A 1,153,433-nucleotide genomic window follows, 5' to 3' on the forward strand; every position below is an offset into this window, starting at 1 on the left:
CCGCCTTCTCATCTGATGAAACACTGCTCACTCCCTCTTGCGTCTGCGCACAGCCAGCCACGAGCCACTTCCAGCAACTCCGTGTCTAACCGCAATGGCGTCCTTCTAAGCCCACCTGGTGCCTTCCTGCCTGCTGCTCTTTTTCACCACTTAGCAAGCCCCGCCCACCTGGTGCCTTCCTGCTTGCCGTTCTTTTTCACCACTTGGCAAGCCCCGCCCACCTGGTGCCTTCTTGCTTGCCGCTCTTTTTCACCACTTAGCAAGCTCCGCCCACCTGGTGCCTTCCTGCTTGCTGCTCTTTTTCCCTACTTAAAGAGCCCTCCAGCCTCTTTTCCTTTCCAGATGGGGAGCAGGTGCAAGTGGATCTAGGTCACCTGGCCTAAGCCTCGCCCACCTGTGCCTTCCTGCTTGCCGCTCCTTTTCACCACTTAGCAAGCCCCACCCACCTGGTGCCTTCCTGCTTGCTGCTCTTTTTCACCACTTAGCAAGCCCGCCCACCTAGTGCCTTCCTGCCTGCCGCTCTTTTTCACCACTTAGCAAGCCCCGCCCACCTGGTGCCTTCCTGCTCGGCGCTCTTTTTCACCACTTAGCAAGCCCCACCCACCTGGTGCCTTCCTGCTTGCCGCTCTTTTTTCCTACTTAAGGAGCCCTCCAGCCTCTTTTCCTTTGCAGATGGGAAGCAGGTGCAAGTAGATCTAGGTCACCTGGCCTAAGCCCCGCCCACCAGGTGCCTTCCTGCTTGCCGCTCTTTTTCACCACTTACCAAGCCCCGCCCCCCTGGTGCCTTCCTGCCTGATGCTCTTCTTCACCACTTAGCACGCCTCGCCCACCTGGTACCTTCCTGCCTGATGCTCTTGTTCACCACTTAGCAAGCCCCGCCCACCTGGTGCCTTCCTGCCTGCCACTCTTTTTCACCACTTAGCAAGCTCCGCCCACCTGGTGCTTTCCTGTCTGACCCTCTTTTTCACTACTTAACAAGCCCCGCCCACCTGGTGCCTTCCTGCTTGCCACCCTCTATTCTCTCCTCCTTTCCCTTCTCCCTTTTCCTATCTCCTCCCCTTACTTTCTACTATGCACTTACTCCCTGGACCCTAGTATGATAGCAACCTCATCTGTCTCCTGCCCCCTCCCCTTACTGGTTTTTTCCTCCCCACCCCGCCCCGCCCCTCCAGCACTATCTTAAATTTCGTCAGGCCTAGTATGATAGTCGTGTGTTTTGTTCCTCCCCTACTTTTCTGCAACCCTCTCCCTCACCTTTTGTTTTTCTCCGGCTCTACCAGAAATGTCGTCAGGCCTAGTGCGGTAGTCGGCTGTCTGTTTCCATTTCCTTCCCACTCTCCCCCTCCCTTCCTTATCTATGTCTTAGCTCTTGCACTATCTGAAATGTCGTCAGGCCGAGTACGATAGTTAACTTCACATCCTTACTGTTCATGGCCTGTAAGAATGTCATTGTATTTTCCCTTGTTCCCTCCCTTGCCTTGAAGCGCTTTGAAACACATAGTGTATAGGCGCTATATAAATAAACTGTCATATCATATCATATCATATCATGCAACAATGAGCACAGAGCTCATGTTGCTCTTAATCGTAATTTGACGACAGGGACCTGGTGCATTTGCCCTAAGACGTAGCCATGCCCCTGGCCCCAAATTTGAAAAATGTGCACGGCAGGGGACACAAGTTGGCACCCACACGTGCATGCCACGCCTCCTTTTGCCTTGCACTGTTGCACTCTACTGTGCAAAGTGAGTAAACACTGCCTGCCATGTGAGCATGACAGGCCGCATTTACTTTTAACTGAACACGCCACCTGCCATGTGTGTATGGCAGGCGGCGCATACAATTACAATTAAACGCTGCAACCATGGCAGTGGATTCCATGTTTTATGCTGGTGCCTAAAGCTGGAGAACTCCATAGGGATCTCCAGCATTTGCATGGCATGAAAATCCATGCTAGAATAAATGTTGGAACATTTGTATCGTGGAGGGTCTCCACCATACAAATGATTGTAAGTGAGCTGTGGCATCACTAGAAATTAGTATTGGGGGGGCAAAAATACATTATGGTGGGGTTGGGTGGTGGCACATCAAATAAGGATCAACAGGCCAAATTGGCTTAAGTATACCTATATTTTACCCATCTGCTTAAAAAAGTGTCTTTATGCATGTGCAGAGTAGGTTTGATGCAAAAAAAATGTTGCATCAAGTTAATATACATCCTAAAACGTTAACTCATGTTCAACAGTTGCAAAATTTCCCTTAGAGTCAGCAAGAGACTGGATTATTTTACTCCAGGCAGACATCATTCCCAGCACAGCCCCAAATAATGTGTAGTTCGAGGTGATATTTAGCAGAAGAGATATACAATTCCAGCTCAGCTTTAAATAATAGCTAGTAAAAAATAGTCAGTTTAACAGAAGAGAAATCTTTCATACCTCAGTCTCAAATGATAGTCAAGGACAGTTTGTTTAAAAAGATGAAATATCACATAAAGGCACCACATACAGGGGGAAAAGAGGCAACTTTTAGCAATTGTTGCAGGAATCTCACTTTGCCCCTACAGAAATTTTTGTTTCTGGCTTTACATGCCAGTGGCAGTGTTGGGTGTAATTAAAGGCCTCAAACCAACGGAACTGAAGGGCCATGTGAAAAAGGCCTACCTGTCATTACCACAGTTAAAGCGGCCCTTTCACATGAAAAAACAGATTTTAAAACACTGAAACCATGTGTGTTTGCAAGTTAAAGCAAGACATGAGAAAAATGTTCCCCTGCCAACATAAAGATGTCAGGGAAAATACATGGTGTGTGTGTTGACAAAAAGTAATGTATATTATACTTCAAATGCAAAATATTGGAAAACATTTGAAAATAAAAGCGCACTTTGTTGGCATGAAAAATTTCAGTAGGCCAGAGGCAGACTATGTGACTGTCTATCTGCAGTGGAAATCCAGAAAAAGCTAAAACAAAAATTTAATCCAAATGCAGATTGGAAAAGCACATCACATTATTGGCTGAGAAATAAATGCAGCATAATAAAAGAACAAAAAAACCCTGGTCACAGCCTGGCCAAGGGTGGATAATGACACAGAGGAAGGGCACGCTCAAATTTGCACATATGAATATTCCCCTTAGTTTAAATGGACTGCCACAATTGTTGCTTTTTTTAAATATAAAATTCTTCAATGGCTGCTCTGAACATGTTCCGAATTTGAGAGTTGGTAAACAGGTGGAGGCTAAAATTAGGAATGTGGGTAATAAATTAAATGCTCCTAACTATGATATTTTTTGTAAAAATGGTGGAAAAATGCCAAACGGCCGTGCAGCATGATGCGGACCCAGCTGTTGTTTTATTTAATTCCCAATGATTAGCTGAATCAGATAATATATATATTATTGAAGTATCTAGTACATTCTGAAGTTTTGCCACATAAATAATTTTTGCCAAAAAGCTGAATTGAAAATAAAAGGGGATTTCAAAGGGAAGTTGCCATATTTCTGTCCCAGACTCTTAAACCAATCCTTAGAGAGGGGCTGGAGTTGGGAGGAAAGAGAAGGGTACCTGTCTATTCCTGGGTGCGAGAACTCTTGCAGGGAGCTGCGCAAGATTTTAAACCTGATGGTCTCATCACTAGTATATTAAGTAGATGCACTATGAGGAAGGGACAACAAGCTGCTAAAATGTACCACCTGCCAGGAAACAGTAAAAGAATATTTTGCTGTAATTGCCTCAGGATGGAGCTGTCTATTACTGCTGTCTCTTCCTGTGGAGGCCTAAAAGCTGACTGGATGCTATGGTGAAGAGCTGGGGAGCATCATTGAGAGGGTAGTGACCAGACCCCTACACTATCCTCCAAGAGGCATCTGAAATGCAGCTGGCTTTCCTGAACTTTAAACAGGGCTTTCAATGTAAGTAGAACAGAGCCCTGGGAGGCCAAAAGGTGGGGGAATATACTTGCCTTAAATCCTTTCCCTTTACAGTGAGCAGGAGTGGGCAAAACTGTGTAGGTCCCTAGCCTAATTAACTGAGAATATTAATTTTAATTAATTCCTCCAGGCAGAACACCACAGGGTGATTTTTTTAAAATTCAAAATTAACAAAGCTAATTACTGGTGTGCGCTGAAAACTATAGACCATGATTTAATTGGGTGATCCTATTTGTCATGCTGACCCCAACATCTTTAGGAAGAGGGGTGTCTTTGTACCTAAACTAAGAAATCCCTAAACTGCCATCTTACCCTAACATAAGCCTTTAAGTGGAGTTGGGTCCAATATCCAAAATTCTCAAATCATCCCAATTTTTAAACATCCAGCTTCTGCAACATAGGCCTTTAAGTGGAAAGGGGTCTGAAATCCAAAATTCTCAAAACATACCCATTTTTGCTGTTCAGCATCCCCAACAAAGGCCTTTAAGTGCAGGGGGTCTGAAATCCGAAATTCTCAAATAATCACCTTTTTTGCTGTCCAGCTTTCCCCAACACAGGCCTTTAAGTGGAGGAGGGTCTGACATCCAAAATTTTTAAGTCATCCCAATTCTTTTGTCCAATTTACCCAACACAGACCAAAGTAAAGGGGAGGGGTCTAAAAAAACAAACTGCCAGTCTTTTAAGTGTGCAGGGAAATCGAAATTGTGCAGCACTACATTCGTATTGATTTTGCTTACTGACCAGCGCTAATTATTTCTTGAGTTGAAATTGAGATAAAGTACTGTGATTTGTGTTTTTCCCAATTCATTTGTATTATGTTATGTTATTGAAATTTGTACAGCGCACGGTCGACCGGAGGCATCATGTCACTAGAAAGGGAGATACTTGGACCATATGCCAAACCACAGCATTCGCCTAGAACAAATATGTTTTCAGAGCCTTTCTGAATGCCAGATGATTAGGCAGTTTTTTTACTGCCAAAGGAAGATCATTCCATAATTTTGCGGCGGCTACCGAGAAGGCGCCTCCACCAATCCGCAAACAGCGGATGTGAGGCACACAAAGCAGACCAGCCGAAGCAGAGCACAAGGAGCACATTGGAAGGTAGCGAGAACATTTAGATTGGAAGTATTCTGCCCCCTGATCACGGAGTACCCGATGGACAATACAGAGCGCTTTAAACTCAATACACTGGGCCACCGGAAGCCTGTGCAAAGAGCGCAAAACTGGCGAGATATGGGCTTATGGGCTCCATAAAATGATCCTGTCGCCACCTGTGCCAATAGATTTTGGAGGCGCTGAAGCTGTTGGACGATACCCTTTGGTTGAGCCAAATAAAGGGCATTACAATAGTATCATGGCCGCAACCACTGGCGGACTCAGAGTGGCAGGCAGCATGGGAAACACCTTTTTCAAGATTTTAAGATGGAAATGGTCAGTCTGGCACACCACTGAGACTTGGGCATCCATAGAGAGAGAAGCAGACAAGACAACACAAGATTCTTCACCTTGGCCACCAGAACAGGAAGGGGACTCCAATAAGACAGCCCGTAGGAAGACATCCACGCTGAAGGATCGGGGGGGGGAGAACTGACCAGCAGTACCTCTGTCTTGCCTCCATTCAACTTCAGCCAGTTATGGTTCATTCAATCGCCCACAGCCGTCAGGCACTGAAAAAGGCATGACAACATCTTGGCCTGATCAAGATCTAGACGGATCAGGATCTGAGTGTCGTCGGCATACAAATAGCACCTGACGCCGAAGGAGCGGATGAGACACACAAATGACCAGATGTAAATATTGAAGAGAATAGGAGACAAGGCAAATCCCTGCGGAACACCACAGCACAGGTGGCCGGGGACAGAAAAGTATGGGGGAAGAGAAAGAACCTGATTCCGGTCGGCCAGGAACGAGGAGAACCAGACCAACCCTTGACCAGTTAGTCCACTCTGGGCCAGGCGGGTAAGCAAGGTGGGGTGGCCAACGAAGCCAAAAGCTGCTGACAGATCTAATAAAATCAGGGCACCAACCCCATCAGCATCCACAAGCCTGGCCATATCATCCTGGACAGAGACTAGGGCACTCTCAGTACTCTGGCCGGGCATAAAGCCTGACTGGTCTGGGTGAAGAACTTCAGAGGACTCCAAGAAAGAAGATAGGAGGGGTGAGACCAGGGACTCCAAGAGTTTCACAAGAAAAGGTGGAAGGGAAATAGTACGAAAATTAGAGGGCAGTGATGGGTCCAATAATGGATTTTTCGGAAGGGGGATCACCATGGCGACCTTAAGTTCCACAGGAATACTCCCCGAATGGCAGGAGGTATTAATAGCTACTGTGATCCCTCTCAATAGCTTAGGCGAAATGGCCTTCATAACTGCCAATGGGACAGCATCTGAAGGAGCCCCTGACTTAATACGTTCAATAGCATTAAATACCATTTCCTCTGTGAAAAGTGGAAATGATGACCAATCGCTCAAAGTAGTCAGCGTACTAAAAATCGGTAATTCACTCTCAGGAATTGTGGTTAAAAACTGTGACAATGAGTCTCATTCCGACTGTGGCAGCCACGGTATGAACGGTGCCAGTAAGGGACTGGCACCGTTCATACCGGTCTGCCAAATTACAAGTTCTGCAGAGGGTCCTGCTCTGTATGCCTGGCCAGACCAGACATGCAGAGCGGCACCCGCTAGCAGAACAGGATGCTAACAACGGACCTGTCATTAACAGGTACGTTGTTAGCATCCTCCCCATTGAGCCCTATAGGGGTTCAAATTGGAATGGGGACGTACCAGGACCGGGTCCCGCGAATGGGATTTACCGGGCCCGCAAATGTCGGAACGGCCTGGTAAATCCCATTTTGCGGGACCCGGACCCGAGTTTGGGGGTAGCCATGCAGCTAAAAACGGCATGGCTACCTCTAAACTCTTAATGAGGCCCAAAGAGTCACATAGTTCCTGAGTAAGGCTAACTGTAGGGACATATTTTGCCAAGGAAGACAGAGACCACAGTAAAAAGAGCTTTAGGCTGGCACAATGAAGACTACATTTTCTGTGACAGATAGGATTTCTTGGCCGCTAGAATTCCTGCAAAATATGCTGCTGAACACATTTTAAACTGAGTTCGGTATCATAGGCCTTGGGCAATTTCCATTCTGCCTGTCTGAGTTTGAGTCAGGCTAATTTTAACTGTTCAGAAAAACATGTCTCCGACAGGAGCCTATGTGGTTGGATAAGCCGTATGGGGGTCACTTAATCTGCTGTTTCTTGCAGAGAACGTGAAAGCACAGAGAAAGAAACTGCTGAGATCAACAAGCACTTAGCTTGAACTGAGGAAGCAAAACCCTGCATATCGGCCAAGCGCCAACAGCGCTACCAGATTTTAGGAGGGGGTGACATAAGGCGCTCCAGCATGTTTTTAAATAAACAGGTCACCAGAAAATGATCCGACCAAGGGACAGGTTTAACAGACTGAAAAGTCAACAGGCCTCGGTAGCCAGAACCAAGTCAAGTGTGTTCCCTAATTTATGAGTGGCTCTCGAAATATGTTGTCGGAAATCCAAATCAGCTAGACTGTCAAAAAATAGATCAAGGGCTGGGGCTCTAGGACAATTAATGTGTGATTAATGTGTGATTTATTTGTGTAAACAAGAAGTTGGTTTAGAAATATTGCAACTTAATGATATGCATAATAAAACCTTCACATGTGAGGAATAACATGGCCAAAATAAAATCTAAACATAATCATGCGTTTATGTACGGCAATACAATTATATTAAGAAAAAATAAAAAAGGAAAAGAAAATATAACGAAAAGCCCAAAACGTAACATTGGAGCCGTTATACCTGATATTCAGTTGGAGGCACCGTTATGTGAGGCGGCAGCTTTAGATATCGCAGCCATTGATCATGGGGCACAAGATGTTATCTACCCCCAAGGAGTAAATGCAATACCATTGTCACAACCAGTGACTGGAGCTACTGTGCCGATATTGGCTCAAGTAGAGGCTCATAAACACAAACAAAGTACCCTTACCAACATCTGGAAACAATTCTCACACTGATATAGTGATGACCAATTACAATCATGTGGGTGCGAATCCAGGTGTTAGTTAGTCACAAGATGGCAACACTATGGTGAAGGCACTACAATTACAGTTGATCCTGCAGGAAAAAGATCAAATGCAGCCATATTAAATCTATTCCATTGCATTGTTATGGCCAATAATATAAAGGTTATTCCCAATCGTGTATCTATATTGAATAAAGAAGCATACACAGTGCTACCAGTGTTAAGCAGTGAAATACAGTCCTCCGCTATGAAGGTGACGAAGGTGTCTCATGTAGGACAAGCTAACACTAACATGGTAACAGATCCATTAGCCATCAGTGAAACTGATTATTATCAATGGCTTCCAACAGCATTTAAACAGCGCTTTCAGGAGAAATCTAGTTGATCTGACTTATTTATGTCATGGAAGACTAGGGGTTATAGCCACCTTTTCGTAGAAGAAGGGTTAGTATCTGTGTTTGACAATTTTACTATAGTAACACTGCAAGAAACCTGGCTTAAAGACAAAGTACTGTACGATGGACGTAGTACAGCCCATCAAGGGGCAACTCAAGGGAAATTAGGGCAGCCTAAAGGTGGACTATTGACCACTGTAAAACTGCCATGTGTTGTAGAAATGCTAGGTGAATCAACAGCGAATATTCTGGCGACTACACTAGTCCATTTAAAGGATGAAGTTAATGTAATTAACATCTATGATGCTCCAAATATGTCGCAAACAAAGGTAAATATAAAAGTCATTAACACAAATCTTATGAAATATATTTCTAAATTACTGATAATTCTAGTGGGTGATTTGAATGCCAAGATAGCGAATTATACACGTAATGAGTTGACAACTGTATTTAATAAATCTTCCCCTAACAAAAGGGAAAATGACAGGCAGGGGAAATTATGGCATTGTATGCTAGTCACACATGGGTTAACAATGCTTAATGGTAATACGCCTAGTGACGAAGTCATGGCAGCTACGAGGGTTGTTGGGAAAGCTGCCTCAGTCTTAGACTATGCGTTTGTTAATAATAAGGGCATTGACTTTATTGAAGACATGGGTTTGTCTATCGTGAGGAGAGTGACCATTTCCCATTGTTTATACGACTATTCTGGCCTAACAAAGATAAATCATCAGTTGAGTATGACCTAAGTGGACAATTGTTTGTTAATGATGGTAATAATAGAATTCACTGGCATACTAACAATTTGTCACATGCTAACATAGTTGCACAAAGCGAGCTTACAAACTTTATATCTGAAAGGTGTTCACTAACAAATAGTGATGGCCATAGGTTAATGTACCACTTTTCAGAGATGATGGAAACAATACAACAGGAAGTGACCGTGAAACGTACATATAAGTCAGCATTGGAACAATCCAATAAAGGTCAATATGTAGTCTACGATAAATTCATTAGTAAGGCGAAAAAAAGAATGCAAAGTGAAATAGCTACCGTGGTATGTAAGGCAATGCCTGGTACACATGTAACACTCATTTCTAGTAAAGTAAAATGTATCAAGAAGCAATATCGTCAATGGCTGAGGTGCCATTAGAAAAGTTTAGAAATAGAGAGGTGGCAAGAGATTGCATTATTAGCCCATTCCAATAATTCTTCTAAGATATGGGATGTTATTAGGAAAAACAAGAAAAGAGATGTAACGATAAATTGCGTTTCTGAAGAGGCATGGGGAAATCACATCCGTGTAACATTGGGTCGTAAGGAAAGTATAAGTGAGAGATGCCAAATTCCGAATGAAGTATGGATATGCAAATCCTCAGTCCCAGACATAGCACTAATTATTGCACATCTTAAAAACTCACATGCAGCGGGACCAGATGGGTCTTGTAATCTCCTATTTAAGCTCAATCCTGCTCTGTGGGCTGATACCCTTCACATGCTGTTCATAGAAATTGGAATGTTTGACATAATCCCCAAATCCTGGCACGTAAGCCACATCCTAATCTTATATAAAAAAAAGGCTCTTGGGCCGAGCCAAAAACTACAGAATGCTAGCCATGCAAGATGTTCCCTCAAAAATCCTGGCAAGAGTCCTATTACTCGTACTTAATGAGTGGATAAAAACTAATAACATATTGCCCCCCAATCAAATTGGATTTAGGGAAAAATCCAGCACCAACCACAATTCCATGGTGTTAACGTCTAGCATTGAATATGCATGTCAACGCAGAAATCTGAATGTGCCCTGATAGATTTCTCAGCTGTTTTCGATTCTGTGCTGAAATTGATTTGTGGCTGAAATTACAAGCTTGGAATATTGCTAGGGGATTATTAAAGATGTTGATGCTCTTATATAGCAATACGTATGTGCGGCTATGCCTTGATGCGAGGGGGAAGCTGTCAGTTGTATTACCTACATGTTGTGGAGTCAAGCAGGGTTGCATTGTTGCAGCAACCCTGTTTTACTTATACCTGGCGAATATGGCAATGGAATTTAATAGTTTAGTTTCAACATGTCCAGTAAAGTGCGGTGAATCATCAATAGAATGGCTGGCGTATGCTGATGATTTATTGCCTCTTGATCATACGCCAGCTGGCCTTCAAAAGTTACTAGATGCATTAGCGGTGTATTCAAACAAAAATGGGTTACGAATTAACATTGAGAAAAGTAAAATAATGGTTTTTCCAGCTAAACATTCTCAAAAAAATACAAATGGATGATGAATATTGTAAAATTAGAAAAGGTTAATAGTAACAAGTATTTGGGCATTCTGCTGGATTGTAGACTTGATTGGGAATTGAAATGGTCATCTTTTAAGGCGCGCTGCTTGGTTTTCGCCAATGCTATCAGTGCCTTTATAGGCACAAATTTAGGTTTTTCAGCTCAGGCGGTTTTACTGATGTACACCGCAAAGGTACGTGCAATGTTAATGTATGCAATTGAGGTATGGGGTCATAGATTTTTATCTCACTTAGTTAAACTTGAGGCCTTAATTTTAAGAAAGCTGATGCAACTCCCTCCCTATACATCAATTGAATATCTCTACCTAGAATTCAATATACAATGCATTAAAGCAGAATATTGACATCGGTCTGTGATGAGTTACGCTAATTTGATGCATTTAGATAATGGCACAATCGTGGTAGCTTTGACACTCTTTACTTAATATGGCCTTACACCCACTGATCGCCATCTGGATTCTGTCCAGCTCTGGATCGTGTGTTTCTTTTGACCGCCATTAAAGATCACACGCCTGACACAAACTCAGCATTATTATTTAACCTCTTTTGGCTTTACACTAATCGAGAGGTAATTTTTCCATTTTCCTACCACATTCAGACATTTGACTACCCGTTTCTTTGCCATTCTACATCATTCATTTCTCCTTTTCTTTTGCTTTTTCCTGTTTCTACACCCCAACAAGATTTGAATTTTCCTACGTTTTGGTATGTGATTATCTTTTATTTGATGACTATGCTCTGTTGTAATGTGTTTCAGTTATTTGCATTATAATACTCATGTTTTGGTACGTAATTACTTGATATCTCATGATTATGCCATGTTTAAATTTGTTGTTGTTATTATTACACTATAGTAGCACAGACTTGCCCTGACGAAGGAGAAAATCTTTCCGAAATGCATTGGCACATCAAGTCTACTCACATTATGAGATGTGTTAGCCGCGTCCTCACTAAGATTGGATTAGTGATCATTTTTTTAAATTGTTTTTTTGCTAAACAACTATTCGCTGACTAAGACTTTGGATTTTATTTGGGAATTTTTGTGAAATGCATACTGCTCAAGAAGAAAGCAATTATAATTTTGAAGAACTCTTTTCTGAAATTGCATTGCCCATGTTGGGTTTAAACGGAGAGTGTCTGTGTGATTAGGTTTGTTATCTAGTCTCCTGCTTCACATGTTTTTCGAGTCAGAGTGTCTCCAGACTCATCGCAGCCAGCTCCTGTGAATATTTTTCTAAAAACCTTATCTTTTATGCAAGATTTTCATTGATACCGTATTTGAAGTGTATCTACCTAGTGGTACCCACTTATTTTCTTACAATCGTAGTAGCTCACATTCATGCCTTTATGAAAATTGCTAAGTGTTACTCATTGGGAATCTTGGGCACTATAAAGATCATGTTTGAGTATTGGAAAATAGGCTTTGTTCTAACATCTAATAATGTACCTGTAAGTTCCTTTAGACGGTGGCTCAAGTGAAAAATTGCATCATATTGTAATGAGTTCCATTTAGTTTCTATAGCATCTAAAGATTATAGTGGACATTTTTGTCAATACTATGTGATTCAAAAGCTACCACCTAAATACATTAAAGCGTTTCCTAGACCTTACATTTTTAGATCATATCTTTTAATGAAGTTCAACCTCTCTGAGGCACTCGAAACTAAAGGGTCATGGACAGGTATTGAGAGAAGTAGACGACTCTGTAGATTGTGTGGATGTTGAACCATTGAATCCCTTTATCACCTGCTGATGTGCTTTGAAAGCCTAGAAAAGTTGAGAATTAAGTGTTTTAAATCATATAATAACCAGATCAATATTTATATGTTAGATGAAATATGGAATGCATTCATGCAAGGTAATGATCTTAATCTTATGTATTTTATGGTAAAATTTTATCTGAGAATTGTTGAGATTTTAAAATGTTTAGTGTAATGATGAAACATGTATATTTGTGTAAAATAGGAGTTTTAGGTATGCATTGATTACATTTGTAAAATTTGGCATTGTTGTTTATTGTAATATGTGTTGTATTGTTTTTACGTGTATCAATGTTGTATATACAGTGCTTTATTGCTGCATGTACATTAAATAAATAAAATAAAAAATAAAAAGTAACAAGAAGTTAACTGTAAGCCACAAAGAGGGCGGCCTGTGTAGTTAGTGTGATTTCTATTATCTATAATTCAAATACATATAAATATATTTCCTGTACACCACCCTGGTCCGTGGCTCATTTGTAGCTCAGGGGGAGGGACGCAAGGGGCATGAGATGAGGCAGAAATAGTGCTGAATAAAGAACTAACATTAAACCGTTTATTGTGTGACAACTAGAAAGGGTAGGGAAGGAACTACCTGTGTTGAGGGTGGCCTCTCAAAACACTGTTACAAATTGGGGCACATGGATGGGATTCGACTGGCTATTTCTGACTCCTGACAAGTGCATTGTGACAGAACAGCCCTTTTGATGTAAGTGCATTTAGGTGGAGGGAAAGTCATCTTTGTTTTGTTAAAGTGCCATGAGGAATTGTACCCTGAGTTCCAGGGAGGTATATAGGTGATACATTAAGATTGAGTAAGAATTGATTTGGATTTGGCATTTTGAGTGGAAATTAAGGGGGAACAGTGTGATTTTTACCCCTGCGCAAAGGAAATTCTACAAAGATTGAAAAAAAGCAATATTTTAAAATGAATACAATTGAATTAGATGATGCCAGGAGACAAGTCGTTACTAAGCTGTTCATTTGTGGTGGGTGAACAGAGGAGGATAAAGGGAGCTGGCAAGCTAAAATGATGCAAGATATCGCATTAGAATGAGTTGACATTTGGTGTCAAGGTGGGATATGGCACAAAGCATTAGAGGCATTTGTATGACCCGAAATGCTCAAGAACAAAATAGTCAAATGGCTTAGCTCACAGTTTATCTATACTTCTACTTGCAGTTAGTGGAAGAAAGTGAGGTCTGCGTCCGGAGTCATACTGAGATTCTAAATGAGGCGGAGAAAGATCTTAAACAGAAGATCAAGCACAGCAGAACCATCATTTCAAGTTAAAGCAAGAAAGCCTCATGGAACAACTCAAAAAATGAGTTAAAAACCCAGCAGCATAAGAGTGCAGAGCGTGAAAGACAGTTTTCTGCACTGCAAGATGCACATAAAAAGTGCATGTAGTAAATGCACTGCAAAATAACGTCAATGTTATGTTATGTTATGTTAATTAATTTCATAAAGCGCAAGCTTGGCGAAGCATCTTGGCGCTAGGATAGACCAGCAGGATAATAGATCAATTTAGCAGGAGAGAAAACAATTTAGAACAGATACGTTTTTAACAACCGGCGAAAACCAAGATGTTTTTCTGTGGACCTTAATAAGGATGGCAAAGAGTTCCACAATATAGCAGCAGCCACAGTGAAGGAGCGGCCCCCAACCCGTTCCAACTGATAACGAGGAATCACAAGGAGACAAGAGCCCTCGGACCGTAGTTCCCAAGAGGGCACAAAAGGACAGAACTTGTCCTGGAGATATTCAGCACCAGAGCCATACAAAGCCTGATGCACTATCACCAGGGATTTAAATTGCACACGCTGAAGAATTGGAAGCCAGTGCAATGAAAGAAGAATAGGAGAAATGTGGGCACCATATGGAGTACAAATCCATGCAACATAGTTTTGGACTAGCTGTAGACGATGAAGGAGATACAAAGGTTGAGCCAGCAAAAGGGAATTGCAATAATCTAGCTGACTTAACACTAAGGAGGCCGTAACTAAAGGCCTCAGTCGGACAGAAAGAAACAGCAACACTTTACGAAGCACGTGGAGTTGGAAAAAAACTGTTTGGCAAATAGCCCCAACTTGGTCACTCATCAACAGTGAAGCCGAGAAGATTACTCCCAGATTTTTTACCTCGAGAACTGGAGAGGGACATGGCCCCAGTTCCGTAGGCCAAAAGGCTGGGGAGCAAGTCAGAGCAGGCCCAGAGATAACCCGCAGAGGACCACAAGGGGGGTGCACCACCAGGACCTCTGTCTTGTCCCCATTCAATTTCAGCCAATTGTTGCCCATCCACCTACTCACGGCTAACAGACAACTCCTAAACTGAGATGCGAGGCCCGGCTGGGTAGAATCCAGTCGGACGATGATATGCATGTCATCAGCCTAGGAGTAACACCTGAAGCCGAAAGAGCGGATGAGCAAAACAAGAGGCTGAATATAGATGTTAAAATAGCCTGGGACAAGGCCGATCCGTGGGGGACCCCACACAGGAGCAACACAGCGGTTCAGAAGAAGGAAGCAAGTGTCAAAGTTTTGCTATGGTCAGCCAAAAAAGAGGCAAACCAACCCAAGACTTGACCAGAAAGACCGACCACTGCCAAGCGATCCAGTAGCCCCACCTGATGGTCCACTGTATCGAACACGACCGATAGATCCAACAAAATGAAGGCTCCCATTCCACCCTCATCAGCCAGCCGACAGAGATCATCATACACAGAGACTAGCTGTCATGCACCAGCCCTGGAAGATAGCTTACTGTTGGAAGTACTACTAAGATGGAATCCATCAGCAAAACCAACGGTCTAGTTTATTCCAAGATGGCTGACGGAACCTATAACTGGCTGATCAAACTAGCGCACGGCACGTTGTATCGTATGTGTTACCTGCGCTGCCAGTCTCTTGCCACTCTCGTTGTCTAATGGTTTTCAGGTAAGGTGATCGGGGACTTTTCTAGCGACTTTCGCTTTCACTACGCGTTCCCTTTCTCCACGCGTATTCCGTGTACTTGTCTCTCTCTGCAACCCACTTAGTCTCCACCGTCATATCCCTCTCAAGTGTTGGGAGACTTCTATCTTTACTCTGTTCTATCCTACTTTTCGTGTTCCCTCTATTGTCACCTTTTCTGATCAATTCATACCTGCATCATTACCTCTGTGCAGTATCTTTCACGGAAGTCCGCAATACCGTTTAAGCCTATGGACCCCCTACACCGGGTCCCGAGGGCTCCAGCAACCAGCCTCTTCTATTTACATCGGAGCTTCGCATCTGTGGTGTCAGCAGACCAGATTCCCCACTTCTGCAAGTCTTCTGGTTTATCATCGGACCTTCCCATTACAACATTCTTGGAATCCATCTGGGTTTTTTCTGCCAACCGGCTTTTTCCCCATTTTTAGGGCGTGCTCCTCGGGTTACCTCCGGATCTGTACTATATTCAGACCACGGAGGCGGCCAAGGGAGCGCGACCCTACTTACGTCAAAAAAATGAGAAGAAGCCTGGACAAGGGACGAAGATAAAGACCAAGAAGAAGAGCTCAGTCAGGGTAGAGGAAGTACCTGAGCATACAGGTGAGGAGGAGTCAGGGGAGGAGGAGAGCCCGTCTGACAGTATGCAACGCCAAAGGAAGGAAATGGCATCTCCGGAACAAATCCAAGAGATGTGTAACGCCATACAAGGCCTTAGAGCTGATATGCAATCACTCCATGCTGAAAACCTCCTTCTTCGACAGCAAGCTGCGGCTCGAGAAGCCAGCAGAGATGACCTACCTCCAATGCCCTTTACCTATGGAAAATACGACGGAAATCCTTAATACATTAAGGAATTTCTAGATGCCTGCTCGGTTTATTTCTCCTTTAGACCTCGAGCATTTGAGTCCGGAAGGGCTCGAGTTGGATTCCTCATAGCCAATCTGGCTGGAAGTGCCCTGGCATGGGCGACCCCTTTAGTTACCGGCCAAGACCCAATGGTGAATGACTATGTCCTGTTCGTACAAGGATTCAAGAACAGATTTGAGCGCTCTGACGTACAGTACTCTAATTACGACGCCTTCCTCAAAGTCAAACAGGGGAATCAAGATTTACAAGGTTATATTGCACAATTCCAGGACTTAGCCGTGTCAACTGAATGGCCAGACACCGCAAGACAGGCCTTATTCAGACGAGGCTTAAATGAAGAACTTAAGGATGAGCTGGCTCGAGTGATTCGGCCTAACAGCTTCCAAGAACTAGTTACCCTAGTACTCCAGATCGATTTCCGTCTTCAGGAAAGGCGGAAAGAAAGGAGAAGAGGAAGGAGAACGACCTCTCAGTATAGCCCCCCACAGGGAAGAAGAGAACGTCCTACCATGGAGGAACCCATGCAGATAGGTTCTACCCGAGGACCTCTTACAAAGGCCGAAAGGAGGCGAAGACAGGACCTGAATCTCTGTATGTACTGTGGGTCAGCGAAACATACTCTCAAGGACTGTCCTGACATACCCTCTAAGCGACAGGGAATCGCCAGACCCCAGGTGATTGCAAGGGAAACCATGGGGAAGACAGCCCAAACCCTTGCAATCTTACCCGAACTACCCCAGAAGGAGTAGAAGATAACTGATTGATGGTGTTCCAAGTTACGTTTACTTGCAGACCAGGGCAAGAACTCTCAGTTTTGGCCATGCTGGACTGCGGAGCGGCAGGAAACTTCATCGATGTGACGTGGGCCCAGGAGAACAAGATCCCACTAAGAGAAAAGGACAGACCCGTACCAGTAGAGGGGGTGGACGGGCGTCCTCTAACTTCTGGACCCATTACTATGGAGACCATTCCCATTACGATCGGAATGGAGTATCATGTCGAGACTCTTCGCTTTGATGTAATCAGAGCACCCCGTTTCCCATTGATTCTGGGAATCCCATGGCTGAGAAGACATAATCCCAGAATCGACTGGACAAGGAACAAGATTGATTTCGACTCAGATTTTTGTCAAGAACACTGCTTGAATCCGAGGGTCTCCTCGACAGAAGTCCGATCCAGTCTGTCCAATGTTCAAGGAAGCCTCTTGGTATCCTCCTTACCTAGGCACTACCAGTCTTTTGCTAGAGTATTTGAAGATATAAACCCTAGACTCCTCCCGCCTCATCGCAACGAGGACTGCAGCATAGACCTCAAGGACGAAGCTTCACTTCCATTCGGACGCATGTATCCGCTATCCTTGGCCGAAAAGAAGCCTTGAAAGAATACCTAGCTGCCAACTTGGAAAACGGCCTTATCAGACCATCGAGATTATCAGGAGGAGCATCATTGTTTTTCATTTCCAAGAAGGACTCGAAGGAATTACGCCCCTGTATTGATTACAGGGGTCTGAACAGTATAACCATTCGAGACAGATACCCGATGCCACTTATCAGAGACATTCTCGAGGCGGTCAGAGACTCCAAGGTGTTTACCAAACTCGACCTCCGAGGAGCATATCACTTGTTAAGGATCAAGAATGGGGACGAGTGGAAGACGGCATTCAGAACACCGTTGGGGTTGTTGGAATATTGTGTTATGCCATTCGGCCTGGTGAATGCCCCTGCTGTGTTCCAGCGTTTTGTTGACAGGATTTTCGTGGATAGGTTATACGTATCAGTTGTCGTATACCTCGACGATATACTGATTTTCTCTCCTTCCTTGGCTGAACATTGTGCCCATGTAAGTGAGGTTCTCCGCAGACTGTTAGAGAACAACCTGTTTGCAAAGCCGGAGAAGTGTCAATTCGAGGCCTCGGAGGTACCTTATTTGGGATTCATATTATCCGCCAAGGGAATCCGCATGGACCCAGCCAAGGTTCAAGCTATAGATCGATGGCCAGAACCTCCTCAGTCAAGGAGATTCAATGTTTCTTAGGTCTGGCGAATTTCTATCGCAGGTTCATACCAAGGTTCTCTGACCTCGTATTGCCCATCACCAATCTCCTCAAGAAGGGAGTAGCTTTCCATTGGGGACCCTCCGCAGAGGAAGCCTTCCGGAACCTAAAAGGATCTTTTACCTCTGCTCCTGTTCTGGTCCAGCCTGATCAGAGTAAACCCTTTGTTCTGGAGACAGATGCCTCTGGGGGTGCCTTGGGAGCTGTCTTGTTACAGAAGGGAACTGATGAGTTGGAACACCCGATTGCTTATTACTCTCGTACCTTGACAGGAAGCGAAAGGAACTACTCGGTACTCGACAGAGAACTGTTGGCTATACGAAGTGCCTGCCAAGAATGGAGACATCTTCTACAGGGAGCCGTACATCAGTTCATAATCCGGACGGATCATCGAAATCTGAAGGTTCTTCAACAGATGGAGTGCAGACACTCAAGACATGCTCGTTGGGCATACTACTTCTCTAACTTCGACTTCCAGATCACCCACATACCGGGATCTCAAAACAGTGTCGCTGACGCCTTATCCCGAAGTTGGGCTAATGAGGAACTATCTGAGGTGAAGACGGAGAAGATCCTGCCCAGACACCACTTCCTTATGATTGCCAATCTTTTCCTTCAAGAGGTCAGAGAGAAACAACTTCATAGCTCCCAGGAAGAGAAGAACTCCTGCCAGTTGCAGGAACGTGGGGGATTGTGGTTCCATCAATCGGCTTTGTTTCTTCCCACACCCACTCTGAGAACACAAGCCATTGGTTTTTGTCATGACCTACCCCTAGCCGGACATAAGATAGAAAAGGCAACGTTTGAGCTGGTCTCCAGGAGCTTTTGGTGGCCGGCTATGCGAAAAGACATTACATCTTATGTTTCTTCGTGTCCCACCTGCGCAATCAACAAGACCTCCCGTCATAGACCACATGGTCTCTTGCACCAAGCTAAGGCACCTACACGTCCCTGGGAAGATCTCTCACTGGACTTTATAGTGGAACTTCCCATCTCAAAGGAGAAGACCGCTATTCTAGTGATAGTAGATTTGTTCACTAAGCTGGCACATTTCATATCCCTTTCAGGGGTTCATTCTGCCTCAGAGACAGCTACCGTCTTCCTTCGTGAGGTGGTTAGATTACATGGGTTACCACGTTCTATCATATCCGACAGAGGGACGCAATTTACCTCAAAGTTCTGGAATTCATTGTGCACCCAACTGGGTATCCAAAAAGCCCTGTCTTCTGGGTTTCACCCGCAAACCAACGGGCAGACAGAGAGGTTAAATGCCAACCTAGAACAGTATCTTCGCTGTTTTTGTAACAAGGAACAAGACGATTGGGTAGTCCTGCTGCCTATGGCGGAATTCGCCTATAATAACATCTACCACACTGCAATCAGAATGAGTCCTTTCAAGTGCACATATGGATATCATCCTCACCATCTACCAGGAACTTCTGTTCTCAGAGGTCAGACCACCACTCCCGCTTTGGAAAGGATGCTCACTGATCTCCGCCGTACCCACAAGGAAGCCTTACAAACACTAGAGGACAGCCGCAAGACATACAAGACCTATGCTTATGCCAAACGCAGTGCTGTTCCTCTATGGAAGCCGGGTGATCTGGTCTGGCTCTCTACAAGATATCTTCCCCGGTGGGCGCATATGGGAAAGTTTGCAGCCAGATATATCGGTCCCTATCAGATTCAGTCTCAAATCAATCCAGTGGCCTTCCGATTAAAGCTACCTCACGCCTTGCGGCGGATACATCCTGTCTTCCATTCCTCCCTACTCAGGACACATAAGGAAGATCCCTTTAAGAGATCTAGGAGAAGACTCATAGTCACACCTCAGCAGGAACCGGAAGAATATGAAGTGGACAGAATTGTGGATTCCCGTTACAGGAAAGGAACATTACAATATTTGATCCACTGGAGGGGCTATCCTATAGCTGAAAGAACATGGGAACCAAGAACCCATGTGAATGCCCCCAGACTTGTACAGCGTTTCCATAGACTGTATCCGGGGAAACCAGGAGGAAGCAAGTATAGGAGGGGGCATACTGCCATGCACCAGCCCTGGAAGATAGCTTACCGTTGGAAGTACTACTAAAATGGAATCCATTAGCAAAACCAACGGTCTATTTTATTCCAAGATGGTCGACGGAACCTATAACTGGCTGATCAAACTAGCGCACGGCGCGTTGTATCGTATGTGTTACCTGCGCTGCCAGTCTCTTACAGCGACTAGCTTTACCCCATATCCCGTATTACTTTGCTTTTGTCTTTACTGTTCCTTGCCACTCGCAGTGTCTAATGGTTTTCAGGTAAGGTGATCGGGGACTTTTCTAGCGACTTTCGCTTTCACTACGCGTTCCCTTTCTCCACGCGTATTCCGTGTACTTGTCTCTCTCTGCAACCCACTTAGTCTCCGCCGTCATATCCCTCTCAAGTGTTGGGAGACTTCTATCTTTACTCTGTTCTATCTTACTTTTCGTGTTCCCTCTATTGTCACCTTTTCTGATCAATTCATACCTGCATCGTTACCTCTGTGCAGTATCTTTCACGGAAGTCTGCAATACCATTTAAGCCTAGGGACCCCCTACACCGGGTCCCGAGGGCTCTAGCAACCAGCCTCTTCTATTTACATCGGAGCTTCGCGTCTGTGGTGTCAGCAGACCAGATTCCCCACTTCTGCAAGTCTTCTGGTTTATCATCGGACCTTCCCATTAAAACAGTCTTGGAATCCATCTGGGTTTTTTCTGCCAACCGGCTTTTTCCCCATTTTTAGGGCGTGCTCCTCGGGTTACCTCTGGATCTGTACTATATTCAGACCACGGAGGCGGCCGAGGGAGCGCGACCCTACTTACGTCAAAAAAAGGAGAAGAAGCCTGGACAAGGGACGAAGATAAAGACCAAGAAGAAGAGCTCAGTCAGGGTAGAGGAAGTACCTGAGCATACAGGTGAGGAGGAGTCAGGGGAGGAGGAGAGCCCGTCTGACACTAGCACACTTTCTGTCCCTTGACCTGGACGAAAACCAGACTGGAACGAGTTCAGAAAGGAAGAATGCTCAAGAAAAGTGGGAAGCAAAGGAGAGATAAGGGATTCCAATAATTTCATACAAACAGGATGCCAAGATCAGACTATTTATAAACAAGGGCTGTAAGATGATCTTATGGCCTTTCAAATACAAGGAGTTAAAAAATTAAAACAGTCAGTTAATTATAGAAGGGATCAATTCCCAAAATGACTCAATCAGATATATCAGCATGTACATACTTTAAAACAACAGAACATTCAACTGGCGAAGTAAAAAGACCCCTTGGTTCAGGAGAATAGTGTCCTTGCACTTTTGCACCAGTTGAAAAGTCAGTCAGCTACTCAGGAACTGACTGGAAATAGGCAAGAAAATGTAGAACTCATGGAACGAGTGAGGCAAGCGTAAGCTGCCTGTTGCAGGCAGCTCAGTGTCGAAACGCACAAGAGAAAGAGATTGGTATTTTGAAAGCAAACCGCTTACAATATGTGCGCACAAAGCAGGCCCCACAAAATGAAAATGAGTCAAGTCAAAATGAAATCAGGGAATTAAAAGATTGATTAATTGCCCAGGGTAAAGTGCTTGAGGCCAATCAAGCCCTCATCTCAGAGTTAAAAAGCCAGCTCTCTGAACACCATCAGGAAATTAGGATACAGAGCAGCAGGTGTGAAAGTTTGGCAAATGAAAGTGAAAAAAACAAACAGGCATTGAGGTACCCTGTGCAATCAGGATATGCCAAAGGGTCCTCTGATCTAGGGGTAATGCTCACACCATCAGGAACCTCCTGCCAGTTAACCACAACTTCCTATGAGCTGACTGCGACTGACCTCATGCTTTACACCTGCCAAGTGCAAGGAAACATGAAGCACCTAGACTTACTCAGGCCTAGCCAAATCGATCCAGAAGGCCAGTCCTTATCCGAAATTGAGGAGTACTACCCTCTACCGCACATAAGAGAAATTGGCCGAACCCGTGTATCCTGGGAAATAAGGAATAATCCAGTAAGTACTTTAGACCATGAAAACTCCCTTTATTAGAAAATGAGGGGGAAGGACTTAAAAAATATTAGATTGCAGAAAGACCACCTAGCTGGCTTAGTTGGAGAAGAACATTTTAAGTTTCAGCCCAGGAGCAGTATTGTAAGAACTGCTGCACATTCAAGAAGGGGGGTGAATTCCCCAGACTCCATGAAGGAGGGAGGAGGAAACTGGGTTCTAGCCTGGGCCTAAAATCACTACAGGGAGAAGGACCCTAAGAGTTTATTTTTGAGCAGATGATAGGAGTGCAGAACTTGTGGTTCTGGGGTATATTCCCAGTCTCATAGAGATAGGAATAGCTATATGGGTGGGTACTCCCTAATTTTTTGTTCCCGGGGGGTCAGGTCTGTTTCCCATAAGGTGCCCTGTCTGCATAACAAATAAACAGCCACACTGTACCTATACCTGTGTTTCTACAGGACCACAAGAGAGGGGTAGTCAGTCTGGTTCGTATTTTTCTTCATAGAGATAGGGGGCACTTAGACTTCAGGGAAGGGAGTACCAGTAGCAGTTCTGAGTCAGAAGGTGAATGGACTCCGGTGCAGAAGAAGAAAAAGACAGGGAAACAGAGCAACGGTTTTGTGAAATACCTAAAAAGACAAATCAAGGACATAAACAGCTTCCTGACCCCATACCACACAAATGCGAAGTATTCGGTATGGGAGCACCTGGAACTTTATGAGTAGATTATGGCATTATTCCAGATCAGATCAAATATAATGCAGACTGGAGGACCAGGATCATTATAAATGGTCCACCTATAAGGAAGACATTTCTCCTCACACAGAAACCCTTGTTAGGCCCGTAAGTCTGCATACATTTTGCAATGTGGGGAGGATCCGGCACCTAGGGAGTTTGTGCAGGAGTTAAAGCAGGCATTTGCTCAGACTTCCCAGCAAGTGAACACGCATAGTAGGGAGTTTGTGACCACCTATTTCTGAATACTCCCCAAATACATCCTGACTCAGTTGGTGCCTGATTTTCATGAGCATAGGACCCTGAATTGGGTGATTGAACAGGCCACCAGGATCTATGAGGTTCAGAAGCCCAGTGAGAGTAAAAACACCTCCAAAACCACTAAACCATCTAACACCCCTGCTGCTGCGAAGGTGGCAGAGAAAAACACTACCACACAATTGGACTTAGAGACAGGGGGGCCTAAACGTAACCCTCCTACCAAAAATCAAAATCGAAGGCAGAATGGACCCCCCTAACCCGGCCCAATCAAATAGTAGTCAGGCGGGGGCCTAGAAAAATTATCCCTCAAACCCTGCCACCTATGTAATCCCTAGGTACAAGGGTACCAAACAAATCCTAGGGTATGCATACACTCCCCCGGCCCAAAGGAGGGAAACCAATCAGGTAAGTACAGCGCCAGGAAACTTTCCTGCAAACTTCCCTCAGGAGAGAAGTATCACTCCGCCTCTCAATCTGAACTTTTCCCCCAGATATCCCCTGAACCAGAACTTCCAAAATAATCCTCCTCTCTCCCCCCGGTTCCAGGACAATAGACCCCTGAACCCAGGAGAAGACAGATTCAGGATGGCAAATTATGGGGAAATTTCCAGCACCTGAGCTACTGTGGGAGAAGGGAGAGTTACCCTTTTTCGGAAGCAGCAGGGGTTGACTCACGACCTCCCTACCAATCAGGAAAGGTCTCACAGCTGGAGAGACAGGTCCAGCAACTGACCGATGACCTGGGGCACATGTCCAACCCTCAACCTAGCCCTACTTCCCAGAATTCGCCAACACCCAGGGCTGAAGCCTTGTGGGGGAAACGACAGGAGCAAACATCCAACAAACCACAGATTCCAGAGGAGGGGGCCTAGGTGGAGGGGAGATGCCAAGCCCTAGAGGACACTTTCTTTCTCTCCCAAACAGAACCCCTAAAAACCTCTCAGCATGAAAGTGACTCTTCTATCCCCAGAAAGCTAGAGCCCAAAGAGAAAAGGGTAACTAGGAGAGGCCAAAGAAGAACCCACTTTGTGTAGGAACACCGGACCATCCCCTTGGAAATAGAAGAATCCCTGGAGGATTCAGGTAAGAAGACATTCTTTTTATAAAATGGGGGGATCCCTCCCTAAGACAAATGGGTCCCAAAAGACCCTGAGTGGGATAGGGTAAGTATGGAGACCGACCCAGAACAAGAAACTCCTACTCCAAAAAAAGTGAACAAGATAGAATTGAAACTGAGGGTGTCATGCATTCTGCATGGCGGCGACTATGGGACTCATGGAAGTGCCATTAGCAGTGTCATTACGTCGGCGGCCGTCTGGGTGTAGCGGTCTAGTTCTTGTACCCAAGATGGCTGCCTCGTACCAGTGCCGGTTCAGTGCAGCGTTCTCTGCGTTGCACCTTCACTGCTTCTCGGAAGGTTACACTGTGTTCATGTATTTCCTGTGTTTGCTCTCCCTTTTAGCTTACAGCTGCCCCTCTTTTGTTTACTTCTGTTACTGGCTCCTTCTTGACAGTTTTTCTTCCGTAGCGCCTTTGGTAGCGTTCCTCCTATCATCAGACCTTTGTTTACTCCGCCTTTGTACTTTCGTTTTCTCTGCTATTTCTTATCTCTTTTCTTACCTGCGGTTTCCTATATCCTTATTCTGTCTCATCTGTGCTCTGCCTTTCCCTCCTTTCTGTGAGAAGGTCTTCTTCTTTCTTCTGTTCCCCTTTTTGTTTTCAGTTTCCCTTGGTTCCTTCTTTCGCTTTGCTGTGCTCTTACAGCCTTGCTCAAGAGGTATCCCCCATTTCACTCTGTGGCAAGGTTTCTTGACTTACCTATTGTGATTCTTCATCCTCGACCGTAGAGCAGCCTCAGACCTTCTTCATTTCCCGACGACTGGCTTCTGTCTCGACTCATTCCGGCCATGGGCGAATAGTGCACCAGTATCGACTATCCTTCAATTGTATCCAGCCAAGCAGGGTTTTTTTCTGCCAAGAGACTTTTTCTCCCAGGAATCCCCGCTGCTCGGTTTCGCAACTTCCCAACAGCCTGGCATCCCAAGGAACTCGTCCCTATTTACACGATAAAAAGACCAAGAAGAAGATGAAAGGAAAGTTGCACACACGTCAAAGAAGGAAGACAGAGCTTCTTGGCAGTTCCACAGAAGTTTCAGGTAAGGAGGAAGTGAGGGAAGAGACCTCAGATCGTGACAGAGTGCAACGCCAGAAGATTCAAATGGCATCCCTGGAACAGTATCAGGAACTGGTTGCTGCCATCCAAGGACTAACTGTTGAAGTACAATCCCTCCGATCAGAAATTCAGTCTTTGAGACAACAGGTAGCAGCTCGAGAAGAAGTCAGAGGAGATTTACCCACACTACCTTTACCCTTTTGGAAATATGATGGAAACCCTAAATCCTTAAAAGAGTTTCTGGACGCCCGTTTGATGTACTTCACTTTCCGTCCTCGGGCATATGAGATGGATAAGGCCAAAGTGGGGTTTCTAGTCTCTAATCTAGTAGGAAATGCTCTTGCATGGGCTGCACCCCTCATTACTCAATCGGATCCTTTGGTCAACGATTATGATCAATTCATCCAACTCTTCAAGACATATTTCGAACGTCCGGAGGTACAATATGCCTCATACAAAGCCATTCTAGATCGCAGACAAAGCTCCCAGGATGTTCACACGTATGTGGCGGCCTTCATGCATCTAGCTACACATGTAGGGTGGCCAGACTCTGCCCAACAGACACTTTTTTGTCGTGGCCTGCACGAGGACATTAAGGAGGAGTGGTACGCATTGCAAGACCTCAGACATTCCAGGAACTCGTTTCACTTGCCTTGCAGATCGAATTTAGGTTAGGAGAGAGAAGACAAGAAAGGCAAAGATCTTAAGCACCTCTCATACCCTTGTCTCATCACCCTTCAGGTGAATGCCCTACTCCACCACAAGGAGAAGAACCTATGCAGATAGGCACCGCCAGAGGACCCTTGACGGCTGAAGAAAGGAAGAGAAGAAAGGATCTGGGCCTCTGTATGTATTGTGGTTCAAATAAACACCTGCTTCGCATCTGCCCGGAAGTCCCTCCGTGCCGTCAGGGAAACTACTCTCCCTGAACCTGAACGGGTAAGGTCTGGGGTTGATGGTCGGAATCCCTGTAACAGTACATGTTCTCACTCTACCAGAGAAGACAACCGGTTGATGGTATTTCAAGAAACTGTCCCTGGGATCCTCCATCGTTTGGGAAGCGTTAGCCATGCTGGATTGTGGGGCTGCTGGGAACTTTATTGACATTTCTTGGGCTAAGGAAAACAGCTTACCCATCCTTACCAAGAATCATCCCATTCCGGTAGAAGGAGTGGATGGCAATCCTCTATCCTCCGGTCCCATTACACATGAAACACACCCTCTCCATGTTCAGCTGTTCCAGCACCAGGAAGAGATGGTGTTTGATCATATCTAGGTGGCACATTTTCCAGTAATATTAGGGATCCCGTGGTTGCGCCGCCACAACCCTCTCATCAACTGGTCTGCCAACATCATGAAGTTCCAATCAACACATTGTCTTCTAGAATGTCTAAATCATACTTATCAACCTTTGCAATCATGCAGGGAAGGACCTTTGCTAGCAGCATCTTTACTCTTGGTGCCAGTTCATTATTGAGAATATCTGCAAGTATTTGTCGACAAACAGCCACACTATCTTCCTCCTCACAGAAGCGAAGACTGTGTTATAGAAACCCTACCAAATGCATCAATCCCACTTGGGAGGATGTATCCCTTGTCTCTCCCGGAACGAAAAGCCCTCAAAGAATACTTGGACAGTAATCTACAAAACGGACTCATCCAGGAGTCCAAGTCCCTGGCAGGAGCCTCCTTGTTCTTTATCCCCAAGAAGGGTTCAACTGAACTTCGCCCCTGTATTGATTATCGAGGGCTAAATCAAATAACCATCAAGGACCGGTACCCGATGCCCCTGATAAAATAAGTGCTCGAAGCTGTACAAGGCACATCATTTTTCACCAAATTGGATCTGAGAAGAGCGTACCACTTGCTCCGCATTAGACAGGGAGATGAGTGGAAGACAGCTCGTAGGACGCCTCTAGGTCATTTTGAATATCGAGGCATGCCTTTTGGCCTAGTAAATGCTCCAGCGGTGTTCCAGCGTTTTATGGACAAATTGTTTGCAGATCTCCTATACAACACAGTGGTGGTGTATTTAGATGACATCCTGGTTTACTCATCATCCCTCACTGAACACAGAAGACACGTTTGTGTTGTGTTGGAATGACTGCTTAGAAATCAACTCTATGCCAAACCAGAAAAGTGCGTCTTTGACTCACCCTCTGTGTCCTATTTGGGCTTCATCTTATCTCAAGAAGGTATCCGCATGGACCCAAGTAAGATTCAGTTATGCAGTGGACTGTACCCAGAAACATGAAAGATATACAATGTTTCTTGGGACTAGCAAATTTCTACTGGCACTTCATCTCAGGCTTTTCCAATCTAGTTCTTCCGATCACCTCCTTATTAAAAAAGGGGGTACAATTCCGCTGGACTCAAATGGCAGACACTGCCTTTCAAGCTTTAAAGGAGGCTTTTACAATGGCACTGATCCTTATCCAGCCCAATCAAGTTCTACCAGTCATCATTCAAGCTGACACCTCAGGGGGAGCAATAGGTGCAGCCCCTCTTCAGAAGGGTAAGGACGGGTTGGAACATCCATTGGCCTACCTTTCCAGAACCCTTTCTCCCAGTGAAAGGAACTATTCCGTTATTGAAAGGGAATTACTGGCGATCAAACATGCCTGTGAGTGATGGCGGCATCTTCTCCAAGGGGCCATGCATCGGTTCACAGTCTGCACAGACTATAGCAATCTTCGTGTCCTTCAGCAAATGGAGTGCCGTAATGCCAGACATGCCCGCTAGGTATACTTTTTCTCCCAGTTTGACTTTGAAGTCACATACCTACCCGGCAAAGAAAACATATTGGCAGATGACCTATCTCGTAGTTATGGGTCTGACTCTGGGGTTGACCTGGGTCATGACTTGTTGTTAGCAGGCAAAGATTTCAAGGCTGTAGCTAACACCTTTCTACGTGATGTCCGGACCAAACTACTTGGCGAACCAAGGAAGATGGGTCAAGGAACAGGACTAGAAGAAAGAGAGGGACTGCTCTTTAAAGGGCACGCCTTGTATCTACCAGACAAGACTCATCAGGATCTTGCCCTCTCCTGGTGCTATGATTCACCCCTCGCTACCCACAAAGGCATACGTGCTACCAGGGATCTCCTGTCTAGACTGTTCTGGTGGCCTGACTGGAGTCAAGACGTTCAGTCTTATGTATCCTTGTGCCCTATCTGCGCATCAAACAAGTACCAAACCTCTAAGCCCATAGGATTGCTTCAACAGGAACCAGCACCGGTAGAGCCTTGGACCCACATCTCTACTGACTTTATTGTAGATCTGCCCTGCTCTGAAGGCAATACAGCCATCATGGTGACTGTAGACACCATAAGCAAACTAGCGCACTTCACTCCTTTGAAGGGAGTACCTACAGCTCTGGAGATGGCCAGAGTATTTGTGAGAGATATTGTACGACTCCATGGTCTTCCAGACACCGTAGTATGCGATCGAGGCCCACAATTCACTTCTAAATTCTGGGGGTCCCTTTGCAAACAATTCGGTATTCAATGTGCCCTCTCGTCTGGTTTTCATCCTCAAAGCAATGGACAGACTGAAAGATTTAATTACACCTTAGAACAATATCTCCGTTGTTTTTGCGGTAAGAAACAGGAAGACTGGTGTACATTTCTTCCCATGGCGGAATTTGCTATATTAATAATACCAAACATACCGCCATCAGTATGTCGCCCTTTTATTGCACCTATGGGTATCACCCGAAGCATATTCCACTTGCTAAGTTGCATCCTTCTAAGTTACCTGCTATTGAGCAACTCCTGCAAAACCTCAAGGACACTCATAAGCAAGCCAGTGAGACTGTGAATGCCAGCCGTCAGTCCTATAAGGTCTGGGCAGACAAAAAGAGGAAAGCCACTCCACTGTGGACAGAAGGAAGCAAGGTCTGGTTGGCCACAAAGTTCCTGGCTCGATGGACACACACTGGGAAGTTTGCACCTAGCTATATTGGTCCCTTTTAAATCATCGAAAGGGTTAATCCAATGGCTTTTCGCCTCAAGCTACCAACCTACCTTAAAAACGTTCATCCTGTTTCCCATACCTCTCTTCTGCCTTACCAACCCGATCCTTACAAGTGGAGAGAGGAGAAACTGACCAGTATGACCCCACCAGGAGCAGCAGAATACAAAGTTTCTTATCTAGAGGATTCCCGTTACCTCCATGGGGTTCTACAATACTTGCTGCATTGGTAGGGTATCCTGCTGCGGAATGTACATGGGAACCAAAGAGACACTTACATGCTCCTTTACTCATTAGAAGGTTCCACCGACTGCATCCCGGCAAACCGGGGGGCCCCACGAGGAGAAGAGGACATACTGTATTCTGCATGGTGGCGACTATGGGACTCTTGGAAGCGCCATTAGCAGTGTCATTATGTCAGCAGCTGTCTGGGTGTAGCAGTCTAGTTGTTGTACCCAAGATGGCCGCCGCGTACAAGTGCCGGTTCAGTGCAGCGTTCTCCACATTGCACCTTCACTGCTTCCCGGAAGGTTACGCTGTGTTTGTATTTCCCGTGTTTGCACTCCCTTTTAGCTTACAGCTGTCCCTCTTTTGTTTACTTCTGTTACTGGCTCCTTCTTGCCAGTTTTTCTTCCGTAGCGCCTTTGGTAGCATTCCTCCTATTATCAGACCTTTGTTTACTCCGCCTTTGTACTTTAGTTTTCCCTGCTATTTCTTATCTCTTTTCTTACCTACCGTGCCCTGCGGTTTCCTATATCCTTATTCCGTCTCGTCTGTGCTCTGCCTTTCCCTCCTTTCTGTGAGTAGGTCTTCTTCTTTCTTCTGTTACCCTTTTTGTTTTCAGTTTCTCTTGGTTCCTTCTTTTGCTTTGCTGTGCTCTTACAGCCTTGCTCAAGAGTTATCCCCCATTTCACTCTGTGGCGAGGTTCCTTGACTTACCTGTTGTGATTCTTCGTCCTCAACCTTCGAGCAGCCTCAGATCTTCTTCATTTCCCGACAACTGGCTTCTCTCTCGACTCATTCCGGCCATGGGCGAATAGTGCACCAGTACTGACTATCCTTCAATTGTATCCAGCCAAGCAGGGTTTCTACTGCCAAGAGGCTTTTTCCCTGCCAAGGAACCGGCTCTCAGGAATCCCCGCTGCTCGGTTTCGCAACTTCCCGACAGCGTGGCATCCCAATGAGCTTGTCCCTATTAACATGATAAAAGGACCAAGAAGAAGACGTAAGGAAAGCTCCACACACGCCAAAGAAGGAAGACAGAGCTTCTTGACAGTTCCACAGAAGTTTTAGGTGAGGAGGAAAGGAGGGAAGAGACCTCAGATCGTGACAGAGGGGGTGTCCATTCGCCAAACAAGTTCTGAGAACTGCCACCAGGTAAAGGTGGACAGCCAAGGAGCCTGGGAAAAGGAGGAAAAGGAGGATTCTCCAACAATTCCCATTGTGAGCTGCAAACTTTTCTTTACAGATTCACAAAATCCGACACAGAAAATTGCCCAAGATCACACAGTGTCAAAGTTCAAGGAAATGACCACTGGGCTGTGAAATAACTCACACTTTCTTTGCACCTTGGAGGAGAAAGAAGGCCGATTTTATGCATCGGTCAAGGTGCAGGGTCAGTGTGAATTATCAGCTCTGGTGGACACTAGATCCCAAGTCACCCTCCTGTCCAAAAAGGCCTTTGACTAACTAAACTCAGGATGCGAGATGGCCATCAAATTCCGCTCACACTACTTCAAAATATTTGACTGGAATGACATTTCCATCAAAGGGAGTGCGTATCTGTAAATAAAAATTGTGTGACATCGAATTAAACACCCAGTGATATTTGTTACTCCCGAGGGCACATTTTATTTACTGGGGAGCAATCTCCTGAGGAGGTTATTACCTCAGCTCAACTGTGTAAACAAGGTCCTCTGGACCCAGACTAACCAGCATTTAAAATTAAAAATCAGTACCAATTATGTAAGCATGAATGTTACCTGTAATTTAATTGACCAGTGTTCTGGGAATATAGAATTCCATTTCAAGAATAACCACGTTGTAGACATCACTGTCATCTCTGCAAGAGAACAAACTGGTGATGGGAGCCCTTCTCTATTCTTGAAAATTAACCCTCCTCTCAGCTTTAAGGGGAAATCCAGACTGGAAGGGAACACCTTCAAATTGTATACCAGTCCAAAATCAGAAGAAAGATTGAGTCCCGTGAAACCAGACCAGTGTAACAAACTCATGGTGGCAACAGTAAAGACAAAGTGATCACAGTTGAAGGGTGTTTATTAAACTCTTGGAGTAGTGCCTTTGAAATTGTAGATAAAATATCACCTGTGGCCTACAAGATCTGCATCCCAAAAGGAGAACAGACAGATGAAAAATGGGTCCACATAAATCAGTTGAAAAGCTGTAATCCCAGACAAGCTTTACGATTGATTGAAGAGCCAAATGAAAGTCAAGCAGAGGAACCATCTGAAGAATGAAAAGGAAGGGTGAAAAATCGGATTGGAAATTAATATATATATCTACAGAGAGTAATTTACTTTTGCTCATTGTGAAAAGGAACTAAATAAATAAATAAGGTTCTGTGAAATGATGAACATGGTGTGTGTTATAATTGTATGCTGTTGTTGTTTTTGTCAATTCTGTGTCCATCTTCCAGGGAAAGATGGTGTATAAAATGTACTGAACCTCTTTTTTCTTTCTATTGTTAGATAAATAACTTCCTTCACTTCCAACCTGGAGGCAAGAGTAGAGTCTGGAAGGACCCTAGGGAAGGAAAGAATAAAGGGGGTGCCATGCTACACCCCAACCCGAAGATGGAATTGGAGGCTGGAATGCCCACTCCCTGATGAAGGAAGAAAGGTGGTACCATGCTACACCCCCAACCCAGAGAAGGAAGGGGAGACTGGTGTGCACACTCCCTAATGAAAGAAATTGAGATGGATGGGCTACAACGAAAACAAAAATATAAGGAAAAGAAAAGGAGACTTTGTATGAAATCCCACTCTGCCCTGCTCTTCCCCACCAAAGAATTCCTGAAAGAACAGGGGGTGGGGCAAGTGGGGTGTAATCAAAGGCCACAGACCAACAGAACTGAAGGGCCATGTGAAAAAGGCCTACTTGTCATTACCAAAGGAAAAGCAGCATTTTAATTCACAAAGGCATAAGAAATTCAAAGGTCCCTTTTACATGAAAAACAGGATTTTTAAATACTGACACCAAGATGGCTTTGCATTTGTGTTTGTTAAATCAAGACATGAGAACAATGTTCCCCAGCCAATATACAGATGTTAGGGAAAAACAGTGTGTGTGTTTGTGTGTGTGTTTTGACAAAAAGTAATGTATATTATGCTTCACATGCAAAATAATGGAAAAAATTTGAAAAGAAAAGCCCACTTTGTTGCCATGAAAAGTTCCTGTAGGCCTGATGCAGACTATGTGGGCATCTTTCTGCAGTGGAAATCTAGAGAAAGGTAAAACAAACATGTAATCAAAGTGCAGATTGGAAAAGCACATCACATTCCTTGCTGAGAGAAATAAATGTACTTCACTGAAAACTGCCACCCATGACACTGTGACATTTCAAACTCACTTTTCTGCAGAAAAATGAACAGCAGATAATTAAAAGTGTATTTTATTAATGACTGAGAGAAACAGCCCTGTACTTTCAGCGCAAAAGCCAAGTCAACCATGAAAAGACTGTATGTCAGAGAATCAAGGCTGATGTTAGAAAATGCAATATGTGAGTTCCTTTCAGCCAAAAACAAATAGTGGGCCTCGGCAAAATTCACAAAGGACTCTCCCACTGAAAGCCTGGCCTGCATCTCAACTGTTTACAACTACATAAATATGTGGCACGAAGGGTGTTGAAAACTAATTTTCCCTAGACCTGCTTTCTCTGAGGGCAGTTCTGAGCAGGCCAAATATTCTAGCTAGTGCATGACAGGAATGTGGGGAGGGGGATCTCTGTGTTGCCAAGGCCCCAGGTTTTATGACTCAGCTATCAACGTCAAACAAATTTTGTAAAATTACAATTTCTTGTTTTTATATTTTTTTTCCCCAGGGGTCACAGAGAGCCTTGCAGGAGCACTGGGGTACCTATTCCATCCAGTACGCTGCCCCCTTCTAGCCAATTGCCCAGGACAATTGTTGAGTGCACCTCCCATCAGCTATTTAATATCTGTGCCATGGTTGGGAGGCCACCAACATGTTCAGAGCAGCCAGTAACACCTTTTAGCTGGTCATTACAATTCCCTAAATCGCAGAGGGAGGTATTTTATATCACCAAAATCATCTTGAAATTATCTAAAAAATAAAATATACATGTACACAGTGTGATTTGTAGTTTCTGAGAACAATCTACAATAGTGACAGTCCATTTAAACTAAGGGGAATATTCATATATGCAAATATGAGCGTCCTTTCCGCTGTGTCATTTGCCACCCTTGGCCAGCCAGTAACCAGCCGCGTGCGCCACTTCTGTGCTGAATTCAATGAATTACCCCTGGAATCCTTTAAGTACATCAGGAAACTGCTTAGTCAGCACCTGTGTTTTCCAACGCTCAGTAGTTTTCAATTTCAGAAAAGGTCACATGATGGGGCCCAGATTGTGATTGCCAGGAAAAAGCTCCATTATGTGTCCACATTAGCCGAACCAAGACAGCAAGGAGTACACTGAGCTCTGAGGTGAAAGCAGCCCGCATGCATTGTAGTTATTTAATACCATTTAAAAATGTTTCCAGATGACTGAACTAAAGTTACATATATTACTGAGCATACGGAGCTAGAGACTTGGTTTGGGCCACACCTATCTTGCATACAGTTTTTTTTCTGTAGATCACAATTCCATTTCTGAGATTTAAATGACGTTGGCATAACAAATTCAGGAAGCTTAATACTTTTCCACTAAACAAGTGCCTTGAATCTGCAAGAACAGGCTCCCCGGCCATTCTCTTCAGAGATTTTCGATCAGCTGAGTTGGTCGTTTTGAAATCTGCTTTGGATCACCGGGGAATGTGTTTAGAGCTTAAACTTCACCATAAGTACGGGGAATGCAGGTGGAATTACCAAACAATGACGGAGAACAGGAATGGAATGTTTAAACCAAGAGTGTTATGCATACTTTATTATGCTACTAACCACTAAATATTCCCAGAAAATGCATTAATTGAAAAGCAAAAAAACAGAGATGCAACTATTTTTCATAAAGTCTATGGATAAATGTGACAATGGGAGGCAAGGTGGAAACAGGTGGAAACTGATATAATAGGTAAACAGCTGCCCAGACCTTGGGAAACTAGAACACCCCTAGACCTATTCCAAGTATTACTGTCATTCTTTCAGATAGTGGCAGGTTACATGAAAGCACAAACTATGGGTGCACCAGGCTGAGCTGAGATGGGTTGTAGAGAAAGCTAACAAGAATGACCTTTGCACTCAATTTCCTGGCGCTTAGACAAGGCAAACAGGTGCTAGTTGCTGAAGAAGTACAACCTGTTCTGAGAAGACAGGTCCACTGGCTACCCGTTAAGGAGAGAATCATCTTCGAATTCCTCTCTCTCACGCACAAATGCCTCCATGATCTTGCAGCCCCCCTACTTGGTGCAGCGCATAACCATGCCAACATCCTCGATGCCGTCCAGACTGGCCTACACCAACCTGATCTCCATGCCCAAAACTCGTAGAGTGCGTGTAGGTGGCTCCAGCTTCCCAGCCATGGCTGCCACACACTGGAACACCTTACCTGCGCACCTCAGGAGAATCGATTCTCACCTAGCCTTCCGCAAAGCCATCAAAACCAGCTATTTGTTTGACCTGTTTAACCTTAGAACACACTGAAATTCACCTAACTGTATTGTATATTTTGTAACTGAGCACCTCTGATCCTCCACATTGTAACCAAGTAACTACATATTGTAACCACAATCTTCACTATGTACACTTCCTCACTGCAACTAAGTAACTGCAAGCTGTAACCGTAATCTTGACTATGCACACTTTCTTGTAAAAGCGTCTCAATGCCCTTGGGCTGTAGTGCGCTATACAAATGTAAAAATAAAAATAAAAAATAAAACCTGCCCTCTTTGACTTCGCTTAGGCTAGGAAAGTGCCCTGAGGATGAACAAGTACTGGCCATGCGAAGGCACCACCGTAGGCCAGTGCAGGGTATATGTCAAAGAGATGACCTTGCTGTCAGATTTTTGGGAATGTTTGGATATGTATCTTCATGACCCCAGGAGGTGCTAGTCATGAGCTCTGTCCAGTGAGAACTCCACAAAGTCAGACAGGCCTAGCAAAGTGTTGTGGTGTGGAAACATGTATTCAACAAGAATACTGCAGCCGGTGTGCAGCCGGACATTAAGACACAATGTTCATTGGCGGGATGTCCTAATAGCGTTTCTAAATCTAAATCTAGAATTATTCATATGCAATTAAAAGAGACATACCCCTAATTTAGCTCCCACACCCCTCACCACAACGATCCCACCCCAAATTCTGGGACAAGAAACAGGCTGTGTGAATGCTCTGTTTTATTCAAAATAATAAATGTAAAAAAGCAGTCCTTTTACTTTGACTGCTGTGGAAGTTACCCACACAATTCTACAAGAATACAATCAACTTTTTTATACAAAAGTAAAGCAGCCTGCATAATTATATCTTGCTAAGGTTTACATTCACGATTCACACAGACATCCATTCATATAAACAAAAATCTGAATACTGCAAAGGCATCATGAAGAAAGACAAAGACAACAGGTTAACATTTTAACAAAAGGACTTTATTTTTATATGTCAGGTGGGATTTCCCTACCTAATGAAACTAAGGATCTTCTGTGTCAGTAACATCCACTTAAAAGTCTGTCTGTGGCCAAAACCTATACTTATCCTCACAACTAAAGACATGGAATGTGTAGGGATGGCAGCACCAAAGGAAACAGTGTTCAAAATACATTTCTGAGTTTCTCCCAGCTCTGGTTTGGTTCAGCTTCCGCAAGTTCAAATAGTTTCATAAAGAATCAGGACTCGGGACTCCCTTCCCCAAGCATAACAAAGATCCAAGATATCTTAGGGTTCCTTTCCCCAAATTCAACACAGTTCCAGGATATCTCAGGGTCCCTTCCCCAAGATCAACATAGAGCCCGGATATCTCAGGGTCCCTTCCCCCAAGATCAGCTAGTTCCAGGATATCTCAGAGTTCCCTTCCCCAAAATCAACACAGTTCCAGAATATCGTAGGGTTCCCTTCCCCAAGATCAACACAGTTCCAAATGGTTCAAGTCTCTTGATTTGTATCAATCTTGCCAGCTTCACATTATACCCCTTCTAACGTGTATCAGAACAGATGCTTCAGCACTTGTATTCAACTGTCTTTGTCTTTGGGATTTTCTTGGTTCTTTTCCCAAGTTGGGATTCTCGGTCTTGGCACAGTTGTTGGACCACACAGTACACCAACTACAGGTCATGCAACCAATAACCTATGGCACGTTGCACTTACATCTTCTTGATCAACACTTGGGTTCCACCTAGCACCAGTGATAGAACTGAACATCTGCTGTGGTTTCTCTCTCTCTCTCTCTCTCTCTCTCTCTCTCTCTCTCTCTCTCTCTGGTAGCTTTGGGGATTCATTACTATTTGTGTATTTGCAGTCTTTTGGCTTTGTCACAACTTACGTTTCACCATTTGTATCTTGGCAGTCTTTTGGCTTTGCCACAACTTGCATTCATCTTGCCCCTGCCTTTCACAATTGCCCTTAATTCAGTTCATACATATTCATGACAGCTTTCACTTTGATTCTCAATGCCTTTAGTGAATTTCACTCCTTTCAACATAGCACGTTATTCGTTTTCTACTTGTGCTACAATTTCACATGATTTCCATATCTTCTCTTTAGTTCGGTATTCAATATTTACTAATATTCATTGTATTCCCCAAAACACTTTGTAAAAGATTCATGATTCCTTATTTCTTCATTCGGGTTCCAAACCCTCTGATTCTGAGCCTTTCACTTATGCATTAACATCAAATGTCTTACATTCGCCCCAAGCACAATGGTATGTGTATTCGCTGCCTCGCACTCACCGGAGCTGGGGATTTGGTTTTGGTCCTCTCGCGGCACCTCTCTCCTCCCCAGGGAACAAACAGTGTTCTCTCTGCCAGTCCTGCTCCAGCCTGCTCCTTGCCACACATCTGCCACCTTCTCCCCTGACAGGTTCTCCCTGAACTGATGCTTGGGCCTGCTTCTAACCACCTGTAGCCTCCCAATGGTTTGCCTGCTCCTCATTTCAACAATTAACTGGACATGCATGATCCTTTACATCTTCCTCGTCCCAGTACCATAGTGCTGAAACTGACTAGGGGTGTGCATTACTCCTAGTCGCCTCTTCCTCGTCCCAGTCTTAAAGGGATACCCTTTAGGGGCGTTGCATGTGTGTGGGAAATATAGGGACTGACAAATCCCTATAAAGGAAGGGGAGGGTAAGATTAACTCTCAGAGAGAAAATCCCCAAGGACCCTCCACCCAGGTGATCCTCCCTCACATCTCCACCTCACCCCCATAGTCAGGATCCAAGAGAAATGGGCTTTCCTCTGACACCTGAGAAGAGGACTCAAGGGGAGTAGATGTGAGGACACCTTCAGGCTTCTCGCATTATCTATGTTTTGAAAAAAGTAGTGAATACCTCTCCACAATGACCATTCAAACTGTCATCTGACATCGGATTCAAAGAAAGCATGAAATAGTCTCAGAATAAAATTTGCAATAAGTAATGACTTTAATTTATAGTCAGTAACTCCATTATCTAATTCTTTTTACAGAAAACATTCACCCCATGCCCACCAGGACGATCCACCCCAATACCTCAGCACGATACAAGCTGCATTTTATTGGAATACTCATTCTTTTTCAAATACAAAATCAAGACATTGAAATGTAAATGCTGGGGAAGGCAAACACAATATTCCACAGAAATTCAGGCATCTTGACTACAGAAAAGAAAATTCAACCAGCCTGCTATTATCTCGCTTATTCACAATGCACACAAGCTTCAATTAGTTTAAAATTAAATTTGAATTACTATTCCAGACACAATATTAATTGTCTCCAATATGAACATTTAAACGATCACAAAAAAATAATTCTGTAATGCTCCACGATATACAATTTACTTTTTTTCCCCTGGCGCCCTTAGTAAGTGCTGGTATCAGAAGAAATTGTGGGTTCACATAGAAGTGTATCAGATTAAACTTTTTCATTCTATTGTTTTCCTGTTTGGTCATAGATACAAGAATGTTTGGTAGGGTTGATTTGATTAATTTGTCTACAAGATTGTTTTTAGCGGAGATGCTTTTACCTTTGAAAAAAACATCTTGATTAATTTAAAGGATTGCACATGCATAAGAGTACACATTTAACATAGATAAGGAATCAGCATGTTAACTTCACTTAGCATTGGAAGTCAATTTAAAGCAGAATCCTTTCTATTTTTCACAACATTATTTGGACTAATGACATTGATTATCTAAATTGACATTATTTTCTTGGGATAGAAGGGGAGGAAATAACCTCCATTTTATTCCACTTCTTTGTGTGTAAACTATGGTTTAAAAAATCAAGAATTCTCTCAATCCCTGCAAGCCTATGAGTAATGCTGTACACTATGCTTCCATAATTTGCCCCAGTGAAAATGTGAGGAATTAATGAATAATTGATAACTGTCAGAACATGATATGCCCTGCATTCCATAGTATACTTCCACAAAGTTTCCCTTGCTGGCCGATTGCCCATTTAGGGATTTAGCTTGTAAACAAGGGTATCCCAAAAGATTTTCAATTGTTTAACAAATTCTTGTTTAGATCTGTAAAGGCACTGGAGTTGTTTTACTGACTTTTGTTTTGTCTTCTAAAGGCCCAGGACATGTCAGGACATCAACAGCTGCAAAACCTCTGCCTGTCCCCTGCTTCCAAAATCCCTCTTAGACATTCCCGGCTATGTGGTGGGAAAGGCTTCTGTTCATGAGTGGTAGAGTATTTAATCATTGTCTTTTCATGAGTTCAGTATAACAAATGCTGAGGTAATACCATTGTTCTAGCAGCCAGTGTTCAAAGAGGACATTTGAGTGGCTGAAGTAGGTGTCGATCACAGAGCAATTAGAACAAGTGATAATAATGATGTGCCTCCAGCATCAAGCTGAACTACAAATCATCAAGCATCTAGCTAGCTTTAAATCCTCCACGTTTCTTCCATAGTCAGAATTACCACTCGTCAATTTTGCAGATGGAAATTCCACCAGAAATCCCCACAATCGGGCCCTCACACCACCCTACCAACACCGTGCAAAAAGATGGATTAGTGTTAACGACAGAACCCCAAGAGTAAGTAAGAACATGTGAAATTCACACATTGAGATGCTTATGTACAGAAAATCCTTAACGCACCATTATTTTACACTGTACATGTTTATAATCTTTGGGCAATCACATATGTAAACTAAATCACATTTTCTGAGAATGTTTTGTTGAAAGCAGATGTGACAGCAGCAGATCCTTTTGTAGTTGAAATCATTTTCTTTTAAATCTAATGATGCGTGCATACATTTCTACGCAAATACATGATGCATTGACAATATATATATAATGCTAAGCACTTATTCAGACTGATTTAGAGGATGATTGATTATGTTGCAATTTCACCAAGATGTAAAAATTGATTTGGGAAAGCAACATGTAGTGTTAAACACTAAACCAGGGATCTGCAACTTTTGGCTCTCCAGATGTTTGCACTACCCTCCTCCCCCCACCCTCCCATCGGTCCTAGCCAGAATAGTCAATGGTGAGGGATCATGAGATTTAAACACACAAAAAGACATTCACGTGGGTAATAGAGTGAAAACTGAGAACGGCTGTGTTGATGTTTATTGCAGGTGAAAGTGTCTTGCGCATTTCCATGCTCACACATTATTGCAAAAATGTGCAAAGACTAAGGGGGTAATTCATAGAATTCAGCGCACAAGTGGCGCATGCGGCTGGCGCACAGTGTGCGTGTGCGAATCCCTGCGCCAGCCGCGTGCGCTATAATACATTTCCGCGCACAGCGTATTCATGGATTCCAGCCACCAAAACCAGCTGTGGCGCACAGTGGCGCAGCGAGCCTGCAGCAGCGCCAGTTACGCCCCCAAGAACGCCCCTTGCGCAGGGAAAAGCCATCAAAATCCCCAATCCAGCGCAAAGGGCTGCGCTAACCCTGTACCAGCACGGCAAGCGGGGTACGTGTATCACTGGGGTGCGCTGGAAGTTTCACATGTGATTTCAGCTGGGTACGTGTATTACTGGGGTGCGCGGGAATTTTCACACGCGATTGGCCCTGTGCGAGCGGGGTACGTGTATTACTGGGGTGCATGGGAAGTTTCACATGCGAATTCAGCAGGGTACGTGTATTTCAGGGGTGCGCGGGAAGTTCCACACGCGATTCCATCAGGGTACGTGTATTTCAGGGGTGCGCGGGAAGATCCACACGCGAATGTCCTGTGTACGTGTATTTCGGGGTGCGCCTGAAGTTCCACACGCGAATTCAGCAGGGTACGTGTATTTCAGGGGTGCGCGGGAAGTTCCACACGCGAATGTCCTGGGTACGTGTATTTCGGGGGTGCGCGGGAAGTTCCACACGCGATTCCATCAAGGTACGTGTATATCAGGGGTGCGCGGGAAGTTCCACACACGAATGTCGTGGGTACGTGTATTTCAGGGGTGCGCGGGAAGTTCCACACGCAATTCCATCAGGGTACGTGTATATCAGGGGTGCGCGGGAAGTTCCACACGCGAATGTCCTGTGTATGTGTATTTCGGGGTGCGTGGGAAGTTTCACACGCGATTTCAGCAGGGTACGTGTATTTCAGGGGTGTGCGGGAAGTTCCACACGCGAATGTCCTGTGTACGTGTATTTCGGGGTGCGCGGGAAGTTTCACATGCGATTTCAGCAGGGTACGAGTATTTCAGGGGTGCTGTGGAGTACTACACGTGAATTGGCCGTGTGGGTCCTCACAGGTGTTCGCTCTACAACCTCCACGGCCCCTGCAGGCAGCCCACACCACGGGGGACTACCCTGCACCCCTGCTCATGTCCCGCAGGCAGCCCATCCACCATGGGCATGCCCCCCAGCCAAGCCACATGTCACCTTGCACTACTGATCAACAATGCATGTCTCCCAGCACCCCCAGCCCCCACCAGTCAGGGGCACCCTCCACCAGGCCCCCACTCCTGTCTCCCAGCACCCCCACCCCCCAGCATTGCGAGGCACCTGCCTGCAGGCCCCCACTCCTGTCTCCCAGCACCCCCATCCCCCAGCAGTGCAGGGCACCCGCCACCAGGCCCACACACATGTCTCCCAGCACCCCCACCCCCCAGCAGTGCAGGGCACCCTCCACCAGGCCCCCACTCCTGTATCCCTGCACCCCCACCCCCCACCAGTCAGGGGCACCCTCCACCAGGCCCCCACTCCTGTCTCCCTGCACCCCCACCCCCACCAGTCAGGGGCACCCTCCACCAGGCCCCAACACATGTCTCCCTGCACCCCCACCCCCCACCAGTCAGGGGCACCCTCCACCAGGCACCCACACATGTCTCCCAGCACCCCCACCCCCCAGCATTGCGAGGCACCTGCCAGCAGGCCCTGAAACATGTCCCCCAGCCAACACGTCATCACAATCTAGATCCCTGGCCCTTATGGGCAGCCTCCACATGCCAAACACCCACCCAAGTATTGCATCCACCCACTCAGAATTGCCAATGACATGATACAACCCCAATGGCAAGATGTAAATGAACACATGTCCCTCACATACACACAATGGGTGTAAGTGAATGTCAAAACCCTGACATGCATGAAACCAATGATATGATACTGCACATTGAAGTTTGATGGAAAAAATGTATTAAAAGCAACATAAATGGGATTAAAAATAAACAAACGACAATGGGAATTAAATTCAAAAAAGCCACATGTCCGTTAAATAATGAAAAACCACAAATCATAATCCAAAGGAAAGGTGTCCAAATGTCACAGTTCAAAAAATTACATCCAAGGGAAAAACAAAACCAAAAACCATTGCTCCATGGGTAAATCAAAAAAAAAATCCATAATCCAACAGTCAACTATATACAGATAAACAATCCAGGGTCCATGATCCCAACTGAAGAAATGAAACCTATCTAAAAATACTACATAATAAAAAAACTATATACAAAAATGTTGGCCATTGTCCAAAAGGTCCAAAATCAAGAAAAAAGCAAAGGAAACCTAACACTAACTACATAACTATTTACAAGGGCAGCGGGCTAGTCCAACCACTCACTTGATGTTGTCATGGGCCAGGACATCATCGAACTCCTGTTCGATGGCTTGGAGGCGGGCATGTTCCCTGGCCCCGAGGTCTCGCAGGGATAAAGCAGTCTCCAGCTCCAACTCCCTGCGAAGACCCTCGAGGCACTCAGCCCGCCTCAGCGCCCTCTGCATGGAGTTCTCCGCCCTGACCATTGCGAGCCGTTCCTCCTCTGCCCGCTGCCGCTCCGCACCTATCTGCTGGCCCAACCGCTCCCACACGGAAGCCACTCCCATTCCAGGGTTCTCCTGCCCTCTGGCCGATGCCTGCACCCCTGATGTTGATGGCCCCGAGCCATGATGCCTCCCATGTCGAGCCTGCCGCTGCCTCCGACGCAACTGCCTGTGCTAGCACAACGGCATCCAGGCTGATGGAATCCACCGACGCCGTCGTGCACGTGCCCTGCCCGATGATGCCATCACATCCTCCATCTGCTGGGGTCCAGTTGCTGGTGTGTCCACCCCTGCTGGACCTCCGACTCCCGACTGTGGCAGGGATGGGATCCCTACCGAGTTGGCTGCATTGTTCGGGACAGGTCCACAGGGGGCCCTGGTGGCATCTGGGCCGGAAGACGGCATGGAGAAGGACTGGCGCATAGCCTCCACAGAGGAGGAGAGGGTCGCCAGAGTGCTCGACACATGTACGAGACCCCTGACCACGACCGCTCCCAACTGGGCCACGTTGGCACAGTGCTCTTCGTGATGACGTGCGTGCTCCCCCCGGGAAGCACGCACGTCATCACGAATGTCACGCGTGCGCAACGCGACACCAATCAGGACCTTCTCCATACGGCCAGGGTCCCCTCGTCCGCAGGTGGAGGTGGAGTCAGATGACAGAACATCCCCCCTACCTGCGGACGGTCCTGGGATGGGGCATTCCTGCTGGTGCATGGTGGTGCCGTCACAGTGTCAGGGACAGTGACATGCACAGGCACCTCCACGGCGACCTGTGCTACCTCCTGCCCCTGGACTGCACCACTTGCACCAGCAGGGATGCCCCCACCAGGCCCCATGTGCGGCTCAGTAGCGGCCTCCTCCTCCTCTGTGGAAACCACCAACCTGGATGGCTCCACACCGTCTTCCACCATTGCAAGCCCCTGTGGCGTCTCACCCACCCCTTCCGCTGCAGCCGTGGGGGCATCCCCGCCGCTTTGCTCCACAGCGCCGTCTCCGCCCTCTTCTTCACTTTGCGCTGTGTAGAGGGAGACATAGAACACAAGCATCAGGGTACTGTGCATCGGTCCCCTAGACAGGAAGCAATAGCAGACGAGTGGCACTGTCAAAGATCACTTCCATCATGTCCCTCCACAACACATGGGTCAGTGCAGGCAAAACACATGCAGTAACAGGCATGGCTCATGCTATGGACATTTGCATACATGTCCAAGGGACTGTCCAAACATACAATGTTGTTTTTGAACTCACATGCATCATGGGTCATGCCTATCACATGCACACACTTCACCGTACTTTCATCCATCTGGACTCGTACACCCCAGACACAGTGGAAGCAAGGATAGCTAGGCTGCATCAGTGAATCTGAACATTGACACAGACATGTGTCATGCATCCATGGCATTCACAAGTCACAGACACGCAGGTCAGACACACAGACATGGACACCATACATGTACATGGCATCATCACCCATCCCTCACCCCCACCCATGTCCAGGAACAGAGAATGGCATGCTCTCATGTGTCCATTCCGCATAGGGCTCCCCATGTAGCATTTAAACACATACACCAACCGTGTGCTTCACACATTACTGGTCTCACATGCATGACCATGATGTCCCTGCACACACACACGCGTACATGGCCTATGTCACACATACAGGCAAGTATCAGACAACCAGCACACTGCAACATGCCCTGTCTCACACATCAATGCTTGGCCACTTACCGCTCGACTCCAGACGGGTCTGCCTCTCAAGGACCTGGACATGGAGCGCTGGGGATATGCGTTCCAGGACCCTCATCTGATCTTCCGACAAGTGGCCCCGGCGCCCCTTAGCATCCGCTGCCTTCAGGAGGCGCCGGGCCTGGTTGAGGGTCCTGGTCCTGAAGTCCTCCCAACGCTTCTTGACATGATGGAATAGTCGGACTGCCACCCCCTCCGCGATGATGGCAGTCACAATGTCCGTCCAGATCCTGTCCCGTCCATCCTTGTCGGCGCGTGATGATCTGAAGAGGGCATCATAATGCCCCAGGACATGCTCCACCAGGACACCAACTTCCTTCTGACTGAAGCTGGTGGCCCTCTGCCCCGCTGGCTGGGGGTCGCCAGTGGTCTTGGATGGTGTTTGCCCCGACATGGCGACCCCCGAGGCAGGTGTGGGTGGGCAACTGGGTCCTGGGTCTGGGCTGTGGAGCGATGGTATCCCAGTTGGGAGTCTTCTGTTCCAGCAGGGGTGGACACAGCAACTGGACCCCTGCAGATGGCTGATGTGCAGGCACCAAATGGCAGGGCACGGTGGCAGCAGGCAGGCAGGCAGGCAGGCAGGCAGCAGCAGATGGCTCGTGGGAGGCTGCTCGGGTATCTGGGGGGCAGTTATTCGGCCTTTTGGGCAGGAGCGTGGTGTTCTGTGTGCTTACGCGTGGCCAGCTTGAAACGGAGTGATTTGGCACGTGAAAATTCTGCACGTCAGCGTGTAATTAGAGGAAAGGCCCTTAGCGCATAAGCACGTCTGCACGCATACGCGATTTCATTGGACCAAAGGCCCTTAGCGCGTAAGCGCGTCTGTGACGTATCGCGCACGGGCGTTGCCCTGGCAGGGCTTGAAGATCCCACGTGGATTTCCATTGCTCTGTACATGCTTTCCGAGGGGTGCGGTGCGTGTGTTTTCCAGGCGTTGGGGTTCACACGCTATTACTTCACAGCGGGTGGGTGTTGGCTACGCGTTCTTCTACACGGAGACGGTGAGTGGTACCCCGCTCGCCCAAGGCCTATCGCGTGTGGATCTTCCCGCGCACCCCCGAAATACACGTACCCCACTCAATTGCGTGTGGAACTTCCCGCACCCCCCCGAAATACACGTACCCCGCTCAATCGCGTGTGGAACTTCCCGCGCACCCCCGAAATACACGTACCCTGCTCAATTGCGTGTGAAATTTCCCGCACACCCCCGAAATACACGTGCCCCGCTCGCACAGGCCCAATTGCTGTATTTTGCCACTTTTGTAATGCGCAGGGACGCTACCGCCTGCCTTCGTGTGGCAGACGTGTTTCGGCTTGTGTGTGTCTTTGGCTGTGCATGGCTTTGCCCTATTCGATTCCATGAATACGTGTGGTTCGAGTGCGTGTGGGCGTTCCGTCTGCTTCCCTGCAGTACATCCCCAGTTACGCCCTTATTTTCGCGCATTGTTCCCCATTCCGCGCGTTACGCCCCGTGTTCCGCCCACTTTCTGGTGTATGCGTAGAGGTTGTGCGCTTTCACTGTGCGCGTTGCGCAAACCTTTCGGGATGTTGCAGTGACATGTGTGCCATGCACGGGTTTGGCGCACATCCCGAGGAAAACACGCGCAGGGACTTCCATGATTCGCACGCGTGCGCATGCGCCTATTTTTTCACGCTTGCGCCTGCTTGTGCAAAGATTTTCGGCGCACGTTTGTTCCATGAATCGGCCCCTAAGTTTTAGAACAGTGGCTACAGGTGGCACCAAGAGGGGTGTATATCCTGGTTTGTGCCACCAGAGCATTCAAAAATAACTTGCCAACATCTGACCTTTCGTTACCACAAGGTGGCTGTGGCGAACACGGCCACGGGTACAGTGTTAAATACATTGAAATGCAAGTGATGTTCCATAGGAAACACATGTAATACATTGGTATGAGGTGTGGAGGGGCTGACACATGATGATTAAAAGTTGCTTGCAGCGACCATAACTTCAATATATTTACCTACAAAGATTTCCAGTTCATCTACAAGGGGCCGGCCGCTGCAACACATCCTTGATATAAGGGGTAGATGGCTCTGCAACCGAGGGCGCAGGAGTAGACAGAGAAGCATTTTCCACCATAGCTTCTGCCGCTGAAGCCTTGACGTATTGCACAATCTCTGGTATGATATGATATGTTATTTATAATGTGGTTATTCCCCAGAGGTTTCTAAGCGCGGACCCGGGGATCGAATCTGTGTTGCTCCGTGTCATCTTGCTTCCAAGGCGAGCACGTTGCCCCTGAGCTATCCTCCCGAGAGCAATGCATGTGGTCTGGAAACGTCTTCTGTCTTTTATGTTTGTGATGGTGGCACTTGGGGGAAGAAGAGGAATGTCTTCTCTTCTCCGCCTTTTCTCCTGGAAAAGACTGCACTCAACCTGGATCCAGGAACAACCAGGAGGGTTATGTTATGTTAACAAAACTTTTAAAGTGCATTATCACCCGGGGGTATCTTGGCGCTAGGACAACAGACACACGGACCACACGCCGCAGCCTAACTCAAGGGAGTCTTCAGAGAACATCTGAACTCATGATGACTGGAAACACACCTCAGTGGTAACACATTCGAAAGATTGGCCGCAGCCACTGAGAAGGCCCGATCATCAATCCTGGCTAGCCGAGTATTAGGAAATGAGACCAGGCACGCAGATCCTGAATGATGATCACTGCGAGGAAGGTAGAGCACAAATATATCCTGAGGATAACTGTCTCCTTGGCCATGGAGGGCACAGTGAATCAGAGAGACTTAAAGTCGATTCGCCTGGCCATTGGAAGCCAGTGCAAAGTACGGAGAATAGGAGTACAGTGAATTTGGAGCTGCAAGGTTCTCTAGGAGCTGCAATCGGTGTACTAAGCGCTTAGGCTGGGACAGATATACTGCATTGCGGTAGTCAACCTGGCTTAGGACTAATGCAGCCTAAACCGGCAGGCAAAGGTGGAAAGGTTTCAAAGCCTTCCTCAGAATCCTCAGGTGGAAATGCCCTGCTTCACATGACACAGCAACCTGGGAGTCCATAGAGAGGGTGCAAGGGTGGAAGAAAGTACCACTGCAAGATGGTTTACCATCATCACTGCAATAGGAAGATTCCCAAGTGTAGATGGGCAAAAAGAAGAAACCCATAGTAAGGAAATAGGAGGGGCACCCACCACCTAAACCTCCATCTTGTCCCCATTGAGCTTCAAGCAATTGTGGTTCAACCACTCCCCCACGGTCTCAGGCATTGACAGAGGGTGCAGTCATGACCGGCTTGTACAGCTCAGAATCAATCATGCGGCCCTGCAAGTGCATTAAAAAGGTGAGCTTACCATTTTGTAAATAAAGAACCATTATCTCATCACCTTCATTAGCAATGAGAAATCATCCAATGAAGGCAGCCCCCCCCCCAAAGTTCAGGTCTTTGCATGATTCGTACTAACGTCAAGCACACAGCCATGTACGTGACGCCTGAGAGACTCGCCTTCAGTACTTCGCGCTGTGTCTTTCCTTGCATCGCGTTTCTAACCATCTGGACCTCGTGAGGCCATCCAAGCATCACCTCAGGCCCACAGCGGTGGGACCTGATAGGGATTGTGGGGCAGTGAGGTCCGCAATTGCGTGACTCGGACAAATGAGCACCCATCGAATCATGTTAGAAGCCATGTTCGAAATAGAAAACTTTACTCTGCGAACGCCCCTCCTTCTTATTTTCAAATATAACATTGTGGGCATTCTTATGACCCTAAAATAAACTTGTCTTTTATGCCAAATCCCAGGCTTTGGTTCTCATAGAGATAGCGCAACGTATGTGGACAGGCCAGTGGGCGAGGCTGAGAGAAGGATCCACAGCCCAGGTCATGCCACATCTGATCCCTTCATGGAACCAAAGTCTGGCAATTTAAGGAGCATTTTGGGGATATAGGAATGCCCACCATGTCTAATAGCCAGCAAGAATCTCTCTGGAGCAAGCAACGGAAGTTGGGCTCTCTGCTCTTTTCATGTGTTCTCAATACTGAACCTAAGAAATAAACATGTCTGTACATTGAAGGACATATATACTAAGTAGGACAGCGGGTCAAGAGGGTGCAGGGCTGTTGCCGTTTCTCCACGGAGTTTATAGTTAAACTTTATCGCGTGTATGAGTCTCCCGATCCCTGGCTGTTTGTGGGCAGAGCTCGGGAGAAAGTGAAGTTTCCTGGGCTAGCTTGGGGGACAGAACGGTGCTCCTCGGGCAAGACACACTTTGCTGGTGCCAGTTCTGTCTTGTTCTGGCCCATTTACTACCCTGGTGAAATGTTCCACAAAAGCATAACTATGCGCGGTCCCGCCCTCATACAAGATGGCTGTGGCGAACACAGGCACGGGTGCAGTGTTAAATACATTGAAATGCAAGTGATGTTCCATTGGAAACACATGTAATACATTAGTATGAGGTGTGTAGGGGCTGACACATGATTATTCATGAAAAGTTGCTCACAGTGACCATTCCTTCAATATATTTCCCTACAAAGACTTCCAGGTCATCTACAAGGGGTTCTGCCGCTGCAAAACATCCTTGATTTAAGGGGTAGGATGGCTCTACAACCCAGGGTGCAGGAGTAGACCGAGAAACATTTTCCACCATAGCTTCTGCCGCCGAAGTCTTGACGTATTGCACAATCTCTGGTGCAACGTATTGCACAATCTCTGGTGCAATGCATCTGGTCTGGAAACAACCACTCCCCCACGGCCGCCACACATCGACAGAGGGTACAGCTCAGAATCAATCATGTGGCCCTGCAAGTGCATTAAAAAGGTGAGATGCTGGCCACCATTTTGTAAATAAAGGACATTCTTCCCTCCACCTTCATTACCATTGAGAAATCATCCGATGAAGGCGGCCCACCCAAACTTCAGGTCTTTGTATGATTCGTACCAGCGTTAAGCACACAGCCATGTACGTGACGCCTGAGAGACTCGCCTTCAGTCCTTCGCGCTGTGTCTTTCCTTGCATCGCGTTTCTAAGCATCTGGACCTCGTGAGGCCATCCAAGCATCACCTCAGGCCCACAGCAGTGGGACCTGATAGGGATTGTGGGGCAGTGAAGTCTGCAATTGCGTGACACGGAGCCCGGTACCACAAATGAGCACAAATGGTACTAAGCCATGAACGAAGCTTGCAAGAGCCCTGCGGCGGCTTAATCTCATTAGACACTGTCTGAGAGACAGAACAGGTGGGGGGGGGGCGAGGTTTTTTTTGGTTCCAATATGGAATCGTGGTAAAGTTATAGAAAATGGAGCATTCTAGCCATCTTTCTGGAAGGTATGCTGCCTTCAAACAAGTACGTTTGTGACAAGGACGGAAAGGGGAAGGGCTATGGAACGTGTCTATTCTGTTCTGAATCAGAATGGGGTCCTGGGGGGAACGCGAAGAGTTTCCCCCCGGGGTGATTTTTATCGCTGCACACGCCAGCGAGCTGGCCTGCGCATAGAGCGCCCTAGGGGGCATTTAAGGGGGCAGGGAAGGTTCTGGAGCAGGTGATGGTTAGGACGTACGTTTGACCAGGTCGCTTGCTCCCGAGCCTTCCCTGCGGGCGGTTTAGTTCAGCAGTTTTGAGGTAGGGGTTTAGCATTGGGTATATGTGGTTCTGGTTAATTTTATTGTTAACTCTCAATATTTTACAGCTTTCCAATTATAGTGGGGTGACTGTAGATAAAGCCCCTCGCGTACCTGTTAGGTATCCCTGGGTGGTTCCAAGCTGTTCCGTAGCCACAGGGGTTGTGTCAGCAGTTCAGTAGCAGGTCTTTGGGTCGACCCGCCGAGGCGGCGGGTGGGCCGGCACATATCTATTGTGGGGTGGGTCAGCGGGCTTTCGGTGCTCCCAGTTGGTCCCAGCAAAGGTGGCTTCCCCATATATCCACTGTGCAGCCCGGGAGCAGGGGAAGTGCGCAGGTACGTGTTTTCGGCTCCATAGCTGTTGCAGCGCAGTGACCTTCCTTCGCGTTAGGGGGCAGCACGGCCTAATTAAAGGGCGAGCACACCTTGGGCAACGCAATCTTGCTCGGCTGCTTTCGGGGCGGGCGAATTAAGCAGGCTCCGAAAGCTATTTTGCAAGCAGCCGCACACGTCAGGGCTGTTTCATTATTGCAGGTACTTCGTGCGGTTGCCGTTTTTCCATCACAATTGACGTGGGCCAGTAGAACAGGCTACGGAGTGGGGGAATTCAATTATTGCCCCTTTAGGTGAGAATTGTAAGTAGGTCAGGGGCAATAAAATACAAATAAAAAAAGATATAATTAGGTTACAATATTTTCAGGCATCTAGTCTTTTAGAGGCATTCAATTTTGTCAGCCTGCCTGTCTCTTGGTATATTTTCTTGTACAATTTTGGACCATTTTGTTTTTATTACTGGCTTTGGGTTTTATTGAAATTCTAATAGAAACTTTATCTCGTGTTCCTTGCTTTTTTTAAGGGAGGAAAGGCTCGGGATTAGTCAGGTGAGTCAGTGGGGCAGTGAGCAAGTGCTTGAGCAGGATGGTGGGCCAGGGAGCGAAAAAGAAGGGTCTGGTGGATGCTAAGGCCCCGAGGGAAGCCTTAGAGATTATTAGCAGGGCATCCAAAGCCCAGCTGGAGGGAGCTGTGGGGGAGGTTACGGGTGAGGGAGAGGGCAGTCGAGGTAGGCCGCAGAGGAGAGTAGCGGCAGACCGTGCACTCGCGGCTGTGGTGGCTTGCAGCCCGCGGTGGGCAGAGGGGAGGTCTGGGAGTCTAGGGGTAGGAAAATGAGGAGGGAGATTGACAGGAGAGCGTCCAGAGGGGGAGGGCAGTTGGGAGAAGGGTTAGAAAGGGGTTTGGGGGATAATGACCAGGTGGACGAAGGAGCCGTTAGGAATGCCCAAATAGGTGTAGGTCGGGCGGGGCATGAAGGTGGAGGTGACGGGGTGCAGAGAGGGGTGTCAGGACAGAGGAGCATGGGGGATAAATAGATGCAGAAGAGTGCGGGTGGAAGGAGGAGAGACCGGGGCCCATCAATCAGTGAGGTTAGGGAGGGGCGCGGAACAGCCCCCACGGCTAGGAGGATTTCGGGCGGTGGGTACAGAGCAGCCCCTGCTGTTGCAGAGGCAAAATATGGAGAGAGTTTAGGAAAGGCCCTTCTTCGAACTGTGCAAGGACAGTCTAGAGGGCGCAGCATGGCCCCTAGCGAGGAAGACCACAGGGTGGAGGAGAGGACCCCTCGCCCGAGAGAAGAGACCAGGAAGGGGTTTCTGTGGCCCCGCCAAGTAGACGCCGAAGGAGTGGCAGGGCAGACACCCCAGACTCACAAGAGGAGGATCTACCCAGCCCGAGCATGTGCTCGCAACTGCAATGGTATTTCATGGGTGATGATGAAGGGATGGAAGAATATGTGGGGCAGTGGGAGGATGAAGGATATAGGGCAGTGAGGAGGAGGGGGAGGGAGAGAAGGGGCCTTAGGTGGGATTGTGAAAGACAGGGGCAAGGGGTTTGGGGAGCAAGAGGTCGGGGGAATAATTGGCTGGGTGAGACTGCTGACATGTTTTGTCCCCGCAGCAGGAGCCCATTAAGGAAGGAGACGGGGAGCATCGGAGTGGAGGCCAGGCTGCAGGCGGGCGATGGCAGGGCAGAAAGAGGTGAGCAGGAAGGGGACTGGTCAATTGCATGGCAGAAGGGGGGACACGAGAATGGGGGAAAGAAGGGAAGGGTCAGGATTGCAAGGGGTGAGGAGATTGGTGTACAGGCTATTGGAGCCATGGTAGGAGAAAGGGAGAATTGCTCGGTGGAGGTGCAGACAGACAAGTTGATTGAGCCATTGGAGCTCGAGGTACAGGTTTCAAAAGAAAAAGAGGTAGAGGTGAAGGGCAAGGAGAAAAAGCGACCATACATGGGCATTACGAAACCTTTGGGAGCACATTTGATGACAACAACGAAGGATAAGATACAGGCAGGGGAATTTGTGGATGTGTTTAAGTTGCTTCATAGGGAAGTGAGAGCGAAAGAGGGTTCTAAGGAGGAAGAGAGGGAGCTGGCCTCGAGCCCAAGGGTACCGGTGACGATGGAGAATTGGACGTCGGCATTTATTATCTACGCAAGTGTCTAATGTGAGAAATTTCCAAACGGATTTGTGGCTCTGCTAAAGTACATGGATGTGATTAGAAAGGCATTTACGAGTTTTGGGGGCTTTGCGTGGGTGCGTTACGATGAAGAATTTAGGGCAAGGATGGCAGAGGACAGCCAGGCAGTCTGGGGTGAAATAGATGTGGATCTCTGGCTGCAGTGGATGGTACCGAGGAGGCCAGCCCTGACATTGCACACAGCGAGTGGTTTGCCGGTGCCTTTCCGGCCCTTTCCTGGTCGTTCACCCCCACGAGGGGGTGGGGAGGAAACTGAGGGCAACCCTCAGCGGCATGTTGGGCCTTTAATAAGGACAGCTGCACAAGGACGGTGTGTAGGCTCAGACACGAATGCACTAAGTGTGCAGGGAAGCACCCAATTATTCAGGGTTTCCAGCAGGGAGACAGGGGGAGGGAGAGAGGATCCAGCAGAGGGGTTTTGGGGGAAAGGCTTTTACTCCAATTAAATTGGAGGTGTTGGAGAAGTGGTTGGAATTTTCTCTGGACAGGGAGGGGGCAGAGATCTTGGTAGACGGTTTTCGTCATGTTTTCAGGCTGGGTTACCAGGCTCAAAGGGTGCGTTGTTGGGCAGAGAATTTGAAGTTCGCCAAGGAAAATGTGGAAGTGGTGAGAGAGAAATTGGGCAAGGAGATAGCAGTGGGGAGGATGGTAGGGCCATTTGATGATCTGCCAGGGGATTTAGTGGTATCCCCACTGGGTGTTGTACCCAAGAAGGTCATGGGGGAATTTAAATTGATACACCACTTGTCATGGCCAGAGGGCATGGCTCTCAATGATTTTATTGCTCCGGAAGAGTGTGGGGTTGTATACGCAAGTGTGGATCAGGCAGTGGGTTTGGTGAGGAAAGCGGGGTGTGGGGCCTTCATGGCCAAGTGCAACATTAAGGCGCCTTTCAGGTTGTTGCTTTTGCACCCAGAGGATTTTTTGGCTGCTGGGAATGCAATTTGAGGACCACATCGACATTGACAAAGCGTTGCCGATGGGGTGCGCAATTTCTTGCGCCTTGTTCGAGCGTTTCAGTTCTTTTTTGCAGTGTGTTTTTTCTTATAGTTATGGTTTGGAAAGGGTACTGCATTACCTAGATGATTTTCCGTTCATTAGTGGAGACGGACAGAGAGAAGGAGTGCGTGGAGATACTAAAGATGTTTCAGGACCTGATGGGAGATTTGGGGGTGCCTGTAAAGACTGGAGGGGGGTGTCTGTACTTCCGCTCTCTATATGGTAGAGGGGAGGCACAGAGGACCCCAGCCAAGATTCTCTATTTGGTAGCTATGGTCGAGCAATCAAGGCTAGATTCTCGGGAGGTGATGCAGGCTGGTTCTTAAGTACAGTGTAGTCCCCAAGCACCCACAAAGGAATGTCCACACACTGTATCGGTTAAAACACAGTCTTTATATAATAAATATTCAAAGTTATGTACAGTATCACGATAACTCACTTTGAACTCGGAAAATCGGCAATGGTAACTATATACAGTTCTAAAGTGGTACCACTAACGTTATCAGATCTCATTAAAGTGCATAAACCAGCAGTAGAGAGAGAAAGGAAAGCAAGGTGGTTGAACAATTGGCAGAATGCTGGCCCCGTACCACTAGACAGAGCTCTGTGTGGAGATCCCCCCACCTGGGCAACCTGTAAAGGAAAGATGTATCACAAGCCCAGTCCATATATTGTTCCTCCTAGACTTCCCAAGAGTTCTGCAACCCCAAAGTACCTGGCGTTGTGGCGTTCCATGTTGGGAAAACCGACAACACTTCTTGAGTGCCCTCCCTTTAAGCCAGGAGTCACGGGTCGTCGAACGTCTGATGGAGAACAGGTTGAGCTACGAAAGTGAAGTGGCCGCGTTGTTCCTAGATGTGCTCATTGCCGGGGAAGCGCAAACATCCTGCAAGGAAGAGGCGTGCGGGGCACCTCAGTGTCGATAGTTCTGGACCGCAAAGAGTTTGAAGAACTGTGGCCCAGCAAAGGCGTCGAGCCGTCGGTGTCTCTGTGGTCTTTGGGTGGCGGGAAACCCACCGGTGGATGCTCCTCGGCACGTCGACGGTCAGGCCTTCTCCAGCAGGATACAGTGGTGACGATGCGGACGAGAGTGTCCTTGGATCAATTAAGTTCTTAGGCAACGGGAGCACAGCGGCTCCGGTCGGCGACGGCAGTCGTCGACAGTGGCGGACAACAGTCTGGGCGCTTCTCTTTGGAGTTCCTCAGCAGTCCACGTCTCAGGTCAGCAGCCTGTCAAAGGTCTGTCTACCAGGGAGCTTTGGCAAAGATCAGCTGGTGCACAATGGTTTCTCGTAGCTCAGGAAGAGGGTGCCTTACCAGGTCCTCTCTGGGTCAGTCCTTGGAGGCAGAGCAGCTTTCACATTGTGAAGGAGAGCAAAAGCAATTCTTCTCTTCCAGCAGGGCTTCAAGGTCAAGCTTCAGTTACTCCAGTTACTCGTCGTAGTGGACTTCAGCTTCTGAACACGATTCCTAGCAGTGAGAGGTCCCCAGATATACTGTTGATCTCCCTTTCATTCCGCTGGGTCACACTCAAGCATCCAATCACGACTACGGTCATTCATGCAGGCAGGCAGCCAATCAGGCACACAGGGCATTCAGGTCATTCACTTCTCTCCAGACACTCACAACAAGTTATGTGTATTGGGACAAGTACCGAGCCATTCAACACTCCAAGCTGCATTCATACCGGTTTCGGGCAGGGCTGTCTCAACCATTGTGTCAACCACCAGATACTAGACAGCCACAACATAGAATGTATATTAGTCGCACACTCAATTCACCTAGGTCCCATCCACAGGCGTACCCACAACATACAGTCGTTGAGAAGGCTCCAGCCAGTCTGGTGTGCACTTCCCCCACACTACCATATATGGAACTTCAACCCAACAGCCAGTCAGGGGGAAGGGACAGAGGCAGGGCTTCCCGGGACTTCGGGAAAATCAAGGTAACAGGCGATGGAAGGCAAGAGGCCATGGGGGCCATTTCGTCTCTATCAGGAATCTACTGATTCCAATGGCAGGGCCTGGGCATCCCAAAATGGAGGACGCTCAGGGCACCAGTCATTTCAGCACGGAGCTGCCACCAGCCCGTACCCTGCTCTGTGGGCCACCCACAGGTGCCCAAAATCATACACTAGGGGCGCAGGGTTGCACCCCTTCCCATGGGTGCACCCCTACCCATGGGTGCCATAAGGGTATCCCATGGGTCTGTTCACCAAACCAAAAGATAGAGAGCTGCACCGCCAGGAGTCCCACAGAACTCCTGCGTGGAAAACATGACAGAACATATGATAAAAAACAGTAAAGTACAAGGATACGGAGGCCCTGTCCCTCCAATGCATTTCCAGCATCACAGTGCCTTTGGCAGAAGACAAAACGGAGGGACCGGCAGTGGTGTTAACCTTTTTAGGGATTGAATTGGACTCATTGGCCATGACCTCACGCTTGCCGCACGACAAGGTGAGCAAACTGGTAGGATTGCTGGAGAAAGCGGTGGGGGCGCGGAAGATGACGCTAGTGGAAATGCAGAGACTGGTGGGGCATTTAAATTTTGCATGCAAGTTGGTGGCCCCAGGGCAGACTATTTGTAGAAACATGGCACGGTCTATGGTGGGAGAAAAGTGCCCACATCATCGGGTAAGGGTGTCAGGTGCAGTCCGGAAAGACTGTAGGATTTGGCTGCGTTTTCTGGAGGGTTTTAACGGGGTGTCCATGTGGCTGCAAGGGGTTCTGGTGTCATGCGAAGTGCAGATATTTTCGGATGTAGCAGGTGCGCGGGGGTTTGGAGTATTTTGGGGAGGAAAATGGTGTGCAGAGAAGTGGCCATCGCATTGATTGAAGGAAGGGAGGAGCATAGCATTTCTAGAATGTTGTCCTTTTTTTGGTTGCAATGGAGTTGTGGGGGAAGGAGTTGCAGAACAGGAAAGTGAATTTCAACATTGACAACAAATGCGTGGTTCATGTAGTGAACAGGCAGTCGACAAGGGATCAGAGGGTGGGAAGATTAATGAGAGAGTTTGTTCTGCGTTGCATGGAATGGAATGTGGTTTTTAGGGCAACACATGTGCCGGGAAAGGATAATGGCATCGCTGATGCATTATCTCGTTTTCAATGGCAGAGATTCCGTGGATTGTCTCCATGATCGGAACAGGAGGGGCAGCGGATTCCGGAGGAGCTGTGGAAGATAGGAAGCTGAGAGCGCTTTCTTTGGTGGAGGGTTTGCTTGCCCCGGCATCTAGGGAGGCATACAGGAGAGCATGGGAAGATTTCATAAAAGGGGAAGCTCGGAGATGGAAGGGCAGGGGGGATGCGGAAGAGCGGAGAAGGGATGATGTAACTAACTTCCTCTGAGGTGCATGGATAAGGGTTGGTCTAAGGCAACTATAACGGGGAAGATAGCAGGGATCGCTTTCCATGGGAAATGGTTTTGGGGATTTCAGCCGAGCGGTGGAGAAATGGCGAGCATGATGTTGGAAGGATGGGTAAGGGAGAGTAAGAGGGAGAAAGATAATAGGAGGCCGGTATCGGATCTACTAGCCAGGTTGTGTCGGGCTGTGGAAGGGGTCTGCTGATCGGCTTGGGAGGGAGAGATGTTTGCGACTTGCTTTACATGGCTGTTCTTTGGGGCCTTCAGGGTTTCTGAGTTTGTGGGAGGAAAGAGTGGAGCAAGTGGACTACGTTGGGAAGATGTTTATTTTACAGAGTTAGAGCTGGACATCAGGATTAAGAGGTCTAAGACAGATCAAAAAGGAAAGGTCTGTTGGGTTTTGTTGGGTTGGGGGAGTAAGGATTTGTCCCCTGTGAGGACAGGTTTGGCGTGGAAGGAGCTATGTGGGGGAAGGACGGGTTTGGTTTTTCGGCATGCAGATAAGCCGGCAGTATCAGCAGCGCAGGTTTTGGGGGTGCTATGAAAGGTGTTGGTAGCGGTAGGGGAAATGGCGGAGGAGTTTGGAACTCATTCGTTTAGGATGGGTGCAGCATCTGAAGGTAGTCGATTGGGCTTATCCGAAGATAAGGTGAACATTTGGGATGGTGGAGGTCTGGGAAATACGTTAGGGACTTGGGTAAAGGGGCTGTTCGAAATAGGGTTTGGGGAGTAGAGGAGGGTTGAATGTGGTGAGGTGGTTGTGATTGGAAAGTGATATTGTAATTTCTTTTTCAGATGCTACGTGGAGACAAAAGGAGATGCCGCAGATTTGGATTGTGGGCCACTCTATTGTTAAGTGGGCGGCGAAGGAGGAAGAGAAAAGAGTTTTTGGCAGGCAATTGGGTTGCAGCTACAAAGTGGCATTGTTAAGGTGGTCGGGTTTAGGTGGGCTTAGCTGGGATCAGCTACTGCCTATGATGGCAGGCTGAAGGAACGCTATGGGTCTCCAGAGGGGGTGATAATTCATGCAGGGGAAAATGACCTGGCAAGAGACACAAGTGTGGCTCTTCTTAGAAAAATGAAAAGGGATTTAGTATGGGTCTGGGAAATGTGGACCAGAGCACGTGTAGTTTGGACTAAGCTGTTGCCACGGAGAGTTTGGAGTGGAGCGAGAAGTGAGGGTGCAATATTGCGAGCAAGGAAGGGAATAAATAGAGAAATTTAAAAATGTTGTGCCTCCGTGCCGGTGAAGGTTTTAGAGCACAAAGAAATAGTTTATGAGGGTTTCAAGATTTTCAGGGAGGATGGCGTTCACCTGTCAATTTACGGGAATGGTTATTACCTGGCGGATTTGATCTTGCAGGTGGAAGAGATAGTAAGGAGTTGGAAGTAGAAAGAAGTGGTAGGGGTGGGGGAGAAAGAACACCTCGTTGGAGGGTTTTTCTGTTGCTGGGGGCATGTCCCCTTTAGATGAGGGGGGAGTGAAGCACAATGGGGGAATAGCATGGGAAAGGATGGGGGTGGTGCTGTTTGCACAAACGGGCTACCCCAGGGGAACAGGTTTTGAAAATGGAGGAGCATGGCCCCGGGGAGAAAGTGGGACGCCTTGAGAAGATGGTAAGAAGACGGTAGGGACCAAGGGATAGGTACGGAGTAAGTGGATCTAATTCATTATTTATTTGTTTGGGGAAATTAAAGTGTTGAATTATTAAATGGGTTGTTAATACATTTGTGTTAGTCTGTTAGGCCAAGGAGCCAGGTTAGCAGTTATTTGTGAGCTTTGGCCTGTCACAAAGCAACCTTTTCCACTACGAGTCTGGGTGTTTTTGTGCAGTAAGCCAAAACAGCTTTTTGCCCACAATTTGTTGTAATGTTCTGTAATGTCACGAGAAAGGTCTAAATACGAGAAACGGGTCTAAATACGAGAAACTTCTTCCGTGAGTGGTTTTTAGCTGCAACTTGTTCTGGCCCATTTTTCACCATGGCCCATTTTCTACCCTGCTTAGAAGTGCCGCAAATAATGCTCTTTAATTCTTTTGAGGTTGCAGACAGTTGTATCAGTTATTGTACAATTAAAGCATATTTTTTTATATATTGTGAAGACAACAATGGTGAGCATCGAGGGAAGAATATTTCAAAGTTTTATAGAGTGTCTTGTATTGTTCTCGATGAGAACCAAAGAAAAGTCCATAGTTTTTAAGTGACTGTGAAATGGCAATAGGACAGTGGTCTTCAAACTTTTTTGGCCAGGGCCCCCCTGAGCAAAATTTGGGCAGGTCGGGACCCCCCAGAAATGCCAAATGGACAGTATATATTGCGCGCCGTCACCTGCTCCCATCAAAGTCGCTGGGCTCCCTCATCCCACTCCTACCCAGTCGCTGGTCTCTCCCCACCCCATCACACACCCAGGGCTCTCCCCACTCTGCTCCCATCACTATCCCATGGTTCCCGCCCATTGTGCTCCCACCATAGTCCCTCGGTTCCCCCATCCCTTTCCCAACACAGTCTGAGGGCCAGTGGCGGCTGGTGAATCTTTTTTAAGTGGAGGGGCATTAAGGGGAGGTTCGGGGGGTTTCCCCCTGTGAATTTTTTTTTAAATAATAGGTTAAAATGTTGCATTGTAGAGCATATTTTTAACAAAAAATGGGTAAATAGCCAAACAGTTTGCAATTGTTGCTGGGAGTCCAGGGGGCAGGCATTGATATTTTATTTCTATCGCGCTCGTACACAAGTGTTTCAGAGCGTGACAAGGCAAGGGAGGGGAACAGAGGAGAATAAAACAGCGATCTTACTAGGCCCAGTGACATTGAGAACGCGCAAGTGTGAGGGGAAAAGTGCATGGAAGGGGGGAGAAGTGGAAAGTGCGAAGCAGAGGAGAAACAGATAAATAACAATAAATAAATAATAAAGGCAACAAACAGTGGTAGTGCAGCCAGCAATTTGCAAGTGCTACGTTTAAGGCAGCAGACAGGGTAGGTCTGATAAGTGCAGGAAGAAAGATGGTTCTCCTCAAGTTTTAGAGTGGCAGGGCGCTGTTCCAGAGGGAGGCCCCAGCCGAAGACGGAGATCTACCCCCAGCTCGTTTCTTTGATAAACGACTGACCCTGAGGGAGTTGGAGGTAGAGGAGTGAAGAGCTCGAGAGGGGAGGTATTTGCGGAGGAATAGCTGAAGGTATTTTGGACCGAGGCCCCAGAAAGCCTTGTGGACAAGGCAGAGGGTTTTGAATGATAGATGTCCGGTAAAAAGATACCATCCCTGTCCCCTGGGCCCCACTGGTCCTAACACAATGAACATGATTATGTGTATATGCAAGGCGCTGCACATTCATACAGCAATCACTCTATCATTCACATGAGCATCCATCACCATACACTCACTCATAACGCATCCATACACATGTTTAAATAAAAACAATGAACATAAACGTACCTTCTGCATTGGCCTGTGTGTGGGTGCTGCTCCAGCTGCTCTGTCCGTATGTGCGAGGAGGCGCAGGAGCTCCCCCTCGGACATACAGACATGCAGTGCCCCAGCCAGCATTTCCAATGAGCTATGCAATGCTGGCGAAGCAAAACGCCCCAGCACTTGCATGGCTCAGTGAGCATGTGCGGCTGGGGAACTAAACTGAACTGTCAAAGGGAAACAGTGTTTCCCTTTGACAGTTCAGCCAGCCCAGGAGCACTCCATTAGCTGGATAAAGCAGCTGAGGGAGTGCTCACTGTTTCACTGGGCTGGCTCCTTAGCTCCTCCATAATGGGTGAGGGGCCACTATGCAGTTAGTAATGTTGACCATTGTTGCTGAATATATCACAATTTACTTACATTTTAACACAAAGCACCCCTTTGGGTACTATTGAAACAGTGGGCTTCATAACTACTCTGGCGGTAGCTGTGCCGGTAAAACCGGCACGGCTGCCACTGGAGTTGCATCCGGGTCTGGCACCCGCGAATGGGCAATTACTAGGTCATGCCGAGTTAGGCGGACATGATAATTGCCCTTTCGAAGGTGCCGGTAGATCCCCATTCCCATTTGAGCCCCATATGGCTCAAATGGGAAGGGGGAGCTCGGATGCACCGGCACCGTTAATAACGGTGCTGGTGCATCCGACGAGCTGAGGTCAGACCTGGCGGGGGCTGTCAAGCACCCACGAGCACAACTCTTACTATGGCGGAACGGTAGCAACGGTGCCGGTAGCTTACCAGCACAGTTGTTACTGGTCCGCCATAGTAGTAATGAGGCCCAGTCTGTGACTAAAGGAATGAATATCCATTTACAACTGTGGGCCACTTTTTCATTTGAATAGGAGCATATAAAACAAAAACAAGAAATGAACAGTTCTACTAAAATCCACACGATGGCGCCAGTGTGCTTATTATCATTTCCCTCATTTACAATGATTGAATACTTTAATGTGTGTTTCAAAGAAACTCCGGTTCCTCCTGCAAGTTGTCTTTACATTTTAGTGAACACCAAATGTGAATTATAAAAAAAAAAACCTAAACCCTTAGGTAATCTGCACGATTTAATAAATGTCATTCCGGCTTCACTACACAGAAGAGGTTGATTTCTATTGTTGAAAGGAGATAAAGTATAACGTGAGCCCTTTATGGCATCAAAGGGTAAACCGCATAGGCACCTGCCGCCGAACTAAACATGGGTATAGCTGCATTTAATCCTGCACAGGTTAGAATTACAGCAAATTCAATGGTCTGTTTGGCTTCACGTACTGCTCACTTACATGAAGACCACCCTTGCACAGGGAGTTCGAGCTTCACACGTGCTCCCACATCGCCTGACCTTCAGAAATGTGCATATTTGCATAATTAGCATAGCTGCAACCATCCCACTATAGAAGCGCAAGCCACTGTGAATCCAGCACAGGGGGGAGGACCACTGCATGAACACCAGAACCAGGCACTGCTTGTTTTGATGTTCCTTTCGCTATAGTTTATAGCAGTGTGTGTACAGCTGACACTTCACCTTGAAGGCAACCTTGATATGTCACCACTTGGACAGGTGTCTTCTTTGTCACCCTAAGTGAGAGTGGGAACTGCATGAACTGATGAATTCCTGCTTGAAACTGCAATGGTTACCTAGCCACCTGCTCTGATATCGGGCCCAGACCCACCTGCACTGCCTCCCTGGCAACCCCCGCACCTGGGGACTGTTACTCTGTATCCCTACAGTCCCCCCACCAGTACTTATGTTGCTGCACTTTCCCCTCTCTCTTCCCCCCTTCCCATGCACTTGCGCGATCTGAAAGACACCTGGCCTCGTAGGATCGTTGTCTGTCTTCACTCTGTTCCCCCTCCCTTGCCTCGCCACTCCTAAAAACACTTGTGTATAGGCGCGTTATAAATGCCATATCATATCATATCATATCATATCATATCATTGCACTTTTTGGGACCCATTACCCTGTCTGATAGAAATTGCATTTGGGGTGGCAACATGTGGATTGTGTTGTGGGGGCCAGCGAGGCTACTCGAGACAGCCCTGTTGGTGCATTGGGACATCAGCACCTTGGAGGCCCAGTGCCTCAGGGTGTTGCCAGGGAACACCAGGTCTTACGGAGGGGCAGGGCACACCATGACCAGCAAGTGCAGACCCAGGCCACCTTGCTGGGAAGAGGGCCCCATGGCACCATGGCCGGCAGGCCTGTGCTCACACAGGGTGGGCCTGCTGCCCTAAATGTGAGACATAGTCATTCCTCTTTGGAGTCTGCAGCCATTTTTCTGCACGTGCCTGCAGGGGGTCCTTTTATTAGCTTGGGCCATGACAAAGTCATGGCCCATCTTAAAAGGGCAATACACCTGGGAGGGACACACATCTTAAAAGGGCAATACACGTGGGAGGGACACACATCTTAAAGGGGCAATACATGTGGGAGGGACACACATCTTAAAAGGGCAATACACATGGGAGGGTCACACATAACATTCCTCCTTTTCCATAACAAACGAAACAGTGGTTGCTGAAACATAAAAGATCCCCCCCACCCGTTACAGAACGACAGTACGTATACCACTTGGGAATTGTAGGGTATTGTAGGGTATACATCTAGTAGATTATGCCGCTGATACGTCGGGTCTGAGGTAGTTGCAAACATAAAATACATATCAACGCACTCTAAACATAATCAGCGGCTGACAGTCGTAGTTGGTAAACTGCCGGTGGAATGTTGTCAGTTCTCCGACATTTCAAAAGACCCTTTATTAACCGTGAGGTAAGTGGAACGTCCAACACTGAATGACACCCTTGCTAGCTGCTTGCACCATGTAAAGCATTTAAGCACATAATCTTCATGCAGTGTCAAAGCATCTTAACACATGTTTACTGCATCTTCTCTGAGCACTTGCAGGATTTCAGGAGACCAGTTCACTTTGCATCAGTGCCTGTTCAGGATAGTTACTACCACAGGTCCAGGTCTGTTGATGGCACAGTTCAAAGACTGGCAAAGCCGGAACTGGGAGCACCAGGGGCCACATTGGCTTAGTCCCTTGATGTTGGGGGAGGCAGCAAGATGCAGGTAGCAGGGTGTCTAGGCTGTGCCACATTCAGGCTCAGTCAGTCCCTTGATTCTGGAGCAGACAGCGAGATGTGGGTAGCAGGGTGTCTAGGCTGTGCCACATTCAGGCTCAGTCAGTCCCTTGATTTTGGAGCAGACAGCGAGATGTGGGTAGCAGGGTGTCTAGGCTGTGCCACATTCAGGCTCAGTCAGTCCCTTGATTTTGGAGCAGGCAGCGAGATGCGGGTAGCAGGGTGTCTAGGCTGTGCCACATTCAGGCTCAGTCAGTCCCTTGATTTTGGAGCAGGCAGCGAGATGTGGGTAGCAGGGTGTCTAGGCTGTGCCACATTCAGGCTCAGTCAGTCCCTTGATGTTGGTGCAGGCCGTGAGACACAGGCAGCAGGGCGTCTAGGCTGTGCCACATGAGGTTGACAGGGCATGGGGTGACCCATGTTACTCGCCCCCCTTTGTCTTGGCCATGCTGCCCCAGGTAGGAGTGTCACTTTGCTGTGGCGGCAAATGAGGGCGCACAAGCACTCGTGCAGAGCTGCAACCCTTACTTGCTCGTTAACCTTCTTTCTGGTGGTGGGTGTCAGGGCCACTTGCAGAGAAGGCAGGGCGACACAAGTGGCAGGGCGTTGGGTGTACCTGCTGCTTAGTTCTCTCCCCAGGCAGGAGTGTGGGCCACAAGCTGCCAGTAGCGGAGGGTGCACACCAGTGGCAGGGTGCGGGGGCCACCAAACCTGTCAGCGGCAGTTTCACCTGGTGAATTCCCTATTCTCGTTGGTGGATGTGGGACAGGCAGCAAGACACTAATGACAGGGCCTCTAGGCTGAGCCATTCACTTCCCTCCCCCAGGCAGGAGTACTGTCGTACTTTAGCTCTTACCATGGAACTTGCATGCAGAACCCAGTTCCAGCATTGCAGTGCCCTCTTCACACGATCTGTAAAGGTGGTACTCATCATATTGAAGCGTGACACGTGCGCAAGCATGATGTATAGATTATGTACCTTTCCAAAGTACCTTGTTGTTTGGATGATAACTGTCATTGCGAGCAGATGGAGTATTGCACTGCTTCTCTTTCTAGTCTGGTGCCTGGACTGGAATCACGTCCCTCTTTACACTGCATGAGTCAGCTGGTTCAAGAACTACAGGGCTTGCATTGGGACAATAGTGGCTTTTGAACAGTTATTTTCCTATTCATTTTTCTTTCCAGTGCTCCGGAGTGGAGCGCTGCATACTTCTCTAGCCAACGCTTGCCAATCAAGTCATCACCCAGCGGCCCAGAGTGCAGGGGTAGCACCAGCAAGGTAGGTGCAAGAAGACATTCACTTGCAGAGCAGGAAGCAACCCTATTCTAATGGCAGGATGTCAGGCCACTTGTTCTCTCTCCTGGCAGTACAGTTGCGGCAGTGATATGCCAATTGAGGGGCTGGCAACAGCTCTCTCCCGAAGCCTCATCGGCCTGGTTCATGGGTGGTAGGGCAGGCAGGGCAACACTAGTGGCAAGGCGTTGGTACTAGTGACACGGTATCTAAAGCCATCCATTTCCCTGCCCCAGGCAGGAGTTGTGGGCCGGACGCCGCCAGCAGCAGAGAGCGCACAAGGGCTCAGCCATGAGTTGCAACACTCCTGTGTTTCTGCCACAGGCAGATGCCATTTCCGTTCTTCCCCTTCCTTTCTCCCTCACTGGAGCTGTTGCAGACCACACACATGCTTTGTTTCTCTCCCCTTCTGTTGACTCACTACCGTTGTCCCCAGATCTGCAGGGGCCATATGTTTGTTGGAACACGCGCCACATTGGAGGATTTAAGCTTGCCATTTGCTTCAATTCGGAGCACTCGGAGATGAAGGGACCCACTGTTTTCTTCCCCTCCGACGTGGAGCACTTTGTAATTCACTGTCTATCAGGCCCAGGATCGAGCCAACATTGCTCTGACACAGAGCACTCTATTTGTATTTTTCTTCCCCTGCCATGACTTTGAGTGCTGCTCCATTCACCTTGCCCCCACGTCAGGAGCACCAATGCAGTAACCGCTGATGGGCCCAGGGCCGATGGTCTCACCGCAGAGTCTCTTTTCTACTTTGTACAGCTCTGCCATGGAGCGCTGTTGCAGTGCTTCACCGTAGATGCTTCCACAGTATTGATTGAAGCTTGTTAGGGTCAAAATTGACTCGATGGAATTGCCCTTGGGACATTTTAGCACCTATTATGGCCTTGTATACGGACACCTTGATTCAGGTCAAATTGAATCAGGAGGGACCACTCTCTAAAAAGGTCCACACTAGAAGAGTGTGGAATCTGGGCTGCCCCTTGGCCCCAGAACTTTTTAATTTGTTTATCTCGATGTAAAAGCAGCATTGTGGTAGGAAAGATCATTTCCACCGTAGATAAATGGTGAGCCACTATGGTGGCTCTTATATGCAGATGACCTGATTGTGTTAGACCAGTCTCAAATTGGCTTGCAATGTAAGCTTAATTCATTAAGTAGTTATGTACAAGTAAATGGACTAAAGATAAATGTAGCAAAATCAGCAATCTTAGTCCTTCAGAGCTTAAGAGGGAAAAAAACTAAAAAGAAAGGTACCTGGCGTGTGACAAATGTAGAGATTGACCAAGTAAAAAACGTTAGATATCTGGGTATCGACATTTATCCAAGTTTTTGTGATGCACAACGATTGATAGAGTTTAAGTCAAAGGTAAAGAATTTCACTACTCAGGGCAGGTTGTTCCATACAAAATATGGTAAGTTTTCCTTTATACCAACTCTTAGTTTTTACAAGCAGAAGGTCGTACCAATTCTCACGTATGGTCGGAGGCCACGCTATGCCTGCCTTGGGAAATCTGGTCACAACTTGAAAGCTCTTTCTGGAGAAACATTTAACATCTTCCAAGTTGTTTACTAATACCTATTATAGGGCATTGGGGTCTGGACCTCCCTGTCTTTGTATCGGAAACTAATAACGGGTAATTCCTCGCCCTAGTTCGACATCCTGAAAGAGAAAGAAGGTGTAAGGGTGGATTGGGCTTTGGACTTGTGGTTAATGCGATGTGTGGACCTCCTCCAAAATGTAGGTATATCGGAGTGTGAAAACAACGTCAAAATATCGAGGCTGAGTACCCCAAAAGGAAATACACCCAACACGGGTTACAAAGGAACATACAAAGTACTTTATTTGATACTGAATTCAGTTACGAAGAACAGAGAAAAATCAGATAGCTATCAGCCCTCAGTGCAACACAGCGAACTGCAGCGTGGTTCAGTGTGTTCAGTAAGAGACGCTGTTCATTAGAATTCATGGCTCTTTTATACTATTTGCGAACACGATGCCCAACCCTCCTTCGGGTTAATATTCCTCTAATACATTACTGATCTAGGGTTCACGCCAAGTCCGCACATCCACATGTAACTGGTTTGCTTTTAATACATATATCAACAAGCCTACAAGGCAACTGTGTATTCTGGGATTTCCCATGCAGGTCTTCTCAAACATTAATACAATGTAGTTAAACAAGTGTTCTACGTTCATTATTTGAATACATTGTTCTTAACATATGCTTGTGGATTAGTTTCATTGCACAAGTAATCCTTTACTCCTGTTTGTGAAAAGCGAGCATCCCAGCGGAGACAAAATACGTTTCTCAAAACTATTCAAATTGGTGCCATCAAAGTTCGCTGAGATGCTATCATTCCAACGGCCAAAGAACAGTGCTCTAAGAGAAGCATAGCAAGCAGTTGTCAAAGGTAAAGGATGAATATACCAGCCTAGCCCCTTATCCCTGTGTTGCGGTAAATGTGAGCAGACCCAAAAGTTAGACTTATTAAAAATGGCATGCGTAGCGTTCATGATAAGTAGCAGCGTATTATTGTGGTACCTTTGTCTATGCTGAGAGTCCCTGCTTTGTCTATGCTGAGAGTCCCTGGGGGACAGAGTATGCAAATGTACAAAGGGAGTAGGAACAGTAGGTACACTTTCAGAAGGTAACAAGGACTCTAAAGGATGAGTTTCCTCAAGGTACCACAAACCTAAGACAGTGACTATCAAAAACCCAAATATCATTATAAAAACACAGCAATACGTTTTTCGGGGCCCAGGTGAATTGTTCATTGTCCCGGTTGGTCACCCCATCATTTACAAGTCCCATACGAGCGGTAGAGGTGGCAGGCATTGTAGTCTTCAAACGGAAACCCCAATGTTCGTTGCTGGCGACCTCCCGGCCGCGCGACTTCTTAGTCCTTCCACAACCCTAGCCAACAGAATCCCCTTTCTCAAATTTGGGCAAAACCAAGCCCCCGGTGATCCTTTCCTTCTACAAATGAACAGCCGAACCGTGCCGTAAGTCTATTTACTTGGACGCAGATTGTACCTTGCTTTTCCCGGTACTGATTGATCTGGAAACAATGTGTCGTCACTTCCCGTTGAAAGCAACGTATCAAAGACAAGTGAAGATGCCGAATTTGAAACAGCAGTTTCCGGATGCAAAACGTTTGGAGAGTGTGGAGACAAAATGGCTGTTTCCCCAAGCCTCACAGGCTCAGAAAGATTCTCCGACACACTCTCGGTGCTATTTACTGCTTTGGGATTGTTGGTTGCAGCGTTAGCGAGGGGTTCTGTTTCTTCTATATCATGTGGCACAGGGTGAGGAAGTTTCTTGACGTGGGATGCGTGGATCCAATTCTTTCTTCCAGAAACCCGCACCACTGTTTGGGTGACCAACAGGACTTGGAACGGGCCCCGCCAGCGAGGTGCAAGGCAAGAAGAGCGCTCAAACGCCTTGATGAGCACCCAGCTTCCAGACCGTATGCTGTGGCCCGGGCCCTTGTATTGCACAGGTAAAGCCTCTCGTAGCTGGTGATAAATCAAATACAGGTTTTTAGCCAACTGGCTGAAATAATTCGAAAGTAATACATTTTCAACATTTCTTAACGATCTGCATTTAGGAAGGTTCCAGATATTGGCAGGTCTCCCCATTACCACCTCAAATGGAGAGAGCCCAGTCTTAGTGTGAGGGGTTGTATGCATGGATAATAACACGATCGGTAAGGCGTCCGGGCATTTCAATTTAGTGCCGGCACACGTCTTAGCGAGCTTGTTCTTGATGATACCGTTGTATCTTTCTAAAAGTCCGGCGCTCTGAGCATGTCTGGCCGAATGGAACTGTTTGTCGATCTGTAATGCCGCACATATCTGCAGAATTACAGCAGCGACAAAATGTGGACCATTATCCGACCAGATGACTCTTGGTAGCCCGAACTGAGGAAAATATTCCTTTAACATGGTTTTCGCAGTAGTCATGGCTGTAGCATCTTTGACGGGGAAAGCCTCAACCCATTTGCTAAAAGCACAAATGACCACCAGCACGTATTTCATATTGTTGCACTGCTCCATTTCAATAAAATCAAAGTGGATAACTTCAAACGGGACAGAGGGTGTCCCAAAACATCCCCTTGGAGTTGCTGTCCCCTTTCCCACATTGTGTTGTAGGCAAATCATGCAATCCTGGACGTAGCGCTGGGCAATTTTCGAAATTTTGTCATTTGCCCAAACCTTCTCTAACATTTTTGTCACTTTCTGGGCACATACATGCGTAGGACCATGGGCCATGATGACCATCATCATTATATACGCGTCAGGGAGTAGCCATTTCCCTTCAACTATGTCCACCCAACACCCATCATCATCAAGTTTCCCCAAGCCTTCAGCCCACCTCTTGGATTCTTCTAACGTGGCAACAGCTTGGATATCCCGTACAGACCCCTCACCCTCATCCAATGCATAATCATTTACAGTCTCCCTTGAAACATACATCTCCGTAAGGGGATCGGTAGCAGTTTGTCTAGCTATCTGATCAGCGAAAGCATTCCTTTTCCCTATGTCATCTGTAATCTTTCGATGTGCTGCACATTTCGTAACAGCTAACTGATTAGGGAGCGCAAGCGCTGAGAGTAGTTGTACTATTAGGGAGCCATGTTGGATTTTAGTGCCATGTGAAGTTAAGAACCCTCTCTCTGACCAAAGTCTCCCAAAGTTGTGAACCACCCCAAAGGCATACTGACTATCAGTATATATGTTTACTGCAAGCCCTTCGAAAAGTTCACAAGCTCGGATCAATGCTATAATCTCTGTGGCCTGCGCAGAGTTATGCGTAATTCTCTTAGTCTCCATGACCGTGCTTAATGTGGTGATTTCATAAGCAGCTATGGATGTACCATCTGGAAGTTTGAAGCAGGAGCCATCACAAAACAGCTCTCCTTGTGACTCTTCATCGCCGCAAGTAGTGCCTTGCGGGAACGGTAGGAGTTCAGCCGGATTAAGAACACAACACCTCTTAATTTGAATGTGAGGAGCAAACAAGATCAATTCATATCTCATCAACCGTGCAGAAGTGAGGTGTTGCGTTTGGGTTCAGTTCAGTAGAACATCTACAGAGTGAGGCACCATCAGGGTTAGATCATGGCCTAGGACCATTCCCTCACTCTGTTTTACAGACGCAGAAGCAGCAGCGACAGCTTGCATACATCTTGGCAAAGCGCATGCTACAGTATCAAGGGCGGAAGAAAAGTAACCGCACGGCCTATTCTTCCCTCCATGTTCCTGTGTTAATACAGCCAACGCACATCCATCACATTCATTCACAAACAACACAAAGGCCTTTTCATAGTATGGTGTGTCCAAAAATGGTGCAGAACATAATGCATTCTTGAGCAAGTCAATTCTGGTGTTCCGCATTCCACGGCAATGGCGAAGAAATGCCCTTCTTTGTCAAAGTCAACATCGGTTTGATCACTAGTGAAAAATTTGGGATCCACAACCTACAGTAAGAAGCCATACCTATCAAGGCTCTAACTTCCTTCTGTGTATTTGGGACAGACATGCCAGAAATGTGTTTTATTCTTTCAGGTGTCAATCTCCTTCCCTCCTTTGACAGGAGATAGCCTAAATAGGCGACCTCCTGGCAACAATATTGAAACTTTTTAAGCAAAGCTTTGTGACCATGCTTAGCTAGATGGATAAGCAATAACACAGTGCCCTCCTTACAGGCGCTCTCAGAGTCAGCAGCTAGAAGCAAGTCATCAACATACTGAAGCAATGTACAAGTAGAGGGCAATTCAAGGGTATCAAGCTGTTCTTTCAAAGCCCTACTATAGATGCTAGGACTCTCTGTGTACCCTTGAGGTGCACGAGTAAATGTGAATGAGCGTCCCCATAAGGTGAACGCAAACAAGTATCTACTATCCTTGTGTATAGGAGTACTAAAGAAAGCATTCTTTAGATCCACAACACTAAAATAAGTGGCTGTAGCTGGAATCATGGTTAATATTGTCGTCACATCAGGCACAATTGGAAATTGTGGAGCGACGACTTTATTAATGGCATGTAGATCAACTATGAAATGGAATGGAATTGTATTATCGCCTTTGTTGTACACGGGTAAAATCGGACTATTGCACAAACTTCCTGAAATTTCTTCAATCACCCCGCGATGCACAAAATCGGAAACAATGCATTTCAAAGCTTGCTCGTCCTCAACTGAAATCTTATACTGGAGAATGCGTGGCAGCTCAATTCCATGTTTCAAAACTATCTTAACAGGTTCAATCTGTAAAACACTGACATCATTGTTGTCAACAGCCCATAAACCCTCTGGTACATTAATGAATTCTGGGGGCAAAGGTTTAGTCAAGAATTATGAGACAGAAAATTGCTGTGGTGAAATCGTCAAGCACACTCCATCAGAAGAACAATAAATCACTGCATTTAATTCTTTTAACCGATTCAAACCCAGCAAATTCTCTCCACAATTCAAAGTCAACAGAAATGGACAGTGGTATGTAAAGGGACCCAAAGAAATGGGTACCGGTGAAGAAACTGGACAAACAACTGGTGTGCCAGAAAACCCTACAGAAACATTGCTTTGGCCTGACAGTGGAATGTTTGGAACCCGTGAATGATCAATGGAACACTTCTGTGCTCCAGTATCTATAAAAAACTGATGTTTCCTATTTCCCACCACCATTTCAAACCTTGACCTTTCTGATTGACAGGAATAGGTGTAGGTTCCAAACCCTTCTTCGGGCAATCCTAATGAAACAGAATGTCATCAAAAGGAAGCTCTTCAGATAAATATGCAGCAGAAGGATGTAATATGTTCCTAGTATCCACACTCGGAGTCTGATTATCCTGTGAAAAAGGTTCCTGAGGATCCTGCGTAAACTGACCTCTACCAGGGCCCCCTACACCTGGGCAACCTCTGGATCGTCTACCCATATTCCCAAATGTGTTATTCGACCTTTGTCGAAGGACGGGGCATTGTGCACGCCAATGACCCTCTTGACGACAATAGGCACACTGGTTAATGTTCACAGGACCCAAGGGCACATTCCCTTGTGGAACATACTGACCTCTAATCTGCGAACTACCCCCTCTGGGGCCTCTAACAATTTGCTGTAATAGCACTTTAGTCTTCAAATCACCTTTTCGTTTTCAACTCATTCTTTTTCATTATTGACACGGTTCTCGTAGTACTGAGCCATATGCAGCACTTCTGATTGGGACTTCGCCTGCCAAGCGTTCTCAGAAGACATAATTTGTGACTGGATGTCAGGCAGCAATCCACGCACAAATTTGTCCACAAATAACCTTTTCCCAGACTCTGTGCCTAGGTCTTGTCTGCTGAAATCCGAGAATACCTGTTCGAACCAATTAAAGAACTCAGTAGCACCCTCAGACTTCCCTTGGACACAGGCTGTAAGTTTGTCCCAAATAATTCTTTTCTCTGGAATTATAGTTTTCAATTTTGCAATGATTCTGTCAGGCAAAGTTAGTATCACCTGGGGCGGTCTTTCACCAGCTAGCCTTTCTCCATCGAGTCTAGTTAAATTCGCCCATGTATCTCCCAACCCTGGCACGTCGACTATAGTCCTAACTTTTTTCCACAAATCTACGGGCAGGAGTACAGGAAATAACAGATCAATATCTCCTAAGGTGAACACTGAGGACTGCAAGACGGACTCTATTTCTTTATAGAATCCTGTTGGATTTTTCCTAATATCAGGAATAGATTGTCTAATAGTATTCACTTCCTGTCTTGAGAACGGGACGTGAACAAACTGCGATACATAATGTGCAGGAATGTCCACAGCGACTATACCCCGTGCAGCATCGGCCGCAATCTCGACTTTCGGGACAAATGTCGGAGGAACCTCTCTCATAGGCAACTGAGAAGTAGGCAACTCCGAACGCTTACTAAGCAACAGAGCTAAGTCAAGCGCTAAAGCAGTCGAAGAAGTGTCAAGTGAAAAAGCTCTCTTATAAATACTCAATAAGTCTGTGGGACAACTAATCTTTCTTTTTACACAATCATCCTGTAGGTACTCTATCATTACCTGTATCACTTTCCTCTGCATTTCTGGCGTATACTGACTATATGTGTCATATACTTCAACTGGAGTTATCGATATATCTGAAATCCATCTAAGCGCGTCCTTCGTACAAATTCGTGCTTCCTCAGATATCGATTTACGACAAGGAAGGAACCGTTTCAGTACATACATACTTTCCCCCTCGTCATCCCCATTCTGCAACCTTTCTAACTCCTTTCTATACCCAAATAACCTCTCAACATGCTCATTTACTTTCTCCACAGTGTCTCTAGAAAACGCTAAAGTATTTAGATCCCTTGCGGGAGATCTGCATTATTCAATTTACCCCACATTACACATAAATGAATCCCTAAACCTTCAATAAAAACATTTTTCTCAGGAAAATTGTCCATATTACAAAGTGTGGCAAAAACATTAGCTTGATCATCCCTCTCCATACAATGCTTAGCCCATGCAATCAACTCATTTCTTCTCTGGTGGTACAGTATTGCGAGTGACAACCTTCGACCCTGCACCCTGATCGGCTACAAGCGGCACAAGACCACTTGGAAGAGAGGGGGCGGCAAATTCGATGAAGGTACTGTTACAGGTGCAATAAGGAGAGGTGGAGGAGCTGGAGGAAGACGAACATTAGGAGGAGCAGGAACAACGGGAACAACAGCAGGTAGAGCAGGAATAGCAGGAGGAAGAGTCAAAGCAGCAGGAAGAGGAACATACGGAGGTGGCGCAGAGGCACCAGGCCTTCGTTCATTTAACAATTTGTCTATGAATTCGTCAGAAACATGAAGGTCTTTAGAAGGATACATTTTCTGTATTCCAAGTGAGAAAGCCCTATCCATATTCCTAGTCGATTCAGAATGTTTATCTTGGTCATACAATAATGCTTTTTCGGCATTCGTCTTATGACGGCGCGCATGTTTTTCTCTACTTTTAAGTTGCTGTAACGCTTCTTTTTTCCAATTCTGCAAAACATCAAATGCTGCAGGTCTAGCCTTTTTCTTTAATAGAATTGACTCTAAATACTCAATACACGGGATTTCAAAACTACCATTGATTGGCCACTGAAGTTCGGAGGCATGTCTGGTTTGTCTGTGCCAAATGTCATTAAACACTACACTTCCAATGCCATGCTTACAGTACATAGTACATGCCGGCTACCCCTCCTGTGGTGCCGGACGGCTAAATTCCAAAGATTGTCTATCGCTGTGGAACAACGCCCTGAAGCAGGTAGACAATTTCCCAGGCATATCAAATTATTGGTGTTACCTGGTCAATAATTGTGTCTGCAGATGCAATACGCCAAAATCAAATTATCAGGATTATATTAAGAGTCAGATCACGACTCACCTGATCAAGCCTAAGGAGGTCCGATTGGATTTCAAAGAATCTTACCTAACTAATCTTACCTCGTTTATGGTGATTTCGGCAAATCTGCCCGCCTCGATAAGTGGACCCTCGTCAAGATGCCGTCTCGGACCACAAGCTAATCGTCCAGGGATTGTGTCATTCAGCATTGCTGAGGTGTCGCGTCTCGTTCAGTGGGGCCCCTTTTTGTCACACCGTCCGATCCCGGTCCGAAAGCCTGCGTCAGCCTTCGACAATCTGGCATCAATCTTGAGGGTCCCTATTCGGGCGCCAACTGTGAAAACAACGTCAAAATATCGAGGCTGAGTACCCCAAACGGAAATACACCGAACACGGGTTACAAAGGAACATACAAAGTACTTTATTTTATACTGAATTCAGTTACAAAGAACAGAGCAAAATCAGATAGCTATCAGCCCTCAGTGCAACACAGCGAACTCCAGCGTGGTTCAGTGTGTTCAGTGAGAGACGCTGTACATTAGAATTCATGGCTCTTTTATACTATTTGCGAACACGATGTCCAACCCTACTTCGGGTTAATATTCCTCTAATACATTACTGATCTAGGGTTCCTGCCACGTCCGCACATCCACATATAACTGGTTTGCTTTTAATACATATATCAACAAGCCTACACAGCAACTGTGTATTCTGGGATTTCCCATGCATGTCTTCTCAAACATTAATATAATGTAGTTAAACAAGTGTTCTACGTTCAGTATTTGAATACATTGTTCTTAACATATGCTCGTGGATTAGTTTCATTGCACAAGTAATCCTTTACACACAGGTCAACGAAGGACAAGGTCTCAGTTCATGACCTCAACAAGTGGCCTGCAGGCAAGTTGCATATTAGCTACATACAGAGGTAAAGACAGCCATGTTGTATTTCGGAATGACATCATCCACCATTTTCTCACAGGGTGACTTTACAAAGCAAACCTGAAATGGCGGATGATCCTAAAATGGCAGCTTACGTTGATTTTAAGGTCAGGACCTTGCAACACGGATTTCTTCGCAAGTGACTTATAAGCAGCTTGGCGCAGGCCAATATACATATATTCATTGCAATAGGAGGCACGATATAATTTCTCATTTGTCAGGAGGACCTTTTAAAAGCTAATGCAGTGGCAGCAAAGAAAAAGCTTTGACTTGGAGATTGGATTATGACCCAATCAGAAAAAACAAAGTTTGGCTAATATCCTTGCATATTAGCAGAAACCAAAGCATTAAACAGGGTCCCGAAATACCTTGAGATTTTGACTAAACATGTTTCTTACCAAAGAAGTCCTCATTGCTTGTAAACAGGTTGCGAGTGATCACATAGCATGGCGTCTGTGTAGTGGCCCTTCAGAAACGTTGGAACATGTGATGTAAAATCCCTAAGAACGACCTACTTGGGAAATTTCTTAGGGGCATTTCAAAATGAGGAACGCTGATGTTTGGTGGCTGGGACTCTGTAAAGGTGAACATTTTCGTGTGATATTTGCTTTGACAAAATGCTTGGGAGAGATTTTCAACTTACCCCAATGGGCTGAAAACAATTTAGACATTTTACAAGAGGATGTCGCATAAGGGGGCAGTTCTGGTAATGGTTGTTTAAAATATGCCTCTACATTTGTGCGATTTGAGGATGTTATTTTATTCATTTTTTATTGTTGCCTGGTTAATCTGTTTCTAGATTTTGATTGAAATCAACCCAGTCTTTTTCTAAACCTGCGCTTTTAAGTATTATTTTGTCTGAATAATGTTTTAAAATGGATTGTTATTTTTCGGTTCTTTAAATGTATTCATACTTGTTTTTTTTCCTCCTCTTCTCTTTCTTATGTACGGTAATGTGGCAAACGTTTGAAATAAACCAAATGCCGAAATACAAAGCCTGTTACGGGAGGCTACATCAGGCTGCATATGAGTCAGATATGTGCGATTACAGAGACTTGCAGAGCCACACCTCATGGAGTGAGGGGTAACATCAATCAGGCTGCCTCACAGTAAGGACTCTGTAGGTCAGTGAATAATAAGTATGAGCATAGAGAAGGTCTTATACACATGGAGAATATTCTGAAGGCACTCCAAGCACAAAAAACAAATATGGCTGCACAGATGTAAAAGCATCTAAGTTCAATAATATTTTTTAACAATGCACTCTAAGCACACAGACCATCAAAACAACAGCACAAGAATGCATTAGAGAGAATGGATACACTAAGGCTTAGAAGGGAAGAATAGCATAGGCAAACCTATGATCATCCGTATTTGGAGTTAGTGAAATGGCATAGCAATGTCTAGGAAATGGCTCACTGTATTCTTGTTTGCAGATAAATGCTCCTGAGCATAAGATTGTGGGGTAGTTGGCAGCCTGCTGTGTGTCTGTTCAATAAGGCAAAGAGGGATTGGAGTATAAGCTGGTGGAGCGCCTCAGAGCCCTCACAGCCCGGATAGGCACAAACAGGGCCTTTGAAGTGGGCCTTAAAATTCAGGATTGGTGTAGATGGTTCAAATTGCAGCCAGTCACGGCTGCGTTATCAGGAAAGCAGAAAGCAGCGCAGTGCTTTCAAACACGGCAGCCATTTTTAAGAGTTGAAACAAAGGCCAATAATATTCAGGAGGCCAAGTGAAATTTGGGCAATGGACAGTGCACGACATTAGAGCACACATTAACTTATTTATGGCATCCCTCATGGCAATCCTGGTATCTGTTGCATGGTTAGCAGGCAGAATACATGGTGCCTCTTGGTGTCGAATCAGGCTCCTGATTTCCCTGGGGCCTTGTGCCATTCAGTTAATCTCACAGGCACAAACAGGACCTTTAATAATGGTGTGCCTTAGGGCTACGGGGGTGGTGTGTGTTGGATGCGGGTTGAATGCAGTGGATAATTGTGTATGCCCAGCAGTATATGTCTATGTCCCTCTGACTTTAATGCACATGTATTCCACATTGGGTGTGCTGGTTGCAGGTGGCTTTGAGTTATGGCTGGTAAGAAGTGAATTCTGTTTCATCTTATGTGCCTGCAGGCAAGTGGGCATTTCTGTCTGTTAAATCCTTTAAACAACATTTTACTTAGCCCTCGAGTTGTCAAAAGATTTGAAGCATTCCCTACTTCAGCCTATGGCCGAGGTTTGTGCAGGACAACTAAAACATTGGAAAATGTATAGATATTTTCATCATGAAAATTACATATTAAAAGTGGCATGAGTATTCGGATGTGGCTAGATCAGTGGCCTGTGAATTGTGGTAAACATTCATGGATACAAAGAAATGTTAAAGATGAAAGCACTTTTGCATTTTGCTTGGCAACCCCATCATCCACGTAACCTAAGACAAGGGAATTCATTACAGTGTGCAGTGCTGCGGGAGATTCACTGGAAAGGGGAGTCAAAGGCAGGCCTTTTAGCACAGTGGGCTACCCTGAAGCATCAGAGCTTCTAAGGCTGGCTCCTTCTGGTTTGAGGCTTTCTTGCTGCATGCTGTTATGAATCCATTACCTCACCAAGGAACCATTTGATAACTCGGTATGGAAGCCTTCTTTTTCTGGTGATGTACTTCTCAGCAGAGAGGCATTCACAGTAGGGTGTATGGAAAGGAATGTATGTAGCATGTGTACATAAACAGACTGATGAAGCTGTAATGTACTCTATTACTAAGTGGGAATGAGCTGTCACAATCATGCAAGTAGTCTCAGCCTTAGGGGCTTACTTTCAGAGTAGTGTGTGTATGTGCAGGGCTCTCAAATGGTTGCATGTCAGATGGGTTGGCGCACACATTTCTAGTTTTTGCTTTGCGTTATGGGACTAGTAGTTTTTTCATTGTAACCATCCCAGAATGCAAAAGAAGAAGGAGGAATGGGTGCACTATCCACATCTGGTGTTGGGCACCGTAAAAGCACAGCGCATGCCATTTGTATAGGAAAACATTGAGGCTTCTTTCTAAAATAAACATTCTGAATATTAAGTTTGGCTTCAGAAAAATACGTTCTTCATGCATGCGTCATACATCAAATATCCTGTTAAACGTGTGCAGTTCTACTCCCTGTGTCTTAGCCAGGGAAAACATGTTATACCCATAACATTAATGCTGATTGATTGACATGCTGTTGGGGTAGATTTCTACAGTTTGTGGGTCACCATTGGGCTACACATGGGATTTAATTTTTGACACCCATGTAAGTAATTATTCTGTGTAGTTGGAGGCAATGATGGTAGGTAAAAAATAATTAATTTGAAGATCTGTGTTATATTTTACCCCAATAAATACACAGACATGGAGATGTGTGACAATCCTCTACATTTCTTTGTGCGCCTGTATGTCCTTAACTTCCCCCGAGCAGCATTTTCCAGGCCTACACATAGTTCCCTGTTTCTCCTGTCCCCTTACCTCAATCTCCTTATTCCCAAATAATGACATTTGTGCAGTGGAGAAGCAAGAAGGAAGAAAGAGAGAGGTCACCCTCCTCCTTCTCATCCTGGTCCACCGCCATGCCCTGCTTCCGAGACTGGTTTAAAAGACAGTCTCCACCTGCTTTAGCTCATTGCCTCCTAGGCAATCGAGTTCAGATCCAGCATAGGCCATACGTGGGCTGTTGTTCACATCACTTACCCCCTGTGCCAGGCTCCTCTCTGAATCCTCCTGCTTCAGACAAGAGAGAAGACTGATCACCGCATGAAACGTTACTTTTTTAAATAAGAACAGTGCCTACATGATTGTGCGCATGTGTGGATCGAACTGTATGCAATGTGCACAAGAGTGTGAATAAGTGTGCAGGTGTGCTTTCTTGTGTGTGTGTGTACTTGTCTGAGTGAGCGTGTGAGTTTTACACTGGAAATGCTGGCATACATTTTGGGCACAGGCATAATGAAGATGTTCGAAAATGCTTGTCAACTAGGTAATTCCTAGGGCACTTCTGCTGGCACATTGGGCAGCTGAAGCTCTGACAACTGGGGTGGAGGCACCTGCTGAAAAAACTTCCTGCATTTCCCAATGTTCCAGCTGCCACTAACTTGGCAAACACACCTCCCCCTTCTCACACCAATGCACACTGTCACACTTGCTGAAACTTCCAGGCCACTGCAGAATACATGGGTCATGTAATGTGGCACTTCCTGTGGGCTTCACACTGCTGACCTCACACTCACTCATTCACCCACCCTCTCATTCTCATGGAATTACCCATCCCCACACTCTTCTGACAGCACCCACTCATGTATCCATCCAAACAAGTTTATTCAAAAATCCTTTCATCTATGTCGCACGTATGCTTTTCTCTGTCCATCATCACAGTATCATATGACCTTACATTTTCATTCATGCATCCATCTTCAAATCTTTAACTCTTCCCTTCCAGCACCATCTCCTTACTCTTCATAATAATACATTCGCACATCCAAGTATGCTCTCATTGTTCCATCAAACCTGAAATGTGTATTCATTAATTTACCCCACCTGCAAACTCCCTTCCCTCTGTTTGTTCTTGACTTGACTTGGCTCGAAATGCCCTAACAGTTCTCCAATTTAGCAAATCTCTCCAAACATGGCTTTTCCAACAACACCTGTCTGCGTACTAATTCCAATAAATGCACAGACCACAACTCACAGTACTGCTCATCTCCCAAAAGATGCCAGCCCAAACGATGGGTATTCACGCCTTCTACAGCACTACACTACTCTCACGCTAGGTCTGCATGTTAAATGATAACATATATAAATGAAATTGTGAATATTTGTTATTGTTTGGTATTGTAGAGAATGAAGTGAGCTTTTCAAATAAATCTTTGCCCTCTACCTCTGTGCTGATTGGTTGAAATTTCAGTTCACCAGTTAGAAAAGGATGCTCCGGGATCCCGTTATTGTTTCATGTTTTTTAATTTTTTTATTTAATGTAGTGCAGCCATGTAAAAATAGCTTTTTCCCTATCTATTTGTAACTTCTTTTTATTAGTTTTACAACAAAGAAAATGCATTTCAAGACTCCCCTCGCCCTCCTCCCCCCTGAAGGCAGCATCACTTTGTCCTAGATCCATTTCCTCCATGGACCAGTCGCCGACGACTTCAGTTTTATAACAAAGAAAGAACATTCCCCAATTTACCCCCACCACCCCCCCCCACCGAAGGGCAGCTTGACTTTGTCCTTGACCCATCACATCCATGGACACATCTCTGTTGTTTACTGCAGGTCCAGTAATCGCAACCGCTGAGGGCGCCACCCAGTCCGAAAGTCATCTTTAAGGAATACCAGGGTTTCTTCCCAGTCCCTTGCGAAGGATTGCATACTATTGTTCATGGCATACGTTACCCACTCAAGTGCCACAATGTCCCAAAGTTCCGCAACAAGTCCTGCAAGAGGGGCACCTCCACGCTCTTCCATCTCTGCGCTATTAACGTCATAGCTGCTATTATGAGGACCGCCCTCGCTTTCTCCCGGGACCTAGGCTCCTCCATTGTGGTGCCTCCCCTGACTCCTCTGGTGGTCTACTATTTCCTGGCCCGAATGTGTTCCTGAGCCTCCCGCACTACCTGCCAAAAACGGCTTAATTTTTGGCCTTTCCCACCAAATATGTTGTGCCGTGCCCTCCAGCCCACATCCCCTCCAGGAGTTCCCAGAAGTGGTGGGATAAATCTCCTGGAGACGTACTGGCATATAGTGCCACCTGAATAAAATCTTGTACCACATTTCCTGTAGCTGGGATGCCGTGGCCAATTTGGGGATTTTCCTCCATAATCTCTCCCATTCTCCTCGCTCAATTACCCTTCCTAAGATCTGCTCCCACCTCCGCATATAGTGCCATTGACCTCTGACGTTTATCTCATTCAAGATTCTGTATAGATTAGATATTAACCCCTTAGACCCATCATTGGATGAGAGGAATTTCTCGAACCGCGTCTTTTCCCTTATTGCTGCCTGCTTGTTCACAGGATTCAAGAACAAATGCCGTAACTGCGCATATCTGAGCCTTTCCCTCTCCTTTATCCCATACTCCCTCTTACAATCTTTGAACAAGAGAATACTCCCCCCCAAAAAATATCGCCAAGCAGTCTACAACCGCCCTCCTGCCACTGCCTAAATGCCCCCGCCTCCAACCCAGGGGTAAAATCTCCATTGCCGGATAGGGGTGTGAAGGGGGAGGGAAAAGTCATGATCCCCTTATTTACCACCAGTTTGTCCCAGTTCTCCGCCATCAGTTTTGTTATGGTACTCTCATAAAGATGCTTGGGTCTAAGCTGTTTTGGGAGCCACAATACTTCTACCAGACTGCGGTGCACTAATGCTCTGCCCATTTTCACCCACAGTTTATCCTGCGCGACCTCCCCCTCCTGAAGCCAGTCCCTAATTCCCCGCAGTTGAGTAGCCTCTTAGTACTGTTGGAAGTTCAGCAGTGCTAGTCCCCCCTCCCGTCTGGGTGCCATCAGCAATTGTTTACCGACCAGTGACTTTTTTCATTCCTGCAGAAATTCTCTGGCCAATGTCACCAGTTCTTTAAAGAAGCCTGCAGGGATCGCCTGAGGTATTGCCTGGAAGAAATACAACAGGTGCGGAAGGGTAACCATTATGACCGCCGCCACCCTGCCCAGCCATTATATTCGAAGGCTCCTCCACCTATGGAAGTCTCGCCTAATCTCTTTTAGCAATGGGAGGTAATTGGCTGGATACCAACCTGCCAGGTTTGGTGTTATTTTCACTCCTAGATACCTAACGGCCGCCGGGCTCCATACAAATGGGGTGGCTGCCCTCAACAATTCCCGGTTCCCCTCTTTTAAGGTCAGATTCAGCAACTCCGATTTGCCAACATTAATCTTAAGGCCAGAGGCTTCGCCAAATTCCTCCAGCAGAGCTTGGCTTGCCCGAATGGACTCCATCCACGCTGTCAATGTAAGCAACATATCGTCGGAAAAGGCTGCCACCTTTTGTTCTACTCCACCAAATGGAATGCCCTGTATCCTCTCCTCCTCCCTAATTGCCTGCAGAAGAGGCTGCAGATAAATTGCATATAGCATTGAGGACAGGGGGCAGCCCTGCTTGGGCCCCCTAGTCAATCTAAAGGGCCTAGACATAGCCCTGTTTACTGCTATCCTCATGACTGGCATCTGATAATTGGCCTGGACCATTTGTAGGAAATCCCCTCCGATGCCCATCTGCTGCATAGTCCTAAACAGGAAGTACCACTCCACGCGGTCAAACGCTTTTTCAGCATCCAAGGATAGGAGGACCGCGGGAGTGTCCATCCTTTGAGCCTTTTCCTCAAAGTGGGCCACCCTCCTGGTGTTGTCTGCCGTCTGTCGGCCCCTTATAAAACCCGCCTGGTCTGGGTGGATCAGGTCCGGGAGATAGCTTTCCAGCCTGTTTGCCAGTATTTTTGTGAATATCTTGGCGTCAATATTAATCAACGCTAAGGGCCTGTAAAATGCCCTCTCTTCCGGGTCCTTATTTGGTTTTAGAATGAGGGTCAGCCTGGCCTCCTCCATGGACGGGGCTATTTTCCCTGTTGACCTAAAGGTATTAAAGAGGTGGGTCAGGTGCAGAATTAGTTCAACTGCGAAAGTTTTGTAAAAAGCCGCAGTATAGCCATCAGGGCCTGGAGCTTTATTCGGTGGTAAGCTACTGATCACCCTCCTCACTTCCTCCTCTGTGATCTCCCTACTAAGTGATTCCAATGCCTCCTTCCCGATCTTTCCCAACTCCACCCTTTTCAAAAACTCTACTTGTGCGCAGACCTGAGGCTTCTGTGACGCATACAGAGATTCGTAGAATTCCACCAACGTTTTCCGTATCTCCCCTGCCCGTGTCACCCGTTGGCCTGATCCCGTTTTTAGGGCCGTGATCACTTTCCTAGATTGTGCTCCCCTTAGGAGGCGTGCGAGAAGCGCACCTGCCTTATTCGCTTTAGCGTAACATTTTTGGGGAAAACCAAGTAGCGCTCCCTCAGCCTTTTTAGTTCAGAGGACCTCTAACTGGCCCAATGCTCTGCGGTACTCCCTCATGGAGGCCCTAGTCGGGTTTACCCCCGCCTTCTGTCTCGCTGCCTCAACTTCCTCTTCCAGCTGCGATTCTAGCGCCATCAGCTGCTTCTCCCTCTGTGCCTCTGCTGCTATTAACTCCCACATCAATGTAGCTTTGAAAGCATCCCATCTCATCTCCTCCCTCATGTCCCCCCTCTTGTTGAGCACGAAGAAGTTCCTAATCTTTTCTTCCATTTCTTGCCTAATTATTAGATCTCTAATAAGAGACCTAGGATACTTCCAAGTCCACACCCCTCTCTCCCTACGACCTAGTACCATCTTCATGGAGATCACTCTGTTGTCTGCTATACCGATGGGGCCTATCACCACCTCTATGATCCGGTCCACCAGGCTCGATGTGACCCAGATATAGTCAATCCTAGATTGAGATCCGTGGACCCCGGATACAAAGGTGTACCCTTCTTCTTTGTCCCCTTTCAATTCCCGCCACACATCGCTCAGCCCCGCCTCACCTATTCTTTCATTAAGATCAGCCAACATCACTGCTCCACCCCCTTTTGTGGGGTCCCCTGACCTGTCCTGTCTCCTTTTCCAAGCTATATTAAGGTCGCCCAGCAGAATTATTTGCCCCCAAGCCTTATCTTCCAGTAGCCCCAGAATCCGCTTCAGAAACTGTTCCTGACCTGAATTCTTGGCGTATACCACCGCCAGCGTATATGGGCTATCCTGGTGCGGCCCCTTGACTATAATGTACCTACCTTCCTTATCCCTTATAATTTCCGTAACTCTGAAGTCCACTGTGTTTTTGATAGCTAAGGCAACCCCCCCGACTTTCTCCTCCCCGATGCGTGCAGGATCTGACCAAACCTCCATACCTTTAGGCACCCCTGGTATTTTTGCCTGAGGTGCATTTCCTGTAATCCCAAGATATCTGGGCCCTCTTTCCTCGTAAATTGATCCAATTTGTTCTGCTTGAGGGGAGTGTTCAATCCCCTCATGTTATGTGTTACCCACTTGAATGTGGATTAGCTTGTTCCTGCTCCCACATTACCTTTCATCCCCCCTTCCTTCACTTGTAGGAGCCCCCCCAGACAGAACTCTCTAGGTTCCCCCCTTTGGTCCCTCTTGCGCCCCCCAATTGGAATGGGTCTCTACTTCCCAATTCCTGGCCCTTGTATGAAGCTTCTGCTGCCCCCCCTTAACTCCCCTTCCCCCTCATCCCCCTCCCCCCTCTAAACATGCCCTCCCTGCCCACCCTCCCCTCCCCTTCCCATCCCCCCCTTCTAGATGGGCTTGCCCTTCCCGTCTCCCATTCCCCCTGCTCCACGGGCATACCCACCCTTACCGATTCATAGATGGTTACTCCCCCCTGCCAATTACACCCTTTAGTGGCCCACCACCCTTATATCGCTTTTTGGTTCAGATCTCCTCCTGTGCCCTCCTCCCATCCCCCCAGGGCTATTCTTGTTCCTTTCCTTGGGAGGTTTTCCACTCAGCTTCGCCCCCCCCTCCTCTTTTCTCTCACTGTTATCCAGGCCCAGGGCTTTGGCCCTGGCCTGGAGGCAGTGGGTTGCTTCCCGGATCCAATAGGGGGATCATCTAGATCCAATTGAAGAATGTTCACTCCTTCCTTCAGAGAAGTTATCCGCCTTTGGGTCCCCTCCCAATCGAACACCAAACCGAATGGGAAGGTCCAATGGTGCCAAAAATAGTAAATTGGCCGCAAAACCCTTGCTACAATTCACTTAGTTAAAAAAAAAAAATCATTGTGAACTTGCCAGGTCCTGGAAAGCTGAAGGCATAAAGAGATGTTCACAGCAAAAATTGCCTGCCTGTGGAATCTGTCAAAGATCTGGGTGCAGTACCCGGTGCCGCCTGGATGACAGCTGTCAGAAGCCTGCTTGATTAAACTTTAAAGTTGTCAAACTGAAATCAAATGTTGCAATCTAAAAGGCCTGTTCCTGATAGTAACCCATCTTGTAACTGTTTTTATCCCATGGTTTAAATATTGAATGAGAATCCTAGCTGCTGTTTTGAAATCACAAGTTTGTTTAAACTAAGGAAAAATGCAACAGAAATAACAATTAAAAGCAAGCTTGGCTCAAAGCTATCAGGCTGGAATAACAGCTTTCCTCATAGAGGCAAGGCCTCTCCCTCCACCCGGAAATCACACCCACGCGATAATTATAGGATGGGGGAAGAATCTGGGCTGCAGTGGGGAAGTAAACAATGGACATCCTCCAGCTAAAGGAAATTCTAAGTGTGAAGGGTCGTAAATGTCCTCTGCCAGGAACAACAGGGAGGAGACTGCTTTTGAACTGCAGGGAGACAGAAAGAGGCGGACCCCAACAGCCATCTGTGGATAAACATTCACAAAGAACATGTTGTTTAAATACATATAACTTACCACTTAAAATTGTTAAAAATACAAAAATAACATATTTGTGAATCTAAATTTTGACTGGACTGGAAACGGCAGAAAATGTGATTTTACATCAAATGCATTTTTGCTAGAAGTATGAAACTTTATACACTTATGCCCATGTTATACGTGCACACTAGTAGAATTTGCTGATTAATTGAACATTGTGTGTTCCTGATGAAAAGGGCAAAATTCTGTGAAAAGCAGACACAAGATCTCACAGCCACGGGGTTTTGAGGATCTGCTACACCAAATATGTAATCTGTATAGGTGATTATTATAGAGGTTGCACCTGTGTAAATATGGATTGTGCCAAAAGTAGATTTTGTGTTCAAGGGGTAGACTCTAAGCCTCGTTAACCCACACCATAAAGGTGACACACTATTCTTCTCCTATCGAGGTAGAGAGGAAATTCTAGCCAATCGCCTGCAAAAGGGGCGAATTTAGGATAAACCAGCACACACACCCCCTTTTTCATAGCATAAATAGAGACAGCTCAGGACTCAGAGGACAGACGGATTCACCCACTATCCAAATGTTGGCAGAGAAATATGCTGCAGAACTCTCCATCTTCCTTGCTCCAGTCTCCAGAAACTTGGCAAAGCAGCACGGCCCATTGCACAGCAGAACCATTCTCAGCTAGGCCTTAAATTCCGGAACCAGAATCCCACCAACTAATATATACAGCTGGGCTGCGCTGTACTGCTTGCCTGCTAAAATAATTATCTTCAGAACCAAGAAGGGCGGTTCAATCCAATCCTGTGCCGTGCTGTGACCAGAGTGCATTGCAGATCCAGTCCAGTCCTTCTGTGCGGTGACCAGAGCGCCTTGCTGATTGCAGATCCAGTCCAAGGTGCCCAGCTGTCTGTCCCAGAACCAGATTCCCTTCCCTGACCAGAATTTTGATGGACCAGAATCCTCACAGTTCTGTTTAAAAACATATCTAGTGAGTATCTATAGATAGAATTGTATCACATAGCATATGTACTTTGCATAGCTTCATCCCAATCTCAATTTATGCTATCCGCAAATTTATAATCATAGTATTGTCAGAACTTTTCTTGTGCTGAGTTTCTCTCATTTGTTTTCTAAAATCATAAGTCATTAGTCTTGTGAGTAACTAAATTGAATCCCAGAAAGAAATTGAGTATCCAGCACGTGAAGGGTTCCCCGGCCAGGAACTGTGGAGATTCATGGTTGGCATTCTCTTTTTCTATAGTCATAATCTAGTGTAAGAAATCCCATTTGCCTTTTAATAGTGCATTGCTGTTTTCCATTTTTGCGCCTATCCCGGAAAAACGACCTCCACTAAAACATCCATAACTTCCTCAGTTATTGTGCTAGAAACAGAAGGGTTCAACTTCTGCTTGTAGCTAACATCCACAGCTTTAAATCACATCTAAAACCGCATCCCTAATCCATATAGTTCTCCCGTTATTGCGATTATCGAGGAGTGAAAAGTTTGCCATAAATTTTAGTTTTGGTAAATTCTGACACGTGTAAAGCAGCTTCTGATTGCTCCTGACCTTAATTTTGAGATTTCAAATGTTTTCTTGGTATTGAATCATTGCTTGTGTTTATGTGCAACTATCCAAAGTGGCTGCAATAAGAATTATAACAATTTTAGTAACTTAGACCATATTTAGTGTTTTTGCCCAGTCAATTCTAAGATAACTTTAAAACCATTCTGACAGCTTACCAGTCAATTTCGTTTTTCTCTTGTGTTTGCTGGGGGCAAAGTGGGATTGATATTCTGTTTGAATTTTTGCAACTCCTGAATACCTGTTCTCTCCTCCTATCTCTTTACATTGTCTGTTCGGGGGTTGAGGGATGTGCAGGGGGAAACTTTAACCACTGTGCTATCCTATCTGATCTGAACACACACACAAAAGTAGTATTTCTGTTCTGAATTGTTTTGCTCTCTATTACTCCTTGTGTATTAAAGAGATTATCCATTGTTACATAACCCCATTGGTGATCATTGTGTACCCATTAAAACATAGTGGGATTCAATTGTGAATACATAAATAAATATTTTAACTTTGAAAACCAGCCTGATTCATGGTTCAGTTTGACCAGGGGGGTTCCAGGAGAGGGGTGTGATATGAGTTTTATATCGTTCATAATAAAGAACTTTTAGACACAAAAATAATAAGGATTTCAGTTGTGCATTACACGCTAGGTGTTGACTTGGGTGTGTGCCGGATTGAAATCACGTACAAGTTTGGGGCCTCGTCGCGAGATCCTGAATTAGGCATACCACCTGTGACAGTCTAACACAGCGTGCTAACTGACGGGGTACATACACCTTGTTAGGCTACCACACCGTGCTACACTGTAAAAACACCCTTCAATAGAAATACTCAAAGGAGTTGGGCCTGTTTGCAAAAATAAAATAACTCTGAGATAAATCAGAAGGAAATTAATATTTCCGGAATGGCGACCCCATTGGAAGTTAATATGGCTAAAGAACACCTACTGCACAAATTGTTTGTCAGGGGTGAATGGACTGATCAGAATGAGAATGTTTGGCTGCAGGAAATCAAACAACAAGACACTGCCACAGAATTAGATATATGGCAGGACCAGGCTCCATTACACCAGGCACTTAGTGAACTGTATATAGCCCCAAGGGTAAAAGAAGAGCAATGTAAAATTGCCAAAATAGTAGTGTACCTGTACCTCCACATTGGAGAAATACAGGCAAAATATGCCAAAAACTTAGATCTGGCAAAAAGGCAAGTACAATACCTAGAAAAAACCCAAACTGATCTGGACTCTGCAGAGCAAAGGCTACAAAAGAGCCAGGAATCAGAGAGAGAAACCAGACAGTACCTGACAAAATTAAAGGAACATCTGGATCTCCTGCAGCAAGAGAAGGTAGAGCAGGATACCAAATTACTGACACTGCAAAAAGAGTGCCAATAAAGGTTGAACTCTCTACAACAGAACCAACAAAAGCTGGAACAGCAATTAACCTTTAACAGAGCATGCGCAGAACAGATGGTCACTTTAGAGAACCGCATAGACAAATTGAAGGAGGAAAATAATAAATGAATAGTGAAGGATCTCCACACTCAAACAGATTTTGATGAGGAGCGCCAGAAATCATGTGCCATTAGAAAACAAAGGGATGACCTGGCTGCACAGAGGGGTACTCTAATTCAGGAAAGGGACGCCTTAGGCCAGGAAGTCAACTATTTAAAAATCAAGATGGAAGAAAATCATCTGGCCCTTCAGAGACTGGGTGAACTTAAGATGGACTATGAAAAGCTATTAGAGCACACCAGGAGGGTGGAAGATGCTCTGGAAAAGAATAATCAGGCCAGTAAGGATAGAACTCAGGAGGTGAGCTGCCTGCATCAAAAATTGGCCCAATACTCCCAATGCAGACAGGAAGCGCAGAGAGACAATGAGGCTCTCTGTGAGAAAAATGACAGGCTCCATAGACAAATAGCCATGCAGGAACAACTAATAGAGACCAGTAAGGCCTTAATAGAAGAACAAAAGGGCCAACAGGGAGTAGGGGATGAAAGAGATGAGGTCAGATGGGAGAGGGAAACCCCTGAGTAACCCCAGGAACCCTGGCACCAGAGACTTTAATCTCTTCAATCCCATGGACTCTGTCACCCCCATGTCCACTGGCTCACATGAGCCAAGGGCCATGGGGATGGTAGATTTCAACCCAATGGGGAATATGGGGCTAATAGGTCAGCGCCTCCCAGAAATGGATGGATGGACATCTATGTACAGGTTCCCAAATACTAGGGCCATCTTCTCTGATCAAGGAGACAGTGAGGGGAGAATTAGAGAACTGTATCCTCAGAAATATCACATACCTAGGGATCAGTCAGTGAAATTTGGTGGGGAATTCAATGAGACTAGGCCCACTAAGTACATACAAAAAACCTCTTCCCAGCTTGGACAGTGGGGGGGGGGGTACTCAACCAATCCTGGGAGCAAGGAAGAGTCAGAAGACTCTTCTGAGCACCACGGGTCCCAAGAGACTAGGCCCCCACATTCTGCCAGCCATTCCCATGTTCGCAGAATCCGGGAGAGTCTAGTAAACCAGACAGACACCTCTGGTAGCAGTGTCTCTGAGTCAGAGGATGAGTGGACCAGGGTGACAAGAACTAAAAAGGCCAACAAAGTCAAGAGGGCCTTACTCAAGGATCCCCTGAAGCAAATAAAAACTATTAGGAGCGTCATCACGCCCTACCACAAAAATGCCAAATATTCGGTTTGGGAGCACCTTGAATTATTTGAGCAGATGATGGAGACTTTCCATCTGAAGGACAGCCAAAGCTGTATTCAATATGTAAAGTGGACATTTTCTCCTGAGTACTCCAGCTTCTTTGCGGGGCTGGAGGACCAGAACCAATTCCAGATGGTCCACGTATAGGGCGGCCATCCTGAAACATTGTTCCATTCATAGGAATCCTCAAGAGGCTCGCAAGGCAGCCTGTAACTTACAAAGTGGGGAAGACCAGGCCCCACAAGAATTTGTTCAGGAATTGAAACGCGCCTTTGCGCAGACCACTAGAAGGGTGCGCACTGACAGTAAGGAATTTGTGAACACCTTCTTCTATGCTCTCCCTAAGTATATTATGACCCAGCTAGTGAGGGACTTTCATGAGAAAAGATCACTAAACTGGGTCACTGAAAAAGCAACGCGCATCTATGAAGTACAAAAGCTGCTAAAGTGAATCAGAATATGTCCAAGATCTTACAATTATGAATTGTTTTAAGATATGAATTTAGCTTGAATGAATGTATGGATGTATGTATTCAAATTCACTAGACAATGTTGACAATGCTAATAAAATTGCCTGGTTACTTAGCAGACTGCCGGATTCTGGTTGCAGTGCCATAATGGAAATGTCGAAAGCTGAGAGAGCAGATTTTGCAATGTTGAAGCAAACTCTCATCTTAAAGTTTGGAAAGACTCCTGCCTAATACATAAAGAGATTCAGAGAGTATAAGAAAAAAGAAGGTGGTACTTGGGTATCTTATGTAAGTGAATCCTTAAAAAAGTGTCTGGCAGGGTTGAAGGTTATAAGGTTTCTACCTTTGAAGGTATGATAAGTCCTGTCATGCTGGAACATATTTTTGCATCTACTTCCCCTGAGCTTAAGCAGCATTTGGCAGATTCAAAGGAGATGGATCCTAAGAAGCTTGCCATTGCAGCAGATTTGTGGGTGTCACATCGAGTGTCCCATAAGGACAAGACTCATCCTGGTAAGCAGGAGGAAGGGAAAAAGTCCAAAGATAAGGAGGGTGGAGAAACTGATAAATCTTCTTCCCAAAAGGGCCACAAAAAGAAAAATAAGGGTAAGACACAAGAGAACTCACAGTGTAGTGGAGGTCAGCCTCCGAAACTGAACTCTGGTTACAATAAGCCTCCCTATGTAAATAGACCCAATGGATCTTGTTTTACTTGTGGAGCAACGGACCACGTGAAGGGGGATCCCAGATGTAAGGTCAAAACCTTGGGGGTCCACTCTGCTAATCTGGCCTTCTCCTCCTATTAGGAAGAAGAGATTACAGGAGCATCCTTCTCCTCAGATTCCGTCCCCAGTGGGATAGAAGCTGAGGTAGTTTTAGTTTCCCTGGGTTCCAGGGAGCCTAAAGTCTCAGAAGCTTATGCTAGGATTCCAGATAACACCAAGCACTACTTTAAAGACAGTGTGCTGTTCAATGGAGTAGCACATGAAGGGTTCCCCGGCCAGGAACTGTGGAGATTCATGTGTGGCATTCTCTTTTTCTATAGTCATAATCTAGTGTGAGAAATCCCATTTGTCTTTTAATAGTGCATTGCTGTTTTCCATTTTTGCGCATATCTCGGAAAAACGACCTCCACTAAAACATCCATAACTTCCTCATTTATTATGCTAGAAACAAATTTCGAACTTCCGCTTTTAACTAACATACTCAGCTTTAAATTCCATCTACAACCCCATCCCAAATCCATATACTTCTCCCGTTATCGCGATTATCGCGGTGTGAAAAGTATGCCGCAAATTTTAGTTTTGGTAAATTCTGACACGTGTAAAACAGCTTCTGATTGCTCCCGACCTTAATTTTAAGATATCAAATGTTGTCTTGGTATTGAATCATTGCCTGTGTTTATGTGCAACTATCCAAAGCGGCTCCCATAAGAATTATAACAATTTTAGCAACTTAAACCATATTTAGTGTTTTTGCCCAGCCAATTCTAAGATAACTTTAAAACCATTCTGACAGCTTGCCAGTCAATTCCGTTTTTCTCTTGTGTTTGCTCGGGGGAAAGTGGGATTGATATTCTGTTCGATTTTTTGCAACTTCTGAATACCCGTTCTCTCCTCCTATCTTTTTACATTGTCTGTTGGGGGTTTGAGGGGTTTGCAGGGGGAACCTTTAACCACAGTGCTGTCATATCTGATCTGAACACGCACACAAAAGTATTATTTCTGTGCTGAATTGTTTTGCTCACTATTACTCCTTGTGTATTAAAGAGATTATCCATTGTTACATCACCCCAATGGTGATTATTGTGCACCCTCCCATTACTGTTTTTTTCCTCCCCACCACCCCTCCAGCACTATCTGAAATGTCGTCAGGCCTAGTATGATAGTCGCTTGTTTGGTCCTCCCCTCCCTTTCTGCACCCCTCTCCCTCACCTTTTGTTTTTCTCCGGCTCTACCAGAAATGTCATCAGGCCTAGTATGGTAGTCGCCTGTCTGTTTCCATTTCCTTCCCACTCTCCCCCTCCCTTCCTTATCTATGTCTTAGCTCTTGCACTATCTGAAATGTCATCAGGCCGAGTACGATAGTTAATTTCACATCCTTACTGTTCATGGCCTGTAAGAATGTGGTTGTATTTTCCCTTGTTCCCTCCCTTGCCTTGAAGCGCTTTGAAACACATTGTGTATAGGCGCTATATAAATAAACGATCATATCATATCGTATCATACCGATTGAAACATAGTGTGATTAAATTGTGAATACATAAATAAATATTTTAACTTTGCAAACCAGCCTGATTCTGTTACGCTCACCTGGCTCCCACAGAGGCGTCGATCGGAACTGGACAGCTGCGGTCTCCACCAATGTGACGCGTAGGGCTGAGATGACGGACTGGACTGGCCCACCTAGCTTTGTCAGCTTGGCCCGTAGGAATATTCTTCTGCAAATGGAGAAAGGGAATTAACCACCCCTGGAGTTGAGCGTAAATACCCCCACCCCCACTGTTCTCCCCACAGATCGCCTTTGATGTCCCCTCTTATAGTCTCAACTGATGGTTTGAAAAGATGAGCTCTCCATACTGCATTGAGCGCAGAGGCGCGTTGATAACCAGTTGCTTCACTGGCTCGAAGGAATTGGTAAGTTCCAGAACAATATTGACTCTGAGATTCCCGGCAAGACGCCGTAAGTATAAAGTTCGTAAGAGTTCAAATGCCTGACTTTCTCTCTTGTTCGATTCCTTGCAGGTTGCAGCTTGACCCTAATGAAGAGTTCCTCGTGGCAACCGGTAGTATTCTTGTAAGGATTTGTATTTTCCAACACAGTTCGATAAAATAATGTCAATATGTAACCTGTTGCTTTCTCCCTTATTCAGGCGCTGAGAGAAAGTATGAAGTCTTGGGGAATAATACCTCCGTCAGTAAAATCAGATAAGTCTATTGTTGTGAGGAGGGTTCCCCTTCTTAGTCCCTTTGTTTCACCTTGTTGTCCTTTTGTTTCCCCTTAGGGGCCGGGGTTCGGCGAAGATGCAGTGGAAGCTGCGCCGACCCGTGAAGAGGAATAGTACCACCGGTGGTAAAATCAGGTAAGTCTATGGGGGGTAACTAATATTCCTCTGTGTATTCCCTTGGCTCACCTTGCCATTCTTGTCTTCTCCTTAGGTGCCGGACTGCGGGGGGAACATGCAGGAGGATGCGGTGGAATGTGAAGATGCTGCGAAGGCCGGTGAGTTCAGCGCGGCGCTGCAGAAGGTGAGGCGACGCGCATAAAATAACTTCTTTCTTCCAGCTCGAAGGCGCGATGGATCGGGAATTCAGGTAAGGATTAAAGGTATTGCTCTTGTTCTAACCTTTTCTCCTTCTTTCTCCCTTTTTCTAGGAGCTCCAAACTCGAGGCGGGCGTGGCAGAAGGCTGGATGCAGACTTGCAGGCACGGTGAGCGTTATGCTGCTGGATGCAGAATAACGCAAAGCGTGTGTTGCTCTTCGGGCGTGGTTTAAATAGCCTTCAAGGTAGTCCCAGGTAAGTATTCCTCCCCAGCCCCGCCCGAGTAAAAAATAGTCCCTAAGTAAAGTAGTCCCTTCCAAGCCTCTTTTGGCTTGGAGCTCTTGCAGCATGGTCTGCATCAGGTAAGTTTGCAGCATGGTCTGCATCAGGTAAGTTTCAATCTATGAGCTTGGCGCCAATGGCAGCAGGACTGACTCTCCATATGAGCCTGGCCCAATAGGCACCAGGACTGGACCCAAATAGCCCCTAGCAGGGGTTGTTGGGCTTGCTTAGGATAACTTGATGCCTGCTTCCGGGGTTGCTGGACGTGGTCTGGGTCCCCGGGGGTAGGCATCATGACAGATTCCTGGTTCAGTGTGACCGGAGGGGGGTCCCAGGAGAGGGGCGTGATATTAGTGGTATATCGTGCAGAATAAAGAACATTTAGACACAAGAATAATAAGGATTTCAGTTGTGCATTACATGCTTACAGGACCAGGCCTTTCAATTTTTTGTCCTGGACCATTTACGGCAACATTTTTACCCTTATGTTGATCCTACGGGACCTATTTTCCATGTCCTCCATATGGATCTCTAGATTTTGAGTGGCTGCATCGAACCTATGAATTGCTTCACTGTTGGCCATCACTTCTTTGTCAATTTCCTGCATACCTCTCTCCAAGAGATCGGTCCGCTCACCCTGTTGCCGCAGTTCCTGCTTTATTTCCCCCAGGGCTGAATTAAGGTCCGCTCGTAGAAGTTGGAATTGTTCCTGGAATGTCTTAGTTAGGCTGGTCTGCAGGGTGAGCATCTCCCCCATAAAGTCCTGCCTTGACATCATGGCTGAGTTCTTCCCTTCGGAAGACGTGTCGCCACTTTCTGCTCCGTCTCTTGTGTTTTTGGCCAGCTCCCTCATCTCCTGCATCGGCCAAATGGTAGGGAGAGTACCTGCGGCATCTCCTGGGGTTTGTGGCGCTCTCCCGCTCTTCCCTTTATTTTTCGCATTCATGTCAATGTCCGTTAGCCCTTGGGTGCTTTTTCTTTCCTGAGCGGTCGGGGCGTCCGCACCAGGGGTCTTCCAGGGTCTTTCCCCCTGCTGCTCTTCTTCAAGTGGTTCCTTTCCCCGAATGCTTAGACCAGTGCCCCTGCGCCCTCTTCACTGACATGCGCTCCTTTAGATAGTCCCACCAGTGGGGTGATACGCCTTTCCCCCGCTCCTCTTGGGCGTTTTGCTTTACTACCCCGTGTGGCACTCTGGGCCCTGGTGGTCTAGGGGGCCTCTCCCTGTGGAGGCAGTCACTGAGTAATCTGGAGACACTCCCCTCACTGGTCCCCTGGCCTCCTCCTTACACAGTTATCTTCCAGGCTTCTCTCCCACCTTCCGGTCCAGTGCTCTGCTTCCCCCACCTCCTCAATGCCGCCACTCACCATCCCGGGGCTTCAGATCACGGGGTGTGTCCCCTGCCGGAGGCAGAGGCCTCTCCAACGCCGCCACTAGCCACCTCCAATGTCCCCGTATGGGGCTGTCCTCTGCTTCCTCTCCAGTGCCAGGCCCCCGGCTCTCACTGCAAATGGTGGGAGGGCCCCTCACCACCTGCCTCTGTGCTGTTCCTTCTCCTCCTCCAGAGGCACGCTTTTTCTGTGGGCACGCAAGACCCCAGCACCGCAGCCACCCGCTGCCCACCCGGGTCCCCCCCGAGTGCCGGGGTGCTTCTTGCGGCCCCGCCTCCTTCTCTTTGGAGCGCAGTCTCTCTAACTGCGGCTCTGCAGCTCTGTGTCCTGCAGCCACACCCGCTTCCTCAGCTGGCTGAGTAGTGCCATGCCTTTCCTGCCATGGCCCCTCCTTCTGCGACTCGGGAGAGCCACGGACCAGCCCGCCCGGGTCCCGACAGCCCCTCTCTTCTTCGCTCTCCGGCCCCCTCTGACTCCAGGGCGGCCGCGGTGGCCGCAAAAGGCAAACCGCTGCCCCGTCCTCCGTCAGCTTTCCGGGTGTACTGGTTGCACTAGCACTGATCCGCAGTGCCTGCCGCCTCAATTCCGCTCCGAACTACAGGGTGGTGGGCATTCCCCAGATCCAGGACATGGGAGATCTTCCAGCACGTCTACTCCCTGCAGGCAGCCATCTTACAATCTTTTCCTATATATTAACGTTAAATCACACAAGATATTAATATTTTAAGCACAAAGCAAGATGTTACATTGTAATTGGGCAAGAAAGGTTGACCATTTGGTGTTGTCTTTGGACTGTTTGAATTGGGACCACCAGTTGCCTACGGACACCCTACATTGGTGCATGGGGATCAGCAACCTTGTCCTACACTGGTTCAAGTCCTACCTCGCCAACTGCCAGCAGTTTGTTCAGATGGACTCCTCTAGATCGCCAATGCTAACCGTCACCTGGGGAGTCCCGCAGGGTTCCATCCTCTCCCCAGTGATCTGCAATCTATGCATGGAGTTGCTGGGATCCCTCCTAGCCACACACAATATACACCAATATGCTGATGACACACAGATATACAGCAAGATCGACTCGATCAAGTACATCCATAGGCTCAAAATCTGCCTCTCACTGATCCGGTCCTGGATGTCCAGTGCATACTTGAAAATCAACCCCTCCAAGACCGAATTACTACTCCTCACCAACAACACTAAATAGCCAGGCATACAGACCTATCAACCATGAACTCTGAGGGCGTCACACCCAATTTCACCTCCTGAGCGAAGTATCTCGGGTTCCATATGAACAAACTCCTCTCCTTCAAGATACATATAGCTAAGAAAACTCAGACAGTCTGGTAACAGCTCTCTCTGCTGCGGATAGTCAAGCTCTTCCTCCCTACGGACAGCTTTAGATCCACCGTTCAAGCACTGGTCCTATCCCACATGGATGGATCAATGCACTCCTCGAAGGCTTCCCGTCGTCCACCCATGTGCCCCTGAGAAGTGTCCTACACGTGGCTGCATGCCTCATGAAGGGTCTACACAGATACGACCACATCACCCCGGTCCTCATCGACCTTCACTGCACGTACAAATAACCTTAAGGTCTTGCTGCTTCCTCTATAAGGCAGTCATCCTCAAGTCACCCGCCTTCCTCACTGAGAAACTCTGCATCTATGGCGGAGCGCACACTACCAGAAGCCTGGACATGTGCAGACTTGAAATCCGCCACCGCTGAAAGGAAAGGACCAGAAAACAAGCCTTCTCTGCCTATGCCCCAACACTATAAAACCTCCTCCCCTTCAGCATCAGACTTTCCCCCATGCTCCTACAATTCAGAAAATAACTCAAGACCTACCTCATTAAGGAATCTCTCCTCCTCAACACCTAGGCCATCATATTGCCCCTGTGCCAGCTGACTCGCTAGATGCTACCTGCCCCTCTCCTCCCCTTCACCCTGTACAGCTGTACCCATCCTCTGTGCTCTTCTGTATCCCACACCCCGCTGTATATCTGTTCTGTTGTTACCTCTGAAAAGCGCTCGGTTATGCATCTGTGCTGTTGTTTACGTCTGTAAAGTGCTCTGTTGCTTCTTAAAGCTAGGTCTGTGCTCAATAAATATCCTAACACTACTACTACTACTAATAATAATAATTATAATAATAATCATAATAATAATAAATAATAATGCAACTAATTTGTTATAGAAATTAGGTCTCCACCATCTGGAGTTTTGACATTATTCCAAATTCTACTTTTTTTGTGATATGGGAAATAGATATTTTATACAAAAGTTGTCTATAGAACAAATTGCCTTCAGCTTTTTTGACCTCAGAACTATAGTGCCATTTTAATGTACATAGGGCTATTAGTGCACACCGAGATAACTATAGTGGGGACCTACCTCTACTGCATCTCGAATTATGGACCACTTATATCACTGCCCTTTTTATTAGTACTGTTAAATACCACAATCTGAGTTGTTTTGGTATCAAGGAAGCAGCGGTCGTCTGCATATGGTGAAGAGCAGTTAGTTGATTATGGTTTTTGAATGTCTACCAAGCTGCTAGGGAGACAATTCCAGTTGATTCAAATCAGACCTCGCTATCATTGTCTAATGGTGTCACTGTCCAATGGGTACATTTGTATTTTTATGCAACCAGCAAATACAGCCCTGTGTTTTTTCTGAACGATGTATATAGCTAAATGCCCACAAACAAATTTACGTCACATCACGTGAGTCCAGTATAATCCTCTTTCAATTGGTCAGTTGGAATTTTGACCAGGTTCGGCTGGGGGGTAACAATCACTTACACCAATGGATCCCTCCCCCGCTATGACTCGGAGTGCCTGCCAACTCTGAGCATACCTGCCTAGTTTCTGGGTTTATGCCAGAGGCTCAGCGTTTTTATGTTCTTTTCTGGATCAGTGATTCACGGCTGCAAACTGGCTTCACTCGAGGGAGGGTATAACCAGCAGGTTAAAGACAATTAAAGGTGATAAACGCCAGCATCGAAAGCTGCTTTTCAATCTGGGAAACCAGGTCTCTCCTAAACGATGACGGTGCCCCTACTTTTGTTCGGCCAAAAGACCGCCCTTTGCCGATTGTTAATAACATTAACATTACAAGAGCCGACAGGAGGCCTGAAATGCAGAGGATCACAACGGCAAGAGCTGACAGGCATGGACGTCAATTAGGGGTCGACATGGGTCGCAACTGCAACCCTTGAGGTATCCCCTGCAATCCCTGTGGTAGCTCTTTGTTTCTGGAGTGGCTGGTTTTCTGATAACTATAGGTGGTAAGATATCTCAGTGGGTTGCGTGCTGCTTCAATGTGTGTGTGATCTGCAGGTTGCAGGTTCGACTCCCAGCAAGGTCAATTCAGCCTTTCATCCTGCTGAGGTTGATAAATGAGCACCAACACAGGTTGGGTGATATTGTATGTATATTTGTTCTATATGTAGCGCTTAAGCGTAAGTGCTATATAACAACTCATCTTTATCGTTCGGCATTGGACGTCTGCTTGCATTCACAGTGATTTGGTAATATGGGACTATACGCACTGATATTAACGATACATACGGTGATCCATTCTTGTATGAAATGTATATCACTTTACAGTGATATCGTAACCATATTTTTCGTGGTGTAATCAGAAACATTGTTATGTGATGCCACTTCCTGTTTTGTGGCGGGGTGAAAGGTTGCGTTCCATCGCTTCCCATGATGTCACTTCGGGGGGGGGGGGGTCAAATGACATCACTTCCTGTGATGCCATCAGAGGTCAAGGGGCATGTGATGTCACTTCCGCTACCACTGAGATTTTGGTGAAATGACAGCCCTGCTGACAGGAGGCCTGAATGGCAGAGGATCACAACAGGAAAGCAGTGCACATGAAAACCCTTGGATTTAAAAGGGAATGTGTGGAGGCATAAATACATAAAACTGTTTTTTAAAAATAATTTTGATATTGTCACTTTGACGTCTCCATAGTTATGGGTGGGCCGGTCCTAGTAAGGGAAGTGACATTGGGGGAACAGGAGGTGATGGGTGGTAGGAGGAGGGTTAGGCAGAGTGATGTGAAGATTTAATAAAGGAAGACGTGTTGGGCATCTCTCCGTGTCCTTGATTCCCTTCACGTGCGTTGCGCACAGCGAGTGAGGCCTAACCCGCGCCGACACTGGCGATGAGGCAGGTGTCCCCCCTGCCTGGTGCACGTGCAGCAGACTGTGAGCGAGGGCGGATGCGAGACAGCGTCACGGCCCGTCGCTCGCGCAACATTTATTCATCGCTCCAGCTGCTGGTGCCAGAGCACGAGGAGAACGTCGGAGGCCCGCAGGGGAGGCGGATGCTTCAGACGGCCAGCTGATAGTGTAATCAGCACACCTGGGCTGCGGCCGAGAGACCAGAGACCGTGGAGCCTCCAGCCTGAAGGAATAGGCCCAGAAGAAGGTAGGCCAAGGCAACAAGTCCACCTAAGGTGGCCTCAGGGCACCACCCACCCCGCAGGAACACAGTCACATCGATGGTGCTTGTGCCCTGAGAGGCAGCCATCAGTAGGAGATGAGTGCAAGGAGGCACATCCCTTAATCAGTGAAACAGGGGGTGCTAACAGCCCAGCAGGGAGTGGTGCTCGTGCACCTGGGACAGCCACTCTGTGAGAGACAACGACTTGAGGAGAAACCAACCAGGAGGTCAAGATGTTCGCTCAGGTCAACGATCAAGGGGCACAAGCCCAGGGACAAGGACAGGGCCCCCAGGTGGCTGACCAAGTCCCATATAGACTACCCGACACGCTGGCAGCTCAGATGCCAGGAGCATTCAACATCACCAACACCAGCAACATGGGCCCCAGATGGAGCAAGTGGATCAGGGACTTTGACCTGTACATGGATGCCACAGGGCCCATAAAAGATGACTGCCAAAAATGCCTGTTAAAACTAGCCGTGGGATCTGAGATATCATCGATGAGATGCCTCTCGACTCCACTGGCTCTCTTCAAGAACTGAAGGACATATTGGCAGCGTATTTTACACTCCACACCAATGTGGATTATGAAAGACACTTGTTCCACAGCACCAAACAGCCAAAAGGTGAGACGATGGATGCCTAAGTCATGAGGCTGTGCACTAAGATGAAACATTGTGACTTTGCGAACTATTCTAACACTGAAGCACTGAGGTCACAGATCATAGCGGGGTGTGAATCGCTCTCAGATTCTGTAGGTTTATAACTCACACTTTCCTTATCATTAGCCCACTCCTCACCTGATGATTCTGTGTGGGTCTTTACGGATTTGTCGGATGAGCTTTCCAGCTTTTCCCTCCAGGCTGTCTTTGTCTTTGTCCTGACGGTCTTATTCTTCTGTTTGATGAGATAGGGGTGAGCTCCCCCTGAGGCCACTTTGCCTATAAAGCAATTAGCCTGGTAGCGGGGACTCCGGGGAACCCACCCCAAACCAGGGAAAAGCCTTGCCGAAAAACCCTGGAAGATTGTGTAGCTGTAGTTGGCAGGGGTAAGTTGTAGTTATCCAGAGAGGAAGTTTTCGGCGTGCAAAGGTATCCGGACTTCAATACCCAGCATGCACTGGTAAGTGTTCGTAGTAGATAGAGAAATAACGATCCAGTGCGGAACAGCACAAACAGTACATTACTCCAATGTACTTGGACAAAGAAGTATTCCCAGCAAAGAGCATCCGATGGCAAGTGAGACGCTGTGGCAGGAAAGAGGACTAGAAGGCAGCGCGGAGTGTGGCACAACAGCGGAAGCAGAAACAAACAGGTAAGCGGAATAAGCGGGATAAGTGGGAGGGGGCAACCGCGAACCGCGGTAACGGAAAGAAACGGGCAGACGAACAAGGAAGGAAGGCAAGGGAAACACAGAGGAACAATGGGAGGCAGAGCACGAGCGTTGTGAACTCACGTAGGCAGCAAGAAAGTTGCAAAGCACAGGTGTTCTCCATTCTCAGGTACTTGTAGGTAGTACAACAGAAAGACTAGACCGCACCTTGCAGTGACTCTGAGTCTAGGCTTTCTTCCACATCGCCCATCTGCTCCATACTTTCCATGGGCGATATATGACAATCGCAGACATTCAGATGAAAACTGCCCCAAAAACAACGCACACTGAACGAAATACTTGCACTGGCCCGCGCTTAGCGAGCCATAGACTCACAGGTGGAGAGCTTCAATGCTCCCACAACAGGAGAAAGCATCCACAAACTACAACCCGAAAGAAAGTCAGAGGAGCTGTTTTGTCATAAGTGCGGGTCTGAATACCCCCACGATGGGACTGGCCCTGCCATAGGTCAACGGTGTGCAACGTGTGGCGAAGAGGGCCATTTCAAGTCGGTGTGCAGACTCTTCAGAGATAGAGGAAGAGATTGGGCAAGAGAAAACCCACCCAAATACAAGACAAGATCCCAACTCTCCTCAGGTACCTGAGTACCACCTGTCAAGGACCATCCACTCAGGCCAACCCTGATCCCTGTGAACGAGAGTCAGGAGATGAAACACAGAGGAGAGATAGAGGAAGATATGTCATGAGAGCGAGACCAGAGCGGCGGTCAAGAAGGCATGTATGCTACTTAGTGGAGCAATCACCATCTGACTCAGACCCCAGCTCCTCAGGAAGCAATCAGAAAAATAAGGCATATGTCTATGCTCTGGGAAATCCCACCACCACAACACACAGCCCCACTCTGATCATTAAACTAAATGAACAACCCACTGAATTACTGATTGACACGGGTGCCACTGTGAACGTTATCAGTGAAGCAGTTTTCAAGGAACTTCCTACAAGGCTGAAGCTGAGCCTCACCATTGTAGACATCTACGCTTATGGTGCCAAGGCACCCCTCAAGTGCCTAGGACAATTTGAGGGCACATGTAGATACAAAGGACATGAGAAGAGGCTACCCGTTCATGTCCTGGCTACCCAAACGGACAGCGGGTGTGTCCTAAGCTTCAAAGCGGCATTCTCTATAACATCATGGTCCACAAATACATCGACCCAGTAGAAATGATGTCCAATTTATACCCCTGCATCTTCCGGGGCATCAGAAAACTGAAAAATAGACTGATCAAACTACACATGAACGAGTCCATACGCCCGGTGGCCCAACATTACTGTGAAATTCTGATTATCATCCAAAGGAAAGTGGAAGATGAACTTCACAAGCTGCTCGAGCAAGACATTATCGAGCCAGCCACCGGCCTCACCACCTGGGTATCACTGATAGTACCGGTCCCAAAGAAAGGGTCCAAAGTGATCAGGCTCTGTGTGGACATGAGGCACCCAAACCAAGCCATCCAGAGAGAGAGACACACATTACCGATATGATACACCTCTTGAACGGGGTGCAAAGTATTCTCGAAGCTGGACCTACAAAAGGGCTATCAGGGCTATCACCAACTGGTATTGAATCCTGAAAGCCATAACATAACCACGTTTGTGACCCATCTAGGACTGTTTCGATACAAAAAGCTAAGCTTTGGGGTATCCTCTGCTGCGGAAATATTTCAGGCCGAGCTAAACAATCTCATCAAACATATACCCAACTGCCTTAATTATAGTGACGACATTCTGGTCTTTGGTACGGATGTCAGCAAACACGATGAGGCCCTTATGAAGGTGTGCAAACCCCTGGAAGCGGCTAACCTCACACTCAATCGGGACAAATGTGAGTTCCGCAAGAGCACAATGAAATTCTTCGGCCACATCTTTTCAGAAACAAGCATGTCCCCAGACCCTGACAAAGTGGCAGCACTAAATGACACTGCACCCCGGGCCAAATCTGTGAGGGTCTTCAGTCGGGCTGTAAGCGATATTCAATCAACACTACAGCTAAGTCAATGCCTAGTCTGGGATGCTGAGGAAAACCCTTATTGATGTATTTTTATATCCAGTTCAGTACTCTGGATGACAACCCTTGTATAACACCCCCCTCTTAGAATCCCCCTGACTCCACTGAGCCAAGAAGTAGGTTTGTTTTGCAAATTAAAAGGTTTATTTGAAAATTTAAACAATATATATATATCACACTTCTATAAATAAATTGATAATGGATATTACACTTGTGAATATGAGCAGTAGTCAGCAAGAGGTAAATTATGAATAGGAACAGAAGAATAAGGTGGGAAAGAATGCTTTATATGGTTCAAGGAAACGCAAGGTGGAATAAAATGCAGTACAGAAATAACTTGTTATGATTTTAGCAAATAAATGATCACTTTTTCTTTTGACAATTCACTCCCCCCTACGCAATACAAGAAATGGAAGGAGAGCACACAGTCTTCAAGAATCCCAACAAATCACACTTTATAATGCAAAACACAGTTCCAGTTCTCCCAGCAAGCTTAGGGAAAACAGGGATGAGTTTTAAACACAGGCGAATTACTTTAATGTGGTTTGCAAGGAAGTGAAAAGGTGCTAAAATTGCTTTTAATTCCCTCTAGAGGTTCAGGGTAGGTGATGGCTACTTTATATTAGTTCAGGCTCACTTTAACAATACTGTATGAATGATTAGCAGATTGCAAACGAATTTTAGCAAAGAGAAGCAAAGCTGCTGATTTCTACAGATGAATAAATCGGACCAAATCGCAAATCGCAGTAAATTTCGTGAGTGCGTGTCTCGTGATTGCGGAACAAGTATAGGGAGTAGGAAGTCGGTTCTAGGTTCGTTGGAAAGCCTAGATTCTAAGCTTTGAGATGAAATCTCGTTCCTAGCACAAACGGTTCCAGAGATACGGATGATTTAATAAAGGTAGATTTTCGGATTTAAAGTAAAACTCAAAATGACAAGTGACAGCTTGCAGCTGCAGAATTGACAGGTGACAGTTGTGCAGCTTTAAAAATGACAGATGACATGATTTCTAGGAGGCTGTTCTAATTAGGTTAAAATAGCTTGAATTAGATTATTTTAACTAAGAGATTGGGTTCTGCACAGTTCTGGCGGTACTCACAATATATTTTGGGCAGGAATGGGCCTCGCCACGGATCTGGTCAGGTTTTGGACTGGACTCCGGTTCTGGTCTCGGCACTTCACAGCGATCTGGGTCTCTCTGGATCTCTGGTCTGGTCTCTGGCAATTGTTCTTGGCAAAGAATTCAAACAGCTCGCCCGGCTGTGGAATAGTTTGCAAATGATTTTAAGGATGCTGAGGCCTGCTGAGAAGAGTTCGCAGTTTGTGGGTTTAGGCCCTTGCTTTAAGTTCTGAAGTAAAGTTCTGGTCTTTGGAGATTGATGGATGTGAAGTCTGGAGTCTCCCGGCAGAGCGTGCCGCAGAAAATGGAATGGAAAAGCCCCTACCTGTCCCAGCAGTCTCTTTTTATGTGTTTTAAAAAGTGGGTGGAGAGGCTAGCATCCCTAAGCCTGCCCCTCTCTTGATTTGATAGGTCAATAGATTCTTTTGTCCCTGATTTGGGAAGGGATAGTGTGTCAGAGTGATGTCATTTTTATGACCTGCAGAAATGACACTCCCCTGGTCAATGTGCACACAAATCTATTCCTGATCCAAATACATATTTCCCAGGTACACAGTTGTTTGACATCACATACACACATCAAATATTACTAAAGATAGTTCCTGTCCCGACTCTGGCGTTTCTAGGAGCTTGCATTCAAAAATGGCAACTTATTTTCAATTTTAGTGGGTTTTTCAACATGGGATTTTCATCAAAAATTATACAAAGGTACATTTCCCTTCCACATATATCCCAGTAACTTTCCATGTTTCTAGCTTAAACACATTGGCCCTCATTACGACCCTGGCGGAAAGTGACTGACCGGACCGCCACAGCGTAAATAGCGTTTCCGCCATTGCACGAAGGAGCAAAGTGCGGCCCATTCCGACCCATCGGGCACGAGCACCACGGCATGGCGGAAGTGCAAAGTCCGCGATGGCGGAAATGACCCCAAAACGGCCCACACCGCCGCCGTACGGCGCCCTAGGTGCAATACCGCCACCCATCACAGCGGACACCGCAGTGTGCGCCTACCGGAAAGTACGGTGACCGTAAATATACGGAAACGGAAGTAAAAACATGGGCCCGGAACGGGAAACATCCCGCCGTACACCTATAAAACCACTAAAACCACACAACCACTAAAAACACTACCCTGAGACACACCCCAACCCGTCATCCACCCTAGCGAAACCAAGAAAAATGGGAAAAGTAGCGAAGAAAGCGTGCGACCGCAAGCGGCAGGTCCACTTCTCCCGTGAGGAACTCACCGTGCTAACAGAGACCCTCCAGGAGAATGCTGCCGTCGTCTTCTCCACGCAAATGACCAGGACGGCACTTGCAAACAAGAAGGCCATATGGGCTCTGGTGGCACAGCGGGTAAGTGCGGTGGGGACCGCACCCCGCACCCCACAGCAATGCCGAAAGCGATGGGACGACCTGCGGATACGCGTCCGCAGCATACTCTCTGCCAACCGCAACATTGCCACAGCCACCGGGGGAGGTCCTGAATCACCCATCAAGTTGACCCCCTGGGAAGAAATCTGTGCCTCCACCATCGGAATGGAGAGCATAGAGGGAGTCGGAGGGATGGAGAAAGGAGTGCAGACATCCGAAGATTCAGGTAGGTGGGCCAGATAAAACAATGCCAAATCCACAAAGTCCATCCATGTGAAGTACCATGTGTCCACATAGTGCAACAGAAACACATGTCCAGGAGAACGTCCACACACATCGGCCTGATAGCGCACGTTAAAACCCACAATAAATACATAAATAATTAAAAAACCCTAAAACACGCACTACACGTGCAGCAGGCACACCCTAACTGCAGGCTGCCAAACAACTGCACCCTCACTCCACACACAAATGAAAGCACCTCCAAGGCCCCGACCCAAATCACCCTCAGGTACCACCCCAATGCATGTGATACAATGCCATTCCAATTCCCACAGACCCATCAATAACCCTCGCCCTCCTTTACTCCACCACAGGGTCCGATCCAAACGACGAGCATCAGGACACCCCTACCAGCACACCTGCAAAGAGGGCCAAGACCAACGGCCAAAGACCCTCCACCTCAGCTGCACGCATCAAGACACGGCAGCAGCACAAATCAGGTGGCAGCACAGAGGAGGGAACATCAACAGGCACCCCAGCAGCCAGCATGCCCACACCACCACCACCACAGGTCCCCCCAATGGATGCCACAGAAGGCACTGCCTCTGGTGGCAGCAGCACCATAGGTGACACCCCATTGATGGCAGCATGCTCCGACACAGAAGACGGGGATGTCGAAGTCAGATCCATCCATGACCTGTCCCAATCCCCCTGTCTGTCCCATCCCGTACAACATGAGGATACCACGCAGGGGCACCCACAAGACGACGACTGGCCATCCCCCACAAGCCCTGTGGCAAGGCAACATGAGGTCAACAGCCCCTCTGTGACACCCCCGCAAATGGCCATGGCCCAGCAGAGGCAACAGTCCCTCGACCAGTTAATCGTGCAACAGCAGCAACTGGCCACGCTCCTCAAGGACCATGCCGATGAATGTGGGGGCACTAAGGCAGACATAGAAACATCAACTGAGACACTTAGGGCAGAAATGGAGAGAGGTACAGAGACACTAAGGGCACAAATGGAGAGTAGCACCGAGAGCCTGGGAGTCCAAATGGAGAGAAGCACCGAGAGCCTGAGGGGGGAACTGCATGCGACGTCCAAGGACGTATGTGCCGAACTTGCCGCAGTGCGCCGTGTGCTCACTGAGCTCTCGCAAACCCTTAGGGACATGCATGGACGTGAGCAGGCAGAGACATCATCCGTTGCAAGTTCCGTCCAGGGCAGCCCCCAGCGTAGATCTGGGAGGAACCTGCGCTCCACAGGCAGGGGTGCCCCTGATACCCGCAGAGGGGGCTTGCAATAGCGACTGCCCACTGACAATGAGCATCTTTGGACACTGGTGTTCGGGGGGGAGGTAGGAGGGTGGAGGGGTGTGTTGGGCTCACTTGGGTGGCGGGTCGATAGGGTGTACAACATGATATCACATATGCCATAAACAGTGCACGATCAACCAATGAGATGTGTGGACATTGATCTTTGTGTACTAGGCCATCATAGGCGTACAGTCCATATTGTGCATGTCCCAGACACACACAGTGCCACGAGTCCCGTGTCCATGTATCAGCCACCAGGCGTGAGTGCTAGAAGCATACATCAATGAGATGCTGACGAATGTCACGGCCCTCCGGTGCCTCGCAGACTCCTTGAGGTGCTGCCACATCCCCACCCTCATCATGACCATCATCAGGTGCTTGCAGTTCTGCGTCAGGGGGCATGGGCACATTTCTACGTACGCACATGTTGTGGAGCATGACACATGCCATCACCATCTTTGCAACCTTCTCATGGCGGTACAGGAGTGCCCCGCCAGACCTGCTGAGGCAGCGGAAACGACCCTTCAGTAGGCCGAATGCCTGTTCAATGACTACACGGGTACGTGAGTGGGCATGGTTGTAGTCCTCCTCATGCTGGTCCCGTGGGTTCCGGACTGGTGTGAGGAGCCATCTCTTCAGTGGATATCCAGCATCACCTGTATGTGGACGATAAACGTATGATGTGGAATGCCATTGCTACGTACGCACCCCCCCCCCTTCCTGCCAGGTCATTGCCGAATCACATACCCCACATTATCATGCATGTAATGAGACTCACCGAGTAGCCAGGATCTGTTCCCTGCGTGTCGCTCCATGTAGCGTGGTATTGTAGAGTTCCTCAAGACCATAGAATCATGGGTTGATCCAGGGAATCGGGCACAACAATGTGTAATGATCCTGTTGGAGTCACACACCATTTGTACATTCAGGGAATGAAATTGTTTTCGGTTGCGGTACTGGGCCTCCATGGCATGTGGGACGACCAATTCCACATGGGTGCAGTCGATGGCACCAATGCAACCCGGTATGCCGGCAAGTGCATGGAATCCCACTTTTGTGTTGTTAATTTCCTGCTCCGAGCGTGGTAGAGAGATGTAGTCGTCTGCGTGCTGCAGGAGGGCATCGAGCACTTGCAATAGTGTCCGTGAGAACAGTGGCTGAGAAATGCCATGCAACTGTCCGACTGTGTGCTGGTAGGTGCCTGTGGCCAGGAAGTGGAGTACAGACACCACCTTCAGTAGGGGTGGGATGGCGGTTGGGCTATCTATCATGCTGACAAGGTCAGCCTGTTTCATGTCCACAATGGCGGCTATGGTGTCCCGGTCCAGACGGTAGAGGGTGTGGATCTGCTCATCAGTGAGGTTGAACGGATGTGCTCGGAGGCGTGGGATTGCGGGCTGCCTGCGTGGTGGTAGTGGCTGTGCTGGCGGCCCTTGCTGGCCCTGCCTTGCCCTCCTCCTCCTCCTGCGTCTCCTCCGTGCGGCCGGTTGTAGTTGGTGTTCGTCTTCTTCTTGGAGTTGGAGTACTTGCAGTGCTATCAGGTCCCCCAGGGCCAACATCGCGAGTCCTGCCGGTAGCATTTCGGTGTGGTTGTGGGAGGAGACTGGGTGTGCAATTTATGTGTTTTCAGGCTGTATGGCCTCCACCTGTGGTGATTCATTCCACCTGTGCAAACTGCTCTCCCCTTTGGCCGAGCACGTCCCGCACACAACGCTGCAATTCGGGGAATGGCATCTTGCGATTGCAATCATGTATTTGTACCCGATGGCCGTGTAACATTGGTTGACATGTTCATTCTGCTGTGGTCCCATTGTTTCACATACTATCTGTGCAGTCGCGAACAGACTTGTGAAGGGTCAGTGGAACGTAGTACTCGAGTAACGGTGGGCCCTCATGCATCACTGTACCGAGTTGCAACGACGGGCGGGGCGTCCCATTTGTGGGTGAAGGCAGTTGCCATTTTCACACACAGCTGCACTCGATGGATTAATTAGTGATTTCAAACGGCCACAGATGCCTCTTCGACGTGATGTTGCAAATGAGGAATTCGAAGGGCGGCGCTTTCGGTTTTCAGCTAGCGGCGAGGAAATGCCCACAGGTCTGACTGCAAATATAACGTACTATTGTTCAATGTCCTTGGGACAGGGGCCATGGCGAGGATGCAATGATTGATATGAATGGTTTGGGATGCGCAATAGCGACGTGGGCGATGAGGCCGGACGTTCCCAAATACATGTTACTTCACTACACTGGAATTACGGGCTGGGGCACTGTGGATTTTGCAGGCTGCATAACGCACAGACTCAATGGATATTTCTAATGTTATGTGAGTAAATATTCAGGCGTTTTAATCCCGGGATGAGGGAATGATGAATGGATGCATGGGCAGGTGATTTGATACAGAGTTTGCCATGTACAGGGCTTCTTGGAATCTTTCCGCCTCCCCTACGCTATGTGATGCAGGGCTGCCATAGTGGGACCATCGTCTATCTGGCCTTGTTGAGCCCTCCCTGTCTCGACGCGCCCTCAGACACTTGTGTCCATGCACGTTACCAATCCCATCTGATGGATTCTGTTTTGACAGACGCATGCACAGGTACACTCGTTTGTGATGGTGTTTACACCTCGATATAGATAGTTATGAGTCGCAAGTGGTTTTTGGGTGGTGATGAACCTTTGGAGTGGGCTAGCATGCATATGGCTGTGGATTTAGTGTGATCATTGAAGTGAGTTGTTCGAATGTAGTTCTGATGGCCATTCTGTTCTTTTTCTTTTCTTTTGGTTGACAGGTATCTCCTCCCCTTTTGCCACTGCCATCTGTATGCCACTCCTGCAGATGGCTTTTACTCCCGACACCTGCTGCTTCGTGTTAATCAGTGGAGCTGCATTACGATCTTATGGGACGATCGCCAATGGGCCACATGCCCTTACGCAGTACTGGTGGCTCGGAGCAACATTTCGGCCTTTCAGCTGGACTAGTGCCTCCCCATTGGGACGGCCCTGCGGTTCTGTGCGCTTCCATGTTGCCTTTTCGTACGTGAATGTGGCTCTGTGTACCATGATGGAACAGGGCGTCACACAAGTAGTGGCTGGTCATTTCTTGCGGATGCAGCCCACAATGGTGAAATGTGTTTTGGAGTTCATGGCCTGATGGCTGTATGGGCTTGGTGATTTTGTTGTGCATTAAATTTCTATTCTGATTTGGCCCGTGTAGCGTTCTTCTTTGCAAGTGATGTGGCATATTCCTATTTGGGGAGCGATGTATTGTGAGGAGATCTGCATTGGGTTCCAGCTTCGGAGTTTAGTTGCGTGGTACTGTACTGGGCGCGTTTGCCTACGAAGCCCGTGAGGTCAGGGATGGGGGCTGCCAATATGACTGTTTGAATGTTGTCATGCTCAGGGGCGGGGGATTGGGTTTTGTGTAACAGATGCCGGTCAGCCAGGTGGACTGGTGGAATGATGTGATTTTCGGAATATTGCTGGTCACAGGTGCCTGTGTTTGCGTGCGTTTCTTGGTGGGGGACTGTGGTCATGTCCATTGGGATGGCTTCTGTATTCGTGCCATCTGTGCCCTGCAGCTCCCATTGGCCCCTGTTGTGTTTCTTTTGTTCGTTGGCATGCATGGGTGACTTGTACATTTCAATGGTTGCATTGTGACTTCATTGCACCTACGGGGAGTTGTACTTTGTGGGCAGGGAGCGGTGTACAGGCACTCAGTGGGGCCGTTTACGGTTGATTCGCGATGCCGTACTTCTCACCATGGCGGAATGGTACATTCCGCCATGCTTGATGGCGTTAGGTACATGTCCGCTAGGGTCGGAATTAGCGTACCCTTGCGCCATGGTGGTGTTTACGGTTTGGCATGGCGCGCGCGCGCGTGCTTGGTGCAGTTAGCGTTGGCGTTCACTACGGTGTCGCTAATGGCTTCGTACTTTGCGGTGACGGGTCATAGTCGCACCGAGCGCTATTCGATGGCGGTATTGCATTTCCGCCATCGTTTTCCGAATTCCGCCAGGGTCGTAATGAGGGCCATTGTCTACAATATTCATAATTAGCAGGGTTTGGCCCCAGAACATGGTACAAATTGGAGTTTGGACTCAAATCGTGAGGGCATTTTTCAAACTAAGACTCTCAAAGTTGTACATTCCTGTCATTTGGTTACAATAAATGATCACTGTTTCTATAAAATATATATTTGTTGCAATTCAACTCCCCAAAGTGTTTCGGTCCGCCTCCAGGAGTCTAGGTGGGTCGGTGATCACATGTCTCTCCTTGCTGGCAGAGAGCTGTTGACAGGAAACACTCAAAATTAACATACCCCATTCAACAGAAAGAGCCTTTTGTGTGGGCTCCAGCAGGCTGCCAGGAAGTCTCTCCTCAATCAATCAACAGGGTCATGTGATATCCTGCCTCTTGGTGTGGAATCTCTGAGGTGTTGAGGTTTCCCAGTCTCTTGGCCTCTGGGAACAGCAGGTGGCTAGATTTTCAATTAACCAACAAGCTTTGAAGTCCCTGCCCCTCTTGCAACTCCTAAATACAGTTTCCCTGTCAGAGTTTAGACCGCTAGCGCCACTTTGAGGAATTTGTCGGTACTGCATCCATTTTTGAGTTGTCTTGAATTACTGCATTTCAATAGAGTGGTCTTTTGCTTGATAGTATAGGACCCTTGCTTAACATTGTTTTGATGGCATCCATACAGTAGAGTGGTGCTGTGGATCCCCCCACAAGAAGGTTGTATCTTTGGAGTGGTCTCGTGCCAACTGCGCAGTTCTCCTATTCTGGTGTGAATGTGGGGGGCGATAGCTCATCCCCACATCCAGCCAGTCTATTGATTTAGTTTGTTCTGGGATAGAATAATGGGCGGCGACAGCTCATCCCCACATCTACCCAGTCTATTGATTCAACATGGGTCAAAACCCTTGACAAATCCCCCCGCCCGACTGCGCTTTGATTCAAGTCGAGGGGAAGTCGGGTGCAAAGGAGGTTTTGAGCCCTTGCGCTGGTATGTCCCCATTATCTTCTTCCAATTCTGTGGATGGCACAGTTCAGCATCTTTTCCTCCACCCAGTTGGATCGATCGGTTGTCCTCGCCGGTCCTGATGAGAATATTGGGCGGTACTCCGGGCCCCTTGGGTCTCTGCTCCCGTTCTCCGGATCGTCCTCCTTGGCCAGTCTCCAGGTTTTCTTTCTCCTAGGAAGACAAAGGAAAGCGGCAATACCTATCCATAGCCATTTCTTCCCACCATTGATATAGTGGGGTGGCATATACATTTTATAGTCAAAACATTTGCGTTCTTATTTTAACAAAAAACAAGATACAATTATAAGACATTTTTTTTTCCAAATCATAATATTTTAGAGACTATATGCGGGATATTTTAGGGTTGGAATTGAATTACTCTGGGGCGGTCCCCTCTGGTATTGCAGAGGACTCCTCCAGTAGTTGCAGAGTGTGCCTGGGATGGCAACACTTTAGCTGATTTATATGGACCCACTTATCTTCCCCCTCTGCCAAACTGCCTTTGGGGATGCAGATCTTATAGGCAACAGGGGAGATCTTGTCTATAATTTCAAACGGTCCCTTCCATGTAGGCAAGAATTTTCGCTGTTTGGCCTGGTTCCTTTGGAAATTGTATAGATAGACCCGGTCACCCACCTTACTTTCCTTTCGAGTAGTTTTTAAATCATAGTGGGTCTTCATGCTCTCGGCTGATCTTTCTAGATTCCGCTGAGCATAGGCAAAAGCATGCTGAAGGTGTTTCCTTAAATTCGCCACATACTCATGAGTTGTGGAGGCATTTATCAACGTTTGATCTTGGGTTCTGTAGAGCAAATGCTGGGGAAGCACCATCTTGCGTCCAGTCATCAACTCAAATGGTGACATTTTAGTTGCAAGTGAAGGGATAGATCTGATGGCCATTAGGACCAGAGGTAATCGGATATCCCAACTTGGCCCAGAATCTGCCACAAACTTTTTTAAGATGCTCACAATTGTCCGGTTGTAGCGTTCTACTGCTCCAGAAGAAGCTGGCCTGTAAGCAATGTGTAGCTTCCTTTTAACCCCCAGTATCTCCCACATCTTTGTCATTACTCGACTGGTGAAGTGGCTACCTCTGTCTGACTCAATCCTTTGAGGTAGACCAAAACGGGAAAAGATGTGGTTAATCATCAGGGCAGCTGCTGTTTCTGCCTTGCAGTTTGGGGCCGAGAAACATTCCACCCACTTTGTAAACAAGCATGTAACGGTCAACTTGTACTTGTTTCCTCTAGATGAGCGAATTACAGGGCCTACAAAGTCGATTTGCAAATCTGACCATGGCAGTGTCATCCCCCTCTTTTGGAGAGGCGCACGGTGTGTGAGGGATGATGGCTGAAATTGTGCACACACAAGACACTCCTTCAAGTATTGGTCGAGGTCCTGCCCCATGTGTGGCCAGTATGCAACCACTCTTAAGATTTCCAGTGTTGTGTGAAACCCCCTAAGACCGGCGGTGGCCGCGTCATGGGCGTGACTTACCATCAGGCTTCGGAATGAGGTAGGGACCACCCACTGATCATGGCCAGCTTGGGATTTCCTTACCAAAAAACCGCCTTGGATTCGGAACCTTTTTGGACATTTCATCAACACTCTTAGGTCCTCCTTCCCAATGTAATCGGTATCCGTCAGGGGAAAGTTCTCAGGATCCTCAATGTTTTGGTAAAAACTACCAATTATTGGATCCCCCTTCTAAGCTGTAATCAAATCAGCATCAGGGGTCTCCTTACTCCATTGGGCAGTTGAAAGATCATTGTGAGCATTTGTCTGGGACCTAGTGATAGCGGTGACCTGGAATTCCCCCAACAGGGACTCTATTTCTATTAGATCCCCGTGGATGGCCCCGTTTTGGCCAGCTGATCAGCTAAGTCATTTCCAGTTTTGTCTGGTCCCTCTACTTTGGAATGACCCTTGATCTTTTTCCAGTAGATGGTCATCCCATTCAATGTGACCAGATCATCAATATTTTGGATTAACTTCCCATGTTTCAGGGGTTTGTTATTAGCACATAACATGACTCTGGTTTTCCAGTTGACCAGGTGCTCCACGAACCCGTTCTGTACATAATCCGAATCTGTGATTATGACCAGTTCGTGGAGTTGATGCTGGACAGCAGTGAGGATGGCCTGATGCACAGCCATCAATTCTGCCACCTGACTACTTCGGGGACCAATTTTGTACCCAGTGGAGGGTGCTGGAAACTCCTTCACCCATGCATTCCCTACGCCGGCCACCAGTTCTTTTTCCCCGTTGTTGTCAACATGGTAAGAGCATCCATCCACATAGACAGTGGGCATTCCCTCACACTTGTCTTCTTCAAAGACTTTGTGTGGGGAATTAAGGTATGCCTCCATGTTGTCCTTGATTTTTAGACTTTCGTCCTCGAGACAGTTTTCTCTGGCACAATCATGCAAGTCAGCCAGACCTTGCGCGAGGGGACTCTTCTTGTTTTGGCCATATCTGACCTCTACAGGAAAGCCTTGCATTGACAGAATCCAGTAAGTAATTCAGGAATTACTCACATTTCTGGCCCGGATTCTGTCACTTTGGAGGTATTGCAGAGGCTGGTGTGGAGTCTCCACTATGATGTGTTCCCCCTGGATAAACGGGCGGTAATTCTTCAATGCCCACACCGTTGCCAGGAGTGCCTTCTCACAATCGTTGAATTTTTCCTCCACAGAGGATAAAGTTTTGCTCGCATAGAAGATTACTTTATTGACCTTGTCATGCTTTTGGTATAATACTGCCGTCAAGCACGTATTAGAGAACCCTGTCTCCAGGAAGAACTCCTTGTTTCTGACAGGGTAAGCTAGGCAAGGCGCTTGTGAGAGGCTTCTCTTGAGTTGTCTTACTGCCTCGGATTGTTCTGGACCCCATTCCCACTCGACCCCCCCCCTTTAAGAGATGAATCAGGGGTCTAGTGATCTCTGCGTAGCCTTCAATGAACTTTCTGCTGTAATTAGTCTGTCCAAGGAGGCTCCTTAGTTCCCACAGAGTTGTGGGGTCTTTCAGTTTCTGAAGTGCTTCCACTTTCTTTTGCTGGGGACAAAGACCCTGAGGAGTAATCTCATGCCCCAAGAAATTAACACGGGTTCTACACCACTGTGCTTTCTGAAAGGAAAGTTTTGCTCCGACGGCCCTCAACTGTGTCAGAACATAACAGATCTCTGCTATGTGTTCTTCCACAGATGAACTTTTTATGAGGACATCATCTACATAAGCCAGGTTACCCCTCGCACCCAGGTCGGGCATTGCCTTATGTAGGAAAATGTTGAATTCATTGCCGGAGTTGAGGTATCTGAAGGGAGTCCGGGTCCATGTGTACTGCTGGCCCCCAAAGGTAAAAGCCAGTTTGTATTGGCCCTCCCTACTGACAGGCGTGGTCCAGTACCCATTGGTCAGGTCTATTGCAGTGAATACATGTGACCCTTGGATCTGGGCCAGCCCTTGGTCAATGTAGGGAAGAGGCCATCGGGAAGTATGGACCCGTTTGTTGAGCTCCCTAAGATCGGCGCAGAGTCCCCACTGGCCGTTTGGCTTCAATATTCCCATTACCGGATTATTGAAGGTGCTGTGTACTGGACGGATTATTTCCCGGGACTCAAGGTTCTGAATTATTTCAGTAAGGGACTCCATGGATACGAGAGGCAAACGATATTGCTTCACAAACACTGGAGTCATTCCAGGGTCCGTGGGAATTGTTGTGGTGTGGATGTCGGTGCGACCACAGTCATATGAGTCTACCGCAAAGAGATCTTGGAAATCCAAGAAAACTTGTTTCAACTTTTGCTTCTGTTCCAGAGTCACGCAGAAATCAGCTAGGTTGACTCTCTCTTCCACCATCTGCCTGGAGCCTGGAAAGACTTCTGGTTTGGCTATCTCAGCGGCCTCCTCCAGCTGGGTGGAGAAGTCCCTCGTCAGAGTGTTGATTTGGACTGGAGGCTTCAGGTGGGAAAGGCAGCCCTCATGGACCTGGAAGATCACCTCATCCCTCCCGAAGTCACAAGTCACATCTTCCTTACCATAAGGGCAAGAAGTGTACACCAGGAAGTTCCCCCCATGCCGGGTGAAAATCCTGTCTGGTGTTGTATTGTCCTCACTGTCACTGTCAAAACAGTCCTTGGGGATTGGTCCTAACAGTTCATTTCCTAAATCAATGGAGAAATGTCGGTCATCAACCGCCATTCCAATAATGGTGCCTGCGGCTAGAGTAATACTCTTTAAGTCGCTGTTATCCACCTCTATTGGAATGGTGTCATGTTCTATGTTGACTAATGGTGTTGGGTTTACCCCTAACCCTTGCTGTTGGAGAGAAGCATTTAGATGAATATAAGCATCAGGGTTTTTCAATTTTTGTCCTCTTTTAACTTTCACTTCCAGGGAGAATTGTCGGGTCCTTTCTGGGATGGTGACTTCCTCTTTAATCTGAATTTCAACTGCATAAGGTAGCAATTGAGCTGACCTAAATGCTTTTTCTGAATCATCAAAGCCCATGGGATTATCCGCTAATCGGGACCAAGCTTTGAAGTTTATTAGGTCCAAACTAATGGCGAAGCAATTGAGAATGTCACTGCCTAAGTAAAAGGCGGCAGTGACGTCTTGCACGACCCAACAATTATGGACTATGCTCTTGTTGCCAATGGAGATTTTGAGCATACACCTGCTTGGCAGGAGATGTTTGGAATTAGGTGCTTCCAGGTCCATTTCCCATTTGTCTATCAGTTTGAATGTGGGAATGGCTGGATCTTGTGGGAGTTGGCGGACCATGGCTTCGCTGATTAAGCTCTTACCGTTGTTCACACACACTCGAGCGAGAACAGAGTCCTTCCCATCATTTAACTGAACAGGGATGAACAAATGCTCTCCAATTTGCTGAATATCATCCAGGCTCTGAGCTGATTTCACATCTTTCTGGACTATAGGAGTGGGAGTGTCTGATTGTGGATTGGTAAAGAATTTCAGAGTGTTTCCTTCCAGTGTGGAATACCACCTTAAACTGGAAGAAAGTTTGATTTTCAGAAATAGAGAGGACTCCCATCACCAGTCTGTTGTCCTACTGCTATTACTGTCATGTCTGGAATCTGGTTGTTCTGGAAGTGAAATTCTACTTGGTCAGATTTTTGTTCAACCATGTGGCAGGTGCCGTTTAAACTAACATGGTTGACACTCTGTTTTAATTTTATTGGTCGGCTAGTCTGGGTCCAGAGGACCTTGTTTACGAAATCTATTAGGGGTGTCAACCTTCTCAGGAGGTCATTCCCTAGTAAACAAGGGGTGCCCTCTGGAGTCACTACTATGACCGGGTGTTTCACCTCTTGTCGCCCAATTTTGATGTCCAAATCTGCAGTCCCCTCGACAGGAATTTCCTTCCCGTCAAAGTTCTGCAGTTGTCCAGGAAGAGAGGTGAGAGGAATACAGTAATTCTCCCCCCTTCCTGCATTTAGTTCATCAAAGGCCCTTTTGGACAGAAGGGTAGCTTGGGATCCAGTGTCCACCAGTGCCGAAATTGTACCCTGCCCCTGTACTTGTACCGGGGCATAATATCTTCCCTCCTTGGGCAGAATTCTGTGGAGAGCCTGGGGAATCTGAAAGAAAAAGTTGGCAACTGGAAATGGTTTTGGGTTCTGGGCCGCCCCCCCACTTTTTGGAGGCAGCCATCAGGATGGGTTTGACCCATGGGATTTTGGTATTGTTGGTTCTGGGATGAGATGGTGGGCGGTGGTAGCTCAGTCTCCACATCTCCCCAGTCTGAATTGGCATCCCTTGGGACCCATTTTTCCTTGGGAGGAGTTCCCCCATCTCTGAAGGAGAAGATCATTTTCCCAGGATCTTCTGAGGATCCCTCTCCTTCAAATTGGAAGACCTGTACCTCCTCCACAAAGTGGGTCTGTTTGGGTCCTTTGTTTCTCCTACCCCCCCTCTGCTCCTTGGGAGGCAGGCTTTCAGGGGCAGGAGATTTTGTTTCCGGTTCCTGGTTTTCCAGGGGCTGTTTACAAGTTGGGAAGGAAGCTTCCTCCAAGGCTTTAAACCCCCCTTCCCCTTGTGCCTCCTCCCTGGGAACCGGTGGGTTATCAGGGTGCTGCCCCCCATCATTGTTCTGGAGTACCAGGTCCAGAGTTTGGGGCATTCTGCGGTGGCATGCTCATCTGAGGGTTCTGTTGAGCCCTCAGTATGTGACACAGATCTCATGCCATATTTTGGACCTGGCGCTCAAGTTGTGAAACCCGCTCAGGCTGATACGGGGCTCTATTTTCTCCCCTGGGCTGATCCCGGGAAGTGTAGCTATCCCTTCTCTGGTAATACCCCGGTTTGGGAAGATTCTGGTACCCCTCCACGCTTGGCCTCCCCTCTCCCGGATTAGGTTGTCTGGGCTCAGGGAATTGGGGAAAAAAGGATGGATGATTTTGGGGCTGGAAATTGGGTGGATACCTGGGAAAAAAAAGTTCTGCCCAGGATTTGGAGAATTTCGGCCCTCCTGTGGGAAGTTGGGAGGGAAGTTCCCTGGGTTAGGTGCTTGGCTGGATCCCCCCCCTTGGGCTGGAGGAGTCCACACATAACCCAGGATTGGTCGGTTTCCCTTGTAGCGGGGACTTACATAGTCAGGGGAGCGGGGGACCCCATTTGTGGGACTACCTCCTCGACTCCCTGTCTGTGACTGGCCCGAGGGCCTTCTGGGCTGTGAATTATTTGGTGCAGGCAGGTTTTTAGGCCCCCCCATCTCCAAATCTAATACGGGGGCAACCTTTACCTCTGCCACCTTGGCAGCAGCAGGGGTGCTGTTGGTTTTGGGGGTTTTCGGTGCATTATTTTTATTTTCGATGGGCTTCTGCACCTCATAGATCCGGGTAGCCTGTTCAATGACCCAGTCTAAAGATCTTTTCTCATGAAAATCTCTCACGAGCTGGGTCATTCTGTATTTGGGTAAGGCATGGAAAAATGTATTGATAAATTCTCTGCTATCTGTGCGCACCCTTCTGGTGGTCTGCGCAAAAGCACGCTTTAATTCTTGCACAAACTTTTGTGGGGCCTGATCCTCCCCACATTGCAAATTGTAGGCTGCCTTGCGAGCCTCTTGAGGTATTCTGGTGAGAAGGTTCACTTTACATATTGAATACAGCTTTGGCTGTCCTTCAAATGGAAAGTCTCCATCATTTGCTCATAGAGCTCCAAGTGTTCCCAAACAGAATACTTGGCGTTCTTATGATAAGGCGTGATGACACTCCTAATTGCCTTTATTTGTTTCAATGGGTCCTTAAGCAAGGCCCTTTTTGCCTTATTGGCCTTTTTGGTTCGGGTAACCCTGGTCCATTCATCCTCCGACTCAGAAGCGCTGCTCCCAGAGGTGCCCGTCTGATCTTCCAGGCTTTCCCGGATTCTGCGAGCCTGGGAATGGCTGGCAGAATGTGGGGACCTGGTCTCCTGTGTCCTGTGATGCTCAGAGGAGTCTTCAGATCCCTCCTTGCTACCAGGATTTGCTGGGTATCCCCCCCACTGACCTAACTGGGCAGAGGTTTTCAGGATGCCCTTAGTGGGCCTACTCTCCTGGGGTTCCCCACTAAATTGCACTGTGCTTGGGTACCCATACCCGGATGCCCGCCCCTCCATTCCTGGGTGGTACTGGCCTATGAGCCCCATACTTTTTGCTGGATAGTAATCTGCCATCCTTGTGGCCCCGTGCTCATGTGTGCCAGGGAACATGGGGGTGGCAGAGTCCAGGGACTGGTAGAGGTGAAGGCCTCTGGCACTAGGGCTCCTGAGGTTATGCTCAGGAATTTCTCTTTCCCAGCGAACCTCATCTCTATCCGCCCCTGTTCCCTGTTGCAATGCAAGAGCCTGCACTTTCAGTTCCTCAGTTAAGTCCTTACTAGACTCTATCAGTCTCTCCTGCATCGCTACCTGTTGCTGGAGCCTATCATTGTGCTGACAGAGGGCCTCATTTTCTCTCTGTGCCTCCTGATTGGTCCTGGAGTACTGGGCCAGTCTCTGCTGCAGGAGGGTTACCTCCTCAGTCCCATCCCTACTGGCCTGCTCCTTTCTTGCCAGAGCCTCCTCCACCCTCCTGGTGTGATCTAGCAAGCCCTGATGCTCTTTTTGGAGGTCACCCAGCCCCTGGAGGGCCAAGTGATTTTCTTCAATTTTTCTTTTTAAATGGCAGACTTCCTGGCCTAAGTTATCCCTTTCCTGACCAAGAGCCTGCATTTGTGACACCAGGTCGTCCCTCTGCCTTTGAAAGGCACCAGCTTTCTGGCGTTCTTCATCAAACTCTGCCTGGGTGTCCAGGTCTTTCAAAATCAATTTCTTGCTTTCCTCTTTCTCTCTGTCTAGTTGGATTTGCAGGGTGGCTACCTGCTCTGTGCATGCCCTGTTGAAATTGATCTGTTGCTCCAGCTTTTTCTGGCTCTGCAGTAAGGAGTCCAAACTGTCTTGGTGCTCCTTCTGCAAAGCCAGAATTCTGGTATCCTGGTCTGTCTTTTCCTGTTGCAGTATATCCATGTCCTCTTTCATTTTAATGATATACTGCCTACTATCGTTTTCTGACTCCTGGCTCCTCTTCAGCCTCTGCTCAGAAGAGACCAGGTCAGATTAGGCCTTTTCTAACGCCATCTGTTGCCTACTTGCCAGATCTTGGCCTTCAGCACATTTGTCCTGCATGGCTCCCATATATAGATACAAATATGCCGCTATCCTAACCATCTTGTCGTGTTCATCTTTAGCTTCAGGAGCCATATATAACTCACTCAGGGCCACATGTAATGGACCCTGATCTCTCCATGTATCTGACCCTGTTTCAGTGACCTGTTGCGCGATTGCCTGCAACCAGACCGTTTGGTCCTGATGAGTCCACTCACCGCTCACAAATAGCTTATGTAAGAAGTGCTTTCTGGCTATTTTCATATCTACCAAGGTCGTCATTCTGGAATTTGAGTTCCTTCCTGACTTACAGAAGTTTGTATTTTATTTTGCAAAACAGACCGTTTCCTTAGAGCGTCCCTTTGAGGGGTGCTTTCACAGTGTAAAACAGTGTGGTGATCTAACCGGATATGTGTATCTGGTCAGTTGGCACACTGTATTAATCTGCACAAGTGGTAAATCTAACCCAGAATATCCCAGCTCCGAGCCCCCACATTTGTAAGCGATATTCAATCAACACTACAGCTAAGTCAATGCCTAGTCTGGGATGCTGAGGAAAACCCTTATTGATGTATTTTTATATCCAGTTCAGTACTCTGGATGACAACCCTTGTATAACACCCCCCTCTTAGAATCCCCCTGACCCCACTGAGCCAAGAAGTAGGTTTGTTTTGCAAATTAAAAGGTTTATTTGAAAATTTAAACAATATATATATATATCACACTTCTATAAATAAATTGATAATAGATATTACACTTGTGAATATGAGCAGTAGTCAGCAAGAGGTAACTTATGAATAGAACAGAAGAATAAGGTGGGAAAGAATGCTTTATATGGCTCAAGGAAACGCAAGGTGGAATAAAATGCACTACAGAAATAACTTGTTATGATTTCAGCAAAAGGTAATATGATCACTTTTTCTTTTGACAATTCACTCCACCCCTACCCAATACAAGAAATGGAAGGAGAGCACACAGTCTTCAAGAATCCCAACAAATCACACTTTATAATGCAATACACAGTTCCAGTTCTCCCAGCAAGCTTAGGGAAAACAGGGATGAGTTTTAAACACAGGCGAATTACTTTAATGTGGTTTGCAAGGAAGTGAAAAGGTGCTAAAATTGCTTTTAATTCCCTCTAGAGGTTCAGGGTAGGTGATGGCTACTTTATATTAGTTCAGGCTCACTTTAACAATAATCTATGAATGATTAGCAGATTGCAAACAAATTTTAGCAAAGAGAAGCAAAGCTGCTGATTTCTACAGATGAAGAAATCGGGCCAAATCGCAAATCGCGGTAAATTTCGCAAGTGCGTGTCTCGCGATTGCGGAACAAGTATAGGGAGTATGACGTCGGTTCTAGGTTTGTTGGAAAGCCTAGATGAAAGGTAAATCTCGTTCCTAGCACAAACGGTTCCGGAGATACGGATGATTTAATAAAGGTAGATTTTAGGATTTAAAGTAAAACTCAAAATGACAGGTGACAGCTTGCAGCTGCAGAATTGACAGATGACAGTTGTGCAGCTTTAAAAATGACAGATGACACGATTTCTAGGAGGCTGTTCTAAGTAGGTTAAAATAGCTTGAATTAGATTATTTTAACTAAGAGATTGGGTTCTGCACAGTTCTGGCGGTACTCACAATATATTTTGGGCAGGAATGGGCCTCGCCACGGATCTGGTCAGGTTTTGGACTGGACTCCGGTTCTGGTCTCGGCACTTCACAGCGATCTGGGTCTCTCTGGATCTCTGGTCTGGTCTCTGGCTATTGTTCTTGGCAAAGAATTCAAACAGCTCGCCCGGCTGTGGAATAGTTTGCAAATGATTTTATGAATGCTGATGCCTGCTGAGAAGAGTTCTCAGTTTGTGGGTTTAGGCCCTTGCTTTAAGTTCTGAAGTAAATTTCTGGTCTTTGGAGATTGATGGATGTGAAGTCTGGAGTCTCCCGGCAGAGCGTGCCGCAGAAAATGGAATGGAAAAGCCCCTACCTGTCCCAGCAGTCTCTTTTTATGTGTTTTAAAAAGTGGGTGGAGAGGCTAGCATCCCTAAGCCTGCCCCTCTCTTGATTTGATAGGTCAATAGATTCTTTGGTCCCTGATTTGGGAAGGGATAGTGTGTCAGAGTGATGTCATTTTTATGACCTGCAGAAGTGACACTCCCCTGGTCAATGTGCACACAAATCTATTCCTGATCCAAATACATATTTCCCAGGTACACAGTTGTTTGACATCACATACACACATCAAATATTACTAAAGATAGTCCCTGTCCCGACTCTGGCGTTTCTAGGAGCTTGCATTCAAAAATGGCAACTTACTTTCGATTTTAGTGGATTTTGCAACATGGGATTTTCATCAAAAATTATACAAAGGCACATTTCCCTTCCACATATATCCCAGTAACTTTCCATGTCTCTAGCTTAAACACATGGTCTACAATATTCATAATTAGCGGGGTTTGGCCCCAGAACATGGTACAAATTGGAGTTTGGACTCAAATCGTGAGGGCATTTTTCAAACTAAGACTCTCAAAGTTGTACATTCCTGTCATTTGGTTACAATAAATTATCACTGTTTCTATAAAATATATATTTGTTGCAATTCAACTCCCCAAAGTGTTTGGGTCCGCCTCCAGGAGTCTGGGTCGGTCGGTGAACACATGTCTCTCCTTGCTGGCAGAGGGCTGTTGACAGGAAACACTCAAAATTAACATACCCCATTCAACAGAAAGAGCTTTTTGTGTGGGCTCCAGCAGGCTGCCTGGAAGTCCCTCCTCAATCAATCAACAGGGTCATGTGATATCCTGCCTCCTGGTGTGGAATCTCTGAGGTGTTAAGGTTTCCCAGCCTCTTGGCCTCTGGGAACAGCAGGTGGCTAGATTTTCAATTAACCAACAAGCTTTGAAGTCCCTGCCCCTCTTGCAACTCCTAAATACAGTTTCCATGTCAGAGTTTAGACCGCTAGTGCCACCTTGTGGAATTTGTCGGTACTGCATCCATTTTTGAGTTGTCTTGAATTACTGCATTTCAATAGATTGGTCTTTTGCTTGATAGTATAGGACCCTTGCTTAACATTGTTTTGATGGCATCCTTACAGTAGAGTGGTGATGTGGAACCCCCCACAAGAAGGTTGTATCTTTGGAGTGGTCTTGTGCCAACTGCGCAGTTCTCCTATTCTGGCGTGAATGTGGGCGGCGATAGCTCATCCCCACATCCAGCCAGTCTATTGATTTAGTTTGTTCTGGGATAGAATAATGGGCGGTGACAGCTCATCCCCACATCTACCCAGTCTATTGATTCAACATGGGTCAAAACCCTTGACAGGGCATGTGGAGAAGAGCCCGAGAGAAAGGAAGAGCAGCAGTGGACCTGGTACACGCCGACGTGGAACATTTGGTGCATGTACGAGATGAACTAGCTTTATCCGATGAACACCTTCTGATCAAAGACCGCAAACTAGTCATCCGGCTAACCATGCGGGCCAGGCTCATCGAGATGGCTCTTGAAAATCACAGGGGGATGGCATCAACCAAACGCATGCTGCACCAGAAAGTCTGGTTCCCCAATCTAGACTCCATGGTAGACGATGCCCTGAAGGCCTGCTCTACCTGTAGCCTCATCACACCAAATCAACACCCCGAACCATTGAGGATGTCCGAACTTCCCCAAGGGGTATGGGAAGCAGTGGCGGGTGACTTCTTCGGGCCCATAGAAGGAGGGAAATATGTGCTGGCATTCATGGATGAGTACTTGCGATATCCCGAGACCCAACTCATTTCCTCAACCTCTGCCCACCATGTCATACCAGCACTGGACTGCATCTTCTCTGCCCATGGTGCCCCGAGTGTACTCAAGACTGACAACGGGCCCCCGTTTAATGGACACCAATTCACTTAGTTTGCAGACTATCTAGGTTTCCATCATCGCAAAATGACTCACCTGTGACCCCAAGCCAATGGGATGATAAAGCGATTTATGGCTAATCTGAAGCGGGCACTGACAGAATAGCCCTATGAACAACTGCTAAACCAGCTCATGAGAGACTATCGCAACACCCTGCACAGCACTACGGGACGAACACCCTCGGAAGTCATGTTTGGGCGGAATGTCAAGACCCACATTCCTCAAGCTCCGACACGAGAACAGGACGCCGGCCTGGATCGGGAACTTTGAGAGAGACGCCGGCCTGGATCGGGAACTTTGAGAGAGAGATGAGGCCACCAAGGAACGGGTGAAGGACTATGCTGATTGAAGGCAAAGGGCCCGGTCACCACAGATCGAGGTAGGAGACATTGTGGCTGTACAACAGACAAAAACCCACAAGCACACCTCCGTCTTTCAGGCAGAGCCACTGCTTGTCACTCAAAAGAAGGGGTCCATGATTACAGCGGAGGGCTCGGTAGGCCCTATCATGAGGAACTCTTCCCATTTCAAGAACATTCCACCTCTGGGGACGCATCGACTCAGTGGGCGTGTAGTTATCCCCATTGATTATGCCTCAGATGACCCATATCAAGGGGATCATGGGGACACGGACGACTCTGACCTTGAGGGTCCCATGGAGTGTGAAGCCAGCGGGAAAACCCCAGAATGGGGAAGCGCCCGACCGCAGCGAGCTCGGAACAAGCCATGCCGCTGAATTGAAGAAATGGGCTAGGAGGCCCGCCTAGGATGTTTGCCTGTTGTAGACATCCTGGCACCTGTTTAAAAAGGGGAGAGATGTCACGTTGACATCTCCATAGCTATGGGGAGGCGGGTCCTAGTAAGGGAAGTGACGTTGGGGGAACAGCTCGCCCGGCTGTGGTGGGAGGAAGGTTGGGCAGAGTGATGTGAAGATTAAATAAAGGAAGACGTGTTGGGCATCTCTCTGTGTCCTTGATTCCTTTCACATGCGGTGCGCGCAGTGAGTAAGGCCTAACCCCACGCTGACAGATATATAAATAGTTTGCAATGTATTTTTCTTTTATGTACTGATGGATATTTTGTGTGTTTTGGTAAAAAATAATGCAATCAGCACCTTTGGCAACTTTTGTAGGGGTATTCTTGCTCATACGCTAGCTGCTGTTTATCTGGCCGTGGGGAATGGGTGCAAATGTTGTGAGCCTTGGAAGTGCAACGAGGCAAGGAGTCTAATCGTGCAAATTATGCCAAGAATAAGGTACATAGCACCCAGCCTGCGTTATATGTTGGAGGGGCAGGTGGGTTGAGTCTCGAGAAGCTGGGTTTGGAAGAAGGGTTTGGAATTTTGAAATGGAGTCAGGTATGACTGTGACCCATCTATAAATTCAGCAAGTGATGGGTAAGTGAGACGGGATACTAACTGCCACCTGGAATCATTAACTCTCTGAGAGAATCCTTATGCCTTCCCCCCTACCTCCCCGTTCTCCACGCAGCCTCGCTCCTCCCATCTCTTTAATCCAGAGCTGGTCCTTGATCTCTCAGGAAAAAAAAACAGACCTAAAAAACGCATATAGCAAAGTGATCAGGCATTCCTTGCAATTAGATGCCCTGATGACACTGTCATCTGACGTGCGGTGCTTTGCCAAACATATACCCTCACTTTAAATATATAAATAAGGAAGCAGCAACCCCTGCCGTGCAGCACGCCTTTCCCATCCCCCCTCCCTCCGATTCGCCTCATTTCCGTTGAAGTGCGTCAGAGGCCTATGTCCCCCTTCGATCGCAGCAGGAAGCTGAAAACTAAATGAGCCACGTAGTCCTGATGAAATGGCATTATTCCTTTATTTCAGCCCGGAGGGAGATACAAATGCACCCGCTCTGCTTTGATTGCCACCTCGCCGTCTCTCTGTAAAAGGGAACATTAATGAATGAACGAATAAAGTTGGGCGGTCAGCAGGGGCGCTTGGTTCTCATTGCAATCTCTCTCGGCAGTGGAGGCTGGTGAATTGCAGAGCAGTGAGAGGGCCCGAACCGGCCAAGACGGTGGGGTGTGGGGTTTGGAGGGGATAATTTAGAAGGTATTGGGTCAAAATGGTGCAGTTTACTGTACACCTTTTTAAATAATTGAATACATTACCATGCCATTTACTGTCGGTTTGTAGTGCTTTTCATGAACAAATCCAATAGCTGTCAGGTCACGAACAGTAGTATACAGGAACATTTCACAATGTATTCTCATGATGCCTTTGCTTACAATATATGGCAGTCTTAGAAGAAATGTCCATGCTGGCCCGATGTATATGCCAGTGTGCCCACGTTAAGAAATCCCTGTTTCCTTTGCCCATGTAGCTAGTAATGCCTTTTAAAGAAAACATGCCCATGATGACCGAGTTAATATATGCCAGTCACCCTACGACCTACTACCACACTCGGTGTCTGGTCAAAGGTTTGAATCCAAAAGGATCGAATGCCATAGGGTCGAGTGAATAGGACCTAAAACAAAAGGGTCGAATTTATTTTAAAAAGATATATATTTTTTGGGGTTTCCGTATAGGAAAAAAAAGTGGTTTTTACCACAAAAAAAAGGGGTTTGGGGGGACCCCAAAAAAAAAGAAAAAAAAAATCGACCCTTTTGTTATCAGTCCTTTTGTTTCGACCCTTTTGTCATTCGATACTTTTCATTCGAACCTTTGACCTATAACCACCACACTCATGTTTGCTTTGCCCTCCTAGCCAGTTATGTCTTCCAAGAAAACATCTCCATGCTGATTGGGCCAGTATCTATCAGTCTTCCCATGTAATAATAGAACAGTCATATTTATTTCTTTGCACATAGACAGTAATGCCAGTATAAAGAAACATGTCCATGATGGATGCACAAATATGTAATAGTATTGCCCCTCATTGCCTGCATCACTCAGCAATCATTCTGACACACCCTCGCTTTGGTCCACCTGCATTCATTCACTTAGACGTGCACCTTAATTCATTCTATCGCTCATTCAATCGTCAATCACCTCTAACCCATATACATTGTACAGACACACCCACACACACCACTGCACTCATAGCCACACATTCACTTAAGCATACATTTACACGCCCATACATTCACAGTTACACACATTCTCTGACACAAACAGCCCCTCGCATGCACGCAACCATACATGCACACACAGAGTTTTGTTTTCATTATTTCTCGTACATTGCCTCGGACTTCATCCTGCAAATGCGCCTGATGTTTCTGGAGGCCCATGCTGTATTCTTCAAACAGGAACCCGAAAGCAGGGTAGGTGTCAATCCCACATCTGTCTGAGACCTGGTTTCTGGCGTGCCAAGCAGAGTGGTAGGACTCATGGCCACAGATACTCCAAACGCACTGGAATGTACCACCAACATGTCTTTGAGGGTGCAGTTGTGTGTCCTTATTGGCAAATGGGCCATGCACGGCTAGGGAAGCAGAACGCTGCTGGCCTTGCACAGTTCACTGAGCATGCACAGCTGGGGTATTCCATGCAAGGAGAAACTTTGCTTTCCCCAACAATTGTCTCTGGTATTAGACTAGGGTATCAGCTTCATTACCCCACTATAAGAGAAATGATTCCAGTTTTATCTGTCTGTCTTACTTAGTCCTGATGTAGGACATAAGTGTTCAGTTCCCTGTGTGTATCAAAGGGATTCAGCTTCTCCCTCATTAGTTCTAAGTCTAACAACAAATGATTTAACTTTTTTCTCTGTCTTTCCCAAAGATAGGAGGCTCGGTCAGGTGGGGTTCGGGAGGCTGGTAAGAAAGAGATAGGAGACTGGAAGAAAGACACAGGTTGTTGAGTAGTGAAAGAGCCAGGTTGTTGGGACAAGAAAGATCCATGAATCCATGATGTTGAGGTGCGGAAGACTTTTGTTGTTTGGAAAAGGAAAAACCCAGATTGTTGGGGAAGGAATGGCCGGGATGTTTGATAGAGGAAGACCCAGCTTGTTGCGGGGGAAAGGCCCATGTTGTTGGAGAAATATAGGTTGGGAGAGGTAGAGACAAAGAGAGAGAGAGTGACAGAGAGAGAGAGCGCGAGAGAGAGGGACTGAGTTTGTTGGTTCAAGAGCTCTGGGCGAGCTGGTGAGGAAGAGAGGCAGCCTGGGTTGTAGAGCTATAGACCAGGACCCTCAAGATGCAGGTCTTGGAAGAACTTGCTTATTAGGAAATCTCTCTGAATCCCATTATAGGCCACAGCGCAGACCCCACAGGGTTTTGCTAAATTAATTGAACATGTTGCAGCACAACAAAAAGGACATTTTTGCATTACAGAATTGTATATCTTCTGCTACATTGTTTATTGACTGTAGAATGTGAGAGAGCCAGGGTGTAAAAGACATAGGGTGCATGAAAGATACAGTGTGTGCGAGGCTGACAGAGAACCAGGTTGTCATTATTTGCACCTTTTATATGTTGCCTCGCCTATCATTTTAATAGAAATAGTCCCAGATGTCCCAGCCTTTAAAGAACAGTCATGATTTTCTCCACCTTTTTTGTTCGAAGAGCATGCCTATTCTATATTAACTATTTTCATTGTTATCATTTGTAATTGTGCAAATACTCCCCTTTTAGATTCTCTAATCCCTGAGTGACCTACACAAGCACACTCAACAACACCCACACCACTCACACTTGTTGGGGGAAATTGGCATCTGGAAAGGTTGCTAAGCCCTGGCTTTTTAAATTTTTATTAATACATACAAAGGTGCAGATAATTCCATCTCCAAAAAGGTAACCTGCTGACCGGACTCTCTTTTTGGTGAACGCCATGCCTTCTGGCATAGAACAGGTCCAAAGGTCACTGGATTCCCATTCAACTGCCGCAGTGACAACTAAGTCTCTGCAGCACTGGGGTGGCATTTAAGATATGCCCCCCGTGTCAAAACTATTATGATCTTGAGTAACCCAGGCTGGTGGCAGGATAACATCTAAAATAGAGATGCACCTGAGTTTAGGCATGTGGCAAGGTACTATGTATGATCACGGCCACCACATCCCAATTGATATTGTACATGTGGCAGCTCTGTCTATTCTGGTCAGCTGGGTGGAGACTGTCAAATGGTAGGACAGGAACCTGGAAGACCTGGCCTCTTCTTTGATTTCTTTGTGAGGTTTGGTAGCACCCTTTTCCAGACATAGCTGCAAAGCAGAGCCTGGGTATCAAATGAGCAGACCTATTCCAAAGGAGTAGCCTCACACCAAGGTGCTGCATCTCCAAAGATCTTAGTGAGAAAGGAAGGGGTGGGATTAGAATGGGCAGGAGTGCTCTGGTGAAGGGAAGGAGACTTCTAGCATCTTGTTTCTCTTTATCTCTCTTTCTCTTTCCTGTCCCCTCCACTTCCTGGAGCAATGCACTTTGGGTGTGACATCAGAAGGGCAAAGTCCACTCCATTCAATAGTAGGGATTGGACCACTAACACAGGCTAACTTTAGTTCAAATGGCTGGGGACATTTGTCTTTAAAAGAAGGTTCCCACCCACTTCTGCGGATTCTCTCAGATCCTCTTCGGACATGGAGATTTGCTCTGAGAAGAACTCACCTGACCATGCATAGAATAATCCTGCCCTGACGTCCCTCTGAGTGGGCCTCACAGTTGCATCATGCCCTAGCTAAGCCTGTCAACTGATAGGCCCACATCGACTGCTCGATGCTGGGGCTGGATCCGAACCTCTAGCAAGTCACATGCCGACACTGACCCAGTGTTACAGCCATGCCTTGGCCTGGCTAGCTCTCGGATGGCTGCCTCACCGACCTGAACATCAACTCCCCGAAGATCATGACTTTGACATCAATTGCCCGACCCTTCAAACCACTGGAGTGTCGCACATCGACCATTCCTAGAGACTAAAGCCCAACTCGGCCTGTCCCAACTGCAAAGAGATCGTGGGACCACCCTGACCTGCATCATTGAGAGTCCCCATTGACCACACAGAGCTGCCACATTCTCCCCTACTTGACGCCTGCTTGCTCTTGGGCCCACATGAGCCAACATGTCTAAACTGAGCATGATCCGCTTGCATCAATGTTCGACACCGGGTGTGACTTCATCAACCTACCAAGAACCGACTCCAGGTACTGTTGATCACAAACTGCCTCCTCAGTTCACTTGGGTACTAGAGAGTGGCTAGGCCACAATCACATTTGTTTTCAACAACGACATATTCTTTTCATGCCTAGTAACTTTCCACCCCTGGAACCATTCTCAGACTGCTACTTTCCTCAGTGTGTCATATCTTTTCTTTTCTTCCTTCGGGGAGGGTTTTTGTACAGTAGTTTCTATTAGTTCTATTGCAAATGGTGTGCTTACTTAAAGTATATAGATTTTCATACAACCTTCATTGGACCTTTCCTTTCTTTTTGTACTGTGCTACTGTGTTGTTTGGGTCACTAATGGTTCTCATTTACACCTCTATTGAGAGTATAGCCTTCCCTAAGGCCACAGTTCCACATAAGGCGAAGGAGGTATATCTCTTAACGGCCCCTGTTTTACCTTCATGATTGTTTTGGGTTTTGGTTTGTAGACGTGTGAGGGCTGGGTGGGCCGTATTACCCCTACTCATTTTGTACTCTTCTGGAGAAGATTTCAATTTGTCAAACTTGCCAATTCGCATCACAACTTGCACTCTCAAATCTCACAGTCTGCCTGCCATGCCCACACACCCTACCTCTGTCAAACTGACATGTTACAAATGTCACACTGCAACCAACTTGCACATTAAGCTCTCTGGTTCTTCTTACAGTCTCTGGTCCTTCATTCTTTCTCAGTACATATTTGAGAATTTCTACTCCTCTCTTCCCCACTCTCTCGCTGCTTCTGCACCTCACGTATTTTCTCCCAGTCTATTGCAATCTCCCTCAACTCATATCTCCCAATCTACTACTCACTCCATCTTCTCCCCAGTCATCCCTAACTGGCCCACTAACTCCTCTCTGGACCACCACCCCTTCCCTGCTCCGCCTTTCTCTCTCTGCTCTCTGGCTCACCACTCACTCTCTGCTCTCAGTCTGGCCCATCTGCCCCGCTCACCCTTTCTTCCCGTCTTTTCCTCTTTTCATTACTTTATTTTTTTCAAAATGCAGATTTTTTTAAACAAACAGGTTATGTTGCTATTGATGTTTCAAAACGGGCCATTTAATACTTTTTGTGGAGATCATGAAATCACCCTAAGTGGGTGGCTTCTGTCTGCTCAAATAGAAAAAGGTGTGGGAGATGAGAGCATGCTTCCATGTGGACATCTACGGCACTCATGGGATGAAGGGTTGAACAGTGGGAGACATAGAAAAAGCCATGGAGATTTGCATCATCAAGTATGGTGGGAACGAGATGGGTTAAGTGGACATGGATGGTGATTTTATGGAATTGAGTGACTACCTAACAGACACATACTTTCAGTGGTTGCTGGGTTTGCGTGTGTGATTAGCCATGATTCAACCCTATATGCTTCTCGGGGCGAGTTCTCTTCCATGTATTACGTTTGGGGTAGAGAGTACCCTATATGATACTAGTGGGGCGATAGAGACCATACAATACAAATGCGCTCTCAACTTTTGTCCTAAGTGAGTGGGTGGGAACCATTTCTACATGAGCTGCAAGGAAGGTTTGAAATTGACTTGGAAGATACCTTGCAACTCCTGCAATAGCAGTATCCATTTTGTTCAATGCACCAAGCACTTGGTATTCATGACACCTCCTACTTTGACTACCACTGGTTTTGCAAATACATCATTCTTCCGTATATTTGGTCCCTGCTTTTTCGTTGATGTGTTATTTTCTGGCTAGTATGCTTTAACTGAGTAGGCTATGTTGATCAAAATGAGGAGAAATTAATTACACATGTGAACACATTTAAAATAGTGCTTTATATATTTTTTAAATGTGTGTTTACCAAGTTTGCAACATCATGTATTATATAATACAACTATTTGGCTTCATATTCGGCTTCAGACTCATACTTGACAAGCGACTCAGTATTCGGGCGAATACTGACCATGTTATTCAGTACACCTCTAGTACTAAGTGACATGGGAGCACTCAGCCAATCAGAGATTCAGGTACTTGTGCTAGGACTAAAAGGTCCCTACCCCCATAAGCATGCTCAGTTATGAGTTAAGTGGTAGAGAGAAGGTCAATGACTGTTGGTACATGTTGGTTCTTGATGGTCTATGCCTTTGCTTCCCTTTTCACCATTCCAATATTACCACCCCTTCCCAGAGCGTCTATCTTTGCCCTGCACTTCTTCCAGGAAAACAAGCTCCTCTGTTCTATGGAATCGAGAGAGGAACAGAGGTCAGGGTCAGAGGCTTGGCTATGTTCTACCTCAGACCCTTATCTGTTTTATTAATCATTCTCCTCACAGACATAAAAGGCAGTGATATTTTACTGCTTAAAATCATACAAACAATACCTGCATTATAGACTTCATCACTCCCCCAGTTGCTCTGAAAGGGTATCGCGTTGATTTGCCGACAGGTGTTTTTTTGATGTATTTTCTGGGGGGAAAACTACATTGAAAACACTCAAAAATATTTGGGGGACTGGTTAAGAGGTCACAAGGGATGTGGAGGAGGTGTGGAGTAGCGTTGATGATATAGGGAAGGGTCTTGGGGGTGACCCCACCAAATGAAACACATATCTTTCTATGAGGTGATTAGAAATAATTTCTTTGACAAAAATTATACTGAAAAACTCTTGTCAGCAAAACGACGTAGAACACTCTGAAAGATGCTTCCACATTAGAAGTACTCTTCTCTCAACTTATCCTCGACTCAAACCCTCTGCTGATGTTTAGCGATTTGAATATCTCTTTCGACTGCCAAAATAACATTTTAACCAATGTCTTCAAATTCTACTTGTGACTCATTTGACCTACTCAGCCTAGCGACAGGTCACCCCCACTACAGAGGACGCTCTCTTTTACTAGAGGCTTCAGTGCAGCTAATTTGTTAAGACCACCTGTTACAGATCCCCACCACCTCATTCTCTTTCTCCCAATATGCACCTCCTATGCACGCCCTCACGAAATCACTCCTGATTTTGCAGACATTTTACTCTTAGGTTGGCTGGTGTAACAAATGAAAGTAAAACCTACTGTGTATTCTGTGCTTAAAATAGTTGCATGCTTACAGCATTATCGTAGACATCATATCCATTCCCATGTTCTCAAAATGCTCTTTGATTTTATGCAAAGCACTCAGGAACTATTGTATAATTTATTCCATACGCCTCTGGAGGATAGCTCAGGGGCAATGTGCTCACCTAGGAAGCAGGAGAACATGGAGCAACACAGGTTCGATCCCCGGGTCTGCGCTTAGAAACCTCTGGGTACTAAGTGCGTTATAAATAACCTATCATATCCTTCACATAGAATATTAATTTACAGAATGAGGCTGATTTACTCACGTAACGAATTGTTTATATACTGAGAGAATATTTTATTTATGAGCAGTCCTTTATGTACAAACTGAGACAGAGAAATGGATTTACAATTTGTCAATTGGATGCAAGCAAGACCACCCGAGATCATGCAGAGTGATCCAAAATACATGTTTGCAGTGTATCATGATTTTTTATATTATTATTATTATTATTATTATTATTATTATTATTATTATTATTATTATTATTATTATTATTATTATTAATATCATCATCATTGTTAGGGTATTTAGTGAGTGTGGGCCTAGCTTAGGGAAGCAATGGAATACATCATAAGTTCTAGGGGTAAGTACATGGTGAGGGAAGCAGATTTCAAGGAATCAGTACAAGAGATCGGGTAGCTAACAATCGGGAGAGCAAAGATGGACAATTCGGCACCAAGAGATCTATATGTAACCAGGGTAGGAAACAGGTGGGATCAGATCACCCAATCTGTTAGGTGAAGAGTGGAGGGTGTGTGGACCTTGGTGTTATGGAGAAGCCATTCCTTGAAGAGGAGGGTCTGTGCTCCATCCTGAAATGTAAAAGCAAGGGGGCGGGTCTGATGTTGACAGGGAGGAGATTCCACAGTCTGGGGCATCAACAGGAAGGGTCTGTCTTCTCGTTCTTTCGTGCCAATATATTGCAATATATAATTTCTTGCAAATGCGTACAAAGATATACACAACAAAACTGTTCTTACAATGAATACATTGATTAAACTTGAATTATGTACCATATATGTTTGGTGTTGTAGTTGTTCTGTCCATAGCATATATGCACATAACTACATTGTGCACATTTGTGAACGTGTTCAGAGGCTTTTCCTAATCATGTCTCTGTGCGTCCATGGTTCTTTTAAGGTGAATGCGACAAAACAATTCTGCAAGAATGATGACTCTTTATGGCCTATCCTTGGTTTGCTTGTAATTTACAGTGCAATCTGTCCAGTTTAATTAATTTCCAATGTGTTTTCAACATTTCAGATGTTATTAAATGGCTGTTGGAACTTTACTTTGTGATAAACAGAGCATTCTCTAGAGTATGCTTCCATTTATTTTGCATTACCAGTAATGAAGGTCTATCTATTTACCTGTTTATTGTCTTTTCTGTCTTGTGCTGTGGATAAACAACCTCTCACTCAGGAAATCACAATGCAACTCAAAAACAAGCCGATCATTTCAATTACATCTTGAACTTATAAATTCCCGTAAAGGTCTGTTTTCAAAAGTTGTATGTTTATGTAACATTATGGCAAACAGAGTTGAGTTCTCTTTTGTTGATTTGCCATAGGTTTTAGTATGTATTTTCTTCCATCTTCAATAGATATATAAAAACTTTGTTAAAGGGACGTTATGGTTAAGTTGCACTACTAAAAACCTATGAAATTCAGTGAAAAAACTTTGTTAAAGGGACGCTATGGGTGTGTTGCGCTACTAAAAACCTATGAAATTCAGTGAAAAAACTTTGTTAACAGGACGTTATGGTTCCAAGTAAAACCGAAAAACCCCTGAAATTCACCAGTTATGGTAAACTAAGCAACCATAACTCGCGCCACCACCGTGCAATGCTAAGATTAAGACCCACGACATCAAAGAAGACATCACAATTGTCATTGATGACATCACTGAATAGTTGATAGTGTTCTAAGAATACTCACAGAGTCCTGAAATGTTCGTAAATAAACAAAATGGGGGTGTCCTGAGGACGCTGTCCGTATTGTTCGCTTGCAAGTTGAAAGTGTTCTAAGAACAATTGCGGTGTGCTGAAATGTTCATAAATAAACAAAATGGGGGTGTCCTGAGGACGCTCTCCGTATTGTTCGCTGGCAAGTTGATAGTGTTCTAAGAACACTTGCGGTGTCCTGAAATGTTCGTAAATAAATGAAAAGGGTGTGTCCTGAGGACGCTGTCCGTGTTGTACGCAAGCAAGCTGAAACTGTTCTAAGAACACGCACGGTGTTCTGAAATGTTCATAAATAAACAAAATGGGGGTGTCCTGAGGACGCTGTCCGTATTGTTCGTTGGCAAGTTGAAAGTGTTCTAAGAACACTCATTATGTCCGCAGACATTAAAAGTTCCCATAAGGCATAGTTAAAATGTTTGACTTTATGGGTGTGATATGCTGCGGTGGTTGTGGCCAGGGCATAGAGTCTTGGGAGCATGGCCACATTTTCTTTTACATCTAATGGTAAATACACTACTTTTCCACAAATACCTTTCACCAATTCAGAGGGAGGTAATTTTGTTCTTTTTGGTTGAAGGCGTATTATTGCTTGAAATGGGTGTACTGTTTGAATTATGATGCTCTCATATGAATTAAGTTGTTGTAGGGGTTTTGGTAGTGGATATAATTCCAAATTATTTGTGATAGCACGTGAAGGAGTTTGGTTGTTAAGTTTTTTAGTGCAGTAACTGCAAAGTATTAAGGGGTAAGTTATTTCGTATTTGTTTTCTGCTATAAGGTAGAGAGCTAATTCAAACCATTTAGAATCTTCATTGTCTTCTATTTTGTATGATAGGTCTACAGTTTTTGTGTTACTTTTATAAAAAAGTTCTGCGGCAACATACACAAACATGATTTGGTATTTCAGCTGATGTACTTTTAAATTTTAGTATTTCTTTTTTGTATGTGTGTAGTAAAAGGTTGCCATGCATAGATTTGTTGCTAATTTGGTTTAAAGCTATTTCATTTTGTAAGTGGATTTCACTTCCAAAATATGTTTTCTGGATATAGTCGATTTCTTCAAATAGGTCTTTTGCTGTACCATGTAGAAGAATGTTATTTAAATTGGCTAGTGCTAAAGCAGGACTTTTAGCATAGTACAGTTTATAGACTAAATTTCTTATAGTTGAATGATGTGTTGATATCCTTTTGTATATCATGGAAGGTGGTTTTGCAAATAGGTCCTGTAATGCAGGCCAATGAATGTCCTTGTAGTCCTGTGTACTTGCGCACTGGACAGGTATCCATATTTTGCAGTAGTTTAATTTTGATTTTGTCTTTGCATTTCACATATTGATTGAGGAATTGAAATTTGTTTTGGGAATGGTACACATTGACATGCATGGCCATTTGTATACTAGAGGTTCTGATTCAGTTGAATGGAGAGGTAATTCTAAGTTTTCAGGCCATATTTTTGTAAGCAGTACTTCTTGTTCCATTATGGTATTATTAACTTTTTTATAACCTCGACCACTGCTATGTATGGCAATTGTATTTGTTTGCTTTTGTTTGTATGCTTCTTTATTAAAGTATGGTTCTGTGCTTGTAGTGTGACTCCATTCACCTCTGCAGATATTTAAAAAGTTCTTTCTGTTGACATTTTGTTTATTGAGAAGTCTTTTTTGTAATTTAGTCATTAGTTTTGTTAGTGGTTTCATTTTGTTTAACACTAAAATAAATAACTTTCTTTTGAGAAGAATTGCACTGTCTATCTACACTTCTAAGATTAATTTCCTATAATAGGTATTAAAGGTTGAACCTGGTTTCTCTCCTGTTTTTATAAGATTTTGAAGGACTCTGTGACATGGAACATTTTGTCTAAAATACGTTTCTTGGTATGCTTACTTTGCACTATATCAAGATTTATAGAAGCAGTTTTATCTGTAGTGATAGCTGATTTTTTGTTGATTGTTTTCTGGTTTGTTTTACATTTTGATAGAGAAGGCAAAGTTTCTGTACTTGAAACTTCTTTTGTTTCACTAAATGACTGCTTTAGCTGTTTTGTTTCAACTTTTCTTACAAATTCTGCTAGAGATGGATGCTTATGTTGGACACTTCTATTTTCATTTGCTTTGCTTCTGCGTTGCTTTGTACGGACTTGATTTTTGGTAGGCATTCTTTAGGGTCTGTTGAAAAAAATAAAGAATGTATGGGTTGGGGTGTTCTGCAATGTATGTGTGCTGTGTGCATGAGTGTTTGAGTAAGATGATAAAGATGTATGTAATGGTGTGTGATTGTGCATTGGGCAACTACAACTAGTAGGGGTGGGTGTTCTTGAATTAATGTGTTGCTAAACTGGGGTTCTCATGACAGAAAAAAGTAAGCTAGTGGTGTGGAGAAGTACAAATAGTAAATCTAATGCTATACAATTAAAACAGTTGTTTGTTCTATAACATCAAAATTCTAGTGGCTGAGTTGGGTAATTTGTGTGTCGTAAAATAGCATTCTGTGGCCCATTCTGGCTGTAAATCGCTGTTTAAGAAATGGGGATTTTTGGACAGAATGGTGCACAATCTCTATTTTTAGGCACAGAAATAGCATGAATTAACCTTACAATGTGTTTGAGAAATAATACAAATATTATGCTGGTATTCAACTTACTTTTTTTCTAAAATGAGCAGGTTACTTCTTAGTTGTTCTTTGTACTTCAAATTCGGCTGCTTCTTTTCAGGAGAATGGTCTTCACTGCAATTGTCAAAGAAACAAATTAGTAATTTTGTTTGTATATAGCACTGTTTTTAATTTAGACACTGATTTTTTTAATGTACATCCTCAGCGCCTTCCTCAAAACCATTAAAACTATCTTATTCACATAAGATACGTCACACCAGGTGAATACATATCATATGTTCTTAATGAATAAACTGTATTGCAATGACTAACTGTAGCAAACAAAATATATTTACTATGCCTTGTGAAATTCATAATGTGCCAGTGAATACCACTATTCCTGTAACTAAGATCTTGCAAGTAATAGTGCCTCAATGTCATGGGCTGCTTGTGCTATATAAATATAAGTAAGTATATAAATAAATAAATAAATGTTTATGTTATTGTACAAGTATTGTTGATGGTCATGTGACTTGTTATCTACATCCAATGAGGGAATGGCACAGAGAGTGAAGTGGAAATGGTAGAAGAGCTGTCCATGTTACGATATGTCCACGGACATGGCGGTAGTTCGCGGACATCTGGTGTTAAATCCGGGGATTTTTGGGTTGGGAAGCCATGCAAATTAGAATGAGCATAGAAAGGGATTGGTCAGGAAAGTTTAGTGGGTGTGTTGTTCCAGTAGAGAGTTTCTCAGATACTCTTTTTGCTGAGAGAAGAGCAGATAGCTATGGTTGTGTGTTTCAGAAAACAGATTGTTTGGATTTTGGGAGATTTGTGGATACATTGGTGAAGGTGCATGCAGAAAGCTGTGGAGTAGCTGTAGATCTTGGATTTCCACATGTGGAAGTACACTGGCATGGAGTACGTGGAATGAAGTGGTTGGACTTGCTACCTCTCTGTGGTACTTTGGAGACAGAGCAACATCCAGATATAATTATAATTCATTGTGGAGGGAACAGTTTAGGACATGTGTTTGGAATTTCTTTGCAATTTGCAATGAAAGAAGGACTTGGGAAGGTCATGGACATGTTTCCAAATTTTCAAGTAATTTTTTCACGGATTGCGCAGAGACAAATGTGGCTTTGTTCTTCTTTATTTGGTCCACAAATGGAGAAAGCACGGCACAATGTCAATACGGCTGTTTGTGCCTTTCTAAGAGATTTTGGCATGTTCTCTTTTCACAATGAAAATATTATGTTTCGTGGTACATACATTTTTCGCAGAGATGGAGTCCATCTAACTTATGCTGGCAATCAGATTTTTCTGAGAAATATACAAAATGCATTGCGACCTTTTTTAGAATTACAGCATCCATTTTGTAGTAGGTGTTGAGTATTTATAATTTTTCAAACACAAACACCACCCGAAGGCTCTTTTCAGAGCCACCACTTCCTCCCAGAGAAAATTGCAATGGTTATGATAGGGTAGCACCCCAAAATTTTAGACTGTCTGCGGACATCTAAAAAATACAAAGGGCCCTGCTTCATTTATTTTCACTTCTATTTTTTAATTGTGAAAGGCGGCTCTGAAAAGGGCCTTATTTTTTTATTTTTGTTGTTTTATATTGTTTTTGTTTTTTTATACAAGACACACTAGGAGAGGAGGGGAAAGGAGGGTAAAGGGGGGACACCAACTACGGGGATAAGAAAGGGCGTGCTGAGAGAGGAAGATGTAGAGTGGGTTTTATTTGGGTAGTGAGCAGATCTTCTCGTGCTCTGAGACGATAGTCTCAAAAGCACTGCGAAGTCGCTCCCCCCCTGCAGAGTACTGCGTCGAAGTACATACACACAACTGTGACCCTCAAAAGGTAAGGGTCATCAGCATTGTGTATGGCCTGTGAGGCAGCTTGAGGAATACGCTGTTCGACAGGAGTTTTCCTTGTGGTGGCAGGATCAGAAACGGAGGATGAAGTAGAGGAAGTCAACCTGCTACGCTCCTCGCAAGGTACAACCCTGCAAATGGCCCCAGTGTGAAATGACCTTAGGTGTCGCTTCATGGTAGTGGTCCCAAAACTGTACGAACTAAGCCTCCCGCGACTGAGTACCATTTTACACTCGTTGCAGGTGACTTGGTTTGCACGAGCCTTAGGACCATTCCCACGAATGGTAAATTACCACCACAGCCCAGGACTCATGCGAAATTGGGTTGTAGGGAGTTCAACTGCCTCATCCTCGTCATTCTCTTCTCCCTCCTCTGCATCCTCACTCCTGTTCCCCTCTTCAGGCCCTTGGGGAGGTGGTGGTGGTGGTGGAGGGTGTGGGGGTGGTGCTGAGGCAGATGCAGCACCAGGTGGCAGCAGTGCAGCCATGGATGGATCAGGTTCAAGATGGAAATATGCAAGTGGCAGTAAAATTTGCTGTGCTCTGTAGAATAGCCAGAAACACAATGAGAATAAGCTCTAGGGCATGGTCTTTTATAGGGATGCTTGTACGCGGTTCACGGACATGCGCGCTGTCCGCTGACAGATCGAACACAAAAAAAGGTTCAAAAAGTTTCAAAAAGTATGTAGAAACTCAGGATTAGTATGTGGGACTTGTGCTATGGTGAGTTTTTATTGAGAAATATTGTGGATTACTTGAAAATGTACTTTTAAATTGTTCGGGGACAAGAACAGTGTCCCCGGACATGACGCAAGTCTATTAGCCAATCGGTGTCCTGTCTGCGGAGTGAAAAGGGAAATGTGTCCGCAGAGCGGACATAGATAGCACTAATTTTTTTGTCTTACATTTTGGTCATTTAAAAATACAAATACTAGATGGATTTACACCAAATTAACAAAAGCATGCTTTTGGGACCAAGTCACCACTCCTGCCACACATTTGGTGGAAATCCATCCAGCGGTTTGGGCTATAGGCGTGAGCAAAGTTTTTTCCTATTATGTCTATGGGAAAAAATTTTAGAACCCCCTATAACTTTGCCCCCCCGGACCAAACCTCTCCAAACTTTGAAAACTAATTCAGAGTGGGCCATATACTTTTCGCAAAGTTGGTGAGGATTCGTCCAGGGGGAGCGAAGTTATAAGCCACCCAAAAAGTGCTCTTACTATGAGATGAGCAACTTAACCATAACTACATAGCCGCTACCACAGGCCATGTAATATATATATATATATATATTCAGTGAAAAAACTTTGTTAAAGGGACGTTATGGTTAAGTTGCCTTACTAAAAACCTATGAAATTCAGTGAAAAAACTTTGTTAAAGGGACGTTATGGTTCCAAGTAAAACCGAAAAACCCCTGAAATTCGCCAGTTATGGTAAGCTAAGCAACCATAACTCGTGCCACCACCGTGCACTGCTAAGACTAACTCCCACAACATCAAAGATGACATCACAAATGTCATTGATGACATCACTGATGACATCACATGTGTATTTACTTTTCATAAAATATGCGTAGAGGGGATTCTTATTATAATGTTGAGAAAAAAGTGTCAAGGATCATTGCAATAAATATCATACCCTAATTAGTGCATTGAACGATGCATTGATATAAATAGCATTACATTATGGGGTTCTATCTAGGATACTAAGCTACTCATGCAGAGACATAGCATTGTGTGCAGCGTACAAGATGAAGGTATAATATTCATAATGTTGATATGTTGAATAATGACATGAGTATTGTTTTATTAATAGATTTTTGTGTACTGTGAAATATGTAATAAGTAGCTAATAAAACCCATGTATTACATATTAGCATTACTACAGACAAAACACAAAGAGACAAGAACACATACAAATATGGGTATATACAGGGGAAGTGAAGTTAGCAAAAAAGCAGAAGTAGGAGCAGAAACAATTCATAACCTGATTATTATCATGCAAATAAATGATTGCTCTGTTTCAAATCTGCTATTTACCCTATGTATATGTATCACATGATGTGATTGGACCCTAAGGAAAGGGTACAATGTATACAAATATGAGCATATACAGGGAAAGTACAGCCATAAAAAAACAACAGAACTATCAGAAAGTGCTGATAACTCTATTGATTATCTTTATGCACAGAAAGGATTGCTCTCTTTCATACGTGTGTCTTCCCCTATGTATATGTTTCATATGATGTGACTGGACTCTAAGGGAATTACTGTAAGAACCTACTTGAAGGATAGGTCTACAAATAAAATACAATTTTTAGTTTCTGACTGTTACTGAAGAAAACCATGTGGCCTAGATATGTCAGTAAAGGAAAAAAGAGTGAGCCAGACATGTGATGTCATCAGTGATGTCATCAATGACATTTGTGATGACATCTTTGATGTCGTAGGTGTTAGTCTTAGCAGTGCACGGTGGTGGCGCGAGTTATGGTTGCTTAGCTTACCATAACTGGTGAATTTCAGGGGTTTTTCGGTTTTACTTGGAACCAAAGTTTTTTCACTGAATTTCATAGGTTTTTATTATACTGATTTGATAGGTTTTTAGTAGCGCAACTTAACCATAACGTCCCCTTAACAAAGTGTTTTCATTGAATTTGATAGGTTTTTATTCGTGCAACTTAACCATAACGTCCCCTTAACAAAGTATTTTTTTATTGAATATATATATATATATATATATATATATATATATATATATATATATATATATATGAGTAAAAAGAGCATTTTCCGTGACTGTAAAAGATTGTGAAATTCATACCAGAACTGTGTGCATTAAGGAAATAAAAATTCTCTAATAATTCATGTTTTTGGCAATTCCATATAAATAATACATTAGCAATGTATCTGGCCTGGAGCATGATTTTTGATTTTTGATCACTCTATATGTAAGTCTCTTTTATAGACCCCATGATTAGATTAGGAACAGACAGTGCACATTTCGAGCCCATGGTAACTCTTTTCTCCTGTTTGTGCAACTTGCCATTGAATAAGAAGATAATATTGCAAAGTGTCAATTTAAGAAAATCAATCACCAAAAGTTGTTCCTTATAAACATGAGCTAGTGTTCTATGCATGCTAGTGCAAAGTCTAGTGAGATTGATTTATAGAGGGCTACTACATTAACAGGCCGTTTCATGGAATTAATGTGCGCTGAAATTTTCAGCGCAAGCGTGCAAAAGCATGCAAAATCGTGCAAATTGAAGTGCCAGTGCCAAAATCGCAGCGAAACCCACGTACAGCGATTCATGGAAGTCCATGCGCATGTAAATCCCAGGATGTGTGCCAAAATTCTGCGTGGCACACGCTGGCGCACACGTCTTCAAACAGAGTGCGCTACGTGCACAGCGAAATCGCACATAGCGCGGCGCACACAAGAAAAGTAGGAGGAACAGAGGGCGTGACACGCGAAATGGGGAACAACGCGTGAAAATGTGGGAGTCACAGGGAAGTACAGGAGGCAAATGCACGGAACGCCCACACGCACATTCAAAACACGTATTCATGGATTTGAACGGGGCTAACGCGTGTGCCAAAAAAGACGCGCTAATCCTGAAACACGTACGCCAGCAGGAAGCAGGCGTACGTGGACCCGCGCGGCATAAAAGTGCGCAAACAACAAACAAGCTCAGACGCCAGGATGAATATACCGTTCCCAGCAGTAGATATAACACAGCCCACATTGCAACCCGGGGCATAGTGGAGCGCACATTCGGAGTGCTCAAGTCACGCTTTCGCTCCCTTGACAGTTCTGGCGGGCAGCTGTTATACGCTCCCCCAGTAGTGTGCAGGATCATAGTGGCAGCATGTGTCCTGCACAATGTTGCATCACGCCAGGGCCTGCCCGTGGACATGGTGGTGCCCGCACATCCCCAACCACATGCACAGCCGCTGCGCATGGGAGGGGAAAGGGCACGGGGTGAGGCAGCCCGTACGCAGCTGGTGGCTAATTACTTCACCTAAAATCTCACCCCTGTGGAGTGCACACAGCCCTGGCACATACCATCTGACAATCAATGATGACATAAGGGACAGTCAACTGTCACAACCATACCAGCCTGAGATTGGTCACCTGGAAGTGTTACATTGTGTGCATCCCTACCTACACAAACACCACCAATGCTGTGTCATCAAAAGACACACTTCTATGCTGCAAAATTCATTACCCCCTTGCAAAATACAACATGAGAACAGTGCCATGTCACCCAACCCCTCCCCAGCACTGCCAGCCAACACACCATGGCATGTCATGCTATGTGAGAGCAAACACAGCAATCCCCAAAACATGACACAAGTGTCACAAAGTACAGTGTCCCTAATGGAAACTGGCCACACACAATATGCTCCCAGTAATGTAGAACTAACAACACACATGACCAAATACTTACCAACAATACAATGCAGCTACACAACCTCAAACATAGCATAAAAATGACAGTACTAAGTTAAAGTAGTGGTAATCTTACAACCTGATTATGCCAGCACATCAACCACTTCCAACTGTACAGTGCTGCTGCCACGCAAATGTGTAAGTGCACTGCTTACAACATGAACTCCATCTCCAAAGTAGACAGCCTTGTGAAGACATGGGGAATGAACCTGCAAATTAGGAGGAAGATATGGATGCACAAGCACATATCAATACACCATGCAGTGTACAATACAGCAACAATATCCACTAGGAATGTATACATAGTATTGACTACAGACTGCCCACACAGCTCATGGGAGTCCAACACCACTGTGTAAGTCACTGTCACTTGGGCACACCCTTTGCAAGCCCATGGAAACGGGAAGCAGGAGGGGTGTGTGTCTCACGAACCCAAGCATCTAACCCAAACTCAGGACAAGCCTGCATGTGCCCAGCCGGAATACAGTGGATGCCCATGGGAGCCACACAAGGCAACATACTGTAAAAAAAAATCAAAAATCAAAAATGGCCATGTGGGGGCCAGGAGAGGAGGCCACCCAGGAGGTCCGAGGACAGGGTGCGCACCAACAGCCAATTGTGTGGATGTTGGGGAAAAAAAACACCTCCATGGGCTCATGGCCTGCACGGCTATGCCAATGTGGGAAAACTGCTGCTGTCGCTCTCATCACCCTCTGCTGCTGCCACAGGAGGAGGTGGTGCTATGGGAGGCAGCCCGCGCAAAGCCCTGATATGGTCCTCCATGGCAGCAAGCATGCAGGTGTGGAAGGTCTCGTTCTGGAGGATTATAGTGCGGAGATCCCCATGCACCACCTGACGTGATGCCCAGATCTCCTCCCGAGTTGTCTGCATCTCAGCTGAGAGCGAACGTGTGAGCCGCTCCAGCTGCTGTTCTGTCCTCAAGTTAGTGGAAGCCTCAAGGTCAACAAGAGTCTCCCTGAGGTGATGGAGTTCTACCCTCAGGGCTTCCCTGTGACCCTGGGACTCTATTGATATCGATTGGCGTAGAGTCTCCAGTGCCGCCCGTCTGTCCCTGTTGGATGCCAAAATATCCTCCCTGTGAGATTGGCAAATGGAGTCTGTTGCCTGCTGTAGTTGCTCCATCTGCCTTTCAGGGATGACAATGGAAGTGGCCACCCTCTCCATTGCTTGAGCCATCATCTCAACTGATGCTGCCTGTTGGGTTGCCATACCGTACATGGATTGTTCCCATGCGGTATTGCCTGGTGGTGTACGGCCACCGCGTCGGCGGGCACCACACCTGTTTGGGGCAAGGCGATCTGCGCCTTGCTGTGCCTGCACTGCCTGAGGCTGCAGGACTGCATTCCCCCTCTGATCTGCTGGCCCAGGAACAGGATCAGATGTTGTGGAGTGTGACCCTGCATCCTAATCGCCAAAGGCGGACTTACCAACACTGACATCTCATAGAGGGTTCTGCCCCTGGTGCAAGTGGGTTGGACAGAACAGAATCCCTGCCAGAAACACTTACCTGCGACAGCACATAGGTCTCATCATCCGAATCAGCACCTGAATAGAGGTCTTGGGAGGTGCACCCAGAGACACCCCTGGACAGAATGGTCTGCAGCAAGATTGGGTTCTCACCCACCACCACACCATGTCCCTCACTGGTGCCCGGTCGTGTCTGAGATCCCTCCTGGGTCTGCACCATCTCCTCAACCTCAACAGCATCAAGTGCGTCATCCCCTGCAAAAACATGAAAGACAAAAAATGGAAACAGGCATTAGCACCATGGCACACAAATAGGCCTGACAAGCTACAGGACCAGTACATGATTTACACATGTCCCACATGGCTATAACCCTCCCATGCCTGCACTGTCACTGAGTAGTAAGGGGAGGCAAAAGACAGACACTGATGACACCAAGATGGAAGAGCAACACATTTGCTGCATGCTGGGTAGCACTGCCATCACACATTGGCCTGTGAGTGGCATGTCCAATACACATACATGACACATGCCATCACACAGATGGCAGGTACCATAGCCATGGTACATTCCACAAGTACATCCATATGTCAGTGAATGAATACTGTCAGCCATCCATGTGAGATGGACATGATGAGATGAGAAATGCTACATAGTGTGACAAAATATGCATGTGCCACACACTGCAACACATCCAGTGTACAAAAATACAGTGATTGCAGGCTGATGTACACATCAATGGTTGTGCACTTCCACATGACAGGAAACAACTATCATGTTCCACATTCAAACAGGCCCCAAAAATGTATGTGATCAGGCCAATACTCAATCTGCCTGAATGGTCAAATCATTCACCTAACAAGGTAACACATGTGGGCCAATGTGGGGTTCATCAATGACAAAAGCATGTCACAAAAGTGACAATAGGGCCGAGGAATGCATAGCAAAAGTGGGAGAATTGAAACAATCAGCCTGAACGAACACTGAAAAATACAAACAATGCTGTTGCAAGATGCCACTTCAAGGGCAACTGATGTAATGTTGCGCTAAATTACTACTGTGGGCAGAAGGGATACTGTCACACCCAAATCCAAGGCCGCTGAATGTTTTGGATGAAGCACATGGGTGACCCATACCACTCAGGCACACACACCCTCAGCTGGCACTCAATCAGAACCCGTCACCCAAACAACATACACATGCATTACACACACATGCATGGGCACTCAACGGACAATGCATCATAATCAGGTAGTTCTCCCACACCTTGGATCTGTTCCTCTGTGACGAAGGGCCCAGCAACAGACTCATGTTCAGTGAGTTTGTTGTCCTCTTGTGGAGACCCACCGCCAGTCACCAGAGTAGCGCCATGATTTGAGGCCAGCTTGTTCTTTGCTCTGCGTTTCAGGTCATTCCACCGCTTGTAGCAATCATCAGCTGGGCGCCTCACAAATCCAAGGGCCCTTATGCGGTCTGCGATGGTATGCCAGTGTGCCCTACGTTGACCAGGTGTGGTCTTGCACCCTCCAGTCACCACCATTTCACGGCTATGTGCTGACACATAGGCCACAAGTGCATCAAGTTCCGGATCGTTAAAGCAAGGCTTCCTTGAGGTACCAGAGTGTGTAGCCGTGTCTGGGGTCTCAGCCTGTCGTGCTAGAGCACCCTTCTTCCTCTTCTTTAAAGGTGGAGCAGAGCCAGAGTGGCTTATGGCACTCTGGTCAGTAGGGGCAGAATCACCAGTGGACTAGGTAGTAGGAGTGTGGGAATGCACAATGACCATAGGTCTTGATGCAGGCATTGGTTGCAGGGTAATGTTGGCAGGGGCAACGTCTGTTTGATGGACCTGGACTGACACTGTCCTGGCTGGGAGAGTCAGAGCTGGGGCAGATGGAGCTGCAGCTGCCCCTGCAGCCTCCCCACCCTGCATACTTGGGGCAGCAGATGACATAGCTGCCCCAGATCCACGTGGCTTGGTGACAACAACTTGCACTGCCACACATGGCCTAGACTTGCTGACCTGGAAGTCAGCCAGGGAGTCATCCTGTGCCAGGTCAGGTGCCACAATGGGCTGGTCCAACTGGGGCTGAGCTGGGATGGTGTCAGCCATGTTTCCCTCAACCATGGGGGGGGCATGGGTGTCCCTGATTGTTCCTCCACACATGGGGGTATAGGGGCACCCTGCAAATCCCGGCCACATCCCCTACCGTGCCCACCACGCCCACCTTTTGAAGGTCGACCACCTTTGCCTCCCTTACCTCTTGGTCGCCTCCCAACCATGGCACTGATGTTGTTGTGCGTATGGGAGTTGCAGTAAACTATTGTCCTGGGGAATTGGGGGTCAAAGGGGTAGGATACCAGATGGAATTCGTACCCTAGTGCTCTAACAAGGCCGTCTGTGACCCCTGGGGGAAGATAACGGGTCACGCAAGGCACAGGCAGCCCAAAATCAACAAGTAACGTGCACGCAACCCCTCGTAGACCACGTGCATGAAAAAATGAACCCGCACTACGCTGTGGCACCCCGAAACACAAAACTAAGCGTTCGCATAATACGCGCAGCCTACAATGACTTCTGAAGGGGAACGCGACACACGGGGCAAGCACAGTTGCTAAGTATGTGCGGAACACACCGTCTGCCTGGAAAAAGAAGGTGAAAAATACGCGGGTGTGCGCGTTGGTAACACCCCCGCCAAAAGAAGAATTGTACGCTGTCTGAGGAGACAGGTCAAAAGGAGAAGTGAACTCTGTTTGAGGAAACAGGCCCAACAAAAATTCAGAAAAGAGCTGTCAGAGGTAACACAGAGTACGAACTAGAAACGCTGTGAAGTAATCGCATGTGAACCGACAAGAAGTACAAATTTCACCCACTCGCTCTCCACGAAAAGCATGTACAAGGAAATGGCGTCCTACACGTAGCTTTTAAACCAGCCCACACGTACAAGTCAGATACGCGTGTATGCGGGAGCTTTCCTCCAATTACACGCGATGACACTCGGACATGCAGTTTTTCCACGTGTGCTCTGTCATCACGTCTATGAGGGAAACGCCCGCGCGCGCAATGTAACTTACGCGCTTACGTGCTAAGGGCCTTTGGTCCAATGAAATCGCATGCGTGTGCTGACGCGCTTACGCGCTAAGGCCCTTTCCTCGAATTACACGCTGATGTGCAATTTTTTCAAGTGCCAAATCACTCCGTATCAAGCTGGCCATGCGAAAACACACGGAAGACCACGCTCCTGCCCAGAAGGCTGAATTACTGCCCCCCAGAGCCCCGAGCACGCTCCCACCTGCCATTTGCTGCTGCCTGACTGCCTGCTGCCCACGTGCCCAGCCATTTGCTGCCTGCACGTCAGCCAGGGGTGTAGTTGCTGTGACCACCCCTGCTGGAACTGAAGACTCCCGACTGGGATTCCATCGCTCCACAGCCCAGCCCCATGACCCAGTTGCCCACCCACTCCTGCCTCTGGGGTTGCCATGTCCAGCACAACCCCATCTGGCAGCACTGGCAACCCCCAGCCAGAGAGGCAGAGGGCCACCAGTTTCACTGCCACCGAAGTTGGTATCCTGGTGGAGCAAGTCCTGGGGCAGTATGATGCCCTCTTTGGAAGTTTGTGCGCCGACAATGAAGGATGGACCAGGATCTGGATGGACATCATGACTGCCATCAACGCGGAGGGGGTGGCAGTCCACGATTTACATCATGTCAAGAAGCGCTGGGAGGACTTCAGGTCCAGGACCCTCAACAAGGCCCGTGCCTCCCTAAGGCAGCGGATGCCAAGGGGTGCCGGGGCCAGCTGTCGAACCATCAAATGAGGGTCTTGGAACGCATTTGCCCAGCGCTCTACGTCCAGATCCTTGAGAGGCAGACCCGTCTGGAGTCGAGCGGTAAGTGTACATGCATGTTGATAGTACGCTGTGCCTGTCGTGGTGTGCCAGTAGTGTGCAGGTTGCACATGTGTTTATGTAGGGCCATGTTGGGATGTGTATGAACATGGGCGTGAGGCTGCCACATGTGAGTCCTCTCAGTTGTGAGACACATTGATGGTGTATGTGTTGGTAAGCATGCTGGGCAAATGCCGGTGTGGGAGCACACATGTTTGAATTTCTGTGTATGTACATTGGCATGGTTGTGGCATGGATGGTGGTTCATTATGCATGTATCTGCACTGTGTACATGTACATGTATGTGTATCTGACAAGTGTGCAACTGTGATGCAACATGGATGCACGCGACACTGATATGTAGAAGGATGAATGGCAGATGTGACATGTATGGCGATCTCATCACTGCAACAGTTGTAGGAGATGTAGACATGCATGTAAGTGTGGTGGCGTGTGCGAATGTCTAGTGCACTCCTTGTGTTTCATGTGATGTCAGGCTCCCCTTTGGCTGTTCATGCTGTTGTATGTGTATGGATAGTGCTGCCTGGTGCAATATTGCTGTTGAAATGTTCATGTGTGGGAGCTAAAATGACATGTGTCTCATGGAGTGTGATGCTGTGTCTGAAGTTAAACATTGCCACTCATGTGCAACTGTCATGTGTGTGTCAGTCCATTGTACAGTGCCCTGATGCCTGTGTTTTATCTCTACCGGTCTGCAGCGTCAACTGAAGAAGAGGGCGGAGAGGGTGCTGTGGAGCACAGCGGCAGGGATCGTCCTGCCAGCCGGAGATGCAAGGCCCGGCTCCCCTCCCAGATTGTCATCTCGTCGGGGAGTGAGGAGTCTGGTGCTGCATCCCAGGCAGCAGAAGGGGAAGCTGAGACCCCACAGGGTTCGATGGAGGAAGATGGCATGGAGTCATCCAGGTTGGTGGGGGGTTTGGTGGAGGAGGAAGCAGTGGAAGGGACAAACACGGGGTCTGGAGGTGGGGATTCCACTGGTGCTAGTGGTGCAGTGCAGGACCAGGGACAGGAGGCAGCACAGGCTGCCCCGGAGGTGCCTGTGTGCAATCCTGTCCCTGATCCTGTCAATGCATCATCTGGCACCAGCAGGGATGCCTACGTCCAGACCCTTTTTCAGAGAGGGGATGAGCGCACAACAACTGGCCTTCCTCTCTCTGTGGACGTGGCTATCCGGGACCGTGTTGAGCCTGTCCTGGCCGGGATAACGCTGCGTCAACGAGGCATGCGAGGTGACGTGCAGTTTTTTCATGAAGAGACTGCATGTCATCTCGGGTGCCTCTTTGACCGCGTTGACCTGCTGGGACGGCTCACCAGTGCTGGATTCCTCTGTGTGCTGGACATCCTTACGACCCCCTCCTCACCTGAACCCCATACGCGCCAGTCGTCCTCCATGCCATCTTCCCACCCATGTATCACCTGGGTACCCTGTGGAGCTGCCTCTGACCTTGCGGCCAGGCTGGTGGAGGACACATCCCTGCCACAGTCGGGAGTCGGACGTCCAGCAGGGGTGGCCACCTCAATAACTGCACCCCAGCCAGAGGAGGATGTGCAGGCAGCAAGAGCCAGGGCACAGGCAGAGGCACAGCAGCAGCAGCAACAAGGTGGGAGCCATCATGGCTCGGGGCCTTCGACGTCGGAGGGGCAGGCATTGGCCAGAGAGCAGGAGGACCCAGCACTGGAAGTGTCTTCCGTGTGGCAGCAGTTAGGCCATGCTATAGATGCGGAGCGGCAGCGTGCAGAAGAGGCACTGCTCACGATGGTCAGGGCGGAGAACTCCATGCGGAGGGCCCTGAGGCGGGCCGAGTGCCTCGAGGCAATTCGCAGGGTGTTGGAGGGGAACATGTCGTCGTCCCTGCGAACCCTCGGGGCCATGGAAGAGGACCGCCTCCAGGACATTGAGCAGGAGTTCGATGATGCCCTGGCCCGACACATCCAAAAGTGAGCCGTCGGACTAGCCCGCTGCCATTGTAAATAGTTTTTAGAGTTTCCTTTTCGTTTTCCTTTTATTTTGGTCAATGGACAATGCCACACAAATTTGTATATAGTTATATTTTTAGGTAGTTTGTTAGGTAGGTTTCATTTGTTTGGTTGGGATCATGGACCCTTTACATCCTTGGACAATGTATTGTATATAGTTTCATCATGTATTCATTTCTTTTTTTTTTGCATTATGGACATGGAGCAATGGATTTATTTTTTCCGGACAATGGATTGTAAATAGTTGGACTATGGATTGATTTCTCTTTTTTTTAATTATGAACATGAAGCAATGGAGATTTCTTTTTGACATTTCCTATGGATTTGCGTTGTTAGAGGGTGACTTTGGACCGTTTTTCTTTCTAATTTTTTTGGATTGGTTATCATTTTCATTCAATCATCTTTTTCACATGCTTTTCATTTCATGTTTCATATTTTGGTATGCTTTCATTTCATTTTTGATTTTATGTACATAATACATTTTCATTTTTTAGTTCCATGTGTGGGATTAGCTCATTGGGTTGATGCATGTGAAAATGTGGGTTTACACAAGCAATGCCAAGCAGTGTATGTGTGTGACAGACATGTGTTGATGTACATAGTTGACTTTTGGTTTGTGTCATGAGATCGGAATTTCACTGCTGGGGGGTGGGGGTGCAAGGGGACATGAGTGGGGGCCTGCTGGCAGGTGCCCCTCAGTGCTGGGGGTTGTGGGTGCAGGGGGACATGAGTGGGACATGAGTGGGGGCCTGCTGGCAGGTGCCCCACAGTGCTGGGGGTTGGGGGTGCAGGGGGATATGAGTGGGACATGAGTGGTGGCCTGCTGGCAGGTGCCCCACAGTGCTGGGGGGTGGGCGTGCAGGGGCACATGAGTGGGACATGAGTGGGGGCCTGCTGGCAGGTGCCCCACAGAGCTGGGTTGGTGGGGGTACAGGGGGGGCATGAGTGGGGGCCTGCTGGCAGGTGCCCCACAGTGCTGGGGGGTGGGGGTGCAGGGGACATGAGTGGGGGCCTGCTGGCAGGTGCCCCCCAGTGCTGGGGGTGGGGGTGCATGGGGACATGAGTTGGTGATCAGTAGTGCAAGGTGACATGTGGCTTGGCTGGGGGGCATGCCCATGGTGGATGGCTGCCTGCGGGACATGACCAGGGGTAGTCCCCTGTGGTGTGGGCTGCCTGCAGGGGCCGTGGAGGGGGTAGAGGGATCACCTGGGAGGACCCACACTGCCAATTCACATGTAGGACTCCCCGCGCACCCCCGAAATTCACGTACCCCACTCTGACAGCAAAATCGCATGTGAAACTTCCCGCGAACACCAGGAATACACGTACCCCACTCGAACAGGCCCTTTCGCATGTGAGACTTCCGCGAACCCCAGGAATACACATACCCCACTCGCACAGGGCCCTTTTGCGTGTAAAACTTCCCGCGATCCCAGTAATACACGTACCCCGCTCGTGCAGGGCCCTTTCGCGTGTAAATCTTCATGCGTACCCCAATAATACACATACCCCGGTCGCACAGGGCCCTTTCACGTGTAAAACTTCACACAAACCCCAGTAATACATGTACCCCGCTCACACAGGGCCCTTTCGCATGTAAAACTTCACACAAACCCCAGTAAAACATGTACCCCACTCGCACAGGGCCCTTTCACGTGTAAAACTTCTCACGAACCCCAGGAATACATGTACACCGCTCGCACAGGGCCTATCGCGTGTGAAAATTCCCATGCACCCCTGAAATACATGTACCCGGATCAATTCGTGTGTGAGACTTCCCGTGAACCCCCGTAATACACGTAACCTGCTCCAATCGCGTGTGAAACTTCCCGCAAACCCCGTAATACACGTACCCTGCTCCAATTGCGTGTGAAACTTCCCGCGAACCCCAATAATACACGTACCTCGCTCGCACAGGGCCTATCGCGTGTGAAACTTCCCACGAACCCCAGTTATACACATACCCCACTCGCACAGGCCTTTTCGCGTGTGAAACTTCCCGTGCACCCCCGAAATACACGTACCCGGATCCAATCGTGTGTGAGACTTCCCGGGAACCCCCGTAATGCATGTACCCTGCTCCAATCGCGTGTGAAACTTCCCACAAACCCCAGTTATACACGTACCCCACTCTTACAGGCCCTTTTGCATGTGAAACTTCCTGCGAACCCCGTAATACTCGTACCCTGCTCCAATCGCGTGTGAAACTTCACATGAACCCCAGTTATACACGTACCCCACTCGCACAGGCCCTTTTGCGTGTGAAACTTCACGTGAACCCCAGTAATACACGTTCCCCGCTTGCCGTTTGCTGTTTGGCAGCCCTGTAAACTGGTCCAGGGTTAGTGCAGCCCTTTGCGCTGGATTGGGGATTTTGATGTCTTTTCCTTGCACAAGGGCGTTCTTGGGGACATAACGGGCGCTGCTGCAGGGTTGCTGCGCCACTCTGCGCCACGGTTGGTTTTGGAGGCTAAAATCCATGAATACGCTGTGCGCGGAAATTGATTTTAGCGCACGCGGCTGGCGCAGACATTCGAATGCGCTCACTGTGCGCCAGCCGCGTGCTCCACTTGTGCGCGAAATTCTATGAATTACCCCCTAAGAGTCTTTACATGTTTTCTTGATTACGGCACCATGTGAACAGTTCTAATAAGCATTTCTTACTAAGCGGTTCAGAAAGTCATCCACAAATTTATGAAGGGTTCAAGTGATGAGGATATGCAACTCATTATTGGTCAGACCAAAGGTATTTGTATGCTTTGTGTACGTTGGGCAAGAATTATATCACAGGGATAGTTGCATGCTTTATATGCTGCTCTTGTACCTCATTAGTAATACATTGATTTTGCGTGTCACTCTTTGTTTATTTGAATTTATAAAGTGCACAACGGCCCTGCGGCATTGTGGCGCGGTTACAGAATACTTGCTTGGTACATACAGTCATACATGGAGCAATAATACAGAGCATAATGGTGTGAGTCATTGTTGCAGGTTCATGTGGTTATATCGGAACAGCAACGTGGTACATGTATGTTGTACTTGCAGGGCTGAGACATGCTTCGTTGATCAGGTTAGTTTTCAGCAGTTTGTGGAAGACAGTGTATGATTTTTCGTTTCTTAGTGCAGTGGGCAGGGCATTCCAGTTTTTGGGAGCCAAGCGCTGACAGCTGGAGCCTCCAGCTTTCGTTCTTTTGAAGGCGGGCACATAGATTTGGTTGGATGAGTTGGGAGTGATCCTTTCCGATAGGTAAGGCGGAGCGTCGGAAGAACTATTTCTTCTAGTATGCTTAATGTACTTAATTAAATGAAGGGATTTAGAGAGATGGTCTGTGCATTTATGGCAAACAAATGCTCTACATTTGAGAACTCGACAGGCTTACTATTAGACAGAAATATTGTCCTGGGCCTACCACCAGTACTACTAGAAATGTTCTATTTTTACCAACATTGAAAGTTTTTATGTTCTCCCTACACAGTTTTCGCACTGATATTGGCAAGCATGTTTACATGCAATATAATGCATCTTAGGTTTGTAAAGTAGGAACACTTAAAAAGTCTCCTACACTCTCATTTAGCATTCATGGAAATGCAATCTCATTTAAAGATAGAATCTGAGAATAAGAAATAGAACAGCCAAATAGCTGCAATTCTCTCTATAACAGAAGTGTACTTGAATGCAATCCTGGCATCCTTATCGTTTCCTATTCACTTCTAGATTACTAAAGCCTAGAGGCACACATCAACGTGCGCAGCCATCTAAAAAATGAAATTCTAAAAACTTAAAGTATGGTCATGTTAGGGCAGTTCAGGATTGTGAACCAATACGCACGTGAAGTCACTCCAGGAATTGCAAACCTATCAAGAGGTATAGCAAAAACACCATGGCTACTTAAAAGAAAAAGATAAAATCAATATAAGTGTATGGTTAAAAAATACAAGTAATCCACCTGCTTTCATTCTCTCCCATCCAGCAGATACATGTATGAGGCAACCTGATCTGACTAGAAGAAGCAAAAGAGATTACAACGACTTGAATGTGTGCTAGGGCCACATTCTAACCACATCTTGGCTCAATATATCGCGAACACCAGTGAACAGTTAGGATACAGGTTGGCAAACATCATGGTTACTCTGACACCCTCTCCAAAACTATGTGAAAATGTAAACACCTATGATTTTAAGAGTCCAATTCAAGCTTCAAAACTCTAGAAGCAAGAGTTAAAATAAAAAATAATGACCTACAAAACCAGTGTGAGATTCTAGCTCCATGGTTCATCTTGGCCAGTTGTTAGTCATTTTCTGACGCCAATATAGTGCTGTTTGATAAATCACTCAGATAATCATCTTTATGCAACTTTATGACCTCTAGTAGCCTTTCCTGGCTTTCTCCTTTTGAGTGTACTAGTTTGTTATCAAGTTTCTACCAACTAGGATTGTACCAAATAGCATATTTTGTAGTCGACCGAATACCAAATAGTTCGTCAAGTAATCAGCAGAAGCCAAATTTGAAACTGAATAGTTGTTTTATTTAATAAATCATGTTCCAAACGTGAAAAACACACTTTTAAAAATAGAAATAATGTTACACTATTTTAGAATGTCTTTCCAGGTTTCGTTTATTTCTCCTAATTTTAGTCTAGATATCATCCTCATTTAATGCATAAAAGTTAGAAAAGAACAGATTAATTAAAAAAAATCAGGGATCAAATGTAAGAACACATGCTGAATATGCAAAACATATGATACTCAAATTGGCAGTCTTCACAAATGCAAAAGTGCAAAAGCTAGCTTGCAATGAAGAAAATGGAAGCTGCAATTTGCAAGTGCCCTTGCAACCCTGGCATATTGCAATCTCTTATGAGTTATAAAGCAGCTTATGTGGAAAGTGACTTTTGAACCTTCCTTGTAAATTATTACACTGCCTGCAGAAGCGGGCATGTATTTATGGTTAAGTTGATCAACCAATAAGAAGAGCACTTTTTGCTGGCTTATAACTTTGCCCCCATGGATAAATCCTTGCAAAACTTTGCAAATAAAGTATATGACCCCATCATATTGATTTTGCAAAGTTTGGCAAGGTTTCTTGCATGAGGGCAAAGTTATAGGGTGGACTAAAATGTGTGGTTTTTCCTGTAGACGCAATGGAAAACATATATTGCTCACACGCACAACCCAAACTGCTGGATGGATTTTCACAAAATGTGTGCCAGGAGCGGCGGCTTGGTCCCGAAAGCATGCTTTTGTAAATTTGGTGTGAATCCGTCAGGTAGTTTAAAACATCCAAAAAGTAGGTAAAAAATAATTGTGATATCTCGGTTCGGTCTGCTGACTCACTTCGCTGTTTGGTCCGTAGACAGGCATCTGATTGGTCAAGGAGGTGACATGATATCCACGGATATTGGATATTTTTGGAATACGCCCGCCAGGTTGGATCCACGAACACCGTCCGGTGTCCGTGGATAGCGCAGCAGGGAAAAGTCTGGAAACACATTTTGGGTTATTTGGTGATGTTAAGAGGGGCTGGGAAGGGTGGGGGAGTGGAATACAGATGACATGGTGCTGTTTTTCTAAGTGAATGTGAATGCTGGTGGCATTTGCTCTGTGGACAATGTTGTAGTTTGTGGAACATGCCGTGAATGAGTACCTGAGAAAAGACATTTGGGGTTGTTTGTTGGCAGAAAGAGGGCATAGAAATGGCAGGGCAGTGGACTGATGCTGATATGGAGTTGTTTTCATAGGTGTAAAGGGGGTTTGGAAATACTGCAGAGTCTGCGGTCCATTTTGCTGTCCGCGGACATCATTTTGATTGCAGGGAGTTTATGGAGAGTTTTATTATTTGATGGTCTATTGTATGAGGTATTTATATGGTTAATTGTCTTGTGGTGGTTGAGGCCAGTGGCCATATTCTGGGGGGCATGGCCATAGTCCGCTGGCCACAACCACCACAGTAGTAATATGTGTATAGTAATTATAGGTAATTTAGTGGGAGTAGAAAGTGCTGTATTAATAACATAAAATAATAATTGGGAAAAATATCCATACTTGATTTTAAAAAAACCTGATTACAATTGTCTAAGTGTCATAGTATGTTTGTTCGAAGTATGTTGTGATTAAGGGAATGATTAAAATAGTTAGATACCTGTTGTTGTCTTCTAAATATATTAGAGGTTAGAAGATATATAAGAATTAAGATGGCCTATTTGAAGTGTTTTGCAATGAAGGGTATTTTTTAAGTAGTTAGATACCTATTGGCATATTCTGACTAGATTGACTTTGAAAAGTACTGTTGTAGTATTATGAATGTAGTTAGATACCTGTTGGCGTATTCTAACTGTTAATTGTGCTACAGTTTAGTGACTACATTTGGGTTGAAGAAATGTTCAGTAGGCATTTGTTAAATTTGCTGGTAACCTACATTTTGGAGTAACGGAGGTATTGTTACATTCAAATCAACCACTTCTTTTTTTGACATATGCAGTGTAGTGCGCTCAAGTGGTTGTGTCACCAGTGTGCTATATTATACCTACTGTTGTGAAGATTTTCTATCAAGAGATACCTGGCCATGTGTATGATATGATATGATATGGCATTTGTAACGCGCCTATACACAAGTGTTTCAAGGCGCGACGAGGCAGGGAGGGAGGAACAGGGGGGAAAGACAGACAGCGATCCTACTAGGCCAGGTGTCATTCAGATCGCGCAAGTGCAGGGTTAGGGGGAAGGGAAAAAGTGCAAGGGGAAGGGGAGAGGGGGAAGTGCTGAACCGGGTAAGTAGAATACAAAAAATAAATAATAAATAGGGCCAGCTAGTGGCAAGTGCAAGGTAAGTGCAGACAAGTGCTGGGAGGGGGGGCTGTAAGGGATGCAGAGACAGTCCCGCAGTGCAGGGGTTGCCAGGGAGGCAGTGCAAGTGGAGAGTGGCTGGGCCAAGGACCGAGGTCGGTGAGAGTGGCCCAGGTGCAGGTTCAGTGCAGTTTCAATGAAGAATTAGCAGGGGAGAGGGAGAGAGAAAGCAGAAGCAAAGAGGAAGGTTTTGAGGTGCTTCCGGAACCGAAGATGGTTCGCCTCAAGTTTCAGGGAGGCAGGAAGGCTGTTCCAGAGGGAGGCCCCTGCCCCAGAGAGAGATCCACCCCCAGCTCGTTGCTTCAAGAAGCGGCTGACCCTGAGGGAGTTGGAGACAGATGAGCGAAGGGCTCGGGAAGGGAGATATTTAGGAAGAGAGAGTTGAAGGTATTTAGGCCCCAGGCCCCAGAATGCCTTGTGGACAATGCAGAGGGTTTTGAACTTAATCCTCGCAGCCACAGGGATCCAGTGTAGAGATTTCACTCCTGGAGAGATATGGTCCCTGTGCTTGAGGCCAAGGACAAGTCTTGCAGTCCTGTTCTTGATGAGTTGCAGAGGGTGGAGAGTAGAGGCAGGCAGATTAAGATAGAGGCTGTTACAGTAGTCCAGCTTCGAGAGAACCAGGGCTCTGGAGACCATGAGCTTCTGGGGGAAGGAGAGGAAGGGAAGAATACCTCTGAGGAGGTGCAGCTGGTAGTGAGACTTCTTAGAGACGTCAGTTATATGAGGAGAGAAGGAGAGTGTGGAGTCGAAGATGACCCCAAGGTTTTTTGCCTTGCAAGTAGGAGCAGGAAAGCGGGCCAAGAGAGGCTGGACAGAGCGCTGCAGGGAAGGAGGAAGTGGGTGTGCCGATGAGTAGAATCTCAGCCTTACTGGCATTAAGGCAGAGGTCATTGGTGGCACACCATTCCTGGATAGCAGACAGACAGTCGGAGATGAGGGAAGGAGAGGAGGAGGCCGAGGGTAGCCTGAAAATGAGCTGGGTATCGTCCGCATAGCACTGAAAGTTGGGGCAGAGAGTGGCGATGCGGTGGGTTAGGAGTGGCAGATACTGGTTGAACAGCCAGGGAGAGAGATTAGATCCCTGGGGGACACCACAGGTAGAGAAGAAGATGTCAGAGAGGAAGGACCCCAGTTGGACCTGGGAGGGTCGATTGGAAAGGAAAGAGGTCAGCCACGCCAGAGCCTGACCAGTGATACCCAGGTTATCACGGAGACGGTTGAGCAGGATGGCATGGTTGACAGTGTCAAAGGCAGAAGAGAGATCGAGCAGAATGAGAACACACGGAGTGTTGGAGTCGAGGTTCGAGAGCAGGTCCTGAGACTACCAACAGATTCAGCATGGAGGTTGAGCTGGGAGATGGCCAGTTTCTCCAGGAGCTTGCCCAGGAAGGGAGTGATGGAGATTGGGCGATAGTTAGCTGGGCAGGCGGGGTCGGAAGAGGGTTTCTTAAGAAGAGGATGCACAAGCGAGTGCTTAAGGGGGGATGGGAAGACTCCAGAGGCGAAGGAGTGGTTGCAAAAGTCAGCCAGGGCAGGAGCCAGGGAGTCGATGTGGTCCTTGATAGTTTTGGAGGAGCAGGGGTGAACCTGTTTAGACGAGACTTTCATAGATTGTACTTGTCTGGAAACCTCGTTAGCAGAAAAAAGGGGAAAGGCAGAGAAGGAGGGAGGAGGGGTGGCTGCAGAAGGGCCAGAGGGAGAGCCAGGAAGAGATGGAGGGAGGTGATAGGAGGAGAGTGTGGACAGGATGTCCTGAGTTTTAGAGACGAAGTGAGAGGCCAGTCCAGTGCAGAGGGCCTGGGAGGGGACAGGAGAGGTAGAGACTGCAGCACGGTTGGCAAGCTCCTTGCAGATTTTAAAGAGTTCGGCCGAGTTGTTAGATGCAGCAGAGATGCGGGCTTGGATAAGGGCTCTCTTCTTGGTGAGAACGGAGAGACGGTATTGCCTTTGGAGCAGGCGGCAGGCCAGTTTGTCAGAGGATGTACATGAAGCACGCCATTTCCTCTCTGCCACCCTGCACTTGCATTTTAGGGTGACGAGATCCGAGTCATACCAGGAATTGCATTTGGCTTTGGGCTTCAGGCGGATTCTCATGACAGGGGCAAGGATATCAAGACTATCAGATATAGCCGAGTGGAGTGTGGAGAGGGCTGTGTCAGGGTAGGAGTCAGCCGAAGGGGGAGGGGGGGACAAGAAGGTGGCAGCGAAAGCCTCAATTGACACGCGCTTCATGGGTCGGATGACCGAGAAGGTGGTTGGCAGTGATGAGGGTGGCTTTGCCTGTGGGGTAGGGAGGGTGAGGTGGGAGGATAGAAGAAAGTGATCACTCCAGGAGAGAGGAGTGGAGAGAGGGACGGAGAGGGGAAGGTCAGAAGAGATCAGAGCATCAAGAGTGTGCCCTGCAGAATGGGTAGGCCCAGACGGGAGAATAGAGAGTGAGAGAGAGTCGCAGAGGTCACGAAAGAGTCCAGAGGGGAGACAGGAGGCATCCAGGTGGATGTTGAAGTCACCAAGGAAGAGGAGTTGAGTGGTTGAGGCCAGGAGTGAGGAGGAGAGGTCAGCCCACTCAGAGAGGAAGGAGGAAATTTGATCAGGTGGCCGATAGATAGTAGCCACTGTAAGGGAATGGCTAGGAGAGAGAGAGAGTCGGTAGACAAGACACTCAAAAGAGAAGTAGGTCTGCGTAGGAGTGACAGTGGCAGGAATCCACTCAGGGAAGATAAGGGCCACACCCCCCCTGCACGGTTGGTCCTGGGCATGGAGAGGATCTTGTAACCGTCAGGTAGGAGTGTGTCAAAGCTGGTGACAGAGCTGGCCGTGAACCATGTCTCAGTGAGACCGAGGACATCCAGGTCCAGTTCCTCAAGAAGGTGACAGATATCAGAGGAATGTTTGATGGCAGAGCGAGAGTTAAGAGTGGCAATGTGGAGAAGGTTGCCATCCTTGAAGGACTTCCAGGGAGGGGTACAGATCAGAGGTACGCCCTGCGGAGGTGTAGAAGAAGGAGGTGAGGAAGGAGCAAGAGAGGGGGCAGGGAGGGAGGGTAGAGGCAAGGTAGCCGAGGACAGAGGAGGGGGGACAGCAGGAGAGGAAAGGAAGTTGATGAGGCATGGGAAGCGTCTATCAAAGAGGTGAAGGTTGGCCTGAGGGCCTTGGACCAAGACGGTCCCATTAGTGTAGACATTAAGGATGGCCTTAGAGGAGCGGAAGGGGGCCAAGAGGACATCCCATAGGGTGCCACCATTAATGGGAGAAGAGGAGAAAGGAGAGAGCACAGAGACTATATGAAGGGTCCATAGGTCAGGCGAAGGCATGAAAAAGAGGATGTCAGTAAGAGTTTTCTTGGAGCAGGCACTAGTGTATGTGTCAGCGATAGGGACGCCTGTGTTGGAGACCAGGATGTCCTTTTTAAACTTTTTCCTAGAGCCTGTAAGCTTACAGTTATTTTTGGTACCATCTGCATTGTACCTTAGAAGCATTAGTATGATATATTGGCTATGTGAGTTCATTTGAGTGGTGGAACAATTGTCTGAATTGCAAAAAAGATATAATATGCCATGATTTGCATTCCGCAGAAGCTGGTGAAATTCAATGGATTCAGAATTTGGTATGGATACATATACACATGGTTCATTATGGATGTGCTCTTGTGAAACATGGTTGTAGAGGGTGCATGTATGTTTCCATGTGTATGAAATTTTGAAGATTTCATTTATAGGGATGTTTTTGGTTTCCAGTGCTTGCAGTAAGTACATTAGGAAATCCTGTGGATCTTCCGGTGTGTTTGTGGTAAATGTTACGATTCCTGCACAGTAGTCCAATTTTTGCCTTATACCTGAGACACTGTAACTGTTCTTAGGATTATTTGTAGCCTTTCTATGAAGGAAGAGCATTTGCAAACACAACTGGTTTGAGCTGTTTAAGTAAATGTTGTGAATAATTGATGGCAATTGAAAGAGAAGATTAATTGATACATTAATATAACAATTTACTCGAGTTGTGTTGCTGAATTTAAATTTTAAATGGACCACAGAGTTCTGTTTGTGGTTCATTTAATGAGCCTTCAGATTTTTCTGGAGAACAGACGTTTGTGTCTTTGTTGTCTGATGGACCTGGAGTTGGCTGTGCACTAGTCAGTTCTGTGGTTGTATTTTTTGATGCAGCAGGAGTTGGTCACTGTTTCTTTAGCAGTATTGTTGGGAGATCTGTTACAGATTCTGTTTGTATTATCTTTTTAAAGGCTTATCTGTTTGAGGTACAGGGTACATATCTAGATGGGGAGGCATGTATAGTGCCTGTAGCCTGTTGTATTCCAGGATGCAAGGAATGTCAGCGTTGCCTTTGTTTGCATCAAAGGTAACTAGGAATAGATCTTTGAGTGTACAGAGACATGAAAGGGCTTCGTAACTCATACCTTCCTTAAAGACTGTGCTGCCAATGCCAATCAATGCTTGATCTAGGGTTAGGCCTTGTGATTTGTGGATAGTGACAGCATATGCAAGAGACAGAGAAAATTGCTCTCTGCATACGTACTTGTCTTTGAAAAGAAGGAAACATGCCATTGTCCGGCCCATTTATTTATCTTCTGCAAGCTTGTCAAAGTGGATGTTGATAAACTGTTGTTGCCATGTGGATATGTTTGGAAGCCAAACACTGTACCAATTGCTCCATTGATTAAACCTTGTTCTATGTCAAGGTTACATTTTTTAATTACTCTGCAGTTTAGACACAAAGTCAATATTTTCTCCAATCCAGCTTTGTTGGAGATACATTTTCTAAGCTATTGAGTTGTGCTGTTGCTTTTTGACACATAGGAAGTGTCATGACGTGCACTTCTAGTTTGTCTGTGGAGCTGATATGCAGTATGGGTTGCATTTCTATTTTCAACATTGGCTACAGCTTGCAAGGGTTGACATTAGGGATATGCATTTAAGATTTTGTTCAGTTAATTGTTCCATGACTTCCACAGCAGGTGTGTTTCGTGCATATTGCTCATGGATTAGTCTATTTAAAATGGATTTTGCATCTTTAGTAAGCAGACCAGTTCTAATGCTTTTTAAAATGTTAGCATAGGTGAGGTCTGTAGACTGACACATATTTTGAGTTAATTATTTGTAGTGAAAATGTTGTCATAGATTTACATTTCCAATGCAGGCACAGATATTGCGGCATTGTTTGTATCCTAATGTTTTGAACATAGATTCACCTTTTGCTGGTGTTAACTGTAGGAGGTCTCGAAAACAATATCATGTTTTCCTCCAAACAGTTCTTCGTAGTTGTTTTTTAGGATTTCTTGCATTCTGAGATGAATTAAAGCCTACATGAGGTTGGAAACCATGCTTACTTCCTCTATCAGAAGCACTTTCATTTGTTTCAGAATTCTGCGTACTTCAGTAGCAGCTTCTGCTCTTCATTTTTAGTATTCTTATTTGTTTTGGTATTCTACGGGGAGGAACAGTATTCAGTGTAATGTTACACCTCCTATGTCGTAGGTAGCTAAACCTGTGTTAGCTGTTACTACAGCTGAAAAGTTGTTGGTTGTTAAGTATTGTTGAACTTTTCTGATTATTTTAATTAAGAATGTTTTACCTGAACCAGCTTCTCCACCTACATACTGTAGTAGAGGTTTATAATTTTACAGCTACATGTTTTGGTTTCACGTTTAAAACCATGTTCAATTTCTTGAGTGACTTGTCGATGAATGGTGAGTTGTTCATCATTTAACTGTGTTTTGAGAACTGACAAGTCTTCCTCAGATTGTTCCTATTGATGAATAGTATTTTCTACCCCAGTCATGGCTATTTCTGCTTCATTTAGAATGTGTGGTTCTCCAAGTAGTTCTTGGCTTCCTGTAAGGGAAAGTTGACTGCCCTCAGGAGTGTCTTTGTCTAGTTGAGCTTCAATTTCTTCCTCTTGCTGGTGTTCATTGTCTAGCATTTCTTTGTATTGTTTGAACTTGTCATTTGTTATACTGCATTCATTTGCTTGGAATGCAGGTTCAAATGAGTCAAAAATGAGTCATAGTTACCAAATTATTCTTCTTCTTTTCTCCAAGGTTTAAGTTGGAGTAGGGCCATGTAATACAGTTCTTTGTGTTGTGGAGATTTAAATGATAACTTGATATGATTAATTTGACTGGGTTTGGTGAGTTTAACTAGGCTTGCTTCATAAGTTGAGACTGAATATTTGTCATTTGTCTCATTTGGTGTTACATTGTTTTTGTCGGTGTAGGTTTGGGCAATGTCGTACAGACACATGTTTTCCAAAACAGTACTTCTGTTTGGGTAGTATGTGTCAATTAAATCATTTTTTAAAATATCCTGGTTTTTGGATTCACTTGTGGCTATGGTTTCCATATCTTGGTAGGATTTTAGTATTCTTTTCCGGGAAGAGGCTGGACAAAGGTTCAGCCAGACAATTTGTTCAGATTTGCCATATAAGGCTGTATTTGTTAAATGATCTGCAGCTTTGTAGCACCCACATTCTCTATGGGCGAGCATTTTTATACCGAAGCTGTACAATTTTTGTGATAGTGTTCTGTCAGATGATATGTCATCCCAGAGGTCTTTAATTCTGTTTTCTCAGCTTTGGTGAGATAGGATGTGACATATCTTGTAACTGCAGTGGAGTTGTCTGCCATGTACTGTATGTCTATGTTTGTATTCCACAAGAGGGCAATGATTGTATTGTAATCATTGATGTACTTGGATGCTTTATCCCTTATAATGTTGTATGCATTTTTAAGGGATTTTCCTTTTACGCTGTGTTTAACAGACATCAAGCTATTTTCTTGTCCTTTTTTGCAAACTGGTCTGGGGAAGCCAAAGCAACATTTGGTATAGTATTTGTCTTTGTTTTTATATCTACGTCAGCAGTATTTGCTACACTTGTGTTTTTGGAAGCATAAGATTTGCGTATGTAGGCCACTATCTGTGGTTTCTAAAGGGATATTGCAGGTAATGTATTTTTCAATAAACTGTAAAACAGTGGTGTCACTGTAATGTCCAAATTTAGGAGCATCCTTTCTTCACAAAAGCATGTGAATGTGTGCTTCTCCACTGGTCTCATTTCTTTTTTCCAAAGAAGTGTTGGGTGTACTGTACACCGCTCGTGATCGAACCAAATAAGTATCTTCGATGTCATGGATTGAATATCCAGTAATAGGTATTGGTGGTTCCTTGGATTTATTTAGTGTACATAATATAATATAAACTGGAAATGTAGTTGTAGAGCTATGTGTATTTGACAGTAGACCGCAATATCATTATATTCCTTTACCGTAATTAATTACTGTTCAGGCATTTTTGCTATTACAAGTACGAGTGGCTTAAGAGGACCAATTAGAGGACATTTAAACGCAATTGTGCGTGTTATTTAAATAATGTTATCTTAATACTGCAATAGTCTCATCATAATGCTTGCGTTTGTAGTACTAGAGAACTAACCATATAAGCTCTGACAGTAAAACTGGTGAACTGAATAATATTAGTGCATGCATTAGATTAGACTTGCACAGGCACCATTCAGTAATGGCGGCCGTTTCAGTCAGTAACTAGTGGTTCTGATGAGTGTGTGCACCATGGCAACGTGTGACCACATTGCCATGGTGACCATACATCAACCCAGTTTCTAAAATGGCGTCGGCTGATGAAAACTTGTGTTAAGCCGACGCGTGTGATCTGCAGCTCAAGGGTAAGTTCACCTATCCTGCTAGCATTGTAAGCTTGTATTCCATACATTAATTAGGCATGATTGGAATAGCTAAGTATAGCCTTCAACTATATTTTATGACAGAGAATGGCGATCCTCTGCATATTTAGGATCGAGATGCGAACACGGACTACACGTAGTCAGTGTGCTTTACAACACATGCTTTCTGATTATTAGCTGTTCGAAGGTTCTTTACACCCTACCAAGTACCGGATGTCTTTTCTATATGGACATCTAATAAATAATACATCTATTTTTTAAATTAACAAGTGGTTAACACTTTAGAGACTCTATGGACTTCATGCGGTACATTAATAGGGAATCTATGCATATCCACTAATATAGGAATTTGCAAAATGTTCCATTACAGATTATTGGATTTGGGGATCTGACCCTGCTATTATTTACCTGACAACAGTCGTATGGATTATTCATGCTATATTCGGGTAAGCGAACCTGCAGGTTCTTGTTGACATATTTTAAGCTGTGCATACATTTGAGAACCATACACATAAATAATGGAACAAATGGGTTTTTTAATGTTTTTTTCTCCTGTGTATTTCGTATTGGAATATCATTGGATTTGTTTTCTTGATCCCTTCCAATCCTACCCTTCACCAACCCTCATTTTTCACTCTTCCATCTTATTGTTTTTATTACTGTCATAACATGGGATATGATGGTTCAATGATTTCTCAATTGATCATTATTTATATGAATAGTATTTCCTTTTTCCTATGTGCATCATGGATTAACTTATCAACTTGATATATTTACTAATAGCCCTGATTCGATAAAGGCTCAGGCGAGCCGAAACACGTGTAATCACCATGAAGAGGGCATTTTTTATTTGATTGACCATTAAAACCAACTTATAGTTATTTAATGGCGCTGAGTCCTGGAGTTATCATTAATTACTACGAAATTAATTAAATGTTGCAGTTTTAGAGCAAGACCTTATGCATAGTATTTATTTGATTTATTTGTATTTATTGTTTGCTTGTTCGGTGCTTATACAATAAGAATATGCTGTTTCAAAGTGCCACGGGGCAGGCAGGGATGTAGAATGGGAACTACATTACAACTTTGTAAAACAATATTTTAGTGAAAAGGGGGAAGAGGGAGGGTGAACGAACCTACAATGCCTTGTGAGTATTCAGAAGGTGCAAGTGCAGAAAGAAAAAAGGAAAAGGGAGTAAGTGCAGTGGGGTCCCAGCCCAAAGGTGAACCTAGGACGAAGTGCTAGGAATGTTGAGTGCTACACAGCCTGGGCCACAGGAGGTGTTAGTGTGAGTCTCCCGAGCGGAGGGTGTGCAGATGCTAGTGCTTTGGAAAGACAGGAGCTGGAAATATTAGTGTGGGAGGTCAAAGGCCCTGAAGATGCATAAGGGCCAAGGATACTGATTCAGCAACTGTGGGATTAGCAGAGGAGAGAAGGCGGGAAGGAGGAGGAAAAGAGGAAAATCTTAAGTAGCTTCCAGAATTTGATAAGATCCTGCTCAAGGTGCAGGGGGAGGCTAATCCAAAGGAGGGAGCCTGCAGAGGAAAGTGAGCGACCCCCCTTACCCTCTGTTTAGCAAAACACTTTACACACATAGAGTTGGTGCCAGAGGAGCAAAGTGGTCTAGAGGGAGAGTATTTAGTGAGATAAAGTTGAAGATAGTGCAGTCCCGGGCCCAGACAGCCTTATGGATGATGCAGAGGGATTTGTATTTAATCAATGCAGCAAACGTGAGCCAGTAAAGACTTTTTAGAGCTGGAGAGATTCAGTGCCTGGGTTTAAGGCCAAGGATAAGTCGTGCTGCTCTATTATGGATAAGATTCAGGGGTTGCAGAGTGGAAGATTCAGGAGAAGGCTGTTACGGTAGTCAAGTCTAGAGAGACCCAGGGCTTGAGTCACATTGAGACTCTGAGGGAAAATGAGAAAAGGTAGAATTCGGTAGAGAAATAGGTAGTATAGTCTATGTACAAGGTCCCGTATAGCAGAATCATATGTTGCTAACATTTAGATGTGTTGGAAGGTGATTTTGCAAGCAGTTCCTAAAATGCAGTCTAATGAATATCTTTGAAGTCCAGTGTGGCTGCGCACTGAATAAGAGTCCATAGTGTGTAAAGTTTTCACTTTATTTTTCTCTGTTAGTGTTACATAGTGATTGAGGAATAGTCGTAAAGATTTAATGGATTGCTGGAGTACATTACATATTGAGCTGCATGTCCATTTGTACACTGGGCGGTTCGTTTGGGTGAAAGGAGCATTTGGTTGATGGTTTGTTGGGGACTTTTTTTCTATAAGGGTTTCTTTTACCATAATGGTCTTTTCCACCATTTCATATCCTCGACCAATATTGTGTATGGCAATTGTTTTTTGTTGTTCTTGTTTATAAGCTTCTTCATGTAAATATGGTTCTGTGCTGCTTGTGTGAAGCCATTCACCATCACAGATGGAAAGGGTTCTATATTGACACTGCGCATGTTTAGAAATACTTTTTGTAATTCATTGATTAATTTAGTTAGTGGTTTCATTCTGTTTAAAATCAATATAAACAATGTACTCCTTAGTAGAAAAAAGCAGTCAGTTAGAGCTTGCAGGATTAGCCTTATCTTTTTTTGTTGTGGCTGGTGTAGGTTTCTTGAGTGAGGTTACTTGCACTTTTGTTTTAATGTTTTCTATAAATTGTTTTAGAGGTGGATGAATGTATGGTTTGGTTTTATTCTTATCAGCTCTATTTTTCCTTTCTTTTCTACAGAGTTCCTTTTTAGTAGGCATTTTGTTGTGTCTGTTGGGAAAAAGAGAAGGTTTAGGTTTGATAGTTGTGTTTTGTATATGAATGTATTGTGAATGGGTGTGTGGGTGTGAATGGAGAGCTGAATATAGTGCTGTTTGATTGTGAGGTGCCATATGCGTTGTGGTTGGGAAGATTGTGAAAGTAAGAGTCTTTAGAGGTGTGATGGCATTGGGTTAGTGAGTAAGAGAGTGGTTGTCCGATTGAATCAGTAGGGACATTGTGCTGTTTTCAGGAAAAAGGTGAGTGTTGCAATGGTGCTGTTTTCATGGGAATAGGAGGAGTGTGAATGGTGCAGTATAATGTTTTAGAGTGAAAGAAATGTTGGTTCGAAAATAGTCATCTTGGGTAATATATAGTGGAACTATGCTGTTGTGATTACATACTTAACCATGGTATATGAATGCACTAACATTGCAGGATGTGAAGGGTACTCTTTTCTCGGTTCTTGTCTTCAGGAATGTGCTTCTTTCCTCTAATTGTTAAACAAAGTTAGTGGGGATTTGTGGTAACAGTGAAGTACTTTTAGTAAGCAAGGTTGTTATTCATGAAGGTAGGAGGAGTATTTGGGAAAAACAGTTCATGAAAATGCTGGATGTTTAAAAAATGTTGCTTTTAGAAGCATTTTCAGGAAAATTAAGAAATGTACATGTGCATTTATAGAAGCTCTGTATGTAACGTTTTGTAAAAAAAACAGTTGATGGAAAATATGTTTAGTACACTTTTAAATGGCAGCTGGTGTGTGGAAGTTTAATATGTTTGGAGTATATGCATACTTGCCACCATGATGCATTCTAATCTGTAGGTGTTTATGTAGTCCTAGATATTTTGTTTGTGTTCTGGGACTTGTACTACATACTTGTGTTAGTACAAACAAAACATATGTAGACCCACAGTGTTAAATGGAAATCACATAGTGCCTCCTTTTGATTTATATTGGCCTAAGCCTAGTTGCTCTATGAGGAAAACCGTGTTGCAAAGATTCGATTTTGGATCGACTTTGCCGCCATTTTAGAGCCATCCGCCATTTTGATTTCTGTTCGTATATTCTCTGTTCTAAAATGGTGGATTCTGTTTTCAACTTGCAACCAAGCCTCCCGACCTTTGAGTTCTGTTAATGTTTAGGCTGTCAGAGAGCCGACTGTTCAGACTAGGTAAATAGACCTTGCGCTCCATATGAACTGCCATCTGAGTATTGTCTGCGCACATAGGAGTCATCCCTGTGTACATGTTGGGACAATGCAGTGTAAATCTCAAGGCCGAACTACATTGTGAAGGGATATAGACTAAGGCTTACCGCGGGATCCGAGAATATACATCACTATTGTAACTTGATGGAAATGCAAAGTCATGTAATCCTTCTGCATATTATTGTATAAACTGTATGTGAACTAAGCATGAACTCTAGACCGCAGATTATTAACATGTAGAGTGGCTGGACAATATTTCTGAAAACTGTATAAAAGTATGAATGTTTGAGATGTCCAGCACTCTCTCTCTCCTCTCTTTGACGGGCTGGTAATCATTGCAGGGTGTTGAGAGCCAGATAGCTATCTGTATCTATGTTTCTTTGTAAACTGCGCAGAATAAAAGATCTGTGAATCTTTATAGCCGTGTTTGGTGTATTTCCTTTGTGGTACTCAGCCTCGATATTTCCTTGTATTTACAACAGTGCATTCAAATCTGAGGCACATACAGGGAAACTTCAGTAAGGAGGAAAGAAACAACACCACCAAATATCTATGTGTATGTATCTATTCCTTAAGGCCAAATCTTAAGGAAAGTACCTTAACAACATACAACAAGGTTAATGTCTACATATGTAACACCTTTTGATTTTTAAGATTGTCTCTATCAGTGAAAAAAACCACGTGGCCTAGATATGTCAGAGAACATGAAGAAGTTCACCAGATATGTGATGTCAATAGTGATGCATCAATTATATTTGTGATGTCATTATTGATGTTCTGGGTGTTAGTTTTAGAAGTGCTTGAAGGTGGCACAAGTTTTGGCTGCTTAGCGTACCATAACTGGTGAATTCCAAGGGTTTTTCGTTTTTATTTGTAACCATAACATCCCTTTATCAAAGTTCTTTCAGAGAATATAGAAATATATCAATGGTTTCTGTTTGCTTGAGCGGGATACACATTGATGGGACATGTGAGGGAAGTGTATTCCATTCCTGACTTCTTGACAAGATTATAAAGGTATGATTTTAACTTTTGATGCAAGTTAATACATTACTAATCAAATGGTTTTGAATGACCCAGATTGGCCTTAAAAGTTTATCCATTATGCAATTATCGCTTTGTGTATATTATTACTTGCAGAGATGTCCCTGAAGATGGCTATGAAATGCATTGGAAATGTGACAAAGGGCAATACCTGTGTCTGCAATTAAAGAAAAGTTACTAATTTGATCTGAGAATTACACCTGTATGAACATTAATTAAACTCATATGGAATTGCAGTAATCTTGAATCAGGCAATCAGGTAATCTTGAATCAGGTTCTATCAGTTTCTGACAAAGTCTTGCCAGAAAACAGTTGTTACAGAATGGGTGAGTCCTATCATTCTGAGCAGAAAAAAGGGTGGTCAATACCTCTACCCCTTTCGTCTTTCCATGCCTTGCATTTGTAGTACGGACAGGAATAAACATGATTGCATAATGGTTAGCATGAAGGATGCCACAGCAGACATGTCCTCATGAACATCTGGTGGAACATGGATCAAAAATACCAATGATGATCACACACTGAAACTACCCATGTCATATGCCAAATAAGGTTTACATTCAGAAATGAATCTCTACCTAGACTTATAACCATCCAGTGCGATAGCTTCAAAAATCACAAATCAAGGTGCCTTATTTTCCAAGAAAGATAAATTAGATCCGACCACGATAACTTTCAAAAGTCTACTCAATTTAGTGTAAAAAGGTAACATAGGCATCACACTGTCCAAACGCTGCCTAAAAGAAAAGTGTTGATGGCCAGAAATGGGCAAGACATGAAACATTTCAGATTCCATTGTTTGATCACACACACTCCACCATAGCAACTATGTAATGGAGCGCTACCACATGGGAAAAGGTGGGGATCGCTTTCATTGGTCCACTTGAATACATGCCTACCGACGAGTGATGTGCACTTGTTTTAATTCAGTATGCATCCAAGTCCATAGAAGCACATTTCGTTCATGCCATTACCATAAGCCACCAACATAATAGTCCTTATTGACAATTTCCGAGGAGAAGGCTGTTCAAGCATAATCGTATTTGACAATGGGACCCAATTGACTTTCATTCTTACAGAGAAATGGAATATATTGCTACAAAGCTGCATTGTCCCATCCATGTGGTAATGGTCAATGGGCCTACAGGCTACCAAAGAACAAATTGACACAGGCTAGAAAAGCTAATATAAATGTCTATAAAGAGGGCCATCAAGCTATAGCCCACCTTTAGAGTAGCAGTTAATTCCACAATATGTAAAGCACCTTTTGCAATGATGGGAGACTGCAAGGTATATGCCAAATTCAGTTCTGTATTGAAAGATTCAACAAAGGCTAAGGCATGCAGCAATACACTTGCCATGCAACCAATAATTCTTCATATGCCTAAAAAGCAAGCTGCCAATTTCAGTGTGAAAATAAAATCAGTCATTTGCAGGCACATAAGTATCGACAACTGAGTCAACGTCAAACTACCTCAGAAGTATACTTTTACAACTTCCAAGTACAGTGTCCCAGTGCAAGTCATCAAGACTCTACAATGTGATTGCTATTGAAAAGGGAAAGGCAGGGATGTCATTTCACCAAAATGCCAGGGGTAGCGGAAGTACCATCACATGGACCTTTACTTCTGATGACATCACAAGACGTGATAACATTTGAACACGCCCCCAGGTGACATCATGGGAAGTGATGACACACAACCTTACACTCCTTGACAAAACATCGGCATCACATAGTATTGTTCCTCAGTTCACTAAAAAAAAATATGGTTATGATATCACTGTAACATGATATACATTTCTTACAAGAATGGATCACTATATGTAGCATTAATATCAGTGTGTATAGGCCCATATTACCAAATTACGGTAAATGTAAGCAGACATCCCACACAACAACCTGGACTTCTGTACATCACTCAGGCTTAACTGTAAACAGCGCATCTTGAAGAGGTCTAAACCCCAAAGCGCAGACTTCCAGTCCCTGCCAAGTGTCGGGACACAGACTGGAAACAGACTGGAAACATCAACTGACAAACACTAGTCCAACCAGAAAGACGATGGTCTGGAGGGTTACCCAGAGCTGTGCCAGTGGTTATGAATGATTTGAAATCTTCCAGCCATCACCTTTTTGTTTTGCTTATTTGGCAAGTAACCCACAGTTTTTCTGTTAGATGGGAGTTAAAGGGAAAGGATGTTTTGAAGGTCACAGTAATATCATGTTTTATAAATTGAAATTTAAACCTCAGCTGCAGCTCCACGACATGACCTGTAGAAAAGCCTTCTGGGCCTAAAGACCTAGGCTACTCCTCAATTATGACGCCCAATGAGGCTGAAACAAGTCTGGGGATGCTTGTGACCTCGCGAAGAAGGGATGTGACCTAGCAGCTTGGTGTGGACTGACCCTTTTAGGGTGGACCAAACCTGATTTCCATACGGTCTTTCCCCTTCTGTAGCGGCTTAGCAGGCTGAAAAACAATGGTCTGGAGTATAAATCAGAGCTGTGCTAGTGATTATGAATGATTTGAAACCTCCCAGCTATCACCTTTCTGTTTTGCCTATTTGGTAAGTAACCCAACGTCTTTTTTGTTAGTTGGGAGGTAGAGGGGAAGGCTGTGTTGCAGGTCACAGTAATTGCAAGGTTTATTCATTTTAAAATGTACACAGCAGCAGCAGCAGCTACATGACAAGGCCCATTTTATTTTTTTCTTTGTTCCTTAATATCTTGATGAATGCCAGTCTCCTCCACCTTCTAAGGACTAGAACAGGAACTGAACCCATGTTGCAATGCATGCTCTTGTTCCCAAAACAAGTGTGTTGCCCGATATCTATCCTTTCAAATATATATTTATTTTGCTTGAGGAAGCAACACATGTTTTACCTCAAAGGCAGAGAGCAACTTCATGTAAATTAATGATCTCACCTTGCGACTATCGACAGTGTGTCTGTGATGCAGGTCTGGCAGATCTGGGTGAAGTCACACAGTGCCCAGGCAGGATTGGTGGCAGAAGTCCCTGAGGTACAACCCTCTCATCGCAGGCCCAGTAGATGTGCAATGCAGACAAAAAACACTGATGAGATTTGCTTTCGTACTGTGCTGTCACTGAGTACTGCAGGCTGCTCTTACCCATTCCCAGCTAGCTAGTCCTAGCCCCCATACCCTTTCTTTTGCTATAGTGCTGGGTATGAGCTGCACAGACAGCCCCGCATCTGAACAAAACCATTCAGGCATTCTTCACAAAAGAACTGCCAACCTGTTAGTGATGGTGGCTTCACGGTTTTTCCTGCATCCCTCTTATCTCTCCAGCTAACGAGATCTAGATTCCAGGTATAAGAAGTGGGGGCACATTTAGCTGCATTTACAACCACCATTTTCAGTTACAACACAGATATTTGCTCTTGGCACTGCCCTTTTGTCCAGTGGACCAGGGGTCGCAAGGACCGGTTTAGGGGTAGCAGAGAAGGTTCCAGGGGTAGACGCTGCTACCCCTGGCAACGCCCACATGACATCCACAAGACATAAAGTGCATTAGATGTCACATCACCAACAGTGCACAGGAGAATTGTCCAATGCATTCTCATAATGACTCTGTCCACTATATGCCAGTACTTTGCAAGTGTAAAGAACATGTACATATTGATTGTGCCCACACATGCCAATTCTGGTGCACCAATCTGCCACTATTCCCACATAAGATAATACTCATGTTTGATTTTGGCCATAATGCCAGTAATGATACTATAACAAGCAGGTTTATGCTGGCTCTGCCAATATATGCCAGAATCTTCATGAACACACTTCTGTTGGCGTTGCCTCTTAATGCCAGTAAACAAAATAAAGCCATGCCACAGTAAAATAAAAATAAATCTTTGCTGGCTACACAAATTCCCCTCTCCACATATGAGAACATGCAGCATGTTATATTTGCTCCCTACCAGTAGTAAGACATGTCATGACAGTCAAGAAACATTGTATTGCAAGTTGCACAAATGCCCCCACCCCAAAGTAAGAACACTTATGTTGCCTTTGGCCTTAGAACAAGTATTAATATGCATTGCCACAGTAAGAAAGCATGTCCTTTATGTCTAGCCGGTAAGATAGCTCAGAGGGTTGAGGGCGTGCTGTTGCTATCCGAGTGTGAGTCACAGGTTCAAATCCCTGCAAGGCTAACTCAGCCTTTAATCCTTCCGAGAAGGATACATGAGTACCAGCTTCAGCTGGGTGATAATTCTATGTAAATATGTTCTCTGTGCAGTGCCTTGGTGAAAGTGCTATATTAATAACATATCATTACACAAAACCCCAATATAAGAACACTCAGGCTGTACCTATGTTGTTTTTGCCCTGTAACGCCAGTCAAAATGTCATGCCACAGTCAGAAAACATTGCCTTGTGGGATTCACAAATCTCCCCGGCCCCCCACATAACAACACTTATGTTGCCTTTGGCATTGATACTAGCAAAATAAATGCCAAGCCACAGTAAAGAAACATTCCAGCCCATTTAACAGCACTCATCATGCTGGTTTTGCCCATTATGCAAGTAGAACATTCCATGCCACAGTAGGACCCATTCAGCACCACTGCAGTAGCCATGCACCACTGCACCCCCACCCTCACAAAATAATACTCAAGTTGGCTTTGCCCCAAAACGGCAGTAAAACATGACATGCTCCTGTCAAAGACATGTCATGCTCCAATGCCCAGCCTCACATACCCACATATGCGCATTTACAGATACATATACATACAGACACATAAAAATATGCACACATTCATGCACATCCATCCACCAGTCACACCCCCGTGCAGCTTGTCTGCCATTCACACGAGCACCCAGAACATTTACACTGGGCTCTCGTTCACACGTGCAGAAAAGAAAGCCAGCTGCCTATGCAATCTGAGGTGGAGAAACGTTCCACTAAGAAGACTACCCCTGCTAAATTCAGGCCTTATGATCTCAATGAAATCCACACCTCCAAGAAAAGGAAGTGACGTGCCATCCTCGTCTCACCCATGTCCCTCTCTTTACTGTCTCCCCAACTCCTCCTGCATGCATCGCATCCACGAGCCTGGCCTCACCATGCGTGCACAGAACGTCACTATTGTGAAGCCCGAACGCAGAAGACGGAGTGACAAGCGAGAGAGCATGCACACCCAAGACACAGCACAGGTGCCAGTCCAGTGGAGAGCACTTCACTCCCTGCTAATAAAGAAGGGTTCCTTCACTCCAGTCTCCGGCCCTTCACACCACTTCCCCTCACCCAACCTTCCATTGTCAGGTATGCATGGAAGTGGCCAGAAGCACGAGGGGCTGCAGATCAGAATGGGCTGTGAAATAAATCACACGGTTTCACATTTTGTTCATGAGCCTGTGCATTTTCTTTCTTGCTTTCTTTTGCACTCCTTATTGCCGCCTATACTTCTGTTGATTCTCTAAAGGATATATTACTTTGTGCTATCTGAGTTTGGGATTTTGTTTGTTAGCAAAGTTTAGTTGGGCGCTTGCACTTATCCTTTGGGATCGTGCCGCCCTGCACGTATTCCACACTTTACCTCCTTTATTCATGATGCTGTTGTTGAACATGCCAATGATTTTGGTGGGTGTGCTGCATTTTGAAGAGGCGCCTTTGTGTTTCTTTGGAAGTCTGGTTTTTACTTAGACTACCATGCAGTTGATTGTCTTTGCTGCTGCCCTTGCATTGTTCGTTTGGTCAATTATTTGACATGCCAGGCCTTCATTGTTGTGTCTGTTAGGGAGAATTCTCCAGAATGGCTAATTTCCCTTACCCATTGAGTCCCTTAGCAGCTTTGCTGGATTTCTAGGATTTTTTTTCACCTGATAAGAGTGTGAGCCTTTTTTCCCACTCTTACATGTGTTTTTGCTGTGTGTTGTACATTCTTTTTGCTCATGGACTATGGAGTCTCATCTACTCCATAGGCATCATCGTTTTACTGTGTGTCACACAGCACCTTTAGTGCAGTGACACAGGGTTGTCTTTTTAGACTTACCACTTTAAACTCCATTTTATGGGACTGTCTCCCAGAACATGTAAATTTGCCATTGACTTTACTAGTCTTTTTCAATTTACAGACCCAGTACAACCTATCTTCCAATAGAGTACTGAAAGGGTTAATAGTTATCCCTTTTTGTCTGATTCTCATGGAACATTATTTCGTTCCCCGTTCTCTAAGATTTGGCTGGTGGCAGTGGTTTTCCACCATTTTTATTCTACCGCAAGCTATGAAAATAGCCTCGGTAACGTTAGAGACTATTGTTGTAGCCTCAAACTCTAACCTGCTGGACCCCATTGATTTTTATTTGTTTCCAGACGGGTTTATTCACCATTTCTTTTTGTAAAGGTCTTTTTCGTTTTTGACTCTTCACGCCAAACCGGGTTTGGTTCCTTTGTTCGCTGTCCTTTGGCGGGCTTCTGCACAGAAGTCCTCCTTAGGCACCTGGGTGGACAGGATGTGAGGGAGGGGTTTTAGGCCCCCTGCACAGGGTCTCCTTGGAGACCCAAGTTGCACTCTAGTTTGATTGGCTAGGTGGCTGTCCTGTCAGGACAGCCACCCGTCTGTGTGATTGACAGCCAGGCTGTGTGAATGGGGGAAAACTGCTTAAAAGCAGGATTTGGGACTTGGAAGGCAGAGTCGCCACTGGAACGAGAGAACCAACAAGGAGCTGAAGGAAGACGACTGTTGCAACTACTGGACATCCCGGTGAAGCTCTGCTGCAGGTCTGAATTGCCTGAAACTCCGACGACAGAGAACATCTGCAAGGAATCTTCTTCCCTTGAGCTTTGTGGGACCAACTAGCTCGTCATACATCAAACGCCGGCCTCCCTCTCCTGGTAGAATTTGCTGTGCATTGCTGCAGTGAACCGGATAGCCAGGACGAACAGAACCTGTTTGGGTTTTAAGGAGCACACCTTTTATTCAACGCTTTGCTCTGCTGCTGGCTTCTTCCCTAGGCAACGCAGGACCCTGCAGTCTTCCTCCTTCTTGTCACCACGACAGTCGCTTCAGGAACCGTGAGCCTGCAGGAACTGCCATGAACCACTGCATCAGCTACAGCATTCTTCTTCAATTAAGGCGCTGTTTAAATTCAGTCGTTCGTTCCGTCCGACCGCAGTGAAAGTGTTTGAAATCTTTCACCTCTCTGAAGGCTTGTCCTGGTCTACTCTTTTGAATAACTTTTCCTCTGACCAACTTCGTTTTGAACTCTTGGTAAACTACTTTGAACTGTGTGATCCTCTGCAAAAACTCTGAATCATTAACATTGGCCCAGGCCTATTGACTTGAATCCTAGTTGTAGTAAGCCTTTTCTGGATTGCCCTGCCTATCACTTGTTGGTGTTGTTGATTTTTTTAACACTTGTCTTTCCTCCCCTTTTAAATTTCTGGAGTGCCATTTTTCTCACACTTCATTTTGAGCTTAACTTGTCCAGAATTGATTGGGTGTTGTTGTAGTGTATTAAGACTGTGGTTTTCTGGTGATTTATAGTAGTGAACTGTTTTATAACTGATGGTGTAAATAAACATATATTCTTTTACTCAGAAACATTGAACCAGTGTTTGCTTGAATCATAGTAATTGTAGTCCTTTGTGTAACTATTGATACTGCTCACTTTACTCTTGAGATATGTCTGGCTGCTCAGCCATCGCTAACACTCTACTGTGTAGAACAGGCGTGTACCAAAGGTGAAATTGTGCTTACACTTGTAGTCTTAATTGTGTGTGGTGTTCCCAAATGGTACTGCATATGATTCTGCCTAACACTGGTGTACAGCGGTGAGGCTCAAGTACAGTGATTACACTTAGAGCGCTGCTATTACCTTGCTTCAACTAACTACAAGGCTAAACATCACTAAAAGCAATTTTAATCCTGTCTGATATGGAAAGCTACAGTCAGGAGATCCTCCTTACTTACACTGTTGATTATTTGAAAAATCTCTGTAGAGATAGTAATCTCTCTGTTAAAGGCAAAAAGTCAGAATTAATTGAAAAGTTGTTGGTGAACCAAAGTCTGGGAAGTGGGTCTGAAATACCTAACCCTCCAGAAAATGTGGAAAATGATGAGGATGATAATGTGTCAAATATTTTGGATGAGTTAGATGAGGCAGATGAGGCTCACAATGTAGGCCCTATTGCTCCTCTACTTGCTCAACAACCTCAACCTTTGTCCACTGGGACCCCTACAGGTCCTAGACTCAGCCCTGAATTCATTGCTCTAGAAAAGATGAGGCTTGAATTGGAATTCAAACGTATTAATGCTCAAACTGAACAAAAGCATCAAGAACTTAAGCTCAGAGAAACGGAGATGAACCATGCACTAGAAATGAAAAAGTTGTCTATTGAGAATGCTTCTCTTCCAGAGTCTTCTAGGTCTTCCAGTCCCAAGAGACCCTGTATGCCTAAATAAATTGTTGGTATGTATGAGGCTAAGCTTGATATTTTGGATTGGTTTGCAATGCCTGAGTATAACCATGGGATTCAAGACATTACAGGGAATCCGCTGCTTCCTTTCCTCTTCTCTAGGCTACCCACTGTTGCATCTAATGTTGTGATGGAGTTGGGGGAGGTGGTTAGGATGGATTATGAGTGTGTGAAACTAGCTTTAATTGCTAGATTTGGGAAGACCCCTTCCCAGTACCTTAAGTGGTTTAGGACCCTCAAAAAGCATGATGGTACCCCTTGGGCTACCTGGGTATGTGAATGTTTCAACAACTTACATGGTTGGGTTAAGGGTTACAGAGTTAACACTTATGAAGTTATGAGAAATCTTGTTATGTTGGAGTCAATATAGGATGCCTGCTCTCCTGAGCTCAGACAGCACCTGGCTGATTCTAAGGAGATAGATCGCAAGAAGTTAGCTAAGGCTGCTGACTTGTGGGTTTCCAACAGGGCTACTCACAAGGATTCTGGGGCAACTCAGAAGAAGGATGAGGGAAAGCAGCCAAAGAAAGATAACAAGGAGAATTCTAATGCCTTCAATCAAAACGAGTGCCCCAAATATAACAAGGGTCTGCCACCAGGGAAACCAAATCAGGCTAGTGTACCTCCTGGTGCAAAACCAGAGGTGGGTCAGAACAAACCCTCATTCATCAAGACATTTGGTAAATGTTATGTTTGTGGGTCAACTGATCATGTGAAAGGGGATCCCAGATGTCAGTGTAAACCTACAGGGGTCCACACTGTCTGCTTAGCCTTCTCCCCAGTGAAAGAATTACCTATGGCAAGTGGAAACTTACACCTACTGGCTGATGAACCCATGAGAGTCTCAGCTAGTGTTTCTTTAGTGTCCTGGGTTTGTGGGAACAACAGAATTTAGATGTCTATAATTCCATACCAGATAATACTAACGAGTATTATAAACATTGTGTTCTTGTGAATGGCCAGGTGACCCCTGCCATGAGAGACACTGGAGCCAGTATAACTGTGGTTGATGAATTATTTTTCAGGGTAGAGGAGGTTGCTAAGGCACCCAAACACTAACCAAGCTAGCTGGAGGTCCTGTGCAAATGCTTCCCCAGTTGCAAGCTCTCATCCACTGCAATTACATGACTTTCAAGATACCTGTTAGTGTGCAGAGTGAAGTGCCTGGGAGAGTACTGTTGGGTAATGACCTGAACACTCTTGGAGTTGTGTCTAGTACCCCCAGGCCTCCCAGTAAAAGGAGACAGGAGCTCATTAAGCCTGCAAGGGAGAGGACCTTGAGAGGCTCTCCAGGGGAATTGATAGAGGAAATTATCATCCCCAGTCCACAGGACGTACTAACTGCTATTTCGAAAAAGAAAGAGGCAAAGGGGAAACCTAAGACCTCACAGAAGAAAGCAGATGGCGCCCCTGTGCTACAAACAAGGACATCCCCAAGATTGTCCAAAGTCACACCTGTGACTCCTTCCCCAGATGAGGCTGAGTGTGAGGTACAACCCTGTGTAGTTGATCCAGCTTCTGAAGAGTCAGATCTGGAAGAGGACCTTACTTTAGTTGGATATTTTGATCCTGCTGACCATCGTGAGCTGCAGTCCTTACTGGCAGAAGGTGGACCCAACAGGGCAGACTTCAGCAGAGGGCAAACAGAGTGTCATACTCTTCAAGGTCTATGCCTACAGGCAGCTTCTCAGCTCGATGGGCAAGAGCCTGGGAAGCACAGGTTACACTGGGAAGATGGCCTCTTCTACAGTGAACTGACGGAGTCTATCCCTGGGGACTGCAAAAGACTCGTAGTGCCCCTAGAAAACAGACTCCAGTTCCTACGGTTGGCCCATGTGATACCTTTGGCTGGTCACTTGAGTTTCAAAAAGACCAAGGAAAGGCTCTCTTTATACTTCTCCCGGCCTAAGATGGGTGCAGAAGTTGACCAATTCTGTAGGAGCTGTCACACTTGCCAAACCTCTGGCAAGAGTGGAGCCAAGAGTATGGTACCATTGGTGCCTCTCCCAGTGGTAGGAGTTTCTTTTGAGAGGGTTGGCCTCGACCTTGTTGGTCCCCTTTACCCTCCCACATCTTCAGGAAACCGGTTTATCCTGGTTGTAGTAGACCATGCTACTAGATATCCTTGAGGCGATACCTATGAGAACTGTTACAGCTCAGACTGTGGCTAAGGCTCTACTTGGTATTTTTACCAGTATTTATTTATCCGACAGGGGATCCAATTTTATGTCACACTACATGCAAGCCATGTGGAAAAACTGTGGTGTCACTTACACGTTCTCTACAGCCTACTATCCACAAACAAATGGACTGGTAGAGCGGTTTAATGGTACTATGAAGAACATGATAGGTGCTTTAAAAGAACCCCTTAAAAGAAAGTGGGACCATCTACTGCCATGCCTTCTATTTACTTACAGAGAAGTCCCTCAGGAGGGAATTGGATACAGTCCCTTTGAACATCTTTATGGCCATCCAGTCAGAGGTCATTTGGCCCTGATTAGGAGGGGTTGGAGAGTGCTCCTTCCCCCAAGCCAGTCAGAGTGACTGACTATGTGATAGGTCTCTGGACGAGAATGTCATACATGATGGCAGAAGCTAGTGATTACTTAAAAGCAGGTCAGGCTCTGGTCCAACATTGGCATGACCAGAAGGCCAACATTGTTGAGTTCGCTCAAGACCAGCTTGTGTTAGTTATAACAAGCCAGAGGGCCTTGTAGGACAAATGGATAGGACCCTTCAAGGTTGTGGGAAAACCTGGAGAGGTGAAGTATCTGGTGGATTTAGGCAGACCTAAGGAGGCTCCCAGAGTCTTTCACGTCTCACATATGTCTCGAGACCAGAAGTGGGAGCTTTGCTTCTAGCTTCAGCTCAAGAGGAGCAGGAGAGTGAACCTCTACCTGACCTACTCAGAGGCCAACCTATAGACGAGAAAATAGAATGAGTTAATCTCTCTTCTAATCTGACATCTGAACAACAGGAGGAGTGCAAGTTTCTGTTAAATCAGTTTGCCTTCCTGTTTTCACTTTCACCAGGCTTGACCCCCTGGGGCCAGCATGAAATTCTAACAGGTGACTGTTTACCTGTGAAAAGCAGAGGTTACAGAATGTCAGAACATGTAAGAACCCACATAAAGGAGGAGGTCAACAAGATGCTTGATCTCAGGGTTATAGAGCCATCTATAAGTCCATGGTGTAGTCCAGTTGTTCTAGTACCAAAGGCAGGATCCAAGGATTTGAGATTCTGTGTGGACTATAGAGCTCTAAATGCAGTCACACAGGCTGATGCCCATCCTTTACCAAGGACAGATGAACTGGTGGATAAACTTGGTGGTGCCAAGTACCTCAGTATATTGGATCTGATGTCAGGCTATTGGCAAATAGCCAAAGAGAAAACTGCATTCTCCACCCCAGCAGGCCTCTACCAGTTTAAGGTTATGCCTTTTGGACAAAAAAATGCACCTGCTACATTCCAAAGGATGGTCAATCAAGTTCTGAATGGGATGGAGGACTTCTGCATGGCATACTTGGATGACATTGCAGTGTTCAGCACTACTTGGAAAGAACATATTGATCACTTAGGATATGTATTGCAGGCTCTTGAGCAGGCCCATCTTACCATAAATTCAAGTATATGTCAAATTGGTCAGAGCAAAGTGGTCTACCTTTGTCATGAGGTAGGAGGAGGTAAAATAAGGCCATTGCCTAGCAAAGTACAAGCTGTACTCAAACCCAGGTAAGAGCCTTCCTAGGTCTCACTGGGTACTACAGGAATTTCATAGAGAACTATGGGACCATAGCTTCTCCCTTGAATGTAGTCTCCTCTCCATAATTCCCAAAAAAGGTCAGATGGAATGAGGAGTGCACTCAAGCCTTTGAAAACCTGAAGAAAGCCCTTTGTCAAGCTCCAGTCCTAAGAGATCCTGATTATCACCAACCCTTCATTGTGCAGACAGATGCCTCCAATACAGGTATAGGTGCAGTCCTTAGTCAACTGGATGAAAAAGGTAGGGAGCACAACATTTTCTTCATCAGCAGGAAGTTGAAGGAACCAGAAACCTAGATGGGCAACCATTGTGCGTGAATGGTTTACTATTGTGTGGACCTTGAAGAAGTTTAGGCCGTACTTGTATGGATCTACTTTTGTGATTCAGACAGACCACCAACCCTTGAGATAGTTAATGCAAATGAATGGGGAAAACCCAAAACTACTAAGATGGTCAATCTGCCTGCAAGGGTTTGATTTCACCATTGAGCACAGGTCAGGATGTCACCACCAAAATGCTGATGGTCTCTCTAGGATGTATATAACAGACTAGAGTGAAGAGATTCATCCAGGAGTGGATTAAATCCTCCTGTCCCTTAGTCTGGGGGGGGACGAGGGTTAGGGAAAATTCTCCAGAATGGCTAATTTCCCTTACCTATTGAGTCCCTCAGCAGCTTTGCTGGATTTCTAGGATTTATTTATTTCACCTGATAAGAGTGTGAGCCTATTTTCCTACTCTTACATGTGTTTTTGCTGTGTGCTGTACATTCATTTTGCTCATGGACGATGGAGTCTCACATACTCCATAGGCATCATCTTTTTACTGTGTGTCACACAGCACCTTTAGTGCAGTGACACAGGGTTGTCTTTTTTAGACTTCCCACTTTAAACTCCATTTTCTGGGACTGACTACTGTCTCCCAGAACATGTAAAGTTGCCATTGACTTTACTAGTCTTTTCTAAATTTACAGACCCAGTACAACCTATCTTCCAATAGAGTACTGGAAGGGTTAATAGTTATCCCTTTTTGTCTGATTCTCATGGAACATTATTTTGTTCCCCTGTCTCTCAGATTTGGCTGGTGGCAGTGGTATCTACCATTTTTATTCTACCGCGAGCTATGAAAATAGCCTCGGTAACATTATAGACTATGGTGGTAGCCTCAAACTCTAACCCGCTGGACACCATTGATTTTTATGTTATTCTGGTCGGGTTTATTCACCATTTCTTTTTGTAAAGGCCTTTCTAGTGTTTTAGTCTGAGTGCCAAACTGGGTTTCGTTCCTTTGTTCGCCATCCTTTGGCGTGCCTCTGTCTGGGTGGACAGGATGTGAGGGAGGGGATTTAGGCCCCCTGCACAGGGTCTCCTTTGAGACCCAAGTTGCACTCTAGTTTGATTGGCTAGGTGGCTGATCTGTAAGGACAGCCACCCTGCTGTGTGATTGACAGCCAGGCTGTGTGAATGGGGGAAAACTGCTTAAAAGCAGGTCTCTGGGACTTCGAAGGCAGAGTCGCCACTGGAACGAGAAACCCAATGAGGAGCTGAACGAAGACAACTGCTGCAACTACTGGACATTCCGGTGAAGCCCTGCTGCAGGTCCGAATCGCCCGAAACTCCGATGACAGAGAAGATCTGCAAGGAATCTTCTTCTCTTGAGCTTGGCGGGACCAACCAGCTCGCCAAACACCAAACGCCTGCCTCCCTCTGGCCGAATTTTCTGTGCATCGCTGCAGTGAACCGGATAGCCAGGTGGAACGGAACCTGTTTGGGTTTTAAGGAGCGCACCTTTTATTCAACGCTTTGCTCCACTGCTGGCTTCTTCCCTGGGCATTGCAGGTCACTCCAGTCTTCCTCCTTCTTGTCACCATGACAGTCACTTCAGGAACCGTGAGCCTGCAGGAACTGCCAAGAACCACCGCCTCAGCTAAAGCATTCTTCTTCAATTAAGGTACTGTTCAAATCCGTTCGTTCGTTTCGTCCAACCACGGTGAAAGTGTTGAAATCTTTTGCCTCTCTGAGGGCTTGTCATTCTCTACTCTTTTGAATAACTTTTCCTCTGACCAACTTCGTTTTGAACTGTGTGATCCTCTGCAAAGACTCTGAACCATTAACATTGGCCCAGGCCTATTGACTAAAATCCTAGTTGTAGGTTAAAGTGGTTATGGTGGCTGAGGTGCTAATCATTGGATGCAAATAAGCCTCTATCGATTCAATGTGTAATCCCTCAAGAGAAATGTTTTGATGGTGGGGGAGGCATGTTCTCAGGGTACACAATGAGATAGATATCTACCTATTCCCATGGGACTCGGTCCAATCCACAACCATCATTGGTGGTGTGTCCATGATCGTGAATATGCTGCAATGTGGTGTTAGGGTGAATTCTCAGTTTATGTGCTTCCCGTTTTCTTTGGAGGCCCTCAGCTCTTTTGCTAGAATCTGGGAACCTTTTTGATTTTTAACATCCTGAGTGAGTAGTCCTTTTTGCCACCCACTCACTCTGACTAGGATTTTTAACTGTTTAATGGAGTCTGGTAAACTCCTTAGGCATCTGTGTTTTGCATAGTGATCCACAGCACCCTTGGACTTCTCTTAATATTTAAATACATCTTCTTGTGTGAACTACAGTTCCCAAGAACAGTGAGATAGCCGTCATCTTTATTTATGTATTTATTTGTATAGTGCACCATACCCTCAAGGTATCTGGGTGCATTATTCCAGTTACATTTGTACATGATAAGGTTACGGTTACAAGGTACTTAACACCATTTCACCATTAACTTAACTCTTTCTTTGTGGGTCCAGCACACACCAACCTATGTGGAGTGCTGGGGGGTTACATTGTAACTCCTTATCCCACGTCTCATGTAACTTTTTGTTACACCAACTTGAATGGCTGGTGGCAGTGGTTACTTTTTCTACCTTTTGTGCAGGTTATTAGCAGGCTGATTTGTCAGCTGCAGTACAGCACCCATGGATAACAATTTTTCCAAAATGGACCCTGCCTTCTTTTTTCACAATTTCTTGTTTGTTACTTCCTTCTGGGCTTTTACTATGTTGTTTAAACCATGTTTGAGTCCTTTGTGTGTTTTGCCTTTGGCGAGCTTCAGCCCCGAAGCCCACCCAGGCTCCGGTGTGTTTGGGAGGGCAGGAAGTGCGGAAGAAGCCTGAAACTCCACTGACCTTTGTTCGTAGGCATGCCTGTCTGAAACCAGTTCCAAATGGGCGGGTGACTGTCCAAGAGGACAACCCCCTCCTATGTGATTGACATGTGTAGGGCTGTGAATGAATGGGACATCGCATAAAAGGTGAGGATTTTGGGACTTCAGGAAGAGTCAACAACTGGAACATCATATCCAATGAAGAGTACAAGCTGAAAGTGATTTCAATCCAGGAACACACACCCAAGTCAAAGCCCAGCATGTAGTGCACAACTGAAACCTTTATTTATTCTTGTCTATAAGTTCAATATTCTGAACAATATACCACTCATATCACACCCTTCTCCTGGAACCCCCCCCCCGGTCACACTGAACCAGGAATTGGTCTAGTTTGCAAAGGTAAATATTTATTTATGTATTTAAAATGTAATCACACGATGTTTAATAGGTAAACAACAATCACAATTGGGTTGACAGAGCACAGAATAATATCTTTAATACACTAGGAATATGTAATGAGCAAAACAAATGCAGCACAGAAAACAATACTTTTGTGTTCCTTCAGATCAGATAGCACTGTGGTTAGAGCTTCCCCCTCCAATACCCCTCAACCCCCAATAAGCAATGTAAAGAGATACGAGGAGAGAGCAGGTATTCAAGAATAGCACAAATCAAACATAATATCAGTCCCACCTTCCCCCATAAAACACAAGAGAAAAATGGAAAGGACATTTCAGCTGTTGGATTTGGCTTTAAAAATGTCTTTAGAAATTACTGGGAAAAACATCAAATGTGGTCAAAAATACTTAAATTGTTGCAAATTCCTATGGGAGCCGCTTTGAATAGGTGCAAACAATCACAAGCAAAGATTTAGTCAGCAGCAAACATTTGAAATCTTAAGGTCCAAGTTGGAAGCAGTTTAAAGCTATTTCCCACATGTAAAACTTTCAGATTTTTAAAATCACAGCAAACTTTTCCTTGCACAAATTTTGCTATAACGGGAGAATCGTTATAGAGGTTTTAGTAAAGGTCGTTTTTGCGAGATATGCGCGAGAATGGAAAACAGGAATGCACATTTAAAAATGACAAATGGGTTTGCTTACACTAGAGTATGACTATGAAAAAGCGAATACCACACAAGGAGCTTACAGTCACGTGATTAGTGTGACCCGCCTGCTAAGGAAACTCGACTTCTTCAGATGATAAAAGGGTCAGCGCAAAGATAGTTCTAACAATACTGGTTCTGAAGGAAAGATAGGATGGGTTTGAGATAGGGATAAGACAATACAAAGATACTCCTAACAATACTGGTTCTGAATGAAAGATAGGATGGGTTTGAGATAAGGATAAGGCAAAGTAAATATACTATGGGTCACAATGCTTCCTATTAATACTCACAGGATAATTTTTAAATGGGACCGTCAGCTCTGGTCATAGTATTGGTCTGGTCTAGGAATGACAGCACATCAGGCACAGTACTGGATCATCTAGGCCGGTGCCGATTGGCACAGGATCTGCCCTCCTAGTCTGGGTATTTGGATCAGCTGGATAGCGCGCTCCTCAGGTAAGCCTAGTGGTGGCAAGCCAGAGAATTTCAGGATACTGTGTTAAAAGGCCTTCTCACACCACACGGTGCTTTACTGGGTGGAGAGAATAATTTTGAGGATTTGGGCCTTGCTGGAAATCAATAGTTCTCTATTGCTGGCAAGAGATTTGGCATCTGGATCTGGAATAATATTAAAGCTGGATGTAGAATGCTGGATCAGAGTGCTTCACCAGAATCAGGAAAGTGACTGCCCCTATGTGTTGTCATCTGTCTCTATTTATCCTTTAAAATGACATCACAAAGGGGGTGTATGGGCCGGCTTAGCTAAGCTTGCCCCTGTGAGCTGGGATAGGAGATCACTTCATCTCAGCCTTGCAATTTGAGTGATTGGATGAAGGCTGGATGATGTCACATTTTATGATTTGCTTTATAATCCTCAGAGACTTCCCTTTAGCCACTGGTCTCAAAATCGGATTTGAAACTAAATGTACATTTCTACATTGGTCACCTTTATACAAATGACACACACAGATGCCATATTTTATGTAGCAGCTATTCCTCAAAACCCCGTAGCGGTTGGATCTTGTCTCAACTTTCTACAGAATTTTGTCCTTTTGCTATGAACACAATTTCCAAATTTTATGCACATATTATACACATTTCCACAAATGTGTGTGTTTAACATAGGGATGTGCGTTTACATTTTCACAATTCTAACATTAATACATTTCGCATAAAGCCACATATATTGCCATTCCTGCCCGGAACATGTCACACAGTTCTACCACCTCTTCACACGTGCAGCCAAAAATTAAATTAACAACTCTGTCCTTTTTATATTTTTGACCCTTTTGAATGACAAGTTATGAGTCTTTTAAAAATTGTTCTTTGTTCATGTTTAGCAATAGATGGTCCGCCCCTTTTTGTCTTCCTGCAGTACAGGGCATCCCCCTCCTTGTTTGTTCCTTCCAGAAGCCATTTATGAACCCCCTCACACCTCCAGTTTCCTGGGCTGAAGCTCTGTCATTGTTCCTTCGCTTTCTGTAGACAAGATTCTGTTCTAACCCGCAATTATCACCTCCCAGTGAGTTTCTGATGAGAGGAAGGCCCTCCTTCTGGGAGAAAAACCTGCTTTTCCAATTCTTGCAGCTCCAGCCAAGCTAATTAACTTCTTAAATCCAGTAAAAATCCAAATTTATTACATCAAACATAAATACATTTCTTTCTTGGCCTTAAAATCTGTGGGATCGAAAACACAACTAAAATCTGTATTCCTTTTTGGAAACAATCTTTTTTATGTTTTAGCAACAAAGCAAATATGATTTGTAGGCACATTTTGGAGTTTCACTTGCAAAATGCTGCTTCTCTCTCTGCACTCTGTTTGCTGGTCATTGAGCCCACTGGCACATTTTCGGCGGGGTGTGCTCTATTCCACCGCACATGCACCATGGGTGGCCGGTTGTGCCTCCCTCTTTTTGTGCACGGTTTTTGTAGGATTTTGGTGCACACAAGGGTTCTGCCACCATAACTGGCAGGGTGATGCCGCATAGCATAGCGGAGTGGGTCAATACATCCCACAGAGCCCCCCTGCTGACTTGATTTTGACCGCCCATCAAGGGGAAGTCGGGAGATTGGGATGTTCTTTTTCTGTCCGTGTGGAGAACTCAGTCGCTTCTCCCGTCAGTGCTGGCGGCGACACGCACGCCTCGCCGGTTCTGGTCAGGAGTTTTGCTGTTTCTGGTTGGGAGTATGGAGCGGCACTCCGGGGTCCTTGGGTCTTTCCTCCCGGTCCCCGAGTGGTCCCTCTTTGTAGCCCTTTGGATGATTCTTAGTCAAGATGCTAGAAGATAGAACATAACATGGTTATGGATATTCTCCCACTACTGTGTCCACACTTCATCTGGGGATGTCAGCAGTGGGAAAGACACTTGCATTGGTTATAATTGGCAATATTCCCCATCTATGTTTACTACTGATTTTAACACTCTTCTTGCACATACACAGTGAACAGTGAGTGATTCTTCTATGTTTCTGGATTTTCCCCCTTTGGGTTTCCGGTTGGCTCTCTATTTGCTGCAAAGTATGCATAGGATGGCAACTCTTCAGCTGGTTTATGTGGACCCACTTGTCTTCCCCTTCTGGCAAACTGCCCTTGGGGATGCGGATTCTGTCGGCAACTGGTGAGATTCTGTCCACAATTTCAAAAGGACCCCACCAAGTTGGGAGGAATTTGTGCTCTTTGGCTTGGTTCCTTTGGAAATTGTACGAGTAGACCTGGTCTCCTACTTTTCAGTTGTCTTGAGATCATATTGGGTCTTCATACTGTCTGCAGATCTCTCTAGATTCCTCTGAGCATAGACAAAGCATGTTGAAGGTGTTTTCTCAGCTTCTCAACATACTCATGAGTTGTAGAGGCATTTATCAAGGTCTGCTCTTGGGTTCTGTAGAGCAGATGCTGTTGTAGCACCATCCTTCGTCCAGTCATCAGCTCAAATGCAGACATTTTTGTTGCAGAAGAAGGGGTAAAACTGATGGCCATTAGGACAAGGGGTCATCAAATGTACCAACTTGGCCCAGAATCTGCCACAAACATTTTGTAATATGCTCACAATGGTTTTATTGTACCTCTCACTCCACCACTAGAGGACTTCCGGTAGGCAATATGTTGTTTCCTTTTGACCCCAAGTATCTCACACATCTTTGTCATCACTTCGCTAGTGAAGTGGCCACCTCGGTCTGACTCAATCCTTTGGGGTAGTCCAAAACACGAGAAGATGTGATTGATCATCAGGGCAGCAAATGTTTCTGAATTGCAATTTGGGGACGGCAGACATTCCACCCATTTAGTGAACAAGCATGTTACAGTCAACATGTACTCGTTCCCTTTCCCCCTAGAGGAGCGAATCACAGGCCCGATAAAATCAACTTGCACATCTGACCAAGGCAGTTTCATCCAACCCTTTTGGAGGGGAGCACAGTGTGTGAGTGATGTTGGCTGAAATTGTGCACACACAAAACAACCCTTTAACCATTGGTTGAGGTCCTGCCCCATGTGTGGCCAGTATGCAATCTCTCGCAAGATTTCTAATGTCGTATGAAACCCCCGATGTCCGGCTGTGGCCGCATCATGGGCATGACTTAGCATCAGGCTTCGGAATGAGGTAGGGACCACCCACTGGTCATTTTCATATATGGATCTCCTCACCAACAAACCGTCTTGGAGTTTCTGGACATTTCATCAACACTCTGAGGTCCTCTTTCCCAGTGTAATCAGTATACGTCAGGGGGAAGTTCTCAGGGTCCTCAATGTGTTGATAAAACTTACCAATTATTGGATCCCTTTTTGAGCCGTAATCAAATCAGCATCTGGGGTCTCCTTACTCCATTGTGCAGTTGAGAGTTAATTGTGAGCCTTTGTATGGGACATAGTCAAAGCAGTGACCTGGATTTCCCTCAACAGGGACTCAATCTCGTGTATATCACCTTGGATGGCTTTGCTTTTGGCCAGCTGATCAGCTAGGTTGTTTCCAGTTTTGTCTGGTCCCTCTAATTTAGAATGACCCTTGATCTTTTTCCAACAGATGGTCATCCCAGGTGACCAGCTCATCGATATCTTGTATTAATTTTTCGTGTTTTAAAGGTTTATTATTAGCACATAGCATGCCTCTGGTTTTCCAGTTAACCAGGTGCTCCACGAACCTGTTCCGTACATAATCTGAATCAGTGATTATGACCAGTTTGTGGAGTTGGTGTTGGACAGCAGTGAGGATGGCTTGATGCACAGCCATCAGCTCTGCCACTTGACTACTTTGGGGACCGATTTTGAACACAGCGGAGGGTTCTGGGGCATCATTCACGCATGCATTCCCTACCCCGGCCACAAGTTCCTTTTCCCCGTTGTTGTCAACATTGTAGGAGCACCCATCCACATAGACAGTGGGCATTCGCTCGCACTTGTCTTCTTCATAGATTTTGTGTGGGGAATTAAGGTAAGCCTCCATATTGCCCTTGATTTTAAGACTTTCGTCCTCGAGACAGTTTTCTCTGGCACAATCATGCAAGTCAGCCAGACCTTGCACGAGGGGACTCTTCTTGTTTTGGCCATATCTGACCTCCACAGGAAAGCCTTGCATTGACAGAATCCAGGAAGTAATTCGGGAATTACTCACATTTCAGGCCGGGATTCTGTCACTTTGAAGATATTGCAAAGGTTGGGGTGGAGTCTCCACTATGATGTGTTGCCCCTGGATAAATGGACGGTAATTCTTCAATGCCCACACCGTTGCCAGGAGTGCCTTTTCACAATCGTTGAATTTTTCCTCCACAGAGGATAAAGTCTTACTCGCATAGGAGATTACTTTATTGACCTTGTCATGCTTTTGATATAATACTGCAGTCAAGCATGTATTTTAGAACCCTGTCTCCAAGAAGAACTCCTTGTTTTTGACAGGGTAAGCTAGGCAAGGCGCTTGTGAGAGGCTTCTTTTGAGATGACTTACTGCCTCGGCTTGTTCGGGACCCCCCTCCCACTTGACCCCCTCTTCAAAAGATGGATCAGCGGTCTTGTGATCTCTGCGTAATCCTCAATGAACTTTCTGCTGTAATTAGTTAGTCCAAGGAGGCTCCTTAGTTCCTGCAGAGTTATGGGGTCTTTTATTTTCTGGAGCGCTTCTACTTTCTTTTCCTGGGGACAGAGACCTTCAGGAGTTATCTCATGCCCCAAGAAATTCACACGGGTCCTGCACCACTGTGCCTTTTGGAAAGAGAGTTCTGATCCGGCAGCCCTCAACTGTGTCAGAACATAATGGATCTCAGCTATGTGTTCCTCCACAGTTGAGCTTTTGATTAGAACATCATCTACATAGGCCAGGTTACCCCTTTCACCCAAGTTGGGCATGGCCTTGTGCAGAAAGATGTTAAATTCATTGCCGGAGTTGATGTATCCGAAGGGAGTCTGGATCCAAGTGTATTGCTGCCCCTGAAGGTAAAGGCCAGCTTGTATTGGTCCTCCCTACTGACAGGTACAGTCCAGTACCCATTGGTCAGGTCAATTGCAGTGAATACCCTTGACCCTTGGATCTGGGCCAGCCCTTGGTCAATGTAGTGAAGAGGCCATCAGGAAGTATGGACCCATTTGCTGAGCTCCCTCAAGTCAGCAGAGTCTCCACTGGCCATTTGGTTTAGAAATCCCCAGCACCGGATTATTGAAAGTGCTGTGGACTGGATGAATTATCCCAGGGGACTCCAGGTTGATCATTATTTCAGTAAGGGACTCCATTGATGCGAGAGGCAAGCAATATTGCCTCACAAACAATGGAGTCAAGCAAGGGTCGGTGCGACCACAGTCATATGAGTCCACTGCAAAGAGATCTTGAAATTCTAAGAAAACTTGTTTCAATTTTCGCTTTTGCTCCAGAGTATCACAGGCATAAGCTAGGTTGGCTCTCTCTTCAACCATCTGCCTGAACCCCGGAAAGACTTCTGGTTTGGCTATCTCCGTGGCCTCCTCCAGCTGGGTGGAGAATTTCCTGTTCAAAATACTGATTTTGACTGATGGCTACAGGTGGGAAAGGCAGTCCTTGTGGACTTGAAAGATCACCTCATCCCTCCTGAAGTCACAGGTCACATCTTCCTTACCATAAGGGCAGGAAGTGTACACCAGGAAATTACCCCATGCCGGGTGAAGATCCGGTCTGGTGTTGTGTCATTGTCGCTATCACTGTCAAAACAGTCCTTGGAGATTGGTCCTAACAGTTCGTTACCTAATTCTATGGAAAAATGTCGGTCAACAAGCACCATTCCAATAATGGTGCCTGCACCCAGGGTGATACTCTTTAGGTTGCTGTTATCAGCCTCTATTGGAATAGTGTTGTGTTCTATATTGAATAGTGGTGTTGGATTTACCCCAACCCCTGCTGTTGGAAATGAGCATTAAGATGAACATAGGCTTTTACTTCCAGTGAGAATTGTCGGGTCCGTTCTGGGATGGTGACTTCCTCTCCAATCTGAATTTCAACTGCATATGTTTTGCTGACCGAAATGCTTTCTCTGGGTCATCAAAGCCTATGGGATTACCCACTAATTGGGACCAGGCTTTCAAGTTTATTAGGTCAAAACTAATGGCAAAGTTTGAGTATGTCACTGCCTAAATAAAATGCAGCAGGGACACCTCGCACGACCCAACAATTATGGACTATGCTCTTGTTACCTATGGACATTTTAAGCATACACCTGCTAGGAAGGAGATGTTTGGAATTGGGTGTTTCCAGGTCCATTTCCCATTTGTCTAACAGTTTAAATGTGGGTATGGCTGGATCTTTTGGGAGTTTGCGGAACATGGCCTCACTGATAAAGCTCTTACCGTTGTTCACCCACACTTGGGCGAGAACAGAGTCCTTCCCTTCATTTAACCGAGTAGAGATGAACAACTGCTCCCCAATTTTCTGAATATCAGCCAAGCTTTGAGCTGATTTCTCATCATTTTGGACTATATGAGTAGGATTTTCTGATTGTGAATTTGTATAGAATTTCAGAGTGCTCCCTTCCAGTGCGGAATGCCACCTTAGACTGCAAGGAAGGTTGATTTTCAGAAATAGAGAGTACTTCCCTTCACCAGTTTGTTGTCCTACTGCAATTACTGTCACGTCTGGGATTTGGTTTTTCTGGAAGTGGAATTCAATTTGGTCAGGTTGTTGTTCAACCATGTGGCATGTGCCATTTAAACTAACATGGTTGACACTATGTTTTAATTTTATTGGTTGGTTAGTCTGGGTTCCAGAGGACCTTGTTTACACAATCTATGAGGGGAGAAAATCTATGCAGGATGTCATTCCCTAGTAAACAAGGTGTGCCCTCTGGAGTCACAACTATGACCGGGTGCTTCACCTTGTGTAGCCCAATTTTAATGTCTAAATCCGCAGTCCCCTCGACAGGAATTTCATTCCCACCGAAGTTCTGAAGTTGTCCAGGAAGAGGGTTGAGAGGGATTTGGTATTTCTGCCACCTTCCCAAATTCAGGTGATCAAAGGCCCTTTTTGACAGAAGGGTCTCTTGGGATCCAGTGTCCACCAGTGCCAAAAATGTACATTGCCCCTGTATTTGGACCGGGGCATAAAATCTTCCCTCCTTTTCCTCAAGGGAGCAAAGATAATGCGCATTTTTGGCCAAATTGGTAGGTTAATTTCTTTGCTTTGGATTCTGACAAAGGGGTAATTTGGGCAGGATTTTGTTTGGGATCTTGGAAACCTGTAAGAAAAAGGTGACAATTGGATATGGGGGATGTTTTGGGCTCCGCTGGTTCTGATTCTGGGCTGCCCCCCCCTATTTGGAGGCAGTCACCAGAATTGGTTTGAACAAGGGGATTTTCTTCTGGTCATTCGGGGGTTTGATGATGGGCGTTTTTAACTCAGTCCCCACATCTATCCAGTCCTGATCAGGATCTCTTGGGACCCATTTTTCTTTGGGAGGAGTCCCCCCATCCCTGAAGGAGAAGATCCTTTTCCCAGAATCCTCTGAGGACTCCTCTCCTTCAAATTGGAAGTTTTGCACCTCCTCCACAAAATGGGCCTTTCTAGGCTCTTTATTTCTCCTACCCGCCCTCTTAGGTTGCAGACTTTCAGGGGCAGGAGATTCTGGTTCCGGTTCCCATGTTTCCAGGGGCTTTCCACAAGTGGGGAAGGAAGCTTCCTCTAAGGCTTTACACCCCCTTCTCCTTGTGCCTCCTCCCCGGGAACCGGTGGGTTGTTGGGGTTCTTCCCCCGTCATTGTTCTGGAGCACCAGACCCTTGATTTGAGGAGTTCTGAGTCGCCATGCTCATATGAGGGCTGTGTTGAGCCCTCAGCATGCAACCCAGATCCTGTGCCATGTTCTGGACCTGGCGCTCCAGTTGGGACACCCGCTCTGGCTCATACGGTGTCCTCTGGTCTACCCTTGGTTGACCACGGGAAGGGTAACTGTCCCTTCCCCATAATACCCCTGGTTGGAATAGTTTTGGTAGCCCTCCACCCTTGGCCTCCCCTCTCCTGAATTGGGCTGTCTGTACTCAGGAAAGTGGGGAAAGAGGTTTGGCGGGTAAAAGAAACTCAACCCGGCGTTTGGGGGATTACTGCCCTCCTGGGGAAAGTGACGAGGGAAGTTTCCTGAGTTGGCAGCTGCATGGTTGGATCCCTCCTTGGGCTGGGGGAGTCCACACATAGCCCAGGATGGGTCTGTTGCCCTTATAACGGGGGCTGATGTAGTCAGGGGAGTTAGGAGTCCCATTTGTAGGGTTACCTCCCTGACTCCCTATTTGTGATAGGCCTGAGGGCCTTTTGGGTCTGGGGTTCGTAGGATTTTGTGCAGGAATGTTTTTAGGCCCCCCATCTCCAGATCTAAAATGGGGGCAACCTTCATTGGGGTGTTGGTTGGTTTTGGGTTTTTATTAGCACTTTTACTTTCTACTGGTTTCTGTACTTCGTAAATGTGAGTTGCTTGTTCAATGATCCAGTCTAGTGATCTTTTCTCATAAAAGTCCCTCACCAGCTGGGTCATGATGTATTTAGGGAGGGCGTGAAAGAAGGTATTGACAAATTCCCTGCTGTCTATGTGCACCTTCCTTGTGGTCTGCGCCACGGCACGTTTCAGTTCTTGGACAAATTCTTATGGGGCCTGGGCTTCCCCACATTGCAGGTTGTAGGCAGTCTTGCGGGCCTCTTGAGGGTTTCTATGGATTGAAAAATGCTTTAAGATGACCGCCCTATATTTGGACCACCTTAAGTGGTTCTGATCCTGCAGCCGCGCAAAGAAGCTGGACTACTCAGGTGAAAATATCCACTTGACATAATGAATACAGCTTTGGCTGTCCTTCAGGTGGAAAGTCTCCATCATTTGATCAAACAATTCGAGTTGCTCCCAAACTGAATATTTGGCATTTTTATGATAGGGCATGATGACGCTCCTAATAGCTTTGATTTGCTTCAGGCGATCTTTCAGTAAAGCTCTCTTAACTTTGTTGGCCTTTTTAGTTCTGGTCACCCTGGTCCACTCATCCTCTGACTCAGAGGCACTGCTACCCGAGGTGGCTGTCTGTTCCTCTAGGCTCTCCCTGATTCTGCAGGCTTGGTAATGGCGGGCAGAATGTGGGGGCCTAATCTCTTGAGACCTGTGGCGCTCAGAAGAGTCTTCTGACTCTTCCTTGCTCCCAGGATTGGCTGAGTACCCCCCCCCCCACACTGTCCTAGCTGGGAAGAGGTTTTTAAAATGCTCTTTGTGGGCCCACTTTCATGGAATCCCCCACCACATTTAACTGACTGATCTCTAGGTAGGTGATATTTCTGAGGATCCAGTTCTCTGATTCTCCCCTCACTGGAGTCTCCCTGATCAGTGAAGCTGGCCCTAGCATTGGGGAGCCTGTACATAGATGTCCAGCTATTCATTTCTGGGAGGGGCTGACCTGTCAGGCCCATATTTCCCATTGTGTTGAAGTCTACCATCCCTGTGGCCCTTGGTTTATATGAGCCAGTGGACATGGGGTGGCAGGATATGGAACTGAAAGGATTAAAGTTCCTGATGCCAGGGTTCCTGAGGTTATGTTCAGGGGTTTCTCTCTCCCTTCTTACCTCATCTATTTCAGCCCCTATTTCCCGATGACAGGCCAATATTTGACCTTTTTGCTCCTCTATTAAGGCCTTACTGGTCTCTATGTGTTGCTCTTGCATTGCTATCTGTCTATGGAGCCTGGCATTCTTTTCACAGAGAGCCTCATTGTCTCTCTGTGCTTCCTGCCTGAATTGGGAGTATTGGGCCAATTCTTGCAGCAGGAGACTCACCTCCTGATTTTGGTCCTTACTGGTCTGATTATTCTTTGCCAGGACATCCTCCACCTGCCTGGTGTTCTCTAGTAGTTTTTTGTAATGCATTTTGATTTCACCAAGTTCCTGAAGGGTCAGGTGATTTTCTTCTAACTTTGTTTTTAAATGGCTGACTTCCTGGCCTAAGGCATCCCTAACCTGATTTAGAGTGCCCCTAAGTACAGCCAGGTCATCCCTCTGCTTTTTAAGTGCCCCAGCTTTCTGGCACTTCTCATCAAACTGTTTGGGATTCTAGGTCTTTAATAATTAATGTATTATTTTCCTCTTTTAATTGGTCTATTTGGTCTTGTAAGACAACCATCTTTTCTGTGCCGACTCTATTAAAAGTTAATTGTTGCGCCAGCTTTTGTTGACTCTGTTTTAAAGAGTCCAGCCCTTCCTGACACTCTTTTTGCAGTGTCTGTACCTGTGTATCTTGCTCTGCAGATAGCCAAATCTTCTTGGAGTTTGGTGGGATACTGCCAAGCCTCTATTTCCAATTCTTTACTATCTTGGAGCTTTTGCTCTGCAGAGTCCAGATTGCTCTGGATTTTATGCAGTGCTTCCCCTTGCCTCTTTGTGAAATCTACATGGTCTGCGTATTTTCCCTGTATGACTCCTATGTGGAGGAACAGGTAGGCCGCTATTTTGGCAATTTTGCATTGCTCCTCTTTTATTTTAGGGGTCATATACAATGTGCTAAGTGCTTGATGTAATGGCCACTTGTCCTGCCAGATATCAAGATAGATTTCTGTGATTTCTTGTTTTATTCCCTGCAGCCATACCTGTTCGTCCTGTACTAGCCATTCACCCCTGACAAACAATGTGTGCAGTAGGTGTTTATTGATTTCCATTGGGGTCGCCATTCTGGAAATATTAATTTCCTTCTGGCTTATCTCAGGGTTACTTTACTTTTACAAACAGGCTCAACTCCTTTGAGTATTTCTTTCGAGGGGTGCTTGTACAGTGTAGCACAGTATGGTGACCCAACAAGGTGTATGTACCCCGTCAGCTAGCAAGTCAAAGCCCAGCATGTAGTGCACAACTGAAACCCCTATTTATTCTTGTCAATAAGTTCAATATTCTGAACGATATACCACTCATATCACACCCTTCTCCTGGAAACCCCCGGTCACCCCCGGTCACACTGAACCAGGAATCAGGCTATTTTGCAAAGGTAAATATTTATTTATGTATTTAAAATTTAATCACAAGATATTTAATAGGTAAACAACAATCACCAATGGGGTGACAGAACACAGAATAATATCTTTAATACACTGGGAATAAGTAATGAGCAAAACAAATGCAGCTCAGAAAACCATACGTTTGTGTTGGTTCCGATCAGATAGCACTATGGTTAGAGGTTCCCCCTGCAACACCCCTCAACCCCCAATAATCAATGTAAAGATATCAGAGGAGAAAGCAGGTATTCAGGAATAGCACAAATCAAACAGAATATCAGTCCCACCTTCCCCCATAAAAAACAGAAAGGACTTTTCAGCTGTCAGGATGGCTTTAAAAGTGTCTTTAGAAATTACTGGGAAAAACACCATATGTGGTCAAAAATACTTACGTTGTTATAAATTCCTATGGGAAATTGTAAATGTACATTTCTACATTTCTATACATCACACACAAAGATGCCATATTTTATGTAGCAGCTATTCCTCAAAACCCTGTAGCGGTGTGATCTTGTCTCTACTTTCTACAGAATTTTGTCCTTTTTGCTATGAACACAATTTCCAAATGTTATGCACATTGTGTGTTTAATATAGGGATGTGTGTGTACATTTTCACAATTCTAACATTAATACATTTCACATTAAAACCACATATATTGCCATTCCTGGCCAGAACATGTCACACAGTTCTACCACCTCTTCACACGTGCAGCCAAAAAATAAATTAACAACTCTGTCCTTTTTAAATTTTTGTCCCTTTTGAATGACAAGCTATAAGTCTTTTAAAAATTGTTCTTTGTTCATGTTTAGCAACAGATGGTCCACCCCTTTTTGTCTCCCTGCCATCCAGGGCATCCCCCTCCTTGTTTGTACCTACCAGAAGCCATTTACAACCCCCTCACACCTCCAGTTTCCTGGGCTGAAGCTCTGTCATTGTTCCTTCGCTTTCTGTAGACAAAATTGTGTTCTAACTCACAATTAACACCTCCCAGTGAGTTTCTGCTAAGAGGAAGGCCCTCCTTCTGGGAAACAAACCTGCTTTTCCAGTTCTTGCAGTTCCAGCCAAGCTAATTAACTTCTTAAATCCAGTAAAAAACAAATTTGTTACATCAAACATAAATACATTTCGTTCTTGGCCTTAAAATCTGTGGGATCAAAAACACAACTAAAATCTGTATTCCTTTTTGGCAACTATCCTTTTTATGTTTGCTAATCCAGCAGACTTTTTAGTTTTAGGTCCCTTTAAAGTTTCATCAGTACTCCTCTGACAGCTGTCATTCAGGTAGCCCTGGGTACTGCACCCGGATTTTGGCACAGGCTGTCAGTTTTCAGACAATCCAGTTTGTCTGAGGAATGTTTTGCTCTTCACATTAGGACTTTGTATGCTCACAATGTTTCATTAGATACATGAATTTTAGCACCAGGCAAGATTTTGAATGTGGAGAAGTGTTTTGTATAGGCATTTAGGAGTTTTTAGCAACAAAGTAAATATCATTTGTAGGCACATTTTGGGGTTTCACTTGCAAAATGCTGCTTCTCTCTTTGCACTCTGTTTGCTGGTCATGAAGCCCACTGGCACATTTTCAGCAGGGTGTGCTCTATTCCACCGCACATGCACCATGGGTGGCCGGTTGTGCATCCCTCTTTTTGTGTGCTGAAGCACATGGTTTTTGTAGGTTTTTGTAGGTTTTGTAGGGTTTTGGCGTGCACAAGGGTTCTGCTGCCATTGTTGCACTTCCTTTCACCATAACTGGCAGGGTGATCCCGCATTGCATAGCGGAGTGGGTCAATACATCCCACAAAGCAGAGATGCCAGCAGCATCTTCCAGGACAGCAGAAGCACCGGTGAAGCCCTGCAGCTGTGCTGCCACCATTTTCATTTCGACTGGGAACATCCGTACAGGATGACTTTCTCCCTTGGGCTGGTGGGACCAACTAGCGTTGGGACCTGCTTCTTTTTGGCACATCTCTAGACTTGCGACTTTCCTAGGCTGCAGAATCCCAATGCCCTGGGGCCCCTGACCATTATCGAGTGCATCGTCTTCCCATGATCCAATCCAGACAAAACTTTGTACTCACCTACAAACACCTCCAAAAGCAGGAAATCTTAGTCCCCTCACCAGAGTCCAGGACTGAGCGACTGAGGAAACTCCAACCAGAGATATTTGTTTCTCTTTGGCGCTGAGAAAAAGGTGCCAAAACCACAAAGAGCTGCCGAATGATGCGGAATCTATTGCTGGTGAGTACCTCTCCAGAGTGCTGCTGCAGGAGCCCACCAGACATGCTCCCTTTTGTCACCACAACCAAGGACCAGGAACAAGGGTCTGCATCATTGCATCAGGAAGGCAGCTGAGGGAACTTCTTCTTTAATTCTAAGGTACTGTAGGGCTTGGGCTATAAGTACCTTTTGCCATTTGCAGTGCTCCCTGACTTGGGAAGTACTATTTGTACCCCTTTGGAGTTGAACTCAATTCACCTGTGCAGGCCTTCCAGCTTGTGCTCTATCAAGTGTGCACCCCTTGAGCTCCTGTGATTTTTCAACAAACTCCTGACTGATAACATTTTTCTAAGAAAAGCTGTATCAGAATGGGTACTGTCCCATTGACTTTGGCTGTCCTGGTTGCCTGAAGGCTCCTCCTCTGAACCCTATTGGCATTGGCAGTGCTTGTTCCCTTACAGGTTTTAATTGTTGACACTATTATTGCTAGGATAAAAGACTGCCTACATCCCTCTGGGAGAAACTAACTATTGAACCATTTGAAAGTGTGTTCTACTTTAACTCCAACCATTTCCCTTCCTCAACCCAATTATGTGATGGTGAACATAAACAAGTGCTAATACTGACCTTGATTGATGTCACTCTGTGCTGGAACATATTTATTATAGGAAATAATTACTAACCTACATTATTGGTTATTGTTTGAATGAATTTGATGTTCCATTGAATGTTACTATTCGTTGCCGCCTTTTAAAGAATGCTTAATTTGCGTTGTATATCTATAAATAAATAATTTAATATATATCGAAGTATGTAAGTGTTTACTTGGCGCCTTGTGTTTACTGATTTCATTGTACTACTCAACAGCTCTCATTACCCCACCTAAGATACGCCTGGCTGCTTGGTCACTTTACCAACTTGTATGGTACAGTCCTATATTAAGTGTTAGGTCTGGCTAATACCAAGAGATAAGTCTTGTGAAGTGCCACACCAGTTGGACTTTACAAAATTGTACCTAACATGTCGCTTTCAATCTACCAATACTGATCATGGAGGCAGCATTTGGGTAATGTGAAGCCTAAATACCACTCATGTACTTATGAGAGTAGTGTGTTAAGAAAGGACACGGGGGAATTAATTAATCATCATCTCATATGATGATTCATTTGTCTGTGATCTCTGATGATGTAAGTTTGTAGTCCATCTGGAGCAATTGTTTCTGATGGCAATTGGTGCTTGGTTTTACTTTATTTTCCTGCAACACGTGGTCCTCTTCAATGCATTTCCTTTTCCTTCTTGTCTGAGCCGAAATTCAGGTACAGTTGTCTGCGGTGTTCTATTGAATGTTGGTACCACACTGTCATTTAGATGCCAATCCATGTCGCCTTTCTATGGCAGGGCTTGCAAAAGGCCATCCCCTTGCTTTTTCTGGCATCCATGTTTTTTTTTTAATTGAAACATAAACTCTTGTAGTTTTGCTATCAATCGGCTGGGCAGGATGTGATCTTGTTCCTGTCACCTCTGGTGAGAATGTGGACCAATGATTTGTGATCAGTTTATGGTGTAAACTGCCCCATATGTAGTTTAAAAACATTAGTAGTTTAAAAAACATTTCTGTAACCCATGTGAATGCTAAAATTTGAATGTTATAACTGAGTAATTATCAGCGCTATGGATGTGAAAGCAAGAACTGAGTTGCTGTTGTGGTCTACCAGCCTATTATGGCTCATAAGGCTGAAAGAAATGCCATCTACCTTGATGATAGTGAGTCTGTCGGGTTGTAAAGGGCATAGCGTTGGGGCAAAAAAAAAGTCATCTTAATTTATTCGACTGGATTCCTACAGAAAATCTTTCCCGAGAAGGGTATGACCTGGTTTGGCTTCAGAGGAGAATACTTTGACGAATTTGGGGAGGTATTTGGTTAAGCCCATGAACAAGCAAAGTCTTTATTTATTTGTTTTTATAATTCGCAAATCAGACCCTAAGGAATCGAAACACAGAACAAACCAAGAACAATTCAACAATAATGAAGCATGATCAACTCTCCTCTTTCTGAAGACCAGCAAAGGAAGATGAAGTCTTGGATCAGTAATACGATTATTTAAGAAATGGCGAATGGAAAAAGAGGAGGCTAGATTGGAAGTTCTGGTGAGATAACCTCTAGGGATATTTAGACGTACATTATCCTTGCTTCTAGTAGAGAGCATGTAACCTGTACCTTGAAATTCTTGAGCCAAATACACAGGTTGATGGAGTACAATTGTGTTGTAGGCCAGTCACCCAATCTCCAAGTGGTTTCTAGCATCCATCGGAAGCCAATGGAGCTCAGATAGAATAGGTATATGATAGGGTCAAACTGTTTTGCCTAATATAAGTCTTGCCGCAGTGTAGCAAAAAGATTGAAGGTTGTGATGAGAACATTGATAGGAGCCAGACAGCATTGAATTACTGAGGTCATTATGGGAAAGCAATAAGACTTACCAACATATGGAAGATATGTGGAGGGATAAAGGGCTTGAGTCCACTAAGTAAAATAGTTGAAGATTAGCACCTTGAGTTTCATAATAACGTGGTCTTTCGGGGTCAATTGACTGTCCATGTGGAAACCTAGGGATTTTAATGTGCAAGATAATTTGAACGATTCATTATAGGAAGATAAACGGCACAGTCAGTACTGAATAAGAGACACATTATTAGGGCTGGAGAAAGGATTTGTCTGGGTTTTGAAGAATTAAATTTTAAATTGGCAGGAGACATCCAAGCTTCAATATCATCCATATGCTTCTTAAGGTTGAAGGTGCTTGGGGAAACACTTTTAGGGGAAGCTGAATGCCATCAACATATTGATTATTATTAATAATGTATTTTTACAGTGTCATTTAAAGGTTCAATATAAAGTTTAAAGAGAATGGAAGAAAGTAGTGAACCTTGAGGAATCCCACTAGGGACCGGTAAAGGTGGAGGCCATGTTAAACCAGAGTGAATAGCTTCCTACCAAAAGGAGAATCAAGAATCAAATCTGTTCAGAACACCGCCAGAACCAATAGATCCGACAGTATTCTTAAAAGAGATTTGTGTTAAACTGCATCAAATATTACAAATAGGCCCATGAACACGAATAAACAAGCTTCCTTAGTATCAAGGATACATTGGGCCTCATTACGACCCAGGCGGTCTGGAAATAACGGTGGCGGTAAACCCGCCGCCACCGTTGTTTCCGGACCGCCTGAGTCCGACCCCTGCAGGCGGGAGGTGATGTTCCCGCCAGGTCTGACCTGGCGGGTTTAACACCTCCCGCATGCAGGCGGACGAGGAAACACCGGCAGCATTACGAGATGCTGCCGGTGTTTCCATGATCCCCATTTCCATCGAGTCTCATAGGACTCAATGGGAATGGGGATTTACACCATTCCGCCTATGTGATTCCCGGAAAACCGGGGTTGTAATGCCCCGGTAATTCCAGGAATCACGGAGGCGGAATGGTAATACGAGTCCGGCGTTAACCAGGCGGTTTTACCGCCTCGGTTAATGCCGGACTCGTAATGAGGCCTATTGTCTAAAACTAACATAGACCTAAATTCAGTCCTATTATGCCAGCGATAAACCAGAATAGTAACTTTGCAAACGTTTGCTTCTTGATATATGATCTGATAACTGCTGGGCCACAGCTTTTTCAAGGATTTCCCGACTAAAAGATAAATATAAGTATTTGTATATGCATAGTTTTTCATTTCTTGTTACTGGTTTTGGTGTTTTCCCATGTGGGTTAAATATGGATTGTATGCCCCTTTTTTGAATGCCTTTTATTTCCACCCCATCTGGATTGGATGGCTAGGTGAATGTTTTATCGTGGGTTCAACTGTCACTCAAATCGAGATGCCATGCCATTTTTGTCCAGCTGTGGATTATACTAGAAGACAGCACGTACATTTCCGGATCCAGACTATGTTCATTATCCTGTGAGTAACATCCAATTGCATAGCTAGCTGTATAACATGGAGAGGTCTAGATCCTATCTGCTATTGCATAGCTAGCTGTATAACATGCACTGGTCTACATCCTAGCTTCTATTGCATAGCTAGCTGTATAACATGCAGAGGTCTAGAACCTATCTTCTATTGCATAGCTAGCTGTATAACATGCAGCGGTCTTCATCCTATCTTCTATTGCATAGCTAGCTGCATAACATGCAGAGGTCTACATCCTATCTTCTATTGCATGGCTAGCTGTATAACATGCAGAGGTCTACATCCTATCTTCTATTGCATGGCTAGCTGTATAACATGCAGAGGTCTACATCCTATCTTCTATTGCATAGCTAGCTGTATAACATGCAGAGGTCTACATCCTATCTTCTATTGCATAGCTAGCTGTATAACAGGCAAAGGTCTAGATCCTATCTTCTGTTTGGCATGGCTATGATACACTTTTTTTCATCACATGTACCATACATGACATCCTCAATATGAAATTGCTAATTTTAGAAATGCAATACTCATTGTCAGATATAGAGTCTGTGTTACAATGTAAGGACTGACTATCGATTGTTGATATAAGTGTACATTGGAAGATATGGTTAACCTATTAGAATTACATTTTATATATTGCCGAACCTACCAGACCCACACCTGCTTGACTAACGCACATATACTGTTATAGCAGAGATGCTGTAATTCTCTTACAACTACCCAACAAGAGGCAAATTTTACCAATTTGGCATCCAAGCTGAGAAAATAAAATGTTGTTAGAATTGCACCAGATACTTTACTTACCTAGATGTATGGGGTTATTACTAGGCTGCTTCTACTGCACTAGGCACTTTACCTACCGTACTAAACATTTTATGTATTGCTACCAGCATCACCGTGAGGACTGTTACTAATGTGTCAAGCACTAGGCTCCTTACTAATTGCTGGTTATACTGTTGCTAGGACTGTCACTACTGTGTTAAGTGCAAGACACTCTATTTACTGCTGTCAGAGTGTTTATCTTTGCACTAGACACTTTACTCAGTAGTGTTTGCATCGCTGCTGAGATTGCTAACATTGAGCTAAGTACGAGACACTTTATCTATAGTTGTCTGTGGTGTTTCTAGAACTGTTGTTACTGTATTAAGTACTAGGCACTTTACTAATTGTTGCCAGCAGTCTTGGGCACTCTGTCAATTACATTGCAGAACACCGCGACTGTGCCGCTAGAACAGTATAGGAAACCGAATCTAAAGATACTGAAGGTGCTATCCCTGTGCTGCTATAATGGAAACGGGACACGTGATTGTAGTCAGGTACATTACTGACATAGTGTGCAGGAAATCTGAGACAGTAACATGCTGTGTCGCTCCGAAATTTGGCAAACGACCAGGGAGTTCTGCTGGGTTCCTCCTCTCCCAATGCAAAATGGCTGACAAGTTTGTTATATGTGAATACCCTTTTCCCTTTCCATTTCTATAACGCTAGTTTGCTGTAAACTACTTAATTTCTACATGTTGCACATACTGCTTGGGATCCTAGCAAGTTAGTTAATTACTTTCACAGGAACACTTCAAGTTCAGTATCTGTGCTGAGACACAGTGTTGAGGTCTTCAGTTTGCAAATGCATCGTGCCTCTTTTATCCTTAGGTTTCTTTCGCTATCCCCTCCACGAACCAGTGGTTTGATATGATCTACAGAAAGAAACATAAATGTCCTTTTATTGTCTATTTGGTGATGTTCACTCCAGTCATATGCCAAGTGGTATCTCGCTTCCTGGCTTCCAATTGTCATGAGATGCTCTCTGATGCAGATACTTAGTACGAGTATTGTACTGCCTACATAAAATGTATGGCACACACAAATAATAATGTATACAACAAATTTCCGTTTACAGTTCAATAATTCAGTTCAGGAGTTTTGTCTAATGCAAGCGTCTGCAACCTTTGGCTCTCCAGGTTTTTTAGACTACAACTCCCATTAGCCCTGGCCAGCATGGTCAATGGTTACGGAGCATGGGAGTCATCGTCCAAAGCATATGAAGAGCCGCAGGTTGTAAATCCTCAGTCTAATGTGAAACAGCACATTCAAACATATAGAAAGAAGGTTGTATTAAACGATACTCACTCATTGCTAAAAGCGTTTGTATAGTCGCACTTATAAAAGCCTGATAGTGTGAATGCCCTTGAGAGCCAATTAGTTGGCCGTTGGAATGGGTGACATAAAACTAGGACATAGTTTATAAGGTATGGTTGGTGCCTTTGTGTATGCAATCCTTGGTTTAGCATCAACATAAGGTTTTACATGTTGTCCATCACGAAGAGGTGCCAATGCTTTTTGAGCATCTTACATAGTATCTGACACTCCCCATTGTACTGGGCAATGAATCTCACTTGATGATTCATATAATATTTGTCTCCTGTAGTGCCCTTAATGAGGTATTGCCTCAATGTGGTGCTTGCTTTGTTTTCTGCGGTTAGTAAAACTGAATCATTGTAGTCTCTATGTTTACATCTGTTCGTAACTTTGTTAATTTCCATTTCTACAATTGTTGTTTTGCTACAATTACGTTGTGTCCTATTAGTTCAGCAACTGGGATCTTTTGGATGACATGTTTAGTATGACAACTAGTTGCCAAGAGAGTAGATCGCTGTCCGGAAAGTCATAGTGAGTAGCCAACCATCTTTAAAACAGGCCACTACTATACATGTCATTTTTTTTCCCCTAAATTCATAATTTGTGCACTTGTGATAGCCATTAACTACTCCCCCTCTAAACTCTGCCTACCCCGGGCCCCCTCTCCATCTTGCCTATGGGGCCCTTTGCTTTATAATTTCCAGTGCTTCTTAGTGGTGAAGTTCACATTGGCTATCACCTCCAAGTATGTTTGAATTGGTCTGCAAATGAGCTCATGCAAAAGGTGGCACCCCGGCAACTGAAAGAACACTGGAGGTGCTGTACACTAATCTGCGGGTACCTGGCTGCAGATGGTTCAGCACTGTGGCTATAGTTCAATTTGCTGGTGGCAGCAGGTGTTGCTGATGCAGACCTGGTGGGGGATCTTCAACAGTAGACGCCCAGACACTCGTTGCCACTGTGTTCATTGGAGATCAAATTAATGAACTGGACACCGAGGACTTTAGATGGCATTTATTTAAATTGCATCTAAACTACTGACACCGAGTAGATAGCGCATCTGCTGTCGAGTCTCCACATGCTTTCTTCTCTGTCCTTGCCCTGCAGCGTGGTCTTATGCTGGTGATGAAGTGTGGGGCCCACTATTGGGCGGGGCAGACAGGATACTGAAAATATCCATCCATTCCGAGGCAGGAACGTTTGTGCAGACTGTGTCAAACTGCGATAGAGAGCTCTAGACACCTCCTTACTGGCTGCCCTGAACTCATTGGCATCTATAGGAAAGAATATGGAGATTTCAAGGGCAATGAAAATGTACGAGGAGACCATACTTGGACTTACATCTATTCTGGAGAAAATGTTTTGTTAAGTTGTAATGTGTATTATTTGTGGAAGCTCTTAATGAAGAAGATAGGTGATTTAGAGTGAATTAAGCAGGACATTTGTATATGAATTTTTAAATACAACAAATTCTTTTATTATGGAACTATAAAATTGCTGAATTTGTATGTTTAGTGTTTTATGACAATATGTATTATGTATTATTCTGTAGTGTTTAAGGTTTCTTTTTTCTAACCACCAACACTTTAATAAAAAATAAAAGTAACATTTTTAAATATGCATACTTGAATGCAAAAGGCACTATTACAGCTAAGCTATAGTGGGAAGGATGCCTCAGACCTGCAGAGGAAATGGGTTTGGAGCCCATGTATATGTGACCCACCGGGATAATTATGAGTTAGACCGGGAAGGTGAGGAGGTTGGCATGGAAGGGTGGCGTATATGAAAGGATGGAAGCAGAATGCTGTATGCAGGATGCAGGGAGGGGAGGTGGACAGAAGGAGAAGAAAGTATTAAAGGATGGGAGCAGTAGAAAGGAGCAAGATGAAAAAAGAATATGTTGAAAGGTGAGGAATGGATCATGTGAAAAGCAATCATGGATGCAAGAGAGAGATGAATGAAAGAATGGAAGTGCGGGGGAGTGTGGAAGGGATGGCAGGTGGACTGGATCAAGAGAGGGAGGGCCTGACTAAGGGAAATCCGCATAGAACTGTGCAATTTGAACGGGGGGGGGAGTCCCAGTATGTTCATGCTGGTGTTTTGGGGTGTAATGTGAAACCCTAATGACAGAGAAAGCAGATTTCTGTGCCACTCTTTCACATTCTTCTCTATACCTTGGAATCAGCGTTTACTTAATCAATTTCCTAGGTGACAGACAGAGGGCCTCATTACGAGCATGCCGGTCCAGTAACAAAGATGCCGGTAAGCGTACCGGCACCGTTATTACCAGACCGGCACACTCGCCAACTTTCACGGAGGCACCGGCACCATTATGGGACTAATATGGGAATGGGGAATACCATTTTTCCAGCGCTTGACTTCCTGGACCGGTGGGGTTAGAATCTCGCGCTGTTACCGGCAAGCCAGCTACCGAAAAAATTCACGAGTCTGACAGCAGCCTGCCGGTTTTACCGGCACGGTTACCGCCAGACTCGTAATGAGGCCCAGAGTCCCTTTTTCCTCCAACAAAACAGGTCTACAGTGTCTAACACTCAGATGTTCAAATTGTCTTGCTTTTTACAGTAACTCAAGACTGTTTGCAACATGGTGCCTTAAGTGATGCATGTTCCAGAGGGTTTATGTTGCATATACCATATTGATGACTGGGGTCGTGGCAAACTGAGCATGATGTTGCAACTTCATATGAATCCAGTGTAGTTAAATATGAATGGGAGATGTTACTTTAGTGTTACTTTTTGTTTAGAACTGATACAGATTTTCTTGCACACGTGCAGAAAGATACAATGTTAAAACCACAAAATGTAACATAAACACGATTCACACATGGGGTGCTCTGAAGTATGTGGAAACTGAAAAACGGGGAGGATTTTTGATGCGTATTAAAGGAATAGGACTGGTCATAGAGAAACCAGTGCGAAGAACATCTGACAGTTATTAAACATGCATGTGCACTGATACAAATACATAGGGACTTTGTGAATCTAAAGGTAGTTTTTTTTAACAAATGGATTAAAACACACATTCAGGGCATTTTGCAAGGTGAAATTTGATTCTGCAGAGCTTCAGAGACCAGAGGATGGGTAAATAAGTAACTTCAACCTTCGTGGTTAGCCCAGGTAAAGGAGCCGGACATGGGTTTTATAGTCTGATAAGTATCGCAGATGTCAGATATAATCTCTTGAATGCATGGGAGATTGACAGAGGATTTTCGCTGTTTGTTCTGACCAGCAATAAACCATGGGGTGAATCAATGCTCAAGGCTAAAGTGATTTGAAACCCAAGACTTTCAATTGCATTTGTAGATGTGCTGTGTGCAATGAAATTCTAGTTATTTAGATTAGAATGTTCCAGTGGAGCCATTGACCTGGGGAATGAGACCGTTATGAGAACCTGTTGACTCAGATTTCTTCATATCGCTTGAAATATCATGTGAAAAATGTGAAATTAAAAGTTTAGGTTAAAAGGGCTTAGGCCAGTTATTACTAGTAATTTGTTTGCATACAAATGTGTAACTGTTTGATGATGTCATGACCTACCATGGACAAATCCTAAAAGAAGGTAGTTAAGATAATGGCTGCCAATAAGAGTTTAGGAGTTGAAGAAAGATGGGATTTCTTTGAAGAGATTTGTATCTAATCACATGTGGGGCTGGTATGTAATAAAGTATCTGGGAGTGTTTTAATTGTTGCAAAAATGTATACAAGGTGTTACCTGATGTGGTTCATTGAGACTTGGGTTAGTTTGGTTCCACAGCACCATGTAACTGCACCCCGGACGATTGTACAATAAATGTTCTTTATGTACAAAACATGCACTCATTCCTCAGGTGGTTGAGCCACTTGGGTTGAGGTCATTAGGGGTCCATTGCTACACTATGGGCTGAATTCTGTGTCCTGCTCCATTTATCTCCAAAATGGACTTATCACCTGATTAGTTTCATTCACTATATATATTCCCAGCACAAGTCCATTCAATGTACAATTTGCCTGGTTCCTGTGGCCTGCTTTATAAACTGTAAAGTTGGCTAAATCCCTTAGCCAGTGACATTCAATATATTAATAGCTGAATTCCATGCTCAACTCCTCTCAATGTACCACTGGCTTCTTCCTGTGCTTGATCTATACACTGTCCATGCTGGCTAAATCCCCTCCTTTCAATACACTATTGGAATTCACTTCTACGCTCCTTTCAATTTACCACTGGACAGGGACGTCATTTCACCAAAACGTCAGTGGTAGCGGAAGTGACATCCGGATGCCACGCCCCCAGGAGTCATTTGACTATGCCCCCACGTGACATCACAGGAAATGACATCATACAGCATTATCCTTCAGTACACTAAGACAAATATGGTTACGATATCACTGTATTGTGACATTTCATACAAGAATGGATCATATGTAGCAGTGTGTCAAGGCCCATGTTGCCATGGGATGTGTATGAACCCAAATCCCCTCTATGTCGATCCGCCCTGTTGAGTGTCTATCTGACATGTGTTCAATTGTCAGCTGCGCAGGTTTATCTTTTTGTGTCTGCCAGTGCCAGGAAATGATGTTTGCAGTATTCCAAGAAAACAAGTAAATCAAGCCTTCTAATTGGACCCAAGTGAATGCTGAACAGGTACTTTGGTGTGTTTTATTAAAGCAGGAGGCGTTATTTTACAAAGCCTCTGAGCTGTGACTGGGATGACATAGATTTCTTTTTAAACTAGACTGTCTTAAAAATGCAATACCAATTCATCTCTAAAAGCACTAGGTATATTTGCACGAGACCTTTTAAAAGTCTTAAGTGTTTATGTAAACTCAAAGAAAGAGAACGTTGTCCTTGGAGAGACGCGCATAGTATCCTGCATTTTATTGCTCAGGTTTTGAATAACGTTAAAAATGGTAGGTTTGTAAAATACATTAGCAAGAATTCAATCTTGTTTTTACAGCAATATTTGTTGTATTCGGCTAGCAAATGCGTGCTTTCTATGTTATCTGCGGTAATCGGGTCTACAAACTGAGGAAAAGCATGCACAATTTCACTACAAAAAAATGTAATCGGCTTGCCTATAGTCCTTTTCTAACATGAGTATACAGCAAATATATGTTTTCTAATGTGTCTTGCAAACCAACAATTGCGACCTCTGGCGACCCCTAAATGAAGTCCCTGCACAGCACGATTCCTGTGCCCATACCATTTAGTTTCCAATTCGCCAAATCTGCCCCTGTTCCGTTCATTGTGACTCAGAGTGAATCAATAACCATTTACAGTCCATGTTTCCCAACTGTCTGCCATAGCTCTAGTCACTATACCACAGGCTGCATCACATGATCTCTTTACTACTGTTTACATTAGAAGAATTTGACTGTATCCAATCCTTCCTACAGGCCTTAATTGTGCTTGTTCCAGCATCAATGCAATAGTGGAGAGAGTTGAAAGATTGCTTTGGAAGTATGTTCTGCTATGTTCAGATCATTTTGCACATTCTATGTTCACTTGTTTGAATTTCAGTGGCTTTATTTTTCAGTTTGTTTGGATAAAGTCTAGTGTAGTGCTGAACCAAACTAACCAATCTGAAATCTACAAATCAGAAACCCGTGTCCAGCTCCCCCACCCCATTTGTCATATTGTGTCAAATGACAAATGTGTAGAGTCATGGCCCTGCTTTGAGAATCATTTGTTTCACTCATGAATTATGATTTGCCATGCCTACTCTTTGGCTTTTTGACCCGCAACAGGTTCGTGAACTGACAGGTCGGTCCATTGGCCAATGACGTCCCTCAGTGCTCGTAATTTCGAACCTGAATTTCACCTGCAATGATACAAGTTTGCTTACACTTGATAACATTTCGATGGACTACTGTTTTAGTTTTGCTAGATGCTTCACAGACTTGTTGGAGATTCTTTTGGATTTCATCTGGATGGAGTTTTAAACATTTTTGGTAAACATCTACCACATTTTCATCATTGTTTTATGCCAAACATTGTCTTCAGGAGGTTATTTTACTCAGCCCCAAGTATTAACCCACACACAAATAATCTTCAATGCACTATATTTAGTAGAGTGGTATTTCATCTTGCCATCAAATACATTTTCCCCTCTGCATTACCCAAGGCTGAGTACAGTAATTGGGGTGCGAAAATGAAATGGCTGATGACACGGCTTCCAGACAGTGGGTTTCTAGGCGAAGTGGGACAGACAAGTGCCAGTCTGCATTCAGTGTGAGGCGAACGGCGACGGCGACGGCTCCAATTGAATCACTCAACCTTTTGACTTATTAATTTCTGCCACAGAAGCGTATGAAAACCCAGCGATGAGTTGTTGAGTTTAATCGTTGGAAATGCATTGAGAGTTTCCTCCAGAGCCTCCGTTGCCTTGGTATTGACTGTTTGCTTTGGGACTTCCTGTTGCTGGGCCACCTGGAGGAACGAGAGACTTACCGCTGTCCAGACAGTTATTGCTCAAGAGAGCGTACAAAACGGCGCCTATAGGTGAGCCTATACTGAACGTGCAGCTTATTGACTGGTCGTTTTGCCTGTGGTCGTGGTTGGTCAAAGTCTGCCATTTCCCTCTGATAACGAGAGCACCGCTAACGAAGTAGAATTGTAAGTCAGAAATGCCTGTGAACTCACGCATGCGCGCATTGGCCGGGCGAAAGGTGAATAGCAAAAATAATATAATCGCAAAAAATGCTGCAAGCTTGAACATGAGCACTTACTCAAATGTGAACAATCCCGTGGCTCAAACAAATGAAGCACCCACAGGGCTAATACTAGCCTTTTTTCCTATTTCCCGGACTAAAGTAGTTGCGTAAATGAACAACATAGCGCGTGAGCCCCCAGATTTGCAGGGCCCCACTGATGTTGTAGAGCACGAAGTAAGCTCTAACATGACGACATAGACAATAACTCCCTCCTGGACCTCTGCTATTCTGTCCAGGAGAGTTTGCTGGGTGCCGTGAAGCCGAACTATCCCTGCAATATAAACTTGGAGGCCTCATCAGTGATATCTAAAGATTTCATTGAAATGGAGCGGGACCTTGACGTCAGGTTATCAAAATCTCCCAACATGTGCCCTGACCTGGACGCCTCTGTCCCCTTCTCTACTCGCTCGGTTCATATGGACCAGCTGACTGAGACCCAAAAGAGTGCGAAAGGAGTGTGCCCACCAGAAAGGAAGAACGATTAAAAGAACTGGCATTCTAATTAGCTGGATTTTGCCCAGTGACAAGTCAATGGATAGCAATGAATGTGATGATGAACCTGTGGCTGTAGTAACTCCAACCGTCAGCAGGCATGGTAAAAGGAGGTTGAATGCTTGCTCAACCCCTGATGGAAAAAAGCATGGCATTGCCCCACGCCCCCCACCCCCAAAGATGGCTGCTGATATGTCGCAGCCGGGGGTGAAGATTTATTTGGACTCATCTGTCTTCATTATAAAAAGAATGTCTCAACAAAAGATAGATAAGTGGGTCAATCGATCAGAGCTGCTTACCGTGCTACATCAATTACCTTCCCTGAGGGTAGTATTTTCAGAAGTCTTTGTTTTCGTTGAACCCCTTAAATACCTGAACGCAAATGTCTCTAGAACCCACTGCAGGGTCTCTGACTCTATCTTGTTGATCCGCAATTACACAACTGTACACACTTGTCATTGAACTTGACATTGACCTCGAGACCCCTGACACTGATCTCCTAATGCCTGGGAGTAAAACCCTCCTCCAGTAACCTGACACTAAAACAAAAGTTGGAAAGTCGGTCGGAGGGAGAGGCGAATATCGCCAAAATACAGAGAGTATTGCGATGACTAGAGGCGGCCCTCCCAGCAATAACCACTAAGGACTCACAAAGGATTTCCTTTTCCTCCTGGAACTTGTTGGGAAGAAAGTGGTCCTATCCCACCCCCCTAGTTGTAGCCAACGTGACCAAAGCCATGGGGAGAAGCCCCCCCCACCTCCACGGTACATGTAAAGAGCCTTATAACATAGACAATTAGATGAATAACACCACCCATGTCTCATCACTAAGACTCAATTTGTGTACTAGGCCAGACACCGTTTTTTTACTAGGCCAAAAATCGACACTTTGTGAGGCTGCAGCACTCGGATCGCCAGTCTCTCACACAGAGGGACCAAGCTGTCAACACACCGGGCCAGCTCCGCACAAGCCTTGTTCCCACGGAAGTCCATCCGTTCCCTGACCGTTCAATGTTGCAAATACTCAGTATCGGTTGTCAGGAATTCGCCCTGCGAAAAGCGTGAGACAGTACCAGGCCCCAGCACTGTGTCCATCCATCTCCACTAAACTGCCAACATACTCCTGACCCCCACACCGCCAGACCAAAGCCCACCAAACCCCTTTGCCCTGACTCCCCATCTCTTCACATACTAATGGGTCTCTGGCCCTCTGATCCCAACCATTCAAGATTACCCACCATAGATCTGAAGCCTGCACAACCGTATATCTCTCGAATAACAACACACACCTGCTCGTATCATGAGGCACCATGGAAGGTAGACGATAGATCAAACCCCCAGGAGAGAAATTTGGGTGTGGGAACTGCAGTATTAACAAGGTCCCAAATGTAAGGGTCAATATGCCCATATATTATGTTCTTTTCTTTTATACATCCCTTTCATATGATGTGCAGGTGCCTGCGATGACTCATAAATAATGGGTTCTTGTTGTTTAGTTTAGAAAGAGTGTGTCTAATGTGTACTCTGACCTTCACTGCGAGGATGAGCCCAGCTGACCCACGTGTGCCAAGATCGACTGGGAGACAACAGCCAATTAGCGTCTGGCATCCCGTATGGAGCAGGCTGTGCCATCCGTCCACCCCAATCAGCAATGTGATTTTCAACCCTAAGTAATGATGTCATCAATGATGCGTTTGGCTTCTTTAGTGTGCTGCCCGTGTAATTTTTGGCAGAGCGCTCTCAACAGCAGAGTTCTTTGCTTGCATGTATAATATTACATAAACTTTGTTATCCTTGCAAAATATCTCTTGGTCTTAATCCCTGACGGGGCGCATGGTTATTCGGATACATGTTCAGAGGCCGGTGCCTTCAAACTCCAGGGAGTTCACTCACCTGATGGGGACTGGAGCCTCAGTTCAAAGTTTAGTGGATAATCACATTTTTGTGTTGCAGGAGACCTGGCTGCGGGAGCCTTATTATATTGATGGCTTTGATATTATCCAGGGTTTTGCTAAAAAGGGATTTGTGGGCGCCCTTATGGTGGCCTCCTGGTTGGTGTCAGACACCCTCTGGAACTGCTTAGAACAATCCAGACTGATTCTCTGGATTATGTTTTGGTGGCAGAATTAGCAGTTAAAATTGGGGATTTTGAGTCCTCATTATTGGTGGTTTGTCTCTTTGACCCCCCCAGGGGGGACACAGACGTACAATATTCAGAAGTCATTATCACATGTATTTGCCAGATGGTTATGTGGCATGCGGGTGGCTTCAACATTATTGGGGGGGACTTCAATGCACAATGTAGATGCACCCATAGTATTGATCCAAGTAGCAATGTTGCTAGCATCTCTAGATTGACAAATGGTTGAATGTTTTCACTGATTGGAACCTGTTTATGCTGAATGGTTGATTGAAGGGTGACATACCTAGTTGACTACATTGAAGGAGGTCAACCAGCAAGCCACGCTTGCTTTTCTTTTTCCAACCCAGCCCTAATCCAACTCTCCCTTCACATGAGTGTACAGCCAAACGAGAGCAGTGACCATGCCATCTTCTTTTTAGAGTTTGAAATGAACGTATCCGTCGACATTCATGTCCCGTCTAGGAAGTTATGGGTCAACCATGCTCGCAATATAGTGAGCTGGTCAGAGAGAAATATACAGCTTGTAAATAGCCTTTTTTCCGCCAATTACATGACTCCTCTTAACTTAATAGATATGGCAGGGGATGAAATTGAGAGATGGTTCTCAACTACCATATTAGCAGCTGTAAAAGAGAGATCACCATGCGCAGTACTCCAGTTTGATACACACCACCATTATGACAAAAGGCTTAGAGATAGGAAAAGGGAAATGAGAAATGAGAAGGGAAATTCGTAAGGCAAAAAGTAAGATCTCTGCCCTTAGTCTCCCTGACTGGAAATGGCCAAAACCATACCATTTGTACAAATGGTACAAAAGACTGAAAAAGGCCAGTACCATTCGTACGAATCTGAAAATGCTGAACATGAAGTAAGTGGGGGAAAAGGGGAGTGTACTTGTGGGGTATGTTTGGGGAGGCATTTACTTTGGGTTGTTTGACCATAACGGTCAAGTTAGCTACAGTCTTTTCAGCCGTAAACTTTTCTGTTACAGGCAATCAACCCAAATCCTCCCTGACTAATCAAAATGATCAAAAATCGTTACTGATGCTGGGTCAAATGGTGGTGTTACTTTTTAAGACAAGACGGCTGGCGAAATAGGGCTGCAGTGCCCATGCTCTGGGGCCATGAGGAAGATATGGCAGGCACTGGGGCCAGCAAAAAGAAGTCGGGGTGAAAAAGTTATTAATAATGTTAGCGAAGCTCAATGGATCGCCCATGTTGAGTCGACTCCACCCGGTACAGAACCATGTTAAAACAGGGAATTGGCAAGATGGTCACTTTAGGATTCCCTGGGAAGTCAGCTCTCGCAAGATTGAGAAGCTTAAATCATCTAACGCCCCAGGTCCCAATGGGTTGGCTGCAGGGGTACTAAAAAAATCCCATGAGCACCGGAAATACTGTTCGAGAAGGTGGTGAAGGACGGCAGGATCCTGGTCTCATGGCTATCAGCAATTCGTATTCCTGTGTATAAGAAAGGAGATAAGATGCTTCCAGGAAATTATCGCCTAATGGCCATGTTAGATATAAACGGAAAGTTGTTTGCCTCCTTCTTGCTAGATCGCTTACAGTTATGGTCGGATTCCAATACGATCTTGGATTGCTTCCAGACGGGTTTTTGTCTGGGTTCCTCCACCATTCACAATTTGAGGGCTATGGACTCATTAAATGATGGCACAAGAACTGGGGGCAGACATGGCCTGTATGCATGGTTAGCTCTAGAGGGGTCAAACAGGGATGCAGATGGACCCTTTCTAGTTTAACATCTACCTAGCAGATCCTCCAAAATATTTAGAGAAGTTGGATACATGTCCGCCTAGGATTGGCTCGGTGCATGTTAAGTACCTTGTTATGCCGATGACTTGATCCTTATGGATGTGACTTTTGCGGGTATGAGAAAACTAGCAGAGGGGTTGTGGAGTTATGCAACAGAGAATATGCTAAAAGACCCAGGTTAGGCTCTTCAACCAATAAAGAGTGGCCTGCCTGGCTTTGTTGATTGAGGGGAGGCAAGTTGATTATACCGAAAGCTATAGGTATTTGGGGGTGGAGCTGGAGAGCTGAAGGAATTACTGCTTATGTCAAGTCACCAGAATAAGGAAGGCTATGCAATTGATTGCGTTGATTGCTGCCTTCAGCAAGAACGCCGCAAGGTTTAACCTTAAAGGCATGCTGAAACTGTACAAACAGTGTTCCTGCCCGGCTGTTTTGTACGGCCTTGAATCTCTTACCCTGGCAGATCTGTCCTGGGTGGGCAGAGCAGAGGCACGTTTCTGGAGTTGAATACTGGGACTAAATCCATGTGTGCCAATGGAAATGATCCACTTGGAACTAGGCATCTGCTCGAAGGCCACCATGCTTGTGCTGAAACTTGGCCTATTATATCTGAAGGCTCTTACCTACCCACATTGGGATCTACTAAGACTATTGGGTATAGACATGGCAAACAGAGAGAATTCCAGGTTTGTCAAGTCCACCTTAAGTCTATTCAGTTATATTGACTGGTCGCCATATAGGGAACTTGGATACTGGGAGCCTCTGAGGGAGCTCAAGTAAAAGATGTTGTACTGGGATGGGGTAAAAGACCATTCACATCTCCAGAGCCTGAAGTCATATGAGTTCACATCTTATGTGTTTTATACCCTAGGGAGAGCGCAGCGCTATCTTATGCTATGTCATTCTAGAAACCTACGTAGATTTTTATTGCTTCTCCGAATAAACTGATTGCCAGTAATGGCGAATACTGGGCCTGCCAAGAAACTGAAGTGAACTGAAAGATTCTGCTGCTTATGCAAAAATCCTGGCTGCCAAGAAGCTGGAAAGCATAGCTTAACAGAGTGCCCTATTATGCTCCCTTGGTCAAGTCAAATCTGGGCGACTACATTCATAACCTGTCCTCGATGGGTGAAAGGGCTTTTTGGCCCTGGTGTTTGAACACGGAAAGTTTACACGGAAAGTGTCTACAGTTGACTCTATGTCGTGTTTGGCTATCATTTGAACAGTTGCTGGTGCTATGTGTAGAGCCTTTGTCATGTGCAGAGACACTGTCCCCAGTAAGGCCTGCCGAGGAAATCTTGTCTGTGTGATTTTCTGCTTGTCTGATACTTCTGCTTGAAGATTTTGTCTAAACATCTGTATGAATTGAATTGTGTATATTTTGTATTTTGTGTATCATGCATGTTATGAAATTATGAATGATGAACTGCTTGTATGCATGTATGGTATTTTACATTTTTTGTATTTGCTTTGTATTTGATTATTATTTTTATTTTTATTTCTCCTTTATGTGTAAAGTGTTTGGGGCTGATTCATGGAATTATTTGAGCCGGAATAAGGGGATTTGTGCGCCATTCTGCCGCAAATCCTCATTTGTTAAACCGGGATTTGCGGGCAGAATGGCGCACAAATCCCCGTTTTTCGGCACAAATAATTCCATGAATCAGCCCCTTTGACTGTAACACATTAAAGTATAAAATAGAAAATAGTGGAATATGGTGGTGTAAAACATGTTCTGAATAGACTGTCATTAACTGGGCAGCTCTAAATTGTAGAACTATGTGGTGCGCATTCTGAATAACCTACGATGTTCTGGAATACTTAAAACACCTCTCCACCCCAAACTACTTCAACAGTATTCCCAAGCCCTTCCTGTCCTGAAGTTCCCATTGCAGAAGAATTGCTTGCTCACTTTCATCTCTGTTCTAGTATACTAAGAGTGGTATTATAGAATTAGGATTACTAGGGGCGGCTGAACTGTTCATAATCTTTAGGGAACTCACCAATCCTACTGCAGTCTCCAATTCTCTGCTGGCATCCCTGACCCTCTGCACTAAACTGGCCTCTCACTTCATTACCAAAACCCAATACATTCTGTCCTCACTCTCCTCTACACCCCTCCCGTCTGCCTCACCCACTCTCAGGCCTCCCTTTGCCTCCCTTTACCACCCTCCCCTTTCCTCTCTATGAAATGCTTCTCCAAACAGGTGGCCCCCTGCTCCTCCATAACCATCAAGACCAACATTGCCACCCTTGCTCCAGCCTTGGCGGATTTCTGCATTCGTTCCATTGCCACTGGCTCCTTCCCGCTACCGCTCAAGTACTCCCTTGCACACCTTCTCCTGAAAAAGCCTTCTGTCAAACCCTCCTACCCGGCTAACTACCACCCTATCTCCACTACCCCCTTCCTGGGAAATCTCTTGGAGAAGCTGGTCATATCCCAGCTAATCCACCACACTAAATATTTTGGCTGTCTCCACGAACACCAGTCTAGCTTCAGAGCAGGCAGAGGCATGGAAACTGCACTCTGGTGAAGACTTTCTCTCAAATCTCAATTCCAACTCTCCTTCTGTCCTCATCCTTCTTGACCTTTCCTCTGCTTTTGATACAGTCAATCATGACACCCTTATAAATTGGCTCTGTGATACCCTTGGAATCACGGACTGGGCACTGGACTGATTGACCTTCTTCCTCTCCGACCCAGTGGTCGAAGTGTTCAAATCAAAGTAATGGAACTATGTTCCCTGCTGGCGTGCCCCCGCTCCCCACAAACCCCATCGCTGCATCCCCTCAGACATACAATCCAAGCCCCCAAACAAATACACCTGCTGTTTATGTGAATGTTCAGTGCTGTGCACTGAAGTGGAAGCTTCAACTTCTTCCTACACTTTTATTTTAAAACTAAACCATTCAAGAATGGTTTCTTTTTAAAATAAAAGTATTGGAACGGTGAAGCTTAAAAATAAAAAGTATAGGAGCACCGCTCCCGACCGCTCCCGCCCACTTCGATCTTTGCTCCGACCGACCTTCCCAGGTTCAACCTGGGCCATTTTTCTCCTATATCACACTCTCTACCTGCGGCATCCCTCAGGGCTCTATCCTCTCGCTGTGGCTCTTCAACATCTACCTTGCCCCTCTAGCCCATTTAATCTCCACCTTCTCTCCTCAGTTCCAGTCCTATGTGGACGACACACAACTCTCCTTCAAGAATCCCTCCACTACTTCCTCTCCTTCCTCTCTCATTCCTGACTGTCTGACTGCTATTCAGACATGGTGTGCTGCTAACGATCTCTGCCTTAATGCCAGTAAGACTAAGATCCTTCTCATTGGGACCCCAGCTTGTTTGTTCCCTCCTATTCTCTGGCCGCCCCTCCCTGAAGCCCCTCCCCTGCCCCTCTTATGAGGAAAAACACCTTTGTGTCATCTTTGTCTCCTCTTTCTCCTTTTATCCTCACATCACAGACCTTGCAAAGGAGGCCCACTTTCAGCTGCACCTCCTCAGAGGCATTCTCCCTTTCCTCACCTTCCCCCAAGAAACTCAATTAGGGTCATTACGACCCAGGCGGTAAGTACACCAACTTTACCACCATGGTGTAAACTAGGTTTACACCATGGTGGATGGTGGATTTACCGCCCCATTCCAAGGTGAGTGGGGCGGTAAATCCCCATTTCCCATTTACCCTTCCCCATTCCCATTTTTGCCCCATAGGGCATAATGGGAGTGGCGAAGGCGCTAATTACGGCACCGTAAATTACGGTGCCGTAATTAGCACCAAGGCGGTTTAGCGCCATGGATTTTAAAGCCTGCTAAAAGCATCCGTTAAAATTGGAATCAGGCGTTAAGGGTTAACAACGGCGTTAACCCTTAATGCCTGAGTTGTAATGAGGCCCAATGTCTCCAGAGCTCTGGTCCTCTCCAGGCTGGACTAATGCAACAGCTCTTCCTTAATCTGCCAAAATCCTCTCTTTGCTCCCTTCAAGTAATCCAGAATAGGACTGCGAGATGTATCTTTGGCCTGAAGCCCAGGGACTGTATATCTCCAGCCATATAATCTCTTCACTGTATCCCGGTTGTTGTGAGGACAAAGTCTGAGACACTCTGCATCATCCACAAGGCTTTTTGGGGCCTAGAACCCCACAACATCCAAATCTCACTCCCTAAATACCTCCCTGCTAGAGTCCTTCAGTCTTCTAGCTCCAAATCTCTGAAGATCAGATGCTTTTCCAAGCAGAGAGTGGGGGTCCGATCTCTCTCTTTCGACTGAGCCTCCTCTCTCGAATGGCCTCCCTGACTCTTTCAGGCTGGAGCCAGATCTCCTTAAGTTCCGGAAGCTTCTCAAGACCCTCCTTTTTTCTTCTTCCTTCCCTCTCCCCCTCCCCTGACAATGTCCCCTTTAAAGCATTTTGACTGGCTGCCTGGTTCCTGCTGATTCATAATACAGGGCACCAGGCCCTCTTTGTCCAGTCTACCCCAGCACCTCAATCTCCCCTGATATCCCCAAACCTGCACTTGCGCTACCAAGCTCACTCCCCCTGGCCTAGCCTGGCGGGGCCTGCACCCCTACTGAGCCCAGCTAGCCCCGACCTCGCACTTAGCATGTGGCCCTTCCTTCCCTGCACTCCCTGCTATCCTCTGGCACTCGTCCATCTGGACTCCCTCTAGCACTTCCCTAGCCCAGGCACCCTCTTACCGCCCTCCTCTATCCCCTCCCAACACTCATGCGTTCTCCACTCCGACCTCACTTCCTTTCCCTCCTTACCCTTAGCGTTTTCCGCTCTTACTGGCACTGTACCCCACCGCCCCACTTCCCTGCACTTCTGCACTTGCATGAACCGAATGTCACAAGGCCTAGTAGGAAAGTTTTTTGTTATTCTTCATCCCTTGCCCCCCCCACCCCCTTTTGTCTTGTTGTGTCATGGAACACCATTTTCTGTATAGGCGCATTATAAATATCCAATAAATAAATAAATAGATGAAAACGTTGCATCAGTGAAAGTGCAATTTGCACTAGGGCAAACTTGCCCTTGTCCAAAAACACTTTCTCTAAATGCACTTTTGCCTCAAGATAATGTTTTCCATGATCATAGTTCTGGTGCAAGAATGCATAGAAAGAGTAGGTTGGTTGCATTGAAACACTGTTTGCCCTGGTGCACGCTGCACTTCCCAATATCGCAGTGATCTTGTAGCACTCAATTCCATTCCATTATGAACTGACTGGTGCGTAAATAATTATTGATGTTGTTTTGATGTCTCTCTGGTAGGTTTGAAGAATTGAAGAAGCCCTTCTACCATATCAAATGGGAGTAGTATAGGGAATTTCGTTTACAAGCCACACATGTCACAGTGTCATCTAATAGCCAGAGTTGAAATGTCACATCTAGTTCAGAGCCACATAACAATGCATTGTGGGTATACAACGGAAATAAACACAGTAGTCGGACAGAGGAAGGAATCTTGGCTGCTCTCTTGAAGCACACAGGCACATCAGACCCATGTTTATCTGAAGGCAGACTTGCAGAGCGTCCCCTTCAGACTGAATTCACAGAGGTCACTCTGCTAATACAGCACTGCTATCAGGCATTTATAAATACCCGCTTAGTCGCACATCGTTGGATGATCGGCAAGGACTTCCATTGCCATTTCATGGACTGTACTTTGGGATCCAGCTTCTTGTTCTTCGACCTTGGAGACTCTGTTGTATTGATTTGCGCATGTGTTTATTCTGTTCCCAATTGTGCCTGTGTTGCCCAAGCTAGAAGGCAGGACAGCCAACGTGCTGTTCTCTATGTGAAGAATGTCACGAGGTATACTAATACGCGTCCCCCATTTATCCTATTCCTTGACCCCATGCTATAGATCCACACCTTTGCATAGACATGCTCACGATTGCTTTAGTATGTTTACTGCTGCATTTTATAAATGCTTTCATCAGGCCTACCCACTTCCTCCTTCTTTCAGACAATACTGATTCCCACTCTGGTCATTTCTAAATCAGGCATGACGCCATCTTGTTTTGGGACTGCCTCTAATGTATCTCATCCGTTTCAGCGGTGAGGTGACCAGAACTGGGATCAATTTATTCTAGATGAGGCTCTTCCTGTGTTTTATACAATGGTCATACAACTGATTTTCCTGTTGTTTTTACCATTCCCTACACTCCCAAAATGTTCACTAGTTGTCAGCACAAACTGGTTTGAAAGTATGAGGTCAATGAATAGGATGGCCCTAGACATCTCCCTCATCTTGTACTCCATGCAAGGAATACCTTCCAATCTCGGACGTAGCTGGTTTGGGCCTTATTTGCCACCTCAGTTTTAATTAAATCCAATCTAATCATGTTCTAATCCTTCATGATTATCAATTCTGTCGAAGCAACTATGGCCTTTCAATTCATCTCAATGTGTCTAAAGAAGGATCCAGAAAGGATGAAGCATAACATCAAAGCTGGTGGCATCCACTGGCCATGTCCATCTCACTCATGACCTCCATTCCCTTCTCCACTAGCCATCTTCCTCTCCATTGATTATTTCTGCTTTTCATCTCCCTCAGCCCAAATAGGACCCTGTTCGCCTGCAAACTTAACTTTGTCTTCTTTCGGTGAGTCACGCCCTATCCCTGTTTATCACCCCTTGGAAACAGGACATGGTCCTCCCTGTGGCTTATTCTCTATAAACATAAGCTATGCACGTAGGTCTTTAGATAGTGACCTATGATGGCCGCCCTCTTTTCGGTGCTTCATTGTTATTACCTGTAGCTCTGAATATGTAAAATGCACTTGGACACACAACTTTATATATTCATGCAACAGCACAAACACTCTGCTAATTGCATAGTTTTAAGTTCACATCCATTAAACGAAATTGTCAAACACACATCTACCTCTACGAAATGAGGTATGTTATTTTTCTTGCGTCGTTTACCTTGAAATATTTTACAACAGGATTAAATTGGTTTATTGGTTGATTGGCTCTTCAGTGTTCTCTTACACTGTTTTGCAAAATACACAGCAGAATTTCTCTCTCATTGTGTAAAAGAAAGTATTTAAAAAGACACTGCCACCATAAATGATACACCCCTTAAATCACAAAAAGGTAAACACTCTATAAATGGCTTTAAAGCATCATTGATTTTTCCTAGTCTACTCAGAAAGAAATGAGGAGGCAGAGTCTCATCCCGGGATTTAATACACATACTGATTTGAAGTGATTCCTGGACTCGTATAGCACATGATACTCTCAGTTGCTGCTAGCGGGCATTTAGTCAATTGCCTGATGCAAGCATTGGTTCATGGTCATGCCATTTAGCATCTACACACATTGATTGCTTTCAACGCGCGCATGTAACTCCACACTCTATACGCTATCAAAGTTGTTTGGTCCCTCTGTGATGTCGCACAATGAAGCAATCAGGACCACCTCCATTGATACCATAGGCTACCACCTATGCATTCACAAATTCACTGCTTCGAGCAACCACCATTTAAGAGGCGATGGATGGCGAGACAATGAGATGGCAGCGTTGGGTAAAATGCTTAATTAATTTTCCCATATAGCCAAGATTAGACAATCTTTCTTCTGAAAGCATCCGAATGAGTGTCATTTGTTTAGGTAGCAGTACTGCTATTCAAAGCGCATCACGAAAAGTGCTTTGGATGAAGGCGCAGAATAAATGTCCGTTATTTTGATGACATGTATTTGTCGTTGAGTGTCATTGCAGTTCAGTGAGTTCAGAACGCCACTTCCTTAAGGATGTCTCTCAGGTGCAGCAGGTTCCCCTTGAAAGACCCTCCTTTGCTCTAAGTGCAAGCACGTGTCAGCACAATGGGGATCCCAGAGTGTGTTGAACATTGGTGACTTAGAGGCTCTAGCGTTCAGAGGACATTATGTGTCCTCAGTCACAAACTTCATCTCTGCATTCCTAGAGCCTGACAGCATCGTGCTGTCCCGGACTCTTCTCCGGAACAGGAAGGGGAAGGCTTTCTTGAAGGACTTCCTGAAGCTGTCCCCCATGAAGGCATACACAATGGGGTTGATGGAGGAGTTGGCGTACGACATGCAGTTGGCCCAGGTTTTGATCTTGTATGTCTCGTAGTTGGCCTGGAAGTTCTTGTAGAAGCCCTGGAAAAGGATGAAGAGCTGAATTGGGCCCCAGCAGACTGTGAACAGCAAGACAATAACCACCACCATCTTGGATACCTTGGTTCTCATGGCGACAGAGCGTTCCGACAGATGCTGTACCTGCTGAAAGAATTGAGTGCAGTCATTAGTTACATTGATATTGGACATTGCTAAACCTCAATCGGCACAATCATTGCTAGTCATTAGCCAGAAACATCACGGGCAGACTAAGATAGAAGACACTGGCCATTTTGAACCAAGCAAAATAGAGTTCAAATACCATCAATTAGCCAAGATTATAGTCAAGTAGGATTGCTCAATTTCTCAAAAATGTCAAGCACACTTCCAAAGGTTTCAGGGGTGGTTTCTGAAATGAAAGGGGTTCAGTGTCAAGGATGTGCCTTTAAGATTTAGAAGTATAGTATTGTTTTCTGAACATTGTTATAAATTGCAAACACTGATATTTTGGAAATGCAAATGCATTTTGCATTCTGTAACAATTCACAATGGAATATGGACACTCTTGACATTCCAATTAATTGATTGATTTAAGCAGTAACCCTTGAGATGGGGGACATTACTGCCTGGTAATGGCCCACGTTAATGATGGCCCTGGCAACATTGTTAAGGACTAAAAGCCCTGCAGAAAGATCTAAATTAACAGTATAGCACTCTCCTTGAGAAAAGAAATCTTCAATGTACTTGGTTATAAACGATCAAATATTCAAATAGTGAATTACATACATGTATTTGCTTTCCAAATGTGATATATAGGATGTTTGCAAATATTTATAAAAAAATCATAAACAACAACATGAATTCATCATCTTATGCAGTCAGTAACAAATTGTTGAAAAAAGTAATCTACATATAACGTATGTTCAAAGTGAATAGTACATAACTACGCTAACACATAGCATCGAACATATTGAAAGTAGGTTCTATGGTGAGTGACAACAACACACAACACTCAATATTTGCTAAAAGGGTTTGTCCATGTTTGGTATCCTGTTACAACTCAGGTCAACATGTTGCAGAATCGAAATCTCTTCTTCAGTAATGTTCTTCAAAAATACAAAATAAAATAACTATGAGAACTATAATATGATCTAACTTTTAACCTTCTTTCAAAATGTGGTTCGACTGAGGATAGTACAGCAGGCCACAATTCGGGCCAACACAATAGAAATTCGAAGATTTACTAGCCTCATTTGTGTGGTCAGGCATAGGAATAGATTTTTCCATTGCATTTTTCCAATGTTTTTTCCATTGTTTTTGGACATTTGCCTTTTTAAATTCTATTTTGTCACCTGTCTTCTTGAGTACACGTGTACTGTGTCAACTACGTATTTGTTATACAAGTGTTTCATACATTTATTTTGAACAATAGGTATAAGGTAAATAATTGCTTTTCAGATTAGTTGGATTGTAAAACAAACTCATCATTTATAAGTGTTCTTAAAGAAACTGTAACATGCCATTGTAGTACTTCAGCTGCAGTTCATATGTTTTGTAAACATCACTAAACCGAGAACATATCTAGTAGCGGGTGTCAGTACTTTACCTTTTTTTTTTGTTTCTTGACTTCATGGCCGTAGCCAGCTAGTAGGAAGGACTTGGGTATAATGCTGTAATATCTAGAGTTACAAACCAGTAGCCGAATTCCCAATGGATGTTTTCTAATTGTTGAATGGTGTGAGTGGTGTCCTTGATGTAGGAAGTTAAGACTGTGGCTAATGGTTGTAGATGGTCTATGTACTCTGAGATCCTTTCTGTCAGGGAGCCAATACTGTTTATTATTGGATGACATTGTGGTAGATCTAAAAAAGGTTTATGAATTTTTGGTACAAAATATATGGTTGGTAATATTGGATGTGACATTTTCACGTACAGATGTTCTTCTTCCGTTAGTAGTCCTTTGTCTTGCCAGTATGAGCTCATGAGGTGCCAACTTTTTTGTAATTCTGGTATTGGGTTGGAAGTCATTTTTTGATAACATTCATTGTTATTTAAGTGTTCCATAGCTATCTTCACATAATCTTCAGTTTTTAACAAAACAATATTTCCTCCCTTGTCTGCAATTTTGACAGTGATTCCATGATTGTCTTTAAATTGCATTAGAGCTTGTTGTTGGGATTGGCCCAGATTTTGTTTCGTTTTTGGTTTGGTGTCCTTAAATTATAATTCTCTTAAATCTTATTGGCTCGCCTTAAAGAAAAGATCTATAGTGTTGTCAGTTCCCAAGATTGCGACAAATCTAGATCTCAGGTTCACACTGAATTCCTCTGAGAGTCCCAATATGATCCTTTGTTCTTGAGAGAAGGATTCTGTGGTATGGATGTCCACTCAAATATAAAGCACTAGTGAACAGTAAACGGTTGAATGATCAGGCACTATCAAATATTTAGTAAAAAATACATTTAACTAAACACTGCTTTAATCTTATGCAACACACTCAGTGTAAGTACTGACCTAATCTTCAGCACTGTTTGTACCTTTAGGAAGTACTTGGTCTTAATTACTTAAGGATTTTGCATCAAACCATATTACGGTGCAAAGAGAAAATATAACCCGTTAAGGATTTGAGCGGATAAAGTTACCCCACGGTGGCAAACAGATTTGCATATTAGCATAAGGCACCTTGAATCCTAAACATCAGTAAAGCCAAGTGTACTTACATAGTAAGTATACAATATGTAATCTCTAATTGAGTTAAATCAACACATATATGATTGAAGACTACAAATACTGACCCCTATTTGGCTGTATTATTTCTTTCAGATATCTCTAATACAGCTTCATGCAATAAATTGTATACTAATTGGATTTCATATCCAATAATAAATCTATTCTAAGTATTACAATATATCCCCTGAGGAACTGTCACATGTCAGACGGAGAAACACATGTCGGGATAATAGGCAAAGAGGGATGTCATACAAAACGTGTATGACTGCTTTAGATGAATCAGAGTGTGGTAGTTGAATACAGCAAATCCAACACGTGATAAAAGGCAAAGATGTATAATCAAGCATAACCAACAAGAACTCTAGGATTGCACACAAAATGTGTATGATTGCTTCAATTGAATGAAGATAATTTCTCAGAATGTGACAGTTGAATAAAGTCAATTCAACACAACCTGTAAAAACTCAGGGGGTAATTCATAGAAATTAGCGCACAAGTGGTGCACGCGGCTGGCGCACAGCCGCGTGCACCAAAACCCATTTCAGCGCACAGCGTATTCATGGATTTTAACATCCATAACCAGCCGGGGCGCAGAGTGGCGCAGTGACCCTGGAGCAGTGCCAGTTACGCCCCCAACTCCGCCCGTGTGTCATGAACAGCGCACAAATCCAGTACATGGCGCAAAGGCCAGTGGACCAGCATACAGCCCCCCAACCACTAAAACGCATGTAAAACTCCCTGTGCACCCCTCAGAATACGCATACCCCTCTCACACCAGCGAAATCGCGTGTGAAACTCCCTGCGCACCCCTCGAATACATGTACCCCTCTCGCGCTAGTGAAATCGTGTGTAAAACTCCCCGTGCACCCCTTGGAATACACGTACCCCTCTCGCGCTAGCGAAACAGCATGTAAAACTCCTCGTGCACCCCTCGGAATACACGTACCCCGCTCGCGCAAGGTAAATTGCGTGGAAAATGTCCCCGTTGTGGTGTGGGCTGCCTGTGGGGCATGGCCAGGGTGGATGGGCTGCCTGTGGGGTATGGGGAGGGTGGATGGGCAGCCTGCGTGAATTTCATGGGTGCGCGGGAAGTTTCACATGCGATAGGGCCTGTGCGAGTGGGGTATGTGTATTAGTGGGGTACGTGGGGAGTTTCACACGCGATAGGCCCTGTGCGAGCAGGGTTCGTGTATTTGTGGGGTATGCAGGGAGTTTCACACGCGATAGGCCCTGTGCGAGCGGGGTACGTGTATTTGTGGGGTACGCGGGGAGTTTCACACGCAATACTCCATGCGAGAGCGGGGTACGTGTATTTGGGGGGTACACAGGGAGTTTCACATGTGATTTAGCATCGTGGGACCTCCCGGGTGGGCAGTTTCCCCCCTCCCCATGCCCTGCAGGCAGCCCACACCACAGGGGACTACCCTACAACCCTCACCATGCTCTGCAGGCAGCCCACATGGCACCATGCACTTGTGAGCACACTTGTGAGCCCCGACTCATGTCCCCCATGCATCCACCCACCCCCATTGATGGGCACCTGCCAGCAGGCCCCGACTCATGTTCCCCCACCCACTCACCCACCCACCATTGACAGGCACTTGCCAGCAGGCCCTGACTCAGGTCCCCCCACACACTCACCCACGCACCATTGATGGGCACCTGCCAGCAGGCCCCAACTCAAACCCCCTGAACCCCCACCCACCCAACAGTGACGGGCACCTGCCAGCAGGCCCCGACTCTTGTCCCCCTGCACCCCCACCCACCCAGCAGTGATGGGCACCTGCCAGCAGGCCCCGACTCATGTCCCCCTGCACCCCAACCCACCCAGCAGTGATGGGCACCTGCCAGCAGGCCCCGACTCATGTCCCCCTGCACCCCCACCCACCCAGCAGTGACGGGCACCTGCCTGCAGGCCCCGACTCATGTCCTCCTGCACCCCCACCCACCCAGCAGTGACGGGTACCTGCCAGCAGGCCCCGACTCATGTCCTCCTGCACCCTCACCCACCCAGCAGTGACGGGCACCTGCCAGCAGGCCCCACTCATGTCCCCCTGGACCCCCACCCACCCAGCAGTGACGGGCACCTGCCAGCAGGCCCCGACTCATGTGCAATGCCTGCCCCTCTGATGTTGATGGCCCCGAGCCATCATCGCTACCACCTTGAGCCTGCTGCTGCCGTGCATGTTCCCTGCCTGTTGATGCCTCCACGTCCTCCTCTTGCTGGGGTCCAGTTGTTGGGGTGGCCACTAGACCTCCGACTCCCGACTGTGGCAGCGATGTGTCCTCCACCAGCCTGGCCGCCGGGTCAGAAGCAGCTCCACAAGGGTGCCCAGGTGATACTTGGGCCAGAAGATGGCACGGGGGATGACTGGCGCACAGGGGGTTCAGTTGAGGAGGGGGTCGGTACAAGGTCCAGCATACGGAGGAACCCAGCATTGGTGACCCGTCCTAATAGGTTGATGCGGTCAATGAGGCATCCCAAATAACGTGCAAAGTCCTCACGAAAGCCCTGCACATCATCCCGGATGCCACGTTGATGAAACGCCACCCCAGCCAGGACAGGCTCAACACGGTCCCGGATTGCCATGTCCACAGGGAGAGGAAGGCCAGTTGTTGTTTTGCACATCCCCTCCCTGAGAACGGGTCTGGATGAAGGCATCCCTGCTGGTGCGGGATGATGCAGTCACAGGATCGGGGACAGGATTACACACAGGCACCTCCGCGGCCACCTGTGCTGCCCCCTGTCCCTGCCCCTGGACTGCGCCACTAGAACTAGTGGAATCCCCCCTCCAGACCCCATGTGTGGCCCTTCCACGGCCTCCTCCTCAACCAAACCCCCCACCAACCTGGATCACTCCGTGCCATCTTCCTCCATAGGTCCCTGTGGGGTCTCAGCTGCCCCTTCTGCTGCCACGGGCGCGGCACCAGACTCCTCACTCCCCGACGGGATGACAACCTGGGAGGGGAGCTGGACCTTGCATCTCCGGCTGACAGTGCGATCCCTGCCGCTGTGCTCCACAGCACCGTCTCCGCCCTCTTCATCAGTTGACGCTGCAGGCAGGGAGGGACACAACACAGGCATCAGGGCACTGTACAATGGTCTGATACACACATGACAATTGCACATGAGTGGCAGTGTCAAACTTCACACATGGCATCACACTCCCCAACACACATATCATTTCAACCCACACACATGCGCAAATTAACAGGAATCTTGCAGCAGGCAGCACCAATCATACACATACACACATGAAACAGCATGAGCATCCGAAGGTTAGCCTGACGTCACATGCAACACAGGGAGTGCAGAACACATGCACACACGCCACCAGACATACATGCATCTGTACATCTCCACCACCTGCCACAGTGATATCATCGCCATCCATGTCACATCTGCCAATCAGCCTCCTACATGTCAGTGTCACATGCATCCATGGTGTATCACAGTGGGACACATGTCAAATACAGACACATGCACATGTACATTGTGCACATATATGAAGGTGGAACCAGCATCCATTTGTCACACCACAACCATGCCACTGTACATACACAGAAATTTAAACATGTGTGCACCCACACATGCATTTGGCCACCATGCATTTGAACACATACACCATTGATGTGCCTCACACATGACTGGACTCACATGCGACAGGCTCATGTCCCTGTACATACACATACATACATGGGCCTAACAAGACATATGTCCAACCTGCACACTCCTGCCACACCTCAACATGCACAGCGTCCAATCAGTACGCATGTACACTTACCGCTCGATTCCGGATGGGTCTGCCTCTGAAGGATCTGGAGTTGGAGCGCTGGGTCTATGCATTCCAGGACCCTCATCTGGATGTTGGTAAGGTGGACCCGGCACCCCTCTGCATGCTTCACCTTCAAGAGGTGCCAGGCCTTGCTGAGGGTCCTGGACCTGAAGTCCTCCCAGCGCTTCCGGACGTGTTGCATGTCGCGGGCTGCCACCCCCTCCACGTTGATGGCAGCCACGATGTCCTTCCAGATCATCTTCCGTCCTTCATTGTCGGCGCGTGAACTTCCAAAGAAGGCATCATAATGCCCCAGGACTTGCTCCACCAGGATGCCAACTTCATTGGCACTGAAGCTGGCAGCCCTCTGCCTCTCTGCTGGGGGGTTGCCACTGGTGCCAGATGGTGTTGTGTCAGACATGGCAACCCCCGAGGCAGGTGTGGGTGGGCAACTGGGTCCTGGGGCTGGGCTGTGGAGGGATGGCATGCCAGTCGGGAGTCTTCTGTTCCAGCAGGGGTAGTCACAGCAACTGGACCCCTGCAGATGGCTGACGTGCAGGCACCGAACAGCAGGGCACGTGGCCAGCAGGCAGGCAGCAGCAGATGGCAGGTGGGAGTGTGCTCGGGGCTCTGGGGGGCAGGAAAATGGCCTTCTGAGCAGGAGTGTGGTCTTCTGTGTGTTGTCACGTGGCCATTTTACGGAGTGATTTGGCACGTGAAAAAAGTGCACGTCAACGTGTAATTTGAGGAAAGGCCCTTAGCGCGTAAGCGCATCTGTGTTGTAATGTGCGCAGGCGTTTCGCTCCACACGGTGCATGTTGATTGTACACGTGTAAAAACTGCACGTCTGGGTGTCACTGCGTGTAATTCAAGGAAATGCCCTTAGCACGTAAGCGCTTATGTGATGGGATACGCGCAGGTATTTCCCTCAGCACGGGTGCATCCGCACGTGCCAAAAAATCACATAAGCGTGTGAATGTGTGTAATCCGAGGAAAGGGCCTAAGCGCGTAAGAGAAGTGACGCGCACAGGTGTTTCCCTCAGCACAGGTTAAAGTTGAGCAGGGCCAGCAGTTCGCTGTACGTGCCTTTCATGGAGACCGACGTGTGTGTTGCTACTTCGTGTTGTTTCACGCGCCATCACAACTTCACAGTGGATCAAGGATGTATCTCTTCTTTTGGCAGGGGTATTGGCTATGCGTGTTTTTCATTATCATGCTAGTCTGACGGTGAGTCGCACACGCTATTTTTCCCACTGCGGGTCCCCCTGTGTATTGCGTACCCGTTTTCGAGGTCATAGTAGCCTGCATGTCCCACGCGTACGTGTATTTCGTGTCCCTGGGTGCTACCACGTACTGCGGGAGGTTAATTCCACACACGTGGGCTACCGGGGTTGCATGCCCTGGTTTACTGCAGTTTTGGGGTGCCTGAGCATTGTTTGAACCTTCACTTAATCACCAGGGGCACATACAGCCTTGCAGGTGCAGGGGTGCTGTTAACATCTTGTATCCCACCCCCTTCACCCCAATTGTCCAGGACAATTGTCGTGTACACCTCCATTGGCACTACTACATCTGTGCTGGCACTACTACATCTGTGCCATGGCTCTGAGGCCACAAAAGGTGAGGGGTGCCTCAGCTGGGCGTACTCCATGTGGCGGGTGTGGTCAGGGACCTGGCCGGGGTGTCCAGGGAGTAGGGAGACTCCAGGGTGTCCAGGGTGCCTGCAGAGGGGGAGGAGGCAGGGGTGCGCCACTTCAGCACAATGTTGTGCCACGTGTTGGTGCAGTCATGCCATCACCCTCTGCAGCTCCGGGAGATGCAGTTCTTGCATCTGGCACTGGCACCCATGTGACCCAGCAGTCTGTTTCATCGACTGCCACGGGCCCAAGAGGAGTTTTAGTTGCAAGTGCAGCTATGGACACCACCACCCAGGCTCAGGGTCTGCCAGCGCAGTCTGCGTTGGCACCTGAAGAGTCCCTAGAAGATTTCCAGGAGGTCAGGAGGCACACCGTAGGTGCACGCAGGGCTGCCCTGACCGAGGCACGTGTCCCTGGGGCAGTAATATCATCTGGTGCCCTGACTAGCCGGGTGTTGGCAAGTGCATGGGCAGATGCAGCCGACACCACCCCGGTTGTGAGTCTACCATCCAGGATAGGCCCGGTCAATGACCCTGTCACAGCGGATGTTGCTGCGCAGGGTCCATTCCAGGGCACCCAGCAGCTACTGATGCAAGTCAGGGCTTCCGTCCTCGTTCCACCTGCCACTCTCTCGGTTCAACCACCAGCGCAACAGCCCATACTGATCAGGGCGGCATTTGCCAGCAGGGTCAGGACCACTGTACAAGAGGAGGAAGGTTGCACCTGCAGTAGAGACTGGGACCCCAGACACAGGTCCAGCCTCCGGCACATTGAGGAAGAAGCCTTTCTGCGTGCAGGAACTGGACTTCCTTGTGGACTACGTGCCGGACCACAACCGTGATATGCTAGTGGGGCCGAATTGTCAAACTACGGCTGCCCATAGTATGTCCCACCGGAAGCAAGCTGCGGATCATGTGAGTGCATTCGGCCATGAGGTGCGCACAGCTGAAGAGTGCAAAAGTGTTGGGATGACCTCAAATGCAGTACTAAGGCAAAGCGTGCCTCTAATTACAACATGACTCTGGTGACTGGCAGTGGGCCACCACCTGAGGAGGAAGACCTCACTTCGCACGAGTCAGTCGCTGCAGAGTTCATACCAGCAGGAATGGTCGAAGGAGTGGGAGAGATGCTGGACTTTGATGCCCCGTCCAGTGATTGTTGTTGCGTGTTTGTTGAGGCGATGTGTGATTTGCTTGTGTGACTGCCATTACATGTCATGTGTATATGGTTCCCATGTGCAAGTCATGCAATGCTTCAATGATGTGTGCCTGCTGTGCAGGATGCTAGACATGTAGAGCAGATGGGGTCTGTCCTCATGGCCACACTTGCACCCTATTCACATGCTAGTCACCCGGCTGCCCCTCCGGCCCATGTTCCAGCTCACTGGCCCTTCTGCATGTAGCCTGGGGTGTCTTTCCTCTCAGCACTGGGACTATGTCATTGCATGACTGACGTGCATGTGTCTTCTGCCTGCATGCGGGTACTCCACGTAGGCATGATCCCTTGCCCCTCCACCCCCCTTGAAACCCAATTCCACCATAGCACTGGTGTGCATCATGTTGGTGTACTTCAATGGCTTGTTCAAGGATCCTGTGTACATGCAAACTTCCACCAGCCATCCTGCCAGACACATGCAGTGGGGTACATCCTCTGTCCTTGATGCAGGGTGTCTCACTTGGACTGTGCAGATGGCAGATGCTCTGCAGGGACATGAGTGCCCATTCATGCTCCATGTGCATTCCATGCATGCCCCTATGTGTCCTTGACAGGATGATCATAGTAGTACGTGCCCAGGATGACCTACATTTCATGGCATTTGATCATCAATTCCATACCCACTCTGGCTCAGGCCAGCATCACACACAGGTTTAGGGTGTCACAGTCTGTGTGGGGCACAGGCCTCCCCCTGTTTCAGGCCCACTCACTCTGTTCAACTGGTGTAGTGGCTTCTGCACACATGGGTGTACTACTGAGGGTTCATCATGTGTCCTGCTTACTGTCCCATCATCATCTGCTGTGTTGTCAGTTGACTCAGATGATGCAATTGATGCTAGTCAACACTGTCTGGCAATACACAGGTCTATGGTCACCCTTTCGCTGCCATGCAATGCCTCCCTGCATTTTCACTTTGGGGGGGTGGGGGGTTTGCTTGTGGCCCTGCAACCTATTGCATGCACATTGCACGTGATGTCTGAACTTGCCCTTGCACTGCCTTCACGTGTATTGGTAGACTTCTTAATGTACTTGTTCATGTAGATAGTGGGTCACGTACACATGTTCTGCACTGCATCAACCCACTTCTGAGCCGGGTTACACCCTTCTACATGACTACTCACTGATGCAATGCCAAAGTCACCTGGACTGTTTTTCATACCTTCTCTGCCATGTATGCAACAGGCTAAGGTGCATCCTGTGACACATGTACTCCGTATTGGAACTCCCTAGTGGTTGTTTAGATGAGTTTGTTGGTCAATGTGCGGCCTATACCAACTGGCATAGGGCACTGATTGGATGTAGCCTGCCAATCGGGTTGTGATGACTGTGGAGCAACCTTCACGTGTGTATGTGTGCACTTCCACATAAATCAAAGCAAGCAGCGTTACAACTGCTTGCTTTGGTGTATTGGATGCTGGTCATGTTCACAATACAGGTGTATGGGGAAATGGGTGTTTTTGAACGCTTTCACATGTACATGCAAGCAGCTTCAACGTTGTGTGGTGCAACATTGCGAGTACTCACTTATGTGTTTGTGAAAGTGTCCATTTTCACATGTGTCTTCCGCAGCTTTTTTGTTGACTGACTAATATGTAGTTGATAGACGTTTATGCTGGTGAGATTTCTGCATTGCGCACGTTATGTGGAACTGGCATGATCCCAAAGGTTCACACCAGGGGGCAGCAATTGATAACATCGCTGAGAGCATGGAACGTGTGGCCCAATCCATGCTACCCCCTGCTAGGCAGGTGGAACTCCAGCAGCGGGTGGCACAGCCCGCTTGCTCGGGCTGGGCATGGCAGCCTCAGACAGGGCACGCCGGCTGGAATGGTGTATTTGAGTCAAGCAATTTCTGCTCACACAGCAGCACACATGGAGGCCATGATTGTTGACTATGAATCCCTCAAATCTACTCTGGCTGTGCTCATAATGTCCCAGAGGAGGCGGTCAGAGGAGAGGTTGGAGCAGCTAGAGAATACCATCTCAGCTGAGCTACGTGCTTGCCAGGAGGTGTACCATTTGTCCAGCCACGCCATGGAGGAAGAACTCCGTGTTAAGTCTTACCTTGCAAGAGGAAGCACGCGTATCACGCAAGGTTCTACATGCTGACCTACGTGTGATCGCCGAACAGAACCAGGCTCACCCGTCCCGCAGACTTGCTGCCGACAAGGGGCAAGCTGCGCCTAGGCATGGTCAGTGTACTGTGCCACGTCAACCTTTTCAGCCAGAGGGTGATGAGGACGACGAGTTATCTCCCACACAGGTCGGGCTGTGCAGTCGTTGAGCCCTTGGAGGTTTTATTTTTTGTCTCAACATCATCGCATGTGGGTGTTGAGGTGCACCCTGTACCTCCCCCCTCCTGGGTGCCCGTTCCCCCCCCGCCCGGGTCGTATGTGGCTATTTTTGATTTTTCTTGTTAGTTTAGTTAGTTAATATGGTTTTTGATAGTTAGTTTAATTAGGTAATGCAGGTTTTTATAGTTAGTTTAATTAGTTAATATAGTTTAAAATTGCTTGTCTATTGTGCATTCATGTGACAGTGTGGTGCTTTGTGGCTTTAGAAAGCATCCACTGTCTGTTCCAGCTGGGCCCTTCAAGCTTGTCTTATGTATGTGTTTGCAGCTTGGGGTCCTGACTCACATAGGCCACTCCTGCTTTCCTTATCCATGGGCTCGCAAGGATGGTTCGGTGTAACAAACATTTACACAAGGGCTTTGGACTTTTCGTCATATCTGTGGCCTGTCTGCTGTTGTACTACTTATGTTAACACCCCTAGTGGGGATTGAGTGGGTTTTATCCACGGCATGTCTGTAATCTATTTGGCTGAGTACATGATTGATGTGTCCATTAATTGATGTGGATTTTGATGTATGTTATTTTCCTGCCTGTATGTGTGCTTGATGCACTTCATGCTGTAGACAGTAGCCTGCACCCTTTCCCTGTCAAAGGTTGCAGGCTACTGATCCTCCCACACTGATGGTGGGAGGAGTTCTGATGTAGGTCTCTAACATGGCACAGTGAAAACCAGCATGAAGACACACACACAGGGAACTTTCCAGCATTATTAATATGTTTTATGACCTTTCTGCAGGAAAATGGGTCTCCAGACTACCTTTGCCAGCAGACACAGGGCCAAGTACTACTGAAACCTGCCCACGTTCGGTGGTGCAGACGTGCACATGTGTGCACATGCAGAAGCACAGGGCTTGTGCTCAGACGTCCGACAGAAGCAGATGTGTTTCCAGGAGCTCCAAGCAAGGTGAGCAGCCCAAGAAGCCACAGCGCAGCCAACCTTCCACCAGGCCACTTGCACATGCATGCTAAGTAGCGCCAGTGCTGGGGAGCTTGGCCAGATATTGTTGTAGAAGCGCACATATCCTCCAGTCCACCCTGCTCCATAGAAGCTGAGTTATTAGCGCAGTAGCGTTCCTAGCCAGAAAGTTATACAGCGCACAGGGACACCCAGCGAGGCACAGACTCGTGTGCAATGCATATCATTTGCATGTGCAAATTGCCACTTGCACTACCTATTGTAATCCACGGCTGCCAGAACACGACTTGTACTGAATAGGCACCTCGCTGTACACGTCTAGCAGCTCACCCAAGGATCATTCTATCATGTGCGATTCTTGACGCATTGGTCTTCCATTTACGGCGCGCCCACGTGCGCTGGCCTTACTGCATTGACAGTGTATGTACCATCATGGGGGCAAGCTAACATATACGTACATAGCAGCAGACAAGCGAGTTTGTTTGTGGAGAAGTCACTTACTTTGGAGCATGAATGGTGTTGTGTGTGTGTTGTAAACACACACAGATTAGTAACTCACGCTCTCTTTGCAGCATTGAACTGATCCTGTTACCGGACCTGAGAGTGCTCAGGCACTCACCCCAGAGATAAGTCTCTCTTTGTCTTACATTTGACTCATTTAGTACAATGTGCATGTAGAACATGGTTTCTCTGATTGAGTATGTGTTATTGTCTATAGATGTATTTTGTATTTTGCCTACGTTCCCTTGCTAATCCAACTCCCCTCTCCTGCCCCTCTTTCCAGTTATCCTGAATACCAATGCCTGTCCAACCAACGGATCCTTGACCCTCTTTCCCCGCCGGGGTCTCAGAGGACTGTGGAGACCGGAGCTGTGACATTACCCATCAGTTGTGCATCATTGTATATTGTTTCTGGAAAAATGTACCCATCCTGTTGAACCATTGTTGAACTGTGCTACTTTTTTTCCACTTCAAGTAATCTACTGGAGACTCTTCCAGGGTTTTTTGTGCCTAGAGGATTTTTCCCTGGTTTTTCCCTGGTTTGGAGGTTTGGCTCCTTGGAGTCCTCTGCGATTTGGGATTTCTAACAGTCAAGGAGGCCTCTGAGGGGGCTGCACCCTATTTACAAGCAAGGTGGCACATGAAGAGCAAGGGGTAGGGGGATCCTGTAGCCAGGTAGACTAAAAGGGAGAAGGCTACATTCCCCAGACACAGTTGTTCAGAAGGTCATGGTGATGTGTAAATGAGGGAGGGCCTTTTGTTGTTGGACAGTAAGCCTGGGCTACAGGGTTTGGGCACTCTCTGACAATGTCATTGTGGGGTACTATGTACATGATGTGTTCTGCTGGTCAATGGCTGTTCCTGTGTTGTATTTACTTTTCAGGTGTCAGGGGATTGTTGTGCTTTGACATGCTGGGGTGGACACATGGGCAGTGTTCACATGTGATCTGTACAGGACACTGAGGGTCACTTGATTTCACATGCATATATTGAGTGCATGTCCCTACTGACACACACTGTTGCACAATGCTCCACCACATGTACAACCACCCTTCCATGCCCACAGGTGCACACATATTGCCTTATCGGGCACGCTGTGTCCCTGCAGCGCATGATCAATTACCATTTGGGGATCCTGTACATGCGTCCATAGGTTATTTTTTTCTTTATTCTTTTCATGTGATGCTCAAGGTGTATCCCCAACACAATGGCTGCTCACTGTGCTGTGTAGCAGGAGACACACACAGCACACGGGTTCGGCAGTAGCGATTTTGCCTTGCCCAATGTGCATGTGAACAGGTATTCAGTGTTGTGTTCAAGCTAACACTGGTGGAAGGCATTTGTGTATGACTTGGCATGTGTGGGAGTTTGTTGGTCAGTCATTTCATCTGATTCCATGTCAGGTCCTTTTCTCAGGCCACTTTCCATTTATCACATGTCACTTCGTATCTTATTGGTCATGTGTTGGGCTTTTGCTGTTGCATGCCATGTCATGGTGTGGCAGACAAGGGTGTTGTGGTTTGGGAGAGTTTGGGTGACATACCAGGGATTGTCATGGCCTGTTTTTCGGGGGACGGGGGTGATACACACCTTGCATATGTTCCTGTTGATCATACGGGATTGGTTATGTTTAAGTAGCTTGGGATGCACACAATGTAGCACTTCCATGGCAACATCCTCAGGGTGGTAAGGTTGTGACAGTTGACTGTCTTTTTGTCATCATCGATTGTCACATGGTATGTGCCAGGCCTGTGTGCACTCCGCAGGGGTGGGAGTTTAGGTGAAAAATGTGGCCACAAGCTGGGTCCGGGCTGCCTTGTCACTTGCCCTATCCCCTCCCATGGGCAGCGCCTGTGCCTGTGGGTGGGGATGTGGGGGCACCACCATGTCCACCGGTACACCCTGCTGTGTTGCAACATTGTGCAGGACACATGCTGCCACAATGATCCTGCACACTACTGTGGGTGCGTATAGTAGCGGGCCGCCAGAGTGGTCAAGGAAGAGGAAGTGTGCCTTGAGCACTCCCAATGTGCGCTCCACTATGGCTCTGGTTGCAATATGGGCAGCATTGTATCCTACCTGGGGTGGTGCGGTGGGGTTCCGGATTGGTGTCATCATGTTGTTGCTCAAAGGGTAGGCACTGTCCCCTGGGGAGGTGATAATGGTTGTGATTAGTTGGGTTTGTGTATTTGTCTGTGTGTGACATTCATGCATGTGCACAGGCATTTGTACTCACCTAGGAGCCATGTGTCGCCATGCTTCCCAGCTTCCAGGGCCCGGCTCAGGGCAGACATTCTGTATATGAAACTGTCATGGGTTGAGCCAGGGTAGTTTGCGTAGACAGAGGTGATGATTCCCTGTGCATCACATATAACTTGCACGTTGATGGAATGCCAGTGCTTGAGGTTTCGATAGATGTGCTCAGTGGTCCTAGGTGGACGTAGGGCCCCATGGGTGCAATCTATGGCACCGAGCACTTTGGGGCAGTATGCCACCCTGTAGAAGTCCAGGACCACGGCTTGCCTTTCTGCTGGAGTTCTGGGCATATATATGTGCCTGCGGACTGAGGGGCACGCAGTCATGATTGCCAACACCTGGTGTAGGCAGGGTGACTGCGTGGGCTGTGAGACCCCCCCACTATGGCAGTTGTCTGCTGAAATGACCCAGTGGCCAGAAAATGCAGGACATTGAGCACCTTCTCCAAGGGGCTCAATGCTTGGGAGCACAAGGTGGGGGATGTAAGTTCATCTTCCCACTCCCTGACCAGGTCTAGGATGTTATGAGGTGGAAACCTATACCTGCCATAGACCTGGTCATCAGGCATCCCAAAAAGGCTGGCCCGGGGCAAAAAATTTGGGGCCTGGCTATTCTCCTCCTCCTGCGGTGTCCCACGATCAGTGCTGCGACAAATGGGGCATTCATCGTAGCTGTATGTACGTGTTTGTTGTTGTGTGCACTTTTATACTGTGCGCGGAGACGCTTCTGTCTGCCTTTGTGTGGCGGACGTGTTGACGCCTGTGCGTGTCTTTTAGCATGTGCGGGTTTCCCGTATTCGATTCCATGAATACGTGTTGTTTGAGTGCGTGTTGGCGTTCCGTGTATTTCCCTGCAGTACTTCCCCGGTTACGCCTTCTTTTTCACGCGTTGTTCCCCATTCCGCGTGTTACGCCCCGTGTCCCGCCCCCTTTTTGGTGTGTGCACCGACGTTGTGCGCATCGTGCATGGCATTTGGGATGTTGCTGTGACGTGTGCACCCATGAGTGCCACGCTTGGATTTGGCACACATCCCGCAGTGAACGCGCGCAGGCCCTTCCATGAATCACACGCGTGCACTTGCTTTTTCACGCTTGCGCCAAGATTTTCGGCACACATTTGTTCCAGGAATCGGCCGCTCGGTATGTACAAATAAAATTTGCTAAGGATCAAAAACAAACCAGTTTCTAATTATTTCTTATGTGCGAGTGCAAGACAAACTGAATCTACTTAAACACATTTTACACTCATTAACCTTCTCTCGGGTCCACTCACACTACATCCTTCAAAGAGGCAAGCACCCACCCACCCTGAACAGTCAAACACACACTATTACATTCCTACTCATCCACCCACCAGTCACTTCGACATAAACCTTCTCTTACATCCACACTCATTGCAATCACCACACAGGCACACACCAACCCACCTAGAACATTCAAACACACACTATTACATTTCTTCTCCTTCACCCACCAGTCACACTCACTCATACACCTTCTCTTACAACCACTCACGCTACATCATCTACACAGGCACACACCCACCGACCCACCCACGCAGAACATTAAAACACACACTATCACACTCCTACTAGTTCACCCACCAGTCATTCACTCATACCCCTTCCCTTACATCCACTCTCACTGCATTATCTACATAGGCACATACCCACCCAACCAGAACATTCAGAAACACACACTATCAAATGCCTTCTCATTCACCCACCATTCACTGAAACAGTCCTGGTGTGGCGGGGCCCCCGCACCGCACCAGTGGATAGAATTGCTTGCCACCTTAACGCTCAAATATTGGAGTTGGTTTATCATTCCCCATCTGTCTTCCTTGTCCCAATCCTAACAGATTCAAAATCTGGCAGTAGGGAGACTAGACTAGCGGTAATGTTGGCCACCTTCTGGTAGGTCATATGTGATGTCCCCGTAGGTTTTGTTACCCTAGGAGGAAAGCCCTAAATACACCCCTGCAAAACATCAATCACCTCTCCACAGAAACACATGTGGACACAGACCACAGGCTGCAGCTGCCACCCACTTCTTTCTTGATTTCTTTTTTTCTTTTTCACCATACCTTACCATCCATCCACCTACCCATACATCCAGAGCTGACATCAAGGCCTTTCAAATGGGAGCCATGCCTCAGGGGAGCGCCCTAGCAGCGACCCTCATGTTGGCAGTGTTATGGCACAGCAACACCTTTAAATTAGGACAATAATTATGCGTTTTTCAGTGCACAAATTACAGGCTGATGTCTTCTGACTACTTCAGGCCAACCTCGGCCTCTCCCAGTATAAAGCAACTTTCGTACCTTTTTGTTGCCTTTTTACACTGATTTCTTCGACTTAATCACTCTTCAGCACCTTGTTGACAAAAAGCTTTTTAGTGGACATTTAGTGCCAGCTTCCACCCACGAACCACCCCCCTGACATCCTGTCCAATGATAATCAAGGGTTTTAGCTCCTCCCTGCTTTTCTCTGTCGATGTTGTAATTTAAGCACCCACGAGGAGAAGGCACAGCCTCCTACCTAAGGGACAGCGCTGCTCGAGCCCATGCCAACTGTTGGCTAAGCAGCGTCTTCCCATGACCAGCCACACTCAGTCTGTGTACCTGCCCTCTGACTGTATGCTGCCTCCTCCCCCGACCTCCCTTGGCTCTAGGGAACAAACAGGAGAGACAACACGAAAAAGCTGCATTTGCCACGCCTTTCCCAGTTGAATTACTTTCACCAGGAAGGCAATTGATCCCTGGTAGCCAATGGGCACGCTCCGTTTTAGTAGAAATTCACATCCCTCAGGGTTGGCGCGAATAAGGAGGAGGCAGTTCTGGAGTTTGAGGGTAGGAGCTTCATCATTTGCTGGGACAACCATTAGTGAAGCAGGGTGGCAGGTAGACTGCCCAATCACAGCATGTTCCTGTCCACCAGGCCAGGAGCTTCCGTGTCAATTGTTTTGTAAATATTGCAGTCGCAAAGGAGATCACAGGGGTTGCAGCTGAGGGTCACAGGGGTCGCGGTTGCGACCCCTCGTGTACCATAAATTACATCCCTGCAACTCTCACGTTCTAATATGCAGTTCTGTTATCTTATGATGAGTATGATAGACCTGGGCTAGTTGACACACAGAATAATAAAATCCATTGATGTTTCCATTTGTCTGGTTTACTAGCCCAACCCGGCGGATTGATTAAAAAAAATCGTTCTTTCTTGGATTTCATTATTTCAGATTCATTTTCTAGGATTGAATTGCCTGCTTATCAAGATAGAATTAATGTATCAAGCAGAATCAATTTGTATTTTTCAAGGCACCATTAACAAAGCTTGCTGTAACAGCGACACAATGCCCCAGAGCCGACCTGTGCGCTTTATACATCTAAAAAATAAAAATAAAACAAGAGTGTGCTCTTTGAACCAACTGGTTTCTTCACTATTGTGCACTAATTGAATTATATTCATGTTATTATCTAAAGTTTCTAAATGTGTGTGATAACCACTAGACTAGAAAGAAGTATATTCTCTTTCCTGTATGTACGGATGTGTGCCCTGGCTTCTCCAGTAATCCACAGAGTTGACTACCACCGGCCCTTGGCCGTTCTTTCGCTTCCCACCCTGTCCACTCTTCCATTACAGGGGCCAGGCAGGAGCATGCGCTCATCATCAGGGGTCGCACATGAGGTTGCGCTGCAATTTGGAGGACAGTGCAAACACTGTAGAGTACCTGGCACCCCACAGGTGACCTGTTAGCTGCCATCCCCTCTAGCCCAGAATTATGCTTGGGGTCTGAGTTGCGACCACCGTATCCATGGAAAGATCAGGGAAAGGGAAAATGAGCAAAGATCAGGAGCTCAGCCCTGCTACAGCAGAGCCAACACCTCAAACGCCCCAGTGAAAGGTGACACTAGGGCTTTGATTATTCACCACCCCACCGTGGGGGGGCTCAGGGGGAACAGAGAAACACCTTGTGTGCCCCAGTCCATCCTCATCTCGATCACCAACTCTCACTCCTCCAAATGCAACCACATGCTTCCCCTTTGAGGGGCTGCTACACACATTTGCATAAATCAGCTCACTCTCACATCAGAAAGGACACCTCATTGGGTGCCTCTTCATTACTTAATCCCTGTTCTTCACCTAATTACTGATAATTCTGACCATGCTATTGCACTGAACAGGGAAATAAAGGGGGCACTGAGATGATGGGTCAGCCACATCAGTTACATCTGGCTGACAAACAACTGAGAACCTGGGAACTTTCTGGGCCCAGTGCTATGTCAATTGTCTGCTTATTTAGGGAGTTATGATTCTGGGAGAGAATAATAGAGATATAAGGGGAATGTCTGGGGGGGAACCTCACAGCTGGTTCCTCTCCATGGGCCTTGTGAACAGCCCATTCACAGATGTAATAATGAGGGTGAAGAGTGAGGATGATGCCTCTCTCCAAGAGGAGTGGCGGGTGTGGTTTGACCTCCTGCCAGAGGGCAAAGTACCGTCACAGTTTCTGCACCGGGCTTCATGCAACATAGGGCTGATTATCCTGCTGCCTGTATTAATCAGTACAACTGTTGCTTTATTAGGGGATGGCCCATTGTGGGAAGAAGCAGAAGAACACTTAAGAGAAAAGGGGGGGATTGAGGACCAAGTAGGCCCCATGGACAGAGACAGTGGCATTTTCTTCTCACTGACTGCCAGAGTGGGAAAGGAAGAATGCCCAAGCGCGGGTTCTCTACAACCTGTATTCATAGCTCCCCTGGCAGTGAACTTTAGAGTGGCTTGCCTGGGAGGTGTTTTGCCCCTTTCACAGAGACAGAGCCAGCTGTGGTATCCTAGTGTTGTCACACCCTGATCATTCTGCAAATTTCACTCAGCTGTTTCCCCGCTGAAAAGATACAAAGGGAGCCCTAAATGGCAAGCGTGAAAACAGGCCTTACACTGAGGACTTGGAGTATACTTTGGGGGGAAGAAAGAAAGCTTACTAAAAACCCTAATCTTATCCAAACTCCACTTTAGTAAGAAGCTTCCATTGGGATTGTCTTAGACCCTGATTGAACAGATCTAGTTGGTACATATAAAAGTAGCAAGATTGAAACTTTGTCTTGGACCACGGAACCACATCACTCCTCCACTGAAGGTCATTGAATGGCTTCCATTTAAGGACAAACTCACTATTTGCCCATAGGTGTGTTGGTAAAATGCCCTGAAGGCTGCTTAGTCATGCAACTCTGTATAACCGAAGATTCTCCTTGTCTCTGCATCTTTGAAAACATTTAACCAGGAAAAAGAAAAAGGCAAAGAAAATCGTACTATCACAAGGGCCAGTTTGGTGGAACAGTCTCGAGATGTCAATGACTTGGAAGATCTACACCTGCTCCGAAAGCACCTGAAACATGTGTTAATCAAGCAGTAAGTCCCATGGTATCATATGATAGGTTATTTATAAGGTTTCTAAGTGTGGACTCAGGGATTGACCGGTGTTGCTCCGTGTCGTCTTGTTTCCAAGGTGAGCACGTTGCCCCTGAGCTATCCCCCCGATCTCAACTTAAATGATGACATTCACATTATGTGATTTAAACAGAATGACCGGCATTGCTCAAAATATCCCTTCCCTCCCAGCACTTCTGTACTTTTCGTGAATTGCAAATGTCTTTCCCTTTATTATTATTTTTCTTATTAAGGTATTTACTGAGTGATAGACCCAGCTTTGGGAAGCAACGGAGCACTTTCAAAGTCAGAGGAGAAGAGACATGACGAGGAATGCAGCGATACAATGGAAGGGCGGTAGTTAGCAACTGGGAGGAAGAAGGGCAAGCAATCAGGAAGCAAGGATCTACAAGCAACTAGGGGAGGAAAAAGGGGATGGGGCCAGATCCCACATTCTCTGTTTGCTGAGGAGTGAGGGGGAGGGGTGTTGTGAACCTTGGCATTAGGGACAAGCCATTCCTTGAAGAAGAATCTTGAGCTCCTTCCTGAAATGTAAAAGTGAGGTGGCGAGTCTGGTGTTGGTCCCCTGTCGATGATTCCCCTTTTCTCTCTCTTGCTCCGACCTCCTCCAGCCCTTCAGAAATCTATCTTACTTCTTCCCACACCAACTCCACCATCCTTGCCGCTCAAGTGAACACTAACTCAGCTTCTAAGCATGCTCTAAAAATCCAGCAATGGGATTACGCTACACTATCTGGAGACCAGGTCTTACTCAGGACCTTCATTCTAGTGAACATTGGGTCTCATTACGAGTTGGAAAATCCACCGGAATACCGCCCATCTGAATTACTGTTACCGGCACTTGGTCCGGCGGCATTACTGCCTGATTACAAGCGTCCGTGGCGCTGTAAATCCCCATTCTTTATGAGTCCATAGGACTCTATGGGGCTTTGTTAGCGGAATTACTGTGGCAGTAATTCCGCTGCAGTAAATCCACTGATTTAGCTGATTTTCCGTCAGAGATGCTAGGGGTAATCCTCCACTCCAGGGCCATACTTGTAGTGTGGCGGAGCAGCAAGATTGGAGGTATTTCCGTTAACACCAATTTGTTCCTGCTCCGCCATACTTGTAATGAGGCTATAGACTTCATTCCTAGTAGCACGACAATCCTTACGTGCTTGCCTACTGGTGGGCTCATTCTAAACATTCCCCAGGGGCATGAGGTCCTTGGGGAACTGATACTGGTTATAAGAGGCATGGTGGGACCGGGCGCTCAGGGGAAACGCATGAGTGAGTTTTTACATCCATGGAGGCTCTTCAGGGATCCCTGCCCTTCAGCACATGAAAGAGCTTAATTAGAGGAGACCGCTGCTGTGGGCGCATGCGCGCTGCAGAGATCTGCACTGGTCAGCAGCGGCCATTGCTGCCCAACTCTGCCATGCATTTTCCATCAGCAAAACCAGGCAAAATTCGGCGAAATGGTCGGAGCCAATCGTGGCGTGGAATGCGAGGCATGGGTGCAGGGTTACCACACCTGTGTGGTGGCCCCGCCGAGCCTTCAGGCGCTGTTGAAGAGACTTTCCAGGCAATGGTGTTTTTCCTTAAATCAATGTGTCTGGCATGCTCAGAATGAAACGAAACACTGGCAGCGTGTGGCATTGGGTTCCCCCTGAGCTTCCGAGATTGCCAATGTGATGACATTTAGTAGGTATGTTAAGCCCTGCGTGCTCTGTGCTATCAGAGCGCACTGAGCTTTCTGAAGCGATTGGTTGCCGTGGGCGATGAGCGTTCCCCAAATACAAGAGAAATAGAAATAGAAATGGGCAGAGACGTTGACATCGAATAGTTGCAAATGATCTTCCAAGATGCCCGAGCCGCACGTGTTTAATCTCGTTATTCTGGCAGATTGTCGTCGAGAAGACAGGCGTGGGCGCTGTAAAGGGGTTTCTCCATTCCTACCTGCGCGGCCCTTCACATCTTCCCCAGTGTGGCTGGCCTCCAGTGGTCCCCGCTAACCAAGGGGCAGCCGTTGACTGCTCGGTATCAGCATTTCATCTTTCACATGAACGCTCTCTCGTTTCCACTTTCCTCAAGAACCAAATCTGTGCTCCTTAATGAGCCCCCGCCTCCCCTTTATCCAAGAATGCTGTCTGATGGGGATATTTTTGTGATAATAATACCCATGATTCAAATAGCACACAGCATGCACTTAGCTGTATTACTGACATCAATAGGACACGTTTTATCAACCCAAGGTTGGCAGGCTGAGTACTTGCTGGGAGCACAGCATATAACTTCAGGTTTCCCAAAGATGTCAGAAGCTCGCCCTTAGCTCGCGGTGCCACTCTGCTGACATTTGTGCAGAGCAATCCGTAATATTATGTGACTTAGTAAATTATGCACCCACACAAGGCAGGTGGAAATATTATGCAGAGATGGAACAATCCAAAATAACGATGTGAAATATTTAAACAATTATGACAAGGTCAGGGAACCGAACCGGTCAAGGGATCACTCTCAGTTGGGGCAGGAGGGCTACCTGGATTTTCACCAGAACCATGTCCTGGGCTAGAATTGGGATCAGGAAGTTAGAGTGCCCCAGTCTCGGCCTTCTCTTAATGTGACTTATTGCACGTGGCGGGTACCACTGTCAGTCATCAAATGCCTGCCATACCTCATTATGGCCTGTGTTTTCTCTTTTCCTTTGCAGGACTACAGCTCCCAGAAACCCCTGCGGTAGAATCCGAATTAACCGACAGGCTGGAAAGAAAGGCAGCGGAATACACACAGCCATAAAGAAACAGCATGCCACCCACCAGCAAAGCAGACACTCTGCTGGGGCAGAACAGAAACTACATGTAGTACGAGCACCCTCGATGGCTAACAGAATCGTGATTGGGAAAAGGGCGATGCTTCAAGGACTTTTTAGAGCATTTTACCTGTATAGCGCCACCCCTGGAAATGAAAGGCACAGATTGGTCCACAGAGTCAGTTGATTTCTACAGAAATAGAGCACTATAAAAGGGAAATGGAATGGAGTGCAGATGGTGGATAATGATACGATATGACATGATAGCTTATTTATATATGTGTTTCAAAGCGCTTCAAGGCAAGGGAGGGAACAATGGAAAATACAACCACATTCTTATGTGAAATTAACTATTGTACTCGGCCTGACGACATTTCAGATAGTGCAAGACCTAAGACATAGATAAGGAAAGGAGGGGGAGGGTGGAAAGGGAATGGAAACGGACAGGCGACTACCGTACTAGGCCTGACGACATTTCTGGTAGAGCGGGAGAAAAACAAGAGGTGAGGGAGAGGGGTGCAGAAAGGGAGGGGAGGAACAAAACAAGCGACTATCGTACTAGGCCTGACGACATTTCTGGTAGAGCGGGAGAAAAACAAGAGGTGAGGGAGAGGGGTGCAGAAAGGGAGCGGATGGGAGGAACAAAACAAGTGACTATCCTACTTAGCCTGACAACTTTTCAGATAGTGCTCGGGGGTGGAGGGGGGGGCAGTAAGGGGATGGGGGAGCGACAGACAAGGTTGCTATAATACTAGGTCCAGGGAGAATTCTGATAGAGTAAGTGCGTAGAAAAAAGTAAGTGGAGGAGGGAAGGAGATAGGAACAGGTAGAGGGGAGGACAGAACAGACAGTAAGCAGTGAAACAGAGCGGAGAAGCAAGAGGGGAGAGCGAATACAACTGCAGAAGTCAGTAGTAACACATCATGTTGCAAGCCAGGATACAAGATGAAGATGGGAACAGCATGATTCAGGGCCACCAGTACAAGATGCAAAGGAAGTCCAGCACGAGAGATAAGAAAGGGTAACGCACCGTGAATCAATGAAGTCCATAAAAGTAAAATCCAGCCTTGGCCACAAGACGGTGATGGTGAAACCAGAATGTAGCAGGACAGACTGCTGTGTGCGGTAAGGGGGGGCACAAGGGAACAACACGGGGTGACCAGAGAGGGTGGGGGTGGCCTATGGGAAGAGAGGGTGCAAACACGTGGTGGTGCATGCTTACCTGCTCTCTTAGCAGGGGTTCGGGTCCTGGATCCTCAAACAGGAATTGCCCTTTTCTTTGACTGCCCTTCGCTTTGGACGCTGGGTCAAGAGACACCCTTGAGCTAAGAGTTAAGAGCAGGAAGGAAGAGGCAGGGCTAAGAAGGAGGGTGGTGCTTATGGCAGGTGACCTAGATTCACTTACTTGCACCTGCTCCCCATCTGCAAAGGAAAAGAGGCTGGAGGGCTCCATAGTAGGGAAAAGAGCGGCAAGCAGGAAGGCACCAGGTGGGCGAGGCTTGATAAGTGGTGTAAAAGAGCCAGAGTGTGGAGTCCAGGTAGACTTCCAGGGTTTTAATCTCTTTGGCCACTTTAATTGTGTTTCCATTGATGCAGATGGATGCGTAGCAGGGGTCTACTTTGTTCAGGCGGGGTTGGGAGCCGACAATCAGGTGCTCAGTTTTCTCGTCGTTTAGGCAAAGGCAGTGGTCTGCCATCCAAGCCTGGATTTCCAGGTAGATCTTGTTAATTCTTTTACAATCATCTTTGTAGCACCGCAAGAGCGTGATGAGAACCTGGGTGTCATCAGCGTAGTTGGTGTATGTGACACTCAGGTTGTCAAGACGGTCATAGAGGAGCTTGGTGAAGATGTTGTAAAGGGTTGGCTACACACATGAGCCTTTTGGTACGCCACAGTGGATGGGGATTGGGTCTGCAGTGGCAGAGGGTGCGAAGAACCTAGTGGTGCGGTTGGACAGGAAGGATTGTATCTAGGTAGCAGCATTGTTGGAAAAGGCAGCTGCTGTAGATAGGTGATCAGTGAGGATCTGTTGGTCAACCAGATCAAATGCTGCCAAGAGATCTAGCAGCAGGAGCATAGCAAGCTTACCCTTGTCTTTGGCCTCGTCCATTTGGAGTTTTAGATCCAGGAGGGCTGTTTCCATTCTGTGTCTGGGCCTGAAGCCCGATTGTCTAAGGCCCAGTAAATGGTGGTCCTCTAAGTGTTTCTGGATTTGGAGGTAGGTCACTCTGTTTAGGGTCTTGAGGATGTAGAGAACGGTGGTGATGAGCCTGTAGTTAATGTGGGTGTTGGGATCTAGGATGTTTTTTTTTAGAAGGGGTATAACCCACGCTTCCCTGAGATTGTTGGGTACCATGTTGGTCTCAAAGGAGTAGTTGATTAGTGCCAAGATGAAAGGGGCCAGGTCCTTTGCAGCTTCCTGAATGGTAGCCGCTGGGCAAAGATCTCCCTGACATTTGGAGGGTATGAGACTTGATGATTTTTTCCACTTCGTTGGCTGTAACTGGTGAGAAGGAGAAAGGTGGGCAGTTTGGGTGGTTAACTGGGGGGGTGGTAGGGATGGTATTCCTTGCTAGGCTATTCTTTTTTTGTTCAAGTTTGGCTTCGAACAGGGCAATTCTGTCTGCATGAGCTTTCTGTATGTTGGCGCACCAGGCTGTATCTCTAGTGCATGTTTCTGTGGGTGGTGCTGGGGACTCCAGTTCCCTTCGAATACTGAAGAGCTCTTTTGTCTTGGATTTGGCATTGAGGATGTGGTTGTCGTAGGTTTCTTTTTGGAGCGAGGATGGCCGATTTGAAAGTTGCTGCTGCTGTGGAAAATAGGGCCTTGTTTATTGGGTTGGGTGATTTTGTCCAGTGGGTATCTGCTGCTCTTTTGGCATTCTGCATGATTCTTAATTCTGGGGTGATCCATTTGTTGAGGTGGGCAGGAGGGTTGGCTTTGGCTAGTTTGGAGGGGGCGATGCTGTTCACCACAGCCTCGATGGTCTTGTTGTAAAGATCTACTAGCTTGGTTGAGTCCAGATCCTTAAAGATGGCTGGGTCAAGGATGTTCTGGATCAAGGGTCGTAGTTTATGAAGGGTTAAGTTGCGGTTATTCCTAGCTAGGACTTGCGGGGTGGTGTGGGGAGTGGGAACGGAAGGGGCATTTCCTTGGGGGGGTAAAGGAAATGTGGTGGTGGTCTGACCATGCCGCAGGGGCATTTTGGAGGTTGGTTGTAGCGCAGTTGAGATCAGCCAACTAGTCCAAGGTTCTGCCTTTGTTATGTGTTGGGAGGTAACATGATGGTTAAAGCCGAGTTGGGAGATGGTGTTTTCAAGGAGGTGGCATTGGGGTTGTTGGGATCGGACAGACCTAGGTGGAAATCACCAAGTATGATTATTTGAGAGGTAGGTTTGGTGTGGTATGAATCAAAAGTATTTGGTCTGAAAAGCTTGCTGTGTTTTAAACTGCCAGCATGGCTAAAAGCACAGCACCAGTCAAAATGAGTTTTACATGTGATTAAGCTAACCAAAACTGCTAGCATGTTCAGGTGCGCAGGGAAATTAAAAATGCAAAGCGCTGCTTGTATGAAATTGATTTGGCCAGTTGGTCAAGCATTGCAAATTATGTAAATTAAACTTCATTTAAAATTGAATGTCGAGCTTATGATCTTGTAATGATTCAAGGCCCTACATGCCAGTTAAAGTGAACCCCAGGCAAAGTGGTTTGACTGTACATGTTGTGGGGGTAAGGAGTCAGTGATTTGAATTATCCAAAACGACTGGCGATTTTATTTTGCGATACTTGAATTGTCAGGAAAGAAAAGCTTTTGGGCCACAGAGTGAGGTGGTGCGATTTAATCTTTGTTTCAATACACATTTTCCTATTCCTTAATAAATATACATTCTTTGTATTACACTGGCCTACTTCTTGGCTTACCAGTGGCACAGGGGTGAGGGACCTACGGGTAATTATATGAGCCACATACAGGACTAGATTGAATCAAAAAGAAATATTAATGTGGTGCTTTTATATTGGGGAGGGAATGATCCTGGCTACATAAATATCCCTAACATTGTGGTTGACAATACATATTTACTGTCCTGAGTAAAATGCAAAGCTTTTAGCATGATCAAACTCAGTTTTGAAAATAACATCTTAAATGTGTTTGATCAGAATATTGTTTTATAGATGGCACACATACCTGGAGATATGCTAGTGCTGAGATGGATAGTGTCCCTAACCTACTAAGGTTAGTAGCTGGATAGAATAAACATGTTTACAGACCTGTTCAAAGGAAAGTAAAAAGTGAAGACATCCAGCAGAGCTCAATTTCAGTATCTGACCAGCCTTTCATTCATCAGTGGCCATCTGGCAATGTTGAAGGGTGTGGCCCAAAAACAGAGAGTTCCCGTCTATAAAGAGATACATTTATGTGTTTTTGGCTTATGAAATAAACTGGAGGCCAAATGAACACATGGGTTAAGCATGGGTTGAATTTAAATGTTGTAAAAGAGAGGTAGCAATGATGAGCTTGAAGGGAAGCCACAATGAGTAGGATGAAGGTCTCCGACCTACAAAGAATCAGATACCAGATTAGAGCAAATCAAGTGTCCTAGACCTCCTCAATAGCATGTCACTGGACCAACACATGACAAACGCAACAATCACTGCAATGGCTGCGATGACATCATATGCCTATCTCTGATAGCACTGCCTGGATAGATCATATTCCATAAGACGATACCTTTCATTGACCATAAAATTGCCACTGTCAACCTTTAGACACCAAGACAAAGTACTGCTCCTTTACATCTTTCCCCATTGATGGACGGAAGCAAGCCCACACTGCCCTAGCATGAGCATAAGTCCATCCCCCACCAATGACAAAACTCATCTATTACACATCAAATGCGTTTCAGGTCCCAGGGTCAAAATTCTCCAAGGTAGACGATAGTTGACGCATTACATATATCACTGGATTTAGAACAAGAAATCAACATTAACACCATGCTCACATCAGGAGAAAGGCTGTCACAGGAGTTATCCGTACTTATAAAGCGTCGAACAATGGCTTTAAATTTGTCAAGAAAGAATCCACATTATTACAGCTACGCTTGTGTGAAACATGCACACATTCAACACCAAAATAGTGTGAAATGTATCATTGTAAAGGAAGCTGAGAAAGGGGGGGACACCTTTGTAACTAACAGACATGACTATATAGCAAACGGACAATGCAAATGATCAGATCATGATTGCTATGAATTGTTGCCAATCAATGATTGCTTACCATAGCTCATGAAACAATGGAACCATTAGAATTTAGAATTTACAAGGGATTTCAAACTGTGATGAATAGAAATACATTGTCGAGCTGCATCCCGCCATGTCCATATTATAGTCCTTCTAAAAATACCCCAAAAATACAAAGTCTTTCCCTCCATGCAGCAAATAGTTTCTGGCATGAACTCTTTGATGGAATCCATATCTGAATATATGAGCCAGTTCCTGTTGTCATTTAAAATTACTTCACCCTCATATGTGTTTGCCAAATAGCAAATATCCCTTGGCATTCATGCTATGTATCAGTGACTGCGGGTGTATCACCACTGGAGACTATCATAAACCACACCCTGTGGCTTCAACAACGGCTGGCCACTTAAGCACTCCATCTGAATACTATTTTGAATGAAATCACAAGATTCTACAAATAATCAATTTCACTCTTCCTCTAACATGAAAGAGTTTCCATGAAATCAGACATGTACGGTCAACTAAAAGATACAGCTATGGGTGTGAAATGTGTTCTATCATATTTAACATGGAAAGGAGCACAGTTGGAATTACCACAGATTTACCTTATAAAACATTGCATTCTGGAGGTCATTCATAGAGAACCGCATGATGGAATGGAGGCCTCTCAATCCTCTAAGATTCCCTCGTAAATTAATGGCGACATTTCCATCAGTTCACAGCCAATGGGAAAGAGTGCTACCAGAAAGGAATTCCCTTCATTGTTTTGAACAACTCCTTCTAACTCAATACTCCCAACTATCAGTTACCATTCTAAGATACTCATCAAATTATCCCTTATGAAGAATTGTTCGGACTAAAGAGAAAGTGTAGTGAATTTGGTAAGCACAAAAATGAAGCTAGTAATCACTTCTCCAGTCAAGATTATTATACTGGGTACATTAATGCTGCCATAAAACAGCCAAAAACATTTAGAGAAAATCACTCTTAACACCTAACATGTCTAATTTACTTTAGTTTTTTATCTCCAGCCACTAATGACAATAATACTACATGGCTGCCTCTCCTGCTCACTGACTTGTTCAAGTGTGGCCAGAGTAAGACTTGTGTGCATAAAATGCATAGCACACACAGATTTCAACTCTGTCAAGGGCTTTGAAAAGGAGGACTTTGAATAATTGTGCCACAAGGTATGATGGATGTGCAATCCTGTAGACATCTCACTTATTGTACATTGGCAGTAGAATATGTTAATTCAAAGAACGAATCCAAGAACATGGGAGGTCAAGAAAAAAGAAGTTGGTGTGTTGCTTATCAACAAATTGGCCGTTCATTCCATACCACTGAAAATGTGCAAAATATCAAGTTCTTAAAACTAGAACTAATCATGGTACATCCACCTGGTGTCAACCATGCCCATCATCGGAGAAAAAGGGAAGCACTATTTATAAATAAAATGGGCATATATCACTCTCTTACAGATAGAGAAATGTTTGTATTCTTGAGAAATTCATTTTTTTATTATACAGAGTAGGCATTGATTGTGTACATATCTGAATTCCAGTATTTCTTTACTAACTTACTCAGAACCTCAAAGACTCAGCAAATTGGCATCATTTTCATTAGCTGTCATATTCATAGAAATATACCATTCACAATCTAGTCTTTCTCCACACATATTCACTTAGCGACGATAAATGCTGGTAGCAAAACATGTCCTGGAATGAACCATAAAGATGGTGGCGTTTGAGACATGAGACCAATGGATTTTCAGCATTTTTGCAACGACCCCTGACATGTTCGAGCTATTCTCCGTACACCACTTATCCATAAGGTATGAAGAGATAAACTTCTCAGCAGGAATCACTACTAAAGATGGGCTTAGGGACAGAGGCCCGAATTGACCTACTCTGAATTATTCAAGAATCCTATCCTACTTTTTCCTCCATCACGTTTTTCATTCTATTTCTACACATTGATATAAATTACTACTGTGTACCATTTTTCTATTCATTCCGGTCCTGGTGAAGTTACTTAAGAATGAAACGTGTTTTGATCTTTAAGGGTGGCAATGTCAGTGTTTTAAATAGAATCAACAATTTTGTACTCCATTCGTAAGGATTACATTGCTCCACTTAAATATCTTTCCTCAAGTTCACATTGGAAGATAGAGTTTTTACGTATATTTGATAACTAAACAATTTAGCTTTTTAGCCGGTGCATACTAACAACATGCAGGCATGTCCAGTCCCACTCATAGTTTAGGGCTGACCGTGCAGGAACAAGCCCTGCTGCACAACATTTGCTTCTGACCAAAAGAAGTTTGACACAATTCTCTTTTGGAAATTGTCCAATCTGCCATGCTGGAGTTTGCCATCTTGGCCCTGTTTTTCAGTCATCAGGCAGCAGGATCAGAGTGTGCAGCAACATCAAGAGACCAGTAGCAACCACGACCACGCGGTTGATGGAATAAGGAAGGAGCAGGAGCAGGATCCTCGTGTTATGGTTATGAGAGAAAGCAGCAGATTACCATTGCTCTCCAACAGCTTTCAATTCTAAGGTAAGAAATGAGGTGGCTCTCTAAAGTCCTCTAGTATTCAGGGCAAAACATATTCCAAACAATGACAGAGAGTTTGACATACCGAGGAGTCAGCGAAAGCCTGAACATTTACTGTCTTTCTAGTTTTTGACATAGACGAGCATACATCAGAAATGTCTTTTAAAATACTTTCGATATATAATACAAATATGGAGTCTTTCTCCAGCCAGTTCTCCCCTTGTCAGTCATCCTTCAACTCACCTGATAGTTATTGTCAATAGGCTCTACCACCGGCTGTCCCACCCTCTTCAGCATGATGGAGTAGCATGCACAGATAGTGACCAGAGGTAGGAGGTAGACAGCCAGGAAGGTGTAGAGCAGAAAGCCCTTCTGCTGTGCCTCAGTGGGGAAAGCCTCTGTGCAGTAGGTGCGTAGGCCATACCAGTACCCAACCTCGATACGGTGGTACATGGCCATGGGAAGAGACAGGAGGAATGAACCTGCAGAAAAGAGGGTGGAAGGGAGTAGTAAGACATTGCTGTAAAAAGCAGAACTTCGTCATTCATCTCCACCAGAATTTAAGCATTGATGGTGTTATTAGATAAGTGCCAATTTAAGACTTTCAAAATAAAGCTTCTTGCATTATATAGGAGGGACATTGGGCAGGTGAACCATGAATGAAAAGTGACAACTGCAGTTATGTTAGCATTTGAACATTTATATTTGTTAATAATGGTAATAAATCAGCACAACACAGAAGAAAAGATGGCTCCGTGGTCGATGTAGCAAGGAAAGCGACAGGACAGAAAGTGACATTTTACTGTCAGGGCTAGAGGCTTCCGGTCGTGAGAAATTACAAAAATATATGCAACATGGGATACGGTGATAGAAGTATGATACTTGCTGGATCCTTTATCCAGGAAATTATTGATCCCTTTCAAGTTGAATGCCACTGTGACAGAATGCCATCTGCAACAATGGTGGTTGTGATCTGTTAAACCAACACACTTTCTAAATATGCTCTCTGTTTAGGAAGTGATAGCAGGATTGGCTCATCAATGATTGGTGACAAACAGTGGACATGGGCGTAAACATTTTCCATGAATATGCATGAGTGACTAAGCATAGTGGGGCAGCCCAAACCATTTGTTTACGATTGGTTTTGTAGGGTGACACTTGAATAACACCATTAGATGCCAAGTCACCAACAGTGTACAGGAACATTTCTATGACACCTTTGTCAACTATATGCTAATATTCTACCAATGTAAAACAATACTTTCATGCTGACTGTGCCTATACATTTCTATGTGGGCTGCACCAATATATGTCCATATTCTCACAAAATAACATGCTCATGTTTGCTTAATCCATGATGTCAGTAATGATACTATAAGAAAACATGTACAGACAGGCTCTGCCATTATATGCCGGTATCCCCAGGTAAGAATATATTTCTATCAGGTTTACCCTAAATAAGAGTTAAACATGCCATGCCACAGTAAGCAAATATGTCTGGTCTAGCTGCACCAATATAACTTTGTTTGGCCACGTAAGTGCACTTATCATGTTGGCTTTGTCATTAATGCCAGAGCAAAATGCCATACCACTGTCTTTGCTCACTGCATAACTGCCTCCCTACCCCTTGGGAAGAATACTTAGCATGTTGGCTTTGCCCTTAAATCCCTTATAACATGCCATGACACAGTAAGAAAACATGCCTTACACAAATACCCACCTCTCCCATATGTAGAAACACTCATCATTTTGCATTGTCCCTTAATACCAGTATGAAATGTCATGCCACAGCAAGAAAATGCCTTTCCTGCAAAGACATGCTTTCTTACTGAGGTGCTTGCTGCACAAGTGCTCCATCCCCCTTATGTAGTAAGAACACCCATCATGTTGGCTGTCTCCTTCAATCTATCAATATATATAAAAGTGAACATGTGTGGGTTTATGGGTTTGTGGCTTCGCCTATGTCCCCTGTACAATTCCACACTGTTTCACCAATCTGTACCACATTTTGCGCAGTCACCTGTTAGGACCCTCCGGACATTACTGCTACATGACATTTGGGCACCTCATCCATTGCTCTGGATTTCAGCAAAAGTGAACATTTGGGTGTGGGTTTGTGGCTTTGTGTATGCTCCCAAAACAATTCCACACTGTTTTACCAATTTTAACCAAATTTTGCACAGTCACCTGTTAGGACCCTTCGGACATTATTGGCTACATGAAATTCAGACACCCAAACCCTTTCCCGTGGATTTCAGCAAAAATGATAATGTGTGTGGGTTTGTGGCTTTGTGTGTGTTCACTATACAATTCCACACTGTTTCACCAATCAGCACCAAATTATTTTTCAGTCCCCTGTTAGGACCCTCCATTCATTACTGGCTACATGACATTTGGACACCGCACCCTTTCCCTGGATTTCAGCAAAAGTCAACATTTGTGGGTTTGTGGCTTGACAAAGTTTTGTTCTTTGTACAATTCCACACAGTTTCAACAATCTGCACCAAATTTCACAGAGTTGCCTGTACCTATGAGAGAATGAAAGCCCAGGCAATGCCAGGTATATTAGCTAGTCCCTTATAAGATGTAATGACACAGTACGAAATCATGTCTTCCCTTGCTGCACAAATGGGCCACCCCACCATATGTAAGAACACTCATCATGTTGGGCTTTCCCTTAACACTTTGTGGGATGTTTTCCCCCACTAGTCCAGGCCCTACAACATTCCTGTGCGCTGCTTGCATCAGGAACATCAGAATGGCCGCTGGAAAGCATTATGCACGCTAAAATCACCCAGAAGTGCGCAGGAAAAATCTAAAAAATAGGCCGCCACCCACATTTGCCTATGTTAGTGGTAACACAGGAGACCACTGCCAAAACACACCATTGGGCTACCCACAGAGCAGCCTGAAACTACTTGAAAAAGCAATGCATTGCAAAAGAAACATAGAGCTGTTTGGAAATCTGTTTTTATTGGTTGTCAAATTTGCAAAAATCATGGTTCACAAAACACCCAAAAGATCCAACTCCTTGTTGGGTGTTACACATCATTCTACTTCAAGAATCCACATAAATATAATGTCAGTAGAAGTACATTTATCAGAAGGAAATCCACATGTAAAGATGCTTGCTTGAGAAAATATGTGGAAATAGGCGCAATACCACTACTCGCCTCTGTCAGAAGCTGGCGATCTCTAAATCTGTCATTTTAAACTTTTGTCTCAAAATCTAAGTGTGGGGAAAGAAGGGACTTCCATCAATGCAATATAGGGTGCCACACATTGATTTTCATGTTGAAAAAGACTGGAATTGAAGATATGTTTGCTTATTTTAAATTTGTAACTGTAATTTTCACAAGGAGCAATGTCACAATTGACTATAAGGTAACCTGATTCAGCTAAAACTTCAAAGAGGGTTTTTTCCACTGAGAACACACCACCCTGTTCCTTCCCACCAAAAGGAGAGGATATTGCATTGGTATGCTAATGAGAAGAGGAGGAGACTTCCTCTGCTTCTTTGGGAAAGAGACAATGGGTTTCTTTAACTGAAAGAAAATGCTAATTCGTGTGTGACAGAAACCAGCCAAGGCAGGAACAAGCTCATGTTACTCTCTGGCTCAGCCAAGCCTTGGAGGCGGGCCAGACTGAAAATGTGGATTTGAAACTGAAGTAACTGTATGTTTGAGAAAAAGACTTATAGCAAATTGTGCTGAACTGGTAAAAATATGGAATTTATAGGTTATTAAAATTAAAAGTTTGCTCACAGTTTAAAACTAATCTGGAATCTGTGCGATATTCATTGACTGAAACATGAAATTGTTCATATTCTAGCTATTGTGACTATGTTAGGAACATGAAATTCCCAACCATAGATGTGAGTATTTTAGTGTAGAACTGTCCATAACCAACCTCTTAGTATTAAGTACCACACTCCAACCAATTCCAACATATCCAGACTGTATTATTGAATCTCTTTTGTCTATCCTGAGTCCTTCTCGCATCCACATAATCCTGTGATAATTGTAGTGATAATCATCTTGGCGCTAATATATATTTTCTGGAGAAAGGCAATCGTCTCAGGCAGATAGAAACCAGCCGGAGGCACCTCTGGATCGGTAGCTGTGCTGTTGTGCAGTTTGCGGCTCCTTAGACTCCCTAGTGTTAAGAAATCTTTGTTCCAAATCTTCAACAGCGCATCTTTCATTTTGAAATCTTGACCCCTTTTTGAGAAAAATTGACCTTCACTAAAACCTATGTAACTTCTGAACCGTACATGCTAGGAACGAGATTTAAATGTCATTTTGAAGCTAATATCCTCAGCTTTCCAAATAACTAAGAACTGCATAGTTTTGCTGTAATTGCGTTTTTCGTGCGCTGAAAGGTTTGCTGCGATTTCGCATTTGGCTCAATTTCACCACATGTAAAAGCAGCTATTTCTTGCTTTCAACTTCTGAATTTCGTTTTCCATCTGCTAATCATTCAACAATCATTGCTAGTGTCTTCCTGAACCAATCCAAAGCAACTCTCACTAGTTCTGAATCCTATTTAGCAAATGAAATTCATTTTTAGCATTTTTCCCATCACTCCGTACTACATTCAAAAGCTTTTGACCGGTTTAAAATCATCCTGTTCTCTCTAAGCTTGCTGGGGGGGGGGAATAGGGATTGAAACTGCATTTGTTGATTGTTATTCCTGAAACCTGTGTGCCCTCATTCCATCTCTTCATATTGCATATTGGGGGGAGTGAGTAGTAACAGGGGGAAAGAGTGATCACATTGTCTTGGATTGAATTCATATCAAGTTTTATTTCTCTGTTGTATTCTTTCCTATCATTGCATTTCCTTGAACCCATACAAAGTTATTCTCTGCTACATTAATCTTCCTATTCCTAGTCCTAATTGATTAAAGAGTTTGTTGATATTGTCATATTACCCATTTCTGATCATTGTAGAAATATTCATAAGTGTGATATTTAGATATTGTTCATATTCATGAAAGTTTGATATATATATTGTACAACTCATCAAATAAATCTTTTGACTTTCCAAAACAAACCTACTTCTTGGTTCAGTGAGACCGGGGGGATTCAAAGAGAGGGGCGTTATATAAGGGTACATCATCCAGAAATAAAATAACTTTTGACATAAAAATATATAAATAAGGTTTTCCATTGGGCATCCCATACTAGGCATTGACTTAGGTGGAGTGCTGGGTTGAAACCACTTACAACTTGTATGAAATGTCATGCCACAGTAAGAAAAAGCCTTTGCTGCGAAGACATGTTTTCTTACTGACACATGCTTGCTGTACAAATGCTTACTCCTCCTTATGCAAACACACCCATCATGTTGGCTTTTCCCTTAACATCTTTGTAAAATACTGTCCAATAGTAAGAAAACATGACATGGAATTTATGAGAAACCTGAGGGCGTCCTCACCAGTAGTCCCAGAGGATGTGTTACTCAGGTAGCCAGGGAAAGGCCATTGCTTTTGGATCCCGACCCTGGGGGCAGACAAGCGAGGGAGGATCACCTGGACAGGTGTCACGATCCATGCCCCTGACCCCCTCAGGTATAACAGCCCCCTGGCAGCAGTGGGGCTAAAGCCCTTCACACTGGCCACAAGGGCCTTAAAACTCCATCAGAAACATACATGGAGTCAGTCCTGTCCGCCTTTGGCGCCAGGCTCATTATCAACAAATAAAGCAATACCAGTTTTGGACCTTAATCCAACATGGAGGCCTATTACACAGCTCAGTTCTATAGAACCAAGCCATGCGGTCTAGTGTTTTGGGTGTGGCTGGGCCTGGAATTACCTGGCCTGGAACTGCTTTACCTGGGCTATTTAAACCACACCCAAACAGCAGAACACGCTTCGAATTATTCTGCACTCCTGCAGTTTAACACTCACCGTGTCCAGCTCCTGCTCATCTGCTTCTCCGGCGGCCCGATCCTGAAACCCTAGATCCGGATCCCATTAATAACCTGGAAGAACAAGAACAGCATGAGCGAGCAAGAACACTTACCTGTGAGGTAACTGGCCTTGAATCCATCCTGCGCTTATCATACCTCGCCCATCTCCGGGTTTCACCGCAACCTGCAATGGAGAAGGAACAAGGTCAGCATTAACAAAGCACTTACCTGGGCAAGCAGCGCTTCGATCGCTCATCACTCCGGAACATCACCGCAACCTGTACAAAGAAGAGAAGAGAACACAGGTTAGCAATTAACACCAATAAACAGCGCAGCGCTTCGTGCATCAATAACTCACTGTGGTCTTCATCATCAGTGCGGCAATTCCGAGACCGCAACCAAAACTGTGAAACCAAAAAGAAAAATTGTTATGGAACAGCACAGTGGAGCAATACGCCGAAAAGACAGAGAAAACAGAGGGAAAGAAAGAGACAGGATAAAGATGGAAAAGACATTATAACTCACCTGGAAGACAGCAAGCAGAGTCGGAGTCACAGTCGGTCTGGAGCTGACATAAGGGCACATGGATCAGTGAAGCAACTAGGTCCACAGAACACCCACAACAACCACACACCCCTGCACAGAGACGCAGGACAGAGAGTTCAACGCATAAAAACCTAAGGTGAGCAATAACCCCAAGGGAGGGGATTTGGACCAGAGGGAGGTGGGAGTCCACTCATCACAGAACCAGTATCTTAACCCTCCATTCTCCTGTTATAGGTGCTTCCCAAGGTCTGGCACATAACCAAGCAGAGAGGGGTCCAGGATAGCGCTTAGACATCCATCCAGTGTCGTGTGGCGCTCCCGTGGATACCAGGTGAGCGTAACAACAGGTGGTAGAAGGGGACTGAAGGAAGAACACCCGAGGGTGAGAAATGGTATTCCCCTATTCCTGACACATGCCCTTTCTACCCTCCCTCTACTTTGACAGGATATTGCCACCCAAGTCCCATCTTACCCCAGCATTTTTCCTCAAGAAATGGAAAGAGAAAACATCACAGGAAATCAAACCCTTTCACAACCCTTGAAACATTAGACTGGGGGTTTTCTTGAATATCAACCACCCGTGTCCTGCGCTGTAGAGAGAGTGGCAGCTGATCAGTAGAGTAACGAAGTAGAACCCCCTACTCCGGTAAGTACAAGAAAGTGCTCGGGGCACAAAAGAACCCCACTCCACTTAAGATCAAGAGCCACAAAATAAATTACCAGTACACACTCAGGAGTATTAAGAAGTTGGAAAATATATTCAGAAAAAAGCCCTATGTGAGACACGTGTTTCGGCAACTCAATCACCTTTTTCAATCAGGGCAAATAGGTGAAAGATAGAGATCAAATCTCGAGTTGGTTGGTGGTGTTCATGAGATAAATCCCGCCTCGCAAGAGGTGGTCTCCGTCACAAGCGTCGGCGTCTGGATGCGAAACAACCTTTGACACTAATCTTGTCTCTCTTGTAATCCCAGAGGATATTCTATAAACCCACCTTTTCCCACCCGGTTATCCCTCTCTAGAAATGTCCCAAAACCAAGATAATTCGAATCCGCACCCCGGTACTATCAGCATAACCTGAATAGAGGAAGTCGCAACACATCACCAATTTAACGTATGTGATCCCAAGATATTTATTCCTCCAATTACCATCCAAGTACTGTGAGGAAGAAGTGGGAACTAGAACGAATGCTAACCTCCTATGTATACCACCATTCAAGTACTGGGAAGAGGAAGATACGAGCACAGGCAAGCATGTACTATCAGTACCTATGTCCCACTAATGAGGTCAGGCAAAGTCAGGCACTGAAAGCAGACTACAATCACATGTAGTCTGTCAACCTTTGTTGTAAGTATAAAATGGACACAACGAGGCAACCAAGAAAGCGAGCCGGATGGTGGAGTGGTGATACACTGGAGCACTGGCTGCCTAGAACTGTGCCAACAAGAACGGGATGCAAAAATGCTACAGGGTTGCAAGTTGAGGCAGGAGAAAGCATGTTGAGGGAGCTGTGTCTCCAAGGAGCAGGAAAAATTCATAGAAGGGAGCTAAGGGACATGGTAATCCCCAACCTCCTTTTTGCCAAGAAGATGCTCATTCTGCTTGGTAGAGCAGGAAGCCCAGGAGGTTCTGAGGGGCAGGTGGTGAGACCCTGACCTCAGACATGAGGACCGTTAACGAGAGAAGTTGAAGGAAACTGTTAAATCCCTAAACAGTGAGTTTCTGAGTGTGAGAAACCCAGTAGCAAGAAAGAAATAGAATATACATTGTATCAGAGTGGTCGCGAACAAAGGAACATTCTTTGTTGAAAGTGTTTGGTAACAGTTTAATGAGGGATCAATGTAAAACGAATACCGTTAACAGGAAGACAATGCAAATGAAGGATACAATTTTACAGAGTGGTCCCGAATAGAAGGATATGCAATCGAAAGTCTCTCTGAACGGGAAACAGCATCGCAATGGCAGGGGAGCTCTGCGTGACCAAAAAAGGAGCAAAATCAAAATCATTGAAGGAGCTCTACAAAGGCAGGAGAGTTGAGTGAAAATGAAGTATGAGCAAAATGAAAAACTAACAGGGAGAGCCCATACGAAGGGGAGAACGTGAGCAAGAGCCTCAAGAAGGTGTGTTAAAGTGAACTTTGAACTAAAAGACAGGTTATGATATGATATGGCATTTATAACGCGCCTATACACAAGTGTTTCAAGGCGCGACAAGGCAGGGGAGGGAAAACAGTGGAAAGACAGACAACGATCCTACTAGGCCAGGTGTCATTCAGATCGCGCAAGTGCAAGGGTAGGAAGAAAGGGAAAAGTGCCTGGGGGAGGGAGAGGGTTAAGTGCAGTACATGGGATAGAAGAATAAATACGATAGGTAAAAGCGGCCGGATGGTGGCAAGTGCAAGGTAGGGCAGACATAAGTGCTGGTAGGGGGGACTGTAGGGATACAGAAAACCAGTCCCTAAGTGGGGGGGTTGCCAGGGAGGCAGGGCAGGAATGCAAAAGGCGGGACCTGGCCCCAAGATCAGAAAGGGTGGCCAGGTAATCAGTACAGATTCGGCTGGGGATTTCAGCAGGGGAGAGAGGCAGGGAAAGCAGAAGCAAAGAGGAAGGTTTGGAGGTGTTTCCGGAACCGGAGATGGTTCTCCTCAAGTTTCAGGGAGGCAAGAAGGCTGTTCCAGAGGGAGGCCCCTGCCGAAGAGAGAGATCGACCACCAACTCGCTGCTTGGAGAAGTGGCTGACCCTGAGGGAGTTAGAGGCAGATGAGCGAACAGCCCGAGAAGGAAGGTATTTACGAAGAGAGAGTTGAAGGTAATGCGGCCCAAGGCCCCAGAAGGCCTTGTGGATAATGCAGAGGGTTTTGAACTTAATCCTTGCAGCCACTGGGAGCCAGTGCAGAGATTTCAGTCCTGGAGACATACGATCCCTGGGCTTGAGGCCAAGGACAAGTCTCGCAGTCCTGTTTTGGTTAAGTTGCAGAGGGCGGAGAGTAGAGGCAGGCAGGTTTAGATAGAGGCTGTTGCAATAGTCCAGCCTAGAGAGAACCAGGGCTCTGGAGACAGTGAACTTTTGGGGGAAGGAGAGGAGAGGAAGAATACCTCTGAGGAGGTGCAGTTGGTAGTGTGACTTCTTAGAGAATTCGGAGATGTGAGGAGAAAAGGAGAGTGTGGAGTCGAAGATGACCCCAAGGTTTTTAGCCTTGCAGGTGGGAGCAAGAAGAGGGCCAAGAAAGGCCGGCCAGAGAGCTGCAGGGAAGGAGGGAGGGGGTTTGCCGATGAGTAGAATCTCGGTCTTACTGGCATTAAGGCAGAAGTCATTGGCGGCACACCACTCCTGGATAGCAGACAGACAGTCAGAGATAAAGGAAGGAGAGGAGGAGGCCGAGGGTAGCCTGAAAATGAGCTGGGTATCATCCGCATAGCACTGAAAATTGGGGCAGAGAGCCGCGATGCGGTGGGCAAGGAGTGCCAGGTATTGGTTGAACAGCCAAGGAGAGAGGTTAGATCCCTGGGGGACACCACAGGTAGAGAAAAAGATATCGGAGAGGAAGGACCCAAGTTGGAACTGGGAGGGTCGGTTGGAGAGGAAAGAAGTCAGCCACGCCAGAGCCTGTCCAGTGATGCCTAGGTTATCACAGAGACTGTAGAGCAGGATGGCGTGGTTGTCAGTGTCAAAGGCAAAAGAGAGATCAAGCAAGTTGAGGACACACACGGTGTTGGAATCAAGGTTGGAGAGCAGGTCTTCATGGATGTTCAGGAGAGTGGTTTCCGTGCTTCTAGCAGCCCTGAAACCAGACTGATGGTCATGAAGACAACCAACAGATTCGGTGTGGAGGTTAAGATGGGAGATGGCCAGTTTCTCCAGGAGCTTGCCCAGGAAGGGAGTGATGGAGATTGGGCGATAGTTAGCCGGGTAGGAGGGGTCAGCAGAGGGTTTCTTAAGAAGGGGGTGCACAAGGGAGTGCTTCAGGGGGGATTGGAAGACTCCAGTGGTGAAGGAGTGATTGCAGAAATCTGCCCGGGCAGGAGCCAGGGAGTCGTTTTGGAGGAACAGGGGTGAACCTGTTTTGACGAGACTTTCATAGATCGGACTTGTCGAGAAACCTCGTCTGCAGAGAAATGGGGAAAGGCAGAGAGGGAGGGAGAGGGTTGCCAGCAGAAGGGCCAAAAGAAGAGCAGGGGATAGAGGAAGGGAGGCGAGAGGAGGAGAGTGAGGACAGGACGTCCTGAGTCTTTGAAATAAAGTGAGAAGCCAGTGCCATGCAGAGGGCCTGGGAGGGGATAGGAGAGGTAGAGACAGCAGCAGGATTGGCCAGTTCCTTGCATATTTTAAAGAGTTCAGCCGAGTTGTTAGATGCCGCAGAGATCCAGGCTTGGATATGGGCTCTCTTCTTGGTGAGAACGGAGAGCCGGTATTGCTGTTGCAGCAGGCGGCAGGCCAGTTTGTCAGAGGATGAACATGAAGCACGCCATTTCCTCTCGGCCAATCTGCACTTGCGTTTTAGGGTGACGAGATCGGAATCATACCAGGAGTTACACTTGGCTTTGGGCTTCAGGTGGATTCTCATGACAGGGCAAGGATATCAAGAGTATCAGATATAGCAGATTGGAGCATGGAGAGGGCTGTGTCAGGGTGGCAGTCAGCCAAAGGGGGAGGAGGGGGTGAGAAGGTGGCGGCGAAAGCCTCAACTGACACGCGCTTCATGGGATGGATGACCGCGAAGGTGGGTGGCAGTGATGAAGGTGGCTTGGCCTGAGGGGTAAGGAGGGTGAGGTGGGAGGATAGGAGAAAGTGATCGCTCCAGGAGAGAGGTGTGGAGAGAGGGACAGAGAGGGGAAAATCAGAGGAGATCAGGGCATCGAGAGTCTGCCCTGCAGAATGAGTCGGGGCGGAGAGGAGAATGGTGAGTGAGAGAGAGTCGCAGAGGACACGAAAGTGTCCAGAGGGGGGACAGGAGGCATCCAAGTGGATGTTGAAGTCTCCAAGAAGGTGGAGTTGAGTGGTTGAGGCCAAGAGAGAGGAGGAGAGGTCCGCCCACTCGGAGAGGAAGGAGGAAATCTGACCAGGTGGCCGATAGATAGTAGCCACGGTAAGGGAATGGCTAGGAGAGGGAGAGAGCCGGCAGACAAGGCATTCAAAAGAGGAGTAGGTCTGCGTAGCAGTGACAGTGGCAGGAATCCACTCAGGCAAGATAAAGGCAACACCACCACCAGAGCGGTTGGGCCTGGGCACAGAGAGGATCTTGTAGCCGTCAGGTAGGAGGGTGTCAAAGGTTGATGAACTTGGCAAGAATGAGCAAGAGCAAGGAAAGAGGAAATATGTTCCATAATACAAACATGGGGAAGGAAGCCCTAGGAAAAGTCTCTGGAAGTTTTGCTGACAACACTATTGAGGAACTTTGTGAAAGCTGTGAGCTTGGGCGAGGGAAGCTTAAGGTTTGCGGTGAATTTTTTTATGAGCTGAATTAATCTGAAACCCTGAGGCACTTTGTAATCCTGGAGAACTTTTGTGAACTCTGAGAACTTTGGGAACTTTTTGAACTGTTTGAACTTTGATATTTCTGCCGACTTTGAAGCCTGGGTGACGGAAGGCTCACAAAGTCTATAGAACTGTAGTGTGCCTATGTATTGTGAACCTTGGGTAAGGGAGCTGTGGAGAAGCTCCTGTGACAGACTCGTATTATTTTTAACACTTTTCCTTTTTTCTGAGAGTCCCTGCATCCCGTTATTCTATAGATGTGAGGGCAAGCATAGGATTTGGCGCAGGCGTCCTTTTGTTTATACTGGCAACATCAGGACATCCCATATTATTATTCAGGTAGGAATTCCCACCTTAGAATTCGGGCTAGTCAGGAGTTACCATCCCAATTACCAAATAAAGGTTTTTGAAACTTGCACTTCTGTTGTCTATCTCTTGATACCATGCCTGTCTCACACATTTTGCAAAGTCATTAGTCTCCTTGAACCAATCCTCCCTACCTAGCCCCAGCCTTCTGAAAACACACACACACACACACTCATGCACGCATGCACACACCCACACACACACATTCACACAAGCAGTCATACCCCCTAGTAGCTTCTCTCAATCATTGACAGGTGCTTCCAGAACATTCACAGTGCATTCTCACCTACACACTTACTCACGCAGATACACATTGTAACTCACATGCACGCACCCTCTTCAAATAAACTTTCTCACACACATAGGTTTGCACAAACATTTGCATGCACAAATCATGCCTACATACCATTCCCTGTTTTATATCAAACAGGGACGCAGTAATGATCATCTTTTCAGAATCAGCTTCCCCGTTCCTTCAGATGTCATCACATTGAAGGAAGAGGGTCAGAGGTCAGGAAACGCAATTCATCCCTCTTCCTACCTATTCCTGGATCAGTGAGAGGGATGAGACCGCATTTCACAATCTTCCCAGTTTCACCCCCACTTCTATTTCCAGCACCATGATGGATGGCTCTCTATGCACAAAAGCTCCCTTTTCAAATTCCTTCTCCTCTTCCACAAGGCTATTAACAGGTTAGTCCTCAGTACTTGACTGACTCTGTCCCCAACTCCTCACCATCTCCTTCCCTCGGCTCCTTTTCTGCACTCAACCTCACTCTCCTGTGCCCTTTGACCCCTCTCACTTCTGCTCTTTCTCCCTACTTAGCCTGCTTCATTAGACCCTCTGTCTTTGAATATCTTGTCAATGATTGACTTAAACTTCACCTATTGGCCAAATATCTAGCTCCCTCCACCCTCTCCACCATCCTGCCTAGCTGATCCACCACACCCTTCAGTTCGGCATAATACTGTAATTTTGTAAATTAGTACAGAACTCTAGTTTGCAGCACTTGCCCCATTGGGTAAAGTTACCCTTGTAAATCACCTGTCTTTTGTTTTTTTTGTTTTGTCCAAGATCTATGTTCCACTTTGTTTACACACTCATAAACTGGCTCGCCATTTGTTTTAATCATTGCACAATTGTACATGCACCCTTCCTGAGTACACATTGCCATCTGTAAATATAGTATAAGCCATTTCTGACTGATATTGCCATGCCTGTTCTTCATATAAATTCAAAACACCAACCCTGAGAAGACTCCTCTCTTGACCATGGCTGTATCCATTTGTGGCATTTCGCTCCTGGGCCCTACGCAAATGCAACTTCCCTCTTTATCTCCACTCTGCAGGTCTACTGCCTTACAGAGTGGTACATGTTCATGAGAATAGTTGCTTTCTTTATAGATGAACACAAACCAAGTAAGGATTAGAACATACAGTGCACAGGACGAAAGGCAGTACAGTAGGAAGATGAACATGAAGGGCGATAAACCAATATATGCCACATTCTACTGCATATCTATACTAGAGGGCTCCAGAGTGGGCACCAGGCTCTTCTCCGTTCAAGCATGAATCTTACTCGCTTTGTTGCACATCTTGACTAGTATATACGGTCTGGGATTCTGAGCTTTATACAGCAATAGAACACCGCAAATTATCTCCTTAAAGAACCCAGATTGATCATCGAAGGACCCAAAACAAAGCCCCCGCCCATGCACAAGCTAGAGACAGAACAGAGGATGGATCAGCATGAACGCACGACATCCAGGGAAGTGTACAGTTAAGAAGTCAGACTTCACAGAGCAAAGCCCAGGAGGGTACATTGCACTTGTGCTCCACTGACAAATCAAATGTAACTATGCTCCCCAAAAGAGGTTTCTATCTCAAAGAAAGGCTAGAATAAGGGCACATAGAAGCCTAGCATCTGAAAGGGGATCAGCACGTATCCAAAAATACATGTATTTGATCATTTAAAGCATGGACCCAGCTCGAGAGCAGTGGTGTGTTGTACAGAGAGCGGGTAGCCAGCATTTGGGTGGGGATCTTTTTAGAATAGTGCAGTACCTTTGAGGTCTGTGCATTGGTATGTGCATCAACTGGGATAAGTCCTTGGTCAGGTGTTGCTGAAAAGCCATGCATTTAGAGATTTTAAAAAATGGAGAATTGTGGGGGCATTTTAAGCAGATACTGGGATCGGGTTCCAGAGGATGGGTTTGTGCCAAGAGAAGGATTATTTGATGGTTCTCTCTTTGCCGACTAGTTGTGATTCAAGCCGGTAGGTCGATTTGTTGCATGAGGAACATGTGCCACTAAATATCTGGAGCTTAGACACCAGATAGACTATTGTGCTACTTGTAACTGCTTTGTAGATGATGCATGCAGAATTGAACAGGATCCTGACCTGGAGAGGAAGCCAATTTAGTTGCATAGGATTTGGGTGATTCGGTCATATTCCCTGGTGCCCATAATAAGAAATGTTTCAGCATGGTGGACTGCTTTTAGCAGAGAAAACTGAGCAACTGGGATCCCTGCCAGGAGGGTATTTCCCCTATAGATGTGCGAGATCACAATGGCCAGCATTATCATCCAGAACTCCTGCAGTTGGATGAAGGGTTTGAATTTCCAAAGGGTGCACATTTGGAGCCAGGCCGTCTAGACCTTCTTTGCTATGTGACAGGCTGCAGGCAATTATGAAGCCTGAGGATTTTTAGGCACATATCAATGAGACATTTATGGACAAGTTGTTGCGGGGTCGAACAATGAGGACACATTTAGTCCTGGATGAGTTACGTTTGAGGTTGGCAGTCAACATGCCAGATTGGATGGTGGTTAGGTAATCTTGAAGGTGACTGATGTCTTGTGGGCTTTTTACTCTCATGTATAACTGTGTATTGTCCTTGTATTGGTGGATGGCTTTTTCAGGATCTTTCAGAGGCTCCATGTAAAGGTTAAAAAGGATTGGTGAGAGGATTGAGCCTTGAGGGATCCTGCAGGAGACCGTACATGGGTTGCAACACAGCATTTTAATCTGGATGGCCTGGTGTATGCTCAACATGTAGGAGATAAACCAATACAGGACAGGGCCAGATAATCCATCCTGCTGACAATGAGTGGAGGATGCAGTGTTTTATAATGTCGAATGCAGCAAAGAGGTCAAGGACACTGAGGAGGCATGAGTCACCCTTATCCATGATTTGGAGGGCCTCATCCACCACCTGGATGGCGGCTGTCTCAATGCTATTCTTGGGGGGAATCCTGACTCCTGGTCATTTAGGTGGAGAAGTTTGTTTGATTCTGGTGAGTGGTTGTGTAGCAAATACTTTTCTAAGATTTTGACAATCAACGGGAGGTTCGTAAGGGGCTGGTAGTTGGCCAGGTTGGCTGGTACTAGGTTTTTTTCCAAAAGCGAGTGGATGAGACCAGGCTTGAGGGCGTCCAGAATTGACTCTTCTGTGACTGAGGCATTCCAAGTAGGAAGTGGATTTGAGGGAGGAATTTATTCATAGTAAGTCTGTGCAAGAAAGAGGAGAGAATATCATACAGAGGGGTAGTGTGCACGCTGGGGTGCAGGAAACACTAATACTGAGGTAGTTTGATTCGCTAAGCTCTTGGATTTTATCCATTTATTTTATACAAAAGTTACGGATTCTGTCACATTTCTACTGAGTTGGTGAGATGAGTGTTTGGTACTGCTTCAAAAAGGGCTCCTGTTAAAGGCTGCAACAAAGGTGGTGGAGTAGTAGCTTTTACCTCAGTAATCAGAATTTTACAGTTGGCGCAGATAGATGTGCTTTTGGTAAGGTCTCCCAGGTTACGTTTTTGAATCACCATTTATCTGGGATTCTCATTGAGCATTTGCTCGATGCGAGCTTTGTGAGTGTAAATAAGGAGCAGGTGGTTTGGTCTTAGCATGGCTGGTTTTTAAGAGGGCATGAGTGTCCACTATTTTCATAGCAAAGTTGTTGAATAATTGAAGGAGGACCAATGCATTGGAACTCATTGATTGGGAAGATTTTCAAAAGAGCGGTGCTGTGTGACAGCGCATTTACCCTGACTTTTGTTGTCCATAGTGGAGTGGTTGGCTGATAGTGGGATGGGGTGTGGTCAGACCATTCGAGTAGGCTAGGGTCTGCTCAGCTGATGTGGGGGGATTATGTAAAGACCAAGTGTAGGTTGTTTCCTTTGTTGTGCGTGGGAGAAAGTACAATTTGCTTAAGGTCTGTGGATCAGGTCAATGTGAAAAGTGTACTTCAGGTGTGATTGTTGGCTTGAGACATGCGACTTTAAAATCTCTGAGAAAGGCATTATTAGACTGAGCTAATTTGGCATAGGAGAGTAAGTTGGAGATGGTGACAATGAAAGAGCCACTCCTGTGAGGTGGATGGTGATGGATTTCTTGACAGATAAAGTAAACCGGCAGGTGAGTGATTCAAATAAGGTTGTTCTGGGAGAGGGAATGATGGAATATGGCTGATCACTCATTTGGATGATTGCCACTTCCCCGCCTGCCCCTCCTGACCTGCTGGCATGTTGGATGCAGAAGCTTTGGCATAGGAAGTTGTCATAACTACGGGGGAAGGGATTGGTTAAATGATGATTCAGTGCTGAACAGGCCGTCAAGGATGTGTTACGAGATGAGGTCAGGAATCTCTCCAGTGTGTGCCACTGTTGAGCGAGCATTGATCAGCAAGATAAGGCGTGTGCTTCTGGTCCATGGGTGCTGTATCGGGGCAAGGGCAATAAAGATGTGGTTCGCTAGGGTAGCTTACCAGGTCTGCGAGGGTGCTTGCACATTCAAAACCTAGCAAGGGTGGGAATAAGCTGTGGAGTCCTTAAGTAGTTGCCTGGAAGGCACACAAACAGGTGTTGGGTGGAGCAGCTGATTGGCAGAGCCTGGTCACATGACTAACCCCCTACTCAGTGCTGTCTGCCTGGAGCTGGCCTAGAGTCCTTAAGACGCTACCTGGAAGGTGCAAAAACTGGTGGTGGGTGAAGCAGCTGAGTCGACATACTCAAAGATGCCAAAGTGAAGACTGGCAGACAATCTAGCTTCTTTAGATATCAAGATTCCAAGTAAGAGGGCAAGGTTTCCAGAAGAAAGAAGGTGTGTTCCTGGCTATGAATGTGAAGATGAAGACAAAATACTTGGGAGTATGAGGTCCTGGGATTCCTAAGATCTAACGTGGTAGTGGAAGAAATATCTTCCAGTGCTGGGTCCCCGCTTACTCTGGATAAACCATATATATGCAGGGTCTAGAAGCCATACATCTGAAGTTACCATCAGGCTTGGTGGTGTAATTTGTAGTTGCAAAGGCTTTCCATCACATTTCTTTCAAAGAATATTTGCCCCAGGCATTCTCACACTCTGTATCTGAATGTCAGATGGACATTCCTCACTCTGCTGCTCTTGGTCAGCTGAGTGGGTGGAACATTGTTTTGTTGTAACATTTGTAATATTTACCACATGTAGCACATCCTTTTGCTCAAGATGATTGTAGCCCCACTATGAAGTTCTCCAATGAGCAAGTCCCATTACTGTTAATTGCTTTAAAATACATTAAATAAAAAAGGCATGCATAATATATGCAATATTAATGTTTTTTGAAGCTGTGAAATGCTGCAAGGTGGCCTCTTAGCACTAGTGTCAAACACAGGAAGACTGTCAGTTTCATACTGTGGTGTAGTGGAGTAAGGAGTCGGACAAAATGGTGGTATGTTTCAACAAAGTTTTATTTAAGAAATAAAGACAATAACCTACCTATTCCTATCTCTAAAGGGTTATCCTAAGCTAAACAAATATCTCATCATCAGGATGTTTGTCCAAATAAAAAGTATCCTTCCTCTGTCCAAAAACCTACTCTGACTCTTCCACTAATCTACAAAAGGGTTCAGCATCCAAATGAAAATAGTACCGGGAGAATGACTCCCTTCTCCCGGTAAACAGGCTGTCTTTATCTCTTTTGCAACAATGCTTCTGATTCAACGAAGAGAGTATGGTCAGGAGAATGACTCCTTTCTCCTGACTAACCTTGCACAGCCTTGAGGGCTGTTTTAGGATAGTCTTTTGCAATAGTCCTCAAATGTCTATTTACTTTGTCCAAGGACTCCTGAAAGCTTGCTTCTACAGTTCCAGCAATTCTTCCCTTTCTTAAAACGTTATGAAGATTACTTCCAGACAGCTCTTGTCGTCTAGTATTCTCTTCAATCTTACTTGGATTACCACAGTGACAAGATAGATTCCTCCTGATGCACTCTTGACTCTGAGATCTTTGGATCTCACTACTGAGATAAGAGAGATTACTCCAGAGGCTCTCTTGACTCTTGGTACTCTGGGTATCACTACTGTGATGAGTGAGATTTCTCCAGAGGCTCTCTTGACTCTTGGTACTCTGTGTATCACTGCTGCGATGAGGATGGTCACTCCTGAGACTCTCTTGACTCTTGGTTCACTGGGTATCACTACTGTGATGAGTGAGATTACTCCGGAGGCTCTCTTGACTCTTGGTTCTCTGGGTATCACTACTGTGATGATTGAGATTACTCCCAAGGCTCTCTTGACTCTTGGTTCTCTGGGTATCACTGCTGTGATGAGCGTGATCACTCCTGAGATTCTCTTGACTCTTGGTTCTCTGGGTATCACTGCTGTGATGAGGGTGGTCACTACTGAGACTCTCTTGATTCTTGATTCTCTGGGTGGCACTAGAGGGTGATTACTCCAGATGCTCTCTTGACTCTTGAGGTGGCACTACTGTTAGAGGGAGATTACTCCTGAGGTGCTCTTGATGCTTGAGGTGGCACTACTGTTAGAGGGAGATTACTCCTGTGGTGCTCTTGATTCTTGGTTCTCTCAGTATCACTGAGGATCACTCGAGATGTTCTCTTCTTGACATTTGATTCTCTGGGTGTCACTGCTGTGATGAGGGAGATCACTCCAGATGTTCTCTTCTTGACTGTTTATTCTCTGGGTGTCACTGCTGTGATGAGGGAGATCACCCCTGGGACTCTTTTGACTCTTGAGCAGCACCAAGTGCCTACAGGGTCTCCTGCTACACCTATTACCTGTTACGTGTTGGGACAGTGTCGCCAGTTCTTTGGGGTGATGGGCTGACTCGCGCTGCTTCAGCACTTCTTGCTTCCTTCACTCCGCTCCCTGCTTTGTCCTTGTAGCTCTGCAGAGACCTGGGCCACCCAGCTCCAGTGCAGTTGCAGGACCACACGGCCCCCCTTCCCGAGGTCATGCCAATGCAAGGTTCTTTCCCACTCTTCCACTGGTCAGGAGTTTGGTTTCCTCTGCAGTGCTTCGCCAACTGTTCTTGAAAGTCCCCACCACTGGGGAACAGCGTTCTTGCAGGTTTGTGTTCCCAGGTTCGTATTTCATGGGCTGGGCTGGTTTCACACCTGCTGCTCTCTCTGTTTCCCAGTACATTCTCGCTCTTTATTCTCTGTGGCTGGGTCCTCCCCAGTGTAAAGTCAAAGTCCTTCTACTGTTGTTGAGATAATCTTTATGCCTCCTTGTGGCCAACTCTTCTCAGTACTATGAATAGGCAACCTGGTATTACTCTGCATGTTTCTTTGGATCTTCTTCGGCTTGATCATGTGAATTCATAGTGTTATCAGGGATTTCTGCTAATGACTTGGTACCAATGGAAAAGGGGTTATGGAGCTCCCTCACAGAACAGGAGTCCTTATCCCAATGAGGGGAGTCTCCTCCTGTGAGGTCCAGCTTTCCAACTCCCTGGGCTTAAAGGGAAGAGCCCCCCTGGCGAGAAGTGGCGAGATCCCATGAATCGTCACAATGCAATTGATGCCAAGGTTTAACTAGGTCAGTGGGAATACATGTTCCCAGTCCTTGGAAGCAATGGGCTAATTAAAGTGAAATTAAAATGATTAAAGGTGGTAGAGAGTTTAATTAAGGTCGATGTTTATGCTTTGTGATGACAAACGATGATTTGATCATCGGATTTCACAGTGCATAAGGGTGCTTTAAGCTGCCTTCACTAATAATGCTACGTACATTTTTTAACTGAACTCGATCAATGACTTTGAGCATGTATCCCTTATCCTCACTTTATGTTAGAAGGCGTGGTCCGTTCCTTCTCAGTAGACGAAAACTGCATATGAAAGCCCCGTTGTGGCTTCTCTCTATTCCGTCCAGTCACCTCTAGTCTTCATAAGCTTGAAGCTATTTAATTTCAATGAGCGTCTTTTGCATGCAGTAAGAATGTTCCTTCCTTCTCATGAGATATGACATTGCTATTCAATTCTAAAATGCTGCATGCCATGATAGTGTAATGAGCACCTCAGGCTACCTTTGCATAATAGATAGAATTCTGTGCTCATGCCGTCACTAATCGTGCATGTCTTTTTCTGCAATTGGAGAGCTTCTTGCCAAAAAAAAGATCCATCAGCTTGGGTGTTTGGTTCAATGCCTCAGAGTCTTAGCCAAGAAAGGAGAATGTTATCTTGCCTCTGGAAGATGTAATGATGTATCTTCGAATGAGCACATTTAATGGGTTTCTGCATGAGCACCAAAGGCACCTGCAGCCACACAGTTTGCTTTGCTTTACTGAAGGTGTACTTTCTATTTAAATATTATATTACAGAGATCAGCAACTCTGTGAGATACATCTAACATAAAATATGAAAAACCAAGCATTTATCCCTTGCCATTTAGCCAAGAAAAATACATGGAGTTGTAACCCCAAATATATAGTGGAAATACCAATTTGTAAATTCCTTTCATCACTTCATCACTTGTATAGTTTATTGTAACGATTGGGCAATCTGCGGGCTCTATGAGCCATTTGCAACTGAGGCGGAGGGCGCAGCCAATCAGGTTCCACAGAGCGTGAGCTGAAATCTCCAATGTCAGCCTGCATTCCACGGAACTGCTGGCTGCCTCCCCAGCCACAGGCAGCCATCTTTCCCCACCCATTCCTCCACCCCTTCCCCCACTTACCTTTTTGCGTCAGCAGCGGCCAGTGCTGCTGCTGCTGCCCCGCCATCCTCAGTGCCCCGGCTGGGAGCCCCGCCTTTCCATGTCGGCCAGCTTGGCAAAGTATTTTCATTCATTGAACGAGACGCGCTCAATGAATGAAAATACTTTTTGTTAGCACCCCGGGTCATCGCTTTGGTAACTTGGGGTGTTAATGCCCCCTTCAAATGGCTGTAACGGGGGGGGGGTAACAGCCCAGAGCCTTTATTAACAGCCCTTGTGACCGCCGGGCCATTAACCCCCCGTTCCAGCCCTTGGAACAGGATGTTAATGTCATAATATTGTCTGCAGATTAATTTATTTAGACCGTTGATATGATATGATATGATATGACATTTTTAACGCGCTTATACACAAGTGTTCCAAGGTGCGACAAGGCAAGGGAGGGGAACCGAGGGAAGACAGAGACAACTATCCCACTAGGCCAGGTGACATTGAGATTGCGCAAATGCAGGGGAGGAGGGAAGGGGAACAGTGCAGCGGAAAGGGTAGGGGGCAGTGCAGTGCATAGGATAACATTAAAATAAATAAAGACAATAAATAAGAGTGCATCGAGCTAGTGGCAAGTGCAAGGGTAAGTGCAGACATCAGGTGTCAAATGCTAGTAGGGGCTGTAGGGTACAGAAACAGTCCCTGAGTGCAAGAGTTGCCAGGCAGGCAGTGCAGGTGTGCAACAGGCGGGGAGGGACCAGGGCCCGAGATCAGAGAGTAGCCAGGTAATCAGTGCAGTTTCAAATTCCGCCAGGATATCAGCAGGGGAGAGGAGGAGAGAAAGTAGAAGGAAAGAGGAAAATCTTGAGGTGCTTCCGGAACCGGAGATGGTTATCCTCGAGTTTCAGAGAGGCAGCGAGGCTGTTCCAGAGGGAGGCCCCAGCCGAAGAGAAAACTACATTCCAAACCTAACAGTAGCATGAAGCATACCTGCAGCAACTCCCTGTGACTACGCAGAGATGTATGTACTAATAACCTCTATATACTTACGTATGTTATACTGTCAAGAGAGATTTAGGTTGTAATAGCTTTCTAGAGGCCACCGGGGGCCCTTACTTAGTGTCATGGTCCTGAAAACCTTCTCAAATGCCCTCACCTCGCTTGGACCTTTGACTTGTTCTTCAGGTCCCATAACTCTGGCATGTGTCTACAAAGTTTAACTATATTCATGCCGTCATTGAAAAATTCTGTTGTTCAGATTCCAATGTTATTTAGTTTAAGTGAAAATGGCACATTGAATAAGGTCATGCCAGTATTCGGCTAAATACATTTGCATGCACAGTGTCCAACTGGTGCCCTCTCAATCCATACGCAGGGTTTCAATGGCAGAGCCCCAGGCCTAAGGAACATTGCTCATTGGCAATTGACTCAAAATTCGTGTCTGGTACATGACAGTTTTATTTAAACAAATAGTCCATACAAAACGTTTTGAGCAACAGAGTCCAAATCACACCAATCACTTGAAGCACTTTGCGTAACTTCGCTTCTAGCAGGCTACATATATGTTAAATCCTTAAAGGGACGGTACACAGGATACGACTGCTTCCCAATCACAGAGGAAAAGGCTCACAGTTCTCAGCTCACGGACATGAACAACAGATCCCAAATCACGCCAATCACTTGATGCACTTCGCGTCATTTCACTTCCAGCGGGCTATATATATATGTTAAATCCTTAAAGGGACGGCGCACAGGATACGACTGCTTCCCAATCACAGAGGAAAAGGCTCACAGTTCTCAGCTCACAGACATGAACAACAGAGCCCAAATCACGCCAATCACTTGATGCACTTCGCGCCACTTCACTTCCGGCGGGCTATATTTATGTTAAATCCTTAAAGGGACGGCGCACAGGATGCGACTGCTTCCCAATCACAGAGGAAAAGGCTCACAGTTCTCAGCTCACGGACATGAACAACAGATCCCAAATCACGCCAATCACTTGATGCACTTCGCGTCATTTCACTTCCAGCGGGCTATATATATATGTTAAATCCTTAAAGGGACGGCGCACAGGATACGACTGCTTCCCAATCACAGAGGAAAAGGCTCACAGTTCTCAGCTCACGGACATGAACAACAGATCCCAAATCACGCCAATCACTTGATGCACTTCGCGTCACTTCACTTCCGGCGGGCTATATTTATGTTAAATCCTTAGAGGGACGGCACACAGGATACGACTGCTTCCCAATCACAGAGGAAAAGGCTCACAGTTCTCAGCTCACGGACATGAACAACAGAGCCCAAATCACGCCAATCACTTGATGCACTTCGCGTCACTTCACTTCCGGCGGGCTATATATATGTTAAATCCTTAAAGGGACGGCGCACAGGATACGACTGCTTGCCAATCACAAAGGAACATGCTCACAGATCTCAGCTCTCGGACATGAACACCAGAGTCCAAATTACGCCAATCACTTGACGCATATCACAATATTAGCAGGGAATACAGGACATTAACTTGCAATTCTTAATAACTTAACCTCCATTGAAATGATGGAAGCACAATTGCTTTTGTGGCACAAAGTTAGGGTATGGTAAAAAAAAAAAAAATCAGTACGTCAAGGGAAGCATCCGCTAACTCGTTCCAACCAATTTTCCGTTCTATCCACAAAGAAGATCAGAAGGTGCGCAACATGGATTTGCAAATTTTGGCATCCCTCATTGTGCAATTGCACAAATCACACAGTGGGCAGGGGCTTTTCTAGATGTTGCCATGTGCATCACATATTCACAAGCGGGATGTGCTTTAAAATACATAGACAGAGGGCCAACGCATAGGCCTGTTTCGAGCAGGGAAATTGCAAGCGCAAAAGAGTAATTAGTGACATTGTTGGTGCTTATTGCTGCAGTGGAAGGTAGCGCTGCAAACAAATACACTTATGTTTGCACACCAGGGCTGAACATGTTCATTTTATTTGTAATGCCCTCGAACACAGCCCTTGGGCATAGAAGCACAGACAAGACAAATAACAAGGAACACAATCAGATCCAGCTTTCAGAAGAAGTTGGATAGGAGACCAGCAGGGGAGTTTCTAGGTCTGGAAAAGACCCGGGGCTAAGCTGATGTCGGAACTGTCGGGACTGGGGGCTAGCTAGTCTTTTGGCTGTAGCTCCTGAGATTCTATCCGGGGCTACAACCAAAAGATCAGGGGCTATAGCCCCCTTAGCCCCCCCCTAGCAACGCCCCTGGAGACCAGTTCATTCGCACAGCATAGTCTTGAGTCCGTGTTTGGAGCACATTAATGAGGAACAGGACCTCAGATCTGGCGGCAGTGCATTCAAAAGGCGCGGCGCTGTCATTGGAAAACAACCTTCCAGTACAAACGCGAGTTTCACTTTAGGGACGTGTAAAAGGCCTGAGTTATTAGACCTTAATGTCCGTCTGCCAGGAAGCCAGCCTAGCATTGCTGAGAGGTATGTATGACTCTTCCCAGATAGACAATGGTGCGCAATACAGAGGGTGCAAAATATGATTTGTTTCCCAATTGGAAGCCAGTGCAAGGCCTTCCTGGCTAAAGATACATGATCATATTGTTGCAATCCTCAGACTACCCGGACTGCATTATTTTGGACCACCTGGAGCCGATTAAGTTCTCCCTGACTCAGGCCCTGCAGTAGGCTTGAGCAGTAGTCAAGACCTGATCCGATAATGGCACGCGCCAGCACTAAGACATGCTCTGCGCCCTTGTCTCACATATGCTGGCCCGCTGACCTCCGATACTATTTGCTGTACACCCTATGGGTATATCCAATGTTAAGCCTATTGCTACTGTAATCTCTGTAATTTATGTAGATAGAAACACTGCTTAGTATGCTGTTAATATAATTTTTTATGTCTGTATATATGCATTATTGTAACTTTGTACAAATTGCGCCCTGATGCCTCTGGGGCTGATGGTTTGCGCGTTATAAATAAACAAATACAAATACACTGTGGCACAACTGTTTGGGTTGAGAAAAGGACGAATAAGAAAACTAGTATTCGCCCTAACATCGTTCTGGAACAACATCATGAACAATAAAGGAACAGCGTAAAATATAAGCACGCGGGATCAAAACAAGAAGAAAGGACAAGAATAAAGATAACATTTCATTAGCCCACACTCTGCAATTTGAGCAATAAACACAATGAAAGTCAGATGAAAGGTTTAAAGCGCAAACCAAACATCAAAAAAAAAAAGGGCGAATAAGAGCTAACAGCTTTCAGATAGCATGAAGCTAGTATGAGAGTATGAAGAGCTTGAGGCTAAATGGCCGCCGTGAGCTTTCATGCTCAGCTCTTGATCTAAGATGACACCCAGGGTTTTAGGAAAGGAAATGAGTGACCATTCAGCCACTTTGAATGAATGGTATAAAGGATCTAGATTGCGAAGCCTGTGTGTTGTGCCCACAATCACGATTTCAGTTTTAGAGTTCTTCAGAGCTAGTCCATATAGTGGCATCCATCTATGTATATAGTCGTAGGTGGTATTGATTGTCAGGGAGTCATTTGCATAAACAACCGTAAGGAGGATAAGATACTGAGTGTCATATGCATAGTGTGCATGAATCGAGCATTTAGAACAGTGGCACTCAAGACAAGCAGTTATATAATGATCAGATTCAGTGATGTTCTTTAACACATGCGATATGTCAGTTTTACCTTATTTGTGGATTTTAGCTCTACCCGGTCTTGCAGTCTCTTGCGTTATTGGATTTCATACATGTGGCAATTCCGATTAATTGCCACAAAAAGGACCAAGCATCAACATTCGTCTAGGGCAGAGATGGAAGTGAGCAGGAAAAATACAAGTATTTATTTCCATTATTTTTAGCTTTTTATTGTACATAAATAACTGATTTTACTTAACTGTGTCTTGGAGGCAAATCACTTTACTTGCGCTCCATTTGTGCATGTAAGCAATAACTAAAAGTGCAAAACCTTGCTGCTTCGGCCTCTGGCTACCATGTGAATGGGGATTGATACGACGAGGCAAGGGAGGGCAACAAGGGGGAGCAAAACAACGATATTACTAGGCCCCGTGACTTTGAGAATGCATAGGTGCATGGGAGAGGGAAAGGGGAGAGTGCATGGGGGTGGAAAGTGCTGAGTAAGGAATAAAAATAAATAATAAATAAATAATAAATAATAAAAAGCAACAAACCGTGGTAGTGCAGCCAGCAAGTGGCAAGTGCAAGGTTAGTGAATGGGAGAGGGACAGGGGAGAGTGCATGGGCAGGGGGAGCTGAAGGGAGGGATTGCTCTGCTTAAAGTAAAAAGTGGAGACACACATATACACCACCTCATGCTTCTATTGTCTTCTTATTTTAAATGTAGGGTGTCCTGACCCACGTTTAAGCTACCCTGCTACAACATTTGGTGCTGTGGGCTTAGGAAATTCAAGATGGCGGAAAACCCACATGTGCGCCGAAATCCAGGAAAGCTGCGCAGTTGTGCGCACACCAAAATGGTTACCTAACTTGCCACCCACCAGGGTAAAGAAAGGTCTTTGTTAACAAAATCCACTTTTACTGATGTCAAAAAGTTGCTGAAATCGTGACTCATTGGACCACTTTAAAGATTCAACCCTTTTTGTGGGGTTCCACATAACCATCTTACTGTAAGGAGCCCCATCAAAACAATGTTAAGCAAGGATTTACTACCATGTAAGAACCATTCCTGTTTAGAATGCATTAATCCAAGAAAATCCCAAAAATGGGTGCAGTACCAGTACTCACCACTATCCAAAAGCCGGCGTTTTAAAACCCACTGTGTGTTTTTCTGAAGGCAAGCAAAATGCCTATTTTAAACATTGCAACACATCTAAAAACTCACTGGACACCAGCAGACATTTTGTAGAATGGAGTGTTGTGTGCCTACAAAATCTGGGAAATGAAGAGCCCAAAAACAATGCTTATAACAAAAATGCTATGGAGTCAGCAGCTTAAGCCTAACTGCAACTGGATTTAAAACCACCAAAATCGAAAATGTTAAATTGAATGAGTGACCTATGTTTGGTGTCACATGCCTTTGTAACTGTTGAAATGTCATAGTTTTGCACTTAGAATCAGCATTCTAGCTGCATGTGTAAAATTACAAGTTATTTTAAAAGCAACAAAAAGTTAGCTGAAGGTCTGGCTTAAGGAACTTGATTTTGCCTAGCAACGGATCCCATCAGGAGTGAAACTTGAGTCACAACTATGTTCCCAGGCCAATGTTCCTTTTGCTGCCCACAATAAGGATATGCCATCTATCTGATAATTGAATTTCCTGTGCTCTGCCAGAGAGTGAACAAAGCCCTCTCCACTCAGGCAAAGGTTTTTATTACAGACGTCGTAAAAAGTGGCTTCCTCCTGGAGAAGCTGGGAGGGGCACTGCCTGTGAGAAGCAAGCTGGCTTGGCAGAAACTGGAAAGACTGGTTTCTGTACCATGTGACCTGAAAAGACACACCCCTGCAGCAAGGATATGGTTTTATAAAAAGGGGGATAATTCATAGTGCGGACATGTGAAAATTTTATAAATGATACCATAATTCTTGTGATTTTTCTGCCCACAGTTTAAGACGTGGTAGGAACCGGTGGTATGTTCAGGGGGGTTTTAGCGGAAAAGTGGATATTACTCTAAATGTGTGCATTTTAAAAATCTGAAACTTCATCAGTTAATGTCCCTACCCCCTGCACACATGTATGTAAAGTTGGGTCCATGTCGGAAATTGAAAAAGCAGTTAAAAAGTCAATTATGTACACTCTTTGAATGCAAGCTCCGAGAATGAGCAGATTTGGACATAGACATGGCTAAATTCAGCCACACCATGTATATGTAATTTCAAACAACTGTGTAACTCTGAAGTATGGATTTTGATCATATATATATTTGGGTGCACAGATGATAAGGGGGGTTGTTTCAAGAGATCATAAAATGACATCAATCTGACTCACAGTTCAGTTTGCCAATCAAGCGGAGGAATGGAAGCCTGACCAATGACGAATGAGAGGGGCAAGTCTAGTGATGCAACACACACACCCATTCTCAAGAAACAGATAAAAGCAGAGAGTCAGGACACATAGAGACATTCAATTTCATCTGCCGCTGGAAGCCCTGCCGGAAAAATCCATACTTACCTCCATCAAACTCCAGAAAGCCAAACTAGAGACTTCAATCTATCCAGAGCAGAGAGAAAGCAGTGCTGTGCCTAGCAGAGACCAGACCAGAGAGAAAGCAGTGCTGTGCCTAGCAGAGACCAGACCAGAGAGAAAGCAGTGCTGTGCCTAGCAGAGACCAGACCAGAGAGAAAGCAGTGCTGTGCCTAGCCGAGACCAGACCAGGCGCTGTGAGCAGAATCCGGAAAGACCTGACCAGACTGAAGATCGTGACCAAGTCGCTTTCCTGTACAAAATCTCTTGTGAGTACTTAGCAAAACTCAGAACACATCTCTTAGTTTAAATTCATCTAATTCAATCTATTTAACCTAAGTAGAACTGCCTCCTAGCTGTCACCTGTCATTTTAGCTGCAAAAGCTGCACTTGTCATTTTGAACTTTAAAATTTACAAAACCAAAAACGACCTTTACTAAATTACTCATATCTCCGCAACCGTTTGGGCTAGAGACTTGCAATAACTTTCATTTGGAAGCTGAGATCCCAGGCTTTCCTAGGACCCCAAAACGGTAGAGATAGTCCTTGCGGTTCCTTTGTAATAGCGCTCGGCGCATCCGCGAATTTTGCCGCGATTTGCAATTTCTTCACATGTAAAAAAACTGCTGCTGCCTGATTTCAATTGCCAGAAATTCGTTTAACCTGCTAACTATCCCTGCATCATTGCTAGTGTGAGCCTGGACTAATATTAACTAGATACCACTCATCCTGAACCTCTAAAAGGGAATTAAGAGCGTTTCCAGCATATTTCTCATTCATTGCTAGCACCTATCAAAGCATTTGCCTGTGTTTTCAAACTTCTGTTTAAGCTTGCTGGATTGAACTGCATTACAGTTGATTGCATTTCTGAGAACTGTGTGTTTTCCTTCCATTTCCTTGCCTTGCATCAAGGGGGGGAGGGGAGTAGCCAGAGAAAAGTGATTACATTGTTTGGTTGAAATCATATTGCGTATTTTCTGTACTGCATTCATTGAATATTGCATCCACCTGAGCCTACATAAAGCATCCTCTACCACATTATACTTTTGTTCCTATTTACCAGTGTGCTACCTTATCCATTTCATGTCAACTCATTAGTGATTAAAGAAGTGTGCTAGTGCCAGATTCTCCGTTGTTAATATTTACCATATCAGATTAAGTGTGATATTCAATTATTAATTTATTAAAAAGTGTGATATATATTTTAATTTATCAAATAAACCTTTTAAACTTGCAAAACAGAATTACTTCTTGGCTCAGTGGGGTCAGGGGGATTCCAAGAGAGGGGTGTTATACAAGGGTAGTCATCCAGAACGCATGAACTGGACCTAAAGATATATCAATAAGGGTTTTCATTCAGTATTCTAGACTAGGCGTTAACTTGGCTGTAGTGCTGAATTGAATCCTCTTACAAAGTGGGGGCTCGAGCCGAGACGTTGGGTTAGATTTACCAGTTGTGCAGCTTAATACAGTGTGCTAACTGACGGGATACATACACCCGGTCGGATCACCACGCTGCATTACGCTGTGAAGCATTCCTCAAAAGGGACACTCCAAGAAAAGTTCTGTTCTGCAAAAATAAAATACTAACTTCTGTAAGTCAGGACAGAGACCAATCTCTAGAATGACGACCTTAGTAGACATGAAAATAGCCAGAGAGCACCTCTTGCATAAGCTATTTGTGAGAGGTGAATGGACCGAACAGGGCCAGGATGTGTGGTTGCAGGCCATCACACAACAGGTCACTGAAACAGGGTCAGATATATATAGAGATCAGGGTCCCTTACATGTGGCCCTGAGTGAACTATATATGGCTCCTAAAGCCAAAGAGGAACACAATAAGATCGCCAGGATAGCAGCATACCTGTACCTATATATGGGAGACATGCAGGATAGATGTGCTGAAAGCCAAAATCTGGCAAATAGGCAACAGATGGCATTACAGAAGGTCCAATCTGATCTGGACTCTTCTGAGCAGAGGCTGCAGAGGAGCCAGGAGTCAGAAAATGACATCAGACTGTACATTACTAAAATAAAGGAGGATATGGATGTGCTGCAAAAGGAAAAGTCAGAACAGGATACTAGATTTCTGGCCCTGCAGAAGGAGCACCAAGACAGTTTGGACTCCTTACTGCAGAGCCAGAAAAAGCTGGAGCAACAGATCAATTTCAACAGGGCATGCACAGAGCAGGTAGCCACCCTGCAAATCCAACTAGACAGAGAGAAAGAGGAGAGCAATAAACTGATCCTGAAAGACCTGGATACCCAGGCAGAGTTTGATCAGGAGCGCCAGAAAGCTGGTGCCTTCCAAAGGCAAAGGGACGACCTGGCGGCACAAATGCAGGCTCTTGCATTGCAACAGGGAGCAGGGGCGGATAGAGATGAGGTTCGCTGGGAAATGGAAACTCCGGAGCATAACCTCAGGAGCCCTAGTACCAGAGGCCCTCATACCTCTCAGTCCCTGGACTCTGCCACCCCCATGTCCCCTGGCGCACATGAGCACAGGGCCACAGGGATGGCAGATTACTATCCAGCCAGAAGCATGGGGCTCATAGGCCAGTACCATCCAGGAATGGAGGGGTGGGCATCCGGGTATGGGCACCCAAGTACAATACAGTTCAGTGGGGAACCCCAGGAGAGTAGGCCCATTAAGGGCATCCTGAAAACCTCTGCCCAGTTAGGTCAGTGGAGGGGGTACCCATCAAATCCTGACAGCAAGGAGGAATCTGAAGACTCCTCTGAACTGCGCAGGACACAGGAGACCAGGTCCCCACATTCTGCCAGCCATTCCCAGGCTCGCAGAATCCGGGAAAACCTGGAAGAACAGACGGGAACCTCTGGGAGCAGTGCCTCTGAGTCCGACGAAGAATGGACAAGGGTTACCCGAACCAAAAAGGCCAATAAGGCAAAAAGGGCCTTGCTCAAGGACCCCTTAAAGCAGATTAAGGCGATCAGGAGCGTCATCACGCCTTACCATAAGAACGCTAAGCATTCTGTTTGGGAGCACTTAGAGTTGTTTGAACAAATGATGGAGACTTTCCATTTGAAGGACAGCCAAAGCTGCATTCAATATGTAAAGTGGACCTTCTCCCCGGAATACTCCAGTTTCTTTGCGGGGCTGGAGGACCAAAATCATTTAAGATGGTCCACCTATAAGGCGGCCATCCTGAAACATTTTTCTGTTCACAGAAATCCTCAAGAGGCTCGCAAGGCGGCCTACAATTTGCAATGTGGGGAGGATCAGGCCCCACGAGAATTTGTGCAGGAGTTAAAGCGTGCTTTTGCGCAAACCACCAGAAGGGTGCGCACAGATAGTAGAGAGTTTGTCAATACATTTTTCCATGCCTTGCCCAAATATATAATGACCCAGCTCGTGAGAGATTTTCATGAGAAAAGATCTTTAGACTGGGTCATTGAACAGGCTACCCGGATCTATGAGGTGCAGAAGCCCATAGAAAATAAAAGCCATGCCCAGAAAAACCCCAAAGCCAACAGCACCCCTGCTGCTGTCAAGGTGGCAGAGGTAAAGGTCACCCCCGTTTTGGATCTGGAGATGGGGGGGCCTAAAAACCTACCTGCACCTAATAATGCTAGGCCCAGAAGGTCCTCGGGCCAGTCACAGACAGGGAGCCAGGGAGGCAGCCCCACAAATGGGGTCCCTCGCTCTCCTGATTATGTAAGTCCTCGCTACAAAGGTAACAGACCCATCCTGGGTTATGTGTGGACTCCTCCAGCCCAAGGGGGGGGATCCAGCCAAGCACCTAACCCAGGGAACTTCCCTCCAAACTTCCCACAGGAGGGCAGAAATGTACCAAACCCTGGGCAGAACTTTTTCCCCAGATATCCACCCGACTTCCAACCCCAAAATCATCCATCCTTCTTTCCTCAATTCCCTGAGCCCAGACCACTGAATCCGGGAGAGGGGAGGCCAAGGGTGGAGGGGTACCAAAATCTTCCCAACCAGGGGTACTACCAGAGGAGGGACAGCTACCCTTCCCGGGATCAGCCCAGGGGAGAAAACAGGGCCCCGTATCAGCCTGAGCGGGTTTCCCAGTTAGAGCGCCAGGTTCAAAACATGGCGCGGGATATGGGTCATATACTGAGGGCACAGCAGAACCCTCAGATCAGCATGCCGGCGCAGAACGCACCCAACTCTGGACCTGGTGCTCCAGAACAATGACGGGGGCAGCACCCCGATAAATCACCGGTTCCCAGGGAGGAGGCACAAAGGGAAGGGGGGTGTAAAGCCTTGGAGGAAGCTTCCTTCCTCACTTGTAAACAGCCCCTGGAAACCCAGGAACCGGAAACAAAATCTCTTGCCCCTGAAAGTCTGCCTCCTAAGGAGCAGAGGGGGGGTAGGAGAAACAAAAGACCCAAACAGACTCAATTTGAGGAGGAGGTACAGATCTTCCAATTTGAGGGAGAGGGATCCTCAGAGGATCCTGGGAAAAGGATCTTCTCCTTCAGAGAGGGGGGAACTCCTCCCAAAGAAAAATGGGTCCCTAGGGATGCAAATCCAGACTGGGGAGATGGGGAGACTGAGCTACCGCCGCCCACCATCTCATCCCAGAACCAACAGCAAGAAAATCCCCTGGTTCAAACCCATCCTGGCGACTGCCTCCAAAAAGGGGGGGGCGGCCCAGAAACGGAGCCAGGGGAACCCACAATGGCTCTGATCTCCAGTTGCAAATTTTTTCTTTCAGATTCCCAAGACTCTCCACAGAATTCTGCCCAAATCTCCTCGCTAGCGATGTCCAAAACCAGAAAATTAGCCCACCAGTTGTCCAAAAATGTACATTATCTGTGCCCCCTTGAGGAGAAGGAGGGAAGATATTATGCCCCGGTACAAGTACAGGGGCAGGGTACAATCTCAGCACTGGTGGACACTGGATCTCAAGCTACCCTTCTGTCCAGAAGGGCCTTTGACGAACTGAATGCAGGAAGGGGAGAGAATTACCAAATTCCTCTCACCTCTCTTCCTGGACAACTGCAGAACTTTGACGGGAAGGAAATTCCCGTCGAGGGGACGGCAGACTTGGACATTAAGATCGGGCGACATAAGTTGAAACACCCGGTCATAGTTGTGACCCCAGAGGGCACCCCTTGTTTACTAGGGAATGACCTCCTGAGAAGGTTGTCACCCCTAATAGATTGCGTAAACAAGGTCCTCTGGACTCAGACTAGCCGACCCATAAAATTAAAACAGAGTGTCAACCATGTTAGTTTAAACGGCACATGCCACATGGTTGAACAAAAATCTGACCAAGTAGAATTTCACTTCCAGAACAACCAAATTCCAGACGTGACGGTAATAGCAGTAGGACAACAGACTGGTGATGGGGGGTCCTCTCTATTTCTGAAAATCAACCTTCCTTCCAGTCTAAAGTGGTATTCCACGCTGGAAGGAAACACTCTGAAATTCTATACTAATCCACAATCAGAAACCCCCACTCCTATAGTCCAGAAAGATGTGAAATCAGCTCAAAGCCTGGCTGATATTCAGCAAATTGGAGAGCAGTTGTTCATCCCTGTTCAGTTAAATGATGGGAAGGACTCTGTTCTCGCTCGAGTGTGTGTGAACAACGGTAAGAGCTTCATCAGCGAAGCCATGTTCCGCCAACTCCCAAAAGATCCAGCCATTCCCACCTTCAAACTGATAGACAAATGGGAAATGGACCTGGAAGCACCTGACTCCAAACATCTCCTGCCAAGCAGGTGTATGCTCAAAATCTCCATTGGCAACAAGAGCATAGTCCAAAATTGTTGGGTCGTGCGAGACGTCACTGCCGCCTTTTACTTAGGCAGTGACATTCTCAATCGCTTTGCCATTAGTTTGGACCCAATAAACTTCAAAGCTTGGTCCCGATTAGCGGATAATCCCATGGGCTTTGATGATCCAGAAAAAGCATTTAGGTCAGCTCAATTGCTACCTTATGCAGTTGAAATTCAGGTTAAAGAGGAAGTCACCATCCCAGAAAGGACCCGACAATTCTCCCTGGAAGTGAAAGTTAAAAGGGGACAAGAGTTGAAAAACCCTGATGCTTACATACATCTAAATGCTTCTCTCCAACAGCAAGGGTTGGGGGTAAACCCGACTCCATTAGTCAACATAGAACATGACCCCATTCTAATAGAGGTGGATAACAGCGACTTAAAGAGTATTACTCTAGCCGCAGGCACCATTATTGGAATGGCGGTTGATGACCGACATTTCTCCATTGATCTTGTAAATGAACTGTTAGGACCCATCCCCAAGGACTGTTTTGACAGTGACAGTGATGACAACGCAACACCAGACAGGATTTTTACCCGGCATGGGGGGAACTTCCTGGTGTACACTTCCTGCCCCTATGGTAAGGAAGATGTGACCTGTGACTTCAGGAGGGATGAGGTGATTTTCCAGGTCCATGAGGGCTGCCTTTCCCACCTGAAGCCTCCGGTCCAAATCAGCACTCTGACCAGGGACTTCTCCACCCAGCTGGAGGAGGCCGCGGAGATAGCCAAACCAGAAGTCTTTCCAGGCTTCAGGCAGATGGTGGAAGAGAGAGTCAACCTAGCTGATGCCTGTGTGACTCTGCAACAAAAGCAAAAGTTGAAACAAGTTTTCTTGGATTTCCAAGATCTCTTTGCGGTAGACTCATATGACTGTGGTCGCACCGACATCCACACCACAACAATCCCCACGGACCCTGGCATGACTCCAGTGTTTGTGAAGCAATATCGCTTGCCTCTCGCATCAATGGAGTCCCTTACTGAAATAATTAAGAACCTTGAGTCCCGGGGAATAATCCGTCCAGTCCACAGCACCTTCAATAATCTGGTGCTGGGAATATTGAAGCCAAACGGCCAGTGGAGACTCTGCGCTGACCTCAGGGAGCTCAACAAACGGGTCCACACTTCCCGATGGCCTCTTCCCTACATTGACCAAGGGCTGGCCCAGATTCAGGGGTCACAGGTATTCACTGCAATAGACCTGACCAATGGATACTGGACCGTGCCTGTCAGTAGGGAGGACCAATACAAGCTGGCTTTTACCTTTGGGGGCCAGCAGTACACATGGACCCGGACTCCCTTCGGATACCTTAACTCCGGTAATGAGTTCAATATTTTCCTACATAAGGCCATGCCCGACCTGGGTACGAGGGGTAACCTGGCTTATGTAGATGATGTCCTCATCAAAAGTTCATCTGTGGAGGAACACATAGCAGAGATCCGTTATGTTCTGACACAGTTGAGGGCCGCCGGAGCAAAACTTTCCTTTCAGAAAGCACAGTGGTGTAGAACCCGTGTTAATTTCTTGGGGCATGAGATTACTCCTCAGGGTCTCTGTCCCCAGGAAAAGAAAGTGGAAGCACTTCAGAAACTGAAAGACCCCACAACTCTGCGGGAACTAAGGAGCCTCCTTGGACTGACTAATTACAGCAGAAAGTTCATTGAGGGCTACGCAGAGATCACCAGACCCCTGATTCATCTCCTGAAGGGGGGGGTCAAGTGGGAATGGGGTCCAGAACAAGCCGAGGCAGTAAAACAACTCAAAAGAAGCCTCTCACAAGCGCCTTGCCTAGCTTACCCTATCAGAAACAAGGAGTTCTTCCTGGAGACGGGGTTCTCTAATACGTGCTTGACGGCAGTATTATATCAAAAGCATGACAAGGTCAATAAAGTAATCTCCTATGCGAGCAAAACTTTATCCTCTGTGGAGGAAAAATTCAACGATTGTGAGAAGGCACTCCTGGCAACGGTGTGGGCATTGAAGAATTACCGCCCGTTTATCCAGGGGGAGCACATCATAGTGGAGACTCCACACCAGCCTCTGCAATACCTCCAAAGTGACAGAATCCGGGCCGGAAATGTGAGTAATTCCCGAATTACTTCCTGGATTTTGTCAATGCAAGGCTTTCCTGTGGAGGTCAGATATGGCCAAAACAAGAAGAGTCCCCTCGCGCAAGGTCTGGCTGACTTGCATGATTGTGCCAGAGAAAACTGTCTCGAGGACGAAAGTCTAAAAATAAAGGACAACATGGAGGCATACCTTAATTCCCCCCACAAAGTCTTTGAAGAAGACAAGTGTGAGGGAATGCCCACTGTGTATGTGGATGGATGCTCTTACCATGTCGACAACAACGGGGAGAAAGAACTGGTGGCCGGCGTAGGGAATGCATGGGTGAATGAGTCCCCAGAACCCTCCGCTGGATACAAAATTGGTCCCCGAAGTAGTCAGGTGGCAGAATTGATGGCTGTGCATCAGGCCATCCTCACTGCTGTCCAGCATCAACTCCACGAACTGGTCATAATCACAGATTCGGATTATGTACGGAACGGGTTCGTGGAGCACCTGGTTAATTGGAAGACCAGAGGCATGGTATGTGCTAACAACAAACCCTTGAAACATGGGAAGTTGATCCAAAACATTGATGATCTGGTCACCTCGAATGGGATGACCATCTATTGGAAGAAGATCAAGGGTCATTCCAAAGTAGAGGGACCAGACAAAACTGGAAATGACTTAGCTGATCAGCTGGCCAAAACCGGGGCCATCCAAGGGGATCTAATTGAGATTGAGTCCCTGTTGGGGGAAATCCAGGTCACTGCCATCACTAGGTCCCAGACAAATGCTCACAACGACCTCTCAATTGCACAATGGAGTAAGGAGACCCCTGATGCTGATTTGATTACTGCTCAGAAGGGGGATCCAATAATTGGTAAATTTTACCAGCACCTTGAGGACCCTGAGAACTTTCCCCTGACGGATACCGATTACATTGGGAAAGAGGACCTAAGAGTGTTGATGAAATGTCCCAAAATGTTCCGGATCCAAGACGGTTTGTTGGTAAGGAAATCCAAAGCTGGCCACGATCAGTGGGTGGTTCCTACCTCATTCCGAAGCCTGATGTTAAGTCAAGCCCATGATGCGGCCACTGCCGGTCATAGGGGGTTTCACACAACATTGGAAATCTTAAGAGAGGTTGCATACTGGCCACACATGGGGCAGGACCTCGACCAGTACCTGAAGGGTTGCCTTGTGTGTGCACAATTTCAGCCATCATCCCTCACACACCGGGCGCCTTTACAAAAGAGGGGAATGACACTGCCATGGTCAGATTTACAAATCGACTTTGTAGGCCCTGTGATTCGCTCGGCTAGGGGGAATAAGTACATGTTGACTGTGACATGCTTGTTTACCAAGTGGGTGGAATGTCTCCCAGCCCCAAATTGCAAGGCAGAAACTGCAGCTGCCTTGATGATTAACCACATCTTTTCCCGTTTTGGTCTACCTCAAAGGATTGAGTCAGACAGAGGTAGCCACTTCACCAGTGAGGTAATGACAAAGATGTGGGAGATACTGGGGGTCAAGAGAAAGCTGCATATTGCTTACCGGCCAGCTTCTTCTGGGGCAGTAGAGAGATATAACCGGACAATTGTGAGCATATTAAAGAAGTTTGTGGCAGATTCTGGGCCAAGTTGGGATATCCGATTACCTCTGGTCCTAATGGCTATCAGATCTACCCCTTCATCTGCAACCAAAATGTCACCATTTGAGTTGATGACTGGGCGCAGGATGGTGCTTCCGCAGCATTTGCTCTACAGGACCCAAGAGCAGACACTGATAAATGCCTCCACTACTCATGAGTATGTAGAGAATTTAAGGAAACACCTCCAACATGCTTTTGCTTATGCTCAGCGGAATCTAGAAAGATCGACTGATAGCATGAAGACCCTTTATGACCTGAAAACTTCCAGGAAGGAATATCAGGTGGGAGACCGGGTCTATCTATACAACTTCCAAAGGAACCAGGCCAAGCAGCGCAAATTTTTGCCTACACGGAAGGGACCCTTTGAGATCGTCGATAAGATCTCCCCTGTGGCCTACAAGATCCGCATCCCCAAAGGTGGTTCGGCAGAGGGGGAAGACAAGTGGGTCCACATAAACCAGTTGAAATGTTGCCATACCAGGCACACTCTGCAACAACTGGAGGAATCCTCTGGAATCCTAGCGGGTACTGTATCAGACTAATTCAGTTCCAATCATAAAACCTACCACATCTAGTCTCTAAAATATTGTGATTTACATGAAACTGTCTCTAGTGATGCTGTGTTTTTTTTTCAAAATAAGAATGTAATATTTCGTTACGATGAAATGCATATGCTGCCCCACTATCTCAACAGTGGTGGAAAAAAAAATCGTCTATGAGTAGATATTGCCGCTCTTCCTTTATCATCCTAGGAGAGATGAAACCATGAAGGATGACCAAGAAGGACGATCCGGAGACCGGGAGCAAAGACACAACGGGCCCGGGGTACCGCCCAATCTTCCCATCAGGACCGGCGAGGAGAACTGATCGATCTGACCGGATGGAGAAGAAGATGCTGAACTGTGCCATCTACAGAAGAGGAAGAATATTATGCGGACAGACCGGTGCGTGGGTCAAAACCCTTGGGCACGCGACTCCCCATCGACCCAAACTCAAAGTGCAGTCACGTGGGGGGGCTTGTAGGGTGTCCTGACCCACGTTTAAGCTACCCTGCTACAACATTTGGTGCTGTGGGCTTAGGAAATTCAAGATGGCGGAAAACCCACATGTGCGCCAAAATCCAGGAAAGCTGCGCAGTTGTGCGCACACCAAAATGGTTACCTAACTTGCCACCCACCAGGGTAAAGAAAGGTCTTTGTTAACAAAATCCACTTTTACTGATGTCAAAAAGTTGCTGAAATCGTGACTCATTGGACCACTTTAAAGATTCAACCCTTTTTGTGGGGTTCCACATAACCATCTTACTGTAAGGAGCCCCATCAAAACAATGTTAAGCAAGGATTTACTACCATGTAAGAACCATTCCTGTTTAGAATGCATTAATCCAAGAAAATCCCAAAAATGGGTGCAGTACCAGTACTCACCACTATCCAAAAGCCGGCGTTTTAAAACCCACTGTGTGTTTTTCTGAAGGCAAGCAAAATGCCTATTTTAAACATTGCAACACATCTAAAAACTCACTGGACACCAGCAGACATTTGGTAGAATGGAGTGTTGTGTGCCTACAAAATCTGGGAAATGAAGAGCCCAAAAACAATGCTTATAACAAAAATGCTATGGAGTCAGCAGCTTAAGCCTAACTGCAACTGGATTTAAAACCACCAAAATCGAAAATGTTAAATTGAATGAGTGACCTATGTTTGGTGTCACATGCCTTTGTAACTGTTGAAATGTCATAGTTTTGCACTTAGAATCAGCATTCTAGCTGCATGTGTAAAATTACAAGTTATTTTAAAAGCAACAAAAAGTTAGCTGAAGGTCTGGCTTAAGGAACTTGATTTTGCCTAGCAACGGATCCCATCAGGAGTGAAACTTGAGTCACAACTATGTTCCCAGGCCAATGTTCCTTTTGCTGCCCACAATAAGGATATGCCATCTATCTGATAATTGAATTTCCTGTGCTCTGCCAGAGAGTGAACAAAGCCCTCTCCACTCAGGCAAAGGTTTTTATTACAGACGTCGTAAAAAGTGGCTTCCTCCTGGAGAAGCTGGGAGGGGCACTGCCTGTGAGAAGCAAGCTGGCTTGGCAGAAACTGGAAAGACTGGTTTCTGTACCATGTGACCTGAAAAGACACACCCCTGCAGCAAGGATATGGTTTTATAAAAAGGGGGATAATTCATAGTGCGGACATGTGAAAATTTTATAAATGATACCATAATTCTTGTGATTTTTCTGCCCACAGTTTAAGACGTGGTAGGAACCGGTGGTATGTTCAGGGGGGTTTTAGCGGAAAAGTGGATATTACTCTAAATGTGTGCATGTTAAAAATCTGAAACTTCATCAGTTAATGTCCCTACCCCCTGCACACATGTATGTAAAGTTGGGTCCATGTCGGAAATTGAAAAAGCAGTTAAAAAGTCAATTATGTACACTCTTTGAATGCAAGCTCCGAGAATGAGCAGATTTGGACATAGACATGGCTAAATTCAGCCACACCATGTATATGTAATTTCAAACAACTGTGTAACTCTGAAGTATGGATTTTGATCATATATATATTTGGGTGCACAGATGATAAGGGGGGTTGTTTCAAGAGATCATAAAATGACATCAATCTGACTCACAGTTCAGTTTGCCAATCAAGCGGAGGAATGGAAGCCTGACCAATGACGAATGAGAGGGGCAAGTCTAGTGATGCAACACACACACCCATTCTCAAGAAACAGATAAAAGCAGAGAGTCAGGACACATAGAGACATTCAATTTCATCTGCCGCTGGAAGCCCTGCCGGAAAAATCCATACTTACCTCCATCAAACTCCAGAAAGCCAAACTAGAGACTTCAATCTATCCAGAGCAGAGAGAAAGCAGTGCTGTGCCTAGCAGAGACCAGACCAGAGAGAAAGCAGTGCTGTGCCTAGCAGAGACCAGACCAGAGAGAAAGCAGTGCTGTGCCTAGCAGAGACCAGACCAGAGAGAAAGCAGTGCTGTGCCTAGCCGAGACCAGACCAGGCGCTGTGAGCAGAATCCGGAAAGACCTGACCAGACTGAAGATCGTGACCAAGTCGCTTTCCTGTTCAAAATCTCTTGTGAGTACTTAGCAAAACTCAGAACACATCTCTTAGTTTAAATTCATCTAATTCAATCTATTTAACCTAAGTAGAACTGCCTCCTAGCTGTCACCTGTCATTTTAGCTGCAAAAGCTGCACTTGTCATTTTGAACTTTAAAATTTACAAAACCAAAAACGACCTTTACTAAATTACTCATATCTCCGCAACCGTTTGGGCTAGAGACTTGCAATAACTTTCATTTGGAAGCTGAGATCCCAGGCTTTCCTAGGACCCCAAAACGGTAGAGATAGTCCTTGCGGTTCCTTTGTAATAGCGCTCGGCGCATCCGCGAATTTTGCCGCGATTTGCAATTTCTTCACATGTAAAAAAACTGCTGCTGCCTGATTTCAATTGCCAGAAATTCGTTTAACCTGCTAACTATCCCTGCATCATTGCTAGTGTGAGCCTGGACTAATATTAACTAGATACCACTCATCCTGAACCTCTAAAAGGGAATTAAGAGCGTTTCCAGCATATTTCTCATTCATTGCTAGCACCTATCAAAGCATTTGCCTGTGTTTTCAAACTTCTGTTTAAGCTTGCTGGATTGAACTGCATTACAGTTGATTGCATTTCTGAGAACTGTGTGTTTTCCTTCCATTTCCTTGCCTTGCATCAAGGGGGGGAGGGGAGTAGCCAGAGAAAAGTGATTACATTGTTTGGTTGAAATCATATTGCGTATTTTCTGTACTGCATTCATTGAATATTGCATCCACCTGAGCCTACATAAAGCATCCTCTACCACATTATACTTTTGTTCCTATTTACCAGTGTGCTACCTTATCCATTTCATGTCAACTCATTAGTGATTAAAGAAGTGTGCTAGTGCCAGATTCTCCGTTGTTAATATTTACCATATCAGATTAAGTGTGATATTCAATTATTAATTTATTAAAAAGTGTGATATATATTTTAATTTATCAAATAAACCTTTTAAACTTGCAAAACAGAATTACTTCTTGGCTCAGTGGGGTCAGGGGGATTCCAAGAGAGGGGTGTTATACAAGGGTAGTCATCCAGAACGCATGAACTGGACCTAAAGATATATCAATAAGGGTTTTCATTCAGTATTCTAGACTAGGCGTTAACTTGGCTGTAGTGCTGAATTGAATCCTCTTACAAAGTGGGGGCTCGAGCCGAGACGTTGGGTTAGATTTACCAGTTGTGCAGCTTAATACAGTGTGCTAACTGACGGGATACATACACCCGGTCGGATCACCACGCTGCATTACGCTGTGAAGCATTCCTCAAAAGGGACACTCCAAGAAAAGTTCTGTTCTGCAAAAATAAAATACTAACTTCTGTAAGTCAGGACAGAGACCAATCTCTAGAATGACGACCTTAGTAGACATGAAAATAGCCAGAGAGCACCTCTTGCATAAGCTATTTGTGAGAGGTGAATGGACCGAACAGGGCCAGGATGTGTGGTTGCAGGCCATCACACAACAGGTCACTGAAACAGGGTCAGATATATATAGAGATCAGGGTCCCTTACATGTGGCCCTGAGTGAACTATATATGGCTCCTAAAGCCAAAGAGGAACACAATAAGATCGCCAGGATAGCAGCATACCTGTACCTATATATGGGAGACATGCAGGATAGATGTGCTGAAAGCCAAAATCTGGCAAATAGGCAACAGATGGCATTACAGAAGGTCCAATCTGATCTGGACTCTTCTGAGCAGAGGCTGCAGAGGAGCCAGGAGTCAGAAAATGACAGCAGACTGTACATTACTAAAATAAAGGAGGATATGGATGTGCTGCAAAAGGAAAAGTCAGAACAGGATACTAGATTTCTGGCCCTGCAGAAGGAGCACCAAGACAGTTTGGACTCCTTACTGCAGAGCCAGAAAAAGCTGGAGCAACAGATCAATTTCAACAGGGCATGCACAGAGCAGGTAGCCACCCTGCAAATCCAACTAGACAGAGAGAAAGAGGAGAGCAATAAACTGATCCTGAAAGACCTGGATACCCAGGCAGAGTTTGATCAGGAGCGCCAGAAAGCTGGTGCCTTCCAAAGGCAAAGGGACGACCTGGCGGCACAAATGCAGGCTCTTGCATTGCAACAGGGAGCAGGGGCGGATAGAGATGAGGTTCGCTGGGAAATGGAAACTCCGGAGCATAACCTCAGGAGCCCTAGTACCAGAGGCCCTCATACCTCTCAGTCCCTGGACTCTGCCACCCCCATGTCCCCTGGCGCACATGAGCACAGGGCCACAGGGATGGCAGATTACTATCCAGCCAGAAGCATGGGGCTCATAGGCCAGTACCATCCAGGAATGGAGGGGTGGGCATCCGGGTATGGGCACCCAAGTACAATACAGTTCAGTGGGGAACCCCAGGAGAGTAGGCCCATTAAGGGCATCCTGAAAACCTCTGCCCAGTTAGGTCAGTGGAGGGGGTACCCATCAAATCCTGACAGCAAGGAGGAATCTGAAGACTCCTCTGAACTGCGCAGGACACAGGAGACCAGGTCCCCACATTCTGCCAGCCATTCCCAGGCTCGCAGAATCCGGGAAAACCTGGAAGAACAGACGGGAACCTCTGGGAGCAGTGCCTCTGAGTCCGACGAAGAATGGACAAGGGTTACCCGAACCAAAAAGGCCAATAAGGCAAAAAGGGCCTTGCTCAAGGACCCCTTAAAGCAGATTAAGGCGATCAGGAGCGTCATCACGCCTTACCATAAGAACGCTAAGCATTCTGTTTGGGAGCACTTAGAGTTGTTTGAACAAATGATGGAGACTTTCCATTTGAAGGACAGCCAAAGCTGCATTCAATATGTAAAGTGGACCTTCTCCCCGGAATACTCCAGTTTCTTTGCGGGGCTGGAGGACCAAAATCATTTAAGATGGTCCACCTATAAGGCGGCCATCCTGAAACATTTTTCTGTTCACAGAAATCCTCAAGAGGCTCGCAAGGCGGCCTACAATTTGCAATGTGGGGAGGATCAGGCCCCACGAGAATTTGTGCAGGAGTTAAAGCGTGCTTTTGCGCAAACCACCAGAAGGGTGCGCACAGATAGTAGAGAGTTTGTCAATACATTTTTCCATGCCTTGCCCAAATATATAATGACCCAGCTCGTGAGAGATTTTCATGAGAAAAGATCTTTAGACTGGGTCATTGAACAGGCTACCCGGATCTATGAGGTGCAGAAGCCCATAGAAAATAAAAGCCATGCCCAGAAAAACCCCAAAGCCAACAGCACCCCTGCTGCTGTCAAGGTGGCAGAGGTAAAGGTCACCCCCGTTTTGGATCTGGAGATGGGGGGGCCTAAAAACCTACCTGCACCTAATAATGCTAGGCCCAGAAGGTCCTCGGGCCAGTCACAGACAGGGAGCCAGGGAGGCAGCCCCACAAATGGGGTCCCTCGCTCTCCTGATTATGTAAGTCCTCGCTACAAAGGTAACAGACCCATCCTGGGTTATGTGTGGACTCCTCCAGCCCAAGGGGGGGGATCCAGCCAAGCACCTAACCCAGGGAACTTCCCTCCAAACTTCCCACAGGAGGGCAGAAATGTACCAAACCCTGGGCAGAACTTTTTCCCCAGATATCCACCCGACTTCCAACCCCAAAATCATCCATCCTTCTTTCCTCAATTCCCTGAGCCCAGACCACTGAATCCGGGAGAGGGGAGGCCAAGGGTGGAGGGGTACCAAAATCTTCCCAACCAGGGGTACTACCAGAGGAGGGACAGCTACCCTTCCCGGGATCAGCCCAGGGGAGAAAACAGGGCCCCGTATCAGCCTGAGCGGGTTTCCCAGTTAGAGCGCCAGGTTCAAAACATGGCGCGGGATATGGGTCATATACTGAGGGCACAGCAGAACCCTCAGATCAGCATGCCGGCGCAGAACGCACCCAACTCTGGACCTGGTGCTCCAGAACAATGACGGGGGCAGCACCCCGATAAATCACCGGTTCCCAGGGAGGAGGCACAAAGGGAAGGGGGGTGTAAAGCCTTGGAGGAAGCTTCCTTCCTCACTTGTAAACAGCCCCTGGAAACCCAGGAACCGGAAACAAAATCTCTTGCCCCTGAAAGTCTGCCTCCTAAGGAGCAGAGGGGGGGTAGGAGAAACAAAAGACCCAAACAGACTCAATTTGAGGAGGAGGTACAGATCTTCCAATTTGAGGGAGAGGGATCCTCAGAGGATCCTGGGAAAAGGATCTTCTCCTTCAGAGAGGGGGGAACTCCTCCCAAAGAAAAATGGGTCCCTAGGGATGCAAATCCAGACTGGGGAGATGGGGAGACTGAGCTACCGCCGCCCACCATCTCATCCCAGAACCAACAGCAAGAAAATCCCCTGGTTCAAACCCATCCTGGCGACTGCCTCCAAAAAGGGGGGGGCGGCCCAGAAACGGAGCCAGGGGAACCCACAATGGCTCTGATCTCCAGTTGCAAATTTTTTCTTTCAGATTCCCAAGACTCTCCACAGAATTCTGCCCAAATCTCCTCGCTAGCGATGTCCAAAACCAGAAAATTAGCCCACCAGTTGTCCAAAAATGTACATTATCTGTGCCCCCTTGAGGAGAAGGAGGGAAGATATTATGCCCCGGTACAAGTACAGGGGCAGGGTACAATCTCAGCACTGGTGGACACTGGATCTCAAGCTACCCTTCTGTCCAGAAGGGCCTTTGACGAACTGAATGCAGGAAGGGGAGAGAATTACCAAATTCCTCTCACCTCTCTTCCTGGACAACTGCAGAACTTTGACGGGAAGGAAATTCCCGTCGAGGGGACGGCAGACTTGGACATTAAGATCGGGCGACATAAGTTGAAACACCCGGTCATAGTTGTGACCCCAGAGGGCACCCCTTGTTTACTAGGGAATGACCTCCTGAGAAGGTTGTCACCCCTAATAGATTGCGTAAACAAGGTCCTCTGGACTCAGACTAGCCGACCCATAAAATTAAAACAGAGTGTCAACCATGTTAGTTTAAACGGCACATGCCACATGGTTGAACAAAAATCTGACCAAGTAGAATTTCACTTCCAGAACAACCAAATTCCAGACGTGACGGTAATAGCAGTAGGACAACAGACTGGTGATGGGGGGTCCTCTCTATTTCTGAAAATCAACCTTCCTTCCAGTCTAAAGTGGTATTCCACGCTGGAAGGAAACACTCTGAAATTCTATACTAATCCACAATCAGAAACCCCCACTCCTATAGTCCAGAAAGATGTGAAATCAGCTCAAAGCCTGGCTGATATTCAGCAAATTGGAGAGCAGTTGTTCATCCCTGTTCAGTTAAATGATGGGAAGGACTCTGTTCTCGCTCGAGTGTGTGTGAACAACGGTAAGAGCTTCATCAGCGAAGCCATGTTCCGCCAACTCCCAAAAGATCCAGCCATTCCCACCTTCAAACTGATAGACAAATGGGAAATGGACCTGGAAGCACCTGACTCCAAACATCTCCTGCCAAGCAGGTGTATGCTCAAAATCTCCATTGGCAACAAGAGCATAGTCCAAAATTGTTGGGTCGTGCGAGACGTCACTGCCGCCTTTTACTTAGGCAGTGACATTCTCAATCGCTTTGCCATTAGTTTGGACCCAATAAACTTCAAAGCTTGGTCCCGATTAGCGGATAATCCCATGGGCTTTGATGATCCAGAAAAAGCATTTAGGTCAGCTCAATTGCTACCTTATGCAGTTGAAATTCAGGTTAAAGAGGAAGTCACCATCCCAGAAAGGACCCGACAATTCTCCCTGGAAGTGAAAGTTAAAAGGGGACAAGAGTTGAAAAACCCTGATGCTTACATACATCTAAATGCTTCTCTCCAACAGCAAGGGTTGGGGGTAAACCCGACTCCATTAGTCAACATAGAACATGACCCCATTCTAATAGAGGTGGATAACAGCGACTTAAAGAGTATTACTCTAGCCGCAGGCACCATTATTGGAATGGCGGTTGATGACCGACATTTCTCCATTGATCTTGTAAATGAACTGTTAGGACCCATCCCCAAGGACTGTTTTGACAGTGACAGTGATGACAACGCAACACCAGACAGGATTTTTACCCGGCATGGGGGGAACTTCCTGGTGTACACTTCCTGCCCCTATGGTAAGGAAGATGTGACCTGTGACTTCAGGAGGGATGAGGTGATTTTCCAGGTCCATGAGGGCTGCCTTTCCCACCTGAAGCCTCCGGTCCAAATCAGCACTCTGACCAGGGACTTCTCCACCCAGCTGGAGGAGGCCGCGGAGATAGCCAAACCAGAAGTCTTTCCAGGCTTCAGGCAGATGGTGGAAGAGAGAGTCAACCTAGCTGATGCCTGTGTGACTCTGCAACAAAAGCAAAAGTTGAAACAAGTTTTCTTGGATTTCCAAGATCTCTTTGCGGTAGACTCATATGACTGTGGTCGCACCGACATCCACACCACAACAATCCCCACGGACCCTGGCATGACTCCAGTGTTTGTGAAGCAATATCGCTTGCCTCTCGCATCAATGGAGTCCCTTACTGAAATAATTAAGAACCTTGAGTCCCGGGGAATAATCCGTCCAGTCCACAGCACCTTCAATAATCTGGTGCTGGGAATATTGAAGCCAAACGGCCAGTGGAGACTCTGCGCTGACCTCAGGGAGCTCAACAAACGGGTCCACACTTCCCGATGGCCTCTTCCCTACATTGACCAAGGGCTGGCCCAGATTCAGGGGTCACAGGTATTCACTGCAATAGACCTGACCAATGGATACTGGACCGTGCCTGTCAGTAGGGAGGACCAATACAAGCTGGCTTTTACCTTTGGGGGCCAGCAGTACACATGGACCCGGACTCCCTTCGGATACCTTAACTCCGGTAATGAGTTCAATATTTTCCTACATAAGGCCATGCCCGACCTGGGTACGAGGGGTAACCTGGCTTATGTAGATGATGTCCTCATCAAAAGTTCATCTGTGGAGGAACACATAGCAGAGATCCGTTATGTTCTGACACAGTTGAGGGCCGCCGGAGCAAAACTTTCCTTTCAGAAAGCACAGTGGTGTAGAACCCGTGTTAATTTCTTGGGGCATGAGATTACTCCTCAGGGTCTCTGTCCCCAGGAAAAGAAAGTGGAAGCACTTCAGAAACTGAAAGACCCCACAACTCTGCGGGAACTAAGGAGCCTCCTTGGACTGACTAATTACAGCAGAAAGTTCATTGAGGGCTACGCAGAGATCACCAGACCCCTGATTCATCTCCTGAAGGGGGGGGTCAAGTGGGAATGGGGTCCAGAACAAGCCGAGGCAGTAAAACAACTCAAAAGAAGCCTCTCACAAGCGCCTTGCCTAGCTTACCCTATCAGAAACAAGGAGTTCTTCCTGGAGACGGGGTTCTCTAATACGTGCTTGACGGCAGTATTATATCAAAAGCATGACAAGGTCAATAAAGTAATCTCCTATGCGAGCAAAACTTTATCCTCTGTGGAGGAAAAATTCAACGATTGTGAGAAGGCACTCCTGGCAACGGTGTGGGCATTGAAGAATTACCGCCCGTTTATCCAGGGGGAGCACATCATAGTGGAGACTCCACACCAGCCTCTGCAATACCTCCAAAGTGACAGAATCCGGGCCGGAAATGTGAGTAATTCCCGAATTACTTCCTGGATTTTGTCAATGCAAGGCTTTCCTGTGGAGGTCAGATATGGCCAAAACAAGAAGAGTCCCCTCGCGCAAGGTCTGGCTGACTTGCATGATTGTGCCAGAGAAAACTGTCTCGAGGACGAAAGTCTAAAAATAAAGGACAACATGGAGGCATACCTTAATTCCCCCCACAAAGTCTTTGAAGAAGACAAGTGTGAGGGAATGCCCACTGTGTATGTGGATGGATGCTCTTACCATGTCGACAACAACGGGGAGAAAGAACTGGTGGCCGGCGTAGGGAATGCATGGGTGAATGAGTCCCCAGAACCCTCCGCTGGATACAAAATTGGTCCCCGAAGTAGTCAGGTGGCAGAATTGATGGCTGTGCATCAGGCCATCCTCACTGCTGTCCAGCATCAACTCCACGAACTGGTCATAATCACAGATTCGGATTATGTACGGAACGGGTTCGTGGAGCACCTGGTTAATTGGAAGACCAGAGGCATGGTATGTGCTAACAACAAACCCTTGAAACATGGGAAGTTGATCCAAAACATTGATGATCTGGTCACCTCGAATGGGATGACCATCTATTGGAAGAAGATCAAGGGTCATTCCAAAGTAGAGGGACCAGACAAAACTGGAAATGACTTAGCTGATCAGCTGGCCAAAACCGGGGCCATCCAAGGGGATCTAATTGAGATTGAGTCCCTGTTGGGGGAAATCCAGGTCACTGCCATCACTAGGTCCCAGACAAATGCTCACAACGACCTCTCAATTGCACAATGGAGTAAGGAGACCCCTGATGCTGATTTGATTACTGCTCAGAAGGGGGATCCAATAATTGGTAAATTTTACCAGCACCTTGAGGACCCTGAGAACTTTCCCCTGACGGATACCGATTACATTGGGAAAGAGGACCTAAGAGTGTTGATGAAATGTCCCAAAATGTTCCGGATCCAAGACGGTTTGTTGGTAAGGAAATCCAAAGCTGGCCACGATCAGTGGGTGGTTCCTACCTCATTCCGAAGCCTGATGTTAAGTCAAGCCCATGATGCGGCCACTGCCGGTCATAGGGGGTTTCACACAACATTGGAAATCTTAAGAGAGGTTGCATACTGGCCACACATGGGGCAGGACCTCGACCAGTACCTGAAGGGTTGCCTTGTGTGTGCACAATTTCAGCCATCATCCCTCACACACCGGGCGCCTTTACAAAAGAGGGGAATGACACTGCCATGGTCAGATTTACAAATCGACTTTGTAGGCCCTGTGATTCGCTCGGCTAGGGGGAATAAGTACATGTTGACTGTGACATGCTTGTTTACCAAGTGGGTGGAATGTCTCCCAGCCCCAAATTGCAAGGCAGAAACTGCAGCTGCCTTGATGATTAACCACATCTTTTCCCGTTTTGGTCTACCTCAAAGGATTGAGTCAGACAGAGGTAGCCACTTCACCAGTGAGGTAATGACAAAGATGTGGGAGATACTGGGGGTCAAGAGAAAGCTGCATATTGCTTACCGGCCAGCTTCTTCTGGGGCAGTAGAGAGATATAACCGGACAATTGTGAGCATATTAAAGAAGTTTGTGGCAGATTCTGGGCCAAGTTGGGATATCCGATTACCTCTGGTCCTAATGGCTATCAGATCTACCCCTTCATCTGCAACCAAAATGTCACCATTTGAGTTGATGACTGGGCGCAGGATGGTGCTTCCGCAGCATTTGCTCTACAGGACCCAAGAGCAGACACTGATAAATGCCTCCACTACTCATGAGTATGTAGAGAATTTAAGGAAACACCTCCAACATGCTTTTGCTTATGCTCAGCGGAATCTAGAAAGATCGACTGATAGCATGAAGACCCTTTATGACCTGAAAACTTCCAGGAAGGAATATCAGGTGGGAGACCGGGTCTATCTATACAACTTCCAAAGGAACCAGGCCAAGCAGCGCAAATTTTTGCCTACACGGAAGGGACCCTTTGAGATCGTCGATAAGATCTCCCCTGTGGCCTACAAGATCCGCATCCCCAAAGGTGGTTCGGCAGAGGGGGAAGACAAGTGGGTCCACATAAACCAGTTGAAATGTTGCCATACCAGGCACACTCTGCAACAACTGGAGGAATCCTCTGGAATCCTAGCGGGTACTGTATCAGACTAATTCAGTTCCAATCATAAAACCTACCACATCTAGTCTCTAAAATATTGTGATTTACATGAAACTGTCTCTAGTGATGCTGTGTTTTTTTTTCAAAATAAGAATGTAATATTTCGTTACGATGAAATGCATATGCTGCCCCACTATCTCAACAGTGGTGGAAAAAAAAATCGTCTATGAGTAGATATTGCCGCTCTTCCTTTATCATCCTAGGAGAGATGAAACCATGAAGGATGACCAAGAAGGACGATCCGGAGACCGGGAGCAAAGACACAACGGGCCCGGGGTACCGCCCAATCTTCCCATCAGGACCGGCGAGGAGAACTGATCGATCTGACCGGATGGAGAAGAAGATGCTGAACTGTGCCATCTACAGAAGAGGAAGAATATTATGCGGACAGACCGGTGCGTGGGTCAAAACCCTTGGGCACGCGACTCCCCATCGACCCAAACTCAAAGTGCAGTCACGTGGGGGGGCTTGTAGGGTGTCCTGACCCACGTTTAAGCTACCCTGCTACAACATTTGGTGCTGTGGGCTTAGGAAATTCAAGATGGCGGAAAACCCACATGTGCGCCAAAATCCAGGAAAGCTGCGCAGTTGTGCGCACACCAAAATGGTTACCTAACTTGCCACCCACCAGGGTAAAGAAAGGTCTTTGTTAACAAAATCCACTTTTACTGATGTCAAAAAGTTGCTGAAATCGTGACTCATTGGACCACTTTAAAGATTCAACCCTTTTTGTGGGGTTCCACATAACCATCTTACTGTAAGGAGCCCCATCAAAACAATGTTAAGCAAGGATTTACTACCATGTAAGAACCATTCCTGTTTAGAATGCATTAATCCAAGAAAATCCCAAAAATGGGTGCAGTACCAGTACTCACCACTATCCAAAAGCCGGCGTTTTAAAACCCACTGTGTGTTTTTCTGAAGGCAAGCAAAATGCCTATTTTAAACATTGCAACACATCTAAAAACTCACTGGACACCAGCAGACATTTGGTAGAATGGAGTGTTGTGTGCCTACAAAATCTGGGAAATGAAGAGCCCAAAAACAATGCTTATAACAAAAATGCTATGGAGTCAGCAGCTTAAGCCTAACTGCAACTGGATTTAAAACCACCAAAATCGAAAATGTTAAATTGAATGAGTGACCTATGTTTGGTGTCACATGCCTTTGTAACTGTTGAAATGTCATAGTTTTGCACTTAGAATCAGCATTCTAGCTGCATGTGTAAAATTACAAGTTATTTTAAAAGCAACAAAAAGTTAGCTGAAGGTCTGGCTTAAGGAACTTGATTTTGCCTAGCAACGGATCCCATCAGGAGTGAAACTTGAGTCACAACTATGTTCCCAGGCCAATGTTCCTTTTGCTGCCCACAATAAGGATATGCCATCTATCTGATAATTGAATTTCCTGTGCTCTGCCAGAGAGTGAACAAAGCCCTCTCCACTCAGGCAAAGGTTTTTATTACAGACGTCGTAAAAAGTGGCTTCCTCCTGGAGAAGCTGGGAGGGGCACTGCCTGTGAGAAGCAAGCTGGCTTGGCAGAAACTGGAAAGACTGGTTTCTGTACCATGTGACCTGAAAAGACACACCCCTGCAGCAAGGATATGGTTTTATAAAAAGGGGGATAATTCATAGTGCGGACATGTGAAAATTTTATAAATGATACCATAATTCTTGTGATTTTTCTGCCCACAGTTTAAGACGTGGTAGGAACCGGTGGTATGTTCAGGGGGGTTTTAGCGGAAAAGTGGATATTACTCTAAATGTGTGCATGTTAAAAATCTGAAACTTCATCAGTTAATGTCCCTACCCCCTGCACACATGTATGTAAAGTTGGGTCCATGTCGGAAATTGAAAAAGCAGTTAAAAAGTCAATTATGTACACTCTTTGAATGCAAGCTCCGAGAATGAGCAGATTTGGACATAGACATGGCTAAATTCAGCCACACCATGTATATGTAATTTCAAACAACTGTGTAACTCTGAAGTATGGATTTTGATCATATATATATTTGGGTGCACAGATGATAAGGGGGGTTGTTTCAAGAGATCATAAAATGACATCAATCTGACTCACAGTTCAGTTTGCCAATCAAGCGGAGGAATGGAAGCCTGACCAATGACGAATGAGAGGGGCAAGTCTAGTGATGCAACACACACACCCATTCTCAAGAAACAGATAAAAGCAGAGAGTCAGGACACATAGAGACATTCAATTTCATCTGCCGCTGGAAGCCCTGCCGGAAAAATCCATACTTACCTCCATCAAACTCCAGAAAGCCAAACTAGAGACTTCAATCTATCCAGAGCAGAGAGAAAGCAGTGCTGTGCCTAGCAGAGACCAGACCAGAGAGAAAGCAGTGCTGTGCCTAGCAGAGACCAGACCAGAGAGAAAGCAGTGCTGTGCCTAGCAGAGACCAGACCAGAGAGAAAGCAGTGCTGTGCCTAGCCGAGACCAGACCAGGCGCTGTGAGCAGAATCCGGAAAGACCTGACCAGACTGAAGATCGTGACCAAGTCGCTTTCCTGTTCAAAATCTCTTGTGAGTACTTAGCAAAACTCAGAACACATCTCTTAGTTTAAATTCATCTAATTCAATCTATTTAACCTAAGTAGAACTGCCTCCTAGCTGTCACCTGTCATTTTAGCTGCAAAAGCTGCACTTGTCATTTTGAACTTTAAAATTTACAAAACCAAAAACGACCTTTACTAAATTACTCATATCTCCGCAACCGTTTGGGCTAGAGACTTGCAATAACTTTCATTTGGAAGCTGAGATCCCAGGCTTTCCTAGGACCCCAAAACGGTAGAGATAGTCCTTGCGGTTCCTTTGTAATAGCGCTCGGCGCATCCGCGAATTTTGCCGCGATTTGCAATTTCTTCACATGTAAAAAAACTGCTGCTGCCTGATTTCAATTGCCAGAAATTCGTTTAACCTGCTAACTATCCCTGCATCATTGCTAGTGTGAGCCTGGACTAATATTAACTAGATACCACTCATCCTGAACCTCTAAAAGGGAATTAAGAGCGTTTCCAGCATATTTCTCATTCATTGCTAGCACCTATCAAAGCATTTGCCTGTGTTTTCAAACTTCTGTTTAAGCTTGCTGGATTGAACTGCATTACAGTTGATTGCATTTCTGAGAACTGTGTGTTTTCCTTCCATTTCCTTGCCTTGCATCAAGGGGGGGAGGGGAGTAGCCAGAGAAAAGTGATTACATTGTTTGGTTGAAATCATATTGCGTATTTTCTGTACTGCATTCATTGAATATTGCATCCACCTGAGCCTACATAAAGCATCCTCTACCACATTATACTTTTGTTCCTATTTACCAGTGTGCTACCTTATCCATTTCATGTCAACTCATTAGTGATTAAAGAAGTGTGCTAGTGCCAGATTCTCCGTTGTTAATATTTACCATATCAGATTAAGTGTGATATTCAATTATTAATTTATTAAAAAGTGTGATATATATTTTAATTTATCAAATAAACCTTTTAAACTTGCAAAACAGAATTACTTCTTGGCTCAGTGGGGTCAGGGGGATTCCAAGAGAGGGGTGTTATACAAGGGTAGTCATCCAGAACGCATGAACTGGACCTAAAGATATATCAATAAGGGTTTTCATTCAGTATTCTAGACTAGGCGTTAACTTGGCTGTAGTGCTGAATTAAATCCTCTTACATAAACTATGGCACAACCTTGATTGCCAAAAAGGAATTGCTTATTTCTTCAACTTTTTTCATTTTCAAGTTTGCATCCTTTATTTTTTTTCACACTGAAAAGTGTGTGCAATTATAATTTGTATAAACACAACTGCCCCTTCTTCATTTCGGGTTACTGCCAGCCTTTTCAAAAGTATCTGCTAGAAGCTGCTCAGTGAGCCAGAGGGAGGAGGAGATGGAGGGACAGAGGAGTCAGCGGAACATATGATGCTTCATAAATGCTTGCTCCAAGCCAAAACTTAAGTGCAGACATTTGCCTTTGCTGAGATATTCTCCTGATGCTCTAAACACCAGCCCTGCAGTGGAACAGGGTAGGGTCAAAGGCATTGCTAACTGCTGCTAAAACACAAAGATCCTGTAGGCAGAGTCAGCTTTTTAATCTTCTACACCCCTGTTTCCAAATGTAATAATGAGTTGGTCTGGTGGTACCTACACCTGTAAATAAAAGTCATACCTGGTGTGGCACAGTGACAACTAATTCCACACACTTATAGAGCAGCACTAGAGACTGCTCTGTGAGCCTGGCTCAGTTAGGACGGGGTGATCTGTATTGGTGTCTGGTCTGACTGTCTGCACAGCTGCTAGGTGGAACAATGGCAAGGATGCAGCCTGATTGATCCCATGCAGGAAGAGCACTCCTTCCACCCAGGGTACAGTACCATACCAGATATCGCAATTTGAGGATCTAAGGAACTCCAGGTCAGATAGCAAATGCATAGTTAAGGCACTAGTTTATAAAATCCTGCAATCAAGAGTTGGAGATCATATGTGAATGGACACATAGGTGTCGACTTTGTTCATTCACATAATGTTTTGAGAATCTGGCATGCAGGCAGTTTACTCCATTTGCATTGTTTACACGCTATTCCATTCCTTAATGAAGGAGTGCCTTGCCCCACTTTTTCTGCTGGCAATGAGCTCTCCCTCAACAATATACTTCCTAGAGAATATTAGTCATGTGACATGACGATAGAAATGTTGTCAACATTTTCCACATATTTGCAGTGATTATTGTTAGGCTTTGTACGACGTTTGCCACATCAGCAATGTCTCTGGCGGAAAACTGTAGAGTATCAAGGGGGGGGAGGGGGCTAGCGATTGGATTTGCAGAGATTTAAATCTATGCTGGGAATGTTCCACTATTGGTAATTTGGCTCAAAACCGACAAACATGAAATGTGAACAAAATATGGATACACTTGGAAATAGGAATGCAATATGGATACTAAGAGGAATGGGTATCCAGGAACATACTCTTTAAAAAATACAAGTTGGATTCCTTTAAATTAGACTAGAATAGGGAAAGGTTGAAGATTTGCATTTTCCATCTTCACTGGTGGGATGGACAGGAGGCAGGAAATGGTGTCTAAGTTATATGTTGTAAATCGAAAGACTGCAGGGAAAGATGCACACACATATATTGTGTTATGGTAGTTTGAATGGTCACTTATGGCACAGTCGTATCACTTGACAGCACTAGTGGCCAGGAACGAGTGCCACAATGCAAATGTAAGAATGGTCTTACCGGAGTTCTTCTTCCGTGTTCCCTTTGTTTGGCCATGCCGGTCTTTCTATTTAACATTATCTTCCTTTCCCATGACTTGAATCCGGGTTCTTGTAATTGTCTCTTACGTGAGCAATTGTGATACACCAGGTGACATTTCCCATTCTGAGGGCCATTTCATGAACGATCCTGGGTGCATTCCACGTCACAGTGGGCCAATGCATATACTGCTGCAATTAGGGACCAGTCCCTACAGCTTTTCTGTAAGCAGAGATACGTTGGCACTCATAAAAACGCATTAGCAATGGCAGCAGTTTGGGCTTTTGTGTAGTGTTAAGTGACTTCAGCTCAGCACTCCAACTAAGTCAATGCCGAGTCTGGGATGCCCAAGGGAAGCCCTTAATTATATATTTTTATGACAAGTTATAATCTGGATGATAAATCCTTATATAACGGCCCTCTCTTTGAATCCCCCTGACCTCACTGAGCCAAGAAGTAGGTTTGTTTTGCAAATTAAAAGATTTATTTGAAAATTAAACAATATATATATATCACACTTTTATAAATAAATTAATATTTGATAACACACTTAAGAATATGACAGTGATCAACAATGGATAATATTACAATTGTACGCTTAATTAATTACTTAGGAGTTGGTATAGAGAGGATAAGGTAGCTGAGAATGCTTTCATGGATTCAAGGAAATGCAATGGTGGAAAAGAATGCAGCACAGAAATAACTGAGATGGTTTCAACAAGAGATAATATGATCACTTTTTCTTTTGACAATTCACCCCCCCCCCTATGCAATATAAGGAGATGGAAGGAGAGCACACATTTTTCAGGAACACAATCACAATACAATTCGAATTTCAGTTCCCCCCTAGCAAGCTTAGAACACAGGGATGATTTTTAAACACAGGCAAAATACTTAAATGTGATTTGCAAAGAAGTGAAAACATGCTTAAAATGATTTTAATTCCCTATAGGCGATTCAGGGTAGGTGGCAGCTACTTTGAATTAGTTCAGGTCAACACTATCAGTGATTCATGAGGGATTATTAGGTTGAAAACAGATTTCAGCAATGCAAAGCAAAAGACAGCGATTTTTGACAGGTGGTGAAATGAGCTAGTTGCAATTCGCTGCACTTTTTCGGAGTGTGTCGAGCGCGATTACGGAAAAACTATAAGGAGTAGAAAGTGTTTAGGGCTTGTTGGAAAGCTGAGGATCTTAGCCTTAAGATGAAAGTTAAATCTCGTTCCTAGCACATGCGGTTCCAAAGATACGGACGATTTTGTGAAGGTAGTTTTTCAGGAATGAAATAATGATTCAGAATGACAAAATGACACTTTTACAGGTTTAAGATCGGAGAATGGACACACAATTCTATGATGCAGTTCTGGACAGGTTAAAATGGTTTGAATCAGATTATTTTAGACTAGAGATTGGTTCTGGCACGGTTTTCAGGATACTCACTCCTAGTCTTGGACGGAATGGGCCTCCGTCACAGATCTGGTCAACAGGTTTAGCTGCGGTTCTCTCGCCACGGACGGTCTCTGGTACCGGTTCTGCTCACAGCGATCTGGGTCAGCCCTGCTCTGCTGGTCTGGATCTCTGGTTCCGGCAAAAGTTCTTGGCACTGCATACAGCTCTGCTTTCTGGGTGTTTCTGGCACAAGGTTCTAGGCCAGAATCAAACAGCTCGCCCGGCTGTTGAATAGTTTGGTTAGATTGCTGGATTCTGAGGCCTGCTGAGAAGGATTCAGCTTTTGGACTAGGCCTCTCTGCTGCAAGTTCTGAAATCTGGAGTCTGGTTTTCTAAGTTCTGGTTCTGGAGTCTTCTGGATATTGTCTGGTACGGCAGAGTGCTTAGTAAGAATTCAGGTGAAGTGGAAACATGAGTGTCCCTACCTAGATCTTAGTGGCTCTTTTTATGTCTTTTGAAAGTGGGTGGGGAGGCTGACTTTCTATGCCCCACCCTCTCATGATCCTGATAGGCTAGAGAATTCTCTGTGCCCTCACTGGGGAACTAAGTAGTGAGTCAGGATGAGTCAGAGTGATGCTATTTTTATGGCTGGCTGAAGTCCCTCCCCTTTGCATTTACTTAGAAAAACAATTTTTCATAACCACGCATGCTTCCCAGATACACAAGTTGTTGAAATTACATGTACACATTGCAGATGAATTAAGGTACATTCTTGCCCAACTCTGATCTTCCTAAGAGCTTGGGTTCAGAAATGACAACTTATTTTCATTTTAGTGGGTTTTGCCATATTGGACTTTTACCCAAATTTACACAGAGGTACACCCCTCTTCTGGGGATATTACAGTAATTTACTAGGTCTCTAGCATATGCACAGTGTCTGCAATATTAATAAATAGTGGGGTTCGGTCCCAAAACATCGTACGGAATTGAGTTTAGACTCAAATTGTAGGTACATTTTTCATATTAAGGATCTCCAAATTGTACATTTCTGTCATCGGGTTACAATTAGTTATCAGTATTCTTTATAAACATATATTTGCCTTCAATTCAATTCACAAAAGTGTCTAGGTCCGTCCCCAGAAACTTGGTGAGTCAGATATCACATGTCCTTCCTTCCAGACAGAGCACTGTTTCCAGATACACATCAAATCAACATATTCTATTCAATTGAAATAGTCTATAGTGTTGTTTCCTGCAGGCTGCAGGGAAGTCCCTCCTTCCCAATCAACAGGGCCATGTGATATCCTGGGCTGTTGCTGGGAATGCTAGGTGTTAAGACCTCCCATGAACAGAAGGCCTCTTGAACTGTTAATTGAATCAGGCTGCCTTTTTGTGAGGGCCTGGGAACAGCAGGGGTTCAGAATTCTCATTAATCAGCAAGCCTTTGAAGTCCCAGCTAGCTCAGGATCCTTTTGCAACTCCTGAAATACAGTTCTCCTATCAGAGTTTAGATCGCTAGCGCCAGTTAGTGTCCAATGCCGGTACTGCACCTATTTTTGGGAGCTGTCTTGAATTAATACATTTAAAAAAGAAAGGATTTTACTTGATAGTATATGATCCTTGCTTGACATGGCATTGATGTGGATCTGCAGTAGGGTAAAGTAGAACACTCAACCAGAGTTGGATTTTTGTTTGGTGGTTTCGTGCCCATGATCTTAGCAATTTTTGACATTAATAAAAACAGATTTTGAACAGAACCATCTTTCTTTGCACTGGTGGGTGGCAGGTCAGGCGACCATTTTGGTGTGCGCAAAACTGCGCGGTTTTCCTGGATTCTGGCGCAAATGTGGGCTTTTCCGCCATCTTAGATTTTCTAAGCCCACAGCACCAAATGTTGTAGCATAATAGTTCAAACGTGGGTCAAGACACCCGACAGTAGGCATGAGAAAGGCACTAGGCAGGCACTTCCACAGTGGTATTAACTGGCCACAAATGGTAGCAGGAGCAACATGGTGCGATTACCTCGGCATCTAATAGCAGTGCCTGGCAAATGCCCAATACCTATGCACAAGCCAACACCGTACTTATAAATCGAGTGGCCGAAGGCAGACCTGGTTAAGAAATGTGTATTACATCAGTAAGCATTATTTACAGCTCCAATACAGTCATTAACACTCAGAAGACTGCTTTGAAAAAACACTGGCAGGCACTTCAGTGCAAAGTTTGATGGTAAGGCTTTAGTAAAGCAAACTCATGGGGAGGGGCAGGACATGGGTGGGAATGGCCAGCGGGATTAGCATGGCAATGGGCAGTCAATGAGTGGGCAAATAATCACTCATATATAATTTCTTCCTACCTGTACTCTACTGCAATAGTTTTCATTATAAGAAGCGCAATCGCCACCTAATAGACCAAACTAAAAATGTCATTTTGTGTGTGCGTAGTGAAAACATTCTGTAGAGAACGTCAAAAGTAGTATTGTTCCCATAAACCAGAGTCCCTTCAAAAATCTGCAAGGAATCATGCTTAAAATCTAAGTTTTTCATCTTTTATATGAAAAGAAATCTCACATTTCCTAAAACATACGACCAAAAAGCTGCTTGCAGCCTGTAAAAGGTAAACAATGGATATGGAATTGAAGAAAACAGATTGCACTGATCCATCGCAAAACAATGTAGACATGTAAGCACTTGTTTTGTCATAGTGAGTGTATTAAAGAAAAAGCATTGGCAAAGCCAAACGTCTGGGTTTTATTTTAGATGTTGAAATGTATGGATGTACTGAAGTACACGTGAAAGACTGTGTGGATATCGGCTGGATGGATTGGTTGATGAGTGTGATTGTTTTGATGGATGCTTGATGTCATTCTATTGGTGGTAATAGGCAAACAAGGATGGATGATTGTGATTGTGTGGAAGGTTGAAAAAGTTAAATTGTATATATGCATGAATATGAATCGGTGCTTTAGTGTGAGTGATATGATATATTGTATTTATAACGCGCCTGTACATAAGTGTTTCTAGGTGCCACAAGACATGGGAGGGGAGACATAGGGAGGAAACGACAAGCGATCCTACTGGGCCTTGTGTCATTCGGATCGTGCAAGTGCGACAATAGAAGTGCAAGGGGAAGGAGAGGGGGAAGTGCAAGGGAGAGGAAAGGGGGAAGTGTGATCACGGCAGCATGGCTCTGAGTAAGTGCATCCAGGGCAGCGTGGCTCGGGTAAGTGCAAAGAGGCAGGGGTGCTTTATGGGTTACAGTTACAGCCCCTAAGTGTGCCAGGAAGCAGTGCAAAGGAAGACTAGTCATGTAGGAGCCTGGTACCCAGTGAAACTCTGAGTGAACCACGCAAACCAGTCGGGGCAGCAGACAGGTAAGTTAGCAAAGGAGTGAGAGAGAGAAGGCAGAAGAGAAAAGGAGGGTCTTGAGTTGCTTCCAGAACTTCAGGTGGTTCGGCTGAAGTCTGAGAGGGGCAGGGAGGCTGTTCCACAAGGAGGGGCCTGCAGGGGAGAGAGATCTACCCCCCACTTTCTGCTTAGAGAAGCGTCTGACCCTCAGAGAGTTGGAGGTAGCTGAGTGAAGGGCTCTGGAAGGAAGATCTTTTGGAAGAGAGGGTTAGTTTTCATGTGGGCCCCGGCCCCAGAAAGCCTTGTGGGCGATGCAGAGGGTCTTAAGCTTGATACTTATAGCCACCGGGAGCGAGTTGAGAGATTTCAGGGTTGGAGAGATACAGTCCCTGGGCTTGTGGCCAAGGATAAGTGTCGCAGTTCAGTTCTGGATTAGTTGCAGGGGGCAAAGTGTAGAGGAAGGCAGATTGAGAAAGAGGCTGTTGCATTAGTCCAGCCTGGAAAAACCCAAGCCTCTGAAGACAGTGAGCTTCTGGGGGAAAGTGAGAAAAGGTAGAATACCTCTGAGGAGGTGCAGATGGAAGTGGGCCTTTTTGGCACGGTCAATGATGTGAGGCGAGAAGGAGAGAGTTGCGTCGAAGATGGTGCCAAGATTTTTTGTCTCACAGGAATGCGAGGGTGGAGAGCCCAAGGAGGGTGGCCAGAGTGAAAAAGGAAAAGCGGGAGCACGGGTCCCAATGAGGAGAATCTATGTCTTACTGGCATCATTAAGGCAAAGATTGTTGGAGGTGCACCAATCCTGAATCGCGGATAGACAGTCCTGAATGAGCGAGGGAGAAGAGGCTGAGAGAAGCCTGAAAGAGAGCTGAGTGTCATCCGCATAACACTAAAAGTTAGAAGAGGAGGTGGAGATCAGGTGGGCCAAAGGGGCTAGATAGACATTGAAAAGTCAGGGTGAGAGGATAGAGCCCTTGGGGACACCACATGTGGAGAGAGTGGTGGTGGATAGAAAAGACCGAAGTTGGACCAGTGAAGGACAGTCCAGGAGGAAGGAGACCAGTCATGCCAGGGCCGGATCAGTCATGCCCAGGTTCACACGAAGTTGGTTGATCAGGGCGGCATGATTGAAGTGTCAAAAGCACAGGTAAGGTCAAGGAGGATGAGGATAGAGGGAGAGCTGGCGTCTAGGTTAGTGAGCAGATCTTCACGGGTGTTCAGGAGAGCAGTTTCCATGCCTCTGGCTGCTCTGAAGCCAGCCTGATAGTCATGGAGGCAGTCAACAGATTCAGTGAAGAGTGTGCTTAGATGGATGCATGAATGTTATTGAATGGGTGTGATTAGGTGGATGGTTGTAGAGGTGTGAATGTATGCATGGTTGTGACTGTATGATAGATGCATGGGTGTTCATGTGTAGCTTTTATGGGATTGTGTTGATGATGGATGGGTGAAATACGATGGATGGGTGCAACTGAATGGATCTGTGCCTTACCCAGGGTCACCTGCGTCTGTCTGTAGATATCATCCAATTAAATGTTTTTAGTGTGATGTGATAGTGCATGTAATATGTGAATGATGGGTTAATACTGCGTATTTATCATACCTGGGAAAACATTTTTTAAGACAAATATGGAAGTAGCAGATACTGCTGTAGGTCTGCTCTGACTAACACACTGACTGAAATGTTTCTGCCTGTCGTCCGTTGAAAATGTTACTATTAGGGCGGTACTTGCTAACAATGGTAGTCACAACAGCCCCCACATAGGATGAGCAATGGAGCACAGCGGGTGAGCCAGACATCCTTGTGCTGAGTTGTCTCCTTTGGAAAACCTGGCGACAATAAGGCATTTTTCAGAACTGTTCTCTAAACATGTCTAAAATACCTTAGGTTGTACAGCTAGTTTTGCAGGGGGTCCAGCTAAATGTTCCAATACTTCAAGTCTCAGATGAGTGTGTGTCCCTATATGTGTAGGAGTATGGTGAATCTGCATGTGCTAATGTGTGCGTATGCACTAGCAGGGTCGGATTGGCCCCTCTGCCTTTCGGCCCATGGCTGGGCCAAAATCGTCCCTGAGGTGTGGGGGCCGGTTTCTGGCCATGCCTGGGCCGGTTTGGAAGAAAAAAAACTATGAAAAAAAAGGTAAATTCCAAATATTTCTTTTTCTCAAAAAGCATTTCAACCTTCTTAGGTCGATAAATTAGTATCAACACAGGTTGGTGATATTGTATGCATATTTATTCTATAAAAAAGAACTTAAGCGTAAGTACTATACAATAACATATTATCATTTGGCCTTGGACTTCTGCTTGGATTCACAGTAAATTGGTGTACTTAGGAACAATGCTATTTGATGCCACTTCCTGTTTTGTCAAGGGGTGAAAGGTCGTGTTTCATCGCTTCACGGGATGTCATTTTGGGGTGGGGTCAAAAGACATCACTTCTGGTGATATCATCAGAGGTCAAGGGTCGTGAGGCGAGTAATAGGCCACTTTTTTGAGGCGAGGGGTGAACCACTTTTTTTGGGGTGACCGGGTCTATTTCTTGTCCCAGTCCGACCCTGTGAACTAGTAGTGTGTTTACGAAAGTGGGCCTATGTGCACAAGTGTGAATGCGTGCATGTATCTGTGTAACAGTTCTTCCTCCCTTCAACTGTTTATTTAGCTCCAGGATCTGCACATAAATGTATCAAGTAGGGAGAGGGAGCAGAAAGTGAGTGCCTGCAGATACTATGGGGCCGAACAGAGGGACATACAGTCAGACAATGTCTGGGTACCACACATGACTTACAGTAGCATGATACCATATGGCCTCCTGCCCTCTTCTCTTTACTTCTTCCCTTTCTCCTACTCTTCATACTCCCACCCCCGCAATATCTCTTCTTCCCTTCAGAGCTCTGACCAGCCCTAGAACAGTTCGGTCATCAAGCCACCTGTCGTCCAGCTCACGCCGCCTCATTCCCTGTCCAGCTCACGCGTTCTCTTTCTCCACAGTGCTTGGAAGCATGTAGTGGAGAGGGAATATAAACCGTATTCCAGCATCCACGATAACACAGTGTAGTTTTGAACTGTGTTTATTGTGTTTTTTCCTCAATGTGTCTCGCTTCCTGGCTCTTACCGCTGGTTTCATTTAATTTCCAGTGCACGCTACTTTTTGTGCAGGCACACGATCAGTGCGGCAACTGATTACCAGAGATCACTTTGAAGATGATCACTTTGAAGATTTCTTTCAGGCTCGACCTATAGAAATGACCATGGTATTTATCATAATGCATCTGCGTATTTCAGATGTAACACCGTATCACACACTGCTTGTCTCTCAGTCAGCATTTATTTGCGCAAAAGGGCTTCGGAAATCAAGACAGACGGGGAGCAATTGCAGAAGAAGCTCCCAGGATTGATCTATGCCGACCCAGGATTGATCTATGCCGACCGGTGACGTGGAAGTAAAGTGATGAATTATCATTTAGGAAAGTGGAATTTCTTAAACTGATTGTCTAGACTCTAGGGCCTGATCTTAACAGAAGCATTCAATTTAAAGGTCACTGTTCCCACCTTGGCAGAATATGCAACTGTTTAATGGGCACGTGCCCATGCCAGGGAGGCCGAAATAAATGCCAGCATGCCACTAAATGACTAAAACAATCATTGTGTTGCTGGCGCAGGATGGTGCAGCCGCACTGCCCACTGTAAAACCAACACACCCTCTCGCATGCACGCCTTGCACTCACAACACACCTCACTAAGTTACTCACAAATACATGCACACAGTCTCCCTCGCTCACACTCGCACATACTCATGCAAACTCCCTTACACACACACACACACACACATGCTTACGCTGTGTAACATTTTACACATGCATGCACACACTTGTTTTTTTGTACTTCCTGTAATGACACAACTTTTCTCTTGCTTTCCTACAGTCCCGGTCCAGAGCACCATGGGCTACTTTGAACTGGTTGAGACTCGGGCATGCGCACTCCGAGGTCCTACTGTATTGCTTCATGCCTCCTGATTCCCCCTCGCCTCACAGCACCGTGACGCACTACTATTAGGCATAGTAAGAAGACACATGTTCACTGCGGCAGGGCCGTCACAAGGGGGGTTCAGGGGGGGGGGAATCTGCCCCGGCCTCGCGGCACCTCCTGCATGGGAGTGGAAGGCACCAAAGTCCAACCATGTTCTTAATTTACACGGGGGACGGTGACGCCTGCCTCTCAGCAGGGTCCAGTACCATGCAAAATGCTTTTTTAGTTTGAACTGAGAAATGAGAGATGGCGGGGCTCAGAAGTGAGCTCCACCGCCTCTCGTTACTGTGCTGGCAGCTCAGGCACACTGAATGACAGGATAGAAGGCCTCTCCTGTGTCTAGGTGCTGGAGAGGAGGGCCATCCGGTCCTCCCGTGGCTGCGCAAGGTTGTATGAAGAAGGGTGCATGGAGGTAACTTATCTTGTTTTAAAATTAAGTGTGTGTGTGTGTATATATGTGTGTGTGTATTTAAATTAACTGTGTTTGTTGGTGTCAAACGTGTGTACATTTTTATTATGTGACTGGTGGGTGAATGCGCAGATGAACGTGTTATATATACTGCCAAAATGACTATGCGCTTACTTTGCCCGGACTTTGCACAGCAAAAATACACTTTGCACAGTTCCATGAATCAGGGTTTGTGTCGGCAGTTCAAAGTCACTTTTCAGCAGTGCAAATTCACTTTGACCCGGGCAAATATTCCATGAATCGGACCCATAGTCTTCTGCTTATTGGTTAGCATTTACAGACATGACCTGATGAGTAATGGAAATAAACATAGTCTCCTGCTTATTGGTTAGCATTTACAGACATGACCTGATGAGTAATGGAAATAAACATAGCCTCCTGCTTATTGGTTAGCATTTACAGACATGACCTGATGAGTAATGGAAATAAACATAGCCTCCTGCTTATTGGTTAGCATTTACAGACATGACCTGATGAGTAATGGAAATAAACATAGCCTCCTGCTTATTGGTTAGCATTTACAGACATGACCTGATGAGTAATGGAAATAAACATAGCCTCCTGCTTATTGGTTAGCATTTACAGACATACATGACCTGATGAGTAATGGAAATAAACATAGCCTCCTGCTTATTGCTTAGCATTTACAGACATGACCTGATGAGTAATGGAAATAAACATAGCCTCCTGCTTATTGGTTAGCATTTACAGACATGACCTGATGAGTAATGGAAATAAACATAGCCTCCTGCTTATTGGTTAGCATTTACAGACATGACCTGATGAGTAATGGAAATAAACATAGCCTCCTGCTTATTGGTTAGCATTTACAGACATACATGACCTGATGAGTAATGGAAATAAACATAGCCTCCTGCTTATTGCTTAGCATTTACAGACATGACCTGATGAGTAATGGAAATAAACATAGCCTCCTGCTTATTGGTTAGCATTTACAGACATGACCTGATGAGTAATGGAAATAAACATAGCCTCCTGCTTATTGGTTAGCATTTACAGACATGACCTGATGAGTAATGGAAATAAACATAGCCTCCTGCTTATTGGTTAGCATTTACAGACATGACCTGATGAGCAATGGAAATAAACATAGCCTCCTGCTTATTGGTTAGCATTTACAGACATGACCTGATGAGTAATGGAAATAAACATAGCCTCCTGCTTATTGGCTAGCAAAGACGACCATTAGTATAGTGTACAATTGTTATTAGGGGAAAGTCTTTGTGATGAATACTTCCAAAGCAAAGACCAAACACTGAACTAATAAAAAGTAATACGTTCTAGCACGCGTAATTGACAGTTAAGCCCAATGCAAATTACGCAGAGAATGTCAGTTATCTGTTCAGCTGAACAGTGTTTAGCAATGCTTTTAGTGGCAAGGAAAGCAATAATTCCCTTTCAGAATGAGCATAATCACAGATGTAGATGTATAATATATGGAATAGCTAAATAGATATTACCCAGGTAGGTGACTTCATATTAATCCCTCACAGACTTTATTTCGATGTTAAAGTCATTTATTACAGTCAGTCAACAAAAAAGTGACTTTACCCTTTTTCAACATCTGAACGTTCTGCTAAGAAGGATTATTATTTTATGCGTATTCCAAACCAGCTGAAGAGGCACAGACTTTGGCAGGAATTCATACATAAAAATAATTGCAGAAGCTGTTCAATTTCAAAATCTCAATGGTGGCCACTCTTGGAAATTACATCAGCTGGAGCTTATCTGCAGTAAACACCAGCTGCATCCTGCTGTACTAATCACTTCCAGTGAGTATAATTGAACATAATGTCTACAGCCCTGCTCAGCTTCTGCAAGGACAAGCAAACTATGCCATGCTACTAACAAACAGTGCTGAATTACCAATGCGATGTAAACACGGTGGAAAAGTAAAGTGCATTAAACCGATAGTACTTTGTAGAGTCAATTATGCCTTTTTGTCATGGCCTATGAATTAATATACCTATCACTTTGCCCAATTCCCACACATATCAATGCAAATGTATTGTCTCATCTACGTTTTTGTACAAAAGTACACAAATGACTGCCAAGGGAAACCACTTAATGAAATTGAAGACAAGCCACCATCAATCAACATAGCTGACCTGGAGGTTCAGGGGCTTAGATTTGCAGCAAAAACCCAGTGCAGATTGTAAAAGTGACAGGACCAGAGGGTAGATGTAGTCCTATTCAGCAGGAAATGCATCTCACACAAAGACGACCAAAAGAGAATATGGTCACAAAACCATTCTCCTGGACATGGAAAAAGCAGGCTGAGGTTTTAGCCACACAAAATAACTTTGAAATCTGGGTCCACAGAGCATACTACGGGAAGTTACAGCTGGTGCCTGGTGGCCCATGAAACACAGGCAAAGAAACGATATGAGCTCTTCTATGTCTGTTGTTGACCTTTGCTAAGCCTACCTGTTAACCACTCTGCAATCACACTCATCCCTTGCAACCCAGCCTCTCAAACTCTGCAATCACAACCCAAGCACTCAAACTCTGCAATCACACTCATCACTTGCAACCCAGCCACTCAAACTCTGCAATCACAACCCAAGCACTCAAACTCTGCAATCACACCCATCACTTGCAACACAGCCACTCAAACCCTGCAATCACACTCATCCCTTGCAACCCAGCCTCTCAAACTCTGCAATCACAACCCAGCCACTCAAACTCTGCAATCACACTCATCACTTGCAACCCAGCCACTCAAACTCTGCAATCACAACCCAAGCACTCAAACTCTGCAATCACACCCATCACTTGCAACGCAGCCACTCAAACTCTGCAATCACAACCCAGCCACTCAAACTCTGCAATCACACTCATCACTTGCAACGCAGCCACTCAAACTCTGCAATCACACTCATCACTTGCAACCCAGCCACTCAAACTCTGCAATCACAACCCAAGCACTCAAACTCTGCAATCACGCTCATCACTTGCAACCCAGCCACTCAAACTCTGCAATCACACTCATCACTTGCAAGCCAGCCACTCAAACTCTGCAATCACAACCCAAGCACTCAAACTCTGCAATCACACCCATCACTTGCAACGCAGCCACTCAAACCCTGCAATCACACTCATCACTTGCAACCCAGCCACTCAAACTCTGCAATCACAACCCAGCCACTCAAACTCTGCAATCACACTCATCACTTGCAACGCAGCCACTCAAACTCTGCAATCACAACCCAGCCACTCAAACTCTGCAATCACACTCATCACTTGCAACGCAGCCACTCAAACTCTGCAATCACATTCATCACTTGCAACCCAGCCACTCAAACTCTGCAATCACAACCCAGCCACTCAAATTCTGCAATCACACCCATCACTTGCAATGCAGCCACTCAAACTCTGCAATCACATTCATCACTTGCAACCCAGCCACTCAAACTCTGCAATCACAACCCAGCCACTCAAATTCTGCAATCACACCCATCACTTGCAATGCAGCCACTCAAACCCTGCAATCACACTCATCACTTGCAACCCAGCCACTCAAACTCTGCAATCAAAACCCAGCCACTCAAACTCTGCAATCACACTCATCCCTTGCAAAGCAGCCACTCAAACTCTGCAATCACAACCTAGCCACTCAAACTCTGCAATCACAACCCAGCCACTCAAACTCTGCAATCACACTCATCATTTGGCACGCAGCCACTCAAACTCTGCAATCACACTCATCCCTTGCAACCCAGCCACTCAAACTCTGCAATCACAACCCAGCCACTCAAACTCTGCAATCACACCCATCACTTGCAACACAGCCACTGACACCCTGCAATCACACTCATCCCTTGCAACCCAGCCTCTCAAACTCTGCAATCACAAGCCAGCCACTCAAACTCTGCAATCACACTCATCACTTGCAACGCAGCCACTCAAACCCTGCAATCACACTCATCCCTTGCAACCCAGCCACTCAAACTCTGAAATCACAACCCAGCCACTCAAACTCTGCAATCACACCCATCACCTGCAACGCAGCCACTGAAACCCTGCAATAACACTCATCCCTTGCAACCCAGCCTCTCAAACTCTGCAATCACAAGCCAGCCACTCAAACTCTGCAATCAAACTCATCACTTGCAACCCAGCCACTCAAACTCTGCAATCACAACCCAGCCACTCAAACTCTGCAATCAAACTCATCACTTGCAACTTAGCCACTCAAACTCTGCAATCACACTCATCACTTGCAACCCAGCCACTCAAACTCTGCAATCACAACCGAGCCACTCAAACTCTGCAATCACACTCATCACTTGCCAACCCAACGAAATAACTCTCAACACAGCTTCTTAATATCCCTCTCACCAAATGGTGAAGAACACAACACAACACTATACCTTTACAAACAAATGCCATAACACATGCCACTGGGCAATACCTCCTTGCCCTCCAGGCACACACCATCTCTTTACTGGATATATACATTTCAATACTCTTGACCCAAAACTCCTAGAAACTCATACACACACTCAGATCTCAAGGTACTTCCGGTTTGCATATATCAACACAAGAGCTCATCTACTGCATGTTCTCTCTCATCCTCACTAACCAAACCCATTCACTCCCTTTCAGAGCCACAACAGTGCATAGGGACCATGCAGATGGTGGCTAGGTATGATATACATCCCAACAACATAACATTTGTAAGAGGATTCAATCCAGCACTACAGCTAAGTCAATGCCTAGTCTAGGATACTGAATGGAAACCCTTGTTGATATATCTTTATGTCCAGTTCATGAGTTCTGGATGACTACCCCTATATAACACCCCTCTCTTGGAACCCCCTGACCCCACTGAGCCAAGAAGTAGTTCTGTTTTGCAAGTTTAAACGGTTTATTTGAGAATGTAAACAATATATATCACACTTTATAATAAATTAATAATTAATATCACACTTCAGAACATGAGCAGTTAACAACAATGGGTAATGTTCTACTAATAAACTGATTTGATTGCCCAGGAGTAGTATAAAGGATGAGGTAGCACGCTTGGGAATAGGAACAGAAGAATAAGGTGGTAGAGAATGCTTTATCTAGTTTCAGATGGATGCAATGTTGAATGAAAATGCAATACAGAAAATACTCAATATGATTTCAACAAAACAATGTAATCACTTTTCTCTGGCAATCCACTCCCCACCTTATGCAATGTAAGGAAATGAAGAGGAGAGCACACAGTTCTTAGAAATGCAATCAAATGTAATTCAGTTCACCCCAGCAAGCTTATACAACAATAGGAGTTTTGAAACACAGGCAAAATGCTTTGAATATGGTGACAATGCAGCGAGAAATATGCTGAAAATACTTTTAATTCCCTTCAGGAGGTTCAGGGTGAGTGGTATCTAGTTAATATGAGTTCAGGCTCACTTTGGCAATGATTCAGAGATGGTGATTAAGAGGCAAACAAATTTTTAGCAAGGAAAGAGATGACTGCTGATGGTTACACGTGGCTGTATTTTTAACCAAATCGCAAATCGCGGTATAATTCGCAAGTGCGTGAATCGTGATTACGGCCAAAGTATAAGGAGTAAGGAAAGTTAAATCAAGTTCCTAGCCCAAATGGTTCCAGAGATACAGACGATTAAATAAAGGTAGTTTTTCGGATTTGAAATTTTAAAAGTTCAAAACGACAGGTTACAACTTGCAGCTAGAAAATGACAGGTGACAGTTCTACTTAGGTTAAATAGATTGAATTATATTATATTAAACTAAGGGATAGGTTCTGAGTTTTGCTGAGTACTCACAAGAGATTTTGGACAGGAAGGCGACTTTGTCACGGATCCGGTCACTGCGCACAGCACTTCACAGCGATCTGGTCTCCGGTTCCGAGTACAGCTCTGCTTTCTGGGTCACCGGCACTGCTCCTGGATCTTTGGTTCTGCTGGTCTGGTCTAGCACCGGTCTGCACGGCTCCTAGTCCCGCTTTCTCCGGACACAGCAATGTTCTAGGCAGGGAATTCAAACAGCTCGCCCGGCTGTTGATAGTCTGCAAATGATTTTTGGGCCTGCTGACAAATACTTTTGCTTGCAGTGGGCCTTCTTGGTTCAAAGTTCTGTAGTCTCTGTTTAGCTTGGAAGTCTAAGTGTAGGATCTCTGGATGTGAAGTCGTCGGTCAGCATGCCCCGCAGCAAATGGAATTGAATGTCTCTACCTGTCCCAGCAGTCTCTTTTTATGTGTTTTGAAAGTGGGTGGAGAGGCTAGCTTTCTAGGCCCAACCCCTTCAGAGTTCTGATAGGTTGGAGAATTCTTTGCGTTCTCACTGGAGAACAGGATTGTGTGTCAGAATGATGTGATTTAATGGCTTGCAGAAAGGACACTCCCCTGTCAAATTACACACAAATCTATATTTGACCCAAATACATATTTGCACAGGTACACATTTGTTTAAAATTACATGTACCCATCACATATCACATGAGGTATACTCTGTTCCAACTCTGCTCTTCCTGGGGGCTTGCATTCAGAAATGGCAACATTTTGTGCTTTTTAGTGGGTTTTGCAACATCGGATTTTTCTCCAGATTTATACACATGTACACCCCATTCCCACACATATCTCAGTAACTTTCCAGGTCGCTAGCTTAAACACAGAGTATGTGGTGTCAATAAATAGCGGGGTTTTGCCGCAGAACATCACACAAATTCCCAACGCGTCTTAAAACGTGCACAGAAAAATCACAAGAATTATTTTATCATTTAAATAATTTTGACAAGTCCGCACTGTGAGTTATACATCTTTCTTAGAATCATATTCTGGCCAACAGGGGTGTGTCTTTTCAGGTCAAATGGTATAGAAACCAGTTTATCCAGTTTCTGCCAAGCTCAGAGACCCTGCCCCTCCCAGCTTCTGCCAAGAGGAAGCTGTTTTACGGTCCCCCCAATAAACCATCTGCCTGAGTCAAGGCAGGGCTTTGTTCAAAAGGAAGCCCTTTACGACCACCCTAATAAACCATCTGCCTGGGCCCTTTCTTTAGTTTCTTGCAATCCCCTGGTAATTCAATCAGAGAGTGTGTGACCTCCTTTTGGCAGGAGCAACAGAATGCAGCCAGGCCTGGGAATGCATGTGTTGGGCAAGCCCCCACTCCTGTCGGGGGTAGCTATCTGGCAGAATTCCAGTTTCCTTAAGCCAGGTTTCAGGTAAAATGTCACTTTTTGTTCCCCAGTTTAAGTCAAGACAATTTTTACATATGCAGCTAGAATGCTGATTCTAAGTTCAAAACTATGACATTTTAACAGTTACAAACTATGTGACACTCAAAAGTAGGTCACTCAGTTAATTTAAACATTTTCGATTTTTGGTAGTTTTAAATCCATTTTCAGTTAGGCTGCTGCAGACTTGCAGAGCTCAGCCAGTCTTGTTATGAACATTGTTTTGGGCTCTTCAACTTCCCAGATTTAGTATGCACACATACTTCATTCTGCCAGATGTCTGCTGGTGTTCAGTGAGATTTTTGGATGTGTTGCAATGTTTGAAAATAGGCATTTTGAGCTGGCATTCAGAGAAACCAAAGGTAATTTTAAAGTGCGGTTTTTCCTTTGGCACACATTTCACTCATGGCACCCCGGCCCATCCTGCTCGCACTGGTGGGTGGCAAGTTAGGCAACCATTTTAGTGTGCACAAACTGTGTGGTTCTCCTGGATTTTGGCGCACATGTGGGCTTTTTGGCCATCTTGGATTTTATAAGCCCACAGCACCAAATGTTGCAGCATGATAGCTCAAACGTGGGTCAGGACACCCAACAAGGCCCCCCCACGCAACTGCCCTTTGAATTTGAGTCGATGGGAGTCGGGTGCACAAAAGGTGATGACCCACGCACTGGTATGTCCGCATAATCTTCTTCCAATTCTGCAAATGGCACAGTTCAGCATCTTTTCCTCCATCCGGTTGGATCGATCGGTTCTCCTCGCCAGTCCTGATGTGAAGATTGGGCGGTACCCCGGGCCCCTCGGGTCTCTGCTCCCGGTCTCCGGATCGTCCTCCTTGGCCAGTCTCCAGGTTTTCTTTCTCCTAGGACGACAAAGGAAGAGCGGCAATACCTATTCATGGAAATTTCTCCCCCACCATTGATATAGTGGGGTGGCATATATATTTTAGAACTCAACAGATATGAACATGCACATTTTTTTAAATTAAGAGACAGGAACACATAAACTTGAGAAACACAGAATTTGATAGGCTATATGTAGGATATTTTAAGTTAGGAATTGAATTACTCTGGAGCGGTACCCTCTGGGATTCCAGTGGATTCCTCCAATTGTTGCAGAGTGTGCCTGGGATGGCAACACTTCAACTGGTTTATGTGGACCCACTTGTCTTCCCCCTCTGCCAAACCGCCTTTGCGGATGCGGATCTTGTAGGCCACACGGGAGATCTTGTCTATAATCTCATAGGGTCCCTTCCATGTAGGCAAAAATTTCCGCTGCTTTGCCTGGTTTCTTTGGAAGTTGTAAAAATAGACCCGGTCCCCCACCTGATATTCCTTCTTGGAAGTTTTCAGGTCATAGTGGGTCTTCATACTCTCGGCTGAGTTTTCTAGATTCCGCTGAGCATAGGCAAAAGCATGCTGAAGGTGTTTCCTTAAATTCTCCACATACTCATGAGTTGTGGAGGCATTTATTAGTGTCTGCTCTTGGGTCCTGTAGAGCAAATGCTGCGGAAGCACCATCTTGCGTCCAGTCATCCACTCAAATGGTGACATTTTGGTTGCAGATGAAGGGGTAGATCTGATGGCCATTAGTACCAGAGGTAATCGGATATCCCAACTTGGCCCAGAATCTGCCACAAACTTTTTTAAGATGCTCACAATTGTCCGGTTGTAGCGTTCCACTGCTCCAGAAGAAGCTGGCCTGTAAGCAATGTGTAGCTTTCTGTTGACCCCCAGTATCTCCCACATCTTTGTCATTACTTCACTGGTGAAGTGGCTACCCCTGTCTGACTCAATCCTTTGAGGTAGACCAAAACGGGAAAAGATGTGGTTAATCATCAGGGCAGCTGCTGTTTCTGCCTTGCAGTTTGGGGCTGGGAGACATTCCACCCACTTGGTAAACAAGCATGTCACAGTCAACATGTACTTATTCCCCCTAGCAGAGCGAATCACGGGGCCTACAAAGTCGATTTGTAAATCTGACCATGGGAGTGTCATTCCCCTCTTTTGGAGGGGTGCACGGTGCGTGAGGGATGATGGCTGAAATTGTGCACACACAAGACACCCCTTCAAGTATTGGTCAAGGTCCTGCCCCATGTGTGGCCAGTACGCAACCTCTCTTAAGATTTCCAGTGTTGTGTGAAACCCCCTATGACTGGCGGTGGCTGCATCATGGGTGTGACTTAACATCAGGCTTCGGAATGAGGTAGGAACCACCCACTGATCGTGGCCAGCTTTGGATTTCCTTACCAGCAAACCGTCTTGGATTCGGAACATTTTTGGACATTTCATCAACACTCTTAGGTCCTCTTTCCCAATGTAATCGGTATCCGTCAGGGGAAAGTTCTCAGGGTCCTCAAGCTGTTGGTAAAACTTACCAATAATTGGATCCCCCTTCTGAGCTGTAATCAAATCAGCATCAGGGGTCTCCTTGCTCCATTGGGCAGTTGAAAGATCATTGTGAGCATTTGTCTGGGACCTAGTGATAGCAGTGACCTGGATTTCCCCCAACAGGGACTCTATTTCTATTAGATCCCCTTGGATGGCCCCGGTTTTGGCCAGCTGATCAGCTAAGTCATTTCCAGTTTTGTCTGGTCCCTCTACTTTGGAATGACCCTTGATCTTTTTCCAGTAGATGGTCATCTCATTCGAGGTGACCAGACCATCAATGTTTTGGATCAACTTCCCATGTTTCAAGGGTTTGTTGTTAGCACATAACATGCCTCTGGTTTTCCAATTAACCAGGTGCTCCACTAACCCGTTCCGTACATAATCAGAATCTGTGATTATGACCAGTTCGTGGAGTTGATGTTGGAGAGCAGTGAGGATGGCTTGATGCACAGCCATCAATTCTGCCACCTGACTACTTCGGGGACCAATTTTGTATCCAGCGGAGGGTTCTGGAAACTCCTTCACCCATGCATTCCCTACGCCAGCCCCCAGTTCTTTCTCCCCGTCGTTGTCAACATGGTAAGAGCATCCATCCACATAGACAGTGGGCATTCCCTCACACTTGTCCTCTTCAAAGACTTTGTGTGGGGAATTAAGGTATGCCTCCGTGTTGTCCTTGATTTTAAGACTTTCGTCCTCGAGACAGTTTTCTCTGGCACAATCATGCAAGTCAGCCAGACCTTGCGCGAGGGGACTCTTCTTGTTTTGGCCATAATTGACCTCCACAGGAAAGCCTTGCATTGACAGAATCCAGGAAGTAATTCGGGAATTACTTACATTTCCGGCCCGGATTCTATCACTTTGGAGATATTGAAGAGGCTGGTGTGGAGTCTCCACGATGATGTGTTCCCCCTGGATAAACGGGCGGTAATTCTTCAATGCCCACACCGTTGCCAGGAGTGCCTTCTCACAATCGTTGAATTTTTCCTCCACAGAGGATAAAGTTTTGCTCGCATAGGAGATTACTTTATTGACCTTGTCATGCTTTTGGTATAATACTGCCGTCAAGCACGTATTAGAGAACCCCGTCTCCAGGAAGAACTCCTGGTTTCCGACAGGGTAAGCTAGGCAAGGCGCTTGTGAGAGGCTTATTTTGAGTTGTCTTACTGCCTCGGCTTGTTCTGGACCCCATTCCCACTTGACCCCCCCCTTCAGGAGATGAATCAGGGGTCTGGTGATCTCTGCGTAGCCCTCAATGAACTTTCTGCTGGAATTAGTCAGTCCAAGGAGGCTCCTTAGTTCCTGCAGAGTTGTGGGGTCTTTCAGTTTCAGAAGTGTTTCCACTTTCTTTTCCTGGGGACAGAGACCCTGAGGAGTAATCTCATGCCCCAAGAAATTAACACGGGTTCTACACCACTGTGCTTTCTGAAAGGAAAGTTTTGCTCCGGCGGCCCTCAACTGGGTCAGAACATAACAGATTTCCGCTATGTGTTCCTCCACAGATTAACTTTTGATGAGGACATCACCTACATAAGCCAGGTTACCCCTTGCACCCAGGTCGGGCATGGCTTTGTGTAGGAAAATGTTGAATTCATTGCCGGAGTTGAGGTATCCGAAGGGAGTCCGGGTCCATGAGTACTGCTGGCCCCCAAAGGTAAAAGCCAGCTTGTATTGGTCCTCCCTACTGAGAGGCACAGTCCAGTATCCATTGGTCAGGTCTATTGCAGTGAATACCTGTGACCCCTGGATCTGGGCCAGCCCTTAGTCAATGTAGGGCAGAGGCCATCGGGAAGTATGGACCAGTTTGTTAAGCTCCCTGAGGTCAGCGCAGAGTCTCCACTGCCATTTGGCTTCACTATTCCCAGCACCGGATTATTGAAGGTGCTGTGTATTGGACGAATTATTCCCCGGGACTCAAAGTTCTTAATTATTTCTGTAAGGGACTCCATGGATGCGAGAGGCAAACGATATTGCTTCACAAACACTGGAGTCAGGCCAGGGTCCGTTGGGATTGTTGTTGTGTGGATGTCGGTGCGACCACAGTCATATGAGTCTACCGCAAAGAGATCTTGGAAATCCAAGAAAACTTGTTTCAACTTTTGCTTTTGTTCCAGAGTCACACAGGCATCAGCTAGGTTGACTCTCTCTTCCACCATCTGCCTGAAGCCTGGAAAGACTTCTGGTTTGGCTATTTCAGCGGCCTCCTCCAGCTGGGTGGAGAAGTCCCTGGTCAGAGTGCTGATTTGGACTGGAGGCTTCAGGTGGCAAAGGCAGCCCTCATGGACCTGGAAAATCACCTCATCCCTCCTGAAGTCACAAGTCACATCTTCCTTACCATAAGGGCAAGAAGTGTAACCAGGAAGTTCCCCCCATGCCGGGTAAAAATCCTGTCTGGTGTTGTATTGTCATCACTGTCACTGTCAAAGCAGTCCTTGGGGATTGGTCCTAACAGTTCATTTCCTAAATCAATGGAAAAATGTCGGTCATCAACCGCCATTCCAATAATGGTGCCTGCGGCTAGAGTAATACTCTTTAAGTCGCTGTTATCCACCTCTATTGGAATGGTGTCATGTTCTATGTTGACTAATGGAGTTGGGTTTACCCCAACCCTTGCTGTTGGAGAGAAGCATTTAGATGTATATAAGCATCAGGGTTTTGCAAATATTGTCCTCTTTTAACATTCACTTCCAGGGAGAATTGTCGGGTCCTTTCTGGGATGGTGACTTCCTCTTTGATCTGAATTTCAACTGCATAAGGTAGCAATTGAGCTGACCTAAATGCTTTTTCTGGATCATCAAAGCCCATGGGATTATCCGCTAATCGGGACCCAACTTTGAAGTTTATTAGGTCCAAACTAATGGCAAACCGATTGAGAATGTCACTGCCTAAGTAAAACGCGGCAGTGACGTCTCGCACGACCCAACAATTGTGGACTATGCTCTTGTTGCCAATGGAGATTTTGAGCCTACACCTGCTTGGCAGGAGATGTTTGGAATTGGGTGCTTCCAGGTCCATTTCCCATTTGTCTATCAGTTTGAATGTGGGAATGGCTGGATCTTTTGGGAGTTGGCGGAACATGGCTTCGCTGATGAAGCTCTTACCGTTGTTCACACACACTCGAGCGAGAACAGAGTCCTTCTCATCATTTAACTGAACAGGGATGAACAACTGCTCTCCAATTTGCTGAATATCAGCCAGGCTCTGAGCTGATTTCACATCTTTCTGGATTATAGGAGTGGGAGTTTCTGATTGTGGATTAGTAAAGAATTTCAGGGTGTTTCCTTCCAGTGCGGAATACCACCTTAAACTGGAAGGAAGGTTGATTTTCAGAAATAGAGAGGACCCCCCATCACCAGTCTGTTGTCCTGCTGCTATTACTGTCACGTCTGGAATCTGATTGTTCTGGAAGTGAAATTCTACTTGGTCAGATTTTTGTTCAACCATGTGGCAGGTGCTGTTTAAACTAACATGGTTGACACTCTGTTTTAATTTTATTGGTCGGCTAGTCTGGGTCCAGAGGACCTTGTTTACACAATCTATTAGAGGTATCAACCTTCTCAGGAGGTCATTCCCTATTAAACAAGGGGTGCCCTCTGGAGTCACTACTATGACCGGGTGTTTCAACTTGTGTCGCCCAATTTTAATGTCCAAGTCTGCAGTCCCCTCAACGGGAATTTCCTTCCCATCAAAGTTCTGCAATTGTCCAGGAAGAGAGGTGAGAGGAATACGGTAATTCTCCCCCCTTCCGGCATTTAGTTCCTCAAAGGCCCTTTTGGACAGAAGGGTAGCTTGGGATCCAGTGTCCACCAGTGCCAAAATTGTACCCTGCCCCTGTACTTGTACCGGGGCATAGAATCTTCCCTCCTTCTCCTCAAGGGGGCACAGATAATGCACATTTTTGGACAACTGGTGGGCTAACTTTCTGGTTTTGGACATTGCTAGCAAAGAGATTTGGGCATAATTCTGTGGAGAGCCTTGGGAATCTGAAAGAAAAAGTTGGCAACTGGAGATCAGAGCCATTGTGGGTTCCCCTGGTTCCGGTTCTGGGCCGCCCCCCCTTTTTGGAGGCAGTCACCAGGATGGGTTTGAACCAGGGGATTTTGGTATTGTGGGTTCTGGGAGGAGATGATGAGCGGCGGTAGCTCAGTCTCCATATCTCCCCAGTCTGAATTGGCATCCCTTGGGACCCATTTTTCCTTGGGAGGAGTTCCCCCATCTCTGAAGGAGAAGGTCCTTTCCCCAGGATCCTCTGAGGATCCCTCTCCATCAAATTGGAAGACCTGTACCTCCTCCACAAAGTGGGTCTGTTTGGGTCCTTTGTTTCTCCTACCCCCCCTCTGCTCCTTGGGAGGCAGGCATTCAGGGGCAGGAGATTTTGTTTCCGGTTCCTGGTTTTCCAGGGGCTGTTTACAAGTTGGGAAGGAAGGTTCCTCCAAGGGTTTACACCCCCCTTCCCCTTGTGCCTCCTCCCTGGGAACCGGTGGGTTATCGGGGTGCTGTCCCCGTCATTGTTCTGGAGCACCAGGTCCAGAGTTTGGGGAATTCGGCGGTGGCATGCTCATCTGAGGGTTCTGTTGAGCCCTCAGTATGTGACCCAGATCCCGTGCCATATTTTGGACCTGGCGCTCTAACTGGGAAACCCGCTGAGTGCTGATACAGGGCTCTATTTTCTCCCCTGGGCTGATCCTGGGAAGGGTAGCTATCCCTTCTCTGGTAGTACCCCTGGTTGGGAAGATTTTGGTACCCCTCCACCCTTGGCCTCCCCTCTCCCGGATTAGGTTGTCTGGGCTCAGGGAATTGGGGAAAGAAGGATGGATGATTTTGGGGCTGGAAATTGGGTGGATACCTGGGGAAAAAGTTCTGCCCAGGATTTGGAGAATTTCTGCCCTCCTGGGGGAAGTTGGGAGGGAAGTTCCCTGGGTTAGGTGCTTGGCTGGATCCCCCCCTTGGGCTGGAGGAGTCCACACATAACCCAGGATTGGTCTGTTTCCCTTGTAGCGGGGACTTACATAGTCAGGGGAGCGGGGGACCCCATTTGTGGGACTACCTCCTTGACTCCCTGTCTGTGACTGACCCGAGGGCCTTCTGGGCTGTGAGTTATTTGGTGCAGGCATGTTTTTAGGCCCCCCCCATCTCCAAATCTAAAACGGGGGCAACCTTTACCTCTGCCACCTTGGCAGCAGCAGGGGTGCTGTTGGTTTTGGGGTTTTTCGGCACGTTATTTTTATTTTTGATAGGCTTCTGCACCTCATAGATCCGGGTAGCCTGTTCAATGACCCAGTCTAAAGATCTTTTCTCATGAAAATCTCTCACGAGCTGGGTCATTATATATTTAGGGAGAGCATGGAAAAATGTATTGACAAACTCTTTGCTGTCTGTGCGCACCCTTCTGGTGGTCTGCGCAAAAGCACGCTTTAATTCTTGCACAAACTCTTGTGGGGCCTGATCCTCCCCACATTGCAAATTGTAGGCTGCCTTGAGAGCCTCTTGAGGATTTCTGTGAACAGAAAAATGTTTCAAGATTGCCGCCTATAGGTGGACCATCTTAAATGATTTTGGTCCTCCAGCCCCGCAAAGAAACTGGAGTACTCTGGGGAGAATGTCCACTTTACATATTGGATACAGCTTTGGCTGTCCTTCAAATGAAAAGTCTCCATCATATGCTCATAGAGCTCCAAGTGTTCCCAAAAAGAGTACTTGGCGTTCTTATGATGTGTGATGACACTCCTGATTGCTTTAATCTGTTTCAATGGGTCCTTAAGCAAGGCCCTTTTTGCCTTATTGGCCTTTGTGGTTCGGGTAACCCTGGTCCATTCATCCTCTGACTCAGAGGCACTGCTCCCAGAGGTTCCTGTCTGATCTTCCAGGTTTTCCCGGATTCTGCGAGCCTGGGAATGGCTGGCAGAATGTGGGGACCTGGTCTCCTGTGTCCTGCGCCGTTCAGAGGAGTCTTAAGATTCCTCCTTGCTGCCAGGATTTGATGGGTACCCCCCCCCACTGACCTAACTGGGCAGAAGTTTTCAGGATGCCCTTAATGGGCCTATTCTCCCGGGGTTCCCCACTAAATTGCACTGTGCTTGGGTGCCCATACCCGGATGCCCGCCCATCCATTCCTGGGAGGTACTGGCCTATGAGCCCCATGCTTCTGGCTGTATAGTAATCTGCCATCCCTGTGGCCCAGTGCTCATGTGCGCCAGGGGACATGGGGGTGGCAGAGTCCAGGGACTGAGAGAGATAAAGGCCTCTGGTACTAGGGCTCCTGAGGTTATGCTCAGGAGTTTCCCTTTCCCAGCGAACCTGGTCTCTATCCGACCCTGCTCCCTGTTGCAATGCAAGAGCCTGCGCCTCCAGTTCCTCAGTTAAGGCCTTACTAGACTCTATCAGTCTCTCCTGTATTGCTACCTGTTGTTGGAGCCTATCATTGTGCTGGCAGAGAGCCTCATTCTCTGTCTGCATTTCCTGATTGGTCCTGGAGCACTGGGCCAGTCTTTGCTGCAGGAGGGTTACCTCCCGAGTCCCATCCCTACTGGCCTGCTCCTGTCTTGCCAGAGCCTCCTCCACCCTCCTGGTGTGCTCTAGCAAGTCCTGGTGTTCTTTTTGGAGGTCACCCAGTCCCTGGTGGGCCAGGTGATTTTCTTCCATTTTTCTTTTTAAGTGGCAGACTTCCTGGCCTAAGGTGTCCCTTTCCTGACTAAGAGTCTGCATCTGTACCATCAGGTCGTCCCTTTGCCTTTGGAAGGCACCAGCTTTCTGGCGCTCCTGATCAAACTCTGCCTGGGAATCCAGGTCTTTCAGGATCAGTTTATTGCTCTCCTCTTTCTCTCTGTCTAGTTGGATTTGCAGGGTGGCTACCTGCTCTGTGCATGCCCTGTTGAAATTGATCTGTTGCTCCAGCTTTTTCTGGCTCTGCAGTAGGGAGTCTAAACTGTCTTGGCGTTCCTTCTGCAAGGCCAGAATTCTGGTATCCTGGTCAGCCTTTTCCTTTTGCAGTATATCCATGTCCTCTTTTATTTTAATGATGTACTGTCTACTCTCATTTTCGGATTCCTGGCTTCTGTGCAGCCTCTGCTCAGAAGAGTCCAGATCAGATTGGGCCTTCTGTAATGCCAGCAGTTGCCTACTCGCCAGATCTTGGCCTTCAGCACATTTGTCCTGCATGGCTCCCGTATGTAAATATAAATATGCCGCTACCCTGGCAATCTTGTGGTGCTCATCCTTGGCCTTAGGGGACATATATAGTTCACTCAGGGCCACATGTAAGGGACCCTGGTCTCTCCATGTATCTGACCCTGTTTCAGTGATCTGGGGTGCGATTGCCTGCAACCAGACCGTCTGGTCCTGATGAGTCCACTCACCTCTCACAAATAGCTTATGTAAGAAGTGCTCTCTGGCTATTTTCATATCTACCAAGGTCGTCATCCTGGAATTTGAGTTCCTTCCTGACTTACAGAAGTTTGTATTTTATTTTTGCAAAACAGACCTTTTCCTTAGAGCGTTCCTTTGAGGAGTGCTTTACAGCGTAACGCAGCGTGGTGATCCGACCGGATATGTGTATCTGGTCAGCTGGCACACTGTATTAATCTGCACAAGTGATAGATCTAACCCAAACGTCCGGCTCGAGCCCCCACTTTGTAAGAGGATTCAATCCAGCACTACAGCTAAGTCAATGCCTAGTCTGGGATACTGAATGGAAACCCTTGTTGATATATCTTTATGTCCAGTTCATGAGTTCTGGATGACTACCCCTATATAACACCCCTCTCTTGGAACTCCCTGACCCTAATGAGCCAAGAAGTAGTTCTGTTTTGCAAGTTTAAACGGTTTATTTGAGAATGTAAACAATATATATATATCACACTTTATAATAAATTAATAATTAATATCACACTTCAGAACATGAGCAGTTAACAACAATGGGTAATGTTCTACTAATAAACTGATTTGATTGCCCAGGAGTAGTATAAAGGATGAGGTAGCACGCTTGGGAATAGGAACAGAAGAATAAGGTGGTAGAGAATGCTTTATCTAGTTTCAGATGGATGCAATGTTGAATGAAAATGCAATACAGAAAATACTCAATATGATTTCAACAAAACAATGTAATCACTGGCAATCCACTCCCCCCCTTATGCAATGTAAGGAAATGAAGAGGAGAGCACATAGTTCTTAGAAATGCAATCAAATGTAATTCAGTTCACCCCAGCAAGCTTATACAACAATAGGAGTTTTGAAACACAGGCAAAATGCTTTGAATATGGTGACAATGCAGCGAGAAATATGCTGAAAATACATTTAATTCCCTTCAGGAGGTTCAGGGTGAGTGGTATCTAGTTAATATGAGTTCAGGCTCACTTTGGCAATGATTCAGAGATGGTGATTAAGAGGCAAACGAATTTTTAGCAAGGAAAGAGATGACTGCTGATGGTTACACGTGGCTGTATTTTTAACCAAATCGCAAATCGCGGTAAAATTCGCAAGTGCGTGAATCGTGATTACGGCCAAAGTATAAGGAGTAAGGAAAGTTAAATCAAGTTCCTAGCCCAAACGGTTCCAGAGATACAGACGATTAAATAAAGGTAGTTTTTCGGATTTGAAATTTTAAAAGTTCAAAGCGACAGGTTACAGCTTGCAGCTAGAAAATGAAAGGTGACAGTTCTACTTAGGTTAAATAGATTGAATTATATTACATTAAACTAAGGGATAGGTTCTGAGTTTTGCTGAGTACTCACAAGAGATTTTGGACTGGAAGGCGACTGTCACGGATCCGGTCACTGCGCACAGCACTTCACAGCGATCTGGTCTCCGGTTCCGAGTACAGCTCTGCTTTCTGGGTCACCGGCACTGCTCCTGGATCTTGGGTTCTGCTGGTCTGGTCTAGCACCGGTCTGCACGGCTCCTAGTCCCGCTTTCCCCAGACACAGCAATGTTCTAGGCAGGGAATTCAAACAGCTCGCCCGGCTGTTGATAGTCTGCAAATGATTTTTGGGCCTGCTGACAAATACTTTTGCTTGCAGTGGGCCTTCTTGGTTCAAAGTTCTGTAGTCTCTGTTTAGCTTGGAAGTCTAAGTGTAGGATCTCTGGATGTGAAGTCGTCGGTCAGCATGCCCCGCAGCAAATGGAATTGAATGTCTCTACCTGTCCCAGCAGTCTCTTTTTATGTGTTTTGAAAGTGGGTGGAGAGGCTAGCTTTCTAGGCCCAACCCCTTCAGAGTTCTGATAGGTTGGAGAATTCTTTGCGTTCTCACTGGAGAACAGGATTGTGTGTCAGAATGATGTCATTTAATGGCTTGCAGAAAGGACACTCCCCTGTCAAATTACACACAAATCTATATTTGACCCAAATACATATTTGCACAGGTACACATTTGTTTAAAATTACAAGTACCCATCACATATCACATGAGGTATACTCTGTTCCAACTCTGCTCTTCCTGGGGGCTTGCATTCAGAAATGGCAACATTTTGTGCTTTTTAGTGGGTTTTGCAACATCGGATTTTTCTCCAGATTTATACACATGTACACCCCATTCCCACACATCTCAGTAAATTTCTAGGTCGCTAGCTTAAACACAGAGTATGTGGTGTCAATAAATAGCGGGGTTTTGCCGCAGAACATCACACAAATTCCCAACGCGTCTTAAAACGTGCACAGAAAAATCACAAGAATTATGGTATCATTTAAATAATTTTGACAAGTCCGCACTGTGAGTTATACATCTTTCTTAGAATCATATTCTGGCCAACAGGGGTGTGTCTTTTCAGGTCACATGGTATAGAAACCAGTTTATCCAGTTTCTGCCAAGCTCAGAGACCCTACCCCTCCCAGCTTCTGCCAAGAGGAAGCTGTTTTACGGTCCCCCCAATAAACCATCTGCCTGAGTCAAGGCAGGGCTTTGTTCAAAAGGAAGCCCTTTACGACCACCCTAATAAACCATCTGCCTGGGCCCTTTCTTTAGTTTCTTGCAATCCCCTGGTAATTCAATCAGAGAGTGTGTGACCTCCTTTTGGCAGGAGCAACTGAATGCAGCCAGGCCTGTGAATGCATTTGTTGGGCAAGCCCCCACTCCTGTCGGGGGTAGCTTTCTGGCAGAATTCCAGTTTCCTTAAGCCAGGTTTCAGGTAAAATGTCACTTTTTGTTCCCCAGTTTAAGTCAAGACAATTTTTACATATGCAGCTAGAATGCTGATTCTAAGTTCAAAACTATGACATTTTAACAGTTACAAACTATGTGAAACTCAAAAGTAGGTCACTCAGTTAATTTAAACATTTTCGATTTTTGGTAGTTTTAAATCCAGTTTCAGTTAGGCTGCTGCAGACCTGCAGAGCTCAGCCAGTCTTGTTATGAACATTGTTTTGGGGCTCTTCAACTTCCTAGATTTAGTATGCACACATACTTCATTCTGCCAGATGTCCGCTGGTGTTCAGTGAGATTTTTGGATGTGTTGCAATGTTTGAAAATAGGCATTTTGAGCTGGCATTCAGAGAAACCAAAGGTAATTCACCCACCTTCTTTTTTGTACGTAATTTTAAAGTGCGGTTTTTCCTTTGGCACACATTTCACTCATGGCACCCCGGCCCATCCTGCTCGCACTGGTGGGTGGCAAGTTAGGCAACCATTTTAGTGTACACAAACTGTGTGGTTCTCCTGGATTTTGGCGCACATGTGGGCTTTTTGGCCATCTTGGATTTTCTAAGCCTACAGCACCAATTGTTGCAGCATGATAGCTCAAACGTGGGTCAGGACACCCAACACATTATGTAAAATAACATCTTTAGCCGTGGTAAAAGATGGATGCTTGGTCTAATGGTCATTCCTAAAGTGAGATAATCATAGCTTTCATTGACAGTAGATGTATGTATATACATTATTTATTTTGTTATTACTCTAGGAGCACTTTAATATATTGGGATTTTAATGGGAGCTTTGAAACCATTTGATTCAAATCTACCTCACATTTATTAAAAAGCATAAACGTTCTATCAGGCATTATTTGCATTTGATCTTTGCTCTAATTGTAGAACTATTTTCTCAAATAATAGCTAAGATAAATGGATTTACAGCAAAATATGTTTAATATAAGTTGGACATCATCACCAACCATATGGGGCATGATTCTGTCATGCGTCCTCGTTCTTGGCTGCTCACGGATCGCATTTCCCTTTGGAACAGATATCGCGTTATGATATGATATGGCATTTATAACGCGCCTATACACAAGTGTTTCAAGGTGCGATTCCAGTCCAAGATGGAGGCCGCATGTCTGTATTGTCTGATGAGGTCAGCACGCGTACGTCCTTTCACACAACCAGCTACCCAGAAACAATAAGCACTCCGTTCTGGGTACGCGTTGCGTTGCAATTGTTTAATTGCCGTACACTAATTATGTTCTGTCCTGCTAATTATCCCTTGCTCGGTGCTCCTCGCCCCTTCGCTATTTGCCCTTCTCCCGTGTTCCTTCTCTGGTTATCTTGGACTCCTGCTCGCCCTGGTTTCCCCCTTCCTTGTCCTCCCGCTGGCTTCTGAGTCAGCCTCCTCTTTTTCCGCTCCTTACCTTATGCTTTCAGGGGTTCGCCCGTGTCAGCTACCTGCTATCTCTCCCGCTGGCCGACTAGTCAGCTGTTTCCATATCTCGCTCTTCTCTGAATACCGACGCGGGTTCGCCCACCTTGCTTTGCTGGACTCGCCCGCTGGTCCCCCAGTCAGCTGTTTTCATTCATCACTCTCTGCACTCTCTCGTGGGATCACCTGCTTCTACAGCTGCTGTAAACCTTCTTGACTGTTCCCAGGAATGTCACCTCTATTGCTACTCATCTTGTGGAGTTTTCAGTTGGACTTTCATCTTCAGTGTGATTCTTCATCTTCTCTTCGCGGTCCCGGCCCCTCTTGCCCCCCATCTCAAGCCCCCCCCGGAGGCACCAGTGCCCAGTTCATTCTTACATTTGGGTTGCACGTTGGCTACCAGGAAGGACACTCTTCACATCCAAGGACACCAAATCTAAAGAGGTAAGGACTGCTACTGAGAGTTTGCAACACACAAGGAAAAAGAAGAGTAAAGCCTTGGAACAAGTACAGGAACTTGTGGCATCTGTACAAGTGCTGTCCCTCGAAGTGCAGAACCTGAAGGCGGAAAACGCAATTTTGCATTAGGCCCTGGTACAAAGGGACCCATCCACAGACCTGGCTGAGTACCGGTGTCCGCCCATAGAGAAATACAGCGGAGAACCAAAGAGGTACAAGCAGTTCAATGCTTGTATGGTGGCATTCAACTTTAGATAGGTTGCCTTTTCCCTTGAGCGCTCACGAGTTGGCTTTGTGACTGACTGGGAGTGCCCTGTCTTGGGCCATCCCTTTGGTAGTGGCCAGAAACCCCATACTCAATGACTACAGAAGCTTTATAGAGGCCTTTGCTGGCATCTTCGACCATTCAGAGCACACCTACACTAAACAGGACTCGTTGTTGGATTTCACACAAGGTACCTTTTTGGTCCTCACTTACATGACCAAATTCAAACAACTAGCCCACCAGACTGCCAGGCCAGAAGAGGCTTGTGTAACCTTGTTGATAAGGGGTCTATCGGATGAACTGAAAGATGAGCTTGCCTGCATTCTTAGACCTGCTTCCTTCGAGGAACTGTTTAAATTGGTTCTCCAGATTGACTACCAACTCCAGGAGAGAAGACAAGAGTGAAGGCGGTTTAGAGGCCTCGCTTCTCAGGCCTTCCAACCTCCCTCAGTTTTGGAGCAGAAGAACAAGGAGGAACCCATGCAGATAGGAACCGCTCAAGGCCCTTTGACTAATGAAAAAAGGACAAGATGCAGGAATAATCACCTGTGTATGTATTGTGCTTGCAATGAACACCTGGTCAGGGATTGCCCTTTGACCCCTCCTCGCAAGTTGGGAAACGTCAGCTCCCTCTCGTTGTAGGGACCTACGTTTGGGTGTCTAGGACTTGTCCCAAGACTGAAGATTCTGTAATGTCTTCTAAGTCAGAACTGCTGATCCCCCGGATCTATCTGTCTGTTCCTGAACAGGAGGAGATATCTACACTTGCTATGGTAGATTTGGGGGCAGCTGTCTTGTTTATGGAACAGGAATGGCCCAACAGAATGAAGATTCCAATAAAAAAAAAAGGATCAGGCAGTACAAATAGAAGGCTTCGACGGTTCACCATTGACCAGTGGACCCATCCAGAACCACACTGGTCGGCTAACCATGATGATACAGCAACACAAGGAAGACATCCGTTTTGATCTGATACGGGTGGCACATTACCCAATAATCTTCGATATACCCTGGTTGTCCCTACATAATCCTTACATAAACTGGACAATGCAGACTTTGTTTTTAGGATCTGAGCAGTGGATGCCATCATGCATGACCGGCTCTCCTGGCATATCCAATGATACCCCTTCTAAGGTATCCATGTCGGTGTCTTCTGTTGCTACCATTCTTCCTGCCAAGTATGCTGCATTCCAGGTCATCTTTGGTTCGGATGAACAGAAGACCTTTTACCTGGCTCTGCGGTCCCTTTCACCAGAATGTTCCTACTCTCTCCAGTGGAAAAGAAAGCCTTGCGTCAGTATCTCGATGAACACCTACATAATGGCACATTACAGAGTCCAAATCTGCTGGAGGGGTGTCCTTGTTTTTTGTTCCCAAAATGAATCAACAGAACTGAGACCCTGTCTAGATTACAGGGGTCTGAACAGAATCACCATGAAGGATAAGTACCCTTTGCTGCTGATTCCTGATATCTTGCAAGCAGTTCAAAATGCACGAGTATTCACCAAACTGGACTTTCGTGGTGCCTATCACTTGATACGGATAAAGAATGGTGACAAATGGAAGAATGCTTTCCAGACACGCTCTGGACACTGCCAATACCAGGTGATGCCTTTCGTGCTAGCCAACACTCCATCAGTTTCCAGAGGTACATGGATCATGTGTTTGCTGACTTACTTCTGCATTCAGTTGCGGTGTATCTTGACAACATCCTAGAGTTCTCGGCCACCCAGGAAGACCATGATAAGCACGTTCATCAGGTACTGGCGGGTTGGAAGCTCAACATCTGAAAGTCAAATTGGAACAGTGCAGGTTCGACATTTCATCTGTGCCTTATCTGGGTTACATTCTTTCTAGGGATGAAGTTTCTATGGACCCAAGGAAAGTAACGGCAGTACTTTAGATGCCTGCTCCTCGCTCGATAAAAGAACTCCAGAGGTTTCTTGGTATGGCCAATTTCTTCCGGAAATTCATTAGAAACTTTTCTGAAACAGTACTTCCTCTGACTAAACTACTCATAAATGACACCAAGTTCATCTGGATTTATGCAGCTCATAAGGCCTTTGAAGATTTAAAAGGACTGTTCATGACATCACCCCTGCTAAAACAACCCGACTACCAGTGTGCCTTTATCCTGGAGTCTGATGCTTCCGATTTGGCAGTAGGCACTGTGCTAAGGCAACAATTTGGAGGCCTTGTGCAGCAGTCCCTGGGCTTCTTTTCCAAGACCTTGTCTGCGAGGGAATACGACCATTCGGTTCAGGAAAAGGAGATGCTTGCCATTAAGTTGGCCTGTTCAGAATGGAGACACCTCCTCCTTGGAGCCCAACAATGCACAGAGATTCGGACAGACAATCAGAACTTAATGTACTTACAAAACTATGAATGTCAAAACAGCAGACAGGACCGTTGGGCTCTATTCTTTGCCCAATGCCCCTTACTGACGACCTATATTCCCGGCTCCAAGAATGTCATTGCAGACCTGTTATCCCAGAATGGACACACCGACGCAGAAAGACCCATACATGACAAGATGTTTCCTGCTTCTTTATTCGTGTACACTATTGAGACTTGGCTACAACAACTCCAGAATGTCACGACCAGTAATCCACATGGAGACGACTTAAGACACTCACATTCATCATTCCACGATCTATGTGCCTGCCTCGGCTTTCCTCCAAAAAATATTACAACTATGTCATGGGTCATTGATGGCAAGACATCAGGGCCACAAAGCAACCTTAGATCTCATCAACCAGTACTTATGGTGGCCTATCTTATCCAAGGATGTAAAAGAGTATATAAAAACTTGCTCTGTCTGTGCCCAAAATAAGAGACCTCGACAGCTACCTGTGGGTCAACTCTGTTGTCCTTCCTTGCCTTCTCGACCATGGCAAAGTATATCCGCTGACTTCCTTGTTCACCTTCCCGAAATCCAGGGGTGTACAGTGATTATGGCAACAATCGACACCTACACCAAGTTAGCTCATTTCTCTGGCCTAAGGAAGATCTGCACATCAGAGGAAATGAGTACAGTCTTCCTGAAAGAAATGTTTCAGCTGCACAGACTGTGAGATTCCATCATATCCGATCAGGATGTGCAATAGACTGCTAGGTTCTGGGGAGCTATGTGCAAGAAGCTAGGTATCTCCCGAAATACGTCTTCTGGTTACCATCCAGAGACCAATGGCCAGACTGAACATCTGAATCAGACCCTCGAGCAGTACCTACAGTGTTTCACCAACCTGTCCCGAGACAACTGGATGTCTCTGTTACCATTAGCAGAGTTTTCATACAATAATACTGTACAATCTGCAATAGGCAAATCACATTTCTTTGGTTATTATGGGTTCCATCCCACCTAGTTTTCAAAACTTACTACCTTGATCACCTCAGTGCCTTCGGAGGAGCAACATCTGGAACTCATTTACAACATACAACATCAAACCCTCCAACCCTAAAGCCCTTTACAGGAGGAACCGAAACAGCATTGTTCCCACTCAGAAAGACGATGATGAGGAATATGAAGTGAACAAAATCTGCGATTCCAGGTATTATCGGGGCGCTCTGCAATACTTGATTGATTGGAAGGGATACTCAAGTGCTGAACGGTCCTGGGAACCATCCCACTTTGTCCATGCCAGTCGTCTTGTGCACAAATTCCATCAACACAAACCTTAGAAACCAGGAGGGTTCCATTACAGAAAGGGGCATGATGTCATGCGTCCCCATTCTTGGCTGCTCTCGGATCACATTTCCCTTTGGAACAGATATTGGACTTCCTCCCAGTCCAAGATGTCAATTGCACAAACATTTCACGTGATGGGATCAGCATGCGTACGTCCTTTCACAAAACCAGCTACTCGGAAATAAGAAACACTTGGTTCTGTGTAAGCATCGCTGTTCCAATTGTTTCATTGCGGTACGCTACTTTTGTTCTGTCCTGCTAATTATTCCTTACTCGGTGTTCCTCGCCCCTTCACTATTTGCCTTTCTCCTGTGTTCCTTCTATGGTTACCTTGGACTCTCGTTCAGGACCTTTCACAGGTTGCCCAAAGCACGATCAAAATGCTGTCGTCGGTTCTGTTCTGATTGTACCAGGAGTTAGCCTAAACAAATTGAAAGAACATGCAGCTGCGCAAGTAACCCTCAGTTATAAAAATAAAGATAATGTTGGTTTCAGTACGAACAGTCTCTTGTCTTGCAAGGTTGGAATGTTAGCTTTCACAGAAAACCCTGTACGTACCATGGAGCTGTAAACTGTCTATGTCATCTATGACATCACACTTGCAGCAGAACTCATATAAACTGGAGGAAATAAATGGATGTCATTTTTTTCTGTAAATTGCTCACTTCTCCACAGCAATTGCTGGGTAGAACCTGAGTCCTCTTGAAGCAAACATACTTGTATTGTTTATAATCATATCCGTCACTGTTGGTCTCCTATTTTGTTTGCAGATACCAGATTTTGGTTTTGCAATTGGCACCGAGACATGGGCCCTCTCCAAGAGAATCCATCTATTTTCGAGGACAGAGTGACTGTGTTGGAACCATTGAGTATCGGGTATAGATATAGAAGTGCAGACTGATCTCCCATAGTGTGGCCGTAAGCCTGTAATGTTCCCCGTCCCATATGGAAATGAAGTTGACCACCTATAAAGCACTATCATTAGCCCACCGGATAAAGATAATTATACAGAGGTTTGGGTGGACCTGGCGCGGCATGGGGGATGCATCTATATTACTTGCTCACTTGAGGAATATTCACGTAGGGGTGCGGGGGGTTGCAGTCAGTATGCAGCACATGGGTACCAATAAAGGGGACACAGCCATATGTGGAAGCGGAGAGGAGACAGCAGGAGCACAGGGATTAAGGTGTTTGTCACTGTATAAGTAACAAACGGGGAAATGTTGGCAAGGGGGCAACAACGTCCCACCTCCCTAAGTGCTTTAGAGTAAGACGAGCATCATTCTAAAAACACTGTGATGGGCTGGGGCTGCGGCAGTGGTAGGACCCCACCCCAATATAATCAACCCACATTGTGTAGCCCAAGGCGCGAGGAAGACGCCATTTTGTATAGATGTTAGTGCATTCTGTGTAGATGTTAGTAACTATAGTTTGGAGACAAGGCCTGCGTGGCAAATGCAGCATTTCATGCACTAGCCCCTAATTGCTAGATGAGGGAAATCTCCAGCTATGCCCGAGCTCCCATGAGGACAACCCACAACCCTGACCGCTATAAAGCTCATTCATTGTTCTAACAGTGTTGCAAATATGTTTTCCTACCCGCAAAGAAAGAGCCCTACAAGGCCGCGATCATAGACCGGCACCTGGTGTGCATGTTATCTCACCTGGCCAAAGCATGACCCGGCCCATCCCCAGGAGACCGCAAGTTATAACCCATATAACTGACTAAACCTCAAGACCCCTGAATTCCATTGCATCAGGTGCCCTTTGATCATCAACCCCAAAGTAACAAGTCCTGAAATGTTCAACGAGAACGGACATTGCATGTCTCTGAGCTAGAATTGTATGATTTGTATTGCGAGGTGCTGGGAGGGATGAAGTATAGCTCAAAACGAGGGTGGGGACCTTGGAGCGGGATGGCATGGAAGGGAGTGAGTGAAATGTGTGTGTGAAGGTTAGAGTGCCCTGGAACCCCTTTGTGACAGTCTTAAAGCCTGCCAGGTGCACAGTATAATGATAAAGTAGCATTGTGTTAGCAGTGTAGTTAGTTTGTTCTTTGACCTTCGTCAGTGAGAAGTGGATGATCTGTGCAGCACCCACGTGCTGGAAGAGGGGTGGACTGGGCTGGAACCAATGACCAGGCATCCCTTTTGGGGTAGGTGGATCCTGTATAGGCGCACACCAACCAGCCGCACAGCTTTTTACTGTATGTATTGCGTCATTATGACAATGTGTCTCCTTTTAAGCCTCTGCTTGTACTCTCTTTTGGCAGAACATTCTTAGTAGCAGAGTCCTTTGCTGTTGCTCTCATCTCTGTGCGAGATTAAAACGTGTTATCCTTACACAAGATCAACATGGGCCTTTCTTCCCTAGTGGATTGTATTCTCTCTGGTGTGAGTGTTCATGGATTGGCCTTCAAGTGTTAAGCCCGAACAACCTTTAATGATAAACAACGCAATGCCATTAAAATACAAAAAGGGGAACTTGAAAGTGAAAATAAACAAGGATCTGAAATGTTATCCTACTTCACAACACAATATCGCTGGTTAATTGCATTCTTAAGAAAATGTCACTCCTTTTATGAAAATCAAATTTATTTTACATTTCTACCAAACTTCTTCCATATTTAAATTTTTATTTAACGTCATGCTAGAATCAAAAATGCCATTAGAAACGAGAGTAGTGGGTACGTACCAATCCATATGGCTACACTGACCGCCATGGCGACACGAGTGGTGCGGTGACGCAGTGACTGCAGCGGAAACAGTGTAGCGTAGCAGCGGTCCACACTCATGGCGGTCAGAGTGATGCAGGTGGCCTGGACAGTTACCTAAGCAACGTTAAAGGGGATACACGTCAGAAAGCGTGCTCTACCCATTATGAAGTAACATTGGCAAGTCATTACATTTAAAGAACCAGATTAGACGATCTCACAAAAAACACTTTCTTAAACGATGTAAGTGAAGGCTTTACTTCCACTTCACAACGTATGATATGGCATTTATAACGCGCCTATACACAAGTGGACTTGCCACACAAAGGCCCTTGATCGCATGACACTGCCGTGTCAGAGATTTACTGGCTAACTAATGTTTCGTGTGTGTTGAGCAATATATGTAAATTGCTAACATTCGGCAATAATGTGCTTGCAGAGATAACACTAAAATCATAATGCTACGCTAACGCACTTGCGCCAGAAAAGAACGCCACGCATGTAGTCATGAACATTAAACACCACTCATAATGACTGACACCCATCATAGTTCAAAACGGGGATATTAAAATCAAGCACGATATCGGGCGCTCAAAAGTGAGGGTGCAAATAATGTTCGTGATAAATGCAACCTAAGCTCGTGTGAAAATGCCGAGCATTCTGTGGAAGGACACAGACACACCCCCGTAGGATTGCGTCGGTGCTCTGCCCAATATGTTGATACGTTAATGGTTCTGTACTAGATTTGCACTAAACGTGTCCTCCTCTTTGGGCGACATGCTGCCGAGAAGAAAAGAAATATATTCCAAGCACACACAGAGTTAGGCGAGAAATATCTATTTTTGTGGTCATTGTGAAATATGCCCACAGCTTCCATTTAATGAGCATGGATTCTGCAGGACACAGCCACGGCCTGCAGTGATTTTCAACTGCTCCAATTATTAAATAATAAACTGTTGCCACTCACATGAACACTGTACAATGGAAGTATTTCTTGCGCCATGCTGCATGGTCTATGTCCCTTTGGTAATATCGAACAGTGACTTCTGGCACTCTTCCGGGGAACACCACCGACCATTGTTTCTCAACCTGGCATCCCATTGGAGATGGAGAAAGACCATACCAGGCTTGGACTCACCGCAGAAGGGAAAGTCCAGAACAAACCGCTAGCTCACGTCCTATCTGTACGAGACCACAAGCAACACAAGACATGTTTCAGGCTCTTTGACCACCGTCAGTGAGCTGAAGGAACACTGCATAGTGTAAGCTCCTAATGCATCCAAGTGGATGTGTCCTGTGCCCGATAAGGGAGCTATTTTGTTTTTCTTTGACTGTTTTTTCCCTTCTTGTTTGACCCATTAGATGTATTTCTTCTGACTTTGCTAATGACTTTTAATGTTCAATGTCTTATTTTAATTGAATATTTATTCTATATTATCAAGTTGATAAAAAAAAATTGTGCATATTTGTGTTAACATAGCGTGTATTTGTACAGCACACATTCACCCCCATTGGGGCATCTTGGCGCTATTGACAGATGGTTATTGTTACCCAACTTAATGGTACTCATTTTGTCAACCTTGGAAGCATGAAGGGCTGAGTGTACCTGCGGGGATCAAACCTGTGGCCCTGGGGTCAAACACATGTCCCTGTAGTGGCTCCATTAGTGAGCCACAGCCCCAGCTTAACACCTATGATGCACTAAGAAGGCTTGCTACTACTACCACACATCTCCACAGATCAGTGGGGCCAGCAGTGCGGGTCACAGGAAACCAGCTGAGTATATCAGGGTACATTTTTTTGTGAGGTCGTCATGTTCTCCCGTCGCATTGAAATACATATATAAGCGCCCCCCTCCACAGTTCCCATCTTGGCCCAATTGATGTTGGGACTCCATCAATGTCTAACCCACATAAGGGAGCCAGCAAGCCATGTTGTTGTCGTGTCCCTCCTTGTTGTCGTGGCGCAGGGGGTGTTGAATCATCATCGGAAAACATGGTGTCTGGTATCTGGTGCTGGTGTGGCCGCAGGTGTAGGGGTGCACAGGCACTATGAGTTGAGCCACTGCCCCCGTCCTCTGGCCGGTGAGAAGGCCTTCTGAGGGGTGCACAGGCGCTCCTTGGGCGCTGCTGCCCCACGAGGCATGTCTGGCAGTGCACTTGGTGCCTTTTTGATGCTTATGCCTCTGGGCGCCGTGGTGTGGCAGGGGGGCAAGGTTACAGCGTACAAGCACTCTCCTGTTTTCAGGTATTTTCTCTTTTTTTTTAATCCTTGGTCCACTATGAATGAGGGACCAGGGTGTGCTGGGCGCACCAGGAGTTCCAAACATTCTGGCCTGGGCCAGTGCAATGCGGCGGGATGTAGTATAAGGGGTGGGAACCCTTACCGTCGTGTCGGAGCACTAAATGCATTGCTGCCTGCTGAGGGATGGTGTTCCGTGCAGAGCAAAATCACGGAAGCAGTAGGATTCCAAACCAGAACGTACGCGTCTGGGTTCACAGTGTTGCGTAGTACACAAGTTATGTGAGCATGAGCGAGCCTCGTTATGGCTCGCGCATGCGTTGTTGAATAAATGAGGTCCCGGTCGCCAGTAGCAGCCGGGACCCCGTACCAGCAACACGCGTCCCGCCTCTGTCATTGTGTGGCTGCGTGTGTGTGTCATTGTGTGCACGGGGGGCCCCGGGGTCACACGCCACTACTAACATTGGCGACGAGGATCCGCCGAGGCAGAGATTGCAGCATTGCTCCGGCTGGTTGTCGGAGAGAGTGTATCTCCCCATGCGGTCACAGACCTACGCAGATCACTGGCGGCCATTTTGAGATCACGCGAATCACAGTGGTTGTGGCCCACATGGGTGCTCCTGCAACGGACGTGATTCATAGCTCGTGAAAAAAATAATTTTTGGACATTCCAGGACCCTGAGTGCAAAAGGGGCCCTTGACTTTCGACTTGGGGGATTCCCAAGGCACCATCCACTGCAGCTGCTTGCCCACCAAATCACCAGCTGGGGTTTTTTGACAGTGGGCACCTCCCTCTGCCCAAGAAAGGTTAGTGGTGTACACCCCAACTGGCACCATGGGTGAAGAGGATGGTGACGAGGGGGCACCCATGCCAGTCTCACGGAGGATGCATAGCACTCTGGCGCCCATGCCTGAATTTGACACCTCGGGCCCGCCATCCAAACTGGGGCCGAAGTGGTTACTGTGGGTGAAGAAACTGGAAATGTTTTTCAGAGCTTCAGGTGAGACGGATGATGATGCGAAAGTGGCCACGTAAGTATATTCAGCGGGCACAGAGGTCCATCAAATTTTTGACTCCCTTAACCTTTAGGTGGTCACCTATGATGCGGTGAAACAGGCCCTTCAGGATCACTTCCTCCCCATTGCGGATATCGATTTCGACAGGTTCGTGATGTGTGCCGAGAAACAGCAAGGGGAGGAATCATTGGACCAGTTCTGTGCAAGATTGAGGCGCCTTGCTAGCACCTGCAGGTGGGTGAATGAGTAGGAAATGGTAAGGAACCAACTGATACAGGGGTGCAGCTCTGGGAAGTTGTGGAGACAAGTGCTTAGGGAACCAGGCCTAACACCGGCACAAATCCAGGACACTGGAAGGGCCCATGAACTTGCTGAGTTGAGAGGTGCCAAAATGGACACTGCAGTGCATCCGGGGAAAAGTGAGGACGCTTTTGCCATTGGGCGCTCTGCCCCAGGGAGGTCACGGTGGGGCCCTAAGAGGGTGGCCAATACCCCAGCACCCGGTAATCCACAGTCCTGCCCGTACTGTGGATACGGCTTGCCACACGTGGGAGAGTGCCCTGCAAAAACCAGAGTATGTGGAAGGTGTGGCACACCAGGACACTACGCAAGAGTGTGTTGGGCCACAAACCTGGTGGTGGCATCCAGGGGGCCAGAAGAGCAGTAGGGGGGAACCCCAGGCATTTGAGGAATGTGTCCACGATAGAGCAGGGAATGCAAGACTCGGACATTGCCGAGGAGGAGGAATATGAAGAAGAGGTCTATTTCATTTCCAGCATTGCCACGGGGGCAAAGCAGTGCAGGCAACCGACATGCACCGTGAACATTGGTGAGGCGCCCATCCCCGTCCTGAATGACGCTGGGGCATCGGTCTATGAGGCTCGACCCGGACCCCTCAAGCTGGAGTAGTCAAAGGCTTGAATATACTCCTTTGGCGGGGACCCGCCCCTGCCCATTCAAGGGGTATTTGTGGCTCCCGTGTCACATTGGCTGAACAAAACCAAGGCCAGGTTTTTTGTGACTCATGTAAGCCCGCACTCCCTACTGAGCTGTGCCGCTTCCGAAGTCCTTGACATTGTCCATTTAACGCTGGCAGTATACCACACAGACATTGATCACCTGCTGCATCGATTCAAAAGTATCTTTCAGGGTGTCGGCAAGCTGAAAGGAGACTCTATTAGACTCCACATTGATGGCTCAGTGCGACCGACAGCTGTCAAGCACCGCAGAATTCCCTTTCATCTGAGAGCCCAGGTGGAGAAGGCAATCCAGTCGTTCGTGGACCTGGACATCGAGAGAGTGGAGGGTCCAACTCCGTGGGTTTCACCCATAGTGGTGGCGCCAACGCCCAAGCAACCAGGGGCTGTCTGCATCTGTGTGGACATGAGCCTGCCAAACGCTGCCATCAAGAGGGAGCGTCACCTCACGCCTACGCTGGATGACATTGTGGGCGAGCTCCAGGGGGCGAAGGTTTTCTCCAAGCTCGATCTGAGGTTGGGGTACCATCAGCTAGAACTTCATCCGGAGTCGAGATACATTACCACCTTCACGACCCACGAGGGGCTGTACCAATTTAAAAGACTTAGCTTTGGTTTCTTGTCAGCGGCAGAAGTGTTCCAGAACGTTATCCGTGGAGCCCTGGCGGGACTCAAAGTTGTCATTAACATGTCCGATGACATTCTGGTCTTTGCACAGTCGGAATCTGAACACCTGAAGAGGCTGGAAAGAGCGTTGGAAAGACTCCAAAGTCTGGGGCTGACGTTACACCGGAAGAAGTGTGAGTTTCTGAAGGACCGGATAGAGTTCTTCGGGTTCGGATTCCACGCTGGGGGCATTTTGCCCGACCCGGAGAAGGTGAGAGACATTCGTGAGGCACCCCTCCTTCCCCAGAGTCACCAGCTGAGATAAAAAGCTTTCTCGGTATAGTGAACTACTGCGGACGCTTCATTCGGGACCTGGCTTCACTGTCGGAGCCCTTGTGGGCGCTGACGAGAAATGACGTCCCGTGGGCCTGGACTCCCAGGGAGCAGAGAGCCTTTGCAGAAATCAAGAACGCCCTGTCCCGTCAGGAGACCATGGCATACTTTAGCCCAGACAAGGAGTCAGAGATAGTAGTGGATGCCAGCCCACTTGGCCTAGGGGCGGTGCTGATGCAGGCGGACTCACAAGGACTCATGCGCCCAATAGCGCATGCCAGCAAGGCGCTCACGGAAACGGAGAAACGTTACTCCAAGATTGAGAGGGTGGCCCTGGCCATTCTGTGGAGCTGCAAGCACTTCAGGATATACATTCTTGGCAAGCCAGTTGTGGTGGTCACTGACCACAAGCCGCTCATCCCGATCATGGTGGGCGCCTCCTCCAAGCCACCCCCACGCATCGAACAGTGGATGCTGTTGCTTATGGAGTAGGGCGTCAAATTGCAGTATCGCCCGGGGACCCACAAACCGGCGAACTACTTGTCCAGACATCCAGGAGCCGGGCGGCCCCATGACACTGCTGAGGTAGTGGACAGTATAAAGATGGTGCGCAATGTGGTGGAGGCAGCCCTGTCGGTGGCCCGGGCACAACAGGAAATTGCAAGCGCCTCCGGAGAGGATGAAATATTCCTGGTAATCAGGGAGGCGATGGAGAGCGGCGAATGGAGGGAAGTGCTCGCCAACAACGCCCGACGGGAGGCCGGAGCGAAAAAGGACCATCAGGCACTGTGGAGGGGGCGCCATGAGCTCTCTGTGACTGAGGTTGGCCTTCTGCTTTGGGGTCGCCAGATTGTCATCCCACGAACCTTGGTGACCAAGGTACTCCACCTCGCGCACAAGGGACACCAAGGCGCCGCCAAGACCAAGGCGCGCCTGAGGCTGAAGGTGTGGTTCCCAGACCTAGAACAAAGGGTGGATGAATTTGTGCGCACGTGCATTCCGTGCCAGGCGGCCAGTCCGGCAGAGAGAGGTCCGCCCATCATGACCATGGAAAGGAGTGAGCAACCGTAGGGCACGGTGCATGCCGATTTTGGCTCCACGGGTCGAGGAATGTACTTCTTGGCGGTCGTGGACCAGTGGTCACGCTATCCGGAGGTTGAACTGGTGGAGTCCACGGTCAGCGACCACACCATCTTGGCGCTGGAGATGATGTTCACCACTCATGGTTTTCCCACAGAAATATGCTCGGACATTCCAAGGGCAGCAGTTCGCCAGGTACTGTGAGGAGAGAGAGATCAAACATCGGAAAGTTTACCCGCTCTGGCCCAGGGCGAACGGCCAAGCTGAGTGCTTATTGCGAACACTTAACAAGATCTTCCGCATTTCGTTGGATGGGAGAAGGGAACTGCGTCAGAACCTTTTTGAGTTCCTCCGTGAGTATGGGACAACAACCCACCAGTCCACAGGGGTTGCGCCGGCCGAGACCCTGTTTAAGCGCTGTCTCAGAGGGTTGTTGCCTGAGGTCGAGGGGCGACGCCCCGGGGTGATTAACAACCACCGCGTGCGCCAAGAGCGGGCGGCCCGTAGTGAAAAGGAAAGTACCCGCCGGAACATTCAATACAAAACGATCGAAGTGGGCGACACTGTACTGGTCCGGAACAGGCGGCCGGAAGGGAAGATGTCCCTCACATATGAGGCCCAGCCATTAGGAGTGACCCATATCAAAGGGTCCACGGAAGACCCGCCAGGGACCCCTCTGGAGTCTTCTGCCACGGGGCCACGACTGGCGACACCGCCGGCGGATGAAGGACCTCCAGAGGCCTCGGGAACCCCGAGGCTCCCTCGAGAGGACGAGAGGAGGTACCCGAGCCGGGAGGGGCGACAACACCCATCGAGGTTCCAGGACTTTATCATGGACCCAGTCTCGTAAGATCTCGAGAACTGTTCCGGTACACCACTGTTGTGTTTGTTGTAGTTATGGTTTGCACGTGTTTGTTGTTTGGGGGAAAAGGAGGGATGTTGCATAGTACGCAAGTTATGTGAGCATGCGCGAGCCTCGTTATGGCTCACGTATGCGTTGTTGAATAAATGAGGTCCCGGTCGTCAGTTGCAGCCGGTACTCCGTATCAGCAACACGCGTCCCACGTCTGTCATTGTGTGGCTTCGTGTGTGTGATTGTACGCACAGGGGGCCCTGGGGTCACACGCTACCTCTAACACACAGCACTCAATCACCAGTGTTATGGCACTGGATGCGGGCCTAAACATAAAGGCGCGAAGCGGGACCTTTTATTGCTTTCTCCTGCGTCAGCAGGACTTCATGCTGCGTGTCACATGACACAACACTGACCAGAAGATGTTTGCATTTCCATTAACCCCAGGGTGCAAAGTGGCAATTAAACATTTTACGTTTCAGAGATCAAATAGGATTGTACCCATTGGGAATAGTGATTCCTTTTTTTTTTACTTATTAGAATATCATTTACTCCCAACTCCAAAAAATGCTCATACAAAATCTTACCCATAGCCCTGTCTGCAGGAGCCGATGCAGGGGATAACTTCCCCATCATTTTGTGGGCTTCACCATTTGCAGAAATGAAATGATGCAATGGAAAAAATGAGATGGGCAACAAAAAAATATAGGCTGGTGATGTCATGGCAGAGAAAAAACTCCAAGATTTGCAAACAGAATCAATCAGGGTTTGTGGCTCAGTTTGGACATATTATGCTTGAGTGTCCCCAATTGCCTCCTTTCTTCACTTGGATGTAGCCTTACATTTTGTATAGCTTTTCCACACAAGTACGGGTGGAGTCGGGGGGAAGAGTGGATCGGATGCCCCTGCTGGCTCCTCCCTGGTGCCCAGTGCACCCCCCATTGCCTCCGGCAGGGCTGGCGCTCAATCAAGGATAGCACTGATCACCCGCCCTAATATCTTTTTAAAAAACTTGATTGTCATACCGACGTGTACGGAGCAGCGTGCTACTCAAAGGGTTGCCGAGCAAAAGCAACCATGTGATTGCCGTTGCTGCATGCACACCACTGTGTGCCCCAGGGACTCAAGTTCTTTAACTGTGTGCTGGCGCTGTTCACCTAAATTTGTCCAGTGTGCTGCCTGGCTGTTCCTTTGCTCCCCCCCCACTCCTGGCGAGAAGCCCTAAGGTAAGTGTGTGTATTTTGTGATTGTGTTATGTGTCTGTATGTATGTATGCTTGCATGTGTGTTTGAATGTGATGATTTCTTTTAATTATACTTTTTTATATCTTGTTCTTGATGTACTTTTAGCTTTTGCTTACTTTGATTGCAAATGTCATAATGATAAATATGTTGATCCTATTGGTTTGGTGCTCGCATACTCTTTGGAGTCTTTGGAGTCATGTTTGCACCAAGTAAGGTCCCTACGAATAAATAAAGAAATGAATACATTCATAATAAAATTAAAATAAACGAACCAAACTCACCTAATCTACAAGTGGAAGCCAGCGAGCCAGACGTCCTAACAGTTTTGTAGCGTCTAGTAAAATTTCAGATATCTGATCTGATCTAGAGTGGATTTATTAAAGAGATCTCCGTGGAGGCCAGGTACATCCATGTCATCATTGACCATCTTGGTGTTCTGGCCAATTCAGGAGTTGGTCCATGCAATGAATAGGATGGTCTGTTTCCAGGCCCAATAAATGTTCAATCAAGACTATTGGGATTTTGACTGAGCAGCCTTAACCCTTAAGAGAGTGTATGTTTGTCCTGAATCGCCATAGGAAACCATTGTAGTTTAATTAAGGATGTTTTAACTTTTGCTTTCAATACATCTCCTAAAGTCTCATGCGCTTTTTAGATTTCATTCTTACAGACACATGAAACTAGCATCAACTGAAGCACTTGTTTGGTTGCTGTGGGCTCTTCTAGTAGTAGAAGGGGTCCCCTTTTTCACAAGTAAAAATTTGGACATGTGGTCACACCCCCGGTTTCTGGTTTTAGTGCCTCCCCCCTTTGATGTGCTTTGATATAAACTTAATATAGATTTGATATGAAAATATTAAAAAATGTTGATATCAATATTATATCAAATGTATATTGAATGTAAAGTGTTTTCTAATGTATATATCGGTTTTGATATAAAGTGAATATACATATTATAGAAAATCTATATAAACGATCTTGCTTGGTCGAGTGCAGAGAGCGAAGTGAGCTCTGAAGAGAGGGACTGTGAATATAAGGTTTTGCATAGCAACGTGTTGATGACATCACAGAGGGTTTCCATCCTTGGGTGATAGGAAGCGGATATACATGGTATATCAAATTGATAAGCTTCCCAAAGATTTTGATAGCAATTTTATTGAACCCCAAAAATGTTCATATAAACTTTATAGGAAGCGGAAAATGATATCAAACAATTTTGCTCCGTTGTCGGGCCGCGACTGGGTGACCTGGGTGACCTGCGTGACCCAGCAAAGCATTCGTAGGAATCCTGAGCTGCAGGAGGAACATCGCTGGGTCAGCAAAGCCACAGATAGCAGCTGGAAAACTATGTGAGGCACCACAGAGCTTGTGATGTTGGGGGACCTCGCAGGCAAGCCATATGATCCAACCGGTGATTGTACCAAGCAGGGGGACACCAGGATGGCAGGTGAGCACGAAAAGAGTACAATGAATACTGATTTGAATGGAAGCAGGTATTTTTGTGAATATCGATTATACTTAAAGCAAGTTTAAACACTTTTTAATACTGATCTAAGTGAAAGCAAGTTTGAGCACTTTTGAATACCGCTCATGGTGAAAGAAAGTTTGAGAAACTTCATGTTGCATGGAACTGTATTATATGAGAAAACAAGCATTGGCAAAAGCCAAGAGAATACCAGGAACTATATGACCCGAGAAAACAAGCATTGGCAAGCGCCAAGGGAATTTAAGGAACTGTATAATCTAAGAAACCAAGCATCGGCAAGAGCCAGGAGAATATAAGAAAGTGCAACAAGTGCATGGTGGGAAAACCACGCCCTAATACAAGGTCAGGAGGGTGTGATCTATGAATCAAGCACCTCTGTCAAACTGAAGCAGTGGCCACGTGTTGGTGACAAAACAGCAAGTAAAGTGTGGTCCGACAACTGTGTCTAGACTGAGTGCAACTTTATATGGGAAATCCACTGAAAACACACACAAAGAAGCTTGTGTTTGAATTGTAAGGAACTTTTATATGATTTGACGTCAATTAACTGAACTTCGTATGTGAATTTGTGAAAGGTAACAATAGCAGAAGAGCTGGGAAGTGTCTCAAGGAATTGTGTATTTTTGGAAAAGCTTAAAGAACTGAACTGTTGGGGAAAGAAACCCCTGTGCCCTGTGAACTATCTTAAACTTGGGGAAGGGAAAGCTGGTTACAAGCTGGAGCTGGAAGAAGCTCTGAACTCTTATTTGGAAACTACTTAATGTTGATGCTGACATCCCTACTCATTGTATACATTTAGATGTGAGGGCAAGTATAGGGGTTGGACAGAGACAGAGCTTTGCTTTGGACTTCCTGGCACAGACTATCCTTAGTTGTTTTAGGAAGGGAAATCCCACCTCTGCATAGGGCAAGATAGGCCTTATTCAGTCAGAAGACTTTGGTCAGTCAGAGTCCCAATTGGGTACCTCGACAATGCCCAGAGGGACCAGGGGCATGGATCCTGCTGCAGAATGTGGAATAACCAATCCCACAACACTGCAGCCTCACATCCCATTTACAGATCTTCTTCCCTTCCCATTTACCGATCTCTGCTAAATCTCATCAGAACACTCTGCTCAAGAGAAAGATGAGCCATGGTACAAGAATCAGTAACTTAATGGTTTCTTCACAGATGGGAGAAAAGGTCTTTGCGCCATTACTAGCTGGAGGTCAAGGAATGTGAAGTTTCCCCGTGGCTTCAGTAAAAAGTGCAGGCAACCTATGTCCTGGTTCCTAGAATACTGCTGAATGCATGAAGGGGGACCTCCTGAAGGAAGAGGCAAAGAGAGACAGAACAAGAAAGATGAAAGTTGGAGGAAATATGTTTTTTAAATGTCCCACAAAGCAATGTGCACTGTCCCTCTATGTAGGAGGGGCACCTTAGCAGCTGAAAGTCAAAAATAACATGTTGTGGAGGAGGTGCATGACAAGAGGGTCACAAAGCTAATCACAAACTCATAGAAGGTATCTTATTTATTTTATAACAAACTTTCCTTCACTCCAGGCTCTACCTTTCAAGATGGAGGGTACCCCTTCAGCGACTATAGTTCAATCACAGTGAGATGTGTGGTGTAGATGCAGGGTTCAATGCACCTGCTGAGACAGCCCAAAGCATGAGATGAAGATGCGTGAAATAGGAAGGGCCTGTGATATCTGCAGCCACCACACGTAAGAGGAAGGTTTGTATCTGTGGCCAATCAATTATTAATTCATCAGGGACCCCGCTTCAAGGAGATTATAATTGGACCAGCTGGAATTCAGTTTTAACTCTGGTGAGTTTAACATTGAAAGCACCTAGTAAACTGGAATACAACCTGTTATTGCACGCAGAAGATGCAGAGCTTCCCCACGAAGATTGATCTTTACACCTGATGAAGGCCACGTCACTAAAAGCAATTGTTGGCCAATAGTCAAAACCGGTTGGGATACATGGAATCTTCTGTGAGGAGACACATTTCTTTTGTTAAAGTAGGATAATGAAAGTGTTCTAATTATAATATACACTCTTATATGAACCCTTTAACAAAATAGTAGTGAACATTGGAATGTATGTATGCTTGTGGAATTTGAGGTAGAAGTGTGATCTACATGGTAAATGTGTGTGCAGACGATGTTATGCTGATCCATGAAAACGTTTGTATATCTATGATTTTTATTTATTTATTATATTTGTTATGCGCCCAAAACACTAGGGTACCACAGTGTAGGTTACAGGTAGAGTTTACAATCTTAAATGGAACAAGGAAATTTACAATCTTGCAAAGTGACAAAACAAAATAACATTCAAAAGTTGAAGAGCAATCTTTACATTCTGGCTTATAACAAGTACATTAGGGGGCTTGTTGTATGAGCACTTGGAGTAGTCTGGGTAAAGACTTGAGTCTCATAGAGTCAGAATTTATTAAAGAGCCAAGTCTTAAGTAGTTTTTTGAACTGCGGGAAGGTGGGTTCATTGGAGATGAACGATGGTAGGGCATTCCAGATCCTAGGGGTGGCTACAGGGAAACTCGAATTACCTGATCTGGAATTGTTGTACTTAGGGTTGAACAGGATAGTGTTGGCATTGGACCAGAGTGTTCTGTTGTTGGTTTTGCGAGTGATACACTGGTTGAGGTAGGTCATAGCCTGATGTGCGATGCATTTGTTGCTGATGGTGAGAGTTTTGTGTTGTATTATTGCTTGAATGGGGAGGCAGTGGGCATCTTCTCTGTGCTGAGTTATGTGATCCCTCTTTTTGATGCCTAGTGCTGATCTCAGTGCTTTGTTTTGAAGAAGTGCATTTTATTAAGGTTTTTCATTGAGGTCCCTAGTAGCAGGATGTTACAATAATCCATCTTAGCCAGTATGAGAGCTATAACCAAGGTTATGCAATTTTGTGGTGTGAGAAAAGGTCGGCTTAATGATATAAGTTTGGCAGTATACGAGGTTGAAGAGGCGAGAGCATTTACATGCTTGTCCATAGTAAGGCTGGAATCAAGGTAAACCCCTAGGATTTTAACTTGATGTGAGATTGGAATGGGGTGCCATCTATAGTTATAGATGTGTATTTTGGCAGTAATTTGCTGAGACGGGTAGGGGCACCTACTATGAGGATCTCTGTTTTTTCGCCGTGGAGGCATAAGCTATTTGTGGCCATCCAGTTTTGGATAAGGGAGTACATTTTGTTTATAATGGTGTCTTGTTCAATATTGCCTGTAATAGGAATAAGAATCTGCGTGTCGTCAGCGAAGTTGCTGTAGATTACCCCATAGCATAAAGGGCTGCGAACAATAGCTTAGTATAGGCATTGTACAATGTGGGGGATAGGCAGGAGCCTTGAGGTACACCTAGAGGTACTGGTATGGGGTCGGCTGCTTCATTGCCTATGGCTACTCTGGAGGTGCGGTCTGACGGGAAGGATTTAATCCAGAGTGTAGCTTCATTGGAGAAGAGGAAGTTACCTGTTAATGTTTGGCATAGTTTATTATGGTCCACTAGGTCGAATGCTGCCGACAAGTCCAAAAGTAGGAGGATGCATAGGTTCCCCGTGTCTCTGATAGCATCTATTTGGTTCTTGAGATCCAATAGAGCTGTCTCTGTGCTATGTCGTGGGCAGAAGCCTGATTGTCTGTCTCCAAGTAGGTGGTTATTTTCGAGGAGGGATTGGACTTGAATGTAGGCAATTTTATCAATGACTTTAAGGAGGAAGGGCACAGTGGTGATGGGACGGTAGTTAGTTGGAATGGTAGGGTCTAACGTAGGTTTCTTCAGAAGAGGTATAACCCATGCTTCTTTAATATTGGAGGGGATGTGGTTGGTGCTGAATGAGATGTTGATGAAGTTGGTGATAGTGGGTGCTAGGGCTGGGGCACATTCCTTGACTAGTTTAGCGGGGAAACTGTCACCTTTGCAATTGGAGGGCTTGAGGGAGGCTATGGTTTTAAGTACCTGTGAAATAGTCACTGGTGAGAATTGGAAGAGTGGTAGATAACGCTTTGGGTCTGCCTGTTTGGTGGTGGGGAGTACTACTATGTGAGTTAACACGTTTTTTTGTATTACAATTTTGTTTTGAAGGGTATTTATTTTGGATGTAAGTACATCCTGAATAGTAGTACACCATGCTTTGCTTGCAGTGGCGGGACTGGGTGGTGGAATCGGAGTTTCGAGTTCTCTAATAATAAGTTAATAATTCTATACTATTAGAGGCTGCGTTAGTGATGCGTGTATTCAGGTAGTTAGTTAGAACAGCAAGTTTGTAGGTTTTGGAGATGTCGATGAGTTCTTGTTTGACATTGCTGGTGGGTTTTTTTCTGAAAGGTGCTCTAAGGTTCTCTTTTTTCTTTGTAGTTTGATAAGTTCATCATTGAACCAGTTATTGCTATGTCTGGTTTTGGGTATTTAGCTTTTGAGTGGGGCTACTTCGTCTATTGTAAGTTTCAGGCAGGTATGGTAGTGTAGTGAGATGCTATCTGCCTCAGTAGAGGTGTGAGGTAATGTGTTTAGAGCTTTGTGGAGAATGGGCATTAAATATTAAGGAGTGAGCTTGCGTCTATTTCTCATTAGAGTGGGGAAGATGGTGGGGGCGGTAGGAGCTGTAGTGATGGTAGTTGTTATGTTGAATCGTATTAGTGCATGATCGGTCCAAGAGATATTGCATATGTCTTCTAAAGTGGTTGCTGTGTTAAGAGTAAGGATCTAGTTCAGGATTCTCCCTTTTAAGTGGTTAGGGGCGTTCACTATTTGGGTAAATTGCATTTCTAGGAAGGCGTTGTGTAAGGCATTGGCTTTACGTTCTGTCACATCACTGAAACCAAGATTAATATCTCCTAAAGTATAGGACTCATGAGCAGAGGTAGGTCTGACTCTAGGGAGTTGGTAGAGCTGGGCGGCTCTATAAACTATCAGGAAATTGATGGTAGTTTTTGAGTCTGTTGCTAGCTTGAGTGAGAGTAATTCATACCCTGTTAGCAGTTCTGTTTTGCACTCCCTGAATTTCCGAGAAGTTTTTGCAATTATGGCGACTCCACCTCCAATGGTTTTGTGTCCGTCCGCTCTCAGAATGGTGTAATCCGGCGGAATAGCTAGCGACATTAGGGGGCCTGATGCTGCATGGAGCCATGTCTCGGTCAGGGCTAGGAAGTCTAATTAAAATTCTAGGATGAGGTCATGCACATTGATAGCATGAGCTCCTAGGTATCTAACGTTTAGCAGACCACCTTTCAGGGGTGGTGCAGGTGGTGGAGTTTTGGTGATAGGGGGCAGTGGGCTAAGTATGGTGTTCTGTATGGGTGTTGAGTGTGAGGGTGGTTGTAGAGGAGTTAGAAGCGTGGTGGTACTATGGGAGACAGGACCGCTGAGGGGCTTGTGTGTAGAGATTGTGATGGTAGGAGGGGGGATTGTGTTTTTTTTCTCAGCGAGATGTTGGTGAGTGTGAGAGGTGAGTCTTAGTCTTCTGATGCGACCTAGTAGAGGTCTAGTGTGTGTTTTTTGGCTAGGGTGAATAGGTTGGTGTGAGACTCCCATGCGGGCGGAGAGTCTTGCTGTTCTTGTAGGGCCTAAGATGGGTGTAGAGTGAAGTTGAGGGATGTGCATATTGTCTATGTCTGTTGTAATGATGTGGGCGCTATTGTGGTTAGGAGGACAAAGCGGGAAGGCTGTTATGTTTGGCAGGAATGGGGTAGGGCATGGTGTGGGGTAGTGTCTTGGACATAGTAGACATGCTGTGCCTGTACCTAGATGGATGAAATTGCCATTAGTGTAGGTAATAGGGTGGTTCATGTTCTTGTTCAGGTTGTGTGGTTTCATTTGTGTTAAAGAACTGGTAAAACAGGCTCTAGTATTTGACTGGGTCCTTGAGTATAAGTATGGAAGAGATGGAGGCTATAAGGGCAGTAGATGTTAGCCAGAGTGAGAGGAGGTGAATGGTATACATTTGTTATTTTGGGTGAGTGTCTAAAAGCGGAATTAGGGAAGGGGCACGTGTATGGGTTAGTGGGGTGCTACTTAGTAGTACTTGAGCTGGATGGTGTGCGATTTAACGTGATCGGTAGGAATTTAGATAGGGTACATTGCTAGTGGAGTGGACAGTGGAAAAATGTGACTTTGTATTCTATAATAATTACGTACAAAGACATTGTATACATAGTAGTCAAGAACGGAGTACAAACATTGCGTGATATGTTAAGAAAATATGTTATGTAACCCGTTAGTCTCAAGGCAGACAGGTGAGCAGTTGTACTTTACGGAGGGGGGTGAAAATTGCATTTGCTAGTAAAGATGCTAACAGTACAATCAACGTGCGAATTGCAGTATGGGCAAAATACATTTTCTGAAACAGAGAATATGCAACACTATATAGTTCAGGATAATAAGGGTTTGTGTACTATGCCTTTATAGTGTAATGCAGCATCATACCAACACGGTTTACCTTATACGAATGCTTAGTCTTGCAGTGATAGACCTCGAGGTGGTTTTGTGTGAACAAGTATGCGAGTAATGCAATTTAGGATACAGACAATGTCACATCGATAATGCGACTCTGCTTCATTACGAATAAGACAATCTGGTGCTTGTGTGTGGGACACGTAAGAGTTATGCCTTTAGAGTCATTTCCTTTTACCACCTGATTTGAGACATCAGGCTAATGTTCTGGGTCATCGTGCAGGTCATGCAGAGGGGGCACGGGTAGGGGTGCTGTAGGGAATTATCGGGCAGAGGTTTCAGGCGATGGCGACTGGAGGTACTGGGCAGGCACGGGACAGGTAGTTTTCCTTGGGGCGTGTTCCTTAGGGCAGTGGGCTGGCTTACGCCTCGCCGGCGTAGGATTGGCTGAATAAAAAGAACCAGCAGCCAATCTGGAATAGTAGCCTGACTGGAAGAAGGGCTATTGAAACAATTCGGCAAACATGGTGAGGTCGGCCATCTTTGAATAGGCAGGGCCTCGTGGGGAGCAATGGATTCCTGTGCTGGGATGCTCACGGCCAGATGAAATCAGAAGAATAAGGGGAACGGAGATAATTCGATCCCCATGTAAATGAAACAGATTCAAGTGCAGCGCAATCCCCGTGTTAGTGGCGGATTGTATATGTGGATCCTGGATTACTGTAGAATACCTCGTTGCCTTACCTCAAAGCCTGGGTGAGCTGTGAGGTGGGGGCCACTGCTCCGGCAGTGAAGTGGAGCTCCTGCTCCTCTGGAATTCGGCAGCCATCTGTGGATTGGAACTGGGTACACTTATTTTACTGTTGTGTTAAAACAATACTCAGAATAACAAATATGTTTTTATCCACCAAATGTGATTGATCTGGGAAGCTAATTAGGGGGTCTAATGGAAAGAAACTGAGTGATCAAATTTTGACCTTGGGGAATTTGCTTTGAATAGTCTTATTCTGAAGATGTCTTGTAGTCTAAGGAGGAGTGAGGAGTAGCAATAGCCCATCCAAGCACACACAACATGTAGACTGTCACAGTACACATTCTCCTCAGGTCCGGAATGGCCTTTTTCTTGCTTATAACGCCTTTTTGCATTACCAAAGCTTGACTTTTTTATGAGAACAATCTTGCTCGTTAGGATTTTCTCCAACGAAAAAGGAGACATCAAGCGCTTGCTTACACAGGCGCACAAAATGAATGGATCATTTGTTAACTGGTTCCAGTTCCTCTGCTGAGCTCATATGTTCCTGATGGCAAGCATTTAGCACAGGCTGGCATAGCATAGAGCCAGGTCCTACAATGGTCTTTAGTTGTATTTAATGAGGTCCATTGAGAGGGTAGGTGATAATGATGAGGATCACGGAGAGAGGTCAAATGTGAAAGGTGAGGAAATCAGCCACAGAGGACAAGGCGAGGGCCAAGTGTAAAAGGAGATGAAATCACACATTGACGACAGAGAGTGGCCATTCGTGACAGGTGAGCAAATGCTATGTTCTTTACACGGGATTGGTATATCCTGGCTCTACCATTTACGCAACCTCATAGCGCTGGCAATTTTATAATGCAATTGCTATGTGCTGTGGTCACCTTGTCTTTATGAATCATTATTTCTTCTTCTCCTCATTCACTCCCACATCATTGTTTGTGTTATGGACACAGCAAGTGTCTGGGAAAACACGGTGCCTATTTTCCAAGTCATCGGAACAAAATAGGGGGTGCAAAAACCAGTTATACAAGAGGTGCAGCTGCTTTAACACCACTTTCAAGGCATTTTCCTGTTTTCTACAGGCATAGCTTGGTTATCTATTGGCTGTATCATTTTCGCTGGGCCTGCAAAAGCAACATGGTTTTACGTAAGCATGACATTTTCATACTAGCAGAATAGGAATCCATCATTATGCCTCCAGGAAGAGTTCCTTTCCATGAGACAGAGTGGAAAAGGGAGTAAAAGAAAGTTTCCTCGCTTTTACTCTTCCATTGTATATTGAGCAGTGGGCACCTTGGAAATTGCATGAAGGGAACTCAACAGCAAGTGGTAACATTTGTGCTCCTCTGCATGTAATTGACGTTTTATAGAAAATGAGACTGTGCGTGTTTGTGAGGGTGGATGAGAGTATTGCTGCCTGACCATTCAGCACACTGTAGTACTTTCTTTAATACCCTTTTGTGGAGCCCACACCGCCTCGCATGATGACCCTCATGGATCCCTAGTGATCCCAAGGCAGAGACATTTTTATGGCAGGGCAAAAGGGGCACTTGCCCAGGGCCCCCAAAAGGCTGCCCGGTCTAAAGAAGTAAGATTCCATTGTCCAGCAGACTTAAATAGCACACTCCAGGATATTTTATGGGGTGCTGCTGAGGTGCTAAACCTATTTCCTGTCTGTTTTGACAAGTAGTGATAGTGATAATTCCTCATGTAATGCTTTCTGTGTTCACTGTGGAATACATCATTTGTGTGTTCTGTACGGCACAACTCCTGAAGCATTCTTTCCTTCCTGTGGGAATTATGGTGATCATGTGCAATAGCCAACGTTGAAATGCATATTGATAAATTGAGTGCCAAAGTGGTTCAGAAGTTAGCTCAGTGTGTTAAGCACGCATTGCAGAGATGTGTGTTCATATGAAAGATTAAAAGAGCACATTCCAGCGAGGCTGGCTGAACCTTTTCTATGTCTGAAGTTTATAAACCCACCAGCATATGTACTTGGCTTTGCAGCATAACAGGTGCTATTATCAGTAATGTACCTGCACCAGATAGGGGTTGCTATAAAATCAAACATGTCATTCGTATGGTGAAGGTGTAGAAATTGATTTGTTCAGATGGGGCGTTCGAAAACCTAGGCAATCCCCTCCAAAGATGAGCATAAACTATTAGTCCAAGAGGTGAATAAGTATCCAAATTCAAGACTGTGGAACCAAAGTGTTCATGCTTGTATCCTGGCTTTGCCAGCAGATGATACAGTGATCCTGTTCAAATCAACTACTATCTCTTGCATTACTGTGCTGTCTTCTGTGAGGTTTGCCTTCTTGCAAGCTTGAGGCATTGTTTAGCTCATAACTTGATATTTCTTCTTATGTAGGACATTTGAGTGGAAGGGGTGGTAGACAGGAAAAAGCGGACCAGATGTTGCAGGCCTTGGGCAAGCATATTTTAAGGTCTGCTCGTTTGACACAAAAAACAGTTTGCTTTTTGTATACAAGTCAAAGGTTTTTCTGCACGTTTATGACTGACAATTTCACAAGCCATTGTTTTGGAAGTATTTAAAGCTTAAAAGTACAAAAGCCATATCTAGATTAAATCTGTTAAATCACATCGATTGGTGTGCTCGTACTTATATACTTCCTTGATGTTGGTGAGAATGTAGCTAGAATTCTTTCCATTTTGCGTAACACCCTTCTATAATTCCAGCGTGTATGCTGGTACTCCTATACTTCCTTGATGTTGGTGAGAATGTAGCTAGAATTCTTTCCATTTTGCGTAACACCCTTCTATAATTCCAGCGTGTATGCTGGTACTCCTATACTTCCTTGATGTTGGTGAGAATGTAGCTAGAATTCTTTCCATTTTGCGTAACACCCTTCTATAATTCCAGCGTGTATGCTGGTACTCCTATACTTCCTTGATGTTGGTGAGAATGTAGCTAGAATTCTTTCTATTTTGCGTAACACCCTTCTATAATATTTTGGTTTTAAAAATGGTCAGGTTTGGAAATGTGCTTTGTTTACTTTGTAAGTCAGTTTTATAAAATGAGATTGTTTTAGTACATGGTAAGAGCTGGAAAAGAAAGTGTTCAAATGCTGGAATTGTAAAGTTGGCACACATCCCAGCTTCACCTCTTAAGCAATGTGTGATCCTGGGCATCTCTTTAATCGTGTGTTGCCTAACCTCTCAGAATTGGCAGTCCCTAAAATGTTCAAAATAGTCAGCCCTTTGAAGTGATTTCCTTCTCAGGGCATGATCTTCATAAAAGCCTCACTCATGGTTTCACTGGATATAGGGTTGCTTTTCTCCTCATGATCCTATAACCCACAATTCACTTTCACTTCCCTGGCTTTCCTTCCTGTCTCGTTTGCTATCTAACCTTATCTGCCTAGTGTTTCAAAGACTTCCTGGTATCACTCCTCCGTATCTGCCCTCTCTGATTTCTTCTACTCATGACTTCACTCTCTTTGGGCACCATCTCAATTTCTTATAATTATCCTTCACCCGCCCTGTGCTCAATCTCGTATTCGTTCATTAACTTTGTTAGCACCGAAACATTGGAACACTTCCTCTTGACTTTCTGTCTTCTTTCTCTCAGTTTCACTCTCATCTCAAGGATTATTTGTTGCCTGCCTAAACTTCAATGAACTGAATGATTACCATCGATATGTATCATTGTTATTGTCTGAGAAGCGCGTTTGCGTATAGTGCTATACAAATTCAATAAAATGTAAAATAAAAATCTCCTCCGCAACAATATTGCTGATGACCATTGAAAAAAGCCTTTGTACATGTAACACTGATTTTCTTGGCTGTAACGCGCCTTTCCATGGCTAGAGTTATAGTTCCTGGACTCTTAGGAGTAGTTTGCAGGTGGCTGCTACCCCTATTCAGACTATCGAAGGCAGCTTCACTGGCCTACTGTTACACCAATATCGTGCTTATAAATGAGAATTTTTCTCATTCATTACATGTTAAGTGTCCCTTCTTTCTAAGTCAGTTAAAAGGCTATCCATGTTCGTTTCATCTTAGGGTCTAAGACAACAAGATGAGTATTCTTAAGTGGGATAATGGCCCACAATATGGACATATTTTCTGACAGTTGCTTTACATTTTCCTAGCATTATGGGCAAAGTGTTATTACATACTGGCCTAAACTGGCACAGGCAGTAGGGACATGTATTCAAACACTGTTGTAATATTTCTACTGCCATTTTGGGCAAAGCAAATGTAATAAGTGTTCTTATAGGGATACTGGGCTAAAATGGCATGGCAAGTTTGGACATGCTTACTTACAGTGGCATGTGCAACACCAAAATGTTGCATGTTGTTAAGTGGGAATACTGGCCTACATTGGAGCAGCAAGTGTTGATATGTTTTCTTAAAGTGGCATATTATTTTTACAAACATTATAGGGCAAAGCCAACCTGATGAGTTATTTGGGCACACTTGCCCACATGTTGGCAGTCAGTAGTGGCATGTGATTTTTGTTTACAATAGCATGGCCTTTTTCTGACATTATGGGCAAAGGCAATATGATGAGCATTCTTACATGGGCATACTAGCCGAATTTGGTACAGTCAGGATGGGCATGGTTTGGGACAGTGGCATGACATTGTTTACAAGCATTATGGTCAAAGCCAACATACAGAGTCTTCTTAAATAGGCATACTGGCCTACATTCGCACAGCCATTATGGACATATTTCTATACAGTGTTGTCAAGGCAGCTTTTGTGCCACCCTTGTGGGAGCTACAAACATTGACCTTAATGGGTGATGGGAGTTTATACACCAGGCAGCAAAGGGAAGTCAAACCTCCCTTAAGGTAAGTAACGTGTACAGAGAGACAAGGCTTACATCTCACTAAAAAGTAGCCCGCTGACACAAAGGTAGAGTTAGTGGAAACATATATCTCTAGAAAATACACCACACAAATATACTGAAAACATAAATGCATTATTAAGTTACACACACATAATATATATATATATATATATATATATATATATATATATATATATATATATATATATATATATCAACTCAAATAAGCATTAGGGGATAGTACTCAATATTCAAAGGATACCCAGCATATCATGAGAAAAACAGTAAAGGTCTTAAAAGGACTCTTCTTACCCCATTGCCTACATACGTGACCACTACTAACAGTAGCACACAAAATAAATGAACGGGAAATGGTGTGACAAAATGATTTCTGCACTGCATGAAAACAAGGATGGGTAGTGGCTAATGCTTACTCAGCCCTTACACCTGTACAAAACACAAGTGACCCCAATCATAAATGTGAAACAGGTACAAGTAAGAGATATACCTTCTTCGCCTTTTGTGGTAACGTGGGCCGAATTCAAATCAAGGATTTTTAAAATAAATATATATATATATATATATATACACATATACATATACATATATATACATATATATATATATATATATATATATATATATATATATATATATACTTTAATTAAACACACCAATGTACAGCTAACTATTAAAAACACTTTATAAAAACACACGACTGCAAAGAAAGACAGAGCAATGTAGAATGTAAGAGATGCAGACCTTCTGGATATTTAGTATGGAGGAAAAGGCCAGAACAACAATGTTCAAAAACCTAACCAGTCTCCTGGGTCAGAGTTTGGGCCAGTGAGGCAGTAAGGCATCAATAATACCACCTAACTGATTTTTGTTGGTTGGACAGCATCGAACCAGGCTTCTTGGCCTTGTGTGAGGGGTCCAAGCCAGGTTCAGGTTCGGCAGGCATAGATCCAAGTGGCAAGCAGGTGTTGGGACTGTTTAAATTGATAGCTCAGAGCAGTTTGAGTGCAGTATTCAAGCGATGCAGTTCAAAGGGCTCCCCAGGGACAGTTCAAAGATCAGGCCTGTATGAGACGTGGTAGTCCAATGAGTTGATGCTCTAGCAGTTTGAGTTGAGGTCCGGTTATGGTATGAAGCTGTGCTCCTGGTGGTCCAATGAGCAGTTCGCTGAGGTGACAATTTGATGTTGGGCCGGTTTGAGTCGTTGTTACCACAGGCTTTGGTCAATACGTGAAGTGATGCTTGCAGCTGCAGCAGTTCTTCACCTCCAGTGAGGTCCTGGGCACCGGTGTCGCTGGCAGAGATGTAGGTCTTGCTAAGGCATCACATAACCCGCAATGTGCCCTGGGGATGCTTAGGGATCAGTGCTTGCCTCTGCTTTGGACCATTCAATCTTCACCTCACTTGCAGTGGTCCCTGGAATGATCAACTCTCCAGAAAGAGGTCAAAATTAATTATTTTTTGATAGTCAAAAAGTGAATCAAAGAAAGGGTGGGAGACCCCCTCTTCTATGGGCAAATGTTCACAGGTGATTTTGACAAAAGCACACCTCGTTTAAGGAATCCATTCCGTGTCCTTGTGGTATTAGCCTTCTTGCATCATACCCAAAGTGCTTTGTGCTAAAGGAAGTGCAGAAGACATGGAGGACATAGAGAAACAAGATAGTGGAACCTTTTCCCAACTGCGCTGAGCTCCCGTTGCCTTCACTAGCACCACCCCTTCTCAGACCCCAAGAATCAAAGGCTCTTTAGCATGCAGCACCTTGGTATGAGTCAAGTGACTTTGTGTAGTGCATGCCCTTGGATACATGTTTTTCAGGACAGCTCCTGCTGTGGGGCTGTCTTGCTGGAGAGAGGCGATACCTGTACTCACAAACAATGAAAAGAAAGGTATAATGTTTCAGTCTCTTGCCCTGTTGGCTGGCAGAGACAGGCTGTCTGGTTATAATACACACAACACTTCCGCAGCTGGCCTGGACTCACATTGTTGAAACATATATGATACAGATCAGGTGCAGCTTTTAATAATTATGTGAATTTCCAGTCGCCATACCCAACTTATGTTCAAAGAGTAAACTGCCTCCAGGAAAGTAATTCCTCATAATTAGGAGTTTTTGTAAAAAAAAGGGGCAAACTTTAAATTAAGCCTGTTCTGAAGTGATTTGGCTTTCAAAACAGCACTTGTGACCTTTGGATCTGCTCTGTGCCACTGAAGAGCAAGCACTGCAACTCAGGAAAGGGAAGCAGCAGGGTACAGGTGTTCACTATGTTGTTGGCATGGAGCTTTATGAAAGGGGGGTCTGGTTAGCAGACCACCATTTCTGAGATGGAATTACGTGCTTCATTTTATTATTAAACAAAAACATAATCTAGGACTTCCACACACTTTCCAGATGGAAACTCCTTAACACACACCCTAGCAAGCAGGCAAAGCCCCCTGGGTGGGAGAACATTCCTGATCCCCCTTCATCCTGAGTTGGTTGGGGTTACATTACTATGCTTTCACACATTCATTAGACATATTTACACCCCTCCAATTAGAATTCAGAAGACTCCAATGCCTTCTGTCCTGGATCCCGAGGGCTCCCAGGACACCCTGAGGGGCCCTATTCAGCATGAAAGCATTCAGTGCTCAGCATTATACTACTCTTGGTAGGTGTAATAATGACAAGACACGGCTATCCCATGCATGGACGGTTTCAGAATCTCAGTCACGTGCAGCTGATTCACCTACATGTGCCTGTATCTTTCTCTCCCACATGGATCATCATATATTCTCTACTTGCCAGCATGGAAATCTTTGCTCCCCTAAAGCTGCCTGTAGTATGACATTTTGATAGTCTGGCATAGGAGCCTATCCCCTGCAGATCCCAGCAGCGTAATCGCGAGGATTGCACCAATCCCTGTGGGCGGCCACGTGGTTGCTAGCTCCTTCTTGTCACTGTGTCTCTGCTTTGCTATTGCCCACCTCTTTCTCTAAGATATCACCCCTGCCCCTTCATTGACCAGTAGCACAGCACACGGCCAACTTGCCGGATCTGTGGATACTCTCCATGTTACTTCTGGGAAACCCTGGATACTTCTGCTGTTTCCCGTAGTCACTGTAAGCCTGTGCCTCAGCGCATTAGTTGATGAACGACGAATGTCCTTACAACTGTGGCAGGTTTTTCACTTGCCCTTCCTTCGAGTGGAGGGTAACTCAGATCGCATCAGCAGTCTACTAAGACAATCACCCAGGCCCAAGCAGCCATTTTAGAATGAGTAACCATGTGACCTTAAAAAAGGCAGATTTGGTGGCGTAGTTGCCATGTCTGCAGCTGTCTTAAAACAGCTTGGTCCTGTGAATGATTATCCTGGCAGAGGGTATACACGAGATGAAATCACTTGACATTTGAGAAGGCGTTGCTTGGCTACCTTCCATTTGAACAGGGCTGCCTCGCTACATGGTAGAAAAACAGTGCTACTTGTCTACTGACCAGAGAAACAGTGATGCCTAGATACCTAGCAGAGACACAGTGATGCTTGGCTACCGACCAGAGAAACAGTGATGCCTTGCTACCTAGCTTGTGGAATCATAAAAACACAATATTAAGGCTTTTACATCATGCAAAGGAAAATACACCGACATGGGCTTGTAAAGATTCCCAGAATCTTTATTACAAAACTGAACAGTATCGAACAAAGTACACAAATAGCTATTTGGCCGTCAATACATCACAGAGACCACCAGCAGGGTTCAATGTGAGCAGTGAGCAGGATTTGCTAGCTGGACATCAGCGTATTTATACAGTTTGTTATAATGATGTCCAGCCTCTTACAAGTTAATTATATACTGGGCTAGGGTCGCGCCAGGCTCGTTTCCTAATTTACATATCTCGTGCATGCGGTTTACTTTTCAACATATTTACTACACACACTATTACTCTTTAGTTTTAACATTACACTCTTTACACATTGCTTTAATACAGATCAAACAAATGTTTTGCATGTCGTATTTGGATAGCGTTATTGTTCTTGTATAATTGTAGGTTAACATCACCGATAAAAGTAATCCCCTGTTCCTGAGGTCAACGAAGGACAAGGTCTACATGACCCTAACATGTAGCCTGAAGGCAGGTTTGACATTAACTCCTCTACAGAGGTTGGAGAGGTTAAAGCAAGAACAAGAGCACACGAGAGGGCCATTTTAGACTACAGGGTGACTTTGTACGATAAACTAAAATGGTGGCTCAGATCGGCCACCAGGGGGCGCATAGGCAATGGCTGTCTCATTGGGGTGTTCCTGCCGGCCGAGTCTGGGCCTATTTTGGGGATTGAGCCCCCCCGAGACACCCCCAAGCGAAAACATCGAGAGGCACGAGCGGCTGAACCCCCCGTGACGCCCCCGCTCGAAGGAACGGGCCCCTAACTCCAAGCAGAACCGGAGTTCAGGGACCGAAGGAGCGCGACTCGACGGATGCCGCGCTCGGCGGCCCCAGGTGCGGTGGAGGCAGGCCTCCGCATCGAGAAGGTGGTGGAGACGGTCTGTGCCCCCCCCGGCCCCAGAGGGAGGAAGGCGAGTGCTGGGGGAGAGACGCTCCCCAGAGGGGGAGCGGCGGTGGCCACCCCCCCCCCTGCTCGACCACAAACAGAAGGATCGGCCGTCCCTCCGGCCCGGCCCCGCGGGGTAAAGGAAAGCAATGTCGGGGGCTGGACCTCACCGGAAGAAGCCCAAGCAGCGCCTCGGGAGAGTGGCGGATCGGCCCTCCCACGGGGGATGAAACTACCAACGCCGCCAACCCAACCCACTCGGGGCTCCCCAATGCACAGGACTGCCCCAGAGGCTCGCAAGGGGTGAGCGGCCTCGACCAGGATCCCTCGACCAGGACCCCTCCCGCACCCGAGACAGTGCTCCGTGGGCACGGCAGGGTACGGACCCGCCTCACAGCAGATGACCCCGGGGGTGACAACCCTGGGTGACTACAGCTACTCAACAGACCAGGTGAGAGGCCCTCGCCAGCAGCCGGCGGGGCGTGTGCCCACCTGGGGGGACTATCCCATCCCCCTTGGGAGTAGCTTGATTCTGCAAGCACCACCCGAGCAATGCACATCGGCACGTCCCCTGGATGGCGCAACACTCCCACAAGGGTTAACCAAATATAAACAGACCGCGCAGCTGGGGATCAGTGCGCCCTCATAGACTGAAGGAGGAACCCACGGGCTTTTCGCGAATTGGGGAGCGCTTCCGGTGTCCTTGACCTCAGCAGGCCCACGGCCCATCTCGAACTCGCAGGTGGCCAGCGACCCAGGTGAGAGGCCCCCGACCTCGGCTGGCGGGGCGAGTGCCCACCTGGTGGCTGCTTAGCCCCTTGCAGGGGATAACCCGCCGCCCAGAAACACCACTGGTGCCACATCCGACGGCCCGACCCCGGGGTGACACGGGACCCCCAGACCGCAGCGGACCCTGTAGTGGGAAGCCAGCAACACCCATGAGCTGGAAGAAGTCCCTACAAACGTTTCGCTTTCGAGAGACAGAGGTTGCTCCCGAGGTCCCACCTCTCTCCGGAACCATGGCTCACCCAGAACCCGCCAGCCAACCTGCAATGACAATAGAAAGAGGCTTCGCCTCCATCCTCCAGGAGATTAGAGAAATGAGATTGGATATCGCCCAGAAGTTTGAGAAGCTAGACCAAAGAGTAGACAAAATCGAGGACAGAGTCCTACAAGTGGAAAACTATCAATCGTCCTCTACATCTCAGGAGGTTCAATTCGGTATGCGGCTCACGGCTCTGGAAAAGAGGGACGAGGTGAGAGCCAGGCTAATGGACGACTATGAAAATAGGGAGAGACGGAACAATCTAAGGTTCTTTGGGATTCCGGAAACGGAGGGCGAAACGGAGAGAGAGCTGACCAGAGTGGTGAGAGACATCATCACCCTCCTGTTCACCGAAGAAATGACGACGGAACTCATGTTTGACCGGGTGCACAGAGCCAGGGGAAGGTCGGGAGCCGCAGAACGGTCCTGGCCCGCTTCCACTACTACACCGACAAAGCCAAAGTTCAGGATGCTGCTAGGAAGGCAGGGACGATAACTGATAACTGCGCCCAAATCTCTATTTTTCAAGATCTCTCAGCTTACACTCTAGCTAAACGAAGGATGTGCCGCCCCCTGACACAACTTCATAAAGAGAAAGGCGTTCGTTACAGATGGGGATATCCTTTCTCCCTGTCTTTCGAATACTCAGGCCAACGCACAGCGCTGGTAACGGAAGAGGACATTAAGGGCACTATTTAAGACTACGTGGGTGATCCCACCCCCAGGAGGGGCCCAGTTGGCCCGGAGGCGCTGAGCAGGGGTACCCCCATTCAGTCCGACCCCAGAAGGAGGAAAACCGGCGCTAGGAAGTTCAAGAAATTGAATACACCACCGGCTCCAATGGAGAAAGACCGAGCCGAATCGGAGGGGTGACAATGGTGACCCCACGAGAATCATCGGGTCTAAACAACAGGAGGACTCTGGGGACGCTTCGATGGTTGCTACTTTACTATCCGCAAATATAAGGGGGCCCGGGAGGGTCACGACCATGGGTGCAGTGTGAAACTCCATCCTGGGCTCGGGGAACGGTTGCCCACGGGGCGGTGGGAGTAACCCTGAATGTGCGGGGCCTCAACACCCTCACGAAAAGATCCCTAATCAGCAGAGAGTTTAGGAGGGCTAAGCTGGACCTACTCTTCGTGCAGGAGACGCTCTGGGTGAGGGGGAGGGAGCCCAAGATGCGGGGGGCGGCATAGAGGAGATATTCCATGCATCCCATAAAGGGAAGAAAAGAGGGGTCGCGATCCTGCTGGCCAAAGGCTTGGGATTTGAGAAAGACGCCATCATCAGAGACCCTGAAGGCCGATACCTCCTGGTGAGGGGTTCTCTGCAGGGAGCACCCATAACCTTGGCTGCGATATATGCTCCAAACGAGGGCCAGGCCCAATTCTGGGAGGGAGTGGGGGAAAGGCTGAAATCTTTTGTCCAGGGCCCATTGATGGTGGGAGGTGACTTTAACATGGCCCTGGACCCTGCCAGATACAGACAGCGGGTGGGCGCATTAAACCCTAGGCCCGCAGAAGAAACCGTGTCACGCTGCTTTCAGAGGGTGAATGAGGGCCTGGGCTTGGTGGACACGATGCCCACCCCCCGGACAGGGACCCCCTCTTTCTCGTACTATTCCTCCACTCACAAGGCCTTCTCCAGGATAGACCATACACAGCGGGTTACAGTATAGACCCCATACCCTGGTCGGACCACGATCTGGTCAGAATCACCTTGGCAGGGGACTGGAGCAGAGAACAGAGGGGACGTTGGAGATGTAACAACGCCATATTGAGAGACGAGGTACACACCCAGACGGTCCTGCAGGCCATCTCAGAGTTCTTCGAGCTCAACGATAATGGGGAGGTGGGCACGCACACCCTCTGGGACGCCTTTAAGGCTACCCTGAGAGGGGTACTCATCAAAATGGGTTCTCGACAGAAGAGGGAGAGGGAGACCCAGGAGAGAATTCTGAGGGAAAAGATAGCACGCCTCCAGCCGGGGGGGTCCCCAGTACAGGCACTGAACCAGGATCACGTGGCCACCCTGGAAGATTATAGGCTCCAATTAAAAGACCTGCTCCTCCACAAAACTGAGAGGACCCTCCAAATGGTCAAACAAAGATAATACGAGAAGGGGGACAGGGCGGATAGGATACTGGCCTGGAAATTGAGGGAGGTCCAGAGAAGTAGGATGGTGAAAGAGGTGAGGGACAGTGGGGGAACACTAGGTTATGACACCCCATACATAAGTGCAGCTTTTCGCCAGTATTACGAGTCGTTATACGCCTCGGAATATGATGGGGGTGATGCCCAGATCGAGGAGTTTCTTGACTCCATACAGATACCATCCCTTCCCCGAGAATTGGCCGAGGGGCTGGAGGGCCGGGTGACCGAGGAAGAGGTGGAGAAGGCGATTAGCGGGATGAGGGTGGGGACTGCCCCGGGGGAAGATGGCTTTTCGGCTTTTCGGTTTATTTTTACAAGAGGTTTCGCTCATCCCAGTCTCCCTACCTGGCTAAGGTTTTCAACTCGGTATTGGAGGGGGATACCCTCCCCGACTCCATGATGGGAGCCATTATAGTGGTTCTACCCAAGGAAGGCAAGGACCCGAGGGAGTGCTCATCCTACCGGCCTATATCTCTGCTAAACATCGATGTCAAAATTCTGGCCAAGGTGGTGGGTAGGCGGATGGAGGGGATAATGCAGAAGCTAGTCCATGGGGATCAGGTGGGTTTCATAAGGGGCAGACAAGGGTCGGATAACATCCGCAAAAAATAGACCTGGTAAATTTTGCCCAAAACTCGAATCTCGATGCATGCGTCCTGTCGCTGGATTCGGATAAAGCTTTTGATAGAGTTGAGTGGAGATATATGCCCCTCCTTCTCCAGCGAATGGGCTTTGGGACGCACATCTTGAGTTGGGTGGCCGCCCTCTATAGAGCCCCTACCGCACGGGTCCAGGTAAACGGCCTACTGTCAGAATCCTCTCCTCTTACCCTGGGAACTAGACAGGGCTGTCCTCTCTCCCCCCTGTTATATGTCCTCACAATGGAGGCTTTGGCCATAGTGATCAGATCCCACCCAGACATCAGGGGTATTAGAAGGGGGAGGTTGAATTTAAGCTATCCCTGGTTGCCGATGACATCCTGGCATATCTGGTGGACCCGGCCACTTCGATCCCTCCCCTTCTGTCCCTGGTCAGCTCCTTTGGGCGGTTCTCGGGCCTGAAGATTAACACGACTAAATCCGTTCTCCTCCCAATGCGTCTGGTGGATCCGGTACTGGACCCATTGTCCAGATTTCATGGGATAGCAGTTAGCAAGGACAACGTAAAATACCTGGGCGTCCTCCTCACTAGGGACTTATCGGAACTGGGAACTTCCAATTACGGGCCCATTCTGTCCGAGATCAAAACTGACCTGGGGAGATGGGGAAAAATGATTCTCTCCTGGTATGGCCGGATGACGGCAGTCAAAATGAACATACTACCACGGCTCTTGTATCTCTTCATGGCCCTCCCTGGTACCTGCCCAGACCTTCATAGACTTGCATAAAGTGGTCCGAGACTTCATTTGGCAGGGGAGAACCCTGAGGGTCGGCAGGGCCACCCTGACGCTTCCAAGGGAGGAGGGGGGTTTCGGCCTCCCAGACTTCCAGTTATACTATCACGCAGCACAACTACGGGTCCTCCTAGAACACATGAAGGAAGGCCTGCGGACATACTGGTCATATTTGGAGGACATGGACGTCCACCCCCTCAAGGTCCGAGACCTCCTATGGTCCCCTCGTAGGTTGATTCCGAAACAAGTACTGTCCCATCCGACCCCGGGGGTTCTTTGGGAGATCTGGAGCTCATCTTTCATCTTGGCCGTCCCCTATGACCTCCTTGTGGGGGGCCCCTTCTGAAATTGGGCAGCAGAGGGTTTAGTCAATCCCAGCGCTGGTCCGACGAGGGCTTGGAATGGGCGGGCCAACTATTCAGGGAGGGCGAGTTCCTGAGTTATGAGGACCTCAGGGATGGGCTAGGAGGTGGGACCCTCTCCATATTCGAGTACCTGTGTCTTAAGGGTATCCTCAGCAACCCTGCATGGGGCCCAAATCTGCAGAGACAATTGACTCCCTTCGAGAAGCTCCTCGACTCGGCAACTTCCAGAAAGGGTGCGGTTTCCTGCATGTACACAGTCCTCAACAACCATAACCTTCAGGCTAGGAGAGGTTTCCGTGGGTTCTGGAATGAGCTGGCGGGGGAGGAGATATCTGAGGATTCCTGGGCTCGCATTTTTAGGATATCGTTTCATGGCAATCTGTTCACCTCGGACATGGAACATAATTTTCAAAATCCTGCAGGGGTGGCACGAAGATCCGACACAACTCTCGAAAATGTTCACAGGAGTGTCACCAGACTGTCCGAGGAGCTGTGGCCAAAGAGGAACCAGAGGCCACTTGTGGTGGCTATGCCCGAAAGTGCAGTCCTACTGGGAATCCGTGAAGGACTGGATAGCGGAGGTAACGGAGGTCTCTCTTCCCCTCAATCCGCTGATCATGCTGCTGGGCCTCCCCCCGGAGGAGGCGGAACTGTACCGGTACCCAAGGATGGTGGAAACTATGTTGAGAGCTGGCAGAGTGGCCCTGGCCCAGAAATGGAAGAGCTCGGAAACGCCTTCCAAAGACGAGTGGATGAAAAAAAACTCAAGAATATGTGTCTGATGGACAAATTGACTGCCTTGGTGACCAATGACTCTTGTTCGTTTCTCGCAGACTGGTATGGGGTCCAGCAGACATGGGGGTGGGACGTCCATTAGTGTCATGACGGCACCCCCGGATGGCCAGGGCACGATCATCTCTGAACAGGTACACACCCAGTGGGGGGTTCCCACGACCTGGGGCGACATCGGCCTCAAGCCAGCTATAATGCGGGTCACTTGTAGCGTCGCTTCAAAGACAGAGGGTACGGGATGAAAGTCTGGTTACCTTGCAGTTGTTATGTTTGAATTAGATTTGGGGGGGGGACCAATTACTGCAGTACTGGCAATGAATACCCCAGGTAGTAGAATCCCTAAATAGCAGGTTCCTTGCCAATCCCTGGGCAACCATGGAAATGCCACATCACCGCAAACAAAATAGACAGGTTCGCCTACGTACAGAGGTCTGTTCTCACTAGTCAAATTTGCAACGTTGGCGCACTTTCTAAAATTACCCATTGACCGTGTTCCATTCCTCTGTATGCAGAAGGATACTGAATCGGGGCTATGGTTAACAGAATAAGATGGAGGCGTGGCATCCTTATTGCCTATAGGAGCCATTTTGAAAGAGATTAAAGACTGAAAAGGATGAGACAATCTATCAGAGGGCCTACCAGAAGCAACGTTTGGCTTACTTCTATTTGCAAAAAGCGAGCATCCCAGGGGCATCAAAACATGCTTTTCAAAACTATTCAAATTTGTACCATCAAAGTTCCCTGAGATGCTGTCATTCCATCGGCCAAAGAATATTACTCTAAGAGAAGCATAACAAGCAGTTGTCAAAGGTAAAGGATGAATATACCAACCTAGCCCCTTATCCCCATGTTGCGGTAGATGTGAACAGATCCAGCAATTGGTTCTATTTAAAATTGCATGAGTGGCATTTATAATTAACAAAAGAGTATTATTCTGATAGTTCCTTCTATGCGAAGAATCTCTAGGCGATAAAGTATGCAATTGCACGGAAGGAGTGGGGATAACAGATACGTTTTCAATAGGTAAAAAGTCCTCTAACGGATATGCTTCCTCCAGATACCATAACCCAAAACCAACAGTTACTAAAAATCCAGTTATTATTACAAAAAGGCAACAATATACTTTGGGGGTCCCTTTACATGCTTGATAATTGTCTCTGCTAGTCACATTTTTATCTAAAAGTTCGGTACGAGCGGTAGCGGGTGCAGGCATTGTAGTCTTCAATTGAAAAACACCAATCGTTCATTTGCTGGCGACTCCAGTTGCGTGTCTTCTTAATGTCTTTCCCACAACCCTTAGCCAACAGAATCCTTACGTACAGTCGGGCCAAAAGACAAGCCCTCAAATGATTTTCTCAATTGCACAGTCAGACCATGCTGTACGTCTATTTCCTTGGACGCAAATTATATTTCACAGTTTCTGGTGAGAACAAAGTGTCATCACTTCCTCCTGGAGGTGGCGAGCGAACGGAAATGGGATCAGAAAAGGATTGATCCGGAAGTTCCACTGTTGGGGAGTGCAGAGACAAGATGGCCGTTTTGTCTGGCCTTGCGGATTCTGGAGCGGTCTCCGATACTCCCTTGTTGGTTGTTGCTGTTTCAGACACGCTAGTTACAGTAGTGGGAAGGGATTCTGTGTCTTCTGTATCGTATGGCACGGGCTGTTGTATCCGTTTGGTGTGTGGTGCATGGATCCAGTTCTTACGACCCACTACCCGCACTGCAGTCTGAGTGACTAGCAGGACTTGGTAGGAACCCCTCCACCGAGGTGCAAGGCAAGGCAACCTCTCAAAAACTTTCGTGAGGATCCAGTCTCCCGGTCATAGACTGTGACCTCAAAGGGAGAGAGGCCAGTCTTAGTTTGAGGGGTTGTTCTCATCGACAGCAACACGATCGGTAAGGCGTCCGGCCATTTTAGCTTGGTGCCAGCGCACGTCTTAGTGAGCTTGTTCTTTATAATGCCGTTATGCCTTTCCACTAATCTGGCACTTTGGGCATGTCTGGGCATGTCTGGCCGAATGGAACCGTTTATCAATATGTAATCCTTTGCAAATTTTTAGGATTCCATTAGCGATAAAGTGTGGCCCATTATCCGACCAGATGACTCTTGGCAGCCCGAACTTAGGAAAAAACTCTTTCAACAGAGTTTTTGCCGTGGTTATGGCCGTTGCATCTCTAACCAGGAAGGCCTCAACCCACTTACTAAAGGCACAAATGACAACCAACACATATTTAAGATTGTTGCAATGTTCCATTTCAATAAAATCAAAGTGAATAACCTCAAACAGAACAGAAGGTGGAGCGAAACATTCTCTAGGAGTCGAGGTATCTTTTCCTACTTTGTGCTGCAAGCAGACCATGCACCCTTGGCCAAAACCCTCCGCAGTTTTGAAAATCTTATCATTGGCCCATACACTGTAGCATTTTAGTCAATTTCCGCGCATAAACATGTGTCGGACCATGAGCCATAATAACCATCATTGTAATGTAGGCGTCAGGGAGTAGCCATTTTCCTTCAATATTGTCCACCCAACATCCATCATCATCCAGTCTCCCTGCACCCTCGATCCATCTCTTAGTTTCCTCTATGGTAGCATCTGCTTGAATGTCTTTTACAGAATCGATACTTTCACCCAAAGTGCAAATATTTACAGTTTCTCTTACAGCATACATTTCTGAACTGAAATCAGTGGCAGTTTGTTTAGCTATCTGATCAGCGAAAGAATTTCCTTTTCCTACATCATCTGTAACCTTTTGATGTGCTGAACATTTTATAATAGCTAACTGAACAGGGAGTGCGAGTGCTGAAAGTAATCGCACTATTAAAGTGCCATGCTGAATTTTCGTTCCGTGCGAGGTCAAGAAACCTTGTTCTTTCCAAAGTCTACCGAAGTTGTGGACCACCCCAAAAGCATACTAACTATCAGTATATATATTTACTGTAAGCCCTTCAGAAAGTTCACAAGCTCGAGTTAACGCTATATTTCTGTGGCCTGTGCGGAATTATGCATAATTCTTTTGGTTTCCACAATCGTGCTTAAAGTAGTGACGCATAAGCAGCCGTGGATGTACCGTTCGGAAGTTTAAAACAAGAGCCATCACAAAATAGCTCTCTGTGTGGGCTATTCAAAGGCATGTCTTTCAGATCAATTCTGCCTTTAGTCTCTTGTTCTGTCACATAAAGGCAATCGTGTGACGTTTCGTCACCATCAACAGTATCTTGCGGGACAGGTAAAAGTTCAGCCGGATTTAATACACAACACCTCTGAATTTGAGTGAGGTGTTCTATTCAATAAAATATCTAGAGGGTACCATTAGGGTTAATGCATGACTCAGGACCATTCCCTCACTCTGTTTTACAGACGCAGCAGCAGCAGCAACAGCTCTCAAACATCTCGGCAAAGCTCATGCAACAGGATCAAGGGCGGATGAGTAATAGCCACATGGCCTATTCTTCCCTCCATGTTCCTGCGTTAACACAGCCAAAGCACATCCATCACGTTCATGCACATGCACATACAACACAAAGGCCTTGTCATAATTCGGAGTTCCTAAAACCGGCGCTGAACTCAGCGCAGATTTGAGCAAATCAAATGCTGTCTGGTGTTCCAAAGTCCATGGCAATGGCAAAGAAATGCCCTTCTTTGTCAAAGCCAGCATTGGTTTAATCGTTAACGAAAAGTTAGGGATCCACAATCTACAGTAAGAAGCCATACCTATCAGGACTCTAACTTCCTTCTGCGTATTTGGGACAGACATGCCAGAAATAGTCTTTATTCGTTCAGGTGTCAACCGTTTTCCCTCCTTTGACAGGAGATAGCCTAAATAGGCAACCTCCTGACAACAATATTGGAATTTTTTAAGTGAAGCTTTGTGGCCATGTTTCGCTAGATGACAAAGCAACAACACGGTGCTTTCTTTACAGGCGCTCTCAGAATCAGCAGCCAAGAGGAGATCATCTACATACTGTAGTAATGTGCACGTAGTAGGCAACTCAAGAGTATCGAGCTGCTCTTTCAATGCCCTACTATAAATACTTGGACTCTCAGTGTACCCTTGTGGTGCACGAGTGAATGTGAATGAGCGTCCACCTAGGGTAAACGCAAACAAATACCTGCTATCCTTGTGTATGGGAATACTGAAAAACGCGTTTTTAAGATCAACAACGCTAAAATGAGTGGCAGAAGCCGGAATCATGGTTAGTATCGTTGTAACATCAGGTACAATAGGAAATTGAGGAGCCAAAATGTTGTTAATGGCACGTAAATCAATTATAAAACGAAAGGGAATCGCATTATCACCTTTTTTGTATACTGGCAAAATGGGGCTGTTACATAGGCTACCCGTAATTTCCTCAATTACTCCACGATGTACAAAATCAGAAACTATAAATTTCAAAGCCTGCTCGCCTTCAACTGAGATCTTATATTGCGGGATGCGAGGCAATTGTACTTCATGTTTCAGAATAATTTTAACAGGTTCAATTTGAAGAATGCCCACATCATTATCATCAATTGCCCATAAGCATTTTGGAACATTACTGAATTCTGGCGGTAAGGGTCGAGTCATGCACTGAGAGGCGAGTCATTGCTGAGGTGAAATTGTTAACCGAACTCCGTCCAGAGAACAATGTATTACTGCATGCAATGCTTTCAACAAATTTAGCCCCAGCAAGTTCTCCCCACAGTTTGTGGTAAGTAGAAATGGACACAGTTCCGTGAAGGTACCCAGTGTTATCGGTACTGGCAAAGAGACCAGACAAACTACAGGTGTGCCTGAAAACCCTACGGAAATGTTGGACTGCCCTGACAGGGGAATATTTGGAACCTGTGAATATTCAATGGAACATTTCTGTGCTCCCGTATCTACTAAAAATAGATGCTTCCTATTTCCCACCGCCATCTCAACTTAGGGGCCTTTCTGATGAACGGGAATAGGCGTTGGTTCTAAATCCTGCTTCGGGCAATCCTAGCGAAACAGAATATTATCAAAAGGAAGCTCTTCAGAGAGGTACGCAGCAGAAGTGTGATCAAAAATGTTTCTATTATCCACATTCAAAACTTGCTTATCTTGTGAAGGAGGTTGCCGTGATTCTGGTGCAAACTGACCTCTGCCAGGGCCCCCTGCACTTGGGCAACCTCTGGATCATCTACCCATGTTCCCAAATGACCTTTGCTGCAAGGTCGGACATTGTGCGCGCAAGTGGCCTTCCTGTCGACAATAGGCACACTGGTTAATGGTTACCGGAGCCAAGGGCGCACTTCCCTGTGGGATGTACTGACCTCTAAATTGATTACCCCCTCTAGGGTTTCTAACAATCTGTTGTAATAAGATTTTTGTTTTCAGGTCACCCATTTTTTTCTCAAGTTTTTCCTTTTCAGTATTTACACAATTTTCATAGTACTGAACCATATGCAGTACTTCTGATTGAGACTTCGCCTGCCAAGCGCTTTCGGAAGACATAATCTGTAACTGGATGTCAGGCAGCAATCCACGTACAAATTTGTCGACAAACAGCCTTTTCCCTGACGCTGTGCCTAAGTCTTGTCCACTGAAATCTGAAAATACCTGCTCGAACCGATTGAGGAAATCGGTAGCACCCTCAGATTTTCCTTGGACACAGGCCGTAAGCTTGTCCCAAATGATTCTCTTTTCAGGAACTATAGTTTTCAATTTTACAATAATTCTATCAAGCAAGGTTAATATCACTTGAGGCGGTCGTTCGCCAGCTGGTCTTTCTCTATCTAGCCTAACTATGTTATCCCATGTATCTCCCAACCCAGGTATGTCATCTATAGTCCTAATCTAATTCCACAAATCGACTGGCAGGAGTACGGGAAATAATAAATCAATATCACTTAAGGTGAATACTGAAGACTGTAAGACCGACTCTATTTCTTTATAGAACCCGGTCGGATTCTTTCTTACATCGGGAATAGATTGCTTTATGGTGTTCACTTCCTGTCTTGAAAACGGGACGTGAACAAACTGTGATACGTAATGTGTAGGAATTTCTCCCGCAAGTATTCCTCGTCCAGCAACGGACGCAATCTCAACTTTCGGGACAAATGTCGGAGGGACCTCTCTCATAGGCAACTGAGAAGTAGGCAGCTCTGAAAGCTTACTAAGCAACAGAGCCAAATCAAGCGCTAGGGCAGTCGAAGAAGTATCAATCGAAAAAGCTCTCTTATAAACACTCAACAATTCTGCGGGACAACAAATCTTTCTTTTTACACACTCATTCTGCAGGTACTCTACCATCACCTGCATCACCTTCTTTTGCATTTCTAACGTATACTGACTATATGTGTCATATACTTCATCTGGAGTTATTGACATATCCGAAATCCATCTTATCGCATCCTTTATACAAATGTGCACTACCTCACCTTTTAATTCACGGCAAGGAGTAAAACTGTTTCTGTAAGTACATAATACCTAAACTACCACCATCTGCTTCCTCATTCTGTAACCCTTCCAACTCCTTCCTATACTCAAAAATCCTCTCAACGTGCTCATATACCTTCTTCGCAGTATCTCTGGACAATGCTAAGGCGTTCAAATCCCGTAACCCTGTGGGAAATCTACATCGTTTAATCTATTCCACATTATACTCAAATGAGTCCCTAATCCTTCATTAAAAACATTTTTCTCAGGAATACCTTTTTAATTTTCGAGTGTGGAAAAAACATCAGCTTGTTCACCCTTCTCCATACAATGTTTAGCCCAAGCAATCAATTCACTCTTTTGTCTGGGGGCACAGTATTACGAGTCACAACCCTTGGTCTCGCTCCCTGGTCTACTACAAGCGATGCAGAATCACTGGGAAAAGGAAGAGTATCCACATTCTGAATATCAACAGGTGGAGGCAAGGGGGCAGGCAAAGGAGCGATAGCTGGAACAACAGGAAGAACAGCAGGGAGGACCGGAGTAACTATAGGAGGGGGAATAACAACGGGAAGGGGCAAAGCGCCAGGAGGAGGGATGTATGGGGGTGGTGCGGAGGCATCGGGCCTTCGTTCATGCAAAAGTTTATTAATCAATTCATCTGATGTATGAAAATCTTTTGAAGGGTAGATTTTCTGAATGCCTAATTGAAACGCCCTGTCCGTGTTCCTAACTGACTCCAATTGTTTATTTTGATCATATAACCGTGCCTTTTCGACACTTGCCATATGTCTACGCATATGTTTCTCTCTATTCTTTTGTTGCTGCAAAGCTTCTGTTTTTGAACTGTGCAATGCATCAAATGCTGCAGGTCTAGCCTTTTTCTTTACTAATACAGACTCTAGATATTCTATACAAGGGATTTCAAAACTACCATTGGTTGGCCACCGAAGATTAGAATTTTGTCTGGTCCGTCTGTGCCAAATGTCATTAAATGCTATACTACCAAAGCCTTTCTTACAGTACATAGTACATGCCGGCGACCCCTCCTGTGGTGTGGGACGGCTATCTTCCAAAGATTGTCTGTCGCTGCAGAATAATGCCCTAAAGCAGGCAGACAATTTCCCAGGCATATCAAAGTTCTGGTGTTACCTGGTTAAGTAATTGTGCTCGCGAGTACAATGCGCCAAATTCAAATTGTCAGGGTTAAATTAAGAATCGGGACACGATTCACCTGACCAAAGGACTGGGAGGCCCGATCGGGTTACTAAGGACAATGCTAAGGACCCACGTGTCTGGTGATTTTCGGCAAATTTACCCACCTCGATATATGGACCCTCGTCAAGAGTCGCCTCGGGCTACAGCTCACCGTTCAGCGATCAGATCGTGCAGTTTTGTTGAGGAATTCGCTTCTCGTCTAGAGTGGCCGTTTCTGTTGGCACCGTCCGATCCGATAGCCGAGCCAACCTTCAACGAGACGAAGTCGATCTTGAGGGTCCCTATTTGGGCGCCATCTGTGGAATCATAAAAATACAATATTAAGGCTTTTACACCATGCAAAGGAAAATACACCGACACAGGCTTGTAAAGATTCCCAGAATCTTTATTACAAAACTGAACAGTATCGAACAAAGTACACAAATAGCTATTTGGCCGTCAATACATCACAGAGACCACCAGCAAGGGTTCATTGTGAGCAGTGAGCAGGATTTGCTAGCTGGACATCAGCGTATTTATGCAGTTTGTTATAATGATGTCCAGCCTCTTACAAGTTAATTATATACTGGGCTAGGGTCACACCAGGTTTGTTTCCTAATTTACATATCTCGTGCATGCGGTTTACTTTTCAACATATTTACTACACACACTATTATTCTTTAGTTTTAACGTTACACTCTTTACACATTGCTTTAATACAGATCAAACAAATGTTTCGCAGGTCGTATTTGGATAGCGTTATTGTTCTTGTATACTTGTAGGTTAACATCGCCGATTCAAGTAATCCCCTGATCCTGAGGTCAACAAAGGACAAGGTCCACATGACCCTAACATGTAGCCTGAAGGCAGGTTGGACATTAACTCCCCTACAGAGGTTGGAGAGGTTAAAGCAAGAACAAGAGCACACGAGACGGCCATTTTAGACTACAGGGCGACTTTGTACGATAAACTAAAATGGCGGCTCTAACCTAAAATGGAGGCTTGATTCACTTGAGGTCATGAGCTTGTAATACGGATTTCCTCGCAAAGCGACTGGGCATAGGCCAACATATACAATGAGGACGAAACAATATTATATCAGTTCTAACAAGCAGAGATACAGTGCTACTTGTCTACTGACCAGAGAAACAGTGATGCCTGGCTACCTAGCAGAGACACAGTGCTACTTGTCCACTGACCAGAGAAACAGTGATGCCTGGCTACCTAGCAGAGACACAGTGCTGCTTTTCTACCGACCAGAGAAACAGTGATGCCTGGCTACCTAGCAGAGACACAGTGCTGCTTGTCTACCGACAAAGGCGTAGACAGGGTAGGGCCTGAGGGGCAAGGCCCACCCAAAATCTGTAAATGCCCACTCAGCAGCGCTTTGTGGGCATTTACAGATATTTTTGTCAGTGCAGTGGGCCCAACTAATTAGCTTCCGGCCCTATTTTCTAGACAATCGTGGATACGCCTATGGCTACCGACCAGAGAAACAGTGATGCCTGGCTACCTAACAGAGACACATTGCTGCTTGGCTACCGACCAGAGAAACAGTGATGCCTGGCTACCTAGTGGAGACACAGTGCTGCTTGGACAATGAAACCTCACCTATGCACCTTTGAGCACTCATGCTTTCCCTTACATCTTTAGAACATTGATATTTGACAGCAAACCTTTCAATCCCTTAGGCTAGACCTTCACCTTTTCAACAGTGCTTCGTGATGCAGTGATGCGTGATGCAGAGATAAGTGATGTAGAGATGCGTGAACTCTCAGTTATAGCAGTTATGCTTGGTGAACCATCTTTGATACAGTGATGTTTGGCACCTTATGCTTGGATTAGTGAAGACGGCCCACCCATCGATGAAACAGTATTTATTGGCTGCTCGCCATTTGAACCGTACTGTTTGGCCACCCATGTTTGAAACACATGTGCTTGCCCTTGAACAGTCCTGTTCCCACCTTTGAAAACAATGTACTTGGCCTGCCAGAGTTGGAACAGTGCTGCTTGCCTGTCCACCATTTGGACAGATTTTCTTTGGCTGCATCTGCCTCTGGGATGGCGAAGCTTGAACACCAACCCTTGGAATAAATGCCTTTGGTCACCAATATCTGAAACAGTGGCCACCAACCTTTGGGGAAATATTGTGTGGATACCTACAATGATCTTGCATGCTAGTGCAATAGCTCACAGATGGGGCAGTCCTCAGATTTGCGTGTGAACTGACAGCCATCGAATTGCCTGAAGTCAATACATAAAGTGAATCCCATTAAATTGATTCATAATAACAGTTATTACCACATCACTTAGAATCATCTTGGAGCTACAGTATATTAAAATAAATTGACATGGTTGTTATTTTTATTTGAATAGTGCAACCTATTCTCCAACCTTACAAACAGGGGTCCTGGCCTAGGATCCATTATAACAGTGCTGCACATTCACTCACTCATAAATTAGCTCTTTGCTTAGGCAATGGCTTTATCTTGGCTGATGTGTTTTGGAAGGTCCATATAACTTTTTCTCTGTGGCAAAGGGAAGGTGTTTCACTTTCTTTATTGCCCCTTACTTGTGCATGATCTTTCTATGCCACTATTTTTTTTTTGTAAAGTATTTTATTGGTTTTTTCAAGAAAGTGAGAAACATTACAAACTTACAAGTGTGGTAATAAAGTAACGATACAACAAAAAAAAGTAACGTGAGAACAACCAAAACAACAGCAGTCTACATGTAGCGTTAATTATGAGATGTTTGGTGGCAAGTAAAAATTATAGTTCCGATGTTACAGGAAGCGAGGGGAACAGATTCGGGTAATTCCATCTCTGTATCAGTATGAAAAATCGGGTGTTGTAGGACGCCACAGTCCCTCAGGGAGGCTTATAGTCTGCCTTGAAGCGCATGTCACTCAGGAGGGCTTTCCAGGAGTCCAGGGTTCCACTTGTGGCTTCTCCGCTGGTTGTGATCCCATCTTGCCAGGCCCTGGTTTCAGCAGTCGTCCATCTCGCCAGTTCGCTCAGCCACCGAGCATGGCTGGGGCCCGCTGGAGTCTTCCAGGCCATCGCTATTGTTCTCTTGACCAAAATGCATGAGATGTCCATTAGTTTCACCAAATGTTTAAATTTGCCCGGTCTAGGATATATTCCTAGTAGGCATTCTCCGGGCGTCCAGTCGTGTCTTACCATGCCAGCTTCTGCGCAGGATTGTTTGGCTTTGAACCAGAGTGATTTCGCTTTGATGCAGGACCAGAACATGTGGATCATGTCTGCCTTGTCATTTCCGCACCATGGGCACGTCGGGGGTATTTTCGGGTTGAATGAGGCGATCCTGTGGGGAGTCATATGTCCGGTAAAGGACATTCAGCTGTATTTGTCCGAATCTGGAATTCCGGGACACTTTCTTGGGGTAGATCAGTGCTCTCTCCCATTCCTTGTCAGTAAGTGGTGATTCAAGATCTGCCTCCCATTTCGCCTTCAGTGCCTGACCTTTGGGGTTAGGCTTGTCTATGAGTCTGTTGTAAAGTCTGGAAACTGGTCTCCATCCATCTGAGAGGTCGTGCATTTCCTGTAGCAGTGGGTCTGGGGTGGGCTCTTCCGGCCAGCTGTTCCACTGCTTCTTAGCGATCTGTTTGATCCTGTGGTACCAGAGGAACTGGCCCTTGGATAGTCCTTCAATGTTCTGTAACGACTCGAAGTCCCTGAATTCCCCATCAGTGAACATGTCTCCCGATGTATATATGCCTGCTTCCTCCCATCTCCTGGGAGTGGGAAGTTCCTCCTCCGACTTGCACACATCCACCATTATGGGGTTATCCGGTGAGTACGGATGTTTCACTTGCCTTATGTGACAGGCCCTGGCCCATATCTGCCTGCCCAGCTTGACAATCAGCGGAGTTTCGGGAGGTAGCCGAGGGGGAAACCATAGAGTTTCTTTGGGGATTAAGTTTGTGGAAGATTGCCTGAGTAGTTCCAGTTCGGCCGATGTGTCATCAGACAGCCACTTCGTAATGTGACTGAGCTGGGCCGCCAAGTAGTAAAGGTGAAGGTCTGGGAGTTTTATTCCGCCTTCCTTATGTGGGAGAGACAGCGTGGCCAGTGTGAGCTTGTGTCTGCGCGGACCCCACAAGAAGTCCTTGATGATGGCCTCTAGTGTCTTGAAGAAAGGCGGGCGAACGTAATGGCAAATATTGGCAAAGAAGTACAGGAATCGAGGAAGGATTATCATTTTGGCAATCGCCGCTCTACCCACCATTGACAGTGGTAGTTTGGACCAAAATTTGATTGAACGCCGAAGGCCGGTGACTGCTGCTATAGTGTTATGTTTGTGTGTGAGTAGCGGGGTGTGACCCACATTGATTCCCAGGTACCGGAACTTGTCAGGTTGCCACTGTATTCCGATAGGCGGGAGGTCGTCTACTGCAATGCCCCTCAGGCTAGCTAGGGGGAATGCAGTTGATTTGTGTCTGCTGAATCGTATCCCTGAGTACTTTGCATAATTGTCGAGAACTTCTAGCGTTGTGGGTGCGTTGAGCTCATGGTTCCTCAAGTAGAGAAGTACATCATCCGTGTATAATGAAATTATGTTGTAAACGTTGCCCACCTTAATGCCCGCATCAAAAAACTGTTGGCGAAAGTATATGGCTATTGGTTCTAGGCCCAATATATACAGCATGGGCGAGAGTGGGCACCCCTGTCTCGTGCCCCTTTGTATTGCCCAGGATCCCGAGACAATTCTGCCTGTTTTAACCCTTGCCATTGGCGAATTATAAAGTACCTGGATCCATCTGTTGAAGCCCGCACCAAAGCCGAAGCCCCTCAAAACCTCTACAAGCCACTCCCAATAGATAGAGTCGAAGGCCTTGATGGCATCAAGTGACAGTATCGCCAGGTCCTCCTCTCGGTCGTGGGTTTCGGCCATGATGTGTTGTAGTCTCCTGAGGTTGGCCGTGGTGTTGCGTCCTGGGACGAATCCATTTTGATCTTCGTGAATTATGGATCCTACCACTCTGGCGAGTCTGTTGGCTAATATAGAAGTGAGGATCTTGCTGTCGTAATTCAGCATGGCCAAAGGTCGATAAGAGTCACAATCGGTGGGTGACTTGTGCGGCTTGAGCATTGGAATAATTATGGTCTCTTTCATGGTGTTGGGCAGGATGCCATTTGCGTAGGCTTCTTGATAAACTTCATGCAGGATGGGGGTGAGAATGGGTTCGTAGGTCTTGTAGAATTCGGGCGGGAGACCATCACTGCCGGGGGCTTTGCCATTAGCGAGCGATCTGATGGCCGCTGTCACATCTTCGGAAGTGATTTCCGAGTCCAGTTCCTCCCTCTGCTCGCTGGAGATTTGAGGGAGGCCTAACTCCTCCAATGTTTCGATTAATTCTGCGGCGGGCACCTGGGACTCGTGGGCATACAATTTGGAGTAGAACTTAGCAAAAGTCTCGTTGATCTCCATCTGCGTCTTGTGTGTTACTCCTTTTTCGTCCTTTATCTCCGTTGGCAGGTGTTTAGGGTGTTCCCGCTTGCAGAGCCAGGCAAGCAATCTGCCGGGTTTGTCAGACTCGCTGTGGGATCTGGCGGTATGTGTTGCGAAGTCAAATTTCTCCAGTCTGACCCATGATTCCTGACATTTTATTCGGGCTGTTTTAAGGATCTTCTCGGACTCTGGGGAAATGTCAGGGGCGGACTCTAGTCTTGCGATCTCTAATTCCTGGGCCTCAAGAGAGGACTGTAGTTGTCTGCGGGTTCCGCCCGCTCTTGAAATGATTTCTCCCCTGGTAACCACCTTCATGGCCTCCCACAGTGTGGACCAGGTAGCCACCGATCCCTTATTGTTTTCGACATATTCCTCTAGCTTCTCAGCAAGGTCCTCTCTGAACTCCGGATCATCCAACGCTGCTGTAGGCATCCTCCACATGGGAATTGGAGGTTTGCGTCCACGCAGCTGCCAATGCATGGCGAGCGGGGAGTGGTCGGAGATCGATCTCCCCAAATATTCAGTGGATGTGGCCAGTGGAGATTGTTCCTTATCAACAAACAAGTAGTCGATCCTTGTGTGGACGCCATGTGGAGCTGAGTAGTGTGAGTAAATTCTGGCCTCTGGATGTTGCACTCTCCAGATGTCTACCAGGTTGAGCTGGTCGAGTGTTTCCGTCAAGGAGGTGGATGCGGGATTGCTTGGCTGAGGAGGAGGGCGCGATCTGTCCTTGCTTAAGTCCATGACGCAGTTGAAGTCTCCCCCCCACACGAAGGTCCTGCCTCGGTGTTGTGCCAGTCTAGCACTCAACGTGCTTAAGTATGACGGGATTCCATGCTGCGGAAAGTATGTGTTAATGAAGCACACTGGGGTTTGTTCTATGGTGCCCCACATTGATGTATATCTCCCTTCCTTGTCAGAATCCCAGCCTTCTAGCTGGAAAGGCACATTCGGGTTCACCCATATCAGTACGCCTCTCGCATATTTGGAGTAAGGAGACCCCCTTGTGGTCCCATCCCATCGATCTGTTAACTTAGACATGGAGTCCGCTGTAAGGTGGGTCTCTTGTAATAGCGCAATCGAGACCTTCTTCCTCCTGAGGTAGGACTGTACGCGGTTCCTTCTGAGGTATGAAGCCATTCCCCTCACATTCCATGTCATCACAACAAGTTGCGACGCCATCGGATCGGTGTTCTGAATTCATCTTGGAGTTCTGGCCCGCTGGCCCGGTGGCACAACGAACCACAGGTGGCGTTCTGCGGGCGGGGGGGGCCCTGGTTCATGAAGTCTTGTGTCGTAACTTGCCACCATCTTGTACTTTACCAACATTGATGATTCGTAGACTGCAAAACCAACTAAACTAATAACATAACACAAACTGGTGCGCCCAGCGACTACAACACTGTCGCAGTGCTTAGGCGCTCTCGAGCCGTCTGAACCCATCCGAGAATCGGGCGTGAGCTGGGTCGGGCGGTGAACTGGCCCAATTGGATTTTCTGCTGGGGGTAGGGTTGGTGCGAGGCGGCAGGGCCGTGCGAGGGCCGCTTCCGTAAGTTAAACTGTTGTTTGGATTACCTGCTGGGGTCCGGTTACTGGTGGTGCGAGGAGACTCGGGACTTAATCATCATTCCGAGGAGGATCCTTGCCATCGGCTAGATTATTATCTTCTAGCCACATATTGGCCGCCTCCGGGTTTTCGAGAAATATCGCTCGCCCATTATAAACAACTCTCAGGCGCGCGGGGTACAGGAGCCTGTATTTAATGTCCAGTTGGCGAAGCTTCGCCTTGATCGGGACGAATGAGTTCCTTTCCCTCTGCACTTTCTGGGTATAGTCGGGGTAAATAGTAATTTTTGAGTCCCCCCTTTCAATGGGACCTGCTTCCCTGGAGTGCCGTAGGATGGTTTCTCTATCTTGAAAATTCAATATTTTGGCTATTATTGGCCGTGGATGTGAGCCGGGGGGAGGACGTCTCTGGAGGGATCTATGTGCCCTTTCGACCGCAAAGCCTTGGGTTAGTTTTCCGGCCCCGATCTCTTGTAGCAGAAGGGTTTCGACATAGGATGTGGTGTTTAGGCCCTCTGTTCCCTCCGGGATACCCAGGATCCTGATGTTCCCCCGTCTGGCCCGTCCTTCGGCTTCCTCCGCCCTTTCCTCCAGGAAGGCGACCCTCCTCTTTAGATCGGAGACTTCGGACTTCAGGGTTGTGGTGGCCCCGGACAGCTCCGTCGTGGAATTCTCGACGGTCGTTACCCTCTCCGTCAAGTTGCGGGCATCCTGGCGGATGAGTTGTATGTCTATTTTGAACTCATCAATCTTGGAGTCAATGTGGGTTCTCAGTGAGGCAATGGCATCCAATATCTGAGAGCGATTGTCGTTGACCTCCCCTTCGTTCGGATGAGTGTTTTCGGAGAGGCTAGGTCTGGACTGGGTGGAGGTCTTCGCCTTGGTCGAGACAAAGGAGTCCATGGTGGCGGCCCTGCTCTTGTTCTTGGTGGCCATCTTGAAGCCGCTGGACGTAGATCGCCGAACATGCAGGGGCAAGTGCGTGCCCCGGGGCAGCCGAGTCAGGGAGTCAAGTGCAGACGGCCCAAGGGTGCGGTGGTGGTCAGGGGCCCACCAAAGGGTATTATGTAGGCTCACGCACCTTAAGTTTCAGGGCCCCCGAGTGCTTCGGCTGGAATCAGGTCGTTCGGGTGATGGCCGTGGGGCGGGGTGCTGCTTCTCAGAGGTGGCGAGTTTCTCTTTATGTGATGCCATCCACGTGGTTCTAGTTGTAGTCTGCGTTGCATAAATTGGGCCAGCCCAGGGGTAACGGAGTCAGGGGCCTGGGGGCCTGTGTCGATTCCGAACCAGTGTCAGACAGGGGTCGCCCCCCCGGCCTTGTTGCCGATCCCCAAAGCGCTCCGTCAGGGGACGCTGGTTCAGGGGCTGCGTGAAGCTGTGCCAGGCGCCATCTTGGATCAATGCGCGGCAGAGGGGAGGGTGGGATCCGGAGCCCGCTCTTCCTCACGGGGGCTCCGAAAACTCCAACACTCGAGTAATTCCTAATGGGGAGCACTTCCCCCACCGATGCGTGCTTTTCCGCTGGCTGCAACCACTCTTGTACCGGAGAAAAAGGATCGGGAAGCGGCGTCTCGGCCGGAGCCCGGCAGATCAGCTTCTGCCCTCCATCGGCTCCAAGCCACGCCCCTCTTTCTATGCCACTATGATGCCAAAGTGCAGCGGAAGGATGGGTGGGACGCGAGGCCCTGTGGTGATCTGGATTGATGGGGGGAGGTTTGTCCCACAGATATCTGACGTCTCTAAGAAGTCACACTAACAGCTGCACCTCCTCAGAGGTATTCTTCCCTTCCTCTCCTTCCCCCAGAAGCTCACTGTCTCCCGATCCCTGGTTTTCTCGAAGCTGGACTACTGTAACAGCCTTTATCTTAATCTGCCTGCCTCCACTCTCCGCCCTCTGCAACTCATCCAGAACAGGACTGTGAGACTTGTCCTTGGCCTCAAGCCCAGGGACCGTATCTCTCCAGGACTGAAATCTCTACACTGGCTCCCAGTGGCTGCGAGGATTAAGTTCAAAACCCTCTGCATTGTCCACAAGGCCTTCTGGGGTCTGGGGCCTAAATACCTTCAACTCTCTCTCAGGGACGTCATTTCATCAAAATGCCAGGGGTAGCGTAAGTGACATCACATGACCCTTGACCCCTGATGACATCACAGGAAGTGATGTCATTTGACCCCTCCCCAAAGTGATATCGTGGGAAGCGATGGAACACAACCTTTCACCCGTTGACAAACCAGGAAGTGGCATCGCATAGCATTGTACACTAGGAAAAATATGGTTACAATATCACTATATCACTGTGATATACATTTAATTCCTGAATGGATCGCCATATGTATCGCTAAGATCAGTGTGTATGGGCCCATATTACCAAATTACTGTGATTGCAAGCAGACGTCCATGACCAAATGATAATGATGTGTTATTATATAGCACTTATGCTTAAGCGCTTTATATAGAAGACATATAAACCCACCATCACCCAACCTGTGTTGGTACCCATTTATCGACCAAAGAAGGATGAAAGGCTGAGTTGAGGCGTTTGAGAACAGACTAAATCAGTGACTGAAGTGTGCCTGAAATAAACCTTTAATGAGGCTAGCAATTATTGTATAGAATTCCAGAAAGACACATTTTTTTCCATTCCTATTCTTTCTTATTTAGGTTCAGTGCTGAAAGTGTTAGACTTGTGGCCTCATTTTCTTATTTTTCTTCTTTTTTAAGGGGCCTGAACAAGAAAGCTAGCCACTCCAGAATTAAAGAGAGACATGGTGCTGGCCACAGGCCAGGAACTTGCATTGCAAAAAAAAAAAGAAGAAACATTTTTTTTTTATTTTTTTTATTTTTAGGGGTTGCATGGGAGACCACAGAGGTCGCAAGGGAGACCTCAGAGGTCGCAAGGGAGACCTCAGGGGTCGCACTTGCGACCTCTGGCGACCCCCAAATGACGTCCCTGCTCTCTCTTCCTAAATATCTTCCTTCCCAAGCCCTTCGCTCATCCGTCTCCAACTCCCTCAGGGTCAGCGGCTTCTCGAAGCAACGAGCTGGGGGTAGATCTCTCTCCGCGGCAGGGGCCTCCCTCTGGAACAGCCTTCCTGCCTCCCTGAAACTTGAGGAGAACCATCTCCGGTTCCGGAAGCACCTCAAAACCTTCCTCTTTGCTTCTGCTTTCTCTCTCCCTCTCCCCTGCTAAATTCTTCACTGAAACTGCACTGAATCTGCAACTGGGCCACTCTCTCCGACCTCGGTCCTTGGCCCAGCCACTCTCCACTTGCACTGCCTCCCTGGCAACCCCTGAACTGCGAGACTGTCTCTGTATCCCTACAGCCCCCCCTCCCCAGCACTTGTCTGCGCTTACCTTACACTTGCCACCAGCTGGCCCTATTATTTTTTTTTTTTATTCTACTTACCCTGTACTGCACTTCCCCCCCTCCCCTTCCCCTTGCACTTTTCCCTCCCCTCTACCCCTGCACTTGCGTGATCTAAATGACACCTGGCCTAGTAGGATCGTTGTCTGTCTTCCCATTGTTCCCCCTCCCTGCCTCGTTGCGCCTTGAAACACTTGTGTATAGCCGCGTTACAAATGCCATATCATAGCCTAGAGAGATGGAGTGCAGTGTTTCATGTTGGGTGCATCAATGATGTCCTGAATCGGGAGCATTAGGTTTCTTTCCTTTGTACTTTGATGTGGGCTACATTTGTGAGAGGTGGGGGTGTCCCCACATGGTGGGTGATCCAAAATTGATGCCAGGCCTGAAAAGGGCGAGCTATGCAACTCCTGTCCAGTTCTACTTCTTGGGGATAGTCTATTCTGAAAGCACGGGAAGGGGAGATAGCTCAGGTGCAACGCTTTTGTCTTGTAAGCAAGACCACAGAGTGCACTACGGTTCGAATCCTGGTCCCACGTCGTATGGAGCGTGGTATGAAGGATTGATTAATTTGTGGTGTCTGAGACTAGCCTGGCAGAGTGGAAGTAGGTGTCTGGTGCCTTGCCCCATAGCTCATCCTCTAAGCCTTTTGGACACCTTGGTTCCCTGGTAAAACCACAGAGGGAAAAGTCTCAATTTCTCATGTTAGGTTCTGGCAAACGAGGGCACCCCCATTGCACTGCCCTCTATTCCTAGCTATCCCGGCAAGGAGACCATCTTGAAACACTCATTTCTTTGCTGTTTGGTTGGGGCCAGCTGGCCTGGGAGTTCCCTGGATTTGTTGTTTTCTTATGTGCCCTCAGTAGCTCAATATTTTAATCGTGTGAGGATTTTCCTGTTGCTTCGTCCGCACTTTGTGCTGTTTGTGTATCTATCATCAGATGCAACCATTAGGGGTATCTTGTTATCAACACTGCTTCTTTGCACTTTCTTTTGTCCATCATGAAATGCCCTGGACTCTGCCTTTAGCAAGTCTTTTAATGACTTTGCTCTTCAAATACTGAAGAAATGTTTGTCAGCTATCAGAAACCTATTGCTTAGGGGGCTACCACCTAAGCCATGACTGTCCCACACATAATTATGTTTACACCCTCCTTGGATAGTGAATTCCAGCCAATATCTTCCCACCGGGATGTTCTGCTGCAACCTCTTGTTGCATACTCCTGCCCACCCACAGACAAATTTCACTGGCAACATGGTGACAACTACCAGCCCTGTGCAGTCAGTTTTGACAGTCAGGGATGCCCAACTTAGTTCCAATCACTTACCCTCATAGCTCCAAGCTCCTTCACCTCTCTCTTCGCTGGACTCTTCTCTATCTCCTTTGAATCTGCAACTGTCTTACCTCTATTGAAGAAACCCTCTGCTGAGCCAAACGTCCCAGCAAGCAATCACATAGTTTCTCTCTTTCCATTAGTCAAACGTCCTTAAACAGGTGGACATTTACCAGATCACTAATTACCTTGAGGATGTTAGCTATGGTGATCCACTTCAACATGGGTTCTGTAGTAAACACCCCATGGAGACTGCACTCATGCATGTCACCAACCTTCTCTCTAATGCTCACCATGCCAAACTCTCTTCTATGCTCACACTTTTGGACCTTTCTTCCACATTTGACACTCCTGTCTTCTTTGTGCTCTGTATGCTTGGATTTTGCAAATATGCTCTTTACTGGATCACCCCCTACCTGGAAGGTTGGTCCTTTAACATTTCTTGGAACTTGCAAACCTCTGACTCCAATGCTCCCCCTGTCAGCATTCCCCAAGGGTCAGCCCTGGGACATCTGCTCTTCACCCTCCATACCTCTTCCATAGGAAGACTTATCTCATGCTTTGGCTTTCACCATCATCTTTTTGCTGATGACACTCAAATATTTGTCTCCTTTCCCTCCTTCACCCCCAGCATCTGGGAACGGATTACAAACTGTGTCCCTGCAAATCATCACTGGATGGATGTCTGCTGCCTCATGTTGAAGTCTTTAAAACAGAAGCCATCTTTCACCTGGCGTTCAATGTCATCCCTTCCCTCTCCTATCTCCTTCCTGCCTGACATTCCTGCCCTCTCACCCAAGACTTGCAACCGTGGGGTGTTCTTTGATAGCATCCTACAGCTGCATACATTCTTCACTACCACTGCTGCTTTTATAAATCTCCTAGGCATTCGGAAAATGTGTCATTTTCTTACTAACCAGTCTACAGAAACTCTAATCTCCACTCTCGTGCTCAACCAACTTGACAACTGTTCAAGCCTACTGCTTGACCTTCCTCGCTATTCCTTCCTCCCTCTAGACAAAGTCCTCAACTTTGCTACCCACATTCCCTATCACCTTCCCAGATCCTACCCCACTTCTATCTACTGACAACATGCTGGTTCGCTCTACATCCACAACTGCTCTCTTTTCAAGTTCCTTCTCCTAGTCTACAAAGCTATCAATGGACTTGCTCCTCAGTACCTGTTTGATTGTATGACAGTTTACTCACCATCTCGCTCCCTATGATCCTCCTCTGCACTCAACCTCACTGTCCCATAACCCTACGCCTCCTCTAGTCTTGCTTCTGCTGTTTCCCCCTACTTTCTCAACTCCACTGGAACCCACTGCACATAGTAATTATAATTAGCTCGACATACTCTCCCTTGACTTTTGTGCAGATTCCTGTTTGTCTTGTCATGTTCAAGCGCTTTGAGGCCTATGGGCGACGTAGCGCCATACACAAATGAAATCAATCAATCAATCCACAATCAAAGCCAGCCCAACTGCTGATCCCTCCAATGCTCATCTTAAGCTTCACTTACTTGCTAAAGAGTGAGCTCTCCTGGTCAGTCCCCCATCCTCCCTACCTGACCCCACCAGTGCCTTCAGTGACAATAATGTAATTTTGCATATGTATATTGTAATTTTGAAGCACTTGTTTGTTTGTTTGTTTTATTCACTTATAATGCGCACCAGACCCGAGGGTAACTGGGCGCAGCATTTATTCACTTATAATGCGCACCAGACCCGAGGGTAACCGGGCGCAGCAGTACAGGATATGCAAGGCTTAAATTACATGGTTACATATTACACACAGAGCAAAGACAAATACAGCCTGAACATTCCAGATTGCATGCAGGCAAATTATATACAGGCAAATTATATAAGGCAAATTATATACAGGCCATAGCAGACAGGATATATATGGGCACTAGCGAGGCTGAATCACTGCACAGGAAGGGAGTATATATACCTGGGCAACGGATGTGGCACATCTACACTAGGCATTTGATTAGGAACTAGTAATCTAGTCGTTGGCAACCTTTAGTAAGTTGATATAATTCGATCTGAATTTTAGAAAGGGCTGCTCCTCACGTAAGGAGTGAGGTAGTGAATTCCATAGTTGGGCAGCTCGGACCTGGAAGCTGCTTCCTCCAACCTTAGTCAGCCTAAATAGTCAGCCTAAATTTGGGAATGATGAGGCTATTAGTGTTGGGGGTTCTTGCTGGGCGTGTGGAATTTCTTTTATGGAATTTATCTGTGAGATAGCTCGGTGCAGCGTTGTTCAGAGCTTTGTGAACAAGGGAGGCAACTTTTAAATGTATTTTCTCTTGGGTGGACAGCCAGTTGTTCTGGCGTCTGAGCTTGGAGATGTGTGATCTTTTGGAAATGCCAAGAGCTGCTCGCAAGGCATTATTATGTAAGATTTGGATTCTGTTGATGATAGATTTGTTCGCATCGATGTAAAGGGCACTGCAATAGTCGAGCCTGGAAAGGATCAAGGCTCTAGCTAGGATGATACAGTTATTGTCTAAAAGTTATTGTCTGAAAGGGAGTGTTTACCTGCTCTGATGAGCTTGCAAGTGTAAGCTATGGCGGATGCCATAGATTTCACCTGTTTATCGAAGGAGAGGGTGGAGTCCAGGTAAAAGCCTGTCATGTTTTGTGCCTGGGATACGTTCCACGTTTCTACACCCTCATAAACTGGCTCACTGCTTGTTCTCATCTTTTTTTTTATTGTATAGGATCCCATCGTGGGAATGCCTTCACCATTGTAAATGTGTTATTGTAAGTCATTTCTGATTGAAATTGACATCCCTATTCAAATAAATATAAAATACAATAACAGCTCCCCCTGCAACATGGTTTGCCCCCCTCTGCTATGCCCACTGTATGGGAGAGCTGTCAACCCTCTCTATTTAGTCATGTGGATATCAAAATCTGTGTGGTGATGTGGATGATCACCTCTTAAGGTGATGCAGACAACCTATTCTGTGCAGTGGTGCTGCCAAGCTACTGCGCATGTGAATGCATCCAACTCACTATACACAGTGATATGACCATTGACTCTGCAAGGTGGGATGCAACCAGGTATGTCTGCTTTTTTGAGTTGGGCTATTACTCTGTGTATGAAGATGAGAAACCTTTTGTTTAGTGATGTTAGCTGTTGTCATCTAAATAGTGGTGTTTTCTGTGTTCTACTTCTTGTGAACAATGACACCTGCCACCCCTCTGTCCCCCACTATTCAGGTGTAGGCTCGAGGGGTGTTGCTAGGTCTGGAGAAGGTCTGGGCTATGTTAAGGTTGGGGCTGTTGGGAGTGGGGGCTAGCTAGCCTTTTGGTTGTAGCTCCTGAGTTTCTATCCTGGGCTACAACAAAATGACCAAAGGCGTATAGCCCCATCAACACCCCTCCTATCAATGCCTCTGGGCTCAACTTTCTTCTCTCCACGCCACACTCCATCCCCCCATCCCTCCACCCCCCGGGCAGAGGACTATTCAGACACACACTCACCTTTAACCTTATCCAGACCAATGGTCCTACATATATAGACAGCTCACAGTATGTGGCCATTCCCACGCTTCCCCTGCCCTCCTTTTTCGCCACACATACCTGCTGTAGATAGTTGACAAACTTGCACATGAAGTCCCCGAAGATCCAGCTGGGCAGAGGGTATAAAGTGGCCGTGAAGGGCACACAGCACACCAGGAATATGATGTCAGTAGTTGCAAGATTAGCTGAAAGCAGAAGAGAAGGTGGTGAAGTGGTAGATCCATGGAAAATGCCATGCAGAGGCAGTACCGCTGCATGAGCCTTCACTCTGACACACAGCTGGCCCTTCTCACTCTGCTCGCACAGGCTTCTCCAACTGCGCTCCCACTCATTCACCACGCCACTGGCACTACCAATTACCCTCTCCTCAGTGACCCCACTACTGGCCTACTAAACGGACTCACTCTCCTTACCATTGGACATAGCAACTAAGCAAACACTCACCACATCTCGGGTCTTCCCAATGTCCCAACTGAGCACTCAATCTACGTCACTGACAATACACCTCAGCTTGCTTTAGCTGGAACAGTCTGTGCCTCTCTGGAAGGGTAGGTGTAAGTGCTTGAGTAGAGATTGCAATGCACTTCAGAAGCTACCTTGTTCATGGTTCCACTCCACAATGCAGTCCCAGATTTCACCACGAGGTGGCTCACTTTTACACCATTAGCCATTCCCCCTGTGTAGACCTTCGAAGGTTGAAGTGCTGTGTAGACCTTCCAAGACTGGAACCTGTGACCATGAGGTCAAACACAGATCCCTGCAGTGGATGCATGTGTCCACTGAGCTACAGACCCGACTCACATCATTAACCTATTTAAACTCACTCATATCAGTAGAGCACTGACCTATGTCAGCACACACTCATCAAACCAGTAACCAATCTATCTCAGCTCACACTTGTTCATCATAAAAGCAGCCTAGCCAACTGAGCTCATACTCGCTCATGAAAGTACTGGCCCAGTCAATGAGCTCACAATGGCTGAAATATTTTAGCTCAACTCATACACTTAATGACACGCCAGTCAGCTGAGTGCACAACCATAATGGAACTGACCTGATGCAAATGAACATATGCATGCTCCTCACATCAATGGCCGAGCTTACATAGCTCATCTCAAACAACTAAACATGCAATCAACTACCACAACCCGAAGCTCAATTTCAAACTCACACTCATCTTCTTCCCAGGGGTACACATGTCAAGTAATAGCATTGGGCCAGGCTCTTATCTTTCCTTCACTTGTGATATGCCACACTCCCAAACTTGATGGGCAACTAAAAAGTTTCCTTGTTGATCACTGTTATGGAATGCCATCTGCAAGGGAGTACAAGTCATATTCAATGTTCTTATTAAATTAAGGTGGTTAAGGTGGTTAATGCCTTTATGAAAGAGAGGTCTTATAATCAGATTCACTTTCGTAGTGCTCCATATCAAAGTCATAGTGCATTCATGTGGCAGTGACAGCACGGCAGGTTCAAAGCTCACATGTGAATGGCTAAAAGCTGTTGGATCACAAGGTTACAACAGGCAGACAATTATTCGTGTGTATCGTAGTCAGCCTGGTTAGGGCATGGTTGCTACTGTGGTTACACAATTATAAAGACACAGCCTTTGGATAGAGTGACAAAATGACTTCTTCTCCGCTGGAGTGCAAGGATGTGTACTCTCTAAACTGTCTACTCACCCCTTACACTACTACAAACCCATATTGATCTGTGATGAATCTGGACTATCAGTCACCTCTCCCCATAGGGGTGGCACCCTCTTTGAGGCTAGGGAGGTGAGTCCACTAAGCAAGACCCTCCCTTGGGGTCTGGGAAAGTTGGACTACACTTGGAGGAACTCCCATTCCTGCAAGGAACACCCTGTCCAGAATACATTGTCTGACTACATAGACATTTGAAAAACTGTTTACTTCTGTTTTGGACTCAAATAGTGACATTTATTCAATCCCTTTGGCTTCAGGTAATGCTGGATTTTGCCTGAACACCACAGTAAAAGAGCAGTGACACACCCCTTTTGTTTGTGATGACGTACATAAAACAACAAGGTACTTTGAATACAGTAGAGAGAATCCTATGCAAAGGAAAGGCTCGGACGGGAGAACGTCCAGAGGGGGAGAGATGCGCTAGGCCATGGAGCCGGCGGTAGCTTGAGGAGTAAGTTGATTGCAAGCAAGTCACCGGAAGGCTGGCATCCTGGGAGGCAATGAAGTCAAAGATGAGAGAGAGGTGAAGAGACAGTCTAGTTTGGTGGCACGACCACATGGAAGCCGTGTGGGCTTGTGGCCCATTAACAGACACCGACGCCAGACCAACACAGTGATATCGGATCACCAATCTCTGCAAAAGATGTACACCAGCTGCCGAGCAGGGCAGAGCAATGGAAGCAAATGATCCAGTAGAGGAGCACTGCTGAGAGGGGGGGCGAACAACCATATCAAAGTCTGGGAAAGCCTAAAAAGTAAGAAAGCCAGGAAAACCCAAACGGGCAGACACACAGCCGATGCTCCACTGAAGTAAGCTGACCAGATGGCCAAAGAGCTTCAGTGAACCCTGGAAAGAGAGACATTGTTTACCAAGGCTGGTTAAACCTACAAGGTTATGTGAGTCAGGAAAACCTGAACGGGCAGTCACCCAACCGAGGCCCCACTAAAATAGGCCGACGAGAGGGCCAAAGAACTTGGGGATCCCTGAGAAAATAAGCATATAAAGCTAGACTGGGAACAGAGATGAGCAGGTGGTTTCACGATTCCAAACCAAAGAAAATAACATTTTCCAACACCAAGTCAGAGATGGTGGCATTGTATTAAAGAGACCCCTTTTCCATGCACAGGAGGGAAGGTGGCAGAACTATATAAAGATATAAGGCTGGCTGTTCAGAGCCTGCAGAGAGGCTGAAAGAATGCATTGGGACAAATTAAAATCATCTCTTGGGAAGAGATCCCAGTAACATGGCTGAGCAAAAGGCAAGCATAGAGGAAATGTGCTCTGGTCAATATTTTGGTTCTTTCTTTCTAAGTGGTAGGGCCAGAAAGTACATAGGATTTGAACAAAGGACTTCTTATTTTGGAAATTCGATGAGCATCATTAGTTTTAGTTTGTTAGGCAGGATATTTCCCTCACAGCCGTAGAGCTAGATAGGTGATTTTCTTATTATTTAAATAAACACCCTTGAACATGTCACATCTTAGTTCGACCCCTTCTTCTGGTACACAACAGATCCCAATCATAAAAGTAAAATAGGCAAAGTTAAGATATATACCTCCTTCACCTTTTGTGATAACGTGGACCGAGAGTAGGCGTTAGTCTTAAGAGGGGTGTGACTGTGATAAAACTGGTAATCCAAACAGCAATAGTACAACTGTCCAAAATAAGGAAATGCTCAAACAAACGTCTATAAATATATATATGGTAACTAAGCACAGCAATGTGTAATATAACTGTGTTAGAAGAACATTAGCAAAAAAAACACATCTGGAGAAAGAACACAGAACATGCCGAATGTGGACAATGTCGAACCAGGCTTCACGGATTCAGAGGTGACAGAACAAACTGATCAAGGCAGTGAATCAGCATCAAGTCAGGTTCAAGATGAAGTTCTTTGTTGTGTGATGTGGTGTTCGAGTGTTCATGTTCTATAAAGCCATCAGGGTTGTTTTAACTATCAAGTTTGGGTCGATATCGAAGATGCTAGTGGTTCGAGGCATTGTTCCTAACATGGTGGTACACAGACTTGTGCAGCGGTGAGGTTTGTGTTCGAGCCGAGGCTGGGGTTGCCCTCTGCCGGCTGGGTGTGGCTGCAATACAGTAATTTGAGGTTTGAAGAAAATGCCAAAGGCAGCACCGCAAGTCCTGATGGCTTGAAGGTGTTAAGTCACAGTTGATTCAAGTTCAAGGATGGTTCAAAGTGACAGGTTACAGGAATCCAGCTGCTTGATTTCTTCTGGTGCTGTGAGTCCCAATATAAGGGCTTGGGGACACAGTGAGTACGTTTCCTCTCCATTCCTAATCCAGAGAGCAACTGGCAGATTGCAGGCCTTAGTCCAACACCAAGTCACCCCTAATGTTCCCAGAGCTTTCCTCTGCCTTGGAGTGTCTGCCTTCATCTCACAACTGGAGAACTTTGGAAAAGATGGCTCTCCTAGCAGGGTCCCATAACATTATTCTGTTCATCTTGAAAAGGTCCAAAGGTATCAAAGAAGGAGTGGGAGACCCTTCTTTACAAAGGGAAAAGGCCACCAGTGATTGGTTTAAATCAAGCTTGCTTTAAGGGGTTCAATTCCAAAACAAGTGAGTTTTGACTTGTTGCATCATAACCAAAGTGCTTTGCTCTGCAGAAAGAAAGTGTAGGAGACAGGTAGGACAGATAAGCCATCAGAAAATCAAGGTTGTGGAACCATAGCTCCAGCCCGTCTGTTCTTTCAGACTTTCCCAACTCTGCCCCCTTCTTTAACTTCTAGCTTCAAAAGGTAATGTATTGTGTAGCACCCTACTTTTGGGGGGGGGGGGTGTTGGGAGGAGGGTGTGTGTGTGTGTGTGTGTGTGTGTGTGTGTATATAATATCGAAGATGCCTCTTGTGCAGGTGAGAGTATCTGCCTCCCCACTCACTATACACTCCTTCACCAGCTCATCTATCTGAGCATCTAGCCCTGGCCATCAATAATCACCTCTCAATCTGCCTTTGGATTCGTCATCCCTAAATGGCCTACATGCCCAGCCTCCAGTATTCTTCTCCTCATGCCCTGCAGACACACTATGCATCCCACCTTGCAGAAATACTCCTCTTTGAGACTCAACTCATCTTTAAACTGTGGGACCCTAACAGGGCATCTTATGCCGCCCACCCCTGTCAACCACTTCTCACACAGGCCCTGACACTTTTGAGAGTCACATCTTGCCTTGTAGCTTCTGTCCACTTTTGCTCGGTGACGGCCCTCTTACAAATCTTCACTCCCCTTCCTCATCATCATCATTTTCTTCTTGTTCTACTTGAAAAGAACTACCCGCCCTCGACATAAAGTCTGCAACCACATTTTCGTTGGTAGGAACATGCTCACAATAATATGTGACCCATCTCACTATCCTCCTCTACAACACTTCAAGGCCTTTACTCATAAGCACCCCAACCAGTGGTTTGTGATCTGTGTACACTATAAAAGGTCTTACCCACAAGCATGCTTTAAATGTCATGACCTCCCAAACCACATTGAGTTTCGTTCTCAATCAGAGAGTACCGAGCTTCCGCTCCTCTTTGTACTCGGTTCTATATCATTTCATCGCGGGATGTTTTTTCGTGGGCTTTTTTACTGCAGATTTTTTTCCGAAAAAACTCAAATTGTTTATATTTAATTTTGGGGGGGCAAAAAAATAGCAGTAAAAAAAACCCCGAAAAAACATACCGCCATGAAAGGACGTCATACCTTTGTACTCACGGGGCAAATGCAATTACCTTGTCCACACCATTTTGTTTCTGCATGAGGACTGCTTCCAAGCCCGAATCACTTGCATCCATCATAACACTAGTCTCACAAGCCGTTTCAAAATTTCCCCAACTGGCGCACTTGTAATAGCCCCTTTGACGTACTCTTGTTGACAAGAACTGCTCCAATTAAAGTCACTGCCCTTTTTATACAGGTCCCTGATGTCCTTGCACCTCACCGCAAAGTGTCTGACAAACGTTGAATAGTATTCGGCAAGGCCAAGTACTCCCTGTGTAGCCTTTGGCGATTGCAATTTCACTATAGCTGAGACCAATTCTTACCATGGCTCTAGACCTCTGTTACTCAGCGTATGACCACAATAGTTAATTGATGCCACAAGGAAGAAAGATTTCACCTTCCTGAGGGTAAGCCGAGCCTGGGACAATATCTTTAAGACCTGCCCCAACCTCTGATTATGCTCTGTGTTGTCCTTGCTCATAACCACGATGTCATCCTGAAAGTACACCACTCCTCTGATGTCCTTCAACAGGCTATGCATCACCCTCTCAATGACAGCTGCAGCAGACAATGCACAACCTTACCTGACCATTGGCCTTTTTCACCCCAACCACAGGGGAAAACCCAGTCTGGTGTCTCTACAGCCTTAATGGCACCCTCCTTCGGGAGCCTGCATATTTCCTCCCTTACTTCCTCCCTCAAGCAGATCAGGACACTTCTCACTCACACCACAAGTGGTGTTGCACCTTCTTTAAGACGTATACAGTGATGGTATCCCCTAAGTAACTCCAGCTTCTCATTTAACACTTCCTTGAGAAGCACCTCTGGATTTGGTTTGCTCTCTTTACGCACTGTAGTATTCAAACCAGGCACACTGGGGTCAATTTTGATTTCCCTGTTGTTTTGCCCATATCAGCCCAATAGGTTACCTCTCCTCTCTGAAACCTACAGCTTGGCAGCCTTCTTCTTTGCTTTACACTCAAGAAGCACTCCATACACTCATTCTGTGCCCCACCATAGGCATTTGCTCCCACATTGGGTGAAGTCAACTTGACTCCCTTGAATTTCTATTTCCACATACCATTTTCAATCATTGTTTTGCCAGAACCAGTGTAAACCAACATAGGCACCCCATGGGGTTTCCCCCTACCTTGGCCTAGACCGCACTTGGCTAACAGACCATCTAACCCCTTCCACAATTGTGGTTGAAGATTCATCCACCTCTCCCTTCCCAGAAACTTCACAGATTTCTCGGACCACAACCTGTGAGAAATGTTCACAGTGATGGGCAAAATACCCCTTTTTCCCACACTTGTGGCGTCCTGTTTTAATTCCTGGGCACATCTCTAAACTGGCAAAATGAAAAGTACTGCTGCACTGGAAACACCTCTTGACCCCTGAAGCTTTTTCAACCATAGTACCTACTTTCTTTATCACCTCTCCTTTTTATATGTATATGGACCTTTTCCCCACCGTTTTCTTTGCCTTCGTGTGATCAATCACAGCAAACACTTTTTCTAGGCATTGACCCCATTTCTTGTCTAACTCCTTGATGCATGTCATCACGTGTTCCATCTTCTCGGCTTAGTCCATCGAGGCTAGGGTCTCCATTTGTCAATTGTGCCTCCCTTATTTTGTTCTCGCCAACGTTCTGATCTCTAAACCATTTGTTCTATGAAGGACCAAAGTTACATTTATTGGCCAGTTCGCTCAGTCCTTTGTTGAAGGCTTCAATGAACTCACGTACACCTTGTTCTCAGATGCCAAAGTAACACCTTTCAAACATTATACTGGATTTATTGTCAAAGTACAGGTCCATCTTGCATAGGTTGACTTCATACGGGTTTAGATTTTCCTCCAGGTGGCCTTTCCACATCTCCGCTTGAAGGGGTATTCCCTGGTTCTGGAAGACTTTAAAAAAGAAAATCCTGCATCCTTCAATACCTAGACTATCCAGAAAGCATATCCAGGGGGCCTCTTCACTCAACTCGTCGACACCATTATGTCAAAGACGCCTCTTGTGCAGCCAATAGTACCTTTATTTGTCTCTTATGAAATACACAGCGTACATGGGTAATGAGCCCACAAGTATCTTCTGCTCAAGTCCTGTCCTTTCACCAACTGCCTCTCTCCTTCCAAAGATAACATCAGGCACAACATTCTCCTATCACATTTTCAGTTTGAATTATCATATATTAATATTGTCCACAGATAAATATAAGGTAAATTATCAAACCTTTGGCTAGGAGTTGAAAATCTTGCCCCTTGTCAGAATGTATCAGTTTGGGTGTCTGTGTGTGCTTTAGCATGTGTGTCTATGTATACATCTGTGCATATATTTGTATATGCAATATAATATATACATTTAATTTCACATCCTTAAAGTTCATGCTCTGTAAGAATGTCATTGTATTTTCCCTTGTTCCCTCCCTTGCCTTGAAGTGCTTTGAAACACATTGTGTATAGGTGCTATATAAATAAATGATCATATCATATCATATATTTTCTCCCAGCCATGCATTCCAGGCTGGAATTCCGCCCCACTTGATTGTAAATGCTCCCAGTAACGTTGGTTAATCTTGAGATTTAACGGTATAATTCCCTTCCACCTCAACACAAGTGAAGGTTGTGAAGGCAAGCACACAAACGCTCACGCCAGAAAAAATACAACCCGCTAGGGAAAAAAGACCAAGAGATTCTTGCAAGGATAACAAGTTTTAATCACACAAACAATAGGTATGCCAGGAAGAACTCTGCTGCTCAAAAACGTTCTGCAGTAACAGAATGCTACAAGGAAATTAATTGTCATCAGTGAAGTAAACATATACAGTAAACACATGCATGGCTGGTGAGAATGTACACATATGTGCGCTACTAGCACTTTATTTCAAAGTAATGCATAGTCACTTTTTTGTGAACAGTCTGTCTTCAACTACTTCAGATTATTGGTTTTGTGGGTAATGGAGTTTTTTAATGTGTTTAAATGTCAATCCTGTTTGGTAATATTTTCATAATAATGATAAATGTTCCTGACCTGTGTCAAAACCAGAACTTTTTGCTTTTACTGGTGGATTATTTTTCCTTATTCCTCTGTGGGTGGGAAAGATTTTCCACACTCATAGAATCTTTTACTCTTATTATGGGTATCATTTTTAAGACTCTCCATAGTGGTGGCTTTCAAAAGTTATCCTGTTTGACAACTTTTTGGCAATAAGTGCCTATTGTTGCTGGGTTTCCTTAGGGCTCCCCTTTTAACTTTCTCTGGCTAACCTTATGAGAACTACAGTTCCCAAGGATCTTTGGATTCCTTTTACATTTTATTAGGTGAGACCAGCACCCTCCACCTTATGTCGAGTGCTGGAGAGATATTGAGTATCCCCTTCCTCATTTTAAATGTAACATTTATGATACAAGGACAAGCTTACCTTTAATGGCTGATGGCAGTGAACATTTTTATTAAATCACTAAAGGCACACATGGGTGTTCATTTTACCAAAATGTCCCCTGTCTTCTTTCTTTTTTTGACATTTTAGCATTTCTTTTCTCTTCCTATGACCACCCGGGTGGGAAAGTCCTTTGTGCGATTTTTATCTTTGGCAGGGGTTCTGTGGACTCCCTGTCCAGGCTCCATAGTGTCTGTGAAGGCAGGAAGCGAGAGAGGAGTTCACAACTTCACAGCTCTTTGAAGCCTGACTGCGAGATTCCAGTTCAAACTGGAGGCTGGCTGTCCTGAAAGGATTGCCAACCCCCCAGGTTTGTATGTTGCAAGGCTGTCTGATTGGCTGGTTTCCTGTTTAAAAGTCCAAACCTGGAAGCTGAAGAGGTAGTTGACCTCTGGAACCATAACCGAAGAGGAAGATGAAGAATCCATGGCTGAAACGATTTCCAGCGACCAGAGAGCCTGCTGTGTAACCGGAGCCTACAGTTAGCTTTTCCTAACATTCAGCCTGAGGACTCCAAAAACGGCAACGCCAACCCAGAGCCTAGTGAGTCCCCCTAGACTCAAGAGGACCTGCATGTTGAGCCATGCCAGACCATGGTGCCCCCAATACTCTGGGAACTCAAGCCATTGTGTGGTGCACAGTTTTCTGAATACCGAATCTCGCTGAAACTTTTGGGAGCATTCTTCTGGATTTCCAGAGGATTCATTGCAGTCTGAAAAGCCCCTCCACCAGAGTTCAGGACTTCGCAAACAATGACAATCCGACCAGCAATATTCTTTCTTCTTCTATGCTCTTGAAAATGTGCCAAATCCACAGAGGTGCATCCAGTAATGAGGAAAACCTTGCCTAGAGCCTTTCCCATGATCCTTGCTGCAAACGTCCTTCCAGTGTCCAGTCTTCTGTCTTCTTAATGAAGGAATTCAAATACCAGGTTTTTGGCTGGAGATCCTGAGGTCCTCCTGCTGCTAAATCTTCTTCTGTGCTGAGGTACTGTGCTGGCTTGGGTATTTACTTACCTGAAGTCTCTTGTGATTCCTGTGCAGTTTTGGGGTGCTTTCTGTGATTGTGAGTCCTCTCACCCAGTGCACCCAGGCCCCTGCTGCAATCCTCCTAGTGTCTCTTCTCTGAAGCCCCTGTACTCTCAACTAACTCTTAAGTAAAGGACTTACTTGTGTTAACAGTCTTCCTTAGGAACCCACACTTTTGCTACTTAAGAACCTATCCTGACCTACCTGTTGGACACTAGACCTTAGTGACTCCTTCTGCCACTGAGAACACTCATGCTCCAAGAAGAATGGATTGGGCCTTTTGCAGAGAAAAGAGAATAAGTGTTTAAAAGTTACTTACTTCCAAAAGATTTTTGTTGGTAACTGTAACTCTGAGAGTGAACAGTTACAAAAGTTATTACTTACCTTATAAATGTTCTGCCATTCTGAAAAATAGATACAGGTTTCTTTTACTTACCTAAATGTTATGCCATTCTGAAAAGTATATGTAACATCTTTCTTTCCTTATAAACTGTTTCACCATTCTTACAGAAAGTAGATGTAAGGTTAGATTACCCACCTGTGATTTGGTTGTGCCTCTTCCCAAAAGTAATGCTTTTGGTTTCACTTCACAATTCCTCTTAGGATAAATGTATGAATATCACCAACTGGGTCTTGCTTCCCCTGACTTGCTGTTAGCCTGTCCAGAATAAGTCTGTATTAGGTTTTACTTACTTAGAATAACTTTGAGTCATTCATAAAGTGGAACACTGGGTTTTGCTTTCCCTGGTCTGTTGGAGACAGATACAAAAACAGTCTTCGGTTAATACCTGCCTTTAAGATGCTTATAGCTCCTGTAAAAAGTGTATAGATTGTAGTTACCTTGAGTGTTACTGTGTTGCCCTAAACTAAGTTAGAGTTATTGCTTCCATTAGTCTGTGAACTGTAAAGCAACTGTAATTGAATATTACATGAGAAGGGTTTACTTACCTTAAGTATAACTGTGTTATCCTAAATAGGTTAGAGTTATTGTCCCTTAGTCTGTGAACTGAAAAGGAACTGTAATTGAATATTACACCCCAAGGTCTGACTCCCCTAGAATAACTGTGTTATCCTGAATCAGAGTTATAGGTTTATACTGTTCCTAGAATCTGTGTTTCACTAGATCAGAAAAATATAGTGTCCAGTTGATATTTGTTATATGATTTCTTGCTGAGCATCACTGTCCAACTGCTAGCGTCTACTAACCCTATATTACTGAAAGTTATCTAAAAAGTAACTATTGGTTTGACTTCCCTAGAACTCCTCTTAGGTGTTCCAAATTAAGTTATATGCTTTGGTCTGTGTGCCTTCAAGCATAGTGTTGTGTTTTTATAAGTGTGGTTATATATAATGGGTTCCATGTCATTTAATCCTGGGATGTTTTTTCACAGGGTTTTTACTGCAGATTTTTTAAAGAAAAAACTCATCTAATTTTTTATTTTTTATTTTTGTGGGGGTCCCCCCAAATCCCCATCCCCTTTAATTTTTGTATATATTCACGAACACCCAAAACCCAAATATATATTCCCACCCCCCCTAAAAATGTCAATGAGTTTTCTGTGTAAAAAATCTGCGGTTAAAAAAACCCACAAAAAAAATGCCGCGATGAAAGGATGTTGTACCATATAATGTAATAGTATTTATTTCCACCAAGATTTATCTGGGCCTACTTGTATTTAAATAAACTTTTATTTTTACAATACATAGTGTTTCAATGTTTATTTGGACCAGTTGTATTACAATTTCATTGTACTGATTCTACAGTCCTCCCTCATACAATAAACTTCTAAACTATTTTCATATAGAATATACATACTGTCTTATTTCCTACTGCAGCAATAGTCCTAACTACTTTCACAAAAAACTGTATAGATAGGTATTGGATGGTTTGACTGATCAAATACAGTTATTTGGCAATACTGTGTTCTTTGGTAATAGAGAGTTGTAGGATGCTGGACCAGTATCCTAAACATTAATTTTTTTAATGTATTTTTTTTTCTGCTTACAGTCAAAATCAAAATTTTTACACAAGTTCACAAGTTAGTTCATAATTATCACAAAACCAACAAATAATCATGACAAAAACAGCAAATCAAGGAATGGAGATGAAAATAACAAATAATTCACCTGAAACAATTGTCTGTTCATCATCAGACTACAAATTGACAGGATTAAATAAATTAAATAAATAAAAGGACTGTCAATTGGTCACACTCATTATACTTCATAAGGCAATTTTTAAGAACTTCAACTCATTCAGTAATTTCAATAATTCAATTGATAAGAAGATGCCTTTACCTGTCGAAAGACTGAGCCAAAAATCTTGGGTATTAATCCACTCTATGTGGTATACAAATCTCGCAAAGTATTTCTCCCTTATTGCCAGCTATCCTGTACAGGTTATCAGGAGATGTCCGATGTCTTGGACATAACCTTCACCACATTGATCACATTCCCCTGAACTATGATCAAGATTATTCCATATTCTCGAAGTCTCATTCGTTTTCACTAGGCGTAATCGAAATCTTAGCTATTCGGCTCACCATTCGTGGTTAGGAAATCTTCTTAAGAAAGACAATAAACATTTGCAAGATTTTTCACAAACACTAAATGTTATTATCCAATCTGTTCTTAACAGAGCACACTTGGTTTTATCAGGATTTTCAGTCAGCATTTCAGTACTAATCTCGCATGTCTGTAATATTGGCTCTACATTCTTTTGTGATTGGACAAAAATTCACTTTTTAATAAGTTCCTATGAAAACCAACATTTTCATACTATGAGTGTTCACAAGGATCTAAAATAGATCGATATACAAGTAAAAGTTTCCATTGAAAATAAGATTGAAGAGAGTTAAATCCTAATTCATATCTTAAACGCACAATATGAAGAGACATAGGTAAATTGAGCGTTTTATTCCAAAAATGACCTTCAATTTGTGCCCAATTCATTTTACCTGCATTCTGATTTTGTTCAAGGACATACCAGATCGATGGTATAAGGTTCCCTTAATAGAACTTTATAAAGGGCAGTAGAGAAAATCTACAGACGCTTTTTAAGATTTGTTTGGTTGACTGATGAATTGTGAGATTTTTTATTCCAATTTATCATTGAGATCATTCATTGAGTTGGTTGTCCTAAGATGAAAGCACAAATATTTAATCATTTTCACAACTGGCACCTCTGATCATTCAGATGCCAATTGAGACATTTCTGGCTTTTATGCTGAGTACTAAAAGTCATTATGTTCAATTTGGCTGGATTAATCACCAATTCATTTATCTCTTCATATTTTTCCATTGCCTTAAGCGGATGTTTGAGACCAACCACGTGGTCTATAAGCGCAATGTCGTCAGCATATGCTGGGAAATGAACGGGCTGATAACCAATGCTAGGGCAAGCAAATGAATTGGCCAATAAGAAGTCTGATAGGTGTACATTAAATAAATATGCAGCTAATAAACACCCTTGCCTCACTCTGTTTCTGGTGGATATTTGGGAGGATAGGCCACTGCTAAGATTCAGTCTCACTCGGAATGTTGTTTGGTGATGAAGCGCGATTAGAATTGCCAACAGACCCTCCGGTATACCCCAGGTTCTTATTTTGTTCCATAGTTTGGGTCTGTTCACCAAATCAAATGCTTTGGTCAAATCGATCAGAGCTCTGTATTTGGGATTAGCTTTGGGACAGGAGCTTTGATTTTTGAGTATGGATAAAATTAGGCCATTCAATATGGTAGATTGGCCTTTCCTGAATCCAGTTTGCTGTTTGGCAATAATCATTTTTCTCTCCGCCCAGTAATTAAATCTTTGAGCACTAAACTTGCAAAAATGTTGCTGTCACAGTCGAGCAGGTTGATAGGGCGATAATTACATGGCTCTGTTCGATCCCTCTTTTTATATATATCCTAGAAATCAGTATTAATAGTTGCTAAGAAAACTAGGGACATGAAACAGAGCGCAAATGAAAAAAGTGCAGCAGATGCATTTTTTTCATTTGTGCTCATTTTAGAAATGCACTGATCAGCTTGCCACTTTATTTCAAGGGGCTGCGCATCAATGCAAATGATGCGCTGCCAAACCCCCTCACATACATTAATGATCAGAGTGCGATGCTGACACTAATGTATGACAAGCTCCGAGTGCTGGTAAGGTATTTCACAGTGACAGGCCCTCTAAGGGAAATGTTTAAACATGTTTAAAAATGCAGGCACGCTACCCTCAAGCAATCACGTGCAATGTGCAGCATTATCAGACAGTCACACCAATCTCATGCATGGAACAGCATCCTCATGAAATCTGTAGACTCGCGTGTAATGTACACCACTGTCAAGCAGGCATACCACAGGCAAGCTAGGCACAGCATACTCATGCAATCTACAGACTCATATGTAATGTAGAACACTCTCATGCAGACACAGCACCCTCATGCAGCGCAAAACATCCTAATGTAATCTACAGACTCACATATAAACAGACAAATCGAATCATGCAAGGCACAGTACCCTCATACAATCTACAGACTCACATATCAACAGACACACTGCCTCATGCAAGGCAAGGCACAGCATCATCATGCAAGGCAGGCAACCTCATGCAATCTGCAGACTCACATATAAACAGACACACTGCCTCATGCAAGGCACCGCATCCCCAGGCAATCTACAGACTCACATATAATGTAGAGCACTGTCACGCAGACACACCACCCTCATGCAGCACAAAACATCCTAATGTAATCTACAGACTCACATATCAACAGACACACCGCCTCATGCAAGGCAAGGCACAGTATCATCATGCAAGGAAGGCAACCTCATGCAATCTACAGACTCACATATAATGTAGAGCACTCTCATGCAGACACACCACCCTCATGCAGTGCAAAGCGTCTTAATGTCATCTACAGACTCACATGTGAGCAGACTCACCATCTCATGCAAGGCAAAGCACAGCATCATTATGCAAGGCAGGCAACCTCATGCAATCTACAGACTCACATATAATGTAGAGCATTCTCACGCAGACACACCACGCTCATGCATCGCAAGGAAGGCAACCTCATGCAATCTACAGACTCACATAAAATGCATAGCACTCTCACGCAGACACACCACAATCATGCAGCACTAAGTATCCTAATGTAATATACAGACTCACTTATGAGTAGACACACCGCCTCATGCAAGGCAAGGCACAGCATCCTCATGCAATCTACAGACTCACATATAATGTAGAGCACTGTCACGCAGACACACCACCCTCATGCAGCACTAAGTATCCTAATGTAATATACAGACTCACTTATGAGTAGACACACCGCCTCATGCAATGCAAGGCACAGCATCCTCATGCAATCTACAGACTCACATATAATGTAGAGCACTGTCACGCAGACACACCACCCTCATGCAGCACTAAGTATCCTAATGTGATATACAGACTCACTTATGAGTAGACACACCGCCTCATGCAAGGCAAGGCACAGCATCCTCATGCAATCTACAGACTCACATATAATGTAGAGCACTCTCACACAGACACACCACCCTCATGCAGCACTAAGTATCCTAACGTAATATACAGACTCACTTATGAGTAGACACACCGCCTCATGCAAGGCAAGGCACAGCATCCTCATGCAATCTACAGACTCACATATAATGTAGAGCACTGTCACGCAGACACACCACCCTCATGCAGCACTAAGTATCCTAATGTGATATACAGACTCACTTATGAGTAGACACACCGCCTCATGCAAGGCAAGGCACAGCATCCTCATGCAATCTACAGACTCACATATAATGTAGAGCACTCTCACACAGACACACCACCCTCATGCAGCACTAAGTATCCTAATGTAATATACAGACTCACTTATGAGTAGACAAACCGCCTCATGCAAGGCAAGGCACAGCATCCTCATGCAATCTACAGACTCACCTATAATGTAGAGCACTCTCACGCAGACACACCACCCTCATGCAGCACTAAGTATCCTAATGTAATATACAGACTCACTTATGAGTAGACACACCGCCTCATGCAAGGCAAGGCACAGCATCATCATGCAATCTACAGACTCACATATAATGTAGAGCACTGTCACGCAGACACACCACCCTCATGCAGCACTAAGTATCCTAATGTAATATACAGACTCACTTATGAGTAGACACACCGCCTCATGCAAGGCAAGGCACAGCATCCTCATGCAATCTACAGACTCACATATAATGTAGAGCACTCTCACACAGACACACCACCCTCATGCAGCACTAAGTATCCTCATGTAATATACAGACTCACTTATGAGTAGACACACCGCCTCATGCAAGGCAAGGCACAGCATCCTCATGCAAGGAAGGCAACCTCATGCAATCTACAGACTCACATAAAATGCAGAGCACTCTCACGCAGACACACCACCCTCATGCAGCACTAAGTATCCTAATGTAATATACAGACTCACTTATGAGTAGACACACCGCCTCATGCAAGGCAAGGCACAGCATCCTCATGCAATCTACAGACTCACATATAATGTAGAGCACTCTCACACAGACACACCACCCTCATGCAGCACTAAGTATCCTAATGTGATATACAGACTCACTTATGAGTAGACACAACGCCTCATGCAAGGAAAGGCACAGCATCCTCATGTAATCTACAGACTCACATATAATGTAGAGCACTCTCACGCAGACACACCACCCTCATGCAGCACTAAGTATCCTAATGTGATATACAGACTCACTTATGAGTAGACACAAAGCCTCATGCAAGGAAAGGCACAGCATCCTCATGCAATCTACAGACTCACATATAATGTAGAGCACTCTCACGCAGACACACCACCCACAATTCAAGGCACTGCATCCACATGCAAATGACACACTCATTCAATAGATGAGTTTAATAGAATTGTGGATTCTTGTCAACATATGTATTTTTGACTACTGTATGAAGATAATCTCCACTCCCTGGTTAAGAAAAAATAGACAAGGTAATTCAGGCTTTTAACATCTATTATTGCCCATTGTTCTTTCCGCAGGATATGCGTCTATTGTTCATTCAACATGACATATATTTCTCGAATCATTTGTTAAAAAATATTTTCAACGTTCTTTTCATATGTACTGCATTTTTGGTCTAATCATATTATATATTTCCCAAATACGAAGTAACATTTCTGTGCTCCATATCTCACAGTGTAAGTTGGATTTCTTTGTTGTCTTTACATATCTGTATTGTATGTTTTTCCCGGTCGAAGATTGTGTCTGGTCATGTGTCATCTATGTTCATGTGTGGTTATTCATCTTTGTGTATTTTCTCTATGTTTTGTGCATGATTGCAAGGAACGAGTGCTTTTCACTTCTTGTTCTTTTATTATGGAGTACATTTGTTTTTCATGAAAGAAATCCTTAGAAATAAATGCGATTTCTTGCGGGAAATACATTTTGTATTGAAGACATTTCCCCTGTTCATTTAAAACAAAATACCTATGATTTGCTCAATTTTAATTTCACCAAGCAAGCATGCATGTGTTTGGATGTGGACAAAGCTTTTTTTGGTTCATTTTTTTGTTGCTGATTTGGTGAACTTTCATAGATCAGGTCAAAAGTTACAAGCTATGGCGATGTAACTGTAACTATGGGGTCACTTCCATTATATCACATGATTAGGGTAAATGGCCCTTAGCTCTCAAGGACCTTGTGTGCAAGCTGTGCTGTTAGTGATTGTGGTCTATTGCAGAGTGATTCATCAGCCGGATATCCTATCTGGGCTCCCATGTGATCATTGCTTTTTTTGTAAACATATCCTTGGTTTTGCAGTCATTTCTTTTAAATAATCACTTTTGGATGTAATTGGTGTGGAATGCTGTGATTATGGCTTTCAATAAATAATTAAATTACTAATTAAAATTGGTTATTTATAATGCGCTTAATATCCAGCGGTTCCGAAACACATACCCGGGGATCAAACCTCTGTTGTTCTGCATCGTCTTGCTGCCAAGGTGAGCGCGTAGCCCCTTAGCTATCCTCCCTCCTCCCACATGGTCTGCTAGCTTGTGGCTTCCAGCGGCTATATTTTCCATCCTGCAGAAACTGACTTGCGAATCATTTGGTGGGTGGGGGCGGTGGGGGGCAGGATAGTACAGGGGCAACACGTTTGTCTTGGAAGCAAACCAATGCAGCACAACACAGGCTTTGAGTTCCGATCCCACACTTAGAAACCACTTGCTGGTATTGAGTGCGTTATAAAAGAACAATTATAATTATATAATTGCGTTGAAATGTCAAAACTGAAAAAAACACCTTTTTTGTCTTCGCCATTTCTTTTTTAAAGGCTGACGCATAATTCAGTTGGTAGAGTCCCCGCTGTAGGTCTTTCTTTGTTAAATACAGGTATTGCCATTAAAAATAAATATTATTATAATTATTTATTATTATTATCATCATCCTGATCGTCACTTTACAAAAACTTGTAACGCAGTGATTTTTACTTCAAACTCAAAAATCTCAGCATAACCCACATCTGAACTATTTTTATTGACCCTGTGCTATTAGTAATAATTTGCATTTCTTGGTTAGCACGTTTAAAAATAACTGCTATTTCTATCCAAGTCAACAGTGCCCATTTTATAAACTTCTGAAGGATGGCGGGTTTAGTAGTTCCTAAGCAAATTTAAAGTGCACCCTGCAGGCTACAAAGAGAGATTTACACTAACTGCATTATCTCATAAAGATACCTTACACATATTTAAACATATGACTGGCACATCACACACACACACACACACACCTCTACAGCAGGTGCATCAACTCACTGAACTATCTTTCTGCAGCAGTGAATAATGTTAATTGTAATGTTATGTGTTATTATTAGTCTTGTGGGCACAGGCAGGGGGTTGCTAGAATAGCTGAGGCAGGTAGAACACTGGTTTAGGTTGTAATTGAGGGAAAAGTACGAGTGAAATCAGACATGTTTTTGTTCCGTGAATCCCAGAGTTTTTTGGTGGCAGGTGTCATATTCTCTGACTACTTCTACGGAGAAGAGAACCCAAGGGGTCACCTTCTATGACAATAAACCCAGAAACCGTCTTGCATACCATACACACAAGTGACATTTCTTGTCAGTGACTAAGGAGGAACAATCCCATAGTTGGCTGGATGCCAGGGATTACAATTCAGTAGATGTTTGGAAAACTTGCGTCATCTGTTGGTGACCCTTACTAGGAAACATCACACACACACACACACGCACGCACGCACGCGCACGCACGCGCGCGCGCGCGCGCACACAGCCACACAGCCTTCCTGTCAGAGACTTGGAAGGAGACAATCCATGTGTCTGCTGGAGGCAGGAGATTACAAATCAGTGGTGGTGGCTGAATGTTCAACACACATGTCATGTGTGGGTGCTCTCCTAAAGAGAAGAACATCCCAGTCAAAAGCTTCCGAGCATAAATGCATGTTACATGTTTTGTAAGTGTTAAGGGAGCAGGAACAGGTGTTGGGATACTTGACATTTACATTCAGTGCCACATGCATCCCCTGTCTTTCAGCCTGAGCAGGAATAGTGACCTTCTTCAGTGGAACATGGGAGGCATGGGGCTACAGGCGTGTTGTCAATGAGGCACAGACTCTTCCATGCACACCGGCAATGCCATCATTGTGATTGGGGTATTGAAGGCACCAACCTCACATTCCTCAGCACTGAGAGCCACATTTTACTCTGGTGTGCAAGATAACATCATACATGTTTAGATGCTTCAGCCGGAGGAAGAGGTTTTTTTGTCACTTGTCTCAATCGCAGAAACATGGGAAGTGCAGATTGTACTTACTTTTGAAACTGGAGAAACAAAGCACAGTGCGGATGGACATGGTATGGGAAGTTCCTGGTGTTCATTACCACTCACATCCACCAATTATTATCAGAATTATATTTTTTGGGTGTGTGATTCAGTTCAATGAAACTTTCACATACATGTAATCATCAAAATTATACTAAATCGTCAAATAATATATCAATTCCATAAACCAATATCTTTTAAAATATGGATGATATATCATACTGCCCCATTTATCTTAAAAGATCTAAAATTGCATAATTTATAATGATAAAATTCAAACATAAATTCCTAACTACTCACTATCTACAATGGACAAAAACATTTCCTTGTCAGACGAAATAGCCTTCTCTAATCAGCCCAGAAGTCTTCACCATAATTTAAAAAGGCCCATATTCAGGTGGCTAATACTGGCCATTATACACTGTCTCCAAAAGGATGTTTCCTTTATCTCATCCGGACCATGCACAAATTCTCCCCAGGTAAACAATACGCAGTCTTGGCAGTGGCCCTAAGGTTCTTCAGAACGCCATGACATGGCGGATGGTCTCCGTTCTTTGTTTCTTCCCACACAGTCTACACCCCCCTCATCAGGAAGCAACCCGACTTGCGGTCCAATGACTCCCAACGCGGGAAATTGGTTGAGACGCATAAGCAGCACGCAATCTTCGCAATGCCAGGGCTGGACATAAGAATAAGTACTTTTGTGGAGTTAAATAGGATGTTTGACATTCAGTGAAAGTTTTCAATGTAACCAAATGCTCATGATTTAAATTTCAGTCCCCTTCTTTTACTTTTCCCTCAAATTCCATTTTTAAGAGATGTTCTTCTTTTTCCCATGCTGGGGACCAACCAATAAAGGCAATAAAAAGAAATCCCCCATATTCTCCTAATACAAAGGGCACTTCCCTTTTTAGCTCATCGCCCGCAAGAGAGAGCAGAGGGGACTTGAGATGCTTCATTGCTTGAATGTAGAGGGAACCTCTCCGCACAATTAGATGTCCCCAATTCTAGCCTCAAGGCCTGAATGGGTATGCATTGTGCTAGGCCTAGCAACCACCTCCACATTTTGCCCTCGACCAGATTTAGTGAATCCAGGTTAACTTGATATACTTAGCCACGAGCCCATATATCATTTCTGTTACTATACTTGCTTCATAAACCATTATTATCCCCGTTAAGCTATATTCAGCTGTATTTTCAGCCATTTTATTTTACAGGCGCTTTACAAATAAACCTTGCCATACCATAACATATCAATTGCAAGTATGGCACATGCTGACATAACGCAATGTGAAGACCACACCTGCCACCCACTGGAATTCCACTTTTCACATGCTGGTGTAAGGAAGGAAGGGGCAAATTAGCCCCCCCATACATTCTTCGCGAAATGATCTGCTTGCTCTTGCACTAGTGGGGGACGCCTGCATCGCCCTTCTGCTGCCATGAGGAATAAGGCCTCGGCTGGAGCAGAGGTGGGGCTATTGCAAGACACACTTGGAATCCATTTTGTGTGCCCTCGACTCCATCCACCATTTGGACTAGGCCGCAATTCGGCACTACGAAGTCTCCTCTCCCCTCTGCAGCGTTGTGCCCAGCAAGCACAACCCGTCCACACCTTTTCTGCGCTGTCCAAGTCCCTTTCTCACAGATGCGCTGAAGCTAACGGTTACAATTACAACTATGTATTATATCACTCTTCCTCTGAGATCATTATCCTGTGTGTGAACCGGGCCAAAACATGACTTGTAGCTCATCCCTCTCCAAAAACTTGCTCCTGCACCCCTCACCCTCACTTTTGAAAAATTACTGCTTGTGTAACCTTGTGCCCTCCTAAGGTATTCTCTTGATGTAACAGAAGTGTGCCCCCACTATGCTGACCACCCCTGAGTACCCCTAATAAACCCAGACCTCTGTCACAGTATATCCTGTGTTAAACTAACATGTGCCACTCCACTCCCACCTCGCCCTGATATGCCAGACCAACCCCGTCCCCAGGTTATCAGAGAAGGCAAGACCCCCCGCACCCTTCACCTTATGAATGACCCAATGTACGACAATATAATCATGTGTGTGTAATTTACAGGTCTCTAAGATTTATTCAAAGGTATATTGATGTTCATGGTTTATTACATGTCTAGAATAAGTGTATAGATTAGCTAGTGAGGTCCAGTCTCCTCTCCAACCTGGCCTAACCTTCACCTCACATAGAGCGGCCCAGCTGAATCACATGATGTCCAACCTCCCGGCGAGTCTTCTGCCAATCCCATGAACCCTGGGACGTGATTGTGGGTGCACCGAGAGAAACCCCTGTGCCGAGCGGCGAGATCCGGGACGCCCCCAGCAAAACCATCGGCTCCTGTGGCTGACCAGTTTGCGCACAAAAGAAGAGTTTCCAAGGGTCCCCGCGTTGCGAATATCCGACTGCTCACCAAGGCGGGTCACGGCTTGGTTGGGGTGTGGCCGCGATTGTGGATAGACCACGAACGGAGGCTTTCAGCTCACCCTGGACATGTGAGTACCGGTTGCGAGAATTTCAAAGAAGGGGAATATAATTGGTGTAAGGATAGCGATAAGAAAATAGTGTGGAGTCAGATTTTGGGTTTGGGTCAAGGGACTGTGTGAGTGTAACTGATAGGTTGTTTCTTCTATTTTCTTTATATGGCCATTAGGTTGTGAATACAGAGGTAACAGAATAAGGGAAGAGTATGGGAACCTAGCTCTGAAGGGGGGTAGAAGGCAGCGCCGTGTAGCATTGTCTCGACCAGTGCAGGAAATAAGTGGGGATAAAAAACGTAGGAGTCTCATGTATTGAGTTGACTCGGGAGATATTAGTAAATTTAGTACATTCTTTTCTGATAAGCATAACTCTCTTAGAAGTTAGCCCGCAGGGGGGCAAGAAGAGTGAATGGAAGAACAGAATATGGATAAGTGTGACTAGGCTAGGGTAGGAGTATAATTAGCACCAAAGCAAAATACATGTTATATGTTAATTGTCATTAAAGTCAAATTTGTTGGTCCGTTCAAAAAGTATATGTAAGTTTGTCATTCATGTAAGAAGTATTGAAAGTGTGTTCTTTGTCGTTCATATAGAATGAAAGAAGGTGTAAGTAACAAGGGTTTTGTGATACTATACAGTGAGTGTTGAACTATTGCCAGAGTAAACAGACCTATTTTTTTTAATTGTATTTGTGACACACTACACACGCACGAGTAAACACAAAGGTAAACAGGAGAGCCATGGGGGGAGAGACACCCCTAGCTCATATCTGCCAGCACCTCCCCCTGTATAGTGAAAAAATACAAAAATACCATGAGCAGTGGATCACTGATATAAAGGGAGAGGGATCATCCCAGGTGTGGCCAGAAGGAGGGTCATTTGATAAAAGTGTTAGACCTAGTAACAACTCACCTGCTAGCAAAGTATCGGGGGAAGCAGCTTCAAAATAGACGCGAAATATTGGATCTCTGGAGAATGTTTGAAGATACAGCCCCTTGTAATGATGTAATAAAAGAGGTAACAACAGACGAAAAAGTGGTAAAAACGGGGGACAATGACCTCACTAGAATATACCCACTACTAAATAGGCCCATCTTACTTGCCCGAACCAAGTGCCCCGTCAACTCCCACAGCCACAGCCCTGTCTCCTTATGATCCCAGAGGGCTGTACAGACCTACGAGCGCCCCTCTGGTAAATTTAGCATGTCTCACTGGGGTTCTGGAAAGACAATTTGCCTCCACACAGAAGGAATTAACGCAATTACGAGCATTATGTGACAGAGGGAAAGTGCTGCCCGGAGGAGGGGATGCACCGTCAAGCGCAGCGGGTAGGCCAACACCTCCGCCGCTACCACAGGGGAAATTACCAACAGGGCCAGAACATGAGTGGAAGTCAGGAGAGTTTTTCTTCCATCTTAATGATACTCCCATAATAATTGTGCGGCCAGAACAAGGAGGCAGCCAAGCAGCGGAGGAACAAGGAAGTGGGAACTCAGACAGGGAAATAGATGAGGTGTGAGTGATTTAGACGAGTACGAAGAGGGGGCAGCAGTGGCAGGATTATCCCTACCACTACGAGAGGACCCAAAAGATGGGGTAGTAAGGCAATGATGGCAGGGAAGGCTAAGAAACAGGTTGGGAAACATGTCATTGAGCAAAACTAAAGGAGTGAAGGTAAGTAAAAAGGGACGTAAAGCAAAATTGCAAATGCCTCTCATCCACAAGGGAGCAGGGAGACCCCATTACATACCATGGGCACAGATAGATAAAAATAACCTTTTGAAAGTGCTCCCCCCACTTTCAGGAGGGCCAGGAAAGTGGATACATGAATTCGAAAAGAACACAGCAAGAGTGCCTTTGGCCATAGGGGATGTAAAAAGCGTGTAAGTGTCTGCAGTGGGAGACCAAGCAGATGGGGTGTGGGTGAAGGCAGGTTTCCCGGGAGTAACAATAAATTGCAACCACCATGATGGGTCAGCCTTTAACAATGTGAGAACACAAGTGTGGGATGCACTGCGGAGAACCTTCCCTGATACACCAGATTTACACTTGGTAATGCAATGTACTATGGGTGAGGAGGAAGACGGCTGCTCAATTCATTCTTCGAATGCAGGACTTGTGGAGATCAGAAACGGGCATGGCTTGGGAACAATCCACCTCCCTTTTTTACTTTATCATCAAAAGAGGCCTCCCAAAGGAGGTACAGAAGGCCTTGGATAAAATAGCTGAGATAGAGGCCAAAGGCTGGCCTGAGATTCAGAGCATCATAGTACATCATTGTAGGAGGATCAAAGAAAGAGAGAGAGAAATTGCACAGAGAAGGTTGGCTGTTGATGCAAACCTTGTACAGAATAAACTGGTGAAGGTCGCCGCGATTAACACAGCCCTACCCACTGAGAGACAGGGAGACGGGGAGGAGGGGTCAGGAGTACACTGGCAAGGATGGCAGCCAATGGGCTGGAGAGGAGCAGTATGAAGGACCCCAATGGCAGGGAAGGCCCACAAAAGGACGAGGTGGGTACAGGGGACAGAGAGGGGGATTCAGAGGTCAGGGAAATAGAGGTTTCAGAGGACCAGTGATGCGGGGAGGGGGCCAAGGGTCCTGCTGGAATTGTGGGGGGTGGAGACACGTTTCACGGGAATGCAGAGCACGGCCTATGGGATATTAACAAGGACCCCCTCCCATGGGAAATGAACAACAATATGGCCACCCTCACCCAGGCAGCCCCTATGCACTAACAATGGGTGGGAAAGGACAACAAGAGCAAAATTATAATGACTACCCACAAGGAACACAACATGTTCAACACAGACAACAGGTGCAACCGCAAAACATGCAGCCCCAAGCAGCACTCCAGAATACGATGGAGAACGCCCGTCCCAACATTTTCGCTACTACCGCCAATGGGGCGCTGGTGCCGTTTTGCGTTGGCACAGTAATTGGAGATAGAGTTTTCTCAGTCCCAGGAACAAACACATACCCCGATTAGGACAGCCCACAGAAAGCACTTGCATGTCCAGTGCTATCAACTACCCTATGTGCAGAAGAGGAACCACTAGTGGGGTCGGAGATATGAAACAAACAGTTCATCTTTATGGTGGACTAGGGAGCGGAAAAATCTTGTCTCGTGGAGGGCCGGTTTCCCCTCTCGGGGAAAAGTTCGGAAACACAGGGGTTTTCTGGGGCAATTTTAAAAGTTCCTTACACAAATAATATGGACATAACAGTGGGAGGGAAAACGGTTTGGGGACCCCTGCTGTATCACAAAGATTCTCCCATAAAGTTTCTGCAGAGGGACCTCCTTAGTAAGCTTAATATGACCATCTCCTTAACAGAAAGGGGAATAGTGTTCTCCACTCGAGAGGTGTGTCCAATACGAGCAATGCTAATGATCAGTACCATGACAAACAAGGTTGCAGTAAGGGGAGTGCCCAGAGACGTTGACATGTTCATCTATGGGATACAGGTTCTGACTAGGGTGGTACCAGAGATCACCCGGAATAATGGAGGTTGACATCTGATTTTGTTTTGCGCTCCATGATAAACCCTGAGATTGTGCCTGGCACAATCCTTTCAATTGACCAACAGGGGTGCAAGTATCAGGCAGACATACTGTGGCAATAGGACTGGACACACATGGATGTGAGTGGAGAACAGTATTATGCATAGACCCAAACATAGCACTAAGAGATTTGACAGATGAAGAGCTATTTACTGACAATGACACTGACGGGGAAATAATAATGGAAATATACGTGCCATGTGACATAATGATCCAGCATAAACCCCTCATGGCCATGGCCGCCTAGAGTAAAACAATATCCAATGTGCCGAGAAGCGGAAGAGGGAATAAAAGGGACAATAAGTGCATTACTACAACAGGGTATAATTGTGCCATCAAATTCACCATGCAATACTGCAAATTATTCAATAAAAAAAGGTAAGGGGCCAGGCGTGGAGGATGATGCAGGATCTCTGCCCACTTAATGACATCATACAAAAAGAGTTCCCCTTAGTACCAAACCCTGCATCCATTTTATGCAGCATCCCAAAAAATGCCACGTATTTTACATTTGTAGATTTGAAGAATGCTTTCTTCGCAGTACCACTCTACCCTAGTTGCCAATACCTGACAGCATTCACCTTAGGGGAAAAAAGATATGAACATTGCAGGCTACCTCAAGGGTACTGTGAAAATCCCAGCATTTAACAGAATTTTGCACGAAGACCTTGGCAATATTGATGTAAAAAGCACAATAATTCACTACGTAGATTATCTCCTTATCTGCAGTGAAGGTGAAGAGCAATGTAGAGCAGATGCCATAACATTACTGAACCTGCTGGCAGCAAAAGGATACCAGGTAGACAAGAGTAAACTGCAATACTGCCTGGCAGAAGTATTGTATCTAGGACAGTTAATTTGAAAGGATGGCTCATACCAGACAGAGCAGCAGCTATACGCCACACCATGATGCCCAAAACTGTCAGGAAAATAAAAAAATTCCTTGGCATATGCAACTATTGCCGTGCATGGATACTAGACTATGATGAATACACACACCCCCTTCTCCAAGCACTGAAAGAAACACAAAAGAACAACACCCCCATAAAATAGACACAAGAAATTATACACAATTCTATAAAATTAAAGATCTTATTACAAATGCACCTGTTTTAGCAACTCCAGATTATGATCAGGAGTTTTATCTATTCTCACATTGTGATGGAACACTAATGACAGCAGTGCTCACACAGAAAACATCACTAGGTCACAAGCCATTAGCATACTACAGTGGCACCTTAGATTCTGTAATGCAAGGACACTTCGCATGTGAACAGGCCTTCGCCACCATAGTGATGGGCTGCTTGGTCACACTGTTTGTTGAACACTTTCTATTTCCCATACTAGAAAGGTCAAAATCCACACTCACCACAGAGAGAGCAACAGCATATGAAAAAATAATATATAGCCAAAACGTAAAAGTTGTACAATGCAAAACTGTGAACGCAGCCACATTCATTAAAGAACCCTGCACAGTGGAGGACATGCAAGCACACGATTGCGCTAGCTATGAAGGGGAAGACAACAACATCTCTAAAGCAAGTGAAAATGCCCTGGAAGAAGGTGAAATATACTTTGTAGATGGGTCAGCGTCTATCGATTGTAAAAGAATTAAAGGGGAAGAATACAAAGGGATAGAGCAGAAGCGCCTCCCCTCATATTTTTCGGCACAGGCAGCAGAACTGATTGCATTAACTGAAGCATTGCATACAGCCAAAGAGTGTGCAGTAAAGATATACTCTGACTCGGCATACGTGACAACGATGGTACACCCAGGCTTGTCACGGTTGTGACAAAGGGGATCCAGAAGAGCAGATGGCTCCCCTGTACAACATGCAGTGCTATTGAATGACCTCATTGATGCATTAGCCACACCATCAGTAGGGGCGTTAGTGAAGTGCCAGGTACTACAAATAACAGAGATGCAATCTCACTCGGGAACGCCGCCGCGAAAGAAGCAGCATACTTTAACACCCCGCCAGCAGCCAAATGTATAGTAAAAACATCAGTACCAGACAACAAAGAAGAGGGGTACAGTTCTACACCAATACCTCAAATAATAGAGTTACAGAGGCATGCTGCACCCAGTGAGCAGGAATTATGGGAGAAACGAGGGTGCAAACAGTTTCCCACAGACCTACTATGGCGCCAAGAAATGACAGGCAAAGTAGTGATGCCAGTAGAGTTATTACAAATAGCATTCCAACAGTTTCACTTTCCAGCCCATGTAACAAAACAGCACATTGCAGCAGACATCCCAGAAGAATGGTTCATACCCAACCTGCAGAGACACTTAACGAAATTAATAATAGAATGCACCACCTGTCAGACATACAGCTCAGGAATGACACTCAGTACATTGTGAGGAACACTGCCACGCCCATCAGGACCATTTCGAGAACTACACATAGATTATGCCAACATGGGAGATAGATGTAACGGAGCAAGGTACCTCATAGTAATAGTGTGCCCCTTCTCACATTGGGTTGAAGCGGGACTGTGAGCACACCCAGATGTGCACCCAAATGCCAAGTGCGCAGCCACATTTTTGGTGAGAGAGTTATTCCGGAGGTGGGGTATATGTGATGTGATCCGTTCAGACAATGGCACACACTTTGTAAATGACCTTTTCAAGGAAGTGACCACATTGTTGGGGGTAAAGCATAAACTTTGTTTGATTTATCACCAGCAAGCTAATGCGATGGTGGAGAAGTTAAACAGCCTCCTCAAAAGCAGATTGTCTAAACTATGTCACACCCTCAAGAAAAACTGGGTATATTGCTAGCCTCTAGCACTGTTCCAACTCGGAACACAGCCAAGTAAGGACCACCATCTTAGCCTGCACAAAATAGTGACGAGAAGGCGCATTCCAAATGCCATTATCTCCAGTAAGGAGAGCAGCAGACGCTCACAGAGCTGATGCAGAGCTGGGGGTTGAATTTAAGGAATATCTCACACAACTGACAAGGGCAGTGAGGAGCATAGCGAAACAAATAGCACCTCCATTCACGCAAGAAAATGAAACTGATACAAATACACCCGCACAGGACAGCCCAGCAACCCGGCTAATGCCTGGTGAACACATATACGAGTGTAGTTTTGTGCAGAGGTGGAACTCCCCATGATTTCATGGCCCTTATGAAGTGATATATTGAACACCCTCAACAATAAAGTTTAAGGGATTGAAGTACTGGGTGCACCTTTCGGATGTAAGGAAGGCCGTTGAGAGCTCCATATCCCAGAGTGAACAGCCACCAGATCAGGAGGTTCCCTAAAAGTAAAGAGTGACCAAAGAAATAAAGAGCATAATGAAAAGTAGGCCAGTGACATGAAGAAAAAAGTAACGAATAATGATTGCTACCGAATAAGAAAACAAATATGTGTGTATATATATATATATATATATATCCCTGTCTATCCAGCTCTTTTTTCCTATCTCCCCCTCGATTTAGCTCGTTTTGTCCACAATAAGGTCTCTCCCACTTTCTTATCTTATTTTTTCTGCTTCTTTTTCCTTATTTTGCCTTATTTTGTTTTATATGGTAAAGAGGTAAATGAGTATAATAATAACATGTTATGAAGTAAAAAAGAAAAATGTGCATTGCTTTGTGTACTTAACCCATTTATATCACCCCTTCAGGTGGAAATATGATGGAAAGGAGGGCCCTCACTAACAACGCCACAAATGTAGATAGCAATAGGGTAGAAATGAATACTACTAGAAATTACAATTATGATTGTGGTCTTTATTTTGTGGCTATCGTTTTTTCTGTGATGTTGTTTTGCCTTGGCCTATATTGGAGCGTGTCCTTTATATTAGGGGATATAAAGGAGGGGGCGGACGGGGTACAGTTAATACAAGAAGGGTCAAGCCTCATTTGGAATGGCTTTAAAGTTATTTGGACCCACAATCCTTACCCGAATGCTAACTTAACCACTCTGCACAAAAACCGAACTGTCAAAACCCCAATTTTTACCTATGCTGCTATGGGTTATGATGTTGATAACGTATCAAATGAGTATGATGTTGATTATTCTATGCTCGGTATTTCGGGCTCGCCAGACGTAAATATGCACACAACCGAAGAACCTACCTCAGATTTACACCCTATGTCCCAACCACCCAAATGTTTCCTGTGTCACAAACTTGGCAGAGTGGTAGTGAGCAACATGATGAAACATGGACCAACATTTTCCCTGTACAATACCAAAAGGTTAAAAGGCTACACAATGGCCCAGGGAGGGACTAGAAGGTAGAAAAGGGGGGTGGAAAGGAGGGGTTATGACGCATATCATGGCGTGGGATTAGATGAAATCGAAGACCCCCACCACCCGGACCAGTCCAATAAATGGTACTCAGACATGAGTGCTACAGCTAAACAAGCAACAAATGAGAGCTGTTATGTTTGCTCTTTAATACCCCATGCCTCTGGCACACCCAAAGTTCTTATACCCCAAGAAACACCCATGTCGGATGCCCAGTGTCAATACACCTAGTTTTATGTAGAATTCCAAGTACCTTCCAGGCACACACAGTAACAGTACAAATGCAGCAAAATGAAAAAAACGTGCACAAGCAAACCTCAAGGAGTAATATGTGTTAAAGAACCATTTTTTATAAACAAAGGGACAATGTTCACTGAAAATAAATGGCAAGACGAGACAATCAGATGTAAAGCTGAAGCATTGCGAGGACTGACAGAAGAGAACTTTCAATGGGTCAAACCAACATGCACTGCAACATGGTCCCAACATATTGCCAAACTAACGTGGGTGACAGCACTTGAAAAACCAATCAAGATACAAAAAGAAATCCAGCATGAACTTTGTTTTCACGGCGAAAGGAAAGTACGAATGGGCTCCAACAAACACTGCAACAAGACAATCCTCCTTCCAGACATGAAAAAAGGAACAGCAGCCCTAATGGACACTTTCTGGGTGTGTGGCAAACAAGTGTACCTGCACCTCTCACCATCATGGAGAGGTACCTGTGCCATGGCAACGCTACACTCAGCCTTGATGGTGATCCTGGAGAGCCATGTCCAGGGGGGAAAGTGCCAATCGAAACATCACTGGCACCGCAGCCAGCAACCCGCAGGCGAAGATCATAAAATTACATTTCCAGCGAATCCTCCGACCTCCTGGCAGAGATCCCGGATCAGTAAAAACTCTTAAAAATTCCACAGAAACGTTTATTGCTTCACTCCTACTTCAGGACTCCAGGTGCGAACAAACGCCAAATGGCTGCAGATCGTGCGCTGGGAATTGATCCAGCTAGCCAACGACAAAGTAGAAGGCTTCAATGTGATTAAAGTAGAACTTCGCGCCCTTCGGTTGATGACCATGCAAAACCGGTATGTCCTATACCTACTCACAGCAATGGACGGCGGTGTTTGCTGAAAAATCGTGAGTGCCTGCTGTAAATTTGTACCTTCTGCAGACGCGGACAATGGGACCCTGTCACATGTGATCTCGGTGGTGCATAACTTGGGTGAATGAATGCAGAAAGAAGGAGGCATCACCCCAAGCAACTTGTTCGATGACATTTTCAACTGGATACCGTCCTGGTTCAGCATGATGATGAAAATCTTTGTCCTACTCATCGTGTTCCTGTTACCCTGTTACTAATTTTTTGTGTGTCAGGTAGGGATTCGATGTTGTGCAAAATCAATGCCTAGCTCTGCTATGATGATGGTGACTATGGGGCAACCAACAAAGGTGCAAACAATGAAAGATGCACAAATACAGACAGGAGAGTCTGGTCCCTCCAAATATCGTATGACAACAGTGTATCATTATCCCGGGGACAGGGTGGACAATTTGTTTCATACTACAATAAAGGAACCAAGGGAGTTACAGTGGTACAAGGAAGTGTGGGTGGACCTGGATGGGGATGCGGGAATATACATGACATGCACCCCTGATGAGTATGCTAGAAGGGGCCAGAGTTTATGAGGGTATGTAGTGCCTGGATGCCAATAAAAGGGACACCTGCTTGGGATGAGGCGGTAATGGAGGCGGAGTATTGTTGGAATACAAATAATAATAAAAATGAGTTTGTTTCTTTAGATGTAACGAAAGGGGGGAATGTAAGGAAGGAAGGGGCAAATTAGCCCTCCCATACATTCTACACGAAATGAACCGCTTGCTCTTCTACTAGTGGGGGACACCTCCATCGCCCTTCTGCTGCCATGAGGAATAAGGCCTCGGCTGGAGCAGAGGTGGGGCTATTGCAAGACACACTTGGAATCCAAATTGTGCGCCCCCGACTCCATCTTTGGATTAGGCTGCAATTCAGCACTACAAAGACTCCTCTCCCCTCTGCAGCACCGCGCCCAGCGAGCACTAACCTCCCCGACCTTTTCTGCATGGCCCAAGTCCCTTTCTCACAGATGCGCTGATTTTAATGTTTACAATTACAACTATGTATCATATCACTCTTCCTCTGAGATCACTGTCATGTGTGTGAACTAGCCCGAACCATGACTTGTAGCTCATCCATCTCCACAAACCTGCTCCTGCACCCCTTACCCTTGCTGTTGGAAAATTACTGCTTGTGTAACCCTGTGCCCTTCTAAGGTATTCCCTTGATGTAACAGAAGTGTGTCCCCACTGCGCTGACCACCCCTGAGTGCCCCTTATAAAGCCAGACCTCTGTCACAGTATATCCTGTCTTAAACTAGCATGTGCCACTCCACTCCCCGCCTCGCCCTGATGTGCCAGACCAACCCAGTCCCCAGGTTATCAGAGAAGGCGAGACCCCCCGCACTTTCACCTTATGAATGACCCAATGTACGACAATATAAACATATGTGTGTAATTTACAGGTCTCTAAGATTTATTCAAAGGTTTATTGATGTTCATGGTTTACTACATGTTTAGAATAAGTGTATAGATTAGCTAGTGTGGTCCAGTCGCCTCTCCGACCTGGCCTTAACTACACCTCACACGGACCGGCCCAGCTGAATCACGTGATGTCCAACCTCCCGCCAAGTCATCTGCCAATCCCGTGGAGCCGACCTATAAAGAACTATATGTGCACCTCCTTTCTAACCAATGATATTGTAACTTTCTGACTGTATAGAACTCATCACTGATGACGCTGTAACTCTTTAAAACCTATTGTATCTGTATTGTTTGCCAGAGCCCTCTCGAGGCAGCAGAGTTCTCTGGATGATGAACTTGATATAAATCTTTGACAACTCGCAATCATCTCTCGTGGTCTCATTTCCTACTGGGATGTGTCCTTTATTCTGCATTATTGGTATTGTGGGGTCTGGCTAAGTGAACAATTGAACGCCACCCTCAGTTATTTACATCAGTCACAGTACGGCATTAGTTTCACCATTCGATACTCCAAGACAGTAGGTGCTGTTGTCAAACACCTGGTTTGTGTTAGAGCCGTATGAGGAGACTAGAAAGTATGATAGCCATCACATTACATCTCTCAATGAGGTACTCCCACTGGTGTACCTGCCAAAACTGGACCAATGCTAAGGGCCCACGATTTGGCTAGCAATGTGGTTGTAGCATGCCTGGTGAAGGATGTGCTCTTAACCTAGAAAGGTGATAAACACATAAGGTAACACTGAACACCTCATATAATTTCTCAAGCCTTATTTTAACATTAAATATGCCATGTTTCAGCCTTATCTAGCAATTAAGAACATGGGATAAGCGGGCATAGCAGCATCATACCATTAGAATGTGCAACAATGCCCTCATGTGGCACTTGACAAAGAGGATACATGAAGCTTAGAGTCAGGAAGGGAATCCTTAATACAGATGGTTCCACGAGAACATACAGCAGACCCTCAGCAGCTCAGATGGTGGATGCTTACCTACCCGACACACCACGCACAGGTTGGGATGGCTATCCACACTGCACGTGTTTAGCAAGCAGACGTCTAGATGCATGTGAGAGTGGCCACATAATCACTAACCTCCCTTGCCAGTGTGCAGTTTGAAACGTCTTTGGTGCTGCTGGGGCTATTGCGTGTGATCACAGGAGAAGCCTTTCTTCATGTCAAAAATGTTGGCCAGCAGCTAGCCATAGACAATACACCAGGTCCAATGATGGAGTCGTGTCATCTGCCTAGATCTTTTGTGGTGCTTATGGTTGCTCAAGTAACTGACTGAAGTAACTGTAATATTAAGGAGATGTCATTACCATGTGCAATCATGCTTTCCTGTTCTTGTTTCCCGCTCCATTTAAGCCGCCTTCCAATAGGGACGAGAGAACCTGTTAGAATTATTCAGGTTCACCCTGCCACACAAAAGTGGCTCACATGGTATTGTAATGCACTCTCCCTGCTCATGGGAGCCTTAAACACGATACATGTTCAGGTTCTCATGGTTACATGAGAGCTGCAAAAATCTATATTCTTCAGGTTCTCACTGCTGCGCTAAAGGCATGAGGATGACAGATTTTTGGGCTCACCCTTTTACATGCCAGCCACACTCATGATCATTTTTCATTTTCCTCCTGCAGCAAGAGAGCTGCACAAGAACCCTGAACATAAGAACGTTCTAGCATCTCCCTGCTGCTCACATGACACGTGTTCAGGTTTTTCCAGCTACATGTGTGTCACAAAGGTGACTGTTTTGCAGGGTTTGCCTGCTACACATAGGCACACATACCAGAATGTTCCGGCTCTTCCCGCAGCACAGGAGACACGTGCACGGGCATCGTTCAGGATCTCCCTGCCGCATGAGGAACATCAATGAGGGTGTTTCCAGCTCTCCCTTTTGCAGGAGACCCTCAAATAGTAGAATCGGTCAGGTTCTCACTGCTACATGAGGGGCACACAGATGGGAAATTCTTAGGTTCTCCCTGTGACACAAGAGCACGCAGTGCTGCATTTGTAAAAATAAATAAGCGCCAGGGCCCAAATATTTTCTAGAATTCCTGTCACACTGCAGGTTGGGAGTTTGCAACCACTGCTGCCAGCATTTTTAGCTGCTCCCCACAGCGTTGCCATATTTAGGGTTAGACTACAGCTGGCACCTACTCATTGGGGTTGATGGATGCACTGACTATCACTACTTCATTATTAAAATGAGTCTGAGACATTAAGTGCCGGGGCTCAAAAATAAGTGCCAGGGCTGAGCCCTGGCAAACACACCCTCAAATTAAGCACTGCAAGACAATGTAAATAGCTCTGTGTGTCTCCATTAATTGCAAATATTTCTCTGGTGTCTCCACTACACAAAAGCTGCAACCAATCCTTGTCTTGGGTGTCTCTGCTAAGCAATATGTTCACTGTAAACTGTTCCCCTGGCCTCCCTACTGTCAAACTATTGAAATTGTATTTTCAGGGTCTCCCTAATTTGATAGCTACTTCCTTCATATATTTTTGGGGCTTCTCCCTGCTGCACAAGCTGCCAGCGACCTCCTTTCCCAGGTTATCCCTGCAGAACCGGAGCAGCCGATTTGAGCCTTTCCAGGGTATCCCTGCATGCATCCACCACAGTATGAGACTACTTCCGGGTCTCCCTGCTGCCTGAGAACAGAGAACGTGAACACACGTCCTGCTCTTCCTTCTGCAGAAAGGTCTCGATTATGAGGATTGTTTACACTGCCCTAACACCTCAAGAGCCACAAGGTGAACATGGCTGTGAGTCTTCCAACAACATCAATGTGTCTCTGAGTCTCTCAGCTGCACAATAGCTGAAACCACATGTATTCTCCGAGGCTCCCTGACACTCCACAACTTCAATCACAAATATTCCTTAGGTACTCTCTAATGTCCGGTCTTCCTTCTTTGCTCAATTTACTGGGGGATGTTGGGGAGAGGGGCAAGCAAATTAGCATGCATGTCATTTGTGACTGTTTGGTTTTCCAGCACACTCGGCTGATCAGCACCCCACAATGCGGGCATTGTACCAGGGCACTAACCAGTGTAACCTAGACAAGCTCCAAATTATACAAAATAACGCCATCAGGGCAGCCCTCAATATCCCCAGATCTGCACACATCTCGGATACCAGGAAGAACCTTCACTGGTTGTCAGTCACCCATAGGATCTCACTAAAATCGCTTGCCCTTACCTACAAATGCCTGAACAATCTAGCCCCCACGTATCTCTCCTCACGATTCACGATGTACACTCCAGTCCGATCACTTAGATCTACCCTGAATCAGAGCCTAACGATACCCAGATACAAGCTCCAAACAGCCAGTGGGTCTAGCTTCCCAGTCCTGGCAGCCAAACTGTGGAATACTGTCCCCTTGACTATCAGAAACCTCCCCTCCTTCAACCTTTTCAAACACAAAGCCAAATGTTGGCTCGCCTCCTCCAATGCCTAAGATTCTTACTAAAATGTGCTGCAATAACATCAGTAAGGATGCATTACTTGACTTTCCATGTACCACCTACACATGTCTATTTCTATGCCTTACTTATTGTTGATATATCATCATTGTATGCAACGTATGTAACCATTGCCTTAAGAAATGCGCCCGGTAGCCTCCGGGCCTGGTCTGCGCTATACAAATAAAATAAATACAAATACAAATACAAACGTGTGCCAGGGCGCCAGGACAGGTGGCCTTTATCGACAGTGTTGGAGAAGTTCCTCAACCCGTGTCACTTTATTTGGCTCAGCATAACCGATGCACAAGAGAAGGGAACCACGAGCATAAGCCCAGGTAGCCTCCACCCCTCCATCTCCCTCCATTGGCTGTCAATCCTCCCCCTCCTACCACTATTTCTGCTATGCCACAACCAGTGATAGAAGTTAGCGGGAACAGTCGGGAGTGGTGTTCCACTACCTTTTATTTTTTGCTGTTTGCCATTCCACTACTTTTTACGACCATGTTCACCATTCTATACAGAGGATGTGTCCATTCGTGTCCTTGTGCAAGTGTAAAGTTGTAATAGGAGCCTTAGTTACTGGTCACTTAGACTATTTCAATGCCCCGGCCGCAACACCTTGTCACATGTTGCACTATGCTTCCTCCTACCCTATCCTGCCGAGACCACAGTTCCACTACTTTTTTCCGGTACACTTGTACCACTGGCCGCACCCAGGTCTTTATCTTCCTCCCCCGGTTTGCATCCACCCCCTCCCTTCATGTTCTGTGGGCCCTGCTCTTCCTCCTGCCACTCACTCTCCTTCTTGTGTTCCGCCTGCCGCCACTTGTGTCCTGCAGCTCTCCACAATGTCCCACAATGACATCATCCAGAGCACTTCATCATCTCGCCAGTCTATCTCAGTTACATCCTCAGTGGACGTGCCAGCCTCATTCGCCATTCCACGTGTGCATCCTCTTCAACCACACCCCTCCAGGCATTCATCTACCCCCTGCACGAAATCATTGAAATCCCACAAACGAGCTCTTTATCCACCGCCAGGGTCAGACTGGGGCATAAAATCGACTCGGGCACCAATGGGAAAGTGGCCGACAGTTGCAAATGCCAATTCATTCCTTTTGTAACACTGTTTGAGTTGTGTCAAAGGGGGAGTCTTTTGATAAAATGGGATGCAAATTGCGAATTTTAAATAATATTTATTCAACACCAGTAAAAACTATCAGCCACATAGTGAAGTAACTGATCAAACTGGCCCACATTGACCAAAAAACTGGCCCACACCAGCATTTAGCGTTGTTGGTTCGGCCATGGGCCTAGTGCCACCTCTGAAGGAAATCATCTAGATTCTGGGAATGGTAAAGGCGGGACTAAGGGCAAAGGAAGGGGATTGAAGCATTTCCCAAAGGGTGTCAGAAAGAAGGATGTCTAAAAGGGTTTCAATGTTGAGTGGCGAGAGGACAGGCAAGAGAAGGGATTTAAGAAAAGATGCTGTCACAAAAATGTGTTATTTGGGTGAAGGGCGGAAGAATAAACTAAAGGATTTCACAACAATTCAAGGTTTGTACACATGCTTTCACGAAAGGTTTAATTAATTGATGTATTGCATAAAAAGGATGGAACTTAAAAAACTATTCCGAAAGGGTGTTGTTGCTCGCGATGACATGTGCTGTCACTGACTCTGTTTCACTGCAATGCACTTAGCAACATTTGGCATCTATCCATGCTCTGCCTGTTGCCACTGTCTTTGGGATGGCCCACATGTGCCAGCACGCCCTATCCCATTCGGAAGATGTTGTTCCAGTCCTGTTTTTCCCGTGTAATTCTGCTTCTCGCATTATGCATGCGAGGTTCCAAGACCCATAATGCACAGAAAAGCAGGCATGGATAAGCCTTTCCTGTCTTGAATGGGGCGTGCTGCCACTCAGCACCGTTATTAGTATGCATTGTAATAATGCAATCCTATGTGAGTAGTGTTACCACAGGCATGCAGAGATATTGTACTGGTGCCTTGCATTGGTATCATAAGTACTGGGTACCTGCAGGCGTACACCTAATGCTATTTGCATTATTTGCACGGTGGTCATTTTTATTGTGGTGGTATAATGGACAGATCACAATTTGCAGGCGGAGAGAAGTGCCCCGCTTTACGAACCGTGACCCTTTGATGTTTCCTGCGCAGAGCTGGGGATGAAGTGGAACGTCCGCTACCACTTCCTCCACCGCCTCGGTGCTGGACATCTTCATGGGGTGGGAACGCTGGAATCCCTGTAGAATCCACGTGTTTTTTACAGCTTCGGGCGGCATGAACGATTGCTTTTGGGAATGGGTGTAAAATGCTCATAAACCTTGGACGACCTGAATTTCAATGTCTCATTTGCACCAATTGGCCAAAAAAATCACAATCAAAATTTCACAGAGAAGGCGATGACCTCTCTCGAGCTCATTTTCTAAAAATGAGTTATTTGGTGGCATAGAGCCATTGCGTTTTTACAAAGTAAACAGCTGCCTACAGCCAAATTTTTGTGGGGTGCACATGTAAAGGGCAAAAGGCAAAAGGCAGAGTGGAAACGTGCTGAGGGACAGTGTCGGGCATGCTGGCATGTCAGGCACCATTTAATTTTGATTGTGAGCGCCTCTTGACATGCTCGCTTGGCAAGCAGCGCTCACAATTACATTTAAACCCTCCCGGACATGCTTGCATGTCGGGCAGGGTTTAATTGTAATTGTATGCGCTCCCTGTCATGCACACATGGCAAGGAGCGTGCACAATGGATCCTTATGGGGTCCACCTGATTTACGCTGGTGCATAAAGCAGTTGGATCCCAAAGGGTTGTCCACCATTTGCACTGCCATGAAAATCCATGCTGGTGCAGATGCTGCAGCATTTGTGTGGTGGAGAGGGAGGGAGCGAGGAAAACACAAGTTGCATTCGCCCTTCCCCTCTGCAATACAAATGAATGAAAGTGAACCATGGCGTGAATGCAAGGCGTTAAAGCCTTATGCAAGGCTGTTTTACGCCTTGCATTCGCCTTAAGGCTCTATGGAACAGAAGCCTCTCTGTGTCCTCTCTTTGCAATTAGAGCCGCTTTTAAAAGGACCCCTATTGAGCTCCAGGAGACCATGGAAATGGCAGCAGTGCACAGCATAAATCAACATAACTGGTGATTTTTCCCTCTGGGCTTAAGGCGTTGACCCATGAATGTGTTGCCCACCAGGATATCAGAATGAGCGTGTGAGTGAGGATTAGTTGCGTATTCACTTTGGAGCTGTACTCACATAAGTGCCTTGGAATGATGGTGTGATTTTATTGGTCCCCCGCCCTTCCGCCCACTGCGCCTTTGATCTGTTTCTGTATTGTCTGCTGAATTGTCACCGCTGAAGCTGCAGATAAAAATCTCTGTAATGATGTGTCAGTCTCTTAAGTGACTAAGCCTGACCTTGACACCTGAATGCAAGAGAAGACATGATCTGTCAGTTGAAAATACAAAGGCATTTTGTTCACAGCCGTGATGCCAGCTGCTTAGCAAGGCAGCAGCTGGCGCTCGGTCGACGTCCTCGTCGAAGAACGGAGAAGTCGCAATCGTTTAATCCCGGGACACGGCAATCGAGGCCGCCACTGCTGCACGTGCTCTGGAGCAATGAGCACCGCTTCTTCCTGCAGGCTCGCCTGGAGCAGCAGCGGGGCTGCTTTCGTGCCAGAGGGGAGTGGACAATAGAGCACCAGCAAGAGGCCGTGGGGCGCACTGGACACCAGGGCCAAGGGACAGTGCAGTATGGGGTTGGGAGTGTGGGTGACAACACTCTGGCTGCCCAACCCCCTTCTACCCCAGCTCCGCTACTGCACTGGACCCTGATTCTCACTGCGCTTCCTGACTATGTTCATTTCTGCAGCAGAAGCGTCTCCAGGAAGAAAATTTAGGGGGGCATAGAGGGGACCACAGACAAAAGTAGGGGGGGCGCCTATAAAAGAGCAATGTGTATGCTTTGCCAAATTGTCGCTGGCAAAGTAGTCCAAAGTGGACATTAGGCTTTTTGTCAAATAATAAGAAACCATCCTTCAGGAACTTGCTGCCAACCAAACCAAACCAAACCTCTTAACCAATTCAGTTTTAGAGCCATTTCTATTCTGGAAACCAAGAATATCATTACGTCTCTTAAACCTTCTCGATGCCTTGGTGACAATTGTCCAGCCCCTATTATATTATCAAAGAGGCGGCACATGAACTAGCCCGCTTCGTCACATCATTTATCAACGCATCATTCAAATCATGTTCTGTGCCAACCAACCTTAAAGATGCCTAGATATTACCTCTCCTAAAAAAGCAAACCTGGACCCTAATGTCCCAATGAACTATAGGCCCATAACAACTGTCCCGTTCCTCCTCAAAATGTTAGATGAAGCTGCATATCTACAGATCCAATCTTACTTGGAGATCAACAACCTACTAAGGACAAGACAATCAGGATTTAGACCGAGACATGGAACCGAAACGTTTCTCCTTGATCTCAAAAACCAACTAGATGAGCGTAAAGATAGAGGAGACATTTCTATTCTCCTACTCCTAGAGCTATCAGCCGCATTCGACCTGGTAGATCTCAAGGTTCTCTGTAACCACCTCAAATCGGCTGCCAACTTCTCCACAAAAGCCACGGCGTGGATAAACTCATTCTTGGACAAGAGAGCCATAAGAGTCTTCTAACCTACATCAGCAGCGGATCCTGTCCCCATTACCTGTGGAGTCCCTCAAGGGTCATGTGTTTCCCCCACTTTGTACAATATTTGTACAAAGCCTCTCTTTGATATCTTGGACAAACTAGGGGTCTCAGATACCAACTACGCGGATGACACCCAGATCATTATCCCAATCCAAGGAGACTATGACAATGACACCAGCCTCATAAATAAAGTCTACCAAATTATCCAAACCTGGATGGCCACACATGGCCTATGTCTTAACAACGACAAGACCGAGCTCTTAATCATCGGGACCACTAGTGAACTTAACAAATTATCCCATTTCTACAATTCCATCACTATCGATGGCATCAAAATCAAGGTAGCCACGTAGGTTAAAACCTTAGGATTCTACTTAGATTCAGCTCTCACCCTCGACAAGCAAGTAAATGCTACAGCCTCAGCAACTAGCTACACCTGCAAACGTATTCATGCATGCAAACCATACCTGTCCACAGACAGCTGTACCATGATAGCGTGAGCCCTCATCCTCTCCAAATTAGACTACTGCAATGCACTGTACGTAGGCACCAGTAAACACAACACCAACAAACTGCAAACCCTGAAGAACAATGCCCTTAGGACAGCATTAGGCATTCCTAAAGGGAAACACATATCTGACCAAAGAAGAGCCGTCAACTGGCTTGCCATCAACGACTGTATCAAACTTAAAACTCTGAATATTTCACACAACTGTATGAATAATAAAGCACCTGCATACCTCACAGAGAAATTCACAAAGTACCCCTCTGAACGACCCATCAGAAAGGCCCAATCGAATAGTATCAAAATCCCCAACTTCAAACTGAAAAGAACGGGAGGGTCCAGCTTCCCAGTACTAGCAGCTCATCTTTGGAACTCCATCCCACCCTCACTTAGAGCTACTCCTTCCTTCTATGTGTTCTTTGCCAATGTCAAACTCTGGCTTCACACCAATGACTGCTAAAACCTCAACTGTGCATTCCGAACATTCTGTATATTTAACGTAAAATATTTGAAACGGAAACATATCCTATAAGTAAGCTATGTGATACTGTAACATAAGTAATTCTGTATATGTGATCCTGTAACATAAGAAATGTATAATATTTATGTACTTGTAACCTAAGATTCTGCAAGCGCCCAGTTGCTTAATGGCCTGGTGCGCTCTATAAATAAATAAACAATAAACAATAGCATGGTATACAAACATACACTGTGAAGGGAATCACTGACAGAGCTGCAGAAAGGACATTCTGTGATGAAATGATTTGCCCAGGATCACACACTTTGGTTAAATGGTGAAACCGGGTTGTACAATTACATCAACTGAGCACACCTTTTAAGGTTTTCCTTTGCATTGCATGTGGTTAAATAATACTTGGAAGCAAACCACATTACATAATAAACTATCCTTTGATAGTAAACTAAATATTCACTGTACATTGTCATAGAAATATGTTGAGCAATACCAGTATGGCTTTAGTTTTATTCTCCCCATCCTGCATGCAAAGGTACAATAGCATCATATGGATGATTGTGAGCCTAACAAATCCCCCTTGGGTTTTAAAGCCATAGTCATTATTCCATACCGCATGCAGCATTATAACACTTCTCACTTTTGATCATCCCCATTCACATTTTTAAAAAGGCACAAAAGCCCCTGCTTATAGTCCCTGCCCCCTCACATTGAAATGCCCTGTTTACACAGAGCAATGTGAGAGCCCCTCTGCTGAACAGAGCTCCTTGGGACATTGCCCTGGCAGTGGGACACCTCTCCCATTTGGAAAGAGTAAGGTGTTGTGCTGCCAGGAAAATCAATTGCTCAGCACATGTTGTCCTGCCAGCGGGACACCTTTCCCGTTGGGCACTCTCATTAAGGTTCCTAACGGGAGAGGTGCCCACTGACAAAACAACATCTTGGGGGGCAGCTTGCCCTCCCTGTTTGGTACGCCACTGTAGAGGGGGCACAAGAGGGGGCACAGGATTTCCGAGCAGTGGCCCTGCCACCCACCGACTGGCCCACCCTAACAACACCATTGTTTATGCTAGGCAGGCACATGGACATTGTAATACAACGGATAGCCAGGCAAACAAACCCTACCTGAACCGATCAATGCTGCATCATGTAAAGAGCACATCCTTGGCATCGTATGTCCTGTGCCCAACCCACAGATACACCAAAATCTAAGTAACACCAATCATCTTCACATGCGCACTCATGGTGGATTCTGGTGCACTGGTTATAGCCCACCACACCCAAGGGGATGTTAGGAAGCCAATACCAGAGTCCGGGCAAGCACTGCATGTATGATCGCACACGCTACTCACCTCAGCACCTTCTTCTGTTCTCTCTAGACCCAGATAGTCATGAGGTCTTCAATATCTAGATAACATTTCCCAATGACCGAGTCCTCTTTCTGTGCAGTGGCCAAATCTGCATCTGGGATATCTTTACTCCACTGGGCAGTCGAGAGTTCACTATTAGCACACGTTTTTGACCTGGTGACAGTAGCAACCTGTATTTCCCCCAGCAGGTATTCCTTTTCTATGAAATCCCCCTGCAGAGCTCCGGTTTTAGCCAAATAGTCAGCCAGGTTATTCCCAGTCTTATCTATCCCCTCTATTTTGGAATTACCTTTTATTTTCTTCCAATATGTGGTCATATCATTGGAGGTCATCCGATAATCAATTGACTGGATAAGTTTGGCAGGCTTTAATGGGCGATCAACTCTGCAACCTGAATACTTTGGGGTCATATTATGTAAACAGCAGAGTGTTCCATGTATCATACCCCCAGGCATTCCCAATGCCAGCCACTCATTATTATTTCCTGTTGTTATCAATATGGTAGGAGCACCCATCCACATAAACTGTAGGTATCTCCTGACACCTGTCTTCTTCATAGAGCTTGCGTGGGGAATGTGAGGCCGCCTCCATGTTGGTGTTGGTCCTTAGACTTTCGTCTTCAAGACAGTTTTCTTGAGCACAATAATGCAAGTCCGCCAACCCTTGCGCTAGGGGACTCTTCTTGTTTTGGCCTTATCTGATCTCCACAGGAAAGCCTAGCATGGCAGAATCCAGGAAGTAATTCTGGAATTACTGACGTTCCCTGCCCGGATTTTGTCACTTTGTAGATATTGAAAGGGTTGGTGAGGAGCCTTGACAATTATGGGCTCCCCCCGGATGAATGGGTTGTAGATTTTTTATGCCCACAATGCTGCCAGGAGTGCTTTTTCACAGTTATTGAATTTTTCCTCCATGGAAGACAACGTTTTGCTCGGATCGGTTTCAGAATCCTGTGACGGAAACGTTTGAGGGAGAAAAGACTGAAGATAATTTTTCTGAAATAACCTTTGGTCTTTTCTCACCTGAACATTACCGACTTGATCTTTGCCCCCACCCACCCCTACACCCCCACATCACTACTTACCTTGCAGCAGCAAACTTCTATGTGTGCCGCCGACTCACTGTGTCCCTGCAACTCCTGTTCCCTTTCACTTCTGTGGTCAGGAACCAGCGTTCAGAGTCCTTTCCTTTATTTATTTTTGAATTTATTTTAATTTATGACTTTTTGGGATTGGCTCAGGAGGACATCCCTGCAAACCCCGGTCACAATATAGTGACCAAGAGTGCAGGACACACCTATGCAGCCCCCCAAGCTATTAGCCGCGAACGGGAGATTTGGTAAAACTTTTTTTCGACCGTTCTGAATTTTTGAATGGCCAAAATTCGGACAAATCTCACATTTGAGCTATTTTTTCCAGGCTTTTTGGACGTTTCTGTTTTGCTCACTTATGAGATGACTTTTCTTATCTTGTTGTGCTTTTGGTACAACACTGCTGTTTGGCAGGTATCTGGGAATCCCCGTCTCCAAGATGAACTACTTGTTTTTTATGGGGTGAGCCAAACAAGAGGCCTTGGAACGGCTGCTTTTCAGTTCTCTAACTGCCTCGAATTGTTCCGGACCCCACTCCTAATTTTTAAATAAAAGGCACTGTAATGATGTGTCAGTCTCTTAAGTGACTAAGCCTAACCTTGATACCTGAATGCAAGAGAAGACATGATCTGTCAATTGAAAAGACAAAGGCATTTTGTTTGCAGCCGTGATGCTAGCTGCTTAGCAAGGCTAATTGCGAGGCAGCAGCTGGCGCTCAGATGAAGTCCTTGTCAAAGAGGATTTGCAGGAGAATGGAGAAGTCACAATCGTTTAATCCCGGGACACTGCAAGTGAGGCCACATCTCCTGAGTGTGCTTTGGAGGAATGAGCACCGCCCGAACGTGAGCAATGGTTCTTACTGCAGGCTCCACTGGAGCAGTATCAGAGGCTACTTTTGGTGCCAGAGGGGGCAGATAACAGGGCACCAGCAGGAGGCTGTGGGGCGCACTGGACCCCAGGGGAAAGGGGCGGTGCAGGAAGGGTTGGGTGGGTTGGTGACAAGGTTCCTGCTGCCCCCTTTATCCTGGCTCTGCTACTGCACTGGACCATGATTCTCACTGCGCTTCCTAGTAATATTTCTTTGGTATAAAGAAAGTTTGGAAACCTGTGTTTGCGCCTTTTGCTTTTGCTCTTTGTGATATTTCAAAATAAGGAGAGGAACTCTGATTTGCTGTTTTGAACAGTATTTTATTGCTGTGGTTTCTTCAAAAAGATATTTTGATTAGATTAGTTCAAAAATGTGTTTAAACCCTCGACACGTGTTTCGCTGTCTTTGGAACATAACAGACAGGTCTTCAGGTGGGAATATGTATAGAGTATCAACATATGTCTGAAATTGGCAAAGCAAAAGAAAAAGAAAAAGAGAGATATTTTGTTTTTATGTTGCAACATTTTCACCAGCAATATTACTTAATGAATCTTCAAAGTAGATTTGCATACATTTGTCAAGCATGAAAATAAAGCATATTAAGCTTAATTATATGTGAAAACCATACTTTTTGTGTTTTGCCCAAACACTAGCATGTATACTCGATATTTGTGTAATTCGTGAGTGCAAAGTCATTTTGTGCAGGGGTACAAAAATTCGAAAAAAACTCACTGATTTGTAATTTCCTGATTGCTGATTTTTTGTCTCTGAGTATGTTGTATTTGGTTGTTAGTAGAGAACAATGGTTGCGTGCCGTAATATTTATATTGTAAATACTCTTGTTTCACTGAGTGAAGTTTCCAAGGCACAATCTCTATGAGAATTGAAACCCAAATCAAAGATTGTAAAGCATCATAAAGCCGGGAAATGTGTCATTGTTATTTTAACTGGCTACGTTCGGCAAAGTACCCCATAGTAGGTTATTGTTGTGGCGTTGGCGATTTAATCGCGATAAGTAGATTGGAAGTGTGCTTACCTTCTCTTCTTAATTTGCGTGCTTCACAGGAAAGTGGATTTCAGCGGCATTGATAGGTCTGGGACTTCTGTATTTCTATTACTTGGGATCGCGGTCACGTGCAGAATTGCTGTCATGTGACCAATTTAGTACGTGATCGCATATTAGTCGGACATTGGTGTCACGTGACCGCTATTTGGCCATGTTGGATTGGGGCAATGTGTGATAAGGATTGCCTCAATAGTAAGCGGATAGAACAAACTATTCAAACGTGAAAATATTTGATTGGGGATATTAAATAAACAATATTTTTTATACAAGAATACTATGTTACATTCTGATAAAAAAAAATGTAAAGGATTTTGGGTCATGTTGGCCTTTTTTTCCCTCGTGACCTAGTGCATTTCAGATAAACCTGCCAGGATTAAGGGTTGGCAAGGACGCAGGTGGCGCTGCCAGAAACTGAATAGATAGGGAATTATGCAAAAACTACATTTCCCAGCAGGACCTGGGAGGATTGAGTAGTCATCAGTCGTGCACGCGTGTGGCCAGCTGATTCTGATGAGCAATGGTTTATTAAGGCCACACGGCGCACGGCAGGTGTGGCTTATTTTGGATTTGCGCAGAGCTTCATGTCGGTGGGTCGAAGGAGCCTGAGGAACTCATGAAATTAGCAGAGGCGGCGGCGGGTGGAAGTGAATGTTGAATCCGAAGAGGAAAAATCTGCAGCTGCTACGCGCTTCCTCATACAGTGTCCGGGAGGGTTTCCGAGCCTCCCGGACTTAAGATAAGTGCAAATGTATACTTTTACAAGGCATGGAAATGTTTAACTTTTCACAGCATTTCTTTCACGCTCACGAACATTTGGTATTGGCTGTGGGCGTGTCTTTGTGCAGAGAAGGCTGCATTACACTCTGCGGGTCTCTGCTTGGGTTCAGGGGTTGACTGGAATAATCTAGTATTACGAATGGACAACATTCTGTAATATTCAATGTATGAAATTCACTTCTGAGGGCATTTAGGCATAAGGCCCCTCTAATAATGTATTTGATGGTTAAATGCTGACAGGAAGAAGTTGCTTTATAGGAGAACTGTGGCCTGCAGGGGGAATGAACAGAAGACTGATGTCTCCCTGTGTATATATTCTTTCATGTTAACTGTTCATCAGTGTTGCTTCATGCTAGCCCAAGGGGGCCATGTGTCATGTTGTTCATAATGGGATCTCTCCCAATTGTATGTTCCATATTGCTTACTCATTGTAACATTCATGTTAAAGTGTGACTATGGTACATGTATCAAAGTGTGCTACAGAAGTATCAAGGTGTGCACAGAGTGTATGTCAGAGTCACAGGCAAAACCTATTTAGGAGATTACAAGGTATTATGCAGTGTAGGGTTCTTTCCCTGTTACGTCCCCGGTCCTATCTACACTAGGTTTTCCCTTCACCCTCTATCCGGTGTCCCTAAAATTCCCCACTCTGTCCACAACCTCTTCCTAACCCTCTTCCAGCCACTGGCTGACACGTGGTGGCCTGTTCAATCTACCAGGTACCTGTGCCAACCACGGTGGGAGGGTCGACTTCATTCGGTTTCTGTGGTTCGGGGGAGAGTGTCGACTTCTCTTCCCCTTTTGTTGTTTATCTTGACATAATAAGCCACCCCCATATTGGGATACTTACAACCACCCAAGCCAAATGGAAGTGACTCCTCCGCCTTTGGCTGATGTGCTAAAGGCACTGCAAGACATTCAGTTAGAATTAGCTCATGCTAGACAAGAATCGGACAATTTCAAAACACAAGTACAAAGTTTGGTCGCTCAGGGGACTCCGTTAGACGGGTCTAGCACCATGGGAGCCTCTTCAAGTCAGAATCCCACGGTAATTGTCCAACATCCTAGTAGTGTGCCATTGGCCGTGCCAGAACGCTTTGCAGTGGATCCCCGAAAGTACATGATGTTCATTACCCAATGCAGACTACATTTTTTGTGCAAAACCGCTGCGTTTGAGACAATCCAAGCTAGGACAGCGTTGGTAATTTCATATTTGACAGGAGACACAGCAGCATGGGCGACGCCATTGGTACAGAAAGATGATCCTCTGTTGTATAACTGGGATGGGTTTTTAGCGGAATTTGGCAGGCTATTTGACCGACGAGAGGTGTCTTTAGCACAGGAGAAGGAGTTGTTGGGACTGAAACAGGGAACACAGGATTTGGTAACATATGTAACCCAATTTAACAGACTAATAATAGTGACTGAATGGCCGGTGGCCAAGCAAACAGTGTTATTCTATCAGGGACTGCGGGAGGAACTTAAAGATGCAATTGCGTAAGTGGAACCCCGACCCAGAACATGTACTGCGATGATAGATTTAGCCTTGAGGTTGGATCATCGCATGAATGAAAGGAAAGGTGATAAAAAGAGGTCGGAAGCAGCACCTTTTGTGTGGTTAGACAGGCGTAGAGGAGGAAGGACAAGTGAAGTCGAACCAATGCAAATTGGGAGTGTAAGAGGACTATTGTCAGCGGCAAAGAGAGAACAACGTAAGGTTAATAAGTTGTGTTTGTATTGCGGGCAGGCAGAGCATTTTATACGTACATGTCCCAATACTCCTCAGAAGAGTGGCGATAAAAGTACAAAGGAGGTGGGAAAAGAGTTGGGCCGGCCTTAGGGGGAACACAGGTGTCAGGCCCATTTGAGGTGAGATTCCCTGATTGCAAATATGGTGGGGGGTAAAACTTCCCACTTATACATGTTGGTGACGCTGTGTTTTGCCTTGACAAAACAGGAGGTCATGGCGCTGGTGGATTCAGGGGCTACAGGTAATTTTGTGGATATTTCATTGGCAACGCATTTGGGTTTACCATTAGTGGACAAGCAACAGGCAGAAGGAGTCCAGTCAGTAGATGGTTCTCCACTATTATCAGGACCCATACAGAAGCAGACTGAGAAATTGGAAATGATCTGTGTAGGAGGTCATCAAGAGGAAATTACTTTTGATTTAATAGCCGCAACACAGTTCAGGTTGCTTCTGGGAATGCCATGGTTGAGATTACATACTCCCCGGATGGATTGGGCACAGCAGACAGTGGGGTGTGATGAGAAAAGGTGTCAGAAGAATATACTACCAGAAGTGGGTCCCGCAGCATTGTTAATTGAGAAGGGAACAGGAACGCAGGTGGTGGGAGCCGTGGGGGGGAGAAATTCCTTCATAATACATGGAGTTTGAGAAAATGTTTGACAAAAGAGTCGCGGAGCAGTTACCCCCTCATAGGACTTATGATTGTGTTATCGAATTAGAGGAAGGAGCAAAATTACCCTGTAGTAGAATTTACCCCCTCACGGAAAACGAAAATGAGCATCTACGAGAGTATCTAGATGAGATGTTATCTAAGGGATTTATTAGACACTCTACTTCTCCTGTGTCTTCACCTATATTCTTTGTTCCTAAGAAAGAAGGCACTTTATGCACCTGCATTGATTATCGGGATTTCCTTTACCTTTAATTTCTGTCCTGTTAGATCAAGTAAAGAATGAAAAAATCTATACTAAGTTGGATTTAAGGGGAGCCTACCATCTGATACGAGTACAAGAGGGCTATGAATGGAAGACAGCATTCAGAACTAAGTTTGGATTATTTGTGTATCTTGTGATGCTGTTTGGTTTATGTAATGCTCCTGCAGCTTTTCAGTTTTTTATGCAAGAGGTATTGCATGAGTTTATTGATGTTTTCATTATTGTTTACATTGACAACATATTGATTTATTCGGATTCCCCAGAGCAACATGTAACACATGTAAGGGCAGTGTTAAAAAGGTTACAGGAATATCAATTGTGTGTGAAAGTTGAGAAGTGTGCATTTCACGTGAGACAAGTGGAATTTTTGGGGTTTATACTGACTAACACAGGGATTTTAATGGAAACAAAAAAGGTTCAGGCTGTGATGGACTGGCCTTCCCCACAGTTCATAAAAGACATACAATCCTTCTTAGGGTTTGGCAATTTTTATGGGTGCTTTATTAGCAACTTCTCTAAGATTGTCACACCTATTACACAATTATTGAAAAAGGCAATGCAGTTTACGTTGAATGTGGAGGCAGAGAAAGCTTTTGAGCAATTGAAGATAGCCTTTAGCACTGCCCCTGTGTTACGACATCCAATACAGAGAGAGTGTTTCAGGTGGAAACGGATGCTAGTAATATTGCAGTAGGAGCTATTTTATCCCAGAAGGATGAGTAAGGCATATTGCACCCAGTGGCATTTTTTTCTAAGAAGTTGTCGGGTTGTGAACAAAATTACTCCATCACTGATAAGGAATTGTTGGCGATTCGGTTAGCATTCTTGGAGTGGACACATTATTTACTGGGGGCAAGGCATCAGGTGGTGGTGGTAACTGATCACATGAATCTACAGTACTTTAAAACAGCCGATTCCCTTAGTCCTAGTGTAAAGACCAGAGGGGGGGGTCTGCACTTACGCTCTCTATATGGTAGAGGGGAGGCACAGAGACCCCTGCCAAGATTCTCTATTATGGTAGCAATGGACGAGCAATCAAGGCCTAGCTTCTCGGGAGGTGATGCGAGCTGGTTCTTAAGTACAGTGTAGTCCCCAAGCACCCACAAAGGAATATCCCCACACTGTATCGGTTACAACACAGTCTTTATATAATTAATATTCAAAGTCATATACACAATCACGATAACTCACTTTGTACTCCGAAAATCAACAATGGGAAATATGTACAATTCTAAAGTGGTACCACTAACGTTATTAGATCTCCTTAAAGTGCATACGGTCAGAATGACACACAGATCAAAATAAAGAGGAAACCAGCAGTAGAGAGAGGAAGGAAAGCAAGATGGTTGAGCAATAAGCAGAATACTGGTAACTACCATTAAACACAGCTCTGTGTGGAGATCCCCCCACCTGGACAACCTGTAGGAGAAAGACACAAGCCCAGTCCATATATTGTTCCCACTAGACTTTCCAATAGTTCTTCAACCCCAAAGTACCTTGGTGTTGTAGCGTTCCACGTCGGGGAAATCGAAAACCCTTCTTGAGTGTCCTCCCTTTCAGGCAGGAGTCACGGGTCATCGAACGTCCGATGGAGAACAGGTCGAGCTACGACGGTGAAGTGGCCGCGTCGTTCCTAGCAGTGCTCGTTGACGGGGAAGCGTAAACGTCCTGCCAGGAAGAGGTGTGCGGGGCACCTCGGTGTCGATAATTCTGGACCGCAAAGAGTTGAAGAACTGTGGCCCAGCAAGGGCTTCTAGTCGTCGGCGTCTCTGTGGTCTTTGGGTGGCGGGAAACCCACCAGTGGATGTTCCTCGGCACGTCGAAGGTCAGGCCTTCTCCAGCAGGATACAGTGGCGACGATGCGGACGAGAGCGTCCTTGGATCAATGAAGTTCTTAGGCAATGGGAGCACGGCGGCTCCGGTCGGCAATGGCAGTCGGCGACAGTGGCAGACAACAGTCTGGGCGCTTCTCTTTGGAGTTCTGCAGCAGTCCCCGTATCGGGTCGGCAGCCTGTCGAAGGTCTGTCTACCAGGGAGCTTAGGCAAAGATCAGCTGTGCACAATGGTCCCACGTGGCTCGGGAAGAGGCCGCCTTACCAGGTCCTCTCTGGGTCAGTTCTTGAAGCACAGCAGCTTTCAGATTGCAAAGGAGAGCAACAGCAATTCTTCTCGTCCAGCAGGGCTCAAGGTTAAGCTTCACTCCAGTTACTCGTCGTAGTGGACTTCAGCTTTTGAACACGATTCCTAGCAGTGAGAGGTCCCCAGATATACTGTTGATCTCCCATTCATTCCGCTGGGTCGCACTCAAGCATCCAATCATGACTACGGGCGTTCATGCAGGCAGGCAGCCAAACAGGTACACGAGGTATTCAGGCCATTCATTTCTCTCCAGACACTCAGAACAAGTTATGTGTATTGGGACAAGTACCAAGCCATTCAACACTACAAGCTGCATTCATACCGGTTTTGGGCAGCGCTGTCTCAACCATTGTGTCAAACACCAGATACTAGACAGTCACAACACAACATAGAATGTATATTCGTCACACACTCCATTCACTCAGGTCCCACCCACAGGTGTACCCACAACATACGGTCCTTGAGAAGGCTCCAGCCAATCTGGTCGGCACTTCCCCACACTACCATATACAGAACTTGCACCCAACAGCCAGTCAGGGGGGAAGGGACAGAGGCAGGGCTTCCCGGGTTTCGGGAAGATCAGGGTAACAGGTGATGGAAGGCAAGAGGCCATGGGGGCCATTTTGTCTCCATCAGGAATCTACTGATTCCAATGACACGGCCTGGGCATCCCAAAATAGAGGATGCTCAGAGCGCCAGTCATTTCAGCATGGAGCTGCCACCAGCCCATAACCTGCTCTACGGGTCACACACAGGTGCCCAAAAACATACAGTAGGGGCACAGGGTTGAACCCCTACCCATGGGTGCCATAAGGGTATCCCACGGGCCCGTTCACCAAAAGGAGAGAGAGCTGTACCACCAGGAGTCCCACATGAACTTCTGCGTGGAAAACACAACAGAACACATGATAAAAACCAGTAAAGGACAAGGATACGGAGGCCCTGTCGCTCCGATGCATTTCCAGCATCACACCTAGACAGTTACGATGGTCTCAGTACTTCAATGAGTTTGATTTGGTGGTTAAGCTGTACCACCAGGAGTCCCACATGAACTCCTGCGCGGAAAACACAACAGAACACATGATAAAAAGCAGTAAAGGACAAGGATACGGCGGCCCTGTCGCTCCGATGCATTTCCAGCATACCACCTAGACAGTTACGATGGTCTCAGTACTTCAATGAGTTTGATTTCGTGGTTACTTTCAGACCAGGTAGTAAGAATGGGAAGGCGGATGCTTTATCTCGACAACAAAATTTGGATAATGCAGTAGGTGAAATTAAGACCATCATTTCGCCAGAAAGAATCATTGGTGCTATTACAAAGCAGGTCATTGAGGAGGTAAAAAAAGCGTTACCTTTCAGACAGATGCAAGAGTGGCGGAAAATTCATGTGGCACGCACAGTACGTGACGGGTTGCCCTATCATAAGGGTACATTGTACTTACCCACTAAGGAATTACAGGACAAAGCATTATACTGGTGCCATAAGTATCCAATAGCGGGACATGCAGGGTTGAGAAAAATGCAAGATATGTTAGAAAAATACTTTTGGTGGCCTACATTAAAACAAGATATGGAGGTTTATCTGGGGTTGTGTGAGAATTATGCACGTAACAAGGCGGAACACGTGAAGAAAAGAGGGTTTTTATAACCGTTACCAACCCCTGTAAAATCATGGACTTACATTTCTATGGATTTTATTACAGACTTACCTTCTGATAATGAATTTGACACCATTTGGGTAGTGGTGGACTTCTTGTCTAAACAAGCCCACTTTGTTCCATGTATAGGAATACCGGGAGCAGGGAAGCTGGCCGAGTTATTTCTGCAACATGTGGTACGATTGCATGGGTTACCAAAGAGCATTGTTTCAGATAGGGGCTCACAATTTACCTCCAGATTTTGGTGTGCCTTTTCTCAGGTGCTGGGAATCAAGTGTGCGCTTTGCACGAGCTATCACCCTAAAACTGATGGTCAGACAGAGCGAGTGAACCAGACATTGGAGCAATATTTACGAGGGTATTTGGGAGATGACAGAGAATCTTGGGTACAGGCCTTATGGTTGGCAGAGTTCACTTACAATAATATGTACCACACTTCCTTAGGAATGGCACCCAATGAATGCTTACATGGTCAAGTGCAGAATATGATTCCAGAACATTTGCCAGAAGTGGTACACATGCCAGTGTTACAAGAGCACAAACAGTTGCTTCTCAAGGTCAGGCAAAAGGCATGGGCAATTTTGGAACGAGCCAAAAGACAATTCAAGACTCAGGCTGATTAGCATAGACAGGAAGGTCCTAAATTTGTAGTGGGGGATAGAGTGTGGTTATGAACACGAAATTTAGCTTTGATTGGATCACAGAAATATTTACCTCATTTCATTGGGCCTTACGAGATCATTAAATGTGTGTCTGCAACTGCTATGAAATTGCATTTGCCTAAGACTTTACCTATCCACCCGGTGTTCCATGTGTCTTTACTTAAACCTACAGCTCCGGGAATGACTACAAAGAGACCTCCGGTGATCATAAAGGATGGGCAGACGGAGTATGAGGTTAACAACATTTTGGACGTCAAGAGAAGGAATGACCGACTATGGTATCTGATTCAGTGGAAAGGCAATGGTCCTGAGGATTGGTCTTGGGAACCAGTGGAAGCAATACATGCCCCAAGGTTGATTAAACAATTTCATCTGCATCACCCAGGTAAACCAGGTCCTGGGAAGGGCCCTGAGAGAGGAGGTAATGTCAGGATTAACGGTTGGCAGGGACACAGGCGGTGCCAGAAACTGAATAGATAGGGAATTATGCACAAACTACATTCCCCAGAAGGACCTGGGAGGATTGAGTATTCATCAGCCGTGCGCGCATGTGGCCAGCTGATTCTGATGAGCAACGGTTTATTAAGGCCACACGGCGCACGGCAGGTGTGGCTTATTTTGGATTTGCGCCAAGCTTCATGTTGGTGGGTCGAAGGAGCCTGAGGAACTCATGAAATTAGCGGAGGCGGCGGCGGGCGGAATCGAATGTTGAATCCAAAGAGGAAAAGGCTGCAGCTGCTATGTGCTTCCTCATACAGCATCCGTGAGGGTTTCCAAGCCTCCCAGACTTAAGATAAGTGCAAATGTATACTTTTACAAGGCATGGAAATGGTTAACTTTTCACAGCATTTCTTTCACGCTCCTGAACATTTGGAATTGGCTGTGGGCGTGTCTGTGTGCGGAGAAGGGTTCAGGGGTTCACTGGCATAAACTAGTATTACGAATGGACAAAATTCCGTAATATTCAATGTAAGAAATTCACTTCTGAGGGCATTTAGTCATAAGGCCCCTCTCATAATGTATTTGGTGGTTAAGTGCTGACAGGAAGAGGTTGCTTTATAGGAAAACTGTGGCCTGCAGGGGGAATGAACAGAAGACTGATGTCTCCCTGTGTATATGTTCTTCCATGTTAACTGTTCATCAGTGTTGCTTCATGCTAGCCCAGGAGGGCCATGTGTCATGTCTTTCATTATGGGTTCTCTCCCAATTGTATGTTCAATATTGCTTGCTTTATGTAACGTTCATGTCAAAGTATGACTATGGTACATGTATCAAGGTGTGCTACAGAAGTATCAAGGTGTGCACAGAGTGTATGTCAGAGTCACAGGCAAGACCTTTTTAGGAGATTACAAGGTATTAGGCAGTGTAAGGTTATTTCCCTGTTACGTCCCAGGTCCTATCCACTCTAGGTTTTCCCTTCACCCTCTATCTGCTGTTCCTAAAATTCCCCACCCTGTCCACAACATCTTCCTAATGCTCTCCCCCCCACCGGCTGCCATGTGGTGTCCTGTTCACTCTACCAGGTACCTGTGCCAACCACGCTGGGAGGGTCGACTTAATTTAGCTTCTGTGGTTCAGGGGAGAGTGTCGACCTCTCTTCCCCTTTTGTTGTATATCTTGAATAAACCCTATTTTATATGTTAGTGTTTGGGATAACTTACTTTGGTATGGTACACTGAAGAAGAAAATTGATAAGCATAGGTAAACAATTGTACATTTGCTTGATTAAGATAAAGCACTTGCGTATTTGTTAATGTTCTGTGGGTGTTTCCTCTCTGGCTGAACAATAGTCATAATGGTGGTGAATCATAAAATATGAATGAGTTCAGTGTCCGAGTTCAGACCCATATGGCTGCTGTCCAGTCCACGAATCCAGTATGCTTCTCTGGATATGAGAATCTTTTCCACATTGCCTCCTCTTTGTGGTTTGGTTATCTTCTCTATTCCAAAGAACTTGATTTCCTTTATTGATTGATTTGCATGTTCAATCGTATAGTGGTAGCCTAATGGGTATCTGATATCATTTTTGCTGATAGCTCTCAAATGTTTTTGAATTCTTATTTTGAGTTTCCTTGTCGTGCTTCCTACGTATATTTTGTTGCACATGCATGTGATGACGTAAATTATCATTTTGCTGTTGCAGTTTATAAAATCCTTGATTTTGTATTTCTTACCATTTGGTAGGCTGTTTCTTTTTTTGCCCATTTTCCGAATGTGGGCAGCTGATGCATGTCCCGCATTTGTAGTTTCCTTTCAATGGTTTTTTGTTTCATAGTTAGGTTAGGCCTTTTTCTTTAGGAAGTGAAAAGTGTGAATGGCTCAAGATATTCTTTAGGCTTTTTGCTTTTTTAAACGTGATGTGAACATCGTCCTCAATGTGTTCGGAAAGATCTTCGTCAAGTTTGAGAATGCGCCAATTTTTCTTCAAAGTCTTTTGTATTTCCTTAGCATTCGCACTATATGGAGTAATGAATCTGAGTTTTGGGTTGTACTGTGATATTGTCACTTGCTTTTTTGTTGGTTAGTAGTTCTGTTCTTGGTTTGCTCTTAGTTTTTTCATAGGTTTTGTTCAGAAGTTTTCTTGTGTAGCCTCTTTTTAGAAATTTGTCTATTGACTTGTTTGCATGTTTTTCATATTCTAATGGTTCTGAACAGTTCCTTTTTATTCGCAGGATTTCGCCATAGGGTATGTTGTTGATAACATGACGTGGATGGTGGCTTGTTGCATGCTACACTGTGTTATCGGCTGTTGGTTTTACGTATAGTGTAGTCTGTAATTTGCCGTTTTTGATGTATATTTGTAGATTCAGGAATTGGATGGAGTCAGGGCTTTGGTTTGAAGTAAATTGAAGGTTATATTGGTTGGTATTGAGATAGTCAACATCATTCTGTAATGTTTGTGTGTTACCATTCCAAATGATGAGAATGTCGTCTATATAGTGACACTAGTATATTATATTGTTTGATACTGTAAAGGCTTCATGTGTCCAGGCATGTCCTGTTTCAAAATTGCCAACATAAAGGTTGACGTACAGTGGTGCAAATGTGGCTCCCATGGCAATTCCCTGCTTCTGTCTGTAAACCTCATTATTGAATAAGAAAACGTTGTTGTGTAATGTGAAGTTTAGCATTTCTAAAATCATCTCATTTTGTCTGTAATAGGAGATTGATCTTGTTTTCAAGAAATAGTTAGTGGTTTCCAGGCCTTTGTCGTGTGGTATACTGGTATAGAGAGAGGAGAGGTCCAATGTGACCAGAATGAAGTCTTGTTCCCAATTAATTTCCTTAATTTGTTGTATGACATGTTTGGTGTCCTTGATAAATGAAGTTAGGTCAAGTACTAGAGGTTGCAAATTTATGTCAATGTATTCGGATATAGGCTCTTTGATGGAGCCTATGCTATTAAATATCGGTCTGCATGAGGGGAACATTCGGTATGGTTTGTGTATTTTTGGGATGAAATAGATGGTACCAAGTATGGGAAAATTGTTGCTTAGAAAATCTTTCTCCGTATCTGTCAGTAGTTCTTGTTCCAACCAATTTTTAAGCATCAGTGACCCTTCCGTAACTAGTTCTGTTGTTGGATTTGTCTGTAATTTTTCATGGCAATGTTCTTGATTCAAATGTTCTAGAGCTGCTGCTAGATAGTCTGCAGTATTCATCAATACTATGTTTCCTCCCTTGTCTGCTGTTTTTATAGTTATTTTTGGATTAATTCTTAATCTCTCAATTGCTTGTTTTTCTTTCCATGTAAGCTTAGGTTGTTTGTTGTGAGATAGTTCGCCTGCAAAGTACTTGGATCTTAGTTCACGCAGGGTTGCTTTATAGAAGAGGTCTATAACGTTGTCTTGTGCTAGGATTGGTACAAACGTAGATGTTGGCCTTAATTTCGTTTCTGCGCTTAAATCTGTGTCAATATTTACTTCATGCGCTTCCTGACTGTGTTCAATTGTGCAGCAGAAGCGTCTCCAGGAAGCACATTTAGGGGAGCATAGACGGTACCACAGACACAAGTAGGGGGGCCACCTATAAAAGGGCAATGTGTATGCTTTTCCCAAATTGTCACTAGTAAAGTAGTCCAAAGTGGCCATTAGGCTTTTTTTGTTTAAATAATATCATGATATACTAACATCAGCTGTGAAGTGAATCACTGACAGAGCTGCAGATAAGACACTCTGCGATTAAATGATTTGCACAGGATCACACAATTTGGTTAAATGGTGAAACCACAATGTACAATTTAAGCAACTGAGCACATGGTCCCATGTTTAGTTTATATCGATATTTATTAAGGTTTTTCTTTGCATTCCATGTGCTTATATAATACTTTATTCATAGCAATGCCTCGGAAACAAACCACATTATATAATAAACTATCCTTTCATAGTAAATTAAATCTACACTGTACATTGTCATAGAAATATGTTGAGCAATACGAGTATGGCTTTAGTTTTATTCTCCCCATCCTGTATGCAAATTTACAATAGCATCTTGTTGGTTATTGTGAGCCTAACAAATCCCCATTGGGTTTTAAAGCCATAGTCATTATTTCATAAAGAGTGCAGCTTTATAACCCCTCTCAGTTCTGATCATCCCCATTCACATTTATAAAGGCACAAAAGTCCCTGCCCTATCACATGGAAATGCCCTGTTGACACAGAGCAATGTGAGAGCCCCTCTGCTGCTCGGAGAACCTTGGGACATTGCCCTGGTAGCGGGACACCGCTCCCATTTGGAAAGAGTTTGGCATTGTACTGTCAGAACCATCAACGCGCATGCTGAGCAGGAATTGCTCAGCACATGTTGTCCTGCCAGCGGGACACCTTTCCTGCTGGGCACCCTGATGAAGAGGTGTTGCACTAAAGAAAGAACCTCTTGGGGGCAGCTTGCCTTCCCTGCTTGGCATGCCACTGTAGAGGGGGCACAAGAGGGGCACAGGATTTCAGAGGAGGGGCCCGGCACAGGATTTCAGAGGAGGAGCCCGTCCCCCCGACTTGCCCCACCCTAGCAACGCCACCTTTTCTGCTAGGCAGGCACATGGTCATTGCAATACAAAGGATAGCCAGGCAAACAAACCCATCCTTAACCCATCAATGCAGCATCATGTAAAGAGCACATCCTTGGCATCGTATGTCCTGTGCCCAACCCACAGATACACCTAAATCTAGGTAACACCAATCATCTTCACATGCGCATTCATGGTGGATTATGGTGCACTGGTATAGCCCACCACACCCAGGGGGATGTTAGGGAGCCAATACCAGAGTCCGGGCAAGCACTGCATGTGTGACCGCACAAGCTACTCACCTCAGCACCTTCCTTCGTGCTCTCTAGACCCAGATAGTCATGAGGTCTTCAATATGTAGATAACATTTCCCAATGATAAGTTCCTCTTTCTGTGCAGTGGGCAAATCTGTGCCAGGGGTATCGTTACTCCACTGGGCAGTCAATAGTTCTCTGTTAGCACACGTTTGTGACCTGGTGAAAGGAGCAACTTGGATTTCCCCTAGCAAGGATTCCTTTTCTTTGAAATCCCCCTGCAGAGCTCCGGTTTTAGCTTACTGGTCAGCCAGGTCCTTCCCAGCCTTATCTAGCCCCTCTATTTTGGAATGACCTCTTATTGTCTTCCAATATGTGGTCATCTCATTGAAGGTTACCAGATGATCAATTGACCGGATCAGTTTGGCATGCTTTAATGGCCCATCAACTCTGCAACCTGATTACTTTGGGGTCATATTATGTAAAAAGCAGAGTGTTACATGTATTATTAACCCAGGCATTCGCAGTGCCAGCCACTCATTATTTCTTTCTGTTGTTATCAATATAGTAGGAGCACCCATCCACATAAAATGTGGGTATCCCCTGACAGAGCTTGTGTGGGGAATTTAAGTCTGCCTCCATGTGGTTGTTGGTCATTAGACTTTCGTCCTCATGCAAGTCCACCAACACTTGCACTAGCGGACTCTTCTTGTTGTGGCCATATCTGATCTCCAAAGGAAATCCTTGCATGCATCCAGGAAGTAATTCTGGACTTACTGACGTTCCCTGCCTGCATTCTGTCACTTTGTATATATTGAAAGGGTTGGTGAGGAGTCTTGAAAATGATGTGCTACCCCGGATGAATGGGCTGTAGATTTTCAATGTCCACAACATTACAAGGAGTGCCTTTTCACAGTTATTGAATTTTTCCTCCATGGAGGACAACGTTTTGCTCGGATCAGGGTTAGAATCCTGTGATGGAAATGTTCAAGGGAGAAAAGACTGAATATTATTTTTTCAAAATAAACTTTGGTCTTTTCTCCCCTGAACATTACCGATTTGACCCCTGCCCCCACCTACACCCTCACACACTTACTTTCCTTGCGGCGGCACACTTTGCTATGTGTCGCTGATTCGCTGCAAATTCGATTCGTTCCTCGACCATCTGCTTGAAACCTGGCAAGACATTGGGCTTGCCAAATTCAGCGGTATCCTCCAGTTCGGTGGAGAGATCGTTTTTGATGGTGTTGACTGGACAGGAGGTTCCAGGGACTCGAGGTGGGGGTGGCAGAGGTGAGAACTACCCCTCCCTTGGACCCGGAGATGGGGGGTCTTAAAAGGAACCCTCCTGCTAACAGGCGAAAAAGAAGGCAGAAGAGATCCCCCACCCTGGCCCAATCGAATGGAAGTCATGCAGGGGCCCAGAACAATGATCCCTCCGACCCTGCCACCTATGTAAGCCCTAGGTACAAGGGTACCAAGACAATTTTGGGGTATGTATGCACTCCCCCTGTCCTTGGGGGGGATCCACTCAGGTAAGTACTACCCAGGAGAAATGGGATACAGTAATAAAATTGCAGCAATAATGTTGCCTGTACAAAAAAATCACAGCAAAAATGCTGTGGTTTGACCTGGTAAAGGTGTCCCCCTTTATACCATTTAAGGGGAGAAGGGGTCGCGGGGGTGTCCTCCACCCCATTAAATGGTATAATGGGTCTGGGGATTGCAGGAGTGTCCCCAGCGTCCTATACATGGACTGCGGCGGCAAAACCACAGCCTTTTTGCCGCTATTTTTTGTCTAAACAGCTATGTTTGCTGTGATTTTAACACATGGAACCAGGGAAATTCCTTTCCAACTGCTCTCGGGAGAGAAGAATCACTCCACATTCCAAACTGAACTTTTTGCCCATATACCCCCAGACCATAACTTCTAAAATAATCCTTATCTCTCTCCTTGATTCCAGGACAATAGATCCCTGCACCTGAGAGAAGGGAGATTCAGGATGGAAAATTATGGGAGACATTTCCAGTCCCCGAGCTACTCTGGGAGAAGGGACAGTTACCCTTTTCAGGAGCCGCAGAGGTATGACTCGAGACCTCCCTACAACCCAGAAAAAGTCTGGCAGCTGAAGCGACAGGTCCAGCAATTCACAGAGGATCTGGGCCACATGTTGAGGGTTCAGTCCAACTTTCAACCTAACCCTGCTTCCCAGAATTCCCCAACACTCAGGTCTTTTGCATCGGGGCAAATGACGGGAGGAACCGTCCGACAAACCACAGGGTCCTGAGGAGGGGGCCTGGGTGGAGGGGAGATGCCAAGCCCTAGAGGAAGCTTCCTTTCTCACCCAAACAGAACCCCTCAAAACCTCTCAGCTTAGAAGAGTCTCTTCTATCTTCGAAATGTTAGAACCCAAAGAGCAAAGGGTAAGTAGGAGAGGACAAACAAGAACCAACTTTGTGGAAAAGTTTTCTCAACATTCCTTTTGAGAGAGAAAAATCCCTGGAGGATTCAGGTAAGCAGAGGTTCTCCTTCTGAAACAGGGGGATCCTTCTCAGAGAAAAATGCGTCCCAAAAGACCCTCAGTGTGACAGGGTAAGTATGGAGACCAAGTCAGATCAAGAAATTCTTTAAACCCAAACATGTGAGATAAACAAGCATGAAATGGAGGTGTAGTTCCCTCAAACAGGTTCTGAGAACTGCCTCCAAATAAAGGGGGAGAGCAAAGAATCTGGGGATAAAGAGGATTCCCCAAATATGCCCCTTGTTAGTTGTAACATTTTCTTTACAAATCCCCTCTGACACAAAAAATCACGCAAGATCAACCAGTGTGGGGCATTGTGAATTATCAGCTCTGGTGAACATTGGAACCCAAGCCACCGTCCTGTCCAAAAAGGCCTTTGATCAACTAAACTCAGGACGGGTGGAGTACTACCGAAATCGAGTGCCAATTATGTAAGCAACAATGGTACCTGTCCTTTAATTGATCAATGCTCTGAGAAAGTAGTATCCCATTTCAAGAATAACCAAGTCCCGGACATTACATCATCTCTGTAGGAGAACAAACGGTTGATGGCAACCCTTCTCCATTCTTGAAAATCTACCTCCTTCCCAGTTTTTAGTGGCAATCTACACTATAAGGGAACACCCTAAAATGTTACACCAGTCCAAAATCAGAAGAAACAGTGAGTCCCGTGAAACCAGACAATGAAGAACCTGCTCAAAGTCTGACAGACCTTCAAAAAAATAGGACAGTTTGTTTTCCCCATTCAGGTAAATGAGGAAGAGGAGTCTGTGCTCACCAGAGTATGCCTGAATAATGGAAGTAGGTTAAATAGCGAAGGATTATTTAGGAAACTACCAAAAGATCAGACCATTCCCACATTTAAATTGATTGACAAATCGGAAACAGGTCTGGAAACTTGAAACTCTAAACATCTCCTGCCTAGAAGGTTTATGCTAACAATTTCCAATGCCAACAAAAGCATAGAGCATAATTGTTGGTTCATGGTAGATGTCCCTTCTGCCTTTTATTTAGGCAGTGACATTCTCAACTGATTCTCAATCAATTTGGACCTTATTAATAATAAAGACTGGCCCCGACTAGGGGGAATCCCTGTGGGCTTTTACAACATTGAAAACTAATTCTAGTCAGCTCAATGGCTGCCTTATGCATTTGAAGTTCAAGTGCGACAAGAGGTTACCATCCCAGGACAGGTGCGACAATTCACTATCCCCCTCACAATTAAGCGAGGACAGAACCTCAAACATCAGGACGCCTATAAAAATTAGAATTCCGAATTCCGAATTCCAATGACAAGGTTTGCATTTAAATCTGACTCCTCTGGTAGAACTAGAAAATTACACCATTTGAATATTGGCAGATAACAGCGACCCTCGAAGTATCATTTTGGGTGCAGACACCTTTATTGGAAAGGAGGTTGATGCCCAACATTATACTATTGATGTAGGTAATTAAATCATAGGACCAATTCCAAATGACTGTTTCAACATCATCCACAGTATTCCTCCAGAAAAAGTTTTACTAGGCATGGGGGAATTTCTTGAGGTACTCTTCCTGCCCCTATGCGGTGGAAGAGGTGACCTGTGACATCAGGAGGGGGGAGGTAGTGTTCAATGTCAAGGACCCGAACCTCAATATGATATGATATGATATTTTATTTGTATCGTGTGTTACGCTCACCTGATATCCCCCGGGGCGTCTGGAAGGCTCTGAGACCTGGAACCCTGGATGCATAGTTCCCCAGTGCTGAATAATGAATCTTAGTAATTTGTAGGGTGAGCTATCCGTCCTGCGTTTCTTGTGCAGGGGCGCTTGACGTTTGTTGGCGAGCTTCCTGAGTTGCTTCACTGGTACAGTACTCCTTCCGTGAGCCCAGGCCTGGTGTGACCGCAAATCTGATAGTATGCAGGTAAGTTTGTTAGTTGTAAGTCTTTGTTCTGTTTTTGGTGGGAATTTGTTAATGTCTTTATCTCCTTCTTTTCAGGTGCAAACGTCTTGATGCTGGCGTGCCAGATGGTGAGGCACGTTTCTAGGGAGATTATGCGCGAAGCGCAGCGCCTTTATTGTCATTTAAAGCTAACATGTGTTTTCTTCTTCTTCTCCTCACAGGCTGCTGCGGTGCTGCGAGTGGATGAGAGCGTGATGAAAAACATGCCCCCTAATCTGTTAAGGTAAGTACATCGCTGTGCAGTTGTTTAATATTGAAAGCGAACCTGAATATGTCTACTTTTCCTTTGCAGATGTTGCTGTGGTGCTCCGGATGGAAGCATGGCGTAGCGCGATGGAGTTCAGGTAAGACTGATGGAATTCGATGTTTTGGAAGCACGCGCTCTAATATTGTTTTTCCCTTTCTCGTTGCAGGTCACAATTTTCGAACAGCAGCTGCAGTAGCGGTTTCCTGGAAGTCCTTAAGATAGTAATCACAGGTGAGTGATGTTTCTTCTTCTCTCGGTTTCCACAGAATGCAGCCCAGTTGAGATGCTGAGTGCTGGATGGTGTTTTCTCAGGTAAAACAGAATAATGTTGTTCTTGTTCTTGCAGGATTACAGGAAGATGCTGAAGACCAGGAGCTGGACACTGTGAGTGTCACGCTGCTGGTTGCAGAATAATACAAAGCGTGTTCTGCAGTCAGGGTGTGGTTTATATAGCCCAGGTAAAGTAGTACCAGGGAAAGTAGTTCCATGCCTGCCACACCCAAAACACTAGACCGCACGGCTTGGTTCTTAAAACTAGACTGTGTGGGTGCTTCCATGTTGGATTTAAAGGCCCATGTACATAAATGGGACCTAGTTTGAACAGCCCTTCCTTCCTACATATGAGCCTCATGCCAAAGGTGGCAGGACTGGCACCAGGAGCCCTTTTGCAGTGGTTTTATGGCCCTCAGGATTCTGGTGGGAGCCTGCTTGTGGCACAACTTGTGCCCCTCACAGTGTTCATGACAACACTCCCCCCCAAGGGCCCTCTCATGGTATCCTTCCTGTCCGGTCCAGATTTGGTGGGGTTATCCAGGTGAAACCACTTAACCAGACTTGGTGCGTGAATATGTTCTCTTGGTTCCCAAGTTCTGTCTTGATGCCCGTACCCTTTCCAGTCCACTAAATAGTATAGCTTCGATCTGGAACGTTTTGAATGCAGGATGTTTTTAACTTCAAATTTAGGCTCTCCATCAACTAGCACAGGTTTTGGTGGTGTTAAGACTCGGGTTCCTGGTTGTACAGGTTTTACAAGTGACACATGGAACACCGGATGAATTTGCATGCTTGGTGGTAAGGCTAACTTGACGGACACCGGATTTATCACTGATTCGATGATATAGGGTCCTAGATATCTTGGACGAAAGGTCCGGGTACCTTTTATGGGCACATGTTTTGATGCCAACCAGACTTCATCTACAACTTGGTAATCAGGAGCTTTCTTTCGATGCCGGTCCGAGAATTCTTTTTGTCTGTCTTTGGCTTGCAGTAAATGTTAATTTGCCCTTTTGAAGGCTTGGGTTATGCTTGTGTGTAGAGTCTTTACCGTTGGCATTTCCAAGGTCGTGGGGGAGTCTAGTTCAGAGGTACGTGGATGTCTTCCGTATATTGTGTAGAATGGGCTTTGTCCCGTGCTGGTGTATATGGAGTTATTGTATGCGTATTCCGCTAACCATAACAAGTCTTTCCAATTCTCTTCCACTTGATGCAGCATGCAATGTAGATACTGTTCTAATGTCTGGTTTGTTCTTTCTGTTTGTCCATCCGTTTGGAGGTGATGGCTAGTGGATAATCGAACATCGATTTGTGCCATGGTACAACATTTCCACCAGAGATTGGATACAAATTGGCTTCCATGATCTGATATTACGACTGAGGGGAAACCATGCAGTTTTATAATCTGTTCAAGAAATGCTTTTGCCAGACCGGTAGCATTAGGAAGTCCTTTGAATGGAATGAAATGTGCCATTGTAGAGAACAGGTCTACAATCACCGGAATGGTATTAAAACCTTGACAGGGAGGTAAGTCCGTAATAAAATCAAGAGAAAGAGTATGCCGGGGAGCCGGTGGAATATCCAGCGGGTGTAGCAGGCCAGCTAGTTTCTGTGTTTGTGATTTATTCTTTGCACATATCCCACAGGATAGAACAAATCGAGCAATGTCCTTATGCCAGGTTGGCCACCAATAATTCCGTTCAACCTTGGCTAGAGTCTTAGCAATTCCCAGATGGCCTTTGATCAGGGAATCGTGAAAAACCGACATGACCAATTCTTGAAGATCTTTACTTGGTAGATATAGTCGTTCCCTGAAGTAGGGTAATCCATCCAGAACCCTTTGATGTTCATTTTGGGAATTCCATTTCTGCAAGATCTCAGCGTTCATTTAGGTCCGAATCTTATCTTGAAGTTCACTCAGAGTCAATGTGGTGGTGAGTCCCAGTAGTTTATCAGTTGGGATGATGGCAACAGGGTCCAGGGTACTGTTTGTTTTCTCTTCAACACCCATATGAGACAAGGCATCAGCCTTCCCATTCCAAACTCCCGGTCGGTATGTTATTACGTAATCGTACTCTGCAAAGAATAGAGCCCACCGCAACTATCGTGATGATTGGGCTTTTGATGACTTTAGGTATTGAAGGTTTTGGTGATCTGTGATTACTGCGATGGTATGTCTGGCACCTAATAGATACTGCCGCCAGGCTTTGAAGGCTGATTTTATTGCCAACAATTCTTTGGGCCTCATCACGAGTCTGGCAGTAACCCTTAAATGCGGTGGTAGCGATATTACTGCCACATTTAAGGGTCTGCCAGATGATGGCCTTGGCAGATTTCCCCCCACCTCTGAGCCGGTGGGAAATACGCAGAAAATTTGCTGATTTTCGGCGCTATTACCACCGGCGGGAAATCTGCCAGCGGTGATAGTGTGATGGGGAATGAGGAATTCACAAATGGACCCTATAGGGAATGGGCACTAACCGTTCTGCCAAACCTGTGATCCGGTGCTAATAGCTCCGGGGTGTTTGGCGGTAGGGCTAATAGCGCCAGCAGTAATAGCGCCGGCGTTACTACCCAACTGGTGATGAGGCTCTTTGTCTGTAATTGCATTGTTAAGTTCTGGTGGTGAGAATTTATGTGACCAAAAGGCCACGGGGTTTAATTGGCCTGTCTCTGGATCTCTTTGAGAGAGAACTGCTCCCATAGCTACGCTGGAAGCATCAGTTTCCACTACATAGGGGAGATCAGGGCAAGAATGTCGTAAAATTGGCATTTAGGTGAATCTTTTTTTGAGTTCTTGAAAGGCCTGATCTGCCTCTTCAGTCCATTGGAATTTTCTGTTGTTTTTTCTCAGTAACAATGTGATTGGGTGGACTATCCGTGAAAATTCTGGAATAAATCAGCGATAAAGATTTGCAACGCCGAGCATGCTTTGGGTTCCTTTAAGTGAAGAAGGTGACGGCCATTTAAGGATGGCATATACTTTGTGTAAATCCATCTTGACTCCCTTTGGCGAGAGAACAAAATCGAGGAACTCAACTTCGGTGACATGGAAGGAGCATTTCTCGAGTTTAGCGTACAGTTTGTGCTGGCGAAGTTTTGCAAGGACTGAGCGAACATGTTCCACATGATTTCTTTCAGAGGGGGAATACACCTGGACCGCTTTTGCAGTGGTTTTAAGGCCCTCAGGGTTCTGGTGCGAGCCTGCTTGTGGCACAACTTGTGCCCCCTCACAGTGGTCATGACATCGTGCTCGTACACTAGTGTTTCAGAGTGTGACTAGGCAAGGGAGAGGAACAGGGGAGAACACAACACAACAACAACAATGATCTTACTAGGCCCAGTGACATTGAGAACACGCAAGTGCATGGGAATGGAAAAGGTAAAAAGTGCATGGAAGGGGGAGAGTGGAAAGTGCAGAGTAGAGCAGATAAATAATAAATAAAAATAAATAGAAAATGGGGGAAATAAACAGTGGTCGTGCAGCCAGCAAGTGGAAAGTGCTATGTTTAAGGCAGCAGACTGGGTAAGTTTAATAAGCACAGAAAAAGAAGAAAAATGGGGAGGAGGCTGTAAGGGTACTGATACAGTCCACAGTGGAAGGAGTTGCTAGGAGGCAGTGCAGGAGGGTGGCAGGGTGAGCAGGTAATCTGTTCCTCGCGTGTAGTTAGGATCATGTAAAATGCCTTGTAAGTGATTTCAATTCGGCACACACCCATGTCAAAGCTCAGCATGTAGTGCACAACTGAAATCCTTATTTATTTTTGTCTAAAAGTTCATTATTCTGAACGATACACCACTCATGTCACGCCCTTCTCCTGGAACCCCCCCCCAAGTCACACTGAACCAGGAATCAGGCTGGTTTGCAAAGGTAAATATGTATTTATGTATTTAAAATCTAATCACAATACATTTAATAAATACACAACAATCACCAATGGGGTGACAGAACACTGAATAATATCTTTAGTACACTAGGAATAGGTAATAAGCAAAACAAATGCAGCATAGAAAATAAAACTTTTGTGTTGGTTCAGATCAGAAAGCACTGTGGTTAGCGGTTCCCCCTGCAACACCCCTCATCCCCCTAATAGGCAATGTAAAGAGATAGGAGGAGAGAAGGTATTCAGGAATGGCACAAATCTAACAGAATATCAGTCCCACATTCCTCCAGCATACACAAGAGAAAAAACGGAATTGACTTTTCAACTGTCAGACTGGCTTTCAGGATTGACTTTAGAATGGACTGGGCAAAAACACCAGATATGGTCAAAATTGCTGAAATTGTTATAAATTCTTTTGGGAGCCGCTTTGGATAGTTGCACACAAGCACAAGCAATGATTTGGTCAACAGAAAACAATAGAAATCTTAAGGTCCAAGTCAGAAGCAGTTTAGAGCTATTTTACACGTGCACAATTTCTCAAGATATTAAATCGCTGCAAACTTTTCAATGCATGATATTCGTAATAACGGGAGAATCGCACTGAGATGCAATGCAGTAGTGGGCTCTATGGATAGCTCTGGATGTTGGCTACAAGTAGGAGTTGTAGTCTCATTTCTATCACAGAAATTGAGGGAGTTACGGAGTTGTTAGTAAAGGTCGCTTTTGTAAAATAGGCACGATAATTGAAAACAGAGTTTGCTTACACTAGGAGATGACTATGAAGAAGCGAATACCACACATGGATTACAGTCACTGGATCAGGGTGACCACCTGATGAGGAAACCCGACTTCTTCAGATGAGAAACAAAGGTGCAGCGCAAAGATAGTTCTAACAGTACAGGTTCTGAAGGAAAGATAGGATGGGTTTGGGATAAGACAAGGCAAAGATACTCCTAACAATACTGGTTCTGACTGGAAGATAGGATGGGTTGGAAATAGGGACAAGACTATGCAAATATACCGTGGGACACAGTTCTTCCCATTTATACTCACTAGATACGTTTTTAAATGGGACTGTCAGTTCTGGTCAGACTGGTCTGGTCTAAGAAAGACAGCACTTCAGGCACGGGACTGGATCATCTAGGCCGGTCGCCGGATTGGCACATGATCTTCTCTCCTAGTCTGCGGGTATTTGGATCAGCTGGATGGTGAGTTCCTCAGGAAAGCCTAGTGGTGGCAAGCCAGAGGATTTCTGGATACTGGGTCAAAATGGCCTTCTCAAACTACAAAGCGCTTACTGAGTGGGGAGAATGAATTTGAGGATTTGGGGCCTTGCTGGAAATCAATAGTCTCTATTGCTGGCAAGAGATTTGGCATCTGGATCTGGAAGAATATTTAAGCTGGATGTAGAAAGCTGGATCAGAGTGCTTCGCCGGAATCAGGAAGATGGCTGGATCAGTGAGTCCCTATCTGCTCTCTGCTGTCTCTATTTATGCCTGAAGAATGACATCACAAAGGGGTGTGTGGGCCAGCTTAGCTACGCTTTCCCCTTTGAAAGGTGATTGGGTCAGAGTCTACTCTCTGCATTGATAGGAGGAGAGAAATAGAGTATCATCTTTATGGTAAGTTTATCATGCTGAGAATCCACCCCTAGCCACTGGAGCACAAAGTCTAATTTTGGCAAAATACATATTTACACATGTGCAACCTCTATAAAAATAACATATACAGATTGCATATTTTACATAGCAGCTATTCCTCAAAACCTCATAGCTGTGAGATCATGTTGCCTCTTTCTACAGAATTTGGCCCTTTTCGCTATGAACACACTTTTCAATTTTTATGCAAGTTTCCACAAATGTGTGGGTCCAACATGGGAATGAGTGTATACAGTTTCACAATTCTAGTGGAAATACAGACCCCATTAACCCACATTTATTGCCATTCCTGTTCAGAATAAGATACATGGTTGTACTAAGTTTTCAAAGGTAGTGCTAACATTTAGTTTAATTAATCTGCCATTTTCAGATTTTGCACCCCTTTTGATAATAAGTTATACGCCTTCTAAAAATGTCCATTACATATCCTTTTATCACCAAATGGACAGTCTTTGTCACTTCTTGAAGCATGTGGTGGCCCCCTCCTTTGGAATTTGCTTCTGTCAGCCAGGAGCTTCCTGTGCTGCAGCAGTTTTAAAGCCTTTCACACCTTCAATGTCCTGGGTTGGAGGAGGGTCATTGTTCCTTTGCCTTTTGGATCAGATTCTGTTCAAACCCCACAGTTAACACCTCCCTGGGAGTTTCTGCTGAGGGAAGGCCTTCCTTCTGTGAGAAAAACATGCTATTCCAGTTTTGCAGCTTCAGCCAAACTAATTAACTTTTTTTTTTATAACTCTGTTTATTGAGTTTAAAAGCATAACATAATAACAAGAAACGCGAATCATCGGCATACAACAACTGAGAGAGGCATAGCAGTATCAAAGGCAATATCAAAAGCAAGAGGGGCACCGCAGGGTCGAGGGCCCAGGACAGTTGCAGGGCAAGCAAATAATGTTATTCAAGATGCAGAACTATATCCATCGGCGGGGTTCAATGCGCGTCAAGCCATTTGCCCCATATTTTTTCGGCTTTGTGGGGGCAACCTCGTGCGTTATAGATCTGACGTTCTGAAGCCGCGCACCTGTCCAGGTCGTTCCTCCAGCGGTTCAGGCACAGTGGGTCTGCAGAACCCCATTTAGCCGCGATAAGTCTCTTGCTTGCCCCTAACGCTATTGACAGGAACATTTTTTGATGTTTTGTCAGGTCTACTTCTCCCCAGATGCCTAAGAGTACCATTTTGGGGTCCCCAGGGATTGGTGTTTCCATGGCGGCAGAGATCATATTAATACATTCCCCCCAGAAGACCTGTAGCACTGGGCAATCCCATATCATATGGTAGAAGGTTGCTGGCTCAGTTTTGCATCTGATGCATGTCCCATCTTCTAGCCCCCCCCCATCTGGCCATTGCAGTACGTGAGTGATAAGAGTGGTGAAGGATTCTCAGTTTTATTAGTCTGAGTTTGTTTTCTATCCCAATTTCCCTGGGGGACATTAATGCATCAACCCAATCTTCCGGCTCCAGTTGGCCCACATCCCTTTCCCACTTTGCTTTGAGCCTGTCAAGCTGTGTAGCCCCAAAAACATCGAATGAGTCTAGCAATTATTGTATAGAATTCTAGAAAGACAAATTATTTGGTATTCCCATTCTTTCTTATTTAGAGTCAGTGCTGAAAGTGTAAGACTTGGGAACCTCTGCTCTTTAAAAAAAAGTTTTTAAGAGGCCAGAACAAGAAAGGCAGCTACTCCAGAAACAAAGAACCACATGGTGCTAGTCACAGCCCAGGACCTTGCCCTTATTATAATATATATTTTTTAAGGGTAGCAAGGGAGACCACAGGGGTCACAATTGCGACGGCTGGCAACCCCTAAATGACATCCCAGATGACAGGCCTTTATAAATCAGTGCATCCGAGTATCATTCTCTCAGAATGTACTATGTAGACCTTGAGTTCACTCATGTATGACCTTGTATTTGAAAGTGAAGTAGCAACCCTCTGCTATGGTGTTGCTGAGACATTTAAAAACTGGCACCCATATTGCCGACGTGCGAGCTAGCAAAGTACTCCAAAAGATAAAAGACACAGGTGACATTTTGGGTTAAGGACTACAAATATTGTGGTAATTATGTCTAGCACAATCAAATACTAGTTCTATTGATGCACTGATGTTTGCTGTATGGGAAGAAGCATATAAGTCCTCCCAATGTGTTACACTGCAGAGAAAGCATGGGATGATTTCTGTGACGTCCTATGTAATACAACATAGGATGAATGAGGGACGATTTCACACGCATGGCCGAAATCTGTTCAGTAGATCCAGTGAACAGTTCACGTTACGTTTACCACCATTGTACTGCCATGTCACAATTTAACTGCATCAAATATTGCTTTCCACTTTGACGCTGGTATAGCTAGGACAAGTCTATGCCAGTAAATCGCACGCATGAAAGGTGAGGGGCTTCCTGCATATGATTTAAAGTGACCATTACTGGAATAAATATGACGACCTAGCTACGCCAGAAACGGTCACCGTAAAACCAGAGGCAGCTGGTGAATTCTTCAATTGGAGGGGCACATATATTTCCTCCCCCAAATACTGCAGAGTGACCAAGCACAGTAATGGATCTTGCAACAACCAAGCGGGTTCGGGAAGGGGGACAAACCCCAGAGAATTTATTTTAAATATTGGGTTAAAATGTTGCATTATACATCACACTTTGTGTGGAAAATTGTGGAAACAGCTAGACAGTTTGCAATTGGTTTTGCAGGATAACACTAGATCAAACATGCAATAGATGCAAGTTACCAACAGTGCACAGCATCATTTACCAGTGCATTTTCATGAGCCCTTCACCCACCATGAATGCCAGTATACAACTATGTTTACACTGGCTATGCCCACATATTTCCATGATGGCTGAACCAATACATGCCTATTAGACCATTGCCATGTTTGCTTTGCATATATTAACAATAATTATACTACAATACAACATGTCCACACTAACACTGCCTATACATGCCAGTATCTTCACATAAGAACATACTCCTGTTGGCTTTGCTGTTAAAAATGCCATGCCACAGTAAGAAAGGGCTCCACTGGCTAGGCCAAAATACCACTGTAAAAAGGGCTAGGCTTGCTGCTCAAAAAGGCCAGTCAAGCCACATAATAACACACCATCATTTCTTTAATCATCCACCATTTGATTAAAGAAGGGGTGATATTTTTTTTTGCTGGGAATCTATCATAGATTACCACTAAGTAATGTGCTGTTGCGGTTATCCGACCCGCTCCCCCTCCCAGCAGAAAAACACGTGCACACACATTTACTCCACACATTCACTTGCTCATTAGATTTACACACAGCATTCCCTTACTCATTCACACAGGTGCTCCCATGCATAATACACTCACTAATTCACACACATGTAATACATTAAAAAAATAGAAAAACACCTGCACGCAGCCCTGGCAAATCCATACACGGTATTAGCATACTTGGTCGAAAAAGATTTGACCTTTTACTTTTGACATTGATCATTTTTTGGTCGAAATTCGGTCAAATTTAATTGTATATATATATATATATATATATATATATATATATATGGGGTGGGGTAAGCAAATGTAGGAGTTACGAGGGTCTCCCCACGCATTTTCGACCCAAAAAAAGACAAATATACCCAGTAAAAGTGAAAAGGACAAATATTTCGACCAAGTGGACCCAAACCCCACATACGGCTCTGCTTCCAGAAAGCCCTCCAGCTCCTGCACAACACATACAAGATCCAGAAAAAAAAAGTCTTACTGGTGCTTGCGAGCAGAAGCAAACCTGATTCTAGCAGCCAACCCTGCTTCTATGTGTGGGGAGGAGCTGGAGTCCCCCCTTGCACATACAAACGTCGAGTAGCCCAGCCTGCATGCCCAAAGGGCCATGCAAGGCATGGGAAGCGAAACGTTCCTGGCATTGTGTGGCCCATTGTACCTGCACAGCTGGGGCATGAACTATCAAAGGGAATCTGTGTTTCCCCTTGACAGTTCAATCCAACCCAGGAGCGCTCCCTCAGCTGCAAGAGACAGCAGAAGGAGCACTCTATGATGTGAGAGGGTGCATATGATTTAAAATAACCATGACTGGTATACGTAGGTTTTGGCAGAAGCTTCATAAATGTGATTTAGACTGTACATTACTGGCATAGATCGGTTGTCCTATCTATGCTAGTAATGGTCCCTTTAAATTACTTGCAGGAAAGTTGAAGCGCTTCATGCATACGATTTAAAGTGACCATTAATGGAATACATAGGTTGTAGCAGCAGCTTCCAGCATGTGATTCAAAGTGACCATTACTGGCATAGATAGGATACCTATCTATGGCAGTTAAGGTCACTTTTATTGGCATAGAAAGGTGACCTATATATGCCAGTAATGGTCACTTTAAATCGCGTGCATGAGGATGCTGACACACAACCTATCCATGCCAGCAGTCTCTACAAGGCATTTACAATGACCAACCAATCCCTGGGGTGTGCCTCTGTGCAGGTGGCAACACCAGCATGATTGCCATGGCAACCCTGTGAGTGGTGCGCTGTGCTACATGGATGGCGTGCCACTCACAGGTTTTTTGTTTTTAAATATCAACTATGTCTGGTGCGCAGTCTGACTGAAAGTAACATTGATAATGTTTGCATTTCTGCTTGTTTTTCCTAACACCTGTTATTTTTTCTTAGAGTTGTCAGCACATATATGTAAGTTTATGTACGTTTATATAACTTTTCTTTGATCTTTTTATTTTGTTTAATGGTGTGGGATTGTTTAATGTTTTTGACAGTATACAGTCTTTATAGCGATACATTATATATCAAATCACTTATATATCTAAACATATACCTTGAAAAACCTTATATCGAATATATTTATGGTGGGGTAAAGGGTTATTTTTTGGGGGGAAACGGTCGGGGTGGGTTTTTAGGGGTCAGAAATGGGGGTTTGGCAGTGGAAACCCCCCAAAATAAAAAAATTATGAAAACAAACAAAAATTCAATATTCATGTTTTCAATGTGTATGTTTTGATATATAAGTGATTCAGTATATAATGCCCTGGTATAAAGACATGTCATCTTTTTGACCACTTACCTGTGTTTGAGTAAAGTGTCTGAATTTTAAGAACCCTGTGGGACACTCATTTATTTTGGTAGCAGAGGGCTATTGTTGTTCGGTTTCGCCCATACTGGTTCACACATCCCCTGAGAGTAAAGCCTTTGATTGGTCCTTGCTGCCTTAAGAGATGAAAGAAACGTAACATTCACTTGGCCGCTGTATGATATGATATATTTTATTTATATCACGCTCATACACAGGTGTTTCAGAGCGTGAATACTCAGTAATAGTCATTCATAGTCATTAATGTCTATTAGTACTCAATACTCAGTAATAGTCATTTCACCACAGCCCTTTTAATAAAAACTTCCAAATAAACATCTCCGTTTATCATTCCACCTTGCGATGTTTAGGAAAATAGGCCTTCATGCTCTCACTCCATACAGTATGAACCATCTTTAAGTGTAGGATGTGTATTTCGATCCTTCTACTTATATCTGCACTTCCGGCCCAGAACTCCCAACAACTACATTATATTTGCTTTCTCTTCACATTACATGCCTACATCTCAGTTCTTCGCCAATATATATCAATGTTTGCCCAAATAGTCCGTAATGATCTCTGCACAAACTCTACTAATAGGTCCAACACATGTTTAGTGGCGATCCTTGATCCTTGGCTCTGCAAGCGCTCCTTTTATCACCAATTCTCAATGTTCATTCGTTATCTCTTTAATACTTTTACTAGCACGCTCATAAAACACTGAGATATCACATCACAATATTATACAATTGCTTGTAAAAACATATTCCGCCAGTGTGACAAGCTGTAGATCATCGCCAATTCCCTGCACTTGTGCTTCACATGCGCACGCTACCTTAAAACATAGCAGCGGAACCCCTTTCAATACCATTTAAACATTCATTTTTTTCTAAAAGAGAAAAACTGTGAAGCTTTTGCTCTTGCAGCGAGAGAGCACATTGCAGTTTTTAAATGGCAGATTTCACAAACTCCAGCAATGCATCATGGGAGACATCTAGGTGTTTGCCCAAATAGTCGGGTGTTTATCTCGGCACAGACACTACCAATATGCACCAAGCCTTTCCAATGTAAACACGTAGTCCCTTCTTCCCTTCTACCCAATCAAGTGTAAACTAGCCCGTTCTCCGTGTTTTTTTTTTCATTCCGGGACATGTGTAAAGATCTCCATGTCACATTCTGATGTTTACACTGCAGGGTTCATCATGGAGATGTTTTCTCGCCCCGATGTGAAATGCGTCCCCATGTCATGTGACCCACGATGAATGCACAGGCAGGATGCACTCTCGTGCTTTTGGTGCATTTGTTCGTTTGTTTATTTTATTTGTATAGCGCGCCTGACCCAGAGGTACCTGGGCGCTTGAAGGTAATGGTTACACGGTACAGTTTATACATTTTATACAGGTATATTACAAATAAAACTTTCAAAAAGGCAGTGGTAGGAAGGAATAGTGTACAGTTAGAGGGGTAATGGACAGGGTGAAGTCGGGTGAAGGGAGGGTCATGTTAGTTTTTGTTCAATAACCAGGTGATGGTGTGATATGTACTTTCAAAATGCTCCTCTTTTGCTTTTCACGCCCATGTTTCCTACCTGCAGTTCCCCTCAATCCCTTTTCATTATAGCTGGAAAGTAACCCCTCAGTTTCTATAAGTGAGAGAACCCTTCCAAATAGAATGCAAACATTCATCAAACCCACCCACTAAGCTCTTACTTTGTTACCACTTCTCAATTGTCAATAGCATGATCATAAAACATCTTTATTTCTCACTGCTATTTCATAGAATTGCTCAGATGGGATTTATTAGGCATTCACCCCCTCCCGACCTTCACTAGTCCACCTCACCAGCTCTTCCCACAACCACGATACCTTCAAGCATTGCAAAGGAACCAACCATATACAATTGTAAGCATGTTCCTGAGCAAAACATTGAGATGTCTTTTCTCTTGCAATGGTGAAAAAATGGAGATGCTTAAAAGGCAGCTTTTCAAATCTAAAAAGATTTTTTCAGTGCATTACGGGAAATATTGAAAGATGTTGGTGCCCAATCCACCTCTACCATCACAATTTGTTTTAAAAACCGAACAACTAGACTGAATATCATCAAATCAACTTAGCCATCCATGCACACACTTCCTGGCACTTTCAAAACAAATTTGACACAAAAAATATGCCTCTCAGTTTCACATTAACTATAGAGCGAGAAGGTTCTCTCTTCTTCTTGCTGACAGATTTAATCCATTAGGAGTGATTATTGGCTACCGAGGCTTGAGTCTCATTACTCATCCTCTTGGGTTGAGTGTGTAGTCATGGGTTGGATTTCTTTTTGGTCTGTGTGGACTTGTCACAGTAAGGCTGGTTTCACAGGGTCTTCGCCGTGAAAGGCCGTGGGTAGCGGTCGAAGGGTTTGCAGTGGTGGCGGTGAGTCTCCTGATCAGAGGGTCTGCGCTCTGATCCAGTTCTTGCTCAGCTTCGTTAGATGTTTGACCAAGATCGCGATGTCCAGTTCTCTAAGAAGGTCAGCTGTCCTTGTCAAGAGTGGAGCACCACTCGTTATCCGCAGGGCCCTGTTCTGGACACTCTGAAGACTCACCTGGTGTCACTCCTGGCTGGTCATCCATGCTGGGAGGCATACGTCAGTGTAGGTCTGACATGACATAGCACAACAGCAGTCACCCAATAATATATTTATAGGGAACAAACCCCATTTATTTTATGATGAAAGCCTGAACACATCACTCTATTTGAAATGTGAGCGTAGAATAGGCAATTTCAGCTAAGCAACACGTCACAGTGCCAGCCAGGAGCTGTCCTTGGAAGTTGACATCCATTTCAGAAACACTGAGCAATGCGTTATGGGTATGCAAACGATTTCAAAAGCATGTTGTTTTCTCCAGAAAATTGTCTTTGTCATATAGGCCAGCACTATTTCAAATGTATTTAGGGGACTGGCCCCCACATCCTTTGCATTAGTGCACAACCCCTGGGCGCCCTTGTGTACATGGCGACTGTTTGTTGCACTTCTCAGAAACAGGCGAGCCAAAAAAAAGTGCATCCGCCGCATTCTGGTGCCTCTTGTTTGTGTCGTGGCAACTGCAGCTCGTAAGGTGCTTGCAAAGTCTCATTTCTGCTCCTGCCTGCAAATTGCTGGCATTTCTGCAGACCGGGCTGAGGCTTTTATGTGTAATCATTCGTATTTTGTGCTGCTTCCGGGAAAAATGAACTGATAACATTAACACGAAGAACATCAAAATGAAAGCCTACTACTTAATTTGGGAGCTGGTGGGAGTGATCTTTACAAATGGCGGCCCGGAGAGCGAAGCGCAGCCTGGGGGAATGTGATTAAATGTCAAGTGCGTGCAGTCATATAACATATATTTAATTTTCACGGCACAGTTTTTCCCCTCTCGCTCTGCTATGATCTTTAATATGTGTCTCTCTCTTTCGCGATTTCAGCCTTTCATCACATTGTTCCAGAGGAGGATAGCCCAGGGGCAGCGCGTTCAGACACCACGTCGCTGGTATGAAGTGTGTTACAATTGAACAATTAAATAAATAAATGAAGGTTGGAGTGAGCTGCTGAGTGAAGTTGCAGACTGTGGCAGACCCCGAGTCTTTTTTCAGTGGACATCGTTTTCCCAGCTCACCTGAACTGCACCTGACTCTTCAAATAGCTACTCCAGCCGCGGAGCGGCCGCGGAGTGAGCTGCTGAGTGAAGTTGCAGACTGTGGCAGACCCCGAGTCTTTTTTCAGTGGACATCGTTTTCCCAGCTCACCTGAACTGCACCTGACTCTTCAAATAGCCACTCTAGCCGCGGAGTGAGCTGCTGAGTGAAGTTGCAGACTGTGGCAGACCCCAAGTCTTTTTTCAGTGGACATCGTTTTCCCAGCTCACCTGAACTGCACCTGACTCTTCAAATAGCCACTCCAGCCGCGGAGTGGCCGTGGAGTGAGCTGCTGAGTGAAGTTGCAGACTGTGGCAGACCGTGGTGTGACCGCGGTCTTTGAGGACAAATGGTTAATACGGATTTACAGCCTCGCATAGACGAGACCGACAGGATGGGCTCTTCCTCTGTGGGACAAACAGCAAGAGAAAAACCGCAGCAATCACCGCCTCCATCGAGCGGCCCCGAAGCGGATGCAGGTATGGCATTCCTTCCCTCCCCCTTTCCGGAAGATGTAGGCGCTGTAAAGTGTCTCCCTGTTCCTGTCTCTTTACCCTCCTTACCCCTTCCACCCTTGCTTTCCTCTTTCCCATCCCAATCCCTTCTTCCTGCAACCTAACCTTGCCCTTTTTCCCCGCTCCCCCCATCCTCCCCGCCTCACCTGCTCGCTCGCTAGCTCCGAGGCCGAAGTCCCCCGACGGGTGCTCCGACCGTTGAAAGAAACCCTAGCGGGAAAAACAAACACTAAGAGGCGGGGAGAAAAGCCATCGGCGCCTAAGCGGGTGCCGAAACGGACTATTTCATCGGACCCGCCCGAGCTCGCTACAGACTTCCAACCAAAAAATGCTAGGTTGTCAATGAATACCTACAGCTGCGGGGAATTCATCTCTGAGTCTGGAAATGATCTCAGCATGGCACCGTTGCTGGGGACGCAGAGCGAATACCTGCAAGCAGAGATCTTGCCAACGACTCTCGCTGAGGTGGCCAGTTCGATTTCCCAGTCTGTGTGTATCCCCCCCTCAAGAGAGGGGCCTCAGACGATACGCAAATGGACTGGCCACTTGAATGTAGTTGTGTGCACACTGATCACAGAGAAGCTGAATGAAAATTCCGATCGGGACGAAAGCTCCACTGTGTTATGCCCCCAGTCGACTATCACTACTGAAGATAAAGCACCTCAGCACGGAAGCCCCGTGAGAACTGAACAGGATGAAATGATACATCCAATGAAGGGCCCAGTGGAGACTGTTTGTGCTGTTCAAATGCACCGTGTTCTAACATTAGAAGACCGGGAGGTCTGCACAGAGGAGGTTCATACAACACTAACCGGCGTCAACAGAAAAAACGGAGAGCTACAGAATTGTAAAAGATGCCATAGAAATCCAGCTGTACATGATCCTGCTCTCTGCAAGCACAATGATGAAATCAAATCTGCTAATGAACCTGGCACTTCTAGTGAAAATCCAGAAAACCTTGCAGTTGCTTGTATGCAAATGGTAATTTTACCAAAAAAAAAAAAAGAAAAACAAGAAGTCCAAAATGAGGAGCAACATAAACTACTCCCAACGACGACCACGAAAACTCACCGTTACAACCACAACAAGGTGAGAAGAAGATTGACCTCAAGACTCAAGGTCCCCCCAAACAAGAAAATGGGCCCCCAGATTGGACCATCCAAGCCGTTTACAGTGACAGCTCTAAATGACTTCTTCAGGAAAAAGACAGAGATCCGTCTAAATCCTCAGCAGGAGCTGTCGGATTGTGAAATCCTAGAGAGCCTGGTCGATGCAGAGGTTGATTCTCCAACTATGATATGCCCCGTAGAGGAAGTCACCACAATCTCGGAACCTTTAGAAACCACTTTACCCGCGACCCCGGCAGCTGTTGTACCGCCACTCAGATGGCATTACTCAAACAAACCCACACTGATGGTTGAAAATGTAGATCCTCAGGAAGGGACTAGGGAAAAAAGTAATCAAGAAAAATTCCCTGGCGAAACAAGAACTGAAATTGAGAGTACTGAAGAGTGGTGCCCGAAACAAAAGTCAAGTCCTAGTCTGCAAGAAATCTCTCCTAACCACTGCTACCGTGCCCCAGATTCACGAAATGAAGAGCCGAGGATCGTGGAGAGCCCTGGGCTGCAGGCAGTCTTGGTTCAATCTCCAACGACAAGAATTTCTGTGTGGACAAAGGAACCTGATCAAAACAACTCTCAGAAAGACAATGACAATAAATTGACAAAAATACTGCCGTCGATCTACACTTCAATACCTATGCGGAGACTTAGCGGATCTCAACAGTCCCCTCCGCAAAACCCTGATCAACAGAAGCTGGACTTAACAACCATAATGTCCACAGTAACGATTGCAATGACACTGTTTACCAAGCTCTATGAGAGCATTAATGACACGCTCCGTGACCAGGTATCCATGCTGGCCTCAATACAGTCAGAATTACAGTACCTTGAAGCCTACATTATGGGGTCCCAAGGATCTGAAGATGTCAAAAGAGCCGGGAGGAAAAGGCCGGCCGAATCCGGCTATTGCTACCATCTGCCTGAATCTCAGCCATCTGTGGACGAATGTTCAAACCGACGATTGCAACACTCTAATGCTCCACCGGCAGCTTTGTCTGCCACTATACACGAGATAACTGGACCGTCATCTCAACAGGACAGAGACGTTGATATTCCAATATGCAAACAAGGAGATGAGCCTTTAGACGCCATCATTGCCATACTAGTGGAAGAAGATGAACATCCAGTGTCCACTCAAACTATGGTTATAGAAGCTGTCGAAAAACAAGCACCAAATCCCTTTTCCTATATAAAGACTGCAGAAGGTGCGCGGAGAACTAATAAAGGCCTTCACACAAATCCTAAGAACTTTACATATGGCATATTAACCCAGCAAAAGTCGATCGTAAATCGAAACCCCAAGAGGGACGACAACATGTCACAAGCTACATTGGGCTCGCAAATCCAGATGAGGCAGCCCAAGGCTGCTGCCAAGAGAGAAGGCCCCCATGCCAAACCTAAGAAGTTAGCCAGCTCGCACCAGAGTCGTGCGTCGGAAAAACGAAACCACTGCATAAAGGAAACTGTCCCTGTCCTTGTTGTTGAGGAGCAGTCAGACTGGAGTATTCTGACAGTGGATGAGATTGGGTTTGAAAATAACCCAAAAAACCCATCAAAGAGAAAGGCGAATAAAGGGATTACAGACTCCCCTAAAAATGAACCACCAAACCAAGTACAGATTTACGAACTCTCTGTTACGCGGTCAAAGTCCCCCGAGCATCCCCAAAGACTTCGAAAAGTGGAGTCTGTGGACACCACAAAACCAAGGTCCAGGGCCCCTGAGGAAAAAAGACCTGATAGGGTGCGCAGAGTAAGAACAAACATATGGAAAAGGAATAAATATTCCCATACATCAGTCCACTCTCGGACACGGGATGAAAACGATGACCAGAAAAAGACTGGAAAGCCTAGCAACGAAACAGGAAAAAAGGCCTCAGATTCATATCTGCAATATATCTCTCAGGTGAACAAGAAGCAAAAGGAAAAGAGCAGATTGGACCCAGATCATGATCGGAAAACGGAATCGAAGCAAATTGTGAGTGACTATACGCTAAGGCTGAACAATATCCAAAATAAGGATCTCTGGATGGTGGAGCCAAGTACGTCAGGCAGAACTGACTACTCCTACATACATCTAAATTCCGAAATTATCAAGCTCCATCTAATGAGAGAATCTGACAAACTGTTGTCAGTGGGTTTCGAACTATCGGAAATCAGACGCTCTAACAAACAAGAAGACTCAGTTAAAAGAACTGAAAGTGAAATAAGTAAACAAAAGGACACCCTGAAGACGACCAAGGACAATCACATCCGCTATATTAGCAGGATGTCTCACGCTCGTCCTTCACAGTCCGCTCAATTAACAAGCAAATCAGGAACCCACAGCCCCAATCAGGGGGAAAGAGAAGGATCTGGGAAAAATCTCCAGTCCGAACGCAGGCAGGAACAGATTGATACCCGGAGCAAAAGGCCCCAGCAAACCTCTTGAAATTACCAAGGTCGTAGCAGCCAGGGAACACCATGGGCAAACCAAGTTGAACCTTGGACCTGGCCTAAAGCCGACTCCTAGTCAAGGAAAGCATTAGCAACGAGTCCCGGAAAAGAAGATCCAGCTACAGATATGCCAGGAAAAGGTCACCGAGAAGCAAACATCCCTGCTAAAATTGCTAAAATTGGGCTGCTGGAATACGAGGGGCTTTGCCCATCTCACCAAGGAAACCGATGTCAACCTGGGCAACTTTGATGTTCTGTGCCTGCAGAAGACCTGGTTGACCACCAAACCCCAGCTGGACGGGTTTGAAATAATATTTACGAGTGCCAAGAAAGGTCTAACAGGACGTCCTTCAGCTGGTCTTATCACAGCGATCAGAACCGGATCGGGTGTGGACATTTCTGAAATCCTCCCGACACCGGACTGGATCCAGGCCTCAATACTTACAATAAAACTCTTCTCTACTGACCAAAAAGAAAGCACAGTTCTCTTAATAAATATATATTGGAACCCTGAGACAACAACAAACGAAGACTTCACAAATGATCTTCACAATGTCCTGGATGAAGCCCAGCAAAAAAGGAACGATTACAGTACGATTATAAATGGTGACTTCAATGCCATATGTGAAGGGATTGGAAACCGTTCAAAACTGAAAAATCAAAAATCCCTAGCACGGGATAGAGGGAAACTTCTTGAAAAGATAATGTCTGATAGGGACATGTATAATCTTCACTGGCAGCGTTCCAAAGCAAACCTGCCAATCCCGTCATGGCAAAGAGGTGATCAAAAAGGGACGATAGATCATATATTTGTCTCAAGAGACATCTTGCCGGAGATCCATTCCTTCGCAATCAGACCTACAATCTTTAGCGATCACAACCTCCTAATCATAGAAGGCTGGGCGTCCAGATCTCAAACGTTCTCGTGCCCTCTGTCACTTGAGACAGCAGAGAGGGGCAAACGAGTTAAGATCTCTGAAAAAGGGTTGCTTGAACTAGAGACCCAACTGACACGATCCCGAATTAAGACCACGGCAAATGCAAGAAAGAACGGGATCGACCTGGACTATACACCCTTATTAACCAGATTCCTCATGACTACAGCAAAAACATCTACTTCAAAGAAAGATCATCCACATTCTTATAGCAAAGATCTGGTAGAGAAAAGGAAGGAGCATAGAAGGCTAAAGAGACTGTATCAAAAGGTGCCATCTTCCGAGAATCTGGCAATTTGGTCAAAGGCAGTGCGCGATTACAGAAGCTGGCTCTTGCCCTATCGTCATAAACTATACCTGAATGACTCACAACAAATGTTGTCTGCCATCTGTGTAAATAAGCCAAAGGAATTCTGGAACCTGATTAAGGGTACACACAGTAACATCAATGACAAAATCCAGAACAATGTGGATTGATCACTTTTCAAAACTATTTGCACCAATCACGGATGAGAATAAAATCAAATCTCCTAGTAGAGAATGCCACAAAATTAATACCCCGTGGACCATCCCTGATGACAAAGATTCAATCCTAAACAAACTCAAGAAATTGAATAACTCAAGGGCTCCCGGTCCTGATGGTATCAGCAATCTCGAACTTAAAAAACATCCTGAGTTGTGGGCCAATATCATGAGCAAGCTTTTCTCAAACTGTAACCGGATTAAGGAAATTCCACCGACCTGGAAAAAGGCAAACATTGTACCTATCTTTAAAAGAGGCACAACTGATGATCCAAATCAGTACAGGCCTATTGCCCTATTAGATGTCATGGGTAAAGTTTTTTCGTCTCTTGTACTGGATGCTTTTCAAAACTGGTCTCGCTCCACCAATGCAATGGACCCCTTTCAGAATGGTTTTATTAGAAACTCAGGGACAACCACCAACATCTTGCTCATGAGGGCATTGAAGGCAAAAGTTCTACAAAGTGGCCTTCCGATCTATGTTGTCTTCATTGACCTGGTCCAAGCCTTTGACCAGGTCAACAGGCAGAGCCTCTGGGCGAAACTAGAAGCAAAAGGTTGTCCAGACTCAATCTTAAACCCCATAAAGGCTCTACATCAAGATACCTCCATACGAGTTCGCCTCAGTGCGGACGGACGTCTATCTGAGGAGATCAGGACAGCACGAGGAGTTAAACAAGGCTGCCCTTTGGCTCCTTCTTTATATAACTCCTATATTGCAGATTACAGGGAATCAATCCACATGGTAAGGCATTTCCCACCGTCACTGGGAGGTGAGAAGAACGATCGTCTACTGTATGCCGATGACATCATCCTGATGGATTTGACGCCCATAGGCCTTCAACACCAACTGGATAACTTGGTAGCCTATATGTCAGAAAATAATCTCCGACTAAACAACGAGAAGACAAAAGTGCTCATTTTGGGCAGGCCCTCAAAGAAGAAACAAAAACTCTCCTGGCACTGCGATGGTAAGAAACTAGAAACGGTCCATGCCTTTAAATATCTTGGAATTACAATCAGCTACGACAAGGATGAAAAGACCATGCAAGAAACACTCTGGCTAAAGATAAAAAATCTCACAGCCCAAGCAAAGGCTGTGGACAAGAAACATGGTCGTTTCTCGATCACCCCTATCTTGAGATTTTTCAAGTCAAAGGTGGTTCCTGCCTTGATATATGGCATGGACGCAATGCCATTGGTTCCGAACACCATATGGGAGAAACTTGAAAGTTTTTTCTGGCGAAACGTCTTAGGCTTGGCGACATCTACACCAATTGCATTAATAAAGAGAGAACTTTGCATAGAGATCATTGCTAGCAACAAAAATGAGAGCCACCTTGATGATTTATCGCAAAGTCATCAATAGCTCTGAAGCACGAGTGTTGGACCTCATACGAAAAGAAATTGTTGATGGTGACAACTGGATGCTCACAAAATGGGAACAAACGAATTTAGCGATCTTGAAAGAATTGGATCTGACGATCGAGACACTAATTCAAAATCCTGATAGAGTATCAAAAAAACTGTTCGAAGCAGACTGGATCCATACACAAGAAGTGGCATATACGTATTCTTTGACAGCCAATTTGCCATCTGCTCCGATGAAACTTAACGCATTGCGAGGCTTCCTCCACAGATTTCCAGACAAAAGACTTAGCCGGATGTTCTTAAGATTTAAACTAAACCAACTGAAAACCAATGAGATCCTCGCAATTCGTAAACAAGTGACATCGAACACATGCCGCTTCTGCAATTCAAAGGAAAACACAGAAAGTACAAAGCACTTGATAATGGAGTGTTCCAGTTTGGTAACGGAAAGTTCTCGGTTTCTCATGGACCCGTGGAAGCACTACTCAACCCTAGACTTGGAAAATCTCTGGTCACTGTTGACTAATGGGAACAATAAACAATGTGTCATAGGAGTGGCTTTGTTTCTCAAATCTCTGAAATTATAGTAGAAGAAATCTGCTTCTGGAAGAAGTTACTGAAAATGCCTAACTGTGAACCAACTGAAGGTTTCTTTGTTCTGTATGCGGGGACTCAGGAAGCTAAAGCCAAAACATGGACTTGTCTTATGGAAGTTTGTAGACAGGAGTCCAGAAATGGCTTTCTGTTCTCTTTTTTGTAAAAATTGTCATACAATTAAATCAAAAATAAAAAAAAAATTAAAAAATAAATAAATGAAGGTTGGAGGGGGCAGTCTGACAATGGGCAGAAGGCATGACTTTGAATATTAATATTGCCTCAATATTACTTGAGTGTATTTGTATTGCACACCGTGCTGTACATGGCAACCGTGGAGCTCAGAAGTACAATGGACGTACAGGGCGCAGAGCGCGCGATGCATGATGGGAATATCTCTGAAGGGTGCCCTCGGGTGCTCTAAGCCACCCGTAGGCGGCCAGGGCCAGATGCGCCCCTAACAATTATTTGGGTGCACAAAGATGGCATATTTATGCAGGGTTGCGGATCCTTTGAAAAAATGATGTGAACGTTTGATGCTGGCCTTATATAGAATTTGTCACTGCCATTTTATTTGTACTAACTAAGCAATATTCTGTGTCTCATCTATGTACGTGGTACGGCAACGCACACCTTGCGTAAATTGCTCATGTGATTAGTACATTTTGTGAGGCAGCCCAGGGTCACTGGGCGTCCATTTCTGCTGTGCTGGGAATTCGTGCTGCATTTTTCAGAAGACCACTTAAATGGTTTCTAGGGTAAAGCATACTGTAATATTCTATCCCGTTCTGGCGTAAGATCGTATGGCCAGCAGGTTCAATGCCAGGGGGTTCTACAGTTCAAAGGAAAACACCAGCTAAGCTACAAGGGGCCACAGCAGATCCCTGGCCGATGGCAGGTTGCACATGGGATCCACTCGAAGGTTTCCCCAGTGCAGGTCACTACACATCCAAATCCCACCGTGGAAGCAAACGGACGCGGCCAGGGCTGGTGCAAGAAGCATTGATGCCCTAGCGCCTTGATGCCGATGCTGATTTGCTGGATGCGCTATACAGGTATGATGATGATGGTCATAAACAGGCGCATTTTGCTTCACCACATCATCCTGCTCTGTCCCTTTATCCTAGTCAGTACACCACAACTTTGGAATCAGGTTCTCAAAATCCCACAAATGAACCTTGAGTTTGAACAAGAATCCCAAAACAGAGTGGGTGAGGGTTGCGGGACTGTGATAGGCAGCAGTTTCTAATTGTGTTGAGTCTATAATAAAAAACATGCAGGTTGCTATATCCCTATTATCTATCAATGTGTTTAGAATGCCACGAAAATAAGGACTGTGTACATAGACCCTTATCTTACACAGTGTTTGAAAACCATAGAGAGTGCTGCACTGGCCTACAGGCAACTTTGCACTTCCAGGTGGGCCTCTGCACCAGAGGGCCCTTTTCTGCGGCCACTCTGGTTTCCTGCACCTCGAGTGCTGGCCTGGCCTACAGGCAACTCTGCACTTCCAGGTGGGCCTCTGCACCAGAGGGCCCTTTTCTGCGGCCACTCTGGTTTCCTGCACCTCGAGTGCTGGCCCGGCCTGAGGGCAACTCTGCACTTCCAGGTGGGCCTCTGCACCCAAGGGCCCTTTTCTGCGGCCACTGTGGTTTCCTGCACCGCGAGTGCTGGCTCGGCCTGAAGGCAACTCTGCACGTCCAGGTGGGCCTTTGCATCCAAGGGCCCTTTTCTGCAGCCACTCTGGTTTCCTGCAACTCGAGTGCTGGCCCGGCCTGCAGGCAACTCTGCACTTCCAGGTGGGCCTCTGCACCAGAGGGCCCTTTTCTGTGGCCACTCTGGTTTCCTGCATCTCGAGTGCTGGCCCCGCCTGCAGGCAACTCTGCACTTCCAGGTGGGCCTCTGCACCCAAGGGCCCTTTTCTGCGGCCACTCTGGTTTCCTGCACCACCAGTGCTGGCCCGGTCTGCAGGCAACTCTGCACTTCCAGGTGGGCCTCTGCACCTGACGCCCCTTTTCTGCGGCCACTTTGGTTTCCTGCACCTCGAGTGCTGGCCCGGCCTACAGGCAACTCTCCACTTCCAGGTGGGCCTCTGCACCCGAGTCCCCTTTTCTGCGGCCACTCTGGTTTCCTGCACCACGAGTGCTGGCCTGGCCTGCAGGCAACTCTGCACTTCCAGGTGGGCCTCTGCACCCGAGGCCCCTTTTCTGCGGCCACTCTGGTTTCCTGCACCTCGAGTGTTGGCCCGGCCTGCAGGCAACTCTGCACTTCCAGGTGGGCCTCTGCACCCAAGGCCCCTTTTCTGCGGCCACTCTGGTTTCCTGTACCTCGAGTGCGGCCACTCTGCACCTCGAGTGCTGGCCTGGCCTGCAGGCAACTCTGGACATCCAGGTGTGCCTCTGCACCCGAGGCCCCTTTTCTGCGGCCACTCTGGTTTCCTGCACCTCGAGTGCTGGCCCGGCCTGCAGGCAACTCTGCACTTCCAGGTGGGCCTCTGCACCCAAGGCCCCTTTTCTGCGGCCACTCTGGTTTCCTGCACCTCGAGTGCTGGCCCCGCCTGCAGGCAACTCTACACTTCCAGGTGGGCCTCTGCGCCCGAGGGCCCTTTTCTGCGGCCACTCTGGTTTCCTGCACCTCGAGTGCTGGCCCGGCCTGCAGGCAACTCTGCACTTCCAGGTGGGCCTCTGCGCCCGAGGCCCCTTTTTTTTGTGACCACTCTGGTTTCCTGCACCTCGAGTGCTGGCCCGGCCTGCAGGCAACTCTGCACTTCCAGGTGGGCCTCTGCGCCCGAGGCCCCTTTTCTGCGGCCACTCTGGTTTCCTGCACCTCGAGTGCTGGCCCGGCCTGCAGGCAACTCTGCACTTCCAGGTGGGCCTCTGGTCCCGACTCCCCTTTTCTGCGGCCACTCTGGTTTCCTGCACCACGAGTGCTGGCCTGGCCTGCAGGCAACTCTGCACTTCCAGGTGGGCCTCTGCACCCAAGGCCCCTTTTCTGCAGCCACTCTGGTTTCCTGTACCTCGAGTGCGGCCACTCTGCACCTCGAGTGCTGGCCTGGCCTGCAGGCAACTCTGGACATCCAGGTGTGCCTCTGCACCCGAGGCCCCTTTTCTGCGGCCACTCTGGTTTCCTGCACCTCGAGTGCTGGCCCGGCCTGCAGGCAACTCTACACTTCCAGGTGGGCCTCTGCGCCCGAGGGCCCTTTTCTGCGGCCACTCTGGTTTCCTGCACCTCGAGTGCTGGCCCGGCCTGCAGGCAACTCTGCACTTCTAGTGGGCCCCTGCGCCCGAGGCCCCTTTTTTTTGTGACCACTCTGGTTTCCTGCACCTCGAGTGCTGGCCCGGCCTGCAGGCAACTCTGCACTTCCAGGTGGGCCTCTGCGCCCGAGGCCCCTTTTCTGCGGCCACTCTGGTTTCCTGCACCTCGAGTGCTGGCCCGGCCTGCAGGCAACTCTGCACTTCCAGGTGGGCCTCTGCGCCCGAGGCCCTTTTCTGCGGCCACTCTGGTTTCCTGCACCTCGAGTGCTGGCCCGGCCTGCAGGCAACTCTGCACTTCCAGGTGGGCCTCTGCGCCCGAGGCCCCTTTTCTGCGGCCACTCTGGTTTCCTGCACCTCGAGTGTTGGCCCGGCCTGCAGGCAACTCTGCACTTCCAGGTGGGCCTCTGCACCCAAGGCCCCTTTTCTGCGGCCACTCTGGTTTCCTGTACCTCGAGTGCGGCCACTCTGCACCTCGAGTGCTGGCCTGGCCTGCAGGCAACTCTGCACTTCCAGGTGGGCCTCTGCGCCCGAGGGCCCTTTTCTGCGGCCACTCTGGTTTCCTGCACCTCGAGTGCTGGCCCGGCCTGCAGGCAACTCTGCACTTCCAGGTGGGCCTCTGCGCCCGAGGCCCCTTTTCTGCGGCCACTCTGGTTTCCTGCACCTCGAGTGCTGGCCCGGCCTGCAGGCAACTCTGCACTTCTAGTGGGCCCCTGCGCCCGAGGCCCCTTTTTTTTGTGACCACTCTGGTTTCCTGCACCTCGAGTGCTGGCCTGGCCTGCAGGCAACTCTGCACTTCCAGGTGGGCCTCTGCGCCCGAGGCCCCTTTTCTGCGGCCACTCTGGTTTCCTGCACCTCGAGTGCTGGCCCGGCCTGCAGGCAACTCTGCACTTCTAGTGGGCCCCTGCGCCCGAGGCCCCTTTTTTGTGACCACTCTGGTTTTCTGCACTTCGTACACATGACGCCCCTTGCCTTTCGCCTCCACACCTCCTTGAAGTAACGAATGTGTTATGAAGCTTCCACTATGTCGTCCTTAACGATTAGCAAAGGTTATACATCAGTGTTCTGTTATGTTTCGCTGTGTTTCATCTCTCCGTGGCGATACATGTGATTTCAAATTCACTATTCTGACCAAAGTGTTCACATTTTTCTTGTGGAGAACCCCACCAAATCAGAGGGTTTGAGGATTTGGGCTTGCTCACACGGTGTAGCATCAAGGCCCAGGGTCACTTTTGGGTCCCAGTCCATCCCTGACTGCAAATTCAGAAACATGCTTCTTTTTTTCTCTGGATACAGCAAAGACAATGGGGCTGAAACTTAGCGCTACAATATTGGCTGCAATCATTACAGAACACGCTACATCAACTTTTACTGCCCATCGCGCTCACCCCCCAATTTCAGTTTTGGGGAGAAGCATCATTTCGTCATACTGGATGTGTGTGCTGGCATGCCGCCTGCAGCACGGGCGCAAACATGGTGCTGGCATGCCGCCTGCAGCACGGGCGCAAACATGCTGCATGTGTTTGCTGGCATGCCGCCTGCAGCACGGGCGCAAACATGCTGCATGTGTGTTATGGCATGCCGTCTGCAGCACGGGCGCAAACATGCTGCATGTGTGTGCTGGCATGCCGCCTGCAGCACGGGCGCAAACATGCTGCATGTGTGTTATGGCATGCCGTCTGCAGCACGGGCGCAAACATGCTGCATGTGTGTGCTGGCATGCCGCCTGCAGCACGGGCGCAAACATGCTGCATGTGTTTGCTGGCATGCCGCCTGCAGCACGGGCGCAAACATGCTGCATGTGTGTTATGGCATGCCGTCTGCAGCACGGGCGCAAACATGCTGCATGTGTGTGCTGGCATGCCGCCTGCAGCACGGGCGCAAACATGCTGCATGTGTGTGCTGGCATGCCGCCTGCAGCACTGGCGCAAACATGCTGCATGTGTGTGCTGGCATGCCGCCTGCAGCACGGGCGCAAACATGCTGCATGTGTGTTATGGCATGCCGCCTGCAGCACGGGCGGAAACATGCTGCATGTGTGTGCTGGCATGCCGCCTGCAGCACGGGCGCAAACATGCTGCATGTGTGTTATGGCATGCCGCCTGCAGCACGGGCGCAAACATGCTGCATGTGTGTGCTGGCATGCCGCCTGCAGCACTGGCGCCAACATGCTGCATGTGTGTGCTGGCATGCCGCCTGCAGCACGGGCGTAAACATACTGCATGTGTGTTATGGCATGCCGCCTGCAGCACTGGCGCAAACATGCTGCATGTGTGTGCTGGCATGCCGCCTGCAGCACGGGCGCAAACATGCTGCATGCTGTTCAGTTTCAAAACTCCGACCATGTCCCCCTCAACACATACACCCTTGAAGAGTTTTCTCACCACCGCCTTCCTCGCCCCAATATAGTGAGGCAAGCTTTGCACATGTTCACAAGTGTTCGTGTAGATGACAGAAGCCAGCGCTGCCGCACAGCTGTGACAGTAGGTACATTAACTAATGCTAATACACTATTATTGTATTGTCTGTCTGCGGTGTTAGCGGGTTGTTGGCTGAGGATGTGCAGAAAGACAGGCCTATAGCGCACTGGAAAGCTTTAATGCAGCAGGCCAGCTGGGCGTTGGCCTTATGAGGTTAGTGGCTTTCAGTGGTGGTCAGGGCTTTAAGTGAGCCGGGGTGGAGCCCCAAAACCTTCACCGTGACCGGGGGTGCTTTTGAGGCTTCCTAAATACCTGACTGCGATTTCACCTGTGTGATATGGTGACGTGTGAATGTGACACACACTTTGGGAACTAACGTCATCCGCAGATGATGCAGGACAGCCTGCGCCTGGTTGGTGAAGCAGTCCAAAGGCTGGTGAAGGTCCAATGGCTTGTGGTGTGACGATATATCAAGGTGTCGTGACAAATGAGATATGCAGCAATCCCAGTGTCAATTTCATGGTCAGAAGGTTTGGATGCTTGAATGAAAATGAAAATCAAATTTGTCAAATCGGTGGTCAATTTTATGTTCCAAAATACACTTTGATCGATGCAAAGCAGCCACCCTCTCACATTTAGGGCCAGCGCTCATGTGTAGTGGGTCACCCAGGGCCTCTCGCTCATATACCTGCGAATGTGCTGTTTCTTGTGGAGGAGCTGCGTTGCTGCCAGGCTTCAGGCTCTTTTTCTTGCATTTCGCTGGCCAGCTTGTGCTGTGCACCCCAACCCCCTGTGAAACCTGCCGTGTCCTCTCTCCCACGTCTCCAGCAGCCCAGCAGACAGGGCACAGCAGGAGCAGCACTTTGTTAAGGGGACCCTTTACCTTGTGCGCTATTTATAAGAGATGGCTCATTCCTGTGACCTTTGTTTTCTAGGAAACCTTAAGGATCGCCGATAAGAACGGCAACAAGGGAATGTGTATGCTGCAAGAACACACAATGCATCAGTGAGCCACCCAAGATTAGGCCAAATCACTTGAAATATGTCACACAAAAAAAGTTTTAAATCCCCTTGTTTTTGTGTTGCTTATTTCATACACCAGAAAGTGACTCTTTTATTTGGTACAGGCTCTCTAATGTCCCCCACATACTATATGAGAATGCCTTTGTAGTGCAATGAAAAGCAATCAAGTTATCTTTTCAGAAATTGTTCATTGTTTTGTGGTCTATGTCTTGAAAGAACTTTAGCAATTTTTTAGAGGTGTGCTGTATTGCATTCTGGCACTTGTAGTTTTCCATTAAATATGTGGGATAGTAACACTACAGTCATACGTTTTGCTTAATATATTTCTATGAGGACTGTATATGCGTGTCCGAGTCATTTATTATGATTTGTGTACTTTCAAGTATTCTCCACACAATAGATTCTTGTTGAAAGCCAATATGATGGTGAGGAGGGGAAGGCGGAGAGGGCAAAGGAGGTATGATGATTCGTCAGAGAGGTGGGGTTAGAGGCTGCTGGCCTGGCTGGGTTGTTTTCTCTTCGGACCCTGTGCTTGCTTTGTTTACATGTAAGTACCTGTGGCATTGTCAATTCACACCCAGGGAAGGGTGCTGGCACAGTCCAATCACGTGGTAAAAACAGCAGGCGAGAACACACTGTGTACCACCCACTGTTTCCAGTCACCCGAGGCCCTTCCCAGGATGGCTCCATCTTGATTGAGGGGAGGCAACAAGGAGTGTCTTCCTGTTCCCCCCCCACGTCCCCACCATCCCCTCCACCTCCAAATAAAACATACCTTTGCCCCCCTGCCGCCCTCCCCCCTTAACTGCTAGACTAGAGCTTTGTGCTCCTGTCCCGGTGCTCCGCCAATCTGCGCTGCCATACAAATGGAAAGGGACTATGACAGCATCATTCTTGTTTTAATTTTTTTTGACTGTAGATTGGGCTTGCACAATATGCACACAGGCCATCACAAGTCAAAATAAATTCAAATTAAAGCATTCACATCCTGGATGAACCCTGGGGTGCACATGGCTATCACCCCCTACCCGCAGTCCTTTCAGAGGCCCTCGGTTTACTGGGGAGGGGGGTCAGTAGTGTGGTGGGACAGTGTGGATGGGGCTGTGTGGTGGGGGTGCAGTATATGTGTGGGAGCCGCATGTGGGGCAGTGGTTGTGTGTGTGGGAAAGCATCTTGTAGGTGTGAGGGTCTGTGGGTCACAGTGCATAGTGTGGGGGCATTGTATATGCAGTGTATGAATTGTGTGTGTCAGGGGCATCTGTGTGTAGGGGTTCAGTGGTTTGTGTTATGATAATCAGAGTGTGAGTGAGGGGACAGTCTGCATGTTTTGGGGCACTGTGTTTGGAGGGTGGAGTGCGGAGTCACAGTGTTAGTTTGTGGGCAGTGGGTGTGTATGGGGAGTGTGTTGGGGCAGTGTGTGTGTGTGTGGAAAGTCTGTGTAGGGACAGTGAGCAGGGTCAATGGGTGTAATGGGACAACATGTGTGGGGGCATAGTGTGCCTGTGTGTGGGAGAAATGTGTGTGTGTTCATGTGCACAGGACGTATATGTGTGTGAGAAGCATATTTATGGGGGAGGTATATGTGTTGGTAAAAGTGTACATGTGGGGGTAGTCTGTGCGGGAGGGCACAGTGTGCACATGGGGCAGCGCGTGTGGATTTATATGGAAAGTGTGTGTGTGGCGTGGCAGTATTAGTATTTGGGGCAGTGCTTTTGCATAGTATGTGTCTGTGGGTCAGTGTTTTTGTTGTGAGGAGACATCTGTACGGGGAACTTCGGGTGTAGGACAGTGCGTGTGTGTGTTTGGTGGGATATGTCTGTGAGTGAGGGGCTTTATGTGGCAGAAGTGGTATTGTGTGTGGGAAGTGGGGGTACAAAGGAAGTGCTTGTGGGAAGTGTGTTTCTGTAGAAGGTGTGTAGGGCAGTTTTGGGGTTTATGTATGTGTGAAGGGAGAGAGTGTGCATATCTGGGGGCATTGTGTGTGTGTAAAGTGTGCATGGGCATTGCTATATGTCTAGGGGAGCAGTGTGCATGGGGGCAGGGTGGGTATGTGTGGTGGAGCAATATGGTAGGAAAGTGTGGGGTCAGTCTGTTTGGGGTTGTGTGGGTGGAGAGCAGGGTATGTGGGGGCAGTATGTGTTGAATATGAAGTGTTTTTGTGTTATTGCTAGTGGGCAGTGGGGCATGTGTGTTTGGGCAGTGGGTGTGTTTGTATAGACAGTGCATCTGTAGAGAAGCGTGTGGGTAATGTGTGTGGGGGAGTGTTTCTGGTGGTCAGCGTACATGTGGGAGCATCAGTGTGTTGTGGGAAGTGCAAGTGTGGGAAAAGTCTGTGGTAGAGTGGCATTGTGTGTATGTGGGGGAAGTGGCAGCATGTGTGGGGGAGAGGCAGTGTGGGAGTGCATGTGTGGAGGCAGCATTAGGGACTGTGTGTGTAGGGGCGAGCGAGGAGGTGCCGGCATCAGAATGGTGCCGGTGCATCCGACGTGCTGTGCTCGCGGGTGCCGCTCTCCCCGCCAGGTCACAGCTCGTAGTATGGCAGTCCGGGAACTACAGTACCGGCTTGCTTACCGGTACTGTAGTTCCCGGACCGCCAGGGACGTAATGAGGCCCAATTTGTCCTTCAGGTCCCATTGTAAAGTGTAAACTATGGAGGTGAATTTTTTTTTAAAAGTTGTGATTTTCTCATCCAAAAATCAAGCCTGATTCACAAAAGAAGTAACAAGAGAAATAAATGCGTTCAAGTGTAAAGAACTGCATACATACGCAAACGAAGAGAGACTGGCTGGGAAAAAGTATGCAAATGCCTTGTCGGGATTCATTAAAGCCAATGCGAGGGTCTTAACGAGGGGTCCCCAGGCTGTTACCACCTGATTCCACTGGCTGGTCAGGTTTTATTGGTATTAGCACCCCAGGTTTTTAGTCCGTGCTCATTCAGTGTCCGGTTCCATCAAACAATTACTTACTTAAAATGGCCGCCAGAGAAATACAAGGCAGAGCGCCTCTTCTAGTTCCGTGGCGGGCATTGATATGGAGCGGCGGTGGCAGTGGTGCTGCTGTCAAATTTATCAAGGAATAGGATGGAGGGGGATGTGGTGAGCGAAGGGCCCGGAGACCAAAGGGGAGGGTGGAGGAAAGATGGCAGAGCAGGTGTGAGCAGCCTTCAGGCTGCTGTGAACATGGGCCTGGAACATGGGATTTAGCCTGTGATAAACAACAGGATTGTCTGGCTCCCCCGCTTCGGGTGCTAATAAGATTGTTTTACATGCAGTAAGTAATCTTCTCATCGCTTCAAATTACAAATGCATGGATCTATGCCATTGGCATTTCTTTTCTTTGTTTAGTTCTGGGGCAGTTGCTTGGAAGGCTTTACTTGGAGACTGGAAGACTATATGCTTTGCAAAAGAGTAACATTTTACCTGCTGAAGTTGGATTTCAGATGTAAAAATGGAGGAGGGAGTTGGCACTTTTTCAAATTGTCTTTGTCCCAACAAAATGATAGGCAGTCTGCTTTGCGATGCTGAGTTTAGGAATCTGGTCAATTAATAAGGAAAACAGTTTGCCAATGTACATCATGCTGTGCGTCATGTCTGGACAATAGAGTTTAGAACTCCACATCTCTTTAATTGGAACCCAGTGTTTTGGAGCTGTCTGATCAGTCCACTTCCAATCCAAGGCTGGCATGATTCCACATTGTTTGAAGTTTGAGTGTGTTTTTCAATGGAAAGGCCACAATAAATGATGTTGCAGTAGTTCGCACTACATCCAACTCTCTCTTCCAAAAACACCTTCCTTCTCAAACCCTTCACTCAGCCACCTTCAACTCTGAGGAACAGATGCTTCTCCAGGCCGAGTGGGGGGTCGATCTCTCTCCTATGCAGGTGTCTCCCTCTAGAATGACATCCCTGCCCATCTGACACTTGAGCTGGATCACCTGAAGTTCCAGAAGCAGCTCAAGACCTTCCTCTTCGCATCTGTTTTCTCTCTATCCCCTGTCTGCTGCACTGACTGGTTGCCTGGCTATCCTCAGAGTCTCACTGGGTACCAGGCTCCTCCACGACCAGTAGTCCCTGAACTGCATCTGTGCCTACCATGCACTTAGGGGCTGTAACTGGAACCCTACAGTCCCCTGACTCACTGCACTTACCCAAAGCCATGCTGCCCCGGCTGCACTTAACTCAGAGCAATGCTGCCCTGATTGCACTTCCCTTCTCTCTCCCCCTGTAACTGCCCTTCTCCTTCCCCCTTTGTTCTTTGTGTTATCGTACTTGCGTGATCTGAATGAAACAAGGCCTAGTAAGATTGTTTGTTTCGTCCTCCCTCTGTCTTCCCTCACTTGTCTTGTCGCACTTAGAAACACTTGTGTACAGTCGTGTTATACGTAACTTATCATGTCATATCAAGTTTTGGGACTTCTGCAGGGGCTAACATAAAGGACCTCATTATAAGTATGGTGGTAGAGTAACAACGGCGCCGGTAGTGCTACTGGCACCATTGATACCGTACCACCATACTACGACTTGTGGTCGCGGGTCTCACTCTGCCCGCCATGTCGGACCTGGCGGGCAGTGCAGCACCCGCGAGCACAACTCGTGGATGCACCAGCACCATTATGAACGGTGCCGGTGCATTCAAGCTCCCCATTCCCATTCAGCCCTATGGGCCGAATGGGGATGGGGAGTCCCTTATTGCCGGCACCCACGAATGGGCAATTACTGGGTCCGCCAAACTCGGAATGACCCGGTAATTGCCTATTCGCGGGTGCTGGATTTTATTGCAAGTTTTGAGGTAGCCTGCCTGTATCACAGGCAGGCTACCTCGAAACTTGTAATGAGGCCCAATATGTTTTGATAGGGTCAAGAGTTGAAGTACATTGTGCCCTTATAAAGCCTATTTATTGATTTATTTATTGCATTTGTTGGCAGCGCCCACACCCCGTAAGTATCACGGCACTGGTAAACTTAGGAAACAGTACAAAAGAGAAATATGGTACATAAACATGGTAGTAAATACTGCAGAGAGTCAGGAAGAGTGGATACCTCAATTTCAGGTTAGTCATATTTGTCAAACAGCCAGGTTTTTAGCAGTTTTCTGAAGATGAGGTAGGATGCCTGATCTTGGATGTGGAGAGGTAGGGCATTCCACATGGTGGATGCAATGACTGTGAAGCAAGCGCCCCTAGCTATTTATCTCGAGAATCTTGGGATGGCTAATGACAATGTGGATGAGTAGCGCAGACAGGAGAGTTTGGTTCTTTTGGAGAAGTGTTGGGTGAGGAAGGACGGTGCCGTATTGTGGATGCATCTGTGTGTTAGGGAGAGAATCTTTCAATCAATACGTGCTATGATTGGCAACCAGTGAACGTCACGTCTGGCATGAGAGATGGGGTCTGAGTGCTTCAGGCCCCAGACAGCCCAGATGGCATTGTTTTGGATCAGCTGAAGTTTAATCAGATTTTTTGCGGAGGTGCCTGCAACGATGGCGTTGCAGGAGTACAATGTACTGCCTATAATGGCTCTGGCAAGGGTGAGGCACCTGTCAGTGTATTGAAATTTTCTGCTGAGGTTGATGAGTCTAGTGATGTAGGCCGCTGGGGAGGTGAGGGCCTTGAAGTGTTTGTACATAGATAATTCTGCTTCTAACTGAACACCCAGTGTCTTCACATGGCTTGAGACACTGGTGGGTTTTCCGGCAATGCCGAAAGATGCAAAGGCGGGGTCTAGCCATTTAACACGGTACAGGGAGCCTGCTATGAGGAGTTTAGTTTTGTCATCATTCAGGCAGAGTTGGTGTTCCGCTATCCAGGCCTGAATGATGCTGTAGACTTGATTGATGTTCGCAGAATCAGTGGCATGGTTACCAGTCAGTTTTAGCAGAATTTGGGTGTCATCTGCAAAGTTTGTATGGAGGATCCTGAGGTTGTTGAGGTGGTCAAACAGGGGTTTAGTGTACATAGGGTACAGGGAAAGGGTCAGCAGCTTTTGAGCCCGCAAAGCCCCTTGTGGATCGCTGGCTGAAAAAGGCTTTGATCCAGCTGGTGGCTTCTCTGGACAAGTTACATATGGTGGTGAGGTGTTGGCAGAGAATGTTGTGGTCAACAGATCGAAGGCTGCAGAGAGGTCAAGGAGGTTGAGGATGGCTAGTTCGCCAGCATTGTGGATGCCATCGAGATGGATTTTAAGGCCGAGGAGGGCAGCCTCTGTGCAGTGCCTTGGTCTGAAGCTGGATTTGTGGGTGCCCAATAGGTTGTTGGATTCTAGGTAGGCTTGGAATTGGAGCGGTGCGGTCTAGGATTTTGAATAGGTATGGAACAGTAGTAATGGGGCGGTAGTTGGTAGGGAGGGTGGGACCGAGGCTAGGTTTTTTGATGAGGAGGTGACCCAGGCTTCCTTGACAGAAGCTGGGACAGAGCTTGTTTGAAAGGAGGCATTAATGAAATTAGAGATGATGTGTGACAAGTGCTCGGCACACATTCTGATGATGTGGGCAGGGCTGAGGTGAAACTTGCAGCAAGAGGGTTTAAGGTGTTGGATGATGTGGGGGAGACAGGGGAGAACTGTAATGGGGAAGGGCAGGGAGTGAAGGTTCTTGAGGGATGGAGTTGGAGGTGTCTTTGGCAGTAAGCAATGTTTTTCTGAGAATATTTTTGTTTCTTAGTTTGGTTGTTTTGTCAGATGGAGCTGCTTGAACAGTAGGCACCAGGCTTTATCCTTGGGAAAGTTGGTGATAGAGGGTGCAGGGGCTTCAAGTTCTTTTACTATTTTAAAGAGCTCTTTGGTGTTTGAGCTGGCCTTGCTAATTCTAGAATTATAGATCAACAATTTGGTGGAGATGACAGCAGCTTTGTATGTTTTGGCTGCAGTGTGAAAGGCTTCTTTGTTATCAATAGAGGGGCTTTTTCTCCACATGTGCTTCTAAGGGGCCCATTTGTGTTTATGTAGGGAGGCACGTTTGTCAGAGAACCAATTGTGGGTGCAAGGTTTCTTTTGGATGGTAGTTCTGAGAGGTGTGTGAGAGTCAAGTGTGGGGAGTATCAAGGGGTTGGAAGCAGTGAGGATGGAGTCAGGTCATTTTGGGCAGGTAAGGGGCCAAGTGAAGATGAGATGGTAGCTTTGAGAAACTCAGCAGTGAGTTTTCTGCATGTGTCAAGAGGATATGGAGATGCATGTGGGGTTGTTACAGGCATTGGAGTGCTCCAGATGTAAGAGGAAGACGATCAGGGAGTGGTAGGTCCAAGGGACAGGGTCAATGGCTGTTACTGAGATGGGAAGGTTAAGGTGTGTGACCCAGTGCAGGGTCAGGCCCTTGATGTGGGTGGGAGAGCTAATGGCTTGTGTAAAGTTCATCTCTTGTAAAGAGGTAGTGAGGGCAGTGGCTTTGGTGTCGGTTGGATCATGGAGACCAAGGTTGAAGTCTCTGAGGAGTAGTAGTTTGTTTTTGGGTTTGATGAGTGGAGTGAGGAGGAGGGGGATGTCTGTATCCGGGGAGGTAGCATGGCCAGGTGGACGATAGTGGAGGAGGAGGTTGATTGCAGTTTGTAGATGGGGTTCTTTTTTGGCGAGTAGAAGTTTGCAGCCTGATAGAGTCTCAAGCAGGGAAGATCTGATGCAAATGGAGGCTTTAGCAATGATGGCGACTCCACCTCCAGGTTGGGTTGTTCAATCGGATCTCAGCAAGGTGTACACATGGGGGATGGCTAGGGAAATTGAGAGTCACGCAGCTACCTGAAGCCATGTTTCAGTGATGGCGATTATGTCAAGGTCATGTTCCAGTAGTAGATCAAAGATATCTTTTGCGTGCGCGCAGAGGGAGCATGCATTAATGAGAGCACAGGAGAGGGTGTGTGGTTGTAGAGGTGGGGGTGGGTCTTGGTGTGTAGTGATTCCTGTGGGATGGTAGAGAGGTGTGGGGGGTGAGTGCTGTGTAAGGGGCGATGGTAGCAGACTTGTGTGAGCACCTAGGCATTTACATCTATCGGGCCATAACATGGTGCCCCAGTGACAGTGGGAGTGCATAAACGTAGACACTTGTGTCTCGGAAGGCCTGGGCAGAGTAGCGTTATGTGGGTGTCAGGAGGATGTGAGTGGTAGAGCTTGGCAGATGTGGAGGACATGAGCAAGCACCAAGGTGGAGTGGTGTGGTGGCTTCTGAAGCAAGATCTGGAGCTGAAGGGATCAAATATTGGTGTCTTGTTGTCTTGTGGCATGTGGGTGAGGGAGCAGCAAAGGGAGAAGAGGTGAGAGGAATGTGGGAGGTGTGGGCATCGGGATGATGGTGTAGGTAGGGGGATGGTGTGTAGCCTGGAGGCAGTAGGGTTATGCAGAAGAGGTGTGTGTGATTTCTTGTTGGTGTATAGGCTGGAGATGGTGGATTCTTTGAAGTGGGTGGGGAGTGCATTTTTAGTGAGTGTCGCATGTGCTGAGGCATGAGCTGAGCGATTGCCAGGAGCAGTTATGGCTAATTGATGCAACGGTGGGTGGATGCTGACTGTTGAGCTCTGGGGCTCAGTTTTTGAGAGGGGGATATTTCGAAGTGCTGTGGGCGAGCACTGCTTGCCAGCCTGGCCGGCTGGCATGTGACTGCAGTGGAGGGCTTGGGATATAGTAGAGGTCATGGTGAACCACCCGCTCCGTAAGAGGAGAGAGTGGGGTTGGCAGCCATGTAGCATCGAGGTCATGTTTTGTACAATAGCATGCACAACTTCGAATTGTGGCATTCGAGGAACTTTAGAGGTAAGTGGGGAAGCCTAATGCGCATGAGCACTCGTGGAGTCTTCAGGGGGTTGTAGTTTCGGGAGCACAATGCGTGAGCAGCAGAGGCTGTGCGTATGCAAGCTCAGGGAGGCAGTGAGAGTGCGAGTGGCTTCTACTTGCATGGGGTGAGCGGCATTGGGGTTGTGTCTAGGAGCAGCCAGGACCTGGGAGTGAAAGCACATGCTCGTGGAGTGCAGCACTGGTGTTCGCACAGGGGGAGCCCTGAGCCCTGCCTTCCGACCTTCCAGCAGTGATCTGAGAGTGCAGCCTGGTCCATAGGGGCCAAATGCACGGGCACTCGCAAGTTTGCTTGCAAACAAATGCCGTCTGATGCAGTGTGCAGCGTGGGCTTGGGGAATCGCGAGGATGGCGGGAAAGGAGCACCGAAGCCGGTGGCCAAACCTGTACGAGGCACACAATGAGAGGCGTTTGGCGAATGCATCGGTAAGACTTGAGCAATGCTGGTATTGCCTACATTAGCATGATGGGCAGCAGGAGTAGAATCTTGGCGGTCTCTAACAAGTCTACGTGCACGATTACAAGGTGATAAAACACGCATAATTTCTCTCTGGGCGTAACAGCAATCTAGCATACATGTGTGTGCAATACAATTTGTTAGCTTAACAGAGTTGGAAGTATTTTGCACGTTATCAAACACATCGTAAATGTTACCTATGGTAGGAACTGCAAATAGTTTTGAAAAATCAATATTATGCAATATGGATAGTAGACAGATATTATAGTCAATTTGGGTCTGTGCCCAGGGTTCAATATCAGGGGTGGACAATACCTGTTGCGAAGAATGTCTCACATTGCGGTCAACGCAGCTGAGACCGGCAGAGACTGATGGCAAAGCCCTTTTGTGTATTCCTTCAGTGGGGACCAGCTTCACCTGCTGACGCAGGGATTGGCTCCTTCTTGTGGGGACACCAGCCAATCAGGGTACTGCAGGCCCATGGCAGCCAGGGAGCCTGGTGTGCACTGAGGCACAATGACGGCCATATTGGATGTTGCTGTTGCTGCTGCAAATTATGCTGTTGCTGCAGGTCTGATGGGAGTGTGAATCTCCCTTTTAGGAAGGGGGACCTGGCTCACAATGAGACCGACAGAGACTGATGGCAAAGGCCTTGAGTGTAGGCCTTCAGTGGGGTCCGACTTTGCCTGCCGGTGTAGGGGGTTGACTTTTTCAAGTGGGGACACTAGCCAAATAAGGTGCTGCAGGCCCAGGCCCAGGGCAGCCTGGGAGCCTGGTGTGCACCGACGCACAATGGCGGCCATCTTTGATGTTACTGTTGGTGCTGCGAATTCTGTTGTTTCTGAAGGTCTGATGGGGTGTTAGTTTCCCTATTAGGAAGGGAGACCTGTCTCACAATGAGACCGGCAGAGACTGATGACAAAGGCCTTGAGTGTAGGCCTTCAGTGGTGGGCGGATTCCCCTGCCGGCGCAGGGTGTTGGCTCCTTCAAGTCAAATGGGAATACCATCCAATCAAGGTGCTGCAGGCCCAGGGCAGCCTGGAAGCCTGGTGAGCGTCAGGGTACGGTGGCGGCCATCTTGGATGTTGTACTGCCTGGTTCCCTATTAAATTATTGATCTCAATCACCTTGTTGCCCCTGCAGACTGCTGGATACTGTGCATATGCCGTAATCCTTACTTCTGAACCTAAAAGCCTTGATAAAAAAGATACTACTCCAAGTAAACTTTCTTATGTGATCCAGTTTCTTATGTGATCCAAAGTACTGCCCAATGCCTTGAAAACACTGCCTGTTCACCCTCTGGAACCAGCAGCTGAATTTCAAAAACTCTCCTGCCCTTTGCATCAAGACAGTTCAGTAGCAACACCCCTTCAACGTTTCTTGCCATCAATAGTAACAGTGACTTGTAATGAAACGCCAAGTTAATACAGCGAACACCAATAAAAGAACACAATTAATAAAACAAATCCCACCTACATTTCTGATTAACTGAACCCACACAGGCTGTCTCCTGTGCCAAATTAATGTGAAAACCCTGTCCTCTACTTTGCCTGGTAACTTGTCCCACTACTGTACCAAATATAAACAGGGAAAACCATATTTGATACTCAGTTTGGACTCGCAAATGGTGTTTCAAATGTGGTGGGAGAGATGGTGTGAGCGGGACACAGGATTTTTTTTAAGTGCAGAAGAAACTAGAAAAAAGAAAACACAGCAGCACCAAAGCAAGTCTTACCTGCATGCATGCACAGGCCCGTCATGCAGGAACAGGCGTAAGCTCTGTGAGCACCCTGACACCATTGTTATCACACGCACCCTATGTGGGGACTTGAGTACATTATTATCACACACCATCTCTGCTGGGACCTTCATCATAATTACACACCCTCTCTCTGAGGACTGTGACTTCATTATCATCACATACTATCTTTGTTGGGATTTCAACATCACTGTTATGATCCACCATTTCTGCTGGGACTTTAACATCATCAATGCAAATTGCAGCTGGTTTGGTTAGAAGGGTCTCTTTAGGCATGGAGGGAATCGGGGACTCACTTCCAAGTGGTGCCAATAAACAAAGACAATCCCACGTAAAGATCCCTACCTGCGTATCCGGAATAAGTCAAGTTGGTACAGCCGTACCACTGCAGGAGGCTCCTCCTGAGTGGGAGAAATTCCATAGAACAGGTCCTCCTGAGTGGGAGAAATTCCATAGAAAAGGGTAATTGACCCATGTTCGCTCTCAGTAAAGGGGCTCCCAAACCCTTGTTTGATTTGTTGAATTTGGGGTTTCACCACAAGTAACCCAGGGTAATACAGACGTGGAGCCCTTGCTCACCCTATGTACCTTAGAGAGGCTAAGCTTCACCTAAGCTTCACCTCACTGAAGAGGCCCAACAAGGCCCAATCAAGTTTCTGGGGTTGCTGGTGGTACTCTTTTTCAGAGGGGAATTGCCTAGCATTGTGGTGCTGGGCTGCCCTTGTGGGTTGGACAAAGACTGATATGCAAATGGATATTTCTCTTCTGTGAAGGGTGCAGTGAGCTAACACATGGTTGTAGACCCTCCTGAGTGGGAGAAATTCCATTGAACAGGGTATTTGACCCCTGTTTGATCTCAGTAGTGGGGCTGCCAAACCCTTGTTTAATTTGCACGGTAAGAGGCTGTTAGTGTACTTAAAACTGCTAGCTGTCACCAATGTATCTGACCAAATGTGCGTCAGAACATACCAACTGGCACATAAATGTTATTCATAGGTTTTTGTTTTCTTGATGGCTCTCTGAGAAATTAAACTGCCTATACTAAATGTGACAGCGGTCCACTGCACATCTATTTTTAATAACCACTTGTTCTGGGACGCCGCATGGAAACCCTCGCAACCTCTTACAGCGGCTCACGCCGAGGGGGCTGATGAGTGCACCGCTGTTACAAAAGGGACCACTTGCTGCTGCCATAAATATACAGGACTGATTGTTCACTCAGCTCGTCATTAGAGAGCAAAGCCACTCGAGCACTTATAGGCACTTGAATGGCATCAGAATGGCTTTGTCCTGCAGGTGATCAGCTTAAATGAAACTCACACAATCACAAAGTATGCATGCTTGGCACACAGGCAACGGCAGGGATGACGTGGCAACTTCATGCACTTTAATTATTCCTCTGTGCAGCTTACAGCTATTCAGGCTGCTGTAAAAAAAGAACAAGCATTGGCAATACCTATATTCTTTTTTATATGTCAAGAACAGCCTCAAATGTTCTGTTAATGCCACCAGATGCATGTGCTATGGTATAACACACCAGATAAAGCGTCATATGGTATGTGCCACGTTGAACATGGCTATATTTATTCATATGCCTGGTAAGTCACTATATGCAATAAATATCATCACTGGTGCTGTGATCATATGCCACGTGCAGCTTTAAGTGTTCTAATAATGTCATCATAACCATATTATTGTCACCATATGGACCATAGGGAAGGAATAGTTCCACCTATACATATGCTTTTACTGTAACCCACATATGGTCTCAAGCACCCCTATCATGCCACCATGTGCATGATATAGTCACTTTTTCTAAGGTATAGCCCAACATGTCGATGTGCTGTGAAAATATACCCAGTGCAGCCACACATTCCACAATAATGTAATCATAAGCCCAGTATTGCCACCATATATAAAACAATAAATATTTGTATAGACGGAGAGTTTTCTGCTCACTATTAAAAAATATTATTAGTTAGATAACTACAGCTAATATCAACAATGGTGGAATATTTCAAGTGGCTCCAAAATGACAAATTAAAATAATATAACCAAATAAAAATAAACAATTACACTTTCTTCATAGACACTCTTCTCTATTCCCTTGGTCTTTTGACATATCCTCTAACCTCACCCGAACACCTCTCACTGAAGACTTTACTGAGTTTATATAGCCCTCCCATTCCTGTCTAGGTAGTGCTATAAGCTCTGATTGGGTAATCGGGTCATGTGACCCATGTGACAGTCAGTAGTAGAAGGGGCCCCTTTTTCAAAATTTGGACAGGTGGTCAAGCCCCCTGCTTCAGGTCTTAGTCCCTCTCCCTTTTGATGTGCTTTGCTATAACATTAATATTAATTTGATGTAAAAATGATATAAAAAAGGTTTGATAGAGATTTTATATCCAATGTATATTGGATATAAAGTGTTTTCTAATGTATATCAGTTTTGATATACCATGAATATAAATGTTATATAACATCTATTATATAGATGGGAGCAGCTCTTGACGATGTTGCTCAGTCGAGCCCTGAGAGCGAGGTGAACTCTGAAGATGGGGACTGTGAATCTAGGGTTTTGCAGAGTGATACGTTGATGACGTTACAGAGGGGTTACAGAGGGGTGATAGAAAGCAGAGATACATTTTATATAAAATTGATAACCCTCCAAAGCTTTTGATAGAAAAATAGCAATTTTATTGTACCCCATTCATTTTTGCAAAAAAGGTAGCAGGCGCCCCTCTCTAGAAAGAACATGGCATGATAACCTGTTCAATGGCTTTTTCCCACTTTGAGAGTCCACAGCCATCACCTTTTGCTCGCTGTACTTTTCACAAAGGAGAAATATATCCATTTGCATATCAGTTTTTGTCCTGCCACAAGGGCAGTCCAGCACCGAAATACCAGGCAATCCTCCTTTGAACAAGAGTACCAACAGCAATCCCAGACACGTGTTTTAGCCTTGTTGGGCCTCATCAGTAAGGTGGAGCTGTGCCTCTCTGGCAACAGTGAGCAAGCGGTCCACGCCTGGGTTCCCCTAGTTAACTTAGGGTGGCCAACCCCATTTTCCTTGCAAAAATACAAAAAAGGTAGCAGGCGTCTCTCTCTAAAAAGAACAGGAAGCGGAAATTGATATGAAAAAATGTTGATATCTTTTTTATATAAAAATGCATATACAAAATTATATACAAAATATTTTTTGATACAGAATTGTATATACAAATCAATATAAAATATATTTTTGGATGTACACATTTATATACAAAATAATATAAAAAAGATCACATTTTGTTACATAGCAATGTACATAAAAATGAATATAAAAAATCATATTTACTATTTTGAAATGTAAAATAAAATATGTATTAGTTATTTTTAAATATAAATGTCCCCGAAAATGTTGACATCAGCAGTGTAATTAATGGAATAAATGAGCGCCGAAATTTGAGGCGCAAGCTGGAACAAGCATGAAAAAACCAGCGCAAGGCCCTGCGTGTGTTTTTCCCAGGATGTGCACCAAATCCGTGCTTACCTTACAAGTCACTGCGACTTTCCAAACGCGTGCGCGACAGGAACGGGGAAAGCGCACAACTTCTCGTGCACACACCTAAAAAGGGGTCGGCACATGGGGAATGGGGAACAATGTGTGAAAATGTAGGCGTAACATGGGAAGTACCACTAGGAAACACACGCAACACCCACACGCTAGTGAACAACACATATTCATGGAATCGAATAGGGAAAACCTACACACGTCAAAACACATACCGACGCACAAATACGTCCACCACACGAAAGCAGGCGGAAGCAACCCCACGCAGCATAAAAGTGCGTGCAAACAACAAACAAGCATATACAGCTACGATGAATGTCCCATTCCTCGCAGCAGTGATCGTGGGACACCGCAGGAGGAGGGGAATAGCCAGGCACCGTATTCTTTGGCCCATGACCAGCCTTTATGGGATGCCTGATGATGAGGTCTATGGCAGATATAGGTTTCCACCTCATATCATCCCAGAGCTGGTCACTGAGTGGGAGGATGAACTGACATTACCCACCCTGTGCTCCCAAGAACTGAGCCCCTTGGAGAAGGTGCTCAATGTACTGCATTTTTTGGCCACTGAGTCATTTCAGCAGACAACTGCCATAGTGGGGGACGTCTCACAGCCCACGCAGTCACATTGCCTACACCAGGTGTTGGTAATCATCATTGCACGCCCCTCAGTCCGCAGGCACATATACATGCCCAGAACACCCGCAGAAAGGCAGGCTGTCGTCTAGGACTTCTACAGGGTGGCACACATCCCCAAAGTGCTCAATGCCATAGATTGCACCATGTGACCCCATGTCCACCTAGGGCCACTGAAAACATCTACCGCAACCACAAGCACTGGATTTGTGTGTCACATTGGAAGGGTTTGGGTGGCATACCAGTACTTTCATGCCCTGTTTTGCAGGGAGGTATATGCACCTTGCATGTGTTCTTTTTGGTCACATGGGATTGGTTGTGTTTAAGTAGCTAGGGATGCACACAATGTGGCACTTCCGTGGACACATTCTCAGGGTGGTAAGGTGGTGACAGTTAACTGTCCCTTTCTCATCATCGATTGTCACCTGGTATGTGCCAGGCCTGAGTGCACTCCACAGGGGTTGGAGTTTAGGTGAAAAATGTGGCCACAAGCTGGGTACAGGCTGCCTTGCCACATGCCCTTTCCCCTCCCATGCGCAGCGGCCATGCGTATGGTTGGGGATGTGGGGGCACCACCATGTCCACCGGTACGCCCCGCTGTGTTGCAACGTTGTGCAGGACACATGCTGCCACAATGATCCTGCACACTACCTAGGGTGCATATAGTAGCTGGTCGCCAAAGCGGTCAAGGCAGCGGAAGCATGACTTGAGCACTCTGAATGTGCGCTCCACTATGCCCTGGTTGCAATATGGGCTGCGTTGTTTCTTACCTGGGGTGGTGTGGTGGGGTTCTGTATTGGCGTCATCATGTAGGTCCTCAGAGGGTAGGCACTATGTCCCCTGGTAAGGTAATAATGGTTGTCATTAGTTGGGCTTGTGTATTTTTCTGTGTGTGTCATGCATGCATGTGCACAGGCATTTGTATGAGCCATGTGTCGCCATGCTTCCAGCTTCCAGGGCCCGGCTCAGGGCGGACATTCTGTATATGAAACTGTCATTGGTGGACCCTGAATAGTTTGCATAGACAGAGGTGATGATTCCCTTGGCATCGCATACAACCTGCACGTTGATGGAATGCCAGTGCTTGAGGTTGCGGTAGATGTTTTCAGTGGCCCTAGGTGGACATGGGGCCACATGGGTGCAATCTATGGCCCTGAGCACTTTGGGGATGTGTGTCAAGTCAAAAGCAATGTGGCCATATTTCCAATGGCACAACAAAACACCAGGCAGGGCTGCAAGATGGTCAAAGCAGGGGAAGCAAGGAAATGGGGGTAGTTGAAATGTATGGTGACAAGGATAACTCAGCGTGCAGCGTTCATGTGGCATATCAAAATCACTGTAGGCCAAGTGTCCCAATGCAACATTGTCAGCACACAGACCCCTCCCACCATCAGTGTGTGTCACACAGCCAAAGGGTTCATGGTCCCGCCTACAGCAAGAAGTGCATGAACATAGACTGCAGTCAATTAATAAAAAAATCATAAGCAACATGATGAAATGCACAGTCAACAGAATACTCACCAAAATGAAGTGCAGACATGCATTGGAGAAGCCATCCGGAATACCCACTAGGGGTGTACACACAAGTAGGACTTCAGGCTCGTCACAGATATGACAGAAGCCCAATGCCCCTGTGTGAGATGCTGTCACACCGAGCCATCCTCGCAAACCCATGGAAAGGGGAAGCAGGAGTAGCATATGTGTCAGGACCCCAAGCAAAACACATACAAGAGACAAGCCTGAATGGGCCCTGCTGGAACACACAGTGGATGCCTTCAAATGCCACAAAGCATCACACTGTCACATGAATTCACAATAGACAATTACTTGCAGGAAAAAAAAATATGCCATATATGACCCGGGGGGTGGGGAGGAACACAGGAGGGGGGAGGTACAGGGTGCACCTCAACACCCACATGTGTAGATGTTGAGATAAAAAGAAAAACTCACTGGGCTCAGTGCCTGCACGGCCCGACCTATGTGGGAGATGAATGGAATGGAAATCAATAGGTGGACGTGGCACAGTTGCCTCACCAGGCTTATCCATGCCTTGCCCCTCAGCGGCAGCAAGCATGCAGGTCTGGTGAACCAGGTCCTGGATGGCAATGCCACGTAGGTCTGCATGCATTCTCTCATTTGTCACACGTGCTTCCTCCTACAAGGACTCACGTGTAAGATGGAGTTCAGCCTGCGTGCCCTCACATGACATACGGCTTGCATGGAGTTCAGCTGAGATGGTTCTTTCAAGCTGTTCCATCCTATCTTCTGCCCGCCTACTGTCGTCCATCATGAGAGCACCCAGAGTAGATCGGAGGGTTTGGTGTTTGACCCTCAGGGCCTCACGGTGTGCTTCTGTCTGAGCAGAAATAGCTTGATGCAGAGCCACCATTTTAGCCCGGCGTGCCCTGTCAGAGGCTGCCATGCCCAGCCTGAGTGAACGGCACATGGACCGCGTAGCCTGCTGCTGGACCTGCACTTGCCTTTCAGGGGGGAGGATGGAGTGGGCCACACTTTCCATACCTTGAGCCATCATCTCAACTGCTCCCCCCTGTTGCTGTGCTATGGCAATAACGGCATGCTCCCACTCAGTTGACGCCGGTAGCGCAAACGCCCACCGCGTTGCTGGACACGACACCTGGCAAGCCCAAGGAGCCATGGCCCTTGCTGGGTTGGTGCCGCCCGCGGCTGCAGGACTGCATACCTCTGTCGACCTGATGTCCCAGGAACATGGCCAACTGGTGTTGAGTGTGACCGTCCACCCGTAACCACCACAGGCGGACATTCCGACGCCATCTGGCCTCCTACTGCAGGTGTCGTGGACAGAAGATCATCGGACACAGGATCACTTACCGGCGACAACACATCATGATGCAGATCCGGCTCAACATAGTGGTCAGAGGATATATCAGAGCCTGACTCAGAGTCCGCTCTGGACACGATGGCCTGGAGCACCAGTGGGTTCTCGTGGGCTGCCATCCCACGGCCACCACTGGTGCCTGGATGGTCATGTGAACTGACCACCGTGTCTGGGATGACATCTTCATCTTCTGCCTCCAGTGTTTCATCACCTGCAACATAAACAAAAGAAACAAGAACACGCATGTCAGTAGCACATACCACACACATACAGATCACAACATTGACAGCCAACACATGAGGCAGACATGTTACATGCAACTCAAAGCCCAACATGCATCCAGTGGCATTGCAATGCAAGGGTATTCCGAAAGCAGAAAAGGATGTGTGCAAAATGTGAAGCCAACACATGTTTTGCATGCTGCCCATCACCTGCATCACACACAACCTCTAGCAGGCACATATCCAAGCCAGAAATGAGAGATGGCAACAAAGAGATGGCATGTAGCATAAGCATGTGGGAACACACAAATAGCTACAGGTGTCAATCACACCAAACACACCATGACACATGTAACATGCATGTTCACGTGCAGCACTCAAACAACCATTGACTATGCAGAGTACATGTGTTACAGGAGGCACCTACGTTACTGCGTTTCAATACAGTGAAAGGATGGACATGGGTACATATATGGCAGGTCACTATCACACAGTACCATTGTGTTGGCATGTTGAAGGGCTGAACTTGGCAAAGGAGTGGGTGTGTGTGGTGCAGTGCATGTGTACCCCTTCAACTTCCAACATCTACACGTATGTAGTAATGTCAATCTCCAAACGTGATGGAAGTGTAAGGGAAATTGCAGCCATCAAGTGCAAATGGAATGCATCATGTAGCATGGATACCGTGAAACACCCACCCTCTGGGCAATACCAGGGAGGCAATGCATGGCAATGAAAGGTTCACCACAGAACTGTGCATTGGCAGACAGTGTTGGCATGCATCTATTACATGGAATCAGTCAAATGTCACAACACCTGATGAGAAGTGGGCATGATGCAGGACAGATGAGGAACCATCAGTAGTACACCCATGCATGTAGAAGAAACAACCCCAGTTGAAAAGAGGCAGTGGGCCTGTAACAGGGGAAGCCATGTGCATGACAAAGATGTGGACACCCTAAAGTTGTGCGTGATGACACACAGACCCACAGTGAGCATGAAATGGCTGTCCAAATAACATGAAACTTGGATCATCCTGGAGACATACTACAATGATCAGGCGGTCAAGAACACCTAGGGGCATGCATGGAATGCAAATGGAACATGAATCCACACACATCTGCATGGGGAGCCTCTGCCATCAGCACAGTCAGAGTGAGACACACTGCACCAAGGACAAAGGATGTACATGACATGATATGACATCTCATCAAGATCGCCCTCGTACACAAGTGGCTCAGAGCACAACCAAGCAAAGGGAGGGGCACAAGGGATAAAAGAAAATGAAAACAATGATCATACTGGGCACAGTGACATTGAGAAGACGCAAGTGCATGGAGAAGGGATAAAGGGTTGAAGACCCTGGAAGGGGGAGAAGTGGAGCGTGCCAAATAGAGGAGACCAAAGAATGAAAATGAAGTCCAATGATAGTATAGGCATTAAAAAGGTGGTAGTGCAGACAGCAAGTGGCAAGTGCAAGATCATTTGGATAGGGCAAATCTGATGAGTGCAGAAGAAGAGTGGGGGACGGTATCGGTACACGTACAGGACCCATTTCAATGGGAGGCCTGGAGGCAGTGCAGCAGGGAGGCAGGGTGAGCAGGTACCTGGGCCCGAAGGACAGAGGGTGTCCAAGTGCACAGAGCCAAGAGAGGAAACTGTTCAGCTGGGGAGAAGAGGGGCTAATGCAGGAGCAAAGAGGATGGTCTTGAGGTTCTTCCAAAAGCAGAGTTGTTTCTCCTCAAGTTTCAACGTGGCAGGTAGGCTGTTCCAAAGGGAGGTCCCAGCCATAGACACAGATCTGCCCCCAGCTTCTTTCTTCGATAAACGACTGACCCAGAGGGAGTGTGAGGTAGAGGAGCAAAGGACTCGAGGGAAGAGGTATTGGCAGAAGGATAGTTGAAGGGACCCAGACCCCAGAAATCCTTGTGCACAATGTCGAGGGTCTAAAGTTTTATCCTTGCATCTACTGGTAGCCAATGAAGGGATTTTTGATCTGGAAAGCTAGGATCCCAGGGCTTGAGGCCAAGGACAAGTCTTTCAGTCCTGTACTGGATTAGTGATAGAGGGCAGAGTGTGGAGGCAGGTAGAATTTTGAAAGAGCCTGCCACAGTAGTCCAACCTTGAGACAACCAGAGCTTGAGAGACTGTGAGCTTGTAGGTGAACTAGAGGAAAGGCACAGTACCCCTGAGGACGTTAAGCAAGAAGTTAATATATCTCAAGAAACGTCAGAAAGGTGTATGGAAAAGGAATGTGTGGAGTCAAAGGTGACCCCGAGGTTGTTGGCCTTGCAGGTGGGGGTAGGAGGAGGGTCAAGGGGGGCCGGCCAGAGAGTGAGGGGAAAAGATGGTGAAGGTGTACCGATGAGGAGGATGTCAGTCTTGCTGGCATTTAGACAGAGATCGATGGCAGTACACCAATTTCAAATGTCAATGAGGCAATCAGAAATGAGGGAGGGAGAAGAGGTGGCCAAGTGCAGCCTGAAAATGAGTTGAGTGTCATCAGCATAGCACTGGAAGTTGTAGCAGAAAATGAAAATGCATTAGGCGAGAGCTGCCAGGTGCTGTTTGGAAAGCCAGGCTGAGAGGTCAGACCCATGGTGAACACCACAGGTAGCTTGATGAAAGGAAGGACCCAAGTTGTAGCTGGGAGGGTCACACACGCCAAACACACATTTCATTGAGTAACACGCATCAATACTCACCGGACGATGCATCATAATCCATCCTCTCTCCCACTCCACAGATTTGTTCTTCCGGAATGAACTCTGCAGCGATCTCCTCATGCTGAGTGAGTTCATCCTCATCTGGTGCTGGCCCACCACCAGTCACCAGATACATGGAATAATTGGAGGCACGCTTTTGTTTTGCACTTTCGTCGGACTTCATTCCAACCCTTGTAGCAGTCCTGAGCTGTGCGGACCTGGAATCCCATGGATGTCCCACCATCGCAACAGGCTTCCAGTGGACCCAACACTGGTGATGCATTGTATGGAACTGTGGGCCCACAAGCATATCGCGTTGGTGTGCTGACATGTAGTCCACAAGGAAGTCCAGTTACTGCTTGCCGAAAGGCTTCTTCCTCGACATGCCGGAGGCCGGAGCCGTGTCTGGGGTCTCAGCCTCTTGCGCAGGAGCACGCTTCTTCCTTTTGGGCAGTTGTACTGGCCCTGAGTGGCCAATGTGGCCCTGATCAGTGGGGGCAGTGGTGCTGGTGGACTGGACCAAGGGAGTGGGTGTTGGAATGAGGACGGAAGGTCTGGCTTGGGTCTGACTCACTGCCAGGATGGTGTTGGCTGCATTTGCCCATGCAGTTCCCACCACCCGGCTGCTTGGGGCAGCAGATGTCATAACTGCCCCAGATATGTGTGCCCCAATCACAGCTACACTGGACACACGTGACCCGCACCTCCAGACAAGATGGAAATCGTCCCGAGAGTCTTCATCACGCAACGCAACATGCACTGCCTGACCCCGAGCCCGGGTGGTGGTCCCCACAGCTGCACCTGCAGCTACCACCACCGGTGGGCCCGTGAAAGCAGATGTAAGTTGCTGTTGGGTCATATGGGTGCCAGGTTGTGATGCAACAGCTGCATCTCCAGGAGCCACAGGGGCTGGTGGCATGTCTGCACCAGCACATGACTGGGCATCCTGCCCCAGTGGGGCACCCCTGCCTCTTCCCCCTCTGTAGCCACCCTGGCCACCCTGGACTCCCTGTCCCCCCTGGTCTCTGCACTCACGTGCCCATCCACGCCCAGCTCTGGGAGGATGCCCACATCTGCCGCCCTTAGCCTTTGGTGGCCTCCCAACCATGGCACAGATGGTAAATAGCCAATGAGAGGTGCACTCAACAATTATCCTGGGCAATTGGGTTGAAGGGGGCAGGGTACTGGATAGAATAGGTACCCCTGTGCTCCTGCAAGGCTGTCTGTGGTCCCTGGGGGAAAATGACGGGTCACGCAATGCTCAGGCCCTGCCCCCAAAAAGTTTTTTAACAAATTAAAAACAAATGAAAGAATTACATTATTAAAGAATAGTACAATTTCAAACTGAAAAACGTGCACGTGACCCCGGCAGCCCACGTGCATGGATATTACCTCCATTAGTACAGTGTGTCACCCAGGGACACAAAAAACATGTACGCATGGAACACGAGGGCTACTATGACCTCGGAAACAGTACGCGATGCACAGGGGAACCACAGTGGGAAATATAGTGTGTGTGACTCACCATCTACATTGCGTGGAAAAGAAAAAGAAAAACACATGCTTGTGCGCATAGGCAACACCACACCAAAATAAGAGGTACGAACTTCAAACGCTGTGAAGTAATCGCGTGTGAATCCAGAAGAGTAAACAGACGCAATGGTATCCACGAAAAGCACATACAATGAACTGCTGGCCTGCACTCACCTTTAACCCGTGCTGAAGGCAATGCCCACACGCATCACATCACTTATGCGCTTAAGCGCTAAGGCCCTTTCCTTGAATTACACGCTGATGTGCTGTTTTTTCACGTGCCAATTCACTCTGCAATGAGCTCACGGAAGACCATGCTCCTGCCCCACAGAGAACTGGGGAACCTCCTACGAGCCTACGAGCCATCTGCTGCTGCCTGCCTGCTGCCAAAGGTGTCCTGCCATTTGGTGCCTGCACATCAGCCATCTGCAGGGGTCCAGTTGCGATGACCACCCCTGCTGGAACAGAAGACCTCCGACTGGTATTCCATCGGTCCACAGCCCAGACCCAGGACCCAGTTGCTCATCCACACCTGCCTCGGGGTTTGCCATGTCCGATGCAACACCATCTGGCACCAGTGGCAATCCCCCCTGCAGAGAGGCAGAGGGCTGCCAGCTTCACTGCCAATGAAGTTGCATCCTGGTGGAGCAAGTCCTGGGGCATTATGATGGCCTCTTCTCACCATCGCGCGCTGACAAGGAAGGACGGAAGAGGATCTGGATGGACATAGTGGGTGCCATCAAAGCGGAGGGGGTAGCACCCCGCGACATCAAACACGTCCAGAAGCGCTGGGAGGATTACAAGTCCAGGACCCTCAAGAAGGCCCGACGCCTCTTGGACGCAGCAGATGCATCAGGGCACCATGGGCACCTTACCACCCAGCAGATGAGGGTCATGGATCCCATTCACCCAGTGCTTCACCACCAGATCCTCAGGATGCAGGCCCGCCTGGAGTCGAGCGGTAAGTGCCCATGCATTCCCGTTTCAAACAGTGCATGTTGCAGTGTGGTGGTAGTTAACTAATTGGCTTTATGTGTGACATGGGTCATGTGTGTGTGCAGGGACATGATGATGCTGCATGTGAGTCCAGTTAGGCGTGATCCACATGGATGGTGTATGTGCATCATGCGCTGCAGCATGCGGAATGCACACATGTATGCATGCCTGTGTCTGTACTTGGACATGTTTGGGGTGTGAGAGATGGGTGCTGCTGTCATGGACATGCATGGTATACATGTCCGTGTGTCTGAGTAGTGTGTGAGTGACTGGTAAACACCATGGATGCATGACACATGTCCGTGACGATGAGTGAATTCACTGATACACCCTAATCATCCTTGCATCCACTGTGTCTGGGGGTATACGGGGCCAGATGCATGACCCTCCAGTGATGTGTGTGCATGTGATCAGCATGTCACGTGATGCATGTGAGTTTCTGGCCACCATTGGATGTTTCTACGGTGCCTTGGACATGGATGCAAATGTTTGTTGCATGTGCTAGGCCTGTTCCTGCATTTGTGTTGCCTGCACTGACCCATGTGTTGTGGAGGGACATGATGGAAGTGATGTTTGACAGTGCCACTCTTGTGCTATTGCTTTGTGTCTAGGTGACTATTGTACAGTACTCTGATGCTTGTGTTCAATGTCTCCCTTTACACAGTGGCTAGTGAAGAAGAGGGCGGAGACGGCGCTGTGGAGGAAAGCGGCAGTGATGCCTCCACTGGCCGGCGACGCAAGGCCCAGTCACCCTCCCAGGTAATTCTATCATCAGGGAGTGAGGGGACTGGTGCAGTGTCCACCACTATGGCTGCAGCGGAAGGGTTGGGTGAGCCCCCACAGGGGCTGTCGACAGCAGAAGACTGTGCAGAGCCATCCAGGTTGGTGGTGTGCACAGAGGAGGAAGAGGCCGCTTCTGAGCTGCACATGGGGCCTGGTGGGGGTGGTACCACCGGTGCAAGTGGTGCAGTCCAGAGGCAGGAGGAAGCACAGGTCACCGTGGAGGGGCCTGTGCATGTCACTGTCCCTGACACTGTGACTGCATCACCATGCACGAGCAGGGATGCCCAGTCCCAGGCCCGTCCGCAGGTAGAGGGGAGGTCCACATCATCTGGCACTCCTCTACCTGCGGACGTGGGGACCCGTGACAGGATTGAGTCTGTCCTGATTGGTGTTGTGTTGTGCACACGTGTCATTTGTGATGATGTGCATGCTTCCTGGAGCGACCATGCATGTCATCACGAACAGATGTGTGCCAAAATGGCCCAGCTGGGAGGGCTCATGGTCGGGGGTTTCCTCCATGTTTCGCTCTGTCTTGCGGCCTTCTCCTCCTCTGTGCACACCATACGCCAGTCGTTCTCTGGGAGTCGGGTGCCACAGTCGGGAGTCGGAGCTCCAGCACAAGTGGTCAACCCAGCAACAGGACCCCTGGCAACGGACGATGTGCAGGCACTTACAAGCAGGGCACCTGCACGACGGCCCCGGGTGTTGACATCTACCTGGAGGCAGTCAGCAGAAAGGCGGCAGCAGGCGTAGGTGGCATGAGGCCTTGGGGCCCTCTACATCATTGGGGCAGGCATTGGCCAGCGGGCAGGAGGATCCAGCATTGGGAGTGTGTTCCTTGTGTCAGCGGTTGGGCCAGCGAATAAATGCGGAGTGGCGGAGGGCAGAGAGGGCACAGCTCACAATGGTCAGGGCGGAGAACTCAATGCACCAGGCTTTAAGGTGGGCTGAGTGCCTTGGGGCAACTCGCAGAAGTTGGAGGAGTCATTGGCTGCATCCCTGCAAGACCTCGAGGCTAGTGAACAGGCCCACCTCGACATGGAGTTCAATGATGCCCTGGTCCGGTACATCAATAAGTGAGCCGTTGGACTAGCCCGCCACCTTTGTATATAGTTATTTAGGTTTAGGTTTCATTTGTTTTTTATTATGATTTGGAACCCACAGACTTTGCTCTATTTTTGTATATAGTTGTACTTTAGATTGTGTTTTAGGTAGGTTTCCTTTTGTTTTGGGATAATGGACCCTTCAGACTTTCAGTTACAATTTTTTCAGACATGTACATACTTTCTTTTTTAGATGTTCACATGGATGAATGTTTTTTATGCTTTTCAACTTATGATTTTTTTCTATGGACTTTGGGAATGGACCACTTATATTTTTTCATGATTTGGATTTGTTTTTTTTCCTTGGATTTGACTTTCTTTTTCTTATTGCACTTATTAATGGCTAAGTCATGTGTTGCCACTGTGTGGCTTTGTAGGACATTTGTTGATGGGCATGCTGGTTCTTTTCAGACTATCATGGAATGGGTAATTTACTAAGGAGTGGTGCAGTGGATTGTTGGGTGTTTGTACTGGGGGTTGGTGGTGTGGGATTTGGGTTGGCATTAGGACCTTGGGTCTGTATAGTTATGACGTGGTGTTTGGAGGGACATTAGTCGGAGCCTGCTGGCAGGTGCCTGTCAATGGGGGTGGGGTACATGAGTCAGGGCCTGCTGACAGGTGGCCGTCAATGGGGTGGAGTGGGGGGACATGAGTCAGGGCCTGCTGGCAGGTGCCCGTCAATGGGGGTGGGGTGGGGCACATGAGTCAGGGCCTGCTGGCAGGTGCCTGTCAATGGGGGTTGGGTGAAATGAGTCAGGGCCTGCTGGCAGGTGCCCGTCAATGGGGTTGGGGTGGGGGTACATGAGTCAGGACCTGCTGGCAGGTGCCCGTCAATAGGGGTAGGGTGAGGGGACACGAGTCAGGGCCTGTTGCCAGGTGCCCATCAATGGGGGGCTTGAGTCTGGGCTCCCAAGTGCATGGTGCCATGTGGCCTGTCTGCAGGGCATGGGGAGGGTGGATGGGCTGCCTATGGGGCATGGTCAGGGTGGATGGGCTGCCTGCGGGGCATGGGGAGAGGTGATGGGCTGCCTGTGGGGTATGGTCAGGGTGGATGGGCTGCCTGTGGGGCATGGGGAGGTGGCTGGGCTGCCTGCGGGGCATGGAGAGGGGTGATGGGCTGCCTGCGGGGCATGGGGAGGAGTGATGGGCTGCCTGCGGGGAATGGGGAGGGTGGATGGGCAGCCTGCGGGGCATGGGGAGGATGGGTGTGCAGCCTGTGGGGCATGGGGAGGGGTGATGGGCTTCCTGTGGGGCATGGGAAGGGAGGATGGGCTCCCTGTGGGGCATGGGGAGGGGTGATGGGATGCCTGTGGGGCTGGGGAAGGGTGTAGGATGGACCCCTGTGGGGTGGTCTGGCTGCAGGGGGTGCATGTGGTTCCTCAACACACTGCTGCATGAATCTGGGGGTACAGGAGTGAGAATTATACACAATTTCACTGGCACAAGCAGGGTATGCGTATTCCGAGGGGTGCAGGGAGAGTTTTACACGCGATTGTCCTGACGCGAGAGGGGTATGCGTATTCCGAGGGGTGCGCAGATAGTTTTACACATGATTTTGCTGGCGCGTGCGCGGTACACATATTCCGAGGGGTGCACAGGGAGTTATACACGTTATTGGGTTGTTGCGTGAGTGCTGAGTGGCGTTTATAGAGTGTTTTCGTGGTTGGGGAGCTGTATGCTGGTCCACTGGCCTTTGCACCATGTAGGGGATTTGTGCAATGTTTTTGGCGCACAGGGCGGGGTTGGGGGCGTAACCGGTGCTGTTGCAGTGACGATGCACCACGCTGCGTCACTGCTGGTTATGGATGTCTAAATCCATGAATTGGCGGCGCCTCAAAATGGGTTTTGGAACATGCAGCTTACGCACGCTCCTTCTCTGCACCAGCCGTATGCACTACTTCTGTGTGGGAATCTATGAATTACCCCCCAAATATTTTTTATATCAATTTTGATATAAAAACCTTTACCAATCTTATATGAACTGGCTTCGATACACAGTGTAAGTAATGAACAGCAGTTTATTTTAAAACTAAAGGGTTCTTCCTAGAGCCTGTACAAATGTCAAACTATTGTTTCTAAGGGATCTACAGCATCTTGTGCGCAGCATATATGTGACCCTCTGTGACCCACCAAAGAGCTGGGAATCAAAACTGCTGTTTTTTTTAAATATATATGACAAGGCCTGGGGAATCCTAGGAAAGTACTGACACACAAAGCAGCTTTCTAGCCACATCAGCAGAAAGCACAGATGGGCTTTATATTTAGCTCGCCGAATTACAGGATATTTGTGTCAGCTGTATAAATAAACCACACATGTAAATATACACGTACAATTGTTAGCAATTAAAATCAATGGTATTTAGTAAGGCTATTTTATGATAGAGGGGCCCAGGAAGCATCTGCAGGCTGAACTTAAGTGTTGATGTTTCCTGGGGCCGGTGACACTCACTAATTCTTGCTGAGTATGCAGGAAAAAGAATGCTGTGCCTGTGTTGATAAGAATGTATTATTTTTGTATTTTTCTAATAATGTGCATGTTATGTGGATTTATTCAAGCATGACAAGGCTTTTTGTATGTATTTATTGGTATTCATGCCCTTTCTGAGTCATGCCATGAGGCAGGTCCTTTCTGAGACAGGCCGGGGGTGAGAAGTTGCTAGGCTCTGCATTTTTAACTACTTTTAATTACGTGTTTGAAAATAGTTTACTTAGAATGCTGTGTTGTTAAGCATGTCAGCTAAGATAGCGCGTAGATGTTGGTAGTGCCAGATTCTATTTCTGTGTGTGTGTGTGTGTGTGTTTATTTATTTACCTCTATTTATTTTTATATTTGTTAACGAACCCAGGGGCATCTGGGAGCTGGCTACATGGAAAACTTAGTTACAGCAAGGTTACAGGCAAGGAGGTTCATTAGGTACATTGATTACATTGAATGCATAATTACATTGAATACATTGAATGCATTAATTACAGGTATTTGTTACAACAAATAGTAAAACAAAGTGGTGCATATGTGTTGTCTATAGCAATATATGTGTTCTTGATCTGGGTTGAGACAGTGGTGCCGATTATAGGAGTGTTGCGATGAGTTATGTTAAATATGAGTGTCTTGTGAGAAAAGCTATGTTTTGAGGCCTTTACGAAGGACCAGATGGAGTCAGATCGTAAGGCTAGAGAGAGAGCATTCCAAAGTTTGAGAGCAATCACTGAGAAGCTGCTTCCCCTGCTTTCTGACGTCTGTATCTGAGGATGGCAAGTAAGTGGGAATAGGCATCTAGGGTAGGTCTTGCTGATTGGGCCTTAGTAATATTCCTGGACAAGTAGGTAGGTGCAGTGTTAAAGATACATTTGTGTGTCAATGCTGGTGTTTCAGCATGATACGTTCTCGGGAGCTGCTCTTACAACGTTGTTTTGGATGATCTGCAGTTTTTTTTATATTGTGGGTATTGTTGCCTGCAAAGAAGGAGTTGCAGTAGTCGATCCTGGATAGTATGAGGGCTCTAGCGAAAGTAATCCAACTGTCAGTGGACAGGAAAGGTTTGTAGGCATTGATTCATTTTGCAATGTATGCTGCTACTGAAGCAATATAGTTTATCTGTCTGGTTAAAGATAGAGTGCAGTTTTGGTATACTCCCAGGGTTTTTACCTCTTTTGTGACATTAATGGTGTTCTCGTCGATGCCAAAGGTTTTGTAGGAGTTGTTGAGTGTCTTTAGCCATGATTGTGTGCCAATGAGTAGCAGTTCCGTTTTTCATCATTGAGGCATAGGCCGTGTTGTGCCATCCAAGCCTGTATGATATGATATAGTTTGCTGAGTCCTTTGGAGTCAGTTTTGCAGTTGCATTACAAGCTGCTTGTAAAGGATTCTGAGGATGTAGGGTACGGTCTTGATGGGACAGAAGTTGATGGGTATGTTGGCATCGAGTGTGGGCTTCTTAAGGAGGGGGAGTACCGAGGCTTCTTTTCGATTCTCTGTGATGTTGCCAGTGGAGAAGGATTGTTAATTGGTGACATAATGAAGGGGGCAAAATCTTCGGAGCAATTCTCTATGAGGGTGGCTGGGCAGATGTCTCCTTGGCATTATGATGGTTTCAATCCTTTGATGATCTTTGTGGTTTCGGTAGCTGTGATCGGGGTGAATTTGAACCAGGTGGTAGAGGGCGAGGTGGAGGGATGCTGGTGAGGGGACTGGTTAGGTGTTGGGGGTTTGTTTTTTTTGTTAGTGATTTTGGTTCCGGAGGGACAGCTGGTGTTTCTAGCTTGCGTAGGATCGCAAAGAGCTCTCTTGTGCCAGAGTTAGCTTCTTCTATTCTCCTGTTGTAAATGGCGCTTTTGCTTTGCAGAATGGCTTTTTTGTATATCTTGGAGAGGGCTGTGAAATGCTGTTTATTTTCGTCGGAAGGTGTTTTTATCCAGTTAGTCTCTGCTGCTCTTTTAGAAGAGCATAGGTTTTTGAGGTTGGGGGTATACCAAGAGTTGAGGTGGGCACTTGGTTTGGGCGTGTGTTCGCTCAGAGGTGCTACTTTGTTAATGGCTTTGAGGAGGGTTTGGTTATTGAGCTTGACCATAGTGGGGGGTACTGTGTTTGTGTGTGTGTGTGTATGCTGTTAGTGGGAGAAGTAGGGGGAGTATCTTGGCTGGAGATATGTTCTGTGAGTTTCTTGAGAGACAGGCCAGTGCTGGTTGTGTTGGGTTCTCTGAGCGGGCTGTCTTAGAAATGTTGAAGGTGATGACATTGTGGTCTGACCGGGGCAAGGAGCAACGGTTAGAATGGTGGTGTTGCAGATGAGATTTGCTATCCAATTCAAAGTGCGGCCTTTGTCATGGGTGGGGCTTGAAATCAGGTGCGTGAAATCAGGTGTGTGAAGCCTGGGGGTTCAATGGTATTGGCTATTGTAAGAGCATGGGAGCCAGATGGATCATTGAAACCTAAGTTGATATCTCCCAAGAAGATATTTTGGAGGTGGGCTTAGTGTTGGTGGAGAGGAGATGAGCAATGTCTTCCTCAAAGGAAAGAAGAGGGACTGGGGTCTGTAAGGTAAGTGAATTTTGAGGGTGGCTGTGGCAGACAGGGCGATTTTCATTGAGATCAGCTAGTCTGAGCTGATGGATTGCTTTGGGATTTCTCTGAAGGGAAGAGTGTTTTTAGCAATTAAGGCTACCCCTCCTCCTTTGATTATCAGTCTTTCTTTTCTGAGGATAGTATAGCCATCTGGGAAGGCTAGACAGAGGTAGGGGTCAGCAGCAGGGTGCAGCCATGTTTCCCTGATTGCTAAAAAGTCTTGTTTGTTGGTAGTGATGAGGTCTGAGATGTTAAGAGCATGGGCAAGGAGGGATCTGGCATTGATGAGCACTCCTGTGAGTAGTGTTGTGGTGTTTGCTTCCATGTCAGGGGCGAGGACAGCCTTACTGGGTATGTGCTTTAGGCTCATGTGGGAGGGGGTTTGGGAGAGGTGGAAGCTCTAGATATGTTGGCTGTGTCCGAGATGAGTTGAGCAGGGATGTTATTGGCTAGGGGAGCTGTCTTGTGGGGATAAAGATGGCAGACAGTGGCAGCGTCCTTAATGAATCCATTCGGTACATGGGCGAGTATTATGTTGGCATTGTTCTTGCGGTGCATGGTGGGGGGGGGGTGATTGGATGGTCTAGTGAAGCTAGGAGTGGTGGTTCTAGGGTTGAGGTGTAAACAAGAGAAAGGCGGTCTCCTAATGAACCAATTAAAGATCTAATTTTGTAGACCACACAGTCAATGAGAAGAGTGGCTATAGTGGACTAAATCAAGATCAATCAAATGAATCTGATAAGGAATGCACAAACATGTTCCTATTATGATTTCTTTATTTGTAGACCAATAGGTCCTACATAGATTTGGGATATTTCATTTTGCCCAAATAAAATTCAAAATGAAGAAATGCAATAACCAATAAACAGTATGCATCAAATTTGTTCTCAAAGAAAAACAAACAAAAACATGTAAGTTTGACAATGTGCATATACTGTGTTCTGTAATATGCAACCCATGACATAATGAATGAACATGTAGAACACACACCAACAAAAGGAAAATACAATGTCCTTCAGACAAACTGGTAAATTGAGTTGAGGTGGGCATTTCTCCAAATGAGCGACGGGGTAGTTGTTAGTAGGTGTTGTCTGTGTGTAAATAGACAAGTCACTAGTCTTCTATTTCAATGGTCAAGGGTACAAGGTTGACTATGGATAGGGGTCTGTATGTGTTTTGCATTTTGTTGGCTAGTGGTGAAGTTGAGTGCCTTGGGTAGGAAGGGTGAGGGTGGGATATCGAATGTGTTAGGGAGGTTGTTTGACATTTTGAAGGTAAGTGTGTGTTTGATGTTGTTGGGGGTGGCATGCTATGAATGGGTGGAGAGGTAGATGGATGGCTTCAGTGTGCACAAGTCTTGGAGTGGGCAAGTTGGGGTAATGCAGGGCCTGGTGAGTGGGCCAGAAGTGGAGTGGGAGGGCATCATGGCAAGGTGTGTAGCAGGTGAACCCTTCTTATGGAGTTGTATTAGTTTGCCTGGGTCTGGCAGGGATGTGCTTAGTGTTGTGGGTTGGGTGCGCAATGGTTAAAGTTAGCTCAGGTGCTCAGGTGCGATGCCTGGGGTACATCAGTGGACCATGGTTTGGGCATTTGAGTACATCTGGAATTGATTTGTGGGGCCAGGTGTGTAGGTCAGTGCAGGGAAATGTAGTTTGTGTGGGCCAAATCAGGTTAAGTTGAGTTGAGCACAGCTCAAAAGCAATATAATGGTGTGCTCTTAAAATTGAATGTCAGCAGGTACATGACAGTCAGTTAACTGAGCGCATCTAACATCAATTTTAAGCTCATCTAATGTCACTTTGTGAGGCACAGCAAAGTAAAAATGCATAAAACAAGCAAAATCAATTTAAAGGACATCTAATGTTGTTTTTGAGATTTTGACTACAACGCTTTGGAAGAAGTGGAAAATGTGTAAAGGGTTTTGTAAGAGTTTAGTGTTTATTGCACTGCTACACAATCAGACACTCACACAATCATTCAGACACTCACACAATGAATCAGACACTCGTACAATCAACTAGATACTCATACAGTCAATCAGACACTCATAAAATCAATCAGACATTCACACAATCAATCAAACTCTCACCCAATCAATCAGACATGTTAATATCAAAGCTTGGATGCCACCAGCCTTATATCCGTTACAAACATTAAGTTAAACATTAAATAAACCCTGACTGCACTTTTTTGAATCAGGATTTGGACCCATGAATTGACTGATGAGGATGTCAGAAAATACATAGAGGCCATCATCCGAGCACGTCTATCCCAAAAATCACAAGACGTACGTGGGACGAAGGGTCTACTGTAATACGAATGGACAGAGCAGCTGCATGACGTGGAGTGTGGATGAACATGTAAAATCAGCCGGCACCCTGAGGGGTGTGATGAAGAACTGGATTCCAAAAAAGAACTTCTTCAAGAGAGGATATCAAAATATGGAAACCGGTGAAGAGGTGGTCGATGACTCGACCAGACCGGGGAATGTAGAGGAGCACTGACATGCCTCTGCAGGAATTCCCGCCCCGCTACCTCCTCTCTGATGGAAGCCTGAGATTGTGCCATGCTTGACACCAGCAGTTGTAACCATAGCACAGCGATTATTCGAAAGAAGATACCCACTGAGAAAACCTTATCAAATATATTCCTGAAGAGACGATAATCTGAGGGAGGAACTCCCTGAAGGGATAGGAGAACGGGTAAAAGAGGAGTTGGTGACGTCACGAGAGATGAACATGATGCCCTGAGAAGACTGGCTGAAGAGAATGCATTAGAATTAGCTGAGATCGTGGTTACGAATGGCGAAGCTGTTTGGCCTGATGTCAAAATCAAAGCAGCTAAGGCCGGTTATCTATTCTTGATGGCGGCAAATGTGAGAAGCTGAATCATCCCTTGTTAAGGTGCAACGAAAGAATACCAAGCTTGCCAGGTTTTATTCATTTAAGACATTTCATTACTGATCCATATTGTGGTCTACTATCACATGAGCCAAGGATGGAAATAGAGTTGAGCTTCGAGTTCTAGAATAGCGATAGTGCATGCTCACACTCCTTTATATTCTCACAGACAAGAATACTGTGCAAGGCCAAGTTCAAAGACAATCTTCATGGCAGAAGGCATGGGTGATGAGATACATTGGGCTAATTTGGTAGGGAGGTAAAGTCAAGTCCACATCGTGGCACATGGGTATGAACTTATGTGCTGCTAACTGAACCGAATGTTCCAGACATGGCATGAGCGTGCAAACCAATTATAGAGGGCCATATAACAAAGGGCCGTGCGGTTTGAGAGCCAATGATATGCTATGTACTTAATAGTGTTAAAGATTACATGTTTTAGAGCTACGCATAAATTGTCCACCCGACAGTAGATATCCAATCATAATCCCACCCCGGATAGAAAGTATACTTAGATGTTACCCTTGAGCCTATCACAACCCATCATAGGTTTTTCGCATTCGCCACATAATGTGAAGTCACGTATGATGAATTTTTAGTACGTAAATGTGTTTTTATGTGAAATGAATTGAGAGACTCGAGCGAACATCTGTTGATGTCTGTTGTAACTCCCTGTTTTAGACAATTAATATTAAAACACAAAACTTTGCCATCTTCCTGAGTTGGTTCCATTATTTGGTGTCATAGTTATTCTGCATCCCATCCATTGAATGCACGTTACCCAAAGGGCTTCAAGTTCAGTCCTGTCACTCTGCAATGTCCCTTGACCTTGTGCCTCCCGATCCAGACACCAAGAAATAAATATTGAACCTCTCATAGAGCCAACAGCCGGTGATCGTAAATTAGCCGTCTATAAATCACCAACCTGCCAGCATCGTCTTACTGACAACCTGTCTTTATGCATTACATTAGAATAAGATTCATTCTTCCTCAGGGCAGCATTTAGCTCACTAAGACTGTTCTGTAAACGGCAGTCAAAAGGCATCCTATAATCCACTTTACAATCTGGAACGGCATGCCAATTCTCTTCCTTTCCTTCCAGCGCCACACTTACTTCAATCCGACTGTTTTCTTTAATTATCATCACAAAAAAAACGGAGTAAGTCATGTGTACCTTGCTTCGTGATGCTGCAGCCGCTCCAACAAAGTTCGGTATAATGTGCAGCTGCTTAAAATATCAGTGCTGCTTCACTTTTCTCTGTTAAGCATTGGCCTTGTTTGATCTTCTTTTATTAGCCCCATCTCCCTTTGCAGGCCACGAACATTACACATTCTGAACTCGGAACAATGTTAGCTCTTCCGCGTGCTCATCACGCTCATGCCACTCCACTAGGGCCCTTCCTCTAACAATTTTTCCCTCGACATTCAGAGAGAGCAGCAATGGCACCGGGCCTTGTTATATGTGATTCAATCCAACAGCATGGTGGGAACGCGAAGGCTCTGCAGGGCGCACGCTCCTCCACATCCTCCATGGCCCTTACCAGATGCCCCAAAAGATTCAAGTATCTTTTGGCGGAGGCATCACAGCGTGCATTGAGTCCTGCACATCCAATAATTCACTTCTTCTCCTGAAGCAACAGCGCACAATGTACTTTACAGTATTCAGGCCGTGCACTGATGCGTACACCGGGGCCTTGCATCATTTTAAAAGTAGGCACTGACCTTCCAAGCGTCTGTGGTCCTTTTTGTGCCCATCTAAGTATCATGTGGAGCAATGTAAGCATCGCCATCACAGAGGGCCATCGTCTTCTTGCAGCATCAACATATGGGCAACATCCAGAAGACCCCTCAACATGGGACCAGCAGCAGTGGCTCCGCCTTTCATCACTAGTCCATATTTCAACACGGAAAGACCTCCTCTTTCAGCTTTTCAAATGCTCGGAAGTAGATTCTTCAAATCCTCATCACCAATTTGTAGTGTCTGAACCCAGGACAGGTAAGCAGGATGCAGAGAGCACATAGGAGCCAGCAGGTACAAAAGGTAAGTAGGTTTTATTGTAATGTGAGGTTACAAGGTAGAAGTGAAGGCAGAGCATAGGTAGAGGCATCCTTCTCATTGTATCTCCCATCCTGAATCCCTAACCATCCTCTGCGGAACCCTGAAGGGACCCAAGGTTCTAACACCATGTAAGCCCCACACAACACTAAACCATGGTTGCAAACCCTCTTGAGTGGAAGAAATTCCATAAAACAAGGTATTGACACATGTTTGTTCTCAGTAGAGGGGCTCCATCACTCTTGTTGAATATAGAAGAATGGGCGTTTGCCTCTTCTGTACTGTGTACTGTGACGAGGAAGGTTGGGACTACGAACATTGATGAATATTGGTAAGTAATCAGGTTATTATCCCAGGCACGTTGTCAGGGACCTTCAACTTGTTCAGTTGAAAGGGGGCTCGAGCCTTAGGGGGCCCCCCTGCACCTGCCCTATGTTGCCAGTCACCAGTATTTTAACATGAACATATATACCTTCTATTTTTCATTCTGGTGCTTGAAATGTGCGCGTTACAGCGCTCGCCTTACAAGCTGTGTTTGCTGCAGCCCTTCAGGTCATCACTTCCTCCTGGGTATACAGAAATAATATCACCTTGTTGCCTTTTAACAATTTTTCCTCTGAATCAGCCCATGGCTGACAAAGAAGGATTATAACTTTTCAGTTGGCATTTAGGAGTTCATTTTGTATGGTGGCATAACGATAATGCAAGGCGTAAAAGCCTTCCGTTAATGTTACCCTTCTTTTTAATTTATTTATATGGCAGAGCGGAGGCACGCAAGAAAACGTGTGTTTCCACCGTCTTTCTTCCTATCCACCATACAAATACTCCAGCATTTGTGCTAGCATGGATTTTCATACCAGCGCAAATGCTGGGAATTCCAATGGGGTCTGCGGCTTTATGTGACAAAATAAACCAGACAGACCTCTGATTTATCCACAGGGATCCATTGTAAACTCTGCCTGCCATGCTCGTATGGCACACAGCATTTACAATTACAATTAAACCCTGTCTGACATGCTCACATGCCGGGCAGAATTTAATTATAATTGTGAACGCTGCTTACCATGCGCACATATTAAGCAGTGTTCACCATTGAAATAAAATGCTTAATTGTAATTGTGAGCGCCACTTGCCATGAGAGCATGGCAAGCTGCGCTCCCAATCCAAAGTAAACACAGCCGGGCATGTTCACTTTGCATGGCCATTTTTACTCCGCTGTGCAAATGATGAACATTTAGAGGCAGGGAGCCACCTACGTGTATGTCAACACGGAACTTCCAAATTAAGAATTGGAAGAGCATGTGCTCCCATGTGTTTCATCTCCCTGCTTGCTGTCTGTCTCGTGATAATCAGCAGCTGTTAACCTTATCTATTTCTCCATTACAATGTATACACCCCACGGGTGCTTCAGACTCTAAGCAACGGGGGCCCCAAAAATCATGTGGAAATGGACCCTTATCCATCTTCAGCCTGGACTGATTTCCCCTCACAGTGGAACCTGATGCAGGCCCCTAACCTGCAAGATGCAATCAGGATGAGACTGCTCAGCGTCGGATAAGGGACCGACCCACTGCTCACAGTATGGGTTCACGGACACACCCCTCATATCTCCATGAGTTCTCGGGTAAAGTCGAGACCCCCTGTACTGAAGTACAGAACGAAAGACCTCACTGTGACTTCAGACTTCACAGCATAACATCTTGGACAGACTCAGCTCGCCACGGTCAGGTACCTGTCTGTCCAGGCTCTGTTTTGACCAGGTTTTTTCGTAGGATTCGTATAGCCCACCTCTGAAATTAAGACAATCTTGTGATCCTGTCTGAGGATTGGTTGCAACAAAGCCATTAACGGTGTGATAATGCTCTCCCTGGCTGCCCGTGGGAACCCGCCTCTGAAACTGTGCTTGGGCCTTAGACTCCTCACACACGCTCCCCACATCATCCCGTCACGTGACCCACTAGCTGGGCTCACACAGTTCTACCCCAGGGTCTTAGCGCACAGCATTTACAAGTACGCGCATTAGGGAGCCCGTGAAGCGTGACACGTTGTCGTGGCAGGAAGATTAATGACCCAGTCGGAGTAGGACCCACTGACAAATTAAACGTGTCTGCTGGCTTTACCGAATTGCAGCCGCAGAAATGACTGAGGGCAGGGTTTCATTTATTTCCACACATACGGTTTGCTGCACACAGTTGGATGTTGGGAAGATGCGTTTGCCTAGGGGTGCTTGGGGAAGTGCTCTGGGAGAGGGTGCCTGTTGGCGTGTGAGAAGTAACGTGCAGTTCAACACATGATGGCAACAGAAAAGTCCATTGCAGGGAAAGTGGGCGTAGCGTGAGAGAATGACTACGGAGAAAAGGGATGTCAAAGGTGCAGCATAGAAGGTGATATATTCATAGTTGCCAATGGACCTCCATACAGGGCTGGGCCAGAATAGTTGGGCTCTAAAACTTCCCACTAGCAGACTCCCTTTGCACAGGGACATCAATTCACCAAAATGATGTCACATGACCTTTGACCCTGGTGACATCACATGAAATAACATATAACCCTGATGTCATCACCTGAAGTGACTGCCGCATGTAAAAACATCGGAAAGCTTACATTTAATAAAATACCATTAAAGCAGACATAAGACTTGTTAGATACCAAGCACATTTTCGCTGGGGTGCTGCCTTGCCATGCCATGGAGCCGATCATGTTGTGACAGAGGTAGAGCAAGTAGAACAAACATAGGCCAGGGGCGCTGCAGTGCATGTACCACTATAGCCTCATATGGCCATTTACTGACCACTTATGCCAGTTATTGCTGCACAAGGCAGGCCTAATAATCATATGCCAGGTAAAGCCCCACATTTGCAGGTGGGCCATACTACAGTGTGGCTAAAGGAGGGTCAGAGGATACAGCCATCTCATGTCTGTTATAGCCTTACAGTCTAGGTATGGTCAAAATATGTACGTTACAGCTCTGTATATCCAGTTGGTTCTTTCATATGCCAAGCGCATCCTCAAATGTCCAGTAATACCACCCGATGTGAGTTAATACCCCAAACCTAGATTTGCCCGAATGTTCAAACCATCGTCTCCGAGGCGGTTCTCTGGAGGTGGTGTGACTTGACACTGCTCTATGCCCTATGCCGGATGCTGGTTGCTGGATGTACGATGTTGTAGAATCCTCTCCTATAGTGGGACTGATCGTGTCGCGGAGCGCGAGTCACGGAGAACGGTGAACACGGAAGGTCTCACAGTCCTTAGTGCCTTCCTTTACTTTATCGATTGTGATTAGGAAAGGCACTAAGTTGCTCAATAATGCCCCGTTTTTGCTTTTAATTTCATAGGAGGCCCGTAATTGTTGTCTGCTCGTTAGACCTGGCTTGGCTCCTGAAATAATTTGAGGTAAGAGTACTGCTACAAGCTCTTGCTGCAGCATGGTGTCCTCATCTGTTGTCTTGTATGCATAGTGTCTCTAGGCCGTTGGAGTCCCAGCCTGTGAATACTGGCTGGCAAAGACTGCAGTGTGGTGTATGTTTGCTGGTAGACTACAGTAATCTGACCCCTTTAATTATAGCCTGTTGTGGACGGTACACATTTCATATTGAATAGCCATGTTTTAACAATGCCTACCAACCACCAGGGCAAATGCCCTTAATTCATTGCCTAAACCCACATATTCCCAATCCACTCCTGCCAATCTAGGGGCAAGCAAGGAATTGTCTCAACATATTTACACCTCCCTTCTTGAATCCCGAGTTCCTTCTGGGACTAAATGTCGGCTGTCCGAAGTTCTGCCTCTAAGTGCTTGGAGAAGACAATGACTCCAGTATCATTCCTCTCAAATCATCAATAAAGCCGACCCCACACTAGACCTGAGCTAACTAAGAGCACTGCTATTGCCCCTTTTGTGGCTGGGCTAGAGTCAGAGTCAGTTAGGGGAACTGCCTCCAATACTATGGAGTCAGGGAACAAATTGACCCATGCTCAGACTGACCCAGTTAGTGCTGCCGGGGTATTGCTGGTTGGAAATATAACTGGTGCTGCTGAAAGTTCTGCGCCTGTCCTTTGAAAAAGACAGAGGATCAGAGCCTAGAATCCTCGGAGTAGCCCTCTATGGTCTTGAAGGCAGTGGACGATGATCAACTCAAGGACATGGTTACATATAAGGAGTGCTTCATTCTGGATCTTGATGCATGTACAAGTGCGTTAGAACTTCATGCCTGCATTGGCTCTTTGGTCACAAGGGCTCTTATGTTACATCATTTGGATGTGGATACACTTCGACAAACTGATAATTCCTGGAATCTGTCTCCCCCATATTGTCAACTGAACTCTCAAGACTTTCCTGGTGTTGGTACTCATCTATGGGACTCTTCGGACTTGGGTTGCCAGCAGACACGTCAAGTAAGGTGCCCCTCCGGATTGGATGTAAAAACTCTTAGTGGTGCTATCTTACCAGCGGGAACACCTGTTAGACCATGGATTCTGCAGAATACATCAACTATTGTCTAATCTACAAAGGATATGCGCAGAACAAAATCTCATTTGGCAAGGATTGCTGATCCACATTTAAGGAAGTTTGCTTTGGAAACTATGAATATTATGATTCCTAATGTTGAAAAGCCTAAGGAACCAGAGTCAAGAGAGTCACTAAAACACAAAATCTTTTCCTGGCTACATCACAGAGTAGGGCAAAACTGTGTCAGAATGCAGGACCTGAGAGTGAATTGACGCGATTCATGGATTATGTTTTGAAGGCCACCTTGTTTAGGACACTTTTTTTTTTTGCTGTCTGGGCCTTTTACTTGTCCCGGTGTGACCCTGCAGATGAGTAAGCACTTGCACCATCTACATGGCCATGCGTTTCACCCTGAAGGTCTTTATCAAGGCAGTGGTAAAAATATCAAACCAATCATTTAGAAAATGTAATTTTAGTGTTGGTTGTCTTATATAACCCAATATGGCTATGCACATGAAAATCGCTCAAACCATACTCAAAACAATATCATAGTAAACACTATTAGCATGCTGAATGTGTTCTTCCAATCCAATGCGTGCTGCATGAAATTCCACTGATGTTTATTTTCCTAGTCCCTGACAAACAGTTTGTGTGTTATCATTAGTGCATGTAACCCAAAAGGAATGTGCTCTGCAAGGCCAATCGAAGGCCGGAATGGATATTTGAAGAGCTATCCCACGAGAAGGGGAGAGAGATTTAGGCCTTCGCCAGTCCAGATCTCTAAGTTATATCGGCCCGAGACCTCCGAACCCAAGACATAAACATTTGAGTGCACTGACAACCCCAAACCCCTGGCCATAAAATTGTAAAGTGGCCAATCGATCACGAAGATCTGAGAACAGGGACGTGCTGCCCCCACCATCGGTTCATGTGATTTTTGCTGCAAGGTGCCAGGGGAGAAGGTAACAAATTTAAGCTGCGGGTAGGAATGTGTGGAGGTGCCAGCGTGTCTGGGATTGGTGCAGGGATTCACGTAGTTCTACAAATTTATCACAACCTTGAAAGTAGCCGCCTCGCTCATGTCCTTGGTACCAGGTGCACTGTAGAACTATGAAATAATGAATTGTTTAACAAAATTGCCAATTAGAGTCTTCGTACATGATGATGGAAGAAAAAGATCTCCACGTGGAAGAAGATGTACAGAAGATGCTTGGACCAATCGCCTGGCAGCCTGTATCGAGCAGACTATATGTGTATAGGGTCGCACCAACCTGCCTGGATTTGTAATTTATGGGATGTACGTCACTTGTGACACTGTATACCTTTAAAACCAAACTCCAGATGTGGATAAACTGGAATCCCAGTGCGCTAAACCCAGACCAAAGGTCAATCTGTGTGCCAGCAGCACAACTAGTATAGTGTTTCTACCCTTCACCACAGTAGATGAACTAACAAATGCAAATACTGGTCACATGTGCTTGGCAAAACATGTTTATTTATTATTTCTAGAACAGTTCATTGGACATGTCACTGAGCAGCCAACATGCGTTTTGACACATCGTCTTTATCAAGGCTACCAGTTGATAGAAATTATGCCAACAAGGCATGTTTGTAATTATCATTAGAACATTGAGTAATACATCAATCAGATCACATAAATTAATTAACAGAGCAAATTAAACATGTGCATTATATTCAATAAATACATTGATAAGACATACCATAGAGCAGATGGGTATGGGGTGGATTAGCAGACGAAGCATAAAAAAGTTCCAAATTAAGCAAAATCTTATATTGTTGCTATTAACACATGACATAAATCATACAGTTATTATCTCCAAGTTAGTATGGTAATTGTACCACTTTATCAGTTAAGGAGATCCTTCTGAATATAGTACAAATGAGAGGTGTCCCGAATGCCAGAACATGCAAGGATTTCTATTCACCTTAATGAATAATCTAACCAATAGTTAAGAACCCTACCCAAAATGTTATGTGGGTGAATTACCCTTAGCCTGTGTTCTATTTCGCGCAAAGAAAAAAAGAAAAGATGGAAAGAATGTGTGTCGGGCGATGAAAGGGAAATGGTAACTTTCAGAAACCTGAATGTGAAAAGCTCACCGTTGAGACGAAACCTGGTCAATCTGTAAAGCAGATTCAGTCAAGCGGAAGTTATGTTAAATATTAACACTGTAGCTGTTCAGTTGTTTAAATTGGGAACAGGAACTTGAAATTAATAATAACATATCTTACCCCCTACAGTGAGATGGTTCAATCTACATTCAACCGTACTCTATTAAGATTGTTTGGATGCTGTTGGGACAATCAGTATTCCGATAAGTATTAGTTGGTCGTAAATGGGTATGCCTCACTCACCAGATCTTAAATATTAACAGTATATGCTTACCTTATAGGAACATATTCTGTAGTATTATGGCAAGTAAGTCTCCCAAAAGATAAACTTGAACTGATATTGTCATCCCCAAAAATCTGGTTGTGAGACAGATTCCTGAAAATATTGTAAATTAAGTAAGTATCGTGAGGGGATTCACTAATTTAATTGCAATGTGGCTAGGTCATGTAGAGAAAAGGATCACCTACCAGAAGTCTATATGCAGATGTCTTGTAAGGAATTGTCTGTTGCGGCATCTATGGTTATTCAGCGCGCATACCTTTACTACCACCATAATCATACGTTTCCTGGTGTGCATGGCTGTATCTTCTGTACATATTGACGTCTGTCGGCAACTAGACCGTTAACTGCGAATATTGATAATGAGCATAGGACATCAGGACATCATTTGGGCATTTTAGAATCGTTTAGTGATGCCCTGTGACAATGAATGATAGACTCAAGGAACCTCTTAAAGGCTGCAGTTTGTTAAAACTACTAAAAGTAATAGAAACTGATTTGTGATCTCAATAATAGAGAAAATGTACCTCACTGGAAATGATTAGGATTATCCTTTATCCTTGCATGTTGGACCTACATGACAAAAATTTGTATCACGATTGATTTTGGCGAATATTGTTCATAGAAAAATAAAGCATCTCCATATTGGTACCAAATACAACATTAATCAATAACACATTAGAACAACCCAGATAACAGGCAAAATTAAGTCATTAGACCAAACTTAAATTCCGAGCATGAATTGTATAGCAGGTTGTGATACACCTCGGTACCAGGTTTGTAGTACCAGAAAAAGAGACAGAGAGAGAATGCAGGCAATTAGCCAAGAAAGACATGCATTTCATGTTCCCAATGTAATCCTTCAGTTGTGCAACGTAGTAAACAAATACATTTAGATTGTAAACATCTCAACAAACGTGTAATATCCCCCTCCACGTTTACTTAATTTAGCCTGGTATAGTCCCCTGAATCTAATATCACACTTGTCTGCCATCTGGTGGCAGGTCTGCCAGTGTTGTGAGAGGGGTAGTCTCTGATCTTGACTGCTTAGGCTATGTAAATGTTGCCTGATCTGGATTCCTAAAGGTCTAATAGTGCTACCCACACATATTTTTTTACAAATACAAATTATAGATAAACTATGTGTGGTTTTACAATTGATAAAGTCTTTAATCTTTATTGTGATTCCTGGTTTGTAAGTAAATTGTTTTGTTTCCGGTGTGCATATTGACACCTACTACAGGTGCTACATATGTAGAACCCTTTAAATGTCTGCAACCAGTCACTAACGCTAGTAGATTTATTAGCTGAAAGATCTAAGAATGAAGGGCACAGCTTATTTTTTATAGTCGCTTTCCTACTATAGATGAATCGAGGTTTCTCCCTACAATGCAATTTGAGATCTGGGTCCATGAACAGAAAGTGCCAGTGTTTCAGGATATGTTGGTAGAGCTGATGAACAGCATTTGAATATTGAGTGTTAGTACCCACTGTCCGGATAATATCCAGAGTAGGCTTAGGTGTACATTGTAAATCATCTTTTGTTTTTCAAGTTTGTTATTTGATAGTTGAACATTGATACATGAATACCGTCTTCTCTGAAATCTTTCAGTTATAACTTCACATTCTTTGGTGAACTGAGAATCTTCACTGCAATTTCGCCTCACCCTATGAAATTCACCACCAGCTATATTCTGCATGGTGGTCCTCCTATGGCAACTAGTGGCATGCAAAACATTATTAACTTCAGTTGTTTTACGAAAAGTGTTTGTCTCAGTCCTACCATTGTTAATGTAAATGTATAAGTCCAGAAAGTCAATGTTGCTAGGATCACAATGTCCTGTAAGACTGATCCTATATTGGCTATTATTGAGCTAGTCAATGTATTGCTTGAAAGTCTCTGGTGTAATCAGAATATCATCAATATATCTTTTCCACATAATAATATTGTGATCAAAACCATGATTTGTGAGAGCATGAATCTCTTCAAATTCAGCCATAAAGAGAATGGCCAGTGGGGGTGCATATTTTGCTCCCATGGCTACTCCACTGGTTTGCATGTAATAAGTACCATTACAGATGAACGTATTTTTCTCCAAAGAAAATTTAAGAAAGGATTTCAGCATGTCAATGTGTAAGGTTTATGAGGCAGAAACACCTTTGTAGATGGTGGGAGACCCTCAAATGATTTATGTATGTTGGGCAAAAAATTAAGTGTAGGCACGACCGGCTTTCAGATAAACCAGAATTTTTTGTGGGATTGGAAATTAATTTGTTATAACATCCAGGTGTTTCTAGATGTTTGAGACCCATGTTGATGTAGTCTGATTGCATCTTTTGTCAGATTGTTTAATTACAATTTTGGTGCCATTGGTTAATTCATGAAGAGCCTTTTGTTCTTTTCTAGACAACTTGCAAGCAGTAACCTTATTGCATTTGGGCTTATGATCTAAATGACAATGAATAACAGTAATAACCACTTTGTGAAAGGTATCAATAATATTTTCATTTGCTTTCTGCACAGTAAATTTAGATCGTGGTCTAGGTACCATCAATTTTAAGTTTCTGGCAAAAATATCCAGCTCCCTATGGATATCTGCTTGCTTGATCAGTATTTCACACGTGAGTGACATCAGAAGATGGGTATTCTCTATATCTTCTATAGTAAATTTGCTCAAAGGTTTAACCAGTGGTATTGTATTTGAAAATTGACAAAATTGGTGCCCTGTGTAGGGGCAAAGGAAAGTCCTTTGTTAGGGACAGACATCTCTTCTGCTGTCATTTGTCGTTCTGCCAGATTGTAAACTAAACTCGCATTTGTCATTTTGCTAGTTGTCTTCTTAGAACTGACCTTGTGTGATGCTGGAAATGCATCTGAGGGACAGGGCCTCTGAATCCTTGTCCTTTTTCTGTTTTTACCGTGTGTTCTGTTATGTTTTCTGCCCCGGAGTCCATGTGGGACTCCTGGCAGCGCAGCTCTCTCTTTTGGTTTGGTGAACAGACACATGGGATACCCTTATGGCACCCATGGGTAGGGGTGCAACCCTGTGCCCCTAGTGTATGTTTTTGGGCGCCTGTGGGTGGCCTCAGAGCAGGGTATGGGCTGGTGGCAGCTCCGTGCTGAAATCGACAGGTGCTCCGGGTGTCCTCCATTTTGGGATACCCAGGCCCTGCCATTGGGATCTGTTGATTCCTGATAGGAAACAAGATGGCCCCTGTGGCCTCTTGCTTTCTATTGCCTGTTATCTTGTTTTCCCAAAGTCCTGGGAAGCCCTGTCTCTGTCCCTTCCCCCTGACTGGCTGTTGGGTGGAAGTTCCATGTATGGTATTGTTGTGAAGGCCCAGCTAGACTGGCTGGAGCCTTCCCAGTGTCTGTATGTTGTGGGTACCTCCTGTGGGTGGGACCTGGGTGAATGGAGTGTGTGACCAATATACACTTCTTGTTGTGGTTGTCTGGTTTCTGGCATGAGAGACAAAGACCGAGACAACCCTGCCCGAAACTGGCCTGAATGCAGTGTGTAGTGTTGAATGGCTGGGTACTTGTCCCAATCCACATTTCTTGTTGTGAGTGTCTGGAAGGGAGGAGTGTGGCCTGAATGCACTGTGTGCCTGATTGGCTGACTGACTGCATGAATGCCCTGCAGTATGATTGGCTGCTGAGTGTGTGCCAGCAGCGTGGATGAGAGAGAGGATAGTATATCTGGGGACCTCTCACCACTGGAAAAGTGTTCAGAAGGGACCTTTGGTTGAGAAGCGACCATTGTGCTCCTACAGCAGCCAGGGAGCTGAGTCTCCACTCTACGAGTAACTGGAACTGCTGATCCTCGACGTCCAGCTGGAAGAAGAAGACTTGCTGTGGCATTTGCTTCGACCGATCTGAAGGCTGACGAGATCGTCGAGGGCTGACCCGAGAGAGGACCTGGTAAGGCGCCCTCTTCCCGTGCTCCGAGGGACCATCGAGCACCGCTCCATCTTCGCCGAAGCGCCCTGGAAGACAGACCCTCGAAAGGCTGTCGACCCGAGACGGGACCGCTGAGGAGATCGAAGTGAAGCACCCAGACATCGACGCCGTCGAAGTCCATTGCCGTCGACCAGGGTTCGCAGGTTTGTGAAACCGCTGGAGGCCCGTCGAAGTTGTGTTGCCCAGCCGTGGGAACCACTTGACGCCGTGCCGCCGACGACCGGAGCCGTCCGCTCCTTTGCCTAAGAACATTCAATCGAAGGACTCTCTCAACGCATCGTCGACCGCTTATCCTGCCGGAGAAAGTCGAGGCCGACCAACGCGCCGAGGAGTAACCTGCCGGTGGGTTTCCCGCCACCCGACGACCTCAAAGACTCGGACGACTCGACGCCCTTGCTGGGCCTCCGTCTCTACAATCTTTGCGGTCCAGAACTATTGTCATCGAGGTGCCCCACACACATCCGCCTTGCAGGACGCCGACGCCCCGGCGCCGACGAGCACCGCTCGGACGAAGCTGCCGCCTCTTCGACATCGTTCTACCTCGTATGTCGACGGACGTTCGACGCTCCGTGCCTCCCGCTTGAAAGGGAAGGCATTCAAGAAGGGCCGTCGATTCCCCGTCGCCGAACAGCGAGTCCCTCGACGTTTGTCGACGCCTTCGAGGAGCTCGACTCCACCAGGTACCTTGGGGGGGTAAAAACATTATAGGAGAGAATAAGACTTGCAGAGCAATACATGGACTGGGCTTGTGCTATATCTTTCTTTACAGGTTGGCCAGGTGGGGGGATCTCCACACAGAACTGTGCCCAGTGGTAGGGGCCAGTATCCTGCCTATTGCTCAACCATCTTATTTTCTATCCTCTCTCTATTGCTGGTTTCACTCTATTGGTCTGTGTGGCATCGTACAGTATTGTTCATGCACTTCAATGAGATCTAGGGTGGTACCACTTTAGGATTGTAAATATTTGTCATTGTAGATTTTGCCGGAGTACAAAGTGAGTTATCATGATGAATGTACATAACCTTAACTATTGATTATATAAGGACTGTGTTCTAACCAATACAGAGTGTGGATATTCCTTTGTGGGGGCTTGGGGATACACTGTACTTAAGAACCAGCCTGCATCACCTCCTGAGAAGCTAGGCCTTGATTGCTCGACCATTGCTACCGAATAGAGAATCTTGGCTGGGGTCTCCTGTGCCTCTCCTCCACCATATAGGGAGCGGAAGTACAGACACCCCCCACCGGTCTTAGAGGCCCGTCTCTCACACTGGTGGCAAGCGGTGGGATGCTTATGGTTTTAAGAATCAGTGTATAACCGTGCCACTTACAAAGGATATTTGCCCTTTATTGAATTAAGGTTTAGTTGTGTACAAGGTAACTGCATTACAAACAATGGAGTCTATTGCGAATGGCAAATTAACTCGGATGAGCTTGGAGGCTCTCCAGAGTGCTTGTGAAGCTAGGGAGTTAGACGTTGTGGATAAGTCTAGGGCTGAGCTGATAGCTGCCCTGGTGGACTACCAGACTGATAGTGAAACTCTTGATGAGGGGGGGAATGCAACCAATGAGGACTCTGCCCCTGGGGTTTCAGCTGAATCTGTTTCTGGGAATGCCGCCATTCCTGCTGCCTCTGTTCCTAACTCCAGCAATTCCTTAGAACTTGAGTTATTAAGGATGAAATTGGCCTTTGAATACCGCAAGTTGGAAATAGATGCTGAGCTTAAGAAAGAGGAGTTGGCTCAACAAGTTGCACTCAAAAATAAGGACCTTGAACTCAAGAGCCAGGACACTGAATGTCAGAGGATCCAGCTAGAGAAAGCTAGAGTGGAGACTTCAGCTAGATCCAGTGAGAGTGTCAGGTCCCCAGCCACCAAGTTTATGAAAGATTTGGTTGGTGTATTTGTGGAGGGTTCGGATATCCTCCAATGGATTGAAGCGTTTGAAATGGCTTGTGAGATTCATGATGTGGATAAAAGAGATTGGGCGAAGTGTTTGTTAAGCAGAGTGCCTCAAACCGGGTATGACTGTATTCTGAAGCTGAGTGTGGAGGAAAGGGGTCAGTACGAGTGTATGAAGTCTGCTTTGATTGCCAAGTTCGGCAAGACACCTACCCAATAACTTAGAAGGTTCAGGGATTTTAAGAAAAAGGAGAATATGTCTTGGGTTGACTGGGTGAGTGCTGCGCACATGAACATGATGGGGTTGATCGATGGATACAAGGTTAAGACTTTTGTTGAATTGTCCCACCTCTTGTTTTTTGAGCATTTCTCTGAAGCCTGTTCACCAGAGCTGCGTCAGTATGTGGCTGACCAGAACATTTTGGACCCCTTTAAGCTGGCTAGGTTGGCTGACAAGTGGGTCTCCCACCGGGTGTCCCCTAAGGACTCCAGTGGGAAGGACAAGGACAAGGAGAAGGGGGCCTCTCAGAAAGCTGAGGAGTCCCCCAAGCAGTCACAGTCGGGTAAACCAAAACCTTCCTCTCCTAAGACCCAAAAATCTAGTGGGGATAAGTCATCTGGGGGTGGGAATAAGAGTAGTGGTCCACCTGCTGCAAAGCAGGCTCCCAGTGGTTCCAGTACCGTACCCCGCACTCCTGGCGCTTGTTGGGACTGTGGGGCTCTGGATCACAAAAGGGGTGACCCCAAGTGTAAAGGTAAGGCACTTGGAGTACAGGCTGTCAGCCTGACCTACCCTTACCCCGTGTCTGAGGTGGAGGCCACTGTCCTCCCCTCCTCTGCCGGGATCACATTTGGTGCTCCGGTGGAGATTTCCTTAGTGTCCCTTGGGGCCTGGGACCAGTACGCGGAAGTACTGGCGACTATCCCACAGAACACCCGTAGGTTTTTGAGAAGTGTCCTCTTGAATGGCCAGCCTTCTACTGGTTTGAGAGACACTGGGGCAAACATGACAGTGGTGGACAGGACCCTGCTCAGGCCAGAGGACTATGAAGGTGCTCCTCTGCAAACCACCAGGTTAGCTGGTGGGCCTCCCAAATTATCACCTGTAGCCTTAGTCACACTCATGATTGGCGACAAGACAGCGAAGCTTCCTGTCCTGGTTCAGGACAATGTCCCTGCTAACATTTTGTTAGGGAATGATCTAGTAGAGTTGGGGTTGATCTCGGATGGTCTTCCCATGACTGCTGCTGCCGTCACTAGATCACAGGTGACACCGGGTCTGGCTGTGGGTCAGATACCCGAGCCAAAGGCGAGGCCTAAGGCAAGAAGGAGGAAGACCAAGAAGGCCACCCCTGTGGAGGGAGCACCTTCTCTTCCTGCTGCACCCATTGGGATCCATGCTCCGGACGGGCTGGGTCCAGTGGAAAACCCCAACTCAACTCCTTTGGGAGAAGAGGCAGAAGACTCTCCTGTGGGAGAGGTTCTTAACCCGGAGGATCATCCCGACCTTCAATGCTTGTTAGCTGAAGGGGGACCCTCCCGGGCGGACTTCTGTAAGGGACAGAGAGAGTGCCACTCTCTCGAGGGACTGAGGAAACAGGCCCTGGCCCAGGCACAAGGAGAGGTGCCTAGGAATTTTCGGATTTATTGGGAGGGTGAGCTCCTTGTTAGTGAGCCCACTAAGCCTGAACCTGGTGCCCGCAAGAGGTTGGTGGTACCCCAGGTTTACAGGCCCTTCCTACTGCAGTTGGCGCATGAGGTGCCCTTGGCTGGTCATCTTGGGACCAAGAAGACTAAGCAGAGGCTCTCTGCCCATTTCTACTGGCCACGGATGGGAGTAGAGGTGGAGTCCCACTGCAGGACCTGCCCAACTTGTCAGTTGTCTGGCAAGACTGGAGGCAGTGTAATTGCCCCACTACAGCTGTTGCCAGTGGTTGGCACACCATCTGAGAGGGTGGGCATCGACATCGTCGGTCCCCTTGACCCTCCCTCATGTCTCTTGCTAGATTCCGGGCAAGAAGAGGATGAGAGTGAGCCCCTTCCTGATTTGCTGCATAGCAACCCTCAGGATGGCTCAGTGGAGGGAGTACATCTCTCTCCAGATTTGACAACAGAGCAACAGAGGGCCTGTAGGGCTTTGCTCCAACAGTATGCCTCTCTGTTCTCACTGAAGCCAGGCCTTACACCGTGGTGTAAGCACGAAATTGACACTGGTGACAGTGTACCTGTCAAAAGCAGGTGCTACCGTATGTCAGATACCGTCAAGAACCACATCCAGGCTGAGGTCGCCAAGATGTTGGATCTGGGTGTTATTGAACCCTCAACCAGTCCCTGGTCCAGTCCAGTGGTCCTTGTCCCCGAGGCAAGTTCACAGGCGGGTACCAAGGATTGGAGGTTCTGTGTGGACTACCGAGGAGTCAATGCCGTCACCAAGACTGACGCGCACCCATTGCCCCGGGCTGATGAGCTCGTGGACACCATCGGTGCTGCCAAGTTTGTGGGCACCTTTGACCTTACTTCAGGCTATTGGCAAATAGCGCTGACGGACCATGCCAAGGAAAAGACGGCCTTCTCAACACCTGAGGGACTCTACCAGTTTAGGGTCATGCCTTTTGGGTTGAAGAATGCCCCTGCCACCTTCCAGAGATTGGTCAATCATGCGCTCAGTGGGCTGGAAGCCTTTTGTGTGGCTTACTTAGACGACATTGCCGTCTACAGTTCCACCTGGGAAGAGCATTTGACACATCTGGATAGGGTGTTGCAGGCCTTGAAAAGGGCTAACCTCACTATCAAGGCTACCAAGTGCCAGATAGCTCAGGGGAAAGTTACCTATCTTGGTCATGAGGTAGGAGGGGGTCAAATCCAACCTCTCTCCAGTAAAGTACAGGATGTACAGAACTGGGAGACTCCCACTACTCAAACCCAGGTGAGGGCCTTTTTGGGTCTCACTGGGTACTATCGCAATTTCATGGCAGACTATGGGACCATAGCTGCACCTCTGACAGCTCTAACGTCACCCAAGCAGCCTAGGAAGGTTAATTGGACCGAAGACTGTCAGAGGGCCTTTGATGGCTTGAAAGAAAGTCTGTGTAGGGCACCTGTGTTGAGTGCGCCTGACTACAGCCGACCCTTTATCGTCCAGACGGATGCCTGCGACACCGGAATTGGAGCTGTCTTGTCCCAGTTAGATGACAAAGGGAGAGAACACCCTATCATATTCATCAGTAGACAACTCAAGGGTAGAGAACTTAGGTGGGCTACTGTTGAAAAGGAGTGTTTTAGTATAGTTTGGAGCCTTAGGCGTTTTAGGCCCTACCTTACGGGGTCTACCTTCAAGGTCCAAACAGATCATAAGCCCCTGAAGTGGCTTATGCAGATGAAGGGTGAGAACACGAAATTGCTCAGGTGGTCCATTAGCCTGCAAGGGCTAGACTTCACCATAGAGCACAGACCAGGGAAGAGTCACGATAATGCAGATGGCCTTTCCAGAAGGTATGTTGACCGTCTGGATGAGGGTGTCTATCCCGTGGGAGATTAGACACCCTCCACCTCAGTCTGGGGGGGGCGACTGTGATGCTGGAAATGCATCTGAGGGACAGGGCCTCTGAATCCTTGTCCTTTTTCTGTTTTTACCGTGTGTTCTGTTATGTTTTCTGCCCCGGAGTCCATGTGGGACTCCTGGCAGCGCAGCTCTCTCTTTTGGTTTGGTGAACAGACCCATGGGATACCCTTATGGCACCCATGGGTAGGGGTGCAACCCTGTGCCCCTAGTGTATGTTTTTGGGCGCCTGTGGGTGGCCCCAGAGCAGGGTATGGGCTGGTGGCAGCTCCGTGCTGAAATCGACAGGTGCTCCGGGTGTCCTCCATTTTGGGATACCCAGGCCCTGCCATTGGGATCTGTTGATTCCTGATAGGAAACAAGATGGCCCCTGTGGCCTCTTGCTTTCTATTGCCTGTTATCTTGTTTTCCCAAAGTCCTGGGAAGCCCTGTCTCTGTCCCTTCCCCCTGACTGGCTGTTGGGTGGAAGTTCCATGTATGGTATTGTTGTGAAGGCCCAGCTAGACTGGCTGGAGCCTTCCCAGTGTCTGTATGTTGTGGGTACCTCCTGTGGGTGGGACCTGGGTGAATGGAGTGTGTGACCAATATACACTTCTTGTTGTGGTTGTCTGGTTTCTGGCATGAGAGACAAAGACCGAGACAACCCTGCCCGAAACTGGCCTGAATGCAGTGTGTAGTGTTGAATGGCTGGGTACTTGTCCCAATCCACATTTCTTGTTGTGAGTGTCTGGAAGGGAGGAGTGTGGCCTGAATGCACTGTGTGCCTGATTGGCTGACTGACTGCATGAATGCCCTGCAGTATGATTGGCTGCTGAGTGTGTGCCAGCAGCGTGGATGAGAGAGAGGATAGTATATCTGGGGACCTCTCACCACTGGAAAAGTGTTCAGAAGGGACCTTTGGTTGAGAAGCGACCATTGTGCTCCTACAGCAGCCAGGGAGCTGAGTCTCCACTCTACGAGTAACTGGAACTGCTGATCCTCGACGTCCAGCTGGAAGAAGAAGACTTGCTGTGGCATTTGCTTCGACCGATCTGAAGGCTGACGAGATCGTCGAGGGCTGACCCGAGAGAGGACCTGGTAAGGCGCCCTCTTCCCGTGCTCCGAGGGACCATCGAGCACCGCTCCATCTTCGCCGAAGCGCCCTGGAAGACAGACCCTCGAAAGGCTGTCGACCCGAGACGGGACCGCTGAGGAGATCGAAGTGAAGCACCCGGACATCGACGCCGTCGAAGTCCATTGCCGTCGACCAGGGTTCGCAGGTTTGTGAAACCGCTGGAGGCCTGTCGAAGTTGTGTTGCCCAGCCGTGGGAACCACTTGACGCCGTGCCGCCGACGACCGGAGCCGTCCGCTCCTTTGCCTAAGAACATTCAATCGAAGGACTCTCTCGACCGCATCGTCGACCGCTTATCCTGCCGGAGAAAGTCGAGGCCGACCAACGCGCCGAGGAGTAACCTGCCGGTGGGTTTCCCGCCACCCGACGACCTCAAAGACTCGGACGACTCGACGCCCTTGCTGGGCCTCCGTCTCTACAATCTTTGCGGTCCAGAACTATTGTCATCGAGGTGCCCTGCACACCTCCGCCTTGCAGGACGCCGACGCCCCGACGCCGACGAGCACCGCTCGGACGAAGCTGCCGCCTCTTCGACATCGTTCTACCTCGTTTGTCGACGGACGTTCGACGCCCCGTGCCTCCCGCTTGAAAGGGAAGGCATTCAAGAAGGGCCGTCGATTCCCCGTCGCCGAACAGCGAGTCCCTCGACGTTTGTCGACGCCTTCGAGGAGCTCGACTCCACCAGGTACATTGGGGGGGTAAAAACATTATAGGAGAGAATAAGACTTGCAGAGCAATATATGGACTGGGCTTGTGCTATATCTTTCTTTACAGGTTGCCCAGGTGGGGGGATCTCCACACAGAACTGTGCCCAATGGTAGGGGCCAGTATCCTGCCTATTGCTCAACCATCTTATTTTCTCTCCTCTCTCTATTGCTGGTTTCACTCTATTGGTCTGTGTGGCATCGTACAGTATTGTTCATGCACTTCAATGAGATCTAGGGTGGTACCACTTTAGGATTGTAAATATTTGTCATTGTAGATTTTGCCGGAGTACAAAGTGAGTTATCATGATGAATGTACATAACCTTAACTATTGATTATATAAAGACTGTGTTCCAACCAATACAGAGTGTGGATATTCCTTTGTGGGGGCTTGGGGATACACTGTACTTAAGAACCAGCCTGCATCACCTCCTGAGAAGCTAGGCCTTGATTGCTCGACCATTGCTACCGAATAGAGAATCTTGGCTGGGGTCTCCTGTGCCTCTCCTCCACCATATAGGGAGCGGAAGTACAGACACCCCCCACCGGTCGTTGAGGCCCGTCTCTCACACCTTGTTACTCAGTCCATGATCCCTTTAAAACCAATTGCTCATGCACTGCTTTTGTCAAAGCACTGCATGGCAGCAGAGTCCTTTACTGGCACATACTTGTATTTTTTATAAGATTAAACCTTGTTCTCCTTGCAAGAGGTGTGCCAGGACCATTTCCATAGTGGGTTGTATTTCTTATGGTGTGAGCGCTGAGGGGATTCTCTACAGTACAGAGTGATCCCTGCTATAGCCCTGACATGGGATGCCAATGCTGAGTAACCTAAAATATATGCTTATATGATCTGATGATGTACTATTTGGGGAAGGCGGCCCTTGCCAATGACACCAACCCCTTATTCAGACTATGCACAGAACTCTTTTGGATACAGCACAATCACTCAGTCCAATGTTTCTGGTCAACAGCTCTTGGCATATGTGACCTGCAGAGTCTTACTTAGAGATAGGCCACACATATGGTGGCCATGCGCATTAGGCGATGCAGAGTTCCACAGCCACCAGTAAAAGTCATCCCATTCGCATTTCAAAGCATCTTTCTTCTACTGTTGGCCTTCCTCAGCCTTTTAGACATACAGGGAGGGTGCATTCAGGAACACAAACTGGAATGTGCAAGATTGGGGTGAGATGAAAGGCTTTAAATACCTCCTTCTGCACTGGCCTTTTGCTGCTGTGTTCCAGTAGTTCCCTTCCACCACCGTGGCCTTGCGCGTGGGTCTTTGAGTTGTAATAGATGACTCCAACTAATATGTGTAAATATCATCTAACAATCTACTTCTATCTGCCAGTAAGCATTTTGTAACAGCAGAAGTTCCTGGGGGACTTTTCGTAGGTATTAGGCAAAGGAAGGTCACCTTTTGTATTGGTATTCTCATTTATTTGGGGTCAGGTCCATCCATGGTGGGCCTAAGAGCAGGTAAAGGTGGCCTGGGTTGGTCACTGCTGCTCTCGCCATAATCATTTGATTGTCAGCAGGATTTTATTTTGTGTTCATGTGGTAGCTGCCATGCTCAGAGCCAATGTAGGCCACAGTCATTGTGCCAATAAGTGTACATCGATGGATATGTTGCATTTTAATAAAAGTGCCAGGGCCTTTACCAGTACATGGCCCTCATTACGACCCTGGCGGAAAGTGACTGACCTGACCGCCATAGCGTAAATAGCGTTTCCGCCATGGCACGACGGAGCAAAGTGCGGCCAATTCCGACCCATCGGGCACGAGCACTACGCCATGGCGGAAGTGCAAAGTCCGCGATGGCGGAAATGTCCCCAAAACGCGCCTCACCGCCGTCGTACGGCGCCCTAGGTGCAATTCCGCCACCCATCTTAGCGGTCACCGTAATGAGCGGCAACCGGAAAGTACGGTGACCGTAAACATACGGAAACGGAAGTAAAAACATGGGCCCGGAACGGGAAACAGCACGCCGTACACCTATAAAATCAGAATTCCCACACAACCATTAAAAATACTACCCTGAGACACATCCCAACCCGTCATCCACCCCAGTGAAAGCAATAGAAATGGGAAAAGTAGCGAAAAAAGCGTGCGACCGCAAGCGGCAGGTCCACTTCTCCCGTGAGGAACTCACCGTGCTTACAGAGACCCTCCAGGAGAATGCTGCCGTCGTCTTCTCCACGCAAATGACCAGGACGGCACTTGCGAACAAGAAGGCCATATGGGCCCTGGTGGCACAGCGGGTAAGTGCGGTGGGGACCGCACCCCGCAACCCACTGCAATGCAGAAAGCGATGGGACGACCTGCGGATACGCGTACGGAGCATACTATCCGCCAATCGCAACATTGCCACAGCTACCGGGGGAGGATCGGAATCACCCATCAAGTTGACCCCCTGGGAAGAAATCTGTGCCTCCACCATTGGAATGGAGAGTATAGAGGGAGTCGGAGGGATGGAGAAAGGAGTGCAGACATCCGAAGAATCCGGTAGGTGGGCCAACTAATACAATGCCAAATCCACAATGTCCAATCATGTGAAGTACCATGTGTCCACATAGTGCAACAGTAACACATGTCCAGGAGAACGTCCACATACATTGGCCTGACAGCGCACTTTAAAACTCACATTAAATACATAAATAATTAAAAACCCTAAAAACACCCTCTACACGTGCAGCAGGCACACCCTAACTGCAGGCTGCAAAACAACTGCATCCTCAATCCACACAAAAATGAAACCACCTCCAAGGCCCCGACCCAAATCACCCTCAGGTACCACCCCAATGCATGTGATACATTGCCATTCCAATTTCCACAGACCCATAAATAACGCTCGCCCTCCTTTACTCCACCACAGGATCCGATTCAAACGACAAGCTCCAGGACACCCCTACCAGCACACCTGCAAAGAGGGCCAAGACCAACGGCCAAAGACCCTCCACCTCAGCTGCACGCATCAAGACACGGCAGCAGCACAAATCAAGTGGCAGCACACAGGAGGGAACATCAACAGGCACCCCAGCAGCCAGCATGCCCACAACAGCACCACCACAGGTCCCCCCAATGGATGCCACAGAAGGCACTGCCTCTGGTGGCAGCAGCACCATAGGTGACACCCCATTAATGGCAGCATGCTCCGACACAGAAGACGGGGATGTCGAAGTAAGATCCATCCATGACCTGTCTCAATCCCCCTGTTTGTTTCATCCCGTACACCATGAGGATACCACGCAGGGGCACCCACAAGACGACGACTGGCCATCCCCCACAAGCCCTGTGGCAAGGCAACATGAGGTGACCAGCCCCTCTGTGACACCACCGCAAATGGCCATGGCGCAGCAGAGGCAACAGTCCCTCGACCAGGTGATCGTGCAACAGCAGCAACTGGCCACGCTCCTCAAGGACCATGCTGATGAATGTGGGGGTACTAAGGCAGCCATAGAAACATCAACTGAGACGCTTAGGGCAGAAATGGAGAGAAGCACCGAGAGCCTGAGAGTACAAATGGAGAGAAGCACCGAGAGCCTGAGGGGGGAACTGCATGCGACGTCCAAAGACGTATGTGCTGAACTTGCCGCTGTGCGCCGTGTGCTCACTGAGCTCTCACAAACCCTTAGGGACATGCATGGACGTGAGCAGGCAGAGACATCATCCGTTGCAAGTTCCGTCCAGGGCAGCCCCCAACGTAGATCTGGGAGGAACCTGCGCTCCACAGGCAGGGGTGCCCCTGATACCCGGAGAGGGGGCTTGCAATAGCGTCTGCCCACTGACAATGAGCATCTGCGGACACTGGTGTTCGGGGGGGAGGTAGGAGGGTGGAGGGGGTGTGTTGGGCTTACTTGGGTGGCGGGTCGATGGGGTGTGTAACATAATTTCACATATGCTATAAACATTTCACAATCATCCAATGAGATGTGTGGACATTGATCTTTGTGTACGAGGCCTTTATAGGCGTACAGTCCATATTGTGCATGTTCCAGACACACACAGTGCCACAAGTCCCGTGTCCATGTATCAGCCACCAGGCGTGAGTGCTAGAAGCATGAATCTATGAGCATCTGACGAATGTCACGGCCCTCCTTTGCCTCGCGGACTCCTTGAGGTGCTGCCACATCCCCACCCTCATCATGACCATCTTCAGGTGCTTGCAGTTCTGCGTCAGGGGGCATGGGCACATTTCTACGTACGCACATGTTGTGTAGCATGACACATGCCATGACCATCTTTGCAACCTTCTCATGGCGGTACAGGAGTGCCCCGCCAGACCTGCTGAGGCAGCGGAAACGAGTCTTCAGTAGGCCGAATGCCTGTTCTATGACTACACGGGTACGTGAGTGGCCATGGTTGTAGTCCTCCTCATGCTGGTTCTGTGGGTTCCGGAGTGGTGTAAGGAGCCATCTCTTCAGTGGATACCCGGCATCACCTGTATGTGGACAATAAAGGATGTTTGTGGAATGACATTGCTACGTACGCACCTCCCCCCTTCCTGCCAGGTCATTGCCGCATCACATACCCCACATCATCATGCATGAAATGAGACTCACCGAGTAGCCAGGATCTGTTCCCTGCGTGTCGCTCCATGTAGCGTGGTATTGTAGAGTTCCTCAAGACCATAGAATCATGGGTTGATCCAGGAAATCGGGCACAACAATGTGTAATGATCCTGTTGGAGTCAGACACCATTTGTACATTAAGAGAATGAAATTGTTTTCGGTTGCGGTACTGGGCCTCCATGGCATGTGGGACGACCAATTCCACATGGGTGCAGTCGATGGCACCAATGCAACCCGGTATGCCGCCAAGTGCATGGAATCCCACTTTTGTGTTCGTAATTTCCTGCTCCGAGCGTGGTAGAGAGATGTAGTCGTCTGCGTGCTTCAGGAGGGCATCGAGCACTTGCAATAGTGTCCGTGAGAACAGTGGCTGCGAAATGCCATGCAACTGTCCGACTGTGTGCTGGTAGGTGCCTGTGGCCAGGAAGTGGAGTACAGACACCACCTTCAGTAGGGGTGGGATGGCGGTTGGGCTATCTATCATGCTGACAAGGTCAGCCTGTGTCATGTCCACAATGGCGGTTATGGTGTCCCGGTCCAAACGGTAGAGGGTGTGGATCTGCTCAGCAGTGAGGTTGAACGGATGAGCTCGGAGGCGTGGGATTGCGGGCTGCCTGCGTGGTGGTAGTGGCTGTGCTGGTGGGCCTTGCTGGCCCTGCCTTGCCCTCCTCCTCCTCCTGCGTCTCCTCTGTGCGGCCGGTTGTTGTAGTAGTTGGTGTTCGTCTTCTTCTTGAAGTTGGAGTACTTGCAGTGCTATCAGGTCCCCCAGGGCCAACATCGCTAGTCCTGCCGGTAGCATTTTGGAGTGGGTGTGGTTGTGGGAGGGGGTTGGGTGTGCATTTATGTGTTTTCAGGCTGTATAGCCTCCACCTGTGGTGATTCATTCCACCTGTGCCAGCTGCAATCCCCTTTGGGCGAGCACCGTACCGAGGTTCACCGACGGGCGGGGCGTCCCATTTGTGAGTGAAGCCAGTTGCCATTTACACACACTGCCGCACTACATGGATGAATTTGTGATTTCATGCGGTCACAGATGCCTTTTCGACGTGATGTTGCAAATGAGGAATTCGAAGGACAGCGCTTTCGTTTTTCAGCTAGCGGCGAGGAGACGCCCACAGGTCTGACTGCAAATATAACGTTCTATTGTTTAATGTCCTTGGGACAGGGGCCATGGCGAGTATGCTATGATTGATATGGATAGTATGGGATGCGCAATAGCGTAGTGGACAAAAAGGCAGGACGTTCCCAAATACATGTTACTTCACAACACTAGAATTCCGGCCTGGAGAACAGTGGATTTTGCAGACTGCATTACGCACAGACTCAATGGAAGTTTCAAATGTGATGTGAGTAAATAATCAGGCGTTTTCATACCGGGATGAGGGAATGATGTATGGATGCATGGACAGATGATTTGATGGAGAGTTTGCCATGTACAGGGCTTTTTGGAATCTATCCACCTCCCCTGCGCTATGTCATGCAGAGCTTTGTGGGACCATCGTCTTTCTGCCCTTGTTGAACCCTCCCTGTCTCGACGCGCCTTCAGGCACTTGTGTCTATGCACGTTACTAATCCCATCTGATGGATTCTGTCTTCACAGACGCATGCACACAAACACTCGTTTGTAATGCTGTTTTCACCTCGATTTTTATGGTTGTGATTCGCAAGTGATTTTTGGGTGGGTATATTCCTTTTGAGTGGGCTAGCATGCATATGGCTGTAGATTTAGTGTGATCATTGAAGTGAGTTATACAATTGTAGTTCTGATGCCCATACTATTCTTTTTCATTTCATTTGGGTGACAGGTATCTCCTCCCCTTTTGCCGCTGCCATCTGTACGCCACTCCTGCAGATGGCTTTTACTCCCGACACCTGCTGCTTCGTGTCAATCAGTGGAGCACCATTACGATCTTATGGGACGATCGCCAATGGGCCACATGCCCTTACGCAGTGCTAGTGGCTAGGAGCAACATATCGTCCTTTCTGCTGGACTAGTGCCTACCTGATGGGACGGCCCTGCGGTTCTAGGCGCTTCCGTGTTGCCTTTTTGGACGTGAATGTAGCCCCTGTGTACCATGATGGAACAGGGCGTCACACAAGCAGAAGCTGGTCATTTCTTGCGGATGCAGCCCACAATACTGGAATGTATTTAGGAGTTCATGACCTAATGGCTGTATGGCCCTTGGTGGTTTTGTGGTGCATTAAATGTCTATTCTGTTTTTGTTTGTCTCATTTTTCTGCTCTTTTGCTGTACTTGGACCTTCAAATGCCTGTGCTGCATCAGTGCGGCAATGGTGCCATGGCAGATATGGATGCCCACTCACAAGGCACTTGGAGCCCCTGGATTCATTTGTTTGTTGGCATGCATGGGTGACTTGTTCATTTCACTGGTTGCATAGTGTGACTTCATTGCACCTACGAGGAGTTGTGCAATGTGGCCAGGGAGTGGTGTACAGGCACTCAGTAGGGCCGTTTACGGTTGATTCGCGATGCCGTACTTCTCACCATGGCGGAATGGTACTTTCCGCCATGCTTGATGGCGTTAGGTACATGTCCGCTAGGGTCGGAATTTGCGTACCGTTGCGCCATGGTGGTAATTACGGTTTGGCATGGCGCGCGTGCGCGTACTTGGTGCAGTTAGCGTTGGCGTTCGCTACGGTGTCGCTAATGGCATCGTACTTTACGGTGACGGGTCGTAATCGCACCGAGCGCTATTCGATGGCGGTATTGCATTTCCGCCATCGTTTTTCGATTTCCGCCAGGGTCGTAATGAGGGCCCATGTGTGCATTCTGTCTGTCCATTACCCGCCTCATGCATCAACTAAAATGTAGAGAAAGGACTACACTTGCAAGAGTGCACAGAGATTCTGATGGAAAAGGCTAAAGGTATCAATGCTGAATCACTGCCATATGCTGACACTGCTCACACACGTACAATAGGGTCAATAGCCCAATAATCTAATTGTCTCACCGAGGAACTGCAGACCCTCAAAGAACACTCTTGGTGATAGCGGATCTTCCCATTTCCATCGCCTCACTCCCTCCTGCAGTACACCCCTTCATCTAACTATACTAAAAGATATTTTAATAAAGCAATCCTTCGTGCATTGCCCTTGAAATCCTATTTTAGAGGGGTCATTTATAGTGTGATGCTAAGTATTCATTGCGTTAAAAGATACACAAACCATGCTCTGCCATGGAAGGAGGGCAAAATACAGCCATGTGTAGAATGTAATGCCAAGACAGAGTAAGTCATGTCAGAGAAAATGAGCATGTTAAGTGACAAACAAAGCTCTAAATGCAGCAACATTCAGCACAGTTTCCAGAACAGCCAATGGAGTGCCAGCTCCACAGCATTCAGCCTCTTTTAGCATAAGGTTATGGAGGGGAAAGGGAGATAGGCGGTAGAGCACAGATGGCATCCACATTATTGCAGGATTGACCATTCTTGGCACCACATCCTGTGAAGGATTACCATTTGGCAAGGGTGAAGAAGCAGCAACTGTTTTGATTTTTATTAATAATAAAATGATGCTGATAATCCATCTGAGAAAGTACGGTATGCTAAACAGGTACCCCTTTCAGAAAGTCAAAAGCATAGTGAACACTTGTGCCGTGCTACATCAGTCTTCTGATCTGCAGTTACTGCTCTTTAGTAGCACAGTGCAGGTTCAAACGGCGCAGGTGCCCTGTTTGACAGCTGATGTGACAGCAAAGTCACTGCAGACAGAGGTTACATTTAAATTTGCACCTCTGATCCAAAACCTTAATAATTATGACACATTATTCGTCTGGTAGCAGAGTGATCTCCGATAATAGGCCATACCTGGGTTTTGGTATGGTGACTGACAGTCCCTGTGCCTGTGCTACACTGAGCCCTCGGCTAGCATGGTGAGATCGGCACTGTGCTCCCCAGAGGCTGCAAATAGGCAGTTTACTTTTGGTTAAGCAGGGGTGTTGCTAGGTCTGGAAAAGATCAGGGGCTAAGCTAATGTCGGGACTGGCAGGATTCGGGGCTAGCAATAGCCTTTTGGTTGTAGTCCCTGAGCTTCTAGCCGGGGCTACAACCAAAAGACCCAGGGCTATAGCCCCCTAAGCCCCCCCCTAGCAACGCCTCTGGGTTAAAGCTTTTTTAGCTTAACAAAGCTCCGTCCCTTTACCCTCTTGCCTTCCTTGCTTCCCTCTGATGCCCGCCCCTCGCTGCACCCGCCCACACCTTCTCTGATTGGCCATCCGGCCAAGGAAGCTCTCCGTTACCGAGAGCCCCAGGGCAGCCCTTCCCAGGCAGGTCCTGAATGGCCAAAAGGCAAAGGGCAGCCCCTTAGGTCATGGCCCAACCCTGGTTCTCCCTTTTTTCGCCTGTGGTGCCCCTACCCGTCAAAAAATCTTCAGCAAACCTAAGGTAAGAGATGACTTCCATTGCTTTAACAATATTGTGAATAGTTACATTGGCCTTAAAACTCTCCCACCTCTCCCAGGCCCTTTGGCCATAACGGTCAATTCACCTAGCCTCTCCCCCTAGCATACACTGAAGTAGTTTTCATCCCAAACTGTAGTAATTGTTGTTGAACCTTGTTGCATTTTGGGCACTAAAAATGATTTGAACCTAGCGTCATTTTAAGTACTACTAATGTATTCATCTAGCTGCATTTTTAGTCACTACACATGTTTTTGAATCTAGCTGCATTATGGTTTCTACACATGTTTTGAATTCTATTGCATTTTAAGTACTGCACATGTTTTAAATTTAGCTGCATCTTAGGTACTACAATTGTTTTATATCAAGCAGCATTTTGGGCTCTACAAACGTATTCAATTCTATTGTATTTTAGGTAATAGAAAGGTTTTGAATCTAACTGCATTTTAGGCACAACATATGTTTGGAATCTAGCTGCATTTTGGCATTACAAATATTTTTGGCTGATTTAGGGTCTCTCTTTAAACTCCTTTGAACCGCTGTTCTGCATTCATCAAACCCACTCAACATCGTATTACACCAGCAGAGACATCACATAGCAAACAGATAATCAAGTGAACAGAAAAATCAACATAAACATTGCACCAAGATAACACATGAACATATGAACATGTACAGGGTAAACATGTTTAAAATGACAGTTATATACAAGCCTTAACATTTATGTACATAACATCATCCCACTACTGCTACAGACCAGTAGTCATTTTGCCATGCCTGACACTACTTAAACTCTTGACTTCTTCAGGTTTGCTTGATGGGTGTTTAAGGTGGGGACACTTGTCAAACAGAAAGAAAAGACTTGAAGAAGGAGCATCTAGTGACAGAGGCTGTAGGAGGATGTTTGGCACACGCGGTCAGCTGGTAAGATCTCACACCTGCATTTGGTGCATACAAAGACATTGGGCCTCATCACGACTTTGGCGGTAAACCTTAAATCCGGCGGTTGTGCTATTACCGCCGGATTTAAGGGTACGCCAATTCAGGACTTCGGCGGATTTCTCCCCAGCTCTTGGCTGGGGGGAACTCCGCCGAAAATTTTCGCTATTACCGCCGGCAGGAAATCCACCGGCGGTAAGAGCGCAAATTTTCCCCATGGAGCCCAATGGGAAATGGGGCATTCCCGAATGGGCTCAATGGGGAATGAGGAATTACATTACCGCCAAACTCGTGATCCGGCGCTATTAGCGCTGGGGAGTTCGGCGGTAGGGCTAATACCGCCGGTGGTAATACCGCCGGCGTTACCGCCAAAGTCGTGATCAGGCCCATTGTCTCCAGTTGTGCTATGCAGGGGTCAATAAGCAGCGCTCATTGGTCTTCCAGTGATGGATTTATTGGTATGTAGATGGTTCTAACATTAGCAGTCATAACATCTACACTAACGTCTGCAGACATGACATGTGTCTCTGGAGGGTACCCAACAAAGCATAGGAGCCAAAGGACCAAATCGTACCTACAATTTAGCATATTAAAAATGGTATTTAACATATGGAAATTAAAACATAAAAGAGTATCAATTAAAATCCCAATGCTCTAAAATTCCTTTAGCAAAAAACCCACTGTATTTTAATTGGAGACATCATTTGCAAAATTGAGGTATACTAGGCTTACCACTCTAAACAAAGACCAGTCACTGATAGGTTTAATTGAGCTGGAGGGGCAGCAGCCGCCCTCATGTGTTGTGAATACCAGGACACTTTGTGATGCATGTTGATGGTTTGGAGCTAAGGTGAGGGTGTATTAGATAACTGTGGACGATGGGACAGTGATGCTTATACTGCAATTATTTGGAAGATGCAAAGGGGCTTCCCTGTTTGTCCCCTTTAACCAAACATCGAGGTAGAGGCACTTTTTCAAATTTTGCTCATCAGAACAACCCTGAAATTTCAAAGAAAATGTAGCTGTTGCTTGCTCCACTGGGGACAGGGAAAAGGTTCCCACTGCACCGGATACGGGCGAGGCACCAAAAAGGTGGAGGATGAAGCCACAAGCAGAGAAATGAGAACAAACTACACATTTCAAATACCTCAGCAGTTGGTAAAACCGGCATGAAGATATTTTAGGGGCAAGGTCAAAAATATATCAGAGAAAGGCAGCGGGGAGGGGGAGTTATTTGATCCAGTGAAGTCCGTATGTGAAGAGAAAGTGCATAAGGAGATCAGAGGAATTTCCATAAATGCTGCAAGTGAGAGGTTATGCAGCATTCTTGGAATAGCGCATGGAGCGGCGAATCTCAATTGCTCACACCGAGTAGCAAGGAATGTGTCTTTGAGCCACTGACATCATCTATATATAGATTTGTACGCATCGCTGCGAGTTTTAAGCAGAAACAGAGTGCTGGAAAAAACAGGGGGAGAATACAGCGAGAGAGAGTGGAATAGGGAGGGCTCCGGGAGACAAGGGCAGCTTTGCTGACAACTTCAGTTTCTTCTTGACTATACATGGCTTAGAAGAAGCATCCGAGGATCATTGTATTGGTTATGCTGGTTAGAGATCCAAGCTACTCCTCACTGATGAGGCCCAACAAGGTCGAAACATGTTTGGGGATGCTTGTGGGCTTGTGCGGAAGGAATGTGGCCAAGCAGTTCGGGCTGGACTGCTCCTTTTGGGGTGGGACTAAGCCTGATTCGCATAGGGCCTTTCCCTTTCTGTAATGGCTTGGCAGGCAAAGAGCGATGGTCCGTAGGGTTGCCCAGAGCAATGCTAGAAGTTAAGATTCATTGTACACCTTCCAGCCATCACAGCTTTGGTTATGCTTATTCAAGGCAAACTATGTGCCATCCGTATGCTACTCAACAAAATACTTGCCCAGCTCAAACCCATTTACGTGAAGCCACTAACAAAAAACTGAAGAGGAGATTGGGTAGACCCAGAGGACCTCCACAAATGAGGCACATTGCTTATGAGGATAGCCAAGCTTTCTATGGCGAAATATTCATTGCACTCAATTTTCAGTGCAGAAATATAAATGCTTATAGACTCACTAACAAGAAAGTACACATACTATTTCTGGAAAAGCAGACAATACTTCATTTGCAGGGAGTGAGAATTGCATAGGAGGTCCCTACATTTTGCTGGTGTACTGAATTTCAAAAGGGTGAACATGAAAACTGAAAGAAAGCTTTGGAAAAATGATCATTCGGAAGAATTCTCTGTGTGATGTTCAATCATTACTGTTAAGCTCTTGCAAGCATACCAAAAAAAGGTAAAACCCGAGCCATCTTACCAAGTTCCTGGGTGGGCATACCTATTATCTGTGTGGCTCTGCTGGACATTTCACAAATGACAAATCCTTTGACCCTGGACCATGCAGGATACATCATAGTTTAGAACATAACATCACACATTTCAGCCCTTGCTGGGTGTAAATCTGTGCTTCAAAAATGCCTATACCATATGATGACATAACGTAGCTGCAAAAGCCTCCAGCACTAGCTAAATCACGTCCCATCCAAGCCAGTGCACCCAGCTCTACCTAACCAGATTCTGAAATAGCCTAAGCTGCCATTTATTCACTACTTACTTCTATAAGGGAAGGAGAGGAAGGGCACCTGCAGCAAACTTGCATGGCATGAACGCAAGTGCCATTTCTTTTCAGAGTAGGAATACAAATGCCACAGAATTGTTTGTAGGAAGGGAGGAGATTGCGTTAAGTGGTTGCAACTGATTGTGGATACGATCAAATGCGTGTCGCAGTTAAATAATTCTAGAATTCTTTGGAGGGAAGAGGAGATTTTATTTAGTGCCTATAACTCAGTGCACCATTTTCTGTGATGAATGGTAGAAAATACTAGTTGCACAGAAAAGCTTTAGAATTGTTTGCAAGCAGGGGGCTGTTATATTCAGTGGCTGTGGGTTAGCGCACCATCGTTTTGTGACACTTGGGAGAAAAGTCTACTTGGGGATACAAAGGGCCTCATTACACGGTAGGCGGTAGGGGTTTACTGGTACTGGTAAGGGCACCGGTACCGTTAAACCCCTACCGCCTTACTACGAGTTCCCTTTGCGGGATCCGACTTTAACGGCTGGTTTTACCAGCCGTTAAAGTAGAGTGCCGCAAAGGGACCTCAGAGCTAATTACGGTACCGCAATTTACGGTACCGTAATTAGCACCTTCCCCATTCCCATTATGCCCTATGGGGGCAAAAATGGGAATGGGGAAGAGCCTTGGTGAATGGGGAATTACCGCCCCCGCTCACCTTGGAGTAGGGCGGTAATTCCGCCATCCACCAAGGCGGACACGGTAAAATACCGGCGGCAACCATGGCGCTATTAGCGCCATGGTTACCGCCTACCGTGTAATGAGGCCCAAAGTCTCCTAATTCCTGGCAGGAACGATAAGGCTACATTTAGTGGCTGTCAGTCAGTGTGCCATCCTTTTAAAATGAGTGAAAATACTAGTAGCGAGAGAGCAGACAAAGTCTTAGGGCCTCATTACACGGTAGGCGGTGAGCCATGGTGCTATTAGTGCCATGGCTCATGCCAGTAAAATACCGGCACCGCCTTGGCAGAAAGGGGATTTACCGCCCCATTCCAAGGTTGGAGGGGCGGTAAATCCCCCTTCCACCATTGCCCTTCCCCATTCCCATTTCTGCCCCATAGGTCTCTATGGGAATAGGGAAGGCATGAATTACGGCACCGCAATTTTGCGGTGCCGTAATTAGCTCCGAGGTCCCTTAGCGGGTTGGATTTTAACGCCTGCAAAAAGCAGGCGTTAAATCCCCCAACCCGCAAAGGGACCTCGTAGTAAGGCGGTAAGGATTTACCGGTACCGGTATTTTACCAGTACCGGTAAATCCATACCGCCATCCGTGTAATGAGGCCCTTAGATTTCTTTGGCAGCACGAGGCTACTGTATTCAGTGGCTGTAAACCAGTGAGCCATATTTTGTGACACGAGAATATACCTATAGTGAGTGACTAGTAAATGTCTTAGAATTCTTTGGATGGAATAGAAGATTATGTTGGGTAGATGCCCCTCAGTGTGCCCTCCTTATGTAGATAAAATGCTAGTAGCAAGCAACATGAAAAAGCCAAGGAACTCCTTCAAGGCCAAAGGAGATTATGTTCAGTAGCTGTAACGCAGTGTATCATTTTTTTGTGATGAATTAGAGAAAATAATAGTTGCAGAGAAATAGTCTTACCATTCTTTGGCAGCATGCGGCTACTATATTGAGTGCTGTATCCCAGTGTATCATTTTTTGTGTGATAAATTAGAGAAAATACTAGTTGCAGAGAAACAGTCTTAGAATTCGTTGGCAGCATGAGGCTACTATATTGAGTGCTGTATCCCAGTGTATCATTGTTTGTGTGATAAATTAGAGAAAATACTAGTTGCAGAGAAACAGTCTTAGAATTTGTTGGCAGCATGAGGCTACTATATTGAGTGCTGTATCCCAGTGTATCATTGTTTGTGTGATAAATTAGAGAAAATACTAGTTGCAGAGAAACAGTCTTAGAATTCGTTGGCAGCATGAGGCTACTATATTGAGTGCTGTATCCCAGTGTATCGTTGTTTGTGTGATAAATTAGAGAAAATACTATTTGCAGAGAAACAGTCTTAGAATTAATTGGCAGCATGCGGCTACTATATTGACTGCTGTATCCCAGTGTATCGTTTTTTTTGTGTGATAAATTAGAGAAAATACTAGTTGCAGAGAACACGTCTTAGAATTATTTGGCAGCATGAGGCTACTATATACAGTGCTGTATCCCAGTGTATCATTTTTTGTGTGATGAATTAGTTGCAGAGAACACGTCTTAGAATTATTTGGCAGCATGAGGCTACTATATACAGTGCTGTATCCCAGTGTATCATTTTGTGTGGTGAATTAGTTGCAGAGAACACGTCTTAGAATTCTTTGGCAGCATGAGGCTACTATATTCAGTGCTGAATCCTATTGTATCATTTTTTGTGTGATGAATTAGAGGAAATACTAGTTGCAGAGAACACGTCTTAGAATTCTTTGGCAGCATGAGGCTACTATATTCAGTGCTGAATCCTATTGTATCATTTTTTGTGTGATGAATTAGTTGCAGAGAAAAACGTCTTAGAATTCTTTCGAAGCAGGAGGAGTTGATATTGAGCAGCTGCCACACAGTGGACTTTCCTTTTGCGATGTTCGAACACATTGGTCAAATTCCTAGAATTCTTTGGAGGTAGAAGGCGATTGCATTGGATAACACCCAGTGTATCATCGCTGGTGATGAGAGAAAATACTAGTAGAGAGCAACTAGAAAAGAATCCCAATTATTTTGACACAGGAGGAGATTATAATCTCAAATCAGTGTACACATTTTAGTCATAAATGTGAGAAAATATGAGTTGCCATGGAAAATATTTTAGACCACTTTGGGTGCAGGTGAAGATTGTATTCAGTGACAGTCACTCTCCACACCACTTTCATGTGATGAAAGAAAACATACATGGCAACTAGAAAGAGCCTTAGAATTCCATGGAGGCCGGGAGAGTTTATATTCTGAGGATCTAACTCAGTGCACCATGTGTTTGGGATAATCAAAAAGCCTAGCAGTGTCTAGAACAACTGTTAGAGTTCATTGTGCCAGGAGGAGGTCATATTCAGTGGCTGTAACTTAGGGACTGATTCATGGAATTTGTGCACTGAAAAACGGGGATTTGTGTGCCATTCTGCCTGCAAATCCTTGTTTAACAAATGGGGATTTGCGGGCAGAATGGCGCACAAATCCCCGTTTTTCAGCGCACAAATTCCATGAATCAGCCCCTTAATGTGCACTACACGCAAGCACCTTTTGCCTATGGAGAAGTGACCATTTGAGTGCCAACTTGCCAAGAACACTTGAAAGTTCCAGGGCTGGAGGAATACATGTGTCCGTGTTCATTGACGATGCCTACATTGCAGTTTTCATGGTAAATTGAAGTACACAATTCTGCAAACAACAGCAGCACTTTCTGTCAGATCACACTGTACATGCTCGTGCTTTGCAGCCAGAAGGTGTTGGGGGTTCAGCCCACAGTCTCAGATGCGGAGGCAGAAGAGGGGTTGCAGATTATATCCAGTGTCTAGTCAGTAAAAGCGGCAGAAATCACATAGATGTGTCAGGATATGGGACGCTCCTGAGATGCTCCTTTCTACACTCTCCACAAGCAATCATATCCACTTATAATTCTGAAAATAGTGAAGATAAAAATGACAGCGAGCAAAAATAAAGGTGCCCATTCGAGAGCAGGCCACAAAAAAGGATTTTGCTACAGTCACAGAAACATGAGAGAAAGACAAAGCAACCTCATTTGTACAGTGTCTTTCAAAGCCAACTTGGGAAATATGGAAGTTGGGAAAGTCTGCATTTAGCAGCCACACTAACAGCTACTGTCACCACCATACATGTGCTCAGATGAGCACAGGAGGTCTGGGAAGAAAATTCAAGTTCTTCACACAGGCCAAAGAATAACAGCATCCTGCCACCTGTACAATGAGGAAGAAAACTGTGTGCCGTGGAAAGACTCGGAGCAAGCTTGGTACCACAACTTTGCGGTGCCATATCATACAACACCATGCCCAGGACTTTGTGAACCCCAGTAGCAAGCCACAATACCACCTCGAGCGTATACATTGTAACCGGTAGTTTAGCTCAGTGGCAACCTGCTGGTCTTGGAAGCAAGAGGACGCAGGGCAACACAGTTTCTAATCCTGGTACGTGCTTAGAAACCTCTTCGGTATTAACCGTGTTATAAACAAATAATTATAATGCAGTTGACAGTTGACCAAGCAACCATTGCCCAAGTGCCATAATTGTACTGACTGTCTGCCTGGTGACTAACTATAACAGTATTAGGTGCCATCAGCATTTGTGCAACTGATCTTTTGTTTCAGAGTCCTGCGCCTATGATTACTTAACAACCACAGTAAGGATCACACAGGTGCCTTCCAACAAAGCACAATGAACCCCTGGCAGAGCTTTTCCCTGCAAAGATAAACTATTTGTGGTACTCCAGTCCCCGCTGAACAGTCAAGTTCAAGCAACCAGCATAGTTTACCCAGTTCTAAAGCACACAGCGTGTTTGGGTGGATCAACTTTCACGCCTGCTCACAATGCATGAGCCACTCACATATTCACAGGTAACATTATGTAATTTTGTCATTTGCTCTTGTGCATTTTCAAGTTCCACAACTTTACTGCGCTTTGCTTTACCACGATTGCTAACATCTAAACAATGGAGTTAGAAAACACACATCAGGCCCAGGCCAACAATCATGGCAAATTATGCTCAAGCAGTCATGCTAGACTTTGTGGTATTGTGTATTATCAACTGTGAGCCTCTGCAATGTTCTAATGTATGTGTTTATTCTTTATTCTTCTTCTTTACACCCCCGCAAGGTTACCACTGCTATCAATGAGCAGAGAAGATGGCAGCAAGGCTCTTCGAGTGGATGTTTCCACACCTGTGAAAAATCTGCAGACACGTATTGCCGTCCACACCTCTGGAGGGCGCTGTGGCAAAGAGATTACTGGAAGCTGAACTGTGTGCTGTTGTGCATTGCAGCGGTTCTAATTAGCAGCCCTACTTTGACATCTCCTCTCTAATGGTGACATGTAAAGGTCTCTTATTACAGTGCTTTCATCCACCTTCAGAGTCTTTCCCTATCGGCAACCTAAAGTTCTCTCAGACCAATGAGGAGGAGGAGGTCATTGTCATGGGTTGGGATGCCCCCTGTACTTTCTGACACCTGACAACGGACGTGCGTATCTTGCCTCCTCTTCAAGGGCATGCACAGGTGCAGAGGACTGAGTTTCTTCCTCCCTGTGAGCCATCTAGTGTGGGTCCATGTCTGTGTCCTTCAGCACCACTACCTACATCCCCTCAATGTCTATGTGTGGGGTGCCACACTCCTCTCAAACCACTGCCCCCCATGTTAATGAGCTGCCTCTATGAACGTAAAAATCAGTCAAAAGGACTCAGGAGTCATATCAGAAATGGACAAAGCAAGACTGCGTGTATTAGCAGGTTGCAACCAGTGCAAACAGATATCATCCTATCAACCCACTGCCCAAACTAATAACCCAACTTGCCTCCATTTCCCCTCATGGTCGTGTCTCCTTATATTGGTTGTACATCCATTTACGTATCCGCTGCCCCCTTTTATGCCAAAGGAACACAGTGTATACAATTGTAGTCCGTCTTCGGTTTCCATCTATCTTCCTGGGGCCGGGTGGTTCTTCGCTTCCAGGGCTGTCACTCTAATCTGACAATATCCAGGGCCATCCTCCTCAAGTGAGTGGAGTGGAGCTGACGCCCTTTGATGCGCATTCGGTCGAGGATAGTACCTCATTGTCCATGGATGTTTAGGCCAGTGCAATCCAAGATGGTGGTACAGGTGGCCTTCTCCCAGTGCTCTCGAGAGCTTCCAAAAGCACAGCCTCAACAATTCTGTAAAGTCCTTTAGTGCATGTCCATTTTAGGAGAAGCTCTCAGTGCAAGCATACCAACAGATAATAGGCGGGGATATAAACCAATCCAATGTCTGTGGAGAAGAAAAATAACAAACGGAAGGGTGCATTCATAATTATAATAAGAATGCCCTAATGTCGTTTCGGACAACGTGATTGGTCAATATGCCGGCTATACGAACTGGTATAGCCTGCAGATTGATTACAGCCCACAACCTAATTGAAAGTTCTTACCTGTGCCTGTGCTGCTGCCCATTGCAGCCCGGAAACTTCCTGCGTTGGTCTGCATCTCATTCCGGAAAAGAAAGAGTTAACATTCTGTATTGCATGTTGCAATACCAACGTGCCTAATGTAGCCCCACCCACTAAATAAAGGCCCTGAAGACACTCGGTCTTCAGGGCACATATCGTACGGTACAGCCCTTGCTGCAGGTCTAAAAAGCTATAAGGCTTCCGGTTTTATGGTATTTATTACTCTGACATTTCTGTCTGTATTTATCCATATTTATTTGCTGATTTATTTCTGTACTTACCCACATTTATTTTCTGTCATATAAAAGATAATTTGCAATCAGTATTTTTCTGCGTTTATTCTAATAACAAAAATGCATTTATTTAAGCACACATGTAGCCATATAGGAAAGAAATGCTAGCTCCATTTTTTCCATAACGATCGCTCCTGTGACTGCTGCTGCCTTAAGATATATGCTGTCAGCAATTTAAACAACTTTAATGCTGTTTTTATACAACTTTTACACTCTCCATGCTGGCAATCTGTAATGCGATTGGCCTGTGATGTATGAATGACATAATAGAGAACAGATTAATCACAGCTCCATGATTCCCACTAATAGGATTAGCTACTAGTGTGCAAGAAGGTAAAACACACTTGCTATATCAACCGGTCGTGCATGTCCATAGTCAAACTATCCTAACCAAGAATTGCCACTTGACTTATTGGGTCATGTACGCTTAGGGGACCAGCATGCTAACAACGGGTCCATCATTATCAGGCCCGTTGTTAGCATCATCCCCATTCCCAGGCTCAATGGGAATGGGGATTCATTTTTACCAGGTCCATGGAATGGGCAATTACCGGGTCCGCCAAGGTTGCCATGACCCGGTAATTGTCCATTCCATGGACCGGGTAAAAATTCACTACCGGCAGCAGCCGTGCCCTTAATAAAGGCACAGCTACCGCCAGGGTCCTAATGAGGCCCTATGTCTGTAGGAAACACGAGACATAATACCTCTGTGAGAGATGATCTTGTGGCCATTTCTTTCACAGGAACATACTCCCCTTTCTTGTCTGCCTCAGCACATCGCATGGAAGGCGAACGCACAGGTGGCAAATTCTCACTTTCTGTGTCTCATTTACACAGCACGGTAAGTCATTGTTTGTCCTTAAAAGGACTAATTCTCTAGCTCATTATAGAGCTTATTGAAAGAAATACTCTGGAAACAGAACACTGATCTCAATCATTTTAGATACATGATATGATATCATATGATATGGCATTTATAACGCGCCTATACACAAGTGTTTACATACCACAGGCAAGTAGGAATCCCTTCCACGGTTCCCGTCCTGATGAAGGCCATTACACTCTAAGCTGATCTAATACAACAGGCCAAAACACTCTTGTGTCGACTTTCTTTTCTGTTTTAGCATGCCAAAGTGGCAGACTACACTACACGCTTCTGTATATCGTATCATTGGAAACCCTTCACAACAAAAGAGTCTGTGGGCCTCATTACAACATTTGCGGAATGGGTTAACGGGCTCCGCTAATGGAGGCGGACCGGTTAAACCCATTCCGCAAAATTACGAGGTCCCCTCGCGGGACGTGCGTTAGGGCGCCTGGTAAACGGACCGGTCGTAATTGGGTCGTTGTTAGCTCCCTGCACCCATTCCCATTGAGCCCTATGGGGGCTGGAATGGGAATGGGGAAGGTCCAGGCCGGGTTCCCTGAGGGAGGAATTACTGGGCCCTCCAAACTCGGAATGGGCCAGTCATTCCCCATTCAGGAAACCCGGACCTGGTTGTGGAGGCAGCCATGCCACCAATGGCGGCATGGCTACCGCCAAAGCCGTAATGAGGCCCTGTATGTTATAAGTCATCATATTGTTAAAAAAATGTACTAAATGTTGGAATGTTTCGTTTTGTGGGGAATATTTTAGGCTCACTACACCATGATGGTATGTCATAGTTTACTATGTCATGCTATATGTATTTGTTGAAAAAATACAGAGCAATCTTTTTTGATAAAAATGAATCAGTAGATGGTCTTTGTTTCAATGTATATGGTTCTGTCTGGATTCGGCCGGACCAACTGATTTCGATATATATCATAGAGAACTAGACAGAAAGACCTGTTTTTTTTCAATTTTATTCCATTTTTATAAATAAATTCAGACAGAAAGCAGATGCATTTTCGTCTGTATTTATGTGTAAAAATCAGTAAAAGCGGAAAACTGGAAGCCTTAATTATAATACTGCAGGTATAGAATACTGTTCACAGACATCTCCAGTATCATGGCTTATTTGCCCATTATTATCATAGACATCCAATACCCTGGCAACATTTTACAGTACAAATCAGATTCCCCCTCCCTCGGGGGCCATCACTGTTAACACCACTCACTCCAACCTCAAAGTCGTTTAATGTATAGTCAAGCAAGTGCTCCCGTGTTTTCACTTCTACAATACCCACCTCCATTATGTCAGATAGAGCCTCCCAGTCAGTCTCTATGCAACGCATCTGCTCTTTCTGCAACTTCTGCCGGTCAAGTGGCAGAGCGAGTAGAGCGCTCGCTTGAATCCTGGCGGGGTCAAACTCAGCCTATCATCCTTCCGAGGTCGATAAATGAGCACCACACACCGTGGGTAATAATAAGCAGCGCTCAGATACCTGAGGGTTCGTAGCGCTATATAAATGCAGAATTATTATTATTATTATAGACTCTCTGCATTTCCCATCTCCTTCACCATATTTACCAGAGATGTTTTGTTTATTGATTAAGCAGTGGCTGCACTGTGATTACACCTGATAAATTGCTTAAAAGGAAGACACCCAGAATTTAGTTTAGGAGTGATCTCCTAGAAGCACCATGAACATGTACATAGATTGAAGATAAATATGGTATTGTGTAAGGTATCTGTACTCCCAGAATTGGGGGCTTGATGTGCTCAACTGTGACCTTCTGGCGCAGGGAATTTCCTACTTTTTTATTCTCTGTCTCAAACAGAAATAATGCTGGTGGGACCGCACCAAATGCAAGATCTATTCATATAATGTTCTATATAGGTCTAGCATTCTATGTTTCAGGTCTCACATTCCATGCTGAGTTCAGCATCGAATGTGGAACATGGAAGGCGAAGAGAAAGATGTAAAAGGAAATTCAATTGATTAAGTTTATATATGTGACTGGTGGGTTTTTGCTGTAATCCCATTAAAACCATTTATAAATTGAGCCACGTTGAAGATCTTTCAATAGGCATTCCCACGTGACCGTTTAAAAATAGCCACACAAGACCCCTCCTTCTCCTCCTTACTGGACATCCCTCTGGGTCTCACTAAGCGGGACAGCAAAAGAGTTTTAAGACCACTTATGCGTTATGTGTCAATGTCGTGCCTCACTTGACAAATTGTAAGCAAGTTAGCGTGAGCAATGTGTTTCCTCCATTGCAGGAGATGGGATCATATACGCCAGCGGTGTGCAGCCTTTGGCCACCCAAATGCGGTGAACTACAGAGCCCATCAGGTCTAGCTAGCACAGTCAATAGCAGGTGATTATGGTAACCAGTGGACCCAGATGCAGTCAGTTGTAAACCAAACCTAGATATAACCCTGTAATCTCCCCCCATGTAACACACAACACTCTGGGTAAGTGTTTGGCAATATAAAGGCCGTGGGTTTTTATTGCACATATTTATGGTAATAAACAACAATAATCATAATCGTAGTAACCATAATATAATATACTTTTGGGCACAGGGTCATGAGGTTGCACCCTATGGCCAATGCCGCCACACCTGGTGGGGTTGCCGGCCGACCAGGATCCCCCAAAGGTTTGCTAGTGAGATCCCCTGTTTGTGAGGTTGTCCACTGTTTCTCTGTGAAAGTGTTCCATCCCAGACACCGACAAATGTGTCTCGTCTTTGTGAAAAAGATCCGGTTTGGCCAGCGTTATGGCGCTGTGTCTTATACACCCAATCCCACTGGTTGTGCAGAATTTTTCAATCCCTCTATTCAGCTTTTTCCTTGCAGTGTCAAATTGGTGTTACAAACACGGTTGTAGCCCCTGATATTAGCAATTAACGCAGTGGGTAACATTCTGTTTTCTGGCAGGCTTTGCATGCTCCTCTAACCCCCACCAAACATCCTCTTTACCCCTCCTTGCCTATATGAGCTAACCCCCTGCCCTCTCCCACCTGTATGGAGGGAAGTGAAGCGTGCTGCCTGCAACTGCGGTGTTAAGAAGGGATCTACCAATTGTTTACTTTCAGGTCTGTGCAAACCAAGCTGATGTAGGAACTAGTTTCCATGTATGAAAAATGGTAGATCTCACTCACAGGCAGATGCAAATTGTATTTATTTTATAAGATTCGTCCAGGTCATACATACAGTACTCAATATTGCACATTTTTAAAGCACTAACACACATTGGGGCATGTTTTTAAAGCGCCAATTGCATGCAGCGGACCACTAATGTTAGAACGTATGTGCTGTAGAGTGACTACAAAACTGATTGCAAACAGTGGGGCTTTTCACCCAATTTGTCACAGAAAGTGTGTTGTAAATTTCACCATTTTAACCCATTATTTTTCCCCACTTGGTTGGTTTAGGCTCCATCGCTCCCTTGGTCACTCCGGCATATTCCTGGGAAATATGTATGCCCCTCCAATTAAAAATTGCACCAGCCACCACTCCTGGGTTATGCCCCGTCGATCATTTAGACATCTGGAGATTGCTAACGCAAGACCTCAGGATCAAACGTCCTTACGTTTTGCTATTCGTGATGGTCAGTGGATCTGTACCCATGTAGATGTTTGGCAACATAAAGAATATCGGTTTTGTCCGTAGCACTTCATGCCAGATTTCTCCTACTTCTAGGCGCTGTAATAAAAGATACAATTACTACCCAGTTTCATGGTACTAAATGTAACAATTTCCAAAAGAATGCTGGGCTGAGTGTGTTCCGTCAGGATCGAAACCTGTGCCCAGAAGGTAAACACAGATGCCCCAGGTTAGTGCTTAACACACCGAGCTATTTTCAAGCCTAGCCATGCTACAACACACCGAGCTATTTTCAAGCCTAGCCATGCCTCCAAGTCTGACCTGGAAAAAACATATGCCAGATCAGGATGTGAATGAAGGCACTTTTCAATCCTGGCGAAGAACAGCTCATAGGAGGACATGTTCAGAATTCTGCCACTAGTTGTCATATGTACTTATCAGGCCCATCAATATCAATTCAGACCTGTGGGTTTAGCAGCTGAATAGCATTGACTCATTCTGACATATTAAGACACATTTAAGATACCCTCCCACTCCTTGTTTGTGATGTTATTTTGTGTTGACTGATAAGGCACACCGCTACCACCCCAGCGGCAGTCTCCAGGCGCTCACGTGACTCTACAAGAAAAAGAGGGCAGGGTGCGTTAGGGAGGATAGTTTGAAAGGATAGGTTCAGAACAAGGAGAAACTGGCATCTGTGCGTGTTGTCTTGCGTGCGAGATAGTTGTTTAACCTGGCTTGTTGTTTCCGTAAGTGCCCTGGTTATGTTCTAGTGTTCATGCTGGCAGTGTGTATCATGTGCGGTTAGGGTGGTAGTATAGTCGTGCACACTGGTTTGTTGTATCCATAATGGAGAGTCCAGTGTTGTGGTTTTTTGTTGGATGCAGGAGAACATGATGTGCTTCAGTGCTCTTTATGTGTGGTTTTTATGGTTGTTTGCACTGCTATGTCCTAGCCATAGGGTAGGTCCAGTGTCTGGGATGTTTTTTGAGTGCCAATGTTAGATAGGTTTTGTGTGTGTTTGAGTAGTTTGGCTAGCCCATTGGCGTGTATAGTACTTGTGAATTATGCAGGAGGAATAGGAGTAGGATGGATTAGTTAGCACGTTGGCTACTCTCGACTCCAGCATGCATTTGACATTCTATACCTTCACCATATGTAAATTGAGCCTGTCTTTGACCCATGCACCGATGTGCTCAGGCTTGGACTGGCCCATCGGGCATTCGGCCAATGCCCAGTTACAGCTAACAACTGAGTGGGCCTGTTTAACTGAAGTAACAGTAAGAGGAGGAAGTGTTGTGTCCACGTGGGAAGTCAAGGAAGGAAATCCATTAGCAGAAGTGGTTTGATTAAGCCGAATGGACTGCAAAGTGTAGTGGCTGCTTTCAAGTGAAGTTGCGCATCATGGATCTGAGCAGCGTGTACGACTAAGAGTACATGGCACAGAAATAGAATCCCCTCAGGCAGTAGAGGTTGGGGGGTCACCATTATTCACATTCTCCCTTACCTCCAGAGATTTAATAAAAACCTTATTCCTGCAGATACGTCTTTGCGCAAGGTCACCACTCAGGCCCTTATGGGCTGTTGATGTTCTGCCTGCTCTTGATCTCCAGCTTAATTACTGCAGTTGGAGGGCTCTTCTTCATTTTCTGTCTTTCACAGGTTTTTAAAATGTATATTATTTTTTTTCTATAAATTGTGCCTTGAGGCTGGTATGGTCATTAACTCCTTACCAATTTAAAAATCCCTTTCTTATGTACTCTTTATCCTTACTCCTTCAGTCTGCATGATGTCAAATTCTCACAGTATCCTTTCTGCTGAGAAAACCGGTGTGGAATGTAATTAAAATGTGTTATTTGTATAGCACTCACACCTAAGCGCTTTTCATAGCACATATATACATACATTATCATGCAACTGCAGTTGGTACTCATTTATCGACCTCTGAAGGATGAACGTCTCAGTTGGCCTTGCCGATATTTAAACCTGGGACCTGAAGATCACACACGGGTTGCAGCAGCAAGCCTTCAACCCGTTGAGCTATCTTACCAGTTTACAAGGTAACTTCCAGAAAATGAATAACACCCACAAGGTTCAAGCCACACATTTCTTTATTGGTGTCACATAAATTGTAGGGGGGCACTGGAGAATGTATCGGTAGAGTTGAGCCAGAGTGGAGCGAGGAGGTCTGGCGGGCTCTAAAATCCCAACTCAGGTAGAGCTTACAAAAAAATGGCTTAGCAAATCTTGAATGAAATTGTTTCTAAATCACGGAAGTAGCATCGTTTAAGTTATAAGAGGGAGTGCATCCAGATGACCATTTTCTAGGGGTTTAGAGGTCAATTTAAGGGGTGTGCTAAATTATCACAAAACGTCGGTTAGAAAGAAACATGAGCTTAAGGTTTTCATTGAGTACTTTCACTTTCTTATGTTCCATATTCCCATTTGCCACCCTATATGGCAGGCTCACCTTAACATGCCCATGAATTGGTGCACAACAGCTATCTACTTGTGAAGTAACAGAGCACAACAGGGCTACTTTAAAATGTGAAAGCCCACAAAAGACAGCTGCACTGACACACCACTGCTCTCTTTCCTAACCTACCATCATGCGAGAGAGGCAGATGGCGATGCAACAGCTCACAGTATAGTTTGCAAGTCGTATTCTGAAGCCCCGGCTTCATTCGCATATGCCAATGTGCATGTTGTGCAGTGCTTGTATTTTGTATTGTCATTAATATAAGGGCTTTCAAGTACTTGTGGTTTGTTCACATTACCAATGCAAGACTGCAGGTACCAGAATGCAATGTGAAGAGGGCCTCAAGGCCATGTCTGGCTGATTATTTCACACCTGATTTGGGAAAACCTGAGATTGCTGTACATTGCCTTACGGGTTATTGTATATTTACGATATAATGACAGAGCCAGAAGTGTTTGTTTATAAAGTCACCTGGTTGTAATTATTGTTTAACAGAGGCTTGCAACTAGTACCTGTGCATGATGTTAAAAAATGTATTGAGCTAGAAAAAGTGGGCACATTTATTTTCATTTAACAAGCAGATATCATTGTCTAAACAGCATTCCAGAATACAAATTGAAAACATGTTTTCTTTGTGCTGGGTTTACTTTGCAGGAAGCGTGTGGACATAAGAAGTTTTTAAAGTACATTTGAGTCAATGGGCCTCATTACGAGGTTGGTGCTAACGGAACAACGATGCCAATAAAGGAATACCGGCATCGAATACTGCTATGGGCTATGCTGACCAGCCCGACCGCTATTAACGGCATTGTACTGTAAGTAATTTATGATGCCGTTAATAGCGGTCTGGACGCGGGATGCGACCCACCATGCCGGCAATAGCGGCATGCCGTAAAGTGGAGGAGATCACAAGGTAAGCGGACATGCAAATAACAGCTTCATGAAGGCGTTAAAAGTGCCTACCGGCATGCCGTAAATACCGGCATCTCCGACCTACCGTAAAATGCCATGTGCAGTGACACCAAATACCACAGGTGCACACAATCAGCACAGGTGGAGGCAATGGAGTTATCCCCACTACAAAATGAGCACATCCACACATCACAACCCTTACCAAACCAAGATCAATACAATAGCACCATCAACACTACAGCTGGAGGACATGCTTGCATTGCAACAACACCAACGACAACAGCAGGCACCACAGAGGAGACGCAGCAGGAGAAGGAGGGTGAGACAGGCCCTGCATGCCCCACCAGTGCAGCTATCTTAACCACGCATGCAGCCCCCAATATCAAACATCAGAGACAGTCCCTCCAACCCAAGCCCGCAGCACAACCACACCCCATGCCGTCTGGACCGGGACACCATCAACACCATTGTGGACATGATATACTGTCAGTACCATTGAAATATGCACCGCCATCGCCCCTCTACTGAAGGTCCTGTTGGTGCTCCACCTCAAGCACACAACGGAATACAAATCTCTACCACAGACTCTCCAGGAGATACTAGAAACAAAAGGTGCCTCCATGCCATGGAGGTGGTTTAACGCAATCACAAACCATGCCACCACAAGCAGGTGGAGATGGAAGGTGACGCAAGCAAGATCATCACACATTGTGGTGAACATTATCCCGGATCAACCACAGGAATGCTGCATGTCACCATGGAAAAAAGCATTGCAGAATGCCAAAAATTGCAGAGGATACTGCCAACGCTCACCATCTGAAAATCCTACACAACACAACAAATCACCAAAATCACACAAACACAGCAATATGCGTACACAATGCATGAGCTTCAATACGGCAGAGCACACCATGTACCATTGTGAAGATGCAACCCACACCATTATTCCATGGCACAGGACACATTGAGGGACCAATAATAGTTTGTATACCACCAGGGACATGTGCATGTGACCAACGATAATCTGCCGACATGTGTGACTAGTACAGCTGTCCATCATTATTCTCATGATATTTACCTTTAATTGCCTCGCATGCAGGTGATAGTGGCTATCCCTTGAAGCCGTAGCTCCTCACCCCTGTCCATAATCCGCAGAATAGGCACGATGAGGAATACAATTGTTCCCATTCCCATACCTGTGTGGACATCGAGCAGACTTTTGGCCTGTTGAAGGCATGATTTCACTGCCTCAGCAGGTCGGGTGTTGCACTCCACTACAGGCATGAGAAGGTGGCCAAGATCAACATGGCCTGTGTCGAGCTGCACAATATCTGCATCCACCGGAACGTGCCCCTGCCCCTGACATTGAACTGCTAGCACCTGGTGATGATGAAGGGGAGGAAGAAGACGTGGCTGGACATCATTGCTTTGGCGATTCACAGGAGGCCCGTACTGTGTGCAAGTTCGTGATTGCACAATATTTGTGACACACATGGCAGCAGAGGGTGACATGATGGTTGGACAGAGGGCACTGGGTGTGGGGCTACATCTACACCATGCACTGTAACTGAATAATTGATGCATGCGCATTGATGAATGTCCACTCAGGTATTTGTTTTTCACACAACCGGTGTATTAGATGTAACAAAGTAAACTTAAGTGACAATACCCGTGGCTGCCACCCTCGACTTCTGCGAATGTGGTGTCTCACATGTGTTATCGGGCTGACCAGTGGGTGGAGGTGGTGGTGGTGCTGAGCCCTCCACGGGCCTTGGTGGCACAGGTGCAATGTGTACCTGCATTGGCTTGGATGCTGGTACACTGCACCCCCTGGCTTGTCCCCTGAAGGTTGACGGCTGGTTGCTGTCCTCCATGGACCTCTTCCGGGGTGTGGCCTGTGCAGGGGTAGCGTCCTGCCCATCACTGTTATGGTCAGTGCTTGTGGGGGTGGAAGAGAGGGGCGGCATGAGTGATGTTTTGATTGGCATCATGCATACATTTGGACAATTGCTCATCCACACAATTGGGGGTAATAGGCATTTGTATTTGGAAGGGCACGTCATTTGATACATTGGTGGTAAATGCAGGCATATGTCGGCATCACTCATGTTGGCCAAGAACAGTGCTGTCTGACATGCATACTATTTTGCTCATGCATGCTGTGTGCCTCGTGGAATTTCCTACTTTGTGTGGTATGTGTCATGTACGATATTGCCTTGCACCAGGCATCAGCATGTGTCTGTGATGGTTCAGCCTACTTTACGGGGAGTGTGTGTGTGTGTGTGTGTGGCCGACCATGGCGTGACTCTTTGGACTGACATTGGGGTTGACTTTCATCAGAGTTGGCATAGCAGTGTTGACTTTGGACACTCACCTCCATCGCCCGATGTTGTGGCGTCACACTCCATCTCCCCTACACCTTTGATGGATTCCGTCCCAATCATGCTTGCGCATATGTCCTCCCACGGGGTGAGCTTTATGGGGAACTGGGACCTCCTCCTGTTCCCATGGCCTGGCTGTGATTGACGGATAGGATGTTGCGCACCCTTAGGCGCAGGTCGTCCCATCGCTTACGGCAGTCTTTCACTGTGCGTGGTGTGTTGCCCACAGCACTTATCTTCTAGGCAACAAGTGCCCTGATCGCATTTTTCCATAGCGCTGCCTCTTTCCTCATGTTGCTGCAGAAGACTGTGGCTGCACGCTCGTGCATTGTGTCCACAAGCATCTGGAGCTCATCCTCATTAAATTGTTCCTTTCTCAGCCGTGCAGCTCCCTTCTTCAGGGCATTAGGCATTGTGATCTTGGAGGAGTAAGTTTTCTAATTATCAGCAGTGTCCCAGGGATCCTGTGTGCTGAGGATGGCAATGGATTGTGTTTTTAAAGATGGCCACCATGCTCCTTCCCGTTCCTGTGCGATGACGCTACTTCCGGTTCCGCTTATTACCGTTGACTGTAAATAGCGGTGACCGCTAATTACAGTCCTGCTATTTACAGTCACCGCTAATGACGCATTGGACAATGTCGGTAGCGTTATCTGCGCTACGCTTGATGCCAGTAAGGGCTTTCTGAGAGCCTTTTGCGCTATAGCGCAAGGTGCCTTAGCGGCATGGCGTAAAGATTGTGCCCACAAAGTCGTAATAGTCCTCTATTAGCGGACTGGTGCCAGCACGGACACGCTATTTGCGCCATGCCGGTAAGGGATGTTACTTACCTCCAAACTCGGAATGAGGCCCAATGTCAGTGATAATTACAATAATGAACACTTAAAAGAAACTGTAACTGGTGAGAGAATAGGATCGCTCCTGCATTTTAAAAGAATAACGGTGTAAGCTGCAGACCTGTTTTACAAAATAACTGCATAGTGTCAGTGTGAAAAGCACAGTAATTGTTCCCAGTATGAGGTATATAATCAATGATGCAAAGGGCTAGCGACATCCAAGTGCTATGCCCAAGGCTATTCACCATACGTTTGCTGTCAACCCCTGTCTGAGCAAGAGGCACAGGTGTTATCCAGTGGTCGAAGGGTACGAAAAGAAGTAGTGGAACTAGGTTTCCTGCTGGCCTGCCCTGCTCCCCACCAACCCCATCGTTGCACCCCCTCCCACACACAATCCAAACCACCAAACAAACACACCTGCTCTTTTAGGGGATGTTCAGTGCAGTGCACTGAAGTGCAAGTTTGAACTTCTTCCTCCACTTTTATTTTAAAAATTGTAAAATAAAAGTATAGGAACGGTGAAACTTAAAAATAAAAAGTATAGGAGCACCGCTCCCAACCGCTCCCGCCCACTTCGACCTCTGGTGTTATCAAGTTGTTCACATCTTAGGAGGAAATTCTAACTTGAGGATTTCCAACAACCTGCTGTTAGCTCGATTGGGTCGAATCAGTGTTTGCAATGGTGAGTTTGATGGCTCCAGCATGTCAAGTCAGCACTTGAATCAGTTGCCCAGATGAAGGTCAAGCCTGCAGTCGGGTTGCTCGAGACGGTCCATGGCAATGAGGCAAGCAGGCATCTGGATGGCTTGAAATTCAGCAAGTGGTTTGAAGCTTGCATAGAGTGCCAAAAGCAGCACCATGAGTATTGTGGTAGCTCAAAGGCATTGATAACGGTTGATCCAGCTCGAACATGTCCTGAGGTACAAAACAAGATTTTAGCTGCTTCTTAGCATCTGGGTTGATGGGAGTCCCAATCCAGGGGCTCCAAAATAGGCGTATCCTTCTTCTCTGCACTCCCACTCTAGGAAGCTTGGCTGACAACAATAGAGGATCTTTCACCTGCAGTGAAAAAGAATCTGGTCCCAGCACAGCCAGCAGGAGTCTTCCCTCCCCTTCTCCCTGGGGATGGTTCGGGGGCAGTGTTCTCGTCTTCCTTGGATGCCTTTCCATCTTCACTTCTATGGCAGGGGACTTGAAGTAGCTAGTACTTCCAACAGAGGTCCAGTGTATTCTTCGTGAAAGAGTACAAAGATTAATTGGAAAATTAGGGCCCCTATCCTTGAAAAGGAAACAATCTACAGGGATTGGTCTAAGGAAGCCTTCTCTAAGGGGTCTGATTCAAGTTACTGTAACAAGCCTTTTGCCTTTTGACATTACACCCAGAATGCCTTGCCAGCAGGAAATAATGTGAAAAGGAAAAGAAAAAGACCCCTAGCAGAAATGAAAATGGTGAGACCTTTCCTCTGGCCCATCTCACCTTTCAGGGAACTCAAACTCCTAACCCGTCCCATGTCAGTTGACTTCAAATGGATACCAGTTGCTAACACCACGGTGTAAGCGTGGCTTTGTTATGTTACTGATGCCTCTGTAGCACTAGTTCACATGAGACCTCCCGGGGCATGTTCCTGTGCCCCGGGGAAAGGTGCTGCTCTTCCTACATAGGGATCAAAGAGGCAGCATAATAGCCATTGTTCCACATAGTAACTAAGCCAGGCCATACACCAACATAAATAGGTCCTGTCATAGCTGGGCTCTGTTCACAGAGCAGACACTAGTGTGATATTGTGGGATGTTTTAACCCACTTAGGCTCTGCTATGCTGCAGCACTGTGTTATGATGGTGCCAGAAACATCAAAAATGGCTGCAAAACCCTTGTGCGCACCAAAACCTCTGAAAATCGCGCTTTGCAATGCACAAAAAGATGGCTGCCCAATCTGCCATGCACGTTGTCAATGGTGGAACAGAGATCTCACTCCTGGAATATATCACTGACTCCACAACAAGTAAAAATGGAGTACAGAAAGAAAAAGCAGTGTTGCTAAATGAAACCCCAACATCTTGCTTTAAATCCTTTTTTCTTTGTTACTGAAACTGCAGAATGCCGGTGCAAAACACCCTCAAACACCCAAAATTCTTGCTGGGTGCTACAATTCACTTAGTTTAAGAAATCATTGTGAACTTGCAAGGTCCTGAAAAGCTGAGAGCATAAAGAAAATTCCACAGCAAAAGTGGCCTGCCTTTGGATCTATCAAAAATCTGGGTGCAGTACCCTGGGCCGCCTGAATGACAGCTGTCAGAAGCCTGCCTGATTAAACTTTAAACATGTACATAAACTGAAATCAAATGTTTGCAATCTAAGAGGCCTGTTACTGAGAGTAACCTATGTTGTAATTGTTTTGATCGCATAGTTTAAAACCTTGAATAAGTATTCTAGCTGCTATTTTGAAATCACAAGTTTGTTTTAAGCTAAGGCAAAATGCAACAGAATTAACAATTAAATCAAGCCTGGCTAGAAGCTACCAAACTGTAATATCAGGTTTCTCCACAGAAGGATGGCCTTTCCCCCCACCAGGAAATCACACCAAAGTGATAATTATAGGGTTTGGAAAGAACCTGGTCTACAGACGCAAAAAGGAACAATGAACAGCTGCCACTAAGGAAATGCAGGGTGTGAGGACAGTCGTAAATGGCCTCTGCTGAGAGCAAACAGGGAGGAGACTGCTACTGAACTGCAGGGAGACAAAAGGAGGCGGAGACAAAAAACCATCTGTGGCTGAACCTTCACAAAGAACACTTTTTAAAAGACTCATAATTTGCCAGTGAAAATTGTGTAAAATATAGCAGTAACAGATTTGTGAATCTAAATTTTGGCTGCACGTTTCAAGAGGCGGCAAAATCGTGTGACATGCTCTGGAAAGAAATGGCAGAAAATGTGATTTTACACAAAATGTATTGCTGCTAGAAGTATGGAACTTTATACACTTATGCCCATGTTAAACGTGCACCCTTGTAGACATTTGCTTATAAATTGGACATTGTGTTCCTGATGAAAAGGGCAAAATTCTGTGAAAAGTTGAGACAAGATCCCACCGCTACGTGGTTTGGAGGGATAGCTGCTATATAAAATATGTAATCTGTATATGTGATTTTTATAGAGGTTGCACATGTGTAAATATGTATGGTGCCAAAAGTAGATTTTGTGGTCAAGGGGCCAGGTGTGGATCCTCAGCCTCATAAAATCACACCATGAAGGTGACACACTGTTTTTCTCCTCCTATCAAGGCAGAGAGGAGACTCTGACCCAATCAACTGTCAAAGGGGCGAGCTTAGGATAAACCAGCCCATACACCCCTTTATCATAGCATAAATAGAGACAGCTCACCACTCAAAAGGACAGAGAGATTCACTCACTATCCCGATGCTGGCGGAGCAACCTGCTAATGAACTTTACAGCTTCCTTGCTCCAGACTCCAGAAACTTGGCAAAGCAGAAATCTATTGCATAGCTGAAGCGTTTTCAGCTAGGCCTCAAATTCCAGAACCAGAACCCCACAAACCTAAGGGGAAGCATCAAAATACAACCGGGCTGCGCTGTACTGCTTGCCTGCTAAAATAATTACCATCAGAACCAAGAAGTGCAGATCCAATCCAGTTCTGTGCCGTGCTGTGACCAGTGCCATTGCAGATCCAGTCCAGTCCTGTGCCGTGCTGTGACCAGAGCACCTTGCTTATTGCAGACCCAATCCGATGTGCCAAGGTGTCTGTCCTAGAGCCAGATCCCATTCCCTGACCAGAATCTTGACAGACCAGAATCCTGACGGTTCCGTTTAAAAACATATCTAGTGAGTATCTATAGAAAGAACTGTGTCACTAGCATATGTACCTTGCTTAGTTAATCCCTATCTTTAACCCATCCTTTCTTGTCTTCAGAACCTGTGTTGTTAGGAGTATTTTTGAATTGTCTGAACTCTTTATCCAATCCATCCTATCTTCCCCTGTACTAGTATTGCTAAAACTATCTCTGAACTGATCTTTTCTCACCTGAAGAAGGCGAGTCCTGCAGGCAGTTATTCTGATCAAATGGCTGTGTTCCCGAGGGGCATTCGTTTTGTTCATAGTCATCCTCTAGTGTAAGAAATCCTTTTGTCCTTTTAAAAGTGCATTCCCATTTTCCATTCTTGCGCCTATCTAAAATAAAACAACCTCCACTAAAACGGTGAAAAGAGTGCCGCGAATTTGATTTTTGGGAAATTCTGACACGTGTAAAACAGCTTTTGATTGCTCCCAACATCTATTTTAAGAATTCAAATTATTTCTTGGTTTCAAATCATTGCTTGTGTTTGTGTGCAACCATCCAAAGCAGCTCCCATAAGAATTTATAGCAATTTCAGCAATTTTGGCCATATTAGTGTTTTTGCCCAGCCCATTCTAAGATAACTTTAAAAGCCATTCAAACAGCTTGACAGTCAATTCCGTTTTTCTCTTGTGTTTGCTGGGGGAAAGTGGGATTGATATTCTGTTTGAATTTTGCCATTACTGAATACCTGCACTCCTATCTCTTTACATTGTTTATTGAGGGGTTGAGGGGTGTGCAGGGGGATCCTTTAACCACAGTACGAACTGATCTGCACACACACACAAATGTATTATTTCTGTGCTGAATTGTTTGCTCACTATCACTCCTTGTGTATTAAAGAGATTATTCAGTGTTACATCACCCCATTTGTGATTATTGTGTACCCATTAAAACATAGTGCGATTAAATTGTAAATATATAAATAAATATTTTAACTTTGCAAACCAGCCTGATTCCTGGTTCAGTGTGACCAGGGGGGTTCCAGGAGAGGGGTGTGATATGAGTGGTACATCGTTCAGAATAAAGAACTTTTAGACAAAAATAAATAAGGATCTCAGTTGTGCATGACACGCTAGGCATTGACTTGGGTGTGTGCGGGATTGAAATCACTTACAATATCAAATTGCTGTGCTTGTATAATTGTCTGATCTAAGCAGTCACCATTTTACAACCAGGCGCAGCTTATGTTTATATATCTATCTGCCACCTGACTGAATAATGAATACAGTTATTATAATTTTGATCACAGGAACTGAAGATTAAAACACTCCTTAGGCGGCAAGGACATTGTGTTGCAGGAGCTATCAGGAAGGCTCTTGTGACCTGTAAACCGGTCCTGTAACAGTCCAGATGTGGGGCTAAAAGCCACTGTAGTGTATCTCAGCAAAGGCACATGTTTGCACGATCATTTTTGTAGGGAGCATTCATGAAAAGTTGGTCTGATTATCAGACCACCAGGTCAGAAAACACATTACCCCCATAATGTTACATAATATTAAAGGGATCAACTATTCCACCCTCTCCAGGTGGCATTCTGTCACAGGGACTGGTGAACTTTCCAGCCTATGCTAGGAGCCACTCTATACCACTTTTTGATAAAGAGGGGCTTAGGTTTCAAGTATATTCCCACTTTTGCGGTCATATCCACAGGCATGTGTTTTCACAGTAGGAAGTCATGTGAGCAGAGAGACGTGCTTGCAAAGAATTTTCAAGATAGCAGGATGGTTCCTTTATGTGCACATTGCTACTGTTATGGTTTTATAACATGGCACACTCCATCCAGGGACTCCTTCCCCGACAACAAATGTGGCACACAATAAAAACACCTTTTTATCTTTAATATGCTATGGATTCTTTCTGATTAGGCCGCCAACCCATCTCGCACCCAACCTTTACACATACCCCCTATCACAATGGACTAGGAACCAGGCCGGTGTGTATCAATAAGATATTTATTAATTTATGGTTTAATGAACAGCCACCAATGTTGAGCCAGCACAAATGCAATGATTCCTACAGAACAACTGGTTCAGATATCATATCACAGCTTACACAGATCTTTAATGGCAAAACAGGAAAAAGAACAGTTTGTAATTTGGTGATAACATCAAAGTTTAGCACTCCCCCCTGCAACACTCACCACCAAACATCAGCTAACATAATTCCTTTGAATGGAAAGCAGTGACAAGGAGTAAGGCTAGAGAAGACAAACATCGGATTTGAAATAAAGCCAACCACCCCAAGATGGGAAGCCAGAAAAGAAAGTGAAAACCTGTTTTCAGAGCAAAACGGCAGAATCGGATTGTGATTATTACTCGCATGGCTACTCACAACTGCTAGGGGACAGATTGAAAGCAAATTTATGTTGCTACAATTTATGAGATAGGGAAGTTTATAGGATGCTAGTCAGCACACCAGAGCAACGTGGAAAGAAAAGGAACAAACGATTTTGGGAGAAAGCAAATGCAAAAAGGAAAAATACAAACGGCAAATGGAAATTCGTTTTACACAGGATTTTACACAGGATTGACAGTGACAGGCAGCTAAGGAAAGGGGCTTAGCTTTCAAAATTGGAAATCGGTTTTCAAGGACAAGGACAGAGGCACATAACAGATATGATTCTAGCTAGAAGGTATTGCTCTCAATGGGACTATGGTTTAGGTTTTTTTTAATAGGACAGATGTAAGCTAGGAGTTTGTGGGGTAATGCACACAATACACGGGTAAATTCGGTTTTCAGTACATGGAGACTAATTCTTTTGAGGCAATACTTTAATGACTAGAGTAATTAATAAAAACAGTCAACAAGATTGTTGATTTTGAATGGGAACAATTTTGAACGTGAATTTCAATGGGGGAATTAATTGATTTATTTCAAAATGATACTAAGGACTTACACAGACAAGTGAGAGATTTGTCAAAGGAATAGCTAACATACACTGGCTAATACAGATTCTTCTATGGGAAGTTGAATGAATTATACTGGCAATTTGGGACTTTCAATGGGATTTCCAATGGTGTTTCAATGGGATTTCAATGGGGTTTGTGTTGCAAAAAGGGGAAGGTGTATACAATTTAGGGCGGGGTGGTTTGCTCCTTACAAAGCAAGCCTTGGTTTGGGATTCTGGAAAGCCAGTTGGATCTTAGGACATTCTGGACAGCTAGGCAAGGGATCTGGTCACTGCACTCTCCTGGATGGGATTCTGGACAGCTAGCTCGATTTCAGGACACTCTGAACTGCTAAGCAAGGGAGTCTAGACTCTGTACTCTGACTTGGTATGGTTCAACAGCCTCCTCTCCAGCCTCCTTCTCTTGTCTGCCCGAATTTGTGTGTGTCTATAACCTAGTAGAGTCATCCCTAATATAGCTCAAATGGCATTATTCACTTTACAATCTAGGGCGAGTACTCTATAATTACTCCTGCCCCCGGATAGGACGGTTTCCCATTCCTCTCTCTGCCCTCTGGCATTATTGGTTCCAGGGGAGGGAGCAGAATCTGTCTGTTTGGCATGTATTACAGATCTTTGTTTCTCAGGTCAAAATTTTAGCAAAACTGAGTTATGTTTCCTAACTTCATATTTATACTAGCCAGCACCATAAGAAATAGATATGTGGTTTCCGTTAGTCAAAGGGAATTAGGTAAGCTGATCGCCAACTCCGTGCAAGGTAGCATGGCCCTTTGGCGCAATTTCGTGCTTTTCATAAAATATATAACAGTTGGAGCTATGCAAATGATTAGGCATGTTCTTAATCTCATTTGCCATCTTGCCATCAAATCTCATGCTTGTCACAGTTTCAGCCAGAAACATATCTTTACTGGCCATTTCAGTCAATAAAGTACTAGGAACATGCACTTAATCTCTAAACAACTGCCTGGAAATCACATGGAAAAATAGCAGAAAACAAAATTACTTCTTATTCTGAGTGCTGCGAAAAATGCCTAAAATGAATCAATTATTCAATGTGAATTTGGAGGATCTATCACATATGGGAGCCGGTGCTTCATCCCCCACAGCCAGGTGACCAGAGATTTATATTCCACCCTTTGAAGTCTGTCAGTTTATCCTTGGTAGTGGGTGCAGGAGGAACTCACACCTGGGGTCATGCTCCATCCACATTCCACATTCTTTTTCCTCCCTGAGCCCCCTGCCTTAAAGTCTGGTAGAGCTGGGAATTATGATGCCCTCAGCCACATCACATGTCATTGAAGAATAGTTCACTTACAGGTGCAACTTCCAGTGGGAGGCAAGGCTTTCAATTGAGACGTTTCCTGACCAAGCTAACAAAAACTGTTTTTTCTGGTATTCTGAGCCTCTTCCAAGGTGATTGAAGTCTTGTGGGGGAAAACATAATGTACGTGGCTTAAGTCAACACCCCACCAACAACATATTTCACTGACATTTCTTTGCGAGCAAAGCTATCCTTTCACAGTGGCTTTTAAAAGTAATTTTTCTTTATTTCACACGTGTGCAAGCTGTTTTTCATCTAACATTTGAAATGCTGTTCTGTAGGTCATGGGATTCTTTAATTTCTCCTATTTGAGTGGGTTTGCATTTGCTGTTGGTCCATTGACACAGAGGGGTAGGCCCCCTGCACAGGGTTCTTTGATTTGACACTGGATACAAAAAAAAGCCAAGCTGTTTTTTCGATTTGCAGTGTTTTAGAGCACTGCTGTTCCCATTAAGGGAAAACAATAGCCGTTTTGGGTTGCAATGTAGAAATCCTTGCCCCTAGGGTGAATTAACAGTAAGACAAGGCCGTCTTTGGATGTAGTGCATACCTTTTGGTATTCAGATGAAAGAAAAGCAAACACAGGGTCATTTTGAATGCAGTGCAAAACTTCTTGTTATTCAGGTGCAAGAAAAGCAAACGAAGAGCTGTTCTTGGTGAAATGTTGAAATGCTTGCCAGACACGTGCCAGAGAAAGCAAAGCACAGCCATTTTTGGTGGCAATGTTTAATGCAGCTTTTCAGGTGACAGGGATTTCTGTTTAGGGCCTGTAAATGCACCCCACACTACTCAGGTTCTCTTATCCACCTCATTGTTTGTCTGCTCTAAATCAAAGAATCTCTACAATAATTACCTTCCTTTTGCTCACCCACACCAGCTATGAGGTGTCCTTTAAAATGTACATTTTTCGGTAATGGTGCTACAAAAGGTTTTCTGGGTGTAATTGAGTCATAGGCATATCAGCATGAGGAGAAGGAACATATTCTTTGTCTGACAAAATTACTTCTGCCCTGAAGAAGTACAACGATGAGTAGTGGCTAAACCCCCTACCCAGGCTACACACTTCTACAAACCAAAAGGGATCCCAATTATAAAGGTAAAACAGGCAGAGGTAAGAGATACATCTCCTTCAGCATTTGTGGTAACGTAGCTGAGGAAAGGCTATTCTCAGGGATGTGCATGCGATCCAGTAGCAACACTGACAGCAAAGTACACCCATCCAAAATAAGAGCAATGTCCAAACAAAGTTCTATAAAAAATATACATGCTTCTATTGAACGCACCAATGTACAAATAACCACAACAACAATATAAAAATAATCCCTTCAAAGGAAAGGCAGGGAAATGCATAATGGCATAATGTAATGGTACATGAATTCGAAAACGTTATGTCTTAAGTGGGAACGGGTTCAAAAGGGACTTTCCCAGTCTCTAGGGCCCCAAAAGAGGGACCAGGGGGAAAGGGTCAGTTCAAAATAACTGTGACCAGTGTTCGGCAGATCAACAGAGTTCAATCAGCCTTTGAGCTATAGTGTGGTGCAAGCTGAACCAGGTTTGTGTGCAGCGAATCGTGCTGGGCCATGCAGTGATTTGGTTTCTAGTCGGTCGATGTGGGCGTTTGGTGCACTCAAGTGTAGCATTCGGATTGTGCAGATCTGAAGGCTCAACAGGGTTGGGTTTAGGACCGAGTCAGGCTGAAACATTGGTAACCCTGGTGATCCGATACAGGGTTCATAGAGGCCGAACTCGAGTTGGTCAGCAGCAGCAAGCAGGTTGTTCGTGATGCATTCTGCTTGGCACAATCCAGTGGGGAGTCAGTTTGTCAGATGCAAAGCAGTGGTCATTAGAAGGTTTGATGAAGTACCAAAAGCAGCACGAGCGGGTCCCTCTGGTTCAAGTGTGATGAACATAGTTTGAATTGAGCTCGACCAGTGTTTTGCTCTCCCAGCCCAGTGCGGTTTGGTGCAGAGTGGCAGGTCCTTGTCCTCAGCAAGAGTCAACCCCAATGTTCCGTGGGAGTGGGTAGTGACCAGAGTTAGCCTCTGTCTTGGAACACTTCTGGCTGAGGACTTTGGGGTCCAACCAATTCTTCATTTAGTCCTGGAGGGTCAAAAAGTAAATCCTAGAATGAGTGAGAGACCCCCTTCTTTACTGGCAAATGTCCACAGGTGATTGGACAAAATCAAATCTGCTTTAAAGGGTACAGCTCATGTGCTTGTGAAAAGTGGTCTTTGCGCTCTTGCATCATACCCAAAGTGCTTTGCGCTAAAGGAAGTGGAGATAACAAGAAGACAGGAGTGCTACAGAGAGAAACAAGATGGTGGAACATTTACCCAACTGTGTTGAACTCCTCAACCACCCCCGTTCTTAGACTCATAACATCAAATGACCTTTTGTATGCAGCACCTTGGTGTAAGGCTAGTACTTTTGTAGAGGGTGTGCCCTGTATTCCTTTTTCCTATGACAGCTCATGCTGAGGGCTTCCTGGGCTAGAGAGAGGTGTTATCCGACCTAACAAAGTATCAAAGAGACGCATAGTCATTCAGTCTCTTGTCCTACTGGCTGACAGGGACAAGCTGTCTGACTAGAATACACACAACCCTTCCACAGCTAGTCTGCGCTGAAATTCAGATGTGGTTTTAAATAAATATATAAACCCTGAACAGGTGTATTTTATGTTTTCAAGTACAAATAGCGCCCATGTTGTTGAAATGTTTAATAGATGTGTTCTTTACATATTGCGTGTATCCAGAAACAGATATCACCTCAACGTTTGCCCCTTGGAAATCTGAATGCAAGCCTGAGGGACATTTCTTTCAAAAAATGGGAGTTTATTTTTCAAAATTTATATAGAAAAGCATAGGAATAAATGAAGGATAAAAAACAATATAAACAAAAAGGAAAACTCTTTAAAAGATGAATGTGCGAGAGATTATTATTTATTAAATACAAGCAAACTAAATCAAAAACATGAATTACAATAGAAGACACACAAAATATGCTCAATACTTTTATTGAAACAATTTTCAGATTCGTTTTTTTTTTCTTTTCTTTGCAGGTTGGCATGGGGCTACTGAAAAGGGGGGTCTGCTGAGTAGGCCACCCTTTCTGAGGTGGAATTACCAGCATGATTTATTTATTTATTTGCAATTTTAAAGTGCTCACACAGCTCGGGGCATCGAGGCGCTGTTACAGGAATATGTCTTAGTTGCGTATTCATAATGCGCTTAATACCCAGAGGTTGCTAAGCGCGGACCCGAGGATCAAACCTGTGTTGCTTCGCATTGTCTTGTTTGCCGCTGAGCTATCCTCCCGGGGCATGAGTATTGCTTACTAAAAATATAAAAGCCATTGCTAGATGGACATTTCTCACAATGCACGTGCCTCTTTCATCGAATCAGCCAATGAGTAGTGGGCAACATATCCAGATAACCTTTTAGAACACTAAATCATGATTGTATGTCACTGTAACTCTCTTCACACTATAGGCATCATCTTTGGTGGTTAATGCTTTAAATCAGCTTCTAATTTCTAGGATGCAAAGATTCCGCCACCAAGCATGAAACAGCCATTCTGATTAACATGAAGCTGCATTATTTAACAATTCAGGCCCTTCACTGCTTAGTTGGATTTAGCTTAGCAGACTGTTTAAAAATCATACCTTTACTTCATAACGTTTAACGTTTTGTTACTTCAACAGAGTGAGAGTGAGAGGTGTCAATAGATAACTGTGTGTGATCGAGCTGTTCCCCTAATGCCTGTCGGCCTTGAAAAGGATTTAACAATGAAAAACAGCGTCCGTTTTTTATTTGCAGATCTGAAGACGCATGGCACTTGTGTTCAGCTGCCCAGAGCTCGTTTCCTTTCCCAGCTGTATGTCTGTCATTAGACTGTGCACAGCATAGGTATGTAACGCTTGTGTATAGGCGAGTTATAAATGCACATATATCATAAGTATACTCTATATGACAGGCAGGGACTATGTTACATAATTACTGAGCCTGTACTCAGCTCAAGTGTAATAACTCGGGTCCACCATATGTGGACAGCGTGTGTTTTTTGCAGAGCATGCTTTCATGCAGAGACACAATCTTCACTTTGCATTGCAAAAATAGAAGAATTGTAGGCCAGTTAGCCTGAAGATTGCATTCTTGCACAGCAGAAATACTCAGAATGCTCATGGAGGGTCTATGACACCAATGTGAGCAGCTAGCATCGGGGCATAGGAGGGCAGATAGTGGACCTCTGACAAACACCTTTACAAGGCCTGTATATGTGGCACCGCTGTTGGCTATAGCAAAACAAAAGAGGTGAGGCCGAAACATGTCTGGGGCTGCTTGTGGTCTCCTGCAGAAGGGATGTGACCTAGCAGTTAGGGCTGGCCTGCCCCTTTTGGGGTGGGACTAAGCTTGATTTGCATATGGTCTTTCCCCTTCTGTAATGGCTTGGCAGGCAAAGAACGCTAGTCTGGAGGGTTGCCCAGAGCTGTGCCAGTGTTTATAATTGATTCACAACCTTCCAGCCATCCCTTTTATGTCTGGCTAAACACTGTTGGCTATGCTAATTCTCTTTATTTGTTTAACCTCATCCTATTGGTCATTTCTGTTCCTGTCTGCCCATCTCCCCTCCAAGCTTATTTTCTGTTCCTGGATTTTTACCTCTATTATTTCTTCTAAAATTGTCTAATTAAGTGTGTTCAAATGGAGACCTGCACAGCAAACAATCGGGGGAGCGTGCCTGTCGCAAAACACGCACACACGTGCTCCCTGAAGGATTGCCCCGCAAGCAATATGTATGATAATGCCGCCGCTATGGCGTTTCCATCTTATTTCTATGGATTGTTTCTATTGACCCAAGCACTCAGGGAATCCATTGCAACCTTTGCACGCCAGGGGTTAGATAGGATACGATTAAAGCATCTTCTGTATGCAGACTACAGGGAGGCTTGCTCCCTCCCTGGGTTACAATTATGCTAGTGCTTTGCAGTTGGCATGTAGATAGGCATACTTGCCTTTCCAGTTGCCCAAGAGGATTATAAAGTAAAAGGTAACTGCTCGAAATATAGACTTTAAGATGGAAGATTAAAAAGTTGAATACATCGGGTTGAAATACGCTTCATTTTATTTTTTGTTGATTTAGTTGAAAAAACAACTTTTCAATATAATTCGTTTCAGTATCGTTTCATATAAAAATGTGTACATAATTACTACTTAATTCATTTATCATGAAAAAACAACATATAGAAATTTGATACACTTAATAGTCATTCAATATAAAACTAATGATCTGTAAGGACATGAGTAATCAGACGCACATAATCATTTACACTTCTCTTGTTAGATGAAGGAAAAGAAAAAAAGGAAAATGAAAAGTATTTAATAAAATCATGTTAGTTAAACCTGTTCTTCTATTTCAAGTTGAACAATGAATTTGCCTGTTGCAAGTTGAGCCATTGTTAGTTTTGTGTGGTAGAGTGTGAAATTTTTTTTTTTTTTAAAAAACCTAAAAAAACACCCTGTTCCTACATGAATGGGCAAGAGTGGGGAGGTAACCAGAAACAATATTGTTGGGGTGGGGTTTACGTGGGGGAAGAGAGAATACAGCGAGTCAGAGGGGCACCCAGTTTAGTTTTAAAAGGAGGAAGCATGTTGCATGTAAGCAGTGTCGGAACTAGGCAAACCAGTGTGTGTGTTTGCAAAACCAATAACCTTTCCGTTTATTTGACATTATTTGTAAACTATTTGATCGTCGATTAAATTCCACTTCTAATGTCATAGATGAGCAGTTCGATAATTCGAGCTCCATCTCTTCTCATTCCAGATTGACACTTTTTACTTCCGAGATTCTCACATGGTTCCACAGGAAGTGATGTGCAGGGGAGGAAGACCATCCAGGCTCATTGGGTACTCGGCTGGGAGAAGCGGCGGAGGAAGACCATCCAGGCCTATTGGGTACTCGGCTGGGAGAAGCGGCGGAGGAAGACCATCCAGACCCATTGGGTACTCCGCTGGGAGAAGCGGCAGAGGAAGACCATCCAGGCCCATTGGGTACTCCGCTGGGAGAAGCGGCGGAGGAAGACCATCCAGGCCCATTGGATACTCCGCTGGGAGAGGCGGCGGAGGAAGACCATCCAGGCCCATTGGGCACTCCGCTGGGAGAGGCGGCTGATGTCGTTGCTGGCTTGAGATACTCATCAACCAGTGATTTCAGAAGAGAGCGGAGATTGAGGAGTCAGTTTCTTCAGCCTCGTCCACCTGCTAACTACTAAATATCCTGCTGAGAAGGCATCGATCAGCTCAGAAGAGGATATCCGGGGTATGTGAGCGATACATTCTGGGGCTCAACGCGTTCGAGTCGACAAAGCAAGTAGTAATCACAGAATGCTGTTCTCTTAGCGCATCTTCCAATTTCAACCAGGGCCAAAAGAATAGTGCGCGGCGCGCTGGCACTCAGTGTCATGCCCTGCAAGGAGCCCTTGGAATTAACACATCGAGATACCTGATGTAGGCCAAAGCAGAGCAAGGATTTTCGCTGCCCCAGGAAAAGTGATATTTTTGCACTCCCCAGGTTTACCATGTGGCCATATTTGATGCTTCAGAGCCAAAATGGAGCCTACTGATTCACCTTTTGCTGGCAGTGCCCTGGACTGCTGCCAGTGATTAGTCACCTGCAGAACGTGTTCGGAATGCAGAGCAGAGGGCAAGCAGTCAGGAATTGCTATACTTACAGTCTGATTTGGGTGGTACATCATCGGCCGGAGCGCTGGACGGAGCAGTTGTGCCACACAGAGATTGGGTGTGGCAGTATGACTCATGTACAGTAAATTGACAGTTGGTGTTGTCTTTTCGGGGGCTGTAAAGAGTGATTTTCAGAGTAGATCCTCGAAAATGTACCCTATAAGCAATTTGTTTTAAAAATGTTCAATGACCAAAATAAAACTTATTAAAAAAAGTTTTATCAAAAATGTGATCTTGTTTTTCCCGATTGGGGTTTTCTCTGGTTCCTATCCAATTTTGTGTAAAACATTGGAAAACATTTTTTCTTAAATCCAACATATGCCAATCATGGTTTCTTGCCACTGGCCACCTATTTTGACTGTAACTAAGAAACGAATTCTAGTGTCCAGAATGCTCTCCCATTTGATTTCTATAACGTTTTTAGTTCTGAGGTATTTGCTGTTTCGCTATTTTAATAAATGCACCCTGATCTGCATTATTTTGTGGCAGCGTGGGTTTAAACTAACATTTTCTTTGTATTTTTGTTCATTTTTTTATTCAGTGGTTTCTAGTTTACAATGAACCTTTTTTTTTTATCACGGATCATCATACAATACAATGCCCAAAGTAAAAGAAACATGTTCAATTCCTAGAATGCAGATCCATACTAACAAAAAAAAAACATAAAATGAAGAAGAAAGAAAATAAAACCGGATTCCCATTTCAGTGTTAGCCTGTCCAGCTCTATCCACCCTACCCAGATCAATGTGTAACTCAACATTCATCGCTGTGTGTCAGTTCATCAGTCTTTGACGATACATAATCTTGCATGATCTGAATACTGACAACATTTTGTGGGTCACTGATCCAACAGCTCGATAACCCAAGAAATGTCATGGTCAATAATGGAGGAGTGAAACAATCCTCTTCATGTTCACGTAGCTCCTCATGGCTACCACCACCACCTCTCAGTTCCCATACACCACCTCCCAGCAAGCCAAACATTGCTTTCACCCTTTTCTTTTTCCAGCACTAGAAAGTCAACAGTGTGGGCTTTTATGTAGGCATGGGATAGGCATTTGCCAAACACAGCCCTAACAGATGGTAACAGCTGAAAAATGATGTGGGTACCTGGGCATAGGATACCAGTGCCTGGAAAATGCCTATATAATACTGATAAGCAAGCAGACACGGTTAGCTTTACCAATGCTTGTTTTTAATAGGACATCAGTGCAAGGGAACACGTACTGCTTATAAATCAAGTGTTTGCAGGCATACTTGCTTTATTGCACCAGTAAGACATGTTGAGGTGGTCGATAAAGGTCCCAGTGAGAAAGAAGGGTTCACGTTGCATCTGCCATATTGGTGACTGGGGGAACAGCGATATTGATGTGATGTTGAAATTTTACATGTATCTAGTATAGTTAATGAGAATGGGAAAGAGATGTGTTACTTTGTGTTTAAGTTGATACATTTAGAGATGCATGCGTTTAGCAAGATAAATGTCAAAAACTGCTGATGCAACATAAATGCAATGCAGGTATGGTGTGCCACATAGCGCCTAGAAAGTGGGCAATGAGGAGATTTATATGTGCATGCAAGAAAGGAGGTTTGCAATGAAGAAACCACTGTGTAGAGGACATAGTAGTATTGGACATCCATGCACCAACATACATACATAGAGGTCTTTAGGGGAATGTGGTTTGGGAGAGTTGGGGTACATGATACATTCAAATTTGTATGCTGCACAGTCCTCTCACAAGCTAGGAAGTGTACCCTGGAGCCTGGGTTATGAGATGAACTCTGTTTGACTGGGAAACTGGTTTAGCAAGGTTGAAAGGCAGTGAGCAGTTGCGATAATGTCAGGTGGTCAGATACAGGCAGGCTCAGGGTTTTTACAACTTAGCACTATTGTGGGAAGGAGATGCAATCTTTTTTAAAGTAAATGGGAGCTTGTTAAACATTGTTCAGGGAAGTCCAGCCATCTGTTTGTGTCTGAGTAATAAACTTGGGGTGAAGGGACACCTAAGGGCAGAGTAGACAAATACTTCATGGATTTTGATTATTTTCTCAGGTTGTGTCTGGAGGCAATGAGTGCTGAATTGGTAGTCATTTACATTAGGGTTTAACAGGGACACCAGCAAGTCTGGGTGGGTGAGCTTGTTATCGCTAGTTCAGAAAAAATTTGTTTTGTTTATTTTCCCCCTACTCATATTGTTTGAAGTGCTCTTGCAAATGATGTGCATCACATCCGGGGTTAGAAGGTCCCAGGCCAACTGGAACCTTTAATGAATTAAGTTTGTGTTTGAATTTGTAACTATGTGATGATGTCATGATCTACCACAGACAAATCCCAAAAAGCGGTGTTCCGGTAGTTAAATAAAGTGTCCAATGAAAATGTGGATATTAAAGGAGATTAAATCTCCTTGTATTGGTTTTAGCAATCATGTGTGGGGGGATGGTTTGTAATAAATTATGTGGCAGTGTTTTAACTATTTCAAAATGTATATAATGTGAAATGTTTGTGTGGTTCAGGGAGACTGAGGTTAGTTTGACACCTTAAGTGTCATGCAGCCCCTCCCGCCCATTTGTACAATAAACTTGCTTTACAGACAGGCGTGGACTCACTTCTTCAGAGATGGGCCTACTCTGGGTTAAGGTGATTGGAGGTCCGCCCACACAGACATTTATAACTGCAACTAAACCATTAACTTTCAGAAGACTGAGTTGAAATAACACTGGTAGGCACTTACAATACAACATTTGATGGTATTGCTTGATAAAGCTAACTCAGAGAGATCCTAGGTCAATATGTTTAAACAAAGAGAGGCCGGTGCTAGGTGGGAATGGCCATAGCGATTAGCACGGCCATGGGCAGTCAATGGGTGTGCTAATCAAGCTGTGTGTCCCTCCTAAGATTCCATCCCCCTCCTAACTGCGCTCCAATGCAATAGTCTCAGTTTGTAGGTGGCACTTTAGTGCCACCAACTAGTCAAAAGTATAATGTTTAACATGCCCCAATCCATGCAGTGTAGTGCTAGGCCCCAGTATGGCAGTGGTGCACGTTATAGGGCCCTGTGGGGTATGGCAGTAGGGTGCCCTCCATTGAAGGAGCTTTTTTTATTACGCTTGAGTGACATTGACAAATCTTCAGAAAAGTTGGAGCCTTCCTGGGACTGGAACCACCCAAGATTTGGGTGGTTCAAGTTTTGAGAGACATAGTTTGTTCACACCGATTGAATAGTGGTGCAGTGGTTGGTGACAGAAAGATAAGTGATACTGGAATGAGCTGCCATTGGCCTATTGTCAGTGGGCAAAACTATAACCCTAGTCTCACTTGCAGTATGTTGCATGCAGTGTGGCAGAAGAGCTGGGGCACAGCAGACTTTTTGTGTGCGTAACAATCTTTTGAACCGTGATTGATTGATTGATTGATTGATTGATTGATTGATTGATGTGTTATGTATTATGTGCCTATACACAAATGTTTCATGTTGCAGCAAGGCAAGGGAGGGGGATAAGAGGCAGGACAAGACATTGATCTTATTTGGCCTTGTGCCATTGTGATTGTGCAGGTGCGCAAAGAAGAAGTGGAAGAAGTGCAGGGGAGAGGGTAAAGGGAGAAGTGCACCGAGAGCAGCAGAGCCCTGAGTTGAGTCCCAGGACGGTAGCACAAGGTTAGCCAGGAGGCAGTGCAAGTAAGGCCAGTTGGCAAGTGCAGGGGGACTGGTCAGGACGGGGGGGCTGGTATCCTGTAAGACTTAGAGGACAACCAGGCAGCCAGTCAGCAGATGGAGCAGGAGAAAGGGAAGGTTAGCAGGGTAGAGGGAGAGAGAAAGAACAGTAGACAAGGTAGGTCTTAAGGAGTTTCTGGAATTAAGGAGGTCCGGCTCCTATGTAGTCATACCTTAGTGTGAACCAAAAGAGCACTGTACAACAAGGGGATGCCATGATGTGATGTCCCTGGGTCTGAATCAGTTATTCTCTCCTTTGCCTTCTACTACGAGAGGGGAAGAAAAGTGTGTTTTCTTTTAATCCCTCCCATGAGACCCTCAACTCTTCGTGACTTTTGCCAGACATTGCATGGCACTGGGCCTCACTTTTGGAATCTTGGCATTGTGGCAAATTAAATTCTGCTCTGCAGGAGTACCAAGATGAGTAGGGGAAAAATGGTCCACTCAGCCCTCACACTTTTTAAACCAAATCACAACGCAATCATAAAGGTAAAACAGGGTCAGTTAAGAGGTATACCTCCTTCACCTTTCATGGTAACGTGGGCAGAGGGAAGGCTATAATCTTCAGAGAGGTGTAATGGTGAATCAGTAGGGATCCAAGCAACACATTATCACAGTACAAAATAAGGGGAATGTCTAATCAAGGTTCTGTACAAATATATACACTTTTAACACACCATCTACACACAGAACGAAAAGAGAATACTGTTCAAAACCCTGCCAAGAAGGACGAACAGAGAAGATGCAACAGCCTAGAGAATGTAGCTCTCTTAGCGTAGCTCCAGGGGTGGTAGGTAAGGTACTGCCAGAAGATTGTATCTTGTAGAAAACAGGAGCAATCATGACTTAACCAGTATCTGGGGTCCAAATGGACCGAGGGGCAGTCCAGAGTCAACAGTATCTGGATTCAGTTCTTGGTGTGCTGACACAGTCAGCCCCAAAGTCGAACGGAGATATAAGCTGATCAGGCTCAGTACAGGCACATAGGATTGTGGAGGCCCCGGCAGCAAGCAGTCATCGAGTAGCAGTGAATGCAGGTGCACTGTGTGGTAGAACAGCGGCTCTTCAATGATGCAGGGCAGTCCCTGGAACACTTCGCAGTTGGCCAGACCGAGTCAGCCGCTGGGAGGGAACAATGAGTGATGCTCCAGCGGTTCGAGTTGGCAGTTGATGGTCATCGAAGTGGTGATCTTGGGTGCGTCGATGTGTGATCAATGAGGTGGCAGTTCACAGGCTAGCTGGGCCAAGCCTTAGATGTAACCACTGGTTAGAGTCGGTGAGTGACTCTCCAGTGATTGGGTTTGGGTCTCGGTGTTTAAAAGTCACTCCGGGTCCACCAGTTGGAGAGATTTGATGGGGACACAGTGCAGTGTCGAGCTGGTTGAAGGTGCAGGCAATGTACGATGGGTGGTGAGGCACTGCAACCATTGCTAGCAACATCCCTCTTGTTCCAGGTGCAGTGAACACAGAGCGGCCAGTGTGGTGCAGTGAACAGGGATCTTCAGCTGGTTCGGTCCTCCGGTTGCTGTGAGGCCCTTTCGGGGGGACTTGGGGATAGAATGATTCCATTCAGGGTCGGGTCCTGATCCACAGCCGAGGTTACTCTCGATGTTCCCTGGGAGTGGTAGGGACAGAAATTCCATCTGTCTTGGAAGGTTCCTTTTTTACCTCAGGCAAAGAACTTTAGAGAGCACAACTCTCCCGAAGGAAGCCCAGTGAGATCTTCAGAACGAGAAGGATCTGAGGGGAACTGAGAGAATCTGCTGAAGAGGTGAGAGAACACTTCTTTTAAGGGGAAAAGTCCTCAGCAGATAGGACTAAAGGTAGTGTGTCTTAGTGGTCAAATCCCTGCTCCAGAACGGAGAAGACTTTGCCCTGTTAACGTCACACCCAAAGTGCTTTGGTCCTGAAGTAGTGGATGGGGACAGGAAAGAGAAAGACAGTGAAATTCAAGTTGGTGGAAGCCTCCTTCCTTTAACCATTGCCCTCCTGCCTATCGTCAGTTTGCCCCCTTCCCTCCTAACTGAGTTGAATGGCCTTTAGATATGCAGCACCCTGGTGTGAGGGTATTCCTTTTGAATGGGTTTGCTCCCTTGATGCCCAGGCCTGGGAAACCAGCCTGCTGTGCGGCTGTATTAGGTGGAGGGTGTTACCTACCTCAGAAAGAGAACAAAGAGGAGGTCCAGCCCTCCAGGTTATCATCCTGCCATGTGGCAGGGTAAACCCTTCTGACCAGAACACAAATTACCTTCCACAGTAGAGCTGATACATGTACGATATCAATTGGAATGTGGCAGTCATTATCATAAATACCACTATGCACTATGCCTAAACGTATGCATAGTTTTTCTTTAGAGTTTTCACTGCCAACAGCATGGGCGATTCATGATCATCATAGCTTTGGTTACAAAGGGGCTTTTCGGAAATGCTTCCTCTGAGAGACAAGAACTTGGATGTCTCTGCAGCTGTCAAGTGGGATTCTCGTGACCTTGGAACCAGCTCTGTACCCCAAGTAGAGCAGGTGCCGAGGATCATGCTACTGACGCGGCTGGGCACGAGTGCACTATGCTTTTGTCATGGAGTCGACGGAACAGAGTAATGTGGTTGGCAGATTACTCCTTTGTGAGACTGAATTACCCTCATCATTCTATTGATAATAAATTAAAACAGGGCTTTGCACCCTTGCCAGATGGCAATTCCTCACAGGAATAGTGCCATGTCTCTTCACCAATGACCCCAGCCAGTCCCCATGTAAATGGTGCACACACGTGCACTTGATGTGAATATCTACATGGTGCTTATGTTTCCACAATAAGCCCTTTCTGATATTCTTATTTATGACTGTCTCTAGTCCGAAATACGTTTTGCAGTACTACTACGACTAGTATCTCTAGTCTCTGTATCTGTCTCACACTACTACCCCGGTATATATAAATGGGTAATCCCTATTTTTTGTTAACGGGGGGTCAAAACTGTAAGAAGGGATTTTCTATGGAGAAAAAGTTTGTGAAAAAACAGATCGACTACCCCTCTCTTTAAGTCCTGTATGGGTCACAGGTGAAGATGAAGGTTAACCTGTACAATTTGTTAGTAAGGTTATCGCCTTTTTGGGAAGAATTGCAAAAAAATGCTGCTAGGTACAAAAATTCTATCTTTTTAATAATCACAAGAATACCTAAAAACGTTACAAGCTTAACAAAACATAGCAAACTTAATACATTTTCAATTAAAACATTCAGTCATCATTCATCTATTCTAACAGGGGAATACTACAACTTAAACAGCTTTGTGCATAACAGTGAGTCAAAATATGCATTAGTGACAGGGGAAAAAACATTAGGTTTTCCCTTTAGCAGTCGACATATGTTTCGGCCCTTTGTAGTGTACCACCTCTGTCAACAGTGATCACTAAGGTAAATGTTGGGCCATCTTCAGGACAAATGGTTACTTTGTGGTAGAACAAGAATAATCTACCACAAAGTAACCATTTGTCCTGAAGATGGCCCAACATTTACCTTAGTGATCACTGTTGACAGAGGTGGTACACTACAAAGGGCCGAAACATATGTCGACTGCTAAAGGGAAAACCTAATGTTTTTTCCCCTGTCACTAATGCATATTTTGACTCACTGTTATGCACAAAGCTGTTTAAGTTGTAGTATTCCCCTGTTAGAATAGATGAATGATGACTGAATGTTTTAATTGAAAATGTATTAAGTTTGCTATGTTTTGTTAAGCTTGTAACGTTTTTAGGTATTCTTGTGATTATTAAAAAGATAGAATTTTTGTACCTAGCAGCATTTTTTTGCAATTCTTCCCAAAAAGGCGATAACCTTACTAACAAATTGTACAGGTTAACCTTCATCTTCACCTGTGACCCATACAGGACTTAAAGAGAGGGGTAGTCGATCTGTTTTTTCACAAACTTTTTCACACTACTACCCCTACATCAATTTATCTGCCCTCAATCAGAAACCCACCCTCCTTGTAAAGGATCATACTCAGGGATTGCCGCAGCCATCTGCATGGCCTCCTCTGTGCACCATTACTGCTCAAAATGACCTCCCTTACTTTATTTATTTATTTGTTAATTTAGATATATAGCGCTTATGTTAGACAAATACAAAGACAAATACAAAAAATGAAAATCGTTTAGCACTGTGCTCACATGAGGTGCTGTATAGCTGATGTAGCTAGTTGACTGAAAGCTGAACCCACTCGCGGGTATTGAGACCCATGTCCGTACGCTACTGTGGTTCTGTAACCCATGTGTTGAATCCTGCCTCTCCCACGGGCCCTTACCATTCGATATTCAACACTGCCACCTGATCTGACAACTCCCCTGCAGATGTACTCCTCATCACTCACCTGAAGCGATTTCCCACCTAGTCCCCTCTTTCTGAGCACTCATCAATACTCGAAAGCAAACGGCCTGTAGGAAATGAATAATCAGTCTTTGAGGAGCTCCATTATTGATTCCATGACACCGAGAGAGGCAGCGGAGCTAGTCAAGAAATACAGATGGATTTCATTTCAATTCTCGAGCAGCATTGCTAAGTAAAGGGGTAGAGTGGTGTGATTTTCTTTTTTTTCTATGATGTTTAAGTCAACATTAGTTTAAGCTTTTATGTGGAACTGAAACGCTGAAGGTGTCATTTGCCCTTATATTTGCGTCCTCTTCCCTTATTCCAACCAATTGCTGCTAGCAGATCACTCGTAATGTGTGACACCACTTTCCAATATGTGGTAAAGGTGAAAAAAGACCTACTTTTCTAATCCTGGTGAGAACAATTGTAGCTTTATTTTTATTTTTTTTTTAACTTGTATTTCGATTTTTTCGAGTTTTCTTCATGTACATACCAGCACCCCACATCACTAGCTCAACTTGCTAATCTTACTTACTTAACGTGATAGACCGGCCCAGCGGCTGTAAAGGGAGTTCTGTGCTCCCTACCGCTGATTTAGTGCATTTCTGTTTAATTGTGTACTTATTCTTATTTGTTGTGATTGCTCCTGGCACCATGTTCGGGTCTACTGCAGTATACTCTATTACTTGTGTGGGAACTACAAATCCCACAAATCACTGCGCCCTGTGACACTTAGTTGAAAGCACATGGCTTGTTAGCGCGAGCGTGTGCAGGCCGGTTTGTACGGGTTCGTGCACAGGCGTGTGCATGCATCTGGCGCGTGCTGCTGTCCGTTTGAATTTTCAGGTACTTTTTTGGTATATAAATGCTTTATCATGCCTTCCCCTACAAAGGATAATCCTATTGCCGTTATTGACAGCATGATGAAGAAACTTGAGCATAACACTGCCTCTCATACACCCAGTCCTTGCCTCTCTCCTTGAACCACCTCCAGCATTGTCCATTCTCCAGATTGATCGGACAGCTGGTCTAAGCTCAAGGTCCAAGCCTACATTTTGAGCAAGCTGAAAGCTGCTCACACCGATCCCACCATCTTTCTATCCACGCCCTAATGCTCTCCAGACACCTGAGTCTCTGCGCACCTCCTGTTTGCTCCCTTTTTGTTTTATGAAGCCTGTAGCACCACTCCTCCATCGCCATTAGTCACCATAGAAATGGAAAAGGTCAATGGGTGGTGTCCGTCCGGTAGAGGGACTCCCAGAACCCCCCTTGTTTTGCATATTAATAAACTTTGGGTCTCACCATAAGTTACCAGGGGAATCTAGACGTGGACCCCTTGTTCACTGTTCTTAGGGAGGCACAGCTCCACCTCACTGATGAAGCCCGACTAGGCCAAAACACGTGTCGGCGGTTGTTGTTGGTACTCTTGTTCAGAGGAGAATTGCCTGGCATTTCAATGCTGGATTTCCCGTGGGCAGGACAAAGACTGATATGCAGGGACATTTCTGCTGTGTGAAAGGGACAGTGAGCTAAAGACTTGGTTGAGTCTCTCGTGGGGGCCCTCCACCCAAGAACAGGTCAAAGGGCCATGTTCGTGCTGTTAGAGGGACTCCCACAACCCCTTTGTTTTGCATATTAAGTAACTTTAGATCTCACCCTAAGTTACCAGGGTACTCCAGACATGAACCCCTTGCTCACTTTTCTTAGACAGGCACAGCTCCAGCTCACTGATGAGGCCCGACTTGGCTCAAACACGTATCTGGGATTGCTGTTGGTACTCTTGTTCAGAGGAGAATTGCCTAGCATTTTGATGCTGGACTGTACTTGGGCAGGACATAGACTGATATGCAGGGACATTTCTCTTCTGTGAAAGGGACACTGAGCTAAAGACTTGGTTGAGACTCTCTCGGGGGCCATCCTCCCAAGAACAGGTCAATGGGCGTGTTTGTACCAGTAGAGGGATTCCAGAACACCCCTTGTTTTGCTTAGAAAGGAAAGACGGGCTCAACACAAGACCATGATATCTTGTCTTCTATTTTCATGGTGGCCATATTGTGTGAGTAGTTTGTCAACCAATGGTTTACACTAAGCTCACAATCTGTTTGTTGAGACAGATAGTTTGCTATTAACACTCCGGTTTTAAAACCCGGGATGCCAATAGTAATAATACCCACCGCGCCAATAGTAATAATAACAACAACAGCAGACTGATTTGGCCTGGTAACGGCATCTGGGCCAACTGTTAATGCCTGAGCAAACTTGGGCCCCGGCTGCTACCAGCCGATCCAGCCCACTGCTACACGTATTATTGCTATAATAGTGATTAGGCCCTTCTGGGGCATCTAGGATCTGCAACCATTGCCCAATGTCTCACCTGATGAACACACTTGTATTTCTGCGTGAGTGCTATCAATTAGATTCTGTTTTCTGCTATAGGTACATCAGTACAAAAAATATATCTTACTGGATACCTGCTAAAAGACCGTCTCCAGAGCAATCTTTGAAATAATATTTGTTTGTTTCCAATTGACCAGACTAGAAAGATTCTCAATAGGCTTCCCTGCAAATCTTACAGGGTCTGGATAATCCAAAAAATGGCAGTGTCCCAATTGTGATTGCACATGCACAACAAATGACATTTGCACATATGTGCAATTGAATTAGCGTTAGCCCTAATGCAATCATGCAAGCACATAATGAATTGCACTCTGCGATTTTTTGGGATCATCTATGAAATGGGTTTTAGACCCCCTCTCCTTTTTGCAGTTTCCAAGAATTGCCCTCAAGCCGGGGCTTTGCTGAGGCTCCACAAATGTACTTTCCCAAACTGATTACCTAGCATGCTAAATTAAATGAAAAGAGGAGTGACAGGGCTGTTCTTCCCCAGTAGATATCACTGTATAATCCATCTTTAGAATCACTTAGGGAAATTCAGAAATAGATGTTTTTCTAAAATTCTAAAATTGAAGGAAAGAAATGATCAAATACAGAGAATACATTGATTGATTTTTGCAACATACATTGAAGTCTTCTCATTAGAATGATTGAGAAACATTAACAAGTAAGAATCATGGATTTCCTTACAAAAATACTGTAACTGAGGAATTGGAATAGGCATTTACCTGTTTTTTCAATTTAAATATATTTATTTTATTTGAATGTGTGCCTGCTCACTTATATTGCCAAAAGCTCAATACTTGGGGAGGACAGGTTTGGCGTCCGCCTTCTAGCCTAAGCCTGACTAGGCCCAAGCTGAGCAAAGGACGCCGCAATGGCACCTGACTGGCCAAATTGCAGGGGGTATCACTATTAGCATCCTGTGGATGCCTCCAAGGTGCTAACCATGGTTTTGTGCTATTTTGTAAGTGAAACGGGCATGTATTGTGTGTTCCCAATTTCCCTTAAGAAAATACTATTCCCAGCTGCGATTGGGAAGCAGTGCAGGCAGGCACATGGAGCAGTTAATTGGAGTGGGCAGGGGTGCACTGGGTTTCCATGGCGGCTTGCTGTTGAGGAAGATGGGGGATAAGAAAAACACACACACACAAATAACATTGTATACATATTTACAAGCGTACACATTCCCATGCAAACCAACATAGACACACACTAAAAGTTTTTTTTCCAACTTGTCCTGCTGCATTTGACCACCACAAATCCACCTGGATGGATTGCATAATCACACTCTGAAATTAGGAGTCAGAAAGCAGGAGGGGGTTTCAATCACACAACACCTTGAGTCCTAATTACTGCAGAATGGCTTTTAGTACCAGCAGTGCTCAAGTTGAGGGTAAACGCGGGTGGACTCAGTCCCCTCCAGCTAAAATGAGAAACATTGAATGGCCTCTTTGAATTTATGAATTAAAGCCGACCTCAGGGCGCAGTCATCAAGTTTGCAGGCCGGACACTTCACCTCACTATAAAGCTGATGAAAAATAGCAAACTAAAGGTGAAATGTCCCATTTCGGTACTGCAAGTTCCAGGGAAAACCTTTATTGGTTCGTGGAGTTTAAAACATGCACAATTTTTAACTTATTAAAAACTTTTTAATAAACACTATTAGAAGAAAATATCCTCTCTTGGTTTTGTGTATGTGTTGATTTTATGAAAGGCAAATGCCATTCGTTCTGTGCAATTTGGGTGGTTATGCTAAGCCAATTTAATGAAATGCACATATTTCAACTTGATATGCGAATATCTTGCGACCTCACATCCTATTGTGTTTATTAATGAGTCCCCCCACTTTAATTTTTAGGACTTGACCCCTGAGTACCAGGATGTCCATGCCCCTTGCAGGATATTATGGAGCAGGTGTGTAGGACAGCACCCTACATTTCAATGGCCTGCATACTCCAGCCTTCATATCCAGGGGGCATTGCAAGGCTGGGGAAGCAAAACTCCCCAGGCTGAACATGGTCCCTTTGACATGCCAACTGTAAGCCACAGGAAAACCTGCTTTCTCTCACAATACAAATGGTCCCTGCTTCAGCTGGGGAGCACTCTCTTTTTTTAATTGGTTTGTTGCTTTGGGCTGATTAGCACCACTTTCATCATGGATGGCGGTTCCACGTTCGGTGCACGTTATTGCCGAGATGTCACCGGAAGCTCCTTCTAATATATATATATATATATATATATATATATATATATATATATATATATATATATATATATATATGAAAACTGCAACTCCCCAAAAATATGTGTTTGTTAAATGTAAATTGTTGCCCAGTGATGTGAAGTCATCTGTTATGCCTATTCATTTGTACAAAATGTTTACCAAAGACATGTTACCCTTATTCCCCTTTTCTGAATCGTGTTCACTCACTGTCACTAGGATCTGTATATGGCAGAGGGGCCATACAAATCTATCATACCATATGTAGGGAAATCTACACCAAAGAAACAGAGGGAAAGAAAAGCACAACATTTAAAAACAAATATGTGTGTCGCATCCTGCACACAACATCTCAAAAATACATGTGCAAGGTAATGTGCGATGTGAGCAGCTCATCTACAAGAAGAGTATATTTCCAAAGTAACTGAAAAAGCCAAGAAAGAAGTCCTTGCAATTACCCGAAAATATTCAGCAAACTACTGTTAATTGGAGAACAGTCCATTTTGTTTTCTAAAAGCACAGCATTTTATAGGAAAAGTGTAAAAACGAATTTGGCCCATCATTGTGACTGTTTTCTTCTTTACAGGATTGAGAATCAACTTTGTATAAATAATTATACAGAGAAGTGAAATATAAGACTTTGACAGGAGTTTGATTTTAAACATATTATGTTGCCCTGTTTAGAGTTACAATTGGAGTGAGGACGTGTCGAAAACGTATGACTTTCAATGCTATGTTAGTGAATAAAGCCAGCAACATGGCCAGGGAAGCAAAATTACATTCCTTCCCCCAACAGCTCGAGGAATGGGGATGCTTTCCCATGAGAAAAGTGTAAACACTGGCTTTGAAGCTGAACTATAAAATGTCTGCCTGGACCAGCAACAAACCAAATGCTTTGCTTTTGTTCTCAAAGGTAGACCTTGCAGGGGAAAACAAATTCATTATTAATGCAAAAAATAGATTCTGAGCAGTGATCTGCTCCCCAGTAACCAGAGCTTCCAAACAGTTAGGTCCATCGAGGAGGATGCAATTCACATTTATTTAAGTATGTTGTCTGGCATTGCAACAGTAAATTACTTGAGAGATTGGGACGTTGTCAACACTTAGCTGGAGCAACTGTAACTTCAGAGCCTTTGGACTCTGGTCCCATGACACCCATATTCTCAGTAGTCATAAAAGCCCCACATCTGAGCTTCAAAGCAACAGATACCATATGGCCATGTTACCAGGCCAGGAACTGGGGATGACATTTAATACTTTGTAAAGAAGAAACAAATGCACTATGTACATTTTGCATATGAAATACATTTTCTGTTTATAACTTTTAAAGAAAATGTTGTACCAGCTTACTTTAAAAGAAAATAAAACGTGTTCAGGCTGGAAAGCTCTATCAGCTCAATGTAATCTAAAACAATATTTTTATAATTGTTGAACTGTGCAGTTTGATGAATTTGGATATTTTGCAGAGAAACAGCGAGTGTTAGTAATTCATATACCCTGGCATCAGTGCCATAGAGGTTGTTATTCTGCATTACCATAGATTTCTTCAAATACCATTTCACCTAATGAGACTTCACCAAATCCATTTCACCAAAAATGGTAGGTGAAGTGGTATATGTGTAATGTATAATAGGTGGGGTCCGGGGTAAGGGTATAAGTTAGGGTAGGGAGGGGCAGCTGCAGGGGGGGTCTCCGACTGCAATATAAAAAAAAAATAGATATCTCGTTTTATGGTGAAATGGATTCAGTGAAATCTCCATTAGGTGAAATATTTTCGAAGAAACCACATACATCCATTATTCTGAGCTTGCAAAACAATTTTTGTGTAAAAGTAAAAGAGAGCAAAAGACGAAAACCTTTTACACACTTGTGTTGTGCTGTAATCAGTCTAGCATCAGTTATCTGACAAATTGATTAGTATAAATGATCATATGTGTGGAGTATGATGATTCTGAAAATTACAATGTTTAATGTAGAAATATTCAAGATGACATCACATCAAATGGGAGGGAAGATAGGTTTAGAAATTATCCCCATTAGAGTGCCCTCTTTATGATGGTTTAGTGTCACTTTTGGAACATTGTTCAGTCACATAAACTGACCAATTAGCTTAGAGAAATGATAGATAAATGATACACAGCTCTAAAGGGAGATGATTCTAATCTATACACACCAAATCCATAGATCTGGGGGAGTCACTCTCAATTGCCCACTCACTGACTGGGATGGACTGAGTAACAGAAGGAGAATTGACAACAGCATAAAGGTGAATAACGTGTTTGCTTTCCTTTTGAACCCATTTTTGAATCACTAGCACTACACTGTAAGAGATGAATATCTGGAATTAAAACACCAGGCCTTCATCAGTGGAAAAGAGAGCAGGCAAGCCAAATACAGAAAACGCAAACCAGGCTATGGAGGGAAGCTGACCCAATCTTGCTGATTGTTGCCCACTTGTTCCTAGATGGGAAGAATTGCACCAGCCCTTAAGAAGGTGCCCACCTGTCCATCAGACAGCCTAAAGAAACTCCTAAGCAAATATAAAGCCAAAAGGAAATGTAATAGAAGGGAAATATACTCTAAAGGAAAAAAGATTATACCCCGACATCTTTTGATTCGTGAAAGTACTGAGGAGTGAGGGGTATATAAATTGACTGTACATCCTGGGAAATTAGTAAATATGTATGAGGTGTGGGTGCATATGAAATTATAGAATGGATTAAATATATCCTATTGTTTCTATATCCTATTGTTTCTATATTGGGAGATCCCCTGACTCCTTCTCGGTGTAATGCACAAGCGCAAACAATCATATTGGCATCCAAAATGATATCACCCTCTATAGATGCCTACAAAATAATGCAACTGAAGTAATTCCCTGGTTATATTACCAAGCAAAGTTCTGTTACTGGTGCTAAACCAATGATGAATCAGGGGAAAGTGTTAGCTGTTACCCATTTTCGCTCCTTTAAGTTGTATACTCAAAATGTAAAATGCACGCTTTTACAGATGAATGCAATAGAGACACCACTGAAAGGAATCTATCAAATTTAGATGCTGAATGAACATTTTTCTCTTTGCAAGCGGTTACAGGCAGGAATGTCAAGTAGCCATTTTTCAATTGCATTTTCTAGAATACTGTTTGTAATTCTGACATGTCCATCGAGTAAGGGGAGAGGATTTTATTTTCAATAAAGGAGATGTAGAGAAACTTAGATAGTCAAGTAAGTTCTGATTGAATTTGGGTTTCTATCAAATAAAAGCTTTGTTCTGAATCCTCATTCCTTTTTACCACATGGTGAATGTCTGCTCAGGGTAAATCAAATGTACATATGGTGTTGCATATGCTTGAAAGGGTTCATTTTCATGTTAATGCTGTTTTGAGCATTCAAGTGACTTTCCATTGTAGTTTCCACTGACTGGGATTTCATAGATCTATAGTGTGTGTATACTTAAATTGATATAATTATTTCTATGTTATTATTAAATTCTGTGCAATGCTGCATATTTCTTGTTCCAAAGGGGAGAGGGGCTGCAGGGTGCCGGGAATCAATACTTTTTAAAATATATATAACCTGTGCTCCTGATATGGGGTGAGTGGAAAATTCCCCACAACAAGACATCACCCGATTAAATCATCCTACACATAGTATAGCATAACATAGGTGTACCATTTTATTCATTATGCAATTCCATTAAGAATCATATGATGCTTTTGATAATGTTTGCATTTAGCATACGTTAAACATTGGAATTAAACATTGGAAATCAAATCTGAGTATCGGGAAGTAGCAGAGGTGAGTTCCTCATCCATGATACAGCATGTTTTCCCTAACAGTAACAGCTACAAAACCATTATATTAAAAAAAGACAGTCACAAGGTTCTAGGGTGAGGTACATGAATATGAAATCACCTTTATTAGAAATGTATACATTATCTGTCTTGTGGTACTTTTTGAGAACTCATTTGAATTGGAGCTAATTGTGAGAAAAAATTTCAAAAGTGCTACTTTATTTGTGTTTTTGACACTAATGCTACTGCCCGTCGTGCACCAAAACATTGGTACAACAAAGCGAGAAAGTACACACGTTTTGAGAACCAGAATATTTGATGGAATGTAAGCTGAAAATCTTTTGGCATTCGTAAGCTGCAACAATGATTGTAGGACTTTGAGGGTCTGCCTTTCACCCTTCTTTCTTCAGACAGCATGTCTATGTGCAGGCATGGGTAAAGGCAAGCTGTAGATATCAAGAAAGAAAGGGTTTTGGCAGTGGTGGACAGTGAGGTTAGGCACCCTGACGGGAAATTGGATGTGTTGGGAGGCTGCAGAGGGGAGCTAGTTGTGGGCACCCTGCCAAGGTGTCCATGTCAAGGACCGTGATAAGAGTGAGTTTGCTAACATTAACTGTGCACACAAACAAAATTAGTGAAGCTCCTTGCCACAGTTCAAGACATAGTCCTCATCACATTCTAGTCCTAATCCTCGTTACAGTCCCAGTTCTTGATCCAAGTCCTAGTCCGTGACACAGGGCCTCATTACAAGGTTGGCGGTCCGGTAATAACGATACCGGTAAGGCATTACCGGCATCGTTTAGGGGACCGGCCCATCACAACTTGCAATGCCGGTTCTACTGGTCCTACTGGCAACAACATGGACCCGCTGTGCCCGCGCACCACTGTACTGGCATGCGCGAAGGAAGAGGACATTATGAGTCATACGGAGATGCACATACCGGCATACAGATGCTGATAAGAATGGCCACCATGATGCCGGCAATATTGGAATCACGGATCACCCGTTAATAGGAAACTGCTGTGTTCCCAACTGCCAAAGGTAATCAGCACAGGTGGAGGCAATGGTGCCTGGCCCTGCACAAAAGGATCACACCCACATGCCACACCCCTTCCAAAGCCAAAATGATACCACTTGCAGTCGCCATACAGGAGCTGGAGGACATGCCTGCACTGCTACTCCTTGAGCAGACAGTACAACAGGCAACACAGAGGAGACATAGGAGGAGAAGGAGGGTGAGACTGGACAAGCAAATACCACAAGTGCAGGCAGTGGTTCCCCTCAGGCAGCCACCAATCCCCCGTATATTGGCCAATCCATTCAACTTAAACCCAGCACATATCCACATCATCTACCACCTGGACAGGGACACCATCACCACCATAGTGGATCTAATACATGAAGACTTGGTCTGCCTGATCAACATCCGCACACCCATCCCCCCTCTGCTGAAGGTGCTATCTGTGCTTCACTTTCTGCCCACAGGCACCTACCAGCACACAGTCGGGCAGCTGCATGACATATCACAACCATGTTACTCACGCATGCTGAACCAAGTGCTGGATGCCCATCTGGTAGGGATATGTAGTCCAGAGGACTACATATCCCTACCACCGACTGGCCAGGAGGTTAATGACACAAAAATTGGATTTCATGGACCGGCAGGCATGCCAAATTGCATCGGCGCCCTCAACTGCACCCACGTGGATTTGGTGGTCCTGCATGCCATGGAGGAGGTGTATCGCAATTGCAAGCTATACCACTCCATCAATGTGCAGATGGTATGTGACGCCAGCAAGATGATCACACATTGCTGTGCCCAATTCCCCGGATCAACGCACAATGCAATGGTGCTGCGGCACTCCTCGCTACCCCGCTACATGGAGCGACATGCTGTATGACGTGCCTGGTTGCTGGGTAAGTCTGCTCACAGGCCCATGGTAGTGTTTGGGTGTGGGTGAGACATGCATATGCTACCTGGGTGTGTTTGGGGGGAGGAGACATGCATATGCTACCTTTTCATCCTCTGGCCCATGGGTGTGATTGTGGTTGCAACTGGACACTGTCCATGCTGGCAAACACTGCGCCCCTAATCATCCCAACCTGAACATGACACTGACAATGTATGCTGACATACTCTGGCCGCACACCAATGTCAAAATGTCAGACTCTCAAGCATCGCACAACCCTCATCATGTCCACTGCACATCATCAAACCATGCCCACAGCACCACAATGCACCAACATGTAGTCACAAAGCATTTTATACATGACCTCATCAAAGCACCTCAGAGGTCATGCATCCATGAGTGCGTTGAATCAAATCCCGCTATGGGAATCCATTGTCACCTCCACCACAGGGACAACGCATAACACCATGGCAAAATGTGTAGATGAATTTTCAACGCAATCATCTACTTGTGACAAGACTGCTAGAAATCCGACCCATCAAGTTGTCAACACCACCTATTTGAGTGCGAATGGAGTGCTAAACATTTACTGCACATAAGTACCAGCATGCAAGTGGACACCCTGCATCATCAAAAGAACGCATCCCTAAACTTTTGGACCATACCACCTGACACATTGTGGCATTATTACATCTGTGCAGACGTGTAGGGACATGGCCATGGTGTCATCAAATATCTGCAAGCAAGATACTCCAAACAACATGTGACATGGTGTATATCAGCCTATATCATCAGACATTGGCCTAAATGCATTTGGCCACATCCCTCACATGTGAGTACATCATGGTCCCTCTTACTCCATCTGGGTGAGTGGTGAGTCTGATGTCAAGTCCCCTAAGTCCTGTATGTCACACATGCCTACCACCATGGTTTGGCAAACTGTGAACAGGCCAGATAGTTGCGCATATGTATAGTCAATGGCTGCCATCAGTAATATCCTGCGTATGAACAATGTACAGGCTGAGCACAGATAGAATTGAAGAATTATTCTCACACATACCTTATTGTGCTCCCATGCAGGTGATGCAGGCTATCACCTGAAGCTGTGGCTCCTCACCCCTGTCAGAAATCCACAGAACAGGCAAGAAGAGTACCTCAATTGGGCTCATACACATACTCGTGTCATGATCGAGCAGACCTTCGGCCTGTTGAAGGCACGGTTTTGCTGCCTCAGCAGGTCGGGTGGGGCACTCCTGTACGGGCCTGAGAAGGTGGACAAGATCATCATGGTATGTGCCATACTGCACAACATGTGCATCCAACGGAACGTACCTCTGCTGCCTCACATGGACCAGCAACCACTGGGTGAGGATGATGAAGGAGAAGGTGTTGCACATCAGCCAGGTGGCGATGCACATGAGGGACGTGCTGTGCGCCAGTCTGTGATAGACACATTTTACGAATGCACATGGATGCAGAGGGTGCCATGGATGTGTGACTCTGTGGACTGGGTGTGGGGGTAGATGGACATTGTAATGCAATAAATTCACACACATCCAATAAGCAATGTCCAGTCATGTGTTTGTTTTTTAACAAAACAGGTGTATTTAACAGGTGATGATTACAACGTGCATAAACCCTCCACCTCAAACACCACCCTCCCCCAACAGCCACACACACCCCTCCCCCGTCCCCTCTGCCCCAAACACCCCCAGACACCCTCTGCCCCAACACCCCCACACATGAAGTGTACAAAATGTTTCATGATGCACTTGCAGTCAACACATGCGAAGTGCCCCTGCTACCGCCACCCCCACTTTGAGGAAGGGGGTTGCATTTCAGTGTGCCCCATGCTGCGCAGAGCTGGCAGGTGCGGCAGATGATGGGGTGGATGGTTGTGGGTCAGTTGGCGCTAGATGCCACTGCTCCATGTTGTCAGCTATTCGGTCCGGGATCTGGGCCACTGCTGCAAAACCATCATGGACCTGCTTGCTGTTCCTGTTTACGGCCTTGATGATGGCCACAGTGTTGGTACGCATTTCACCCCTTGATGCCTCCCCATCTGCAACATATTGTTTGACGAGTTCATTGATCGCCTGTTGCTGGTCTTCCATCCATGTCATGTGCCGCTCAATGTCCCGTATCGCGGTGGAGGTGGATGGTTAATTTGCTGACGTGGCCAATACAGGGCTGTTCTCAGATGGGGGCCACTCCGCTTGTGTGCCCTTGCCTCCAGACTCAGGCTGAGGGTTGACCTCTGGGGTAACCTGGGGGCTTGGGGTTTGCACGGCATCCTCAGACAAGGTGCCTCCCTCCTGAGTGCGCTCCTCATCATGGCCCTCTGCCTCATCGCCACTAAGTGGTGCAGATGCAGCTGCCTCCCCGACAGAACTTGTGGCAGCCGACTGTGTTCTGTCATGCTCAAATCCAATGGTTGTGGCCACGTCCTGTGTGACGGTTGACTCCTGGGGTGTGGCGGCAGGTGTTTGTTTGTCCTGTGCTGGGGGCTCTGAAGATGGTGGTGCACTGGTGTGTGCCTTGTGTGACACTTGTGTGGCACTTGGACCATCCGACTGCCCCAGGACGTCGATGGCCTGGTGCCATCGTCCCTGGCCCTGGACCTTTTGGCAGGTTTCCTGGCCTGGGCACCTGCTTCATGGTCCTCGCTGTCTGCATCCGAGCCTGTGGGGGACAGAGAGAGGCAGGGCATCAGTGATGGTAGTACTTGAATCATGCATGCATTGGTGCCATGTAGATCGTTGCATGCTTGTTGTTGTGACAGACAGGGTGCATGCAATATTAGGGGGGTGGAATTGGCATCCCTCAGGTTTTGACATGTTTGCCGTGGTGTCTGCTGTGGGGCCTACAGGTGTGTTGTGGCTTGCGTGCAGTGTGACTGAAGTGGGAGAATGGAAGAACAGGCTCCCGCCCTTCTCCTCTCGCGCTTGGCCTAGAGGATCACGGCCCAGACACCCGCCACGAGAGGAGTTTGCCTATCTACCGGACGACCAAATACCCTGGTACAGGAACATACGGATGTGCCCATCTACCTGCCCAACAGCCCGCCCTGTCCATACCGACACCTGCGGCACGGACCAACTCGACTAAAACCTACACGTCTTTAGAGATGCCATAACGACTCAGCCAACGGTCAGCACACTTGTGCAAATATACACACCGGACACTCCCGCACCAATCTACACGAAGAATATACTCAGTGCTATGATGTAGGCGACAGACATACTCAAGGACGTACATCTTTATTATTTTCCACATAGGCTTTCAAAATGCAGAAACGCAAGACGCATCATGAACTTATATAAAAAAGGCTTGCTCACGCTTCTTCTAAAGAGCCATGTACCATAATGAAGAATATAACGGGGACACGATACTGAGGACAAAGCAATATGATACCGTAACCTAAAGCGCTCTGCATCAAATGGTCCCACCTATGCACCAGGCCCAAGTAGGCCGCAGGCAAAAGCTTCCATGAACATTGAGTGAGCAAGAACTGGGTTGCTGACCCTGCAAAATGAGCCCGGAGAAAGCACACCGCCAAGGGCACGATGTTGCAATCTCACACGCTGCAAGCCAACGCCAAGGTCGCACCTGCAAGATAAACCAGGCACACATTAGGAAAAACAATATTAATTGTGTTGAATTTTGCCTCAAACACGGTCCCACCTCACGTGACAAAGTCAAACCTGACAAGATGCCAAGCCCAGGAGGAAGGAGACGCCTGAATCCCACGTTTCGCGACACACGCAGATACAATTAAAAGACTCATTTGGACATCTGCAGCAGTGGGAGTATTCGACCTCCCAACATATGAATAAATCCTCACATTGTTTACACCTACCCATATTAAAACATTGTTGCAAATGACAGGTGCACCGCGAGCTGGGAACAGCGATAGTCCCAGACTGGGAGGATCGCAAGCGGACCAATTAGAACTTGGGGTTCTTATCACTGACGCCATTCACATTGACCAATCCTCAGAGGTCTTCATGTAACAATTTTCATGTATCAAATTGAAGGGACAGCCCAGGTATACCACCTGACTAACTCTCAGCCAATAACACTGTTCTCTATATGTGCGCTATACTAACCCTACCACTCGAGTAACCAATCCAGAGTGGAGATAGGTTTTTGCTAAAACTTTCCAAGTTGAGCAAGTAGCGCATCATACTAAGGTAAAAAGGGCCTGCGAGCCCCACGATTGTGTGTGTGTCAGGACGGACGCGTACGCTCCTTGACCCATCCCTGCCGTTTTGTCTAATAAACAGCAGAGTCACCTTGCTTCTTGCGTGTGTCTCATACTCTATCTCTTTTGGGATATACGGGAGGAGTTGGGGCCTCCCTGCCCGGAGGTCTGCGGATGGCCCGGCCGACCCCGGCAGAATTTCCCCCCCGACAAGTTGGAGGCACTGCTGATATCTGTTTGAGATCTGCTTTTTTATTTTTACTTTTTTCCAGGTAATCGCGTTGCGAGGAGGCCCGGCGGCGCGGCCCCCTCTGCCGTCGCCCCCTTCTGAGGACTACAGGACCATCGTGGAGCTGCGAGAAGACCGGACAGCGCAATCCGGATATTGGCCCTCGGGAGCCGGTTGAGAAGTATCCCGCCCGCTGTTGGCGAGTGTCCAGACGTGGTCCAGACGAGGGGAGGTGGCGAGCCGCTTGGAGGGGTGCACGCAGTCGAGCGGCCCCGCATCAAGAGAACTTGGTGAGTATGCCACGCACAACAAGCAATGTGAAATTGTGAGGGAGGGGGGAGGAATTAAATACGGGAGGTGGGAGGTGTTGCACAGGTGCGCGGCAAAGGTTTGACAATTTAGTGTTGGCAATGGAATGAATGGTAGCCGAACGAGTGTGAGAGCAGTCGGCTACGTTACGCGAAGGGGGGAGGGCGGAGCACGAAAACATCACGTGCGACCGCTCGTAGACACTGATTGGCCTAGGTCGCGACTACGTGTAAGGGTGTGTGTGTGTGGATTCCTACGATTTGGCATTTATTGATCAATGAGTAGATGAGGATCCCTATTGTTCGAGCAAGAAACTCGATAGGTAGATGACGTTTCCCTGTAGGCGGTAGCTAGTTAGTTGCCCAATACGGAAGATAATTGGCTGGTTAAGCCCTCCTGTCGAGGGGCGTATCACACGCGAGGCGACGCAGCGTGCGCAGTCCGATTATATTATTGATTACCTTGTTCCAGGAGTGACAGGAAGACAGCTGTGGGGTAACGGGGGTAGATTGCAAGTGTATTTTGAACTCAAATAATATATGAAGAACTTACCAGTAGCTCGAAGAGATCGGTGACGTCACCAGTAGGGCTTCCATAGGATATCCCGAGCAAGGCATCTTTCTTTCTGAGAGTGGTGGGGAAGAGAACTGTGGTAAGGGAGTGGAAACGGAGATAAACGGTAATGAGTTGATCGGGGAAAGTTGAAACGGGGGACGTGGCTGCGCACGGAGAACGCCGGCCACGGCAAGTGTAAAAGAAGGAGGAGGAGCAAGTGAAAATAGGACGACTGTATAAGAACGTCATAAGGGGTACGCAGCCGCAGGGGGCTACGTGCGCCTCGGCCACAGGGGGCCATAAAGGTATCGTGTAAAGGAAGAAAGACAGAAGAAATATACAAATGTAAATACTATATTTTTATAATTTCCATTAGCGGACTATCGCAAGTCCCCAAACTTACGGGGCCAGGTAACGATATAAGGCTGCATATTGTAAACTGCTAGTGAGATAACCGCTATCAAATAGGGGAAGGGTAACAAGTGGAGCGCTACTATGTCATACGGGACAGGATCGGGAGGGTGGGGGAACACCCTCACTACCCCACTACAACACATATGTACAACACTGTCACCCCATAGGGAGAAACTAATTAAGTATAGCATAGAATGGACCCAGGGGACGGACAACAAAATGATAACACCATGGCCGCCTAATGGTAGCTTCGATCCATATGCCCAACATTCACTACTAAACCATCTGCATAATACATACAAAGGGAAGAAGTTGGCAAACCACGTGGAGGTGTTTAACTTATGGAGGATGTTCCAAGGGTCCCGACCAGGACCAAATGGAATGTTCACTGTGGGGGAAATACCGGAAGAAAAAGAGATTAAGGAGGAAGGAGAGGATGGGAAAAAGGGGAGTGAAGACCCAAAGAACACGGGGAACGGACAAGTGGGAGGAGAAAAGAATAATACATCAAATGAAATAAAAAAGGAACCGAGCAACGATATACCCCTAGCCAAGGGAGTGAAAACAGAGGGAGGGGGGTTGTACCCTTTAAGGGAGTTGGGAGAAATAGAAAGAGGTCAGTTAAGGACGGCTGAGGGGTACTCGAACCCGGCATACAGCCCTCCACCATATGTGGCTCATAGGAAGATGCCAGTAGGGGAGGGGAGGACTGGAGAAGAACAAACTGTGGAAATAGGAAATGATGAGTGGGTAGCTGCACAGATACTATTAAAATTACGAGGTTCATTAACAGGGGAAGAGAAGGAGGTAGTAAGGAAAACAGACGGGATAATACCAGGGAGAGTGGAATGAGAGGGGAAGAGCTGTTACGGCAAAAGGAAGAGATTTTGGAGGAACGACTAGCAGAATTAAGGGATGAGCAGAATGAATTGATCAAACAGCTTGAGAGGGAGGAAAGAGAGAGAGCGAGGAAAAGGAAAGAAGGTAAGAACGAATTGGAAAAAATAAGGGAAAGAACTGAGGTGCAAAGGAGAGAAGCTGAAAGGGTAAAAGCAGCAGCAGAAAGGGTATCAAGAGCAGTGCTGCGAGAAAAGAAAAGGGAAGAAGAAGAGAAAGAAAAAGAAATGGCAATGTGGAAGAGGAGATTACTATCAGAAACGACTAAGAAATACGAAGAAGGGAGGGTGATAGAGAGCATATTGGAAAGGGAAAGGGTGAAATGGGAAAGGAAGAAATAGGATGAAAGAATATTGGAACAGATGAGTAGTGAAGTAATGAAGGAATTAAAAAGGAAAAGGGAGGAAAATGGTAGGGAGATGGAGGAGAGAAATGAAGGAGAAAGAGAAGATAGGAGAAGAGAGAGTGAAGTATGGGGGGATGTATATAAAGACACAGAAGTAGCAACAACATCAGCGCAAAGGGGAGCGGTTGATAAAGGAGAAAAAGGAGAACTGGACCTAATAGACTTACAAACAGTAACAATAAAGGGGAAAAAGACCGAGTGGGGGGTACCGTTTATGACTGACTTTTGTAGTGAGGAAGAAGAAGGAGTGGAGAAGGAAGGAAGAAACAGTGAAAGGGAAACCTTAGATAAACTATACATCACCCGGACCAACACAGACTCACCATGGATCCGTAGGAGAAAGGATGAGCTGGAGAGAAGTGAGGAGGATGAGCAAGGAATAGCGGAAAGACAGACACATGAGGCCGCACCGTCCCCATCACGCCCTCTCCCATCGCACCCTACATGCTCAACCACCTCACGCTCGTTACGCACAATAAAACTTGCACCCTTCACAGACGAACTAACACCCTATGCATGTCGGCTTAGGGACCTCCCTAGACGCAGGCAGGAAAGGCGAATACACATGCCCACATTAAATACAGGAAATGATGGAAGAAGGGGAAAAGATGGAGAAGAAAGAGTTACGAGCAGGGGAAATACGGATGGGATTGATGATGTAGAAGAAAGGGAGGAAGAAGAAGGGTGTGAGGACTCGATTTTATGGAACACAAAGGGTAAAACGAGACATAACTTAATGGCACTTCTGGAGAGGGGAGGGGTTAGGCCACAGTATGTCCCTTGGAAGCATACAGACAAAGAAAATATAAAATGCAGGCTCCCATCATTAAGTGGAGGTGCGGGTAAGTGGATATATGAAATGGAAAAACACACCGCAGGACAGAAACTGGCAGTAGGAGATGTGAAGGGCCTTCTAATATCGATATTAGGGGATGCAGCGGATGACATTTGGAAGAGAGCGGGATTCCCTGGGGTAACAATAACAAACACATCGCATGATGGGGCACCATTCGCAAACTGCAGACATCCACTATGGCAGGCACTGAGGGTACAGTACCCAGACACATCAGACATAGGAGCAATTACCTCCCGCAAAATGCGTGAGAACGAAGATCCTGTTGATTATATCCAGGAAATCCAAGAGAAGTGGCGCATGGAAACTAGAGAACAATGGGACAAAACACCCGCAATATTTTATCATATACTGGTACAAGGGCTCCCGGAAGGAGTTCAGAAACAACTTAAGAAAGTAGTGGGAATGGAAGCAAAATCATGGCCAGAAATACAACTGACTATAGTGCATCATTGCAGGACATGGCAAGGAAAAATGAAACAAAAGGAAGAGGACAGGAAAACGGAAGAGGCTAAACTAGTACAGAAAAAGCTTACTAAATACACAATGGAAGGGGCACTAATAACTACGCCTACAACAATGACCCAAAGCCCCACACAAGTAGTGGCTGCACAAGATCCCTCCCAAATACCACCTTCACAGACTATAACACAACAGGTGCCGCCACTACAACCATACACGACCAACATGGGAGGAGGATACCCAATGCCAGGAGCTGGGTATTATAATTACAACAGGGGGAGAGGAGGAATTATGAGAGGGAGAGGATACGGATATAATACCCAACAGCAGGTAGGAGGACTTAGAAGTTCCTATCCCACAGGGCAACCAGTATACCAGGACAACACAGGGAGCTTTCCATGGCAGAGTAGGGAACCACCGGTGTGTTGGAGTTGTGGATTATTAGGGCACATGTCACGCACGTGTAGAGTAAGACCAGGAACACCATCATGGAGTGTCAACCAAGGTTGCAACAGGGAAATGAACAGCAACAACTAATAACACAACAACAGCCACAGACACATTCAATGCCACAACAACAGGTAGCGATAACACAACAACCCCAAGTACAACAAACACAACTGGGTAGGGTGACGCTCCTGGGACACAACCCTTACACAGGAAATGGTCAATCGTTGTACCCTCAATAGGACAGCCCACAGACGGCCTTGGTGTGTCCCATCCTGTCAGTAACAGTAATAGTGCGGAGGTACCACGCATAGAGGTAACGATAGGTGACAAAAGGTTATCATTCCTTGTTGACACCGGGGCGACCCTGTCTTGCATAAGGGAAGGTAATTTTAAGATGTCAGGCGAAGCCATGAACACCCAAGGATTCTCTGGGGCTAAAGGGTTGGTTCCTTTTACTGATAACATTCCCTTATCTATAGGAGATTATGACCTGTCAGTCCCACTTCTATATTATAGTGCCTCACCAGTAAATATACTGGGGAGAGACATAATGAACAGGTTGAATATGACGATCTCATTTACTGAGGACGGCATAATTTGCTCCACTCCAGGGATTAACATGCTCACGGCACGACAGATTATGCAAGCATACTGCGGACAAACAGCGATTAGGGCGGAGCCAGTAAATGGCGAGCTCTTCCAGTACGGGACAGACATGGCATTTGCATGGATGCCAGGGATAGAGGGAAAAATGTGGAGGAGGCCAGCAGCCTATCTGTTCAGACCAGAAACACCAGTCAATGAGCCAGAAGGAAAGGTGGTTCCAGTGGACATTGAGAGCATTATAGCAACAGCTGATTACATTGCTGTACATGCCCAAGACAGAGAAGGAAGGGCATGGAGGGCAGTGATAGCACTAGCGGAAGGATGTAGACTCACCCAGGTGTCAGATGAGGAGCTGTTCTCAGATGAAAAGGAGGAAGGTGAAATGGTGTTTATGATGAGTGTGGAAATATGGCTAAGAGTGGCGTACAAACAAGTAGCACAGAAAATTGCAATGGCGCTTGAGGCACCCGCATTCACCCCAGTCCCCTTCTTTAAGGAGGATATGACAAAGGTACCCACATCACTGTGGACTACTAGCCCCTATGACGTGGGGTGCATAAAAAGTATAGGGGGAGTAAGGATAAAATTGAAAAAAGGTGCAATACTCCCCAGAGTGAAACAGTACCCACTATCAAAAGAGGCAGATGAGGGCATATATGAAACCATAACGGCCCTTATAAATAATGGCATATTGGTCCCCTCAGAATCACCATGTAACACGGCTGTATACCCAGTGCGCAAGGCTAAAGGGGGTTCTTGGCGCTTCATACAGGATCTCAGGCCCTTGAACAACATAGTAGAAGCAGACTATCCCATAGCAGCAAACCCGGCCACAATATTGTGTGGCATTCCAGCAGAAGCATCACGATTTACAGTGATCGACCTTAAAAATGCATTCTTCTCAATACCATTGCACCCAGACTCACAAGATCTGACAAGCTTCACTTACAGAAACACAAAGTGGAAACACACCAGATTGCCACAAGGGTATTGCGAATCACCCTCAATTTTCAAAAGAGTGATACAGATGGATTTGGGTAACATTGAAGTGGAAAGCACAGTGCTGCAGTATGTCGATGATATAATAATTTGCAGTACAAACGAAAGAACATGCAGAGAGGACTCATTAAAGATGTTGACAATATTGGCTGAGAAAGGTTACAAGGTAGACATGGAAAAGCTACAGTACTGTCAAGAACAGGTACTTTACATTGGTCAGCTCATATCCCAACATAGAAGAAAGATTGCACCGCAAAGAGCACAGGCCATTTCAAACACACCAGTGCCACAAACAGTGAGGGAACTGCAGCAGTTCCTGGGGCTGTGCAACTACTGTAGAGCATGGGTATTTGATTACAGTTCATACATAGGACCCCTGCTTGAGGCGTTAAAGGAAGCTAATAAAGGGGAGAAAAAGCTGAGGTGGACAATGGAAATGAAAGAGGCTTTTGATGAGTTGAAAGATGCAATATCAACTGCTCCGGTACTGGCATCCCCAGACTATGAGCGACAATTTTTCATATTTTCACATTGTGACTCAGCAGTAATGAAAGCAGTGTTGGCCCAAAAAACAAGCATGGGCTACAAGCCAGTAGCATTCTACAGCGGCCACTTAGATCCTGTGATGCTAGGTCATTTCCCCTGCGAACAAGGTCTCCCCGCAGCTGCTTTTGCGGTAGAGAAAGCATCAGCAATAACCATGGGGTGCCCAACTACACTGTTTGTGGAACATGCATTATTTGTCATATTGAATAAACCTAAGTCCACCCTAACCACGCAAAGGGCATCAGGTTATGAGATCATCTTATCCAGAGCTGAACTATCAATTGTTAGATGTAGCACGGTTAACCCTGCAAGGTTCCTAGCAGAAGTAATTGAGGAGGGAGATTATGCCCACGATTGTACGCAAATAACTGAAATGTACTCATGTACTAGAAAGGTTGAAGAAAACGCACTAGAGGGAGGTGAGCTCCTGTTCATTGATGGGTCATCAACTATCGACCAAAGGGATGGTATAAGGAGGACTGGGGCTGCAGTGGTAAAAATGATGGAGGTACCGGTGTGTGTGGCCATGAAATGTGTACAATTACCACAGCATTACTCCGCTCAAGCAGCGGAATTAGTTGCACTGATCTTGGCGTTGAAGGAAAGCTTTGACAAACGAGTGACCATATACTCCGACAGCGCGTATGTTACATCCACTGTCCACTCAGGGCTGTCGAAATGGAGAAGAAGAGGGTTTAGGAGAGCTGATGGCACTCCAGTGCAACATGCCCTCCCATTGGCTGAACTAATTGAAGTAATAAATGACCCCCAAGAATTAGCTTTAGTAAAATGCACCGCACACACCAATGGTGAAGACCACATCTCAAAAGGGAATGCAGCAGCAGACGCACATGCGAAGTATGCTGCATACTTTGGTGAGATATGGAACCCCCCAGAGTCACAGAGAGGGAGAGGGAGGGGAATGGCTAAGGAGATGTTGATAAGAGAAGGGTACACCCATCTCCCAGCCACACAGATTATGGAGCTACAAGCGGCTGCACCAATGGCCGAAAAAGAAATATGGGTAAAAAGAGGATGCACAATGTCACCAACCGACGCACTATGGCGCCAGGGTGACACTGGAAAGGTTGTAATACCATTGGCAATTTTGAACACCGCCCTGAGCCAACTACATTACCCAGCCCACACAGGTAAGGAAGTAATTGCAGCACGAATTAGGGAACACTGGTTCTGCCCCGAGTTAAATTCTCATGTGTCAAATTTTATCAGCAACTGTCTCACATGCCAACAGTTTACGGCCGGCCACACTCTGAAGGTGATAAGAGGTACTATACCCCGGCCAGAGGGACCGTTCCGACATCTCCATATTGACTATGTTGATATGATCAACGTATGTCAAGGAAATAGGTATATGATTGTAGTAGTATGCCCATTCTCGAGGTGGATTGAAGCAGGGCCCTGTTCACACCCAGATGCATTTAGAGCAGCTAAATTCCTAGTGAGGGAGGTCTTCCCTAGGTGGGGAGTGTGTGAGGTATTAAGGCCAGACAATGGCCCACATTTCGCAAACGAAATGTTCCAGCACATTACATCCTTGCTGAACATCAAGCATAAATTTTCATGTGCATACCACCCACAGGCCAACGGTATATGTGAACGCTTGAACGGCCTATTAAAGGAGGCAATTGCAAAGATACAGCAAACAACAAAGAAGAGTTGGTTATATTGCCTTCCATTAGCCCTATTTGAGCTAAGGAATAGACCAGGGTCCGACCACCACCTCACCCCTCATGAGGTGGTTACCGGACGTCAAATGCGCCTTCCCCTAACGCCACCATCAAGAGCATTTACTGACCACGAGAGCACTGCGAGTGTTCTTGGTGACGAAATGTACCAATATGTGTCTTCTTTGATTACTAGTCTAGTGTTTGTGTCTCAACAGCTCGAGCGCACGCGGGGCGGGTCTAACAGCGACCAACAAGAAGACGTGGATAAAGAATTGGAAAAGGAAAGACTGTGCAAAGTTGCTAAAGGTGACCACGTACTACTTCGCAATTTCAACAGAAAGTGGAACAGTCCACGATTCACTGGCCCCCATCTGGTAGAAGAGGTATCAATGAGAGCAGTAAAGTTACAGGACAAACGTGCTTGGAACCATCTACACGACGTAAAGATCTACAAACTCCAGACCCGCCGCAGTGCCACCGACAGGGCCACAGGAAGAACAACAGCGTCACCAACGGAGGAAGAGACTTCTCCCGCAACTAACAGCCTAAGTGTCCCCATACCCTGCCACCCCCAGATTCCCCAGAGACAACTATTAGAAAAGAAAGGGATGATCCCCATACCGCCCACCCCATGGTTACACGATCAAAGGGTAAAGAGACTCCCACCAGCCTGAGCCCCAAACCCTCTGCCCATTGACCCCTACCACTGTAGTAATAACTGAACTGAAGGACATTGTTTTTGCACATATACACATGTAAACACCTGAATGTTCTCTTTCTTTTCTCTCGCACATGCAGGTAAAGCGTATTATTGTACTGTTAAGAAAGTAGATAACTAACTAATTCACTGCCCAGGAGTAGATGGTACCCTCAGACGATAATTACCTGGAAGAATTGTCACACCAATTTGTATATGAAATAAAACGGCCAACGTACCTGAAAGGAAGGAGGGTACGTGTCTACTACACAGCATTCCTCTTGGCCATAGAACATTCAATGCCCCACCTCCAACCATACTTGCCTGCCCTAAGAGATAGATCGCTTAGATTGGCGTGGGAACAGCTCTTCGCCTGGGCACTGAATGACTACTTGATAGGGAGAGCTTAATAACAATAACTAACCTTAATAACTAGCATATTAAGAATTTTCAGGCGGGCAACTGTAACGTCGCAAAAATAAGCTGCTGGACTGCAGCAAGGTAAGAGCAAAATGCCGGTGAAATTAGCATTTGTAATAAAATTGATAGGGATTTTAATGATCACCGGGCTCTTGGCTGCCTCTGTATGGCAGTACAGCTATGCTATTGATATTATTGCTGTACCCAAACCTAACATACCTCCACCCCCAGCTGCAACAGGTATTACGTCAGGTGGTACTAGTAAAACCCCACACCAGGAAAATACAGTTAAACGCAGCACATACTCAGATAATAAAGGCATTGACAACTATGTACAAGATTCAGCACACATCTCTAACAACATGTGGTACCAACACATGACCAAAATCGGTAAGCAGACAACAGAAGACAGCTGCTAGGTTTGCTCATTAATACCATACGCCATGAGCGCTTCTCGAACATTCGTTGCCACAGAAATAGATGAAAAGACAGCACGATGCATAATATACTTGGCACTGTTCCAAACGAAAGGAAGATTTCAAGGGACAGTGGTGCAACTGGTGTGGAAAACACGAGACACATATCCATATGAAAACAACTTCCTCAAGACTTATTTGAGTTACCACAAGAGCAGTTTACATACTGAAGCATTCAGATACATAACAAGTGGTCCTGAAAAAGGGGAAACAAAGAAAGTAACACTGCAGTATTTACCATGTGATTGGTACGCCACTGAAGTTCCTGGTAAAACAGGATGTTGGGAGAGGCCACTGGAAGGTGTACATGGACAACAAATGGGAGATAGGAGTGGTTGGCAGCAACATGGTAACAAAAGAAACTATTTCAACTATCGATGCACACAACCACAGATGTTGGACGACTTGGATCAAGTACGTACCCGTGCTCACGTGGATAGAGAAGGATGAAGACCCAATAACAATATTGCCGTTAACTGCGCCTAAGGTATGCTACCAACATAAAGGAGAGGTGGATGTAGGATACAACACCAACTGTGAAAGCGTGACAGAGTTACCTGAGGTGGGAGCAGGAACAGCAGTGGTAATGGACCATTGCTGGGCCTGTGGAGAAAAGGCGTATCACACACTGCCCCCTTTGTGGAATGGTGTATGCACTATAGTACACGTTAATGTACCATCACTAGTGGTACCCCAGAAGCATGTGAACATGGCGAATTTCCCCAAGATGGATGAAGGAAACAAAAGGAAGAAGAGATCTGCACAGCCTCGAAATGGATCAGAGAACAGACGCAACGGCAACGACACTGTCCTCAACAGAAGGAAAAGACAAGGTGAACTTCTGACAGGAAATTACCTGTGGGGAAGGTCGGAAACAGCACTGACCTCAATACCGCCGGAACACAGACTATTCAGCAGAGCAGCTATGTTCTTCTCCTCAATAATACATCCTGGACTGCAGGCTTACGCAAACGCAAAATAGCTCCAGATAACTAGGTAGGAACTAATGATGACAATCAACTCTACAGTAAATGGATTCAATGCAATAAAAGAGGAATTGCGAGCAGTAAGAATGGTTGCACTAGAGAACAGATATGTACTGGACCTCCTCACAGCAATGGAAGGAGGAGTTTGCGCAAAGATAGGACAATCATGCTGCACATTCATTCCTGCTAACGATGCTGACAATGGTACCCTCACGGAAGCTGTGTCACAATTGGCCCAGATGCACTCAAAAATGATGGATGAAAGTAAAGGTGTGAAAAAGGATGAGAGCTGGTTTTCAATATTATGGTCATGGATGCCATCCTGGCTGTCAGATGGACTGAAGATTATAGTTGGATGCACTATTTTGGCTGGAGCTGCACTGATCATAATAAGATTTTGGAAGGCCCGGAAGGCACGCACCACAGACGAGATGATCGAAATGGTTGGTATACACCTCTTGATGCCAACAGATGCCGGCCAACACACAGGTACAATAATAAAAGAGAGGGAGAAGTTGCGCAACCAGATCATCACCAACCACCTGGACCCACCATCTGTGAAGCTCGAAAACCCAAGAAACCCAAGGAGCTACATAGGGAAATGGGTATACTGCACTCCTGGAGGAACCTGTGAATATATGTATTGGTCATTTGAAGACCATGTTAACCACTATGGACATTTGGGAGGAATAACTAAAATATGTAGAGTAAGAGGAGATAAAGAAAAGGATATGTTTGTGGTCGACAAGTCGACCAGAGGGGGGACTGAAGTGGGAGAATGGAAGAACAGGCTCCCGCCCTTCTCCTCTCGCGCTTGGCCTAGAGGATCACGGCCCAGACAACCGCCACGAGAGGAGTTTGCCTATCTACCGGACGACCAAATACCCTGGTACAGGAACATACGGATGTGCCCATCTACCTGCCCAACAGCCCGCCCTGTCCATGCCGACACCTGCGGCACGGACCAACTCGACTAAAACCTACACGTCGTTAGAGATGCCATGACGACTTAGCCAACGGTCAGCACACCTGTGCAAATATACACACCGGACACTCCCGCACCAATCTACACGAAGAATATACTCAGTGCTATGACGTAGGCGACAGACATACTCACGGACGCACATCTTTATTATTTTCCACATAGGCTTTCAAAATGCAGAAACGCAAGACGCATCATGAACTTATATAAAAAAGGCTTGCTCACGCTTCTTCTAAAGAGCCATGTACCATAATGAAGAATATAACGGGGACACGATACTGAGGACAAAGCAATATGATACCGTAACCTAAAGCGCTCTGCATCAAACGGTCCCACCTATGCACCAGGCCCAAGTAGGCTGCAGGCAAAAGCTTCCATGAACATTGAGTGAGCAAGAACTGGGTTGCTGATCCTGCAAAATGAGCCCGGCGAAAGCACACCGCCAAGGGCACGATGTTGCAATCTCACACGCTGCAAGCCAACTCCAAGGTCGCACCTGCAAGATAAACCAGGCACACATTAGGAAAAACAATATTAATTGTGTTGAATTTTGCCTCAAACACGGTCCCACCTCACGTGACAAAGTCAAACCTGACAAGATGCCAAGCCCAGGAGGAAGGAGACGCCTGAATCCCACGTTTCGAGACACAGGCAGATACAATTAAAAGACTCATTTGTACATCTGCAGCAGTGGGAGTATTCGACCTCCCAACATATGAATAAATCCTCACATTGTTTACACCTACCCATATTAAAACATTGTTGCAAATGACAGGTGCACCGCGAGCTGGGAACAGCGATAGTCCCAGACTGGGAGGCTCGCGAGCGGACCAATTAGAACTTGGGGTTCTTATCACTGACGCCATTCACATTGACCAATCCTCAGAGGTCTTCATGTAACAATTTTCATGTATCAAATTGAAGGGACAGCCCAGGTATACCACCTGACTAACTCTCAGCCAATAACACCGTTCTCTATATGTGCGCTATACTAATCCTACCACTCGAGTAACCAATCCAGAGTGGAGATAGGTTTTTGCTAAAACTTTCCAAGTGACGCAAGTAGCGCGTCATACTAAGGTAAAAAGGGCCTGCGAGCCCCACGATTGTGTGTGTGTCAGGACGGACGCGTACGCTCCTTGACCCATCCCTGCCGTTTTGTCAAATAAACAGCAGAGTCACCTTGCTTCTTTCGTGTGTCTCATACTCTATCTCTTTTGGGATATACGGGAGGAGTTGGGGCCTCCCTGCCCGGAGGTCTGCGGACGGCCCGGCCGACCCCGGCAGAATTTCCCCCCCGACATGACACATGCTGTTTATCTGTGTGTCGGGTGTGTTTTTGGTATGGGTGCAGCATGCAGTATGCATGTTGATGTGACAGTGGTGGGGCCAGCATCTAGACAGGGATATGTGTATGTGAGAATGATGGGCCATGTATTGGCTTGCATCACTATCACATTTGTTGGCCAACATTGTACTTTGGATTTTTTGTGGGGACACTCACCTTCTTCAGCCGATGATGGTAATCCGAACTCCGCTACACCAACTCCTTCAATACCCTCCGTGTCCATTGTGGTGCTGCAGGTCTCTTCCCACCTTTCAAGCTTTATGGGGGAGTGGGCCCCACCACCTTTTGCCTGCCCCTCGCTGCGATTTGCCAACAGGATGTTTCTTACTCGTAGGGTAGATCGTCCCACCACTTTTTACAGTCCTTCATGGTGCGTGCGGTTGTGCCAAGCACACTGACCTTCTGCGCCACATCCTCCCAAATGTACTTCTTCTGGAGCTGTTCCGAATGCCTCAGGTCTGTGCAGAATACCTCGTCCGCCTGCTCCACTAAAGTGTCAGCCAACATATTTAGTTTGTTGTCACTAAATCTTGCCTTGCGCTGGTGGGGAGCGCCTTTCTGGGTGGCTCTAGACCTCTTCTTCAAGGTGTGTTGTGGGATGTTTTTACCCATGCATCCGAGCCCTACCACAAAAACTGTGCAGTACTGGCATTGAAAACATCATGATGCCCAGAGCTTCCCAGAAAATGCCCAGGGAAATGCATGAAGAATAGGCTGCCACCTATTTTTGCCGATGTTATGGGCACAGAAGGGCACTGCCTAAAAACCACCATTGGACTACCCACACAGTAGCCTGAAACCATTGGGAATGGCAATGCTGATTGCCAAAAGCAACCTAGAACTGTGGGGAATTCATTATCTTAAATCCCAAAAATGGTTGCATTACCAGTACTCACCACTATCAGAAAGCCGGCGTTTTAAAACCACCAGACATTTGTGTAAAACTGAATAAATGAACCCAAAGCAGGCCAAAGAAAGACTTACTGAGAGGTGGATACAATGTAAAGTTATATTCTGAAGTGACTTGAAGGTTTATAACAAAACTGGCTGAGCTGTGGATTTCAGCAGTTTAAGTAAATTTGGACTGAAAGACACTAAAAATCTAAATGTTTAAAAGAAATGAGTGACCTACTTTTGAGTGTCACATAGGTTGCAATTGTTTAAATGTCATAGTTTTAAACTTAGAATCAGCATTCTATCTGCATGCGTAAAAATTGGAAGTTTGATTTGGACAGGAAAACTGGCAGCCAAAGAGACATTTAGCTGAGGCCTGGCTTTGGCTTAAAAAGAGAGGGAATTTTGCCCACCAGCTACCCCCGACAGGAGTTGAGACTTGCACAACAGCTGTGTTCCCAGGCCTAGCTGCCTTTTGCTGTTCCCACCAAAAGGGATATGACACTTCTCTGATTGAATTACCTGGGCTCTGCAGGAAATTGAACAAAGCCCTGTCCTGACTCAGGCAAATGTTGTATTGGGGGGGGGGTCGTAAAAGTGGATTCCTCCTAGAAGGAAAGGGGAGGAGCACTGCCTGTGAGAGCAAGCTGGCTTGGCAGAACTGGAAAAACCAGAAATTCAACCTTGTGCTGGGGGGAAACCACACCCCTTTGGGGCCAGAACATAAATCTAAAAAGATGGATCATTCATAGAGCGGACTTGTGAAAATTTTATAAGTGATATTATTATTCTTGTGATTTTTCTGTGCACATTTGAAGACGTGTTAGGACCCGGTGGTATGTTCAGGGGGGTTTTTAGCGGAAAAGAGGATATTACTCTAAATGTATGTATGTTAAAAATCTGACAACCAACCAAAAAGTGAAATATGTTGCCATTTTTGAACCCAAGCTCCTAGAAATGACAGAATTGGAACAGGGGCTACCATCAGTAAATGCATGATGTGTGTATGCAATGCCAAACAACTGTCTATCGGGGAAGTATGTATTTGGATCAGATATAGATTGTGTGTAAAGTTGACAGGGGTGGGTTCTCTGTATCATAAACAGACCTCATCATGATGACACTTCATTTCATTCCCCCAATCAAGGGGAAGAGGAGGAAGGGCGAATGACAAGTGGAGAGGGGTAGGGCCTAGAAAGATAGCCTCTCCACCCACTTTCAAAACACATAAAAGCAGACAGTCAGGGCAGATAGAGACATTCAATTCCATTTGCTGCGGAGCATGCAGATCGACGACTTCACATCCAGAGATCTAGACTTCGAATCCATCAATCTCCAGAACCTGTAGCAGTACCTAGAAAGCAGAGCAGTATCCAGAATCCAGAGAGGCTAGACCAGCAGAGCAGAGCTGACCCAGACCGCTGTTAGCAGAACCAGAGAGCTGACCCAGATCACTGTGAAGTGCTGAGACCAGACCGGAGTCCAGTCCAAAACCTGACCAGATCCGTGGCGAGGCCTATTTCTAAATATATTGTGAGCACCTAGCAGAACTGTGCATAACCAATCTCTTAGCTAAAATAATATAATTCAATCTATTTTAATCTAACCAGAACTGCCTCCTAACTGTCACCTGTCATTTGCAAAGCTGTCACCTGTCATTTTCTAGCTGCAAGCTGTAACCTGTCGCTTTGAACTTTTAAAATTTCATATCCGAAAAACTACCTTTATTTAATCGTCCATATCTCTGGAACTGTTTGGGCTAGGAACTTGGTTTAACTTTCATCTGACAGCTTAGAATCTCAGCTTTTCAACAAGCTTAGAACCGACTTCCTACTCCGTAATCACGATTCTCGCATTCGCGAATTTTGCCGCGATTTGCGATTTGGCCCGATTTCTTTACTTGTAAAAAGACAGCTGCTGTTGCCTGAACTACTAAATTTCGTTTGCCTCTTAAGAACCAGCCTATTTCTAAATATATTGTGAGCACCTAGCAGAACTGTGCATAACCAATCTCTTAACTAAAATAATATAATTCAATCTATTTTAATCTAACCAGAACTGCCTCCTAACTGTCACCTGTCATTTGCAAAGCTGTCACCTGTCATTTTCTAGCTGCAAGCTGTAACCTGTCGCTTTGAACTTTTAAAATTTCATATCCGAAAAACTACCTTTATTTAATCGTCCATATCTCTGGAACTGTTTGGGCTAGGAACTTGGTTTAACTTTCATCTGACAGCTTAGAATCTCAGCTTTTCAACAAGCTTAGAACCGACTTCCTACTCCGTAATCACGATTCTCGCATTCGCGAATTTTGCCGCGATTTGCGATTTGGCCCGATTTCTTTACTTGTAAAAAGACAGCTGCTGTTGCCTGAACTACTAAATTTCGTTTGCCTCTTAAGAACCATCCCTGAATCATTGCTAGAGTGAGCCTGGACTAATATTAACTAGATACCACTCACCCTGAACCTCCTAAAGGGAATTAAAAGCATTTTAGCATATTTTTCACTTCCTTACAAACCACATTCAAAGCATTTTGGGCCTGTGTTTAAAACTCCGACCTGTTTTCCTCTAAGCTTGCTGGGGGGGAACTGAATTTCGTATTGTATTGATTGCATTCCTGAGAACTGTGTGCTTTCCTTCCATTTCCTTGCATTGCATAAAAGGGGGGAGTAAATTGCCTGAGAAAAGTGATTACATTGTCTTTTGCTGAAATCCTATCAAGTTTTTTTTTCTGTACTGCATTTTCATTCCACCTTGCATCCATTTGAAACCATAAAAGTATTGTTGCTATCTTATCCATCCTATAACCACTCATCATTGATTATAAAGAAGTGTGCTAGTGCCAGACTATCCATTATTGATTACTGCTCAGATTAAGTGTGATATTCAATTATTAATTTATTATAAAGTGTGATATATATATCTATTGTTTAAATTATCAAATAAACCTTTTAAACTTGCAAAACAGAACTACTTCTTGGCTCAGTGGGGTCAGGGGGATTCCAAGAGAGGGGTGTTATATAGGGGTAGTCATCCAGAATGCATGAACTGGACATAAAGATATATCAATAAGGGTTTCCATTCAGTATCCCAGACTAGGCATCGATTTAGCTGTAGTGTTGAATTGAATCCTCTTACAGTGTATGGTATTTTGCCGGAACAGGTCCAGTCTATCAAGGATTTCAATGGATTGTGTTTTTGAATATGGACGCCGAAGCATTTCCCGTTCCTATGCAATGACGTTACTTCCGGTTCTGGCAATTACGGACCCCATTATTTACGGAGCCATGTCCATGCCCCACAGTTAGTACAACGATTCCACCGACTTCATCTGGGTAAACCCGGGGGATCTCCGAGAAGAAGGGGGCATACTGTCAGGAACTCAGATTGGAGGGTCTGGAAATGCTGGAGGCATTGATCGCTGTATGCGCTTTTCAGTCCTCACCCAAGATGGCGGACGAGTCCTTATATGCTGACTCCCACCAACCGACGCATTGTATCTGTTCACCAACGCTACGGTTCGTGAGGAAACTTCGTCCGTGAATTTCTCTTGCCTCTTCCCTTCTTTTGCCTTTTCAGCCCTCCTGTTCCTTCTTCGTCGGAACGTCTACTTCCTCGCAGCCTTTTGTAGCCTCTATTCCCTGCTTCTCCCTAGTCCTCATCTGTGGCTATCCTTGCCGCCTCCTGACTTTCCTGCCTTGTTATTGTTTCTTACTTCCTACTTTTCTACTTCCTCGCATCCTCCTTTTCTGTCCGGTTATTCCTACGTTTGTTTGGACACTCTTCCAGGTTTTCTGTTTTCTTGCCTTATATTTTGCTAAGGGTTACTTTGTTTTACAACGCTGCAGCCGGTCCCGGCACCTCAATTTCGTTTACTGAGCAGTCTTCCGCTCCCTAAGCATCTTCCTGTCATCTTACCTTATTGCTTTTAGTTCTGTACTTACTACAAGCTCTGACTGTCTCTCTCTATACCACATCCTTGTCACCTTCTCTATCGGATTTTTCTTCGGCTCCTTTCTATTTTTAGGAGCCTCCATTTCCAGCAATTCATCAAACTCCTGTCCTAACTCTAAGGATTTATATTGCCACAAACAAACATTCCCTTGAATTCTACCTACGCCGGCTGCCTTCCGGTCATCAAGGAAGAGAATTACAGCCAATTGAACCCATCTGAACTTACAGGGTTTTTTCCGCCTTTGTGCTTTTTCCCTGGATTTAGGGCTGGCCCCCGGGGTTCCCCGCGGTTAGGGTTCTTTCTCTGCCAAGGTGGCCTCCGGAGGGGCCAGACCCTACTTGCACGAAAAGAAGATCAGGACACCCAAGGAAGAGACTCCCACTACACGGAAGGAACGAAAGAAGACCGAGACCATCCCAATAGAGTATACCTCTGAGGAGTCAGGTGAGGAGGAGGGGGAGGAAGTTCTTAAACTTGACAGTATATTAGAATCCATTAAGAGGCAGAGGAGGTAGATTCAATATTACAACATTATTCCAATAGTTTAGGCAGTCACTCGGTATATATTCTCTTCACGGTTCATTCATTTCACATGTGGAGTGAAGTCATAATGAAATGTGATTCATGACAATATATAGCATAATAAACCCTGCAGTGCATATTGTAAGCGCATTAAAAGTCACCAAAGTGTTCTGTGCCACATAATGCAAAGGATCACAGATCTGAGAACTCTTCTTCTTAACACCAAAGCAAAGTCATAAAAATGCAACATTTTCTGTTGTATCCACAATGACAATGAGCTGGGATGAATTTCAATGGAGTGTTTAAGAAGACCCAGTACCATGAAACATAACTCTGCTGCTAGAGTGGCGCTGTGGAAGGATGGGCAACCGGGAAGAGCTGGGCGTCCATGCTCAGCCGGGACAAGGAATGGAATGGACCATGTGGAGGGGGCCCCTCGGAGCAGGGGTGGGACACAAGGGAGGCTTGGGCCTCAGAGTGGGGATGGGCTTCTTATTGGGGATATGTCTTAAGGCAGGGGGGTAACTTCAACAGTGAATGGGTCTCAGGGGGGATTGTCTTGCGATGGGGTGGGGTAGGAGTGGGTCTTGGGAAGGAGTGGGATTCAGGCAAATAGGGACAGTCTTTGAGTGATGTCTAGGGGCAGACCTAAGAATAACACTACTAATGTTATCTTTCACTGGCCTTTCAGGTACAAGATGATTATGTCAGACTAGTTATGGTCTAATTTCTAGTTGATTATCAGACGGTCGTGTACTTTAAATAGCATGCCTACTGTGTCACACTTGGTATCCCATCTATCCAATATTAAAACATATTAGTCTACAGCTGTGTCATCAGATTTTTAAAGCTATGAGCGGTAATTCCAACACCACTAACACTCTATTAGTGATCCTTCAATGTACTAGTATTCCCCTAAAATGTAGCTAATCATAAGCAGCTACTTTCATATATTCTGTTCAAAGCACGCATTTACAATTGAAGACCAATTTGGCAAAAATGTCGAACAGGGCGTGCACTTTCAAACAGATCCACCGCTCCACCAAGGAGTCCACTAGTGCTCCAATCAGCCACTTTTATACTTGCGTACATTTACTTATGCTCTTCCAGCGGTTCTACTTCATATTTTCAATTTTTGCAGGTCACCTCACAAAAAAAACGATTTGTTTCACCCGATTTTAGGCAAAAACATGACATAGCTTTGCCCCCCACCCTCTCAGCAGGATGGGCTAGAAATTGTGGGGGGCCAGGGGGTTCATCACCGAAATACCCCCTTCCTCCGTCCCCGCCGCCTCCCTCTCCACACTAGAACTCCCCTCAGCCAAAAAACCACAAAAACACGACACGCACAGAAACACACATGCACACTCTTACTGTTTCTCCACTACACCGCTTCTGGGTCCTGGTGAGCCTGTCAGCCCCACCACGCACTCGTGTAAATCAATCTTTTTTGGTTTTGTTTTTAAAAAAAGGTCTTTTGACCTAATACCCTTCCAACAGCAGTAGTCACTGGGCCTCATTACAACCCAGTAATCATTGGGCCTCATTACAACCCTGGTGTTAAGGGGATAACGCTGCCTTTTACGGCCCTTAACGCCCGATTCACACTTTAACGCCTGCTTTTTGCAGGCGTTAAAGTCCAACCCGTTAAGGGACCTTGGTGCTAATTATGGCACCGTAATTTACGGTGCCGTAATTAGCGCCTTCCCCATTCCCTTTGAGCCCTATGGGCCAAAAATGGCAATGGGGAAGGGGCCATGGTGAATGGGGATTTACCGCCCCACCAACCTTGGAATGGGGCGGTAAATTCGCCATCCACCATGGCAGAATCCGCATTGGACCATGGTGCTAATAGCACCATGGTCCAACGCCAGGGTTGTAATGAGGCCCACTGTCTTTAAGTGTACCACTATTGATTATATTCTGAATTGAATTACATTTCATGTCGTAAATGTCAATGTCGAGGTGCTAAATGCCACCCTGCCATTGAACGACATAAACAATTCATATGCCACTGTCTCCGGGGTAGAATAGATATAGAAAGTATGAAGAGAAGAACAGCACTCTGGCGAGTCATGCATTCTTATTTCAGAATCAGAAAAAAACGTTATTTAAACAAGTTTGTCTGATTCATAAAACAAATCTATCACATTGAAAATTGTAGAGTTTCATTAAGAATGACAAACTCTTAAACAAAAGAAAATATACACTTGAGAAAGGACTTTCACTTAAATACTTTCACAACATCTGACACAACAGAGCACAGAAAGTGCAAACTCTTATGCATCTCAATAACAAGGGCAACCCAATAAAATACTGCAATTGCGACTGCGCCCCAAAAGGGATGTTAAATGTTAAATGTTAAAGGTATTTGTACCGCGCACCGTCACCAACGGAATTGGTCCCTAGGCGCTCAGGCGGATCTGTAAATGATAAAGGTGGGATGGGTTAGTAAGGTGAAGAAGGGAGTAGGATAGTGAGAGGAGTGGTGTTCTGTTGGCAGCTTCAACTCGGTATACACCGGGTGCTAAGCTTTGGTGCGGGTATCGGATCGGAGTCAGTCCGCGTGTGCTATTGTTCCGGCTTATGTGTTGTTGCAGTGTTGTGAAGTGCGTGCGGCTTGTTGTGCAAGAGATGGTTGTGTGAGTTTTTGAGTGAGATAGGCATGCAGAGTTTGAGCTTATATTGGTTAGTGGGTTACCGGACCTTTACCATGCTAACATTCACAGTTCTGTCTGAGTGTGGCACTTGTTGGCCCTCACATTCCCATCTAGACGCGGATCACCTCATCTTCTCAGAATTAATATATTAAGCATAGTCTCAAAAAGAAAGAGTTGCTGTATGCCATCAGCAATACAATGTAATTACATGGCGCAATAAATCTTCCGTCTGTTCTTATTAATAATGCATGTTCAGTGATCTGAAATTGCAATGTGTTTGCACGCAAGTCCGTCAGGTAAAATCACGCTTCCTAACCTCGATTAAATCCGGTGCTTCTAGGAGAAGCAAGGAGACTTCTCATTCCAAAGTTTGCACAGGCTGGACAAAAACTGGAAAATTCATTAGTGCCTCCTTCATTTTATCACAAAACATTTGCCATCAAGATTACGGTGGAGCCCCTATTTACTGACCACAATGGCAAGAGTGGCAGGCTTGACCTCATCCTTATCTCACCGACTGCGGAGCAGCAGGCTTGACCTCATCCTTATCTCACCAACTGCGGAGCAGCAGGCTTGACCTCATCCTTATCTCACCTACGGCAGAGCAGCAGGCTTGACCTCATACTTATCTCACCGACCGCGGAGCAGCAGGCTTGACCTCATCCTTATCTCACCTACAGCGGAGCAGCAGGCTTGACCTCATCCTTATCTCACCGACCACGGAGCAGCAGGCTTGACCTCATCCTTATCTCACCTACAGCGGATCAGAAGTACACTCTGTCTTTGCTCCTGGCATTGTAAGCTTTTTTGCTAGTCAGGCATTCCAGCCGCAGCGAATCAACTAACTGAGGCACAAAAGAGGTGCGTGAGACTAGCACCAGAAAGAAGCAAACCTTGGCACAATGTGCATTCGCGATCTCCAAGAGGCAGGCCATCAGAAAACTAGAAAGAACAATTCAGGATCACAAAACTAAAATGTGATATATGAGAAAATGATTGGGAGATGTGGTACCAACTTAGTGACAGACATTTTATAGTGGATATACTGGCTGTCTGGATGAGGCACACAGAGGTTTTCACCCCGGAGGGGCACATAATCTGTGGTGGTGGCATCAATGGATGATATCGGAGTCTGGGTGGATGTTGGGGGAATGGAGGCCCTTCATTTTTTGGACTTCTCCAGGGATTCTGATACCATCGATCATGATATCCTGTTGGGACGCCTCTTCAAATGTGGAAAAAGGGGCAAGTTCTGGGGCTGGATTGAATCGTTTCTGTCTACTCGGATGCAGGCACCCTATGACCATTTCAATCCTCAAAAACGACTGTCACATCAGGAGTGCCACAGGGATCCTCATTAAGCAATCTGTTATTTAATCGGCAAGGCTACCTCCAAACTCGCATCCGGGTCCGGCACCCACGAATGGGCAGTAATTGCCCTTTTGCGGGTGCTGGGCCTGGTACATCCCCATTCCGATTTGAGCCCCATAGGGCTCAATGGGAATGGAGAATGTGGTAGCACCGGTACCGTTAATAACGGTACCGGTGCTACCATCAAGTTCTGCTCGCGGGTGCCGATACGGCCACCAGGTCAGACCTGGTGGCTGCAAGTGCACCCGCGAGCAGAATTCCGAGTATGGCGGTACGGTAGCAACGGTGCCGGCAACGATACCGGCACCGTTGTTGCCTTATCGCCATACTTGTAATGAGGCCCAGTGTCTCTATGAAGCCATTGGTGGATTTGATTGGTACCTCTGGGATGACTCTTTACATGTGTGTGAATTCAGGAAATGAGCATGGAAACTAGTATATGTTTTCTCCAGTTAAGAACTCTTAAATGTTTTTGGGATTACTTGCCTTTGTGGCGGGTCGGTTGGAATATTGTGAAGAAATGTAACTGGGCCTACCAAAGAAGTGTATAGCTAAGTTGGAGCATATCCAGAAGTGGGTGACAGGCTATTTCTTCACTCCGCATTTCATTGACTCGTAGGCAAGTTCGTTGGCTGGAGGTCGCCAAAAGTGTGACATTCAAAGCTATGTGGTTGGTCCAAAAAGCGTATTATAATAGCAGGCCTTCCTTCATTAGGAATTGGCTGTTACAACATAAACCAAATAGACAAGTCAGGTCTTGATCTGCTGGTTTGCTGGTCATCCCCCAGTTCAGACACCAGAAGTGGATGGATGGTCCTGAATACAAGAAGTGAAACGGTGATGCAGAGGAGCATCTGGAGTTTACACAGACAACGAAAACCTTTCTATGTCCTGGATAACTTAGGTCAGTAGTTGTTTTTCTTGTCAGCAGTATGCTCAGTGAATACATTCTTAAGACATGATAGCGCTGTGATGCCTCTTCCTAGGCGACATGTGGGCGCTTCATAAATTCATTTACCATGTAAACATAAATTCAGTGGCAGCTGGTGACAATTTTTAGTGGAAGGGTGTAAATGTATCCCACGCATAAGTACAAGCAATTCAGAGCATCAAAGGAGCCCAATACAATGGCAGGGTTTTGGGATTTCTCCCCAGCACATTTCTTTAAACAAATTTGTTGAAATGATGTAATTCTACAACACGCTTTGCTAAAAAATGAGTAAAATACTATACAATCAGTTCTATAGGGTAACACATACATACATTCAGTACATTACAGTCACCAAGAGTACCCAGGAATATTTTACAATACATGTTCATGTCTCTGGCCACAATGTATGCCAGCAATGCCACTGTAAAGCGCTTTTATGATGCCAGTGGCCATAATATGTCATCATTGCCATTGTAAGACACTTAAATGATACTGATGTCCACACTATAATTATCAATGTCACTGTAAAAGGCTTTCATGATGGCAGTGTCACATTATACGGGATCCGATTCACTTTAAATCACGTTCATGATGCTATGCCCACAACATATTTTACCAGTGCCACTGTAAAAAGGCATAACTGAAGCTGGTACCAAGGCTCTATGTGATTATTGCCACTATCACTCACATTCTTGAGGTTGGTGCCCCAATATATGTCAGCATTGCAACTTTAAATTATTTCCATGATGCGAGTGCCCATTAATATATAAATCTGCCTTGCATTGCCCCTCACACACCTGCACAAAAACACACACATTCGCACATACAAAGGCCTGCACATGACCACAGAAACCCATACACACAGTCACCCACACCTCTCACCCCCCCCTCACACACATGCATGCAAACACCTCTCCATTTTACACACAGGCACACACATGCAAAGCATATTTTTGGTTCGGTGCATTTTGGTGGTGCAAACCACCACCACAACACCAAAACCATTACTACAAGAGTAACACAGTATCTGGTTGTCATAGCAATTTGCTATGTTTGGATGCAATGGCCATTGCACAATTTGTAACTTTTAAATAGTCTTCCGCCATTTAAACTAATTATAGTTGGTCTTAGATGCATATGGCCAATGGGGAGTTATGTTTTCTATTACATGCTCACTGCTTCAGTTTATGTGCCCAGCCTTGCCTGTGTTCCTCCATTTGCTCTGTTCAGCATATTGCGGCAGAGCAATGAAGTTCTGTATACATACATACAGTTACATTACATTAAAAACAATGACATGCTCGCATCCACCGCCACAGAGGGCCTGGTGTCCCTCACCCTACTTTATGCAACACAGACACGCTGACACGCTGACTATAAGCTGCCAGTCATCATGTCCACATTGAGGAGTGGGGATCTCCAATGACCGGATAGCCCTCCATGTCAGTCAACGTGTTCACGTTGCAAAGAGGATGGATGGGCCATCCATTTCACCATGGCAACATATGTTGCTTGTGCAAGCAGTTTTTATTTTTAATCTAATATTTTTATGTACTTTGCATCAATGGTAAAGCAAACATAATGAGTGTTATTACGTGGCTCGATTGGCCTAAATTGAATTTAGGCCAGTCTTATCTTATAATGTTTGCTTTATTCTTGATGCCAAGTAAAAATGCAAAGCCACATTAGGAAAGTATATGCTCTAATAGTGGCACTCTCCATACACTTTCTTAATGTGATATGAAATGTGTTACTTGGCATGGAAGGTAAAACAAACACATTGCTTCTCCCTTCCACTGTCATTCCTTTCCCCTTGCACTGTCATTCCTTTGTTCTTGCATTGCAATTCCTCTCCCTATTTGCTGTCATTTCTTCTCTGTGTGCTGTCCTTCCATCCCCATCTTGTGTTGTCATTCCTTCCCCTTGTGTTGTCATTCCCTCCCCGTAGCATTGTCATTCCTCTCTGCTTGCACTGACATTCCTTTCCCCCTTACACTGTTATTATTCCCCCATTGTGCTGTCATGTGCCCCCCTTTTGTACGGTCCTTCCCCCATGCTGTTATTCTTTCCCCCTTGTGCTGTCATTCCTTTACCCTTTGCGCTGTCATTCCCCCTTTCCTCTGTCATTCCTCCACCACTTGGTCTGTCATTCCTCCCCCCATGAGCTGTCATTCCTCCCATGCACTATCATCCCCCAAGTAAATATATCATACAATAAACAACTACAAACACCAAAACGATTGGTTTAGCTAATGTTTGCGTAACTTACTAACAGTGTGGACAGTGCCTCCAGTGCTCCACCTCCAGAAAGGAACCTGTCAAGCACCATTCCAGGAAGCAGGTAGCATCGCAGAGTTTAATTTCAGCTGCAAGGAAATGTGGCTGCACGGGGGCACCCACAATCTCTGCTGTGAAGCAGCTAGCATGCCCAAAAGGGTCTTGCATGACTGGGAGAGCCATACCACCAAACTGTGTCAAAGACAAAACCTGATGCTCTAATATACAGATGGCTTTAACCAACAAATTAGCCAAGCTGCAGGTTTACGATCGCCGACAAAAAAGCAAACCTACCTAATATTGACACACCAACTAGTATTCCTACACCGCCCCATAAACCATCGCAGCGCTTTAACTTCACCAGAGTTTCAATTCTGGAGGTGGAAAAAATCATCCTCTACCTCAAACCCTCGAACTGCCAGGGAGACAAATGCTCAGCTCAAATCATCAAAGATGCCGCAAGAGATCTGGCACCCTTCATAACTAAGCTAATTAATGCTTCGTTCTCTACTGGCACCATCCCTAACAACTTAAATGAGTCCTGGGTACTCCCCCTCCTCAAAAAACAGACAATAGATCCTACTATTCCCACCAACTACAAGCCCATCACAACAGTGCCATTTTTACTTATAATTTTAGACAGGATGGCCTTTCTCCAGATATAGGCGTATCTGAAACTTAACCACCTCCTTGGAACACGACAATCAGGCTTCAGGCCTCAACACGGTACCAAAACCGCGCTACTTGATCTCAAGGCCCTAATAGACAAGCTCAGAGGCAAGGGCAAATCGGCCCTACTACTTCTTCTAGATCTCTCAGCTGCGTTCGATTTAGTGGACATCAAGGTCCTATGCAATCACTTGGACTCAGCAGCTCACTTCTTTCAGGAGGCCATAATCTGGACCCAATCCTTCCTGAGTAACAGGGCCATGAGGGTATTCTCATCATCAGCAGCAGCAGACCCTAATCTGATCACATGTGGAGTGATACAGGGCTCCTCTGTCTCATCCACAATCTACAATAAATTTACTAAGCCCCCTTTCGATGATCTGGACCATCTTGGTATCGCCTACACTAACTATGCAGATGATACCCAGATTCTCATACCACTTACCGGGGATTATGACAAGGATTTGGCCTTGGTAAATGAAATCTATCTCATCTCATCGAGGCATGGATGGCTATCCATGGTCTATGCCTGAATGATGACAACACTGAACTTATCATTCTGGGAACCACCATCAATCTCAATAAACATGGCCACAAATACACCTCTTTTAACATTGATGGCAACACCATCAAAGTTGCTAAAGAGGTAAAAACCCTAGGTTTTTACCTTGACGCCACCCTCAGCTTTGCCAAACAGGTCAACTCCATGGCCTCTGCCTCTGCCTACACATGTAAGCTAATTGGAGCAGGTACACCCTTCCTCTCTAAGAACAGCTTCACCATTCTGGCCAGGGCCTTGATTTTGTCAAAAATGGACTATTGTAACGCCCTATACTTAGGCGCTTATAAGTACATTATTTACAAAATGCAAATTCTCCAGAATAATGTCCTTAGAGCGGCACTAGGCATAACTAGAAAAAAGCACATCTCCGAGGTAAGAAGACAGAATAATTGGCTTTCTACCAGTGACAGAATTCTGCTCAAAACTGCCTCACTAACACATAAGTGCCTTAACAATGCTGCACCTCGCTATCTCATGGAAAGAATCAATAGAAAATCCTCCAGTCGTCCAACCAGGACTGCAAACACAAACTGCCTAGTGGTACCTAGGTTCAAACTGACCAAAGTTGGACGGAGCAGTTTCCCAGTTAAAGCTGCTCAGACTTGGAACTCCCTCTGCCCCTCCCTGAGATCGGACAAAACTTATCTGAACTTCAGACATAACATCATTAACTGGTTTAGGGAAAAGGACCACTAACGTACCCAGCTATTGTCCTAGTGTCTTCATCCTGTACTGTAAATAGTTACTACTATGCCTAGTAGAGGCTGAACTTCAACCTTGTACATCATGTAATGTTGTATTGATTATCCAGATTGTATATTATATTGTATATTATGTAATGTTTATTGATTAGTCCGACTGTGTGCATATAACTCTCAAATAGCTCACTGATGCTACCCTGTCTGCAATGCCTGTCTTTCCATCTCTGTAATTGTGAAACATTAAGCCGAAAGTATTCATGTATCCACTGCGCCCAGATACCCCTGGGTCTGGCGCGCATTATAAATAAATAAACAAACAAACAGGCATGGCATATTTGGCATGCCCTGTTTCCGAGGATTCCTGCAGTGATCCATCATGCTCCTGTGTGCTGGTCTCACTGTGCTTTTGCCTGTTTCTCCATAAAAGGCAGATGGGTGGCAGGTTAACACTCCGCCACCCATTATGGATGACCTGCCCCCTGCTATGAAGTACCAGTAGGTTGTCAAAAGAAAGGACTCGGAAACGAACTACAAATTGTCCCCCGGAATTCGTGCTCTACTATAGCATAGCCTAACTTCAAATAATACTGCCTAACAAGGCATGCAAGCGTTGTGTATGGATATTAAAAAAAACAAATGAGGCCTCTTTTATATTTCCAAAGTCAGAAATGTTGTCCAGAGTTCTTATTGGGTGGTCCGCTAGGCAAGGCATGGCAGCAATACCAATCACTGAATCAATCTACCTCCAATCCTGCAGCATATTGACACACAACTCGATCAAGCAAACAACACAGGTTAACGCAACTGAACGTTTAGCAACCTAAGACCCGTGTCTAAACTAAATTTCCATAAACACCCCACGAACCCGCTACATATATACCGACTGAAAGCACTAAAATCTCCTTTTTACCACGCTGTAAGACACAACAATTTACATTCCCAATCTGAGGCACTCATTAACCACTTTTCCAGACAGCTTGCAAAACGTCTAAAACACACACATCACACAGTCCTATCTGTTCAGACCTGCACATCTATGATGTCATTTGTGACATCCTTTTTGATGTCTTGAGTGTTAGTGTTAGCAGTGCATGGTGGTGGCGCGAGTTATGGTTGCATAGCTTACCTTAACTGGTGAATTTCTGGGATTTTTTGGTTTCACTTGTAACACATAGAGTTTCTTTAACAAAGTTGTTTCCCTGAATTTTTTCAGTGAATATATATATACATATATATATATATCATTCTGTTAAATCAAATGTTATTCAGCTAAAGCAGGGATGGTGCAACAGTAATGCAATTTCTGACACCATAATGGTGGCCACCAGCACATGTAGGGTGCACCCTAATGATGAGACACCATTTCATGTCCAAAAACATTAATTCCACTCCATTTTAAAGTATGCTTTTTTAATCACATGCATGGAAACACTTGTAGCGACTCCCAAAATGTGTAGAGAAGGCATAGCAAGAATACATTATTTGTCATGGATTGCACAGATTTGGTTAAACTGTGCTGCTATGATTTTAACACTCTGCAATTTAGATACAGGACTACATATCTTCTGAGCTAGTTGGTATGAACATTTAAGTTCTGGATTTCAAGAATCAAAATAACACGGCCTACAGATTTTACGTTCAAGTGTCAAAATCACACAGTTAAACAATCTGGCAATGTATGAATCCTTAAAGAAACATGTTAAGCTTAAAGAATACGATTATAGGTGTATTTCGAACTCCTTTTGTAAGACTACAAGCTCCAGAATGAAAAGATCCTAAAAAATATACTCTATTTTTACACAATATAATTTCAGTAGTTAAAGACACACAATAAAATACATTGGCCCTCATTACAAGTTTGCCGGTCCGGTAGTAATGGCTCCGGTAAGCCTTTTCACCCACCAGGTCTGACCTGGCGGGTGTACCGGCACCCGCGAGCAGAGCATGTCGAATGGCGGTGCAATCTACCTAATTATTACCGGCACCCGGCAATGGGGAGGTACCGGGTCCGCTGGGGCTGGAATGCCCCAGTACATCACCATTGCCGGGTGCTAGTAAAAAAACGACTCTGTTGGCAGCCGTGCCAGTAATTACTGGCACGGCTACCTCCAACGTCATAATGAGCCCCACTGTGCAGTAAGGCCACCTGCTTATAGTAATTATTTGCCACCATTTTCAAGTGTGTTATTCATGATGTTAAGGAAAGCAATTGATTTTTGCATTTTAAACTAGCACATATCAGGAAAACTATGTTCTGACAAATTCTAAAAATATGTTTTATTTTGGGATTTACTTTTATTGGGCCTCATTATAAGTTTGTCAGTCCGGAAACAAGGGAGCTGGTAAGCTCACTGGCACCCTTGGTTCCGGACCGGGCAAACTATGAGCCTGCCTGCTGGAGCCGCTGTGCCGGCAGGTCTGACCCTGGCGGGAGCAGCGGCCACGTTAGGCAGAGCCATCACAGAAGCACCGGCACCGTTAGCAACGGTGCCAGTGCCTCTGTGTCCCCACTCCCATAGAGTCCTAAGGGAATGGGGACTTATATTTTACCGGCACCTGACTTCCCAGGCCGCCGGAGTTGGAATCTCCCAGCGGCACCAGGAAGTCAGGCACCGGTAACATTTTATGAGTCCGGAACCAGGGTTACCACTGGACTCGTAATGAGGCCCATAGTCTTGGAAGGCGGAACAGATTTGTAGCTAACTGGAACTATTTATGGGCTTTTAGTTGGAAATGTCCATCACTTTTCTGATTGCGTAACATTCTCACATAAAAATGGAACTGATGATAACAGACACGTTTTCAAAAAGAAATTTCTAAGTCCTTCTGTCCTGCAGCACTATCCCGTACCCCGTTTAGCATCTCTATGCTCCTCTAATAAGGAAAGCTTTTCTGCAACACACATGTTGTTTGGTGGGCATATCCTAAGCATGCATGTGTGTGTGTGTGTAGAATAAGCATGCTCCCACACACAAACACGCATGCAAACACAAACACTTTCGCAAACAGGAAACACCCGCAATCTCTCTCTCACACACGCATACACCCTGTGGCTGGATTCAGCCCGACACGTGTCACGTGCCAGACACGTGTCACCTCTCCTGCACTGCATAAAAAGCGTAACTATCACTGAGCCAGAGAATGATGACAAAGAATTGTGTTTGCCTTTGGTGAAGCAGCCCAAGCAGTGGTTTACACTTTGCTCTTTATCTGTACTTGCTGACCGGGCTCATGTCGAGGCAGTGGCGAAACACAAAAGGTGGGGGCACCCCTGCGAGCCATGCTGAGGGGGCCCTCCCATCTCGGCAACACATCACGGTTGTGCCACACTCTGGCCGGCCTAGATTATCACGCTTGAACAATACGCATAAACGTGCTGCTGAACGGTATGGCGCACACTGTACTAGGAGAAAGATATAAATATGTGTTTTAATGCAATATACAGCACACTTTCTGAGAATAATTGGCCGAAAAGCCAGAGTGTTTGCAATTGTTTTGTAGGGTAACACCAATCCAATTTATGCAAGTCACCAACGGTGCACAGGAACATTAATGCTTTGCTATTAAAAATGCCATGCCACATTGAAAACATGTCCCACTGGCTGCACAATGTAGACCAGTGTAGACGCGTTATGAAATTACAGTAAAGCATGTCAGGCCACATTTATACAGACCTAGACTGGGTGCACAAAAATGCCAGTCGAAGCAGTAACACTCATCAAGAAGAGAGCCCACATTGAAGCCCGGGTCTCTGCTGCCTCGAACAACATGGCCAAACTCTTTAAAATCTTCATGGAATTGGTCAATCCTGTTGCGGTCTCCATCTCTCCAGTTCCCTCCCAGGCCCTCTGTATGGCTCTGGCCTCTCACTTCTCAGCTAAAACTCAGGACATCCTATCCACTATCTCCTCTTCTTCTCCTTCTTCGTCTCTCGGCCCCCCTTTGGCCATCTCTACCTCTCCTCCTCCTTTCTCCTCTTTCTCTCGGACAACACCTGACAAGGTTTCTAACACAAGTCCAATCCATGAAAGTGTCGTCCAAACAGGTTCTCCCCTGCTCCTCCAGAACCATCAAGGGCCATATTGACACCCTCGCTGCACCTTGGCCAATTTCTGTAATCACTCTTTCACCACTGTAACGTTCCCCTCTCCCCTTAAGCGCTCCCTTGAGCACCCACTCCTCAAGAAGCAGTCTGCAGATCCTACCTGTCCGGCAAACTATCGCCCAATCTCCATCACACCTTTCCTGGGAAAGCTCTTGGAAAAAAGCTGGCAATCTCCCAGCTTACTCTCCACGTTGAATCTGTTGGTTGTCTCCATAACCATAAGTCTAGCTCCAGAGCTGCCAGAGGCACGGAAACATCTCTCCTGAATACCTGTGATGATCTGCTCTCTAACCTTGATTCCAGCATTCCTTCTGTCCTAATCCTCTGTGATCTTTCCTCGACTTTTGACACAGTCAACCACGCCATCCTGATCAATCGACTACGTGAGAACCTGAGCATCACGGATCAGGGTCTGGAGTGGCTGACCTCCTTCCTCTTGGACTGCTCCTCCCAGGTCCAAATTGGACCCTTTTTTTCCATCACCTCTCTCTCTCTTCCTGTGGCATTCCCCAGGGCTCTATCCTCTCACCCTGGCTTTTCAACCTCTACTTGGCCCCTTTGGCCCACCTGAACTCTACCTTCTCCTCTAACTTTCAGTGTTATGCGCATGGCACTCAGCTTTCCTTCAGGCTCCTCTCATCTCTTGCTCATTCCTGACTGTCTATCCGTGATTCAGGATTGGTGGACCTCCAACGATATAGACGTTAGCCATTAAGATGGAGATCCTTCTCATTGGGACCCCTGCCCCTGCTTTCCCTCTCTCACTCTGGCCACCCACCTTGGGCCCTTTTCCTTTGCCTTCCTGCGAGGCAAAAAACCTTTTGTGTTATCTTCGACTCTACTCTCTCTTTCTCTCCTCGCATCTCGGACGTCGCCAAGAGGTCCCACTACCTACCAGCTGCTCATCCTCAAAGGTACTCTTCCCTTTCTCACTTTCCCCTTGAAGCTCACTGTCTCCAGGGCCCTGTTTCTCTCTTGGCTGGACTACTGCAACAGCCTCTTTCTCAAGCTACCTTCCTCTATTCTCCGCCCTCTGCAACTTATCCAGAACAGGACAGCAAGACTTGTCCTTGGCCACAAGCCCAGGGATCATATCTCTACAGCCCTGAAATCTCTCCACTGGCTCTCGGTGGTTGCAAGAATAAAGTTCAAGGCCCTTTGTATTATCCACAAGGCTTTCTGGGGTCGGGCCCACACTACAACCAACGCTCTCTTCCAAAATACCTTTTTTCTCTAGCCCTTCCACCGGCTACCTCCAACTCTCTAAGCGCTAGATGCTTCTTCAGGCAGAGAGTGGGGGTGGTAGATCTCGCTCCTCTGCAGATGCCCCTCTGGAATGGCCTCCCTGCCCCTCTCAAACTTGAGCGGACCACCTGATTTTTGGAAGCAGCTCAAAACTTTCCTCTTCTCCTCTGCTCTTGCTCTCTCCCTCCCCTGCTGACCTACCTGACCTACCTGTCTGCTGTACCGACTAGTTGCTTGGCTACCCTCAGAGTCTCACTGAGTTCAGGCTCTTTCTTGATCAGTCACCCTTGCACTGCTGATGGCCTACCACGCACTTAGGGACTGTAACTGTAACCCTACAGTCCCTTGTTCTCCTTGCACTACCCAGAGCTGCACTGTCCTGGCTGCACTTACTCAGAGCATTACAGCACTGTTTTCCCCGCCCTTCTTCCTTGCACTCTCCCCTCCCTTTCTCCTTGCATTTCTCATTCTCGCACTTGCACGATATGAATGACACAAGACCTAGTAAGATCATTTGTCCTGTCACTCCCTCTATCTTCACTCCATTGCTTGTCGCGCCAAGAATCACTTGTGTACAGGCGTGTTATAATAGACTTTTATCATATCATTTCATCACAGATGCTCAAAAAAAATATACAATGCTGCAGTAAGAAATGGCTAGATTGGCGGCACCCAAATGGCACCCAAATACCAATCTAGCCAGGTAATTACAATTAGCAGGACTGCTTTATCAGAAATGCACAGTTAAAAACAAGTCATACCAAATAGAGGAATAACTAGGCTGGCTGCACCAAAATGCCCCTCTATCCTCTAATACCACATATCATGCCTGCTTAGCCTGGACATGGACAACCATTATGATTTATCGCACAATCCCACCTCCCACACCTGCCGTCTCCCTTCCATGCCCTACCCCAACCTCCAAAATCAGCTCCTTGGCCCAGAATTACCTTCATGTCCCTCCTCCTTGTCCTAGAGCTTACATTTGAGGCTCCTGGCCTCATAGGTAAGTACTGGGATGAGAAAGAGTGGGATTAGGAGTAATGAAGATACAAGTAGCTAAGTCATGAATTACCCCTGTGTACCTCTACCTCATCCAAGTGCTTGTGTATGAGGCAAGTACTGCCTCATACAAAATTACAGGGACAAGGAGGAATAGGGCTAGGAGTAATGACGATTACCAATAAGTAATTAAGGCATTAAACACAAGTAGGGTCTTAACAATATTCAGTTGACTGGGCTGCAGCACTCGCCGCCAGTAATTTTGGGCTATGTTGACTCAACCTGGCTGACCTTCAGAGCAGTTGCCGGACAGAACAGGACACCGATGTTAAACGGCACCTGGGTTAACAAGGGCCAAGCAGTTACTAACGTAAAGCATTTCACTGTTAGTACCTGCATTCAAATGCCAAATCTTTTAGGCAATTGAAATTGTGATGTGTGTTTAGCACTTTCATGGCAGGGAAGTGATTGGAAGTGTAGAAAGGGAACAGGAGACCGTTCATTCTCACAACAGTTCATAAGTGGGTGCTTTCACACTTAAGGAGAAAGTTAACTGCTTGTAACATTGAAGCTGCACTAGAATAGTCTCATTAAAATGCGTAAAGAAGTTAGATGCCCCCACACAAAAAAGTTTGCCTCCCCCACCACCCGTGAAGTTAGCGCCTCCCCCAACATTTGAAGTATCTGCCCGCTGAAATGTAGGTTTTGTTGCGCCCCTGAGCACAAGCATAAACACCATTCACCATATACACGCATGCACACCAGCCATCCTTACATTTAAGTGTGCACTCTTTCACCATGCAGGCTGTGGGATGTTTTTACCCATGCATCCAAGCCCTACAATAAAACTGTGCAGTACTGGCATGGAAAACATCATGATGGCCAGAACTCCCCAGAGAGTGCACAGGGAAAACATGAAGAATAGGCTGCCACCCATTTTTGCCTATGTTGTGAGCACAGGAGGGCACTGCCTAAAACCACCAGTGGGCTACACACACAGTAGCCTGAAACCATTGGGAATGGCAATGCTGATTACCAAATAAAGCAACTCAGAACTGTGGGGAATTCATTTTCTTAATCCCAAAAATGGTTGCATTACCAGTACTCACCACTATCAGAAAGCCAGCGTTTTAAAACCACCGACTTTTGTGTAAAACTGAACAAATGAAACAAAACCAGACCAAGGAAAGACTTGCTAAGAGGTGGATACAATGTAAAACTATATTCTGAAATGACTTGAAGGAAGTAATTATTTAATGTATATGTAAAAATTGTCAGTTTGATTTGAATGTAGAAAACTGGGAACAAAAAGTGACATTTAGCTGAAACCTGGCTTAATGAAACTGGATTCTGCCTGACAACTACTCCTGACAGGAGAAACCTGCTCAGCCACTCCCCTTGCCAAAAGGAGTTGTCACCTCTCTGATTAGATTAGGGGTGGAACAGCTGGGGACTACAGGGAGTTAAACAAAGGCCTGTCCTGGACTCAGGCAAATGTTATATTGGGGGGCCGTAAAGTGGCTTCCTCTTAGGGGAAACTGGGAGGGGCAGAGCCTCTGCTAGCAGCTGAGCTTGGGGGAAGTGGATAAACCAGTTATTCCACCCTGTGATGTGGGAAGCCACACCCCTTTTTGACCAGAGCATAATTTTAAAAAGATTGATAACTCATAGTGCGGACGTGTCAGAATTATATAAGTAATATCATTATTTTTGTGATTTTTCTGTGAACATTTTGAGAGGCGTTAGGACCCTGTGGTGTATTCTGGGGGGTTGCTAGCAGAAAATAGGGTCTCACTCCAACTTTCTGCATGTTAAAAATCTGACACTTCATCAATTAATGTCCATACTCCTTGCGCACATGTGTGTAATTTTGGGTAAATGTCCGATATTGCAAAACCAGTTAAAAAGCGCAAAATGTTGTCATTTTTTAATGCAAGCCCCCAGGAAGATCAGAGGCGGACAAGCATGGACCATAAGGAATATATCATGTGCACATGTAATTTCAACAAATTGTATATCTGGGAAGGATGTATTTGAATCAAATATAGATTTGTGGGCAAACTGACCAGGGGAGGATCCTCTGACCCATAAACAGACTCCATCATGATGACAATCCATTTCCTTCCCCCAATCATGGGAGAGGGGAGAATTGGGCCAATGAAAAGTAGAGAGGGGCAGGCTTAGCACATAAACATAAAAAGAGACTGCTGAGACAGGTAGAGACATTCAATTCCATTCGCTGCGGAGCATTCTGACCGACGACTTCACATCCAGAGATCCAGACTTCAAATGCATCAATCTCCAAAGACCAGAACTTTACTTCAGAACTTAAAGCAAGGGCCTAAACCTACAAACTGAGAACTCTTCTCTGCAGGCCTCAGCAACCTTAAAATGATTTGAAAACTATTCCACAGCCGGGCGAGCTGTTTGAATTCTTTTGCCAAGAACAATTGCCAGAGACCAGACCAGAGATTCAGAGTGACCCAGACCGCTGTGAGCAGAACCAGAGAGCTGACCCAGATCACTGTGAAGTGCCGAGACCAGAACCGGAGTCCAGTCCAAAACCTGACCAGATCCGTGGCGAGGCTATTTCAAATTTATATTGTGAGTACCTAGCAGAACTGTGCAGAACCAATCTCTTAGTTAAAATAATCTAATCCAAACTATTTTAACCTAAGTAGAACTGCCTCCTAGAAATCGTATCATCTGTCATTTTTAAAGCTGCACAACTGTTACCTGTCAATTCTGCAGCTGCAAGCTGTCACCTGTCATTTTGAGTTTTACTTTAAATCCGAAAATCTACCTTTATTTAATCGTCCGTATCTCTGGAACCGTTTGGGATAGGAACTAATCTAACGAACCTAAAACTGACTTGCTACTCCTTATACTTTTGTCGTAATCGCGATTCACGCACTCGCGAATTTTGCCGCGATTTGCGATTTGGCCTGATTTCTTTACCTGTAAAAAGATAGCAGCTTTTTGCTTTCCTTTGCTAAAAATGTGTTTGTCTCTTAATAACCATCCCTGAATCATTGCTAAAGTGAGCCTGAGCTCATCCCAAGTATCTCTCACTCACCCTGAACCTCCTAAAGGGAATTAAAAGCATTTTTAGCACATTTCTCACTTCATTGTCATCACATTCAAAGCATTTTGGGCTTGTGTTTCAAACTTCTACCTGTTTCCTCTAAGCTTGCTGGGGGGGGGACTGAATTTCGTATTGTATTTGGTTGCATTCCTGAGAACTGTGTGCTCCTCTTTCCATCTCCTTCCATTTCTTACATTGCATAGGGGAGGGGGGTGAATTGCCAGAGAAAAAGTGATTATCTTATCTTTTGCTAAAATCATATCAAGTATTTCTGTACTGCATTTTATTCCCCATTGCTTTTCCCTTGAAATCATAAAAATATTTTTGCTACTTTATCCATCCTACACCCACTCCTCATTGATTATAAAGAAGTGTGCTAGTGTCAGATTACCCATTGTTGATTAACATTATATTTATAAGGGCGATATCGATTATTAATTTATTATAAAAGCGTGGTATCTATATTTTGTTTTATTTCTCAAATAAACCTTTTAAACTTGCAAAACAGAACTACTTCTTGGCTCAGCAGGGTCAGGGGGGTTCTAAGAGAGGGGTGTTATATAGGGGTAGTCATCCAGAACTCATGAACTGGACATAAAGATATAACAATAAGGTTTTCCATTCAGTATCCCAGACTAGGCATTGACTTAGCTGTAGTGTTGGATTGAATCCTCTTACAAAGTGGGGGCTCGTCCGGGATATTCTGGGTTAGATTTACCATTTGTGCAGATTAATACAGTGTGCCAGCTGACCAGATACACATATCCGGTCGGATCACCACGCTGTGTTATGCTGTAAAGCACTCCTCAAAGGAACGCTCTAAGGAAACGGTCTGTTTTGTAAAAATAAAATACAAACTTCTGTAAATCAGGAAGGAACTCAAATTCCAGAATGACGACACTGGTAGACATCAAAATAGCCAGAGAGCACTTCTTACATAAGCTATTTGTGAGAGGTGAGTGGACTCATCAGGACCAAACGGTCTGGTTGCAGGCAATCGCGCAACAGGTCACTGAAACAGGGTCAGATATATGGGGAGATCAGGGACCCCTACTTGTGGCCCTGAGTGAACTATATATGGCCCCTAAAGCCAAAGATGAACATAATAAGATTGCCAGGATAGCAGCATATTTGCATCTATATATGGGAGCCATGCAGGACAAATGTGCTGAAGGCCAAGATCTGGCAAATAGGCAACAGCTGGCGTTAGAAAAGGCCCAATCTGACCTGGTCTCTTCTGAGCAGAGGCTGCAGAGGAGCCAGGAGTCAGAAAATGATAGTAGGCAGTATATCATTAAAATAAAAGAGGACATGGATATACTGCAACAGGAGAAGGCTGACCAGGATACCAGATTTCTGGCCTTGCAGAAGGAGTACCAAGAAGGTTTGGACTCCCTTCTGCAGAGCCAGAAAAAGCTGGAGCAACAACTGGACTTCAACAGGGCATGCACAGAGCAGGTAGCCACCCTGCAAAGTCATCTAGATAGAGTGAAGGCAGAGAGCAACAAACTGATTCTGAAAGACCTGGATACCCAGGCAGAGTTTGATGAAGAGTCCCAGAAAGCTGGTGCCTTTCAAAGGCAGAGGGACGACCTGGCGTCACAAATTCTGGCTCTTGGTCAGGAAAGGGACACCTTAGGCCAGGAAGTCTGCCATTTAAAAAGAAAAATGGAAGAAAATCACCTGGACCTCCAGGGACTGGGTGACCTCCAAAAAGAAAACCAGAACTTGTTAGAGCACACCAGGAGGGTGGAGGAGGCTCTGGCAAGAAAGGAGCAGGCCAGTAGGGAAGGGACTCAGGAGGTAACCCTCCTGCAGCAAAGACTGGCCCAGTAGTCCAGGACCAACCAGGAGGCACAGAGAGAAAATGAGGCTCTCTGTAAGCACAATGATAGGCTCCAGAAACAGGTAGCCATGCAGGAGAGACTGATAGAGTCTAGTAAGGCCTTAACTGAGGAACTGAAGGTGCAGGCTCTTGCATTGCAACAGGAAGCAGGGGCGGATAGAGATGAAGTTCGCTGGGAAAGAGAAACTCCTGAGCATAACCTCAGGAGCCCTAGTACCAGAGGCCTTCATCGGTCCCAGTCCCTGGACTCTGCCACCCCCATGTCCCCTCGTGCACATGAGCCCAGGGCCACGGGGATGGCAGATTACTATACAGCTAGAAGTATGGGGCTCATAGGCCAGTACCTCCCAGGAATGGAAGGGCGGGTATCCGGGTATGGACACCCAAGCACAGTGCAATTTAGTGGGGAACCCCAGGAGAGTAGGCCCATTAAGGGCATCCTGAAAACCTCTGCCCAGTTAGGTCAGTGGGGGGGGATACTCAGCAAATCCTGGTAGCAAAGAGGGATCTGAAGACTCCTGTGAGTGTCACAGGATACAGGAGACCAGGTCCCCACATTCTGCCAGCCATTCCCAGGCTCGCAGAATCCGGGAAAACCTGGAAGATCAGAAGGGCAACTCTGGGAGCAGCGCTTCTGAGTCGGAGGATGAATGGACCAGGGTTACCCGAACCAAAAAGGCCAATAAGGCGAAAAGGGCCTTGCTTAAGGACCCATTGAAACAAATAAAGGCAATAAGGAGTGTCATCACGCCTTATCATAAGAACGCCAAGTATTCTGTTTGGGAACACTTGGAGCTCTATGAGCAAATGATGGAGACTTTCCATTTGAAGGACAGCAGTAGCTGCATCCAGTACGTCAAATGGACATTCTCCCCAGAATACTGCAGTTTCTTTGCCGGGCTGGAGGACCAAAATCATTTAAGATGGTCCACCTATAGGGCGGCCGTCTTGAAACATTTTTCTGTTCACAGAAATCCTCAAGAGGCTCGCAAGGCAGCCTACAATTTGCAATGTGGGGAGGATCAGGCCCCACAAAAGTTTGTGCAAGAATTAAAGCGTGCTTTTGCGCAGACCACCAGAAGGGTGCGCACGGATAGCAGAGAATTTATCAATACGTTTTTCCATGCCTTACCCAAATACATAATGACCCAGCTCGTGAGAGATTTTCATGAGAAAAGATACATTCAACAGGCTACCCGGATCTATGAGGTGCAGAAGCCCACTGAAAATAAAAATAATGCGCCGAAAAACCCCAAAACCAAAAGCACCCCTGCTGCTGCCAAGGTGGCAGAGGTAAAGGTTGCCCCCATTTTAGATTTGGAGATGGGGGGGCCTAAAAACCTGCCTGCACCAAATAATTCACAGCCCAGAAGGCCCTCGGGCCAGTCACAGACAGGGAGTCGAGGAGGTAGTCCCACAAATGGGGTCCCCAGCCCCTCTGACTATGTAAATCCCCGCTACAAGGGAAACAGACCAATCCTGGGTTATGTGTGGACTCCTCCAGCCCAAGGGGGGGATCCAGCCAAGCACCTAACCCTGGGAACTTCGCTCCCAACGTCCCACAGGAGGGCAGAAATTCTCCAAATCCTGGGCAGAACTTTTTCCCCAGGTATCCACCCAATTTCCAGCCCCAAAATCATCCATCCTTCTTTCCCCAATTCCCTGAGCCCAGACAACCTAATCCGGGAGAGAAAATCTTCTCAACCAGGGGTACTAGCAGAGAAGGGATAGCTACCCTTCCCGGGATCAGCCCAGGGGAGAAAATAGAGCCCCGTATTAGCCTGAGCAGGTTTCACAACTTGAGCGCCAGGTCCAAAATATGGCACGAGATCTGGGTCACATACTGAGGGCTCAACATAACCCTCAGATGAGCATGCCACCGCAGAATGCCACAAACTGTGGACCTGGTGGTCCAGAATAATGACAGGGGCAGCACCCCGATAACCCACCGGTTCCCAGGGAGGAGGCACAAGGGGAAGGGGGTGTAAAGCCTTGGAGGAAGCTTCCTTCCCAACTTGTAAACAGCCCCTGGAAAACCAGGATCCGGAAACAAAATCTCCTGCCCCTGAAAGTCTGCCACACAAGGAGCAGAGAGGAGGTAGGAGAAACAAAGGACCCAAACAGACCCACTTTGTGGAGGAGGTACAGGTCTTCCAATTTGAGGGAGGGGGATCCTCAGAAGATCCTGGGAAAAGGATCTTCTCCTTTAGAGATGGGGGAACTCCTCCCAAGGAAAAATGGGTCCCAAAGGATGCCAATTCAGACTGGGGAGATGTGGAGACTGAGCTACCGCCGCCCATCATCTCATCCCAGAACCCACAATACCGAAATCCCCTGGCTCAAACCCATCCTGGTGAATGCCTCCAGAAAGGGGGGGGTGGCCCAGAACCGGAACCAGGGGAACCCACAATGGCTCTGATCTCCAGTTGCCAACTTTTTCTTTCAGATTCCCAAGACTCTCCACAGAATTCTGCCCAAATCTCTGTTCTCGCCATGTCCAAAACCAGAAAGTTAGCCCACCAGTTGTCCAGAAATGTGCATTATCTGTGCCACCTTGAGGAGAAGGAGGGAAGATACTATGCCCCGGTACAAGTACAGGGGCAGGGTACAATTTTGGCACTGGTGGACACTGGATCCCAAGCTACCCTTCTGTCCAAAAGGGCCTTTGAGGAACTAAATGCAGGAAGGGGGGAGAATTACCGAATTCCTCTCACCTCTCTTCCTGGACAACTGCAGAACTTTGACGGGAAGGAAATTCCCGTTGAGGGGACTGCAGACTTGGACATTAAAATTGGGCGACAAAAGGTGAAACACCCGGTCATAGTAGTGACTCCAGAGGGCACCCCTTGTTTACTAGGGAATGACCTCCTGAGAAGGTTGTCACCCCTAATAGATTGTGTAAACAAGGTCCTCTGGACCCAGACTAGCCGACCAATAAAATTAAAACATAGTGTCAACCATGTTAGTTTAAACGGCACCTGCCACATGGTTGAACAAAAATCTGACCAAGTAGAATTTCACTTCCAGAACAACCAAACTCCAGATGTGACAGTAATAGCAGTAGGACAACAGACTGGGGATGGGGGTCCTCTCTATTTCTGAAAATCAACCTTCCTTCCAGTTTAAGGTGTTATTCCACACTGGAAGGAAACACCCTGAAATTCTTTACTGATCCAAAATCAGAAACTCTCACTCCTATAGTCCAGAAAGATGTGAAATCAGCTCAGAGCCTGGCTGATATTCAGCAAATTGGAGATCAGTTGTTCATTCCTGTTCAGTTAAATGATGGGAAGGATTCTGTTCTCGCTCGAGTGTGTTTGAACAACGGTAAGAGCTTTATCAGCGAAGCCATGTTCCGCCAACTCCCAAAAGATCCAGCCATTCCCACATTCAAACTGATAGACGAATGGGAAATTGACCTGGAAGCACCTAATTCCAAACATCTCCTGCCAAACAGGTGTATGCTCAAAATCTCCATTGGCAACAAGAGCATAGTCCATAATTGTTGGGTCGTGCGTGACGTCACTGCCACCTTTTACTTAGGCAGTGACATTCTCAATCGCTTTGCCATTAGTTTGGACCTAATAAACTTCAAAGCTCGGTCCCTATTAGCGGATAATCCCATGGGCTTTGATGATCCAGAAAAAGCATTTAGGTCAGCTCAATTGCTACCTTATGCAGTTGAAATTCAGATTAAAGAGGAAGTCACCATCCCAGAAAGGACCCGACAATTCTCCCTGGGAGTGAAAGTTAAAAGAGGACAAAAATTGCAACCCCTGATGCTTATATTCATCTAAATGCCTCTCTCCAACAGCAAGGGTTAGGGGTAAACCCAACACCATTAGTCAACATAGAACATGACACCATTCCAATAGAGGTGGATAACAGCAACTTACAGAGTATTACTCTAGCCGCAGGCACCACTATTGGAATGGCGGTTGATGACCGACATTTCTCCATTGATTTAGGAAATGAACTGTTAGGACCAATCCCCAAGGACTGTTTTGACAGTGAGGACAATACAACACCAGACAGGATTTTCACCCGGCATGGGGGGAACTTCCTGGTGTACACTTCTTGCCCTTATGGTAAGGAAGATGTGACTTGTGACTTCAGGAGGGATGAGATGATTTTCCAGGTCCATGAGGGCTGCCTTTCCCACCTGAAGCCTCCAGTCCAAATCAGCACTCTGACCAGGGACTTCTCCACCCAGCTGGAGGAGGGCGCTCAGATAGCCAAACCAGAAGTCTTTCCAGGCGTCAGGCAGATGGTGGAAGAGAGAGTCAACCTAGCTGATGCCTGTGTGACTCTGGAACAGAAGCAAAAGTTGAAACAAATTTTCTTGGATTTCCAAGATCTCTTTGCGGTAGACTCATATGACTGTGGTCGCACCGACATCCACACCACAACAATTCCCAAGGACCCTGGAATGACTCCAGTGTTTGTGAAGCAATATCGCTTGCCTCTCGCATCCATGGAGTCCCTTACTGAAATAATTAAGAACATTGAGTCCCGGGGAATAATCTGTCCAGTCCACAGCACTTTCAATAATCCGGTGCTGGGAATATTGAAGCCAAACAGCCAGTGGAGACTCTGCGCTGACCTTAGGGAGCTCAACAAACGGGTCCATACTTCCCGATGGCCTCTGCCCTACATTGACCAAGGGCTGGCCCAGATTCAGGGCTCACAGGTATTCACAGCAATAGACCTGACCAATGGATACTGGACCGTGCCTGTTAGTAGGGAGGACCAATACAAACTGGCTTTTACCTTTGGGGGCCAGCAGTACACATGGACCCGGACTCCCTTCGGATACCTCAACTCCGGCAATGAATTCAACATTTTCCTACATAAGGCCATGCCCGACCTGGGTGCGAGGGGTAACCTGGTTTATGTAGATGATGTCCTCATCAAAAGTTCATCTGTGGAGGAACACATAGCGGAGATCCATTATGTTCTGACACAGTTGAGGGCCGCCGGAGCAAAACTTTCCTTTCAGAAAGCACAGTGGTGTAGAACCCGTGTTAATTTCTTGGGGCATGAGATTACTCCTCAGGGTCTCTGTCCCCAAGAAAAGAAAGTCGAAGCACTCCAGAAACTGAAAGACCCCACAACTCTGCGGGAACTAAGGAGCCACCTTGGACTGACTAATTACAGCAGAAAGTTCATTGAAGGCTACGCAGAGATCACTAGACCCCTGATTCATCTCTTGAAGGGGGGGGTCACGTGGGAATGGGGTCCAGAACAATCCGAGGCGGTAAGACAACTCAAAAGAAGCCTCTCACAAGCGCCTTGCCTAGCTTACCCTGTCAGAAACATGGAGTTCTTCCTGGAGACGGGGTTCTCTAATACGTGCTTGATGGCAGTATTATACCAAAAGCATGACAAGGTCAATAAAGTAATCTCCTATGCGAGCAAAACTTTATCCTCTGTGGAGGAAAAATTCAACGATTGTGAGAAGGCACTCCTGGCAACGGTGTGGGCATTGAAGAATTACCACCCGTTTATCCAGGGGGAACACATCATAGTGGAGACTCCACACCAGCCTCTGCAATATCTCCAAAGTGACAGAATCCGGGCCGGAAATGTGAGTAATTCCCGAATGACTTCCTGGATTCTGTCAATGCAAGGCTTTCCTGTGGAGGTCAGATATGGCCAAAACAAGAAGAGTCCCCTCGCGCAAGGTCTGGCTGACTTGCATGATGGTGCCAAAGAAAACTGTCTCGAGGACGAAAGTCTAAAAATCAAGGACGACATGGAGGCATACCTTAATTACCCACACAAAGTCTTTGAAGAAGACAAGTGTGAGGGATTGCCCACTGTCTATGTGGATGGATGCTCTTACCATGTTGACAACGACGGGGAGAAAGAACTGGTGCCTGGCGTAGGGAATGCATGGGTGAAGGAGTTCCCAGAACCCTCCGCTGGATACAAAATTGGTCCCCGAAGTAGTCAGGTGGCAGAATTGATGGCTGTGCATCAGGTCATCCTCACTGCTGTCCAGCATCAACTCCACAAACTGGTCATAATCACAGATTCGGATTATGTACGGAACGGGTTCGTGGAGCACCTGGTCAACTGGAAAACCAGAGGCATGTTATGCGCTAATAACAAACCCCTGAAACATGGGAAGTTAATCCAAAACATTGATGATCTGGTCCCCTCGAATGGGATGACCATCTACTGGAAGAAGATCAAGGGTCATTCCAAAGTAGAGGGACCAGACAAAACTGGAAATGACTTAGCTGATCAGCTGGCCAAAACCGGGGCCATCCAAGGGGATCTAATCGAAATAGAGTCCCTGTTGGGGGAAATCCAGGTCACTGCTATCACTAGGTCCCAGACAAATGCTCACAATGATCTTTCAACTGCACAATGGAGTAAGGAGACCCCTGATGCTGATTTAATTACAGCTCAGAAGGGGGATCCAATTATTGGTAAGTTTTACCAACACCTTGAGGACCCTGAGAACTTTCCCCTGACGGATACCGATTACTTTGGGAAAGAGGACCTAAGAGTGTTGATGAAATGTCCAAAAATGTTCCGAATCCAAGACGGTTTGTTGGTAAGGAAATCCCAAGCTGGCCATGATCAGTGGGTGGTTCCTACCTCATTCCGAAGCCTGATGTTAAGTCACGCCCATGATGCGGCCACCGCCGGTCATAGGGGGTTTCACACAACACTGGAAATCTTAAGAGAGTTTGCATACTGGCCACACATGGGGCAGGACCTCGACCAATATTTGAAGGGGTGTCTTGTGTGTGCACAATTTCAGCCATCATCCCTCACACACCGTGCGCCTCTCCAAAAGAGGGGGATGGCACTGCCATGGTCAGATTTGCAAATCAACTTTGTAGACCCTGTAATCCGCTCGTCTAGAGGAAACAAGTACATGTTGACCGTTACATGCTTGTTTACCAAGTGGGTGGAATGTCTCCCGGCACCAAACTGCAAGGCAGAAACAGCAGCTGCCCTGATGATTAACCACATCTTTTCCCGTTTTGGTCTACCTCAAAGGATTGAGTCAGACAGAGGTAGCCACTTCACCAGTGAAGTAATGACAAAGATGTGGGAGATACTGGGGGTCAAAAGAAAGCTACATATTGCTTACCGGCCAGCTTCTTCTGGGGCAGTAGAGAGATACAACCGAACCATTGCGAGCATCTTAAAAAAGTTTGTGGCAGATTCTGGGCCAAGTTGGGATATCCGACTACCTCTGGTCCTAATGGCCATCAGATCTACCCCTTCATCTGCAACTAAAATGTCACCATTTGAGTTGATGACGGGACGCAAGATGGTGCTTCCCCAGCATTTGCTCTACAGGACCCAAGAGCAGACACTGATAAATGCCTCCACAACTCATGAGTATGTGGAGAATTTAAGGAAACACCTTCAACATGCTTTCGCCTATGCTCAGCGGAATCTAGAAATATCAGCCGAGAGCATGAAGACCCACTATGATTTAAAAACTACCCGAAAGGAATATAAGGTGGGTGATCGGGTCTATCTATACAATTTCAAAAGGAACCAGGCCAAACAGCGAAAATTCTTGCCTACATGGAAGGGACCGTTTGAAATTATAGACAAAATCTCCCCTGTGGCCTACAAGATCTGCATCCCCAAAGGCAGTCTGGCGGAAGGGGAAGACAAGTGGGTCCATATTAACCAGCTAAAGTGTTGCCATCCCAGGCACAATTTGCAGCAACTGGAGGAATCCTCTCCAATACCAGAGGGGACCGCTCCAGATTAATTCAGTACCAACCCTAAAATATCCCACATATAGTCTCTAAAATATTATACCCTTGTAAGCCACTGTCTTTGAATGATAACTTGTATCTCAAAAGTAAAATGTTAGGTATGTTAAAGTATAAAATGTATATCTCTGCCACACAATTAGTAGTGATGGAAAAATGTCGTCCTAGGAGAAAGAAAACCTGGAGACTGGCCAAGGAGGACGATCCGGAGACCGGTAGCAGAGACCCAAGGGGCCCGGGGTACCACCCAATCCTCCCATCAGGACCAGCAAGGAGAACTGATTGATCGACTGGAGGGAGGAAAAGATGCTGAACTGTGCCACCTATGGACTTGGAAGAAGAGGAGGCGAACATCCCAGATCTTGCGAGTTCCATCAGTGAAAGGACAGAATGGCCATCGCAAGAGGTGGGCTTGTGGGATGTTTTTACCCATGCATCCAAGCCCTACAATAAAACTGTGCAGTACTGGCATGGAAAACATCATGATGGCCAGAACTCCCCAGAGAGTGCACAGGGAAAACATGAAGAATAGGCTGCCACCCATTTTTGCCTATGTTGTGAGCACAGGAGGGCACTGCCTAAAACCACCAGTGGGCTACACACACAGTAGCCTGAAACCATTGGGAATGGCAATGCTGATTGCCAAAAAAAGCAACTCAGAACTGTGGGGAATTCATTTTCTTAATCCCAAAAATGGTTGCATTACCAGTACTCACCACTATCAGAAAGCCAGCGTTTTAAAACCACCAGACTTTTGTGTAAAACTGAACAAATGTAACCAAACCAGACCAAGGAAAGACTTGCTAAGAGGTGGATACAATGTAAAACTATATTCTGAAATGACTTGAAGGAAGTAATTATTTAATGTATATGTAAAAATTGTCAGTTTGATTTGAATGTAGAAAACTGGGAACAAAAAGTGACATTTAGCTGAAACCTGGCTTAATGAAACTGGATTCTGCCTGACAACTACCCCCGACAGGAGAAACCTGCTCAGCAACTCCCCTTGCCAAAAAGAGTTGTCACCTCTCTGATTAGATTTGGGGTGTAGCAGCTGGGGACTACAGGGAGTTGAACAAAGGCCTGTCCTGGACTCAGGCAAATGTTATATTGGGGGGCCGTAAAGTGGCTTCCTTTTAGGGGAAACTGGGAGGGGCAGAGCCTCTGCTAGCAGCTGAGCTTGGGGGAAGTGGATAAACCAGTTATTCCACCCTGTGATGTGGGAAGCCACACCCCTTTTTGACCAGAGCATAATTTTAAAAAGATAGATAACTCATAGTGCGGACTTGTCAGAATTATATAAGTAATATCATTATTTTTGTGATTTTCTGTGAACATTTTGAGAGGCGTTAGGACCATGTGGTGTATTCTGGGGGGTTGCTAGCAGAAAATAGGGTCTCACTCCAAATGTCTGCATGTTAAAAATCTGACACTTCATCAATTAATGTCCATACTCCTTGCGCACATGTGTGTAATTTTGGGTAAATGTCCGATATTGCAAAACCAGTTAAAAAGCGCAAAATGTTGTCATTTTTGAATGCAAGCCCCCAGGAAGATCAGAGGCGGACAAGCATAGACCATAAGGAATATATCATGTGCACATGTAATTTCAACAAATTGTATATCTGGGAAGGATGTATTTGAATCAAATATAGATTTGTGGGCAAACTGACCAGGGGAGGATCCTCTGATCCATAAACAGACTTCATCATGATGACAATCCATTTCCTTCCCCCAATCATGGGAGAGGGGAGAATTGGGCCAATGACAAGTAGAGAGAGGCAGGCTTAGCTAGGCCCAGGCACACACCCATTTTCAAAACACATAAAAAGAGACTGCTGAGACAGGTAGAGACATTCAATTCCATTTGCTGCGGAGCATGCTGACCGACAACTTCACATCCAGAGATCCAGACTTCAAATCCATCAATCTCCAAAGACCAGAACTTTACTTCAGAACTTAAAGCAAGGGCCTAAACCCACAAACTGAGAACTCTTCTCAGCAGGCCTCAGCAACCTTAAAATCATTTGAAAACTATTCCACAGCCGGGCGAGCTGTTTGAATTCTTTTGCCAAGAACAATTGCCAGAGACCAGACCAGAGATCCAGAGTGACCCAGACCGCTGTGAGTAGAACCAGAGAGCTGACCCAGATCACTGTGAAGTGCCGAGACCAGAACCGGAGTCCAGTCCAAAACCTGACCAGATCCGTGGCGAGGCCTATTTCAAATTTATATTGTGAGTACCTAACAGAACTGTGCAGAACCAATCTCTTAGTTAAATCATATCATCTGTCATTTTTAAAGCTGCACAACTGTCACCTGTCAATTCTGCAGCTGCAAGCTGTCACCTGTCATTTTGAGTTTTACTTTAAATCCGAAAATATACCTTTATTTAATCGTCCGTATCTCTGGAACCGTTTGGGCTAGGAACGAATCTAAGCTTTCCAACAAACCTAAAACCGACTTGCTACTCCTTATACTTTTGCTGTAATCGCGATTCACGCACTCGCGAATCTTGCCGCGATTTGCGATTTGGCCTGATTTCTTTACCTGTAAAAAGATAGCAGCTTTTTGCTTTCCTTTGCTAAAAATTTGTTTGTCTCTTAATAACCATCCCTGAATCATTGCTAACGTGAGCCTGAGCTCATCCCAAGTATCTCCCACTCACCCTGAACCTCCTAAAGGGAATTAAAAGCATTTTTAGCACATTTCTCACTTCATTGTCATCACATTCAAAGCATTTTGGGCCTGTGTTTCAAACTTCTACCTGTTTCCTCTAAGCTTGCTGGGGGGGAACTGAATTTCGTATTGTATTTGGTTGCATTCCTGAGAACTGTGTGCTCCTCTTTCCATCTCATTCCATTTCTTACATTGCATAGGGGAGGGGGGTGAATTGCCAGAGAAAAAGTGATTATCTTATCTTTTGCTAAAATCATATCAAGTATTTCTGTTCTGCATTTTATTCCCCATTGCTTTTCCCTTGAAATCATAAAAGTATTTTTGCTACTTTATCCATCCTACACCCACTCCTCATTGATTATAAAGAAGTGTGCTAGTGTCAGATTACCCATTGTTGATTAACATTATATTTATAAGGGCAATATCGATTATTAATTTATTATAAAAGCGTGGTATCTATATTTTGTTTTATTTCTCAAATAAACCTTTTAAACTTGCAAAACAGAACTACTTCTTGGCTCAGTGGGGTCAGGGGGATTCTAAGAGAGGGGTGTTATATAGGGGTAGTCATCCAGAACTCATGAACTGGACATAAAGATATATCAATAAGGATTTCCATTCAGTATCCCAGACTAGGCATTGACTTAGCTGTAGTGTTGGATTGAATCCTCTTACAAGGCACACCCAGGCAGCCACCCATACATTTGTGTGCACCTTTTCACCATACACGCACATACACACGTCGTGGGGTTGAGGGGAGCCCTATTACTTCAAAAAGAAATTGGGCCTCAGTATAAGTTTGCCGGTCCGGCAACGGTACCGGTAAGCTTGCCGGTACTGTTGTTACCAGACCGGCAAACTATGAGTTTTGCTTGAGGGTGCCTACCCGCCCGCCAGGTCTGACCTGGCGGGCAGAGCGGCACCTGCGAGCACAGCATGTCGGATGCACCGGCACCATTTATAACGGTGCCGGTGCATCCGATCTCCTCATTCCTATTGAACCCTATGGGGATCAAATGGGGAGACTTTTTTTCCGCCACCCGCAAATGGGCAATTACCAGGTCCGGCGGGGCTGTAATGACCCGGTAATTGCCCATTCGCGGATGCTGGAAAAAAGCACAAGTTTGGCGGCAGCCTGGCGGTTTTACCGGCAAGGCTACAGCCAAACTTGTAATGAGGCTGATTGTTTCTTTTTGAAGTTACTCTGACTTCATAAAGACATTATTTCTGTTACAGAAATAATGTCTTTATGAAGGCAAAGTGATTTAAAATATTTTTTTTCATTTTTTTTCAAGTGGGGACCCCTCCCAGGACATGTGCTAGCGGGGCCCCCCGCACCACGGGGGTTGCGGGGGCCCCTGTTATGCCAGTGTGTCGAGGGTAGATGCGGGTGCACGGAATCCCCCCACTTTTTTCAGAGGGCACCTTGATGTGCTCATTTCTGGCTACGCCACATTCTATTGGTATTTTAATCAGTCCCGCCAGTTTTTTTAGGACTTGACCCCTGAGCTGGAACTATAGTCACACATTGGTCACTGACCGTTGTTTGATACGTGATCACAGTGTGGTGGTTTGAAAAACATCGCCACACCTGAGTTAATAAAAGGGATGGGTCACAATCGAACATGGCAATTTCTGGCACACATCCAGCATCAGCGTGTCTGTGCTCCATTATTCGCACGCATCAGAGAAACAGTGCATATGCCATTGGCTGAGGCCCCATTTCTCCATCACATAATTATAACATTTGTTTATAATTTTAATTGTTCATTTATAACACACTTAATACCAGAAACCAGTTTCTAGGTAAAAGACTGGGGGCCTCATTACACGGTAGGCGGTGGACCAAGGTGCTAATAGCACCTTGGTCCATGCCGGTAAAATACCGGCACCACCTTGGTGGAAAGGGGAATTACCGACCTATTCCAAGGTTGGCGGGGCGGTAATTCCCCCTTCCACCATTGCCCTTCCCCATTCCCATTTTTGGCCCATAGGGCATAATGGGAATGGGGAAGGTGTTAATTACGGTACCACGAATTTGTGGTGCCGTAATTAGCACCAAGGTCCCTTAGCGGGTTGGTTTTTAATGCTTGCTAAAAGCAGGCGTTAAAGTACCAACCCGCTAAGGGACCTCGTAGTAAGGCAGTAAGGGTTAACGGTCACCGGTACCATTACCGGTGACCGTTAAACCTTACCACCTACCGTGTAATGAGGCCCTGGGACTCGAACGTGTGCTGCTATGCGTTGCATGGCTTCCAAGACCTATGAGTTGCCCCTGAGCTATCCTCCCGGCCACAATGAGCTGGTGTCCTACCCACACAGAGTCGTCACACTGCTCGGGTGCACCAATGCCCCACTCAGCTCTGGGAGGTCCTGGGCATGAGCCAGTGAATCCTTCTGTGCCATCATGCTCCGCTTCCTGCTGAGGGACCTGCCACACAGTACAAACCTCTGATGCTACACAGCACAGAAGGCTGGGTGCTCCAGCACCCGCAACATTACAACAAAAAAGAAATCCAATAAAAAGTAAATAAAAATAGAAAATTGGAGATGCTGGTTAAAGAGCACATCAGAGTGGTATCACCTCTCTAAATAAAACTCTTAGTGGAGAGGAAGGAGCAGCACCCTTTTAAGAAAGGCTAAGGAAGGTCTGTTACCACATGATGACAACATGAGAGATGATGCAGGGTCTGGGAGCAGCTCTGTCTCTCCCCCTAGGTCCTCAGCGGGTCTATCATCACTGGCAGAATTTGATGTCATGGGCGCATTGTCATCGTTGGTCATTTCTCAGCCATGAGAGAGGCCAAAGAGATAAGACGATGATGCAGACATGCGATCTTTCCTACTGTCCATGCCTGGTCCTGAGGTGCAAAGGATCTTTAATACTCTCTTCCTGACGGATGGAGCACACCAGGTGGCCAAAACATGGCCAAACAACTACTTTAGCACCCCGCTCAATGCACATTACCAACTGTTCTTCCTCAGGGATACATAACAGGAGGATTAAACATTGAGTCTCGGGAGGATAGCTCAGGGGCAACGTGCTTGCCTTGGAAGCAAGACGACACAGAGCAACACAGGTTAGATCCCCGGGTCCGCGCTTAGTAACCTCTGGGTATTAAGCAAGTTATAAATATCTTATCATTGGACTATTAAGCACGTTATAAATAACCTATCATATCACTGGACGCCTTTCATGCCCGATGGGGACTGCTGACATTCATCTGCACACTGCTCAGAGAAAAGGATGGGGTGCAAACACAAGTGAATCAAGGCTACTTATCAATAAATCTGCATAAGCAATACTGCATAAGCCTTGATATAGCACAGGTAGTAAATCCCCAGATCAAACCTGAAAACAGGGTTACCTAACTCTACTGTCTGAGATCGACAGTCTATTCTTATATAAAGAAGAGAAGGGAATGCATTGAACAATATACTCAAGATGACTATTTCCTTTAGGCTCCCAATGCTAAGTCCTAAAAGAAATGGACCCAATAGCATAAACATAAAAAAAACACTATAATGTGTATTACACATTCTTGTCTAAATCAAACATGATACAAGTCTAAAACGATTATATATAAAAACCCAACAAATTAATACAAAAATCACAATACACACAAGGCATAACCCTAGTCAACAAAACACATGACATGACATGTGTTTTGTTGACTAGGGTTATGTTTTAGACTTGTATCATGTTTGATTTAGACAAGAATGTGTAATACAAATTATAGTGTTTTTTATGTTTATGCTATTGGGTCCATTTCTTTTAGGACTTAGCATTGGGAGCATAAAGGAAATAGTCATCTTGAGTATATTGTTCAATGCATTCCCTTCTCTTCTTTATATATGTATATACTGCATAGATCTGCCATCTCTCTGATGAAAATTCTGGAAGGTGCTGATGACCATGATGTTGCCATGGAGAGGAATGCCCATATGGGCAAAACACTCTTTTGCTTGAGCATAGAAGAGGTTAGTGTTCTGTCAAGGTTGAAACCCAAAGAAAAGAGCAAAGAGCCCCAGTAAGAGATGTAGGTGAGGCCAGCTGGTAGCTGTAATTAATGTGTAGGAACCCTCCTGCATGCTGGCTCCTGCCCAGCAAAAGGGCACAACACTGGACGTTGTTGGAAACCCAATCCCTTCGATAGAGTGTGTAGGTCGCTACTCATACTAATGCTTCAAAAGGCAGGGCAACAATAGCCCAAGCTGAATCTTCAAGGGATGATCCAGATAACACATCACAGCTGGACTAAGAATAAATATTCTTCATATCGTCGGTTTTATTCTATTCTATTCTATTCTATTCTATTCTATTCTATTCTATTCTATTCTATTTAGTTTGTGTAAAGCGCTGGCCCGCCCACAGGCCTCAGAGCGCTGACAGACAATACCGAACAGGTAAACAGTTAGCATATGGTATTGAAGTGGGTTCAGATATTAATCATTCCAGATTCACTGGGGGGCGATCAGAGAAATTGATCTAAACACTGATACCATAAAACAGACTGCTCTTGAAAGACCTTCTAAATTGTGCGTATGACGGCAGTTGCCTGATGGACAAAGGGAGGTCATTCCAGACCCTAGGAACCCAAGCATTAAAGCTGAGGTCCCCATATGTCTTTAATCTGAAACGTGGTTGTTGCACACGGTCCTTTTCATTTGACTGAAGAGTACGTCTGTGGGGCATTTTCTTAATGCGATCTTGTATGTACATGGGTGCAGTACAGGCAAGGCACTTATAGACCATGCAACAAGCTTTAAACAGGATCCTTTGTGCAACAGGGAGCCAGTGGAGCTTCCTCCGAGCGTTGCTCACGTGCACTCTGCACCATATACCATAGACTGCCATAACTGCTCCATTTTGGATAGTTTGCAGTTTCTTTATATTTGTGGCTTTAGTACCTGCCAAAAATCCAATGCAATAATCAAGCTTTGAATTGATAGTTGCGATAGCTATTAGGGCTCGGTTTCCTTCTGAAATATAGTGTCTACTCTGCCATAGTAGGTGAATTGTATTGGTGCAGCTAGATCTTATGTAAACTACATGTTTATCAAAGTTAAGGTGGCGACCAAATACTACTCCTAGTGCCTTAACCTCACGAGAGACCTGAACAGTGGCACCTCCAACTTCAAAGGCTCCGTATCAAGGATCCAAAGATTTAAGCTTGGCTGCCCTGCCCACAATCAAAATCTCTGTTTTTTTGTTTTTTAATGCTAAGAAATTATCTGACACCCAGGCATTGATGGCATCAAAGACTTTTGAGACCAGCAGTGAGTCTGCTTCATAGGAACCTGTAAGTTCCTGGACAATTTGTGTGTCATCCGCATAGTTTGCATAATTGACGCCCACACTGTTTAGGTCAAACAAGAGCTTGGAATAGATATTATAAAGTAAAGGAGACACACTAGAGCCCTTGGGCACTCCACAATCAAGAATGGCCTACCGTGACTTAAACTCTCCATGAGCTAACCTGGCCCTCCTAGGTCCCAAAAAAGATATGAACCAGTCAACAGCTGGTTTGGAACATCTTCCCACCTCAATGAGCTGTCTGCCATCCTCCCATGATCAACAAGATCGAATGCGGAGGACAGGTCCAACAACAAAGCATTGCTAATCTACCTTGGTCTACTATCCCGCTTAACATTGATTTAACATCTATAAGAGCCGTCTCTGTGCCATGATTTTTCCAGAAACCGGATTGTCTGTTTGATAGGATACTTTTCTCCTCAATGAAAGTGTTGTATTTATGTGCAAGACATAAGCACAAGAGACAACCTCGATGATTGGTAAACATTCAGGGCAGGGACACCCATGTGTTCATTGACACTTGTTGTCTCTGTAAATGTCATGGAAAATTGACACTTCTGCTATTTGTGCAACAAGACTTCACTAACCCCCACATAGGCCTGAATATACATCTTCGGAGGCACGAAACAGATTCCAATCGAGGGAACATATATGGCAGAGGTTTGTCAGGGAAAAAGAGCGTCGATTCACAAGTTCATGTCATGAAGATTCGTGGGGGCACTTTGTTGGGGTGTGAAACCGTGGAGGAGCTACAAGTCATCAACCCAATCAGCATGCACTTTCAACTATTTAAAGGATTAGGGTGCCTCGAGGAACTGCCTGTACAGTGGCTTATTGATGAAACTATAGAGCCTGTCACATTCATACGTCAAAGGAAGACAGTGGAACAAGAACTTGACAAGTTGGTACAAGAAGACATAATTGGACGGCTGACTGGCCCCATGCCATTGGTTTCCCCCAATGTAATTGCAACAAAGCCAAAAAACAACCAAGGTCGGTACAGATCTGCGTGGGCATTCATCTCTGGAATAAAGCCATCTGATGGGAGTAACACTTGCCCACTATAGATGTAATTGTGGCTGATCAACAGTGTGCAGCCATTTTCAGAAAACTAGATCTAAAGGCTGGTTACCACCAGGTAGTGCTAATGTGAAGGATGATGGAAAGATTGTTCTTAAAAATAGCGGAATGTTTACTGAGCCCAAGTCTCTCATTAACAAAAAGAACCGCATTACAGGTTTGTCAGTATTGCGGTGGGCAACCCACTCGAATAACGCCAAACAGATTTACCGTTACCACTACCTTGGCTGACGGATTTACCGCCGGATCACAAGTGGTGGTTTGGCAGTGTTATTCCCCATTCATGGAGTGCATAGGGATTTTGGTGGCTGTAATGCTGCTGATTTTTGGCGGTATGGCAGCAGAATTACCTCCAGCATTTTTCTGGAGGTTTTCCTCCAACTCACCGTCAAACCTATAGTACACTGGTGCAGTAATGTAATGGTAACATAGTTACCTCAATTTGAATGCCCTTGTTTACCGCAACGTTGTACTTGTAATGAGGCCCAAACTCTCTTGACTCCCATCTGCTGATGCTTCAATGTTGAAAGAAGCCATACGTCTTCTCTCCACTTCTAGAATCAGACACTTTAGGACTGATGAATCCTGCGTGAAGATTAGTTGTGTCCTGTCCTCTCTTACCCTTCCAAGCACTCCTGCGACATGCAGGCGCTAACATCCCATCGCGATTTCTATAGCTTAAAAATGTATTCATGTGCTGTTACTGCTAACAATCAAGTGCATTTAGAAGCAATTGCCAGGGTGCCCCTGGCACGGGTTTTCCGCCGAGTCCTGCCTCCCGACAGCCCTTATGAGACAGGGGCCAAGTCAGCATAACCCACAATTTGGTGCATGTGCAGAAAAGTGGCTCGTTTATATATAAAAATGTCTCAGGCGTTTATTTCAATCAACGCAATCCTAGTGAAATACGGTAGTATGACACATGAATGTGCACAGAGATGTGCACATTCACACAAACACACAGAGGCACGTGCACACTCAAGCAAACCAATACACACACACACAAGTGCAGCAGTAATGGCTTGAGGGAAGAAACCACAGAGCACTAAACATTAACGTTTTAGGAGGAAAGCACAAATCAAACTAATAAGAGTTTCAGAATTTCCACATTCTGCTGCTAAAACCATTCTGCATAAAGGCAAACTCACAACCTTCAGGATTTAAGCGGTGTACTATTAAAGTTTTCCCCATAAAATCTGCCTGGCCTTATTAAAATCCAGCTGAGCCCCATAGCAAATGTTAACCTTGCCAGGCCTCAGCTACTCTGAGGGTCCAAGAATATACACACCTGATGGGTTGAGTTCTTCCTCACGAATTCTGATTCCAAGAAATGGCTCAGGTTGTCAGTCTGTTCCTGGGTGGGCTGCTGATGTGTTCTGATGACAGGCACAGCGAGAGCCGAGAGAACGTAGATCCTAGTGAAGTACTGTGGCGTCAACAACAAAGAAATGTACCCGGGAAACAAAGGCGCAGGGCCGTGCATCGAGGTCCATTTTTTTTAATTTTTAGTGTTTCAAAGTAGACACTCTTAGCACCCATGTAGGAAAGTGCACGAGTGCTGTGGGGGGTGCATTGCACAGCAGCACCAATGGTGCTCGGAACGCCGGCTTGTACCGTACAATACAGCCCATATTCTGGGCATCCTGATTGGCCAGCACCCCTTTCCAGGGTGCTATACCCTATAATTTCGGCCAAAATGTTTAGTTTGTAAACCCGGCCCACAACAACAAGACTTTGATTCAGCCTATGGCCGAATGGGCGATGGGCCAGTTCACCCCTGACGCTGCGCATTTCATATGAACCCTTGATAAATTATTCTGAATAACACCTTTATGTGCTGTGCCCACTACCAGTTTCCCCCAGAATATCAGACCATCCCACATTCGACTACTGGGTTGCCTGCTTTGGAAGCATTAATGCTTCGATGCATCAATGGAACACAACCGGTTCATCCGACATGGGAATGACCCCTGATAGAGAATGAGAAGGTGCAGGAAAAGCCTAGGCAAGCTCCGTGGGGCATCTACCAAGGAGCCGTCAAATCCACAAAGGACATCTGGATTGGTGCATCTGATATGCGCCCATTCAGATGTTCTTTTTCACCCCTTAGCGTATCGGGGGCTGGTTCTGCACACTGAAAAGCTCATCCTGAAATCACAAACAGGATACTGCTACAACGAAGAATCCTGGAGGCTTCAGGAGAGTTCTTCGTAAGCTCCTTTATTACCTTGCATGACACAGGAGGCTAGGAACAGGACAGGTACTTCAGAGGATAAGAAGGGACAGGACAGGAGCCCACTGGCTCCCACCACCCATGCTCACATCTCCAACTGCATGGGTGTAGAACCTCTTTCACACACAAACATTCTGATCACTCTCACAGGATTCTCTACATTCCATCACTCACGCATGCATCCAGGAAGGCAATAGACAACAGATGCACTCGGAAATGCCCAGACAACTAAGGTAACCCTATGCGCCTGTTTGAAATAGGTGCTGGGGGTACACATTGCACAGCAGGGTTCTTTCATGACCGCATCATGCATATTTCGTTTTTAAGTGTCACACTGCTGTCTTATTTAAATTACTATTCCTCAAACAGGGATAGAAATTATTTATTTCTGGATCACATTTTAGCGACGGGCAAGGGCGTGTTACGGTGTAATGTGCTCCCAGCATCCAAGCATGTAGTCCATTCGTTTTGCTTGTGCTACAGCTCAGCACTATGGAAACGTGCAGGTCTTCATTGAGAATAAGGTGACATGCTCATTTCCCAAAATGGAGCATCTCAAACGCATTCTGTGCTCTGTTTATCGATGCCCCATTTTTGGAAGAACTGGGCAAAAATCTACAAAAAAAAAAAACAATGGTCACAATATAAGGGGGAAAGGGAAGAGAGAGGGAGTGATGGTCAATAAAGCAGAGGAAGAGCAGTAGGCCAGTGGCAGAAGCGGTGGGTAAGAGAGCAGAGAGGGAACAGTTGGCCAGAAAGAGGCAGTGAGCAGATGTTTGGAAGAATGGATGGAGGAAGAGTGTGATAGAATGCAAGAAAGGATGTAAGACAGAAAACGCATGAGAGAACGAAGGAATGTAGAATGCATGAGTAACTGTGGAGTGTAAGGTGTGCATTGGGATCATTGTTGGGAGTGTGGCAGGGACTGTGCATTGCCAGTTGTATCTTGGCAGTGTGACAGAGCACCTGAATATGTGCATAACTGGCAGAGTGAGACGTTTGGGTGTGTAAGTAGTGATAGGGAATTGGTGAGTGTGAGGGGTGTTGGTGAGTGGGGTGTGTGGGTGCTTGGGGGCTTGAGGAACATAGAAGGGGAATATTTTCCCCATTACAACCGATAATGATCAATAAAGTTAATAATATTAAATAGGCATGCACATTAAACCAAACAAGTAGAGCAAAACAAACACTGTTCTATCATTACAGAGATATCAGTGACTCTTCCTATTAAATTGATTTTAAAAAGTGTAAATAATGACTACCTGGCTCTCTTGTAGCCTCACATACTGGCCCTTTCTTGCAACCTGCCAAACGTACACCATCCAGTCCGAAAAATGGGTTGCAAACATTCTGCAATCAATAAAATTGTATGCATCAAAATGTGCTTTTTTTTCCTACAACAATAATTAATTTCATGATGAAAAACATCCGGGGGGTCTGGTTAGGCCACTGAGTGGTGTAGGAAATGGTGACAACTCAAATCTGTTCCGAAGAGTAAACCAATGTTGTGGAGGACATGCTGCAACTTCACTTCCCAGCGTGGTAAGGTAACTCACCACACCTGAGTTAATTAAATGGCCGGGCTAAGCCGGGGTGTGGCTGTTTCCTGCACACATCCAGCATCTTCGAGTTTGCCTCCCGTTGTGCGTATCCCACCGGTGTAGGCACTGTACCACCGCCACATACAACTGGCCTTACCTAATGCTTTTCGCACAGATTAGAGACTGCAGGGGCTAATGGAAGGGCTCCACTTTACTTCCATCTTGGTAAGGCCATTGCAGGATCCACCTCCAGCAAGAGAATGTACTGTCTGCTTGCTCCCCTGCTATTAACAGCTCCCATCCTGATCGAGACCCCCATTTTAGGAGGCTGGAAAGGCCGCTGATCTCTGCTGCTCTAGGGCTGCAGGATTCTGCTCCCGAATGCCACTTCAAGTTCCCGCTGCCAACTTTTTGCACCCTGCCCATGTAATACAGTGGCGCATAGACTGTGCATGCTCTCCTTCACGTGACAAGCTACGTTATTTGACGTGAATTACGCTATTGCCGTAGGCAAGCGGCCGTAATTCTTCACATAGTAAAGGTCTAATTTCTGGGCATGGAAGAGACACAAACACCAAATGAACTAGCCATGAAAGGTCTTGTAATTGCAGAACTACTAGACTCACAATTGCACTCCTACAATCAACATGAGGGGGCATGTGAGGTGGCTCTCAATGAGGGTGCAGAGCGTGCTGCTCTGCCCTCTGTATGTCACTGAGTGAGGCACACCTTACACACCCAGCAGCCTTGGACTACAGCGGACGCTTGCTCCATTTTCGTAAATCTGAGGCTCATGTTTAGTACATAAGTGGGATGCATGAATTGCACGGTCACTGGCCACGCACTGTGTTTTAAACCACACCTGTCTTCCACACGTTCAAATGAGTATGAGTGGTACTCATAATGTGTCCCACCACCCTCGGCACAGAGGATGATCTGTGCACTGTGTGTATCACATGTATGTTCCTAAAAACGTCCAGAGAGATGGCTGTGGTACATGGTTTATCTATGGACCACAGCTTTTGATTTTGGTCCGAATTTATCATATTAGCAGAGAACAACTCACGGCATGGCCTGAGGTTGTTCACTCCGTACACCGCACACATGGCCATGATATTGATTTGATTTTGAATATTTCTAACGCGCTCTAGACCGGCTTAACCATCTTACCAACCGGAAAGGGCTATGCCCTGTGGCGTAACAGAAAATGTGTTGGCCCCTCTGTGAGCAGTACTTAGGAGGCACTCCCCAAATTCGGCTACAAAGCAGGGGCCATGCCACACTCCCTGTCGGCCTGGACAACCATGCATGCGCAATATGCATGGTCATCATGCTGCTGCAAAGGCACACCGTGCATGGCACTGGGCGAAAGATGGAATTAGGTGTTTTAATTAAACATTAAAACGTTCAGCTAGCCTAGAAACAAGGGGGGGGGGTGTGCCTGGATCCTGGCACCCAAATGTACCAAGTAGTCAGATCATGGACACTTCCACGAGGTACCGATGCCCAATAAATAAGTGGTCTTCAGTATTCATCTAACACTTGAGAATATGCATCCTTTGTAACTTAAATTATGAAGTCAAAGAATCACAGAGATAAGGACAAGAGGTTCAATGTCAATTAATTCAGTGTTTACCTTTGGATACAAACAAGTAAGTGAAGTAGTCTAATATAATCCAATTTAAAAGCAAACATTGGCCCTCATTCCGAGGTTCTCATACCGTGTACCGTGTCCACCCCCTCCCCATAGGGCTCAATGGGAATGGGGAGGGTGTTAATAATGGTACCGTAAATTACGGTACTGTTATTAGCTCTGAAGTCCCTTTGCGTAACCCGTCCATAACGCCTGGTAAAAGCAGGCGTTAAGGACGGGGCCGCAAAGGGACCTCGTAGTAGGGCGCAAAAGGTTTACCGGCACCGATGTCCTTAACGGTGCCCGGTATCCCTTTGCGCCCTACTCGGAATGACCCCCCATTGTATCTATTGTATCTATTAGGTATTACCCAAATTCTTCGTTTACAATTGTTCGAATGAACAATTGACCGAATTTAAAGGGTCACAATTGACCTTTTACAATTGACCGAATATATATGGGTGTTGGGGGGTTTGGCGTTGGGCGGGGGGTTGTGGGGGGTTTCCCCCCACATATATGGTACAATTGACCTTCACAATTCGGTCAATTGTGAAAAGGTCAATTGTCATTCGAACAGTTGTAAAACGAACAATTCGTATACAACCATCTATTACAGTGTGCTTTCACAATGAGCAATATAGACCCCATTATGTTAAGTAGTTTACAATACCTGTTGTGGTTTATGTATATATTGTGGAACTCCACTAAGCCTTGCTGGAAGAAAGGATAAGGGAACATATGTAAGGACAAAATGATTCAATAAGTCAAAATCTCAAACGTGATTCAAAAAAGGGAAGTTAATAAGGAAAATCATATTTACCCATTGTGTTATAAGAAAGGGCATGGAACTTGTGGCGAAACACTTGAGAAACAATAAGTCGCAATTACTCAATAAGTTCATCTCAAAAACGGTTCACCACAAGATAATAGGTGTAGAATATTAAACACGGTCAAATCCCAGTATCCTGGTCCCTAATAGTTTCTTACCTGCTCACAATCTAATGGGGTTCAGCTGCCGACCTCCGTGGCAACACTAACTCCTGAGTGGAGAAATGTATAGAAAATGACTCGGCTGTGATAGTCCATTCATGTGATGCAGTACGTTATCACGCTGTAGGATTTTATGGCATAACATGTCATCACATGTGTTCCCTTAGGAGTCAGTATGCAAGACAACCAGACCACTAATCATAATGTTGCATAGTACATTAAGATGTTAAATAGTAACTTTTATTATTATTATTATTATTATTATTATTATTATTATTATTATTAAAAATAATAATAATAATAATAATAATAATAATAATAATAATACCTATTTCTTATATAACATTGCATGCACTGGAAACACTCAACACCACCCGTTCAGCCTCCATCGACTGACACGTGCCTCTGAAACAACGCACCTGCAAAGCGAAACTATCCGCACCCTAGTGAATGCAAGAACTGAACCTCAGCAAAAGAGTCATCAGGAAAAAAGAGAAAACCTGGCGCTGCTCCAGGACCGCATCCGACCTGGCACTCCTGAAGGAACTCCCAGCAAACCGCTGACAACTCATCAACACATCCAAGGCCATCAACACACCCATGGGTCTCAAAGCACTGAAATAAGAGTTGACATTAATTCATTGGCATATAGTATACATTACTAACTGTGTGACCTACATAGTTGTTACATGTAATGTCCTGCACACCACTCCAGTCAAACACTCTCAGCAGAAACCCATCAGACAAACCTGCATGGCCTGGAACTCACCAGTGGAAGCCTCCACGGAATTCCTCGCTAACCTCCACCTTACATGGACTGAACACCCACAACCAAACTGCGACTCTCTACTGGAAACACTCAACACCACCCGTTCAGCCTCCATCGACTGACACGTGCCTCTGAAACAACGCACCTGCAAAGCGAAACTATCCGCACCCTAGTGAATGCAAGAACTGAACCTCAGCAATAGATTCATCAGGAAAAAAGAGAAAACCTGGAGCTGCTCCAGGACCGCATCCGACCTGGCACTCCTGAAGGAACTCCCCGCAAACCGCTGACAACTCATCAACACATCCAAGGCCTCCTACTATCAGAACACCATTGGAGAAGCTGGCAAAAAAAGCAGAGCCCTCTTCAAAGCGGTCAAGTACTGTGTCAAACCGCTAACCGCCCCTGCCATACCACATTCCATCAAATTCACTGCCATCAACACCTTCTTCATCGACAAAATCAGCAGGTTCATCCAGCACACAGACACCAGCTCTGTATGCACAGACCCACCTCACGTCCCTCTGTGTGAAATCTTCACACCCTGAACCACAGTCAAGACACTTTCGACAAAGGACCAGAAAGAAACTCTGGCCGCTCTCAAAGCCACATTGTATACAGTCAACATCCACTCAGCATCTATCCTCAAGATTCTCCCCACAGAATATCTACTTCACTACCTGGACATCATCAACAGCTCCCTAACTCAAGGTGCCTTCCCGGTGACCCTAAAGAAAACCACTCTGGATCCCGAAAACATAGGTAACAATCTCTACATCACCCATCTTCCCTTCCTAGGTAAGATCATGGAGAAAGCAGTAGCTGCACAACTGCAGCAACACATCAACACCAGACAATCTCCTCCAAACCTACCAATTCGGGTTCAGAGCCAGATGCAGCATGGAAACAGCAACCAAACAAGTTGTCGATGATGCCCTCAACATCCTTGATGAAGGCCACCCCTACCTCATTGTTCTACTCGACTACTGACCACTTTCGACACAGTAGAGCACAAAGTGCTTCGGGCGCCCTACTTGGGTGCATGGAGATCAGCGACCTTGTCCTATGTCACTTCAAATACTACATCGCCAACTGCCAGCAGATTGTTCAGATGGACTCCTCTAGATCGCCAATGCAACCCGTCACCTGTGGAGTCCCACAGGGTTCCATCCTCTCCCCAGTGATCTTCTATCTGTGCATGCAGCCACTGGGAGCCCTCCTAGCTGCACACAAGATCCACATCCACCAACATGCCAACACACACAGCTATACTTCAAGATCGACTTCATCAAGGACAGCCATAGGCTCAAAACCTGACTCTTGCTCTCCAGTCTTGGATGTCCAATGCATACTTGAAGCTCAACCCCTACAAAACCGAATTCCTACTACTCACCAACATCACTAAACACCCAGACATACAGAACTGGTTATCAATCATGCACTCTGAGGGCTTCACACCTGAGCTCCCCATCGGCACCAATTGCCTTGGGTTCCACATCGACAAACACCTCTCCTTCAAGACACACATATCTAAGAAAACTGAGACAACTTGGTATCAGCTCTCCCTACTGTGAAAAGTAAAGTCCTTCCGCCTTCCAGACAGCTTGAGATCTACCATTGAAGCTCTGGTCCTATCCCACCTGGATAGGGGCAATGCAGTCCTCAAAGGCCTCCCATCGTCCTCCCTTGTGCCGCTGAGAAGTCTCCTACATGCAGCTGCACAACTCTTCAAGGGTCTACGCAGATACAACCTCATCACTCTAGCCCTCATTGATCTTCATTGGCTCCCACTGCACTCACAAAATACCTTCAAGTCTTCCTGTATCATCTCTAAAGAAGTCGCTATAAAGTCATCCAGTTACCTTGTGTAGAAACTCAGCATCTCTGGCGGACAGCGCACCACCAGAAGCCAGGACATGTACAGACTTGAAATATGCTGCTGCAAAAAGGAAAGGACAGGAAAACAAGCATTCTCTGCCTACGCCCCAAGACTATGGAACCTCCTCCCTGCCAGCATTAGCCTAACCACCATGCTCCTACAATTCAGAAAATAACTCAAGACTCACCTGTTCTAAAACGGAATCTCTCCACCTCAACACATAGGTCATCACATCGCCTCTTGCACCACCTGACTTGCTAGATGCTGCCCACCCCTCTCCTCCCTGCCACCTTGTATAGTTTAACCCTCATCTGTGCCCCTCTGTATCCCACCTCCCGCTGTATATATGTTCTGTTGTTACCCTGAAAAGCTCTCTATTATGCATCTGTTCTGTTGTATACCTCTGTAAACTACTCCCTTATGTATCTTTATTGTTTTATACCTAAAGTAAAGTGCTCTGTTGCTTCACGAAGCTAGGTCTGCGCTCAATAAATACAATAATAATAATGATAACAATAATAATAATAATAATAATAATAATAATAATAATAATAATAATAATAATAATAATGTTAGGATTTCAAGACAATCCTGACATTTCATGAGCAACAAACCTTGTATATTACAGTATCCTTGCTAGTGGAATTAGTCACACACAGTTATTACTATGTATTGTGATGAACATGAGAGTGTCCTCACTTCTTTTCCCAAGGTATTCTCTTCGGGTTCAGCCAGGGAAAGACCATCACTTTTGGATCCTGATCCTGGGAGTGGATATGCGAGGGAGGACCACCTGGGTGGAGGACACCTGGACAGTGGGAAGAGGACATCCTTAGGTGAGACAGGGTATCCCCAGTTCCCTTTCACACAAAAAACCTCCATTCATAAAGCCTTTATAGGCTTCTGTCAGCCCTTTCCCCATGTGTCCCCTTTAACCATTCCTAAAAACACAGCAGTATGCTACTGGGACGAATAAGAGGACACCTAGAACAGCACATCCTCACTTCCTGAAAGCGAACACCTATCAACCGCAGCCAAGTACTGGGACAAGGAGGAGGACAACCAGAGCAAAGCAGGACTACCACTTTAAATGGTGAGTCGTCTAGTGCTTATTGGAATGAGGATGGATTTGGAAACTTTAAAAGCCGAAATCCCGAAGGAAAGGGAGTGACCTGTGGGAAAACGCCCACAAAATGCTGGGTACCGGCAGACCTCTCCTCTCCGGTGCAGCAGTGTGGTGGTAGAAGCGCTCGAGACCTGTGGCCAAGTGCAGAGAGTATGCAGCAGAAAGCAAAGGTACATGATGTTGGAGGTTGGTGGCAAGCCATAAGAAGGAGGAGGCGAGACTGAGGGAAACATTTGTGTGAATCCTGCATCTCATGGGAATCACTGCTTTGTGTGCGCGAGCCAAAGAAGACAGCTGGGAGAAGACACAAGGTACTGCACGGGGAGAAAAGGAAACCTGTGGCGGCGGATGATCTCGCAAGGAGCTGTAAGTCAGACTGGTGCTGGTGAGTGTAACCAGAAGGTAGAATACCGGGCTGGCAGGCGGTCAAAGAAATAAAGTCATGGACCTTGATACATATAGAAAACATGCATTGTTATGTGAAGTTAAAACAAGTTTGAATACCAAACAAAATGAAACCAAGTTAAAGCCAAACATAAGGCATTTTGAATACCAAACGAAATGAAAGCAAGTTAAAGCAGATTTAAGGCATTTTGAGTATCGCACGAAATGAAAGAAAGTTGGAGCACTTTTGTATTATGAAAGGAGTGTAAGAAATATTGTGAATCATACTTTGAATTGTGTTGAAACTATGAACTGAATTAACTGAAAGCATTAACTGAAAGCAAGTGCTAGCAAAGCCAAGAGAGCACAAGGAGTTGTATTCAGGATATCAGAAATCCAAGAGCCAAGGGAACATAAGGAAGTGTAACAAGTGTATGGTGACCAGCCAATCTATAGTATAGTGTCAGAAGAGTGTGACTGAAGGAAGCCTCTCTGCTAAGAAGAAGCAGTGGACTGGTGTTACTGGAAAAGCACTCAAGATGGGGTACCAGGTGTGTGACTTCTAATGGGTGGATCGCGTGGTCCGACAACTGCACTTAGACCAGGTGCCCCATTACTGAAGATGCTACTGAAAATACCTATAAAGAAGCTTGGGTTGTGCAAAAACCTTTTTGTCATTTTGAAGTCACGTGTTATTTTAAAAGCTGGAAGATTTGGCCTCTTGGGGAAGGGAACCCATGCACTTTGTGAACTACTTTGAACTTTGGAAGGAGAAGCTGATTACAAGCCAAGAGCTAGAAGAAGCTCATAACTGTATCTTGAACACTTTTCATTTTAATGTGGACATTCCTACACATGGTATGCAGTTAGCTGTGAGGGCAAATAAGGGTTTTGGACACAGACAGATTTTTTACTTTGGACTTCCCGACGCAGACTAACCTTAGATTTTTTTTTTAGGTAGGGAAATCCCATCTTAGCATAGGGCAAGGTAGGCATTATTCTACCTTGCCTTTTTGAGTTAATATGACGTTGTTGAAAGAACATGAACCTGTTGTCTGTGTCTGGCTCATGATGCTTTTACAGTGTCCATATGTGTATCAATTGAAACACTGGGCCTCATTAGGAGTCTGGCGGTAGCCGTGCCGGAGTCATGATTTTACCGGCGCCTGGCAATGGGGACGTACTGGTGCATTACAGCCTCGCTGACCCAGTACATCCCCATTGCGGGTGCTGGTAATTATTACTCCCCATTCCCATTTGAGTCCCATTGGACTCAATGGGAATGGGGAGGCCGGATGTACCGGCACCATTCATGAATGGTGCCGGTGCATCCATCAAGGTCTGCTCGCGGGTGCAAGGTCCACTCCCTCCAGGTCAGACCTGGTGGCCGGAACTTGTAGTTTGTCGGTCCAGTAACAATGGTACCGGCAAGCTTAGCGGTACCATTTTTACCGGACTGGCAACCTTGAGGCCCACTGACTGTAATATGGTCAATACATACAAGTAATGATATTGGATAGAGATGCGCATAGTTAAGGGGAAACTTTTTGATTAGCCAATAAGTATCCATTATGAAAAGAGGATATGAAATCATGTTCTGCTACAGCCGTACAACAGTAATTACATTTTGCAAATAGATAAACTGATGGACTGTGAGATTCTTGTGTATGAATAACATCAAACCTAGTTGTTGTGATATCCGCTATGGAGAGACGACAGTATTACTGGCGGTGCATACACACTAAAGTGCATATGACTGTGAAAGATTCACCTGGAACTTCATATATAAAGTTAATAAATGATATGTGATAAATGTTACAAATATGGTGGATCACTGTCTACAATAATTGACCTGAACATTGATTACACATATCAAGTTGATCGAAGTTGGTCCAGAAAGAGTTGATCAATTTGTCACCCCAAGGTAGAACAGTACATAGGCACATTGTATGGTGTGTTGCAATACGGATAAGTTAAGCTGAAGTATACAATAGTCCTATTTTAATTATCAAAAATGGTTGAATCATTGTCGGTGTTAAGACCCTTTGAGAGAATCTTATCAAGATAGTCGATCTAAAAAGCTTCATGCTGTGATAAGAACTTGTTATAGAGAGCACTGTGTTTGCGTTTTGGGACGACTTCCAAAATACAAATTTGAGTTGAGCTAGATTGTGGTTGTTCGCGATAAAGTGCCTGGCTAAGGGGGGATTCATATTTTTCAAGCAGATGGAAAAGCGCTTCTCATTCCATTTGGTTTTGGCTTTGTTGCTGATCTTCCCTGTATATAAATTACTGCAGGGCCATTTAATACCATATCCACTCCCGGGAGTCGCAGGTGGCAAATGTCATAAATAGATTGTGTCACCCTTTAAGGGAGGGTGTATGTAGGGATGTAGGTGATGTGGAATTGTTTTTACAGTTCAGACAAATGAACACTCCCTTTTCTTTGGAGGCAAGCACTGATTGGAATTCCGCAACAATGCCGTCTGCAATAGCCAGATTTTGACGTAGATTATTGTTATGTTTATATGACGTGGTAGGGGCTACGGAAAATAAATGTTGTATGGTATGATCCTGGGTAATGATTTTCCAATTATCCATTACTGATCTTCTTAGAGATGAGCTCTAATGTCAATAGGTGGAGAAGTAAATGAGGTTTGGCATTTTGAATGTGGTCTAATAATGTTGGCATCTCGATAAGAGAAGATTTTTGGAGAGCAGTTGCGATTATAGTGGGTTTATAACCCTATTAAATTAATGTCTGTGACATGTTTTGTAACTGTTCAGTCAATGCATCTTCATCATATATGATTCTTTTGAGCCTCACTAATTGTAAGCAAGAGAAATGTTGTATAACCCTTGGTTGATGGAAACTGTCGGCCCTAAGTATGCTAATTTTGTCAATAGGCTTGAAGTAGATATTAGTAAAAAAGCGCTATTCATCATATTGATACCTTAGACTAAAATCAAGCAAGTGGATTTTGGGGTCATCAATATTCTTAGTGAATTGCACTCTCTCGTCGATGCAATTTAAATAAGTAAAGAAATCCTTTAAATTTGTCTGTTGAACCAATCCAGATTCATGTCATGTGTGATGTCATCTTTGATGTCCTGGGTGTTTCTGTTAGCAGTGCATGCCAGTGGCGCAAGTTATGGTTGCATAGTTTACCATAACTGACAAGTTTCTTGGTGTTTGTTGTTTTTACTGTAACCATAATGTCGCTTTAACAAAGTGTTTTCACTAAATTTCATAGGTTTTGTTACTGCAACTTAACCATAATGTCCCTTTAACAAAGATTTATTCACTGAATTTCATGAGTTTTTATTAGTGCAATTTAGCCAAAATGTCCGATTAACAATGTTTTTTCTTTGAATTTCATAGGTTTTAATTAGTGAAAATGTTTCATGATGTTAAATCACTGTATATAAGTTATTAATAATTCCTCTTTTAACATATATGAAAGAACTATAAACCTCCTTTAATAAACATAGTTTTGCAACACATACTGATGAGTGTTGTTATCACCAGCACATTTCCTATTCAAATGCGCATCCTTCTCAGCGTTGCTCCCATGCAACCCAGTCCCACTTCCCTCCTCTCCTTCCTCTTCAGGCTCCCCGAATCGCGACCAGTATATTCTTTCCTGCTTGTGTCTCTGCATTCCATGCCCTTTCATACTGGGACTATTGTATAGTCATTGCACTGCAACGCTTGCATTTTCCTCTTACTTCGACGTCCCCTTTGATTACCAGTGTTTGCGTATATTATTTTTTAGTGTTAACATTGTATTATTTATATTTGCACTGTGTCCATTTCTCTTCTTCCTCTCTAGTTCCCCTAGGGTTATCAGCTTTGTAATCTGCATTGTACTTGTATTCTCACACCCTTGAGTACCATTGTAGTGTTCATTTGTTGCTTGCACTGTTCTCACCACTCACACTAGGGCCCCACAAGGTTCCAGTGTTCCTGTTCTATGGTGTACTTACCTCTATTGTGTGTGACCCCATGTGCCTCCCTCCTGTTTGTCCATAGTTTGAGACCCCCCGAATCCTCCTCCCACCTTACTCTCCGCCTTGCACCCTTTATGGTGCGTTTGTCTCCCCTAACTTCTCTAACTGCTATTCTATCGACTATCCTATACCTCTTACTGAGTCTGGTAGGAACAAGCTCAAAAGGGACATCCTGGTCTCCAACCCGGGCCTCCCTATTGCTGATACCTACACCAATGCTTCCTCCAGACTGTGTCATATTTTTATCCACGTCAATGCGCCACACTGCACCCCTTTGCCAATGGGGAAAGAAAACTGCAAAAATGGAAGCGATAACTCCTGTGTGCACTAAAATCTGAAAACTTGCCATGGTTCATAAACCACAAAAGAGCTGCACACCCTGCCACACACACAGGCAAAGTTGGTGTAAAACAGGAATCACTGCTGTCACCTATCATCTGGCACCTGTCACCTGAAACAAGGCCAGAGAAGGGCCTAATCTGAAAATACACTTAAAAATTCAGTCATTTTCCCAGAGAATTATGGAAAGGAAAGTGTGCTAAAATCATGGATTCTCCAGGCAGTCAGAGGAATCCAGGCCTCCCTGCCTGACAGCTGCATCAGGAAATTAGCTGTCAAACCCAGTTTAAAAGTTTTTCTGCTTCCTGATTAAAATTGCAAAATCAGCCTATTTAAAGCATGTTTGTGAAGGGCTAATTCTTTTAAAATGTCCAAATCCCTTATAAACTGTGCTTATTTTTATATGTGTTGAAGATAAGACTTTATTGTGAATCTTGCCTTGTCATCTAAAGAGTAACCTTGTCTGGAGTGAATCCACTATTTAATTCTGATATGACAGCCTGGCCTGGGAAAGTTGGCATCTCAGCTTGACAATTCCTTGAAAACAGGAAGGCTAATGGCTGCTTAATGGTTCTCGCATAATGAAAACAAAGAAAGCTTCAGACAGTCATCTTCTGGCTGACCCAATGACAAAGGAAGGCAAGATTGTATGTACATGATCCACTGATAAGAGCCAAGAGATGTACCGAGTTACAAATGATTAATCCAAACCGTTCTGGTGAAAATTGATAAAAATCCATAGAATGAGAAAAACAACTCGAACAAAGATGGAAATTGAATGTGAATGTAGACAATCGAATATAAAATATAGGTGTCATACTTTATTAGGGTACATAATGTTAGAAATGTACATGTGTGCAAAAGTTATGTTTTGGGTAAAAATCAATGCGGTAGTTCCATATCCTGTCATTAAGATGACAGCTCTGTTCAGACTGCCAAACAGGACAAAGCACATGCCTGAAGCCACTCACAGACATGGGGTGTGTTTTTGAAGTTTGCAATGGATAAATATCGGAGTTTCACTACACATAGGACACACTGCTTCCAGGACACACTGCTTCCAGAACCCATCCAGATTTAGGCACAGCACCTTGTTCCAGAAATCTTCATCTTGTAGCAGACTCCAGAACTCATTGAAGATCCAGTTTTCTTTGCAGAATCCAGACAGTAGCATTGCAGAACTCTTGCTAGCTGGACCCAATTGCAAACCTCCAGAACTTAAAATAATAATTCTGATTCAGCTTGGCTTGCTACCATTAAGGCTTGCCTCCTGAAACTTGCATCCTGTCATCTGCCGTCTCCAGTAACCAGAAGGGCCCATCCTAATCCAGTCTGAGGCGCAGTCCAAAATTGACCAGAACCGCGCCGCTGATCCAAATCCCTCCAGAGGTGCCCTGCTGCCGGTAGACCTGATCCACCCAATGACCAGAGCTGACGGTCCCATTTAATTACAAAAAGACTGTAAGTATAACAGGAAGAACAGTGACCCATAGTATATCTGCATTGTATTATCCCTATCTCAACCCATCCCATCTTTAATTCAGAACCCTAGTATTGTTAGAATCCTTCTTGCACTGACTTTTCTCTCATCTGTGTTACAGAACCATAATTCCTTAGTGATTTTGAGTAACTAAAGTAAATCCCAGAAATTGAGTATCCACCACATGACTGGTTGCGCTGACCACGTAGCTGTGAAGTTTCATGTGTGGCATCCTGTTTTTCATGGTCATTAATATAGTATAAGAAAACCCATCTGTCCTTTTTAAAACCAAATTCCTGTTTCCATTTTCGCGCCTATTTTGCAAAAACGCCTCTCACTAAAAGCTCTATAACTTCTTCAATGTCAAAGATAGAAACGAAATTTCAACTCTCACTGATACCTAAGATCCTTAGCTACACCCACAACTAACGGAACAGTGTATTTCACCCGTTTCTCTCCAATATCGCATAGTAAAGTTTGCAGCAAATTTGCAATTTATTCAAAGGGGGTCATTACGAGGTAGAGGGTAACCATGCTGCTATTAGCGGTATGGCTACCCCCTTACTGGGTACCGGGTCCGGGTTCCTTGAATGAGGAATTACCAGGCTATACTGACCTTGGAGGGCCCAGTAATTCCTCATTCAAGGAACCCATCCCCATTCCCATTCGAGCCCCCATAGGGGGGGGTGCTAACAACGGGCCCGTTAATAACGGGCCCGTTGTTAGCACCCTGGTCTACTCGTGGGACCCGCTAAGGGCTCCTGGTAAAACCAGGCATCCTTAGCGGGTTCCCGCGAGCAGACTCGTAATGAGGCGGTACGGGGTTGATGGCTCCGGCACTTTTACCAGCACCCTTAACCCCTTACTGCCTCACTCATAATGACTCCCAAAGTTACACTTGTCTTTTGCCCATTTCAAAGTGCTTCTTCTATCCCATTCTGATCTAAAGTGTGTACTGTTGTTTATATTTTAGCTCATGTGTGTTAGGACTTGTTTAGTGTTGCTTTCCTTAGAAATCTTCCCCATTTAAACATTTTTAACCATTTTGCAGTATTTCACAAAGCCATTTTCACCTGTCAGTTTAAAAGTGTCATTTGCCAAAACAGTTTTCCTCTCTTGTTTGGGGACAGAAGATTGCCTATAAACTCTAGAACTTGTCTTTCATTCCCGAATACCTGCTGGTTAGTCAGATTGGTGTAGGATTGCTCATTTGTATTTCAACAAAACTTTGCAGGGGGAACTATTAACCTAAACGCCATCTGTGCACAAAGCAAAACTGTTCTTTTTCCTGAGTTTCTATTGTGCATTAGTGTAAGTGAATTCAATTGCTTTGCTTATTTTTGAATTGTATTGTCACCCTTGGGGTGATTGCTACTCCATATATATATATTAAACTTAGGTGTGATTTAAATATTAAATTAATAAATAAATCTTTACATTTACAAACTAGCCTGATTCCTGGTTCAGTGTGACCTGGGGGTGTATTTTGAGATGGGTGTGATATGAGTGGTATATCATTCCGAATATTTAACTTATAGACAAAAATAGATAAGGGTTTCATCGCGCACTACATGCTAGGCGAGACCTGGGTGAGTGCCTGATTGAAATCCCTTACAAGATAGACCCTAACCAACATCCTCTTTGTCATTCCCTCTCCAGGCCAATGGACCCCCCATATGGTCTATGTTCTCTCTCCTTTTTCCTCCTCTCCCATTAATGGTGGCACCCAGTAGGAAGCCCTCCTGGCCCTCTTCCACTCCTCCAAGATCATCATTAATGTCTACTTAAATGGCCCGTCTTGGTCCATGGGCCTTAGACCAATCTCCTTCTTTTCAATAGATGCTTTCTGCGTCTTATCAAGTTCTCCTGCTACTCCTACCTAACCCTCTGTTGCACCTCCACCGCCTCCTTCTTCCGCCACCTCTCTGGCACCTTCCGCTGCTGCTTTGTCGCTTTGCCGCCTACTTCCTCTGCCACCTCTCTGGCACCCTCCGCTGCTTCTGTGGCCTATCTGCCTTCTTCTCCGGCACCCTCTTCTTCCTCTCTGACTACCCTGCTATCTCCTCCTTCCTTTGTGACCATTCTCAGGCACCTCTAACACATCAGCAGGTATATATCATGCCTGTACCCCTCCATGGAAGTCTTGCAAAGGTGACAATCTGCTCCACGTCGCTACTCTTAACTCTCCCTCCGCTGTCAAACACTCCTCAGTCATTTGCTGTTTCCTCAAAGAGTTTCATTTGGATGTACTCGGTCTCACAAAGACTTGGTTCACAGCCAGCTCTGTCATGCGCTTTGACACTCTCCTCCCTGATGGCTACAAGATCCTCTCTGAACCCAGAAACAACCGTCCTGGAGGGGGAGTAGCCCTGAACTTCCCAGAGTGGATACCTGCTTCTGTCATCCCTGCGCAGGCCTACTCCTCCTTTGAATAGCTGGTCTGCATGCTCTCTATCTCTCCTGGCCTCTCTCTCACTGTGGCCACTTTCTACAGGCCGCCTGACCAGGTTGACTTCTTCCGCTCTGAGTGAGCTGATCTCTCCTCCTCAGAGACCTCAACATCCACTTGGAGGCTTCTAGCCTATCCTCTGCGCTCTTTTGCAACCTCTGCGACTCTCTTTCTCTCTCTCTCTCTCTCTCTCTCTCTCTCTCTCTCTCTCTCTCTCTATTCTTTCCTCAGGCATGACTAAGTCTGTAGGGCACACACTGGATATTCTGATCTCGTCAGACCTCTCCCTCTCCAACCCTCTCACCACTCCTCTCTCTTGGACTGACCCCTTTCTTCTCTCCTCTCACTTGTCGTTCAGTGCCCCTCTGTTTAAGCTGACCCCAGCACTGCCACCCTACTTCTCAGTCATCTAGCCCATGAAGCGTGTGTCAGTAGAGGCTTTTGAAGCTACTTTATCTCCTCCTCCTACACCTTTGGCTGACTCACACACTGACACAACCCTTTCCAACATTCATCTCTCTATCTACCTCTGACACTTTGGATGTCCTTGCCCTTGTCATGAGGATCCATTTGAAGCATGCGTCCAAGTGCAACTCTAGGTACGATTCTGACCTCGCCATCCTTAAGCGTAAGTGTATGGTGGCTGAGAGGAAGTGGAGGGCATCCGGCTCATCCTCTGACAAACTGGCCTACCGCCTGCTCCAAAGGCTCAGAGATGCTCTGTCCTTTCTAAGAAGAGATTCTAAATCCAAGCCGGCATCTCGGAGGCCTCTAACAACTCGGCCGAACTTTAAAAAATCTAGCCAATCTCGCTGCAGTCTTCACCTATCCTGTTCCCTCCCAGGTCCTTTGCAAGGATCTGGCATCTGATTTCACCACCAAAACTCAGCACATCCGGCCCACTCTCTCCTCATTCTCTACCATTCCTCTACCTGCTCATCCACTTCCTCTACCATTCCAGGCCCCTCTCGGGCTGTATCTCCTCTTCCTTTGTCCTCCTTCTCCCTGTTGACTCCTGATGATGTTTCTAGACAAGTCCGATCTATGAAAGTCTCGTCAAAGCAGGTGCTCCCCTGCTCCTCCAGAACCATTAAGAACCACATTGACACCCTTGCCCCAGCCTTGACCGATTTCTGCAATCACTATTTTGCCACCTTCCCCTTCCCCCGTAGGCGCTCCCTTGTGCACCCCCTCCTGAAGAAGTGCTCTGCCAATCCTTCCTATCTAGCAAACCATCACCCAATCCCCATCACTCCTTTCATGGGCAAACTCCTTCAACAGCTTGCCATCTCCTAGCTTAATCACCACACTGAATCTGACCACCAGTCTGGCTTCAAAGCAGCCAGAAGCACGGAAACGGCTCTCCTGAACACCCATGAAGACTCTAATCTAGACTCTAACCTTCCTTCTGTCCTAATTCTCCTTGATCTAACGTCTGTTTTCGACATGGTCAACCACGCCATCCTCTCAATCATCTCCATGACAACCTGGGTATCTTTGGTCAGGCCCTAGCCTGGTTGTCCTCATTTCTGTCAGACTGACCCTCTCAGGTCCAACTTGGGTCTTTCCTCTATTCTAGTTCTCTCTCTACACGTGGTGTCTCCCAGGGGTCTAACCTCTCTCCCTGGCTCTTTAACCACTACCTGGCACCTCTGGCTCACCTCATCTCTACCTTCTGTTCTAACTTTCAGTGTTATCCAGATTACACCCAGCTCTCCTTCAGGCTCCCCTCAGCCTTGTCTTCTTCTCTCATACCTGACTGTCTGTCTGCAATTCAATAATGGTGTGCCTCCAACGATCTCTGTCTTAATGTCAGTAAGACTGAGATCCTACTCATTGCGACACCTGCTCCCTCCTTCCCTATCTCACTCTGGCTGCCCACCCTAGGCCCTCTACATGCACCTTCCTATGAGGCTAAGATCCTTGGTGTCATCTTCAAATCCACCTTCTCCTTCCCTCCTCACATATATGAAATCTCCAAGAAGATACACTATCAGCTCCACCTCCTCAGAGGTATTCTTCCTTTTTCACTTTCCGCCAGAAGCTCACTGTCTCCAGAGCCCTGGCCCTCTCTAGGCTGGACTACAGCAACAACCTCTTTCTAAAACTGCCTGCCTCTACTCTTCGCCCTTTACAACTAATCCAGAACAGGACTGCTAGACTTGTCCTTGTTCTCAAGCCCAGCGATCATATCTCTCCAGCCCTGAAATCTCTCAACTGGCTCACTTTGGCTTCAAGGATCAATTTCTGCATCATCCGCAAGGCTTACTGGGGCCAGGGACCACACTACATTCAACGTTCTCTACCTAAGCATCTTCCTTCTCAAGCTCTTTGCTCATCTCTTTGCTCATCCACCTCCAAATCTCTAAGGGTCAGATGCTTATCCAGGCAGAGAGTGGGGGGCTAGATCTCTGTCCTCGGCTGGGGCCCCCCTCTGGAACAGCCTCCCTGCCTCTCTCAAACTTGAGCAGGACCACCTAAGGTTCGGGAAGAAACTCAAGACCTTCCTTTTTTTTGTTTCCGCTTTCTCTGTCCCTTGCTGATGCCCCTTTTTACTGTGCATTCTGGTTGTCTGGCCACCCACTGAACCTACGGGACCAGGCTCCTGCACGACCAGCTGCCCTTGCGCCGCCTCCAGGTGTCTCAACCACCTAGGGGCTGTATCTGCAACCTTACAGTCCCCTGACTGTCTGCACATATGAGCTACCTCCCTGGCAGCACTTATGAGTGCCTTTGGACTCTTCCCTGCCCCCTCCCCCACCACTTCTCCCTCTCCCGCCCTTGCGCTTTCTGAATGAGATAAGGCCTAGTAAGATTGTTGTTTTGTCCTCCTGTATTCCCTCCATTGTCATGGCTCACCTAGAACGTTTTGTGTACAGGCACGCTATAAAAGACTTATATCATATCATGGTAAGAAATAGATAGACTGGCTGCACCAAAATGAGAGTCTAGCCAAGTAACAACATTTATCATGCTTGCTTTTTTATAGATGCTCAGGAAAAAATGTTAGCACTCCCTTTTCCTGCCCCCTAAATTCCCAAACTCAGCTACTCAGCCCAGCACATACACAAGCGCACACACATTCACACAACATTCACTTGTACATTTGCACACACTATTCACTCACTCAGTCACACACGCACCCAGGCACCCATACATCAAACACTTAGTCATTCATACACACATTACACAATACATATCCTTCATGCACACACGCATACAAACTAAATACAAAAATACATCATAAACATGCAACATGCATTCACACTTACAAAGACATTTATTTTAGTATTTGTTTCAGGAGTGTCTTGCACTGTGGGACTCCACTCAAGGCAGGTCTCTGACTCCATGCTCCATGCAGATCGGAACCAGGAAACAGGGAGAGTTTCCTAGTTCCTGGGATGCACAGTAATGTCTTTATGAAGCCAGATTGCACATACTTTGACTTCAGAAAGAAATCGGTTCTTTCTGAAGCGTGAGGGGGCCCTTGCTAGACCAGTGGCTGAGCCTGTTTTTGGACTTGTATATCACTATATCACTGTAAATGGCTATGATGCTAGTGAGTTATTTTTTATAGATGACCACTGCCAGAGATTAATGACACAATGGGCCTCATTACGACCCTGGCGGTAAGGGGTTAACGCCAGCGTTAGCTGCGCCGACCCCTTACCGCCAATTACGAGGTCCCTTAGCGCCATGGCGCTTTTAACACCTGCTTTTTGCAGGCGTTAAAATCCATGGCGCTAAGGGACCATGGTGCTAATTACGCCACCGTAATTTACGGTGGCGTAATTAGCGCCTTCCCCACTCCCATTATGCCCTATGGGGCAAAAATGGGAATGGGGAAGGGTAAATGGGGATTGGGGACTTACCGCCCCGCCTAGGTCGGAATGGGGCGGTAAGTCCGCCAACCACCATGGCGTAAACGTAGTTTACGCCATGGTGGTAAAGTCACGGCCCAGGCGGTAACTTACCGCCTGGGTCGTAATGAGGCCCAATGTGTAGTAAAAATAAAGGTCTTTATTTTTTACTGCAAAAACTGAAAGGGATCTTCCACGTGAGCATGTTTTGTTGAATTTTGGGACACAGAGTAAGCAGAAATGGGATGCTCTGAATGATCTTTTTGGGAGGTATCAATGGATCCTTCCTTGTATGAATTGCAGTTCCGATTAGATCCTTATAAACAGAAAATTGTGATGTGAACGTTACTTTATCATGGTATTCATAAATGGTTTGTTGGGAAGGAGATAGGGTCTTTCCACCCCCCTAGGCGATACAGAATGAGAAACAAACAATAAACTGCACTCCGAGAGAGCAGGGGCAGGGGATCTGCATGCAGGAGAGTGCAGAATTGCATAGTCCATGCATTAGGAGCTACATAGTAGAGGCAAATGTAAACACCATCTTAGTTATTGCCAGCCATTTTGGAACATAGGCCCAAGCGCTGCGAAAGCACCAAACCTGTTAGCATTAGACTTGTATTATTAGCACAGACATAATCCACACCACGAGGGAGCTTCGGGGAGTTACAAGCCTTTCATTGTCTCAGAGGCTGAAGACCTTCACACCCTGACAGGAATGTGCTCTACAAGGTCACAAGAAGGGTCTGAGCGCCTTGTGGCAGTTACCATCCAATGATACAGATAGCACAGCCCCAGTATTGTACAAAGGGCAATTGATATCTGTGAATGGAAAAAAGATCATACCTGATTGCACCGCATCTGTGCGTGCCACTCCACAGCCCACCACAGTGAAGGAGATACAAATGTTCCTAGGCTAGTGTAAATATTCTAGGGCCTGGATACTCAAATATGCAGTCTACAGTAGGCCCCTTTTGCAGGGCCTCGAGGAGGCCCAAAAGACTGATAACAAGAGTGTGTGGACAGAAGACATGCTTGCCTATTTCGATGCCCTCAAAGAAGTAATAACTACTGCCCCAGTATTAGCCACCCCAGGCTACGCTCAGGAGTTTTACCTATTCTCTCACTCCAACGGCCAATTTATGACTGCAGTACTAACACAAAAATGTATGATGGGCCACAAACCATAGGCTTACTACAGCGGCATGCTATACTCAGTAATGCAGGGACAATTTGTATGCGAACAGGCACTCGCTACGGCGCCATTTGCAATAGAGAAGAGCTCCACTATAGTAATGGGGTGCGCCGTCACCTTTTACATGGAACATGCAGTGTTCGCTATCCTAGAAATGTCAAAGTCCACTTTAACAATGCAGAGAGCGTCTGCCTATGAGATCATCCTATCCAGTACAAATATACACATTGTAAAATGCAAAACAGTAAACCTGCTATGTTTCTGACTGAACTGTGCACAATCAAAGACATGGCCTGACATGATGGTGTGTCTTATGGGGGGAGGAGGACGACATTCCCAAAGCAAAAAACAACCCATGCGAGCGGGAGAATCCTCTTAGTTGATGGGTCAGGAACAGGTTTAAGACACACTGGGGCGGCTTTAGTGCACCTGGTGGATGGTGAATATGAAACATCAGTACAAATGAGATAGACAATGCACTTTTCAGCTCAGATTGGAGAGCTCGGTGTGCTCATAGAAGCGCTGCAAGCATCACAAGGGTGCCACGTGATCATCTATTCAGACTGTGCATATGTCACTACAACAGTGCATGCCAGTCTCGCACGCTGGAAGAGGAGGGGGTTCAGGAGGGCTGATGGATTCCCGGTTCAACATGCCGTATTATTAAATAGGCTAATTTTCGCACGCTCACAGCCGTCCACTGGGCCGGTCATAAAATGTGCTGCGCACACCAATTGTTTGTTTGTTTGTTTTATTATTTATAATGCACACAAGACCCAGGGGTATCAGGGCACAATGTAGCAATAAGAACATTTTCAGCTTGACACAATAACACAGATGAGATTTCCCTCAGACTTGCCTCCACAGATGTGGGGCCAAAATGGCTGCATACCTTCCAGCACCTCAATCAGCAGAATTAACTGTGTTAACAACCAACATCGTGCAGCCCCCTGCTCCCTACAATGCACTGCCAACCGCACAGATTATTGAGTCACAGGAACGATCACCTGTGGAGGAAAAGCAACTGTGGGTAAAAAGAGGGTGTAAACCATGGGTGCACAACATACGGACCGCGGGCCAGTTCCAGCCTGCCATGCCATTTTGTCCGGCCCGCAAGGCACAAAGACTTTCCTAATGGAGAGAGGCCCGCAAGCAGCATCAGCCGCCCTCCATTCGGAAAGTCTTTGTTGTCTTTCGGGCTGGACAAAACACTGGCCCTCATTGGTTCAGTGCACACGAACCACGCAGCTCCTACGAGCCACGTAGTGCATGTGTGCTGCACCAATGGAGTGCCAGCACTACGGCTGGCGTGGCCAGTAAGGCCTGATGCTGGAAGGCATTTCAGCCTTGCTTGCCACGCCAGCGGTAGTGCCAGAAGCCTCGCCAGCGTTCCAGCACGTCTGGGTAAGTACATGGGGGGGAGAGGCTGTATGTCTGTATGTTTGTGTGTGTGTGTGTGTGTGTCTGTCTCGGGTCCGTCCTGACTGTGTTTTTTGTTTTTGTATGTATGTTGAGATGCGGAGGTGGGGGGGGGGGGTGTCGGGTGTGTATGGGTGCGTTTGTATTTGTATGTCTGCAGTGTATGTTGAGATGCGGGGGTGGGGGGTGTCGGGTCTGCTTGAATGTGTGTGTGTGCAAGTGCAGTGTGTGTTGAGATGCGGAGGGGGTGTGTGTGTCGGGTCTGCCTGAATGTGTTTGTGTGCAAGTTCAGTGTATGTTGAGATGCAGGGGTGGGGTGTGTGTCGGGTCTGCTTGAATGTGTTTGTGTGCAAGTGCAGTGTGTGTTGAGATGCGGAGAGGGTGTGGGGGTCGGATCTGCCTGAATGTGTTTGTGTGCAAGTTCAGTGTATGTTGAGATGCGGGGGTGGGGTGTGTGTCGGGTCTGCCTGAATGTGTTTGTGTGCAAGTGGATTGTGTGTTGAGATGCGGAGGGGGGAGGGGGGAGTCTGCCTGAATGTGTTTGTGTGCAAGTTCAGTGTATGTTGAGATGCGGGGGTGGGGTGTGTGTCGGGTCTGCTTGAATGTGTTTGTGTGCAAGTGCAGTGTGTGTTGAGATGCGGAGGGGGTGTGGGGTTCGGGTCTGCCTGAATGTGTTTGTGTGCAAGTTCAGTGTATGTTGAGATGCGGGGGGGGGGAGTCTGCCTGAATGTGTTTGTGTGCAAGTTCAGTGTATGTTGAGATGCGGGGGTGGGGTGTGTGTCGGGTCTGCTTGAATGTGTTTGTGTGCAAGTGCAGTGTGTGTTGAGATGCGGAGGGGGTGTGGGTGTCGGGTCTGCCTGAATGTGTTTGTGTGCAAGTGGATTGTGTGTTGAGATGCGGAGGGGGGGGGTCTGCCTGAATGTGTTTGTGTGCAAGTTCAGTGTATGTTGAGGTGCGGGGTTGGGGTGTGTGTCGGGTCTGCTTGAATGTGTTTGTGTGCAAGTGCAGTGTGTGTTGAGATGCAGAGGGGATGTGGGGGTCGGGTCTGCCTGAATGTGTTTGTGTGCAAGTTCAGTGTATGTTGAGATGCGGGGGTGGGGTGTGTGTCGGGTCTGCCTGAATGTGTTTGTGTGCAAGTGGATTGTGTGTTGAGATGCAGAGGGGGGGGGGGTCTGCCTGAATGTGTTTGTGTGCAAGTGAAGTGTATGTTGTGATGCTGGGGGGGGAGGTTGGAGGGGTCGGGTCTGCCTGAATGTTTGTTGTTGTTGTGTGCACGTTCAGTGTATGTTGAGATGTGGGGGTGGGGGGTCCGGGTCTGTATGCATGCATGCTTGTGAGTTTGTTTGGTGAGTTGGGGGTGGGGGGTTCAGGTCTGTATGGATGCATGGTATATGCATGTGAGTTTGTATGGTGAGTTGGGGGTGCGGTCTGTATCGGTGCATGGTGTATGCTTGTGTGTTTGTGTGCTGAGTTGGGGGTAGGGGGTTCGGGTCTGTATGGGTGCATGGTGTATGCTCGTGGGTTTGTGTGCTGAGTTGGGGGTGGGGGGTTCGGGCCTGTATGGGTGCATGGTGTATGCTTGTGGGTTTGTGTGCTGAGTTGGGGGTGGGGGGTTTGGGTCTGTATGGGTGCATGGTGTATACTTGTGAGTTTGTATGGTGAGTTGGGGGTGGGGTCTGTATGGGTGCATGGTGTATGCTTGTGAGTTTGTGTTCTGAGTTGGGGGTGGGGGGTTTGGGTCTGTATGGGTACATGGTGTATGCTTGTGGGTTTGTGTGCTGAGTTGGAGGTAGGGTATTTGGGTCTGTATGGGTGCATGGTGTATACTTGTGAGTTTGTATGGTGAGTTGGGGGTGGGGTCTGTATGGGTGCATGGTGTATGCTTGTGGGTTTGTGTGCTGAGTTGGGGGTGGGGGGTTTGGGTCTGTATTGGTGCATGGTGTATGCTTGTGGGTTTGTGTGCTGAGTTTGGGGTGAGGAGGGTTCGGGTCTGTATGGGTGCATGGTGTATGCTTGTGGGATTGTGTGCTGAGTTGGGGGTGGGGGGTTTGGGTCTGTATGGGTGCATGGTGTATGCTTGTGGGTTTGTGTGCTGAGTTGGGGGTGGGGGTTCGGGTCTGTATGGGTGCATGGTGTATACTTGTGAGTTTGTATGGTGAGTTGGGGGTGGGGGGTTCGAGTCTGTATGGGTGCATGGTGTATGCTTGTGGGTTTGTGTGCTGAGTTGGGGGTAGGGAGTTCGGGTCTGTATGGGTGCATGGTGTATGCTTGTGGGTTTGTGTGCTGAGTTGGGGGTGGGGGTCCGGGTCTGTATGGGTGCATGGTGTATGCTTGTGGGTTTGTGTGCTGAGTTGGGGGTGGGGGTCCGGGTCTGTATGGGTGCATGGTGTATGCTTGTTAGTTTGTATGCAGGGGTGGGGGTGTTGGGGTCTGTATGAGTATGTATGCATGGTGCATGCTTGGTGTCTTGGGGCATAGTGTTTGCATGAGGGGTGGGTGTCTTGGGGCATAGTGTTTGCATGAGGGGTGGGTGTCATGGGGCATAGTGTTTGCATGAGGGTTGGGTGTCTTGGGGCATAGTGTTTGCATGAGGGGTGGGTGTCATGGGGCATAGTGTTTGGTCGGGGAGTGGGGGCTATGGGGCATAGTGTTTGCTTGAGGGGTGGGTGTCTTGGGGCATAGTGTTTGCATGAGGGGTGGGTGTCATGTGGCATAGTGTTTGGTTGGAGAGTGGGGGCCATGGGACATAGTGTTTGCATGAGGGGTGGGTGTCTTGGGGCCTAGTGTTTGCATGAGGGGTGGGGGCCATGGGGCATAGTGTTTGGTTGGGGAGTGGGGGCCATGGGGCATAGTGTTTGCGTGAGGGGTGGGTGTCATTGGGCATAGTGTTTGCTTGAGGGGGGGTGTCATGGGGCAAAGTGTTTGCTTGTGGGGGGGTGTCTTGGGGCATAGTGTTTGCATGAGGGGTGGGGGCCATGGGGCATAGTGTTTGGTTGGGGAGTGGGGGCCATGGGGCATAGTGTTTGCTTGAGGGGTCGGGCCTTGGGGCATAGTGTTTGCATGAGGGGTGGGAGCCATGGGGCATAGTGTTTAATAAAAATAAGGGGTTGAAAAAGCCTCCTGCCACACCATGCCACGCCAACCACCCCACCCACATTTACTTTTCGGCCTACTATAGCCATCATGTAGGGTACTTTCGGCCCTCTGTCAAAATCAGTTGTGCACCCCTGGTGTAAACAATCCCCAACTGATTGAATATGGAGACAGGAGGTAACAGGGAAAACAGGTATGCCGCATGAGTTACTAATAGTTGCATTTGACCATGTTCATCGTCCATCTCATGTCTCTAAGCAGCACATTGCTGTGGACATCCAGGATGACTGGTATGTTACAAATCTTCAGGAGCATTTACCAAATAGGGTTATCCACTGTGTCACATGTCAATGTTACAGCACGGGAATGACACTGGAACAATCAGAGACACTGCCCTGCCCTCCCCTACCGAGCCATTGCCAATGGGTGGACAAATAATCAAACAGCACCTACAAGTTGTGTGCCCCTCCTCATGTGTCATTTCTCCCTGTCTATACTCTAATGCAATAGTTTTGGCTTATATGTGGTGCAAGCGCCATGTAATGTCCCAACCTAAAAAGCAACAACCTGGGAATGGGAAGAAAGGACAGTGCTAAGAAGCTGCAAGTCTATGACTGAAGGCACTATCCGTAGCATTACTATTATCATAGATGTTTGCTTTCAAGTTGATGAACCTGAAGATTAAGTATACTCTATGGTTTTATACCAAGCAGGGAAACGGTCCGACCTGCCTCCCCCGATCCGTTCTGAAACTTCCCTTCCTCATCTTTACGCCGTTCTTGACGCCCCTTCGATTCCTTTTTCTACCCGCTAATAGCTGTCAACTGTATCCATATCAAAAGGGAAAGCTTCAATGAATCATGGCTTTGTTTGCCAACATCACTCTGCATGCTTGGATATGCAACACCCATGCATATAGTAGAGGTGTGCGAAGTTGCAGACCTCTGCCTCTGCAAACTTTGCAAATCAATTGTAAATCTTTGCAAATTGCATTAACTAGTAGTTCACTCTAGGCATTTAATCTGCAAAATCAGGTTGCGCAGGTGATATATTATGCATGTGTTAAATAAGCAAGATAAATGGTGCCGCAGAAGATTAAATCCCAATCCCATTGAAAAACGCTTTGTAAATCAGTCCCATAGAGTTTTTTGACTAAAACGTTTTTTCATATATACATTACTATATAGATTTGTAGGAAAAGGAAATTAATTGTGCATATCTAAAAGGGAAAACATCTTTGAGAGAATACACATTTAATTGTCCTATTTTTAAAGCAATGAAATTCTGCAGTGTTAAATTCCCTCACAACAAATGAGCAAAAATGTTTATTCGATTTAGGTTGAAGCAATTTCCAACTAAAGAAGTTGAGTGTGTGGGGGGATTAAAATTCCATAATTAATCAATTACCACTGATGAGCAGGGCTTTCCCGTTCAAGCTAAGTGAAGCAAAGGCTTTAGCGAGAGACCGGGCATTATCTGTCCCGGCAAAGTCCCCCCGCCCGGAAAGAGGTTTATTGCTATTAGCATCCCACTATGTTATTTTTTTCAATGTGAAAAACAGCGTGTTTGCCATTTTTCAATTTGAGAAAACTACAATCCAAGATGGCCACCATTCTCCCTTTCCATGGCAGCCCTTGCCATGATTGGGATGTGACAGGAATAAAATGTGTCCCCAGCACCAGTGAGGGACAAGGTAAAGCAAGGGAGGTGGAGCAGGGGTGGGGCTGGTTGAGGGATGTGAAATTTGGGTTGGGGGAATAGGGGAAGTGATCACGGGATGAGGAGGCACAATTACCTTCATGCTGGCAGGGAAGATGGTGGCCTTCGACTTATGAAGTACGAGGAAGTAAAGATGGATCTATGTGATCACATGTCATGGCCACTTGCCCAGGATCACAGGAGCTGTACCATCGGGTTGTGGGAGCAAGGGGTAGCATGGTTAATGCACGTCCCTTTGGGACGTTTATACACAGGTGGCCCAGTTGGACTCAGTCCTGGCGCCTTTGGCACCACGCTCATGGAGAAACATAAGCCAGACTCTTTATTATGGGCAGGAGTGCTTTTCAGGAACTTTCCACGTGTGTGCAGTCAGTGCAGGTGTGGCTTTCCATCTTGAGCTGCACGTTCAACTTTCCATCTATAAACTGCACATGCAACTTCAAGGAGTGGCAGGGTGTGGCAAGCAGAACAGAACTAGAAGGCGTGGCCTTAAGAGCTCAGCTATAAAAGCCAACCCAACCCCAAGGCACACGCTTTGCTTTAATCTGCATTGCATGCAGCGTAACGCTCACCGCCGCCTGGGATAAAGCAGCACTTACCTTTGGGAATCCAGTCTCCTGCCCATACGCTTACCTCCTGGAGTCAGCATTCTCCTGTATTCTTCACTGCTTAGCCTGGCGTCCATTCTTCATCCTCCGTAACGCAGGACTTCAGCTCTGCGCACTGCAGCACGACATCTTCTTCATCCACAAAGGTGGACCCTGTAAAAGGACGAAAGGCAAGGTTAGACATTACAAACTTTCAGTTTGAGGTCAGGCTTGCAAAATTGTTTGCGCTTATCCTTAAAAGCTCACATACCTGCTGCCGGACTGCTGTAGGATCCTCTGCTCCTCATCTGGAGCCGCCTCGTGCTCTGTGCTCTGCTGGGCCGCAATCACACCTATTTGGGAGAAAGATAGACATTATTACAGAGCTGACAACAGGCTGTGAGAAAGACAATACAAATACTTCAAGATAAAGAGAAAACTGAAAGACACTTACCAGAAAGGCGTGGAATAGTCGCAGCTGGACTGGACACCACCTATGAAGGACCAGTGAAGGAACTCAGTCCTCATCCTAAATGCGCCCCTGCCAGAAGTAGCAGGACGGAGAGCCCACCATTAATAATCTACAGGTGAGCCTTAATGGGTCAATGCATGCTTACGGAAACCACACTATGAGAAGAAGGGTTTGAGAGGGAAGTCACTCACAAGCCAGCAAACTTACGTCCTCTCATATCTACGCAGGAGCAGTGTTCCAATTAATTGCAGCCGCCAACAGCCTATTTGCTGCAGGAGAAAGCAGACAGGGGGGGTTCTACTTCCTGGGAGGGCTGCAACCGTGCCCCAAAGTCCCCGCAGAGCCCAGGTGAGCGTAACAGAACGCAAAGCAACTACGAATCTCTGCCTAGGTGTTATGGATACCTCAGAAACTGACCAATTGGCCCAACTTTTGGGTGAATTACCGGCTGAAGTTCATGCTTCTAGGCAGGAAACCAATGCCTTAAGAAGGGGCCTTATTGTGAACTGAGAGCGTACTGATGGTTTGGAAAGACATTTACTCTAGGCACAAGCTGGCGAAGTCCCATTGCCAGGGCCTACTCCTACACCTCACCAGTCACCACCAGTTCAGGTGGTTCTTCCAGGAGCAGTTCCTCTGGCCCGCCCAAAAGTTTCACAGGCAACCCTAACAAGTATGCCATATTATTGAATCAATGGCACTTACATTTTTTGTGCAGACCTGGGGCTTTACCCAACGACCAAGCCAGAGTGGCATCCATACTCTTATATTTGGGAGGCAGTGCAGCGGACTGGTCAGTAACTTTGGGAAATCAAGATTATCCTTTGCTTCGGGACCGTTGGGGTTTTCAGCACGAAATGGAGAAATTGTTTGCACAACACACTCAAGGACAGGCCCTGGACAACAAATTACTATCACTCAGACAGGGAAATCAGTATTTGTTAACCTTCAATCATCTTATAGCTCAAACAAATTTGCCAGAAGGGAAAAGGACTACTCTCTTTTACCATTGCGTGGAGAACTCAAGGACCTTTTAGCTCAAGTGGTAAATCCCCCAGATGGTTGTGCGGAATACATCAACCTAACTGTTAAGTTCGATCACAGGCTGCAGGATCAAAACATTGATTGAACAAGGGCTGAAGGGCGACCGGTCTATGTGCGGCCTCGTGATAATCAACCTAAGCCACACAAACAGACCGAACCAATGCAAATTGGGGGATTACAGAGTCCACTCACCAAGGCAGAACGAGAAAAAAGGAGACAACAACACCTCTGCTTGCACTGTGGAAAAGCAGGTCACTTTCTTTGAGCATGCCCGGTGAAGCCACCCAGGAAAATAGTCGGAGCAACTGACAAAGATGAAGAAGGAGAACAAGACTCGTAAAACTCCAACGCCCGTTGTTTGTGCTCTTGGTAGACCACAAACAACCATCAAAAATACATGCTTTGGAAGCATACATTGACAGCGGAGCTGTGGGAAACTACATTGACCAAGATTTGGCTCTCCGAATAGGCCTTCCTCTCCGATAAAAGCAGACATTGGAAAATGTCACAGAGGTAGATGGATCTCAACTTTCATCCGGCCCAGTAACACATTACACCGAAAATGTCAAGCTGTTGTGTCAGGATGGCCACCAAGAGGACATTACCTTCGATCTCATCAGTGCTCCTCAGTTCCAGATGATATTAGGAATGCCTTGGTTGGAAACCCACAAACCTAAGATTGACTGGCGAAAACGAGTTCTGACCTTTCCCCAAGACTTTTTGACACCTGTTACACTCAAAGGCCCACCAACACGAACACTAAGAAAGGCATCGTACTGGGCCTCACTGGCTCCTTGAAACTCAAATACCTAGATTACCAGGATGTCTTTCAAAAGAAACCAGCAAACGTCCTTCCTCCGCACAAGTCTTACAACTGCCAAATTGATCTCGTACCCCGGAGCCCAGATACACTGCAGCCGGATTTATGCTCTAAATGAGCAGGAAAACCAACACCTAAAATCTTACCTAGCCAATGGCTTCATCCATCCATCTAAATCCCCTGCCTCCTCAGTGCTCTTTCTCGTGCCTAAAAAGGAGGATGACTTAAGAACTTGGATTGATTATAGAGCACTAAACCAGATCACGGTGAAGAATAGATACCCGTTACCACTTATCCCAGAACTCTCAGATTTACACAAAACTGGACCTTCGAGGATCCTACCACCTTGTAAGGGTCAAAGAAGGAGACGTGTGGAAGACAGAATTTCATACTAAATATGGCCTCTATGAATACCAGGTGATGCCCTTTGGGCTATGTTACCGGACCGGCAACCTCGTAATGAGGCCCATTATGTCTTAGGCATTTATTCAAATGTTTTTAGCATAAGTATTTTTCTACCAGCAATTATTTTTTTGTATGTTATGCTCCAGTATTCATTAACATTGTCATTAAGTTTTAATTTATTTTTGTTAATATTGTATCTGTTTTATTTGGTTCCGGGTTTCTGCTGGTGCCACCCCTATTGATGGCACAAGTAGTTTGTTTTGATAATTCATGGTTTAAATTCTCTCATGCAACACCAGTTTCCTTCTTGTCAAATAAATACCAGTCATGCATAAATGATTCACCATTAGTACCCTGGAATTTGCGGTAGGCAAATCAGATCAGTGGAACCACGGGCCGGAATGGACAATCTCAGCGCGTGTTCCATCTGACCTCTTACCTTGTTCCAATGCTGCCCCCCTCCGTCATTACTGCGGTTTAGTCACAGTTCACTACCTTCATTTTACCTTACAGTCAGGGTCGTAGGAGAATCATACAATCTGGGGGGGACAGGGGATCTGCTGGAAAAATATATTCAATTTTGCTTACACCAAATTATATACAAAGTAAAATGATCCCAGGGGCTAGTTCACTAAGGGCCTGATTCACAGAGCATTTTCCTATGGGAGTGCGCCATTATAAAGTGCTTCTGTGAATCAGCTCCTAGATCTCCAGGGCATTTCTTTTATTGTCCAAATGAACGCGACCTCAACCTGCGCCTTCTCCAAACAAACAAAGATCTAATGAAGAGAAATTAATTTGCAGTAGTGCAAAAGGTAAAGGGCCACCACCCGACCACCACACCAAGCAAATTACAGGTCATAAAAAATTAATAAGCAAAATGAAACTGACCTGCCTGTTTATAAACTGGAAGCGGGCCATGTTGCGCCTCTGTGACGTCGTAAATGAAGCTCTATAATTTAGTGCATGGCGACGGCTCTATCCCCACAAAGATCTCGCAGTCGGATCCCAGACAGGTGTTTTTGCAGGCTCCAGGTTTCCCAATAGGTGTCTTTAAACCAGACCACAGTGCTTCAGTCCTACGTATCCAGAGAGATTTCCTAGTTTGACGCACCCAGAAATATGGCTTAATTTCAGACTCCCAGAGAGCTGCTGGTTTAGCTCCAGAGGTTGAGGTAAGCATCACAGTTCATCATGCTCATATAGATAGTCTAAGGTACCCAGATCAGAATTATTATAGATCAAATCGATGACCACCCGATGCTCAGATAGATGCATTGATGCCAGGTGGACAGAAACCTTATCATACTGTCAGACACCCTGATAGATGCCACAGAGAGTCTCTGATGCCATAGCCCAGACACCCAAATGCATTAGTCCCGAAGATTCCCAGATAGATTATATCGAACCACGCACCCAGTAATATGCCACTTTCAGATGCTTTTATAGGTGCCATAGAGAAAAATGCTCAGATGCCATCGTTCCAGAGACCCAGATTGGTTCCATTTTCCACGACAGTCAGATGCCATAGTGACAGGTGCTCTGATACGGTAGCCACAGACACTCACATGGCTGCCACCATCCCAGAAGCTCAGGTGCCATAATGACAAATAGGTGCCATAATCCCAGACACCTAGATAGGTGTATTATTCTCATACACCAAGAGGGAAACATTAGGGGCCACACACTACCCAGAAAAATGTGTGCCGGCATTCTACAGTGCCCTGTGCATCATACATACATGGATTCAATGGACAGTTTTAAGACACCATGACATCAAAATGATATGGTATCCCCCAGATACCTCCTCACCTCAACCCATCCAATCTCATCATCATTTGCCGCTATTTTATGATGCTCAAACAGTGTAGGCGTTTACTTTGTGGTCCAGCCCTATAACTCTGGAACTCTTCCATTTTCTGCCACACACCTTATGATGACAACACAAGCTTCCAGCATGGAGGAGAAACCTCAAACCACCTTTTAAACCTTTCCGGGCATGGTGCGATTTAAGTTCACCTACATTTCTTTATATCAATTCACTAGTATGTGGAGTCCTCATTATAAATACTGGGGCTGTCATGCTTCCTCCACCCTAGCCAAGGTCTACCACCATGTGTTGACCACCTGCCCATAATGAAAAGGGGCCACTTGCAAACAAATATACCACAGGTGCTTTTCATTTCCGCCCACGTGGGCAATCTAATCAAAAAATGCCAAGGATAAAGTGGACGTTGTGAAAAGCTGGCACGGGTGGACAGTCTGAAAAGCTTGCGTTGGTAAATAGGGGATGCCCTTGCATTGGTCGGCAGTGTGAAGACCTTGCACTTGTTGGCTTCGTGAGAAGCTGGCACTGATGGGCAGTGTGAGATTGTGTACTTATAAGAAGTGTGATGACTTAACTCTGGTGGGTAGTGTGAAAAGCTTTTACTAGTATCCAGGGACGCAGCCTTGTGCTCGTGGCAGGTGCTGAAAGCTTGCAGAGGTGGTGACTGGGGTGTAATACGTTCACAGTGATGTAGAGAATGTCACATGCCAGTGCTGGTCATCCCTAACCTATGACCGACCTGAACACACAGACGTTTATGGTAGCACCACTGGAACACGCCCACCTCTTTCAGCAAAACATCAGTAACATATATGGCCTGTTCAAAGAAACTTCTCAAAATACACCTCCTCACATTGACCTTTACTCCCCGAGGATCCCTTAAACGTTGTGTCCCTGAGGTGGCCCCAAACCCCAACACAACAACCTCTGTGGTCAGGAGCATATTGATTCACATAAAACAATTGGGTTATGCGCTGTCATCCATGGCTGTTCAGTGCATCATACTCCTGGAATGGGCCGGCATCACGCCTCAGGGCACGCCATTGGCGTGACTTTGAGAACAGTCCCTGGTAATGCAATGGATGCTAATTTAATTTGTTTATTTCTATGGGCCTCATTACACGGACGGCGGTAAGGGTTTACTGGTACCGGTAAGGGCACCGGTACCGGTAAACCCTTACCGCCTTACTACGAGGTCCCTTTGCGGGTAGGTACTTTAATAGCACCTTGCTCCTCCGCCTACCGTGTAATGAGGCCCTATGTCTGCATAATCCAATGGATTTCACACTCTCATTTAAATATTAAATGGCAGTGCCCCCACTGTGTATTATTTGTCTTCCCTCGTGGATTTCTGTTCACAATTAATAAATCCTCCCCACGCCAGGCGCACCTGGGAGAAGGGGGCCACTGTGTGTATAATTTATTCAGGCCAAATGCGCAGACAGATATGGTGAAAGTTAGGAAAAACTGTATCTGCCCAGCAGGGCCCGACACAACATCGCACACACTGCACACACACTATGACACTTCACTTACCTTAGGTAGCTCGAGTCGAGTCTGTCTCTCTCAATCCCTCGATAATCCAGCCCAGCCTTCTCAGTGAGCACGAGCATGCGTTGCTGCATGGATTCTCCTCCACTTGACTTTGTTCTGGAAAAACGCAGGCTGAGGCTGCGCAGGGGCACATGCAGCTTCTTCCCCACCTGGGCACGTTCCAAATGCGCAGGCACGTGGCACGCATCAGTGAGCAGAACTACTTTTAGCCTGCAGACAGACTGCAGAACTTGTACTTTTGAACGCTGACAGCTACTGCCTGCAGACATATTTTTACACGCCGCATGATGCAACTGCAGACAGTGCAGCAGACACAGTATACTGCACTGTGCTGGACAAAACACTTACATATTCTGGGGGGATAGATGCCATTATATCACCCCCACTTAAAATTGTGGGTGGTGATTTGTCCCCCGTCCCCTATGTCCTACGCCCATGCTTACAGTTCACTTAAGCTTCATCGTTCTTTGCTGACCTCTTACACCGCGCAATGTGGTGTCTTCATGGCAAATGTCCTGTGAACTCTGCAATGCCTTCAGCTCGTACTCCGGTTTCCTCTGATGACGCCTCCTCTGTCCAGCCCCTGACGTGTTGACTATGGATCTCTCTGTGCTGACGTAGGATGGTGTACCACGTCCGGTTACTTTCAATATTTTAGGCAGCTATTCTCTTTCTGATTCCAGTGTGCCTTCTTCTGTTTGACCAGCAGATGGCAAACCACTTCTTAAACACCCCTGTACTTTCACTGCTGATGCTTTGAATGCAATTGGTCTTGAAAAAGATGCAGAGACCCCGAAAGAAAGCCACTAAATGGGCTGTAGAGGTTTTTCGCAATTGGAAAGGCATATCATGAGCCAATTTGAAAATCTACCATCTTCTGAGTTGTGCACTGTTCTTCGCCATTTTTACGCTGAAGTGCACAGCTTTAATGGCTATCCTTACCATTCTCAAAACTTACATTCCATCAGAGCTGGACTCAACCGTCATCTGCCCCCTTTAATGCACCTTTTATTTCCTGCGCAGTGAAGAATTTCGTCCTGCCACTGACATTTCTGCATCAATAATTAAACAATCTTGCCGAGCTGGACTTAACACTACAGCTCATAAGCTCCATATCTCTACTGCGGAGTTACAAATCCTATGCTCCGCTTCAGTTTTTAATTGTGTTGACCCTGTCACTCTCCAACACAAAGTCTGGTTCGACATACAATTGCACTTTGCACACTTTGGCCTTGAAGGACTTCCCCTTCTACCTTGCAATGCCTTCAACGTCTTCTTCGATGAACATGGCAGAAGGTTTACAGTCTAACTCAACGCTCCTGCACTCTTTTCCCTGGTGCAATGTATGCTTCTCCTGATTCGTCATCATGCTCTTTGTCTTCCCCCAATTACCATCCACTGCCCCTTGGTTTTTTGTCTATCCCCTTTAAATTTCACCTTCTAATCTTCCCACATCAATTGTCTGGTATACTTACAAGCGCCTAAGCAAAAAATGTTCTTGGCTCACTAATGAAATCTATCTCTGTTCAAGCTAATGTGTCTGCTATCTACAAAGATCACTGTATCTGTGCTACAGCGATTCAATTGCTTGCCAAGGCTTGTCATCAAATCATGGCCGCTCTCAAACTCCCATCCGCAATTATTGGCGACCTTTACCTGAGCAACATGACCAGTGGTCTTCCCTTTTGCCTCAAGCTGGTTCTTCCTATGCCTCAAACTTTCCAAACCCTCCCCCTTTCTCCACCCCTACTTCTAACCCCCTCCCACACCTCCCTCACTTGTATCTTCTTCCTCTTCTCTCCTTTTGCCCCTTCCACAAGGGCTCTATCTCCTTCTTTGGCAATGTTCAATTCATTTCCAAATAGTTGTCTGTCTCCCCTCTGCTCTGCTTACAACCCCCCTGATTCTTGGTCTTTTTTTTCTTCGTACTCTTCTCCTTTGTCTCCTTTTTGTTCCTCATATGCTCGCCATTTTACTCCTTCCTGCCTTTCTCCGCCCCATGTACTTTGGGTCTGACTATTGGTTTTGCTGCCCTATTGCGCTTTGTTTTTGCCAGTTGATGCACTTGACTAGAGTTATTTGTATGTTTCTTGCTTTGCCTGTTGTTTGCTTATTCTCTTCCAATTACTGGAGCACACGTTTGTTTCAGCGCACTAGTATGTTGCATTTCTTTTTTCTTATTTTTTTGTTGTGCCAGTTCTTTACCATGCCTGATTGTTATGTTTGCCGTTTTCAGCACTGATCTTTCATAGAAATTTAGATTTCCACATGGAGTTGTCATTCCCTGTTTTATTGTTATATCCCATTGTATTATTTCTCAAACATCGTTTTTGGGCTTTGCTTTTGTGTTTGCACTGTACTTTACAGAACTGCAGTGTTCTTTTCAGTAAACGTATCTTTTGTTAATACTTTTAAATGTGCATCGCATTATTTCCTATGTTGCCTCCATTGGTTTGTATTGGTTAGTTCTATTACCAACATGACCGCCGTACTCCCCCTCGCCATGCTTCCATGAGCATTGTAGTGTTCATCCATACTTCATGATGTCGTGCTGTTGGTGTCGGCTCATGTGCCCCGATCTCTGCGTTCCATTTAAGTATGTTTTTTGCTTTTTTCATTTTATTTTCATTTTTCCTGACCGGAAACGGGTCCTAAAATGACCTTATGTACCCATTCCACGAGCAACACAGGGGGTTAGAGGCCCAAGGTCCAAATTAACTGCTCGTGCTTTGCTCGGCTGTTAACTAGGGGCCGGGCCATTCACCTCCGGTGTTGTCAGTGAAACAGGTACATAACATCACTTATACTATTGTCGACTCATTCGGATGAGAACTATTGGGGACAGCTGGTGACTGATGAGTTTTGTATAGGGTTTACCAGACATGGGACCTGTGATGGCTTTAAGATTAGTTGCCTTCAATGATTTCCCAATAGATCGCTTTCTTCCTCTTGTAATAATGTTTGCACATTCGCTGTTTACAAGAGGTACTCTTTCTTGTAGATGAAATTGCTGATATTTCTGAACTATTTTCTAGTTTATCCCTCCTGAAATGTACCTTCTCCCAATCCAAGTCAGTGAGTATGTAGGATGTCCACTGTCTCTCCAGCTTCCTATTGTTTCATTTGTCCGAGGTGTTGCCACATCTGCTTTCAGTTATGAAGCCAGTGGCCCATCATGGCTTATTTAATGTAGCACAAACAATATAGCTTTATAGACTGAGGGATGAGTCAATAACTTGGGATAATGACCCACCACCAATGTACCGGCGCTAGGTGACAATGAACCCTCCTGAAGTGTAGAGGCTATTAGCACATACTCGTGGTAGCAATACATGATTTGGAGTTTTGGTGCTTAAATAAAAAAATTACTTTAATAGTGAGAAATTAAGTAGTCAATCTGAATTACTAAATTATATGTGGTTTTATGCTGTAGTATTTAAATAACAATTTGGTCTTCATAAGTTAAGCTTTTCATCACAAACTTAGTTAAACTGGAGTGGGTTTATCATAAGAATGCAGTGGTGCTATATAAAATTGAACAGTTAATCTAAAAGAAAATGAAAGCAGTTTCCCATGTTTTAGATTTTTCATTGATAAGTTACATTGGATTTTGGTGGTTTTTCCAAACATCATTGAAGTGGCCTTAAGACTAGCAGAGCCAGGAATGCTTGACAGGAGACATGATACAAAAAACCTAAGTCTCCCGTAGATTCAAATTCGACCAATGACCTTCTCTCCAAGTGCACAACCATTAAAAGACTAAGGGCCAAGCAGCAATCTAGCAGGTACGGAAACCCAGTGTTGTATTTCTAGGCCTGGGTTGAGCTGAGAATTTGACGTCAGTATCTCATGCATTTCTTTAAGCAGAATGGCAGAAAACATTTATATTCTAATTGCACCAATTACACACATAAAAAAATCCACCACAAGCATACAAATCAAACAATGCATTTGAGTCAAAATAAAACAGTTTTAAAAATACTTCTGCTTGTGAAAACAGTGACATCCAGCTGAGTAACTAACCTCTAAAACATGACATCATATTGTGGGGCTTAATTATAGCCCAAACAAATATCACTGAAAGGCCCACTGGAAAATGACCTTCAGGCCATCAAAAACATCCACAATGAAAATGCACCTATTAATGCAGACGGTGTGTTTTTCTGCAAGTAACACAAGAAAAAGTTGTGATAAAATGCAAATGCTATGTGAATGGCCAAGTATTGGAAATCAAAAGGCCTGTCTTTCTTTACAAAGGGAAAGGTTGAACTGAAGAATAACAGCTGTTAATTCTCCTTTGCAAGACAAAATCAAAGGCCACTTCTACATGAATAGCAGGGTTTTCAAATACTGAAACCAAAATGGCCTGGCATGTGCATTTTGCAGTTTTAAATCAAGACATGAAAACAAATGTCCCCTGCTAGAATAAGTATATCATGGAAAAGATTTGGTGTGTGTTGGCAAGATGCCACGTATTCAAATGTGTAATATGCGCCACATGCAAAATACTATCAACAATTTAAAAAGGCTACTTTGTTTCCGTGGGTCACATGTAAATCTCATTTAGTGTTGAGAAAGTCCATGTTTCTTGTTGTTGGGCAGGTTTGCACGGCCTGCCTGGCTTCTTATCTGGATGGAAATCTCTGTGAAGCTGATGTACACCCAAGGCATTTACGACAGGGCCAGATCAACACAGACCCAACCCTGGATGGGGAAATGTTTAGTAGTATAAGGTCTGAGATCACAATTGTGGTCAACTTCATATTACAGGACAAAGTGCCAGATGTCAGCATGGCCTCATGGCATCACAGGGCAGAGGTGAACTGTCTGCTGCATGATAAGGATCTCTGCAGCCCATCAACATTCAAAGAACAAAAGGCTAATGGATTTTTCCCTGGCCCTAAACTAACATTCAGCCCAGCAGGCTCTGGTAACATACTGGAAGATATATTAAACTTACATGGGGAAATGAGAGTTAGGATTTGCTTACATGCTGAAGATTTCCCATTAGTTTAAATGGACTATCAAAACTAGTGACTTTCTCAGCAACGATAAGTCACACTGTGTCCATTCATATGTCATTTGAAAGCTAGTAACAAGCTGGTTATTTCCTTTTAAAAGTTTATTATAATTTGAGTCAAGCAAAGCACTGTTTGATAACATATAAGTAAACCCCATTCACCCCTTTCCCCACTCCCCTCCCTAGTCCAGCCCTGCCAGTTCCTTGTTCTGCTGTGATAGTTGAATCCTAGAAGCCTCTCTTGCAGTGGGCCTTTGTCTCTTACCCCTTCCCATCTGTGAGCTTCCGGGGGGCCCTCCCTTTGTTCCTTTGCTTTCCATGTCCAGCCGTGGGGCGGATAGGATCTTCATATCAAGCCCAAAAGCTGCACCCTTTTTGGGCACCACACTCCCCTGCAGTCTTGCATGAGGAATCTCATTACAATGTCCCAGTCGGTGCAAAATTTGTGCCGGTCCTCCGAAAGCAAATAGTCGACCCACTCCATAGTCACCAATTTCCACACTTTCTCTATCCATTCAATCTCCCTGGGTGCGGCTGTTGACTTCCATTTCTGAGCTATTAACAGGGCCCCTGCCAAGACCACAGTTACATATACTTTGCATGCTGGGCTCTCGTGGGTAGCGATTTCAGCTCTACTCGCAGCTCCATAGTAAATAGACCCCTGTTGGCACCTGGAAATTTTCCCAATATGTCTGCAACCGCTCGCTGTACTGTATCCCAGAATCATTGATACCCATGCAATTTTTGGAAATCATGTTATCACCACATTTCTGTTTCTAGCTTCCCCGAAAATGCCCTGAATTCAAGAATTGGCAAGCTCATGGTCATAACATTAGAGCTCTGGAGATTAAATTTAATGTTCATAATTCTTGTACTTTAAGTGAAAACGGCAAATAATCATATCTTGCCCGTGCAATAAGGTGCTGAAATGAAAGTAAGTTTCACGTCATGAGGGGAGGAATATTGATATCTATGTATCCTGCCATTTATTGGTAAATTACAAAATGCTGCCATGTAGGGGCTTTTTGGCCAAAAGTGGACATGGAAACAAATGTGAATCTCAAATGGGAGTGGCAATGTTTCTGTTCTAGACTCTTGAACCCATCCTTGGAGAGGGGCTGAACTGGGAGGGTAGAGAGAAATGTAAATGTCCAATCCTGGTTGTGAGAACATAAGTTAGCACCCCCAAATGTTCATTTTAATGGGAGGGGCTTAGAGAGTAAAAAGGTCTTGCACTATGGAACAAGGGGCAGCTGCCAAAAAACACCAAAGGAGATCTTCTGAAACCTCATCTGAGTGAAAATATTGGAAGAGGGTTGGAGATTTCTATTGTTGGGAAGACCAGAAAACAAAGGCGGTGATACTTCCCTGGAGCCATAGAGGGAGAATTTCTGTGGGATCAAATTGACTGAAGTGCTGGCCAGGATGCTGTTTTTCCCTAAAAGCAAAGCCATGCTCAGTCTGCATGAGTGCCAAGCCCAGATATTTCCAAAGGTAAGTAGATATTCCAACAAAATGTCAGCATGGGGATCTATTTAATAAACCCATTCCCTTTCATTAGTGGGTTCTCTTCTATTAGTGGGTTGGGGTAAAAGAGATGATATTCTCATACAAAAGTGCTCCATAATGACTACCATTAAAAGATGCTGGATTTGTGTTAGCAGATATAGATCTCAGAGGGATGAAAGCCACAATGGATCAAAATAAATAGCAGGTGGACCAAGGGGTCATCCCTGTCTGACCACCCAGCTGGTAAAAACACTCCTTGAATAACCACCATCCCTGGTGCAGTGCACTGCTGCCAATGTCTTGGCATGCATCATGTAAATCAATATTACCAGCTCCCCAGGAACCACAGTTCTTTCCAACATATACCACAGTACATTCCTGTTATTAGAGTTGAATGATTTGCCCAGGTCTATAAATCAACATGCTCATACCCTCTCATGATCCTAGTGTATTCATCAGTAATAGTGCCCAGGCCCATACAATAGTCAATATTGCTCTAGCCCTTTCCAAAACCTGCTTGGTCATAAGGGATTATATTGCTGTCTTTATCCCATTCAGGCAACCTGGAAAGAAATTAAATGAAAAAGATTGTCCTGCAAGATCCAGGAGGGAGATAGGTGTGTAGCAAACATGATCTGCAATAGAACTTTTTTGAATAATGGAACAGTGAAGGTATGCATCACTGATTTTTGCACCACTATCTAAGATAGTTATTACTTTAAAAACGTGCACAAACCGGTGTGTCCACCACTCCGGAAACCAGATGAATGACAGAAACCTAAGGCCGTCTGGCCCGGCCGGCTTGGCTGCTCTGATACCTTGCACACCTTTCAAAATCTTGTTATAACAGAAAAGATCCAGATAATTGCAGGATTCATGCTTATAAAGAGTTAATTCAATATACTTACAAAATGTGTGCTCAATTAAATGAAAGAGAGAGCTTTCTTGTACCCGCTTGAAGAATCATCAAAACCTTTTGCGATAAGTTCCCAGAGAAGTTTGTGTACCACACAACCTATTAAGTTCCAATGTTTATAAATAAATTAATGTTTCTTCTTTTGAAAGAATTAACCTATATTTATGTTTAAGGGCAAATAGCTGGCGTGAATGCATCCTCATGCTCCTACCACTTCATTAATGTGTCTCTTCGCCACACCAAGGCACATTGTTGTAGTTCACCTGATTGCTGCCTGATATATAGATGATTTCCTTATGTGGGAGAACAATTCAGTGAAAATGTGTTTGAATTGATTTATTTTCTCCTTCATATAATTTAAACCAGCTAAAATATTATAACAAAATGTTAGTTATTTCTGTGGTTGCAATAATCCTTTCCCGCCCAATCCCATTGAAGTCTATGATTATACGGTTGATAAAGCATCTGCTCCTCAATGGAGAAGTGGAATGAACATGTTTGGGGTCTCTTAAGGACCACAATGGGGCATTCCCTAACATGAGCCGGGGGGTTGGGGAGTTGGCCTGATTGTAATTATTTCAATTGTGTTTAACTTGTGATTTTAATGGCCACAAACATTCTACACCTTCCTAGTTTGGAACCCCGAGGATCCACAATTTTCTGATTGCAAATGTTGCTCCGTAGAAGCGACACTAAAGGTTATTATGAAGACCTGCTCATTACTTAGCACTGCAACATGAACCACCCCTGAGCAGTTCCATCCACAGAAAAATGTCCTTCTTTCAGTTTTTATATAGCACTGGTGATGGTTTTTCGCACTATCAATGCTGCCAGATATGTGGAATGAGGCACAAAGAGTTAGGAACATTTGCAAGGGATCACACAATGATGGTCATGTGGAGATGCTGGGATTGGAACCCAGGCACCATGATTCCAAGTTACAACTTTTCTGCTTCAGTAGATCCCAGTCAAAGGACAAAGGGTGAGAGGGATGGGTGCTAACAGGAGTTCCTTCAAGGGGACACTTGAAAATTGTTACAAGATATAGAAAACCACTGAGGCCCTGATTCTCATTTGGGCGCAGTGAGTGTGCTAAATAGCACGACTCACTGCGCCATTTCTTGACGCCCAGGCACCACTGCAATTCTTATGTGGGCCTGGGCGTCTTCGCAGAGCATGACAGTGCTCTGCTCCCAATCTGCTTGTTTCTTGGAGTAACGGGCGGATTGGCGAATCTCAGCAGCACTTTCGTTAAAGAATGAGGGATTTGTAAGTTAACTAACATTTGCTGAGAGCATAACAGGTGGGGAAAGCTCTAAAGTCCTGGCATTGTGGGGTAATTGTAAGTGGGTAATACCTTAAATGGCCCACATTTTTTTAAACATCACAACAGCACCTCAGTGCACTTGAGTGTGCATTGTCCAGTTATTTTTTTTTTTGAAGGGCTATCAGGAACGCAGTACAGTAGAGTGGGCTCTGTTCAAGTAAAGGTGTGAGGGATTTTAGCACAGAGGACAGTACTTAAAAGTACTAACCCATCAACATGAGCAGTGTCTTCTTGTGGCACTCCTCCTGTATGACTCCAATTCGGTACCGTACTTTGGCACCAATTTCACACACTTACGAAATTGGAGGAGTGCCATAAGAATACCCATGCAAAAGGACAGATAACGAAAGTGCCGGTTGCTTGCCTTCCAAACAACCCGCACCCATATTCCAAAATTGGCGCATTCAGTCCGAATTGGGAAGAATGTGCCACCTTGAAACTAGGTGTTAATTACTGAAAATGTCATTATCACTTTTTATGAGATTTTTGGTAATTATCACCTACTTAAGAATCGAGCCCTGGATGTGCTGAAAGGCTGATTTCAGTGTTCTGTTGCTAACACTAATGTGACAATGTTGAAAAGCATTGTGTATGCATCTGTTAGGCTTCCTTGCTGATAGCATATTGGCTCGAACAGTTTGTGTAGTGGCAGGCAGACTACCGGGGAGCAGTTTCTAGGCAGATACCGGGAGCTGATCAAGGAAATGCAGTCAAGTCAAAGGGGTAGCTTTGGTCTCTCACTAACAGTGCCAAGCTTAGCTGGAATTAGGGAGGAAGCAGAGTTCCATATTGGGTGGGATTCAGCAGCTATGAACTGCCCATTACTTGGTGGGACCCTGCCCACTTAAAGCCCTTGGTATAGGTGTCATTGTTGTATGTTTTTCCTGGACACCACTGTATAAAATATAATTTTGATATTCATTGATGATTTGTAAGGTACCTCATGTAAACATAAAACCTTCCTGCCACCAGGGTGGGGATGGGGGGGATTGAAAAATAAGGTAAGTAAAGACTTGAGAGTTAAGGGCATGGCAGCATAAATAGGGGTACAATCACCCTTTAGAGTGTCACGACATGGCCCAAGTGCAAATTGAAGACTGACTGCCCCTCATGTAGATGAAAGTCCAGGATTACAGCATAATTAGCATAAGCAGATGAAACTCATTCTGGACGTATTCTTAGCCAATCAGAATGTTCGGAATGCAGTCAATAACTCAGTGTAATAAGTGCTGATGCACTGAGGCAGACACAATCGATCAGGATGTGTGTGTGTGTGTGTGTGTATGCGTGCATATAAATGTGCATGCATACACATTGTTCACACATGCACGTACGTGGGAAAACACACCCACCTAGTTGCGCCATGCGTGCCACGTTAGTCTGGGCGAGATGTCTACATGATAGGCTGCATATGGGGAGGGAGGGTAAGTCAGCAGAAGCAGCAGCCCCAAAGGGCACTGAGGGATGTAGAGTAACAAGCCATATCTGACACTTTGCAATAGTCAAAGCTCAACACACGAGGAGCCACTTTCAGAATCTTTTTTAAGGGTCCTTTCGCCACATAATCAGCCCATGCAAGATTCCTCACTCCCACCAACAGCAAAACAGAGAATTTCTGATTCCTTCTTTATGCAGAATAGGAAACGTTGTAAACAGTCCTTCAATTAGTTAAACATTGTGAGTGAGTTTTTTGTTTTACAGGACTGTCGCTGGAGATTAATACCACTACCGCCTGCATTATCCCTTAAAATCCACCCAATTCAGAATGTATCACCATTCCAGTACTAATGACAGTGGTATTGCAGGAATACCACCTGCGGTATTCCAGCAACACCACTGTGTATATTTCTCAAACCTTTTTGTATTGGTTTCCACTGCCATATTTGGCAATACAACCTTCTTTCAAAAGAGGTGGTGAAAATGGATAATGCACATTAGTGGTACATGCCACGAATGCACACGTGCACTCGGACCCTTTTATGCTTTGCATGGGCAGGGGGTGGGAGGGTGGGCATCAGCGCTTCCCTTTCATAAAGGGGGACTACTGTTTCAATGGGGCCATTTAAAGGGGGTGAAAAGGTGGACATTTGAAAATGTCCCGATTGAAAAAGTGTTCCCAGGTATTATATAGATGAACCTCTCTGCAGGGAAAATTCTTTAATAGAATTATAGCTACTAGCCAACATTTTGTAGCCCCAATTCTGAAGGGTGCAGATACAAATGTGTGAATTTCCATTTATCAAAACCCTGCTCTGATCAGGGGGGACTTTACCTTTGGCGGTATACCAAAAGACAACTGCAGAAAGTAATACCTCCACACATATAACTGAGAGGGCAGCAAAAAAAGCAGTATTTGCCAAATACCACACAGGCCTCATTATAAGTGAGCTGGTCCAGGAATTAAGTTGCCAGTAATAAGTTCCTGGCACCTTTTCCGCAACGGCTCACTTTGAGTCTGCCGTTAGGGGCACTGAACTGCCGGCCAGCCTGGCATAATGGCATGTCCGGCCCTTACCGGCAGGTTTTTCAACCGTGTTAACAACAGTGCCGGGGATTCAGCGTTCCCAATCCCATTGGACTCCATGGGAATGGGAAATGTCTGCACCACTGCCACCTGTAATATTGCGGTAGCACCGGTATGTCAGGTGGCAGTAACGGTAATACGAGGTGGTCGGCAACCTCGTAATGAGGCCCAATATCATACCATTACCCCCCAAATTTGTAGTGGCCCCCATAACCATGCAAGAACCCAGTCGTTTAGTGCGTCTTCCACCTAGGCGGTACACCATTGACTCATCCAATACCCTTGCACTCTATCGCACTTCTTCAGGAAACACTCCAGTCCTGCAACATCTCACTCATCACGAGCCCTCAACTCTCATTCAACTATCGGTGACTCTCCCACCGACCCGTTCATGCATGCAAGGAAGGTGGGTGGTGGCCCACCTTGAGGACTCACCTATGTAGAAGTTGGTGGCCGTCCTCATTTGCCGGTGCTTGGTGATCACGTAGATGACCAGGGAGTTCCCGACCAGGCCGAGCAGCATGATGAGGGCAAAGAAGAGCGGCACCAGCCAGGCGTCCGTCAGGAACGGCGGCGACGTCTCGTCGCCCGTCATGTTCAGGATCCACAGATTCATCCCCGCTGCCCGATTGGCCCGGATCCACTCAGAGTTGAGCGTTGAGCTTCCTGCTCCAATGGTGACCAGCGGGGAGAGCAGGCCAGAGTCAGAGGTCACCGCAGCCACATTATCCATGTTGGTGCCATTCTCTGGTACTTGGGTGAACGCAGTCACTGGAGTCACCATCTCCATATCAACTAACCAAGAGGAACGGGTCAGAGACTGAAGTATGGCTTCTGGAATCAAGAAGAGGACAGCAACCAGGAAGAGGTGTCTGGAGATGCCTCGCCCACCCTTAAAAAGATACACCTCTGCCCCCTCCCTCTGTCCTCTGCACTAGTGTCTAGGGGTGACCCGCCCCTTCCTTTACCTGCCCTTTCCCTATAGTTCTGAAAGCCAGCATAATAATGCGCTACTCCTGTGGATCGAAGGGGCATGCACCAGCGTCTCGCGCACCGCACGAGCTTTGAAGCCCACAGGCAGGCAGTGGGAGGGCTTCCGTCTACAGCGCACACGGTTAGACCATCCACCCGTCGCGCACCCGAACTTCTCCCAAAGAGCCAACCCCCTAGCTAATAAAGCGACTCCCCCCCCCCCCCACCCTGCCAGCGGGACGCAGGCGGCAGCTCTTTGCCCCGGAGCTTGGTTCTGAGCCCCCCTCCCCACTATGTATTAACTCTTGGGTTGCCGAGCACTGCCCTTCCACGAGGCTCGTGTGTGATTTCACGCCTGGGGCGGGTGGCAGAGCAGGTGTGCAGCCCCTTACTGCACGCGTGCTGCTGCTACTCCCTCCCCCGCGGAGAGCATGGCGTTCCGTTTCTCCGTAGCTACCCCCGATGCCCACGCCGTTTAGAGTTGAGTCTGGCAAGGCGCCAGAGTCCATGCTTAAGAACACCGCCTGGCCGCCACTGATTCCGTCATTATAATTCGGGCAGAGTCAGCACCACAATACTGCGCCTTGACAGTCATTAAGAGTGGAAGGCGCTATGTGAATATAATAACATTAGGTTTCCGGTCGTTTCTCGCCTTCTCTCCCTTGCTATATCTCCTGGCTGTGCTTCTTTTTACTTTCTGAGTCTTTGCTAAGTTGTTTTTTTCGGACTGTTACTAACTTACTATCTCCCACGTCACGCCTTGTCTCTCAGCCTCTCTCCGGTCTGAAAGTAATCTGTGTGGGTCTCTTCCGTTCGTCCTCCCGGCACCCCACTTCCCCTGTCCTGCACTCTACCAGTCTATCTATGATTCTCTTACCCTCCCACTAAGCCGCGCTCATCGCTTTCTGGTGTACTGGTCTTCTCTCTCTCTCTCTCGCATAGGCGCTCCTTTTCTCTTTCTCTCCCTCCGCATTCCCCCCTCGCCGACTCTTCCCGCGCCTGTCGCATTAGTCTCCGCCCGTTATTTCACTCTTTCTTTTCTCGTGTTCCCGCCGTATACCCTCTTTCGCCGTCTCCCCGTCATGCTATCTCCGTCTTTTACTCGTCTTTCTGTCGTCATCTGCCCGTGCCTTTCTCTCTCTCGCCCCCTCGCTACCACACGGCCCACATTCCCTTTCCTGCCCCTGTCGGTGACTTTGGGCATCGCTGTGTCACATCTGTCCATCTACAGCTATCATTTGCATCCAGTCCTACCTGCTCGGGTCTCGTCCTGTCTCCTGGGTGCCTTGTTCGGGTCTGCAGTCGCCCCTCACCATGCGGGATGCCCTGTGACTCGGTGACCGCCTGTCGGATGGTCCGTGGCTCTGTGGCATGCATGCCTCGTGACGTGGAGTTTACTCTCGCAAGGTCTGGGATGCTCTTTGACTCTATGCCCAGCGGTACTTTGCTCATATGCTCCGTGTCCGGCTGCAGTGTGATTTATGCTGTGGCTTGACAGCAGCTTGGCGGTGCCGTGGTGGGCGCTTGGTGACCCTGTGTCACGAATGTCGATATTTGTGGCTTGGTTTAGGATGCTTTACGTCTCTGGGCTCCGGAAGTAGGCTCTCTGTCACTCTGTGGCTTGGCGTAGATTGTCTATCCCCGCAGCTGAGCTGGAAGATGTTCTCTGCTCTGGAGGTGGGTGCTCTGTGACTCTGTGGCTTGGCGTTAGATTGTGTCTCTGTGGCCGGGATCCAGAACGCGCTGGGTCTCTGTCATCCAGTGGCAGGTGCGTTGTGACTCTGTGTCCCGGATGTCATGGTCTTATGTCTATGGGTAGGCTAGGGTACAGGATATTCTGCATCTCTAAGGTCCGGAAATAGATGGCTCTGTGACTTTCTTGTCTTGGAGGTAGATGGTCGTATATCTGTGGCACAGATGTCGTCTGGTGGCAGGTGCGTTGTGACTCTGTGTCCCGGATGTCATGGTCTTAAGTCTGGGTATAGGCTACAAGATATTGTGCGTTTCTAAGGTCATTAAATAGATGGCTCGGTGACTTCTTTGTCTTGGAGGTAGATGGTCGGTATACCTGTGGCTCAGCTGCAGGATGCTGAACGTCTCTGTGGTCTGGTGGTATGTGCTCTGTGACTCTGTGTCCCGGATGTCATGGTCTTAGATCTGTGGCTAGGCTATAGGATGGTCTGCGTCCCTGAGGTCTGGAAATCAATGGCTCTGTGACTTTCTTGTCTTGAGGTAGATTGTCAGTATATCTGTGGCTCGGATACAGGATGCTGCACATCTCTGTGGTCCGGTGGTAGGTGCTCTGTGACTCTGCGTCCCGGATGTCATGGTCTTATGTCTGTGGCTAGGCTAGGGTACAGGATGTTCTGCATCTCTAAGGCCCGGAAATAGATGGCTCTGTGACTTTCTTGTCTTGGAGGTAGAGGGTCAGTATATCTGTGGCTTGGATACATGATGCTGCGTGTCTCTGTGGTCCGGTGGTAGGTGCTCTGTGACTCTGTGTCCCGGATGTCATGGTCTGATATCTATGGCTAGACTAGGGTACAGAATGTTCTGTGTCTCTAAGGTCCGGAAATAGATGGCTGGGTGAACTGGTGTGTTGTGTGTGGTTGTAGTATTCTCAGTGACCGTGGCCATTTGTTGGGCACCCTGTGACTCTGGGGGCAGTGGTACAGCCTGTCGCTCAGTTTCTAGTCTGCTGTTTGCTCGAACTCTTTGGTTGATTGCAAGGTGCTTCGTGACTCTGTGCAGGGACGTCATTTAGGGGTTCCCAGGGGGTGCAACTGCGACTCGTGAGGTCTCCCTTGCTACCCCTGGGGTCTCCCTTGCAACCCCTAAAAAGAAAAGAGCTTTTATTTTAATGCAAGCTCCTGGGCTGTGGCCAGTGTCATGTGGGTCTTTGCTTCTGCAGAGGCTGGCTTTCTTATTCAGGCCTCTAAAAATAAATAAAAAAGAACAGGGTTTCCACAAGTCTAACACCTTCAGCAGTGCACCTAAATAAGAAAGAATAGGAATACCCAAAAATGTGTCTTTCTGGAATTCTATACAATAATTGCTAGACTCATTAAAGGTTTATTTCAGGCACACTTCAGGAGGTGAGCCACTGATTTAGTCTGTTCTTTAACACTTCAACTCAGCCTTTCATCCTTCTGAGGTCGATAAATGAGTACCGACACTGGTTGGGTGATATTGTATGTATATTTTTCATGGTGTACTTAAGGTCGTGGTCCATCACTTCCAGCAATATCACTTCAGGGTGGTGTCAAATTACATCACTTCCTGTGATGTCATCAGAGGTCAAAGGTCATGTGATGTCGCTTCCACTACCCCAGGTATTTTGGTGAAATGACGTCCCTGACTCTGTGGCCAATTTTAGAGTAATTTGTGGCAGGCTGCCCAGTGACTCTTTGATTCTTGACTCTGTGGGGCTCTGTGGTCAGCTGTAAGGTGCACCGTGACTCTGTGCTCAGCAGTTGGGTGCCATGTGACTACGTACTCTGCAGCAAGGTGCCCGGTGACTATGTGCTCAGCTGGGCGATGTAATTCAGTGGTCGACTATAGGTGCCCTAAGACTCTTTGGCAGTTGTAAGAATTGATTGTTGGTAGCTCTGTAACCACATTAATGACGATACAGGAATCGTTAGCTGCCTGTAGAATTCTCTGCAGGTTTCTAGGCTGTCAGAGTGTGCTCTGTGTCCATTTCGGCAGCTGTTGAATGTTCTGTGACTCTGACATCGCATGGGGTGCCCTGTGGCTCTATAGACAGCTGTGGGGGTGCACTGTGTCCCTGTTGTTAGCTGTAAGGTGCTGATTAGGGGTGACATGTTACTCTTTTGGCAGCTGTTAAGTACTACATAATTTTATATATGCAAACGAAACTTGAGGGTTAGCAGGAGCGCTACTCTGGGTCCCAGCTGCAGTAAGCTCAAACAGTCCAAAGAAGGTTCTCTTCCTAGCACACTTTCATGCCTCAGAAATCTACAGGGAGGCTGATTGGATGCAGGTGTGGAGGGATGAATCCCTCTGGTATGTACCATGCATTGTCAGCAGGGAATTCTGGTAACTGTAGTGTAGAGGCAGCCAGGATCCACCCCACCCCATTTTCAATGTTAGCCCTCAGTCGGGAGGGGGAGGGAGTTACCATCAGTATGGCACTCCAAAGTTAGGCAAGGGTAGCTCATGTGCAGCTCCGCTGGAACCCCAGTCTCCAGTTATATGTGTAATCAAAACTTGAGGGATGGCAGGGGTGCTACTCTGGGTCCCAACTGCACTGAGCTCAAACAGTCCAAAGATGTTCTCCTCCTAGCGCACTTTCATGCCTCAGCAATCTTCCGGGAGGCTGATTGGATGCAAGTGTGCAGGGTTGAATCCCTCTGGTATGTACCGGGCAGTGGCAGCAGGGAATTCTGGTAACTCTAGTGTAGAGCCAGCCAGGATCTATCTCTCCCCCATTTTCAATGTTAGCATTCAGTGGGTAAGGGGAGGGAGTTACCATCAGTATGGCACGCCAAGGTTATTGAAATTGATGTTTTATATTTATCGCGCTCATACACAAGTGTTCCAGAGTGCGACAAGGCAAGGGAGGGGAACAGGGGAGAACAAAACAACGATCTTACTAGACCCAGTGACATTGAGAATGCGCAAGGGCATGGGAGAGGGGGAGGGGAGAAGTGCAAGGAACAGGGAAGAAGTGGAAAGTGAATAAATAATAATAAATAAATCAATAAATAATAACAGCAATAAAAGTGGTAGTGCAGCCAGCAAGTGGCAAGTGCTGAGTTTAAGGGAGCAGATAGGGTAGGTCAGATAAGTGCAGGAAGAAAAAGTGGCAGACTGTATGGGTAAAGATACAGACCCCAGTACAAGGAGTGGCCCGGAGGCAGTGTGGGCGGGGTGGCAAGGTGAGCAGGAACCTGGGCCGGAGGACAGAGGGTGGCCAGGTGCACGGTGCCAAGAGAGACCAGATCAGCAGGGGAGAGGGGTGGTGAAGGCAGAAGTAAAGAGGAAGATCTTGAGGTGCTTCCGGAACTGGAGATGGTTCTCTTCAAGTTTTAGGGTGGCAGGGAGGCTGTTCCAGAGGAAGGCCGCAGCCGAAGACTGAGATCTACCGCCAGCTCGTTTCTTTGAAAAACGACTGACCCTGAGGGAGTTAGAGGTAGAAGAGCGAAGAGCTCGAGAGGGGAAGTATTTGAGGCGGGATAGCTGAAGGTATTTTGGACCCAGGCCCCAGAAAGCTTTGTGGACAATGCAGAGGGTTTTGAATGTAATCCTTGCATCCACTGGGAGCCAATGGAGAGAGTTCAGAGCTGGAGAGATACGATCCTAGGGCTTGAGGACAAGGACAAGTCTCGCAGTCCTGTTCTGGATTAGTTGCAGAGGGCGGAGATTAGAGGCAGGTAGATTTAGGAAGAGGCTGTTACAATAGTCCAACCTAGAGAGAACCAGAGCTTGGGAGACAATGAGCTTCTGGGAGAAGGAGAGGAAACGCAGATACCTCTGAGGAGGTGCAGTAGGAGGTTTGACTTTTTAGAGACATCAGAGATGTGGGCGGAGAAGGAAAGTGTGGAATAAATGGTGACTGTGTGGGACTTGGCCTCACAGGTGGGGGGTAGGAGGAGGGCCAAGGGAGGCCGGCCAGAGAGTGAGGGGAAAGGAAGGAGAAGGTGTGCCAATGAGGAGGATCTCAGTCTTGCTCGCATTCAGACAAAGATCATTGGTGGAACACCAATCTTGAATGGCAGTAAGGCAATCAGAGATGAGAGAGGGAGAGGAGGTAGCTGAGGGCAGCCGAGGGCTCCTGGGCTACAAAAGTAGCCCAGGTGCAGCCCCTCTGAAGCCCCATTCTCCAGTTAGATATGCAAACAAAACTTGAGGGGTGGCAGTGGTGCTACTCTGGGTCCTAGCTGCAGTAAGCTCAAACAGTGCAAAGATGTTCTCCTAGCGCGCTTCCATGCCACAGTATATATATTGAAGGAAAAAACCTTAGTTGCAAAACTTCAAGGTGAGCAATACATTGCAACAAAACCTTTGAAATTCAATGAAAAAACCTTTGTTGCAGGAACGTTAAGATGAGAACTTAACACAACAAAACCCCCGAAATTCAGTTAAAGCCACCTTAACTTTGCACCCACTGTTGCACAGCCTATGACCACAATGATGATATCACAAATCACATCACTGATGACATCACTAATTACATTACAACAGTAAACAGCATTAAGGATGGCCTTCAGCCATGGTCAGTGTGCATGGACAAATATATTTAAACACATTAATGGGTAATAATCAGCACATTCAGTCATGGGCACTGGCCACAGTCTTCACCCATGTGCACTGTATATTTTAAAACATTTAACAGGTACCAACCATAGACTTTCGCCTTCACCAGTTCCTACAGCTATCAGTTGTGTCCACTGTATATTATATACACTGATCAGGCACTAGCCATGGGCTTTGCCACAATACTGGCCAGTGGCCACAACATTTGGCTGTGCCCACTATATATTCCGACATATAGTGGGCTTGACTAGCCATGACCTTTGACCATGTGCCATTTGTACATCTTTGTACAGCAGTTTGTCTTGGGAGGATAGCTCAGGGGAAACGCACATGTCTTAGAAGCAAGCCGACATGGAGCAACACATGTTCGATCCCCGGGTCCATGCTTAGAAACCTCTGGATGTTTAAGCGCGTTATAAATGAACAATCATAACCATAATCGTTTGGCCATGTCCACTGTATATTTAAAAATAATGCAATGGCCTTCTATACACTAACCAGCCACTAGCCATGGTGGTGACTGTATAATGTATACACTAACCAGCCACCAGCCACTAGCCATGGACTTCAACACAATACTAGCCAGTGGCCACAGCCCTTGGCTGTGTCGACTGTATATTTTAACTTATTAATGGGCAACTAGACATGGCTTTAAACCATGGACATTGGTGTTTTTTAACACTAACGGACCCTTAAAATCCACCCAATTCAGAATGTATCACCATTCCAGTACTAATGACAGTGGTATTGCAGGAATACCACCTGCGGTATTCCAGCAACACCATTGTGTATATTTCTCAAACCTTTTTGTATTGGTTTCCACTGCCATATTTGGCAATACAACCTTCTTTCAAAAGAGGTGGTGAAAATGGATAATGCACATTAGTGGTACATGCCACGAATGCACACGTGCACTCGGACCCTTTTATGCTTTGCATGGGCAGGGGGTGGGAGGGTGGGCCATTTGTTGGGCACCCTGTGACTCTGGGGGCAGTGGTACAGCCTGTCGCTCAGTTTCTAGTCTGCTGTTTGCTCGAACTCTTTGGTTGATTGCAAGGTGCTTCGTGACTCTGTGCAGGGACGTCATTTAGGGGTTCCCAGGGGGTGCAACTGCGACTCCTGAGGTCTCCCTTGCTACCCCTGGGGTCTCCCTTGCAACCCCTAAAAAGAAAAGAGCTTTTATTTTAATGCAAGCTCCTGGGCTGTGGCCAGTGTCATGTGGGTCTTTGCTTCTGCAGAGGCTGGCTTTCTTATTCAGGCCTCTAAAAATAAATAAAAAAGAACAGGGTTTCCACAAGTCTAACACCTTCAGCAGTGCACCTAAATAAGAAAGAATAGGAATACCCAAAAATGTGTCTTTCTGGAATTCTATACAATAATTGCTAGACTCATTAAAGGTTTATTTCAGGCACACTTCAGGAGGTGAGCCACTGATTTAGTCTGTTCTTTAACACTTCAACTCAGCCTTTCATCCTTCTGAGGTCGATAAATGAGTACCGACACTGGTTGGGTGATATTGTATGTATATTTTTCATGGTGTACTTAAGGTCGTGGTCCATCACTTCCAGCAATATCACTTCAGGGTGGTGTCAAATTACATCACTTCCTGTGATGTCATCAGAGGTCAAAGGTCATGTGATGTCGCTTCCACTACCCCAGGTATTTTGGTGAAATGACGTCCCTGACTCTGTGGCCAATTTTAGAGTAATTTGTGGCAGGCTGCCCAGTGACTCTTTGATTCTTGACTCTGTGGGGCTCTGTGGTCAGCTGTAAGGTGCACCGTGACTCTGTGCTCAGCAGTTGGGTGCCATGTGACTACGTACTCTGCAGCAAGGTGCCCGGTGACTATGTGCTCAGCTGGGCGATGTAATTCAGTGGTCGACTATAGGTGCCCTAAGACTCTTTGGCAGTTGTAAGAATTGATTGTTGGTAGCTCTGTAACCACATTAATGACGATACAGGAATCGTTAGCTGCCTGTAGAATTCTCTGCAGGTTTCTAGGCTGTCAGAGTGTGCTCTGTGTCCATTTCGGCAGCTGTTGAATGTTCTGTGACTCTGACATCGCATGGGGTGCCCTGTGGCTCTATAGACAGCTGTGGGGGTGCACTGTGTCCCTGTTGTTAGCTGTAAGGTGCTGATTAGGGGTGACATGTTACTCTTTTGGCAGCTGTTAAGTACTACATAATTTTATATATGCAAACGAAACTTGAGGGTTAGCAGGAGCGCTACTCTGGGTCCCAGCTGCAGTAAGCTCAAACAGTCCAAAGAAGGTTCTCTTCCTAGCACACTTTCATGCCTCAGAAATCTACAGGGAGGCTGATTGGATGCAGGTGTGGAGGGATGAATCCCTCTGGTATGTACCATGCATTGTCAGCAGGGAATTCTGGTAACTGTAGTGTAGAGGCAGCCAGGATCCACCCCACCCCATTTTCAATGTTAGCCCTCAGTCGGGAGGGGGAGGGAGTTACCATCAGTATGGCACTCCAAAGTTAGGCAAGGGTAGCTCATGTGCAGCTCCGCTGGAACCCCAGTCTCCAGTTATATGTGTAATCAAAACTTGAGGGATGGCAGGGGTGCTACTCTGGGTCCCAACTGCACTGAGCTCAAACAGTCCAAAGATGTTCTCCTCCTAGCGCACTTTCATGCCTCAGCAATCTTCCGGGAGGCTGATTGGATGCAAGTGTGCAGGGTTGAATCCCTCTGGTATGTACCGGGCAGTGGCAGCAGGGAATTCTGGTAACTCTAGTGTAGAGCCAGCCAGGATCTATCTCTCCCCCATTTTCAATGTTAGCATTCAGTGGGTAAGGGGAGGGAGTTACCATCAGTATGGCACGCCAAGGTTATTGAAATTGATGTTTTATATTTATCGCGCTCATACACAAGTGTTCCAGAGTGCGACAAGGCAAGGGAGGGGAACAGGGGAGAACAAAACAACGATCTTACTAGACCCAGTGACATTGAGAATGCGCAAGGGCATGGGAGAGGGGGAGGGGAGAAGTGCAAGGAACAGGGAAGAAGTGGAAAGTGAATAAATAATAATAAATAAATCAATAAATAATAACAGCAATAAAAGTGGTAGTGCAGCCAGCAAGTGGCAAGTGCTGAGTTTAAGGGAGCAGATAGGGTAGGTCAGATAAGTGCAGGAAGAAAAAGTGGCAGACTGTATGGGTAAAGATACAGACCCCAGTACAAGGAGTGGCCCGGAGGCAGTGTGGGCGGGGTGGCAAGGTGAGCAGGAACCTGGGCCGGAGGACAGAGGGTGGCCAGGTGCACGGTGCCAAGAGAGACCAGATCAGCAGGGGAGAGGGGTGGTGAAGGCAGAAGTAAAGAGGAAGATCTTGAGGTGCTTCCGGAACTGGAGATGGTTCTCTTCAAGTTTTAGGGTGGCAGGGAGGCTGTTCCAGAGGAAGGCCGCAGCCGAAGACTGAGATCTACCGCCAGCTCGTTTCTTTGAAAAACGACTGACCCTGAGGGAGTTAGAGGTAGAAGAGCGAAGAGCTCGAGAGGGGAAGTATTTGAGGCGGGATAGCTGAAGGTATTTTGGACCCAGGCCCCAGAAAGCTTTGTGGACAATGCAGAGGGTTTTGAATGTAATCCTTGCATCCACTGGGAGCCAATGGAGAGAGTTCAGAGCTGGAGAGATACGATCCTAGGGCTTGAGGACAAGGACAAGTCTCGCAGTCCTGTTCTGGATTAGTTGCAGAGGGCGGAGATTAGAGGCAGGTAGATTTAGGAAGAGGCTGTTACAATAGTCCAACCTAGAGAGAACCAGAGCTTGGGAGACAATGAGCTTCTGGGAGAAGGAGAGGAAACGCAGATACCTCTGAGGAGGTGCAGTAGGAGGTTTGACTTTTTAGAGACATCAGAGATGTGGGCGGAGAAGGAAAGTGTGGAATAAATGGTGACTGTGTGGGACTTGGCCTCACAGGTGGGGGGTAGGAGGAGGGCCAAGGGAGGCCGGCCAGAGAGTGAGGGGAAAGGAAGGAGAAGGTGTGCCAATGAGGAGGATCTCAGTCTTGCTCGCATTCAGACAAAGATCATTGGTGGAACACCAATCTTGAATGGCAGTAAGGCAATCAGAGATGAGAGAGGGAGAGGAGGTAGCTGAGGGCAGCCGAGGGCTCCTGGGCTACAAAAGTAGCCCAGGTGCAGCCCCTCTGAAGCCCCATTCTCCAGTTAGATATGCAAACAAAACTTGAGGGGTGGCAGTGGTGCTACTCTGGGTCCTAGCTGCAGTAAGCTCAAACAGTGCAAAGATGTTCTCCTAGCGCGCTTCCATGCCACAGTATATATATTGAAGGAAAAAACCTTAGTTGCAAAACTTCAAGGTGAGCAATACATTGCAACAAAACCTTTGAAATTCAATGAAAAAACCTTTGTTGCAGGAACGTTAAGATGAGAACTTAACACAACAAAACCCCCGAAATTCAGTTAAAGCCACCTTAACTTTGCACCCACTGTTGCACAGCCTATGACCACAATGATGATATCACAAATCACATCACTGATGACATCACTAATTACATTACAACAGTAAACAGCATTAAGGATGGCCTTCAGCCATGGTCAGTGTGCATGGACAAATATATTTAAACACATTAATGGGTAATAATCAGCACATTCAGTCATGGGCACTGGCCACAGTCTTCACCCATGTGCACTGTATATTTTAAAACATTTAACAGGTACCAACCATAGACTTTCGCCTTCACCAGTTCCTACAGCTATCAGTTGTGTCCACTGTATATTATATACACTGATCAGGCACTAGCCATGGGCTTTGCCACAATACTGGCCAGTGGCCACAACATTTGGCTGTGCCCACTATATATTCCGACATATAGTGGGCTTGACTAGCCATGACCTTTGACCATGTGCCATTTGTACATCTTTGTACAGCAGTTTGTCTTGGGAGGATAGCTCAGGGGAAACGCACATGTCTTAGAAGCAAGCCGACATGGAGCAACACATGTTCGATCCCCGGGTCCATGCTTAGAAACCTCTGGATGTTTAAGCGGGTTATAAATGAACAATCATAACCATAATCGTTTGGCCATGTCCACTGTATATTTAAAAATAATGCAATGGCCTTCTATACACTAACCAGCCACTAGCCATGGTGGTGACTGTATAATGTATACACTAACCAGCCACCAGCCACTAGCCATGGACTTCAACACAATACTAGCCAGTGGCCACAGCCCTTGGCTGTGTCGACTGTATATTTTAACTTATTAATGGGCAACTAGACATGGCTTTAAACCATGGACATTGGTGTTTTTTAACACTAACGGACCCTTAAAATCCACCCAATTCAGAATGTATCACCATTCCAGTACTAATGACAGTGGTATTGCAGGAATACCACCTGCGGTATTCCAGCAACACCATTGTGTATATTTCTCAAACCTTTTTGTATTGGTTTCCACTGCCATATTTGGCAATACAACCTTCTTTCAAAAGAGGTGGTGAAAATGGATAATGCACATTAGTGGTACATGCCACGAATGCACACGTGCACTCGGACCCTTTTATGCTTTGCATGGGCAGGGGGTGGGAGGGTGGGCATCAGCGCTTCCCTTTCATAAAGTGGGACTACTGTTTCAATGGGGCCATTTAAAGAGGGTGAAAAGGTGGACACTTGAAAATGTCCCGATTGAAAAAGTGTTCCCAGGTATTATATAGAAGAACCTCTCTGCAGGGAAAATTCTTTAATAGAATTATAGCTACTAGCCAACATTTTGTAGCTCCAATTCTGAAGGGTGCAGATACAAATGTGTGAATTTCCATTTATCAAAACCCTGCTCTGATCAGGGGGGACTTTACCCCTGGCGGTATACCAAAAGACAACTGCAGAAAGTAATACCTCCACACATATAACTGAGAGGGCAGCAAAAAAAGCAGTATTTGCCAAATACCACACAGGCCTCATTATAAGTGAGCTGGTCCAGGAATTAAGTTGCCAGTAATAAGTTCCTGGCACCTTTTGCGGAACGTCTCACTTTGAGTCTGCCGTTAGGCGCAATGAACTACTGGCCAGCCTGGCATAATGGCATGTCCGGCCCTTACCGGCAGGTTTTCCAACCGTGTTAACAACAGTGCCAGGGATTCAGCGTTCCCAATCCCATTGGACTCCATGGGAATGGGAAATGTCTGCACCACTGCCACCTGTAATATTGCGGTAGCACCGGTATGTCAGGTGGCAGTAACGGTAATACGAGGTGGTCGGCAACCTCGTAATGAGGCCCAATATCATACCATTACCCCCCAAATTTGTAGTGGCCCCCATAACCATGCAAGAACCCAGTCGTTTAGTGCGTCTTCCACCTAGGCGGTACACCATTGACTCATCCAATACCCTTGCACTCTATCGCACTTCTTCAGGAAACACTCCAGTCCTGCAACATCTCACTCATCACGAGCCCTCAACTCTCATTCAACTATCGGTGACTCCCACCGACCCGTTCATGCATGCAAGGAAGGTGGTGGCCCACCTTGAGGACTCACCTATGTAGAAGTTGGTGGCCGTCCTCATTTGCCGGTGCTTGGTGATCACGTAGATGACCAGGGAGTTCCCGACCAGGCCCAGCAGCATGATGAGGGCAAAGAAGAGCGGCACCAGCCAGGCGTCCGTCAGGAACGGCGGCGACGTCTCGTCGCCCGTCATGTTCAGGATCCACAGATTCATCCCCGCTGCCCGATTGGCCCGGATCCACTCAGAGTTGAGCGTTGAGCTTCCTGCTCCAATGGTGACCAGCGGGGAGAGCAGGCCAGAGTCAGAGGTCACCGCAGCCACATTATCCATGTTGGTGCCATTCTCTGGTACTTGGGTGAACGCAGTCACTGGAGTCACCATCTCCATATCAACTAACCAAGAGGAACGGGTCAGAGACTGAAGTATGGCTTCTGGAATCAAGAAGAGGACAGCAACCAGGAAGAGGTGTCTGGAGAAGCCTCGCCCACCCTTAAAAAGATACACCTCTGCCCCCTCCCTCTGTCCTCTGCACTAGTGTCTAGGGGTGACCCGCCCCTTCCTTTACCTGCCCTTTCCCTATAGTTCTGAAAGCCAGCATAATAATGCGCTACTCCTGTGGATCGAAGGGGCATGCACCAGCGTCTCGCGCACCGCACGAGCTTTGAAGCCCACAGGCAGGCAGTGGGAGGGCTTCCGTCTACAGCGCACACGGTTAGACCATCCACCCGTCGCGCACCCGAACTTCTCCCAAAGAGCCAACCCCCTAGCTAATAAAGCGACTCCCCCCCCCCCCCCACCCTGCCAGCGGGACGCAGGCGGCAGCTCTTTGCCCCGGAGCTTGGTTCTGAGCCCCCCTCCCCACTATGTATTAACTCTTGGGTTGCCGAGCACTGCCCTTCCACGAGGCTCGTGTGTGATTTCACGCCTGGGGCGGGTGGCAGAGCAGGTGTGCAGCCCCTTACTGCACGCGTGCTGCTGCTACTCCCTCCCCCGCGGAGAGCATGGCGTTCCGTTTCTCCGTAGCTACCCCCGATGCCCACGCCGTTTAGAGTTGAGTCTGGCAAGGCGCCAGAGTCCATGCTTAAGAACACCGCCTGGCCGCCACTGATTCCGTCATTATAATTCGGGCAGAGTCAGCACCACAATACTGCGCCTTGACAGTCATTAAGAGTGGAAGGCGCTATGTGAATATAATAACATTAGGTTTCCGGTCGTTTCTCGCCTTCTCTCCCTTGCTATATCTCCTGGCTGTGCTTCTTTTTACTTTCTGAGTCTTTGCTAAGTTGTTTTTTTCGGACTGTTACTAACTTACTATCTCCCACGTCACGCCTTGTCTCTCAGCCTCTCTCCGGTCTGAAAGTAATCTGTGTCAGTCTCTTCCGTTCGTCCTCCCGGCACCCCACTACCCCTGTCCTGCACTCTACCAGTATATCTATGATTCTCTTACCCTCCCATTAAGCCGCGCTCATCGCTTTCTGGTGTAATGGTCTTCTCTCTCTCTCTCTCTCTCTCTCTCTCGCATAGGCGCTCCTTTTCTCTTTCTCTCCCTCCGCATTCCCCCCTCGCCGACTCTTCCCGCGCCTGTCGCATTAGTCTCCGCCCGTTATTTCACTCTTTCTTTTCTCGTGTTCCCGCCGTATACCCTCTTTCGCCGTCTCCCCGTCATGCTATCTCCGTCTTTTACTCGTCTTTCTATCGTCATCTGCCCGTGCCTTTCTCTCTCTCGCCCCCTCGCTACCACACGGCCCACATTCCCTTTCCTGCCCCTGTCGGTGACTTTGGGCATCGCTGTGTCACATCTGTCCATCTACAGCTATCTTTGCACCCAGTCCTACCTGCTCGGGTCTCGTCCTGTCTCCTGGGTGCCTTGTTCGGGTCTGCAGTCGCCCCTCACCATGCGGGATGCCCTGTGACTCGGTGACCGCCTGTCGGATGGTCCGTGGCTCTGTGGCATGCATGCCTCGTGACGTGGAGTTTACTCTCGCAAGGTCTGGGATGCTCTTTGACTCTATGCCCAGCGGTACTTTGCTCATATGCTCCGTGTCCGGCTGCAGTGTGATTTATGCTGTGGCTTGACAGCGGCTTGGCGGTGCCGTGGTGGGCGCTTGGTGACCCTGTGTCTCGAATGTCGATATGTGTGGCTTGGTTTAAGGATGCTTTACGTCTCTGTGCTCCGGAGGTAGGTGCTCTGTCACTCTGTGGCTTGGCGTAGATTGTCTATCCCCGCAGCTGAGCTGGAAGATGTTCTCTGCTCTGGAGGTGGGTGCTCTGTGACTCTGTGGCTTGGCGTTAGATTGTGTCTCTGTGGCCGGGATCCAGAACGCGCTGGGTCTCTGTCATCCAGTGGCAGGTGCGTTGTGACTCTGTGTCCCGGATGTCATGGTCTTATGTCTATGGGTAGGCTAGGGTACAGGATATTCTGCATCTCTAAGGTCCGGAAATAGATGGCTCTGTGACTTTCTTGTCTTGGAGGTAGATGGTCGTATATCTGTGGCTCAGATGTCGTCTGGTGGCAGGTGCGTTGTGACTCTGTGTCCCGGATGTCATGGTCTTAAGTCTGGGTGTAGGCTACAAGATATTGTGCGTTTCTAAGGTCATTAAATAGATGGCTCGGTGACTTCTTTGTCTTGGAGGTAGATGGTCGGTATACCTGTGGCTCAGCTGCAGGATGCTGAACGTCTCTGTGGTCTGGTGGTATGTGCTCTGTGACTCTGTGTCCCGGATGTCATGGTCTTAGATCTGTGGCTAGGCTATAGGATGGTCTGCGTCCCTGAGGTCTGGAAATCAATGGCTCTGTGACTTTCTTGTCTTGAGGTAGATTGTCAGTATATCTGTGGCTCGGATACAGGATGCTGCACATCTCTGTGGTCCGGTGGTAGGTGCTCTGTGACTCTGCGTCCCGGATGTCATGGTCTTATGTCTGTGGCTAGGCTAGGGTACAGGATGTTCTGCATCTCTAAGGCCCGGAAATAGATGGCTCTGTGACTTTCTTGTCTTGGAGGTAGAGGGTCAGTATATCTGTGGCTTGGATACATGATGCTGCGTGTCTCTGTGGTCCGGTGGTAGGTGCTCTGTGACTCTGTGTCCCGGATGTCATGGTCTGATATCTATGGCTAGGCTAGGGTACAGAATGTTCGGTGTCTCTAAGGTCCGGAAATAGATGGCTGGGTGAACTGGTGTGTTGTGTGTGGTTGTAGTATTCTCAGTGACCGTGGCCATTTGTTGGACACTCTGTGACTCTGGGGGCAGTGGTACAGCCTGTCGCTCAGTTTCTAGTCTGCTGTTTGCTCTAGAACTCTTTGGTTGATTGCAAGGTGCTTCGTGACTCTGTGCAGGGACGTCATTTAGGGGTTCCCAGGGGGTGCAACTGCGACTCCTGAGGTCTCCCTTGCTACCCCTGGGGTCTCCCTTGCAACCCATAAAAAGAAAAGAGCTTTTATTTTAATGCAAGCTCCTGGGCTGTGGCCAGTGTCATGTGGGTCTTTGCTTCTGCAGTGGCTGGCTTTCTTATTCAGGCCTCTAAAAATAAATAAAAAAGAACAGGGTTTCCACAAGTCTAACACCTTCAGCAGTGCACCTAAATAAGAAAGAATAGGAATACCCAAAAATGTGTCTTTCTGGAATTCTATACAATAATTGCTAGACTCACTAAACGTTTATTTCAGGCACACTTCAGGAGGTGAGCCACTGATTTAGTCTGTTCTTTAACACTTCAACTCAGCCTTTCATCCTTCTGAGGTCGATAAATGAGTACCGACACTGGTTGGGTGATATTGTATGTATATTTTTCATGGTGTACTTAAGGTCGTGGTCCATCACTTCCAGCAATATCACTTCAGGGTGGTGTCAAATTACATCACTTCCTGTGATGTCATCAGAGGTCAAAGGTCATGTGATGTCGCTTCCACTACCCCAGGTATTTTGGTGAAATGACGTCCCTGACTCTGTGGCCAATTTTAGAGTAATTTGTGGCAGGCTGCCCAGTGACTCTTTGATTCTTGACTCTGTGGGGCTCTGTGGTCAGCTGTAAGGTGCACCGTGACTCTGTGCTCAGCAGTTGGGTGCCATGTGACTACGTACTCTGCAGCAAGGTGCCCGGTGACTATGTGCTCAGCTGGGCGATGTAATTCAGTGGTCGACTATAGGTGCCCTAAGACTCTTTGGCAGTTGTAAGAATTGATTGTTGGTAGCTCTGTAACCACATTAATGACGATACAGGAATCGTTAGCTGCCTGTAGAATTCTCTGCAGGTTTCTAGGCTGTCAGAGTGTGCTCTGTGTCCATTTCGGCAGCTGTTGAATGTTCTGTGACTCTGACATCGCATGGGGTGCCTGTGGCTCTATAGACAGCTGTGGGGGTGCACTGTGTCCCTGTTGTTAGCTGTAAGGTGCTGATTAGGGGTGACATGTTACTCTTTTGGCAGCTGTTAAGTACTACATAATTTTATATATGCAAACGAAACTTGAGGGTTAGCAGGAGCGCTACTCTGGGTCCCAGCTGCAGTAAGCTCAAACAGTCCAAAGAAGGTTCTCTTCCTAGCACACTTTCATGCCTCAGCAATCTTCAGGGAGGCTGATTGGATGAAAGTGTGCAGGGTTGAATCCCTCTGGTATGTACCGGGCAGTGGCAGCAGGGAATTCTGGTAACTGTAGTGTAGAGCCAGCCAGGATCTATCTCTCCCCCATTTTCAACGTTAGCCCTCAGTCGGGAGGGGGAGGGAGTTACCATCAGTATGGCACTCCAAAGTTAGGCAAGGGTAGCTCATGTGCAGCTCCGCTGGAACCCCAGTCTCCAGTTATATGTGTAATCAAAACTTGAGGGATGGCAGGGGTGCTACTCTGGGTCCCAACTGCACTGAGCTCAAACAGTCCAAAGATGTTCTCCTCCTAGCGCGCTTTCATGCCTCAGCAATCTTCAGGGAGGCTGATTGGATGCAAGTGTGCAGGGTTGAATCCCTCTGGTATGTACCGGGCAGTGGCAGCAGGGAATTCTGGTAACTCTAGTGTAGAGCCAGCCAGGATCTATCTCTCCCCCATTTTCAATGTTAGCATTCAGTGGGTAAGGGGAGGGAGTTACCATCAGTATGGCACGCCAAGGTTATTGAAATTGATGTTTTATATTTATCGCGCTCATACACAAGTGTTCCAGAGTGCGACAAGGCAAGGGAGGGGAACAGGGGAGAACAAAACAACGATCTTACTAGACCCAGTGACATTGAGAATGCGCAAGGGCATGGGAGAGGGGGAGGGGAGAAGTGCAAGGAACAGGGAAGAAGTGGAAAGTGAATAAATAATAATAAATAAATCAATAAATAATAACAGAAATAAAAGTGGTAGTGCAGCCAGCAAGTGGCAAGTGCTGAGTTTAAGGGAGTAGATAGGGTAGGTCAGATAAGTGCAGGAAGAAAAAGTGGCAGACTGTATGGGTAAAGATACAGGCCCCAGTACAAGGAGTGGCCCGGAGGCAGTGTGGGCGGGGTGGCAAGGTGAGCAGGAACCTGGGCCGGAGGACAGAGGGTGGCCAGGTGCACGGTGCCAAGAGAGACCAGATCAGCAGGGGAGAGGGGTGGTGAAGGCAGAAGTAAAGAGGAAGATCTTGAGGTGCTTCCGGAACTGGAGATGGTTCTCTTCAAGTTTTAGGGTGGCAGGGAGGCTGTTCCAGAGGAAGGCCGCAGCCGAAGACTGAGATCTACCCCCAGCTCGTTTCTTTGAAAAACGACTGACCCTGAGCGAGTTAGAGGTAGAAGAGCGAAGAGCTCGAGAGGGGAAGTATTTGGGGAGGGATAGCTGAAGGTATTTTGGACCCAGGCCCCAGAAAGCTTTGTGGACAATGCAGAGGGTTTTGAATGTAATCCTTGCATCCACTGGGAGCCAATGGAGAGAGTTCAGAGCTGGCGAGATACGATCTCAGGGCTTGAGAACAAGGACAAGTCTTGCAGTCCTGTTCTGGATTAGTTGCAGAGGGCGGAGATTAGAGGCAGGTAGATTTAGGAAGAGGCTGTTACAATAGTCCAACCTACAGAGAACCAGAGCTTGGGAGACAATGAGCTTCTGGGAGAAGGAGAGGAAATGCAGATACCTCTGAGGAGGTGCAGTAGGAGGTTTGACTTTTTAGAGACATCAGAGATGTGAGCGGAGAAGGAAAGTGTGGAATAAAAGGTGACCCAGAGGTTCTTAGCCTCACAGGTGGGGGGTCGGAGGAGGGCCAAGGGAGGCCGGCCAGAGAGTGAGGGGAATGGAAGGAGAAGGTGGGCCAATGAGGAGGATCTCAGTCTTGCTCGCATTCAGATAAAGATCATTGGTGGGACACCAATCTTGAATTGCAATAAGGCAATCAGAGATGAGAGAGGGAGAGGAGGTAGCTGAGGGCAGCCGAGGGCTCCTGGGCTACACAAGTAGCCCAGGTGCAGCCCCTCTGAAGCCCCATTCTCCAGTTAGATATGCAAACAAAACTTGAGGGGTGGCAGTGGTGCTACTCTGGGTCCTAGATGCAGTAAGCTCAAACAGTGCAAAGATGTTCTCCTAGCGCGCTTTCATGCCTCAGCATATACATTGAAGGAAAAAACCTTAGTTGCAGGGACTTTAAGGTGAGCAATACATTGCAACAAAACCTTTGAAATTCAAGGAAAAAACCTTTGTTGCAGGAACGTTAAGTTGAGAACTTAACACAACAAAACCCCCGAAATTCAGTAAAAGCCACTTAACTTTGCGCCCACTGTTGCACAGCCTATGACCACAATGATGATATCACAAATCACATCACTGATGATATCACTAATTACATTACAACAGTAAACAGCATTAAGGATGGCCTTCAGCCTTGGTCAGTGTGCATGGCCAAAGATATTATAACACATTAATGGGTAATAATCAGCACATTCAGTCATGGGCACTGGCCACAGTCTTCACCCATGTGCACTGTATATTTTAAAACATTTAACCGGTACCAACCATAGACTTTGGCCTTCACCAGTTCCTACAGCTATCCGTTGTGTCCACTGTATATTATATACACTGATCAGGCACTAGCCATGGGCTTTGCCACAGTACTGGCCAGTGGCCACAACATTTGGCTGTGCCCACTATATATTCTGACATATAGCGGGCTTGACTAGCCATGACCTTTGACCATGAGCCGTTTGTACATCTTTGTACAGCAGTTTGTCTTGAGAGGATAGCTCAGGGGCAACGCACTTGTCTTAGAAGCAAGCCGACACGGAGCAACACATGTTCAATCCCCTGGTCCATGCTTAGAAACCTCTGGATATTTAAGCGCATTATAAATGACCAATCATAACCATAATCGTTTGGCCATGTCCACTGTATATTTAAAAATAATGCAATGACCTTCGGCCCAGCCCACTGTATATTATATACACTAGCCAGCCACTAGCTATGGTGGTGATTGTATAATGAATACACTAAACAGCCACCAGCCACTAGCCATGGACTTCAACACAATACTAGCCAGTGGCCACAGCCTTTGGCTGTGTCGACTGTATATTTTAACTTATTAATGGGCAACTAGACAGGGCTTTAAACCATGGACATTGGTGTTTTTTAACACTAACTGACCACTTACTATGGCCTATAGTGCTGGCCAGTGACCCCAGCCTTTGTCATGGTCAAGTCCATGGCCTAAATTGTTAATAAGGTAATCAAGGTTTTCATGAGCTAACTTATAAATTATATTATGTCTAATTCCATTATTTATGTCTTCAGTTATATACAATGTAATTAGTGTTATCACCAGTGATGTCATCAGTGATGTGATCTGTGATGCCATCATTGTGGTCATAAACTGTGCAACAGGGGGCGCAAAGTTATGGTAAATTTAGCTTTGAGAACTCACAATGTTCTTAGGCAATGCGCAGTGAATTAAAAGATTTGCCATTGACCACACACTTTGGTTAGGCAGCATGCTCAAAGCCCCTTGTTTTAAGGTCGGTCTCTTCATGACTGTTGTGATACATTGCACAACCCCAACTAACATCATATAAGCAGCACTGAAACTGGAAATAAATGACCGGCTACAAGAATAACATATGTCCAGGTAATTTCTGCACCCATAGCGAAAATCAAAAGCTGGCGCCCATTAATATACGCACAGTAAGTGATCATATATCTTAAGGTGAAATATAGAAATATAGCTCATTTGACCTTTCCTTTTGAAGAAAGTGCAAGAAACAAAATAGCATAGGACTTTAAAAAAAAGTTATGAACAAGTAATAAACGGAGGGACGAAATCTTCCAATAAATTTGCTGGCAAAGTATAAAAGGCGTGCCACTTTTAAACCCAGCAATCGGTACTGAAATATTCCATGGAAAACAAAATCCCAATACGAAACAAGTGCTTGTGGTCTTGTGGGTAAGCATGTGCGTTGAGAACATGACAACCTGAGTAAAATCCTGTTATCCAAATAGTTGAGCAAGCTTGCCAACCTAAAAAAAAACATGGGGTTGCACCCGCCCTCTGAAAGAAAGTTACGCTCTTCACCCGCATGTGTCCTTTACTTGTGCCGTGAAAAGCATCCACAATCGGGGGAGAATACCTGCACCAGTGCCCAGGATTACAAGCTCTCTTGCCCCATTGTGGGCAAATACTCATGACTTACTTGCCCTTTACTTGCCCTTTCATCATTTCCCCTCCTCAAACCCATGTCTGGCTTTCAACAATACTCAACTTTATAAAGCTAACTTGAAAAGTACACATTCCATAATGTCACTCAAATATATAAATACTAATAGAACTATGTTAGGCAAAAAGTATAAAGTGTGGCATTATTCCCCCCATCTTGACTGTCAGACTATAAATACCAGAATGCAATTCAGTAAAAGGCAAAGAAATGGTCTCTGGTGCAACACTTTCAAGGACTGAAAGTAGCACGGTTTTAAAAAAAATGCAGATGCTGTGAGTTATGAGATATTTAAAACTAAGAAAACACGTGGTATTTGGGACTGTGACCTGTCTCCCATCCACACAATAACCAGTATCATTCCTGATTACTTTCAAAGCGAGGAAGGATCCAGCCCTCTTATGCCATGTTTCTCTAAGTGGTTTTGTAAGGTGGGATCAATTATTAGGTAACGTGGCCATAGAGGGCTGACCCCTTTCTTGCTTTGAAGATAAGCCGAGCTCGTCCCAGTTACTGCCAGAATGGGAAACCCAATGTTGCTGTAAATGTATCTTTTTTTAAATGATTGACTGAGAGACTACAAATACAAGAGTTCAATTCAGCAAAAGGCAAAAAATGGTCTCAGAGTGCAAAACTTTCAAGGAATGATAATTTAAAATAAAAAAGCACTTGGATGCCCATTCGATCACCCATCCATGCAGTAACCATGACTGACCCTGCTTAACTTCAAAGCAAGGAAAGGGCTAGACTGTATCTGCAAGTGGATTTGTGATGGTAGCTCATTTGTTGGGCAACATGGCCTGAGCAGGCTGGTCCCTTCCTCACTTTGAAGCTGAGTATGGTCTGTCCTGGTTACTGTATGGATGGGAATCCTGGATGGCAATTGTATCACTGCCAATGTTTTTCACCCCTGGCCACTATAGATGTAAACATATCATTCATATCCTTGGCTTTCGGTAGTCCTTTATAGCTCTGAACATCAAAAACGGCAGAAACCAATGCTTTCCTGCCCGCCAAGCCCTCACCAAGGGACCCCTCATCTGTGCCAGCACTCCCCAGATGGCCTCCTCACCTCCTCTGCCCTTTCTCTTTCTCCCAACAACACATGCTGTTTCTGTGACGCAGTTTGCTTTGAGATCTCGTCTATTCAGGGCTACAGAAAACTTGGTGTTGAAAACTCAGTCCCTAGACCCCCTCCAACTCCCAACTGTCAGTTGGTGTCCTCTAGCCACTCCCACACCTCTAGCCTGATGGCATTTGGATGTTTCTTGACTACCAAATAGCTTTTATCCTGCGTTTCATTTTCCCATAATCTCGGCTATAGCCGAGGTTATCTCTCGCATCGAGATAAAAAATAGATGGCGGCTGTTTCATTTCTAAAAGACCCCAGTTTTGGGTAAATCCCAGAAATATAGCAATCTATTTTTGAGAAGGCAGCTCCCTCTTCTCCGTCAAATATTTAAAAAACTACTGCACTGAATAACCACAAACCATGCATGGATCACAAGTCAACGCTTCGTGCCCAAGTTGTTTCAGACCGTGTCCAAATCCATCCAGCAGTTTGGGTAGTGCGCTTTTACAAAAATTGATCTTGTTTGTCTATGGGAAAATGAATGGGAATTAGGCCGCACTTTTGGAGAAAAAATATGTTTTTGTCTTCTTAACTTTTTATTTTTTAGCAATATTTTATGAAACTTTGCAGTCTGGGAGTGCCTGCGAGTCCTTAATCACTTTCGAAATTTCGTTCAAATCCATTACTTGAATCAAAAGTTATTAACAATAGAATTTGGAAGGATTCCTATGGGAGTCTGATTCACCTTAACTATAGGGCGGCTGTTGCCGCCCTATTATATAAATCATCGGACAGAGGTCGCCGCCCTATAGTTAAGGGGAGTCGGACTCCCATAGGAAACCCGAAAAAAGTGATTTGCTAATAACGTTTGACAGATTCAACGTATTTGGATGAATTCGGAAAACATTTAGGGAAACGTGGGATGCCCCCAGACTGCAAAGATTGGTAAAGATTTGTTAAAAAATAGAAAAGTTATTGAGAAAATAAAAACAAACAAACAAAAGTTGCAGCCTACTTCCCATTCATTTTCCTATAGACAAAAGGTCAGTTTGTGCCAGACCGCACAGCCAAAATCAGAGGACACAATAGGCATCTGGGTGTCCTACCCATGCAGTAACCGCAAGTGACCCTGCTTCGCTTCAAATCAAGGAAGCGGCCAGCCCACTCAGGCCATGTTGCCTAAAAAATGAGCAGACGTAACAAGACCACTAAGAACAACATGGACTTAGTTTTAAATATCTCATAACACACTAAGAAAATGTACGACAGCCGCATATTTTCTTTTAAGCCATGCTAGTGGCAGTCCTTGCAATTATTACACTCTAAAGGTCAAGCGCCATGAGGCCCACATGAAAAGAGCAGGTATCTCTGTGTTGAGAGACTTTTTCTGAATTGCATTATGGTATTTGTAGGCTCCTAGTCAAGATGGGGGGAATAATACTACAATTGCACACTTTATTGCCTAACATAGTTCTATAAGGATTTATATATTTGAGTGACACTATGTGTTGTTGAAAGCCATGCATGGGGGTGAGGAAATGATAAGAGTATAAGTAAATCATGAGTATTTGCCCAGGATGTGGCAAGAGATTGCAAACCTGACACTGGTGCTTTTATTTTCCCCTGATTGTAGCTGCTTTTCAGGGCACACATAAAGGACACATGAGGGTGTATAGCGTGACATTTTTTTCAGGGGGCGGAGACAAACCCACTTGTTTTTTTGAGGTTGGCAAGCTTGCTCAAGTATTTGGCAACCAGGATTTTATTTGGTTGTATACAATTGGTTAGTACTGCAAATCCACACACTGCCCAATAAAAGTTGTTGCAATTGAAACGTCAGACAGATTGTGCGCTGGTTTATTCAGATGGTCAGCCGACTTGAATGAGTTACATGTATACCAACTTTGGAATTCTAGTACTTGCCATGTGCTAGACCATAAGATGAATCTCTTTTGTGCATTTCTGCCTATGCCCTATGCCCTGCTCAATGGTGCGATCTTGGTATGTGACACATTTATCATTATTTTTATGATTTTTCATTACTGTCTGGAATATTGATATCAATGTTATAACTTCATGCGATACGCAATTCACACATCTTTTCTTTATAATTTATAAATACGAATTGAATGTGTGTGTTAATATTGTTACATGTAGTTAGCCTTGAGAACGACCGGATGGTCTAAACACGTGAAGGCTGATCTTCTGAATAAACCAGTGCACAATTTATCCAACTTTTCAACTGTAACAACTTTTATTGGGCAGTGCTTGGATTTTCAGAACTAACCAATTGTATATAACTATGTTACTTTGCTGGTGTGCTACCACTTAGTACTGCCACACACCCAGCCTCTGGATGTGATTTAAGGGTTAACCCTGTTCAGTTTCAAATCCAGGATTCTGCTCAGGTTGCCATGTTCCCAATGCAGACACTTACCCGCAAGACCACAAGCACTTGTCTTGTATTGGGATTTTGTTTTCCACTGAATATTTCACTACAAATTGCCGAGTTTAAAAGGTGAGCACCTCGTAAACTTTGCCAGCATATTTTCTGGCACATTTCCTCTCTCAGTTTATTTTTCTGGTGTTCATTATTTTTGTTCAAAGTCCAATGCTATTTTGTCTTGTGCACTTTCTTCTAAGGGGAAGGTCAATTGACCTACATTTGTATAATTCACTTTAAGATATATGTTTACATACTGTGCATATATTCATGGATGCAAGCTTTTGATTTTCGCCATGGGCGCAAGAGTACCTATGCATATGTTATTCTTGCAGCCAGTCATTTATTTCCCTTTTCTGTGCTGTTTAAATGAGGTTAGTTGGGGTCATGCGATATATCACAACAGTCACCAAGAGATCGGCCATACAATAAGGGGCTTGCAGCACGCTGCTTAAGCAAAGTGTGTGATCCTTAACACATTATTTAATCTCACTGCACATGACCACAATGAACACATCACAAATGACATCCCCAATGATATCACTTATGACATCACTGGTGACATCACTAATTACATCATCTATGACAACACTGATGGAATCGCTGATTACATTACAACACTAACCGGCTATGGCCAGTGCCCATTGTATATTTTAACACATTAAGAGGTCACTAGCCATGGCCTTCAGCTATGCACATTGTATATTTTACCACATTAAGGGGCCCCTAGCCATGGCCTTCATCCATAGACAGCGGCCATGACATTTTTACCGTGCTCACTCTATTTTTCACAAAACTAACCAGCCTCCCATTGGCCATGCCCTTCGGCCATCCCCCCTGTATTTTATAACACATTAAGAGGCAGTAGCCATGGCCTTTGGACATGGCCAGTGTATTTTTTACAACACTCACCAGCCACTAGTCATGGCACTCGGCAATGCAGTGTCCACAGCCTTGGCCATGGCAAACACCACAGCCTAAATTGTTATTTAGTTAATGAAAGCTTTTATTATGTAGGTCATACATGATATTATGTCTGATGCCATCACAGAAGTCATCAGTGATGTCATAGATGATGTATTTAGTAATGTCACCAGTGATGTCATCAATGTGGTCAGAGGCTACACAACAGCTACACTTAACGTCCCTGCAACTAAAGATGTTTCCTTATCTTGGGCTGGCTGGGGCTTCATGTGGCTCCTAGACCGGCTTTTAGACACTCTGTACATCTGACTGGTAGCTGGCTGCTCTTAATTTGGCCCTGCAACTATTCTCTGACAAGCTGTAAGTGTGTGTTCCTCTGTCACTCTGTAGCCAGTCTGTACTGGATTCTGTGATTCTGTCACACTGCTGTAGCATGACCAGGTGCAGGATATTTCTGCAATTGTGCCTGGGTGCTTTGATGCTCTGTGATTGGATCTCAGGTGCAATGTTTCTATGTGATAGTTATAGGGTGTTCCGTAGCTCCATGGCTGACTGTTTGAATGCTCTATAGTTCTGTGACTGGCTGTAGGATGCATTGTGACAACCTGTACAATGCACTTTAGCTCTGTGAATGGTTGCACGATGCTCCATAGATCTGTGACTGGCTATAAGATGGCTCTAGAGCTCTGTGACTGGCTGTAGGATGCTCTGTAGGTCTGTGACTGGCTGTATGATACTCTATCACTCTGTGGCTGGCTGTAAGGTGCTATGTGACTGTCTGTAGGGTGCTCTGTGGCATACTGACCAATGCTCAATAGCTCTGTGAATGGTTGCGCCAAATATCTGTCACTGGCTGAACAATCCTCTGCAGCTCTGTGATTGGCTTTTGAATGCTCTATATTTCTGTGACTGGCTGTAGGGTGCACTGTGACATCCTGTTGGATGCTCTAACACTCTGTCAATGGTTGCATGATGCTCCATAGATTTGTGACTGGCTGTAAGATGCCTCTATAGCTCCATGACTGGCTGTAGGATCAGTGGCGTAGACAGGGTGGGCCTGAATGGGGAAGGCCCACCCAAAATCTTTAAATGCCCACTCAGCATTTACAGATGTTAATGTCAATGCAGTGGGCCCAACTAAATTAGCTTCAGGCCCCACTTGTTAGACAATCCTGTCTATGCCTCTGTGTAGGATGCGCTGTAGCTCTGTGACTGGCTGTATGATGCTCTGTATCTCTGTGACTAGCTGTGCGATACGCTATGGCCCAGTCACTCAGTGAACCCACCATGGAATGCTCAGTGAACCTGCGACAGCCTGCATGATGTTCTGAATCTTTGGGTCTGGCTCTGCGATTCCCTGTGGCTCTGTGTCTGTGCTGTAAGGTGATTCATCATGTCACTGATAGTAGGGTGCTCTGTCACTAGCTGTATGATACTCTATGCCCGGTCACTCAGTGACGCTGTCTTGGAATGCTCGGTCCACCTGTAACTGGCTGCATGATGTTAGGACTTTCCAGGTCAGGTTCTGAGATGCCCTGTGCCTATGCTGTGCGGTGATTGGTCTCTATTTTATTGGCTCCAGGGTCCTTTGGGACTCATTACGAGCATGCTGGTCCAGAAAAAGGTGCTAGTAACAATCGTTACCGGCACCTTTTCCATACCAGCATACTCTGAGTCTGCCGCTAGGGGCAGTAAACTACCAGCAGCCCTGACCTGCCAGTACTTCAGGCCCCTACCAGCAGATTATTCACTGACGAACCAGCATTGCTTCAGTGGAACTGTTTAGGATTCTAATTGGGCATCACACACCAGACCCAGACCCTTGCCCTTAGCCTAGGATGTAGCGCTCAATTAGAATGCTTTTTCTTTATTTCCGAGAATTCAGATTGAGCTGGCACCCAACCCGTCTCACACCCCTTTTTACAAATACCCTGGGTCACAATGGACCATGAACCAGGCCGGTTGGTGGGAATTCAATATTTATTTATTTTAGATTCACAGAAAAACACATTAACATTGGGCAGCAATCACCAATGGGGTGATAATTACAATGTAAACTGATGAAATGCACTTGGTTCACCTTCTACTGGAACATATCCAAAGCAAAGATAAATAGGAGCAATTTTACTGTTCGGGTAGATAGCATCCGAGTTAAGATTTCCCCCTGCAATGCTCCCTCAAATCCCAGTTAATTGAATTTTGAGTGGATAGAAAGGAGCAGCAAGGAGTCAGGGATATTAGGCATCAAACAGAATTAAAAACCTTTACAATTGCATAAATGACACTCTGAATTGGTAAATAATTTAAATGTGCGGTTGTATAAATGAGGTAAATATGATGTATCACAGTATCAGGGATGTAGTAACACTAGCAACTACAAAGTAAGGTATCAACAAAGGGCGTACAGTTCAAAATTTCACTTTGAAGTGACAAAAAAGTGCAGCCAGAATCACACGCACAGGAATTTCATTTGCTAAAGTACACAGGTTTAAATGTCAAAAACGGTTTGAAAAACGGGTGAAATAGACAGAATCGGAATGCGGTTTTTAGGCTGGGTTATAGATGCACATCACAGGGATAATAGGAAAGTGAAAGAGTGACTCTAGCTGGAAAACTGGATGAGATTTTCAAGGCAAAAGGAAATTCGGTTTTGGGAAAATAAAGTAGATAAAAGAGAAAATTGGTTTAAAAGGAAAGGAAAATTTCATTTAACCTAGATTTAATGACTAGATTGTTAAAGAAATACACGGTATGCTCCAAGGTTAATTTGCAAGGTTTACCTTTTCACCCCGCGTTCAGTTCTATGTGGGAATTCATTTAAATTATTCAAAATATGACTACGGACTCATGCAAGACAGAAATGAGTGAAAGAATGGAGCTAACGCTGGGAGATCAAGGACAGGATGCACAGAGAATTCAAACAGTTTTAAACAAGTTATCAGTGCATTGATGGGATTACTAAGAGAGTGGAACAAAGACAAGATATCAAGATAGGGTATACTATATGTTGCTATGGGATGGGGAAATACTCACAATCAGAGCTTAAATTTGGGATTTTGGACAGCCAGCCAGGTTTCTGGACTCAAAGGATCTGGTCACCGTGGTGGACTCTCCTGGCAGAAGACAGCTGGGCAAAGTTCTGGCCACTGCACAGAGACGCCGCAGCTGGATGGAGCGGGTAGCAGGGCAAGCAGGCGGCACTGGAGAATCCCAAAGTGAGCTCACCCACCTTTCCCCTTTCTCCCTGAATTTAGTGAGATTTTGTTATGGGGTTTAGTTCTGAAGGGTGGTTCTGCCTGGATAGGAGAGCCTGAACCAACTATTCCTTTCCTGGCAGTGGAGTCTGGAATCAGAAGGATGAATATGGAATCAGCAGGATGAATATGAAAAGTCTGGATTCGCAGGCACTGTAAAATTCAGACGATGTGTCCCCTTGTCTCTCTGAGCCTCTCCTTTTATAAGGCGGGTGACATCACAGGATTTATTGTTGGGAAGAACTAAGCTAGACCTACCCTAAGAATCCGATAGGTCAGCCTATGTTATGTTGCCTCCTCCTTAGGGGCATATTGAACTGAAGGAGGGGACTGAGTTTTATGGGGTGTGTTTTATGAGATACAGATCCATCTCAAATTCACTTTTGCCAAAATCAGTTTGGGACAATCACACATTTTTACAGTAGTGGCGCTTCCACAAATCATATGGGCAGCTTACATATTCCACACAGAGCATAATACTCCCACGTTTGTAGGACTTTCTTTCGTCATTCTAATAAGTTTTGGTCATTTTCAGTGACAAACGTTTTACCTAAAATCCTATTACTTTATACATGAATACCTATTATCATAAGGTATGTTAGTATTGAATTTCAACGTGACACCATATACACTTTCATCAGAATATACAATTTTCCATCATTTCAGCCCCCAACATGCTAGTGAAGGCAAACACATCTTAGGTTAAAGCCACCAAAATTGCATTTAAACTGTAAAACGTTTACATTCCGGCGTGGTCCGGTTGCAGAGATAAAAGTCTTAAAGTTTATTAATAAAATAGTCTTTTGAGCCAGATGGCCAGCATTGTCTCCCAAATAAGGGCATAGCTTCCAAGGCTGTTCTGGAGCCGGCTTTGAAGCCCCCCAGTTGAAATTGAGGGGAGGATTTATTTGCAATTTCACACCTATGTGTCCTGGAACTCTATTGTAACAGGCTGAAGCCCAGACACAAAGTCTGACGAGCATGTGATATGCTTCCTCTTGGTCCATTCAAAGTTTCCAAGGGGGTGGCTCCTTTTGGGGCAAGGCCACTCCTGTTGCCAGCACACAAATGTCATTTGAAGCCAAGCAGGAAAGCCTGTAAAGCAAATGCATTTAATTATTATTATTATTTCTTTTCCCTGAGCCAAAAGCAAGGCTGTTGGAATAAAACATTATCTTAGATTTCAAACAAACCCCCCCTTACATTTCTAGGAAAAGACAGGGCCTTAGTCAACATGACACTTTTAAAACAGACATTTTTCTGGTTTGCAAAAGCAACCATTTTTACACATGGTTAATTCTGCTGTGATTTCACTTTCAAATGCAGCCTTCTTACATTTATTTTCGGAATCTTTCCAAAGCCCCAGTCATATGATATGATATGATAGTTTATTTATATAGCGCCTATACACAATGTGTTTCAAAGTAATTCAAGGCAAAGGAGGGAACAAGGGAAAACACAATGACATTCTTACAGGCCATGAAGAGTAAGGATGTGAAATTAACTATCGTACTCAGCCTGATGACATTTCAGATAGTGCAAGAGCTAAGACATAGATAAGGAAGGGAGGGGGAGAGTGGGAAGGAAATGGAAACAGACAGGCGACTACCATACTAGGCCTGATGACATTTCTGGTAGAGCCGGAGAAAAACAAAAGGTGAGGGAGAGGGGCGCAGAAAGGGAGGGGAGGAACAAAACAAGCGACTATCGTATTAGGCCTGAAAATGTTTCAGATAGTACTGGAGGGAGGGGGGGAACAGTAAGGGGATGGGGGCGTGACAGGCAAGGTTGCTATCATACTAGGTCCAGGAACAATTATGATAGAGTAAGTGAGTAGAAGAAAGTGAGGGGAGGAGATAGGAAAAGGGAGAGGTGAGGAGACAACAGAGAGTAAGCAGTCAAAAAGAGTGGAGAAGCAAGAGTTGAGAGCGAATACAATTAGAGAAGTCAGTAGTAACAAATAGTGTTGCAAGCCAGGATACAAGTTGAAGATGGGAACAGCATGATTCAGGAAGTCCAGCATGAGATTTAAGAAAGGATAACGCACCGTGAATCAATGAAGTCCATAAAAGTAAAATCCAGCATTGGCCACAAGACAGTGATGGTGAAACCAGAATGTAGCAGGACAGACTCCTGTGTGCGGCAACGAGGGGGTACAAGGGAACAACACAGGGGGACCAGAGAGGGTGGGTATGACCTGTGGGGAGAGAGGGTGTAAACACATGTTGGTGCATGCTTAACTGCTGTCTTAGCAGGGGTTTGGGTCCTGGATCCTCCTGGTCCGAAAAGATCCAACAGGAATTGCCCTTTTCTTTGGCTGCCCTTCGCTTTGGATGCCGGCCGAGAGACGCCCATGACATAAGAGTTAAGAGCAAGAAGGAAGAGGCAAGGCTAAGAAGGTGGGTGGTGCTTAGGCCAGGTCACCTAGATCCACTTACACCTGCTCCCCAGCTGCAAAGGAAAAGAGACTGGAGGGCTCCTTAAGTAGGGAAAAGAGTGGCAAGTAGGAAGGCACCAGGTGAGCGGGGCTTGCTAAGTGGTGAAAAAGAGCTGCAACCAGGAAGGCACCAGGTGGGCGGGGCTTAGGCCATGTGACCTAGATCCACATACACCTGCTCCCCAGCTGCAAAGGAAAAGTGGCTGTAGGGCTTCTTAAGTAGGGAAAAGAGCGGCAAGCAGGAAGGCACCAGGTGGGTGGGGCTTGTTAAGTGGTGAAAAAGAGAGGCAACCAGGAAGGCACCAGGTGGGTGGGGCTTAGGCCAGGTGACCTAGATCCACTTACACCTGCTCCCCAGCTGCAAAGGAAAAGATACTGGAGGGCTCCTTAAGTAGGGAAAAGAGCGGCAAGCAGGAAGGTACCAGGTGGGCGGGGCTTGCTAAGTGGTGAAAAAGAGCGGCAACCAGGAAGGCACAAGGTGGGCGGGGTTTAGGCCAGGTGCCCTAGATCCACTTACGCCTGATCCCCAGCTGCAAAGGAAAGAGGCTGAAGGGCTCCTTAAGTAGGGAAAAGAGTGCCAAGCAGGAAGGCACCAGGTGGGCGGGGCTTGCTAAGTGGTGAAAAAGAGCAGCAACCAGGAAGGCACCAGGTGGGCAGGGCTTAGGCCAGGAGACCTAGATCCACTTAAACCTGCTCCACAGCTGCAAAGGAAAAGAGGCTTGAGGGCTCCTTAAGTAGGGAAAAGAGCGGCAAGCAGGAAGGCACCAGGTGGGCGGGGCTTGCTAAGTGTTGAAAAAGAGTGACAACCAGGAAGGCATCAGGTGGGCAGGGCTTAGGCCAGGATACCTAGATCAACTTACACCTGCTCCCCAGCTGCAAAGGAAAAGAGGCTGGAGGGCTCCTTAAATGGGGAAAAGAGCTGCAAGCAGGAAGGCACCAGTTGGGCGGGACTTGCTAAGTGGTGAAAAAGAGCGGCAACCAGGAAGGCACCAGGTGGGCGGGGCGTAGGCCAGGTGGCCTATATCCACTTACACCTGCTCACCGCTACAAAGGAAAAAGGCTGGAGTGCTCCTTAAGTAGGGAAAAGAGCGGCAAGCAGGAAGGCACCAGGTGGGCAGGGCTTGCTAAATGGTGAAAAAGAGTGGCAACCAGGAAGGCACCAGGTGGGTGGGGCTTGGTCCAGGTGACCTAGATCCACTTAGACCTGCTCCCCAACTGCAAAGGAAAAGAGGCTGGAGGGCTCCTTAAGTAAGGAAAAGAGCAGCAAGCAGGAAGGCACCAGGTGGGCGGGGCTTGCTAAGTGGTGAAAAAGAGCGGCAACCAGGAAGGTACCAGGTGGGTGGGGCTTAGGCCAGGTGGCCTAGATCCACTTACACCTGCTCCCCAGCTGCAAAGGAAAAGTGGCTAGAGGGCTCCTTAAGTAGGGAAAAGAGCAGCAAGCAGGAAGGCACCAGGTGGGCGGGGCTTGCCAAGTGGTGAAAAAGAGCGCAACCAGGAAGGCACCAAGTGCGTGGGGCTTAGGCCAGGTGACCTTGATCCGCTTACACCTGCTCCCCAGCTGCAAAGGAAAAGAGACTGGAGGGCTCCTTAAGTAGGGAAAAGAGCGGCAACCATGAAGGCACCAGGTGGGCGGGGCTTGCTAAGTGGTGAAAAACAGCAGCAACCAGGAAGGCACCAGGTGGGCATGGTTTAGGCCAGGTGACCTAGATCCAGTTACACCTGCTCCCCAGCTGCATAGGAAAGAGGCTGGAGGGCTCCTTAAGTAGGGAAAAGAGTGGCAAGCAGGAAGGCACCAGGTGGGCGGGGCTTGCTAAGTGGTGAAAAAGAGCAGCAACCAGGATGGCAGCCGGTGGGCAGGGCTTGGGCCAGGTGACCTAGATCCACTTACACCTGCTCTGCAGCTGCAACGGAAAAGAGGCTGGAGGGCTCCTTAAGTAGGGAAAAGAGCGGCAAGCAGGAAGGCACCAGGTGGGCTGTGCTTGCTAAGTGGTGAAAAAGAGAGGCAACCAGGAAGGCACCAGGTCGGTGGGGCTTAGGCCAGGTGACCTAGATCCACTAACACCGCTCCCCAACTGCAAAGGAAAAGAGGCTGGAGGGCTCCTTAAGTAGGGAAAAGAGCAGCAAGCAGGAAGGCACCAGGTGGGCGGGGCTTGCTAAATGGTGAAAAAGAGCAGCAACCAGGAAGGCACCAGGTGGGTGGGGCTTAGGCCAGGTAACCTATATCCACTTACACCTGCTCCCAATCTGCAAAGGAAAAGAGGCTGGAGGGCTCTTTAAGTAGGGAAAAGAGCCTCAAGCAGGAGGGCACCAGGTGGGTGGGGCTTAAGCCAGGTGGTCTAGATCCACTTACACCTACTTCCCAGCTGCAAAGGAAAAGAGGCTGGAGGGCTCCTTAAGTAGGGAAAAGAGCTGCAAGCAGGAAGACACCAGGTGGGCGGGGCTTGCTAAGGGGTGAAAAACAGCGGCAACCAGGAAGGCACCCGGTGGGCGGGGCTTAGGCCAGGTGGTCTAGATCCACTACGCCTGCTCCCCAGCTGCAAAGGAAAAGAGGCCGGAGTGATCCCTAAGTAGGGAAAAGAGCGGCAACGAGGAAGGCACCAGGTGGGTGGGGCTTAGGCCAGGTGACCTAGATCCACTAACACCTGCTCCCCAACTGCAAAGGAAAAGAGGCTGGAGGGCTCCTTAAGTAGGGAAAAGAGCAGCAAGCAGGAAGGCACCAGGTGGGTGGGGTTTGCTAAGTGGTAAAAAAGAGCAGCAATCAGGAAGTCACCAGGTGGTTGGGGCTTAGGTCAGGTGACCTATATCTACTAACACCTGCTCCCCAACTGCAAAGGAAAAGAGGCTGGCGGGCTCCTTAAGTAGGGAAAAGAGCAGCAAGCAGGAAGGCTCCAGGTGGGCGGGGCTTGCTAAGTGGTGAAAAAGAGTGGCAAGCAGGAAGGCACCAGGTGGTCGAGACTTAGGCCAGGTGACCTATATCCACTTACAACTGCTCCCCTTCTGCAAAGGAAAAGAGGCTGGAGGGCTCTTTAAGTAGGGAAAAGAGCGGCAAGCAGGAAAGCACCAGGTGGTTGGGCTTGTTAAGTGGTGAAAAAGAGAGGCAACCAGGAAGGCACCAGGTGGGCGGGGCTTAGGCCAGGTGACCTAGATACAGTACACCTGCTCCCCAGCTGCAAAGGAAAAGATACTGGAGGGCTCCTTAAGTAGGGAAAAGAGCGGCAAGCAGGAAGGCACCAGGTGGGCAGGGTTTAGGCCAGGTGACCTAGATCCACTTACACCTGATCCCCAGCTGCAAAGGAAAGAGGCTGAAGGGCTCCTTAAGTAGGGACAAGAGTAGCAAGCAGGAAGGCACCAGGTGGGTGGGGCTTAGGCCAGGTAACCTATATCCACTAACCCCTGCTCCCCAACTGCAAAGGAAAAGAGGCTGGCGGGCTCCTTAAGTAGGGAAAAGAGCGGCAAGCAGGAAGGCTCCAGGTGGGCGGGGCTTGCTAAGTGGTGAAAAAGAGTGGCAATCAGGAAGGCACCAGGTGGCAAGACTTAGGCCAGGTGACCTATATCCACTTACACCTGCTCCCAATCTGCAAAGGAAAAGAGGCTGGAGGGCTCTTTAAGTAGGGAAAAGAGCGTCAAGCAGGAGGGCACCAGGTGGGCGGGGCTTGCTAAGTGGTGAAAAAGAGTGACAACCAGGAAGGTACCAGGTGGGCGGGGCTTAAGCCAGGTGGTCTAGATCCACTTACACCTACTTCCCAGCTGCAAAGGAAAAGAGGCTGGAGGGCTCCTTAAGTAGGGAAAAGAGCTGCAAGCAGGAAGACACCAGGTGGGCGGGGCTTGCTAAGTGGTGAAAAACAGCGGCAACCAGGAAGGCACCCGGTGGGCGGGGCTTAGGCCAGGTGGTCTAGATCCACTACGCCTGCTCCCCAGCTGCAAAGGAAAAGAGGCCGGAGTGATCCCTAAGTAGGGAAAAGAGCGGCAACCAGGAAGGCACCAGGTGGGTGGGGCTTAGGCCAGGTGACCTAGATCCACTAACACCTGCTCCCCAACTGCAAAGGAAAAGAGGCTGGAGGGCTCCTTAAGTAGGGAAAAGAGCAGCAAGCAGGAAGGCACCAGGTGGGTGGGGTTTGCTAAGTGGTAAAAAAGAGCAGCAATCAGGAAGTCACCTGGTGGTTGGGGCTTAGGTCAGGTGACCTATATCTACTAACACCTGCTCCCCAACTGCAAAGGAAAAGAGGCTGGCGGGCTCCTTAAGTAGGGAAAAGAGCAGCAAGCAGGAAGGCTCCAGGTGGGCGGGGCTTGCTAAGTGGTGAAAAAGAGTGGCAAGCAGGAAGGTACCAGGTGGTCGAGACTTAGGCCAGGTGACCTATATCCACTTACAACTGCTCCCCATCTGCAAAGGAAAAGAGGCTGGAGGGCTCTTTAAGTAGGGAAAAGAGCGGCAAGCAGGAAAGCACCAGGTGGTTGGGCTTGTTAAGTGGTGAAAAAGAGAGGCAACCAGGAAGGCACCAGGTGGGCGGGGCTTAGGCCAGGTGACCTAGATACAGTACACCTGCTCCCCAGCTGCAAAGGAAAAGATACTGGAGGGCTCCTTAAGTAGGGAAAAGAGCGGCAAGCAGGAAGGCACCAGGTGGGCAGGGTTTAGACCAGGTGACCTAGATCCACTTACACCTGATCCCCAGCTGCAAAGGAAAGAGGCTGAAGGGCTCCTTAAGTAGGGACAAGAGTGGCAAGCAGGAAGGCACTAGGTGGGCGGGGCTTGCTAAATGGTGAAAAAGATCGGCAACCAGGAAGGCACCAGGTTGGCAGGGCTTAGGCCAGGTGACCTAGATCCACTTATATCTGCTCCGCAGCTGCAAAGGAAAAGAGGCTGGAGGGCTCCTTAAGTAGGGAAAAGAGCGACAAGCAGGAAGGCACCAGGTGGGCGGGCTTGCTAAGTGGTGAAAAAGAGTGGCAACCAGGAAGGCACCAAGTGGGCGGTGCTTAGGCCAGGTGGCCTATATCCAATTACACCTGCTCCCCGGTTGCAAAGGAAAAGAGGCTGTAGGGTCCTTAAGTAGGGAAAAGAGCAGCAAGCAGGAAGGCACCAGGTGGGCGGGGCTTGCTAAGTGGTGAAAAAGAGCGGCAACCAGGAAGGCACCAGGTTGGCAGGGCTTAGGCCAGGTGACCTAGATCCACTTACACCTGCTCCGCAGCTGCAAAGGAAAAGAGGCTGGAAGGCTCCTTAAGTAGTGAAAAGAGCGGCAAGCAGGAAGGCACCAGGTGGGTGGGGCTTGCTAAGTGGTGAAAAAGAGTGACAACCAGGAAGGCACCAGGTGGGCAGGGCTTAGGCCAGGAGACCTAGATTAATTTACACCTGCTCCCCGGCTGCAAAGGAAAAGAGGCTGGAGGGTTCCTTAAGTAGGGAAAAGAGCAGCAAGCAGGAAGGCACCAGGTGGGTAGGGCTTAGGCCAGGTGGCCTATATCCACTTACACCTGCTCCCTGCTACAAAGGAAAAGAGGCTGGAGTGCTCCTTAAGTAGGGAAAAGAGCGGCAAGCAGGAAGGCACCAGGTGGGCAGGGCTTGCTAAGTTGTGAAAAAGAACGGCAACCAGGAAGGCACCAGATGGGCGGGGCTTAGGCCAGGTGACCTAGATCCACTTAGACCTGCTCCCCAACTGCAAAGAAAAGAGGCTGGAGGGCTCCTTAAGTAGGGAAAAGAGTGGCAGGCAGGAAGGCACCAGGTGGGCGGAGCTTGCTAAGTGGTGAAAAAGAGCAGCAACCAGGAAGGCACCAGGTGGGCGGGGCTTAGGCCAGATGCCCTAGATCCACTTAGACCTGCTCCCCAGCTGCAAAGGAAAAGAGGCTGGAGGGCTCCTCAAGTAAGGAAAAGAGCAGCAAGCAGGAAGGCACCAGGTGGGCGGGGATTGCTAAGTGGTGAAAAAGAGCGGCAACCAGGAAGGTACCAGGTGGGTGGGGCTTAGGCCAGGTGGTCTAGATCCACTTACACCTGCTCCCCAGCTGCAAAGGAATAGAGGGTGGAGGGCTCCTTAAGTAGGGAAAAGAGCGGCAAGCAGGAAGGCACCAGGTGGGCGGGGCTTGCCAAGTGGTGAAAAAGAGCGGCAACCAGGAAGGCACCAGTTGGGTGGGGCTTAGGCCAGGTGACCTAGATCCACTTAGACCTGCTCCCCAACTGCAAAGAAAAGAGGCTGGAGGGCTCCTTAAGTAGGGAAAAGAGCGGCAGGCAGTAAGGCACCAGGTGGGCGGAGCTTGCTAAGTGGTGAAAAAGAGCAGCAACCAGGAAGGCACCAGGTGGGCGGGGCTTAGGCCAGATGCCCTAGATCCACTTAGACCTGCTCCCCAGCTGCAAAGGAAAAGAGGCTGGAGGGCTCCTCAAGTAAGGAAAAGAGCAGCAAGCAAGAAGGCACCAGGTGGGCGGGGATTGCTAAGTGGTGAAAAAGAGCGGCAACCAGGAAGGTACCAGGTGGGTGGGGCTTAGGCCAGGTGGTCTAGATCCACTTACACCTGCTCCCCAGCTGCAAAGGAATAGAGGGTGGAGGGCTCCTTAAGTAGGGAAAAGAGCGGGAAGCAGGAAGGCACCAGGTGGGCGGGGCTTGCCAAGTGGTGAAAAAGAGCGGCAACCAGGAAGGCACCAGTTGGGTGGGGCTTAGGCCAGGTGACCTTGATCCACTTACACCTGCTCCCCAGCTGCAAAGGAAAAGAGACTGGAGGGTTCCTTAAGTCGGGAAAAGAGCGGCAACCAGGAAGGCACCAGGTGGGAGGGGCTTGCTAAGTGGTGAAAAAGAGCGGCAACCAGGAAGGCACCAGGTGGGAAAGTTTTATGCCAGGTGACCTAGATCCACTAACACCTGCTCCCCAGCTGCATAGGAAAGAGGCTGGAGGGCTCCTTAAGTAGGGAAAAGAGTGGCAAGCAGGTAGGCACCAGGTGGGCGGGGCTTGCTAAGTGGTGAAAAAGAGCAGCAACTAGGATGGCAACAGGTGGGCAGGGCTTAGGCCAGGTGACCTAGATCCACTTACACCTGCTCTGCAGCTGCAACGGAAAAGAGGCTGGAGGGCTCCTTAAGTAGGGAAAAGAGCGGCAAGCAGGACGGCACCAGGTGGGCGGGGCTTGCTAAGTGGTGAAAAAGATCAGCAGCCAGGAAGGCACCAGGTGGGCGGGGCTTAGGCCAGGTGACCTAAATCCACTTACACCTGCTCCCCATCTGCAAAGGAAAAGAGGCTGGAGGGCTCCTTAAGTAGGGAAAAGAGTGGCAGGCAGGAAGGCACCAGGTGGGCAGAGCTTGCTAAGTGGTGAAAAAGAGCAGCAACCAGGAAGGCACCAGGTGGGCGGGGCTTAGGCCAGGTGCCCTAGATCCACTTAGACCGGCTCCCCAGCTGCAAAGGAAAAGAGGCTGGAGGGCTCCTTAAGTAAGGAAAAGAGCAGCAAGCAGGAAGGCACCAGGTGGGTGGGGATTGCTAAGTGGTGAAAAAGAACGGCAACCAAGAAGGTACCAGATGGGTGGGGCTTAGGCCAGGTGACCTTGATCCACTTACACCTGCTCCCCAGCTGCAAAGGAAAAGAGACTGGAGGGCTCCTTAAGTAGGGAAAAGAGCAGCAAGCAGGAAGGCACCAGGTGGGCGGGGCTTGCTAAGTGTTGAAAAAGAGCGGCAACCAGGAAGGCACCAGGTGGGCAAGGTTTAGGCCAGGTGACCTAGATCCAGTTACACCTGCTCCCCAGCTGCATAGGAAAGAGGCTGGAGGGCTCCTTAAGTAGGGAAAAGAGTGGCAAGCAGGAAGGCACCAGGTGGGCGGGGCTTGCTAATTGGTGAAAAAGAACAGCAACCAGGATGGCAACAGGTGGGCAGGGCTTAGGCCAGGTGACCTAGATCCACTTACACCTGCTCTGCAGCTGCAACGGAAAAGTGGCTGGAGGGCTCCTTAAGTAGGGAAAAGAGCAGCAAGCAGGAAGGCACCAGGTGGGCGGGGCTTGCTACGCGGTGAAAAAGAGCAGCAGCCAGGAAGGCACCAGGTGGGCGGGGCTTAGGCCAGGTGACCTATATCCACTTACACCTGCTCCCCATCTGCAAAGGAAAAGAGGCTAGAGGGATCCTTAAGTAGGGAAAAGAGCGGCAACCAGGAAGGCACCCGGTGGGCAGGCATAGGCCAGGTGGCCTATATCCACTTACACCTGCTCCCCAGCTGCAAAGGAAAAGAGGCTGGAGTTCTCCCTAAGTAGGGAAAAGAGCGTCAACCAGGAAGGCACCCGGTTGTTGGGGCTTAGGCCAGGTGACCTTGATCCACTAACACCTGCTCCCCAACTGCAAAGGAAAAGAGGCTGGAGGGCTCCTTAAGTAGGGAAAAGAGCAGCAAGCAGGAAGGCACCAGGTGGGAGGGCTTGCTAAGTGGTGAAAAAGAGCAGCAACCAGGAAGGCACCAGGTGGGCAGGGCTTAGGCCAGGTGACCTATATCCACTAACACCTGCTCCCCAACTGCAAAGGAAAAGAGGCTGGCAGGCTCCCAAAGTAGGGAAAAGAGCGGCAAGCAGGAAGGCTCCAGGTGGGCGGGGCTCGCTAATCGGTGAAAAGAGTGGCAAGCAGGAAGGCACCAGGTGGGCGAGACTTAGGGCAGGTGACCTATATCCACTTACACCTGCTCCCCATCTGCAAAGGAAAAGAGGCTGGAGGGCTCTTTAAGTAGGGAAAAGAGCGGCAAGTAGGAAGGCACCAGGTGGGAGGGGCTTGCTAAGTGGTGAAAAAGAGCGGCAACCAGGAAGGTACTAGGTGGGTGGGGCTTAGGCCAGGTGGCCTAGATCCACTTACACCTGCTCCCCAGCTGCAAAGGAAAAGAGGCTGGAGGGATCCTTTAGTAGGGAAAAGACCACCAAGCAGGAAGGCACCAATCATGTTTCTAATACACAGGCATCTGTCCAAATAAAGATCCCTTGAAACTGACATATGCACAGAGATATCGTTTTTTTTAAAAAATGAGTTTATCTGGGATATTTTGTAGCAAAAGTCAAGAATTTTTCCGTATGGCTGGAAATAAAGTTGTTTGTGATTTCACAGATTTTTGCCTGACACAGCCTGTCATTCAGTGAAAAATGCTTTCTTTTGCTGGAGCACAACCTGAATATGCCTAGGCATAGCTGGGTCTCACTGGATCAGGACTGTGTATTATTGAACAGATGAAAAAGTGCATCAGGCTCCATTATTTTAATGCAAGCTATTTCCTTTTTCATGGGGACTTTTGGAGCTAGCAGCCAAGCAGCACTGCTTTTCAACTCTCTTCTTTGGTGCGCATCTGGAAACACACTGGCAGCCTTTCTTGGTGTGTTCCCCGTTCCATCTTGCCCCATATGTGCTTGGCAAAGACAGCACATCCATTATTTTGGTGACTGCAAAACTGAGTTTTTAAGGCAAGGCGATAGTGCTCAACAGTGCCAGCGCAGCCATTTTGCTCGTAACTGCTGAAGTGCAGATTGGTGATGGAGGGGAATTTTGCTGCGTGGGTAAATGTACCCCATAGAACATACCGCTCCTCCGCCACCCGTAATATCCCAGTAAAATACTGGGATATCAGCAGTTGAAACGGTAAACCCTTAGTGTCTGGCCTTATTGTGCTCTGTTGCTCTGTGTCTTAGAGGCTGCCTTTATTTTGCTTTGTAGATCTGTGACTGGCTGTACGAGGCTCTATAGCTTTTTCATTGGCTATAAGATGTTGTTTGGGTCTCTATCTTTATGGATGGCTGTAAGGTGTTCCACAGCTCTGTGACTGGCTGTACGATTTCTATGTAGTTCTGCAACTGGCTATATGATGCTCCATAGCTTTTTCATTTGCTATAAGATTTTGTTGGGCTCTGTAGCTTTATGAATGGTTGTAAGGTGCTCCATAGCTCTGTGACTGGCTATACAGTACTCTGGGGCTCTGCAGTTCTCAAACTGGCTGTGTGATGCTCTCTACTTCTGCAATTCTGGGAGCCCCACCTTGAAATGCTCAGTACACCTTTGACTGGCTGCTTGATGTTCTGATTCTCCTGGCCTGTCCCTACAATGCACTGTGGCTCTGTGTGCTTTGATTGGTCTCTCTGTGACTGGCTCTCAGACTCTCTGTGACTGTCCTTACAGTGCTGAATTGCTCTGTATCTTAGAGGCTGGCTATAGTTGTCTCTGTAGCTCTGTACCTGGCTGCAAGGTGGTCTTTGTACCTGTGGCTCTGCAGGCACACTGTGAAGTGATTTGTTTCTGTGACTAGCTGTAGGTTGCTCTGTGACCAGCTGTATGCTCTGTTGTTCTGTGTGTCATGTTGATGTTCTAGTCCTGGGGCGGTGGGAGGCGGGAGGCTGGGATGGATGTGAGGGCAGGGTTAGTTAGGAAAAGGAATAAAGGGACGTGTGAAGTGACAGCTCTGTGTCTGCCTGTTATTTATGTGCTGTGTTGTGCGCGTGCAAACAAGATAGCTCCAGACTATCACACTGGCGACGTGGGGTTCGCACTAATGGTGCATGGACCCGTCATAACACACGGAACTGAGCGGGTGTCAGGAGACACGGCCGTCTCACCCGCTGCATAGAAGGAACTGCAACATTCTAAGGACCCGGGCCGCCGCACGTGGTGAAAAGGTGGTCCGCCACATAAGAACGCTCGAGTTGAGCGAGTGAATTTCTCGGGCTGCAGCAGTGACGCGCAGTACAGTGGTGAGTGGGGAGGAGGAAGGGCTAGGCAATGGTGCTCATGCCAGGAGGCAGCCATTGCATGTGTAGCCCCCCCATATTAGAGGCACACACACAGGCACGGTCCTCATGCCTAACAGGCGGCCGTGAGGACAAGCAGGAGCAGCCAGGATCCAGCCAAATAGTGGAGGATGTCTGCCCAGGATGCGGACCAGGGCGTACAGGCCCAAGGGCCAGCGGCTCTACAAGAGCAGGCCCCTTATAGCCTGCCAGACTCCCTGGCGGCTCAGATTCCAGGTGCTTTTCATGTCGCAGATACCAGCAATATGGGGCCGAGGTGGGCCAGATAGATAAGAGACTTTGAATTATACATTGGGGCCACGGGCCCATTGACGAGGACCGACAAGAATGTCTTCTCAAACTGGTGGTGGAACCGGCCACAAGAGACATCATAGATGAGATGCCTGCAACAACTATTGACTCCATACAAGACTTAAAAACAGCTCTCTCGGTGTACTTCACCCCGCATACTAATGTAGATTATGAGCGCCACCTATTCCACAGCACCAAACAAGTGAAGGGTGAAACGATGGATGCCTATGTCATGAGACTAAGAATTAAAATGAAGCATTGTGAGATTGCCAACTACTCCAACACAGAGGCGCTGCAATCTCAAATCATGGCGGGATGTGAGTCCCAGACGTTAAGACAAAAATTGCTACAGAAAGCCTGCACTTTGGATGAAATACTAACACTTGCAAGGGCTGAAAGTGCTGTGGACTTGCAGGTGGAACGTTTTAACACCACAGCAACGGGGGACACAGTGCAGCTACAAGGGGCAAGAAAATAAAGTGCCAATACATGTGTTGGCGATTGGAATTGAAATCGGCTGCATACTCAACTTTAAGTCGGCCATCGAAATGTGTCTAATACATGTACTCTACAAAATCATGGTACATAAGTATATAGACCCAGTACACATGAAAAAGGACCTATACCGCAGGCTTTTCAGAGGCATCAGAAAATTCTGGAACAAACAAATAAAACTGCACATTAACGAAAAAGTGCGCCCCGTAGCCCAACACTACAGGGGCACACCAGTGAACATTGAGAAGAAAGTGAAGGATAAACTGCAGAAGCTTTTAGAACAAGACATCATAGAGCCACGTGGGTCTCACTGATCATTCCAGTGCCAAAGAAAGGTTCTGATGCAATTAGACTGTGTTTAGATATGACACGGCCCAACCAAGCAATTCAAAGGGAAAGACACATGGCGCCACGTATCACCGATATGATACATCTGTTAAGTGGGGCCAGGGTCTTCTAAAAATTGCATCTAAAAAAGGGTTACCACCAGTTGGTGTTGAGTCCTGAGAGTCGGAACATCACGACGTTCGTGCCACACCTGGGGTTGTACAAATATAAAAGATTGAGCTTTGGGGTCTCGTTGACAGCCAAGATATTTCAGGCAGAAGTCCACAACATAATTAAACACATCCCGAACTGTATAAAGTATAGTGACATCCTGGTGTTTGGAACTGATGTGGGAAAGCATGACGAGACCCTAGCTAAAGGGTTCATGGCCCTTGAAGCTGCTAACCTCACCCTCAACCAAGAGAACTGTGAATTTAGGAAAAGCATGCTATGCTTCTTTGGCCATGTATTATCTGAAAAGGGCATGACACCCGATCCGGACAAAGTCGCTGTGATCAATGAGACACCACCACCAACCAATGTCTCAGAACTCAGGTCTTTCCTAGGCCTCGTGAGCTACTGCACAAGGTACATAAAGAACTTTGCCATGGTCAGTGAACCCCTCAGGGCACTGACCAAACAAAATGCAGTGTTCAATTGGTCGGAGGGTTGCCAAAACGCCTTTGAGATCATTCGGGAAAGAGTATCACGAGCTGAGAACATGTCATACTACGACTTGGACCGTAAAACAGAGCTAACAGTGGATGCCAGTCCAGTGGGACTGGGCGCTATCCTGGCCCAGATCAATGCAAAAGATCCAACGCAAACACACATTGTTGCATACGCCAGTAGGAGCCTCTCTGCCACTGAGCAGGCCTACTCTCAGGTGGAAAAGGAGAGCCTCGCAGTAGTGTGGGCATGTGAGCATTTTCACCTGCTTCTCTACGGCAAGCCATTCCGAGTCGTGACGGATCATCTAGCACTCTTGTTCCTTTATGGCAACCCACAAGCCAAGATGCCGCCTTGCATTGCAGGGTGGGGACTCCGGCTGCAGGACTATGTGTTCAAAATCATACACAGACCGGGAAAAGAGGAAAACCCTGCAGATGTTTTGTCCCGGCATCCTCAAACGGAATGTACACCTGAGCCGTCGGTGACAGACCGTTATCTGCGATACCTGATCCAACAGGCCATGCCCGAAGGCATTGAACCAACCCGTTTGGAAGCAGATCAGTCCTGCCAGATCGTGTGCAAGGGACTAAAACCCGGCCAGTGGAGGAGGGCCAAGGAAAGGGGTCATCTTGCATCGAGGTGGACAGACTGCTGCATTTGAAAGAACTAGCGCTCTCTGAGGACAACCTCCCGTTAAAAGGTCACAAGGTGATGATCACCACATCTTTGAAAAGGTTAATGAGGGACATCGAGGAGTGGTCTCCACGAAGCGCATGTTGCGCCAGAAAGTGTGGTTTCCTTAGCTGGGCACCATGGTGGAGAAGCTCCTTAAGCAGTGTTCCATCTGCTGTCTTCTCACGCCAAATCAGCATCCTGAACCACTAAGAATGTCTGAACTCCCGGAAGGCATATGGGAAGCCTTGGCGGCTGATTTCTTCAGCCCTCTTGAAGGGGTGAGGTATGCATTGGCTGTCATGGACGAATATTCCAGATATCTGGAAGCGCAAATTATATCGTCCACTGCAGCACACCATGTCGTTGCGTTGATGGACCGCATCTTCACAGACTACGGACTACCTCGAAATGTGAAAACAGACAATGGGCCTCCGTTAAACAGACATAGTTTCACCCAGTGCAGCAAGTACATGGGGTTCCACCATCACAAGGTTACTCTATTATGGCCTCAGGCCAATGGTATGATTGAAAGGTTCATGGCCTATCTGAAGAGGGCACTGAAGGTGGCTCGGGGTCACGGGGCAGCCTTACGAGCAAGTGCTCCACCAGTTGTTGAGGGACTATCACAGCACACCTCACAGCACCACCAGGAAGAGCCCAGCAGAGGTCATGTTTGGGAGAGACATTAGAACTCGGCTGCCTCCGGCCAGTCCCTAAGAAGACCGATCACTAGTGGAAACCAAAGTGAGGGAAAGGGATCAGGCTGTGAAGGAGCGCATGAAGGAGTACACTGATGGGCGCCGGAAGGCTTGGGAGCCCCAAATGGAGATAGGGGACGTGTCTTCCTGTTATTTTTGCGCTGCGGTGTGCGCGCACGAACAACATAGCTCCAGGCTATCACACTGTGAATGGCTGGCTATAGGATGTCCTTTGCTTCTGTAGCTTTAAGAATGGCTATAAGGTGGTGTATAGCTCGGTGACTGACTGAATGATGTTCTGACTCTTCGTGAGTGGCTTTACAATGCTCTGTGTGCATGTGGGGGTGATTGGTCTTTCTTGTGACTAGCTGTATAATGCTCAGGGCTTTACTTGGGCCAGGGCAAGCTGGGGTTGAGCCCCGGCAGGATCCGAAATCTTGTTTTGAGGCGAGACCCTGCCAGGGCTCACTAGTCTCACCTGGCAGCCCCGGCCATTAAATGACAAAGATTTTGTTCTATAGCCTGAAGCTCTAGCTTGTGTGCGAGAGTTTCAGGCTTCAGAAAAAAATGTCTTTCATCAATAATAGTGGCGCCGCACCTGCGGGGCATCCTTTCAAGCAAGAGATGCCCGTGGGCCAGCACCACCATTATGGAGTGAAACTTGAGGCCGCTGGAAGCAGAGGCCTTGTTTTCTAAATCCTGTAGCTCCCGCGCATTTTGCGCGAGTTTCAGTCTTTAGGGAAAAGACCTCAGCTTCCAGTGGCCTCCCCCTTTCAGTCTTAATGGCCAGCTGGCAAGGAGCAGGAAAGCCTATGGAACATAAATGCAGAGATCAGCACCCTCTCCCCAGTGTGGAGAGGGTGCTGATCTCTACAAAAGGCTGCCGGGCAAGTCAAGGGGGCGTGGTCTAACGGGCCAGGAGTCGACCCCCCCGCCGTTAGGCCACGCCCCCTTGATGTGCTGGCTCATTTAGCACTGCAGTACTGTTGTGATGTGAATAGCGGTATGATGTCCTTTGGCTCTGTAGCTCCGTGACTGGCTGTTGCATGCTCGACACCTCTGTGACTGGCTGCCCATGCTCTGTGACTGGCTATACCATGCCCCCCATGACTGTGTGACTCTGTGGCCCCACCTTGGAATGTTCGGTCGAGCTAGGAGTGAACGGATGCTCTGACTCGCCGCGACTGGCTTTACAATGCTCTGTGCCTGAGGCCGAGTAGTGATCAGTCTCCATGTGACTGGTTGCAGTGCGCCTTTTGAGTGGCTGCGCGGTGCTCTCTGGGTCCGATGTGGCCGCGTTGTGAAGTGGTTTCTCTGTGCCTGGCTGCACGGACCATGCTCGAGCTGTTCGTGGCTCTGCATTCACGTGACCAGCTGTATTTTGCTCAGTGGTGCAGAAAAAAGCTACAGGCAGGAATAACCGAACTTGGAAGGTTTTCCTGCTCTGAGTCTGTGGGGCGGGCAGGAGGACCCATTCATTTGATTGGTGTATTCCCACACACGTCATGACGCCCGGGGGATGGGGGCGCACTTGGTATGCAGCTCGTGTGACAAGCTGCGCTGTAGCCAGAGCTGCCTCTCCTCCAGCCCACTCCTGGCAGGAGTGCCTCGCACCTGGACGCGGGGCGGTGCTCTGCAGAGGCTCGCTTCTAGAGGGCTCGGAATCCACCAAGGATATACTGGAACCCACTGGATCATCTTCGAAGAGGTCAAGACCAAATACACAAACACTCTCATATTTAGATACCAGCCTCATAGTTAACCTTAACCTGCATGTAAGGGTTGTGTCTGAAAGGCCAGTTGGGCTGAGGGGGGAGTCGGTCATGCGACAGGTTGCACCAATGACATTTAGACTTTGTGAGGATGATCAGAAATACTTTGCCAACAAAACAGAATTTTCCAGGCCGCGTTTTTAGTTTGTTTCTTATCCAAATCATTTGTATCAGGTACAATTTAGTTGAAGCCAGCAAGCTCAGAATCCCGAGAATGCAGTAGTTTGTTCTTTGAAGGACCATCCCTGGAAAATAAAGTGAGATTGTGTGGCATGGAGTCTCCTGGTCGTCCTATGTTTCGGGGTGGGCAGGATGAGTGGACATCTGGTCACCCTATGTTTCGTGGTAGGTAGGGTCAGTGAACCTCTGGTCACCCTATGTCTCAGGGTGGGCAGGGTGAATGAATGCCAGTTTTTCCCTGTCCATAGCAACTGTTAAGAAACACAATGGCGGTTGAGAAGGGAATGGGGCAAGACCATTGGATTTAGAAATGAGGCAGATGTGATAAGGAAAAGAAAACAGACAGGTATTATCACTTCCCCATATCTGACACATTGGGACACATTACAAGTTTGGTGTGCGGGCAAAAAAGTGGAGGTGATTCCGTTATCACCATTTAGCCCGCAACGGCAAACTACAAATTTGCCAGAATTGCCTTAGGCGGAATTACCGTGTGGGCATTCTGCCGATTTTAGTAGGTAAAGTGTAGGATTTTCCTTCAGCTTCAGGCCGGAGGTAGATCCTCCACTTTACCTCCAAAAATCGGCAGAATAACCACCCGTTATTCAGCAGAGGTTATTTCCCCAAAATTCCCCAATGTAGTCCTATAGGCTCCATAAAATGTGGATTTACACTGCCAAACCCCCATTTGTAATCAGCAGTATTACTGTTGGAGGTAACATAGCCAGTGGTAATACTGCCAGACCAAGTGGTGGTAGCAATAATACCGTTTGGTGGTATCTCAGTGCTAGTACTGCTGAGATACCACCAAACTCATAATGAATCCCATTGAACGTTTCAACTCCCGCCTGACCCTTGCCCATCCCTGACCTCTACCGCACACCCTCCCCGCCTGCACTCATGTTCACCCCCACCTAAATCTTCCCACTCCTGCAGTGAATGTTCCCTTTCCTCACAGTTGCTAACTATTTAGCTTTGATGTATGTAAACCATATACATAAATACATACATACATACCCGGAGGCATAAATACATACATACAAACTTGCATAGTTACATGCATCTGAAGAAAGGGTCCCTGGAATGGCCCTTGTGACCCCTATATGCATGACGGCCTGAAGACTGAGAAACGAGAGATGCAAGTCACTGTTTGGCCAGCCCAAGGAGGGCCAGTACATCCTATATATGTGAGCAGATATTCTCTTAGGCAACCATTTAAACCCTATCCAGCTCACGTCTTCACAGACACAGGTGCCTCATCACTGGTACAGGTTGACAATGATAAATATCCAGTGGTGCTGACGTCATTAGAGACACCACGACATAGTAACGTTAGCCACAAAGCAAACGCGCATCCCTGCACAAAGTTACACAGACACGCATGTGCACACACAAAGAATTTGCATACACAGTTCTGTAGGTAGAGGACAGATACATGTACACACTCCCAGAAGCTTTTTTCTTTCATTAGCCAAATGCAGAAACGCAAGAAAGCAAGAGTTACACAAAAGAAGCTTGCAGTCGATTATTATTGCAACTAAAACTGTGGCACCATGTGCAGACCCACTCGTGAGTTACCACTAGATGAAAAAGAGGGGAAAGAAATACCACTAGAATGAGAGGCAGTAATGGTGGGAGATGACAGAATAACATTATATGGTTCAGATGACACGACGAGCATGGAACTCAGTGATCCCGGTAGCTGAAGGTTACAGGTAACAGACGAAGAACTGGTCAAGGTCAACTGATCAGATCACAAAGTAGTGTTTGACATTAGCATTATATATGGGCTGAAAATACACTACGTGTCAAAAGTCCTCATTGTCTTATGGAGGCCCCATGACGTGGGGCGTCTGAAGGGGATAAGAGTAGTAAAGATAACATTGAATTCAGGAGCAATCTTACCAAGAGCTAGGCAATATCCCCTATCGAGGGAGGCAGACAGAGGTATTTATGAGACAATTATAGCACTAGTGAGGCAAGGCATCTTATTACCATTAGAATCACTGTGCAACACAGCAGTGTACCCTGTGAAAATGAAAAGGCAACAGGGTGGTCATGGTGTTTTATACAGGACTCTGAACCATACTGTCGAGCAAGAATTTCCTTTAGTTTCGAACCCAGCCACAATTCTATGTAGCATTCCTACGGAGGCTACCCACTTCATGGTCATAGACTTGAAGACTGCCTTCTTCTCTATACCACTACACCCTGACTCACAAGACTTAACTTCATTCCTATATGGAAATAAGAAAAGGAAACACACTAGACTTCCTCAAGGGTACTGTGAATCACCGTCCATATTCAATGTAGTACTCCAAATGGTCTTAGGGCACGTACAGTGAGAAAGCGTTGTTCTACAGTACGTAGACAACATATTGATTTGCAGCAAAACAGAAAAGCAGTGTAGGGATGACTTAGTGCACATATTGACTGTACTCCCAGACAAGGGATACAAGGTAGACAAGGCCAAATTACAAAATTACCAGAAAGAAGTATTGTACTTTGGACAGCTGATATCACAAGATGGTCGAATGCTGATACCAGAAAGAGCTGGAGCGATACACAAGACTCCAAAGCACACACACATAAGACATATGCAGCAGTTTTTAGGACTATGCAATTATTGCAGTGTGGGTATTTGACTACAGTACTTACACTAGGCCCCTGTTAAGCACACTGAAGGAAGCACAGAGAGGAGAGGGGACCTTACAGTGGACAGTAGAAATGACAGAGGCATTTGAGGAGCTGAAGATAGCATTATGCACGGCTCCCGAGTTAGGAATCCCAGACTAATCAAGGCACATTTTTATTGTTCTCACACTCCAACACAGTGACTGCAGTACTGACACAAAAGACAAGCATGAGGCCCAAACCATTAGCATACTACAACGGGAAGCTGGACCCAGTTATGAGGGGACACTACGCTTGAGAACAGGCACTGCTGCTGTCACATTTGTAGCAGACAAGTCAGCGAGTATGGATGCAGCACCACTCTTTTTGTGACGCATGCTCTCTTCGCAATACTAGAAAGGCCCAAAAAAATATGTTGTCAACACAGAGAGCTTCAGGGTATGAGGTGTTGCTGTCAAACCCAGCCCTCAAGATACTGAGATGCCGACTTGTCATCCCGGCGGCTTTCATTGCTGCACCCATAGAGTTTGATCACCATGTGCACAACTGCACTGCCAACATAGAAAACAACGACGACATCCAAAAAGTACAGGAAAACACACTTGAGGGCTGAGATGTACTTTATATTGATGATTTGTCAACAATTAACCAGAAGACAGGGGAAATACATATTGGGACATACCGGGACAGCGGTTGTGAGATTAAAAGAAGACGGGACGAGCGAGGTAGGAGTGAGCGCACGTTTACCACAACACTTTTATGCGCAGGCTGCAGAGCCGGTAGCTCTAATATTGGCACTGGAACATAGCAAAAACTAAGAAGTGACAGTTCATTCAGATTCAGCCTACTTGACAACCACAGTGCATTCTGAGCTGTCACAATGGCTGAGGAGGAACTTCAGACATGCTGATGGGTCACCCGTGCTGCACGCACTCCTATTGGGCAGACTCATAGAGGCACTCCAATTCCTAATGTGCATGGCAGTGGAGAAGTGTCAGGCCCACACGGGGGGAGTATCCCATCTCTAGGAGCAAAGAGGCAGCAGAGGCGGAAGAAAAATGTGGCGCTTATTTTGGGGACATTTTAGAAATGGATGCGTCGTCCCCAGTGTGTATCTATGTACGAACAATGATGTTAAAAGAAGGATATAATACATTACAAGTGACACAAATTATGGAATTGCAGGGAGATGCACCCAGGGAAGAAAAGGAATTGTGGCTAAGGGCGACGTACAGTATCTCCAACAGACACCTTATGGAGACAAAACAACACAGTGAAGGTGGTAAGGCCATTCTCATTATTACTCACTGCACTGACAGTTACACCATCCTACCTATATGGGGAAGGATGTGCTAGCTGCTCATATTGGAGAAGACTGGTTCTGTCCTAATTTGGTGGAACATGTGGCAGAATCCATAACCAATTGCCTTGTATGTAAGCAATTTACAGCAGGTCATACACTAAGGGTAGTGAGAGGAGCCATACCTTGCCCAATGCGTCCATTCCAACACCTTCATGTCAACTATGTGGACATGCTCCAAGTATGCCAGGGCTACCGATACATGATAGTGGTTGTTTCCCCATTTTCCTGATGAATCGAAGCCGGTCCCTGTTCCCATCCTGATGCCAGTAGAGCAGCAACATTCCTGGTTCGTGAAATGTTCCCACAATAGGGCGTGTGTGAGGTACTACGGTCTGACAATGGTCTTCACTTCGCCAATGAGATGTTCCACCACATCACAACCTTGCTAGGGATACAACATACATTCTCTTGTGCTTATCGCCTGCAAGCAAACAGGGCGTGTGGGCGCCTCAATGGGCTGCTCAAGGAAGGCATTGCCAAAATAAGAAAGATGCTAAATAAAGGGTGGCTGCATTGTCTACCTTCAGCATTATTCACATTGCACAATAAACCAGGGTCTGACCACCATTCAACGTCACATGACGTGGTAATCAGACAGTGCATGAGACTTCCCCTGGCTCCTCCCTCTAGGGCACTGTTAGATGCAGATAACATGTCTGATGTATTGGGACAAGGAGTGTATGAGTACACTGCTTCTTTGATTGCTAGTGCCTCTTATATTTCTCGCCAACTGCAGGGACAACGGGAGAGGCCCAAAGCCAACAAAGCAAACAACAACCCAGAAGCAAACAAAGAACGTTTGAAACCTCCACAACTCTACCAATGGGTCTAAGTGTTTTTAAGAGACTTCACATGTCGGTGGTACAAGCCACAGTTTAAGGCACTGTACACAGTGGAGCAGGTCACAGATCGGTTGGTGAAATTGCAAGATAAGAAAGCCCGGAAGTACCTTGGAGGCATCAAGACCTGTCAACAAAATTATCACCTGGGAACATTGTAGCCCAGCAGAGACCAACCTATACTCGCTCCATAGCAAGGGAGAGGGAAAGGACTTCGTGCACATCCAGAGTGAGGGCATTCTAGTGGGCCTCATTACGAGGTTGGCAGTATCCCGCCGATGCTACTGGTGGGTTGCCACCAATCCTGTAACACTGAATCCGCTGCCTGACTTCCTGGTGCCACCGGATATTACAGGTCCCAGGGGAGCGGGAATTCAGGTGGCAGATTTTGTTAGTCTCCATTCCAGTGGAGTCCTATTGGGACCCGGAAGCACCAGCACCGTCATTGACAGTGCCAGTGCTTCAGTGACAAGTCTACCTGCAGGGGCCGTTGCACCCGGCAGGGTCAGACCTGCTTGGCACAAAAACCCTGCAGACAAACTTGTAGTGTGGCAGTCCGGAAACAAGGATGTCGGTAAGCTTGCCAGCACTATTGTTTCTGTTTCCGGACTGCCACACTCGTGATGAGGCCTACTATCTGTTTATTATTTTTCTTTCTGCACATTGACAGCATTCATCATGAATGTTGTGACTGTTATTACTGCATGATCCACATCCAGCGACCCTCAAAGGCCACTTTGTTACGAGATCCAACAGCACAAGAAGACACCATCCGAGTGTAGTTTTCCATGTTTTCCTGGCCTATTTGTCCCAAACGTACCCACAACTGAATAAAGGAAACCCTTCTGTGCTTGCAGTACTTCGTGATCCTAGAATACGCATAGTTTAGGAACAGTTGTTTTTCCTTGCAATGACCCAAAATCAAGTTTGCTGGGCTTATATTAATAAAATACTAACCAATTAACGCATTTCTGGTGCATTGCAGGCTGTCAACGCACATCTTCAATGCTGCACAAGATTTCGGTCCGGTGAGGAGTAAGTAATGGGGTTCATTATTGAAAATGTTTTAATTGCGCCTTGTGTCTTCTTTTCGTTTGGTATTTTTGCTCTTATTTTCTGGAGAATGTCCTTTGTTATAAAGAATCAAGCTGTAACCCCTTTTAACACAACCCCAATGTTGGCAGGAGGAACTACCACGTCAGGCACTGCTAAATCAATAAGAAGAGGTAGACGCAGTGCTGATATAGACACGGGAGGGGTTGATGTTTATCTCACAGATAGTCCTTGATTATCCAATAACATGTGGTACAAGCACATGACTAAAGTAGGCAAACACACCACAGGGAGAGCTGCTCCTTTATCCCCTATGCCAGTGTGCCTCCAGCAAATTTTTGGCAAATTATATGCTAGCAGCAAGAGCTAAATGCCTTATGTACCTGTCCACATGTTCAACCTGCGGAAGATTCCAAGGGAGAACAGCAACATTGAGATGGATGTCTAAGACAACTTTCCCAAACTCAACTGTCAACGGGTTCAACGTCATAAAAGAAGAGCTCTTAGCAGTAAGGTTGATGGCCCCCCAGAACAGATATGTTCTAGACCTTCTCACAGCAATGGAAGGAGGCCTTTGCACCAGGATCGGGTCTTCTTTCTGCACTTCCATGCCAGCAAATGATGAAGCAAACGAAACACTAACTGAAGCAGTTACCAGATTATCAAAAATGCATGCCAAAATGGAGGAAGAAGCAAAAGGTGCAGGACAAGACGAAGGATGGCTATCATATATATTCTCATGGATACCCACATGGATGGAGAATGGACTGAAAGTATTACTAGCAGCATTAATACTAGTATTGTTGACCCTGGGCCTCATTACGAGTTTGGAGGTAGCCATACAGTTTTTAGCAGCATGGCTACCCCCAAACTCGGGTCTGGGTCCGGGTACCGCAAAAGGGGACTTACCGGGCCATTCCGACCTTACAGAGCCCAGCAATTCCCTTTCGTGGGACTCGGACCCGGTACATCCCCATTCCCATTTGAGCCCCTGTAGGGCTCAATGGGAATGGGGAGGATGCTAACAACGGGCCCGTTAATGACAGGCCCGTTGTTAGCATCCTGTCCTGCTAGCGGGTCCCGCTCTGTACGTCTGGTCTGGCCAGGCGTACAGAGCGGGACCCACTGCAGAACGGTGCCGGTCTCTTACCGGCACTGTTCATTCCGTGGCCGCCACAGTCAGAATGAGGCCCACTGTGTGTAATAAGGATTTGCATAACACAATGCAGGAAGACGACATAGCAAATAGTAGGAATTAATATATTAGACAATAATGGTGAGGACGAACGCTAGTAGAAGCTCGCAATACCATAAGGGCGAAGATAAAGGAGTGTCCACGGTTCCTGACTGAAATGATAGTATTCAATGATCCAAATGACTGCATAACATATTGGGCCAAATGGGTGTGGTCCAACCTGGAAGGAGAGTTCTGTTACATGACATGGAGTTTGGATGATCATGCAAATTACTATGGACATCTTTGAGGAGTAACAAAGATATGGCACCCGAGATCTACAGTGAATAGATTTGGTGATGTGGTCGACAGGTCGACCAGAGGGGGGACTGAAGAGAAATTCCCTGGATTGACCTTCATGACCCCTATACGCATGGTAGCCCAAAGACTGAGAAACGAGAGATGTTGGTCACTGTTTAGCCAGCGCCCAGGAGGCCAGTACATACTACATGTGAGAGCAGATATTCTCTTAGAAAACCATTTAAAACCTAGCCAGCTGACATCTTCGCAGACACAGGTGCCTCATCACTGGACCAGGTTGACTAACGATAAATATCCAGTAGTGCTGACGCTATTAGAGATACCACAACAGAGTAACATTAGCCACGAAGCAAACTCACATCCCTGCACACGCATGTGCACACATAAAGAACATTAATACACAACTCTGTAGGTAGAGGATAGATACATGTACACACTGTCAGAAACCCTCTTCTTTCATTAGCCAAATGCAGAAACAAAAAAAGCAAGAGTTATACAAAAGAAGCATGAAGCAGCTTATTGCAACTAACCATATGGAACTTCAGGGACGTATAAGAAACCTTGAAGAGCCAAATACTACTGATCTCAAGAGAAAGCAATACAATATACCTATTTAGACATAGAGGAACCTTAGAACAACTGCAGTGAAATTGCACAAAGCCACAGGCCTCAGAACAAGCAATGAAGACATTCAGACTCTGCAGCACGAATCAAAGGGCCAGTACTTGCAGCCAAGGACAAAGGCGTGTGAAACATTCCTGACTCCAGGGGCAAGGAGCCACCTGCAAAATAGCAGAAAAATCCTCAATAATTGCAGACCAAAAGCTCAGTTTGGCTGTCTTAAGCCACATTATGCGTCCGAGTAGAAAAATAACCATTACCGTGGTGGGAAGAGACGCTGTTCCCAGTGAAACAGACAAGAACTGATACATGTATTGCCCAAAAAACATTGCAATTCGCAGGCACTCTCTTAGGCTAGGTCGATATACTAGTGGCAATAATTGGGACACACAGTCTTTCTCATTACCATTAGAAGGTACACGCAGCGCTGAGAACAGAGGTGGATCTCAGGCCTGAGGAGACCCACTCCAGCCAATCAGGGACCACACATCCTATGTTGGAGGGTAATGGGCAAGGGCCACTGGTAGTCCCGCAACCTTGCAACAATGTAATAGATAGTTTTTGGGGAAGTATCAGGCGAGACCACTTGACATAGAAGGACCAGTTAGCTAACAGATATAGGTGCCTTCTATAGGTGTTACCAGCCCAGCCAACCAACAGAGTGGGCTCTTAGGTTTTTGTGGAGGGGCGCAGTTATGACACAATGTTGTAAAAAAAGGATGTAACACAGGCCCAAGAGCTGTGATTGCTGAAGATTTTGTTTTCCTGTATAATCCTCATCTATTATGGAAAATAAAGGACAGTTCTTGGCTGAGTCCTCTGTTATTGCCGGGGAGGGTTCGTTGGGCATGTGCACTCTGGTGAATGGTAACTGTATAACACGCACCTTGGACCTCTGGCATACCTTTTACACATACATACATACATGTGTGCCTGCATGCATACACATATTCACGTGCACCTACACACATAGTCACATAAATACATACATGCACACTGTAAGTGATTTCAATCCAGCACTCCAACTAAGTCAATGCCTAGTATGGGATGCCCAATGGAAACCCTTATTTATATATGTTTATGTCAAAAGTTCTTTTAATTCTGGATGATGTACCTTTATATAATGCCCCTCTCTTTGAATCCCCATGGCCTCACTGAGCCAAGAAATAGGTTGTTTTGCAAAGTTAAAAGATTTATTTGAAGAATTGAACAATATATAGATTACACTTTTATGAATATGAATAATATCTGAATATCACACTTCTGAACATGAACAATGATCAGCAATGGGTAATGTACAATATCAACAATTTCTTTAATCAATTAGGCTTATGAATAGGTAGAAAAATATAGCAGAGAATATTTTGTATGGGTTCAAGGAAATGCAAGATAGGAAAGACTGCAACACAGAAATAAACTTGATATGAATTCAACAAAAGACAATGCAATCACTCTTTCCACCTGTTATTACTCACTCCCCCCAATATGCAATATGAAGAGATGAATGAGAGCACACAGGTATCAGGAATAACAATCAACAATTGCAGTGTCAATCCCGATTCCCCCCAGCAAGCTTGGAGAGAACAGTAATGATTTTAAAACAGGTCAATTGCTTTTAGATGTGGTTGGAATTCGATGGGAAAAATGCTAAAATTACTTTAATTCGCTAAATTGAATTCAGAACTAGTGAGAGTGGCTTTGGATTGGTTCAGCAGATGGAAAACGAAATTCAGAAGTTGAAATCAAGAAATAGCTATTTTACATGGAGTGAAATTGAGCCAAATTGCAAATTTGTGGCAATTTTTCCACATGCGAGAAACGTGATTACAGCAAAACTATCAGAGGAAAGCTGAGGATGTTAGCTTCAAAATGACATTTAAATTTCGTTCCTAGCACATACAGTTCAAAAGTTACAGAGGTTTTAGTAGAGGTCGATTTTTCTCAAAGGAGTTAAGATTTCTAATGAAATTGCACTTTGAATTACAAACAGGTTGGCTTACACTAACAATTATCACAGGATTAGAGGGATGAGAAAGGTTTCAGAATGGACAAAATAGATTCTACAATTCAGTCTGGATATGTTGGAATGGGTTGGATGGATTACTTTAAACTAAGAGATGACTATGGACAGTTCTACGCTAACTACTCACAACTCTGGTTTAAAATGCACCCATCAAAGATCTTGTCAAAGGTTTGGCCTGGACTTCGCTCGCCCCGGACAGGTCTCAGGCGCTTGGTTCTGCTCTCAGCACTCTGGTCTCTGCATGGCTTCTTGGACTGGATCTGATGGGTTCTGTGTTACAGCTCTGCTGGACTGATCTGGATCTTGGGTTCGAGCAAAGGTTGTTGGCCAGAAGCAGCAAACAGCTCAGCCAGGCTGTTGAATGGGTTAGGCCCCTTGGAAGTTTAGGGGTTAAATCAGGTTGCTAGATTTAAAAGGCCTGCTGAAAAGGGTTCAGCTCTTTGGGTTGGCCTTTCTGCTTCAGAGTTCTGGAGTCTGGATCTAGGTTCTAGAGCCTGGATCTAGGTTCTGGTATCTGGATCTTCCTGCAGGGTGCTTCGCCAGTGGATCAGTTGATGAGTGAAAGTGTGTGTCTTTCTGGGTCCTCAACAGTCCCTATTTATCCATTTTCCAAATGGGTGGGAAGGCTGATTATACAATGCCCAACCCTCTAAGGATCTGATAGGTCAAAGAATTCCCCCCTCCTGATTTGAGAAGGGAACAGTGTGTCATGATGTGTCATCATGTGTCAGAGTGATGCTGCCATTTACAATCTAGGGAAGAACCTCCCCTTTGCTCTTACCCAGAAAATCTATTTTTCCCCAAAGAACCTGCTAATAATACATATACACATCACAGATCGCCTAAGGTACGTTTCTGTCAAAATCTGATCTTCCTACGAGTTTTGGTTCATAAATGACAATTTTTCGCGCTTTTGGTTGGTTACACATTTTCGGATCTGTACAATTTTTTATACATAAATGCACATACCCTCTGGGCATATTCCTGTCATTTTTCATGTTCCTAGCATAATCACAATAGCTACATTATTAGAAATGTTGTGGTTCAGTCTCTGAATGTCGCACAGATTCCAGATTAGTTTTAAACTGTGAGTGAATTTTTCCTTTTAATAATCTCTGAATTTCATATTTTTGTCAGTTCGGCACAATGTGCTATAAGTCTTTTTCTAAAACATACAGTTACTTTAATTTCCAATCCACATTTTCAGTCTGGCCCACCTCCAAAGCTTGGCTGAGTCAGAGAGTCACATGGCTTCTTCCTGCCAGGGCAGTTGTTGTCAGTCACAGCCGAATTAGCATTTTCTATTCAGTTCAAGGGAGTCCTTTGTCTACATTCCCAGAGCAACATGCCAGAGTGCCCCTCCTAGTTCCTTTCACACCAGCCTGCCGGTTTCTTAGCAGAGCAGGGGGGAAGATTCTTTTTTTGGTTAGAAGGTGTGGAATGTCTTTGAAGCTCAGTGTGGGAAACCTCTTGGAGTTTAGCTGAATCAGGTTATCTTACAGTAAATTGTAACATTGTTCCTTTGTGGAAATTAAAGTTACAAATTTAAAAATAAGCAAACATATCCTCAATTCCAGTCTTTTTCAACATGAAAATCAATGTGTGGCACCCTATATGGCATTTGATGGAAATCCCTTCTTTGACATATTTAGCTTTTTTTAGACACAAGTTTCTCCTGTCAGATTTAGAAATCACCAGCGTCTGACAGAGGCGAGTAACGGTATTGCACCCATTTTTGACAGATTTCTTCCCAGCAACCATCTTCAAAAGTGGACTTTGTTCAGATAACATATACTTCTGCTGACATTATATTTATTTGGATTCTTGGAGTAGAATGATGTTCCACATCCAACAGGAGGTTGGATCTTTTGGGTGGTTTGTGAGCCATGATTTTTTGCAAATTTGACAATCAAAAAAAAAAATTCCACACATCTCTGTGTTTCTTTTGCAGTCATTTTGCTCTGTGGGTAGCCAAATGATGGGTTTTGGCAGTGGTCTCCTGTGTTACCACTGACACAGGCAAAAGTGGATGGCGGCCTCTTTTTCAGAATTTTACTGCAAATTTCTGGGTGATTTTTAGCGAGCAAAATGCTCTTTGGCGGCCATTCTGATGTTCTGCGATTTGGCATTGATCTTCCATCAACGGGAATTCGCAAGTCTGGGATGTCATTTTCATCTCTTCTGATTCCACAAATGGCAAAGTACATTGTCTTTTCCCCCATCAAAGGTGGATCGATCGGTTCTCCTTGCCAGTCTTGATGTGAGTATTGAGCGATACTCCAGGCCCCTCGGATCTGTGCTCCCGTTCCCCGGGTCGTTCTCCTTGGTTAGTCTCCATGGTTTCCAATCAACTATAGGTTATCCTAGAATGACAAAGCAAAAACATATTTGTAGACATTTACCCACCACTATTAATGTAGTGGGGCGGACACACACATTTGATAAATCAGGACATATTTGTATTATTGTATTTTATAGACTATATATGGAATATTTTAGAGTTGGAATTTTATGGATCTGGAGTAACCCCCTTTGGGGTTCCAGAAGACTCCTCTAGTTGCTGCAGATTGTGCCTATGATGGCAACTCTTTAGTTGATTAATATGGACCCACTTATCTGTAGGCGACTGGTGAGATTTTGTCTACAATTTCAAAAGGACCCCTCCAGGTAGGCAAAAACTTGCGCTGTTTGGCCTGGTTCCTTTGGAAATTGTATAAGTAGAACCAGAAGCCTACATTGTGTTATTTCCTGGTAGTCTTTAAGTCATAGTGGGACTTCAGGCTGTCTGCAGATCTCTCTAGATTTCGCTGAGCATAGGCAAAAGCATGTTGAAGGTGTTTTCTTAGATTTTCAAAATACGTATGAGTTGTGGAGGCATTCATAAATGTCTGCTCTTGGGTTCTGTAGAGCAGATGTTGGGGAAGCACCATCCTGCATCCAGTCATCAGCTCAAATGGGGACATTTTTGTTGCAGTTGAAGGGGTAGATCTGATGGCCATTAGGACAAGAGGTAATTGAATATCCCAACTTGGCCCAGAATCTGCCACAAACTTTTTTAATATGCTCACAATTGTTCTATTATATCTCTCTACTGCACCACTAGAGGCAGCCGGTAAGCAATGTGTAGTTTCCTTTTGACCCCAAGTATCCCCCACATCTTTTTCATTACTTCGCTGGTGAAATGGCTACCTCTGTCAGACTCAATCCTTTGGGGTAGTCCAAAACGCGAAAAGATGTGGTTGATCATCAGGGCAGCTGCTGTTTCTGCCTTGCAGTTTGGGGCCGGGAGACATTCCACCCATTTAGTAAACAAGCATGTCACGGTCAACATGTACTTGTTCCCCCTAGAGGAGCGAATCACGGGCCCGATAAAGTCAACTTGCAAATCTGACCATGTCAGAGTCATCCCCCTCTTTTGGAGAGGCGCACGGTGTGTGAGGTATGTTGGCTGAAATTGTGCACACACAAGACACCCTTAAAGTATTGGTCGAGGTCCTGCCCCATGTGTGGCCAGTATGCAACCTCTCTTAAGATTTCAAGTGTTGTATGAAACCCCCTATGACCGGCTGTGGCCGCACCATGGGCGTGACTTAACATCAGGCTTCGGAATGAGGTAGGAACCACCCACTGATCATGGCCAGCTAGCGATTTCCTCACCAACAAAATGTCTTGGATTCGGAACATTTTTGGACATTTCATCAACACTCTGAGGTCCTCTTTCCCAATGTAATCGGTATCCGTCAGGGGAAAGTTCTCAGGGTCCTCAATGTGTTGATAAAACTTACCAACTATTGGATCCCCCTTCTGAACCGTAATCAAATAAGCATCTGGGTCTCCTTACTCCATTGTGCAGTTGAGAGATCATTGTGAGCATTTGTCTGGGACCTAGTGATAGCAGTGACCTGAATTTCCCCCAACAGAGACTCAATCTCAATTAGATCCCCTTGGATGGCCCCTGTTTTGGCCAGCTGATCAGCTAGGTCATTTCCAGTTTTGTCTGGTCCCTCTACTTTGGAATGACCCTTGATCTTTTTCCAGTAGATGGTCATCCCATTCGAGGTGACCAGATCATCAATATTTTGGATTAACTTCTCATGTTTCAAGGGTTTCTTATTAGCACATAGCATGCTTCTTGTTTTCCAATTAACCAGGTGCTCCACGAACCTGTTCCGTACATAATCCTAATCAGTGATTATGACCAGTTCGTGGAGTTGATGTTGGACAGCAGTGAGGATGGCTTGATGCACAGCCATCACCTCTGCCACCTGACTACTTCGGGGACCAATCTTATACCCAGCGGAGGGTGCTGGGGTCTCGTTCACACATGCATTCCCTACGCCGGCCACAAGTTCTTTTTCCCCCGTTGTTGTCAAAATGGTAGGAGCATCCACCCACATAGACAGTGGGCATTCCCTCACACTTGTCTTCTTCAAAGACTTTGTGCGGGGAATTGAGGTATGCCTCCATGTTGTCCTTGATTTTTAGACTTTCGTCCTCGAGACAGTTTTCTCTGGCACAATCATGCAAGTCAGCCAGACCTTGCACGAGGGGACTCTTCTTGTTTTGTCCATATCTCTCCTCCACAGGAAAGCCTTGCATTGACAGAATCCAGGAAGTAATTTGGGAATTACTCACATTTCCCGGCCGGATTCTGTCACCTTGGAGATATTGCAGAGGCTGGTGTGGAGTCTGCACTATGATGTGTTCCCCCTGGATGAATGGGCGGTAATTCTTCAATGCCCACACCGTTGCCAGTAGTGCCTTCTCACAATTGTTGAATTTTTCCTCTACAGAGGATAAAGTTTTACTCGCATAGGAGATTACTTTATTGACCTTGTCATGCTTTTGATATAATAGTGCAGTCAAGCATGTATTAGAGAATGCTGTCTCCAAGAAGAACTCCTTGTTTCTGACAGGGTAAGCTAGGCAAGGCGCTTGTGAGAGGCTTCTTTTGAGTTGTCTTACTGCCTTGGCTTGTTCTGGACCCCATTCCCACTTGATCCCCCCTTCCAAAGATGAATCAGGGGTCTTGTGATCTCTGCATAGCCCTCAATGAACTTTCTACTGTAATTAGTCAGTCCAAGGAGGCTCCTTAGTTTCCACAGAGTTGTGGGGTCTTTAAATGTCTAGAGTGCTTCCACTTTCTTTTCCTGGGGACAGAGACCCTGAGGAGTAATATCATGCCCCCAGAAATTTACACGGGTTCTACACCACTGTGCCCTCTGAAAGGAAAGTTTTGCTTCGGCCGACCTCAACTGTATCAGAACATAACGGATCTCTGCTATGTTTTCCTCCACAGTTGAGCTTTTGATGAGGACATCATCTACTTAAGCCAGGTTACCCCTTTCACCCAGGTCGGGCATGGCCTTATGTAGAAAAATGTTGAACTCATTGCCGGAGTTGATGTATCCGAAGGGAGTCCGGGTCCATGTGTACTGCTGCCCCCCAAAGGTAAAAGCCAGCTTGTATTGGTCCTCCCTACTGACAGGTACAGTCCAGTATTCATTGGTCAGGTCTATTGCAGTGAATACCTGTGACCCCTGGATCTGGGCCAGCCCTTGGTCAATGTAGGGAAGAGGCCATCGGGAAGTATGGACCTGTTTGTTGAGCTCCCTAAGGTCGGCACAGAGTCTCCACTGGCCGTTTGGCTTCAATATCCCCAGCACTGGATTATTGAAGGTGCTGTGGACTGGACGGATTATCCCACGGGACTCAAGGTTCTTAATGAATTCAGTAAGGGACTCCATTGATGCGAGAGGCAAGCGATATTGCTTCACAAACACTGGAGTCATGCCAGGGTCCGTGGGAATTGTTGTTGTGTGGATGTCGGTGCGACCACAGTCATATGAGTCCCCCGCAAAGAGATCTTGAAAATCCAATAACACGTCCCCAGTGTGTATCTATGTACGAACAATGATGTTAAAAGAAGGATATAATACATTACAAGTGACACAAATTATGGAATTGCAGGGATATGCACCCAGGGAAGAAAAGGAATTGTGGCTAAGGGCGACGTACAGTATCTCCAACAGACACCTTATGGAGACAAAACAACACAGTGAAGGTGGTAAGGCCATTCTCATTATTACTCACTGCACTGACAGTTACACCATCCTACCTATATGGGGAAGGATGTGCTTGCTGCTCATATTGGAGAAGACTGGTTCTGTCCTAATTTGGTGGAACATGTGGCAGAATCCATAACCAATTGCCTTGTATGTAAGCAATTTACAGCAGGTCATACACTAAGGGTAGTGAGAGGAGCCATACCTTGCCCAATGCGTCCATTCCAACACCTTCATGTCAACTATGTGGACATTCTCCAAGTATGCCAGGGCTACCGATACATGATAGTGGTTTTTTCCCCATTTTCCTGATGAATCTAAGCCGGTCCCTGTTCCCATCCTGATGCCAGTAGAGCAGCAACATTCCTGGTTCGTGAAATGTTCCCACAATAGGGCGTGTGTGAGGTACTACGGTCTGACAATGGTCTTCACTTCGCCAATGAGATGTTCCACCACATCACAACCTTTCTAGGGATACAACATACATTCTCTTGTGCTTATCGCCTGCAAGCAAACAGGGCGTGTGGGCGCCTCAATGGGCTGCTCAAGGAAGGCATTGCCAAAATAAGAAAGATGCTAAATAAAGGGTGGCTGCATTGTCTACCTTCAGCATTATTCACATTGCACAATAAACCAGGGTCCGACCACCATTCAACGTCACATGACGTGGTAATCAGACAGTGCATGAGACTTCCCCTGGCTCCTCCCTCTAGGGCACTGTTAGATGCAGATAACATGTCTGATGTATTGGGACAAGGAATGTATGAGTACACTGCTTCTTTGATTGCTAGTGCCTCTTATATTTCTCGCCAACTGCGGGGACAACGGGAGAGGCCCAAAGCCAACAAAGCAAACAACAACCCAGAAGCAAACAAAGAACGTTTGAAACCTCCACAACTCTACCAATGGGTCTAAGTGTTTTTAAGAGACTTCACATGTCGGTGGTACAAGCCACAGTTTAAGGCACTGTACACAGTGGAGCAGGTCACAGATCGGTTGGTGAAATTGCAAGATAAGAAAGCCCGGAAGTACCTTGGAGGCATCAAGACCTGTCAACAAAACTATCACCTGGGAACATTTTAGCCCAGCAGAGACCAACCTATACTCGCTCCATAGCAAGGGAGAGAGGGAAAGGACTTCCTGCACATCCAGAGTGAGGGCATTCTAGTGGGCCTCATTACGAGGTTGGCAGTATCCCGCCGATGCTACTGGTGGGTTGCCACCAATCCTGTAACACTGAATCCGCTGCCTGACTTCGTGGTGCCACCGGATATTACAGGTCCCAGGGGAGCGGGAATTCAGGTGGCAGATTTTGTTAGTCTCCATTCCAGTGGAGTCCTATTGGGACCCGGAAGCACCAGCACCGTCATTGACAGTGCCAGTGCTTCAGTGACAAGTCTACCTGCAGGGGCCGTTGCACCCGGCAGGGTCAGACCTGCTTGGCACAAAAACCCTGCAGACAAACTTGTAGTGTGGCAGTCCGGAAACAAGGATGTCGGTAAGCTTGCCAGCACTATTGTTTCTGTTTCCGGACTGCCACACTCGTGATGAGGCCTACTATCTGTTTATTATTTTTCTTTATGCACATTGACAGCATTCATCATGAATGTTGTGACTGTTATTACTGCATGATCCACATCCAGCGACCTTCAAAGGCCACTTTGTTACGAGATCCAACAGCACAAGAAGACACCATCCGAGTGTAGTTTTCCATGTTTTCCTGGCCTATTTGTCCCAAACGTACCCACAACTGAATAAAGGAAACCCTTCTGTGCTTGCAGTACTTCGTGATCCTAGAATACGCATAGTTTAGGAACAGTTGTTTTTCCTTGCAATGACCCAAAATCAAGTTTGCTGGGCTTATATTAATAAAATACTAACCAATTAACGCATTTCTGGTGCATTGCAGGCTGTCAACGCACATCTTCAATGCTGCACAAGATTTAGGTCCGGTGAGGAGTAAGTAATGGGGTTCATTATTGAAAATGTTTTAATTGCGCCTTGTGTCTTCTTTTCGTTTGGTATTTTTGCTCTTATTTTCTGGAGAATGTCCTTTGTTATAAAGAATCAAGCTGTAACCCCTTTTAACACAACCCCAATGTTGGCAGGAGGAACTACCACGTCAGGCACTGCTAAATCAATAAGAAGAGGTAGACGCAGTGCTGATATAGACACGGGAGGGGTTGATGTTTATCTCACAGATAGTCCTTGATTATCCAATAACATGTGGTACAAGCACATGACTAAAGTAGGCAAACACACCACAGGGAGAGCTGCTCCTTTATCCCCTATGCCAGAGTGCCTCCAGCAAATTTTTGGCAAATTACATACTAGCAGCAAGAGCTAAATGCCTTATGTACGTGTCCACATGTTCAACCTGCGGAAGATTCCAAGGGAGAACAGCAACATTGAGATGGATGTCTAAGACAACTTTCCCAAACTCAACTGTCAACGGGTTCAACGTCATAAAAGAAGAGCTCTTAGCAGTAAGGTTGATGGCCCCCCAGAACAGATATGTTCTAGACCTTCTCACAGCAATGGAAGGAGGCCTTTGCACCAGGATCGGGTCTTCTTTCTGCACTTCCATGCCAGCAAATGATGAAGCAAACGAAACACTAACTGAAGCAGTTACACGATTATCAAAAATGCATGCCAAAATGGAGGAAGAAGCAAAAGGTGCAGGACAAGACGAAGGATGGCTATCATATATATTCTCATGGATACCCACATGGATGGAGAATGGACTGAAAGTATTACTAGCAGCATTAATACTAGTATTGTTGACCCTGGGCCTCATTACGAGTTTGGAGGTAGCCATACAGTTTTTAGCAGCATGGCTACCCCCAAACTCGGGTTTGGGTCCGGGTACCACAAAAGGGGACTTACCGGGCCATTCCGACCTTACAGAGCCCAGCAATTCCCTTTCGTGGGACTCGGACCCGGTACGTCCCCATTCCCATTTGAGCCCCTGTAGGGCTCAATGGGAATGGGGAGGATGCTAACAACGGGCCCGTTAATGACAGGCCGGTTGTTAGCATCCTGTCCTGCTAGCGGGTCCCGCTCTGTACGTCTGGTCTGGCCAGGCGTACAGAGCGGGACCCACTGCAGAACGGTGCCGGTCTCTTACCGGCACTGTTCATTCCGTGGCCGCCACAGTCAGAATGAGGCCCACTGTGTGTAATAAGGATTTGCATAACACAATGCAGGAAGACGACATAGAAAATAGTAGGAATTAATATATTAGACAATAATGGTGAGGACGAACGATAGTAGAAGCTCGCAATACCATAAGGGCGAAGATAAAGGAGTGTCCACGGTTCCTGACTGAAATGATAGTATTCAATGATCCAAATGACTGCATAACATATTGGGCCAAATGGGTGTGGTCCAACCTGGAAGGAGAGTTCTGTTACATGACATGGAGTTTGGATGATCATGCAAATTACTATGGACATCTTTGAGGAGTAACGAAGATATGGCACCCGAGATCTACAGTGAATAGATTTGGTGATGTGGTCGACAGGTCGACCAGAGGGGGGACTGAAGAGAAATTCCCTGGATTGACCTTCATGACCCCTATACGCATGGTAGCCCAAAGACTGAGAAACGAGAGATGTTGGTCACTGTTTAGCCAACGCCCAGGAGGCCAGTACATACTACATGTGAGAGCAGATATTCTCTTAGAAAACCATTTAAAACCTAGCCAGCTGACATCTTCGCAGACACAGGTGCCTCATCACTGGACCAGGTTGACTAACGATAAATATCCAGTAGTGCTGACGCTATTAGAGATACCACGACAGAGTAACATTAGCCACGAAGCAAACTCGCATCCCTGCACACGCATGTGCACACATAAAGAACATTAATACACAACTCTGTATGTAGAGGATAGATACATGTACACACTGTCAGAAACCCTCTTCTTTCATTAGCCAAATGCAGAAACAAAAAAAGCAAGAGTTATACAAAAGAAGCATGAAGCAGCTTATTGCAACTAACCATATGGAACTTCAGGGACGTATAAGAAACCTTGAAGAGCCAAATACTACTGATCTCAAGAGAAAGCAATACAATATACATATTTAGACATAGAGGAACCTTAGAACAACTGTAGTGAAATTGCACAAAGCCACAGGCCTCAGAACAAGCAATGAAGACATTCAGACTCTGCAGCACGAATCAAAGGGCCAGTACTCGCAGCCAAGGACAAAGGCGGGTGAAACATTCCTGACTCCAGGGGCAAGGAGCCACCTGCAAAATAGCAGAAAAATCCTCAATAATTGCAGACCAAAAGCTCAGTTTGGCGGTCTTAAGCCACGTTATGCGTCCGAGTAGAAAAATAACCATTACCGTGGTGGGAAGAGACGCTGTTCCCAGTGAAACAGACAAGAACTGATACATGTATTGCCCAAAAAACATTTCAATTCGCAGGCACTCTCTTAGGCTAGGTCGATATACTAGTGGCAATAATTGGGACACACAGTCTTTCTCATTACCATTAGAAGGTACACGCAGCGCTGAGAACAGAGGTGGGTCTCAGGCCTGAGGAGACCCGCTCCAGCCAATCAGGGACCACACATCCTATGTTGGAGGGTAATGGGCAAGGGCCACTGGTAGTCCCGCAACCTTGCAACAATGTAATAGATAGTTTTTGGGGAAGTATCAGGCGAGACCACTTGACATAGAAGGACCAGTTAGCTAACAGATATAGGTGCCTTCTATAGGTGTTACCAGCCCAGCCAACCAACAGAGTGGGCTCTTAGGTTTTTGTGGAGGGGCGCAGTTATGACACAATGTTGTAAAAAAAGGATGTAACACAGGCCCAAGAGCTGTGATTGCTGAAGATTTTGTTTTCCTGTATAATCCTCATCTATTATGGAAAATAAAGGACAGTTCTTGGCTGAGTCCTCTGTCATTGACGGGGAGGGTTCGTTGGGCATGTGCACTCTGGTGAATGTTAACTGTATAACACGCACTTTGGACCTCTGGCATACCTTTCACACATACATACATACATGTGTGCCTGCATGCATACACATATTCACGTGCACCTACACACATAGTCACATAAATACATACATGCACACTGTAAGTGATTTCAATCCAGCACTCCAACTAAGTCAATGCCTAGTATGGGATGCCCAATGGAAACCCTTATTTATATATGTTTATGTCAAAAGTTCTTTTAATTCTGGATGATGTACCTTTATATAATGCCCCTCTCTTTGAATCCCCATGGCCTCACTGAGCCAAGAAATAGGTTGTTTTGCAAAGTTAAAAGATTTATTTGAAGAATTGAACAATATATGGATTACACTTTTATGAATATGAATAATAACTGAATATCACACTTCTGAACATGAACAATGATCAGCAATGGGTAATGTACAATATGAACAATTTCTTTAATCAATTAGGCTTATGAATAGGAAGAAAAATGTAGCAGAGAATATTTTGTATGGGTTCAAGGAAATGCAAGATAGGAAAGACTGCAACACAGAAATAAACTTGATATGAATTCAACAAAAGACAATGCAATCACTCTTTCCACCTGTTATTACTCACTCCCCCCAATATGCAATATGAAGAGATGAATGAGAGCACACAGGTATCAGGAATAACAATCAACAATTGCAGTGTCAATCCCGATTCCCCCCAGCAAGCTTGGAGAGAACAGTAATGATTTTAAAACAGGTCAATTGCTTTTAGATGTGGTTGGAATTCGATGGGAAAAATGCTAAAATTACTTTAATTCGCTAAATTGAATTCAGAACTAGTGAGAGTGGCTTTGGATTGGTTCAGCAGATGGAAAACGAAATTCAGAAGTTGAAATCAAGAAATAGCTATTTTACATGGAGTGAAATTGAGCCAAATTGCAAATTTGCGGCAATTTTTCCACGTGCGAGAAACGTGATTACAGCAAAACTATCAGAGGAAAGCTCAGGATGTTAGCTTCAAAATGACATTTAAATTTCGTTCCTAGCACATACAGTTCAAAAGTTACAGAGGTTTTAGTAGAGGTTGATTTTTCTCAAAGGAGTTAAGATTTCTAATGAAATTGCACTTTGAATTACAAACAGGTTGGCTTACACTAACAATTATCACAGGATTAGAGGGATGAGAAAGGTTTCAGAATGGACAAAATAGATTCTACAATTCAGTCTGGATATGTTGGAATGGGTTGGATGGATTACTTTAAACTAAGAGATGACTATGGACAGTTCTACGCTAACTACTCACAACTCTGGTTTAAAATGGACCCATCAAAGATCTTGTCAAAGGTTTGGCCTGGACTTCGCTCGCCCCGGACAGGTCTCAGGCGCTTGGTTCTGCTCTCAGCACTCTGGTCTCTGCATGGCTTCTTGGACTGGATCTGATGGGTTCTGTGTTACAGCTCTGCTGGACTGATCTGGATCTTGGGTTCGAGCAAAGGTTGTTGGCCAGAAGCAGCAAACAGCTCAGCCAGGCTGTTGAATGGGTTAGGCCCCTTGGAAGTTTAGGGGTTAAATCAGGTTGCTAGATTTAAAAGGCCTGCTGAAAAGGGTTCAGCTCTTTGGGTTGGCCTTTCTGCTTCAGAGTTCTGGAGTCTGGATCTAGGTTCTAGAGCCTGGATCTAGGTTCTGGAATCTGGATCTTCCTGCAGGGTGCTTCGCCAGTGGATCAGTTGATGAGTGAAAGTGTGTGTCTTTCTGGGTCCTCAACAGTCCCTATTTATCCATTTTCCAAAGGGGTGGGAAGGCTGATTATACAATGCCCAACCCTCTAAGGATCTGATAGGTCAAAGAATTCCCCCCTCCTGATTTGAGAAGGGAACAGTGTGTCATGATGTGTCATCATGTGTCAGAGTGATGCTGCCATTTACAATCTAGGGAAGAACCCCCCCTTTGCTCTTACCCAGAAAATCTATTTTTCCCCAAAGAACCTGCTAATAATACATATACACATCACAGATCGCCTAAGGTACGTTTCTGTCAAAATCTGATCTTCCTACGAGGTTTGGTTCATAAATGACAATTTTTCGCGCTTTTGGTTGGTTACACATTTTCGGATCTGTACAATTTTTTATACATAAATGCACATACCCTCTGGGCATATTCCTGTCATTTTTCATGTTCCTAGCATAATCACAATAGCTACATTATTAGAAATGTTGTGGTTCAGTCTCTGAATGTCGCACAGATTCCAGATTAGTTTTAAACTGTGAGTGAATTTTTCCTTTTAATAATCTCTGAATTTCATATTTTTGTCAGTTCGGCACAATGTGCTATAAGTCTTTTTCTAAAACATACAGTTACTTTAATTTCCAATCCACATTTTCAGTCTGGCCCACCTCCAAAGCTTGGCTGAGTCAGAGAGTCACATGGCTTCTTCCTGCCAGGGCAGTTGTTGTCAGTCACAGCCAAATTAGCATTTTCTATTCAGTTCAAGGGAGTCCTTTGTCTACACTCCCAGAGCAACATGCCAGAGTGCCCCTCCTAGTTCCTTTCACACCAGCCTGCCGGTTTCTTAGCAGAGCAGGGGGGAAGATTCTTTTGTTGGTTAGAAGGTGTGGAATGTCTTTGAAGCTCAGTGTGGGAAACCTCTTGGAGTTTAGCTGAATCAGGTTATCTTACAGTAAATTGTAACATTGTTCTTTTGTGGAAATTAAAGGTACAAATTTAAAAGTAAGCAAACATATCCTCAATTCCAGTCTTTTTCAACATGTAAATCAATGTGTGGCACCCTATATGGCATTTGGTGGAAATCCCTTCTTTGACATATTTAGCTTTTATTAGACACAAGTTTCTCCTGTCAGATTTAGAAATCGCCAGCATCTGACAGAGGCGAGTAACGGTATTGCACCCATTTTTGACAGATTTCTTCCCAGCAACCATTTTCAAAAGTGGACTTTGTTCAGATAACATATACCTCTGCTGACATTATATTTATGTGGATTCTTGAAGTAGAATGATGTTCCACACCCAACTGGAGGTTGGATCTTTTGAGTGGTTTGTGAGCCATGATTTTTGCAAATTTGACAACCAAGAAAACGAATTTCCAAACAGCTATGTGTTTCTTTTGCAGTCATTTTGCTCTGTGGGCAGCCAAATGATGGGTTTTGGCAGTGGGCTCCTGTGTTACCACTGACATAGGCAAATGTGGATGGCGGCCTCTTTTTCAGATTTTTACTGTGCATTTCTGGGTGATTTTTAGCGAGCAAAATTCTCTCTGGCGGCCATTCTGATGTTCCTGATGCAAGCAGCGCACAGGAATGTTGCAGGGCCTGGACTAGTGGGTTGAAACATCCCACAAGCCATACGTATGTGGATCCATAAATACATACATACATACATTCACACACATACACACCTACATACATACTTACATAGTTACATACATAAAGACATATACATGAATGAAGGTCAGAGGATTTTAACTAGGTAGGTGAGAGAGACTGATATACAAGGAGTGATGATGAACAAGGGGAGGGGCATGGAAGGGATTACGCTCAGCTGTGGAAGGTGATGTGTATTTGGGTCGGACAGGTTGAGCCTGACAGGACAGGAACCTGAATGGCCATGCCTCTTCTTTGATATCTTTGTGAGGGCAGGAAGAACCCTTTGCCTGGGACAGCCACACAGCAGGCAGTTGCCCTGGACCCAGGCATCAAAGGAGCACACCCATTCATAAGGAGCAGCCACACACCAGGGTGCTGCATTTCTAAAAGCCTTTGATTCTAGTGAGAAGGGAAGGAGGCAGGGTTAGAGAAGGCTCTGGTCAATGGAAGTAGACACCCACCTTGTTTTTTTCTCTCTGCCTCTCCCCCCCTTTCCTGTCCTGGCCAAGTCCTCTTGAGCAAAGTGCTTTGGTTGTGATACCAAAAGGGTAAAATCCACACAATTCAAGAGAAGGGATTGGATCCCTTAAGCAGGCTGCCTGTGGGCCAATGAAGTGGGGACGTTTTCCTATAAAAGAAGGGGTCTCCCACCACTTCTTTGAATCATCAGGACTTACCTTGAACCATCCCGAAGATTTTGTTGGACTCTGCTGAGAGAGCAGTCCTTCCTAAAGTCCTCCAGTTGTGGGGTGAAGGCTGAGGTTCCAAAGGCAGAAGCAATATCTGCTCCCAAGCCATCCCCAGGAAACATTGGGGGAGAACACTGCTGCTGGACCCAAAGGCTGCCTCTCAGCTCTGTGGTAGGGGACACAGGGGTAGCAGTGCAGAGTGCGAGCATGCAACACAGCCGTCGACCATCAGCGACCGAAAGGTAAGAAAGATGCGGGAAGGGAGCGCCGCAATACCGCTCTCCATTAAACTTCCTAGCCTTGCGCGTACTTCCACCTAACTGTCTGAAATAATTGTACTCTGTCTCTGCACAACCCTAGGCTCGCCCCTCCTGTGGTTAGCCATACTTTGTGTTTTGTGTCCTTTTTCTAGGTCCCCTCACTTGTGGTTACTATGGTACTGTGATCTTTATCCCCAAGGTTCTCTCCCCTCTCTAGGTCCCTCCTCAACTGTGGTTACTGTTGTACTGTGATTTGTGGCCTTTTTCTAGGTACCGTCATTTACGGTTACTATTGTACTGTGATCTGTGTCCCTTAGGCTCTCTCCCCTCTCTGGATCCCCCCTCAACTGTGGTTACTATGGTATGTGGTCTGTGTCACTTAGGCTCTCTCTCCTCTCTAGGTCGCCCCTCACATGTGGTTACTGTTGTATTGTGATATGTGACCCACCAGGCTCCCTCCTTCTCTCGAGGTCCCCTTTCTGCTTGGTTACTGTTGTTCTATGATCTTTTTCCCATTAGGCTCTCTTCCACTCCCTAGGATCTCATCTACTGTGGTCTTCTTGGGGTACCATTTGTACTGTTGAGTATACCTGTCTGCCCCTTCTCTGTGTTCCCAGCTGTGCATCTCTCCTCTCTCTTTCGCTCCCTCCTCCTCCTACTTCCTACACACACCATCTTTAGTGCTTTCCATCTCGCATATATTCTCCAACTCCTACTCTATCTCCTATCCTATCCCTCTCACTAAGTCGGGAAGGAAGAAGTGCAAGAGGGACATCCTGGTCTCCAACCCAGGCCTCCCTATCGCTGATACCTACATCAGTGCTTCCTCCAGACAGTCTCTTACTGACATCCTCTTTGTCGTTCCCTCTCCAGACCTATGGACCCCTCGCATGGTCTCTGCTCTCTCTCCTTTTTCCTTCTCTCCTATTAACGGTGGCACTCAGTGGGAGGTCCTCTTGGACCCCTTTCACTCCTCCAAGACCATCATTAATGTTTATCTGAATGGCACCGTCTTAGGCCAGGGCCCTGAGCCCAATCTCCTCCTTTTCGATAGGCACTTCCTACGTCTTATCAACTTCCTTCCTTCTTCTGCTGCTCCTACCAGTACCTCTCAATATCCTCCGCCACCACCTTCTTCCGCTGCCTCTTTGGCATCCTCCTCCTCCTCTCTCAACTGTCACTCTGCTGTCAGACACTACTCTGACATCTGCCAACACCTCAAAGAACTTGACCTGGATATCCTCGCTCTCACCGAGACAAGGTTTGCGGCCAGCTCTGTCAAAAGTTTTGACACTCTCCTCCCTGAACCCAGAACCAACTGTCCCGGAGGAGTAGCTCTGATCTTTCTGCAGTGGGTCCCTGCTTCTTTTATCTCTCCTGGGCTCTCTCTGACTGTGGCCACCATCTACAGGCCTCCTGGCCAGGTCACCCTCTTCATCTCAGAGTGAGCTGACCTCTCTTCTTCTTCACTTTCCTCTACTTCACAACTTCTCATCGTCTGAGACTTCAACTTCCTGCTGGATGCATCTAATTCCTCCTCTGTGATCTTCCACAACCTCTGCGACACTCTCTCTCTTTCCATTCTACCCTCTGGTCCGACACACTCTGCCTGGCATACCTTGGATGTTCTCATCTCCTCAGACATCCCCCTCTCTCTTGGACTGACCACTTTCTGCTCTCCTCTCACCAGACCCTCTCTGTCCCCCAGGTTAATCCCACCCCAGCACTGCCACCTACCTTCTTGGTCATTCGGGCCATGAAGTGTGTGTTAGTGGATGCCTTTTGACGCTTCTTTCTCTGCTCCTCCCCACCTACAGCTGATGCGTACTCTGATACAGCCCTCTCTAACCTGCATCTTTATATCTTCAACACTCTGGGCGTCCCTGCCCCAGTAATGAGAATCCATCTGAAGCCTATCTCCAAGTTCAACTTTTGGTATGAATCGGCCTTGGCCTCATGAAACGCAAGTGCAGGGTGGCTGAGAGGAAGTGTAGGGCATCGGGCGCATCCTCTGACAAACTAACCTGTCGCCTACTCCAAAGACAATACAGACTCTCTGTCCTGTCCACAAAGAGAGTCCACATCCAAGCCTGCATCTCTGCAGCCTCTAACAACACATCCAAACTCTTTAAGATCTGCAAGGAGCTGGCCAATCCTTTTGCAGTCTCCACCTTTCCTGTTACCTCCCAGGCCCTCTGTACGGCTCTGGCTTCTCACTTCACCACTAAAACTCAGGACATCCTGGCCTCTCACTCCTCTTCCTCTACCTCTCCCGGCCCCCCTCTGCCACCTCTCCCTCGCCTCCTCTCTTCTCCTCTTTCTCTCCAACTACACCTGACGAGGTTTCTGGACAAGTCCAATATAGGAAAGTGTCATCCAAACAGGTGCTCCCCTGCTCCTACAGAACCATCAAGGATCACATTGACACCCTCGCTCCAGCCTTGGCCTGTTTCTGCAATCACTGTTTTGCAAATGGAACTTTCCCCTCTCCTCAAGCACTCCCTTGTGCACCCCTCCTTAAAAAGCCTTCTGCCGATCCTACCTGTCGAACAAACTATTGCTCGATCTCTATAACTCCTTTCCTGTGCAAACTCCTGCAAAAGCTGGCCATATCCCAGCTTACTCTCCACACTAAATTTGTTGCTTGTCTCCATGACCATCAATCTAGCTACAGAGCAGCCAGAGGCCCAGAAACCGCTCTCATGAACACCCGTGAAGATCTGCTCACTAATCTCAATTCAAGCCTTCCTTCTGTCATCATCCTCCTTGGACATTCTGACCAATCCTGATCAATCGAGATGCCCAGATTCTCTGTGAGGGCCTGGGCATCACGGATCAGGCCCTGGAGTGGTTATCCACGTTCCTCCTGGACAGACCCTGCCAGGTCCAACTTGGGTCCTTTCTCTCTACCACCTCTCTCTCCACATGTGGTGTTCTCCAGGGCTCTAATCTCTGACCCTGGTTCTTCAATGTCTATTTGGCCCCTTTGGCACACCTTATCTCTTTCTTCTCCTCTAACTTTCAGTGTTATGCGGATGACACTCAGCTCTCTTTCAGGCTCCCCTCAGCCTCCTCTCCTCTCTCACTCATTCTTGACTGTTTATCTGCAATTCAGGATTGGTGCACCTCTCACATTCTGGCTGCCCACCTTGGGCACTCTTCCAAACTACCAGCTGCACATCCTCAGACATATTCTTCCTTTTCACACATTCCCCATAATCTCAATGTCTCAGAGCCCTGGTTCTCTCTAGGTTGGACTATTGCAACAGCCTCATTCTCAATCTCAATCTGCCTTCCTCTACTCTCCGCCCTCTGCAACTAATCCAGAACAGGACTACAAGACTTGTCCTTGGCTTCAAGCCTAGGGGGCGTATCTCTCCAGCCTTGAAATCTCTCCTCTGACTCCCGGTGCTTGCAAGAATCAAGTTCAAGACCTTCTGGATCATCCACAAGGCTTTCTGGGGCCGGGCCCACTCTACAACCAACTCTCTCTTTTAAAACACCTTCCTTCTTGGGCCCTTCGCTCAGCCACCTCTAACTCTCTCATGGTCAGAAGCTTCTCTAGGCAGAAAGTGGGGGGTAGATCTCTCTCCTCTGCAGGTGACTCCCTCTGGAATGGCCTCTATGGCCCTCTCAAACTTAAGCCGGACCACCTGAAGTTCCAGATGCAGCTCAAAAACTTCCTTTTCACCTCTGCTTTCTCCTCTCTCCCATGTTGACCTTCCTGTCTGCTGGGCTGACTGGCAGTCTGGTTACTCTGAGAGTCTCACTGGGTACCAAGCTCCTCCATGACCAGTCGCCCATGTACTGCCTCCTGGCCCACGCAAACCTAGGGGCTGTAACTGTAACCCTACAGTCCCCTGCTTCATTGCACTTACCCAGAGCCGCGCTGCCCTGATTGCACTTCCCATTTCCCTCTCCCTTTCACTTCTATATCTCCCTCCGCCCAGACCCCTGCACTTTGTGTTTCACACTTGCACGATCGGAATGACACAAGGCCTAGTAAGATCATTTGTTTTGTCCTCCCTCTGTCCTCCCTCCCTTGTCTTGCCATGCCTAGAAAAACTTGTGTACAGGCGCGTTATAAATGACTTATCATATCATATCATAACTGCTAGCCATCCTGTGCCTAGGACCTCATTGTGCTGCAGGACCCCTGAAGCTGTGTGCCAACTTTCACCATGTGTGGGAGCCTGAGAACGGACGTACATTGGCCCTTAAGACCCACGAGTTGGATTTACATCACCTGAAGCCAGAACAGCTGAGATCCCTATTGTCAATGATGAACTGCTTCGAACTGTGGTTCGAGCATACCTTGCCACAGAGTTATCCAGCAGTACCCGACGAGGCTGCCCTTTGGCATCCATTGTTCTTCGAACGCATCATGTCCCCACTCTAACTAAGAAGTACCACTGCCTTCCCTTGTTCGAGTTGCCATCCGAATCCGATCCTTGATTGGACATTCCTTTATTTTGCACTGTTATACTTCACTGTTTGGGTTGCTAGTAAACCACATTCACACCCCTCTTAAGAGTATAGCCTTCCCTCTGTCCACGTTACCAAAAAAGGTAACTTTTGGTGACTGTTACTGTGCCTGTTTTACCTTTATGATTGTGCTGGCACTGGGTTTGTAGAGGTTTGGGAGCTGAGTGGATATAATAGCCTCTACTCAAAGTTGGTGCTGCAGGACAGGAGTCATTTTGTCACATTGGTGGCAGCACTGGGATTTGGACCAGACTGTGCCTACAGCCAAGTCAGTCAAAATAAGAGCGTACATTAACGTTTAGTTTCACTGCCAAGGCATATTTTTAAGTGCACTATGGAACTTGATATAAGCAACACACACACCGTGTCAGTAGATGGACTGCGTGAGCTTTGTGAAGTTAAGGGTCTCCCCTCTGGCAGTAAGGTAAAGAGAACTGATCTGCTGAAAAGTATCCAAGATTTTGAGAGGGCTTGGGTGCTGGAAGCTTCCCCTGGGGGCAGCAGGAGTGCTGAGCCTCCAGCTCAAGATTCCATTCCTCTCAAAAACAAGGAAGTGGATGTGGAAGGTGACAGTGATAGTGCGTCCCACCATTCCTCCCCAAGAGAGCAGGTAGTATAGTCTCCCAGACAGGTCCCAGGCCTCAGCCAGGTCTAGAACATCTGTCAGGTCAAGGGTTTCTGTTAGGTCCTGGTTATGATAACCTAGAGTAGTTTCGACTGATAGGGAGCTCTTCCTTGAGTAAAAGAAGTAAGCATTAGAGGTCTGGAAGCAGGGGGATGCTGCTGATCTGCAGAGACTGAAACAGAGGGAAACTGCTGCTCTAGAGTAGGAACAGCAGAAAGCTGCTGTGTTACTAGAGGAGCAGAAACAGCATGATTTTGTGCTCCTCTGCAAGATGGAGATAGAGCAGCAAAGGGATTGAAGGAGGTCTTCTAATGGGCAAGGGAGTACCTCCAGTTGCTGCACCAAAAGACAACCTAGGCGCCACATCCCTAAGGACTTAGCCCCTCCTTATGAGATGGGGAGGGATATCAATGATTGATTTGAGGGACTGGCGCTTGTCTTCCACATGCAGCATGTGGAAGAAGGGTTGTGGGGTACAGCCCTCATGAGCCGTCTATGGACGACTAGTACTAGCTTTATTATTTAGTTGGCTCCTGAGGAGAGGCCCATTCATAAGAAAATGAAGGATGACGTCCTCAGGAAGTACTGCAAAACCCCCGAGCAGTAACTGAGGCACTTTAGAGAGCTCGCAAAGAAAGGAGGACACATTTTTGAGGTGTGTGCGCATGAATCCTTGAAGTACCTAAATGGATGGGTTGTAAGTAACAAACTTGACACATTTGAGGGCATGTTCCATTTGATTTCATGTGAGATTATCCTGAAGAACTGTGAAATCAAGTTACACCAGCATCTAGTGGACAAGTGTATCACCTACCCAGGGCTCTTGCAAAGACTGCTGACAGGTATGTGAGTACTCGAGTCCAAAAGCAGCCTCAAGCAACTAAATGTAAGCCAGATGACAAGACAGTTTATACAAGTAAACACAATGAAGGCAAGAGCACAGGCTCTCACCTCCTTGCCAAGAAAGGGCACAAAAAGCACAAAGGAAAACTCCCGATCCTTGTTTTGTCAGCACCCACAGAAAGAAGGAGTGAGAGCATCCCGAGCATTGGGGCTCCCTCATTGACAGCTGTAAGAGGCTCCTTTCTTTGTTGGGACATGACACACTAGAGAGGAGATCCCATTTGCAAGGGAAGACCCATGCCAGTTGTAGTTAGTGCTACCTTCATGGAAGAGGAGGCAGTAGTCGGTGTGGGCATCATAGATGTTGAATTCCCACTAGGTCAGGGGTTGGCCAATTCCACCCTAATATTGCTATGTGGGAATATACTGGGTCTCCCACGAGGCCCGATTCCCACTAACACCGAAGTATTGTTGGACCATGCATTCATAAATGGAAGCAAAGACCTTGCGCTCCATGATACTGCTGCAATTATCACTACTGTCTGAAGACAGTGGGTGCGTGAGGACCAGATTCTCTCTGGTCCTCCCAGGTAAGTCAGGGGATTTGATAGCCTCACCAGATGTCAACTTGCTATCATTAAGTGTAGCTGGAGGGGTGAAAACTCTCAGCTGCGTGTCACTATCCAAGACTCAATTACAGTGGACTGTCTTTTAGGGAATGACAAGCCTAACTCCGCAATCATTGCCTTGGTCACAAGATCTAGGGCCAAAGAAGCAGCTCAATTGGCAACCCTTGAGGCCATGGGTCCAGGGGCACTACTGCCGAAGTTGGCAAAAGACTGGTGCTGCTGGTACTGCCTAGTCCTGACCCGACTCCACAGAGGGACCTGTTCCTACTGGGAAGGACCTAGTGGCCACTGAGGCGTCTACTGCAGTGGCAGCAGATACAGTGACCCCATGGTGTCCTACTGGCATAGAACCTACTGGCATAGAACCACAACCTGGGGTAGAGGACACGGTAGTCTCAGACTTCGAGGGCCTGCCAGAGAGAAGTGGCATGTCTTTAGCTGGAGGCCCCAGCCAGGCTGACTTTTGCCAGGCGCAATGCATCTTTTCAACTCTGGCAGATCTGCAAGAGCAGGCAGAGAAACAGGCTAAGGTGGACGCTTCTATGTCATTCAAGGTGTACCGGGAGAATGGTCTCCTGCACTCTGATCTCAAAAATCCGGTGGCAGCGGCCAACCAGTCGTTAGCGACTTTGTTCGCTGCTGCACCGTGCCAATAAAGGAGTGCTGTTGCCCTGGCTCGAACTACAAAGTACAGCTGCCTTGCCTTGCTTCAGTCACCGTCCACAAAACACCAGAATCTTCAACAACTCTCTTGTGAGTCGACTGACCGTACCCTGGTTTTCCCTAAACCACAACCTCTGAGCCATCACATTGATCTGACTAGTCTGCACATCTTGGTATCAGCTGAAACGCCATCAACCCCCGACCGGGTGAACCAGACCTAGTAAGCACCTGATCCGCACAGCTCTAGTAGACACTTCGAAATCGCTCACACCTTCCATTCGACCCAGCCTCGACACTGGCGTTCCACTGGACCACTGCAACTGCTGCATCGGAGACCCGAGCAACGCCGCGACATACACTAAGAAAACTCGTTCAATGCTGTTGAACCCCCAAGACATTTCATAGGGATATTGTCTTGCGTGGGACTCCCAAAAGAAGTCATTTCTGACAGGGGATCAAACCTCATATCTGCATATATGAATCCCATGTGGGATGAATATGGAGTTACTTACAAGTTCTACACAACCTTTACCCACAAACTAATGGGCTTGTTGAGTGGTTCAGCAAGACCCTGAAGGGCATGATAGGTGGCTTGGAAGAGCACAGGAGGAGAAAACTGGATATTCTCCTGCCATGCCTTCTGTATGCCTAAAGGGAAGTGCCATAGAGCGGTGTAGGATTCAATCCCTTTGAGCTGCTGTTTGGCCATCCGGTTAGGGGTCCACTAAGCCTGGTGTTTGAAGGAAGGGAGGGCAATCCCAGAACTCATTCTCACAAGATAGTACTTGGCCTGAGATCCATGATGGCCAAGCACAGAGAACAGAGCACACATACCTGAAAGCTAGTCAGGTGCTCATGAAGCACTGGTATGACCAGAAGCCCACAGTGATAGAGGATACTCTAGGACAGATGGTCTGGATCTTGAACCCTGTCAAACCCAGTGGCCTTTATGATAAGTGGACTGGACCTTTTGTGGTGCTTGAGAAGAACAGTGGTCCCGGGAGGATAGCTCAGCAGCAATGTGCTTGCCTTGGAAGCAAAATGACACCAAGCTACACAGGTTCTATCCCCGTGTCCGCGCTTAGCAACTTCTGGTTATTTAAGCGTGTTATAAATACGCAACTAAGACAAACTACACAACTAAAACAAACAATTCCTGCAACAGCGCCTCGATGCCAGCGGGCTGTGTGCGCGCTTTAAAAATGCAAATAAATCAAATAAATAAATTCTCCATAGGGGATAGCTGTGTTTCTCATATAGGTCACTTGTTGTTGTATTTTAATGTATGACATGTCACATGGTGCATTTTAATGTATTGCATGATTTTTCATTTCCACGAATGTATTCTCATATCACACTGTATATGACTTCACTTTACTTTCAATGTATTGCAGACTTTTCCTCCCCCACTGTATTTTCTATTGTGTAACCCTGTTCCCACCTCAGCTGCCAGTTTTACAGCCAGTGTAAAATCTTCAGCCTGGGAGCTGGCCCTGCCCCCTTCCTGTACTAGGCTTCCTTGAGTCCTGGAAATAGCCACCCTATCCCAAGGGGGCCTGCCTATGTTTGCTCACCTGCCCCTTTTGTCCTGCCACCAGCCCCTCTGCACACTGGAACAGTTGGGTGGGAACCATTGTGTCCATCCTCTGATGATCGCCCTCATTTCTGTCCTGCCCCCCTCCACCCTCTTCCTGGGACAGCTGTGGAGAGCAGGGGCTATGCATGCATATTTCAGCCTACACACCCCCTGTGAATCTCCATCCCTTTTCATGTCACTTGGATCCTGGGAAATATTTTGACCTCCTGAGAAACTGTTCTCCTCCCCTATGGAGGGGGCAGTAACAGCTGTGGTGGGGACCTGTGCCGGCATGTGTCATCCTACACCCTGTCATAATCTCTGCCCCCTTCCTCTTTGGACCATGTGGGCGGGTTCTGCAGGGGTGGAGGAATAGCCTTATAAGTGAACAGAGAACCAGGGCTGGGTCTCTAGTTTGGCTGCAGTGCTGAATGCGTGGATGGGGGCAGGGTAGCTACAGAGACCCAAGCAGGTACACTTCTCCCTTTCCCTCCCCTTGTGCCCCTTCCTCCCCAACATGCTATCCTCTGCCCCAGCCTCTGCCCCTCTGTATCTCTCTCTGTTTCTCTATCTGTCTGGCTCTAACTCTGTACCATCACTCTCTGTCACTATCTGCACCCCTCACTCTCTGTCACTCTCTGTGTCCCTTACTCTGTCACTCTCTGTTCCCCTCAATCTCGCTGTGCCCCTCACTCTGTCACTCTCTGTGCCCCTCACTCTGTCACTCTCTGTGCCCGTCAGTCTCTGTGCCCCTCCATCACTCTCCCTCACTCTTCCTCTGGGTGTTCCTAGCTAGTATTCCTCTCATCAATGCCCCTCCTTGTGCCTGCAGCCCCTGTAGACAATCAAACATGTATAGTGTGCCTAACCTACTCTGCTGGCAACAAGCCTCCTTCCCTGTCTGTAATAAATGTGTTTCCTGATTTCTGCAACGCCGCTGGTACCTTCTTTCGTGTTCTCACTTTCTTGTTTGCTTGCTATTACTAGAGGGGGGACCAAGAAGCATACAAAATGGATACACTACCTCGCACAGGGGTCTGTTAATCCCCTAACCCAAAACTGCGGCTCTGCCTGGGGTCTCCCCATCCAGCCTTCCCCATTTTAGCCTGCCTTTTACTTCCACATAACTACCTAATTGACACAAAGACCCCATTACGGACACAGAGGTTGTTTCATATCAACTGGCTAAAACCTCATTAAAGCAAGGATGCTTGGTGATGGCCCTCGTGATGAACGACGAGACTTAGGAGGAGACAGATCCCCTCCCAGAATTGCTGCACACAGAGTCCACCAATGGGGCTCTCGAAGAAGTTCAAATCCCTCTCCACCTGAGTGAACAGCAATTGCTGGACTGCCAGCAGCTGCTGGGCCAGTATGTCAGACAGTTCTCTCTGACTCCAGGCAAAACTATTCGGTGCATCCACGATATAGATACTGGAGACAGTAAGCCGTGAGGAGCAGAATGGACTGGATGTCTGATAAGGTAAAGGACACCATCAAAGAGAAAGTCTCCAAGATGATGGACACAGCATGTTGGCTAACCCAGTGATACTGGTTCCTAAGAAGTCCAGTTGTGGGAAAACTTCTGTCACAAAGACAGACGCGCTCTCCATACCTCGGGCAGATGAGCTGATTGACCGTTTAGGCATTGCCAATTACATGAGTACCTCCTACCTCACGGCATGGTATTGACGGTTTATAGTGATTATTTCGAATGACATTTTTTCGAATGCCATTATGTCGAATAAAAATATTTTGAATGTCTTTTTTTTTAAATAGGTAGTGCCGCCCCCAACCCACGTTTTTATTTCTACCCTTTTTTTACTTACGAAACAAAAAAAACTATAAACTAAAAAAAAAAAGAAATTCGAAAATGTTGTTTTCGAAAAAATGACCGGATACCAGTATTGACAGTTTGGCCTCATGAACAAAGCAAAGGAGAGGTCAGCATTCTCAACACCAGAAGGGCATTACCAGTTTATTGTGACGCTCTTTGGCTTGAAGAATGCCCCTGCCGCCTTTCGGAGGATGGTGAATCACGGTTCACCGGGTTAGACGACTTGAGGGTTGCCTTTCTTGATGACATTGCGGTCTTCAGCCATACCTGGGAAGACCATCTATCCCACCTGAAACAGGTGCTTTAAGCCATGCAAAATGCTGGCTTGACTATCAAGGCATCAAAATGGCAGATAGTGCAGGGGATAGTTTCTTACCTAGGACACCAATTGGGTGGCTGTAGAAAAACGCCTCTCCAGGATAAAATACAAGCAGAGATTGATTGGGATATCCCCACTACCCAGACTCATGTGAGAGCCTTCCTATGCCTCACTGGATACGATCAACCTTTCTAAAAGGGGTATGAGACGCCTACCCTTCCCTTGAATGATGTAAACTCCAAGAAAATGCCAAAGAAGGTCACTTGGACCACTGCCTGCCAAGGCTCCCCCAAGAGCTTGAAGGACGGCTTGTGGCTGGCCCCAGTTCTGAAGCTCTCAGATTATGGGCAAGAGTTCATCACACAAACAGACTCTTTTGAGTTCAGAATTGGTGCAGTGTTAGCGCAGCTAAACTCTGAGGGGTTTTTAGGGGAGATTCTGGGGTCGGCAGAGCCGTACCTAGGGTCCACGGACCTCCAGCTCACGGAGGGCCCTAACTCCCTCCGATGTCCCAAAGAAGTCGAGGGCAACACAAGGAGCAAAGGTTAGCTGCCATTTTATTATATCAAACGAGCAGGGACAGCATACAAGGCATCACATTTTATCCGAGCATGCCTCAACAATTTCAGGCTCGCATGTCCTTTTTGTACACATGTGATGTCACAACTGGCGTCACTTGCCAAAATCCTTCCTCGAACCTAACGCCACCTTGGGTTGGTTTCCAGAGTGGTAGGTCCAGTATAGAGACGTATGGAGTGCCATGAAATTGGCGGTCACAGTGTCAGGTGGTACACTTTGTTCTTCCCTAAAAGTTGCTAACTGACAATTGTTACATTAGAACCCCTGATGATTGGATGGAGATTCCGGCCGCCAGCCCCTGTCCCACAGTGTGCTGATTGGTCAGGCCGCGGGCCCACAAGCCTGGGACTAACGTTGTTCCCAGCCCGCGAGACACCTGCTCTCGTATACTATGTATCAACAAGATATAACTATGTGACAGTGTGTAACAATGAGGTCTTTGCTAATGGCATGAGAGCAGTCCAGTCCCAGCGCATATTGTAGGTGGATTTTTGCAATTATGTGGCAAGGCTCAGTCTCAGACGCGGGATGGCTGCATCTTTCCAGCTTCCAGGTCTTGGCATCATGTCAGGTCAGCTGGATCATGTGTGAGGAGACCGCTAGGGAAGTTGAATTACCTCGATTTGATTTGTATTTTAGCTTGAGGTGTCCTGCCCTGTTGCCGAGCTCATTGTGGCATCGTGGGTGAGGAATGTCAATTGTCAACATTATGGCCTTGGTGGTGGCAGTCCCTGCCATAGCGATTCTGCTCGCTCAGCAGCTTGCAGCGGCGAGATCTCTGCAGAAGGAGTTTAGTGTGCTGGATTAATCTGGGGCCTACCTAAATTTTGGTTATTCTTCCAATATGATTGCTCAAGTTTAAAAGCATGCAATGAGTGGTCAGGTCCCTTGAGTGCTCCTGTCCATCCATAGAATAACTAGCGAGTAGCATCTGCAAGCACATGCACAAGCTCTTCTGGCATCTTTCATTTCTGCGGTGCTATAGCGGGTCTATATGAAAAATAACAAACGTGAAGTCAGAATGTGTTTCACTGTCCTCTAGCTCATAGAACTGTATGCGTATGTTCTTCGTATGGATTGGTGTATGAGTGTCCCGACTGTGCCTATGCACGTGTGCTTCCTGTCTAACACAGCTATGTCATCATGGAGTCTCTAGCGACCTGCAACATAGTCTGTGGGGACGTCAATCGAGTTGGTCCATATAGTCATCTCCAGCACGGTCTTGGTTGTCATTGGTTGTGTTGGCTAAGGCTCTTGGCATCGTGGGGTTGATCGGGTGGATGGTTGGATGTCTGTCGTGATGTGAGCTTGCATTGGGAGCGATGGGGCTTGGTGCAATCTCTGATAGTCGATAGTTGTTCTTTCGGGAGTGCTTCTTCCGGTTAGGGGTCCCATCAGGAGGGAAGGGATACTCAGATTTTCCCTCTTCAGGGGGTAGAGCAAACATGCGCATATCTTAGCAGACTCTTGGCCAAGTGAGAGCGCAACTGGGCCATAATTGAAAAGGAGGCATTTGCGGTCATGTGGGCAGTTCGTAAGCTGAAGCTCTACATATTTGGGTCTCATTGTACGATCCAAACGGACCACAAACCTCTAGTAGACATGGGCATCCAACACAAACCTGGCTTGCAGCACTCTAATACAGATGGCTTCTGTAAATACATTTGCCAGACCCTTAGAAGAGAAAGTCTCAACCTTTTCAGCTGGAGGGCGTGTGATGAATTGCCATATGGCAAGTCTGGGAGAGCCCTGGCTTTTTGGATTTTTACTAAACAATACAATGATGCAATTCCTTCTCTGAATGGGAAATCTGCTTATCAGATTCACCTTTAATATGCTCCATGTCAAAAGCATAGTTTGTACTTGTGCGTTGATGCGTCACTGTCCTGATGCACAGCACCTACTCTACTAATGGCAAAGAACAGGTTCAGATTTCATAGGCAGGTTCAGAGGCCACAGGTGCCCTCTTGACAGCTGCAATGATAACCAAGTCTCTGCAGTGGAGATGCTGAATTTAAAACCACATAACCTGAAGATGCTGTCCTAGGGGCACATAAAACTGTAAATAAAAGCTATACCTGAGTTAGGGTATGGGGGCCAGCATCTTTCACATGCATTACAACATTACATTATTTGTGCACATGTGATAGCCCAGTGCACCTAGTACAGCTGTGGGTTTGTTATGTGTGCTCCTCCCAGACAAGCCCCCACCCCTGTCCACTGACAGGACTAGCCTAGGGGTATTGCTTCTCTTCGTTGCTTTGTAATGGTAGGTAACACCCTTTCCCCCATGACAGCCACTCCACAGGATGCTGTCCTGGGAGCCGAAACCAAGAGGCACACCCATTCACAGAGAGTCAGGCCTCACACCAGGGTGCTGCACTTCTAAAAGCCCTGTTGGGGACAAACTTCCAGGTAGGTTTTAGAGCTACTAGGAGTTTGCGACTCATACTCTTGGAAGGCCCCAACACCTTCCCCCAAAAAGGAATGCAGACCCAGCCAGGCAGCAAGTTTAAACTGTGGTTTATTACAGCCAAAGCCAACAGGGATAAGTACAAGGATCGAAGAAATCCACAACCAACTCAAAATCTCCTGGCTCACAGGCCAGTTTTGTTTCTACATTGTGTCACAATGACATCACCATCACAACCTGGGCCACTCTCCAGAAAACCTATCGCCATCTGCGATTGGGTGCTGAGTGATGGTCCACCTATAGCAGACCCTATATATGTTAGTCTACTGGCTGTCATATGTCAGGTGGTTGGCCTGGCCCTTCCCCATATTATTACTTCTAAACAATGTTGCAGTGTGAGGCTCTTACCATTGGTTCTTGCCCGTTGCTACCCACCAGTAGGACACTGAACTGTGGTTGGCTAGAGCTGACGTCCCCAGGCCTGGGAACCAAAATGATTCCCAGCTCTCAGTGTACCTTCTCAAGATAAAAAGAACAACTATGTGTCTGCATTGTAACGTGTGTGTACCACCATAGTCTATGAGAGTGCCCATTCACACCGTGCAACACTTGTCTCTTGTTGTAATATCTTTGCTGCAAGCCATTGTCTGGTGGCGTGAGATCAACTCTTTCCCAGCTTCCGGTTTTGATTCATCACTTGAGTCGGCCGGGTCACGTGCTTGAAGACCACAATTTGGGGCTTCTGCGGCTCTGAATTACTCTGAATTATGAGGAATACTTTGCATTTACTGCAGCTGGTGTTACTGTTGTTAAGGGAATGGAATGTCATTCATATCTGGTGGCCTTGGCAGCGGGCCGTGTTTCACACGTTTGCTCTCCTGTACAGCTCTTACTGAGAGGTCTGTGGCCTGCTGTGATTCCCTAAGACACAATATGGCTTCTACATGTTCGTGCTATCCTATACTTCCCACATAGGGTCACCTGTAAAACACTATCAATAACCCACAAGTGTGTTGCGAATAAAGCCCCTAAATATTTAAACTGTAAATTCACCAAAAACCAAACCAATAGACCTACAAGAGCTGCTCAGGTCAACCAACTAATGATACCGAATATAAACTAGAAAAAACAGGAGGTATGAGTTTCCCTGTCCTAGGGCCTCATTACAAGAATGGAGGTAATGAAAAAAGGAAGGCGGAATGGTAATAGCGGCATCGCTAACGTGTCCGGGTCATTACGACCCGACAACCCGCCAATACTGGCACCGCCCATACCGTGCCCCCTCATACCGGCATGGGGCATACACGCGCCCCTTTGGGGAGCAAATACTGGCATGCCGGTAATTGGAGGACATCAGAACCCACGCGGGCATGCAAATACCGGCATCCGAAGGCGGTAATCAAGGGCTGCACCATGGCGGCCATACAGGGATCGTGGACCACCCGTAAACAGCAATCAGCAATCAAGCCAACTGCCACAGGTGCACACAATCACCACAGGTGGACTCAATGGAGTCTGCCCCAGTATAAAAGGAGTACACCCACACACCACACCCCTTCCTACACCAAACTGCTACCACTAGCTGTTGCAATCATGGCACTGGAGGACACGCCAATACTGCTACAACTACAGCAACAACAGCAACTACAACAACTACAGCAGCAAAAACAGGCCGCACAGAGGAGACACAGGAGGAGAAGGAGGGTGAGACAGGCCCAGCAATTACCACCAGTGCAGCCAGTAGTTCCTCGTAGGAAGTCGCTAATCCTTAGCATCAGACCCAGTCCATTCAATCTAACCCCTGAGCAGATCCACACCCTTTACCGGTTGGACCGGGACACCATCACCACCATAGTGGACATGATACACGACGACATTGTCAGCCTGATAGAAATATGCACTGCCACCCCCCCGCTACTAAAGGTGGTGTCTGTGCTCCACTTCCTGGCCACAGGCACCTACCAGCACACAGTGGGCCAGCTGCATGGCATTTCGCAACCACTATTTTCACGCATGCTGAACCAAGTGCTGGATGCCCTCCTGAAGCATGCTAGCACCCACATATCCCTACTACGGACTGGCCAGGAGATAGCTGACACCAAAGTAGGCTTCCATGCACTGGCAGGCATGCCCAATTGTGTTGGTGCCCTGGACTGCACCCATGTAGAATTGGTAGTCCCCCATGCCTTGGAGGCGGTGTACCGCAATGGCAAGCTATACCACTCCATCAATGTGAAGATGGTATGTGACTCCAGCAAGATCATCACACATTGCTGTGCCCGATTTCAAGGATCAACACATGATGCCATGGTGCTGCGTAACTCCATGCTACCCCGTCACATGGAGCGACATGCTGGACCACGTGCCTGGCTGCTTGGTGAGTTCCCTGACTGGCCCATGGCAGTGCATCGGGGTAGTGATGTGTTGGGATTCATACTCCACCTGGATGAGAATGGGCGGGGGATGCATTCTCCACCTGGATGGGAAGGGTGGGGGGTATGCATACTCCACCTGGGTGGGAAGGGGGGGTATGCATACTCCACCTGGGTGGGAATGGACAGAGAGTGGAGAATGCACGCAGAGCTAATGACACCTGACCTGAACCTCCCAACCCCAACATGATACATCATTGGCACACATCTGACCATTTACGCCTATCAATGACCACATGTAAGACGCACCACCTGCCCACCATGTGTATGTCAAGCAATGCATGACTAAACAAGATCGCAACTGTGCCAATGTGGCTAGTGTGACCATGCACAGTGTAGTATACACAGCATAAATGGGAGGCTAAACATTGTCGTACAACCAGAGTACAACCGCCTCAGCATGCATTATTTCACCCTGCATCATCTATTGAAGGCCATCGAGACTACCACACCTCATAGCAGTATAGAATGCATCTAGATAACATTTGTGCATAGGTACAGGGACATGTGCATGTCCACACCAAATAGTGGCGGGCATGACTGTGAATCCTTAAGGTGGCAGCTCAGAGTGACACACATCTATTTGTATTTGCTTTCAGGTGATGGAGGATATCCCTTGAAGCCGTGGCTACTGACCCCTGTGCGGAACCCGCAGAAAAGACATGAAGAGGAGTACAATCGGGTTCACACCCGTAACCGTGTTGTGATTGAGCAGACCTTTGGCCTGTTGAAGGCGCGGTTCCGCTGCCTAAGCAGGACTGGTGGAGCACTCCTTTATAGGCCTGAGAAGGTGGCAAAGATCACCATGGCCTGTGTCATGCTGCACAACATGTGCATCCGGAGAAATGTACCACTGCCACCTGACATTGACATGCATGCACCGGGTGAGGATGATGAGGATGGAGACGGAGGTGAAGCAGCACCCCTGTCAGCATGTGATGCACAGGATGGCCATGCAGTACGCCAATCACTGAATAACGAATATTTCTGAACCACAGGGACTTTGATAGACATGTGTCAGTGACACACTGGGTCCATGTGGACATGCACACAGGGAATGTTGGGAGTTGGGCACTAAACACTGTCATACATTAAATGGATACATACGAAATGAAAAATGCCCAGGCAATGAATGATTCTTCACACAACTGGTGTATTGAATCAAACTGCAAGAATGTGACAACCCCCACCCCCCTAGCCCCTAGTGAACTCCCAAAACCCCCCAGTGAACTCCCAAACACCCCAGTGAACTCCCAAACCCCCCAGTGAACTCCCAAACCCCCCAGTAAACTCCCAAACCTGCCAGTAAACTCCCACTAATGCTCCCATTCACCCCCAACCCCATCTGAGCCAGTCCCATTGTTCTCGCACACTATTTGCGGGACTTCTTGCAGTCCAGGGGCAGCATTTCAGTGTGCCTCGCACTCCTTCTGGTAGGACGCACAGGACTGGTGGGAACAGAGGAAGCAGGTGTGGTGGCTGGTGAGGAGTCGGTGGGGATTTTCACGCCTGCTGCAAGTCATGGCCGCCGCATGTGTAGCAGGATGGATGTCAGTACCTGTGTGATGGCCCCCAGGCAGTCTTTCATCAGCACTGCCGAAGCAATGACTGCGGCTGTGTTGGCCGTTATGGCGGCTGTGGTCCCCGCTATGGCTGTGGCTATCTCCTGCCTGGTGTCCTCTCCATCCGCAATGTATTGGCGCATCCGGTCCAACATTGACTCCTGTCGGACCTCCAACCTCACCAGCCATACCTCAAGGCTGTTGGTGGGAGCAGGAGTGGTCGGGGGTGCTGTCATGGGGCCTGCATTATCAGTGCTGTCCTCGGGGATGGGGCTCAGGTCGGAATCGTGCATGCAGGGATCAGCACTGCTGTAGGTGGGTGAGGGGTGAGTTTGGGGCGGGGGTGGACACGGGGCTTGGGGTGCGTAGACATGCCACATGCGTGACTGCTTCCTGGTCCACATACTCCTCCAAGTCATCTTCGGTGGTGGCCAATGGTTCTTGGGCCTCACCTTCCACTGGTGTGGGTGTGGGCAGCTGGGTGTCGACAGTGTCAGGCGCACTGGCTGTAGGTGTTGGCAGCTGGGTGTCGACAGTGTCAGGCACGCTGGCTGTAGGTGTGGGACTGCGAGGCTGCCCCGGAGATGGTGGTGTTGGTTGCCCTTTTCTGTGGCCGGGACGTGGATGCCCTTGTGGTGGTACCCTGGCTGGCATCTTCTCCATCGGTGCCTGGGGGGGTAGAAGAGATGCAGGGCATCAGTGATGGTGTTACATGCCAGATGCATTCTATGGTGCTGTGGAGTATTTCATTAATCATGCATTCATGTCTTACAGGTGTGTCACACAGGGTAGTATGAGGGGGCATTTTGGCATTTGCTGCATGGCAGGTGGCATGCCGTTGTATTGGGGTTTGTGTGATGTATTAAATGGGCACGGTCCATGTGTGTTGGCTGTGTGTTGGTAATGGGATTGGCACTCAGCATGCATTTCAGTGTGGAAGGGTTTGGCCCTCCATCTGGACTTAAATATGTTCATGTGGGTGTTGGGACATGCATTGCCTTGCCTAGACTCTCTTCCACATCACTTGTGCTATGTCATGGTTTCCCCTACAGGGATCTGCAGGGTCACTCACCTCCTTCTGCTGATGTTGCCGCACCCGTCTCCATCTCCCCAAATCCCTCGATGGACTCCGGACTGATGAAGGTGCTTGCCGTCTCCTCCCAGGTGGTCAGTTTGGCAGGAGAGTGGGGACCCCCGCCTGTGGCCATGGCCTTCCTCCTGTTGCTTGCAAGGATGTTATGGACCCTGAGGCGGAGGTCATCCCACCTCTTCTTGCAATCCTTAACAGTCCATGGGGTGGTTCCAACAGCGGAGACCTTGCGGCTACCTCCTGCCAGATCTCCTTCTTGAGGTGCTGCACCTCTCGCTTCAGGTTCAGATCTTTGATCACATCAGCATGTGCGGCAAGGGTGTCCGCAAGCATGTTCAATTCAGCATCAGAAAAGCGCTTTTTTCGCAGGCGGGGGGTGGTCTTCCGGGTTGCCTTGAACATGGTGCGAGTATTGCCACTGGTCTCTCCTGTGAACAACTGTTGGTTTGGGAAGATTACAATGGATTATGTTTTTAAAGATGGCCACCGGCGCATTTCCCGTTCCGATGCGATGACGTTACTTCCGGGTCCGGTATTACGAACCCGGTATTAGCATGTTGTTATTACCGGGTCGGTATTAAGGGGTTCCTCCTAGGCGGTGGCGGTATCGGCAGGTCCCGTGATGGTGCTATAGCGGGGTTGGAGGGCCATTAGCAGCATGCCGGTATGGCGATTACTGGCATGGGGGTTCGCGCATGCTCGCGCACTCGTAATCACCCGCTATTGGCGGTGTCATACGAGCACGGACCCGCTCGTACCTGCATGCCGGTAATGACCCCGTTTTTACCGCACTACTTGTAATGAGGCCCCTAGCCTCCAAACTCTGGAATGCCCTGCCGTCAGAAACCTGTCTATTCTCACAAGAATAATTTGACGCAAGTATAAGGATACTGACACATGTAGGGACATGGTTGTATAATGCAATTGTGCTATGCCTTGCACTAGAACTTATTTGCATCTGCGCTGTAACTGTACTATTTGTTGTACTTCAATGTGTCACTTCATATTTGTATGTACCTTTCAAATGTAAATGATACAACCTGTAACTCAATCGCAACATGTAACCCTGCGGCCAGATACCTTCAGGTTAGGTGCGTGATGTAAATAAACAAACAAACAAACAAACAAACAAACAAACAAACAAATAAATAAATAAATAAATAAATAAATAAATAAATAAATAAATAAATAAGTTAGGTATTTGTGGCTCTGTCAGGTCCCATAGGTCCTCCTGCAGCTCCATAAGGTTATTTGCATACAAACATCTGCAAGCTTTTAAGATCTCTTGCTTCTTGCGGTTTCCGTGTTGCTGCGGTTAAGCTAATGAAAAATGTACAAAAGTAGAGACAGTATGTATATGTATCTGTCCTCTAACTCATAGAACTGTTACGCATGTGTTCTTCATGTATTCGGATGTGTGTTTGTGTCCCGATGTGCGGATGGCACATTTGCTTCCTGTCTAATGCAGCCATGTTGTGGTGTCTCTAACAACGTCAGTAGCGTGGCTTCTAGGGGCTTTAATCTATACTGTCAATTGAAGTCTCCTTAGTTGCAGCCTGAGGTTCTTGGTCCACTCTGGGCATGGGTTGCACCGCTCCTAATCTGTAGGGCTGGCTGAGTGGGTACCTCTCAACGTACTGATCGATCATTGGAGCACTAGGAATTGGTCCGAAATAATATGGGCGATCAGGGTATCTGCCTGTTCTTCTTCTGTGTCATGGACCTTATGGGAGATGGGGAAGGGGGGGTTTGCACATCTCTCTTGATCCCTTCGACCCTATTGAGCAAGAGAGGGGGTGGGGCTAGAATAGCCACAAAGGGGTCTGTACAGTCTTTGGAAGATGATGCCACCTTGATTCTCTCTGCTTCTCCTTCTGTTTCCTGTCCCCTCCACTTCCTCTGGAACAAAGTTCTTTGGGTGTGACATCATAAGTGCAAAGCCAACACATTTGAAGAGCAGGAATCGTATCCCTAAAGCAGGCTAGTTCTGGCCCAATCACCTGGGGATGTTTGGCTATTATAAACGGGGTATCCCACCACTTTTCGAATCATCTCGATTCATCTTGAACCATCCTGAAGATTCTGTTGGACCCTGCTTCGAGAGCAGTCCTTTCTAAAGTCCTCCAGTTGTGGGGTGAAGGCAGAAGTTCAAAAAGCAGAAGCAAAATCTGCTCACTAACCATACACAGGGACCATTAAGGGTGAACACTGCTGCTGGACCAGAAGTCTGCCTCTCTCCAGCCACCCAGTTCCTAGCACCTCACTGTGTTGCAGGTTCCCTGAAGGTCTTTGCCAGCCTCCCCTGTGTTTGGGAGCCCAAGTACGGACTGACATTGGCCCTCGAGACCCTGGAGTAGAACTTCCAGCACCTAAAAGCTAGAACAGCCAAGATCCCTGTTGTCGACGATGACCCACTCAGAACAGTGCTTTGAATGTACCTTGTCGGCGAGCGATCCAGCAGGACCTGTCAACGCTCCGCTTTGGCATCCATTGTTGTTCAAACCATCATCCTCTGTTCGACCTTGTTCACGCTGCACTGTGCCAATAAAAGCACACCCGGCTTGAACTACAAAGTACCACTGCCTTGCCTTGCTTGAGTTGCTATCTGAAACACCAGCATCTTCAATGCCGCTCCTGTGAGTCGACCGTGGTGTTCCCCAAACTACAACCTCCAAGCCATCTCAACAAACTGAATCATCTGCACATCTTGGTACCAGCTCGACCGCTGTCAATCCTTGAACTTCAAACCTGACCTAGTAACCACTGTGAGACACCTGAAGGTGTCTCATCCACTAATCTCTGGGGATCTGTCATCCAGGTGGCCAGGACATGGCCATCGCTTTGGATCCAGTTCCTGGGGGTGGACCAGTGCAGAAGGATCACCTGGTTCAGGGGTCTTCTGAGAGTGGGAGTGGGACACTGGATCGTGAGATGCGGTATCCCCTTTCCTGTAACACCTTCATCCCATCCTACCAGGTAGGATACTTAGGAACTCAAATCCCCACCCATTTCACAACACAAACACTTTCTCAGACAGCTTGCTATTAGAGAAATCGGACTAACACACAAGCCGTATACCTGACATGTGCCATTATGATAGTCAGGCAGGGTCAGGCAATTACTGACCATCACACATACCTGACTACCGTTACATTTCCCCACATAGATAAAAGGCAGAGTACAAGATCACACTCTCAGTGAGGCAAAGCACAAAACGAACCAACAGTTCCAATATGGCAGTTTAACACAAGGCGAAAGATGGTAAAACAGAATGGGATCGCTACTGAAGTGCTGTTGACCTTTTTGACGAGGAACCATTACTTTCATGAAACCTCAAGAACAGAAAGCGTAAGACTAGGAAACCAGGCTGAAGAATCCTGCACTGTGTGTCGGATGTACCCCGGGGGTCTCCCGCATTGATAATCAAGGTGGGGAGAATCTCCTGCTGCCATGTTACTGTCCTTGGCTCCTACAATAAAGCAGCGCCAGTGAAATCAACACAGCCAGTGACTTGGGGAGGCCGAAACCAGACCAGTCTGTGTTGAAGCCAAGGTTGCAGGCAGCAACATTGTATGGTGAACGCTGAAGCAAACAGTGTATGAAGCGCCGGTGATAACAAACATGACTAACATTGGACAACAGTTGAGTGATTAAACTTTGAAACCAAGGTACGATACCTTAGACAGAGTGGTCCGGCACCACGTGCGTTCTCATTCAAAGGTCTCTGTAAGGTATCCAACTGAGCGGTGGTAAAAGCGAAAGAGTGACAAAGGATTGTGAATCGAAGTGGTTCTGCAACGGGTCAAGCAAAATCATGTGTACAATCAAAAGTCTTCAATGTTACTAGAGTAAAAAAAGTTGATGACAAAGTAGATAAAGTTGGTCTGAGCCGAACGAGGGAGATCAGCTGAGAGCTTTTGGTTAAAGCAAGTTTGTGTTAAAGTAAATTAAAATTGGTCCGAGCCTGGCGGAGGGAGACTGATTGAACATTGTGTTGAAACAGAACTGAGCCCCACGGAGGGGAATCCGGGGTGAACCGACTATCACCTAAGAAACTGAATACATGAATTGGATACATGAAAATCCTAAGAGCATTGTGTTAAAGAGGATCTGCGTCCGGCTGAGGGGGATCTGAGGTGAATAGTGAATCACCTGAGAAATTGAGTGCATGTGAAATCCAGAGATATAAAGAATGCATTGTTTGTTTGTTGCATCAGGCCCTCTGAAAGAAGAGACTTTGAAAGCCAAAGAGACTTGGGCATGGAAGGCCCTGATGCTAATGTTTGCACTGCACCCACATGCTGGAGAAGCCAGAGACTGTGCTATGGTTGACACCTTGTCTCGTGCTGAAAACGTGGGCATGGGAGGCCAACGGTCTGAATATCCTGTTTTATCATTTCTTGGACTCTTTTTTCTTTTACATAACACTGTTTCCTACACTATTTGTAATTAGAGGTAGGGATTGGCAATAGTTTTTCTTTATTATTGGCCCTTTTATTTTGCAATACACCACTAGGACTGCATTGTTATTATTTGATGGTCGTTGCTTGCTCCCATCTTTAGATTTAGGATTAGATATGTGGTTGTCAAACCTTTTTTAAACTTCAATAAACACACTTGAACTGTGTTCACTTGTGTCTGTCTTACTGTTGATGCCATGCCTTCCTTACACTACCCACTCCACACAGCTGGAGTAGATGCTTCAATACCGCTGCTCCCCTTCCTTTTGACCCAGCCTCAACACCCGCTCGCCTCTGGATCACCAGGACAGCCGACCCGAGCTGAAACAGCGACCAATGCCGAGAAATCTGGTTCTACGATGTCGAACCCCCAAGACATTTGAAAAAGGTATTTGATTGATATCTGCTTCCCGGGTTCAGCTTTGAACCCTAGAAAATGGCTAGGTCATGTTTATCTCTTTTTGCAACTTGTAGAAATATCCTTTTGAACATTGTGGTCTTTTGGATGCCTTTTCTCCCCTTGCTTATCACCCCGAGCGCTGCATCCATTCTATCTGTGTATATTCTGTGTTTCTTCTACAAGCGTCAGTTTGTACAGTCTTTTCTAGTTAGTGTGTATTGTACACGGTGTGTTTAATTAAAGTACATATTTTTATAGATCCTTGATTGGCGTTTACTACATTTAGACTGTTATACTTCACTGTGTGGGTTACTGCTGAACCACATTCACACCACTCTTGGGAGTATAGACTTCCCTCGGCCCACGTTACCACAAAAGGCCAAGTAGGTACATCGCTTGTCATTGTAATGTTACGTCTTCACGTCATAAGCTTTGAAACAACAATTTAGATCAGTATGCAGCCGAGGCAGATTATGTGATGGCTCTGGCAACATAATGTAAGACCAGCCAGTGTAAGTGACGGTAATATCAACAATCCACGTCACAGCACTCTGATGTCACCACGTCACACTCCTGTGATGTTGACAGTATAAATAAAAGATCCACTATGGCAGTGGCCTCCGAATCATGCGGAACGATGCCGCCGACTGAAACATTGTTGCATCAGAGTCACAGGTGAGGTTTTTATAAATAAATTATAGATACTGAGGTTAAATAACTAACATTATAGGCAAACTATAGCCTCACTGCACATATTTCCTTTGCAAGTGGCTTAATGAAATATACAAAAATAATATACTTTGGAATGATTTTTGAAGCATTCAGACTCAGTCGTGGGAAACGAGTGAATATCACATATAATGATCAGTGGCCACTAACATTATTGATATAATGGATGATAAGACATAATTTCATCAGTTGATAATGGTATATTGTGATCTTTACTTTCCTCTCCACGGGACTAGGGGGTTCTTTTAGCGTTGGGAGAAAGAGTCCCAGACACAGAAGAGATAAAACACATCTCAGCACATTGAGCTGAAATTGAAAGAAAGTACTCTACAGAAAGCATACCAAGAGGCAATCATCCATTGATAAATACTCTAATTTATATAAATGGACACATCAAGGGATTAGGAATCTCGCCACAGGAACAAACCCTAAAACCCAAAAGGGTGAAAGTAAGAGATCACTTATATGACGCCTGGATACTGGCCAAGCTCAGTGCAAGGTGGCCAATGAAAACAACACACAATGTAATATGAAAATAAGAGCACAATACTTGTTGACCTTGAGATTGTATGTTTTTCTTCTTTTGTCTTCTCTCTTGTTATTTGTTGGTCTCTCACAGGAGGATTGTTTATCCGTCAAAGATTTGTTTCAAATATGGAATTTAGTTTTGACAATTGTAGAACAGGTAATATATGTCTAGCCTAGAAAAAGCCTATGTTTTGGGGAAACCTATGCACGTGCACCAGTGGGTTAATGTTGGCTTAAGGCACACTGGTCTATAGGTGCCAATGAACACACCTTTCGCTACATATGTTCTATAACACAACAAACGTGGCTCATTTGAGTTTTTCTGCTGTGATTTAAATTTGACTACTGTGCACACTGATTTTGGTTGGGGGGTTCACTCCTTAGCATTTTTACCTCAGCTGTTTGAGTGGTTATAGTTTTCTCCCCAATGGACGCTTCAGTTGATGAATTACCGAATAAGGTTCAATGCTTTCCCTGAAGGCAACGTCATCCGCTTCAATAATTTTCCAAGCTTGGCGCTCCATATACCCTTACACTATTCTCAGCATTAGACTAGGTTTATCTCTTGACTGTGTCTGTTTTACCTTTATGTTTGTGTTGGCTGAGTTGGCGTATTAGCCTATACTCACCCATGTACTCACCCTTGTACTCCTGCACAGGAACAGTGCTGGAAGGAGTCACACACGCATAGATGGATGGTCTGTTGGTTAGTTTGAAGGGGTCACACATGCAGCAAAGTTAATTTTGACCCCTTGTGTGGTCTTATTGAACTTTTCCACAACTCATTTTCTGTTCCTAGTCATGCCCCGTTCTAAGCCTTCCTTACCACTTGTCCTTCTCTTATCCTCCTGCACCATGCTCCTAGAACCATTTTTAGAGATTTTAGGGCATAGGGAACAGGCACATCACCCTCTCTGACAAAACTCAAGTAATAAGGTATCCAGGAATCTCTGGAATCTCTGGTTGCTCCTCTTTTCTTTGCTGTGTCATATGCAATCAAAATAAGCATGGTACTCCCGGTGGCGTAACACAAACTTTGGGGGACCCCCTGCAAGCCATGTTGAGGGGGCCCCCCAACTCAGCAACATATCACGGGCAGTGCCACACTCTGGTCCGGCCTAGATTACCACGCTTGCGCATAACCCAAGAACGTGCTGCTGCAGGAGTACGCCACTCACTACAATGGTAGAAAGATATAAATATGTGTTTTAATGCATTATAGAGCACACTTTATGAGAAAAATTGGCTAAAAGGCCAGAGCGTTTGAAATTGTTTTCTAGAGTAACACCAATCCAAAAATCCATTACATGCAAGTCACTAACAGTGCGCCGGAAAATGAATGCTTTCATTAAAATAATGCTTTGCTATTTAAAATGCCATGCTACAATGAACACATGTCCAACTGGCTGCACAATGTACACTAGTCTAGACATATAATAACATATTACAGTAAAGCATGCCAGGCACATTTAGACATACCTAGACTGGTTGCACCAAAATGCCAGTTGAAGCAATAACACTTGTCATGGTTATTTTATCATAGATGCCCAGAAAAATATACAATGCTGCAGTAAGAAATGGCTAGACCGGCAGCGCCTAAATACCAGTCTAGCCAGGTAATGACACTTAGCAGGACAGCTTTATCAGAGATGCCCAGTTAAAAAAGTCAAGCCAAACTAAGAAATGACTAGACTGGCTGCACCAAAATGCCTCTCTAGTTACTAATACTATATATCATGCCTGCTTAGCCTGGACATGGATGACCATTACGATTTATTGCACAATCCCTGTCCCACCCCACCACCCCCAACCCCAACCCTCAAAATCAGCTTCACGACCCAGAACTACCTCCACATCCCTTTTCCTTGTCCCAGTGCTTGCGTATGAGACGCTTTGCCTCATAGGTAAGTACTGGGATGAGGAAGAGTGGGAATAGGAGTAACAAAGATTGCATGTAACTAAGCCAGGCATTATCTCCATGTCCCTCTACCTCATCCCACTACTTGTGTATAAATTAAAGTGCCTCATACACAAGTACTGGGACGAGAAAGAATAGGGCTATGAGTAATAAAAATTACCAATAAGTAAACAATTGATTAAACACAAGTATTGGCACAACACCATTGAGCTGACTGGGCTTCAGCCCTCTCCCAATCTCACTCCTTGAAATTGTGGGCTATGTTGACTAGACCTGGCTGACCTAAAAAGGCATTGCCAGACAGAACAGGACACAGATGTTAAACGGCACCTGGGTTTTGCTGTTAACAAAGGCCCAGCAATTACTCACGTAAAGCATTTCACTGTTAGTACCTGCATGCTAATGCATAATTGTTTAGGCAAATGAAATCTTGATGTGGGTTTAGTACTTGCATGCCAGGGAAGTGATTAGAAGGGTAGAGAGCGGACAGGAGACCGCTTATTCTCACAGCAGTCCAATAGTGGATGCTTCCAGACTTAAAGGAGAGAGTTAACTGCTTATAACATTGAAGCTGTACTAGAATAGTCTCATTAGAATGCATAAAGAAGTTAGATGCCCCACACAAATAAGTTTGCCCCTTCCCTCACCTGTGAAGTTAGCACCTCTCCCAACATTTGAAGGGTTACCACCCTCCCACTGAAATGTGGGTTTTGTTGCGCCTCTAGGCACACGCTTGCACTCCATTCGCTATACACACACATGCACACCCAGCCACCCATACATTTAAGTGTGCAACCTTTCACCATACAGGCTCACCCAGGCAGCCACCAATACAAGTGTGCACCCTTTCACCATACAGGCACACCAATGCAGCCACCCATACATTTAGGTCTGCACCCTTTCACCATACACTCACATTGGCAGCCACCTATACATTTAAATGTGCATTCTTTCATCATTCAGGCACACCCAGGCAGCCACCCTGGTTCCCCTGCCCGCTGTCTTCCACCCACCAACCCTTTTTCCCCCCTCTCGCTCTCCTCATTCCACTTACCTGATTGCGGCGGTGGGGACCCACCTCTGCAACTCCTGTCAGCCCCCGGACCAGTGTGGCCACCATGAAAATGGAAGAGGGTCTCCATATGGTGCCCTGCCTTCCAATTCCATGGCAGCCATGTTGGTGTCGTATGCCACGAGGCATCGCATTGATGGAGAGCAAAAACTTTCTTTTAAAAAAAAATGAAATATTAGCACCCGTGTAGCATTCTACACAGGTCTAATGATGATATGCTTTTCTCTGGCCTTTAACATGGGTGGCGGGCCATTATCCACAGGGCGGGCCGGTCAGCTCAGGGCATTTCGCTGCAGTACTACTTCTTGCCTGGTGTACTCTCCTTCTTGGATTATTTCAGGTAAACTCATGAAGTATGTGCCCCTAGGATACATAATACTGGTTGTTGTAACTGTAAGAGGATTCAATTCAACACTACAGCTAAGTCAACGCCTAGTCTATAATACTGAATGAAAACCCTTATTGATATATCTTTAGGTCCAGTTCATGCGTTCTGGATGACTACCCCTATATAACACCCCTCTCTTGGAATCCCCCTGACCCCACTGAGCCAAGAAGTAGTTCTGTTTTGCAAGTTTAAAAGGTTTATTTGATAATTTAAACAATATATATTATATCACGCTTTATAATAAATTAATAATTGAATAGCACACTTAATCTGATATGATGAAGATTAACAACGGAGAATCTGGCACTGACACACTTCTTATAATCACTAATGAGTTGACATGAAATGGATAAGGTATCACACTGGTAAATAGGAACAAAAGAAGAAGGTGGTACAAAATGCTTTATAGAGTTCAAATGGATGCAAGGTTGAATGAATGAAATGCAGTATAGAAAACAACTTGATATGATTTCAGCAAAACAATGTAATCACTTTTCTCTGGCAATTCCCTCCCCCCCTCTTTATGCAATGCAAGGGAATGGGAGGAAGGCACGCAGTTCTCAAAAATGCAATCAATGTAATCAGTTCAACCCAGCAAGCTTACAGAAAACAGATAGGAGTTTTGAAAACACAGGCCCAAATGCTTTGATATGTGCTAGCAATGGATGAGAAATATGCTGGAAATGCTTTTAATTCCCTTACAGAGGTTCAGGGTGAGTGGTATCTAGTTAATATTAGTCCAGGCTCACACTAGCAATGATGCAGGGATAGTTAGCAGGTCAAACGAATTTCTGGCAAATGGAAGGCAAGCAGCAGCAGTTTTTACATGTGAAGAAATTGCAAATCGCGGTAAAATTCGCGGATGCGTGTTCCGCGATTGCGGTAAAACTATAAGGGGTAGGAATGCGGTTCTTGGTGCGATTCAAAGCTACGATTCTAAGCTATCAGAGGAAAGTTACTGCAAGTCTCTAGCCCAAACGGTCGCGGAGATATGAGCGATTTAATAAAGGTCGTTTTTGGGTTTGCAAATTTCAAAAGCTCAAAATGACAAGTGCAGCTCGCGACTAGAAAATGACAAGTGACAGTTAGGAGGCAGTTCTACTTAGATTAAATAGATTGAATTATATTATTTTAACTAAGAGATTGGTTCTGCACAGTTTTCTAGGTACTCACACTATATTCTTGAGTGAAATGGGCCTCATCACGGATCTGGTCAGGGTTTTAGACTGGGCTCTGGTCACTCTCTCTGCTGGTCTGGGTCTCTCTGGTCTGGTCTCTTAGTACAGCACTGCTTTCTCTCTGGTCTGGTCTCTTAGTACAGCACTGCTTTCTCTCTGGTCTGGTCTCTTAGTTCTGGATAGATTGATGAATTTGAAGTCTGGATCTCTGGATGTTGTATGGAGGTAAGTATGGATTGTTCCGGCAGAGCGTCCCGCTGCAGATGGATTTGGAAAGTCCCTATCTGTCCTGTCTGTCTGCTTTTATGTGTTTAGAATGTGGGTGTGTTCTAGCATCACTGACCCTACCTCTCTCTCAGCTTCTAATTGGTCAAACTTCCATTTATCATTTGATTGGGGGAGCTAGGTTGGGTCAGAGTGATGTCATTTTACAGCCTGCAGAAAGTCCACTCCTCCTGTCAACTTACACACAAATCTAGATTTGAAACAAATACATATTTGCAGAGGTACATATTGTTTTAAAATCATATGCACCCATCATGCATTACAGGAGGTATCCCCTGTTCAAACTCTGCTCTTCCTGGGAGCTTGCATTCAGAACTGGCACATATTTCACTTTTTAACTGATTTTACAATTTCTGACATGGACCCAACTTTACATACATGTGTGCAGGGAGTAGGGACATTAACTGATGAAGTTTCAGATTTTTAACATGCATACATTTAGAGTTATATCCACTTTTCCGCTGACACCCCCCTGAACACGCCACCGGGTCGAAAAACCTCTTAAAATGTGGGCAGAAAAATCACAAGAATTATGGTATCATTTATAAAATTTTCACATGTCCGCTCTATGAGTTATTCATTTTTTTAAAGTTATGTTCTGGCTCCAAAGGGGTGTGGTTTTCTCTCAGCATAAGGTAGAAATACTGGTTCCTCCAGTTCTGCCAAGCCAGCTTGCTCTCACAGGCAGTGCCCCTCCCAGCTTCTTCAGGAGGAAGCCACTTTTTACGACGTCTGTAATAAACCCTTTGCTTGGGTCCAGGAAGGCCCATTGTTCAAGAGGAAGCCATTTATGATCCTCTCAATAAACCCTCTGCCTGGGTGAAGGGAGCTTTGTTCACTCTCCTGAAGAGCACAGATAATTCAATTATCAGATAGATGGCATATCCTTAGTGTGGGCAGCAAAAGGAAGGTTGGCCTGGGAACACAGTGGTGACTCAAGTTTCACTGCTGATGGGGGTAGTTGCCAGGCAGAATCAAGTTCCTTAAGCCAGACTTTCAGCTACTGTCATGTTATTTGTTGCTTTTTAAATTAACTTGCAATTTTACACATGCAGCTAGAATGCTGATTCTAAGTGCAAAACTATGACATTTAAACAATTGCAACCTATGTGACACTCAAAAGTAGGTCACTCAGTCAATTTAAACATTTAGATTTTAGTGTCTTTAAATCCAGTGCAACTTAAACTGCTGACTCCATAGCTCAGCTAGTTTTGTTATAAGCATTGTTCTGGGCTCTTCATTTCCCAGATTTTGTAGGCACACAAAACTCCATTCTACCAAATGTCTGCTGGTGTTCAGTGAATATTTTGCACATATTGCAATGTTTGAAAATAGGCATTTTGACTTGCCTTCAGGGAAACAGAGTGGTTTTAAAACGCCGGCTTTTGGATAGTGGTGAGTACTGGTACTGCACCCATTTTTGGGATTTAAGAAATGAATTCCCCACAATTCTAGGTTGCATTTGGCAATCAGCATTGCCATTCCCAATGGTTTCAGACTACTGTGCGGGTAGTCCAATGGTGGTTTTAGGCAGCGTCCTTCTGTGCCCATAACATCGGCAAAAATGGGTGGCAGCCTATTCCTCCTGCATTTCCCTGTGCATTTTCTGGGAAGCTCTGGCCATCATGATGTTTTCATGTCAGTACTGCACAGTTTTGAGGTACGGCTCGGATGCATGGGTAAATAAATCCCACAAGCCCCCCTCTTGCGATGGCCATTCTATTTCACGAATGGGACTCGCAAGACCTGGGATGTTTCCTCATCTTCTTCCAATAGATGGCACAGTTCAGCATCTTTTCCTCCATCCGGTCGGATCGATCGGTTCTCCTCGCCGGTCCTGATGGGAATATTGGGCGGTACCCCGAGCCCGTTGCGTCTCAGCTCCCGGTCTCCGGATTGTCCTCCTTGGCCCGTCTCAAGGTTTTCTTTCTCCTAGGACGACAAAGGAAGAGCGGCAATACCTACTCATAGACGTTTTTCCACCACTGTTGAGATAGTGGGGCAGCATATGCATTTCATCATAACAAAACATTACATTCTTATTTTGAGAAAAAAAAAACAATATAACTAAGAGACAGTTTCACGCAAATCACAATATTTTAGAGACTAGATGTGGTATGTTTTATGATTGGAACTGAATTAGTCTGATACAGTACCCGCTAGGATTCCAGAGGATTCCTCCAGTTGTTGCAGAGTGTGCCTGGGATGGCAACATTTCAACTGGTTTATGTGGACCCACTTGTCTTCCCCCTCTGCCGAACCGCCTTTGGGGATGCGGATCTTGTAGGCCACAGGGGAGATCTTATCGACGATCTCAAAGGGTCCCTTCCATGTAGGCAAAAATTTGCGCTGCTTGGCCTGGTTCCTTTGGAAGTTGTATAGATAGACCCGGTCCCCCACCTGATATTCCTTCCTGGAAGTTTTCAGGTCATAGTGGGTCTTCATGCTATCAGCTGATCTTTCTAGATTCCGCTGAGCATAAGCAAAAGCATGTTGGAGGTTTTTCCTTAAATTCTCTACATACTCATGAGTAGTGGAGGCATTTATCAGTGTCTGCTCTTGGGTCCTATAGAGCAAATGCTGAGGAAGCACCATCTTGCGCCCAGTCATCAACTCAAATGGTGACATTTTGGTTGCAGATGAAGGGGTAGATCTGATAGCCATTAGGACCAGAGGTAATCGGATATCCCAACTTGGCCCAGAATCTGCCACAAACTTCTTTAATATGCTCACAATTGTCCGGTTATATCTCTCTACTGCCCCAGAAGAAGCTGGTCTATAAGCAATATGCAGCTTTCTCTTGACCCCCAGTATCTCCCACATCTTTGTCATTACTTCACTGGTGAAGTGGCTACCTCTGTCTGACTCAATCCTTTGAGGTAGACCAAAACGGGAAAAGATGTGGTTAATCATCAAGGCAGCTGCAGTTTCTGCCTTGCAATTTGGGGCTGGGAGACATTCCACCCACTTGGTAAACAAGCATGTCACAGTCAACATGTACTTATTCCCCCTAGCCGAGCGAATCACACGGCCTACAAAGTCGATTTGTAAATCTGACCATGGCAGTGTCATTCCCCTCTTTTGTAAAGGCGCCCGGTGTGTGAGGGATGTCGGCTGAAATTGTGCACACACAAGACAACCCTTCAAATATTGGTTGAGGTCCTGGCCCATGTGTGGCCAGTATGCAACCTCTCTTAAGATTTCCAATGTTGTGTGAAACCCCCTATGACCGGCGGTGGCCGCATCATGGGCGTGACTTAACATCAGGCTTCGGAATGAGGTAGGAACCACCCACTGGTCGTGGCCAGCTTTGGATTTCCTTACCAGCAAACCGTCTTGGATCCGGAACATTTTTGGACATTTCATCAACACTCTTAGGTCCTCTTTCCCAATGTAATCGGTATCCGTCAGGGGAAAGTTCTCAGGGTCCTCCAGGTGCTGGTAAAATTTACCAATAATTGGATCCCCCTTCTGAGCGGTAATCAAATCAGCATCAGGGGTCTCCTTACTCCATTGTGCAATTGAAAGGTCGTTGTGAGCATTTGTCTGGGACCTAGTGATAGCAGTGACCTGGATTTCCCCCAACAGGGACTCAATCTCAATTAGATCCCCTTGGATGGCCCCGGTTTTGGCCAGCTGATCAGCTAAGTCATTTCCAGTTTTGTCTGGTCCCTCTACTTTGGAATGACCCTTAATCTTTTTCCAATAGATGGTCATCCCATTCGAGGTGACCAGATCATCAATGTTTTGGATCAACTTCCCATGTTTCAAGGGTTTGTTTTTAGCACATAACATGCCTCTGGTTTTCCAATTAACCAGGTGCTCCACGAACCCGTTCCGTACATAATCCGAATCTGTGATTATGACCAGTTCGTGGAGTTGATGCTGGACAGCAGTGAGGATGGCCTGATGCACAGCCATCAATTCTGCCACCTGACTACTTCGGGGACCAATTTTGTATCCAGCGGAGGGTTCTGGGGACTCATTCACCCATGCATTCCCTACGCCGGCCACCAGTTCTTTCTCCCCGTTGTTGTCAACATGGTAAGAGCATCCATCCACATACACAGTGGGCATTCCCTCACACTTGTCTTCTTCAAAGACTTTGTGTGGGGAATTAAGGTATGCCTCCATGTTGTCCTTGATTTTCAGACTTTCGTCCTCGAGACAGTTTTCTCTGGCACAATCATGCAAGTCAGCCAGACCTTGCGCGAGGCGACTCTTCTTGTTTTGGCCATATCTGACCTCCACAGGAAAGCCTTGCATTGCCAGAATCCAGGAAGTAATTCGGGAATTACTCACATTTCCGGCCCGGATTCTGTCACTTTGGAGATATTGCAGAGGCTGGTGTGGAGTCTCCACTATGATGTGTTCCCCCTGGATAAACGGGCGGTAATTCTTCAATGCCCACACCGTTGCCAGGAGTGCCTTCTCACAATCGTTGAATTTTTCCTCCACAGAGGATAAAGTTTTGCTCGCATAGGAGATTACTTTATTGACCTTGTCATGCTTTTGGTATAATACTGCCGTCAAGCACGTATTAGAGAACCCCGTCTCCAGGAAGAACTCCTTGTTTCTGACAGGGTAAGCTAGGCAAGGCGCTTGTGAGAGGCTTCTTTTGAGTTGTTTTACCGCCTCGGCTTGTTCTGGACCCCATTCCCACTTGACCCCCCCCTTCAGGAGATGAATCAGGGGTCTGGTGATCTCTGCGTAGCCCTCAATGAACTTTCTGCTGTAATTAGTCAGTCCAAGGAGGCTCCTTAGTTCCCGCAGAGTTGTGTGGTCTTTCAGTTTCTGAAGTGCTTCCACTTTCTTTTCCTGGGGACAAAGACCCTGAGGAGTAATCTCATGCCCCAAGAAGTTAACACGGGTTTTACACCACCGTGCTTTCTGAAAGGAAAGTTTTGCTCCGGCGGCCCTCAACTGTGTCAGAACATAACGGATCTCCGCTATGTGTTCCTCAACAGTTGAGCTTTTGATGAGGACATCATCTACATAAGCCAGGTTACCCCTTGCACCCAAGTCGGGCATGGCCTTGTGTAGAAAAATGTTGAATTCATTGCCGGAGTTGAGGTATCCGAAGGGAGTCCGGGTCCATGTGTACTGCTGGCCCCCAAAGGTAAAAGCCAGTTTGTATTGGTCCTCTCTGCTGACAGGCACGGTCCAGTATCCATTGGTCAGGTCTATTGCAGTGAATACCTGTGACCCCTGAATCTGGGCCAGCCCTTGGTCAATGTAGGGCAGAGGCCATCGGGAAGTATGGACCCGTTTGTTGAGCTCCCTAAGGTCGGCGCAGAGTCTCCACTGGCCGTTTGGCTTTAATATTCCCAGCACCGGATTATTGAAGGTGCTGTGGATGGGACGGATTATTCCCCGGGACTCAAGGTTCTTAATTATTTCGGTAAGGGACTCCATTGATGCGAGAGGCAAGCGATATTGCTTCACAAACACAGGAGTCATGCCAGGGTCCGTGGGAATTGTTGTTGTGTGGATGTCAGTGCGACCACAGTCATATGAGTCTACCGCAAAGAGATCTTGGAAATCCAAGAAAACTTGTTTCAACTTTTGCTTTTGTTCCAGAGTCACACAGGCATCAGCTAGGCTGACTCTCTCTTCCACCATCTGCCTGAAGCCTGGAAAGACTTCTGGTTTGGCTATTTCAGCGGCCTCCTCCAGCTGGGTGGAGAAGTCCCTGGTCAGAGTGCTGATTTGGACTGGAGGCTTCAGGTGGGAAAGGCAGCCTTCATGAACCTGGAAAATCACCTCCTCCCTCCTGAAGTCACAAGTCACATCTTCCTTACCATAGGGGCAGGAAGTGTACACCAGGAAGTTCCCCCCATGCCGGGTAAAAATCCTGTCTGGTGTTGTATTGTCATCACTGTCACTGTCAAAGCAGTCCTTGGGGATTGGTCCTAACAGTTCATTTACTAAGTCGATGGAAAAATGTCGGTCATCGACCGCCATTCCAATAATGGTGCCTGCGGCTAGAGTAATACTCTTTAAGTCGCTGTTATCCACCTCTATTGGAATGGTGTCATGTTCTATGTTGACTAATGGAGTTGGGTTTACCCCCAACCCTTGCTGTTGGAGAGAAGCATTTAGATGTATGTAAGCATCAGGGTTTTTCAACTCTTGTCCCCTTTTAACTTTCACTTCCAGGGAGAATTGTCGGGTCCTGTCTGGGATGGTGACTTCCTCTTTAACCTGAATTTCAACTGCATAAGGTAGCAATTGAGCTGACCTAAATGCTTTTTCTGGATCATCAAAGCCCATGGGATTATCCGCTAATCGGGACCAAGCTTTGAAGTTTATTAGGTCCAAACTAATGGCAAAGCGATTGAGAATGTCACTGCCTAAGTAAAAGGCGGCAGGGACGTCTCGCACGACCCAACAATTGTGGACTATGCTCTTGTTGCCAATGGAGATTTTGAGCATACACCTGCTTGGCAGGAGATGTTTGGAATTAGGTGCTTCCAGGTCCATTTCCCATTTGTCTATCAGTTTGAAGGTGGGAATGGCTGGATCTTTTGGGAGTTGGCGGAACATGGCTTCGCTGATGAAGCTCTTACCGTTGTTTACACACACTCGAGCGAGAACAGAGTCCTTCCCATCATTTAACTGAACAGGGATGAACAACTGCTCTTCAATTTGCTGAATATCTGCCAGGCTTTGAGCTGATTTCACATCTTTCTGGACTATAGGAGTGGGAGTTTCAGATTGTGGATTGGTATAGAATTTCAGAGTGTTTCCTTCCAGCGTGGAATACCACCTTAAACTGGAAGGAAGGTTGATTTTCAGAAATAGAGAGGACCCCCCATCACCAGTCTGTTGTCCTACTGCTATTACTGTCACATCTGGAATCTGGTTGTTCTGGAAGTGAAATTCTACTTGGTCAGATTTTTGTTCAACCATGTGGCAGGTGCCGTTTAAACTAACATGGTTGACACTCTGTTTTAATTTTATTGGTCGGCTAGTCTGGGTCCAGAGGACCTTGTTTACACAATCTATTAGGGGTGACAACCTTCTCAGGAGGTCATTCCCTAGTAAACAAGGGGTGCCCTCTGGGGTCACAACTATGACCGGGTGTTTCAACTTATGTCGCCCAATTTTAATGTCCAAATCTGCCGTCCCCTCGACGGGAATTTCCTTCCCGTCAAAGTTCTGTAGTTGTCCCGGAAGAGAGGTGAGAGGAATTTGGTAATTCTCTCCCCTTCCTGCATTCAGTTCATCAAAGGCCCTTCTGGACAGAAGGGTAGCTTGAGATCCAGTGTCCACCAGTGCCGAGATTGTACCCTGCCCCTGTACTTGTACCGGGGCATAATATCTTCCCTCCTTCTCCTCAAGGGGGCACAGATAATGTACATTTTTGGACAACTGGTGGGCTAACTTTCTGGTTTTGGACCTTGCTAGCGAAGAGATTTGGGCAGAATTCTGTGGAGAGTCTTGGGAATCTGAAAGAAACAGTTGGCAACTGGAGATCAGAGCCATTGTGGGTTCCCCTGGTTCCGGTTCTGGGCCGCCCCCCCCTTTTTGGAGGCAGTCCCCAGGATGGGTTTGAACCAGGGGATTTTCTTGCTGTTGGTTCTGGGATGAGATGGTGGGCGGCGGTAGCTCAGTCTCCACATCCCCCCAGTCTGGATTTGCATCCCTAGGGACCCATTTTTCTTTGGGAGGAGTTCCCCCCTCTCTGAAGGAGAAGATCCTTTTCCCAGGATCCTCTGAGGATCCCTCTCCCTCAAATTGGAAGATCTGTACCTCCTCCTCAAACTGAGTCTGTTTGGGTCTTTTGTTTCTCCTACCCCCCCTCTGCTCCTTAGGAGGCAGACTTTCAGGGGCAAGAGATTTTGTTTCCGGTTCCTGGGTTTCCAGGGGCTGTTTACAAGTGAGGAAGGAAGCTTCCTCCAAGGCTTTACACCCCCCTTCCCTTTGTGCCTCCTCCCTGGGAACCGGTGAGTTATCGGGGTGCTGCCCCCGTCATTGTTCTGGAGCACCAGGTCCAGAGTTGGGTGCGTTCTGCGCTGGCACGCCCATCTGAGGGTTCTGCTGAGCCCTCAGTATGTGACCCAGATCCCGCGCCATGTTTTGAACCTGGCGCTCTAACTGGGAAACCCGCTCAGGCTGATACGGGGCCCTGTTTTCTCCCCTGGGCTGATCCCGGGAAGGGTAGCTGTCCCTTCTTTGGTAGTACCCCTGGTTGGGAAGATTTGGGTACCCCTCCACCCTTGGCCTCCCCTCTCCCGGATTCAGTGGTCTGGGCTCGGGGAATTGGGGAAAGAAGGATGGATGATTTTGGGGTTGGAAGTCGGGTGGATATCTGGGGAAAAAGTTCTGCCCAGGGTTTGGTAAATTTCTGCCCTCCTGTGGGAAGCTTGGAGGGACGTTCCCTGGGTTAGGTGCTTGGCTGGATCCCCCCCCTTGGGCTGGAGGAGTCCACACATAACCCAGGATGGGTCGATTTCCCTTGTAACGGGGACTTACATAATCAGGAGAGCGAGGGACCCCATTTGTGGGGCTGCCTCCCTGGCTCCCTGTCTGTGACTGGCCCGAGGAGCTTCTGGGCCTAGCATTATTAGGTGCAGGTAGGTTTTTAGGCCCCCCCATCTCCAAATCCAAAACGGGGGTAACCTTTACCTCTGCCACCTTGGCAGCAGCAGGGGTGCTGTTGGCTTTGGGGTTTTTCTGGGCATTACTTTTGCTATCTACCGGTTTCTGCACCTCATAGATCCGGGTAGCCTGTTCAATGACCCAGTCTAAAGATCTTTTCTCGTGAAAATCCCTCACGAGCTGGGTCATGATATATTTGGGCAAGGCATGGAAAAACGTATTTATAAACTCTCTACTATCTGTGCGCACCCTTCTTGTGGTCTGTGCAAAAGCACGCTTTAACTCCTGCACAAATTCTTGTGGGGCCTGATCCTCCCCACATTGCAAATTGTAGGCTGCCTTGCGAGCCTCTTGAGGATTTCTGTGAACTGAAAAATGTTTCAGGATGGCCGCCTTATATGTGGACCATCTTAAATGATTTTGGTCCTCCAGCCCCGCAAAGAAACTGGAGTATTCCGGGGAGAAGGTCCACTTTACATATTGAATACAGCTTTGGCTGTCCTTCATATGGAAAGTCTCCATCATTTGCTCAAACAACTCTAAGTGCTCCCAAACAGAATACTTAGCGTTCTTATGGTAAGGCGTGATGACGCTCCTGATCGCCTTAATCTGCTTTAAAGGGTCCTTAAGCAAGGCCCTTTTTGCCTTATTGGCCTTTTTGGTTCGGGTAACCCTTGTCCATTCTTCCTCGGACTCAGAGGCACTGCTCCCAGAGGTTCCTGTCTGTTCTTCCAGGTTTTCCCGGATTCTGCGAGCCTGGGAATGGCTGGCAGAATGTGGGGACCTGGTCTCCTGTGTCCTGCGCAGTTCAGAGGGGTCTTCAGATTCCTCCTTGCTGCCAGGATTTGATGGGTACCCCCTCCACTGACCTAACTGGGCAGAGGTTTTCAGGATGCCCTTAATGGGCCTACTCTCCTGGGGTTCCCCATTGAACTGTACTGTACTTGGGTGCCCATACCCGGATGCCCACCCCTCCATTCCTGAGTGGTTCTGGCCTATGAGCCCCATACTCTTAGCTGGATAGTAATCTGCCATCCCTGTGGCCCTGTGCTCATGTGCGCCAGGGAACATGGGGGTGGCAGAGTCCAGGGACTGAGAGGTATGAGGGCCTCTGGTACTAGGGCTCCTGAGGTTATGCTCCGGAGTTTCCCTTTCCCAGCGAACCTCATCTCTATCCGCCCCTGCTCCCTGTTGCAATGCAAGAGCCTGCATTTGTGCCTTCAGTTCTTCAGTTAAGGCCTTACTGGACTCTATCAGTCTCTCCTGCATCGCTACCTGTTGTTGGAGCCTATCATTGTGTTCACAGAGGGCCTTGTTTTCCCTCTGTGCTTCCTGGTTGGTCCTGGAGAACTGGGCCAGTCTTTGCTGCAGGAGGGTTACCTCCTGAGCTGTGTCCCTATTGGCCTGCTCCTTTCTTGCTAGAGAATCCTCCACCCTCCTGGTGTGCTCTAACAGGTTCTGGTGTTCTTTTTGGAGATCACCCAGTCCCTGGTGGGCCAGGTGATTTTCTTCCATTTTTCTTTTTAAATGGCAGACTTCCTGGCCTAAGGCGTCTCTTTCCTGACTAAGAGCCTGCATTTGTGCCGCCAGGTCGTCCCTTTGCCGTTGAAGGGCACCAGCTTTTTGGCGCTCCTCATCAAACTCTGCCTGGGTATCCAGGTCTTTCAAGATCAGCTTGTTGCTCTCTACCTTCACTCTATCTAGATGACTTTGCAGGGTGGCTACCTGCTCCGTGCATGCCCTGTTAAAGTCTAATTGTTGCTCCAGCTTTTTCTGGCTCTGCAGTAAGGAGTCCAAACTGTCTTGGTGCTCCTTCTGCAGGGCCAGAAATCTGGTATCCTGTTCTGACTTTTCCTTTTGCAGCACATCCATATCCTCCTTCATTTTAGTGATGTACAGTCTGCTGTCATTTTCTGACTCCTGGCTCCTCTGCAGCCTCTGCTCAGAAGAGACCAGGTCAGATTGGACCTTCTGTAATGCCAGCAGTTGCCTACTCGCCAGATCTTGGCCTTCAGCATATTTGTCCTGCACGGCTCCCATATGTAAATATAAATACGCCGCTACCCTGGCAATCTTATTGTGTTCATCTTTGGCTTTAGGAGCCATATATAGTTCACTCAGGGCCACATGTAAGGGACCCTGATCTCTATATATATCTGACCCTGTTTCAGTGACCTGTTGTGTGATTGCCTGCAACCACGCATCCTGGCCCTGTTCGGTCCATTCACCTCTCACAAATAGCTTATGCAAGAGGTGCTCTCTGGCCATTTTCATGTCTACTAAGGTCGTCATTCTAGAGATTGGTCTCTGTCCTGACTTACAGAAGTTTGTATTTTATTTTTGCAGAACAGAACTTTTCTTGGGGTGTCCCTTTTGAGGAATGCTTCACAGCGTAATGCAGCGTGGTGATCCGACCGGATGTATGTATCCCGTCAGTTAGCACACTGTATTAAGCTGCACAAGTGGTATATCTAACCCAACGTCTCGGCTCGAGCCCCCAATTTGTAAGAGGATTCAATTCAACACTACAGCTAAGTCAACGCCTAGTCTATAATACTGAATGAAAACCCTAATTGATATATCTTTAGGTCCAGTTCATGCGTTCTGGATGACTACCCCTATATAACACCCCTCTCTTGGAATCCCCCTGACCCCACTGAGCCAAGAAGTAGTTCTGTTTTGCAAGTTTAAAAGGTTTATTTGATAATTTAAACAATATATATTATATCACGCTTTATAATAAATTAATAATTGAATAGCACACTTAATCTGATATGATGAAGATTAACAACGGAGAATCTGGCACTGACACACTTCTTATAATCACTAATGAGTTGACATGAAATGGATAAGGTATCACACTGGTAAATAGGAACAAAAGAAGAAGGTGGTACAAAATGCTTTATAGAGTTCAAATGGATGCAAGGTTGAATGAATGAAATGCAGTATAGAAAACAACTTGATATGATTTCAGCAAAACAATGTAATCACTTTTCTCTGGCAATTCCCTCCCCCCCTCTTTATGCAATGCAAGGGAATGGGAGGAAGGCACGCAGTTCTCAAAAATGCAATCAATGTAATCAGTTCAACCCAGCAAGCTTACAGAAAACAGATAGGAGTTTTGAAAACACAGGCCCAAATGCTTTGATATGTGCTAGCAATGGATGAGAAATATGCTGGAAATGCTTTTAATTCCCTTACAGAGGTTCAGGGTGAGTGGTATCTAGTTAATATTAGTCCAGGCTCACACTAGCAATGATGCAGGGATAGTTAGCAGGTCAAACGAATTTCTGGCAAATGGAAGGCAAGCAGCAGCAGTTTTTACATGTGAAGAAATTGCAAATCGCGATAAAATTCGCGGATGCGTGTTCCGCGATTGCGGTAAAACTATAAGGGGTAGGAATGCGGTTCTTGGTGCGATTCAAAGCTACGATTCTAAGCTATCAGAGGAAAGTTACTGCAAGTCTCTAGCCCAAACGGTCGCGGAGATATGAGCGATTTAATAAAGGTCGTTTTTGGGTTTGCAAATTTCAAAAGCTCAAAATGACAAGTGCAGCTCGCGACTAGAAAATGACAAGTGACAGTTAGGAGGCAGTTCTACTTAGATTAAATAGATTGAATTATATTATTTTAACTAAGAGATTGGTTCTGCACAGTTTTCTAGGTACTCACACTATATTCTTGAGTGAAATGGGCCTCATCACGGATCTGGTCAGGGTTTTAGACTGGGCTCTGGTCACTCTCTCTGCTGGTCTGGGTCTCTCTGGTCTGGTCTCTTAGTACAGCACTGCTTTCTCTCTGGTCTGGTCTCTTAGTACAGCACTGCTTTCTCTCTGGTCTGGTCTCTTAGTTCTGGATAGATTGATGAATTTGACGTCTGGATCTCTGGATGTTGTATGGAGGTAAGTATGGATTTTTCCGGCAGAGCGTCCCGCTGCAGATGGATTTGGAAAGTCCCTATCTGTCCTGTCTGTCTGCTTTTATGTGTTTAGAATGTGGGTGTGTTCTAGCATCACTGACCCTACCTCTCTCTCAGCTTCTAATTGGTCAAACTTCCATTTATCATTTGATTGGGGGAGCTAGGTTGGGTCAGAGTGATGTCATTTTACAGCCTGCAGAAAGTCCACTCCTCCTGTCAACTTACACACAAATCTAGATTTGAAACAAATACATATTTGCAGAGGTACATATTGTTTTAAAATCATATGCACCCATCATGCATTACAGGAGGTATCCCCTGTTCAAACTCTGCTCTTCCTGGGAGCTTGCATTCAGAACTGGCACATATTTCACTTTTTAACTGATTTTACAATTTCTGACATGGACCCAACTTTACATACATGTGTGCAGGGAGTAGGGACATTAACTGATGAAGTTTCAGATTTTTAACATGCATACATTTAGAGTTATATCCACTTTTCCGCTGACACCCCCCTGAACACGCCACCGGGTCGAAAAACCTCTTAAAATGTGGGCAGAAAAATCACAAGAATTATGGTATCATTTATAAAATTTTCACATGTCCGCTCTATGAGTTATTCATTTTTTTAAAGTTATGTTCTGGCTCCAAAGGGGTGTGGTTTTCTCTCAGCATAAGGTAGAAATACTGGTTCCTCCAGTTCTGCCAAGCCAGCTTGCTCTCACAGGCAGTGCCCCTCCCAGCTTCTTCAGGAGGAAGCCACTTTTTACGACGTCTGTAATAAACCCTTTGCTTGGGTCCAGGAAGGCCCATTGTTCAAGAGGAAGCCATTTATGATCCTCTCAATAAACCCTCTGCCTGGGTGAAGGGAGCTTTGTTCACTCTCCTGAAGAGCACAGATAATTCAATTATCAGATAGATGGCATATCCTTAGTGTGGGCAGCAAAAGGAAGGTTGGCCTGGGAACACAGTGGTGACTCAAGTTTCACTGCTGATGGGGGTAGTTGCCAGGCAGAATCAAGTTCCTTAAGCCAGACTTTCAGCTACTGTCATGTTATTTGTTGCTTTTTAAATTAACTTGCAATTTTACACATGCAGCTAGAATGCTGATTCTAAGTGCAAAACTATGACATTTAAACAATTGCAACCTATGTGACACTCAAAAGTAGGTCACTCAGTCAATTTAAACATTTAGATTTTAGTGTCTTTAAATCCAGTGCAACTTAAACTGCTGACTCCATAGCTCAGCTAGTTTTGTTATAAGCATTGTTCTGGGCTCTTCATTTCCCAGATTTTGTAGGCACACAAAACTCCATTCTACCAAATGTCTGCTGGTGTTCAGTGAATATTTTGCACATATTGCAATGTTTGAAAATAGGCATTTTGACTTGCCTTCAGGGAAACAGAGTGGTTTTAAAACGCCGGCTTTTGGATAGTGGTGAGTACTGGTACTGCACCCATTTTTGGGATTTAAGAAATGAATTCCCCACAATTCTAGGTTGCATTTGGCAATCAGCATTGCCATTCCCAATGGTTTCAGACTACTGTGCGGGTAGTCCAATGGTGGTTTTAGGCAGCGTCCTTCTGTGCCCATAACATCGGCAAAAATGGGTGGCAGCCTATTCTTCCTGCATTTCCCTGTGCATTTTCTGGGAAGCTCTGGCCATCATGATGTTTTCATGTCAGTACTGCACAGTTTTGAGGTACGGCTCGGATGCATGGGTAAATACATCCCACATAACATAGTCTGAATGTTTTTCCACCGCTTGTACAGGCATGATTTATCGGGAAAGCATGGTCCCATGATTGTGTGTGAGACATCCTGATTTTCATCCATGGTCCCTCTATGGTACAAAGAGGTGTGTGGAGGCTCTTCTAATGTAATTAATTTCCTTTCTCCTAAACTGCATTGTCTGTATTTGGTGGTATATTTTCTCTATGGACAGATCATCACTTCCTGTGCACTACGTGATCAATTGGGGTGACCCTATTGGTTGCTACAGTTCCATACACTTCCTCCACATAATCCAGAACTTCATTGAATGCTGCTTGGAGTCTTGACTTACCAAATTCCCTTGAGAATGCAATAAAGCTACTCAAAGGGACATTTCCTGTTCTGGATAAGAATGGCTAGACATAAGTTAAACTCTGATATCTCCCATAAGAATAACTTCTTGAAAATCTTGACCGTCACAGTTGTTGTGATCTCCTCCTCCAAAAATAGAATGTGTATCCAGTTTGTCATGTAGCACACCATCATCATAGCACTGCTCTGATCATGTCTCATGTAGTCCATAGGTCAGAGGGAATTGAACCTCCATTTTGTCTTCCTTCTGTTGGCCAATCAACCGATTGCAAGGGGGCTGATCGTGTTTCTCTTGTTGCCTTCTTTGTAGACATTGCATCTGCTCACCAGCCTCTGGATGTCAGCATCCATTCATGGCCACAAGTGCTGTGCCCTCACTCATTTCTTGGTGCGCGTGGCTACAAAGCATCAGCTTTATTATTCAGGTTCATGCCTGGGTAGATGGAAGGAATGCACATGTCTCATTAGCAGGAGTCCTTGCTGGTGTGTTGAAGATCCTCTGGTAGTTTCCTCTCATCCGGCCTTCAGTCGTTTCTGGCCTGGATAATTTGCTAATGAACATTCTAGTCCATCTGTTCCATTCCTCTTGGTAGGCAGCCTTCTTTGAGCACACATGCTTTGTGTAGATAGGATAAGAAAAATGTCGGGAGGATAGCTCACGGCAACGCGCTCGCCTTGGACGCAAGAAAATGTGAAGCAACACAAGTTCGATCCCTGGGTCCGCTCTTAGAAAGCTATGGGGATCAAGTGCACTATAAATAAATAACCCATTACATTACAAATAGACTGCACAGTTTGATTTTGGAATCAGTCTTGTGTAGGCAGACTCTAGGGGAGAAAGCTGCCCAACATTTGGGAGAATAGGAACTACTTGAAGCATAGGTAGAACATTGATAGGAATGTGTTGAGGGAGAGGTAAACAAACAAAATAGGCTTTAGAAGTGGAATAGGAAAAAAAACATTTGACTTACCTGAGGAAATTGAAAGTGGAAAGGCATTTTCTTATTTTTTGTGACTGCTAATTACCTTACAATACATAAATGCACAAGCCAGGTCTTGTAAGACTGAAGACAATAGAAACACAACTTTGTGTGTAAGCAGTGTCAGTGCCTGTAACTAATTGTGTGGTCCTTGCATGGCCAGTCTTACTTACTGCTTGGATAGAAAAGTATGAGAGTAAAAGCCCTAGAAATATTTCTTGAATGAAGTCTACAATATCTTTTTGCCAATTACATGTTTTAGAAATCTTTGTAGGCATTGGAGTGCTGTGTGTGGTGGTAACTGAGTGTGCTGTCTTTTTGTCCACCAACGTATTTGTTACTTCAGTAGAAGGGTCAAGGTCATCATATTGTTAATGAAAAGTCATAGAAACTGTGTTCGGCCAATGAGTGCAGCATTCACTGGCTCTCATTAGGACTGTTGATAGTCATGATTGTTAATGAGTAACATACAATTGCATACAAGTAATTCATATATATGTTATAGATTCATTTTGCCTTTCTCATTATTTTAATGCATTTGTATGGCAGTAAGTGAGTGAGAAACGTAATGTCCATTTCCACCTCCATCATGCAAAAGTGACACTATTTGTACCAGAAAGACTTTATCATGCTGGTGTAAATGCTATGGATTCCTATGGAATCCGCCTGCCTTTTACAATAGCAAATTTATTTAGAGGTGTAAATGGCAGGCAGAGTTTACTCCCAGTGCAAAAGGGGGGTGTACAGGCACTGCCTGCAGCTTACGCCTGCATTATTTATTTAAATTCATGGTCACATGCCGCATCGCACGTAGGCCTCAGGGCGCACAAAAAGGACGAGGCAACAAAATCATAGTGAGCAGAGACACAATCGAAGCAGAATCAAAGAATCGATTATGTGCACTGCAGTGCAAATGAGGAAACGCGTGTGAAGGGTTAGCACATGCGTGCATGTGTAGGTGGTCTCCTCCACGCAATGTATGAGAACTTAGAGAATTATTTCCATTGTAAGACCCCATACTTGCTGTTTGAATTGAAAAAGGCTTAGGAAACCTTGTAAGCAAAAGAGTGCAGTAAGTGGCTACAAGTGAATGCGTCATCTTTTTGTAGGCTGTCCTCATACTTGTTCCTTGAGCAGAACATTCCTAAAAATGTTTTCGCAAATTGAAAGTCTTAGACATCTTTTTATGAAGGAAAAGTCTTAGAAAGATTTGTTGTGAAAAAACACACTTTCCGGATGATACTGATGATGTCTTTTTGTGGCCAGATAACATTGTTGGAGCGTGAATAGAAACAACGTAAAGAGTTTGGGAGGAAGGAGGAGATTGCATTTGAATCATCTTGAGTGCCATCAGGTCTAGTAGTGAGGCTAGTGTGTCTTTTGCATCAGCTACTGCAGCTGTTTTCTGCACCTGGTAGGCAGGGTCGGACTAGGGAATAAAATTGTCTCAGGCTCCAACAGAAAAGTGGGCCACAGGTGCAAATGGGAATTCATTCCTTTTGTGACGCTGTGTGAATAGTATATAAGGGGAAGGTTTTTGATCAAGTGTGATGCAAATTGTACATTTTAAAGAATATGTATTCAGTAACAGTGGTCAAAACTTTTAGCCGCACAGGGAAGTAACTCATCAAACTGGCCCACAATGGCCAAAAAAGTGCCCAACTTTGACCCAAAAAAACTAGCCCACACAAGCATTTTGCGTTTCTGATTCGGCCATGGGCCTATGATATGGTATGATATGATATGGTTTATATAACGTGCCTATACACAAGTGATTCAAGGCGCTACAAGGGAAGGGGCACAGAGGGTAGACAGAGACAACAATCTCATTGAGATCGCACAAGTGCAGGGGAGGGGGAAAGGGAAAGTGCAGGGGGCAAGGGGGAGGAGGCAGTGCAGAACATAGGATCAACAGTAACACATACATGGAATAAATAGCGCAATAAATAAAGTGCAGCCAGCTAGTGGCAAGTGCAGGGTTAAATGCAGACATCAGGTGTCAAGAGCTGGTGGGGACTGTAGCGATGCAGAAACAGCCCCCAAGTGCAGGGGTTGCCCGGGAGGCAGTGCAGGTGTGCAGCTGGCGGAGGGCGGGTCCTGGACCCGAGATCAGAGGGTAGTCAGGAGACCTATTGCCCTATAAGCCAGTCCGAGCCTGCTGGAAGGCCAGACTTGTGGGGGGCCAACTGAAGACACCAATGTCACGTTCAGCTGCAACCTCGGCGCAAGGGATAGCAGTACATGCTCAAGTATTGTAGGCAGAGGAGGAGGAGGAGGTGCTTCAGTCCACTGTCACTGGGGCAGAAGCGGGGATGTTCAGATTGTCTCTACTATTGGGCTGGAGAAGCACACAGGAGCGTGATGATCCAGGAGACACAGCACACTGTGTAGAGGACCATTAAGAATCAACGGTCTAGAGGAGGATGATGATGAGTGTGGCAGAGCTGGATATGAGAAGGCTCTGATCTCCACTGCTGACATGCAGTGAATCTGGGAATACTGTGGTGATATAACCTGAGGGGCTGGGCCGACCCTGCCGGTAATGGCCGGCTGCCCATGTTAAGGGCCAGAGTGAAGCAAGGATGACCCAATGCCTGCGGCGGGCCTTTAATGGCGTCTGTAGACTGCCCGTGTGAGTTATATCGCCATCAGCACTCAAGTAGTTAATATATGGGTCCTAATGGTGTATTTTACATTTTAAAAGAAAAGAAAAGGAAACCTTATCTTGTGAGTCCAGCACAGCTCGGTCTTGCTTTAGACCATTTTCCATGTTGATGACCCTGATGTCATCAACAAGAAAACCGGACTTGGAGAATGAAGCGCGGCACGAGGCTGCAATGTAAGATTTCTTTTTGTTTGATTGAAACACACATTTAGCACTCCCGTGTGAGCTGCATGGGTGCTAAGAGGCGAGGGGGAAGCAGGGACGAGAAAGGAGCCAAGGCCAGCAGCACTCAGGCTGCTCATAGCATGGGCTTATACCAGGAAATTCAACTTGCGTTCCGGGCATCCTGATTGGCTAGTGCCTCCTCTGGGGTGCTAATGATATGAACTAATAGGTTATTTATAACGCGCTTAATACCCAGAGGTTTCTTAGCGGGAACCCGGGGTTCGAACCTGTGTTGTTCTCTGTCGTCTTGCTTCCAAGGCGAGGACGTTGCTGCTGAGCTATCCTCCCAATGATGATGTTAAGCTAAAGAAATATTTTGACCCGAATGAGTACACACAGTGGCACAAATGATTCTGGCAACCACTAGTAGTAGGAGGAGGACAATGCCACAGCTACAAGGATGTGGGATAGACAAAGCTACTCCTCCACCTGGTACAGGGTCTTTCATGCACAATCTGCCACATTCGGAAGTGCAAAATCTTACTATATAATACGTAGACCACAAAATCTAGCACCACTTCTACCTCCCCCAGCATCACTGTCGCATACCCATAGTGGGCCTCTTCTTATCCTCCCAAGACCATCAAAAGCTTTGAATGTGTCAACCAGGGCAAAGATCAACTATATTGCATTACCTGCACTGTGTGCAAGAACACTGTTTTACATGGGGATGCCTGGGACTAACCTTGGCACCACATCATTGTAGTCCCACATGATTTTGCAGCATGCATGAGAGTGGTATGAACACATAAAACCTTATCTGCAACCCTCCCCAGCAGCCAATCACACCCCTACCCATGATGTGCCAACATTGTTCCAGATGTCGAGCCCAAGCTCCACTACTTTCTTTTTTCTTTTATCGTGGATTGGCTATACATATACAAAACTTTAGCACATCCAAAACATACTACCTAAATGCAATTTCAACATTAGTAAACTATGAGAAAACTCACAACATCCCAGTAGCTCAATGATATAAAATAAATAATTATTACCAATAGCACTGTTCATTCATTACACACATTTCCGAAATAGGTTAATAGTAAATTAAACTAGTATTGATTATTAAGTTCATACAAGGCAGAAATCTGTACTAAAATAATAAAATAAAATGTATACAGTATCAATTGATCTCCAATAGATTTCTCAAGGTAGTGCAATTAGATTAAGGGCAACTTTCCGAATGCGATCGGCAGACACTGGTATAACAATTGATTCAGCCCCAAAGATGCTGCTCCAGAACTGCCCTGTTGCAATAAAATGAATGTTGGTTACATAACTGGAGTAACTGTTAAGATAATATGACATCATTATAGGGCAATTGGTGAGGAGGTGGCGAGCAGTTTAATGGTCACATTACAAAGGTGGCAGGCTCTCTCACGGTAAATTTAGCCATCTGCCAGTATGCTCACGTCCCGGTAGTATATTAAAACACAAATATATAATACATCGACACATTTGAGAAGAGCATATTTTGCTTTAATAGGACCTAGGAGAGTTACATTTAAAACCCTGAGTGCTGTATGAAGCACAACGTTTATTTTTAGATGGAGAGTAGATGGTCGATGTAATATCAAAGTCTCTCGTTTTGTTCTTTACAATTGCTAAAACATTTGGATACTGAATCATATTGTCTAGCTCAATGCCAACATTCAAAAAGTGATTGAGTGCAGTTGACCGAAATTCAGACAAAAAGCTGTTGGGAATATTGCAATGCTAATAGGCCAATTCATGCATCCGACATTGGAGACAGGTACAAATATTAAGAAGGATGATACACCGTTGAAAAACCCATAGGGAGTAAATGGAAGGAACTCCCAATTCTCACCGAAGGACCTCGACTGCCATGAGGCAGGGAACTCCTAAAATCGAACGCAAATGTTTGCCTTCAAACTTGCCTACTCAAGTCAGTGAAGATTCTGGTAATTCTGCGAGGATATTGAGTATCCCAGATACTCCTCCGATAAATCAGGGCCAGGCCCTGGACATTATGGCCACCTTTTATGTTAATCCATTTCTTTAGATAGAGCCACTTCTTCAGGATTTTTGGACGAATAAAATTGTTATGGAAATCAGCGATGGGGGATGGAAAATGGGGATTCCTAGGTAAATATACCTGTCCACCATTTCCAGAGGGACACTCTTAAGCAGCAAGCGATACTTGAACTCTTTCGATATGCCACCTAGAGTCAGAATTGTTGTTGTTGCAACATTAACTTTAAGCAGGTTTTTGGTGGCAGAAGACGAGAGAGTGCTGCAATCCAATGGGAGTTTGGTCCATCAGAATGGTATCATCGGTGTACCCAAGCCATGAAACTGAGGTACTACCAATATGGGGGGAAAGCTGATCTCAGCATCCATCGTAAGACGCATATCGGGTGCGTAGAGATTGTAGAGTAAGGGAGCTAGTACACAACCCTGTTTCAAGCTGATATGGGTAGGAATTTCCAGCGAGATTGCCCACTCCGGATTGAGGCGAACTGCTACCACATTGTCAGAATACAAGGCCGAAAATAAAATATAATAAGGAAGGATCTATTCCCCACTCTAGTTATTTCCTCCAAAGGAGAGGCGAGAAAGGGTATCAAAAGCCTTGGTGAAATCTATAAAGCAAGCCTAAACTTTACTCCGCTGTCCACAATGATGCTATCCCTAAGTCCAAGATAAGCGTCATGGGGGCATTTGTGCGAGGACACAAATATCACAGTATGCATGACTGGGGGTGCCTGTACAACAGTAACTTGGTGGAAAATTTGGCTCTTGACCTCATCCCTTGGTATTTTGTTGATAACCCACATTTCCGTCAGTTCATGCGTAAAGGTCATCACCTCTGGGAAGTTCCTAGTCAACTATACTTTTTATGGAAAGCTGTTTCAGAGTTGTATGGTGAGGTACTTTATGCATTTGGGCAGCTGCTAAATCAGTCTGAGTTCTGACATGCCCACTTCACCATGGGTATGAGGACCAGTGGACAAAGCATTTAATGCATCACTGTGACTACACACTGGTTGACGTTGCCTTCCCATGAAAGCTGAAAGGCAAATCCTAAATACTAGCAGGTGCCTGCAGCTGGCACCCCTTCTCTCAGAGCCGGGTAATGGATTTACCATTCCCACCCCTTGGTCCGACGGATTTACTCCCAGATCAGAAGTTGTAGTAGGAGGTATGAGTCCCCACTTTTTGGAGTTCATAGGACTCTGTGGGGATTTAGGTGGAATTACCACTGGCGGTAATTTCACTGGTGCTAATTCTGTGATTTAGCTGTTTTTCTGGTGGTAAAGTGGCGAATTGCCCCCCAGCCTTTTGATGGAGAAAAATACTCCACTTCATCTGCCAAACCTGTAGTACGGCAGTGCGGTAATGCAGCGGTAACGGAATTACCGCCCCATTACTATCTATTTTTTACTGCACCGCTCTACTCGTAATGAGGCACAAAGTGTGCTTAGATCAGCCACAATAAAAATAAAGGCAACTGCATTTTCCTCACTGCAAAAGATTTAATGAAGAGAAACAAGCAACTCATTGACGTTTTGCCGACTCCTGCAGCTTAATCATGGATGAAAGGTGTGGTGTGGATAAATGAGCCGGCCGGGTCATGGATTGGGACAGATAGGCTTGCCTTAGGCATGCCTGCAAAGTGGCTGGCAGATTGATACATGTTTGTCTAATAGATTGACCCCCCCCCCAATGGATATAGAGTCTCCCAGACCCCACAAACTGTCCCTGCTGCAAAGGTTAATGAAGCCAGCACTGTCTCCATTTAAAACACAATCCTAAAGACAATCAAATGGCAAATGGGTGACTAGCAGGATGAAAGGCAGAGCGGATCAGGAACGAATTCTCTAATTAATATCTCGTCTTCATATATTCGAGTCATCGGACTATTTTGGGCAGCATGGAATATGAAACGGGCAAAAGGCGCATTTCGTAGCCCTTCTCATCTGGGTTATGGCGGGGAAAGAGAGGCAGCAAGTGAATCGATGGCTGACTGATGTTTCCTGATCTTTCTAGTTTGCTGTTGCCTGACATCGCTTTTGTGAACAGTGGTTTGTAGAACGGACATAGCAATAGGGTTAAGCTTCGCAGCTTGGAGAATTTTGCAAGCCTGATATTTGGCGTGCAGGATTTGCTCTTCATCGAACTTCGCTTTTGCAGAAAGCTGACAATGAATCATAGTGCCTCAAGCGATGATCAATGGGAGACCTTTACACGTTTGACATTTTGGTTCCAGCTGATAGCATTAGCTGCTTGTTTCTCTGGCCTGCTAGGTTGGAGAGGCCGGGAGAAATAGCAGTCAATACATGTCTCCAGACGGCTGTGACCCTGGGGGTGGGATGGGAGAAGTTGACACGCCAGCCGTACTGTGCCACAGAAGAAACTGAGAGGGGGTGGCTAGGGGGACAGATCAAACTTAACAATCTACCTCAAAGTCAAAGAGACCTGACTGAGCCAATGCAATAGAGTTCCTGGCAACACCTGGAGACACACGGAACAGAAGAGCAGGGGTCCTTATTTGAGACATTATGATCTATGGGCCTGATTTGCAAAATGCTTAGCACCGCGCAAAGTGACGGTGTGTGTAGTCCTAAAGCAATTCACAAAAGTCACGTAGTGCTGTCGCAACGCCTCTTGGCCCCTTTCTAAGCGCACTGCCCCCCACATTGGCGCAAAAGAAGGGCTAACGCAAGGGTGGCATATGAATGAAGCCCCATTATTTCTGGAAAAAGGGGAGTGCCATGGGTGTGGGCAGGGATAAGTGCCAAATACGCCTAATTTACAAAGAATACAGCACTCTCCTCATATGACCTGAAAAGTATTCTTTCTCTGGAGCAGGGGCTAAGTATGAATGCGCCGTGCAAGCATACGGATATCCACTGCAAATGGCTGACCATGCATTGCTCCCACAACTATGAATGTGCCGTGCAAGCATGTGGAAATGCACAGAGAATGGCTGATCATGCATTGCTCCCACAACTATGAATGTGCCGTGCAAGCGTACGGAAATGCACTGAGAATGGCTGACCATGCATTGCTCCGACAACTATGAATGTGCCGTGCAAGCGTACGGAAATGCACTGAGAATGGCTGACCATGCATTGCTCCGACAAGTATGAATGCGCTGTGCAAGCGTACGGAAATGCACTGAGAATGGCTGACCATGCATTGCTCCCACAAGTATGAATGTGCCGTGCAAGCGTACGGAAATGCACTGAGAATGGCTGACCATGCATTGCTCCGACAACTATGAATGTGCCGTGCAAGCGTACGGAAATGCACTGAGAATGGCTGACCATTGCTCCCACAAGTATGAATGTGCCGTGCAAGCGTACGGAAATGCACTGAGAATGGCTGACCATGCATTGCTCCCACAAGTATGAATGTGCCGTGCAAGCATACGGAAATGCACTGAGAATGGCTGACCATGCATTGCTCCCACAAGTATGAAAGTGCCGTGCAAGCGTACGGAAATGCACTGAGAATGGCTGACCATGCATTGCTCCCACAAGTATGAAAGTGCCGTGCAAGCGTACGGAAATGCACTGAGAATGGCTGACCATGCATTGCTCCCACAAGTATGAATGCGCCGTGCAAGCATAAGGATATACACTGCGAATGGCTGACCAGCATTGCTCCCACAAGTATGAATGCACCATGCAAGCATACAGATATCCACAGCGAATTGCTGACCATGCATTGCTCCCACAAGTATGAATGCGCCGTGCAAGCATACGGATATTCACTGCAAATGGCTGACCATGCATTGCTCCCACAACTATGAATGCGCTGTGCAAGCATACGGATATTCACTGCAAATGGCTGACCATGCATTGCTCCCAAAACTATGAATGTGCCGTGCAAGTATACGGATATGCACTGCGAATGGCTGACCATGCATTGCTCCCACAAGTATGAATGCACCATGCAAGCATACAGATATCCACAGCGAATTGCTGATCATGCATTGCTCCCACAAGTATGAATGTGCTGTGCAAGCATACGGATATTCACTGCAAATGGCTGACCATGCATTGCTCCCAAAACTATGAATGTGCCGTGCAAGCATACGGATATCCACTGTGAATGGCTGACCATGCATTGCTCCCACAAGTATGAATGCACCGTGTAAGCATGCAGAAATCCAGTGCGAATGGCTGATCATAAATTGCTCCCACTTCTCTTAGAACAAAATGCAAGAAGGGGAGGAGGAGGCACAGGCTCTTCCCCAACTGCACCAACATATTTAGAGGTCTACGTCACATCCAGAATCTCCCCGCACATCGTCCTGGACGTGGGTAGCGAGTGGGAGAGGGAGGCTGACTTGACATCATGCAGCATATGTTGCATGCTGCACCTCTGCATGTGAAGGTGTTAGCAGCCCCTCACCTTTCGGCTATTGGTACATTCCAGTGGGCCAAAGTCCTGCAGGGGGCATATCCCAGCATGTCCCAGCTCAAACAATCCATGCGCCCCCATCAGGGGTTGAAGTACATCATTGCAAGGCTGCATTGCCATATTCACATGCTCCGCCCTCTGTGTACAGAGTGGACCAGGAGTTCTGTCCCATGACACAGTTGCCTGGGCTCCCAGAGCCATTGACGACATGCATGTAACACTGAAGCCCCCCAGACAACAGGAGGACATATACAGGACTTGGACAAAATAAATGCATTCCATCAATGTGCAGGTCATCTGTTATGTAAATGGCCACATAATGCATATGACTGCTAATTTATTCCGGATTAACTCTTGATAGTTACATCCGCTTCCATTAACATAATCATCATTCTCTGGCATCTGTACCTTTGGCAGCACGTGACTCCGTGGTGAGTATGACCAATCACATGCATCCAAACACACACAAAAACAAGTACATGCAAAACATCCACCTACCACAGCAAACTAGCCAGCCAATATTTACCACTTAACCATTTGCTGGGGACAACGCCTAACTGCTCTCACCATTCCTCCAGTCACCAATCAGTCATCGAGAAAATCCAAGTGAGACCCACTACAACGCTGCACACATTGCCACGAATGGCATAGTTGAGCTCCCCTCAAATCATGGCTCCACAGCCATGGCCACTCGTGTAGTGCATTGCTATACACACCACCAGTGGTATGTAAAAACAAACTGGTGTGTTGCGCTCTGCACAAAATAGCAACATGCTGTGGCATACCTGTGGAGGTGCAGGAGGGTTTGTGGAGAAATCCTTAGGCTCACCCATACCCTTGTCAGAGCTAAGGGTGTAGGGAGAGGTTACCCTCAACCATGTGGCGCAACATGTTTTACATGGACTATGCCTTGTGTTGAGGACACACTCTGTTGGGTGTCCTGACCCACGTTTAAGCTATCATGCCACAACATTTGGTGCTGTGGGCTTAGAAAATTCAAGATGGCGGAAAACCCACATGTGCGCCGAAATCCAGGAAAGCTGCGCAGTTTGTGCGCCCACCAAAATGGTTGCCTCACTTGCCACCCACCAGTGCGAGAATGAAAGGCCGGGTTGCCAAAGGAAAAACAGTAGCGCCGGTTAGCTTCAAAGCGCTTTAAAACCACCATTGGACTACCCGCACAGTAGTCTGAAACCATTGGGAATGGCAATGCTGATTGCCAAATGCAACCTAGAATGGTGGGGAATTCATTTCTTAAATCTCAAAAATGGGTGCAGTACCAGTACTCACCACTATCCAAAAGCCGGCAGTTTAAAACCACCCTGTGTTTCTCTGAAGGCAAGCCAAAGTGCCTATTTCAAACATTGCAATATGTGCAAAATATTCACTGAACACCAGCAGACATTTGGTAGAATGGAGTTTTGTGTGCCTACAAAATCTGGGAAATGAAGAGCCCAGAACAATGCTTATAACAAAACTGGCTGAGCTATGGAGTCAGCAGTTTAAGTTGCACTGGATTTAAAGACACTAAAATCGAAAATGTTTAGATTAAATGAGTGACCTATGTTTGGTGTCACATGCCTCTGTAACTGTTTAAATGTCATAGTTTTAAACTTAGAATCAGCCTTCTATCTGCATATGTGAAAATGTTTAGTTTTATTTGAATGCAGAAACTGGGGAACAGAAATGACAGCTTAAAGAGATTCCAATTTGCCTGGCAACTACCCCCATCAGGAGTGAAACTTGAATCACAGCTGTGTTCCCAGGCCTAGCTGCCCTTTTGCTGCTCACACTAAGGATATGCCATCTATCTGATAATTGAATTACCTGTGCTCTGCAGGAAAGTGAACAAAGCCCTGTCCTGGCTCAGGCAAAGGTTTTATTGGCAGGAGTCGTAAATGGTCGTAAAAAGTGGCTTCCTCCTGAGGAAAGGGGAGGGGCACTGCCTGTGAGAGCAAGCTGGCTTGGCAGAACTGGATAAACCAGTATTTCTACCTTGTGCTGAGAGGAAACCACACCCCTTTGGAGCCAGAACATAACTCTAAAAAGATGAATAACTCATAGAGCGGACATGTGAAAATTTTATAAATGATACCATAATTCTTGTGATTTTTCTGCCCACATTTTAAGAGGTTTTTCGACCCGGTGGCGTGTTCAGGGGGGTTTTAGCGGAAAAGTGGATATTACTCTAAATGTATGCATGTTAAAAATCTGAAACTTCATCAGTTAATGTCCATACTCCCTGCGCACATGTATGTAAAGTTGGGTCAATGTCAGAAATTGAAAAATCAGTTAAAAAGTCAATTATCTGCCATTTCTGAATGCAAGCTCTTAGAAACAGCAGATTTGGACAGAGACATGGCTAAATTCAGCCACACCATGTATATGTAATTTCAAACAACTGTGTAACTCTGAAATATGTCTTTTATTATCAAATATAAAATGTGTGCAATCTGACAGAGAAGTGTCCTATCTGCAAGCCATAAAATGACATCCCTCTGACTCACAGTTCATTCCCCAATCAAATGATAAATGGAAGTTTGACCAATTAGAAGCTGAGAGAGAGGTAGGGTCAGTGATGCTAGAACACACCCACATTCTAAACACATAAAAGCAGACAGACAGGACAGATAGGAACCTTCAATTCCATCTGCCGCTGGAAGCTCTGCCGGAAAAATCCATACTTTACCTCCATCAAACCTCCAGAGAGCCAAACTAGAGACTTCAATCTATCCAGAACTAGAGACCCCGACCAGAGAACCAGAGAGAGCTGACCCAGATCACTGTGAAGTGCAGAGACCAGAGGCGAGTTTAAAACCTGACCAGATCCATGGCGAGGCCCATTTCACTCAAGAATATAGTGTGAGTACCTAGAAAACTGTGCAGAACCAATCTCCTAGTTAAAATAATATAATTCAATCTATTTAATCTAAGTAGAACTGCCTCCTAACTGTCACCTGTCATTTGTAAAGCTGTCACTTGTCATTTCCTAGTTGCAAGCTGCACTTGTCTTTTTGAACTTTAAAATTTTCAAATCTGAAAAACGACCTTCACAAAATCGCTCATATCTCCGCAACCGTTTGTGCTAGAGACTTGCAGTAACTTTCATTTTGAAGCTGAGATCCTAGGCTTTCCTAGGACCCCAAAATATAGATAGAGATAGTCCTTGTGGTTCCTCTGTAATAGCGCTCGGCGCATCCGCGAATTTTGCCGCGATTTGCAAATTTCTTCACGTGTAAAAAGACAGCAGTTTTGCTTTTCCTTGCCAAAAACTTTGTTTACCTGCTAGTTACTACTAAAGCATTGTTAAGGTGATCCTGAATTCATAGAGAGTAGCTACCACTCACCCTGAACCTCTGAAAGGGAATTAAAAGCATTTCCAGCATACTTCTCATCCATTGCTAGCACATATAAAAGCATTTGGGCCTGTGTTTTCAAAACTCCTATCTGTTTTCTTTAAGCTTGCTGGGGTGAACTGAATCACATTTGATTGCATTCTGAGAACTGTGTGTTTTCCTTCCATTCCCTTGCCTTGCATCAAGGGGGGGAGGGGATTGCCAGAGAAAAGTGATTACATTGTTTTGTTGAAATCATATTGAGTATTTCTATACTGCATTTCATTCATTCAACCTTGCATCCATTTGAACTCTATAAAGCATTTTGTACCACCTTCTTCTTTTGTTCCTATTCACCTGTGTGCTACCTTATCCATTTCATGTCAACTCCTTATTGATTATAGAGAAGCGTGTTAGTGCCAGATTCTCCGTTGTTAATCTTTATCATATCAGATTAAGTGTGCTATTCAATTATTAATTTATTATAAAGTGTGATCTATATATCTCTTGTTTAAATTATCAAATAAACCTTTTAACTTGTAAAACAGAACTACTTCTTGGCTCAGTGGGGTCAGGGGGATTCCAAGAGAGGAGTGTTATATAGGGGTAGTCATCCAGAACGCATGAACTGGACATAAAGATATATCAATAAGGGTTTTCATTCAGTATTATAGACTAGGCGTTGACTTAGCTGTAGTGTTGAATTGAATCCTCTTACAACTCCAAACCCCTCCCTGACTGGTGTCAATGGGGAAAGAAGGGAAGTACTGTATACCCAACATAACAATCTGAGAAAGCCTGTCTAGGAGTAGCAATGAGGGTGTGCACAATAACAGAAGTAACACACTGCAAGTTCGTTTGCCTCAACTTGTCAAAAACATACACAATTATACACAGGGCACCAGTAAGACATGCCTCACAACATCATGACCCACTAACAACAGATGGACTACATGCGTGCCATCATCGCATAATCATCTCAAAACCCCAAACAATAACAGCAACCACTATGCAGACACCTCAAAACCACTGCATACATCAGGAGATGACACACTGCAACCAACACTGGAAGGACGTGTCCACCAAAACACCAGGACACAGAGCTCATTAAGATGGAAAAGTATACACATAACTACACATCACACTGGCAGAAGGTTTTACTCATGATTATGAGAGCTCAGAAGCCACATAGATGTTGCAAAAGGGCAACATGTACACCCTCTCTCTGTGACAGGATATAAGCACATGCAACTGCAGGTGACTGATCACAGTCAAGCCTGTGCCATGGAGTATCACATTTTCTAGCAGGACCATAGCTGCATTACCAAATATTGTGGGAAAAACAAAAGCAGACGACATCACATATACAGTTCCTAAAGACAAACTGTACTGCCAACAAAACACATCACACCAGCAGACATCCCAAACAATACCTTCAATGTCAACACAACAACTGGGCATCCCGTAACTAATAGCACGCATACACCCTCTCCTCCCTCCTTCTCTGCCTTTCCCATGTTCTCCAAAGACAAGGTGTCTAGACAAGTCCGATCTATGAATGTCTGGACAAAACAGGTTCTTCCCTGTTCCTCCAAAACCACCAATCATCCCATTGACACCCTAGCTCCTGCTTTAGCCGACTTCTGCAACGACTCCTTCGCCACTGAAGTCTTCCCCTCCCCCCTGAAGCACTCCCTTGTGCACCCTCTTCTTAAGAAATCCTGTGCCGACCCCTCCTACCACCCTAACTATCCTCCAATCTCCATCACTCCTTTCCTTGGCAAACTCCTGGAAAAGCTGGCCATCTTTCAGCTTAATCTTCACACTGAATCTGTTGGTTGCATCCATGATCATCAGTCTAGCTATAGAGCACCCAGAAGCATGGACGCTGCTCTCCTGAACATCTGCTCTCCAACCTTGATTCCAACAACCCCTGTGACCTTGTCTTACTTGATCTCTCTTCTGCCTTTGACACAGTTAACCATGCCATCCTGCTCAACCGTCTCTGTGATAACCTGGGTATAACGGATCAGGCCCTGGCTTGGCTGACTTCTTTCCTCTCTGAACGACCCTCCTAGGTCCAACTTCGGACCTTCCTCTCCTCTATTTCTACCTGTGGTGTTCCCCAGGGGTCTAACCTTTCCCTGGCTGTTCAACCAATACCTGGCACGTCTTGCCCACTGCGTTGCCGCTCTCTGCCACAAATTTCAGTGCTATATGGATGACACTCAGCTAATTTTTAGGCTCCCTTATGCTACCTCTTCTCCTTCTTTCATTTCTGACTGTCTGTATGCTATTCAGAAGTGGTGTGCCACCAATGATCTCTGCCTTAAAACCATAAAACTGAGATTCTCCTCATCGACACACCTGCTCCCTCCTTTCCTGTCACTCTCTGGCCAGCCTCTCTTGGCCCTCTTCCTGCTCCCACCTGTGAGGCTAAAAACCTTGAGGTCATCTTTGACTCCACACTCCCCTTCTTGCCTCACATCTCTGATGTCTCTAATAAGTCACACTAACAGCTGCACCTCCTTAGAGGTATTCTTCCTTTCCTCTCCTTCCCCCAGAAGCTCACTGTCTCCAGAGCTATGATTCTCTCTAGATTGGACTACTTCAACAGCGTCTTTCTAAATCTGTCTGCCTCTCTGCCCTCTGCAACTCATCCAAAAGAGGACTGCAAGTCTTGTCCTTGGCCTCAAGCCCAGGGATCGTATCTCGCCCGGACTGACATCTCTGCACTGGCTCTCAGTGGCTGTGAGCATTCAGTTCAAAACCCTCTGCATTGGCCACAAGGCCTTCTGTGGCCTGGAGCCTCAATACATTCAACTCTCGGTTCATAAATATCTTCATTCTCGAGCTCTTTGCTCATCCGCCTCCAACTCCCTCAGGATCAGTCCCTTCTCCAAGCAACAAGTGGGTGGTAGATTTCTTTCTTCGGCTGGGGCCTCCCTCTGGAACAGCCTCGCTGCCTCTGAAACTTGAGGAGAACCATCTCCGGTTCTGGGAGCACCTCAAGACCTTCCTATTTGCTTCTGCTTTCTCTCCTCCTCCCCCCTGCTGAACTCTTGTCTGAAACTGAAACTACAATGGTCACCTGGCTACCCTCCGATCTTGGCCTCAGGTCACCTCCCCGCCAGTTGCACACCTACACTGCCCCCCTGGCAACCCTTGCACTCAGGGGCTGTTTCTGTATCCCTACAGCCCCCTACCAGCACTTGACCCCAGATGTCTGCACTTACCCTTGCACTTGCCACCAGCTGGCCGCACTTTTTATTTATTGTTTCTATTTATTTTACTGTTTGACCTATGTACTGCACTGTCCCACCCCCCTTTCCCCTCGCACTTGTCACCTTCCCCCTCCCCTGTACTTGCGCAATCTCAATGTCACCTGGCCTAGTAAGATCGTTGTCTCTTTCTTCCCTGTGTTCCCCCTCCCTTGCCTCGTCGTGCATTGAAACACTTGTGTATAGGTGCATTATAAATGCCATATCATATCATATGTGAGTCAATCCAGAAGAAGCAATATGTCCGCAGTCACTGGGGCCCATCCTTCTGTGGTGCATACTGGACTGTAAGATCACTCAAACCATGCAGTGCCACAGTCAGATCCTCTGTTGCCACATAAATGCATGACGAGAAGCATGCAACAACCTCCCAATGAGAGCCATGTCCTGGTGCATGTTTCCCTCAATGAATCTACGCCCTGGTATGTGTTCTCCCATAATGGCTTCTTAGACTGCCTGGCCCATCTGGTTCATATTTTAAGACAATTCCAACCGTCTGTGGATAATGTCCTGTGCCTGATCTACTGGGAGTACCCAGCACTGCACACTCCATAGATGTTTTTGGCAAGGATGTCCGAGATGCTGCCTCTGCAGCTGTAGTCACCAGAGCAAGTCACATTTGTATCTTGCCTCGCGCGTGGCCCAGTGTCCCTGGCACCATTAAAAGATGCAGGATGGTGTGCCATGTTACACCAGACGAGTGCTTTCTGGCCTGGGTCTGTTCCTCTGACCAGCCTCTGAAATAAACAGGAGGAACTCCTCCCCATCCTGGCTGGTGAACTCCGCCCCATGCATGAATTCAACAAATATGTAATTCACATCAGTAGCCAAAGTCAGAATTGTTGTCAAGCCAACTCAGTGTTGCCTGTAAGCATTGTGGATGTTCACCACACACTGCAGACTGGCCTGTGCTGGGTAGATCGTGCAGCCTGAACATCCGCCAGTGAATCCTCACCTGCAAAAGAACAGACAACAACTATAAAACCCCTCACTATTTACACATATATGCTACAGTTTTTCTGCAATATACCACAATAACCCAGCACCACATGCATCCTAACAAGAATGTGGTCCCATAGACCAATCCCATATCACCTCCACAAAGAGGACATTACATGCTGGAAAAGCAACCAAATATGCTACATGCAATGCTCCATCCACGCCAATGCCATGCTCCCCATCTCACCTGTGTGTCAGCCTTGGAAAGGCATATTGTACTATCATCACACCAAACACGTGCAATGACTATTAAATCAACACTCAAAATTGCCATCGGGGGGCGCTGTTGCGCGGCAATCAAGATGGCCGCCTAAACGCCGTGCTCCGGGCCAGCAGAGCGTTCGATCCTGCTCTCCTCTGCCCGACGCCATCTGCGGACCTGCCTCCTACACCCGATCCTTCGGGAGCACTACTACCGCGACCGGACGCGGTTTGGAGCCGCTGCGTGCCCCGTGGACGGGGCTGCGCCCTCTTTCCTGCCCTGCGGCTGCAGCCTTCCGCCCTCCCCGACCCGCGGCTCCGACAGCGTCGGCCCTCTTCCGACCTGAGGCCGCGGCGCTGCGGGCCGCTTGGGGGAGGGGCACCCGCCCGGCGAGGGGCGCCGGATTGCTGTGGCCGGCCGGGCCTCTCCTCGATCCTGTGGACCGATCAGCCGCGACCTCTTGGACCGACTGCCTCCTCTCCTGACTGGCGCGGGAGCCGACCAGCCCCGTGCCATTGGTCCGGGCCCCGAGGGGCCACTTCAACTTCGTGGCGGCTTAGAGGTAGGGGGAGCACGGGGAGGGGACTGCGCCTGACTGCTGTGACTCTGGCGGGTCCGCCCGCACCTACCATACCCTGCGGGTGCCTCCCTGGTGCCGGCGCTGCTGTCCCCTCCCGCCCCCCTGCCTCTCTCTCTACGCCGCTAACTCCTGCTGCGTCTACCCAGCCACTGTGACCCGCTGGACTGTGCTCCATCTCCCCCCGGGCTGCACGCGCCCTGGGGCTGAGGCGCTGGCGAACATACCTTGTAGCTGCCTCCACTGGACTCCCTGAACCGCGCTCCGGCCACTGTGCGCCGCTTCACCGGTGCGCGCCTGGGCCTATCACGGCGACATCTACTCTCCTGCCCTAGAGGGGCCACAACCTCTACTCCGGACTCGGGGTGTGCTCGCTTGCTGCTCTGTGCCTACATCACCCCGGGACACGCATTGGCCCCTATATCCCGGAGGACGTTCCTTGGCACTAATTTCTAGCTCTCATCTCTCCCTCTTCTCTCTACCTGATATACCCATAAGCCAGGATGACCAGGGGAGGTGCAAGGAAACAGAGCTCCATCAATATGTTTGCGAGAGCTGCGGCGAGGCCACCTGAGGAAGCCTCCGATGCCCCCCTCGACACATCCCCGGACTCCCGAAATATGATTGATCTTATGCGTGAGGGGTTCACCGCTCTCCACTCCAAACTTGACGACATGACCGGCACCATATCCTCTATTAAGGCCCACATTGAGAGGACAGACGGCCGTGTATTGGAGGTCGAGACACGGGTGGGCTCTGCGGAGGATGCGCTGGGGGCCCTTCGCGCCGAGGTCGTCGCTCTCTCCAGCCGAGTCACGGAGGTGGAAAAGAAAAACGAGGATTTGGAATCCCGCTCGAGGCGCAATAACCTCCGCATCATCGGGGTCCCTGAGGATGAAATCCATGAGCCAATGGAAGACTTTGTTCAACGCACACTTCTGTCGCTGCTTGACGAGCCTGAGCTCTCTCCACACTTCGCAATTGAACGGGCCCATCGCGCCCTGGTGGCGAAACCAAGACCTGGTGCCCCTCCTCGACCCATCATAGCCCGCGTACTAAACTACCGCGACCGCGACGCCCTCCTCAGGGCTGCGAGACTCAAGGGTGAGCTACTCCTGGGCGGCGCGAGGATCCACCTCTATCCCGACTTCTCGACTGCGGTCCAGCGGGAACGCAAAACCTTCCAGGCGGTGAAACGTAGGTTGCGAGACCACTCCATAAAATATGCTATGCTTTATCCTGCCAAGCTTCGTATAGAGTACTCCAATCAGGTGTTGTTCTTCACGATTCCGGAAGAGGCCTCCAAATTCATCGATGAACACTTCCCTGGCTGATCCCCTTCCCCTGATCTCGGCACAGCGGTGATCCTTGGTCCCCGATGGGAGGCGTATGGGTCCTCTCGCCCCCCCGGAACTGGGACCATGTCAATCCTTTTTCCCGCAACCTGCTTGTTCAGCTCGACCTTGGTGCTCGCCCGCTGTTCCCTTGGCGAGAACTTTGTCTAATCTGCATTTCTCGTCCGTCACGGGCTTCCCATGCACTATTTGCTCTGCTGCAACCCGGAGCGTTACGGCCAGTCGGGCCTTCAGACCCCCAGGCGACGATGCCTCTGCTTTGGTTTTGTTTACTAAGGGATGGGCTGGTCATCCCTCTGATTGGGAGGGGGGTGTGGGTGGGGGTGGGCTATGTTGGGGTTGTTTGGGTTTTTGTTATTGGAAAAGTGGCGATGGCAGCGAAGGCGAACTGTGCTGAGGCATTTGGGATATGCTCCCGTGGAACTGTTAATTTGACCTCTCGGTCCCCGACATTCTGCTTTATTCCTAATACCGCCATGCTGTGACTGAGAGTGCCCTGACCTTTATGAGCTGGAATGTGCGAGGTCTGGGGAACTATAGGAAGATGAGACAGCTCCAGCTGCAGGCCGAGCGCCACCGTTCCAAGATTCTCTTCCTTCAGGAGACTCATGCTCGTTCTATACACTGCATGCGCTTTGCCAAGTCCTGGGGTCCTCACCGGTTTTTACTGATTATTCTTCCCAGAGCCGAGGAGTCATGACCCTCATTCACAGGAGCCTCCACTTTTCCCTCATCTCCTCGAAAATTGACCCCCAGGGTAGATATGTACTTCTTCACGCCATGCTGCACCATAAGGAAGTGATCCTCCTGAATATCTATGGCCCTAACCTTGATGACCCGGAATTTTACGTGCAGGTCACCTCCCTTCTCGATGGCTTCCCCCTTGTTCCAATCCTCTGGGGAGGGGACTTTAACACGATCTTCGATATAGCCCTGGATAGATCGGGCTCCAGGCCCCGTCACCTCTCCAGGGCGGCTTATGCGGCACTTTCCTCCCTTCCCCGCCTGGCCATGGTGGACGCGTGGAGGTTCTTCTACCCGGACTCCCGCATCTACTCCTTTTACTCCTCGGTTCACGACTCCTATTCTCGTATTGATAGGTGGGTGATCTCTAACATACTAGTCAAGAATGTAACACAACTAATGATCCTTCCGAGAACCCTCTCTGACCACTCTCCTGTCACCATTACAGTAGACTGGGGCCCCGATCCCGCCCGCTCTCGACACTGGAAATTGAAACCCCTTTCCCTGCTGGACCCAGAGTTTTGCTCCGAACTTGAACTGTCGATTGAGGAGTACTTCGAGACCAATACGGGCTCGGTAACGTCCCACGCCACCTTATGGGAATCATTCAAGGCTTACACTAGAGGGATTGCGCTGTCTAAGGAAAGCTGGGCCCTTAAGTCAATCCGCAGGGACCTCGCCGCCAGCGAATCTAGACTTTCATCTCTGGAAGCCACAGGCTCACTACACTCTACTCCAGGTAACCTCGCTAATATTGGGGAGGAACTGGATAACTTCCGTTCTCTTGCGGACCGCGAGCAGAGGTTCCTCGATAACCCTGGTGTGGCTAGGAGGTACGGAGAGGGGGAACGCCCCGGCCGCTTCCTAGCTAGGTTGATCCGGCATGAGACGGGGCCCCCGCACATTCTCGGGGTTGAGAGATCTGATGGTTCCATGGCGGTCTCTTCACAAGAGATCAATAGGGAATTCTTCACCTTCTACGAATCCTTGTATTCCAATGCCGATGAGGTCTCGTTGGCGGAGATTGACTCCTTTCTCGATACCCTCCCTCTATCTACTCTGTCCCCGGAGGCCGCGGGCTCCCTTGACTCCCCACTCACACGGGAGGAGCTCTCGACCGCAATTGACTCCCTATCCTCGGGCCGCACACCTGGCTCGGACGGTATCCCAGTCGAGTTCTATAAACGCTTCAAGTCACAACTGCTCCCTCATTTGCTGGCTCTCTGGGAGGAGTCTGTTGAGGCTGGGGTGCTTACTCCTTCTCTCCGTGAAGCCACGATCGCAGTGCTACTTAAGCCCGGCAAACCCCCTTCACAGTGCGGCTCGTATCGCCCATTGTCTCTCATAAACTGCGATGTCAAAATATTTGCCAAGGCTCTGGCTCTCCGGCTGGCTCCCCTTCTGCCATCTATAGTCCATCCAGACCAGGCCGGTTTTATCCCAGGTCGCTCCACTTCTCTGAACTTGAGGCGGCTATTCAACATTATTGATAGAATCAGCTCCGACACACACGCTGTGGCTGTTGCCCTTGACATGCAAAAGGCATTCGACTCGGTCTCATGGAAGTATTTATGGCGAGTCCTTGAGAGCTGTAAATTCGGCCCCTCTTTTATCTCCTGGATCAGACTGCTTTACTCTGAACCGGTTGCCAGGGTCAGTACGGGGGACCGCTATTCTCCCCTTTTCAAGATCGCCAGGGGAACGAGACAGGGATGTCCCTTCTCTCCCCTGGTCTTTGCGATAGCAATCGAGCCGTTTGCCGACATGCTCCGCCAACGCCATGCAGACAAGGGTCTCCGCTCCGCAGGACACACAGATATAGTGTCCCTCTATGCAGATGACGCGTTGCTATTTGTGCGCTCTCCCTCGGCCAACTTACCCCCTGTACTTGCAGACATTAGCCGTTTCGGCCAGATCTCTGGCCTTAAAGTGAACTGTTCGAAATCTACCCTCTTTCCGCTGACGGAATGCACCTCTCACCTCCCTGATACCTTTGGTTTCACATGGGCTCAAGACATACTTATTTACCTTGGGACGGTGGTGACTCGCCAATATGAGCGGACATTCCACGAAAACTACCAGAAATATCTTACGCACTTGACAGCCAAGACTCAGGTCTGGGACAAGCTCCCAATATCTCTGGCTGGCAGAATTGGCCTGTTGAAGATGGTGGTACTACCCCAGCTGCTCTATAGGTTCGCTAATGTTCCCTTATGGCCGGGGGCGGGCTTTTTCCGCGAATTGGACCGCACCGTGAACTCTTTTCTCTGGCACTCGGGTGCGGTTCGTCTTAAAATCGGGACCCTCTCCACCCCCATGTCTTACGGGGGCTTCGGTGCCCCTAACTTTCTTAAATACTGGATGGCGTCACAAATCCAATATACCTCCTATTGGTTTGATACCGCGGATCCAGCCCCGCATGTCCGACTTGAGAGGCTCGCAGTAGCTGATCGAGACATCCGCTCCCTGGTGCTACAACCCGCCCCCTTGACTCGGAACTCGCAGAACCCGGTTGCCTGCACAGCCGTTGCACTAGCAAAAACGTGGAGTCTGTTGGGGACCGCCTATGCCTTCCATGGCAATCTTCCACTCTGGAATTTTCTCCCCGGGGTCCCGCGGGTCCCATTGGTAGCGGTGCGCCGATGGGCGGACTTGGGCTTCGTGCTGCTACGCGACGTGTTCGACCAGGGTATATTTGTCGAGTGGCCTGACCTCCCCTTATCCCTGAGAAGGGACCGGAGCGTATGGCTCCAATACGCATCCCTTCGAAAGACCCTTAAACGACATTACCAAACATTCCCTGCATTACCGCCTGATGACCCCGCAATTGAGGAGCTCACTTCTCCCACCCCTAGGAGGGGCAAGATCTCTAGGCTATACACCATGCTGCAGTCCAGATCGGTCCCAGACTTTACCAAACTGAAACTCGCCTGGGAGGCGGACCTTGGTGTGGAGATGTCCGAGGATCGTTGGACCCATCTATGCGACCGCACGCAGCGGGTCTCTTTCAATTCTCGGTTCAAACTTATTCAATTCAAAGTTCTTCACAGATTCCACCATACCCCGATCGGACTACATCGTATGTCGGCCGACTATCCTACCAGCTGCCCCAGATGCGGCCGGGATGGGGCTGACTATATCCACATGATCTGGTCCTGCCCTCGCCTGGCCCAGTTCTGGGAGGCCGTCTGCTCGACTGTGTCCACTGTGACAGACCACCCCATTGCTCTCTCCCCGCTGGTATGCCTCTTTCACGATCTCCCAGGCCTCCCCCGAGACTCCAAGAAATTAGCTGGTCTTTGCCTCCTCCTCGCGGTGCGCTCTATCCTGCTCTGTTGGCTTCGCCCCTTCCCTCCTACACATGCCCAATGGTTGAAAGCGGTCACGTGGGCCTCTGACACGGAAGAAACCTGGTCCCACCTACAACCCACACGTTCCAGACCGAGAAATATTTGGCTCCGATTCCGCTCTTATATCTCTGACCTAGTCGAGACTCAGACCTCCCCTTCCTCTCCGGTTTCCCCTAGCCAGCTTGGGTCCTTAGCTCAGTCATAGTTCCCTGATACCCTTCTTCACGATCTCAATGCATTTTGCTCTTCGACTGTTCAATATGTGTAGTAACTTCTGTATATCTACGCTATGTATACTGTTCTTTTACAATGTTTCGCCTGGCGCTGTTCGCCTGTGTTTTGCTGCCACGCTTATAATAAAAAGAAGTTTAAAAAAAAAAAAAAATCAACACTCAAAACGTCCTCTCACCGTGTACACCATACATGGTCCATAGCATGCATTCATACCTGCTACATTCAGTGGACATGAGGTGTGGGCTAGAGCTTCCTGCCATGGCAGAGCTATTGCACACATAATAAGGCCACTGGCCACAATACCACTGACACACCATCCCTCATTTCCACCTTCTCACTTGAATTTCTCCCAGTTGGAAACCCATTACCTGTCCATGATCCAGTAGAGATCCAGCTGCTCATTTCACGGCCTAATAAGTAGTCCCTCTTGTGAATGCTGCACTGTGGCAATCACCCAAATACAAAGAAACCAAGAGTCACTGGCCATAATCGGCAGCCTTTTACCTCCCACTCCCTAATCGGCCCTTTGGTAGACAATACCATGAGAAGCAGTGAATGCAGATTGTCCTGTAAGGCCCTGTACCTCCAATCCATCTAGGGTTAATCAAGTGACAGAAATGATATGCTCCATACATCCATGTCAGAAGCATAGCTACTCAGTAGCCATTCTGGACTGTGGCTAACCAGACCCCTGTCCAATGTGTGTGCGAACAGCAAGATAAACAAAAGCTAGACTGAGAATGGGTGAACAGCAAGCACGTGTGACTTTTACCCATCTTCACTGGCAAGTACGTCTATGCGGTTGTCGGTATACTGGCCATCATGTGATACACTCCCAAATGAATGGAGCAAATGTGCTACAAACCCATACATGGAAGAGTGCACAGGACATCTTCATGCACACACTCTAGCCGGCACTTGGGCAACGTAGCTATGACCATACCTACATGCATGTGTATGGCAGTGGTACCAATGGACTCTGGCAGTATCAGACTTGAAGTTGGTGCCATATATGCACATATGCCTATCACCATATTGCCCCAGAGGGGCAGCCCTCATGCCTTACAACAAACCAATAATTGCTAGGACATGTGCGACTTACCTCCTCATCACCACCTTCTCCTACATACAGAACGCAGGTACGCTGGTATCCTTGCTCCTGTTCATATGCAGCTGCTACATGTCTGTTATGAGTCAAATGTGGATATGGAAACAATGGGTACCCCTAGGCAATCTATGGTTGTCACTCAGAGTCTGCCCAGGGTATGAAGACTGACATTTTATCACTGCCACCACAGTCCTGTGGGTGACCACAGGACTCCAGATGAAATGTCAACCATCTATCGTATCCCCTACTCGGCTAATGGTTGTTTTAGCCACTCAAAACATGACTGATACATGACAGTAATAAACTATAACCCAGAAAGAGGCAACTATACGGGTCCCTGTTATATGTGTGTTAATTATAGTGTTGTATATATCGTTTATGTGTGAGGCAGCCCTACTGCTACCAGCATGCAATTCCTGTTTGAAACATCAGGAGTGATACTTACCTCTGTGACAATGGCGACGAGCTGGACAAGCCCCCAGGGCCCAATGCACCATGTCTAGCTCTGCTGTAACCAGAGCGACCCATCAGCCATGGACATCCTCGATACTGACGGATACTGACGGTGGCCACCCCAGGCTTGATGAGAGGTAACGATAATCAGGAACGGGCAAACTGACCCTCGGCAGCCGCTATGTACAACAAACAGGAAGTGGCCCAGCCGGACGGAGCTACTACCGAGGGATGGGCGAGGTGTAAAGAGGTCGCCTGGAGCTGTCGCTACTGTGTGTGGTGTGATCCTGCAAACCAGGAGACCCCTGCTGCCATGTCAAAGGACCCATCATTAACTTTGGTGCCTATACATCAGCAGGTGCACCCGTACTAAAGGAAAGGACCTAACGGCATCTATCCCATCACTACGAAAGTAGAGGATATTTATTTAGTGCTGTATAGCCAAGAAACCCATGATTTAACAGTGTGGGTTATAATGAGGACACCATAAAATGACAGGGGTAACGACCCTAACTACTACAGCTCAGAGACACAAGTGCAGTGCATTGTGACATCTCCATGCAGAACAGCTCCTCATTGGATCTATTTCAGGTAATTGGCATTGGGGTGGTTTGGGAATGATCAATTTCGATCCTGCATTTCTGCATTTATGCCCGCTGCAGGATCACCCACCATCTAGTTGGAGATATGGAAAGACGGCTTTCATGGTGTCTAGACCATACATTGTCCCTCCTATAGCACAGATTGCCGCCGGGTGCTACCTAGGCACTGTTGGTATTGAAAGGCAAAGAATCTTAAACAGCCTTCCTGAACCTGTGCACATTAGAACAAGTGTGGATGGCGATGGAGGTGGCAGTGGAAAAATGATGGATGCCTTTGAGACCATTCAAAGGAAACTTGACATCAAGTTTGAAAAGAAATCAAGATTCATACTTGAAAGGTACTATTTTGGAATAAGGGAACAGGGAGTGGGAGAATCCATAGAGGACTAAAATAAGGATAATAATAATGTATTTCTTATATAGTGCTACACACCCATAGGTCTCAGAGCGCTCAAATAACAGAAGACATTATTATCCCACAGCGTGGCACTCATTATAGCAGGATTACGGGAACTCGCCAATAAATGTAACTTTGGCGATTCCTATGATGAATGACTTTGGGATCAATTTATGCTGAAAGTGAACGAGAGCAAGATTTGGAGGAGATCTGGACAAAAGGCGACACATGTCTTGCTGACGATTTAGACCTTGCAAAACACATTGAACAAATGATGGCGTGTGTCAAGGAACTAGATAAAAAAGGACCAGAGTGTTGGCGACAAACTATGTTCCATTGTAGGAGGAACACTGGAGCAAGGGAAAGGGATGCAAAGGAAGGGCATGCACTCCAAGAATGAGGGGTCCAGGAAAAAATTGCATGAGAGCGCTTTCAAATGTCCAAAGGTCCAAAGGGAAAGGACCAATGTCTGAAGAGTTGGTTTAGGTGCAGTAAGAGCAATGCTGCATATCCTGAACTCAATGTTTTGTGCCATAAGTGTGGGAAACTAGGACACTTTGCCAGGTGCTGCAAGAACTTATCAAAGGTTGTTGTTCAGGAAATAAGTGGGGGGAGTGAAAGAGATGATGTCTTTGATGACCATGATGAATGTGCTAATGGTATGAGTTTGTCAGTAAGGCAGGTGGGCAGCAAGCCAAAAAGAGGAGAGAAGCCACATGCCATGGTTGTAATACATGGTGTCGGGGTATCACTGTTGGTGGACACCAGCTCCGACTATGCTATATTAGATAGCAGGATATGGGAAGTAAAATTCAGATGTACAAGAGTACCAAACTCAAGCATCCTGTAGTTGCCTATAGAGGCTGCCAAATTGAAATACTAGGAGTATTCAAAGCAAGTTGAAGTGAAAAGGGGAAGGTGACTGTAGCAAAAGTCTACGGGCCTCAACAGGATCCTGGCGGTAGCCGTGCCCTTATTAAGGGCACAGCTGCCGTTGGTAATAATATTTTTCCGGGGCCCAGAAAAGGGCAATAACCGGGTCATGCCGACCTTGGTGGACCCGGTTATTGCCCTTTTCTGGGCTCCGGAAAAAAACATTCCCCATTCCCATTCGAGCCCCATAGGGGCTCAATTGGAATGGGGAGGATGCTAACAACGGGCCCGTTAATGACGTGCCCGTTGTTAGCATCCTGGACTGCTAGTGGGACCCGCTAAGGACGCCTGATCTGACCAGGCGTTCCTTAGCGGGTCCCGCAGCAGTCCTCGTAATAGGGCAGCCCGTAATGAACGGTGCTGGTCCTGTACTGGCACCATTCATTACGTGGCCGCCTGCCTCATAATGAGGCCCTATGTTTAGAAAAAAGGGGCATGCAAAGTGAGATGGGAATTGTAGTGCATCCCAATATCCCTAGTAACATTTCTGTGGAAGAAAAGGAGCTAACTGGCATGGCAGAAGATGTATACAAGGACGTTTTCAGAGAAGGGCTGGGGTGTTGGAAGGGACTCCATCATTACATCAGATTGAGGGGGGTGACAGGCATGGCAATAGTGAGAACGGAACCAATTTCTATGAGAAAGGAAGTTACTTTAGAGATAAAGATAAATGGGTCCTCCCATTGTTGTAGTGCATAAGCCCAATGGCAAGGTATGCCTGTGTATAGACCTCAGAGGACTGAACAGAGAAATGGATGTGGATCAATTCCTATTACCCAATCCTACTCTTCCTTTGAATGCCTCGCCTGCAGGCTTGGTGTCTCTCCCACCCTCTCCCTCACTCGTGCCACCATCTATAGTTCCCTTGGACCCATCTCGCTTTTCCTCTCTGAATGTGCAGACTTCTCCTCATCTCTCCTGACTTCCTCTCCAAGTTGCTCCTCCTTGGAGCCTTCAACATTCATCTTGACTCTCCTGAAGTGGCCACTCCACTCTTCCAAAACTTCTGTGACTCTCTTTCCATCACAATCCTTCCCTCGGTGCAACACACTCAGCACCTCTCTCCTGGTCTAACCATGGTCTCCTGTCCTCCTATCCAGAGATCTTGGACACGCTGGCAATGCCTCTGCCCGCACTGCCAGTCTCCTTCTCTGTCATTTGACCAAAAAAAGCGAGTGTCAGTCACTGCATTTGCCGCCACCTTCATCCTCCCTCCCACCAGTGCTATTGACTCTCATACTGACTCAGCTCTTGCTAACCTTCATCTCACCATCTCCAACACCCTGGGCATCCTTGCACCTGTCATAAGGATCCTCATGAAGCCCGCCTCCAAGCGCAAGTCTTGGAATTACTCTGACCTGGCCGCTCTGAAATGCAAGCCCAGAGTTGCTGAGCAGAAGTGGCAGGCCTCAAGCACATCCTCTGGTAAACTGGCATGACACCTTCTCCAAAGGCATTACCGTCCCTCCATCCACTCTAAGAAGAGGGCCCATGTCCAAGCCCATATCTCTGGGGCCACCAATAACACAGATGAACTTTTCAAAATCTGTAAGGAGCTTACAAATCCTACTGCAGTTTCCACCTCTCCTCTCACAGGCCCTTCACCGCACTGGCCTCCCACTTCACTTCCAAAACCTAGAACATCCTGTCCTCACTCTCCTCTACTCCCCTCTCCACCCCCACCTTTCTTGCCTCACTTGGCCCACCTCCCGCCTCCCACGATCCCCTCCTTCTCGCCCATTGCACCGGAGGAGATCTCTAAAGTAGTCCAATCTATGAAAGTCTCCTCCAAACAGGTGCTCCCCTCCCCTGCCCTGCTCTTGCAGAACTATCTAAGACAACATCTCAACTCTTGCACCTGCCTTCAACCCCATCACACCCTACATTAACCACTGGCTCTTTCTCACTACCCCTCAAGCACTCCCTTGTGCACCCTCTACTAAAAAAGCCATCTCTTTCATCCCTTTCCTGGGCAAACTCCTGGAGAAACTGGTCATCCCACCACTGACCCACCACAATGAAACTCTGGGCTGTCTCTATGACCAGCAGTCTGGCTTTAAAGCATCCAGAGGCACAGAAACTGCTCTCCTGAACACCTGTGAAAACCTGCTCTCAAATCGTGATTCCAATTCTCCCTCCACTCTCACCCTCCTCTATCTTTCCACTGCTTTCAACACAGTCAACCATACCACCCTCATAAATTGACTCTGTGATACCTGTTAGGCAGAATCCGGTGCAGTGCCCTTAGGGACCACTACACACAATTAAGACTACAGGTGGCAATACAAGTTTTACCTTTGGTGCCAGCCTGTACTACTATGTTAAAGTAGTAGCAGTAGCGGAGCAGCCAGGCTTATCTCAAGAGTATATGAGCAGTAACAGAGATTACACAAAGGGACCACAATTACTGTGATTCAAGCAAACACTGACTCAATAGTACATTTATTTTTAAACCATTTGTTATGAACACAACACTTCTATTAATTCAAAAACCACACATAAAATATACTAACCAATTCACTTTGTACAGTATTACTCAAGGTAAGTACCCTGTGTTTGAATGGACCGGTGTTATGAAACAGAGCACGTTACCGTGAATACAATTGCGATCACTTTTTGACAGTTCGGTCTATTAGATAAACGCGTATCCACGGCAAGAAATGCTACCGGGGCAAAAACACACTTAGCACCCGAGATACCCAGAGCGAGGTGGGGGCAAAAATCACAGGCAATATGTTAGTTAGGCAGACAGAATTGAAGAACACACATAGACAGGAATTCTAGAGTCAAAGGGCCAGAGCCAAAGTCAAATGACACCGGGTGCCTGTTGTCGAGGATCACACAGTCGGACAGTTCAAGATTCAACGTTGCCAAGAGTACTTTGATATTGTCAATGTTCGGAAGCAAAAGTTATAAGAAGGAGGGAAAAGTAAGGACAAGCCTTAAAGTAGAGAAATAGGGATTTCACCCAAAATTCCTCAAACAGGACACACTACCTTTCTCAAAGAATGAAGCTGGTGCCACGGCAGTTGTTCCTGTTGGTTTCCCGCAGACCCACGCTTTCCTGCAGCTTCAGCACAAAGAAGGACGATGAGGGGGTTCGCACCACACAGGGATGAGGCCGGCAGCAGCGACAATGAATAAAAGGTGCACTCTTTAAAAACAGGACAAGGTCTTCAGGTGGCTATCCGGACCACTACAGCAGTGTGCAGCGATTTCGACCACAAAGGCAATCTCTGGCTGAAGAAGATGAGCTGGTTATCCCCACCAGGCTCAAGGGAAGAAGACTCCGGACTGGATCTACTCTTAGTCGTTGAAGGGTAGATAGCTCAGGACTGCAGCAGGGCTTCACCGGTACGGGGTAATTGCAGCAGTCAACCTCTCCTCCACTTCTCGTCGGTTCCTTGTAGTTCCAGTGGCGACTCTCTGACTTCCAGCCCAAGAGACCTGCCTTTTATGCAAAAAACCCCCATTACCACACAGCCTGGCTGTAAATCACTCAGCAGGGGGGTTGTCCAGCCCGGACAACCACCTTGGCCAATCATGACAAAGTGCGACTTGGGTTTCCTAGGATACCCTGTGCAGGGGGTTACTACACCCCTCCCTCACATTCAGCCCACCTAGGCACCCAGGCGCCTTGAGGAGGGCTTTTAGGTAGAGGCCTGCCAAAAGACAGTGAACAAAGAAGGCAAACCTAGTTTGCCGCGCAAAGTAAAACACAAGAAGGAGTTTAACAAAAAGAAATGGCGAATAAACCGCACCGGAGCCAAACGAAAAAGGATTTCGTCAAGCGGGTTTAAGTTTGAGGCTAACACAATCGCCTACAATATTACCACGGTTATTTAAGATAACCGCGGTAGAAATTTAGGGTAGATACCACTGCCACCAGCCATGTCTAAATGTTAAAAGAGCGAAACAATTCTCTAGGAGGTACAGATAAAAAGAGTTAAGAGTTAACCCTTTCAGCACTCCATGTAAGATGGTGTGTACTGGATCTGTGGTTACATTTGACTAAGTAAAGTTAATGGTAACTTTACCCTTTTCTGGGGGACAGTAGTCACCTGGAGTCGGTGGGAAGTCTGAACGACAACCCTATGTCACTGCACTGAAGGTGCTGGGTGACACACACAAAGAAGGGGGCTACTGAAGTGGTGTACTTCAGAGCTCACAATCTTAAAAATAGATAAAAGACACATAGCAAAAAAGGTGTAAGCGTGGGGGAAAAGCTCACACTCTTACCAAGTGGAAATAAATAACTCCAGAGATCCAGCAAAGCTGCTGAGGGACTCACTAGGTAAGGGAAATTAGCCATAGAATGAAAATTCTCCCTAACAATACCCTAGGCATCATGGAACTGGCATTGGCCTAACCGACCTTCCCAGGGGCAACTGGGTCCTATCCTCTCTGCCACCTCTCACTCTACCTGCCACATCCCTCAGGGCTTAATCCTATCACTGTGGCACTTCAACATCTATCTTTATCCTCTGGCCCACCTGATCTTCACTTTCTCCCATCATTTCCAGTGTTATGCTGATGACACACAGCTCTCCTTCAAGCTTCCCTCCTCTACCTCCTCCTCTTCCTCTCTCCTACCTGACTGCCTGACCGCTATTCATGCATGGTGCACGGCTAGTCATCCCTGCCTTAATGCCAGTAAGACCAAGATCCATCTCATTGGAACACCTGCGCCCTGTTTCCTGCCTGCTCTCTGGCTGCACTCCTCAAGCCCATTCCGCTCAACTTATTGTGAGACAACAATCCTTGGTGTCATCTTCGTATCCACTCTCTCTTTCTCCCCTAACATCCCAAAACTTGCCAAGAACGCCAACTTTCAGCTCAACCTCCTCAGGAGAATTCCCCCTTTTCTCACCTTCCCCCAGAATCTCAATGTCTCCAGAGACCTGGTCCTTTCTAGGCTGGAGTACTGCAATTGCCCCTTCCTCAATCTGCCTCATTCCTCTCTTAGCCCCCTCCAACTCATCCAGAATAGTACTGTGAGACTTGTCTTTGACCTTAAGCCCAGGCACTGCATCTTTCCAGCCCTAGCATCTCTCCACTGGCACCTGGTGGTTGCAAGGATCAAATTGAAGACCCTCTGCATCATCCACAAGGCTTTCTGGAGTTTGGGACCCCGCTACATCCACCTCTCTCTTCCAAAATACCTCCCGGCTAGAGCACTTTTGTCTTTTAGCTCCAACTGTCTGCAGATGTGATGTTTTCACATGCAGAGAGTGGGGGGTAGATCTCCAACTTCGGCAGGAGCTTCCCTCTGGAATGTCCTCTCTACCTCCCTCAGACTTGAGCCAGATCTCCTTCAGTTCTTTAAGCAGCTGAAGACCCTGCTTTTTTCTTCTTCCTTCCCTCGTTCCCTCCCTTGTTAATGCCCCCTCTGTCTGCTAGGCTGGCGACCTGGTCCCTTACAGGGCTGCAGGTCCCCCTCGCCCAGTCTACCTCAGCACTCGCCGAACCTCGCAAACAGCACTGCCCTTTCTTGAACCCTACCATGACCAGCCTAAGGGTTGGCGGCCCTCCTCAAGTCTGGTCCTCCCGCTCCCTCGCACGTGACAGTGTACCACATCCACTGGCACTTGCCCTCCTGGGCTCATCTTAGTACTTGCCCATCCCTGGATCCTTGTTTCCACTGCCCCCCTCACTCTTCCGCCCCTCCTCCCTCTGCACTTCTTGCTGCTGCACTTGCATGATCCAAACGTCACAAGCCCTATTAGTACCCGGTGACAGTGAACCAGAATGTAAAACACATTCCTGCAGAAGGGACATATCACTGTAGGAGGATACTGTTTGGACTGGTGTCTGTGGCAGCATTTTTCCACAGAGTGATGTACCAACTGTTAAAGGTGATGGAAGGCATAGTTTACTTCCAAGATGACATTTTGGTGATGGGTAGGAATATGAGGGAGCATGACCAGAGACTTAGCAGGGGTCTTAGGGTGTTGGCAGTGTTGGTGGAGGTTGGGATGACACTTCAAAAGGAGAAGCGTAAATTGAGGAGGAACTCGTTTGATATTCGCGACATAAACTTAGTGAGAAAGGACTGGAGCCAAGGGAGGAGATAGTGAAGGCCAATAATGGGAGTGGAAGCCCCAGCTAATAGACAAGAAGTTATGTCTTTCTTAGGTCTTGGTGAATACTGTGGCACATTTCTAGGATATTTTGCGGATAGATGTGGTACCATAGAAAACTCTGCAACAAAAAGTTCACTGTTTGGTGTGAGAAGGGTCAACAAGAATTTCAAGATATAAAGCGAGCCATTGCCTGTGCACCAGCTTTGGCAAACTTTGATACGGATTGTGAGACCATGGTCATGATGAAGGAAGTGATAAAGGACATGGGACAGTGCTTATGTAACTGCAAGGGGGTGTGGAGAGAGTAATTGCATTTGCGTCCAGGCTCCTAAGGGGAGAACAAGCAAGATATTCCATTATTGAAAAAGAGGCTTTCGGTGTGACGTGGGACATTACAATATTGAAGGCATTTCTCTAGGGGAGCAGACTTGTGGTGCATACAGACCATAAGCCTCTGGCAGGAGTATTCATGAGTTAGGGGCTAGATGGCATTTCAAGGAGAATTGTTAGATGAGTAACATCCTTAAATGGACAAGACTTTACTGTGAAACATGTCTCAGGGAAGGACACTACAGTTGCAGACTATCTTTCGAGAACTACCCAAGTGGATGACAAGGCTGTCAAGTTAGAATGTATTGCAGGATAGAGGATCATGCGTTTGTGGTGTGCAAAGCTACCGTAGGGAGGCAACAGTGGTTGGAGGCGGTTGCAGAGGACAATGAGCTCAGGTGTATCAAGGAACATGTGCAGTCATGTCAGAGGCCCTGGACCGAAGCAGATGGGTAGGGAGCATTTTAAAAGGTGAGAGATGAGCTGAGTATAGAAGGGGCTCTGTTTTGTAAAGCTGGCCCTATCGTTCGACCGCTGGGTGTAAGAAAAAGACTAGTGGAAGTGGGACATGAAGGTCATTTGTGTTATCTGTTATCTCTGATAATTGGTAACAATAAGTGTTTGTTCAACAGTATTGACTAACCTGATCAGACAGCTACTTCCCGTGGAGGAGATAAATGCTGAATTGAAGATCTCCTGGACAGCCCTGCTCCTCGCTCACCGGAAATAACAACAAAACCAATGATATGATAGGATATGATATGATAAGGCATTTGTAACGCGCCTATAGACAAGTGTTTCAAGCCGTGACGAGTCAAGGGGGGGAACAAGGGGAGACAGACAACGATCCTACTAGGCCAGGTGTCATTCAGATCGCGCAAGTGCAAGGGTAGAGGGGAAGGGAAAAGTGCAGTACAGGCTAAATAATAGGGCCAGCTGGTGGCAAGTGCAAGGTAAGTGCCGGGAGGAGGGGCTGTAGGATACAGAGACAGTCCCGTAGAGCAGGGAGGCAGTGCAGGAAGAGTGAAGGAGCACAGCCCCCAGGGAAACCCTCGGGGGGAAGAAAGCCCTGTGTAGACGCAGCTTACAGGACGTCTGGAAGAGGTCTTGAGGTAGGTAACGATCTTCTGGAGTGTGGAAGGCTTGTGGCTGTGTTGGATTCTCTAAGGATAGAGACAGAACCAGTAAATCTACTGCTGTGAGAAGAAAGAAAGGTAGAGTAGGATACGATGGGAGGCTCACATTTACTTGCAGATCCTACCGAAGTAACTAAAGGGCTTATGCAGAGCCAGAATACTGGAGATACAACACCTAGGTCCCGGAATGTTAGAAGAATAACCGATCTAAGGAGAGAGAGAGAGGATTACTTTCTGCAGACAGTAAATGAGGAAATTATAGAGGACATGCGGGCAGGAAGATCCGAATCACTTTGCAGGGGAAAGCAGGAACGATGTGATCCGCTGAGAGAAAAATGGAAGTATACGAATTGCCAGGAAAGAATGGGGTCCAATACGGGAGCTGATTTGAGATCTCGAGAAAGGAAGAGAGCCGCTCAGAATGTCTGGGAGAGGAACGATTAAGAGGAGAAAGGTTAGAAAGTAGTTAGTACACACATAAGTGAGCGAAACCCTAATACCTAGAAGCAAATTTACGGAGCGCCGGCTTCAACCGTAGCGACACATCGGACTGCAGTTCTTCCGTCAGTATATGGAATCACGTGACCGGCAAGTAATGTCTCTTGAGGACGTGCAGAGTCTGTAACGCTGTCTGCAGCACGGTCAATTACATCAGCGGCCATATTGGATGTACTAGCCCGTATCGTGCCACATAATCGTCGGCGCTGCCAAAGAGACCAGCGCCGGAATAGTGAAACAATTTGAGCATGCAAAGAGCAAAGGTAGACTTACAACTGAATATTCGTGGCCTGGGCAAGACTCACAGGTGGAAGAGATGATCAAAGAATGTACATTGTCTTGAGAAGAGATAAGATGCTGAGGTATTATGTTCAACCACCTACGTCATGTAGTTGGCCTCCATGTCCTGGTAATTCATTGTCTTGAATATACTGGGGCCCCTTGGTGGTGAATGGGGAGGGAAGAAATATGTTATAGCATTGATGGATCTGTGCTCCAAGTGGGTGGATGTGGAGATAAAAGGTTTAACCACACCCTGATACAAGGCATCTGGAGGGCTGTGGGAGCAGGAATGGGTTGGGAGGAATTTGTGAGAATGAGGGGATCCATATACAGATTGGCACCACATGCCACCACGGGGCTGATACCTTTCGAAGTATTGAAAAAAGGAAACCACACATGTTGGTTTGCCTGCCTTGGTAAGGGAGATCTGGATACAGTGAAGTGGAATCAACCGAAATTAAGAGAAACTTTCAAGAGGGAAAATGAGGGCATGAAGGGGAGATGTGATGAGCTGTGGACGGTGAGGAGGTGTGAAGTGTCAGAATGAGAGAGAGTCAGTGTGAGACAACCCGGGGTAGTAAAGAAAGGACAAAAGAGGCTCTGGGCCCACAACAAAGCAGGAAAATACATGATGATGCTGTTGTGTTGCAGGGTGTGGAACAAATCAAGGATTGCAAAGGAGAGAGTGATGTAGCTCCTCCTCACGTCTGCAGGAAGGCATCAGCTAAGTATATGCAGAGGGGGAGGTTTGTTATATGCGTGATAATTACAGTGTTGTTGTATATATTGTTTATGTCGAGGCAGTTCTACTGCTACCAGCATGTGAGCAAACATGTATATAGTTAAATTGATTTCTGAGTTCTTGGATGGATGGTGGTTGAAAAGGGAATGTTTAGATGGGGAGTCGCTGAAGGCAAGGAGGACTGGCTGGGTGGTGAAGGTGGAGGCTTGGATACCCACTATCTTGTGTGTTACTGTCGTCAATAAATTCCTGTATGAAACATCAGGAGCGAGACTGACCTCTGTATCAGGGCCACGTGCCCATCCCTTGACCTGACACTTGGATTAGTCACTGTGTGTTGCATTCAAAAGGCATTTTACAAGGCAGTGTTTTTTTCATGTGTCAAAGACCGATTCATGCTTGAAAGGCCAAAATATTGCACTTTCCATGGCATGATGCCTTTATCAGGTGTGCAAGACCCCATAAAATGGGACAGGCCAGTCAAGGTGTATAGCTCAATGGCAACACGTTTATCTTGGAAGCTAAACAACGCAGAGCAGCAACGATTCAAAATCTGATCCCACGCTTAGAGATTGGTCTCCAGTATTAAGCACATTTTCAAAAACTGATCAATCAATGTGAAATGCGAGGAGAAAGGATCCTGTATAATGCCCCCTGTACATATGGTTACATTGAATGTACGGCCAACAACAAAGCGATCATGCATACGTGTAACTCACCAGATGTGGTCATATATTTGTCCATGCCTCCAATGCCAACAATATGCTCCCTCAATATGATGCCATTGACCACCTGTTTGATTTGGGTGAGCTACTATATCTGGGGGGACCCACCACCTGTTGCTTGGGCTGAACACACATTTCTCTCCAATTCTTTTTTGTTCTCCTAGTCAGATATCCCATGTGCTTATATATCTCCTCGGCAGTACAATGCTCAACCACATAGGCGTCGAGAGACAGATAAAACATCATCCATGGAGTCAGCCCCTGTCCCACCTCTGTGTCTCCAAAATGAGAGAAGCGTAGCAGTCCTGACAACTACCCTCCTTCCACCACCATACTGCAGACACAAAAGGTGTTATTCACTGAGACAACCCTATCAGCCTTCTTCTGGAGGGACTGAAGAAGAGATTAGCCTACAAGATCTGGAATACATGGACATGCTGTAATCAAAGAATGATGGAAGCAAGTGACGTCATCCCGCTGCTGACACACGTAAACGCACAAGACATGAAGCAGATATGCATTCATCATGAAGTTACACAAACATTAGGTCAGTCTACATTGAAGCATGAAGACTGTACATTGCACTCAATGGATACTAGAAAACACGTACTCGAATGCATCCATTTTAATGCAAGACACAAAAAACCACATATTATGTTTGCTTGATGCAGAAGAGTGACAGTAATAAGAAGACATTGTGGATAAAATGGACGGCGCCGCCATGGTCAAATGAATGGGAGAGCTTAAAGGAGCATCGAAGCTGCAGGAAAAATGAACTCGCTGAATTAGCTAAAAGCACAGAGAGGAACAAATGGTACAGTAGTTGCACAGCATGCCAAGGTTATTGAAGAAAAGGGAGGTTCAGGCTGCCACTGAGGAGCACACAAGATAAACAGACCCCAAGCATAAGACATATTTCTCTTAGATCAAATGAAGGAACAGACAATCTACGAGGACCAGATGCTCATTAATTAAGGCTACTAGTGAGGGAAGAATAGCTTGAACAAGTCTCTGGCAGACCAAGAGGGTAATGGCACACATAATAACATAGGTTAAAATCCTGAAAAAAGCTGTGTATAATAATTCAAAACGTGGTCTCCTCACACATCACTTAAAGTTGAAATACAAGGGCTAGTCATTAGCTCCAGACATAGAGAACCCAAGACCTTCACTCCCTCCGAATTCTCAGAATAAAGATAGAAGATTGAACCCACTTCAAAGCAGAAGCCTTGGAAATCTGAGAAGGTGGTTATAATTGGGAAAGGCAGCACCTGGATGTTCATCCCCCTACCATAAATTGTTGCTCATGTGCTGATGACCTGCCAAGTGACCAAGGTTGGCGAAGCCAATGCGACCAATCCTTGCTCTCAAAGGGTGATGTTTTGTAACTATTGCATTAACCAATCAAGGAACGTAGAGATGACATGTATTCACCATTATCAATTTAGAGGTGGTCCCAGGTGGAGAGTAAAACCAATCACAATGTTGATCCATATAGATCATATACGTATATGATACAACTGATCTAATCCCACCTTCCAGTAGGTTTTACTAACCCAAATAACATTGTGAAGTCAGAAGTGACGGATTTTTGCCTTTTAAAGCATTGTCTTGCATTGTGAAGTAAGAGAGCTTTGAGGCTTGTGTACTTAACTGCTTCCCCTCTTTTACAATTGTTCAATAAAACAGGCCTTTGTCACTTGCTCTGAATCTTCTGTTTTTGGGCCCGAATTTCCCAGCCGACCTGGTCTGCGCAGGGCTGGGTGTTTGGTCCCTCCATTACTTAGGAACGTACCTTATCTGTCACTTCCTGCCATAGGTGCTCACATTCTGTAACTGAAAGGGTACTGCCTGCCCAAGTATAGTGGTCGACGTGACGCTCATCTGCAAAGTCTTTAAGGATAATCAGCTCCTCATCCATGAACCTTGTTTTTGCTTGGTGGCCCCTTCTCTTATTGAGGCCCCTTATCCTTCTGTGACTCCTTCTCTTTCTGTTACTGTTCCATCTGAATCACGGTGCTTCGCTGGTTCGTATTAGCATATGTGTTGGATTTATGAAGACCTAATCCATGCAAGCACTCCCTGCGACTGCGTGCTGGAATCCTTGAATTGCATGACAGAAATTCAAACTGCATATGTGCCCTCTGCGACTGTGCAACAGAATTGACATCTGCTTATTTGCCTACTTTTCACATCTAAACATGAGAACACTGTGCATGTGTAGTGCTGTGCCTTGCGGAAATTACACGTGGAAGGCCCATCCTCCGCTGACACCCGTGTGCTGCTTCGGAGTGCTCCTGGTGCCACCTGTACCTTGGTTGTCCTTCTGCCTTGCCTGATCTAATACCTTTTCTTGTATTCTCTGCTTGACAACTCCTGCTACCTGGTAGTTTTCTTTGGTGGCTGATCACTTACACTGTCCTAGAGTGACTGTTAGACTAACAGAGCTTGTCACCCAATGCTGGAGCACTGTGCACCATTACAACATATACCCCCCTGACCACCTCATCTGCCTCATCTGGACACACACACCTCAATTGTACCATCGCAGCTCCTCAGTTCAGGGTCACTCAGGACCCACTCTCACGACTACCATCCTCACCTCTGCAATGGATGCTCCAAAATCAGATCCCAAGAAGGTGGTGAGTCTAAGGGCCGCCAACTTCTCAGCAAATGCAATTGGCATCCTGGGTGACAAGGTACTCAGACATTATGAGTCCTTCTTCAGCGCTGACCAGTGGGACAAGATTATGGCTGCCATCAACATTGGTGATGTGGCAATCTGTGCCGTGGACAATATCAAGAAGTGCACAGATAATATGAGGATCTGGAGCCAGAAGATGGAGAGGGTGGCCATTGAGGCAGGACAAGGTGTTGAGGTCCATTCTTATTGTCACCATCATTTGAAACAGTTACAAGCCTAGATCCTGGAGAAGGAGAACCTAGTGCTTCATGCCCAGAACCTTGACTTTCAGGCTCAGAATCAAGGTGCTGGTAGGTACACAAAGGAATCACCTCCTGCATTGTTAAAATGACATGGACGAGGTGGCATGAAGGGGGGTATATGGAGTAGTAGTAGTAGAGTGGTGTCTATCACTAACTGGAAGGCATCGAAGACCTTTTTAGCATGGTGGTTAATTGACACACTGCAACAATGGTAGGGGACACATAGGCATAGGTAGGTCACACCGGGCCTATGTACATCTTGTTAAATAGTGGACGCAAGCTCTGGCAGCTGCCACGGCATGTGTTCATGTAATTCTTTAAAAGGTATCATACCAAAATGCTGAACAAGACAATCCAGAGGACGAAAATTCCGAATTTTAAATGCCGCATTTCGCTGCAAATATATGGAGGGGCGGGGGTTCGTTAGAATGTGGGAGGTGGGTTAGAGTAATAAGACATTCAACATTTTTGTTTTCAGGATTTTAATCTGGCAGTGATCACATAGATCCCTTCAAAATACCTGTGTACACATCCTGCTCTTCATTGATATGCACATGAGGCAGGGTGATCCTCCCACGAGAGCAGTTTTGAAGCACATGTATGTCTTCTCATCATCTGCTCAGTCTAAATCCAAAGGATGTTGCAAGATGCATGCATGTGAGGGATGTTCATGTTTTGTGTGAGCTTCCGGTGTCAGCAAGACATTTCATTCTGCTTTGCTGTGTCCATTGTTTTTCTATAAAGCAGACGAAGATGTCCCGTTTGCAGGGTTTCAGGGATCATGGTGACCTTTAGCGTATGTGTCATGGAGGGTCCATAGGTCCAGCTGTGTTAGGGCTGTATGTCATGGACAAGTCCTCCAGATGGCACTGTAGAGCTCAGGCACTTTCCATCAGATCAAACTCCACAGAGGGATATGGACATGGGTTTGTGGTCTCCTCCGAAGCCACAGCTACAGAGGAAGAGTGCATAAGTGATGTCATTCTTGTGGACACCTCAGCAGCAGAGGAATTGTCTCCTGGAAGACAGAGCCTGGAGACCTCAGTTGTGGTGTCAGGGTTGGGTGTGGATCGGGAGATGGAGGACCTTGAGGGAATATGTTCTCTGCATGATGGAGAATCCGAGGGCATGCTACAGAAGGCTGTGCAGGACGTTGCTGACATGTCAGCCCATCCTCCTGTCCCATGCTGATCAGCTGCAGCACCATGCTTATCTGCTCATATGCTTCCACCCAGATAAATCAGCAGAAGAGACCAACCAGGCCACATTGCTGCTGCTGCTTGTGGGTGGATTTCAATGTTCTCTGTTACGCTGGGTGTGCCACTCAACATACAGCAAGCTGTGCACCATCACAAAGAGGTTCTTTGTCCACCTGACGGTAGCACCAAGGAGGTATGGTGTCTTTGGACAGGCCACTACTCCACATCCACCTCCATCTTTGCCCGACTACCTCAAGTGAAGCCTCTATGCCTGACATCTGTTCTGGCTCCTCTGTTGCTGTCCTGCCATTGGCCAGTTTGGTCATGCCTTTGTCCCTGGTGGAGGTGGTGTTCCGTACAGAAGCAGATGAGGTGGCATCCATGATAGGACTGCACTGCAGGGGGAGGCACAGGCCTCTGACCCTGCCATGGTAACCAGTGGTGAACAGGCCTTGGTTGCCGAACAGGACCAGGACAGTGTCAGCATGGTTTCCTCGCTCCGCAGTCCACAAACTTTCCTGAGGGAGAACTTGCATCTGAAATGGATTGGTAAAAAGGCAGGAGTTGTGTCAAAGAAGGCATGACATTCAGGCTGATAGGAGGGCACAACAGATCTGCAATATCACCAGTGCAAGGTAGAACTCCAGGCTAAGTGTGCGCACAAATGTGGATAAGCACACACCTAAAACTCAACCCAACCAAAACATAACTTGTTGTCCTTGGTCACCCATCCAAAGAGGAAATCATCCAAGGATGGTTGAATGACATGCACATAGATGAGGCGACTCCTCAACTCGTCCACTTCTCCAAATCTCTTGGTTTCAACATAATCAAGGAATCAGCAGAATATTAACAAAAGGTCCCAGACAGCTTGGTATCAGCTGACACTGCTCCACAAGGTTAAACTCTTACTTACCCCACATGACTTCTGGACCATGGTACAGGCCATATAAATTGCACACATTCATTGCAAAACATCCTCCTCAGTGGGTTCCCTGCCATACATCTGGTCCCAAGTAAAAATAAGGCCGCCTGGCGGGGTCCTGATCTACCCAGGAGGGTACGTATATAATAATCAAAAATAATCAGGATGTGAGATCCTACAAAAAGCAAGCAGCGGTTCTGAACATATGAGTTTATTTCAAAAACCACAAGTGTATATGTTCTTCGTGCTTATCGAAAGCTATGTAAACAAATTGAACAAAAACACTTGTGGTTTTTGAAATAAACTCATATGTTCAGAACCGCAGCTTGCTTTTTGTAGGATCTCACATCCTGATTATTTTTGATTATTATATACATCTGGTCCCTACCAAGACAGTCCATCACCATGCAGCATGCCTCTTAACATGTTAAAAGAAAATCAACAGTATCACCCCCATTTTGAGTGACAGACGATGGCTTCCCGTCCGTGCCTAATTCTCTAGAAAGTCCCTTGTATTGCATGCAAGGCAACCAACGCCTGAATGCTTGCCCACCTTGCTGCCTATTCTACCACCTCTGGTGGCACATGCTCCTCCAGGAGGCAGACCATTGCAAGCCGTGAATTGATGAAAGTGCCAGTCAGGGAGAAGACCAGGATTCAGTCCTTCTCCTACTACTACGATACCATCCGGGTTGCGACCACGACTGCTCCGTTGCTCCTGCAGTTCACAAAAGAACTTAGACCCTGCTTTTTAGGATATTCCTACGTGTGGTTTAGGATCCACTGTCCCCAGATTACCACCACTCTGGGGTTTTCTGATAAAAATGTACCCATTTTGTTCTCTGTATTACATGTAAGCCACTCTAATGCTCCTGAGCTAGATTTTCATTATATAAAATAAATAACTAAAAAAACTTAAACGAAGATAAAACTAAACAAAAAACCCTAATAGAAACCTATCAGTCGGTATTCCACACGTTGCTCGGCTATCAAAATGGTCGAAATACATTTTACCTAATTTTCCCACAAAACAAAGCAGATGTTGGGTTTGGATATAGGTATGTAGAAAGGATTAGAAGGTAGGTAAATAAATCAGTAAAAAGATGCATCAAATTGTGATTCGACCATTTAAAGTCGAACACATTTCATAGATCCTGGCAGTCATTGCTGGCTCTAAATTTGCCAAAGTCACTCTGGAATGCTGCTTCTCCTCGGGACAAGTGAAAGGGAAGTGGAAACATTAGTGCCCCTTCTATAAACTAAACAAACAAAGCTTAGTCGAGGTAATCTAAATCTCTTCTATACTAGCCTCCGAAATGCAGTCAGACCTTTGACAGTAAAGGCATCATCTCTAAGCATTTTCTCCCTAAGCCAGTTAGAAGATTTGTTTGTCCTTGACTTTAATTAAGGTTTATAGAACTCTCATTCAGTCTGCCATGAGCTTCCAAGGATGTACATCTGGGTTCAGAGACGTAAGCACCCTGGTGTAAACTGCAGGGGTGAAGTTATAAACCTACTCATACCCCTGGAACAGGCTGTGTGTCCCACAGTGGGCCTGGGATTCTAACCATAGGAGATGAAATGGGCTGACAGAAAGCCAGGACAGGAAGCAGAGCGGCAGGGCTGGAGGGCGTTACAGGTCTGTATAGCCTGCCTCTCCAATCGGATCTGAGAATGTATACGAACCAGGCATTCATTATTATTATTATTATTATTATGATTATTATTATGGTATTTATTGAGCGCGGATCGAGCTTCGAGACCCAACCGAGCACTTTATAGAGGTATGCAATAATACAGACACATAACAGAGTGCTTTACAGAGGTATTCAGCAGTACATATACATAACAGAGGTAACAAAAGAAAGGATATACAGTGGGCTAGGATACAGAGGGGCACAGAGGAGGTGTGCAGCTTTACAGGGTGGCAGGGAGGAGAGGGGTGGATGGCATCAAGCAAGTCAAGTGGCGTGGGGGGTGACTTGATTACCTTGGTTTTGAGGAGGAGAGACTCCTTAAAGAGGTGGGTCTTTAGTTCTTTTCTGAATTGTAGGAGTGTGTGGGTGAGTCTGATGCTGACAGGGAGGAGGATCCACAGTTGGGGCACAGGCAGAGAAGGTTTCTTTTCTTGCTCTTTCCTTTCTGCAGCGGTGGATTTCATGTCTGCATGTGTCCTGGCTTCTGGTGATGCACTGCCAGCTGGCGATGCTGAGTTTCTCTGCTAGGTAACTGGGTGACTTGAGGGCAACTGCCTTATTGATGATGCAGCAAGACTTGCAGGTGATTCGTGCTTGCTGTGGGTGCCAGTGAATGTCGATGAGGGCCGGGGTGATGTGGTCATATCTGCATAGACCCTGGATGAAGTGAGGGGCCTCATGTAGAGATTCTCATTCAGAGATTACATCGCCTACACAATCTGGCGGCTAGGACAGCCACGGGCTCCCCTTATGGGGCACACATTTCCCCTGCCCTGCGCTCTCTACACTGGCTTCCAGTATGTCAGCGCATCCAATTTAAGGCACTGTGTATTGTCCATCGTTCCATTCATAATGTTGTTCCAGCGTTTCTAATCTCTAAGTTTGTGTGCTATCTTCCTAGTCGCCAGCTTTGCTCACCGTCAGCAGATCTACTTGTTGTGCCATCCTTTAATCGTGCCAGGATAGGTGGCCGTTTCTTCTCTGTAGCCACGTCCACTGCTTGGAACGAGCTACCGTCTTCTATAAAGAAGTTGGCCAGCCATCTCACTTTTAGGAAAGCTGTGAAAACCTTTCTTTTTTAGATCGGTTCTCCTCTTGCTGGCCTCTCTCTATCCATGGACATCTGTCTCTCCTCTAGCGCCAAGATGCCTTTGGGCGACTGTTGCGCTTAACAAGTTCCAAATAATAATAATAATAATAATGTAGGATACTTCTCAGGGCACAAGGAAGGCCTTTGAGGAGGGCATTGCCTCCATTTAGGTGGGCTTGGACCAGTGCTTGAAGGGTGGATCTAAATCTGTCCGGATTAAGGAAGGGCTTGTCTTTCTGCATGAGGGAGAGCAGGTACCAAGCTCTCAGCATTTTCTTAGCTATGTGTGTCTTGAAGGAGAGGTATTTGTCGATGTGGAACCCGAGGGACTTAGTGCAGGAAGTGAATTTGAGTGCAGAGCCCTCAGGATTCATGGTTGTTAACCAGGTCTGTCTGTCTGGGTGTTCAGTGTTTTTGGTGAGGAGCACAAATTTGGTCTTTGAGGGCAAAGCATGCACTGGATATCCAAGACTGAATCAGCGAGGGACAGATTTTGAGGTGTAGCTGTGTGCCATCAGCATATTTTCTTAGTGGATGTGGATGTTGTGTGTGACTAGGAGGGCTCACAGCGGCTCCATGTATAGATTGAAGATCACTGGGGAGAGGATGGAGCCCTGCGCGACTCAACAGGTGGCGATTAGAATTGGCAATCTAGAGGAGTTCATCTGAACAAACTGCTGGTGGGTAGCGGTGTAGGAATTGAAACAGGGTAGAGCAAGGCTGCTGATCCCCATGCACTGATGTAGGGTGTCATTAATACCTGGTGGTCTGCTGAAGAAGGTGTTGATGGTGGTGGATTTCACGATGGACTGTGGTATGGAAGGATCAGGTGGTGGGTTGATGCAGTGTTTTACCAATTTTCAGAGGGCTCTGCTTTTGTTGTAGGGTTCTGTTATGGTATTCAAGTAGTAAGTAGCCTTGGCTGCTTTGATTAGTTGTCAGCGGGTTGGTCAGAGTTGCTTGAGGAGCGCCTTTTCGGATACGGTCCTGGAGCGGACCAGTTTCTCTTGTTTCCTGGTGTCTCTTTTGCTGACGTTGAGTTCTAAAATGTCCCAGGGTGCTGAGAGTTTTGCTTTGCAAGTGCTTTGTTTCAGAGGTGCGTGTCGGTCGATGGAGGCTGAGAGAGTGGCATTAAGTGTTTGCAGTAGAGATTCACAGTTCGGTTGTGGGTGTTCAGTACATGTGAGGGGGAGGTTAGCAAGGTCTTCCATGAGGGTAGCCACCAGGAAGTTCTTGAAGGACCTGAAGGTTTGTCTGATGGGTTTCTGCTGGGAGTGCTTGACTGGGGTGGAGTGTAAGATGTTGAAAGCTATGGCCAGATCGTCAGACCGGTCAAGCGGGAGAGGAGAGCTGTAGTGGAGGGAAGGCAGTGCAGTGAATATTAGGTCAAGGATGCTACATTTCTCGTGTGTTGGGTCTTTTGTGTGCTGTCTAAGGCTGGGGATGTATAGAGGGCTGAGGAGAGATTCCTTCATCGGTTTGGTGGCCTTGTTGCCCGGGAAGTTGAAGTCACCTAGGAAGATGGTTTTGGCATGCATGATGGACATGGTGGTGCCCAGGTCCATGAACTATCTGATGAAGGTGGTGTTTGGTTTTGGTGGTCTGTAGATGAGATCGACGGTAATTGTGTCTGTCAGGGAGAGTGGGAAGTGTCAGAAGAGGACTTTGAAGGAGCCAATGTTGTTGACATCAAGTCTGGTGCAGGGCCAACAGATCTTGTGGATGACTGCAAGTCCTCCGCCTGTCTTGGTCAGCCAGTCTCTGTGTTGGCTGCTGCAGCCGTTGGGGACAGAAACGTCTAGGATGTGAGCGAAGGTGTGTGTCAGCCAGGTCTCCGTGATGAAGATGGCATCAAAGTTGTGTGTAGTGATGAGGTCTGCAATGACTGCGGTATGGGTGATAGCTGAGCGAACGTTGGCGAGCATCAACCTCCGTGTTGTGGATGGCGAGGGGGTGCTTGAGGCTGATGTGGGTGAGTTTGCTGCATTGCAGAGTACATGCCTTAGAGGAGGGGCCATGTCATTGATGTTGGCATTGCCTGGTGATGGTAGAGATGGTCTGTGGGGACGAGGGTAGAAAATACATGTCAGCGCATGCTCACCTGTTGTCTGAGCATGGGGTTCCAGCCCTAGGCACTCCCGGTCCATACAGGTCCAAACAGGAATTGCCCTTTACTTCGTCTGTCTTTCACTTCGGCCTCCTGGGGGAGAGATACCCTTGATCTCAGGGTTAAGAGCAGAATGGAAGAGGCAGGGCTTTGAATGGGGTGGGCATAGGCCACGTGACCTACATCTACTTTCTCCTGCTCAACAATTGCAAGGAAAAGAGGCTGAAGGGATGTTTAAGTAGGGAAAAAGGGAAGCAAAACAGGAAGGCACCAACAGTTGAGCAGAGATTGACAGGTGGCGGGGCTTAAACCCAGTGATCTAGATCCACTTGCACCTGCTCACAAACCACAAAACAAGATGTTCCAACAGTTTAGTAGTGATTAATTCATTAATACTGAAGATGTTGCACCAGTCAATAATAATACATCAAGAATGCCTGACAAGTTTATGGAGAACATCACTGAATCAAGGGTACTGAAGTATCTATATTGGATCTCATGGTGGCTGGGGGGTTGCATAGCACCTTTTATAGTCCAAGGATATTTGACCTAAAATCTGACAGTTTAAATCTGTAATTTTTAATAGTTTTAGGGGCCATTAAGACAAATATCCTCTTCATACTAGATCATTTAAAGACTGTTAAATTACTCAGTAAGTACATTTTAGCTAGGAAAGGTAGGAATTGTCCACCCATGAATCTTAATTGTAGCTCATGGCATTGCCATGTGGACTGAGGGAATACCTTGCCACTTTTCAAAGGTTTGTGGAGCCCCCTGAAAAATACAGGTTGAGCGAACAGTACATCTGAAAAACACATGCAGCGATGTGTGAGCCCCCAGATCCAGACAGACTATTCTTTCTGTGGTGTGCCTGTATGGACCGTTAGTGGAATGATATGAAATAGTGAGCCTTGAATTTACATAGAATTATACGGCCGCCATGTCTGGAGACCGATGTGTTTCAATTGCCAATTACTCAGCAGAGCTGGAACCTTCTACAGCTCAGACCTCTGAGACCCCTCAGATCCACCAAGTCTCCTCGGCCCCAAACCCGGTGTCCTTGTTGGTCAGCTCAGATGGAACCTTCATCCAGACACCACGGTTTTCCTGTATTTTAAATAGACTTGTTTTCAGACATACTGGCATCAAAGGGATGAGAAGGATACCCCCTTCTCTGACTTGATACTGCCATGGAGGAGAAACTGACATGTGTGGAAATGTATAATCCATTTTATCTTATCATAAAACATTGTGTGACACATTCACCCATGCTCAAGATTACATCATTTTAATTCCAGTCTCACTGTTTTTCACCAGTTTCCCGATATTATAATTTATGGGTTTTGAAAATGTATAATCAATAATTATTGCACTCTTACCCTGGGGTGATTGTAAAATCTTAAGTAATCATATGAGGCCTTGCCAAAGAAATGTGATTCAGTGTCCCTGTTGAAGTATACAGTGTTACATTTGAACAGTTTTAGTTATCTCTGGATGCAGAGCAGCCTGTGTGTACTTTGTACTGTCTGCTGTTATTTCACCTTTGTAATATTCAACCTCAATTAGTTTTCTACATTGAACTGGGTAAATACTAATTTCATATTATCTCATCCATGTCAGAGTCAGTTGGTATCATTCTGCCTGGCTGTATATCATTTTCTTTTTTTATTCATTGTACCCAATAAATCTTTTACTACAACTAGGTTTTACTAACTAACTACTGTCCACCATTGCTGGTATCAGTAATCAGTGGGCCTCATTACAAGGTTGGAGGTAGCCTTGTCGGTTTTTCCGGCAAGGCTACCTCCAAACTAGCATTCTGGTTTGGAACCCGCGAATGGGCAATTACCAGGCTATTCGGGCCCAGGCCGTCCCAGTAATTGCCTTTTCGCAGGTGCCGGGCCCGGTACATCCCTATAGGGCTCAATGGGAATGGGGCGGGTGCTAGTACCCGTACCGTTAATAACGTTACCGTTGCTACCATCATGTTCTGCTCGCGGGTGCCTGTACGGCCACCAGGTCAGACCTGGTGGCTGCAAGGGCACCCGCCAGCAGAACTCCTAGTATGGCGGTACGGTAGCAACGGTGCCAGTAGCGATACTGACACTGTTGTTGCCTTACCACCATACTTGTAATGAGGCCCAGTGTCTTGGGTCTGCAGTCCTTCTTGGGTGAGCATAAACCCTCCCATGACCTCACTTTAGTATCACTATGTTTCATTTGCTGATGCTGTTTCTTGTAGTTTGTGTGTTGCCTGTTGTATCAGTGGTTGGGTGCCAAGGTCCCAGTGCCCCAGGTTACTTCTTCTCGTCCATCGCCATTGCTGTATCTACCTAATCTGCATGGTTGATTCGAATTCAGGAACATTTATCACTAAACCCTTTATCATTCAGCACCCGCTAGTCAGAGACCCTGTTGGGTTCGGCCCGCAACCCTATGAGGGCCATTCAACAAATCTGCACCGCTTACATATGCTTCTGTTACATTGGTGATTCAGGTACTAACTGGAATGGATGAATTCAGTGTGCCACACTTGCTGTGTTCAGTGTCAGCTGTGATGGCCACTAGACCCTCGCCTGAGATAGTGACTCAGGTGTTTCCTAGAGCTCATCTGAGAATGATTGCTAGTTAGTGCCAGATTGAGCAGTCCGTTTCTTCTTGTCAATGTCACCAAATGGGTCATAGTATGATACATCGCGCGGTTTATATATGATTCTGGATTACAACCTTTGAAGGCGCATGAACCCCTCAGATATTTCCTGGGCATCTCTGCAGCTTTGTGAAGAAGGATGAGTTGAACAATTCTTCACTTCACTGAACAGAATTCTTTAATGAAACCTAGATTAGTCATTAAGAATGAAGACTGCCAGCAAGCATCGCAAGAGACTACATTGGCTCCACGTGGAAAGGGCATTAAAACATATGTAAAAAATACAAAATCTGTAATAAAAAAGGAAATACAAAGAAACAATTATAAAGTTATTTCATGAACAGATATTTAACACTTGTAATATTTTGCAATGATTTCGCCAGACAACGAAAAAGTGAAAAAAGGTGTCTCAAAATTGCAAAGGTGGGTGGATTTTCTCCTTGACTTTTAGTAAGTTTGGGAAGTAAACCTCTCTATCGTGCATGCTTTCTTTTTGTCTCTGGGTTAGAGTCTTTCTCCTATTTCCACTTCCTCCGGTGAGGCTCAGTGGCACATGAATGCATGTTGTGGCATGACTAGGCCACAAAGATCAGTGTTTCTCCTTGCTCTGTTAGATTTATCAATGCCACGTATGCTGCTGGCCCAGAGCAATTGCCAGTGGTTTAGATTCATTCGAAACCTTCCACCCATCACTTTTGTGGTCAGTTTGTTTCTCCTTGTGAGAGAGGGTATGCCCAGACGTGGGTCCCTTGCTCGCTGCGCCACAGGGAACCAGGCTGCACCTCACTGAGGAGGTCCAACAAGGCCGAAACATGTCTGGGGTTGCTTGGTTTTCTGTGCAGAGGGGACCTGGCCTAGCAGTTCGGGCTGGGATGCTACCTTCGGTGGCAGCAGCTGCTGACTGATTTGCACATGGCTGGTCCCCTTTTGCAATGGCGCAGACGGGCTAAAAAACGGTGGTGTGGAAGGTTGGCCCAGAGCAATTGCCAGTGGTTTAGATTCATTCGAAAGCTTCCACCCATCACTTTTGTGGTCAGTTTGTTTCTCCTTGTGAGAGAGGGTATGCCCAGACGTGGGTCCCTTGCTCGCTGCGCCACAGGGAACCAGGCTGCACCTCACTGAGGAGGTCCAACAAGGCTGAAACATGTCTGGGGTTGCTTGGCTTTCTGTGCAGAGGGGACCTGGCCTAGCAGTTTGGGCTGGGCTGCTACCTTCGGTGGCGGCAGCTGCTGACTGATTTGCACATGGCTGGTCCCGTTTTGCAATGGCGCAGACGGGCTAAAAACGGTGGTGTGGAAGGTTGGCCCAGAGCAATTGCCAGTCATTTAGATTCATTTGAAACCTTCCACCCATCACTTTTGTGGTCAGTTTGTTTCTCCTTGTGAGAGAGGGTATGCACAGACGTGGGTCCCTTGCTCGCTGCGCCACAGGGAACCAGGCTGCACCTCACTGAGGAGGTCCAACAAGGCCGAAACATGTCTGGGGTTGCTTGGTTTTCTGTACAGAGGGGACCTGGCCTAGCAGTTCGGGCTGGGCTGCTACCTTCGGTGGCGGCAGCTGCTGACTGATTTGCACATGGCTGGTCCCCTTTTGCAATGGCGCAGACGGGCTAAAAAACGGTGGTGTGGAAGGTTGGCCCAGAGCAATTGCCAGTGGTTTAGATTCATTCGAAACCTTCCACCCATCACTTTTGTTGTCAGTTTGTTTCTCCTAGTGAGAGAGGGTATGCCCAGACGTGGGTCTCTTGCTCGCTGCGCCACAGGGAACCAGGCTGCACCTCACTGAGGAGGTCCAACAAGGCCGAAACATGTCTTGGGTTGCTTGGTTTTCTGTGCAGAGGGGACCTGGCCTAGCAGTTCGGGCTGGGCTGCTACCTTCGGTGGCGGCAGCTGCTGACTGATTTGCACATGGGTGGTCCCCTTTTGCAATGGTGCAGACGGGCTAAAAAACGGTGGTGTGGAAGGTTGGCCCAGAGCAATTGCCAGTGGTTTAGATTCATTCGAAAACCTTCCACCCATCACTTTTGTGGCCAGTTTGTTTCTCCTTGTGAGAGAGGGTATGCCCAGACGTGGATCCCTTGCTTGCTGCGCCACAGGGAACCAGGCTGCACCTCACTGAGGAGGTCCAACAAGGCCGAAACATGTCTGGGGTTGCTTGGTTTTCTGTGCAGAGGGGACCTGGCCTAGCAGTTCGGGCTGGGCTGCTACCTTCGGTGGCGGCAGCTGCTGACTGATTTGCACATGGCTGGTCCCCTTTTGCAATGGCGCAGACGGGCTAAAAAACGGTGGTGTGGAAGGTTGGCCCAGAGCAATTGCCAGTGGTTTAGATTCATTCGAAACCTTCCACCCATCACTTTTGTGGTCAGTTTGTTTTTCCTTGTGAGAGAGGGTATGCCCAGACGTGGGTCCCTTGCTCGCTGCGCCACAGAGACCCAGGCTGCACCTCACTGAGGAGGTCCAACAAGGCTGAAACATGTCTGGGGTTGCTTGGTTTTCTGTGCAGAGGGGACCTGGCCTAGCAGTTCGGGCTGGGCTGCTACCTTCGGTGGCGGCAGCTGCTGACTGATTTGCACATGGCTGGTCCCCTTTTGCAATGGCGCAGACGGGCTAAAAAACGGTGGTGTGGAAGGTTGGCCCAGAGCAATTGCCAGTGGTTTAGATTCATTTGAAACCTTCCACCCATCACTTTTGTGGTCAGTTTGTTTCTACTTGTGAGAGAGGGTATGCCCAGACGTGGGTCCCTTGCTCGCTGCGCCACAGGGAACCAGGCTGCACCTCACTGAGGAGGTCCAACAAGGCCGAAACATGTCTGGGTTGCTTGGTTTTCTGTACAGAGGGTACCTGGCCTAGCAGTTCGGGCTGGGCTGCTACCTTCAGTGGTGGCAGCTGCTGACTGATTTGCACATGGCTGGTCCCCTTTTGTAATGGCGCAGACGGGCTAAAAAACAGTGGTGTGGAAGGTTGGCCCAGAGCAATTGCCAGTGGTTTAGATTCATTCGAAACCTTCCACCCATCACTTTTGTGGTCAGTTTGTTTCTCCTTGTGAGAGAGGGTATGCCCAGACGTCGGTCCCTTGCTCGCTGCGCCACAGGGAACCAGGCTGCACCTCACTGAGGAGGTCCAACAAGGCCGAAACATGTCTGGGGTTGCTTGGTTTTCTGTGCAGAGGGGACCTGGCCTAGCAGTTCGGGCTGGGCTGCTACCTTCGGTGGCGGCAGCTGCTGACTGATTTGCACATGGCTGGTCCCCTTTTGCAATGGCGCAGACGGGATAAAAAACGGTGGTGTGGAAGGTTGGCCCAGAGCAATTGCCAGTGGTTTAGATTCATTCGAAACCTTCCACCCATCACTTTTGTGGTCAGTTTGTTTTTCCTTGTGAGAGAGGGTATGCCCAGACGTGGGTCCCTTGCTCGCTGCGCCACAGGGAACCAGGCTGCACCTCACTGAGGAGGTCCAACAAGGCCGAAACATGTCTGGTGTTGCTTGGTTTTCTGTGCAGAGGGGACCTGGCCTAGCAGTTCGGGCTGGGCTGCTACCTTCGGTGGCGGCAGCTGCTGACTGATTTGCACATGGCTGGTCCCGTTTTGCAATGGCGCAGACGGGCTAAAAAACGGTGGTGTGGAAGGTTGGCCCAGAGCAATTGCCAGTGGTTTAGATTCATTTGAAACCTTCCACCCATCACTTTTGTGGTCAGTTTGTTTCTCCTTGTGAGAGAGGGTATGCCCAGACGTGGGTCCCTTGCTCGCTGCGCCACAGGGAACCAGGCTGCACCTCACTGAGGAGGTCCAACAAGGCCGAAACATGTCTGGGGTTGCTTGGTTTTCTGTGCAGAGGGGACCTGGCCTAGCAGTTCGGGCTGGGCTGCTACCTTCGGTGGCAGCAGCTGCTGACTGATTTGTACATGGCTGGTCCCCTTTTGCAATGGCGTAGACGGGCTAAAAAACGGTGGTGTGGAAGGTTGGCCCGAGCAATTGCCAGTGGTTTAGATTCATTCGAAACCTTCGACCCATCACTTTTGTGGTCAGTTTGTTTCTCCTTGTGAGAGAGGGTATGCCCAGACGTGGGACCCTTGCTCGCTGCGCCACAGGGAACCAGGCTGCACCTCACTGAGGAGGTCCAACAAGGCCGAAACATGTCTGGGGTTGCTTGGTTTTCTGTGCAGAGGGGACCTGGCCTAGCAGTTCGGGCTGGGCTGCTACCTGCGGTGGCGGCAGCTGCTGACTGATTTGCATATGGCTGGTCCTCTTTTGCAATGGCACAGACGGGCTAAAAAACGGTGGTGTGGAAGGTTGGCCCGAGCAATTGCCAGTGGTTTAGATTCATTCGAAACCTTCGACCCATCACTTTTGTGGTCAGTTTGTTTCTCCTTGTGAGAGAGGGTATGCCCAGACGTGGGACCCTTGCTCGCTGCGCCACAGGGAACCAGGCTGCACCTCACTGAGGAGGTCCAACAAGGCCGAAACATGTCTGGGGTTGCTTGTTTTTCTGTGCAGAGGGGACCTGGCCTAGCAGTTCGGGCTGGGCTGCTACCTTCGGTGGCAGCAGCTGCTGACTGATTTGCACATGGCTGGTCCCCTTTTTGCAATGGCGCAGACGGGCTAAAAAACGGTTGTGTGGAAGGTTGGCCCAGAGCAATTGCCTGTGGTTTAGATTCATTTGAAACCTTCCACCCATCACTTTTGTGGTCAGTTTGTTTCTCCTTGTGAGAGAGGGTATGCCCAGACGTGGGTCCCTTGCTCGCTGCGCCACAGGGAACCAGGCTGCACCTCACTGAGGAGGTCCAACAAGGCCGAAACATGTCTGGGGTTGCTTGGTTTTCTGTGCAGAGGGGACCTGGCCTAGCAGTTCGGGCTGGGCTGCTGCCTTCGGTGGCGGCAGCTGCTGACTGATTTGCACATGGCTGGTCCCCTTTTGCAATGGCGCAGACGGGCTAAAAAACGGTGGTGTGGAAGGTTGGCCCAGAGCAATTGCCAATGGTTTAGATTCATTCAAAACCTTCCACCCATCACTTTTGTGGTCGGAATGGTGTACCCGCCATAACTACAATTCTGTTCTGTATTCTCTCCCGGTTCTCGTTGGTTCCTCAGAATTGAATGTACAGCTTCAGTGGAAAGAACCGTAGCTCCCGGTAATTTCCTCCTGGTTCTCTCATATTGCTTCATGCCGTATGCGCTACCTCAGGGGAATATTAGAATCACAACTGTCATTGTTCATTTTTCGTGTGGTTTGCTTTGGTTGCTCTGCACCATGAGCTCTGTGTCAGTTGGGTCTTTCATCTACATCTCTCAGCGTTTGAGTTTCTTGCATCCAGTGGAGTAACTTTGCTGAAAATGTTGGGGGGGGCATGACATCTGAAGAAAAGGTGCCCCAGCCAAATGAATGGGGACAAAATGGTGTGTCATGAAAGTTGGGGGGGACAAACACCCCCACCTCCCACTAAAATTAGGCCCATGCTTGCAGTGACATTAGACTGTCAGCTCCTCTGCACTCATTTCACTGACTACAAGAACTCTGGGTTAGAATCAATAATCCCAGCACTCAGTTTGGTTGCTTCTTTTTCAGTGTGTCGCTGCCAGGGAATTAGAGTCACAACTCCCGGCATTCATTTGTCATGGTTCTCTTTCAGCTTGTGAGGGCATGGTACTGTTGTTACGTATGTAAGAACCAAAGCACCCAGCATGCATTTCATTCGGTTCTCTTTTGGTGTGTTAACTCGCAATGCTCTATTGTTGTAGAATGTCAGGCCCAGAATACCCAGAATTCATTTCATTCAGTTCTCTTTTGGTGTGTTAACGCACAATGCTCTATTGTAGAATGTCACGCCCAGAACACCTAGCTTGCATAACCTGGGCATTTGTCCATCTTTGTGTCCTCATACATCATACTTGCTCATTCATCTTTGCCCCCTTTCCTCTCCCACCCAGAAAGGTGCAGAATGAGACAAGTCTTCTTTTTGTCATAAAAAGGAAGCAGATTTATTTTCACATCATAAATTCAAAACACTGCATACAATTTTGTGAAAATTGTTCCAAAGGTGCGGTGACTGCTCCATGTCCAAAACCTGCTTCCCCCTTTTCCCAACAACGTCCACAGCAGGCACAACTCCCCCAACCCTTCGTGTCTAAGCCTCGCCTGCCCTTGCAGGTGTTCCTCAGCTGGGAGAGTGCCATTTATTCAGGGAAAGGAGAGCCCTCATTTCTACCACCAGACGCTCCCGCCGCTTACGCCCCCAAGAGGCGCTGGCCCCAAGAAGAGCGAAGACCCTTCCGGCTTTCCCATGGCTCATTCGGAGTCTGTCTCTTGTCACTGGTCGCCAAAACACCACCACACACTCCCGCAACGTCAACGGCCAGGTCTTGCCGTACCACTATTCCTTATGCTTTTAAATGAAAATCTGGTCCTCGGGTGCGGCGGGTATCCTTCTTGGGGCTGGATGCTCCTGCAGCAGGACGCCCGCCTGCTTATATGGTGCTTGTACTTCCCCTTCCTTTGTTGGCCTTCGCAGGCTTTCCTTACAATTTGGTGCGCTTTGTCATGACCCTCCACCTTACCCAGGGTTCAGGGAGGAGGAGGACCCTGCCCGGGTTATCGGGGCTCCTCCTCCATTTCTCTTTGTCGTCACCTTTAGTACCTGGGCATTTGTCCATCTTTGTACCATCATACATCATACTTGCTCATTCCTCTTTGCCCCCTTTCTTCTCCCACCCAGAAAGGTGCATAGTGAGACATGCAAAAGGCAGCAGACTTATTTTCACAACATCATAAATTCAAAACACTGCACACAATTTTTGTGAAAATTATTCCGAAGGTGCGGCGACTGATCCGTTTCCAAAACCTGCTTCCCCCTTTTCCCAACAACGTCCACAGTAGGCAGAACTCCCCCACCCCTTTGTGTCGGAGCCCCGCCTGCCCAAGAGGCGCTGGTCCCGAGAAGAGCGAAGACCCTTCCGGCTTTCCCATGGCTCATTCGGAGTCTGTCTCTTGTCACTGGTCGCCAAAACACTGCATCACCAAAGGTGGGTTACCAGCCACCGTGGTCCCCCCTTTCCTACTTCATAATTCCAGTGGCTTTGTAGTAAACCTCCATGCCCAATGTTAACAAATTCACTCTGTCCTTCGCATAGTCTACTGGGGACTACAACTTGATCAGGTCGTGCCTGATCTGGGGAAACCTCAGCCTCTGCCCCTTCTCCCCTTACCCCATTCTGCTTCCTCCTTTCCTGCTGCTGAATTGCTTTCAGCGCCCCTCCGTCCTTGCCATGTAATGAACTCGAACCACCGGATCTTGGGTACCCCCAACTGTGAGGTCAACTCATTTGTCATACTTCACCCTCAATATGTTCTTCTCCACCTTTTATTAGGCTAAACCCACTATTGGTCACAGAACGTTGGCAAGTATGGCGTGGCTGAGAATAATATTTTGCCCAAACGGGCGGGAGAAATATTATAGCCAGCCACTCTATACTTGCCAATGTTCTGTGACCAATGTAGTGGGTGAGCCTTAGTATGTTGGTGTAACATTTGCCTAATACACAACCCATCAAACAGCACAATATGGAAAGATGTTCAAATGTTAAAAACGTATAATTCTGAATGGTAACTTAGCACCAAATTCAATTACCTAACTTCACAGAAGGTATAAATTACACAAAGCTGGTAGGCGACGTTTACCACTGCTCTGTAGCAGCAGCCCAGGCAGTACATATTTATTGCAAGTTGAACACTGAATGACATGGTGACTGATACGCCCCTTGATCTGAGAGGCATATGCTGTGTGATGGTGTTACACTCTGCCACTTGTCTTCACTTGTGGTTCACCTAAGGGTTATCCCGGCAAGAGTGCAGGACAGCGTAAAATTAAATTAAAAATAAAAATAGAAAGTCTTTCAAAAGCATATGAGCAGGACAGAGTCAAGTTGCTGTCAGGTGAGGTCAGTGGATTGGCCTGAGCCCAATCAAAGTAATCAACTACCAGTCCACTGTACAGACGATATATGTTGCATGCTTTGTCCCACAGCCTGCCTTAGAGTCAACAGTAGGATCTGTCACTGAAATCTGTAGTCGGGTAGGACTGCTTAAAAAGCAGCAGCCTACTGCCTAAATCTATAGGGTTGGCAAGTATGCTCATCTACACCCAGCACCCACAGTAAGCAGCATCAGTCCCAGGTGAAGATGTGTGCCTCCCGGCCCCCCCACTGCTGATGGTGGAAACAGTGGGGCAGGGTCGAACTGGGGTATACAATTGTCTCGGGCAACAACGAAAAGTGCTCCAAAGTTGCAAATCCATGGGAATGAATTCCTGTGACGCTATTTGAATAACCCAAGGGTTGACGTTTCTGATAAAATGTGATGCAAATTGTATAGTATTCAGCAACTCTGGTCAAAACTATTAGCCACATTATTTAGTCCAGTAACTCATCAAACTGGCGCACATTGGCAAAAAAGGTGGCCCACTTTGACCCAAAGAATGGGCCCACACAAACATTTTGCATTTTTGGTTAAGCCATAGGCCTATTTCCCTATTGGCCAGTCCGAGCAGCCTGCAGTGGTGCATGGAGGTTAGCTGCCGAATTTATCACGAGGCAGGCAGCCAGAGCCAGTAGGAAGCTTTACACTGGCCATAACTTTAATGTGAGCACTGCAAAGAGCATATTAAAAGCCCCAGAACCAAAAATGGTGACTTTTTTTGCTGTGCGTTGTGGACTGGAAATATGTGGGCAGTTGCTGCATGCCCTCCCGCCAGAGGCTCAAGGCCTCTTGTTTGTAAAGGCAAAAGGCCCCAACGCTGTCCCCGATTGCTGGGCTAGGTGTTAGAAAGTGGCTGCGCTGGCATTTGTCAATGTGGGAAAAATATTATTTTCACTCCATCGCGGGTGCTGAGGGGCACTGTCGATTCTCGAGGCCCCCACCCCAGAGTGAGTGTGCATTGTTGTGAGTAGGTAATGAGTTGCTTTTTGCCTATTTTGTAGGAATTGGTCTGCAGTGTAGAGGAAGATTAGGCAGAGAGTACCTTCCCACTGTGACTTGATAACAACGGGCCTGAGATGAAAGCAAAGCCTAGCCCAACTTTTTATTCTAAAAATATCTTTTGAATGTAGACTATCAAAGGCCTTCCGCAAGCAGGATCGTTATTGGTGCAGGTGGCCGCGCTGGAAATAAATTTTCTCCTGCCCGTTTGGTTGGGAGAAGAATCAATATCAGCCACTTGCTTGCACTCAGCCCCACACTAAAAACAATTCTGGTGCTTTTAGAAAGCCTTCTAAATATTCTTTCAATCACAAGTTAAAGAATACTAGAATGCTTTCTGAACAGGCTTTGTTAAAATTCCAGGGCTGTGTGCATTTGGTGGACAACATATTTGTCCCAGAGCCCTTTGCTAGCACACAGCCCTGCACTGATAAAGCCTACAGAAGGCTAAATAATGTGTTCTTTCCTGACAGCAGCAACTACATCTTGCAATAATAGATTTGTGATCATCAGGTTAGCACTTGAATCAGAATAGTGCTTGGAAGCAAGAGAAAATGGGAGACCATTTAGCATTAAAGCTAACTGTCAAGAGTCCCACAATGTGTAAATAAGTTAGATACCTTAAACACCACATTTGCACAGAAAGTGACTCAAAGCTAGCTATTTCTTTTTGAAGCTGAGTTCATCCATGCCATGAGATCAACATGGTTTTGCATTCTGAGATGTGTAGTCTTCGCTTCACGGTGGTGCAAACACTCCAAGGAGGTTGCTTTGGGTGTACTTTGCAAATAAACAAGACAATTGTGGCTCTTGTTTAATCCAAAACAAATGGTCCATGTGTTAATATCCCCGCAAAGATATCATGATACAAAGATATCGCCATATTTTTGTGGCAATATTGACCCCTGGACCTGCGGGAGACACCCCCGCAATGCTCGCATTATTTTAAAATGTGCAGGGGACACCCCAGCAACCCCTGCTCCCACAAAATATCCCCCCCCAAAAAATATTACCTATGGCGAGACAAAAGGCCATATTTTGGTGGGGATATTTTGTAGGAATACCAAACAAATATGTTTTAATTAGAGCTTGGAAATTTGTTGCAGGTAAGTTAAATTGCTGGCAATTCTGGCTTCACTGCTTACAAAGCATGTAATCCTGGACAAATCATTTGACCCACCAAGTGCTGGCAAGAACAGAAATGTGCATTTTATCCATAGGCAATGTCAGTGGCCTCAGCCCTACACATAAGGGGTGTATCAGACCCTTTTACTCCCTTAAAAAAGGCAAATACACCCAACAAAATATATGTGCTCCTGCTTTCACCCACACAGCTGCATGTAGATTATGTTTGAACCAGTAGTACCACAGGTAGAAACTAGGGTTATATATGTAACTTGATATAATAAAATAAAAATTGCACATGCACACATTATTGAGTCTTTAATTGATGTCTTGTTAACAATATGAAGGACACAGCACTGTGCTGCAACACTGACTGCATGACCCAGCCACACATCCTTGAACTGAAAAATGTTTTAGAGCTTTATTTGTTTGTCCATTCATGCAGCGAACCTTTACATTTTACAGACATTGCACTGATGTTATACTTCAGAGGTACATAGAAATCATTTCTGCATTCTTGCTAATTCTCTATCTTGGGGTACAACGAATTCTGGTGACATTAACATTGCTAATCAAATAAGTTCATTTGCTATTCAAAAAAATGTTAATTAGCAAAATCTGCTAATCAATTTTTGAAAACTAATTTATGCCTGAACAGATATGTCCAACAGAAATCAATTAACGGGATATGGACAATCAGGAGAATATTTTAAGCGCCCTATGAGACTGAATTTACAGGCAACCTATGAATCCTACTAGGTACCCTAATATTTTCCAAGGAGAGGGTGAAGGGCGATGAGTATGGCCGCACATTACAGTCATGTTACATTTCTGAACACCCCAAATGGCTACAACTCACTATTAATAGCACACAGTGCTATTAGGTGCCTTAGGAACCCAAGCATATTGTTCTCCGGGGAATACTATTGAATTCACCTAATTTATGAAGCTCCAGGACGTGCCATCTGGGTGACGATGCCACGCCTTCTGGTGTGGCCCATAATCTGAACCTCAGATTGCTGGCTGTGCCCACTTGCATTTCCCTATTATATTTTCAATATCTAGCACAACAGTGAATCTTCAAGGCAGACGTGCCAGCATACACTATCCACACGTGCTGTCCTACTGGACCCTTGGCCTTTGCACGAGCCAGCATCACTTCCTTCCAATTAGCTGCTAGTTATTCTTAGGTATTAATCATTAATCCTAGCAGGGCATGAACATGGAATACGTATCCAGCAATATTTGTTTTAGTCAATCCCTGCTACACCACACTACAGACGAACAGCCAGTCCGATAGCACAGGGAGTAGAGCTCTCGCTTTGACATCTGTGCAGAGCCTGCTGACTCTGTACGAATCCCGGCAGGGCCAAACTCAGCCTTTCATCCTTCACGTGGGTAATAATAAGCAGCGCTCAGATGCCTGAGGGTTCGTAGCGCTATATAAATGCTAAATTATTTTTATAAAACTGGGTGTCCCCCGAATGAATATTCCGGGACTCAAACTGCAGTAAAAATGTAAATACATACAAATGCATGGCAAATAAGCCACCACATGTCAACAGGTCACCCGCGCACATGCATCCAAACATTACATCATGTACAAATCGCTTATTATCAAAAACTGCTACAATACAAAACTTCATGTGTCTCAAACATTTCCTAACACACCTAACACACCCTTTTCTGCAATAAGGAACTGTGGTCCTTCTAACTGGACCAATGTGCAGCCCTGCTTTCACAAAGCAATCTAGCAGTCTTGTCTTCTGTATCCCTCCCTCCCTTGTGTTGTTGTTGCACCAATTCCCTCGCATCAATTCCTTGGTCTGTCCCTGCTCCTTCTTCTCTGCAACAGACTAAGGTCTGGATATCCTTGGCAGGGCTCAGAATGCCACATTTCCAGATAAGCACATTCCTACTAGACTACTGTGGTGGTGACATTCACCCAAGCCCAGTGTGGCAGACCAGGCACTCAGACCAGGCACTTAGACCAGTCACTTACACCAGGCACTTAGACTGCCCAGGTGGCCACAGAATCTGTGTTGGATAACGTCTGGGTGAGGTTCTGCTTCATGCCAAGCATTGAACTCAGATAATTGATTTCTGGTGAGTTAAAAAAGCCACAGTTGTGCCAACAGATTTGGCACAACAAGGGTCCCAATGACTCAGCATCACACACACTGAGCACATGCCAGTGCACGGCCAGATGATGCTCTAAAGGTGCAAGAGAAAAGTGCACGAAGAAACCCATGCGCTCCTCAACCCTATGAACACCTGGGTCCAGATTACAGAAACTTTGCACTGGTGCAAGTGCACATTTGCCCGGTATCAGCACTGGGGAAAAGTTTTCCCTCTGGTGAAAACCTATTATTTCACTGCATTCTTGTGCCAGGGCAAAGTGTGCCCTGGTGCTAATAGGAAATGGTATTAGCACTAGTGCAAACGTTTCCATTGTGCAAAAATGCATTGAAAGTACACGTTTTTGCACTAGAACACTTCTTGCCCTAGTGCTAATACCAGGCAAAATTGCACTTGCACTATTGCAATGTTTCTGTAATCTGGCCCCTGGTGCAGAATCAGAAAGTGGCAAAGTGGGCTTCTAAGCAGGATCGTTAGGCTCACTACCTGCCCACTCATGATACAAAAGATCAACTTCACTAAACTGTTCCCTGACTTGCATGTACCAGATCGCCGTGGGCATCCTGCTACCCAATGATGGATGCACTTGGTAATACAGCAGTGCTCTTATCGGTACCCCCTGTGCCTACTCTCCCTGCTGCAGAGCAGGTGCAGGGGGCAAAGTGACCCTGCATCCCGAATCTGCAGCTCTATGTGAATTGGGCTCACAGACTATACCTCTCTGGCTTTACCTATGTATAATCAATATTACTGTTCCCCATGTCTCTGGCTTTACGTCTGTATAACCAATATTACTGCTCCCCATGTCTTTGGCTTTACCTCTGTATAATCAATATAACTGCTCCCCATCTCTCTAGCTTTACATATGTATAATCAGTGTTACTGCTCTCCATGTCTCTGGTTTTACCTCTGTATAATCAATATTACTGCTCCCCATGTCTCTGGATTTACCTCTGTATAATCGATATTACTGCTCCCCAGGTCTCTGGCTTTACCTCTGTATAATCGATATTATTGCTCCCCACGTCTCTGGCTTTACCTCTGTATAATCGATATTACTGCTCCCCATGTCTCTGGTTTTATTACTGCTCCCCATGTCTCTGGTTTTACCTCTGTATAATCAATATTACTGCTCCCCATGTCTCTGGATTTACCTCTGTATAATCGATATTACTGCTCCCCAGGTCTCTGGCTTTACCTCTGTATAATCGATATTATTGCTCCCCACGTCTCTGGCTTTACCTCTGTATAATCGATATTACTGCTCCCCATGTCTCTGGTTTTATTACTGCTCCCCATGTCTCTGGTTTTACCTCTGTATAATCAATATTACTGCTCCCCATGTCTCTGGATTTACCTCTGTATAATCGATATTACTGCTCCCCAGGTCTCTGGCTTTACCTCTGTATAAACGATATTATTGCTCCCCACGTCTCTGGCTTTACCTCTGTATAATCGATATTACTGCTCCCCATGTCTCTGGTTTTATTACTGCTCCCCATGTCTCTGGCTTTACCTCTGTATAATAGATACTACTGCTCCCATGTCTCTGGCTTTACGTCTGTATAATCTATGTTAGTGCTCCCCATGTCTCTGGCTTTACCTCTGTATAATCTATGTTACTGCCCCCCATGACCCTGACTTTACCTCTGTACAATTAGCATTACTGCTCCCCATGTCTCTGGCTCTTCATCTGTATAATCAGTGTTACAAATCCCCATGTGTCTGGCTTTACCTCTGTATAATCAATGGTACGTGCTCCCCATGTCTCTTGCTCTACCTCTGTAATCAGTATTACTGCTCCCCATGCCTCTGGTTTTAGACCTGCATAATCAGTGTTAATGCTCCCCATGTCTCTTGCTTTACCTCTGTATAATCAATGTTACTGCTCCCCATGACCCTGGCTTTACCTCTGTATAATTAGTATACTGCTCCCCATGTATCTGGCTCTACATCTGCATAATCAGTGCTACTGATCCCCATGTGTCTGGCTTTACCACTGTATAATCAATGTTACGTGCTCCCCATGTCTTTGGTTTCACCTCTCTATAAAATCGATATTACTGCTCCCCATCTCCCTGGCTTCACCTCTGTATAATGAACTACTGCTCCCCATGTCTCTTTCTGGACTCATTTTTAGTAATGTTCTCTTTTCATGCTAATAGTGTTTATAAAGACAGTTGAATGCATTCACTAATGTTTCTTGGAAACATCCCCTTGAAAGCTATTGCCTCCCACACTCGTCACTTTCATAATGTCTACTTCCAGGAATACTCGGCTGATGGACTTTATTCCCATTGCTTATGAGTCTTCCGTGCATAGTGGTATCAAAGGCGATCCGGAATTCCCAGTGGGTCACATCCATCCCTCAGCCTTGATCTATTTCCCCGGTCATCTGTCATAACTTCAGTTAGATTTGACAAGCAGGATAGTGCCCTCTGGGGCCTGGCTGCATGCTGCCGGCTGCAAGGCACTCCACTATTCTCCCATTTGAGAGATGCCATTCCATGCTCCCAGCTGAGAGCAGGGTGACTGCCTGTAGAAGGCCAGACCCTCCCAATTCTCAGACGTGGGACAGCTGTATATAACCCCATTCAGGCCTACACAAACGGTCTGGATCCAGTGGGTGAATGAATAGGAGAATGATTACAGGACAGCCTTCAATGGGCTGCCTCAAGTGGAAAATGTTCAATTTAAATGTTATAAAATACCTGCATACCACAGGTTATCTAGTTTAGCTCCTGCTGCAATAAATGTTCAGTGCAGGGCTTTCTACTTCTCCTTTGAGCCTGGACCATGTTATTCCGAATACCTAAAATAAAATAAAAACAGATGGTGCCCCTGTACCAATCCAATGTGGACTCATTTCCAAAGCTCTGAAATACATGGGAGCAGCGTGCATCTAAGACCGTGTTCCTGTCTGAGATCCACTCCAACAGATTTTGGCCTTTTCCCATCCAGGCAGTGGTGGAAATGGAAATAATTTACAGGGGGATCCCACAAGGGCCTTGGTGGGGTGGAGTTTGGAGGTACGGGTGGAGTGCTGCGGGGTGGTGTTCTGAGGAGGCAGAGCTGGCAGTTGGACTCCACTCAAAGGAAATGTTCAAAATAATATTTTTAAAATGGTGCAATTTCTTTCATGCTGCTTCTTTCCAGCTTCCACGCTGTACATCAATTCTACTTTAAATCACTCTCATGGCAATGGTGCACCCAAAATACTGTTGGTATTTCAGTGCTTTTTAATACATTGAGGGATACATAGACACGCTCTACAGTAGAAGGCTACCAGGGTAGCTCAGCAGGTTGAGAGACCATTGCTGAGATGTTATGAATTCAAAACTGGTTGTTAATCATATGGCTTTTTGTAAATTCCTTATAACAAAACAAAACAAGTGCTTTAAAATGTGTTAGCCAGGGAATGGGTTGGGCTGGTCACTTGCTTATATTTAGGACAGAGGTGGGGGTATTTCTGCCCTGTAGTGAAAATCCAAAGTTGGCACCTATGAACCCACACTTAAATTTCCTAAAAAACTGCTGTCAGCACAAGCATTTATTTGTGATTAAATCGCGATTTAAATCGCGATTAAATCGCGGTCCAAGTGTCCATCTGTGAATGTCCATATATGGGGCTACTTCAGGGCATATATGTGGACATTCACATATGGACACTTCGACCGCGATTTTTGGCTCGACTACATATGGTAACAAATCAAATGTTTTTTATTTACTCCTTATTTACTTGGAATATGTTTCACATTGAAATGGTTGCTTTGCTCTTTGACATGATGTAATGTCCATACGGGCTTTTTTCTTTCTTGGTTGCATTTCTCTTCTTTAACTCTGGCCCCCTCTTCTTCCTTTGCTGGTTAATTTTGTTTATATTTCAAATGTTCTTATCCTTATGGCATGATTATATAATATGTTTCTGTATTGGAATGTATATGAATCATACCAACACCAAAGTCTTGCCTTGAAAAGGACCCTTTGTTTTGGGTCGAAACACGTGTTGGCAGTCTTGTTTTTGCATCAACTCATAAAATCTGTTTCAACAGTGTTTTTTTGACTGAAGAATCTATTGCTTTGGACTCTTTGTTTCACTGTATTTGTTGTCCAGTTACACATTCAATTTGAATAGGATATTTACCATTCGCTTAGTGCTGCGCAATCATTTAGAGGTGACATTTTTCAAGTGTTTGTATCTATTAGCAGTTTTTGAGGTGACTGCTGGTCTCTCTTTCGTGCAGCAACCCAATCTTATTTGGTTTGTAAGGGTCGCATTGACTTTAGTTTGTCTTTTCAAATTTAGTTCTAACCCAGCGCCTCACCACACCGGCACACCTAAATTTTGTTTTTTATTTGTGATTAAGCAGTTTGGCAAGCACATAACATCTTTATAAATATCACCTATGATGAACAGAAAGGGGCACACACATTACAAGTATGTGTGGTAGTCCGTAAAAAAAAATAAAAAAAAACTAGTAAATGCAAGCAGCATTTTTCAGTTTGGAAATTACTTTTATTTTTCTATGGAAGTGTGAAATGCACATTTGGAAAACAATAGTGTGCCTGGCATGTAGAAAGCCTGCTTTCAACAGTGATGCCCTCTTTCAGGTATATTCATGGCCAGCGCTGCACCCAGGAGGTTAAACGGCACGGGAACCTGCTTGGCCCCTGGATTGCCACGGCTTTGTTAGAGCACAGGGTGCATAATGAGCTGGGACAGCCGCCATGTTTGTGCATGGCGGCTGTCATCATCACGAAGAATGCTTATGTTTGCATCTGCTTTTTTCTACCGTAAAAAGAAAACAGTAATCCTTGTGGATTCGAGCCTCTTCTCCCACATTATAATTAGACCAGGACGTGGGCGCTATAACCCCTTCCACCCCCCCCTCACTGACTGGGAAAACCCACAGTGCAGAGATCCCACTCCTACCCGGTCTGTTAGGTGAATCATTTACAAAATGGCGCCCACTGGAAATAGTCACAGTTTGTTAATGTAGTTCATGCCATTTTGCACCTCAATGAACACGAGGCTTTTATTCTTAGCAAGAATCTCTCATTATTTAGAAAGGCTTTTCAGTGCCCTTTTCTGGACTCACCTCCAGCACCTCATTATTCTTTTATTTATAGTAAAGTGTTGGTTTATCAATGTGTACGCTAGCTGTTCTGCTCATTTTCTGAAGATTCTCCCATTCTTCAACCAGGGACATCATCCTGCCAATGCAACACAGAACACGCATTCAAGCCCGAAGGGCTGGCTTTTGCATAGCATCACATTGATATTTAGATGGCATTCACCCGTGATAGCTACTGGCATCAACCAACCGGGTATTACGATCATCACAGTAGAACATATATTTCGATCCTATACCACGTACTATCCGTAAGTACACAGGAACTCATGCCATTGCTTTGTTTGATAAGCAATACTCTATGTAGTCACACCACTGCCATGTACTGCCTTATAAACTGTCGTTAGTGGCACAATTCAGAGATGTAACCATAAAAAAGGAGCTCAAACTATTCCCGGTTATTGCCATGAAAAGTCCAGGCACTCACACCGTTGCGGGCATTGCCGTTTCAGGTGCTGCCATCAAATAAACAGGTACTCACACTATTACAAGGTTTTCTGCAAGGGTTAACACAAGCCAGGCCAGTGTTTCAACTACCACATTACTCACCACGCTATTTCTGCCTCGGCCCTCTCTTCCTCCCTCCAACACAGTGAAAGCTTCACGCACCCTCTTCCACCTGCTCACGACTCTTCATACTCTCTTGTCACCATTTTCTAATCCTGCCATACTGAACCACATTACCTATCTCTTCAGCCTCCCAGTACTCAGCACCCCCACATAGACAACTTCTCCAGACCACCTAAACTCAAACCCCACCCATTCACTCTCCCTACAGAATGGCTCACCTTACGCCTTCCACTACATCATGTTACAGATCTCCAATCATACCAGTCCGTGTTGACCCAACTCTAAATTCCGCCACAGCCACTCTTGCCTTCACAAACTCTCACCATCCCCAATGCCCATCAGCCACAAAATAGTGCATAGGTGCGGAGTGCAATGACGAGTGCAATAACACTGTAGGAGAGGTGGCCCTGTGTTTCTGTGGACAGAGATTTGACCCACACTTTCATTGGAGTGCACACCAGTCAAAGTACGTATTGGTCTGCAAGGCATGGAGCAGCTCACAGAGTGCATCGACAAGTGCAGTCACACGGCAGGAGAGGTGGACCAGTGTTTCTGTGGATGGAGTTTTGATCAGGACTTTCTTTGGAAGTGTACACCAGTCACAGGATGACGTATTGGGCTGCTGGGCGCGGAGCACGTGCCGGCTGCACTGAGGAGTGCAGTCACACGACAGGAGAGGTGGACCGGTGTTTCTGTGGATGGAGTTTTGATCAGGACTTTCTTTGGAAGTGTACACCAGTCACAGGACGTATTGGGCTGCTGGGCGCGGATCACAGTGCAGACTGCACTGAGGAGTGCAGTGACACGCAGGAGAGGCAGCCCTACGTTTCTGTGAATGGAAATTTTGACGCAGACTTTCTTTTGGAGTGAATCCCAGTCAGAGGACTTATTGGGCTGAAGGGTGTAGAGTGCCGACAGAGTGCAGTCACACAGCAGTCAAAAGGCAGCAAAGGGTGTTTTTCTTCCACTAGGCCGCACAATATCCCAACCATGAGTAGTCTGGCTGCATTTATTTCAACTGTTGCACGCAGTCTATACTCAAATTGTATCTATTAAGGGTTAATCAATTATAAAGTTGTTATAGGTTATGCGATGGAACTTACTGGTCTATTTTAGTGATAATGTATGAGCAACGTAGTAAAGTAACTGTGGCCTCCAATTTTCTATCCACTTTGGAGACACGTGATTAGGTTATTTCTATCCTCTGAAGCCCCTCAAAAGCAACCACTTATAGTGGTTTAAGTAAGCATAAACTACAAAAAAGATCACTCTTTTTTTGTAAAATTCTGCTGAAACACAAAAGTTTCCTTCAAATCGAAATTATTATGGCGTTAATCCCCCCTTCCAGCCATTGGAACCGGACATTAAGGCTATTAGCACCCCAGGTTGCCAAAGCAGTAAACCGGGGTACTAAACAAAACTCACCGCCGCAGACATAAGGTAAGTAGGGTGGGAAGGTGGGAAAGACAAAAAAGAGAGACAGAGGATGGGGGAAAGATGGTGACAGGGGGTACCCACTGCCAGGCGGCATGGATCACAGGCTGAGCTTGCCGGTTTCAGCCCGCATTCCCAGCCACGTGATTGGCTGGCTCGCCCCACCAGGGTGCTAATGTTAATTGATTCTTTAAATCCGGAAACCGTTAATGGGAGTACACAAGTTACTACTATGATATTTCCTAAGGAACATTTGTCGGGTGAGCTTTGTATTTCAAATCTAAATGAGTCAATTGATGGGCCAATGGATATTTCTTCTGTAGACATGATAGATGACTCAATAGACCTTTTGGCTAGATCTCCGTCTTTGTTTCAAAACAACGACTCAAAAAGCTTTGATCATTCGGCGTACTCATATCAACCATTCCCGTTGCCATTATTCTCTGCTAAACTCTAGGACATTTTTATTGGAAATCAACCAATGAGCCAAACCTCAATTTATGCACTCCACTCCATTTCCAATTCACTGGTAAAATGTTATGAAAATATTTACAATAATAATTTCAACGCAACCATTTTGTACTGAGACTGCACATTTTTCAGTTGGGACAGTAACTCAGAATCAAACCCTTCTCGAATCGATGATTCCACTTTGTCTCCTGTGTCAGCTAGGGACCTTGCTTTGCCAAAAAGGAAACGCAAATCGAGAAATGCGAAGAAAGAAATTAAGCACAATAAAAATAGCGCTACAAATAAGAGCACTGGTTCTAGAAAGTTTCTGCGAAAATGGAGACAATCCTTCATGGAAAACAATTCTGTCCAATAAAGATAGATTACAGCTGGCTTGTTCTACCAATGCACAGAAATTATGCAACTAAGTTTGGCTGAAAATGTGTAAGGAAAATACAAAGAAAAAGGTTTAACAAATATGAACAATTGAAGGCAACTTCTCGGAGACACAAATCCCTTTTGAAGATGATTAAAATTTGTCTGATTTAATTCTTTATTTGTGACATTTGATAGTTGTTATTATTGAAAAATGAAAATAAAATTATCCCAAAAAATAAAAAATAATAAAAATAATAATCTGTCAGATTCATTAATTTATTCTGATCCGAAAAATGCAGTTCGAGATAGGGATCACCAACACAGCATTGCTCTAGATTAAATCTTTCTGGTCAGAAACAATATGGATAAAACCATTCAAATCCGAACCATGGGACATCCCCTCTGGATTACCACAAGGATCCTCGTTATCTCTGCTCCTCTTCAACATCTATCTGGCACCACTAATCAACCTTAGCCAAAAGATACAGCTTCACCTGCTACAACTACATATATTATGACCAAATTATCCATAAAATCGGCAATGAACAAGAGGAGAACACAACGCTAATAGACTGTCTCACAGAACTCTACAAATGGATGAACAATACCAACCTCAAACTCAACCAGGACAAGACAAGAATTATGATTATATCGACAAAAAAAGGATGCAGCCAGTACATCCAAGGCCCAGAGAACTGGGAGCAACACCCACACCATCCAGATTTGTCAAAAATCTTGGAATCCCATTGGACAGTGAGCTAATCTTCGAATTGCAAGTAAACACAATAATTAAGAAATGCTTCTTTCATCTACATCCAATGAAAAATATTCTACCATTCCTCACCTTCATGCACAGAACACTGGCCATCATCTCCCTTATCATGTCTAGGATAGATTAAGCCACCAGCTTATTCCTTGTAATGTTATTTACTGAAGAAACTGCAATGTATACAGAACGCAGCTGCCAAACGTCTCCTCAAACTCTCACGAAGGAACCACATCACTCCAGCACTACATTGGATCCCAGTCAAAAAACAAATCACCTTCAAAACTATGTGCATAACACACAGACCAATCCATGGCTTAGGAGTTGAATTCATACAAAAGCAAATCACCATCTACAGGCTGACTAGAATACTCAGATTCAGCAATGACACCCGCCTACCACTTAAACCATACATGAGAAAGAAATTAGGTGGATCGGCATCCTCCTGCTTAGCAGTAAAACATTGAAACACCCTCCCATGAACGATACAAACTACCCAAAATACGACCACCTAAAATTCTGAAAACATCTAAAAATCTGGCTCCTTTTCACCTCTGAATGAGACGAAAATGAATGAACAAACTATGACTCACCATGAAAGGAACACACAATCGTGAAAGACTGGAGAGTATGCCGAAACAGAATGAAGTGCAGGGAAGAAGAGAGCAGTCTGAATGGCAAGGAGACCTAGGTATAGCCCTCCCTATAGACGCTCAAATGGGAAACAGGGGAGAGAGATGGGTCTGACTTAATTGGACCACTGATAGAGAGCCTTAGATAAAAAAGGGAAGAGAGAGGCAGCTAGATCATAATCGATGGATCACAGGGTACAGGGAACACATCCCAACCTCAAGCGTGTGGTAATTGCGGTGCACCAAAATATACTGAAGCTGAAGACATAGCCATTTGAGGACCCACTCTTCTACACACAACTTAGGAGGTGCAATTGTACCACACCAGGATATAGGACAGCAGAACCTCTTTGTGCAACAGTCAATTAAAACAGACAGAGTAGGATAAATTACTGCCACTTACCAACCCTACTGAAAGAAACTCATCCTTCTGCATACACCTTTCAAACTCTGAACTAAACTCAACCATACCTCTACAGCACAACACACCGCACCAACACAACAAAACAAGCCACACATAACCATGCACAACAGCACATTATGACTACCATCCGAAACAAAAACCTACGCTCAGTGAACAGTGAAAACTGAACTGAAGCTGCTAACACCACATCACAGCTCTCTTCCTCCTTTTCCAGCTGAGTCCTGTTAACTTACCCCCATGCCTCTTGCTTTACAGATCCACCAGCATGCTAAGGAAACATGCAAGTGGTGACAGTGTGCAGTATAAGAACCTTTAACATAACATAACATAACATAACATAACATAACATAACATAACATAACATAAGATAACATAACATAACATAACATGACATAAGGTGAACACCAGGGTTATTAAGAATCATTCTTTTCACATTCATGAAGAAAAAAAGCAGCATTGATCACTGTTGCAGTATAGAAAACACGGGCTTTCAATGAAAAAAACCCTGGCAAAACAGCGACCTGAATCAACTCCATACTTTTTTTTAAAAACCTTTATTTTTGGTCTTTCAACACACCATACAAATACGCACCCACATTAGGGTGGATTTAACTTTACGCCTTCAACCAGTGCCCCAACCCCCCCGCCTCCCTCAGAGCCCCTCCCCCAGCCCCTGCCGCATCTCCGCATCGTCCTCATTGTGCATCGTTTCAGCCTCCCAGCGACCCAGTGGTAATTCACGTCAGTCCGAGTTAAGACTGCATCGGGGTGTGTTCCCAGTGTCTAGTGGATCCTCTGAGGAGGTGTCGGCCTCCCTTATCAGGAAGGATATCAGCGGGCCCCATATGTCGGGCAGGTGCGCGTGAAGCGGTAGGAGTTTTATGAAATCTGCTTCTGTGTCCTGGTAATAAAGTAAGTCTTTCCGCCATGCGGTGTAGGAAGGCGGGGGGCCGCGGCCCCATGCCATGGCGACTCTCCTGCGGGCTAGTGTCAGTAGGACTCCGGTCAGTTTCCTCGACGGCGTGGATAGCAACCTCGTCATTCCCAACAAAGCTGCTGTGCATCGCGGTTGTACTACTTCACCCACGATTGCGGATGTCGTGTCTAACACTCGGTTCCAGAATGGGGCTACTTCAGGGCATTCCCATGTCAGGTGCACAAAGCTCGCTGATTGAATACCGCATCTCTTGCATTCTGCCTGGGTGTCGGGATGGTGTTTATTAGCTTTTTCCGGTGTATAATAGGTTTGGTGGAGGAAATGAAAATGGATAAGTTTGAGCCGGGAGTTAAGTGAAATTTTCTGAGTCTGCTTCAGAATGTAGTCTCAGTCAACCTCCGATATACTTGTGGTTAGTGCTCGTTCCCATCTCGTTTTCGCTCTTGAGTTGACGGGGGGCGTTCAGGTGGTCAGCGCTTTGTAGATTTGCGACACCAGCCTGCCTTCCCCCTGTGCTTGAATGACATCATGCAATAGCTGCCAGGTCGGTGGCTGTCTAGGGAAACCAGGCAGGTGGGTCTGCATAGCGTATCGGGTTCGGAAGTAGAGGAACACGTCCAGTGCTGAGTCTCCCCCTTTCTGTTTGGCTTGGTCAGGGGTCAGGAAGCCCTCCTCTGTGAATAGGTCTCCAAGGGATTGTATGTGTAGATTGTCGAACCACTTGTGAAACACTTTCTCTGATGTTAGGGGGATTCCAGGAATAAACTTAACTGGCAAGAGGGGAGAGTACCTTATCTGCACCCCCAGTTTGTTTGCTAGCGACTTCCAGACCTTGTATGTTGTAAGCATCACGTTCATTGTGTGGTTTGGAACGGGAAGCCGACTGAAAACCACGGCGGTTAGGAAGTTGGGTGTTGCCAAGGCCCTCTCGACCTGTACATGGGGGCGAATCATTTGCGTTGCGTACCAATGGCTGAGGTACTGTGCTTGAGCTGCCCAGAAGTATTTTAACATGTCTGGGAGGGCCAGACCACCGCTGGACACGGGAAGCGTCAGTATTACGTGCGCCTCTCTGGCTGGTCTGCCAGCCCACAGTAGATCCAGAACCAAGCTTTTCAGCCTTTTCAAGAAGGATTGTGGTAGTAGCAGCGGGATATTGTTGAAAAGATACAGTAATTTTGGCAGCATTACCATTTTGACTAAGGAGGTTCTGCCCCAGAGTGTCAGTGGGAGTGTCTTCCAGCGCGTGACCTTGTCTTGTAGAGACTTAAACACCTCCTCATAGTTGTCCCGGAATACCTCTAGTGGGTCCAGTGACAGTTGGATTCCACGATAACGGACCCTCGAGGTGCTCCACTCGAGTCCGAAGTCATCGGCGAATTGTTTCGTGCCCCTGGTCAGTGGGGAGATGACTGATTTTGAGTGATTGGTTTTCAGTCCGGAGGCTACCCCGAATCTGATGACTTCCCGCATGACCTGGTTCAGGTTGACTTCAGGATCTCTTATGAATAATGCTACGTCGTCGGCGTATAAGGACACAATTAGTTTGTGTGGGCCGATGGTGAGTCCCATTTGTTGGCGTAGTTCCTGCAGGTTGGAAGCTAGTGGCTCCATTACCAGAGCGAAGATTAGTGCTGACAGGGGGCATCCTTGTCTCGTGCCGCGCTGCAGTTTTATTGCTGCTGATTTTGCCTTGCCCACTATGATATTGGCCTGTGGGTTGGTGTACAGGAGAGAGACCAGCTTGATAAAGCGGGCCCCTAGCCCCATTCTGGTGAGAACCATGAACATGAACGGCCACTCCACTGAGTCAAATGCTTTTTCTGCATCAAGAAGGACCGCGATTGCCTGGCCTGTAGGTTCTAATGCCTCGATGATTCCAAACATTCTCCGGATGCCGAAGGTCATGTTGCGGCCAGGTATGAAACCTGCCTGGTCTGCTAGTACCAGGGCGGGCATCAGGGGCATCAATCTATTCGCCAGGATCTTAGCAAGGATTTTATTGTCCAGATTGAGCAGGGAGATCGGGCGATATGAGGCGCATTCGTCTAGTGGTTTTCCTAATTTGTGCAAAAGAATGACATTGGCCTCACGCGAAGATTGAGGAAGGGTTCCAAGCTCTAGCGCTTCCTCGTACACCGCTGCCAGCACCGGAGCTGGGGGTTCTGCAAAGGCCTTATAAAATTCTCCCGTTAGACCGTCAGGGCCTGGTGCTTTGGAGGGCGGTAGGGTCTTTATGGCTGCTTTGATCTCTTCTTGTGAGATTAGTTTGTTCAGGGGTTCATGTAGTTGATGTTCAACCCAGTAGATCTCTGTGTCTTCCAGATATTCCAGGGGGAGGTGCAAATCTTTCGGTAGCTTGGCACTGTAAAGGTCTTGGTAGAATAGGCCAAATTCCTCTGCTATCTTTTCGTCAGTGTGGACCACTTCCCCATGCCTCGTTCTGATCCTTTCGATTTGGGACTGTTTATTGACGGCTTTAATTAGATTTGCCAGTAAAGCTCCTGGTTTCTGGCCCTCGCCGTATTGGCGGATTTGGTTGGGGCGTTGGAGAAATTTCACCTCACGCTCCGCTGCGTCGTTGAATTTCTGCAATTCCGTCTTCAATGCCGCTGCAGCTTCCGGGTTGTCATTGTTCGCGTTCTGAGTTTCGAGCTGTTTTAGTTTATTTTCGCTGCTCGCCCCTGATGAGCTTGAGGATGCCGTTTTCTTTGGCGAGGCAGACTCCTCTGACAAAACATTTAAAGGACTCCCAGATTAAGCTTGCCGATGGGACCGAACCCAGGTTGGCTCCTAAAAACACGTCTATCTCTTCTCTTAATTCGGAGGCAAAGACCTCGTCCCGCAGTGATCCCTGCTTGAAGCGCCAGCTTTGTAGCGGCGGGGTGGGGCTAGCTGGCTGAAGCTTGAGGAAGATTGGTGAGTGGTCCGAGAGTGTTCTCGGGTGGATGAGGCACCGGCCACACGCTAGGGTGCTGTTGGTTGACGTGAAAAATTAGTCGATTCGGGAGCTTGTGTTATGGACTGTAGAATGAAAGGTGTACTCGCGCCTTTCCTCATTTGAGACTCTCCATGTGTCCTGTAAATCAAATGCTTTGCAGATTTCCTTTATTTGGATAGCAGCTTTTGAGGTTGGTTGATGTATGGCCGATGATCTATCTCTCGTAGGGTCCATAACCGTGTTCATGTCACCGCCCCAAACGACTGTGGCTGGGCCGAGCACGGAGAGCTGTGTCAACACCCAGCCGAAGTTGTTATGGCCATCCACATTCGGAGCATATGAGTTGACAAAGGTCACTTTCTGACCGGCGACGATGCCACTCACCAGTAGTTCTCTGCCTTCCTCGTCTTTTGCTGTGTGCAGTAGCCGGAAACTGAGCCGCCTGTGTATGAGGATCGCAACACCCCTCGAGTAAGTGGAGTATGATGAGAAGTATCTGTGGCAGCCCCAGCTTTTGGCCCACTGGCAGTCACTCGCTGGCGTAAAGTGCGTCTCTTGAATCAGGGCCACGTCTACATCATGTCGTCTGAGATATTGTAGGATTTTCCTAGATTTAGCTGGGATGTTACCTCCTCTTATGTTCCATGTTAAGAAATTGAACGGGGCGGCTTTGCTTTTATTTCGGATCCCGTATCCAGATCAGCGGAAGGCCGTGATCTGGTTAAGCGAGAGCTGCTGACTGGGTCTGTATGTGAGGGATGGGAGTCACAATGCGATGAAGAATATGGCAACGAGAAGGGAGCAGGCGGCGAGCGGGACAATCGGGAACTGGTGGCATTGGATTTCTCCATTAACTTTGTAAAATTCGAACTTCGGGCAATCCCCAACTGGCCCATAACGTAGCTCTCCCGAGGGTGGGCAACCTTGAACATGCTCACCTGGAGGTTCCAACTTACCCAACCCAAACCAAAATGGCCCTAGGAGTCGCCATGTCGAGATGTGCGTTCCACACCCCGGCGGGCAGACCCCACTCAGGCTAACAGTAACTTAACGGTAGCTGAGCTGGGGGCGCCTGGGGTCTCCCAAGTGTCCCAGCCCCGACTTATGCCGCTGTAGTTGGTCTGGCCCACTCGGTGCAGCTGTGTCGGGTCTTGTGTCCTTCTGTGTCCACCCATTTAAGGAGGGTTCCTGGGGATTCTATCTCTTTGTGGTCTGGGGCGAGCCTGATTCTGATCCAGAAGCCCCAGACGGTCGAGGAACAAATTTGCTTCATCTGGGGTTTGGAAAAATTGGACCTTTCCCTCGTGCTGGACTCTCAAGCGTGCTGGGTAAAGCATGGAATATGGCAGCTGACTGTTGCGGAGTCTCTGTTTAACGCTTGCAAATGTTTTCCTTTGTGTTTGAACTGCCGGGGAGAAGTCGGGGTAAAAGTGGATTTTGTCCCCATCGTGGCTCAGATCGCCTTTCTCTCTGGCGAGGCGGAGCAGGGAGTCACGGTCTCTGTAGTTCAGCAGCCTCGCTATTATGGGTCTAGGAAGAGCCCCTGGGGCCGGTCTCGTCACGGGAATCCTGTGGGCTCTCTCAATTATGGATAGGCGAGATAGGGCCTCGCGGCCGAATAGAGTGATGCATAAGGCTTCCACGAAGTCTTCCATTTTCTCCTGCTTTTGATGTTCTCTCACACCGACTATTCGTAGGTTATTCCTCCTCGACCGACCTTCGAGGTCCTCGCACTTGGCGACGGTTAGTTTCATTTGCGATTCTAGCTGTAAAACTCTGTTTGTGAGGATTTCCGAACTGTCATCGAGATTTGACACCCTCTGCTCCACCTCGTTTAGGCGTTCGGCCTGGGAGTCCATGCAGTGTTGCATGAGATCGACTTTGGACGCGAGACCGTCCATTTTGTTACTCAGGCCTCCGATGCCTGCTTTTAAGTCGAGGGGGATTTCTTTTATTTCAAAGGGGTTCTCCGCCGTCCCATCTTGGTGGGAATGAGACCAGGAGAAAGATTGCAAAATAAGTAAAAGTTTATAAGGTAAAAATGATGCATGCAGAGGACTATGCTGCTCTGAGAGCGCTCTGCTAAATAATACATGAACAGTACAATATAAAGCCAAAACGCGTCATAACATACAGTAAAACATAACATTGTTCATTGGTGGGCACTTATGGCCCAGTATGTAGCAATATACTGCATCAGGCTCTGATTGGTTGTTCTGGCTGTTGTGGCCTGCGGGCACGTGAGTCAGCTGGGCTTATCTCCGCGGGGTGAAGGCCAGGTTCGGTCCACAGGACGCGATTGTTCTGCCTAAGCTAAACTACACAATAACCATTGACATGCAGAAGATTCATGTAGCAAATACAACTTATATCAGACTGAAGGGTCACCTATAAATTGTGGGCAAGTATTTACACATTCTTGACCCAGGCCTTTGTAGATGAAAAGGGTACAGTGGTCCTATTTCCCAGGTGCTTTATCTAGGGGCTCGATCTAGTATTTATTTGTCCTGCTGCCTCATGGTTCAAACAAATGGACTGATAGGTGTTAGTTTAGGAAGAATATATGATCACCCAGGATTAGCCAGTGGGGACGGGTCATACTAACTGTTACATGAAAGGAGAGTTTGATATGATATGATAATTTATTTATATTGCACTCGTACACAAGTGTTTCAGAGCGCGACAAGGCAAGGGAGGGGAACAGGGGAGAAAAAAAACAATGATCTTACTAGGCCTAGTGACATTGAGAACGTGCAAGTGCATGGGAAAGGGAAAGGGTAAAAGGGCATGGAAGGGGAGAGTGGAAAGTGCAGAGTGGAGAAGAACATATAAATAATAATAAATAACAATAAATAATAGAGGCAATAAACTGTGGAAGTGCAGCCAGCAAGTGGTGTGTTTGAGTCAGCAGACTGGGTAAGTCTGATAAGTGCAGAAAAAAAAAGAAAATGGAGGTGTGGGGAACTGTATGGGTACAGATACAGTCCCCAGTGCAAGGGGTGACCATGGGGCCCATGGGACAGAGGGTGGCCAGGTGCACAGTGCCAAGAGAGCAGGGCAGTTCAGCAGGGCAGAGTGGGAGCAAAGGAAGAAGCAAAGAGGAAGGTCTTGAGGAGCTTCCGGATCTGGATATGTTTCTCCTCAAGTTTTAGAGTGGCAGGGAGGCTGTTCCAGAGGGAGGTGCCAGCCAAAGACAGAGATCTACCTCCAGCTTGTTTCTTTGAAAAGCAACTGACCCTGAGGGAGTTAGAGGTAGAGGAGCAAAGAGCTCGAGATGGGAGGTATTTGCAGAGGGATAGCTGAAGGTATTTTAGAGGGGTAAAAGGTTGTGCAGGCAGTAACTCCTAAAGGTGGGGGCCAAGGAGCAGGAGCAGGTTTGTGGTGATGAATGAATACACAAGTCAAGATCTGTCCCGATCACACGTGGTGCAATGAGCTCAGAGGAAGAAAAAGAATAAAAGTTCTTATTTGCAACAATTCACACCTAGGGACCGTGAGAATTGTACTGGTGTGGCGCAGACAGGGGAGGACGTGGTGGGGACTGTTGGAGCTGGCTGTGCGCAGCACTGGGTGTGGGGAGAGTAGGCTTTTTAGAGATCATTGTGTGGCCTAGTACAAATATGGAGTCCGATGTGTCACAAAATGGAGTCTTAGTGTATCGTCCCAGGGCTTCTCTAAGGGGGACGTCTCCCCACGATGAGATGAGCAAATAGACTTATTTTATGAGGAATGTATAGGCGGGGGCATAGGGACCCTTTCCTCCCTTACAGGTGCAAAGGTGAATGTGAGAATGAATTACATCATATGAATGCTGATACATGCGTGTGAATGTGAGATTGAATGAATAATGAAGGCTGAATAAATTATAAATGCCAACATGTGTGTGCATGCAGGGCAACAGGCCTGTCTGATTGGGGGCAGAGAAGGAGGATTGGATGGCAGCAAGGAGGACTTCTATTTATTAATGTGTTCACCAGGGCAAGTAGCTTTTTCCTGGGTATCAAGTGTGAAGCATAAGAAGAAGAGAATAAATGGGTCAGTCTATACATGATTCTTTACTGTGCCATGGCATTATTTTGACTGGGCATCAAGGGAAAAGGCAACATGATAAGTGCACCTATCTGCTACTGGCTCAAATTGGTGGGTCCAGTCTGGACATATTTCTTTACTATTAAAAAGGACATTTTGTACCGGGCATCAGGGGTAAAGTAAGCATGAGTGTTCCTATGTTTTACTGGCCTACATTGGAGGTTGCAAATCTTCACTGTAGCCTGGCATTTTTTACTGGGCAGACACGGGTCAAGGCAGCATTATGAGTGTTCACATGTGCCTTTGGCCCACATTGGTTGAACCAGTATGGATATGTTTTGCTACTGTGGCATTTCTTTACAAGGCATCAAGGGTTACGGCAACATAATGATTGCTCCTACGTGTCCAGTCTGAACATGTTTCTTGACTGTGTCATTGCATTTTATTTACTGGACCTCAATGGTGAAGGCGGCATAATTACAGTTACTATTGGTCCACATTGATGGGACCAGTCGGCACATGTTTCTTTACTTTGACAGGGCAATTTTTACTGCCCATCAACGATGAAGGCTGTATAATAAGCTTTCCTACGTGGTACTAGCCCACTTTGGTGGGTCTCATCTTGAAATATTGATTTATTGTCATAGGGATTTTCTTACTGGACATCACGGGTGAAGAAATCATGAAGATTGTTCCGATATGGTACTGTCTCATTGGTGCATGAAATCTGGACACATATTCACTGCAGCATGTCCTATTTTACTCGGCATCAAGGATGAAGGCAGCATGATGAGTGTTCCTATGTGGTATTGGCCAACATTGGTGGAAGGAGTCTGGACATGCCTCATTACTGTGGCATGGCATGTTTTACTATGCATCCAGGGTGGAGGCAGCATGATGAATGTTCTTATGGGTCTAGTATGGACATGTTTCTTTACTGTGGCATGGCAATTTATTACTGGTTATAAGGGTGAAGGTAGCATAATGACAGTTACTACGTGTCACACTCTTCAATCTGACTCTCCTGTCTCTTCTTTAGAGAGGTCTTGCTTGAAGAAGCTTGTTTCTTGTTTTTTTAATGGGTAATGCATTTAGGGGTAAGACTCTCCAGACGCCACCCTGCCTGATTTTAAGTACCCAGGCTAGGTGACCCCTGGAAATAGAGCCAAAGGATGATAACTACCTGAACAGTGGGTACTGGAGTCAGCAATAGGTCGAAGGTTGAAATATCAGTCCAATTCAGATACAGAACAAAATTGTAGATACATTCAACAAATGGGGAAGGAAGGCATAGCCAAAAATGATCCCACAGTCAGAATGAAACCCCAGAAGGAATTAGATCCAAAAGGGAAGAGGAAACAAGAATAACTGAAGTATTAGCCCAAACATCAAGATCCAAGAGCACCGGAGAAAAGGACAAAGGTGGGGGAGGGCAAGGCTCCACAATGGGAATCAAAGAACTAGCACTAGAACTAGACAATTGCTCTGAGCGAGGCAACTAAATTACCAGCATTGAGACGCGAGGTACATCAGTCTGCGGGGACGTTTTTCTGTGTAAACCAGAAGCTGCTGCCAGCATTCGGGGTGCTGCTGTGAAAACACTAGACAGCATCGAATGCTCTACATAACATGACAGAGCGCCATGTAGGGTGGAAAAATTGCACCAGTCAAACATGGTGTCAGTCTCCATGACAACCACAAGGATTAGGGGTGCAGCACTACATGGCACTGGCCAACATTGGTGGGTCCTGTCCGCACATGTTTCTTTACTGAGGCTAGGCATTATTTACTGGGCATCAAGAGTGAAGTCAGCATGATAAGTGTTCCCACATGGCATTGGCCCGCATTGATGGCTCCAGTCTGGAAACGTTTCTTTACTGTGGTATGGATTTTTTACTGGGAATCAAGGGTGAAGGCAGCATTTTTAGTGTTCCTTCATGGTACTAGCTCATATTGTTGGGTCTGCTATGGACCAGTACCACACAGGAAGACTCATAATGCCCTCACCCCTGATGCCCAGTAAAAAGAAGTCTGTAGCATAGTAACGGAATATGCCAGTCTGGACCCACTGAAGTGGGCCAGTGGTGCATTTTGTTTTATTGGGCGTCAGGGTGAAGGCATCACACTGAGTCTACCTACGTGCTAATGGCCCACCTTTGTGGAGCCAGTCTAGACAAATCTTCACTTTGCCATGGTATTCTTTGTGAGCATCAAGGGAGAAAACAGCATGATGAGTGTCCCTATGTAGTATTGGCCCATATTGGTGGATCCAGTCTGCACATGTTTTTATACCCTGGCATGGCATTTTTATTTAATGGGAATCAAGGGTGAAAGCAGCATGATGAGTGTCCCTATGTAGTATTGGCCCATATTGGTGGATCCAGTCTGCACATGTTTTTATACCCTGGCATGGCATTTTTATTTAATGGGAATCAAGGGTGAAAGCAGCATGATGAGTGTTCCTATGTGGCACTGGCCCATGTGGGTGGTTCCCGTCTGGAATAATTTTCCAACTGTGCCTTGGGATTTGGCACTGGTAAAGCCAACAGGAGTATGGACCTAGACGGTAATACTGACATGTATTGGTGCAGCCCCCATGAATACATATGAGCACAGACAACATGAACATATTTTCATACTCTCATATATGTGTGCAAAGGCATCATGGAAATTAGATAGAGAATGCTACTGTGCAATGTTGATGACTTGCATTTATTCGAATTTTCTATATTACCCTACACAACCCATTGCAATCTGTGGCTTTATTTTTACAGAAAGTGTGCTGAAAAAGCTCGATTTTAACCCAATATTTTAAAGAATTTCTCCACGTGAACAGCCTCCGACCCCTCACCCATCACAGAATATAGGTTTGGCTCCCTCACTACTCTCGGTCACTAGCAAATATTCCAAGGAAACATTGGCGCCCCTACAACAGAAGAATGTACCAGCTGACACTGCACTTTACCTCACTGTGCCCACATCCCAAATGCCCAGTTCGGTGCTTCTCAGCTCTGCATGCTCACTTTTTGTGCTATGGTTTGTTAAACTGATTTTATACTGTACACAGCACCACCGTAGAGGTCTTACACTGCCGATATCTTGTCCAATAGAATGTGTATTAGAGGTATATCATTCTGAAAGAGGTTTCGAGTACAAGAACTGGGTGAGAAGATTTAGCAAAGGAGATAGGATTCGAGGGTAGAGATAAGACCAAGAGACATACAAATATAAAGTGGGTGAAAGAAACACTGGCGACGAGAGGGTAGTGGTTCAGGGAATATGTGTTGCTACATTGATATGATTGAATACACAATGGTCTCAAGAAGTGTGTTTTGTTTTGGCTGATTCGGACCCCCAACTTTCAAGATGGAGGATCTAGGGTCTTCCAAAATACAATATCAGAAAATGGATGCGAGAAAGGTGAATGGCGTTACTTTAATGAGAAGTTAGGAGAGGGAGGGGCATATTTATTATACTCCAGGACCCTCCCAACATGATCTCTTGGCGAGAGACAGATAAGTATATCACACATTTAGGAATGCAAAATCTGTCCACAGTCTAATGTGAACTGGATTGAATGGGAGGAATGGAAGATGCAAGAAGCAATGTTGAGGGTGACATCATTTGGAAACTGAAACTATGCAAAGAAGTGATAACTCGAGTAGAGTCTGTCGGGGTAATGCATGGAAATCAGCGCACAAGTGGCGCACGTGGTTGGTGCACAGTGTGCGCGTGCGGCAGTCTGCGCCAGCTGCGTGCGCCAAATCTAATTTCAGCGCACAGCGTATTCATGGATTTTAACATCCATAACCAGCCGTGGTGCAGAGTGGCGCTGCGACCCTGCAGCAGCGCCAGTTATGCCTCCAAACCCGCCCCGTGTGCCATGAACAGCGCACAAATCCAATACATGGCGCAAAGGCCAGTGGACCAGCATACAGCCCCCCAACAACGAAATCGCGTGTAAAACTCCCCGCGCACCCCTCAGAATACACATACCCCTCTTGCGCTAGCAAAATCGCATGTAAAACGGCATGCGCACCCCTCAGAATACATGGCCAGGGTGGATAGGCTGCCTGTGAGGCATGGGGAGGGTGGATGGGCAGCCTGCGTGAATTTTGGGGGTGCGCGGCAAGTTTCACACGCGAGAGGCGCTGTGTGAGTGGGGTACGTGTATTTTGGGGTGCGTGGGAACTTTTACACGCGTATTCGCTAGCGCCAGAGAGGTACGTGTATTCTGAGGGGTGCGCAGGGAGTTTTACACGTGATAGGCCCTGACGAGCGGGGTACGTGTATTTCGGGGTGAGTTGGAACTTTTACAGGCGTTTTCGCTAGCGCCAGAGGGGTACGTGTATTCTGAGGGTTTCGCGGGGTGTTTTACACGCGATAGGCCCTGTGTGAGCGGGGTACGTGTAATTCGCGGTGCGTGGGAACTTTTACACACGTTTTTGCTAGCGCCAGAGGGGTATGTGTATTCTGATGGGTGCACGGGGAGTTTTACACGCGATTTTGCTAGTGCGAGAGGGGTACGTGTATTCTGAGGGATGCGCAGGGAATTTTACACGCGATTTGGCAGTGTGGTTTCTCCCGGGTGTGCCCCCTCCTGCCTCCCCAGGATCTGCAGGCAGCCCACACCACAGGGGACTACCCTACACCCCTGGCCATGCCCTACAGGCAGCCCATCCACCTTGGCCATGTCCCGGAGGCAACCCATCCACCCTGGCCATGTCCCGCAGGCAGCCCACATGGCACCATGCACTTGTGAGCCCCAACATGTCCCACCCACCATTGATGGACACCTGCCAGCAGGCCCCGACTCATGTCCCCCTGCACCCCCAGCCACCCACCATTGACGGGCACCTGCCAGCAGGCCCTGAGTCATGTCCCCCTGCACCCCCACCCACCCACCATTGAAGGGCACCTGCCAGCAGGCCCCGACTCATGTCCCAACAAACAACATGTCCCAAAAAACAGAGCCATGTCCCTAAAGCCAACCCTAATCCCACTTGCCCCCCAACCCAAGCATGCAACCATCCGCAGAACCCACTCCCAAATTACCGATGCCATGATAGTCTAAATGAACCACCATGCCCATGCAGGAATGCACAACAGAGCCACAAAGTGGTAACACATGACAGAGGAAATGTTCAATGAGACAAGCACAAAACCAATGACAGAACACAACACCAATTTAGAAGTTATAAATATTTATTAAAAACATAGAACTGAGTTGGAGGAATTGTAAACTGAAAACCAATGTGCAATGAAAGATTTTGAAAAAAAAAATTAAAATCCAATGGAGTCAAAAATAAGAAAAATCTTGTCCAATAAAAAAGTGGTCCATTGCCAATGTCCATAATAAAAACATAATCCAAATAAAAAAGAAAGCATTGATCCATGGCAATATAGAAAAAGAAAGTATGTACAAGTCTGAAACTATATACAATGGAAGTCCAAATGGTCCATGATCCACAAATAAAAGGAAACCTACCAAAATAAAAGAAAACCAAAGGAAACCTAAGACTAATGAACTATATACAATGGCGGCGGGCAAGTCCTATGGCTCACTCTGTGATGTTCCGGGCCAGGGCATCATCGAACTCCATGTCGATGTCCCGGAGGCAGGCCTCTTCCCTGTCCCCGAGGTCTCGCAGGGATGCAGTGATGGCCTGTTCCAACTCCCTGAGAGTTGCCTCGAGGTACTCAGCCTGCCTCAATGCCCTACGCATGGAGTTCTCTGCCCTGACCATAGTGAGCCATGCCTCCTCCACCCGCCACCGCTCTGCATCTATCCGCTGGCCCAACCGCTGCCACACAAAAGACACTCCCATTCCAGGGTCCTCCTGCCCTCTGGCCGATGCCTGCCCCTCTGATGTTGATGGCCCTGAGCCATGATGCCTCCCACGTTGAGCCTGCCGCTGCCTCCGACGCAACTGCCTCTGCCAACACGATGGCATCCAGGCTGATGGAATCCACTGGCACCGTCGTGCATGTGCCCTGCCCGTTGATGCCGGCACATCCTCCATCTGCTGGGATCCAGTTGCTGGGGTGTCCACCCCTGCTGGACCTCTGACTTCCAACTGTGGCAGGGATGGGATCTCCACCGACTGCGTTGGTCGGGGCATGTCCACAGGGGGCCCTGGTGGCATCTGGGCTGGAAGACGGCATGGAGAACGACTGGCGCATAGTCTGCACAGAGGAGGAGAGGACCGCCAGAGTGCCCGACACATGTAGGAAACCCCCAACCATGGCCCCTCCCAATTGGGCCACGTTGGCACGGTGCTCTTCGTGATGACGTGCGTGGTCCCCCAGGAAGCACGCACGTCATCACGAATGGTACGCGTGCGCAATGCGACACCAATCAGGACGGTCTTCATACATTCACGGCTCCCCGCGTCCGCAGGTAGAGGAGTGTCAGATGATGTGGACCTCCCCCCTACCTGCGGACGGGCCTGGGATGGGGCATCCCTGCTGGTGCATGGTGGTGTAGTCACAGTGTCACGGACAGTGACATGCACATGCCCCTCCACGGTGACCTGTGCTGCCTCCTGCCGCTGCCCCTGGACTGCCCCACATGCACCAGTCGTACCACCCCCACCAGGCCCCATGTGCGGCTCAGTAGCAGCCTCCTCCTCCTCTGTGCACACCACCAACCTGGATGGGTCCACACCGTCTTCCACCACCGCAAGCCCCTGTGGGGGCTCACCCGCTGCTTCCGCTGCAGCCGTAGTGGCAGACCCGGCACCAGTCCCCTCGCTCCCGGATGATGGTAATTCCTGGGAAGGTGACTGGGCCTCGCGTCGCCGGCCGGTGGAGGCATCCCCGCCGCTTTGCTCCATAGCACTGTCTCCGCCCTCTTCTTCACTCGCCACTGTGTAGAGGGAGACATAGAGCACAAGCATCAGGGTACTGTACAATAGTCACCTAGACAGGAAGCAATAGCACATGAGTGGCACTGTCAAACGTCACTTCCATCATGTCCCTCCACAACACATGGGTCAGTTCAGGCAACACACATGCAGAAACAGGCATGGCGCATGCAATGAACATTTGCATCCATGTCCAAGGAACTGTTCAAACATACAATGGTGGGTTGAAAGTCACATGCATCATGGGTCATACTGATCACATGCACACACATCACCGTAGTTACATGCATACATCCCAGTCACAGTGGATACAAGGATGACTAGGCTGCATCAGTGATTCAACACATCATCACGGACATGTGTCATGCATCCATGGCCTTTACAAGTCACACACACGCTACTTAGACACACAGACATGTACACCATACATGTTCATGACAGCAGCACCCATCTCTCACACCCCAACCATGTCCAAGAACTGAGACAGGCATATATTCATGTGTGCATTCCGCATGCTGCTCCACATGTTGCATTGTAACACATACACCATTCATGTGGTTCACGCATGACTGGTCTCACATGCAGCACCATCATGCCCCTGCACACACACATCCATACATGGCCCATGTCACACATAGGGAAAGTAGCTAACTACCAGCACACTGCAAAATGCCCTTTTTCACACAGCAATGCATGGCCACTTACCGTTCGACTCCAGACGGGACTGCATCCTGAGGATCTGGTGGTGAAGCACTGGGCGAATGCGCTCCAGGAACCTCATCTGCTGGTTGTTAAACTGGCCCCAGCACCCCACTGCATCCACTGCATCTAAGGGCCTTCTTGAGGGTCCTGGACTTGTAGTCCTTCCAACGCTTCTGGACATGTTTGACGTCGCCGGGTGCCACCCCCTCCGCGTTGATGGCGCCCACTATGTCCGTCCAGATCCTCCTCCGTCCTTCCTTGTTGGCGCGCAATGGTGTGAAGAGGGCAACATACTGCCCCAGGACTTGCTCCACAGGATGCCAATTTCATTGGAGGTGAAGCTGGCAGCCCTCTGCCTCTCAGCTGGGGGGTTGCCACTGGTGCCAGATGGTGTTGGGTCGGACATGGCAACCCCCGAGGCAGGTGTGGGTGGGCAACTGGGTCCTGGGGCTGGGCTGTGAGCGATGGAATACCAGTCGGGAGTCATCTGTTTCAGCAGGGGTGATCACAGCAACTGGACCCCTGGAGATGGCAGATGTACAGGCACCAAATGGCAGGGCACGGTTGCAGCAGGAAGGCAGGCAGCAGCAGATGGCTCGTGGAAGGCTGCTCGGGGATCTGGGGGGCAGTAATTCAGCCTTCTGGGCAGGAGCGTGGTCTTCCGTGTGTTGTCGCGTGGCTAACTTGATACGGAGTGTATAGGCATGTGAAAAAACAGCACATCAGCGTGTACTTCGAGGAAAGGCCCTTAGTGCGTAAGCGCTTCTGTGACGTGACACGCGCAGGCATTCCCCTGGCACGGGTTGAAGATCCCAAGTGGGTTTCCATCGCTCTGTACGTGCTTTTCGTGGGAAGCAGTGCGTGTGTTTTCCAGGTGTTGGGGTTCACATGCGATTACTTCACAGCGGGTGGGTGTTGGCTATGCATTCTTCTTCTACACGCAAGGCAGACAGTGACTCGCACACGCTATTTTTCCCACTGCGGGTGTCCATGTTTGTCGCATATCCCTTTTTTTATGGGCATACTAGCCTGAATGTTGATCGCTTACGTATTTTTTGTGTTCCTGGCTGCCACAGAGTACTGCGTGTGTTTTTTTACACTCATGTGAGTAACAGGGGTCTCTTATCTATTTTTCTTGCTTTTCTGGGATGCATGTGCATTGCATGACACGTCATTTCTCCTAGGGGGCCACAGAATGGGACATTCATCGTAGCTGTATATACATGTTTTTTGTTTGCGCACACTATTGTAATGTGCAGGGAAGCTACCGCCTGCCTTCGTGTGGCGGACATGTTTAGGCCTGTGCATGTCTTTGGCCATGCGCAGGTTTCCCCTATTTGATTCCATGAATACGTGTGGTTCGCGTGCGTGTGGGCGTTCCATGTGCTTAACAGCGGTACATCCCCAGTTACGCCCTTATTTTCATGCGTTGTTCCCCATTCCACGCATTACGCCCGTGTTCTGCCCCCTTTTTGGTTTGTGCGCTAAGGTTGTGCGTTTTTGCTGTGCACCTTGTGCACGGCTTTCTGGATGTTGCAATGATGCGTGCGCACGTGTGCACCATGCTCGGATTTGGCGCACTTCCCGGGGAAACACGTGCTGGGCCTTCCATGAATCACACGCGAGCGCGCACGCTTGCTTTTTCACGCTTGCGCTGGCTTGTGCCAGGATTTTCGGCACACATTTGTTCCATGAATCGGCCCCTGTGAATCCCCAATGTATGTCAAGGCAAATCATGGGGCGAGAGGTGTTCAGTATGATAGTAGAGAATGTCCATGCCATACCTCTCCTCATAACCCTGAAAGGTTGGTGTAAGTGGGTAGGATCATTTGGGTTTGGGAGTTTTCCCCATAACACCCCCCCCCACCATATGTCCCATATCCACCACATATATCTTGAAACATGGCACAGTAGAGAGAGCCCCCATAAATGTCCAGAGAGAAGACAAATCCAGAAACATACAGTAATGCAAGCACTGCGCTCCCTACCCTCCTCCCCCACCCAAAGGATATCCCCAGAATCTCTTTTTCACCTCTCACACTCTGGTCCTGCAAACCATTGGTTCGGTCCATTGACAGAAGTGTCAATTGGCCCAGGGGTGAGGAAGCAGCTAGCACTAAGTTCAAACAGGATCCTTTCTCCAGCCTCCTTAGACCAACAATGCAAAATAAGCAAAAGGCCTCAGAACAAGACTGTGGGAAAGCGGAAGTGGGCCTTCACTCTCGGGGGCACCCAATATCAATGTGCCTCTGAATAGCTCCCCTGCCTCTGGAGGTTCTGCTCCACCTCACCTCTCCACCTGGCATCAGCTTTCCAACTAATCGACCTTATCCTCTCACAGTCTCTAGTATAAAACTCCTCAGGCCAAAGGTGAAAGCTCCAGGATAGCATTATTACTTCTCAACGCCATACTCCGCACATCTGATACCAGCTCCACCAAATACTGATACCCAGTCCTGCCCTGCTAACCTCTACTTTCACCCACTGACATCTCCACCTATCCCCATGCCACTGATCCTGATCTGTAAACCCTAACCAACCCCCTGCCCAGATGTGACACATACATAATGGATGACAAGGCAGTGCCCTGCCACTAATGATGGAAGAGACAAAGGAAAGCAGGCACACTAAGAGTGATCATCTGATGAATCACTCCTCAGCTTTCTATCGTATTTATTTGAAGAACCCCAGGCATGCCTCAAGATTCATGCAAGGCCAGTGCAATTGTTCTTCCCCAACCTTGATTGACCAATTGGGTATCCTGGCTGGGGTACACCAAGTAGAAGCAATGTGTGCAAAGTGGCATTCCTGCACATCACTGTGATTGAGAGCTACAAGGGGCACTGCATTACTGCTACCGTTCTGCATGGTGCACAGACATTTTGGAGAGCAAAGGGTGAAATGGGCTGTTAGAGCAGGTTGGGTAGCACATTACTAAAGTGTGTGCTTGTGTCTGTGATTTGTAAGTTGCATTATTCCACGCATACATGTGAGTGGTTGTTTGTGTATGCAAAGTTAATCTTTGTGTTTGTTTCTGTGCATGATATGATATGATATGATAAGGCATTTGTAACGCGCCTATACACAAGTGTTTCAAGGCGCGACGAGGCAGGGGGGGAACAAGGGGAGACAGACAACGATCTTACTAGGCCAGGTGTCATTCAGATCGCGCAAGTGCAAGGGTAGAGGGGAAGGGAAAAGTGCATAGGGGAAAGGGAGAGGGGAAGTGCAGTACAGGGTTATTAGCATACAGCATACAGGATAAATAACAAGGACCAGCTGGTGGCAAGTGCGAGGTAAGTGCAGACAAGTGCTGGGAAGGGGGGCTGTATGGATACAGACACAGTCCCGTAGTGCAGGGGTTGCCGTGGAGGCAGTGCAGGGGAGAGTGGCTGGGCCGAGAACGGTGAATGGCCCAGTTGCAGATTCAGTGCAGTTTCAGTAGTATTAGCAGGGGAGAGGGGGAGAGAAAGCGGAGGCAAAGAGGAAGGTTTTGAGGTGCTTCCGGAACCGGAGGTGGTTCTCCTCAAGTTTCAGGGAGGCAGGATGGCTGTTCCAGAGGGAGGCCCCTGCAGTGGAAAGAGATCTGCCCCCAACTCGTTGTTTGGAGAAGCGGCTGACCCTGAGGGAGTTGGAGGTGGATGAGCGAAGAGCTCGAGAAGGAAGATATTTAGGAAGAGAGAGTTGAAGGTATTTTGGCCCAAGGCCCCAGACGGCCTTGTGGACAATGCAGAGGGTTTTGAACTTGATCCTCGCAGTCACTGGGAGCCAGTGTAGTGATTTCAGTCCTGGAGAGATACGGTCCCTGGGCTTGAGGCCAAGGACAAGTCTTGCAGTCCTGTTCTGGATGAGTTGCAAAGGGCGGAGAGTGGAGGCAGGCAGATTTAGATAGAGGCTGTTACAGTAGTCCAGCTTAGAGAGAACCAGGGCTCTAGAGACAGTGAGCTTCTGGGGGAAGGAGAGGAAACGAAGGATACCTCTGAGGAGGTGTAGCTGGTAGTGTGACTGCTTAGATACGTCGGGTATGTGAGGAGAGACATGTGTGCATGAATTTTCATGTGTGATAATGTGGTGTGTTTGTATGTGTGGTGGGTGTACAGGTGGAGGAAGCGATACCGGTGGTGCCACCATTTAGATTTTCATAGCAATCCTGCCATATGTTGGACACGTGATGCAAGAGAAAGTGTATTCAGAGCAACTCTGGAATGTAAGTCCACAAGCAGCATGAACGTTTTACAGTGGCTATATTGATAGAAATGTGCACATCTAACACAATTGGATTCTTGCAGTGTCAATACAAGCATACATTGTCACAGCCAATATGAGTGTGTACTTACATTGGCAATACTGACATTATTGTATACATTCAAAATGAATGTGTTCTCACAGAGACTCTGCCAGTAGCAGTGTGTTCTTGCAGTGGGAATGCTGCAATTATCTTGCACAACTACCATATGTGCATTTAAATATGTGTAATGCCGACATTATTGTGCACATTCAATATGAGTGTGTTCTTGCATTGGCAATACTGGTGTATATTGGCACAGGGTGGAAATAAATGTATTCCTATAGTAGCAAAATACTGCCATAATTTTGTGAGCAAAGGCATTATGAAAATGCTTTGGAAAATTCTCTTTGGACTGTTAGCGACCTGGTATCTATTCAGATGTTTGTAGGTTACCGAACAGGACCATTTGTAAATTGTATGATTTCCAGCAAATGTTTTACAAAAAACTCTACCTCAAACTTACCAGAATTGTAATGCTTCATTGAAAAACAAAATATTTGAGGAAAAGTCCCATCCACCCTGAATGTCCCTTCGTTTCTTGGATTACGTTATCGGGGCTCTCTCGCTACACCCAGTTGCTCATGCTAATTAATTGAAAATGCATCCTCCCCTAGTTCAGCAAAATCAACCAACTATCACTTTCCACTACTCTCCTAACCTCTCCACTTCTCTTGCAGAATACGTCAACATCAGGGTTGTCATTTCGGATTCACCAGGGGTCACAACTGCGACACCTGTGGTCTCCCTTGCTACCCCTAAAAAAACAAAAACGTTTAAGCATTTATTTTCCTTTTATTAAAAAGGGACTTCTGAGCTGTGGCCAAAATGTGTATATGTAGTGTATGGCTCTTTGTTTCTGGAGTGGCTGGTTTTCTGATATCATAGCTGTTAATATAGCTCCACAGGGTGAGCGCTAGCTACTGCAATGTGTGTGTGATCCCAAGGTTGCAGGTTTGACTCCCGGCAAGGTCAACTCAGCCTTTCATCCTTTTGAGGTTGATAAATGAGTACCAACACAGTTTGGGTAATATTGTATGTTTATTTGTTCTATATAAAGCGCATAAACGTAAGTGCTATATAATAACACATCATCATTGTTTGGCCTTGGACGTCTTCTTGTAATCACAGTAATTTGGTAATAAAGGCCTATGCACGGTGATATTAATATTACATATGGAGATCCATTCTTGTATAAATGTACAGCACTTTACAGTGATATCTTAACCATATTTTTTGTAGTGTACTTAGAAACGATGCTATGTGATGCCACTTCCTGTTTTGTCAAAGGGTGACAGGTCATGTTCTATCGATTTCTATGATGTCACGTTGGGGTGGGATCACTTCCTGTGATGTCAAGGGTCGTGTCATGTCACTTGCTACCCCTGACATTTTGGTGAAATGACATTGCTGGTCAACATTCCATCCCAGTCATCCCATTTAATAACAAATGGCATACTTTTGCTTCATATAGCCATGTGCGATCTACTGGAAAATCTTTGAATGCGTGATGGCTTGCCTGCCTCTTAATGAATGCCTCATTCTATGATGCGAGGGTGCTAGTTTGTGCATCAGTAATGACTGTAAATGAAATTAATGGGAAAGGCCATGCTTTACCTTTTCGTTCACTAGACTCTGAATCAGTAGTGGCAAGCAGCTTCATACCAAGACACAAAACAACTTATCCAGTTTATTTATTTTATTTTTTGTTTATTTATATAGCGCTTATACACAGATGAAGTGCTTCAAAGCACTTCAAAGCAGGAAGGTAACAAGGGAATACAGAATCATTCTTAAGCCTTGAAGAATCCCAATGATCTAAAAGAAAACTAGCATACTAGGCCCGACATTTGTCATAGTGCGTAGCTTGGGAGAGGGGGATGGAAAAACAGTGGGGGGCAGGGCAGGGCAGACAAACTAACTGGTCCTAGTACATTTAGGTAATGCATACGTACAGACAGAGAGAAGGGGGGAGGGTGTCTGGGAAAAAGGGTCCGGTCCAGGAGGGCCCTAGGTTAAAATGCAGAGAGGGTGCCTTGCTCACCCAGTGTAAGCTGAAAGTGCAGTAATGTTGAAAAAAGTGCAGCGGCGTGGAGGCAAGTGCAAAAAGACTGGCGGGGAGCCTGGGACCTGTAGGCTCTGGAGGTGAACCAGGCACCCAGTCAGCAAAAACTGAACAGAGTTATGGAGGAGAAGGAGGGTGGTGAGAAAAGAAAGGAGGTTAGTAGGGGAGAGGGAGAGAGAAGGAGGAAGAGAAAAGGAAGGTCTTGAAGAGTTTCCGGAACTTAAGGTGCTTTGGCTCAAGACGGAGAGAGACGGGGAGGATGCTCCAGAGAGAAGCACCTGCAGAGGATAACGATCTACCCCCAAATCTCTGTTCGTGAAAGCGGCTCACCTGCAGAGAGTTGGAGGAGGACGAGCGGAGGATTCTAGATGGAGAGTAATTAGGAAGTGAGCGTTATAGATAGTGCGGGCCCCGGCCCCAGAAAGCCTTGTGGATTATGCAGAGGGTCTTGAACTTGATCCTTGCAGCCACGGGGAGCCACTGGAGGGATTTCAGTGCCAGAGAGTTGCCGTCCCAGGGCTTGAGGCCAAGGATAAGTCTAATGTTTCTGTTGTGGATGAGTTGTAGAGGACGGAGAGTAGAAGTAGGAAGATTGAGAAAGAGGCTGTTGTAATAGTCCAGCCTAGAAAGAACCAGGGCTCTCGGGGTGATGAGCCTCTGGGGAAATTGAGAAAAGGTAGAATACCTCTGAGGAAGTGCAGTTGGTAGTTGGACTTTTTGGAGATTTATTATTTTATTTTTATGTATTTATTGTTTGCTTGTTAGGCGCTTATACAATAGGAACATACTGTTTCAAAGCGCCAACAGGGCAGGGAGGGAGGGAGACTGGGAAATAAATTATAACAATACAATACAATATTTAAGAGCAGAGGGGGGAGAGTCGGGGCAAACCTAATATGCTTTGTGAGTATTCAGAATGTGCAAGTTCAGATAGGAAGAGGGGAGAGGGGGTAAGTGCTGGAGCCTCTGAGCCAGTGGGTGAGCCAAGGACGAAGTGCTAGGAATGAAGAACGCTACACGGCCTGGGCAGCGGGAGGTGTAAGTGCGAGTCTCCAGAGCAGAGGATGTGCCGATGCAAAGTGCTTTGGAAAGACAGGAGCTGGCAAGAATTGCTGTGGGAGGTCAAGGCCCCAAAGACGCATAAGGGCCAAGGACACCGATTCAGCAACTGCGGGATTAGCAGAGGAGAGAAGGAGGGAAGGAGGAGGAAAATAGGACAGTCTTTAGGAGCTTCCAGAATATGAGTAGATATTTCTCAAGGCGCAGGGGGAGTCTATTCCAAAGGAGGGAGCCCGCAGACGAAGGTGAGTGACCCCTGCCCTCTGTTTAGCATATCAGATTACACACAAAGAGTTGGTGCCAGAGGACCTAAGTGGTCTAGAGGGAGAATATTTAGTGAGATAAAATTGAAGATAGTGTAGTCTCCGGACCCACACAGCCTTGTGTATGATGCAGAGGGATTTGAATTTAATCCGTGCAGCAACCAGGGGCCAGTGAAGACTTTTTAGTGCAGGAGAGATGCGATCCCTGGGCTTAAGGCCCAGGATAAGTCTTGCTGCTCTATTTTGGATAAGCTGAAGGGGTCGCAGAGTGGAAGAAGGAAGATTCAGGAGAAGGTTGTTACAGTAGTCAAGTCTAGTAGAACCAGGGCTTGAGTCACATTGAGCATCGGAGAGAAGTGAGAAAAGGTAGAATTTCTTTGAGATGGAAGAGCTGATAGTTGTACGTCTTGGCAAAGTCCTGAGTGTGAGGGAGGAAGGAAAGAGTGGAGTCCAAGATGACTCTAAGGTTTCAGTTGAAGGCGCAGGCGGAGAGTCCATGGAGGAAGGCCAGGAAGGAAAGAAGGAGGGAGCAGGGGTCCCAATGGGAAGGATCTCAGTTTAACAGGCATTGAGGCAGAGATTATTGGAGGCACACCAGGACTGGATGGCAGATAGGCAGTCAGGGATGATGGAGTGTGCAAGAGGATCAGCAGGGAGTCTGACGAAGAGCTGTGTGTTTTTGCGTAACACTGGAAGTTGGAGGAGAAAGAGGAGATGAAGATTGCAAGGAGAGCAAGGTAGATGTAAAAGAGCCAGGTTGAGAGAGTAGAGCAATGGGGGACACCCCATGTGGGGATGGAAGTAGGAGAGGAGAAGGTCAAAACACAAGAGGTGATGGCTGGAAGGTTTAGAATAAATCATAACCTCTGGCATTGCATTGGGAAACCCTCCAGACCATCGCTCTTTGCATGGTAAGCCATTACAGAAGGGTAAAGCCCATATGCAAATCAGGCATGGTCCCACCCCCAAAGGGGCAGTGCAGCCCGAACTGCTAGGGCACATCCTTTCTGCACGAGACCACAAACATCCCCAGACATGTTTCAATCTTGTTGGGCTTCATCAGTGAGGAGTAGCTTGGGCCTCTCGGCCCAGCAGGCACAGGATCCACATCTGGGCATATCCGTCCCACTCAGGGTGATTATAGCAAAACTCAAGATGTGATGACTGGAAGGTTTACGATAAATCTTAACTTCAGGCATTGCTCTGAGGAACCCTCCAGACCATCGGTCTTTGCCTGTTGAGCCATTACAGAAGGAGAAAGACCATATGCAAATCAGGCATGGTCCCACCCGCAATGGGGTTCTCCATCCGAACTGCTTGGTCACATCCCTTCTGCACAAGACCACAAGCATCTCCAGACATGTTTCAGCCTTGTTGGGCCTCATCAGTGAGAAGTAGCTTGGATCTCCAGGCCCAGCACGCACAGGACCCACATCTGGGCATATCTGCCCCACTCAGGGTGACAATAGCAAAACGCAAGAGGTGATGGCTGGAAGGTTTAGAATAAATCTTAACCTCTGGCATTGCTCTGGGCAACACTCCAGACCATCGTTCTGTGCATGCGAAGCCATTACAGAAGGGGAAAGAACATATGCAAATCTGGCATGGTCCTACCCACCAAGGGGCAGTCCAGCCCGAACTGCTAGGCCAAATCCCTTCTGCACAAGACCATGCGCATCCCCAGACTTGTTTCAGCCTTGTTGGGCCTCATCAGGAGAGGAGAAGTGACCAAGGATGTCTTGGGAAGACGGTTAGTGAGGAAAGAGGACAGCCAATACAGTGCTCATTCTGAGATACCAAGTGGATCGTGGAGCCTTTGTATGAGGATGGAATGGTTAACTTTGTCAAATGCAGACGAGAGATCAAGAAGGTTATGGACAGCTGGGGAGTTGGAGTCGAAAGATGCAATCAGTTCTTCACAGGTGTTCAGAATAGCAGTTTCTGTACCTCTGGATGCTTGGAATCCAGATTGATGGTCGTGGAAGCCACCAACAAATTCAGTGTGAGAGTTAAGTTGCACCAGGGTCAGCTTTTCATGTAGCTTCACCAGCAAGGGGGTGATGGAGATTGAGTGATAGCTGGGAGGGCAGTTAGAGTCAGAGGGTGGTTTTCTCAGGAGTGGGCACGCAAGGGAGGGTCTAAGGGGTTGCCTTAATCTTTCCTGAGTGGGTTCCTGTTTTCATATTACCTACCCAGGCCCTCTGCAATGCACTGGCCTTACACCTTGCCACCACAACTCAGGACATTCCTACCACCCTTTCTACACTCCCTCACAACCCATCCCACTCCGCCCCACCACACACCCTCCCTCCTCCTTCCTCATGTTCCTCCTTTGCTCCTGTCTCACATAAGGAAGTTACCAGAGTTGTCTGCTCCATGGAGGTCTCTTCTAAACAGGTCTCCCCTTATTTATCCAGAACCATCAAGGGGTGACTAGTGAGGGGGAGAGAAATAGGTTAGAGTGTAAGAAGGCATCCAGAGTATGTCTAGCTGTGTGAGTTAGCCAGAAGGGATAATGGAGAGGGAAAGCGAGGAACAGAGTTCAGTGAATAGAGTGGATGCAGAGCTAGGGGAGTCCAGTTGAATGTTGAAATCACCCAGGAGGAGCAGGTTAGAGATGGAAGAAAGTAAAGAAGAGCAGAAGTCAGCCCATTCAGAGAGAATAGGGAGGTGGAACCTGGAAGCCGGTAGACAGTAGCAATGGGCAGGGTGGAGGTGGGAGAGGTGACCAACTTGCAAACCAGGCTTTCAAAAGAAGAATAGGTCTGGGTAGGTGAGATGGAAGCAGGAACCCACTCAGGAAAGATTAAGGCAACCCCCTCGCCAGTGCAGTGAGATCAAGGCTTGGCGATGATCTTGTAGCTGTCGGGGAGGAGGGAGTCAAAGGCAGTGACTGAGCTGGCATTGAACCAAGTCTCTGTAAAGGGGAGAATGTTGAGGTCGATGACTTCAAGAAGGAGACAGATGTCAGAGGAGTGTTTGTTTTCTCAGTGAGCATTAAGAGTCGCCAGGTGGAGGTGGTGAACACTTTTGAAGGTTTTCTGAGGGCGTGTACGGAGGCGTGGTACACCATTCAGAGGAGGAGAGAGAGAGTAGAAGGGGGAGATGCAGGCAAAGCAAGCAAGTTAATGAGATAAGGCAAGATGCAGTCAAAAAGGAGGGGCTTGGGTTGTGGACCATGAACCAGAATGCTGACTGTGTTATAGACATTAACGAAGCAACAAGAGGATGCAAAGCCAGCTAAGAGGACTTCCTACTTGGTGCCAAAGTTAATAGAGGAGTGTAAGGAGGGAGAGAGAGTGGAGATGAAATGCAGAGTCCAGAGATCAGGAGAGGGGACAAAGAAGGAAATCAGTGAAGACCTTTGAATAGGAAGCACTCACATAGGTGTCTGCAACGGGAAGTCGTGGGTTTGCACTCAGGATGTCTATTTTGTGCTTTTTCCTGCCGGACCTGGAGAGAGATGGGGGATAGGTGATAGTTTAGCAGTTGGAGAATATAGGAGAGAGGGAGAGAGCCATAGGAGGGCAGAGGTTGTAGCCAAAGAATGAGGTAGGAGTGGCAGCACTGCACAGTTCTGGCTAAACTCACTAGGGGTCTAGTAGATTAAGTTGGAGAGAATAAGTGAAACTGGCAGGAATAGAATTATGTTTGAGGAGTGGCACAGAGATGTTACTATACCCACATAAATTGATTAAGATGTCTGAGATGTGAGAAGCGAAGGAGAGAGTGTAGTCATATATGACCCCAAGATTTTTTGCTTTTGGCTCATTGTTAGGTGAGGGCGCAAGGCCAAGGGAGGCAGGCCAGTGAGAAAGTGGGAAAGTGGGAGCAGGGGTCCCAGTGAGGACGATCTCTGTTTTACTGGCATTCAGGCATAGATCGTTAGCAGCACACCAAGCATGAATTGCAGATAGACAGTCAGGGATGAGCAATGAGGTGGAGGAGGCTGAGGGTAGCCTGACAGAGAGCTGTGTGTCATCCGCATAACACTGAAAGTTAGAGGTAAAGGTAGAGATCCTGTGGGCCAAGGGGGCCATGTACATATTGAAGAACCAGGGGGAAAGGTTAGATTCCTGGGGGACACCACAGGTAGAGAGAGCGGTAGAGGAGAGAAAGGGCCTGAGTACCACATGGGAGGGCCGGTCAGAGAGAAAGGAGGCAAGCCACTCCAGGGCCTGATCTGTGATGCCCATGGGTGATCAGGATGTTGTGGTTCAGCGTATCGAAAGCAGAAGAGAGGTCGAGAAGAATGAGGACAGAGGGAGAGTTGTAGTCAAGATTTGAGTTAAGCATTCAGCTCTATTCGCTGGCATAGCCCACCAAACCACACACCCCACCACAACTCTACACATTACAATAGGGCACCTGTAAAGGGAAAGATTTCTTCTAATAAGCAATGCTATATGTTAACAATGCATGCTGTGCTGAATTGAAGACACTGAGCTGCCATCTTGTCACTTTCACTTGTACTTTCTCACCATGATGCACTTGCTGTCCAACAGCACACGTCAATCAAATTTTGCAATGTACTTCATGCAATGTCAGCTCTCAAGTATATGAATTACATGTTGGATGTATCCTATTTCCATTACTGTCTTTGAAGTATGAATCATTCCCAATGCATTTTGCCTTCGTTTCCGCAACATTATGCAGCCTTACCCGACCTACTCAAGCTATTTTACTATTAGTCACTGTTGTGTTCCTTAACACTCTGTATTGTAGCCATTAGATTCTAGGTGACTCGCTCCATGCTCCAGCTTTAGCTGTCTTCAAGGACTAGATTTTTCCTTCCTGTATTGTTGACAGTTTGTGGCTGACATTATCTGGAAAGTGTAGTATTATCATTGTTGGGGGGATTTAATGTTTACAATGTCGCCTGTCTGTGTATAGTCGGCGCCTTTATTGCAAGCTTGTGTGTTTTTTTATGCTAGTTTTAGTTTGCTATATCTTGGATATTAGTGTTTTCAATGTATTGATGCCTGCGGGGCTACACATGAGGACATCCAGGTAGGAAACAGTTCTGATCTGTAATTGCAACTGTAACTGTAATTGGTTATTTATAATGCGCTTAATACCCAGAGGTTGCCAGATTACGCTGCAGAAGAGTTCTGGCTAATATTTCCATATTAATACGCACTCTACTTCACTTATGACTCTGGCAAACCCAACCCGTCCGCTCTACCTGCAACCTGGGCACCACTCGGCAGCAACTCCACTTTCCAGCTGACAGGATTCCAGGCCACTGCACTGCTCTGAACTCAGTTGTGCTGCTAGCTACCCAGATATATTGTCAGTCCTCAGCAGCTTTCAAGGCCTCGGTCTCTCGATTGTGCTCTGAGCAGCACGCCCAATGAGCCAGCCTAATTTTCTCACTTGATGCAACCACAGGTGGAGAACGTTCCTCATTAACCCCACTCCAAGGCCCATGGAGCTCTTTTTCGGGTAAGCCCCAGATATCTTTAAAAATTCGGTGAACAAAAACCACAGGCCCTGCTACAAGTCAGAGTTTGTTAAAGACAAGTTTTTAAGTTTCAGCAAGCCAAACACCAGCCACAAACCCAGCCAGAAATCTAGCCAAAAGCCCCTCCTTTCCTCTCACGGCCACTTATTTCCCTTCTCCACAATGCAGCCCTTCACATTTTGATTCAGAACATCTTTTGCCTCATCTTTGGTGATGTCAGCTATTACCACCTTTACCCTTTCATGAAGTCACTTCCAATCTTAACATGTACCGGAGCATTCAAGTACATTCCAGTACCTTCTAGCACCTATTCCCCCTTCTAGTTCAACTAATGCCCCCTTTTTTGGAAAACTTTAAGATGCATTCCTGCTCAATGTTTCTTTCTGCAGCTCAATGCGAGACTGAAGCACTCTCCCATTCTCTTCCTGCACTTGCTTGGTATGAACAATGAGCATTTATTTTCAAGGCCCTTGGCTGCACGCACTCTGCCTTGCAAAGGACTAGTATCAGCTATCAAATTTGCATTATTTCTGAACCTGCCAATGATCAGCGAGCGTGTTGTTTGTGTGCCTCCCACACTGTTATTCTACACAGAATCTGTGGCCTACAAAACAAACCCACACAAGCCACCCCTATATTAGCAGTTAGTGCCAAAAAACACCCCCTCTCAGTTCCTAATGCTACATGTTAGCACCCATGTTAGTGATTCAAGTTAGTAATTCATATGTTACACTACACTCAGCATGTGCTGCACACATTATTTATTTTACAGCTTTAATTGTCCATCGGCCTATGGGTGATAAAGTGCAGTCTGACTACCTGTTGTTCCTTTGTCTTTACTTCTATATTATTAGTTATATTAATTTCAAAATACAACTCTGCCCATTTTCAAAGTTGGTTGACTAGTATAAATCCACATTTTTCTTCTTCGGGGTCGTTTATGCAAAGGTCCAATGAAGTTTAATAGCACTTCTTTTCAGACCTGCTCAGTGATTTCTTTGTCTTCCATTGGAGCTTCTCTGGTGGGAATTCTTTTGTCACTTTGCATGCAGGCTGTGCATTTAGCAACCTCCTATTGAACTTCCTAGTCCATGACAGGCCACCAGTAAGTATTGTGGAGTTAGTTCTTCTTTTAGGATGGATCTCAAGTGGCACTAATGTGTTCTTCCTATTAGATAATTCTGAGACCGATGGATGGTATAAATAGTTGATGTCTCAGTATCAAGATCCCTCACACCATCAAGTCATCTACTACTTTCCAGTATGTGTGAATATGCAATGGCAAGTTCCACTCAGAAGGACATCCTCCTGTTATAAGTGTACACAATCGTTTCGTCGTTTCATCTTGTTCCGTGTGATTTTGCCACTCTTCGCTTTCAATTTCACCTTCTACATCATTGATGGTGGCAACCATGCATTCATCACTTCCGCAATCTTACACTTGTTCTTTGCATTAGGGAAGTCTTGACAGGCATTCGTTTTATGATATGATATGATAGTTTATTTATATAGCGCCTATACAAAATGTGTTTGAAAGCGCTTCAAGGCAAGGGAGGGAACAAGGGAAAAAACAATGACATTCTTACAGGCCATGAACAGTAAGGATGTGGAATTAACTATCGTACTCGGCCTGACGACATTTCAGATAGCGCAAGAGCTAAGACATAGATAAGGAAGGGAGGGGGAGAGTGGGAAGGAAATGGAAACAGATAGGCGACTACCGTACTAGGCTTGACGACATTTCTGGTAGAGCCGGAAATAAAACAAGAGGTGAGGGAGAGGGGTGCAGAAAGGTAGGGGAGGAACAAAACAAGCGACTATCATATTAGGCCTGACGACATTTCAGATAGTGCTGGAGGGGGTTTGGGGAGGAAAAAACCAGTAAGGGGAGGGAGGAGGAGACAGACGAGGTTGCTATCATACTAGGTCCAGGGACAATTCTGATAGAGTAAGTGCATAGAAGAAAGCAATGGGAGGAGATAGGAAAAGGGAGAAGGGAAAGGAGGAGAGAACAGAGAGTTAGCAGTCAAAAGTGTGGAGAAGCAAGAGGGGAGAGTGAATACAATTGCAGAAGTCAGTAGTAACACATAATGTTGCAAGCCAGGATACAAGATGAAGATGGGAACAGCATGATTCAGGGCCACCATGAGTACAAGATGCAAAAGATGTTCAGCATGAGAGTTAAGAAAGGGTGACGCACCATGAATGAATGAAGTCCATAAAAGTCAAATCCAGCATTGTCCACAAGACAGTGATGGTGAAACTAGAATGTATCAGGACAGACTCCTGCAGGAGTAGGCTTGAGTGGGGTGAGTGGGGAGCAGGGTAGAAGAATCAAGCAAAACAGGCAACACCTGTGTGCGAGAATGGGGGGGGGGCACAAGGGAACATCAAGCGGGGACCAGAGGGAGTAACACATGTTGGTGCGTGACTTCCTGCTGTCTGAGCAGGGGATCGGGCCCTGGGTCCTCCTGGTCCAAACAGGTCCAAACAGGAATTCCCCTTTTCTTCATCTGCCCTTCGCTTAGGACGCCTGGGCGAGAGACGCCCTTGATCTAATAGTTAGGAGTAGGAAGGAAGAGGCAGGGCTAAGAAGGTGGGTGGTGCTTGCTAAGTGGTGAAAATGAGCGTCAAACAGGAAGGCACCAGGTGGGCGGGGCTTGCTAAGTGGTGAAAAAGAGCAGCAAACAGGAAGGCACCAGGTGGGCGGGGCTTAGGCCAGGTGACCTAGATCCACTTGCACCTGCTTCCCATCTGCAAAGGAAAAGAGGCTGGAGGGCTCCTTAAGTAGGCAAACAGAGCGGCAAACAGGAAGGCACCAGGCGGGCAGGACTTGCTAAGTGGTGAAAAAGAACGGAGGCAGGAAGTTACCATCATTCCATCCTGTCAAATATTCGACTGTAAAGTTGTATTCATGCAGCTTTGCTGTTAATTTAGCTAGTTATGGTGTCGCAGTTTTCATTCCCTCTAAGCCGGGAATATTTATCAAAGGTGGTCACAGCAGATCTTGAACCTTCTGCCACATAGGTGTAACCTGTAGCCTGCGGTGGCAAATAGACATGCTAGAAATTCTTTCTCTATAACTGAATAGTTCACAACAATCTGGGTTAAGGTTTTTGAAGCATTGTCTACTACTTGTTCTTCTGCTTGTCCGGTGTGAGTTGAGGTTGCTCCTAAGCCACATGTGCTGGTATTCACAGTGAAGCATGTACACATAGCTCTGTTGAATAGCATGAGGTATGGGTGAATTTGTTATGTAATTTTCAATATCATTGAATGTGCTCTGTATCTCATTTGTCTATCAAAACTCTTCAGCTTCTCTAATCATCTCAGCTCTTCAGTCTTTGAGGACCAATTCATGATTATCTTTTTGTAATGCTCAGTTAAACTCAAAAAGAATCTCAGCTGGTGTTTGTTATATTGTTGATAATAAATCGTGTTTGATTTCCACTCCTTTGCAGGATATTTTGTATTTTCAACGGCGAACTTGGTCATTAACGAACAGGCATTTGTCTTTGTGACATTTCTGGACTTTGGCGTTCATATGTCTTAATACTGCCAGTAGTATTTGGACATGCTGCTGTGCTGTCTCCCCATATATGATGACATTATCGTGTGAGTATATCATATTCGTTTGGTTTCTTAATAAATGGTGCATTATCCATCCGTTGGAACACAGATTGCTTGACTGAGTGATAAGGGATTTGTATTGAGCTGCTATTGGTGAAGCAAATCATATCTTGGTGCAGATGCAGTTGATGAAAGCCCAAGAGGCCTTCCGGTAAATTGAAACACCAGCATGGGCGTTACAAAGTCGGTACGTTTACTACATTCTTCTTCCACTCTGACTTGATGATATGCATTGCACATAACAATTTGATGAAGAGGTTGGATTTGTATAGCATTAGCACCCATCACAATATTTTATCCAACTTGTCCCTGATTATTTCTTTGTTGATGAAATGAAGTGACTTCCTTAGACTGCAGGTAGGTTCCAGTAGCTGTATTATATATTCTTTGGTTACATTAGGTTAGCTCAACGGGAACAGTTACCAGGAACAGACACAGGCTCCCATCACCCAGGCAGGGGCTCCCCAACTGCCTGGGCTTAGAACCCTCACCACAAGCATTCCCTCACTCACACCATAACATTCTACCTTACATCACATGCTTCTGCACACACTTCCCAGTACATCACAACAGTTGAAGCTGTATCATACAATGCAAAGTCATAGTTTGCTTGTTTCTTTTTTTTTTTTATGTGGTTCACTGGGCTAAATCACTCCTTATCCTAACTGTGCCTTCTTTGACAATTTGGTTCCACAGTGCTTGCAGTTTATTTCCTGGAGTGATGGGCACTGGGCTCACTGTATGCTTTACTTGGATGGGACACATTGTTTGGAATTTATTTTGAGTATTCTTGCAAACAGCATATTTGCTCATCCTTACTAAGGTGTAGTACATAGTAAGTGTTCTTTGGCCGCCTGGAGACTGCCCCTGGGTGGTAGCGGTGCATGGTATAAATAAATATAACATTCCACTTCAATACTGGCATGCCTATGTCATTAGCACATACATTTCTGTGTACCAAACGATATTTTTGAATTGGAGCATTCATTTGGTGTTTCCCAGTGTGAGTAGCATTTCCATATCATATATACCAGGTCTTAAATGTTATCTGTGTAGCTTGAGTTCACTGACACTGTTTGATTGCAAGTGTACTATTCAATCTGGCAGGAGTTTCACATTTTGGCCATATAACACGTTTTTGACTTCCCTGCACCTTTCGGATGGTGAATCACGAATTCATGAATCTATCTTTTATAATGCGCTTTATACCAGAGATCAGTCTCTAAACACGGGACCTACAGGAGACCAGTCTGTAAGCATGGCACCGGGATTGTAACCTGTGCTAGTCAGGTGTCCTGAGCTATCCTGCCTTATAGGTTCACTCACTCCTTCTGAGTCAGCACATTTTGAACATGCTTTGACTCTTCTCATTGCCTCATTCTGTTGTGTACCACACAGTTTAGAGTAATGGCGCTTCCTCTTGCTCTTGGAACATATTCTTTGGTGGCAGAACATGGCTGTTCATTGGCCAGATGTCGGGTCTCCACACTTGAAGCATTTGGATGGTTCTGCGTGGAACACGCCCGATGCATGATGCTGTCTGCTATTCAACCGGTCTCTGTTTTCCGCCATGATGGCATGTACTTCTACGGCTTGTACATTTCTTTCACCCATTTTCTGCCTGATTGACTGCATATTCTGTTGTATTGTCCGTACTTCATATAATTGTGTAATTTTCGCAATGTACGTATTTGATTGGATTTTAAGTCCTTGCAATGTGACTAACGTGGGTCTTGCTGACACTTGCTAATTAGCATCATTGTCAAAACAACAGTCAACTGAGAGTGCACTCAAGCAGTGGCGGCTGGTGAATATTTTATTTAGAGGGGCCTGAATGTTTCTGATGAATATGTATGAGCGACCCAGTAAAACAAGGGAGCCCGAACCAACCAAGTGATGTTCAGTAAGTGTTCTGTACCTGGGAAAATCCTTAAAACAATGGGTTGTATGGTGAATTTCACAGTACATGTTCTGTAGAAGATTGGGTAAAAAGCCACATAGTTTGCAATCAACACCAACAGTGCACAGGAGCATTTTCCAGCACATTTGATAATGCTTTTGCCCCCACTATATAAGTATTAAACGCAAGTTCATGTTGTCTGTATACACACATGCTTTTGCAAGGTGCACCAATACATGCCAGTATTAGCATATAAGAGCATACTCCTGTTGGCTTTGCCAGTAAAAAATAAAACCATACCACAGTATAAAAGAACATGGCCATACTGACTGCACCAAGGCAGGCCAGTATGATCGCATAAGAACACCCATCATGTTTGCTTAACTCTTGATGTCAGCAAACAATGCAATGCCACAATAATAAAACATGTCATGACTGATCTCACCAATGTAGGCCACTATTGCTGCTTAAGAAAATGCATCATTTTACCTTTACAATTAATGGCCAGCAAAAATGCTTTGTAACAGTAAAAACATATAACTAGACTCTCTGCACCATTGTAGGCTAGTCTAGCCATGTAATAACACTTATCAAAAAAATCTTATCTCCAAGTATGGTTATAGCAGATACTGAAGTACAGAGTTGGCCTTTGGTCAATAGTCAAAATGTTGGTTTCAGGAGATGTTTTAATTGCAAAATGTGTGACTTTACCTCAAAAAAAGTGTGTCAGTTCAAAAGGAATAACATGGACATACAAACACAAAATCACATGTCTGACTAAATTTGTGGTGTATGTGATTACATGTGGTTGTGGTTTACACTGCATAGGTTCCACGATAGGACCTTTGAAGTTGTGTATATTGCAACAGTATAGAGCCATAAAAAATGGAGCTTTAACATAACCCCTGATGGCATATTTTGTGCATAAACATAATAGCAACATTAAGGAAATGGCGTTTTTAGTCCTGGCCCACCTACCACAACATAAGAGGCTGGGTAACAGAGAACTGAAGTTGAGCCAATTAGACGCCAAATTAATTTGCAAATTCGACACCCTGAAGCCGCAGGGTCTGAACTTTGATTCTGAAATGTATGTATTCTTAAATGAATGACTCAGTGTGCTTGGGCTAGTCATTATCAGGTCTAGTCACTTATTGAACATGCACACCATCATGGGGAGACAATCGGTATACTAGGGAAATAGATGATTTATTGAGATTATCGGTGTAGGATGGTAAACACTGAGTCCTTTTTGTCATCAATACTGTGTGCAGATTTATTGTACTTCTCACACCTCTTCCCTTTATTCCTTCCCTTCTCTTTGCTTTCTCTTTTCTCTTTGTCTTTATCATTTCCTTCATATTGACCAAGTAATTGTATTTTTGCACAGGTATTAACATCTATCCATTTGTATGATATTGTTGACTTTAATCTAGTATTTGGAGATATTTGCACAGTGGAGTTATTGCATTTGAATATATATATACTCAGTGTCCTTAGGGAATAATTCTAGACATTGGGACCTATCTAGTATTGAGCCAGGATATTATCTTCGTTATTGTAGTAGTGGACGAGGAAAAAAAGAAAGCAATCAAGCTTTATGAAGCTATTGAAAAAGAGAGGTATGAAGCCAGAAGCAGGCTAGTAAACTAGAGGTAAGAGATTCCAAAGAGAAGGGCAGGCCCTGGGAAGGACTAACATGTGGGATGAGGCATCAGAGGGGGGCAGGGAGGCTTGTGGCAGCTTAGAACAGAGGTGCAGAGAACAGAGTCAAGAAGGAAGACATGCAGGGATCTCTGCCTCTTCCCTGGCTCACCACCCAGAGGTCCTGCAGAATATCAACGGTTGGTTTGTTCTTGGAGTACGGGACACAAAAAAAGCCTGCTGAGAGAAGATCAGCAGAAGAAGGGTTTGATCCATACTGGGGCTTTTATGATTAGGGCGGAGTAAGGGAACCCCTCTGGGACTTTGGAGCAGTGATGGCTGAGACTCAAAAGCCTGACTATTCACCCTGAGTTTGGGAAAGCCGTCGTAAGAGACATTTGTGGATGAACTCTATTATATAGTTGGCATTTATTTGAGGAAGACTCTGTTTATATTTTATGTGGTCACACCTTTACGCAGTCCCTGATAAAAGTGTTGGATTTTGAGCATCTAGTCTTTTCATACTTCTTGGTCCAATCTGTGACATACAACTACCCCCTTAACAGCCATATACTTTTACCCATGTAATGACATTTCAGTGCGGTAAATTGCGACCCCCCCACACACATAAGAACAGGCATCATGTTAGTTTTACCATTTGTGTCCAGTACACAATTCCATGCCACAGGAGGAAAGCATGTCCTGTACTGCCCCCGCCTGAAACATGTTTCCTTTACCCTTGATATTAGTAAAAAAGTCATAAAACAGTATAAAACTATATCCAGCTGCATCAATGAAGGATTGTCCAGCCACATAATAACACTCATTATGCTGGCTTTACCCTTGATGCCCAGTAAAAAATGCCATCCAAAAAAATGAAAGATGGGTTCCACGTGATTCTTTCAAAGTTAATTTCAAAGTGGTAAAATGACCTCATCCTTGTTTTATTTTTAAAGGGGGTCCCCCAATAAACTCCTCCCTGAACTCCTCCCTACCCATTCCTTCCCTACTCTTAACCACAATCTTACATTATTTATCCCTCAACAGCAATATAACATTTGTTACCACAGCCATGCAATTTAGGTGAAGTAAATTACCACTGTACTTTGGAAAAACAGCAGTACTGTATTTTGTCTTTACTCTTTATGCCCAGTACAAAATTCCATTCCACAGTAAAATAATATGTCCTGACTTGCCATATCTCCCCCAATCAGAGGCCGGTTTCCTCACAGGCACACACACATTCATTCAGAATTCCTTCGTGGACACTCAATCTCTCATTCACATGGACCCATACCACATTATACATATCCACAGGTGCACCAAACAATATACAATCTCTAATTCACATGCACCCATACCACATTATAAATATGAAATATGCACAGGTGCACCCAAACAATATACAATCTCTCATTCACATGCACCCATACCACATTATACATTTCCACAGGTGCACCCAAAGAGCATACAATACCTCATTCACATGAACCCATACCACATTATACATTTCCACAGGTGCACCCAAACAGTATACAATACCTCATTCACATGAACCCATACCACATCATAAATATCCACAGGTGCACCCAAACAATATACAATCTCTCATTCACATGCGCCCATACCACATTATACATATCCACAGGTGCACCCAAACAATATACAATCTCTCATACACATGCGTCCATACCACATTATACATATCCACAGGTGCACCCAAACAATATACAATCTCTCATTCACATGGACCCATACCACATTATAAATATCCACAGGCCCAGTCAATATACAATCTGTCATTCACATGCACCCATACCAAATTATACATAAGGTGTACCCAAACTATATACAATCTGTAATTCACATTTACCCATACCACATAATAAATATTCACAGGTGCACCCAAACAATATACAATCTCTCATTCACATGCACCCATACCACATTACACAAATCCACAGGTGCACCCAAACAATATACAATCTCTCATTCACATGCACCCATACCACATTATAAATATTCACAGGTGCACCCAAACAATATACAATCTCTCATTCACATGCACCCATACCACATTATAAATATCCACAGGTGCACCAAACAATATACAATCTCGAATTCACATGCACCCATACCACATTATAAATATGAAATATGCACAGGTGCACCCAAACAATATACAATCTCTCATTCACATGCACCCATACCACATTATAAATATGAAATATGCACAGGTGCACCCAAACAATATACAATCTCTCATTCACATGCAGCCATACCACATTATACATTTCCACAGGTGCACCCAAACAGTATACAATACCTCATTCACATGAACCCATACCACTTCATAAATATCCACAGGTGCACCCAAACAATATACAATCTCTCAATCACATGCGCCCATACCGCATTATACATATCTACAGGTGCACCCAAACAATATACAATCTCTCATACATATGCGTCCATACCACATTATACATATCCACAGGTGCACTCAAACAATATACAATCTCTCATTCACATGGACCCATACCACATTATAAATATCCACAGGCCCAGTCAATATACAATCTGTCATTCACATGCACCCATACCACATTATACATAAGGTGTACCCAAACTATATACAATCTGTAATTCACATTTACCCATACCACATAATAAATATTCACAGGTGCATCCAAACAATATACAATCTCTCATTCACATGCACCCATACCACATTACACATATCCACAGGTGCACCCAAACAATATACAATCTTTCATTCACAATTGCCCATACCACATTATAAATATTCACAGGTGCACCCAAATAATATACAATCTCTCATTCACATGCACCCATACCACATTATAAATATTCACAGGTGCACCCAAACAATATACAATATCTCATTCACACGTACCCATACCACATTATAAAAATCCACAGGTGCACACAAACAATATACAATCTCTCATTCACATGTGCCCATACCGCATTATAAATATTCACAGGTGCACCCAAACAATATACAATCTCTCATTCACATGCACCCATACCACATTATGCATATCCACAGGTGCACACAAACAATATACAATCTCTCATTCACATGCGCCCATACCGCATTATAAATATTCATAGGTGCACCCAAACAATATACAATCTCTCATTCACATGCACCCATACCACATTATACATATCCACAGGTGCACCCAAGCAATATACAATCTCTCATTCACATACACCCATACCACATTATAAATATGAAATATCCACAGGTGCACCCAAACAATATACAATCTCTCATTCACATGTGCCCATACCACATTATAAATATCCACAGGTGCACCCAAACAATATACAATCTCTCATTCACATGCACCCATACCACAATATAAATATTCACAGGTGCACCCAAACAATATACAATCTCTCATTCACATGCACCATTACCACATTATGCATATCCACAGGTGCACACAAACAATATACAATCTCTCATTCACATGCACCCATACCACATTATGCATATCCACAGGTGCACACAAACAATATACAATCTCTCATTCACATGCGCCCATACCGCATTATAAATATTCATAGGTGCACCCAAACAATATACAATCTCTCATTCACATGCACCCATACCACATTATACATATCCACAGGTGCACCCAAGCAATATACAATCTCTCATTCACATGCACCCATACCACAATATACATATCCACAGGTGCACACAAACAATATACAATCTCTCATTCACATGCACCCATACCACATTATAAATATGAAATATCCACAGGTGCACCCAAACAATATACAATCTCTCATTCACATGTGCCCATACCACATTATAAATATCCACAGGTGCACCCAAACAATATACAATCTCTCATTCACATGCACCCATACCACAATATAAATATCCACAGGTGCACACAAACAATATACAATCTCTCATTCACATGCGCCCATACCGCATTATAAATATTCACAGGTGCACCCAAACAATATATAATCTCTCATTCACATGCAGCCATACAACATTATAAATATCCACAGGTGCACCCAAACAATATACAATCTCTCATTCACATGCACCCATACCACAATATAAATATCCACAGGTGCACCCAAACAATATACAATCTCTCATTCACCTGCACCCATACCACATTATGCATATCCACAGGTGCACACAAACAATATACAATCTCTCATTCACATGCGCCCATACCGCATTATAAATATTCATAGGTGCACCCAAACAATATACAATCTCTCATTCACATGCACCCATACCACATTATACATATCCACAGGTGCACCCAAGCAATATACAATCTCTCATTCACATGCACTCATACCACAATATACATATCCACAGGTGCACACAAACAATATACAATCTCTCATTCACATGCACCCATACCACATTATAAATATGAAATATCCACAGGTGCACCCAAACAATATACAATCTCTCATTCACATGTGCCCATACCACATTATAAATATCCACAGGTGCACCCAAACAATATACAATCTCTCATTCACATGCACCCATACCGCATTATAAATATTCACAGGTGCACCCAAACAATATATAATCTCTCATTCACATGCAGCCATACCACATTATAAATATCCACAGGTGCACCCAAACAATATACAATCTCTCATTCACATGCACCCATACCACAATATAAATATCCACAGGTGCACACAAACAATATACAATCTCTCATTCACATGCGCCCATACCGCATTATAAATATTCACAGGTGCACCAAAACAATATATAATCTCTCATTGACATGCAGCCATACCACATTAAAAATATCCAGCAGTGCACCCAAACAATTTACAATCTCTCATTCACATGCACCCATACCACATTATAAATATCCACAGGTGCACCAAAGCAACACACAATATCTCATTCACAAGGACCCATACCACATTATAAATATCCGCAGGTGCACTCAATATACAATATGTCATTCACATGCACCCATACCACATTATACATATCCACAGGAGCACCCAAACAATATGCAATCTCTCATTCACATGGACCCATACCACATTACAAATATTCACAGGTGCACCCAAACAATATACAATCTCTCGTTCACATGCACCCATACAACAATATACATATCCACAGGTGCACACAAACAATATACAATCTCTCATTCACATGCACCCATACCACATTATAAATATGAAATATCCACAGGTGCACCCAAACAATATACAATCTCTCATTCACATGTGCCCATACCACATTATAAATATCCACAGGTGCACCCAAACAATATACAATCTCTCATTCACATGCACCCATACCACAATATAAATATCCACAGGTGCACACAAACAATATACAATCTCTCATTCACATGCGCCCATACCGCATTATAAATATTCACAGGTGCACCCAAACAATATATAATCTCTCATTCACATGCAGCCATACCACATTATAAATATCCACAGGTGCACCCAAACAATATACAATCTCTCATTCACATGCACCCATACCACAATATAAATATCCACAGGTGCACACACACAATATACAATCTCTCATTCACATGCGCCCATACCACATTATAAATATCCACAGGTGCACCCAAACAATATACAATCTCTCATTCACATGCACCCATACCACAATATAAATATCCACAGGTGCACACAAACAATATACAATCTCTCATTCACATGCGCCCATACCGCATTATAAATATTCACAGGTGCACCCAAACAATATATAATCTCTCATTGACATGCAGCCATACCACATTAAAAATATCCAGCAGTGCACCCAAACAATTTACAATCTCTCATTCACATGCACCCATACCACATTATAAATATCCACAGGTGCACCAAAGCAACACACAATATCTCAATCACAAGGACCCATACCACATTATAAATATCCGCAGGTGCACTCAATATACAATATGTCATTCACATGCACCCATACCACATTATACATATCCACAGGAGCACCCAAACAATATGCAATCTCTCATTCACATGGACCCATACCACATTACAAATATTCACAGGTGCACCCAAACAATATACAATCTCTCGTTCACATGCACCCATACCACATTATAAATATCCACAGGTGCACCCAAACAATATACAATCTCTCATTCACATGCACCCATACCGCATTATAAATATTCACAGGTGCACCCAAACAATATACAATCTCTCGTTCACATGCACCCATACCACATTATAAATATCCACAGGTGCACCCAAACAATATACAATCTCTCATTCACATGCACCCATATCGCATTATAAATATTCACAGGTGCACCCAAGCAATATACAATCTCTCATTCACATGCGCCCATACCACATTATAAATATCCACAGGTGCACCCAAACAATATACAATCTCTCATTCACATGGACCCATACCACATTATAAATATCCACAGGCCCAGTCAATATACAATCTGTCATTCACATGCACCCATACCACATTATACATAAGGTGTACCCAAACTATATACAATCTGTAATTCACATTTACCCATACCATATAATAAATATTCACAGGTGCACCCAAACAATATACAATCTCTCATTCACATGCACCCATACCACATTACACATATCCACAGGTGCACCCAAACAATATACAATCTCTCATTCACATTCGCCCATACCACATTATAAATATTCACAGGTGCACCCAAACAATATACAATATCTCATTCACATGCACCCATACCACATTATAAATATCCACAGGTGCACCAAACAATATACAATCTCTAATTCACATGCACCCATACCACATTATAAATATGAAATATGCACAGGTGCACCCAAACAATATAAAATCTCTCATTCACATGCACCCATACCACATTATAAATATGAAATATGCACAGGTGCACCCAAACAATATACAATCTCTCATTCACATGCAGCCATACCACATTATACATTTCCACAGGTGCACCCAAACAGTATACAATACCTCATTCACATGAACCCATACCACTTCATAAATATCCACAGGTGCACCCAAACAATATACAATCTCTCAATCACATGCGCCCATACCACATTATACATATCTACAGGTGCACCCAAACAATATACAATCTCTCATACATATGCGTCCATACCACATTATACATATCCACAGGTGCACTCAAACAATATACAATCTCTCATTCACATGGACCCATACCACATTATAAATATCCACAGGCCCAGTCAATATACAATCTGTCATTCACATGCACCCATACCACATTATACATAAGGTTTACCCAAACTATATACAATCTGTAATTCACATTTACCCATACCACATAATAAATATTCACAGGTGCATCCAAACAATATACAAGATCTCATTCACATGCACCCATACCACATTACACATATCCACAGGTGCACCCAAACAATATACAATCTCTCATTCACAATTGCCCATACCACATTATAAATATTCACAGGTGCACCCAAATAATATACAATCTCTCATTCACATGCACCCATACCACATTATAAATATTCACAGGTGCACCCAAACAATATACAATATCTCATTCACACATACCCATACCACATTATAAAAATCCACAGGTGCACACAAACAATATACAATCTCTCATTCACATGTGCCCATACTGCATTATAAATATTCACAGGTGCACCCAAACAATATACAATCTCTCATTCACATGCACCCATACCACATTATGCATATCCACAGGTGCACACAAACAATATACAATCTCTCATTCACATGCGCCCATACCGCATTATAAATATTCATAGGTGCACCCAAACAATATACAATCTCTCATTCACATGCACCCATACCACATTATACATATCCACAGGTGCACCCAAGCAATATACAATCTCTCATTCACATACACCCATACCACATTATAAATATGAAATATCCACAGGTGCACCCAAACAATATACAATCTCTCATTCACATGTGCCCATACCACATTATAAATATCCACAGGTGCACCCAAACAATATACTATCTCTCATTCACATGCACCCATACCACAATATAAATATTCACAGGTGCACCCAAACAATATACAATCTCTCATTCACATGCACCCATACCACATTATGCATATCCACAGGTGCACACAAACAATATACAATCTCTCATTCACATGCGCCCATACCGCATTATAAATATTCATAGGTGCACCCAAACAATATACAATCTCTCATTCACATGCACCCATACCACATTATACATATCCACAGGTGCACCCAAGCAATATACAATCTCTCATTCACATGCACCCATACCACAATATACATATCCACAGGTGCACACAAACAATATACAATCTCTCATTCACATGCACCCATACCACATTATAAATATGAAATATCCACAGGTGCACCCAAACAATATACAATCTCTCATTCACATGTGCCCATACCACATTGTAAATAGCCACAGGTGCACCCAAACAATATACAATCTCTCATTCACATGCACCCATACCACAATATAAATATCCACAGGTGCACACAAACAATATACAATCTCTCATTCACATGCGCCCATACCGCATTATAAATATTCACAGGTGCACCCAAACAATATATAATCTCTCATTCACATGCAGCCATACCACATTATAAATATCCACAGGTGCACCCAAACAATATACAATCTCTCATTCACATGCACCCATACCACAATATAAATATCCACAGGTGCACCCAAACAATATACAATCTCTCATTCACCTGCACCCATACCACATTATGCATATCCACAGGTGCACACAAACAATATACAATCTCTCATTCACAAGCACCCATACCGCATTATAAATATTCATAGGTGCACCCAAACAATATACAATCTCTCATTCACATGCACCCATACCACATTATACATATCCACAGGTGCACCCAAGCAATATACAATCTCTCATTCACATGCACCCATACCACAATATACATATCCACAGGTGCACACAAACAATATACAATCTCTCATTCACATGCACCCATACCACATTATAAATATGAAATATCCACAGGTGCACCCAAACAATATACAATCTCTCATTCACATGTGCCCATACCACATTATAAATATCCACAGGTGCACCCAAACAATATACAATCTCTCATTCACATGCACCCATACCACAATATAAATATCCACAGGTGCACACAAACAATATACAATCTCTCATTCACATGCGCCCATACCGCATTATAAATATTTACAGGTGCACCCAAACAATATATAATCTCTCATTCACATGCAGCCATACCACATTATAAATATCCACAGGTGCACCCAAACAATATACAATCTCTCATTCACATGCACCCATACCGCATTATAAATATTCACAGGTGCACCCAAACAATATATAATCTCTCATTGACATGCAGCCATACCACATTAAAAATATCCAGCAGTGCACCCAAACAATTTACAATCTCTCATTCACATGCACCCATACCACATTATAAATATCCACAGGTGCACCCAAGCAACATACAATATCTCATTCACAAGGACCCATACCACATTATAAATATCCGCAGGTGCACTCAATATACAATATGTCATTCACATGCACCCATACCACATTATACATATCCACAGGAGCACCCAAACAATATGCAATCTCTCATTCACATGGACCCAACCACATTACAAATATTCACAGGTGCACCCAAACAATATACAATCTCTCGTTCACATGCACCCATACCACATTATAAATATCCACAGGTGCACCCAAACAATATACAATCTCTCATTCACATGCACCCATACCGCATTATAAATATTCACAGGTGCACCCAAACAATATACAATCTCTCATTCACATGCAGCCATATCGCATTATAAATATTCACAGGTGCACCCAAGCAATATACAATCTCTCATTCACATGCGCCCATACCACATTATAAATATCCACAGGTGCACCCAAACAATATACAATCTCTCATTCACATGGACCCATACCACATTATAAATATCCACAGGCCCAGTCAATATACAATCTGTCATTCACATGCACCCATACCACATTATACATAAGGTGTACTCAAACTATATACAATCTGTAATTCACATTTACCCATACCACATAATAAATATTCACAGGTGCACCCAAACAATATACAATCTCTCATTCACATGCACCCATACCACATTACACATATCCACAGGTGCACCCAAACAATATACAATCTCTCATTCACATTCGCCCATACCACATCATAAATATTCACAGGTGCACCCAAACAATATACAATATCTCATTCACACGTACCCATACCACATTATAAATATCCACAGGTGCACACAAACAATATACAATCTCTCATTCACATGTGCCCATACTGCATTATAAATATTCACAGGTGCACCCAAACAATATACAATCTCTCATTCACATGCACCCATACCACATTATGCATATCCACAGGTGCACACAAACAATATACAATCTCTCATTCACATGCGCCCATACCGCATTATAAATATTCATAGGTGCACCCAAGCAATATACAATCTCTCATTCACATGCACCCATACCACATTATACATATCCACAGGTGCACACAAACAATATACAATCTCTCATTCACATGCACCCATGCCACATAATAAATATGAAATATCCACAGGTGCACCCAAACAATATACAATCTCTCATTCACATGTGCCCATACCACATTATAAATATCCACAGGTGCACCCAAACAATATACAATCTCTCATTCACATGCACCCATACCACAATATAAATATTCACAGGTGCACCCAAACAATATACAATCTCTCATTCACATGCACCCATACCACATTATACATATCCACAGGTCCACCCAAGCAATATACAATCTCTCATTCACATGCACCCATACCACATTATACATATCCACAGGTGCACACAAACAATATACAATCTCTCATTCACATGCACCCATACCACATTATAAATATGAAATATCCACAGGTGCACCCAAACAATATACAATCTCTCATTCACATGTGCCCATACCACATTATAAATATCCATAGGTGCACCCAAACAATATACAATCTCTCATTCACATGCACCCATACCACAATATAAATATCCACAGGTGCACACAAACAATATACAATCTCTCATTCACATGCGCCCATACCGCATTATAAATATTCACAGGTGCACCCAAACAATATACAATCTCTCATTCACATGCAGCCATACCACATTATAAATATCCACAGGTGCACCCAAGCAACATACAATATCTCATTCATAAGGACCCATACCACATTATAAATATCTGCAGTCGCACTCAATATACAATATGTCATTCACATGCACCCATACCACATTATACATATCCACAGGAGCACCCAAACAATATGCAATCTCTCATTCACATGGACCCATACCACATTACAAATATTCACAGGTGCACCCAAACAATATACAATCTCTCGTTCACATGCACCCATACCACATTATAAATATCCACAGGTGCACCCAAACAATATACAATCTCTCATTCACATGCACCCATACCGCATTATAAATATTCACAGGTGCACCCAAACAATATACAATCTCTCATTCACATGCAGCCATATCGCATTATAAATATTCACAGGTGCACCCAAGCAATATACAATCTCTCATTCACATGCGCCCATACCACATTATAAATATCCACAGGTGCACCCAAACAATATACAATCTCTAATTCACATGCACCCATACCACATTATAAATATTCACAGGCGCACCCAAACAATATACAATCTCTCATTCACATAAACTCATACCACATTATAAATATCCACAGGTGCACCCAAACAATATACTATCTCTCATACACATGCGCCCATACCACATTATACATATCCACAGGTGCACCCAAACAATATACAATCTCTCATTCACATGAACCCATACCACATTATAAATATTCACAGGTGCACCCACACAATATACAATCTCTCATTCAGGTGCACCCATACCACATTATAAATATCCACAGGTGCACCCTAACAATATACAATCTCTCATTCACATGCACCCATACCACATTATAAATATCCACAGGTGCACCCAAACAATATACAATCTCTAATTCACATGCACCCATACCACATTATAAATATTCACAGGTGCACCCAAACAATATACAATCTCTCATTCACATAAACCCATACTACATTATAAATATCCACAGGTGCACCCAAACAATATACAATCTCTCATACACATGCGCCCATGCCACATTATACATATCCACAGGTGCACCCAAACGATATACAATCTCTCATCACATGAACCCATACCACATTATAAATATCCACAGGTGCACCCTAACAATATACAATCTCTCATTCGCATGCACCCATACCACATTATAAATATCCACAGGCGCAGTCAATATACAATCTGTCATACACATGGACCCATACCACATTATACATATCCACAGGAGCACCCAAACAATATACAATCTCTAATTCACATGATCCCATACCACATTATAAATATTCACAGGTGCACCCAAACAATATACAATCTCTCATTCACATGAACCCCTACCACATTATAAATATTCACAGGTGCACCCAAACAATATACAATCTCTCATTCAGGTGCACCCATACCACATTATAAATATCCACAGGTGCACCCAAACAATATACAATCTCTCATTCACATGCACCCATACCACATTATAAATATCCACAGGCACAGTCAATATACAATCTGTCATACACATGGACCCATACCACATCATACATATCCACAGGAGCACCCAAACAATATACAATCTCTCATCCACATGAACCCATACCACATTATAAATATTCACAGGTGCACCCAAACAATATACAATCTCTCATTCAGGTGCACAGATGCAGACATAAAACCAGTTGCACACGCATACATTTAAACATACGCTCATAAACACATTTTCTTACTTACCTGCAGTCTCAGTTCGGACTCCACCTGTCATGATGGCCCTTTGGTTCCCGAGCAACTCACAACAGGATCCAGAAAGCAACAGGCACTTCCTGGTTCCTGACGGCATGCGCGGTAGAGCCGGAGTGGCTGCTAATTGATGGCCCTGACCTCCTGAATTTGTGGCAAGATGCGAAAGTGTCCCCTATAGACCTTTACACCTCCAGTACCACAGCCTACATCCCCTACAGGTCATGTGAGGCTGTAGAAGCAAAACATCCACGGCCTCGCATAGTCCATTGGACATACTCTGTGGTACTGTAAACTGTCAAAGGGAAACTATGCATCTTGCAGCTGGTGACGCGCTTCGTTTTTTTCTAGGCTGGCTAGGCTTGTACATTATGAATGGTGGGCTGGTGCCCCATTGTATGCGCCTGTGGATGTTCTGGATGAGCCTCTTACAAAGTCTCTCACGGTTTAATTTTTGGTGTGCACACAGTTATAAAAGTTGAGGCTGTAGTTCATTAGACCTTCTGTGCTCAGAAAGCACATTTCTGTCCTGTTGATGGCTTCTGCATAGTAGTCACAGTGCTCTCCTGCAGCTGCAGGTGAGCCAGCATGGAGGATCTTGAATATAGGGTGCCATTCCACACCTTTATCGCTGAGCAGCCTCGCTTTCTTCTTTGCATTTTAACATACTGCCCACTATAATGCATCTTCATAATTCTGAAACATTCGCCATTGTTGTCAATGAATCACTGAGCTTCCTGAATGCTGAAGAGATGGCAGGGAACTTGGGAAGCAGTGGCAATTTGCATGGTGCAGGAGCTAGTCTCTCTTCCAAGTGCTCTGTTTGCTCGGGAGACTGCCGCCGAGCAAATTATTGTAAAATAGACACTATTATGGTAGTTTGAATGTAGCTTTGTTGCGGGTAAGTATGTCACAGCAAGCAGGAGGGCAGCCACTCACAGCGCTTCCGGCTCTCTGAGCGACCCACGCTTTCCTCTCTTCCTGCCTTGACCCCAGGGGCGGGGAGTAATAATGAAGCTGGCCAATAGCAACGTTAAAACGTTTGAACATGAGTGTAAGCAATTAGAATCCGATTTACTGCTGGGAGGATCATGTCCAACATTATTTGGTCACTGCATGAAGATGAAAGAGTAATCACAGAGACACTTGCATGGGTGATTAGGCACTATTTGTAAGAGCAATTTGCCGGCACTATATAATCTATGCGCACTGTACGAGTCTGCTAGTAATCAAAGCACTTCTGAATATTTCTGTTTTCGAGAGTGTCTGCTTTTTGTGATGTATTTGCTGTGTTTGATATGGATGTTTGGAATGTTTGTAGGATGTGATGCTTTCATTTATTTATGCATTTGTTTGTGTTTTATAAAGCTCCAACTGAAGCCAATATGTGCTTCCTGGCGCTCCCTAAGCAAAAGGGAGATGGGGAGGGAGGGATGATCTTACAAGGCCGTGGACACTTTTGTATGGTAAATTGTCATGCAAATTACAAGCGTGGGACGGGATCATGGGATAATTGCAGGATCAATAATTACACAGATACGTGCAAGGGAAGGGCTCAATGGGCTAAGTACAAGACCAAATAAACATATAAGTGCACTGGAGGGTCAACCTAACAACAAGTCAACCAGTAAGAGCAAAGATCAAGGAATCAAGCCTTGGAGTCAGCAACAAAGGCAGTCCTATAACATGGCAGGAAGGAACTAGCTCAAATAAAAGGTAAACTGAGCAGGACTATCAGTCTAGAACCATGATTTGCTGAGAAGGGAGGCCTTACTGTTTTTTCCTAGAATTGCATCTGGTTTACCAAAGACATGATTTTTATATAAGGAGATTATTCCAAAGGACTGTCCTTGCTGTGTCCATGGTTCATCAGCCAAGTTTTCTTTTTTTATTTATAAGTGATGATCAAATTTAAAATAAGAGCCAGAGATATTGGGGGCTGATATCAATAGACTTTTATTATCTTTTAGGCATGCTAGGGCTTGCTTCAGGAACGCCATGTGCATGAAACAGATAACTTTGAAACTGATGCATAGTCAAACCATCAGCCAATGCAGAGAAAGGAGGGATCTTTTGACATGATCCCAGGATTTCCAGCCAGGGACCCATCTGCCAGCTTTATGCGGGATGAGCTGAAGCTGTGTGATATGATCATTGGGTATAAAGCCAAGGACCAACATAGCAGCTTTATTGCAGGTCAAACAAAGCTGCTTGACCAGATGGTTAGCGAAGCCCTGCTGGAGATTGTTACACTAGTCAAGGCGTGACAAGCCCATTAGAGCGCTCATAGGCAGTTTCTGGCTGATGTTCAAGAGGGAAGAAATGCACCCCGGGGTGGACATGGAGCTGAAAGTGAGAATTCTTTGTGACTCCATGTGCATAAGGTAGAACATAAATTAGATTATCACAGATCACTCCCGGGTTTATTGCCAAAGCTGAGATAATTGGTGTTGTCTAAAAGACAAATGTCAGACGAAGAGGCTTCAGGTAAAGGTGCTTGACTGTAACCCACTCCTATATCAAAAGGATGATATTTGAGATAGGTGAGGGATCATCTTGAAACGTGTGGAGTCTGAAGACTATTTGAGTGTGGGCTGAATCTGGTGGAGTAGGGAGCAGAGCCGGCCTTACGGGGGCGAGCCGGGCAACCACCCGGGGTGCCACACCCCTCAGGGTGCTATTAGCCCCCGCAGCTCGGGGCGTCTTTCAAGGGCTCACCCGAGCTGCCGTAGTGGGAGAAGGCGTGGCAGGCGGGCCTTTGCTGTTAAATGCGCCCATGGCGGCGTGCGTATTTAATGACAATTGGGTGCTGTTGTCAGCACCCTATTGTCATTGGGTGCGCCCCTCCACCGCGGGTGCCTTTAATGACAAATGGTGCCATTAGCCCCCCCACCATGCCAGCTCACAGGAGTCTTTCAAAGGCTCCCCCGATCTGGCGTGGTGGCAGAAGGCGTGGCAGGTGCCTTATTGTCATTGAATGCACGCGCGTCAGCGGGCTCATTCAATGACAATGGAGTGCTGTCGCGCCCTATTCACATCATTACCTCCTCGCCGGAGCGAGGAGGTTATAAAGAGAAAAGTGGCCTATCCTGGCCCCGTCCCCCTTTCACCCTGCCCCCTGTTAACTAGGGGCTCGCGGGGGAAAAGGGGCGCGCCAATTCGCCCAGGGCGCTGCTGCCCTTAAGGCCAGCACTGGTAGGGAGTGATGATGTCAGCAAAGAGTTAAGGAAGGCATTAAAGTGCCACAAGGAGAGAATAGCACCATGCAGGGTGGTAGGCACTGAGGTCCGAATTTGAGCTGTGTCTCTCTGTCAGAGAGGAAGCAGGAGTTTAAAGCCAAGGTTATACAAGAGATACCAAAGAATGTATTCAGAAGACTGAGCAGTATTGCCTGAAGAATACTGAATGCCACAGACAGGTACAAAAGGATGAGGATGGATGTTAAGGAAGCGTGAGATTTGTTCTCTGATGTACAACATAGTGGATTTGTTCCCTCTGATTAAACCAGAACGTGTGTTTCCCTTCATGAGAGAGGAAAGACTCAAGTACTCGGAGAGCTAATGTCCTGTCCCGTATTTGCAGGGGCAAATGTGGTGATGTTGCCTTTAATAGTTTTTGTTAGACAAGGGATCACCTGCTTTGCATCATCGATTTGAGAAAGGAGATCAAGTATGAGGAAGCAGTAGGACTTAAGGCAGGCAAGGACATCAAGGTGTCACAGATCAATGAAGTCCTGGATCCTGGTGGGGCAGAGATGGAATGATTGATGGCAAAGACCTTCACGATAAAGAAGCAGGCACGCGAGTCCACAAGAGCCTGGAATGCTTTGTAGGTGGATGAGCGCTCAGTGTGAGATCTAAGTTCATGGTAAATTCTAAAACCCTCAGGAGAAGGAATGGAGTTATCAGCAATGCAAACAGTGGTTGTCAGCCTCCTTTATGTGTAAGATTTCAGCACGCTAACCCTTATTAAATAGGAAGCAGGCTTCTTTGCCTGAGTCCATGGTCCTGCAACATTTTCTTTCCAAGGTCCAATTTGACCTTTTAGGTAGCACCATTTCAGCATCAAAGCATAGGTTGATTTTGGCAGGAGACTTTCTTTTTGATAAGATTAGCCAGGAAGTCGTAAGATTTAGTTACTTTCTTAGAGGGTCTAGTGAGGAAGGAAATTAGCCAAACCAGAAAACAATTCAGAGCTGCAAAAGTGGTTAAGAAAAGGCTGGGGGGACTTGTCACGTGGCTTGGACAAGGCCAGACCACACGTATTTAGGCGAGGGGGATGCAGGAAAAGGAGCATGTAGTCAATTGTTAAAGTAGAAAGTGATTATCAGACCAAAATTCAACCTAAGGCATTCTGGGTATACCGTGACTTTAATATTACAATTTCAGAATTGCTTGGGTCGAGTGTGGAATTTGAAGAATTTTCAAAAATGTGTATTTATTCATTAGTCTGGACCTTCCTATGGCACAATTAACATGCACAGTGTCTACAGGTGCAGTAAAACAAGAAGCAATTTAAAAGAAGCTCACCAGACCAGATGTCTTTACCACCCTCAAGACATGTCAAATGAGAAGAGGGCAGATAGTTGCCCTCTCAATCATCACTGGCTGTCCTTCTAACCTGGTAGCAAGATGAGAGATTAGTTATACCATGCGGAAAGCTCTATGCGCTCACATGGAATCTACATCATATGAGTGTGTATTTTAGAAAAATCTCCAGACATTTATTTAGTGTGTAATATAATTGTTTTTTAAACAAAAAAGAACATTACACTATAGCACAGCCAAGGGATGAAAGAACAACTCGAAACCATACACGAAGACACTTTTCCATTTTATTTTTCACCAACAACACAACACAACACAGGGATTGGCTTCTGAGACCCCAGAAGAGTGTAGGATTTCACAAACCTGTCAGGATTTCCCTAAAACGGTGGTCCTCAGTTCATACCTATATACCCCTAGCTCAGGTCTGCCTTCCTGGCGGCAAACATTCACTCAAAGTCTCCTTTTTTATAGTGTCAACCACTTTTTTCTTGAATTTTGTGAGACTTGGATAGGGTTGAAGTATTAAAGATAATACATTGGTCCGCCTGGACTCACCTAACAGGTACCCCCACCTGGCACCCGTAGGTCCACTAATGGGGTAGTGGCATCATTGTGGCATCAGTCAATGCACAGATATTTTGTATGATTTACATCTATGACTGTGACTTCACTCACAAATGTTAACCATCTGAATAATACTATGTTCATTGCACACTGGATCAACAAATGCAATGTTACATTTCATGATTTGTATTATGTCACTCGGCCTCAAACTTGAATCCACCACCCCACTACAATCCGCTATGCACACCACACCATTGGTGAACATGCACTATGATATTGTATGAATTGCTTTTAAACCATGGTAGCCTTGATAAAGACCCCACGGCCGAAACACGTGTGAGCACCACACGTTAATCAATGTCTAGAATATGTGGCACTAGATGGAATAGTGCCCAATGAAAAAAAAGGAAAAAAAGATGATGGACAGTCAAAAAATGAAAAAATAAACAAATTAGTGTCAAACAAAGAACTTTGTGGATTATATCTTTTTAACCCAACTGAATGGGCCAAAAGCACTCTTATACAACCACACCAGCGTCGATGCAGTAGAAACTAACACCTATGCTACTACGACAGATATGTAGACCCTAGGATCCTCACTCTGCTGGCAACACATGACCTCACAATGTAGGCTACTAGTGTCGGTTGTCGGCACCGTGGTCACTTCACCACATATCACCTTACCACAGAATACTGTTCTATTATTATTATTATTATTATTATTATTATTATTATTATTAATATTATTATTTGAGTGCGGACATAGCTTCGAGAAGCAATGGAGCACTTTACAGAGGTGGACAACAGTACATATGCATAACGGAGCACTTTTCAGAGGTAAGAACAGAACATATATACAGCAGGGATGGGATACATAGGGGCACAGAGGAGAGGTACAGCTGTTCATGGTGCCAGGGAGGAGTGAGGTGGGGAGGCAGACTAGTGAGTCAGGTGATGCAGGGGTCAGCCATCCCATGGTGGCCCCTGTGCACTCACTTCTTCGTGCCTCCTCTTATGTCAGTGTCACATGCCAGACTGCAACCCTCTCAGGTGCACCCTGCTCCACATCCCCCAAACTCACATACTACAGACACACACACTGGCATGCATCCAGCCAAACACACTTAGCTGCAGCACCGTCCTGGTACTTCTATCACCTTTGGCGGTTGGTCGCCAGAAGGAATGGGACTTATTGTCCTCAGACAGTATCTTTGTTGCTGTTCTTGTTCCTTGTCTATCTAGTTTACCTGCCTGTATCCGTAGCTCAGCTTGCAGGCTGCTCTTCTCTGCCCTGCCTGCCTTCTTGTCTTCTTGCTCAGCCCTGCCTGTCTGTCCACCTTGTTCAGTCCTGAATCCCTAAATACCTTGCTCTACGTCCGTAGTCTGGTATTTCTTACCGCATTCCTGCCCTGCATCCAGTTCTTCTCCGCCTTTGTCCCATTGCTTGCCTACATCGGATACCTCTCAGTCCCCCTGTCTTCAGCGTCTTCGATCAACCCGCCTGCAGTCAACCATCTCGCTTCCTCGGCCAGTGTCCACATTGTCTTCACACCACGCAAATACAGGGGAAGCGTGCAGTGGTGTGGGAAGTACAAGCGACAGCGGCAGGTCTTTATCTTCCTGGGGGTGATGACCGATTCTCCACGCTACTCTAACATCAATATCCTGTCCAGTCCAACGCGACAGAGCACCCGAGAAGACCAGGCATGCGATGAACTCTCCTCATGTCTCCTTGATGTTTGGTTTGACCACCGCATTCCTTCTGGTTCAGTCCTTTTCCTTTCTGATCTGAGGGTGAGTTTTTTTGCTCTCCATTGCAGTCTGTAGTTCTTTTCTGAGCTGTTCTATTGGCCACAGTTTTATTCAACTGGTCTGGGGACAGACCTGTGACACCACTTTTTCCTTATTATTTTTTTAACCCTATGGGTAGCGGTAACATTTTCTGCAATTCCTTGAATGTGGTAGCGTAACCTGCTCCCCTGCAGTTCTCGTCTTAGGCCCCTCCACCAGCGATTGACCTTTTTCAGAACCAAGGTTGTGGAGTTTTTATTTGTTGCTTCTGGTTCCTTCCACCCCTCTCCCACCTCTTTTATTCCCCTCCTCTCGATCGCCTTCATCCTCTTCTCATCCTGTCCTCCATTTCGTTTCCATCCTTTTCCCCTCTCTTCTGTTGCCCTCTTCATCTTGCCCTACTCACCACCCTTCTCCCTTCCCTTTCTCCTACTTCTCTTTTCCCCGATTCTTTGTCATCTTCATTTCCACCTCCCCTCTCCTTTTCTTTCTTTTTACCTACTTGCTGTACTCCACCGTGCTTTCTCTCCTCTCTTCTTCTCCTACTCTTCTCATTCCCCCTCTCTTCTTTGCAGTCAATGCCACGCCGTCAACCTCAATACTGCACTTTCCTTAACATGAACCAATCCTAAAACTGTCTCCAAACATCCACATTTCCCCTGTGGCTGTGCAATTGTGTGATTGGACACTAGCATGTGAGAGGTTTGAACATGTCTACACATTGGATTGGTTCCAGCCTATGCAAACTACCAATTCTTTACGTGGTTTCTTTCAGGTAGCAACCCCAACCCCCAACAGCGATGCTTCCCTTGTTGCAAAATGCACATCGGCCATCCTGAAACCTCTATGACAGCAGTTTTTCTGGCTACCTTTCCTACCTTCCATGCTCTCTCCACTTCTCCTGAAGGCCACTGAGCTGCACCTGTGGGGGCTCTACCGGGTAAGGCTCCTAATTCCTCTAGAGGACCATGAGATCCTGAAAATGGATACAGGCAAGAACTGGGGCATGTTGCATGATCAGGAATCACAAACATCTCCCACTCTGAAAATGGTGACACACAATAAGCACAGCATGGTTCACTGATGCCCATGTAAGGGGTCCCGTGAGTGGCTCACCTTAATGTTGAACTTGGTTAGTATAGCAGGTGAACTACACACATACACACACACACGCACATGCCACGCCCTTAGGGATGGAATGTGGGACTTCAGAAAAGCCCTATATCCCCTTGTAATACTCTGTAACTCTTTCTGGGTCCACATCCCAGAGCAGTTGGCAGTCCTCGGCTGCCAGACTTATGTTTATGTTTATTATTTGATAATGCGCACAAAACCTAGGGGTAGCCGGGCGCAGCAGGTACAAGGTTACTTAAGCTTAGGTTGCATACAGAGTATATAAAAAACATAGCAATGTGGTACATACATGTCAAAGCAAGCAGTTGGAATGAAAAGCTAACATGCTACAGTATTGAGAGAAAGTACTACAAGTTAAAGGTGTGAGAGCAGAATCATCTTAGATTAGGTTGCAAGGGTATCGTGGCCGTTGGGAGCCATGAGAGTTAGTTGTCGTTGGACCAGAGCCAGTTTTTACCTTGCATCTGAAGTTAGAATAGGGTATGTTAGCTCTGGGCAGCTCTGGGCAGCTCTGACAGGCAAGCTTGCTCCGCCTGCTTTAGATCGTCTGAATCTAGGAATTTCGAGTAGGTCGTGGTTGGAAGCCCTAGTGTGGTGACTTACCGTGCTTCCCTCTCCTCTCCTGGTAGACATTTTCTTAAGATAGATTTTATTTGTAAATTTTCGGGATAGCAATTTCAAGATAATAAAATGCACACAATGCACACTCAAAACAAGATAAAAACAATGCACCATAATAAAATATAAAATATGGTATACATCCTAAAAATAACATTGTAATCATGGACAAATTAAAACCCTACTAACCGTGTCCACCATCATAGTAAATTTGCCATCTAGGGATAATAAGACATGGTTCAGGGAAGCATTCGTGAAAAAAGTATGCATAAAAATCCTCACTCGCATCCCTTAAAGCACCAGATGACTTGGGGTGAATGGACACCCAACACAGACAATCTTTGTGACCAAGCCCCATAGATAAAGCCTGCTGCTGATTTGGCAACAGCTCTGTCAAAATCTCCCAGTACAAAGGACATTGCTGGATTCAGGTTATCTATAAGGCTTATTCATTAAACAGGGTTTGATGGATCTTAGCTTTAAAGAATGAAAAACCGGGCACATGACGGGGAAATGTTGCACATTTCCATCCTCCTCATCAAACATTTCACTTTTTTCACTGGATGTGCTATTTCAGCTCATCATATAAAAGGAAGAGTGTTCGCTGTGGCCAGGGCAAAGAAGCGTCAAATTTGTTTCACTCTGGTAACGTTATTATCTATCCCATCGAGCCACCACATTTTGCTCGATAAACCATCTGATTATCAGAACCAAAACTGTCCATGTGTTTTATAAAAGAAGCTCACTCCCCCTGCCACGGATGCCTTTCTAGTAGCAAGCTCCACCTGCTCTTTCCGAGCGAGGCTTGACGTTACAACTGCAACTCAATAGCTCACTCCCCCTGCCACGGATGCTTTTCTAGTAGCAAGCTCCACCTGCTCTTTCCGAGCGAGGCTTGACGTTACAACTGCAACTCAATAGCTCACTCCCCCTGCCACGGATGCCTTTCTAGTAGCAAGCTCCACCTGCTCTTTCCGAGCGAGGCTTGACGTTACAACTGCAACTCAATAGCTCACTCCCCCTGCCACGGATGCTTTTCTAGTAGCAAGCTCCACCTGCTCTTTCCGAGCGAGGCTTGACGTTACAACTGCAACTCAATAGCTCACTCCCCCTGCCACAGATGCTTTTCTAGTAGCAAGCTCCACCTGCTCTTTCCGAGCGAGGCTTGACGTTACAACTGCAACTCAATAGCTCACTCCCCCTGCCACGGATGCTTTTCTAGTAGCAAGCTCCACCTGCTCTTTCCGAGCGAGGCTTGACGTTACAACTGCAACTCAATAGCTCACTCCCCCTGCCACGGATGCTTTTCTAGTAGCAAGCTCCACCTGCTCTTTCCGAGCGAGGCTTGACGTTACAACTGCAACTCAATAGCTCACTCCCCCTGCCACGGATGCTTTTCTAGTAGCAAGCTCCACCTGCTCTTTCCGAGCGAGGCTTGACGTTACAACTGCAACTCAATAGCTCACTCCCCCTGCCACAGATGCTTTTCTAGTAGCAAGCTCCACCTGCTCTTTCCGAGCGAGGCTTGACGTTACAACTGCAACTCAATAGCTCACTCCCCCTGCCACGGATGCTTTTCTAGTAGCAAGCTCCACCTGCTCTTTCCGAGCGAGGCTTGACGTTACAACTGCAACTCAATAGCTCACTCCCCCTGCCACGGATGCCTTTCTAGTAGCAAGCTCCACCTGCTCTTTCCGAGCGAGGCTTGACGTTACAACTGCAACTCAATAGCTCACTCCCCCTGCCACGGATGCTTTTCTAGTAGCAAGCTCCACCTGCTCTTTCCGAGCGAGGCTTGACGTTACAACTGCAACTCAATAGGTGAAATAATCCAATGCCTCAATATGTTCACCCTCAATCTTACAACAACACTTTTGTTTACTACAATGGAATTTATTTAGAACCATGACTTTTGATTTGGATTTATTTAAGATTAGATGGTTGGTATTGCAATAGAACACTTCAATGTGATCTGCTCAAAAACATTGCGTCTGTTTTGTGGATGACCCCTGCACTATCCCCACCTTAACCACTTTACATTAGTTACTCACTGAAAACCTGCTCCCAAAATTATTTGGGGCAAAATATATTAAAAAGACTTCGATGAATACTACTTGGATGAAATGTCCTGCTGCAAACACTCCCTATCCCGAAAGCTTCATGAAGTTGAGCTCTATCCAGGTAGAGTTTCCACAGGTGCAGCTCAGTGGCATTCAGGAGTACTGCCCAGAGCATGGTAGGCAGGAAGGCGGCTAGGAGAAGGCCTGCAGTCAGAGTCCTTGCAAGATGGCCAATGTACATTTTGCAAACATTGGTAGTTTGCAAAGGCTAGAACAAATCTGCAGATACGCATGTAATGTTGTCACAGTTAGTTATAACAATCCCATCACTGAACATATTTGCTCATAGTCACTAAGTCAAAGGCAAGCAAAAGCATGTTAGGCTGGGAGCACAAGACACAGGTATTTCTTCCTGTTCAATTAGATCTCTCATGTGCTGGCAATGTATTCACTGTCAGAGACACTTAGTTGATGTGGCCTTCATGAGAGAAGGACTTTATCTTCCTCTTTTTACTTCAGAGTTCCATAGGTTTAGTAGAACTTTGTGAAGCACATTTTAGTTCTGGGATTAACAGTTAAAAATTCAAGACAGAAACTTGGTACGAGTGGCATGTTTTAAGCAGCAAAACGACAGGCAGAGAAAACATTGGGGTCGAATCATGGAGCAAACGTGCGCCGAAAATCCCAGCGCAAGCATACGCAAGGTGGCGCAAGCGTGAGAAACGCCCCGCACGCGCACGCGTGCGATTCAGGGAAGACGCTGCGCGTGTTTCCCGCTGTCCGTGCACCCAATCCTGCCATGGCGCACGCGGGCACACATGGCGTGCGCTACGCGCACAGCAAAAGCGCACATAGCGCGGCGCACACAACCAAAGTGTGCGGAACAGTGGGCGTACCACGCGGAATGGGGAATAACACGTGAAAAAGAAGGCATAACTGGGGAAGTACTGCAGGGAACTACACAGAACGCCCACACGCACGCCAACAACCCGTATTCATGGATTCGAATACGGGAAACCCGCACATGGGAAAAGACGCACACAGGCGTCAACGCGTCCGCCACACGAAGGCAGGCGGAAGCGCCCCCGCGCACAGTATAAACGTGCACGCAAACAACAAACACGTATATACAGCTATGATGAATGCCCCATTTGTCGCAGCACTGATCGTGGGACACTGCAGGAGGAGGAGAATAGCCAGGGCATGCATTTTCGCACCACGGACAAGCCTTTTTGGGATGCCTGACGACCAGGTCTACGGCAGGTATAGGTTTTCACCCCATATCATCCTAGACCTGGTCAGGGAGTGGGAAGATGACCTTACATCCCCCACCCTTTGCTCCCAAGCATTGAGCCCCTTGGAGAAGGTGCTCAATGTCCTGCATTTTTTGGCCACTGGGTCATTTCAGCGGACTACTGCCATAGTGGGGGGGGTCTCACAGGCCACGCAGTCACGCTGCCTACACCAGGTACTGGCAATCATGATAGCGCGCCCCTCAGTCCGCAGGCACATATACATGCCCAGAACACCCGCAGAAAGGCAGGCCGTTGTCCTGGATTTTTTCAGGGTGGCACACTTCCTCAAAGTGCTCAGTGCCATAGATTGCACGCATGTGGCCCTACGTCCACCTAGGGCCACTGAGCACATCTACCGAAACCGCAAGCACTGGCATTCCATCAATGAACAGGTGGTATGCGATGCAAAGGGAATCATCACCTCTGTCTATGCAATCTACCCTAGCTCCACCCATGACAGTTTCATATACAGAATGTCCGCCCTGAGCCGGGCCCTGGAAGCTGGGCAGCATGGCGACACCTGGCTCCTAGGTGAGTACAAATGCCCTTGCACATGCATGCATGTCACACACACAAATACACAAACCCCAATAATCACAACCATTTACACCTCCCCAGGAGACAGTGCCTACCCTCTGAGCAACCACATGATGACGCCAATCCGGAACCCCACCACCCCAACCCCAGGTAAGATACAACGCCACCCATATTGCAACCAGGGCCATAGTGGAGAGCACATTCGAAGTGCTCAAGTCACGTTTCCGCTCCCTTGACCGCTCTGGCGGGCAGCTACTCTATGCACCCCCAGTAGTGTGCAGGATCATTGTGGCAGCATGTGTCCTGCACAATGTTGCAACACGGCAGGGCGTACCGGTGGACATGGTGGTGCCCCCACATACCCAACCACAGGCACAGGCGCTGCCCATGGGAGGGACAGGGCACGTGGCGAGGAAGCCCGGACCCAGCTTGTGGCCACATTTTTCACCTAAACTCCCACCCCTGCGGAGTGCACACAGGCCTGGCATATACCAGGTGACAATCGATGATGACAAAGAGACAGTCAACTGTCACAACCCTACCACCCTGAAATAGTTGCCATGGAAGTGCCACATTATCTGCATCCCTAGCTACTTAAACACAAGCTATCCCGTGTGACCAAAAGGCACACATATGACATGACATGATATGGCCTTGTGGGATGTATTTACCCATGCATCCGAGCCCTACCTCAAAACTGTGCAGTACTGACATGGAAAACATCATGATGGCCAGAGCTTCCCAGAAAATGCACAGGGAAATGCATGAAGAATAGGCTGCCACTCATTTTTGCCGATGTTATGGGCACAGAAGGACACTGCCTAAAACCACCATTGGACTACCCACACAGTAGTCTGAAACCATTGGGAATGGCAATGCTGATTGCCAAAAGCAAACCCATAACTGTTGGGAATTCATTTTCTTAAATCCCAAAAAGGGGTGCAGTACCAGTACTCACCACTATCCAAAAGCCGGCGTTTTAAAACAACACCAGATTTTACTTTTTTGTAGAAAACTGAATAAATGAACTCAAAGCAAGCCAAAGAAAGACTTACTGAGAGGTGGATCCAATGTAAAGTTATATTCTGAAGTGACTTGAAGGTTTATAACAAGACTGGCTGAGCTGTGGATTTCAGCAGTTTAAGTAAATTTGGACTGAAAGAAACTAACAATCTAAATGTTTAAATTGACTGAGTGACCTACTTTTGAGTGTCACATAGGCTGCAATTGTTTAAATGTCATAGTTTTAAACTTAGAATCAGCATTCTAGCTGCATATGTAAACATTGTCTTGACTTAAACTGGGTAACAAAAAGTGACATTTTATCTGAAACCTGGCTTAAGGAACTGAATTCTGCCTGGCAACTACCCCCATCAGGAGTGAAACTTGAGTCACAGCTGTGTTCCCAGGCCTATCTGCCTTTTGCTGGCCACACTAAGGATATGCCATCTCTCTGATAATTGAATTAAGGGGAGCCCCCACAGAATACAGGAGCTCTGAACAAAGCCCTGTCCTGACTCAGGCAAATGTTTTATTGCAGATGTCGTAAAACAGCTTCCTCTTGGCAGAAGCTGGGAGGGGCAGGGTCTCTGAGCTTGGCAGAAACTGGAAAGACTGGTTTCTGTACCATGTGACCTGAAAAGACACACCTCTATAGCCAGAATATGGTTTTAGAAAAGATGAATAACTCATAGTACGGACTTGTGAAAATTATTTAAATGATACCATAATTCTTGTGATTTTTCTGCCCACATTTTAAGAGGTTTTTAGAACCGGTGGCATGTTCAGGGGGGTTTTAGCGGAAAAGAGGATATTACTCAAAATGTGTGCATGTGAAAAATCTGACACTTCATCAACTAATGCCCATACTCCTTGCGCACATGTGTGTAAATTTGGGGTAATGTCCGGTATTGCAAACCAGTTAAAAAGTGCAAAATATTGCCATTTCTGAATGCAAGCCCCCAGGAAGAGCAGAGTTTGAACAGCGTATACCTCCTGTAATGCATGATGGGTGCATATGATTTTAAAACAATATGTACCTCTGCAAATATGTATTTGGTTCAAATCTAGATTTGTGTGCAAGTTGACAGGAGGAGTGGACTTTCTGCAGGCTGTAAAATGACATCACTCTGACACAACTTAGCTCCCCCAATCAAGTGAGAAATGGAAGTTTGACCAATTAGAAGCTGAGAGAGAGGTAGGGTCAGTGATGCTAGAACACACCCACATTCTAAACACATAAAAGCAGACAGACAGGACAGATAGGGACCTTCAAATCCATTTGCAGCTGGAAGCTCTGCCGGGAAAATCCATACTTTACCTCCATCAACCTTCAGAGACCCAGACCAGACCAGCAGAGTAGAGCTGACATGTTAGCAGAACCAGAGAGAGCTGAACAGGAGTCCAGTCCAAAACCTGACCAGATCCGTGGCAAGGCATATTTCTAAATATATTGTGAGTACATAGCAAAACTGTGTAGAACCAATCTCCTAGTTAAAATAATATAATTCAATCCTATTTTAATCTAGGTAGAACTGTCTCCTGTCACCTGTCATTTGTAAAGCTGTCACTTGTCATTTTCTAGTTGCAAGCTGCACTTGTCTTTTTGAACTTTAAAATTTCAAATCTGAAAAACGACCTTTATTTAATCGCTCATATCTCCGCGACCGTTTGTGCTACAGACTTGCAGTAAATTTCATCTGGAAGCTGAGATCCTAGGCTGTCCTAGGACCCCAAAACGATAGTGATAGTCCTTGTAGTTCCTCTGTAATCGCGCCCGGCGAACCCGCGAATTTTGCCGCGATTTGCACATTTCTTCACGTGTAAAAATCTGCTGCTGCTTGCCTTCCATTTGCCAAAATTTCGTTTAACCTACCAATTACTCCTAGATCCTTGCTAAAGTGAGCCTGGACTAATATTAACTTGATATCACTCACCCTGAACTCCTAGAGGGAATTAAAAGCATTTTAGTATATTTTTTCACTTCATTTCCAGCACATGTAAAAGCATTTTTGGGCCTGTGTTTCCAACTTCTGTAGTCTAAGCCTGCTGGGGTGAACTGAATCACATTTAATTGCATTTCTGAGAACTGTGTGTTTTCTTCCATTTCCTTGCATTGCATCAAGGGGGGGAGGGGACTGCCAGAGAAAAGTGATTACATTGTTTTGTTGAAATCATATTGAGTATTTTCTATACTGCATTTCATTCATTCAACCTTGCATTTCCTTGAACCCTATAAAACATTCTCTTCCACATTATTCTTCTGTCCCTATTTACCAGTGTGCTATCTTATCCATTTCATGTCAACTCCTTAGTGATTATAAAGAAGTGTGCTAGTGCCAGATTCTCCGTTGTTAATCTTTATCATATCAGATTAAGTGTGCTATTCAATTATTAATTTATTCTAAAGTGTGATATATATATATTGTTTAAATTATCAATTAAACCTTTTAACTTGCAAAACAGAACTACTTCTTGGCTCAGTGGGGTCAGGAGGATTCCAACAGAGGGGTGTTATATAGGGGTAGTCATCCAGAACGCATGAACTGGACATAAAGATATATCAATAAGGGTTTTCATTCAGTATTCTAGACTAGGCGTTGACTTAGCTGTAGTGGTGAATTGAATCCTCTTACAAATTGGGGGCTCGTGCCGGACGTTTGGGTTAGATCTACCATTTGTGCAGATTAATACAGCGTGCCAGCTGACCAGATACACATATCCGGTCGGATCACCACGCTGTGTTACGCTGTAAAGCACTCCTCAAAGGAACGCTCTAAGAAAAAGGTCTGTTTTGCAAAAATAAAATACAAACTTCTGTAAGTCAGGACAGAGACCAATCTCTAGAATGACGACCTTAGTAGACATGAAAATAGCCAGAGAGCACCTCTTACATAAACTATTTGTGAGAGGTGAATGGACTGAACAGGGCCAGGATGCCTGGTTGCAGGCCATCACGCGACAGGTCACTGAAACAGGGTCAGACCTATGGAGAGATCAGGGTCCATTACATGTGGCCCTGAGTGAACTATATATGACTCCTAAAGCCAAAGATGAACACAATAAGATTGCCAGGGTAGCGGCATATTTATATTTACATATGGGAGCCATGCAGGACAAATGTGCTGAAGGCCAAGATCTGGCGAGTAGGCAACTGCTGGCATTACAGAAGGCCCAATCTGAGCTGGACTCTTCTGAGCAGAGGCTGCTCAGGAGCCAGCAGTCAGAAAATGATAGTAGGCAATATATCATTAAAATAAAAGAGGATATGGGCATCCTACAACAGGAAAAGACAGACCAGGATACCAGATTTCTGGCCCTGCAGAAGGAGCAGCAAGACAGTTTGGACTACTTACTGCAGAACCAGAAAAAGTTGGAGCAACAGATCAATTTCACCAGGGCATGCGCGGAGCAGGTAGTCACCCTGCAAAGCCAGCTAGATAGAGAGAAAGAGGAGAGCAATAAACTGATTCTGAAAGACCTGGATACCCAGGCAGAGTTTGATGAGGAGCGCCAAAAAGCTGGTGCCTTTCAACGACAGAGGGACGACCTGGCAGCACAGATGCAGGATCTCAGTCAGGAAAGAGACACTTTAGGCCAGGAAGTCTGCCACTTAAAAAAGGAAATTGAAGAAAATCACCTGGCCCTCCAGGGGCTGGGTGACCTCCAAAAAGAAAACCAGAACTTGGTAGAGCACACCAGAAGGGTGGAAGATGCTCTGGCAAGAAAGGAGCAGGCCAGTAGGGATGGGACTCAGGAGGTAAACCTCCTGCAGCAAAGACTGGCCCAGTTCTCCAGGACCAACCAGGAAGCACAGAGGGAAAATGAGGCCCTCTGTCAACACAATGATAGGCTCCAACAACAGGTAGCGATGCAGGAGAGACTGATAGAGTCTAGTAAGGCCTTGACTGAGGAACTGAAAGCACAAATGCAGGCTCTTGCATTGCAACAGGGAGCAGGGGCGGATAGAGATGAGGTTCGCTGGGAAAGGGAAACTCCTGAGCATAACCTCAGGAGCCCTAGTACCAGAGGCCTGTATTTCTCTCAGTCCCTGGACTCTGCCACCCCCATGTCCCCTGGCGCACATGAGCACAGGGCCACAGGGATGGCAGATTACTATCCAGCTAAAAGTATGGGGCTCATAGGCCAGTACCACTCAGGAATGGAGGGGTGGGCATCCGGGTATGGGCACCCAAGTACAGTACAGTTCAGTGGGGAACCCCAGGAGAGTAGGCCCCTTAAGGGCATCCTGAAAACCTCTGCCCAGTTAGGTCAGTGGGGGGGTACCCAGCAAATCCTGGCAGCAAGGAGGGATCTGAGGACTCCTCTGAGCACCACAGGAAACAGGAGACCAGGTCCCCACATTCTGCCAGCCATTGCCAGGCTCGCAGAATCCGGGAAAACCTGGAAGAACAGACAGGAACCTCTGGGAGCAGTGCCTCTGAGTCAGAGGATGAATGGACAAGGGTTACCCGAACCAAAAAGGCCAATAAGACAAAAAGGGCCTTGCTTAAGGACCCCTTAAAGCAGATTAAGGCGATCAGGAGCGTCATCACGCCTTACCATAAGAACGCTAAGTATTCTGTTTGGGAGCACTTAGAGTTGTTTGAGCAAATGATGGAGACTTTCCATTTGAAGGACAGCCAAAGCTGTATTCAATATGTAAAGTGGACCTTCTCCCCGGAATACTCCAGTTTCTTTGCGGGGCTGGAGGACCAAAATCATTTAAGATGGTCCACCTATAAGGCGGCCATCTTGAAACATTTTTCCATTCATAGAAATCCTCAAGAGGCTCGCAAGGCAGCCTACAATTTGCAATGTGGGGAGGATCAAGCCCCACAAGAATTTGTGCAAGAACTGAAACGTGCTTTTGCGCAGACCACTAGAAGGGTGCGCACAGACAGTAGAGAATTCATCAATACATTTTTTCATGCCTTGCCCAAATACATAATGACCCAGCTCGTGAGGGATTTTCACGAGAAAAGATCTTTAGACTGGGTCATTGAACAGGCTACCCGGATCTATGAGGTGCAGAAACCGGTAGATAGCAAAAGTAATGCCCAGAAAAACCCCAAAGCCAACAGCACCCCTGCTGCTGCCAAGGTGGCAGAGGTAAAGGTCACCCCCGTTTTGGATTTGGAGATGGGGGGGCCTAAAAACCTACCTGCACCTAATAATGCTAGGCCCAGGAGGTCCTCGGGTCAGTCACAGACAGGGAGCCAAGGAGGCAGCCCCACAAATGGGGTCCCTCGCTCTCCTGATTATGTAAGTCCACGTTACAAGGGAAATCGACCCATCCTGGGTTATGTGTGGACTCCTCCAGCCCAAGGGGGGGGATCCAGCCAAGCACCTAACCCAGGGAACCTCCCTCCTAACTTCCCACAGGAGGGCAGAAATTCTCCAAACCCTGGGCAGAACTTTTTCCCCAGGTATCCACCCACTTTTCAGCCCCAAAACCATCCATCCTTCTTTCCCCAATTCCCTGAGCCCAGACCACTGAATCCGGGAGAGGGGAGGCCAAGGGTGGAGGGGTACCCAAATCTTCCCAACCCGGGGTATTACCAGAGGAGGGACAGCTACCCTTCCCGGGATCAGCCCAGGGGAGAAAACAGGGCCCCGTATCAACCTGAGCGGGTTTCCCAGTTAGAGCGCCAGGTCCAAAATATGGCACGGGATCTGGGTCAAATACTGAGGGCGCAGCAGAACCCTCAGATGGGCATGCCGGCACAGAATGCCCCAAACTCTGGACCTGGTACTCCAGAGCAATGACGGGGGCAGCACCCCGATAACTCACCGGTTCCCAGGGAGGAGGCACAAAGGGAAGGGGGGTGTAAAGCCTTGGAGGAAGCTTCCTTCCTCACTTGTAAACAGCCCCTGGAAACCCAGGAACTGGAAACAAAATCTCTTGCCCCTGAAAGTCTGCCTCCTAAGGAGCAGAGGGGGGGTAGGAGAAACAAAAGACCCAAACAGACTCAGTTTGAGGAGGAGGTACAGATATTCCAATTTGAGGGAGAGGGATCCTCAGAGGATCCTGGGAAAAGGATCTTCTCCTTCAGAGAGGGGGGAACTCCTCCCAAAGAAAAATGGGTCCCTAGGGATGCAAATCCAGACTGGGGAGATGTGGAGACTGAGCTACCGCCGCCCACCATCTCATCCCAGAACCAACAGCAAGAAAATCCCCTGGTTCAAACCCATCCTGGTGACTGCCTCCAAAAAGGGGGGGGGCGGCCCAGAACCGGAGCCAGGGGAACCCACAATGGCTGTGATCTCCAGTTGCCAACTGTTTCTTTCAGATTCCCAAGGCTCTCCACAGAATTCTGCCCAAATCTCTTCGCTAGCGATGTCCAAAACCAGAAAGTTAGCCCACCAGTTGTCCAAAAATGTGCATTATCTGTGCCCCCTTGAGGAGAAGGAGGGAAGATACTATGTCCCGGTACAAGTACAGGGGCAGGGTACAATTTTGGCACTGGTGGACACGGGATCTCAAGCTACCCTTCTGTCCAGAAGGGCCTTTGACGAACTGAATGCAGGAAGGGAAAAGAATTACCAAATTCATCTCACCTCTCTTCCTGGACAACTGCAGAACTTTGACGGGAAGGAAATTCCCGTTGAGGGGACGGCAGATTTGGACATAAAAATTGGGCGACATAAGTTGAAACACCCGGTCATAGTTGTGACCCCAGAGGGCACCACTTGTTTACTAGGGAATGACCTCCTGAGAAGGTTGTCACCCCTAATAGATTGCGTAAACAAGGTCCTCTGGACCCAGACTAGCCGACCAATAAAATTAAAACAGAGTGTCAACCATGTTAGTTTAAACGGCACCTGCCACATGGTTGAACAAAAATCTGACCAAGTAGAATTTCACTTCCAGAATAGCCAAATTCCAGATGTGACAGTAATAGCAGTAGGACAACAGACTGGTGATGGAGGGTCCTCTCTATTTCTGAAAATCAACCTTCCTTCCAGTCTAAAGTGGTATTCCACACTGGAAGGAAACACCCTGAAATTCTATACTAATCCACAATCAGAAACTCCCACTCCTATAGTCCAGAAAGATGTGAAATCAGCTCAGAGCCTGGCTGATATTCAGCAAATTGGAGAGCAGTTGTTCATCCCTGTTCAAGTAAATGATGGGAAGGACTCTGTTCTTGCTTGAGTGTGTGTGAACAACGGTAAGAGCTTCATCAGCGAAGCCATGTTTCGCCAACTCCCAAAAGATCCAGCCATTCCCACATTCAAACTGATAGACAAATGGGAAATGGACCTGGAAGCACCTAATTCCAAACAGCTCCTGCCAAGCAGGTGTATGCTCAAAATCTCCATTGGCAACAAGAGCATAGTCCACAATTGTTGGGTCGTGCGAGACGTCACTGCCGCCTTTTACTTAGGCAGTGACATTCTCAATCGCTTTGCCATTAGTTTGGACCTAATAAACTTCAAAGCTTGGTCCCGATTAGCGGATAATCCCATGGGCTTTGATGATCCAGAAAAAGCATTTAGGTCAGCTCAATTGCTACCTTATGCTGTTGAAATTCAGATTAAAGAGGAAGTCACCATCCCAGAAAGGACCCGACAATTCTCCCTGGAAGTGAAAGTTAAAAGAGGACAATATTTGCAAAACCCTGATGCTTACATACATCTAAACGCTTCTCTCCAACAGCAAGGGTTGGGGGTAAACCCAACTCCATTAGTCAACATAGAACATGACACCATTCCAATAGAGGTGGATAACAGCGACTTAAAGAGTATTACTCTAGCCGCAGGCACCATTATTGGAATGGCGGTTGATGACCGACATTTTTCCATAGATTTAGGTAATGACCTGTTAGGACCAATCCCCAAGGACTGCTTTGACAGTGATAGTGATGACAATACAACACCAGACAGGATTTTTACCCGGCATGGGGGGAACTTCCTGGTGTACACTTCCTGCCCCTATGGTAAGGAAGATGTGACTTGTGACTTCAGGAGGGATGAGGTGATTTTCCAGGTCCATGAGGGCTGCCTTTCCCACCTGAAGCCTCCAGTCCAAATCAGCACTCTGACCAGGGACTTCTCCACCCAGCTGGAGGAGGCCGCTGAGATAGCCAAACCAGAAGTCTTTCCAGGCTTCAGGCAGATGGTGGAAGAGAGAGTCAACCTAGCTGATGCCTGTGTGACTCTGGAACAAAAGCAAAAGTTGAAACAAGTTTTCTTGGATTTCCAAGATCTCTTTGCGGTAGACTCATATGACTGTGGTCGCACTGACATCCACACAACAACAATCCCCACGGACCCTGGCATGACTCCAGTGTTTGTGAAGCAATATCGCTTGCCTCTCGCATCAATGGAGTCCCTTACTGAAATAATTAAGAACCTTGAGTCCAGGGGAATAATCTGTCCCATCCACAGCACCTTCAATAATCCGGTGCTGGGAATATTAAAGCCAAACGGCCAGTGGAGACTCTGCGCCGACCTCAGGGAGCTCAACAAACGGGTCCATACTTCCCGATGGCCTCTTCCCTACATTGACCAAGGGCTGGCCCAGATCCAGGGGTCACAGGTATTCACTGCAATAGACCTGACCAATGGATACTGGACTGTGCCTGTCAGTAGGGAGGACCAATACAAGCTGGCTTTTACCTTTGGGGGCCAGCAATACACATGGACCCGGACTCCCTTCGGATACCTCAACTCCGGCAATGAATTCAACATTTTCCTACATAAGGCCATGCCCGACCTGGGTGCGAGGGGTAACCTGGCTTATGTAGATGATGTCCTCATCAAAAGTTGATCTGTGGAGGAACACATAGCGGAGATCCGTTATGTTCTGACCCAGTTGAGGGCCGCCGGAGCAAAACTTTCCTTTCAAAAAGCACAGTGGTGTAGAACCCGTGTTAATTTCTTGGGGCATGAGATTACTCCTCAGGGTCTCTGTCCCCAGGAAAAGAAAGTGGAAGCCCTCCAAAAATTGAAAGACCCCACAACTCTGCGGGAACTAAGGAGCCTCCTTGGACTGACTAATTACAGCAGAAAGTTCATTGAGGGCTACGCAGAGATCACCAGACCCCTGATTCATCTCCTGAAGGGGGGGTCAAGTGGGAATGGGGTCCAGAACAAGCCGAGGCAGTAAGACAACTTAAGAGAAGCCTCTCACAAGCGCCTTGCCTAGCTTACCCTGTCAGAAACAAGGAGTTCTTCCTGGAGACGGGGTTCTCTAATACGTGCTTGACGGCAGTATTATACCAAAAGCATGACAAGGTCAATAAAGTAATCTCCTATGCGAGCAAAATTTTATCCTCTGTGGAGGAAAAATTCAACGATTGTGAGAAGGCACTCCTGGCAACGGTGTGGGCATTGAAGAATTACCGCCCGTTTATCCAGGGGGAACACATCATAGTGGAGACTCCACACCAGCCTCTGCAATATCTCCAAAGTGACAGAGTCCGGGCCGGAAATGTGAGTAATTCCCGAATTACTTCCTGGATTCTGTCAATGCAAGGCTTTCCTGTGGAGGTCAGATATGGCCAAAACAAGAAGAGTCCCCTCGCGCAAGGTCTGGCTGACTTGCATGATTGTGCCAGAGAAAACTGTCTCGAGGACGAAAGTCTAAAAATCAAGGACAACACGGAGGCATACCTTAATTCCCCACACAAAGTCTTTGAAGAGGACAAGTGTGAGGGAATGGCCACTGTCTATGTGGATGGATGCTCTTACCATGTTGAAAACGACGGGGAGAAAGAACTGGTGGCTGGCGTAGGGAATGCATGGGTGAATGAGTCCCCAGAACCCTCCGCTGGATACAAAATTGGTCCCCGAAGTAGTCAGGTGGCAGAATTGATGGCTGTGCATCAGGCCATCCTCACTGCTGTCCAGCATCAACTCCACGAACTGGTCATAATCGCAGATTCGGATTATGTACGGAACAGGTTCGTGGAGCACCTGGTTAATTGGAAAACCAGAGGCATGTTATGTGCTAACAACAAACCCTTGAAACATGGGAAGTTGATCCAAAACATTGATGATCTGGTCACCTCGAATGAGATGACCATCTATTGGAAAAAGATCAAGGGTCATTCCAAAGTAGAGGGACAAGACAAAACTGGAAATGACTTAGCTGATCAGCTAGCCAAAACCGGGGCCATCCAAGGGGATCTAATTGAGATTGAGTCCCTGTTGGGGGAAATCCAGGTCACTGCTATCACTAGGTCCCAGACAAATGCTCACAATGATCTTTCAATTGCACAATGGAGCAAGGAGACCCCTGATGCTGATTTGATTACAGCTCAGAAGGGGGATCCAATTATTGGTAAGTTTTACCAGCACCTTGAGGACCCTGAGAACTTTCCCCTGACGGATACCGATTACATTGGGAAAGAGGACCTAAGAGTGTTGATGAAATGTCCAAAAATGTTCCGGATCCAAGACGGTTTGCTGGTAAGGAAATCCAAAGCTGGCCACGATCAGTGGGTGGTTCCTACCTCATTCCGAAGCCTGATGTTAAGTCACACCCATGATGCGGCCACCGCCGGTCATAGGGGGTTTCACACAACATTGGAAATCTTAAGAGAGGTTGCATACTGGCCACACATGGGGCAGGACCTCGACCAATACTTGAAGGGGTGTCTTGTGTGTGCACAATTTCAGCCATCATCCCTCACGCACCGTGCGCCTCTCCAAAAGAGGGGGATGACACTGCCATGGTCAGATTTACAAATCGACTTTGTAGGCCCTGTGATTCGCTCTGCTAGGGGGAATAAGTACATGTTGACTGTGACATGCTTGTTTACCAAGTGGGTGGAATGTCTCCCAACCCCAAATTGCAAGGCAGAAACTGCAGCTGCCTTGATGATTAACCACATCTTTTCCCGTTTTGGTCTACCTCAAAGGATTGAGTCAGACAGAGGTAGCCACTTCACCAGTGAAGTAATGACAAAGATGTGGGAGATACTGGGGGTCAAGAGAAAGCTGCATATTGCTTATAGACCAGCTTCTTCTGGGGCAGTAGAGAGATATAACCGGACAATTGTGAGCATATTAAAGAAGTTTGTGGCAGATTCTGGGCCAAGTTGGGATATCCGATTACCTCTGGTCCTAATGGCCATCAGATCTACCCCTTCATCTGCAACCAAAATGTCACCATTTGAGTTGATGACTGGGCGCAAGATGGTGCTTCCACAGCATTTGCTCTATAGGACCCAAGAGCAGACACTGATAAATGCCTCCACTACTCATGAGTATGTGGAGAATTTAAGGAAACACCTTCAACATGCTTTTGCTTATGCTCAGCGGAATCTAGAAAGATCGGCTGATAGCATGAAGACCCATTATGACCTGAAAACTTCCAGGAAGGAATATCAGGTGGGGGACCGGGTCTACCTATACAACTTCCATAGAAACCAGGCAAAGCAGCGGAAATTCTTGCCTACATGGAAGGGACCCTTGGAGATCATCGACAAGATCTCCCCTGTGGCCTACAAAATCCACATCCCCAAAGGCGGTTTGGCAGAGGGGGAAGACAAGTGGGTCCACATTAACCAGTTGAAATGTTGCCATCCCAGGCACACTCTGCAACAGCTGGAGGAATCCTCTGGAATCCTAGCGGGTACTGTCTCAGACTAATTCAGTTCCAACGATAAAACATACCACATCTAGTCTCTAAAATATTGTGATTTGCATGAAACTGTCTCTTAGTTATACTGTTTTTTTTTTTCAAAACAAGAATGTAATGTTTCGTTATGATGAAACGCATATGCTGCCCCACTATCTCAACAGTGGTGGAAAAATGTCTATGAATAGGTATTGCCGCTCTTCCTTTGTCGTCCTAGGAGAAAGAAAACCTGGAGATGGGACAAGGAGGACGATCCGGAGACCGGGAGCAAAGATCCAATGGGCCCGGGGTACCGCCCAATATTCCCATCAGGACCGGCGAGGAGAACCGATCGATCCGACCGGATGGAGAAAAAGATGCTGAACTGTGCCATCTATTGGAAGAAGATGAGGAAACATCCCAGGTCTTGCTAGTCCCATCAGTGAAACCGAATGGCCATCGCAAGAGGGGGGCTTGTGGGATGTATTTACCCATGCATCCGAGCCCTACCTCAAAACTGTGCAGTACTGACATGGAAAACATCATGATGGCCAGAGCTTCCCAGAAAATGCACAGGGAAATGCATGAAGAATAGGCTGCCACTCATTTTTGCCGATGTTATGGGCACAGAAGGACACTGCCTAAAACCACCATTGGACTACCCACACAGTAGTCTGAAACCATTGGGAATGGCAATGCTGATTGCCAAAAGCAAACCCATAACTGTTGGGAATTAATTTTCTTAAATCCCAAAAAGGGGTGCAGTACCAGTACTCACCACTATCCAAAAGCCGGCGTTTTAAAACAACACCAGATTTTACTTTTTTGTAGAAAACTGAATAAATGAACTCAAAGCAAGCCAAAGAAAGACTTACTGAGAGGTGGATCCAATGTAAAGTTATATTCTGAAGTGACTTGAAGGTTTATAACAAGACTGGCTAAGCTGTGGATTTCAGCAGTTTAAGTAAATTTGGACTGAAAGAAACTAAAAATCTAAATGTTTAAATTGACTGAGTGACCTACTTTTGAGTGTCACATAGGCTGCAATTGTTTAAATGTCATAGTTTTAAACTTAGAATCAGCATTCTAGCTGCATATGTAAACATTGTCTTGACTTAAACTGGGTAACAAAAAGTGACATTTTATCTGAAACCTGGCTTAAGGAACTGAATTCTGCCTGGCAACTACCCCCATCAGGAGTGAAACTTGAGTCACAGCTGTGTTCCCAGGCCTATCTGCCTTTTGCTGGCCACACTAAGGATATGCCATCTCTCTGATAATTGAATTAAGGGGAGCCCCCACAGAATACAGGAGCTCTGAACAAAGCCCTGTCCTGACTCAGGAAAATGTTTTATTGCAGATGTCGTAAAACAGCTTCCTCTTGGCAGAAGCTGGGAGGGGCAGGGTCTCTGAGCTTGGCAGAAACTGGAAAGACTGGTTTCTGTACCATGTGACCTGAAAAGACACACCTCTATAGCCAGAATATGGTTTTAGAAAAAGATGAATAACTCATAGTACGGACTTGTGAAAATTATTTAAATGATACCATAATTCTTGTGATTTTTCTGCCCACATTTTAAGAGGTTTTTAGAACCGGTGGCATGTTCAGGGGGGTTTTAGCGGAAAAGAGGATATTACTCAAAATGTGTGCATGTGAAAAATCTGACACTTCATCAACCAATGTCCATACTCCTTGCGCACATGTGTGTAAATTTGGGGTAATGTCCGGTATTGCAAACCAGTTAAAAAGTGCAAAATATTGCCATTTCTGAATGCAAGCCCCCAGGAAGAGCAGAGTTTGAACAGGGTATACCTCCTGTAATGCATGATGGGTGTATATGATTTTAAAACAATATGTACCTCTGCAAATATGTATTTGGTTCAAATCTAGATTTGTGTGCAAGTTGACAGGAGGAGTGGACTTTCTGCAGGCTGTAAAATGACATCACTCTGACACAACTTAGCTCCCCCAATCAAGTGAGAAATGGAAGTTTGACCAATTAGAAGCTGAGAGAGAGGTAGGGTCAGTGATGCTAGAACACACCCACATTCTAAACACATAAAAGCAGACAGACAGGACAGATAGGGACCTTCAAATCCATTTGCAGCTGGAAGCTCTGCCGGGAAAATCCATACTTTACCTCCATCAACCTTCAGAGACCCAGACCAGCAGAGTAGAGCTGACCTGTTAGCAGAACCAGAGAGAGCTGAACAGGAGTCCAGTCCAAAACCTGACCAGATCCGTGGCAAGGCATATTTCTAAATATATTGTGAGTACATAGCAAAACTGTGCAGAACCAATCTCCTAGTTAAAATAATATAATTCAATCCTATTTTAATCTAAGTAGAACTGTCTCCTAACTGTCACCTGTCATTTGTAAAGCTGTCACTTGTCATTTTCTAGTTGCAAGCTGCACTTGTCTTTTTGAACTTTAAAATTTCAAATCTGAAAAACAACCTTTATTTAATCGCTCATATCTCTGCGACCGTTTATGCTAGAGACTTGCAGTAACTTTCATCTGGAAGCTGAGATCCTAGGCTGTGCTGGGACCCCTAAACGATAGTGATATTCCTTGTAGTTCCTCTGTAATCGCGCCCGGCGCACCCGCGAATTTTGCCGCGATTTGCACATTTCTTCACGTGTAAAAATCTGCTGCTGCTTGCCTTCCATTTGCCAAAAATTCGTTTAACCTACCAATTACTCCTAGATCCTTGCTAAAGTGAGCCTGGACTAATATTAACTTGATATCACTCACCCTGAACTCCTAGAGGGAATTAAAAGCATTTTAGTATATTTTTTCACTTCATTTCCAGCACATGTAAAAGCATTTTTGGGCCTGTGTTTCCAACTTCTGTAGTCTAAGCCTGCTGGGGTGAACTGAATCACATTTAATTGCATTTCTGAGAACTGTGTGTTTTCTTCCATTTCCTTGCATTGCATCAAGGGGGGGAGGGGACTGCCAGAGAAAAGTGATTACATTGTTTTGTTGAAATCATATTGAGTATTTTCTATGCTGCATTTCATTCATTTAACCTTGCATTTCCTTGAACCCTATAAAACATTCTCTTCCACATTATTCTTCTGTCCCTATTTACCAGTGTGCTATCTTATCCATTTCATGTCAACTCCTTAGTGATTATAAAGAAGTGTGCTAGTGCCAGATTCTCCGTTGTTAATCTTTATCATATCAGATTAAGTGTGCTATTCAATTATTAATTTATTCTAAAGTGTGATATATATATATATTGTTTAAATTATCAATTAAACCTTTTAACTTGCAAAACAGAACTACTTCTTGGCTCAGTGGGGTCAGGAGGATTCCAAGAGAGGGGTGTTATATAGGGGTAGTCATCCAGAACGCATGAACTGGACATAAAGATATATCAATAAGGGTTTTCATTCAGTATTCTAGACTAGGCGTTGACTTAGCTGTAGTGCTGAATTGAATCCTCTTACAGCCTATACACAAGTATTTCAAGGTGCTATGAGGCAGGGAGGGGGGAACAAGGGAAGACAGACAACGATACTACTAGGCCAGGTGTCATTTAGATTGTGAAAGTGCAGGGGTAGGGGGAAGGGAAAAGTGCAAGGGGAAGGGGAGGGGGGAGTGCAGTACAGGGTAAGTAGACTAAAAAACAAATAAATAGGCTAGCTGGTGGCAACTGCAAAGTAAAGTGCAGACAAGTGCTGGGAAGGGGGGGCTGTAGGGGTAGAGAGACAGTCCCGCAGTGCAGGGGGTGCCAGGGAGGCAGTGTAAGTGGAGAATGGCTGGGCCAGGGACCGAGGTCGGTGAGAGTGGCCCAGTTGCAGATCCAGTGCAGTTCCAGTGAATAATTTTGCAAGGGAGAGGCAGAGAGAAAGCAGAAGCAAAGAGGAAGGTCTTGAGGTGCTTCCGGAACCAGAGATGGTTCTCCTCAAATTCCAGTGAGGCAGGAAGGCTGTTCAAGAGGGAGGCCCTTGCCGCGGAGAGAGATCTACCCCCAGCTAGTTGCTTTGAGAAGCGGATGACCCTGACATGCAATGTGTGAATCACACACACCTGCAAAACAGGCCATGGCCATCACTGTTATGTCACTCAAACCCTCCCAAACCACAACATGACATGGCAAGCAATACCCAAACACCAACACAGTAACAATAAGGTACACATTGCCATGTCAAAAATGTACAGTGCCATAAGACAATGATGCCTGACATGGAATCAGATGAAATGACTGACCAACAACCTCCCACCCAAAACAAGTCATTTCCAAATGCATTAAAAGAGTTGTAGACGTAACATAACAATGAATGCCTGTCTACATGCGCATTGTGCATTGCAAAATCAACACTGCAGCTTCTGTGTGCTGTGTCCAACTCCTGCACAGCACAGTGAACAGCCATTGTGTGTGATGCACACCCTGAGCATCACATCTAAGCGACAGACCACATCAAAAAGCAAATTAGGCATGTACAGGATCCATAATTGGTCACAGAACATGTGCTGCAGGGACACAGTGGGCACCAGAAGGCAAACAGTGTACACATGGATATGCAAGGGTGGTTGTACATGTAGTGCATCAGAGTGCAAGTGTGTGGGTCAGTAAGGACATGCACTCAACATATGCATGTGCAATCAAGTGACCATCAGTGTCCTCTACACATCACATGTGAACATTCACCATGTGTACACCCCAGCATGTCAAACCACAACTATCCCCTCACACCTGAAAGGTAAACACAACACATGAACAGTCATTGATCAGCAGAACACAACATGTACATAGGATACCACCATTACAATGTCAGGGTTCCCATCACACTGCAGGGCAAGGCAACTATCAACAACAACCCCCCCCTCCCTCACAAATGACGATGACCCACTGAACAACTGCACCTGGGTCATGGAGCCTTCAACCCTCAATTCCACCTGGCCACAGGATCACCTTTCCCCTTCGTCACCATCTCCCACCTTGTGTGTAAAAAGGTGCCTGCACCCTCAGAGTCCACCCTCATTTGCAAAATCACAAAATCCAAGCCAGAAAAACGAACCAGAACACCCTCGAGTAGATGACTTGACGTAGCAGTACCTCACAAAGTACTACCACAAAGATGTAACAACCAAGGTAGCACAGTAAAACAATGTCACAACAGGATGTGAACCATGTGTGGTACATAACATAGAATGATGCACCATGAGCGGATGTGTACTGTCACAGGTCCCGTGTACAGGTGCGGGAGTGTCACGAAACAACCACCCCACCGTGTCCCGGGTGCCTGCAAAGTCAAACTCACACAGGCCTCTGAGACCCTGGTGGGGAATGAGGGTCAGGGATATGCAGTCGGGACAGGTGTTGGCACACTGGATAACTGGAATGAGTGGCAGGAGAGGGGAGGAGGAATGACACATGAAAGTAGGGAATGCACGGAAATGTACTACCTGCATGAACACATATACAATCCAAACAAACTTGGACATCATTGTCATGGCCACCTGTAGTCCAGGCTTAGGAGTGGCACAAACCAACCACCCCCTCTAAGGTTTTGGCGCCTGCAAGTTTGGGGCTTACACAGGCATCCGCAACCCCAGCGGGGAAAGAGGGTTAGGGAACGTTGCTTGGATAGGTACGGGAAGCAGGAACACCGGGTAGAGGGTACAGGGTTTAAAATTGGATAGGACTCCGGGTGATTAGGGGAAAAAAAACATACCAAATTGAATTACACATTCATCCATGCATTAGTGCACCCCCCAGCAAGCCTATGCAGAGCAGTTTGAAAGAAAAACAACAAGACACTTAGCTCTGGTTTTGAGTGCTGGCCTCCTGCCTGTGCACTCTCAGGTCCGGTTACAGGAGCACTGCAATGCTGCAAAGAGAGCCACAGTCAATAACCTGTATGTGCCCATTACACAAAAACACACCACCACACATGCCCCATAGCAACAAACTACTCTACAAACAGACAAGCTGGTGTAGATGCTTCGTACCCATATATAACATTACCCCTGTGATGGGTCATACACAGTCAATGCAGTAAGTCAGCCGCCGGTGGGTGCGTGGCAAATGGAACAGAACACCAATATGTCACAATTCACACAACATGCAATGTTCCCTGGGTAAGCAGACAGACCCACATAGCAAGGCATGACTTCAGAACAAGTTGTGTTCCACCATGACTGAAACAAAGTTGGCAGTGCATGTATCAAAATGTACATGGAAATGAAATGCACTGCACCTGAGTATGTCCCTTGCTGTATGTCCCTGTGAGCTGCCCCTTTCCATGTCTCGGAAGGCTACATGGTTGATACAAGTGCCTCAATGGACCTTGGTGTACCGGAGGGTATGTGCCACTGCCCCTGCAGGTGTCCCAGACAACCGTACAATCAACAGCCATCAGTCCACCAGCACATCTGAGCTGCATTGTGTGCTTCAACACCAATATTCGTCCAAGCTCACCCTCAGTGCTGTGACTAAACCTGCATGTGCAACTCGCCTGGTGCAAGCTTTTCTGTGTTGCGGCCCCCCTGTGCTGCTCACCTTGCCTGGAGTTCCTTGGAACACGTCAGCAGTTCTAGGATGTAGCTCTGCAATCCCTGTGCCTCTGCTTGTGCACACATGTGCATGTGGGCACCAACAAACGTGTCCAGAATTCAGACGTCCAATGGGCCATGTCTGCTGGCAGAGGTGCTCTGGAGGCTCATCCCCCTGCAGAAAGGGCATGAAACACATGATTAATGCTTTAAAGTCATCTGTGTGTGTCTCTTCAGGCATCTCATTACTTGACCATGTCAGAGACTTACATCAGAAATCACACCATCAGTCCGTCTTTCACATCCAAAGTGTGGAACACACTATCTACGGCATGAATTGCAACAAGCACGTGTACAGTAAAGATAAGAAACATACTACACAAGGCATAGCAATGAATGTACACATTAATCATGAAACACCCCATCTAGCAAAAGCTGAACAGTGGACAATAACACCGAAATCATCCCCACTAGGGGTGTCAACACAAGTCACACAGCACCAGACATGCCACAGATATGACAGTCCAAAGCCCTTGTGTAATAGGTTGTCACACCGAACCATCCTTGCGAGCCCATGGACAAGGGAGGCAGGAGTGGCATATGTGAGTCAAGGACCCCAAGCAGCAAACACATACACAAGACAAGCCTGAAGGGCCCAGCTGGAACAGACAGTGGATGCCTGCAAAAGCCACAAAGCACCGCACCGTCACATGAAAGCACAATAGACAAGAAATTCTAAACTATATTAACTAATTACACTAACTATGGAAAACCTACATTACCTAAATAAACTAACTATCAAACAGAAACTTAACTAACTAAACTAAAAGAAAAATCAAAAATGGCCACATACGACCCAGGGGGAGGGGAGGCATCCAGGAGGGGGGAGGTACAGGGTGCTGCTCAACACCCACATGCGATGATGCTGAGCCAAAAAAAAAACCTCCATGGGCTCAACGCCTGCACAGCCCGACCTATGTGGGAGATAGATGGTCGTCCGAGTCTGGCTCATCCTGGAAAGGAGGACGTGGCACAGTAGCCTGGCCACGCCTAGCCGCAGCTTGCCCCTCGTCGGCAGCAAGTCTGCCGGACGGGTGAGCCTGGTTCTGTGTGGTGATATGATGTAGGTATATGCACGTGTAACACGGAGCTCCTCCTGCAAGGCCTGGCTGGACAACCGCTGCACCTCCCGGCAAGCCTGTAGCTCAGCCGAGATGGTACGCTCAAGCTGTGCAAACCTCTCCTCTGCCCGCTGCCTCTGGGACATCATAAGGACACCCAGAGTGGATTTGAGTGAAGCATACTCCTCCCTCAGGGCATCCATGTGCACCTCTGCGTGAGCAGCAATTGCTTGATGCAGAGACGACATTCCAGCCTGGCGTGCCCTGTCTGAGGCCGCCATGCCCAGCCTGAGCGAGCGGGCCGTGGACCGTGCTGCCTGCTGCTGGAGAAGCACCTGCCTAGCAGGGGGGAGCAGGGGGGAGCACAGATCGGGCCACACGCTCCATGCTCTCAGCGATGTTCTCCATTGCTGCCCCCTGCCGTTCTGAATTGGCAGTCATGTCTTGCTCCCACTCAGTATACTGCGGTTGCGCGCGGCGACCGCCTTGCCGGGCTTGACCCCTGCGGGACCCAAGGACCGGGTGTCCTCGCTGTGTTGGCACCTCCCGCGGCTGCACGACTACAAGCCCCCGTCGACGTGATGTCCCAGGCACATCAGTGACTGGTGTGGAGAGTGACCCTGCGTCCCGATCCACCACGGGCGAAGGAACCAAGACTGTCTGATCCCTCAGTGCAGGTGTCGCAGACAGAGGAGTGTCCACATCAGAATCACTCACTCCTGACACATGGACTTGATGCTCATCCAACTCAACATGGACGTCAGAGTCGTCATCAAGGCTGGACTTATAGGCAGCCAGAGACAAGATGGACTTTAGCACTTGGGGGTTTTCGTGGCCTACCACCCCACGACCCCCACTTGTGCCGGGTTGATGTAGTGGTAACAACCCTGTGTCTGGCATGACAACACCATCCTCCGCCTCCATTGCGTCATCACCTGAAAAATAGAGAGAGAAAAGGTCACTACACATGTCAGAAGCACACAACACACACACACACCGACAACAAACGCATCAGGCAGACATGTGACACACAACATATAACCTGGCATGCATGCTGGGTCAACTTTGAATTGCTTCTGTGATCAGACCTGTTGAAAGGTGGCAGTTTCCATGGAAGTGGGTCTATGCAGTGCAGAAAATGTGTACGCCACTCACTACCTACATGTACAAGGACTCCATGGTGTGTGCCAGGAAATGTGAAGGCAGTGCAAGGTCAAATTCAGGCATCACATGCATTGTGCATTCAATGTGTACCATATCTAGAATTCAAGCACCCCTCCACCCCAGTACCAAAGCAGGGATGCCTAGCATGGTATCAAAAGACTGACCATACACCTGTGTATTGACAGTCAGTGTTGACTGGCATCAACAGCTTAATGTGATTCAAGTGACAACACTGCAAATGATGATGGGACAGTAAGCAGGACACATGATGAAAACTCTGGAGGCTGCCCACGTGTGAAGAAGACACAACAACAGTTGGAAAGAGTCATTGGCCATTGAACAGGCTGAGGCCTGTGAGCCACACAGATTGTCAGACCCTAAACATGTGTGCAACGCAGTACTGAGCCACAGTTGACATGGGAAGGCTGATGAGATGCCATGCAATGTATGTAACCAAGGACTTGTATTACAGTGATCATCATGGAGCATGAATGGGCACTCATGTCCCTGCGGGACATCTGACCTATGCACAGTACAAGTGAGATACCCTGCATCAAGTACTAAGGCTGTACCACACGGCATATTTCTGGCAGATTCTACGCTGGAAGTTAGCATCTACACAGGACGCATGAACAGGAAAGTACACATTGGCAAGATTGAAGCAGACCAGTGCAAAGGTGGAACTGGGGTGCAGAGTGGTGGAGGAGGGACAAGAGAGCATGTCTACATGGAGTCCCCGCATGAAGGCAGAGGAGACATGCATCACGGAAGCATTGCATTACTTACACATCAGAACCATGTACACGTCACATGTAGTGGCAATCATGCACAACACATCCCACAAGTGAAACACACAAGTCCTCAACAAACACGCATCAACACTCACTGGACTGGGCATCAAAGTCCAGCATCTCTCCCACTCCTTCGACCAATTCAGGTGGTATGAACTCCACAACGAGTGCCTCATGCGGAGTGAGCTCTTCCTCCTCTGGTGCAGTTCCCACCGCCAGTCACCAGAGTCAAGTTGTAATTAGAGGCACGCTTAGCCTTAGTGCTGCGTTTGATGTCATTCAACGTTTTTGCACTCTTGCGCCGTGCGCACCTCATGGCCGAATGAACTGACATGTTCCGCAACATGCTTCCAGTGGGTGTCACGTTGGGCAGCCGTAGTCTGACTATTGGCACCCACTAGCATGTCACGGCTGTGGCCCCGCATGTAGCCCACAAGGAAGTCCAGTTCCTGCTTGCAGAAAGGCTTCTTCCTCGACGTGCAGGAGGTCGTGGCTGTGTGTGGGGTCCCAGCCTGTGCTGCAGGTGCAACCTTCCTCCTCCTGGACTGTGGCGCAGACCCTGGCTGGCTAATGCCGCAATGACCAGTGTGGCCAGTGGGTTTGGTGGATTGAGCCAAGGGAGTAGCAGGTGGAGGGACGACCAAAGGCCTGACTTGTGTCAGTGGCAGCTGGGTGCCCTCTAATGGACCCTGCGCAGCAACATCAGCTGTAGCAGGGACATTGACTGCAACGGTCCTGGTTGGCAGACTCACAACCGGGGTGTTGTTGGGTGCATCTGCCCCTGCACTTGCCAACACCCGGCTGTTCGGGGCAGCAGATGGCATAACTGCCCCAGGGACACGTGTCTTGGTCTGAGCAGCCCGGCCTGCCCCTATGGTTTCCCTCCTGGCCTGTTGGAAATCTACCAAGGGCTCCTCAAGTGCCAACGCAGCCTGCGCTGGCAGACCCTGAGCCTGGGTGGCGGTGTCCACAGCTGCACCTACAGCTACCACTACCCTATGGCCCGTGGCAGTCGATGGAACGGACTGCCGGGTCACACGGGCGCCAGTGCCAGATGCAGAAGCTGCATCCCCCGGAACCACAGGGCGTGGTGGCATGACTGCACCGACACATGGCACAACATTGTGCTCAAGTGGCGCACCCCTGCCTCTTCCCCCTCTGTGGCCGCCCTGGACACCCTGGAGTCCCCCTACTCCCTGGTCACCACGGCCACGTCCCCGACCACGCCCGCCACGAGGAGTACGCCCAGCTGAGGTGCCCTCACCTTTGGTGGCCTCCCAACCATGGCACATATGTAGTAGTGCCGGCACAGATGGAGTAGTGCCAATGGGAGGTGTACACCACAATTGACCTGGGCAATTGGGGTGAAGGGGGTGGGAAGCAAGATGTTAACAGCCCCCCTGCACCTGCAAGGCTGTATGTGACCCCGGTGATGTAGTGACGGGTCACGCAATGCTCAGGCACCCCAAAACTGCAGTAAAACCGTGCACGCATCCCTGCAGTCTACGTGCATGGATTCAACCTCCCGCAGTACGCGGTGGCACCCAGTAACATGAATAACGCGTACGCGTGGGACACGCAGGTTACTATGACATTGAAAATGGGTGCGATACACAGGGGCACCCGCAGTGGGAAAAAGAGCGTGTGCGACTCACCGTCTGACTAGCGTGATGCAGAAAAACATGCGTAGCCAATACCCCATCCAAAAGAAGAGATACGTCCTTGATAGCTGTGAAGTTGTGATGGTGCGCGAAACAACAGGAAGCAGCAACACACGTCGGTCTCCACGAAAGGCACGTACAGCGAACGGCTGGCCCCGCTCACCTTTAAGCCATGCTGAGGGAAACGCCTGCACGCGTCACGTCACTTACGCGCATGGGCCCTTTCCTCGGATTACACGCGGACATGCAGTTTTTCACGTGCGCTGAAACGCCCACGCACGCCTGCACACGTCACAGGGGCGCTTGCGCTTGAAGGGCCTTCTGTCCAAATGAAATTGCGTATGCGTGCAGATGCACTTATGCGCTAAGGGCCTTTCCTCGAATTACACGCTGACGTGCAAAATTTTCACGTGCCAAATCACTCCGTATCAAGCTGGCCACGCGTAAGCACACGGAAGACCACGCTCCTGCCCAGAAGGCCGAATTACTGCCCCCCAGAGTCCCGAGCACGCTCCCGCCTGCCATCTGCTGCTGCCTGACTGCCTGCTGCCCACGTGCCCTGCCATTTGCTGCCTGCACATCAGCCAGGGGTGCTGTTGCTGTGACCACCCCTGCTGGAACCGAAGACTCCCGACTGGGATTCCATCGCTCCACAGCCCAGCCCCAGGACCCAGTTGCCCACCCACTACTGCCTATGGGGTTGTCATGTCGGGCACTGCAACATCTGGCACCACTGACAACCCCCGGCCAGAGAGGCAGAGGGGCACCAGCTTCAGTGCCAGGGAAGTTGGTGACCTGGTGGAGCAAGTCCTGGGGCAGTATGATGCCCTCTTCGGAAGTTCCCGCGCCAACAAGGAAGGACGGACTCGGATCTGGATGGACATCGTGACTGTCATCAACGCGGAGGGGGTGGCAGTCCGCAACTTCCAACATGTCAAGAAGCGCTGGGAGGACTTCAGGTCCAGGACCCTGAACAAGGCTCGGCGCCTCTTGAAGGCAGAGGATGCTAAGGGGTGCCGGGGCCACTTGTCGGAAGATCAGATGAGGGTCCTGGAACGCATATCCCCAGCGCTCCACGTCCAGGTCCTTGAGAGGCAGACCCGTCTGGAGTCGAGCGGTAAGTGTACATGCATCCTGATTGTAAGCTGTGCATATGGTGATGTGCCAGTAGTGTGCAGGTTGCACATCTGTTTGTATGGGGTCGAGTATGGGTGGGGGTGTACAGGGCCGTGAGGCTAACACATGCGAGGGCTGTCATGTGTGAGACATGGATGGTGCTTGTGTGTGTAGGCTTGCATGCCAAATGCAGTTGTGTGGGCACACATGTTTGGATGAATGTGTATGTAAGTAGACATGTTCGTGATGTCACGCATGTATGTTGTTTTCAGCTGCATGTATCAGCACTGTGTACATGTGCATGGGTGTGTATTTGACAAGGGTCCAACAGTGATGCAACATGGATGCATGTGACAGCGGGATATGGAAGCCTGATTGGCAGGTGTGACATGGATGCCCATCTGAACACTGCGACACTTGGCAGAGGTGTACACATGCATGCAGGTGTGGTGGTGTGTGTGCATGTGTAGTGCACTCCCTGTGTTGCATGTGATGTCTGGCTCACCATTGCCTGCTCATGCTGTTGTATGTGTATGGATGGTGCTGGCAGTTGGGATATGGCTGTGGTATGGTTCATGTGTGCAAGTTGAAATGACATGTGTGTTGGGGATTGTGATGGCATGTCTGAGGTTTGCCAATGCCACTCATGTACAACTGTCATGTGTGTATGTGTCCATTGTACAGTGCCCTGATGCCTGTGTTTTATTTCTCCCTGTCTGCAGCGTCAACTGATGAAGAGGGCAGAGAAGGTGCTGTGGAGCACAGCGGCGGGGATCCCACCGCCAGCCGGAAACGCAAGGCCCGGCTCCCCTCCCAGGTTGTGATCTCGTCGGGGAGTGAGGAGTCCGGTGCCGCGTCCCAGGCCGCAGCTGTCGGGTGGAGGTCCAAGAGGCGGAGGTTGGAGTTGGACTCCTCGGCAGTAGAATGGGCAGCTGGGACCCCACAGGGCCCAACGGGGGAAGATGTCAAGGAGTCATCCAGGCTGGTGGGGGGTTTGGTGGAGGAGGAGGCTGTGCAAGCAACAGAGACGGGGTCTGGAGGTGGGGATCCCACTGGTGCTAGTGGTGCAGTGCAGGACCAGGGACAGGAGGCAGCACAGGCCGCCGCGGAGGTGCCTGTGTGCAATCCTGTTCCTGATCCTGTCCCTGCATCATCTTGCACCAGCAGGGATGCCTACGTCCAGACCCGTTTTCAGGCAGGGGATGAGCTCATGACAACTGGCCTTCCTCTGCCTGCGGACGTGGCTATCCTGGTCCGGGTTGAGCCTGTCCTGACTGGTGTGGCGTTGCGTCAACGGGCCATGCGAGGTGACCTGCAGTCTTTTCATGAGGAGACTTCAGGTCATCTCGAATGGCTCGTTGACCGCGTCGGCCTACTGGGACAGGTCACCCAGGCCGGATTCCTCCGTTTGATGGGGCTTGCTACGACCCCCTCCTCAACTGAACCCCCTATGAGCCAGTCGTCCTCCGTGCCATCTTTCCACCCATCAGTCACCTGGGTGCCCTGTGGAGCTGCCTCTGACGGTGCGGCCAGGCTGGTGGAGGAGGCATCCCTGCCACAGTCGGGAGTCGGACGTCCAGCAGGAGTGGCCACATCAACGACTGCACCCCAGCCAGCGGAGGATGTGCAGGCAGCAGGAGGCAGTGCACGGGCAGAGGCACAGCAGCAGCAGCAACGTGGTGGGAGTCATGATGGGGGAAGTGTCTTCCGTGTGGCAGCGGTTGGGCCACGCCATAGATGCGGAGCAGCAGCGGGTGGAAGAGGCATGGCTCACGATGGTCAGGGTGGAGAACTCCATGCGGAGGGCCCTGAGGCGGGCCGAGTGCCTCGAGGCAATCCGCAGGGGGTTGGAGGTGGACACATCGACGGCCCTGCGGACCCTCGGGCCATGGAGGAGGACCGCCTCCGGGACATTGAGCAGGAGTTCAATGATGCCCTGGCCCGGGACATCCAAAAGTGAGCCGTCGGACTAGCCCGCTGCCCTTGTAAATAGTTCTGTAGTTAGTGTTAGGTTTCCTTTGGTTTTGCATTTTTTTTGGACCTTTTGGACAATGGGCCACATTTTTGTATATAGTTTTTTTTTTTTTATTAGGTAGTGTTATTAGATAGGTTTCATTTCTTCTGTTGGGATCATGGACCCTGGCTTGTTTATCTGTATATAGTTGACTGTTGGATTTTCATTTTAATTTTCCATTGGATTTACTTTTGTGGACTGTGACTTTGGACACTTTTCCTTTGGATTATGATTTGTGGGTTTGCATTATTTCACGGACATGCTGGTTTTTATTTTTTTTAATTCCCATTTTTGTTTGTTTATTTTTGATTCAATTTATGTTTCTTTTAATACATATTTTTTGTTCAAACTTCAATGTGTAGTATCATCTCATTGGTTTCATGCATATCATGATATGGATTTTGAGATTCACTGACACCCATTGGGTGTATGTGAGGGACATGTGTTCATTTCCAAACTTGCAATTGGGGTTCTATCATGTTATTGCCATTTCTAAGTGGGTGGATGCAATACTCGGGTGGGTGTTTGGCATTTGGAGGCTGACCATAGGGGCTAGGGATCTAGATTGTGATGACATGTTGGCTGGGGGACATGAGTGGGGGCCTGCTGGCAGGTGCCCCACAGTGCTGGGGGGTGGGGGTGCAGGAGGGCATGAGTTGGACATGAGTGGGGGCCTGCTGGCAGGTGCCCCACAGTGCTGGGGGGTGGGGGTGCAGGGGGACATGAGTTGGACATGAGTGGGGGCATGTTGGCAGGTGCCCCACAGTGCTGGGGGGTGGGGGCGCAGGGGGACATGAGTTGGGGCCTGGTGGAGGGTGCCCCAGAGTGCTGGGGGGTGGGGGTGCAGGGGGACATGAGTTGGGGGCCTGTTGGAGGGTGTCCCACAGTGCTGGGGGGTGGGGGTGCAGGTGGACATGAGTTGGGGGCCTGGTGGAGGGTGCCCCACAGTGCTGGGGGTGGGGGTGCAAGGAGACATGAGTTGGACATGAGTGGGGGCCTGCTGGCAGGTGCACCACAGTGCTGGGGGGTGGGGGTGCAGGGGGACATGAGTTGGGACCCAGTGGAGGGTGCCCCACAGTGCTGGGGGGGTGGGGGTGCAGGGGGATATGAGTTGGGGCCTGGTGGAGGGTGCCCCACAGTGCTGGGGGGGTGGGGGTGCAGGGGGACATGAGTTGGGGCCTGGTGGAGGGTGCCCCACAGTGCTGGGGGGTGGGGGTGCATGGGGACATGGTTGGGGCCTGGTGGAGGGTGCCCCACAGTGCTGGGGGGTGGGGGTGCAGGGGGACATGTGTTGGGGCCTGGTGGAGGGTGCCCCACAGTGCTGGGGGGTGGGGGTGCAGGGGGACATGAGTTGGGCATGAGTGGGGGCCTGCTGGCAGGTGCCCCACAGTGCTGGGGGGTGGGGGTGCAGGGGGACATGAGTTGGACATGAGTGGGGGCATGTTGGCAGGTGCCCCACAGTGCTGGGGGGTGGGGGCGCAGGAGGACATGAGTTGGGGCCTGGTGGAGGGTGCCCCACAGTGCTGGGGGGTGGGGGTGCAGGGGGACATGAGGTGGGGGCCTGTTGGAGGGTGCCCCACAGTGCTGGGGGGTGGGGGTGCAGGGGGACATGAGTTGGGGGCCTGGTGGAGGGTGCCCCACAGTGCTGGGGGGTGGGGGTGCAGGGAGACATGAGTTGGACATGAGTGGGGGCCTGCTGGCAGGTGCACCACAGTGCTGGGGGGTGGGGGTGCAGGGGGACATGAGTTGGGACCCGGTGGAGGGTGCCCCACAGTGCTGGGGGGGTGGGGGTGCAGGGGGATATGAGTTGGGGCCTGGTGGAGGGTGCCCCACAGTGCTGGGGGGGTGGGGGTGCAGGGGGACATGAGTTGGGGCCTGGTGGAGGGTGCCCCACAGTGCTGGGGGGTGGGGGTGCAGGGGGACATGGTTGGGGCCTGGTGGAGGGTGCCCCACAGTGCTGGGGGGTGGGGGTGCAGGGGGACATGTGTTGGGGCCTGGTGGAGGGTGCCCCACAGTGCTGGGGGTGGGGGTGCAGGGGGACATGAGTTGGGGGCCTGTTGGAGGGTGCCCCACAGTGCTGGGGGGTAGGGGTGCAGGGGGACATGAGTTGGGGGCCCGGTGGAGGGTGCCACACTGTGCTGGGGGGTGGGGGTGCAGGGGGACATGAGTTGGACATGAGTGTGGGCCTGCTGGCAGGTGCCCCACAGTGCTGGGGGGTGGGGGTGCAGGGGGACATGAGTTGGGACCCGGTGGAGGGTGCCCCACAGTGCTGGGGGGTGGGGGTGCAGGGGGACATGAGTTGGGGCCTGGTGGAGGGTGCCCCACAGTGCTGGGGGGGTGGGGGTGCAGGGGGACATGAGTTGGGGCCTGGTGGAGGGTGCAGGGGGACATGTGTTGGGGCCTGGTGGAGGGTGCCCCACAGTGCTGGGGGGTGGGGGTGCAGGGGGACATGAGTTGGGGGCCTGGTGGACGGTGCCCCACAGTGCTGGGGGGTGCGGGTGCAGGGGGACATGTGTGGGGGCATGGAGGTTGTGGAGCGAACACCTGGGAGGACCCACACGGCCAATTCACGTGTAGTACTCCACGGAACCCGTGAAATACACGTACCCTGCTAATATCGCGTGTGAAACTTCCCACGCACCCCAAAATACACGTACCCAGGACATTCGCGTGTGGAACTTCCAGCGCACCCCTGAAATACATGTACCCTGCTGAATTCACGTGTGTAACTTCCAGCGCACCCCTGATATACACGTACCCTGCAGATATTGCGTGTGAAACTTCCTGCGCACCCCAAAATACACATACCCAGGACATTCGCGTGTGGAACTTCCAGCGCACCCCTGAAATACATGTACCCTGCTGAATTCACGTGTGTAACTTCCAGCGCACCCCTGAAATACACGTACCCTGCTGAATTCACGTGTGTAACTTCCTGCGCACCCCAAAATACACGTACCCAGGACATTCATGTGTGGAACTTCCAGCGCACCCCTGAAATACATGTACCCTGCTGAATTCACGTGTGTAACTTCCCGCGCACCCCAAAATACACGTACCCAGGACATTCGCGTGTGTAACTTCCAGCGCACCGCTGATATACACGTACCCTGATGGAATCACGTGTAGAACTTTCCGCGCACCCCTGAAATACACGTACCCTGCTGAATTCACGTGTGTAACTTCCCACGCACCCTGAAATACACGTACCCAGGACATTCACGTGTGGAACTTCCAGCGCACCCTTGATATACACGTACCCTGATGGAATCGCGTGTAGAACTTTCCGCGCACCCCAGTAATGCACGTACCCAGGACATTCGCGTGTGGAACTTCCAGCGCACCCCTGATATACACGTACCCTGATGGAATTGCGTGTAGAACTTTCCGCGCACCCCAGTAATACACGTACCCTGCTGAATTCATGTGTCTAACTTTCCACGCACCCCGAAATACACGTACCCAGGACATTCGCATGTGGAACTTCCCGCGCACCCCTGAAATACACGTACCCTGCAGAATTCACGTGTGAAACTTCCCGCGCACCCCTGATGTACACGTACCCTGATGGAATCACGTGTGGAACTTCCCGCGCCACCCTGAAATACACGTACCCAGCTGAAATAACGTGAGGAACTTCCCGCGCACCCCAGTGATACACATACCCCGCTTGCCGTGCTGGTACAGGGTTAGCGCAGCCCTTTGCGCTGGATTGGGGATTTTGATGGCTTTTCCCTGCGCAAAGGGCGTTCTTGGGGGCGTAACTGGCGCTGCTGCAGGGTCGCTGCGCCACTGTGCGCCACGGCCGGTTTTGTTGGCTGGAATCCATGAATACGATGTGCGCCGAAATGTATTTTGGCGCACGCGGCTGGCGCAGGGATTCGCACGCGCACACTGTGCGTCAGCCGCCTGCGCCACTTGTGCGCTGAATTCTATGAATTACCCCCATTATGTGAGAGAGAGCCCTTTATCAAGGGCAGTTTCTATAGCCTCTTATATCCCAGCCAGGATGTTTGCCTAACCAGGGACAATATTAATGCCTGGAGATGGCCTTCCAGATTCAGTTTTGGTATTTCTGTACTGCTCCACTTCACCACGGAGGCAACCAAGAAAATCAGGTCCAGACTCAGTGTGAAGTCGCTACTCAGAGATGCTGCGGCTTGGTCCGTATAGCTAAAGGCTGTTCCTGCCTCGTTCCTTCTGGAATAGAACGGTTGCCCATGACACCCAAGCCACCTTGCTTGCATGGGTTGCCTAGATCTGTAGACCCGGTGTTGAAATACAAAAGCACGCTGGAGCACTTTGAAGTGATTAGCAGGTGCTGAGCGAAATCTTGTATTTTGTGGAGCACAGTAATTAGTCAATATGTACTTTGGTCTAAAAACCACTCCCTGCACTTCAATGTAAATTCAGCAAAAATGCCATTTGCTACTCCAGTATAGAAAGAAATCCTAAGAAAATTGTGACAAAATACAATGTGCACTAACACATTAAACCACTGGCAACAGGCCAAGTCAAGTTGGCGGATAAGGTTCTGCCTACCCCAGAGGCCAGGATAGGGGTGCTGGAAATATTCCCAACAATGCAGGACAATTTCTGAAGAGGAGTGACACCACAAGTTCTGTTTTGCAGTAGACATATGACTTCTCTCCCTACTAATGTTTGGTACCAAGGTTTAGAGGAATAGAAAGTAGATGCAGCTCAGCAGCAGACAATGCTTCCTCTTTTTTTTTAAAAAAAAAAGGCTTTATCTGACAATCATCTTGCCACCGAGATCACCTTTTGTTTCTTGATCCAATGGTTAACAGAGAAGTACAACCATTCATGTCGTGACCATCTATATTTTATATCATTTGCCATTTATCTAAGACATTCTATCCAATATGCATAATTCACTAAGGATGTCAATCCAGTGGGGACTGTACATGCTCATACAGCGACACTGCCCTCTTCTTAAATTTTCTAGAATGAAGAAATGCCGAATATTCTAGTGATTGTAACTGTGATGAATCAACTTCCCAGGCACCAGTGGTCCAGGGATGAATATCGGTTTCTAAACAATGAACCCCACACCTCTAGTGCACCAGAAGGGATCCGAACAGATTGGAAACACTAGTCAATTATAAACGTCCTTGTCCAATTCTGGTAACGTGGACTGAAGGGAAGGCCTATCTCTGACAGGTAGTCGATAGTTGGTTAGTTGCAACACAGCTAAAATACAATTATTACCCAATGATAAAAGGGACTATCCAGTCAAGGTTGTACAAAATGTCTACTTTATTATTATTACACCAGACAGTTCTAGCACACTACAAAATACAACCAACCCTGTACAGAGGTACAGAGGATAGACAGTTGCAAGAAGGAAAGGGAATGCACTCTGGATACTGACAGGAGGGTAGTCAGTAAAGTAATCAATCGTAATGTTCAAAGTTATTTGGTTACAGCACCAAGGGAGCAAGGGGTCATAAATTTTACTAGGGGCCTTTGGAGAAGTACCAGGGTGACAGAACAAAAATGTACCTTGTGCTTGGGATGTTCTTGATGCTCGACAGGGTCAATTCGGTTCCAGGATGCTTTGCAGCTCCTGCAACAGAGTTAAAGATGGGAGACAGCTGCGGATATCAGGTGGCAGGCAATTTGGCAAACGAAGCTGGACAGAAAGCTGCAGGCTGGCCTACACGACAGCTCAGGGTAAAAAAATCGTTGTCTCTGTGCTGGTTGGTGGATCTAGAATGCTGGTCGAGGTGTCTCAGATGGTTACACATCAGTCAGTGGTGCAGCTGGTCGGGGTTCGAGGGCTCGACTGCTTCAAAAATGTCCTTAAAAGATGGACGCTGGTTGATGCTTGTCAATGGACTTCTCCTAGCTTCTTCACTAGGCTCATGTCATCCTTTAAGGTAGACAGCAGAAAGCTAAGGAGAGTCTTTGCAGCCAATAGCCTTGTCATTTGTTCAGAGTCTCTCTAGCACTGCCCAACTAGGAAGCTGGCTGGCAGAACCTAGCAGAGCATGCAGTGTGCTGTCTGGGTACCGGTTCTGGAGCTGCTGGACGGGTCCTCTTAATTCGATATCTCCTTCTGTTCCCTGGGAGATGTCTAGGGGAGGGATCTTGCTTTCCTCTTGGAAATCCTGGCATTCCTTCACTGGCGGAAGCTGTAAGGCAGACTGTACCTTCAGCCAGGGTCCAAATGAGTCCTTCTTCTTACTCCTTTCAAAGTCGCTGAATGATCTCCTTAGAGAGGGGCTCATCCCTCTTTTAAAGACAAATAGGCCCTAGTGATTGGTACAGGCTGAACCAATCCTAGGTTCCCACCAACAATCTTATGTTATGAGTGACGTCATAACCAGAGTGCTTTGCAACATGAAAGGTAAAGGGGTCACAACATGTACTACTTAGTCCCACAAATCTTCCTGCCTGTTGTGAATCAAAATGTCTCTCTCTGGTTCATTTAGCTCTCTGTGGCTCCTGATCAAAGCGCAGTTCTCCCTTGAAGTTGGTAATAATAAAATAATTAATAATAATGAGAACAGAATACTCCTACCCTCTGAAAGGGTATCCCCCTGCAATGGTTGCCTACTGTAAACAGTTGTCCCAGTTAGGACATTCACTGCACCTCATACTAAGGGATGGGAGCTGACTTCAAGTTTACACAGATGCATATCAAAAAGGTGTTGGGTTTCCTGGCCTTTGTTAGTTCTGTGACTAGGTCTATCACAGGCCTGCTTCAATTAACTCTCATCAGTATGTGCTACCACCACACAGAACTGAAAATGAACAGGGCAGATCCATGGAGCCTTTGATATTTAATTAGGCTGGCCATGGCTGGAGGAAGGTGTTGCCTTCCCCCTTCCTGAGATGCTTTGATGTACCATTGGCTGTCACATTCCAGCTGAACATGACAGGAGGACTGTGCCTTTAGGCCGTGTCCCCCCAGAATACACTTGACTATGTACTAGTTGTGCAGCGAACATAGGAAAATGTGTCTGGATTAGCCCCACACATTTTCCGGAGGTTGATCTCTCGACATTCCATTTCATTGCAAAATTTCAAAAAAGCCCAGGCAAGTGCACTCTCTCTGTGGGGATTGTTAAATTCCTCACAGTAACCTCCAAATCATGGTTTATGTATGGTTCATAGTTACACACATTGTAATGTTGGGATTTGTAGTATACTAATACATTGTATGAGTGCCATCCACAATTTGTATTATGTACTTAATGATTACGCTTACTACCCTTTTAACAGAGACAAATATGTCAAATATAGAGCTCTGTCATCATTATTATGCTCTTAACTTCCTAAAATGTTCTTTGATCTTATGCAAACCAACCAATAACCCTCATTGGTCTTATTTGATCCCTTTCGCTTTCTCACAGGGATAATTCAAAGGAGTACAGAAGGAATGTACTACACTATCCATCTTTACGTTATGACCTTCTATTCGAAATAATATATATGGTTATTTTAGGTTGTGATAATGTGCTTTGCTCCATATCGCAATTATAACATTTTAATAACTACAATATATACTGAGAGTGATCATTAAAAATTGAACATTCGAAAAGTTTAGAAAGAGTCATTTTACGATGTTAGTACCATTAAATAATGTCCTTATACAATAGCTTCTTTGGCAAAACACCACTCACACCCCTCAAGATATCTTTGTTTTTCTTTTGACATGCTTCTGTCATAGAAAACTGGGTTAGCTCTAGCAAACACACACACCTTCACACCTTAGAGTACGACCCCTGCCCGCAGAGAGACACAGTGAGACAGAGAGATAGAGTTAGACACAGAGAAAGGAAGAAAGAAAGAAAGAAAGAAAGGAAGGAAGGAAGGAAGGAAGGAAGGAAGGAAGGAAGGAAGGAAGGAAGGAAGGAAGAAAGAAAGAAAGAAAGGAAGGAAAGAAAGAAAGAAAGAAAGAAAGAAAGAAAGAAAGAAAGAAAGAAAGAAAGAAAGAAAGAAAGAAAGAAAGAAAGAAAGAAAGAAAGAAAGAAAGAAAGAGATCAAAGTATTCTACACTATGTACAGATACATATTTCCACATAATTATCGGATGTGACTCATGCAATTTACTTTATACAGAAAAGGGTGATTTTGGAAGACAGCAGTTGTTTTCAGTAAATTGTTTTTTTCTCTGCGCAAAACTCCTGTTGTCTTTAGGTAAGTTATGCTATAGTTTGATGGAATACATTATAGCCAAACTCAATAAAGATTATGCGTTTTGAATAATAGTATCATAGAGGCAATTACTCATTACCACTATCCCAGTCCTGACAATCGCATTTTGTATATGACTCTCCACCCACAGACCTAACAAAACTTGGCACCTGTCTCCCAACTATTGACTCATGGATGAGAACAATTCAACTACAACTTAATTATTCCAAAACTGAACTTATGATTTCAGCACCAATCCAAAAGACTGCCCCCCAATCCATCAGGCTGAAGAAATGGTGACCCCTTCACAGCGTACTCTGAATATCAAAAACCTGACTCTTCATGTAAATCCTCTGTTGCAGCAATAGTAAGAAACTGGTTCTCTCAATCTGAACCATCGAAAGCATCAGAACCATGCCAATCAACCCCAAACTCTCTACAGGCTCAACTATGCCAGCAGCCTCTACCTGCAACCACAGGAATATTTGCAAAACCGCCTACAAATACCACAACACACTGCAGCTAGATTGCAAAGATGTGAACAAATCAAACCTGATCTCCAAACACTCCACTGTTTCTGGGTCAAGCACAGGATACAGGTCCACACCCTCTTTATCATTTACCATGAATTCTATGTCAGGGACCCTAAATCAGCCAACAAGAAATGCAGCCAATATACACCAATAAGAACACTTTGCTCCACCAGCACGGCTTTAGTAGAAGTCCCACACTACTAAAAGCCAGAAGGAGGATCCTCCGTCCCCTTCTTGGCAACCAATCTATGGAAGTGAATGCTCAGGTGACCACAGAGGAAGATCACCGAGCCATCAAAGCCTGATAATTCACTATACAATAACAGGCAAACAAGCACACCACCCAAAAGACCGGAGAAAATGGATTTCATCCTCCTACTTGCCACCTTAGTACTACTTAGACAAACCAGGTCAGACCCGAAAATCTCAAAGACTGATCGTCAAAAAACACAATAGCCATCACAAATTTGTACCCAAAGTCCGCCAAGATCATCAATCCCGCGGACCATTATATTATTTGAGGCAAACCCTTTGGGTCTGCTTCACTGACACGCACCACACACCTACGCACAATGCTTAATCAAGCGCACATCCGTGTCAGCTTTTGTGCCTGCTTGAACCAGTGCTTTCATGTAATAGTTTTTATCCTTCATATACATCACATACATTTATTCAAGTTTCACAATCACAATTCCCTCAGAACCAAACCCGCACTAAGGAAATAGGGTACTCATAACACACACATACGAGCACCGCAGGATTAACACATGACTCTCCCTCTAACCCATGACCCGCATAGATCTGTGTCACAAGGTCACAGAGAAATGACACATATGTGCTATTACCGACACTTTAACAGTTCATTGAATGCCAATCTAGCGAGTAGAGAAGGATACAAAGTGGCAATGGTTATCAAGTTTTCTCTACCGTGTTAATTTGTTTTTAAGGTTTTTACAGGCATACTGTGAACATGTAACATAGCCTGGGCGGGAACGGTGCTCCTCTTATTCGTTTAATTAAGTTTTACAGTTCCTATACTTTTATTTTAAAAATAAACCGTTCCGTAATGGTTTCGTGTTAGGGAGAATTCTCATTTATGGCTAATTTCGCTCACCTCGTGAGTCCCTCAGCAGCTTTGCTGGATTTCTGGGGTTTATTATTTCCACCTGGTAAGAGTGTGAGCCTTTTTCCCACTCTTACATGTGTTTTGCCATGTGTATTTCTACTTTTTGTGTGATCTTGGGCTCTGGAGCCACACCACTCCATGAGCCCCTTTTGTGTTGTGTGTGTTATACAGCACCTTCAGTGCAGTGACACAGGGTTATCTTTGAGACTTCCCACTGACTCCATTTTTATGGGGCTGACTACTGTACAGACCCAGTACACCCCATCTTACATGGAGTATTGGAAAGGGTTAATTCCTACCCCTTTTTGTCTGTGCCTCTTGGAGCTTTGTTTTGCTCTCTTAACATTTAGACTTGGCTGGTGGCAGTGGTATCTACCCTAATTTTCTGACCGCGATTATAGTATATAAACGTGGTACTGTTTTTGGCTATGGTATTTGCCTCAAACATAAACCCGCTTGACCAAATACTTTTTATTTTGGCTCCGGTCGGGTTTAGTCGCCATTTCTTTTTGTTAAAGTCTTTCTTGTGTTTTACGTTTCACGGCAAACCAGGTTTGCCTTCTCTGTTCGCCGTCCTTTGGCGTGCTTCTGTCCAGAAACCCACCTTTGGCATCTGGGTGTCTAGGTGGGCTGAATGTGAGGAAGGGGTTTAGTCATCCCCTGCACAGGGTCTCATTGGAGACCCAAGTCGCAGTTTGTGTCGATTGGCTGAGGTGGTTGTCCGGGCCGGACAACCCCTGCTGAGTGATTGACAGCCAGGCTGTGTGAATGGGAGATTTTGGCCTAAAAGGCAGGACTCTTGGGCTGGAAGTCAGAGTCGCCACTGAAACTGAAAGAATCGAAGAGAAGCGGAGAAGAAGACCGCTGCTACAACTCCCGAGTCCCGATGAAGCCCTGCTGCAGTCCTGATCTATCTACACTTCAACGACAGAGAAGATCCAGTCCGTAGTCTTCTTCCCTTGTGCCTGATGGGATCAACCAGCTCACCTTCAACAGCCAGAGGATCCTCTTCTTGGTCGAAATCGCTGCACACAGCTGTAGTGGTCCGGATAGCCATCTGAAGAGCCTCTCCTGTTTTAAAGGAGTGCACCTTTTATTCACAGTTGCTTCGCTGCTGCCGGCCTCATCCCTGGGTAGTGCAGATTGCTTCAGATGTCCTCCTTCTTGTCCCCATGACTGAAGCTCCAGGAACCGTGAGTCTGCAGGAACTACCAGGAACAACTGCCTTGGCACCAGCTTTCTTCCACGAATAAGGTACTCTGTCCGACTTTGAGGAATTGGGTTGAACCCTTCTTCCTCACCAAAGGCTTATCCTTTTCATCCTTCCCTCATAACTTTTGCTTCCCTTCATGACAGTATCCAAGTTCTCCTGGCAATCTCGAATCGTGAACTGTTATACCCGTGTGATCCTCAGCAACACGACCCCTGTTACATTTGACACTGGCGCAGGCCTATTGACTTTTATCTACTTGTTAGAAAATGTCCTCTGATTCTATTTGCCTTGACAAAAGTATTGCCTATGATTTGTATCCCCTATACTGTTGTGTTAATTCATGTGCTAAGTGTGTTTGACTTCGGTGACATTTCTTCCCGCGGGTACGCTTTTCTTTCGTAAGACCGAACTGTCATTACTGTCAAAAAGTGATCGCGTATTAACCCACGGTAACGTCTTTGTTTCACAACACTGGTCTGTCAAATCCCAATGTACTTACCTTGAATTGATCTGCACAAGGGGAATTAGTTGTGTGTAGTATATTTAGTATGTGTTTTTCTTTTTTATAGAAGTGAAGTGTTTTGTGACCAGATGGTTTAAAAATAAATGTACTTATATTTTTTAACCAGAAACCTTGAGTCAGTGTTTGCTTGAGTCACAGTAATTGAAGTCCTTTGTGTAATCTCTACTACTGCTCATTTGCTCTTGAGATAAGTCTGGCTACTCAGCCATTGCTACCACTCTTTCTGTGTAGTACAGGCTTGTACCAAAGGTGAAATTGTACTACCACTTGTGGTCTTAATTGTGTGCAGTGGCCCCTAAGGGTACTGCATATGATTCTGCCTAACATTTCGTTTTAAAGTAAAAGTGTAGGAAGAAGTTGAAATGTTCACTTTCAGTGCACTGCACTGAGCGTTCCCCTACACAGCAGGAGCATGTGTTTTGGGGTTTGTATTGTTCATGGGAGGGAGGCAGGTGGTGATGGGGTTTGTGGGGAGTGGTGCAGGCCAGTAGGGAACATAGTTCCACTACTTCTTTTCGTACACTTCGACCACTGGTAACATCACCAATGTGACTACCTACTAGAATAGGAGCTATGCTCCTCTGGTCTAAGCTAGCAGAAGTGTGTCGAGCCTTCAAGCTGCTCCCATCTCTACTCATGCAAGTCAAGTAGATCTACAACAACCAGTCATTTTTTGGAACACATGTTTATGATGATGCTATATGGGAATGCTTCCCAGGGTCGAACTGGGGCATGGATTTAGCCAGGGAACCAATGACAAAGTGGCCCTCGATAACAAATTGGAATTCACTATTTTTCATGAAGATGGTTTGAGTACTACTCAAGGGGGAGCTGTTGGTACAATGTAATGCAAATAGTGCATTTTAAAGTATATTTGGTCAGTAACATTTTCTAAAATGAGTGCAGTAACAAAAACGGGTCCACTGTAACCCAAATATCTGCCCACTTTGACCAAAAAAACTGCCCAAAACTAGAATGTTGGGCCAGCCTTTTGGGCCAGTCTAAGCCTGATGTGTCCCACCTTTCAGTTTAGACCAAAAGAAGAACATGGTGATGCACCACCAAACGTATTCATTTTCTTTTTGTTATAAACTGTGGAACACTCTTTCTTTCTGTGCTGCTGAAGTGATTAAAAAAACAAGTGTTTAGTAAAAAGTCTTTCCCAGCCAGCACAACTTCCATCTGGGGGTCCCAGGGCAGCAGACCCAGGGGCACTTATTAATAGGTATCTTGGTTTTCAATACTGCAGTTATAATTTGCTGCTAATTGATTAGTGACAGATGAAGCGGATGCTAATGTCAATGTTATGGGTTCTTGTATCGCGCACTGTTGCCACTTGCATGGTCTCTATCTGCAATTGAAGGAGGGTTGGGGTTTTGTTAGAAGAAGGAGAAGAGCAAGAGAGCTTGGATGTGCTGTTGGCAGCCTCAGTTCAGAGTACCTAGTCAATGAGCGTTGGTGCGTTTTTTGTATGGTATGGTAGCCGTCGTGTGGTGTTGAGGTATGATTGTGCATGGTTTCGTTTCATGTTGCGCGTTGTGAAGTGTGTGCGGTTTGTGGTACAGTACAGGTATTGTATGTGTTTAGACCAGCGTTTGAGGGTAAGTATGCAGAATGCTGAGTTTTTAGTGTGGTTAGTTAGGAGCAACACATTTTCTACCTCCAACCATCCATCTAATTGTGGCACATTTCCTGCCTCCAACAATCCATCTAAGTGCACAACATATCATGACACCAACAATTCATCTAAGTGCAACACTTTTCCTAACCCCATCAATCCATGTAAGTGCAGCACCTTTCCTGCCTCCAAGAGTCCATCTGTAAAACACTTGTTTTTGCCTGTTGATGTCTATTCTGTAACACATGCAAACGTTTTGGCGCCCAGTTACCTGAGGGTTTGGTGCGTGGTACAAGTAAAGAAACTAAACTGAACTAAGTGTGATGCATTTCCTGCACCCAACAGTCCATCTAAGTGCGACGGATTTCCTACCCCCAACAATCCATCTAAGTGCGACACATTTCCCTATCTCCAACAATCTAAGTGCTGCACATTTCCTACCCCCAACAATTCATTTAACTGTGACACGGATGCAAATATAGCTGACTTACACAATTAGGCCTGATGAAAAATATGGCTAACCTATGCAATTAGTATCCCTCTTATCATACCTACCCTCAATTCTATCCCAGATCACACTGACCCATTCACCATGGTAGACGTGTACAACAAAGTGATGCTATCATCCCTTGATGCCATAGCACCCTTAAAGATTAGAAAAAGCAAAACACATAAACATGTGAACACCTGGTTCTCCCCACAACTAAAAATACTCAGACTTGAGAAATGTCGATGTGAGAAAATATGGAGACTTGATCCTTCAGAGACCAATAAGTGCAACCTAAGTAAGCAATCGGCCCTTTACAAAAAAGAAATAATTTCCGCCAAAAAAACTTCATACAACTTCCGAATCACGCAAGCCAAGTACAATACCAAAGAGCTCTTTACAATTCTGAAGGAGATAGAATCCCCTATCCAAACCCCAGACTCTTGTACCAAGGACAAAAACTGGTGTAAAAACATTCAAAATGCCCCGTCTAATAAAATCACCACCTTGCAAACTAAAATCCACCATAAAAAGGCCACCCTTCTCACTATAACTAAACCTAATATTAATAATGTGACAGTGACTCCTCCTATCTCGACCCCCCCACTTGACGCTACTTCTTACTTCAACTTCCGCAAAGTATCTATCAAAGAGGTTGAGAATGTAATCCTCATTCTTAAACCATCGAACTGCCACGGGGACTTATGCCCAGCACAATTTATAAAAGATGCTGCTCACAAACTCTCACCTTTCATCACTAAATTAATAAATGCATCCTTCAACTCAGGCACAATACCTAACAATCTGAAACAGGCCTGGGTCCTCCCACTCCTTAAAAAACAAAACCTAGACCCCTCCATCCCTACGAACTACCGCCCTAGTACTACAGTACCATTCATGCTTAAAATCCTTGACAACATGGCATATCTACAAATCCAACAATACCTAGAACAATACCATCTCTTAGGAATCCGACAATCTGGTTTCAGACCCCAACATGGAACAGAAACCGCTTTGGTTGACCTTAAGATACAAATTGACGAGTTGAGAGACAAGGGCAAAACAGCACTACTGCTGCTCCTTGACCTCTCAGCAGCTTTCGATTTAGTCGACCATGAGATTCTCTGCAAACACCTCGAGTCGGCCGCACACTTCTCCCAAGGGGCAATAGGCTGGATTCAGTTCTTCCTCAGTAATAGAACAATGCATGTCTTCTCACCATTAGCGGCTGCTGACCCCACGCCCATTGCCTGCGGCGTGCCTCAGGGCTCCTGCGTCTCACCTACCTTGTACAACATCTTTACAAAGCCCCTTTACGATGTTCTCGCTCGATGGTCTGGGTATCACCTACACTAACTATGCTGATGATACCCAGATCCTCATCCCGTTGACGGGGGATTATGACAAGGATTTGGCCTTTGTAAACAGAGTGTACCTCATCATCCAGGCATGGATGGCCTCACATGGACTATGCCTGAATTATGACAAAACAGAACTCCTCATTCTTGGTACTTCAGCTAATATTAACAAACTCGGGCAAAACTACTCATCATTTGAAATTGACCATAACATCATCACTGTGGCCAAGGAGGTAAAAACCCTGGGTTTTTACCTAGATTCCTCATTATCATTTAAAAAACAGGTAAACACAATGGCCTCCGCCACTACCTATACCTGTAAACTCATCCGAGCAGCCAAACCATTCCTAACTCCCAATAACTGCATTACCCTGGCTAGAGCATTGATCTTATCTAAGCTGGATTACTGTAATGCCCTTTATGTAGGCAGCAACAAATACATCATAAATAAGATCCAAATCCTACAAAATAACGCCCTAAGAACAGCACTAAGTATCCCCAAGAAAGCCAGCATCTCAGATACTAGAAAATCTGTTAACTGGCTCTCCACGAAAGACAAGATCTTCCTTAAATCTGTCTCCCTGACACACAAATGCCTTCACGACTTGGCCCCGAAATATCTTACAACGAGATTCTCTAGACAGGCTTCCCACCGCCCCTCCAGGAGTGTCAATGCCAACCTACTACTAGTCCCAAGATTCAAACGGACATTGACAGGAGGGAGCAGCTTCCCTGTTAAAGCAGCAATACACTGGAACTCACTACCGCCACCTCTAAGGAAAGACCTCCCCTATCCTCAGTTCAGGACGAACATTATCCAATGGATGAAGGACCTTGACAAATAATACTCCCGGTTCCCTCATGCCTGTCCAGCCTATCATTATTTAAACTGGCCAGCGTGATTTCCAATAGATTTAATGTTGAGTGTACTTCCGTTATTCTCTTTGATACTATGTAAACTGCTCTAGATAACGTGTCATGTTACTTAAGGTATCTGTTACTTATGCTGTCACTGTGTCCCTATTGTAACTCCATGGGACGTTATCTAATATGCTATATGTAACAAAGCTATACAACCCTCTTACTATTTTCGCGCCTTGTTACCCTACAAACAAACAAACAAACAAGATATGGCTAGCTTACACAATTAGGCTAAAGGCAGGTTGGTATCTAAAATTAGGTGGTATGAGTCATTGGGTTTTACAGGAGTACCGGGATGGCTGTACTCTCCACTCACACCACACTTACCTTTTCTGTCGCTGTAGGTTGTCTGCACCAGGTGTCCTGGGTGGACAGGGGCAAACAGGGAAAGTAGCTGCTCGAGGTGAGCTGTCCTTTAACTTTGCCCCTTGGCCAATGGCTAACTGGGCATGGCTGCTCTGGGACCCTCCCTAAAGAGGGCTACTTTCTTGATGGAGCAGTACAATGTCCTCCATCGTGGGTTTTGTTACCATGAATTTATTAACGAAAAAGCCCATCAAATTATTTTTGGGGGGGTTAGAAACTTATACATATGGGATGTGGGTGTTTGGGAATAAGTAAAAACTGAAAGGGAATCGGGGGTTTTGGGAGGAACCCCACCAAAAATAAATGAAAATAAAATTTGATGGTTTTTTTTCGTAAATAAATTCATGGTAACAAAACCCATGAAAAAACATCCTGCGATGAAATGACATGGAACCGATGGAGCCACCAATCACTGGCCTTGGTGAGTGGGAGTGGGGAAGGGAAGGACAACAGAAGGTGTTAGGGGGAGGTAGTAGTAGGAGCAGGGCCAAGGGGGAAATTGGACTGGGAAATTGGGGAACAAATAAAGAAATAAATGATTAGGTGCAGGCAGCTGGCAGGAAATGAAAAGTTAAGGGTGGCAGGCAGAAAAGAGAAAAATTAACAGTACGGGCAGGAACTAAAGATACAGTAATTAGTGGGAATAAATTATGGGCATGTTTCACCAACCAAGTACTGTCATGTTTGAAAAATTGGAACTGGGAAAGGTACAGACAAGTCCAGAGAGAGAAGCTGTGTTAAACAATTTTTATAAGCAAGTGACCTTATTGTAACTGAATTCTGATAAAAAAACAAACTAATGACGAAATGCTGCTGGATATATGTACATGGCATTTTTTTAAATTTAAGACATAAGCTAAAAAAAGGGGGCCTTTTGTTACAAACCTTTGGAAGCTATGTTCACAAAAACAGCAAACAAACCTCTAAAAGACAATCTGGTTTCTTGGAAGATGGCTTGCTATTGGTATTCCAATGTATTTCTACCTGTGTGTCCTATTGCTCATTGTTTACTCGGCGCAGCACGCACATCCAATGTGATTTGTACCACAGCATAACCGAGCACGATAAACAAATGTCCTGGAGTCTGGGGGCATGATTTACAAAGCATTTTTCAATGAGAGTTCGAGGGAAACCCAGGCTTCCTTATTTCATGTGTGAGACAAGATTTCAGTACTGCTTTTTATTCACGCCTTACTTTGTATTCCAGTAATAGCATTCCTGAACTCATGATGTGAATATAAAATTGCCAGTGCTGTAAAGCAATCCGAAATAACATGATTTAAACAGAGAAGGGTTGCAGAACATGGCCTAAGGCGCTGTTCCTGTTTTCTGATACTGCAGGAGTGACAATAGGTGAAAGAAGTGGAAAGTGATTTTTCAGCATTACTGGCTGAATGGGCTTCAGTATACTCATAACCAAAGGCCTAATCTTCCTTTACATTCAGAACTCAATTTTCATTTAATAGCTCAAGAACATTACTGGATTTATTTGTTTGTTTCCACAGTGCAGGGGGCCGATTTACAAAGCGTTTTTGAATTGGAAATCCTCCTTGAAAAAGGATTTGTAAATCAGGCAAAATGTGTGTTAGGAAAACGCGATTGGCACAAAAGAGCATCCTTAGAAAGACGGCAGGATACGTGGCCCTCCTTTAGGTCTCCGGTCAGAGGCCCCACGTGCAGTAACAGGAAGGTGCAAAACAGGAAGTAAGAAACATCAAGGCAACTATTACATAGGATTACCCAGTAGCGGACAGTTCATCATCTCACTGATATAAAGTGTGAGTAAATGAAAAGCACGTCAACACATAGAAAGAGCATTTTTAAATACATATTTGATTATGAGGTATGCCTACAATAAATAGATACATTGCACATTATATAGAAAGGATTGTACCCCAAAAAAATATTTATGTGATGAAAAGTGCTTTAAACAATTTGGTACTAAATGCCACAAAATTCACGCAATACGTTTTGTCTACCTTTCCAGCAGTTATGACATGGTCACACAAGTTCTTTATAAAAATGTATAAATTCACAGTAATTGTTGAAACCCAGCGGCATTAGAGTATGGAGGTGATTTATCCATATGGATTTATATTTTTGCAGAGATCAAGGTCTTTCCCATTCATAGGTATGTGATTCATTTTTCTAGTCGCAAGACATTCATGAATTTTAGGGTTAATAATGTGCTTTTTGAAAGTGCACAGCAGCCTGTGCCTAGGTCCTTTGGCTCATTGAAAATCCTGGCCAGATTGCTCCAAGCGCTGAAGATCTTTATGGTAGAATGTGTTGGACTCTAGGCCAGGCACAAAAGCTGGGTTGAACCCTACAATGAGGGGGGAATGGTCCAGAAGATTCCATATTGGGACACCACCCTGGCTGGCCCGTGGAACATTTCTGCATCTCACTTCTAGTATGGGGGTTATATTATTTGCCGCAGGTGCCTACAGGGAGGACAGTAGTGTCCAAAGGAATGCCTGCAAACTCATGGGCAGAGCTCCTGACTGCCTTGCCTCCCAGGTAGGGAGCGAGATATGTGGCCAGAATGGTGCAGCAAGGTGACAATTGGGAATAAAAACGACAATGTTCAAATTACATTTTCTTTGGCTGCAAGAAGGTATTAATGTGAGCTAGACAGTCTCTAGGGCCCAGAATGGGCCAAAGTGGCAGAAATCAGTAAATCATTCCTTTGCAATGTCTTTTCTGTTTGGCAACAGCAAATCACACTTCTGGGTGCTGCTCTGTATTTAGAAGTGGTTTGAATGCAGCAATCGTTGAGGTCCAAAGAGAAGCAGGCATTGAAGTGAGGTCAAACTGATGAAGGCTGCAGTTAGAAATGTTACTCAGTGATGCAGATCATGGAAGTAATCAGGTTTGGTTGACAGTGGACGGGCTGATAATGGTATTCACAGGTGAGTCAGTTCGATGTGGTTGCTCAAAGAATGCAGGTCATGAAAGACACCAGAACTGCTTCGATCAGTGACTCGTTCAGTAATAAAGAATCTGGAGTTCCAGACAGTGGGTTGAGCAGTGCAGATGAAGCAATACTCTGCTTGGCAGATGCATAGATATAATTCTGCAAATTGATGGACAGGTTTGAACATGAGAGGCAGCGGTTCAAAGTTAGAAAGGGCCAAAGGCAACTCTGGTGGGTCCTGGTGGCTTTATCTGGGTTGAACACTCTTGAATCACGGCTTGCAGTGGGTCAATGCTGATATGGCAGGAATCCTGGCTGTCTTGGCTCTCAGGAGCTGGGAGTCCCACTCCAGGATCTCAGAGACAGGATGCATCTGTTTTCTTGGGCTCCTAACACGGACGAGGGTGGCACACATGCAACACAGTGAGGTCCTGGGCAGAAGTGTGGCTGAAAGAGATAGTGGTCTTGTTCCAGCAGTGAATCCCCAGTAGTTCCTGGGGATTGTTTACCTGCCTTCACCTCACAAATGGAGCACATTGGAAAGGACTGGCCTCCCAACAGGGTCCAATTAAATATTTTTGAAGTTTTGAAATTCAGAGATGGTTCAAAGAAGTGGTGTGAGACCCTTTATTTTAAAGGAAAAGGCCCCAGTTGTCTGGACTAAAGCTAGCCCGCTTTAGTGGTCCAATCCCTGTTCTAGGACCAAGTGGACGTTTCCACCTGACATCAAAACCAAAGTCCTTTGTGCTACAGGAAGTGGCGAGGAAAGGAAGGAACGATTGAGGCAGAGATTCCACAAGCTGTAAAGGGCTCCCTTTGTCTACACTGACCCCACCCCTTCCTCTTCTCAATAGAATAAAAGGCCTTTACACATGGCACACCCTGGTGTGAAGGGGTGCGCATTTTCATTCCTGTCCCCAGGGCAGCTTACCATGGAGTGGCTGTCTCTCTGGGGATGGTGTTACCTGCCCTCACAAGGAACAATGAGTGAGGAAATCCCCCCAACGCTACAGTCTTGCCAGCAGTGGCAAGGTCCAGCCTGTCTGGGAGAATACACATTACCATTCAACAGCTGAACTGGACTTACAGGGCTGACAGATGTGTGATATCAAATTGATGACGCTTGATAAACTACAAGAGATGCTGGCCACCATATCATAAACTCAGGTATTTAGAGCTTTACGTGCCACCAGGACGACAACCACACAGCTATGCAGCATATCCCTTCCTTCTTAGTAAAGCCAATAATTCCTTCATTATCTGGTGATATTTTACAACAATGCTTTCTTTTAAATATGTGTTCGTTGCAGCCCATGCTGCATTGTTCCGTGACTTAATCAACGATCACTCGTCTGACATCTTATGTGTCACTGAAACTTGGTAAACGGCCTCTGCTGTAGTGTGCCTACTCCCTGACAACTACCACATTGTACAAATGGATTGTCTATCCTTTCATCCTGGGCGGGGGGTGGGGGCTGCAAATATTTATAAATGTGAGATTAGGTTGCTTGTTCTCCCATTGACAGATACAATTAAAATGGAAGCCTTGTTAGTCTGTTGCACATTTCCTACTTCAATGGTGCTACGTATTTTAGTTGTCCATTGCCCTCCTCGATACGATTCCCTTTTCAGGACCTTGTTTATGTACTTGGTGGCAGATATGCATAATACATTTTCCAGTCAATTACCTGTTGGTGCTTTTAATCTCAGTTTTAATCTTTGGACAGATTTACTTTCAGCCTAGTTTTTTGACAGCATAGGGGATCTTGGATTTATTCAGCTAGTCCATGAGCTAACACAGCAAAAGGGTAATACCCTTGATCTTGTGTTTTCATCAGCACAGGTCAGTGGCGGTTTATCCTGTGTTTCAAATCACATGGTCTGAACCATTCTGTCGTACATTTTACCATGAAGCGGAGGTTCTTAAACGTAACTGGTGCACAGTGAGCAAGGATGACATTGTTTCAGTATTTACTGGAAAGTGTGGTAGTGTACAGACAACAGACTTATCCACACTCGTATTAGCACCCACCTCATGTGCTATGAACTGGCTACTATCCGATTGGCTAGAACTTGCAAATTTACAATGCAACCCTGGTTTTCTGAAGATCTTAAAGCCCTGCAGCTAAAATGTAGACAAGCCAAGTGTAAATGGCGCCTAGGCTATCTTCACAATGATAGGTATGCATTTCAAACTGCCTCTATATAGACTATATGGTCTATAAAAGCTATATCCATAAGGCTAAATGTTCTTTATGTCAGGAGAGGGTCAAAAACGCCCTAAATCAACCAAAGGAACATTTCTCTCTGGTGTACTCACTTCCATCTACTTCTAATTTTTCCTTGACTGTGATTTCATCGCAGGCTGTTCTTTTTTTGAAAAACAGTCTTTGATATTCAGGCAAGTATATCTGCCATTATGAATATTGAGGCTGTTCCTAATCTGGAAATCTCTGCTCGTTCGTGGTCATCCTTTCCTGTCTTTTCAGTAGAAGACATACTGCAGGCCACTATGAAACTTAAATCAGCTTCTCCCTTGGACCCGGTTCCTTTGAATACCTTGAAGGAAATTATGCCGAACATTGCTCCCTGGGTTACTCAGGCTGTGAATTTCTCTTGTACCTCTGGTACAATCACTACAGAATTAAAACATGTGCTGTAAAATCCTCTTCTTAAAAAATCTTCTTTGGACTCCTCTATTCCTGCTATCTTTCAACCTATTTCCCATCTTTCTTTACCTATGAAACTTCTGGAGACTTTAATTTTACTTCTGCTCTGCCAGTTTCTTGAGGACTCACTTTTCTTTAATTCCTTTCAGTCTGGTATCCGTCTGGTCCAAGAGACCGAGATTGTTCACGTGTCAGCTATGGATGATCTGGTGCAGCTATCCGATCAGGGTGAAGTAGGGGTGCTGATCTTATTAGATCTTTCAGCAGCGTTTGACATAGTTGACCACTCCATCCTTCTGGATCAATTCACCCTAGTTGGTCGCTCTGTCCCGGTACTGCTGCGGTTCTCCTCTTTTCTGTCTGATAGGGCAAAATCTCTTTTTCCTTTCCGCTCGGCCCCAGTCTCCCTTTCTTGTGGTATCCCCAGGGCTCTGCCTTGTCCCCAAATCTTTTCAATATATAGATGCAACTGCTGGTGGTTCTCATTCACTCCCACGGCTTCCGGTGCTACTCATATGCAGATGATACACAGATTCTAGTCCAGCTGAATCTCCTGCAAACTGACATGTCATCTCAGTTTATGAGTTGCCTGGAGGCCATGAGGCCGTGGATGGGCTCCATCCAACTAGCTTAGACAGGATGAGGACAAGACGGAGGTTCTTGTGGCTGGCCCCCCGGCAGCCACCGCCCTGTGGACCCCTTCCTTCTGGGGCTCTCCCTTGGACTTTTTCCAACTCCTGTGTCAGTAGTTAGGGATTTGGGAGTGAATCTGTCATCTTCACTCTCGATGAAGGCTCAAATTGGTGCCACATGTCAGGGAGGACATCTTCAGTTGAAGATACTCCGGAAAGTTCTACCTTTCCTCCCTACACATTTTCATGCTCCGCTTGTGGCTTTGCTGGTATTGAGCCGCGTTGATTATTGCAATTCTTTGTACCTGACTCAGCCTCTGTATATCATCAAGCGCCTTCAGCGACTTCTGAATCTGACTGCCCGAGTGGCTTCTGAATCTCCTTATGGCACCCATATTACACTTATCCTACGGCATCTTCACTGGGTCCCGGTAATAAAACACATTGGGCCTCATTATAAGTGAGCGGGTCCAGAAATAAAGGTGCTTGTAGCAACGGTATCGGCACCTTTTCTGGATCGACTCATTTTGAGTCTGCGGGTACAGATTGTGAACTACTGGCAGGCCTGATCTTCTCGGAGCCTTACCAGCAGATTTTTCACTCATGCACCAGCACCATTACTGGCGTTACCGGTGCTTCAAGGTTCCCATCCCCGTGGAGACTGTTCCTCCGCTGTCTGTGATTCCTGGTAGCACTGGGATGTCAGGTGGTGGAAACGGTAAGACAAGGTTGCCAGTAGGCCACTGGTATCACTGACCGCCTACCGGCAATATCGTAATGAGGGCCATTGAGTTTAAATCACTCTATGTCGTTCACCGTGCCGTGTATGGACAGGGAGCAGAATACCTATGGGCTAAATTTCAGTTATATGTTTCTAGCCAGGTCTTTTTCTCACAGGTTGGCTGTCTTCTTGTGATTGCATGATACAAGTTTATTAGAACTGGCGGCCATGCTTTCTCAGGAGCTGCCACTAAACTGTGGAACACTCTGCCACAGGCAGTTCGAGTCACAGAGAATCTTCATATGTATAGGCGCGCCCTTAAAAAACCCTTCTATTTTAGTTGCCTGGTGGCACAGCCAGTTCTTGTTGGTTTATCAGTGCTAAGAGGCCTTCAGCGAATGTGCGCTTTAGAAATTTTATAACAACATGACAACAACAGCGTTTGGAACAGGTGTGTACATCTTCAATGCAGCCAGTGTGCTGCAGAGGCTTGGCTGTCATTACAGCTGTCTAATTGGCACCTGTGACCTCTGAACCTGTTCTGCGCTACTGCAGAGCACATGCTGCAGATCAGGCTTCCGATGCAGCAGAGCACAGGTGTACACTATGCTTCTGGCATGGAGCTTATGAAAGGGAAATCTGATTAGCAGATATCCCTTCCTGAATTGGAATTTCCTGCATCATTTTATTAACTAATGAAAATCAAAAAAGCCAGGGCTTCTACACCCTTTACCAGATGGCAATTCCTCGCAATTCTGTTCAGGGAAAATTTGATGCTGATCGATCGACATGCTGTTGACGTAGGTTTTGGTTCATTTTTTGGGGGCATCCACTTAACCTATAGATGGGTTTCCATTTCTCTAAAACCTAAACTAAATTGTGCTGTGCAGTTAAGGAGGCAAAAATGGTAGGTAAAAGTAATCATTAATTTTAATATTGCTCTTGTATTGGACCCTCATAAATACACCGACATAGAGGTGTTGTGTAACATTCCTTCTCATTATTGTTTGTGTGTAAAATGTCCAGCCCCTACTGTTCCTATTTAGCCCTATCATGTTCCATAACTGTATCCTTGCCCACATAATATGTGTAAAAGGGAGGGGACCTCTTTCGCTTTCAAATGGTTCCATCATGCTCCCTACTTCTGAAACCGGTACAAAAATATACATATACAATTACATTGACTCTTCTTCCTGAACCTCAAAGGTCTCAAGACAACCACATTCAGATCGTAACAGGGCCTGTGTGTTTTTACTTCTGCAAACAGACCACCTGCTGTTCACCTTAATCCTTCTGACACAGACAGGAGAGAAGACTGATCATCACATGTAAAGATATGTATTATAAACAAAACTTTTTCACGTATGTGCATGCTTCAAATTATAAATAATGGGTGTCATTACGAGGTTGGAGATAAAACCGGCAAGGCGACACCCATACCGGCATGAAAATCCGGCACCCGACAATGGGCAATTACCGGGGTATTCTGGCTACGCCGGACGTGGTAATTGCCCTTTCGTCGGTGCCGGTGCTGGTATATCCCCATTCCCATTTCAGCCACATAGGGCTCAAAGGGAATGGGGATGCCTGTAGCAATGGCACTGTTCATAATGGTGGCGGTGCTACAGGCTTTCTGTTCACGCGGGTGCCTTTCATTCCGCCAGGGCAGACCTGGCAGAATGAAAGGCACCCGTGGCACAACTCAGAGTTTGCACGTCCGATAACAACGATACCGGCAAGCATACCGTTACAGTTGTTACCGGACCGGCGACCTCGTAATGAGGCCCAATGTTTGTCTGGCTATGTGAGTTTGAATGAGTGTGGGCGTGTGTATGAGTGCATGTGTATGTGTGTGTTTGCATGTTTGTTCGAGTTTTACATTGGGACTACTGCCACACATTGAGGGCACAGGCATCATGAAAATACTTTAAAGCTCTACTGAGTATTATTAGTGACCTGGCCTAAAATGGATTTTGTCTGGTGGTACCCTAATGAACCGATTGAAAATGATATGGCTGTTTCTCAAATGTTTCTCAAAAATAGTGCTGTTAAATGCACCATTTCAACCCATTAGTTAAAAACATTTCTTGGGGAGGAACGCCCTGCCCCCAACCCACCAATAGTACTTAAGGCTTCTACGATATTCTTTTTTCATTCTAATTTGAGGGAAATGTTACTGCCCCTCCACTAAAAATGTCCACCTACTGCCACTCACCTTAAACCATTTAGAAGGCAAAGTTCCCCTCAGAAGTCCACCCCCACCACTCAATACCAAAAACGACCTCTCCAACCATGAGACAAGAACTAAAATATTGTCAACAGTGTGCAGCCTAGAAAAGGGCTTCTGGTAGAATAAGCAGAAGAAGTACACGTGTCGCTCTCCCTACAACTTCAAGGAATGGACACAGGGATGTCAGGCAGCTGTGGAAAGAACTTGCCATATCCCGTGGGAGTCTGGGCTTTGAATAAGTTAGCATATCAACCGTTGCACTTGAACAGCCACATACTACGATAGTCCCTTCACATTTCATTTACTTATGCATCTGCACAAATCTTTCATTCATCCCTCCAGCACCAAACCCTTCCACATTCACCGAGCAGCAAAATAATAATTGCAGAGTGTGGTGAGCATGCTCAAACTTCCTGGTCACTGCGCAGTAAACAGTGGGGCCATGTGGCACAGCCTTTCTGAGGGGTTCACACACTGCTGCCACATCTCTCACTCATTCACTCATCCTCACATTCACATTTACTGTCCTACCACCTATGCATCCTCCTCTACACACTTATTCAAAACTCATTGATCCATATACCACTTAAGTATTTATACATCCATACATCTTCATACTATGATATTCCCTTTAGGTTTCATTTATTACTGAATCTGCAAAATATTTCTCTCGTCCCTCTAGAACCACAACCTTCGACATTCATCTCGCCTCATAAACATTCTTCCAATATCCCCCCGTGCTCTCATTCATTTACCAATCCTCACATATAACATATTGGTTCCTCTACTCCTCCTGCCCTATCATTCCACTCTCTGGCTGATATGCCCTGGAATTATTTCTCATCTCACGAGGCTTGCCAGTGTGGAAGAGCTCTGAACATATTTTCAAATACCCCCTGCTCCATGAGACACTGTGATGACCCTCATACAATATCTTCATTGAAGATCAGACACTAGATGTAGGCAGTCTTCACATTCTTGCCTCTGAGGTGAAGAATTCTGCTCACATTTGCGTTTTGATATGTTTCATCTTTTAGCTCCCAAAACACATTTACAATGATCAAAGAATAGTAATCGGCGGCCCTTTGCGAGAACAAACGCGACTAAATGACCAGTTCTTTGGGAAGGTACCCACTCAAGATTCCACAGCCACACTTTAGCCCGCTGTACCTTTCACAGAAGGAAAATACCCATTTGCATATCAGTCTTTGTCCCACACACATGGGCAGTCCAGCACAAGAATGCCATGGCAATTCTCTTATGACCAACAACAACCCAGACACATGTTTCAGCCTTATTGGGCCTCATCAGTGAGGTGGTGCTGTGCCTCTCTGAGCACAGTGAGCAAGGGGTCCACATCTGGATGACCCTAGGAAATTTAGGGTGACTAAACCTGAGTCCCTTAAACAATAAAAAAAATAGTCATAGGCGTCTTTCTGCGAGAACGAACACGGCTAAATGACCTGGTCTCTGGGAAGGCCCACTAGAGAGTACACAGCCACACTTAAGCCCACCGTACCTTTCACAAAAGGGAAATATCCAGTTGCATATCAGTCTTTGTCCCGCCCACATGGGCAGTCCAGCACTGAAATGCTATGGCAATTCTATTCTAAACATGAGTACCAACAGCAACCCCAGGCACATGTTTCAGCCTTGTCGGGCCTCGTCAGTGAAGTGGAGCTGTGACTCTCTGAGCGCACTGAGCAAGGAGTCCACCTCTGGATGACCTTAGGAAACTTAGGGTGACTAAACCTAAGTCCTTTAAACAATCAAAAATAGTCGTAGGTGCCCCTCTGCAAGAACGAACATGGCTAAATTACCTATTCTTTGGGAAGGTAACTCTATGGAAGATCAATGATCTGGCCAATCATGTGTGCATCCCCAAACTCAATGCTTTATTATTCAACAAAGGAGTATGATCTACAAAAGACATGAATTCTGTTTGGGGTACCATGAGGGTGGGGCTATGCAGTATCATGAGGTAGCAGTTTTGCCCCAAACCGGGGGAAGCTGGGTGTGTGCCTGGGTCCCACATGCCCACCAGAAATCCATCAACGCTGCAGTCCCATTTCTAAGTGATGGCAACATCTTCAACTTTTGGCACCCATTGTTGGTCCCCAAGTGGGTGAAGCCATAACATCTGAAACATAAAGAATATTGTGTGAGTTCCCTTATGTGCAAAGTTTGTTTATTCACATCTATCTATGTTAGAGCGTGGACATGTCTGTTCCAAATTATCCAAGAACTATTATTATTTATTTTTTTAAAACAATGTTATTAATTTTGTTCAAACAACAAATAACAAACCCAACTGAACTTACAGTGGTTACATATCTTGCTCATAAATGCACATACATTGTTACTTTTTCGCCCACTGTATTTCCCGTCCCACCCCCCAGCCAAGCCTACTTTCTCCCATTGTCAGTCTCCACCTCTTGTGGTGGGGAGACCTCTTCAGCAACGCTTATTGAATCATCATCACTTGGCCCATCATACGAGGGCCCAAATAGCTCTTCTATTAATTGTCTCCAACCCGCTAGGGCTCCGGCTTCACCCTCTATGTCCCCTTTACACGCTTCCTGCCATGCTGCTGTTTCTGCCTCTGCCCAGTTCTGCAAGTCCCTCCACCACGTCTCCACATTGGGCTTGTGGCACGCTTTCCATCCCATTGCAATCCTTCTCTTCACTAGTACATATGCCAGATCTTTCAATTTACTTACATGTTTAAGCTTCCGCGGTGTGGGGAACCCTCCCAACAGGCAAGCCCACACTGTATCCACCTTCATGCGGATTCCCTTGTCCTCCATTTTCTGTGCTATATCTCTCCAATATTTCGCTATCAGTGGACATGCCCAGAACATATGCACCATTCCTGCGTTTTCCTCATTGCCTTTGGGACACACTTGGCTTCCGGCATTCTTCAACTTGGCTATCTTAAGTGGCGTCAGATGTGCTCTGTGAGTTATACAACTGTATTTGTTGCAGCTTAGCATTTCTCGATACTTTTTTTATGATACCCCTGAGCTCTTTCTCACATCCCATCACTCATCATATCCCCTACTTCCTCCTCCCAGTCCATTCTAAGTTGCCCCACTTCCTTGCCCACTTGAGTCATCAGCATCTCGTTGGGTGTTCTGATCCACGTTTGGACTATGATGCTACAACATTTGGTGCTGTGGGCTTAGGAAATCCAAGATGGCCGAAAAAGCCCACATGTGCGCCAGAATCTATGAAAACCGCGCAGTTGCGCACACTAAAATGGTTGCCTAACTTGCCACCCACCAATGCAAGCAGGATGGGCCGGGGTGCCATGAGTGAAATGTGTGCCAAAGGAAAAACCGCACTTTAAAATCACCTTTTGTTTCTCTGAATGCCAGCTCAAAATGCCTATTTGCAACACATCCAAAAATCTCACTGAACACCAGCGGACATCTGGCAGAATAAAGTATTGTGGGCATACAAAATCTGGAAAGAGGATGAAAAGTTATATTCTGAAGTGACTTGAAGGTTTATAACAAGACTGGCTGAGCTGTGGATTTCAGCAGTTTAAGTAAATTTGGACTGAAAGACACTAAAAATCTAAATGTTTAAAAGAAATGAGTGACCTACTTTTGAGTGTCACATAGGCTGCAATTGTTTAAATGTCATAGTTTTAAACTTAGAATCAGCATTCTAGCTGCATATGTAAAAAAATTGTTAGTTATTTGAATGCAGAAAACTGGGGAACAGAAATGACATGTGGCTAAAAACTGGCTTAAAGAGATTTCAATTTTGCCTGGCAACTACCCCCATCAGGAGTGAAACTTGATTCACAAGTAACTTCCCAGGCCTGGCTGTTTCCTGCTGGCCACACTAAGGATATGCCATCTCTCTGATAATTGAATTAAGGGGAGCCCCCACAGAATACAGGAGCTCTGAACAATGCAACCCCCTTCACCCAGGCAGATGGTTTATTGCAGATGTCGTAAAACAGCTTCCTCTTGGCAGAAGCTGGGAGGGGCAGGGTCTCTGAGCTTGGCAGAAACTGGAAAGACTGGTTTCTGTACCATGTGACCTGAAAAGACCCACCCCTGCCAGCCAGAATATGGTTTTAGAAAAAGATGGATCATTCATAGAGCGGACTTGTGAAAATTATTTAAATGATGCCATCATTCTTGTGATTTTTCGGTGCACATTTGAAGACGTGTTAGGACCCGGTGGTATGTTCAGGGGGGTTTTAGCGGAAAAGAGGATATTACTCAAAATGTGTGCATGTGAAAAATCTGACACTTCATCAACTAATGTCCATACTCCTTGCGCACATGTGTGTAAATTTGGGTTAATGTCCGAAATTGCAAAATCAGTTAAAAAGTGCAAATGTTGCCATTTCTGAATGCAAGCCCCCAGGAAGAGCAGATTTGGACAGGGTATACCTCCTGTGATATGTGATGGGTGCGTGTAATATTAAACGAATGTGTACCTGTGCAAATATGTTTTTTTTTATCAAATATAGATTGTGTGCAATTTGACAGGGGAGGATCCTCTGACCCATAAAACCTACAGCATCACTCTGACTCACAGTTCCTTCCCCAATCATGGGAGAGGGGAGAATTGGGCCAATGGCAAGTGTAGAGGGGTAGGGTCTAGTGATGCTGCACACACACCCATTTTAAAAACAGATAAAAGCAGACAGACAGGACAGATAGGGACATTCAATTCCATTTGCTGCAACGCGCTCTGCCGGACCATACCACATCCAGAGATCCAGACTTTAAATCCATCAATCTCCAGAATCCAGAGAGAGAGCAGACCCAGACCAGACCGCTGTTAGCAGAACCAGAGAGAGCTGACCCAGATCACTGTGAAGTGCAGAGACCAGACCAGAGTCCAGTCTAAAACCTGACCAGATTCGTGGCGAGGCCCATCTAATTCAAGAATATAGTGTGAGTACCTAGCAAGACTGTGCAGAACCAATCTCTTACTTAAAATAATATAATTCAATCTATTTTAATCTAAGTAGAACTGCCTCCTAATTGTCACTTGTCCTTTTCTAGTTGCTAGCTGCACTTGTCTTTTTGAACTATAAAATTTCAAATCTGAAAAACTACCTTTATTTAATCGCTCATATCTCCGGGACCGTTTGTCCTAGAGACTTGCAGTAATTTTCATCTGGAAGCTGAGATCCTAGGCTGTCCTAGGACCCCAAAACAATAGTGCTAGTCCGTATAGTATTGCCGCAATCGCGAAAAACACACTCGCGAATTTGCCGCGATTTGCAAATTTCTCAACGTGTGAGAACAGCAATTTTCTTGCTTTCAGTTGCCAAAAATTCATTTAACCTGCTAGTTACACCCTAGATCCTTGCTAAAGTGAGCCTGGACTAATATTAACTTGATACCACTCACCCTGAACCTCTAGAGGGAATTAAAAGCATTTTAGCATATTTTTCACTTCATTGCCAGCACATATAAAAGCATTTTGGGCCTGTGTTTCCAACTTCTGTAGTCTAAGCTTGCTGGGGTGAACTGAATTACATTTGATTGCATTTCTGAGAACTGTGTGCTTTCCTTCCATTTCCTTGCATTGCATAAAGGGGGGAGGGGATTGCCAGAGAAAAGTGATTACATTGTTTTGTTGAAATCATATTGAGTATTTTCTGTATTGCATTTTCATTCAACATTACATCCATCTGAACTTATATAAAGAATTCTCTACCACCTTTTTCTTCTGTTCCTATTCACAAGTGTGCTAGTGCCAGATTCTCCGTTGTTAATCTTTATCATATCAGATTAAGTGTGATATCCAATTATTAATTTATTATCAAAGTGTGATATATCTATGCATTGTTTAATTTTTTTCAAATAAATCTTTTAAATTTGCAAAACAAACCTACTTCTTGGCTCAGTGGGGTCAGGAGGATTCCAAGAGAGTGGTGTTATATAGGGGTAGTCATCCAGAACGCATGAACTGGACATAAAGATATATCAATAAGGGTTTCCATTCAGTATCCCAGACTAGGCATTGACTTAGCTGTAGTGTTGAATTGAATCCTCTTACAAATTGGGGGCTCGTGCCGGACGTTTGGATTAGAATTATCACTTGTGCAGATTAATACAGCATGCCAGCTGACCAGATACACATATCCGGTCGGATCACACGCTGTGTTACGCTGTAAAGCACTCCTCAAAGGAACGCTCTAAGGAAAAGGTCTGTTTTGCAAAAATAAAATACAAACTTCTGTAAGTCAGGAAGGAACTCAAATTCTAGAATGACGACCTTAGTAGACGTGAAAATAGCCAGAGAGCACTTCTTACATAAGTTATTTGTGAGAGGTGAGTGGATTTACCAGGACCAGACGGTCTGGTTGCAGGCCATCACGCAACAGGTCACTGAAACAGGGTCAGATATATGGGGAGATCAGGGTCCCCTACATGTGGCCCTGAGTGAACTATACATGGCTCCTAAAGCTAAGGATGAACAAGACAAGATGGTTAGGATAGCGGCATACCTGTACCTATATATGGGAGACATGCAGGATAAATGTACTGAAAGCCAAGATCTGGCGAATAAGCGACAGATGGCGTTAGAGAAGGTCCAATCTGACCTGGTCTCTTCTGAGCAGAGGCTGCAGGGGAGCCAGGAGTCAGAAAATGAGAGTAGACAGCACATCATTAAAATAAAGAGGGATATGGGCATCCTGCAACAGGAAAAGGCTGACCAGGATACCAGATTTCTGGCTTTGCAGAAGGAACGCCAAGACAGTTTGGACTCCCTACTGCAGAGCCAGAAAAAGCTGGAGCAACAGATCAATTTCAACAGGGCATGCACAGAGCAGGTAGCCACCCTGCAAATCCAACTAGACAGAGAGAAAGAGGAGAGCAATAAACTGATCCTGAAAGACCTGGATACCCAGGCAGAGTTTGATCAGGAGCGCCAGAAAGCTGGTGCCTTCCCAAGGCAAAGGGACGACCTGGCGTCACAAATTCAAGCTCTTGGTCAGGAAAGGGACACCTTAGGCCAGGAAGTCTGCCACTTAAGGAGAAAAATGGAAGAAAATCACCTGGCCCACCAGGGACTGGGTGACCTCCAAAAAGAACACCAGGACTTGCTAGAGCACACCAGGAGGGTGGAGGATGCTCTGGCAAGAAAGGAGCAGGCCAATAGGGACACAGCTCAGGAGGTAACCCTCCTGCAGCAAAGACTGGCCCAGTGCTCCAGGACCAATCAGGAAACGCAGAGAGAGAATGAGGCTCTCTGCCAGCACAATGATAGGCTCCAACAACAGGTAGCGATGCAGGAGAGACTGATAGAGTCTAGTAAGGCCTTAACTGAGGAACTGAAGGCGCAGGCTCTTGCATTGCAACAGGGAGCAGGGGCGGATAGAGATGAGGTTCGATGGGAAAGAGAAACTCCTGAGCATAACCCCAGGAGCCCTTGTACCAGAGGCCTTTATTTCTCTCAGTCCCTGGACTCTGCCACCCCCATGTCCCCTGGCGCACATGAGCACAGGGCCACAGAGATGGCAGATTACTATCCAGCCAGAAGCATGGGGCTCATAGGCCAGTACCACCCAGGAATGGAGGGGCGGGCATCCGGGTATGGGCACCCAAGCACAGTGCAATTTGATGGGGAACCCCAGGAGAGTAGGCCCATTAAGAGCATCCTGAAAACTTCTGCCCAGTCAGGTCAGTGGGGGGGGTACCCATCAAATCCTGGCAGCATAGAGGAATCTGAAGACTCCTCTGAACGGCGCAGGACACAGGAGACCAGGTCCCCACATTCTGCCAGCCATTCCCAGGCTCGCAGAATCCGGGAAAACCTGGAAGATCAGACAGGAACCTCTGGGAGCAGTGCCTCTGAGTCAGAGGATGAATGGACCAGGGTTACCCGAACCAAAAAGGCCAATAAGGCAAAAAGGGCCTTGCTTAAGGACCCATTGAAGCAAATAAAGGCAATAAGGAGTGTTATCACGCCCTATCATAAGAACGCCAAGTATTCCGTATGGGAACACTTGGAGCTCTATGAGCAAATGATGGAGACTTTTCATTTGAAGGACAGCCAAAGCTGTATCCGATATGTAAAGTGGACATTCTCCCCAGAGTACTCCAATTTCTTTGCAGGGCTGGAGGACCAAAATCATTCCAGGTGGTCCACCTATAGGGCGGCCATATTAAAACATTTTTCTGTTCACAGAAATCCCCAAGAGGCTCGCAAGGCAGCCTACAATTTGCAGTGTGGGGAGGATCAGGCCCCACAAGAGTTGTGCAAGAACTGAAACGTGCCTTTGCGCAGACCACCAGAAGGGTGCGCACAGACAGCAGAGAATTTGTTAATACATTTTTCCATGCCTTGCCCAAATACATAATGACCCAGCTCGTGAGAGATTTTCATGAGAAAAGATCTTTAGAATGGGTCATTGAACAAGCCACCCGCATCTACGAGGTGCAGAAACCGGTGGAAAACAAAAACCAGCCACAAAACCCCAAAACTAACAGCACCCCTGCTGCTGCCAAGGTGGCAGAGGTAAAGGTCACCCCCGTTTTAGAGTTGGAGATGGGGGGGCCTAAAAACCTACCTGCACCTAATAATGCTAGGCCCAGAAGGTCCTCGGGCCAGTCACAGACAGGGAGCCAAGGAGGCAGCCCCACAAATGGGGTCCCTCTCTCTCCTGATTATGTAAGCCCCCGTTACAAGGGAAACAGACCCATCCTGGGTTATGTGTGGACTCCTCCAGCCCAAGGGGGGGGATCCAGCCAAGCACCTAACCCAGGGAACTTCCTGTTACGAAGATGCAGGCGCAGACAGGTAAGTGGTTCTCAAGGTTTATTTAGTACATAACAATATAAGAAGACCCCCAACATTGAGAGCCCCTTCTCCTCCAGCTCTTTCTCCAACTGACAAAGTTAGAACCCTATTATCCCTCAACAAGGAACACTGTGAACAACATTCTATGACATCATACTAGGGCTGCATCACTCAGTAGAGAAACACTATAGAGAAGAGGACATTCTTAACTCACACCCCACAAGTCACTCCAACACATCTCCCCTTTTTTTTTTAAAATTCACTTATATAATATAATCTCGAGATTTCATAATGATGACCTCAAAAACTCATTCAATTTTTATTTTCTAGTCTTCGGCACATACTACACATACCCTCTCTTAACCGCAGCAATTCTATCTTTGTTCCATACTTGCCCTCCAGTCACTCGTACGGCCCCCTTCATGACCGCCACAACTCTGACTGGATCCGAATACAGGGAATCCCCTTTCCTTTTTACAAACCCTTTCTTGATCCTGACCCAATCACCACACTCTACGCGCAACTCTTTCTTACCCCTCTTCAGGTTCTCACGCGCCACCCAATCAGACTTCTTCCTCACCAATGACTTCCTTACCTCATCAATAACCAAATCGGTTTCCCTACTCCTACTCAGCCACGGCGGACACGCCATGGAATATGGTTTCCTGCCCCTCATAAGCTCAAACGGGCACAACCCTGTCGTAGAATGAGGTGCCATTCTTAGGGCCCAGATCCTACTCTGTATCACAGCCACCTTATCCAAACCACATTCTTCCCCCATGCGAACACTCTCCATCACACATCTATTCATCCTTTCAACCACACCGTTGGATTCGGGATGATATAATGGAGTCCTTTTGTGATGCACTCCACATTTCTTTAAATAGTTGGTAAAATTTCCCCCTACAAATTGGGGACCATTGTCTGTCAACAAACTTTCCGGCAGACCTTCATTGGAAAATATTTCCTGCAAAGTCATTATCATGGTTTCTCCAGTAACATCTCTCACAATTTTATAATTTACCCACCTCGAGAACAGATCCACCACCAGGACTATGAACTTTCCACGTCCATATCCCAATTCCACAGGACCCAGTATATCCATGGCAAGATCACTCCATATCCTGGACGGAAGGCCCACATCCACAAATGGTTGCTTCTTAGCCACTGATCCCTTCCCACTCTTGACACAAAACTGACAATTTTCTAAACACTTTTCTACTTCCCTGTCAAAGCCCGGCCTCCAATAGTCTTCCCTCAACACCCCTTTGGTTTTGGTAATTCCTATGTGACCACTGTGTGCCAGCTCTATCACCCTCTTCCTTAGTCCAACTGGAACCACAGCCCTTCCCCACCTGAACAATATCCCGCCTATGACCGATAATTCATCCTTCACTTCCCAATACGGCCTCGCGCCCTCCGCCACTTCCGCTTTGCTAGGCCATGCGGCAGAAACAACATACGGAATTATTTTATTCATATTCTCATCGCTCCTCATCCCTTCCAACCACTCCTGCTTGGACACAATGCCATCCGTGTTGACGAACACTAATTCCAACTCTTCATCTTCCACAACATCAGCATCAATTACTCTCATCCTTGACAAATTGTCAGCCAACACATTTTCCTTCCCAGGAATAACCTCCATCTTGAAACAATGCGTTTGCATTCTGGTAACCCATCCTGCCACCCTGCGAGAAACCTTATCAAGACCTTTGCTCTCGAATATGGCCTTTAGCGGTTTATGATCAGTGCGAATTACGAACTCAACACCCCACACAAAGTTTTTGAAACTCTCCACCGCCCAGAAACATGCTAACGCCTCCTTCTCGAGAACAGAATATCTCACTTCCGCTCCCTTGAGACCCCTTGAGGCATGAGCTATCACCTCCTCGGACCCGTCGTCTTGTCTCTGAGACAATACGGCACCTAGACCACAACCACTGGCATCCACTGTGATGATGGATGTCTTTCTTGTGTCAAAACAACCTAATGGTTGGGCTAAATTTATCTCCTCTTTTATACCATTGAATTCCGCCTCACACTGACTATTCCACTCAAATTCAACACCCTTCCTCAAAATTTTTCTCATCTCATGTATTTTATCAGCATAATTCATGACAAATTTCTGATAAAACTCCGTCATTCCCAAAAAAGAGCGTAGTTCACTCTTATCAATGGGTCTTTCTATTCTCTTTATGGCATTCACCATCTCTTCCTTGGGTCTGATACCATTCCCTGACACCTCATGTCCCAAATAGTCCACCTTAGTCACCGCAAATTTGCATTTTTCTTCCTTAAGGGTAATCCCTCTTTCCTCGAATATTTTCAACACCTTACACAAATTCCCATCATGTTCCTCCAATGTCACTCCGCTGACCAACACATCGTCCTGAAAACAGAACACACCCCTAATCCCCTTCAACAAGCGATCCATGATTTTCTGGAACACTGATGAAGCGGAGGCTAACCCGAAGGGCATCCTCCTAAATTGAAACACTCCTTCATGTGTCACAAACGCCGTAACTTTTCTACATCTCTCCTCCAACTCCACCTGATGATATGCTGACGTCATATCCAGTTTAGAAAAGTACTTCCCTCCACTCACCATGGTTAACAATTCACCCATGTTTGGTAGTGGGTGTCTATCCACTAACACACACTTATTCAACTCGCGCATATCACATACAGCCTCAGATCTCCTGAACTTTTCTTCACAATGACGACCGGGGAAACCCACTCAACTCCCCCAACTCTTTCAATCACACCTGACTTGAGAAGTTTCTCCAATTCCTTCTTCACTTTGTCCCTTAACACAAAAGGGACGGGCCTGAGTTTCGCCACGGTAGGGACACTGCCTCTTTTCAACAATATCTGGTGCTGAAAGCCCTTCACTCTTCCCAATGTCTCATTAAATACCTTTTTATGCTCTCTCACATACTTGCTATATGACGAACATGCTTCTGACACTTGCAATACTTGATCAGGATGGTTAGGATCCAACCTTATTCCCAAATTCTTCTGCTCTCTCCACCCTAACAAGGATTGACCTTTCTTTGTTACATACACTTTCCCTTCACAGCATCGTCCTTTGAATTCAAACTTACTCCAGACATATCCTAGCAGCTCAATTTTGTCTTCGTTGTACCCCCCTGGACAAATGTCCGGCACCGACAACGTCGACACTGCCCCTTTCATTTCATCCTCAAATGCGGACTTTGATATCAAAGTGATCTTTGACCCCGAGTCAGCCATCATCGACACCTTACATCCATTCACAGTCAAAACAGTGTAGGGACGTTCACAATCATCTAGGACATTTTCCCCACCAACAACATTGACCGTGTTCACAACAACATTCTGCAATGCCAGTACGGCGTCATCATCTGATGACCTCCCTTCCTCCTCTTCATTCACATATAGGACTTTCCTCTGATTCGTTTGCCCAAACTGATAGTTCTTGCAACACGTCCCAAAGTGTCCTCTCCTCTTGCACTTATTGCATATCGCCTTCCGCCCTGGACACACCACTGAAGAAGCAAAATGTGTAGCACTGGCACATCTATAGCACAATCTCTCATCCTTTTTATCTTCTCTTTGCGTCGACTCTTGACTTCTTCTTTCTTCTACAATATTCCTCTCCTTTTGTTTGTTTCTTCCCTTCTTCTTGTTCTTCCCTTCATTCACCCTCAATACTTCCGGCTTGGCCTCTTTAGAGTCTCCTCCCTCGGCCTTTGATAACTTGGCGACGCATGCCAGCGAATGTTCTACTCGTTTCGCTAAGTCCAATACCTCGTCCAAGTTTGGCTCGTCCTTCAACCACAGTTCCTCGCGTATCTTATTTGACCTACAATGTGTCATGAACTGATCACGTATGTGCTCGTCAAAGCTTCCCTGAAACTTGCACGTAAGAGCCAGATGACGGAGGGCAGTCACATAGTCTTCAACAGACTCCCCATGAGCTTGTACGCGCATGCGGAAATTGTAACGTTCTAAGATCGTGCTTCTTTTTGGGTTGAAATGTTTGTCTAGTCTCATCAGAGCCGACTCGAAATCATTCAACTCATCCCCGCTTCCATCACTTGCTAAATGAGGTAGAGTCTCAAAAATTCTTTGGCCCTCGTACCCTAAAAAATGAAGTAATAAAGCTAACTTCCTTTCGCTAGAGTATGCTGTTCCTCCTGCCGCCTTCATATAATGTATGAAGCCCTTGCGCCATTGGGGCCACGCAATTTTTGCCGCCCCTGGCATAGGCATAAATGTGGGTGGTCCAGATATGCCGGGTAACGCTGCCATGCCTTAAGTTACACTTCCAGTTAAGAGTATTACTTTTCTTTTCTTATGCTGCACTTGTAAGTAAGAAGATCCTCGTGTGCCAACCCAGCGCTGGGACCACCTTTGCTATCACTGGAACACTTCTTTGCTGCCACAATTCAACTACCGCCCTCTCAAATAACTTAGTTATTGTCACACAAGAGAATGCTTAATTATAATTCATTTACCCCCTATAACACCATTTACGGTAATGTCTTGATGCCTCCTGAAGTAACTTGCCCTTCTTTTACAAGAAATACGGTAAAATGGTAAACAGGGTTCCTCCTTACTCACGTAGAACAGCTGTGGAAAGTATCTCGTGTAGAAACTCGCGCGGAATCAAACAGCACTTACTTGAAAAAGGTGCAGGTGCTTAGTGGGCGCTCAACGCCTGTAAAACATCAGCATTATAAATCTGCGAGGGTGGGTGACTGCTCGGGCAGGAGTGGGGCGGAGCAACGACCTCCCTCGCGCCTCTGGTCTTGTCGCGGCCCGCTCGCCCCCACTTCACTGCTACGAGATCTCCCGTGGCCGCTGGCGAAGTTCCTGACGGCGTCCCGTCTTCCACTCCGGGGAGCCGCTCAATACGCAAGCGACGCGGAGCAGCTCCACGGCGTTTAGTGACGGGCCGCTCAACGCACGCGCGATGCGGAGCAGCCCACGGCGACTCGCGGCTCCTGCCGACTGGGCGGGCCGCCACCTCTCTTAAACGGAGTTGGAGCGCTGCAGGCCGCTGCTTCACGAGTCTCTCCACGCCGACGGACTTCGGCGATCCTCCTGTCGTCCGCGCTAGGCCCGCTCAACGCACAGACGATGCGGAGTAGCCCGGGAGGACCGCAGCTCCCACTGGCAGGAAAAGGGCGGCCGCTCTTTTTTTTCACCCGAACTTCGGGGCTGTGGAGATCGTCTCTCCACGGGTACTCGGCAGCCTCCTCTCCACGGGTACTCGGCGGCCTTCCGGAGCTAAACATGCATGGCTGGCTGCTGGGGGTCTTCTCTCGCTTAACTGCTGAAGCTACTGCATCCCATCCTCGTCGCCATTGTTACGAAGATGCAGGCGCAGACAGGTAAGTGGTTCTCAAGGTTTATTTAGTACATAACAATATAAGAAGACCCCCAACATTGAGAGCCCCTTCTCCTCCAGCTCTTTCTCCAACTGACAAAGTTAGAACCCTATTATCCCTCAACAAGGAACACTGTGAACAACATTCTATGACATCATACTAGGGCTGCATCACTCAGTAGAGAAACACTATAGAGAAGAGGACATTCTTAACTCACACCCCACAAGTCACTCCAACACTTCCCTCCTAACTTCTCACAGGAGGACAGAAATTCACCAAACCCTGGGCAGAACTTCTTCTCCAGGTATCCACCCAATTTCCAGCCCCAAAATCCTCCACCCTTCTTTCCCCAATTCCCTGAGCCCAGACAACCTAATCCGGGAGAGGGGAGGCCAAGGGTGGAGGGGTACCAAAATCTTCCCAACCAGGGGTACTACCAAAGAAGGGACAGCTACCCTTCCCGGGATCAGCCCAGGGGAGAAAACAGGGCCCCCTATCAGCCTGAGCGGGTTTCCCAGTTAGAGCGCCAGGTCCAAAATATGGCACGGGATCTGGGTCACATACTGAGGGCTCAACAGAACCCTCAGATGAGCGTGCCACCGCAGAATGCCCCAAACTCTAGACCTGGTGCTCCAGAACAATGACGGGGGCAGCACCCCGACAACTCACCGGTTCCCAGGGAGGAGGCACAAAGGGAAGGGGGGTGTAAAGCCTTGGAGGAAGCTTCCTTCCTCACTTGTAAACAGCCCCTGGAAACTCAGGAACCGGAAACAAAATCTCTTGCCCCTGAAAGTCTGCATCCTAAGGAGCAGAGGGGGGGTAGGAGAAACAAAAGACCCAAACAGACTCAGTTTGAGGAGGAGGTACAGATCTTCCAATTTGAGGGAGAGGGATCCTCAGAAGATCCTGGGAAAAGGATCTTCTCCTTCAGAGAGGGAGGAACTCCTCCCAAAGAAAAATGGGTCCCAAGGGATGTCAATTCAGACTGGGGAGATGTGGAGACTGAGCTACCGCCGCCCACCATCTCATCCCAGAACCAACAGCAAGAAAATCCTCTGGTTCAAGTCCATCCTGGTGACTGCCTCCAAAAAGGGGGGGGCGGCCCAGAACCGGAGCCAGGGGAACCCACAATGGCTCTGATCTCCAGTTGCCAATTTTTTCTTTCAGATTCCCAAGGCTCTACACAGAATTCTGCCCAAATATCTTCGCTAGCAATGTCCAAAACCAGAAAGTTAGCCCACCAGTTGTCCAAAAATGTGCATTATCTGTGCCCCCTTGAGGAGAAGGAGGGAAGATACTATGCCCCGGTACAAGTACAGGGGCAGGGTACGATTTTGGCACTGGTGGACACTGGATCTCAAGCTACCCTTCTGTCCAGAAGGGCCTTTGACGAACTGAATGCAGGAAGGGGAGAGAATTACCAAATTCCTCTCACCTCACTTCCTGGACAACTCCAGAACTTTGACGGGAAGGAAATTCCCGTCGAGGGGACGGCAGACTTGGACATTAAAATTGGGCGACACAAGTTGAAACACCCAGTCATAGTTGTGACTCCAGAGGGCACCCCTTGTTTACTGGGGAATGACATCCTGAGAAGGTTGTCACCCCTAATAGATTGTGTAAACAAGGTCCTCTGGACCCAGACTAGCCGACCAATAAAATTAAAACAGAGTGTCAACCATGTTAGTTTAAACGGCACCTGCCACATGGTTGAACAAAAACCTGACCAAGTAGAATTTCACTTCCAGAATAGCCAAATTCCAGACATGACAGTAATAGCAGTAGGACAACAGACTGGTGATGGAGGGTCCTCTCTATTTCTGAAAATCAACCTTCCTTCCAGTTTAAAGTGGTACTCCACGCTGGAAGGAAACACTCTGAGATTCTATACTAATCCACAATCAGAAACTCCCACTCCAATAGTCCAGAAAGATGTGAAATCAGCTCAGAGCCTGGCTGAGATTCAGCAAATTGGAGAGCAGTTGTTCATCCCTGTTCAGTTAAATGATGGGAAGGACTCTGTTCTCGCTCGAGTGTGTGTGTACAACGGTAAGAGCTTCATCAGCGAAGCCATGTTCCGCCAACTCCCAAAAGATCCAGCCATTCCCACCTTCAAACTGATAGACAAAGAGGGAAATGGACCTGGAAGCACGTAATTCCAAACATCTCCTGCCAAGCAGGTGTATGCTCAAAATCTCCATTGGCAACAAGAGCATAGTCCATAATTGTTGGGTCGTGCGAGACGTCACTGCCGCCTTTTACTTAGGCAGTGACATTCTCAATCGCTTTGCCATTAGTTTGGACCTAATAAACTTCAAAGCTTGGTCCCGATTAGCGGATAATCCCATGGGCTTTGATGATCCAGAAAAAGCATTTAGGTCAGCTCAATTGCTACCTTATGCAGTTGAAATTCAGATCAAAGAGGAAGTCACCATCCCAGAAAGGACCCGACAATTCTCCCTGGAAGTGAAAGTTAAAAGAGGACAATATTTGCAAAACCCTGATGCTTACATACATCTAAATGCTTCTCTCCAACAGCAAGGGTTAGGGGTAAACCCAACACAATTAGTCAACATAGAACATGACACCATTCTAATAGAGGTGGATAACAGCGACTTAAAGAGTATTACTCTACCCGCAGGTACCATTATTGGAATGGCGGTTGATGACTGACATTTTTCCATAGATTTAGGTAATGAACTGTTAGGGCCAATCCCCAAGGACTGCTTTGACAGTGACAGTGATGACAATACGACACCAGACAGGATTTTTACCCGGCATGGGGGGAACTTCCTGGTGTACACTTCTTGCCCTTATGGTAAGGAAGATGTGACTTGTGACTTCAGGAGGGATGAGGTGATTTTCCAGGTCCATGAGGGATGCCTTTCCCACCTGAAGCCTCCAGTCCAAATCAGCACTCTGACCAGGGACTTCTCCACCCAGCTGGAGGAGGCCGCTGAGATAGTCAAACCAGAAGTCTTTCCAGGCTTCAGGCAGATGGTGGAAGAGAGAGTCAACCTAGCTGATGCCTGTGTGACTCTGGAACAAAAGCAAAAGTCGAAACAAGTTTTCTTGGATTTCCAAGATCTCTTTGCGGTAGACTCATATGACTGTGGCCGCACTGACATCCACACAACAACAATCCCCACGGACCCTGGCATGACTCCTGTGTTTGTGAAGCAATATCGCTTGCCTCTCGCATCAATGGAGTCCCTTACTGAAATAATTAAGAACCTTGAGTCCCGGGGAATAATTCGTCCGGTCCACAGCACCTTCAATAATCCGGTGCTGGGAATATTGAAGCCAAACGGCCAGTGGAGACTCTGCGCCGACCTCAGGGAGCTCAACAAACGGGTCCATACTTCCTGATGGCCTCTGCCCTACATTGACCAAGGGCTGGCCCAGATCCAGGGGTCACAGGTATTCACTGCAATAGACCTGACCAATAGATACTGGACCGTGCCGGTCAGTAGGGAGGACCAATACAAGCTGGCTTTTACCTTTGGGGGCCAGCAGTATACATGGACCCGGACTCCCTTCGGATACCTTAACTCCGGTAATGAGTTCAATATTTTCCTACATAAGGCCAAGCCCGACCTGGGTGCGAGGGGTAACCTGGTTTATGTAGATGACGTCCTCATCAAAAGTTCATCTGTGGAGGAACACATAGCGGAGATCCGTTATGTTCTGACACAGTTGAGGGCCGCCGGAGCAAAACTTTCCTTTCAGAAAGCACAGTGGTGTAGAACCCGTGTTAATTTCTTGGGGCATGAGATTACTCCTCAGGGTCTCTGTCCCCAGGAAAAGAAAGTGGAAGCACTTCAGAAACTGAAAGACCCCACAACTCTGCGGGAACTAAGGAGCCTCCTTGGACTGACTAATTACAGCAGAAAGTTCATTGAGGGCTACGCAGAGATCACCAGACCCCTGATTCATCTCCTGAAGGGGGGGGTCAAGTGGGAATGGGGTCCAGAACAAGCCGAGGCAGTAAAACAACTCAAAAGAAGCCTCTCACAAGCACCCTGCCTAGCTTACCCTGTCAGAAACAAGGAGTTCTTCCTGGAGATGGGGTTCTCTAATACGTGCTTGACGGCGGTATTATACCAAAAGCATGACAAGGTCAATAAAGTAATCTCCTATGCGAGCAAAACTTTATCCTCTGTGGAGGAAAAATTCAACGATTGTGAGAAGGCACTCCTGGCGACGGTGTGGGCATTGAAGAATTACCGCCCGTTTATCCATGGGGAACACATCATAGTGGAGACTCCACACCAGCCTCTGCAATATCTCCAAAGTGACAGAATCTGGGCCGGAAATGTGAGTAATTCCTGAATTACTTCCTGGATTCTATCAATGCAAGGATTTCCTGTGGAGGTCAGATATGGCCAAAACAAGAAGAGTCCCCTCGCGCAAGGTCTGGCTGACTTGTATGATTGTGCCAGAGAAAACTGTCTCGAGGACGAAAGTCTAAAAATCAAGGACAACATGGAGGCATACCTTAATTCCCCACACAAAGTCTTTGAAGAGGACAAGTGTGAGGGAATGCCCACTGTCTATGTGGATGGATGCTCTTACCATGTTGACAACAACGGGGAAAAAGAACTGGTGGCCGGCGTAGGGAATGCATGGGTGAAGGAGTTCCCAGAACCCTCCGCTGGGTACAAAATTGGTCCCCGAAGTAGTCAGGTGGCAGAGTTGATGGCTGTGCATCAGGCCATCCTCACTGCTGTCAGGCATCAACTCCACGAACTGGTCATAATCACAGATTCGGATTATGTACGGAACGGGTTCGTGGAGCACCTGGTTAATTGGAAAACCAGAGACATGTTATGTGCTAACAACAAACCCTTGAAACATGGGAAGTTGATCCAAAACATTGATGATCTGGTCACCTCGAATGAGATGACCATCTATTGGAAAAAGATCAAGGGTCATTCCAAAGTAGAGGGACCAGACAAAACTGGAAATGACTTAGCTGATCAGCTGGCCAAAACCGGGGCCATCCAAGGGGATCTAATTGAGATTGAGTCCCTGTTGGGGGAAATCCAGGTCACTGCTATCACTAGGTCCCAGACAAATGCTCACAACGACCTTTCAATTGCACAATGGAGTAAGGAGACCCCTGATGCTGATTTGATTACCGCTCAGAAGGGGGATCCAATAATTGGTAAATTTTGCCAGCACATTGAGGACCCTGAGAACTTTCCCCTGACGGATACCGATTACATTGGGAAAGAGGACCTAAGAGTGTTGATGAAATGTCCAAAAATGTTCCGAATCCAAGACGGTTTGCTGGTAAGGAAATCCAAAGCTGGCCACGATCAGTGGGTGGTTCCTACCTCATTCCGAAGCCTGATGTTAAGTCACGCCCATGATGCGGCCACCGCCGGTCATAGGGGGTTTCACACAACATTGGAAATCTTAAGAGAGGTTGCATACTGGCCACACATGGGGCAGGACCTCGACCAATACTTGAAGGGGTGTCTTGTGTGTGCACAATTTCAGCCATCATCCCTCACGCACCGTGCACCCCTCCAAAAGAGGGGGATGACACTGCCATGGTCGGATTTACAAATCGACTTTGTAGGCCCCGTGATTCGCTTTGCTAGGGGGAATAAGTACATGTTGACTGTGACATGCTTGTTTACCAAGTGGGTGGAATGTCTCCCAGCCCCAAATTGCAAGGCAGAAACTGCAGCTGCCCTGATGATTAACCACATCTTTTCCCGTTTTGGTCTACCTCAAAGGATTGAGTCAGACAGGGGTAGCCACTTCACCAGTGAAGTAATGACAAAGATGTGGGAGATACTGGGGGTCAAAAGGAAGTTGCATATTGCTTACAGGCCAGCTTCTTCTGGGGCAGTAGAGAGATATAACCGAACCATTGTGAGCATATTAAAGAAGTTTGTGGCAGATTCTGGGCCAAGTTGGGATATCCGATTACCTCTGGTCCTAATGGCCATCAGATCTACCCCTTCATCTGCAACCAAATTGTCACCATTCGAGTTGATGACTGGACGCAAGATGGTGCTTCCTCAGCATTTGCTCTATAGGACCCAAGAGCAGACACTGATAAATGCCTCCACTACTCATGAGTATGTGGAGAATTTAAGGAAACACCTCCAACATGCTTTTGCTTACGCTCAGCGGAATCTAGAAAGATCGGCTGATAGCATGAAGACCCATTATGACCTGAAAACTTCCAGGAAGGAATATCAGGTGCGGGACCGGGTCTATCTATACAACTTCCAAAGAAACCAGGCAAAACAGCGGAAATTCTTGCCTACATGGAAGGGACCCTTTGAGATCATCGACAAGATCTCCCCTGTGGCCTACAAAATCCACATCCCCAAAGGTCCTTTGGCAGCGGGGGAAGACAAGTGGGTCCACATAAACCAGTTGAAATGTTGCCATCCCAGGCACACTCTGCAACAACTGGAGGAATCCTCTGGAATCCTAGCGGGTACTGTCTCAGACTAATTCAGTTCCAACCATAAAACATACCACATCTAGTCTCTAAAATATTGTGATTTGCATGAAACTGTCTCTTAGTTATACTGTTTTTTTTTTCAAAATAAGAATGTAATGTTTCGTTATGATGAAATGCATATGCTGCCCCACTATCTCAACAGTGGTGGAAAAATGTCTATGAATAGGTATTGCCGCTCTTCCTTTGTCGTCCTAGGAGAAAGAAAACCTGGAGACGGGACAAGGAGGACGATCCGGAGACCGGGAGCAGAGACGCAAGGGGCCCGGTGTACCGCCCAATATTCCCAGCAGGACCGGCGAGGAGAACCGATCGATCAGTACCGGATGGAGGAAAAGATGCTGAACTGTGCCATTTGCAGAATTGGAAGAAGATTATGCGGACATACCAGTGCGTGGGTCAAAACCCTTGTTCACCCGACATCCCCTCGACTCAATCCAAGTGCCGTCGGGCGGGGGGGTTTGTTGGGTGTTCGGACCCACATTTGGACTATGATGCTACAACATTTGGTGCTGTGGGTTTAGGAAATCCAAGATGGCCGAAAAAGCCCACATGTGCACCAGAATCTATGAAAACCGCGCAGTTGTGCACACTAAAATGGTTGCCTAACTTGCCACCCACCAATGCAAGCAGGATGGGCCGGGGTGCCATGAGTGAAATGTGTGCCAAAGGAAAAACCGCACTTTGAAATCACCTTTTGTTTCTCTGAATGCCAGCTCAAAATGCCTATTTGCAACACATCCAAAAATCTCACTGAACACCAGCGGACATCTGGCAGAATAAAGTATTGTGGGCATACAAAATCTGGAAAGAGGATGAAAAGTTATATTCTGAAGTGACTTGAAGGTTTATAACAAGACTGGCTGAGCTGTGGATTTCAGCAGTTTAAGTAAATTTGGACTGAAAGACACTAAAAATCTAAATGTTTAAAAGAAATGAGTGACCTACTTTTGAGTGTCACATAGGCTGCAATTGTTTAAATGTCATAGTTTTAAACTTAGAATCAGCATTCTAGCTGCATATGTAAAAAATTGTTAGTTATTTGAATGCAGAAAACTGGGGAACAGAAATGACATGTGGCTAAAAACTGGCTTAAAGAGATTCCAATTTTGCCTGGCAACTACCCCCATCAGGAGTGAAACTTGATTCACAAGTAACTTCCCAGGCCTGGCTGTTTCCTGCTGGCCACACTAAGGATATGCCATCTCTCTGATAATTGAATTAAGGGGAGCCCCCACAGAATACAGGAGCTCTGAACAATGCAACCCCCTTCACCCAGGCAGATGGTTTATTTCAGATGTCGTAAAACAGCTTCCTCTTGGCAGAAGCTGGGAGGGGCAGGGTCTCTGAGCTTGGCAGAAACTGGAAAGACTTGTTTCTGTACCATGTGACCTGAAAAGACCCACCCCTGCCAGCCAGAATATGGTTTTAGAAAAAGATGGATCATTCATAGAGCGGACTTGTGAAAATTATTTAAATGATGCCATAATTCTTGTGATTTTTCGGTGCACATTTGAAGACGTGTTAGGACCCGGTGGTATGTTCAGGGGGGTTTTAGCGGAAAAGAGGATATTACTCAAAATGTGTGCATGTGAAAAATCTGACACTTCATCAACTAATGTCCATACTCCTTGCGCACATGTGTGTAAATTTGGGTTAATGTCCGAAATTGCAAAATCAGTTAAAAAGTACAAATGTCGCCATTTCTGAATGCAAGCCCCCAGGAAGAGCAGATTTGGACAGGGTATACCTCCTGTGATATGTGATGGGTGCGTGTAATTTTAAACGAATGTGTACCTGTGCAAATATGTTTTTTTTTATCAAATATAGATTGTGTGCAATTTGACAGGGGAGGATCCTCTGACCCATAAAACCTACAGCATCACTCTGACTCACAGTTCCTTCCCCAATCATGGGAGAGGGGAGAATTGGGCCAATGGCAAGTGTAGAGGGGTAGGGTCTAGTGATGCTGCACACACACCCATTTTAAAAACAGATAAAAGCAGACAGACAGGACAGATAGGGACATTCAATTCCATTTGCTGCAACGCGCTCTGCCGGACCATACCACATCCAGAGATCCAGACTTTAAATCCATCAATCTCCAGAATCCAGAGAGAGAGCAGACCCAGACCAGACCGCTGTTAGCAGAACCAGAGAGAGCTGACCCAGATCACTGTGAAGTGCAGAGACCAGACCAGAGTCCAGTCTAAAACCTGACCAGATTCGTGGCGAGGCCCATCTAATTCAAGAATATAGTGTGAGTACCTAGCAAGACTGTGCAGAACCAATCTCTTAGTTAAAATAATATAATTCAATCTATTTTAATTTAAGTAGAACTGCCTCCTAACTGTCACTTGTCCTTTTCTAGTTGCTAGCTGCACTTGTCTTTTTGAACTTTAAAATTTCAAATCTGAAAAACTACCTTTATTTAATCGCTCATATCTCCGGGACCGTTTGTCCTAGAGACTTGCAGTAACTTTCATCTGGAAGCTGAGATCCTAGGCTGTCCTAAGACCCCAAAACGATAGTGCTATTCCCTATAGATTTGCAAATTTCTCAACGTGTGAGAACAGCAGTTTTCTTGCTTTCAGTTGCCAAAAATGTGTTTAACCTGCTAGTTACACCCTAGATCCTTGCTAAAGTGAGCCTGGACTAATATTAACTTGATACCACTCACCCTGAACCTCTAGAGGGAATTAAAAGCATTTTAGCATATTTGTCACTTCATTGCCAGCACATATAAAAGCATTTTGGGCCTGTGTTTCCAACTTCTGTAGTCTAAGCTTGCTGGGGTGAACTGAATTACATTTGATTGCATTTCTGAGAACTGTGTGCTTTCCTTCCATTTCCTTGCATTGCATAAAGGGGGAGGGGATTGCCAGAGAAAAGTGATTACATTGTTTTGTTGAAATCATATTGAGTATTTTCTGTATTGCATTTTCATTCAACATTACATCCATCTGAACTTATATAAAGCATTCTCTACCACCTTTTTCTTCTGTTCCTATTCACAAGTGTGCTAGTGCCAGATTCTCCGTTGTTAATCTTTATCATATCAGATTAAGTGTGATATCCAATTATTAATTTATTATCAAAGTGTGATATATCTATGCATTGTTTAATTTTTTTCAAATAAATCTTTTAAATTTGCAAAACAAACCTACTTCTTGGCTCAGTGGGGTCAGGAGGATTCCAAGAGAGTGGTGTTATATAGGGGTAGTCATCCAGAACGCATGAACTGGACATAAAGATATATCAATAAGGGTTTCCATTCAGTATCCCAGACTAGGCATTGACTTAGCTGTAGTGTTGAATTGAATCCTCTTACAAATTGGGGGCTCGTGCCGGACGTTTGGATTAGAATTATCACTTGTGCAGATTAATACAGCATGCCAGCTGACCAGATACACATATCCGGTCGGATCACACGCTGTGTTACGCTGTAAAGCACTCCTCAAAGGAACGCTCTAAGGAAAAAGGTCTGTTTTGCAAAAATAAAATACAAACTTCTGTAAGTCAGGAAGGAACTCAAATTCTAGAATGACGACCTTAGTAGACATGAAAATAGCCAGAGAGCACTTCTTACATAAGTTATTTGTGAGAGGTGAGTGGATTCACCAGGACCAGACGGTCTGGTTGCAGGCCATCACGCAACAGGTCACTGAAACAGGGTCAGATATATGGGGAGATCAGGGTCCCCTACATGTGGCCCTGAGTGAACTATATATGGCTCCTAAAGCTAAGGATGAACAAGACAAGATGGTTAGGATAGCGGCATACCTGTACCTATATATGGGAGACATGCAGGATAAATGTACTGAAAGCCAAGATCTGGCGAATAAGCGACAGATGGCGTTAGAGAAGGTCCAATCTGACCTGGTCTCTTCTGAGCAGAGGCTGCAGGGGAGCCAGGAGTCAGAAAATGAGAGTAGACAGCACATCATTAAAATAAAGAGGGATATGGACATCCTGCAACAGGAAAAGGCTGACCAGGATACCAGATTTCTGGCTTTGCAGAAGGAACGCCAAGACAGTTTGGACTCCCTACTGCAGAGCCAGAAAAAGCTGGAGCAACAGATCAATTTCAACAGGGCATGCACAGAGCAGGTAGCCACCCTGCAAATCCAACTAGACAGAGAGAAAGAGGAGAGCAATAAACTGATCCTGAAAGACCTGGATACCCAGGCAGAGTTTGATCAGGAGCGCCAGAAAGCTGGTGCCTTCCCAAGGCAAAGGGACGACCTGGCGTCACAAATTCAAGCTCTTGGTCAGGAAAGGGACACCTTAGGCCAGGAAGTCTGCCACTTAAGGAGAAAAATGGAAGAAAATCACCTGGCCCACCAGGGACTGGGTGACATCCAAAAAGAACACCAGGACTTGCTAGAGCACACCAGGAGGGTGGAGGATGCTCTGGCAAGAAAGGAGCAGGCCAATAGGGACACAGCTCAGGAGGTAACCCTCCTGCAGCAAAGACTGGCCCAGTGCTCCAGGACCAATCAGGAAACGCAGAGAGAGAATGAGGCTCTCTGCCAGCACAATGATAGGCTCCAACAACAGGTAGCGATGCAGGAGAGACTGATAGAGTCTAGTAAGGCCTTAACTGAGGAACTGAAGGCGCAGGCTCTTGCATTGCAACAGGGAGCAGGGGCGGATAGAGATGAGGTTCGCTGGGAAAGAGAAACTCCTGAGCATAACCCCAGGAGCCCTAGTACCAGAGGCCTTTATTTCTCTCAGTCCCTGGACTCTGCCACCCCCATGTCCCCTGGCGCACATGAGCACAGGGCCACAGAGATGGCAGATTACTATCCAGCCAGAAGCATGGGGCTCATAGGCCAGTACCACCCAGGAATGGAGGGGCGGGCATCCGGGTATGGGCACCCAAGCACAGTGCAATTTGATGGGGAACCCCAGGAGAGTAGGCCCATTAAGAGCATCCTGAAAACTTCTGCCCAGTCAGGTCAGTGGGGGGGGGTACCCATCAAATCCTGGCAGCAAAGAGGAATCTGAAGACTCCTCTGAACGGCGCAGGACACAGGAGACCAGGTCCCCACATTCTGCCAGCCATTCCCAGGCTCGCAGAATCCGGGAAAACCTGGAAGATCAGACAGGAACCTCTGGGAGCAGTGCCTCTGAGTCAGAGGATGAATGGACCAGGGTTACCCGAACCAAAAAGGCCAATAAGGCAAAAAGGGCCTTGCTTAAGGACCCATTGAAGCAAATAAAGGCAATAAGGAGTGTTATCACGCCCTATCATAAGAACGCCAAGTATTCCGTATGGGAACACTTGGAGCTCTATGAGCAAATGATGGAGACTTTTCATTTGAAGGACAGCCAAAGCTGTATCCAATATGTAAAGTGGACATTCTCCCCAGAGTACTCCAATTTCTTTGCAGGGCTGGAGGACCAAAATCATTCCAGGTGGTCCACCTATAGGGAGGCCATATTAAAACATTTCTCTGTTCACAGAAATCCCCAAGAGGCTTGCAAGGCAGCCTACAATTTGCAGTGTGGGGAGGATCAGGCCCCACAAGAGTTGTGCAAGAACTGAAACGTGCCTTTGCGCAGACCACCAGAAGGGTGCGCACAGACAGCAGAGAATTTGTTAATACATTTTTCCATGCCTTGCCCAAATACATAATGACCCAGCTCGTGAGAGATTTTCATGAGAAAAGATCTTTAGAATGGGTCATTGAACAAGCCACCCGCATCTACGAGGTGCAGAAACCGGTGGAAAACAAAAACCAGCCAAAAAACCCCAAAACTAACAGCACCCCTGCTGCTGCCAAGGTGGCAGAGGTAAAGGTCACCCCCGTTTTAGAGTTGGAGATGGGGGGGCCTAAAAACCTACCTGCACCTAATAATGCTAGGCCCAGAAGGTCCTCGGGCCAGTCACAGACAGGGAGCCAGGGAGGCAGCCCCACAAATGGGGTCCCTCTCTCTCCTGATTATGTAAGCCCCCGTTACAAGGGAAACAGACCCATCCTGGGTTATGTGTGGACTCCTCCAGCCCAAGGGGGGGGATCCAGCCAAGCACCTAACCCAGGGAACTTCCTGTTACGAAGATGCAGGCGCAGACAGGTAAGTGGTTCTCAAGGTTTATTTAGTACATAACAATATAAGAAGACCCCCACCATTGAGAGCCCCTTCTCCTCCAGCTCTTTCTCCAACTGACAAAGTTAGAACCCTATTATCCCTCAACAAGGAACACTGTGAACAACATTCTATGACATCATACTAGGGCTGCATCACTCAGTAGAGAAACACTATAGAGAAGAGGACATTCTTAACTCACACCCCACAAGTCACTCCAACACATCTCCCCTTTTTTTTTTAAAATTCACTTATATAATATAATCTCGAGATTTCATAATGATGACCTCAAAAACTCATTCAATTTTTATTTTCTAGTCTTCGGCACATACTACACATACCCTCTCTTAACCGCAGCAATTCTATCTTTGTTCCATACTTGCCCTCCAGTCACTCGTACGGCCCCCTTCATGACCGCCACAACTCTGACTGGATCCGAATAAAGGGAATCCCCTTTCCTTTTTACAAACCCTTTCTTGATCCTGACCCAATCACCACACTCTACGCGCAACTCTTTCTTACCCCTCTTCAGGTTCTCACGCGCCACCCAATCAGACTTCTTCCTCACCAATGACTTCCTTACCTCATCAATAACCAAATCAGTTTCCCTACTCCTACCCAGCCACGGCGGACACGCCATGGAATATGGTTTCCTGCCCCTCATAAGCTCAAACGGGCACAACCCTGTCGTAGAATGAGGTGCCATTCTTAGGGCCCAGATCCTACTCTGTATCACAGCCACCTTATCCAAACCACATTCTTCCCCCATGCGAACACTCTCCATCACACATCTATTCATCCTTTCAACCACACCGTTGGATTCGGGATGATATAATGAAGTCCTTTTGTGATGCACTCCACATTTCTTTAAATAGTTGGTAAAATTTCCCCCTACAAATTGGGGACCATTGTCTGTCAACAAACTTTCCGGCAGACCTTCATTGGAAAATATTTCCTGCAAAGTCATTATCATGGTTTCTCCAGTAACATCTCTCACAATTTTATAATTTACCCACCTCGAGAACAGATCCACCACCAGGACTATGAACTTTCCACGTCCATATCCCAATTCCACAGGACCCAGTATATCCATGGCAAGATCACTCCATATCCTGGACGGAAGGCCCACATCCACAAATGGTTGCTTCTTAGCCACTGATCCCTTCCCACTCTTGACACAAAACTGACAATTTTCTAAACACTTTTCTACTTCCCTGTCAAAGCCCGGCCTCCAATAGTCTTCCCTCAACACCCCTTTGGTTTTGGTAATTCCTATGTGACCACTGTGTGCCAGCTCTATCACCCTCTTCCTTAGTCCAACTGGAACCACAGCCCTTCCCCACCTGAACAATATCCCGCCTATGACCGATAATTCATCCTTCACTTCCCAATACGGCCTCGCGCCCTCCGCCACTTCCGCTTTGCTAGGCCATGCGGCAGAAACAACATACGGAATTATTTTATTCATATTCTCATCGCTCCTCATCCCTTCCAACCACTCCTGCTTGGACACAATGCCATCCGTGTTGACGAACACTAATTCCAACTCTTCATCTTCCACAACATCAGCATCAATTACTCTCATCCTTGACAAATTGTCAGCCAACACATTTTCCTTCCCAGGAATAACCTCCATCTTGAAACAATGCGTTTGCATTCTGGTAACCCATCCTGCCACCCTGCGAGAAACCTTTGCTCTCGAATATGGCCTTTAGCGGTTTATGATCAGTGCGAATTACGAACTCAACCCCCCACACAAAGTTTTTGAAACTCTCCACCGCCCAGAAACATGCTAACGCCTCCTTCTCGAGAACAGAATATCTCACTTCCGCTCCCTTGAGACCCCTTGAGGCATGAGCTATCACCTCCTCGGACCCGTCGTCTTGTCTCTGAGACAATACGGCACCTAGACCACAACCACTGGCATCCACTGTGATGATGGATGTCTTTCTTGTGTCAAAACAACCTAATGGTTGGGCTAAATTTATCTCCTCTTTTATACCATTGAATTCCGCCTCACTCTGACTATTCCACTCAAATTCAACACCCTTCCTCAAAATTTTTCTCATCTCATGTATTTTATCAGCATAATTCATGACAAATTTCTGATAAAACTCCGTCATTCCCAAAAAAGAGCGTAGTTCACTCTTATCAATGGGTCTTTCTATTCTCTTTATGGCATTCACCATCTCTTCCTTGGGTCTGATACCATTCCCTGACACCTCATGTCCCAAATAGTCCACCTTAGTCACCGCAAATTTGCATTTTTCTTCCTTAAGGGTAATCCCTCTTTCCTCGAATATTTTCAACACCTTACACAAATTCCCATCATGTTCCTCCAATGTCACTCCGCTTACCAACACATCGTCCTGAAAACAGAACACACCCCTAATCCCCTTCAACAAGCGATCCATGATTTTCTGGAACACTGATGAAGCGGAGGCTAACCCGAAGGGCATCCTCCTAAATTGAAACACTCCTTCATGTGTCACAAACGCCGTAACTTTTCTACATCTCTCCTCCAACTCCACCTGATGATATGCTGACGTCATATCCAGTTTAGAAAAGTACTTCCCTCCACTCACCATGGTTAACAATTCACCCATGTTTGGTAGTGGGTGTCTATCCACTAACACACACTTATTCAACTCACGCATATCAACGCACAGCCTCAGATCTCCTGAACTTTTCTTCACAATGACGACCGGGGAAACCCACTCAACTCCCCCAACTCTTTCAATCACACCTGACTTGAGAAGTTTCTCCAATTCCTTCTTCACTTTGTCCCTTAACACAAAAGGGACGGGCCTGAGTTTCGCCACGGTAGGGACACTGCCTCTTTTCAACAATATCTGGTGCTGAAAGCCCTTCACTCTTCCCAATGTCTCATTAAATACCTTTTTATGCTCTCTCACATACTTGCTATATGACGAACATGCTTCTGACACTTGCAATACTTGATCAGGATGGTTGGGATCCAACCTTATTCCCAAATTCTTCTGCTCTCTCCACCCTAACAAGGATTGACCTTTCTTTGTTACATACACTTTCCCTTCACAGCATCGTCCTTTGAATTCAAACTTACTCCAGACATATCCTAGAAGCTCAATTTTGTCTTCGTTGTACCCCCCTGGACAAATGTCCGGCACCGACAACGTCGACACTGCCCCTTTCATTTCATCCTCAAATGCGGACTTTGATATCAAAGTGATCTTTGACCCCGAGTCAGCCATCATCGACACCTTACATCCATTCACAGTCAAAACAGTGTAGGGACGTTCACAATCATCTAGGACATTTTCCCCACCAACAACATTGACCGTGTTCACAACAACATTCTGCAATGCCAGTACGGCGTCATCATCTGATGACCTCCCTTCCTCCTCTTCATTCACATATAGGACTTTCCTCTGATTCGTTTGCCCAAACTGATAGTTCTTGCAACACGTCCCAAAGTGTCCTCTCCTCTTGCACTTATTGCATATCGCCTTCCGCCCTGGACACACCACTGAAGAAGCAAAATGTGTAGCACTGGCACATCTATAGCACAATTTCTCATCCTTTTTATCTTCTCTTTGCGTCGACTCTTGACTTCTTCTTTCTTCTACAATATTCCTCTCCTTTTGTTTGTTTCTTCCCTTCTTCTTGTTCTTCCCTTCATTCACCCTCAATACTTCCGGCTTGGCCTCTTTAGAGTCTCCTCCCTCGGCCTTTGATAACTTGGCGACGCATGCCAGCGAATGTTCTACTCGTTTCGCTAAGTCCAATACCTCGTCCAAGTTTGGCTCGTCCTTCAACCACAGTTCCTCGCGTATCTTATTTGACCTACAATGTGTCATGAACTGATCACGTATGTGCTCGTCAAAGCTTCCCTGAAACTTGCACGTAAGAGCCAGATGACGGAGGGCAGTCACATAGTCTTCAACAGACTCCCCATGAGCTTGTACGCGCATGCGGAAATTGTAACGTTCTAAGATCGTGCTTCTTTTTGGGTTGAAATGTTTGTCTAGTCTCATCAGAGCCGACTCGAAATCATTCAACTCATCCCCGCTTCCATCACTTGCTAAATGAGGTAGAGTCTCAAAAATTCTTTGGCCCTCGTACCCTAAAAAATGAAGTAATAAAGCTAACTTGCTTTCGCTAGAGTATGCTGTTCCTCCTGCCGCCTTCATATAATGTATGAAGCCCTTGCGCCATTGGGGCCACGCAATTTTTGCCGCCCCTGGCATAGGCATAAATGTGGGTGGTCCAGATATGCCGGGTAACGCTGCCATGCCTTAAGTTACACTTCCAGTTAAGAGTATTACTTTTCTTTTCTTATGCTGCACTTGTAAGTAAGAAGATCCTCGTGTGCCAACCCAGCGCTGGGACCACCTTTGCTATCACTGGAACACTTCTTTGCTGCCACAATTCAACTACCGCCCTCTCAAATAACTTAGTTATTGTCACACAAGAGAATGCTTAATTATAATTCATTTACCCCCTATAACACCATTTACGGTAATGTCTTGATGCCTCCTGAAGTAACTTGCCCTTCTTTTACAAGAAATACGGTAAAATGGGTTCCTCCTTACTCACGTAGAACAGCTTTGGAAAGTATCTCGTGTAGAAACTCGCGCGGAATCAAACAGCACTTACTTGAAAAAGGTGCAGGTGCTTAGTGGGCGCTCAACGCCTGTAAAACATCAGCATTATAAATCTGCGAGGGTGGGTGACTGCTCGGGCAGGAGTGGGGCGGAGCAACGACCTCCCTCGCGCCTCTGGTCTTGTCGCGGCCCGCTCGCCCCCACTTCACTGCTACGAGATCTCCCGTGGCCGCTGGCGAAGTTCCTGACGGCGTCCCGTCTTCCACTCCGGGGAGCCGCTCAACACGCAAGCGACGCGGAGCAGCTCCACAGCGTTTAGTGACGGGCCGCTCAACGCACGCGCGATGCGGAGCAGCCCACGGCGACTCGCGGCTCCTGCCGACTGGGCGGGCCGCCACCTCTCTTAAACGGAGTTGGAGCGCTGCAGGCCGCTGCTTCACGAGTCTCTCCACGCCGACGGACTTCGGCGATCCTCCTGTCGTCCGCGCTAGGCCCGCTCAACGCACAGACGATGCGGAGTAGCCCGGGAGGACCGCAGCTCCCACTGGCAGGAAAAGGGCGGCCGCTCTTTTTTTTCACCCGAACTTCGGGGCTGTGGAGATCGTCTCTCCACGGGTACTCGGCAGCCTCCTCTCCACGGGTACTCGGCGGCCTTCCGGAGCTAAACATGCATGGCTGGCTGCTGGGGGTCTTCTCTCGCTTAACTGCTGAAGCTACTGCATCCCATCCTCGTCGCCATTGTTACGAAGATGCAGGCGCAGACAGGTAAGTGGTTCTCAAGGTTTATTTAGTACATAACAATATAAGAAGACCCCCAACATTGAGAGCCCCTTCTCCTCCAGCTCTTTCTCCAACTGACAAAGTTAGAACCCTATTATCCCTCAACAAGGAACACTGTGAACAACATTCTATGACATCATACTAGGGCTGCATCACTCAGTAGAGAAACACTATAGAGAAGAGGACATTCTTAACTCACACCCCACAAGTCACTCCAACACTTCCCTCCTAACTTCTCACAGGAGGGCAGAAACTCACCAAACACTGGGCAGAACTTCTTCTCCAGGTATCCACCCAATTTCCAGCCCCAAAATCCTCCACCCTTCTTTCCCCAATTCCCTGAGCCCAGACAACCTAATCCGGGAGAGGGGAGGCCAAGGGTGGAGGGGTACCAAAATCTTCCCAACCAGGGGTACTACCAAAGAAGGGACAGCTACCCTTCCCGGGATCAGCCCAGGGGAGAAAACAGGGCCCCCTATCAGCCTGAGCGGGTTTCCCAGTTAGAGCGCCAGGTCCAAAATATGGCACGGGATCTGGGTCACATACTGAGGGCTCAACAGAACCCTCAGATGAGCGTGCCACCGCAGAATGCCCCAAACTCTGGACCTGGTGCTCCAGAACAATGACGGGGGCAGCACCCCGACAACTCACCGGTTCCCAGGGAGGGGGCACAAAGGGAAGGGGGGTGTAAAGCCTTGGAGGAAGCTTCCTTCCTCACTTGTAAACAGCCCCTGGAAACCCAGGAACCGGAAACAAAATCTCTTGCCCCTGAAAGTCTGCCTCCTAAGGAGCAGAGGGGGGGTAGGAGAAACAAAAGACCCAAACAGACTCAGTTTGAGGAGGAGGTACAGATCTTCCAATTTGAGGGAGAGGGATCCTCAGAAGATCCTGGGAAAAGGATCTTCTCCTTCAGAGAGGGGGGAACTCCTCCCAAAGAAAAATGGGTCCCAAGGGATGTCAATTCAGACTGGGGAGATGTGGAGACTGAGCTACCGCCGCCCACCATCTCATCCCAGAACCAACAGCAAGAAAATCCTCTGGTTCAAGTCCATCCTGGTGACTGCCTCCAAAAAGGGGGGGGCGGCCCAGAACCGGAGCCAGGGGAACCCACAATGGCTCTGATCTCCAGTTGCCAATTTTTTCTTTCAGATTCCCAAGGCTCTACACAGAATTCTGCCCAAATATCTTCGCTAGCAATGTCCAAAACCAGAAAGTTAGCCCACCAGTTGTCCAAAAATGTGCATTATCTGGGCCCCCTTGAGGAGAAGGAGGGAAGATACTATGCCCCGGTACAAGTACAGGGGCAGGGTACGATTTTGGCACTGGTGGACACTGGATCTCAAGCTACCCTTCTGTCCAGAAGGGCCTTTGACGAACTGAATGCAGGAAGGGGAGAGAATTACCAAATTCCTCTCACCTCACTTCCTGGACAACTCCAGAACTTTGACGGGAAGGAAATTCCCGTCGAGGGGACGGCAGACTTGGACATTAAAATTGGGCGACACAAGTTGAAACACCCAGTCATAGTTGTGACTCCAGAGGGCACCCCTTGTTTACTGGGGAATGACATCCTGAGAAGGTTGTCACCCCTAATAGATTGTGTAAACAAGGTCCTCTGGACCCAGACTAGCCGACCAATAAAATTAAAACAGAGTGTCAACCATGTTAGTTTAAACGGCACCTGCCACATGGTTGAACAAAAACCTGACCAAGTAGAATTTCACTTCCAGAATAGCCAAATTCCAGACATGACAGTAATAGCAGTAGGACAACAGACTGGTGATGGAGGGTCCTCTCTATTTCTGAAAATCAACCTTCCTTCCAGTTTAAAGTGGTACTCCACGCTGGAAGGAAACACTCTGAGATTCTATACTAATCCACAATCAGAAACTCCCACTCCAATAGTCCAGAAAGATGTGAAAACAGCTCAGAGCCTAGCTGATATTCAGCAAATTGGAGAGCAGTTGTTCATCCCTGTTCAGTTAAATGATGGGAAGGACTCTGTTCTCGCTCGAGTGTGTGTGTACAACGGTAAGAGCTTCATCAGCGAAGCCATGTTCCGCCAACTCCCAAAAGATCCAGCCATTCCCACCTTCAAACTGATAGACAAAGAGGGAAATGGACCTGGAAGCACGTAATTCCAAACATCTCCTGCCAAGCAGGTGTATGCTCAAAATCTCCATTGGCAACAAGAGCATAGTCCATAATTGTTGGGTCGTGCGAGACGTCACTGCCGCCTTTTACTTAGGCAGTGACATTCTCAATCGCTTTGCCATTAGTTTGGACCTAATAAACTTCAAAGCTTGGTCCCGATTAGCGGATAATCCCATGGGCTTTGATGATCCAGAAAAAGCATTTAGGTCAGCTCAATTGCTACCTTATGCAGTTGAAATTCAGATCAAAGAGGAAGTCACCATCCCAGAAAGGACCCGACAATTCTCCCTGGAAGTGAAAGTTAAAAGAGGACAATATTTGCAAAACCCTGATGCTTACATACATCTAAATGCTTCTCTCCAACAGCAAGGGTTAGGGGTAAACCCAACACAATTAGTCAACATAGAACATGACACCATTCTAATAGAGGTGGATAACAGCGACTTAAAGAGTATTACTCTAGCCGCAGGTACCATTATTGGAATGGCGGTTGATGACCGACATTTTTCCATAGATTTAGGTAATGAACTGTTAGGGCCAATCCCCAAGGACTGCTTTGACAGTGACAGTGATGACAATACGACACCAAACAGGATTTTTACCCGGCATGGGGGGAACTTCCTGGTGTACACTTCTTGCCCTTATGGTAAGGAAGATGTGACTTGTGACTTCAGGAGGGATGAGGTGATTTTCCAGGTCCATGAGGGATGCCTTTCCCACCTGAAGCCTCCAGTCCAAATCAGCACTCTGACCAGGGACTTCTCCACCCAGCTGGAGGAGGCCGCTGAGATAGCCAAACCAGAAGTCTTTCCAGGCTTCAGGCAGATGGTGGAAGAGAGAGTCAACCTAGCTGATGCCTGTGTGACTCTGGAACAAAAGCAAAAGTCGAAACAAGTTTTCTTGGATTTCCAAGATCTCTTTGCGGTAGACTCATATGACTGTGGCCGCACTGACATCCACACAACAACAATCCCCACGGACCCTGGCATGACTCCTGTGTTTGTGAAGCAATATCGCTTGCCTCTCGCATCAATGGAGTCCCTTACTGAAATAATTAAGAACCTTGAGTCCCGGGGAATAATTCGTCCGGTCCACAGCACCTTAAATAATCCGGTGCTGGGAATATTGAAGCCAAACGGCCAGTGGAGACTCTGCGCCGACCTCAGGGAGCTCAACAAACGGGTCCATACTTCCTGATGGCCTCTGCCCTACATTGACCAAGGGCTGGCCCAGATCCAGGGGTCACAGGTATTCACTGCAATAGACCTGACCAACAGATACTGGACCATGCCGGTCAGTAGGGAGGACCAATACAAGCTGGCTTTTACCTTTGGGGGCCAGCAGTATACATGGACCCGGACTCCCTTCGGATACCTTAACTCCGGTAATGAGTTCAATATTTTCCTACATAAGGCCAAGCCCGACCTGGGTGCGAGGGGTAACCTGGTTTATGTAGATGACGTCCTCATCAAAAGTTCATCTGTGGAGGAACACATAGCGGAGATCCGTTATGTTCTGACACAGTTGAGGGCCGCCGGAGCAAAACTTTCCTTTCAGAAAGCACAGTGGTGTAGAACCCGTGTTAATTTCTTGGGGCATGAGATTACTCCTCAGGGTCTCTGTCCCCAGGAAAAGAAAGTGGAAGCACTTCAGAAACTGAAAGACCCCACAACTCTGCGGGAACTAAGGAGCCTCCTTGGACTGACTAATTACAGCAGAAAGTTCATTGAGGGCTACGCAGAGATCACCAGACCCCTGATTCATCTCCTGAAGGGGGGGGTCAAGTGGGAATGGGGTCCAGAACAAGCCGAGGCAGTAAAACAACTCAAAAGAAGCCTCTCACAAGCACCCTGCCTAGCTTACCCTGTCAGAAACAAGGAGTTCTTCCTGGAGACGGGGTTCTCTAATACGTGCTTGACGGCGGTATTATACCAAAAGCATGACAAGGTCAATAAAGTAATCTCCTATGCGAGCAAAACTTTATCCTCTGTGGAGGAAAAATTCAACGATTGTGAGAAGGCACTCCTGGCGACGGTGTGGGCATTGAAGAATTACCGCCCGTTTATCCATGGGGAACACATCATAGTGGAGACTCCACACCAGCCTCTGCAATATCTCCAAAGTGACAGAATCTGGGCCGGAAATGTGAGTAATTCCCGAATTACTTCCTGGATTCTATCAATGCAAGGATTTCCTGTGGAGGTCAGATATGGCCAAAACAAGAAGAGTCCCCTCGCGCAAGGTCTGGCTGACTTGCATGATTGTGCCAGAGAAAACTGTCTCGAGGACGAAAGTCTAAAAATCAAGGACAACATGGAGGCATACCTTAATTCCCCACACAAAGTCTTTGAAGAGGACAAGTGTGAGGGAATGCCCACTGTCTATGTGGATGGATGCTCTTACCATGTTGACAACAACGGGGAAAAAGAACTGGTGGCCGGCGTAGGGAATGCATGGGTGAAGGAGTTCCCAGAACCCTCCGCTGGGTACAAAATTGGTCCCCGAAGTAGTCAGGTGGCAGAGTTGATGGCTGTGCATCAGGCCATCCTCACTGCTGTCAGGCATCAACTCCACGAACTGGTCATAATCACAGATTCGGATTATGTACGGAACGGGTTCGTGGAGCACCTGGTTAATTGGAAAACCAGAGGCATGTTATGTGCTAACAACAAACCCTTGAAACATGGGAAGTTGATCCAGAACATTGATGATCTGGTCACCTCGAATGAGATGACCATCTATTGGAAAAAGATCAAGGGTCATTCCAAAGTAGAGGGACCAGACAAAACTGGAAATGACTTAGCTGATCAGCTGGCCAAAACCGGGGCCATCCAAGGGGATCTAATTGAGATTGAGTCCCTGTTGGAGGAAATCCAGGTCACTGCTATCACTAGGTCCCAGACAAATCGACTTTGTAGGCCCCGTGATTCGCTCTGCTAGGGGGAATAAGTACATGTTGACTGTGACATGCTTGTTTACCAATTGGGTGGAATGTCTCCCAGCCCCAAATTGCAAGGCAGAAACTGCAGCTGCCCTGATGATTAACCACATCTTTTCCCGTTTTGGACTACCTCAAAGGATTGAGTCAGACAGGGGTAGCCACTTCACCAGTGAAGTAATGACAAAGATGTGGGAGATACTGGGGGTCAAAAGGAAGTTGCATATTGCTTACAGGCCAGCTTCTTCTGGGGCAGTAGAGAGATATAACCGAACCATTGTGAGCATATTAAAGAAGTTTGTGGCAGATTCTGGGCCAAGTTGGGATATCCGATTACCTCTGGTCCTAATGGCCATCAGATCTACCCCTTCATCTGCAACCAAATTGTCACCATTCGAGTTGATGACTGGACGCAAGATGGTGCTTCCTCAGCATTTGCTCTATAGGACCCAAGAGCAGACACTGATAAATGCCTCCACTACTCATGAGTATGTGGAGAATTTAAGGAAACACCTCCAACATGCTTTTGCTTACGCTCAGCGGAATCTAGAAAGATCGGCTGATAGCATGAAGACCCATTATGACCTGAAAACTTCCAGGAAGGAATATCAGGTGCGGGACCGGGTCTATCTATACAACTTCCAAAGAAACCAGGCAAAACAGCGGAAATTCTTGCCTACATGGAAGGGACCCTTTGAGATCATCGACAAGATCTCCCCTGTGGCCTACAAAATCCACATCCCCAAAGGTCCTTTGGCAGCGGGGGAAGACAAGTGTGTCCACATAAACCAGTTGAAATGTTGCCATCCCAGGCACACTCTGCAACAACTGGAGGAATCCTCTGGAATCCTAGCGGGTACTGTCTCAGACTAATTCAGTTCCAACCATAAAACATACCACATCTAGTCTCTAAAATATTGTGATTTGCATGAAACTGTCTCTTAGTTATACTGTTTTTTTTTCAAAATAAGAATGTAATGTTTCGTTATGATGAAATGCATATGCTGCCCCACTATCTCAACAGTGGTGGAAAAATGTCTATGAATAGGTATTGCCGCTCTTCCTTTGTCGTCCTAGGAGAAAGAAAACCTGGAGACGGGACAAGGAGGACGATCCGGAGACCGGGAGCAGAGACGCAAGGGGCCCGGTGTACCGCCCAATATTCCCAGCAGGACCGGCGAGGAGAACCGATCGATCAGTACCGGATGGAGGAAAAGATGCTGAACTGTGCCATTTGCAGAATTGGAAGAAGATTATGCGGACATACCAGTGCGTGGGTCAAAACCCTTGTGCACCCGACATCCCCTCGACTCAATCCAAGTGCCGTCGGGCGGGGGGGTTTGTTGGGTGTTCGGACCCACATTTGGACTATGATGCTACAACATTTGGTGCTGTGGGTTTAGGAAATCCAAGATGGCCGAAAAAGCCCATATGTGCACCAGAATCTATGAAAACCGCGCAGTTGTGCACACTAAAATGGTTGCCTAACTTGCCACCCACCAATGCAAGCAGGATGGGCCGGGGTGCCATGAGTGAAATGTGTGCCAAAGGAAAAACCGCACTTTGAAATCACCTTTTGTTTCTCTGAATGCCAGCTCAAAATGCCTATTTGCAACACATCCAAAAATCTCACTGAACACCAGCGGACATCTGGCAGAATAAAGTATTGTGGGCATACAAAATCTGGAAAGAGGATGAAAAGTTATATTCTGAAGTGACTTGAAGGTTTATAACAAGACTGGCTGAGCTGTGGATTTCAGCAGTTTAAGTAAATTTGGACTGAAAGACACTAAAAATCTAAATGTTTAAAAGAAATGAGTGACCTACTTTTGAGTGTCACATAGGCTGCAATTGTTTAAATGTCATAGTTTTAAACTTAGAATCAGCATTCTAGCTGCATATGTAAAAAATTGTTAGTTATTTGAATGCAGAAAACTGGGGAACAGAAATGACATGTGGCTAAAAACTGGCTTAAAGAGATTCCAATTTTGCCTGGCAACTACCCCCATCAGGAGTGAAACTTGATTCACAAGTAACTTCCCAGGCCTGGCTGTTTCCTGCTGGCCACACTAAGGATATGCCATCTCTCTGATAATTGAATTAAGGGGAGCCCCCACAGAATACAGGAGCTCTGAACAATGCAACCCCCTTCACCCAGGCAGATGGTTTATTGCAGATGTCGTAAAACAGCGTCCTCTTGGCAGAAGCTGGGAGGGGCAGGGTCTCTGAGCTTGGCAGAAACTGGAAAGACTTGTTTCTGTACCATGTGACCTGAAAAGACCCACCCCTGCCAGCCAGAATATGGTTTTAGAAAAAGATGGATCATTCATAGAGCGGACTTGTGAAAATTATTTAAATGATGCCATAATTCTTGTGATTTTTCGGTGCACATTTGAAGACTTGTTAGGACCCGGTGGTATGTTCAGGGGGGTTTTAGCGGAAAAGAGGATATTACTCAAAATGTGTGCATGTGAAAAATCTGACACTTCATCAACTAATGTCCATACTCCTTGCGCACATGTGTGTAAATTTGGGTTAATGTCCGAAATTGCAAAATCAGTTAAAAAGTGCAAATGTCGCCATTTCTGAATGCAAGCCCCCAGGAAGAGCAGATTTGGACAGGGTATACCTCCTGTGATATGTGATGGGTGCGTGTAATTTTAAACGAATGTGTACCTGTGCAAATATGTTTTTTTTTATCAAATATAGATTGTGTGCAATTTGACAGGGGAGGATCCTCTGACCCATAAAACCTACAGCATCACTCTGACTCACAGTTCCTTCCCCAATCATGGGAGAGGGGAGAATTGGGCCAATGGCAAGTGTAGAGGGGTAGGGTCTAGTGATGCTGCACACACACCCATTTTAAAAACAGATAAAAGCAGACAGACAGGACAGATAGGGACATTCAATTCCATTTGCTGCAACGCGCTCTGCCGGACCATACCACATCCAGAGATCCAGACTTTAAATCCATCAATCTCCAGAATCCAGAGAGAGAGCAGACCCAGACCAGACCGCTGTTAGCAGAACCAGAGAGAGCTGACCCAGATCACTGTGAAGTGCAGAGACCAGACCAGAGTCCAGTCTAAAACCTGACCAGATTCGTGGCGAGGCCCATCTAATTCAAGAATATAGTGTGAGTACCTAGCAAGACTGTGCAGAACCAATCTCTTAGTTAAAATAATATAATTCAATCTATTTTAATTTAAGTAGAACTGCCTCCTAACTGTCACTTGTCCTTTTCTAGTTGCTAGCTGCACTTGTCTTTTTGAACTTTAAAATTTCAAATCTGAAAAACTACCTTTATTTAATCGCTCATATCTCCGGGACCGTTTGTCCTAGAGACTTGCAGTAACTTTCATCTGGAAGCTGAGATCCTAGGCTGTCCTAAGACCCCAAAACGATAGTGCTATTCCCTATAGATTTGCAGATTTCTCAACGTGTGAGAACAGCAGTTTTCTTGCTTTCAGTTGCCAAAAATTTGTTTAACCTGCTAGTTACACCCTAGATCCTTGCTAAAGTGAGCCTGGACTAATATTAACTTGATACCACTCACCCTGAACCTCTAGAGGGAATTAAAAGCATTTTAGCATATTTTTCACTTCATTGCCAGCACATATAAAAGCATTTTGGGCCTGTGTTTCCAACTTCTGTAGTCTAAGCTTGCTGGGGTGAACTGAATTACATTTGATTGCATTTCTGAGAACTGTGTGCTTTCCTTCCATTTCCTTGCACTGCATAAAGGGGGGAGGGGATTGCCAGAGAAAAGTGATTACATTGTTTTGTTGAAATCATATTGAGTATTTTCTGTATTGCATTTTCATTCAACATTACATCCATCTGAACTTATATAAAGCATTCTCTACCACTTTCTTCTTCTGTTCCTATTCACAAGTGTGGTAGTGCCAGATTCTCCGTTGTTAATCTTTATCATATCAAATTAAGTGTGATATCCAATTATTAATTTATTATCAAAGTGTGATATATCTATACATTGTTTAATTTTTTTCAAATAAATCTTTTAAATTTGCAAAACAAACCTACTTCTTGGCTCAGTGGGGTCAGGAGGATTCCAAGAGAGGGGTGTTATATAGGGGTAGTTATCCAGAACGCATGAACTGGACATAAAGATATATCAATAAGGGTTTCCATTCAGTATCCCAGACTAGGCATTGACTTAGCTGTAGTGTTGAATTGAATCCTCTTACATCGTACACTCTAGACGTTTCATTCCCTCCTTCTGCTATATCATATATCACATCTAGTGTGGTGTCCGGTTCCTCTGCAAGTTCCACCTCGGACCAGGTATCTTTAATTCGTTGCACCATCCCATGATACGTAATATATTGCCCAGCAGTCAACCCCGTTTGTTCCACCAACTCCTCAAATTCCAATATTTTCCCCTCTTGCCACACATCTCCCAATGATACTATTCCTACCGGTTCCCAATACTTCCTAATCATTAACCTTAGTTGCTTTTCTGTCCCCGTCATTGTGACCAGTGGGATTTGCGGAGAGCACAGGGCCGGCTTGTCCATCAACCGGCACGCCCTCTGCCACATCCCCCACCCAAGCCCCAGCATCCCCGGACGACCTCTTAGCTCCCGCTTGGGTAAACATATCATTTCTCTCAAAAAGTATGGGACGCAATCACCTTGATGCAGCCTGTGCTCTAAGGAAGGCTCCGCAGAGAGCCATTTGGCTACATTTTGCAACTGGCTCGCTACATAATATACTTCCCAGTTAGGTAATTTAATGCCCCCTTTCTCATGCGGGTTTTGGAGTTTCCACAGGGCTACCATGTTCCTCATCCCTTACCATAGGAATTCCCTGCATATGCTGTCCAACTTAATAAAGAATTACCGGGGTATAGAGTATGGGATGTTCACGAAGCAATGCAACAGTCTAGGCAATGCCACCATCTCGAGCATCGCCCCACGTCCCATTATTGCTAAGGGGAGTTTCGGCCAGAACTTCATGCTGTTCTCCAGTTTCCGAACCGTTCTGTCTGTATTATGCCTATGTTCGGCTTCTGCTGTATGATATATGTCTATCCCAAGATACCTAAAGGTTGTGGCCTCCCATGGTATCTGGAGTACCGGCAAATTCTCTGCCCTCTATATCTGCCCAGCGGGAACACACAGGATTTACTTGGGTTCACGGCTATACCTGAGAGTTCAGCAAACCTCCCCACCACTTCCAACACATACTGCAGATTCTCCTCTGGGCAGCGCAGACACAATAGCATATCGTCTGCGTATAGTGAAATTAAATGTGATGTTTCCCCAACGACAATGCCTATTGCATCATATTGCTGCCTTAAATAAATCGCCAGAGGCTCCAAGGCCAGAATGTACAACATGGGGGACCAGGGGCATCCCTGTCTGGTCCCTCTCCCAAGCTGCCACCTTTCAGAGATCACAGTTCCTGTCTTCACTCTTGCTAATGGCTCACTATATAGGAGTTCTACCCAGTGAAGATATCCTGGTCCCATACCGTAGTTGGCTAGGGCCACCTTCAACCAGGGCAATCTGATCGAGTCAAATGCCTTGACCGCATCCAGCGACACTATCGCCATTTCGCTAGTGTCCCCTTCAGTATGTTCAATCACTCGATGGAGTCGCCTCAAATTATTTGAGATATTCCTATTTGGGACATATCCTGTTTGATCAGGATGAATCAGTTTGTTTATGACCGTCTTTAATCTGTTTGCTAGAACCGCTGTTAAGATCTTACTATCTTGGTTTAACATCGATAGGGGCCTATAGGAACCGCAGTCACTACCAGGCCTGTTGGGCTTGGGGAGCGGTATAATAACCGCTTCGCGCAGTGATTCCGGTAATCTCCCAACTTCATATGCTTCGTTAAGCATTTCCAGCAGTGGGGGGAGAATCTCTGCTTTATATGCCTTATAAAATTTGCTTGGGAGTCCTTCAGTTCCCGGGATTTTACACGTAAGCAGCTGCCTCACCACTTCTTCTAGCTCTTCTAGAGTGATCGGGGCGTCTAGCTGCTCCCTTTCTTCCACACTAATTTGGGGTAGCCCAATGTCTTCCAGTATGTCTCCTATCTCCCCTCTTCTGCTTCCTGTCTCGTCTCTGTACAAGCGTCTATAATAGTCTGCAAATTCTCGATTAACCCCCTCTTGCGTATCCACTACGTCGCCATTGTCTTTCACTATTGTTCTGATTGGGGGCTTTGGAGTCTCATTTTTGTAGAGCCACGCAAGGAGACTTCCTGGTTTGTCGCCTCCAGCATGTTGCCTTTGTATGTACTTTTTATAATTAAGATCACATAATCTCTCTCAGTATCCGGCACATTTCTGATGCAGGCCCAGTGCCATTTCTGTATCTGACTTAGTGTTGCTGCCTCGTTCCAATACCCTCTCCAATTCCTTTTCAGAGTCCTGTAATTCAGTCAGAATCCCCTCCTGCAGTCCTTTAGACTTGGCTATGGCAATTCCTCTCACTACCACTTTAAAGGCTTCCCAAAGTGTGCCCGCTGTCTTGACACTGCCAGTATTTATTTCGAAATAACTTATTATTTCCTCTCGCATATCCTCCCTGAATACGCTATCTTTAAGCGCTTCTGCACGCAATCGCCATGTGGGTATCCTTCCACTAGGGGGGCGGTATTGCCATGTTAGCAGCAGTGTCGAGTGGTCTGAGAGGACTCTAGCTTTGTACTCCGCCTGCGGTATTTCGGTCAGCAACTTCTGCATGACAAATACATAGTCCAGTCTTTTGTATAGGCCCTGTGGGGCTGCATAATGTGAATATTGTCTATCCTGCAGGTGACGTGTTCTCAATGCATCTGTCAGCCCAAAATCCGCCAACAGTGCCTGGAGTGCCTTTGCAGCCTGGGTGGGTCTAACTATTTTATTATCTGATCTATCTATGGTTGGGTTCAACACACAATTGAAGTCCCCCCCCACAATATAGCTCCCCCCACGCTGCCACTGAGTGTACTATACAGGGTCCTAAAATACACAGCTGTATCTTGGTTCGGGGCATAAGTATTTACGATGCAGATCTCTCTATTTTCCACTATCCCTCTCATGATCATCATCCTGCCATCCGCCTCTACCTGCAAGCTCAGCAACTGAAACGGAACATGTGGGGCCACCCATGTGATTACCCCTCTTGCATAGGCAGAGTATGTTGCCCCCACCACTGTCCCTCTCCATTTCTTCCGTACCACTTCTAGTTTGTCTTTCGTTAAATGAGTTTCTTGTAACAGGGCCATATCCACTTTCTGTCTGCGTAGGTGCATCATACCTTGTTCTGCTTCAGATAACTATTGAGCCCCCTACCGTTCCAAGTGACTATCTTAAGGTCTCCCATGGTTCATCTCGTTTTCTGTGAGGTGTAGGCTCACCCCATAACTCTTCCCCAACTATAACAAACCACAGCACACGATCCCTTCCCTTCCTCCTCCCCACCCTGCCCCAACCCCAACAGCTGCCCAGCTCCATCCCTGGATCTCAGGCTCCCGCGCTTTTGGGCCTACCCTGATACCCCGGGCAAGATCCCAGCAGGGCGTCACCGCACTACCGGCGACCTAACTAAACTCTAAATGGGGGATGTAAAGATTGGTCCTGCAAGGCTCCTAGTCCAAATCTTGATCGCAATAGTAGCGGATCATGTGTTTCTTCCAGCTTGATCACACCCTTCAACAAGCTACTACAATGACTATATTCCAGTCCCATAGTCTTAAGTTCTGACACTCCCCGGTGCCCCTCTCGTTCATTACTTATCCGCATCACCTCCTTCTCCTATCCGAACGTTCGACTCCTGGGGTCATCCCTGCATGTCGAGCCATCCCATTGCTTCTTCCGGAGTTTCAAAAACAAAGTTCTGTGCTTGTGAAAAACCTTCAGTTTAGCCGGGTAAAGCAGCATGTACTTATGACCCGCTTCTCGCAATCTCCTCTTGACTGCCCCAAAGTTCATTCTGCTCCGCTGCACCATCAGGGTATAGTCCAGGTAAGCCGTTATGTTTGCCGACCCCCTTTGTATTGTCCCACCTTTGCGGAAGTGTTCCAGGATCCTTTCTCGATCCCTGTAGTTAAGTATCTTAGCGATTACCGGGCTTAGTGGGCCTCCTGGAGGTGGTTTCCTCATTAGGGCCCTATGCGCCCTTTCCACCGCGAACCCCTGAGACAGCACTCCTCCAGTGATTCCTTGTAGCAACATTGTTTCAACAAATTCCGTGGGGTTATGGCCTTCTGCTCCTTCTGGTAGTCCAACAATACGGATATTATTTCTCTAGGCTCGTCCTTCTGCCTCCTCCGCTCTGCTCTCCAGATTACCCACTCGTAGTACCAGGGCGTGAAGCTCCGACCGGTGGGAAGCACATTCCGCCGTGTTAGGGCCCATCTCCTTCTCGAGGTTTCCCGTGCGCTCCGCCAGAGACCGAACATCTTGCCGTAGCAGATTCACATCCTCTTGCATTGCCCCAACCTGGAGCTCCAGCGCTGTTTTTAGTTCTGTCACCGCCAATTCGAGATTGGTCTCCCAAACCGCCTTCAGATCGGCGATCGCCTCAAGGACCTCCTGATTCGCGCCCATGGTGGCACTGCTCCCAACTTGGACTTTGTCTTTGTTCCTGGCTCCTTCCGGGCAGGGTGGCGTCTTAGTGTATTCCTCTAATGTGGGTTGCTTACTTTTCAGTCTTGGGGGTTTATTAGGACATAGTGCTGTGTCTATGAGTCGTGGATCAGCCCCTTTACCTGTGGTCTTCAGTCCCAGCAAGAGTGGATTCTCGCTATCCTCAAAGGGCCGATAGTATCTGCTGGTTCCTTTGATCGTCCACGCTCCGCTCCGGGCACTCCTCCAGCATCTCTCCCCTTGCTTTCCTTTCACCGCGGTCACCTGGACTGGGCAATGTGATGATTATTTCGTATCCCTAGTGATCCTCCTCGGCTGTTGTTGAGCGGAGTCAGCTCCTCCGTCTCAGGGGTGTGCCACTCGGGATCTCTTTGTTTTCGTCCGCGGCCATTTTGATGTCTCTTTCGTGATTGGCCTCTCAGTCCAAAGTAACAATACAACCGTTCCTCTGCTGTAAATTTGCAGTCAACCTGCTCATGCTCTGCTCTGTGCCTTCCCATGCCTGCACATACTTTTTGGGCCGCCACTAATCCAAAAAATATGCGTTTCTTGGTCGGATCAAGTTGTCGGATCACGGAGCTCACAGGGTTTCCAGCCTATTCCATGGCTGCCAAGCCACGCCCCCATCCAAGAACTATTATTCATCTTATTCACCACTTCTTTTTCAACTCTATCAGTCCTTATGCCCTACATTGCAGGAATCCCTTCTCCTACCCGTCATCATGGAAAACAGACCCCTAAACGCACATTAATGGTCTGGTATGGCACCATAGTATACTATGCCCTCTGGCACTGGAGCATGCTAATCTGCTGTGGTTTGTGTACAGTTGCTCCCGCCTTCTCGGCCTCTTTGTGATATATTCTAATAGTATGTGCTTGGTGGACTCTGCATTCGCCATCCTTGTTTTTTTAATTTTATTATCAGCATTCACTTCCTCCCCCTCATCTATCCAGTGGACGACAACTATATGTCCTGTAAGAGGATTCAATTCAACACTACAGCTAAGTCAATGCCTAGTCTGGGATACTGAATGGAAACCCTTAAGATATATCTTTATGTCCAGTTCATGAGTTCTGGATGACTACCCCTATATAACACCCCTCTCTTAGAATCCCCCTGGCCCCACTGAGCCAAGAAGTAGTTCTGTTTTGCAAGTTTAAAAGGTTTATTTGAGAATGTAAACAATGTATATATATCACAGTTTATAATAAATTAATAATTGAATATCACACTTAATCTGAGCAGTAATCAATAATGGATAGTCTGGCACTAGCACACTTCTTTATAATCAATGATGAGTGGGTATAGGATGGATAAGATAGCAACAATACTTTTTATGGTTTCAGATAGATGCAATGTGGAATGAAAATGCAGTACAGAAAATAACTTGATAGGATTTCAGCAAAAGACAATGTAATCACTTTCTTGGACAATTCACCCCCCCTTTATGCAATGTAAGGAGATGAAGAGGAGAGCACACAGTTCTTAGAAATGCAATCAAATGTAATTCAGTTCACCCCAGCAAGCTTAGACTACAGAAGTTTGAAACACAGGCAAAATGCTTTGAATATGGTGACAATGAAGTGAGAAATATGCTGAAAATGCTTTTAATTCCCTTCAGGAGGTTCAGGGTGAGTGAGAGATACTTGGGATGAGTTCAGGCTCACTTTAGCAATGATTCAGAGATGGTGATTAAGAGGCAAACGAATTTTAGCAGTTTAGGCAAAAGCAGCTATCTTTTTACAAGTAAAGAAATCGGGCCAAATCGCAAATCGCGGCAAAATTCGCAAGTGCGTGAATCGTGATTGCGGAAAAAGTATAAGGAGTCGGTTGGAGTCTGGCCGTGGAAAGGTAAGATTCTAAACTTTCAGAGGAAAGTTAAACCAAGTTCCTAGCCCAAACGGTTCCAGAGATACGGACGATTAAATAAAGGTAGTTTTTCGGATTTAAAGTAACTCAAATTGACAGGTGACAGCTTTTAAAAATGACAGGTGACAGCTATACGGCTGCAGAATTGACAAGTGACAGTTAGGAGGCAGTTCTACTTAGATTAAATAGTTTGGATTAGATTATTTTAACTAAGAGATTGGTTCTGCACAGTTCTGCTAGGTACTCACAATATATTTTTTAAATAGGCCTTGCCACGGATCTGGTCAGGTTTTGGACTGGACTCCGGTTCTGGTCTCGGCATGTCACAGTGGTCTGGGTCAGCTCTCTGGTTCTGCTCACAGCGGTCTGGGTCACTCTGGATCTCTGGCCTCTGGTTCTGGATACTGCTCTGCTTTCTCTGGGTACATCACTGCTTCTGGATCTTTCTGGCGCAGGGTTTCAGGCCAGAATCAACAGCTGAGCCCGGCTGTGAATAGTCTGCAAATGATTTTTGGGCCCGCTGACAAATACTTTTGCTTGCAATGGGCCTTCTTGGTTCAAAGTTCTGTAGTCTCTGTTTAGCTTGGAAGCCTAAGTGTAGGATCTCTAGATGTGAAGTCGTCGGTCAGCATGCTCCGCAGCAAATGGAATTGAATCTCCTCTCTAGCTTCCAGTGGCTCTTTTTATGTCTTTTGAAAGTGGGTGTGTGTGCAGCATCACTAGCCAGCCCCTCTCTCAACTGCCCATTGGTCAAGCTTTCCGCACTGCTTTGATTGGGGGAAGGAAATGTGTGGCATGGTAATGCTGTTTTATGGTCTGCAGAAAGGATACTCCCCTGTCAAATTGCACACAAATCTATATTTGACCCAAATACATATTTGCACAGATACACATTTGTTTAAAATTACATGCACCCATCACATATCACATGAGGTATACTCTGATCAAACTCTGCTCTTCCTGGAGGCTTGCATTCAAAAATGGCAACATATTTTCGATTTTAGTGGGCTATGCAACATTGGTTTGTCATTAAAACTTATACAAATGTGCGCAAGGCATGTATGCATTTATATAAGGAAGTGTCAGATTTTTAACATGCATACATTTGGAGTGAAACCCTATTTTCCGCTAGCAACACCCCAGATCATACCACCAGGTCCTAAAACCTCTTAAAATGTGGGCAGAAAAATCACAAGAATTATGGTATCATTTAGATAATTTTGACAAGTCCGCACCATGAGTTATACATCTTTTTTAAATCATATTCTGGCCAACAGGGGTGTGTCTTCCCAGGTCACATGGTGTAGAAACCAGTTTTCCAGTTTCTGCCAAGCTCAGAGACCCTGCCCCTCCCAGCTTCTGCCAAGAGGAAGCTATTTTACGGCCCCCACAATAAACCATCTGCCTGGGCCCTGGAAGGCCCATTGTTCAAGAGGAAGCCATTTATGACCTCCCCCCAATAAACCCTCTGCCTGGGTCCTTTGTTTAGTCTCTAGCGGTCCCTTGGTAATTCAATCAGAGAGGGGTAACCTCCCCTCAGAATGCGGCCAGGCGTGAGAACTGCTGTGGATCCAGTTTCACTCCAATTGGGGGGAAGTTGTCAAAAAGAATCCAGTTCCTTAAGCCAGGCCCCAGCTAATGTCACTTTTAGTTACCCAGTTTTCTGCATTCAAATAAAACTAACAATTTTTACACATGCAGCTAGAATGCTGATTCTAAGTTCAAAACTATGACATTTTAACAGTGACAAACTATGTGGCAGTCACAAGTCTGTCCCTCAGTTTATTTACACATTTCGATTTTTGGTAATTTTAAATCCAGTTTCAGTATAAGCCGCTGCAGACCTGCAGAGCTCAGCCAGTCTTGTTATAAACCTTCAAGTCACTTCAGAATATAACTTTACATTGTATCCACCTCTCAGTAAGTCTTTCTTTGGCCTGCTTTGGGTTCATTTATTCAGTTTTACACAAATGTCTGTGTTGTTTTAAAACGCTGGCTTTCTGATAGTGGTGAGCACCAGTATTGCAGCCATTTTTGCGATCTGCCTTGGATTCAAGCATTTCAAACAAGAGATATTACATGGAAGTATATTCTCCAGGTTCAACAGATGGCACTGGTGTTTTTCCTTTGGCACCCATTCCACTCATGCTCGCACTGGTGGGTGGCAGGTTAGGCAACCATTTTGGTGTGCGCAAACTGCGTGGTTCTCCTGGATTCTGGCGCACATGTGGGCTTTTTGGCCATCTTGGATTTTCTAAGCCCACAGCACCAAATGTTGCAGCATGATAGCTCAAACGTGGGTCAGGACACCCAACAAAGCATGGAAAAGACCTCTTGTTTTACACAATGCCAAATGCACCAAACAGTTCCCCACCTGGACTGGTATCTCTTTAGGGAGAAATAGCTTGGGTACCCCTGTAATGTGTGGAATGTTATAGCACACATAAAATGTATCATTGGCCCTCTCTCACCCCACCATTCTCATATCGGCATACCATACGTTGACAGGGCCATGTCTGCCCCAGATGCAATTTTTGAACAATTCAAAATTAAACACTTGTACTTTGTTTGCGCACTTCTTCATTATCACTTCTACTATGGGTAAACCGTCCCCTTCCAGCTATAAACCAAATAAAAAGAAAAAGAAAAGGCGAAAACACAACACTACAAAAGCATAGCTTATACAACCACTTCTCTTTTTCTGCTACTTCTTCTTGCTGCAAATCTTTTGGACCGCTCACTGGGCTTCTGTAAAGGTGAAATGAGGATACAAATCACATAGTCAACTGGCTGCTATTTCCCATCAGTAGACCCCCCTTTCTTCTCCTGAAGGGGGATCGATGGACGTCTGTGAGATGAATCCATGGATGCCTCTGGGCCACCTTCACTGCTGTTGGGGTGCAGTACATCACAGTAAAGGGCCGTGTGAATCTCTGCCCCTTCCAAGAACTCATTAATTTCTTGATCAAAAACGTGTCACCTGGATAGAGAGCAAGCTGTGCTGCAAAGTACTCAGTGTCTTGTGCTGATGAATTGTCTGTACTTGATAGAGAGTCGGCAGGCCTGCCTTGACGTGGTTGGATCTAGCGGGAAATGTAGTTCAGAGATTTTGTGAGCTCATTTAAATACACCTTAAATTCTACTCCCTGGAGCTGTGCAGTGCTATTAGTGTCTGAAATTGTATGTGCAGGAGTGAGAGGTGCATGAATTCTCCTGCCAGTGAACATTTTGTGCAGAGTCAAATGGTGATCCAAGCCAGGGGAATTTCTTATTCCGAACAAAGCAAGAAGCAGACAGTAGAGCCAGTTCTGGCCAAGTATATCTGACAACTTGGCAATGCATTGTTTAAGCAGCCCATTGAGATGCTCTACAACTCTGTTGGCTTGGGGATTATGCACAGAGCACAGTTTGTGCTTGATGCCCAGTAAGGAGGTTAACTCCTTAAAAAGATAATTGACAAAGTACTGTCCGTTGTTGGACCTCAACACTTCACATACACCCCACCTAGGGAACACTTTCACTTCAATATTTCCTTCCAATTTTGCAGCATTATGGGCACATGGGCCAACCGCAAGTACAATCCTTGACCTAATGATTACTGCAACGCCTAACGCTCCACTACATCTCATCTCTCCTCTCACACTTAACTGGTCTAACCACCTGGCCGTGCCTTTTGAACTTTTTGTACGCCACCCAAGTTGAGCACTTCTAGCATAAAACCATCAGACTAACCTTCAGGACCTTCATGAACTTCCTGGTGAAAGCCCTCATGGAAAACCTCGCCAACCTCCACCTCACATGGACCGAAGAACCGTCAACTAACTACGACTCTCTACTGGAAGCCCTCAATGTCACCCTCTCAGCCTCCATCGACCGACATGCGCCTCTGAAACAACACAGATGAAAACTAAACCATCAGTACCCTGGTACATGGAAGAACTCCACAAAAGATTATCAGGAAACAAGAGAAAACCTGGTGCCGCGCCCGGACCACACCCGACCTCGTGTTCCCCAAGGAACCAACAGCTTATCAACACAGCCAAGGCCTCTTCCTATCAGAACATCATAGCAGAAGTCGACAATAAAAGCATATACCTCTTCAAAGCGGTCAAGCACTGCATCAATCCGTTACCGACCCTGCCATTCCACACTCCATTGAAACATTCACTACCAACAACACATAGACTCCAGCTCTGCATTCATAGACCCACCTCACGTACCTCACGTACCTCACGTAACTCCTCGTGAAATCTCCACACCCTTGACAACATTCACAACACTCTCTACAGAGGACCTGGTAGAAGCCCTGGCCACCATCAAAAGCACATCATATACAAACTACATCCACACAACATCCATCCTCAAGACCCTCTTTGCAGAAGTTCTCCTTCTGTACCTGGAGATCATCCACATCTCCCTAACTCAAGGCGCTGTGAAAAACCAGAGAGTGTTCCATAACCTAGTCCCCCAGGGTCCCATACTCATGTGGCCAGGGAAAGGCCATTGCTTTTGGAACCCATCCTTGGGGGTGGATAAGCTGGTTAGGGGGTCCCTGGTGAGCTGGTGAGTGGAAAGAAGCGCCCAATGGTGGGACATGGTATCCCCGTTTTTCCACAGCCCACCTAATCCCTTTCCCTGTTTATTTTATGGGAAACCCCCATAATTCTTCCCCACTTTGTCTTCATAGAAGTTCTGCACAAAGGAAGATGAGGAATGAGGTCAGAAGGATTACCTCCCCTGACCTGCATTGGCTCGGTCCCTGTAATGAGGCCAGGCAGAGTAAGTCAAGTAGCTCTAAACATGTACATCTGAGTTTATTGCCATTGAAACGTGCATCTATATATGGATGGGATTACACCAGAATAATTCTGAGTTCAAATAACCGTACAAACTCAATAAGATGGCAAGTTACTGTATTATTAATAATTATCTAACACAGGGAGGTTACCACAAACATCAACAGATGTACGCTCAGTCTCTCTGTGATCTCCACAAAAAATACAATTCTTATACTTCATTTTGCGTCAGAGTACATCATTCTACATGGCAATAGTGAAAGACCTATCAAGGGTCGGAATTGGTTAAGGGAAACATCTAGATATATAATAATATAGGAGCTGGGATTATTATTGGCTGTCGGATATCAAGTCGTCAACTTATGCCTACTTCTTAAAACATATACAGGCCGATTCATGGAATAAATGTGCGCCGAAAATCCCGGCGCAGAGGGGCCAATACGTGCGCTGCGCCGAAAATCAGCGCAAAGCGCAGGGAAACCAGCGCACGTCGATTCATGGAAGTCCGTGCGCAAGAAAAGCAGAGGACGTGCGCCGAAAAAGCGCGCGGCGCAGGCCGGCGCACAGGTCAACCAACGTCGTGCGCCACGGCCACTGCGCCATCACTCCGAGCGCAGCGCACAGCTCTAAAGTAGGCGGAACACAGGGCGGGACACTCGGAATGGGGAATAAAATGGGGCACAACACTCGGAATGGGGAAGAATGTGGGCGGCACGGGGAAAGTTCAGGAGGCAAGTGCGCGGAACGCCCACACGCTCGCATACAACACGTATTCATGGAATAGAATAGGGCAAAAAAGCGCACGCTCAAAGCAGCGCACAGGCACAAACAGGCACAAACACGACCGCCACAAGAAAGCAGGCGGTAGCGTGTCTGCGCCTGCAAGAAATGTGCGCTAAAAGGCGCGCCAACAAATAGCACCTATATACAGACATAACCAATGTACAATACTGTTGCCCTCCTGGACAAATGACGTACAAAGGGGTACCCACAAACACAGACACGCGCAGAGAGAAAAAATAAACGTGTGCGTGCATACCGGGGTGCGCGGTAAGTCCCACACGCGATATGGCAGGGAACGTGGAATCGAGGGGTGCGCGGGAAGTTGCACACGCGAAATGGCCGGGTACGTGGATTTCAGGGGCGCGCGGGAAGTCCCACACGCGATATGGCAGGGAACGTGGAATCGAGGGGTGCGCGGGAAGTTGCACACGCGAAATGGCCGGGTACGTGGATTTCAGGGGCGCGCGGGAAGTCCCACACGCGATATGGCAGGGAACGTGGAATCGAGGGGTGCGCGGGAAGTTGCACACGCGAAATGGCCGGGTACGTGGATTTCAGGGGCGCGCGGGAAGTCCCACACGCGATATGGCAGGGAACGTGGAATCGAGGGGTGCGCGGGAAGTTGCACACGCGAAATGGCCGGGTACGTGGATTTCAGGGGCGCGCGGGAAGTCCCACACGCGATATGGCAGGGAACGTGGAATCGAGGGGTGCGCGGGAAGTTGCACACGCGATATGGCAGGGAACGTGGAATCGAGGGGTGCGCGGGAAGTTGCACACGCGAAATGGCCGGGTACGTGGATTTCAGGGGCGCGCGGGAAGTCCCACACGCGATATGGCAGGGAACGTGGAATCGAGGGGCGCGCGGGAAGTCCCACACGCGATATGGCAGGGAACGTGGAATCGAGGGGTGCGCGGGAAGTTGCACACGCGATATGGCAGGGAACGTGGAATCGAGGGGTGCGCGGGAAGTTGCACACGCGAAATGGCCGGGTACGTGGATTTCAGGGGCGCGCGGGAAGTCCCACACGCGATATGGCAGGGAACGTGGAATCGAGGGGTGCGCGGGAAGTTGCACACGCGAAATGGCCGGGTACGTGGATTTCAGGGGCGCGCGGGAAGTCCCACACGCGATATGGCAGGGAACGTGGAATCGAGGGGTGCGCGGGAAGTTGCACACGCGAAATGGCCGGGTACGTGGAGTTCAGGGGCGCGCGGGAAGTCCCACACGCGATATGGCAGGGAACGTGGATTCGAGGGGTGCGCGGGAAGTTGCACACGCGAAATGGCCGGGTACGTGGAGTTCAGGGGCGCGCGGGAAGTCCCACACGCGATATGGCAGGGAACGTGGAATCGAGGGGTGCGCGGGAAGTTGCACACGCGAAATGGCCGGGTACGTGGATTTCAGGGGCGCGCGGGAAGTCCCACACGCGATATGGCAGGGAACGTGGAATCGAGGGGTGCGCGGGAAGTTGCACACGCGATATGGCAGGGAACGTGGATTCGAGGGGTGCGCGGGAAGTTGCACACGCGAAATGGCCGGGTACGTGGATTTCAGGGGCGCGCGGGAAGTTGCACACGCGATATGGCCGGGTACGTGGATTTCAGGGGCGCGCGGGAAGTCCCACACGCGATATGGCAGGGAACGTGGAATCGAGGGGTGCGCGGGAAGTTGCACACGCGATTTGGCTGTGTGCTCCCAGGCATTACCTGTACACCCTCCACGGCCCCTGCAGGCAGCACACACCACAGGGAACTACCCTGCACACCTGCTCATGTCTCCCACCACCCCCACCCCCAGCACTGTGGGCAACCTGCCAGCAGGCCCCCACCCATGGGCAACCCATGTCTCCCACCACCCCCACCCCCAGCACTGTGGGCAACCTGCCAGCAGGCCCCCACCCATGGGCAACCCATGTCTCCCACCACCCCCACCCCCAGCACAGTGGGCAACCTGCCAGCAGGCCCCCACCCATGGGCAACCCATGTCTCCCACCACCCCCACCCCCAGCACAGTGGGCAACCTGCCAGCAGGCCCCCACCCATGGGCAACCCATGTCTCCCACCACCCCCACCCCCAGCACAGTGGCCAACCTGCCAGCAGGCCCCCACCCATGGGCAACCCATGTCTCCCACCACCCCCACCCCCAGCACAGTGGCCAACCTGCCAGCAGGCCCCCACCCATGGGCAACCCATGTCTCCCACCACCCCCACCCCCAGCACTGTGGGCAACCTGCCAGCAGGACCCCACCCATGGGCAAGCCATGTCTCCCACCACCCCAACCCCCCATCCACCTGGGGCACCCTCCACCAGGCCCCCACCCATGTCCCCCTGGCCCCTGGTCCTGACGATACACAATAATGGCAGTAATGACCAGCATACCCAGCACAAACACCCAGGCAAGGATTGCATGCACCCACATAGTGAATGCAATCACATGACACAACCCCAAAGGCAACTAAGCAAAAGAACACATGTCCGCCACACACACATACACAATGGGTGCAAGTCAATGTCAAAACCCATATCATGGCATGTAAGAAATCAAAGAAAAAATGACACAAGTGTAAGATAAAATAAAAATGTATTAAAAAATAAAAATAAAGTTAACTCTGACAACTATCTGGGAAAGCAAATAAAAGGTCCATGTCCGGGAACAAAAATGAGAAACCAAAAAACAAAGGATAGAAAAAAGAATCGATTTTGTCCAAAGTAAACACAAGTAGAATGAAATGAAACATAAACCATTACGTCATGGTGTGACCAATATGAAAGTAAAAATAAATTATCTCACAAAAAAATATAACTATATTTACAGGATTGTTCAAGGGTCCATGAGCCCAACAGCACTAATTAAACCTAATACTAACTATCTAAAAAAATATGTACAAAGAAGTGGCCATTGTCCAAGCGGTCCAAAAAAAAATTTAAAATAAAGGAAACCTAGCACTAACTAACTAAAAAACTATATACAGAGGCAGCGGGCTAGTCCTGCGGCTCACTTGGTGATGTTGGCCAGGGCATCCTCGAACTCCATGTCTATGTCCTGGAGGCGGGACTCAGTCCTGGCCCCGAGGTCTCGCAGGGACAACCCCATGTGCTCTCCAAATTCCCTGCGAGCCTCCTCGAGGCACGCAGCCCGCCTCAATGCCTGATGCATGGAGATCTCCGCCCTGGCCATGGCGAGCCGCTCCTCTTCCGCCCGCTGCCGCTCCGCATCTATCCGCTGGCCAAACTCCTCCCACACGGAACACACCGCCATGCCAGGGTTGCCCTGCCCTCCGGCCGATGCCTGCCCCTCCGATCTTGATGGCCCTGAGCCATGATGCCTCCCACGTCGAGCCCGCTGCTGCCTGCGACGCCACTGCCTCTGCCAGCACGACGGCATCCAGGCTGATGGTAACCACCGACGCCGTCGTGCACGTGCCCTGCCCGATGATGCCGGCACATCTTCCATCTGCTGGGGTCCACTTGCTGTGTCGTCCACCCCTGCTGGACCTCCGACTCCCAACTGCGGCAGGGATGGGATCCCCACCGAGCTGGCTGCATTGGTTGGGGCAGGTCCACAGGGGGCCATGGTGGCATCTGGGCCGGAAGACGGCAAGGAGAACGACTGGTGGATAGCCTGCACAGAGGAGGAGAGGGCCGTCAGATTGGCCAACACATGCAGGAACCCCCCGAACATGGCCGATCCCAATTGGGCCACGTCGGCACGGTGCACTTCGTGATGACGTGCGTGCTCCTCCCGGGAAGCACGCACGGCATCACGAATCACAGCCGTGCGCATCGCGACCCCAATCAGGACCTGCTCCACGCGGCCAGGGGTTCCCACGGCCGCAGGTGGAGGGGAGTCAGTTGACATGGACATCCCCTCTACCTGCGGACGGGCCTGGGACGGGGCATCCCTGCTGGTGCATGGTGGTGCACTCACAGGGTCAGGGACAGCGACATGCACAGGCCCCTCCACGGTGACCTGTGCTGCCTCCTGCCCCAGGCCCTGGACTGCACCACTTGCACCAGCAGGGATGCTCCCACCAGGCCCCATGTGTGCACCAGTGTCGGCCTCCTCCTCCTCTGTGCAAACCACCAACCTGGATGGCTCCTCACCGTCTCCCGCCGTAGCAGGCCCCTGTGGGGGCTCACCCACCCCTTCCGCTGCAGCCGTGGGGGCATCCCCGCCGCCTTGCTCCACAGCGCCGTCTCCGCCCTCTTCTTCACTAGCCGCTGTGTAGAGGGAGACAAAGAACACAAGCATCAGGCTACTGTACAATGGTCCCCTAGACAGGAAGCAATAGCAGATGAGCACCCCTGTCAAAGTACACTTCCATCATGTCCCTCCACAACACATGGGTCAGTGCAGGCGAAACACACACAGTAACAGGCATGGTGCATGCCATGCACATTTCCATGCATGTCCAAATGACTATTGAAACATTCAATGAAATGTAACTCACATGCATCATGGCTCATGCATATCACATGCACACACTACACCTCAGTCACATCCATCTGGCCACAATCACACCAAACACAGGCAAAACAAGGGTAAGGTGGGTGCGTCACTGAATCTGTGCATTGTCACACACATGAGTCATGCATCCATGGCATGCACAAGTCACAGACATGCAGGTCAGGCACACAGACATGGCTACCATATATGTACCTGGCATCAGCACCCATCCTCACCCCCATCCATGTCCAGGTACAGAGACTGCCATGCTCTCATGTCCCAAATCTGCATAGTGCTCCCCATGCCGCATTTCTACACATGCAACAACCATGTGGGTCACACATCACTGGTCGCACAGGCAGTACCATGATGTCCCAGCACACATACATGCATATATGGCACATGGCACACATACAGGCAAGTATCATAGAACCAGCTCACCGCAACATGCCCTGTCTCACACAGTGATGCTTGGACACTTACCGCTCAACTCCAGACGGGTCTCCCTCTCAAGGATCTGGGCGTGGAGCGCTGGGCGTACGCGTTCCAGGACCCTCTTCTGGATGGTACTCATGTGGCCCCGGCCCCCCTCCACGAGGCGCCGGGCCTTCACAAGGGTCCTGGACCTCAAGTCCTCCCAGCGCTTCTTGATCTTCAAGACGTTGCGGGTTGCCACCCCCTCCGCGTTGATGGCAACCACACAGTCGGCCCAGATCCTCTCCCGTCCTTCCTTGCTGGCGCGGGACGATCCAAAGAGGGCATCATACTGCCCCAGGACATGCTCCACCAGGACACCAACTTCGGTGGCAGTGAAGCTGGTGCCCCTCTGCCCCTCTGGCCTGGGGTTGCCACTGGTGCCAGATGTAGAAGTGCCCGACATGGCAACCCCAGAGGCAGGTGTGGGTGGGCAACTGGGTCCTGGGGCTGGGCTGTGGAGCGATGTAATCCCAGTTGGGAGTCTTCAGTTCCAGCAGGGGTGGACACAGCAACTGGACCCCTGCAGATGGCTGATGTGCAGGCACCAAATGGCAGGGCACGGTGGCAGCAGGCAGGCAGGCAGGCAGCAGCAGATAGCACGTGGGAGGCTGCTCAGGGCACTTGGGGGGCAGTAACTCGGCCTTCGGGGCAGGAGCGTGGTGTTCCGTGTGTTTTCGGGTGGCCAGCTTGATACGGAGTGATTTGGCACGTGAAATTCCTGCACGTCAGCGTGAAATCCGAGGAAAGGCCCTTAGCGCGTAAGTGCGTCAGCACGCATACGCGATTCTATTGGACCAGAGTCCCTCATCGCGTGAGCGCGTCTGACGTGATCCGCACGGGCGTTCCCCACTCAGCACGTGAAGACGGAGCACACGTGGAAATCCTGCACGTCTGAGTGTAATCGCGTGTAATTGGCCAAAAGTGCGCGTACACGCCATTGGCCTATGTACGTGTATTTCATCGCGTGTAATTGGCCAAAAGTGCGCGTACACGCCATTGGCCTATGTACGTGTATTTCATCGCGTGTAATTGGCCAAAAGTGCGCGTACACGCCATTGGCCTATGTACGTGTATTTCATCGCGTGTAATTGGCCAAAAGTGCGCGTACACGCCATTGGCCTATGTACGTGTATTTCAGGGCCGCGCGGCCCCTTACACAGGCAAGTACGTCAGCGCACCTGTATGCCTGCAGCGTGGGAATATATACACGCGATTGGAGTGGGAACTCGATTCCAGGGGTGCGAGGCTCACACGCTGCCTACTACACGCGCAAGGCATTAATTTGCGCACTTTTCAATAAACAAGCCAGATGCCAGGATGAACATACCGTTCCTAGCAGCAGTGGCAGTGGGCTACCAAAGGAGGATGAGGAGGAGAGTCAGGGCCAGAATATTCACACCCAGAACCAGCCTATTCGGGATGCCTGATGACCAGGTGTATGGGAGGTACAGGTTTCCAGCACACATCATACTGGACCTGGTCAGTGAGTGGGAGGATGACCTCACATCACCCACCCTGTGCTCCCAAGCACTCAGCCCCCTGCAGAAGGTCCTGAATGTACTGCACTTCTTGGCCACTGGATCCTTTCAGCGGACAAGTGCCATAGTGGGTGGTGTGTCACAGGCCACGCAGTCACGCTGCCTACACCAGGTCTTGAACATCATCACTGCACGGCCCTCAGTCCGCAGGCACATATATCTCCCCAGGACTCATGCAGAAAGGCGGACGTGCACCCAGGAATTCTATGGTGTGGCTCAAATCCCCAAAGTGCTTGGTGCTATTGACTGCACACATGTGGCTCTACGTCCTCCCAGGGCAACAGAGCACATCTATAGAAACCGCAAGCACTGGCATTCCATCAACGTCCAAGTTGTATGCAATGGCAAGGGAATCATCACATCAGTATATGCCAACTATCCAGGGTCCACCCACGACAGCTTCATCTACAGAATGTCTACCCTATGCCGGGACCTAGAGGCTGGCCAGCATGGAGATACATGGCTGCTTGGTGAGCATGAATGCCACTCCACATGCATGCATGTCAGATACTGGGTCATGACACAACACCACTAATGATACCCATCACCACCTCCGCAGGGGACAGTGCCTACCCTATCAGCCCCCACATGATGACCCCAATCCGGAACCCCACCACGCCACCCCAGGTAAGGTACAACACAGCCCACATTGCTACACGGGGCATAGTGGAGCGCACATTCGGAGTGCTGAAGTCACGCTTTCGCTCCCTTGACCGTTCTGGCGGGCAGCTGTTATATGCTCCCCGAATAGTGTGCAGGATCATAGTGGCAGCATGTGTCCTGCACAACGTTGCAACACGCCGGGGCCTGCCCGTGGACATGGTGGTGCCCCCACATCCACAACCACATGCACGCCCGCTGCGCATGGGAGGGGAAAGGGCACGGGGGGAGGCAGCCCGTACGCAACTGGTGGCCAACTTCTTCACCTAGGAATCACAGTGCTGGCTAGTGCACACTGCTCTGGCACATGCCATCTGACAATCAATGATGACTCTACCTGACAATGTCTGCAAATTACTTGACAATGAACTGTCAGATACACATCAGCCTGAGATTGTTAACATGGAAGTGTCAATATGTGTGCACCCCTAGCTACACATACACCAGCTATGCATCACAATGCAAAGACACAACTCCATCAATCTAAAATGCATTGCCACAGGCGATTCACTACATGACAACATTGCCATGTCACCCACTCCCTTCACAGTCCCGCCACTGAGGACACCATGTCATGGTATGTGACAGCAAACAAACTGGCCATCACAACATGACACCAGTGTCACAAATAGCAGTGCCCAAAATGGAACATAGCCGCACTTGAGCAGCTAACCGCCCTGGGCCCACTACTACACACCTGTGTAAGAGTAATTTCTATCAAATTACACACCAACCCACCCTGAAGCCCACCCAAACAAGACACATTGCTTGTAATCAATGGTAGTCTCATTACCTGAATCTGCTGGTATGTCCTCACCGTCCAGGTGTACAGTGATGGCGCCATGCAAAAGTGTCAGTGCACATCTACCGACATGTAGTGTGACTCCAGAGAGTATGCCCTTGTGAAGATCTGTGTGAAATACCTGCAAAACATGATCAACATATGTAAGTAGAGGCACATATCATACCATCATGCATAGTTAGGTGCAACAACAATGAACACTATGAATGTCTACACAGTATTGACTATGGACTGGCCAACAGCTCATGGGAGTCCAATGTCACCGTGTAATTTGCTGTCACTTGGGCACACCCTTTGCAAGCCCATGGAAAGGGAAGCAGGAGGGGTGTGGATGTCTGCTACCCAAGCATCGAAACCAAACTCAGGACAAGCCTGCATGTGCCCAGCCACAATACAGTGTATGCCCAGGTACCCACACAAGGCAACACTCTTGCAAAATAAAAATGAAAAAGAGAAAAAATGGCCATGAAAGGGCCGGCGGGGGGGGGGGGGCACCTATGAGGTCCGAGGACAGGATGCACGCCACAATCCACCTGTGTGGATCATGGGAAAGGAAAACACCCCATAGGCTCGTGGCCCACACGGCTACTCTGTTGTGGGAGATGAGTCGCTATGGCTCTGCCCAGACCCTGCAGCTGACTCTGGAGGTGGGGGAGCTGCCTCAGATGATGGTGTGACAATGGGAGGCAGCCCACGCAAAGCACGAGTTTGCTCCTCCATGGCTGCAAGCAGGCGGGTCTGGTAGTTCTGGTTCTGGGTAATAATCATGCGGAGGTCCCCATGCAGTAACTCCCGGGATGACCTGACCTCCGCACGAGTTGCCTGCATCTCGGCCGAGAGCGTCCGTGTCAGACGCTCCAGCTGCTCCTCTGTCCTTCTATGGGATGAAGCCTCAAGCTCTAACAGGGTCGACCTGAGGTGACGGAGTTCTTCCCTCAGGGCTTCCCTGTGGCGCTGGGACTCCATGGAAAGTGATTCCCCCAGAGTCGCCAGTGCCGCCCGCCTGTCCATGTTGGACGCCAACATATCCTCCCTGTGTGCCTGGCAGATGGACTCTGTAGCCTGCTCCAGTCGCTCCATCAGCCTTTCTGGGGGGACAATGGAAGTGGCCACCCTATCCATGGCCTGTGCAATCATCTCGGATGATGCTGCCTGTTGGGTGGCCATACCGTAGATGGATTGCTCCCATACGGTATTGCCAGGTGGCATACGGCCACCACGTTGACGGGCACCACACCTGCCTGGGGCAAGGCGGACTGCGCCTTGCTGTGCCGGCAAGGCCTCAGGCTGCAGGACTGCATTCCCTCTCTGATCTGCAGCCCCAGGAACAGGATCAGAGATTGGGTGGTGTGGCCCTGCATCCGTAACCACCGGAGGCTGATCTGCCGACACTGACATCCCCATTGAGGCCAATGGCCTGGCTGCAGGTGGGTCGGACAGAGGAGATTCTCTCCCAAGAACACTCACCTGCGACTGCACATAGGTGTCATCCTCCGAGTCTACACCTGAATACTGCTCGGGGGAGGAACCCCCAGAGACACCCCTCGACAGCACGGCCTGCAGCACTTGTGGGTTTTCACCCACAAACACACCACGTCCCTCACTTGTGGTAGGTCGGCCCGGGTTGCCCTCCTGGGACGGCTCCACCACCACATCCCCAGCATCAACAAGTGCTTCGTCCCCTGCAAAGACATGAAAGAGAAAAATGGAAACAGGCATTAGCACCATGGCATGCAACAAGGGCTGATGAACAACATAGGCAGTAGTCCTACGACACATGTCCTACATGACTGGGAGTCCTCCTATGCATTCACCATCACTGGGTCTGTAGGGGAGGCTCAGGGCATACTATGTACTGATTGGACAGCAACGCCTGCTCACCTTGATGCCTAGCACTGCCATCACACATTGGGCGGTGATTGCCATGTCAAAGGCACATGCCATCACACACATGGCATGTGACATAGCCACCAAGTGAGGAGGGAGAGGAGGGCTACTTTTTTGGATTTCAACCACTCTGGTCCTGACATTGCATCGTCACATCAATTAGTATACATGTTGTACATGGATCTGCTAGTCCAAATTGGCAACGATGCACAGTGCCTTGTCTAGATCAACATAATGCAGTAAACATTGTGATTCCACCTCCCCAACACCTGTAACGGAATAATTTTGCATTCGTGAAGCACCGGTCAAGTAATGTTTGTAGGTGCAGCGGAGCACTGAGGGGTGGTGGGGCAGAAGGGGATGCCAGTCAACAATACTACTGGTGCTGGTGTCATTCATGTCACGCAAGTGCAGGGGTGGGTGGCACAATGAAGTGCAAGGGGGAGTGGCGGCTGGAAGTGCTGTACAAGGTAAGTAGGACTTGACGTCAAGGGCAGATGGTGTTAGGCGCAGACAAGTGCTGGGGGGGTGGCCTATAGGGGTACAGAGACAATCATGCTGTGCTGTGGGCTCGGAGGGGACAGGGGAGGTACACACTGCCTCTGGCTCGGCAAGGTCCTTTCAGATTTCTATGTGTCCTGCAGAGTTGTCACATGCCGCAGATATGTGCCCTTGGATTGGGGATCTCATCTTGGTGAGAAGGGTGAGGCGCTATTGCCTTTGGAGCATGTGGCAGGCCAGTTTGCCAGAGGATGGCCGTGATGCAGGACATTCCCTCTCTGCCACCCGGCACCTGTGGTTTGGGTTCCCAAGATCCGAGTCATGCCAGGACTCTGCATTGGCATGGGGCTTCAGACAGGTGGTCATGACCGTGGCTAAGACATCCAGTGTACCTGACATGGAGTGGAGCATGGAGTGGGCCCTGTCAGGATGGGAGTGAGCCTAAGGGGGAGCTGGATGGGGGGGACATTTTGGCAGCATGAGCCTCGACTGACACACACTTCATGGGTCGGAATACAAAGAAGGTGTGTGACAGTGGTGAGGGTGGCTTTGCCTGTGGGGTGTTGAGGGTGAGCTGGGAGGAGAGGAGAATGTGATCACTCCAGGAGAGAGGAGTGCAGAGATGGACGGAGAGGGGAAAGTCAGATGAGATCAGAGCATCAAGAGTGTGCCCTGCAGAATGAGTAGGGACAGACGGGAGTCTAGAGGGTGAGAGGGAGTTGCTGAGGTCACAGAAAGGTCACGTGGGGGCGTCAACAGGCATGCAGGTGGATGCGTACCGCACCAAGGATGAGGAATTCTGTGTCTGGGGACATGAGTGAGGAGGAGAGGTGAGGACACTCAGAAAGGAAGTAGTACATTTGACCAGTTTTCCCAGACACAGTACGCACTGTTTGGAATGTCAAGGTGTGGTGGACAGTAACCTCACACAAGCCATTCCAGAGTGGAGTAGGTCTAAGTAGGTGTGACAGTGGCAGGAATACCCTCAGGGAAGCCAAGGGCACACACCCCCTGCACAGTGGTGGCGGGCCAAGGAGAGGGTCAAGGATGCAGACAGAGCTGGCCGTCTGACATGTTTCCATGAGACCAAGGATGTCAAGGTGCATAACCTCATGTAAGTGACAGTTATCGGAGGAATGCCTGATGCAGCCGCAGTGAAAGGAGTGTAATTGTGGAGGAGGTTGACAGCCTTGTAGGACTTACGGGGAGTGCTAGAGATCAGAGGTGCCGCATGTGTAGGAGTTGGAGTGGGAGGCGGAGAAGGTTCATGGGAGGGTGCAGGGAGGCAGTGCAGGATTGATGAGGAGAGAGGAGGGGGGACAGCAGGAGAGGTAAGGAAGTTGATGAGATGTGGGTAGCATTTCTCAAGGAGATTGAGGTTGGCCTAAGGGCCTTGGACTGAGACGCTCCCATTACCATGCACATCATTAGTGGTATCTGAGGATTGGAAGGGGGCCAGGAGTACACCCCAACGGGTCCCACCTATGATGGTGGAAGAGGAGCAAGGAGAGAGGACAGGGACCATGTGAAGGGTCTATGGGACAGGCAAAGGCATGTATGAGCAGATGTCAGTGAGAGTTAGCTTAGAGTAGGCTCAGATGCACTGGTCAGCAATAGGGTGGGTCGCATTGGAGGGCAGGCTGCCCTCATTTGACTTTTGGCAAGCAGGTGTCGTGCGTAGGGCACGATGGTCTGAACTGTAGAAGTCATGGAAGATGAACCATGAAGAGCAGCATGGAGTGTGAGGGAATGGGGCTCGAAACCAGACGGTACCAAAGGACCCAGGAAGGAGGTGGATCTCAAGGCTACATCCACATTATGACTGCATGTTGGTAGGCATTTATATACAGAGGACGCATTAGCATGTGGTATCATTGCATGTCAGGCATGTGAAGATGATACTTGAATGGCTGGGGGAAAGGAGAGGAATGGTATGTAAGACATCAGATGAATAGACAGGGGAGTATGAGCAACAATGTAGTGACAAAATTACTAATCAAGGGCAACTTCCATGGTGTTGGCCCATATGTGCACTGTTGCCAGTAGGGATAGTGCTGTGGCCAGATGGTGTTGCACTGAACATACTGGATGAGGCACATGGGTGCCACTATCAACTCTGCCACACACCCCCTTGACAGGCACCCAACATGAATGCTTCACACACACAACATGCACAGGGATGATACACACATGCATGTGCACTCACCGGATGATGCCTCGTAATCAGGGAGGTCTCCCACACCTTGGAGTTGTCCCTCGGTGACGTAGGATCCAGCTACAGACTCGTGTGGTGTGAGTTCTATATCCTGTGCTGGGGACCCACCTCCAGTCACCAAGGTTGCGGCATGACTTGAGGCCAGCTTATCCTTTGCCCTGCGCTTAAGGTCATTCCAGCGCTTCTGGCAATCACTAGCTGTGCGCCTCACTACTCCAAGGGCACTTATTCTGTCAGCAATGGTCTGCCAGTGTGCCTGGCGTCTGGCATGTGTGGTCTTGGACCCTGCAACGATGACCATTTCCCTATCATGATCTGACACATACTGAACAAGTGCATTAAGTTCGGCGTCTGTGAAGCTTGGCTTCCTTGATGGGCCGGACTGTGCAGCCGTGTCTGGGGCATCAGCCTGTGCCGGACGTGCACTCTTCCTCTTGCGCTTGGAAGGGGGTGGGGATCCAGAGTGTCCTACGCCGCTGTGGACACTAGGGGCAGGAGCCGTGGTGGACTCTGTACTGGGTGTGTGTGATTGCCCACTCAGCATGGGAGTAGGTGCAGGCATTGGGGGTAGTGGGATGGGGTCAGGCCTGATCTGAGGTGCATGAACTAGGACCGACACAGTCTTGGCAGGGTGTATGAGAGGTGGGGTGGATTGAGCCACACCCTGGCTACGGGGGCCAGCAGATGACCTATCTGGCATAGATGCGCGTGCCCTGATGACACCAATGTGCACCGGTGCACGTACAGTGGACCTGCTGACCTGGATGTCAGCGATGGAATCACCCTCGGACAGGTCTGGTGCCACAATGGCCTGGTCCGACATGGGCTGATCAGGGTTGGTATCAGCCACATGACTCTCAACGGGGGGGGGGGGGGGGGGGGGGCATGGGTGTCCCTGACTGTTCCTCCAGACTGGGGGGAACAGGGGCGCCCTGCAAGTCACAACCACGTCCCCTGTTGGATCCTCCACGGCCACCACGTGTGGCTCGGCCACCTTTGCCACCCTTACGGCTTGCACGCCTCCCAACCATGGCATTGATGGTATTGTGCGTATGGGAGTGGGTGTGCACAATTGTCCTGGGCAATTGGGTGTCAAAGGGGTTGGGTACCAGATGGTATTCGTACCCTAGTGCAGTGGCAAGGCTATATGACACCCCTGGGGAAAGATGACGGGTCACGCAACGCACAGGCACCCCAGAAAAGTAAAGGAAAGTGCACAATACCCCTCCTAGACCACGTGTGCTGATGGAAAACCCTGCACTACGCTGTGGCATCCAGTAACACAATGAACGTATGCGTGTCACACGCGGCCTAGATTGACCTCTGAAGGGGTAGGCTACACACGGGGCAAGCACAGATGTTAGATACGTGCGTGACTCACCGTCTGCCAGGTAAAAGAGCGTGAAAAAATAGCACTTTTGGTTGGCAACACCCCCGCCAAAAGAAGAGGTGTACGCTGTCTGAGGAGACAGGTCAACTGTAGAAGGGGACACTGTTTGAGGGAACAGGCCCAGGAAAACCAGTACAAGAGGAAAAAGAGAAAAGAGCTGTCAGAGGTAACAGGGAGTACGAACTGGAAACGCCGTGAAGTAAATCGCGTGTGAAACGACAAGAAGTACCGAATTCACCCACTCGCTCTCCACGAAAAGCACGTACAAGGAAATGGTGTTCAACACTACCTTTTATACAGGCCCACACGTACATCGTCACTTACGGCGTGTACGTGCTTGGCCCATTTTCACCAATCACACGCTTTGGCACTCCTGCGTGTAGGTATCTTTTCACCAATCACACGCTTTGTCACTCCTGCATGTGGATCCTTTTTCACCAATCACGCGCTTCGACACTCCAGCGTGTAGCTCAGTTTTCACCAATCACACGCTTTGTCAATCCTGCATGTGGATCCTTTTTCACCAATCACGCGCTTCGACACTCCTGCGTGTCCCTCACTTTTCACCAATCACACGCTTTGACACTGCACGTGCAGGTAACTATTGACGCACATATGCTGGTGACGGGTTTTCGCGCGATGAGTGGGGGGTTTTCAGGTGCACATTCACTCCCTATCAGGCTGTCCACGCGTTCTAACACGAAAGACCACGCTCCTGGCCAGGAGGCAAAATTTAAGTCCCCAAGAACCCTGAGCACGCTCCCACCTGCCATCGGCTGCTGCCTGACTGCCTGCTGGCCACGTGCCCCACAGTGCTGGTGGGTGGGGGTGGTGGGGGCCTGGTGGAGGGTGCCCCTGGTGGATGGGGGTTGGGGGTGGTGGGAGACATGGATGGGGGCCTGATGGCAGGTGCCCCTGCACTGCTGGGGGGTGGGGGTGGTGGGAGACATGGGTGGGGGCCTGGTGGAGGGTGCCCCTGGTGGATGGGGGTGCAGGGGGACATGATCAGGTGTGCAGGGTAGTCCACTGTTTTGTGGGCTGCCTGCAGGGGCCGGGGAGGGTGTACAGGGTACACCTGTGGGGGCCCACCCAGCCTATTCGCATGTGATGATTCCCACGCACCCCTGTGATACACGTACCCTGGCCAATCGCGTGTTGAACTTCCCGCTACCCCTGTAATACACGCACCCTGCCTGTTCGCGTGTGATGATTCCCGCGGACCCCTGTGATGTACGTTCCCTGGCCTATCGCGTGTTCTACTTCACGCGTCCCCCTGTAATACACGTTCCCTGGCCCATCGCGTGTTGAACTTCCCGCTACCCCTGTAATACACGCACCCTGCCTGTTCGCGTGTGATGATTCCCGCGTACCCCTGTGATTCACGTTCCCTGGCCTATCGCGTGTTCTACTTCACGCGTCCTCCTGTAATACACGTTCCCTGGCCCATCGCGTGTTGAACTTCCCGCTACCCCTGTAATACACGCACCCTGGCTGTTCGCGTGTGATAATTCCCGCGTACCCCTGTGATGCACGTTCCCTGGCCTATCGCGTGTTCTACTTCACGCGTCCCCCTGTAATACACGTTCCCTGGCCCATCGCGTGTTGAACTTCCCGCTACCCCTGTAATACACGCACCCTGGCTGTTCGCGTGTGATGATTCCCGCGTACCCCTGTGATGCACGTTCCCTGGCCTATCGCGTGTTCTACTTCACGCGTCCCCCTGTAATACACGTTCCCTGGCCCATCGCGTGTTGAACTTCCCGCTACCCCTGTAATACACGCACCCTGCCTGTTCGCGTGTGATGATTCCCGCGTACCCCTGTGATTCACGTTCCCTGCCTAGTCGCGTGTAGTACTTCCCGCGTACTCCTGATTTGGAGATTGCCCGCTTTGCTTTCCTTGTTTGCCTGCCCTGTGAAGTGGTCCGGGGTTAGCGCAGCCCTTAGCGATGATTTAGCGCTTTTGATGGCTTTTCCGTGCGCGAGGGCGTTCTTGGGGGCGTTACTGGCGCTGCTGCAGGCTCGCTGCGATTCTCTGCGCCACGGCTGTTTTGGGAGCTTGAAATCCATGAATACGCTGTGCGCGGAAATCTGTTTTAGCGCACGTGCCTGGCGCAGACTATCGCAGGCGCACGCTGTGCGCCAGCCGCGTGCGCTACTTGTGCGCTGGATTCTATGAATTAGCCTGTTAATTTCAGAAACATCAGATACACAATGTTTCATTGGTCTCACAAGCTATAAGGTCCTTCGATATATGGACTACTACAATTGGTTAGTACGCTTGTACCATGTTTGGAACATTCAGTTAATTTAGCAGCACGTATGCCAAGACCCAGGTGCAGGGAGATAGGACATAAAGCTACCTTACCAGCCAATTAGCATCACATCTCTCATCAACCAGGCCTTCTGCCATGAAATTGTCTCTGTACTTGGCCTTGCTGAGTGTTCCCGTCCTAGAAATTTAACAGGAGAAAGGGCACTTGCTATCGTGTCTGGAACTCCAAGTTCAAAACTTATTTTCAGCCTCCGCTCACATGACAGAAGACCACTATTCTGTCCATTCTGAAAGCTTTAATTGTCTTTAAAGAAATAAAATTTGGCATTCTTTGTATTCTTTCTTGCACCTTAACGTGAGAGGATTCATCCTCTGCACACTGGTTCTTCATCAAGATAAGATAGTTGACCTCGACTTCTCAGTTCTTGACGTCAGGCCAGACAGCCTTGCAAGGCAGCTCCACTAGCCTGCTATTCTACTGCGACACAGCTTCTGGATTATTCTCAAAGATTCCTTGGCTTACTATTTCATGATTTTAATGTCCAGTTTCTTTTCAATGGCAGCTTTGCCTGCATTCTATTTACTACTTATAGCTAGCCTATACGATGACTTGATCGATATTATAGAAGATATGGATACCCAAGAAACCATTTGAAACCCTTTGACAATTCAAAATTAAGCACTTCTACTTCTGACATTTGACTGATAAATAATATGCAGTGTTGACCACAGGTCATGGTTTTAAAGTCTTGAACCGGTACAGTAATCTAACATACATTCTTTGCTATGCTTCTTACATAGTCTGTTACAACTCCAGTGTACATGGGGTGTTGTGGGATGTGCAGCAAACTGTCAAACACTGCCACCAAATCCCCCTTTAGCTACAGGGCTATTCAGTGTGCTCCATCCCAGGCCTGTGGAACGGTGTTCACCACCAGGCTAACTGGGCGATTTCTGGGTAGGCGTCTGGGAAATGTATCGCTGGCATACACACCGTAAAATGTTTTCCAAGCATGTCTTTACAAGAAATCCTTTTATCTGTAGAGTGTCTATTAAATATCAATGGGTCAATAGGTTTCTTTGTGTGTTGATCTAGAGAACACTATAAAAAATGCTACACACTAGCAGACATTGTGTGGCGGTTAGGTTTCTTTTCAACTTTATTTCTGCAGGTAGGTTTCTGCTCCTCCTGAGGTTAAAACGCCCTGCTGACATGTTATCGGGTCTTAGATCAAAGGCCAGTAGGGTATAGCCGAGAGCATACTTGTTGCATGTGAATGAAACCAGTACATCACGCATGTATTTCCCAGTACAGCCCCAGCCCAATGCATTCTCTGATTATATTCAGTAGTCCAAAATTGGGAGTGTATGCTTTGGCAGGAATCAGAACAAAGTCCTTATGCAATGCCGCATAGTTCAGGTTACAGCGTTTGAACTCAAATGGGTTTTTTATCACAAGCCTAGCTGAGTGCCGTTGTTTCAACAATTCCTATGTTGATTTTTGGGAGCTGCCCCAGAAACTGGTTGTCTTGTACGGTGCCATAGCTAGACTTTAAGAGCGAATCTCTCCACAAGATACTTCACGTTAGATATCTGCAGCACCTCTGCATGTGCCAGTCTAATAGTCAGAGAAATGTTTACACGTTTAATGAATAAACAGGCCGATATGATGACTAGTTTTTATTGTTTGTCGTCCTCGTACATGAGGCAAAAAGCGTCTGTGTTTCTGGATAGCTTCACTTTAAGGTCAATGCTGTTGATCAATACTTTATCCTGAAAGAAAAGGTTGGAGGGTAGATGACCTAGTAAATCAAATACTCTACTGGTCCTGGCGTGATGGGCTCTTCTTGTAAATCCCTTGTTATCGCCATCCAGAGCGATGCTGTCAAAATGCCCTGCGTTATCGCGATAAAAGAGACCTGCTGAGACCTGCTTGTCCAGGACGTCATGGCCATAATTTAACAGGCTCTCTTTGTAGGCTGCATAGGCGTAAATAGTCTCACTCTGTGTTATCATTCGATCCCCAGCATCCCATGCACCTGATCAAATATGGTAGTTATTGGGTAAGTGACAGTTCCCACTCGTACTGCAGCCGCGATGTGGGTTCCATTTGACTTTGTTATTTTACAGGTTAGATGTAGCAGTGTGTCGTTCAAATCTAGATACAAGTTGGTTGAGCCCCATATAAAAAATCCTATGGCGGCTAGCGGTGATAGAGCCACAAGAGGGGAGACCTCGATAATGAAACTGTTATCGATGCTGGTTTGGGTCGGGGGTATGGTAAAGAGATCGAGCTCTGATTTTACACAATCCCCGGAGGATCTGTGTAAGAAGGCCATTGTTCATTATAAAATATCACTGGCTTTGTGTCTTTTAGAAATAACACGCTTCTTTTTACTCGGCAGCGTGCGTCAGGCTTTTGATATGCTTTTCCTGGTGTGTTTCGTAGGAATGTGCAGCAGAGACGCTGACCTCTTCCTCTTAACATTCCTACGTGGTTTATAAATGAGGCCTGACCTGTGCTCACAGGGACGTCATTTTAACAAAATGCCAGGGGTAGCAGAAGTGACATCACATGACCCTTGACCTCTGATGACATCACAGAAAGGGATGTAATTTGACCCCACACCGAAGTGATATCACGGGAATCAATGGAACACAGCCGTTTATCCATTTACAAAACAGGGAGTGGTCACACATAGCATTGTTTCTAAGTACACTATGAAACATATGGTTACAATATCACTGTTACGTGATATACATTTCATACAGGAATGGATCACCATATGTATCGGCAGAAAAAAACATACTATAACTCCAACTTGCGAAAAGCAAAGTACATAGTCCGATATGGATTCTTATTCTACTCATATGCTTTATGGAGGATTTTGTCTGCATTGTGAATTTGGGGTGCTTAAAACAGACTAAGGGCCTCATTCATGGAATGTTTTCCTATGGGATTGCGCCATTATAAAACACTTCCATGAATCAGGCCCTAAATCAGGGACTCCCCCCCTGAAGTGTGCCTGAAATAAACCTTTAATGAGTCTAGCAAATATTGTTTAGAATTCCAGAAAGACAAATTATTTGTTATTCCTATTCTTTTTTATTTAGGGTCACTACTCAAAGTGTTACATTTGTGGAATCCCCATTTTTAGGGGTAGCAAGGGATAAGTCAGGGGTCGCAAGTGCAACCCCTGGCTACCCCTAAATGACATCCCTGCGTCCTCACCCTCCTTTTTCTGTTTGGCGAGCTGCTCAGCAACCATCATTGTCACGCTTCCCACAACATCGTTTGCAATATTGACGGCTGCAGTTTTCATGTACGGTTTAGTTGTTCAAATCTGCGATGTAGAAAGGGCATTGCATGTCTAAAGAGACATTTAAAGATACGCTGAGTCCCGCCCCATATATTACGGGTGTTCCACTGAAATATGGTTGACCGGCCTGGTTCATATAACATTCCCGGGGTCTCCATAATTCTTTACCACAGCCATTATAACTCTGTTTTATTAGTCTTTTAGCCAGCGCGGTCTAAAGTGCAACCGCAGCCAGATTTTTCTGTATTTAAATGATGCAAACTGTCCTTGGTCGTCTCTTTTGTGTATGTTGATGGTGTCAAACATTTTTTGCACACAGGAAAATAATCAGATTTGTTGGATTGAATGTTCACAATATCATTATTGTTCTCTTTAATCTCCATTGATCTAAGTAGTGTGGCATAGCTATCACCCATCCGTTGATATTCTACTGTAAAGCAATAAGCTATAAAAACACCTGTTAATGTCGACGCAGGTATAATCCCATGGTTCTTTACTTCCAATGTGTTGCACAGTGCCCAATATGTTGCACAGTCGCCCCGTTGTTGAAAACCTAACAAGTGTATCTGGGCCCTGTAAAAAAAGGGTCTTTGGTACGGGTCTAGATGTACTCGGGTATATTTGGTACAGCTTTGTTGATGACTCTCACAAGTTCCTGTATATTTGCATAATGCCCATCTGGAAATCCGCCGGGCCAGAGCCGTGCATGTTTGTTCGTTTTATTATAAAGGTGGCTTCTCCCAGGGCTAGAGTATCCCACGATCGGACGTACTGAACTTCAGTGAACGGCACTGGCCATTGACCCTCCAAATTTACGGGTTTGGCCAGCTTCACAGTAAAGTTCGATATTTTGTTTCCTTGAGATGTCTCTGCTGAGCCGTTGCTGGGAAGCATAATATTAAAAGCTGCAGACTCCTTTTCAAACCCACTGTTAAACACCCATGGTCTCTAGGGATCATGCTGGCACCCAACTGTTGAATTTGTCAGGTCACCCCAGCCAATTAACTAGATAGTGCTTCTTGACACCACAACCTTTACTCTTCATGATTTTTTCAATGTTATAAACTTGCTTCTGGTCTTTATGTACTTTTTGGATCTCTTCCCTGTAAAAAAAAAACCTTGAAAGGCCTCCCCTGAATAATCAATGAATCTGTATATATAAATACCCTCCTGGTGAGTCACTCCATCTATAATAAATATGTTTTTGCTGTAGTTCTGCTCATACCCCTTGTAATGGAGGTCCCAACCTATATATATATATATATTGAATCAACAGCTGAATGAAGTGGAGACCCCCCCCCCACTGAAACCTAACCAGAGAAATTCAAAGGGACTTATGTGTTGTTGCAATTATGCAAAAATGGTTTTTACAATATTACAACATACTAGTACTCAAATGCATTGTGTTTATAATGTTGAAAAATGGCAGTACCATGAGGTAATAAGGTGGCAAGGCATTGAATGGGCAATAAGATATTCTGTACACAGACAGAAAATTGTTCTGGCTAAAATGCCTTTTAATGAAAATGCATGTAAACAAAATGTGGCTTGAACAAGAAGGACTGGGGAGCTCGAAGTGTGTAATGATGAGATCACCTTAAAAGTTGAGATGTTCAGGGACATCATGCCTTCAGAAACTTGATTAAGGGGCAGAAACCAGACAGGCCTGGTCGAAACCCTTATCTGCAAGAATCCAGCTGCACCAATTATAAGTTGAACCAAGCACCGAAGCAGAGTTAGGAATGCATGTTAGAGCGTATTTCATGTTGAAGGGTTTAGCCCAATTAAAATTAATTGGACAATGATCTAATGTAAGAATGTAGTTGCTTAAGACTGTGCAGGGAGAGGTGGGGGCATTTTGCTCCCTCCCATTTTGCTATTAATGTGTCTGTGTAATGCTGGGAAGGGGGTTCTCTTTCGAGGCAGGGAACTTGTCCATAGCAGATAGTGCTGCGCTGTGTCAGCAGGGAAATGGAATACATCTTTATGAACTTAACAGTCTCTGTGCTGATCCATTTGAGTGGTCCTTATTGAATTGTGTTGGAGTATGTGAATCCTGCACCCCAATCTCCTCGAGGTGCAGCTACTTTGTCTTAAGGTATTCAAGGGCAAGCTCTGATCTCATGGGCCCATCAGAGGTCACTAGGTCCTCGTTTACACCCTTTAAAAAGATGGCATTGTGTTTTGAGATTCACACATGATTTCCCTTTTTAAGGGGTGTACATTTTGTCTTTTAAAGAAATCTTTCGCAGTACAGTTTTTTTCAGCCCTTCAACAGCTTTATACGCACTGGGGTGTTTTTAATAGATCTAAGATGCATGTTTTTAAACACATTTATATAAGGGTGTTTTTAGCTAAAACAATTCCCAGACCAATGTTTTAAAGGTGTATATAAAACGTTCTAGAGTAGAGACTTTAACGTTAGAGTGTGTAACAAAGTGATGCACCCCCTGTTGCTTTAGAAGATTCTGCAGTGCTTATTTTAAAACTCCTCACCAGCGTCCATCTGTAGTTTAGCAGAGACTCTGCGTTTGTTAATGATGCACTTAAAAGCCGTTGCAACACTGTGGCCTATCTTGTTCTTTAAAGTCTCAACATAGGTGTATGCCGATGATGGATAGAATATATCAAAAATCATTGTTATCTTCGCAAAGCTGACTTAAATCCATAATATCTCCCTGCCATTGTTGATCGTTGTGACATACTACCGTCATTCATTGTTTAAAATGTTTGAGGGCCGGCTTGTGTAGCATGTAAACCTCCTCCCTGCAAGTTACGTCTTGACAACTCCATGTGACACCTTCTCACCATTGCTTGGCAGTTTACTGCACAGCCTGTCAAGCCCTTCATAACTACCGACGCCTTCTTCATCATAATGTATTTTCGACTGCTTCAAGCCAGACATGTTTGCCCATAACAGCTCAACATAAAGACACAATTCGTTTTTATTAACAACAGATCTTTATTCACATGTAAATGGACAATTTTGATTTAAAATACGTTCACATTAAAATACTAAAACAATTGGCCCTGCTATAGATTTCATAATACATGCGAAAATTGCACAAACACATTGCATGCCCCTGGTTCGTTAAGCAAGCATGTTACACTCTATTAGGTGCTCATTTATATATACTTTATCCCTGCCCAGTTGGGAACTGTTTTACAATGATGTTTCTAACACCAGTCGGATACATGCCTCTAAACTGCTTAATTCTTAAGCGGGTAATTTGCTGATTCTATAGTCCATAATGTTTTAGATAAGCATTGTTGAATTCCTGCACCAATCCTTATCTGTACCAGCGGTTGCCTCAAGCGCAGCAAATCTATTAAACATTTAGGGCTCATCACAGAACATATTTAACGTAGTGAATTATCTGTGTACGATATTAGTAAAAGGTTTATTCGGCGTTAGCCATTAACAATCATTAAACATCAATACATTGCATATAGATATCAATTTAAAACCATAAACCTTATTTTAAAAATGCTATGCCATATATTTTGAGTCCTTCCCTTACAAAATACAGGCATCAGATATAAAATTCAAATCATTCCAATTCATAAATAAAGACATTGCTTTCCGAATATCCCGGATAGCAAACTTAACAAAATCATTTTTAAAACAAGGGTAATGAGGAAGTGACATACTAATAAAATGTGGAGTATATTCTCCTCATATCCCGTCCCACAGGAACGTTCTTTATGGCCGGCTAGCCAAAACATTCTAGCTGTCAATGGTAGAATGTTTCATCAGACCATTATCAACATTTTTCTATGCTCTGGTGCTTACTGCACCTCTCTCATAGATAGTCTCACTCAAGGCAACATAAAATGACATTGATGAGAGAGAGGATAAGCGGTTCATCATGCTATCATCTTCAAGTCTGATAACCTTGTACCTTAGTTCGATCTTCAATTTGGCTAGGCAGTACATTTGGTTAGGATCGATGCCCCACTTATTTGTCAAACTATTACCAAAATTGTACCATTTATATTTTTCCTTGGCTGCGATGAGTGCATTTCATGAGCTACATTTTGCCTAATGGGGCTTGGGGTATCACATTTAGTTGTCTTAAGATATCATTCCAAAAACGTACGCTCTGCTAGAACTGCTATACTGTTAACACCAAGTTCTGCTCATAGAGCGTCCCCTGGTGCACTAGGGCCAATCCCTATTGTGTTCCTTAAAAATTCATTCTGCATTGCGTCCAGCCTTGTGCAGTTTGCATGGCCCCATATTTCACACCCATACAGTGTGGATGTGTGTATATTGATTTCCATGACCCTTAAGCATTTATCCAATCTCTTTCCCCCATAATTATAGTAGAAATGTGTCAACCCTATGAGGCCCGTTTCAGCTGGTTTTAGAGTCCTTTTGATATGGTAGGACCAGAAGCCACTCTGTAACAGAATTCATAAATAATTGTAAATCCTGACCACTGCAAGACCTACATTGTTTATTGGCCATCCAAACTTCTTTGTGGGGTTGCCAAATTGCCCTATTATTGTTTTTTCCATGTTCAATTAAAGATTATGCTCCTTAACAAACTCAGCACCATCATTTAAAAACTTTTGAAGATCCCTGTGTGTTAGATCAAGCAAAGCCGTATCATCGGCTTACAATAAAGCCCCATATTTTGTCCCATTGATAGCCGGGGGGTTTGTCCTTGCTAATGTATTATAAGGGTCAAAGTCTGATAAAAACAAAATAAACAATAATGGGGCCAAGAGGCATCCTTGTCTGACCCCTTTGTCAGTAGTGAACGTCCTAGAATAGGTTGCCAAACGTGGGCATCTTACGACCGCACATGCAGCTGTGTATGAAATTTTGATTAATTTAAGTAAACCTGCAGGGACTCCTAGCCTGTCTAACATTTTCCATGTAATTGCCCTATCTAGAGAATCAATGCGACATGGTTTCGGTAGTTGTTTTGCAATAATGGCAAAATGTGTCCTTTTGCCACCCCCATTTTGCAGTAAACCGTCCAGTTGAAAAATGTCCGCGCAGAATGTCGGTTGCATCAAATGGCTGTTAGCGTCCCATCTATCAAGGTATGGCTCAAACACAAGCACATTTTTCCTTCATAGATAGTCCTGGGCCAGTTTACTCCTAGCCATGATATGACTAAGCTCATTTGAAATCCACACATCAAATGCCTTGATTAAGAGCATTTTTTAATGGGGCCCAAATTATGTGAGGATAGCCAGAAGTCTGGAATACCTGATTTCACAAACATGCTCTTTATGTAGTTTAACCAGGGTAGCGAGGGTGATCCAGGCAGATCCAAAAGAGCCCTTAGGATCTTCCGATAGTCTAATGACAGATCATTGGTCTACACATTCATCCAATACAACACAGGCTTTAATTAGATTTTGTATGTTATGTCATGCAGGTCAACCTCAATCAGAGATGGAATAGTTGGGGTGTTATAGGGGAGTGATAACAATCTTTTTACAACATTATTCTCCACTATTTGGATATTGTTCAGATCTGTGTGCCCCCAAATCCCTGCACCAAATATAGCTGCAGGCACAGCCTGCATGGTATAGACCTCCACGGCACTGGACAGTAATTGGTTCTCAAGGTTCCTAGCCTGGTGCAGAACTGCACTTCTTAGCTAGTGGTTTCCAAGAAAGACATGAGTCATATCTTATACTCAAGTAATCAAATATGTCGACCATCTCTATCATGGCATCCTGAGCTAAATGGGAGCTTAAAGTATTTTCTATATCTTGGGGGGAATGGTAGACCAGAACCTTGGCCATGGCAATATTCAGTTTTAACCCCCTATTCGTAAGAGCCCTATGTAACATGGTTTATTGCAACTGTAATTCCATTGGAGACTTGGAAAGCAGAATTGCGTCATCCGCATAAAATGAGGAAGCACATTTCTGACCACTAAAATGGGGGTCTTCTGCTGGGAGCTTCTGAGGTGTTGTAATTAGGTCACCATGAAGAGTGAAAACAATAAGGAGGCCAGGACTCAACCCTGCCACACCCCAATATTGATACAGAAGTGATTGCTGGGGCCAGTCTGTATGTATCCTGCCACACAAGCAAACTTTTCCATATAAAGTTGATGGATGGCTTGTAGTATAGGTAAAGGTATTGCATGATATTCCCGTAACTTCCGTAACAAGGGACATGTAATGGTGTTGAAAGCGGACCCGAAGTCCACAAATGCTAAGTATAGTGCTCCTGAACATCCGTGAGGACCTGCTCTCGAACCTCGATTCCAACACTCCGTGTGTTCTCATTCTACTCGATCTCTCCTCTGCCTTTGACACTGTCAACCATGCCATCCTGCTCAACCGTCTCCGTGATAACCTGGGTATCACTGGTCAGGCTCTGGCGTGGCTGACCTCTTTCCTTTCCAATCGACCCTCCCAGGTCCAACTCGGGTCCTTCCTCTCTGACATCTTTTTCTCCTCCTGTGGTGTTCCCCAGGGATCTAACCTCTCTCCCTGGCTTTTCAACCAGTATCTGGCACTCCTTGCCCTCCGCATCGCCGCTCTCTGCCCCGACTTCCAGTGCTGTGCGGACGATACCCAGCTCATTTTCAGGCTACTCTCGGCCTCCTCCTCTCCTTCCCTCATCTCTGACTGTCTGTCTGCTATCCAGGAATGGTGTGCCGCCAATGACCTTTGCCTTAATGCCAGTAAGACTGAGATTCTACATATCGGCACACCCACTCCCTCCTTCCCTGCAGCTCTCTGGCCGGCCTCCCTTGGCCCCCTTCCTGCTCCTACCTGCAAGGCAAAAAACCTCGGGGTCATCTTCGACTCCACACTCTCCTTCTCTCCTCATATATCAGATGTCTCTAAGAAGTCACACTACCAGCTGCATCTCCTCAGAGGTATTCTTCCCTTCCTCTCCTTCCCCCCGAAGCTCACTTTCTCCCGAGCCCTGGTTCTCTCAAAGCTGGACTACTGTAACAGCCTCTATCTTAATCTGCCTGCCTCCACTCTCCGCCCTCTGCAACTCATCCAGAACAGAACTGCGAGACTTGTCCTTGGCCTCAAGCCCAGGGACCGTATCTATCCAGGACTGAAATCTCTACACTGGCTCCCAGTGGCTGCGAGGATTAAGTTCAAAACCCTATGCATTGTCCACAAGGCCTTCTGGGGCCTGGGGCCCAAATACCTTCAACTCTCTCTTCCTAAATATCTTCCTTCCCGAGCCCTTCGCTCATCCGTCTCCAACTCCCTCAGGGTCAGCCGCTTCTCTAAGCAACGAGCTGGGGGTAGATCTCTCTCTGCAGCAGGGGCCTCCCTCTGGAACTGCCTTCCTGCCTCCCTGAAACTTGAGGAGAACCACCTCCGGTTCCGGAAGCACCTCAAAACCTTCCTCTTTGCTTCTGCTTTCTCTCTCCCTTTCCCCTGCTGAACAGCTTTAATTCTTCACTGAATCTGCTCTGAATCTGCAACTGGGCCACTCTCAGTGACCTCGGTCCAGGGCCCAGCCACTCTCCACTTGCACTGCCTCCCTGGCACCCCCCTGCACTGCGGGACTGTCACTGTATCCTTACAGCCCCCCCTTCCCAGCACTTGTTCTGCATCTACCTTGCACTTGCCACCAGCCGGCCTTATTTATTATTTTTTTACGCTACTTACCTTGTACTGCACTTCCCCCCCCCTCCCCTTCCCCTTGCACTTTTCCCTTCCCCCCACCCCTGCACTTGCGCGATCTGAATGACACCTGGCCTAGTAGGATCATTGTCTGTCTTACCCTTGTTCCCCCCCCTGCCTCGTCGCGCCTTGAAACACTTGTGTATAGGCGCGTTACAAATGCGATATCATATCATATCATATCATATAGGGGTTGTTTATTAAGAAGCACACATTTGTATAAAATTCACAACAAACAAAACACCTGATCACATGCAGATAGCCCCTTACGAAATCCTGCCTGTAGAGTTGAGATGATGTTGTGGTTAGTAAACTAAAGTGTGAGCATAGATTCCAATACTTTTCCAAAACTCTTACCTAGGGAATCTAGGAGAGAGATCCTTCTATAGCAGGATGGTAGACTGGCTGGGCCCTTCTTACAACAACAAGGCACCCTGCCATCTACGAGTTGCATCACTGTGAACTGGTAAATTATTCAAAAATGCAGTCGAAAAGGGGATCCATATTGTGGGGTGTTACGTATATAAATCAACCGGAATAAAATCCGGATATGGAGCCTTCCCTGATTTTTGCGAGATAATTGCTAAATTAATTTCAGCAGGAGAAAAGGGAGGGAAAACATCACCCAATATTATTTGTGAGGGGCTAAAAACAGGAAAATTATATGTTGCTGTCGAGCTGGTATATAAAGTGAACAACCCATTCATCCAGTAAGATGAAATTGGGGAGGTAGAGCGCGCCTCCCCTTGTAAATGATGAACAAGTTTCCAAAATGCTCTTTTGTCATTCGACTGAACAACCCCCTTTAACTTATGTCATACAGCTCGAGTATGTGCAGATTTTTTCTTGGCTAGGAGTACTTGATAGGGTGCCCTTAACCTGGCCACTGACTCGTTGACAGTTGATGCCTTCGCCGCACAGACCAAGGCCTTCTTGGCAGTGTGGCACTCAGCATCATACCAATGGTCTTGTTATTAGCCAGATTGGCAGAAGGGTGGTTTCTCGGAATAGCCAAGAACAATGGACATCCTATCAAGAACCCTCACATTCAAAAGGGCAAATTCTTGTATCCAGCATCTAAATTCCTCCTACTCTGCCCAAACTGATGGTATTGATGAGGAGCAGATAGATCATTACTGGCACTGCTGTGAGTGATTGTCTAAGACATCTAGTCCTAACTTTGCACATGGGGACCCGTGTGTCCTCCCCCCAGTAAAAATGTAATTGACATTTCCAAGCTGATGTGCAATCATTCTTTCTCAACCATGGCTTACACGCAAGCCACAGAGAGATAAGCATAGGGTCAGCAACTCCTACAGCAGAATCATTGTGGCCTTACAGGACGCATGTACTTTTGCCTTTGAGCACTTTTGTTATTCTTTCATTTTGCCACGCAGTAATACTGCGAGGCAGATGCACCTTGTTAAGTCGCAACTTGAGTGCACATATGGAGAAACAAAAACTGTTGCCTAGCAACTAGAGAATCCTGTAAGTGGAGATTTATCTAGGCTAGTGCTCAGAGACAATCAAGGAAGCTGCACAGGCCAGATTTTTGGAAAGGCGCAGAACAAGCAAGGTTTTCCGAGCCAGGAATACAATTCAATGTTGCTCATTAATAAGCAGTAGAAACATTTGAAACAAGAAGTAGCAGAAACAGGATAGGGCACAGGATGTTTAAACTAGCTTGGGATCGAAGAGAATGGGAAGTAACATAGGTCAGTAATGAGGAAAGATAAGGCCAGACCATGTAAACATTTAAAGTCAATACATAGCAAGTGAAAGACGACAGCCAGGAAAGAGAGGAGAGTGTGAGCCAAATAGAAGTATGGGGCGAAAGGCAGAAAAGAGTGCTTATTTAATTGTTAAATATAGGGAGTTGTGGGGTATGCCAATGGGCAGGCAAGCCAATGAGTAGTGGGTAACAGTAGCCCAGATGAGAGAAGACTAAAGTAGAGTTAAGCTGCTTAGTGGCACGAAAAGAAAGAAAATAATGAGCCTTGAGCATATTGTAGAGTTGATTACGCAAGAATAGGACATATTAGAATTGTGTGTAGAGGAAGAGAGAAGAGTCAAAGCGTACACCTACATTACGTTCATAGGTGGAAAGTGGGAGATCTGAGGAGGAAAAGAGAAAGAGGGGGGTACATATGAGTTAGGGAACAAGAGGATCCCAGGGTTTGAGGCGTTGAGTTGTATAAAATGAGCATGCATCCAAAATTTAATTGCAAGCAGACAGAAATGGTAGCGTCTAGGGAATTGGAAGAGGAGGAAAAGGAAATACAAATCTGAGAATCGTTAGTGTAGAAATGAGAGGTAGCCCAAATGAGGGATAGTAGTTGAAAGAGGAGGGATATATGGAAAAACGATTAATGGGACCGGATTTACCCTTGTGGGATGCCATTCAGCAGAGGAAAGGTAGAAGACTGTTTCCCAGACCAAGAAATGCAAAAAGGACAACCTGATACATAAGACTGAAACCATTTCAGAACAGAACCAGACAATCCCAGCGATGAGGGAGTAGAGCAGAGATTAGTGTGGCTGACCATGTTCAATGCATACTGCAACACAGTTAGAATCAAGTTGGATACACCAAGAGGAGCAGTTTCAGTGGAAAGAAGAAGCCAAAAACCTGATTAATGCTGTGCTGAATGATGATCAGGATAGGATGTGACTTGTGAATATGCGAACCATTCAGGAACTTTGGAGAGAAAAGGAAGAAGAAACATAGGGTGAAGGTTAGCTAAAAGAGATTGATATGATATTGTGAGGGTTTTTCAGAATTTTAGAATAGGAGAGATGATTGCATGCTTAGACCCAAAGGGAAAGACTGCTGTGAAAAGATACACATTAAAAAGAGTGTACAGTAATGAAAGTACCAAAGCAAATATTTTAGTAATGAGAGATAAGATGAGGTCAAGAGGAGAAGGGGTGAGCTCAAGAAAGTTAAGAATCAGTATCAGATTCAGAGAGAAGTGAGAATGAGGACAGAGAAGAGGAAATAGAGGTAGGAAGGAACTCAGGAGGGTTTTTCATGAAAAAGGGACAGAAGACTTTAGGTGATCAACTCTTTTTTGAATTTAAAGTTTTTTTTATTGAAAACATATCATACAAGGTATAAAAGTATCATCTTATATCTTGTATCCACTTAGAGCATAAAGAGTTAACAATATAACATATTACTATTAAGAAATGAGAGAGCCTTGTATGAAAGCATACTCATTAGTCATTAACATTTTTAAATTTTAGAGGGAGGGAAGGGGATACACATATACATTTACAAACATAACAAGACATAACATACACAGTAGGAGAGGTGAGTTTGAGGAGAGGGAGGGGGGAAAAGTGCACAGTAACTATTAGATATGTGACTATTAGACCACCAATGAGTATGCAAGAAATTCAATAAAGGGTTTTCATTTTAGTTCATGTTTACACAATAGGGATATGGTTGAAGCATTACACCTTTCTAGTCTATGAGTGTTGCATATTGAATTCCAAAGACATAGGGCCTCATTCCGAGTATGGCGGTAAGGGATAGCGGCCACCGGTAACGAGACCGGTGGCGGTAATCCCTTACCGCCATACTCCGAGGTTCCCTTTGCGCCCTCGCCCTTAACGCCTGCTTTGAGCAGGTGTTAAAGTCGAGGGCGCAAAGGGGCCTGCAAGCCAATAACGGTGACCGTAATGAACGGTCACCATTATTTGCATCTTCCCCATTCCCATTGAGCCCTATGGGGGCTCATTTGGGAATGGGGAAGAGCCTTGGTGAATGGGGAATTACCGCCCCGCCAACCTTGGAATGGGGCGGTAATTCCGCCATCCACCAAGGCGCTGCAGGTCCGGGTACGGCGTCAACCAAGGCGTTAATAGCGCCATTGGTTAGCGCCGTACTCGGAATGAGGTCCATATTGTAATGGAGTTTGTCTAGATTTTTCCAGTTGGATGAAATTGTTCTAATAGCCAGCATAATAAATAAATCAAAGAAAATATTCTCATGACTACTAGTGACATCTTGAACAATAGAACAACCAGCAAAAGGTGTTGAGGATAGAAGTCAATTGAAATGTTGAAAATACTTTTGATGTTTTCCCAGATGTCAAGCCAAAAGGACGAGACACATCTACAATCAAGAACCATATGTTTAAAGGATCCCGAAGATTGATGGCAGCTCCAACAATTATCATTTTGTGATAGGCCACATTTAAAAAGATGTGAAAGTGTGAAAATTCTATGATGAATAAAGTACGAAGTTTTTTGTATGTTTGCCGAAGCTGTTTCTTAGATATGTGGTTACAAACTTTAGGCCATTCCAGTTGATTATCCATTAGTGTGCTGTCTTGCTGCCAGGCTATAAAACAGTCATGCACGATGTGTGTAGAAGAGTCTTGTCAAAGAGTTTTGTAATATAAGAAGGCAGACATAACCGATTTGTAGAGAGATTGTAACCTTTCAGCATTAGGAGCAATGGTCTTATTGATAAGAAAATCATCATTTTCAACAATTGCTTCAATAATGGATAGCAGAAATGAGATTGAGAAAAGTATTTAAAATTAACTGGAACACAATGAACAAATAGTTGATCAAGATATTTAATACCCAGAGAGAGCCATGGCCTTAAACACATTATTTTTATTGACTCTAATCAAGGGATTAAACCATATATATGATGAGATGTAGTGATGGGACTTGGAAGTAGGGAATGGGTACATTCTGAGGTAATGGGCAGATAGAATGATACTTGTACATTTAATAAATCTAGTTTTAGCTTTAATGAAAAAGCAGGCAATGAGACTTAGGGGAGATACCATCACTCTCTCTAGTCATAGCCATTGGGGTACATCATTAGAATGTTCATGGGTAAACATAACTGTACTTGCTTTAATACGAAGGCTATATAACTCCTAAAATCACCCCCCCCCCAGCTGTTCTTGGTTGTTTGAGTTTATTGAGAGACAATCAATGTTACTTTCCGCCCATCGAAATTTAGCTGAAAAGCTAACAATGGATTTAAAGAAAGAGGGGGGAAGAGAAATAGGTAACATAAATAGATGAAATGAAATAATTGGTGAAATAATCATTTTGATTAATTCTAATCTACCCCACCATGACAGCTAAAGAAGGGACAAGTGGTTTATGTGTTCCTGTACCCTAGAAAGAAGAGAGGCAGTGTTGAGGTTAATGATGTCTATAGTAGAGGAGGAGATATCTATGCCAAGATACTTAAAGCCATTCAGACACCATTTCATGCCTGAGGTTAATATTTGGTGTTTAGTACAATGCACATTAAGGGATATAATTTCTGACTTGTCAGAGTTCAGTTTGTATCCAGAGATTTGTAGAACAGCACTTCTTACACCTTTTTTATTGATATGTTGTCTTATTTTTTCTAAAGAAGGGCTCTAGGGCTATGCCATGTGCCTCTAAGTAAAGGGAAATAGGGGATATATGCCCTTTAATGAAAATTGAGGTAGTCGGATTAGAGTAAAGAACTTTGAGCATTGGTAGGAATGGGGTTTCAAGACCATGCCATTTAAGAGCTTCGAACAATATAGTTCCATTCAACCGGGTCAAAAGCTTTCTCAGCTGCTAGGGCGACTGCAGCGTATGGATCTTTGGAGCCATGAATAAAGTCTAAGAAGTCTAGAACTAATGTTATGTTAGAAGAGTATAATCTATTCTTAATGTAGCCTACTTGATCTTGTCTGGCTAGTTTCGGTAGTACCAATAGAAGTCTGTTGGCTAAAATGTTCGCAAAGATTTGTCAATCTGTGTTTATAAGAGAGATGTGCCTGTAGCTTTGGGGAAGTTCAGGATCATTACCAGAGTTGGGAAAAACTATGAGAATGGCTTCTAAAAATGATCCCCGGGCTCCACCATCTTGGATAAATTGGGAAAAGAGTTCATTAAGTTTAGGTACTAAAATGTCTTTGAAGTGTATATAGAAGTCACTTGAATATCCGTCGGGGCCAGGAGCTTTGTCTCTCTTGAGGTCTTTGATGGCTTTATGAATTTCACAAATGGATATGGGAACATTTAGTGACTGAAGATTGGCTAATGTATATGAAGAGCGAGGTGTATCATGAAGAAACATCAGAATAAGGTCATTATTTGGAGATGATTCAGAAGTATATCCTTTCTTATAGAAATCAGAGAAGACCTTGATAATTTCTTTGTCTGAAAACGTTCTATTACCTGTATAGTCATTAATGACTGGAATCGTGGTTTTCACTTTTTTTAACTTTAAGTAAGAGGCCAGGGACTTACTCAGTCTGTTAGAGAGTTGGTAGATTTTGGCCTTATATTTTTAAAGTTTATCACAAGAGTATTGGGTAAGTTTGAGGCTGGAATTTAAGATTATTTCAGAGTTGGTGTGTGAGAATTGAGATTCTAGGGTTTTGAGTTTTTAAAAAAATGTTCTCTGATTCCTTTTTGAGTGCTTTCTTTTTTCTAGACACAAAGGAGATAATGTGCTCCGAAGGACCGCTTTATAGCAGTCCCAGTTATTAGAACTGAGGTATCTTGACTTAAATTTTACAAGAAGAAGTTATCATGTTGTTTTGTTAAGTAGGGAGTAAATGCCTCGTCTTTGAGGAGGGCTGAGTCAAATCTCCATCTGTTAGAGTTTCTAAACTTTTGCAGAGAGGATATTTGCATATGAAAATGCTCATGATCAGATAATGCTATACAGTCAATTTTGGCATCTAAAAGGCAGCTTGCGAGGGGTTTGGAAATAAATATATAGTCTAATCTGGATAGGGTTTATGAGGGCTAGCGAAGATTGAGGTTGAGTGATATACCAGGTGTCTTGAAGGCCTAATTCTGAAATAAATTTGGTAAATTGCATATGGGATTTGGTAGATTTATAGCAAACATTAGATTTCCTATCTAAGTACTGGTCTATAATCTCATTGCAGTCCCCACAAACAATCAGATTATTAGGATTAGAGAGAAAGACGTGATTTTTAAATTGCACCCAGAAGGAGGGATCTGAAAACGTAGGTCCTATATCATCGGATTTGTTCGCTATTATTTGACAATTACATTTATTATTAATTAAAGTTATAACACCATTTTTCTTCTCATTAGAGGCACTTGGGAATACTTGACCAACCCAATGGCGCTTCTGTGTTAGAAAGGTGGGATTCTTGAATGCAGGCAATGGAGGGTTTGGTTCAATTAAATTGAGAGAGAATGTTCTGCCCTTTGATAGTTATGTAACCCTTTAACATTCCACATTGTTACATAGAATGTATAAAATTACAGCAGGATAATAAACATGAAACAAAACTTAGGAATGTAATTATCATGGATAATGCGAGAAATGCTGTAAAAGTTATATTGTACCTCAAACTAGACATTATTTCCAAAAAGGATGATAAATTTCCAGTTTACACTTGACGAGGACAAAAAAGGATGGATACATAAGGGGAGCAGGGAGACCAACAAAATCAGCATGGATAATAACAAACCAGAGAAAAAACCACTGTAAACAGTTGTGGCTAACAGGAAACGGCATCTCCAATCCATGTTGAGTAAAAAAAATAATATGGTGGTGCGAGAGCCTCTGAGGAGGCAGTCATCCTCACAGCTCGCTCCAGTAAGGAAACTTTATGGTGAAAGTTAGAAGCAATTAAAGAAGCATAAGTAGTAACTATCAGGTAGGTGGTTTGGATGTATCCATTTCATCTGTCCTCTGACTTTGGATTAATTGTTTTAGGGCAAAAGGATCTTAAAAAGTAGATGTGTGACCATTAAGAGTCACTTTAAGAATGGTGGATGTATAATGCCATATCGCGCATTGAGCTGTTTAAGAGCAGGTCTAAGAGCAAGTAGTTATTTCCTTCTTGCCGCTATAGCATCAGATGCATCTTGGGTGATGAAAATGTTCCTACCATTCCATGCAAGTTGTCTTATTGCTTTGGATTTCTCCAGGATCAGAAGCACATGAGTGTAGTCAAGTAAAACAAATATGACGGTTCTAGAAGAATTGTTACTGGTACTACTAGAGGGCTGCATCGAGTTTGTTGGTCCAATCCGGTGAGCCCTCTGAATGTTTAGTTGAATTTATGACAGGAGTTCAAGGAGCTTTGTTAGGAGAGTATTAAGGAACAAAATTGGATTATCTCCCTCAATGCCTTTAGGCAGGCCAACAACTCGTGAGTTGTTCCTTCTGTTGCGATTTTCCAAATTCTTAGTATGCCTTAGCAAGATTTCACTGTGTTCTCGAGCACTTGAAATCCTCCCATGACGTCTTCAGTATTACTGACTCTCTGCTCAACTTCCCTAATACTTGTTTCAATGACAGACCATTTGTCATCAATTTCTTGTAGTTTCAGGGCTTTTATTTCCGTAAGAATGGCTAGAATGGTAGAGTCTGGAGCATCTTCTCTAGACATCACCGATTCACTTCTCTGTCTCTTGTTTGAAGGAGAGATAGGTATTTCTTTCGATCTGGGACTTCTTTGATGCCATATTGAGAAGGTAGATCCAGCGGCACACCAAAGATTGATTGTACAACTCCACTCCACTAATATTTTAATACAATTCTTACTCAAGCAGATATCTCTTTCACAGATATGTTGCCTAAAGGCAATGGTAAGTGTTGACAGAAACTCAATGAGGAGATAATGGCATCCGTATTGAACAACTACACCCGTCACTTTCAATACTGAACCTAGCCTTCATGGATGTGTCAAGTTGCCAGAAAAACATGCTAATCTCCAGAGAAATGTTCAAGAAAGCACTTAATCACTATACTTCAAAGAAGCAGCAGTGCTGTAATGTAAAAAAATGATGTTCCATCAGTTGCGCATAACTATTTAAAAATGCTCTTGTATCAGGTGAGGTTTCACTCTCAAGGCGGTCTTGCTGATTATGCATATTAATAAGGGAGAGTGTGCAGCTCCTGTTCATCTTTATGTTTTGAAGGCATTTGACTGTCATATTAAAAATAAAAATGGTAACCATACTTCTGTGTGAACTAATTATGGTTTACCAGTTGCGCATTAGAAGAATAAGGTATTTTAATGACAGGCAAATATTAATTCTCCATATTGTCTTGGTGCCTGCGCAGTAATTCAAACAAAATAGCCAGCAAGAGGCGAGCCACGTGTGCTTAGATGTATTTAACTGCTGTGAATGAAAGTGGCAAAAGTGCTTCAATGTGAGGCAGTACAAATCCATAAAATGTGCCTTCAAATGGTGAATGTACCTTTAAATCCAGTGACATAGAAGCCAGTTGAGTTACATTAAAGAGCCGGGTCCGTGTTGTGAAGGAAAGAGCTTCCTGCCCTTTCAGCATGCCAGGCTCGACCTCACGGCTTTCAGGCCCAGCCCACTGGCATACGCAGGACCTGGAAGGCAGGCAAAGCATGGCAACAGGAGACTCCATGGACCACCAGGGATATTAGCAAGGTATTAAAGGCATTTAGTGATAAAAGTTGTGCGCCGGCAGGAAAATAAAGTATACTAATTAAATGACGGAGCGGGAGCCCATGGATTAAGTGGCCATCCGGCTTGGCGCTTAGCCACGCCCCCTAGTTGATCAAATTTGTTAGAGGAATAATTGGCAAAAGCTGTAGGGGAAAGAGAAGAGGTGAGGGATGGATCAGGTTAATGTGGGAGTAGAATATGGTTCATGAGCAGAAACAGGCAACTGAGATAGGGAGAGTAAGAGCGTAGGAGGTCACGTAGGAGGTCATGAAGTAATGCCTTTTGCAGCTACCATGAAAGATTCATGGGACGTGTGTAGAGAGGAGAGTAATGTACGGTCAGCTGGGGGAAAATACATGTGTGCAGCATCATTCAGCAGGCCGTGGTGATGACCACAGAGAGAGATGAGACCAGGTGTGAGCCAGGAATGTGCGGCTTTACGCCTTTACATGTGTCATATCTGCAGAAACACATGGCAGAGAATAGATGTTTAGGACTGAGGGGAGACGGAATACATTCTGGGTATTTTCTATATTATTTAAATATAATGTGCAGCTTTGTGCGTAGTGCAGTTAGTATAGAAGATATACAGCAGCTAGATCACCCTCAGAATTCTCTGAAGACCAGGCACGCATAGTGTTCCCAGCAAGCAGCAGGAGGGGTGTCACAACCACTTGGAAGCACTATATGCTGTAAAATATGCACCTGTGAGGCTGAAAGCTATTTGTATGAATTGGCAAGGTTCTGTGGGCCTGCACATATGTATACATTTACTACCTATCAATACAGGTGGATGATATGAAGCTTTAAATCCTTCGGAAGAGTTGGTGGCGATGATGTGTAAGCACATCCTATCTACGGTCTGTCAGTTGCCTAACAGACCCCCAATCATTTTACATGAGAATACAAACAATACAAGAAAGAGTTGCAAACTAAAGTGGAGCAGGACCATTGCAGTGTCTTGCAAATGTGACCCTTTTATCGATGAAGTGATCAGAGATCAGTCAATGATACATACTAAGAATGTCCAGGTAAGAGGGAGATAATGGCAAGTCTTGCAGCCTACACTACTCCAGGCAATAACACTCATGAAAGCCATAGAAAGATTGATGGACTGCTTTACAACCATACAGAATGATATTTTAAATGATATTTTATTTGGGATTATAATCACCAAAGAAGAGTGAGTGAGAAGCCATGAAAGAAAGGGATCTCACCTTAAAAAAACAGTGCAGGCTTTGTTAGTACGTTGCTGGGCGAAGACGCAATAGTGGATGTCAATTCATGGCATTATACATAAGCTGTGGAAGAACTCAATATAGGAGGCTGTTAAATTAGAAAAGGAGAGAAGAGAAAACCGTACTGAGGAGGGCAAATTCAGGATATAAGAAAATGCACGTGGGCACATGTGAATCTCAACTAATTGGTCGTTAGACACGCACCATCCCCCATGCAACTCAAACCGAGCTCAAGACTATTCTCATTAAGCAGCACCTTATTCAGGCACTGGGACAACCCTGATCACACCACCACCCAACTCCACCTCACCCCGAATGTGTGCTCATGTTGCTTAGCTGTATTGCAACAGATCCCTGTTCAAACGATTGGAGAGAAACATGTTATGGTAAGGACGTCTTATTCACAGCACTGCGCTGCTTCTCAAAGCTAGAAATCATTGGTCAGGAAACACTTCTGATAGCTAGGTGTTCACCTATAAGTTGACCGATGTGTCTTTAATGTAGCAAGAGTGATACTGTCCCTGTCACTAGACCGCCTCCTTCACTTCCCCAATCAATTACTGGATAGACCTTGAAGCACATGACCTTCCTAAGATGCTGGGCCTTTCTGCAGGCTACAAATGAACCTGAGGTTTGCAGTGTTAATAATTGATTATTTAAGTAATTGTCTGAAAGTAAAATTCATGTGGTTAGTCACGGAATATAGATTACTAAGATGTGTATATGAATGCATTATTTGAATGTTAATGACTGATAATGGGCTACACTCAGTTTCCTGGCAACCTGGGTGTCATGTTGTTTCTATGGCCATCAGCATCAAACAATGGAACTTGCGCACCTACAAGCAAATGGGCTTGAGGAACGGTAACATAGGGCGATAAAGCAGAACGTGCAGTGGGTATCAAGGGAGGAAGGGGTTTATGGATATTCTATAGTCCTTCGCTATACGCAGGCATCATACAACAGCAGTTTCAACATTTAGGTTAATGAGAGGAAGAAAACCCACATGATGTCAGAAACTATATTGGTTGAAAATGGAGCATAAGGGTCCTGATGCCTATGAAATTGAATTACTATTGATCAAAGAAACATATATGACATCACAAGTGGGGTATAAGAGTAATTATGCGTAAGCGGCTGGTTTTTAGATTGACTATTCGCTGTTTGTCAAATTTGCCTATTCCATACCTAAATTCATGTCCGAGTTTATCAAACCCACTAAGGTAATTAAAGTCTTCAAATCAGTTTTGAAGGCTGAAAATGGGCATTTATGGAATGTGGCATAAGTAGTTAAATATTTTTGTCTGCCAAGCGATGATAGTGTTTCCCTGCACGGTACAGGTTCCCCACTAACTGCGAATGCGACCGATCGTCTGCTGTACAAGATAGGATGCTGGTAATGCATGCAATCCTGTGGGGATTGCTCCCTGCGCCACCTCTGGTGTGTGTCTGTAACTCCTACCACTCTGTTACTTCCTGATGCAGATCAGCTCTCAATGAAGGTTCAAAGTAAAATAGAAAAAGGACCGAGATGAGACTTCTACTATTGCGAAGGGAGAGGAAGGGAGTTCTGTACTGTTTTTTTTTAAAAACAATTTTTATTAATTTTCTAAACAAACATACAATCGACTTGCAATAAATGTCTCAATACTCTGAGTTTCACACAGATCAATAAATGTCAATTGCATCCCCACTCCCTCCCCCCTTACAAGCTTACTCTACCTCACGATCTCCAATTAATTCATGCGAAAGGGATTCATTATCTGTGTTTCCAACTGAGTCCTGGTCACTTGACCAGTCCTAGGTGGGCCCATACAGTGTAGCCACTAACTGTTTCCAGGCCATCAGGGTTCCCGCTTCCTCCTCCCCTCCAGTATTACCAGAATCTTGCCACACCGCTGTTTCAGCTTCAGTCCATTTCTGGAGGTCTTTCCACCAGACCTCTATCCTTGGTCTGTGGCATGCCTTCCACCCCATGGCAATTCTGCGCTTTGCACGTATATACGCCAAGTCCTTTAGTTTGCTTACATGTTTCAATTTGCGTGGTCTGGAGAACCCTCCCATCATGCATGCCCATGCCGTCTCAATATTTATCTTAACCCCTTTCTCGTCTGATCTATGGGCTACTTCTTCCCAGAATTTACCAATCTCTGGGCACGCCCAGAACATGTGCATCATCCCAGCATTTTCTTCGCCACATTTAGGACACATTTGCCTGTCCATGTTCTTAAATTTAGCTACCCTTTGGGGAGTTATATATGCCCTATGGGTTATGTATAACTGTATTTGCTGTAACCTCGCATTTCTCAACACTTTCTTATGATATCCCTGGGCCTGTTCCCACATCCCGTCACTCATAGGAGCACCCACATCTTCTTCCCAGTCCTGTCTTAGTTGTATCACTTCCTTCCCCGCTTTGGACATCAATAGCTCATATATTCTCCTTATCTCGTGCCCTCCTTCTGCTATGTCATATATTGTTTCTATGGCAGCGTCCGGTAGCTCCTCTAGTATTATGTCTGACCATGTCTCTTTGATCCGCTTCCTCATTCTAGTATATGTGATGTAGTGCCCGTTATGCAACCCTGTTTCCTCCACCAACATCCCAAACTCCTTGATCCTCCCTTCTTGTATTACATCTCCTACCGTTGCTATCCCCACCGGCTCCCAGTGCTTCCTAATCATCTTCATTAACTGACCATCTTTTCCCGTCAGTGCGACTAGTGGTGCTTGCGGGGAGCATGGGGTTGGGTTTTCCATGACCTGGCAGGCCCTACGCCACACCTTCCATCCCAATGTCAGCATCTCTGGGTGTTCTCTCATCTTCTCTTTATGCAGTCATATCACCTCTTTCAGGAAGAACGGGGCACATTTCAGTCTCAATAATCTGGATTCTGCGGTTGGATCTTCTGACAGCCATTTGGCCACATATTGTAGCTGGCTAGCTAGATAGTATATCTCATAGTTTGGCAATTTGATGCCCCCTCTTTCATGTGTGTTTTGTAGCTTCCAGAGGCCTATGATATTCCTCGTCCCGTGCCAGAGGAAGTCCCTGTAGATGCTATGTAGTTTGACAAAAAATCGCCTTTGTATCAAATATGGTATGTTCCCAAAGTAGTGTAATAATCTCGGCCGGACCACCATTTTCAGCATCGCCCCCCTCCTCATCTAGTCCACAATGTTCACTTAGCAAGCGTATATGGCAGGTGGTCTCTACCCTACTAGCATCCAATTTTAACGATCCTTGTCTTTTTACCCCTATGCAATGTCACTCCCTCCTCTTTAGCCCCCATGTCGTCGGTTCACTTAGCCTCTCAGTCTCGATCCCTGTCCCCCTCCGACTCTGCGTATCCATGCGTGTCCAGCCAACTTGTCGCTTCCTCCGGGGTTTTAAAAAAGTGGGCTTTGCCCTTATGCAAAACTTTTAGCTTCACAGTGTTTAGGAGCATATATTTCATCCCAGCAGTGCCTCTTGACTGCCACATAGCTGTACCATTGCCTCTGCACCAGCATAGTGTAATCGGGCTAGGCCGTGATCGTTGCTGACGCTTGGGTTATTGTACCACCTTTCCGGAAGAATTCCAGGATCTTTTCTCGATATCTGTAGTTCAACATTTTGGCAATAATAGCTCTGGGCAGTGCTCCTGGTTGAGGCCTTCTCGTTTGGGCTTGGTGCGCCCGCTCAAACGCGAACCCTTGGGAGAGTTTACCAGCTACTATTTCCAGGAGTAACATATTCTCAACATCGTCCATGGGGTACGTGCCTTCTTCCCCTTCCGGTAGGCCCACCACTCGTATGTTGCTGCGTCTCGCACGTCCTTCCGCTTCTTCTGCCCGGTTTTCCAGATTGGCCACTTGTTGTTTCAATACGTGGACCTCTCTTGCATTAGTGGCGCTTAGTTCCTCGTTCGTCTTTACGGCACTCTCCAAGCCACTAGTTTGGTCCGCCAGCACCCTCACATCTTGCCGCAATAAGTTAACATCTATCCCCACTGCGTCTATGTTCTTTTCCAGGGCCTCTTTGAGCACGGCCATTGCTGTGCCCCAGGAGGATTTCAATTCTGTGATGGCTTCAAGTATTCGTAGGTCATCTCTTGGCGTGTTCCCAGTCTCTTGCACCGTAGTCCCAGACTGTGCTGGCCGGGTTGTGGGCTGCTGCACTTTAGTGAATATGTCCATGGTCGGCTGCTTCACTTTTCCTTTGCTTTCCTCTTGTGCCATTCTGTGGGCACCCTCTTGTGCATTTAGCAGCTCAATTCTTGTGGTGGTGCACCATTTTGTCGCTTTGCTTACCCCTCCGTGGGCTTTCGGCAATGGTGCTCCGTGCTTTGCTTTTTGCCCGTGGCGTGGGTCCATCCCTTCCGGAAAGAAGTACTATGCCTTATGTGCTTAGTGTCTGTTCGCACACACTTCCCACTTCTGTACTTGGGCCCTTCCAGCGGCCAGTTCTTGTCTGCAGTGTTTGCCTGTGCGGACCCCAGCTTCGGTGGCCTCTGTGCAACCGCGCGGTGGGCTGCTGTGCATGCCAGCCCTTTGCATGCGCCTCTTTTCCTCCTGCAGTCCTTCCGCCGTCCTCCCTATGTGAAGAGCCAATATCAGCACTGGTGTCTCACGGCAGTGAGTGGGACTGCTTACAGTTCGCTATTATACTGCCCACTGCGGACTCCACCATGCCTCATCCGTTCCGTACTCATAGTCCCTTGGGTTTTGTCCCACGGGCCCTTTTATGCAGACCCAGTGTTGCCAGCCTTTTGTCATGTGCTGTGGTGTATATTTGTGTTGCACGCACCTTTGATACCACTTGCCTTGTGTTATAAGCGTTGAAGGTTATTTGCTCTCCTACCGCCTCTATGTTATGCTGTCCTTGCAGCTCTCACAGTGCTATCCATGCATTGCACCTTGCGGATGCTGCTGCCTGGGTCTGCCTTATCTGCCAGGTCTGCTTTATTGTGGAGGCTGCCAGCATCAGTTGTGTCCCAGTGGCGCCGCCCACCCCTCTGCAGCCCTGTGCTCGGGGCTATTTTCTCCTTTCGCTGCATGTCAGAGTTACATTTGGCAGCGGTCTTTTATTATGTTTTTTGGGGCTCCCAGCTGCTCCGTACCACCGGAGCTGCCCGCTTCAAGTTACAGGCAAATTTGCAGCTACGTGCTGCTCGTGCAGTCCACTTATGGGCTCTTGATTGTGCATCATGTCACGCCCGGACCTCAGGGTTATGGCTTGCAGCCATGCGTACCGGGCTATCATCTTCCTAGACTGTGCAGCCAGCTCTCATACGGCGGCGGTCCTTTGTCGTGCTTCTTAGGGCTCCCAGCCGTCCCACGCCTCCGGAGCTGCCCGCTGAAGATTATAAACGAATTCGCAGCCTACGCTGCCTGTGGCCATTGCATCCGGCGGCAGTCCTTTGTTGCGCTCCCCGGGGCTTCCAGCTGTTCCATATTGCCGGAGCTGCACACTCCTCGCTGTAAGTTGGATCGCAGCTTTGTGCTCCTCATGCAATCCACTCGTGGGCAGACGGCAGCTCTTCATTACAGTTACAGTTGCCATCCACCAACACACCAGCTGCTCCTTCCCCGGCGACGTGCCCCTTGCGTGTTTTGGATTCCTTTGTGTCAGAACGCCACCATCTTGTTGACTATTTCGCGGCCCTGGTCTGGAATACAAAGTAGCTTAACTATTGCTACTATGCCTCAAGCATTTCGCCGGCACGCTCATTCATACATGTGTAGTGTACATTTGGGGCTGAAATCAGCTGTTGAACTGCACGCACTTCCACGGATCAGTGTAGCGGATCACAGAGCTTCCAGGAATTGCAGCCTTTTCCATGGCTGCCTAGCCACGCCCCCGAGATCTGTACTGTTGCTATGTAGAGAAGGCACATAGTTGCTCAACATCATGTCTAGTCGTTGGGTGGTGTTTAACATCTAGTTATGTTTATTTTGCACCACTAGATATAGTGAGACCTGGAAGGTGTGCTAGTTTCTGTGCTCTATGCATCACTGTATTATGGAATGCTGGGCTCTCTTTATCAGAATGTGAGGATGCCCTTGGGGTCTCATGAGTTCAGTTGAGATTTGCTGTAGGGTCCCAACATGATACCGCAGGTAATGGCCATGTATTTGTAACGCCAAGACTTCAAGATCCAATTCAGAATGGATGAATCTGCACACACATCTAATTTCTTATTTGTTTCTAATTAGGCACACTGCTCATTGAAATGAGATTCTCAGGCGCTCCTGCACCCTATAGACCAACGGCCAAGAATGAAGGGAAGGAGTTGCAAGGAAGTTCAGGGGTGAGGCTTCAAAAGGTCTACTCCTTTGTTTCATGGAAACTGGCATGGCCATCTCCAGCTGAAAGCAGAGGGAGAAGGGCACAGTGTTCTTGATCTCACTCTACTTGCCACCCCTGTAGTCTTGAGCCCAGGGACAGCCTTGGTCCCTCTGCCTCCTCGTGTGCATTTCCAAAATATTACTAAAATAGCCTTAATCCAGTTTCCTCACCCTCGCCACTGCCCAAAAAAGGCAATGTTGCCCCTTGCAACTGTTAATCTACTGCACCTATCTAGGAATTGGGAATACCGACCATATACAACAAAGGGCTTGTGCTGGGTATTAGTCTCACACTTCTGCTGCAATGGCACGTTTCCCTCATACTCCAAAAACAGCAAGTTCACTACTCAGCAGGAGCATTTCAGACCTCATCTTCCTGGGATTAATAAATTGATAAATTGAGTACCGTTGCTTTGGTTAATAGTCTGATATGATATGATATGATAAGTAATTTATAACGCGCCTGTACACAAGTGTTTCTTGGCGCGACAAGACAAGGGAGGGAAGATAGAGGGAGAACAAGACAAACGATCTTACTAGGCCTTGTGTCACTCAGATCATGCAAGTGCGGAAATGAGAAATGCAAGTGGAAAGGGAGATGGGAAGTGCAAGGGAGAGTGGTGGGAAAAACAGGGCAGCAAAGCTCTGAGTAAGTGCAGCCAGGGCAGCGCGGTTCTGGGTAGCGCAAGGAGAACAAGGCACTGTAGGCTTACAGTTACAGCCCCTAAGTGCAACGAAGGGCCGGAGGCACTGCAAGGGTGACTGATCAAGAAAGAGCCTGGTATCCAGTGAGACTCTGAGGGTAGCCAAGCAACAAGTCAATACAGCAGGCAGGTAAGTCAGGTAGGTTCAGCAGGGGTGGAAGAGTGAGAAATCAGAGGAGAAGGGGAACATTTTTAGCTATTTACGGCACTTCAGGTGGTCTGGCTCAAGTTTTAGAGGAGCATGGAGGCCATTCCAGAGGCAGGCACCTGTAGAGGAAAGAGATCTACCCCCACTTTCTGCCTGGAGAAGCTTCTAACCCTTAGAGAGTTGGAGATAGCTGAGAAAAGGGGTTGAGAAGAAAGGTATTTTGGAAGAGAGCATTGGATATAGTGCGGGCCACGGCCCCAGAAAGCCTTGTGGACAATGCAAAGGGTCTTGAACTTGATCCTTGCAGCCACCGGGAGCCAGTGGAGAGATTTCAGTTTAGTTTAGTTTAGTTCAGTTTATTAATTTGTATTGCGCACCAGACCCGAGGGTATGTGGGTGCAGGAGCAGCAAGGTTATTCACAGCTTAGTTACACGTACAATGCATTACAATAATTGCCATAGGATCATAGATGGTTACAGCAGTCACGATACAGAGAAAGGTTTGCAGATTTACAGGTATACATATTTACATAGTGGGTAGCGGTGGTGGGTTGAATGGAATTAGCGGTCGTTGTTCTTTATCCAATGTATGTAGTTGCGTCTAAAGTGTGTGTAGGTTTGGGGTGTCCTTAGAGAGGGTGGTAGGGAGTTCCAATGTTGGGCTGCTTTCATCTGGAAGCTGTTGCCACCCATTTTGGTGTGATTGAACCTGGGAACTGTGAGTAGATTGGCGTTGGAGGTTCTAGTAGGCTTATTCAGGGTTGGAGGAATACAATCCCTGGGCTTGAGGCCAAGGATAAGTGTTGCAGTCTTGTTCTGGATTAGTTGCAGAGGGCGGAAAGTAGAGGACGGCAGATTGGCAAAAAGGGTTGTTTCAGTAGTTCCGCCTAGAGAGAACAAGTGCTCTGGAGACAGTGATCTTCTGGGGGAAAGTGAGAAAGGGAAGAGTCCCTTTCAGGAGGTGCAGCTGCTAGTGGGACTTCTTGGTGATGTCCGAGATGTGAGTAGTGAAATAGAGAGTGCAGTCAAATATGACACCAAGGTTTTTTGCCTCGCAGGAAGGCGGAGGAAGAGGACCCAAGGCGGGCAGCCACAGTGATATAGGGAAAGCAGAGGCAGGGGTCCCAATGAGAAAGATCTCTGTCTTATTGGCATTAAGGCAGCGATCACTGGTGCACCATTTGTGAATAGCGGCTAGACATTCAGGAATGAGCGAGAGAGGAGAGGAGGCTGAGGGGAGCCTGAAGGAAAGCTGAGTGTCATCCGCATAACACTGAACATTAGAGGACACGGTAGAGAGCAGGTGGGCCAAAGGGGCCAAGTAGAGGTTGAAATGCCAGGGTGAGAGGATAGAACCCTGGGCAACCCCACAGGTAGAGAGATAGGGGGCGGAGAGAAACGAACCAAGTCGGAACTGGGATGGGCGGTCCAAGAGGAAGGTGGTCAGCTACTCCAGGGCTTGATCTATGATGCTCCGTTTCTCATGGATTTGATTGAGGATGGTGTCTTTGACTGCGTCGAAAGCAGAGGAAAGATCACAGAGGATGAGGATAGAATGAATGCTGGAATGAAGGTTAGGGAGCAAATCTTCACAGGTGTTCAGGAGAGCAGTTTCCATGCCTCTGGCAGCTCTGAAGCCTGACTGATGGTCATGGAGACAACAAACAGATTCAGTATGCAGAGTAAGCTGGGGGATGGCCAGCTTTACCAAGAGTTTGTCCAGGAAAGGCGTGATGGAAATAGTAGCAACTATTAATCCATCAGGAGGAATACGATGCATAATTTAATACCTAGAGTTAGTCTAATCTAGAAACAAAAAACAAAATGGTTGCTTCTCACCTTCAAACGTGTCTAGCAAATGTTTGGAACAATAACAGTAATTTAACAGCAGTAACATTTTAATTCTAACTTTGTAAAAACCCAAAACATGCATCACTCAAACACATTTAGCGATCAGAGATATGCATAACTGTTGTAATGTACTTTAGCTACCTTTGGAGTAATTAGGTTGAAGGAGTGGCTGCTACTGTACCAGAGAGTGTCCTTTATAGACATCGCTCATTTGGTTTGACTAAAGCGGACATGTCACTACTAATGTATCACCCATAGACACCACGCTCAGGCATCCAAGACACTGTTCATCATTTTACCAGTAGGCAGCTATTTGTCATTCAATGAGGGTTGAAGAACCTGCACTTGCATGCTCTGACCATGCTCATAAGCGCACTATGAAGAGGATCAGAGTGTTATGAGACATCCTCCTATTCCGATAACATTGGTTGACGTGAGGTGGAACGTCGGCATTCCCTAGATGTAATACGGTCAGAACCAGCGTCCAAGCCTGGCAAACCCCTCATCAACTAGCTGGACCGCTCTATCATCTGGGCACTATTCCAGAAAAGTTATGTTGACTGATACAGTGAACACTACTAATTGTACCATATTTTCTTGTTATTTTATATGCATTTTTTTAATTAGTTATGCACTGCACCAGTAGCCAGGGTGAACTGACTGAAATCTGCAACAGGTTGCTGAGGCAGAGGTCTGCAACCATTGACTCGCCAGAACGTTTTGCACTACAACTCCCATCAGTCCTCGACAGCATAGTGAACGGTGAGGGGCAATGGGAGTTGTAGTTCGAAACCTCTAAGGAGCCAAAGCTGAATACACGTGTTCTTCACAGTATGTTAAGGGATACTGTACAGGTCAATGTAACTACCCGAAAATAAGTTGAACTTTGCACCATCTGTGCAGTCAAAAGAATATGGTGGTCAACAGTATTGAGCGTTACTGACCAATCAAGCATTACCAAAATAGACAGTCATCCCATGTCCTACCTAGATCAAAAAAATAACATCCCAGTCTGATTCCAATGCAATCTCTATTCAATGCTTTGCATTTATCATTATTCAGTTTTCCCCCAAGTTTTTCTTTCCTCTAGGAGTTGGGTTTGATATGTCTAAGGTGGGGAGGGAACCAAGTGAGCCATGTTTCTTTAATCTTGTCAACTGTAACTGAGCCAATGTGTCACATTTCCTACAAAAAAACAGGTTGAGAAGTTTAATAAAGTTGAACATAAGTCTTCAATTCCAACGAGAGGGAGCTCTATGTTTGACTCCTAGATTTTATATGTGTGATGCTTAGGTCTAAGGAACTCACACTTTAGACTGAGTTCCCTCAGGAGAAGTCATACATCCTAAAATGCCTAATAGCAACATCTCTTTACAGAACAGGAACCAAGAGCAAAGAGCTGGAAGCCTGTCTTTCAATTGAACAGGATCACGTGTATCTGCGCAATCCGTCCAGACATTTGAGTAAATCCCTAAATTGTAAGGCTTGACGAGCCAGGAAATAATGTATACCCTACTGGGAATCTTAAAATGGACAGAAGGGAGCATAGCACTGCAGCAATGTGATAGTCATGGCCTTACTCAAGCCGTAATCAATCATTGATATTTCAGAGGCTTCATCCTAGGCGGGTCCAGGGAGTTCCACAAAGTTCATGATTTCTACACCCTGCTTCTTCTTGCTGAGTGATTTGGCCATTTAATAGAATACTCGTGAGGAACAGTGGCAGAAGCAATCGTCCACACTCCTCCATGAACCACGCCTCCATTATACCAATAATATCAAGTACATTAGCCTTGATAATAATTGCAATAGGTGTTGCATTGGTAACGCCCAACTTGGCATTCATAAATGTGCATTGTAAGTGAGAGGGGTTTATGTTCATAATTGCTTAACTACTTTCAATGCGTTTGCAGGACTAGAAAAAAAGAAATGTGTACCATGTAGCTTATTGTTATATCATGTGTTTTGGGGGAGTAACCCCTTTCCAGTATACAAGGCACGACACTGAGTCTGACAGCCTCCTCAAAAAAGGGAAAGAGACAATAAGAGAAAGAGTAAGAAAGAATGCACTAAAGGTTCTTCCAGACAAGACTGATACTAGTCAAATACAAAATGGCCGAAAAATCGGGCAATGGTTTGCGCCAACCGATCTGACGTGGACCGGAACAGGCCCAAGCAATCTTTACATAGTCTCCAAGCCTTTTACATCCTGAGTTTGTCCCAATTATGTCACAGAAGCTGTGTCCCAAGGGAAGGCTGGGAAATGAAGTTTGGAAAGGCCAAGTGGTTAGACATAGTTGAGTTCAGTTGATTATTTGTATAACGCGCCTAACCTTAAAGGCATGGTCTAGTAAAAAATTTTATTGTCCCTACGGGTCGGCCATGTTTTTTTAAGCCTAAGTGGCTCAATTTTAGAAAACTTTCCTATGGACCTTACCCGAGTTTTCGTCCATTAAACGCACGCGAAAACAAGCACCAGGGAGCCGCCATTTTCTGATAATCCTATCTTTTGCCCCATCGCCCTGGCTGACCTGCTTTTGCGGTACTAAATCAATTCCCCCGCCCCTGAGCCTGTCATCAGCTGACTAGTACCGCACATTTCCCAACGCCAAAGCACGTCTCGTGTCAACATTCGCTGCGCTTCAGCTAACGACGTGTCGCCATGGAAATGGCAGGACGCCTCTTTCCTCAATAAGTATAAACAGACCGTTTCACAACACACAGCAGCAGATTTTCGATTCCATTCCTCTCTCTGTGTTACTTTGAGTATTCTGTGACTCGTTTCAGTGCTCTGGTCAGCTACCTTCGCCGCTTGTAGCCCGTGTGAACAGATACCAGTACCACCGCTATAAATTATTTTAGTTTGTTTAACACACAATGGCTACAATAATGCCCTACATGTACGAGCCCGAGTATACCGAGGAGGAACTACTGGAAAGGGAAGCACGCGAAAACGATGGGGATTCGGACGGCAGTTGGCAGGACGAATCAACAGATGAAGAGCCTGGGCCTAGTCGAATGGACGGCGTCTCCACCTGGTGCACATGCAATCGGTGCGAGCTAATGCCAACTGAGGACGAGAACTGCTGCTGCCGAGAAAACTCGGGATGCCTGGCCTACATTTCGGAAGGCGAGCCACGACCGCAATGCATCAACGAGCTGCCAGACTTCAGGGCAGCCTGCCTCACACGGGCCGTGTTGAGAATTATGATGGTGCTTATGCACGAACTTCGCGCAACTGTTTGTCCTCGTAATCCGAGTAACGAGTAAGTATACTCTGCTTGTCATGCCACTCCTATTTCATGTTCTTCTACTATATCCAAAATTACATCTACATATCATTGTAACGCATGTAAGTCCCTCAATAGTGTGCATTGTCTAGATAGCATTTGTCCATGCAGAATGCCATTAGTTACAAGAATTGTCATTGACAACAAACGTTTATTAAACTTATCTTGGTCATTTAAAAACAGTTTGTTTCATTCCTTTTCACAGGTGGTACAGGATGGTGGCCTATCGTTCCTTTACATGGTGGCTCCACGGGAGGCTTGAACACCGCGTTCGAAGAGTGATACCCGCCTGTGCCGTTTGTGCCATTAGAGAAACGTTCCCGAGTGACAGCGGTCAGTACAGGGGATTTTCTCTCGCTGTGCTGCAACCTGACCTGTATAATCTTTAAAGTCTTGTATTTTTGTGTCATGAAAATAAGATACAAAATAAAACACCACATATATTTTAACGTTTGTTTCGATTTTTTGAAGTGTGTCTCCATTCAAGGAAGGACGTCAGACATCTGTGTTCCGAATGGGTGAAGGTCTGGTCGCTGTGAAGCACGGTGGTCACTATCTATCTAAGCTAACATAACATATTCTCGATAAAGCATGCACTAAATAACACTTGCTCAAAGTCTTTCAGTAGGTTATGTCTCTATAAAAGTCACACATATATCTAGACTAACAATTACCATTGGATTATACAGGCCTTAGGGTCTTGACCACTATAATACACCAGTTGAAGTGTGGGTCTATCCTCACAAGAATCTCCGGTATGTGACATTTGTTATTGATAAGCAACGATATACTATCATTTATATAAAGGCGATATACTATATATTGATATAAAGGCGGTTCGCGCCAGTGGATGAGCGCTGGCATGGGGGGCTGTCAGGGGAGCGAAAGGCCAAGGTGCCAAACTACATGTACACTTCAAAAGGTGTCCCACGCCAAGGGGCCATCGGTCACATGGCCTCCTCAGATCCCGTGTCTCCAGCCAGGCCTCCCCTTGAAGCAGGCCGCCACCCTGCAATCCACATAAGTGTGTCTCCATTCAGCAGTCTTCCTGTGCCTTATCTGCACGCCCCAGGCCCATCCATCCCACCCCTCTGTATCAAAGGCGGTTCGCGCCGGTGGATGCGCGCTGGCATGGGGGGCTATCAGGGGCGCGAAAGGCCAAGGTGCCAAACTACATGTACACTTCAAAAGGTGTCCCACGCCAAGGGGCCATCGGTCACATGGCCTCCTCAGACCCCATGTCTCCAGCCAGGCCTCCCCTTGAAGCAGGCCGCCCCCCTGCAATCCACATAAGTGTGTCTCCATTCAGCAGTCTTCCTGTGCCTTATCTGCACGCCCCAGGCCCATCCATCCCATCCCCCTGTATCAAAGGCGGTTTGCGCCGGTGGATGCGCACTGGCATGGGGGGCTGTCAGGGGCGCGAAAGGCCAAGGTGCCAAACTACATGTACACTTCAAAAGGTGTCCCACGCCAAGGGGCCATCGGTCACATGGCCTCCTCAGACCCTGTGTCTCCAGCCAGGCCTCCCCTTGAAGCAGGCCACCCCCCTGCAATCCGCATAAGTGTGTCTCCATTCAGCAGTCTTCCTGTGCCTTATCTGCATGCCCCAGGCCCATCCATCCCGCCCCCCTCTATCAAAGGCGGTTCGCGCCGGTGGATGCGCGCTGGCATGGGGGGCTGTCAGGGGCGCGAAAGGCCAAGGTGCCAAACTACATGTACACTTCAAAAGGTGTCCCACGCCAAGGGGCCATCGGTCACATGGCCTCCTCAGACCCCATGTCTCCAGCCAGGCCTCCCCTGAGGCAGGCTGCCCCCCTGCAATCCACATAAGTGTGTCTCCATTCAGCAGTCTTCCTGTGCCTTATCTGCACGCCCCAGGCCCATCCATCCCACCCCCCTGTATCAAAGGCGGTTCGCGCCGGTGGATGCGCGCTGGCCTGGGGGGCTGTCAGGGTGGCGAAAGGCCAAGGTGCCAAACTACATGTACACTTCAAAAGGTGTCCCACGCCAAGGGGCCATCGGTCACATGGCCTCCTCAGACCCCGTGTCTCCAGGCAGGCCTCCCCTGAGGCAGGCCGCCCACCTGCAATCCACATAAGTGTGTCTCCACTCAGCAGTCTTCCTGTGCCTTATCTGCATGCCCCAGGCCCATCCAGCACACCCCCCTCTATCAAAGGCGGTTTGAGCCAGTGGATGCGCGCTTTCAGGGGCGCGAAAGGCCAAGGTGCCAAACTACATGTACACTTCAAAAGGTATTCCACGCCAAGGGGCCATCGGTCACATGGCCTCCTCAGACCCCGTGTCTCCAGCCAGGCCTCCCCTTGAAGCAGGCCGCCCCCCTAATACCACGACATACATACGTCATTCATTCACAAACACACCCCTCTTTCTAATACTTTATAAACCACTTGATATGTCTCATGAGAACATCTTTGTGCTTTGCAAGTCAACTCCTGAACGTGCTACCTGGCAACCACTGAGATCTACGCTAATCTGCTCGTCGTCGTGCTATCCGTGAACTTCTGTGACCGCTTAGAGCAAACCCATCAGTGTGGTACCTGTGGCCACCCACCTATTCTCCTGCAACATACTGCTCTGCTTGCTGAATCCAACTGTTTGTTGGTCAAGGTAAGGCCATGTATCCTAGTAATATTTTTCGCAGATTTTTAAATTTCTATCTATTTGCGAGTTGAGTACACAATAGTGCTAGGTTCATTGGTCTCATTGCTATTGACTTGAGTTTCCATTGCTATGCTATCAATAGATCTATTTATTTTCATCTGTGTCTATTGTCATCGAATTGCACCCTTCGGGGGTCCAGTCTATAATGTAAGCATGTTTCCTTCTCGTGCAATACAGAACATCCAAGGGATGAGTCACATGTTCAGTTTTTAGTCACATAATTTATACATTTCTGCAACTTATGCAAATACTAAGCCGCACATAATGAACTGGTATAGTTCCTGCGACCAAAACAAACCTTGCATTGATCATTGTATGATTCATTTACTTTTGTATCAAATCTTTATTCTTGAAGATTGTATAATAATGTCGATATTTACTTTTCAGATTTATCAACAATGCCTGCCTGTTCGATTAGCGGTTGCCCTTCGAAGACCCATGCGAAATCTGAAGGCACTACAATGCATGTATTCCCGAAAACTGTTGATCGAATAAGAGAATGGGTCAGACATTGCGGATATCCACTGGATGAGCTGGAAAGTAGAGTCCAACAAGTCTTACAGGACAAAAGGGGTGATCGATACCGCATCTGCAGCCGGCACTTTTCCTTGGACATGTACACAACATCTTGGGTAACAAAGAAGAATAAACGGCGAACGACACGGAAATTGCTCGAAAACGCTATTCCCACTCTATTCGTCCACATTCCGCCACTGGTGAGTCAAGTGTCCGGATTTAGCTTTAGGCCTTGCGGTAGTGTGTAGGTATCCGAACGGATTAATTGATATTGTAGGTGTTCTATCCCTTGTAATAATTTCGATATTGATAAGATTGTATAGTTTTTTTGAATAATGACATTTACCAATATATTCTTTTTCGATTTCATAACCTACAAACGCAATGTATATATATGGGAACAGGGAACTGTGCTGTATTGAGCATTTTACAAGTATTCTGTCGCCTTACATGGCTATTTTTAATATTGGCATTTCATTATCAATCATTAATTTACCTTTACAACTTCTTGACTATCCCTTGAATCTGAAGCAAGAACATTCTACATCCTTGACGTGGTTGCAGTTATCAACCACTTCTAGCGCGTATCAGGTAATCTTACTAGGCTAATCCGCTACAGACCTGTTTTATGCATGTCAAGTAATATTTTTATTTTATCGTGTAATCATTTTACCAAATGTTTGGTTAGTGCTTTCCAATTGATATACACCTTAGTTATCTTCCACTGGTGTTTGTTTTCAGTTATAATTAGTGTTATCCATACTAATGCAAGTACTGTCTCTCAGGGAGATGCTGAAGCGTCCACCACATCTATAACATTTCTAGATTTTCTTCAACAGCAGGAGGTATGGATACTGACAGCTCCATCGAGCGTCATCATCAGAGCTGGAATTCTTGTTGTTTGATTGTTCTACACAATGTTTCATTCATGGTTAGCCGTTGATATGTACCTGTGCTGTCGACCCCAGGTGTGTGTTATGTTTTCACTATTGTAATCCTCACTAATGCAAGTACTATGTTTCAGGCAGTTGATGGAGCGTCAACCCCTGCACTTGATGCAGAGCCTGACATTCAAGTAATTCCAGGGGAAGTGGAAGCGGGACCACGCGTATACGAATCGGCGCAACAGCTTTCGGAAGTGCGCACTACATTTGCAACATCCATAGATATTCTTCAGCAGCACGAGGTATGGATAATGACAGCTCCATCATGCGTGATCTTTTAACGTGATTCCATTTGCTATACTTTCTTCCCTATTAACGCAAGCGCTGTGTTTCAGGGGGACGACGAAGATTCCACTACAATCACAACATCCAATTTAGATGATGCAGATGTAAATAAATCGGAGAAATAAGTTGATGAAATGTGATCATATTTAGATTTTCCTTGATTCTTTTGGACAATGCATCATTTGCGGTTATCTCTTTATATGTACCTGTGCGTTCGACCCCAAGTGTGTGTTATGTTTCCAATATTGAAAACCATACTAATCCAAGTACTGTGTTTCAGGGAGACGACGGAGCTTCCACCACAATCACAACATCTCATTTAGATGATGCAGATGTAAAGGAATCGTTGAAATAAGTCGATGAAATGTGATCATATTTGGATTTTCCTTGATTCTTTTGGACAATGCATCATTTGTGGTTATCTCTTTATATGTACCTGTGCCGTCGACCCCAAGTGTGTGTTGTGTTTCCAATATTGAAAAGCATACTAATGCAAGTACTGTGTTTCAGGGAGATGCAGATGCCTCCTCTCCAAAACAACCATTCATGGCAGTCCATGCAGAGCCAGAGGTATGGATACTGACAGTTCCATCGAAATAGATCATCACTGGTTCGAATACTTGTCATTTGATTGTTGCACACAATGTTTAAATCGTGTTTGGCTATTGAGATGTACCTGTGTGTTCGTCCTCTCATGTGTTTTATGCTAACACTATTTTGATACATAGTAATGAAAGTACTATGTTTCAGGGAGACGATGGAGCCTCATTCCGTACTGTCTATGCGGATACAGAAAATATAGTCGTTGCAGCGCAAGAGGAAGGGAGGACATGCGGAAACGAATCGGAGCTACAGCGTGCAGATGTTGAAGGTCGAGTCAAAAAAGTTGCAAAGAAAAAAAAACAAAAAAAGGTTAGTTACAAACAGTTCATAACTTAAAAAAAATGTTTGTGCTGTGGACTATTTTATGTTTTTTTCCAGTCAATTCTAGTACACTCCATCTTTTGTTTAAACTGAACATCCCTTTTCCAATCTCTCCTCCAGTTACCCGTGGGTGTCAATACTATACACACACAGACAGTGAAGCGAATGAGAGATGTGGCTTGCCAGACCGTGTACACTATGGAGGAACTATTAATTGAGGCGAGGCGTGTTCAGGCTCGAGATGCTCATGTCCAATGGCCAGAACATGAATTAACTGTGTTTGGAGACTACATCAAAGTTGCATTGGACCATAGCTACACTGCGACCGCACCACCACAAGAAGATGTTATTGAATGTATTGAAGATAGCTCTGAAGTAGTTGCAGATCAATTTACACAATCAACACCCGCCAAAAATTTGCCACCAAAAAACCTGTCGTCATTGTTCTGTTCTCCCATCAATGTTGAAGTAATAGATGTCGAAATGACAGAGAATGAACCAGCCGCAGCATCCATAGACGCATCAGAACTTGATATCAGCGATATTACTTTCCAATGTGTTGAAATCTCCACAACGTCACAGGCCGAAACAACGTTGACGCAGGATGACAGTCTAATGAGAGAGAGCAAATACATTATATTCGACAGTTGTTTGATGGAAATTATAAGTATGCTGAAATGTGTGCATTCCATTAGAGGGAAAGTATGTGGGAAGCCATTGATTAATGTGACTTGTCAAATAAAAGGCAGTAACGTCAAAATAAATGCCGCCTGTAGATTAAATCATAGGTTCTCATGGTCTGCAGAACCGATGCTGGGGATACTGCCACCAGGCAATCTTTGTGTGCAGCTGCATCACTTTTTAGTGGCTCCAGTTTTAGAAAGTTAGAGGCTTTCTTTCAGTTTGTGGGACTCCATTTCATTTCTAAAGCGCTGTACTACATATACCAACGTGATTATCTATTTCCGGCCATTAGTGATGCTTGGAAAATTGAACAATTGTCTCTAGCAAGTACATTCGAAGGCAAACGATTCAGGCTAGCCGGCGATGGACAGTGCGACAGCCCTGGATTTTCTGCCAAGTACTCCACCTACCACTTTCAGGACATGGATAGTAAGAAAATTGTGAGTTCGGTGGTCGTGCAGGTAACACAATGTACATCGTCAGTGGCCATGGAGAAACTAGGATTTATAAAATCAGTGGAATATCTACAATGAAGGGGAATGCACATCGACCTCATAACTACGGATAGACACGTTTCAATTGCCAAGACAATGAGAGAGCAGTTCCCACATATTAAACATCAATTTGACATATGGCATTTTGCTAAATCAATCAATAAGAAAATCTCGGCTGCAGGGGAAAAAAAAGGTTTTGAAAGTATTTTGCAGTGGTCACATTCTATCACCAACCATCTTTGGTGGAGCTCAAAAACTTCTGAGGGGTCAGTGGAAATACTACTTGAAAAATGGTAGTCACTGATGCACCACTGTACCAACGTTCACCGCTGGACAGCAAATGAACATTTCCACCAATGTGAACATGGCCCTTTGTCCCCAGAGGAGGCACGGAAGAAGAAGTGGTTGATTCCATCTTCACCGACACACAAAGCCATTGAGAAGATTGTTTTTGACAAAACTCTATCAAGAGATTTGAGAGGACTGACAGAATTCTGTCACACAGGAGATTTGGAGGTGTTCCACAACATGTGCCTAAAGTACAGGCCAAAGCGCTTGCATTTTAGCTTTCGGGGCATGAAACATCGCACTCTACTAGCGGTCTTGGCCCATAACAGCAATGTCGGACGTGAACAATCTAGGACTAGTGGTAAAGTAAGGATGCCTCGCTACACTAAGGTGTTTTCAAAACGAAGTAAGCAATGGGTGATCAAACCAGTCTATGATGAAATGCAGTTCGACTTTGTGAAAGGCCTTATTGTTGCTGTGTTAGAGAAGCACAGATATGGAATTTTGGACGTTTCTGTGCAGAGCAGTGATCCATTGCCACCGAACATTGCGACTGTGCCATGCCCACCCGAAGCACAGCTGATTGTGAAGTACAAATCCCGGTTTAAATAATTGCAATACAATTGTCTTTTTGTAAATAAATGTTATTGTACAGTGTACCTGTAAACCTATCCCCTACCTTCACCATCATGGGTGGCGAACAAGCTGGGTGTCATCTTTGAATTCTCTCTATTCACCTCACATATGTGTATGTATATATATATTTTTCTCATGTCTCATCTCATGTAAATGTAAATGCTGCACACTGTTAACGGAGGGGAAGCTTGCGTATTGCAAATAATAAAACAAACAAACAATAAATCTCACTTTTAACTCAACTCCTGTGGTACTTTATACTTTCCCTGACCTTCCGCAAAAAAATTAAATGTCTCAATTTGGGCTGCAAAGCTCGCAGACAACGGGGACAAAATTGGGGCACTTAGAACGTGCCAGCCAAGCGGGCCGTGGCATTTGGGAGAGAAGCCAGTTCGCATTTGCACATTGAGGTGCACTACATAGACTTTTCATAGGATTCTAAACTTCAAGTTCTCACAGATGCCTATACTATGTGATGTTGCAAATAAAGAATGCGAAGGACAGTGCCCAGATGAGGCCCACAAGTCGCACTGGAAGTATAAGTACTTGAGACAGGGACCATGCCGAAAGAACTACATTTGAAGGGAGTGCGCAATAACGTAAGAGACGATAAGGCAGAAAATTCAGAAACTAGACCGAGTTTCATTTTAGTTCAGTATACGAAAAATCATTGTCAAGAGCACGGTCCGTTTTACAGACTGCATGACGAAGAGACACAATGGAAATTTCAAATATAATGTAAGTAAATCTTTACACGGTTTTATACCGGAATGAAGATTTAATGAATGGATGCATGAATAAATGATTGAATGAAGAGCTAGGAAAAGCAGGTAAAACGTGTTCGTAGTGGGCACATGGGCATGCAGGTCCACTGGTCTCACCGATCTCGGTCCTTGGCCCAGCCACTTTTCCCTGCACTGCCTACCTGCACTACGGGACTGTCTCTGCATCCTTCAGCCCCTTCTCCCGGCATTTACATTGCACTTGCCACTAGCTGGCCCTATTATTTAATTTGTATTCAACTAAAAATGTACAGCCCTTCCCCATGCGTGATCAGAAAAACACCTGGCCTAGTAGGATCGTTGTCTGTCTGCCATGTTCCCCACCTGCCTCGTCACGCCTAGAAACACTTGAGTATAGGCGCGTTACAAATGCCATATCATAAATCATATCATTCCTCGCGCATGTAGACTAACTGTCGTTTATCATTGTGTGTTTGCCTCGATTTATCTCGTTACTTTTCGCATTGATTTTAGAGACGAACATACTCCATTGAACTATCCTTGCAAGCAAATAGTTTCTGATCGGCCGTAATAAATAAAATGAGTAATATTAATGAAGTTCGGCTGGCGAGACTGATTATAATTTTTTTGTTTTCATAACAGGTATTTGATCCCATTCTGCCACTGCCATCTGTTTGAGACACCGGCGGATGGATTCTTCAGCAGACACCTGCAGCTTCGTGTCAACAACTGGAGCACGATCACCATATTATGGGACGATTGCCAAGGGCCCACATGCCCTTACGCTGTACTAGTGGCTAGAAGCAACATATCAACCTTTAGGCTGGACTAGTGCCTAGTTGATGGAACAGCCTTGCGGTTCACCCTGCTTCCAAAGTGATTCTTTTTACGAAAAGGAACACCCTGTGTACCATAAAGGAACAGCGCGTGACTCAAGATGAAACGGAACAGTTATTGCGGATACAGATAAAAGAAAATAAATGGCTTTCGGAGTTCATATGGCAATTGCTGAATATTTTCTAAACATTGAATGTCAAATAAATGTACTTTTACCAAATGTACCGTGTTGCTGTTTCATTTTAAAGTACAGTTTCATATTCCGAATTGTGGCGCGCTGTGTTGTGAGTTGATCTGTGTTGATTTCCGGGTTCTGTGTGGAGTCGCGCAGAAGACGACTGGGCGCGTTTGCCTACGCAGCACAGTAATGTCACGGAGAGAGGCGGGGAATATGAATGTTTTGATAATGTCAGGCTCAGGGGCGGGGGAATTGATTTAGTGCCGCAAAAGCAGGTCAGCCAGGGCGATGGGGGAAAAGATAGGATTATCAGAAAATGGCGGCTCCCTGGTGCTTGTTTTCGCGTGCGTTTAATGGACGAAAACTTGGGTAAGGTCCATAGGAAAGTTTTCTAAAATCGAGCCACTTACGCTTAAAAAAACATGGCCGACCCGTAGGGACAATAAAAATTTTTACTAGACCATGCCTTTAAGGTATCTGGGCTTCTTGAGCATAAAAAAATGTGTTACAGTTACAGAGGCAGAAGATTCAGTAGAGCTTAGGACCATGTTACAGGTGGTCAGAGTGGTAATGGCAATAATCAACAAAGCAAGAGACAGGATAGAGAGCAAAGGTTACAAAATGGTCTAGGGACTAGCACTACTAGGTACAAAGTGCATAATACGTTAGTAGCCTGGAGCGTGTTAGCCAATAAGAGCAGGTCAATAATATACATTAGACAAGTGATGACAGAAATAATAGTGGAAAACAAGACAAAAAATAAAAATAAAGCAGTAGCAGAGGTAAGAAAGAAGGCATAGTAGTACGAAGATAAGCGCACACACACTAAGGAGCTCATTTATCTCTGGGGCGTAACGTAAATGGAAGGCGTAAAAGCCTTATGTAAGGTTTTTATGCGTCCCATTAACGTCACATCCCATTTTCTACATGTCGGAGAGGAAGGATGGAACGCAACTTGCAATACCGCCACTCCTTCCCACTTTACCATCTAAATACTCCAGCATTTGCACCGGCATGCATTTTCATGGCAGTGCAAATGAACCCTACTGCCATCCCTACTTGCTGTAGTATACAGAACACGTCGTATCATCACGCGTATTCTCCTATGGGGGTGTGCGTTCCCGCTGCTGTGCCAGTGGATAGCAGAACGCACGTGGGATATTCTAAGAGTTGTGAGCCATTGTTGGATGTATGTAATGCAGTAGCCAGTGCCGGGCGGCTCTCTCACCTGCCACTCATTTCTGGGTAGATGATTCTAGGCATTGGCAGAACGGGAAAAAGTCAAGAGTACAGCGGATACAGCAGGTACAGCAGATACAGCAGGTGCAAAGCGCAGCAGTTGGAGCAGCTCCTAAGTTGCCATGGAAAAAGAATAAGGCAATCTTTTTTGAATGAGTTGCATGCAGAATGAAGGCGTAAGCCTGCCTCTACGCTGTGGTTTTGCTCCCTCTCCCATGCGCGTGGCTTTCCAAGGCAAAGCAGAGCAGCAAAGTGGAGTTCGCATGTCCGCAGTGGTGTCCTCTGTTTTTGGAGAACACTAGGCGTTACGCCTGCATGCGACTATAATTGTATTAGGCCGGGGAAATCGCCTGATAATTCAGAATCCAAGTGGCAATGGCAATCTAAGGAGCAAGCTATGTTAGTGATTAAGCATGCATCTCTAATGTTCTCATGCATGTTTCTTGGAACCCAGCTTGCACATTCTGAGCAGTTTCCATAGACCCAAAAGCTGGCAGGGCTGGCGGCATCTGCATGAAGGGTCGCCTTAAAACACTTATCAGACAGGGATTGCCATGCACCCTCTGCAATCAATGGCGGCCATTTGCTCAGCTGTTACCTGAGAGGCAAAACACTCATCTGCACGATTCTATTTGTGTGGAAAATACATGGTCTGGGAAGAGAGGGACTGATGCAATGTCAAGATAATGATGGGCTTTGATACATGTGTCAGAACTGCCAGGTGACAGCATGCGATTGAAGGCTCGTGCTTCTAAACGGGTTGTTTCAGTTCATGAAGGCAGCCGGCCTACCACTAAATGGCACTTCTCTGGGGTATGGATGAGGGGCTGTTGCCTCGCACGAACACCGTCTACTCACTTGCACCACTGTAGTACACAGCAAGAGAGGCACACGCTGGACGCGCATGTTCAATACTGCAGTATACGATTCACCTCACTATTCACCAGACTGCCATAACAGTGCACTGCAGAGTGCGGGGGCACGTCATATCCCTTGCCCATTCTACCCTTGGTCCCTCTGCTGAGGTAGCCAGAGTCATGAAATACATCATCCCCGGTAGGTAAGTGAACAGTCGGGAGAATGGATTCTGAGTGGGAAACTCTCCATGTCAGGAAATTAACTCTCCCTAATTATATAAAGTACAGCGGGCTGCAGCCTTGTTGGGGTGTTAAATGTCTATAAGCAGAAGCGTGTACCATCACTTCTATACGCAATGGAAACATCATATAGTGATGGTACTATATGGGCAGATAGAATAGAGGGTACCATTTGCAGGAAGATCCTGGGGTTAGCGGGGTCAGACTGGGGTCAGGGCTTATTTCTATAGCCTCCCTGATAAAGATAAATTGGGGGAAGCTATATATTAAGATAATGTCATGCCCTGGAAGGCTCTTTGCTAAATACTGTGAGACTTGCCATGACTAATCATGAAACTATTATCCTAGAAAAATGTCAAAAGCTAAATGATGACTTTTTATTTTATGTTCATTTGTACCGTGCACTACTACCACCCAGGGACACTCTCCAGACGCTCGCATGGCTCTGCAAGAGAGGGGCGTGGGGAGGTTAGTAGGGATAGGGTGAGACGATAGGTTCAGAAGCAGGAGGAATTGGTGTCAGTGACTGTTGTTTTGCATTTGGATGTTTGTGCCCGAGGTCTTGTGCATCATAACCATATGGGTAAGATTCAGTGCCTCCGTTGTGTGGGTATGCAGTGATAAAATCTCTGAAAAAATGTCTCCTGTGCAAAAAATCGTGGCAAAAATGCTGTGGTTTGACCCGTTAAAGGTGTACCCCATTATACCATTCAAGGGCAGCAGAGGTTGTGGGGGTGTCCTCTGCTTCCCTTAAATAGTATAATGGGTCCAGGGGTTGCGGAGACGTCCCCCGCATCCTTTACATGGATTGCGGTGGCAAAACCACTGCCTTTTTGACGCAATATTTTGCATCCAAGGCCATTTTTGCCGTGATTGTAACACATGGAACCGGTGAGTGGTAGTATTTTGTGTTAGTGCTAGTGTGTTGTGGGTCGGAAGCATTGGTTTGATAGTGTCCCTGAGGGATCCAGAGTCATGTGAAAACAAAATCAAAATATCGAGGCTGAGGACCCCAAAAGGAAATACACCAAACACGGGTTACAAAGGAACATACAAAGTACTTTAATTTATACTGAATTCAGTTACAAAGAACAGAACAAAATCAGATAGCTATCGGCCCTCAGTGCAACACAGCGAACTCCAGCATGGTTCGGTGTATTCAGTGAGAGACGCTGTACATTAGAATTCGTTGCTCTTTTTATACTATTTTGGAATACGATGTCCAACCCTACTTTGGGTTAATATTCCTCTAATACATTACTGATCTAGGGTTCATGCCGAGTTCGCATAACCACATGTAACTGGTTTGCTTTTAATACATATATTAACAGGCCTACACGGCAACTGTGTGTTCTGGGATTCTTCATACAAGTCTTCTCAAAAATTAATACAATGTAGTTAAACAAGTGTTCTTAGTTCAGTATTTGAGTACATTGTTCTTAACATATGCTTGTGGATTAGCTTCATTGCACGAGTAATCCTTTACAAACAAGTCAACGAAGGACAAGGTCTCAGTTCACGACCTCAAAAAGTGGCCTGCAGGCAAATTACATATTAGCTACACACAGAGGTCAAAACGGCCATGTTGAATTTCGAAATGACATTGTCCACCATTTAACTCACAGGGTGACTTTACAAGGCAAACCTAAAATGGCAGATTGACCTAAAACGGCGGCTTACATTAATTTTAAGGTCAGGACCTTGCAACACGGACTTTTCGCAAGTGACTTACAAGCAACTTGGCGTAGGCCAATATACATATATTTATTGCAATAGGAGGCACAATATACTTTCTCATTTGACAAACCCTCCTTTTGGCCTATGCCAAGTGCTAAATTACTTCTGATCTCCACGCAAATAACTCCATGCATCATTGTCCATGCACCCTGATTCGCTGTCAGAAATATCTATTGCCATTAGGTAATTTGCTAACATTTCTTTTAACACATATTCTTTGGGGGTTTTATCTGGGGCATACACTTTATGTCCTATCGTACCTATCGCTTGTGTGCAACATCCCCCTAGCATTGAACATATACTAGGTAGACACTGAATACAACAACAACGGAACAACAAAATTCCCAAAATGATCAGTAAGACCGAAAGTACCTTCCAACCCCAAGATCGCAAGAAGTCCCAGAACCAAGCGCTAAGATCCCAGTTTCCCTCGGCAACATGCACTTCTGAACTAAGGACATGCAGATTCTGTATTGCGTTGAAGATAGTTGGGGAGGAATCTGGTGCGAAAACACAGCAAACGGACCCCACTAATTTACACACTCCACTACGTTCAGCCAGAATGACATCTAATGCCATCCGGTTTTGAAGCGCTACTAGTCTTATCGCCTTCTGTTCTAATGTCATATTATAGAGTATGTCCGTGGTCCGGTTGATGGTTCTCTCTAATACTCTCACTAGTCTTCTGATGTCTTCGGAATTCGCTATCTGCCCCCAAAATGGCACAACTGATTTTGCTATATCTCCCAATATCTGTGCTGGAGTGTCACCACTCTCGTCCCGCCGTGGACGAGCCTTTGAAACCTCTATTTTACTAGCTATAAACACCCCAGGTAACAGAATCCCTAAATAACAGGTTCCTTGCCAATCCCTGGGCAACCATGGAAATGCTACATTACCGCAGACAAAGTAGACAGGTTCGCCTACATACAAAGGTCTGTTTTCCCCAGTCAAATTTGCAACGTGGGCACAACCTAGAAAATCTCCCATTGACTGAGTGCCATTCCTCTGTATGCAAAAAGAAACTGAATCAGGGCTATGGTTGACAGTATAAGAAGGAGGCATGGCATCCTTATTGCCTATCGGAGCCATCTTAAAGGAAATCAAAGATTGGAAGGGACGAGACAGTCTGTCAGAAGGCCTAATAGAAGCAACGCTAGGTTTACTCCTGTTTGCGAAAAGTGAGCATCCCACACGTTTCTCAAAACTATTCAAATTAGTGCCATCAAAGTTCCCCGAGATGCTATCGTTCCAACGGCCAAAGAACAGTGCTCTAAGAGAAGCATAACAAGCAGTTGTCAAAGGTAAAGGATGAATATACCAACCTAGCCCCTTATCCCCATGTTGCGGTAAATGTGAGCAGACCCAACATTTAGACTTATTAAAAATGGCATTGAAGAGGGAAAATGGAGACCAAATCCATGCCCCCGCACCCCAAGCGCCCCAGCGCACCCATGGGTGACAAATATGCTGAAACACACCCACTTCACCAACAGTGCAACTTCTATGCTACATTAGAATCAATGCTGCAATATCAGAATCTACAAACACAAAAATCCCTGTTTAAAGGCTTGCAAATGCCTATATGAATTAACATGGTCTAAATGCACAGTGTAAAGCTATGTTTCAGGAAAATTACAGCTAAGTTCATTTCACTCACTGAACACTGAACACTGGCTGCGGGAGCCTTATCAACATTCCTCGCAAAAGAAGTCCGACCTGCCAAGGCCGCAAATTCAAGATAAAATTGCTTTCTGCAGACAGACATTTTTTAATTATCCACAAATGCGAACAAATCACGGCAACCCAGTGTGCTTTTTTTTCTTTCTGGGAAAGAAAGACATTTTCTCAAGGACACGCACAACATTGAAACATAACTTGTAACAAGCCAGAGCCCAGGTGCGAACTGCTTGTTCAGCTAAAAAGTTATGGGAACAAAGTCACATTGCAACAAGATTAGAATTAGGTAATGGGGGCTGGCACAGCTAAATCAACCCACTGACGCAGGAGGTTAATATCCAATTATCAGGCTCTCTATAAGGGCTACATATGTAACCCACCACTCTGCAGCCAATAACAGGAGGAGATAGGTTTCTGGGAGCTGATCCAATTCTGTGAGGTCAGCCTGCAGTGTGATTATAAAACTTACTTGCAAGACAGCTCCGGGGGAGACGGCGCCTGAATTCGCGGTGTGCAAAATGCTTTGTGTGTTTTTTTTTCTTTTCTTCGCCTAGAAATAAATGCAGTTTGAAAACATGCTGCTGCCTGCTTGGCACTCTGTTGCATTTCTGGGGGCCATATGGGAGGTGTTGGGGCCTCCCATAGCTGGTGAGGGTATGGCTGCTGGCCCCCCACTGCCCTGGGGGGAGGGGGGTCCAGCTTCTCCCCGACAAGTTGGTGCCCTCTGTGAGGCTCATTGCTCATTGTAACATGGGTAATTGAGCTCTGCCTGCGCAAGCTCTGCGATGGACTGAGCTCCCTGCCGCCGACTCAAGGAAGCTGTGAGACCCTCGCCTGCACCTGAAGAGCACCGGAAAAACGCGTAACCGGCTAAAGGCTTCGGGGGCCACTTGGAAATACCCCGCTTGAGGGCAGGTGAGAGCCCTGCAGGAGAAGGGGTCCGGTGAAGCGCATTGAGGGAGTGTCCAGCAGTGGTGCAACTGCCAGTGCAGCATAGGAAAATGTAAGTAAACCAGCAACATGGGCTCTGAGGGGGGGAAATGTTTAAAGTAGAAATGTTAAAGTGTTTTTTTTTTTTTTTTTTTTTTTTTTTTTTAGGGAGGGATTGTAAATTGGGTGGTGGGTGATTGTACATTGTCACAAAATTCAGCGCATTGGTAGTGATCGGCACGTGAATTGTAGTTGGGACTGGGGTGGTGGCAGTGGTCCCTTCTTGTGTTTTTGAGCATATTGGGTGGGGTAGTGACTCCCTACACATAGAACAGGAGTGCCGCGCTGATTGGTCTAGAACAGGAGTGCCGCGCTGATTGGTCTAGAACAGGTGTGCCGCGCTGATTGGTCTGGATGGTGATTTCATGTACGGGGTCTGGATTTCCTATGAATTGACGTTATAGATCAATGAGTAGATGAGGTTCCCTGCTAATTGAGCGTTTTAGTTCAGTGAGTGGATGATGTTTTCCCGCAGGAGGTAGCTAGATTGTTCCCGAGTGCGGAAGATAGTTGGCTGGTTAAGGTCCCCTGGTGAGGAGCGTATCATGCACTAGGCGACGCAGTGTGTGCAGTCCAATTATAAGAGTTTATTGTGGTTTACCTTGTTCCAGTTGAGACAGGAAGACAGCTGTGGGGATTGTGGGGTTTTATTTTGGGATTTTTGTGGGGTTGGGAGAAATTCAGCGCATTGGTAGTGATCGGCACGTGAATTGTAGTTGGGACTGGGGTGGTGGCAGTGGTCCCTTCTTGTGTTTTTGAGCATATTGGGTGGGGTAGTGTCTCCCTACACATAGAACAGGAGTGCCGCGCTGATTGGTCTAGAACAGGTGTGCCGCGCTGATTGGTCTGGATGGTGATTTCATGTACGGGGTCTGGATTTCCTATGAATTGACGTTATAGATCAATGAGTAGATGAGGTTCTCTGCTAATTGAGCGTTTTAGTTCAGTGAGTGGATGATGTTTTCCCGCAGGAGGTAGCTAGATTGTTCCCGAGTGCGGAAGATAGTTGGCTGGTTAAGGTCCCCTGGTGAGGAGCGTATCATGCACTACGCGACGCAGTGTGTGCAGTCCAATTATAAGAGTTTATTGTGGTTTACCTTGTTCCAGTTGAGACAGGAAGACAGCTGTGGGGATTGTGGGGTTTTATTTTGGGATTTTTGTGGGGTTGGGAGAAATGGGTTATTGTTTTGTGTATGCACATTTGTCTTTTCATTTGCATTGTGTTTTTAGTTTGGTGACGTCACCTTCAGATTGATGCATAGGACACAAAGTTTGATGGTGAGGAGATAGTGGTGTGGTTTTGGATTTGGAGAATAGGTGACCCAGAGGCGGTGTGTGGAAGACACATGCGCAAGATTGTGGGGGTGTGCCGGAGAAGGCAATGGTTTGGTGAAGATGGATTGCACGTGGAGTGCACTGGCTAAGGTGCGGAGCAAAGAAGGCTCACAGAAGTTGAAAAAATGTTCAATTATCTTCTAACTTTTGCTCCCTGAACAGCGGACTATCGAAATTTTCGAATTGAATAGAGGTAAAATGTATCACACAATACAGAAATGACTCCCCTTCACTTGTTGTGTAGCACACAGCTTCCATGCTGAAATAAGTCAGTAAAACATAGTGTGCAAAGATTCAAAAGTACTGAAGGTAAATTAAAAAGACCATGGCTGCTCATAGGCGGCTTCTCCAGAAGCGTGCAGCAATCGCTAAGGACACACATACACAGCACTTACACGGGAATAGCTTTAAAAGCACATGGCTACAGTTGAACTGTGTGCACGAAGGAAAAGGAAAATGCGAGGGGTCAGCTGATGTTGAACAAACACGAGCAGAGGGAAGAGGGGACTCACCCTTCTGAACCTCCGGGAGTGTAATATTTGATGACACAGGGGCAGAGAAAGGCAGATGAGGACAAGTAGGCACGAAATAAATAATTGAAGCATGCGATGGGAGGGGCAGTTAAAAACAGCTTCAACACACACACACAAGAATCACAATAGCAGTGTCAACAATCACCACAATATGCACCGCCCATGTGGGGAGGATACATGGGGCAGGATGGGATCATTTCAGCAGACACCACAAGCACCAATGCAGGTACTGTTACCACTACATGTACAGACACAACAAATGACAGCACCACTACCCCAGAACTGACTAGAATGACAACACAGGGGCACTGCACAGCAGCCAGCACCCATACAGAACACTGACACAATAGCAATGGTACCGGTTACATGACTGGGTGGGGTCTTCCTGATGGGGAACAAATCTTTCAAAGGACATAGATTGACATTATACCGCTAATAGGACAGCCCAAGACAAACTTGATTTGACTAACTCTGCCACACACACTCATGCTCCGCTTCACCGACAGAGCGGGCGAGACGCGCGCCGACACACACACTCACGCACACTCAATAATGCAGAGGACAATTGCATAGGGGTGGTGATAGGTATCAAAACATTTTCTTTTCTGGGTGACAGTGGGGCGACTAGGCCATGCATTAGGGAAGAGACATTTGTGACATCATGAGCAATGTGGATATGACCACTTTATTAACAGAGAAATCCATAACTTGTTAAACACCAGGCATACACATGTTGAAAGTAAGGAAGATTGTTTAAGAATAATGGGGGTGCACTGTACAGAGGGGGGTGCATAATGATAGCGCATCACAAGAGAGTACATTTAGCTACATTTTTGAGCACACATCTTTCAGTGAGGAGACTGGGCTCATGAATACACGATTAACACAGAACAATCAAATGAGACACACAAGATGGAAGAAAGTGCACTTGAGGGGGGAGGCCTACATTTCATTGACAGTTCACCACAGGAGGAGAAAAATAGGGGTAAAGGGTGGATGATCCATGTTCCCAACAGAATTAATTTGGCAACAAAATAACAGTGCAAGTGGTACTGCCACTAGCGCTTTTGAAAATAACACTGGCACAAATGCATTAGCCAACACACATAGGGAAAGAAGTCATTGCTGCACGAACTTGAGCATAATGGTTGTATTAAAATTTGAGAGCAGATATTGGGGGGAGAAATATATATTGTTTAAATGTAACAGTAATTAGAAATATATATTGTTTAAATGTAACAGTAATTACAGTAGTGGAGTAATAAAATACTAGACTAAATGAGTAATTGACAGAGTAGGTAGGCTTTAAAAAGTGGACATGGGGTGGGATAGAGAGAATGGGAGTAAATTGGTAGCGGATTTCATTAGTACCAGCTTAAAGTGCCTGCAGTTCACTGCGAGGCACGCCCTGAGAAGTGAGAGAGGAGCCACAGAAAAAAAAAAAGATTTAAAAACCCTGCGATTATTTTAACTAAGTAACATGGTGCACTTAATTTAGAAACACAGCCACCCCATATGACAAATTTACCACCCTGATGTTTCCCTATTTAGCTTGTCAGTGCCTGATGCCCCACGGGACAAAGGCACGCACTATAAATAACTTATAACAAAAGCACAGTAAATACAAAGATCCAAAGGCCCATTTGTACACTAGCACCCAAATTGCATATATATGATCCAAGTGTGTAATGAGTATCTTCACAAAAATTAAGTGCCTACCCATTTTCTGGGTACATTCCGAATTGTGTAATAATTTACAGTCAGACCGCCATTGAACGCCACCAGGTGGTGACAGGATGGTGCATAGGTGTACCATTGGCTCCTCCCACTAGGACACTGAATAGTGTGAGAGTAGTGCAGAGAGATTAGGTCAAGAAAATGAAGGATATGTAAATTCTCAGGTCTCAAGCGCTTCCATTTCATTTCTCGCCAGATACAAAGGACCCAGGGCAGGCCTGAAGACAACGGACAACCAACACCCAATGGCTATGGACTACAGTGGGACATTTTCCCCTCCTGACAGACTTGGTCAGAAGTGTAAGGCGTCAAGCCCTACAAAGCGGTGGCCACCCTGGCAACGAGGGAGCAACGATCAACAGGGCCAACGCAAGAGATTTTCATGAACTGCAAAATAGCACGAACTCTCCCGAGTTAGAGAAACATGGCCATCCCATGGTCCAACGCACACTAGCAACTAGAATAGGGACTGACACACGCATTTCCAAAGTTTAATTGAGTTTCATATTACATTTTGTGCACCTACAGCTGTAACACTGTTTTGTTTCTTCTCTTTTCCCCGCACATGCAGGTTGTTGCGTATGTATGCTGTTAGAAATGTGTAGGAAATTTCCTTAATGTTATCTTCCATTAGAAACTGTGAGGCCTACTGATTAAAACATTGTGTAGTATTCCCCACTCAATTGCCCACCCTATCAAGAACCTCAGACCCCTTAGAGCATGTTTCCCTGAAGTATATTTCCTTGCTTCCATTGAATAAACAGCCCAACATTTTCCCT

At 46.3% G+C, this 1,153,433-nt stretch overlaps 1 protein-coding gene across 2 annotated transcripts; it reads right to left on the reverse strand.

The window, feature by feature from the left end:
- Positions 1-226,304: 226,304 nt before the first annotated feature.
- On the reverse strand, positions 226,305-727,971 carry LOC138447643 (G-protein coupled receptor 54-like). 2 transcript variants are annotated; one of them, XM_069603859.1, is made up of 6 exons: positions 727,579-727,971; positions 725,788-726,186; positions 407,394-407,518; positions 352,347-352,482; positions 259,107-259,345; positions 226,305-227,609 (listed from the first exon to the last, which is right to left on the reverse strand). In XM_069603859.1, the coding sequence occupies exons 2-6, from the start codon at positions 726,140-726,142 to the stop codon at positions 227,250-227,252; spliced, it is 1,215 nt and encodes a 404-aa protein (XP_069459960.1). In that variant the 5' UTR covers positions 726,143-726,186; positions 727,579-727,971; the 3' UTR covers positions 226,305-227,249. The 2 variants fall into 2 exon arrangements, with proteins under 2 accessions (XP_069459960.1, XP_069459959.1); XM_069603858.1 differs by lacking the exon at positions 727,579-727,971 and having other exon boundaries at positions 725,788-726,525.
- Positions 727,972-1,153,433: the final 425,462 nt, after the last annotated feature.

This window comes from Ambystoma mexicanum, chromosome 3q, assembly GCF_040938575.1.
Source record: "Ambystoma mexicanum isolate Mex_15411 chromosome 3q, UKY_AmexF1_1, whole genome shotgun sequence".
Taxonomy (NCBI): Eukaryota; Metazoa; Chordata; class Amphibia; order Caudata; family Ambystomatidae; genus Ambystoma; species Ambystoma mexicanum.

Bases quoted from the DNA above. Each gene is read 5' to 3' on its own strand.
- LOC138447643 (XM_069603859.1), bottom strand. From the start codon at position 726,142: ATGGAGATGGTGACTCCAGTGACTGCGTTCACCCAAGTACCAGAGAAT. The intron at 407,519-725,787 runs GTGAGTCCTCAA...TTCTGCTTTCAG, and splicing joins GGCCACCAACTTCTACATAG to CTAATCTTGCAACTACTGAC. The intron at 227,610-259,106 runs GTGAGTTGAAGG...CAATTCTTTCAG, and splicing joins CTATTGACAATAACTATCAG to CAGGTACAGCATCTGTCGGA.